General features: G+C 44.5%; 1 protein-coding gene across 2 annotated transcripts; it reads right to left on the bottom strand.

Annotated features, from left to right (window-relative positions):
- Positions 1-209,265: 209,265 nt before the first annotated feature.
- Positions 209,266-1,106,103, bottom strand: WDR72 (WD repeat domain 72). 2 transcript variants are annotated; one of them, XM_069222448.1, is made up of 21 exons: positions 1,105,953-1,106,103; positions 1,057,606-1,057,739; positions 993,377-993,541; positions 946,352-946,458; positions 909,899-909,977; positions 899,967-900,138; positions 862,167-862,243; positions 848,841-848,960; positions 832,140-832,285; positions 831,687-831,783; positions 811,242-811,383; positions 792,569-792,814; positions 769,108-769,328; positions 765,159-765,342; positions 679,896-680,098; positions 567,672-568,498; positions 552,501-552,586; positions 541,510-541,592; positions 535,928-536,111; positions 263,473-263,580; positions 209,266-216,987 (listed from the first exon to the last, which is right to left on the bottom strand). In XM_069222448.1, the coding sequence occupies exons 1-21, from the start codon at positions 1,106,014-1,106,016 to the stop codon at positions 216,932-216,934; spliced, it is 3,501 nt and encodes a 1,166-aa protein (XP_069078549.1). In that variant the 5' UTR covers positions 1,106,017-1,106,103; the 3' UTR covers positions 209,266-216,931. The 2 variants fall into 2 exon arrangements, with proteins under 2 accessions (XP_069078549.1, XP_069078550.1); XM_069222449.1 differs by lacking the exon at positions 1,057,606-1,057,739.
- Positions 1,106,104-1,153,433: the final 47,330 nt, after the last annotated feature.

The raw sequence follows: 1,153,433 nt of genomic DNA, 5'->3' as shown, positions 1-1,153,433 counted from the left end.
GGAAGGACCTGATCCACTTCAGTGCTTTATCTTGGATTCCGGTATTGTGGAGTCTGGCGTGGAGGGCAGAGTGGTAGACAGTGTTGAATGCAGAGGAGGGGTTGAGGAGGATGTGTGTGGCCATACCTCCATGGTCTAGTATGGTGCCTATGTTGTCGGTGGCTGCTAGGAGTGCTCTTTCAGTGCTGTGCTTGCTCCTGAGTCTGGATTGGGATGAGTCTAGGATTTGGTGTGTCTCGAGGAATTTGCTGAATTGCTGGTTGACTACCTTTTTCATTACTTTGGCTGGGAAAGGAAACAGAGCAATGGGTATATAGTTTTTCACTTCCCTTGGGTCGGTGGTGGATTTCTTGAGTAGCAGGTTGATCTTGGCATGCTTTCAGGCCGCCTTCAGAAGTGTTTGTGTTTTTTATTTTCCTTGGAAAATAGAAGCAACTCAAAATTTAAATTCAAATAACTCAACGTATATACACCTTACTTTCCTTTTTTAAATAATGTAACATGTTACAAGAAGTATCATGATGTATAGAAATCAATAGCATTGAACACAGTCCTAAGGTTTAGGGTTAATTATTTCAAATGTACTGTTATAATATATGCTATATTCTGGCCAATTATTTTAGTAAATTCTGTTTCTTCCTTTAACTAGACATAAAAAAATAATTTTATATTGGCAGCAGGAGAGGTTATATATGATAAACACGCCCTTTCGTGTTAGGCTCCCACACTTGTTACAGTAATAGTATTTTTTTCAAGACACAGTTAATTTGTTAGGCTGTCACCAGACAGTAACGTGCGTGACCCAGAATAATAAGAAAAAAGCTAACTGTGGCTTAACACCATGGATTGATCCTGGCTTACATTTCAATCATAATCAGCATAGTATATTGTATTTTGAATGGAATGCTAAAATTGTAACTTAGTAGAAGTCAGTGTGAGAACAGCTCACAACTACTGGCAAAAGGACCTGGAAATCTGAAGATTCAATGTCAAGGGAAGACCCAAAAGCAGTGTCCCACGTGTGTTTTCATGGAACATAAAGCAGGTTTTCCTAAGTGAATAATGGGCGATCTACAGATGTTGGAACAGCTTGGTGAGGGACGGTCATCACTGCACTAATATTCCAAGCCACTCCTGCTGTATCAGACTTTTCCTTTGGCAAAGGACAGCACAGAGGTAATAGAGCACTTCAAAGGAATTGACACCCACAAACCAAATTTCTAAGGACTGAACACTAGATCATATTCATATATCAATGGACCTGAAAGGTGGGAGAATGAGTCCTACAATTTGTTTGACAGCCCTGTTCATCAGGGGAGAAGATGACCGACATTTCTAGTAGATGATGCAACCAGAGACCAAGGTATTTCAGTTTCCATGCTGGATAAGGGGCCATGTCCAGGAAGTCAAGACCACTTGTCTTGAGCCTGCACCACCAGCCTTCTAACTGTTCACCAAGACCAGTGGAACCTGTGAGGAGGAGGAGGAGGAGGAGAAGGAGGGGGAGAAGAGCACCTAAAGTGAGTGAAACCTAGTGCGGTTGCTGCCAAGTGGATCCCAGTTGGCAAAGTGTGCCAGTGTGTCAGGAGAGGGCCACCATGAAGTAAAGACATTGAACTTGTACAGAGTCAGTCGACACCCCCCAGATTGGCAGGTGCAAATCACTGGGAAATAAGGAACTTCACACCACGGTGCAGAGCCGGTCAGTGACCCCGGTATGCCAGGTGTGGGCCATTGGAAAGTAAGGGCTGTCTACCTTGTGCAGAGGAAATGATTACCAGCCTGAGGCCACTTTAGAGACAGGACGGTTGTCCTGGATCGTTGTGCCCAGGCTACGGTGAGGAACATTTATCGTTTGCATGGTGCGTCCAATACTGATGCAAGCTGTCCAAAGAATGAAGAGGCCCAAAACATCTTTGAGAAAAAAAAAACAGCATTGGGAGACCAGAACCTGCAGAGAGAAGCCCGGGTGATCCTTTTGCACTTTTCAGATGACATCAGGTCAGGTAAGACTGTATGAGGCTGGCAGTCCTGTTGGGAACTTACATAAATGTAACATTTGGGACTAGCCTGGCCACATCTGAACGTCACTGCATTATTAAATGGGAAATAACTAGTCTCAATAGAAAGGAATGGAGTGATTTTGCGATACTGCCAATGTTAACACCACTGTGCTGGCCTCAAGAGACTGTGGATGCTATTTAGTGTGTTACCTCTCAACTTTGTGTGCTTATACTAAATATACCGCATTTTTCATAAAAGCAAGCATTTGACTGAACAATCATCCTATGGTTGTTACTATCTGTATTTGAGTCTTTGCCCTGTGCATTCCTCACACCTACCTTCCCTTGAAGCACCTTGGACTGCTCAACCCTCACTACCACTGAGACTCAAGTGCTGAAAGGGGTAGTACTTGGCCCATCGGGATGAGTCAACATGGCAGAATCTCTTGGACGCTGCCAGACACAATAACAATGTATTTCTGGGAACTATTGTCTGGGAGACATAGGGGGTGATTCTAACCCTGGCGGTCGGTGATAAAGCGGCGGCCAACCCGCCAACAGGCCGGCGGTCGAAAAAATGGAATTCTGACCCTGGCGGGAACCGCCAACATAGCCCGCCACATTAACACTCCGACCGCCACAGCGGTGCAGACAAACAGCGTGGCGGTCACCGCCAACAGGCAGGCGGCAGACAATGTACCGCCCACAGTATCACAACTCACCAATCTGCCACCTTTTCCGGGGCGGGAGCCCCGCCGATAAAAACACGGCGGAAACAGACTACGAACGGGAAAACGCGCACCAAAACACACTCCACGTAGGAAGGAGGACAGCATGGAACCCGAATTAAACATCCTACCTGCTCTCGTCTACCTTCTCATCTACCACGAGTACGAACTCCGGCGCAGACGACAACGGTGAGTACTGCACCTACGACACACAGGAGGGGGGAGGAGGGAAGCTTACGGCACACACAAATGCGACCCCCACACCCCCAAACTATGTACACACTAATGCAGAGCAACAATGCACAGTGACACCACCCAAACCCCCCTTAAGAATGCAAAGACAGAAATAAATTGGGATGAAAAATGTATATAAAAAATAGACTCTGATATGGAGCGGTCAACTATGCAAAATATCCATAACAAAATGATAATATTTACACTGCCATGGAGAACCGAGGCAATTAGTCCTGTACATGAAAGTTAAATGGAACAGTCCATGGGCTACAGTGTAGCGACACAAGGGCAAAGCCCACACAGGAGACCTGAGTCCTTTGGAGAGAACACTGCAGGGGCATCTGATGAAAAAATTACAGGCACCTCAGGGGGAAGGGAAGGGGGAGGCACCACAGCCACATGAGTCCACGACACAAGATCCACGAAGGGGCCACCATGCCCATTGATGTATCCACTTCACCATCCTGGGGAGTGCAAAGCCACAGTCTCTCAAGTCTCTACAGTGGGTGGGTTGCCCACTTCACCATCCTGGGGAGTGCAAAGCCACAGTCTCTCAAGTCTCTACAGTGGGTGGGTTGCCCACTTCACCATCCTGGGGAGTGCAAAGCCACAGTCTATCTGGTGGATGACAGTGTCCACTGCTCAAGGAGGAGGCATGGTGGACACAGTGAACCATAAACAGTGCTTGAGAGGAAGGGCCCAGCGGAGCGGTGCTTGAGACGGCGGGGCCCAGCGGAGCGGTGCTTGGAAGGAAGGGCCCAGCGGAGCGGTGCTTGAGATGAAGGGCCCAGCGGAGCGGTGCTTGAGACGGCGGGGCCCAGCGGAGCGGTGCTTGAGATGAAGGGCCCAGCGGAGCAGTGCTTGAGAGGAAGGGCCCAGCGGAGCGGTGCTTGAGAGGAAGGGCCCAGCGGAGCGGTGCTTGAGATGAAGGGCCCAGCGGAGCGGTGCTTGAGATGAAGGGCCCAGCGGAGCGGTGCTTGAGACGGCGGGGCCCAGCGGAGCGGTGCTTGAGATGAAGTGCCCAGCGGAGCGGTGCTTGAGAGGAAGGGCCCAGCGGAGCGGTGCTTGAGAGGAAGGGCCCAGCGGAGCGGTGCTTGAGAGGAAGGGCCCAGCGGAGCGGTGCTTGAGATGGCGGGGCCCAGTGGAGCAGTGCTTGGAAGGAAGGGCCCAGCGGAGCGGTGCTTGAGAGGAAGGGCCCAGCGGAGCGGTGCTTGAGATGAAGGGCCCAGCGGAGCGGTGCTTGAGATGAAGGGCCCAGCGGAGCGGTGCTTCAGACGGCGGGGCCCAGCGGAGAGGTGCTTGAGATGAAGGGCCCAGCGGAGCGGTGCTTGACAGGAAGGGCCCAGCGGAGCGGTGCTTGACAGGAAGGGCCAGGCGGAGCGGTGCTTGAGACGGCGGGGCCCAGCGGAGCGGTGCTTGAGACGGCGGGGCCCAGCGGAGTGGTGCTTGGACGGCGGGGCCCAGCGGAGCGGTGCTTGAGACGGCAGGGCCCAGCGGAGCGGTGCTTGAGATGAAGGGCCCAGCGGAGCGGTGCTTGAGATGAAGGGCCCAGCGGAGCGGTGCTTGAGACGGCGGGCCCAGCGGAGCGGTGCTTGAGATGAAGGGCCCAGCGGAGCGGTGCTTGAGACGGCGGGGCCCAGCGGAGCGGTGCTTGACAGGAAGGGCCCAGCGGAGCGGTGCTTGCGACGGCGGGGCCCTGTTCAGCGGTGCTCTTCTGCACGGCGGGCCCTGTTCAGCGGTGCTCTTCTGCATGGCGGGCCCTGTTCAGCGGTGCTCTTCTGCACGGCAGGCCCTGTTCAGCGGTGCTCTTCTGCACGGCGGGCCCTGTTCAGCGGTGCTCTTCTCCACGGCGGGCCCTGTTCAGCAGTGCTCTTCTCCACGGCGGGCCCTGTTCAGCGCCGCTCTTCTCCACGGCGGGCCCTGTTCAGCGCCGCTCTTCTCCACGGCGGGCCCTGTTCAGCGGTGCTCTTCTGCACGGCGGGCCCTGTTCAGCGGTGCTCTTCTGCACGGCGGGCCCTGTTCAGCGGTGCTCTTCTCCACGGCGGGCCCTGTTCAGCGGTGCTCTTCTGCACGGCGGGCCCTTTTCAGCGGTGCTCTTCTGCACGGCGGGCCCTGTTCAGCGGTGCTCTTCTCCACGGCGGGCCCTGTTCTACGGTGCTCTTCTCCACGGCGGGCCCTGTTCAGCGGTGCTCTTCTCCACGGCGGGCCCTGTTCAGCTGTGCTCTTCTCCACGGCGGGCCCTGTTCAGCGGTGCTCTTCTGCACGGCGGGCCCTGTTCAGCGGTGCTCTTCTGCACGGCGGGCCCTGTTCAGCGGTGCTCTTCTCCACGGCGGTCTGGAGGACCGTAGAGTAACGCATACTGGGGGAGGACCCCATCCACGAGCTTCTCCAACTCTTCAGACGTGAAGGCAGGGGCCCTTTCCCCAGTCGCAGCAGCCATTGTCACTTCCAGACCGAGGTCACAGCAGCACTTGCAGTATAGGTCCTCTCCTGTGGATGATCAGATCTCGAGTGATTAGGCAGATAGAAAATGGCGGTCACGCCCGCGGCGGTGCGTACCCCTACCGCCGGCGCACCTCGTCATTGGCTCCTGAAACCCATAGGCTTCAATGTTAACCAATGCGGCTCCGTGTAGCGGTCTTCGACCGCCTACCGCCACGGTGTGCTCCGCCAGCGCATTGACCTCACATCCCATTGTCCCACTTCACAGGTCAGGCAGCTGCCATTTCAAGGGCCCACATGGCATAATTTCTACTGCGACACACAGGCCTAGGCCTTGCATTGCCACACATACACGCCTTTCAAAACATAGATAACTATGTGCTATGCAAGCTGTGGTGAACGTACCAGTGATTGGCTTGACTCTGTGCTCCATGTTGTCATTCCTAGGCACCGTCCGCTGGGACTTGCGAGGAGAAGGATGAATCCTCGCGTGTACCGACCGCTGGTGGACCTGTCGACAATGGAAGAACGCCACATCATACTACGATACCGACTGGACCGTGCCACTATCCATGAACTGTGTGCCCAGCTGGAGCCAGCCCTGATGTCCCCCATCCGCCAACCCACAGGAATTCCCCCTCTGGTGCAGGTTCTGTCAGTCCTCCATTTTCTTGCAAGTGGCTCATTCCAGACAACAGTGGCCATGTCATCTGGAATGTCTCAGCCTATGTTTTCCAAAGTTTTGTCTAGAGTGTTGTCTGCCCTGACGAAACACATGCAGAGTTACATTATATTCCCTGAGGAGGTTGATTTGGCCACTGTGAAGGGTGATTTTTATGCCCTTGGAGATATTCCCAACATCATTGGTGCCATTGATGGGACCCATGTAGCCTTAGTCCCCCCAAAAGACGATGAGCAGGTGTACAGAAACAGGAAAAGTTACCATTCTATGAACGTCGAGGTGGTCTGTTTGGCTGACCAGTACATCTCCCATGTGAATGCCATGTTCCCTGGGTCAGTGCATGACGCGTATGTGATGCGTAATAGCAGCATCCCTTATGTGATGGAACAGCTACAGAGACAACGTGTGTGGCTAATAGGTGACTCTGGTTACCCCAACCTGCCTTGGCTATTGACCCCAGTGAGGAATCCCCGGACCAGGGCTGAGGAACGGTACAATGAGGCCCATGGGTGAACTAAGAGGATCATAGAAAGGACCTTTGGCCTCCTGAAGGCCAGATTTAGGTGCCTGCATATGACAGGGGGATCCCTGATGTACTCGCCAAAGAAGGTGTGCCAGATCATCGTGGCCTGCTGTATGCTTCACAATCTGGCATTGCGACGTCAGGTGCCTTTCCTGCAGGAGGATGGTCCAGATGGTGGTGTTGAAGCAGCTGTGGAGCCTGCGGAGAGTGAAGAGGAGGAAGACTCAGAGGACGACACAGACAACAGGGACAGAGTTATCCAACAGTATTTTCAGTAGCACACAGGTAAGAATCACCCACGCCATTTTACTTTTCCTGAAAGCCTCCTGCTTCTCAACTTTGTCTATGACCCCCCAGTTCTTTTAAACTGATGTTTGATTTTCCCTTCCCTTTTCAGTGCTGTATGACCCACTGCGTGACTTCTGCTTGGTTAGCCCATGGACTAATGCTTATTGATCTCGGTATGTGTTCAGCACAAAGTTAACAGAACATAATTGATCGGTAATGTGTTATACATTTGTAAATAATACAGCCTGACTCCTGTTTGATTTCAGTGCATTGAGTGATTTATTTTTTGTGCTAGATAATGGTACATGATATAAACACGGTGATGGGTGGGGGTGGAGTAATGGCCATGGCAGAGTCCAGTTCTCAGTCTCACAGGTGCATTGTCCATATGCCTGTGGAAGGATGGAGCAGGGGCAGTTCAAGGTTGGACAGGGTGGCAATGTGGGACAGTGGGATGACTTCAGGGGGTGTCTCATGCTGGCGAGGGTCTTGACATCCTACTCTGTCGATTTTCTTGATCTCAGGCTCCTCTTGCGGGGTGGTTGTTCTTCAGCAGGAGGTGGGGTTCTGGTGGCCTGTCGTTGTGGTGGGGCCTCCTGTCCACTAGCGCCGGCGGAGGTGGTAGGCTGTTCCTGGCTAGTGACAGGGGCCCTGTGTGGTGCCACATGGTCCCGCAACGTGTCTTCTATCCGGTTGAGGGCCTGGACTATGCTCCCCATAGCGGTAGAGATGTTGGTGAGTTGATTGGTGAACCCCATGTAGCGTTCCTCCTGCTGTGCCTGGATCTCCTGGAACCTGGCCAGTACCGTCGCCATTGTCTCTTGGGAGTGGTGGTAGGCTGCCATGATGGTGGTGAGGGCCTCTTGGAGAGTGGGTTCCCTGGGCCTCTCCTCCCCCCCTGTCGCACAGCAGCCCTCCGAGTTGCCCTGTTTCCCCCGGCCTCTGTCCCCTGGACGGTGTGCCCACTACCACTGCCCCCAGGTCCCTGTTGTTGTTGGGGTGGTGGGTTAGCCTGGGTGCCCTGTAGTGGCAGACACACCGCTGATTGACCTGTCCTAGAGACAGAGGCATGGGCCCGCTGGGTGGGAGCTGTGCTGTTGTTCCCAGAGGGGGTTGGGTCTGCTGTGGCCTGTGTGTGGGGAACCGACTGTCCAGAGGTCCCCGATGGTCCGGGCTGGTCATCAGGTTCCAGGTCGACAGAGCTGCTGTCCTCACTGGGGGCCTCTTCCGGGGGGGGGGGATGGACATTTCTGGACCCTCCTGGCCGGTGTGTTGGCGTTCGGGTCCTGCATGGGGTAAGAGAGTATGGTTATTGTTTCTGTGTGTGCTATTGCGTGCCATTGATTGGTGCCCTTGTCCCCCAGTGCTGCCATTCCCTTGGGGGAGGTGTTGTGGGGGTGTTTTGGGGGGGGTATGTGCAGTGGTCATGCTTGGGTGATGGGTGTCCATAGTTTGTGGTGGCATGCAGGGGTTGGTGTTGGGTGGGTTGTGCTGGTGAGACATTCTCAGGGAGGATGTGTGATGGGGGTTGGGGGTGAGGGTGGTGGTGGGGGTTAGCATGCTGGCGGGGGGTGAAGTAGTTGAGATTGTACTTACCAGAGTCCATTCCTCCGTGTACTCCAGCGAGGCCATCAGGATGCAGGATGTTTAGTACCTCTTGCTCCCATGCTGTGAATTCGGGTGGAGTGGGTGGGGGTCCCCCGCCAGTCTTCTGCACTGCGATGTTGTGTCGCGAGACCATCAAGGGCACCTTTCCCCTTAAGTCGTTCCAGCGTTTGCGGATGTCGTCTCGATTTCTGGGATGCTGTCCCACCGCGTTGACCCTGTCCACGATCCGCTGCCATAGCTCCGCCTTCCTGGCTATAGTGGTGTGCTGCACCTGTGAGCTGAAGAGCTGGGGTTCAACTCTTATGATTTCCTCCACCATGACCCGGAGTTCTTGGTCCGAAAAGCGTGGGTGCCTTTGGGGTGCCATGGGGTGGTGTGGATGAGGTGTGGGGTGGTGTATATGGTGATGAGTGTGTTTGTGTGTGGTGCTTTGTGCTTCTATGTGGTGTGTGTGATGGTGTAGTGTGCCTCTGTGTGATGTAGCTCTCTATTCTGTGATGTGTCTCTCTCTCCTTCGTCTCTGATCTTCGGTCGTAGGGGTTTGTGGGTGATGTGGGTGTGTGTTTTATAGTTGTATGGATGTGTGGGAGTGGTGTGTGTATGTGTATCAGGTGTGTGTATTTCAAATTGCCCAATGTGGCAGTGTTTTGGAGCTGTGTGTGTATTTTGACCGCAGCGGTGTGTACCGCCAATGGAATACCGCGGTTGAAAGACCGCCGCGTGGATTTGTGGGTCAGAATGGCATGGGCGTGTTTGTGTTGGCGTGGCGGTGGAGGTTTGGTCATCTCCAGTTTTCTGCGGCCCGCTGATGAGGCGGCCTTCCTTGGATGTCAGGTTTTTGGCAGATTCACAGTTGGTGGTCAGAATGACCGTGGCGGTTTACCATGGCCGCAGCGGTAGTATGGCGGAGTTCTGACCGGCGGTATAGGCCTTTTACCGCCAAGGTCAGAATGACCCCCATAGAGAGGGTAAGAACACTATTTTTTCTCACAGTCAACCTGAGAGTTAGGTAGCCCTGCCCTGTAACCTCTCCACACCTATGATTCTCATTCGCAGCAATTGGCTGCAGTGTGCTTACTTTCTGGTGACCTGGGAACGGATGTGTGTAATCAGGATGACTGTATTGTCTTAACCTTGGAGGAACCTTTTGCCGCAATTAATTCCCTTAAACCTTCTAAAGCCCCAGGTCCAGATAAGATACTGGGTGATTTATGTAAGTCTGAGCCAGTGATCTAGTCCAATTATATAAACATGATATCTAATGCAATAGCAGCTGGAGGCCCCATACCCAGCACCTGGAAAGGGGCTCAAGTAATCCCTATATACAAAAAGGGAGTGGTGTGTTCCCCTGTTAATTACAGACCCATTAGCCTCATTGACAACCTCCAAATCCTTTTTGCCAAAAAACTTTTAAATAGGCTCCTAGATTGGGTTGATACCCACCCTGTGATTTCCTCACTTCAGGCGGCCTTTCACCCTAAAGCTAGTACCGTGGACCAGGTTTTCAGGCTGGCATTGTTATATGGAAATATGTAACACTTGCCACACAAAATTTGTATATTTTCTTTGTGGACCTTTGATCCGCATTTGATACGGTTCCTAGAGGGAAATTATGGGATGTCCTATATAAAATCATCACTCCACTGAATATAATCCATCTCCTACAGCAATTACACGAGGGAACTTATGCTCAGGTGAGGTGGGATAACCAGGGAGAATTGACAGACCATATTGCCATTCATCTGGGGGTTCGTCAGGGATGTGTTCTGGTACCAACCTAATTCACTCTATATATTAGTGAGGTGGTACAAGCTGTATCTTCTTGTCAAAATGATCCCCTCACTAAATGCACAAAAGATTCCCATTTTGGTTTTTGCAGATGATTCTCTCCTTATTTCTAAGACCCCAATGGGCCTTCAGACTCTTGTGGATAAGTTTATAAATGTTTGTTCTGATTATGGCCTGGAATTGAATGCCAGTAAAACTAAACTAATGTTGTTCAGCCCAGGACCAGTTAGAAGATGTACTATCACTTTAGCTGGGGCTCCTTTGGGGAAAGTTAGTTCAATAGATAATTTGGGGGTGAGAATTTCCAACAAATTGCCCTGGGAAGAACAGATTAACAAGAGTATGTCTCTTCTTCAACACAGATCTGGGGCTATTTTGCGTTTCCATAAAAGTATTGTTACAAAGGCCGTTTCTCCGACAATAAAGATTTATCTAGCTAAAGCACAAAATGCTGCTACCTATGGCTCTGAGGTATGGGGCTTTTGTAAAACCACTAAACTGTCTGTGGGTGAGAACAACTACGCCTGAGCGCTACTTGCATGCCCAAGTGGTACCCCCCCCGATTCCCATTTTTCTGTACCTTGGTTTTAACCGTATTTCTGATACGATAGCTTTAAGACCGCTACTTATCTGGGTAAGAATTTGGACAACTCCCCAGCATGTGATTTACAGGGACTCCCTTCTTGATCTTTTAAAAAGACCTAATGTAGCCTCCAATCCATGGTTTAAGCATGTGTCAAGCTGGTTTCGCACTCTCGGGCTTGGGTATTACTGGGAGAATCCACAGGATTTAGGGAAGACACATAAATCGCCTTTGAAAATAGCTTATTGGTCTGACGTTAGGAACAACAATCTCCTGGTACAACACATGGACGATTGACCAATGCATTTCTTGATTTTAAATAGTATCCTCAGTATGAGCCCTATTTAGATTTTATCAATGATTCTTTGGGAAAGAGCTTGTATGCTCGTTTCCGTTATGGGTGTCTACGGCTATTGTCTTTTACTAGCAGTTGGGGGACATCGTCGGTGTCCAACTTATGTCCATGTTGCTATTCTGCTCTGGAAACAATTTAACATTTCATGTTCTTCTGTTCAGTGTATGTCGCTCCCCGATGTAAGTGGATCCGTCCAGTATGTCAGATGTTGGGTTTTAAATGATTTGCTATTGCCCTAAGGATTTTAACCCCTTCGCTGCCAGGCCTTTTCCCCCTCAGATGTCAGCCCTTTTTTTGGCTATTTGGAGCAGGGCGCGCTTAGGCCCTCATAACGTTTTGTCCACAGAAGCTAACCACGCCAAATTTTTGTCCTTTTTTTTCAACATCCTAGGGATTCTAGAGGTACCCCAACTTTGTTGGCTCCCCTGAAGGAGATCAAGAAATTAGCCAAAATTCAGTGTGTTTTTTTTTTTAAGGGGAAAAAGGGCTGCAGAAGAAGGCTTGGGGTTTTTTCCCTGAACATGGCATCAACAAAGGGTTTGCGGTGCTAACATCGTCAGCTTCCCAGCTTTCAGGAACAGGCAGACTTGAATCAGAAAACCCTAATCTTTCAACCCAATTTTGGCATTTTACTGGGACATACCCCATTTTTATGATTTTTTTTGCTTTCAGCCTCCTTCCAGTCAGTGACAGAAATGGGTGTGAAACCAATGCTGGATCCCAGAAACCTAAACATTTCTGAAAGGTAGACAAAATTCTGAATTCAGCAATGGGTAATTTGTGTAGATCCTACAAGGGTTTCCTCGAAAAAATAACATCTGAAGTAAAAAATATTGAAATTGTGGTGAAAAAAACAGCAATTTTTCTATACGTTTTACTCTGTAACTTTTTCCTGCGATGTCAGATTTTCGAAAGCAATATACTGTTACGTCTGCTGGACTCTTCTGGTTGCGGGGGTATATAGGGCTTGTAGGTTCATCAAGAACCCTATGTACCCAGAGCCACAAAATGAGCTGCACCTTGCAGTGGGTTTTCTTTCTATACCCGGTATACAGCAATTCATTTGCTGAAATATAAAGAGTGAAAAATAGGTATCAAGCAAACCTTTATATTTCCAAAATGGGCACAGGATAAGGTGTTGAGGAGCAGTGGTTATTTGCACATCTCTGAATTCCGGGGTGCCCATACTAGAATGTAAATTACAGGGCATTTCTCTAATAGACGTCCTTTTTACACAGTGTCTTATATTTGGAAGGAAAAAATGTAGAGAAAGACAAGAAGAAATAACACTTGTTTGGCTATTCTATGTTTCCCCAAGTCTCCTGATAACAATGGTAGCTCACTTGTGTGGGTAGGCCTAGTGCCTGAGATAGTAAATGCCCCAAAACACAACGTGGACACATCACATTTTCCCAAGGAAAACAGAGGTGTTTTTTGCATAGTGCCTACCTGTGGATTTTGGCCTCTAGCTCAGCCGACACGTACAGAAACCTACCAAACCTGTGCATTTTTTAAAACTAGACACCTAGGGGAATCCAAGATGGGGTGACTTGTGGGTCTCTCACCAGGTACTGTTACCCAGAATCCTTTGCAAACCCCAAAATTTGGCTAAAAACACTTTTTCTTCACATTTCGGTGACAGAAAGTTCTGGAATCTGAGAGGAGCCACAAATTTCCTTCCAAGAAGCGTTCCCCCAAGTCTCCCAGTAAAAATGGTACCTCACTTGTGTGGGTAGTGTAGGAAAGTACCATCTTCCCTGGCATGTTACCCCCATTTTTACCTGTATGTCAGTTTGTTTTTGCCTGTCTCACTGGGATCCTGCTGGTCAGTACCCCAGTGCTCATAGTCTATGGCCAAATGTGTGCTTCCTTATAGTGCTTGACTGTGTCACTGAGGCTCTGCTAATCAGACCCTCAGTGCTTATGCTCTCTCTTCTTTTACATTTGTCAATGTAGGCTAGTGACTTTATTTACCAATATCAATTGGCACACTGGACCCCCCTTATAAGTCCCTAGTAAATGATACCTAGGTACCCAGACCATTGGGGTTCCAGGAGATCCATATGGGCTGCAGCATTTCTTTTGCCACCCATAGGGAGCTCAGACAAACCCTTCCACAGACCTGTCATTGCAGCTTTTGTGAAATAACGCACACGTTATTTCAGAGCCATTTTCACTGCACTGAAGTAACTTATAAGTCCATCAAAAAATCCATAGGGATTAGGAGGAATTAAAGATCCAGTGCATGCCCTCCAATAACTGTTAATAATAATGAAATACACTGTTCCTAAGAGACATGAAAAACAAACAACTAAACAGGGAGAGTGTTAGGAGAACCTACTCAATAGGGAGTCCTATTTAGTAGGAGCAAGAGTCCTCACACACCCAAATGGGTGTCATGCTTCATCATCGGACCAGCTCCTCGTCAGACCGGCGCTGCAATGTCTGACGAGCACCACCCTTTTGGGGGGCTCTTTGCCGGAGATCTTTTTTGATGATGCCGCAATATCCCGCAAATGAGTCGGGAGGAGAGAAAAGAAGAGAAAGGAGAGCGAGAAAAACTAGGGGTAAAATTGGCTCAATAAACTCTCTGTAAGGTTTATCTTTATTGGTACAGGGAGCAGGCCAAGATTAAAACAATTACTGGGAGAGTTTGGTCAATGTGATGTTTGACCATTCTCACATGAAATGGGTGGTCAGGAACTACGAGACCTCCCTCAAAAATTGGGTCGACATGTTTCGCGTCTGTTCGGTCCAAACAGGATCCTATGACGCTTCCTCAGGACCTAATATAATAATGCTTCTCCACATGTAAACTCATAGTACTCAAGCCTATAAATGATGACAAGCGAAAGCAAGGAAAGTAGTATAGTCAGTCACTTACAAGAGTCCCTTTGGACCTAGTTTATCAGTCCTATCCGTCGCCCTGAAAATGTATGAAAATCATGTCAATAATTGATGCATAAATCAATGCAGAAAGAAACACATACAATTTGGTGTGTATTAATGTTTTCACGATCACTGTGTGCCACATTAATACACACCAAATTGTATACTACTTTCCTTGCTTTCGCTTGTCATCATTTATAGGCTTGAGTACTATGAGTTTACATGTGGAGAAGCATTATTATACGGTTCTGTAAGTAAACTGCGACGGCGCTCTTTATGAAAAATGGCTAAAGCGCGCTGTATTGAGTGTTTTCTGTTTATATCTGGAATGAGCTCAATGTGTGTTTGTGGGTCTTCTTGATGTTTACAGTTTGTTAAGTAAAATGTTGGTTAATTAATATTAAGTAGAAACTTAGAAAAAATCCAGAAATGAACCATGTGATGTGCTAACATAGCTATATGTTGCTCTTTAATTTATAGAATGAGCAATTGTGCACATATACAAAACTTTAAATGCTTAATAAATTAGAAAACACATTCAATAGATATAAATAGGGCCCCCAAAAAAAAACGAAATTATCTATTTTTGCAAAAAAAAAAATACATTTACAGCATTTTTCTTAGATGCATTGTATTAGATGTTCACAGGCAAACTTTTCAGCTGCAGTATATTTGATAGGAATGTTCAATTCAGCCAGCACTTTCCCAGTTAAACATGGGTGGAATTTTGCATAACCTTCCTTTTAAATGAAAGTGGCGCAAAAATGTGACGCATTTCAAGTTAGGCTTATGCGCTTAGGCTTGTGAGTTAATGTATCCCAAATAATAGGCAAGGGATGCAGCTTGCTTTTATATGTGGAATTATCACAAAAAAAAGAATAATTGGGTTTTTATTTTTTTTTAAAAAGAAAATTATTAATTATGGAAAAATTATTTAAAAAATAAGTGCCTTTCAAAATCGTTTTTTAATATTTATAAAGCTTAATACCTATACTATGACCTCCTAGCATTAAAATTTAATTTAAGCTATGTTGCACCGCTAAAATGACATTTGTATGTGCAATTTTCCCTTGGCGCAGGAGCAAACAAGCTCATTTCTATAAAGTATAAGTTAATATTTTCAATGGCTGACTCATGGATTGTGTAATAGACATTCTGGTAATGCATATTATGCAAGAAAATTGTAGGATATTGATTTTTTAATGCCTAAAATATCAAAGTCGATTTTGGGCAAAAGCACTGTTTAAACTGCATTTTCTTTCATTCAGAGTACTTAGGTTTGATATATATTTGCAGGTTGTGCCTTCTTATGATTCAATGAGTCAATGTGCCAGTACAAAGGCTTGTTTTAATATCAAGGTTGAAGGTTCTAACTTCAGCTGGGCCTACTGAGACGTTCATTCATTCGAGGTTGATGAAATATATACCATTGCATGGGATTGCAACAAGCATTTATTCTAACAACTGGTATGTGTGTTATTAAGGTTTGTGAATTATTCACAGTAAATGTAGTTTAATAATCTGGAAATAGAGATAATTTTTTTAGCGCCTAAAAAGGATTTTTTTTTTTTTTTTAAATAGAGTGAATTATTGCAGGTTAGAAGGAAAACAGGAAGGCCTACTGTCTTTGACAGATTCAGAGTGGCAGAAGCTAGGAGAGCTACAGAGGCTGGCTCAAGTCACGCTGCTGAGATGCTATCTTTAGTTTTCCCATAAACAATGGAGGAGGCTGTCATGTTGACACTTGTGACCTTTTAAATTAGGGCCTTGTCTCTGTGAAATGCAGAATGACCCTACGGGCCTCTAAAAGTGGGATTTCTGGTTTCTCCAGAAGAACATCAATACAATTAAAGAACTTAATTCCAAAGGGAAAATACAAAAAAAAGGTTTTCTTCGAAAGTCCCAACATCATGTTAAATGCTCTGCAGAACTGATACATTTGTGTCTCCGCTCTAAAAAAATAAAATGATGCCTGCTAGTTGCTTTTATTTGACAGAAAACGAAGTGTTGCATTATGTCTTAGACAGAAAATAAGATGCAGCCCTTTTCTAAAATTTTGAAGGCTACATGCCTTAATGAGAACGATTTGCCAATTAAGACTTATTTTTCACAGTGGAAATTGTAGGTGCCAAATTAATATGGAGTGTCAGTGTAACAATTTTTACTTTTAGAAAGGTAAAACTAAGGTGGCTTGATGTTGCGAAGTAACTGACAAGAGGGTAACAGTTAAGTAATGGAAATGTATTTTCATGTATTTGGTCCTATCATGAATTGTTCTTGCTGGTCCTGTATGTTAGAAGAGAAACAGTAAAGTTATATTTGACAGCAGATTCCCATTGCCTGGTGATCTACTGTCAAAAGGAGGGTAAGGATTTTAAACCTGACAAATTAAACAGGCCCAAATATTGGGTTTTGGGCTGCAGGTTTACAGTGCATAAAGTACATGACATGGTGTTGTGTGTCACCGCTTATTCACACATGCTATTGTTTTGTCTATGCTTTTTGTGCTTGATACACAGCAAGTATATCTGATGGCTTGACGTTTTGTGCGTTTTTATTATTTTTTATTTGTTTTTTGCATGTTTGTTGCTGCTTTTGATACTATTACAAGCTCCCCTGTGTTGTGAGGGGATGGTCATGACGATGCCCATCGCTACGCAACAGTTGGTTGAACTTGTTCTGGTTACTAAATTCCACAGATAATGATATTTCATGCTGTGAACATAAAAGACAACACTTCACCAGTGCATGTCTATTTGGCTATAATGGTATTGAAGCAAAATAAAAAGAGATATACAGGATCAAAGTGTGTCACCTGCAGTTAGTCACGTTACTGCCCCTTCCCTTAAAGGAACAGGCAGCCCTACATTTATGTAGCCTTGATTGGACCTAAGGATGAAATTATAGATCTGTGACTCAAGGTGGCCTAATTTCTATATTACATTAGTTAATGATGTTCTGTTTCCTAAGTAGCATATGGCTTTTGTTCCTTAAAAGAAAACCAGGTTTTCATTTTTTCCTGAAGAAGGAACTGAAACATTAGCTAGGAGTACCGTATATGGTGTAGTCGCCAACGGTAGAGTTAAAATTTGTGTAACTTTGGCCTTTGTGTATCACCCGTACTCTTGGTGTTGTGTCACATGCCTGACTATCACCCAAATAATTTTTTTTGTTCTTCCTATAGATTTTTTTTCTTTTGTTACTTCCCCTGACCAATGTCGCATCATGCTTAGTTATTGAGATTTTAGCTATGTCCTAGTCCCATTTCTCTTTTTCAAATTCCTCTCACCAGTCAGACCTCTTATTATTATTGATGTATTGTTCAGGTTTACATTTCCAGACTGCAGTGATGTACCAGGGACCCCCATGTTATGTATAATTCCCTTTGGTATGACCAGACTGGTTTTCAAGAATTTGCCTTAGGCCTGCTTCAATGTTTTCCAGCCTGACTGTCAGGGTAGCGATAGACTGGTTAACTGACTCAATATTATAGTAAGACAAGTTTTCCATCTCAATAGGAGATATCTTATGTTTACCTTTTTGAACTTGACGAATTTTCAATGTCTATTTTAATTTGGTTTTCGGTTCCCTTCTGTTCCTGCTACTTTAATTTTTGGTGGGATCAGATGTGTCCTAATCATGCAAATATCAGGACCCTCTAGTTCTTGTCTTTTTGTTTGCACATTTGACTATTAGCCTGTGTATTGCATAGTGCACCTGATGCACAGTTTTTTTAAAGGAAGGTTTCTACATGTCCCTGATAATCGGTATCATGTGATTTCTCTATTGAGATGTTCTAAGGTAAGGAGGAACACCTAGACTTAATCATTGAGGAAAATATGTGTTTACCCCATTAGACAATGCCACTGTGTGAGGAAATCCATTCAGATAGAATTCTCATGTAGCTATAGATGGCAGAGAATAATGGAGAGAACCCAATTAAAGATGCTAGAGACCCTGTTTTGCCCTTCTGCCTTTGTCTTTGTATTTTATGCCCATGGAGTATGGCTACTCCTTTGAAGATTGCAGACCACCTGCTTGCAGTCCCCTTGCTAAAAACCATGAACTGTTTTTTTACTAAATTGAAGGAAACTAACAACTGTGGCACATTTCCTACATCACTAGATTCTGCGGGTATCAAGTCATAATAACCTGCAGGGCATTGATTTAAGCCTAATTCCCATCAGTGACAGCTACAGATGAAAGACAGACGTCTTGGCCCTACAGTCTCAGCACCCAGAAAGTAGCAAAGCTGGACAGCGATCGCCAGCGCATGGTATCGTACTTGCTCCATCAGACGGCGTTGGACATCGCAGAGCCAAAGTTTCAGTGTAAAGGAGCTAAAGAGAAGGATTCCTGTTGTTGATGGCAGAGCTGTTTTGAGGTTTCATTTCTCTACCTGTCATGTGCTGGTAACCTCTGACAGTGTGCAATCCCTTGAGCCCCTTGGCCTGAGTTTTGGCCACACACCCCCTTTTCTTTGCTCCAACGGAAGAAGGGCAGTGCACCGGAGATTTCAAGTTTGGAAAAAGGCACTATATTGTGGTGCCCATGAAAGAGCAGCTTGAGCGTCCTCTGACACTAAATAATGAGTGTTGGAGTCTGAAAGTGCTGCTGAGCTTGAGCTATTTCCCAATTAATGGTGCTTGGGTCTGCACAAGATGATTTGTGCCCTTGATCAATGAAGAGCACATTGTTTGTAGTGTCTGCCACAGAGGAGAGACACTGGTGCATTGCTTTAAGACATTGAGACTTTCGAGTGAGCTGTGGGTGTTTGCCAGGAGGGCACTCCAACTAAGCAGTACTTTTCTCACGAAGAGGCCTGAATTGAGAGGCCCATGCGAAAGAAAACAACAAAAGAAAATTTGATGGACAATAGAAACCTGCCAGAGAGGCTTTTTGAACGGACTCTGGGCATAGTTGGTTTCACAAGAGGTTTCCGTGTGATTGTATAGACTAGGTGTTATGAGACTGATTGTTTTGCTGGCATTGTTTTAAAGTACTATTCTGTTTAGTAAAAGCAGAATAAAGTAAATTTTCTGTGGAAAGAGTACCCCCTTTTCACCTTAGAGCATTGATGAGAGTCACCACTGTTCCACCTGAACATACAAAAATTACTGAAATGCAGAGGAGCCCTAAAAATGTTACAAGATAATTTTAAGATTTGCTTTTTGGTTAGGGTTGTGAAAAATTATTATTTCATTTGTAATAGTGGTCACTACTTTCTCCCGTTGTCTATATGTTCTTAATAACGTGTTTTCTAGTGTCTTTTAAACATGACGTTGTCATTTATGTGTGGGATTGTTTTTCTCTACTCAATTGACTTCTGCACCCACTTCCCAACCTATGTCTTTTCCTACTATTGTTTCTTTGCACTCTTTTCACCCTTTTCCTGAACATGAGCAGGTTAGAAGATCAGAATTCGTAAGCAATTCTTTTGTACAGCTTCTGCATCAACACTAGTTAGTAGTGAACATCACCAATTGTTGGGTGTGTGATCTTATGCCACCTACTGCAGATAGAGGTATTCCTTATTTTGTCCTGCCATATGTGGCCTTTTGTGCTACTTCATGTTCGAGGAGACCTGTCCAGAGAGAGTTACCAAGTACTAGAATTTTGCCCCAGCAACATCTCCATGGCCTTATAAACATAGACCTGGACTCAGATTAGCATGAGAATAGGTTTATTGCCTATGTAAGGGCAAAAGGAGGGTTTGTGGTTCTAAAAATTCTGGACCCATGTAATTTACTTTACCACAGCAGTACGATTTTAGTATCAAAAGACCGATAATGACTAGTACACTAAGCATGAGCATTTTCGCTCAATTCCAGCAGCGTTTTCACCTCGAAATCGCCATTTTCGTCCTGCACTCATGGCTCCCATTTTATACACGGCAGCCATTTTAAAAGTTGCCCTCACATAGGCTTATAATACAGTCGGATTTGATTCCAAGGACACGTACACCTTGATTGACTTTTCTCTGACCTGGGCAAGCTGGAACCATTGCCTCAGGCCAAACCTGTTTGGTCAGTCCCTCTCCAAGTGGCCGAATCAGATAGCATCAAGGCACACCATGCCATAAAACCCTTATTATCGCTCACACACCCTGCCTAATCTTGCTCACACCTGCACCTGCTCTTTTCTTCTTCTTACTTTACGAGGGGGAGGTGCCCGTTTTTATTGGGGGTCCACACTTATCTGATGTAAAATACTAGGCCTTGCTGGGTAATTTATTATGGGTTGGATGACATGAAATATGAGGTTTCATCATGACACTGTTTTTTCCTTTGTAGTGAAAACATGTGAATGACCAACCAAAATGTCAAGAATGTTTGCCTGAAGCTTAAAAAACTGTATATAAGGAAACCTGACTTTGCATTGAAACACAGTCTCCTGAGAACATACAAACCGTGCTGTTGTACTTCTAGGACGCTTGTTACTTGGCTGCAGCCAATAAATTCGATCTTTGACTTCACCTAGAAGACTCTGAGTTTCTGTGGTCTGAATCAGGAAAGTACCCGAGGTCTTTGGGTGTACCCTGGCACCGTTGGGTTACCGGATCAGTACCGGTTCTGAAAAACCCAGTACCTCAACTCTAGAGGGCTCTAATTGGCCAGTGACAGCATGAGACATCAGAGACCCCTCCTGATAGGTCCATACTTGACAAGGTAGCCAATCCCCCTCTCAGGGCTATTTAGGGTCTCTCCTGTGGGTTCTCTTCAGTTTCTACTTACAAGTTTCCAGCAGGAATCCTCTGCAACTACTTCTTCATCCTCTGACCTCAGATCAACCGCAGCCGGCTCCAGGCACCACTGTAACAGCAGCAAAGTATCCACAAGGGATACTTTTCTTCTGCAACTTCAGCTCCAGCCAGCAACTGTAACAGTTTCCATGGTGTGCACGATCTTAGGACTTCCTGTCTTCACCCTGTACCAGAGGGTCTGAAGAAATCTCCCATGGGGTGATGGAGTCACTCCCCTGCTCACGCAGGCACCTTCCAAAATGATGACCGGTACTCCAGGACTCCTCTCACAGAGACGAGCATGCTCCAAGAAACACATAGGGTGGACCCCATCGACACAGACTGTCCTGAGGACCTGCTGATGCAATTTGGAGAAAGTAAGACCTTGCCTTCCCTGAGAGCAACAGTACCCCTGTGCACTGCATCTTCTTCCCCTTCTGATGCCTCTGTGCACTACTTGTAAAATTCACCTCCCTGGAGTCCTTGGGGTGTTTAGTTTAAAAAAATGTCTGGGTTTGGTAGGTTTCCCTAGATGAAGGCCACACGCAGAACCAAAAATATAGGTTCCCTCCTCCCCCCAAATACAGGTAGTTTTTTAATATATCATTTTGATGTGTCCACGTACGTCTGTGATGTGCCAAACTCAAAAATTGTGAAAACAAATGCACTTAGGTTATGTGAAAAAGACCCCTCACCCACCAACCAAGTTGGTGGCATGCTTCATCATCGGGGTCCCACCTGAGAAACCTAGCATTTCACAAGTGTGCTGCGACGCCTGATTACAGCGCAGCAGGTGTTGTCATTTTTACCACACATACTGGTTGGATTTGGCACGAGGGTAAGTGATGGTTCAATAGATCAAATTTTATTAACAAGAGATTTCACAAAAGTGAAACGCACTGTTAATAACTGAAAGGCCAAAAAACTGAACCAATGACTCACAGCTCGTGAGCTGTAAAGCCGCGTCAAGGCACCAACAGTTTTACAGTCTATTCACACACCTTTCATATATGACATGCACAAAACCATTCAAACTGCCATCCACAGGCCCAACACATTGCAACACTCGCATCGACAGCCAAGCGCCACCCCAGGCAGACCGCCAGCCAAGTGCCAATCCACGCACACCGCCAGCCAAGCGCCACCCCACGCACACCGCCAGCCAAGCACCACCCCACGCACACCGCCAGCCACGCGCCACCCCACAACCTGCGCCAGCCAAGCGACACCCCACGCACACCTCCATAACTTTTTTATTTGTTTATAAACTACAAAGAACCCACTAACTAATTATAAAATAAGTGCAAAACTCCAAACACAAAAGCTCTAACTAAATACATGACAGTAATGCCAACCATGAAACTGAACATAGGAAAATATGAAATAGGCAGTTTCCACTCACGGTATTGCCCCCAAACAAATGTTGTGTGGTAACTCCTGAAACAGCCGGCCACACACAGTCCAGACTTTGAAGGGCAATCGGACAGCACATCCGGCTGTCCCTCTGGATACCTCTTCGGGCACATACTCTACATTTCTTAGTGGGCAAGTCTTTTTTGGGAGTGGAAGGAATGTGATCTGGAAAGTGGCGATCTTTCAATCTAGCCACATCCTCCACCACTGCTACGCTAGGAACTCTTACCTGTTCCACCACAATAAGGCTCTCTATCACTGACTCCTGAAATTTAACAAATTTCATCCTTGACTCAGGTGAACAATCTTTGAACACAATAAAAGCATTAAAAGTTGCCAAATGAAATAAATATAGGTCCAACTTTTTATACCACACGTATGACTTACGAAGAGCAGTGTAAGCTTCCAACCTCTGATCTACTCTATCAACACCACCCATGTGCCTATTGTAGTCCAAAATGTACGCAGGTTTGCGCACTTCGGCAACCTGACCCCAAACTTTCACAGGGAAAGTACTCTCATCATGGATGGTAGATAGCATGTACACATCCCTCCTGTCTGAAAATTTCACAGCTAACAGCTCATTAATCCGCAAGACACTACACTGTCCCCTCTCAAGTTTTTTTTACAGACAAGCTCCCTTGGATAGCCTTTACGGTTAGAATGGATTGTGCCACAAGCAACAGTGTCCACTCTAAACAACTCCTTGAACAACTGCACTCCAGTGTAGAAATTATCAATGTCCAAATGGTGACCCTTGATAGTCGTCTACCAAGTTCCCATACAATTTTATTGCTAACTCCAAAAGTGGGCGGACAACCAGGAGGGTCAATACTGGAATCCCTACCAGTGTAGACCTGGAAATTATACACGTATCCTGTACTACTTTCTGACAGTATATACAATTTAATTCCATACCATGCCCTCTTACTGCTTAAAAACAAAACACCCCTTGAAAAGGACCAAAGACTCGTCCACACTTATCTCTTTGCCTGGAACATAGACCTCTGAAAACCGATCTACAAAATACAGGCCTAATCTTAAAAAGATGGTCACAATCAGGGTGATCTCGTGGCAAGGCTACAGCATTGTCTACAAAATGCAGCATACAAAGAAGAAGAAAATAGCGATTACGAGTCATGGCTGCAGGAAATATAGCTGTTGCCATCAAGAGACTAGTAGACCAATAAGAAGCCAGTGACTGCTTCCTTATCAACCCCATCAAAAAAGTCAAACCTAAAAACCTCTTCATCTCTTCCAGAGATGTGGGAACCCACTGGGTAGCTCTAGACTGAGGCCGAAGTCTAGCAGCGTTGTCCCTCAAATATTGCTACACATACAAATTAGTCTGCTCCACAATCTCTTCCAAAAATACATCGTCCATAAACAAGTGAAAGAAATTGACAGGCAAAAAGTTTTCCGTATTGACTCTACACCCTGGGAGACCGATACATGCAGGTAACTGTAGCTGCTCCATGTTTGGGGCAATCCAGGTGTCAGGTCTTCTAATGGGAAACCCTTCAGCCCCAGGCTGCTGCACTCTTGGCACATCAATGTCCTCCTCTAAAACAGGCCCCGCATCTGCACTGGGAGTGTCTTCCTCATCAGAAGATTCCTCTCAGACAGAAAACTCACTGCCAGAATCTCTCACTTCCTCCTCTGCCTCAGATGCAGAGTTAGTCTCATAATCATGGTCAGAAGATGACTCAAAAAGCATGTCAACAACCTGCTGAGCGGTCACTCTGTGGCTAACCATGATCCTTTCTAACAACACATGGATTGCCAACAACAGCCAGCACTAAAATAAGTATTAAACAAAGTGAAGCTTTATCACAAAGAGTTATGTACTAAATAACTATACCACTCACTTGCCTGAAAAAGCTACTCACCAGCAACTACTCTGCACAGACACAGCAATCACCAATGATATCCCACTAAAAAGAAAAAAGAAAAAAGCAAATTAGACATATGACAACACAAATATAATTGTGCTCAAATTGAAGGACAATTTCACACACAATCCTGCATTTAGTACACCACCTACAAACTTGTCATTCATGCATGTCAACAATACTCCTTTGGAGTAAATTGCTTTTACTTACCTAAAACATGCAACTATGCAAACCGCAGGACAACTTCTGCCAAAATGGCAAGGATCCACAGCAAAGGAAGCAAAAGCTTTGAACTAGAACAAAAAGAAGAAATAAACTGTTATAATCACAAGTACAAATACTTCGCCAGTTGACAAACACCCCGCCGCCAAGAACTTAGAAATTGTCCCTGGTGCCTAAGTGGCTTATGCCCCCCTTTAGGGCAGATGGGCCTAAAAAAATTAGGTGGATCTGCCCCCAAGGGGGCAGAAATGGCCAACAGCTCTTTACCCTGTTTGGGGGAGCAACCTTTTCCAAAGGGGGCGAAAGGGGACACCCCCAGCACAACAAAACTAAACAAATCCCTCACGTCTTGGGGGCTTTTGCCCCCTTGGGGGCAGATAGGCCTAAAAAAAATAGCCCGATCTGCCCCCAAGGGGAGCAGAAATGGCCATCAGCCATGTGCCCTCCTTTGGGGGGGGCGACCCTTGCCAAAGGGGCTGCACCCCCACACAAAACACATACACACACACTCGAGATCCCTGGTGCCTAAGTAGATTCTGCCCTCTTGGGGGCAGATGGGCCTAAAAACAATAGGCCAATCTGCCCCTAAGGGGGGCAGAAATGGCCAACCGCTCTGTGCCCGTTTCAGGGGGTGACCCTTGTCAAAGGGGGGACCCCCCAGCACACCAAAAAACAAAGGGAAGCAAAAACAAATCACTGACATCGCGGTGCCTTCTGCCCCCCTTTGGGGCAGATGGGCCTAAACAAATAGGCCGATCTGCCCTTAAGGGGGGCAAAAATGGCCATCAGTAATGTGCTCCCTTTGGGGGGGCGACCCTTGCTAAAGGTGTTGCCCCCCCCCCACACAAAACACAAACACACAGGATTCCTGGTGCCTCGATGGATTCTCCCCCCCTTGAGGGCAAATGGGCGTAAAAAAAAATAGAAATGACCAACAACTCTGTGCCCCCTTTAGGGGACGCACATGGGCACCCCCAGCACAAAACAAAAAAAGGGGAACAAAAAAATAATATCCCTGGTGTTTTGGTGGTTTCTGCCTCCCTTGGTGTTAGATGGGCCTAAAAGAAATAGGCTGATCTGCCTCCAAGGGGGGTAGAAATGTCCAATACTAATTTCTCCCCTTTGGTGCCCCAAAACACACACACACACAATCCCTGGGACCTAGTGGGTTTCGACGCCCCCGGGGGCGAGATCGGCCAAAAACATGGCCGATCTAGTCCAGAGGGCTGAAACATATAAAAGAATATTGTCCCCGGGGCAGCCACCCTTGCCTAAGGGGTCGCTGCCCCAATACTTCAATAAAAAAACATCCCTGGTTGTCTACTGGATTTCGACCCCCCCGGGGGCAGATCGGCCGAAAAACGTCCGATCTGTCCCCAGGGGGGCCAAAATAGGATTTATTACTGCCGCCCCAGGGGAGCGACCCTTGCCCAAGGGGTCGCTCCCCAAAATAATACTAAAAGTAAATCCCTGGTGCCTAGTGGGGATTACTGTTCCATGATCGCGGGCCCGCCTGCGATCGTAGAGCAGGAATCCATTGAAAACAGGCACAGGGGGAAAGGAATAACTTTCCTTTCCCCCTGTGTCTGTTTTCCCCCCCAAAACCCCCCAAAAGAGAAGGACTCACCTGAAATAGGTCCTCTCTTCTCGACGCGCTGGAAGCAAATGGCTTCCATTGCGTCCTCGGCAGCTTCTGATGACGTTGGCGCACTGTGCGCGCGCTGACGTCACCAGGTTGCCGAGGGGAAGGGTCACCGTGGAAGGGGAAGCGATTCCCCTTCCATCCCCGACTTTACTCTCATGTTAAAAAAAAATGGACTTATGGCTTTTTATTCACATAGAGAAGATATATACATGTGTTCTTTCCTAAAGATGCAACAAAAATAATGATTCCTTATTCAAAGTATCAACAATGCAGAATTTTGCTATGTATGCCTTATACATGCACCACTTACAAAGCACACTTGAGCTCCTAATATGTTTTGATACTAGTCTTCTTTGGCGTCATAGTATACCTATGATAATCAGTCTGTCCTACTCCCATCTTCTAAACTGTATACTGTTGTAGCTTACGATGTTACTTTGCTATAAGATATTTTTCCGGTGCAGCAAGGTAGAACACAAACATATTTGCTGACTATTACCAAACACTTTCTATAAAAAGAGACCTATTGGCTTTGTGAATGTTTTCTTGCTTTCTCATGGCTATCTGGGTGTTTTACCACAACTTCTGTATGCATACTGGAAATTTCCTGGGAGGATTATTTCTTTTATAGCTTTTCATTCCATGTCCTTTCAAACCCTACTTCTCTCACATATGTGGTGTTCCTCAGCTATATGGCTGTAATCTCAATGTTTCTTTTGCCCATCACAATCTTATTTCCGTTATGGACCATCATCACGTATGCTCAGGCACTTGCCTTTTTACTTCTCTATTAATAAAAAAAAAAATGTAAATTATCCTGTGATACTAACCCATGCATGTCTCCACTATTTCTACTTTCCTTCTTGCCATCTCCTTTCATTTCGGGGGGTACAAAGTGTGTTTCAAACATTTGATATGTATTCTGTTGCTATGCCATAGTACATTACAAAAATGGTTTAGCGCACCTAAAACTACATTGAAGTGTTTTTTACCATTCTAAAGTGGGCGTTGTGATGGCCAAGGTAAGTGTGGGTGTATTTAAGGATGCTGATTCTACCCTTGGAGTTACGGGTGCTATTTGGGTTCCACACTTAAAATGGCTACTTATTGTAGGAGGCTGGCCTGGCTTATAGTGGGTACCTTGTGGTACTTACATCTTGTGCCAGGTCCAGTTCTAGCAGCTTAGGCTGATAGAGGTAGCTCTAGCAGAGCAGCTTAGGCTGAACTAGGAGACATGCAAAGCTCCTAATATACCACTTATATCATATAGCACTGTATCACAAGAAAACACAATACTCCGAGTTACTAAAAATAAAGGTACTTTATTTTAGTGACAATATGCCAAAAGTATCTCAGAGGATACCCTCACTTAGGAGGTAAGTAATATACACAAATTATATGTACACAAACCAAAATCAGGTAACAGTAATAAAGGTAGTGCAAACAATGTAGAATCACAATAGAATGCAATAGGTAGGAATAGGCAACACAAACCATATACTCCAAAAGTAGAATGCGAATCACAAATGGACCCCAGGCCTATGGTAGGTTGTAGAGGGTTGCTGGGACTCTTAGAAAACACTATGGGTGTCCAAGATACCCAACCCCAAGACCCTGAAAAGTAGAAGTAAAGTTACCCTACTACCCCAGAAAGACAGTAAAGTCGAGATAGGGGATTCTGCAAGAACAACAACTGCCAGAAAGACACTGAAGATGGATTCCTGGACCTGTAAAGGATGGGGACCAAGTCCAAGAGTCACGCAAGTGTCCAGGGGGGCAGGAGCCCACTAAACCCCACAAGAAGGTGCAAAAGGGCTGCCTCTGGGTGGAAGAAGCCAAAGATTCTGCAACAACGGAAGGTGTCAGGAACTTCTCCTTTGGTCAGAAGATGTCCCACAGTGTGCTGGAGGATGCAGAGTTGTTTCCACACAGAAAGACTGCAAACAAGCCTTGCTAGCTGCAAGAGTCGTGGTTGAGGATTTTGGGTGCTTCTGGGGCCCAGGAAGGACCAGGAGGTCGCCCCTTGGAGGAGGAGACAGAGGGGGCACTCAGCAACTCAGAGAACCCCCACAGAAGCAGGCAGCACCCACATAAGTACTGGAACAGGCCCTTAGAAGATCTGAGGACAGCGGTTGACTCAGAGTCACAAAGGAGGGTCCCACGACATCGGAGTCCAACTCAGCGAGTTGGGCAATGCAGGACGCTGGGGACCTGGGCTAGGCTGTGCAGAAAGAAAGTCTTGAAAAAGTGCACAGAAGCCCAAGCAGCTGCAGATCACGCAGTACACAGGATTACTGTCTGGTGTGGGGAGGCAAGGACTTACCTCCACCAAATTTGGACAGAAGGGCCACTGGACTGTGGGAGACACTTGGACCCAGCTCCTGTGTTCCAGGGACCATGCTCGTCAGGATGAGAAGGGACCAAGAGGACCAGTGATGCAGAAGATTGGTGCCTGCGTTGGCAGGGGGAAGATTCCGTTGACCTACAGGAGATTTCTTCTTGGCTTCCAGTGCAGGGTGAAGGCAGACAGCCCTCAGAGCACGCACCGCCAGGAAACAGTCGAGAAAGCCGGCAGGATGAGGCGCTACAATGTTGCTGGTAGTCTTCTTGCTACTTTGTTGCTGTTATGCAGGCATCCTGGAGCAGTCAGCAGTCGATCCTTGGCAGAAGTCGAAGAGGAAAGTGCAGAGGAACTCTGGCGAGCTCTTGCATTCATTATCTGAGGACTAGCCCAGAGGAGAGACCCTCAATAGCCCTCAGAGGAGGATTGGCTACTGAGAAAGGTAAGCATCTATCAGGAGGGGTCTCTGACGTTACCTGCTGACACTGGCCACTCAGAGCTGCCCATTGTGCCCCAACACCTCTGTATCCAAGATGGCAGAGGTCTGGGACACACTGGAGGAACTCCGGGCACCTCCCCTGTGAGGTGCTGGTCAGGGGAGTGGTCACTCCCCTTTCCTTTTTCCAGTTTCGCGCCAGAGCAGGGCTGGGGGATCCCTGAACCAGTGTAGACTGGCTTATGCAGAGAGGGCACCATCTGTGCCCCCAAGCATTTCCAGAGGCTGGGGGAGGCTACTCCTCCCCAGCCCTTCACACCTATTTCCAAAGGGAGAGGGTGTAACACCCTCTCTCAGAGGAAATTCTTTGTTCTGCCTTCCTGGGACTGGGCTGCCCAGGCCCCAGGGTGGCAGAAACCTGTCTGAGGGGTTGGCAGCAGCAGTAGCTGCAGTGGAGACCCCGGAAAGCAAGTTTGGCAGTACCTGGGTTCTGTGCTAGAGACCTGGGGATTAATGGAATTGTCCCCCTAATACCAGAATGGTATTGGGGTGACAATCCCATGATCCTAGACATGTCACATGGCCATGTTCGGAGTTACCATTGTGGCGCTACATATAGGTATCGACCTATATGTAGTGCACGAGTGTAATGGTGTCCCCGCACTCACAAAGTCCGGGGGATTTGCCCTGAACAATGTGGAGGCACCTTGGCTAGTGCCAGGTTGCCCACACACTAAGGGGGTCATTCCAACCCTGGCGGTCGGTGATAAAGCGGCGGCCAACCCACCAACAGGCAGGCGGTCAAAAAAAAGGTATTCTGACCCTGGCGGGAACCGCCAGCACAGGCCGCCACTTTAACACTTCGACCGCCACGGCGGGACAGACAAACAGAGCGGCGGTCACCGCCAACAGGCAGGCGGCAGACAATGTACCGCCCACCCTATCACAACTCACCAATCCGCCACCTTTTCCGGGGCGGGAGCCCCTCCGATAAAAACACGGCGGAAACAGACTACGAACGGGAAAACGCTCACCTCTACACACTCCACGAGGAAGGAGGACAGCATGGAACCCGAATTAAACATCCTACCAGCTATTGTCTACCTGCTCATCTACCAGGAGTACGAACGCCGGCGCAGACGACAACGGCGAGTACTGCACCTACGATACATGGGAGGGGGGAGGAGGAAAGCGTACGGGCACACACATGCGCCATACACCCACCCCCCCAACCCAAATACCTACACCCCAATGCAGAGCAACAAGTCAGAGTGACACCCCCCAAACCCACCGGAATAATGCAAAGACACAGTTAAAATGATCTATAAAATATATGTATAAATAGCTCCATTGAAGGTATGGGAAATATGCTATATGAAAGATACAAAATAAGGAATGAACATAGTCAAAAATATATACATAGGCAATAAGTCCTGCACATTCTGTCAAAGTTCCATAGTCCGTGGGCCAATGTGCACAAACACATGGGCAAAGCCCACACAGGAGACCAGATACCATTGGAGAGAACACTGCTGGGGCATCAGATGATAAAACTACAGGCACCTCAGGGGGAAGGGAAGGGGGGGCACCTCAGCCACATGAGTCCACGACGCCAGATCCACGAGGGGCTTCCATGCCCACTGTCCCATCCTGGGGAGTGCAAAGCCACAGTCTCACAAGTCTCTACAGTGGATGGATTGCCCACTGTGCCATCCTGGGGAGTGCAAAGCCACAGTCTCTCAAGTCTCTACAGTGGGTGGCTTGCCCACTGTTCCATCCTGGGAAGTGCCAAGCCACAGTCCATCAGATGGATTACCGACTCCACTGTTAATGGAGGAGGCATGGTGCCCAGAGTGCTTCGTGAAGCCCTGCTCGACACAGAACCGGCACTGTCAATGGGCCAGCGGTGCTTGAGACGGCGTTGCCCAGCGGAGCGGTGCTTGAAAGGAAGGGCCCAGCGGAGCGGTGCTTGACAGGAAGGGCCCAGCGGAGCGGTGCTTGACAGGAAGGGCCCAGCGGAGCGCTGCTTGAGATGAAGGGCCCAGCGGAGCGGTGCTTGACAGGAAGGGCCCAGCGGAGCGGTGCTCAAGATGAATGGCCCAGCGGAGCGGTGCTTGAGATGAAGGGCCCAGCGGAGCGGTGCTTGAGATGAAGGGCCCAGCGGAGCGGTGCTTGACAGGAAGGGCCCAGCGGAGCGGTGCATAGACGGCGGGGCCCAGCGGAGCGGTGCTTGAGATGAATGGCCCAGCGGAGCGGTGCTTGAGAAGAAGGGCCCAGCGGAGCGGTGCTTGAGATGAAGGGCCCAGCGGAGCGGTGCTTGAGATGAAGGGCCCAGAGAAGCGGTGCTTGAGATGAATGGCCCAGCGGAGCAGTGCTTGAGATGAAGGGCCCAGCGGAGCGGTGCTTGAAATGAATGGCCCAGCGGAGCGGTGCTTGAGATGAAGGGCCCCGCGGAGCGGTGCTTGACAGGAAGGGCCCAGCGGAGCGGTGCAAAGACTGCGGGGCCCAGCGGAGCGGTGCTTGAGATGAATGGCCCCGCGGAGCGGTGCTTGAGATGAAGGGCCCAGCGGAGCGGTGCTTGAGATGAAGGGCCCAGCGGAGCGGTTCTTGTCACGGCAGGCCCCTGTTCAGCAGTGCTTCTCCCAGCGGGGCCCTGTTCAGCGGTTCTTGTCACGGCGGGCCCCTGTTCAGCGGTTCTTGTCAAGCCGGGGCCCTGTTCAGGGGTGCTTCTCCCGGCGGGGCCCTGTTCAGCGGTTCTTGTCACGGCGGGCCCCTGTTCAGCGGTTCTTGTCACGGCGGGCCCCTGTTCAGCGGTGCTTCTCCCGGCGGGGCCCTGTTCAGCGGTGCTTCTCCCGGCAGGGCCCTGTTCAGCAGTGCTTGTCCTGTGTTTCTAGGGAGCCAGACCTGGCCAAGACTTCCCGCTCAGTCGCCATCCGACCTTGCGGTCGCGGGGCCCTCCTATGATGGAGTCCTGGGCCCGTGGGTGTCGTCCGTCACAACCGGAATGGGGCTGGTGGGGCCCTCCTGGGCAGCTCGCCTGCTGCCTGACTTCTCCGCCCTGCTGCCCTTGCCCTCCTTCGCTGAAGCTCTGTGGCCCTTGCCTCCCTTTGATGATGTGGCAGGTGACGGGGCAAGGCTACTGTTCTTGGTGGCAGCCGTCTCAGGCTTGTCGCACCGGCCCTTTTTTTTTTTTTGTCCTCTTCCCAGGGGGTGGGCTGGCTGTCCCCTTGCTGCTGGCCGATGTTCCTGCCCTATCTCTACAGTGGGTGGATTGCCCACTGTGCCATCCTGGGGAGTGCAAAGCCACAGTCTCTCAAGTCTCTACAGTGGGTGGCTTGCCCACTGTTCCATCCTGGGAAGTGCCAAGCCACAGTCCATCAGATGGATTACCGACTCCACTGTTAATGGAGGAGGCATGGTGCCCAGAGTGCTTCGTGAAGCCCTGCTCGACACAGAACCGGCACTGTCAATGGGCCAGCGGTGCTTGAGACGGCGTTGCCCAGCGGAGCGGTGCTTGAAAGGAAGGGCCCAGCGGAGCGGTGCTTGACAGGAAGGGCCCAGCGGAGCGGTGCTTGACAGGAAGGGCCCAGCGGAGTGGTGCTTGAGATGAAGGGCCCAGCGGAGCGGTGCTTGACAGGAAGGGCCCAGCGGAGCGGTGCTTGAGATGAATGGCCCAGCGGAGCGGTGCTTGAGATGAAGGTCCCAGCGGAGCGGTGCTTGAGATGAATGGCCCAGCGGAGCGGTGCTTGAGATGAATGGCCCAGTGGAGCGGTGCAGAGACGGCGGGGCCCAGCGGAGCGGTGCAGAGACGGCGGGGCCCAGCAGAGCGGTGCTTGAGATGAAGGGCCCAGCGGAGCGGTGCTTGAGATGAAGGGCCCTGCGGAGCGGTGCTTGACAGGAAGGGCCCAGCGGAGCGGTGCATAGACGGCGGGGCCCAGCGGAGCGGTGCTTGAGATGAAGGGCCCAGCGGAGCGGTGCTTGAGATGAATGGCCCAGCGGAGCGGTGCTTGAGATGAAGGGCCCCGCGGAGCGGTGCTTGACAGGAAGGGCCCAGCGGAGCGGTGCGAAGACTGCGGGGCCCAGCGGAGCCGTGCTTGAGATGAATGGCCCCGCAGAGCGGTGCTTGAGATGAAGGGCCCAGCGGAGCGGTGCTTGAGATGAAGGGCCCAGCGGAGCGGTTCTTGTCACGGCAGGCCCCTGTTCAGCGGTGCTTCTCCCAGCGGGGCCCTGTTCAGCGGTTCTTGTCACGGCGGGCCCCTGTTCAGCGGTTCTTGTCAAGCCGGGGCCCTGTTCAGGGGTGCTTCTCCCGACGGGGCCCTGTTCAGCGGTGCTTCTCCCGGCGGGGCCCTGTTCAGCGGTGCTTCTCCCGGCGGGGCCCTGTTCAGCGGTGCTTCTCCCGGCAGGGCCCTGTTCAATGTTGCTTCTCCCGGCGGGCCCCTGTTCAGCGGTTCTTGTCACGGCGGGCCCCTGTTCAGCGGTTCTTGTCACGGCGGGCCCCTGTTCAGCGGTGCTTCTCCCGGCGGGGCCCTGTTCAGCGGTGCTTCTCCCGGCGGGGCCCTGTTCAGCAGTGCTTGTCCTGTGTTTCTAGGGAGCCAGACCTGGCCAAGACTTCCCGCTCAGTCGCCATCCGACCTTGCGGTCACGGGGCCCTCCTGTGATGGAGTCCTGGGCCCGTGGGTGTCGTCCGTCACAACCGGAATGGGGCTGGTGGGGCCCTCCTGGGCAGCTCGCCTGCTGCCTGACTTCTCCGCCCTGCTGCCCTTGCCCTCCTTCGCTGAAGCTCTGTGGCCCTTGCCTCCCTTTGATGATGTGGCAGGTGACGGGGCAAGGCTACTGTTCTTGGTGGCAGCCGTCTCAGGCTTGTCGCACCGGCCCTTTTTTTTTTTTTTGTCCTCTTCCCAGGGGGTGGGCTGGCTGTCCCCTTGCTGCTGGCCGATGTTCCTGCCCTAGGAGCTGGTGGACTCCAATGGCCCTGCACTATGGTCACAGTAGATGCAGGGCTGGTGGTGGCTGAGGTGCTTTTTTTACTCTTACCAGATGGTGGGGGTGGGTCAGTGATTGGAACGAGCTCAAGGTTGGAAAGGAAAAGGACTTGGGAAGGACAGGGACGGGTAGGTGTAGTGGGTATGGGAGTGGAGGAAGAGGATGTGGTTATAGGAGAGTCAAGTGTGCTGTCTTTGGGTGCAGGTGCTTGTGACGGAGGCTGTCGTGAGGTGGATGGCTGTTGGGTGGGTGGCTGCCTGCGTTTGTGTGCTTTGGAAGAGGGGGTGACAGACACACTGGGTGAGGACACAGGGGACGTGTAAATGGCAGTGGGGGTGGTGACTGCACGTGTGCGGACTGTAATGGAGGGTGTGCTGGCGATGGAAGTACTGGCTGATGGTGGTGTGCATGCAGGTGTGAGTGGAGACGTCACAGGGAGGGAGGAGGGAGATGAGGAGGTGGGGGACACAGAGGTGGTAGTGACTGTTGGCATGTCTGCATCTGGATGTTGCTTGGGTGAATGCTTGTGGGATCTGTGGTGCTTATGTCTGGATGAGCTGCCCTTGGCTTGGGTGTAGAGGTGTGTGCAGGCTGGTCTGATGGTGTGGATGGGATAGGCAGAGGAACAGGAGACTGGGACTGGGTGGAGGGAGTCGGAAGAGGGAGGCTGGAGACAGGGACAATGGCTGCCGTCAGTGCTGAGGCCAGAGCGTTGAACGATCGCTGATGGGCAGCCTGACCCGAATGAATGCCCTCCAGGTATGCATTGCTCCGATGCACCTCCGTTTCTACACCCTGGATGGCATTCAAAAGGGTAGACTGCCCAACAATGAGTGTCCTGAGGAGGTCAATGACCTCCTCACTGAGGGCAGCAGGGGTAACTGGGGCAGGGCCTGAGGTGCCTGGGGCGAAGGAGATGCCCGCCTTCCTGGGCGAGCGGGCACGGAGCGAAGGCTGAGGGGCTGCTGGGAGGGCGGGGCTGGTGCGCTAGGTGGCGGCTGTACCTGTTGTGGCGGTGGGCACGGATGTTGCCGCCACCGCTAGGGAGCTCCCTTCCGAGGACGTGTCGGTGTCGCCGACGTCTCCACGGGTCCCCGTTGTGGAGCTCCACTCGCCCTCCGTCTCACTGGTGTACTCGGAGTCTGTTGTATGGCCCTCCAGGGCCATGTGAGATGCAGCTCCCTCATGCGCCGATGCCTCTTCTCCTCCACCTGATGATGCGAATGCACACATGAACAGGAAGACAAAGAAAAGGGGGGGGGGGGAGAAATGAAGACAGGTTGAGTGCATGCATTGGCAACACCGTTGTCGGAGAGGACAGACACAGAAGCCCCCTGCACTAGGCCGCACAATCGGGGTACAGTACTCAGTTATTGTGACTAGGCCTACAGGTCTATGGACGACAAATGCACACATGGGTGAGGCCGGACCATGGATAGCTGTACTTGGCACCCTACAGAGGTGGGGGGCGGGGGCACAGGGCCGTGTCTAACGGAGGGGCCTAGCCTACAGAATGCGCCCTGGCCTAGAGATAGCCACAGCCCTCCTCCCCCACCCAGACACATTCACTGCACGCAAAGATAGCAGAATGTGCTGATACTCACCCCCTTGTGTCTGCTGTGATGTCCTCACGCGCCCATCAAAATCGGGGTAGGCCACCGCCAGGATCCGGGACATCAGGGGGGTCAATTGGCGGCTGGCACCCCTCCTACGTTGGGAGGCCATCCCCAGCAGAGACTCGGCGGTCTTTCTGGTCCCGCAGTGGATGTCCTCCCACCTCTTTCGGCAGTGGGTGCCCCATCTGTTGTGGACCCCCAGGGCCCGGACGTCCTTGGCGATGGCACGCCAAATGTCGATCTTCCGATGGGCGCTGACCTATATGACATGTACAGGGTGGTAAAGGAAATCGCATCAGTTTTCTGCCTGGTCAATGTGAGTGGCCCCCCCTCCCCAACCTTGCCATGTGGCACATGCTCTCATCTTTCGTGCGTTGCACTCCTCATTCGCTCCCCTCCCCACCATCTTACATACACCACACTCAACACAGGCATAGCCCATTCAACGTGCACCCTGTGTACTAACCTGTTGGTCTGGTGGACCGTAGAGTAGCGCATACTGGGGGAGGACTCCATCAACAAGTGTCTCCAATTCTTCGGAAGTGAAGGCAGGGGCCCTTTCCCCAGTTGCAGCAGCCATTGTATCTCCCAGACCGAGGTCACAGCAGCACTTGCAGTATAGGTCCTCTCCTGTGGATGATCAGGTCTCGAGTGATTAAGCAGTTAGAAAATGGCGGTCACGCCCGCGGCGGTGCGTACCGCGGGGGTGCGTACCGCGACCGCCGGCGCACATCGTCATTGGCTCCTGAGACCCATAGGGTTCAATGTTAACCAATGCTGCTTTGCGCCGCGGTCTTCGACCGCCTACCACCACGGTGTGCCACGCCAGCGCAGTGACCTTACATCCCACTGTCACACTTCACAGGTCAGGCAGCCGCCATTTCAAGGGCCCACATGGCATAATTTCTACTGCGTCACACAGGCCTAGGCCTTGCATTGCCACTCATACAAGCCTTTCAATGCATAGCGATTCGTGTACTGTGCAAGCTGTGTGAACGAACCTGTGGGTTGCTTGACTCTGTGCTCCATGTTGTCCTTCCTAGGCACCGTCCGCTGGGACTTGCGAGGAGAAGGATGAATCCTCCCGTGTACCGACCGCTGGTGGACCTGTCGACAATGGAAGAACGACATATCATACTTACATACAGGCTTGACAGAGCAACTCTACATGAACTATGTGCCCAGCTGGAGCCAGATCTGATGTCCCCCATCCGCCAACCCACAGGGATTCCCCCTCTGGTGCAGGTTCTGTCAGTACTCCATTTTTTGGCAAGTGGGTCTTTTCAGACAACAGTGGCCATATCATCTGGGATGTCTCAGCCTATGTTTTCTAAGGTTTTGTCCAGAGTGTTGTCTGCCCTGATGAAATACATGCGGAACTACATTATTTTCCCTGAGGTGGGCGAATTGGCTACAGTGAAGGGTGATTTCTATGCCCTTGGACATATCCCCAACATCATTGGTGCCATTGATGGGACCCATGTGGCTTTGGTTCCCCCCAAAGAAAGTGAGCAGGTGTACAGAAACAGAAAAAGTTATCATTCGATGAATGTCCAGGTGGTCTGTTTGGCTGACCAGTACATCTCCCATGTAAATGCCAAGTTCCCTGGGTCAGTGCATGACGCGTATGTAATGCTAAATAGCAGCATCCCTTATGTGATGGAACAGCTACAGAGACACCGTGTGTGGCTAATTGGTGACTCTGGTTACCCCAACCTGTCGTGGCTACTGACCCCAGTGAGGAATCCCCGGACCAGGGCAGAGGAACGGTACAATGAGGTCCATGGGCGAACTAGGAGGATCATAGAAAGGACCTTCGGGGGCCTGAAGGCCAGGTTCAGGTGCCTCCATATGACAGGTGGATCCCTAATGTACTCACCAAAGAAGGTGTGCCATATCATCGTGGCCTGCTGTATGCTTCACAATCTTGCTTTGCGACGCCAGGTGCCTTTTCTGCAGGAGGATGGTCCAGATGGTGGTATTGTAGCAGCTGTGGAGCCTGTGGAGAGTGAAGAGGAGGAAGACAACGGGGTCGACACGGACAACAGGGATACAGTCATACAACAATATTTTCAGTAGCACACAGGTAAGAATCACCCACGCCATTTTACATTTACTTAAGGCCTCATGCATCTCCACTGTCTGTGTTTCCCCCCAGTTCCTGTTAACTGATTTGTGACTTTCCCTTCCCTTTTCAGATCTGTATGACCCACTGCCTGACTTCAGCTTTGTTTGCCCATGGACTAAAGCTTATTGAAATTGGTATGTTGTCATCACAAAGTAACTGGACATTATTGCACCGTTATGTGTAATACATTTGTTAAGAATACAAGCAGACTCCTGTTATTTTAAGTGCAATAAGTGATTTATTTTAAGTGCTACATATAGGTACATGATTGTAAAAGGGTGATGGGTGGGGGTGGAGTAATGTCCATGGCAGAGTCCAGTTCTCAGTCGCACAGGATGGAGCAGGGGCAGTTAAAGGTTGGACAGGGTGACAATGTGGGACAGTGGGATGACATCAGGGGGTATCTTAGGCTGGCGGGGGTCTTGCAATCCTACTCTGTCTTCTTGTGAGATCTCAGGTTCCGCTTGCGGTGTGGTTCTTCTTCTGCAGGAGGTGGGGTTCTGGTGGCCTGTTGTGTGGGGGCCTCCTGTCCACTAGCGCCGGCGGAGGTGGTAGGCTGTTCCTGGCCTGGGCTAGTGACAGGGGCCCTTTGGGGTGCCACATGGTCCCGCAATGTGGTGACTATCTGGGTAAGGGCCACGACGATGGTCCCCATTGCGGAACCGATGTTCCTCAGTTCCTCTCTGAGCCCCATGTACCGTTCCTCCTGCAGTGCCTGGATCTCCTGGAACCGGGCCAGTACCGTCGCCATCGTCTCCTGGGAGTGGTGGTAAGCTCCCATGATGGAGGAGAGGGCCTCTTGGAGAGTCGGTTCCCTGGGCCTGTCCCCCCCCTGTCGCACAGCAGCCCTCCCAGTTCCCCTGTGTTCCTGGGCCTCTGTCCCCTGGACGGTGTGCCCACTACCACTGCCCCCAGGTCCCTGTTGTTGTTGGGGTGGTGGGTCAACCTGGGTGCCCAGTAGTGGTGGACACACCCCTGATTGACGTGTCCTGGAGACAGAGGCATGGGCCCGCTGGGTGGGAGCTGTGCTGGTGTTCCCAGAGGGGGTTGGGTCTGGTGTAGCCTGTGGCTGTCTGTGGGGAACCGACTGTCCAGAGGTCCCCGATGGGCCGGGCTGGTCATCTGGGTCCAGGTAGACAGAGCTGCTGTCATCGCTGGGGGCCTCTTCTGGGGGTGGGATGGACATCTCTGGACCTCCGTGGCGGTGTGGTGGCGTTGGGGTCCTGCAGGGGTATAAAGGTATGGTTATTGCTTCTGTGTGTGGCATTTCGTGTGATGGGTGGGTGTCCGTGTACCCAAGTGCAGGCATTCCCTTGTGGGGGCTTTTGTGAGGGTGGCTTGTGGGGGTGATGTGTGTGTGCAGTGGGCATGCTTTGGTGATGGGTGTCCATGCTTTGTGGTCGCATGCAGGGCTTGGTGTTGGGATGGGTGGGTTGTGATGGTGAGCCTTTTGCTAGGAGTTGGTGTGATGGGGGTGGGGGTGAGGGTGGGGGTATGATTTGGCATGCAGGTGGGGTGGGGGTGGGAAGCAGTAGTGAAGATTTGACTTACCAGAGTCCATTCCTCCGCCTACTCCTGCGAGGCCCTCAGGATGCAGGATGTGCAAGACTTCCTCCTCCCATGCTGTAAATTCTGGGGGAGTAGGTGGGGGTCCGCCGCCAGTCTTCTGCACCGCAATGTTGTGCCTTGATACCATGGAACGCACCTTCCCCCGTAGGTCGTTCCAGCGCTTCCTTATGTCATCCCGATTGCGTGGATGCTGTCCCACCGCTTTGACCCTGTCCACTATCCTTTGCCATAGCTCCATCTTCCTGGCAATTGTGGTGTGCTGCACCTGTGCCCCGAAGAGCTTGGGCTCTACACGGACTATTTCCTCCACCATGACCTGGAGTTCGGCGTCAGTGAACCTGGGGTGTCTTTGGGGTGCCATGGGGTGGTGTGGATGAGGTGTGGGGTGGCGTTTGTGGTGATGAGTGTGGTGCGTGTGGTGGTGTGTGGTGTTTGGTGCGTGGATTCTGTGTAGGTGATGGTGTTGTGTGCCTCTGTGTTGTGGGATTGTCTATTCTGTGCTCTCTCTCTAGCCTTTGTCAATAATTTCGGGTCGTAGGGGTTTGTGGGTGATGTGGGTGTGTGTTTTATATTGTGTTGGGTGTGTGGGAGTGGTGTTAGTATGTGTATCAGGTGTGCGTGTTTCAAACTGACCAATGTGGCTGAGTTTTCTATGTGTGTGTGTATTTTGACCGCGGCGGTGTGTACCGCCAATGGAATACCGCGTTTGAAAGACCGCCGCGTGGATTTGTGGGTCGGAATGGTATGGGCGTATTTCTGTTGGCGTGACGGTGGAGGTTTGGTCATCGCCATTTTTTCGCTGACCTTTGGTGTGGCGGACTTTTGTGGATGTCGGGTTTTTGGCGGTTTGCAGGTTGCGGGTCAGAATGACCGTGGCAGTTTACCGCGGCCGCGGCGGTGTTATGGCGGCCTTCTGACCGGCGGTAAGTGCCTTTTACCGCCGAGGTCAGAATGACCCCCTAAGTAACTTGTCACCTAACCTTCACCAAGTAAGGGTTAGACATATAGGTGACTTATAAGTTACTTAAGTGCAGTGTAAAATGGCTGTGAAATAACGTGGACGTTATTTCACTCAGGCTGCAGTGGCAGTCCTGTGTAAGAATTGTCTGTGCTCCCTATGGGAGGCAAAAGAAATGCTGCAACCCATAGGGATCTCCTGGAACCCCAATACCCTGGGTACCTGGGTACCATATACAAGGGAATTATAAGGGTGTTCCAGTGTGCCAATCAAAATTGGTCAAATTAGTCACTAGCCTGCAGTGACAATTTTAAAAGCAGAGAGAGCAGAAACATTGAGGTTCTGGTTAGCAGAGCCTCAGTGATACAGTTAGGCACCACACAGGGAACACATATAGGCCACAAACATATGAGCACTGGGGTCCTGGGTAGCTGGATCCCAGTGACACATATCAAACATACTGACAACATAGGGTTTTCACTATGAGCACTAGGCCCTGGCTAGCAGGATCCCAGTGAGACAGTAAAAACACCCTGACATATACTCACAAACAGTCCAAAAGTGGGGGTAACAAGGCTAGAAAGAGGCTACCTTCCTACACCTATGTGCAGGAAGAAATGCTGGTTATCTTTACTCTCAGTTCTTTATGGTAACCTGACATGACCTTTAACTATTGATTTGCCACTGGCTGGAAAAGACCATTTTAGGATCAATAGGGGATACCCATTGAAAATTGCCTTGACAATTTAATAGGCTATCACAACACAACTAGTATGGTGCACACAGGCTACACTGGGTCCTAATTGTGGGAGCTGAAGATGTTCACCACTGAAGCCTCATGCTCCAATCTGAGCATAAAATACACCTATTTAGTACCTAACTCTCAAGGTGAAAGTGGGTGGGCAGTCCAATATTTACTCAGGAAAGTGATAGGCAGTTAAGACTGAAAACTCCAGACAAGTCAAATATAATTTCTATGAGGTGTCAGCAGGAGGTAGGGGTTGGTCTATTAGGCTCTTTCTCTTAGTAATCCAAAACACTGACAAAAAGCAGGGATTTGCCATCTCACTTGCATCCATCTTCACATTGGTATTATCATATATGGGTAAATGAAAGCCAGACACCTTGCTGAAAATGTCAGTCCTACATTATGGTGGTCATTCCGACCCTGGCGATCTAAGACCGCCAGGGCCGCGGGCAACGGAAGCACCGCCAACAGGCTGGCGGTGCTTCAGTGCCCATTCTGACCGCAGCGGTAAAGCCGCGGTCAGAAAAGGGGATCCGGCGGTTTCCCTCTGGATTTCCCCTGGCTGGGCTGAACCTCCATGGCGGCGCATGGGGATTCCGACCCCCTTCCCGCCAGCCTGTTTCTAGCGGTTTTGACCGCCAGGAACAGGATGGCGGGAACGGGTGTCGTGGGGCCCCTGGGGGCCCCTGCAATGCCCATGCCACTGGCATGGGCAGTGCAGGGGCCCCCTAACAGGGCCCCAGCATGATTTTCACTGTCTGCATAGCAGACAGTGAAAATCGCGATGGGTGCAACTGCACCCGTCGCACCACTGCAACACCGCCGGCTCCATTCGGAGCCGGCCTCTGTGTTGCAGGGCCTTTCCCGCTGGGCCGGCGGGTGCTCCCTTGGCGGGCGCCCGCCGCCCCAGCGGGAAAGTCAGAGCGGCCATTTGGCGGGTCCCGCCAGGCGGGCGGCGTCCGCCGCCCACCCGGGTCAGAATGACCCCCTATATGAGGGACTACTGCCCCCAATCTTAATATGTTCCAACCTTCCATCTAACCTAATGCAGTGCTCCTTTCATTGCCAAAAGGGACCAACTCAGCAGCTGGTTAATTTTGCACATCTAGAGAAACCCTTATTTCCATCCTTCCACCAGTGGCGGTTTCTTATCGAGGGCATCAGGGCTCCGCCCCCTTTACTTTCAACCCCCCCTAACAGGGCATGTAACAAATGAAAGTAATTGTGAGGGTAACAAATGATTCAAAAACACATTTACACATTTTATTTGTCTTGCTGGGGGCCGAGGCTGCAGCCTGCTCCACAGTGCCATTCACTGTGCTTTTTGTTGTAGTGACGCTGACATTCATTAAAACTGCACCCCCAAAAGCTAGAATATTTGCCGGGCTGACATTCTCACAGCCCTGAGGCCTGTGAGGTCATCAGCTCGGCAAAGACATAGCTTTGAGTGCCAGTCTCCACCCCCTGACGACATGGGTTTACAATTAGCCCCGGGCGTATTAGTCTGAAGCCCTGTAGCGCCGGGGCTTCATGTCATTCAGTGAGTGGAGAGCATGCTCACCCCACCCTTTCTCAACTCCTGACAGGGTCCCACCCTGTGACGATTTGGGAAGGGGTGGGGTAGAGGCTGCAGGCAGGAAGATACACTGCGCAGACTCTAGGCGTATGCTTCCCACACTACAGTGATTATAGGACGCCATTAATCTTCGATGATTAATTGCCAGCCAGGACACTCATGTCATACAGAGAAGGTGGTACATTCGTCTGGTTAAACTTTTTCGTTGAACGAGCTTCCCTCCAGTCGAGACGGTGCCCCACGATCCCAACCGTGTGAGGTAAGTAAAAAACGTAGTAGCTGCACTAGGCCTGATCTAAGTAAGAAGCAGATCTAGCCTAATCATTTCATCTGTGCTTTAAACCAAAATATAACTGGTACTCATGTAAAGCGCTGAAATACCTTGCGCTATATAAAACTGCAAAAACTAAAACCAAAAGGTAATCTTTTGAAACTAATGTCTTTTAGCAAGGTATTTCGGCGATCAGTGATAAGGTCCCGGCTCTTAATTACCACGTTTATTTTGTGGAAGGGAATTCATCGGCGATGTTTTCCAGAGGATTGCTATTTAAAAACACTGAGTTTCGTTCAAGTCTGGAGCTTACATAAATACTGCAGTCAAAAGAGTTCAAATGCTCCAGTGTTCTGGGAAAGCTCGAACCTGACAACTAGGTGCTATGACACCCTCAGCTATCCTATAGTTAAGCCAGTAGCATTGAGACAAACCTGCTTGGTCTGCCAGGCACGGTGTTGTGTATTTTCCTGGAGTTTCGATGTAACACGAAGTGCATGTGAACCAGAAAGAAGGGACCAAAAAGCATCTCCAATTGATAACACCTAGATACTATCAGACCCCATCACAAACCTTCAGTGACAACTAGGCACTGAAAGTTTGCGATGGGCCCTGACGTTTGTATGTGCAAGCAGGCGAGGGATAGTGCAAGGGGCTGAGGGGCAGAATGGTGCTTAGTCTGAGAGTGGTGTGTTCTGTAATGGCAAGGGTGTAGCAGCCTGGTGCAGCTTTTTGGCAGTATTTGCGTAAGTGCTACAGGACCAAATTAATGAGGACATTGGTGAAACACATGTGCTGCCTGCACGTCGGCGGTTCAAATGACAACAGAGCTGAATCAGTCATCATTTCATGTTTAATAACTGTGTGCCATCAACTATAGTGACAGCTCCCAAAAAATGTTGTGCCTCTTAACATGAACCCTCAATGGCCCGCCTCAGCCCTACCCCCCAGTTCAGCCCCACCACTCATAAACTTCACCAGCCACCACTGCCTTCCACAGCTCAGACTGTCGTGCTTTTAAGCAGCTTTGAGCATGGTATGGCAGTAAAACACTAAGATAGTTTTGGAGGCTATCCCACCTCAATTCTGTATAAAGACTCACAAAGAGGAATCAAGGTCGATCAGGAGTCACCAACAGGTCAATTGTGAGCTACCAATAACTCACAGACTGTTCTGGGGTAGATCTCTGCCTGTCAACTTGTTGGGAATATGCAACTGTGAGGCCCAAAAAGGTGACTGTACTGGAATGCGGCTTGAGAAGAAGAATTAAAGAAACAATTAACAAATGCCTCACATCAGACCACTTTGCATGTAAATCTTTATTCTGGAAAAAGTATCCTATCAATGGGAATTATATATCCCTAATGTCAAGGGCAGTAATATATGTGAACGAGAGTTGCATTGTTTTTAAAACGTTTTTCTTTCTAGTTCTCTTTCTTGTCATTTTTTTCTTTGTTTCTCATTTTTCTTTTTAACTTTTAATATTTATTTACTCTTTTTTTTTCTTTTTCTTATCCTTTTTTTCTGCTTCCTCTCCTTCATTTTCTTCTCTTCCTCTTTCTCCTTTTCTTTTTCTCTGTTTAATTTTTTTCCTTTCACTTTTTTATTCTTTCCTTCATTTTTTTAACATTTGCATTTTATTTTTCTCTCATCGTCAGATATTGCCCTTAATTTTAATTACTCTGGAGTAGAGTAATTTGGTAACTCTACATTACTCTTGTGATGCCTAATTACCACTTTTTAACACCATAACGCCACATCGCTTAGCTGATTTTCCCATATGGGGAAAATCAGACCATAAAAAGCATTGAAACAATGCGATAATACAAACTCAAATATTCCCCTTTTCACAAACATGATCAGAACATTCAGAGGTCACTTCGAGAAAGCAAGCAGGAGTTCTTTATTGTGAGCGGTCACCGGGACGAATCTGGAGTATATAAATTAAATTGAAATGTATTTCCTAGTTCATATTTTACCTGTTCGGAAAGCCTGGGGACTTGCTTAGTTACCTTTTTTTTTTTTTTTTTAAATCAGGAAGAAAGTGTCAAAGAGACTGGAAGACTACTCTACATGCAGTAGTGACCTTCTCTTCCTGTTCTGAAGACTCATCCCCCTTCTTGGCTAAGCCTATGGTGACTTTAGATTTTGTTTTTTGGAAGAAAGCATCACTCTCTCTGCTTGCAATCTCTGCTGTATCTACACCATTGGAGCATGTGATCTTGGACCCAGCCCCCTCTGCAGGATCATCCCCAAATTTGTTGTCTTCATCCTCCTGTGTTCTGAACCTGTTTTGGTTGGCTGTTAACACTCTGCGCAGTTTACCACTGCTAACCAGTGCTAAAAGTCCTTGTGCTGACTCCCTTAAACATGATGAGGTTGGCTTACACCCGATTGACACATTCATTTTACTTCTAAGTCACTAGTACAGTGGTACTACATGTATGTGGGAACTTTAAATGAAATGCTACTAGTGCGCTTGTAGCACATATTGTGTGTGGAATTTGGTCTCGTAAGAATTGTAATTTAAAACCTTCAACAGTAGTAAAGTTGGATTTTAAGTCACAATTCTGAAAATGTCACTTTTGGGACGTGTGTATTTGAATGTCCTAACCATTTTGTACCTGAAGCCTGTATCCTGGGTCACATGACTAAGTGTAGCTAGCAGGTGGTCTTTGTGTATTATTCGAAGACAGTGCGACAAAGGATGAATAGGTGTTGGCAGGATGGGCCATCTCTGACTTGATAGGGGGAGGAGATGTCACCCACCATACTTACACACCACAAAGTCCTTGTCTCATTACACTCACAAAGGGTTTCCCACCAGTCCATTGTGTCACCAGACAAGCTGTTGCCAGGGCAAGGAGGCAGGAAATTTCAAACAGCTCTGGGGTGGAAGCCTCTAGAAACTTCTCCTATTTCAAAGCTGGCACCAAGTTTACATATTGGACCCTCAGACCCAACTCTTAAGCATACATCTGGACCTGTTTAAGACTCAGAAGAAGGACGGTTGTGCTGCTCTGCTCAAAGAAAGCTAGTCTGCTGCCCTGCTACTTGAGAGAAAAGGACTGGACCTGCACCTCAAACCCAGGACACCCAGAGTGATTCCAAGGGCTAGTTGGCTGCCCTCGTGATCAGAACCTCATGGACAGAAAAGGCTCCAACCACTTTGAACCTGCACCTGGATTCTGTCCGGCTGCAAGTCTTGACCCAAAGTCATGCCATTTCAGTCCCAGACTCTATCAAGTAGGCTGTGCTCTTCGCAGGACCACACAGAACGGACTCATAGCCCCTTGGAACCACCCATGTGCAATGCATCCTGAAATCAGGACCTCACATTGCTTCGTCCCAGCGCCTCAGAACCACTACTGTGCAATGAATTCTTGATGCAGGACCTCACAGTGTGGCTCTGCACCTCCTCAGAACTGCTGTTGCATAATGTATCCTTGATGCAAAGATGTGGCATGGCACAGAAAGGTGGCCAGATAGACATTCCTACCCAAGCTGCCATCTGAACCATATACATCCTGGAGTAACCTTACCATTACTAAGGTCATCCTCTTTGATTCCCTGTGGTGTGGGGGAGCACTGGGGATGTCTTGTGACCAGAGCCTTGTGGAGCAGGCCTATGGCTGAGGTGGTGAGTGGGTGCAGCCACTGGCTGGGGTGTTGGGATGGTTGGGGTGCTGATGGGTGTTGTGCCCCCCAGACTCGACTGATTCACTGACAGCACCATATGCCTGGTGATACCAGAGGCCGACAAGGACACCTGACGCAGACTCTGATTCGGCCCTTGAGAAACTGTCCAGGGCCATGATGGAGGGTGGCAAGCCTCATTGTGCAATGTGCTAGTGGCTTTGTGACCAGATTTGGGGACTGTACTGGGCTCTGGGGCTGGGATTAATTCCTATCTATGGTGAACCAGGCCCAGCTTCATCCTGTGAACCCCTAGAACATCGCCTCAGAGTGGGGCCTGAATCGGGGTCGGGCTCCGGATTTCCTCTGGTGGGCAGCACCGGGCCACTCCTAAGGCCCCCCTGATGTTCTCGTCCTTGCGCTCTCTGCACTGCCCCATGTCATATTAAGACAGTGGACTTGCTGGAAAGTGTCATCCCGCTCACAAAATTGGATGCCTGGCCTTGTAGGAAGTCTGGAGACTGCACACCTCTCCTAGCGCTGCACCAGAGGGTGATGCAGTGGAGGGACCCACTCCCTGCATCTGGCTCAACCGCGTTGCTGACAGAGGTAAATGGGGGGAGAAATGGCTCCTGATATTTGAGGATGGCCTGGCCTATGACTTATAGATACCAGCTGGCACTGTGGACAGGGGTCACATGCTCCTAGACTCAAGAGTGTGGGACAAATCCCATGTGTCTGTTCCTCAGAATACCACCATCATAGCTGAACGTCTCTAACATTTATTGTGGGGCTGGTGTCCCTCCAGCAGTGGAGAGCAGACTGTGAGATTCGGAGATGGGAAGTCTACTTACTGGCCCTCTTGGATGATAGTGTTGCTGCTGTGACTTCCTGAAGCCACACCCAACCTGAGGATTCCCTTTCACAGACTATGATTGGCTAGCGTATCTCTTTAGTAGCTGCATTTGCTTTGCCTGGTGAGGTACGCCTGTTGACCTGAGTGGAGGTGCGTGAGGCCCGTCCTCCTGCATATAGGTGTCTGGGCCATGGGACGCTGAGCACCTGTGGCAGTAATCTTCCATGGAGTGACTGTCCTACTGATGGTGTTTATGACCTTGTCGGAGTGCTGTTGGATAGGGCTCCCCCTCCCCCAGATGGTTGCTCTTTGGTGCTCTACACTGAACAACCACACCTGCAGCTCCTGTTTGTGAAGATTTCTGGGGGTTCTGTGGAGGATTCAGCGGGGCCGCCAGACCTGGACTGGCACCAACATGGTGGGCTGGCATTGGCTGCTCACACCTACATGGTCAAGAATAAGGGCTCCAAACTTGGCCAGGCGAAAAAAATCATCAGCTACATACAATCACTGCAGCGTCCACCTATGACTGATGATGGAGGGGTGCAGGAGCCTGGAGAACATGTCGCAGGGGGCATGAAATACTGCCCCGTCTCTGGCAGGTCTCATGGCAGCGATCCAGGGATAAAAAATTAAGTAGTCAACTAGATTGATGCAGTCGCCATCACCATGAATCTGCTCCGCATAGACCTCCAGAAAGTGTTGGACCTTGTGGCCATAGAGGAACAAAGGTGGTCATTACAACCTCAGCGGTCTTTTTGAAAGACCGCCGAGGTACCACCGTGCTGAAGACCGCCAGTGCAGGCGGTTTTCCGCTCAGCGAATTATGACTGCTGGTAGCTCTCTGTCCTTTTTCGGATGGAGAGCCGCCAGCAGCCATACTGGCGGTCGGCGGGGAAGTGGAGGTTGCTCCACCTCCACCGCCCCATCATCAGAACACTGCCCACCGAATCACGTTCCGTGATTCGGCGTGGCGGTGTTCTGGTGACGGGGTGCTGGCGGCGGAGCAGCCCCCATGGATCCCGTCCCCTCCCGGAGGATCAACGGACCAGGCAAGTTGATCGTCCGTTAGGGGAGGGGAGTGAGGGGTGTTGTGTGCGTGCATGGAGGTGTGCGTGTGAGTATGTAGAGGGGGTGTGTGAGTGCGTGAATGCATGCGGGGTGCAGTGTGTTCAGAAATGTGTGCGTATCTGTCTGTATGTTTGTCTTTATGGATGTGTGCGTGTATGTCTGTGTGTCTGTCTGTTGGCATGTTTGTTGGTATGAGTGCAGGTATATGTGTTGGTGGTGTATGCATGCATGTACGGTGTCTGTCTGTGTAGCAATGTTGGGGTAGGGGTGGGGAGGGGGTCCTGCCACCTTTGAGGGTGGCAGGGGGGTGGAGGTGTGGGGGGAGCACTCGGGGTGGGGGTGGGGGGTGGGGGAGACCCCTATCAGTGCCAGGGAAGGAATTCCCTGGCACTGATAGTGCTCAGCGCCACGGATTTCATGGCGGTTCCCAACCCCATGAAATCCATGGTGGTCAGCCAGGTGGTGATACCGCCGGCGGTCTTGTGACGACCCAAGTCTCCAGCCCAGCGGTCGTCTCCGCGCTGGCGGTCGGAACGGAGAAGTGGCAGTAACTGCCATGGTCATAATTCAATGTATTTTTCCGCCAGCCTGTTGGCAGTAATACTGCCACTTCGCCGACCGCCAGGGTCATCATGAGGGCCAAAATGTGGAAACCTTGCAACACAACTTCCGCTGTTCGCGTACCAAGGTCTCTGTCTTATAAAAGCTGACAGCCTGTCTCAATAAATGCATTGAAGACTCCAAGGGGCGATCCCGGAGAAATAACCTATGCTTTGTGGGTTTTCCAGAAAAGGTGGAGGGGTCATCAGCTGAATTGTTCCTGAAGGAGTGGATTACTACAGTCCTTCTCCCAAAGAGACTTTTCAAGTTCTTCATGACTGAAAGACCCAGAGGGCACTAGCTCCTCCACAAAAACCAGCCATAATTTCCCACCTGTTTCATTTTCACAACTGTGATGCCATTCTGCTATGTGTCAGAATAAAAGGCCCTCCGTTGTTTAAGGGGAAATCCATCTTTGTATTCCCTAACCACACCCAGAGCGCACAAGAACAGAGATAAACTTTTCTTGCTGTCAAGAAGCGAATGAAGAGTATGAACTTGAAATACAGCCTAATATTTCGAGCAAAGCTCGAAGTCCAACATGGAGGGTCAGTCTTGTTCTTTTTAGCTCTGCATAATCCAGTGACTGGCTGGACATCCTCCCGCAACCTGTCAGCCAGAGCGCGGGTCAACAGGATCAATGTCTTCCTGGCACGCAGCGACAATCTACCAATCTTCGGAAGAGTAAAGGGAATCAGAGAAGCCTGGGAAGGAATCGTCAATCAGAACGGATCAAGGTTTGTTCTGATGGCACACTCTGAGTTACAGACAAGATCCTGAATCAAAGAGAGTCTTTCCAGCAACACCACAGTGATCCTGGTACTGCCAGTGACCGTACTGTAGTAGGATGAGTCGGGGTGGAGTCACAAGGAGCTTTCTCAACTCAGGGGACTCTAAAATGTGTGGCAATAATTCCCACTGCACTATCATGAAGGGGGGAACTAGATGGACAATTGTGATGGTTGTTGGTTATTTTCTTGTTGTCCTAGTATTTTGACTGGATGTTCTAGATGAGACCTGGGAGACGTGGCAAGGAAGCTTGAGTGCAGTCTAGCTTGCGCCCTCAACTCTAGCATAGAATAGATTACTATTCCTTTGCCTTGCTTTTGATTTAGTTTGCTTTTTATTGTCGGGTAAAAGGGCAGTAGTTGCTGACCCTTGGGCTGCCAAGACACTCGGTGTGAGGCCATAGCACAGCTGCCCAAGGGGAGCTGGAAGTTGGGAAGTAGTTTGGGCATGAGTTGGGTTATTGTTTATTGCTCTTGTGAATCACATCCCCAGCAATGCTTTCTGACCAACCTTATCACGAAGGTGTAGGAGATGGGGTCATCCCAGATGGAAGAGTGGGAGGGACTACCAAAATTCATAGATGCCAGAACACACTTCTAAATTTATGACATGGAATGTCATGGTATAGCCCAGCTGAATAAGCAAAGGAGGCTGTTTGCCTACCTCAAATGATATAGGGCTCATTTGCATTCTTAAAAGAAACCCACATTTGGTGTGACTGTATGCTATCTCTCCAAAAGTGATGGAAGGGGAAGGTATATGCCACCTCATACTCTGGCTACACCCAAGGGGTATTAATTTGGGTGGCACCAGGAGTACCCTTTCTTCACAAGGATGACATCTTAGACCTTGAGGGTATATTTGTAATCCTGCATGGTACCCTTGATGGTCAGAGATGTGTTTAATTAATGTGTATGCACCCAACAATAACTGTCCTGCTTACTACACTACAACACACATATGACGAGGCAGTACATGACATGATACACAAATTGCACCTCAATGACATTTTGAATGTCGGAGAGGCAAAAGTCAAACAACTCTCTTCTTACACTCCTGCTGTGGGTACCCATAGTCCCCAATGCCTTGGCACTACAGGTGTCCAGCATATTGTATCTCCCTCATTATTTGTCAGAAAATTCTCCTGTTCTTTTAAATTTGGGGAAAGTGACTAGTAGACTGTCAAGTCCGCTGTGTCGTCTCCATGCAGACCCATTGATGGATTCCCCTTTCAAGCCACCGCTGCAGACACACTAGCTCATTATTTTCATGAGAATTGGAGCATCCCGGAAAGCAGAGCTATGGAGTGGGAGGCGATAAAGTTGGTCCTCCATGGGGTCTGTCTTAAAACAATGTATGGGGTCAGCAGGGGAGATTCAGGTGCACAAGCGGGAGATAGCACATATAGAAAAAGAGCTACCAATAAAGCCCAAATGACTGGCTACATGGTGGGATGTCTGTTATTCCCTACTAGACACTTGGCGCAGATTGGAAAAGCACACCTACACAAAGTATCACCTTGCTGAAGGGGATAAGACTGGAGAAATGCTGGCACTCTTGGTTAAAAGAGAGGAACCCAAACCCCATTACTGACCCTGAATGATCATACAGGAGCCCGAAATGTATACTCTGGGCCATAAATAAAGTCTTCTGCTCTCATCTTAGTTTCATCTATGCTGATCAGATATCTGAGCAGTCGAGTGACAATAGAGATTACTTTATGGAGGTTCCACTCCCCTGCCTCACATCAGATGACCATGACAAAAGGTCTATCACACGTGGGGAAGTCATTGCTGCAATCTGGGGCATGAAGACAGCAAAACCACCAGGGAGCAATGGCCTCCCTGCAGAGTTCTATCGCAGACATGTGGATACTCTAGCAGACAAACTACTGGAGGTCTTTGAGGAAGCCGTCTGGAGGGGTCACCTCCCACCCACGCTGCATGAAGCTCTAATAGTAATGGTCAATAACTCTGGCAAAGACCAAAAAATGCCCTCAGTGTACAGATCTTTTACCCTTTTTAATTGTTTTTTTTTTGGTCTTTTTTTTTTTGTCCTCATCTCACTAATTCCTGCCAATAAAGAAAGGATCCACTACTCTTTGACCCCAAGTGTATACCCCCCAGTATCAACGGGCCACTCCACCTGGCGCTCTCTTCCATGGATCCCCCTATGACCTTGGCAAATCCTTCCCATCTAACCGCCTAGTGCCCTAAATGGACAATAGGCCTAGATGTGCGGAAGGGGGGATCAGGTATAATCATCGGCCTTCATAACCAAACTAAACACCTCCAATCAAGTAAAAGTTTGACAAACATTTTCCCATCCCAACCAAAAAATATCTCTTTTACTAATAGGCCCGGCTCTGTCCAACTTATATAATCGATCTACCGAGTTCTACCACTCCTGCACTGTAGGAGGTAGTGAGCATATCCATTTATAACAAATTTTCCGCCGGACTATAAGCATCAAAACAAACAAAAGACATTGCTGTGTTTGGTCTTTCAAGTCGCAAACCCCAAATAAAACTAGAACAGAATTCAATGTTATTTCTTCACCAAACATCTTATTTAGTACATTCTGCACGGCTTCCCAAAAGTTAGCTAAGCTGGGACAATCCCAAAACATATGAATATCATCCGCATTTAGGTCATCACATCGTGGACAGTTTTTCTGAATTTTGCCAATATGGGATAGCCTTACTGGAGTCCAATACACTCTGTGCAAAGTAAACAGATGATTCCTCCTCATTGCCGCTGATTTAACAGCGGACCAAAGAATTGAACATGACTTTTGCCACAACGATATTATATCCATGGTTGGAAAAACCTCTCCCCACTTCTGGAGCGGGAGGGGGGATCCTCCTCAGCTGCCTCCAACAAGGCTTGATACCAAAACGCAATTTCTTTAAGTAAAGGTCTCTGAATGAATTTCTCCTCCCAACAAGATCCACCAATTTCTCCTTCTTGTAACGATTTAATCCAACTAGCCAACTGATAATATTTAAATTTAGAAACAGACCCCCCCGCTCTCTCCAAAAATGTCACCCATGGAATCAACTTCACCCTCTATAATCTGTCCCCACCGTAGTACCCCACTCGCTTTCAGTAGAATTGAAAGTTTATCAAGGAGACATACCGGGGTATCAGGTGAATCCCAAATTGGGGCTAGTCCAGAATAATAAGCTATCCCTAGTAGATAACGAATCTGTAGCCAAATCTTACAGGCCTGCCGTGGAATCTTAAGTCTAACTTTTTTTTTAAAACCTTGGATGATTTATACACAAAAAACTCGGCCCCTTCCTCCATGTGTGCTCTCAAAGCTTCCCACATTGGGGTATATTCTACTATTCTTAAATTGAAAAGCCAAGTAATACTTATAGAAATCAGGTGTTGCTAACCCCCCCATTCCTTCTTCTTACACAGCTTTCTCCAGGATATCCTTATTCCCTTATGTGCCCAAACAAACGAAGACAAGTCTCCCTGCAGTTTTGTGAACCACTTACGCTTGAATTCTAAGGGGATAGCAATAAATAAGAAAGTAAATTTTGGCAAAATTATCATTTTCAAGATATTGGATCTACCTATTAAAGAGAGAGGGAGAGCCGCCCATGTTCTAAGGAGTTTCTTAGTCTCAAGGTGGACTTTCTCAAAGTTTATCCTTGCTAAGTCCCCCCAAATCTTTTATAATCTGAACTCCTAAATATCTAATCTCTTGTTTAACTAACGGGGATTCATATGACATATTCCAACACATAATCTCCGTCTTCTCAACATTAACATTATAACCTGACATTCTGCCAAAACCTTCTATCACCAAATTTATTGAGGGGAGTGAAAAAGAAAGATCCCTAGTATAAATCATCAGATCGTCTGCGTACGATGCAACTTTCTTCTCCCAGCTCTTACTCTGAAAGGAAAGAATGTCCCTGTTGTTTCTAAGCAATATTGCAAGAGGCTCAATATATAAATCAAATAATAGAGGGGATAAGGGACAACCCTGACGTGTCCCTCTAAGAATGCCTACTTCTTGTGATAGCACATCATTAATCAAAATTCTCGCTGTTGGTGACCTATATAGCTCTTTAACTGCTCTAATAAAAGTGGTCCCTAATCCAAACCTCTCCATTACCACCTGCAAAAATAGCCAATTTAGCTGATCGAATTCCTTAGTTGCGTCAAAAGTTATTATTGCCAGAGGGAGCCTCTCTGCTAAGGCCAAGTCCATTGCAGCCAGCAAGTCATGCACTAGTTCCTGTAGCTGTCTACCTTTAATAAACCCCTTCTGATCTGGATGAACTAATCCAGGAATGACTTTCCCCGCCTTTTAGATAGCAAACTTGTATACATTTTATAATCTGAATCTAGTAATGAAATAGGCCGATAAGAAGAACACTGTGTTGGATCTTTACGGGGTTTCAAAATCAAACAAATTACAGCCTCAGCCCAAGAACTCGGTGCATGCCCCCCTTACAGAAACATATAGTTAAACAGTTTCAATAGAACCGGGATTAGTTCTTTCCTTAGTGCCAAATACAACTAGTTCGGGAGGTTATCTGGGCCAGATGCCTTTCCTCTCTTCAAACCCTTAAAAACTTCAGTTAATTCCATCCCAGTTGACTCTCCTTCTAATAAATGTAGTGCTGAATTCTCCAGACACGGCAATCTAACCTTAGTCAAAAAATCCCTAATCTGCTCCTCAGAGTTCCGCAACTCATCTGAGTACAAGGATTGAAAAAAGGAGACAAAAGCAGCTTCTATTTCTGACCTTTCTACACAAATCTGCCCAGTGACCACTGACCTTATTGAAGGGATATGTTTATTTGAATGATCTGACTTTACTTTCCAAGCTAATAATTTACTACATCCTTCCCCGTATTCATAATGCACATACTGACTAGCTTCCCATTTCTTTCTTTCTTGGCTTTCTAAAAAACACTCTAAGTTCAAATATGCTTTTTCATATTGCTGCTCAAGTATCCTTAATTAAACCTTGCTCTCCATTTTCTGTGTGGCCTGTATGGACTCCTGCAGAGTTGCCATTCTGGTCTGAATACTGCGTAATTTCTCTCTTTCCTCCCTACGCCTAAATGCAGCCCAGCTGATCAATCTCCCCCTTATTTAGGCTTTGTATGCATCCCATACTATTTGCAAACTAGCTGTACCCTGATTCAACTAAAAAAACTCTCTTGTGTCTTTTCTTAGTAGCTCAACTATCAGGTCATCGAATAATAATGAAAGGCTTATTGTACACCGAAGCCTAGGAACTTGCACCGTGAAGGAGAGATACAACTTAACAGCCGCATGGTCTGAAAGATGTGCCGGGGCATGCGCTATTTAAGAAACATTCTCTATCAGGCTATTTTGCAATTAAAAAAAAATTGATTCTGGACTTGTGCCCATAGTTCTTATTATAAAAAGTAAATCTGGGCCCTACCCCCCCTTAACCTGCCACACATCCACAAGCCCCAAATCAATTATCGCCTGTTAATTCACTTCTAGGGGAGTTAGCCGTCGCCCGGGTGGTGGATTTGTCCAACTCCAAATTCAACAATATATTGAAGTCCCCTCCTAACACAACCGGATACTTAGTTTTCAAAAGAAGATTATATAGTTCTATAAACGGGGTAAAATCATATGTGTTGGGGCCATAATAGCCTGCAATCGTAAGCCATAGACCAAAAAAACAAACCTCAACCACCACCCATCTACCCTTTGAATCTACCTGCACATCACCTATACATAACCCCTTAGTTATTTTGTCTTTAAAAAGAATAGCAACGCCTTTGATCGGGCACAATTGATTAGTCACTATCCCCCGGGAGATCCACTGTGTACTTTTAAACACCTTTTCCCATTCTTCTCGTAAGAGATGTGTCTCTTGTAGAATAATCACATCCTCATCTGCCTGTCTAAGAAACTCCAAAATCTTTCTTCTTCTACACTCGACCCTTAACCCGTTGATATTCCATGAAATTATTTTTAGGAATAAACCCTCCTGTTTACCCATCCTCTAGAGAACCTTCTTGAATCCTCCCCTTCTTTGTTTGTGGAAAACCCATTCTGAGGACTTTCATATTTTTATCTTCTTTCCCCCCCATACTCCCACACCCGAAACAACACACTCCCCACACCACACCAAACCCCCTCATACCCCTAACCCACCCACCCGTGGGAACCCTCCTTTCTTTTAATAGGACAACCATAGTTATCCCATAGAGCACTCCGTACACCGGGCTGTATCCAATCATACCAACATTATGTCATTATTGCGACGACTTCATCTGTTCTATAAAGGCCCTAACCTCCTCTGGATCTCTTATGTTATAGGTTTTATTCTGCCACATAATCCGCAGGGCCGCGGGAAATCTTAACTGCACTGTTGCCCCAAGGAACGAAGCTCTTGCATTAATTTCCCCAGCTCCCACTGTCTGTCCAAGGTCACTCTAGAAACATCTGAGCGTATGCTGAAGGACCAGTCATCTTTAACAAAATTTCCCACCTTCAAGGCCTCAGACAAAATCTTCTCTTTTATTGAATAAGTGGCAAAATTCACTAGGATTCTTCTAGGGGATTTCCTACCCACGTTCTTTTTGAACGTATCTCAATGTATTCTTTGAATATCGTCCTACAATTTCAGATGTGCTAAACCTGTCATTGTGTCTTTTATCAGTGAAACCATGTATCCCTTGAGATCTGCTCCTTCCGTCCCCTCCGGGACTCCAAGAACCCTAATATTGTTTCTTCTCATGTTATTCTCCAAAAACTCGAACTTATCCTGTAGAGTCCTCTCCCCACGTCTAAGATGCAAGATATCTTGAGAGTTGGCCAACACCTGGCCTTTTTGCTGTTCTACGGCCTCCTCCACCTTGCCAACCCGATCTGTTAACTGATTAATCTTAGTCTCCAAAACCATACATGCTTCCTGTATCTTAGCTTGATTGCTCTCGGAAATCTCAAACTTTTCCCGAATCTCCTTCGTGAGGGAAAGCAAAAGTTCATAAACAACCGCATTGCTGGGCTCTACGGGGGCCGAGGCGTTAGGCTCAAAAGGGGGACCCTGTAAGAGCAAGGAATCTTCCCTGCCCCTTGAAAAGCCACCCCTTATTTGAAAGATCTGGGCCATCTGCACCTCACGTTTCTCCAGGGACTCCTGTTCCAATGTCTCTGGGCCCCCTAAGGCCGATTGTGTTTTCATAGGTGCAGGAGAAATCTCACTTACCTCCTCCACCCCTGGCTGAAAATATTTAGTTATTGAGCCTAGGGTAGCACTTTTTCCCCCAGAGTCACCGCCCGTATAGTTCTCCGACTCCCCCAGACTCCCCTTTACTCAAGATTGGCCGCTCCTTTTGGTTAAGCATACATTGTCCACGGTTATAATATTCTCCAGCCCCCGAGATCCAGGCTTACCTTTCTGTGTTGACCTAAGCTTGCCAGCTCCTACCTGGAGACCTTTCAAATAATGCTTAACTGGTGACATTAATGCTGATCCAGATGTCTCTCCTCCTTGCTTCTCTGCTTCTGTCAAATCGGCTCCAGAAAGTGTTCTCGGACCTCGAAGGCTGCACCTAGAGGTGTAGCGTCTCCCCTGACGCACACCCCTTACAGCCTCGCTCCACACACCTGAGGTGGGAGGAGACCTCCAACGCCTCTCTCCAAATGCACCTTCATTTGCGCCTCTCACAAAGGAAACCAGACATTGACTTAATAGGTGTCAGGGCACTCATGAATAGTATTCAATCCACCATACGTGTCAAGATTTGATACACCATCATTTATAATTCGGACCGGGATATACGGAGAAAGTTCTGTTTAGTCTTGAAATATAAAATCCATAGGAAAACAATGATTACAGTCCACCAACAGTCAAAGTTCTGTTTTATCTTGAAATACCAAATACATTGGAAACCAAAATTTACAATCCACCAACAGCCAACACGTGTTTCATCCTATGAGAAAGTTTGTTCTCAGAGACTTCATCAGGGCTGCAAAAACAAAAGTGTTCACTACAATAAGTATAATGGGACTCATCCCATGTTGCATATAATATCCCGACACCCGTGACTTCCGTGAACATTACTAAAACAAATTGTGTGACTCAGTGTGACACAAAAATAATAATAGCAAAATAAATAAATACAGAAGGTCTGCATAATATTATTTATGTTCCATGACATACAAAATACAAGAGAAATCACGTGAAGTAAACTTCAAAGTAGAGTTTAATATACAATATTGAGTAATTCCTTGTAAAATGTACATAAGCTCAGAAAAAATAGGATAGTCATGGCACCCAAGTGAAAAGTTTACATATATAATATCAATCATAAGAAAAAGAGAGCGTGCCTCAAGTAGCCAAAGAAAAGAAAAATGAGAGGGTCATTAGAAGGAGCCATATGAATATCGGCTCCTCCTAAAGCAAAATTAGTCATAAAAAGTTAACAAAAATTAGCCAAAGCACTAACATACCTTCATATAGGTTGCATGGACTCTAAACGAGTATCTACTTAAGTCCCCATTGCAAGTAAAAATCTAAAGTGTGTCTGAAATAAAGGAAAAGAGAACTCAAATAAGCCCTTCTTGGAGCTAAAGTATCTGTGGAGTCCAAATCATTAAACCTACCCCAAATTTACATACCTCTACGATAAACTGGCAGAAATTATGCCATCCTATTCAGTATAGCGTATACTTGGTTCACTGCAAAAATAAGCAGTTGATGCATGTAAGTAATCCACTTACAATCGAATTTCCAAAACTACTTGTTGCTCATGGGAGTTTAATATAAATCCCCTTACTTACCTCCAGCTCCGAGGAGCGGATAAACGCATTTCCGATCCTAACACTACGCATTTAAGGCCGGCCTCTTCGCCGTTTCATGATTGAAGATTAAAATGAAAGAGGGACTAGCGTCCTCAACGTGGGCACAATATAGAATTGCATAATAACAGGTACTGGTAACTAATGGTTAACCATACTGAAATTCTCCCTCGGTGAATTAAATACAGAGTCCTCGAATTATACAAAAGAAATCGGCCTCCTCGCCGCTTTGTGAGTAAATAAAGCAAAGACTAGCGTCCTTAACGTGGGCGTCATGTTGAATGTACAGAATTATAATGTGACATGTATCCGTAACTGAAAACCATTCGTCAACATGTTCTTCCTCAGTGATAAATGCGAATTTCCCTAAATCTGGGAAATATACGTAAGTTAAACTGAGATATGTACAAGTCCCTAAAACGGGCGCTATATGCTGTGTATAAGCTAAAACAAATAATCCCACAAGCAACCCCACCATCACCCAAGAATGGTTTAAAATGGAGGCAAAAGACAGCCCTCCGTCTGATAGAAATGAAAGGAAAGGGGGACAGAATAACTAGTAGTGATGTAAATAAATCTGTAAGGGACAGAAATATATAAATTTGAAATCCAAAGGCAATTACAATGAGGACCTTTCACCTGTGCGTCATGCCCATAATATATACATCCTGATGGAATGACTTTTAAACATATATGTTACTTTTATCATTGTAATCCTCAAAACATATTATAAGTCTATATATGGCACAGACGGGTAAGTAACCTAACTGCTTGTGTTCATGATTGATGAGTAGATATCAAAAGTCAAAATCTTACATAAAATCAGATATAATTCTTATCTTCACCTGCCCGCTTTGACCTGATCAATGAATCAGAAAACATTAGTCATCATTGTTAGTCCATCAATGAACATATGATGGATCTGATTGGCTAGGAAAATGGATATTCACATTAATTACCCAGGTATTATTCCATTTCAAAGTTTGTATTAAGACCCCATTCCACCGCTCTCAATTTAAGGATCTAATGGCACTCACGCCTTCTAAGGGCCAATTCCCTATTACCTCCTCTGGGATCCCTGGTTACATGGTCAAAGCCAAAGAATTCAAATCCCTTTGTGTGACCTTGTTTGGAACAATTTCTCATGTGACTGACTATGGGATATCGATCATCATCTTGTATTAACGCCCTAAAGTGTTCACTCACTCTAGTCTTTAATGACCTGATGGTACTCCCTACATAGTAGCGACCACATTTGCAAATAATCATGTAAATGACAAAACTACTGTCACAAGTAATGTTGTATCTGATAACATACTGGTCCACGATTGAGCTCTTAAATGTAGAAATGCCTGACTTGGCCAATCTGCACATGCCACAACGTCCACACTTATAACAACCTTTATTACGACTCATAAGCCAGTTGTCCTGTTGATATCCTATACGAAAACTGGGGCATAACATATTATTTGGGGTTCTGCCCCTGCGATATGAAAAAGCCGGAGTATCAGAAATCACTCTCTTAAGAGTAGGATCAGCCATTAGTAAGTGCCAATGTCTATTCATGCATTTGCGCAGTAGTGCAGATGTTTTCGTGTAGTCCACTATACAGTGGATGTTGTTGTTACTTGATCTGGACTTTAGAGTGAGTGTATCAGTCCATTTCAGGCGCATAGCTGTCATGTGCCTTATCAACTATATGAGGAGGATAACCTCTGGTTTTTAATCTAGTTCGCATATCCTCTATGCATCGTACAAAGTCCTCCTCCAGACTGCAATTCCTCCTTGCTCGTACCAATTCGCCATACGGTATAGAGTTTATTTGATACTTCGGGTGTGCACTCTGCGCGTGTAGAATGGAATTACACGCCGTACTCTTTCTATAGAGACGACTCTCAACTTTATTCTCATGAATGAAAAGCTCAACATCTAAAAATGCAATGTTGGTCGTGCTATATTCAGAAGTGAATTGAACATTAAAGGTATTAGTGTTCAGATAGGCTATAAAATCCTTTAGTTTTTGTGTATCACCTGTCCAAATCATAAGACAGTCATCTACGTACCTGCCCCAAAACAGTATGTCAGTATTCCAAGTGTTTCCCTCCTTGCTCCAGATGACAGTTTGTTTAAAAAAAAACATAAAAAGGTTAGCATAAGCTGGTGAAAATCTAGACCCCATGGCCACGCCCTGTTTCTGCCGATACCAATCTTTCTTAAATAAAGACTGTAATCATTGTTTTCCTATGGATTTTATATTTCAAGACTAATCAGAACTTTCTCCGTATATCCCGGTCCAAATTATAAATGATGGTGTATCACATCTTGACACGTATGGTGGATTGAATATTATTCATGAGTGCCCTGACACCTATTAAGTCAATGTCTGGTTTCCTTTGGAAGCATTGGAGGAAAGAGGAAGATCCTCCTGCCAGGAGCACCTTGTTTCTTTTAAGGTTATATTAGGTGTAATTGGTGATAGACTGTGAGCGCTGTTTCCTATATCCTTCTTCCTCTTGTTAAATGGTGTTCTCTCCTTTTTGTATAGGATAGCTGCTCCAAACACCTTCATTGTACAGTATAATCTGTTTATTGATTTTGTTCTTATAAATATGGATCGGGACAAGTTGGCAGCAGACATTTTTGGTAATCTTGAATGCACAGGGCATGGCATGAAATCTCACGCATCTGACGTTCCTAAAGCCACAACAAGCTTACGGGAAAAATTATTTAGTCTAGAAAAATTGAAAAAACAGGAGGTCTCCAAGTGGTGGGACGGTGCCACATTGAAACAATATGTGAAATGTAACAGAATCCCTAGGGGACTTAGATCCCACATTTTCCCTACATTTGATGACTTAGATCCTGACCTAATAGATAGTTGGGAACAAGAACTAATTTCAAGTTCGCTGAGACTGATGAATATTCTGATAGAAAACTCAGAGAGGAAAGTCAGTAGATTACAAACAGAGATATCTGCTTTAGAAACAGAAATCAAGAATATGAATTTAGAGGAATCAACTGCTAAAAACTACAAGATCTTAAATTAGATTATTGATCAACATCAGAATGACATCACTCAAAGAAAAATGCACAAACTTAGACGAGATGAATTAGATTACAAAAATAGAAGGATATTTACATTTTCTCGTAAATATGATCACCTGGTCAAAATGGGGGAGCATATACAGACTCCGGAGATTGGTTCCACATCATCCTTAAATAGTGCCTCAACCAGTAAGAGTGAAATAAGTGGGGTATCTAATGTATCTAGACAGGATGTCACAATACAACAAAATACTCCCTCTTTTTTAGCGGAGGTCCAAAGAATAAGACAAGGGCAATGGGAAACAAACCAATGCAAGATAGACCCCGGAAAACAAGGCGGGGCAGGAGAGGAGGAACTCACAGAAGGAAGAAAAGGAATGAAGACCAGATCATGGAACAAGGAGAAATAGCTAATATTAATAACGGTTCGATTAACATTATCAACCTTTCCAATATGGAACTTATGACACATGATTTAACACTACTTGGTAGAGGTCTTGGCTTTTGTCCAGGTGACTTTGGTGATTTCCAAAAAACAATAATTGTTTTTTTCAGATTTATTAGATGTTTAAAACTCAGAAAACATTTTTTTCAACATACTGACAATAGGGAAATTAATGTCTTTTCTGATATAAACAGGGATCACCACTCTCTGTCCATTAAGGACATCTATGATACAGCCACGTTATTATCAATTACAGATTGTGAACAGGATCCTACTACTATTTCCCAGATTCTAGCAGACCTGGATGTTCCACTAGACACACAATACAGTGGCTTAAAGTCTAAATCTAAGTGGACACCTACGCTTTCGAGTGGGAACTGCATTGATACATTCTTTAAACTAGTTTGGCAGGATCTAAATGCTATAGAATCAAAGAAAAATACTCAGCAGTATTTTAGCTGTCACAATCTTAGTCAGGAGGAACGCAATAACTTAAGGCAGCTACGGACACGAACAGATATCACGATTACGGAGGCTGATAAAGGTGGCAATATTGTGATCATGAATACCTTAGATTATGACCAAGAAATTCAAAGACAACTTGATGATGCCACATCCTATGAAAAAATTTATGGTGACCCCATCCCTGCACTAACAACTATGATCAACAAATTTCTGCAGGCATGTTTGAACCTATCATTAATAAGAGAGGATGAATACATGTACCTTCGAGTTCTGAAGCCTAGGAATCCTTGTATCTACACATTACCAAAAATACACAAGAATCCCATTTCCCCACCAGGCAGGCCTATTGTCTCAGCTATAGGTGGCCCTATAGAGAGGCTTTCAGAATATGTGGACATCTTTTTACAACCATTTGTGGTAAATCTACCTTCTTATATTAAGGATACCAAGCATATACTAAGTATCCTGGCAGACATCACTTGGGAATCAGGAATGACCTTAGTAACATTGTATGTTACCTCCCTCTATAAGTGTATCAGTCCTGATTTGGTATTGTTAGCCCTACGCCATTTTCTGCATAAAACACCAGCAAGTTTATATGATCATACTGAGATGGTATTAAAAATGGTGGAACTGATTTTGAATAACAATGTCTTTTTATTTAAGAAAGATTGGTATCGCCAGAAACAGGGCGTGGCCATGGGGTCTAGATTTTCACCAGCTTATGCTAACCTTTTTATGTTTTTTTTTTAACAAACTGTCATCTGGAGCAAGGAGGGAAACACATGGAATACTGACATACTGTTTTGAGGCAGGTACATAGATGACTGTCTTATGATTTGGACGGGTGATACACAAAAACTAAAGGATTTTATAGCCTATCTGAACACTAACACATTTAATGTTCAATTCACTTCTGAATATAGCACGACAAACATTGCATTTTTAGATGTTGAGCTTTTCATTCATGAGAATAAAGTTGAGAGTCGTCTCTATAGAAAGAGTACGGCGTGTAATTCCATTCTACATGCGCAGAGTGCACACCCGAAGTATCAAATAAACTCTATACCGTATGGCGAAATGGTACGAGCAAGGAGGAATTTCAGTCTAGAGGAGGACTTTGTACGATGCATAGAGGATATGCGAACTAGATTCAAAACCAGAGGTTATCCTCCTCATATAGTTGATAAGGCACATGACAGAGCTATGTGCCTGAAAAGGACTGATACACTCACTCTAAAGTCCGGATCAAGTAACAGCAACATCCACTGTATAGTGAACTACACGAAAACATCTGCACTACTGCGCAAATGCATGAATAGACATTGGCACTCACTAATGGCTGATCCTACTCTTAAGAGAGTGATTTCTGATACTCCGGCTTTTTCATATCGCAGGGGCAGAACCCTAAAAAATATGTTATGCCCCAGTTTCCGTATAGGATATCAACAGGACAACTGGCTTACAAGTCGTAATAAAGGTTTTTATAAGTGTGGACGTTGTGGCATGTGCAGATTGGCAAAGTCAGGCATTTCTACATTTAAGAGCTCAATCAGGGACCAGTTTGTTATCAGATACAACATTACTTGTGACAGCAGTTTTGTCATTTACATGATTATTTGCAAATGTGGTCGCTACTATGTAGGGAGCATCATCAGGTCATTAAAGACTAGAGTGAGTGAACACTTTAGGGCGTTAAGACAAGATGATGATCGATATCCCATAGTCAGTCACATGAGAAATTGTTCCAAACAAGGTCACACAAAGGGATTTGAATTCTTTGGCTTTGACCATGTAACCAGGGATCGCAGAGGAGGTAATAGGGAATTGGCCCTTAGAAGGCGTTAGTGCCATTGGATCCTTAAATTGAGAGCGGTGGAATGGGGTCTTAATACAAACTTTGAAATGGAATATTACCTGGGTAATTAATTGAATACCCATTTTCCTAGCCAATCAGATCCATCATATGTTCATTGATGGACTAACAATGATGACTAATGTTTTCTGATTCATCGATCAGGTCAAAGCGGGCAGGTGAAGATAAGAATTATATCTGATTTTATGTAAGATTTTGACTTTTGATATCTACTCATTAATCATGAACACAAGCAGTTAGGTTACTTACCCGTCTGTGCCATATATAGACTTATAATATGTTTTGAGGATTACAATGATAAAAGTCACATATATGTTTAAAAATCATTCTATCAGGATGTATATAGTATGGTCATGACGCACAAGTGAAAGATCCTCACTGTAATTGCCTTTGGATTACGAATGTATATATTTCTGTCCCTTACAGATTTATTTACATCACTACTAGTTATTCTGTCCCTCTTTCCTTGCATTTCTATCAGACGGAGGGCTGTCTTTTGCCTCCATTTTAAACCATTCTTGGGTGATGGTGGGGTTGCTTGTGGGATTGTTTGTTTTAGCTTATACACAGCATATAGCGCCCGTTTTAGGGACTTGTACATATCTCAGTTTAACTTACGTATATTTCCCAGATTTAGGGAAATTTGCATTCATCACTGAGGAAGAACATGTTCACGAATGGTTTTCAGTTACGGATACATGTCACATTATAATTCTGTACATTCAACATGGCGCCCACGTTAAGGACGCTAGTCTTTGCTTTATTTACTCGCGAAGCGGCGAGGAGGCCGATTTCAAGCGAGGTCTCACCTCAGATGCCGGTTTCTTTTGTATAATTCGAGGACTCTGTATTTAATTCACCGAGGGAGAATTTCAGTATGGTTAACCATTAGTTACCAGTACCTGTTATTATGCAATTCTATATTAAAGATGGCGCCCACGTTGAGGACGCTAGTCGCTCTTTAATTTTCATCTTCAATCGTGAAACGGCGAAGAGGCCGGCCTTAAATGGGGTCTCCTCGGATGCCGGTTTCTCTTTACACATCCACGCCGAGATGCGTAGCGTTAGGATCGGAAATGCGTTTCTCCGCTCCTCGGAGCTGGAGGTAAGTAAGGGGATTTATATTAAACTCCCATGAGCAACAAGTAGTTTTGGAAATTCGATTGTAAGTGGATTACTTACATGCATCAACTGCTTCTTTTTGCAGTGAACCAAGTATACGCTATACTGAATAGGATGGCATAATTTTTGCCAGTTTATCGTAGAGGTATGTAAATTTGGGGTAGGTTTAATGATTTGGACTCCACAGATACTTTAGCTCCAAGAAGGGCTTATTTGGGTTTTCTTTTCTTTTATTTCAGACACACTTTAGATTTTTACTTGCAATGGGGACTTAAGTAGATACTCGTTTAGAGTCCATGCAACCTATATGAAGGTATGTTAGTGCTTTGGCGATTTTTTAAAAACTTGTTATGACTAATTTTGCTTTAGGAGGAGCCGATATTCATATGGCTCCTTCTAATGACCCTCTAATTTTTCGAGCTTATGTACATTTTACAAGGAATTACTCAATATTGTATATTAAACTCTACTTTGAAGTTTACTTCACATGATTTCTCTTGTATTTTGTATGTCATGGAACATAAATAATATTATGCAGACCTTCTGTATTTATTTATTTTGCTATTATTATTTTTGTCACACAATTTGTTTTAGTAATGTTCACAGAAGTCACGGGTGTCGGGATATTATATGCAACATGGGATGAGTCCCATTATACTTATTGGAGTGAACACTTATGTTTTGCAGCCCTGATGAAGTCTCTGAGAACAAACTTTCTCATAGGACGAAACACGTGTTGGCTGTTGGTGGATTGTAAATTTTGGTTTCCAATGGATTTGGTATTTCAAGATTAAACAGAACTTTGACTGTTGGTGGACTGTAATCATTGTTTTCCTATGGATTTTATATTTCAAGACTAAAACAGAACTTTCTCCGTATATCCCGGTCCGAATGATAAATGATGGTGTATCAAATCTTGACACGTATGGTGGATTGAATACTATTCATGAGTGCCCTGACACCTATTAAGTCAATGAGGTATGGGAAAGGGTGGTTAAGAGGGTGACCTGTCATGCTCCTTAGACCCCTGATTTACCTCTCTGGATTCTGATGCCCTTTAGCAGATAATGGAATCCAGGTTGATTTAGGAAAGGGTGGATGGAGGTTGTACCAATCAGGGGAACTCATGCCCGGAGGGGAGCTTTATTCCAATGGCCGCAGCTGCAGAACCCTTGACACTATTATAGTACAGGAGATCTGGCCAACCTTTTGGATTGCACCACCCTCCTTTAAGACATTAACCACATTGCTGGAAATGGCGGGAGGCTAACGTTTTATCTCACATTTTTACAGAGCCCTATGCAAGAACCTCCCAGAAGACTCTCTCCAGTCCAGGCCAAATGGGAAGGGGTGATAGCAGAACCTATATCGGGGAGGGATTGGATCGATATTAATGAGGGGTTTTGCACTGCCAGCTCCAATGCCAGTTTTAAATTAATACAATATAAATGTATTCACCAAACCAACTTATCTCCAAAGACCCTGCATATAATATACCCTACACGTCCTGGCACATGCCCAAACTGCAAATGCCTGACAGAGGTTTTTATACACATGATTTGAGAATGCACGGCCCTCTCACCCTAATAGCAATTGATCTTAGAAAACATAAATAGGTTTGCAGATACCATTAAAAATATGGTAAGTGATATTGGGTCTGATCCCCTCCGGTAAAATGCTTAGCAGGATGTTTGCTCTGTTGGGTCTTATACTGAAATAAATGCTGAATAACAATAAAATAGTTGAGTGTTGACCCTTCAAGATTTATAGACTAGATCAGAGATGTCACTGAATGGGTTGTGGCAGAAGATGTCCATAGGATCTCAGAGCCTGGGGGACTATCCTCGCTGACCTGAAAGGCCCCCAATGGACATGTCCCTTGATCAACCAACTAGGGGAGTACTCGATTGAAGACTGGGTCACTGTGCTATAATATAATTTATTGCATATACGTATGGTTCCGTAATGCATTATATTACCTGAGATAATCACACAAGGGCAGGGGGAAGAATTTTGTATGATCTTATTATTGAAATACTTATTCCGTCTGAATTCATACCTTGATGTGCAGCACATTCACTGTTTATATTTTGTTTCTCAGACCTCAATAAAAATCATTTAAAAGAAATCCTAAACACAAAGCTTCCAGAGGGCAAAGCCAGGTTAATTTGGGTTTGCTTGTTTTTCACCCTGACAAGAATTGTGGTTGCTGCTTTAAAAGAGTTTCACCCCTTCAACCAGTAGCCCAACTTCTTATATGTGCCATATGTTTTTTAAAAAACATTTAAGGGGTTCTGGGTGGCTTTCGATTAAATGCAAAAAATATGTTTTTGTATTTTTTGTATGCATGTGCCTGTTGCTGGCTTGGGTTAGAGTGGTTCTTGAGTCCAGGCTCATGTAGTGAGACATCTTTCTTTGTTCACAGCTATGCCCTTCTTGCCAACTAGTTTTACAAATTGTTAAACTTAGCCTACTTTTTGGTTTTGGCATTGTTGGTTTCATGCTAGTGCGTGAAGGGCAGGTGCATGTGTGGCCCGAGACACATGGATCCAGTATCATGACACAGATGTAGTCTTTTGATGACACATTCTTTTCTTGCAGCTTTTGATTAGTGTTCAAATGAAGGATTAATCTATCCACCAAGGAACTTGCTTATTCATTGTCTTTGTTGGTGAAAGTTTGCTCCATCTTTTTTCAACTGATCCTGTAGCAGATGCAACAATGGGAGTGGTTGGCTCATGGTATTGTCTTCCTTGCTGACTTCTTGTTTTATAATCTCAAAAGGAAGTAGCATTTGTATTAGGCACTCCAGTAGCCCCGTTTGTCCTCCTCCATTGTCAAGGTTTTGCCATCACCTATCCTCTGAACTATATATTTGTTGTTGGACTTGTACTGCTCAAACAGGTATTTCAGCATGTAGTAGGTTAAGTTCCAGCATGTTGGCACCTCCTGTACGAGGACTTCTACAGGTAGTTAATTAGATTGCCGAAGGATCCTCAACTGGCTCCAGGCTTAGAGTGAACGACTAAAATAAGTGCATATTTCTCAACGTGTGACCTGCATGCTGCTGAATACCTTTTCATTTTTGAAAAATTTCAGCACAATTAGGTTGATGCAATTCGCTAAACACAGGACTCTGAGATATCCACCATCAGCCATGGCTTATTCTGTATAACTGCCATTATCAATGGTAATAAATCCAATTATGAGACCTCAGGGTTTCACCATTGATAGCTGTATGCATTTTCTCTATGGAAATCATCACAACTTTTACATGCTGTCAAATGCCCGGAAAAGCATAATTAGCAGGAAAACCAGCATCTTAGCCTTCGCCTAATTCCCTGGAAAGTAAATGTGCACGGATGCACATGTAATCTGTTGCTTGTCAACTGTTCCAAATATCCGTTGTGAGGTGGAAGATCTAAACATAGCTCATCATCAACCAATTGCAGCACATCATGATACAGCACTGGCACAGCCACACCGGCAGAACAGAAATGGTTAGGAACCTTCTATTTTGGGTAGAGTGCTTCCACAAATTCTAGAAAGCTGACTCCTTCCCAAAGAAACAGGGGGAAATAAAGCACTAAAATTTTCGCCAGGTCCAGTTGTAGAACAGGCTTTCTGTGCTTCTAGTCATACTGCACCTTCCTGTTAAACATAGCCTTAACTGCATACGTGTGTTGGCTGGTAGGGAGCCAAAAGACTCTGAGGTGCTCATGGCTCTCGGCCATCCACTGCACATGGCACTGGAAATCCCTACAGTGCAGGCACAAGAGGGATTTTTTGTGGCAAAAACCAGCCTCAGAAGCTGGAGAACAGCTTCCCCATCTCCAGAGGCTGTTTCTTTGTTTTCAGGGAAACAAAAATCACATTTCACATATGGACCAGCAGAGCTTGACTAACTCCCAATATTGTCCCTCATGCAATGGTGAAGGCTGCACTTTTTGGGCCTGGGTTGGCTGATACCTGGAAAAACCTACCATACCTAGTCACTTCTGAAAAGTAGTCATTTGGAGAAGTCCAAGGTGGCGTGCTTCAAATGCACCCCATAGCATTTTCTTACCCACAATGCCGTACATACCTCTAACTTTTTCTAAAGTCAGGCATTTTCTCTGCATTTCTGGGATGGAAGCTTCCGGAACCTGCAAGAATCCACAAAATTATTTTCACCCAGCATTGTCCCACTGTGCCGATAAAAACTCTGCCCACTTACTGCAATGGGTTTCTTTCATTCAGCAGGACTTAGGTCAAGTGCAGAGGCACAGGGAGAACAAGTGGCAGCACCAATGAAAATGGTCCTAGACTACAACAGACGTGTACCTGGACCAAGAACCATTGATATGGGAAGAGAGCACAGTGGCAAGAGCTCAGCAGGCTGGTAATAAAGTATCTTACATGGCTGGTGGCCAGTGGTTCTTCGGAGCATGTTTTCAGTGTAATTGGAGCCATTATCATACTCACTCACCTCAAAATATGGATAGATTGGGGATGATGAAAATTAACAAACACTTAATTCCAAGGAATTATAGTGCTCCTCAAACAACAGAGGATGGCAAGGGGAATTTGCTTTACATCTAAAGTTTGGCCAGTGATTATCCTCCGGAAGACCCCCTTCAGTTTGAGGATTCACTCTACTTTCCAGACTGATACAACAGAGGTTACTTATAGGAGGACTGCTAAACAAAATAGCTATATTATATATAATGTATATTTGGTGTGTGGCGTACACCGCCTATGGTAAATGATAAACTGAAATGGAGTGGACCTCTGTGTATTACACAGATAGTCAATCAAGTACAAGACAGAAATAATTTGGCCTATGATGGCAGATTGGTGAGGGCTGACAAAGAATAATCCAGCCTTTGATTCAACCCATAACTTTGAAATGACTAAGGGGTGCTGCAATAGAAAGCCTTTGCTTTCTAAAAAGAAGTTAAAAAACAAAAAGATGTTTCCCATTCCCTTGCTGAGCTGCCAGTGAAAATGTATAAGAACTACTATATATCCCACAATTGGCATACTGGTGCCCCATCTACCCCCCTAGTATATGGTACGCTGGTACCCAGGGCATTAGCATTCCAGGGGATCCCTATGGGCTCTAGCATATATTTTGTTCCATGGAGAAGTTAGACACATGGGTAAATAGACACCACACTTGGGAAAGGTACTTTACCATCACTAATGAGTAGTAGCACTAATGTCATCCAAAATCATACAAAAATATTGATTTTTAAATATAGAGTTTAAAGTAGTACATGTTAAAAATATATTATATACATTTGATATAATGTGAATAAATACATTCCACTAATATTTAGTACTATATACTATATTTGTGTGTGTATTACTGTTAGAAATTGTGTGTCTAGTTGGTAGTCAGTTTGCACTCTGACCAAGTAGAGACCCTTGTAGGAAAGTACCCTTTTTCTGAGTATGGTTACCCCCTTTTTCTGCCTGATGTCAGTGTGTTCACTGGGATCCTGCTAACCAGGACACCAGTGATTATGCTCTCTCTCACAAAACTCTGTATTTCATCCCACAAGTGGCATACTGGTGCCCCCATGTAAGCCCCTAGTATATGGTACCCAGGGCATTTGGGTTCCAGGGGATCCCTATGGGCAGCAGCACAGATTTTGCCACCCATAGGGAGCCCATGAAAAGGGTTCTACAGGACTGCTATTACAGCCTGCGTGAAAAGGTGCAAGCACATTTCACTGCCACTTTTTACTGCACCAGGGGCCAGATGTATGAAGGTTTGCATTTGCAATTACCAAATAGCGATTTTTACCAAATTGTAAACTGGGATTAGCAAAATGCGTTGTAACAAGACCATCGCAGATTTTTTGGCGATTTCTTAAAATTCACTATCGCAAATAGCGATTACCAAATAGCAATTTGGTAAAATAGCAAATTGGTATTTGGAAATCGCAAATTGTGATTTTTGTATTCTGAAGCAACATGATGACATCACAAACAGGAAGGGAGCCCATGCATGCTGTTTCCAGAAGCCTGAGCCACAGGAACAGGCAGAGAGACCCAGCACAGCACCAGGGAGACACTCAGGAGAGTCAGCCAGAACCAGGTAAACGCAATGGTCACTGATGGAAATGGCAAGGACACAGGAGGGAGAAAAAGAAAACTGAAATTCAGTGAGCAGGAACTGGAGGTGCTCACAGAAGAGGTGGTCAAGAACCATGACCAGTTATTTGGCAAACACTCACTACATGCCCAGAAATTGAGAAAAGGAAAATGTGGACTGACATCCAGACCAAAATTTGCAAAGCATACAATTGAGGAGATATGCAAGCGCTGGTACAACTTATAATCACATGCCAAGGAGAGGGTAGCAAGCCAGCTGAAGGAAGCAAGGAGCACTGGTGGTGAACCACCCATCCAGACACCGTCCACCCCCTTGAAAGACATGCTGGAGTCAAAACTGCTGCCAGAAGCAGTAGGTGATGTCACTGACAGACACCTCAGGCACACCAGACACCAGCCAAGGTGAGGGCAGTAATGATTTGAATCACCATATGTGCATGTGCAAATGTCCCTTAGAAAATTGCACTGGCATCAGTCACTATGATAAATAGTCCATGCCACATTTTTCACTCAACACAAAAATGCCTTATGGGAGTGGAAGTCCATACCCCAAAAGTGCATCTACTACAAAAATAGCAGTATAGTGTAAAACGAAACAAAGAAACAACACAACAGACAATTAGAGACACTATGCCAAGGGAAATGTTCATCATGAAAGTAACTGTGAAATTACACATGCAAGGAGAACATCATGAATGACATGCTGCACATTGTTGTTGCAGATGTTCCGGGCCCTGACGCAGCAGAAAATGGAACGGGGGGAATGACCAAAGTCAGCCACAGTCTGATTCAAATACCATTGAGTCATAATACCAGCACCATCCAGATGCAGGGCAATAGTGGAACCCGTTCCCAAGTTTACTCTGGACTTGTGAAATTACAGGAAGATGTACCCACACCACCTTTAGAGGATAGACGCACCCACAGACAGCAGTCCCTGTTCTGGCATCAGTCTACTTCCCTCAGGAGGCGTTGTGAAGAAGACAGACAGAGCACAGAGGAAGGCGAGGGCCCATCATCTCTTTGGTGGTCTTGAAGAATCCATGTTGAAAGTGCAGCACCTGCAATGTAAACACATGAGATCAATGCACAGGTATTTGGTGTCTCTCAATCACAACATGTGCAAGCTGCATGAGGGACAGCAAGCTACAGAAGAACAAATGTTATTCAGGAACTCTGCACTGTAATGCAGCAGTGGCATGTCACCCACCATAGTTGCCATCACCAATTGATGGGTAGGTTGGATGGGTTCATCAGATCTGTCAATCGGCTCACTGACAACTGCTTTGCTGTCATGACCTGCTGTGGGCATGCAAGTGGAAATGGCACATTGCAGTAAGGATGTTGCACGAGGATTCGTGAAAGTCACCAATGTATTGGAGACAATGCAGACAGCTTGGAGTGCTGCAAACAGTGATATGGGTGGTGGGGAAAGTGAGGAGCTCTCTAGCCTCAGCAGTGTCATGGCCCCTGTGTTAGATCCTAGGTATTGCCGTTCCAGACACAGTTCTGTCTGTGAACTCACAAGAAGTACCACTGATCGTTCATGCGGAGTGCGTGGACATAAAAAGTAATTTTAAGAAGTTCAGGGGCTTGCATATTTTCTAGCAATGCTTTGATACTATGATGTCAACAGTATCACACTGTAACTGGGACCTGATTGTGTCTTTTGAATACCTATGTCCTAGTCATACATATTTGTCCTGAAGTCAAGGCAATAAATGTGATACCTGCAGCAAAAGATTTAACTAAACGTGGTGATGGCATTACTTACATCAGAAATAGTTGTGCATAATCTCAGCATCTCTTTCCCTGCCCTCTGCTGCCCTGGTTCTGTCTGCTGGGTGAAAGGGTAGCAAGGGGTCGTCATCCTCATTGGAGTCTGTCTCTGTGGGTTTGACTGGTATGCCTCTTGTTGTTGCAATGGTATGCAACATTGCACATGTGTCCACGATCTTGCAGGTGGTCTCCGGACTGTATTGCAGTGTCCCCCCACTTTTATGCAGGCATCAGAAATGACTCTTCAGCAGGCCAAAGGTCCTCTCAATCACGGTTCATGTCCTGCTATGTGCCACTTTATATCTCCATTCACTTGGCCCGGCAGGATTGAGGTACGGTGTCAGGATGAAGGACCACACTGCATAAGCACTGTCTCCTAGAACGACAGGTGTGTAAAATGAGTTATTGTTATCTGTGACATCACATGTACATTATGCACCATTGTTTTCTGTTGCATTACCAAGTAGGTATCCTTCGCCAAACTCCCAAGCAAGAAGTCTTGTGTGTATTCCACTGTGCCTAAAGATGTAGGAATCATGTGTGCCACCGGGGTATCTAGCCAAAAGATCAGTAATGATGTTAGAGACATTGCATATGACCTGGATGTTCATAGAATGGCTATTTGTTCTATACCATATATACTCTGTTGCAGATGGTGGACAGATTGCTACATGTGCCCCATCAATGCAGCCAATGACATGTGGAAATTAGGCTTCCTGGTAGAAATCTAATTTAGTTTGCTGCAAATCCTGTGGGGTGTTGGGAAATTTTATGTGCAGATGAAGTTTAGTTAACATGGCATTGAGGAATGCATTAAAGAAGCGTGAGAGCGCACTTTGTGACACACCTCCAGCTGCTGCTATGACCCCCTTGATAGCTTCCTGAGGCTAAGAGGTGCAGGGAGCATAATACCTGCACATGAGTGGGTAGGGCATTGGTTCTGTGTGTGTGTCGCTGCAGTAGGGGTTGTAAATTCGCTATTAAGTCAAGTATAATGGCAGAGTTCAACCTGTACTTGTCATATAGATCCTCCTCTGTCTGATCAAAGAGTGTAATGCGCACTCTGAAAATGCGCTCCTGTCTCCTCCTCCCTCTCCTCAAATCTGCCAGGATCCTCATCCTTCTCGCCATGATGTAGTGTGCAGTCATTGTTAAAAAAGGGCTGATGCATTTTGGGCCTCTTTATATAGGTTGCACCTATTTACCACCTGATTTCAATTTTTGGTAAATTGCACATGCAAAAACCCATTTTGCGACTAATCGCGATTTGCAAATTCTTCACACATTGTATTGCGATTCCTTATTTGCTGATCGTAGATTGCGATTTGCAAATTCTATTCGCATTTTTTAGGAATCGCTATTTTAACGATTCCTTACAAATGCACTGCAAATGCCTTTCATAAATCGTGAAAGGATATTTTGCATTTTCAAACGGTGGAATTTACCAATTCGCACCGTTTGTGAATACAAATCCGTTGATACATCTGGCTCCAGGTCACTTATAAGTCACCCCTATGGCATGCCATCTAGCCCAGAGGGCAGGGTGCAAAGTACCTGTGTGTGAGGGCACCCCTGCACTAGCATAGGTGAACCACAAACTCCAGTCCCATTTTCCAGGACTTCGTGAGTGCGGGGATGCCATTTTATGCACACCAGGCCAGCCTCCTAAAACCCTCACTCTAGTCAGGGTAAGGAAGTCACACACCTAAGATATCCCCTGTTCACCCCCTTGGTAGCTTGGCACGAGCAGTCATGCTTATTTCGAAGGTAACGTGTTAAGTATTTGTACACACACAGCAAGGCAGCAAAACACTACAAATGGACACCACACTGATTTAGAAAAATGGGCAATAGTTATCTAAGTAAAACAAGACCAAAATAACAAAAATCCAACATACACAAGCAATGCATATGCATTTTTAAAGATTAAACTTCAGTATAGCCCTTAGAAACAAAATAGCACGAACTGGGGCTATCACAACGTTGTTGACCTGGTCATTCCCAATGGCCCGACGCCACTCATGAGGGAGTGCAGCTCCATTCATGAAGTCACACGGACCCCCCATTTACAGTACCATTGAACACGATGAAACAAAGATGTTGCACAGAGTCGGAGAGGTGAGGCGTCACTGGATGCAGGGCGATGTCAGTTCCTTACGGTCTCCGGGGAGGAGAGGCATTGGTTCCTTACTGCAGAGCAGGGAAGGTGAGGCATTGGTTCCTTATGGTTGCAGGGGAAGTGATGCGGCATCAGTCTCAGTCATCAGTTCGTTAGGATCTGGTGGGGTCGATGAATCTGGTGCGTCAAGGTGCAATGGAGCGACCTCTTGGGGTAGTAGTCATACTACGGGACCACAGGGGCCGTGGCAGAGTCAGGTGTCACAGACGTCTGTGACACAGCACTTGGGACTCACAATGCTGCGGGGCATCAGCGGTGCTGCAACTGCATCAGGCCTAAGGCATCAGTCGTGGTTTCCCTGTTCAGCGAGAACCACAGCTTTGGGTGCAGCCAGAGATGAGGAGTCAGGCAGCAGCTCTGGTTCTGGAGTCATCCAGAATCGGTGTGCTTGGTACATCTTGTTTTTAGGCCAGCTTTCAATCCCAAGGGACCAGGAACTGGAGTGGGTCCACTTGGCAACTCAGAGTCCTCCGCAGGAGAATCCAGAGGCTGGCAGGTGAAGTCTCTGCTGTCCCTGAGACTTCTTAACAGGAGCCAAGGTCAGTCCAAGCTCAAGGACAAGCTTCAAGCTTCAAACAAAGTCAAGGCTTTGTCCTCTCCAAAGCAGAAGCAGCAACTGTGGGCCAAGCCAGAAAATCACACACAGCAAAGTGGCAGTACTACTCATCAAATATCTTCAGCTCATCTCCTTGGCAGAGGTACCTCCTGATCCAGAAGTGCTCTGAAGTTAGGAGGTCAGCAGTCCAGTACTTATACTCATTTCTGCTTTTGAAGTAGGCAAACTTCAAAGGAAAGACTTTGTAGTGCACAAGACCCCGCCTGGCCCCAGACACACTCTAGGGGGTTGGAGACTGCATTTGTGAGGACAGGCACAGCCCTAACCAGGTACAGTTGTCAGCTCCTCACACCACTTTATCCCAGGAAGATCCATCAAGATATGCTGAGCACAACTCAAATCCGTTTGTGTGACTGTCTAGAGTAAATTCACAAACAGCCCAACTGTCGTTCTGACCCAGACATGGATTCAGAAACCAGGCAGAGGTACAGGCTGGTTAAGCAAGAAAACGTCCTCTTACTAAAAGTGGCATGTTCAAACTTAGGACAATATAAAATCCAACTTTACCAAACAATGTATTTTTAAGGATTGAGCTCAGAGACCCCAAGCTCTACATCTCCATCTGCTCCCAGTGGGAAACTTCACTCTAAAGATATTTCAAGGTATTCCCCATGTTATCCTGTGGGAGAGATAGGCCATGCATTAGTGAAAAACAGATTTAACAGTATTTCACTTTCAGGGCATGTTTAGCACCACCAAGTACAATCCCTATCTTTTAAAATACACTGCACCCTGCTCATGGGGTTGCCTTGGGCCTAACGTAGGGGTTACTTACATGTAGTAAAAGAGAAGGTTTGGGCCTGGCAAGTGTACTTGAACTGACAGTACAAACCTGCACATACAGACACTGCAGTGGCAGGTCTGAGACATTTTTTACAGGGCTACTCATGTGGGAATCACAATCAGTGCTGCAGGCCCATTAGTAGCATTTGATTTAGAGGCCTGAGCACACTTGTGCACTTTACTAGGGACCAATCATGAAGAAACCAATCACCAATACAATTAAGAGAGAGCACATGCACTTTAGCACTGGTTTTCAGTGGTAAAGTGCCCAGAGTCCTAAAGCCAACAAAACATGTCGGAAAAGATAGGAGGAAGAGGGCAAAACGTTTGGGGATGACTCTACAGAAAGGGCCAGGTCTAACAATTACCTTCTGGGGATCATCAATAGGTAGTTATATTTAGGACCTAGTTTTAGGAAAAGCATTTTTTGTTTTGCAATAACTTTGGCGCTGCTTGATGAATCTTCACTAAATGTATAAAACTAGTGCACCCCAGTTCAACTGCTGTGTTGAAGGTTTGAGGGTGATTCATCAAGTTGGGGGTGATAAAAAAAGAGGTGTTCCAAAACATGTTTTCCCCATGCAATTTCCCATAGGGATTTTAAACATAAATGCAGCCCAAACGACAGGATAGAATTAGACCACATTTGGCAGGAATCTAGCTCTTGGTACAGAAAGAGTCCTTTTTGTGATGTGGTATACATTGGTTTAATAGTTTTTGAGTTAATAAAGCAAAAACAAAATTCCATATCTAGGAATGCGCATCCTCTGCAGATCTGAGAGACCCAGGCCAGGGCATATTAGGGGTCCCCCATGCAAAGTACCTTGAGGGGGCCCCATCCCCCCTGGATCCAGTCAGTGGCCTGCTGTCCATGTACAGTCTACTCTGCTGAGGAGGCCCCCTGGACTGCAGGGGCTGTGGGGGCCTTTGTTATGCCACTGATCACATGCTGATATATGTTTGGCAGCCAACACTTTAACTAGGATGTCTTAGTAGCCATTTGTGACTCAGTGACTCCTAAATAACAAGTTAAAAAAGAGAGAAGGGGGCAAGGTAAGAAAAGCTTGATCCCCTAGGCCTGGTAGTGGGGACCCCCAGGAACTGTGCTTCAGCCAAACAACATTTTTGTTGAAAACATTTCCTGTAAAATCAAGGCAGATTTGCAGATTTCAGGGAATTAAAAAAAAAAAAAAAAACAAGCACAGTCTCCTGCACATGTTTGTAGTTGAGCCTCCATGATTATATATTATGAGGATGGGCACATGCAGTCCCCATTCTAATGGCCAATATGAGCCACAGGGACTGCCACCACCCCAGGCCAACAGGAAAATATGAAGAGGGGAGCAGCACTGGCCTCCTGTTTAGGCTTTTTGTGGCCCTATGGACTGCCACATCCCAGGGGCTTGGCCTTAAAATAAGAGGGGAGGTCTGACAGACCCCCTCATCAGCCCTAAAGAGCCCCAGGGACCACCATCCACCCAGGGCCATGTTAACTTTCCAAGAGGGAGGAGGGCCACATGGTCCCCCTTCTGGACCATATTAAGCCCCAGGAAGCACTACGCCCCGGAGTTAGGCCAAGTTTTAATGGGGAGATGGGTACTGTTGTGGGCAGCGCACGCCCTCATGCTACTGTGTGTTCATAAATGCATGAGTATCATTTATAAGGTTGCCCCCTCCCTGATGTGTTCCTTGGTGTGTTTTATGTTGTGCCTCATAATGTCTTTGATGGCTAGACTACTTTTATAAACAATCATTACTGAGAGATTCTTTTATGTCAAACATGAATGCAAGTTGTGGTCTCCAAGTATTGTTTACTGCAGTACATGTTAACATGTTAATAACAACTTCCCTGTTACTCTGAAGCCAAGACAGGTTGCTTTGCATCCTGTAAACAAATCCACAAGTGTGCTCAGGTGTGTCTAGAATGCACACCTAGTTGCAATGGCCACCAAGATGCACATGTATTAGAACCTACTTAAACTCCACCCCATCCTGCTACAGGTGCTGAGCCTCTATCCTCGGAGCACACTCACCTGCACTCAGCATCCCTGATCCAGCAGCTCATCCAACTTGGTTCAGCGGTCCCCATACTTAAGCACCTCCAGATATCTTCGGCTCCACAGTTGTTCCACAACATGGCGATCCAGATGTACTTCCTGGCTGAAAAACAAAGAAAGGACTGGTATTTCTCCTCCTTGTCTCTTGGACATTGAGTCAATCAATCAATCAATCAGTATTTGTAGAGCGTGGCTACTCATCCATGAGGGTCTCAAGGTACTGGGGGGGGAGGCGAGGGGTCTCATCTGCAGAGCCATGTCATGAGGTTCTTCCTGAAGATGGTGAGCGACGGGCTTTGTCTAAGGTGCATGGGGAAGTTGTTACAGATCTACGCTGCAGTGTAGGTAAAAGATCGTCCTCTGGTGTTTTTTTTTGCAGATGCGAGAGACGGTGGCCCAGGCCATCTGTGCAGAGTGTAGGGATCTGGTGGGTGTGTGAAAGGAGATGTGGTGGTTTAAGTAGGGTAGTCCTGAGTTTTGTATGGCCTTGTATGTGTGGGTGAGAAGCTTGAAGGTGATTCGCTTCTCGGCCAGTAGCCAGTGGAGGGTATCAGGTGTTGGAAGATGTGTTCTTGGTGAGGGAGGTCCAGAATGCGTCTGGCAGCGGTGTTCTGGATGAGTTGAAGTTTTTTGATGCTCCTAGTTGAGGTGCCGCTGTAGAAGGTGTTGCCGTAGTCGAGCTTGCTCGTGACTATGACGTGGGTGATTGTCCTGTGACAATCTGCTGGGATCCATCTGAAGATCTTCTGGAGTTTGCAGAGTGTGTGTCAGCAGCAGGAGGCAACAGAGTTTACCTGGCGGGACATGGATGGTGAGGAGTCGAGGATGATTCCTAAGTTGCGGGCATGCTAGGTTGGTGCAGGGGTATATTGATGATGTGGGCCACCGGAAGTTATCCGAAGCTGAGGTGGCATTTCTGAAGATGATGAGCTCCGTCTTGTCAGAGTTGGGCTTGAGGCAGCTTTCTCTCATCTAGGTGGCAACAGTTTCCATTCCTGCATGAAAGTTCCTTTTGGCTGTGTCTAGGTATTCAGTGAGGGAAATGAGGAGTTTTGTGTCATTGGCATATGACATGATGTTCATACTGTGGCTTCTGACAATGGCAGCAAGAGGGGCCATGTATATTTTGAACAGTGTGGGACTCAGTGAGGATCCTTGGGGGAATCCACAGTTGACTCCTGTGGGTATGGAGGTGTAGGGCGGGAGTCTCACCCTCTGCCTCCTCCCGGAGAGGAAGAAGTGGATTTATTTCAGGGCTCTTCCACGGATTCCTATGTCGTGGAGTCTGGTGTGCAGAGTGCTGTGGGAGACTGGGTCGAAAGCTGCTGGGAGGTTGAGGAGTACGAGTACTGCGGTGTGGCCACGGTCTAGGAGTAATCAGATGTCATTGGTGGCTGCCGGAAGTGCTGTCTCCGTGCTGTAATTGCTGCGGAAGCCGGACTGGGAGCTGTCCAGGGAGTTGTTGGCCTCAATGAAATTCCGTAGTTGTGCATTGATTGCTTTCTCTAGTACTTTGGCGGGATAGGGTAGCAGCGAGATGGGCCGGAAATTCTTTCATTCTGATGGGTCAGCTGAATGTTTCTTCAAGAGAGGACATATTGTGGCATGTTTCCAGTCCTCAAGGAAGGTGCCCGTGCTGATGGAGCAGTTGATTGTGTTATGAAGTTTGGGGCGAAGGATGTGCTGGCTCTAATGTATATGTGGTGCGGGCAGGGGTGCAAGGGGGCTCCAAAGTGGGTGCTGTTCATGATGTTGACTGTTTCCTCTGTGGTGAGCATGGACCAGTTGTGGATGGTCTGGGTGGGTTCTGGGGAGATGGGTTGGTCAAAGGTTCCGGGTCCAGAAAACAGGAATCTTTCCTAGATGTCCTGGATTTTGTGGTTGAAAAAGGAGGTGAGTTTCTCGCAGAGGTCCTGTGATGGAGGATGCTGGTGGCTTTGGAGGGGGCAATCTGTGAACTAGATGACTGAGAAGAGTTCCTTCGAGCTGTGGGTGGAGGAGATCATGCACTCCCAGAGTGCGTCCTTCCTTGCGTTCTTGATTTTTCGTCTATGGGCGGCAGTTGTGGCTCTGAATGAGGCGAGGTCTTCGCTGGATTGGCTGTTCCTCCATTTTTTCTCTAAACATCGGCGGGTACGCTTTGATTCTTGGAGTTCGGTGGTGAACCAGCTGGCCTTCTTAGGTACGCACGTGTCTGATCTCAGCTGGAGAGGGTCTAGAGTGTTAGCGCATTCAGTGATCCATACGTTGAGATTGCGCGCTGCTGTGTTGGCGTTGTCAGAGGAGGGAGGGAGGGATTTGGTGAGTGATGAGGTGAGTTTCTCATTGGTGATTTTATTCCGTTTCCTATGGGGGGTCCTGGATGTGCGGGTGGAGCTTCTGAGTACAGTGATTGTGAAGTGTATGCATTGCTGGTCGGTCCAGTCTGCGGTGGAGATGGCCTCGATGGTGATCCAATGGCTTGAGGTGAAGATTGGGTTCAGTGTGTGTCCTGCGATGTGTGTGGGTGTGGAGACCAGCTGTCTGAGGCCCAGGGTGGCGAGGTTGTCACGTAGAGCGGTGGTGTTTGGGTCGGTGCGGTCCTCGAGGTGGAATTTCAGGTCGTCAAGGAGGAGGTAGTTGACTGACACCAGGGCCTGGGGGGTAGAGATGTCTACGACATAGCTATGAAAGTTGGGCGGAGGCCGGGTAGCCTGCACATCTACATGTAACATGCTGTTAAGAGCCATAGACTTATTTTTCTCTTAAAATGTGCAAAGCTTATAGTTTTGAGCACGTTATTAGTATCAGTGAACATCTGTGCAAGGAAAAGGCAGAAGAACAGATGAACATTGAATTTAGAGACTTTACATCTGTATTTGAACCTTGGTGTTGTTGAACTTGTGTGTTTTTTCTTTTGAGCATTTATTTGTGGAGCAACAGAGATCTTGTTGTTGAACCAAGACTTGTGATATAAACAGAACAAAGTGCACTGCATTCCTCAAAATTGTTGTTGCTTCTTATGAACAAGATATGATGTGAATAAGTCTTTCACTTAATAATATATTTGGAGCCTTGAGGTCCTTCCTGAAGAGAGAGAGAAGGGATGCTTAGTTGACATTTAATTGACATTGACCCCAGAGATATGCCTTGGATTAATTGTGTTTGCTCTCCACAGTTCACCAGATACTGTACTTAATAGCTGTGAGCAGCGATCTCCATTTCCTGAGAAGTATTCACCACACGTCAGTGTCTCTCTCTTCTCTTTCTCTGTCCCAACACCCCTTCCTTTGGGACCTACCACCTGTGTTGTGACTGTGACTACTGCTACTGAGAATAGTCTTCAAGGGGATTAGGGAATTGGCATCACCCCATCTGAACCACCTGGAGTTCAGGTGAGTGGCTCATGACAGGCTTGTGGTCCCCTTCCCTGGCTGTTTTTGGCCCAGGAACCACTACCTCTCTGGGGCTGGCCCTACAAAAACAAAGAAGGATAGCTGTGCAGCCGCCCTCCTAGAGTCACTAATGGGCCAGCTTCCTATGTCCAGTGGTTCCCAGCCCCAGGACATAGTTCCTTGCTATCACTTGGCAGGAGCTTTGACAGTTCCCGCCAAGCAAGAGCAAACAGTAAGCCCGCTCCCAGCGGGGGGAGCAGGATAACTGCTCCTGCTCGCTAGGAGGATACTTTTAATCTATTTCCCACTGTCAAGCCACGTGGCCCCCTCCCCTTCAACTTATGGCCAGGCCCAAGGGGATGGGGTCACCAGGGCCAAAATCGGCCTAGGGAGAGGAGGCCACAGGGCCCCCTACCCTTATCCTAATTGGTTGTGCCCCAGGGATGGGGTCCCTGGGGACAGAATCAGCCCAGGGAGGATAGTCATGTATCCCCTCCCATTTTACGAATTGGGCGGGCCTCAGGGGATGGGGTCCCTTTAGGTTATTTGGTGGCCCTGGGGAGTGGGGACCAAGGAAGATGGGATCACCAGGGCCTTAATAGGCCCAAGGAGAGGGGCTGTGTGCCAAAATATGGAGGGTAGGCCACAGGCTGACCTACCACTGAGCACGGCCGAAGGTTGTGTGAGGTGTAGGGTGTTGGTGCCTGGGGGTTTGGCTGCAGGGCCTGCAGCCAAAACATAAATGTAGCACAGGTCTGATGTTTAATTTGTTGTTTGGAACCAATATTGAGTTCAAGATATCAGAACTCCAAAATATCAAACATGAATATAATGTGAAAATATCATTGTTTAGAATATTGTTGTCAGGAATATTGATTCTGGTAAGTATTCTGTTTTTTATTTCTGCCTTTAATGTCATTTTCAGTAATATAGTGGTGAAAAATACAGTTTTCTCATCAATAATTTTATTGCAAATGTTGCTTTGATATTATCAATGATGTCATAGAAGATGTCATGACTGATGTAATATGTGGTGCAATTAGCACAAACATGCAAGTTTTAGTTACCCTAGGGCCTGAATTATGTGAGATAAACATAACTATAGCTGTTTAATTTCTATGGTTTTGTGCATGTGAAAACAACCTGCTACTAAAGTAAAACTTACTGTAATTAATAAACCTAAAATTAAAATTATAGTTTTATGTTTAAAATATGATATAACACTAACAAATACATTAAAGGTAATTATTATTTAGAGTCACTAGTGACATTAAGATAAAAAAGAAATCACTTACATTTCCAAACTACGTTTTTTAAATTAATAACAAACCAACAAATTCTAAAACTGATATCACTAACTTATTAAAACAATTTAAAAAACAATATGTTTACCACTACATTACTGAAAACAACATTAAAAACCACAATATTCTTTAAAACTATATTATTTACCAAATAAATTGATTTTCTTGGCAAAAATATTCTAAACTACGATATTTTTGCATCACACACCAAGATAAACCCTGTCCTGGGCTACATTTATGTCTGGTTATGAACTGATTGAGTGTAATATAATAGTAGGCTTAATCACATGGCTAATGGGAAGTAGAAGATGGAACAGTAATGAAAACCATGAAGGTAGTTACGTAGGCAGACACTATGGGAGACATGTTCACACATAAAAAGATGAGATTGACATTTATGGGTGGGTAGAACAAGAAGAATGGATAAGTTGTAGGTGAGGGCAACCAGCATTGAACCCTTTCTTCTAACATTTGAATGGTATGATGAGACAGAAACAGAAGGAATGCTAAGTGTGCTTGGCAGAAAGGAGGAATACCTTAACAAATGAATCGTTGTCACTGAGAAAAGAAAGTGACTTGCATCTTGCTCCAGCGGCTACTCCTTCCCTTCCACTGGATGGCATCATCTGCCCTTCTCTGCAGGAGATTGGACTACTTCTTGTCCTAGACAAAAACTTAATGCACATATTTAGATACCTTTACCCATCACATTATTTTGCACAAGTTACAAAACCAATATTTCACTAATGTTGAGTTATTTACTTTCCAAAGTATAATTTTGAATGGTTTAATGGATCAAGAAAGTACTCATTCAATACTATTTTTTTTTTTCATAATGTTGGGACATGAATCCGAAAGGATCGGAAAAACAAGGAAGGGGTGTAAGGGAATGAAAGGACGTATAGTAGTATCCTGACATGCTGTGCTGTAATGACATCATGGAACTTTGTATGAAATGACATCCTGTTGGGGTCCGTAATAGCCAGCTCTATACATGTAATACAGACTACTTACTCAAGAAAGCCTTCTGTCTACCTACGTGTTGTGAATACTCAGGCCTGTGTTCCTCCATATCAGTAATACTCAAAGTGCAGCCCTTCTGACCTTTACATGCGGCACCCTGGTCAATGGCAGCACTAAGCTGTTGTTTTCCTGACTCAGCACTAACATTGAGAAAGAAATTAAATGACAGGCAAGCCTTTATTTAAAGGTTAATTGAAGGTAAAGAAAGGAAATAAATAGCTTACCCTGCACCGCCTAACTTTAGACACTCCTTTATTTTTAAAGACATTGCAGCAAAAGGACACCTTAAAATTTAAAACGTGTGTTTCACCTTATTACATCACATTATATCAGTGCATTAAGAGTTATTATTTTGAAAAAACAATAGTTATCACACAATAATTTATAAAATATTAATTCTTCCCCCTACCCTGACAATAGTGAACTAAAATGCAAGTCAGTTGTTAAATGCACTGTTTGGGCTGAGATCCTATTATACATGAAAAACAATATAGTTTATGAAATCAAACACATAAGAAGATGTTGTACAGTGTACACCCTTATGTTATGTATTTCAATATCCTTTTATATATGATAATGAAAAAAAGGAGAGGAAAGTGAAATAAAACAATTGCCCAGGATCACACAATTTGGTGAGGTGGGGAAGCCAGAACTAATCCCAGGTTTTCTGGTTTCACATAGTGCAATTCAGCCCGTGGATGTAAATGCATTGCTACCCCTACCTACACCCATTTTACCGGCACTGGCCTAGCACCCCCTTACCTCACCACTGCCACCCTGTTGGCATCAATGCGGCCCTTGGTCACATCATAGACAAAAAACCTTTGGCCCCTGGGAAAATGTTTGTGAGTACCCATGCTCCATATGCTACCAACAATCTTCTGTTAACACTAGACATGTAAAAGAGGGACAAGGGAAAGGCTACAAAAAAGGCACAATAAGAAAGCTACAGACAAGAGGAAGTCAGCTGTGTGAAGCTGGGGGAATATAAAAGAAAACAGAAGGAAGACACTAAAGTAGATAGAGGGAAGGTGGTGAAAATACAGAAGACCCTAATGCATACAAGTTTAAAACCAGAAAATATTATACATGACTTACCAGCAGGAATTTCAGAGGTGGAGGTTGCTTCAGTCTCATTGAGTAAAGGGGGTCAACAATGGTGGGCTTTCCTGAAACAAGGAAAAATAAGGAGGAGACCTAACAGTACTTATTAGTAAGTAGTCTTTAGAAAATGACATTTTAGAGCCAAACAAATCTATTTGTGACTACGTGATTGTTTACTCCCCTCCAGTCCTAAAAATAAAATAGTTTTTCTGTCTGACACAGTTTCCTACAAATCATATTGCTTTTGTCCTTGCTTATTGTTTTGAAAAGTTGACACTCTGAAAGCTATGGGCAAAGTCAGTCTATCTTTGTGTATTGCACCACATGGATATGGAGAGGAGATATGTACAAGAGTGGGTGAAAGAACAGCTCGCCAAAGTTGCAAAAGACCACCAAGGTTCCAGACAATATATTTGGTTGTTTTGTGTAGGGGCTGCATCACCATGATGCAGCCATGCAGAAAATATTTCGATTTTTTATCTTCAAAAATAAATTCCCGACACAAGATTTTCTTCATGAAAATAAAAAAAATGAATGCCCCCTCTCGGCATGGGCATCATCTCACATGATGAGTGGGGCAGAATTAACATTTTACTATCCTTACCACCAGGGATGGCCTCTGCTGCAATGAACAGTAAAGGAATGGCCAAATGCACACCTATCCTGATTTTGTGGGTGAATGCATAGCAGTTCTCCAAGAACCTTACTCTATCGGTCCATTGAAGAGGTTTGGCTATGGCTGTGATGAAGAAGCCACCACCGTAGCCAGACCTACTGCCTTCCAGCATATAAATCAAATTGATCATTATGTTGACGGTAAGCATACTCCGTCTCCGTTGTAATAGTGTATACTTACCGCCAACATAAAAATCAGTCTCTTAGTCTTTAAAATGGATGTCAAAAATCCTCAGTGGGTCAAGGCAGTAGGTTATGGCCAAGATGGGCTCCATGAAACTGGATAGCGATAGGACAAACTCAGTGAAGCAGTTGATTTGGCAGAAAAGCACAGAGCAGGATAAATTCAAAATTGGCGCCCAAAGAAGGCCCCTCACTGGCCGCCTAATTTTGGCACCTTCGCCAGTGAAGATTTTTACCTTTGGACATAGGCACTTTTTTAGCTGAGACTCCTCCAGTGGAGGAAGGCTGCAAGCTGTAGTGCAGCAAGGCTCCCTGAGGCTGGATACATTCTCCACTATGTCTATCTGAAACAGATTTACTGCTGTGAAAAACTGCGAGCTGGAGCAACCTGAAGCTTTGGCCCACTGGCAACCTCCATCAGTGGATCCCTCCCACACCGCATCAGAGCTTCCGCTTCACTTCTTGAGTTCTACAAGAAGCTAAATACTTGGCTTTTTGAATAGTCATACTAAGAAGACAGCTGCTGATCTCCCTTTGAAGCACCTGTCTACCCTCATGAGTGGTTCACTCTCTAGTCTTTGATGATTCTGAATATTTTGTTGCTGCTATTGGAGTTGATGTCTATGCACTCTGCCAGGGTCTTTTTTTTATTTTTATTTGTTGGTAGTAGCATCTCAGGGCTGCTCTGTATGTCTCTTTGTCATTGTCAGAGTCCTCAGTTCTCCATTTTCCTATCAATTGTTTCAGTGTTGTTTTGCAACAACAAGTTCCTCTGAATAGCAGTGGCCCAACTTTTGTATCCTCCTCTGTGTGTTGTTTATGAGGTACCAGGGAGTCATCACATAATGTAATCCATTCATTGAGATGTTGAATGTTGCTACTGATGTCATCTGTAAGGTTTGGCTGATTTCAGTTCAGGGTGTCAAGCCAGTTGGATTCCAAGGTGCTGCTCTTGCTGCCTCTGGCCAGACTTGTGGAGGGGGTTTTGTTTCGTGGGGGATCTTTATTTGATATTGGATGATGGAATAGTTGGTCCAGATAAGAGGCTTGGCTGTCATGATTTCAGTGTTGTTTAAGATGGTGAAGAGAGGCTGGAGGGTGTGTCAGGTTTAGTGTGTGGGTCCGATGACATGTTGTACCAGTACTAGGCTCCCTAGGCTCTTGTGGGCTGCAGTGGCATTGGTGTTGTTCCATTCTTCAATGCAGGAATTTAAATCTCCTAGTAGTTGCAGTCGATCCTGGGGTGATTAATTCAGTAATGTTGTTGGTGAAAATGTCTTGCAGTCCCAGTGGTCGGTATATGAGGTTTTTCATAAGAGTGTAAGTTGTTAAAATAGGTAGAGAATGAAGCAGAAAAGGAGTTTAAGGGTCACAGCTGTCCTTCCATTTTGGATAGAAATTTTCGTCCTATTGGGGACATCAGGAGATTGCTGGTGTTAATATATTTCTTGGTAATTGTGGAGTTGTATGTCATGATGATGAACCTGATTTGCCCTCGCATAATAGTGGTAAGTCCTTGTCTTTGTAGGCATTCATGGAATGATGTACAACTGAGATATCCTAAAGACTCTGGGATAAGGATTGTAATTACTGGAATATTGTTAGTATTCACTGAAAGAGAAGGTGATATAAGGGCTTGCATGGCAACATGTATCTATATGTGGCAGTAGTATGTGTTTGTATTTAATGAAAAAAGATAAACAGATATTTGGCTCCAAACATTAATGTACTAAATTGAATGGGTGGTGTTTCTGGGAAAAATGTATTTTCATCATAAAAATAAGCTTTTGCTTACAGGACTGAAAAGTGAGTACTTAAGAGCAAAATGTGTGTATTTTCATGAACTCCCAAATTGATATTTGGAGACAAAATTATTGCATTTCAAGATGAATATTTAAACCAGACATTTGAGGTAGAAATAGTAATGCTGCCTCAAACTGTAGACTATAAGGATACCAGTCTGCTGTTCAAACCCACCAGGTCTCTATAACCCAACAACATGGCTGTGATTGTGAGAATAGCATTTTTTATTTTTTTCATCCTTTTCCTTTCAAGAATATTCTCAGTCATAATACACAATTGACCATCTACTTGGAAGGGGAATGAAGCTGAAGAGAAAATGAAAGAAAGTGAAAAGTAGAAGTGTAGATAGATGATATGGTTGTTGAAATGTAGAATTTCATGTTTAGGAAAGAATGTATCATCTAGCCATTTTAGACATGTTTAAGGGAAATTGTGCAGTAACGTAAAGATTTGGGTGAGCCTGCTAGACTCCTCTGAAAGGTCAAACATTATCAGCTCAGCATGAAAGTACTGGAATGCCCCTTTTGAGTATATTGGTTTTTATGCAAAAATGCTTCATTGAATATTTGTATTAAAAATGTTAAACAGGTAACAACTCCTATAAACCTACCTTGACAGCTTGGGGCTCACTCAATTTACTAAGTGGTTGGCCACAATTATAGACTGGTATTTTATCCCACCACTTTCAAAGATCATCACCTGCCCATTTTCACCTCCCTACCTTGAACTTTTGGACACTGAATTCTACAGACAGTTCTTATTCTGTACTCCTGAAGCCATCCCATTCCTGGCAGAGACTCCACTACCACTGCTCTCTCTCATTGTGCACTCTAACTCCTGTCTTTCAGTGGACCAATTAGTATGCAGTCCCTTACTTCTAGTATGATAACACATTGCTCCAAGATCAAAGTTCATCTTAAGACCTAAAGTTCTCTTCCCAGAGAATGTTTGTAATTGTAAACGCCATTAATTGGATCGAGAGAGGGCTCAGACTCTGGTCAAGATAGGATGGTTAAACTTTACCAGTATAAATACCAGAAGTGAACTAAACTGTCCCGCAGCAGGACATCGACAGGTTCATAACCATTGTCTGCCCTCCTCAAACTATGCCTGTTACTTCTTTTGTTCCTCATCAACATAAATTGTCCTCAACCACCTCAGGTATATCTAAGCTATTAAGATACAACTAAAAGTATTCAATTAATCCAACAAAGCCACATTGCAAGTCTTGGAATTGCCTTGATCTTGAACCAAATACCAATGGCCACATATAATACATTTACAATAGTTTCAACATTGTTTTATGTTCCTAATCTTCAAACACAAGTGTTAAAAACATTTACAACAGCCTCTCAATGTAATGTCTAAAGCAAATGTGCCACACCATACCTAGGAAACACACTAGAACCTCAAGTCATAGTTATTGGTGCACAGGTTCTGCTTACATGCACATATACTTGCATTTGCAAGTCTAACTACTAACAATAAATGAAATCACACGCTTCACATAGCAAGGATATGTTATGAAACATCACAACAAATTGAAAGGTTTCCTATATTAATTGGACGTGAAGATTTGCATCACCCTTCCAATTCCGAGGGCTAGCTGTACCGGCCAATGCAGATGGCTATATGGAACTGTACGTCTCCTCTGTCCAAGCAATGAGTGGTAGAAGACAAGCAAATAGCTGCCCCTTAGTATCTGTCGCATCCTATTTCCAGTTATCAGAAATCTCACTTTAGGTCTTCTGGCAAAAACAAAAGGGGTAACATAGCTCAGGCAGATGGTAAGAGGCTGTTAATGTATTCATTCACAATTCTAACAAGTGTTCAATTTGCACAAGCTAAACAAATGTGAGTCTGAGTTCTTAAACTTTGCCAACCACAAATAACCTCAGGTTTTTTTTCTCACAAAATGTGAAATAAACTTTGACTGAGTTCCTCACTGCTTACAACATTAAGGTGCATTATTATGTTAGTGATTATCTGCTATGGGAGCACACATTCAAAATATAGGTGAACACCCACAAACATGCAGTTGTACACCCTAAGTACGCTTGTGATTTTATTATTGACAAGGGCAGGAGTTATTGCATTTTTGGGGTCAGAAGGCCACAGCAAAACTTTCCTGGGCAAATTTACACCGCACATTGACAAGTTTGACTTAAAACATGCTGTAGACTGTTGCACAAGTATGCAGGCTATAGGCTTCAAACTAATTTTAGTGTGCTGTACAACTCATCTTGTGGACACTATAAACCTCACATTCACTTACACCGCGAAACATTGTATTTAAAGTCAGCCAATCAGATTTGGCTGCACCATTCCTACATCTCTATCACAAACCTAGTGCATAAAGTCACCACATGCAGCAACAACACAATGTTTCATGAACATCTTCAAAAGTTTGGATGGTACAATGTATTAAGTAGCAAAAAATCCAACACTACAAACTCTTATTCTATGCTAGGCCATTACCTCAATATGCCCTAGACATATTAGATACAGCTATATAACAAAACTCACAGCATGGTACTAAGGAATTGTACGGTTTAGGGGAGAACTAGTTAAATTGAAACTTATCAACAGAATCATGGTACAATAATGGTTCAAAATGGAATTTGAAGAAAAAACGAGTTATAAGGTACATAGCAAAAGTTAACATACAGCAGATAATAGAGCCAAAAGGGTATTTTTACTACTCACACCAATTAAATATCTCATAAAACTAATGACATTGTTAACATCTGCATGGATGTCTCATCACTGTAGCTCTAAAAGGTAACCCAGGTGCATATGCACAAGATTGCAAAGATGTACTTGAGTACTTCATAACCAAAAGTTTCAGAATTTGTGAGACAATTACCAACTCTCCACAACTATCTCTCTTGCCATTACCATTCTCTCACCATCCTTTCAATCTGCCCTCTAAACAAACAAACCATTGAGGCTTTTAGAGTTCTAATACCTGCCCAGGATGACAGACCCATCAAATGTGTTTATGGCCCCTAGATAAGTTGCCCAGTTCAAACAAATACTCCCTTCTCTTGCAAGAGATGCAGCTAACATAAATACCATTAAAAATATCACTGGGTGGATCTCACCAGAGTTGTTTCTGTGGAACATTTGGACTATTGAGAGATCATTAAAACAGGCCAATGAAAGATATTCTTTGATAGCCCCCGTTGTTTACAGAACAAATGTTAAGATTGTATGTATTTAACTGATGTCTGCATAACTCAAATGCATCCAAGGCAGCAGAGTGCTCTGCAGAATCAAAGGTTAGAACACAGCCAAAAAGGGATTTAAGAGGCAGCTAGCTGGTGGACTGTTACTGCATCATCCTGTAGTGTTCCTTAAATGGACGTGTCTCCATCTCTTTCCTGAATTTGAGCAAGGTTGGGTGTTCCTAAATCCTTTATAAAAACATTGCTGATGCATTAATATTAGGGCCACTATAATGACCCTCCACTGAATTCAATGCACTATCTACAAAGCTTACTTTTGCAAAGGCTCAGACCATCTTATGAAACTGATCCCCACTCTATATCATACTCACAAACCTGCTCACTACAACCCCACTTGCTACATACTAGACATGTGAACCCCAGGTTAGACTCCAATCACTTAATTCATTAACTAATGTTTAGGCAATCAAAATATGGTGGGAGATCCATGAGTGTGCGTGGGACTAAGATGTGGATTGTCTGGAATCTGAGTTTTACCTCTGAGCCAAAACAATCACAGTTAAGGCAACTCCCTAAAACTGAAAAGTTCAGGCATGCTTTCTAGCTGATCTCCATGTGGCTCACTGGTTGCAATTCAAGAATATCAAAGATGGGCCATACCAATCAGACAAGGCTCACACTTTCCTGGGTTCTTGTTCATATTTATACTGTATAAGGTCAGTCTTCCAGAGCTTTAAAGCAACGAAGAGTATACATGCAGCTCATATGACATTTGAAATCAATAATTAAATGTATAACCACCCTTTATGTACAAGCACAATTTAATTATTGGCCCTACATTTTTCTCCTCATCTTCTGAGTCTGATCATATTCAGCTCCCAGTAAACAACTCATATTCCTGCTACCAAAATAGTAGTTCTACTATGTAAACTTTATCTGTCAGGGACCGTGAACACGCCACCAATTTAACTGTAAAGATGAAGTCCAACTGGTGTCAGAAGTTAATCCTGGCCTCAACACGGTTTAATTTGGGACATTACATTTGATCCTGATACTTGCTGTAGGGCCCTTGATTACACCTGTGGTACCCTAAATTCATTTAAGAAACAGCTGTTAGACATTGTGAGAAACACAAAAGCCCCAAAACATATGCCCGCACTCAAAAAATACTGAGCACCACAAGAATACATTGCAATTTCAATACCTGAAGATACTTTGCAGTTTGGTGGCATTGACTAATCTTCTCATGCTAGTCACAGCTAGGATTTACTAGCAGGTTTTCCCTTTTTGAAAATACATTTCTATTCAAAGCCTTTGCTTGCACAGTCAAAATATTACCCAGATACTGATTCTGATCTAGTATAAAAATATTCTGCTAAGTCCAATGGCTACAGACTACTCCCATTCAATCTGCAAAATATCACTAAATTGTCTTTCGTTTTAATCTAATAAATGCTTTCCTGTGCTACAGATCTCTGTATGACCTATGTGCACCAGTCATTTAAAACCTGGAAAAGGGATGCCTGTCAGTACCCTTACTTCCCATATGTTAGAAATGGGGTCTCTAGTTGGCAGAGGTACACACCTTTGTCCAAATAGGGACCACAATCCTAGTCAGGGTAAGTCACACACAATCCAAATTACCCTGTGCCCACCCTCTGGTAGCTTGGTACTGAGCAGTCAGGCTTAACTTAGAAGGCAATGTGTAAAGTATTTGTGGAATAAATCATACATTAACACAGTGAAAACACCACAAAAATACACCACACAGGTTTAGAAAAATAGAAGATATTCATCTGATTAAATTAAGGTAAAAATGATCAAGATTCAATAAGCACAAGTTGAGATCACATTTGTAAGAATAAAAACAGTCTTACATCTTAGAAATCAACAGTTGTCTCTTGTTTGCACAAAGTACACGCACAGAGACTGCAGAGGAGGAGATGCATGGAAAAATAGGGTGTGCGCTGGATTTTCTGATACGACACAGACGATGCATCATTTCTTTCCACACTGGAAGGGGCTTTGCGTCTATTTCCAGCATGCAGTCTTGGTTCCTCACTGTGATGCGGGGATTTCTTGACGCCCAGGGATAAGAGTGGAAAATCCATGCAGGATGAAGTCACAGGTGTTGCGTCGATCTGGTATGTAGAGGCGTCTAATTTTCAGGCGCTGCATCGATTCTTTACTTGAAAAGTCAGGCTGCATCGTTCCGGTTTGGCTGTGTGCCGATTTTCTCATCGCAAGGCAGGCTGTGCATCGTTTCCGGCAGGCTGTGCAGCGATTACTGGTGCACAAGGAGTTTCCTCAAGAGGTGAAGTCTTTTTCACCCTGGGACTTCAGAAAACAGGAGGCAAGCTAAATTCAAGACATTAAAGAGCACGTCTCAGCAAAGTAAGAGGACACCAGGGCAGCAGGACAACAGCAGGGCAGCAGTCTTTCTCAGCAAAGCAGTCCAGATGAGTCCTTTGGGCAGCCAGTCAGTTCCTATTGACAGGTTGCAGGTTCAGGTCCAGAAGTGTCTGAGTTGGTTGGTGTTGGAAAATGGGTTATTAGTAGGGCAGGTAGGTACCTACACCTAGCAACAAGCCACTAACCTCCACATAGGTACAGTTAGGTCTCAGTAAATTAATCCCAGCTCAACCCTTGGTAGCTTGGCAACGAGCGTCAAGGCTTAACTTAGGAGACAAAGTGTAAAGCATTCAAATATCACAAAACAGTAATTAAATAAAACACAGGAAACAGTTTAAAAATCCAAAACCAATTTATAAAAATAGTTTATATTTTTATCTTTAAAATGACACAAAAACGATTAAAATCGGTTCAGGGGAACCGGAGATATGAATTTTTAAAGAATTATTACTTTTCTAGCGCTTAGAAACAAAAAGCGCCAATCGGGTCATCTGGTTGCACCTCGACCGGGGCAAAGTCAAACTTTCAGGCCGACCGCGATGGAGCCCTGCTCGGCTACAGGTCGCGGGAGGCCTCGGTTAAAAAGTTACCTTCTGACTTAGTCTTTATTTTGAAGTTTTTCTTCACCGGGACGAACCTGCCAGTTGAATCCGACCTCCTGGAGCCCTTGTCCGGATACGCGATGTGGGTTTCCTCGGTGGAAACTTTTACCTTCGGACTTAGTCGTTTTTTCGAGATGAAAATCCTTCGACCGGGGTAAACCTGGATCTTGATCCGACGTCCATGGAGCCCTTCTCGGATACGATGGCTGGGAGGTCCCGGTCAACTTTTTACGTTCGGACTTAGTCTCTTTTTTGGATGTTTTTCTTTACCGGGACGAACCACGAAGTCAGGCCGGGTCGCGGTTGAGGCAAGCCGGCTAGAATTTCCGCGGCGGGTCGGTCCCTCTCTGGAGCTTTTTTCCAAAAATTCTCAAATCTTTTCCAAACTTCTGGGGCTTCACCCAGATGTTCTTTTAAGGTTCTTTTGGGGTCCACAGCTCACCCCAAGGGTCCAGAAGTTCTGTGATGGTCCTTGGGGGGTGCGGACTTGAACTCCCAGAATGCACCTGGCGCAAACTCCTTTTTGGCCACTGGACAGTGGTCAGCTGGTCGCTTTCTTCAGGAGTTGGTGCAGGGGACTCTGGTTTAGCAATTTTTCACCTGTAGCAAACAGGGAGTCCCTCCTTGAACCAGTTGAAGCCAGCAAAAGTCCTTCTTGTGGTGAAGCCCAAGTGTGCAGCTGGTGCAGTCCTTCTGAGTGCAGGGTCCAGGTGCAGGCCAGGGGTCCAGCAGGGCAGTCCTTCTTCTTCTTTAGTTCCTTTCTTGTTGAATTCTGGAGGGGATCTGAGGTGTGGGTGCAGGTCTGCCAGTTGTATCCTTGCTCCTGGGTGAAAAGCAGGGGGGCCCTGGTTCTCCAATCAGGGACAGGGTCGTCCCCCTGTGATGACCACTTCCTGGGAAGTGTGGCAAAAATCCATCCCAGAAGGCAACAGTCTCTAAAAATCCAACATGGATGAATCTGATTTTTGGAGGTTACATCTGGCTGAGCCCACCCACTGGTGTGGCTAAAAATCATAAACACACCCCTCTCCTGCCCTCTCCTAATCTAATCAAGGGGGCACCTAATTGTCTGGGGTTGCAGGATGTGGGGGTGTTGCTGGGTGCTCCAAATGTCCTTCTCTGCCTTTGAAGACCAGTTTGGCAGCCCTCCCCCTTCCTGCCTCACATCTGCTGAGGGGAGATTCTCTCCCCCAAGCACATTCCTTTGTGTGAAGCCTGGCCACTTCACACCTCATCAAGGCAGCCTGGCAGAAGCTGCTGCAGGCTGGCCAATCAGAGCACAGCAGCAAAAACAATGCAGAGCTGAAATTGGCAACTTTTTAGGTAAAGTCTAAACTTTTTACCTGGACAAGTTATATTAAATCCAACAACTGGAAGTTGTGGGATTTATTACAACAATCAATTTGATACCAAATTCTTGGTATGTAACATTTAAGGAGACTTTAAAATTTAAAATAAAGTCTGCCCATTCTAGCCTATGAAGGCCATTTACTTCAATGAGGGAAAAACGAATTTGGCTGTTTTTACCTCACCAGGGCCTATAAATCTATTTTTATAAAGTCCCTGCTTATAGTTACATGGCACCCAGCCCTAGGGGCACATAGGGCACACCTTAGGGGTGACTTATATGTAAAAATAAGGTAGTTTAAGACTTTGGAAGTACCTTTAATTCCAAAGTCGAATTTGCATATAACTTTAATTTAAAAGCAGCCAGCAAGGCAGGCTTGCTTTTAAAATGACACTGGGCACCTCAGCAGTGCACCTAGGTGTGCACCACCTATGCTGTGGTCCCTAGACCTACATGCCCTACCATATACTAGGGACTTATAGGTAGGTTAACTTAGCCAATTATAATTAGCCTAATTTGCATATCCATTTTACACAGAGCACAGGCCCTGGGACTGGTTAGCAGTACCCAGGGCACCTTTAAAGTCAGGAAAACACCAGCAAAAAGTGGAAAATGGGGGCAAAAAGTTATGGAGCCTCTGCAATCAGCCCTGTTTTCTCACACAACCCCCCCCAGCCCACACACCCAGGAGACTCAGCCCAACCCTGGGAGAGTCTTCCTGGCTTGTTAGGCGAGGAAGACAGTGAAGAAAACTGGCTGTCCCTTTGCAGGGCCTACTCTGCCTTATATCCTCCTGTCAGGGTCACTCCCTATGGGTAGTGAAGCCATCCCAACAGTAAAAGGACCCAACACAAACTGAAACTTTCCTCTAGGGGGGTCTTCCTCCTTTCTCTCTGCCAACTTGGGTAGTGAGGTGCCCACCTCCCCTACTCCAAACTTTGCTAGGGCAACACCTAGCTTACCCAAAGAGGTCACCCAACACTTGAGCAACCCCACCATGACCAATAGGGTCAGGGGGCCTACTTTGCTATTGGCCCTGGGGTCTGCCTCCCAGGCCAAGTACAGTGCTGCCTGGAAGGCTAGCACCCAGCAGAGGCTACTGACAGCTGTCAGTACCCAGAACCACACCCTAAGCTCTCCACTGACAGGTGGCTGAGCTGCTTTAGGGGCATCTTTGGGGTCCTGGCACCCCTCTTGCTGTCTAGAGTGGGGGGCTACCACCTCCTGTGGCAGACACCCTCCTTCCACTCTCCCTTCTGTCAGTGCAGGGGCAACACCTTGCATCTGGACAGCTGCCTGATTACTCAGGACTTCCTTGGGGTCAGGTGAGGCCTCACCAGTGCCAACTCTGGGCTTCCCCCCTACTGGGGCAGAAGGCCTTTGGCTCCCTGGAACTCTCTTTAAGAGTGGCCTACCCTTCCTTTTCTTCTTTCCTTTTCTTGGGGACCCCTGTCTCCTAACTGTAGGGACTGACTCCCCAGGACTTTGGGTTGGGGGGCGCCCTGGGCGACCACCCCATCTGTGACCAGACTCACCTCTGGGAGGTCATTGCCCAGGATACAATCTAGGGGAAGGTCAGCACTGACCACCACCCTAATCCAGTCAGGGATACCCTCCCTCTCTAGGGGCACTATGGCTACAGGTTTGGAGGTGATTTCCCCTGTGGCTATCCTGACTTTCTTTGTCTTTCCTGGGACATACATGTCTGGGGTCACTAACCGGTCACTCACTATAGTGTGACTGGCACCGGTGTCTCTCAGGCCAGTGGTAGGGATCCCATTCACTTGAATGTGGTGGAAGTGCCTACTCCCACCCTCAGGGATCACCAGCTTACCATCTGGTCCTGTCTCCCAGCACAATGCTAGGAGGACTTCATCATCTGAGGAATCCTCCTCTATGGCTACACTGGACAGCCCAGTGCTAACCACCTTCTTTGGACAGGCTGCATCTCCTCTGAAGTGACCTGTCTGCTGACAGTCAAAGCAAGCCCTACTGTCCAAGAGCTTTTTTAACCCTGGGTCTAACTGTCTCTGCTGGTCAGAGTGGGATTTACTCTCCTCCTTCTTAGGGTTCTGGGGTACAGAGGGAGTCTCTGTGGTGGGCTTACCACCTCCCTCCTTAGGTTTTTGGGGACCTGTCCCCCCCTTCTTGGAGTCTCCCCCCTGGGACTTGACAACCACCCTGGTTCTCAACCACTCATCAGCTGCCTCCCCTAGCTCTCTAGGGTTGGTCTGCTTAGAGTCCACTAGATGCTGGCGTAACCTTTCTTGGATACAATTGGTCAAGATGTGCTCTCTCATGATCAGATTGTATAACCCCTCATAAGTATCTACTTTATTACCAATAATCCAGCCCTCTAGTGCCTTTAGTGAAATGTCCACAAAGTCAACCCAAGACTGGGTACTGACCTTCTGGGTGTCCCTGAACTTCATTCTATATTGCTCTGGGGTCAGACCAAACTTCTTGGCTAAGCACCTCTTCATACTAGGGTATGAATCTGCCTCCTCCCCCCTTAAGGTCAGAAGCCTATCCCTCCCTGAGTTGGGGACCAACTCCCACAAAAGGGAACCCCAGTATTGAGGCCTAACCCTTCTCATTTGGAGTGCCCTCTCAAAGGCCCCCAGCCACTTATCTATGTCATCCCCCTCTACATAAGCAGGAACTACCCCCTTGGGTAATCTGGGGCAAACTCCCCCACCCATGGACACCTCAGCTTCTTTATCGCTGCTTCCATCTCTTTTTTCTTTGTATGCCCACTTTTTCTTTTCTAGGGCCAGCTTCTCTGCTTCCAAAGCTATGTATGCTAGCTGGGCCTCCAGCTCTCTTTCTCTGATGGATGGGTTCTCTCCTCCTGAAAGGACCCCCTTCCCACCACTAGCTTTGGATCTGCCCCTAGTGACTGTGTTTACTGAGGACGGTTCTTCCTCATCCTCACTTGGGCTCAGATGCCTTCCCTCCCCTGAGTGGTTAGAGCTTGCATCCTCCCTTCTTTCTCCCTCCTCTGGAGCTTCTTCTGACTCTACCTCTTGGGCCTCAGCCCATGCTGTCAGGGATGTGATCAGGATTTGCTTCCTGAGATCAGTGGTTGCAGGCAACCCTCTTTCAATACACAACCCCCTAAGCTGGACTACTGTCAGTGTGGGTAGGCTAGCCAGATCAAGCTCCATGGTTCCCTAGTTTTGTGTCAACAAAAACTTTTTGCAAAAATTGGAAACAAGAATTTAGAAAAATTACAAAAATTCAATAATTGAAATTAATCCAAATTAAAAATTAAAAACAATTTTTGCACTAGGACAATTTAAAGGATTTTTAATTTGTTTTACCTAAAACTGTAACGTGATATTGAACACAAGTACAGGATCCCGTCGCTGCTTCCAATTATGTTGGAAAATGGGTTATTGGTAGGGCAGGTAGGTACCTACACCTAGCAACAAGCCACTAACCTCCACATAGGTACAGTTAGGTCTCAGTAAATTAATCCCAGCTCAACCCTTGGTAGCTTGGCAACGAGCGTCAAGGCTTAACTTAGGAGACAAAGTGTAAAGCATTCAAATATCACAAAACAGTAATTAAATAAAACACAGGAAACAGTTTAAAAATCCAAAACCAATTTATAAAAATAGTTTATATTTTTATCTTTAAAATGACACAAAAACGATTAAAATCGGTTCAGGGGAACCGGAGATATGAATTTTTAAAGAATTATTACTTTTCTAGCGCTTAGAAACAAAAAGCGCCAATCGGGTCATCTGGTTGCACCTCGACCGGGGCAAAGTCAAACTTTCAGGCCGACCGCGATGGAGCCCTGCTCGGCTACAGGTCGCGGGAGGCCTCGGTTAAAAAGTTACCTTCTGACTTAGGGGGTCATTCTGACCCCGGCGGTCTTAGACCGCCGGGGCCAGGGTTGGCGGGAGCACCGCCGACAGGCCGGCGGTGCCCCGCAGGGCATTCTGACCGCGGCGGTAAAGCCGCGGTCAGACCGGCAACACTGGCGGTCTCCCGCCAGTGTACCGCCGCCCTATTGAATCCTCCAAGGCGGTGCAGCTAGCTGCGCCGCCGAGGGGCTTCCAACCCTTCCTACCGCCATCCAGTTCCCGGCGGTCCGCCCGCCGGGAACCGGATGGCGGTAGGGGGGGTCGCGGGGCCCCCGTAAGAGGGCCCCTACAAGTATTTCACTGTCTGCTTGGCAGACAGTGAAATACGCGACGGGTGCAACAGCACCCGTCGCACATTCCCAATCCGCCGGCTCGATTACGAGCCGGCATCATCGTGGGAAGGGAGTTTTTCCCTGGGCTGGCGGGCGGTCTTTTGGCGACCGCCCGCCAGCCCAGGGAAAAACTTAGAATACCCTCCGCGGTCTTTCGACCGCGGAGCGGTATTTCGGAGGGGGAAGTCTGGCGGGTGGCCTCCGCCGCCCGCCAGACTTAGAATGACCACCTTAGTCTTTATTTTTAAGTTTTTCTTCACCGGGACGAACCTGCCAGTTGAATCCAACCTCCTGGAGCCCTTGGCCGGATACGCAATGTGGGTTTCCTCGGTGGAGACTTTTACCTTCGGACTTAGTTGTTTTTTCGAGATGAAAATCCTTCAACCGGGGTAAACCTGGATCTTGATCCGACGTCCATGGAGCCCTTCTCGGATACGATGGCTGGGAGGTCCCGGTCAACTTTTTACGTTCGGACTTAGTCTCTTTTTTGGATGTTTTTCTTTACCGGGACGAACCACGAAGTCAGGCCGGGTCGCGGTTGAGGCAAGCCGGCTAGAATTTCCGCGGCGGGTCGGTCCCTCTCTGGAGCTTTTTTCCAAAAATTCTCAAATCTTTTCCAAACTTTTGGGGCTTCACCCAGATGTTCTTTTAAGGTTCTTTTGGGGTCCACAGCTCACCCCAAGGGTCCAGAAGTTCTGTGATGGTCCTTGGGGGGTGCGGACTTGAACTCCCAGAATGCACCTGGCGCAAACTCCTTTTTGGCCACTGGACAGTGGTCAGCTGGTCGCTTTCTTCAGGAGTTGGTGCAGGGGACTCTGGTTTAGCAATTTTTCACCTGTAGCAAACAGGGAGTCCCTCCTTGAACCAGTTGAAGCCAGGCAAAGTCCTTCTTGTGGTGAAGCCCAAGTGTGCAGCTGGTGCAGTCCTTCCGAGTGCAGGGTCCAGGTGCAGGCCAGGGGTCCAGCAGGGCAGTCCTTCTTCTTCTTTAGTTCCTTTCTTGTTGAATTCTGGAGGGGATCTGAGGTGTGGGTGCAGGTCTGCCAGTTTTATCCTTGCTCCTGGGTGAAAAGCAGGGGGGCCCTGGTTCTCCAATCAGGGACAGGGTCGTCCCCCTGTGATGACCACTTCCTGGGAAGTGTGGCAAAAATCCATCCCAGAAGGCAACAGTCTCTAAAAATCCAACATGGATGAATCTGATTTTTGGAGGTTACATCTGGCTGAGCCCACCCACTGGTGTGGCTAAAAATCATAAACACACCCCTCTCCTGCCCTCTCCTAATCTAATCAAGGGGGCACCTAATTGTCTGGGGTTGCAGGATGTGGGGGTGTTGCTGGGTGCTCCAAATGTCCTTCTCTGCCTTTGAAGACCAGTTTGGCAGCCCTCCCCCTTCCTGCCTCACCATCTGCTGAGGGGAGATTCTCTCCCCCAAGCACATTCCTTTGTGTGAAGCCTGGCCACTTCACACCTCATCAAGGCAGCCTGGCAGAAGCTGCTGCAGGCTGGCCAATCAGAGCACAGCAGCAAAAACAACGCAGAGCTGAAATTGGCAACTTTTTAGGTAAAGTCTAAACTTTTTACCTGGACAAGTTATATTAAATCCAACAACTAGAAGTTGTGGGATTTATTACAACAATCAATTTGATACCAAATTCTTGGTATGTAACATTTAAGGAGACTTTAAGATTTAAAATAAAGTCTGCCCATTCTAGCCTATGAAGGCCATTTACTTCAATGAGGGAAAAACGAATTTGGCTGTTTTTACCTCACCAGGGCTTATAAATCTATTTTTATAAAGTCCCTGCTTATAGTTACATGGCACCCAGCCCTAGGGGCACATAGGGCACACCTTAGGGGTGACTTATATGTAAAAATAAGGTAGTTTAAGACTTTGGAAGTACCTTTAATTCCAAAGTCGAATTTGCATATAACTTTAATTTAAAAGCAGCCAGCAAGGTAGGCTTGCTTTTAAAATGACACTGGGCACCTCAGCAGTGCACCTAGGTGTGCACCACCTATGCTGTGGTCCCTAAACCTACATTCCCTACCATATACTAGGGACTTATAGGTAGGTTAACTTAGCCAATTATAATTAGCCTAATTTGCATATCCATTTTACACAGAGCACAGGCCCTGGGACTGGTTAGCAGTACCCAGGGCACCTTTAAAGTCAGGAAAACACCAGCAAAAAGTGGAAAATGGGGGCAAACAGTTATGGGGCCTCTGCAATCAGCCCTGTTTTCTCACAGTTGGGTCAAGGCCCCAGCTTATAAACCCCAAAATGCCTTTGAAGTAGGGAGACTTCAAAGAGTGGTTTGAAGTGCACAAGGCCCCCTTTCAGTATAGGTCTGCCTGCCAGTGTCCCAGTAGTCCATTGTGTGAGGGCAGGCCACTACCCTTTGAAATGTAAGTGTCAAGCCCTCAACCCTCCCAGCCCAGGAAGACTCATTCAGTATGCAGATGAGTGCAGGCATGACTGAGTATCCTGTGTTTATGCTTGTCTGGGTGAAATGCACAAGGGAGCTGGCAACCAGCCCAGCCCAGACATGGATTAGATACAGAATGTAAGGCACAGATTGGTTTTAAGTGCAGAGAAATGCTCACTTTCTAAAAGGGCCATTTCTAAAATAGTAATATAAAATCCAACCTCACCCATAAGCAGGATTTCCTATTACCATTCTGGCCATACCAAATGTGACCTGGTTACCCCTTTCTGATCAGAATCTAGCACTCAAACAGTATATGAGGGTAGCCCTCATGTTATCCTATGAAAGGAGCAGGCCACACAGAAGTGGAAAATGAATTTAGGAGTTTTCTACTACCGGGGCATATAAAACACATCTGTACATATTCTGGCTTTTACCTACATAGCACCCTGCCCTATGGGTTACCTAGGGCCTACCTTAGGGGTGACTTTTTTGTTGGAAAAGGGGTGCTTAAAGCTTGGCAAGTACTTTTAAATGCCAAGTCGAAGTGGCAGTGAAACTGCTCATACAGGCCTTGCAATGGCAGGCCTGAGGCATGATTAAGGGGCTACTTATATGAGTGGCACAACCAGTGCTGCAGGCCCACTAGTAGCATTCAATTTACAGACCCTGGGCACTTGTAGTGTATTTTACTAGGGACTTACAAGTAAGTCAAATCAGCCAATTGGGAATGAACCAATGTTACCATGTTTAAGGGAGGGACCATATGCACTTTAGCACTGGTTAGCAGTGGTAAAGTGTGCAGAGTCCTAAAACCATTAAAAACAGTGTCAGAAGAGTGGGAGGAGGCAGACAAGAAAGCTAGGGGATGACCATACTAAGGATGTCAGGTCTAACTGCATCTAACATCTACGACTTTGGCGGTCTAAGCAGAAGACCACCGTCACTGCGTGGGACAAAAGACCGCCTGTGTTGGCGGTCTCAGGATTGCCGTAATACGAATCACAAACTGCAGAGAGGCCAAAATCAGCCAAAAATCAGACACCTTATGGCCTGAACAAGGGTAGGAGAGAGGTGGTCCCACCGCCAGCACCACCATGCCGGCAACATCCCGCCCTCCAAATTATGACCCACAATTCAACACAGCAGTAATCCATTGGTTGTCCGAAGTGCCGTGGTCAAAAATTAAACTCCACCAGAACACAACACCACATTAGACAGTAAGAATACCCCACACCTGACACACATATACACACCACACACAACTGATCACTGTACAATAACACACAGCCCCACAAATGCCCACAATCCCTTGCATCCTGAATTTTACATAGTCAAATGGAAGAACGCATAGATAGAAGGTACTGCATCTGGATACCACAGGGAGCACCACACCTAACACCCAGCACACATTATGCAACTGCACCCCTGCACACAACAAACGCATCACCACTGCACACAACCATCACATTCTACAAGCACAATGAACCACACAGCCCCACCTCACCAAACAGCACACCCTGCACCCCTGCACATTATACACCCAACCACCCCCAACACATCCACCACGTCACAACAGAAACATTCACGACTCACAGACAAGGAGTTGAGGATCATAGTAGATGAAATTGTCAGAGTGGAGCCACAACTGTTTGGAGCATAGGTCCAGCATATATCCATCGCCAGGAAAACAATGTAATGGCAGAGGATCGTCAACAGGGTGAACTCAGTGGGACCCCATCCACACAAAAGGGAGGACCTCAGGAAGAGGTGGAATGACCTACGGTGGAAGGTCCTGTCCATGGTGGCAAGATAACAGATAGCCATCAGCAAGACTGGCAGTGGACCACCCACCTCCACCACCCTACTTAATATCGTGGGAGGAGAAGGTCTTGGCGATCCTGAACCCAGAGGGCCTGACTGGAATACCAGGAAGACTGGACTCTGGTAAGTCAACAACACTCTGCTGGCACCATGTACTCCTGCACAGCATGTACCACCACCACCCTCACAGCACCCTTACATGCACCAATCCACCCTGACCCCAATACCATTCCTTGCATGCCACACCTCCCCACTACCACTAATCCCACACAGCCCCGCCAAGTGCATGGGTATCTCCCACTGTAGCACTACCACAAGGCAACACTCCCGACCCTTGTAAAACTGCCAATCCCACTCCACATTAGGACATGTGCACGTATAACCATGTCACAGGATAATTGGACTGCTCACTGGCACATAGCAATGACAGCATTGATGACCACAACCAACTATACTACAGGCCCACAACAGCACTATCCAACAGCCCTTAAACATTGCCAGTGGTCAAGCAACTGTCATTGCCATCACTGGAAATCATGTCAAGGCTTTGATTGCAAACAACCATGTGAACAACAAGTACATTTCAATAATGTAATGCACTTTCTCTCCATCCACAGGTATCCCTACTACTGCCACCCACAGAGGATGCCAGAAACAGAAAGTCAGCCCCTGGAAGTAGACCAAATTGAGGACTACAACTCTGGATGTCTGGAAGATAACACCTCACCTCGCCCATCCGAGACGACTGGTCAGTCTACTACCACCACAAGCCTCACCCTGCCCACATCCGAGTCCCCACCTCTGTGGCTACTACAGCACAAAAAAACCTCCTCCCCAAACATGTGTCCCAAGGAGAGATCAATCTATAGTGTGCCCTACAGTACGATGAGCTTAGTCGACCCTTAACATCAAAGACAATAAAGGTCCTGGTGTCAGTGGGAATTGGTACACTTTGCCAGGGACACAGGCACAGGGGGCAAGGGGCAGTGGGAGGGCAACTGTGGGTCAAGGGATGAGGCACCAACTGGACAGGACTGGCCAGGAGGCCATCTCCAGAGTCCTGGGAGCATACCAGTAATCCTATACAGGAAGGTTAAAATACTGACAACCTTGCAGTTGCAGACACACAATTCCACCCTGGCTTCAATTTGGGAGGCACTCACTGAACTTACCAGCATCTTGTGTGCGCCCTCCACCCACCAGCAGGCCCCTACCAGTAGGCAATCAACAGCTGTGCCATCTACATCTGCCACAGCTACTGCAATGGAGGCCCAGACACAGGACTCAAAGGCTATGATTGCCCCTGCAGTTGAGAATCCCCCACGCAAACAAGGTCATCCATCCCGGCTTTCTGCAGGACCTGAGGCCAAGACCAAAAACACTGCTAGGAAGTGATCTCTTTCCTGAACATTCTCCCTTGTGTGCCACTGAGACACCCAGTTGACTGTCCACTGCCGAAATTCCATTTCCCCTTGGCTTTTGGAGACTGGACCTGTGTAACCAACAGTTGGGCCACCTACTCTGATGCTTTCAAACCCCATGACCCCACTCTTCAGCAAATACACTTTGAATCATAAACACAATTCAGCACAATAATGGTTTATATGTCATCATTGTCACCAGTACCCTTTAATGTGATAGATATAAATGTAAATGCACATTTAGGAGTCAATAGACTTTACAGATGGACAGATGTGCCAGGAATGTCCAGAAGGTTGGTCGTGACATCCTTCCTGTACTGTAATCCTATGCCAAGGGTGCTAACAGTTGTGTCAGAAAACAGAGTGTAACAACACAACTGACCTGAAGATAGAAAAAGATAGGGTAAAGCTTCAATTAGGTCTTCCAGTTTGCCCATCCAATAAACAGACAGGACATAATGTAATCCACAGGAATCATCTTGCAGTGGGGAGGTCACCACATATCTACAAGGTAGGTCTGTAGGTCACACACATTCAGAGTAAATTAATCATTCCTCACAGTTACATCACCAATAGAAAAACTATCTTGCAATGTCTAAAACATGTAGGTACCAAACATCAGTTTTGGGGACAGTGTGGATGGGTAGCTGGACTGTCATGTGATAGGAATAGGCCAGACCGTACACATCCAAACTGCAATTTTGAAACCATGCAATATGGGGCATTCTATGCTGAAGTCATGCCATGCCAACAGCAAGTACCACATGGCTTTGGCAGTACATCAGATACACTCCCTGAAGGTAAGTCAGCATTCCATCAAAATGCTTAACACGGACAGATGGATGTAGTGCACTCATATCCCCCTGATGCAAAACACCAGGAGGGTTACTAGTCAGGCTGTGTTAGAGGACCCATTAACTTTAGATCAGACATGTGTGGCATTTCTTGGAAGAATTGCCAAAACAACTCAGTCCTACAGTCAACTGCATCCTCCTAATCTGCCTCCTCATCAGTTCCAGAGTCATCGGCCTGTGCCACTGATCCAGATGCCACCTCCTCCTCATCCATCAGTGGAATGTGTCTTCTCAGGGCAGGACTGTATTGCATGCAACAAGCTAAAATGATTTGTCAGACTTTCTGTGGTCTGTACTGTAGGGCACCACCAGACACATGTAGGCATCTGAATATTGCTTTCAGTAGCCCGAATGTCCTCTCGATTACACACCTCATATGGCCATGAGCCTCATTGTAACTTTCCTCCCCATCTGCTGTAGGGTACCTCGTTGGTGTCAGGTGCCAGGGCAGGTTAGGGTAGCCGGAGTCACCTATGTGCACAAAGTACAAATCGCTAGGGAACTATGAGGGGCATAGAGCTGATTATGAAGTGAAGTAGCACAGATGTTAGACATAGACAGTGGTACACTTACCAATGAGCCAGGTCTTCTCTCTCTTTGGAGCCGCAGCATCATTTGTGGGACACTGCTGTTCCTCAAAATGTAAGAATCATGGACAGATTCAGGATACTTTGCTATCACATGGGATATATATTGGTAGGCAAGACACGCCACCTGCACATTGAGCGAATAGTGATTCTTCCTTTTCCTGTAGACTTTCTCATTGACCCTGGGAGGAACTAAAGTGGTGTAGATGCCATTAATAGCCCCTATTACATGTGGAACATGTGCAATTTCATAAAAGGCAGACTTCACAGTGTACAGATCAGCACATTGTGGCAACCTGATGTAGCTGTGCAAGTGCTTGAATAAAGCATCCTGTAACACAACACTGAACATCGGCTGTGACATTCCTGCAGCCAGTCCAACTGTCACCTGAAAGATCCTGCGGCGAGGCAATGCAGGACAGATAATACCTGTACTGTTGGTGGGATGGCATGTGGATTACATATGGCTGGCAGGAGATCTGGCTCCAACTTGGGTACACAGTTCCCTGATGGTCTGACGGTTCAGACGCTATGTCTGTATAATATGTCTTTCTTCCATGGTAGCAAAGTAGACTAGGGGCCGAACGACCAGTGCATTTCTGAATCGCCCCATTGGACGATATCTAGGCATAGGACAGAACACATTTCAGGACATCTGTTACACTGTTGTTACTAAAGAACAAGTCATAGGAGGTAATTGAAACCTGACACAGGGAAACAGTTATTCACAAGGTACACAACTGCGACATTCTGCTTGTCAATTCCATTGCTATACTTGTCACAAGGGCCTGTACAGAGATGAAAGTCCGATATAGTAAACTCATCCCTAAGTCAGATGCAGTTTTAAAACATCCACACATTGAAAAGACTTTACATCAGAGATTTTGGCAGGTGAAACTCACTTCACTAGTGAGTTCACATGAGTTGACATTGGATACCAAGCAACTAGTGAATAACTTAATGGTATGATGAACTAGGATGACATACATATTTTAAAAGTATGTAAAATGGCAGCTCCCTCTCCTGCGTGCAGAGGACAGATGGAAGTGACCTCATTCCAATGGCGTTGGTCCTCATGGCGGAAGGCGGACCAAAACCACCATGCAACTCCTCATTGGTTAACATTGATGTCTATGGGAAACTGGGGTCAATGATGATCACCGCTGGCAGTGACGGTCATGACCACAGCGGCCATGACTGCCATTTTCTATAGCCCAGCTCACTTGACTCCTGACATGCAAGTAAGCAAGACCTCCAATGCATGAGCTGCTGTGTTCTATATCTGGAAGCCACAATGGCACATCCTGCAGGAGACAGGGCCCCAACGTTCATCCCGGAGGAACTGGAGAAACTGGTGAAAGGGGTCCTACCCCTTTATGGACGGTTGTATTGGGCTCCAGATAAACAGGTCAGTACAATGTGGTATACTTATGAGCTAGGGTGGAGTTTGACAGCGAAAGTGTGTGAATATAGGCATCGCATGATTGACTGCTGGGGTTGTGCATAAGTAATAATGGCTTATTGTGGACTCTGTATGAGCATGGGTTGTGCATGCTCTGTGTAGGCCACTGCTGTAGGTGTACTGTAACTCTACATGAAGATCTCCTTTTGACTGTGTCTCACATGCAGGTCAGCGCACATCAGAAAAAGGGGTTACGGAGTGCCATCACCAAGCAAGAGAAGACCCTGGGGGTCCATAGCCGGCCTTGCACCCACTGCAGAAAGATGTGGGAAGATCTGAGACACTGGGACAGGAAGACCGCAGAGGCCCAGCTGGGGATGTCCTCCCAACCAGGGAGGGGTGCCCGTCGGACCCTGACCCCAACAATGGCCCACGTATTTACATTGGCCTACCCGGAGATAGATGGGCACTTGAGGGCAGCACAGCAGCCAGAAAGGTGTGAGTACAGACTGTTGAATATCAGTTGTATGGGCTTGTAGTGTGTCAGTTAGATTACACAGGTGCTAATGAGGTGTGTGTACATTAGATAAAATTATAGTCCTGGCTATTACTTCCACTGTTTAGAAGTGGTGTGAGTTAGCTTTTAAACACCATGCAAGCAGTAATATGTTGGTGCTATACCTCCTTGTCCAATTGTGTTTAGACACACTCCTATGTTGAGGGTTTTCAAAACCTTATTTCCCTATCCTGAGTCTGCTCTAGATAGCCAATATCACCTAGTTAGGGCTGACATTGGGTAATAAGTCCTGTGAGTAGGGAACTTATACTGCAAAAGCACTGCATTCTCAATGGACTTCTCTGCATCATGAGTCCTTTACCAACCTGTCTTATATTTTGGGTGCAATGCACCTATCCAGGACATTTGAAAAACAATGTATCAATGTGTGAGATTGGTAAGTATATGTGGGTGGATGGCTGTTTTTACCATTGTAGAATGACTGATGACAGATTGCAGCATGTCCAACCTGGTCATTTTGTTGGAATTAGGAGATAAGAGCTTGCATATTGGGTTATGTCTTCATGACCAGTGTTTGGGGGCAATATTTCATAGCCATTCCTTCCACACTGTAGAGGAGTAGATTACTTGTTGATATGCTGTACTAGGTGGATAGGTATTGAACTTTTCCTCCTTTTCTTTCACTGCCACCCCTCTCCCTGTCCTTTTCTATCCCTGTGTTCATCAGCATCCTCAGGTGAAGGAGAAGAGGCACTGGTGAGTGGGGAAGCTGCAGCCCAAGGGACCCAGGAGGCAGAGGCCACCGGCGCCTAAGGGACCAGTGAGATGGAGGGTGAGGGGAGCACCACGGGGGAGACCAGTACAACAACATTATCTTTGGATTCCTCCTCCAATGGAAGCTCCCTGGTGGTGGCAGACCCATCTGGGTCCATCCCAGCAACATCCTTGTCTGCCACCCCTCATTCCAGCACCGCACTCCCTGTAGCTTCCCCACCCAGTTGCCTGTGCCCACTCACCCCGGAGGGGGGGGCATCACCTTTGCCACAAGCACCTCTACCTCTGTCACCGTCACCCCTGCTGCCCTCAATGAGGAGGTTATTGACATCCTGAGGTTCATCTCTAAGGGGCAGTCAACCATTGTGTATGCCATCCAGAGACTGGCATCCCAGATGCAACAAATCAATAGCTACCTGGAAGGCATTCACAGTGCCTTGGCTTGCCTGCAGAGATCGTTTCAGGCTCTGGCCTCCACATTGACGGCAGCCAGCATCCCTTCATCTTCTGGCCCTCCAGCCAGCTACCTGTGCCCAATCCAACACCCCCCCACCCATCCAGAGCACACATACATACCAGCATTCACCCACTACAACAGTGAAGGTGTGCAAAGACACAGGCACCACAGGACACACCACAAGCATGCGCAGTCAACACACCCAAAGACACTAAAACAGCCACTTTCTGCACCACCTCTTCCATCACAGTCACACCACAACTCACACCTGCAATCACTACACCCACACTCCCTGATCCAGCCACCAGTCCTGTCATACCCACAGACACCACAACAGCAGACCTGCAGACATCCACACCACACACCACACCACACCTGCACACACCACAACAACCATCACAACCACTTGCAGCACATCCACCATACTTGCAGCCACCACCTCAACATACAGTCACACATATTGCATACCATCTCCCTGCATCTCTTTTCCCTCCCAAAAAACCTAAACGCATTCACTCATCCACCCAACGTACAGCCACCACACACTGCACACACCTGCTTCCATGTCCAGCACACCAACAACTCCTACACCCACTCCCTCCACCTCCACTTCTATACCTTTTACCCATGACCGCCCGTGTACCTAATAAATGTTTTCCTTGCTAGTCTTGACCGGTTCACTGCTCTTATCCCACCCAATGATGGCACTAAGCACCATGTCTCTCTGCCTCAACCAAGACCTTCCACCTCCCAGTCCTCCCATGCCTCTCCCCCTGCAAAAAACCACCCACTCCTATGCCTAAGATCCCTACTCCCACCCCAAAATCCATCTCCCCTCCCCACAATCAAAATGTAAGCCTACACACACCCTGTTGGATCACTGCTGTGGTCGTAATATGACGGTCTGGCAGCGGTGCGACTGTCACTGAAGCAATCCGGTGACCGCCAAACTCATAATGAGGGTCAGAGTGTTGTTTTTGAAGCGCATTCATATCAAATACCTTCCATTAATGTACTTAAAATCTTTTGCCAGCCTAGCTACAAATACATTACGTTATTGTTACATTTGTCCGACGTTGCAGAAAAACAGTCCTAGAAGTCCACATTTAAACTATACTTTCACCATCTTATATGAACCCTCCATTTTTCTTACTTGAAGGATCAGCATGCCATTTGTAGCTAACTGGACAACCTTCAAAACTCAATGGATGAAGGTACTGAGGTATTTTGATTTAATATCTAATTTGTTTTATGTAGTTCAGTGGTAACAATTGCCACTTTACAGTACTGATAGGGATCATTCTTTGATTCTTTCATTCGTTAGCAACACTAGCTCCATAGATAAAATATGTGCAAGATCATGATAAAATAAATACATAAGTACATTTCATCAGTTTGCCCAGATTGCTTGAATGTAGACTATTTTGGCGAGGCCTTTCGCATTGCATATTCTGTCTGAATTCCAACATTTCCTCTTTGTTACATGAACAACTCTAAGGCAAGAAAACAATTCCTTCTCTAATTTAGTCTCTTTAATTGGTTTGGTGTATACCATTTGGGGTGATTTGAGAAATATACTTTAGAGTATTGGCTGATAATTCTCTGCCATGGTCATAAAACCTGGCAGTGGCTGATTATAGTTTGATCTTCAGTACCATGAACTAGGTGGTGGTTTAAAGATCTCCATAGCAAATTCTTGGTCAGCAAAAGATGTCTGCTAGTGAGAGGAAAACCTTAGGGGTTAGAATTCAAATATTCTTTCACCAATGAAGACCCAAACGGTTTGTCCGGGCATGTTGTAATATTTTACTCACTGTCACAGTTGTGTGATGTTTTGTTCAAATGGAAGACATAAAGCTGTTCCGGGCAGTGGCAGCCTTTCCAAAAACCAAAAAGATGAACTAAGGGGTTAATTTACACAGTGCACAACATTTGCGTAAAAAAATCCAACTTAAACAAAACTTAAAATTAAAAAATGGATCAGGTGACAACAACATGAGATACCTAAGACATCTAAGGTAGTAATTGCTTGTAATTTAGTCTAACGCCATCCATGACTCTATGGCCAGTGAACAGGGGCAGCTCTTCCGCTAAAGTGGAGGAGCATTGCCCAACTGCTTTCAAGCAGCAGGGGAAGAAAAAATAAAATTATAATAATGCTTCATTATCATTTTATTATTTCTGGGAACCATGCGGGGATGGGCGGGAGGGGGAGTTTGATTTGCACAATAAGTGTGCATGTATGTTTGGCTGGATGTGTTTGGGTGGCCAAACAGACATGCGCACTTTGCATTTCTCCACCTGGCTGTGTTGAGCAGCCAGGAGGAGAAAGTGCACAGGCCTTCACTCCAACTGTGAGTGCGGACACCAATCACGACACTGCTGTCATGCTGGTGACAGCAGCATTGTGATTGGCTGGGAGCGTGTGCTGCTGGGAAGAAGACGACATCTCCAGAAGAAAGAGGTAAGTGTTTTTTTTTTAAATACCCCCTCGCTCCCCTGCCCCCCAACTCACTAGCAGCCGCCACTTCCAGTGAAATGCATTTAACCTAAAATAAACACTTGAAATGGTCAAAATCAGATATTTTCCAGTAATAATGTCATGAAGAGATGGCATTCTATTATGTGTCTCGTATGTTGCCAAGAAGGTTCTCTGACACACTACCATAGGGTGTAAAAGACACAATTTATAAGAGGAACCCAACTACAGCAGTTGTGTTTTTTTGCGTATCTAGATATTTGGTGAAAGTTACAGTGTGTTAAGCTGATGTGCTTGAATATAAATAAAATAGATTGTTCTCACATAAGCTTATTTTGTTCTTTCGCACCCGGTTACATGTGTTTATTCTGCGTGGTAATATCAGTTCACCTAATATCGTTCTATTGAAAGAGCAGAAATTTCACAACATTGACATCAATGAAGAGAAAAGACAATCTAACTATAAGTGAGCAATACAGGTTACATTTAAAATTAACATAGCATCAGAACTCAATATAAAACTGATTTAATCTCAAGCTATTTTATATAACTAATTGTGCGAGAAGTGCGGGGAACTATTGCAAAAACAAAGTTGAAACGATAATCCTTAATCGATTACTTTAGACAAATTGCACTGTACTTGTGATCTAATACATGTATTTCTTTGTGATGTACAAAATTGGAATGGCTTGTAACAATTAAAGTGATGTGAATTCCTTGAGTGTTGCTGCCACCTACATGGCAAGAAAACTATAACCCAGAAAAAAAAACAAAGGAGTCTAGCTCTGTAGCTTAGAAGCTATCACTGAGAGTATATTACAGTTCACCTCAGTTTGACGGATGTAGTAAGAATAAATAAAAAATCTGCGTTATTTTTCAGACTAATGCTTTCATCCAGCATTTTCTACGCACAATATTCATAATTCATTTGGTTTATGGCTGTAAAAATAAATGTTGCCCAAAAACATATGCTGGAAACAAGCGCATTAATAAACGCACAAAGGGACACCTTGTATGACTGAACAAAAACAAAGGCTAAAGGGAAGTTGTAGTTCGATTTAGATTTTATGTCAAGACCGGAGGCTAACATTCTTGCAATCTCCTTTATTTAGACCACTCAACTTCAACAAAAGGTCAGAACACCTAGCCATTTTACTTCTTTTATGCTGCTGCTCACAGAGATAAGCACTCTGTTATTATCATCTGCCTTTTTAGGTATAAATGAGAAACTAATTTTCTAATGGAATTAATTATAAATCAATTTTTATCTGTGATTGTTTTGAGTGAAAGAGAAATAGGTCAAGTTTTTGTTTTTTTGTGGCATGAAATGTCTGTGAGGTAATCGTTGCTATACACCTATGTCTCTGGTGTGAAGTATGACTTATTAGCCTTGTATTCGTTCTGTGTGTACCATCATTTGTAAATGTTGCTGCCACACAGATCTGTCGATGCATGAAGGGATTGATCTTGGGCAGTTGGCTGCTTTTAGCAGGTGAGCTTGTTTGGTAGTGCCGGAGGATATAGGCCCTCATTAAAACCCTGGCGGTCAGTGTTAAAGCTGCATTAATACCGCCAATAGGCCAGGGGTAAAAAAAAAAAAGGGATTTTGTCCCTGGCGGTAACCACCATCAAAGACTGCCACTTTAACAAACTGACTGCCAGGGTGGTAACGCCCGCTGGGCTGGAGACTTTGGTCTCCAGCCCGGCGGCCATCACAATCCCACCCTCGGGATTACGACCCGGCCTACCGCCAGGGTTTTCATGCCAAACTTACTGCCACAAAAACCTTGGCGGTAGGCACGATCAGTACCAGGGAAACCCTTCCTTGGCACTGATAGGGGTCTCACCGCCCCCTCTCCAGAGTCCTCCCCCACCCTCTCCTGCCCCCCGCACATATACACACCTGCATGGGCACCCATATACACACATGCACACATGCATACCCACCACCACCCACGCATGCACACATACATCAACACACCGCAACACACACCAACATACCTTGTCACACACATGCATTCACAAAAAACAACACTCACATTCACTCATTCACACACGCTTTCAACGCGACTCACACCTGTATGCACGCATTCCAAAACATGCACACACCCCCTCATACACACAACACCCCTAACCCCCCTCTCCTGTCAGGGAACCTGACTTACCTGCTTGAAGGGGGTCCTCCAACTGGAGATGGTCCTTGGTGCTGCTGTCAGCAGCAGCGTCTGCCAGCAAAACACTACCAGGCTGTATCATTGGTCCTGATACGGTCGGCGGGATTTTGCTGGCGTGGCGGTGCTGCTGACAGCAGCGCCGCCTTACCGCCATGACCGTTGGCGGTGTTCCACCAGCATTCTGGCGGTATACCGTAGGCGGCCATAATACACGTAGACGGCTGGTAGCCACGGCGGCGGTATGTTGGTGGCCGTCACCGTGGCGGTAGTTATCGCCAATGTTGTAATGAGGGCCTTAATCTTGCAGGTAGGCCTGTTATCTTTACAGCTATGCATTCTCCCACTTTAGGCATTGTAAAGTTATTAGTAGGTCAGAGGCCGTGTGGGTACTGTGTTGGCTCTCTTTTTCTTTGTAAGATACAGCCGCGCTTGCACGGAATCCTTATCATAGATTCGAGCAAGACAGGTTTCTTGTAGGTAAGAAGATGCCGATATGCTTCAGCCTGTCGACTCTTTTTGGTAATATGTAGCCATTCTCGATCTAATATTAAGGCAAACCTAGCTCAATAGAAATAAAAGATCACATACCCACTGGTTGTCGAAGCTGGCTGTTTAATTGTTTTAAAAACAAGAGAATCTTGGTGAAATTGTTTATATAAAAGAAGGACAAAAGAAGGCTGTCTTTCACGTTGTACATGAGTACCATTTTGAGAGTTTGGGAAAGATCAAGGTTTGTTTGAACATTTTGTGAGTTTAATTGGTTTTAAACCCTACATTTTAACTGAACTATTCATTTCAGACAAGACTTGGTAATCTGAGGTGCACTGTTTCAATAGGAGGCAACACTTGAGATTTTCATTTTTACTATTAATTGTGGTTTTATGACAAACCAGAAGGAAAGGTTTTGGTCTGCTGGCAAGGGTCCAGCTGTGAATGGGAGAAAAGTTTGCAGAAAAAGAAAAAAAAAATTAGAAACTGATATGAGTATACCAAAAAACGAAAACCCTTAGGAACAGACGTGGATTTTTGCGGTCGCACAAGATAAAGTGGTGCCAAGGACATTCAGGGGGTGATTCTAACCCTGGCGGTCGGTGTTAAAGCGGCGGCCAACCCGCCAACAGGCTGGCGGTAAAAAAAATGGGATTCTGAGCCTGGCGGGAACCGCCAACACAGACAGCCACCTTAACACTCCGCCCGCCACAGCGGTACAAACAAACAGCGCGGCGGTCCCCGCCAACAGACAGGCGGGAGACAATGTACCGCCCACACTATTCCAACTCACCAATACGCCACCTTTTCCGGGGCGGGAGCACCGCCGATAAAAACACGGCGGAAACAGACTACGGACGGGAAAACGCTCACCACTACGCACTCCAGGAGGAAGGAGGACAGCATGGAACCCGAATTAAACATCCTACCTGCTCTCGTCTACCTTCTCATCTACCACGAGTACGAAGTCCGGCGCAGACGACAACGGTGAGTACTGCACCTACGACACACGGGAGGGGGAGGACGAAAGGTCACGGGCACACACATATGCGACCCCCCCACCCCCAACTATGTACTCACCAATGCAGAGCACCAAGTCACAGTGACACCACCCAAACACCCCTGAAAAATGCCAGGACGTAATCATATTTGGAATAAATATTTATGTACCAAAAAGCTCCAGAAAATTAGCGTACAACCATGAAAGATATCCACAACAAAACTAATGACATACACATCAGTGTATAACTGAAGTAACAAGTCCTGCACATCCTACGAATTCAGCATGTCCGTGGGCCAAAGTCTTGAGAAACAAGGGCAAAGCCCACACAGGAGACCTGAGTCCTTTGGAGAGAACACTGCAGGGGCATCAGATGTAAAAACTACAGGCACCTCAGGGGGAAGGGAAGGGGGGGCACCACAGCCACATGAGTCCACGACGCCAGATCCACAAGGAGCCACCATGCCCACTGGACCATCCTGGGGAGTGCAAAGCCACAGTCTCTCAATGTCTCTACAGTGGGTGGGCTGCCCACTGGACCATCCTGGGGAGTGCAAAGCCACAGTCTCTCAAGTCTCTACAGTGGGTGGGCTGCCCACTGGACCATCCTGGGGAGTGCAAAGCCACAGTCTCTCAATGTCTCTACAGTGGGTGGGCTGCCCACTGGACCATCCTGGGGAGTGCAAAGCCACAGTCTCTCAAGTCTCTACAGTGGGTGGGCTGCCCACTGGACCATCCCGGGGAGTGCAAAGCCACAGTCCATCAGGTGGATGACAGTCTCCACTGGTCAAGGAGGAGGCATGGTGGGCACAGTGAACCATAAACGGTGCTTGAGACGGCGGTGCCCAGCGGAGCGGTGCTTGAGACGGCGGTGCCCAGCGGAGCAGTGCTTGAGACGGCGGTGCCCAGCGGAGCGGTGCTTGAGACGGCGGGGCCCAGCGGAGCGGTGCTTGAGACGGCGGGGCCCAGCGGAGCGGTGCTTGAGAGGAAGGGCCCAGCGGAGCGGTGCTTGAGAGGAAGGGCCCAGCGGAGCGGTGCCTCAGAGGAAGGGCCCAGCGGAGCGGTGCCTCAGAGGAAGGGCCCAGCGGAGCGGTGCTTGAGAGGAAGGGCCCAGCGGAGCGGTGCTTGAGAGGAAGGGCCCAGCGGAGCGGTGCTTGAGACGGCGGTGCCCAGCGGAGCGGTGCTTGAGACGGCGGTGCCCAGCGGAGCGGTGCTTGAGAGGAAGGGCCCAGCGGAGCGGTGCTTGAGAGGAAGGGCCCAGCGGAGCGGTGCATGAGAGGAAGGGCCCAGCGGAGCGGTGCCTCAGAGGAAGGGCCCAGTGGAGCGGTGCTTGAGAGGAAGGGCCCAGCGGAGCGGTGCCTCAGAGGAAGGGCCCAGCGGAGCGGTGCCTCAGAGGAAGGGCCCAGCGGAGCGGTGCTTGAGAGGAAGGGCCCAGCGGAGCGGTGCTTGAGAGGAAGGGCCCAGCGGAGCGGTGCTTGAGACGGCGGTGCCCTGCGGAGCGGTGCTTGAGACGGCGGTGCCCAGCGGAGCGGTGCTTGAGAGGAAGGGCCCAGCGGAGCGGTGCTTGAGAGGAAGGGCCCAGCGGAGCGGTGCATGAGAGGAAGGGCCCAGCGGAGCGGTGCCTCAGAGGAAGGGCCCAGCGGAGCGGTGCTTGAGAGGAAGGGCCCAGCGGAGCGGTGCCTCAGAGGAAGGGCCCAGCGGAGCGGTGCCTCAGAGGAAGGGCCCAGCGGAGCGGCGCTTGAGAGGAAGGGCCCAGCGGAGCGGTGCTTGAGAGGAAGGGCCCAGCGGAACGGTGCTTGAGACGGCGGTGCCCAGCGGAGCGGTGCTTGAGACGGCGGTGCCCAGCGGAGCGGTGCTTGAGAGGAAGGGCCCAGCGGAGCGGTGCATGAGAGGAAGGGCCCAGCGGAGCGGTGCCTCAGAGGAAGGGCCCAGCGGAGCGGTGCTTGAGAGGAAGGGCCCAGCGGAGCGGTGCTTGAGACGGCGGGGCCCAGCGGAGCGGTGCTTGAGAGGAAGGGCCCAGCGGAGCGGTGCTTGAGAGGAAGGGCCCAGCGGAGCGGTGCTTGAGTGGAAGGGCCCAGCGGAGCGGTGCCTCAGAGGAAGGGCCCAGCGGAGCGGTGCTTGAGACGGCGGGGCCCTGTTCAGCGGTGCTCTTCTCCACGGCGGGGCCCGGTTCAGCGGTGCCTATCTCCACGGCGGGGCCCTGTTCAGCGGTGCTCTTCTGCACCGCGGGCCCTGTTCAGCGGTGCTCTTCTCCACGGCGGGGCCCTGTTCAGCGGTGCTCTTCTGCACCGCGGGCCCTGTTCAGCGGTGCCTATCTCCACGGCGGGGCCCTGTTCAGCGGTGCTCTTCTGCACCGCGGGCCCTGTTCAGCGGTGCTCTTCTGCACCGCGGGCCCTGTTCAGCGGTGCTCTTCTCCACGGCGGGGCCCTGTTCAGCGGTGCTCTTCTCCACGGCGGGGCCCTGTTCAGCGGTGCTCTTCTGCACCGCGGGCCCTGTTCAGCGGTGCCTATCTCCACGGCGGGCCCTGTTCAGCGGTGCTCTTCTGCACCGCGGGCCCTGTTCAGCGGTGCTCCTCTCCACGGCGGGGCCCTGTTCAGCGGTGCTCTTCTGCACCGCGGGCCCTGTTCAGCGGTGCCTATCTCCACGGCGGGGCCCTGTTCAGCGGTGCTCTTCTGCACCGCGGGCCCTGTTCAGCGGTGCTCTTCTGCACCGCGGGCCCTGTTCAGCGGTGCTCTTCTCCACGGCGGGGCCCTGTTCAGCGGTGCTCTTCTCCACGGCGGGGCCCTGTTCAGCGGTGCTCTTCTGCACCGCGGGCCCTGTTCAGCGGTGCTCTTCTCCACGGCGGGGCCCTGTTCAGCGGTGCTCTTCTCCACGGCGGGGCCCTGTTCAGCGGTGCTCTTCTCCACGGCGGGGCCCTGTTCAGCGGTGCTCTTCTCCACGGCGGGGCCCGGTTCAGCGGTGCTCTTCTGCACCGCGGGCCCTGTTCAGCGGTGCTCATCCAGCAGGTCAAGGGAGCCAGACCTGGCCTCGACTCCCTGCTCAGTCGCCCTCGGACCGTGACGTTTCTGGACCCTTCGGGGACGGACTCCTGGCCTCCTTAGTGTCCTCCTTCCCAGCTGGGGTGTGGCATGTGGGGTCCACCTTCTCCGCGCTCCTGCTGCCCTTCCGCTCCTTTGATGGGGCTCTCGGGCCCTTGCCTCCCCTAGATGGTGTGGGTGGTGAAGTGGCCGCACATTGCTCCTTGGGGGCAGCCCTGTCGGTCCTCGCACGGCGGTCCTTGTTTTTGCGGGTCCTCTTGCCGGGGGGGGGGCTGGACGTGTCCTTGCTGCTGATCGATGTGTCACTGCTGGCAAAGGGTGGGCTCCAGAACCCAGGCACAACAGTGACACCCGAAGCTGGGCTGGTTGTGGCTGCGGTGCTCTTGGGACTCTTTGAAGATGGATGGGGGAGGTCATCGGGGGGAAAGAGGTTAAGGTTAGCCAGGAAAAGTTTTTTAGGGCCAAGGTAAAGGGTAGGAGAAGTGGAGATGGAAGTGGAGGTAGAGGAGGTGGTTGTAGGAGAGTCAGGTGTGCTGTCATTGGGTGAAGGTGCTGGTGCTGTAGGCTGTCGTGAGGTGGATGGCTGTTGGGTGGGTGGCTGCCTGCGTTTGTGTGTCTTGGAAGAGGGGGTGACAGACACAGTGGGAGAGGACACAGGGGACGTGTACATGGCAGTGGGGGTGGTGACTGCACGAGTGTGGACTGGAGGGTGAGGTGGTGATGGAAGCACTGGCTGATGTTGGGGTGCATGCAGGTGTGAGTGTAGACGTCACAGGGAGGGAGGAGGGAGACGAGGAGGAGGGGGACACAGGGGTGGCAGTGGCTGTTTGCATGTCTGCATCTGGGTGTTGCTCGGGTGAGTGTTTGCGGGATCTGTGGTGCTTGTGTTTGGATGAGCTGCTCTTGGGTGTTGAGGTGTGTGCAGGCTGGTCTGATGGTGTGGATGGGATAGGCTGAGGAACAGGAGACAGAGACAGGCTGGAGGCAGTCAGAAGAGGGAGGCTGGAAACAGGGACAATGGCTGCCGTCAGTGCTGAGGCCAGAGCAGTGAACGCTCGTTGATGGGCAGCCTGACCCGAATGAATGCCCTCCAGGTACGCATTGCTCTGTTGCACCTCCCTTTGCACACCCTGGATGGCATTCAAAAGGGTCGTCTGCCCAACAATGAGCGTCCTTACCAGGTCAATGAGCTCCGCACTGAGGGCAGCAGGGGCAACAGGGGCAGGGGCTGAGGTGCCTGGGGCGAAGGAGACGCGCGCCTTCCTGGGCGAACCGGCACGGAGCGAAGACTGAGGGGCTGCTGGGAGGGCGGGGCTGGTGCGCTGGGTGGCGGCTGTACCTGTAGAGGCGGGGGGCACGGATGTTGCCGCCACCCCTAGGGAGCTCCCATCCGAGGACGTGTCGCTTTCGCTGCTCTCACCAGCGGTCCCCGTCGTGGTGCTCCCCTCGCCCTCCGGATCACTGGTGCCCTCGGTGTCTGTTCCTGGGCCCACCGGGGCCTTGTGTCCTGCAGCTCCCTCGTGCTCCGATGCCATATCTCCTCCGCCTGATGATGCTAATGCACACATGCACAAGAAGATGAAGAGAAAGGGTGGGGGGAGAAAAAAGAAGACCAGGTTGAGTGCATGCAATGTCAACACCGTTGGCGGAGAGGACAGACACAGGTGCCTAATGCACTAAGCCGCGCATTCGAGGTACACTACTCAGTACTACTGACTAAGACAACAGGCCAAGAGACGTCAAACGCGCACATGGGAGATGCTGGACCTTCAATGGCTGTACTTGTCACCCTACAGAGGTGGGGGCCGGGGGCACAGGGCCATGCCTAAGGGAGAGGACTACACTACAGAAAGCGCCCTGGCCTAATGTCACCCACAGCCCTCCACCCCCCCACACAGACGCCTCCACCGCGCAGAAAGATAGGAGAATGTGCTGATACTCACCCCCTTGTGTCTGCTGTGATGTCTTAAAGCGCCCATCCAATTCAGGGTAGGCCACCGCCAGGATCCGGGACATCAGGGGGGTCATGGTGCGACTGGCACCCCTCCTAGGTTGGGAGGCCATCCCCAGCAGTGTTTCTGCGGTCTTCCTTGTTCCGCGGCGGATGTCCTCCCACCTCTTGCGGCAGTGGGTGCCCCGTCTGTTGTGGACCCCCAAGGTCCGGACTTCCTTGGCGATGGCACGCCAAATCTCGATCTTCTGATGGGCGCTGACCTATTAGACATGTACAGGGTGGAAAGGAGGAAATCATCAATGACCTGCATGTTAGATGTAATTGGCCCCCACCCACCCACTTTGCCATATGGCACATGCTCTCATCTGTCGGGCGTTGCACTCCTCATTCGCCCCCCACCCCACCAACTTACATCCACCCCAATCCACACAGGTATAGCCCATTCCATTAGCACCCGGTGTACTCACTTGTTGGTTTGGAGGACCGTAGAGTAGCGCATACTGGGGGAGGACCCCATCCACGAGCTTCTCCAACTCTTCAGACGTGAAGGCAGGGGCCCTTTCCCCAGTCGCAGCAGCCATTGTATCTTCCAGACCGAGGTCACAGCAGCACTTGCAGTATAGGTCCTCTCCTGTGGATGATCAGGTCTCGAGTGATTAAGCAGATAGAAAATGGCGGTCACGCCCGCGGCGGTGCGTACCGCGGCGGTGCGTACCGCGACCGCCGGCGCACTTCGTCATTGGCTCCTGAAACCCATAGGCTTCAATGTTAACCAATGCGGCTTTGCGCCGCGGTCTTCGACCGCCTACCGCCACGGTGTGCCCCGCCAGCGCATTGACCTCACATCCCATTGTCCCACTTCACAGGTCAGGCAGCCGCCATTTCAAGGGCCCACATGGCTTAATTTTGACTGCGACACACAGGCCTAGGCCTTGCATTGCCACACATACACGCCTTTCAACCCATTGCCATTCTTTAACTGTGCAAGCTGTCTGTACGTACCTGTGGTTTGCCTGACTCTGTGCTCCATGTTGTCCTTCCTAGGCACCGTCCGCTGGGACTTGCGATGAGAAGGAGGAATCCTCGCGTGTACCGACTGCTGGTGGACCTGTCGACAATGGAAGAACGCCATATAATACTTCGATACAGACTTGACCGTGCCACTATCCATGAACTGTGTGCCCAGCTGGAGCCAGCCCTGATGTCCCCCATCCGCCAACCCACAGGGATTCCCCCTCTGGTGCAGGTTTTGTCAGTCCTCCATTTTTTGGCCAGTGGGTCATTCCAGACCACAGTGGCCATGTCATCTGGAATGTCTCAGCCTATGTTTTCTAAGATTTTGAGCAGAGTGTTGTCTGCCCTGATGAAACTCATGCGGAGCTACATCATTTTCCCCGAGGAGGGTGACTTGCCTACAGTGAAGGGTGATTTCTATGCCCTTGGACATATCCCCAACATCATTGGTGCCATTGATGGGACCCATGTGGCTTTGGTACCCCCAAAAGACGATGAGCAGGTGTACCGAAACAGAAAAAATTATCATTCGATGAATGTCCAGGTGGTCTGTTTGGCTGACCAGTACATCTCCCATGTAAATGCCAAGTTCCCAGGGTCAGTGCATGACGCGTATGTGATGCGAAATAGCAGCATCCCCTATGTGATGGAGCAGCTACAGAGACAACGTGTGTGGCTAATAGGTGACTCTGGTTACCCCAACCTGCCGTGGCTACTGACCCCAGTAAGGAATCCCCGGACAAGGGCAGAGGAACGCTACAATGAGGCCCATGGGCGTACTAGGAGGGTGATTGAGCGAACCTTTGGCCTCCTGAAGGCCAGGTTTAGGTGCCTGCATATGACAGGTGGATCCCTAATGTACTCACCAAAGAAGGTGTGCCATATCATCGTGGCGTGCTGTATGCTTCACAACCTGGCTTTGCGACGCCAGGTGCCTTTCCTGCAGGAGGATGGTCCAGATGGTGGTGTTGTAGAAGCCGTGGAGCCTGTGAAGAGTGAAGAGGAGGAAGACTCAGAGGACGACACAGACAATAGGGACAGAGTGATACAACAGTATTTCCAGTAACACCCAGGTAAGAATCACCCACGCCATTTCACAATTGCTTATAGCCTCCTGCATCTGTACTTTCTGTAGTTCCCCACAGATGTTTTTCATTGATTTTTGCCTTTCCCTTCCCTTCTCAGTGCTGTCTGACTCAGTACCTGACTTCTGCTTGGTTCGCCCATGAAATACAGCGTATTGACATTGGTATGTTGTCATGACTAATTGACAGAACAGAAATCGAACAGTAATATGTAATACATTTGTCAATAATACAGCATGACTCAAAACAGATTTGTGTGCAAAATGTGATTTATTTACAGTGCTAGATATCGGTACATGTGATTCTTAGGGTGATGGGTGGGGGTGGAGGAATATCCATGGCAGAGTCCAGTTCTCAGTCTCACAGGTGCATTGTCCTTTTGCCTGTGGAAGGATGGAGCATAGGCAGTTCATGGTTGGACAGGGTGGCAATGTGGGACAGTGGGAAGACTTGAGGGGGTATGTCCTGCAGGCGGGGGTCTTGACATCCTACTCTGTCTTTTTCTTTGGTCTCAGGCTCCTCTTACGGGGTGGTTGTTCTTCAGCAAGAGGTGGGGTTCTGGGGGGCTGTCGAGGTGTTGGGACCTCCTGTCCACTAGCGCCGGCGGAGGTGGTAGGTTGTTCCTGGTCCGGGCTAGTGACAGGGGCCCTGTGTGGTGCACCATGGTCCCGCAACGCGTCCTCTATCCTGTGGAGGGCCAGGACGATGGTCCCCATTGCGGTCCCGATGATTCTCAGCTCCTCCCTGAAACCCATGTAGCGTTCCTCCTGCTGTGCCTGGATCTCAGTGAACCTGGCCAGTACCGTCGCCATCGTTTCTTGGGAGTGGTGGTAGGCCCCCATGATGGTGGTGAGGGCCTCTTGGAGAGTGGGTTCCCTGGGCCTCTCCTCCCCCCCCCTGTCGCACAGCAGCCCTCCGAGCTGCCCGGTTTCCCCCGGCCTCTGTCCCCTGGACGGTGTGCCCGCCACCACCGCCCCCAGGTCCCTGTTGTTGTTGGGGTGTTGGGTTAGCCTGGGTGCCCTGTAGTGGCAGACACACCGCTGATTGAGCTGTCCTAGAGACAGAGGCATGGGCCCGCTGGGTGGGAGCTGTGCTGGTGTCAGCAGAGGGGGTCGGGTCTGGTGTGGCCTGTGGCTGCCTGAGGGGAACCGACTGCCCAGAGGTCCCCGATGGTCCGGGCTGGTCATCAGGTTCACTGTCGACAGATCTGCTATCCTCAGTGTAGGCCTGTTCCGGTGGTGGGATGGACACTTCTGGACCCTCCTGGCTGGTGTGTTGTCGTTCGGGTCCTGCATGGGGTAAGAGAGTTTGGTTATTATTTCTGTGTGTGCAATAGCATGCGTGTTGTGGGTGCCCTTGTCCCCCAGTGCAGGCATTCCCTGGAGGGAGGTGTTGTGAGGGTATTTAGTGGGGGGGAGGGGTTAGTGCAGTGGTCATGCTTAGGTGATGGGTGCCCATGATTTGTGTTGGCATGCAGGAGTTGGTGTTGGGATGGGTGGGTTGTGCTGGTGAGACATTGTCAGGGAGGATGTGTGCTGGGGGGTTGAGGGTGAGGGTGGGGGTGTGGGTTGGCATGCTGGTGGGGTGGGGGGGGATATAGTAGTTGAGATTGGACTTACCAGAGTCCATTCCTCCGGCTACTCCTGGGAGGCCCTGAGGATGCAGGATGGTCAAGACCTCTTGCTCCCACGATGTAAATTCGGGAGGGGTGGGTGGGGGTCCGCCGCCAGTCTTCTGGACCGCGATGTTGTGCCTGGAGACCATCGATCGGACCTTCCCCCGTAGGTCGTTCCATCTTTTGCGGATGTCCTCCCTATTCCTGGGATGCTGTCCCACTGCGTTGACCCTGTCCACGATCCGCTGCTATAGCTCCGCCTTCCTGGCTATACTGGTGTGCTGCACCTGCGAGCCGAAGAGCTGGGGTTCCACTCTTAGGATTTCCTCCACCATGACCCGGAGTTCTTGGTCCGAAAAGCGTGGGTGCCTTTGGGGTGCCATGGGGTGGTGTGGGTGAGGTGTGGGGTGGTGTATGTGCTGAGGAGTGTGTTGGTGAGTGGTGCTTTGTGCTACTATGTGGTGTGTGTGATGGTGTAGTGTGCCTCAGTGTGTCTTGCTATGGATTGTGTGCTGTGTCTCTCTCTCCTTCTCTCAGTAATTAGGGTCGCAGGGGTTTGTGGGTGATGTGGGTGTGTGTTTTATAGTTGGTTGATTGTGTGGGAGTGGTGTGTGTATGTGTATCAGGTGTGTGTATTTCAAATTGTCCAATGTGGCTGTGTTTTGGTGATGTGTGTGTATTCTGACCGCAGCGGGGTGTACGGCCAATGAAATACTGCGTTTGAATGACCGCCGTGAGGATTCGTGGGTCGTAATGGCATGGGCGTATTTCTGTTGGCGTGACGGTGGAGGTTTGGTCATCTCCAGTTTATCGCTGCCCGCCGATGTGGCGGGCTGCAGTGGAGGACGGATTTTTGGAGGTTTGGCCGTTGTGGGTCAGAATGACCGTGGCGGTTGACCGCGGCCGCGGCGGTGTTATGGCGGTCTTATGACCGGCGGTAAGGGCATTTTACCGCCGAGGTCAGAATGACCCCCTCAGTGTTTCCTAGACCCAATTTAGGAAACAAAGTAACTGCCACACCAGATTTGGATGCAAACATATTGGCTTTTCTGGGTAAACGCGGTCGCGATCTGAGGAAAGGTTTAGATGAGGGTCTAAGAATGTGTCAAGATAGACTTTTGGATCTTACAGGCCCACTAACGAAAACACTTGATATGGCCAAGGATGCCTATGTTGCTACGAAACCTCTAGATGTAGAGGAATTGAGAGAGTAGGTCCAGAGGGTGGTGTGTCTTCTGAGGAATCCCAATACAGCTATTTTGGTTTAAGGAAGAAAAAGTATCTTATTAAAGATTGGCCCAAAAAGTTGTGGAACTAGCGAATAGTGAATCTGGGTGAGAGGCAAATGGCATTCTTTTTTGGTGACCCTTTTATTCAATAAATGTCATAACATGTGGGAGCTTTCAATTCCTTACAAAAGTCTCAACAAGAAATAAAGAAGGTGTTTGATCATAGAGTTTTTGATTGGGCCAGGAGAATGAGAGGTTGGTCCCCTGGCAGAGTACAGGGGTAGAGGTAGAAGTTTTTTTATCTTCCAATCAGACTATCTTTCACACCATGGTGTTTTACAAGGGTTCTCCGGCCTGTAGCGGTACTTTTGAGGGAAAGAGGGTATGCATCTGAGAAATTATTTGGACAGCATTTTGATAATGGATCAGGACAGGTTGAGGGTAGAAGATTAACAAATCTAGCTGTGCTGTTGTTAGAGGACCTAGGTTTCATTGTGAGCAGACAGAAATCTTGCCTGGTTCTAAGTCAAGAGACTTAGGCCATCATTATGACTTAGGCGGTCTACAACATAGACCACTGAAGTCCCACTAGCCACAAGACCGCCAGTGATGGCGGTCTTCAGACTGCCATATTATGACTGCTGGCGGCTCTCCTCCATAAATTGGGTGGAGAGCCTCCAACAGCCATACTGACGGTTGGCAGTGCAGTGGAGTTTACTCCGCTGGCACCGCCACATCAACACAACACCGCCAAGCCTATTACAACTTAGTAATAGGCGTGGCAGTGTTGTGGTGATGGGGCACTGGCTGCGGAACAAGCCCCATGGATCCCGTTCCCTTCCAGATGACCACCGCAACCACTTCGTAAGGTGATCGACGAGAGGGGAGGGGGGAGTGTTGAGTGTTGTGTGTGTGAATAGGGGTGTATGTTTGTGTGAATGGAGGGGGGTGGGGGTGTTGTGTGTGTTTGTGTGCGTGTGTATGCAAATGTATGTGTGCTTGTGCGAATGCATGTATGCAGGGGTGGGGGGATGTCGTGGCCATGTATGCATGTGTGTGTGAATGAGTGTGCGCGTATGTATGTATGTGTGATGTGTGCCTGTGTGGAGGTACGGGGGTTCGGAATGGGGATCGGGGGTTAAGAATGAGATTTGGGGTGCGGGGGTATCACTGCTTGGGGGGGTAGGGTCCTACATGGAGGGGGGGTTGGGGAGTCCTGCAGTGGTGACAGGAATAAGTATTCCTGTCACCAGTATCGTTACCGCCAGGGATTCTGTGGCAGGGCTGCCACCATGGAATCCCTGGTGGTAAGAATGCTCAAGATACCACGAGCGGTGTTAGGTGGACTGCCAGGTCGAAGGTGGTCAACCTTTGGCCAGGCGGTCCTACCCCGCTGGAGGTACAGGTCCACTACTGTTGTCATAATTTGGTGGCCCTGCACTGCCACTCTGTCGGCGGTCTGGCCTCCACCTCCAGCATGGCGAAGCAGGACCGCTAGGGTCATAATGACCCCCTCCGTTTTTTTGTTTTTTTAGTGGATACTTTACAAGGTCAGTTGGAACTTCCCAAGGAAAAATTAATGAGAATAAGGAAAGCTATACAGAAATTGTTGAGTTTGGAGTTGATTTTTTAGGAAAGTTAGCAAGAGTGGTAGGAATGTCATCTTCCATGATTCAAGCTATTTTTCCAGGGCTTTTAAACTATCAGGTGCTTTAGAGGTTGAAGGCCAAACATTTAAGAAGTGGTTTGAGATATTCAGAGAAGATTGTACATACAGAGGATGCAAAAGTGGAGCTTGTGTGGTGGTTAAGGAATATGGAGGCTTGGAATGTGAGAGCTATCTTTGGAGAGAGCCCGGACTTGATCATAGAATCAGATGCAAGTTTGGCAGGTTGGGAAGCATGGCTTCAACTGGCGGTTATTGCACAGAGGAAGAAAATAAACTGCACATAAATTGTCTAGAAATATTGGCAGGGTCCTTTGCCATAAAAAGTTTCACAAAGAGCAGGGCTCAGTGTTCACTAATCTTGAGGATGGACAAAGTGTCAGCTGTGGGACATGTGAACAAGAGGGGGGCCCCACGATCGAAAGATTTGGCTGATTTATGAAAAAGCTTTTGGGATTATTGTCTAAATCAGAATGTTCTAATGCAAGCAGAATACATTCAGTGAGTAAAGAATTTGGAGGCAGATTGGTACTCTCGGAATTACAGGGATTCCATCAATTGGTCTCTGAAAAGTACAGTTTTTCTGAGGTTGATGGGAATCTGAGGTCTTTGTCAGGTAGATCTGTTTGTGAATAGACTTAATGCTCAGTTGGAGAAATTATTTAGCTGGCACCCAGATCTGGAGTCAGCGGGTGTACATGCGTTCAGGCAGGACTGGAGGAGTTTCAATCCCTATGCGTCTCCACCATTCTCCAGGATTACTCAAGCGACTATGTTAATGCGCAGGTGGAGAGAGACAGTGGTGTTCATGACACTTCTTTGGAAGTCTCAGCTGTGGTACCCAATCCTGTTGGAAATATCAGTGGGTTGTCCAATTCACTTGCCAGTGTTCAAAGAGATTGTTTTGGGTCTGAAAGGAGAAATTCATGATTTGGAAACATGGGACCAGTTGATGTTGGTGGCATGGAAAATTTCAGGAGAGTCTGGGAGGTGCCAGGACTTTCAAAAGAGGCTTCTGATCTTATTAGAAAATCCTGGGCACCAGGTACAAGGAAGGTATATAGATTGGCATTGCAAAAGTGGGTATGCTGGTATGTGGAAAGGGATTCTGATCTTGTTTCAGTGGATGTTGTAGAGGCTGCTATTGTCACATCTGTTTAGGTCAGAATTCTGTTACAGGACCATAAATGTTCATAGATCTGCAATTGCTGTAAAGTGTGTTTTGGGGAAGCATTTAATGAGAAGTATAAGAGTTTCAAAACCACCAGTCTCCAGATACAACTCTGTTTGGGATGTTACACAGGTGCTCAAATATCTGGAGACGTTGGTAGCTAAAGCAGATTTGAATTTGAGAGATTTGTCTCAGACGTTGGCCATTGCATTGTGCTTATTATTGTTCAGAAGAATGTCTGATGTGGGGGCAATGGATATTAGTTCAAGAATTTTTAGTCCTGAAGGCATATGCCTCTATTTGAACAAAAGAACTAAAACAAATTCAGTGACAATTTTTTATCTGTATTTTGATGAGTCTGAGAGGTTATGTGTAGCTCATTGTGTGAAGGTGTATGAAAAAAGCACTGCTCAGTTACAATTGGCTGAGAAACAGTTATTCATTTCCTTTTGATGTACATATAAAGCTGTGTCTGTGTCTACTCTTGCTCATTGGGTGAAAGAGATTATGAAGAATGCAGATGTGGATATCAGTTTGGTGGTTAATCTGTGAGGAGTGCTTCTGCTTCAAGAACTTTTTTTGTTTTCAGGTGCTTTGCAGGATATTTTGAGATGTGCAGATTGGTCGAATGATGGAGTATTTAAGAAGTTTTATTTCAAACATGTAGGGAATGCTGCTTTTTGTTTGTTAGAGAGGCTCTAATCTTGCAATAATGTTAACTTCCGGTCTTGACATTAGATGTAGATTTTCCCCAGCTTGATGGTCAGAAAATTTGGATTTTTATTAAAGACCCTTCCTTTCTCTTATATTTAACTTGTGTTTCTTTCTGTAGGCCCTGCGTAACATCGGAAGAGGATGAAGAAAGCAAGGAGCTCAAGCAAACTTTGTTCTGGATTACAGAAAATTAGTTTTGGGACTTGATTTAATTTGTGAAGTTTTGTGGAATGTTTATGTTCTGTTTGGCAGCATGTAAAACAAGCATTTGCAATGCAATGGGTCTCATGTTTACTCGAGTTAAAGCTATTAGCGTTGTAAACTCCTAACCGGATTTTTCTTGCCACATAAACTGTAAAGTAAAACAGTTTCACATAAGCGAGCCAACGGCCACCATGAGCGCAAAGCAAACATAGAAAAGGAAACAGAAGTCAGCTCACAGTGAAACTGATTGGCAAAAGTGCAATTATCCGTGTAACAGGCGAAAGTGCAAATATCCATGTAACAGGGTCGATGTCATGGGAACACATTTTTAGTGTTCAACAGAAAAAAAGGCAACGTGAAACAAAGCAGCATCTACTAAAATTTCAAAGGAGTTGGTCCACCTAAAACTGATAGCAAGCTTGTGTGCATGGACAAAGAACAGGACAATACTCAATACAAATCCTGAAATGCTGGACTTGTTACAGGGTACAAAATGTTATTTTATGAAAATGAAAGCGTGTCTTTGCATTGGCAGAGAATGGTTTAACATAAGAATGGAAGCAGGCAAGTGAAGAGCTTGGTGTCCCTGCCACTTGAGAATGCTACAGTCATGTCTATGCCTGGGCGGGACTAATGGACAGGGCAGGCCCATGCATTGTAAAGATCAATAGGACTACCAAGGGACAGAATGCAAGAGTCCTGGTTCTCCAAAATATGTACAGGTGGGCCCACTGGCACCCCCCCAGCGCAATGTGGACCACCATCTCCCCAAGGCTACATTTCATAAACATGTAATGGGCTGAGTGGAAGGAACCTGGGTGCCACCACCTCCCCTAGGTTACATAATACAATTAATGGGAGGCTGTGGACCCCCACAGGCCCTGGCGATCACCCCCTCCAAGGTGCTACATTGATTTTTAAAGAGGGATCAAGGCAGACTGCTTGGCCCAGGGACCACCACCTTCCCGGGGCCAGCCCATGCACACAACAAAGGAGTGGGGCCAATTAAAATTACATTACATTTAAAACACAGAAATTCACTGAAAAACAAAGCTTACAGGGGAATTAGAGTCGGGAAATAGATTTTTTTTTTAAACCTTGAAATTGACTTAAAAAACAGGTTACAGGGATGTTGTAGTTAGGCTCACATTTTAAACATAAAAACCCTAGAAATTGAGGTGTTATATTTAGAGGTATTTCAAGTAACTTAGGGAAGGAGTGGTAGCTGTAGCTATAACAGCTGAGTTTCTATGGTTTTCTAGACTTAAGCCTAACCATAACTTCCCTGTAGCCTTTATTTTTTCGAAGTGAAAAAAAAAAATACATATATATATATATATATATATTTAGGACCAACTTTTCCCATAGACAAATACTTTTTTGTTTTGCTAATAACTTTAGCGCTGTTTGACAAATCTTCATGAACTTTTCCCAAAAAAGTGTTCTCCTTTGCCCAGTTGTGTATGGAAAGTTTTGGGGTGATATGTCAAGCGGGAGCTGAGAAACGGGGGGTTACAAAATTGTTTTTCCAAATTCTGTGAAGATTTTGCAATCTTTAGATACGGCTACAGCCCGAACCGCTGAATGGAATTACACCAAATTTAGCCGGAAGCTAACACTTGGTCCAAAGATCATGCTCCTTTCATGTAGTGTAAATCTGTTATTAGTTTCTGAGTTATTAAAGGAAAATATATAGCGATTAAGGAACACAGATCTTTCGCTGATCCCTGTTGGTGATCCAAGAGTTCCCATGAAACTGAAGCCCATTTGGGAAAAAAAAGAATCAGTCACTCACAAATCATACCCCTGCCACGCACTGCCAAAGGCTGTTTGCAGAGTGGGGTTGGGATATTTGCCCTCATTTGGTGTTTTCCTACTTCTCCCTTTCTCCATAGCAAACTCTCCCTTACTCCCTTTTACATTTTATCCCCTCCATTCACTTCTCTTTCTTAAAATAACTGTTTTCTTGCTAGCTATTTCCCCATCACTAAAACTTTATTTAGTGTTTAATTTTAGAATATTTTATTTTTTAAATGTAGTAGTAAACCTTTCAAAGTACTACTTTCAAAATAATTAGGCATTTTTTGTTGTCCAACAATTGTAGTTGGTAGTCATATTACTAAATAAATGCCTTTTGTTTATTTCTAGAGCTATCTTGGGCCGATATGGCAGAATACCAGGAGAAGAAAGAACACCCCTCCCCTAGGAACAGGGACACTAGGAGAAGTAAGTGCTACTGGGCGAGATATTGTAAGTTCCTTTTTCAATGGTGATAGCTGTTGCATTTTGTTAAGGCATTCATTGGTTCCTCAGTCCTGCACCCATTTTAAATTATTCACTTGCCTATGATTCTTTCTCTGCCTTTCGGCCATTTAAACTAATGGGTTGAAAAAGAGCTCTGTTGCTCAGTGCCTATTGCCCTCCCTTATAGATGACCTCCGCTCCCAGGGATTTGTCACATTTCCCCCACAATGTCTTCCTCAGTTTCTCCTAATGCAATTTGTCGAATCTACCTTTGATGTCCCACTAACAACCTAACCCAACCATATATAAAGTTAAACCTAGCCGAAACCCGGAACTGATGCCAATCTTAACTTTTTGCTCACTAACCTAGGAACACTATGGGGGTCATTCCGACCCCGGCGGTCAAGGACCGCCGGGGCTGGGGATGCGGGAGCACCACCAACAGGCTGGCGGTGCTCCTCAGGACATTCTGACCGCAGCGGTTCAGCTGCGGTCAGAACAGGAAAACCGGCGGTCTCCCGCCAGTTTTCCGCTGTCCTGCAGAATCCTCCATGGCGGCGCAGCTTGCTGCGCCGCCATGGGGATTCTGACACCCCATACCGCCATCCTGTTCCTGGCGGGTCGCCCGCCAGGAACAGGATGGCGGTATGGGGTGTTGTGGGGCCCCTGGGGGCCCCTGCAGTGCCCATGCCGATGGCATGGGCACTGCAGGGGCCCCCGTGAGAGGGCCCCACTTTGTATTTCAGTGTCTGCTTTGCAGACACTGAAATACGCGACGGGTGCCACTGCACCCGTCGCACATACCCACTCCGCCGGCTCCATTCGGAGCCGGCTTCCTCGTGGGGAGGGGTTTCCCGCTGGGCTGGCGGGCGGCCTTCTGGAGGTCGCCCGCCAGCCCAGCGGGAAAGCCAGAATGGCCTCTGCGGTCTTTCGACCGCGGAGCGGCCATATGGCGGCTCCCGCCGCCCGCGGGGGTCAGAATGACCCCCTATTTGTTCTATTTGTGCTATTGATTATGAACTGCATGGGTGCTGGGTGGGTTGGGATGTGGAATAGAAGTTGGTTGAATAGGAAAGGATCATGCCCACTGAAATTATTATAATTGGCCCATAATTGTCATCTGCCAGGTTAATTCAATGTTGCATGGTATAGTCTAATAAGTTGAGCAGCATCAATTTAATATCCCATATTTTCTATCACACTGAAGTACACCAACAACATATGGATGAAATGCTTGAATTAATATTAGGCCCTGGCAATTACTCTGGGCTGCATCCCAGTACATTTTAATTTTGCACACCATGCCACCTGAGTTTGAACCCAGCCATATGCAAATGAGTTGTGGCACTTCTCCAAGAGGAGCAATCAAGCCTGACCTGGCCAGCCAGGTTCTCCCTAAACCAGAATACCAGCAACCCAAAACTGGTTTTACCCTTATTTGGGCTCAGTCAGATATAGCTTGGTTACAGTGGCACAGTGTGTACGGGACACATATTTGGGCATATCTGTCCAAATTAAGGGGTCATACTGCAGGATACAAAAAAGTTATTGATGGAATGCTTGAATGTTACTGGTAATTATGTTGGTTCCACATCTCAGTCCATCGTTATTTTATACACCATTCCACCTCAGTTTGGACATCTTTTGGAGCGCAGTCAAGACTGATTTGCATTTTGCTGCATCAAACTGAGGTGGCAGGGTGGTAACAAACAATGGGTTTGTATTCGGCCCGAGTGGATTCCAATGGTCAAGATTCATTCAAGCATTCCATCCATTATTTTATTTTTGATGTAGCATTGTTCTGTGCCAATATATTTACAACTTTGCAGTTTACACATTTTCCAAACAATATGCCTGGTGAAAGTGCTGCCTCATCAATTCATTTATTAAAACTTTCCATTCATTTTAGCAGTCTATGTTTTAATGTTGCAGGTGTTTGAGGATTAATTATTGGCAAGTAAGACAAATCATAAATAAAACATCGCAAGCATGCAACATCTCATAATTTCAGTGGCCCTAGAGAACCAGCAAACATGCACTTGCATTGGGTACTATAATCCATGTCTTTTCTCTAGCTCATCTTCTTATTCCTGTTGGAGCCCAGGACCAGCAGGAGGACTCCTAGACTATGGTCTGGCACTGGCGGCTCATAGCTGGTCTGCTGCAGCAGGAAAAATTGGACATCATTGTGAGGGACTTCTGAGAGCTGAGGAATTTGGAGGAAGAGGCAGCAATGACAGCTTTCTCCACCACCCAGCCAGTGAAACAATTTCAAGTCATCACCTGCATTGTTTCAGGATCTTGTGCCACACCAAACCTACGGAAGCCAGCCTTCCAACCACAGAGGCTGTCCTCTGGAACATCAAGGAGCACACTAAGACATGGTCTACTGCCAAAGAAATTTGACAGACAGAATAAACAAATTCGGGGTATTTTATAAGGAATTGGGGTGGGTCTGCTGTGGAAGTGTGGATGTGACTCATGTGTCTCAAAGCAAGGTTGAGCTGCCCCTGAATCTGTGGAAGGACACAATCAGTGCACGGTGAATTGGTGAAATTTCATGCTGTGCACCAATCAAAGAGTGAGGGTGACAAACCCATACTGCTTGAGATCCAAGTAGAATCTGAAGCACATTGAAGGCTGGGAAAATATGTTTATAGTGACTGCTGACCATGGAAGTGAAAATAAGAGTGCCAATGGTCAAACTTCAGTGCCTCATACAACCCTTGTACATTTGGATAGGAGCTAACAAACATAGCAATCGAATGCAAATGCCAGCCTGCCTTTGCAATATTGTCATTGCATTGGTCTAGTCCTCTGAAGCAGGAGAACTAGTCAACCATTTCTGACACTAAATCTGTTTTTCACCCAACACTTTTCCATTTGCCACAGGATGGGTTTACTTAAATACGCAGGTCCCAACCCAAGCCTTTGACAAGATAGAGGTGAGGTGGGATTAGAAACATCTCCTCTTATTGCATTTAGTCCTAACTTGTCAAATGCTGGTGGTAGGTTTACTGTGATAAGATAACCATCTGCCTAGCATTTTTTTTAACCACAGTTTTTGTAAATTTCTAAATACTACGCATTCCTATTATTTTGTGGTTTGTACCTACCTGCAGTTTATTTTGTAGATTCAGGTGGAAAATCCATTGGTAAACTGAAAAAGCTATACAATGCTGAAAAGTAGGTAAAATTCAGCAAGTGGTCATTCATGTATATCATTGGTTTCCCAAAGAAATAAATAGTTGAAATAAAAAAATAACAAAAAGAAGTAATGAAAAATAGCAATACATGACATGTTCATTTGTAATGATTTTGCCCAGATGACCAATTTAGAAAAGTAATATACTGTGATGTCTGTCAGGCCCTTCAGGTAGAAGGAATATGCATGTAATACTCAGAATCAACAACTGAGATACAGCGTACAGTAACTGTGAGAAAACAGGGTTGATTGCAGAGGGCCCCTAACTTTTTGCCCCCATTTTTCACTTTTGTGCTGGTGTTTTCCTGACTCTGATGGTGCCCTGGGCACTGCTAACCAGTTCCAGGGCCTGTGCTTTGTGTAAAATGAGTATGCAAATTAGGCTAATTATAATTGGCTATGTCAACCTACCTATACGTCCCTAGAATATGGTAGAGCATGTTGGTTTAGGGATCCCCAGCGTAGGTAGTGCACTCATAGGTGCACTGCTGAGCTAGCCAGTGTCATTTTAATCATATCTTGATTATATTAGGAGAGGGGTGTGTTTAGGAATTTTAGCCACACCAGTGGGTGGGCTCAACCAGATCTAACCTCCAAAAATCACTTTCAGCCATGTTGGAGTTTTGAGGAATGTTGCTTTCTGGGATTGATTTTTGCCACACTTCTCAGGAAGTGGTCCTCAAAGGAGGAAGGAACCTGCCTGTGATTGGATACCCAGGACTCCCCCTATTTTTTCACCCAGGGGCATGGATAAATATTGCAGAGTTGCAACCACACCTCAGATCCCTACAAGGAACAAAACAAAGAAGAAGAAGGACTGTCCTGCTGCCCCTCTGACCTGCACCTGGACACTGCACTCTGAAGGACTGCACCAGCTGCACACTTGGGCTTCATCACTAAAAGGAATTTCCCTGTCTTCTATTGGTTCATGAAGGGGCCCCCTCATTTGCTACAGATACAAAGGAGCTGCCCAGAGTCCCCTGCATCACGTCCTGCAAGCAGAGCCCAGTTGACCAGCGTCCAGTGGCCATTTGAGGATTCTGCCAAGGGGCATTCTGGGAATTGTAGCTCAAACTCCCAAGCACCTCAGAGCTTCAGCAACCTTGGATCATGTTGTGGACAATTCAAGGACCCAAAAAGGACCTCTGGAAAAAGATCCAAAAGTTTGGAGACGTTTGGAGCAACTCCATAAGTTGAAGAGATGCATTGTGGGAGTTGTAGTCCCAGACCCCTAGAGGCAAACCAGAGCCTCTGAACCCTTGGCTGGTGCTGTGGACCACATTCCTGAATCAAGAAACACTTCTCAAAGTAAGGGTGACAGTGTTACCTCATGGGAGGCCTGAACTCTGGACATTGTCCTTTTCCACTGTGACCTTTTTTTTTTTTTACCCTTTGAGCGCTAGTTGCTTCTATGCCTTACAAAACATTAATTCTTTAAAAATGTGTATCTCTGGTTCCCCTTATCCGGTTTTAATCATTTTGGTGTCATTTTAATGATAAAACTATAATCCATTTTTATAAATTTGGGTTGGATTTTTATTGTGTTTTGTGTTTTACTTATTTACTGTTTTGTGATTTTTAAATGCTTTACACAGTTGTCCCCTAGTTAAGTCTTGTCGCCTGTTGCCAAGCTACCAAGGGTTAAGCCGGGTTTAATTTATTGAGACCTAACTGAATCTAAGTGGGGGCTAGTGGTCTATTGCTAGGTGTAGGTACTTCCCTACCCTTACCAATGAACCACTTTCCAACAATGATATTTCATAGTGTACCGATCAGACACATTTGTAAATGAATAATTCAGTTAACAAATGAAAAATGGTTATGAAGGAAACCTAGGCATTTTTTATATGAGTCCTATATGCTAATTTGGGACACCAATCCTTTGACTTGATTCAGATGGCATTTTGCAAAATGTCTTCTCATTTGCTGACTGGATTTCATTGGGAAGCAGAAAAGCATGAGAAAGTTAATTCATAACAACAAATGTTCTACTCACCTTACTTCCATGCTTCTCCCAATAAAAGCAGTAAACCAAATTGTGTGGGTGGGCATGTCACCACAACAGGAAATACTTGTTTCCTGAATACATTATGTAATAATTTTAACTATTGACTCATTTTTGCATTGCAGTATTTTGGCCAGTTGAGCCATAACCCCCAGAGACCTATTCAACCAAATATATCTGAAAACTAGACACCAAGGGATGCCAGAATGGTGTGATTTTTATAGATCATAACACATGTTCCTACTCATAATGTTTTGCAAACCTCAAACTTTGGCTAAAACCATGCATTATTTTCACATTGATTTTGGTGTTGGTAGCCCAATTGTTGGTACAAGGGTGTTCCTCTTTCTAATGTCGTCCTGCCCAGAACAGTGAAACAGGTACATTGTTTTGTGCACCTTGGCAGAAAAACAAAAAGTTGAGGGCTTGATGCCAGTGGTATGAACACACATTTTCTCTTCACTGGTCACTTTTTCTGGTGGATCCTGTTTCTGGGGTGCATCATCTTTACTTCTTGTTGATCAGTAGAATGAGAAGTAGCACTTAGCCGAAAGGTCTCTGCGCCCTAGTGTCAGCTCATTTACAGACATCGCTTCATCTAAGTCTTGTCCACTTACAGGAAGTAAAAATGAGAAAGAATCTAGTCAGACCTAGTCATCAAACATCATGATCATAACAATAACATACTCAAATGCAAACTGTTTTTAGACAGGGCACTATTTACATTCTGGAAAGATACTTAATGATACCTCATAACCCTGCATGGTCTTTGGGACTCCTTTGTGTTACCTAGTAGGAGGCTGGCACAGATTGATAAACTTAAGCCAAATGGCCCTATCTATGTGCCAGAAAATGTCTGAAATATTATAATAAATGGAAAATAAAAACCTGATGTCCTGCCACAGCCCATGGCACTATATGATGAATTAAATTAATCGAAAACAACAATCATGTACTACAGACTGTTACAAGTAGCCAAAAGCACAAATAAACATAATAGGAAATATGAGAAAAGGAAAAATGAGTACAATATAATTGGCTCATAAAAGATCAATGCTCATTGCGATCCAATATGATTGACAATCAGGCACACACATTTGTGTTCCAAAGTTGTGGTTGATCACAAAGCAAGGATGGAGAGGGCATGGAAAACAAAGACAATATGGCCACCTATGAGAGATATTGGTTGACCACATGGCAAGGAAAGAGCCCGCATGGAGAACAAAGGCAAAGGGCTATTTATGAAACACACATTGGCTTCACAAAATGATGTACAGGCACATGGTCTGGAAGGCCAAAATGCCCCCCATCTCTTTTCACATAAAAACGCATGCAATGTTGCAGAAAAATGATTTTACACATATATTCTCAGGAGGTGTCAGGGCACGTCATGGACCTATACACCACCAACAGGAAATCATCAACATGACTGTAAAAAATCAATAACATAAAATAACAAAAGCCCAGCAACATGGAAAAATAAAACAAACTTTAAAAAGGCCTCAAACACAAACTTGTTTTTGGCAACAATTAGCCCAGCCAAAGACTTTTAAAGGTTGCACAAAATCACATTAGTTATCCATCTCAAACTTACACAAACTCACACACATAATGGTGAGCAAGCACATGGGGAGGAAGGTAGAAATAACAATGGGAAATGTCTAGCTATGTGGGTCTAGACTCATTGAACCACCCCCACTCGGGTCACTAACAAGACCATGCAGACAGAAAAACTGGCATAAATTCAAGCCCATACAAAAGCCCCTAAAGAAATGGCAAAAATATCTATAGCACAGCAGCAATGAGAATGTGAAAGCTATTGGTGGCATGCAGTAGTCTAAGACCACAAGTGTAAAACACCACATCATAATCACAAAGTTTGCAAAATTCAAAAAAGTGTATGGAAAAGATATAACCCCATGCCTCTAACATACCAAATTGTCCATGACCATTACATGCTCAACCTCTAGTCCCCCATTGGCCAGCCAGTAGCCTCTATTTATACTCTGTGCCATCCAGCAACAAACAAAATTTTAAAAAGACCCAAAAAAACAGTCTTCTTCCTTTGGATATCAAAAATTTGCAAAGTGCTGTACTGATATTAGTTGATTTTCCCTTAAAAAAAATTACCAAAGAGTGGGTGATGGAGGAGAGATTACAGAACAATCAAGCATTTACAATGCAATGGGTCTTACATTGGTCGAGTTAGAGCTATTAGCATTGTAAACTCCGAACTGGGTTTTCCTTGTCACATAAATTGAAAGAAAAAAACAAGTGCGATTGTGCTGAAATTGAAAACAAAAAAAAAACAGTGCGATTGTGCTGCATGGTAAAATAAAAAGATAAAGTAGTGCTGAAACCAGGCTGAAAACATGGAGCCTTGTTTTCAGTAGTTCACCGGTGCTGTGGAGGCGGGCTAAACACAGGAAAAGGCACTAATGAAATGAAGTGGATTTTAAAAGGCCAGCCCACGAACCAATGAAGTTACAGGCGTGACATGTACGTGGTTAAAAGGGCAAAGAGAGATTACAACAGTGACGGAGCACTTGTAGGCTCGACCCTAAAAATGAGTAGTGATTTCCTTCCTGTGTCCAAATCTATTTTTGAGCTGGTTTTATCAGTGCCTGCAAAAACAACAACTACTTGCATTAGTCTGATTATGTTGATCCCATACTCTCGCACTAGGATTGGGCCTATCTTGATTACGCAAAGTGGTTTAATGAAACAATCTTGGCATTATGTGTGAAGATTACACCGGTGTAAACAAAATTATACCTGGGATTAGATATAATACATGGGTGCAGGTTGTTGGGAAATTGCATGATAGAGCAGAGTGGAGCTGTGAGCTAGGTGTCACCAATGGATGTTATTGGGATTGCCACAGAATGGGCTTGGAGGGAATATATTTGACAATTGGCATTAGATGTGGAGTTGATGGAATGGTATTGATAAATTAGGTTTCAGGGCCCAAAGCCAAACGTATAAATTTAATTGCTTTTGGGCCTCTGTATGAAAATGATATATAAGATTGATTCTAGGAATGTCTCACTCCCTGGGGTTGTAGTTTTTTTTTTTTTATGGTGTTGAGTTTTTAAACAAGCACACAATGTAGTTTGCTGTTTTCTGGACATTAGAAGTTTTCTATTTCAAGGAATAGGTTGTCAAATGGCACATTATTAAAAATAATTGAAGCTATTATTCGCAGAATAATGGGATTCATAGACACTTTCATAGTTGCTTAGTTGTGTATAAATCATTGACTTCTGTGGTGATTGTTGTAAATCATGAGTTTGAGCATATCGGGTCTCCAGTGTGAAAAGTGAATGAATTTATAAGTTGCTTGACAGTGGGATGTCCTATGTATGATAGCTATTCTCAGCCACAGGGTCCATTGCTCATTGTGCCAGATGACTCAAGCTCCAACCTACTCACAAGATCCAAATAGTCCACAACTGACATGAGGTTTCCCATGCTGCTTTTCATAGATGAATTGGCCTGGCAGTTTGGACTGGGCTGTTCCTATTGGAGCAGGACCACTGTTGATTTGCATATGTCTGGCTCCTGTCTGAGATGTTTTTAGACCTGGCATCCTTGACATGGTTTCTCCTGACATTTCACCCTCTAACCTCCCGCTTCTCTGACTTCATTTTTGCTGGCTTTTGGATACTGTATGTTTTATCACTGCTGACCCTTGCTAAAGGGCAGCTGCTCTGTACCAAGTAAAGTGCTCTATATGTGCCCAGGGCCTTTAACTTAAATGCTACTAGTGGACCTCCAGCACTGACTGTGCCACCCACTACAGTACCCCTTTACACGTCTAAGGCCTGCCACTGCAGAGCCTATATGTGCAGTTTTAAACTGCCGTTTTTACCTGGCAAGTGCACCCACTTGCCAGGCCCAACCCTACCTTTTTATTACATAAGTCACCCCTAATGTAGACCCCAGTAAACCCCCAGGACAGGGTGCAGTATATTTAAAAGGTGTATATGTTCTTTTAGGTTTAACATGCTCTGGTAGTGAAAAACAGCTAAATTCGATTTTCACTACTGCAAGGCCTATCTCTTGCATACGTTAACATTTGGGTTACCTTGAAGCATCTTTTAAGTGCAACTTCCAATTGGGAAAAGATGAAAATTTAGAGTTTAGTGTACCTTGGCTCACAATCTAAAATCAAATCTTTTGGTGAAATTGTATTTTAAATGGTAAGTTTGAAAATGCCACTTTAACCATCCTGTGCCTCTGCCTGTCTCTGCATATACATCTGGGGTTAATAACAGCTGGAACTTGTGCATTCCATCTAGAGGAAGCTTGGATGTGACATTTGCATCATGATGACCCATCACCAGGCTGATGGGCCTTCCAGGGCTAGATAGGAGGGAGGAGCTGACACTGATGCCTGAATAGGGCTGTGCCTCTTCCCACACAATGGGCTACATAACACTGTGTAGACTGTCTGGGTTCAAGGAAGGAAGGACAAGGACTTTGTGTACTTCAAAGGCCTCTCTTTGAATTCTCCCCATCATCAATGCCTGAACTGGATACATGTATTGGACCACAAACCCAACCAAATCAGAACTTTGCTGGAACCATGGACATTCTGCCTGGAAAAAGACTGCTGTGCTGCAGGAGGGACTGCCACATTGGTAACTGCTCTGCTGTACTGCCATGCTGGCTGCTGATTGCGGTGTTGTAGGAGGGACTGCAACTTTGCTACCTGCACTGTTATGTTGGCCTGTTGCTTTTTGCCACGGAGTAAGAAAGACTAGACCTGCTGTTATGCCATTAATTGTGTTTGACCAATGTCTTTGTGTTTCACCACTGTGCATATTAGTTGTTCAATGTTTATCAGGAGCACATTACATTCTGTATTTAGTTTAGCTGCCTATTGGCTTTAACGTGGCATTAGACATTACATTTGGTATTTAGGTTAGCTGCCTATTGGCTTTAACATGGATTTAGACATTACATTCTGTATTCAGTTTAGCTGCCTATTGGCTTTAACATGGCATTAGACATTACATTCTGTATTCAGTTTAACTGCCTATTGGCTTTAACATGGCATTAGACATTACATTTGGTATTTAGGTTAGCTGCCTATTGGCTTTAACGTGGAGTTAGACATTGCAGTTGAGAAATTGCAGATGAGCTGTGTTTTTCCACATGGTAGACCAAGCTGTGTTTTTCAAATTGAATTCACACGAACCCTAACGTGATAAGAGAGCGTATATTTGGTGTTTTCCTTTCTGCTCAGCCTTGGGAAGAGGAGAGGCTTAGGAGATCTGGCCAATCTCCAATGGCCTGTTTTATTTCCCAGGTCTGAGAGGAAGGGGCCAGGCTTTTTACAGTGGCCCTGGGCAGCAGCGAGGGGAGATTCTCCAGGACTTCAGTCAGGAGTGGACGTTAGCTGCCTGGCCTCCCGTTTGGGTGGAAAATCTTGTTCTCGCAGTTGAACAGGAGTCATCAACTTGCAGGCATGAGAAGGATGACGAGCAGTGATAGGCCCTACGGTGATGCAATTTTGACTTTTATTCTTTGCTTTGAAGTTATGCTATTATATAATCACATGTATTTGCTGTGTACATTGCAATTGAGAAGTACTTTGATATATTTTGCTTTCATTGCTGTGACTACTTTTAAACGTGTGCTTCCAACCTACTAATCTCGTCTTTCAGGAACCTCATGGTGAAGTAATAATAATAAATGTCTTCTTTAATCTTTAAACTAAGAAGTGCATTCCAGGGAAGTTTTGTCAGCTCGGTCATAAAATAAGATAAGGAAAGCGAAACACCTGCTCTGTACATCCTTGAACCCAAGTGTTTCCGAGGGCCTGCTGGCTTGCCCCCATTCTCCTGCAGTTTCAGGGACATCAAAGCCTGACTGCAACTCTCATAGTATTGCTGGACTCTGCCACCTGTGAGCCCTACCCTTGCTTGAGGTGCCCCCATCAGTCCAAGACCTCAAAAGTGTGTTCGGAGTTGTTTTCTGCTAAAACCGACTCGTCATCACTTCTCTGCTGGTGGTAACCAACACATCATCCTTCAACACAGACAAAAAGGCTGTTTGAAGACAGCGGATCCACAGACTGAACGGCTCGATGACAATGCTCTGAGCAGCTCAAGGACAATGCATTGCATTCACCTCAACGGAATTCAACACTGAAGTAGGACCCGACTGTGTGGAAAAGATCGATGCATCACCTTCAAATTTGCTCCTCAGCGCTTGCTCTATCCATGGTATGGTTTCAGCAGACCCTGCATGGGTTCTGTAGCCAAACCGCCGACGACTATGCTCTGCGCAACTCAATGACAATGCATTGCATTCATCTCAACAGAGTTCGATTCTGACGTAGGACCAGACTGTGTGGAAAAAACAATGCATCACCTTTACATTTGCTCCTCAATGCTTGCTCTATCCAAGTTACTGTTTCAGCGGACCCTGCATGGGTTCTGTAGCCGGCCTACCATCCATCATGGTCGGCCTGAACTTTGGATGTGCACCAGTCCCTCTCAACCTTAGGTAATCCTTGGACTGCTAATGACTTCTAAAGACCATTTTCAGTTTAATTTTTAAAATAATATCTCAACTTCAATGTATTAGATTATTCTCATTTTTGGTCTTGTTTTACTCAGATAAATATTCTCTATTTTCCTAAACAGGTTTAGAGTCTTTTTGTGTTTTTACTGTTTGAAGTGTTGCACAAATACTTCACACATTGCCTCGTAAATTAAGCCTAACTTCTCTGTCCCAAGCTATCATGGGTGAGCACAGGTTAATTTAGGTTGTTTATCTGACTTACTCTGACTAAGTCTGTGGTCCCTACTTAGATAGGGTGCATACCTCCGCCAACTAGAAACCCTGGGGGTCATTCTGACCCCAGCGGGCGGCGGTTGACGCCCGCCTGGAGTGAACCGCCATTTGGCCGCCCCGCGGTCAAAAGACCGCTGGGGCCATTCCAACTTTCCCGCTGGGCCGGCGGGCGCTACCTAAGGTAGCGCCCGCCGGCCCAGCGGGAAAGGGGCCTGCAACACTGAAGCCGGCTCCGAATGGAGCCGGCGGTGTTGCAGGTGTTCGACGGGTGCAGTTGCACCCGTCGCGCTTTTCACTGTCTGCTAGGCAGACAGTGAAAAGCAGGCTGGGGCCCTGTTAGGGGGCCCCAGGACACCCGTTCCCGCCATCCTGTTCCTGGCGGTAAAAACTGCCAGAAACAGGCTGGCGGGAAGGGGGTCAGAATCCCCATGGCGGCGTGGCGGATTCGCCCAGCCGGGGGAAATCCGGCGGGAAACCGCCGGACCCTGTTTTCTGACCGTGGCTTTACCGCCGCTGTCAGAATGGGCAGGGAAGCACCGCCAGCCTGTTGGTGGTGCTTCCGTCACCCGCGGCCCTGGCGGTCTATGACCGCCAGGGTCGGAATGAGGGCCCTTATTTCTAACAGATGCCTTAGCGGGCAAAAGAACAATGGACTGCGATGCACACACATGTATTTATCAGTGGCTGAGAATAAGAGGTTATAAGTGCAACATAGACTGGCAGGAACTGACCCAGCTATGCAGTTACTCTATATCCAGGGAAAAGTATCCAATGTAGAGTCAGCAGGCAGAGATAGATTTAACTTTGCTGCCCACCTCTTTCCACAAGATGCCCTGTGTGCAACAGTGGATGTCCTTATTTACAAAAGAGGATTAACACATACACACAGATCTGACTATAAGGCTCTTTTTAATACACAGGAGTTTAATTTTAGGGATACACACATACACACACAAACACAGAGTTTATGCTTAGAAATATAGCACTACAGACTCAGAAAGAAATAGTTACATGCAAACTCACACAGATGCAAGCACACAAACATGTACATTAAACCTCATATACATACACAGACACAGATATATTGATATCTATATATATATAGCTCTTGGGCAAAATTGCCTTCATACTAGTATGGCATGGTTTTGTTTAGTTTGCAGTAGGTTGTGTTAAGGTTGTGATGCATAATGCCCAAGATTCTATTTTTTTTTGGTTAAAAGAAAAAAAAAAACCTACAGAAATAACCCCAAAAAGGTAAACTGAAAGCTGATCTACTTGCTGTTTTGTAATGCTAGGCAGAGAGGAATTGATTTCAAATGTATTTTTAAATTATGTGATAATTCAGGTGACATTTCTAGTACAAAATCCATTTCAGGGGACGTATCATAGAGACTGAGGTTACTCTACATACTCTTCATGTCGTTAAGACTCCTCCCTAGTCTTTGTAGTTATGTTGCTCATTTTGATTTTAAATTCGGAAAGCAAAGCATCACTCATTCTTTGTTTGCCATCTTTCCTGCATCATCCACTCTTGGATGGTTTGTATCTTTTGGGAAAATCAAGTAAATTAAGTCCTATGCAAAAATGTGATGATTGAGGTAGAGCAGGTCCCATGTTTTCGTTGTGTTTGTTTGGTGCAGAGACTTGAGGTTGGGACTAAGGGCAAGGTAAGGTAGTGTCAGGAATCCCCAAGGTGCCTCCTGCATTATCTGTCAGCATCCCCAGGGCTTAGGGTTAAATCATATCTCTGTTCTTGGTTAAACCTTCATGTTTCTAAGTAAACATAATGTGTTGTGTTACACAATTGGTTTAATTAATGCTTGTTTTACCAATGCTTGTTTGCTAATGGGTGTGGTGATTCATCCACATCCACATGTGGAAACTCAACTGCTTTCCTGATTGGCCATAAATAGCAGAGTGAAGCATGCCTCCCTGCTTGGCTTTGTTTTGCTTCCTGATCCAAGCATCTGATTTGGCAGTCCAGCCCTTGCTGTCATCCTCATATTCAGGACTTTTGAGGCAATTCTTTTCATTGTTCCTGTATCAACTGACACCAGGCATTGCTCTAGCACTCTGGAAAAGACTGTAGCTAAGTGACTAGTATTCTCCAGGGAGTTTGTTCTTTGAGCGCCGCGCTTTCCTAGAACAGCTGGTGTATTTCAGACCTCGTATTTTGGCAGAGTGCTTATCTTGAAGAGACAAATTTCTGAACATTGTACATTATTATTGTAGTTACTTGCCTAAATGTGCTTCAGGAAATCTGCCTGAGCTCAAGTACTACAAAAAGTGACAGTGCAATTTTAAAAGAGCATTTACATGACTTTTCTTTCTCTTATAGCATAACTCTTGGATTTAAACTGTGTCATTCATGCCTGTGTTTCAGTTTTGAGGAATTTGCTTTTGAAGGGTTTTTCACACACACAGTGAAACCAAACCAAACTGTGCACCCTAGCTGTTTAAACCCAGAGTGGACATTTGTATTTCTTGGATTTTTTTTGTTCCTTTTAGTTTAACCTTGTGCATTCAGGAAAGTTATACGTGATATAATTAATGCCCTTGTTTGTCTTTCTTGTGCATGATAAGTGCAACCACAGTTCTAATTGTAGTCTGCAACAGTGAATCTCTGTGAAGCCAGCCCTAGTGTTGCAGTACGTATTGTTATGGTACTCAGTTTGGGTTTTTGGTAATGCAGTGTTAGTAATTGTGCCAACAGTTGTTATTATCCAAGAAAAGTGCTGAGGCATCCCGGTGTTCTTCTACTGCTCCCGTGCCCATATCAGAAAGAGAGATTGAGCTTCAAGGAAGTTGAGTGCAGTAACTCTACTATCACTCTGTCAACAACAACCTGCCCCCGAAGATACAGGGTGCCTGGCTGGCCCGGCAAGACGCAGCAGTGTTTTGTCTCTTTCTCTTCTACTCCCCCTTTCCTTTTGGGACACCTGCCGGAGCTTTCTGTGTCCACCAGGAAGTGCCGAGAGGTGTCCCAGGAGTTCGGGGGGCATACCATCGCCCGTGCAGACATCCTGCTTTTCAGGTGAGTGGTCCCGTCACGACAGATAGGGCTATATGGGGATGAAGACCTATAATTTAAGCTATGGCTGTTAACAGAAGTTTCTGGGCCTCACTGAATTATGAGATCCATAAGCTTCCTGCTGTTAATTTTCACACTGTGATTTCAGGTGTCAAAATTTCAGTGAGAAAATGTGTGTGAATATTAGAAATTATCAGCAGAATTGGGCCTTGAATTCACTATTACCTGTACCCGCTTATTTCTAAAGTAACCCTTTGAGTGGAAGTTGTATCCCAGAAATCAATAACTCTGGAATTGGTAATCTGGGCCATTTTCTGGGCCAGTCCTGTTGAGTATTTAAGAGCATAAGGACATTGTTAGGGATATTGCAAGGACCTGTGGATAGCCTTAAATCTGTGTTAAATTTAGGTTATGTTTTGCCTGCATGTGCCTGCTGATGGCATGGAGGGTTGGAGGGTTGCAGGAAACTCAATTGGAACAAGACTGCTGTAACTGAGGCAGAAACAGAGACACTTTTTTGGCTTGCTACACAGCAGGAAGTAATATTTCTCAAATACTGGACACAACTCTACCATCTCTCCAAGAAAAAGAAAGACCCCTTCCTATTTCACTGATGCCCTCTGCAGATGAAGGTGGCATGTAGTGAACCCCACAGTGCCACCTTGGGTTACAAAACAAACAAAATGTTCCAGAAAGAATAGTTGATAGAGAGGAAGATGAACTGATCATTGTTTATGTCAATAGTGATACTGAGGATGAATAAATCTCTGCTATTCAGCCTGCTACAGAACCACTACCAAGTTCCATCTTCTCAAAATCACAAAACAAAGCACCAACAACCCCACCTCATCCGCCCTGATCAAAATGGGCTCATTATACCTAGGCAGCTAATTATCAGCTCAACACATATTAAGGCCCTCATTACGACCCTGACAGTGGGTGATAAAGTGGCGGTAATACTGCCAACAGGCTGGCGGTAATTACTGCCAAATTATGACCGTGATGGTGATATCTCCCATAGACAGCCAATGTACCACACCGACCGCCAGGGCTGAAACAACAGTCACCACGGCGGTAGCCACCTACAGCCAGACGGAAGACAAAGTGTTGCCCACCATATTTTGACACAGGAAACCACCCGCCACCTGTTCCGGGCCGGTACCAATGCCATCAAAAGCCTGGCAGAAACCGAGCACAAAAGTCAAAGGACTCACCATTGGAGACACAGGGAAGAACCACGCCACCATGGAACCCGAACTGCAAGTATTCCCGATAATCTTATACGTTATGCTCCACCTTGAACACCAACGCCGGCGAAGATGACAATGGTGAGAACAGCCGCCTAGCACACAAGGGAGGGTAGGAGGAAAACGAGAGTGACACACACACACACCCGACACACACACGCCATACACACAACCAGCTGCATTACAAAAACAATTATACCCCAAAAATCTGCAGAATAATGCAAGGACAACAGTAATTGACGAAAGTGATTGTAATCAGATCAACAAAAAAATGTATAATCCGATTTGGCCATGAAACAGATATGCACACTTGTATAAAAAAGGGCCCACATGGCCACAGGGCACACACAGTCCAAGGCCCAAATTGAATCCTGCACCAATCTGGATAGAACACTGCAGGGGCATCAGTTGTCAAATAGGCAGGCACCTCAGGGGGAGGGGGAGCACCTCAGCCGGATACGGGAACAAGCCCACTGGTTCTGGAGGGGGCAACATGCCCTGTGCTTTGTCCTGGGGAGTGCAAGGCCACAGTCTCTCCAGTAGGAGTCTTGCCCACTGGTTCTGGAGGGAGCAACAAGCCCTGTGCTTTGTCCTGGGGAATGCAAGGCCACAGTCTCTCGAATGGTTGACTTACCCACTGGTTCTGGAGGGGGCAGCCCGCATAGTAGCCCCTGGAGGGTGGACTACAAGGCATCCGCCAGCAGTGATGGCTGCACTGTGGTGGTGGTTCGGGGAGGCTTCTGGTCAGCCCCTGCACTCTCTGATGGCTGGACAACCACGGCAGGCGGTGGGTCCCTGTGACAGCTGCTGGTGGTAGCAGTGTTTGGCTGACAGCTTCCGCTGGCATAGATTGCCTCCTCTCCTCCTGGTCATGGGTTGGGGATCCCTTATCCTTCCTGGCAGGGGTGGATGGGCTCTTCACCCCTCTGCCTGGTGGTGCAGACTCCTTCACCTTCTTTCCAGCTTGTGCAGGCTCCTTCTCCTTCTTTCTAGCTGGTGCAGGCTCCTTCCCCTTCTTTCCAGCTTGTGCAGGCTCCTACCCCTTCTTTCAAGCTGGTGCATGCTCCTCCCCCTTCCTCACAGCTGGTACAGACTCCTCCCCCTTCATCACAGCTGGTGCAGGCTCCTTCCCCTTCCTCACAGCTGGTGTAGGCTCCTTTCCATTCTTTGCAGCTGGTGCCGGACTCTTCCCTTTCATCCCAGGTTGTGCTGCCTCCTTCCCATTTAGTATTGTTGGTCTGGTATCCCTACCACCACGAGTAGGTGGTGCTACCACTGTCCCCGTGGACTGTTTGGCTGAGGTGCTGGGCTGGGTCCTTGCTACCCTGCCCATACATGCAGGACGGGGGGAGGGGTAGGTAAGAGATCAATCGTGGAAAGGAAAAGCTTTTTGGGTGTGTTGGGATGGGAAGAGGGAGGGGTAATGGTAGTGGAGGATGAGGGAGTGGTCGTCGGAGGTGTATGTCTGCTGGATTTGGGTGCATGGGCTGTATGCTGTTGTGAGGTGGATGGCTGTTGGGTGTCTGAGTGCTTGCGTCTGTATCCTTTAGGAGGGGGGACAGGCACCGTGGGAGAGGACACAGGGGACGCGTTCATGGATGTTGTAAAGGTGTCTGCAAGTGAGGTGTGTGCTCTGCTTGGTGTGGTGATGATGCTGGTAGTGGATATTGATGCAGTGCATGCAGGTGTGAGTGTAGACGTAACTGGTCGGAGGTGGAGGAGGAGGGGGAGGGGGAGACAGCGGATGTTGTCGTGTCTGCAATTGGATGGTGTTTGTGTGAGTGCCTGTGGGATGAAGTGTGGTGCTTCTGTTTGTCTGTGCCACTCTTGGGTGTTGTCTTGTGTGCATGAGTGTCTGTCTATGTGTTGGGATGGGTTGAGGAGAATGGGACTGGGAAGTGAAAGTTGGAGGCGGGACGGCTGAAACAGGGACAATGGCTGCCATCAGAGAGGAGGCCAGGACCTGAAACAATCTCTGTTTGGCCGCCAATCCACAGTAAATGCCCTCCGGGAATGCATTGCATTGCTGCATCTGGGATGCCAGTCCCTGGATGGCATTCTCAATGTTTGATTACCCTACAGAGGTGGATCTCAGGAGGTCAATAACCTCCTGACTCAGGGCAGTCGGGCTCACTGGGGCAGGGCCTGAGGTGCCCGGGGCGAAGGAGATGTTCACTCTCCTGGGTGAGCGGGCACGGGCAACTCATTGAGGGGCTACTGCGAGGGCGGTGCTGGTACGGGGTGGTAGCTGTACCTGCAGCTGGGATGGTCACAGAGGTGTCGGCTACCACCAGGGAGCTCCCATCGGAGGAGGTATCAGAATCTGTGTTTTCCCCTCCAGTCTCTGCCGTGGTGCTCCCCTCGCCCTCCATCCCACTGATGCCCTCAGAGTCGGTGGACTCTGCCTCCATGGTACTGTGGGATGCAGCTCTCTCTGTCAACGGTGCCTCTGCTCCTCCACCTGATGATGCTAATGCACATAAGGACAGGTTGGCAAAACAAGAAAGGGAGGAGAGAAACAAAGGATACACAGGGTCAATGACTGCACCAACACCACAGTTGGCGTATACAGCACCCTCACACACAGGGAACAGGTCTATGTACTATGCATGGTACTACCAGCGAAATGGCTAGTCACCACAGAATGAGGAGGGGCACACACTGCCAACTCCAGCAAACCTGGGACCCATGCAGCCCTGCCCAGAAGTGAATACTAACAAGCTAGGTAAGCAGTATTTTTCAGTTGAACCCTTAGCCTCTAGGCCAGGCCAGGCTGCTATGCCTGGCCTGGCCTAGGGGCACCCAAGGACGCACAACCACCATGTGGATACCACCCCACCAGCCCCTTGTGGCTGCAGTGATGCCCTCAAGCACCCATCCAGCTCAGGGTAGGCCACCGCCAGTATGCAGGCCATCAGGGGGGTCAGGGTCCAATGGACACCCCTTTCTCATTGGGAGGCGATCCCCAGCTGGGCCTCCGCGGTCTTCTGTGCCCAGCGTCTCAGGTCCTTCCACCGTTTCCGACAGTGGGTGCTCCGCCTGCCATAGACCCCCAGAGTTCGCACCTCCTTGGCGATGGCACGCCATATTCCCTTCTTTTGATGGGCGCTGACCTGCAGACGCAATACACACAGGAGAACACCATTAGACAAACAGTCAAGCCTGTCACACAAATGGCCCACCATACCCATTTGCATTACCATTGGCACACTCATAGCCCAGCCCACAATATGTACAAAGCCAAGAGGACATCCACCCACCCCCCCTTACACGAGGCCTTCACACACAGCTCCATGCATTCATGCCACATGCATCATGCCCACAGTGTACTCACCTGTTGGTCTGGAGGCCCATACAGCAGTCCGTACTGGTGTAGGACCCCATCCACCAGTAGCTCCAACTCCTCAGCAGTGAAGGCTGAGGCCCTTTCTCCCGTCACACGGGCCATGGTAGTTTACAGACACAGGTCACAGCAGCACATGCAGTGTAGGTCCTCTCCTATGGAAGGTCAGGAAACAAGTGAGTAATCAGATAGAAAATGGCGGTCAAGTCTGAGGTGTGCATACGGTCACTGCCGGCGTAGATCCCCATTGACTACTGTACCCCATAGGGCCCAATATTAACCAATGAGGAATTGCACGGAGGTTCACAACCGCCTACCGCCATGGCGCACAATGTCAGTGGCATTACCTCACTTCTACTTGTCCCTCCACACAGGACAGGAGGTCGCCATTTTCAGGGGGGGGGGGGGTGAACAGGCCTATTGATAATTGCTGTGTCACAGGATCAATAGGCACACTCTTTAAATGTTTGCACGATGTGGACAGCTGTTGTGGCTCCATTGTTCAGTTTGTGACAGCCTACTGACTCTTGTGTCCCTTACATACCTACCGCTGCGGATGAATAGGAGATGGAGACATACCCTGTGTACAAACCCCTGGTACACTTGGCTACACAGGAGGACAGGCACATAATACTCACCTATAGACTGGACAGGGCCACAATCACAGAGCTGTGTGCCCAATTGGAAACTGACCTGTTATCAGTTATCCGTCATCCCACTGGGATCCCCCCTCTTCTGCAGGATCTATCAGTGCTCCATTTCCTGGCAACTGGTTCTTTCCTAGTGACAGCGGGCTTGGTAGCAGGAACGTCACAGCCAATGTTCTCAATCGTGCTCGCAAGAGTGTTGTCTGCCCTGATAAAACACATGTGCAGCTACATTGCTTTCCCCCAGATTGAGGATTTGGCAACTGTGAGGGCCGGGTTTTATGCAATGGGACATATCCCCAATATAACTGGGGCCATTGACGGAACACATATTGCATTTGTACCCCCCCCCCAGAATGAACAGGTGCTCAGGAATCGTAAGAGTTTCCACTCCATGAATGTGAAGATGGTGTGCGTGGTGGAACGGTATATCTTCCACGTCACTGCTAAGTATCCAGGGTCGGTGCATGATGCCTTTGTCCTGAGGAATAGCAGCATCCCAAATGTAATGGCTCAACTACAGAGGCACAGGGTGTGGCTAATAGGTGAGCCCTGTTTCCCACCCATTACATGTTGGTGTATGCCTATGGTGTTGGCCATATAGGATAGAGTGTGGCTAAATGTTGTCCCTCAATATTTGCAGGTGATTCTGGATACCCAAACCTATCATGGCTGCTGACCCCTGTGAGAAATGCCAGGAAAAGGGCTGAAGAACGTTATAATGAGGCACATGGGCGAACCAGAAGGATCACTGAAAGGACCTTTGGCATCCTGAAGGCCAGGTTCAGGTGCCTCCATCGGACAGGTGGATCCCTGTGCTACTCACTCAAGAAGGTCTGCCAGATAGTAGTGGCTTGCTGCACGTTGCACAACCTGGCCCTCAGATGGCATGTACCTTTTGTGCAGGAGGAGGAGCCTGGAGATGCCCTGTGGCAGCAGTGGACCCTGAGGACAGTGAGGATGAGGAAGCTGAGGATGAGGATGTGGACAACATAACATCAGTGATACATCAGTACTTCCAATGACATACACGTTAGTATTGGTGTATTGTGTGCCATTGACATGCTGGTATTTCCCACTTCTATGCCCTACTTACTGTTACCGATGGCTATTAATTTTGCAGATGTTGATCTGTCAACATTCTCCTGGTGTGATCACAACAGCCAGCTACAGGTCATTAATTCTATGCTCATACTACTTACAGTCCATTTGCAATGATTGTAGCTCTTTCAATCAATACAAATTTTCAATACATGAAATACTAGTAGTCGAGTTTTATCCAAGAGTGTTTATTGTTGTGCTAATATATAGAGGGGAAAGTGCAATGGAATGGGGTGCTGATGGAGGAAAGTCCAGGGTATTGTTCCAGTCTGTTTGTAGCACAGGTGCATTGTCCATGCCTACATAGGAAGGGGAGCATTGGCAGTTCAAGGTGGACAGGTGACAGAGTGGGACAGAAGGGGGGCAATCAGGAGAGTCTAATTTCCTGGCAGTGGTCTTGTCAAGTGTCTCTGGCTTCTGTCTGGTTCACAGGGAACGTTTGCGGGGTGGTTCACTTTCTGCAGGGGGAGAGGTGCTGGTGGCCTGTGGGTCCTGTGGTGGGTCCTCCTGGCCACTAGCGGCAGCGGAAGTGGAGGGCTGTTCAGATGACTGACTAGTGGCAGGGGCCCGCTGGTGTGCTGTTTCCTCCCTCATGATGTTGCCCATGTCTGCCAGCACCCCTGCTTTGGAGATCAGGGTGTTGTTAATGGCCTGCAAGTCCTCCCTGTTCCCCTGATACTGTCCCTCCTGCAGCCACCTGCTCTCCCGCACATTGTCTAGGATGTGGCCCGTCGTGTCCAGGGAATGTTGGTCGACTCCCAGGATCTCGGAGAGTGCCTCCTGTAGAGTTGGTTCCCTGCTCCTGTCCTTCCCCTGGCACACAGCAGTCCTGCCAGTGTCCCTGTTGGCCTGTGCCTCTGTCCCCTGAATGGTGTGCCCACTGCCACTGATCCAGGTCCCTGATTGTCTTGTGTGCAAGGTATGGCCTCGGGTCCCTGTACAGGTGGGCACATTGCTGATTGACGTGTCCTGGAGACAGAGGTGTGGGTATGCTGAGTGGGTGCTGTGGTGTTGGATCCTGATGGGGGTGGCTCTGTGGTGTTCTGTGAGTGGGCCTGGTTGACTGGCTGTCCATTGGTCCCTGATGGGCCAGGTAGATCGTCCAGATCCAGAAGTCCAGAGTTACAGTCATCAATGAGAGCCTCTTCTGTTGGGGGACTGAATAGTGGTGGCACCTCCTCTCCAGTAACATTGGTTGGGGTACCTGTGGGGATGTGAATGATGTATTATGCTTCAGGTGTCTGACATTTGTACTTCTGTAGCTTCCCCTTTATGGTTGTTGTTCCCCTGCCAGCTTTTGCTTGTGTATGTTAGTTTCCCTATGCTGTGCATGCTTTGGTGATGAGTGTCCATGCAGGGCTGGGAGGGTGTCCATGCATTGGTACAGCATGCAGGGCTTGGCATTGGGATCAGTGAGATGTGATGATAGAGTGTGCGGGATGTGGTGGAGTGAGGATGAGGGTGTGTTTTGGAATGCAGGTACAGGGAGTGATAATTGTTAAAAGTAGACTTACCAGTGTCCAGTCCTCCTCCAACTCCAGTGAGTCCCTCAGGATGCAGTAATGCCAAGACTTGCTCCTCCCATGCTGTGAATTGTGGGGGAGGAGGTGTGGGTCCACTGCCAGTCCTCTGTATGGAGAGCTTGTGTCTTGCTGCAATGGGACGTACCTTACCCTGTAGGTCGTTCCACCTCTTCCTGATGTCATCCCTTGTTCTTGGATGCTGTCCCACTGCGTTGACCCTGTCCACGATGCTCAGCCATAGCTCCATCTTCCTTGCTATTGATATCTGCTGCACCTGTGCTCCAAAGAGCCGTGGCTCTACCCTGACAATTTCCTCCACCATGACCCTTAACTCCTCCTCAGTGAAACAGGGATGCCTTTGTGGTGCCATGGGGGATGTGTGCTGGTGGGGTGTTTGATGTGGAGTGCGTGAGGGGTGTATGGGTGTGAGTGGTGTGTGTGTCTAGTTGTCCCTGTGCTCTTCTTCTCAGTCCTGTGATAGTAATAGTTGTTGGTAAAGGGTTGTGGGTAATGTGGGTGGGTGTTTTATAGTGTTGTGGTGTGTGCCTGGGTGTCAGGTATGTGTTGTTTGAATTGGCCAATGTAGTGTTGTTTTGTATGTGGGTGTCTATTGTGAGCACAGCGGTATGTACCACCAAAGGTTTACCACCGTTGAATATCTGCCGTGGTGATTCGTGGGTCATAATGTGATGGGTGTTGTTCTGTTGGCGTAACAGTGTGGGTTTTGGGACCACCAGTTTATCACTGACCTTTGGTCTGGCGGATTTGTGTATGTGGCTGTATTCTGTCAGATTGGGGGGTGTGTGTGTCATAATATGATGAATGGATATTCGCCAGCGCGACGGTAAGTTGGCAGCCGTCAGCACGGCGGTCGCGGCATTTACCGCCAATGTCATAATGAGGGCCTATGTCTTTTATTCTAAAGATATCCCTGCTGCCATCATTTTCTAGATGATGGGAGTTAGACTTTCCCGTTGACAGTGCTAGATAAATGAATCTTCTGTCCCAGCTAACAAAGCCCAGTATAGTAATTCAACTGGACCAATTGTGATCCATATTTCATCAGATAAAGATCTTTTAATCACAAAAGGTTCTTAATAGGAATGCCACATCTCCCCAGTCTTTTCTGCATGGGAACCCGTAATGGAGAAATCTCCAATGCTGTGGAATTGAAAGCTTCTACCTCTCTCTACAAAAAGTAGATTCATAAACAAAACAAATGTAACTGTACTTTTTTCATTTTACTTTTCTAGTGTACAACATAATCTCTTTGAATATTTTTCAAGAAGTGAGGGTCAATTGATTAGCTTTTTCTGAGGTAATCAGCAACCCAAAATGAATCTTAAGAAGAAAGGCATCTATCTTTTCTGAATTTAGGATCATACATTGTAATGGCACATGCTCTAACATATAGTAGTCTTAAAACCTCACTATCACAACTCATTTTCAATATGTTTCGATAATGTTTTCTTTAATTGTATGTTTAAACAGTAGTCAACTACTTTATAAAAAACAAATAACCCATATTCCTAAAATAGTGGACATCCGACTCATCATGCAGGCTCATGCTTGTTAACGTTTGTTTAGGCAGTTGTAAGTTCCTAGCGTACGTGCTAATAAGAAATTGGAAGGACTCCAACTTAAAATGATATTAAGTCCCAGAGAAAGAGAAAGGTGGAAAAAGATGAGCCAAGGTGACATTTGGGACTGGCAAATCTGAGATATTCCCATAACATGAGAAGCTATTAGACCAAAATCCCTTTAACATATGGGTTAGTTTCTGTTTTCAAATTGAGGAATTACTACTTCACTTCTTTCACTTAAGTCATCACTTGAGGTGGGATTGTCATCATTGTTGGTTCATCATAAAAATAAAAACAAGAAAGTATTATAATGGCTATGTTCAGCAAGGTAATACTGTAACATCCAACCCATAATACAGTCCACAGTGGTAAACTGGCCAAATGTTTCCAGTTGAGCTACCTAACTTTTCTTTGGTGGGAGCAGTGTCTGGAATTTTTGGAGGCCCATGGCTAAAATGGGATGTTACACATAGGACAAAATATTTCAATGATTGCAGTGCCACAGCTATATTTCTGTATTCATATTTGTAAGGCAACAGAGGAGAGTGCTGTGCAGTGCATTTCAATGCAAACATTAGGACCAGTTGTCAATCTACAGACTGTGGCCCGTATTTATACTTTTTTTAGCGCCGCATTTGCGCCGCTTTTTGACGGCTAACGGCGCAAACCTACAAAATACAATGGTATTTTGCAAGTTTGCGCCGTTTTTGCGTCAAAAAACGACGCAAATGCGGCGCTAAAAAAAGTATAAATACGGGCCTGTATGTGCATCTCATCTCTAAATCTCTTTTAAGGTGTTTAAAAAAAGGCTATAACTTGGTGGCACCAATAATATTTTTAAAGGCATTCATCACCCTGAAATAATTACAATGTTTCCTTTGAAGAAATCAAACACAGCTACCAACATGACACAACTACTCCTTTCCCAGCTCCTCACACCACCCACTAGAGGCACACCACTGTTCCTATAAAACAACCCTCCAGCCTGTCCCCCAGTTTGTTTTCCCCTGTCGGTGTCTCTATGCCCTTCAGCAACATTTGTAGGTGGCCCTCGATAGGTGTGATGGAGTTAGGTTTTAACTGGTTGCAGTATATGACAGTGTGGCTCTGTTGCTCATGGAAACTTAAGTACTTACCAGCTGGCTGGTAGTTTGCTGGAACCACAACCGTTTTCTCTTCTTCCACATCTCTTAATTGGTGGAAGGCAACTGCATTTGCCTTGTTTTTTTCAAGGTGTAGCAGGGCAGCAACCTCCCATTGGGCATTTCACAGTTGGTCTTCCTCTAGGTCTCTGGAGAGAATACTAGGTTGGTAGAGAGTTGTTTATATATATATATATATATATATACATATACATATATATCTATATATATATATATATATATATATATATATATATATATATATGTCACCTCCTGCTCCTTTAGGGGCCACAGACCCTGCAGACCGGCCTGGGTTACTGGGTCGAAGCATCCCACAGAAAATATTTCCAAAACACGAAAAGCCCAGGCACCAGTCCATGTTAAAATCCAAGCATTTAATAGCATTTCTGAGCAGCAAAACAAAAAATCTTGACGCATTTCGGCAACCGCATGCCTTGTTCAAAGGTAAGTAAGAGCAGGTGTGACGGAGCCAGTGCTTTTTAAATACAAAGTCATGTGACTTCAATAACCAAACACCAACTCCCATAATGCACAGTTCCATGTAAATAACTTCCTGAGCTGGAGCGCTTACTTTCCATATAGCAGCAATAGCGTCACAGGCACTTAAGTTCACCATACAAATATTCTTATGTGCTCAGAAATGCTTTTAAATGCTTGGATTTTTACATGGACTGGTGCCTGGCCTTTTCGTGTTTGGGATATATATATATATATATATATATATATATATATATATATATATATATATATAGTAGAGAATTATGTATAAATATTAGTACCAAATGTTATAGTTGCTTTCATAGCAAATCTGACAATTTTGCAAATTCACTAGATTCCCATTAGACTTACATGATACTGCATTCCTGTGATGTTTTAAGAATAATTAAATTTTACAGTTTTTGCCAATATTTCACCACCATATACATAGTTACAAAAATGTTTTTGCTGAAAGAGAAAACAAATTGAAATGTATCAGTGGCACAGCCTTTCCACTACCCTATGCCACACCACATCCCGCCCTTACCCACTAACTGTACAACAAATATTGATCCTAGGCTAGGGAGCAAGTGGGTGTTAGGTAATGCTTGCTTTAGGCCAAGACTTGGGGGCAGTTATGGTTTGGCTATGTTTGGATTAGGTGGTTAACAGAATGAAGAAGATGAACTAGTGTAAAGGATGGAATAAGGAGAAACTTAGGAAAAGAGTATGGGAAAAGTATGGTATATGCTGTTACATGATTCAGAAGGGATATGCAGTCAGTACCCTATTCTACCCATTAAGTAGCCAATAGGTAGAGGCAAAGCTGTAAACACTGTAAGCTAGTTAAAGAGGAATGAGAACCATACTTAGGGACAAGGAAGAAATACTTTTTTAAGATTATCAAACAAAGCAGCTGTCATTCTGGAATTAAATTGACTCCCCACTTGCCCCAGCATCGCTTCCTGTCCCTCCTGACCTTAACCCCCTTTGACTTGACCATAAAAATAAACTTATTTTGTCCAACAACTTCATCATCTGCAGTATTTGTACATCTAAAAATACCTAAAGAATTTTAAATTAATGCTAAATAAAATACCACTTTGAAAGCTTTACTTCTACATATTAAACTTTTTTTGTTAATGGGGAACTTGAGGATGAACAAATCAGATGATCTAAAGGTTTCTACAGCAAGAAAATGGGGAAAACAAAGGCTATCTGAGGTAATAGGATGGGATAAAACTATTGTATGAATACAGAAACCACAATAGATCATATGGGATGTTAAGAAACATATAACAAAGAAAATACAAAGGATCATGTTGTATAATAAAAATTATCATTTATAGAATCAAGGGGGAAGAAATAAGCATGGAACTCAGGTGGCAGATAAGACGGCAATCAGGATGTACTTTCCTTTACTCTTGCCCTTGTTTTCTTTGGTTTTCTTAAAGAAAGAAAGAAAGAAAAAGGTACTGATTAGAATTATCAACTGCTCTCAACGCATGTAAAAGTAACAGTAAGCAAATTTACAATTTCAATGATTAGCTTTGTCCCATCCTTTAGCCTAATAATAAGAGTTTGTTGTCCTGCATTACCTACAAATGAAATTCCTCCTTTATTCAATGTCATTGTCACACTAAGATCATTCCAAAACCACAAAACCCACACCTCCCAGAGATGGGGACAGTGCAGTGACAGGGGAGACAATGGGAAGCCATGTCCACCCTTGTGATTTGCGTGCTACCCTACTCAGTTCATTCCCATCAAACTGAGACCACTCATGTCTGTTTTCCAGGGTGCCTGCTGCCTCTCTAAGTGACCTCCCGCTCACAGAGCAAAATCCTTTTTTAAATCCCAACACTTCGCATGACATGGCATCCAATTCTAAAATTCCTGTTCTCCTCTAGCCTCCCTTGTCAGCGACCTGCCATTCTCTCCTCTCCCAAGTAAAGGGCATAGAATAGGCAGACATGCACAAAAAAAGAAATTGTTCTGTTTTCAGCCTTGTGTTTGAGGCATGCAGGCCATGTCTGGGCGTTAGCTGTATAAGGGAGGTGCCACTTTTATTTCATCATTGTTGTCAAAGCTGGGCCACCATTATCATCTATTCCATTGCTTTGCTCAAGTCTTTGGTCTTCAAAACATTTGAGGTGTCAATATTTTGGCTTTGATATTTAGGTAGCACAATCTTTAAAGCTCAATATTCTGGACTTTGTTCCTGTTCTTGAAAATAGTTTTGTGAATAATGAGAACCTGATCCTTGGTTTATTACAATTGTGGCACAAGCAAATATTCAGGTTGTCAGCCAGACTGATCATGCCACAAGCCATTTTTAAATATTCATGAAGATAACGTGATGTGGTTATCTGTGGGGTGTCATAATGATAATTATAATCCCCCAAAAACAAGGGTGAAAGAGGATGTGAGTAGAGATACACTAGTCTCATAAAACACTACCTAAATATTTGTCACTTAAGCCATACATGGAATTTGACAAGAATAATAAAAGTATTTGTGGGGAGGGGGACACTTGAACAAGTCAGATCTTGCCTGAAAGAACAGAGCAGAATTTGGAGAAAGGCGGTTAAGAGATGGATGGTCCAACAAGTTACCACAGGTTTAGGATATAATAGAGTCATTTCATAATGAGCAACATTTTTAATGCTGTCTTCTGTTTTCCTCTTCAATTCTATTTATTTTATTGTTGAGCTAATGTTCTTAGTAGAAACTGTTTTGGGGGGATTTAAATCGTTGTTAGCATTCACAGTTAAATTATTTATTAATGATGGGCTTTAACTTGCAGAGCTTTGGAATGTATGTTTTTACCTATTGTTATTCCTGTCAGTTCTTTGTGTGGTTTCCCTTTGTAGTGAATCCTAGTTTGTTTTAATGGGATAACAGGAGTAAGCTTAGCCTCTGGCTTGCAGACTCGTGCCCCCGTCACCTAGTGACTTTTAACCTACTTAGCTTGCTCTGTCTTAGCCATTTAATTATTTAGTTCATCTAAGACGGCTGCCTTGTTTATAGTTAGGCCACTTGTTATATTTTGCATTATCAGTGCCACCACGCTAAGGCGTCAAGATCAAGCAATAAAGACAAACAGTTGGTGTTCACACTTAGGGATTTTCCCTCTCTATACTTTCAAGGGATTGTTTATAATAATTGCCGTCCCAAGCATGTCTGTTATACATCAGGGGTCCTGGTAGATCTGTATAAATACATCGCACATTAGACAGATAATCAGAGGTATTCCGATCAGAGGGAATCATCACCATCGCTGATATCGATGCTGCACGTCATCTTGACGCTGGCCCAGTCTTCATGTCCCTGCGGAGTCTGAGATAGAGACCTCATTCCAAGGTAACAAGGGTTGGGGGCTCCTCTCATGGACATTGCATTGTCAGATTAGGTTTAGCAAACTCAGCTGTCCTTTATGTAGGAGGTTAGGTCTATCACATTAGGGTATTAGGGCATATTAAATACATCTCGTATGTCTTTTACATGCATTGCAAGATGGTGGGGGTCTTTGTAATAATGACTCTCGTCTTCACAATTCTGTTCCTTGCATTATTCATTATCCTAATCATTGCAGCCCATGCAACTTATCGCAAATTGCAGTTGTGTTAAATAAAAACTATTGAAACTTTACTGCATCTTTGTCATTGCCTGCGTTTGTATGAGACATGATATATCTGTGAGAAAGGGGTAATCTCCGTTTAACCACAACACTCCCTGAGAAGTTGTATTTTTGAGTCCATGCATAAAGGCTGCCACAAATCACCTTTTTACTATTGTGTTTCTGGTGAGGTGCTGCTAGTGAGCCGGTAAGGTTGGGACAACAGTTGCGATTTGTTGTAGGATAGGCATAGTCGCCTACAAACGAAAGTACTGTCATCCTTTAACCAGCAGTCTTGCCTAGAGCAAGATTCCAAACTACGACATGGCGCCACCAACGATGGTGTTTTGGCACTAATTTACGGATACCCAGACTATCATTGTCTCACAGACAACAGGTACCCTAAGTACCATTATACGGAGACATCCGTGGTCTTTGGGAAATTCCTCCTCAGCTGAAAAGGTGTCACCTGATTAAGCTGTAGGTTGTTCGAGCTCAAACTCATAAAAGGACTTATACCACCCATTTTGGTGTTCTGTTTTATAAAAAAAAAAAAATTGCTGCTGCTATTAACATTCCTGAAAATGCTAGACAAGCTCTAACGCAACATTTATTAACGCATGGCCTTACAGAGGATGGCGGGGATATTACTCTTATAATAGAAGCTAATGAAGCATACCAAACAGAAACATTTTATTGTTGGGTCACCTTTCCTGATGTGGACCAGAGAACACATACATTCCACACATATGAAATTGCAAACGTACCTCAACGGTACCGAGCATACCAGTATCATGAAATATCGCTCAGATACCAAGAGCACCAGAACTGCTTTGAAGGCGCCCTACCACATGTACTACAAAGAGTGAGGCTAGGTCCTTTAAGTAATAACGTACCAACGTGGCCTATTTTTGCCACATAGACACCTCACCCAGGCATACAGAATATGTCGATAGCAGATCTGTGAGATTTATATAATGAATTAGTAATATTATATAGACGATTAGTACAGTTCGTAATGCGAACATTGCACACAACACCAGTGCGTCCAGCACCGCCAGTACCTGGTGGTTACCAATTGGCTACTGGGATTAATCCACTAACAGTGCATACTATCATGGGTAAAGTACCCGCAGAATGGGAACAAATACTGTTCTGGATTGCCCAGAAAACTAATCAGCTGGAAGCTGTGTTTCCCCATACGGGACCACAGGAAAAACATAGATGCCCACTATGTGCTTGCCCTTTGCGATGGTTCCCTCGGTAGATGACTGCGCCACATGGGGTACAGTCTTTGCTGCCATATATACTACCACACATGGTACCCTGACACTTGCCAATATACCGGAAGTGTTAAAACAAATACAGAATGAACACTGGGCTGCACCAGCCTTGGATTTGGGGATGAAATATCTGCATAACTTTGACGCGGTTTCCTCAATAATACTCAGTAATATTAAAGGGGAAGCGGTAGCACTGGCAATACGCCAGCGTCTCGGGAAACTCCACACCTGGAACAAGAGAGACAGCTGCTGAAAATTATTTACGAAGCAGGCACAAGAGGGCTCTAAGAAGCGATGTGAAAAACAAAAAGATTTCAAAGATAGAAGAAATAAGAGATCTGATTCTCCACACCCGGAGAACTCCGGAAGGAGATACAATCTCAGAAATAGTGAGAAGATTAAAATTCCAGACAGCTATACTGATTCACGTCCCTCTCATTCCTTTCAGGATGCACCGGATAGACGTAGCAAGAGAGGGGGCCGTCCAGACCGACGTCCTGAATACGTGAAACAAAAGAAAGACTCACCGCAGTCTACCATTAAAAAAAGAAGAAAAGACTCCTCACCAAAAGCCACAGTTTAAGAAGAAAAAGGTGGCAGCACTGACAGCTAAAAATGCCAGTATACTTGAGAACACTGTTGAGGAACAAGACGTGGGCAGTGACTCTATTAGACAGCGCAGCAGAGGTCACAATATGTCGCCAGAGTCTGAAATATCATTTGGATGCAACAGCAACTAGCGATTATATCACAATCATTTAGGTTGGGACAAGGAGTCTCCTTGTCATGGTATTCCCGCTAGGTCTACACCCCAACCGCAGCCACAATATCCTGGTAAACATGAAGTGAAAGCTCCGGTAAGGGAGATCCTCACCCAGCTTGAGTTCCAGGGAGTGATTGAGCCCTGTACATCTGTAATGAATAACCCGTCATTCCCTGTTGCAAAGCCGGACCATTCATAAGACTAGTCATTGATTATAGACATTTAAATAGTCATACACGTACATATGCTATATAAAATTCACATAGCACAGCACTAATAAACAATATAGTGCGTAAAAAATATAAAACAACATTAGACATATCTAATGGCTTTTTCTGCCAGAACTTAGCACACGAAAGTTGGGACCTGAGTGCATTCTCATTTGGCTTTCAGAAACACTTTTGTAGTTTACCTCAAGGCTATAAAAATAGCCTGGGTCTATTTTCCGCCCGTGTAACATCAATATTGCATGATATTGATTCTGAGTTGTTATCCTATGTGGATGACATATATCTCACAGATGACGACCTCGACATTCATCTTGCACGGGTTGATCAGATCATTTTGGGATTTGCAGACCTCGGTTACAAATTAAAATTTAAAAAAAGTAAGATTGCCTTTCTCAGTGTACTGTTCCTGAGATATGATCTATCAAACGAGGGTAAGAGCCTGGCCCGCACTTTCTAAAGAAATGTGCTCAACTGCACCCTCCTAACATGCTTAAGAAACTGCAGTCATTACTAGGTTTCTTTACTTTTGGCAGAACATACATTCCAGATTATGCACAACGTATCAAGACACTTTATGCCTTGATTCAGCCCAATTTTTCTAGCAGACATTGGACGGTTGAACACACACGTATCCTTAGGGAAATGCAACAGGACATGCTAGAAGCTAAACACACACGTGACAATAAAACAAATTCGGTCATCAGAATAATTGCTGGTGCCATTGGATTTACTTATGTCACCTTCAATGAGGGTGACACGGTACCCACAGCATATAAATCACATTTATACTCTAATGCAGAACAGCGTTTTGCACCTACAGAAAAGATTCTGATGGCAGTTCAGATGGGCGTCATAAAAGAGAGGCCACTTGCCCAGAGGAAACGTATTATTGTTGTCTCCCCTGTGCCGGCCTTAGAGGCTGTCACCAAAGCAAGCGTTCCAAACGCTAAAGCATTACATCCACCCTGGATTCAATGAGCAACGTCTCTGACCGCCACTGATGTTGATTACATTTTTTGATCCAAAACTTCAGACACAAGAGTTTCTCCAGTACGAACAAGAGTACCCCGCTCCTCTAAATATCTTGCCACTAGACAGATACCATACTGCCATATACATTGACGGTTCAGCACAACCGCCTGTAGGTACTAAACATCAATACTCCGCAGCTTGCACAGCCGTGAGCGGAGTGATGGAAGATGGAGTCTTCCACCCTCACAATACCTACACGCAGACCTTAGGGGACTGCACATCCCAGTTGGCTGAACTTAAAGCTCCTATACCAGCGCTCGAACATACTGAGCCAGGAAGCCTGACTTCAATAGTCTGTGACTCATACTACTGTGTTCAGTCATACAATGATTATCTCAATTATTGGAAGCTGAACGGGTTTAGAGATTCCACCATTAAACACAAAATATTGTAAGGGAGGGTGGCTGATCTTAAGGATAAGCTACTGTGTGTCCAGGTAGTACATACATTGGGCCACCAACGTGTAGGAGTGCATGTTACCGGAAATACATTGGCTGATGAAGCGGCCAAAGCAGCAGTAGCTAGGGCTTCTGTGGCTGCAGTGACTCGTTCACAAACAAGATCGGATAATGAAATACTGACTGCCGTGAAAGCTTCGGCTACAGGCAAGCTCCTTCCAAAAGGATACCCTACAAACTATACTTACCATATCAGTGCACAGAATGTTGCCGAAGCAACATATCCTGGGGTTGGAGATCGAGTGATCCCCAACGAAGACCAAAGATTAGATCTAGTAAAAGCCGCGCATGAGGGTGTCGCTTCTGCACATGCTGGTATTTCGGCCACGACAACACTCTTACAGAAACGCTTCTGGTGGCCTGGTTATGCAGACAAACAAAGAAGTATGTCCTTTGCTGTGACATTTGCCAGCAGATAAAGAGCTCTAATATCAAACGCCCACCGCAGACATCCCTCTTATTGTCCAACAGGCCACTACAGTGTGTGTACCTGGACCGCTGTGGTCTCTTACAGCCTGATGGTACATACAAATATATTCTAGTAGATTCTTGTTCTAGATTCCTGTGGGTATGGCCACAGCGGTTGGCTGACACCCGGACTGTTATAAAAGTCTTGCTAATCTTTATCGGTACATATGCGGTTGCAGCATTTCATTCGGACCAGGGCCCTACATTTGCCTCTAAGGCATTCAGAGACACCATGGGGACGATGGGTGTTGAACTCCATTACTCCTCACCATACCATCCCGAGGGAAATTTGGTTGTGGAGAGGCAGAATTGTGATCTAAAGCAGTCCTTAACAGCTTGAGTATTAGGTTCAGGCTGCAGTTGGTTACATCACCTATGAGGGGTCCAGAGAGCAGTGAATAGTCTGCCAAGACGGTCCTTGGGGGGCCCCACTCCTTATGAGGTTCTCTTTGGGATACATTTGTATGTCCCAGATCTTGATGCCTCTGGTATGGTGGCAGCAAAAACACCATTTGACATAAATGAATGTCTCATTGTCTTACAGAAGCTTCAGCAATTTTGTGATGATAAATCATCTACCAGTGCTGCCACCTTAGGAATAAGGGATTTAAAGAAAACTTTGACTGTTTGGATTCCTAAAGTTGGGGATCTGGTTCATGAGAAGATCACAGTGAAGAAGGAATTCGGTCCATCATATAGAGCACCTGTACAGGTCTTGGGAATTCAAGGTACCAGGACTGTCATCTTACCACCACTGTCTGGTTCTTGAACGAACAGATTCATTTCCATTGATGACATCAAACTACACTATGTGGCCAATTCTTCACAGTAGACCAAGAGGTCCCTTGGTTGGTTCCCGATCGCCTCTAACTACCCAACAGGACATATATCTACATAGTAGGATGAACAAACCTACCACGGATTATGCAACCATGTCCAATGCTGTTCCAGACACCTCCTCGACCATTGGGAGGGCGGAAAATAAACTTTTGCTAGTTCAAGTCACCACTTCAATGACCACTCCTGTCCTACATTTGGCAGTTCTTTACACAAACACCTCACAGACTAATGACACCGTCTACCAAGAGCCTCCACGTGAAGTGGACCAAAGTACAAGTAATACACCAGCTTCCATGTTTGCAGAGACTACCTCTGGCTATTTCATTGACATTGATGACTTTTCTTCAGAGTCATCCACTACTGTGATTGACAATGTTTCAACAAGAAGTAAGCTGTATCAATGGCTTAAAAAGAACTATTTGACATACCTGTGAAACTATTTATGGTTCTGTCTGAAATTTCAGCATTATTTTTATGGATTGGTTTTGTGACTGTTTTCTTTTTGCTCATAAATGGTTATTATATTCCTGATCGCTCCTCTGTTGAGCCTGTTGATGAAGTTTTAACTCCATATCACCTCACATAAGGTCCAAAAAGACTTGTCCCCTGTAAATGTTACAGCAATACCGATTTCTGATGGGATTGTGTGGGCCTACAGAGATTATTCAAATACCATACGTGTACAAAATATCTATGACAGATGTAATTACACCTGATGTTGTCTCCGATGATTGGGATGTCCAAGCAGTTGATTCCATGCTAACTGAAATGAAGGACTATTCCGCATTTGAAAGTGATGATGTATATGAACATACAATGAATTATGGGGAAATGTTCTGCTATAACAATTGGGGACATTACTACCTACACCGTGCCACTAGCTACAGGCCCACCGGTGGGGAGCCCAAAATAATATACTGATAAATTTACATATTATTTTGGGCATAACACAAAAAAAGCAGAGTCGTATTATTTTAAAATACCTCCAGCACAAATTAGAAAAATTTTGCTAGCTGACACAAAAATGATTTATTCAGATCCGTTTGTTTCCCGGCTCGCAGTTGAAGGTTACAAATACTGGAAGAGCACTATTGACTTGAAAAGTGTGTGGGGAACACAAGATTGGCAGATACAGGGTAGGGAGGCTTTATTTCGAGCATGTCTGATCCCTGTGCAAATGATTTTCTTAAATGATACTATTCAGCAGACATCCTGTCTAGGGTTTGCAAAAATTAAAGACATGAACACGCCCAGTATCCCCACTCCGGCAAAGTTTAAAGATTGGCAATACTTCCTTATTGTCACCGAGGAAAGGCTAGATGCAATGGTTAAGGCTGTTACCTATAATTCATCACTTTCCAGTCCAGGCGGGTAGTTAATATGGCCTACTAACACTAATGAGTGTCAAGCGCCTTTTTTGAACTCTTCAGGTTTTTTTTTCAATTAACAGGCCAGACCCTCGCTTTATATCGGGTCAACATATAGGTATAATTACGACATATAGTGTGGGTAAACTGTGCCAACAATTGGTGCATACCAACACGTTAGCCGCAGTTAAGAAACACCTGAACACTCTTTCTGAAGATGTAGACTTGCAGGATCTTCTGCTGGGTCCTAGAAAACAGCGCTCAAAAAGGTTCCTTCATGCTATGTACAATGAAATTTGGAAACTTTCACAGATTGAGGCTGATGCATGTTTAAGGCAATTGGATAAGGACAATTTAGACATGGCTTTAGCGGTTGTCGACAACGGCATGAATACTCTGTCCAACAGAATTTATTCACTATCAAATATAGTGTTGTCTGCTATTGGTATCACTCAGACAGACATGTCCTGGTTATATCACGGACAGACACAGCTACGTTCCATCATGCAGCTAGGTTGGACTTTACAGACACTGAAAAATGGCCTTATTCCATGGAAGTACAGTAACGGGAGTGAATTCTTCACTGCTTTTAATTTTTCCAGAGAACAACAGACAATGGCTAAAAGGGAGGCTAGTTTCACCAAGCTTCACATAGAGAAACTAGATAAGTTGCCCTTCACGATAGCAGAGAGTCCTTCAACTATCTGGCTCTTAAATGGCATAATTAATTTACCCATTTCGACCTTTAGTTTCTCAAGCTGCCTGAAACATCTTACAGTGGGAATGTACAAGCAACTAGGAGATAGCTATATTAAGGAAGAGTGGGAGTTGCCCTTTGATTATAAATGTCTGAATGGTGAAACAGAGGTCTTTCTTATTGGAAGCGAATGTGAGACTGCTGTTAGTCATTCAATGATATGCAAGCAGGTGTCCCTTCACGGTCCTTGCAATGCGGGGGATCGCAAACTTAGCCTGTTTTCTGAAGGGTACTCCCGTCCCTTTGATTCGCCCGGTATTTCATGTACTTTTCAATGTAAGTTATGTGGTACTGAACGATCAAAGTTGTTGCAGCATGCGACCAGGCATTGCCTACGCAATCTCGGTCTCGAAGGGCGTTACGTGTGGTGAACATGTTTTATTCCCCCCCACACGAGAGATAAAAGTATTGTTACGACTCTGTCGTCCCATTTCTAGGGGGCGCTGTAAGGGGACTGTCGAAAGCCTGGGAATCACCTTAAACACTTATCTAGCGTCCCTTGCTGACTCCTGTTTGTTTCTCTTTTCTCTATGGTACACTTGTGTAGTACTACATTTGCTTCCTGGGACTGAAAATCCCATAATGCACAGCCTGGTAGTCAGGAAAGCCCGGTTTCTGTTTCCTATTGTTTTCTATGGGAGAAGTCCAGTTGCTCCTTTTCACTGGATCTTCTCCTCCAGGACTTGCAAGTGTCTGAAACTACACACACCTGAGACCTCTCCTGTGCAGCCCAGCTTGGAACTGCTTATAAGCAGCCATTTCCTCAAGATCCCCGTCGTGCATTGGAGTTCGATTCCTTTGTGTTACAGACCCCTTGTCGGATGGTGTTCCAGTTTTGTTCCTGTGCTGTTCCAGCTTGATCCTGTTTCCTGTTTCTCTGCCCTGTTCCTGATTGTTCCAGCCAGAGTCTGCTCCCTACTTCTTTGCCTTGTACCTGTTTGTTTCTTCCAGAGCCTGCTCCCTGTTTCTGTGCCCTGCTCCTGCCTTGTTTCAGCCTGAACCTGCTCTCTTTTTCTCAGTCCTGTTTACTACTCAGTCCTACTCCCTGTATTCCAGTCCTGTCCTTGCCTGTTCCAGCCAGAGCCTGCTCTCAGTTTCCCAGGCTGTTCCAGCCAGAAGTTTGCACCCTGTTTTCAAGTCCTAGTCCTGCCTTTACTTCAGCCTGAGCCTCTTCCCAGTTCTTGCCTCTGCCTCTTTGTTTGTTCCCTTCGGTTTCTTCTTCGTTCTTTGTGTCTGGTAAGTGTTCTATCAGTCTTCACCAGTGTATAAGTGTCCTCCTTTGTACTGGGGTTGGCTCCTGGTTTCCAGGAGGCAATTCCAGCCCCCATCCTTGTCTAGTGTTATACGTTGTCTTTCGTGCCTAACAGTGAGAGTGTGCTATTGCTGTTTTCTCAGGAATCGCCACTGTGTTTCCAGCTGGACCCACAAGAGTGTGTCCTGTGTATGTAAGTACTATTCTTGTTTGTGCTCTAGGGTCCAGAGACAGAATCACTTCTGCTGCCTCCTTTCTATGGGGCTGGCAGGGTGACTATCTGTAAGAGCAAACTGCACAGAGGCATTGAGATTCCATGTCACTGTGGGATGTTCTGCGCCTTACTCTGTGTACAACCCCAGCGTGTTTGTCCCCTAGTAATCTGTTTCCTATTTGTTCACACCAGGGTTGCTCTGCTTTTACTTTCCTGTTTCCTGTGTCTGTCCATAGCTGTCCTTTCCGTGTATGCCTTTAGCTGCTCTTCTGCACCGGTACACTACCTCTTTACGATATTCGGTGACCTCAAGGGGTGTCCCAACCAGAGTCCTGATCAGACCTGCCCGAAACCGTGACAGAATGCACAACCCAAACATTTCAATCTCCCCAGGCAGCAAAGGCACACACAGACCTAAAATGCTTTCCTGTCGTGTTAAGACCCCCCTTTCTAAACCTAGACTTTCTCTGAAGACCTCTAAAAAAGGCCTTAGCTTAAAGGATAGACTTGTTAAAGAAAATCAAAGATTGCAAATGCAGTACTACATTGCGTGGCTTGCTGATTCATCAATGTTCAACTATTATAATATATGTGATTATGACCCCCAATCCCTGTCTGTAGAAGAATTACAAAGTAATAATGAGTTTTTGGAGGTTCTATTACCTCAAACAGGGGAGAATGTTCCTAACAGTGAAAGTGCTTTTGCTACTTCTGCACAAGACATTTACTCTCAAGAAACCCTGGTTAATTCCTTGCTTCATGCTAGTGCATCCCAAATTCACTTCCAGGACTCTGTCAAAACAAAGAACCCTGACACTGGTCAAGAAGCCAAAGTAGGGATTCCCTTGTTTTCTGTTGAGTGCTTCAGCCCATCTAGGCCAGTTCCTCAGAATTCAAAGGGCAGTACTGACTCTTATAAAGACCTTTCAGTCCCTCAGAGCTTTCAAGTCAGCAGGCTAGACCCTGTATCTAAGGGATCAGTAAAAACTGTGGGATTCCTTAGTTCAACTCAAATGGCGTGTGCTCCTCCCAAATTGGATCATAGTACATCAGTCTCAATTCCTAAGTGCTGTGCTGACTCGTTTAAGGATCTACCAGTCCCTCAGTGCTTTCAAGTCAGCAGGATAGAACCTGTATCAATGGGATCAGTAAAGTCTGTGGGATTCCTTAGTTCAACTCAAAAGGCTTGTGCTCTTCCCAAACTGGATAATACACCAGTCTCAATCCCTAAAAGCTCTGCTAAACCCTTTTCTATTCTGAGTGGGTTTGATAACAATATGGACATACACACACTAAAAGAGCAGTTTTGGCAAATTAAAAGGCAGATATTGGACTTCTATGATGAATATGTTGTAACATACACAAGAAATCGTGCACGTGGGCTCTTTTCATTAATGCATATTTCACTGTTGCCAGAACCAGACATTCTGTTTATCTGTAAGGTAGAAGAAGTATCAGAGCAGCTGATGGAAACTACTGCAAGGCAATTTGAAAACCTGAAAAAAGAAAATGATCACCAGCTTTGGCTTAAAGAACAGTATGCTACTTTGTGTGCCTCTCCAAAGACTATCGAGCAGATTGTCCCTTCGATTTATGACAGTCAAAAGACAGCTCCAGTTATAAATATATCAGCCTCTTCTTCAGACTCTCTCTCAGCCTGTAGTTCTCCAGTGAAAATTCCTGTACAGTTGACTGAATCTCTCAAATCTCCGAGAGATTTGACACCTCTTGATTCAAAGAATGGATCAGAGTCTTCAGAAGGAAGTGTCTCAGCCCCTCTATCAGAACAAATAAAGCCAAAGGAAGAAGAGAGTTCTGATGCAGACTCCAATAGCTGCACCTTAAGAAGTAAAGATATGACTTTACTGGAGATTAATTGCAAGTTGTGCAACAGTGTTGAAGAATCTGAATCTAGTGATGACAGTGGTTCCTGCCTTGCTGTGAACAAACCTGCAGATAGTGCTGTTCAAATGGCGCACACAACAGAATTTTCAGATTGTGGGGATACTCCTGCCCTTTCAAACAATATCATAGAATTTTCAGATAATGAAGAGACAGTTCCTGTTTCAAGTGAATTAATGGATTTTTCTGACCGTGAAGAAATACCCGCAGTTACTAAGATTGTAATGGACTTCTCAGAAAGTTTAAAAAACTCTTCTGTGTCAAAGCAAATTGTGGAAATTTCAGACAAGGAAGAAAGCCAGGAATCTGAAACTGAACAGCCTGTCATAAGAAATGAGAGCCTTCTCCTAGAACAGGACACAGTTGCAGCCTCAACCACTGATTCTGACTTGCTGTTCCCTGCCACTATGTATCCTGTTTCCAGCTCAACGGTTAGTGAAGAACAGATGTCTGATCTACTGGTATCTGATTTTGATGTAAAACCAGCCACACCAATGCCACCTGCTGTGTCTCTGAAATTAAAGACTCCTGAAAACCAGCAATCTGAAACCAAAGTTCAAGTATTGAAAGATGTAATATGTCCCACTAAAACTAAAGACTTGAATTTGAATCTTGTATTCGAAGATCTGATGATAAGTACTGTTCTTAGTGTTTTATTGCAAGAAACCATCATCAATTCAAAGGCTAAAGCTGAAAATTTAGATAACAATGTAGAGGCGATTTCTGAAGAGACTCCAGTTCTATTTCAATCCAAAGAACAACCTTTCAGTGTTAACAGAGTTGAAGATCAACTACTTGTAGTCGAAACGCTTTGCAAAGAAACCATTTCTGATACCACGAACACACCACAGAGCACTTCCAATGAAGATATCTCAGTCTTGTCTGAAGATCACCCTAAAGAATTAGCCTGTGGAACTTCTTCATTTTCAGATGTTAATCCAGTTTCTAAAGACTTGAAAACTCTTGTTGCTCCTGAATTTGATACTCCGAAGTCATCCAAGACGAAAGAAAATTCTGACTTTTTCATGTTTACTTTGAGAACACCAGTTACCCATGCCTCCCAAGTCTCTATGCTTTGCAAGCCCCAGACCACAATCGATGTAAATACTGCTGCAGAAACAGACAAATCCTGCTTGTCTGAAGGTGTTACAGACCTGACAGTTACTAATACGCCACTTATCTCCTCCACAGAAGAAAGTACTGAACAGGAAACTAATATCCTAAAGAATACCACCTATGATGCCATTCCAGATCTCCTTGCTCCTGAATCCTCTTTACCAGAAACCAACTCCATGCACTCCTCCCATATAAATCGAACAATAAAGAGGAAAGACATCGGAGCTCATATGGGTATTAGTACATGCTTTGCTCATTGGATGATTCATTTGTGGCAGGACCGTAAACTTATCAACCAAGGTTGGTGTTGGATTTTCATGCTGTGGCTTTTCCTCTTCAACTTTTTTCAGCCAAAGGATCGCCTTCTCTTCTTGAGCAGACTGGTGGGAGGGGGTATACTGTTACGACTGTCGTCCTATTTCTAGGGGGCGCTGTAAGGGGACTGTCGGAAGCCTGGGAATCATCTTAAACACCTATCTAGCGTCCCTTGCTGACTCCTGTTTGTTTCTCTTTTCTCTATGGTACACTTGTGTAGTACTATATTTGCTTCCTGGGACTGAAAATCCCATAATGCACAGCCTGGTAGTCAGGAAAGCCCGGATTCTGTTTCCCATTGTTTTCTATGGGAAAAGTCCAGTTGCTCATTTTCACTGGATCCTCTCCTCCAGGACTTGCAAATGTCTGAAACTACACACACCTGAGACCTCTCCTGTGCAGCCCAGCTTGGAACTGCTTATAAGCAGCCATTTCCTCAAGATCCCCGTCGTGCATTGGAGTTCGATTCCTTTGTGTTACAGACCCCTTGTCGGATGGTGTTCCAGTTTTGTTCCTGTGCTGTTCCAGCTTGATCCTGTTTCCTGTTTCTCTGTCCTGTTCCTGATTGTTCCAGCCAGAGTCTGCTCCCTACTTCTTAGCCTTGTACCTGTTTGTTTCTTCCAGAGCCTGCTCCCTGTTTCTGTGCCCTGCTCCTGCCTTGTTTCAGCCTGAAACTGCTCTCTTTTTCCCAGTCCTGTTTACTACTCATTCCTACTCCCTGTATTCCAGTCCTGTCCTTGCCTGTTCCAGCCAGAGCCTGCTCTCAGTTTCCCAGTCCTATCTCTGTTTGTTCCAGCCAGAAGTTTGCACCCTGTTTTCAAGTCCTAGTCCTGCCTTTACTTCAGCCTGAGCCTGTTCCCAGTTCTCGCCTCTGCCTCTTTGTTTGTTCCCTTCGGTTTCTTCTTCGTTCTTTGTGTCTGGTAAGTGTTCTATCAGTCTTCACCAGTGTATAAGTGTCCTCCTTTGTACTGGGGTTGGCTCCTGGTTTCCAGGAGGCAATTCCAGCCCCCATCCTTGTCTAGTGTTATACGTTGTCTTTCGTGCCTAACAGTGAGAGTGTGCTATTGCTGTTTTCTCAGGAATCGCCACGGTGTTTCCAGCTGGACACACAAGAGCGTGTCCTGTGTATGTAAGTACTATTCTTGTTTGTGCTCTAGGGTACAGAGACAGAATCACTTCTGCTGCCTCCTTTCTATGGGGCTGGCAGGGTGACTATCTGTAAGAGCAAACTGCACAGAGGCATTGAGATTTCATGTCACTGTGGGATGTTCTGCGCCTTACTCTGTGTACAACCCCAGCGTGTTTGTCCACTAGTAATCTGTTTCCTATTTGTTGACACAAGGGTTGCTCTGCTTTTACTTTCCTGTTTCCTGTGTCTGTCCATAGCTGTCCTTTCCGTGTATGCCTTTAGCTGCTCTTCTGCCCCGGTACACTACCTCTTTAGGATATTCGGTGACCTCAAGGGGTGTCCCAACCAGAGTCCTGATCAGACCCCCCCGAAACCGTGACAAGTATCTGACATGTGGCCCCACATAGATACTATTAATGTGAACTATGACAAGCTGAGCAGGCTATAGGTGCTATTGTTTCAAAAACAGGTAGCCTTGACTTCCGCAAAGGAAACGTATGCTCTCCAGATTGCGAGATCATCAGCCGAGATACAATTCCTATTAAATACCAACTTCCCCAAGCACTTTGGAGAACTGGTATCCAGAATATTCAATGCTTCGAGCACTACTGGGATTGTCCATTTCTTCACGGCTGTCGGGTCTGGTTTCGTGTCCATCTTCCAGACTGTCTTCGGAGTCATCCCGTCGGCCATCCGTTTGGTGGCTTTCCAATTATTTTGGCTTTAATTGGTGGACTACTACTGCTATTTCTTCTGATTCGCAGTGGTTGTTTCTTTCCAGCCACGCAGAGCAATGGAGCCGCTCCCACCAATACCACTGTGCCGTGAACGCATGGTTCGGATCTCCTGTGCACCCTTGCTGGTGGAATTGGAGCATGACTGGTCGTTCTCATTTTGGCCCCTTCTCTGGTGCGTACAACCAGTTTTCCGCTGCATATGGTGCCTCTTTGAGCATCTGCCTATGGTCTGTCTTGCTGTTGCACTGACATCTCCTGTGGACCACGAACTGCTGATGTCCCCAATGAGGGTTCATACACGGTCATGCCCCTTGAGACTGAGGTTGCTCTGCGAGGCCACCTATGAGCCTTCTGTTTTGAGATCTACCATGGACGACGGCACTGCAACAGATGACTTTACATCAGAAAGTACTGCTCACTACTGCTCTGTGGATCCGTTTGTCCGCCCAGCACTCGATTTAACATCAGATGATGTTGACTCATTTTTTAGGTCCTTGGTTGGTGGCTTCGATGACACTTTTTCGAGATCATGCGTACACCAAATAATTAGATGAATTGGCTTGCCATTCCTGATTAAAATGATGCATTTAAATTAACTTGCTTTGGCACGCTGTGCTTGTCATGGATGAAATTAACATCCCTGTATGTATTTTAGCTAACTCTTTTTTATTACCTTTTTAACACATTTTAAAAGATCTCTTTTAGCTAGTTTTTATGCTTTTAGCTTTTTAGTTCAGAGCAATTTTAGCATTTGGGTTCCTGTAACTTCATCATACCTGTTACGGCAATGGGGAGGGTGTAGTGAATCCTAGTTTGTTTTAATGGGATAACAGGAGTAAGCTTAGCCTCTGGCTTGCAGACTCGTGCCCCTGTCACCTAGTGACTTTTAACCTACCTAGCTTGCTCTGTCTTAGCTATTTAATTCATCTAAGATGGCTGCCTTGTTTATAGTTAGGCCACTTGTTATGTTTTGCATTATCAGTGCTAAGGCGTCAAGATCAATCAATAAAGACAAACAAACAGTAGGTGTTCACACTTAGGGATTTTCCCTCTCTATACTTTTGAGGGATTGTTTATAATAATTGCCGTCCCAAGCATGTCTGTTACCTATTGTTTGGGAACACACCTACATTAGGGGTCCTGGTAGATCTGTATAAATACATCACACTTTAGACAGATAAACAGAGGGATTCCGACCAGAGGGCATCGCCACTATCGCTGATATCGATGCTGCACGTCGTCTTGATGCTGACCCAGTCTTCGTGTCCCTGCAGAGTCTGAGATAGAGACCTCATTCCAAGGTAACAAGGGTTTAGCAAACCCAGCTCTCCTTTAGGTAGGAGGTTAGGCCTATCACATTAGGGTATTAGGGCATATTACATCTTGGATGTCTTTCACATGCATTGCAAAATGTTGGGGGTCTTTGTAATAATGACTCTCGTCTTCACAATTCTGTTTCTTGCTTTATTCATTATCCTAATCATTGCAGCACATGCAACTTATCTCAAATTGCAGTTGTGTTAAATAAAATCTATTGAAACTTTACTGCATCTTTGTCATTGCCTGTGTTTGTATGAGACATGATATATCTGTGAGAAAGGGGTACTCTCCGTTTAACCAGGACACTCCCTGAGAAGTCTTATTTTTGAGTCCATGCATAAAAGCTGCAACAAATCAACTTTTTACTATTGTGTTTCTGGTGAGGTGCTACTAGTGAGCCGGCAAGGTTGGGACAACAGTTGCGATTTGTTGTAGGATAGGCATAATCGCCTACAAACGAAAGTACTGCCATCCTTTAACCAGCAGTTTGGCCTAGAGCAAGAGTCCAAACTACGACACCTTGACTTTTGAATCTGAGCTCCCGTTTTTGATCATGTTCTGAATTTTGTTTTTGCTGTCTTTAGGACTCTGGGCACTTTACCACTGCTGACAAGTGCTAAGTGCAGGTGCTCTCTGTCTAAATTGGATTGGTGATTGGTTTTCTCCATGATTGGCACATTTGATTTACTAGTAAGTCCCTAAGTAATGTGCACTAGAGGTGGCCAGAACCTGCACATCAAATGTTACTGGTGGGACAGCAGCACTGATTGTGCCACCCACATGAGTAACCATATAAACATGTTTCAGACCTGCCACTGCAATGTTTTTGTGTGTAGTTTTAAACTTCCAGTTCGACCTAGCAAGTGGGTGCACTTGCCAGGCCCATATATCTTTTTTTTACTACATGGTAGTCACGCCTAAGGTAGACCCAAGGCAGGCCCATGGGCAGAGTGCACAGTATTTAAAAGGTAGAACATGTGCTTGTGTGTTTTATATGTCTTGACAGTTGGGCTTTTTGTGAATTCACTCTAGGCGACTCAAAGGGAGCTGAGGTGTGTCCTTCATATCCTGATGGGTCCTCCTGTTCTAGAGTGGAGAGAGGAGCTGACACTTGCATGCAAATAGAGCTATGTCTGTCCTTACACAAAGCAGTGTCAAGACCTCTGGAGTTTTTCAAAGGCCAGGACCAAGAGGCAGGGTATTGTGCACTACAAAGACTTTCCTTTGAAGTTTGCCTACTTCAAAGGTGAAAATGAGTATAAGTATTGGACTGCTGACCCCACAACTTCAGACCACTTCTGGACTGAGGATATTCTGCAGGGAGATGAGCTGGATGCTTGAGAAGGACCTGCCACTCTGCCTACTGCTTTGCTGTGCTGCCCTGCTGCTGCTGCTACTTCTACCTGGAGAGTGAAAGGACTGGACTTTGCTTTCTACATCCTGCTTTCCAAGGTTCTCCAAGGGCTTGAACTGAGCTTGCCTCCTGTTGTGAAATCTCAGGGACATCAAAATAATAACCTGCCAGCTCCTGGGCTCACTTGCTGAGTCTTTAATTTTCAAATCTAGTTCCTGGATCCTTGGATGTAAGCTCTGGTAAAACCAAGAAAAAACCAAGCACATCAACTCTATAGCAACTTTGGAACCGGTGCCACTATCCAACTCCACGCTGCTGCCTGCCCCAGAGCCTTGGTCCTGGCTGAATGCAATGTCAGCGACCTGCAACACAAGCATGATGCCACCACAGCGCCTTAAAAGTCCTGCTACAGTGTGAGTCCCGAGTGCTGTGTCACTGACATGACACCAGACTCTCACTGCTACAGCATCTTTGGGCCCTTGGTGTGATCCCAAGACTGGAAAGTCAACACATCCATTCTTGACCTGCTGGCTCCATTGACCCCGCCTTGTTGTAAGGATCCAACGCCTTGCTACCAACGCCGCATCACATCTCCTGCAACCCAAAGGAACCAATGCCTCACCTCCCCTGCTCAGCTGTAAGGAACCGATGCCTCACCTTCCTGGTAGCAGTAAGAAACCGACTCTGCACTGGCTCCAGTGACGCCTGGCCTCCCCGACTCCATACAACATCTTTGCTTCCTCATCATTTTCCAAGGTACTGTACGCGGGGTACGTGCAACTCCATAAGTGACCCGCACTCCCTCACGAGTGCTGTTGGGTTGTTAGAAGCAACTCAGTGAAGACACTGTGATAGCCCCAGTTGGAGCTATTGTGTTTGTAAGCGATATAGATTTACTGCCAATTTCAGTTTTCACTATTACAAGGCCTATCCCTCCCATAGGTTAACATGGGGATTGCTTTGAAATATCTTTTAAGTGTAATGTCCCATAGGGTAAAGATAGAAATGTGGAGTTTGAGGTCTCTGGACTCACAATTGAAAAATATATCCTTTGGTGAATTTGGTTTTTGAATTGTGAGTTGGAAAATGCCACTTTTAAAAAGTGGGCATTTTCTGGCTGAACCATTCTGTGCCTCTGTCTGTATGCTGAATACACTTCTGGGTCAGGATGGAAGCTGGGCTGTTTGTGCACTCACTCTAGGCAGTCACACATAGGGAGCTGAGGTGTGCCCTGCATTTCATGATGGGTTTTCCTAAGCTAGAGTGGTGAGAGGAGCTGACGCTTGCACCTGAATAGGGCTGGGCTGTCCTCACACAAAGCAGTCTCCAACCCACAGCAATGTGTCTTGGGCCATGGCAGGGAAAGGCAGGGTCTTGTGCACTACGAATACTTCTTTCTGAAGTTTGCCTAATTCAAAGGCAGAAATGGGTATAAGCACTGGATCTCTGACACCACATATTTAGAATCCTTTTGGACTGAGGAAATTGTGCCAAGAAGAGCTGGATGCTGTACGAGAAACTGCCACTCTGCCTGTTGCTGTGTTGTGCTGGCCTGCTGCTTCTGTCCTGGGAGTGAAAGAACTGGACTTGGCTTTCTACATACTGATTCCAAAGGTCCTTCATGGGTTTGGACAGAGCTTGCCACATCAAATAATTTACCTGCCCAGCACCTGCGCTCAATTGCTGAGAGTACTGACTTACCACGTGGTGGAATCCAGTTCCTGGGCCCTTGGTAGTGAGGTTTGATGCAACAAGGAAGAAACTAGTGCATCATCTTCCAGAACAATTCCAAACCAGAACCACTCTTTGATCCCGCACCTCTGCCTGAAGCAAAGATGTGGTCTCCGTTGAGTGCAACAACCCCGACCTACAACGCAGGCCCAACGCTCCTGCAATGCTGTTGAAGTCCTGCCTCAGCGCAAGTCCAGAGTGCTGTGTCACTGATGTCCCTGGCACCCAACTCTGACTCTGTCACAGCACCAGTCGCCCTGTGGAGTGACTGCGACACCACAAAGTCAGTGCCTTTTGTTCTGACCTGCTGGATTCATCAACCCCACCTTGTCATAAGGAACCAATGCCTCACCGCCAAAGCCACATCAGCTCTTCTGCAACCATAAGGAATGGTCACCTCATCTCCTCTGCCTAGCAGTAAGGAATCAATGTCTCACCTCCATGGTGGCAGTAAGGAACGAACACCAAACCGGCTCCAGTGACAACTCACCTCCCCTTATTGTTTTCGAAGGTACTGTAATTGGGGTCTACGTGACTCCATGGCCGGGCTCGCTCCCCCGCGGTGTTGCAGGAATGTTGGAAGCGACTCCGTCAAGCCATTTTGTTAGCCCTAGATGGAGCTATGGTATTTCTAAATACTATTCTGCATTTAAGCTTTGAAAATTTGTATCTTTACTTGTGTACGTTGGATTATTTTTTGTTTTGGTGTTGTTTTGCTCAGATAAATACAGGCAACTTTTCAAAACTGACGTGGAGTACTTTTGTGGTATTTTGTCTGTGTTACTGTGTGTGTGTACAAATACTTTACACATTGCCTCAGAGATAAGCCTAATTGCTTGAGCCAAGCTACAAAGGGTCTGAGCAGGGGTTACCTTAGATGTGTTACACCCTTACCCTGTCTAGAGTGAGGGTCTCTACTTGGACATAGTGGAAACCACTGCCAACTAGAGACCCATTTCTAACACCTGTCTTTCGCTAACAAAACAAATTTAAACTTAAAACACAGTGTAAATTCTACATATCACTTATCATAGAGCTTATCTGCATAGTAAAGAACATTAAAATATAAACCTCTTATTTAACCTTTATGTATAGGGTGTTTCAAAAGGTTCACCAACATTGTATTTATATTAAAACTATACCCAAATTTCCCTCTCTTGGTGGAAGCTCAACCTATTCACACACCTAATATCTCATTCACAGTATATTGTGCCCCATTTTAAGAAAAGGTCCCACCAAGTTTGATTTGTAACTTGTGGCTGTAAAGTTGGATTTTTGCTTATTTTTTTTCTGATACGGACGTGTCTCAATGTTTGACCAATATATAGACTTTTCATTCAGATATTTTAAAACAAACACATATTGTGTGTGTGTGTGTGTATATATGTATGCGGCCAATTTTAGATATTACAAGATTTGAACTCTGATCACAATATTTTAATTTGTGCAAGGATATATTCCAAAATGTTGAAAGCCAAATTTCTGTTCTGTGACAGAAGGTACTGGTATTTGCTCTTAAACCAACATATTATACAGGTTTCTCTTTCTGATATAAACAAGATTGGGTTTGTTAAATGCTATATGTTTCAGTAGACTATCATTTTCAATTATATTACATATCAATCTATACATATGCTAATCAGTCTGCAGAAAGGTGCCATCAATCTAGTGTGTGTCAATAGGAATGACCATCCTTTGCTTGGTGTAAGCCCAGATTTATGCCTTCACTTTTTTGCTGTGCAATTTATCCCTGCTACCCAGTACCTATGCCGGTCCCTTCAGCATGATGAAATTGGCATATTCCTAACTGATATATTTGACTTACATACAGTTCTCTAGTATATAGTACAAAATGTACCCAGACCCTGTATTTTAAATGTTACCAGTGGACTGCACCACCTATCGTGCCACCTAATACAGTGACAGTGTAAAACATGGCTTAAGGCCTACGATTGTAGCCTGACTGCCATAGTGTAAATACTGGAATTCAAACAGTCAAAGTAAACCCTAATGACAGGTCAAAACATACATTTTAGATATTAATAATTCACCCCTATGTTGCACTTGTAGTTTGAAAGGCAGGGTGCATTGTATTTCAAATTAGAACAGGTAGAAATATAATGCTAATAGATACTTCCAATGACTAACATCAAAAAGCTATTTTTCACTGTGGCAGTCATAGCCATCCTATGTAGGGAACCAGAATACAGACTAAAATTCTAACTTGAGAATCTTGGGAGTCGGACTAGCTAACTCAAAAGTGATGTTGGTTGTCTAATAAAAAATATGGAAAAATCATTTTTGGAAAGGTCCCTTTTCCCTGCTTGATGTACCCGAGGGCTTCATTAGCATTTGCTTTCCCACTTCAGCCAGCCATTTGCACTTGAATACGTGTAAAATGCCTCATAGGCACAAACAATAGACTGACCTGAAAGGACAGAGGTGTGAGGCTATAAGCATCCTTTTTGACATTACAGTGCCAAATCCTCTTTGAGTGTCAAAACCAGCTGACCAGATCTGCTGAGTTTACATATAACACTTTGGGCACACTTGAAAGGCAGAGAGCAGGAAGCCTTTTTAGTTCTTGTGTATTCACTAACTGGTTGACGAAGGACCTCCTTTGTCCCACCAGAGTTCTTTCTCTGGGTGTTATATCTAAAACTGGGGGCATACTTCAAAGGAAGACAAGGAGGAAGCCAAAACAATTCTTGTACATCCACTGTTTGGTTGCTGGAAAACTCTAGTTTTGTTTTTACCAGACTTCTTTCTCTTGGTTTCTTTGGGGTTAGATATAAGATCATACTAAGGTTGCTAAAAGACACTCCCCACACACACCCAACCATGAGAGCCCAAAGTTAGTATGGCTGAAGACCTTTGTGATCCTGAGAATGCCCAAAGTAGTGAAGGTTGGCCAAGAAAACTTCTACCCCATTGAAAAGGGTGTGCCCAGGAATAATTACCATCCATTAACTTGGGCCGGACATAAATGTGGCACCTCCAGGAATACACTTTTGAAACTGAAGAAGATCAGAGGAGGACTGAACCGGTTTGTGACCTGAGAAAAGCCCTGAAGTATGGGACCTGCTCTCTTGTACCCAAGACAAAGATGCGTACTTCAAGGGTCATACAACTGCCCTCCTAGTCAAGATACAGTGCTGCAATAAGCTACAAGAGGATTTCCTTTAACTATGCAGCTGATCAGTGGCAACTGGAACTAGACTGGAACTTGCTGATGACTTCTGTATCCCCAGAGATCTTAGAGATGGGGGAGGATAGAAGTTTACTACTTTAGTGGTTTGGGGCTTAAAGGACTAAAGCCAGAAGGTAAAACCTTTGACCAGGATGATCCTGCTTGGTGCATCTGGCCCATAATTCATGATGGTCAGTTTCAAACTGTGCATAGGTCCTGGTCTACCAGAACCATTGCCTTTGGCTTCTTGGTACTATTCTGACATAAAACGTCATATCTCTAGTTCTCCTTACTGCATTGTCATGTTGGTGCCATTTAGTTTATTAATTTTTACTCTACTTTTTCAGTTTTGTTTGGCATTTATATTGTTTTGTATTTTTACTTCATACAATTTTGGTACTGCATAATACATTATGTATTGCACCAAGTTAAGCCTGTCTGCTCTGTGCCATAGCTAGTATGGGTTGAGTTCTGGTTAGTTTAGTGACAAACGTTCCTTGAGATGTGAAGTCACCCCCAAACATAATCTAATTTCTTACAGTATACATTGCCTGCATCTCCCCTCCTGCCTCTTTGTGAACTTAACATTATCTTTTACTGTATTATAAACCAGTAAAAGCTAACTAAGAGACAGAATTTCAAACAATCGCTGTTAAAGGCAGAATTTTGTTGCTTGCATCATCATATTTTCCCTCCTTTGATGTTATGTTCACATCCTGGAATTCCACCACAAATGTTCCAATTTTCAAAATCAATCCAGTGTAATTACTTTTGAACGCTCTCTAGTTCACTGATTTTTTCTCCCCAAAAGTCTGTAATGTAAATTATTAAGCTCCATGAGTGCTTCAACAGTTTGCCCAAACAAGCGTGTTCAAAAAGAATGTCCTTTCAAATAAATATATGAATGAATTAATAAATGTGGGGGCATATTACTCCCCACAGCCACAGTATGGTTTGTAAGTAAAATTAACAGTCAAACCAAAAATAGTAGTAGAATAGTACAAGATTTAACAAGTGCAGCAAAAATGTATCATTTTCTCAAAACTCATGCTGTGTTATCAATCCAATAAATTCTACGTCCTCAATTTGTCTACTCTGATTTGTTTTAGAACAGCTGAATAACATGCTACTTTTACCCAACATGTTAATAGACCTGTGTTATTTCCTAAAGTGGAAGGTCATTTTTTAAATAATTTCTTCATTTTAAAATCAATACCTTTGGCAATGGTTGAAAAAATTATGGCCCATATTTATACTTTGACGCAAAACTGCGCCAACGCAGTTTTGCGTCAAAAAAATTAGCGCCAGTATACGCCATTCTGAAGCACCATGCGGGCGCCGTATTTATTGAATGACGTTAGCCGGCATTAGCCGCCGGCGCCGTCTGGTGTGCGTTAAAAAAAATGACGTACACCAGGCAGCGCCGGCGTAGGGGGATATGGGGCTTGGGCGTCAAGAAATGGGGCAAGTCAGGTTGAGGCAATTTTTTCGCCTCAACCCGATTTGCGCCATTTCTTTTCACTCCCAACCCCCATAGAAATTACTCCTGTCTTAGCAAAGACAGGAGTCATGCCCCGTTGCCCAATGGCCATGCCCAGGGGACTTCTGTCCCCTGGGCATGGCCATTGGGCATAGTGGCATGTAGGGGGGCACAAATCAGGCCCCCCTATGCCACAAAAAAAACAAAAAAAAAACACTTACCTAAATGTCCCTGGGATGGGTCCCTCCAGCCTTGGGTTTCCTCCTGGGGTGGTCAAGGGTGACAGGGGGTGTCCCTGGGGGCATGGGAGGGCACCTCTGGGCTCCTTCAGAGCCCACAGGTCCCTTAACGCCTGCCTTTTGCAGGCGCTAAAAAACGGCGCAAAAGCGGACGTACGTCATTTTTTTTGACCCGCCCACTCCCGGGTGTGATTTTTGCCCGGGAGTATAAATCCGACGCACATGCCTCGGAGTCGATTTTTTAGACGGGAACGCCTACCTTGCATATAATTAACGCAAAGTAGGTTTCCACGCTAAAAAATGACGCTAACTCCATGGACTTTGGCGCTAGACGCGTCTAACGCCAAAGTATAAATATGGAGTTAGTTTTGCGTCGAAATTGCGTCAAAAAAAACGACGCAATTCCGGCGCAAACGGAGTATAAATATGCCCCTATGAATCTCCAATGCAATTTTAATGATGGTGTCCTACAATTCCTAGGAATTGTATGTAATATGCAACTGAAATTGACGGATTCAGTTTCATTAAGTGTTAGACCTGACAGCCTAAGGGTGGTCAACCCTAACTTTTTGCCTGCCTCCCTCCACTTTTTGGACACTGTTTTTGCTGGTTTTTGGAATCTGCACACTTTACCACTGCTAACCAGTGCTAAAGTGCATATGCTCTCTCCCTTAAAACATGATGACATTGAATCATACCCAATTGGACTATTTAATCTACTTATAAGTCCCTAGTAATGTGCACTATATGTGCCTAGGGCCTGTAGATTAAATGCTACTAGTGAGCCTGCAGCACTGATTGTGCCACCCACTTAAGTAGCTCCTTAACCATGGCTCAGGCCTGCCATTGCAAAGCCTGTGTGTGCAGTGTCACTGCTAATTCAACTCGGCATTTAAAAGTACTTACGAAGCCTTAAACTCCCCTTTTCTACATATAAGTCACCACTAGGGTAGGGCCAAGTAACCCATAGGGTAGGGTGTTGTGTAGACAAAAGACAGGACATGTGCCTGCATTGTTTATACGTCCTGGTAGTGTAAAACTCCTAAATTTGTTTTACACTGCTGTGAGGCCGGCTCCTTTCATAGGCTATAGATTCTGATCTGAATGGAGTAACAAGGTCATTGTAGTATGGGCAGAATGGTAATACAAAATCCTACTGACTAGTGAGGTTGGATTTAATATTACTATTTTAGAAATGCCACATTTAGAAAGTGAGCATTTCTCTGCACTTACATCCTTCTGTGCCTTACAATCCACGTCTGGCTAGGTTTAGTTGACAGCTCCCTTGTGAGTTCACTCAGACAAACCCCGAACACAGGATGCTAAGGCACACTTGCATACATCTGCATATTGAATGGGTCTTCCTTGGCTGGGAGGGTGAAGGGCCTGACACTTACATGTCAAATGACAGTAGCCTACCCTCACACAAAGGACTGCCACATCCCCTACTGGGGCCCTGGCAGACAGGATGGAATTGAAAGGGGACCTTGTGCACTTCTAAGCCACTCTTTGACGTCTCCCCCACTTCAAAGGCATATTTGGGTATTTAAGCAGGGTCTCTGACCCTACCAACTCAGACACTTCTGAGGTAGAGACTTCTACTTCACAGACACTTCCTGGAGAAGAAACCCTGAACCAGAACCTGCAACCTGTCAGGGAAAACTGCCTGGCTGCCCAAAGGACTAACCTGGACTGCTGCCTTGCTGCTCTCTGGCTGTGCTGTGAAGTGTTCTCCAATTGCTTGGATAGACATTGCCTCCCGTTCCTTGAAGTCTCAGGACCAAAAAGACTTCATCTCTGCAAAAAACTCCTTGTGTGGTGAAAATCGACGCACAGCCTGCAAGAAACAAGGCGCAGACTGCATTGCAGTGAAAAATTCACTGCATGCCAAACTGTAATGACGCAGCCCCACTTCCTGACAAAGAGATTGATGCAGTGCCAGCGTTGCGACTGGAACTTTGACGCACAGCCCACTGGATCAACGCAAAGCCGACCTGGAATGATGCAGCCCGACTTCCTGAGAGGAATTGATGCAGCGCTTCTGTGCGATAGAAATTTCCCCGCATAGCCCACCGGATCGATGCAGCTCCTGTGACTTCGTCCTGCAAGCCCCGGATTTCAATCCATCATCTTCAGGGTGTCCAAAAACCCCGCAACCCAAAGAGGATCCATGTCCGTGCTCTGGAAATCGAGGCAAACCCTTCTCTGCGTGGAAAATAAACGACGCATCATCTGTGTGCAGCTGGAGAAAGACGCACACCATTTTCCATGCATCTCCTCCTCTGCGGTCCCTTGCGGAGAATTTGAACGAAAACCAGGTACTTTGTGCTTGCAAGAGACACTTGTTTGTTTTAAGAGGTTAAATACACTTTATATCATTTTTACAGTGATATTTCAACGTATACTTATTGCATCTTGATCGTTTTGACTGCATCTTACCAGATAAATAATATATATTTTTCTAAACACTCTGTAGTGTATTTCTGTGTGGTTCTACTGTGTTATTGCATGTTTTATTGCACAAATACCTTACACATTGCCTTCTAAGTTCAGTCTGACTGCTCAGTGCCAAGCTACCAGAGGGTGGGCATAGGATAATATGGATTGTATGTGACTTACACTGACTTGAGTGAGGGTCCTTGCTTGCACAGGGGGTAACCTGACTGCCAACCAAAGACCCCATTTCTAACATTAAGTGAATATTTGTGTTGATGATCCCATTTTGTAAGCTGCTTAAAGGGCTGTATTCCCTACTAACTTTTGAATATGGGTTTATTCTACAATAATAGATACCCTTCCGCAGTCAACATTCGTCAAAAGAGTTTCATGTTCCAGTGATAATCCATTATTTGGGACACCTATATCTGCCAGTTTTGCCATTGGATTGTTGTTTTGTTTGAGTTCTGTAACATATTATATCCAGTAAGTTTGAAATTTCTTTTACAAAATATAGACTTGAAAGAGAAGACACCAGTATCCTTCAAGACTACAGTGAAGAGCACTGAGATTAAAATCTTTTCATTTATTGATCTGCATTGGTGTGGACCAAAGGTTATTGTACTTGAAGCTCATGAAATTGAAGTCAAATAAGTGTATGAACAAGAAAATGTATTTTTGTCTAACGTAATTGTGCTGTCTTTAAAAGCCTGATGAGGCCTTGCTAAAATTAAAATGTTTAACCGCTTCTGTGCCTTGGACGAGGTGATCTCGTCCTCGGCGCCGGTTCCCCAGTGCCGAGGACAAGACCACCTCGTCCTGCTATGGGCCCCCGGGGAGAGCGCTAGCGCTCCCCCGATGGCCAGGCAGCCCCCTACCCTGGGCAGGGATAGAAGGGGAATCGCTTCCCCTTCCGCCCCTGCCCACCCGTGACCCCTCTGTGGCGTCTGATGATGTCAGCGCGCTTTCGCGCACTGACCTCATCAGAGGCCTTCCCTCTGGTGCTGGAAGCTCAGCTTCCAGTGCCGATCGGAGGCAGGGGGCAGAGAAGCCTGAAAGGAGAGGAAAGGCCTTTCCTCTCCTTTCAGGCTTCTCTGAGCATTTCTGCTGCCCGATCGCAGTGCGATCGGGCAGCAGAAATGCCACTAGACACCAGGGAATTTCTTTTTGTTATTTATTTCATAAGGAGAGCGGCCTCTTGGGCAAGGGCCGCTCTCCAGGAGGGTAATTTGTTTTTTGCCTGTTTCTGCCCCCCCTTTGGTGGCTGATCGGCCTAATACAATTTTTTTTTTGTTTTTGTGTTTTTTGCCCTTGGGGGCAGATCGGCCTATTTTTATTAGGCCAAAGGAGGGTAGAAACCACTAGACACCAGGGATTTTTTTTTTTATATGTACACATAAGGGGAGTGGCCCCTTAGGGGTGCAACTAATTTTAGGGCTGTTTCTGTCCCCGGGGGGGGGGGGGGCAGAAACCCCCTAGACACCAGGTATTTTTTTTTCGTTATATGTGGGGAGCGACCCCTTAGACAAGGGTCACTCCCCTGGGGGCAAAATTTCCTTTGGGCAATTTCTGCCCCCCTTGGGGGCAGATCGGCCTATTTTGATTAGGCCAATCTGCCCCCAGGGGGAAGAAACCACTAGACACCAGAGTTTTTTATTTTTTTGTGAAAATTTCACGCAAGGGAAGCGACTTCTTAGGCAAGGGTCGTTCCCCTGGGGGGCAAATTTGCTTTAGGCCATTTCTGCTCCCCTTGGGGGGCAGATAGGCCTATTTCTATTAGGCCGATCTGCCCCCAGGGTCAGAAACCACTTAGGCACCAGGGATTGGTGTGTGTGTTTTGTTTGGGGGGGGCAGCCCCTCAGGCAAGGGTCGCTCCCCATGGGGGCACATTACTGTTGGCCATATCTGCCCCCCTTTTGTGGCAGATCGGCTTATTTTTGGAAGGCCCATCTGACCCTAAGGGGGTCAGAAAGCCCACCAGGGAAGATTTTGTTTCAAAATAAGAGGGTGGGGGTATGGCCATACCCCCACCGCAAATAAATGGGGCCAAAGTTGTTCTGCCCTAATTACCCCCGATCCACACCCCGAGGGGCAGGAAGTCTACTAAATGCCAGGGATTTTTTTTTTTTAAATTTTGGGTTGGGGGCTACCAACCAGTATGGGCATAGTTATGCCCCCACCCCAACCGATGGGGTAACAGTATTTCAGCTCTACCCCGCACACTAAAACATCTTATCCCATGGCAAGCAAGTGGACATTTGATTATTTGGGGTTTTGGTTTTACATTTGGGCATGAGAGTTTGGCTAACTCTCAAAATTGTCCCACTTGGAATGGTGAGGGCTGCACTTTTTTTGACTTTGGGACGCTGCCATGTAGAAAAATCCACAAGACCTAGACACACCTGAAAACTAAACATCTGGGTGAGTCCAGGGTGGTGTGCTTCACATGCACTCTGCACCATTTTCTTACCCACAATGCCCTGAAAACCTCCAACCTTGCTGGAAATCACACATTTTTCCCACATTTTTGTGATGGAACCTACTGGAATCTGCAGGAATCCACAAAATTCCTACCACCCAGCATTGTCTCATCTATACCAATAGAAATTCTGCCCCACTTGTCAGTCTAAAAATGTTTTTTTCCAAACTGCCCTTTTGGACCCGCTTTGGTTCCCCCCTCAATTTTGACATGTTTTTGGCTCTTCCCTGTCACAGTCACTTGGCCCACCTACACAAGTGAGGTATCATTTCTACCGGGAGACTGAGGGGAACGTTGGGTGGTAGGAAATTTGTCCCGGTGCGGTGATCCCACACAGAAATGTGGGAAAAATGTGACTTTTTAGCTAATTTGAGGTTTGCTGAGGTTTCTGGGTAAGAAAACACTGGGATATCCACACAAGTCACACCTGCCTTCGGGTGTCTAGTTTTCAGAAATGTCTGGGTTTGGTAGGTTTCCCTGTATGGCTGCTGAGCCCAGGACCAAAAAACGCAGGTGCCCTCCGCAAAAACAGGTAGTTTTGTATTTGATAATTTTGATGTGTCCAGATAGTGTTTTGGGGCATTTCCTTTCGGGGGCACTGGGCCTACCCACACAAGTGAGGTACCATTCTTATCAGAAGACTTGGAGGAACACTGGGTGGAAGGAAATTTGTGGATCCTCTCAGATTCCAGAACTTTCTGTCACCGAAATGTGAGGAAAAAGTGTTTTTTTGGCCAAATTTTGATGTTTACAAAGGATTCTAGGTAACAGAACCTGGTGAGAGCCCCACATGTCCCCCCATCTTGGATTTCCCTAGGTGTCTAGTTTTCAAAAATGTGCAGGTTTGGTAGGTTTCCCTAGGTGCCGGCTGAGCAGGAGGCCAAAATCTACAGCTAGGCACTTTGTAAAAAACACCTCTGTTTTCTGTAGAAAAATGTGATATGTCCACGTTGTGTTTTGCAGCATTTCCTGTCACGGGCACTATGCCTACCCACACAAGTGAGGTACAATTTTTATCGGGAGACTTGGGGAAACGCTGTGTGGAAGGAAATTTGTGGCTCCTCCCAGGTACCAGAACTCTCTGCCACCGAAATGTGAGGAAAAGGTGTTTTTTAGCCAAATGTTGAGGTTTGCAAAGGGTTCTGGGTAACAGAACCTGGTGAGAGCCCCACAAGTCACCCCATCTTGGATTCCCCTAGGTCTCTAGTTTTCGAAAATGCACAGGTTTGGTAGGTTTCTCTAGGTGCCCGCTTAGCTAGAGGCCAAATCCACAGGTAGGCACTTTGCAAAAAACACCTCTGTTTTCTGTGGAAAAATGTGATGTGTCCATGTTGTGTTTTGGGGCATTTCCTGTCGCAGGCACTAGGCCTACCCACACAAATGAGGTACCATTTTTATTGGGAGACTTGGGGGAACATAGAATAGCAAAATAAGTGTTATTGCCCCTTGTCTTTCTCTACATTTTTTCCTTCCAAAAATAAGGCAGTGTGTAAAAAAAGACGTCTATTTGAGAAATGCCCTGTAATTCACATGCTGATATGGGCACCCCAGAATTCAGAGATGTGCAAATAACCACTGCTCCTCAACACCTTATGGTGTGCCCATTTTGGTAATACAAAGGTTTTCTTGATACCTATTTTTGACTCTCTATATTTCAGCAAATGCATTGCTGTATACCCAGTATAGAATGAAAACCCACTTCAGCTCATTTATTGGCTCTGGGCACCTAGGGTTCTTGATGAACCTACAAGCCCTATATATCCCCGCAACCAGAAGAGTCCACAGGACGTAACAGTATATTGCTTTCAAAAATCTGACATTGCAGGAAGAAGTTACAGAGTAAAACATAGAGAAAAATGGCTGTTTTTTTCAACTCAATTTCAATATTTTTTTTATTCAGTTGTTATTTTCTGCAGGAAACCCTTGTAGGATCTACACAAATTACCCATTGCTAAATTCGGAATTTTGTCTACTTTTCAGAAATGTTTAGGGTTCTGGGATCCAGCATTGGTTTCACACCCATTTCTGTCACTGACTGGAAGGAGGCTGAAAGCACACAACATCGTAAAAATGGGGTATGTCCCAGTAAAATGCAAAAATTGTGTTGAAAGATTGGGTTTTCTGATTCAAGTCTGCCTGTTCCTGAAAGCTGGGAAGCTGGTGATTTTAGCACCGCAAACCCTTTGTTGATGCCATTTTCAGGGGAAAAAACACAAACCATCTTCTGCAGCCATTTTTCCCATTGTTTTTCTTTTTGTTTTAAAACAACGTTTTCACTGTATTTTGTCTAATTTCTTGGCCTCCTTCAGGGGAACCAACAAAGTCTGGGTACCTCTAGAATCCCTAGGATGTTGGGGAAAAAAAGGACGCAAATTTGGCGTGGGTATCTTATGTGGACAAAAAGTTATGAGGGCCTAAGCGAGAACTATTCCAAATAGGCAAAATAAAAAGGCCTGGCAGCGAAGGGGTTAATATGCAGATCACACCAGGTGTCAGCAGAGACCGTTACGTTTTTGGAGTTATCATTAGTGGTTTTTTACTGGATATTTATTTCACTGATGTAGCAACAAGGACTGACATATTATAGTGAATGGTTGATTTTCTAAAAGGTACATTTACTAGTGGCTAACTAGAAGAAAAATGCACGCAGAGCATAAGCATTGCTGGCCAGCAGATAGGCTCTCTGACAAGTAAGACCACTGTACATACTCAACTCATCTAACCACCCATCCACTGCTAAATTTACACGTGTGGCAGATTGGAGCACTTACCAACCATCCCACACCAGTGGTGCAGGAAGTTCAATAAAATACCAGAGAAAAAAACTGAGGAAAGGAATGAAATGGGTGAGGGCTTTACCCGAACATTAGTCTTTCTGCCTAGGGAATCAAAGAGGGGGTACACACCCTTAAGGGAATAGAAAGCCTAACAAAACACAAAAGCAGAGGAAATAAAAAGGGATAAAGTGGGGCACTATACTGGGCATTGGGTTCCCCTAGGCACTAGAGGGAGGCAGAATGGGGGGTGTCTCCCCTTTCTGCAGCCCATCTCTCAAAACCATGCTCAAAGAAATTCTCATTTCCTTTCACTTTTCATGGGAAATGGCTGTAGTATTCAGATTCTAGGTAGGTTGGCAAACAGTGACTCTACCAATCCTGAGAATTGATAAAACCTAGGGAACAAGTCACATCTAGGGTAGTGTGGCTTGCATTGATCCTGGTATGTTTTCTTACCCATAACTCCATACAAATGTCACAACTATGTCCAGAACACTCACTTTTCTCTGCCGTTCCATGGGTGAATGCTGCAGTACTCAGGCTTTTGGTTGGCCTAAACCCATGGACCTGTACTGACCCTTGTAGTTTGCAACAACTAGAGATCCTGGGGGAATCCTGCTTGCAATGGATCCATAATGCATCTGGATCAAGAATGCCCTGAAAACATCACAATTGATCTGCAAAAAACACCCAATTTCTTTTTACTTGCCATGGGGGATCACTGTACTATTCAGGCTCTGAGTTCAATGTCACTCAGGAATCCCTATCAACCCTTGCCATTCATGAAAACTATATACCCATAGGAATCCAGGGTGATGTGGTTTGCATGTATCCCAACACATTTCTGTAACCAGAAAATTCAAAAATGTGCCTTAAAATATCCAATTTCCTCTCATATGCCTATGGAGATTGCAGCGGTATTCTGTTACTTAGACCCAAAATGTAATCTTTGTGGGGAATTCAGAGTAAGTCAAAGAATCCATGCAAACCACACCACTGTGGAGACCTTCAATAGTTAGCTTTTCAGAAATATCTGGGGTGGTAGGTTCTACAGGTCTAAATTATTACAACAGCCCAAGTTTCCAGAATAATGGAAAATTGAAGGAAAAATCTTCAAACGTCAGTGCATTTAGCAGGCTATGGTCCCATCTATGCAAAAGGGAAAGTAGTTTACCGGGAGAAACATGGGAACGTTTTGATGATTCGCTTAAATTCCAGAACTTTCCCTCAGAGAAATGTGAAAGATTGTGTTTGCAGGACATTCTCTGTATGAAAAAACAGTTTGAAGTATGCACACCACTTTGCCAGTTTTCAAAAATTTCTTGGACAGTTTGGCTTCACTGAGTGTGAGAATGAGTTTTCAAATTATTTTTACTATTTTGCTATTTCTCAATATTACAATGAGAAAATGAGTCTAGTGATTCACAATGTAAGCAGTGAATAGAAACTAATGAATTCCCTTCCATATTTATCCAGGACTGCTGTGCTTCTCTCTAAATACAATTGTGACTGTACAACATATGAACGTATTGACACATTATCAACATATACAAAAGTTGTTAAAACTGCCATGGCCATATACCGCAGCAACTCTCATCACACTCATGATTGAAACACAAAGGAACATTGTATTTGCCTTGCCTGCCACAGGAGAAAGTTTGGGAAGACTGGAATGCTTTCGCCAGTCACTGCAGATTCAGGAACTTTTGCTCATAGAAATGTGATTACGTTCTTTGATTTTAGCCAAAGGTTGACCTTTGAAGGGCATTCTGTGTGAGACAAAGGAGTGGTATCTATGCAAGCCACAATACCCCTGCTTACAAATATCTTTGTGGATGGTTACTTACCATGGGCTTCCCCTAACGCTAGGCCCCAATACAAGTGGCATCCTCATCCCAAGAACCAATCTAATTCAAGTAATAAAATGTGCGAAGAAGACCCATTCACACATGTAGGGTATAGCTCTTAGAAGAGAAGCATGTGAATAAAGAACCGTAGGACATTTGTGATCATCTATTACATTTCTCTACATTGTAGGCTTCCACATGAAAATGAATGTACAAAAATAGAACATAATTTCTAAAATATCATGAGAATCACCTGATATTATAGGTAACCCTAAACAATATTATATCCCACTTTAATAATTGTATGTCCTTTTTCAACTTACCTTCTCCTCTATTTTTTAAATTGTTTTAGGAATGTATTTTTAGTGTGCTGTATTTGTACTCTAAAATTAATAGAACTAGGGTTAAACAGAGTTTATTCGTAGAACCGTGAAGACAGCTATTTAGGGTATGATTAGGTTACTAAGGTTAATCATTTTCCAAGTTAAAAACCTACTTTCCTAACAGGAGTTGCAGATATGACTGTCTGCTGAATAGCCCTTTAAGTCCAGAACATCCAAATTTGTAAAAGTGCACTTATCAAGGTATTCTCTCAAGCTTCCACAATCTGATGCATCCTGATGCATAAATGCATACAATGCAAACACCTACTCATTTTGTAATTATGGTAGCATATAAAGGTTCCACAAAAAAGTCTGGAGTGATGTTTTTATTCATTGAATTTGTTTTTATGTGAATCATTCACATCTTGGCAAAACAAAGTACATCTGACAGCTAACACCTGCTTTGCCCATTTATGGCATTCAGGCATGGGGCGTTTTCAGGGCAGCGATATTGAACTGGGAAACGTTATCTTGTAACAAATGATCCTACATTTTAGTGTGGGTGGTTGCTATGCATGTGATCCACAGCATTTATGATCGTGCAACCAAAAACTTGAAAAGTTCAAGATGGAAAATGTATTTGTGATGAATAATTAGCTGTTAAATAATATATTGGGCAAGCATACAAGATGTCATGCCCAGGCACAGAAATAATTGCTTCCAGTAATGGCAAAGACAAAAAGATAGAGAACACAATGCTTAGAATTGCGGTTTCCTGATGAGGTGCCAGAATGGATAATGTCTAACTTATAGTAGAAGACAAAAAGTTTACCTTGTAAGTAAATATTTGGACATGGAAAGTCCCTAATGCTTGGTTTTACTAGTAGAGGGTAGATTTATATGTTTACAGTGTTTTTGTAGCAACTGGGAGAGATCCAAATATTATGTTGGCAGAAGATAAACTGTGGACTCTCTCAGAAAAAAACAAACTAAGTCACCCTGATGTTCAGCGGAAAAGAAATTGGATACTAGAGTAAATGAAGTGGAGAAAGCAAGGTAATAGTGGGTCATGGGTATTCTTGGTGTTGCCCAGTGAAACCAGAAAACATACACATAAATGCAAGAATAAACACGTGCCCTCAATGCGTGAGAAAGTTGGTGAATATATGCCATTGGCTCATGGTAGGCCATAATCTTATTTGGTGATGGCCCAACTTTGATTCAGAATAATCCATGCAAACCTGGGGCATGTCCTTTTTGGGAAGAACCTCCTAGTAGGAAATAAACAGAACTGGGTAATTCTGCCCATAACTGCAGAAAAGGACTCAAAAGATTGAAATTAATATAATGCTTAGGAAAGTAATGAGGATTTAGAGTACACCTCTGATGTGCTATTTTAAATAGCATCAAGGGTGTACAGAAAAAAGCTGAGGTTCCTTAGAATAAAGTGAAACATGAGGGTTGTATCTGTTCACTCTAAAGGGTAAAGTCTAAATTTGACAGAGTGCATATATTAACTGCTGAGCTCCAAAAAAATGCAATAGTGGGTCTAAAGTGGCAAGAGTACCTTGTTGAAGGCAATGAATTCCATGTTTGGAGCAATAATCCTACATCAAATAAAAAGAAGAATGCTTGCATATCAATGACAGCTATAATGGCTGGGGTCTATCCATTCTGGAGTCTAAAATTGTTCAAAAGAGGATTACCTTAGTGCATAAAAGGGGCAGCCCTTAAGTGAAGCTGACTCTCACTGGAGCAGGACTGTGCGCGGTTCGGTCATACCCAAACACAAGGAAGGATACGTGGTCTGGATACTTGTATGTGCAGTGAGAAATTCTCTTTTTACATCAAGAACGTGTGTATACATGGCCAGTGGGTGGAACTGAGTCAAGGGACAAAATTTACTGTGGCCAAATGGGTGAGGTCATGCATGCTACTAGAACCCTAAAGGGAATAAAGGATTCATATGTATCCATAACTGAGGAGAATTTGTGTTGGTCCCCATTATTAGACGAAATAAAGAATTCTCTGGCTAGGACTCATGATCTGGATACAACCTGAATGTTTTAAATTTGCAAAGCTTTAAACTACCCATTTATTCCATATACGTCACCACTATGACAGGTCCTAAGAAGCCCATAGGCCAGGATACATACTAATTAAAGGTTTGGACATGTACTTTTTAGTTTTTCATGTCTTTGTTATGAAAAGCTCACAAATGAGTTTATTACTTCTGTAAGGAACTTTTCAATATAATAACATTTGTTTGCCTTATTACATTTAATAGGTGCTAACTGTTAGTTGGGAACATATAAAGAGTTCATATTTAGTATCTGGACATTTTTTATTTGAAACCCTCTTTAATTGGAAAAGCCAGATTTTAAGTTACAATTTTGGAAATGCCACTTTTAGAAAGCTGTTATTTCCCTGTCCTTGCTATTTGGTGCGTGCAGCCTGTTCCTGGGTCACATTACTGGGTGTAGTTGGATTTAGTTTATTCCTCTCAGAGAGCCACACAATAGAGGAGTTCGGTGTGCCTGGATTGGCCATCACTGGAAGGTTAGAGGGGAGGGGCTGAGCATAGCCATACTTGCAAATTAATATGCTGTGCCATGCCTTCACACAAAGAACCAGTCACAACAGCATTGTTCATGCAGCCATGGAGACAGAGCAATGAAGGCAGAAAAATGTCTCCTACTTCAAAAAAGGCACCAGGTATGAAAATAGGACCATCAGATCAACACTGACACAAGACATCACAGCAGTGCACCCATGGGTCCCTGACTACCGAGGGAGCACTGGGTCCAGGAAGAATGTTCTCCCTGGTTCACAAACCACCAGCTCTCAGATAAGACACCATTAACAATCTCACCTACAGATGTCAGCTGAACCTTTGGACTTGGCAAAGAGTGAAGTAGTCAGAATCATTCAATCACAAATCAATGACATTATATCATAAACAGTTTTAAATACCATGGACAGTTTAACACTAAATCAAACTCCAAACTAGATAAAGTTTCAAAGTGTTATTACAATCCTAAGATCAATGTCACATAAATATTTCACAAAACTAAGTTATAGACATACATGAATACCTTAGGCTGACCGAAACGTCTGAAAAGATCTAACCTATTAAACATCAATACTGTTACACTCCAAATGAATAATATAAATTAGCAACAATACAATATGCACGTTATTTTTAGAATTCAAAGCAGATAATGGTGACATCAGCAAATCATCAAAATACATTTTAATACTCAATTTCAGATATCAGGGTTGGACCATTCCTATCCCTGACTCTTGCATGTGTGGGAATGGACTAGCACATGGGGGCAAAAGCAAAAATAAAAGGAAGACAAAAATAGTTTTTGAAAAACATCTAAGATACCTCACTATAAAATTAAGCTGGTGTAAGTGCCTAACTGAAAAGGAAAAAACAACACATTTAGTTATAACTGTCAGGACAGTGCAGAACACGGGCTGCACATAGAACAGATGAACAGTTTAGACTTAGTTGGCCTTATTAGTACTGAACCTCATAACAGAATAAGGAAGTTAAGACTATGCTGAGGAAACTCATCCAGGGACTTGGAGAATAGAAGGTTACAGCAGACTTAAACAGTCTCCAACAGAGTTCTGAACAGGATTGAAACAGGAGTAGAAGAAGACTAACTCAAGACTCTCTCAAGCCAAACTTCAATTTCAAAGTTTCTCACTAATTACAAGTCTACACAATCCATTTATTGGTCCTTCAGGTGGGCTGACATCAGATTCGGCATCCAATTACTGCAGATGGCACCATCAAATTTGCAACTATTCTAAAACTTCTCTGCAAAAGTGCTTTGTCACTATATGATTTCACACATTTCTAAAAAAATATTTATTTCTCTACTTATTTGTTACTTGAGATCCTTTCTCACAAAACAGAATAACGTAAACTAATACTTTTCCCATGAGAACTACTGGTTTCCTGTCCTGTTAAGTAGCTAGAACAAATAGTGCTACATCATCATTTCTAAAACATGTCTCTTGCTTACAATACAATAGGACATTCAACATTCACATTAGCATTAGCAGCCAAGGGAAAGAATTCAGGTCAGAGGAGACCGAGTAAACCAGTTATTTTCCATTACTGCTGCAAAATAATTTTTTTCAGGCCTAGTAAAAGCTAAGCCTAGTCAAGCTAAGAAGCCATAATACACATTAATACATTTAGTACATTAATAAACCTATTGCACACCTTACAATTCGTATATGCAAAGCAAATTATTTTCCTTGCAAACATTATTCAAAACAGATTAGAACTTTTTAAACATGCATTTATTTTTCTGCACAAATGTAACTTGCATTAATTAAATTAATTTAATTCAAAATAAGTATGATTAATTAATATTCATTTAGTACTTTCAATAACACTTTTAATATGAATTCACATTAGTACCTCATTTAATATGATTACGAAACTGTCATGTTAAAATGTAGTGTTTTTTACGAATAGTGGTCACATGGTTCACCATAATTCAAACATGCACAATTTACAACTCATGTTATTTTTTCTGTTAGGCTTTTGAATGTAGGATAATAAATCACCATATGCTAACTTCTATGCCACCAATATATTAATACATTTTGCTCTCTCACTACACTGGGGTCCACAAACATACATGCCCTACCATATACTAGGGACCTATAGGTATGTTGTCAGAGACAATTATAATTATGCCTAATTTGTATATACCATTTTAAAATGTAAATAGAGCACTGGCCCTGGGACTGGTTAGCAGTGCAGTGCCCAGGGCACAGTCAGAGTCAATAACCACCCATATCAGTCAAAAGGTTTGGGGGTTATAAGGGCCAAAAGGATGACTTTCTCACAGCTGTTAAATGAACAGGAAATGTGCATATCTAGGCGGAGCCTCAACACAGACCTTATGATGAGGTCTGATTGTCAGCATTTCAACCAGGAAGTACTGGCAGCCATCTTGGGACCAATGTAAATGATAGCACCCCATTGACATGCATTGTAGTGAATAGCATGCTTTGAGTGTCATAAAAAGGAGCACATAGTAACAGATTTTAGTTACAATATAAACCATTTTGACAACGGTTGAATGCTAACTTTAGGAATTTTGTTCAGTGACTTTACCCTGTATTATGTTTGAGAGAAATTGTTTTCTCGTGATTTTCCCATAGAGGTTACGGAAGGTGCTCCAGAAGCTAAAATGAGAGCATATTTTCTGTAAATTCACACTATCTTCCTCAGCCGTATGAGAATGAAGTTTGACATTCTCAGTAGAACATGTACATCCGACAGGAGCAGCATGTTAGTTGATTCCCTTGTGTTCTACTGCAGCCTCCAAGAGTGTTCTAAAGAACAACTAGAGAGCTAACAATCTTACTTATAACAAACGTGTGGCACACCTGAAGCCATCTTGATTGAATAAAACTGGTAGAACTTAAAGCATTTAATTTGAGAAAGGAACAAAATGAGGGAATTCATTTTGTAATAGAAATTCTGGTTAGTGCTGTAAAAAGAAAAATCAGGACAATTTTATATAAGTTCTCTTCTATTTCATTAAAACATTCTGACATGCAGACTGAAACATGCACTTTCAACACCAGCAGCAGACTGCCAGTTAACTCCCTGGTGATCAGCAGCTGTACTACAGTGCTCTAATGAGCAACCAGAGTGCTACAATTCTGAATTTATGCCAAATGTGCGGCACATCTGAACACCATCTTGATGGAATCGAAGTGGAAAACCGAAAGAATTTTCTACTGAGGATATTGCAGTAAATGAGGACATTAGGGAGCTTCATAACAAATAAGTCTACCGAGATGGCCACTACAGGAAAAAAAAGAGCCCAACTGTAGCAAAATAGCTCCCAAATGTAGCCCATATATAGCCCAATGACAAAAGTGTAAAAAACACTTAGGGCCTCATTCTGACTTTGACGGGCGGCGGAGGCCGCCCGCCAAAGTACCGCCGTCAGAATACCACTGCGCGGTCAAAAGACCGCTGCGGTAATTCTGAGTTTCCCGCTGGGCTGGCGGGCGACCGCCAGAAGGCCGCCACCAGCCCAGCGGGAAACCCCCTATCATGAGGATGCCGGCTCCGAATGGAGCCGGCGGAGTGGAAGGGGTGCGACGGGTGCAGTTGCACCCGTCGCGATTTTCAGTGTCTGCTTGGCAGACACTGAAAATCTTGGTGGGGCCCTGTTACCGCCAGCCAGGTTCTGGCGGTCAAAACTGCCAGAGCCAGGCTGGCGGTAAGGGGGTCGGAATCCCCATGGCGGCGCTGCCTGCAGCGCCGCCATGGAGGATTCCCCAGGGCAGCGGGAAACCGGCGGGACACCGCCGGTTTTCCGTTTCTGACCGCGGCGGTACCGCCGCGGTCAGAATGCCCATGGATGCACCGCCAGCCTGTTGGCGGTGCATCCGCTGTCGTTGGCCTGGCGGTAGTCTACCGCCAGGGTCAGAATGACCCCCCTAATGTGTTTGTTTATTTGCAGTTTTATATAGCACAGACTTGAACCAAAGTTATTGGAGTGCTTTACATGAGCATCAGTTACATTACACAAGGACATATTCAGTTTGTTTTTTGGCATGGGGAGATTAAGTGATGTGCCTAGGATCACAGGATGTCGAGATGATGCAGAAATGCAAACCTGGTTACCCAGTTCCAGTGTCTGCAGCTATGGCCATAATACCACATACTCTCCCCTAAGTGTACCAACTAATCAAGTGATCAACTAGATAAAAAAAAATATAAAGATAGCAAATAATTTAAAAGAGCTTTTTTGCAATTGAAAACTCAGAAAATATGTCCTCAGTTTAGTTTTTAAGGTACTAACCAAGGAACTGCTTTAGGTATTACAGTTATGATTCCATTAAGATGTCGTCAGGTGTGCCATGCGTTTGTGATAAATATAGAATGTTAGCAATCTAGTTGTTCGTTAGAGTACAGTTAGGAGGCACATGTCAGGGGCACAGACTCGGATAACTTAGGGAGGGAGGCACAGAGGCAATAAGTTGACCACGCTATGGATGAGAGAGAGGCAGTTGCAGCACAATGGACCTTGGCGGGCAAGGGAAAGGGGGATGGGGCAACAAACCAACCATGCAGGACAGGCAACTGAGGCAATATAACAGAGCATTGAGGGTAGACGGAAGAGGCAGTGGCAGTAAAACCATACATGCTGAAAGACTTGTTTTAGGCAGGGGACTCCCGACATTTTTAAGCCCAAAAAGGGCCTTATTTGATTTGTCTCCTACCTAAAATCTAAAGTCAATGGGGAAAATAAATTTTCCAGTTTTTTTCCCCAAAATCTCAGCAAGTTCAAAATGTTGGTAAGTATGGTACTTGGATCGTGGAGGGCATGAGGAATGGGAAGGCACATGGACTTGAATAACAGAGTGCAGGAGGGAGATGGGCAGCACAATACACCACACAGGGAAAGTGGGACAGCAGTGCAGCACAACGGACCATGGAAAGCAATAGGGAGGGGAAAAAGGCCCTGCACATGGATAACAGAGAACAGAGGGGAAAGAGGCAAGGGAAGCAAGCTGACCACAACAGGCAAGCAGGAGGGAAAGTTGCAGCATAACAGATCATGAAGGGCAGGAGGGAGGGGATAGGGGTATGACAATGGACCAGACAAGACAGGAGGGAAGGATAGGGCCTGCACATGGAAACAGAGTTCAGGGGCCAATGGGTCAGGTGCAGCAAGCTGACTATGATGTGCAGGTGGAATGGGCACTGGAAGCACACAGAGTGCTGTAATATCTGAGGTAATTAACAGTGCATGGCAAGTGAACAAGCTATAAATACCTTAGGCCAAGAGTTATAATTACTTGAACTAACTAACTAAAATGGCTGAGTTTCATTACTATACATTAAACCGACCACCTTCGCATACGGTCTTCAGCCATGTGCGGTCAATCCCGCTAACTTCTTAACCCCACACTGCGCATGGTCTTTGGCCATTCGTGGCAGGAGTTGGCTGCAGCATGTGTCTCTCTGGGTATGAGAATAGGTGTGAGAGGGTGTCTCTGGCTGTGAGAGTGTCTGGGTGTGAGGGTGTGTGTGAAAGGGTCCGTGTGAGAGTGTGCGATTGTACTTCAACAGATGAAAGATGCATTCACCTCCATAAAGGATTTCAGATAATTTTTCAATATAGAATCTCAGAGTAAACACACTTGCCTTGACACATCCAGGAGTTAGGATAATTTGTCTTTTTGAAAAGAGAAGCTTCAACTGGGGCACCTGCTACATTTATATTTGTAAGTGCTTCCTGTAGAGGTTTAATTTCTGTGAAGTGAGCATCATGGCCAGAACGGGAGCTCACCGGCTCGTTTATCCAACAAGAGTCCACGATTCTGCACAAAATGTGTATCCCACTGGAGCACTTTCTACTGTTTAGTTAGTAAGTGCTACCTTATTGGTTGAATGTACAGTGTGGGATATGGGGGCTGCACGGCCCCCCTCCCCTGGCCGAATTCAGGCTCAGGGACCCATACCCCAAGGACGAGGCCTTCAATAAATGGAGGTGGGGGCCATGCAGCCCCCCTCCCCTGGCCAAAGTTGGCCCCGGTGACCGCATTTCCAGGGGCCTGGCCATTTCTCCTGGGTGTCCTGCAGGGCATCCAATGTGTAATGGGACCGCAGGGGGAGCCTCAAGGCCCAAGTGGTCCCAGACGGTTCACTACTTCCTGCGGGAACCAGCATTGCATTTAAAGACAGGGAGTTGCTAAACATGCGGCTCCCTGTATGTGAAAGCAATTATTTTCTCTGTTTCCCTGCCCAGGTCTATGGACAGAGAACATACGAAACCTCTGTTCCCAGCAAGCGAGAGCTGTTTGACAGCTCCCACTTGCTGGAACAAGAGTGTTTGTTGTGGGCACCCCCCCCGGAAAAAGCAGGAGTTGGCTCTGGGAGTCCTCAGGGCCATGTATGGCTCCTCGAGGATTTAGCTCCAGGGAGGTGGTGGTCCCTGGGTCTTGGGGTCTACAATAGATCCCCCATCTTCTTTCAGCCCTGGGGAGGTGGCAGTCTTCACGGCTCCCCACATGTAACAGAATGTTAGCCGCTTGGAGTTGGAGGTCCCTGTGGCCCCAGGGCCTCCTTCTATATTGCAATTATTTTGCCCTGGGAAGGTGGTGGTGGTGGTCCCCAGGGCTGCAAGGGGGCTGTGTGGCCCCTGTATATAATCAAAATAGACCTAGGGAGGTGGCGGTCCTCCAGGCATGGGAGGATCTTAGGACCCCTCATTATAATTAAGTCATTTTGCCACAGAGAGGTGGTGGTCCCTGGGGCATGGGGGGGTGGGGCATGCACCCCCACTGACTATCGAATCAAGGCACCAGGGAGGTGGCAGTCCCTGGGGCATTAAGAAGCCTATGCACACTTCCTCCTTTAGTTTTTACATTCCCCTGGGACCTGGCCCACCCAGAGACTTTATTAATACAACCATGGGAGACTGCACTTGTTTTTTTCAAAACGTTTATTTTTGTCACAAATTTGTGACATTGTCACAGATCTGCAGCAGAAATCTTTTTAAAAGTGCTTTTTTCCCAGCCCTCTGATCCCTCAGCAATAGAGCTAAGGAGTCAGGGTGACCCAACCGGGGCCCCCTTTCTTTTTTTTCACTTTTGTTTTAGGGGCTAGGCTAAAGCCGAGCCCAGGATGGCTGCCAACACCTCCTGGCTCTGCAGATCTCTGCACAAGCTCAGATTATCTGCAAAGTTGTCGGGGAGGATCCCAGTCTCTATATATACAAATTTTGGACTTCCTTTAATTTCTATTAAACTTCTGACTATATTTACACCAAACAACAAAAAGTCTAGCCTGTATTCTGAAAGCTGCCTTTCTACCAAATTTGGTGCATTTTCGTCCAGCGGTTTGGGCTGTAGTCACGTTGAAAACGCCTTTGGGAATTAACATGGAAAACGTTTTTTGACTCCCCCTTTTCCTTGGCCGCCGCTTGACGGATCACCCCAAAACTTTATGTGCATAATAAAAATCCCCTGCACACTTTTTTGGGGAAACTTCTTGAAGATTCTTCAAACGGTGCCAAAGACAGTAAGATACTGGCAAGGCAAAAATGCATGTTCTATGGAAACGTGGTCCTAACTATAACTAACTACTGGTGACCGCTAGTAGGGGATGGATACACATATATATATATATGTGGATATATGTGTATCCATCCCCTACTAGCGGTATATATATCTTTAAAAAAAAAAAAAATGTATTTACAGTTAGCAGGTAACTAGAACTTGTTCCTCTGCTACACACAGTGTTGTCATCAATTATGTCATTTCAGATGTTGCAGTGTTGGAAAGTAAATTTTACTAATGCTTTAGTGGCACAGAAGTCAGTACTAGGCGACTTCATAGTTTCATTTAAAAGCCTAAACATGCACTAACATGTGTTTTAAAAGTGTACATTGTGTCTATCAGGGCAGACATTGTGCCTACCAGAACTGACAAAATGCTAACGTGTTTTAACAACTTTGAAATATTTTAATCCTTAGAATGAATTACGAGTAGAAATTAATTAAATAAATATGATAATTTTTGGTTTAATGTTACATGTGTGCAGGAAAATAAATGCTATATCTAAAGATTGCAATTAATATTGAAATGCTTATGCACTTTTGATAATGCATTATCAAAGTTGAATTCAAAAGTCTACATATTGTGTGTTTTATTAATGACAATTGTAATACATTGAATTTCTTGTTTTTTGTAACTAGGCCTCATGTTTTCATGTTGCAGTAACATGAAATATCAAGTAATTTTTTTCTCCAACATGAATTTTTGCATTAGGTTGTTTCACATGAATAGTAAAGAGTCCTATTGTATTATTTGTAAGCTTTCCGCCATTGACTTTGTATATGGTACATCAAGATCTGGAGATTTGGAAACCAAGACAGCCTCTATTGTTTAACCATTCTTTCTCATGAGAAATTTTGGAACCATCGTGAGTCATGGAAGATGTTGGAATGTATCAAGTAATGAACAGAGCTGCTAGTTATTACCAGTGTCACACAAAAGGAGAGATTACTTTAGCCAGACTTGGGAATCTTCATCATTGCCCTTTTTGTGTAACGTGAACTCATCAAACTGACCAATCAAACTGTTTTGATTATTTCAAATTAGGGAGGAACAATCTAAGTTAGATTTATGTTCCCAGTTGTTTTTCATTCTGTTAAAATGTCCCGTCTTGATTTTTGTACCGCTAAGCAGAGCTCCTCTGAATCTTGAGCTCTTAACTTGTCCCCTGGACTTTTCCTGTTTTGCATGTGCATCCTTGTGTTCTGCCCTTTCCCCCTGATGGTGCTTATAACAGACTTTGATGAAGATTAATTTCTTTGCTGACGAATCTGAATTGTAAGCTGATCCCAGGAGAGGTATACTGGAATTAAATGCCAATTGTCCTCTTGCCTTGTTTTTCTAATGAGGGTTAACATATTGACACCTGCCTATTTTATTTTTATATTTAGACTAACTTAGCCCAAGATAAATGATTTTTCCAAATTATTGTCTTTATTTTCTTTTCGCTTTGTTAGCCTGTACCCACACATGCTTGTCCTGCTTTGTAATAGTAGTAGGTTGCTCCTACACCTTGCCCACCCAATTTGAGATATTGATCTATGAACTTGGCTTGACTAATGTCATCATCAAATGATTTTAAATCTATTTCTGTTGCATGAATTGTTTCTGCTGGTATATGTAATTATTTTGGAATTTTTAATGGTGTTCATACTAAGTAGATCAAACTTGTTTCATAGATTTGGGAACCCTATGGTTTTCATTTATTTGCATAATTTAATACTGCACATAATTTACATTACTTAGGTTCTGTGGGTATAATAAAGTTTTGAAACTTTTCACAAATTGGAGTTGTGTGTCCGTGGACACATTGGTTATGATGTCTAAATTTACTGTTGCTTTGAATGAGATTGAAATGATTGTATGCAGTTAACCACACTCCTCACTGGGTCCAAATATCCCATCAACCTCGGGAGGAAGCGTTTTCGAATCCTGACTGGGAGGAGAAAATGAGTTAGCAGCAGTTATGTTATCAATGATTTAATAGAACATGTAGTGAGTGATATGCAAGGTAATTAGCCGTGCAAGTTGAGAGCACTCCCTGTAGCCCTTAACACTATTAAAGAACATATTTGGTGGTTTTCATGTCCTGTGATTCAAAAAGTCTTTTGGTGTCCCGGTCTCACTCCCCTAAGTTTATATTCACTTTGTGCTAGCAGGAGAAAGTCCAAGGCTCCTATGGCCCCTGTCAACCTCCCCAGTATTCACCCACCCCATCCATTATTTACAGAGGGTAGACCAGTGCCACCAGGGCCACCCACACCTCTGCAAAATGTTGGGTACCCTCAAGGGAGACCTAATGCCATTGGAACACCTGACAGTTCCTCGGCCAGCACCAATTCTGGGCGCTGTAGTAGCTGGCTCTGTTGTTTTGCTCCAGCCCAGTTGGGAGCATTATTTTTCTAAGCCCCTGCTAGACAGGAGCAAAGTTGTGTTCCCTGTCTAGTCGATTGTTGGCAAGGGTTTATTTTTATACTCTGTTCTGCACACTCCTGGGTAGGGAATGAGTAAGTGTCCTGGGAAATTGGGTCCTGGAAAACTGCTCTCCTCAGACCACAGGAATGGGGTCAGGGTAATATGCATATATTACCCAGTTGCAGTTATCACTGTGTAATTATAAGTTTTTTGGTTTGCTAATAACTTTGCCACTAGTTGATGAATCGTCATAAAACTTTTATCAACGAAAGTCTCATCCACCTCAGCTCCTCCCTGGAATGTTTCAGAGTGATCCATCAAGGAGGAGCTGACAAAAGGTGGTGGCAATTCTAAAACATGTTTTTCCCTTGCAAGATTCAACAGCAATACTGTAAAAAATAAGTCTGAACAGTGTTACACCAAATTTTGGCAGAAAGCTTGTTTTTTGTGATCTGAGGTAAATTCGGTTTGTAGTTTTTGAGAAATTAAGGTTCAAAATGTATGTATATCTGAAACCACAGAGGATGTGTGGAGCAGACAGGTCAAAAGATAGGATCTGATTAAATGATGCAATATCAACAAAGATGTTGTGGCAGGCATTTTAGTATTTAGGGACTCAGTAAGCATGGTAGGGATACTCTGACTCCCTATACCTGGTGTGAGGGGTTTCCTGAGGGACACCTCTGCAACAAATAAAAAGGTAAGTTTGAGGTCTTTTAAAATAAAATCCCCCAGAGGGGTCAGTGCAATTTATTTTTATAGGGAGGGAAGCATGCCATTTTTAGTCCTGGGTACCCTATTCCCATGGGCTAATATTTTATGGAGAGGGGGACATGTGGAATATGTGTCCCCTCTCCCTGAGCCATTGTACAGCCCTAGGGACCCCTTGCAGCAGTGCCAGGAATGTTATTTTTTAAGGAGAGGGAGTGGGACCCACCTCCATGAGCCACCATGCAGCCTTAGGGTCCTCATCCCCGGGGGCCAATGCATTGCTGGACCCCCTCCCTAGGACACTGTTCCCTGCCCTCAAGAGTGAAGGCTAAGAAGACTTGGCCCCACCTGGTGAAAGTAGTACAGCTGGAGACACTCATTGAATATTTACTGCCCCTGACAAAAAGCATCCTTAATGCCCTTCATGGTCTAATTTACATGTTTTTTGCAGCATGGTGTTCCAATCTGGGCACAGGCACCACCAGCACTTTTTTTGTGGGGGGGGGGCTACAGGTAGTGCAGCAGCCCTCCCGAAATACTTAATAGAAATTAACCCTGTTCGTCTTGGGGTCTATAGAACCTGACCACATGTTGATATTCGTAGGCATTTCCAGAGCTGAGGTTTTGCTCTTCAGCTTGGGAAGGCAGGGACCCCCTTGTGTTTGGTCAAGTGGCTTCATTATGTAGCTTGAGGAATGTAAGAGAAAGACTTGGGACTGTTCAATATGGCCTTGATTGCAAATGCTTTATTTAAATGTTGATTGACCGACATTGCAATTATATCCTATTTGACAAACCCAATAGGATTGTCTTGTGTACCGATGTAGTCATCCTTTAACAAAACCAACAGGCTTGCTTTTTTATATATTGACAATGACATACATTACAAAAACCGTAGGTATGGACGGAAAAAAGCCAAGGCTAAAGGGATGTTATAGTTAGATGACAATGTTATTTAGCACATAAGGTTTTAAACTAAAAAACACTGAAATGCAACAGTTATAGGTAACTAAAGAACTATAGCATCACTCATGACGTGGTCAATGGTAGCATTGTGAACATCAATGATGAGATCTGAAATGACACCATTTATAACACTGCAAATGTTTAGGTGATTGATAGGATGAGACTGTTTAGGTGATTGATAGGATCAGAACCGGAGACAAGCTACTCTGCCTTAAACCGTCATAACATAGGCTTGTGGACTTTCTGTTCTGAACCCATTAGTTCAAAAAATTGCAGCAAAATAATATTCTGGTAGTGACTTCAGGAGGAGTAACGCCAGCATCACTTACCAATTTTGAAGGACCATATTTTCTAACAGAAAAGAAGAGGAAGTTGCTCCACAGTATGAAATGTTAGAAGGCCCATCCCAGAGCACACCATCAGAGCCTGCAGTTCCACCAGCAAATGAAAGGGTTGGCGGCTACCTCCCATACCCTGATGTCCCCCTAATTGTTAAACCTATGTTGCTGGAGAACTTCGCATTGTTATTGGGCTCCTCAGTACTGGGACTCCTCTCTTACCCAGAAGGTAACTATCAGGATAAATGTGAAGGATGCATGCCTCACATTTCTCCTATAGTTCCATCAGCAACTGCTTCTACAACTGGGGTGCCATCTCCATTGAGGACTTGCAACATGAAAAAGACAGCATGAAGGATTTATGAGTGAGTGAGTACTTCACCTGTCCACCCAACAAAAATAATGTAATGCTTGTAAAGTGGTTTGTAAGCTCTGTTCAGCAATAACAGTAATATGGGGAAAAATATATTTCTATTGTTACTTTTCTGCAAGCGGTATAGCAGGAGTAAGACACAGAGGAAGTTACAGAGGGACCCGTAGAAGGAGATCATCCTTGAACATTTATTTACTTACACATTATTCCAAATTTAATTTACCCATTTAAGTTGTCATTTTCCAAATTGAGTACAAAATGGAGTACAAAAGGAAACTTTAATTATTTTTCTGCATCAGGCATTTACTGATTCATACAGGAAAGACAGAGGAAGAGAAAGAAGGGAAAGCGTCACAAAGGGAGAAAGCAAAAAGCTGCAAGAGTGAGCTGTAGGGGCAGAGTGTGGCTGTAAATGGAGGCCCATGATGGCTTTAGGATTATACTGTCTCAGTATTCTGTGCTCACACATTTAATTGCAGCAGCTGCCTGCTACAGAGGAAATCTTTGGGCACCGGCACGTTTTTCTTTACTAATTAAGCACTGATGGCAATGTAATGATTTGTCTCAGAGTTTTTGTTTTTTTTAACAAAAATGCATATCACAAAGGACAAAAATGTGTCCAGGGTTAAAAATAATCCTAATTTGACTAGGACTTTTTTTTTTTTTTTTAAATAAATTCAACCTTAGTCTGTCTCAAACAAGGTGTCCAGTATCAAGTACAGGCTTTCATGTTAAAAACACTGACAGCAAATAAAAGAAACCGTGCCTACTTGAATCCAATAATATATCCAGGTACCTCTTAAGGTTGCCATTATACAGTGAATTCAGTTGATGATTCTGTTGAAGATGATTGCATCCTAAATAATTTAATATTTTTCCTGTACATCAAAAGAATGTAAATATTTGCAGCATCTACCCACATTAACTTGGCATCAGTGAGACAACACTTGCAAAGCATCAATGTGGTAAAGTGTCCTTGTTGGCCTAATCACCCCCATTTTTTGACTGATACTGGTGGTTACTGACTCTGAAAGTGCCCTGGGCTCTGCTAACTACACCCAGAGTCAGTGTTTTTTCCTTAAAAGTACATGGTGTTTGGTATAATTATAACTGGCCAAGAAATCCTACTGTAGGTTTCTAGCGTATGGTAGGGCATGTACATGTAGAGATCCTAGTGGAGTTAATGCACTTAAGTGTGCAGTGCTGTGGTGTATGGTGGCATTTTAAAGACTGTCCTCTCTTGCAGGCTGGAATTTGAATAAAACTGTCTGCAAATTTGTTTTTGGAATTAAACGTACTTTCAAAGTCCAAAACTACCTTTTTATTACAAATACTCTACCCCTAAGGTCTGCCCTAGGTGCCCAGAAGCTAGGGTGCCTTATAATAAATAGCAGGGATAATATGTTTTACATGCACTGGTGGGTAAAAATAGGCAAAGTCGTTCTCCCCAATGTAGTGCTGCTAGACCCATAGGCTACCATGTGAAGGCTTTATTGTACTTTAATAAAGTACAACGTTTCATTGGAGTAACCTAGCAACTAGATTCAAAACATGGTAATAATAGTTCAAATACATCCAACAGCTTGCTAAGTTAGTATTTATTGTAACTATTGCCGGAAAGTAGTTTTAGAACATACTATCCTGAATTTACCTAAAATAGCCCTGTAGTAGCCTCTTCTGATTGTTCAACCTGTTGACAGCCTGAGCTGAGCTACTCCCTCAGTAGGTATGCAGAGGCCTGGGGCTGACACAATATAGCCATTTGGTGGGAGGAGGTTTGTGTCCTGGAGAAGTCACAATAGAAAGAAGGCTAGGGACATAAGCTAAACTTCAAAGGTAGAAGCACAGATGTCACATGACCCAGGCCGGCCCCAACTTCCTTGATCTCCAGCCAGATGGGAACCCCCCTAACTGGATTAGGAGAAAGGCTTGCAGGGGTGTCTAGAGAAAAGGACGCAACACCCCGTGGGTTGGGTCAAGCAGACCTGCACTCCAAGGAGAGAATTTCTCCATTTTACTTTTTGGAGAACTGGGCATTGTGGAACAAAAATATGCCACACTTCATAGAAAATGGTTATCACAGAGGGTGGCAACTTGAAACCCATAGGTTGGGATATCCTCTCTTGCCAGCCAAGAATGTGTGTTAAATATTTGAGATTGTCTGGAACCCCTCAGATACCTACGTGAAACGCCTGAAGACTGCCCTGCTGGACCCTTGGACGGCACAATGGAGAACTGCACTCAGAAGGACTGTGCCTGCTGCTCTTTAAAGGCTCCACACAAGAAGGACTTTGTCTTCAAGTATGAGGAGTGGACTCCCTGAGCAGCCACAGGTAGAGGAGTGCTGGAAGAAGCCACCTGCAACATCCAATAAGAGGACAACTCTAGCTGACCAGCTTCACCTGGATTCTCCCGGACTGACCAGGTGCATTGTGGGAGCTGGAGTTCCAGACCCCCAAGAGGCAATGAAGAGCTTCTGAACCTCTGGCTGGTGCAGTAGACCCTTTCTGACTCTCAAGGAACTTATCAGAAGAAGATCTGAAAGTTTGGTAACTTTTTGCCAAGCTACCAAAGGTTGAGCAAGGATTAATTTGAGTCTTGACTGAATTATATTAGTGATTGTGGTGTTATTACTAGCTGAGGGTGCATACTTCCACCTACTAATAATATATGTTCCTACAAGTAATAATACATTCACCTGCTATAAAATAAACGTAAATGTAAGACAAAATAACCCCGAAGGGGGTCAGACTATATGTGACAATCACATTCAGGACAATTTTAGAGCACCAGAGGCAGATGAAGATTATGAAGCAATAAGCCTGTACTGCTCAGGCAGTAGTCATTATAATGGGAAAATGCCATTGGGCATAAGGCAGAAAACACTGCACGCCACCTCCACATTTTGAGGCATATTTTGCAGCTTAATTTCTTTACTGCTACTCAGACTGGTGAAAAATCACATTAACAAGTTTGGAAACAAAGTAAACATGTGGTCAAATATGTATGTGAGAACCAGCAATTGTATGTGGCTCACAGAATTACAGTATTTACAATATTTAAGTTTTAGATCCTGCAGAATTCCCAATGACAAAATATGCACGATCCTTATTACATTTTTGCTACACGTCATTCTATTGAAATATAAAAAAGTTTTACAGACTGTTAATTGAAGTGCAGAATTGTGTTTTATTGTGTATGTAATGATGATAGTGACAAAAAGTAGGACCTTTGTCCTATTAAGGAACCAATAAGGGTTGCTTTTCAAACATAACATTGTATAACAAGGAATCTCATCACTTTAATTCACCAGCCAACAAAATCAAATTGTTTTTACCCATGTAAAGAAGGGTGAATTGTTCAGAAGTATAAGTATACCACAAATAGGTTGCTACCGCAACAAATGTGTGCCATTCCCCGCCTCACTGAAGGCTCCAATTTTGTTGCCCTGTGAACAGCTAGTTTTTTTTTACCTCTTTTGTGGCTTTAACTACTGGCAAGTTGTGAATGATATGGCATGTCCATTTACTGGCAGTGGAGCACTACTACTAGGTGATTTCTTAATGTGAAATCAGGGAACTGGGCTAGCACTGAGATATAAAACTGATTATTATGTGGACTATTGAAATGGATCTGTGGAAGTAGAGGCTGTTCACTATAGTTAGATTGTACAGTTAGTGACAGATTTACATACCCCTTACAAGATGTAAGAACGGGTATTAAGTATTTCTTGGGTCGTGAAGTATGATGTTTATGTTTACCATCTAAAAACTGTATTTTTGCTATATTGGACAAGTACCTGCAACAGTGCTCTGCAAAATGTTAAAATAATCTCTATCATATTTGTAATTTAGGGGCATCAAAAAGAGCAACTTTTTCAACGTATCTGTAGTATTTCTTAATAGGTACATACAAAAGACTTCTAAAATTCGTTTTACTTTCATTGATGCTTTTTGATACTTTAATATTTTATGCTACTAGCACAGCTATGAGTTGTGTCAATGTCAAAATGTAAGTTTATAGAGAGCAACTATCTCCCCACAAGGGGTCTCCTGGTTCTGAAACACTTGAGGTATAAACTGATAAACATGCCAGTCAAAAAAAAAGCTGTAGACATCTATCTTAATTGTGAGAAGAGCTCCATTTTCAGGTCGTTTCTGAAACTAAAAAGATTGGGTTCCTTTCTAAGATGTTCTCTCTGAAACTAAAAAGATTGGGTTCCTTTCTAAGATGTTCTCTATAAACCATTCACATCTTTTTGCGGCCTTAACTGGGAAAGCTCAGCTGTCCAAACACACTTGTTGAAAATACTGGAATACCAAAAATGCTTTATTTCTGAATTTCAGAGAGCGTGAAGGCAGATCCTAATTAAAACTGCTGTTAAGGACCATTTGTGTTGTAGAGTACAAAGATGTATGTATCAGATGTAAGGACAAAGACTCTCATGGGGTGGGGGGTATAAAAGGAATGGACAGAGAGGTTAGCTATTAGCTTGGCTTTTCCAATTAATTATTGATCAGAATGTTTTTGCTGTGGTGGTCTTCCAAGCAACATAGGTTTACCTGCGGATTTTGTATGTGGGGATGATTAGGGATTCATGCCTGTAAGAAAGCTTTTAATTTTTTTCCAAAAAGAAAGTTCCACAATCATTTGTACCCAATGCAGGTCCACCATCTCAGAGTGCTGCTATATTATACACGGTTTTGTGTCTCATCACATGCTGAAGATACTTATTCACATAGTGAGTTAGGACCCCTTAAACAAAAAGGAACTCCAGCTCAATTGTGAAAGTTCTATACAGCTGGGCTCTAAATAAAAAGCTCCCTGGGACAAGAGAAATGGTACACACATAGCTCCTTATTGCAGTGGGAGGATGTAGCTGTGGCAGCTTAGGCAAAGGAGTGGGTACAAAGCCCCACTCACAACAGCCCCACCCCCTTCTCCCGTACACTTGCAGAGTGATAAATAGTCATGGGTTTGCAGGTCTTCAACAGTTGTATCTGAAACTAGCCTGGCCAAAATGAAATTTCACAAGGTTTCACTTACAAAATACTTCAGGAAAACAGAAATTAGGAAGAAAATTCCCAGACGTTGGTCCAGCGGGATTTTGATTTATGATACCCATTAAAGTCATTGGACCAGAAAGAAAGACTTCCCCAACTGTGCCTCCCTCCCTATGGCATATGAACTGTAACATAACCTCTACTTCAAGAACTTTTTCAGAAATGGGAAAGCTTTTCCTCACTTCGACCTTTCAGTGTGACTAAGTACTGTATCTGCTGTGGACAGTGTGCATTTCCTGGTGGCAAACTAGCACTTGGAAGTTGAGCACCTGTAGAAAGTCTAGTATATTCAGAAGGAGTTGCTGGTCATTTGGAGTACCCCTAGTTAGATGAAATATTAGGAATAACGATTGGATTTATACTAGCTGGGTTATTTGTGTATAATGGAATAGTGAGTGTTTTAGAACAGAGTAAGCATGTGAGCACTGGAAGAATGTCCAACTGATGTGTACACTGGACGAGTATTGATGATTTGTTGAAGAAGAGAGGACCATCCCAAACACACTTCCAAGATACTGATCCGTGGAAAACCAGTCTAGGTGTAGCCAGCGACCACTTCTGTTTATAAGATTACACTTCTGTGGAAATACAGAATTATACATCTTAATGCCACTAAACTCACTACAGAGAAACATCTTGAGGCGCCAAGCTGACTTGCTTAATCCTATCTTTACTAGTTTATGTGAACACAGAACCAACAACATTGGGCAACAATTGCTAACACCCCCCTGCACCAAGGAAGCTATTTTATTTAAAGAATTAGTTCACGTGGCTAGCTTGACTGCTAAGGTGATCAACATTCTTGAAATGTAGCTAAGCGTCTGAGGAGTTGAATATTTTTCTTTTCAAATCACCTGATGAGCAAATGCAATTTTTAACCCAAAAACACGTTTCATTCTTTATGAGCATGTGCCTTTTACGTTCAAACACTATGTAACCAAATAGGTTGGGACACGTTGATTAGTGCAAACTTTTGTTAACCTCATTCTCTGCTTGATTTTTTTTTAACTTAAATGTTATGTTGTTATGTAGACATTTCAATCCCTTTATTTTTAAGGTTATTTCTGTAGTTCTCTTTGATTGTGCATGGCACGCAGCGTCTAAATGTATCTTTGTTATTATCGCCCAACATTTCATGCAAAACTACTAAGTGTAGCCTAGACTCTCTTGGTTGGTTGGGCAATATGTGCGCTCACTCATCTCACATCAGGACTCTGATTTCTCTCCATAATGTCCTGACAGGTGGATTACTTACACGGAACGTTCGTTTTTCTGCTCTGTATAATTTACAGTCACTGATACACAGCAATGAAGCTTAAATTTTGTAAAGGATCAAGTGCTTACTGATATTGTAAAAGATTAATAAACACATTTTTCACCAGTAATTGTCACGATACCCTCGTAGCAATATTTTGCAATGAAGCTGGAAAATTGCATTTTGCAGTAAAAAAAATGTAATCATGGGAAATGTTCATTAAAAATGTGACATTGATGGAAAACCTTCCATTGTAAATTGATGGATTGTATAGTCTAGGATGACAGCTTTTTGGCCCGTGTAGCGGTTTTCTTAAAGTTCCTGCTTTTAAAATCTGTTTGCATTGCCACACAGAGAAAATACCAGTTGTAACATTATAAAAGCTGTAGTAAAGTGAATGGGCTCTTTCGATAAACAGATATTCAATTCATTTTGCAGTTAATTAGCAGACTTTACAGTAGCAGACTTTGGACATCCACGGATTATGTTTCAGATCATCTAAAAAAAAAAAAGAAAAGAATATATATTAATTCAGATATTTTGTTGAGTCGTGTTCATGTTTTACCTGATAAACATCTATGCCGGTTGAAATCGACCTCGCGGTGAGACGAACGAGCTTAACTAATGATGACTGTTGTCTTTATGTTGACATTTAGTTTGATTACAGATGGCTACATTAAGGAGACAAATAATTCACATTTTGAGTTCCAGAGTGTATGTTAGAAGAGTATTAACTGCACCTACATTATCTCCACTCAAACTCATAAAGTATTTTATCTTGTGTTAATTTTGGAGACTCGACCTCTTACAAAATGTTCCTGCAGCGGCTTTGTGGAGCCAACTGGAAGGGAAAGAACTACTTGCTACAAAAGGTTAAATATAATGTTATGGAAAGTGCCACATGGCTTAAACAGTATATCATTAAAGGCTATCTGGAGAGAAACAAAAAACGCTATACCCCATACCCCATTTAGGTTGCCTGTGAACATTGAGAATTCCGAAAACAATGTCCTAAACATGGAGGCAGAGATAGAGTTCATCCTTTGCAAGACATAAGGCGTAGTTGGTGGTCTTGGGAAATATAGGTATTTAAAAGGTTTAACTTGTAAGAATAAAGTACTGAAATTGGAGACAACTTGGAATATTTTGTCTGCTCTTTGATTTTCATGAATGCCACAACATGTAGGGAATAAACGGTGATACTAGATGATAGGGGTTACTAGTTCAGAAGAAAATATTTTAAGTTGTTGACTCATTTACATGAAGTGGTCAGACTTTCTACAGTGTTCTCAACCAGCCGCCATCACTTGAACAAGCAAAAGAGAATCCATAAATACATAAATATCCATAATGGAATTCCAAATCCACTGAAGCCTAATAGTTTACCATGTAAAATAGACTTGGCAGCAAAAGTGAACAAAGGTATGATAAATATATAACCTAGACCTGGGTTAGAGGGAGAGCTCTCTCAAGAACAAAACCCAAATGTAACCCAGTCTTCACAATTTGTGGCAACATTCTTATCTCATGTGAACAGACGGACTGGTGCCATGAGTCCTCACTGCCTTGATCTTCAGCACTGTTATCTCGGAGTTAAGTCTAAGCCAATCCCTGACCAGCCATTTCTAAGCCTCACACATGCAATGCCAGAAGCTGATAGATGTCGGCCTCTAGTCCCCATCCATACAGGAGAGGACAGTGGGTGGTGTCAACTCACTTTTAGAAGAGGAAACCCCTAAAGAAGAATTAGCATTAATAGTTGCTCAACATGCACATTAGGGAGGGTATGGGCAGCCAGTAGAAACATTGCAGACCACGTGTCTGGGGCGACAAAGGAAGAAAGTGTATGAACATACACTTTTGATCTCTACCACAGAGGAAACAACTGAAATCAACTGAGGTCTCATCCCAAAAAACAACTTCCTGGAGATGGTGAAAGAGCATGGTGTGCCTCATCATACCATATGCTGCTAAGGGATCAAAAAGAACCAAGTGCTCACACAGTAGACATTGGTAACATGTGCTGATATTGATGACTACAAGAAGCAACAACATTGGGCAACAATTGCTAGCACCCCCTGCACCCAGGAAGCTGTTCTATTTAAAGAATGAGTTCACATGGCTAGCTTGATTGCTAAGATGACCAACATCCTAGAAATGTAGATGATTAAGTAGGTCAAAATAAGAAGGAACAGCTGTGCCATCACAATCTTGAAGGTAAGAATTGGGCATGGGTCCAAGGGGAAGGAATATCAAAACTGAGATCATATTGCGAATTTTAATACCATTGTCTTTAAAGACATCAGAGAGCCAGTCAAACAATTTGTGGATAGAAGTCATCACAACACTTTTGTTTTCATATCGAATTTGAGACTTTATGATCTGAAAGACACCTGATTGAAGAGAATAAAATCTGAATAGTGAAGTATTTATTTTTTTACTTAGGTTTTCAGTTTTCAGTAATGACTTTGTAAACACATTAAGAACATTCATGCACTTCTTCTTTTTCATTACTCCCATGTTAATAGTATTTTAAGGACTGCCTCTTAGGCTGCAGTCCATATGGGGATGGGGGTAGCAAGATCGAAACAGAGGTGAAGCATCAGATGTGGATTCACAGTAATTCGAGACAGAAGTTGTTTGTATGCATTAAAACAGTTAGTTACTCCAATAATTAGTAGTAGTTCACAGAGGTGAGTAGCAAGAGGAAAGGTTACATTTAACTTAATTTCGGTCAGATAATCATGTTGGATTGAGGACTTCCTCTTCAAATAGAACACATCATTTCAAAGTAAATTCTGGAGTGCCCGTGCCATTCAGTACAGTTCATAACGCCTAAGAGTGCACAGAAAAAATGCTTTCAGTTATTTCCTTTAATGTCCATGGTCTTGTTTTGAGGAATCGTCTTTCATTTTTGCATCACATAAGTATCGTGTTGATCACTTCTAACATGATTAATCTTAATAATATTCCATGTTAAGGTGAATTCAGAACACTTATGGCTAGTACAAATTAAAAGGAAGGTATATTTTAGGTTGAGACATGCATATTCTAATAAAATATTTGTCAGAACTGCTGCAGTGTAAGATTGACAGAACAGCCCTGTTTCTCTGCTATCCGATCACAGAACAGTAAGACTAACTAATGCTTAATTTAATAAAACAGTTTTTGCAACTTTCTTCAGAAAAAAATTACCATGTTGTCATTGGCATTTTCTAAAACAAAAGCTTTATTTTTTAACTCCTTTTATTAAAGAATTGCTCAATCATCAAAGGTACAGCAGCAAACAGTACAAAATACCATTCATTGTATGACATAGATAACAGCTTTGTGCAATCAATGTAAACATCCCTTGGCACACAATTTCCTCGAGAGGATTCAAAGACATGTGTAGGACGCATTTGAACTGTGACAGCTGTCTTTTTATTTACATGCCCAAGAAGGTGTTCCATTCTCCCCAGACCTTTTCCCATTTGTGTGGACAGCCCCTGCTGAGACACACTGTGCGTTCAGCCCTTTCGCACCAATCGAGATCTGCCTCCCAATCATCCACACATGCTCTGGGACCTGGGCCACTGTACATCATTTGCAATGTTGAGAAGGATCTATTTAGCTTCCAAAGGGGCTTCTAGTCCTGTGACCTGGGCCATAATGTGCACCTCCCCCTCCCAGAAGTTTTGAATTTTGGGACCCCCACCCCATGATATATGAAAGAAAGTTCCTTCCTACCTGCATTACCTGATGCATAAAGGGGCAACTGGTATTAACATTTGATGTGTTTGGGAGTATATATATGTGTAATCTTTAATTGGACTAATCTAAAGTGGGTACATATGGCACCTTTCCGGGGACTCTGTATTGACTACCCTCCAGTGTATCAGTGGGTACGAAGAGTTACATATCAGTTTCCTATAGATAAAGGAAATGGCTTTTCTGTCAAGGGATCTGATAGCAAACGATCCTTCAACAGGGCCAGAGGAGGCAATTGCTCTCCCTCTAAGAAGTGACAAGTGCTGGAACCTCTCAGAGGCTCTCATTGCAAACTCTGCTTGTAGAGCCTCAAAGGTTATAGATGCCTGGTCCCTCCATACATTGCCCAAGTTCTTGTGACCAATCAGTGCCCATTTTGTAAAGCCACCAAGGCCTCCCACCTCTATAGCATATCGCAGTCCCATTGCGGGGTTAGTTCCATTAGCTTGCCCTCCAAGCCCAGGTGTTTGATAACTTCACTCCACATCTTCACCACTGACTAGATGTGGGAGGGCAAAGTCCACTCCAGTCCTTTCTGTTAAAGGACAGGCAAGTAGCCTCCAGGTCCCATAGCAATTCTATCCACATGGTAGGCAGGTTCTGCCCAATCAGTAAATGCTCAGACATTGACCACCACCAACTGGACAGCCCAATAGTGATGCAATATGTCTGGGACCACTAACCCTCCCATGTATACTACCTTTTGCAATTTACACACAGCTATACGTGAGGTATCTCTGTCTCGGAGCAACAGACGTAGTTCCTGGTTTAGTTTCTGTTAAAATTTTGAGGAGATCCTGTAGGGTGTATTTTCTAGAATGCAAAGCAACTGTAGGAGGGCCACTTTGAAAAGGACTGTGCATCCCTTGAGGAAGACCATGAGTGCCCACACAGAGGCAAAAACTTCTCGGGGTTCCCTTGTAACCTAACACCCCAGGCATTTGAAGCTTTTGAGCACCATCAGCCCGTATACCTTGTTGGCAGCCATAGTTCCCCCCCCCCCCGGTGGGAATATGGGAGACTTCTCTCAGTTAAAGTGGTACCCTGAGTGGTCTCCAAATACTTCAAAAATGTTCAGGATCCGATCAATTAAGAATTCCGGTTTTGTCACACACAGCAAGGTATCATCTGCATAAAGGGATATCCTTCCATCCCACTCATGACCCACTGTAATACCCCATATGAGGGCGTCATGCCTTATCCAAGCAGCCAGGGGCTCAAGAGCCAATGCAAAGATCATATGGGGGAGGGGAGATCTTTGCCTCATTCCCTCAATGAAGAGTAAAGGCCTGTGATACTATTATTAACTCGCCCCCGGGACAATGAATGCTTATGTAGGACCCTGACCCAGCCAAGAAACTGGAGATAAAAGCCCATCCTCTCCAGTGCAGTGAATAGGTAGGTCCATTCAAGACTGTCAAACACCATTTTGGTCTCCAGAGACAGCAATGCAGCCCATTCATGGGAGAAGTCTTTGGTTACAACCAAGATACCATAGAGTCAAAGATTTAGTTGTGTCCCTCTACGTGGCATAAATCCAGACTGGCCTGGGTGGACCAATGTGGAGATCGACTCCCGCAATCTAGTCACTAAGGCCTTTGCTAGGACCTTCGCTTCAAATTAAGAAGGGAGATGGGTCTGTATTACCTGCACTTATTTGCCTGTTCTGTTTGTCCATGCTCAGTTACAACCAGTTACATTACTGGTTACATGCAAAAGCTGTATCTTGGTATTCTATTGAAAACTGCATAAGTCATTCCAAAGAATAACTGATTTAGATAAAATAAAGATGGAGTGCATAACATGCCTACATTTCAAGTTGGCAAATAGTTAAGTTTATACAAATTAGGATTTTAAAAAAAAAAGGTAATGTTGATCCATGTACAGCCTGAGTAATGCTCATCTGATCCAAAGTAGGAAAGACAAGAAAGACATTTCCTACACCTAAAAGTGTCAAGAATTGAAAGTATTATTATTATGAGTCTTCAATATTCTGATAAAGCCTGAAAGATAATATTAGTACTCCTATCATGTCTTCTATGTCTACTTAGAATTAAATAGGAATCAGAGAAAGTGATTTTGGATGAAGAGGAATACGGACTAAGTGGCCTGTAAAAATAAAAAGGTGCATGAGTCAGCACAGCTGTGTGAATGGGGAGAGAGGAAACTATCTAGTTTAAAACAATGTTGGAGCACAATGCATTGGAGGAATAGAGCTAGGAAGTGGGAGGCACAATACAAATAGAGAATATGTAATAGCAGTAGTGATCTCAAATTGAGCAACAAACACAGCTTGTTCCAAAAACATAGTGAACAAGAAAGAAGGCTTGAGGGGGTTTGTGTGTTTTTTCCCAAAATATAAAAGGGTAGAGAACAAAAAAGAAAAAAGCACATATACAATACCATTAAATTAGGAAATGGAATGGGGAATTAAATATCAACCGCAAGGGATCAAAAAAGAGATTAATGAGGGGCTTAGCCTCTAAAATCAAAGAGACGTAATATTATCTGAAATGCATTTTCATGAATAATGCATACATTAAGAAGGATTAAATGACTCTCTCCTGATAAAGTGAAAACAATTAGGTCTATGTGCCTTCAACAGGGCAGATGAATTAGGCACTATATATGAGGTCTAACATTCATCGGTATAACATAGAGAAGTAGTGGAACCTCCTGCTAATATCACTAATGTTCCTTAGAAACTTGTATTGTATTATGTTAGACATTTCATTCTTGGCGTGGTCTCCCTTAACTTTTTGCCTCTGTTTCCTAGGTTGTTGATGTGTGCTGGACTCTGATTTTGCTGTTTTTGTTACTCTGGGCACTTTACCACTGCTAACCAGTGCTAAAGTGCAAGTGCTCCTTTACAAAATGTGTATGTAATTGGATTATCCATTATTGGCATATTTGATTTATCAGTAAGTCCCTAGTACAGTGCAAAAGAGGTGCCCAGGGCCTGTAAATCAAATGCTACTAGTGGGCCTGCAGCACTGGTTGTGTCACCCACATAAGTAGCTCTGTAATCATGTCTCAGACCTGTCACTGCAGTGTCTGTGTGGGCAGTTTTTAACTGTAAAGTTGACTTGGCAAGTGTACCCACTTGCCAGGCCTAAACCTTCCCTTTTCTTACATGTAAGGCACCCCTAAGGTAGGCCCTAGGTAGCCCCAAGGGCTGGGTGCAGTGTATGGTTAAGGTAGGACATATAGTAATGTGTTTTGTAAGTCCTGACAGTGAAATATTGCCCAATTCGTTTTTCACTGTTGCAAGGCCTGTCCCTCTCATAGGTTGACAAGAGGGCTACCTTTAAATCTGATTAAAGTGTAGATTACCTTTGGGAGCAGATGGACATGTGGAGTTTGGGGTCTCTGAGCTCACAATTTAAAATTACATCTTTTAGTAAAGTTGATTTTAAGATTGTGTGTTTGAAAATCCCACTTTTAGAAAGAGAGCATTTTCTTGCTTAAACCATTTCTGTGACTCTGCCTGTTTGTGGATTCCCTTTCTGGGTCAGTTTGGCTGGTTGCACCTTTCACCAAAAAGCCAAAGGTACACAGTTCCAGCCAATAGACTAGTACAAATGTAAACAGTAAGTAATAGAGTCTATGAGTCTGCTCTTATTAGAACAAGAGCACTCACTCACCAAATGGTGACATGCTTCATCATCAGGCTTTTGCTCCTCGTCAGGCCGGCACTGCAATGCCTGATGGGCCCCTCGTGGGGGCTCTTTGCCGGAGATCTTTTGAGTGTAAAGAATGCCTGTAGCTGAGTGTTAGTATGTGGGATTGGTATATGGGTATGTGAAAATTAAAATGGCTAGAGGTCTGGAAATATCGTATTTAATCAACCCAGACCCCTGTCATGATTAAAAACAGAGTGTTGGTAAGGATTAGAAGTAATGTCTAGTCCACCCTCAGCAACAAAAAAACTGTCAGTCCCTGAATTAGGGAATGTGGAGAGTTAGAGTACAGAACTAACTATACTTCTATCATCGGGTCAGCATGTTTCTCGCAAACAATGTCTGTTAAGATCGGTGCGATTCGGCAGGACCAAAAAACGTACCTAATCCACATGTTATAACCCAATACAGAATTTCTTCGTACCACAAAAACCTACAAAGAGCAAAAAAACAGACTCAAAATACAAATATAACCATGTGCACAGTGAGCTCATTCCGGTGAGAAACCCTAATTTACAGTGTATCACACAGTGAAATATAAATCAAACGACTCCTCTCAATTCATAGGATGAATCCTTACCCTCCTTGTATTAAAGGATGGGCCCCATCGGGATAGCGATAAGCATCAGTGGTCCAGGCTTGTATAGTCAACTAAGTATAGATATAGATGACTATCATTTGTCATAAATAACAAATATAAATATCTCAAAGATTATAAATCCTTTCAAACTATTCAGGACAAACATAAATCATGGCTCAAACATGTCCAATAACAGAAAGTCCTAAGTATGAGGATACAGGTAATCACCATAACTATGTGGAATATTGTTAGTCAATTCAAATTGTCAAAATAATCTTAAATCACGAGTCAAACATGTCCAAAAAATGTGTATAGTGTAGACAATCGCCAGTCCAATAATGTACACCAATAGTATTAATAATAAGGACACAGGGTCATAGTAGTGTCCAATGTTTAATGACAACTCCCACCAAGGATCAAGAAGGGGCAAAGAAAGTGGTCTACAATATAGATACTTACTCTTCTGCTCCTTAAAGAAAGGTAACATAGGACTTACCCCGCTCGTGTGGCCACCGGGTGGATAACCTACCCCTGCTCCGCGTCCCAGAAAAAGTGATACATATCTGGAGAGGGGTTTATAAATGGTGGTGGGGCATCAAGCTAGAAAGAGGACTGGAGAAAAGCGGCGGCCATCTTGAAGGAATTCCCTAACAGTAAAAGAGTGGTGGCCATTTTGTAATGGGGTTAGGAATAGGAAATAGTGGCGGCCATCTTGAAGGAATTCTCTAACAGTAAAAGAGTGACGGCCATTTTGTAATGGGGTTAGGAATAGTAAATAGTGGCGGCCATATTGTAGAGATGTTTTTGTAACAAAGAAATGGCAGCCATATTGTAATGGAATATCAATACGGAGGGGGACCTGTGGTCAAACAGGGGTGGCAACCAATAGCTGTACCCCCAAAATGGTAATCCCAAAGGACTGTCTTTTAGAAAGATAATAGAAAATAGAAAATATCCCAATCATACTGAAATGAAAGTTGCCATCAAGGGGGCATAAACAGTGTAGGAGGGTGCACTATGCAGCCATTGACGACAGAGGGAGTCATAATAGAATCAGTTGTGGTAACACAATCATAATATGATGTTGAACCTCAGAAATGGTTGTATATTCTTAGATCCAAGCATAATGGAGGCTGTCATTAAAAAAAACATATATTGATTGTGATAACTCCACAGTGAAAAGATCGAACCCTGTGACTATCGATTAGTAAATTCCAACCAGGGTATATCATCATCTAGTCCAGTCCGATGTGTTCCTAACCTAAACACCCAGCGTTGTTCTCTCTCAAAGAGTCTCTTGGTACAGTCTCTAGTGTTTGTAATGCGTTCCAATACAACCCATCTCTGGTCGTCAGGTGTATGTTGGATTTCAATGAAATGTTTAGTCAATTTTGTTGCGGCTCGTTGACATCGTATAGTGCTCCGATGCTCATTGATACGTGTTTTGACCATTCTAGTGGTCATCCCAATGTATCGGAAATTGCATGGACAGGTGATCATGTAGATGCAGTTCTTTGTGCAGCAGTTGGTATGTGTCGCTAATTGCCATGGTGTCCTCTCACCCAAGTCCACATCCTGTGTATGCATCGAGAAGGGACATACATTGCAGTTACCACAAGGATAATGTTCTATAACCCCTAGCCATGATCTAGATTGTGTGTTGACACGATTTCGTTGTGGTAGTGGTCTAGTGTGTACTGCTAAGTTTCTAATGTTTTGTGTGCGTTTGAATGCAAAAAGGGGTTGCGCTAATGCCTCACATGAAATGTTCAGAATGGACCAGTGTTTTCTAATAATCTTCCTAACCTGGTTACTCAAAGGGGTGAAGGTGGTAACACAAGTCAGTCTTGATTGCCGTTCACGTGAATTCGTATTAAGAAGGACATCTCTTGGGATATTTTGTGCTCTTTTTCTTCCCTGACTGATAATCCGTAGTGGATATTTACGGTGTACTAGCTTGGGGCTCAGAATCTCAGCCTGGTTATTATAGTCAGAAACCTCTGTGCAGTTACGTCTTAACCTCAGGGATTGACCGAAAGGTAAATTCTGTTGCAGAGATTTGGGGTGGTGGCTGTCAAATAGCAGTAAACTATTCCTATCTGTGGGTTTATGAAAAATGGAAGAGTAACAATCGGATGATACGTAAATCCAGAAAAGAAACTTCTTCTGAGGAAAAATTAGCACTAAAATGTAAATTGCTGTTCAGGGTGTTAACCCACTCAATAAATGCTTTCGCTTGGTCACAGTTACCCTTCCAGACTATTAGTATGTCATCTATGTATCAACGCCATAGTCGGATATTAGAGGAGAAAGGTTGAGTGGATGGTAGAATATATTTTGATTCAAAAGTATACATATATAGACAGGCCAGACTCGGAGCAAATGTGCTGCCCATTGAGGTCCCTTGAATTTGATGGTATAGTTGACTTTCAAACTGGAAGAAATGTTCTTTTAGGGCTAGATTTGCACACTGTAAAATAAATGAAACTGGAGTTTTGTAGGGCCAGTCCATTTTGCCAAGGATGTCTTTGACTGCTTCCAGAGTGGCATCTTGCGGTATGTTGGTGTACAATGCCTCCACATCAAGGCATATTAACATACCGTGGTCCCACTCTTATTGATATCATCTAACAAGATCAGAGTGTCCTTAGTATCCTTCAGAAAAGTAGGTGTATCCTGAACAATTGGTTGTAGATAGAAATCACAGAATTTTGACAGGGGTTCAAGCAGAGATCCTATGCCTGGTACAATTGGATGTCCCGGTGGTGGGGTCCCTTTGTGTATTTTAGGAAGGCAATAGAAATAGGGGACCCTAGATTCTTTAGTGTCCAGAAATTTGGCCTCTGCATGGGATATCCAATCTGAATCTTCAGCTTCAGTGATCAATCCTCGAATCGTCTTCTGTAAATGTGGAGTAGGGTCAGAGGATCTAGGTTCATAGTATGTAGTGTTGCTTAATAGTCTCAGACATTCCTGTCTATATGAAGTTGTATTCTGGATCACTATCGCACCCCCTTTGTCCGCAGGTTTTATAGTGATATCTAGATGATGGGGCAATGTGCGGATAGCTTCTCTTTCTTTGTTGGACACATTCTGAAAGTGCAAGGGTGAATTCATTGACTCAATCTCTTGTCGTACTGCTTTTTCGAAAGTAAGTACTTTCACTGGTACTAAAGAAGATGGAGGCATGAAAGTGGAAGGGTTTCTCAAATTAGTATCACCTAGAGTAAGTGGCGCAGGTTGGTTCTTAAAAAGAAATGCAAGCAGATCCTACGGAACAATGCAGTAATTTCACAGTTAAGGCGGAAAGGATCTTCTTTAGGAGTGGGCACAAAGCCCAGACACCGATTGAGTACTGAGATTTCATCTGGTGAAAGAATAGTGTCTTATAAGTTAACAACTAGGGTTTCTTCGGTGGTCCTGCACTGCGGCTCCTGGTCACCATCTGTGGTTCCTCTTGGGTCCAGTGTATGTTCCTGCTTCTTCCTCTGTTTCTTCTTCTGCCCCTGGCCCGGCCTCTTCCTAACAAAAGGATGATATGGGATCTGGGCTTGTGGTTGGAAGAAGGGGTATGGGGGTTGCTGCCACATTGGGCACTGAGCGTATGGAAACGGAGGAGATGGACCAAATGGAAGAGGTTGGCGGTTCCGGTATGATCGTTGTTCATCATCGCTGCTCCAACCATCTGAGCTAGAGCTATACTGTGGTGTACTTGTTTTCCGGTACTGATCGTATGTGTAATCTGAAGTTTCCGAGCCACCCTCCCCACTAGAAAGTGACACAAAGGGAGCTGGGGTGTAGCCTGCATATCCTGATGAGCCATCTGTGCTAGGAGGGAGGGGAGGGGTGGTCACTTACACCTGAAAGGGCTGTGCCTGCCCTCACACAATGCAGTCTCCAAACCCCTGGTGAGTTTCTGGGGCCTGGCCAGGGCAAGGCAGGACTTCACAATCAAGAGAGACTTTGCTTTGAAGTAGGACTACTTCAAATGAGAAAATGGGTATAAGAAGGGCACCCAAAACCACAGACTTTAGAACACTTCTGGAAACCAAGAGGAATCTCCGCCTGGAAAAGAGCTGAGGAAGAAGAGCTGCCCTGTCTGTGACTGTGCTTTGTGGAGCTATCCTGCAGTTGCTGCTTCTGCCAGAGTAAGAGGGCAAAGACTGGATTTTGTGTGCCTTCCATCTTGTGAAGATCGACGCAACTCTGATCTGCTGCTGAAAAATCGATGCGCCGCCGACTTCGCGGCTGAGAATCGACACTCGCCTGCAATGGGCCCGGAAGATCAACGCACGGAGCTGGAGAAAGGAAGTGCAGCATCGCTGATGGAGGCTGGTGAGATTGCAACCTGCTCTGCGTGGTTTTCGGACGATCGTGCAGCTGGATTTCCGACACAAACACTACTGGGTGTGTAAAAACAACACAAGGCCTGCCCGGACCCGAGAGTGTTGACCGGACCAACGCATCGTTCTCCTGTGGAGGGAAGAAACAACGTGCCCGACCTGACGAAAAGAGAAATTATGCAAGGTCTTGCTCGTGAGTGAAATTGACGCATCGCAAGCCCTTTTTGACGCACACTCGCCCGTGTGGGGTTATTTTTGACGCACCCAAGGTACATTTTCACGCTAACAGCGTTAGCATTGTGTTTAAAATTACACGAAGACTCTTTTTGCTTTTAATTGATAACTTGACTTGTGGATTGTGGATTTTTGGCATTTTGGTCTTGGTTTGTTTAGATAAGTATTCTCTATTTTTCTAAACCTGTGTTGTGTCATTTTGTAGTGTTTTCATTAAGTTACTGTGTGTGTTGGCACAAAAACGCTACACCTAGCACTCTGAAGTTAAGCCTACTGCTCATGCCAAGATACCAAGGGGGTAAGTAGAGGTTAGCTGAGGGTGATTCTCTTTTACCCTGACTAGAGTGAAGGTCTTTGCTTGGACAGGGCGTAACCTGACTGCCAACCAAAGACCCCATTTCTAACATATTATGAATAACATAAGAATACAAAGGATAGACTTCAGTGCTGGTTCATGTTATTTGATCTGGGACGCTGCAGGTGTAATATTACATATTGTTTTGTGTAGTTTACAGACTTTTTACTTTGGGTGTATACATTACGTTCTTTAACAATATTTAATGGAGTTGTATTAGTATCTGCTCGGCCCGTTCAATATGTGGTGTTCACTAGTACTGCACTAATTGAGGAAATAATTTGGAGATGAAGATGAATGAGAGTGGACAATCATGACTAAGGTCTAGGTTCCTAACTTTCCCTCATGTCTAGGTTCCTAACTTTCTAAGCAAGTAACAATAGAAGTTAAAGCATTGTCACTAGCTAAAAAGTGGGTACACACTTTACAAGTTGAGTAGTTTTTGCACCATGTGCACCATGTCTCTTGAGGAACCATTTTCATAAAACTAGATATGATGAAGGTGATCTTCAAGCTGTCTCAAAAAACTCCTTCTAGCTGCATGTGGAAATTATGTTATTGCTACTTATAGAGCACATGTTCACCAACGGTTTCTTGGCACATATTGATAATATAGCTCTAGATGAAAAATAGGTCAGGAGTTACTCACTTTCATAAGCTTGTTTAAAGATCCATGTCTTTAAAAATTTGAAAAATAATCTAAAATATGTTTTATGGTGGATTTTATTGAGCAGGGAGTTCAATGTTACAGAGGACCCTACTGAAAATTTCTGAAAGCCCAAACTACAAATGAGGAACTTCAAGACCATACGTTTATTTGCATATGTTGTTCTCAAATTATGTGTTAGGCTATACTTCTCTTTCTTTCCAGTCACAAATTTGGGGGCTATCCCATTCATACTTTTGAATATGGTATAGTACACTGTATATGTACCTTCAATGATAACCAGTAGAGTTCCTTTAATAGTGGCGTGGCATGGGTGTATCTAGAAAGATAAAAATACCACCCTTGCTGCCTCATTTTAAATAATTTGTAACCTGTGTCAAATTAGATCAAACAAACCAGCATAAGGTGAAGTAGCAAAGTCAAGTCTAGAGTTAATAATATGTTTTACTATCAGTTTCTGTGCCTTGACAGATAAGAGTGGTGCAATTTTCTTCTGCATTTTAAGTAGAAAGGAGCGCTTAGACACAATAGAACCTCTTGTCTGCAATCCGTTTTAGTTGATTGACCTGTTAGGTCATCCGTGCAGTAATAAATATCATCGTGTTTTGCATATAATGTAGAGTTACAAACTAGATGAAAAAGGAGATGTGAATCATTTACTTTATTATATACATTACAGCTTTTAAATACAAGCAGCTCTTTCAGAGGCTTGCTATACATGTTAATGAGATACAGAGATAAAATGACCCTTGTGGGAACTCCACATTATAATCAAACTTCTTTAGCTGAGAATTACCATAATTGTATTTGTGCTAGACAGTATTTGTAGGTGTTGGAAAGGTGAAACTTTTTGACTGATGTCCTATTAGAAACATATGTCTGGTTTTATGTGGTCCTGATGCCTATGATCCTTTTTGCAATCTTTGCAAGAGTATGTCAATTTCCTTAGGTGCTGTAGAAAAGTTGTTAAAATGGTTATTTTTTTATATCTAATTTTCTATGATGAGTCTAAAACCTACTGCCATTCATGTGGTAGAGCATCTTTCACCACATAAGAATCTATTCAATTGTCCTTTCCTCTGAAATGTAATGGATTATTGTTCATCCAAGTCCGAGGTACAGCAGTAGGTTTTTGAAAGAGGTGTGATGAGCTACTATGAGCATGTTCATCGTACGTAGGTCTTTCAATGATGCCTGGACTCCAATCAGAGCCCCAAAAAACACCATGCCAAGAAAACCAGGGCACCCTGATGGAACTCTAATGGCTCTTCTTGCCATTCACAGAGTCAAAACCAGCTAAATCATCTACCAAGTCATCACAACTGTTTCCCCTACCTAAATGGCTTGCCAGCTCACCATGTCTGGTACCGCCAGGACACCATCTGATTGAAGACAAGAAAGTGTACAAAAGAAAAACAAGGCAACATACATTCTTCATCTATGTACTGAGAAACATGAACCCTGCATCCATCATGGCTGACCCAATTATTCTCTAATTTATGAAACAGCTAAAGACACACTCCCTTTTCACTACATCACAATGTAGTAACTGTCCATTTTGAACCTCAAGCCATTTGCCACTCCAATAACAAGTTCACTGTATCTTTGACCCTGTACAGTGCTCTGCTGCCATACAGCTAAGTTTGAATATATATATATATATATATATATATATATATATATATATATACACACACACACATATACACACACATAAGCTGAGTCCAGTGTTTTGTGGAAGTCTTTCACGTAGGATATGAGGCAATGATTTAATGGTCGTTTGTAGTCATGCAGGTTATTTACAATTTTATTAAGGTGGTAAAGTGGTAAAAGTAAAGAGACAGCTGGTTTTCTGAACAGGGCCATTATTTGGAGATTCTGGGTTTATCAGTTACAGTCTAAAACGAATTGCCTTTTTGATGAATTGGATCAGGTGCGTAAAATGAGAAGTAGGCACAGTCCTCCTAGGATGATCCAGAAAAGTGCTGATACATCCTTGGGCTGGGAGATAATAATGGCTTCCCTTTTCAGACAGTACAGCAGACAAGAGATAGCTCTTGCAGCTGAAGCAGGGATAGCTACAGCATTTTGCAATGCCTGTACAATCAGAAGGAGCTCATATTTCTCCTTTGGTTCGCTTAGGAGAGTGTGGTCTCTTCCTTCGTGATGAGCTCTGATCACCGCAATGTCTCCCAGTCTCCCTTGGTCAAGGCGGTGACAGCATTTGCAAGGTAACATAGCAGTAGTATCTCAGCTATAAGGCACATTATGATAGTTTCTGATTAGTTTCAGAGCCCTTTCTCATCCCAGCCCAAGAATCTCAGGTGGAGGTCTGATTGTCACCTTTTTGCTTCTTTCCAATTCAGTAAGGTGGCCCCCTTCCTGTCCCTGTCCGTTTCCTATAAAAGTTCCAGGACCTTTATGTACCTCATTGAAATGCAGTTAAAGTGTACTTTTTAATTGTTTCACTGTAACCGTTCTTCTATTTTTGTCCCATTTTCCATTTTTGTGCCTAAATTTTGTGTTTACTTTCAATTCCTCCTCTGAACTTGCAGTACTGTTTGTTCCCTTTATACCCTCATATGTCTTCCCTACTGGATTGATGTATGGGGCAATGATTTTCCTGATAATACATACATGTTACTTATAAATAAATCAGACCTAATTGTATGATAAACATAGGACACACTAACTCTTGATTGTGTATGTGCCATGCTTAGAGGTGAGCGAACAAATACTTTGAATGTTAACAATAGCTAAAAGAATGGGCAAGATGACCAGATTATATTAGCAAGGGTTGACATTATTCATGCTAGCCAAAAAAGAAAACAAACAGCAGGGGGAATCCTCCATTATGCAGCTTGGAAAGCTACATCGAGTGAATAGCAAAACAGGCTATATAACTTAACATAAAACAAAATGTAGATTTGCTTTCCTTTGTAAAGCATCCATAACTGAGACACTGCTAAGTTTTCACAGTGCAGATAGGAAGGGCTGTAAAGTAACTCTTCCTCTCCTCTCCATAGAGAGTCATTGGGGAGAAGGGCATAAAAAGACATGAAACTATGGGAGGGGGAAGGACTTGAGGACCAAATGTTACAGAGGAGATACTGGAGTGCCATTACCTGACTGCAGGCACAACCGCTTTCTAAGGTAGGCAGGAATAACTCCATGGCTTGGTATAGTTTAATTAGGGAAAATAATATATTTCACAGTGGCGTTTGCCACTGTACCTGTGTGAATAAATATATTACCTTATGCAGATACTCTGACTGATATAGTATTATGCACTGGAAAAGTGCTAATGGCGGTCATTGTCCCTACCCTGCAGAAGAAGTAAATTGTATCACAATAGGCTGATATTTGCTGCTCGGAATCCTTCAAGTCATCCTGTGAGGTACATATAAAGGTAGTGTAACAGTAGGACACATTGAATTTTAGTTGAGTATTAAATATGTGGCATCATCTGAATTAGAAATCCACTGCAGCTTCATGGACCTTGAGTTTTTCACTCATGTGCTAAAAGGCGGGAGGTGCCTCCTGCAGCAATAGTTGGGAGAAGTTAGAAAAAAACTGAGGATTCAGGACCTTAATGAACTATTCTCCATTTCTCCGGGGCTACTTAGATTGTCACTTGTAACAAGCTGGTAGTCTTCTGCTCCAGGTTACTGGTACACTGGTGTCAATATCTTTGGAATAGAGGTTACCAGAGCCACTCCTGAGTCACTCAAAATGAGTCTCATAGTGTAATATAATTTAAAAAATACATTTCATATTGGGCCAAGTGATGAAAGAGAATTTCCTCAAGCTAACTTCAAGTGTTCCAGATAACTTCAAGTGCTGATGAACCTAGAACGCTGATCATGATCTAAATTGCTTCACAGATTGTACATTGGCGTTTATTTACGAAAATGGCAGGGGCTGAGGAAGTGACGTCATCCAAACGTTCAGCCTCCAAAGACACCACAGAAAGTTTAAATCACATTACTTTCTGATCCTGATGATGTTCATAAAGTTGTTGCCACATGCCGTTTGATGTAATGGCATTAAGGGAGCGACACTGCTGAACTCAAAAAAGCAACATTAAAAGAAAGATCAAGGGGTAAGTGCAAGGTGAGTGAAATAATGCAATATGTTTCTAAAAGAGATACAAATCTATTTTCATGCCAAACACACACAAAATTAGATTTGTATCATGAGTCATCTTTAGAAATCTTTTACAGTAGTTTAATAATCTATAGATATGTATACTTGTGTATATATATATATATATATATATATATATATATACACACACACATATATTTTGTAAACTTATATATATATATATACACACACACACACACTACACGTGTGCACAACCTCATGATTGCCTGTTGCAGGTGACCCACCAGAGTTTTACCTGTGGCCTCCTTGTGTGCCCCCTAAATGTCTCTTCTACAGACACTGAAGATACAAGCAAATTATTTAGGACTTCCCATTTTTGAATACGCAGCAAAAAGTAAAACAGGGCTCATCTGAGCCCTGTTTTCCCTCAGTACCTGCCACTGCCTTTGTGATATCCCAGGCCAGGGGTCACAAAGGTATTATCAAGGGTTGCAAGGTTCAAACCTGAGTCACAGCTGAAAATGCTGGTGATCCCCTAAAAGAGGTCAATGGGATGGTGTATATATTGATATTATGCACATTTGCATATAACTGAATGAGTTTCATTATAAATAATGCATCTGGCAAACAGCAATTATGAGGAGAAATGGTCTGCAACTTTATTCTTCTTTTCTGATAGAATAAAATGTGGAGATAACATTGGTTTTTACCTTTACTATGTGGCAGTGAATGATCCATTCCTCAATGAGCCCCACTAACACTGGGTTTGCGTAAGTAAGTCAGAGCTTTCCAGTGTTGCACTTTTGCTTTGCTAATATGCTGGGGGTTGATTCTCCTTTGAATTTACCAAGGCCTTCCCCATAGGTGCAATATACTGGTTTGCTACAAACCTTCAGGAATGTGATGAAGTATGAAAAGAATGTATGAGGAATATCAAAGCCTACCCTAGATAAAGTCTATGAAATTATTAATGCACATGAACAATTTTAAAAATGACAAATGTTTTTAACACGCGATACGGTTATTGTGCTGACTTGTAATCAGCATATAATTTAAATGTAAAGGAGACGCCCAGTGAAATCTAGTTCACTTAATCAAGTTCAGTATCTCTAAGAAGCACCAGTAAGTAATGGGCATTAGAACGTTGGAATTTTGGGAGCTCCATTGAAAACAAGGATGGCAGATGCCCGGAGCTCCAACATTCCAATGTTTTGGTTCACATATTTTGCTGTGAACAAAGGCCTCACAGAGCTCGTGGAGATTTGAATCCCCTCAGGCTCCATGAGGCCTTTGTTTTATTTATTAGAACATTCTGCCTTCTAGTGGTGGAATGTTCTAATAGCCTTTTAGTCCTCCATAGATGAGCTAAACTGGCAATTAAAGTCTTGCTCCTTTGTCAAAGGTCCTTGCCTTTGGCTCTGGCCTTTAATGCTGCAGTAGGCCTTTAATGGCTGGTGTAGCCCACTATGGTGGGCTATAAGGCCAGATCCTAAACTTTTACTTTGTTTGATGAGGTCAGAAGAGGTTTGGAGGTGTATTGTGACATCACTCACTGAATGGACCCTTTAATGCCTGTGGCTGCCTCAAAACAACTTCTATAGTCAAATTCCACTGTTCTAGTCTTAAATTCTAGAATTACTAGTAACTGGGGTCTCTCCTCAAATGGACAACAAGAAAAGGAATTTGCCTTCTTCTGCAACTCCAGAAGTTTTAACATAACCAAATAAACTTCTTAGTCAGAAAAGTGTTTGAAGTCCAGGCAAACAATTTAATGATATAGTCTGGACCAATCTCCAAACACCAATTAGTCCACTTGAAATGTGCATAGTTATAAAAATAATTTCTTCCTCTTTTTAGTTATTGTTTTTTCGCTCATTGAGGGTTATGTAGCAGAAATGTTATTCCTACCCCTGACATCACATTTATCATCTATATGTGACAGACTTTGTATGTTATTGGAAGTACTAATAGATTTGTTGTGAAGTGGTGCACTGAAAACCTATATTAATTTGCATTAACTGTAAAACTTCATGTATAACCAATATTCCAACTGTATGTGATTCTCTTTGATGTTAACTAATGGTTTGCACTAAAACAACAATAGATTTCAGAAAAGTGATGTTTAAAATGTTTCATGCAAAAGCTGAAAATGCAGCCCTGCCGTATAGTTGAACCAATGTAACAACATAGTTATTTAGTTCTTAAACCTACTGTAACATGAACACTGACAAAGCTTATTAAAGTTAAATTAATTATTCTGAGTGTTACATGTGCATTATGTGCATAAATAATGTGATGTTTCATTCACTTTACTTGCTTAAGTGAGGCCTGCAAAGCCTTGTTTCCTGATTGTGCAGAAAATGTTTAGTCATTAATATAATGTGACTTTGTTTCCATGAAATGCTAGCTTATTAATAGATGCCCTATTGGTTTGCACATGGTGAGCCTGAGAAATTAACTTTGAGCCCAGTACTTTCAGGAACTGTGAAAGTGAAATATCTACATTTGTTTTACCCAGTACGGGTTGTTGGAAAATGGATTGGTAAGGGTAGGTAGGTACCTAAACTTAGCAGTAGGCCACAAACCCCCCACTAGGTACAATAAAGGTCTCAGGCAATTAATTTTTGCTCAACCTTAGTAGCTTGGCCCACAAGTTAGGCTTAATTTAGGAGACAGATGTCTAAAGTATTTATTATCAACAAAACAATAAATAAGTAAACAACAACACAATAAAAATTCAACACCAATTTATCAACAAAAAAAAAACAATTATCTTTAAAATGACACCAAAAATGACAAAAGTTTAATGTAGGGAACCGGAGACATGAATTTTTAAAAGAATAAATAATATAAAATGCATACTAGTGTCTGAAAAACAAAAGCGCCAACCGGGAACATCTGGTCGTACTAGAGTGGGGCAAAGTCAGAGTTTCAGGCGGACTGCGATGGAGCCCTCCACAGCTTTGCGTAGCAGGAGGCCTCGGTCAAAATTTTTACCTTCGGACTTAGTCACTTTTCTGGAGCTTTTTGTCTCACCTTTGGGTGAGGCTCCTCTTTAGGGCGGGTTGCAATGCAACAACAGCGGCTTGTTTCAACGCAGGGTCCCAGTCAACTCCTGGAAGTCTCATCAACGGGGAAAATCTCCAGTTGTGGTTCGACTTTGCCTGCTTGATTTTATCGATGGGTCAGTCACCTTATGGAGCTTTTTTCCAAAGTTGCTCCAAACTTCTCCAAACATCTGGATCTTCTTCTAGAAGTACCTTCTGGATACTCAAAGTGTCCACGAACTTGCTCCATCGCCTTCAGATAGGTAGACAAAGTATTGCCCCTACCTGAGACCACCTCTTGGAGAAGCCCACTCTAGAGAACACACCAAGTAGGGCCCTAGCCACTGTGGGAGCAGTAAATGTCCTGATGGGTATTGCCTTTGGATATCTGGTGGCATGGTCCACTACCACCAATAGATATCTATTTCTTGAGGCAGTTGGTGGGTCTAGAGGACCAACAATGTCAACCAACACTCTCTCAAAGGGAGTCCCAACCACTGGCAGTGATATTAAGGGAATCTTTGGCTTGCCCCATCTTGCCATTGGCCTGACAGGTGATACAGAAGTCACAGCACTCCTTCACTTTTGCTGACATGTTGAGACAATAGAAATGGTTGACCAGCCTATTCCAGGTCTTGGTCTGCCCCACATGTCCTACCAAGGGGATGACATGGCTTATGTTGAGGAGGAATTCCCTGTACTTCTGGGGGGCCACCACTCTCCTGGTTGCCCCTGGCTTGGGGCCCCTTTCCTCAGTATAGAGGACTGCATCCTCCCAGTAAACCCTGTGAGATCCACTGACATCAACCTATTCTTGCTTTGAGGCAGTCTGTGTCAGGTCTTCAAGAGTGGGACACTCTCTTAGCCCCTGGCACAACTCTTCTCTGGGGAGTCCACAACCTCTTGCAATTCTGCCAAATCAGGCACAGCTTACAGGGGCAGGGGCCCTCCCTCAGGGGTCCTCCTCTTCAGGATTGGATTCCTCCGGCACCTCTGTAGTCCCTTGGGCTGGCAAGCCAGGCCATGTGCCCTTTCTCTTGCCTCTGGAGAATTGGACCATTATTCCAGGTTCCAAGTATCTAGCACTTTCCTGTTGTGCAGCCTGTTACCTGGTAACAGCACAAACCTATTCAGGTAGGTCTAGCATCTGTGATTAGACCCTTCTCTCCACATCTGACCATTCAGATGCTTCAAGGTAATTTCTCAGTAGAGGACAGGAGCTACAACTACCTTCCTAAGGCCAGTCACAATTAACCCATTCCAAGCTCACCATAGCCATGGGATGGAGGTTGGTTCTGCTGTCTTCATAAGTTACCTTCTGGAAAACAACAGGTAGGACCTGCTCAGGAGAAACCAGTTGTTCTGTGACCACAGCCGCACTGACTTTAGGCCTGGAGGTAAGGCAGCCAGGGCTGCAACATCTACCCCTCCCACGGACACTAAGGTGACATCTGTATATACTGACCCCATATCTGGGCCAACTTCCACCCTCATACCTACACTAGCAATTCCATGGGACTCCCACCAGTGGGAGGCTTCTTGGAGCATCTCCTCTTTTGAGCCCTGGTTGGTGACACTCAAAACAGTTCCCTGCCCTTGAAGGTTCCTAGAGCGTCCCTGCCCTAGCAGGGCCAAAATGCTTCCCTTCATACACCCTCCACTTGGAAGTGGCATGGTTCGGGGCTCCCCCTCCCTGTGCAGGTTTTTGGGACTCTTGTGAGGACTCTATGGACTTTGATATCTTCCTTCCCCTGGGCTTTTCCCTGGGAAGGACCCTGTCTTCCTTTCTTCTGATCAGCCCCTAAGGGTTTGTTGGAAACTCTGGTTCTTAGCCATTCATCAGCTGCCTCCCCCAGGTCCCTGGGTTTGGTCAACTTAGAGTCTACCAGATACTGGTGTAACGTCTCTGAGATAAATTAGTCCGGAGGTGCTCCTTTATGATTAAATTGTATAGTTCCTCATAGGTACTTACCCTGTATCCAACCCTCTAGTGCCTTTACTAAGGTATCCGCAAAGGCAACCCAGGAGTGGGTATTAACCTTCTGGGTGTCCCTAAACTTTATCTTATATTGCTCTGGGGAAGACCAAACTTCTGACTGAGGCATTTCTTCAAATTGGGATAGGACTCTGTCCTATCCTCCACTAGGGTCCGGTGTCTATCCTCCTAGAAACTGGGACCAGCTCCCATAGGAGTGAACCCCAGTATTGAGGTCTAACCTTCCTCAGCTTGGAAGTACTCTTAAAGGATGTCTGGCACTTGTCAATGTTGTCCCCCTCTTGCTAACTCAGAACAATCCCCTTGGGTAGTCTGGAGCAAACCCATCACCCCTGCACACCTCAAAGTAAATCTTGCTGCCACCATCTCTTTTTTCTTCTCTTGCCCACTTCTTCTATTCTAGCGCCACCTTCTCTGCTTCTAGTGCTATATAGGCCAGCTGGGCAACCCTTGGTAGCTTGACCCATGAGCAGTGAGGCTTAATTTAGGAGACAGGAGTGTTAAGCATTCAATAGCAACAAAACAGTAATTAAGTAAAACACAACTTAATAAAAATCCAACACCAATTTGTAAGAATACATGTTTATTATCTATAAAATGGCACCAAAATGACAAAAATCCAATGTAAGTACCCAGAGATGTGAGGATTTGAAGATTAAATGTAAAAAAATGCTTTCTAGCACCTAAAAACCTAAATCGCCAACAGGGGACATCTGGTCCAGGGTAAAGTCAAAGTTTGAGGCCGACTGTGATGGAGCCCTGCTTGACTATGGAGAGCGGGAGGCATCAGTCAAAATTTTACCTTCGGACTTAGTCGCTTTTCTGGAGCTTTTTCTCTCATCATCAGGCGAGGCTCCTCTTCAGACCGACCTGCAATGCAATGACGGTGGCTTGCTTCGGTGCGGGGTCCCGGTCAACTTCGGAAGGCTTGTCAATGGGGAAAAGCTTCAGAGCTTCAGTGGGACAAACCTGAAATTCAGACCGAGTCACGGTTGGACGTCACAGGCTAGACTCTCGTCGATGGGTCGGTCACTTAATGGAGCTTTTTTCCCCAAAGTCTCTCCAAACTTCTCCAATCTTCTGGATCTTCAAAGTGTCCACAAACCTGCTCCAAGGTTCCAGGAGCTCTGTGTTGCTCCTTGGAAGTGTGGATTACGGACCCCAGAATGCACCTGGTTAGAATCCGCAAAGTGCCACTGGAAGTTGATCAACTGGGATCTTCTTGCAGGACTTGATGCAGAGGACTCTGGTTAGTACCTTTGTACCTGTAACTTATAGGGAGCCCACTCCTGGAGTTGTATAAGTGGGGTAAAGGCCTTTTCTTATTGAAGCCCAAAGTATGCAGCTTGTGCAGTCCTTGTGAGGACAGTGTCCAGGTGCAGGCCAGGGGTTCAGCATGGCAGCCCTTTTTCTTCCAGTATCTTCTTCTAACAGTGATCTTAATCTTGGGAAAGCTCTGTCATATTTATCGTTGCTCCTGGGGTGAAAGCAGGGGTGCCCCTGTCAAATGGGGTGCAGGCTAACACCCTCTGGGGTGATCACATCCTGTGAAGTGTGGCAAACATCAAGCCCCAAAATCAACATTCTTTAAAACTCCAACAAGGAGGAAATCTTTGAAGGTTACATCTGGCTGAACCCACACACCGGCATGGTCAAGTTTACCTACCACATCACCTCCAGCCCCCCTCCTAATCTAATCAGTGGGGCTTCTAGTTGCCTGGGGGTGCAGGAAATGGTGGAGGTCTAGTTTCAGTCCCAAATGGCTTTCCCTCCTTTGAAGAACAGTTTGGCTACTCTTCCCCCATCCTGCTCTGCCATCTGCTGTAGCAGTTTTCCACCACTGAGATGCTTCCTTTGTGTCAGCCCAGGCCACTTCACACCTTAATAAGGCAGCCTGGCTCTGGCTGCCAGAGGCTGACCAATCAAGAAAGGGCACTACAGGGCTGAATTTGGCAACTTTCAGAAAAAGTTTTAAGTTCCCTGTGCTAGGTATATCAAATTCAACACTGGCGAGTTGTTGGATTTATTATAACATTTACGTTGTTACCAAACTTCCTATATTTTGCTCATCTCTATTGAAAATAAGACTATTATGTTAAAATAAAGTCTCCAATGACCACAAATGTGGCCTTTTTTCCCCTCACCAGGGCTTATAATTTTTTTTTTTTTATAAATTCCCTGCTATATTTACACTGTACCCAACCCTGAGGGCACTTAGGTTAAACCTTGGGAGTGATTTATATGTAAAAATAAGGTAGTTTAGGACTTTGGAAGTACTTCTAAAAGTCAAATTTGGGGTTAGTTTTAACGTAAAAGCAGCCAGCAATGCAGGCCTGCCTTTAAAATGACGCTGGACACCATAGCAGTGCACTCTATGGGTGCACAATATATACTGGGGTCCCCAAATCTACATGTCCTACCATATGCTAGGGACTTACAGATAGGTTGTTAGATCCAAATAAATGTAGGTCTCATTTGCATATTTGATTTCAAACAGAGCACTTGCCCTGGCACTGATTAGCAGTGCCCAGGGCACAGTCAGAGTCAGTAACCACCAGTATCAGACCAAAAGTGTGGGGGGTGATCAGGGCAAAAAGGAAGACTTTCCCACAAGGGTGATCTCAGATGGATGCCTTTCGCATTTCCGTAGAGGGAATCTTCACTGATGTTGCAGTTCCATGTTGCACAACACACTTTCGTTGGATAATTACACCTCCAGAGTCATGTAGAGTGATGGATGAGAGAATCATCTTGCACTATTGACTTTAATATACCATGCAACATTTGGACTTTGGACAGTCTGCTTCATTCTACCCTTTTTGCTGCATTCCCTTGCACTCAGAGGTATAGTACTTTTTGCCAACTTTGCCTAGTCACCTTTTGCTCCAGATGTATGTTTTCCAAATTATTTTTGTCCTTTTTATTTGTAAATTTAGTCTACATGTGTTTAGCCTAGCACATGTTAACTTTTGACTTGCTACTCTGTAGGGTTTCCTCTGGCACTAGCTAGCTAAGATTAGATGACTTTTAAATTACCCTTATGCTTGAAAGAACTGAACTGCACTTGTGTTTGTACAACAGATTATCCTTCTGATGTTTTGTATTGCTTTTGTTGAATGTTTAGTTCTCTTGATGTTAGTTTCCTTAAATCTTTTCCACCACCTTGGTCAACCAAACCCAGGGTGATTCTGATTCTGTGTCTTTATAACTTTGATTTGAGAGTTGCCTACATGACTGAGTCTGAGCTTGTAATAAAACCCCATAACCTTATATTGGACGGGAGGTTTTGCTTGTGTGGCCACGTAGATCATGATGTCATTTTCAATTGTGATGTGTTGAAGTTTGATTGAACTATTTCTCCTCATCATCATGCTGGATGAAAAGATGTATTGACCATGTTGTAAAGTATAACCCTAAGAAAAATATGCTTTTTCAAATCTGGTTGCAGAGATCTGATTTCTCACATGAGGAGGGAGGACCAGTTAGACAGTATTAGAGATCCTTAAAATTGTTGTCATGTGAAATGCCCCCCGAAATCTTCTGTCCCATGGTTTGTTCCAAAGATTGATGAAGTTCCAGTGTTCCTCTGCAGTGTATGTGTATTAATAGGGTGTGCACTTGCATTGCTTTTGATAAAGATTGTGATGAACTGTGATGTTGTGAAGTGTTTTGCAGAGTTTCTGCACTTGTGTGCTTGTGGCACATAATGCTAAGAAACAGATCCCGGGATAACACGCAAGTGTAGAAGATACTTGGTTAATTTATTATCTGCAGTGTAAGGTGCTTGTCGTGAGACGTCGTCAACAGTGACTGTATTTTTTGAGTGAATGTGGGCCTGCTGCTACTATCCTGAGTGCACATGGAGGAACTGTGTCAATCAGTAAGATTTTCTTCCCGTTTCTCATTCTTTGTATATTTGTGAAAGCAGAACTTGAAAGTGTAGCTGTGTACTGCTCTGAAGTGTTTGGTTACCCTATCCTGCAGTGAGCAGACAGGTTGTTTTTTGGCTTTCAATATTTTCTAATAGGTTTGTGTGAAGATTGAGTGTGTGTAAAAAATTATAAAGGAGGGGGAGCTGCTGTGAGGAGTGAGATTGTGTCATCTTGTGTCGTGCTGGTATTGGTCGGTTGGTGTGAAGCTGTGCTAATATTGGTGGACTGCATCACAAATTGCATTGGTTGTTAACACTAAGAAGAGAATTGTGGGAACTGAACTTCTTCCTGATTCTGATACAGATTTATTGTGAATTATTGAATTTGATTGAACAATCAAGTACTTTCAAGCAACAGAGTACATTGAAAGGAGATGTACTTAGCTTGGTTAGAGAGGGAATAGAGAACCCACCTGAAGGTACTCCATGTCATTATGGTTTGTCTGAAAAAGGTCTTCATGCATGTTTGAGGCTTGAGCAATGGCATAAGATTACTGAGAAAGATTGTGCATTAGCATTTCCTTGCTATGGAACATTTAATTTAAGTATTATTGACAAACTGGGGTGAGTACTTCATTTAATGAAACTGCTTCCAAGACCAGCACAATTTGAAGCGCTTAATACTTGGGAACATATGGCTCAACAAAAACAGAGAGATAAGTACAAGGGAAGAATGAAGAAAGCAATAAGGACAGTTGCAGAGGCAAGGTATGATAGTCAGCAAAAAGCTTGGAGAGCAAATATTATTGGTGGAGCTAGGCCCTATCCAGACATTACTGGTGACGAAGGAGAAAGCACCAGACCAAAGACTAGGAAAAAGAGAGATAAAGCAGAACAGACAATGGATACTGAAAATAAATTGAAAATTATGAGTTTGATTCGGATGATAATTTCATAAATCACCTATTGTTAAATTGTTCACCTCCATATAATTCTGAGCAGATAAAGCAACTAGTGAGACATTGAGAATCGTGACCTTTGATGTGCCTTCTGCACCAGTTGAACAGACCCCAAGTCAGACAGTGCCAATTTCAAATGTGAGTTCAGAAGGACAGACTTTTAATGTAAATCAACCAGTTCAGAGCTTGTCTACAAGTCAGTTCTGAGTTCTAAAATGAATCAGTCAGCATAGATTTATAATTTTACACCAAATCAAACAGGACAAGGCTTAACAATTCCGGTAACAATAGATCTGGTTGTTCCTTTGTATGCTCCAGGCAGGACTTGGAATAATAACCACATATTAAATGTCCCAAATGTTCAGAATGTTCACAATGTCTAGAATACTCCATTTGCATCAAACAGTGAACAGGGATTTGTAAGCCCGAGTGGTTCAGAGGTGGAGAGAATAAATCCTCTTCTGAGACCATTGACCCCTACCCGCATTTCAAATTCAACTTCATTAAAAAGTTAGACAAGATTTACTCCTGTTGCGAGCTTCCTTCAGAGAAGCTCATCATTTTGTGCCCGGATCAGAACCTCCTAGGCAAATCGATTACAGTAGTAGAAGATTACCATCTAACACACCAGAAGACATGTCTATAGTACATACCCCAAATCAATCGATTGAAGGTCATCCAAAAACAGAAATGTTACAGAATAATCCAATACATTTGCGAGGCTGTACTGACCAACAATTAAATAAGGGGCTGTATAAGATGGGTCCTGAAGGTGCAACAGGAGAAATGAGTTGCAGTGCAAGAGCAGAAAACACCCCAGAGAGAGACAGACCATTAGATACACCCAAATTGAAAAAAGAATTAAATGAGATGATAAATGTAGACCCTGTTCATTTAGAGATTTACACTGATGTTAAATTACGGTTCATGTTCAAAGACATTATAAAATGTGCAGGTCAATCTTATGACAGACTAGCTGGATTAGCCCAGAGCTATGATATTGATTTGAAAAAATTGAAACCCCTGAAGAGAACTTACAGAGTAGAGTTCACTGACAGGGAAATATTGAACATGAGGCCTCCTGGATTGAGATTGCAAATTAGGGAATTGATCACTTACATTCAGAAAAGAGGAGCTTTACACAAGTGGGTAGGAAGATGGTCAAAGAAGAAAGATCAAAAGAAAAAGAGCATAGATTTGTCTCCGGCAGGAGCAAGTCATTTTGAGGAAAATCTGAAAATGCTTTGCCATGAGGGAAATTCTTGGTGGTGGATATTTCATGTCAGTACCACAAAAAAGTGATGGAAGGGGAGTTGAAACTTTTCAAACGCTCACCCCAGTCACAGATCTGTGTTTAACCCATTGTTATTTTCCTCGCCCCATTGCCCCAGTTTGGATACAGCCATATGCAAATCAGTCTTGAGCCTGCTCCCCATGAGAACAGTCCTGCCCAAACTGCTGAGCCAGCTGCTCCTTGGACCAGAAACAACATCCTGGGGCTAGTTTCAAGATATCACCCCTCATCAGCCACGATACCTTGAATCCAGTGGTGCAGCAAGCAAGCAAGCGACCCACGACTGGGCATACCCTTGCCACTTAGGGCACACATAGCAATATCACAAAATAAAATGATGGATGGAGTTGTGAAACTTTTCAGACACTCACCGCAGTCACAGATCTGGATTTAATCCATCATTATTTTGCTTTCCATATCACCCCAGTTTGGACCCAGCCATTCGCAAATCACCCTTGACCCTGCTCCACATGGGAACAATCGAGCCTGAACTACCAAGCCAGTTCCTCACTGGATATGTTCATGTTCCTTGGAGTAGGAGTGATATTACCCGAAATTGAGCGAGATACTAGTGGAATGGTATAAGCAGACAGGACAATTTGTGAAACTTTCAAAATGATAGTGGAAAGATTTGAATACATTGTTTGATATTGTGGTCCCGAGTGATTTATGGACTGAATGCGAGGTTGCTGATGATTGGCCTGATAGTGAAACTCCAAGAGATGCAGTGACAAATGCACCGTCTGAAGAGGTGAAGAAAATGTTTCAGAAAGTGATTGGCTTCTTGAAGAACAAGGTGTCCCCAAAGACATCGATTGGCTGAGAATTGACTCAGGAACCTAAGGAGTCAATATATTCCTAATATGAGAGATTGTTGCCGGCTTTCAAGCATTTCAGTGGTAGTGATGCCATAGAAGTGAAAGATATGGGTCATTTTGTGTTCAGATTTGTGCAGGGATTGTAACCATACATAAGTAACATGAATCAACAGCATTTCATTTGTTGCCACAATAAACAAATTGATTAAATCCTTTCGTATGCAAAATACTGCAGTGATGAATTGAAAATAAAGCAGTAAAAGTTGAAGGAAAAAGTGATGGTGATGTAATTGAATGCTGTATAGAAAACTAGTCATATTCAACAGTTTGCAGGGAATACTGGTGGGAAGTGAAGGAGTGCAACAACAGGTCGGTAATAGTGGTCAGCAGCAGTTTGGCCTATGGACAATGAGGTGGCCCCCTTAAAGTTACAATTAGTCACATACAGAGTAATGGAGCTGTACAAGTGCAAAGCAATAACCAGGTTCAAATGCAGAGAGCACAGAGGCCCCAATGCAAAATTAAAATGTGTCCCAGAGTCAGCAGATGTAAGTTCCCAAAGCACCAGTGTCACAACAACAGACAAATGTGTCCCAACAGAATTTAAATCAGGTTACAAATGTAGATGTTAATCAATTGACATCACAGTTTACTTTAATTGATCTAAATTATGATGATTTTTCAGTTAAGATGCCACAAGAAAGAGGAGAAATGCATGCTAGGCGCTTCCATGGACGTGGGTAACGTGGCTCATAGATGACTGGTGATATAAATGGTCACCATGTTTCTGATTGACACAGATGTCACATGCTCTGTCATAACAGCAGAAATACCTGCCTTGCCACTTTCAGGAAAGAGAATTCAAGTTATAGGAGTTATAAATAAACAGTTATCCGACCCAGTAACAATCTAGCCCTGTAAAAATAGGTTCCTTTGAAGATGAGCATCAATTTGTGGTGTGTGATTCCAGTCATGTAAATCTGTTGGGACGCAACTGGCTCTGCAAGTTCAATTGTTCTATCAGTTGAACCTCACGTGGAATTGAGATCCACGTGAATGATGAAGATGCAGCATTTAAAATTGGAAAGCAAACCCCGAGTTTCACATTATACCCTGTGTTGACATGTGATGACTTACTCAAGGATTTAAAAGATACTGTGCCCCCATAAGTTTGTGACTTTTCAGGAAAAAGAGATAAGACTCATTAAACGAGCTGAGCCTATAAAGATAACTGTGAAACCTAATGCTGTATACCCAAGAACTCCCCCATATAACATGACACCTGAAACAATTACAAGAATTACCCCTGTGATAGATTCACTGATAGAACAGGGAATTTTAAGAGAGATAATGGGAACTCTCTTTAACTCTCCCATTATTAGACTGCGGAAGCCCAGGGAAAAATACTGTACAGTCCAGGATCTTAGAAAAGTGAATTAGATAGTTGTTAGTTGTCCCATGGTACCGAATCCAGCAGTGATTTTATTCCAAATTCCATGTAAAGCAGAATGGTTCACTATGATTGATTTGTGCCAAGCATTCTTTTTCTTACCATTGCATGAGGGGAACCAGTTTCTCTTCGCGTTTTCATTTGGCAGTTGTGTTTTGACATGGTGCAGAGTCCCACAAGGATACACTGAGTGCCTCTTAATTTTTTAACAAGATCATGAAAAAGAATCTGGAGTCACTTAAAATGCCCTGCCATTCAGTCTTCATCCAGTTCATTGATGACCTACCAATGGCGTCAAATATTCAGGAAGCATTTAGGAGAGATTCTATTGTTCTGTTGAACCACTTAGCTGAGAATGGACATAAAGTTTCCCCAGCTAAATTGCAGTACTGTAAGAAAGAAGTCTTGAAACTAGGACACCATATTGAGAAAGATGCAAGAAAGGTGCTGCAAGTCAGGATCTCAGCAATTCTGTAAATGAATCCTCCAAAGATGCAGAAAGAATTCAGGAGGTTCCGGGGAATAGCTGGCTGCTGTCACTAGAGAATTCCAAATAGTTGCTTTTTGGTCAGACCTTTACAGAGACTGACAAACAAAGATGTCTCTGATTTGGTACTATTGTATGACAACTGAAATCCTGCCATCACAGAGCTAAGAGAGCATCTCTATTGTGACCATGCTCTGCTGGGAAAGCCTTATTACAATAAATGCTTTACTTTATACTGCTGTTAGAGGGAGGGATGCACCATCAGTTTTGATTCAATTGTATGGAACAGACCTGTGGCATATTTTTCTGCCACTCTTGATCCTGTGGCTGCAGCATTACCTAGTTGCCCTAAAGCTGTTGCAGCAATCTGTGTCAGCATAGAGCAGTGCGAAAGCTTTTTCATGGGTCATTCATTGGAAAATGTGTTAATCCATGCCAAAACGCAGCATCTTACAAGTGCATGTTTGACCTACTAAGAGCAGATCATACTTGGACGTCAGTCTCATACGTTATAATACTTTTAATCCAGCAAATTTGATGCCAGTTTCCGTGAATGATAAAGATGTAAACGATGACTGTACTGATGAAATTGAGCATGACTGTCTAGAAGTCATTGAATTATGCAACAAGCAAAGAGCAGATAGTCAAGACATTTACCCCTACCCAAAAATGACTTGTAATGTTTGTTGATGGCTCCTGTTTAAGAGACAATGATGGTACCCTAAAATCTGGTTATGCAGTCTGTACAGTCTCAGGTGTAGTCAAAGACTCTTGGCTTCAAGGAGTCTTTTCTGCTCAAGTGGCTGAATTAGTTGCTTTTGCAAGAGCAGGCTGTGTTCCTCAGCAGCTGAAGGTGACAATTTTCAACGATAGTCAGTATGGCTTTGGTGTTATTCACAACTTTGGACAGTTGTGGTCCCAGAGATGCTTTCTGACCTCTTCTGGGTCATCCTATATGTCATGGAGATGAAGTATACAACCTTTTCAATGCATTACAGTTGCCTGCCCAAATTGTGGTTGTGAAGTGCTCTGCACTCTGCAAAGCCACTGATTATTTAACTCTACAATAACTACACTGATGAGGTAGCTAGATACTGTGCTCTGAATTGTACTGCCTTTAATGGAGAGTACTCCAATGAGTCAAATGATTTAACATGCCACAATCTTCAGTTAACTGTTACAGATACCTGAGCGGAAGTTAAGAGTTTGCAGTAAGAAGTGTCAGAGGAAGAACAGTAAGGTTGGGTTACAGCAGGTTGCATCAAAAGAGATGAAGAAGATGTTTGGGCTTGAAGTGAAGGAAGGGTTTTGATGCTTAATAGTTTGCTTCTACATACGTCTAGGCAGTACCATGGACCAGCTCATGATGGTCCTGATGCTATGATTATAACATTCAGACAAACTTGGTTCAACCCTAGTGATTCAGATTGATGGAAGAGGCCCTATGTCATAGATGTGTCATATGTCAGCAGATGAATGTGGGTAAACATACATCAGTCACACTGAGTCACATAGGCAGATCAGGAGGACCTTTCAACAGGATGTAGCTTGACTTTATTGAGCTATTTGTATGCAATTGGCTGAGATAGCATTAGTCAGTGTATGTGGTTTCTCTTGTTGGGTTGAGGCTTACCCGACCAGGAGAACTGATAGTCTTACATCAGCAAAGCTATTGCTTAGGGAGCTAATACCGAGATTCGTCTTCCCAAGTTTTCTAAAGTCAGACTGAGGATGTTGCACAGAGTTGGGGAGGTGAGGCATCGCTGGAGCAGGTGCAGAGTCGATTCCTTACTGCTGAGCAGAGGAGGTGAGGCGTTGGTTCCTTTGGATTGCAGGGGAGGTGATGTGGCAATGGTGGCAAGGCGCTGGATTCTTACAACAAGGCAGGGTCAATGGAGCATGCAGGTCAAGATAAGATGTGTCGACTTTGCAGTCTCTGGATCACACCAAGGGCCCACAGGTGCTGTGGCAGTCAGAGTCTGGTGTCATGTCAGTGACTCAGCACTCGGGACTCACACTGTGGAGGTACTTTGGAGGTGCTTGGCGGCATCAGGCTTGTGTTGTATGTCCCTGACATTGCATTCAGCAGGGACCAAGGCTCTGGGGCAGGCAGTATCATGGAGTTGGACAGCGGCATCGGTTCCGAAGTCGCTCAGAAGTGGATGTGCTTGTTTTTTTCTTGGTTGCACCAGAGCTCACTTCCAAGGTACCAGGAACTGGATTTGGTACCACTTGAAAACTCAGGACTCTCAGCAAGTGAGCCCAGGTGCAGGCAGGTGGTCTTTGGTGACCCTGAGACTTCTTAACAGGAGGCAAGCTCAGTTAAAGCCCTTGGAGAACTTTGGAAAGCAGGATGTAGAAAGCAAAGTCCAGTCCTTTCACTCCCAGGGAAAAAGCAGCAGGCTAGCACAACAAAGCAACAGGCAGAGTGGCAGTCCCTCCTACAGCACCTAGCTCTTCCTCCTGGCAGAATGTCCTCAGTACAGAAGTGTTCCAACTATGAGGTGTCAGAGCTTCAGTACTTATACTCATTTCTGTCTTTGAAGTAGGCAAACTTCAAAGAAATGTGTTTGTAGTGCACATGACCCTACATTTACCTGCCCTGGCTGCAGAAACACTCCAGGGAATTGGAGACCGCTTTGTGTGAGGATAGGCACAACCCTCTTCAGGTGCAAGTAACAGCTCGTCCCACCACTCTAGCTCAGGAAGACCCATCAGATTGGTGATAGGCCATCAGGATAAGTAGGGCACACCGCAGCTCCCTTCGTGTGACTGTCAAGAGTGAATGCACAAACAGCTCAAATGTCATCCTGACCCAGATGTGTATTCCACAGACGGGCAGAGGCACAGAATAGTTAAGCAAGAAAATGCCCACTTTTGAAAAGTGCCATTTTCAAATTTACAATTCAAAAATCAATTTCACCAAAAACTGTGTTTTTAAATTGATTGGGAGTTCAGAGACCCCAAACTCGACTTCTCCATCTGCTCCCAATGGAAAATTAAACTTGAAAGCTATTTCATGACAATCCCGATGTTACCCTATGGGAGAGACAGGCCTTGCAATAGTGAAAAACAAAATTAGCAATATTTCACTACCAGAACAGGTAAAGCAAATTAGTACATGTCCTACCTTTTAAATACACTGCACCCTGCCTATGGGCTGCCTTAGGCCTACTTTAGGGGTGACTTACATGTAGTAAAAGGGAAGGCTAGGGCCTGGAAAGTTGGTGCACTTGCCAGGTCAAAATGGCAGTTTAAACCTGCACACACAGACATTGCAATGGCAGGCCTGAGACATGTTTGCAGGACTACCCATGTGGGTGGCAGAGTCGGTGCTGCAGGGCCACTAGTACAATTTGATTTACAAGGACCTGGACACACATGGTGCACTATACTAGGGTCTTACTAGTAAATCAGATATGCAAATCATGGAGAAACCAATCACCAATACATTTTAGACAGAGAACACATGCACTTTAGCACTGGTTAGAAGTTATTATGGGGGTCATTACGACCCTGGCGGAAGGCGGAGAAGCGGCGGTAAGACCGCCAACAGGCTGGCGGTCTTTTTTTTTTTAATCGTGACCATGGCGGTTACCGCCATGGTCATCTGCCGCTTCTCCGTTCTGCCCGCCAGGGCTGAGACGACGGCCGGGCTGGAGACCGGGGTCTCCAGCCTGGCGGCCGTCACTATACCGCTGCCGGTATTTTGACCCGGCTTACCGCCGTGGATTTCCTGCGGTTGGAACCGCCATGAAATCCATGGCTGTAAGCACTATCAGTGCCAGGGAATTCCTTCGCTGGCACTGATAGGGGTCTCCCACACCGACTCCCTCCCCTACACCCCCCACCACCCCTGCCACCCCCCAAAGGTGGCAGGGCCCACATCCCCACCCCCCAACATCACAGAACTCACACACACAACGCGCACGCAGGCACCACCAACACACACATGCACACACACCGACATACATGCCTACATCCACACACACAGTCAGACACACACACCCACATACAAACATACACGCACACATCTATACAGACATACCCACAGACATACACGCACTAATTCCCAAAACACGCAACACCCCCACAAGCATACATGCACTCACTCACCCCCTCTACATACACAGACGCACACCCCCATGCACCCACACAACACCCCCCTCCCCTAACGGACGATCGACTTACCTGTTCTGTCGATCCTCTGGGAGGGGACGGGAGCCATGGGGGCTGCTCTGCCAACACCCCACCGCCAACAGAACACCGCCACGCCGAATCACAGGACGTGATTCGGTGGGTGGTGTTCTGTTGGCGTGGCGGTGAAGGTGGAGCAACTTCCACTTCCCCGCCACCCGCCAGTATGGCTGTTGGCGGCTCTCTGTCGGACAAAGGACGGAGAGCAGCCAACAGTCATAATACGCCAAGCGGCAAACCGCTACTACTGGCGGTCTTCTGCACGGCGGTCCCTCTGTGGTCTTGTAAAAAGACCGCCGAGGTTGTAATGACCCCCCATGTGCCAGAGTCCTAAAGCCAACCAAAAAGGGTCACAAAACAATAGGAGGAAGAAGGCAAAAGTTTGGGAATAACCCTGCAAAAGGGGCCAGATCCAATAATGTGCCTCAACCTCTCTGAGATGGCCTCACGCTTTGCCTCTTGTTTTGATGAGTACTCCAGACAGAAAGACTGGCCGGCCCACACAAAATTATTATGGGGCATACTATGAGACTGCCAGCTATACCTGCAAATGTACTTGTGAACATCATAGATGACTTGTTACTAGATTATTGCAAAGGACTAGTTGACGTGGCTTGTTCTGTATCTCATCAGGTTAAGACGCTACAGTCCAGCTGCAGCAGGAACCATGACCTGTGCCCAGGTGACTTGGTAATGGTCAGGAGGCATGTGAGAAAGTTCTGTTAGAACCATATTGGAAGGTTTTGTTAGTGACTACAACTGCTGTAAAGTGTGCTGGTCTCTCTAGATGGGTGCATGCTACCACACTCACAAAGTTCAAGGTCCCCTTGAGGATACATCACCTGTCCGTCAAGGGGTGGTTACAGTGAGTCAGAGAAATCCAATTAGTCAAGCTACTAGGGATGTGCAAGTGGCTGATACAGCACAATTGTGATCCGAGGCTGGTTGGTACAGAAAGGTTGAGACAGAAACTGTATCTGCAAAGCTCAGACGCTGACAAAGAACCTAGTGCTGTAGCAAATAGATATGTACTCTGAGACAAATGATCAAATGATTTAACTGTGCCAGTAGTGCAAGTACACCCACAAATTCCAGAAGAAACTGAAGAATTTGGTCAGAGCGACAGTGATACTCATAAACCAGTAGCTCAGAGATCAAAGAGAAAAAGTGTTCCTAATTAAATGTACGCAGCCCCTGAATGGACACATTTCACACCAAATGACTAGAAGAAGGAATTTACAACATTTTGATTTAACAATACATATACAGTTGAGCATTCTTAAATGTGTTTTTAGGGTAGAACTGACCTTTCAAATTTTGCTGCTACTTGATGGCTTGAGACATTATACCATGGTGTGTTTATTGTTGATTTTTTAACTGCACATTTATTAGATACATTTGAACGATTATTAGAAGCATTTGAGGGACCTGTAGTAATTTAAAGAAGCTTTTCAGAATTTCCACCTGAACTTTTAAGAGGAAAAAATGGTTTTATTGTATTTCACCTGTATATTTCCTTTGTTCACAAATAAAAATAAGGGGTGTGACAGTTGATATTTTTGCTGCATAATTTTCATTTTTGCCTTTTTGATTTTTAATTATTTTGGACTGAAATTAGAGAACTCATGGAGTCGAAGAGAAACAAAAGAAGCAAGTATAAGTACATACGCATAGGAGTTTTAGTTATTAGTTATAATGATTATTTTGTAACTCATTGGATTGAATTTGTTCACACCCATTAGTTCAGAGAATGTTATATCTGCATATGCTCCCAAGTTCTACACGCCCAATAACAAACACAAAATCCTTGTTCAATGAGAAAGGTTTGCATGCATATGGTTCCAAAGGTGACCTATCTACACATGCTTAGTACAGGCTGTTATACAAATATGTACATACCATGGAAGTTAAAGACTACACCCAATTGCCTTCATCAGTTAGTGAAGTAATCACTTATCCTACTATCCCTTTGATCCATGGAATTTCCTATAGCTTGTTGATGAGTCTTGTTTCAGCAGGAGTATTACAAGTATTACTATTCAAACTATGACCTTGAGTTCTCCCTTGTCCCCATCATAAAACATTTAAGTAGCATTGCAAAGGCTAAAAACATTGACAGTGGGAGGTGTTATTGAACCTACATTGACATTTGGTGCATCCTATGCCAATAGAAACAATCTGACCTGTATTCTCACCCTGGTAGAAAAGGAGTTTATAGAACAAGTTGAAGACAGAAGAAGAGCACTGTAAGTTAAGATAGAAAAGAGAGTACTGCTGCATAGTTGGGGTGCACAAGAAGAAACCCATTCACTAGCAGGAAGAATCCCTTGCCTTAGATTGGCAACTTGTAGGGAAGCTGTGTGCATATAGACCTCAATCAAAAAATGGACACACATTTTGTAGAAACTAGTGAATGTAGACATGTTTTTGTTTAAGTGTGTTTGGGTTTGCAAGTTAGAGGGCACGACCCATCATGCCAGGTGTTTCTTTAATCTGTGTAAAGAACACATATTATAGGTTGCCTAAAGGATGGTATGAAACATGTTATCTACGTGTAATCTTTCAAAAGATTTATCATGTGGACCATTTCAATTATCCTGTTTGGGATGAGAAGTCAAACAGAGTCAAAAGTGGTGCCAGTGCTTCAGTGATAGTTGGAGATATTTTTGGCACCATAATTCCATATGTGGGAGTGATCCTGAATGATCACAAAGTAAGGAAGTTGTCAACAATTGCAGATAAGCTATCTACAAATACTGCAGGTGCCTTCTTGTTAGACACATAAATGGTTGTGGTAAAATAAATGGCTTAACAAATTCAACTTGCATTAGACATACTTCTTGCGAAAGAGGGCAGAGTATGCAAAATGTTGCAAGTTCAACAATGTTCCACATACATATCAGACAATAGTAAGGAGCTGAGAGAGTATACTGCGCATATGACAAGTGCAAAAAAGGACCTGAAGGAATTAGAGGTAACAGGTGCCTGAGAAGCTATAGGCAATGTTTTTTCAGCAGGAAGGTGGTTTGGAAGTGTAGGGAAATGAATTGTTGGTAGTATCCTGAGACCTGTATTGATAATACCTTTGTGTGCCTTTGTTTCAGTTGGTCTTTAAAAGTTATACAAGAAGCTGAAAGGGATGAGAGCAAAGAGAGGAAAAAGAAAGGAACCAGGCGAAACACACCTTACAGTGATATTAAGCAGTTAGAGGAGTTCAGAAGATTTTTCATGGAATGACCTCAAAGATTTTGACCTGTCTCACTGAAAAAGAGTGATTGAGGGGAGATTATTGTAGCAGAAATGTTATTGCTACTCCTGACCTCACACTGATTATCTATAAGTGACAGACTTTGTATTTTGTTATTTGAAGTACAAATAGACTTGTTGAAGTGGCGAACTGAAATGTGCATTCACTGTAGAATAGAGTATTAAAGTGTGGGGGTTCACCCCTAAAACTTCATGTATCACCAATTAATTCAATTCTATGTAAATCTCTATGATGTTAATTGTTTGCACTAAAATGACAATAGACTTCAAAACAAAAATATCTTACATGCAAAAGTCGAAATTGCAGCTCTGCACTATAGTTAAAACAATGTGTTAATAGAGTTATTTGGTTCTTAAAATGACTAACATAAACACTGACAAAGCTTATTAATGTTGAATTTAATTCAATTCCTCATGTTAGATGTGCATTAGTTGCACAAATGACCACGCTATTTCATTCACTTTACTTAGTGAGACCTGCAAGACACTGTTTTCTGACGCTGTAGAAAATGTTTGGTCATACACGCTGACGTGACTTTTCTTTCAAGCTTCCTTCCCATTAAAAGGCTCGCTTGGTAATAGATGTCTTATTGTTTTACACATAGTGAGCATGAGAAATTATCCTTGAGCCCAGTACATTCAGGGACTGTGGAAGTAAAATGTAATTTGTTTCAACCTGTACGGATGAACTAAGATGGATGTCTTTCCCATATCAGTAGTGGGAATCTTCACTGATGTCGCAGTTCCATGTCGCTTGACAGACTTTTTGTTGGACAATTACACCTTTGAGTCATGTGGAGTGATGGATGAGTGAATCATCTGGCACTATGGACTTTAATATGCTGTTCCACAGTTAGACTTTGGGCAGTCTGCTTCATTCCACCCTTCTTGCTGGATCCCCTTAGACTCAGAGGCACACACCTCTACCCTCATCCTTTTTTTCAATGCTTTGCTGAGACTTAGAATGTTTCCCTGACCCAAGATGAAAACTCTTGATCGAGCTATTAAAATGCTGGCACCTTCTCTTTTTACTTACTCTGTGTCAACTTCTGTTAGTCACATTTTGCTCCAATGTCATTGTTCCAAACTCTTTGACCTTTTTATTTTTACTTTTTGTCTACATGCATTTAACCGAGCACATCTTAACTTTTGGCTTGCTAATCTATATGGCTTCCCCTTGCCCTAGCTAGCTAAGCTTAGATGACTTCACTGGGGTTTTCCTTGTGTGGCCACATGGGTCATACTTTCATTTTAAAATGTGATGGTTTGAAGTTCGATTGAACTATTTATCCATCCTTCATGCTGTGTGAAAAGATTTATTGACCTCCATGTAAAGCATAACCCTATGAAAAATATGCTTTATCAACAGTGTAAATTATGCATCTGCATAGAATTTGATTAAACATAGAAAGTAATGTGCGACTTGGAAAAGGTGCCCACTTGAGTGGCCATCATTATTCACAAAGTGTCAATAATAAATGCATATTAATATTAATTGAAATACCCTCATTAGGAAAACAGAGTAGGGTGATCTATTAATGGGTTTGCCTCATGTATTTGCTTTATTAATTGTAGGTCTTAAGTTAGCAAGGTTTGGGACTAATTTGTACAGCCTCATGTTAAGATGTACTGTTTAAATGATATTGTGAGAAATGTACGCCTGAAGAAATTAATACATGTATTGTTTTCACTGGGTTGACCAAACATTAGCAGATGTCTTCAACTTTCTCTTGACAACTGCTTGTTAGAATGTCTTGTATTAGTAGATGCTACATTGTATAGTTTAATGCGTGAGACAACGATGTACCCAGGAGCTGTCAATGGACGCACTGACTGGAGTATGGATGAGTGCAAAAATGTTACCTGATGAGCCTGACGGTGGGAACAGAAGAAGAGCCAATCTTCGACATGTGAAAGACAATTTAGTTATATCTTGGATTTAGAACATGTCCTTATTGAGCTAATTGTAAATGAACAATTCTTTGACCAATGGCAACGTGTGAAGTTTAGACGATTTTAACTTTGCCCAACTGTACAGAGGAGAAGCACACTTATTCCATTCTGTCTGATGAGCTGAACAGTTCCTGATGATTTGTTTCTACCTTTAACTTTATTGCTTAAACTTCTGATGCTGAATGTTGATCCCTTAGACATTGCTTTCCTAATGGTTCAGATAGCTTAGAGTTCTCGGTTCGGAACCACTCCCTTTCAATGACCCATTGCTGATGCTGGCCGAACTGATGTCCAACTGATGAAGATAATTGCAGCTTGCTGGTCCATACGGAGGAGAGGTATAACAAAATTCTATTTTAATTGTTGTAAATGGTCTTTTGCTTTTAGGTACCAATTGCTATTTTGATAGAGCCATAGTTAGATGTTTTTCCAAATTCATGTTGACTAAAATTGTTTTGCATGAAGCCCAAACAAGCTATTCTAATCAGAAGGTAAGTAAGGGAAATTCTGATATGTTAACAGGTTGCTATAAATAAATAATTGATGTTGCTCAGTTGCTGAACCAAGATGTATACTATTTCTGTTGCACAGTTATTTTTGCTAATGGTTTGTACTGTGATTCTCACATGCATAGTACTCCATGCATTAGTTAAACTGAGATTCTTGAGAAGATTTGGCCAACCAGTGTTGTTCTTGTATCTGTATCAGATGGTTTTGAGACTAATTTACCTGATATTAACATTGCCAATATAGGGAAATAAACTTTCTAACTTTACATAAAGGTGTGGTTATTTGTGACCAAATGGGTCATGGTGCTGAAGGTTTCTGACTCCAAAGGTATTTACTGTTGTTTATTGATGATTTTGTGTTGCATTTGGCATTTATGATGGGAATTACTCTAAGCACAGTCAAAAGGTTAATCAAACCTCTAAGTGTCCCCCTATAAATTAAGGATAAGAAACCAAATATGGTCAGATGTGCTAACATTGTCATTTTAAAATGTTATTGTTTGAAGTTTGATTGAACTATTTCTCTACCCTTCATGCTATGTGAAAAGATTTATTGACCTCCATGTAAAGCATAACACTATGAAAATATGCTTTATCAACAGTTTAAACTGTGTTTGTTTTCTTTCTGCAAATTTAGCCCCAAACGCTACTACTATAGGAAGAAAACGTGTTTATTTGGTCCCTATGTTTAAATTAGCAATCACTGTGAAGTCATAATCGAGAGACAGAAATCAGTTTCAACAGTAAAGACCTCCTTCATAATGTCTCCACTGGGCATGTAAATAGCTATGGAACAAAAGATAACGAGGCAATATCTACTAAATTGTATGTTTTAGCTTTAGACAAAAGGGTAACCCTTGAGGTAATGTCAGCCGGGTCTTTTCTTAAACATCTTTTCTGTCACAAGTGTCTTAATTTCTTATCTCAGAATTTCATCCACACAAGAAATAATAAATAATTCATGTGCCCGGCTCTTTGTTCTGTGTCCCTGGACTGCAGAGACCTGGGAGGCTGACAGCTGCGTCAGGACAAGCACCGAAGATCTGACATGACAAGTGACTAACAAGTTTCTTTCAGTCTGTAGAGAAAGACGACAATGACACAGAGTGAAAAAAGCGAAACCCAGAAACAAAATGAAACTGTTTCTTTCTCTTTGCCTAAGTGTTGGCTATGAGCTTATTTCCGACCCATAACCCCCTGGACATTTTATAGGGCTGACCAGCCCCCATTATTCCTCACACTTGCCTGCCCATTTACGCCTGTCCGCGGATCAATAAGAGCAATTCTTGGAGAAATACGATGTCTCCATGGCAACCAAGCCACAAATTCTCAGTGGAAGGCAGTGAGACCTGAAGAGAATCCTCTAGAGGTTTTCAGACTTATAGGGCACAGGGTTTTAAAATACAGCTATAACCACGAGGACCATCCAGTGAAATTCAATGTTTATAGTGAGGTATTCGTAACTGGGCAAAGACCTTGTTGTCACTGGCAAAAACGATGTACATCCGTTTTTCCATTTCCCGGAGAGATAATTTGTTGTATCATACAGTCCCTAATAAAGCGATAATGTGGAAATCCAAGATTCATTCATGAATACTACTTTAATTTAGCAACCTGGGCGTAAAATAGGTTTAAAGCCCCCCACATCAACAGAAAAAGAGCAGATTCTTCGCGATGATTTTTTTTAAACCAAAACACATGTACGACATTTGAGGGATCGTTTTACCGCCTGCAAGACCTGTCCTGATTGCTTGCTATACAACGATGTGAGTGTGAGATTGTACGAATATAAGTGAACATAGTGAAAATGAAGAGGCCTTATCCAGATACGATTCAGGTTAGACACATGATAATACGTAGCCTTGGTTGCCAATGTAGTTATATTAATTATTGATAATTACGTAAAATAAAAAATCTTTCACAGTTGCAAAAAACAATGTGTTTTTCTCTTTAAGACAAACCACGGTTTACACGCCGCTAATTTCTCTTCAAGCAACAGTGACCGGCTACTCAAGTTAGGAAGCGAAATTAATATGGTTACAATGGAGCACATGACAGCTATTGAAGTCCCAAGGAATCTGCAGAGAGCAGGGAAATATAATCCCGTAGCCACGGGTCCGATCTGGGTTCGTAAAATGACTTCAGGGACTTGACATGGATTTCTGACTGTACCCATTCACTGAAAATTAAATCTCGGCTGCTCTCCTAGGGGAGGGATCGGGGACTCTTTGCAGCTGCCCCCTGTCAGCGCAGGCGGCGCCATTTGGAAATCTCTTAACTAAGCTGACAGGCCGCAGAGAGAACGAAGCAAAAATATGATACACGGATCAGCAGACAAAGATGCAAGAAAGGGCGCTGAGACATGAGACGTCTCAGGATGGGAAATTTCAACTTGAAAACAAATGTTTAACTCTTTAAGGGATGATAGTTTGCGCAGTATTAAAACACCTTATTTTCACCTGCAGTGGGGCTATGTTTTAATTTGTCACGGTATGCACCATTTATCAACGTTAATGTGCACCACACACATATGAATATATTTAAAAATCCACGTGGCTAGGTGAGCTGAAGAGTTTTCTTTTTTTCAACGGCGCCTCTAAAACGCCATCACAATTGGTGACTTTGCCATCGCAATCAATTTAACAGCAATCTCATATTGGGTAGTCTTAAAAAAATAAATTAATCAATAGGAGACTGTGAAACGGGCAATTTGCTTTTCTCAGCTTTTTATTTTTTTTGCGTTTTTTGTTTTGTCAATAACTGACGCCGTTTGAAAAATCTTCCCAAAATTTTTCAAAAAAGTGGTCTACTTTGCCTAGTTCTGCGTGGAAAGTTTTAGGGTGATTCGTCAAGCACGGGCAGAGAAAAAGGGGTGTTCCTCAAACACCTTTTCTGTATTCTGTGTCTATGTGGTTTTTGCATTCCTTAGACACAGTTAAGCTTTAACCACTGAACGGAATTACACGAAATTTGGCAGTGAGATAGATGTTAGTCCGCAGATCGTGCTTTTTGAGATTTGGTATAAATCCATTCAGCAGATTCAGAGTTATTAAAGTTAAAAAATAGAGATTTATAGGGATGCAGATCCTACGCGGATCTAGGGGGAAAGCAAGGCCCTGATTGGCTGGCTGCAACCTGACCGAAAAGTTGCAGCCACCAATTTCTTTGTTGAATCAGCTGTGAGGCAGGGAAAACAGTGCAAAAACACATAAGTGGTCAGGATACAGGTATTCTGACCCCATAGGATGCATAGAGGGGTACTTAGAGACCAGTCATGGGCAAAAAATTGGCAATTTTTTCATTTGTCTGATCTGAAGATTGACCCACAGTGCTCAGCATTCCCCTTCCCCCCACGGATCTAGAGAAAAATTGAAAAAACAAAAAAAAAAATCCACTACTTGTGCGCATGCAGCTCCCTCTCTGTGAGAGCAATAGTTTCCTGTTTCCCTGCCTGCATCTCTGCAGACAGGAAAACAGGAAACCTCCGCTGGCAGTAAGTGATAGTTATAAGCTCTCACTTGCTGCAAGTGGAGTGTTTGATCTGACTTGGCAGGACCTATCAAGGCTTCTGCCAAGTCAGAGCAAAAAGCTTTGTCCCAGGAGTGGGCACCACAGGACATAACAGGAGCCAGCCTTGGGGTGTGGCGGTCCCCAGGGCCAGCTAATGCTCCTCGTGCTGGGGCCCCTCTCCAACATTAGAATTGGCTCCAGGAAGGTTGAGGTCCCCTGGGATTGGCAATGGACCCCCTTCATTCTTTAAATTCAGCACCGGGCTGTGGGGTGGTACCCAGGGCTGCCCCCCCCTTAATTTAACTTCAATATCAGCTCTGGGACGGAGCAGTCTCCATGGCTGGAGTGACACGTGGCCCCCCATTCATGAATTCAATAGTAGCTCCGGGGATGTGGCAGTACCTGACACTGGGGAGGGGGCGCATGCACCTGCATATTATTCAATATCAATGCCGGAGTGGTGGAGACCCTGGGGCTGCAGATGGGGCCACATGGCCCCCGCATATAAGCAAAACAGCCCCAGGGAGGGGGCAGTCCCTGAGGCATGGGGGTCTGTATGACCCACCTATTTCAATGAAAGCATTTTACCTCAGCGAGGTGTTGGTCGGCTGGGTGCAGGGGCTGCGTGTCCTCCACCCCCGAATTCAGTGTAAATTAAGCCCCAGGAAGGTGGAGGTCACCGGCTTCAGTAAGTCCTAGGAGGGGGCCCCAAGCATACCCACCCTCTATTTTTACTATGCCCGGGACCTGGTCCACCAGGGGGCTTTAGTAAGAGAAGCACAGGAGACTGTGCCTTTTTGAAAAACAAAATGTTGTAGTGGATTTGCGACCCCATCGTGAATTCACTGCAATTTTTTTGTTAAATAGCATTTCCCCTTTTGGGGGGAGGGGGGGAGGTGGGAGTCTTCTGGGACCCCAGTACCAGAGCTAAGGAGTCAGGATGTCCCTACCATGGACCCTTTTCTTTTTTTTAACCTTTTTTCTCGGACTAGGCTGAAGCAGAGTTCCAAGATGACTGCCAACACTTCCTAGTTGAAGTGTTGACAGACAATCAGATCTCAGCACAAGATCGGGAGGGTTTGCAAAGCCTTTGCATCCCTATATATACAAATTTGTTTTTTCTTCAATATTTCAAAAAAACTACTGAACGGATTTACACCAAATCACAAAAAGGTTGCTTTCTGGACCAAGAGCTAGGAATATGTTTTGAGCCCCCCCCCCCCCCCTTCTCTTGAGCCCCATTTGACAGATCACCCTGAAACTTTCCAGATGAACATCAATTTTGTTTTGGAAAATATCATGAAGATTCATCAACAGACGCTAAAGATAAAGGCAAGTCAAAAAACGCTTTTTCCACAGAAATTAAGTCTTAACTATAAATAGCTTGAGACGACAGCCAATGGGATATATATATATATACATATCAATTTAACTATAACAAAAGAGTGGTGTCAGCTTTTCTTTTGGCCATAAAGCTGTTACCTTTCTCAGAACTTCAAACCTTGATGAAGCAGAGAAGCATATAACGACTACATCAGTATCAGTGTGACCACGTGAGCGGGACGATAATTGTATGGTACTTGCCACAACATAAGAGTGTAGCTGTTTTCACTTTTCCACAGGTCCAAAGAAAGGGCCAGATTGTCCATTTATTCCATTGGTCAGTTCCCCAGGGGAGTTAGTGTTATTGGTGAGTTTTTGAAGGTCAAGGTCCACTACCTCTGTCTCCAGATTTTCAGGTGAATGGTTGCATATGTAATAAGTAAAAAGAGAGAGGAAAGAAAGCCAAGGAGCAAGGGCTGATTTTGAGCATGTATGCAAAGGTTGGTTTAGGTTCCAAGTTTGGCATTGTACAAAACTCCAATGTTTACCATATCATACTTGGTGGCTTAGTTGGAGTGGTGCTCACCTGGACTCTCTGAATCCTCAATAACGCATCCATCAGGTAGGTCTTTCTTCTCAGGGAGATTGGCTGCTTGTAAGTTGCTGTCATTCTTGGAAACAGTGCCTGGAGCATCTAAGCAAAATGGAGAACAAAATACTGTAACGCATGCTTAAATAAAAAACAATCTTCAGATACACAAGAATTCTGAATGCCAACTATATTCTGAATGACAACAAGACTCTCTAAATTCAGCCTTGGGCATACAGAGGGAGAATACCGGACTTAGGGACACCTAGGTTCCACCATCTAAATATTGTCTATTTATACTTTTTAAAATTATGATTTAAGAAATGGATTTAGTATAGAAAATATATACAGATCATAAGGATAAAGTACATTTAAAACCAGGTAACATGTGACTTCAAATATTGTAAATGCTAACTATAAAGCAATTGGCATACACAAACTAAATATAATAAATACATCACAAGGTTAATTCATCATAAAAGTTTCCCATTAAGAAAAAACACTGTTACTTTAGTTTTTCACAGTTTTGATGGCAATGTGGTCAACAAGGATTAGCTTTTATAGTTAGTAGATAAAACTCAGAATTATTATTTTACAACTGGACTGAAACTATGAGTAGTGCAGCTGGGGCAGTAGCAACAGAGCCCAAGGGATTGAGGGACCCTCCAAACCTCAGTCAGGAGGCTTGCTTCTTTAAGGCCCACCGAACCCTAAAAAAGAAGCAGGCCACCAACACCATTGGCCCTGTAGCTGCTAGAATTTGCAGAATGGACTTTACTTAGAAATTGATTCAGAAGCATTTCAAAGTGTAAGTGCACAATTTGAATTCTAGTTTATGGAAATCCTTTTAAGAAATGCTAGAAAACACTTTCCTTATTGCTTGGAATGTCCCATAATATATCCCAAAAGTATGATGAAGCTCAACAAAGAAGTCTTGAAAAGGGTCACGTGATATTTGTTCCAAGAATGGAGAAGTGACATACTGGGATGGACAAGGACATTTTCAGCAGCATCTAACCAGTAACATATCTCTGAGATTACATAGCATATAGCTCTGCTGCCTGAGAACGCAGGGTAGTGGCAGCTCCTCAGGGAACATAAGCTGAGAAAGTTACTTGCAGGAAAGAGGAGGAAAAAAAACAAAAATCGAACAAGGTCTCACATTGTTGTTCATAGAAGGTCCCACAGCATCAGCTCATCTCAATGAGTGATTATAAGGAAACACTCTCACAACTATGATAATACTCAAACGACTACATAGTCTTCGAGGTCAAGGATTGATCCCGGGTCATTGGTTTGATATGTAATTTAGGCACTATTGCTTCTTTTGTGGGTAATGAGGAGATGAATTAAGTGGGTGTGTGATGAAGTTGTGTTGTTCTCAATACTGTGATCCCTTTGACACATCTTCCAGAGCAACAGGAAAAGCCAAATACACAACAGATCAGGGTGGCAGCTCTGAGCAATACTCATAAGAGGCTGGTGTCTGTGTCTTAAAATGTCTTCTGTGTCTACAGAATAGCCACCTAGTAGCATATCAGCAGAAAAATATGTTTCCCAACCTATGCTTTCTAGGAGTTGTAGTTGTAACCTCCTTGAGGTTTCAAATGTTGTTCAACAGCTACAGAATTCATTTAGGTCTTTCTTCCAGAACTCATGTTTTTGGGGCAGTGTAGCTTAATCAATGTATCTCTATGCATCATTTAGTTAGGACTGTGCCATGGAGGCCATCCTCACTTTCATCTTACACAGTGGAATATTGATCTCAAACAAGGACGCTTTTAGGATGGTTTTGGCTACTATCGCCCAAACTCTTCCCAACTGTCAAACTAGATAGGGGAGGTTTAGTAGTATACTATTCAACATAATGAAAGCCACAAGCAGAGCATTAGATGGGTGCATTCCATCTAATACACTGGTTCCCATCTGTGGTCCGGGGACCCCTGGGGGTCCACTAAGCATCCTCAGGGGGTCTCTGACTGTTTGGAAAATAAACATTAACTGATTAATAAAGTATATAAAGTTAATAAATGTACAGTTGAAAATGTTAAACCATACTCTAAATGTCAAGGAATTTGAAATTGGAGACTGAAAATTAAATTAGTATTCCAAGACTGATTTGTGGGAGCAGTGCAGGCGCATCAAACAGAAGAGAGTATGGACGATGTGTGGATTCAATTGAATTTAGAAAATCTCTAATAACCTTCCTATTAAAATTAAATTAAAATTACTATTTTTTTTTTATTTTGTATGTCAATTAAATTAAATGTGTTATCATTTGCACATGTGTTTGATTAAATGTTTTTTTCTGTATCTTTTGTGTATTGTTTTGTGGTTCAAATCATTGACAGTTTAGGCCTGAGTCTGCGGCTTCCACTTATGACTCAGTAGGTGGGTGCCCGGATTCCAATAATAATTTAGTGGGGGTCCACAGATGTGAAAAGTATGGGACCCTCTTATCTAATATCTTCTTCTTCCGGTTATTATTGTTATCAACTAGTGCATTGTGTGTTGTAATTGTGTTGCCACATAGTTTAGGAAGAGGTATGCAAGACCAAGCCCCCCCCTCCACCAACCACAGAAGTTTGTGTGTCCAGTTTAACGTTAATACATTTCTCAACCCAAACCAGATGAAACAATTAATTAGCCTAGGTTGTGCAACAGGCTAGCTGGACTAGGACACATAAAATGTTTCAGCATATAGAGACATTGTGAAAGAAATACTATTTTCACTAGTGATAGTCTTCCCATAATTGTAAGCGGTAGAACTGTCAAACATAATATAGAATGTTTGAGACCTGTCAGTATTTTTCCTATATAGATCTTATATTGCTCCGTTGCCGCTTTCGTGACTTTTATTCCCAAATATCGTAAGTGCTTGATCTCCCAATTCATCACAATTTTTGGGAGAGTGCAAACATTTATGTATCTAAGATCACCCAATGGAAAGTGCTTTCCTAGTGACAATTTATTTTTATTCCTGAAACCTTACCAAATTTGTTTAGTTCAATAAAGAGGATTGGTAAAGTGTCATCAGCATAAAGCGACAAAATATTATTTGTTTAGTCCAGTTTGTATGCCCCATTGTGTTACAGCTGTAATTTCTGTGTTACATGTCAATAGCAAACTGCTTGGGAGGCAACAGGCAACACTGCTACACTCCTTCCCAAACATCCAGCCATCTGGCATCCATCTTAGAGTATGTACCCATTCTCAAAGAATAAATTGACCCAATTAAGGAATTTGGGCCTGAATTCAGTTTTTTCCAGGACTAATCAGATGTATTCCCAAGGCACCAAAGAGGCCTGTTCTATATCAAACACCACAAGGGCACAGCCCTTCTTTGAGGTCATCAGTAAATGCATGTGTGTTAGCCTTCTGATGTTATGCATTGTGCTTTTGTGCCTCAAACAAAGCCTGCTTGGTCTGTATGGATTAGAGAGCCTACTCGTGTAATGGTGCTATTGGCTAAGGTCTTCCTCTGCACATTAACATGGGTGTTTAATATAGACAGAGGCCCATATTATTACTATTGGTTGTATCTCTATCACCTTTAGGGATTAATGTAATTGGTGCTTCTGTTAAAGTGTGGGGTAGTTGCTGTACCTCATGTGCTTCTTTATAGACTTGTAATAATTTTTATGTGATTAAAGAAGCTGTATTTGAAATAGGTCTGCGAGTACATCAGCTGACCCTTTTTTTAAACACGTATCAGAGCAAGTGTCTCCAAGGTCCTCAGTGGTCAGCAGGGCTTCCAATTTTAATTGTTGCTTTACCAATAGCTTTGATAATTCTACTCCAGTAAAGCATTCCAAAGTTTGTGTGTAACCTTCAATAAAATAGACCCCCACATTTCGCAAATATTCCTTCCATGATGATGTCAGAATCTCCTCCTCCTGCACACTTATCCCTTTTCAGTAATAAAGCCAACATTCAACCTAATGTAACCACTTCTCTCTAGTTTGTGTCTGTATCATGTATGACTGAATTTGACTAATCTATCACAGGTATGTGCTTCCACTCTTTTGATGTGTACCAGCTGTTGAATTCTATCTGGGTTCTTTCTTGAGGTCTGCTACCGGTTGATTTGATATTTCGCAATGTGCATTCCAGCAGAATATTAATCCTGTGATTTGTGAAATGCACTACCTCTGTTGGTGGTGAGGTCCCTCTGATTTTTGCTTACTGCTGCTGAACCCAATTTTGTAGGAAATAGAATTCTGTGCACTTTCCCCTGTCACTCATTGGTAAAGTATTTGTACTCTCCTATTCAAATATAGCAAAATTGGTATAGACCTGACTGGCATGTTTTATTTGCACATGTCCCTGGTATAAGGTATGCAAATTAAATGCTATTAGTGGGCTGCTGGACTCACTGTTACACGCACTAAAGTAGCACTGCAAAACATGTCTCCAGGCCTACCACTGCAGCCTGACTGTGCAGTTTTGAACTGTCATTTTGACCTAACAAAATGAACCCTTTACCGGGCCTAAACCTTCCTTGTTAATAGTTATAAGTCAACCCTCTGGTAGGCATTAAAAGCCTATAAAGCAGGCTGTGCGTCATTTAAAACGTAGGCCATGTATATTTAATGTTGCATGTGTCATGGCAGTGAAAAACCTCCAAAGTCATTTTTCATTGTGATAAGGATGACTCTCCCATACGGTAATACTGGTTAAAGTGATTGCCTTCAAAAAGTGCTAAATTCAGCTTGAGATTAATGAGAAAACATGGTTCAATTACATATTTTAATAGGAATCTAAAATCCATCTTAATGGGCAAGTTGGATTCAAAATTACTATTTTGAAGATTACATTTTTTAGAAAGCTGTCTTTTTCCTGCTTAAAACCACAATGCTTTTCTGTCAGTGTTCAGCTGTCATCTGACCCCTGATGGCTCCACTGTGGTGGGATGTGTATTGATCCCAGATAGTGGATAGGGGTTCTGGGTGTAGGGAGGGGGGATCCTCTTCTGAAAGGATGGCCTGGCGGTTGTCCTCTGCCCTTTACCTGACTTCAAAGTACACTTATCCTGTCACTGGCAGATGAAGCTTATACCCCATTTTAGTATCTCTCGTAAGGCTGAAACCAAACCCAGTGGGGGGGGGGGACAGAGCAGAACTGGCTTAGGGGTGGGACTAAGGCTTGCACTTACCCACAGGGTATCACTAGGAAGAAATGTGAACCTCACACCTCTTCTCAGAACACTCCTGGACCTATGACTAATCAGAAGGACTGCCCTGCTGTTTGAAGAACCTGAAGGAAGACAGGAAGTGCTTGCCTTGAACCCAGGTCCCTACACGTCACTCCAAGGCTCAATTGGCTGACCACCTGTTAAAGCTACATGTTCACAAACAAGCTTCCAATGTTGTTTCTCCCAGCAGTTTCTCAGCTGACCACTTCCAACTGGTCCTGCCCTGGAACCCCCTCCTTCATCTGGCTTCTGCTGCAGAGAGTCCTATAATCCAAGTGGTGCCCTCAGTCCCTGGACCCTTGGCTGGTGTTAGAGTGAACTTCCCCTGCCCCCAAATTGCAAGACGAGGGACATAGAAACGTTTTGCCAACCTTCTGTCTGGAGAACCAATGGAGACTGGGATGGCCACCAAACCCACAGCCCTCAATGTTGAATTGATGGTTTGCCCCACTTGAGGAGATCCGACTTCGAGAAAAGTTTCTAAGTCCAATCTTAAATCTCAAATCCGGTCTCAAATGACTTCATCAGGACCAACGTCGAGCAGCATCCAACTGATGTTGAGGCTTTCCCAGGTACAGACTTTAGCCCACTCTGAACTTTCCCACCTTGTCCTATCACTTCATTCAGACCCTACTCTTGTGGAGTCCTGCTTCAGATCCAGCTTGCAGTTTGTTTGCCTTTTTCTACAACCACATTAGCTTGATTAAAATTTCTACATCAGCAGGCAAACTTCCATCACAGTTGGCTTTACCTTTGTATTTTGGCCTGGTCTAGCATGACCAGGTACTCGGAATTGGTGGTTTGGGCTTCTTGGCATTATTTTTAATTCAAACTTTAAAGATTCATATCTCTGGTTTTATATATTTGTTTTTATTTTAAAAATATTCCTTATTTTTCTCAATTGATTTGGGATTTTTCTTGTGTTTTGTTTGTCACTTCATTACTGTTTGAGTTCTACCTAAATACTTTACATATTGCCTCTAAGTTAAGTCTGACTGCTGTGTGCCAAGCTACCATTGAATTAAGCACAGGTTTATTTAGTTAGGTCACGCTGACAAGCATAGTGAATGTTATTTGAGGTGGATTCTCACCCCCCTCAACTAATACTCAAATTTCTTACATCCTCTAAGTGCTAATCTATAAGCCTGCAGTTCTATTTCTCTGCTCCCTGCTGATTATGTTAGAAAAAGTGTTGCTTAATGTGAGAGACTAAATGTAAGTGAGTGGAATCCCAAGTCTCCACAATGGTATTTTGGTTATGAACTTTGTCTGCTCTAAAGTGAGAACCAATAATGAGTGGTCAAGAAGGAACCTATTTAACCAAGCTGTCTCACTAGCCGCAAGAGATGTTCTACTTTCACAAAAATATAATTAAATCTGCTGTAAACAAAGTGATTGTGGGAATAGCAAAAATAGGGTTTTGAGTCAGTTGCTGAAATCTCCACCAGTTCAAGGTCTTTATTGTTATATGCTATGTTTTGGGGGGAATCAATTAACATGCCTAATTATGACAATTCAGGTCACCTGTCCAGAGGAATCTGCACCCAATTAGGGAGATGCATACTGTATTTTCGCCCCCAAAAAACAATTTGCCGTCAATGTTAGGTGCGCAAATATTTACTAAACAAGTTTTGTTAGCAATCTGGTTTCTGGCTGGAAGAAGTATGTACCCTGTCCAAGCAGGAACTATAATCCTAGTCAGGGTAAGTCACTGACACAACCTAAATTAACTTGTGCTCATCCTGTGGTAGCTTGGCACAGAGAATACAGGCTTAACTTAAGAGGCACTGTGAAAAGCATTTGTGCAACACTTCTAAGAGCACAAAAGTGAAACCACCACACAAAAAGATAGCACACCTTATTAGTAAAATAGATCTTAATTTAAAGAACAAAACAGAACCAAAATGACAAATATTCAATCAGTTGAACTTGAGATACAAATGTTTGAAGAATAAACTGAAATGTAGTGCTTAAAAGCCTAAAGCGCCAACAGAGGCTTTCTGGATGTGCTAGACTGGATCAAATCTAAAAGTTCAGGCTGACCACAATGGAGCATGGGTCGAATACAGGGACCAGCCTAGGCCTGCTGAAAAATGACTGTGTCGATGTCAAGAAAGATGCGAGGAGCAGAGGAGGCAATGTGTTGTCATTGGGCCATGTGATGGTGGTGATGCATCCACTCCTAACAGCAAAAAGTTGGACATGTGTCACGAATGGAGGTGACGTGCCACTCAGTTGGAAATGCATTGTACTTGATCCTTGCAGCAGTGGAGATGCGTCGACGTTGATGAAGAAGTGATGGTTCCATGAGGCACAGCAGCACCAATGTGGGGATTCTGCTTGAAGGAGCACTTTATACCCACTTCCAAGGTCCCAGGACTGGATTGGCACTACTTGGCAGGGCAAGACTCACAGATGGCAGAGTCCAGGAGCTGGAGCAGGAAAGTTGGAAGTCTTTTGTGTCTCTGAGACTTCAGAAAACATGAGACTAGTCAGCTGGCCCATGGAGTCACTCTGGGTGTTGGTTTCAAGTCATATAGGTGAAGTCCTTTTCATCCACAGAAGGAGGGGACCGGGCAGCAGGTCAGCACAGCAAGAAAACAATTCTTGTAGAGCAGCAGTCCAGCAAAGTGGCAGTCATTGTAGTAGTACAGCATTTCTTCTTCCTGTAGAGTAACCACAGGTCCAGACGTGTATTGAAGTGGTAGGGTCAGAAGTCCAGTTCTTATACCCAATGGTGCCTCTGAAGTGGGGATACACTTCACAGGAGTTTTTGAAGTACACAAGGTCTTGCCCTTGTCAGTTTGGCTCCAGATTTACTATAGGGGGGTATGCAGCCCTTTGTGTGGGGACAGAACACAGCCTCTTCAGGTGTGAGGCAGTGCCCAGCTCTGTCCCACTCATCAAGCCAGTTAAAGGCCTATTGAGGCCCATCAATTCACACCTAAGGGCCCATTGTGTGTGGCTGTATAGAAAGAATACACAAAGACCAGCGATCACCCATGTTGGAAAGTGGATTAGAGGTAAGGGCATGTAAGTACCTACACTTAGCAATAGGCCACTGACTCCCACCAGTCCAGTCAGGCCTCAATAAATTAATCCTATCTCAACCCTTGCCTTGGTAGTTTGGCAACGAGTGACAAGGCTTAACTTAGGAGACAGGTGTGTAAAGCATTAAAAAAATCAGAAAACAGTAAATACTTAAAATACAAAACACAAAAATCCAACTCCAATTTATACAAATAAAATATATTTTTATCTTTAAAATGACACCACAAAGATGAAAATTGCATATGGGTAACCGTAGATATGAATTTTTAAGGAATAAATGTTTTGTTAACGCATAGAAACTAAAAGCGCCAATCTGGACATCACTAGACCGGGGCAAGGTCAAAATTTGAGGCCGACCATGATGGAGCCCTGGTCGGCTACAGGAAGTGGGAGGCCTCGGTCAAAAGTTTACCTTCGGATTTAGGCCCTGTTAGAAATTGGGTCTTTCGTTGGCAGTCAGGTTACCCCCTGTCCAGGCAAGGACCCTCACTCTAGTCAGGGTAAAAGAGAATCACCCTCAGCTAACCCCTGCTTACCCCCTAGGTAGCTTGGCACAAGCAGTAGGCTTTAATTTCAGAGTGCTACGTGTAAAGTATTAGTACCAACACACAGAGTAACTCAGTGAAAACACTACAAAATTACAGCACAGGTTTAGAAAAACAGAGAATATTTATCTAAGACCAAATCAACAAAAATCCACAATACACAAGTCAGGTTATCAATTAAAAAGCAAGAGTCTTCATGTAGTTTTAAACACACACTAACAGTGTTAGCGTGAAAATGTACCTTGGATGCGTCAAAAATAACCCCACGCGGGCGAGTGTGCGTCAAAAAGGGCTTGCGATGCGTCGATTTCACTCGCGAGCGAGATCTTGCATAGTTTCTCCTTTCGCTGGGTCGGGGCGCGTCGTTTCTTCTCTCCGCAGGAGGGACATGCGTCTATCCAGTCAGCACTCTCGCATCCGGGCAGGCCTTGCGTTGTTTTTACACTCCCAGCAGTACTTGCGTCCGTAATCCAGCCACTCAATGATCCAAAAACCACAAAGCGCCGGTTGCGATCTCACCAGCCTCCGTCAGCAACGTCATTTCTCCAGCTCCGTGCGTCGATTCTTCGTTCACATTACAGGCGAGCATCGATTTTCAGCCGTGAAGCCGGCGGCGCATCGATTTCGCAACTGCATATCGGAGTCTCGTCAATCTTTTCCCCAAACAGGGTTCTGTGCGTGCATTTCTTCCACTTAGGGTGCCAGCTTTTCCTTTCAGGGTCCCTGGAACTGGATGGGCACCACAGGGCAGAGTAGGAGTCCCTCCAAAGACTCCAGGTGCTGGCAGAGAGAAGTCTTTGCTGTCAGTGAGACTTCAAACAACAGAAGGCAAGCTCTAAATCAAGCCCTTGGAGATATTCACAAGATGGAAGGCACACAAAGTCCAGTCTTTGCCCTCTTACTCTGGCAGAAGCAGCAATTGTGGGATAGCTCCACAAAGCACAGTCACAGAGAGGGCAGCTCTTCTTCCTCAGCTCTTCAGCTCTTCTCCAGGCAGAGGTTCCTCTTGGTTTCCAGAAGTGTTCTCATGTCTGTGGTTTTGGGTGCCGTTCTTATACCCAACTTCTCCTTTGAAGTAGGCCTACTTCAAAGTAAAGTCTCTCTTGAATGTGATGACGGCTCATCAGGAAATGTAGACTACACCCCAGCTCGGTTTATGTCACTGTCTGGTGTGAGGTGCAACCAGCCCAACTATCAAACTGATTCAGACAGGAAATCCACAAACAGGCAGAGTCACAGAAATGGTATAGGCAAGAAAATTCTCACTTTCTAAAGTAGCATTTTCAAACACACAATCTTAAAATCAACTTTACTAAAAGATTTATTTTTAAATTGTGAGTGAGCTCAGAGACCCCAAAATAGCACAACGGAGAGAGTAACTAAGATGTCTAGACAAGACACACTGGAGCCCCTTCCCACTAAGGTGACTGATAACAAGAAAGATAAAGTGAGGATGGTGACTGATTATATGGGGGGCCTCTGCTGCTCTAAGAAAGGTGATGAGTAGTCATTGGAGAATCTTGTCTCAAGATGTAACCCTAAAGGGGTTAATTTCGAATGGACCAGAAATTACGTATTGGAGGGGTAGAGCCCTAAGGAGCCTCCTCCGCCCCAGCTATCCATTGTATCGGTCACAGGATCATTGGTTGTCCGAACATGAGTTGTTTTTTTTAATGTTTGGTCAATGTAGAGTCTGCAGGTGGGCATTCCCTGGCAACAAAGAGTTTTGGAATGCTGGTGATCGCCTTTTCAAAATTGAATCTAACTTCAAATGTAATACAACTTTTGTAGTTTATTCTTTACTATGCAAGTGTGACCGTATATATGTCGGTAGTACGATCTGCCCTCAGCGTCAGACTTAGTGAACATCTGAGAGCACTTAAACATGATGACGAACGGTACTCAATGATACAGCACATGAGAATTTGTGAGGCACAAGGTGGGAGTAAGCTCTTTAGATTTTTTGGAATTCAACATGTACCAATAGATCCCCAGGGTGGGAACTGGCTCTAAGGAGGAAGGAGTCACTATGTATCATGCATCTGAAAGCAGTTTAGGATGGGCTGAATACAGATCAAGAATTGGAGTATTTTTAGGGAAATTAAGAATATTTCACAATGGGTGTGGATGGATGGTTATTTGGATTCCAAATTGAAGAAAGTAGGATCACTGATACCCAGATCGGTGTAAGTTGATAGTTTGGATGTATATTAGTAACAAATGTGTTTTGGAACTATGTTCATAAATTTAATGAATGATTACAGGTGCACACACATGGATGAAACAACTATGAGTTTACAATTGTAATTTCAACAGAAAGTCCTTTGTTTATGTTTACTAGGGGTTTGAGTATACAATAGTTCAATGACGGCACTATGACATGCTTATTATTGTACTTTTCATAACAGCAATCATTCCACAGGTAAGGGATGATTACCTGGGGGAGTCCTGAACATAAGAGTTATGTCTTTTGGGTAATATAGAAGCTATCAGTGTGATAACGACACTGGAGAATAGGTGAAGTATTACTGCAAAAAGATGGTGCCTGCCCTAATCCAGAGATCAGAGATTAGGGAAGTCTTTTGTTTGTGTCTACTATGTAATAGGGAATGGAAATAGCAGTCCTATGTTTGTGTTTATTTCCTGTATTTAAGGAAGTAGTGGAAAATGGACTATCCTTTGAATAGATATTATGGCAGCGTACTCGCAGTACATGGAGATTTACTTCCCTCTGGGAGTGCTGAAAATAAAGTAGGCATTTCATCTTGTGATGGTCCCCCTTTTTGATGCAGACTATTCGGGGCCAATGTGTTGTAGTTTGTATTGGGGTGCCAGTTGAATTTCATGCATGAATTTCGTGTACTTTTTTCTTTTGTGATAGTTACTTTAGATGAGTTGAAAGACTCAGGGTGCATGTTGTCTCTCGGTTAACTTGGGTCTATGGTGACTAGTTACTAGGATTTGTTTGATATTGAATTACAGTCTTTTATCAGCTGGTACTATGTGATAGCGCATGATGTTACTTACCATTCACAATGGTGGTCACAAGGGGTTTTTATATACATCAATTAATTTCATATTAAAATGGTGCACATGAATGCATACATTTATATGTCCCAGATAATGGAACTTTTGCAGAACTGATTTGTGTTTGATTTTCATGCTCACGATAATTGGTGATGGATTGATAAATCTGTTTGATCATATTCCTGAGGAAGTTGTTTTAATGATGTTTTCAGCCCTGACAAAGTCGATGGGATATTATCGAGGACGAAACACGTGTTGGCTGATATGAGGCTGATTAAAATCGACTGAACTGCACTGAACGACTTGAGTTTCAATTTGTGATAGGCAGAATTGCATCGAGCCAATTGGAATTTGGATCTGGAGCTTACGTGGCATCTGATGAATGAACATTACTTTATATATGGACTATCCACAACATAAGTGAGGAATGTCTTGGAATTGGTTATAGGCGTGTGCCTTAAATGTGGGCTTCAACATTGTCGGATTGCTTTTCTAGGAGCCCACGGTGAAATCCTGGAGGTCTGGGGCTCCGGAGCTTTTCAGCAGGATGAACCTGAAAGTTAGGCCGGGTCGCGGTCGATGTAAGCTGGCTTGACTCATGACATCGGGTGAGTCCCTTCATGGATCTTTTTTCCAAAAGTTCTCCAATATTCTCAAAACTTCTGGATATTCTTCTAGAAGGGCTTAGAATGTCCTTTAGGAGTCCACAACTCACCCCAAGTTTCCAGAAGTTCTGAGTTGCTCCTTGAGGGTGAGGACCCCAACTTTCAGAGTGCACCTGGTTCAAATCCAAAAATGACCACTGGACAGTAGTCAGCTGGTCAGTTTCTTCAGGTTTTGATGCAGGGGACTCTGGTCAGTTGAAGACAGGCAAAGCCCTTTTTGTGGTGAAGCCCAAATGTGCAGCTGGTGCTGTCCTTCAGAGTGCAGTGTCCAAGTGCAGATAAGTGGCCCAGCAGGGCAGTCCTCCTTCTTCTGGTCTTGTTCCTGGTAGGTATCGGAGGTGTGGGTGCAGATCTGCCATATTTATCCTTGCTCCTGGTTTGCAAAGCAGAGGGTGCTAACTGTCTAATCACAGGCAGGCCACTACCCTCTTGGATGATCACTTCCTGGGAAGTGTTGCAAAAATCAATCCCAGTAAGCAACATCCCTTAAAAATCGAAAATGGCAGTAAATCAATTTGGGAGGCTAGGTCTGGCTGACCCCATCCATTGGTGTAGCTAGGATTCCTTAACACACCCCTTTCTTGCCCTCTCCTAATCTAGTTTGGCTGTTCCCCACCCGACCTCCATTCCGTTTCACCATCTGCTGAGGCAGATCTCCTCCCCCAGGCAATTCCTTTATCCTCACCCCAGGCCAGTTCTCTCCTCATCAAGACAGCCTGGTAGGAGAAGCAGGTCAGCGGTTTCCAGCCATAATGCAGGCTTTATGTCAATTTCTAAATGCATTGTGTCAATTCTTGATGCACAAGGAGTTTCTTTGAAGAGGCGAAGTCTTTGTTGGCCCTGAGACTTTAAAAACAGGAGACAAGCTCAATACAAGCCCTTGGAGAGCAGTTCGGAAGGGAATGCAGAGTCCTTCCAGCAGAGTCAGAGGACAGCAGGGTAGAAGGGCAACAAACAGGGCAGCAATCCTTCTCAGCAAAGCAGTCCAGAGGAGTCCTTTTGGCAGCCAGGCAGTTGCTCTGACAGAGTGCAGGTGTAGGTCCAGAAGTGTCTGATTTGGTGGGGTCAGAGACCCAGTTTATACACCCAAAAATGCCCTTTAATGGGGGAAACTTCAAAAAGGTTTTGATGTGCACAAGTTCCCCTTTCAGTCCAGTTGTGTCTGCCAGGATCCTTGTGGGGGTTATCAGTCGTTTATGTGAGGACACGCCACTGGCCTTTGAAATATAGGTGTGAGCCTCTCCACCCCTCCTGCCCAGTAAGACCCATTCACTATGCAGACAAATGCAGATGTGACTGAGCGTCATGTGGTTATGGTTGTCTGGGTAGAATGCACAAGGGGAGCTGTCAACTAGCACAGACCAGACATGGATTGGAGAAAGGCTGTAAGTCATCGATGGCATTAAGTGCAGAGAAATGCCCACTTTCGAAAATTGTCATTTCTAAAATAGTAATATTAAATCCAACTTCACCTGGAAGCAGGATTTTCTATTTCCATTCTGGTAATACCAAACAAGACATGGATACTCCTTCCAGATTAGAATCTACCACTTAACAGTATATGAGGGCAATTCTAATGTTAGTCCATGTGAGGAGCAGGCCTCACAGTAGTTGAAAATAAATTCATGAAATTTTCACTACCAAGACATGTAAAACACATAAGTATGTGTCCTGCTTTTTACCTAGATAGTGCCCTGCCCTATGGGTTAGCTATATGTCGAAAAAGGGGAGTTCAAGGTTTGGCAAGTAGGTTTAAATGCCAAGTTGAAGAGGCAGTGAAACTGCACACACAGCCCTTACAATGGCAGGCCTGGGACATGGTTAAGGGGCTACTTATGTGCCTGCAGCACTGGTTGTGCCACCCACCTAAGTAGCTCTGTAATCATGTCTGTCTCAGGCCTCCCACCGTAGTGTCTGTGTGTGCAGGTTTAATTATAAATTCGACTTGGCAAGTGTACCCACTTGCCAGCCTAAACCTTACCTTTTCTTACATGTAAGACACTCCTAAGGTAGGCCCTAGGTAGCCCCAAGGGCAGGGTGCTGTGTATGTTTAAGGTAGGGCATATAGTAATGAGTTTTATATGTCCTAACAGTGAAATATTCCTAAATTAGTTTTTTACTGTTGCAAGGCCTGTCCCTCTCTTAGGTTAACATGGGGGCTACCTTTAAATCTGATTAAAGTGTAGATTCCCTTTGGGAGCGGATGGACATGTGGTGTTTGGGGTTTCTGAGCTCACAATTTAAAAATACATCTTTTAGTACAGTTGATTTTAAGATTGTGTGTTTGAAAATGCCACATTTAGAAAGTGAGCATTTTCTTGCTTATACCATTTCTGTGACTCTGCCTGTTTGTGGATTCCCTGTCTGGGTCAGTTTGACAGTTGGGCTGGTTACATCTCACACTAGACAGTGACACAAAGGGGAGTAGTCTACATTTCCTGATGAGCCATCTGTGCTAGGAGGGAGGGGAGAAGTGGTCACTAACACCTGAAAGGGCTGTGCCTGCCCTCACACAATGCAGTCTCCAACCCCCTGGTGAGTGTCTGGGGCCTGTCCTGTGCAAGGCAGGATTTCACATTGAAAAGAGACTTTACTTTTAAGTAGGCCTACTTCAAAGGAGAAATTGGGTATAAGAAGGGCACCCAAAACCACAGACTTTAGAACACTTCTGGAAACCAAGATAAACCTTTGCCTGGCGAAGAGCTGAAGAGCGGAGGAAGAAGAGCTGCCCTGCTGTGACTGTGCTTTGTGGAGCTATCCTGCAGTTGCTGCTTCTGCCAGAGTAAGGGGGCAAAGACGGGACTTTGTGTGTCTTCCATCTTGTGAAGATCTCCAAGGGCTTGATTTAGAGCTTACCTCCTGTTGTTTGAAGTCACAGGGACAGCAAAGACTTCTCTCTGCCAGCACCTGAAGTCTCTGGAGAGATTCATACTCAGCCCTGTGGTGCCCATCCAGTTCCTGGGACCCTGAGAGGAGAAGCTGGCAGCCTAAAAGGAAGAAATCCACGCACAGGATGCCGTGGGGGGAAAAGATCGACACAACTCCAATCAGTGGCTGGGAAATCGACGCGCCGCCGGTTTTACGGCTGAAAATTGATGCTCGCCTGTAACGCAACCGAAGAAGCAATGCGCGGAGCTGGAGAAATTACATGCAGCATCGCTGATGGAGGCTGAGAGATCGCAACCCGCGCTGCATGGTTTTCGGATCATTGTGCATCTGGATTTCCGACGCAAACACCGTTGGGCATGTAAAAGCAACACAAGGCCTGCCCAGACCCGAGAGTGCTGACCGGATCCACACATCGCTCTCCTGCAGAGAGAAGAAACTACGCGCCCGACCAAAGGAAAAATTACGCAAGGTCTCGCTCGTGAGTGAAATCGACGCATCACAAGCCTTTTTTGACGCACACTCTCCCGTGCGAGGTTATTTTTGATGCACCCAAGGTACATTTTCATGCTAACAGTGTTAGTGTGTGTTTAAAACTACATGAAGACTCTTTTTGCTTTTTAATTGATAACTTGACTTGTGTATTGTGGATTTTTGTTGTTTTGGTCTTGATTTGTTTAGATAAATATTCACAATTTTCTAAACCTGTGTTGTGTAATTTTGTAGTGTTTTCATTAGGTTACTGTGTGTTTTGGTACAAATACTTTACACCTAGCACTCTGAAGTTAAGCCTAGTGCTTGTGCCAAGCTACCAAGGGGGTAAGCAGGGGCTAGCTGAGGGTGATTCTCTTTTACCCTGACTAGAGTGAGGGTTCTTGCTTGGACAGGGGGTAACCTAACTGCCAACCAAAGACCCCATTTCTAACATGAGGGAAGATGTACCCCCAGGGAGGAAACCTGAAGGGCACATTAGGCTTATTACTCTGTGCTCAAACATAGTGTAAGATATATATAAATATGTCACTCCTATTGACAGCATGGTAGGATTATTCTTTTGTTTTACTCTGTTAGTCATCTGCTTGCTTTTATTGTGTTTTATCATCCTAGTTATTGCAATACATGCCTTTTTATCTAAGATGCAGTTACTTCAATAAATCTTTATTGAGCTATATTCTGCCTGTCTTTTCCTGGTTGAGACTTTCGGTAACTGAGAGAAAGGGATGGGATCTGATCGACCACGATAACCCTGAGGAGTCTTTCTCGTCATGCACCCGGTTGCCACAATCATCTCGGCTACAGAGGAGAGGCGGTGCTAGTTAGCCAGAGAATCCGGATTAGGCCAACAAGCGTCATATGGCGTGGAATGATACTTAGTACCCACAATCCATCATCATCAACTTCATCACTTTATTTTGGTAAAAACATACCATAAAAGTACAATACATACAATCCAAGAGAAAAATTGTAAAAGGAGTACAAACAAAATAAATTACAGACTCTAAAAAGAGAGATAATAAAAGCGAAATAAGGTAATAACATAAAAGATTTTCATTTTCCATAAATATAATGCTTAAAAAGACCTCCAGTCTCAGCTAAAACATCGGGCTAATGGACTTACACTTAAATACAACGACTGTACATTATATGCCTACTTCTAAAATCTGCTAACAAGTCTTATTCTTTAAAACCACTAGTCTAAGACACCAGATTGATAAAAAAAAAATTGCCACAGGGCAGACAATTTGTACGGATGAATCTGATTTGAATACCTTCTCAGCAGATACACAATTCCTAAAACCCATTTGTTTGCATAAGGGAATAATCCAAATAGCCCTCTGTTTGCCATATGCACGACATTGAAAAAGAACATGAAGATCATTCTCTTCATGTATACAGCCCATCGGACATAGCTTAGACTTATTAGTGGAATTGAGCCATTTGTAGGTTAAAGAACAGAGGAAGAGACCCTATTCTAAATCTGATAAAGAGAGCGCGCGCAAATGGAGAGCGTACTGCATCCATAAAGGGCTCAAAACTATCAGTCGTGGAAGAGGGCACAACTTCAGTCAATTGAGCAGTTTGGACTTTGAGCCAGAAAGTGTCCTTCAAAATCTGAGTGGCATTTTTAGGTATAGAAGAGAGATACTCCCAATAGGACCCCAAGCCAAGGTAAAATAAAGACAGTTCAACATAGGCACACCACTTGATTTTGGTATTAAGGTTAGTGCCCACCATATTGGGCAGCCCGCATCTAAATGGAATGAGAGATTCTGAAGACCATAACCAGATCCAAAACAGTAGTGGCCTTAAGGCAGCGATCTGGTTGATTGGAAAAAGATTTAGGTCTATTCGAATAGGCAAGGTGGGGGTACTTGAGGGAACTCTTAACAACATCTTTAAAAACTGGTTTTCCGCTCTAACCAGATCCTCCAAATTACAGTGGCCCCATAACTCAGCACCATACAGAGCCCCCCCCCAGCTTGTAACTTTTATATTTCAAGAGCAAGAGTCAAGGCAAAACTAGGGGATCTGGTTGCAAATCTCACAATACCACCCGCCCTTTGTTTCAGGCATGTTAATGATTTCTGGAGATGGGCATGCCAGTTGTGGGAATCTTCTAGTTTTACACCTAAGTAGTCAAAAGTGTCCACTCTTTCCAATAAGGAGCCTTCTCAATAAACAGGTCTTTTCATTTTATGCTTTCTGTCTCCGAACACCATATATTTCGTTTTAAGTGAGTTGATTTCCAGGCCATGATCTTTGCAGAACTCCACAAATCTTGCAAGCAGACTTGCAAGGCCCATGGCTGTACGAGAAAGTAACAAAGTAACGTCAGCGAATGAGAGACATGGAAACTTCTGTCCTCCCATAATAGGGGCATCACTAGAACAATCTAAAAGGTAGGGAATACATGCGTTAATAAATAAGAAACAGGGTGGGCGCAAGTACACAACCCTGTCTCACACTGCGAACTGTGGGAAATGCTGAAGTCAGTTCGCCTGCCAGACCCCATCGTACTCTAGCACAATTGCCTGAGTAAAGATCTTTAATTATGTTAAGCATGGAGCTGGGGACTCAAGCTTTGCTCATAACTTCCCACAGTTTGGGACGTGGGACAAGGTCGAAAGCGGATTTAAAAACGACAAATGCCACAAAGAGGTGGCCTGAGTCCACACCTACGGTCTTCCACTTTATAGTAATAAAGCGGAAGACCTGGTCAATAGTACTGACCTTGTCTCTGAACCCTGCCTGAAGATGACTTAATACCTGATTTTCCACTATCCAACACTTCAGTCTACTTAAAAGCTGGTAGCAAAATCTTTTTTGCAAATTATCTAATAGGCTGATGGGTCTGTAATTCCCTGGAAGGTTTTTCTCACCTTTCTTGTGTATGGGCACGATTATTGCCTCCTTCCAAGAATCAGGGTAAGACCTATTGGACAAGGCAGTATTCAATATCCAATTTTATACAGAGTCCAATTAGGCAAATCCGATTTATAAAAGTCTGAGGGAATTCCATCAGGACCAGAAGCCCTCCCTGATTTCTGGGCAAGAATTGCCACCTCAGTTTCTTTTAAGGTGAAAGAAGGCAGGGGAATCGCCGATGGATGAGATGGAAATATCTCTCCAGAGCTGGTGGCAGCAAAATCAGGTGTGGGGCCATACAGCTCCCTAAAGTGGGTTAGCCAGATGTCAGTGGCAATATGGCATTCTGGAATAGATGAGAGGTTTGAGTCTCTACGTGTAGCCAGAAAAGTTTGGCATTGTGAGCCCTAGCAGCCTCAGCCAATTCACCCATAATCTCTCCTCATGCTCGAGTTTGTACATCTTGCATGTGGAGACATATATTCTTCTTGCCTTTACAATAGCTTCCTGATCCTTAGATCTTAATACTTTAATCAAGAAACTCTTAGCCTCTCGGCACCTCTTGTCAAACCACTTACTACTGGATGAAGGAAAAGGGTTACTTAGATTCGTAACAGTTTTAGTAAACAACTCCTTAAGGGATGCAAAAAGGTCCACATGAAAGGACATAACTTCCAGTGGAGTTAATGAAAAATGATAGTCAAAGAGCTGGTGTCTAAAGAATAAGGCACAACGTTTGTCACATAACTTATTAGACTTCTGGAACGAATCCCATCTCACAACACGCCTATTGCTAGATAGGGCTCCATGAGCTTTGAAAACACGAAAGGACCCAACTCCTAATAAGAGAGATCTGTCATATACAATTTGACGAGGCTTGTGATCGCTGGTATACCGTGGACCCACCTTCACATCTATTATAGAGTGCCAGACCATTAAATCTGAAATGACAATCCAGGGTACTACTATATGATCTCCTAAAAAAAGTTTGTCTAGCGGGGGTATCATCTGGGAAATGGGCATTGACAAAAAGGAGACCAAAGGTTATTGTGAGATCTATTATCTGCAGCACTCTAATACAAACAGTAGATGACATTGGCTGAATTAAAAGAGGGGGGATGTTCCACACTTCATCCTTAATCTGCGTGGCCTCAATAAAGGCAGAATTAAGTTCGATTGGTGCATTAAAATCGCCCGCAATGATGATACGATATTTAGGGCGAAAGTCTGAAATTAAATTATGCAGGAGATCTATCGTAACAGACCGATAGTTAGAAGGGCCTGCTCTGTTGTAGATGTTGATACATAAAACTGGATTACCTGAATTGGGCAGTATTACTATTGCCAAAATGTCAGGGGAATTTACAAAGATCTCCTTTACTATTCCCACTTCAGTCGTCTTAACCCAAGTGCATAATCCCCCTATTGCCCTGCCTATAGGAGACTGTGTAGCATTTTTAATATAGGAACAAAACCCTTGCCTATACACACTTTCCGTTGCCCACGTTTCCTGTAACATACAAATACAAAAAGATTCAACATAAGCCCCCCAATCAGGGTTGACTAGTTTACTTTTAATACCAGCCACATTCCAAGACAAGAACTTCCCTGTCGAATGTATAGTATAACGAGTACATTCGCTAGTTGGAGCAACTGGGACATAAGTGTTGGTGTGCTCGGTGTACAGGGCAGAACTGGAATTCACACAAAAAGCGGTTTGAGGATCCCGTAAAGTATAAGCTCCTAAACATGGAAAGGTTCTTGAATATGGTGGAGGCTGCAAATCAGATCTAATACTAGAGTTACAAGAGCTAGAAGAACATAGCCAGTCAGCATCTGAAGTTGCCCCCTGTAGCTCAGGATCACATACAATAATACGTTTTAAATCAGGATCCGTGTCTGTCCCAGCAACTAGGCTGGATGTTGGACCAATAAGAGCGTGATGGCCTGTGGCATTATTTAATGCCAGCATAGTCATGTTTAGAGAAGGAGGCAAACTCATGGTTCCCAATGCAGAACAGCTAGCACTGAAGAATATATCAAATTCCTTCCTCGTGTGATTGCGTGCTTCCATCTGTAATAGGCCCGTGACCAAATGGGGACTTGAAAGATTGAGTTTTATAATGTCCTGCCTGCCAAATCGGCCACTTAACCGTTTGGCCGATACAATGTCAGCATGGATAATTTAGCCACAACCTCTTACATGACGAATCCAGTGTGAAACCTTGTTGGTTAGAGAAAGTTTGTCTTCCCACGAATGTGCTCGGAGCGGAGGGACATTGCACATATAAATGCAATTTTCTTTGGGCATGTGAGAAGACTGGCCAGATACTAATATGGTGTCCCGATTCTGATCAAAATTAGAAAGAGAAGATATAGGTTTTGTCAAAGGTGGCACAGCAGCTCTACTGAAACTAGACCTTTGTTTGGGACCCTGGACAGCCTCGGAGTTCAGCGGCAAATCTGCCAGCAAGGACACAGGGGCCGAGGGATGATTACTTGGCAATGGCTTCAGTACATTAGGTAGTGAAAAATCAGTCTTCTTGAGAAGCTTGAGGACTTCAAGCAATAAATGCTTCAGCTCTCCCACCTCACTCTTTAGACTAAAAACCAATGCTAAGAGTTCTTCTCTAGGAGGATCACAATTGGAGAGCAAGGAAACCGGGGAAATCTGTTGGACACCATCCGAGTCTTGTTGTTCCAATATAGAGAACTGACTTGAACAGGAGATCCCATGAATAATAATATCAGTGTCTGGGGCTTGCAAGTTGGAATTAGGTACAGAATATAAAGCGGAATTGACATTTTGAGAGGAGCTTTTGGAAGCTGGTACTTGAGGCGGGACACTCAGGGGCTGGACATCAGTGGAAGAATGGTTTCCAGTAGTTAAAAACGGTATTAGAGTGCCCGATTTCAGCCTCTTCCGAACGTTCCTCTCTTTTTTTGTTAAGAATCGACTCCACTTCTTCTATTAAATGATCAATCTCTCTGGACACGCAATTAGTATGAGGTTGCATAACTCTATTAGGTTTTGAAATTTTTTATTTGGCGTGACCCAATTCCGGACTAGTTCTCGTTTTGCGTTTTCCCATTCTATACAAGGATCTCTGCACAAATATAAGGGCGGTTTGAAAGAAAAGGAAAAAATAAGTACAACTATGTCACAGAACCCCAAAAAATTGTACCTTAGGGCCCAGAGGGGGTGCCCGGCCCGGCCTCACGTGGCCTCAGTCGGGTATGGACGGGCCCACCCTTGGCCCAGACTTCGCAGCACGCTTAATAGCATCTGCGTTCTGAAAGCACGGCGAGGGTCCTAATAGATGGAATTGACTTGAACTCCACAGGCCTCACTATTGTAATTTCAGGCTCTATACTCTGGTCCCCGGAGCAAACAATAAAGAGGTGTCGCACAGCCCAGCCTCTTCCATGCGCTGACGGGCGCAGGACAGGCCCGCCCTTGGCCCGGGCTTTGCCCGGGCGCGTCCCGCGAAGCGGACGCGCAATGTTGTCCAAAGGGGCCTGGCTCCCACCCCCCACCAGCTGCACCAAGTTCAGCGCGTCCCCAATCCATGTGATCCCGTCACCCAAATCTAGTAGCATTATTAGCATAATGGGAACCTACGCAACAATTAGCTTCCTCTGCATCAACTTTGTTGAAACATTAGCAACAGTTTATGTGATCATTTTGCTCACCACACAATTGTATGTATTGCAGATTCACAATTCTAATCACTGCTAAATTGTTAAACAACATTATGTTTTCAGGAAATAAATTATGTTCTCCCTAATACAAACCTCCTCCCCACTGCTACTTGAGGGAAGGCATACATCTAAGCACACCTAAATACAAACTAGGTGCCTGTCTAAATGATTGTGAGTACTCTCCCCAATCTAGAGTGTATATCAGCTTACTACCTTTCTCCCTGTTCCTTCAAACATCAATAACTACCACTCGACTAGTATGGATTTGTATATTTAACGCTGATAATAATAATAATGATAACCCTGGATTGAGATTTGTCTGCTCTAACTTTTACCTCTGTGTAGCCACACCAGATTCGTCCAGAGGAAATGGTACTGCTATGCTAGCAAGTGACCACCATTTAACTGAAAAGCATATCTTTTCTTCCCTTTCAGCACATGTGAACCAATGTTTGAAGATCGACCACAGTTATTCCCCCTCACTGTTTGCACTTCATCTACCCTCATGTCTTTCTTCCTAGCTCGTAGAGATATTGTATCAAATATGTCTTGTATTCTCCTTTAACATGGTGTCACCTGCTGACCAAGAATCCAAGGAATGTGTTTCATGGGGATGTGGGGTTTATGTTCCTTGTGGTCTAATTTTTTCTGATTTCTCTCCCCCTTCCTGCCTGAGCTGCAGTAGCTTCTACTCCTCCTTCTTGGAGAACTTTTTCCCACATATCTAGGTAAGTGCACACTTCCTCTCAGGTAACAAAGAAGCTGCTCTTTATGTTTGCTATTACTCCTAGGAGAGTTTGTGCGAGAGTTGGTATTAGAACACATAAGGGGTCATTATGACCCCAGCGTTCGGTGTAATATTGGAGGTATTACCACCAACAGGCTGGTGGTACATACCTTCACTATTATGACATTGGTGGTTTGGCCAAAGCCAAACCGCCAAGTTAACACACCGATCGCCTGGCTGGAGACTACAGTCTCCAGCCCGGCGGCCGTTACTAGGCCACCCATGGCATTTTGACCCCGCCAATGCCCATGGTTTCCGTGGTTTCTGTACCGCCACAAGTCCATGGCGGTAGGCACTATCAGTGCCAGGGAACTCTTTCCCTGACACTGATAGGGGTCTACCCTACCCCCCTCCTCAGAGTCATCCCCAACCCCCACATATACACACATACACGCACATACATACACACCCATACACACACGCATACACACATTCACCCACACATGCATACATTCATACACACTCACAGCAACACTCACAAACATACATCCAGGCACACATGCAATCACACAACACAACATACATGTACACACACCCCCACTCATGCACACACTCATTACACACGCAGTCAAACAGCCACACCCCCCCCCCCACACACAACACTCTCCTCCCCCTCTCCTGTTGGAGAACCCGACATACCTGCTTGCAGTGAGTTCTCTGGCAGGAGTCGGGACACAGCGCTGCTGCTGGCAGCAGCGCCACCTACCACCGTCTGCCACCATGACTGTTGCCGGAATTCCGCCAGCCTTCTGGCAGAATTCTGGCTACAGTCAAAATTCCATGGACGGTTGGTAGCCACGACGACAGTATGTGCCGCCAATGTCATAATGAGGCCCATTGTCATTAGAATTAAAGCTTTTGGTTCAATTCCTTAAATGTTTTCCCTTGCATTTTGGACTTTTTCATGTAGTCGTGACAACAATTTTCTGATTCTCATTTCGTCACTATCAATGTAATATGCTGCTTACAGGAAGCAGTACCTGTCTCTGTACTTGGGGAATCTTGTATGAGCACTCTAGAATGTGCTCTCAGCGAGGAGTCTGAAGACCACAGCTCTGTGTGCACTCTTTGTACTGGAGACATGGTTGATATGCCCTGGAATCTCAGCATCTATGGGATCAATTTATTGAGCAATAATTCAGTTGCTATTTCTTCCCATAATTAAGGTAAGCCCCAAGAATCTTGTTATTTCTTTGGAGCAGTCCTTTCTTGTCTTACACTCTATCTTCCAGAGCTTTAGTTAGAGGAATAAGAGGAACATTCTTTCCTTTAAAGTGTCAACTTCATGATTCAGTCCATTGATGTCATCTTCAGTTGTTTGGACACGCTCCACATTTGTTTTCTTTTAGTCTGTGCTCAACATGTTGATTTCAATTGCACCACATCTATTTTATTTCATAGTGCCCCCATTTTGAGCTGTAAACGGCTAGGAGTAAGTTACTGATTTTGGGTTCATCATTTTGAGCATTCATTGACCAACAGAATTACCTTGCACAGGTTTATCCTGTTTATACTTGCCCAAGTTTAGTGATTTTGATTGTGTAGTTCTTTTTCAGTACTTTCCAGCCACAATAACCTGATGTCTCCAGGAACAACGTGGCCAGAGCACATGAGGGCCAGCATAGTGACCCTCATCACACCAGTGATAATTTTAGGATATTTGCCAGGGTGCTACCAGTCCCATTATGTAAATTACTACGAAAGATGGAAAGACTGTGTAGTTATACAGTCTGCATTCTTCATTAAAACCTGCATCCTTTGCAGACAATTTGCATTGGTTGTATGGGGATTCAGATATCTCAGAAGGGCCCCCAATCTCTAAGAAAAGCCAGAAACAGCAAAGCAACTCCTATTTCCAGGCTCAGGCTCAGCACTTGGATGCTGTTGAACTATATAATCTCCAGGATGGCATCTCTTCTCATGGAGAGCAATCATCTTTCAGGGAGGGAGAGCTATTTTTAAGTGGTTGCACTTTGCTCAGTGGCACTGCTAGCACGGGCCTTACCTGTCTTCTTCCACAGCAGATTTTATTCCACGTTTAGGAGTTTTGGTTTCAGACAAGGGACCTTTGCATGGGGCTCTCCCTAGGCTCCCACAGTTCCAGCCCGCAATGCCCACCCCACATTTTGCTGCAAAGAGGACCTGAGCTACACAGCCCTGTGACTCTCTTTCATCCATAGGAAGACCTTTAATTTATCTGGTGGGAGGCAGCCAGATTTGGAGATAATAGCTACTAACCACGGCTGCTGTTTGAAACCTGCCTTTGTACTTTAGGGATGAAAAGCGTATATGATGGATTGGAAAATGTTGGATACGATGTTGTGTCCATTTAAAAACAATGCTCCTCAGCAGTTGTTTTTTATGATCCTTTGGGTTTCTGACTTAACTGCGTCGATCATGATCCCAGATACTGCACCAAGTTCTTTGGCTTTCTCAACCACACAAAAAGCTAATCCTTTGGGTATCTCTTCAGCAGAATATCATTCACGACCATGAATATCTTGGTACCATATCACCGACTGAAACACCCATAGTGTTGCTATTCTCCCTGATATCATTCAGTATTTATTTCCTGCTTGTGGTGAGGAGCAGCAGAAACAAATACCAGTCTGGTCCTATCCATATCCTCAAGTAAATTTCATTTAACAAAATACCACTTATATTCATCATCTCTGCCATGTCTCCAACTAATTCAAATTTCAGCTCTACCTAAAACATTACATTTGAGCCTATTCTGTCAAATGCTTTCTCAGAATCTAGTAAGAGAAGGACTGTATGAATGTATGTATGTGAAATCTGTATAGCCCAAACCTAGCCAAAAGGCAGCGCCTCCTAGTAGTTCTATTATTTAAATTTGTATTGTGTACAGCAAGTAGGCAATCAGTCTTGTCTTCTCTCGACTACTTGGCCCTGATGAATCCCACCAGTTATGAATCACATAAGGAAGATCTATGATATTTTAACCTATAGTCTAAAGTTTTTGCATATAATGTAACAATGTTACAGACAGTGCAGCACATCTAATATGTTGACCAGTTCCATTAGGAAATTCAGCAGCAGCAAATTCAGTTTTCGGTGGACCAACCTAGTCAAGTTATTGTGCCCTGAACATGCATTGTACTGTTTGCACTTCTTCTCTATAGACTTGAAACTGAACCTTGTTCTCTCCCAAGGTCAGATGGTTCCTCTAACTCAGACCTTTGAATAATCGGTCTACAGTTGCCCTGGCATGTAAGCTAACACCACCTACATAAGGTATACAATCATCTGATTGTGCAAATCTCATGTATTCCATCCAGCTCCCTTTACTTTCTATTTACTGAATAGACTAGGCAGATGTATTGCTTTCCATCTGTGGATATAAAATAGGTTTGTTTAACTGCTGTCGGTATTCAAATTTGTTTTGATCTGGACAATGCATGTTTCACTCCACAAGTAGAAAACAATTTTACCTCCCTGATCATGAGTGAAAGGACCGTAACAGATCATCTTTTAGTGCAATTCCCACTGTTATACGCATGGATAGTTGATGTTTTGGACAGCTGAACATTGATGAACAGTTCCTCATTCCAAGTGCCTTTCCCTAAAACACTAACTGTTTAGCTATTACATTGAAGTAGTTAATGTTCTTCTAAGTACTCTGCAAAGTGTGCACAAGCCATGAAGATTGTTTTAAATTTCAAAGACCATCCCAGTGGTGCATGATAAGCACTCGTCACTCACATCCAGAGCTAAACTCATTACTTAGGGATGAGAAGTAGACATGCAACTGTGAAGGCATAAGTGTTGAATGAAAATGGTAGTAATTTTCTCAAATGACAATCACTGAATTGAACTCTATGTAAGTCAGCTGTCAGAATACCGTGTGCACACTAGCTCTATCTGCCTAGTGCTCTAACCAGAACGGAAGTTGTAGAATTCATATACAAAATCAGAGGTTCATAATCTCTGTTACTAATGAGCCTCTAGTGCTTTACATGTAGGGGTACCTGAAGAGTTCAAAACCCATTTATTTCCCACTGTGGTCTAAGACTGTTATTTTCATAATATCTAGATAGGTCTTGAAAATAAAAACCTTTACTCAAATGCTTGTTTTATTTTATTTACGTGTACAATATTGTAATGCCTTTATCTTAAGAAAAAAACAGTTTGCACCCATGGTGACAGCCAATTCAAAACAACAGCAACAACTGTCTACTACATCCACAGGAGCTTTCATTAGAGCAATGACAGTCCATGACACCAAACCTGCTCTTCGTGGTATAGCAATAACCATATGCATTTCTCTCCCTGATCCTCACGGCCTCCTCTGATGTTTAACCCGACTCTTTGCGCAAGACTTGAAGAAGGTAACTTTTTCAGCTGGACCAACATGATCCCTGTATCTGGCCCACACTCCACCATGGTCGGCCTGAACATGTGACTTTCACCTGGTCTTGCATGACATGAATATAGTGAATGGCACGTTGTGCTTTTAGCCACATTAATTACCTTAAATCAGTGAAAATTGCATATCTCCATTTCTAATGATTGGATTTTTGACATTTTGGTGTCAAATAATTTATCACATTTTAGTTTACCTTTCTAAATTGGTATGGGAATTGTTTTGTGCTGTGTTTCCCCTTATTACTGTTGAAGTGCTGCATAAATACATTACTCATTACCTATAAATTAAGGCTGACTGTTTTTGTGCCAAGCTACCACACAGTTAAACACAGGTTAATTTATACATTTTTTGTAGATCCTCCTGACAAATATTGTGACTGATGCTTGAGTAAGGTTTTATTCCCCTCAATTTACAATTCAGTTTCTAACATTCAACAATCAAGTTCGTCTGAGGAAGGCCTTGCTGCTTGATTCAAGCTACCATTGACATGCACACAACTTTACAGAAACCTGATTTTTTGGGGCTTTGTGGGAATTCTCCTACATCTCACATCAATACACAAGTCTTTGAAATAATCTAGTTTTAGTTTGTGATTGTGCACATTATGTAAATCTAATAAATTCACCCCTTCCATCTCTCAGAATGTTATTCCTAAAAAGGGAGTAAGCCTTGCTCTGCAGCATGGGCACCACTACGTTTTTCACCTGTCCTGAATAAAAAAAAAAAATGAAAGACATTCTTTGCGTTCCAGTCTTATCTAATCATTATAAAAAGTATATTCCTTAAGTAGGACTCTGGTTCAAACTTATTGAGATCAATAAACTCTCTACAGCTGAACAGATATTCAAACAACTGTGTCACTACAGTAAGAAACTGAATTTGTCTCCATCAAAGACTGTTCCGGACATGTAACTAATTCATGATGCAGTAGCTCTAATAGGAATACCCTTAATCATGCCCAATCACTGCACAACCCCTTTTTCTCCATATACTGAAACACTCCAACTGGCAAAATGCCTTACGTAGACTGTAGACTGCAAATGGGTCTAATTCCTTAGTCTAACATATTGAGCCTTTAGTAGAGAATAAATCAGCTAATTGAGTACATGAATTTGAGCTCTACAATACATCCCCTTTCACGGTACCATCTGATGTCTTTGGTCACAACTGGTGCTTTTACTGCGACAACTGTTATTGGTAGGCAGCATTTAAAATTTGGTTACAGACAGGGTCCATGTTAGTCCCTATGTTCATTCTATTGCTTCATTGAAGATGTAATCTGGGTAAAGTACTAATGCACTCCTATCCCCCAGCATTACACTGATAGGCAAAATCTGTCACCATTTTTGTTTGATCAGTATTTTGGAGTTTCACATTTGTGATGGATAGTGAACTACCTCACTATTAACTAATCAACCAATGAACTATTATGGTGATGTACTTCTCAGATGCAAGCTACCTTTTTCAGATTTTCCTGTCCTCCTCCTATATTGCATGGCAGGCAAATACTTTTCCCCTTCTGAACTTTGAGTGTCATTGTTGGTTGGCTCCGGATGTGAAGTATGCTAATTCTTGTTGAGCACTGTTATGTATTTTTTCTCATTGTGCATGAATATCAGTCCAAACATCAACATCACAGTCCAATTTGCACACCGTCTCCTCATCTAGACCAGTTTAGGAAATTGTTTAAAGTTCGACAATTGCTTTCTTAGAGTGAGAGGATCAATGCTATGAAAATGTACCACATTCTTGAGTACCACTCTACTGAGTCTTCATTTTAAAATTATGGTTTTCTTTAAAAATGTCTCTGGATGCAAATATATTCTGTGAATATCTCGGGCACACTTTGCAAACTGTACAGTGCCAACTGAATAGCTCCATAGGTATATATGTGGTTTCTGACTCATGGGTTATCAAGAACGTTTTGGCAAGGCTTAATCAGAAGCAGTGTGATCGGTCAATGTCTAATAAGAGCTATGATTTAGGTAATGAATAGACTGCCATTTAACTTGTAGATTGGAGAAACAATAACAATCCTCAACAAAGCAATCAGGAGGTAATCACACTTTCTGCAAAGTCTATATGCCTTCAATTTGTGTTACAGTCTCACCAATGCGAGTCACTATTAATGCTCTTTCACTGAGATCAACTGTTCACGTAAGTTATAAGAAATTCTGATCATAAGAACCATGCTCTCGACAGTATCATGTAGGCCTGGGACTGCACCCAAGGTGGCCTAATTAATCTCCATCTTACAACTGTCCCATCACAGACACAATGTATCTTCCAGGTGAATGCAAGCAGATTGTAAGGCAGAGATCTGGCATATTAGGAACCATGAATTCAAATGGGAATTGACAATTGCGTAAAAGAGTAGCTGCAAACTCCAAGCCAAATGAGAAAATGAAAAATCTGTTGGCAGAATCAACCCTACAGCGCTTGATGTTTCCTAATAGCCAGCCAAAACCCCTGTCAAAAAACATAACTGGAACAACTTTATTTATAAAGCGCTTTGGAAGTCAATGCTCAAGTAATCTGATGGTAAAGACTGGGGCAAACAATAGCCTACTTCAGTGTTCTGCAGTTGGAGAGGCAAATATTTCAAATGTAGACACAACACAACCTAGACACAACACAAAAGCTCAGGTGAACAACTATTACCCCTATTATTCTTCTGGAACCAAATGTCAACCCATATGATAATCCCCCAACATCTAAATGAAGAGTGGGTGGAAGATCCTCATCTTGCTACTTCTTTATATTGGCATTTCATGTAAATCACACTTTTGCACCACCCAAGACAAACTTAGCTTTCCTAATAACAGACATTAAAGGAGAAGAGTGTGCTGAGGCTCTTCCACAGCCAGTGCCCCCATTGTTAGAGATAATGTTTCTGGGCTGCACAGGGCAGTTGAGCAAGTGGTCTTCTAATTGTTGGTGGGTTAAGTGTGTCTCCTTGTAGATCCTTGGCAGTTAGGTTTCATGCAAAAACCTCAAAATCATGAATACATTCTCTAGGCTCAGAGTGGAACACTTCTCTCTTGCAAAATACAGCAGCTGAGTCTACTCTGCACTCCTGTCCTTGAAGTTCCCTACAACACTGGAATTCAACTAACTGGCTCTCCCCTTCCTCCATGCAAGTACTTAGAACATCTTAAGAATTCACAGCATAACACAGGCACTGGCTTGGCTGTGCCAGTATATTTCCAAAGTTAAGGAAACTGATAAGAGTTCCAGTACCATTTTTCATATTAAGAGGACTAGACAGTGAATCTAAAAAGGATTGTCTCAGACTTTGTTAAGAGAAAACAGTAAGGGAAATAAAGAAAGAAGTAAATAGTGTATCGAATCAACACATAGTAGACTACCCTCTGTTCCAACCCCTGGTGCTGGGCAGCTTTTCTTGGCTCTTCTCACATACACAGAGAAGATGTAACAAAAATAAATGCTCAAGGTTTCTGTTTTTTGGGAAACCATTAGTGCTATGAAAATGAGGAGCTCAAACTAGACAGAAGAAAGCAGCCAAAAGAGGGTCAATCTGAATGAAAGCTCAGGCATCTTGTCAACAGGGACATGTTCAAGGGAATGAGAAGCCAGAATAGCATCCACTCATAACAATGGAAAATCCATTTTCAGTCGCAGTTACTCTGACCTACTAAAAAGACACTAACATTACTGCTATCACAAAAACTCTACAAACACATGCCAATACTTTCTGACACTCAGAGGAGTGAAAACATGAATATGAAAACATATTACCACAATTGGTAGATTTCTACATGACCAAGGAAGCAGGAAGGGGCCTGCATTCCTACAAATTAATACCAAATGTGACCGACCATCAGTCTTCAGCATGCCTAAAGAAGGGGCAGTAATAATCTTAAACTGTGGAGCGATACACTTTATGTGAACCCACAGTTGAGGTAAGTCTAGAACTCTGCTAAAGGGGGCAATCTCAGAAAACATGTTGACTTAAGCCCCTCAGATCCAATTCCATTTTATGTAGTCCCAACACCATTTTGGGTATTTGTTAAAGCAAGAAGTGAAGAACAGCCTTTATGTAGTAACACTTATCCATAATCACATTTCAAAACCACTGAGTTTTATATCACTTAGAACCAATTATCTGAAGGTAAAACAAGAAATTAAATGGTACTTGTAGAAAATGGGTTCTTTCCATTTAATGACCCTGGACTTTTACTGTGAGTGAGTCTCTCTGACTGTAAATTCACAGTAAATTGACTGAGTGCTAACTGCCAGTGCCCCCATTTGAAGAACAGGCTGCTGCTGCACAGCTAGAGGAAGAGGAACTGGACTGGTGCATTTGAGAGCTATGTGAGTGTCTCCCATCTTGCACAGCCCAAATCTGTGTACAGGTAGCCTGTCTCAAAAGGTACCCTTCAAGGATTGCACTGACCTGGGCTAGGTCTGAAAATGGAAGTGGGCATTCATAGTGTAGGTATACAGTGCTTACTAAAGGTGTGTGGTGCTTAACCACTAGGGTGCCTTGGACGAGGTGACCTCGTCCAAGGCACGGGAACTGGGGGGAGCGCTAGCTTTGCATTTCGACTTTCGATCACGTGGGGGAGGCCCGGAGAGGCTTCAAAGGGAAGGAAATGTATTTCCTTCCCTTTGAAGTCTCTCCAAACGTTTCAAAAGGCGGATGTTTTTTTTTTTTTTTTAAACTGGCATAAGGGAGCGACCCCTTGGGCAAGGGTCGCTCCCAATGGGGGGCATTTTTTAGGAAGGCCTTTTCTGCCTCCCCCCCCCCCGGGGGCAGATTGGGCTATTATTAGGCCTTTTCTGCCCCCCCTACCTCTAGGGCACCAGGGATCATATTTTTTTTTGTATTTCTTTTTTTTTTAGGTGGTGAGCGACCCCTTAGGCAAGGGTCGCTCCCCTAGGGGGCAAAATATATTTAGGCCATTTCTGCCCCCTTTGGGGGCAGATCGGCTGATTTTTGCTACGCCAATCTGCCCCCAAGGGGGGCAGAAACCACTAAGCACCGGGGATTTTTTTTTTGGCGCCAATGTCACGCAGGGGGAGCCACCCCGTAGGCAAGGGTCGCTCCCGGGGGGGGGATGGGGGAGCAAATCTATTTTAGGCCATTTCTGCCCCCCCTGGGGCCGGCTGAGCTAGAGGCCAAAATCCACAGGTAGGCACTTTGCAAAAAACACCTCTGTTTTCTGTGAAAACATGTGATGTGTCTCCGTTGTGTTTTGGGCCATTTCCTTTCATGGGCGCTAGGCCTACCCACACGAGTGAGGTACCATTTTTTATCGAGAGACTTAGGGGAACGCTGGCACCGAAATGAGGATAAAGTGTTTTTTTGGCCAAATTTTGATGTTTGCAAAGGATTCTGGGTAACAGAACCTGGTCAGAGCCCCACAAGTCACCCCATCTTGGATTCCCCTAGGTCTCTAGTTTTGAAAAATGCACAGGTTTGGTAGGTTTCCCTAGGTGCCGGCTGAGCTAGAGGCCAAAATCTACAGGTAGGCACTTTTCAAAAAACACCTCTGTTTTCTTTAAAAAAATGTGATGTGTCCACGTTGCGTTTTGGGGCATTTCCTGTTGCGGGCGCTAGGCCTACCCACACAAGTGAGGTATCATTTTTATCGGGAGACTTGGGGGAACGCTGGGTGGAAGGAAATTTGTGGCTCCTCTCTGATTCCAGAACTTTCTGTCACCAAAATGTGAGGAAAATGTGTCTTTTTAGCCAAATTTTGAGGTTTGCAAAGGATTCTGGGTAACAGAACCTGGTCAGAGCCCCACAAGTCACCCCACCTTGGATTCCCCTAGGTCTCTAGTTTTCAAAAATGTACAGGTTTGGTAGGTTTCCCTAGGTGCCGGCTGAGCTAGAGGCCAAAATCTACATGTAGGCACTTTGCAAAAAACACCTCTGTTTTCTTTCAAAAAATGTGATGTGTCCACGTTGCGTTTTGGGGCATTTCCTGTCGCGGGCGCTAGGCCTACCCACACAAGTGAGGTATCATTTTTATCGGGAGACTTGGGGGAACATAGATTAGCAAAACAAGTGTTATTGCCTCTTGTCTTTCTCTAAATTTGTTCCTTCCAAATATAAGAGAGTGTGTAAAAAGACATCTATTTGAGAAATACCCTGTAAATCACATGCTAGTATGGTCACCCCGGAATTCAAAGATGTGCAAATAACCACTGCTCCTCAACACCTTATCTTGTGCCCATTTGGAAATACAAAGGGTTTCTTGATAGCTATTTTTCACTCTTTATATTTCAGCAAATTAATTGCTGTATACCCGGTATAGAATGAAAACGCACTTCAGGGTGCAGCTCATTTATTGGCTCTGGGTACCTAGGGTTCTTGATGAACCTACAAGCCCCATATATCCCCGCAACCAGAGGAGTCCAGCAGACGTAGCGGTATATTGCTTTTGAAAATCTGACATTGCAGGAAAAAGGTACAGAGTAAAACGTAGAGAAAAATTGCTGTTTTTTTTACCTCGATTTTAATATTTTTCTTTTTCAGTTGTTATTTTCTGTAGGAAACCCTTGTAGGATCTACACAAATGACCCCTTGCTGAATTCAAAATTTTGTCTACTTTTCAGAAATGTTAGGTTTCTGGGATCCAGCATTGGTTTCACGCCCATTTCTGTCACTGACTGGAAGGAGGCTGAAAGCACATTTTTTTTTTAAAATGGGGTATGTCCCAGTAAAATGCCAAATTTGTGTTGAAAAATTGGGTTTTCTGATTCAAGTCTGCGTGTTCCTGAAATCTGGGAAGCTGGCGATTTTAGCACCGCAAACCCTTTGTTGATGCCATTTTCAGGGAAAAAACCACAAGCCTTCTTCTGCAGCCACTTTTTCCCATTTGTTTGAAAAAAATGATTTTTCACTGTATTTTGGCTAATTTCTTGGCCTCGTTCAGGGGAACCCACAAAGTCTGGGTACCTCTAGAAGCCCTAGGGTGTTGGGAAAAAAAGGACGCAAATTTGGCTTGGCTAGCTTATGTGGACAAAAAGTTATGAGGGCCTAAGCGCGAACTGCCCCAAATAGCCAAAAAATAACCTGTTTTTTGCAAAGTGTCTAGACGTGGATTTTGACCTCTAGCTCATCCGGCACCTAGGAAAACCATGCAAACATGGACATTTCTGAAAACTACACACCTGGGTCAACCCAGGATTGGGTACTTTGTGGCGCTCTCACCAGGTTCTGTTACCCAGGGTCCTTAACTTTGGCAACAAAAAAAAACAAATTCCTCACATTTCGGTGCTGCAAAGTTCTGGAATCTGAGGGGAGCCACAAACTTCCTTCTGCCCAGCATTCCCCCATTCCAGGCCCAGTGCCCACGACAGGAAATGCCCCAAAACACTACGTGGACATATCAAAATTATAAATCACAAAACTACCTGTTTTTGCAAGGGCACCTGCATTTTTGATCCTGGGCTCAGCAGCCACCTAGGGAAATCTACCAAACACAGACATTTCTTAAAACTTGACACCCGAGGGAGTCCAGGGAGGTGTGATTTGCGTGGATCCCCCAGTATTTACTTATTAGGAATCCTCAGCAAACCTAATATTTAGCTAAAAACACATTTCTGTATGGGCTCACTGCACCAGCACAAATTTCCTATCACCCAACATTCCCATTAGTCTCCTGATAAAAATCATACCCCACTTGTGTAGGTGGGCCAAGTGCCTGTGACAGGGAAGAGCCAAAAACATGCTGAAATTGAGGGGGAACCAAAGCGGATCCAAAAAGGCAGTTTGGAAAAAATGTTTTTAGTCTGACAAGTGGTGCATAGTTTTTTAATCAGTATAGATGCGACAATGCTGGGTGGTAGGAATTCAGTGGATTCCTGAAGGTTCTATCACACAAATGTGGGGAAAATGTGTGATTTCAAGCAAAGTTGGAGGTTTACAGGGCTTTGTGGGTAAGAAAATGGTGTGGGGTGCATGTGAAGCACACCACCTTGGACTCACCCAGATGTTTAGTTTTCATATGTGTCTAGGTATCGTATAGTTTTCCAGATGGGAGCATCTCAAAGTCCAGAAAGTGCAGCCCTCACCATTCCAAGTGGGAAGATTTTGAGAGTCAGTCAAGCTCTCATGGCCCAAATGTAAAATCAAAACCCAAAAAAATCAAATGTCTTCTTTTTTGCTGTTGGGATAAGATCTTTTAGTGTGTGGGTGGGGAGAGCTGCAAGACTGTTACCCCTTTCAGTTGGCGTGGGGGCATAACCATGCCCATACTGGTTGGTAACCACCACCCCACTATGTGTTTTATTTTATTTTTAATTCCCTGGCATCTAGCAGGCTTTCTGCCCCCTGGGGGGTGGATCGGGGGTGATTGCCCCATCTTCCCACCGGTGTGCAGAACAACTTTGTCCCCATTTATTTGGGGTGGGTTATGGCCATACCCCTACCCTCTTTTTTTTTATTTTTTATCTTCCCTGGTGTCAATAGGGCTTTCTGCCCCCCCCCCTTGGGGGCAGATGGGCCTTACAAAAATAGGCCAATCTGCCACCAAGGGGGGCAGAAATGGCCAACCGTAATGTGCCCCCATGGGGAGAAACCTTTGCCCAAGGGGCTGCCCCCAAATATAACACACACACCAATCCCTGGTGCCTAAGTGGTTTCTGACCCCCTTGGTGGCAGATGGGCCTAACAGAAATAGGTAGATCTGCGTAAAATAATTTGCCCCCAAAGGAAATGGCCCTTGCCCAAGCGGCAACGACCCTCATATTAAATAGTAAAGAAAAACAAATCCCTGGTGTCTAGTGGTTTCTGCCCCCCATAGGGGTAGATTGGCCTAATAAAAGTAGACCGATCTGCCCCCAAGGGGAGCCGAAATGGCCTACAATAAAACTGCACCCCTGGGGAGTGACCCTTGCCTAAGGGGTCGCTCTGCTTGCGTGAAATTGGCACAAAACAATATTCCTGGTGTCTAGTGGTTTCTGCCTCCCTTGGGGGCAGATTGTCCTAATAAAATTAGGCCGATCTGCCCCCAAAGTGGGCATAAATGGTTTAAAATAAAATTGCCCCCAAGGGGAGCGACCCTCCTTAAGGGGGCACTGCCCATCTGTAAAAAAAATAAAAAAAGAAGATCCCTGATTCCTAGTGGTTTCAGCCCCCCTTCGGGCAGATCGGCCTAAATACAATAGGCCTATCTGCCCCCAAGGGGGGCAGAAAAGGCCTTAAAAAAATGCCCCTCCTAGGGGAGCCACCATTGCCTAAGGGGTCACTCGCCTTGCGTAAAAATGACATTTAAAAAATCCCTGGTGTCTAGTGGTTTCTGCCTCCCCTTGGAGGCAGATTGGCATAATAAAATTAGGCTGATCTGCCTCCAAGGTGGGCAGAAATGGCCTATAATAAATTTTGCCCCCCCAGGGGAGCGACCCTTGTCTAAGGGTTTGCTCCTCTTCATTGTTTATATAAAAAAAATCTGTGGTGTCTAGTGAGCATTCCTGCAGCACGATTGCTGTGCAATCGTGCTGCAGAAATGCTGAGACATACATCGGAGAAAAGGAAAAGCCTTTCCTTTCCTCCAAAGCCTCTCCGACCTGCCCCTTTCCCCGTTCAGAAGAGAAACGAGTGGTGGAAGCTGAGCTTCCAGCACAATGGGGGTGACCTCTGATGAGGTCAGCACTCAGTCGTGTGCTGATGTCATCAGATGTCACTGCTGGGGGCGACCCGAGTTAGAAAGGGAAGGCAATTCCCCTTCCATCCGTGCCCAGGGGAGGGGGATGGGAGGCCCATGGGGGGAGCGCTAGTGCTCCCCCTGTGGGCCGGGTGCAAGACAAGCTGGTCTCGCTCTCGGCACATGGCAACTGTGGCCGAGGGCAAGAACAGCTCGTCCTGGGCACCCAAAGCGTTAAGATATGTGCTCTTTCCCTGGCTCAGCTCATAATGAGATTCCAGGACTTTTGCATTCCCTACAGAGCTAAGATGATTACTGTGCCATCCAGTAGGAGGGTCAAGGGGCTACCTACCCAATGTAGCTATTAGTAGTGCTTGACCAAACTCCTGGAAAAAGAATGGGTGGGGAGGAATTCTGCATCTTTTAATTAGCTTGTCACACTGCACCTACGCAGGCCCACAGAAAAAAAGGAGGGGGGCCAGGCCTGTGGAGCTCAACACAATAGGGGCTTGGCTTTGAAATTTTGGTGGAAAGGAATCAAGTAGCTGTGGGGTGAAGCAAAGGTTCTCAGGGAGGATCTTTCCACAAACAACTTGAAGTTGCCATATTGTAACATCCCAGAATGCTGTGAAGGAGAGTTGGAGGTGGAAAGACAGTGATGAGAAGACTGTGAACTTGGGAGCGATAAAAGCAAAGGAATGCTCAGTTGGAAGGAGAAGCCACCCAATGCCACTGCAAGGATGGATTGAAGGCCTCAATAGGGCCAGTGGCACTGGTAATCTTTTACACCCTGTGGAACCTTTGGGGGAATATACTTGCTGGGGGATCCTGAGCTGTTCCCCTAGAAACTTCTCTTGATTGTCCATCAAATCCACTGACACACAGGTGCACTGCACGTAGCCAGGTGGTTGTGTGACCTGGAGAGTGTGACAGAGGGTGTTTTGCTGGTTGAGTGTGGATGGGCTGTGAAAGATGCCCCCCCAAGCAGGAGAGAGAACCAGGAGCCCAGGCAAAGGATAGGTCTGGTGCAGGGAATCCAAAAACTATGCTCCCCACAAAAAGGAACCCTTTAAAAAATACTCCTTGGGTCTAGGATGGCCACCAAGAACACAGTGAGCCTATAATCATCAAAATCAGCCTTACAGAGTCATGGCTATCCGAATTTCATTTTGATTCTCTCCAGGGGACAAAACACAAGAAGGAATGAGTAGCATTCAGCTGGTGAAGGTCCGATTCCCTCACAGAGGGCCAAAGCCCCAGGTGTAGATGTAATCTTCGTTAATATTTTCTCTATTAGTGAGAGGGGTGTGTGTGTGGCCCCTTTTGGGCCTGGGTACTCCATCCCTGGGCCTGCTGCATTAAGGATTTTTCCAGAGGAACACATTGCCTAGGACAAAAAAGAGTGCCAGGTGCCAAGTGAATTACCTGCCCTTATGTGTCAATGTCTGGGGGAGGTAAGGCGTGTCTGCATAATACCAACTGTCTGCGGCCAGCAAAGTTGCTTCAACTTGCCAACAGGAGCTGGAGGAGAGTTGCTTTCTCTCATCCACCGTAGGAGAAGAGAAGCTAGTTGCTGGCTTAGTGAATGCATGTGGAGCTGGTAAGGTCCACCAGGTTATTGCCCCCCCCCCCCACCCATCCCACAGTCCCTTACAAGAAAAAACACCTGTGGGTACAGGGAATCCAAAATAAATAATAAAAACATGGTACAAGGCTGCATTGCAAAAGGAAACCCCGAAAGGGCAAGCCACTCAAATATTTACTGCTCTGGCAAAGTAGCACCTGATAAGCCCTAGGAGCAGCACCTAAAATTTGTATTTTGAGCTCTGTGGTGATCCAGAAAGGGCAGGAGCACCACCAATGTTTTTAAAGTGCTTTGGGGGTTGTCAGGAGCATAGCAGCCCCTCCTGAGCCCTCAATATAAAACTAGCCATAAGTCTCCCTGGTATTAAATACATGCCATGGGAGAAGTTTTTCATGATTTACAGCTCTCCCTAAGCCCGTACCTGGGTGCATGGGCTTTAGAGGGCAAGTACTAGTATTGGATGGCCCTAAAGCTGCAGTAGCAACTTAGTAAAAGTAGAAGAGAGACACTAGGATGCATGTTATTCATCTTAATATTTTATTCACAATGTTGATGGTTGACAAGACGAGGTTTTATAATATAGTGAATGCTATTGACTGTTGATACTACAAACATTGGCTTCTAGGGTGGGTCATAACATGCATACATATTGGTACTGTCCCCACTGACTTTTACTTAACACTTTGCTGTTCTTACTGATGTGGTGGGACTGTGAGACAGCCAATAGGCCTACCTTATTGATAAAAAATACCCCTGTTTATTGTGATATTGCATTTAGTATAGGCGAGTGTTATTGTGGTTATAGGGTTGAGCACCCACTTGGTGCAACTTGATATGAGGGTGCTACCAAAACTATTTCCACCTACCGTATTGTACATGTTTGAAATGTAATGCATAGTATTTAGCAGTGTTTGAAAGAAACATACTTTTCCTTTCTAAAAGGAATAAACTACTGATTAGGTACCTCCCTTGAGTGGGCCTTTGACTGCTTTGCTTCACTACCCTGAGAGTGACATGTACTACAACGGGTTACTTGGTTCTCAGTAAAAGGACAAAGTAATTACATGTGAAGGCCTCACATCCTTCCCACTTAATAACCTAATTTCTCATGATCCTCTATTCTGAATATTCTCTAGACAGCACACTATTTATTGTTGGAAAACTATCCTCATTGGACAATGATGTACAGAATTTGAAAACTGAAATTTAAACAAAAATCAAACAAACTTGTTGGCAAAATATAATAGAGAATTTACACAAAATAATTGAGAATTACATTGAGAATGCTGAGAATTGGTATAAATCCCGATTGCTCTCAATCCAGTAGCAAGTGAAATTTGAATAAATCAGACAAGCTACCTTTGACATCTTTCTCTCCAAGCAGAACTTTGGTTGAGAGAGGCATCAGGGAGACTGGACAATAGTTAACAAGAAAAGCTTTTAATTTCTGCAAGATTGCTTTAATAACTCCAAGTTTCAAGCTGCTTGGTATCATAGTTGAACTCAAAGAAATACTGCACAGTTTAGTAAGCAGTGAGCCAAGCTTATTTACCACTATGTGAATAATTTTGGCATGGCATGGTTCCAATCAGGACCAAATTTTTTGCACTGCCCTCCAATAGTGGATTAAATGACGAACGTCGCATAGGATCAGCTGAAATTATAAGTACTTGAAATTCTTCCAAAGGACTTTGAGGCAGTGTTTTAAATGGGTAGGTACTGTCTGGTACTGAGTACCTGCACTTCTTTAATTTGGAAGGGCCAGTACCTGCACTTCTCAGCACTGTTGCAATACATTATAATGGATGAGTACCAGCACTTCTCAGGAGCAAACAGGTACTCTAAATAGAGAGTACCTGTATTTCTATATTTCCCTTAAAAGCACTTCTTTGAGGACAAGTATTCTATTACAGCGAAAGGTATTCTGGACCAAGAAACTCAACAGACAATATCCTAAATAGTTAAATGCCAGATTAGCCCTCTGCTGTTTTCTAAAATAGGTACTACAAGCAAGTTGCAGAAAAGAGGTACCCCAATATTTGTAATAAATTGTTAATAAAAAGTTATAACAGCAGCTGCTGGGAGTCCTTAGAATCAGGTGTGAAATGAGGGGGGTACTGCTTTGAGATAGAGGGTTTAAAGGGACCAGATGAAATTGAAGTTGTGCTGTATTATGGATGTAAATTAATAAATGGCATAGAAAAAGCTGTGGATGGAAAGAGATGTGCCCACTGGAAAGTGCACGACCAGAGACACCCACCAAAACAAGTTTAAAATAAGTGTACCCAACAAACGAATGCTACAATAATCTTTAAAAAAATATTAGACTACATTAAGCTTGCTAACCTGGGTGAACAAAAAAGTACGAAAAAAGACAGATTATTAAATTGTCCACCTATTATTGGCGAAAACAGGCATATTCTTACATTTCGCTTTGCCAGACACACATACTCACTTGATAAAGTTGTCCCTCCAATCTAATTGGATCCCTAAGTAGCATTTAAAGTTGCAATTCGAATGCTATTGATTTGATATCAATTTTCAGGGCTTAATTTGTAAATTAATGAGTGCTGGTGCCTAAAGCTCTGCCCAGAATACCACCGCAGCTGTTATAAAATGTCACTGTGCCCAACACCAAACCTGCACAGTCTTCAATCTACCTCATGCCTCATTTATCAACTACCAGGTACTTTCTGCCCCTTAATCTCACTCTTGCAGGTTCCTGCTTTCTCACATTGTGATGGGTTTTAAATTTTTTTCTCTTCTTCCTTCTTTCTCCTTTATGTGTTTTCTCTCTTGTGCTCTCGGAAAATGACTGACATGGCCCCCACCAGCTCAAATTGAGCACTGCCTAGGTTTCCAGCGTCTGATTCCTGTACATTTTAGATTGACTTTTCTTTGTTCAAAGTTTCCTTTATCCCTCGCTGGCATCACCTCGTCCCTGCCTATAGGACCTATAGTCTCATGTGGAAACACCTGGGAAAGGGTTACAAATATGCCACTCTAGGAGACTGCGGGAAGCAGCCCTGTCCAGGAAAAAAAAAAGAAAATTCAGTAAATTTAACAAATATAAATTGGCTTACAAGGTTATACGACAGATTACCCATAAATAAGAAGGTAGGCTGCGATTTCAGGTCCAGTGCAAAACCTAAGACACCTTTAAAAACACCATTCGGAAACAAACCTTAAAAAAAGAATGGGGAGAAAACTCCTCTTGTAAAGGTGAATGAAGTTTAATTTAGAGTGGGAGAACTCTTGTTTCAGTCCACTTTTTTCTCTTTTTTGGGCATTTTTGTATTGAGTTTATTATCGTGAAGTACTACAGAAATGCATATCATATCCTAAGTATATAGATGGATAAAAAAATGAGATACTCAGAATGGTTACTGGCAGAATATACTTGCTAGATTGAGCAGGTTCATAATACATTCAACAAGCTGCCAAACAATGCGAGGGGCACAGTGCGGCTCACTGCGTGTCACGGTGGTGGGGTGGGGTGGCGCAGGGGGCAATGAAAAATTAATTAAAAAAAAAAAAAAAAAAAAAACGTACCTGAATGTGCCTCTGCCGCCACAACCATCGAACGACTCCTCTTTACTTTGCCCCAGGACAGGTTCACAGCCTGCCCTGTGGCCAATCTGAAGGTGCTGTCATGCTGCTGGCAGCATTACAGCAGCGTTCGGATTTGTCAGAGTGCTCAGACACAGCACTCCTAGGCAGACTAGGAGAGTCTGCCTGCTCTCTCCAACCCGGCACTGCATTGCCGGGTTGGACAGAGCATAGTGTGCATTTATGTTTGGCCGGCCTCAGACGGCCGGCCAACCATACATGCATACTGAGGGGGGAGTGCTAGCACTCCCCCATGCTTGTCATGGACTGAGGCACCGCCCCTTCTACAATACAATGATAATAAATATAATGTAGAAGTTTAACAGCTGCTGCTGCTGACAGGGGTGTGACGCTTCTCCGCCCAAATGGAGGAGCAACCCGTGGAGGGGCAGGGGCTTATGTACTAAAAAGAAACAATGAGAAGAGGTCATGTGAGAGGTGTGAGGATGGTGGGGGTAGCTTGAGCGAGGTTGTAGTGCAGCCTCGAGGAAGTCGAGGCCCAGGAATGCAGGCGGGCCTTCTTCGCGGATCGATGCACAAAAGGCTGGCCACACCTGAAGGAATGCTCTTGTCTTGACCTACATCTTGTAGATGAGTTTTTCATAGGCAGCAGTTTTGTACATTTCTATGAGTCATTCCTTATGGGAGAGAGAGAGCGCAGGGAACGCCAGTGATGTAAGATGCAGAGTTTGGTGGTTGTGAGGGATGTGTGCAACAACCGGCATTCATGGTTGGCCAGTGAGGGGAAGTCCGCTGTGTTATGAAGAATTATCGGGTGGGCATGGCAGCGGAGTGGGGACAGTCACTGCACTGCTTAATTGTTTGTCCCAAAACATTCACACCTCTGGAAGTCATGTAGCACATGCACAGTGTTACAGTACATATAAGCACCTAGCCAAAGTCAGAATAATGCAAACCTTTTGCCACTATGAGCCTTGTAGGCATCCAGTGCCAGTCATGGAGCAATTTGAAGAGGCAGAATTTCAATGTGGCCTCTCAAGCTCCTTGGTCCAAGTCTCTCAGTACCGCAACCCAGTCATCTTTTTCAAATTCCATGTGAAGTAGATTCTGCCATATGATACTCAACCAGCTGGCCTGTGGCTGGGAGTGGAGATGTCTAATCAAGAGGTTATAAAGGTTTGACATCACTCCTTTAAAATGCTCCCCTGTGTCCAGATAGGTTACCACCGGGGATGACAGAAGAGACCGAGGCATCGCCCCCAGCCTGCTGAGGAGACAATGATGCAACTGCATGCATCTTCACCGCTGGGTCGGTGGTAGATGGAATTCCACACAGCATTTTGAAAGATTCGGGAGCCCCTTGTGGCATGATGTGCTGAAAAGATAGGATCCCTGCCTTGCGCCAGAACTGCCAGTTGAGCATTTCTTTCCCATATGCAGTTTAGCATTGTACAATAGAGATTATTTATCGTGCAATCCAATTTTTGATCATGCCCTGAATGATGAGGTTCCCATTTGCAGGTGTAGAGTGTATCACACTGATGGTGTACTTGGCTTCCGGACGGGGTTCCCAGAATAGCCCTCTCAACAGCGAACTACTGTGGCAGAACCTGCTTATGGGGCTGCATATAGACCACTTGTGCAAATGAACAGCTAGAAAATAATGTTCCTAAGAGCAGAGCCCTAGGCTTTCACAGGCTGTATGGCTGATGAGTTTAGCTATACCCAGCCTTGAATGCGCATCCCTCTAAATAGATTCTTAGACTCTTATCAATCCATTGCAGCAGCTTTACGGGTTTGAGCAGGAGTATCATGCCCATCACATAAGTAAATCTGGGGAGTACTGCTATCTTTACTGTTTGCATCCTACCCATATTGATAGATTCAACAGGTACCATTTGGCATAGTCCTGTTCAGCATGTGCCATCAGCAGTTCAAGGTTGCCCAGCACCCTGGGTTCTAATCCTCAGTTGACGTAAGCTACCAGGCATATGAGGAGTGATGAAATCTACTGGAATAGATACCCACAATAAAAGCCCTGGCTATTATCTGGGACATTGGGATGAATTTGCTCTTGCCCCAGTTAACCTTGTAGCCAGCTATCCCAGCAGAATTGGAGAGGAGACCCAGCAAGGCTAAGAGAGATGTAAGGAGGGTGTTATGTGTGAGGACTATATTCACAGAGTATAGCTTGATGGTGGAGGGGCCTCCTATGGTGCGAATGTGGGGATGCCAGCAATCTATTTTGATTGGCATAGTGCATCTGCTAGGGGATCTAGGGCCAGCAGGAAAAGAAGGGGGGTAGTGGACAACCCTGTTGTATCCCTCTGTTAATTGGGAAGTGATCTGAAGAGGAAGCCACTGCAATTAGTCTGTGCCAAGTGGGAGTTGTAAAGCCAGTGAACCATGGCAATAAAATTTATGCTGAGTCAGATTTTCTGCAGTGTTGCAAAGAGGTAGTCCCATTCTATTGGATTAAACACCTTCTCTGTATTCAGTGAAAGGGCCAGCACTTCCTCCTGTAGATCTTTGGCTACCCACATAGAATGGGACAGCGTGAGGAGGTGGTTGCCGGACATGAATTCATGTAGGGATGATCATCTTAAGACGGGAGGCCAGAATTCCGGCAAGGATTTTTATGTCTCTTTTGAGAGAGAGGGGCCAGTATCTGCCACAGAGAAGGGGGTCTTTCCCTAGTTTACATAATGCAGTCATGAAGGCCTTGTTGTAAAGTGACCCCAGATTCCCCTTTAGTTCTCCCTTTTTAAATACATCGTGGAGGGAGTCAGTCATTGGAGGTTTTGACCATTTATAGAATTCGGGGGCCTTGTGGTATGGGAGATTAAAGATGGCTTGGAGTACCTCTTGTTTGGTAATCTCTCCAGTCAGGAGCTTCCTGCCGGTGTCATTGAGACTAAGTAGATGAATGGTACTAAAAAAAGGTCTCTATTCGGGCCTGGTCCGTGATCAGGTACACAGTCTGCAAATGTGGCGGTTATCTCACACGGGTGTTTGACCAAGAGACCAGTGACAGACCTAATGACTAGGATAGCCATTCCCAAACTCTGCAGCGGCCTCCCAGCCTTCTTGCCCTCTTAGAAATGATGGGGCTTCAGTTTTTGAAGCTAGTAATCTGCTGTAAAGGTAAGGAGTGTGTTTTGGGCCATTTTCGCTTTTCCAAGCCACCTTCAAGTTAGCGCTGAAGGTTTGATCGTGTACTGGTGAGTTAGGTCCACTACTTCTGCTTCCAGGGAGGTCTGTCTTTCCACCCTCCATTGGTTGCTTACGGTGACATCTTTTGTTAGCTGCCCCTGAATAGTCACTTTGGATGCCGCCCAAAGAAATTGTACTAAAGTAACCAACCCTTTGTTTTGGTCAAGGTAGATAGTAATAAGAGACTGAAGCAGGGACTTGCCGTTGGGCAGCTTATATTTCTGGGAGGGTAAGAAACCAAGGTTTTGGGGGAAGGTGACACTAGTCCAAAGTCCGCTGTGAGGCAAATTAGTGAATGTTTGGAGAGTGTCCCCGCTAATATCTGTGAATCGAGTATCAGGGCAGTCATGGCTGGTCGATGAGAAAATACTCCAAGTCTCGATTGAGTGCCATGGGTCAGGGAAATTAAGGTATATTCCCTATCATCGAGATGTAAGAGGCACCAGATATCAAGTCTGTGGTTCATGAAAATATCACCCATTTGGCCCTGTCTGAATTGTCTGGTGTGTCTATGGAACTGGTGAGGTCTAGCACTGCATTGCACTGCATGTCAGGTTCCAGCCCCCCAGCCAATAAATGGTGGGTTCCCATTGTCATGAGTATTCGGTTCAGTTACCAGAGACATGGCCATTTTGGGGCAGTCAGTGCTTATACAGAGCCTACGCAGAGAACTCTGTCACTGATACGCAACTTACCAAATCTATAACAAGCCTCTGTGTCAGTCTATGTCTTGTGGACCAAGCATGCAAGTGATCTATGCAAAAAAGGATCACTCTGTTTCCCAGGTGTTGCCAACCCTGTACCAAGTGACTGGGTTGACTAGTGTGAATGACCCTGCCCATCCAGTCCTGGGTACATTATTCTGCCTCTGCAGCTGCAATTCCTAGAGAAGCACAACGTCCACATACTTACAGTGGAGGTAAATAAGCACATTTCTGTATATAGTGCATGAGGCCGTTGACGTTCCAAGAAATGACAGTGGGCTAGGTGTCATCATGGCACTGAGCAGTAATAGTCAGCCGCTAGAGGATCAGTGCTGTGTTCCACAGTGGGCTGAGTGCTGAGTAAAGTGGGCACTTGGCTTGCAAAATGAAGAGGGGACATCATGCCCTAGAGATAGGAAGAGCGCCTGTTACTCTGGGAGAATTAAACTGGAGGGGGAGGGAGGCCTCGCACTGGGCAGGAGAAGTGGGTATTCATTGTATGTGGATGTTGTTGGCAAAGAATAGGGAGAAGAAAGGTTTTGTTCATGCGCACTGAACGTGAAAGGACAGAACCAGCTCTGTTTGTCAGGTCATGTACAAAGAACCAATCTAAACTCTGTACATTGGGTCCTAGCCTGCAGGATCTGCCGCAACCGGGGGAGACCAGAGTTTCCATCAGCTAAAAAATCTGTGCTGTGGTAGAGTGTTATACCTTAAAGCCATAGGGTGATCTTTCCTCCAACTGTTCGCTTACCTCCTCCATTTTTCTGACCTTGTTTTTGATCGTATTAGTATTCTGTGCACTTCACCATCACTAACCAGTGCTAAGTGTGTGTGCTCTCTTCCCTATACACGTTAATATTTGCTGATCCCCAATTGGCATATTTATTTACTTATAAGTCCCCAGTAAAGAACACTATATGTTCTAGGGCCTGTAAATTCAATGATATTAGTGGGCTTGCAGCACTGACTGTGCCACCCACTTAAGTTGCCCCTTATCCATGTCTCAGGACTGCCAATGCACAGCCTGTGCCGGCAGGTTTACATTGCCATGTCGTCCTGGCAAGATTACCCTTTTGGCAGGCCCAAACCTTCCCTTTTAAAACATATAAGTCACCCCTAAGGTAGGCCCTTGACTACACACAGGGCAGGGTCCAGTGTATTTAAAGTTCTACATGCCCTGTAGTGAAAAACTCCTTAAGTTGCTCTCACTACAGCAAGGCCTTTCCCTCCCATAGGATAACATTGGGATTACCTTATTATATGTATCACAACCTCATAGAGATAAACTTTTTGAGTTTGTGCTTCTTTTGGAATCACAATTTAAAATCACATCTTTAGTCATTTGGTGCCTGTTGTCACCTGTTTCCGATCACTTGTCTGGGGTGTGTGACTGCTGGGCTTTGTGCATTTCCCCTAGACATCCACAAAAAATGAGAGCTTAGTTGTTTCCTAATGGATCATCCTGGGAGGGAGGACCTGGAGACAGCCTCACTTACACCTCAATAGGCTGTGCCTTGCCCACACAAAGGGCAGCACTGTAGTGAGTCTGGAGCCAAGGTAGGAAGGGCAGGACCCCTATGCACTTCAAAGGCATGTCTTTGTCATCTCCCCCACTTCAAAGGTTCAAATGGGTATACGTACTGGACCTCGAACACCACCACTTCAGTACACTTCTGGAATTGTGACTACTCTGCCAGGATGAAGGACTAAAGTGCTGCTGAAAGGACTGCTACTCTGGTGGATTGCCACTCTGAAGGAACTGTGCCTTGCTGTGCTGACCGGCAGCCTGCTTCCCTCTTGTCTGGGGAAGAAAAACTGGACCTTGATCCTATCTTGAACCCAGGACCTCAGAGTGACTCAAAGGGCTAGTCTACTGGCCTCTTGATCTGATCCTCAGGGACATAACAGGCTCCCTACAGCTATGAAACCCATCTTCAATGAGCTTCTGAGTCCCAAGAAGTGCCTCTCAGGTCCTGAGCCATGGAGGAGGTTTTTCAGCTCATTAAGTTATGTTTTTATGCTCTTTGCAAACAGGCTCAAATTTAGAGTGAGCGTCCACAAGTTTTCATCTTTGCGCCACAAGTGTCACTGCTCGTGACTGCAAGGCTTCAGCCCTTCTGTCTGCAACAGACGGCCTCCTCCATAAGCACTGCAAACCATCATTAGAAACATTCTCTTTGCTTGCCCCCAGTGAACTTCTTCCCCGCAAATGGGACTCTTAGCACAATTCTTGAGAAGGGAACACTTTAGTGGGACTAATTTGGGACTGTATCTGACCTACACTCCATTGCAGTTGGCTTGAGTTTTTAACTTTGACCCAGTCCAGTGTGACCAGATAGCTGTGGTTGGTGTTTTACGCTTTTAGACGGTATATTTAAGTTTAGTCTTCAAAATTTTAGAACTACAGGTCTACTAATTAGATTTTTGTTGCTTTGGTCTTTTTTCATATATTAAATGTTGCTCTATTTTGTTAGCCTGGTGTAGAAACTTTAAGTTCATGGTTGGGTCTTGGAGTCCTTTGAGGATAGAATGCAGCTCCTCTGGGTTGTGAAAGTATTTCGATCTGCCAGATGACATGATTCACATGGATGGATGGTCAAAGAGCCAATTCATGATATCCCATTGTCACAGCCTTGCATTTCTTGTTCATTTCCTCAGAAAAGTCATCTGAGATGTGAATTTTGTGGCCTTTGTCGTCTTATGGTGGGTGAGTGCGGGCTGTCATTAAGCTCAGATGCACCTGCTCATGACGGAGAAAACAAGCTATGATGGGCCTCACCTTCCCATTTCTTTTTTTATAGTCTTGGCGAGCGGATCCTGGGGGCTTTTTGTATCTCCAAGGGGTAGGACGGTTAGCTCTATCAAGCAAAGGAGCTACTTTCAGAAACATTTGCATATATCAGTCCCTTATGCCTTTTCAGGAATGACAAGGAAATGCATGTTGTCCTTGCAGCTTCTCGTTTCAAGGTCAATATTTTTGTTGAGCATGTGCCAAAGTTTGGTGTCCCTGGAGGGAGTCTGATCCAGGCTTATATACAGTGCTGTTATATGTTGATCCAGGCCATCCAACTTACCACAAAAGCCACTAAAGTCCACTCAGATGGTCTTCGTTTCTGCAGCAAGGTCAATCATTTTTGCATCCATTGCTTCCAGCTTATGGCCACCTGCCGTGAGTTTTTTCTGGTTTAGGTCCATGGTGTGTTCTAGCTGTCCAGACTGGGCATCAGTGGCAGGCTTGCCTTGGGAGACCACCTTTGAGGAGAGCCGCTGCTGCAACAGTTCACTAGTGCCAGTTCTCCGACACATCGAAGAGGAGCGCTGGTGATTCCTCTTTCCCATGCTCGTGTCCACTGGGGAGGAGGCGGGAGAATAGGCATGGACTTTTGTTCGTTTTGCACAGTGGGTGGTCAAGGAAGCTGGTCAAGGATGGAAGCCAGAATAATTGGTTGGGTCACACTCTTGTTTTAGCAGGTTTCCTGTAGTGCCTATGTCCAATATACAGAGGTAGAGCCAGAGAGGAGTCTAATAGTATCATACAACTGGTGTAAGGGGCAGGGAGGCAGATGGCTGTTGGAAGGGTGCCAACACTCACTACCACTGGGGTGTGCTCTGGTGCTTTGTCTGCTACTGTGTGCTACTGGCACAGGAGGGGCTGCCTACCTTCTTCCATGGGTGCTCAGGCAGAGCACAGTGAGGTTATGCAGCTGAGAGTCTGAGGGGCCCACACTCCTGGCTACCTGTTCCAGGGATCCCAGTCAGCCTGCTTTGGTGAATACAGCTTTGGCTGGGGCCAACTGCCACCCCAGGTCCTGTCTGTTGAGCGGTGGTGTCTTTTGTTCACTATGTGCCCCGTACGACATGCCCCACGAAGGCTGTGTTTGCCGCCACTTCCTAGGTTTAATGCTTGGGTGTCAGTGCAATGTGACTCAGCAGATCCCACTGGATCCCCCTACATTGGGAGAGGTCCTTAGGCATCTATCTCCCACTACAGGCAGATCACGGCCTACCGTATGGTGCTGGTTGTCCCCCCAGCACTTCTCCTGGTAATGGAGCTGCAGTGCCAGGCAGCCATCTTCAGCAGCCAGACTCTGTCCCCCCTTCATTTAATCTTTCAATCCGCATCCATTTGTAATTATTCTACTCTGCAGTAATGAAATTCTTTAATTTCACCCTGAGTTTACAACGTTAGAAGAGACCATTTCCTGGAGAGCTGCAAAAGTGCTCACTTTTGGGTCCTACTTACTGGCTGACAGAGAGGCCACTGTCATTGAATAAGCTCAAAGCATGCAAATAATATGCAGCTGCCTTTGTAATCTAAAAGTTTGAGTGAAAAGCAAAGGGAAGAACAATGGTGTAACAAAACTTGAGGGGGCCCCCATGAAAAGTACCTGAAGGAGGTCCCTCCCCATTGGACTCAGTCACAGGCCTGCAGCCCATGCACAGTGTACTGTGCTGAGGGGGCCCCCTGGAACTCGGAGCCTCACTGCACCACGGGTGCTGCAGGGGGCTTTGTTATGCCACTCGGTAAGATACTGTCCTTCTCCTCCAAATCCCTACCATTTTGACAGTATTTGTTTTCTGTGCACTGCTCCAACACTTCTACTTTCATCTCAAATTGTCCCTCCATTCACAAAAGGACACCAAATTACACTCTGGATGTTTAGACAAACACCCAAAACAATAGTAATGGAGCTAAGTGTTTTGTGCCTCTAATATTTACTAAGAAACAAATACAAAAAGCCTTCAACCTAGGGCCTTCGAGCAGGTCAGCGCTGCAAGGATGACTGGTATTGCTAGCCTTTTGTTGCAACGTTAAGTGTATGTGTGAGGATGTGTGTGTTTGTCAAGGAGGATGGAAGGCTGCCAGTGCACAATTCACATTCAGACAGCTATAACCAGACATTGGCCCTTTAAGGCACCCGTGCTCCCTTCCTATTTACAAATGTTAATGCTCAGGGATTTTTATATTCTAGAGATAGCAGCAGGCCCCGGGGTGCACTGAAACCTCTGATGGTCATCATATATTTACTGCTCCAGAGAAAAAAGCCAAGCAGGAGGGAGCAGGTGGCAAGAGGCATGGGTGTGGCGGGGGGAGTCAAAGTCACTTGGCGTGCTCAGGGGATGGGGTTGTGAGAGGGGAAGCAGCACTTAAGGGGCAAAGTTAGAAAACACATGAACTCTAATGGTGTGCTGAAAAAAAGAAATAAGTAGTTCCCTGAGCAGTGGAAGTCCACAAGTCGTCCAATAAAAACATTAGTAAAGATGATATGCTCTAGAGAAGCTAAAAACACAAGATAAAAGCAGGCTATCAAATATGATTCAAGCAAATAAGAATTAGAATAACACTAACCAGTGGTATGCAATGAATGGGCTGTAAGCCAACTTCAAGTTTATAATAATAAATCACAACCAGACAGATTGTGCTGTCTGGTAAGGGAGACCTAAAAACCCCCTTGTTGGCGGCTTTAATGTCTTCTCTTTTACATATAAATGTTATGTTTACATATGTATATTTGCGCAAGGTCAACTTTTATCCATTGTGTAAAAATGTCAAACAATGTTACATAAATTAGTTCTTCTGACAAAGAGCTAGTGCACTCCAAATACTCTTTGAAACATGCATATGAAAGTCTCTCAGTTATTTCGGGAATTGTTTGAGAGCCTGCACTGCATTGATTAATGACCTACGAATAAATTTAACCTGGAATCATGAAGCAAGGATTCCTTTCAACTGAATTAAAGTGTTACAAATTCAGTACCATTGCAGAAATCACAGGTGGACATCTAAAAATGCCAAAATAGTGCATGCAACATTTCCTTAAACAGCCTGGCCATTATTTCCCATAATTCCTTAATAAAAATCTCACAGATCTATATTGGTTTAAAATCAGTTAAACATTTATCACACACCTTTATTATCAAGCATTTAAATTTACATTTAGCATATAATTTGCTGCGTCTTTTTATAGAAATAACTGTAATAACATTAGGAGCCATCTATTCCCCAAATGCCTACGGCTATACTGTCACTGAATCTCAAAGGAGGGGCAGCTGCTTCTGAAAGTAATGAGTGACTGCCCTCCAACTGAAGAGGTCCAATCCCTGGTCACACCGGGAATGTCCCAAGAAGATGCTTCCTGGTGACTCTGACCTGTGATTGACAGAAGACGGTGTTCTTTTCAGTCAGCAAGCTACTAACCTATGAATGTGGCTCAAGGCTTACACCGAGATTGACTGGTTCACACTAATTTACTTCACACAGATCTCATTTGTCTCAAAGATCAGCCTCTGGCAGGAGCGTGTAATGACGTATCCTAAGATGGCTGCCCGCATGAGTCTTTAAAACAGCGTCTCTTGATTAACCTGAATCCTGAAAACAGTTCTCAGATGGAGGACTGCAATCAGCAAATATCAAGCAACACAGCTGGGACATGCCAGCTTGTTTGACTGTTTGAGGAGCTGTGTATTAGGTAGGCCTGCCTTCTTGCTGGCAGCTGGTGGAGCACCATCTGAAAAATAGTTCTGCATCAAACAAGTAATATCCACAGCTGCAGGCAAAATTAAGACAAACAGTTTGAGTGCCTACAGAAGTATTTTTAACAAAAGCCCACAACCACCGATTCACTTCGAAAAAAGTAACAATATTTATTATTTCACTATTCATTAAAAGTATAGGATAGAATGTATAAATGCGTTTCTCTTTCAGCTGCTATAAAAATAAACTTAAAAATGATCCAGAAGGGCACGATTGTTCTAGTTACCATCTACAATAACGACATTTATTTTTTTAACAATGGTCTTTTAAAATACAGCATACGAACACGTACATACCACCTTGAACTTCTTGAAAATATCAAGAAAAATTTGATTAAGTTTAATGAATTTTATTACCTATTATTGCTACTGAAACTACTATTATGGCGATATAAAACCTTGTCATAATCGGTTTGCATTGTACACCAGACAAAGGGAAGCAAAGGAAATAATTTCTTTAAATCTACTAAATTGAAGTGAGGCATGGGACAAAACTGATAATATCAGACAATAATATTTTACAGAAACTGTATTGGGAAGCGTCCAAAGCAAATGTATTACTTACAAGGTTAAAGACTGGGCCGTTGCGGGGCTTGATGAAAAAGAAGGATTTAAGCCGTGGTATGAGTCTTGACATGATGATGTTACCTGCCTGCTGTCTAAAGCTTCGAAAAACAGCTGGGATAATCGTTTTAGTAGCTTCGACTCTAACATGATTTTATGCAGAGACTAATCCGATTAAAAATAGGCAAGTACCACAAAGAAACTGACTGGGAGGTACCACCTTTATTTAAATCGAAATACTGCATAATAGCAAGAGCTTCTTATTACTAAAAGTACTGGACTCATTTATGAGTAAATAGGTAGAATTCATTTCATACATTTAAGGTAGATTTCAAGGAAGCCAGTGTAAATAAATCCGTCACGTCTTTAATATCACTCTTCATAAAATACCATATATCCGTGGCTACATCATTTGTTTTAACCAGAGGAAACGTAGCAAAGATTAAATTGCACATTAATGCATTAACCTTTCACAACTTTGACCACGTAAGGCGCTCTGCTACCTTTTGATTAGGTTTGCGCTATAGATGTACAATATACATACATATAGGACCATATTTTGAGTGACACATTTTGACAGGAAACAATTCCAAAACGTGACTGCAGTATTTACTGATTAAAACAAATCTTACAGGAGTTCAAATAAAATGAGATATTTAGGTTTTATCCGGGGCCAGTACCAAAAGCATGAATATGGACTCTTTCATTGTAAGATAAAAACGCTTAAGACCCTTTATTCAAAAGTGAACACTGTTCCAGTAGACCCTACCTTTGCCATGTGTAGATTTACTCATGTTTTGTGATAAAAAAAACACACATAGTTGCGCCCATTAAACTGCCAAACGTCTGTTCTCCAATCATAATGGGATGTCTGTAGATGAACAATCCACAAGTTTAATATTATGGGAAGGGTGCATTTGTGTATATATCCGTGGGATTTTATCCACATAAAAATTAAAAAGGCAAATAAATTCATGCCAAACATCCATATACTGCTGGATGGGCTTTGTATATTTGTGAATACAATATTATGTTATGGTGTTTAAGAACAATAATGGAGAGAGGTAAGCCAAGCTAACTCAAGATGTTCGATCGTATTTAAGACTCACTAATCCTTGGCTTATTCAAAAAGGAGAGCATGGTAAATAATTAAGGTGTGCAGCGGCCAACCATGGTGATGTCATAGACATACCTTATTTTCCCTCCATGGGAAAAGGCTGAAGTCTTACACTGCTGTACATGATATTTGATGTGTAGAATCTGACACATGTCTAGGTGAGAATAAAGTGATTCAATAGATCGCGTTGATTATTCAGAGAGATTCTAGATCAATGTAATCAATGACGGGCCTTGACTCTCCGAGAAAGAGTTAAGGGAATTCTAGTGTAGAATGGAAACTAAAGTGCTACAATATTTTTCATTTTACAGAATTTGTGGGGGAAGGGAAAAGCGTTCGTACAAAATCACTTACTATAATATGAAAAAACGACAAAACATTTTTAAAAATACTGTAAAGGCCTTAATTCGGGATTGGCACAGTGGGAAACCCAGCACAAATTGGTAGCATTCTTTCCTAGCCAAATCCATTGCAGTATCCTCCCCAGCGTGGGTACTCAGATATGATCACGGCACACATGGAGTTCGGATTTACACATGTTTATTCCTCTGTTTGCAAGCACAAACTCAACAATCCAAACATGAAATCTATTCATCACACCTTACCACTTTGGTCACAGTTCTATGGTGTCCATCAGGAACCAAAAGCATCCCGTCATCGCTAACGCAAACCACACTACATCTCCTCACTTTGTTAAATAAAAACTACAATTTCTTTTATATGACATATTACAATTCCTCAAAAAGTCGCCCGTGGAGCTCTGACTAAATGACCAGATTGTGTCCTCTGAGGCTGGGAAGAGAAAAGAGCAGAGTTGATGACTGATGCTGGTAATATAGGGATGGTTGCAGTCACAGGGCGTTTTGCAGTCTCAATATTACCAGTCTCATTTCTAACATCAGCAACTGGCAAATGATAAGGTATCTATTTGAAGTGTGAAGAATCTCCCATAATGGATTTTACAAGAAGGTGAGCAGTCACCGTGTGTCCTTTGCTAGTCACAACTTCAGAGGGTTCAGCTCAAAGAGAGCATGAGATTTACATTTTCTCTGTTGTCGCCCCAATACTCGATCTCCTCTATTGAAAACAATGTTTTTGGCACATCGACATTTGTCTATATACCCTATGAGGGGAAGCCCTTTAACCCCACTGTATCAGGGCCAAAAACATAAACTGAATACAAAAATATAGTGGGGATGAATATAGGACAAAGTACCACAGTGAAAACATAAATTAATCACTGGAAAATTATTTCTTTATTCACAGTTAAATCTATTAAATTATGCTTAGGGGGTCATTACGACCTCAGCGGTTTTTTCGCAAGACTGCCAAGGTACTGCCGTGCTGAAGACCGCCAGTGGTGGCGGTCTTCCGTGCCGCGTATTATGACCGCTGGCAGGCCGCCGTCCTTTTTCGTATGGAAAGCCACCAGCAGCCATACTGGCGGACGGCGGGAAAGTGGAGGTTGCTCAACCTCCACCGCCACGTCAACAGAACACCGCCCACTGAATCATATCCCATGATTCGGTATGGCGGTGTTCTAGTGACAGTGTTGTGGTGGCGGAGCTGCCCCCATGGATCCCATCCCCTCCCCTCCCGGAGGATCAATGGACAAAGTAAGTTGATCGTCCGTTAGGGAAGGGGGTGTTGTGTGTTGTGTGCGTGCATGGGGGTGTGCGTGTGAGAGTGTAGAGGGGGTGAGTGTATGCGTGCGGGGTGCTGTGTGTATGGGAAATGTGTGCGGGTCGGACGGTGTGCATGTCTGTTTGCGGGTGTGTGTTGTCGGGGTGAATGTGTGCGTGTAGGGGTGTGTATATGTGCATGTTGGGGGTGTGTGCGTGTAGGGGTGTGTATATGTGCATGTTCGGGGTCGGGGTGGGGAGGGGGATTGTGCCACCTTTGGGTGGTGGCAGAGGGTTGGGGGAAGGATTCGTGGGGGGTAGTGGGGGTGGGGGAGACCCCTATCAGTGCCAGGGAAGAAATTCCCTGGCACTGATAGTGCCTACCGCCTTCCCAACCACCCGAGATCCATGGCGGTATGCAGGGTCCTGATACCGTCGGGGGTCTAGTGACGACCGCCGGGCTGGAGACCGCAATCTCCAGCCCAACGGTCTTCACTGCCATGGCGGTTGGAATGGTGAAGTGGCGGATGACCACGGCGGAATAAAAAAAAAAATTTCGCCGGCCTGTTTGCGGTCTTACCGCCGCTTAACCACCGACAACCAGGGTCGTAAGGACCCCCTTAGTGTCTCCAAGTCCCACTCTCATGGGCTGTGTACCAAACTAACATATAACAAAGATACCAAGTATATTCAGGGAAAGGACATTTTAAGGACCACAGTCGATGGTAATCAGTTGTCTTAAAAAGGCATATCCATTTGGAAAAATGCAGCCGCTCGTGTCAGGCATTCCAGCGTGTCTATGAGGTCGAATTACAATCGGGCTTTAAGAAATACAAAATCGATTTTGTTAAGGCACTGTTCCTGATGTCCTGAGGAGGCCAGATTCATAAAGGCCAAAACACGTTGACTGACTATATCTGTGGAGGAATGTACACTTGAATTTTTGAAAAAACTGGATGATATAAATTGGACTGTTTCGGATGTTTACATCAGCGATAGAAGTTTGGCTGATGGACGATACATTACTTACATTACCTCAATGCAATACTGCTCGCCAATGAATGGCTAAGCAGCTTACAGATTAAATTACGACAGTGCACAAAGGAACTACTTGGTTACTATTTTTCTAATATTGTCTTAATATGTTTTTTATGTGTAGAGTATTCCTATCATTTGTTAATAGCTCTTTCGTTTAATGTCTGTATAATGGTCTTTAATATACTTGGTATCTTTGTTATTTGTTAGTTTGGTACACAGCCCATGAGAGTGGGACTTGGAGACACTAAGCATAATTTAATAGATTTAACGGTGAATAAAGAAATAATTTTCCAGTGATTAATTTATGTTTTCACTGTGGTACTTTGACCTATATTCATCCCCACTGTATATTTGTATTAAGTTCATATTGACATTTGTCCGCATGTACTTTCATCTTTTGTTTACAACCGGTCTTTTTGTTGAAGTTCACCATCTTTTCTAGATCTTCTGTTTGTCCACTGTGGTAACAGTCACAATGGCTCTCCCAAACATAAGTGGCAGGACTTTTTCTTGCTGCTGAATGAGGAGTCTACCAATAAGTTTGAGGAGTAGCATGGAGAGCTGAATTCAGATTAAGCTTCTCCAATTTAGCACGATGAACAGTCTTTTTAAGTGTGCTCATAAAGCGTTCAACAGTACTATTTGCTTTGGCCAAAGAGGTGTGATTTTCTGATGCTTCAAATTAGGATGAGTACGAAAGTCTCAGAATTCTCGACGGGCAATTGTCAGACTTTGGAACTGAAGGAACACCCCACATTGCAAAAATGCCATCCCATCTCATAATTATATTTTCTTGAGTAATAGATGAGAAACCTTCTGCTAGTGGAAAACAGGAGTATTAATAATCACCATCAGGTGATGTCCATTGTCAATAGGACAAAAGGAATAAACAGCAATTCTCTCCCATACATGTTTTAGTAAATCTCACATGTTCAAGGCAAGTTGAGTGATTTTGGGAGGAAAGGACGTGCTAAATGACATGCCTTCAAATCTTTTTCAACCCTATCATCAAGATAAGGAAACCAAACTTGGTCTTGGAGAGCTTGTTTAGTGGCAACAATTCTATGATGTCCATCATAGGTTACTTCATTAACTTGTTGTCACAGACTCTCTGACATGACAATTCATGAACCTCGTAAGACAATATCATCTTGAGTTCATCTTTTACATTCTTGAACGTCTGATATTCGCTGTCAAATGTGAGAGGTTGAGCGTGTTGTTTCCAAGACTGATCTGCAAAAGCGTGCTTCAGTATCAACATGTCATTGTCTTTGCTCGTTGCAGTAATAATTTGTTCTAAAGAGAAAACAGCAGGGGTGTTTAACTTTGCGATGAAGTTAATGGAAGGGGTACCATGACACTGTACTTTCACTTGTGAAAATAGCCAGCAGGGTTTCGACTGTTCCCTGGTTGGTGCATGATAGTGTAGTCACATTCCTGTAATTGCAAACCCAAACGTTCGATTCTGGGAGGCCTCTTGGCTTTTGGATTACCAAAGATGGCAAGGAATGCTTGATGATCAGTTACAGGCGCGAAAGGTTTTCCATATAATAATACGTGGAAATGTTCGCAAGCCCACACAACTGCTAAACTTTATTTTCCAGGTTGTGAATACGTACATTCATTTTGTGACAAACTTCTGCTTGCATGAGCCACAATATGTATTCACGCATTTAAGCACTCAACTTTAATTTCCGTGGTTTGGCAATGAGTGGGCAGAGAATGTTGCAGTCACTAGGATGGCAGAGACCCAGACTACCTTCTAAGCTCTAAATGACACCTACATTGCTAACCCTATGATTTAGAACAAATGCACACAGTGTGGGAAAGTATATAAATAGCTCCCATATTGAGAGAGCATGTAGGTGGTTAAAGGTTTCATGGGAAAGCATTTTTGAAGAAAAGAAAACAAAATATATATATTTTGAAAATCTCTCTATTTTCTCATCCTGAGACACAGCATGACTGCTATAAAGTAAGCTAAAAACCATGCTGCCTAGCAGAATCCTTGAAAAGAATAGGAGAGGCCCTCCCTGACCCCTCCACGTCAAAGCAGGTAATGCTAAATGTTAGACCTGCCATGTTTCATGTAGTATTCCACCAAACATTTTGCCTTCACACCTCCTGCTTACTGGATTTTTTTTTGGTTTAGGACTCTGTGCCCTTTACCACCCCTAACCATTGCTAAAGTGCTTGTGCTCTCTCTGTAAAATATGGTAACATTGGACCACACATAATTGGCACTTTTAATTTACTTGCAGGTCCCTAGTAAAGTGGTACCACAAGTACCCAGGTTCTGTAAATAAATGTTAAAATGGGTCTGCAGCAGACATTGAGCCACTCACTAAAGTAGCCATTTAAAACATGTCTCAGGCCTTCCACTACAGCCTGTAGTGCATTTTAGTTTTAAACTGCCAATTTTACCTAGTAAATTAAACCTTTTTCCAAGCCTAAACTTTCCTTTTTATTACATATGCTACCCCAAAGGTAGGCCCATACGGCTCAATGGGAAGGGTGTATTGTATTTAAAAAGTAGGACATGTAGGCTTATGTTTTACATATCCTAGCAGTGAAAACTCCTAAAGTCATTCTTCACTTTTTCAAGGTCTACCTCTCCCATTGACTAACACAGGGTTATCTTATTACATTTAATAAGTGCTGATTTTGACTCCATACCTCATATATACTGTAACTAAACAATTGTATGAGCAACTGCAGTTCTGTTCCGACAGGACTGTTTGTCTCTTAGTACTAAACATTACCCAAGTCCTGAATGACTTTGCATCGGGGGCCGATAGAGATATGCTGTTCAGACTCAAATTAGTTGTAATTTAAAATCCTTTTTAATGTAAAGTCAGATTTTTAAGTCATAATTCTGAAAATGTCACTTTTAGAAAGTTGGCAATTTCCTGTCCTAACCATTTGTGCCTTCTGCAAGTATCCTGGTTCACATGACTGTGAATGTCTTTGCTTTTGAGGTTTGTGTATTCCTTCCCGACAGTGACACAAAGGGTATTATGTGTGGACATGATAGGCCATCCTGCCAGCATGGTTGGGGTGGAGTTATGCCCACACCCACCTATATTTTAAAGGGATTTGCCTCCAGAACACACAAAGGAATCGAACACTAGTATTTTGTCACCCCAGCTTTCTTGGAGCCTCAATGGGGGAAGGGAAGAACTCTCCAGAACGAGATGTGGGGATAGTTTAGGGATCTTTGTGCTACAGAAATGACTGCCCATGGCGCTCAATCTACTCTTCCCGGTACAGTGATGACCAGCTGTGACTCGCCCTACCCCTCACGGCCTCCTCTATTGCAAATGGAACTCCCTGTGCCGAACATTGAAAAGGTAATTTCTGAACTTTGGTATTACATATTTCATGAACATTTTACTCCATGTTTTATAAATTGGTGTGAGATTTATTTTTTTCTGTTGAGTTTTTACTTTTCACTTCATGCTACAACATGAACAGCCCACATAGACTGCCAATGTGAAACTCCAGCAAAGACCATCCACAACGCAGATCATCATGCTATAGCGCTGACCATCCACAGCACCCAGTCTGATCTCCGTGCTAAAGCGATGACCATCTGCAATGCTCTTCCTGCTCCTCACGGCCTCCTCCACCACGGATGGAACTCTTCATGCTGAACTTAAGAAGGTAACTTGTTTTAGCTGGACTAACCTGGTCCCTGTATCCAGCCTACTCTATTGTGGTCAGCCTGCACTTGTGGCTATCTCCGGGGCTAGCACAACAGTGAGTGTGCAAGTGGCAGTTTTTGCTTTTTGGCGCTACTTACAAATTTGAATCTGATTGGATTTTTATCATCTGATACTCTTTTATAAATTTTTCTAAATTGGTTTGGGGTTTTTCTTGTGTTGTGTTTTCACTTTATTGCTGTTTGAGTCACTGAATAAATACTTTACACTTTGCCTCTAAGTTAAGAGTGACTGCTTTGTCCTAAGTAACCAGAGGGTTAGGCACAGGTTAATTTAGTCATTGTTGTTATTCACTCTTATAAGAATTTTGGTTGCTGTCTGAGTGGGGCTTCCACCCCCTCAACTAATAAACCGGTTTCTTACACTAAAACTGTCCTTTATTCTGCCAACTGTCTCTGTCCACTGTCAGATAGCAAATACTTCCTACATGGTCAGCAGTTAACACCAATTTGCTCTTCTTGGGCTTAAAGGCAGATTACTATCATCTGAACAGGGTCATTACCTCCTCCAGCCAAGGTTGTGAATTCCAGTTCTGGAGGTGTGGTGGTGTAAGAACAGATTTTAAACCACTTTTTGCTTGATTAGCCTAAGATACAAAGTCACATTTTAATTTATTTTATCAAAAATCTGATTACACAACTAAATACTATTTTGAAAATGAAGTAGGAAATAACTTTAAAGCATTTTCCGAGGCAGACAGAAACAAAACTTATTTAAAAAATACAACAAAGTAGGAAAACAATCCAAACAAATGCAAGCATATAAAGATAGTCTATTAGGTGTCTTAGAAGTACACTGTCATGCTGTGAGAAGATAAAGATACCAAACCCTGATTAAACCATCAAAACTGTATATGTAAGCAATGCAGGTGGAGTAACATTTGTTGAGTGGAGCAGGTCTTTAACACATAAGTGTAAGAAATAAATACCTACAAGATGAAGGGCCATATATTTCTTTACTGTTCTCTGAAAGTTTGGCTTCAGCCCTCAATTGATTCATCACATTAAAGTACTATATACTTACCTAACGGCCTGGGTTCGAATCAGAGGACTCATCTGCTCTTCTTTCCCGATTAGCAGGGGTATGCAGCAGGGTTGTTCCATTTTTCCTCTTCTCTGTGCCCTATCAGGCACCTAGCAGCATGCTTTAGGGTGGTGGGATCTGGATCGGGAATCCCAATACAGGACAGGAGTCACTTAGTGTGTCTATATGCACATGGGCTTCTAATTTAGGTTAGAGACCTCTATTGAGATTCCAAGGTATTGGGGCAGATTTGTGCGTACTTTGCAGCAATTTCCGGCGTGCACATGAACTGGGTTAAATATTGTGTTTTTCTTTTCTCCCTTTCACTTCCGGTAGTGGACTTATCATTGGGTGAGCCATATTTCACTGGGAGTGCACCTCTTTTTGTTATTTGGGGATCAGGGTCTATTACTCTGATCACAGTTTATAAGACAGCAACCTAACAAAGGCAGTCTTGGCCCTCACGTCCCAGGTTACATTCTGGAAAATGTTACCACTGGCCCTGAAGGGGAGTATTAACCTATCTAAAATGATAATTCTGTCCCAACTATTTTATTATTTTGTAAACTTGACCTTCAATTTTTTTATGTGCTAGATTCGCTGGATCTTTTCAAAGACAATGGTTTCCTATCATTTGATGGCCTTTCTAACTAGTTTGCTTTGCACAAGCGACAGTTTTTAACCTATTGCAGAATTCAGCTCACCCTCCAATGACTCTGGTCTATTGTAGATGCAGAGCCCAAGGCTCATTCATTGGTTCCGGCCATTTATACTGCTGGGATAAGGGTACAAGCATATTACTTGGTTTTACTAAGCTTTCCTCTCTCACATGGCCCATTCGTTGCCCCACCCCAGAGGGAAATGGAAGCATGTAGAATCTTCCATGAAACTGAGTGACACTGGCCTATCCCCAAAGAATATCTTGGAATGCTAAATTTAAACGTATCCAATAATACATCCTCCATGGGGCATATATTTTCTCTGCAGTTGTTAATAAAACAGCCCCCTAAACAATGCTGTCTGCCCCGTTGTTGCACTGCTTCAGCCTACTTGTGGAAAACATTAGGGTCATGCCCCTCCCTATCACCATTCTGGACCAAAGCAATTGCCTTAAGTTTATCAATTGTGACTGAGCCACTCCCCCTCCCCCCCAGGTTGGACATTGTTGGCCTTCGGCACTTATTAATGTTCCAAATCAGACAACGTGGCTTCCTCTCTCATCATTCTAGCCCCGGTACTTGTGAAGCCCACATTAACTTCCTATGAGAAATCGATTGCTGCATCAACAACTGCCCTCCTTAAATGGGCTCATGTGGAAAGAAAGTCCCTCCACAGAGAAGACACTAAAGGCTTCTGCAAACACCCAATAGCTTCAGCTTAGAACGTCATCCCCAAAGAAGGGAAAACCTCACCCATCGAAGGTGCTCAGCCCTAATGTGCTTTTTCCCCTGTGCCCTGATGTAGATATGACATGTCTCTCCCCTACAGCCCAACAACTATTTAACCATAGGACACCCCGGCTCAATGTTATTTCTTTAGTTACAGGTTTATGTAAAGTGCTCTATCACTCATAAATAGAGCCTCCTGGCATCAAAACAAACAAAAAGCAGTAATACATGCAAATCTGTATAGCCAGGTCTTGGTGAGTTGACAGAACTTAAGCAGATGAGATACCACATGTAGATTAGGAAATCTATTTCCTGACATAGTTTCCAAGTTGAGGGTACCGCTGTTTATTTCCCACATACTCCTTTTTAGGGTCGAGCGCACACATAACCGGTCCCTATTGGAATCTCTTTTTTGGCTTTTAAACACGTCCATGTCACACTTGTCACTTTCATTGGTTCGTGGGCTTGTCTTTTAAAATCCACTACATCATGCCTTTTCCAGTGTTTGGCCCTTCTAAGCGCACCGGCCAACTACTGAAAACATACGAGGCTCCATATTTTCAGCCTGGTTTCTGCACTACTTTCTCTTTATTTGTTCCACGCAGCGTGAACGCGCTTATTTTTTTTTCGTTAAATTTATGTGGCAAGAAAAGTCCAGTTTGGAGTTCACAGTGCTAACAGCTCTAACTCAAGCAAATGTGAGCCTAGTTGCATTGCAAATGCTTGTTTTATAGTTCTAGAAAGCCTCATTAAGGACATGCAGGTCAGTTGCCAAAATCTATTAGTATCCAAACATCATATTTACTATGTTTTTGTAGTAGGTTCACATTACGTGTCAATCATGCCCCATCATACCCAACTCAGTGTTGACAATGTCAGTTGTGACAAGCCCTTCTATGAACCGCAGCCTTCACAGGGTCTCACTTTACATCAAGTTCCAGTAGTCTCAATGCCAAATTCTGAAATTTCCAGTATCAACAAGACACTAATATGCACACAATGCCTAATTCCCCAAAGTCCCAAATTGCATTAATTCCAAAATCCCCCTTAACACACAGTTTTCCACAAACTAATTTTCACACATTAATTTCCAAGTTTCTACAGTGCTTTGTTACATTTACTTTTATTAGGACATTTACATGGCAACATTTTCATACTCTGCAGTGCCCTAGTATTCAAAGCCTCCCAACCTTGCATAAGGATAAACTTACATACCACATTTCTATGTCACCATATGCACCCACCACAAATCACAATACTCTTCATAGCAAATAATTTCCAGTGACTACATTCCTCGTTATGCAGACACCACAAGATTCCTCAAGGTGCCAGCATGAAAACACTTCCAAATTAAACATGAACAAAACATGTCAGTGTGAGTAAAAGACAGTTCATGTTCTGTGTACTGTGTTAATGAAGGTAAATGAAAATAATATTCAACAATGTTAGACCTGGTATCCTTGGTGTGGCTTCTTCTAACTTTTTTGCCTTCATGCCTCCTGTTTTTCTCATTTCATTTTTGCTGGACTTAGGATTCTGAGCACTTTACCACTGCTAACCAACATACCCAGCATCTCAAAACTAGTTCATTACATGCAGAACTGACACTGCAGCACGTTTCTTGCCACATGGTCCTTAACATCCCCTTAACATCCTCATGGACATCAGCCTCGACAAAGATGAAGAAACTCCACAAGCATCCCACTCACTCCACGGAACAGACTTATCATCTTGAATGCCCAATGCATCATCAATGTCGATGCACCAGGAACTTGCACCGCTGCCTCACAGCATCTCAGAACCAATGTATCCCCACTGCTGCATGGTTCAGAACTAATGCATCGCTCCACAGCCCAGAATTAAGGTACTTTTGTTCAGCCTTACACTTTAACAACTGTGGTTGCTCCTTAACTAGGGCTCACATCCAAGTCAGCTAACAACCTGCTTTCTCACAATCAAAATAAAGCATGAAACCCTAAACGGGCTACCAAATCATGTACTTGCAGGCTCTTAAAGTCAAGTATGAGGCATTGAAACAAATGTGCACAACTTTCTATCTGGTTTTAACTCTGTTCCCTCATACTTTCCAACAAATATTAACTCTGCTCCTCATCCTCTAAAATTGACAAAGCGATTCCAGCTGGAAAGGCCTGGTTCACTTCACGCTTAAGTCATACTTCTCCATTTAGAACTTACACTGCTGTGCAACGATACAGTGATATAGGGTGAACTGTGCATTACTTCAGCGCTGGATCCTGAAAATACTGGAGTTATCAATACCTGCAGTATTATTGGATTGTGCAAGAATCTTGTTATAGAAGTCTTCCAAAGACCAATTATTTGTACCACTCAGAATAACAAGTGTAATTTCAGTAATTCCATGTTAATCTTTGTCACAAAATTACTGATAATTAAACAATTACTTATGCTTATTTAATTAAGAGTAATTTGAGGGGAATAGTCCTACCATGGGAGCTCATTTAGCGTGTGATTCTGCTGCATTTCGTGATGTTTCTTAGTGAAAAAAGCATCCTTGTGCCCATTGTAGTGTAAGGGAGCATTCTGCACTGAATGCAGTGGTAAATTGGGTGAACACTTAACCCACTAGCACATTTAGCTGCTTGCTCTATTTGTATCCCATCGTACTTTTTGGATGTGAAGGGGCACTTCTACACTAAATAAATATTATTAAACATAAAACTATGCTCCTGGTATAATTCAAGCATAATCGTGCAGCAATCTTATGTAATTTCGGCGTGATTATGCTACATGGAATTACAGGAGTCATGCTTTGTTAGACCTGGCATCATTAGGTGATTTTCCCTGACTTTTTGCCTTTTGACCTTCTGTTTTTGACTTCATTACTGGCTTTATGATTCTGTGCACTTTACCACTGCTAACTAGTGCAAGTTCTCTGTACCCTAAAAATGGTGATATTGCATAGCCACAATGGGCATGCTTAATTTGCTTGTAGGTCCCTCGTAAAATGCACTATATTTGCCCATGGCCAGTAAATGAAATGCTACAAGTAGGCCTGCAGCACTTGAAGTGCACCAACTTGCCAGGCAACAAACCTTCCTTTTTTATTACATGTAAGTCAATCCTAAGGTAGGCCATAGCCAGCCCTAGTAGCAGGGAGCAATGTATTTAAAAAGTTGCACATCTACTTTTAAGTGTACTATCCTGGTAGTAGTAAACTATTAAATATGTTTTTCACTACCGCAAGGCCTATCTCTCTCATAGGTTAACATTAGGATTAGCTTGAAACAGGCTTTACATGTGATTTTCAATTGGGAAAAGATGTATTTAGAGTTTGGTGTCTCTGGACTCACAATTTAAAATCACAACGTATGGTGAAGTCGGATTTTAAATTGTATGTCTTAAAATGCCACCTTTAAAAAGATGGCATTTTCTTACTTTACTCATTCTGTGCCTTTGCCTGTCTGAATAGTTGTCCGAGGTGGGTGATAGCTGGGCTTTATACATTCCCTCCTGACAAAGGGAGTTGGGATGTGACATTTACATCCTGATGGCCCGTTACAGGTTGATAGGCCTTCCTGGGCTAGACGGGAGGGAGGAACTGACACATCTGAATAGGTATGTGCTTGTCCCCACACAAATAGCTGCACAACCCTGCGTAGAGCCAGGGAAGGAAGGACAGGTTCCTTGTGTACTCCAAAGGCCTCTCTTTGAAGTCCACCTCACTTCAAGGGCTCAACTGGGTTTAAGTATTGGACCCCAAATCTCGCCAAATCAGTAGACTTCAGGATCGGAGGACATTCTGGCAGGAAGAAGGACTGCAGTGCTGCCGAGTGGGACTGCCACTCTGCTGAACTGCTTTGATGTGTTGGTCTGCTGCCTTTTAGTTGAGAGGGAGAAGGCCTTGACTTGCCTCTCTACATCCTCTAAAGAACTTAAGTGACTCCAAGAGCTTGTTGGCTTGCATCCTGTTCTGAAGTCTCAAGGCCATCAAAGACTTCCTACAACTCTGCTCAGCTGCTTGACTCTGCCAACGGTGAGTCCTATTCAACCAAGAGGTGCAAACCCAGTCCTGGGCCTTGAAAGGGGACACTGCAGCCGCATCCTCCGCAATGCTGATCCATTACTGCTGTCACCAAGGGCAAGGACTTTGCATCTATGACAAGGGACCTTTGGATCGATGCATTACCACCAGCCATGACATATTGCCTTTACATAGCCAGCTGCATGGCTTGATGACGCATCACATTTATTGCAAGGAGTTCAACACCACACCTTGAGGACATTGCTTTGACAACTGTGCGGCTCGACGACGACACATTCCCTGGACTGCGCGGATTGGAACAGATGCACTGCCTTCTTAATGCCAACCCAACCCTCCATCCTAGATACTTTTCAGTGGTCCCTGCGTGGGTCCTAGGGCCAGTCTGCGCTCAGCCTAAACTTTGGATTTACCCTGGAGTAGTGTGACCTCAAGTAACCTTTCAGCGCTATTGATTTCTAAGCACTCTATTGCAGTTTGTTCTTTAAAAATTCACATTTTGAGGTCTATTCATTGGATTTTTGTTGTTCTAATCTAGTTTTACTAATAAAAATATTATTTATTTTTCTAAACTTGTGTGGAATATTTTTGTGATGTTTTCTCTATGTTACTGTAATGTAAGTATTGCACAAATACCATAAGGTACAATAGCAGACGAGAAATAGTTACTTCTTTCCCTATTTGGGGACGCAAGTCAGAACTCAATGTGGACGTCACAGGAATCCTGTCAAATCACATGGCAAAGCCAATTCTTTTGGGAGTGGTATGTACAATTGAGTTAATCACATTGCAGATATAGCTCTGAAGGCATAATGTCTTTCGATACACCTCACAATGTAGTTGCCAGGCCTGAGGCCTGCAGCCTCCTCATGCTTTGTGATGAACTACAATGATGTTAAAAGCCAACACCTACACTCTACCACATATTTTTATTTTATTTGTTTCATTTCAGATTATGTTTTAATGATTTAGATTTGGGACGGGGACCTTTAAGCTTTCAATTCTTTTTTAAATTAAATAAATGTTTGCAGAGCACTTTATTCCCATTGGCTGCTGTTAGGCTTTGAGAAGAAGTAGTCACTAGCAAAACAGCCCCATACTTTCACCTTCTTCCACATTGTCTTACAAGTTGTTTTTTATCAGGCTTAGATGTACCTCCCTGCTGTTGCCTGCTTCAGGCATAATGCAAGTCTGTCTGCAGCCGTCCATGCATGTGGTGAGGCCATGCTTTCCGTCTCTGATTCAACACCGATAAGCTTTAGTAACATAACAGTCAAGAGCAACTTTTTCATTTGTTCACCCCCTCCTACAGGACTGGGTGGGATATTATTCAAGTTTTGTTGATCTAAGGTTATATATTGACAAATGGCTTTCCTTAATCCCAGCCCTGCATTATCCTATCTTATTTACATCATTGTCAGAAATCGGGTCTCTAGTTGGAAGAGGTTTGCACTCCATCTATGTAGGGACCACAATCCTAGTCAGGGCAAGTAAGATACACTCCCTCTGGTAGCTTGGCACAGAGCAGTCAGGCTAAACTAAAGAGACAATGGAGGTCATTCTGACCCTGGCGGTCATGGACCGCCAGGGCCGGGGACCGCGGGAGCACCGCCAACAGGCTGGCAGTGCTCCCAAGGGCATTCTGACCGCGGCGGTATGGCCGCGGTCAGAAACGGAAAACCGGCGGTCTCCCGCCGGTTTTCCGCTGCCCTGAGGAATCCTCCCCGCCATGGGGATTCCGACCCCCTCACCGCCATCCTGTTCCTGGCGGTTCCAACCGCCAGGAACAGGATGGCGGTGAGGGGTGTCGTGGGGCCCCTGGGGGCCCCTAAAAGATTTTCAGTGTCTGCCATACAGACACTGAAAATCGAGACGGGTGCTACTGCACCCGTCGCACCCTTCCCACTCCGCCGGTTTTCCGCTGGTTTTCCGCTGCCCTGAGGAATCCTCCCCGCCATGGGGATTCCGACCCCCTCACCGCCATCCTGTTCCTGGCGGTTCCAACCGCCAGGAACAGGATGGCGGTGAGGGGTGTCGTGGGGCCCCTGGGGGCCCCTAAAAGATTTTCAGTGTCTGCCATGCAGACACTGAAAATCGAGACGGGTGCTACTGCACCCGTCGCACCCTTCCCACTCCGCCAGCTCCATTTGGAGCCGGCTTCCTCATGGGAAGGGGTTTCCCGCTGGGCTGGCGGGCAGCCTTCTGGCGGTTGCCCGCCAGCCCAGCGGGAAACACAGAATAACAACGGCGGTCTTCTGACGGCTCCCGCCGGCACCGCGGTTACCGCGGGAGTCAGAATGACCCCCAATGTGTAAAGTATGTGTGCACACTCACAGTAACACAATGAAAACACCACAAAAGGACTCCATACCAGTTTAGGAAAAAAAGACAATATTAATTTGAGTCAAACAAGACCAAAACATCAAACATCCAACATCCAACATGCACAAGGCAAGTTATGAATTTCCAAAGATTAAATTAAAATGCAGTGCTGAGAAGACAATAGCTCAAACCAGTACTATCTGGTCACACTGGATTCAAAAGTGCATTCCAGCTGCGATGGAGCGTGGGCTAGGTATAGTAGTCATACAGACCCGCTGACAGTACCTTTGTTGTGTCGATGCTCACCGACTATGTGTTGATCCAGAGGAGGGGATGTGTTGTGCTTGCAGACCATGCATTGTTTCCTGATCAGGCAATGTCCTTGATGCATCGATGTCCAGAAGCCATGGGTAGTGGCCCCAATGCATCTGTGCTGCGTTGGTCAAGCCGGGGTGTGTGGAACAGTCAGTGAGCGGAGTCCACAGCTTTGGTGCAGGCAGCCACAAAAGCACCATTTCTGCTGCAGGATGTATTGGTTTCAAGTGACGCGCCGGTGTCTTTGCATCAGTTCTTATGCTGCAACACCACACTCACCTCCAAGGGCCCAGGACTGAATCTGGCCCACTTGGCAGATAAGGAATCTCAGCAGAGAGGCCAGGTGCTGGTAGCAAGATACAGGTGAAGTCTTTGAAGTCCCTGAGACTTCAGAAACAGGAGGCAAGTTCATTCAGGCCCTTGGAGAAACTTTAGATTGCAGGATGTAGAGAGTTATATCCCACTCCCAGGCAAGAAGTAGCCGACAGCAGGCTAATACAGCACAGCAAAATGGCACAGAAGTCCTTCTTCCTGGTAGAATGTCCTCAGTCCAGACCTGTTCCTACTGTATGGTGTCAGAGGCCTAGTACTTATACCCAAATGTGATTTGAAGAGGGGGAAACTTCAAAGAGTGGTTTTGAAGTGCCATAGCCCCTTCCAGCCCATTCCTGTCTGCCAGGAGGTCTGTGGGGCCAAGTCACTACCTTTTGAAGTGTAAGTGAAAGCCCATCCACACTTCCTGCCCAGGAAGACCCACCAGTATGCAGATGGAATGCAGGGGCAATGGAGTGTCCTGTATTTTATGGCTGTCTGGATGGATTGCACAGAGGTAGCTGTCACCTAAACCTTATGCAGACCAGACGTGGATTAGAGGCAGGCTAAGGCACACAATGGTTCAAGGGATTTTTGTCTGGAAAAATCATCCAAGTCCGAAAGTAAAAATGTCCACTGAGGGCTCCCGCGACACATACCTGAGGAAGAGTTCCAGGAGGTCGGATTGGACTGGCGACTTGGTCCATCTGATGAAAAACACCAGAAAAACGACTAATTCCTAAGGAAAACTTTTGACCGAGGCCTCCCATGTGCTGTAACCAAGCAGGGCTCCATTGCGGTCTGCCTTAAACTTTGACTTTTCACCATCGAGGTGCGACCAGATGAGCAGATTGTCACTATTCGTTTCTAAGTGCTAAAAAGCATTAATTCTTGAAAAATTCATATCTCCGGTTCCCTTTATCCGATTTTATTCATTTTAGTGTCATTTTAAAGCTCAAAATATTTCCTATTGTTATCAATTGGATTTGGATTTTTAAACAGTTTCCTGTGTTTTATTTCATTACTGTTTTGTGATATTTGAATACTTTACGCTTTGTCTCCTAAGTTAAACCTTGTCGCTGCCAAGGGTTGAATTGAGTTTAATTTATTGAGACCTAACTGGACCTAAGTGGAGGTTAGTGGCCTATTGCTAAGTGTAGAGACTTCCCTGCCCTTACCAATAACCCATTTTTCAACACTGTAGTTGCATCGCAATTGAACACCTTTGCCACAAGGTCCAAATTAAGGGTCCAGAGGTCTTGGAAGTTCAAACATTATTTTTATGTTCCACTTTTTCAGGATTTCTGGGGCAGCTACTCGGGGTCACTTCTAAGGCAGTCAGGTCCTCAGGGACAGCACTAGGGCCCAGGACTCACTGCAGCAGAGACCACCAACAAAGTCCAGCCCAAAGCTGGTGGTACTAATCACTTGAAGAAAAAGGCTTCTGGCAGCTTGTGTCACTGTAGCCACGCAGGAGGTAAACCAATTGACCCTTATAATCCACTTCTTTGTCTTGGTACAAGATTGAGCAGGTCCAGTCCTTCAGAGCTACTCTGAGGCACAGACTGGTGATCCAGTCTGCCTCTCATTTTCTGCAGTTCCAGACAGTGTTCTCAGGAGAGTGCCTTGGAGTGCAAACTTTTATGGTTGGTTGTAGCTAGTGAGTGGGACTGACCCCTGGCTCTCACATAACCAATGGGTTATAAGTTCTAAGGAACAACCCTACCCACTTTTGCAGCAATTCATGTTTATCCTGTTGTAAACAATGTATCTCATTACCAAAATTCTGAATGGGGCAATCCTGACTCTCTTGTGCAGAGCCCTAGCACTACAACAAAGCTTTTGAAGTCTAACAGCTGGAAGAACATGCGATAACAGTTTTTAACTACAGCAGTCAGAATACAATGCTGGACCTAAAGCCACGTTTTCCTTGTAGCACTAGTGGATGGCACATTAAGTGCTGCAGTTCACAGGTGACACTTTAATTTTCCTTACCATGGATGTAGTTTTACACCACTTACTATGGCTTTGAAGGAGAGTTAAATATGCCATTCAGGAATTAACCAATTTTTACATGATTTGAAGGGCAGGGCACTTACACTGTGAATTGTATAGCAGCACCCCAGTGGGCAAAGTCTAAAAACCAGGAATACAATTCAGCAACAAATGGGGGTTTACCACATTAACAGTGTATTTCTCATAGTACCCCTTTTTGATAATGTCAGAGCTACATTGCCCCAGTGTTATCTTTATTTCAGAAGGGGTTGCACAAGAATCTGCTGCACTTTGTGTAATACCCACGTGCCCGGAGAGTACAGGAAGTGGGTGCAGCACTTTACATAACAGCACAAAGAAACCAAATGAACAGGAAGTAAGCGTGCTGTGCTTGTGACATGTGACATTTCTATTTTGCATCATTGATTTGTTTTGTTCATCTTTAAACATGATTGTCCTCTGGAATATCTGTAAAAAACATATCTAACAATTATTATTATTGTTAGAAATGGGGATTCTAGTTGACAGTGGTTTGCACTACTCTAGTCTAGTCACTCTAGTCAGGGCAAGGGAGTCACACAGCTAAGATAACCCCTGCTCACCCCCTTGGTAGCTTGGCTCATGCAGTGAGCCTTATCTCAGAGGCTATGTGTAAAATATTTGTACAAACACAGAGTAACACAATGAAAACCCCACAAATGTACTCCACACCAGTTAAGCAAAATAGCCAAAATTTAGCCAAGTAAAAGAAGACCAAAGTGACAAAAATCTAACATATATAACTAAAGGTATAAATGTTCAAAGATTAACTGCAGTATAGCGCTTAGAAACACAATAGGTCCAACTGGGGCTTTCAAATCGGCTTGACTGTGCCACTTACAAGAGAGTGCTTTTGGCCTCGGAGTCATATAGACTCCGGTTATAGTACCTTGGAAAACAATGAGGAAACAAAAACGTTGCATGGAGTCTGGGAGGTGAGGGGTCGCTGGAGCCAGTGTGGCATCAGTTCCTTATTGCCACCGGGGAGCTGAGATGTTGATTCTTTACTGCTAGACAGGGGAGGTGAGGTGTTGGTTCCATATGGTTGCTGAGGAGGTGATGTGGTGTTGGCGGCGAGGGGTCGGTTCCTTATGAAAAGGTGGGGTCAGTGAATCCAGCAGGTCAAGACATGAGACGTTGACTTCACGGTGTCGCGATCACTCCATGGGGCCACAGGTCCTGTGGCGGAGTTGGGTGCCATGGACGTCGGTGGCAGGACACTCTGGACGGACACTCTGGACTCACCCTCTGGTGGGACTTAGGAGGTGCTGTGGTGGTGTCTGGCGTGCATGGTAGGTCATGGTTGTTGCACTCAGCGAGGACCACGGCTCTGGTGCAGGCAGAGGCACAGGGTCATAGAGCTGCACCAGTTCCAAAGTCATTCTGGAAGTCGATGCATTTGTTTCTGCCTTGTTGCACCAGAACTCACTCCCAAGGGCCATGGAACTGGATTTGCCCTCACCTGGCAAGTCAGGATTCTCAGCAAGAGAGCCCAGGCACTGGCAGGTGGTCTTTGATGTCCCTGAGACTTCATAACAGGAGGCAAGCTCAGTCCAGGCCCTTGGAGTACCTTTGGAGGCAGGATGTAGAAAGCAAAGTCCAATACTTTCACGCCCAAGACAGAAGCAACAAGCAGCAGACCAGCACAACAAAGCCACAGGCAGAGTGGCAGTCCCTCCTACAGCATCCAGCTCTTCTCACTGGCAGAATTTCCTCAGTTCAGAAGGATTCTTTCTATGTTGTGTCAGAGGTCCAGTACTTATACCCATTTCTGTCTTTGAAGTAGGCAAACTTCAGAGAGAATTCTTTGTTATGCACAAGACCCTGCCTTTTCCTTTCCTAGCTTCAGACACACTTCAGGGGGTTGGAGATTGCTTAATGTGAGGACAGGCAAAGCCCTATTCAGGTGAAAGGGTCAGCTGCTCCCACCACTATAACTCAGGAGGACCCATCAGCCTGGTGATGGGCCATCAGGATATGCAGGCTACACCTCAGCTCCCTCTGTGTGACTGTCTAGAGTGAATGCACTATCAGCCCAACTGTCATCCTAACCCAGATGTATATTCCACAGACAGGCAGAGCCATACAATGGTTAAGCAAGAAAATGCCCACTTTCGAAAGGTGGCATTTTCAAATTCACAATTCAAAAATCAGCTTCACCAAAAGCTGTGTTTTAAAATATTTGAGTTCAGAGACCCCAAACTCCAATCTCTATCTGCTCCCAGTAGGAAATTACACTTAAAAGATATTTCAAGGCAATCCCCATGTTACCCTCTGGGAGTGAGAGGCCTTGCAATGGTGAAAAACGAGCTTAGCAGTATTTCACATCAGGACATGTCAAGCACACCAGTACCTGTCCTACCATTTAAATACAGTGCACCCTGCCCATGAGGCTGCCTTGGGCCTAGTTTAGTGGTGACTTACAAGTAGTAAAAGGGAAGGTCTGGGCCTTGCAGGTGGGTGCAGTTTCCAGATCGAAATGGCAGTTTTAATCTAAACACACAGACACTGCAGTGGCAGGTCTTAGACATGTTTGTAAGGCTATTTATGGGGGTGGCACAATCAGTGCTGCAGGCCCACTAGTTGCATTTGATTTACAGTCCCTGGGAACACATAGTACACTTTACTAGGGACTTACTAGTAAACCGCATATGCCAATCATGGATAAACCAATCACTAATACAATTTAGACAGAGAACACTTTAGCACTGGTCAGCAGTGGCAAAGTGCCCAGAGTCCTAAAGCCAGCAAAAACTAAATTCAGCACAAGATTTAAAAAAACTGGACGTCAGATGCAAAATAACAGGAGAAACCACATTAAGGGCTGACAGGTCTACCAATTATCAATATAGTGGAGCATGTTTCTGCAAAAGTAATCCTTAATGCAACTGATTCTAAAATATGTATTTGATGAGCACTTTCTGCAAAATCTGATCCACTCTCATCCCTCTATCATTTTCTAAAAAATGAAACCAGGATGCAAGATAAAATTTCAAATTGTCTGACCAATGGACACTCCTGGCAGTGAAACTGATGTTCAAGAGCTGAGAGATAAGAGGACTAATGATTCATTATTCACTGAATGTGCAACATAGAAACACCTCCAACTAGATGTAAACAGTAAGTATAATAGCCAAACGTAAAGCCTTACAGCTTGCCATACTATGTAATATCCTATCACTCCCACAAACCAATAAATGAGACACGGTCATTACAGGCTTTACCACTGTACGTGTTTGATCTCCACAATAAACTAATTGGCCGTTTACAACAACAAAAACAAATGCCCGCTCTGTGACATAGAAAATTAAGAGAGCATGAGACCCACAATGTGACGAGTCAACTAGCTTCAGATGGAGTGCAGGATATTAATTAAATCCCTCTTTGCGTCACTGCACAAGAACGTCAAATCAACGCGAACGTCTGAGGGAAGATTACTCAGAAAAATGTCAAGTTCAGAAACACACTCAACTCGGTTATGAGAACACAACTCTTGAAACGTCTCTTAACATGAACTTGTTAAAGCAATAGCAATCGCTACCATGAAAGCATTGGACTCAGTTACCGGCTAACCCTCGAAAGGGCCACGTCCTATCTGCTGTAGACACTTCCCTAATCAAAAAAAAACATACAAAGATGACGGTTTCCTCCACCCACCAGTAAACCCCTTACTGCTACTAAGGTTCCGAATTTGGAGCTGCTGTACATATTAGTAAACTACTGATATCTGCTTGCACTTAATTCCTACCTTTGCATCTACAAGCTCCGGTGTAATTGAACCTCAATTCAAACCCAATATTCTTTCTTTAGTGTAATTGAAAATCAATTCAAACCCCAAATACTTTCTTTATACAACTGGCATTCTTTCTCACTAGTACAATGTTTTAACCTACTAACATTATGCTGAAGGACAAAGCGATCTCTTGTGCCCTGCATAAAACAACTGAAATAAGCATTCAGGACAAGGTTATGCTACTATACATATGGCAGTCAGCTAGATATTTATTTTACGAGCCATGGCAACAATGGTTACAATTATAATTGTGCTGGGAGAATGTAAAGTGTTGAATTAGTTTTTTTACTTGCATAACTGTGCAGTACAGCAATCAATAAAGCTGTGTGTGAACAAAAATGAATTAATTCCCTTAGGGTCGCTTGCACGGTTTAAGGAAACATGACATTTAAACAACTGAAAACATTCAGCTTGCAGCTTATTAATACAAACAAGGTTTTACAGAAAATGCATTCACTTATATATGGGTCTCGTGTTTACTCGAGTAAGAGCTATTTGCGTTGTAAATTCCTAACCGGACTTTTCTTGCCACATAAATTGAAAATAAAAAGTGAAACAAAAGTTCGCTCCCAGTCAAACGTATAGGCAAAAATGCAATTATCCATGTAACAGGGTCGATTTCATGCAAAGTGCTCGACTATTGCATCGAGCTGCATATGAAATAAATACAAAAAAGTAGTCCAGAAACCATACGGAAAACATGCAGCCTTGTTTTCAGTAGTTTACTGGTGCTATCGAGGAGGGCTAAAAATCAGAAAAGGCATGACGTATGCATGCCTTCCACTAATGAAATCAAGCAAATTTTAAAAGGGAAGCCCACAAACGCATGGGCATGGTTAAAAGCCCACAGAGAGATTACAACAGGAAAAGAGCTCTTAGCGCACTCTACCCTAAAAACCCACTGAGATGCTTTAACAGCAGACTGAGTGGTGCTCTGACTCTAGCAGTAACCAGACACACTTTTTTTGGGTTGAGCCTGCGAGTGCATGTACATGCGTCTTGCTTATGAGAGAGTGCTGTGTTCAGAACAGGTCTTGAGGCCCGCCTGCCGCTCACCATTTGTTGGTTTGGAGTCATTCTTCTTTACAGCCTTGTAATTCATCAAGGCACGCCTGGCATCACTTCCATTCCTCTTTGTGGAGCAGGGATCAAGCACTAATTACTGCACTAATTAAATAATTAGTGCCCATCCGCTGCTCCCGACGTAATTGAGGTACTATTTGTTGTTTTTAACTTTGAGTGCCCTGCAAACAGAATACTTTGTGACTGGCAAAAACATGCCCAGCAGGAACAAAATTTTAAAATTTTATTTTTTAAAGGTAACTATTTTATTTTGCAAAGTCGTCTTTTCTCCGTTTTTTCTCATGTTTTCTTTTTGTTTTTGCTCATGTGTGCTGTAGTCAAAAGATGACAATTAGTTTGTTTGAAATATGCGAGACTTATTGCATTGCAAATGCTTGTTTTTTTGTTGTCATTTTGGCAGCGCGCTAATACCCAATTGCTTTGCTAGAATGCAAATAAATGAATGCATAGAAGAATAAAGTGCATTTGAAAAAAGTCCTTTTCTCAGAACACGCTATACTTCATTTGGCTACTTGTTGATGCTGAATTAAATTCCTAACCTCAGAAACAGCAGATGGCCTGTGGTTTTGCAAATCTGTCTCATTACAAAAAAAAGCAATGCCATGTGCATCTTCCCGAATGACAACAACTCATCAATGTCTTCAAGCAGCCAGTTATAGTTTTTAAGTAAACAGGACTAAACATGCTGGGTTTGTAGGTCTGTGGTAAAAAGGGCAACTTTCAACTGCATGTCCTAGAAGGTTGGATCTGCTGATTGAAATACGAAGACTTGTCAAATTCACAAGCATGACACGGGGGCCAATTGACAACTATGTATGTCAGTGTGTGCCCACTCAATATGAAGTGTGCAGCAGAGGTTGCCCTTCATATTCAGCACTTTATAAATAACTGCACGCGCACATTTACATGTGTAGGAAACAATTATATTTCTCTGTGGGAAACCCAATGTTTCTAAGAGTTAGACTGGGGAGGTATCGGAGAGGGGAAGCTTTAGAATGACGCCTCACAATGTCTGCAGTCCACTAAAACACTTCAGAATGTCAAAACAAAGCCACCTCCAGGAGGACAGACTATGTGCATTGTAAAAATACTGGAAATCAAATGCTATCTCAATACCCTTGTGGAGCACGGCTCAGGTAATAGTCTCCGTGGATGGCCTGCCCCCAGGTAAAACAACACACAAAAAAATGCTTTCAAGGGTACTACAAAGTGGGACTTTTTCTCCTATGATATTCTGGTGGTCAGGATTACATTTTCTGATTGGCTAGAAATGGTGTGCTTTCCTCCACACAGCTGTGATTATTTTGTGGAGCGCACAGTAGTATGACTGTCTAGAGAAGGCCCACTAACACGCATAGAGTACCAAGCTTACAAGTCGACAGAGCTTCCATTTTCAGGGGCATGCACATACCACTGTTAAAATGTCTTACATAAGCATATAATAAACAGTGTTTGTTAGGTCGGGCAGCAAGCCCTTTGATCTGTTGTAAGTGTTGTGGGTTTTTAACCACTCCCACCACACACCCATCACACACACTCCTTCAAGGGCTTGGCTTTTAAAAATCCTTTATCATTGGTAAATGTTTTACGTTTGTCCCTCCTTGGGGTAGATTTGTTAGTGCCTTGCAGATTGCCCCTGTTACATGGATAATTGCATGATATGTTTGACTGCAAGTGAACTTCTTTTTCATTTTGTGTCTCTCCTTTGCGCTCATGGCTGCCATGGCACTTTGAATCGGCTTGTTCATGTCATCTGTTTTATTTTTCATTTTCAATTTAAGTAGCAAGAAAAGTCCAGTTAGGAATTTACAACGCTAATAGCTCTAACTCAAGCAAATGCGAGACCCATTGCATTGCAAATGATTGTTTTTTTAGATAATGAAAAGTGAATGTGAGTAGCATGTGCCTGCCGGGCGAGAGTTTACTCACCCTGAAGGCACAAGGTAGTGTTGTGCTGTCAGGGCAGGGGCGGCTCCTCCTTTAGGGTGGAGGAGCGTCACCCCCCTTCCCCCGACAGCAGCAGGAGCTGCAAAACCTTTGAAATAAAATGATGAACCACATTTATTATCATTTTATTTATAAAGGGGGTGGGGCCATGGGGGTGACGAACATGAGGGGAGCGCACTCCCCTCAGTACGCATGTATGTTTGGCCAGCCGTCTCGGGTGGCCAAACACACATGCGTACAAAGGCTCTCTCCAACTCGGCACTGTGTTGCAGAGTTGGAAAGAGCCAGCCCAGGCTCCCAGTCCGCGTTGGAGAACCCAGCCAGGGTGCTCCACCCAATCATAACGCTGCTTTTATTTTTATTTTATGCCTTGCCCCTGCCACTTTTCGAAGTCGCCAGCCGCGACTGTGTCAGGTCAGTGGGTGCTGCATTATTTGATTGCTGTGATTTACTTTGATATCGGGCATTAAGTTCTACTCACCTGAGGTGAAGGATTACAGTGCTATGGAGATGACAGGCAGGGCTACCCTTGTGTCAACAAAAGTGTGAACCGCTCCACCTCCCGATGCTGGTATGGTTTTGCTTCCAAGAGAATGGGCTGGGGGGAGAGTTCACAGTGTATTTGAGACACATGAGGGAAGAGCTGAATAGAGAACTCCAAGCTGTTTTGGGCATGGTCTACAGTGCGAAATGAAGACAGAAAAGTGGACGTTTGGCTTCAACCTCTATCCTTCCCTCAGAGCACAAGCACTCCTCAGGTGCCATTGTTGCCCACCTCTTTGCAGCTGTCCAGTGACATTTTAGATTGTACCCTGGCTGTAACTCCAGCCCCCGTCTCATCTCCATTGATATGCTGCCTGAATGTCTCCATCAGGTAAAATGCGAACCATTTCACTTAAATGCTCGGACATGATATCTAGGGAGAGCCTAATACTCTCTGTTTTTGTTGACTTTTTACGAGTTAGGTATCATTACAAATACCTATCATGTTGGTACTGGCAACAATGTCCCCCTTCCCAACACACTGCAGGGCTCTGCCTGAGTGGGTGGGGGCAGGGAGGATTTATAGCTGCTGCAGCCTGGAGTCTGCGTGACTCCATGATTTTGACTGTACGAGTGCAGGATGAGTGATGAGACTGTGTGACTTCTGAATGAGTTGTTTGACTATATGAGTGCAGGGTCAGCGGTGTCCATGTATGAGTGCAGGGTCAGCGGTGTCCATGTATGAGTGCAGGGTCAGCGGTGTCCATGTATGAGTGCAGGGTCAGCAGTGACCATGTATAAGTGCACGAGTGATGAGCCTGTGTGACTGCTGAATGAGTTGTGTGAATGTATGAGTGCAGGTTCAGCGGTGTCCATGTGGGAGTGCAGGGTGAGTGTTGAGCCTGTGTGAGCACACAGTGAGTTGTTTGACTGTATGAGTGCAGGGTGAGTGATGAGAGTCCACTGGATGAGTGGTAAGACTTTATGGGTGAAGGGTGTGTCTATGTGAGTGTTATGATTGATGTCCCTGTGAGAGCACAGTGTGAGATGTTTGATTGTTCGAGTACAAGGATAAGCGGCGTGCCTTGTGAGTGGTGTGAATGCCCTGGATGAATGGGGTGCCCTCCCTTGCTAGTGCAGGGTAAGTGGTGGGACAAAAGGCGAGTTCTGTTTATTGGTCATGCATTCATTTACACAAATAGGCTTCTGCCTTTTAAAGTGGCAGTGCCATTTTTTTTTTTTAATTAAAGTACACAAATAAATTACGTTCGATTAGTTAGCTTTCGCAGCTCTAGTTTAACGATTATATGCAGGAAGGAGATTAACCTGTTAAAGTTCAGCATTACAAAGACTGCTGTTGGTTGCTGCTATTTTTGATTATCAGCATTTGTTATATTTGCATAGGCTTCTGAGAAGGGGATAATACAGATTTTAAATATCTTTCTTAAATGAACGTTATGTCTGAAGGGAAAAGGATATTTTCAGAATTTCATAGGCTGCTCCTCCTTTGACATACGCGTTAAAATGCTTGTCAAACACACAATGGAATCAAGTTGTCTACTTACTGTAGACTGTGTAGGTAAGTGATTGAAATGAATGCACAGACATGCATGATACAATATTTCTATATATAACTATCTGGACATTTAAACTGCATTGACTACACCTTTTAAAGTTAAGATGTCATTAAAGCAATCACATTTTCGACGGCGCTCGTACTTTCATACCTGCTGGGTGAGCGGCCGTAACGTGAATCAGTGCTGAACCTCCATAACGTAATCACTGCTATACATAAAACACTGAGCACCATCGGCCGTCCGAAATATATGGTTCATTATGGAGAAAGCTTCGAGAATAGGCCAAATAAAGACACAGTAATTATGTTATCTGTGCGAGTTGCTGGCTTTGCCATCACCATAAAAATTCAGCCAGCAAGAGAACACCATCCTCTGACCTCGCTGATATAGGTCAGAATGCAATAGTGAATAATAAATGAGCCCCCCTGACCTCATGACCTAAATCTGGTAGGGTCAGTGGCAGCGCTTTCACCAGATGCTGGAGGGAGATACGTCCAGGAAGCTCAAGTAATGAACTTCCGTAAGAGTCTTTCGGAAACTGGGATTTTTATTATGGCTTATTGTAGGGCAGCGTGTATGATGTGTGCTATGTTGTTTAGTTTGATATTTGAACGGAGCACATTAACTGTTCCTACCTTATAACACCCTCGTGTTGGTAACTAAAAAAAATATATATATAGAAATGCACCCGTCACTCACTTAAGAACGGGCTACCGCTCATTAAGTCGTGCTATCATCCATAGTCAGCATGCACTTTGACATATTTTACAAATATTTAATTCGGGAGCGAGGAATTTTATTTTTAATTAGTCAGTCAAAACTAAGCCTCCTGTTTACCTGTCAGTGTCTAAAGCTCATTATTGTTCGGCCTGATTAAAGAGATGCTTTAACAAGAACAGCTGATGGCAAATTGTGCTCGCATGCAGTCGGCTGTATTCAAGTCATGTGTCACAGCAAGGCGGCGAGGCCTGCCCTGTAACGCGCCCATTCTTCCTACTGGCTCTCGCCCTCCTCCTGACTGACCTGTTTTGTCTCTCCTGCTGACACCCCACCCCCACGTACCTCTAACCCATATGAATGCAGTAAAAGTCGCTGCTGGGCCTGGTCCTGAGAGTTCAGACTACATCACTGTTTAGCGAGGACGAGTAGGGAGAGGATAAAGCGTGTAATTAACATAAGACATCTGCAAACCACGTCCGAAATAAAGGTTTTATAGGTACGTGGAGAAGCAGGATACGGTGCCTTACAGGTGCAACTCCTGTAAAATAATAACATGCGACTTGTGAGCGCAGCTTTAAATGGGAAGAAAACAGCATGGGTCTCCAAGAGGGTGCTGGGTACTGTGAGTGTTGCTTAAACAGTGAGCTAATTTTCTATGATTCCCATAGAGTACCACTCAATAGGTATTTTGGTTACACTATGAGCTTTATGTTACTGCATCCAGATTAATGACACAACTGACAACACCTCAACCCATCCACGACTATTGGCTTTGTCAGTGGTTGCTAGCTGTTTAAAATAAATTAGTATAACCACAAATAAAGGGGTACCCTGTAATCCACAGAATAAGGGTAACACAATCAAAACAACAACAAGTTCTGCCAGGAAGATTCCTCAAGTGAAAATAGTCTTGCATGGTTATGGGAAATGAAACAGATCACTCAAAAGAACATTATGAGTTTCCAGAAGAATCACAAGACCTTGTTTTAGATACTGAAATGAGGTGATTTTAAATAAATTTTCTGTGTGATCAGAATCTGTTCTGTTGTACAAAAAGGTGGCACACTGCAAAGTGAAATACAGCATGCCAAAACAAAGCGATTAAATGAAACATGAAAATATACAACTTGAACACACAAAGGGTCAAGCTCAAACAAATGATCTATATGAATAAATCAATCAAAACAACAGGGATTGACCATATGAAAGTCGATGTTTTGACCCCTATTGGGATGAAAAATCCCAGGTCTTCATCAAGACAAACAATTATAACAGGAAGGCACCTACATATAAAGTACAACAAAATCAGTCCTTATGTAGCCTCTGCATCTTATGCATGGGGCTAACTCTGATCACAACAAAACAATTCTTTCCAGACCAGAGCAAAATACTGTCACAATAATACACATCCTCCTGTTTTTTGATGAGATTACAACGTATCTATTGAAAAGAGAGAAAAGGAAAGCCATTAGGTCAAAATGAATTAATTCTGGGAGAAGGGGAAGAAGCAGTAGTGCTAAAACTTTGCTGATAATTTTATATTCTGTGGTCAATAGTGGAAGTGGACAAAATGAAGATAGGTCAGTCGGGGTCCAGCCCGGTTTACGCAGGAAAGTCACCACGGTCTGTTTGGTGGTTGAGGACAAAGTACCTGCCTCTGAGGATGCTTGGTTGTGTAGAATCACACTTGCAACTGGAATACATAACTATTAGCCCATGTTCTCTTATAATTTCCATTTCAATAAATGCCGTCTTCAGAAAATGTTTTAAAATAACACTGATTGCTCAAACATATACCAAATTAATAATACTAAAACTGAAATAAACCCAAGCCTATATTGACCACTTATAAAGGCATAGCAGGCATGGTTTGCTGCATTTGAAACAGTTCCATTGTTCAAATTCGTTTTCCACTACTGTGAGGCCTGCTCCTTTCATAGGCTAGCATTAGGGCTACCCTCACATACCGTTTGAGTGGTAGATTTTGACAAGAAAAGTGTAAACAAGTCATGTTTAGTATGGCCAGAATGGTAATAGAAAATCCTGCTTTTTGACGAGGTTGGATTTTATATTATTATTTTAGAAATGCCACTTTTAGAAAGTGAGCATTTCTCTGCACTTAAAATCCATCTGGGCCTTACAGCCTGTCTCCAATCAAATTCTGGGCTGGGCTGGTTGACAGCTTCCTTGTGCATTTCAGCCAGACAACCACAAACACTGCATATTCAGTCACACAGGCACTCATCTGCATACTGAATGGGTCTTGCTGGGCTGGAAGAGTGGAGGGGTCTGACACTTACATTTCAAAGGCAACTGACCTGCCCTCACACAATGGACTGCCACTCCCCCTACTGCGACCCCGGCAGACAGACCTGTACTGAAAGGGGACCATGTGCACTTCAAAACCACTCTTTTAAGTCCCCCCCCACTTCTAAGGCATTTTGAGGTATATAACCTGTGTTAGAAATTGGGTCTTTGATTGGCAGTCAGGTTAACCTCTGTCCAAGCAAGGACCCTCACTCTAGTCAGGGAACGTCACACACAATCCAAATTATCCTGTGCCCACCCTCTGGTAGCTTGGCACTGAGCAGACAGGCGTAACCTAGAGGGCAATGTGTAAAGTAGTTGTACAATAACTCATGCAATAACACAATATACACCAAAAAATACACCACACAGTTTAGAAAAATATAGAATTTTTACTTGGTTAAATGCAGGCCAAAATGATCAAGATTCAATAAGTACACATGATATAAAGAGTCTATAGTTCTTAAAACACAACAAATGTTTCTTGCAAGCAGAAAGTACCTGGTTTGCATTCAAATCCTCTGCAAGTGACCGCAGAGGAGGAGATGTGTGGAAAACGGGGAGGTGCGTGTCACGACCCTTCAAACCTGCCACACAGTAACAGTGAAAAGTCTGAGAAAAGCATTGAGAATGCAGGCAAAGAAGTATCCTCCGTGGAGACAGATGTCCTCATTGGATGAAGGTTTGCCAAGTCGTGTTGTGTTATTTACAAAGAAAAGGCCAAAGAAAGGAATCCAAGATGGCCGACGAGAGCCAGAAGGTTAAGTTGTAGTTCTAGTGTTGCATTCAGCTAGTTGCTAGGACACGTGCACGCTGCTTGAGAGCTTCTCACTTCAACTATGATCTGACAGGAGCCAGATGTGCAGAGAGAGTGCGTCTTTTGAGGTAAACGTTTTTGTGAGGAAAAACTAGACTTGGCATGCTACAGATAACGAGTTATCGGCAGATATTAATAGTTCATGGAGAAAAAGGCATTAACTGATTCAGAAAGTCTTTGAGGGCTTTAACAAATTTTTGGTTCAGAAGACAGTCAAAAAAAGTTTGAAGGATATTAAGATATTTAAACAACAAACCGCTAATCTTGTCACAGATATATAACAACGAACGTAAAAAGACATCAACTGGAAGTTTAACACACATTGTCTGTATCAAGCACGCAAGCTACGTTTGTGATAACAATAATTCAAAGACAGTCCAGAGGAATTCTTTACCTTGACTAATGCAACCATAAAATAACAATTAACTATATATATATATATATATATATATATATATATATATATATATATATATATATGGAAAATGTCACTTACCCAGTGTACATCTGTTTGTGGCATTAGTCGCTGCAGATTCACATGCTGTGCACATCCCGCCATCTGGTGTTGGGCTCGGAGTGTTACAAGTTGTTTTTCTTCGAAGAAGTCTTTTCGAGTCACGAGATCGAGGGACTCCTCCCATTTCGGCTCCATTGCGCATAGGCGTCGACTCCATCTTAGATTGTTTTCCCCGCAGAGGGTGAGGTAGGAGTTGTATATGCTAGTAATAGTGCCCATGCAATGGAGTGAATACGTATGTACATAATGTAGTTTAAAGTAATATATTTACAAATATACAGATGTTCAAGAACAACTTCTAAACGGCTACAGGCTCCCGGGGAGGCGGGTGGGCGCATGTGAATCTGCAGCGACTAATGCCACGAACAGATGTACACTGGGTAAGTGACATTTTCCGTTCGATGGCATGTGTAGCTGCAGATACATATGCTGTGCATAGACTAGTAAGCAGTTATCTCCCTAAAAGCGGTGGTTCAGCCTGTAGGAGTTGAAGTTGTTTGAAACAATGTTCGTAGTACTGCTTGGCCTACTGTGGCTTGTTGTGCCGTTAGCACATCTACACAGTAGTGTTTGGTAAATGTATGAGGCGTAGACCATGTAGCTGCCTTACATATTTCGGTCATTGGAATATTTCCTAGAAAGGCCATGGTAGTACCTTTCTTTCTAGTTGAGTGTGCCTTTGGTGTAATAGGCAGTTCTCTGTTTGCTTTAAGATAACAGGTTTGAATGAACTTAACTATCCATCTAGCAATGCCTTGTTTAGAAATTGGATTTCCTGTATGAGGTTTTTGGAAAGCAATAAATAATTGTTTTGTTTTTCAAATTAGTTTTGTTCTGTCAATGTAGTACATTAACGCTCTTTTGATGTCTAATGTATGTAGTGCTCTTTCAGCTAGAGTCTGGCTGTGGGAAGAACACTGGTAATTCTACTGTTTGATTTAAGTGGAACGGTGATATGACTTTTGGTAAAAATTTAGGATTTGTCCGTAGAACTACTTTATGCTTGTGTATTTGAATAAATGGCTCTTGTATGGTAAATACTTGAATCTCACTTACTCTTCTTAAAGATGTGATGGCAATTAAAAATGCAACTTTCCATGTTAAGTATTGCATTTCACAAGAGTGCATGGGCTCAAAAGGTGGACCCATGAGTCGTGTTAAGACAATGTTGAGGTTCCATGAAGGAACTGGTGGTGTTCTTGGTGGTATAATTCTCTTTAGACCTTCCATAAATGCTTTTATGACTGGTATCCTAAATAGAGAAGTTGAGTGCGTAATTTGCAGGTAAGCTGAAATTGCTGTAAGATGTATCTTAATGGAAGAAAAAGCTAGCTTTGACTTTTGCAGATGTAGTAAGTATCCTACGATGTCTTTGGCAGATGCGTGTAAGGGTTGAATTTGATTATTATGGCAGTAATAAAAAAATCTTTTCCACTTATTTGCATAGCAATGTCTAGTGGTAGGTTTCCTAGCTTGTTTTATGACCTCCATACATTCATGTGTAAGGTCTAAGTGTCCGAACTCTAGGACTTCAGGAGCCAGATTGCTAGATTCAGCGATGCTGGATTTGTGTGTCTGATCTGTTGTTTGTGTTGCGTTAACAGATCTGGTATGTTTGGTAGTTTGACATGAGGCACTACTGAGAGGTCTAGTAGTGTTGTGTACCAAGGTTGTCTTGCCCATGTTGGCGCTATTAGTATGAGTTTGAGTTTGTTTTGACTCAACTTGTTTACTAGATATGGAAGGAGTGGGAGAGGGGGAAAAGCGGAAGCAAATATCCCTGACCAACTCATCCATAACGCATTGCCCTGAGACTGATCTTGTGGGTACCTGGATGCGAAGTTTTGGCATTTTGCGTTTTCCTTTGTTGCAAATAGATCTATTTGTGGTGTTCCCCAACTCTGGAAGTAAGTATTCAGTATTTGGGGGTGAATCTCCCATTCGTGGATCTGCTGGTGATCCCGAGAGAGATTGTCTGCTAACTGATTCTGAATTCCTGGAATAAATTGTGCTATTAGGCGAATTTGGTGAATCACCCAATGCCATATTTTCTGTGCCAGGAGACACAACTGTGTTGAGTGTGTCCCTCCCTGTTTGTTTAGGTAATACATCGTTGTCTTGTTGTCTGTTTTGACAAGAATGTGTTTGTGTCTTATTATGGGTTGAAATGCTTTCAGCGCTAGAAATACTGCCAATAGTTCTAAGTGATTTATGTGAAACTGTTTTTGGTGAGTGTCCCATTGTCCTTGGATGCTGTATTGATTGAGGTGTGCTCCACACCCTATCATGGAGGCATCTGTCGTTATTACATATTGTGGCACTGGGTCTTTGAAAGGCCGCCCTTGGTTTAAATTTATACTGTTCCACCATTGAAGCGAGGTGTATGTTTGGCGGTCTACCAACACCAGATCTAGAAGTTGACCCTGTGCCTGTGACCACTGTGATGCTAGGCACTGTTGTAAGGGCCGCATGTGCAACCTTGCGTTTGGGACAATGGCTATGCATGAGGACATCATGCCTAGGAGTTTCATCACCATTTTGACTTGTTTTTTTTGATTTGGATACATGGTCTGTATTACATTGTGAAATGCCTGAACCCTTTGTGGACTTGGAGTGGCAATCCTTTTTGCTGTGTTGATTGTCGCCCCTAAGTATTGCTGTGTTTGACACGGCAGAAGGTGTGACTTTGTGAAGATGATTGAGAAACCTAGTTTGTGGAGGGTTTCTATGACATACTTTGTGTGTTGTGAACACCTTTCTAGCGTGTTGGTTTTGATTAACCAATCGTCTAGGTACGGGAACACATGTATTTGCTGCCTTCTGATATGTGCAGCTACGACTGCTAGGCACTTTGTAAAAACTCTTGGCGCAGTTGTTATTCCGAATGGCAACACCTTGAATTGGTAATGTATCCCTTGGAATATAAACCTTAAGTACTTTCTGTGTGAAGGATGTATCGGTATATGGAAATATGCATCCTTTAGGTCTAGTGTTGTCATGTAGTCTTGTTGTTTGAGTAGTGGGATTACGTCTTGTAATGTCACCATGTGAAAGGGATCTGATTTGATGTAGGTATTTAATGTTCGGAGATCTAATATAGGTCTCAGACTCTTGTCTTTTTTGGGTATGAGAAAGTACAGAGAGTAAACTCCTGTTCCTTTCTGGTGTTTTGGTACTAATTCTATTGCTTCTTTTAGTAGCAATGCCTGAACTTCTAGTCCTAGAAGATCTATATGTTGTTTTGACATATTGTGTGTTTTCGGTGGGACGTTTGGAGGGAATTTGAGAAATTCTATGCAATAACCATGCTGGATAATTGCCAGTACCCAAGTGTCTGTTGTTATCTCCTCCCAATGTTTGTAAAATTGGCTTATTCTCCCCCCCACAGGTGTTATGTGTTGGGGATGTGTGACTTGGAAGTCACTGCTGGTTTTGAGGGGTCTTGGGGCTTTGGAACTTCCCTCTATTTTTTTGGAATTGTCCCCCTCTATATTGCCCCCGAAAACTTCCCCGCTGATATTGGCTTTGATAAGTGGCTTGCTTGTGAGGTTGTGGCCTCTGTAGGATGACCTCGAAACCCTCCCCTAAATTGTGTTTTGCGAAATGTGCCTCTGCTTTGTGGGGAGTAGAGTGCGCCCATGGCTTTTGCGGTATCAGTATCTTTTTTGAGTTTTTCAATAGCAGTGTCGACTTCCGGCCCAAACAACTGCTGTTCATTAAAGGGCATATTCAGCACGGCTTGTTGTATTTTCGGCTTGAATCCTGATGTACGCAACCATGCGTGTCTCCTTATCGTTATTGCAGTATTTACTGTCCTTGCAGCCGTATCTGCTGCGTCCATTGATGACCGTATCTGATTATTGGAGATACTTTGTCCTTCTTCTACCACTTGTTGTGCCCTTTTCTAGAACTCTTTGGGTAAGTGTTCTATGAAATGCTGCATTTCGTCCCAATGAGCTCTATCGTATCTTGCCAAAAGTGCTTGTGAATTGGCAATACGCCATTGGTTTGCTGCTTGTGCTGCAACTCTTTTACCCGCAGCATCGAATTTGCGACTCTCCTTGTCTGGATGTCGTGCATCTCCCGAGGTATAAGAGTTTGCTCTCTTGCGAGCTGCCCCAACAACCACAGAATCTGGTGTTAATTGCTGCGTAATATACACAGGGTCTGTTGGTGGTGGCTTGTACTTCTTCTCCACTCTTGGAGTTATGGCTCTGCCTTTTACAGGATCCTGAAATATTTGTTTGGAATGTTTTAGCATTCCCGGGAGCATAGGTAAGCTTTGGTATTGGCTATGAGTGGAGGAGAGTGTATTAAACAAAAAGTCATCATCAATTGGTTCTGAATGCAAGGTGACGTTATGAAACGCAACTGCCCTTGAGACCACCTGCGTGTAGGATGTAATGTCTTCAGGTGGCGACAGCCTCGCAGGGTAACAGTCTGGGCTGTTATCTGATACAGGAGCATCATAAAGGTCCCATGCATCGGGATCATCTTGACGCATTGCAGTATGAGTCGGGGATTGCATCAGTGGTGGAGTGGCTACCGGTGATGTGTGCATTGATGGTGGGGGAGATGGTGGTGGAGTTGTTTGTCTTGCCACCTTTGCCTGTGGCTGCTTGTCCTTTTCTTGAAAGGCAAGTCTTCTTTTCATCTTAATTGGGGGAAGAGTGCTTATCTTCCCTGTGTCTTTTTGAATGTGGAGCCTTCTTTGAGTGTAGTCTGGCTCAACTGATTCAAGTTCCTCTCCGAACTTATGTCCTTGCATCTGGGAGGACAATCCCTGTTCCTCTGTGTAGGAACCTGTTTTCGGTTCTGAGGCTGGATGTTTCGGAATCGAAATCTTTTCGGTCGCCTTTTTGGGCTCTGAGGAAACCTTCTTTATTTTCGGCGTCGTGGTGTCTCAGTGCCAAACCATTTCGGTGCCACTGTCTCGGTGCCGAATCTGCTCGGAGCCGCTGCCTCGGGCCCGAGATTGTTGTGTGGCGGTATCTCGACCGGAGTCGGATGACTTCACCACATGCATGCCCTTTTTCAGTGCCGATGATCGGTCACCTATTTTTCGGGTTAAGCCATGGCCTGTTGGCGGTGGCGTCCCCTGGGCTTTTGTTGTCTTCTCGTGAGTTTTATGTTTCGACGTCTTACTCACGGTTTTCGGCGTTTCTTCGGGATCGAGCTCGTCCGAGTCCGATTCCTGGATGGAGAAGGTTTCTTCTTCCTCCTCAAAACGCCCTTGTCCTGTCAGCGCCGACGCCATCTGCAGTCTTCTCGCTCTTCGGTCTCTTAATGTCTTCCTCGACCGAAACGCTCGACAGGCTTCACAGGTATACTCCTTGTGCTCTGGAGACAGACACAAGTTACAGACCAGATGCTGATCTGTATATGGATACTTGTTATGACATTTTGGGCAGAAGCGGAATGGGGTCCGTTCCATCAGCCTTGAAGAGACACGTGGCCGGGCCGACCAGGCCCCGACGGGGGATCGAAAAAACCCCGAAGGGCCACCGGAGCTCTTCAAAAGTCGGTGTCGATCTGTTGTAACTAACCCGATACCGAACGCAAACAATACCGACGATTTTTCCGAGATTCTAACTAACTTTCCGACCCGAAACACGGAGCAAAAAGAAACCCGATGGCGAAAAAAAAAAAAATCTAAGATGGAGTCGACACCCATGCGCAATGGAGCCGAAATGGGAGGAGTCCATCGATCTCGTGACTCGAAAAGACTTCTTCGAAGAAAAACAACTTGTAACACTCCGAGCCCAACACCAGATGGCGGGATGTGCACAGCATGTGTATCTGCAACTACACATGCCATCGAACATATATATATATATATATATATATATAGGGACACAACAGTATATTAAGAACATATTAAGAAAACATATTCAGGACTGAAAATCTTATCACATGAGTCAAGCAGCAAACAGCTCTTCGTGTTACATAAAGAACTATTCCACGAAGTTCATTGGTATATCCCTAATAAACATTTACATAGACATAGAGAAGCAAAACCTCAGGGAGCTCAGGGTGAGTCAGTATAATATTGAAAGCCAGAGAAAATTTATCGTAAATTACTAAGAAAGTATAGTAACAAATAATGTTGTGTCCCTAGTAATTGTGAATGTGATATTTCAGGTGTCATTATCCAGTCAGACAAGACGTGAAATGGTAGACTGAGTATTTGACGAAACATCATGTCTGAGGTGGTCTCTCTGAATGCCATTCCCCTTTACCCTTCCAGAGTGCTCAATACGGAGATTTGATTTTGTTGCAAATAGTCTGGGTTGGGTGTGAGGATTTATCTTCTGCTCCTAAGGGAATCAAATCAAGGTACTCTGACAGTGTGCGTAGGTTTCTCCGGGTGCACACAGACGATGAGTCAATAATTTTCCACACAGGGAAGGCTTTGCATCGATTTCCGGTGTGCTGACTTGGATCCTCTTTGGGTTGCGGGGTTTTCGGATGCCCCGGGAAGATGCAGAGGAAATCCTGGGCATGCAGGAGAAAGTTACAGGAGCTGCGTCAATCCGGTGAGCGATTGCAGACAAATTCCGGTCACCCGGCAGGCGCTGTGTCGATTCCTCTCACAGGAAGTCAGGCTGCGTTGTTCTGGCTCAGCTATGCATCGAACCAGTGGGCCGTGCATCAAAGTTCTGGTCGCATGGGGGTAGACTTCAAAGGGTGGCTTAGAAGTACACAAGGTCCCCTTTCAGTTCAACCTGTCTGCCAGGGTCCCAGTAGTGGGTTTGGCAGTCCATTGTCTTAGGATGTGTAAGTGTCAAGCCCTCCACCCTCCCCACCCAGGAAGACCCATTCAGTATGCAGATGTGTGCAGGTGTGACTGAGCATCCTGTGTTTGGGGTTCTCCGAGTGAAATGCACAAGGGAGCTGTCAAGTAACCCAGCCAGATGTGGATTGGAAGGCACAGAAGGATTTAAGTGCAGAGAAATGCTCCCTTTCTAAAAGTTGCATTTCTTAAACAGTAATATTAAATCCAACTTCACCAGTAAGCAGGATTTTGTATTACCATTCTGGCCATACTAAATATGACCTTGTTACTTCTTTCAGATCAGAACCTACCACTCAAACAGTATTTGAGTGTGGCCCCAATGTTAGCCTATGAAAGGAGCAGGCCTCACAGCAGTGTAAAACAAATGTAGAAGTTTTACACTACCAGGACATAAAAACTACACAGGTATTAGTCCTGCCTTTTATCTACATAGCACCCTGCCCTATGGGTTAACTAGGGCCTACCTTAGGGGTGACATATGTAGAGAAAGGGGAGTTTAAGATGTGGCAAGTATTTTTAAATGCCAAGTCAAAGTGGCAGTGAAATGGCAGGCATGAGGCATGGTGAATGGGATACATAGGTGGTTGGCACAATCAGTGCTGCAGGCCCACTAGTAGCATTGAATCTAGAGTACCTGGGCATATGTAGTGCACTTTACTGGGGACATACAAGTAGATTAAACAAGCCAATTGGGTATTAACCAATGTCACCATGTTTTAAGGGAGAGAGCATATGCACTTTAGCACTGGTTAGCAGTGGTAAAGTGCACAGAGTCCTCAAACCTGCAAAAACAGTGCCCAAAAAGTGGAGGGAGGCAGGCAAAAAGTTAGGGGTGACCACCCTAAGGCTGTCAAGTCTAACAACCTGGGTCCCTGATACCACCAAATCACACACTTCTGGACCTAAACATGCAACCTGTCAAGAGAAACTGTCTGGCTGCCCAAAAGACTCATCTGGACTGCTTTGCTGTGAGGAACTTCTGCCCTGTTGTTGCCTTGCTGCCCTGCGACTTTGCTGAGAAGTGCTCTCCAAGGGCTTGGATTGAGCTTACCTCCTGTTTTCTATACTCTCAGGGCCAAAAAGACTTTATCTCGTCAAGGAAACTCCTTGTGCGCTGAAAATCGCCTTTCTACTGGATCTGACTCACGACATCCTCCTGGCGGGACATTTGGGGCAAGACAAGACCTTTGCCAGGCTTGTCACCCACTTTTATTGGCCTTGAATGCATGTGGCCTCAGATGTGTTCTGATGGTCCTGCCCAACCTGCCAGGCTAGTGGGAAGACTGGAAAAAGGCTCAAGGCCCCCCTGATCCCACTTTCCATCATTGGGACCCCCTTTGAAAGGTTGGGCATCAACGTCATTGGTCCCTTGGACCCCAAGACTGCCTTAGGCAACATAATTATCCTGGGGCTGGTGGACCATGCCACCCACTACCCAGAGGCAATCCCTCTGAGGACAGTGACTGCACCGGTGGTGACCAGCGCTCTGATGGGGAATTTACCCTTGTGGGATTCCCAAAGGAGGTTGTGTCTGACAGAGGCACAAACTTTATGTCTGCATACATGAAGTCTATGTGGGATGCGTGTGGGGTGACCTACCCATTCACCATCCCTTACCATCCTCAATCCAACGGTCTTGTGGTTAATTCAACAAGATCTTGGAAGGCATGATTACTGGCCTCCCTGAAACCATGAGGCGTAAGTGGGACATCCTCTTGCCATGTCTTCTCTTTGCTTAGAGAGTGAGGTGCCCCAAAAAGGGGTGGGGTTCAACCCCTTTGAACTTCTCTATGCGTCACGGGACCCCTAGGCATAGTAAAAGAGGGGTGGCGGAAGCTCCCAGGAAACCCCCCCAGGATGTGGTCCATTACATGCTGGCCCTCTGCAACCAAATGCAGCGCTTCTGGAAGAAGGCCAAGACACAACCTCGAGGACAGTCAAGAGGTTATGAAACAATGGTATGACCGGAAGGCCATCCTGGTAGAGTTTCAACGTGGTGACAAAGTTTGGGTAATGGAGCCAGTACAGCCTAGAGCTCTCCAGGACCGCTGGACTGGCCCATCTGAAATCAAGGAGTGGAAGGGGAAGCTACTTACCTAGTGGACCTCAAGTCCCCTAGAAACCCCCTGAGGGTGCTCCATCAGAACCGACTGAAGCCTCATTTTGAGAGGTCTGAGGTCAGCATGCTTCTGGTGACAAATGAGGGTATGGAGGAGGAACCTCTCCCCGACCTCCTCTCTGCCAAGGAAGGAGATTGGTCAGTGGAGGGTGTCAATCTCTCCGACTCCCTTACCCTAGATCAGAGAGGAGACTGCTACCAGTTACTGGAACAGTTCTCTTCCCTGTTTTCCTTCACCCCTGAACTCACACAATTGCATGTCCATTACATTGACACAGGAGACAGTCCCCATGTAAAGACCAACATTTACAGAGTGTCAGACAAGGTGAGGACTAGCATCAAGGAGGAAGTCGCCAAGATGCTGACTCTTGGGGTGATTGAGAAGTCCAGCAGTCCCTGGTCCAGTGCTGTGATGTTGGTTCCCAAGGCTTCCACTCCCGGTGCCAATCCAGAACTTAGGTTCTGCGTGGACTACTGGGGTCTCAACTCTGTCACAAAGACAAGCTCACCCCATCCCCCAAGCTGATGAGCTCATAGACAGGCTAGGCGCTGGCAAATTCCTCAGTACCTTTGATCTTACATCAGGGTACTGGCAGATCGCCTTGACTGAGGGGGCTAAAGAGAAATCTGCTTTTCTACTTCTGAGGGACATTACCAGTTCAGAGTAATGCCCTTTGGATTGATAAATGCCCCTGCTACCTTCCAATCGTTGGTTAACGGGGTCCTAGCTGGCAAGGATGCGTTCTGTGCAGCCTACCTAGACGACATTGCCGTCTACAGTTCCAGCTGGGATAAACACCTGCTCCACCTCAAGGAGGTGCTTCAGGATCCAGAGCAGGCAGGCCAGAGTGGGCAGGGTTCTGTGGTGTACTTGGAACACCTAGTAGGTCGTGGCAAGGAGCAGCCCCTCCAAGGCAAGATTGAGACAATCAAGGCCTGGCAACCACCTAGACCCCAGACAGAGGTGAGAGCCTTCTTGGGGCTCACCGGGTACTACCACAGATTTGTTAGGGGCTAGGGCACCATAGTGGGCCCCTTAACAGAACTCACATCTAAGAAACAACCTAGGCTGGTGAATTGGGCTTGTCAGAAAGCCTTTGACCCCCTGAAGGAAGCCATGTGCACAGCACCAGTGCTCAGGGCCCCTGACTACTTAAAAGAGTTAATTGTGAAGACAGAAGCTTCAGAGCAAGGCATAGGGGCGGTTCCAGCACAGCTGAATGAGGAGGGCCTAGACCAACCAGTAGTCTTTATTAGCAGAAGACTATTACCACGGGAACAGAGGTGGAGTTCTATTGAAAGAGAAGTATTTGCTGTGGTCTTGGCACTGAAGAAGCTGAGACCATACCTGTTTGGGACTCACTTCAGGGCTCAGACAGACCACAGGCCCCTCAGATGGCTCATGCAGATGCGGAGGGAACATCCTAAACTCTTGAGGTGATCCATTTCCCTAGAGGGGATGGACTTTACGGTGGAGCATCACCCGGGTTTAACCACACCAATGCTGATGGTCTCTCCAGATACTTCCGCCTTAGCAATGAGAGCTCCAAAGGGGTCAGGTAGCTCTCCCCACTTTCATATGGGGGGGGAGGGGCACATGTTAGACCTGACAGCCTTAGGGTGTCATCCGCCAACTTTTTGCCTGCCTCCTCCACTTTTTGAACACTGTTTTGCTGGTTTTAGGACGCTGCACACTTTACCACTGCTAACCAGTGCTAAAGTGCATATGTGTTCTCCCTTAAACATGGTAACATTGGTTCATTCCCAATTGGCATAACTGATTTACTTGTAAGTCCCTAGCAAAGTGCACTGTCTGTGCCCTGGGCCTGTAAATCAAATGTAACAAGTGGGCCTGCGGCACTGATTGTGCCACCCACATAAGTAGCCCCTTAACGATGTCTTAGGGCTGCCATTGCAAGGTCTGTGTGTGCGGTTTCCTTGCCACTTCGACTTGCCAAGCCTTAAACTCCCCTTTTTTATACATACAAGTCACCCCTAAGGTAGGCCCTAGGTAACCCATAGGGCAGGGTGCTATGTAGGAAAAAGGCAGGACCTATACATGTGTTTTTTATGTCCTGGTAGTGGATAACTCAAATCTGTCTTCCACTAATATGAGGCCTGCTCCTTTCATAGGCTAGCACTAGGCCTACCCTCATATACTGTTTGAGTGGTAGATTCTGATCAGAAAGGGGTAAACAGGTCATGTTTAGTATGGGCAGAATGGTAATTTAAAATCCTGCTTATTGGTGAGATTGGATTTTATATTATTATTTTAGAAATGCTACTTTTAGAAAGTGAGCATTTCTCTGCACTTGAAATCCATCTGTGGCTTGCAGCCTGTGTCCAATCAACGTCTGGGCTGATTGACAGCTTCCTTGTGCATTTCACCCAGACAACCACAAATGCAGGATACTCACACACACCTGCACTCATCTGAATACTGAATGGGTCTTCCTGGGCTGGAAGGGTAGAGGGGCCTGACACATTTCAAAGGCTAGTGACCTCCCTCACACAATGGATTGCCACACCCCCTAATGGGACCCTGGCAGACAGACCTGTACTGAAAAGGGACATTATGCACTTCAAAACCAATGTTTGAAGTCTCCCCCACTTCAAAGGCATTTTTGGGTATATAACCGGAGTGCCTGACCCCACCTAATCAGACTCTTCTGGACCTGAACCTGCAACCTGTGCAGAGGAACTGCCTGGCTGCCCAAATGACTCATCTGGACTACTTTGCTGTGAAGGACTGCTGCCCTGTTGTTGCCCTGCTGCCCTCTGACTTTGCTGAGAAGTGCTCTCCAAGGGCTTGTATTGAGCTTTCCTCCTGTTTTCTGATGCCTCAGGGCCAAAAATCTGAAGCCTCAGGGGCAAAAAATATTAATTTCTTCAATTAAACTCCTTGTGTGCCGAATATCGATGTATGGCCTGCCCTGCGATGAGAAAATCGCCACACAGCTGAACAAGAACAATGCAGCCTGACTTCCCGAGCAAAGATCAACACAGCACCTGTGTTGCGACTGGAAATTCAACGCACAGCCATACCGGATCGAAGTACAGCCAAGCCAGAGCAACGCAGCCCGACTTCCTGAGTGAAGAATCAATGCAGCGCCTACTGTGCGACAGAAACTTCGATCCATTGCCTACTGGATCGATGCAACCTGTGTGACTTCTTCCCGCACACCCAGGATTTTTCTTGCATCGTCCCTGGGTGCCAAAAGATCCTCGCATCACAGTGAGGACCCAAGGCTGCACACCGGATATCGACGCAAAGCCCCTTCCGGAGTGGAAAGAAAATGCATCGCCTGTGGCGCGTCAGAAAATCTGCACAGCTTATTTTTCCACGCACCTCCTCCTCTGCGGTCTCCAGGCGTGGTAATTTTGACGCAAACCAGGTACTTTGTGTAAACAAGAGACAACTGTTGATTTCTAAGATTTAAGACTCTTTTTAATCTTGCAAAAGTGATATCACAACTTGTGCTTATTGAATCTTTATTGTTTTGACCTTAATTTAACCAAACAAATATCCTATATTTTTCTAAACCCATGTGGTGTATTTTTGTGGTGTTTTCACTGTGTTACTGTATGATTTATTGCACAAATACTTTACACATTGCCTTCTATGTTAAGCCTGACTGCTCAGTGCCAAGCTACCAGAGGGTGGGCACAGGATAATTTGGACTGTGTGTGACTTATCCTGACAAGGTTTGTGGTCCCTATTTGGACAAAGGTGAATACCTCTTCCAACTACAGACCACATTTCTGATACAACAGATGTCATATAAGAGGTCCTTCATCTCCAGTTGAGTGAAGTCGTTGCCACCCAGTTCAATTATCAAGACATCAGGGTGCCTGGTAGCTGTTGGCTGTGTTCTGCCCAAGGTCACCTCCTCAACAGCAGTTCCACTCCTGGCTTGTCATCTGCTGCTTGCAGGCATGCTGCACCTGCGTCCATTTTTGTTAGAGCCATGAGCACGCTTATGCAGAACGCCCCAAAGAATGCTGTTGAGAAACTGCTTTGAACAGGAAACTTCAAAAGGGCCACTTGCCACCAACTCAAGTGCATCCATCACCTAGGTCAGTTTTCCAAAGTCTATACATCACTATGGGCATTGTTTCCTCCCTTCCAGGAACTTCCAGAGCTTCATGGCTGCCCTGATACAGTGTGAGGCTGCGGGGACCATTCCTGTGCTTGGTTCTGAGAAGTGGGTCACTGCTGCTAGTTGGGCCTGTGACAATTTTAAATTCTGTAGGTACACCCATTCAATGAAGCATTCTAGTGCCCTGGCTTTGGCACTTGTAAGATGGTGCTCACATACATTTTCAATGAATGAATCAATCAATGCTTGTAAAGCGCAGCTACTCACCCGTGAGGGTCTCAAGCTGTTGAGGGGAGGAGCCTCATCCAAAGAGCTACCAGGGTTCCTGGTGCTGAGTACGGTGTCCAGGCGCGGATGGGTGCAGATGGGCTTGCCTTCGGCACCCAATCCGCGCACCCGCTGAGCGCAGCCGCAATTAAGAAGGGGAGGGTGTGGGGTGAGTGGGTAGCTGGGAGGAGGGAAAGGTACTTCTTGGGGGCAAAGGAGAGAGGGGATAAAGGAAAAAGAAATAGAGAAAAAAATAAAGGAAAGCGCAAGAGTGAAAGAGCGACAGAGAGAAAGCAAAGAAAAGGAAATACTTACAGTGATGGCCACTAGACCACCAGGGATGAGGCGCAGGCAATGAGCCTGTGGGTGGAGGAGGGCCTTGAACTGGGAGTCAGGAGACTCCCAGTTCGTCCCAGCAAAGGCAGAGGCAGCAGCAGCCAGAGGAGCTGGGGAGGGCAGCAGACACCTACCAGGAGGTCATTGCAGCTGCCCTCTCACAGCACTGCAGCCGCCATTAAGAAGGGGAGTGGGGGAGTGGTCAGCTGGGAGGCGGGAAGGCAGAGGAGAGAAGGGAGAAAGGAAAAGGAAATAGAGAGAATCGAGGGATGATAGAAGAAAAAGGCAGAAAACGCAAGAGTGAAAGAGTGACAGAGAGAAAGAAAAGAAAAGGAAATACTTACAGTGATGGACACTAGACTACCAGGGATGAGGTGCAGGGACAAGCCTGCGGGTGAAGGAGGGCCTTGAACTGGGAGTCAGGAGCCCCCCAATTCATCCCAGCAAAGGCAGAGGCAGCAGCAGCCAGAGGAGCTGGGGAGGGCAGCAGACACTTACCAGGAGGTCAGTGCAGCTGCCCTTTCACAGCGATGCAGCTGCCATTAAGTAGGGGAGGGGGCAGGGGGAGCGGTCAGCTGGGAGGGCGGGAAAGGTGCATTCGCGGGTGGAGGGGTGGAGAGAAGAGAGGGGAGAAAGGAAAAAGAAATAGAGAAAAACGAGGGATGATAGAAGAAAAAGCAGAAAACACAAGAGTGAAAGAGCGACAGAGAAAGAAAAGAAAAGGAAATACTTACAGTGATGGCCTCTAGACCACCAGGGATGAGGCACAGGGATGAGCCTGCAGGTGGAGGAGGGCCTCAAACTGGGAGTCCGGACACTCCCAGTTCATCCAAGCAAAGGCAGAGGCAGCAGCAGCAGCCCGAGGAGCTGGGGAGGGCAGCAGACACTGACTGGGAGGTCAGTGCAGCTGCCCTCTCACAGTGCTGCTGCCATCATTAAGAAGGGAGTGGGGGGAGCGGTCAGCAGGGAGGCGGGAGGGCAGGAAAGGTGCTTTGTGGGGGGACGGGGGCAGAGTAGAGAGGGGAGAAAGGAAAAAGAAAGAGAAACACGAGGGATGATAGAAGAAAAGGCAGAAAATGCAAGAGTGAAAGAGCTACAAAGAGAAAGAAAAGGAAATACTTACAGTGATGGCTATTAGACCACCAGAGATGAGGTACAGGGATGAGCCTGCGGGTGCAGGAGGGCCTCGAACTGGGAGTCCGGAGACTCCCGGTTCATCCCTGCAAAGGCAGAGGCAGTAGCCGCCAGAGGAGCTGGGGAGGGCAGCAGACACTGACCAGGAGGTTTTTGTAACATCTTGCTGCAGCTGCCATGAATGCATGCTAAATTAGAACTGACAAGTCAGTTCCCCCAGCTCCCACACATCCTCTGGGAAAGGAGTAATCCTCTGCTCTGCCTCCGACACTAGTCTTCTGACGTTGCTCTTCTGAGAACAAGAGCACACCTCTGCCAGTGAGTTTTCCACTCCGGGAATTATAGTTCTTGTGAGCTGCCCCTGCTTCCTGAATGTAGCCTATGCAGGGCCAGTGCCGTCCGTATAACACCCTATCCCTCCTCACTGGGGGGGCTTGAAACATCACATGGGCACACATTGGTGCAGTGTTTTTCTTGCCAACCTTGGTGTGATTTTCACAGCCTGGGGGGGACAGGGGCATCCCCCCTCTTGTTCCCGAGTGCACTGTGGTGGCCCAAACTGGTATTTTCTAGTCCTGTCGTTTGTTGTGGTGCCAACACCTGAGGCCACCTTCCGGGGTGACCTTTGCTAATCTGAGAGATAGCCAAACGGGGATCTGTACCTGGTTTTAAACTGAGGTAACAGTTACACATAGACATCCACTAATTAACGCCCAAGAAGCCTTTTTTCAGAGGGTGTGTCCCATCCTGACTCATAACTATGCTGACTAACACTAGGTTTATGTATACTGAAGTTCACTGGCAAGTAATCTAGCATTCCTAACAATGTAGAACAATGCATCACATTTGGGATTAAAAGACATGTTCTCATGCTAGAAGACACTGTGTTCGACTTTCACTAAAATGTGGATGTTAAACCTAACATACTTAGAGCTATCTTCCCCTGATATTTTGCCTGCCTCCCTCCATTTTTCTGACCTCGTTTTTGCTGGCTTTAGGACTCTGAACACTTTAACATTGCTAACCGGTGCTAGCATTCTTGCACTCTATCCCCTAAACATGGTAATATTTGCTCCTACCCAATTGGCAGACTTAATATACATATAAGTCCCTTGAAAAGTGCACTACATGTGCCCAGGGCCTGTGAACTAAATGCTACTAGTGGGCAAGCCCCTTTTATTATATACGTCACCCCTAGGGTAGGCCCGAGGTAGCCCATAGAGCAGGGCACGGTGTAACTAAAAGGTAGGACAGTTACTTGTAAGATAGACATGTCCTGGTAATAAAAAACTCCAAAAGTTATTTTTCACTACTGTGAGGCCTATTCCTCTCACACTCTACAATTGGGAATTCCTTAATACACTTCCTTGATCAGAAAGGAGTGGCTGCATCATGTTTCATTTCTTCGGAATGATAGACAGCCACAAACACAGGAAGATTAGGTGTGTCTGGGCATTCATCTGCATTCTGATGGCTCTTCTTGGACGGTTGAGAGGGGATCACACTTACACCTGAATAGGCAGGGCCTGTCCCCACACAAAGGGTCGAGTACCCCCGATTGATACACTGGAGCTATTGTTGCCTCTGTGCACTTCAAAGACTCTTCTTTGAGGTCTCCCCTACGTCAGAAGGCACTGCTGGGTATAAGTACTGGGACTCTGACCCCACCAAATCAGACACTTCTGGACCTACAACTAGACTCTGTCAGAATAATTGCTGTGTTGCAACAATGACTGCTACTCTGCAGGACTGCTGGTCTGTAAGGACTGCTTTTCTGCTGTACTGCCTTACTGCCTGATGCTCTCTGACCCTGTTGAAGGAGAGTTGGACTCTGCCTTGCACTGCAAGTGATATCCAAGGGCTTGCTGGCTTGATCCTGTTGCTTGAGACTCAGAGATGTCAAAGTCTCTGCCCCAGTTCCTGTGCCTGGTTCACTGGAAATGGACCCAGATATCTGCAGCAAATAAATCAAGGCATCTCTTGTCTGCGCGTAGCCTAACTGGAGCATCAATCTAGTTGCTGGAGCAGAATTGGTGCATCGCTCTCAGTACCAATGCAATGCCTTGAGAGTCCGACACATCGAAACCATGCTTAAACGCTGCAGCACTCTATGGAGATCGACGCATCTCTCAATTGCGTGGGAAGCCCGATGCATTGCCCTTTGGAACCAACGCATCTCAGCTCCAGCATCGGTCTTCAGAATTGGTGCATAATCATCACTTCGTGGGACAAATCTACGCATCTCCCTCCCTGCGAGGACCTGATTAATGCATCTCACTATGTATCTTGCTGTTGTGACCAGGAAGCATACTTTGTTCCCCTGGGCCTGCGTGGGTCCTGTACCTGGTCAATATCAGCCCAAAATTTGGCTTTGCTCTGGTCCAGCGCAACCTAGAGTAACTCCTAAGAGGGCTATTTGATTCTAAACCCTATTTTGCATTTAAACTTTGAAAATTCACATTTCAACTTCTATTTATTCGATTTTTGTCATTCTGGTCTAATATTTATTTATAAAATTATAATCTATTTTTCTAACCTGGAAGGGAGTCTTTTGTATTGTTTTCACTGTGTTTACTGTAAGAGCTATTGCAAAATACTTTACACACCGCCTTCTAAGTTAAGCCTGCCTGCTTTGTGCCAAGCTACTAGGTGGTGAGCACAGGATAATTTAGGTTGTGTTGTGACTTACCCTGACTAGGATTGTGGTCCACAACTTGAACAGGGTGCATACATCTGCCAACTGGAGACCTCATTTCTAACAGTGTAAATTCAGTCAGTTTAAATGATATAAGAGCACCTGACGTGACAATTCTTCACTGCAATACACTGTGATAGAAGTTGTCTTCTGTATCAATTTCCCTTACTTCACAATTTGGGTACTGTATTTAGTTTAAGCCCGTGTCCACCAGTGCTCTAGCAGTTCAGTTCTCCTTATGCATGTTCATTTTCCTTTATAATTGTAACACATTTTTCATAGATGGGGGTTGTTTCTTCATCCGTGACACCAGTAAAATGCTACCAGGATGTGGAGCAAGGCATTAGAGTTGATGAATATCTCACTCAAAAGAATGTGTGGATGCATTAGACCTGCGATACCAGACCGCATGTACTATAATGCTTTCCTGGTTTTAGTTTTCTTGCAAAGCTTTTTATAACGCTAACATTGTCTGTCTTTTTTGATGTCATGTGAAATCACAGGTATATAAAATGTTGGCGGATTGTTCCCAGAGTCAGTTGTGTGCTCCAAGTTGATGAGAGAAATTATCTGCAAATAAATATAGGAAGGAAACCATGCTAGACAGTCCCACTTTAACATAAGCGCTGAAATCCAGTCTTAACCATGATCAAGCACATTTAAAGAGATTTCTGAACTTGGAAAGAAGTGAATAATACTAAATGTAACAAGGAAACTACCAGCTATGAGGTTGGCAAAGAAAACCTTTGATCATAATAGAGTACAGCAACCACAAGTATAACTTAATCTGTTCAAATATAGCCTGTAAAAAACAGGCTTTAACTGAACACCACTTGAATAATGTTTGCGGAAGATCTTGGAATGGGGCAGGAATACAGGTTTTTAGAAAACATTGGTGTTATACTCTATTATGGAAAGCAGTAACAGTTGAGAAATCATCAGACAAAATATTAAACAATCAAATGCAATCATTGACCTGATGACGCATAAAGTTAAATAACAATATCAAAATGATCTACAAACAGGCATACATTCACTGCGACTGACACTGACCTCGGCAACAGGAGGCAAGCCAGCGTTTGTGCCGCTCCCCCGCACAGCACCACCTGTTGCTGCTGCTCTGCTAGTGTAAGCCTGCCTGGCTCCTAGTTCGAGGCCCTTCTCCACCCACAGGCCTGCACCTCATCCCTGGTGGCCTAGTGGGGCAATCTGTCTGTCTCTGCTGCCTTTCTGCCTCTCTCTGTTTTTTCTGCCTTTTTAGCCTTGTTTACTCTTCTCCTCACTTCTGTCTCTTTTCCTTAGTCTGCTCATTTCCCACGCCTGTTCCCTGCTGCTGACCCTGTGGCCCCACCCACCTCTTGCGACGAGCCTCCCACCACCCAGCTGGCCATCCCCTTCCCATTCTTAATGGCAGCCATGCCACTGGCGCACAAAAGGCAAGCCTGTGTGCGCCCGTCCGTTCCTGCACCGCGCACAGCGCCACAGACCCTGGACCCTGCACCATCCATCAGTATGGCGCCAGCACCCTGCACACCCTCAACACAGCAGGCTCCGCTGCATGCCACCACGCATCTCTGAAGGACAAGCAGGACTCCTGCCACAACTGCGCCTTCACCTGCCTTTGCACACCACAACGCCCAACCCTGAGCCGGTACTGCTCCCACCCACAGGGAGGACCAAAAAATGCTTCTTCCTGTGAATGGGAGCAATTTTTTCATCTGTTTCCCTGCCAGCTTCAGTACAGGGGCGGGGAAACTGATGAAAAGTCCGCTCCCAGCAGGTGGGTTTTGAACTTGCTCCCACCAAGTGAGAGCTAACACAGGATTCCCTGGTCATCCCAGTGTTTGCAGAGAAACTGTAATGTCCCAGAGATGGCCACCCCAGACATCGCTGAAGCCAGCCCTGGGGGATGGGTCCCCAGGGCCATTAAAAGTTTCAGGAGGGGGGCCGTGTGGATATCTTCCCTTCTGAAGTTGTGGCCAGGCCTGGGGTATGGGATCCACTGAGCTAAACTCAGCCTGAGGAGAAGGACGGCATTTCCCTCTTCACCCTTTGTAAGTAAAGATGGTCTCCATGGATCTGGTCCCTGGGGATGAAATCGGCCTGGCCACTTACAAACTCATGCACCCACTCACTCACAGACCCATTTGGAGACTGATGAACCCACTCACAGACCCACTTCTCCCCCCAAATACATAGATTGTTCCCCTTGGGACCTGACCCACCCGCTCACTTGAGAGGCCCACTGGGGCGGACTGGTATTTAAAGAGACTAATCAGGTGCCTGTAATTAGACAAGCTGAAGCCATGCCGGTCTTTTCAATAAGAAAGAAATGCCTGGAACACTTCCAGCACTGGCTGCACCTATGAGGGTGAAACACTTTTATATTTTTCTCTTCTGAAGAAAGGATTGACCTTGAAACACGTGTCCAGAGATGATTTTACAACTTAAGGCCTGGAATAATGAAACTGCTTAAAGAATTCACTGTGAGTTGCTGGCTTTGCTTTTTCTTCCCGTTTATATAACCTGTTGGGAGTGCGCTTTCACATGAGGACAACTTCGTTTTTGATAATTAACCGGCCTGTCCAGCCGGGAAGGCAGCACCATAGCACATCGAAGCAGGTCTGTGTGACTAAAAATGGATTGTCACATAAGAGCAATCAGGTTGGGTTATTCACAGCAAATCTGACAATTTTACTTTGGATTCGCCTACAAAGGTTTTGCACTTTGGGTCATTATTTCGTTTGGCTCCAGCAACCCACTTGGGGCAAAATGAAAAAATTGCAGGACCACCACAACCAGCATGCACTGCTCACTTGAGAGGCCCACTGGGGCGGCTAGCATTTAAAGAGACTAATCAGGTGCCTGAATTAGACAAGCTGAAGCCATGTCGGTCTTTTCAGTAATAAAGAGATGCCTTGACACAACTCCAGCACTGGCTGCACCTACGAGGGTGAAACACTTTTATATTTTTCTCTGCTGAAGAAAGGATTGACCTTGAAACACGTGTCCAGAGATGATTTTACAACTTAAGGCCTGGAATAATGAAACTGCTTAAAGAATTCACTGTGAGTTGCTGGCTTTGCTTTTTCTTCCCGTTTATATAACCTGTTGGGAGTGCGCTTTCACATGAGGACAACTTCGTTTTTGATAATTAACCAGCCTGTCCAGCCGGGAAGGCAGCACCACTGCACATCGAAGCAGGTCTGTGTGACTAAAAATGGATTGTCACATAAGAGCAATCAGGTTGGGTTATTCACAGCAAATCTGACAATTTTACTTTGGATTCGCCTACAAAGGTTTTGCACTTTGGGTCATTATTTCATTTGGCTCCAGCAACCCACTTGGGGCAAAATGAAAAAATTGCAGTACCACCACAACAAGCATGCACTGCTCACTGGAGAGGCCCACTGGGGCGGACTAGCATTTAAAGAGACTAATCAGGTGCCTGTAATTAGACAAGCTGAAGCCATGCCGGTCTTTTCAGTAATAAAGAGATGCCTTGACACAACTCCAGCACTGGCTGCACCTATGAGGGTGAAACACTTTTATATTTTTCTCTGCTGAAGAAAGGATTGACCTTGAAACACGTGTCCAGAGATGATTTTACAACCTAAGGCCTGGAATAATGAAACTGCTTAAAGAATTCACTGTGAGTTGCTGGCTTTGCTTTTTCTTCCCGTTTATATAACCTGTTGGGAGTGCGCTTTCACATGAGGACAACTTCGTTTTTGATATATATATATATATATATATATATATATATATATATATATATATCTCCAACTCTCTTACTCCTCGTAACTCGAAGAAGAGTCTCACTCACGATTATGGGATGTTTCTCTCTGTTGATTGCATACAAAGTAGAGCAGCAGAAAAATGCCTGATGCATTTTGGTCCCCCTGAACCCTGATCACTAGTTAGGAATTATCCTTTCTATTGCTTGATGTTTGAAGAGCCTAAGTCATGTTGACTCACAAGACCTATTTAATTTCAGATTAGCACATGTTTGTTGAGTCGAGCGTGCCTTCCACTTTGCATTCCGGTATTATGTTTTGGTTCTCGATTGTTGTGCACATTGCCATTTTTCCACTGTGGCGCTTTATGATGCCTCTCCCCTTCTACCATTTGCATTTGTTCTCATTTTGGCCATCTGTTCTCACAGAATGCCAAGTGTACTTTGTTTGGACTCATTGCCCTTTTTCCTCAAATTAGCATTGCCTTTCATTTTGTGCCATTTGCTTTTGTTCTCTTTTGACCACCTGTTCTCTCAACATATTGTGTATACTTGTTTATGGATGCATTTGTTGACTTCTAAAGGGTTTAATCTTCTATTGTATCTCTTCACACTCTCTGATGGATAACAAATGGTAATTTGTTGATGTACCAAGTACGCTTCACATTTTGCCTTCCACTTACATGCTACATAGCATCTATTCCAGTGTAGTGCCATGGGCAGTTAGGCATATTGTTATGTTGATACATCAATGCTGGTATTTATGTTTGTATATTGTGCCATGGCTTGTTGAAACTATTGGCATACAATCATGATTTCTTTGTTGGTTGCGATTGATTCTTACAAATGAACATGCAGTTCTTCATTTTGGTTTAATCCTTTAGGGTTAGGGTGAAGACCAGCATGATGTAGTGTGATTTATCTATCTCAGGGTTCACTTCCTGTTTCCTTCTCATTCAGATTTCTCTATCTGGTCAATGCCATACAATTAACGTTTTTCTCAGTCTCTTTGATGGCTTTCTTCCATGTGTTTTGCAACTAGGTTAGTTCTATCTCTGTTGGTTGTTCCTCTTACATGTCCCAGGATTCTCTTCCTTATTTCACAGATTGTGCTGCCAATGTTTTGGAGTCCACATCAACATTTAATCACATAAATGATGTATTTACTTCTATAAGTGATGTTTTGTTTGATTCTCCATTTTTGCTTGTTTGCTGTGATGCATTCGTGTCTGTTTATGCTATTTTGCATGTCTAACATTAGTTACACTTACGGAATCCCAGGTGTGTTATCCAGCTATCTTTTTTGGATCTGAAGTGGTTGTGCACCAATATATCTTTCAAAGAACATGCTCTTATAAAGGTGATTTCAGGATGGTTGCCAATAATGTTGGACACAGTTGGGTCCAGCTTCAATGTTTTCTTAGGATTTGACATAGTTTGTTCGCTTCCACTGAGAAGATGGCAATTAGCCTGATTTCAACCATTTCTGATTTTGTCTCTTTCCTTTTTAATTCTTTAGACCTATTGATAAGTTTCCCCTTCTCCAAGTCTGAGTCAGAAACTCCTTTTGAATAGTACCTTGCTTTGAATCATTTCTTGGTTTCCATGCTATGCTTCTCTGCTTCCATTTCTTGTGAACAGTTTCTTTTAATTCATAGAAACTCCCAGTATGAGATGCTCCATTTCAGACACAGTTGCTAGAAGCTCTCAGTGTCCAAGACTGCGTTTTCAGCTGTTGCCTTCCTGTGTAATGTTCTGGGGACCATGTTTTCACATATCTAGATCTCTGTGTGAAGAATGTGTCTCCTGAGTTGCTTATTTCATATGTAAATTTGATATTTGCCATGTTGTTCAGGATGGTGTGGTATTTTTCCAACTCTTCTGTGCTTCCATCCCAAATGATGTACAAGTAATCTATAAATTAATGTATATTCAAATTCACTGAAAAAATAAAGGAGAAGGGGGTGTTTTTGTTAAGTTCATGCTTTAGCCACACAAAACCACAGAAATTCACCAGTTATGGTTATACTTATGCTAGGAAACTATAACTCGTAGCCAAAAGTTACTAAGCACGAGTTATAGTTACTTCAGATAAGTATAAGTAAAACCATAATTGTTGAATTTCTAAGTTTTTGTGTGGGTAAAACGTGAACCTAACTATAAGGTCCCTGTAACTTCTGGTGTTTCCCTGTGTCCTTTATGTCATTTTTTTAAACTTTATTTCACCCCCCTCGCCAAAACTAAATGGTGGCCGCAAATTTTCTCTCAGATTCCAGCCCCCCGTGGGGGATCTGCGATGGAGACACATCCCTAGATAGCTATATTTTTCCAACCTTAAAAAAACGAAAAGACTATTGAACAGATTTACCCTAAATCACAAAGAGCACAATCTGTGGACCAAAAATAAGCTTTCTGCCAAATTTGGCGTAATTCTATTCAGTGGTTCGTGCTGTAGCCTCCAAAATACCCATGGACACTGCATGGAGAAATACTGTTTCCCGGGGGGAAAGTGTTTTCAGCCCCCTCTTTCTCACAGCCACCACTTGATGAATCACCTTGAACATTTCCAGAAAGCAGCTAAAGGAACTTGTACACTACTTTTGAAAATGTCATCATGATTCGTCAAACGGTGCCAAAGATATTAGCAAAATAAAAAACATTTTGTCTTTGGGAAAGTTGGTCCCAATTATATTTATCTACTGGCTATCGCCAGTAGAATATCTGTCTATTTATCTATATTGTTATACTACCTACTGCTGGTTGCCTGTAGGTACTTATAGTTAGGACCTCGTTTCCATAGACAGAGTTTTTTGTCTTGCTAAAAATTTGGGCACTGTTTGACAAATCTTTGTAACATTTTCATAACTACTTTGCCACTCACTTCAGCTGCTCTTTGGCAGGTTTCAGAGTGATTCACCAAGCATGGGCAGAATAAAATGGGGGTGGTCACAAAACATGTTTTCCCTATAGAATTTCCCATTGGGATTTATTTGAACACAACTACAGCCTGAACCTCTCAACGGAATTACACCAAATTTGATATTGAGCCAGAAAGCTCTTGTTTTGTGATTTGGTGTAAATGCATTCAATAACGTCAGGTAATTAAATATTACTTAATGATAAAAAAACCCTAAAAATTTATTGAAAAAAGAAAGGTTTTTGGTTAGGAAACACAGGGGTGTGAGTTCTAGTTACCTTAAGGCACGAGTTATAGTTTCTAGAACTAAGTATAACTACAACTGCGGAATTTCTATGGTTTTGTTCATGTAAAATCTGAACCTAACAATAGCATCCCTGAAACCTTTGATTGTTATGGTGAATTTCCAAGGTTTCTTTAATCTATTTCTTAATTATAACGTTCCTGTAACATTTGCTTTTTCAGGGAGAGAGACAGAGAGAGAGAGACAGAGAGAGTGTGTGTGTGTGTGGGTGTTTTTTCTCATTCATATAGATATCATTATGCTACTGCTAAGCAACCTGGATTACCTTTCAATGAGTTGCAATCTTGAATGGTGTCCTAACCATTATACAGACTCAATCCATCGTGCTAAAGTCTACAGCAAACAATTATGTTGTGTACACAAACTGTGCAAAGGATATCCCACTTTGGTCTCTTAAAGCATGCTAAGGTCAAAACAACTTTATTTGTAAAAAAAGAAAAAAAAAAAAAAAACTTTTATTGAAGACATTTCACTGGAAAAAAACACTTTCAATATAAAAACCACCTAAAAACTACGTTGCCACACTAGAAAGTACGAAATGACAGGCGAGTTTTAAACTAGAATTACAATTGTGATTGCATTTTATTTCCTCTCAGAGTTACACAGTGTTACTCCCCTTTTTCTGAAACCAATATCTAGACTGGCATTTCTATACGTAACTTACCTAACCCCATAGGTGCTGCTCCACAAATGCATTTGATGTTAAAAGAAAGACTTAAGCTTGGAAACAGTTTTAAGTCCAGGAAAGTCAAACCTATTCATGCAAATTTGCTTACATGTGTAAATAGTACGAAACACGGACTTCCGTACATAACAGGCATAATGATGATGTGCAATAGTTGAGGAAGGAAGGCTCAGTGGGTGTCCAAGGACAAGCGCTAGATGTACATTTTCGATAAAGCGGTTAGTTTTGGAGTATTCACAAATATATGGCAATGCATATACTGTGCTTATCTGAGGAGCGGTTAAATGATACACAGACATGAATTAAGCTGTGCAGAAAGAGTAAATAAGTCACCAAAATATAGTCTCCAACCACATATGACACAATTTGAGTTTAGGAATGATTTGTCATGCAAGAGAAAAAGACGTGGAACAAATGAGTTAATTGCCTTTGCCATAATTAAAAGAAAAATGATAAAAATGCATTTGCGGGTCTGTGACCTCACATGCAAGTGTTTGGCTTTCACACAACACAGGGTGCGTGAGTGATTGTGAGCACCATAAATAAAGTGTGCGCATTCTGCTTCCAGTAAAGACTAGCCCTAACTGTTATGCGTTACTGCTGTTCCGGTGTACTAATCCCTGTTTGCTTTCGTCCAAACCAAGGGAAAGGAACTGTATGACCACTCTGGGCAATAATTGGATGGCTCAGCTGTCACCCCTGACCTCTCACTTTCCCAAGGAAATCAATCTGTCATTCATTGTCTGACAGTCTCATTTTGGTTGGGTCATGGCCGGATTCTGTTCCCTTGCGACTCAAAGCCCAGGAAAGATGTAAAGGCATGACAACGTTTCCGGCCTCTGAAATGACTCGAGTTCAGAGGTCAGTCCACACTCTTCTTTAGGTGTGGTAGGTGCAAAATCATTTAAAAATGAAGCATGTACATAAGAGAGGAAGCTAAAATTCACAGAGTAATCGTCTCCGTTTCCTGAGCCACCTTTCTCCTCCCAAAAAAGAAAAATATGTTGCTTAGTCTCTCTATGTTTTAGCTGCAATGTATGCTTTGTCTGCACCCTCTACAAGAGCAGATCACCCCCTCCATGTTTTTCCATCTGCTTCAGGGGATACTGTGCCAATCTGTCATACTCCATCCAAACCATATCGATTTTCGGACTCCTTACAAGCGTACCCTTCTCCCACCTCCCAAATCTGATTGCAACCAATGACATGTATTTCCCATACAGCACATGCCTCGATTGCTGCACCCCTCAATTTCTCTTGAGAAGCACACGTGTAAATCATTTATCAGTAGCAAAACAGTTAAGTAGAAAACGCAACACAATAAAAAACCCACTCTAGTTTATGAGAAAAGTGTGCATTCAATCTTCAAATTATCACCCAAATGACAAACATCAGATGTAGGGAGCCAGAGAGCTAATGTTTCAAAATGTTAAATATTTCAAGCACCAGAAAGCAGAAAGCGCCAAATGCAGGTACCTGGTCATTCTAGACTGGGTGAAAGTCAAAGTTAAGGCCCACCCCCGATAGATCATGAGTAGGATACAGGGACAAGGCTCGGCCCAGTGGATATTTTACCTCCTGACTGTTTTTTCTTGGAGAAAATCTTCAATGATGATGCAATAGGCAGGGTGTGGTGCCAGCTGGATCCAATGAGGGATTCGTTGACGGTGGGTGGTTGAAGCGCAGGACTTCGGTGCAAGCCTCTACTCCAGATGGAAGTTTGAGGCTCTTGAAGTCGGGAAAATTCTGAGTGGCCTAAGTCGGCAGATCAGGCCCAGATAGCCGTCAACAACCATAGTTGGTTGCTCAAAGTTTGTCCTGGTGAAATCCTCTATGTTCAAACTTAAAAACTTGGATCCTATTAGAGGGGCAGGCTTGAGTTCAAACAGCAATTCACATTGGCAGTTGCAGCTCTGTGGCAGTCCGATGGAAGCCTCGGATTCTTTTTGTGAAAAGTTTAGAAAAAGTTTCTAGTTGCCCAGTCGTGCAAATTTGGAAGGTAAAAAAGTACACTGTCTCATCAGCCAAGGATCCAGGTCCTCCTGGGCAGCACTTGGAGGTTAGGACATAATCTCACAGACAACACCATCAGGGTCCAGGCCAAATCCACTTGGGGCTGGTCATCTGGGCTCAGCAAATTGTTGGGCTTCTTGCAGCTTTTGTGTCACTAGAGCTTAACAGGAGGCTAGCCAACTTGTGATTGAAGTTCAATCTTCTGTCTTGGGTACAAGTGAGAGTAGGTCTAGGCCTTGCGTTTTCTCTTTACAGGTACCATTAGGAGCAATCCTTTTTCTGAACTTTTAGGCCTGGCATTGGCCTGTGGGTGGGGAGGGAACACTTTGACCACTAAGGAAAATCATTTCCTGGGTGTACCACCAAACAATCTCACAGTGCACTGCTCTTCTAAAATCCAACATCACAGAACCTTACTTTTTCTTTTTAGAGCGCTAAGTAAAACCCTAAGGCATTTCTAGGGAAATGAGAAAATCCCTCTGCAAATCAGATTTGGAACAGGTTCCCCTCACTGGGATTGCTGCCCCTCCGATTACTTGAACAAAGGAAAGGTCGGCGTAGGTGTGAGTAACATTTGGCTATGACAGGAGATGCCCGTTTGAAGCATGTGTAATTGGTGGACAAGTCTCTCAGTCTATCCTATAAGGAGGGGATCACACCTCCTCCAACCAAAAGCCCTTTTGTTCCCAGTCCTGGAAGCAAAGGGTAGCTCCCAGGGAGCTAGCAGGCTCCAAGGTGACAGTTGGGGGTTGTTAGACCTGTCAGCTCTTCACATGGTTCCCCTGTACTTTTTTTTTTTGCTTCTGACCTCCTGTTTTTGGATCCTGTGGTCCAATTAGTTTTTGCTAGTTTTGATACTCTGGGCATTTTACCACTGCTAACCAGTGGTAAAGTGCAAGTGCTCTCTAGCGAAAAGATATGGGTAATCGGTTTTCTATGACCGACACATTTGATTTACTGGTAAGTCCCTAGTAAAGTGCACTATGTGTGTTGTAGGCATGTAAATAAAGTGTTACTAGTGGGCCTGCGGCACTAATTGTGCCACCCACGAGTAGCCCTATAAACATGTCTCAGGCCTGCCACTGCAGTGTGTGTGTGCAGTTTTGCACTGCCAATTCAACCTGGCAAGTGAAAACACTTGCCAGGCCCAAACCTTCCTTTTAACTACACATAAGTCACCCCTAAGGTAGGCGTTAGGTATGTTAGCATGGGGATTGCCTTTAAGTATTTTTTAAGTGCAGTTTCCAATTGGGAGAAAATAGAGATGTGGAGTTCAAGGTCTCTGACATCACAATATAAAAATACATCTTTTGGTAAAGTTGTTTTTAAGATTGTCTGTTTGAAAATGCCACTTTTAGAAAGTGGGCATTGTCTTGCTTAACCGTTCTGTGCCTCTGCTTGGCTGCTGAATACAAGTCTGGGTCAGACTGACAGTTGGGCTGTTTGTAAATTCACTCTAGAAAGTGACACGAAGGGAGCTGAAGTCCTTTGTGACCTGCATATCCTGAAGAGTCTTCCTGGGCTAGAGTGGGAGGGAGGTGCTGACACACGCACATGAAAGGGCTGTGCTTGATCTCACCAAAATATAGTCTCCAACCACTTACTGTGTTTGGGGCAGGGCAAAGAAGAGGCAGGATCCTGTGCACTGCAAAGACTTTCCTTTAAGGTTTTCTACTTCAAAGCCAGAAATTAGTATAAGTAGTGGACCCAAAACCCCAGACTTTTAGATTAATACTGCATCAAGAGGAACCTCGCCAAGGAGAAGAGCTGATTAATTCAGCATCAAGAGGAACCTCTGACAAAGAGAAGAGCTTGATGCTTAAGGAAGACCTGCCACTCTGTCTTTTGCTTTGCTAGGCTGGCCTGCTGCTGCAGCTTCAGCCTTAAGAGAGTAAAGGCTGAACTTTGATTTCTGAAAACCTGCTTGTGAAGTTTCTCCAAGGGTTTGGACAGAGCTTGGCCCCTGCTCTGAAGGGTCTGGGACATCTAAAGACTTCATCTGCCAGTGTCTGGGCTCTTCTGCCAAGAGTTCTGACTTCATAAGTGGTGCCAAATCCAGTCCCTGGGTCCTTAGAAGGACCTCTGGGGAAAAATCCACACACCATTTTGTGCGCATCAGAGAAAAAGATGCAGCCCCTGTCCCGCAACTGAAAATTCACAAAATGCCTGCCTCGCGGCTTGAGAATCGATGCAGCACCTATTCTCAATGTGGACTCTTTGCACAGCACATTAGAATTTTCCACGCATTGACCTTGGGCGTCAAAATCATCAACATCACCACTTGGACCTGAGGCTGCTTGTCCAGAAATCAGCGCATCACTTCCCTGTGAGGAAAGAATAGACACATTGCTTATAAGACATTGAAAAAATCAACTCACAGCCTCACTTGTGAGTAAGGAATTAACGAATTGCTTGCTTTTCCAATGCACAGTCGCCCGTGCGGCTTTATTTTTGATGCATACCAGGTACTTTATGCTAAAACAACGCATCCATTGATTTCTATGGATCAAGGCTCATTTCGCTTTAAAATTCATATCTTTGTGTATGTTGGAGTTTTGTTGTTTTGGTCTGGTTTGATTTAGAAAAATATTGGCTATTTTTTTTTTTAATGTGGAATCCTTTTGTGGTGTTTTCACTGTGTTACTGTGTGTGTTTCTATAAATACTTTACACATTGCCTCTGAGCTAGGCCTGACTGCTTGTGCCACTGTGGTGAGCAGGGGCTATGTGAGCAGCGTATCTCCCTTGCCCTGACTAGAGTCAGGGACCCTACTTGGACAGGGTGTAGATGGACTGCCAACTAATTACCTCATTTCTAACATTGATGATCAGCAGTGAGGATAGAACCTGTATTTGTACTTGACATACAGTGATTGGTGAACACTACTGTTTTATTGCAGACCATTACACAAACACATACTGTTTATACTCTTGTATTTTTTCTTTTTTCTTTTTGTATTTCCCTTGTCTTCTGAGACTTCCACCTTTGTTGAGCCTTACAATCATGTCTCATTCTGGTGATCCATCAGTTGGAGCTGCAGAAGTGGTGTTTGAGCAGGAGAGGTTGGAAACCTATATGGTGCCTCAGCTCAAAAGGTTCTGCAGAGAGTTAAAATGTTCTATTAAAACATCACTAAAAACAAGGAGCTGCGAAAGGCACTGAGGGCCTGGCCGGCAGCAAAGGAGGCTGATGGGCCCTCAGAGGAGGATAATGTTGCTGGGGATGTGGAGGTGCAGAACATCCATGATGTTTTGTCGGATAACTGTAGGAAGGTAGCCTCCTTCTAGCATTGTTACCCCCACTTTTGGCCTGTTTGTGAGTATATGTCAGGGTGTTTTTACTGTCTCACTGGGATCCTGCTAGCCAGGACCCCAGTGCTCATAGTTTGTGGCCTGTATCTGTATCCCTGTGTAGTGACTGTGTCACTGAGGCTCTGCTAACCAGAACCTCAGTGATTATGCGCTCTCTGCCTTTAAAATTGTCACTATAGGCTAGTGACCATTTTTACCAATTCTAATTGACACAGTGGAACACCCTTATAATTCCCTAGTATATGGTACCTAGGTACCCAGGGTATTGGGGTTTCAGGAGATCCCTATGGGCTGCAGTATTTCTTTTGCCATCCATAGGGAGCTCAGACAAATCTTACACAGGACTGCCACTACAGCCTGAGTGAAATAACATCCACATTATTTCACAGCCATTTTAGACTGCACTCAAGTAACTTATAAGTCACCTATATGTCTAACCCTCACTTGGTGAAGGTTAGGTGCAAAGTTATTAAGTGTGAGGGCACCCTGGCACTAGCCAAGGTGCCCACACATAGTTCAGGGCAATTTCCCCGGACTTTGTGAGTGCGGGGACACCATTACACGCGTGCACTACATACAGGTCAATACCTATATGGAGCTTCACAATGGTAATTCTTCGAATATGGCCATGTAACATGTCTAAGATCATGAAATTGTCCCCCCCATGCCAAATCTGGTATTTGGGTGCCAATCCCATGCATCCCCGGGGCTCCAGCATGGACCCCAGGTACTGCCAAACCAGCTCTCTGGGGTTTTCACTGCAGCTACGGGTGCTGCAAACCCACAGATAGGCTTCTGCCCACCTGGGGTCTGGGCAGCCCAGTCCCAGGCAGGCAGAACAAAGGATTTCCTCTGAGAGAGGGTGTTACACCCTCTCCCTTTGGAAATAGGTGTTAAGTGCTGGAGAGAAGTAGCCTCCCCCAACCTCTGGAAATGCTTTGAAGGACACAGATGGTGCCCTCCTTGCATAAGCTAGTCTACACCGGTTCAGGGATTCCCCCAGCTCTTTCTCTGGTGCGAAACTAGACAAAGGAAAGGGGAGTGACCATTCCCCTGTCCATCACCACCCCAGGAGTGTTGGCCAGAGCTCCTCCAGTGTGTCCCAGACCTCTGCCATCTTGAATCCAGAGGTGTGAGGACACAATGGAGGCCTCTGAGTGGCCAGTGCCAGCAGGTGACGTCAGAGACCTCTCCTGATAGGTGCTAACCTGAATAGGTGGCCAATCCTCCTTTGAGGGCTATTTAGGGTCTCTCCTGTGGGCTTTACCTCAGATAACGAATGCAAGAGATCACCAGAGTTCCTCTGCATCTCCCTCTTTGACTTCTGCCAAGGATCGACCGCTGACTGCTCCAGGACGCCTGCAAAACTGCAACAAAGTAGGAAGAAGACTACCAGCGACATTGTAGCGCCTAATCCTGCCGGCTTTCTCGACTCTTTCCTGGTGGTGCATGCTCTGGGGGCTGTCTGCCTTCACCCTGCACTGGAAGCCAAGAAGAAATCTCCAGTGGGTCAACGGAATCTTCCCCCTGCTAATGCAGGCACCAAACGTCTGCTTCACCAGTCCTCTGGATCCCCTCTCATTGTGACAAGCATGGTCCCTGGAACACATGAGCTGGATCCAAGTGACCCAGTGGTCCATCTGTCCAAATTTGGTGGAGGTAAGTCCTTGCCTCCCCACGCCAGACAGTAATCCTGTGTATTGCATGAACTGCAGCTGCTAGGGCTTCTGTGCACTTTTGCAAGGAATCCTTAGTGCACAGCACAGCCCAGGTCCCCAGCACTCCGTCCTGCATTGCTCAACCCGCTGAGTTGACTACCGGCTTCGTGGGACCCTTTTTTGTAGTGGTGAGATGACCATCATGCTCAGTTTTCTTGAACCCGTGTTCAAGTACTTCTGCGGATGCTGCCTTCTTGTGTATGGGCTCTCTGTATTGCTGAGGGCCCCCTCTGTCTCCTCTTCCAAATGGCGACCTCCTGGTCCTTCCTGGGCCCGGACAGCACCCTTTTTCTTCCAGCGCAACCTTTGCAGCTAGCAAGGCTTGTTTGCAATCTTTCTGGATAGAAAGAACTCTGCATTCTCCAGCATTCTGTGGCACATCTTCTGTGCAAAGGAGAAGTTCCTGGCATCTTCCATTGTTGCAGAATCTTCAGCTTCTTTCACCTGGAGGCAGCCATTTTGCACCTTCATCTGGGGTTTAGTGGGCTCCTGCCCCTCCTGGACCCTTTCATGACTCTTGGACTTGGTTCCCTTGCTTTACAGGTACTCAGGTCCAGGAATCCGTCTTCAGTGCTGTGCAGTCAGTTGTGGTCTTTGCAGAATCTCCTATCACGACTTTAGTGTGTTTCTGGGGAAGTAGGGCCACTTTACTCCTACTTTTAGGGTCTTGGGGTGGGGTATCTTGGACACCTTTAGTGTTTTCTTACACTCCCAGTGAACCTCTACACCCTACACTAGGCCTGGGGTCCCTAAGTGGTTTGCATTCCTCTTTCTTAGTGTATAGTTTGCGTTGCCCCTAGGCTTATTGCATCCTACTGTATTCTACAGTGTTTGCACTACTTTTCTAACTGTTTACTTACCTGATTTTGGTTTGTGTGTATATTTTGTGTATTTTACTTACCTCATAAGGGAGTAGAACACTACTATTAAGGGATAACTGGACCTGGCACAAGGTGTAAGTACCAACGGGTACCCTCTATAAGCCAGGCCAGCCTCCTACAATAACCAAGGCCTGCACAGAGGGAGGGCTTCCAGGACAGGCGCCACAGTGTTTCTTCCAAAGGCCTGACCCAGGAGGAACTGGGGAAGAGGTGGGAAACCAGCATCAACTGGAAATGGAGAATCTCAAGCTGCAGCATGAAAGGGAGCTGGCTAGGATGAGAAGGGGAGGGAGAAAAAGACATAAAATTGCTATGGAAAAAGAGAGAATTGCAATGGAGAAGGAGAAAATGTATTTATCTGAGGAGCTGAGCTTGAAGGAGCTGGATTGCAGAAGCAGATATACTGATGGTGGCAGCGTTTTGTCAGTGCAGTCTGAGAGGAGAGTGCACCTTCCCGAGAGTGTAGGGAAACACTAGAGTACAATAAAGAGAATGACATTTACAGGTGGTTCAGGGCTATGAGGCCGCTCTCCAAATGCAGGGGATTCCTGAGAGAGATTGGGGGGGGCAGACCTGTGGAATTACTTCACAGCAGAAGGGAGGGACAACTTGCTAGCACTAGGGACAGCTATTGAGCTCACCTACTCTAACATGGAGGATGCCCTGATCACTATGTGTGGCTGGACACCAAAAATGTACAGGAAGAAGTTCAGGGAGAGTAGGAAACTTGATTCCCAGACCTGGCTTTATATGTGTGGATTCAGCACTGATGGCTAGGTGAAGGGCAGTGAGGTAAAAGATTACTAGGGGCTTGTTAGACCTGACATGCCTTAGGGTGGTCACCCCTAACTTTTTGCCTGCCTCCCTCCACTTTTTGGACCCTGTTTTGCTGGCTTTTAGACTCTGCGCACTTTACCACTGCTAACCAGTGCTAAAGTGCATATGCTCTCTTCCTTTTTAAAACATGGTAACTTTGGATCATACCGGATTGGACTATTTAATCTACTTATAAGTCCCTAGTAATGTGCACTACATGTGCCTAGGGCCTGTAGATTAAATGCTACTAGTGGACCTGCAGCACTGGTTGTGCCACCCACTTAAGTAGCCCCCTTAACCTTGTCTCAGGCTTGCCATTGCAAGGCCTGTGTGTGCAGTTTCACTGCCACCTCGACTTGGCATTTAAAAGTACTTGCCAAGCCTAGAACTCCCCTTTTTCTACTTATAAGTCACCCTTAATGTGTGCCCTAGGTAACCCCTAGAGCAGGGTGCTGTGTAGGTAAAAGGCAGGACATGTACCTGTGTAATTATATGTCCTGGTAGTGTAAAACTCCTAAATTTGTTTTTACACTACTGTGAGGCCTGCTTCCTTCATAGGCTAACATTGGGGCTGCCCTCATACATTGTTGAAGTGGCAGCTGCTGATCTGAAAGGAGCAGGAAAGTCATATTTAGTATGGCCGGAATGGTAATACAAAATCCTGCTGACTGGTGAAGTCGGATTTAATATTACTATTCTAGAAATGCCACTTTTAGAAAGTGAGCATTTCTTTGCACTTAAATCTTTCTGTGCCTTACAATCCACGTCTGGCTGGGCTTGGTTGACAGCTCCTTGTGCATTCACTCAGACACACCCCAAACACAGGGTACTCAGCCTCACTTGCATACATCTGCATTTTGAATGGGTCTTCCTGGGCTGGGAGAGTGGAGGGCCTGCTCTCACACAAAGGACTGCCACACCCCCTACTGGGACCCTGGCAGACAGGATTGAACTGAAAGGGGACCTGGTGCACTTCTTAGCCACTCTTTGAAGTCTCCCCCACCTCAAAGGCACATTTGGGTATAAAACAGGGCCTCTGCCCTACCTCATCAGACACTTGCTGGAGAAGAAACCTGAACCAGAAACTACATCCTGCCAAGAAGAACTGCCTGGCTGCTCAAAGGACTCACCTGTCTGCTTTCTACAAAGGACTGCTGCCTTGCTGTTGGCCTGCTGCCTTGCTGAACTCTTGTCTGGCTGTGAAAGTGCTCTCCAAGGGCTTGGATAGAGCTTGCCTCCTGTTCCCTGAAGTCTCAGGACCAAAAAGACTTCCCTTTTTCACTTGGACGCTCCGTGCGCCGAAAATTTCGACGCACAGCTTGTTCCGCAGCGAGAAAAACGCCGCACACCGACGCTGAGCAACGTGACGCTCGGGGGACGACCGGAAATCCGACGCACGGCTTCGCAAGGACAACGCCGCCCGACCTCTAGAGGAGAAATCGACGCGCAGCCCCGCAGAACGACGCGCAGCCGGAAAACAAGCAGGAAAATCCACGCACAGACCCGGGACATCTGGTAATCCCCGCGATCCACAGAAAGACTGTCCGCGCGCCGGAAAACGACGCACGACTTCCCCGCGTGGAAAATAACGACGCAAGTCCGTGTGTGCTGGGGAGAAATCGACGCACACACTCTTTTTCCACGCACCTCTCCTTTTGTGGCCCTCTGAGGAGATTTCTCCACTCTAAACCAGGTACTTGTGCTTGAAAGAGAGTTTGTTTATATTCTAAAGACTTAAGACACTTTATATCACTTTTCAGTGATATCTCTACAATTTCCCATTGCAACTTTATTCTTTTTGACCTACAATTATCCTGATAAATATTATATATTTTTCTAAACACTGTGTGGTGTATTTTTGTGGTGCTATATGGTGGTAGTGTATGATTTATTGCACAAATACTTTACACATTGCCTTCTAAGTTAAGCCTGACTGCTCGTGCCAAGCTACCAGAGGGTGGGCACAGGATAATCTTGGTTTGTGTGTGACTTACCCTGACTAAAGTGAGGGCTTTTGCTTGGACAGGGGGTAACCTGACTGCCAACCAAAAACCCCATTTCTAACAGGGCTGTACAGTTTGTTTGTTTGGGAGCACTTGTCTAGTCTGTGTTTTCCACAGCTGTGCCAGCACTTGATTGACAGCTGGCTTATAGAACCCAGGAAGCTTGTTCTGGAGGAGGACAGTTAGGTGCGTACCAGGGTTCACTATAGGTTATATAGGGGAGACTCCACCAAGGGTGGGCAGGATCCCCAACAAAATAAGGCGGGGGGGCAAGGATAAAAGTCAGAAGTTCTCTAAAGGGCCCCCAAACTAGTCCCAGGGTAAATATTCCAGGCCCCCGGTTGAGAAAAAGAGTTGGTTTCCTTCAGGAAAGCCTGTAGGAATGGGACCCATCTAGGGCCAGATGTATCAAACAGTTTTGGCCATTCTGGGGGTCATTCTGACCCTGGCGGTAATTACCGCCATGGCGGAGGTCGGCGGTAGCACCGCCAACAGGCTGGCGGTGCACCGCTGGGCATTCTGACCGGGGCGGTTCAGCCGCGGCCAGAAACGGAAAGTCGGCGGTGTACCGCCGACTTCCCGCTGCCCTTGAGAATCCTCCATGGCGGCCGAGCGCGCTCCGCCGCCATGGGGATTCTGACACCCCCTAAATCAAATCAAATCATTAACATTTATAAAGCGCGCTACTCACCCGTGCGGGTCTCAAGGCGCTAGGGGGTAAAGGGGGGGTTATCGCTGCTCGAACAGCCAAGTCTTTAGGAGTCTCCGGAAAGCGGAGTGGTCCTGGGTGGTCCTGAGGCTGGTGGGGAGGGAGTTCCAGGTCTTGGCCGCCAGGAAGGAGAAGGATCTCCCACCCGCCGTGGAGCGGCGGGTGCGAGGGACGGCAGCAAGTGCGAGGCCAGCGGAGCGGAGGGGGCGGGTGGGGACGTAGAAGCTGAGGCATCTGTTGAGGTATTCCGGTCCCTTGTTGTGGAGGGCTTTGTGTGCGTGGGTGAGAAGACGGAAGGTGATCCTTTTGCTGACTGGGAGCCAATGCAGGTGTCTCAGGTGTGCGGAGATGTGGCTGTTGCGGGGTACGTCGAGGATGAGGCGGGCCGAGGCGTTTTGGATGCGTTGCAGGCGGTTTTGGAGTTTGGCGGTGGTCCCGGCGTAGAGGGTGTTGCCGTAGTCCAGGCGACTCGTGACAAGGGCGTGGGTCACGGTTTTTCTGGTGTCGGCGGGGATCCAGCGGAAGATCTTGCGGAGCATGCGGAGAGTGAGGAAGCAGGCGGAGGACACGGCGTTGACTTGCTTGGTCATGGTGAGAAGAGGGTCCAAGATGAAGCCGAGGTTGCGGGCGTGGTCTGCGGGGGTCGGTGCGGTGCCGAGGGCCGTGGGCCACCAGGAGTCGTCCCAGGCGGACGGGGTGTTGCCGAGGATGAGGACTTCTGTTTTTTCAGAGTTCAGCTTTAGGCGGCTGAGCCTCATCCAATCTGCGACGTCCTTCATACCCTCTTGTAGGTTGGTCTTGGCGCTGGCGGGGTCCTTGGTGAGGGAGAATACAAGTTGGGTGTCGTCGGCGTAGGAGGTGATGATGATGTTGTGCTTGCGTACGATGTCGGCGAGGGGGCTCATGTAGACATTGAAGAGTGTCGGGCTGAGCGATGAGCCTTGAGGTACGCCGCAGATGATCTTGGTGGGTTCTGAGCGAAACGGAGGGAGGTAAACTCTTTGGGAGCGGTTAGCGAGGAAGGAGGCGATCCAGTCCAGGGCCTGGCCTTGGATCCCGGTGGAGCGTAGGCGGGTGATTAGGGTGCGGTGACAGACGGTGTCAAAGGCAGCCGAGAGGTCGAGGAGAATGAGGGCGACTGTTTCACCGTTGTCCATCAGGGTTCTGATGTCGTCTGTGACTGAGATGAGGGCGGTTTCCGTGCTGTGGTTGGTTCGGAATCCGGTTTGTGAGGGGTCGAGCAGGTTGTTGTCTTCCAGGAAGGTGGTCAGCTGTTTGTTGACGGTCTTTTCTATTACCTTGGCTGGGAAAGGTAGAAGAGAGATGGGGCGGAAGTTTTTCAGGTCGCTTGGGTCAGCCGTAGGTTTCTTTAGTAGGGCGTTGACTTCAGCGTGCTTCCAGCATTCGGGGAAGGTAGCAGAAGAAAAAGAAGAGTTGATGACGGTCTGGAGGTGCGGGGCGATGATGTCGTCGGCTTTGTTAAAGATGAAGTGCGGGCAGGGGTCCGAAGGGGCGCCGGAGTGGATAGAGTTCATGATGGATTTGGTTTCTTCCGTGTTGATGTGGGTCCAGTTGTTGAGGGTGATGTCCGGGGAAGCGGGTTCAGTGGTGTATGGTTGGGTCTGGTGTCCGAAGCTGTCGTGGAGGTCGCTGATCTTGCGATGGAAGAAAGTGGCGAGGGATTCGCACAAATCCTGTGAGGGCGTGACGGCGCTGGCGCTGGGGTTGGAGAACTCTTTGACGATGCTGAAGAGTTCTCTGCTGTTGTGGCTGTTTTTGTCTAGTCTGTCGGTGAAAAAGTTCCTTTTGGCAGTGCGGATCAGGTGGTGGTGTTCGCGTGTAGCGTTCTTGAGGGCGGTCATGTTGTCAGCGGTGTGGTCCTTGCGCCAGGCCTTCTCAAGGGCACGACAAGTTTTCTTTGATTCTTTGAGGGTGTCAGAGAACCAGAGAGGTTTTTTGGTGTTGGTCTGTCGATGCGTGCGTTTGAGGGGAGCAAGGTTGTCAGCGCAGTTGGAGATCCAGTTTGTGAGGTTGAGAGCTGCGTCGTTGGGGTCGGTGGTGAGGGTGGGTTGGTTGGCGGCGAGAGCGCAGAAGAGTTGCTCTTCAGGGATCTTGTTCCACTGTCGATGAGGGATGGGTTGAGTGCGGAGGTGGGAGGTCTCGCGTTGGAATGTGAAGTGGACGCAGCTGTGGTCGGTCCAGTGTAGGGCAGAGGTGTGGCTGAAGAAGACGTGTTTGCTGGCGGAGAAGATAGGGTCGAGCGTGTGTCCGGCGATGTGGGTGGCGGTGTTCACCAGTTGTTTGAGGCCGAGGTTGGCGAGGTTGTCGAGCAGGGTGGTGGTGTTGGGGTCGTTGTTTTGTTCCAGATGGAAGTTGAGGTCGCCTAGGAGGATGTAGTCCGGTGAGGCGAGGGCGTGCGGGGAGATGAAGTCGGCGATGGCGTCGCTGAAAGAGGCGCGAGGTCCGGGAGGACGGTAGACGAGGGATCCTCTGAGGGTGGTCCTTGGGTCGGTGCGAATCTGAAAATGCAGGTGTTCAGCGGCGAGGGGGGGGGTCTTCGGTGGAGGTGGTGACGCTGATGGAGTCTTTGAAGATGATGGCGACACCTCCTCCTACTTGGTTGGTGCGGTCTTTCCTGGAGATCTTGTAGCCTTCGGGGATGGCGGGTAGCGATGTCTGGAGCAGAGGAGGCGTTCATCCATGTCTCCGTGATGAAGGCGACGTCCGGGGCTGTGGAGTCCAGGAGGTCCCAAAGTTCAACGGCGTGCTTGTGGACGGAACGGGCGTTGATCAGGATGCACTTGAGGTGGTTGATGGCGCGTGGGCTTGTGGTCGTGGTAGTTGCGTGGTGGAAGATGCGTTTGCAGGAGTTGCAGGCGAAGGGTCCATGGGTGCGTTTGGGGTGAGCTAGGAAGCAGGTTTTGGAGCGCCCTGGGTTGAGGGCGTGGAGGGTGGTGGGGTCGTAGCGGATCAGCGGGGCTTGGGGGAGCTGAGGACCAGGGGTCGTGGCGCTGGGCACGGGCCAGGCGCGGACGGGCGCAGACGGGCTTGCCTCAGGTGCGCCTCCGGCGCGCCAGCGGCGTGCCCGCTGCGCGCGCCCGCTGCGCAGTTGCGCAGCGGCCGCCATAAGAGGTAGGAGGGGGGGGGGAGGGGTCAGCTGGGGGCGAATGGGAGCTGGGGGGCGGGGGCGTGCAGGATGTCACGGCGGGAAAGCGCGAGGGAGGGGGGGGACAGGTAGAGTGAGAGGAGCTGGGGGAGGGGGTTTAGGGTGGAGGAGGGTGAGTGTTAGGAGGTTTGGAGATTAGGGAGAGAGATAGGAGTAGGGTTGTGAAGATAGGGGAGGGGGGGTTGTAGAGGTGGGTGAGGGAGAGAGGTAGAGTGAGAGGATAGGGAGATAGGTAGTAGAGGGGGTGGCGGGAGGGGGGGAGAGATAGAGAAATAGATAGAGAAAATAGATAGAGAAGTCGATAGATAGGGAAATAGATAGATAGACAGATAGGTTCTAGGAGGAGGTGGAGAGTGGGGGAGTTAGATAGTGAGATAGGGAGCTAGAGAGATAGGAAGATAGGAGGAGTGAGGGAGGTAGATAGCGAACAGGTTAGCTAGGGGTGAGAGAGGGGGAGGCGAGTGAGGGAGGGGGATGAGGAAGGAGCAGGAGGGCAGGCTCGGGGGAAGAAGACGGAGGAGGTAGAAGAGCCGAAGACAGGAGAACAGAAGACAGAAGAACAGAAGACAGAAGAACAGAAGACCGGAAGAGCAGAAGACAGAAGAACAGAAGACAGAAGAACAGAAGAACAGAAGAACAGAAGACAGAAGCACAGAAGATCGGAAGAGCAGAAGAACAGAGAAGAACAGAGAAGAACAGAGAAGAACACAGAAGAACCGAGAAGAAGAACACAGAAGCACCGAGAAGAACAGAGAAGAAGAACACAGAAGACCGGAAGAACACAGAAGAACAGAAGGGAAGAACAGAAGAACAGAAGAGAAGAACAGAAGAACACAGAAGAAGATTGCAGAGGGGGAGCGAGGAGGAAGAGACAGAGAGGAGGAAAAGAAGCAGGAGCAGGAGAGAAGGTGAGTGGCGCGGGGCAGGGCGAGGGGCTGGGAGGAGGGGGGTACTTACAGTTAGGTGGGTCTCAGGAACACAGGAACTCGGGAACTTGGAGGAGCTGCAGCGGCAGGGGGAGCGACCTACCCTTGGGTCAAGGTTCGCTACCACTGTCGCGCAGCGGCCGCCATAAGAGGTAGGAGGGGGGGGGGAGGGGTCAGCTGGGGGCGAATGGGAGCTGGGGGGCGGGGGCGTGCAGGAGGTCGCGGCGGGAAAGCGCGAGGGAGGGGGGGGACAGGTAGAGTGAGAGGAGCTGGGGGAGGGGGTTTAGGGTGGAGGAGGGTGAGTGTTAGGAGGTTTGGAGATTAGGGAGAGAGATAGGAGTAGGGTTGTGAAGATAGGGGAGGGGGGGTTGTAGAGGTGGGTGAGGGAGAGGTAGAGTGAGAGGATAGGGAGATAGGTAGTAGAGGGGGTGGCGGGAGGGGGGGAGAGATAGAGAAATAGATAGAGAAAATAGATAGAGAAGTCGATAGATAGGGAAATAGATAGATAGACAGATAGGTAGGTAGGAGGAGGTGGAGAGTGGGGGAGTTAGATAGTGAGATAGGGAGCTAGAGAGATAGGAAGATAGGAGGAGTGAGGGAGGTAGATAGCGAACGGGTTAGCTAGGGGTGAGAGAGGGGGAGGCGAGTGAGGGAGGGGGATGAGGAAGGAGCAGGAGGGCAGGCTCGGGGGAAGAAGACGGAGGAGGTAGAAGAGCCGAAGACAGGAGAACAGAAGACAGAAGAACAGAAGACAGAAGAACAGAAGACCGGAAGAGCAGAAGACAGAAGAACAGAAGAACAGAAGACAGAAGAACAGAAGAACAGAAGATCGGAAGAGCAGAAGAACAGAGAAGAACAGAGAAGAACAGAGAAGAACACAGAAGAACCGAGAAGAAGAACACAGAAGCACCGAGAAGAACAGAGAAGAAGAACACAGAAGACCGGAAGAACACAGAAGAACAGAAGGGAAGAACAGAAGAACAGAAGAGAAGAACAGAAGAACACAGAAGAAGATTGCAGAGGGGGAGCGAGGAGGAAGAGACAGAGAGGAGGAAAAGAAGCAGGAGCAGGAGAGAAGGTGAGTGGCGCAGGGCAGGGCGAGGGGCTGGGAGGAGGGGGGTACTTACAGTTAGGTGGGTCTCAGGAACACAGGAACTCGGGAACTTGGAGGAGCTGCAGCGGCAGGGGGAGCGACCTACCCTTGGGTCCCGCCAGGAACAGGATGGCGGTAGGGGGTGCCGCGGGGCCCCTGGGGGCCCCTGCAGTGCCCATGCCAATGGCATGGGCACTGCAGGGGCCCCCGTAAGAGGGCCCCACAAAGAATTTCAGTGTCTGCTTTGCAGGCACTGAAATTCGCGACGGGTGCAACTGCACCCGTCGCACCTTCCCACTCCGCCGGCTCCATTCTGAGCCGGCGTCCTCGTGGGAAGGGTGTTTCCCGCTGGGCTGGCGGGCGGACTTTCGGCGGTCGCCCGCCGGCCCAGTGGGAAAGCCAGAATGACCGCCGCGGTCTTTTGACCGCAGAGCGGTCTTTCGGCGGGAACCGCTTGGCGGGCGGCGACCGCCGTCCGCCGCGGTCAGAATCACCCCCTCTGTGTCTATTGGAAAATGTGTTCGTACATATGGCCCCTAGTGCTTTGCCTGTGGTCAGAAAGGGCACATCAGAGGGCGTGTCAAGTGTCCGAAGGGGAAAAAGCACCCCCCCAGTGGGCAGTCACTTGGTTTGGCCATTGTAGCACTTGGGGAGGAGTTGGCCTCAGTTAGTGGTGGGGAGCCAGCTGAGTTAACCCTAGTCTCTCTGAGTGAGGGTGAGGTGGTCCAGAGAACCCTCATGCCTGATAATATGAAGAAGTACAAACAGTGGGTAATCATCATTTGGAGGTGGGTGGAGGCTCTGAGAGACACGGGAGCCAGAATGACAACAGTCTGCTGTCATCTTCTGTCTGAGGAGCAGGTAGTCCTCAAAGTGGTCTATCAGGTTGTCGCAGTAGGCAACAATGAGCACTAGTGCTTGGTAGCTCAGGTTCCCTTTTAATGGGGGGAATGGTCTCAGGTTCCCTCAGGGTAGCTGTGACTCCATCCATGCCTACTGACTGTCTGCTAAGAAACGATCCGGAGCATACTGCCTGAAAAAAGGTGAAGCTCAGGTCACATTTGAAATGTTGGGATTGCCAGAGTGGGCGTGAATAACCACACGGACCATGGCTGCCAGAGATGGTGATCAGGAGCACCTGGAGGCTGAAACGGTGGCCTGGGTGCCTGCCAGGATAGGAAAGGGCAAGGGACGTGGGAACCCACTCCTGAGATTCCCACGGTTCGAGAGGAAGCTGAACCTGAGGGGGACCCCCAGAACCTACAGGGGAAGAAGTGGCTGCATTTGGGAGACATGCCTGAGCTGCCCCATAGGCAGCAGGAAGGAGGCCACACCAAGGAGGATTTCTTCTCAGCGCATAAAGCATGCCCCACCCTTGCGGGACTTCAGAAACACCCGGAGGCCCAGGCAGGTGGTGACACCTTTGGCTCTCACCCCATTTCCTGGGAGAATAATTTCCTGTACAGTGAGCCAAAGGTTGCTGAGCCTGGGGCAGCCCATGTGCTGGTGGTACCCCAGTGTTTCAGAGCCTACCTACTGAGTCCGGCTCAGGCTGTGGGACTGACAGGTCATTTGGGGGCACGGCAAGACCTTTGACCACTTTTATTGGCCCCAAATGAGGAAGAACTCAGATACATTCTGTAGGACTTGTTAGACCTGCCTGGTGAGTGGCAAATCTGGGAAGAAGTACAAGGCTCCTCTTCAACCCTTTCCTGTCATGAACACCCCTTTTGAGAGGGCGGGCATTGACATTATGGTGCCTCTAGATCCCAAGAAAGCCATGGGAAACAGGTTTATCATGGTCTTGGTGGACCATTCCACCTGGCACACAGAAGCTATCCCCCTGAGGACCGTGACTGCACCCACAGTGGCCAGGGCACTTATGGGGTTCTTTACCCATTTGTGTTTCCCCCAGGAGGTGATATCTGACCGGGGTTCCAATTTCATTTCACTGTACATGAAGGCCACGTGGAAACCGTGTGGTGTACCATACAAGTTTACCATGTCATACCACCCCTAAAACAATGGTTTGGTTGAGAGATTCAACCGTACCCTGAAGGGCATAATTATGGGTCACTCTGAACCCATGAGGCATAAGTGGGAAGACTTGTTACCATGCCTGTTTGTTTACAGGGAGGTGCCATGGAAGGGGGTTGGCTTCAGCCCCTTTGAGCTTCTGTATGGGTACTCTGTGAGAGGACCTCTCAGTTTTGTGAAGGAGGGCTGGGAGCAAGCTCCCAAGAAACCCCCCCAGGATGCATTGAATTACATGTTGGCCTTCAGGAAGAGACAGCCCGCTTAGGGAAACTCGCAAAAGAGAATATGAAAGCTAGCAATGAAGACATGAAACAGTGGTATGACCAGAATACCACTCTGGTTGAGTTCCAGCCTGGCTAGAGAGTGTGGGTGATGCACGCAGTAGAGCCCCATGCTCTCCAAGACCGTTGGTCTGGGCCATCTGAGGTGAAGGAGCACAAAAGTAATGTCACATACTTGGTGGACATGCATACTTCTAGGAACTCTTTGAGGGTCCTGCACATGAAGCACCTCAAACCACAGTTTGAGGTCTGAGTTGACCATGGTCTTGGTCATAGATGATGGGGTGGAAGAGGAGACTGAAGCTTTCACGGACCTCCTGTCTTCCAAAGAGCAGGATGGGTCACTGGAGGGTATAATCATCTCCCATACTCTGACCCTAGATCAGCAGAAGGACTGTCTCCAGTTGCTGGGACAGTTTGCCTCCCTCTTCTCACTTACCCCTGGGGCCATTCACTGGTGCACCCATGACATTGATACTGGGACACCCTGCCTGTTAAGCACAAGTCTGACAGGTTAACTGACAGAGTGGTAAACAGCATCGAGGAGGAAGTCTCTAAGATATTGGAGTTAGGAGTGATTGAGCACTCCAACCGCCCTTAGTCTAGTCCTGTGGTTCTGGTCCCATGAGCTCATTGACAGGTTGGGAGCTGCTACGTTCCTCAGCACCTTTGATTTGGCATCTGGGTACTGGCAGACTGCCTTAACTGGGGAGAAAAGAGAGACCTGCGTTCTCAACACCAGAGGGGCACTACCAGCTTCATGTCATGCCCTTTGGTTTGAAGAACACCCCTTCTACATTCCAGAGGCTGGTCAACCAGGCCCTGACTGGGTTGGAAAACTTCAGTGCTGCCTATCTGGATAACATTGGTGTCTTCAGCTCCAGATGGGAGGACCACTTGCACCACCTCCAGGAAATGTTGAAGGCGCTGCAGAGGGCAGACTTCACTATCAAGGCCAGTATGTGCCAGATAGGGCAGAGGTCTATGGTGTACTTGGGACACCAGGTAGGAAGCTGCCAGGTGGCACCGCTACAGCCAAAAATTGACTATCTGGCTTGGATACCCCCCAAGACCCAGACTGGGGTGAGGGCCTTCTTAGGACTCACCAGTTATTAAAGCAGATTTCTCATGGGGTATGGCACCATTGTTGCTCCCTTGACAGAGCTGACTTCTCAGAAGCAGCCTCATCCAGTTATCTGTACAGAGGTGTGCCTGACTGCTTTTGACACCCTGAAGAAGGCCATGTGCAGACCACCAGTGCTCAAGTGTCCTGACTTTTCCTAAGAGTTTGTGGTGCACACAAATGCTTCAGATCATGGTGTGGGAGCTCTGCTCTCACAGCTGAATGAAGAGGGCCTTGATCAACCGGTAGTCTTCATCAGTAGGAGGTTACTTCCCAGGGAACAGAAGTAAAGCACAATAGAAAGGGAAGCATTTGCTGTGGTCAGGGCACTGATGAAAATAAGACCCTACTTGTTTGGGACTCACTAAGGGTTCAGACAGACCACTGGCCCCTCAGATGGCTAATGCAGAAGAAGGGTAAGAATCCTTCACTGTTGAGGTGGTCCATCTCCCTACAGGGAATGGACTTTATGGTGGAGCACTGCCCAACAGATCACGCCAACGCTGATGGTCTTTCCAGGTTTTTCCACCTTAATGATGAGAACTACCAAAGGGTTGGGTAGTTCTCCCCATTTTCAGCTGGAGGGGACACATGTTAGACCTGATAGCTCTTGCCGTGGTTTCCCTGTACTTTTTTGCTTCTGACCTCCTGTTTTTGGATGCTGTTCTCAAATTTATTTTTGCTAGTTTTGATACTCTGGGAACTTTACAGTTGTTAATCAGAGCTAAAGTGCAAGTGCTCTCTGCCTAAAAGATATTGGTAATTGTTTTTTCACGCTTGGCACATTTGATTTATTGGTAAGTCCTTAGTAACGTGCACTAGGTTTGCCCAGGGCCTGTAAATCAAATGCTACTAGTGGGCCTGTAGCACTGAGTGTGCACCCACATGCGTAGCCCTGTAAACATGTCTGAGGCCTGCCACTGCAGTGTCCGTGTATGCAGTTTTGCACTGCTAACGAGAAATGACAAATGTACCCACTTGCCAGGTCCAAACCTTCCTTTTTACTGCATATAAGCCACCCCTAAGGTAGGCCCTAGGTAGCCCCATTAGTAGGTGCAGTGTATGTAAAAGGAAGGACATGTACTGGTGTGTTTTACATGTCCTAATGGTGAATTACTGCCAAATTTGTTTTTCTCTATTGCAAGGCCTATCTCTCCCCTAGGTTAACATGGGGATTGCCTTTAAGTATCCTTTAAGTGCAGTTTCCCATAGGGAGCAGATAGAGATATGTGGTTTGGGAGTCTCCAAACTCACAATTTAAAATACATCCTTCAGTAAATTTATTTTTTAGATTGTCTGTTTGAAAATGTCACTTTTAGAAAGTGGGTATTTTCTTTCTTAACCATTCTGTGCCTCTGCTTGGCTGTTGAATAAATTTCTGGTTCAGACTGACAATTGGGCTGTTTGTGAAATCACTCTAGACAGTGACACAAAGGAAGCTGAGGTGTGTCCTGCATATCGTAATGGATCTTCCTGGGCTAGAGTGTTAGGGAGGTGCTGACACCTGCACTTGAAAGGGCTGTGCCTGCCCTCACACACTACAGTCTCCAATCCCTAGTGTGTGTCTGGGGCAGAGCAAGGAAGAGGCAGGGCCTTGTGCACTACAAAGCCTTTTCTTTGAAGTTTGCTTACTTCAAAGGCAGAAATGAGTTTAAGTTGTGGACCCCAGACTTTTAGATTACGTCTAGAGCAAGAGGAATCTCTGCCAAGGAGAAGAGCTTGAGGAGGACCTGCCACTCTGCTGGTTGCTTTGCTGTGCTGGCCTGCTGCTTCTGCCTGAGGAGGGAAAGGAATGGACTTTGCTTTCTGAAAACCTGCTTCTGAAGTTTCTCCAAGGGCTTGGATTGAGCGTGCCCCCTGTTCTGAAGTCTCAGGGAGATCAAAGAGTTCATCTGCCAGGGCCTGGGTTCTTCTGCTTTGAGTCCTGACTTGCTAGGTGATGCCAAATCCAGTTCCTGGGCCCTTAGAAGCAGAAGCTGGTAACCTGCAGGGGAAAATCCCTGCACTGTTGTGTGCACGTCAGGAAAATCTATGCAGCACCTGTCCCGCAGCTGAAAATTCGATGCAGCACCTGCCTCGCAGTTGGAGAATCTGAGCAGCACCTATTCTTAATGCGGACCCTTTGCACAGCATATCGAAATTTTCCACACATCAACCCTGGCCGTCAAAATCATCGACATCAGCCCAAGACCATAGGCTGCTTGTCTGCTCCGTTCTCTGCGAGGAAAGAATTGATGCATTGCTTACCGGGTGGAGAAAGAATCGACGCACTGACACATTTGTGAGTAAGGGATAGACGTATCGCTTGCTTTTCCGATGCAGGCTCACTTTACTTTTGACGCATACCAGGTACTTTGTGCTAAAACAAAATATCCATTGATTTCTATGGATTAAGTCTCTTTTTACTTTAAAAACACATATCTTTTTGCATGTTGGATTTTTGTTCTTTTGGTCTGATTTGATTTAGATAAATATTGGCTGTTGTTCTAAATTGGTGAAGAATATTTTTCTGGTGTTTGCACTGTGTTACTATTTATGTTTGTAAAGATAATTTACACATTGCCTCAGAGAAAAGCCTGACTGCTTGTGCCAAGTTTCCAAGGGGGTGAGCAGGGGCTATCTTAGGTGTGTGACTCCCTCACCCTGACGATTAGAGTGAGGGTCCCTACTTGGACAGGGTGCAAATCACTGCCAACTAGAGATCCCATTTCAAACAATGGGGAATAATAACTGTGCTTCTAAGTGGTAGGAAAGTTGAGACTTTTAGAAACCAAGGGAGAATAAATTAACTTGAGGATCAGCAGAGGCTTGTGGTGAATGGTGAACTAGTTGAATAGATAATGGAAAGCTGGGAACGGAATCTAAATATATGAAATAAATGAAAGGGACCTATTTTGAGAAAAGAGAATTTAAGGAAACCGTGCTGTGAATAGAAGACACTAATAATTAAAGGTAAACAATGATATTGCAGAAGCTTGGAGAGAAGATTTGCACTTTTGTCCAGAGAAAAAACATGGGATACGATTTACAAACAGCATTTTCAGTATATAATGTAGTAACACAGTATTACTTCTCACATGCTACAAAATGCAGTTTGCAGACCTAAGGCTTGGGACCTCAGCATTTCCTATATTTTCTTTGCAGCGATCTGCGTTCATGTGTGTATATATATTTAGTAGACAATGGTGGATGCACAAAACTGAGTGGTGGGGAAAAAGGCGGATTGATCAATATGAAATGGGAAGTGTTGGACCTGATGTCAAGGCAACCGGCATGTTACCGTATGGGAGAGATAGGCCTTGCAATAGTGAAAATCGAAATTAGCAGTATTTTATTATCAGGACATGTAAAACACACCATTAAATGTCCTACTGTCAGAGGGTGGTTGTTAGACCTGACAGCCTTAGGGTGGTCGACCCTAACTTTTTGCCTGCCTCCCTCCACATTTTAGAAACAGTTTTCGCTGGTTTTAAGACTCTGCACACTTTACCACTGCTTACCAGTTCTAAAGTCCCTTTAAACATGGTAACTTTGGATCATACCCAATTGGATTATTTAAATGTCTTGTAAGTCCCTAGTAGAGTGCACTATATGTGCCCAGGGCCTATAGATTAAATGCTACTAGTGGGCCTGCAGCACTGATTGTGCCACCCACTTAAGTAGCCCCTTAACCTTGTCCCAGACCAGCCATTGCAAGGTCTGTTTGTGCTGTTTCACTGCCAATTCGACTTGGCATTTAAAAGTACTTTCCAAGCCTACAACTACTCTTTTTCTACATATAAGACACCCCTAAGGTATCCCCTAGGTAACATATAGGGCAGGGTGCTTTGTAGGCAAAAGGCACCACATGTACCTGTGTAGTTTACATGTCCTAGTAGTGTAAAACTCCTAAATTCGTTTTTACACTGCTGTGAGGCTTGCTCCCTTCATAGGTTAACATTGGGGCTGCCCTCATACAATGTTTGAGTGATAGCTGCTGATCTGAAAGGAGTAGGAAGGTCATATTTAGTATGGCCAGAATGGTGATATAAAATCCTGCTGACTGGTGAAGTTGGATTTAATATTACTATTTTAGAAATGCCACTTTTAGAAAGTGAGCATTTCTCTGCACTTAAATCTTTCTGTGCCTTACAATCCACGTCTGGCTGGTTTTAGTTGACAGCTCCTTGTTCATTGACGCAGACACACCCCAAACACAGGATAGTCAGCCTCACTTGCATACATCTGCATTTTGAATGGGTCTTCCTGGGCTGGGATGGTGGAGGGCCTGTCTTCACACAAAGGACTCCCCCCCCCCTCCCACTGGGATCCTGGCAGACAGGATTGATCTGAAAGGGGACCTGGTGCACTTCTAAGCCACTCTTTGAAGTCTCCCCCACTTCAAAGGCACATTTGGGTATATAAACAGGGCCTCTGCCCCTACCAACTCAGACACTTCCTGGAGAAGAAACTTGAACCAGAACCTGCATCCTGCCAAGAAGAACTGCCTGGCTGCCCAAAGGACAGAAGAGGCAGGAGTGTCCATTGGGCACAGGAAGAACCGCAAACGATAACCAGGAGTCACAGTGTAATACCACCAAAAAATCGTTAGTTGTCAATCTTTCTGGCACCTCCTCTCGCCATCAGAACTGTCAGTTCTTGAGAAAGGATTGGGTTTTGTACCAACCCCCAAGGAAGATCAGTTCCTTTTGAACTGTGAAATTACAGCTTTGTTCCATAAAATACAGTTACATTTTTTCTTCAAAGACCACACCCCAACTGTTGTTATGGGTGACACGCACCTGAGAAACCCGTCCACTTTTATGCAACCATCTACTTCGGTCCCTATAGAGGTACTCACTTTTGAAAAGGCAGTACGCCACGAATTACAGCATTTAGTACCCACCCAGGCTTTCCAGAACTTGTCAAAAATGGAAAGGGCAGCTATTTACCCTTTGTCCCACAATCAAGTCATCACTATCAAGCCTGCAGACAAAGGGGGTGCAATTGTAGTAATTGACACCACCTTCTATAGACAAGAATGTCTTAGATTACTTAGTGACAATAAGTACTATAAACGCATTTTGACCAATCCCACCTCACGTTTACAAAGCACTATACGTGGTATGTTGACTGAAGCAGAATCAGCCGGCTGGATTACTCAACAAGAAGCTGAGTTTTTGGACACTAAAGACCCAAAAGTCCCTTACTTCTACTGTCTCCCAAAAACTCATAAGGGCACCCCTCCCACTGGTCATCCTATTGTGTCTGGGATAGGTTCCCTCTTAGAACCACTTTCAAAATTTTGTGACTTCTTTTTCCAACCGGTTGTTCAAAAATCTTTGACTTTCTTGAAAGACACCAAGGATACTTTCATTCTACTTGAAGACATCAATACAAGAGGCACTACGGATTTGTTGATATGCCTAGATGTTGAGGCACTCTATACCAACATACCGCAGGAGGCGACGCTTGCAGCAGTGGAAGACATACTTCTGTCCATGACTTGGACCTACAGTACACCGATTAGTTTTATTATGCAGTGCGCTAGCCTGGCTCTTAGAGAAAACTTTTTCCAATTCGAAGACCATCTATATCACCAAATACAAGGTACTTCCATTGGGAGCACTTTTGCGCCAAGTCTAGCCTGTCTGTATATGTATACTTTTGAACAACGCTACATACTTACACCAACACAACCCTTTTTTTCAAATATCAGATTGTGGTGCCGCTACATAGATGACATTTTGGTGGTCTGGAAAGGTGATGCAGGACAGGCCCAGGCTTTCATCAACTGGGTTAACACCTTCGACAACCACCTCCGCTTTACAGTTACTTTCTCAGACAAAGAGGTTTCCTTTTTGGATTTATGAATTACGTTGGTAGATGGGGTATTACATTCCTCCATTTTCCATTAGCCCACTGACAGAAATAGCCTCTTACTGTATAATAGCCACCACCCTAGAGCTTTAAGGAATAATCTTCCCTTTGGGCAATTTTTAAGGATTAGACGGAACTGCTCTGAGTCTGCTGACTTTCATACCCTAGCAGATGATTTGTGCTGTAAATTGAGGGAACGTAACTATCCTAATTCTGTTAATAGGCAAGCCAAGAAATGAGCTAGCAACATTCCGAGGGACACCCGGTTGACAAACACCACGCGTGAACAACAATCCAGGTTGACTTGCATCACCACTTTCACTCCCTTGAGTAATCGTATTAAAAAGATCATTCAGAGACATTGGCCCATTCTCAATAGTGCTGGGGAATCCATTGGAATGCCCCCTTTGCGCCTTTAAAAGAACACAGAACATTAAAGATCTTGTGGTACATACTAGACCGGTACCACTGAGATCTACAGACTCTACCAGTACCAGACATTGGTTGGGGTGAGAGGACATCACCCCTGTGGTGGATGTAATATATGCCCTCTGACCACTACTACTCAAGAAATGGACCTAGGCGAACCAAAAAAATGGCAGCTAGCCACACACACTAACTGCCACACAAAGAATTGTATCTACATGATTACATGTCCATGCAATTTACGATATATAGGCATGACCACTAGAATGGTTAAGACATGCATTAATGAACATCGGAGCACGATTAGATGCCTTAGGCCCTCCACGAAACTGACAAGACACTATATTGAACAGCATCACACTCCCAACGACCTCAGGTGGGTCATTTTGGAAACCATTAAGGCCAACAGGGACTGTACTATTTGTCTGTTTGAGAAAGGACAGCGTTGGGTCTATAGATTGAAGACACATCTAATTGAGCTTAATGATGATATCCCATGGACTGGATTCATTCATAAATAAGTTAATTTCAATAGTATTATTTACTGTATTTTAGTGTTTAGACTTCCTTCCCTCCCACTAACAAAATAAAACCGATAGCATCATCTGATGATTTACATCAGCAGTGACATTCATTTTTCTAATTCTCACTCATCCTGTTGATGTGAAGACCTTGAGCTTGACCTCACTAGCCCTATAACGAGTTTAGTGTATACAACTCCGTTATCGATGTCTTTAATCTAGATCACCTACATTGTTTACCCTTGATTGTCCAATACTTGTGAGAATGATTCTTCTCCCAAATATGGCCTCAATTTCTGCCCACTGTCCCTTTTTTATGTCCATTACGCTGATCTAGACACTGCCAGCTAGATGGGCATTAGTTTTGTGGTCCTTTTTCACTCTTTACGCTTCTTTTTTTTTTTTAAACGTCCCACCTACCGACTGAGCCCCATACTTCCGGGAGCATCGAGTCGGGGTAGGTGAAACAGTGGACTCCAGCAGAGTAAGTGTTTTCATAACAAATGCGCGCCGGAATTTCAGGACGGTGCTTTATGGATTTGGTGCTTAAACGTAAATGTAGTGGCGACGCGGCATGTCTTTGAACGTGTAACGCGGTCTCAAATAGCTTTCTGGATGCGCACATATCACTATGCCGGTCAGCTTGGCCTCTGTCTATTATACCGTATTACAGTGACTGTGTTCCGGTTTGAAAATTGTACACGGTGGTGACACGATATGTTGACGTGCCATACAACACGATACATAATAGTTGACCTTATTGAAAATATACCGGTGAAATTTGAGTTTATTAAGCATACATTAACTTTACAGTACTTTAATGTATGGTCCATCAAGTTTTTCAGCGCATGCATATAACTTTTGGGCACCTCGACAATGAAGACTGGTGAATGAGTTTGGGCATGTATAAACAAATTTACTGCAAACTTTATACAGAGTGTATCGGTACCATAAATAACATACCTATAGACTTTTTATGAGTGAATTGGTTCTGGGACAGTCTTTGCATGTAATCACATGTCGTTGAGAACTGTGACCCGATATGTCATTTACCTACTTATCGAACTAGACACTATGTGGCCTTATTACAACTTTGGAGGAGGTGTTAATCCATCCCAAAAGTGATGGTAAAGTGACGGATATACCACCAGCCATATTACGAGTCCATTATATCCTATGGAACTCGTAATATGGCTGGTGGTATATCCGTCACTTTACCGTCACTTTTGGCACGGATTAACACCTCCTCCAAAGTTGTAATAAGGCCCTATGTATGCTTAGCAAGTAACTAGTTTCATTCTATATTTATACGTACACATGTAGACCGGACTGGACCACACAGACTTGGTGCCTTACCAGATGGGGCTCATCAACTAATATGAGGAGGATGAGCACATTAAATGTTAAACTGCCGTCTTTTCTCCACCTATTTTTTGTGCACATCACAAGTAGAGACTTCACATGTGTGCTGATTGAATGTATTCACACAGTGCACATTATTAATGTACTGTTTCTATATATGATTTATTTCCTTTGCTCTTTTATTCTAGGTACCTGCTTACTGCGACATTACCCTATTATGGGTTCCACACAATTTTAGGATTAGGTAGGTTATTGGTCCTGAAGAATTGCACTAGATCGTACAGACTAAAAAGCGAGAAACATGTTGACCTTGATCTCTTAGAAGTACAGGGAATCCGTACCTACATTCACTACACTCTAAGTTGAGAGGTTTAGTGATATCCACCAACACTTTCCTTTGCTTTGGGGAGATTATTTTATTTCCTCCCCACACGTCTGTTTTTAACCATGACAGAGGTTGAATATTTCAATAAAATGCTCTTCACCTCTAGTCATTCTTAACAGCACTTTTTCCATACCAATCCTACATTAGCTCACACTTTGATTGGCTACTATTTATCTTCAAAAAAGATGTCCGGCAAAGAGCCCCCTTGTGGGGCCCGTCAGGCATTGCAGTCCTGGCCTGACGAGGAGCACAGCCCAATGATGAAGCATGTCACCAATTGGTGAGTGAGGGATCTTGCTCAAATAATTTTTGATCTTCAGGGACTCTAAGAGCATGGTTGTTTTAGTGGAACTGTGTATACTTTTGACTGACACGTTTGATGGGCGTATTATACACAGGACCAGGATATTGTTTCCGAACCTCCCCTATTTTTTAGCCCCTCTATTTCTTGGTGTTTTGATGCCCAAAGGACTCACCTGTCTGCTTTCTGTGAAGGACTGCTTCCTTGCTGTTGCACTGCTGCCTTGCTGCTCTCTGGCTGTGGTGAAGAAGTGCTCTCCGAGGGCTTGGAAAGAGCTTGCCTCCTGTTCCCTGAAGTCTCAGGACCAAAAAGACTTCATCTCTACAAGGAGGACTCATTGTGCGGCGAAATTTAACACACAGCCTGCCAGAAACTACGCACAGCCTGCACAGCAGTGAAAATTTCACCGCAAGCCGGAGCGGAACGACGCAGCTCGACTTCGCAACAAGAAGATCGACGCAGCGCCAGTGTAGCGACTCTAAATTCAGTCCACTGGATCGACGCACAGCCGACCTGGAATGAAACAGCCCGACTTCCAGAGAGGAATCGACGCAGCACCTGCCGTATGGTAGAAAAATTTGACGCAACGCCCACCGAATCAACGTAGCTCCTGTGACTTCGCCCTGCCAGCGCAAGAAATCCACTCATCATCCCCGGGGCATCTGAAAACCACACAACCTGAAGAGGATCCACAACTGAGCGCCGGAAATCGAGGCACGGCCATCCCTGCGTAAAAACTAAACGACACATCGCCTTGTGCGGCCCAAAAAATCGACGCACACCCCTTTGTTTCCACACATCTCCTCCTCGTGGATCTTTGTGGAAATTTTTCACGTGAACCAGGTACTTTGTACGTGAAAGAGACTTTGTTTGCTTTTAAAAGACTTAAGACACTTTATATCATTTTTCAGTGATATCTCAGCATTTACTTATTGCATCTTTTATTGTTTTGACCTGCATTTATCAGATAAAATGTTATATATTTTTCTAAACACTGTGTGGTGTATTTTTGTGGTGCTATATGGTGTTATTGTATGATTTATTGCACAAATACTTTACACATTGCCTTCTAAGTTAAGCCTGACTGCTCATTGCCAAGCTAACAGAGGGTGGGCACAGGATAATTTGGATGGTGTGTGACTTACCACGGCTAGAGTGAGGGTCCTTGCTGTGACGGGGGTAACCTGACTGCCAACCAAAGACCCCATTTCTAACAGTGGTTGTTAGTAGAGGTAGGTACACACCTACTACTAGCAATTAATCCCCCAGACAATATTAAACCCAGTCAAGTCTCACAAAGTAACCCCTGGCTCAAGCCATGGTAGATTGGCAATGAGCAGGCAGGCTTAGCTTAGGACACAGGTGTGTAAAACATTGAAAAAACATCAATACAGTAAATAAGTAAGACAACCCACAATACAAATTCCACACCAATTTATAAAAATAGTAAATATTTGTATCTTTAAAATGACAAAACTACAATACTGTATAGGGAACCGGAGTTATGTTTTTTGAAACATTACATTTAAAAAAGTGCTTCCTAGTGCTTTGAAATCACCAACCGGGGACATCTGGTTGACATTGACCGGGACCAAGTCAATGTTTTAGGTCTATTGCACTGGAGCCCTACTCGGATACACTGAATGGGAGGTGTCTTCACAATAGGAATCTTTTCAGGAACTTTCCCCTCTCTACGTAATGCACTCCTCCTCAGCAAACCGTTATTGATGCAATGTTTAGCAGAGCCCAGGACATAATTAGGGTCAGCTGCCGTCAGAAAACAGTGGGGTGAGCATGCTAAAAGGATGACTTTCTCACACCCACCTTTTATATACTCTGTACTCTGCCCATGGACCTACCTGGAGCCTACATTAGGGGTAACATGCAAGCAATAAATCTGAAGGTTTGAGCCTGGCAAGTGGGTGCACTTGCCAGGTCGAAATGGCAGTTTCAAACTGCCCACACAGGCACTGCAGTGGTCGGTCTGAGACATATTCATAGGGCTACCCATGTGGGTGGCACAATTAATGCTACAGGCCCACTAGTAGCATTTGATTTACAGGCCCTGGGCGCACACAGTGCACTGAACTAGGGACTTACTAGTAAATCATATATGACAAATCATGGAGAAACCACCAATACATTTTAGACTGCAAGCATATGCACTTTAGCACTGGTAAGGTGCCCAGAGTCCTAAAGCCAACAAAAACAGGTCAGTAAAAATAGAAGGAACAAGGTTTGGGCATAACCCTGCAAAAAGGCCCAGGTCCAACATCCATGCACCCAGATGCATTGTATGGCTTCTGTCTCTTCTATAGCTCACGTTCCACCTTTTACTCACAGCTATTTTCTCATTGCAAGGAATTTTACATTGTTATCTCCGCTGCCCCTCATCACTTTCTATATGTACAGATACAATTGCTGGTCAACAGGAAGGCCAGGGCCATTATTCTAATCGTCCCAGAAGACTGAAATTCCACTCTCGGGCACTCCCCCTTTTTTTACCTTCTGCACCACCAGAAAACAATCCTTCCCCCGACCCATCATTTGTCTTTCCTTATACGCACAACAGTCTCTCTCCATTTGACTACTCGCCTAGCCCAATTCGGGGGCCTTTCAAATCTCAATGCAGTGGTTTTTCAATCAATCTAACAATGCAAGCTGCAGATTATATATAAAACAAGACTGGATTGGCTATTCACTAATTAGATTGAATGGCTTGAGCTTTTAACTGGGCAGGATAATGTGTTCACAAAGCAGCACAGGGAGAAGTGGATACTACTTTAAAAGAAACCACTGTTTTCTAGGGTCCCGATTATACTGGGCTGCTGAGTTTACTATGTGTGTAACTGACAGTTTGCTCCCGAGTTGGGATTTTAAGTCAGGCCATCCATGCGCTCATTGCTATTTACCCATGTGCAAGTTATAGGCCTGTGCTACTGGCCCATGTGTTTTAGCAATTAAACCTTACAAGTTTCTTGTTGCAAACTTGTTGCAAGGGGTTGTATGAATCATGAATGCTTTGCTGACCTTAACACAGAGATTGAGGGCCTCATTATGAGGCTTGTGGTCACAAGACAGTAAGCCTTGCAGTGACGGTCTGACCACCCCGGCTGGGCAGTCCGACCACTAAATTACGAGTTTGGCTGTCAGACCGCCATCCGACGACCATCTCTGCCAGAATCCTAGATCCTGACAGGCTGACAGCGGTCCTGGTTGTAATCAGCCAGAGCAGCGCTGAACTCCGCTGATTACAATCTTTTTCCCCACCAGCCTTTTCATGATGGTTTCACCACCATGAAAAAGCCGGCGGAGAACAAGTGCAGGGGGCTCTCCTGCCCAGCACCATTGGAATGTGCACTTTCTGCTTTGCAGATAGTGCTCATTCAGAGGGTGCTGGCGTGCCCCCTCTTTGTTACGAGATAGAACTCATCTCATTTAACGTCAGACCAGTGGGAACCCTTAATCCCTTAATTTAAAGGTTTCTGCCAGTCAACCAGGTCAGCCCAGCGGAAATCTTGCAATAGGCTGGGTGGGGCACCACCACCATGTCAATGATGTCCTCCCTGCGAGTCTAGCTGTCTTGCATTGGGGCCGTCAAACTCTAATGAGCCCCTAAATATTTTCCAAACTACATCTATTTTAAAGCCATGCTAAATAGTCACAGTTTCGGAGATATTTGCATTTTCCATCTAAAAGTTGGACAAAGTCCGTTTTTTCTTAATAAAAAAATAAAAAAACGTAGCCATAAGTCATCATTTGTAAGGCTGGCTGATAAACGGATATGGATAACCAGCACCACAAACAAAATAGACATATACCAATCAGTCTTCGTTACACAACAGTTCAAGATTCCCACTTTCTCTAATAAAATAATTGTGGTATTAAATGTCTGCAATGATACGACTCTGATGGCCACATTCTATTTCATAATATTTATCGGCAATATGCTATAACAGACTTTCACTCTGGGTTCAACTAGAACAAGAATGTATTGACCTACTATTAGGCACCTTTACTGTGATGTAAATTTAGGTAGTCTCGTATCAAACTCCTATACGAGGAAATGTTTATTCTAGTGAATACATTTGTAGTATAGTAACTATTATTCATCTACTGCGGGTAAGTCAGTTTAATGGGCATGTTACCAGACTATACACCTAAAACTTTAATTTGAGTGGTTCTATAAAAACATGTTACATAGGAATCTGCTTTGATACCTCCATTATTGGCTATATTTACATGTTCACCACTGCTCAAATCCCAGCCTACATTTTCTGAGACATTACTTATTTTCGCTATAATTTTTCAATTTCAAACTGTTGGAATTCATTCCTAGCATAGCAATTCGATTTTGATTTTGTTTAGCAGAGTAGCTGATGCCTATCCTGACACAAAACCTCTGACGGGCACATTGTCTCAAGATTTCTAATGGCCATTGGGTCACTGTCAATTCTGTTTTCATTACATATTGTGACTGGGGCATTGGCAATCAGTAGACAGACTTAAAGGTTCTGAGAACTCTATCAACGATTGTGAGGTAATTGTGCCCTGAAAGGGAAGTTGGCTAAGGTACTGTCACCTAGATATTACCACACATTTTAATGAGGCTGAAAGGTGATGCCTCTGGTATGACAATCGATTCGTATTAGCTTGTGATGGTGTCCATAAGCTTCGGTACACAGGAGTCTGTCACTTATCTCTACTGGGAGGCTGTGATACTCACAAGTGAGATCATTTTCACTTAGGATGTTTATTTTAAGTTTTGTGCATCAACCTCAACAATGCTCCTGAGGACATCAGAACGTCTCCGAGTATTTCAGGGCAATTCATAAAATTGCTTCGCATATACATTTATCATCCAAGTATATTGTTACGAACCTGCAATTATCATGTTGGAGCTGTCATACACGAGACTACAGTACAGTTAAGCAAGGGCTGATTACATAATGAGCTGCAGTTAAAGTTTAAATAATATATAGTAACATTCGAAGGTTCAAAGCAATCATACACGTATTTATTAATAACTCGAGGTGTTTGCTAAGTGCTAAGCAGAGTAAAAAAATAAAAATAAAAAAAGCACCACAGTTCGCTACTGATGAAATTGCTTTAAGGATTATTGTAGGGTGGAGGTCTCCATTCTGGACTCTGGTAATGACAGAGGATATATATGGCCTGCATCGGGCCCCTGTTTGCCATGACTGAACTCAAGTAGAGTCATCAGTAGAGGTGCCTGGTATGCTCTGATTTAAGTTACTGTCTATGAATTTTACAGCTCCCAAACTCTTTTTAAAGATCTCATCTTTTTTTGTAAAATGCCTGAACTGCCAAAGTCTTTGGATTTGTATTATCTATTGTACTTCCCCTTTTTGTTCTGATATAAAACATAAAAATAAAAACAATTGGGAGGAGAATGGGTTTACAATAATAACGTTGCAGTTTGAAAAGAAGCATTTAAAGATGTGGTTCCACGCTAAGAGCATCAAGAGACACAATGAGGAACCCAACATTTCCATGTGTTCTTCCTAATAGCAATTGTTTATGGTTGTACATGATATTGGGCCTGAGTTAAATGTTGGCAGTAATGGTCCCGCTGTTGGTTTTCGAACTGAAAACCTGCCCGGCGCCCTGGCGGTCCGCTCGCCAGATTTTTATGTTGGTGATTCCATAAGCGAAAGCCCACCCGAGTCCCGCCGACTCCGCCAAGGAATCCCATCCACCATCAACGGTGTCACGGGATATAGTGGCTGACGGCGGGACTCCAGCTACACTTACCGCTAAGCAGATTTGGATCTGCCTTTCAACCAAGGAAAAATTGGTGGTCCGACCTCCAAGTCGTAGTTGGCAGATTGGGAGAGGTGAAAACCCATCTTTTTTCTCATTCCACCCATTTTTAACTGGACTCAACTGGACCCTCCTTCGCTGATTCCACAGGACCACAGATGAAACACAACCTCCCTCCACCTTCACTGCACACGAAGATAGGGAACCCGCATTGGCTGTGTATGTTGGTGGTGAGGTCACTACACATGAGCACTGGACCACTGGAGACATATACATGTGACAATGATTTTTTTTAAAGTTACTATGACATGTATATGTCAGGGACACAAGTGGGTCAGACACTGGTGGGGACACACTGGTACATAGCACATATCCCACACATATGCAACTGTCCTTATAGTGGCAGTATTCATTGACAAATGAACACTAGTACCAAGATGACGGTACATTCACACCTGTCAACTGTGTTCATTTGTGGACATTGCCAGGGGACCTGTACCCATCATGCTCCGCTGCGAGTTGAGAGTGTGAGTCAGTATGTGTATGTGTGTGTGCACAATATAATTGGCTGGGTGAGGTGGAGGGAGCTGGAGTGGGTGATGTGGTTGTGTCAAGATGTGTGCCACTTGCAAAAGGCAGTGATGTTGTGTCATTCTGTTTTGCGCTATGGTGATGTGTGCAACATTCAGGTAAGTGGTGTTGTGCGGTGGTAGTTGTTGAGATGTATGTAGTTGTGCATGTGTTTGTGTGGATGAGTGTGTACTTGTGTTGGTTGTTGTGGTTGTGTAGTGTGGGTGCAGTGTCAATGTTGTGTCATGGATGTATGGCAATGTGTGTTTGTGGCAAGTTGTTGTGGTGGAATGGTAATGGATACAGGTGTGTATGTGGTGTGTTGTCTTATTTGTCATGCAGGGGGACCTGTGGCAAAGGTTGAATGTGTGTGTGACTTGCCTCTATTCCACAGCCACAGCATGAAGTCCTTTGAGTCCTGCAATGTCAGCGAACAGCTACCAGTACACCGCATGAAGGTCTCCAACATTTAAATATGGTGGGCGGAAGACCGCCGACTTGATGGTCTTTTCGGGTCTGCTGTGAACGCGGCTTAGCAGTGCGCCCAACAAGATCTAAATCCCATAGCCCATAGTTTGAGGACAGAAGAACGTTTTAAACAGTGTGGATACCAAGGTCCGAATCAAATGAAGAAATGCATTTTTAAGTAACACTAGATGAATAAAATAGGTATGGCAAAGGGATTTTTTAAAAGGCACATTTTCATATAGCACTTAAATTCAAAGAGGTAAGCAGATAAATATATACGCAATGACTACCTTAAAGTATGCCTGTCCTAAGATTGTTTATGACGTGTGAGATCGATTGAAGTGTTTGATATGTCAGTGATAAATTATTTTCTTTCTAAATGCGCAACAGCCCTGGAAATGGAGTTTACAAGATACAAATTTGGTGATATTGGCTTTCATCACACCAGCAGACTCTAACAATATTGGTACCTGAAGGCACTGAAGTTGTGGGAAGTGGTGGCCCTGGCGAACTTCACGTTATTGGATCACTGATGAAGAACACAAACTTGCATATTTTTATGAAGCAAGTTCTAATTGGATAAAGTATATTTTTGAGGATTTCTTCGTATTACTATCATGTTAATCAATCTAGATGAAAATATTATTGGTCCCAACTACTGTCCAGTTTGCTAACCTTGTAAAGTTCTCAGAAGAGGGCAGCTGTGTTAAACACAGAGAGTTGGTGGTGAAGTTAACAGTGTGCATCGGAAAGTGACAGATTCCGGCGAAAGGTGCACCCTTCTGCCTGCGCAGTAATAAAGTAGCTGTTCATCTGCGGTCAGGGATCGTCACGAAAGTCCTTGAACCGCTTCACTTTATTTTGCAGAAAGGCCATCAGACAGCTTTGCATCATCTAACTCCATCAATCAGGGACCTCAGTCACTGCTGCGCTGAAAGCTTTCCTGTTTGGCTCTGTTTTTCACAGACAGCTCAATAATTCGTCTGTGCAGCTGTGATAAATGTAGTGTACTCTGCTAAACTGTCTCTTTAACATTGGGAAGAATTTCAATGTGCAACCCTGTGGAACCATCCCTCGGCTTCAACTATGATGTGTTCATGTGTACGAATTATGGCACACGACTGCTTAGATTTTTTTTTAATTTGATTTGAGTTGGTTACAATGTTATTTTAAGATATACAGCCTTTTACAAAGTGCAATGATAGCCAGCATTTGTGTAACCCTAGTTCTGATTTGAAGAAGTTCGAACACCTAATCTTCCGTAACACAAATGAGGTGACATTCTGCTAATATGCCTCCAAATTAAATAACGGTCTCCAAATTCTGTTCCCCGACACTTTTCAAAGACACGTCACATCTTTAAGCCCCCCCCAGTGTTGCAGTTATAGGATTTGCTGCTATCTTGTGCTTGTTTCTTTCAGTCCTCACAAATACCAGACAGCGCCATATTGGAGCACAATTGTCTGTCTCTGCGGAAGAGGGCAGAAATAGGGCAATTATGGGAAAGGAATAACTTCGGTCTGAAAGATGATGCCTCTTTCAGATCAGGTTAGAGGTCAATGGCTGGCCTGTGCGGACAAGCTCACATTGCAGCTGTCTGCAAATGAGCATCACTTTAAGTTACTGTACATCGACAGCCTCTCTTCCAGGACAGACTGGCTCATCACCACGAGAAATGTAAAATTATAAGGAGCGGACACATTTATTTTATCTATTTCTCTTGTACTCTTCTATAGCACACTATCAAGTGGCGTAAGTGCGCTTTATATTACACAGAAGTGCGTAGACGGAGGGTCTCAATTCATATTAACATCATCTTACCTTAACATTAAAACATAGCATGGAGGCCGAATGGTTCAACTTAAATTAACATGCCAACTCTAAAAAAGAAAGGTGGAGACAAAATGTCTCGGAACACAATTTTTTAACTGTGAGAAGTTTCTTCAGAGTCATTCTGTGCATATAGGCAGCACCAGTGATAAACAACTCCTGCAACCTTAGAGTGGCAAGAAAAAAAAAGGTCTTGGTAGTAGCCATAGTTTAGTTGTGTACATATTAGTGGTGGAGCAGGAAATGAAATATGGTAAATTTGGAGGGTTGGATGGACAGAGCAAGGTTTGGGGAAAGGGCAGTAAGTGGAAAGAGGAGGTTTGAAGGCATTATTGTAGCACGTATTAGTGGTGTAGAAAAGTAGCTAGATATAAACGTGCAGAAATAAGATTTCAGTATGAGAAAGGCCTAAGCAAAATTCTATTTACACTGGTGTAATTTCAGGAATTGGGTATTACACTTGTCACAAGTAATGCCTGAAATGATACCATGTAGCATAATTACATGCCATTTGTGGTAAAAATGTACAACAAAACAACAAATGTGCCATTCGGATGGACGCAAACAGAACTCACACTAAAATATAATACTAAATGACAGATTTGTATTTTGTCTAATACTAACTATGGGTAATTTCACTCAACTTTGCAAAAATTTCAAGTAACTACACAAAAGCAAATTACAATCAATCAGTTTTTGTAAAGTGCAGCTACTCACCCGTGAGGGTTTCAAGGCGCTGGGGGTGAGGGGTGGGCCTTATCCAAAGACCACGTCTTGAGCTTCTTCCTGAAGATGGTGAACGACAGGTTTAGTCTCAGGTGCAGGGGGAGGTTATTCTAGCTCTTTGCTGCGATGTAGGTGAAGGATCATCCTCCAGCGGTGGTTTTGCGGATGCAACGGATGGTGGCCAGAGCCATCTGGGTGGAGCGGAGGGATCTAGCGGGGCTGTGGAAGGAGATGCGGTGGTTCTGGTAGGCTGGTCCTGCGTTGTGTATGGCCTTGTACGTGTGGGTGATACGCTTGAAGGTGAGTCGTTTCTCAACCTGGAGCCAGTCCTCAAGCCAACGTGGAGGGTCCTCAAGTGTTGGGAGATGTGTTCTCGGCATGAGAGGTCCAGGATGAGTCTGGCGCCAGTGTTTTGGTTAAGTTGTAGTTTTTTGATGTTTCTAGTCGTGGTGCTGGCATAGAGGGCGTTGCTGTAGTCGAGCTTGCTTGTGACTAAAGCGTGGGTGACTGTCCTGCGACACTCTGCTGAGATCCATCTGAAGATCTTCCAAAGTTTGTGGAGTGTGTGACAGCAGGAGGCTGCGACTGAGTTTACCTGATGGGTCATGGATAGGGAGGAGTCGAGGATGATGCCTAGGTTTGGAAGTGCTCAGTCAGTGCATAGGGGGTACTGAGGGGGGGGCACTGAGTGATGTGGGCCACCAGGAGTCATCCCAAGCTGAGGTGGCATTTCCGGAGATGATGAGCTCAGTCTTGTTGGAGTTGAGCTTGAGACAGCTTTCTCTCATCCAATTGGTGACTGCTTCCATTCCTGAGTGGAAGTTCCTTTTGGCCATGTCTGGGTCTTCGTTGAGGGAAATATTGAGTTGTGTGACATCGGCATATGACGCGATGTTCATACCGTGGCTTCTGATGGTTGCGAGAGGGGCCATGTATACGTTGAACATTGTCCGACTTAGTGACGATCCTTGGGGGACTCTGCAGTTGACTCCTGTGGGTCTGGATGTGTAGGGCGGTATTCTCAACCTCTGCGTCCTCCCGGAGAGGAAGGAGTGGATCCATTCCAGGGCTCTTCCGCGGATTCCTATGTTGTGGAGTCTGGGGTGTAGAGTGCTGTGGGAGACCGTGTTGAAGGCTGCCGAGAGGTCGAGGAGTATGAGCACTGCGGCGTGGCAGCGGTCTAGGAGTAATCAGATGTTGTCCTGGCTGCCAGGAGGGCAGTCTCAGTGCTGTGGTTGCTGCAGAAGCTGGACTGGGAGCTGTCCAGGGAGTTGTTGGCCTCAATGAAATTCCATAGTTGTGAATTGATTGCTTGCTCCAGTATTTTGGCGGGGTAGGGTAGCAGCAAGATGTGCCGGACATTCTTTAGTTCTGATGGGTCGGCCGAAGGTTTCTTCAGGAGAGGGCATATTTCGGCATGTTTCCAGTCCTCTGGGAAGGTGCCAGTGTTGATGGAGCAGTTGATTGTGTTCCGGAGCTCAGGAGCGATGGATGCGCTGGCTCTGATGTATATGTGGTGTGGGCAGGGGTCCGTGGGCTCCGGAGTAGGTGCTGTTCATGATGCTGACTGTTTCCTCTGTCGTGAGCATGGACCAGCTGTGGATGGCCTGGGTGGGTTCTGGGGGGGTGGGTTGGTCACAGGTTCTGGTGCCAGGATTTTCCGGGAGGAAGCTGTCATAGATGTCCTAGATCATGTGGTGGAAAAAGCTGGCAAGTTTGTTGCAGAGATCCTGTGACGGGGGTATGCTGGTGGCTTCAAACGGGAAGATCTGTGAACTCGTTGATGACTGGGAAGAGTTCCTTAGAGTTGTGTGTAGAGTAGTTGATGCCCTCCCGTAGTACGTCCTTCCTTGCATTTTTTATTTTTCGGCAGTGGGCAGAGGTTGCAGCTCTGAAGGAGGCGAGGTATTCACTGGTTTGGCTGTTCCTCGATTTTTTCTCTAAACGTCTGCGGGTATGCTCTGATTCTTGGAATTCGGTGGTGAACCAGCTGGCTCTCTTAGGTACGTGTTTGGCAGATGTCAGCCAGAGGGAGGGCTAGAGTGATCCATGTGTTGAGATTGCACGCTGCTGTGTTGGCAGGGAGGAGGGAGGGATTTGGCGAGAGATGAGTTGATTTGCTCGTTGGTGATTTCATTCCATTTCCTGTGGGGGGGTCCTGGGGTGCAGGTGTGGCTGCTGGGTGCGGTGATTGTGAAGCATATGCAGCGGTGGTCGGTCCAGTCTGGGGAGGAGATGGTCTTAATGGCGATTTGGTTGCTTGAGGTGAAGATGGGGTCCAGTGTGTGTCCTGTGATGTGTGTGGGTGTGGAAACCAGCTGTCTGAGGCAGAGGGTGGCGAGGTTGTCGAGTAGAGTGGTGGTGTTTGAAACAGCACGGTCCTCGAGGTGGAAATTCAGTTCACCGAGGAGGAGGTAGTCATCTAACACCAGGGCCTGGAGGGGTAGCGATGTCTACAACATCGTCTATAAAAGCTGGGCGGAGGCCGGGTGGCCTGTACACCAGGGAGCCACTGATGGAGGAGTTGTGGTTGGAGTTGACCAGGAAGTGAAGGTGTCGGGAATGGCAATTGTGACATCTGGTCCTGAGGTAGGGTTGGTCCAGGTCTTGGTAAGGAAGGCAATGTCTGGTCGGGTGGTGTCTATCAAATCCCAGAGTTCCGTAGCATGTTTGTGGAGGGAGCGGATGTTCAGGATCAGGCAGTTGATGGGGTTGCGTAGGTTGTTATCTCTGTGTCTGGAGAGTACCTTCAGCTTGTTGAGGCTGGCGCTAAAGTTGCAGTTCCTGCAGGTGAAATGTCCATGGGTGTCCTTAGGGAGATGATGCTGCAGTTGCTGAGACCTCCGGTGTTGAGGCAGAGGAGGGTCTCGGCGTCGTAACAGAGGTAGGCCAGGGAGTGGCTTAATGGAGATCCAGGGTTCCTGGCGCTGGGCGAGGTCCGGGTGCATGAAATTTACACCCCCCAAATATGTGACCAAAGGAAAAAGTATATTTAAGGAGAGCCAGACAAGAGGAAGAGAAGGTAGTGATGATGTAGAGGAGCCCAAAAGAGGTGACAGGGAAGCGTGTTGGAGAACAAAATGTATGGAGTGTTAAGTGGAAGAAAGAGGCAGAATAGTGGAGAGGAAATGCCATACGGAGGAAAGCAAAAGAACAGGTGGGATAAATTTAAAGCAGAACTAAATAGTGAATTTGTAAGACAGAGTGGAGAGCTTTGGGGCATGGGAAGGGAAGAGGCAGAAGAGAAAGAAGGTTGAGGGTCTAGGTCCTGGTTGCTTGAAAAGAAACATTTTTAGTTATATGTAAAATGTCAGTAGGTCATCATTAAATGTAATTTCTACTGTTTAGTTCCAGATAAATATGGCTGCTCCAGAGAAGGATTGGGAAGTGGCCGAATGCATTTTTAGATTTTTTTTAAAAAGTTGGAGAACGTCTTTTCTTTTTAGTTCTATTTTTCCTCAAGAGATTTTTCAGGTGGAGCATCGGTAATCTGGGTGTGTATAGGGAGTGTGAATATTTTCCATCCATACCAGTTTGATCAGATTCTGTCTCTAGTGGAACCCAATGTAGCTCTTTCATGACAGGATTTAAGCGTCAAATTTTCGAATTCTAATTTTGAGTCAGGCCATCAAATGCTATTTAGCGGTGAGAGGAAAATGTGTGGATTAGGGACTTCCATGAGGACGCATTTCCTTAGACAATTAGAGAGAACTAGGGCTTGTACCTTTGGGTGGAAGTCAGTTGGCAGCAGAAAGCGTTTAAATACTTTTTTTGTTAATGAAGATTAGTGTTACTCTGCGCCGATTTACAGTGTGGTTGATCCGTGATAACACAGACTGATAGCGATCTATCGAGATTGCAAGGGATTTTACTTCACTTTTAGCTGAGGTTAAACCCATGTGATTTTAGGTCATTAAGCCATTCCTAATTGAAGTTGGTTTCCCCAAAGGTAAATAAACTTAGTTTTCTCAGGTTTCAGTCTGAGGAAATTTGATGATTTCTTATGAAGCATATGGAGGAGGCTGACCTGGCTTTTAGTGGGTACCTGTAGGTACTTACACCTTCTGCCAAGTCCAGTAATCCCTTATTAGTAGATTAGTGGTGTTCTAGCAGCTTAGGCTGATAGAGGTAGCTATAGTAGAGCAGCTTAGGGTGAACTAGAAGACATGCAAAGCTCCTACCATAGCACTTATATCATATAGCACTATATCACAAGAAATACAATACTCAGGGTTACTAAAATAAAGGTACTTTATTTTAGTGACAATATGCCAAAAATATCTCAGAGGATATACTTCCTTAGGAGGTAAGTAAAATACACAAAATATACACACAAACCAAAATCAGGTAAGTAAACAGTTAGAAAAATAGTGCAAACACTGTAGAATACAATAGTATGTAATAGGCCTTGGGGCAACACAAACCATATACTAAGAAAGTGGAATGCGAACCACGTAGGGACCCCTGGCCTAGTGTAGTGTGTAGAGGGTCACTGGGAGTGTAAGAAAACGTGAAGGGTGTCCAAGATACCCTCACCCCAAGACCCTGGAAAGTAGGAGTAAATTGGTACTACTTCCCCAAAAACACACTAAACTTGTGATAGAGGGTTCTGCAAGGACAACAACAGACTGCAAAAGGACTGAATATGGATTCCTGGACCTGAGGACCTGCAAAGGAAGGGGACCAAGTCCAAGAGTTGTGAAAGTGTCCAGGAGGGGCAGGAGCCCACTAAACCCCGGATGAAGGTGCAAAATGGCTGCCCCCAGATGGAAGAAGCTGAAGATTCTGCAACAATGAAAGGTGCTAGGAACTTCTCCTATGTGCATAAGATGTACAACTAAGTGCTGGAGGACACAGCGCTATTTCTTTGGAGAAAGACCACAAGCAAGCCTTGCTATCTGCAAAGGTCACGGTTGAAGAAAAAGGGTGCTGCCCGGGCCCAAGAAGGACCAGGATGTCACCACTTGGGAGAGAAGACAGAGGGGGCCCTCAGCAACACAGAGAGCCCATGCACAAGAAGGCAGCACCCGCAGAAGTCCTAGAACACAGGTTCAAGAAGACTAAGCACAGCAGTCATCTCAACAGTACAAAAGAGGGTCCCACGAAGCCGGAGGTCAAATCAGGGAGTTGAGCAATGCAGGAAGGAGTGCTGGGGACCTGGGCTAGACTGTGCACAAAGGATTCCTTGCAAAAGTGCACAGAAGCACGAACAGCTGAGGTTCACGTGGTGCACAGGATTACTGTCTGGAGAGGGGAGGCAAGGACTTACCTCCTCAAAATTTGGACAGTTGGACCACTGGACAGTCTGAGTCACTTGGGTCCATGACCTGTGTTCCAAGGGCCACGCTCGTCAGGATGAGAGGGGTCCCAGAGTACCGGTGATGCTGAAGTTTGGTGCCTGCTAAAGTAGGGGGAAGATTCAGTCGACCCACAGGAGATTTCTTCGTGGCTTCCAGTGCAAGATGAAGGCAGGCAGCCCCCAGAGCATGTGCCACCAGGAAATAGTCGAGAAAGCCATCAGGATTAGGCGCTACAATGTCACTGGCAGTCTTCTTGCTACTTTGCTGTAGTTTTTCAGGCGTCCTGGAGCAGTCAGCAGTCGATCCTTGGCAGAAGTCAAAGAGGGAGATGCAGAGGAACTCTTGTGAATTCTTGCAAGTCGTTATCTGAGGAAAAGCCCACAGGAGAGACCCTAAATAGCCCTCAGAGAAGGATTGGCCACCTAGTCAGGTAAGCACCTATCAGGAGGGGTCTCTGACATCACCTGCTGGCACAGGCCATTCAGAGGCCTCCATTGTGCCCTCACACCTCTGGATTCAAGATAGCAGAGGTCTGGGAACACACTGGAGGAGCTCTTGGCAGCACCCCTGGGGTGGTGATGGACAGGGGAGTGGTCACTCCCATTTCCTTTGTCCAGTTTCACACCGGAGCAGGGACTGGGGTTCCCTGACCTGTGTAGACTGGCTTATACAAGGAGGGTATCATATGTGCCCTTCAAAGCACTTCCAGAAGCTGGGGGAGGCTACTCCTCCCCAGCCCTTAACACCTATTTCCAAAGGGAGAGGGTGTAACACCCTCTCTTTGCGGTAATTCTTTGTTCTGCCTTCCTGGAACTGGGCTGCCAAGACCCTAGGAGGGCAGAACCCTGTCTGTGGGTTGGCAGCAGTGGTAGCTGCAGAGAAAACCCCAGAGAGCTGATTTGGCAGTACCCGGGGTCCATAGTGGAGCCCCGGGGATGCATGGGATTGGCACCCCAATACCAGATTTGGCATGGGGGGACCGTTCCATGATCTTGGACATGTTACATGGCCATATTCGGAATTACCATTGTGAAGCTACATATAGGTATTGACCTATATGTAGTGCACGCGTGTAATGGTGTCCCCGCACTCACAAAGTCCGGGGAAATTGCCCTGAACTATGTGGGGGCACCTTGGCTAGTGCCAGGGTGCCCTCACACTTAGTAACATTGCACCTTACCTTCACTAGGTGAAGGCTAGAAATATAGGTGACCTATAAGTTACTTAAGTGCAGTGTAAAATGGCTGTGAAATAACGTGTGCTTTATTTCACTCAGGCTGCAGTAGCAGTCCTGTGTAAGATTTGTCTGAGCTCCCTATGGGTGGCAAAAGAAATGCTGCAGCCCATAGGGATCTCCTGGAACCCCAATGCCCTGGATACCTAGGTACCATATACTAGGGAATTATAAGGGTGTTCCAGTGTGCCAATTAGAATTGGTGAAGATGGTCACTAGCCTATAGTGACAATTTTAAAGGCAGAGAGAGCATCAGCACTGAGGTACTGGTTAGCAGAGCCTCAGTGACACAGTTAGTCACTACACAGGTACACACATTCAGGCCAAAAACTATGAGCACTGGGGTCCTGGCTTGCAGGATCCGAGTGAGGCAGGCAAAAACAATCTTACATACATGTAAAAATGGGGGTAACATGCCAGGCAAGATGGAACTTTCCTACAGCATACATTCAGGGTTTGGAGTATTCTGATGGATTTGGTTTCCAGGTAGACGTGAGTGCCGTGGGCACAGTGCATCATTATGCCCATCTCCACCTTTAGGTCTTGAGGTTCTGTGTAAAAATTGAGAAGGATAGGTGCGGGAAAAGAGCCTTCGCATTCTGAACATCTATTTATGGTTAGTGAGAAAGAGGTTGAACTGTTTGGGGATCTTGTCACAAAGGCACATGTAAGTATCTAGAATGTTGGAGAGTCGTGGGTAATGTGATATTGAGGACATGTAGTCCTTGAAAAACCTGTATATGTGTACACGTGTTTTCACTCTTCTCAATTTCATTTATTTAATACATGCAATAGTTGTACTTTGTGATCCACAAACGTAGAATGTAAAAATATCCCTTTAGAGAGTAGTTCTCCTGGTATATAAATTGTTGTAAGTCAAGTCATAAAAGTGTTATGCAAGACAAAGCTTAGTCTGCGTTTAGAAATGAGCCTAGGGTGTAACTCAATGATAATTCATACTATTTAAAGTACACATAATGTACAGTGTTCTTCATTTGTCTGATCGAGGAACATTGGTGACTAACCTTAAATTCAGTAACGTACACACTGAGTCCGATTCACAATTATATTTTCAAGTTTGGCCTACATGAGCAAAAAGTTTTTTTTCAACTGCAAAATCACTTTCAGGAATCATTTGAAAGAAATTAATCAGAGAATTTTCATTTCTGTAAATCTTTGTCAAGGAGTGGAAAGTGAACTGGAAGTGGGCATTCCAGGTCTTAAAATCCCTTATCTTTGTTCATCCCCACAAATGTATAAATGTCGGTATTTCAAGACTGGCTTCCGACCTTTCTCAACCCTGGAAAGGGCAGAATATTACTCAGGAGGAAGGTCGGAATAAAGTTTTATGGAATGAGAAGGGGAAAAGAATACACCTAAAATTGCTGGTAGTTATGAAATTGTTCTAAAATATTTTCCCCGTTGGAATAAAACACGAAAAAATGGGCCATTGCACAAAGGCGACAACATTTCCACATGCCTTATAGTACCATATGTCAAACGGCCTCTGTCTTCCCCGAAACTGTAATTCACAAACGGGTATTGACAAAGATGTTATAGCAGTACTCATGGAAAACTTGGCTTGTTGCATCTTAAACAGCCTATTTCCAGAAACATTTGCTTGTTTTCACTTATGGCCCACTTGAAAATTTAAATAACAAATGTACAACCACCTGTCATCAGCAACACCTCGTATGACTGCTGTGCCTTTTCCCACCCTAGTGCCAAGCCCTTTGTTGATGTTAAGGACACTTCATTTTTAAGCCTTACTAATGTTTCTAACACAAAAGGTGCCCATGCCAAATCTGCATTCTTGTTTACCCGTATACACGAGATTCCAAAGGCACCCAGGGTTTGTAGATTCACATGACTATAACTGAGAAAATAGCCAAAATATAGCATTTTTTCAAAAAGGGGAAACAGCGTTATGCAAAACGCGTATTTACTTATTTATTGTTTAACTACCAATGGCATCAGCAAATAGTTTGGTTGTGCTAAGCTTTAAGGAGTAAGCAGATTTCTTAAAAACGTTTCTCTCAATTTTTTTGCATTTTCTTAAGTGGTAGTACATTGTTCCTATTATTTGAGAAACCAACACACATACAGTTTGTGATGGAAACGGGAATAAAATCATTGGGTAAACTCAGAAAGTCATACATTTGTGAAAACTAAGTAACGTTTCAAATTCAGAAATGGGTCATTTTTGTAAATCGCTCACATCTTTTGCAAATAATCTAATAGCTGCAATAAAAAATAAGTATACGATTTGGAAAAACTAGAAATAGCTGACGTTTTCATCTGTAACGTTTTGTCCTAACAGCTGATTTACAAAAGTCATATACTGTTACGTCTGTTAGACCTTCTTGTGCGATGGTCATATCGTTTTTATTAGCTGTTCAAAAACAAGTAAAAGAAGGAGACAACAACAGAGATGCAGTTTCTAATTATATTTCACTGTTTATCAACCATGCAGCAATTCATATGGTAAAATGTAATGAATGACAAATTAGTATGAAAGAAACCTATGTGTTGTTGAAATATTCACAAGAAAATCAGCCTGAGTATTGTTGATATTTGAACAATTCTCAATTTAGGGTTGTCCACACTGTCATATGATTCAGAAGGCATTTAGCAATATGTGCTCTTTTTTGCACACTGATTTACATTTGGAAGGACAGAAATCTAACAAACGTTCCACTATTATGGGCCCACACTTCTACCAATACAGACAGTACCATACTTGTGTGGGAGGGGCTTGCACCTGTGACAGGAAAGGCCCTACGAAAATGCCCCATGGAGACATCGAATATTTTGTCATGAAAAATTACTCATTTTGGTTATGTGGGTAGTTGCATAATTTGGGCCTGGGCTGAGCCACAACCCAGGAAAACATTCCAAACTCAGATACAACTGAAATATACACAACCAGAGGAGTACAAGATGATGCAACTTACATGGATCTGATTATGTTATCTTACCCACAATGTCCTGCAAACCTTGGCTGAAGTCACAAATTTTCCTCATATTTCTCTGAAGGGAAGTAAAGGAATTTGTTGGCTTCAACACCATTCCAACTACCTAGCATTCCTGTACGTCTCTCAATAAAAATGGTAGTCCACTTACTTGGCTATTTCCAGTGTCCATTCCACAAACGGATCATGCAAAGACCATATTGACTTTTCTGGTCCTGTACCATGCCCCCATTCCAGGATGGGCCCACTAGCCATTCTGCCCACCCCATCTGGATTATTGGGCCTGGTTTAGGATGAACACACAGTCCAATGCCTGGCCAGCCCACCCTCACCTATTTCGTTTTGCCATTTTTTCCTGGTCCTTAGTGGCTAAGTACATTCCCCCCAGGGGCATAGGGGTCAGAGTGGAGGTAAACTCCCAATCCTCCCTGGGGAGGGGCAGAACGACTGTTTGGCTCATTCCAGGATGAGGGGCATGCCCCCAAATTCATGGGTGGGCCGCCCACCTTTTTTGCCTCTGTTTTCCCTGTTCATTGGGATTTCTGTTTCTCCCTGGGTGGCAGACAGGGGGGAGCCTGCACCCCAGGAAGTCAAAAAGACTGTTGGGCCTGTTCTCTAGTGGGAGCTTGACCTGATGCCTGGGGGTGCTACCTGCCTCCTTTTTCCCCCTTTGTTTCTTACTGGTGGCTACTGGGTTTTCTTTGCTGTGGGGGAGGCGGTCAGACTGTAGGCAAGAAAACCCTATTTGCCTCTGTAATTTGACTGCTATCTGGCCATTGCTCTTCCCGCACCCTCTGTCCCTTTTCCATTCACCAGCTCTTTTCGTACAAACAGAATGTGTGCTATGTTGCATGGTTTTTTACTGTTGTGTCATCTACTTCACCCATTTGTTACAAACTTGTCTGTTTCCCCCTCTTCATCTGTACTTTGTCATTGCAGCCTATCCACATCCCCATTTGAATTGAGCACATCAGTAACTTTCTTACAATTATGAGAATATGTTTCCTTAAACGCATATAGGTCTCTCCCTTTGCCTTATTCAACCTTCTTCAGACAGCCCCATCTTCTCAACACTTTCATCCTTTTCATTCTCAGATGCACCCTTCCTTTTCCTGTGCTAGCTACTCTACTATGTGTTTAAAATTTGGGAAAATCAACAAACACGGCATCTGCAACATATCAACAGTGTTTTTTACTTATGATGAGCTTCATAACCTGTTTGTGAATTCTGATAAATTACTCTCCATTTTCTTCTAACATTAAGAATTCCGTCTATGTATCAAAAGACATGTAAGCCTATATGTAATTGTGAAAACTGCTGGTTGTATATGTGGGACACATAACTGATGATGATGTTGCACTCATGGCCTAGGCTCTGCACCACCAGTGGCAGTGGGCTGTTAGACTTCATTCCTGTTGAAGTAGTGGGAGGTAGCCAGGTTTGAACAATTTAAAAAAATGGGATTGGTTCAAGTATCAAGCGGGGTCGATGGGTTAACCAGTCCCTGGTTCAGATTGGTGGTGTGCTTTTATTTGAGATAGCAAAACTTTCATTCGGAACCTAGTTGCTCCTAATGACTAAGGTATTTGGACACTGAACTGTACTGGGTAGTATGGAGTATTAACAAGATGGGCCGCTGCAGCCATAAACCATCACAAATCGGCCAGCGCAGTGATAGAAATGCAGAGTCCCTACTTTATTGCTTTGAGTGGCCCCTTTGGAGCAACATTGTCTGCTAGGCTAAATGATTAAATGTGTAGTTGTGGGTTACATGTGACCCTCTACAAAGTGTTAGTAAGCTCTGCCCTGGTCCCCCAAGGAAGTGAAACCCAGTTTGCCTGATTCCACTTACACCTAGCTTGGCTGATTTTCTACCAGACAATAATGGACAGAGGGTCTATTCAATGCAATTCTACTGAACTGCACAAATTTAGGTCGGTGAGTTCTGGCTTTGGTTAAATCCCTTTTGTTAAAACAAGTACACATGAAAAAATACCCTGGCATGCGCCTTAATTGATGAGTTGCAGAGTGAAACATGATGCTTTTTACCATTTCTGAGTTTTTAGAGGGAGCTTTTCTCTCTCAACTATCTGAAGAGGGTTTGAGTGGGCAGGATGATTAGTAGCAGTACCATAGACAACTACATGATGACTCATGTACGGAAGGTGTGGTGTAGCAAATATTTTCTGTAATTCTCTCCAACAATGTTTTAAAATCTTGGAATGATCCATACGGATACTTGGCTTTATTAGACCCACCAAGAACTTTCTTTTTTTCCAGACTCCTCACTGAGCTAGGGCCTATGAAATTTGTCACTGAAGGCAACCAGAACCTAGTAATCTGGTTGTGGACAGAAATGGCCTAATTCACAGGGGAAAAAGGAGTGGTAGGACAACTTCTTCTGAATAAATAGAAGACCAATGTTTGGTAGATCCTTGGCTTATTACACACTCAAGGAATGTAAAGTACACCTTAACATACATGGCACCTGTTCCCTCCATTATCTTCTGGCATCTTACATGGTTTTTGGCTCTATCCTCACCTGCTCCAGTCTGGAAAACGGGATCTTGGATCACTACCCGAGCAACAATCCATGGATTTCACCATTAACACGAGATTCAAAGAGGTGGACAATGGAGATCTACATTATAATCTCCCAGCTCTAAATGAGAATCTGTGCAGCCATTTAGACCTAAACAATGGCTCAGTCTCCTTCGCTTTGTTGGCTACAGGAAGGGTGCCCTGAGGGGTGATACGATGCATGACTTGGCAAAACCAAAATGGAGTACTAAGGAAATACAAACCATCCTAGAGTGGTATACCTGGGCTCTAACCACAGCATACACCAGCAACCTATCACCAGACTTGAGGAGCTTAAATTTTACTCAAACCTTGCTAACAATTAAATGTTGGGATTATGATTCTAGGACAACTCTGTTCTGTCTTGCCTTCTTAAGTTTCCAAGGAGTACCTTTGCAGGAATTCAGGTGAGAGAAGGCAAGATCTGCATGACTGCTATTAATTCACAATGCTGAAAAAGGATAATTTGGACCACAAAGCACAGCTATGAATTGGTTTAGGGAAAATGATCTTGAATCTTTAGGAACCCACGCAGAGTTTACTGAGCCACAGAATAATACTCAATAGGTGAAGAAGAGGAAGAGTTTCCCAATCCTTGCTAAGGTGAACCACTAAAGTCAATAAATTAAGCTGAGCTCAACCTTCTGCAATGGCACGGAGCATAAAGGCTTAACAAGTATTTGTGCTGTACCAAAAACAAAGCAGGTTTGATGCAGTGTGAAAATTTACCTTCAAATTTAGTCTCTGAGATGGAAGTCCAAAATCTTCAGTTTGTGAAGGCAGCAAGCTCGATCGGAGAAGAGCTCCAAAAGGTTCAATAACCATTAGAGGAGGCCTGGTGAAGCCAATTACTTATGGCACAATAACTCAGAGCAGGAAAGTTTGAATTTTGTGCCTGAGAAAGATCTTTTGGCGGCCGGATACTTTTGGCACATCTGTCCAGAGAAGATTTCTAAATCACTCTGATTCCTCCTATGGGACAATGTGAAGCGGACTTCATGAGGATGTATCTGTTCTCCACAAGGTCCTATTGAATCAGATTTTCTGCTGGGGAAAAGTTCCAATGGGAGAAACCTGAATCTTCATCCCTGCAGCAATGCATCTTAGATGGATTGGCTTGACCAGGTTATTTGCTGACCTACAGAGGTCTTTGAAGTCAAAAAGTTTCTTAGTCTCAGGGTTTTCACTATGTTAGGAGTACAACACTCACTCATGCTAGCATAAACCACCTGGAGGGTCCAGGACAAGTTCAGTTTGAGCTGATCAGCTGGGCAGTTGAAGGAAAGGCCACTTGTAGCTTGTTGTTCCCCTGAAGCTTTAACAGGAGGTCAGTCATTTATCCCTTGAAATCCACTTCTATGTTGTGGGTACAAGAGGCAGAGCAGGTTCAGTTCCTCAGGCTTCCTCTCAGGTTTCAGACAGCAGGTTCAGTTCTCTTCAGATCTTCCACAAAGCCTGGGTGTCCACCGCACAGATGTTACCAGGGAAATGAGCAACCTCTCCTCTTTGGTCACTTCAAATCTGTTCTGGGGGGAGCTGTGATTGTTATGTTTATTGTTACAGTGCATGTTTGCATGTTAGAGGTGGCAAGTTATGGTTGGATAAGGCAAGGCCCTAGCCAGGCAGAACCTACCACTACCATCAGGGGTGGGTGATGACATTCACTGCATAATCTGCATTCACCCTTGGGTAGCTTGGCATTGAGCAGCCAGGCTTATCACAGAGGGAATGTGTAAAGCACTGACACAGCATGTCCACACAATAAAAACAGAGTCACAAACGAGACTTCGCATGAGGTATATGTAAAGAAAGTTTATATTTACCATATAAATGAATTAACATTACATTAATGTCATGTACATCTGGGCACAAATCATATTAAAAAAGACCACTAATAGTGTGAGGCCCAACAGTGTTGATACGAATTCAACAGTATTAACACATGAGAAAATGAATACCCGATCTCCCAAGTAAACTACTGATCCTTGCCCTATCTGGCACTCAGTGGCCTGGATACTAAGACCTAGGGCCTGGTGGTTGAAGAGATGACCCTCTCAGCGGTTACTAAAGACTACAATGTCATCTAGATAAGTGGCTGAAAAGGCCTCCATACTGGCAAGGACCTGGTTCACCAGTCTTTGAAAGGTCTCAAGGGCATTCTTGAGCCTGAAAAGCATAACCCTAAATTAGTAGTGCCCATCTTGAGTGGTGAAGGCAGTTTTCTCCTTGGCGCCCGCAGTTAGCACAATCTGCCAATGCCTAGAGGTGAGGACAAAGGTACTTAAATACTTGGTCGTGCCCAACCCATTGATGAGCTCATCCTCCCAGGAAATTGGATGGGCATCTGTCCAAGTCATAGAATTCAGCCCCCTTTTGATCCACACAGAACCTTAGTTCGGTTGTGGTATCCGCCGGGGCAGGTTTTGGAACAAGAACCCCCAGACTGGACCCGGGCTGCTAGAAGGTTCAATGACCCTCATCTCTAGCATCCTAGACACATTGATGCCACAACTTGGCTATTTGACTTTGGAAGGCCAGCATGTAGCTTACTACATCCCTGGGAGTTCTCTTGGGAGACTGTTCCCAGCCCTCTTTGACCAAAGTCATAGGTCCCCTCACCGAATGCCCAAATAGAAGCTCAAAAAGGCTGAAACCCACTCTCTTCTGAGGGATCTTTCGGTGAGCATGTTAAGAGGATGTCCAAATTTTTCCTTAGGGCCTCTGGCTGTCCTCTGATCATGCGCTTCAGGGTCTTGTTAAACCTCTCCACAAGACCATTGGTTTGAGGGTGGTAAGGGGTGGAAACCTTATATGTCACTCCACACTCGTTCCACATGGCTCACATGTAAGCTGATCTGAAGCTTGTGCCCCTGTCACTCACAACCTCCCCGGCGAATCCCACCCAGGTAAAATCCCCATCCTGGCATTTGCCACTGCCGGGGCAGTTGTGGTCCACAGAGGAATCGACTCTGAATACTGAGTAGCATGATCCACCAGAACCAGAATGAACCTATGCCCGGCAGCTGTCTGGGGATCTTTAGGCTCTATGTTGATGCCCAACCTCTCAAAGGGGGTTCCAATGACAGGCAATGGGTGAAGAGGAGCTTTAAACCCGCCTTCCCTCTGGTAGGTCACACAGGTCCTATAGAACACACCTGAGGACACTCCGAGTCTGGGCCAATAAAAGTGGCGGGCAAGCTGCGCAAAGGTCCTATGTTAAGTTATGAGTTCTTGTAAAGCGCAAACAGCTACCGAACACCTGGGCCTCCTGGCACTAAAGAAGAGCACAAAGATCACTATAATCCTGTATTGATGAGCTAAACCTATACAAATAGGTAAGTTTTTAATTGCTTCCTAAAGTTCAGCTAATCACTATTGGACCGAAGCTTGAAAGGCAAGGAATTCCACAGTACTGCGGCCCTGTAGGCAAAAGATGAGCCTCCTCCTCTTGCCCAGTTTGGTAAAGCAGGTTTGGGCAAGTGCCCCCTTAAGATTAAGTTATACAGTCCCTTATAATCATTTACCTTGCTGCCCAGCACCCAATCCTTCAGTGCCTTACTCGCGTAGTCTATGAAGTCAACTGAATTCTGGGTAGCCAGTTTGCAGCTTGCCCTGAACCTCTGGTAATCTTGTACCATGACCTTTGGAAATTCGACCTCTACTCTCACTGGTTGACACTGCAAGGGTGCTGTGACCATCACCATTCTTTGGACCCTATTTGTAGGGCTCTTATGTCCAACTCCGAGGCCAAGCTCATGGGCCACCTTTTTTTCTTCATTGGTTAGTCTCTTTTCAGCTAGAGCTTTCTCTTTGTCCAATATGGCCAGGACCTTATCTTTTTCCACGCTGGCAAGGGCTAGTTGGCAGTTCTGGCAAGCTCCAACTTTAACTTCCTTTCTTCACTCCTTTCCTCCAGCTCTTCTAGGAACAGGTTCCTTGAGGATACACTACTAATGGTTTTAGAGAGGCCCTCTGGGTCTAGGAGGGCTCTGTTCTGACATTTCCCCACACTACTATTCGCCTCCATCTTCTACCACCCTCTGTGGTTTGGCCTCCAGCCAGGCACTCAATAATTCCCACAATTCCACCTTCTTGGCCCTTCCCTTGCACACCACCCCCTTTGCCTGGCAGACCTCCTTAAGCTATGTAACTGTGCAGGTGTCCAGGTCAGCCAGCTCAAATTCTACCTCTGGTAGGTCTACAGACATATTAGCAGATTAGGAGGAAGAAAAAATCAAGATCTATGGGGAAAAATAGGTTAACCCTTCCCAGCTACACCTCAGGAATAAAGGAACACTTTTAACAATGTGAAGTAGTGGCACACAGTCACTTACCGTATGATTATGTGCAAGTACAAGTCCTATCCCACCATTTGACCACCAAATGTTGGATGCAGCATGTTCTGGTTGGCTGATGTGAGGCCCAAGCCAGGCTGAACCTACCATTCTTGTCAGGGGTAGGTGATTATACTCACTGATTAACCTTTACTTACCATTGAGTAACTTGGCACAAAGCAGTCAGGATTCTCACAGAGGCAATGTGTAAAGCACTAGCACAACACGTCCACTCAATAAGTACACGGAGTGTCACAAATGAGACTTCACACAACACGTATGTATATAAGGTTTATATTGACCCTACACATAAATTAACACTACATGAACGTCATGTAAATCTGGGCATAAATCACATTAAAATATGTCACTTCTAGTATGAGGCTCAACAGTGTTAATATGAAATGAACAGTATGTACACATGAGAAAACTAATACTTTTCCTCCCGCACCCACATCGGTGCTACGGGGTTGGTAGCATGAGACCCACCCCTATGGTCACCCCCGATTCAACATAAAATTCCAGTTTCCAATGATAGCAGCAATGTATACATCCAGAGAACTATAGCACTTTGGAAATAGCTCCGCAGCCGACGCTGCACCAGTAAACGTCAATGCCAACCACAATATTAAACAAAGTGCACGACTATTCGGCTGTGCAGTGAAATCAACCCCAGGCACTCGCTCCCCCACACTCACTTTGCACGGCTATGTGATGCCACAAATGTCAGCCACGCTTGTCTACACACACACTCTCTTCCAGCACCCTAACGCAATGCTCTGACAACCAGCAGGTGAGGTGTAATGGATGCAGACCCCTCTTGGACCCAAACCCACCTCCACCATACTACTAATTTCCGTCACCTCTAAGACTTAGAAATGCAGAAACCTTTCTTTGGATACTAGGCCACTCACAGCCGGTGGCTACACTTGAGCAAGATCCCAGAGCAAAGGTATGGGGGAAGAGGAAGAGACTGGCCAAACAAAGAACAGCAAATGGTGGTTTTGGTTGCACTCAGGAAGTCCACTCTAGGGTCTCCAAACCAGCCTTCTGGTGCAAAGCACAGAGGGAGGGTAGCCTTGGGACATGCTGTTCACAGTGGCACCTAGCCAAGCCAGACACACCACTTCACAGATAGTTATCAATTCAACACCTCCTAGGACAGGAGGCACCACGGCTGTGGCGCGATGATGTGGACCGCCTTGGGTATTCTGGTTGCACACAATGAGTTTATCAAATTGCCTGCCCTCCTGTTATGGGCACATGGTCTGTGGTTTGGTGAGCAATGGCTTGAGTCTTACTAGATACTTCAGAAGACCAACACAAAATGTTCGATGCAGGGCTTCCCTCGGATGAGGCCCAGAGTCTGGTGTGCAGTGACTTGAGTCCCACCAGATAATCCTGCGTGTACACATCAATTTACCACTGTAGTGCCTCCCCGAAAAAAAAGGCACAATGTCTGGCGGGAGATGACTGGATCCGCACCAGACAATTAAAGAGAGAAATGCGGCACTGTTAGAAATGAGGTCTCTAGTTGGCAGTGGTTTCAACTCTGTCCAGGTAGGGACCCTCACTCTAGTCATGATAAGGGAGCCATACAGCTAAGATAACCCCTGCTCACCCCCTTGATAGCTTGGCACAGGCAGTCAGGCTTATCTCTGAGGCAATGTGTAAAGTATTTGTGTACACACACACACACACAGTAATAGAGAAAACACCACAAAAGTACTCAACACCAGTTTAGAAAAATAGCCAATATTCATCTGAGTAAAACAAGAGCAAAACAACAAAATCCAACATACCCAAGCAAAGATTCACGTTTTCAAAGATTAAGTCTTAGTAAAGAGCTGAGAAACACAAAAGCTCGAACTGTGGCTATCATAGCATCTTGATGGCATTGTTCCCAACAGTCTGATGCCACTCGTGAGGGAGAGTGGGCTAGTCACGGAGTTGTCTGGGCGCTAGGTACAGTTCCTTGGAAAAAGATGAGGAAACAAAGACGTTGTACGGAATTGGGGGGAGAAGAGACATCACTGGAGCTGAAAAGGCGTCAGTTCCTTACTGCTACTGGAGAGGTGAGGTCTTGGTTCCATATTGCTAGGCAGGGGAGGTGAGGTGTTGGTTCCTTGCAGTTGCAGGAGAAGTGAGGCAGCATCGGTTGGGAGGCGTCAGTTCCTTACAACCCAATGGGGTCGGTGAATCCAGCAGGTCAAGATGCAAGGAATCAACTTGGAGTCTGACAGAGGTGCCAGTTCTGAAGTCACACTCGAGTCAATGTGCTTGGTTTCTTCTTGGTTGCACCAGAACTCACTCCCAAGGGCCCAGGAACTGGATTTAGCTCCACTTGCAAGTCAGACCTCTCAGCAAGATAGACCCAGTGCTGCCAGGTGAAATCTTTGATGGACCTGAGACTTTTTAACAGGAGACAAACTCAGTTCAAGCCCTTGGAGAACCTTGGAAAGAAGGATGTAGAAAGCAAGGTCCAGTCCTTTCAATCCCAGGACAGAAGCAGTAACCAGCAGGCCAGCACAACAAAGCAACAGGCAGAGAGGCAGTCCTTCCTATAGCATCCAGCTCTTCTTCCTGCCAGAATGCCCTCGGTCCAGAAGTGGTCTAACTATGTGGTTTCAGAAGTTCAGTACTTACACCCATTTCTGTCTTTGAAGTACGCAAGCTTCAAAGAGGAGTTTGTGTAGTGCACAAGACTATGCCTTTCCCTGCCCTGGTCCCAGACACACTCCTGGGGGTTGGAGATGGCATTGTGTAAAGACAGACACAGCCCTATTTAAGTGCAGGTGTCAGCTACTCCCACCAATCTAGCTCAGGAAGGCCCATCAGGATATGCTGGGCACAGAGTAGTTAAGCAAGAAAATGCCCACTTTCTAAAAGTGTCATTTTCACACTCACATTTTGTTAGACTTTTCATCCTTGGCGTGGTCTCCTTTAATCTGTTGCCTCTGTTTCCCAGGTTGTTGATGTGTGCTGGACTCTGTTTTTGCTGTTTTTGTTACTCTGAGCACTTTACCACAGCTAACCAGTGCTAAAGTGCAAGTGCTCCTTTACAAAATGTGTATGTAATTGGCTTATCCATGATTGGCATATTTGATTTACTAGTAAGTCCCTAGTAAAGTGCACTAGAGGAGCCCAGGGCCTATAAATCAAATGCTACTAGTGGGCCTTCAGCACTGGTTGTGCCACCCACATGAGTAGTCATGTAATGATGTCTCAGACCTGCCACTGCAGTGTCTGTTTGTGCAGTTTTAACTGTAAATTCGACTTGGCAAGTGTACCCAATTGCCAGGCCTAAACCTTCCATTTTCTTGCATCTAAGACACCCCTTAGGTAGGCGCTAGGTAGCCCCAAGGGCAGGGTGCAGTGGATGGTTAAGGTAGGACCTATAGTAATGTGTTTTATATGTCCTGACAGTGAAATATTGCTAAATTCGTTTTTCTCTGTTGCAAGGCCTATCCCTCTCATAGGTTATCACGGGCTACCTTTAAATCTTATTAAAGTGTAGATTCCCTTTGGGAGCGGATGCACATGTGGCGTTTGGGGTCTCTGAACTCACAATTTAAAAATACATCTTTTAGTAAAGTTGATTTTAAGATTCTGTGTTTGAAAATGCCACTTTTAGAAAGTGAGCATTTTCTTGCTTAACCCATTTCTGTGACTCTGCCTGTTTGTGGTTTCCCTGTCTGGGTCAGTTTGACAGTTGGGCTGGTTGCACCTCTCACTAGACAGTGACACAAAGGGAGCTGGGGTGTAGTCTGCATTTCCTGATGAGCCATCTGTGCTAGGAGGGAGGGGAAGGGTGGTCACTCACACCTGAAAGGGTTGTGCCTGCCCTCACACAATGCAGTCTCCAACCCCCTGGTGAGTGTCTGGGGCCTGGCCTGGGCAAGACAGGATTTCACAATCAAGAAAGACTTTGCTTTGAAGTAGGCCTACTTCAAAGGAGAAAATGGGTACAAGAAGGGCACCCAAAACCACAGAATTTAGAACACTTTTGGAAACCAAGAGGAACCTCTGGCCTGGAGAAGAGCTGAAAAGCTGAGGAAGAAGAGCTGCCCTGCCTGTGACTGTGCTTTGTGGAGCTATCCTGCAGTTGCTGCTTCGGCCTGTGCTAGAGGACAAAGACTGGACTTTGTGTTGCCTTCCTTCTTGAGAAGATCTCGAAGGGCTTGATTTAGAGCTTGCCTCCTTTTGTTTGAAGTCTCAAGGACAGCAAAGACTTCTCTCTGCCAGCACCTGGAGTCTCTGGAGAGATTCCTACTCTGCCAAGTGGTGCCCATCCAGTTCCTGGGACCCTGAAATGAGAAGCTGGCAGCCCAAGAGTGAGAAATCCATGCACAGAACGCCGTGGGGGGAAAAGATTGATGCAACTCCGATCTGCAGCTGAAAAATCGACACGCTGCCGGCTTCGCAGCTGAAAATCGATGCTCGCGGCTGGAGAAACGATGCGCAGCATCGCTGACGGAGGCTGGGAGATTGCCAACCCATGCTGCGTGGTTTTCGTCCCATCGTGCGGCTGGATTTCCAACGCAAGCACCGCTGGGCGTGTCAAAACAACGCAAGGCCTGCCCGGACCCGAGACCGCTGACTGGATCGCTGCATCGTTCTCCTGCAGAGAGAAGAAACGACGCACGCCAACCCGACTAAAGGAGGAACAACGCAAGGTCTCGCTCGTGAGTGAAATCAACGCATCGCAAGCCCTTTTTGAAGCACACTCGCCGGTGCGGAGTTATTTTTGACGCACCCAAGGTACATTTTCACCCTAATAGTGTTAGTGTGTGTTTAAAATTACATGAAGACTCTTTTGGGATTTTTAGTGATAACTTGACTTGTGGATTGTCATCGTTTTGGTCTTGTTTTGTTTAGATAAATATTTTCTATTTTTCTAAACCTGTGTTGTCATTTTGTAGTGTTTTCATTAAGTTACTGTGTGTGTTGGTACAAATACTTTACAACTAGCACAATGAAGTTAAGCCTACTGCTTGTGCCAAGCTACCAAGGGGATAAGCAGGGGTTAGCTGAGGGTGATTCTCTTTTACCCTGACTAGAGTGAAGGTGAGTGGTCACATTTCAAAAACCAAGTTCACCAAAGGATGTATTTTTAAATTGTGAGTTCGGAGACCCCCAAACTCCACATCTCTGTCTGTTCCCAATGGAAAACTGCACTTAAAAAGGTACTTAAATGCAATCCCCATGTTAACCTATGGGAGAGATGGGCCTTGCAATAGTGAAAAACAAATTTGCAGTATTGCACTTTCAGGACATGTAAAACACACCAATACATGTTCTTCCTTTGAAATACACTGCACTCTACCCATGGGGCTGCCTTGGGTCTACCTTAAGGTTAATTTACATGTAGTAAAAGGGAAGGTTTGTGCTTGGCAAGTGGGTACTCCTGTCAGATTGAAGTAGCAGTTTAAAATTGCCCACACAGATACTGCAGTGGCAGGTCTGAGACATGTTTACAGGGCTGCTCATGTGGGTGGCACAATCAGTCTGCAGGCCTACTAGTAGTATTTGATTTACAGGCCCTGTGCAGATATGGTGCACTATACTAAGGACGTACTAGCAAATCAAATGTGTTACTCATGGATAAACCAATCACCAACACAATTTAGACAGAGAGCACTTGCACTTTAGCACTGGTCAGCAGTGGTAAAGTGCCCCAGGATACTAAAGCCAGCAAAAACAAAATGTAGCACATAGTCAAAACAGGAGGTTAGAGACAAACAGTTTGGGGATGACCCTGCAAAAAGGGACATTTCCAACAGGCACACTCAACAACAATGGGCCACATGGGGTCCCACAATCGGTAATCTGTTCACTAACAACCAAACACTTATGTGCAACATGGCCCCATAATGAAGGGCCACACTCCTTTAATGTGAGCTGTACTTTTCTGAATCCGCACCAGGCCAATCCAGTCTCCAGGTCCAATACTTGGATCAATGCTCATACCGCTGCTACCAGGTGGAATCCTGCAGACGACATAGATTTGGTGGAGGACACCACTCTATATATGACACAGAAGATGGTGTAGGTCCCTCACAGGAGGCCTTTGATGTTCCTGAGACGCAACAGGGGGCAAGCTAACAGGCCCCTGGAGAGCAAACTTCAGAGGACACACTGCTGAAAACAGTGCCCAGGTCAGCCACGATACAGGTAGGGTGTGCAATCCCTTTGCAGGACAATAAATACTCATGTACACCACAGATTCCCCTGGCAGTGTGCAACACATAGTAAGGGGACTCAGTCCTGCACTACTGCAAGTGTATCACTAAAGTGCTGAAGTGTGTCTCCCCTACTTATACAGCAGTGTTGGGTGGTTCAAAGGGCATCCATTTGAACTGCAGATATCCCCCCTAAATTTCAGTCCTGTCTGTCATGTAGATCATTCTCTTTAGTAGTGCCATGATGTGGCTTCGAAAGGCCCAGTGTCAGAACCTCTCTCTCCAATCTATCCAGCCAGGCCCTCAACATGTCAGAGGTCTGTTGTTTCTGTTCTGTAAGTTTTATTTCTGTCACTGGGGAATGCACAGATGTATTTCCCCCCAACCCCCAGTGAAATGTCACTTGATTTGAAAAGGCACACAAAAGGAATTTTAGAACATGGAAATGCCCACTTTCTAGAAGTGGCATTTCCAATATACTGCTGAAAAAAACACCTTTACCATTGGAAAGGGTTTGTCTTTAGTAATCTAATGATAGTAAAAATGATGAAGGTGCTCCACTGCAATCCACCATTGCATATAGGATTAAGTATAAACATTTCCCATTGTTAATATATGGGCAGAGGAGCTCTCAATGGTAGGGGAAATACACATGGGCATTCTTCACTCCACGGGCACATTTGCCCTGGCGCATGCACAAGCTGCAGGAGCAGGCTGGACACAAGCTCTGAGAACACCACATGGGTTTAAGTGCGCCCATACAGGACTGCTGTGACAGGTTCAGTACATAAATAAAGGCACTAATGTGCAAGTGTGCACATACTAGCAAGTTGTGCCAGGCTGAGTATGTACATGAAAACACCAAGGTGCAAGTGTGCACATGCTGGCAGGGGCCACTTCCTAGCAGAGGTAGGAAGGGTATATGCTCTAAGAGAATAAACAAAGCCTACTAGACAAAGCAAAAAAGTTTGGGGCACCATCACCTTAGTGTGTCAGACCTAACAGCACACTATCACCTGTGAGGTTAGCCTGGCACTTTGACAGCTGTGAGGCTAGCCTCAGGGGACTTACTTGAACAGCAAGGTCTTTTGCTTCTTGCGGAATTCAAGTTGTGCGCTCTTTCCATGTTTTAGGAGCAATATACAAGAACGCAGTCCTCCTGATCTGCTTTTTGCATATGCACAGCACATGTGCTAATGAGAGTCAGGCTGAGTAGAGGTGCCTGAAGGGTTGGTGGAACTACATGCAGCTTTTCAGGTAGTCTCTGTGTTGTGTACTGCTTTGTATGTGTGGGTTAGAAGCTTGAATACATGCTTATGTACTGGGAGCCAGCGGAGCTCCCTCAATTGTGGGGACATGAGAGCTGTGTGGAAGGCTGAGAAGCAATCTGGCTGCTGTGTTCTAAATGATGTGGATGTCTTCTTATGAGTTGATTGGTTATTCCTGCATAGAGGGTGTTCTTCTAGTCCAGTTTGCTGCTGATGACGGCTAGGGTGATGGTTTATCTGGTGTTGTTGGGTAACCACTTTAAATATATTTTCAGCATTCTCAATGTGTGGAAGCAGGATGTGGTGACTGTGTTGACTTGTATGGACATGTCTAACCTGTTGACAATAATGATTGAGCTTTCTTGCTTGTGTGCTAAGGGGGGAGTGGGTCTGAGATCTGTAGGTCACTAGGCGAATTCCAATGGCGAGGCATCTTTTCCAAAGTTCAATACTTCTGCCTCTCTCATCTTCACCTTGAGGCAGTTGGACTTCAACCAGGTGGAGAATTCAGTCATTTATGAGTTGAAATTGATCCTGGATGTTTGGACCAAGAGGGAATATATCAGTAAAATGTCGCCTGAATAAGTGACTATGTCTGTTGTGTGTGGAGGACATCTGCCAGCAGAGTCATGCAGATGTTGGGACTGGCTGGCTAATATCTGCCTGTGACAGGGGAGGCCCCTTTGGAGGTAACTTATTGTCTGGGCACTGCCAAAATGGTCTTTCTGCCAGAGGAACAGAAGCACATCTCCACAACCAAGCCTTTGTATCCTGCTCTGGGAGCTGTTCTCACAACTCATTCAGGGCTAAACACTCAGAGGCTAAATCATCTGGGGGCAAATTAGCCTACGGAGGCTTTAGACAGGAAAAAGGAAACATTTGAAAAGTACTGTTTCCTTAATACTTATTAAGAGGGCAATTTCACTGATGAATTAGGCTTTTAGTACCTTCTATAAAGAGCGCAAAAATGAAATTTCAAACTGCTTCATACCCTGAGATAGCGTTATTAAATGTAAAAATGCGTCCTAGTATTTTCCTGTAGAAAACCAGCCTTGCTACTGTGAAAATAGGTTTGGGCCTTTTTCACAGTAACGACATGTGTAACATTATTAAATATGTCCTAAGTTTGATGCCATGCAAGGCCTACTTAGGGATGATTTATTAATATTTTTTTTTAAAGTTCAGACCTGTCAAAACGGTTTATTTTGACAGGTCGAATTGTAGTTTAAAAGCTGTTTTAGTCAGGCTGTAAAGTTAGGCTTGAAGCCATTGTTGACTCAATCATTGTAGTAGATGATACAATGGCTGGTGCAGTCCTCTACTGACATTTAACGTACATGCCCAGAGTACATTTTGGATCATATACTAGGGACATATAGGTAAGTTAAATATACCAATTAGGGGCATACTCTTTTCATCAACTTGAAAGGAGGAGCACATGCACGTTACCCCCGTTTACAGGAGTAAAGTGCAGAGTTCTACATCCAGCCAAAACAGTGCAAAAATCTGGTTGCACACCACACAAAAGATGGTAATTTCCTACAGGAGTGAAGTACTCTGTAATTTTTGTAAATGGTTTCATCGGATCTCCTACCCATATTCAGGGCCACTGCAATTATGTGATTCTGCAGCTTTCTTTCGCAGAATTGTGGATTTACTGCATTTGCCACATAATCCATCATCTATTTAATAATCTGCAGATTTAACCAAAAAGTTTGTTCTAGCTCAAATAGATCAAAAATTACTAAAATGTGACATTTGTTCACAAACATTGGAGGACCCCTCGCAAAGGTTATCTGGTCATTTTTCAGTTGTTTAGCTATGTATGTTGTTGTTAAACTGGTTTCAATGAGCTGAAGTATTTGCCCAGACATAATACCATGTGTAAAAAAACAAAATAGTGAAGTACTACTATCACAATATGCTGCATAATTTGATTTTCATTCTTATTAATTTCGGAAATGTTATATAATTTGGTGCACCCCTGCCTCATAATTCCAGTGGCCCTTCCTATATTCTATGGAATGAATTGTCAATATGTAAAAAACGAAAAGCCCTACAAAGAAAATGCATACGACTAAAAACTATAACCTGTCTTTCGTTATAGCCGTTTTTGAATCTCTAAATGCTCTGTTTAAAAGTTATTACTATTATCGAATGTAATGCTGTGCAGTTTCCCAACTGGGGCAAGGGAGTTGATCTTGCTGGTAATGAAACACATGATCTGCAAGTCAAACAGATGTAACAAATCATTTAACTTATTAACCAATCAACCTTGCCGGTGGACATGTCCAATTGGAGATGAAGTCAATGAGGAAGCTCTGTATCATTTGCAGATTAAAATCTAAGGGGCGGGTTCCTGGAGGTAAATTTGCATATGTTGCAGCACTCAGAAAATGCATGTTTGATGACATTCCTGCCTGTCCCCACTAGCTCTCAATTCAAGGTTGTGCCACAGTGAATTGGGTTCAACTTTTACTGAGAATCTTGTGAGGATACAGAGGGATTGGATTTAGCCAGAGACCCACCCAAATAGAGTGATTGTAAAGGACTGTCTAGCTCTTGATCTGGCTAATCATATATCATGGCTCAGGTGTATGCATAAGCTGATGCAGCAGAAAAAGTCTGATGATCCAAACATCTTTGATGAGGTGGAGCGGATGGATCGTAGGTTGTTTTTATTAGACAAAAGACAGCTATTGGATATATTCCACCCTTTCAGTAGATGTTGTTTACAACGCTATCTGGCTTGGATAGCAGTCACTCCGCATCAATATTTAGTTAAACGCTTCAAACAGAACACGATGTACCACATACTTATATTTCCATGAAGAAATAACTGGTCAAAAGGCGTGGATAAATGCCTGTACGATAGAAGCTCTACTCAAGGGATGCTTCATTTTACGTTTCTCTGTCAAATTTATAAGGTGCCATGAATCAGATTTATTAAACAAGTGTTATATGTATATCACTTAAGACAGTGCTCTATGACATTGATCTTACAAAATATGTACTCAATGGAGGTTTGTGTTAGTGTTGTGACTTAAATTAGGCACACCATACATATAAGGAAGAATTGTATTGATTAGGGTGTAGACCACACTGAATTGTAATCATTTTTATTCTATTATGGTAGCATTCATTATTTGTATATGATAGTGATATTAGTTAATGTGAATTGATTGTAATGATGTACTTTTATGATTTTATGAACTAAAATCGAAAAAAGGTAACACTGATTGATTGGCCTGGTGTCTGATGTAATATGGAAAACCACTACAAACAAGAAGGCTTAACATGGATTTTGTTTGATTAATACACTAAACGCTGCATGTTCTAGTAATTACTAAGCATTTTTCAACCTGTAGATTCAGGCAGGTTTGACCTGATGAAATTTACATTGGGGAAATTGTAGGGGTAAGGTATTACCCTAAACACAATTGCGTAAGGGGCAGCGAGATTAATTACTACAATTGCTACAGACCACTTGTAAGGAGAGTTTTGGGGTACAGAATTCTAATTGTGTGAGGATCACACAGAAAACATTCGCATGTTTATATTACCAAGACAGGCTGGGGAGCTGGGCTGAGGCACTTTTTCTCATTTCAAATGAGCCAGACTGGTCTCTCCTTATGTTAAAATAGCATGCCAATGGTCTCGGTAGCTCAAATATCTAGTCTACTGGATCAGGTCTCTCTAATATTACTGACAAAAACAGGCACTTTATGATTCACTATCCTTGATAAGAGACAGGGCCAGAGAGTGTCGGCACTAAGCAAGTAGACAGCTTGTTAACTTGCAAAATAAATTCTCATAGGAATAAAAAATGCTCAGATTCCTGCGGGTTACTGCTAGAGACCTGTCAAGCTGCAGTCACGCCAGGTATACCCTGCGATACTTCTCCCATGAGGAAAAAGTATCAGGTCTCCTTGGCAGTCTCTGCCTCTCTCTGCAACAACCAGGTGACGTCGCAGAGGGACAAAATTGTCCAAATACTTTTTCCTCCTATGGCCCCCGACATCAAATGGGAGGGGCAAGATGTGGCAATTGGCAAACCACAAGAGTGAAAAGATCTAGTCACTCCGTGTCCCACCGTTAGTCCTGAACAGGCTTGAATTTACTGCTAAAGATTTATGGATGGAACAAGGGATGTGAGCTTCAGAAAAGCAGAATTGTGGCTACAGAACTCTATATTGTTTCCCTCCCTGGAGCAGCCCCTGCCATCTCCAAGTCCTAAGTCAGAGGACGGGAGAAAAGTGTCAGGGGTCACAAAGGGAAAGCCATTGTAAATGACCCAAGCCTATACTTCCGTCCACAGACTAACAATACAAGTCAGACTAGTACAGAGCGGTCAATCTTCTATGTGGGATTTAGTCAATTTTATGGACTTTAACAAAACAAAAAAAACCTTTTCACATCAATTGCTGTGGCCATGATTTGTATTTTCTTGACATATTTGAACCCCCATATTGGATACTATTGATGTTGGATTTTACTCATTGAACATTTATCTTCTGAATTAAACTTTGTTTGGACCTTTATGTTGTTTTTAACGTTATTGTTTTTCAGTGGATATATCACAAATAACACCTCTCAAACAATACTCTGGGGGTTACTACTAAATGTGAACAAGAGTTACCCTTAAGCAAAACTATCCTTTCCTTTGTGGGTCCTATGTTGGAGCGAAGTAGTTAAAGGTCAAACCAAGACTCTGGCATCTGCTTCCCATTGCTAATGCTTAAGTTGTGCTGATGGTTGTAGGAGGAAGACAAAGATGGAAAAACAGCGACAAAGAAAGAAAGCAGGGAAGAAAAATACTGGAAAGAGTGAGATAAAGGTGTGTTAAAAAGGTATGAGATGAAATCAAGGATATACTGCGTTAGTATTCAGTATCCCTTACAATTGACAATTCCAGTCGCAGGCTTCTGAGCAAAACTTTGGGCCCCTGGCACTTACTCTGTTACAAATCAAGCCTTATAGATCAAGCCCTGCCCATTGCCTGCCAGCTGTTTCCCTAAACTGCTGTTTGCCATCACCAAGAAGGCATAATCGTGCTTTCAAACCTTATGCAATGAATTATGTGCTGAAAAAAGTGTTTTTAATCGTACTATATTGCTTGAAAAATATTTTAGAATTGGAATAACGAGCAAAGACTGGCTTGTTTCTGATATTACAATCATTCCAACCACATAAAACAACATTTAATATTACTGAGCAGGCAGAGGCAACATTATGCTGCGCTTTCAAATGATGGTAACGTCTCAGATGTGCTTTAACAATGTCATTTTTACCTAGCTTCAGACACAGTGGTAGGCTTCAATCAAGGCTTTCAGGAAACCTGTATTTTCGAAGGCTGTTTATCCATTTAGATAAATGTAGTCTTTGAATTGTTTTTGTAGTAACTGGCCTGTCATCTGAAAATGTGGCGAGATTGTTTTTTGACATGATGTCCCTGCAGAACGGCAGGAAGTTGGGTGGTGTGACATGAAGAGCACAGGTTTGCCTATCACACTGATTACTTGATGTAATGGTAAGCAAGCTTAAGTGAACTGTGTGTCTTCAATCTTTCCAATCACTTAGGGCTGGGCACCGAGGAAAGCATCCATCATTCCTGGCCTGAAACATATGGCGCATCAGCAATCTCGGGCTGACCTAAATGATAGTAAAAGGGCTATGCTGTTCACAATAAGAAAGTGGTGTCCGCGGAATTACAGGTTTGTGATTAGATTGCGAACATGGCGAGCTTGATGTATAAGTGAGGTGTCCAGGATGGATATTCCCTGGGATACTTTGAAGATTAATTTATACCCTTGAAAGGTGCACCAATCACAAAGTCAAAAAAATGTGTCAAGATATTTTTCTAGGGAACAAAAAGCACTGTCGCAGTAACAGCTATTACATTATTTCTGGCAGTTTTAGATAACAGAATTCAGAGAACGGGATATTTAATAACCTCCCTCGTACAGCGGGTTTTATGGTACCCATCATTCGAAAATACGGGTTGTCAGGGAAGCTGTGATGAATATAGTACAGAACCAATATGCTCCTATTCTTTTATATGCAGCGATTACATGTATTAGATCCTTACAAATATTGTTAATAGGCAAAAGATCCTGCACAGGAAAGGTGAGTTTTTACAATATTGTTATATCTTCAAAGTAAAAAGAAGTGATAACACATGATACATTTAGGAAGTAGTCAAAAGCACTAGGCAAAACATTTACCAGCTCAAATTTAGAAATGCATTTAATATAACAACTTAGTCTTTGCCCATTACCTCTCTTCAGGGATTTGAGATCCCTGCCATTTACAAATAACAAAAACACATAGAAGACTCTGTATTTGAAAGAATAGTTATCGTTGTTCGAATGTGGAGAGCAAGATTATTTACTCTCTAGGGCACCCAATATTTCCTCTTGTCTCTCGTGAAATGAAGGACACAATATTGCGTGTGTCCCGTGTCAACACTAAATGGATTACTCCTTCCACGCGAGTAACAGACAGCAAAGCACAAATACGACAGGGATGCCAAGGACTAGAGGACATTGCTCCAGGTTTGTGTAAATGAGGCATTTATTACGAGGATGCCCCATTGGAACAGCTGGAGTTATGCTGGCTTGTGACTGTCAAAACGACAATCTATGTGACCAGAACCATCAGTAGTCAGATTTGTTTACTCGATTATGTAATTACTCAGATGCGTGTTTTGAAAAGGATAGTCATGGCTCAAAGGTAAGCACTGCAGCAATAGCTACGATAATCATGGCCACCACAGGTATGTTACAGGGCTCAGTTTCAGGTATTTCTTTTTGAATGATTGGACCATAAAAACGCATGAGATGGTGAGAGGCTTTCCATTTTAATAAACATGTAGAGAATTACTCAGACCAGGTAAGTATTTTGCCTTATCTCACATGAACGTCTTCCAATTCAGCTAAATTACAAGGAACCATGGTGATGCCCTTGTAAGAATGTGTGGAAAATGCACCATCTAAATGCTCTGCAGGTCTCAATTGACCCCTAAATGTCTCATAAATCTCACCATTCTTCAGTTGATCTAAAAAAAATTGCCATGGTGCTTTTTGATATCTGTGTATAATCATGCTTCTGTATCAACTTGCACACAGAACAAATTCATGGAATTGGTTAATGCTACAAGCAGAATAATCAAACTTCGGTTAAAGACAACTTTGAAGATGTTACAAGCACGAAAAATATCTGAATACACGAATCTGTTACACATAGAACGCTAACACAAGCACAATTTAGGGCTGTGCATCAAGAACCATATTATTGCAATCATAAAGAGTGTAAGGTTTATCAGTACAATTATGAATTAATGAATTAATTTCTAACATGCACAGCTACTACAAGAGTGTCCAAACACTAAGGCAAACGGCCAGAAGGAGAACATGACAACCATATAGCTTGAACAAGTAGTTTTTAGTTGCTTTCGAAATATGTTTTTCTCTGGAGTGCATCTGAGTAGAAGAGGGACCAGGTTCCAGTACTTGGCTGCCAAAACGGAGCAGGCGGACCCGCCCCACTGCTTTTGTTTGGTGTAAGAATAGCCAGCCACCAGGCGGACTCCGAGTGTAAAGGTCTTTTTGGGCAGTAGTTGAAAACCTGTTGAACAGGTATTTGGGACCAGCCTTATAAAAAGCTACGCGAGCCACAGACAGTGCTTTAAAATCTTTTTTTCCAACCATATCCACTGCAATTGGTTACGTTAGTGAGCGATTGAGACATATTTGGGGAGTTTAAACAAAATGGGAATTGCTGTGTTCTGTACCATTTGCAGTTGCTGTATTAGATAGTCTGGGAATCATAGGTAAAGAATGGCAGTGTAGTCTAATTTTGAGAGCATCAATGCCTGGATTACTGTTTTCTGGACCTCCTAGGGCAAAAAGTTAAGAAGTTTCCCTAACATCCTGAGAATAACACAGGAAGTTTTAACCAATGCTGAGATCTGAAACTTGAAGAATGGATGTGTGTCAAGATGCACCCCTAATTATCACCCTACAATGACAAGAACCATTTTTCAAGTAATACATTACAGATCAACAATGCTCTACTGACTCAAACAGGCCTTTGCATGCTTTAACCAAACATCTCTCTGTGGGTTAACCAGTTTACTTTGTTTCATATGTCAATTCATTGTCTTCTGAGGCTGCATTATCTTTTGTGAATGCCTTCCTAGAACCCTTCATGACACCAGCTCCTACTCAAGAGGCACAGAACATATTAATTAGAGGGAGCTTTATCAGTTTGATTAACTAATGCCAATGAGAGGCCATTAGGAAAAATTGTAGGGTGAGCACAAAGACATTTCCTTGTCAATTTCACTTAGGATGTGGGATTAATGTGAATCATACTGGGTGACCCATTCAATACACAAAAAAGGTGTACCTCATGCCATCTTCAATTGTGAAAAAAGTCTGAGGAGGTTACACACATGACCTGAAAATGGGCTCCTCTATGAAGAAAATTCTTCCTAGAATAACTTATGTTTACATCCAAGGCTAGGGCACTTCATACATATATCGAAAGTAATTAGGCCAAGCATTCTTTTACAACTAGAGGAGAACAAGTGCAGGGGCGGCAGGGGGCCCCTGCAATGACCATGCACCTGACCCCCTGCACAGCACCCTCGCAATGTTCACTATCAGCACTGCCGCCGGGTCAAACACGATCTGATTCCCACTAGGCCAGTGGGCAGAAACCTAGGAAACCCTTAATAGCTCCAGCAGGGAGGTTGCCACTCTGTTGGGAGTTTAGTTGGCGGAGTTTTCCATCCACCAAACTCAAAATGACCCCCATATGTCTGTAATGGTCTATTCAGGTTTCTCTACAACAGCCGGCACCAAAAACATGATGTGTATCTGGCAGGTAGCATGTGAAAAACAGGTCTGTCTGAGTCAGAGTGGGATCTTGAGGAAATCGTTGCTGGCTATACACAGAAGAATATAGTCATAGAAGGGATAAGCTGTTAGTAATAGGATCCGTAAAATCAGCTGAAGGTTTGTAGACATGAGATGACTTGTTTGAGCGCTTCAACCACGTTTTCCCTCTCAAAATCTGCAGTCCATCACAGTGATGACATTCAGATGTATGTCTCTAAGTGTTTAATCTCTTCCACAGCATACCTTTGATCTGTGATTTACTCAATGAACAAGACTTAGGCTTTCTATTTATGGTGGTGGAAACCTCATTACAAGAACAGTTTGGCCCAGATATTTTGGAATTAATTTCCACAGGGATTGCCATCATTTTTTGTTTACTCTCTGCTGATGTTCTTAGAAGGGTTCTCCTAGCCTATAAGCCTAGGTAGCAAAATGGGCAGGTGATGGCCTGTATTCCTTTCTATTTTGTATCTGTTATTGCCCTCTAGAATAGGATTGTATTGTAAGTGAGCATTTTTTAGAATTCATGCCATCATGCTTACAAACCACTAGTAATCTCATATTACTGGGTCCCCTCAATCTCTGGATGGATTTGCAAGGTTATGTTATATGTATTTGTAACGCACACTATCACTACCTAAGGCATATTGGCACGTAGCAGGCGTGTGGGTGCCTATCCCTTCCTATGCGAGTTTGATTAATTTAAAAGCCAGGTCTTCAGCTTCTTGCAGAATTCAAGAAGAGAGGAGGAGGCTCTGATGTGGAGTGTAAGATTGTTCCACTCTTTAGTAGCGCTGTATAAGAACGCCCATCCCCCTTGATCTGGTTCTGTGTATGTATGGGAGGTGTACAAGTAGGAATCCTGTGGAGTAGAGGTGTCTGTTGGAAGGAGATGCAGCTGTTCATGTAGGTGGGACAGGAGTATTTTAGTGCCTTGAATGTGTGTGTAGTTTGATCTGGGTGTGATTGTGAGCCAATGTAGTTTGCCTAGATGTGCTGTGATGTGAGCTCTGTGTGGGAGATTGGGGAGGAGACTGGCTCTCAGTCGTGGGTGGTTTATGGTGTTCTAGTACATTGCTTTATGGCAGTGTAGAGGATGTTCCTATAATCCAACTTGCTGATGACTAGGGCATCAGTGACCATTTTTCTAGTGCTGCTCAGGAGCCATTTGAATATATTTCTTAGCATCTTTAGGATGTGGAGGCAGGATGCAGCAATGGCATTGACTTGAGCAATCATGTCCAGTTTATGGTCAATGATTATTCCAAGCATCCTGGCATAGAGTCTTGGTGTAGGTCTGAGTTTGGTCGGCCCCCAGTTGGAGTTCTATGGTGAAGTGTTCTTGCTGAAGATCTCTACGTCTGCCTTGTTGGTGTTGAACTTGAGATAGCTGGCTTTCATTAAGTTAGTGTCTTGGTCATGCAAGCAGTGAACTAGTTTCTTGTGTTGGGGTCTTGTCCAAGAGGGAGAGTATTAGTTGTGTGTCATTTGTGTAGGAAAGAATGTTGTGTAAGAGGATGACTTTGGCAGAGGGATCATGTATAAGTTGAAGAAGGTGGGACTAAGTGAAGAACTTTGAGGCATTCTGCAGATGAGTTTGGGGGCTTCCAAGTATTAAAGAATACCAAGAATGCCACACTGACAGTTTGTGTTCCATCCGAAAGACCCAACAAATTATTTTGCTAAAATAATTTAATATCTGGAGTTAATACAGCATGTCATTTATTTTGATCCTTACATTGCGTTTGACGCAAAGATAATATAGTTCAAGCATATCTACAGGTCCTGGTATTGGCAAGTTATGTTGATTTGACTCCTTATTAGATGACAATATTTAGATGTGATTGGGATTCACCCGTTCTCCTCTAAAGTTCACAGCGTACATTTTAGGGTTCTTTGGAACTCTGCTTTATCACCATATTGGTTTATCAAGAATATGGAACCCCAATTCAAACCCTTGGTTGGCTTTTTACAAGTACGCTCATGGTAAGCAATCGATTCCAAGGTGATGGCACTGTCATCATCTTACCCTTTTTCCAATTGTGCCTTCTAAAACAGAACTTGAGCCACAGGACACCAGAATTATGATACCAACTAGAAATGACTCTTGACAATGCCTTGTAACTGTGGCTTAAAAAAACGATGCTCTGTTGCAGTTGCAATTTGTTCGAAATATAGAGGATAGATTGCCATTAAAGGCCGCAGACTTACTCAGACAGATTTTTGCTCCTCGGAAGTCACGTTAATATATTCAGACACTTCTGACAAGATGCTAGGAATGGCAACATGTTAACTTCCCTGAGACACAAACCGACACAGAGACCATCCGTTTTGTCAGCAACTTCCATTTCTTTGGGATTCTTACTCATGCAGAACGTTCGTGATAACGGGCAGTTCTCATATGATCGTTTATAAAAAACATTTGTCTAATGCTGAATAACGAGGACTGAGAAGCATTAAGAGAAAAGTGACAAACGAAGCAGGTTCTGCTAGTGGCCTCGGACAAGTATGTTTTAGTGAACTTCTTAATCCGGTCAGTTTTTGTTGCAGTACACTTATTGTAATGTTTGATTATTAGGGGCTGAATAAACGCCACAGTTCAAATCGCAAGTAACAAATGTGATGACTTACAATCGTGAGTTTTAATAACGTTTTGAGGATAATGCCAACAGAGAAGTTTTAAGGCATGGGCAGATTGGGCAATTGCCCAGGGCCCCTACCTTCCAAAGGGCCTACAACAATAACATGGGTATAAAAACATAACCTTGCCCAGACAAGGGACCGCAATCTATTACTGCCCGAGGGCCCCCCAAATCCTTAAAATGACACTGGATGCCAAAAGTAATCCTGTGCGGCAAGGGGAGAATTAGATTTACATTTCGGCCTTAAAAGGGAAATCAGTTGCATATTGTTTTCAAATTAACACAGTTACGGTCCTTTGTAAATTCAGCTGGTCCATTTAATTCAATATTTTAAATCTAAATGTAAGGTTCAAAATTCGCTTATCTTGAGGTTCTAGGATGACTGGATGAAATGGTGAACACAATAACGACTCCTACTTTTAATCGTTTTTGTTTTTAGAATCGTAGGGCTAAACTTCTACTTTTGCCTTTCTCTTCAATTCCTAATGTATTTATGTATGTGCCAGTAGAGTCCAGCTTGTATGTATATTAAGGCCCAACAATGGCATTTTCGCTTATAAAAGTTCATTTCAAAGCCTCTTTTTGATTTTTCTGCATACGTATTCAATGTAATGTGTTGCTACTTTAACAAGGCAATCCATTCAAAGGCTTTGTATGGGTCATGGTATTAGCCATCACAATTCTCCAAAATGGATGACAATATGCATATATTGACTCCCCTGTTGGGATGCTGCAATGTTTCATTTCAGAATGTTTGAGCTGGGGCCCACACCCCTCATTTTCTAAAACGAAATTAAAGTGTAATTATAACCCTGATGTATCAGTTCTACTCTCTGCTTTAATCCTTAGTATCTATTTTAGCTCCAGTGAAACTCATCCTCAAGAAGAAGGTTCAAGCTAATGGCTGCTACACACTCGAGTTAAGAGCTCTCACGTCATTACTTTATGTGATGGAACACTGCTATCGTAGGGACTATAATCTCAGCACCAAAGTTGAGTGGATTAACTTGAATGGTTACAAATATCCTATTCGGAAATCTAAAACTGTTTTTCATTTGAGACTTGGCATATTCTTCCAAAGCCATCTGTTCTATTAATAGTCTCCATCAGTGGTCTTCTCAGGAGGAGTTTAATACCTTTAACACAACATTTTACTCAATTACTGATTTTTGTTTGTGAAGAAAATTGACAACATTCTCAATTTTGCCACCTATAGATATTTCAGTTCTATTCCCTGATCTACCTATCAGCATTTTCTATGTGGAATGATGTGGAACTTAGCTGATAGTTAAACTTTTGGCTCACCTTGTGACCTTGTCCCAACTACTGTCATGCGGCTCTCTAGGACCTGGGTTGGTCAACCCTATTTTAGCTTAGTTTTAGAATTCATGTTTTATTTATATTTTATTATTTTGGTAAGGCTGCTTTTTTAGTAACGGCTTTTACACATTTTATCAGTTTGCTTTGTTCTAGGAAAGCAAAGAACAGGCTACTCTTTTAGTTAGTCTTTGCACAACATATAATCAGTACTTTCTGTCCAAGGCTATGGAAAGGGGTACACAATATGGTAGCTTGCGCTGCCCGTTGGAGACAGCTTCTTTCACCTAGACAGCATTGCATCGGAACTGTATTTCCAATTTGGTTTGGTTTATTATATAAATGATGCGCTGACCCAGGTAGGGCAGAAGGCATTCCAGCCATGACTATTCTGGGACACATGCTGTGTGACATGCAGCTTAGCTGGTGCTGATCTTCCAACTCCCTGAAATCATTACCATCAACACCAAAGGCTGATTCCTGACACTCTTTAAGGGTATAGGCTGGGGCTAATCCTGTAGCTCAGGACAGGCAGCGGGTTACAACCGCTATGCTCTCAGAACAGACATAGGATTAGGTAGGAACCTCTAGCACACATAGAACTACATACATTAAGGTTGAATTGTTCATCTTCTTTACCATGTTGGTAATGCTGATTATCTTGTTTTGTTTCAACTGCCTAATTATCACAGCTCACTCTTTATAAGCTAGACTGTGAATATTTCAATAAATGTATTGAACATTTATTTTGCATCTTTTTGTCTTTCCTTGGCATGCATGAATAATAGTCTGAAAAGGGTTTGACCTGTTTCCATGGCTTGCCTGGGAGTCGGAGTGTCATGTTCAGGTTGCCATAATCACCTTTTACCCCCGGTGAGTTTGGAGGTGGGTAGGCCAGCAGCTACTAACTGTGTTGATAGACTCAGTCTCCCACATCTTGCCACTCTGCCAACCTAAACACGCAGTCCTATTACCAAAGTAGGAACCACATAACACTCCTGTGCATCAGGATGATCTTTTGTTAGAAATGAGCTGGGCCAAAATGGTTATTAATTCCTCCCTCTGAAGAATGTTTCCTAGATATTCTGAACAGGGAATGTGCAAATCCCGCCTTAAAGAACTTACTGTGAACCCAGAGGAATAGCCTTACTATAGACCCATTTCTCAACTATCTTTCCTCGGTAACCAATTGGAGAAAGAATTCTACCAACAACCTTTGATCTCTGTGAACAACAATGGACTTCAGCGCTCCTCCCAGATGGGAGAACTCACCTCTAAGTTCTTGACGATTTATCACGCTCTGTTAATGCCCAAATTCCTACTATGTTGATTCTTCTGGGCTTGACAGCAGCTTTTCATATGGTCAATCATGCTGTTATTCTGACCCTGCTTTCTGAATGTGGCTTCACAGGGCAGGTTTAAATCTGGATTGCCAACTTTCTCTTGCAGAGATCTTTTCAGGTGGCTAGGATCTCTTTAAAGTCCTCAGAAAGATTTTGTCTCAGCAGGGTACCCCAAAGCTCCATTTTATCTGCACTTTTTTAAAAATCTCAGTGATCTTTCTGTGGTCATTTCAATTGAGTTGTTTTGGCTCAATTTCTTCTATAAGCAGATGATCAACAAATCACTGTCATTCTACAAGGCAACCCTCTGACTGTTGCAGTTAAACTGCATAGCTGGTCAGTACTGAATGAGCAAAAATGATCTTAATTCTAGTTGGAGTGGGACAGATTTAATGCTCTCCTAACCCCACCTGGGATTCTGAAATTCCTCTTTTGGCCCTCCCCATTAAGCCTAGCCCTTCCTCCAGTGAAAGTTTTGAAGCGGTTGGGAGCAATAACTGAACCAGCATCAGATCAGGTGTCAGCAGTGCCTAAAATCTTGTATTTTCTACTTACATACCTTAAAGGACTTACTTTAGCTTTTCAGTCCCCTGCAAAAGATTCAATCCCTGAATGCTTTTGTATCATTATGCCTTTATTATTGTGGTTCCAACTATCTGGCTTGCCTTCCTCTTTCATTTGTAAATTACATCTGATCTAGAATTATACAGCCAAACTAGCATATGGTGCGATTTCCAAGAATCAGGTCTCCTCTTTTAGCTTCTTTACACTGACTTTCAGTGAAGGAGCGTATTCTTTTTTATATCACTCAGTTTGTTTCATACAGTGATCTATTCTCCTGCTAGATCGCCTCTTTAGTGCCATGTTAAATGGTACTTTCCTTTTGTGCACTGAGATCAGTGAACCTTTTTCTCCTTGTGATATTAAAATCTCCCCTAAAAACAATGGCCAACAGAGCTATTTGTGAGGTGATCTCTGCCAGGTGGGAAATGCTTTTACTCTATCTTCGCTCAGAACCAGATTGTTTAAAATTCTGAAACTTGCCTAAAGACAAGATTATTTCCTCACTTTAGCAGCTTCCTGCAGCTTTTCGATGTTTGTGCATGTTACTGAATCACTAGATCAAGCACCAGGATACCCTAGCGAGGGTGAAAGTATGCATACAAAAAACACATTTTTTTAAAACTCAAACGCTGAGAGAAATAGACGACTCACATAAGGTATACCCTCATTGCTGGAAATGGTCATTCTACAGGGTTATCCACAAACATTTTGCCCTTCTCCTCCCTCTTATGTTGGCTTTAGGACTCTGGGCACTTTACCACTGCTAATCACTGGTAAGGTGCATGTGCTAAAACCTGGTATGATTGGCTTACACCTGTTTAGCATATTTAATTTACCTGTAAGTCCCTTGTAAAGTGGTATACCACGTACCCAGGGCCTGTAAATTAAATGTTACTAGTGGGCTTGCAGTGCTGATTGCACCACCCACAGAAGTAGTCTTTCAAGCCTGTCTTAGGCTTGCCACTGCAGGGCCGCTGCCACATTGATCTGGCATTTCAGGCTACTTCTCAAGGTCTTAACTCCCATTTACTATACCCAAGTCACATCTAAGGTAGGTTTTTGGTAGCCCTATGGACAGGGTGCTGTGAATGTAAAAGATAGGACATGTACCCTGATGTTTTGCATTTCCTATTAGTAACAAACAGCCTATTTTGTTTTTCACTCTGATAGGTTAGCATTGGGAATTCCCTTATATATTTTTAAGTGGTAATTTCTGATGTGAAAGAAGTGTGTGGGCATGTTTGGTATGCTTGGAATGGTAGTGAGAAATCCAACTGACTGGTGTAGCTGAATTTTACATTATGGTTTTAGAAATTACAGTTTTAGAAGGAGGGCATTTTTCTGTGCTTATAACTTCTTACGTACTTTACAGACAGACATCACAGAGGAAGGGATGGGTTTGACAGGAGAGGCATCTGTATACAGATAGTCTTCCTGGGCTGGGAGAAGAAAGATCATTCACACCTTGCATGTCAACATATTGTGTCCCACTCTCACACAAAGGGCTAATTTACCTCCTATCGACGTCTGGAGCCAGGACTAGGTTTAAAGGGGTTGTTACACACTTGAGACAGTTCCTTTGAAGTCAAAACTCACATCAGAGACATGTTTGAGCATAAGTAAAGGGGCTCTGACACCATGTTTTTACAGCACTTCTGGGCTGCACAAAGGACTCATCTGGATTGCTCTTCTGCTGTTGCCATGCTTCCTGCTACTTGCTGAATGACATAAAGGAGCCACTGGATTGCTTTTATGCTTCTTGCCCTGCTGTTAGCAGCCCCCTGACCTTGGACTACCCAGGCACTGTGGTGGTGTGAGGAGAAACTGCCTTCCCCGCCTTCTACTTGCCTAGATGAGCTGGCCTGCTGTCCTGCATTGTACCTTTTGTGTTCTCCTGGGAAGGGGCTGCCCCAGAATTGACAGTGGGACCAGGGTCCAGTCCTTGCAGTCCACAATTAGTGCATAGTGAGCGCTTTATTCTTAAACTTGATTTCTGCCGTAACTCAGCGCATGAGGTGCGTTTTTAACTTCTATTTTATTCTTACTAATGGGTACTGAGTGCTCGATTTTCGACCAGTGTGTGGGATGCACTAGTTCCTGTTTTAGGCCTCTTTAATCAGTGCATGATGAGCGCTGCACATTGCTCCTGAAGACCGGCATGATCCTCTTGCCTGTCACGCGCCACAGAAAAGAGGAGCAGCGCGTGTGCCTCTGGTGCCGCTGACACAATGGAATAACTTTGTGAGCCCTTGTCCAGCATCTGTGCCACTACTCCAAGGAGGGACGTGGCGTGTATTCTCCTTGTGATGCTACACAGAGAGAGAGATGCTACGTCAAAGAAAAAGGATCGCCACAACTGTGCCAGTATAGGATGTAATTCCCCATAAATGCCACGGACCGCTGAGGGTGCCCTGACCATAGGAGGCCAGCCCAGCACAGGTTGCCTGTTTTCCTGCTATTCAGCAAAAGCTTGGCCCTGGGGGATCGTGTTTCTGACATGCTGAAGCTTGAGGGGTGTGCCCCTGGTGTCATGCTCTGGGCAAAAGCTGAGGTCCCCAGAGCACAGTGTGCAAGCCAGCATTCAGCCTTCTTTTCCTGTGTATTCGGCAGCTGCATCACTCGTTTGCGGGCAGCTGCCCCTCTTAATTTCTAATGTGCAGGGCACTAAGGGAGGTCTCCCCGCCATCATCTGCAATGTGTTTGTGCCCCCCACTCATTGGGACATACTTGCAGGCACTGACATCTAGTTATTGTACTTAAGAGGAAGCCTACAAACGGAGACCCCCTTCTCCCATCAGGAACTTTCCACAGAAATGTACCCTAACCCATGTAGTGGACACGCAGGGGCACCTGTGGCCTACAACAGTGTTGTCCAACCTTTTTACCGCTGCGGACCGGTAAATGTTTGATAATTTTTCCGTGGCCCGCTTGTCCCATTGTGTGACAAGCGGGCCACGGAAAAATTATCAAACATTTACCGCCCGCCACAGTGGGGCGGCCCGGTGCCGATTGATCCACGGACCGGCACCGGTCCGCGGCCCGGGGGTTGGGGAACACTGGCCTACAATACCTGCCTAATTACTGTAAAAGGCATAATAGAAACATAGGTGTTCCTAGGCTCTATACTACTTTCCATACACATTTTTATTACTACTATACATAGAACTGCATACATAATATGTCCCCGCCGTATATATATACTGTGTATAGGTTGTCACTGCAATACGTATGATCATTTGTGTATGTGATGATGTTCTCTGTGGAGTGAGATGCTTTTCCTAACCAAACTGCTGCGTATCATACCCTGATGTTCTGTAAATACTTGCACTGTCAAGAAAACTAGTTCGATTCAGTACTGGGGGAACATGCACATTATTTATAAACTATGATGTTATGACCTATGGTACCCTTTTCCATTCAGCGTGGAGTCTCATTTGTGGTGTATTTATTGCATCTTTGGTGTGAGTGTGTTGCGCAAACGCTTTAAACATTTCTCCTGGGGATAAGCCTGACTGCTGTCTGCGAAGCTACTTGGGGTGGGGGGTGGATGAGCACAGGTTATCTTTGGTGTGTAACTTACTTGCCCTGACTAGAGTGGTGGGTTCTGCCGGGCTTAGGTGCATACCATAGCCAACCGGAAACCACATTTCTAACACTCATATTGAAATGCATGGTTTTGCTTGGCAATAGGCCAGGTTGTCTCTATGAAGACTGCTGAGCTTCTCAATGAGATGTGGTCTGAGTCTTGGACATTATGATTGCTTCTAGTCCAAAATCCTGATTTCTGCTATGTACATCCTAAAAATATTTGGATATTTGAAAGCAATACTTTACCTGGCAGCCAGCTTCCTCTTCACTATCAACACTGATGATGTAGATCCTGCTCTCTTTTACTCATTAATAGTTGCCCAGGAAAACACTCTGTTTATTATTCCCCATACATGCCACGGACCGCTGAGGGTGCCCTGACCACAGGAGGCCAGCCCAGGTTGCCCGTTTTCCTGCTATTCAGCAAAAGGTGGCCCCGGGGGATCATGTTTCTTACCTCCCTCACATAGAAGCTCTTAATTTTTCTCTCTTGAAGAGATCCATTTAAAACTTGTTATTTGAAAAACAACTTAAACACCTAACAAGCTAAATTTCACTTGCAGGACGGTGTCCTGCGTAATTTCTGTACTCTGGTTCTGAAATGAATGCCACTCGCTGAAACTTACTCTTGACCAAGCTTCCGGCATTGCTTCTTCTCCCCTTGCTTCTTCCCTATCATATTTTTCCTCTTGTTTCTTAAGCCTTTCCTTCTTCATTTGATGATCACTATTATGGAACACTCAAGATATATTGCAGATAAAGTGGTCAATTATTTCAGTTCCTTGATTTTGCCTTTTTATTGGTATTCTGTTTTATTAATTTATTATTTTAATGCTTCCTTTAGAATCAGACAAAAATTCATTAAAATATACAAAAACAGACTATTAAAGCAAGTGCAGATAAAAAGTTAATATTCAGAACAATAACATTTAATATAGTTTTTGCAACCAACCTTCACATCATTAACAGTGTATATTAAGTGATATATTGTTTGTCTAATGGTAATATTTAAAAAATAATCATACAAAAACATGTAAGCTCATCAGGCATCATTCCTGAGTATAGCATGGCTGTCTAGACTGTGCAAAATGTACTGTTTTTTAGAAGTGGGCAAAACTAGTGTTTTCTACGAGTAGTATAATGCTTACAGACCAGTGAAAAGTGCATTGTAGACTGAATTGATGCCTGATCACATGGGTAGGGAGGAAGTTGGACCGCCATGGACCCACCCTTTTGAAGGTAGCAAAGACATGAACAATTCCAAATCTGAACTGTGTTAAAAGAAATCTATGTGAACCATACCTATCACAAAGTAGAGGTGTGATTCAGTTGTCAGTTTTTGAAAAAATATGTGATCACACCATTGGCATTAAAAGCTCCTTACCCTCTATCAAGTACCCTAAAAAATAAAGCTATGGGTTTATGACCCCCAGCCTTGTCTACTTTCACATTTGATTTTGAGTCATGGAATATTTCTGGCCTACCAAGATCACCACATACAATGTTGACAAATTTCAGCCACTGAATTTTTTGTGTGTCATCCAGAAACAAACAATCTTAGATAACAGCCAGGGCAAACCTGTTTGGACCAAACTGAAATCTAGAATGACAATTGGCAAAGATTAACAAAAACTTCCCGGTAAAATAAGCCAAGTTCTGGTGGCATATGTAAGAGACAGCTGGTGAAAACAGCTAAAAAGTCTCAAAAAAACTATTTTCTATATGAATGCAATATGAACATATCCCAATGCGCCAGACAATTAACTGGCTATGGAGGAGTATTTAATTTTATAGATAGCAATCACTGGTTTCAGAGGTATGGATCTTAATTTGGAAGGAAAATTAAAAATAGCTTCTATAGGGCATTCAAAAGGGACTCCTGGATATGAAAACCTGCGAACCTTATTTATTACATTTTTCTTAATCTAAGGAGTTCTAGACTTGGAGGTCGTGGAGTTAATTGCCACGGTAAACATTTTAGAAAAATGTACATTTAAATTAAGTTGTTCCATAAAAGAAAACCTACATACTGGTTGTATGTTTTACTTACCATTTCAAACTTGCTACACTGAGGCTACCTAATGTGTTTTATCATGTTTAATTTATGTAATATGTATTTTAATTACCTATAAATGTGTAAATGTATAGTTTACATGCAAGGCCGGACTGGCCCTCCCGGGCATTGGGCATTTCCCTGGGAGGCTGGAAGGGTGGGGCGCTGCTTTTGTTACTGGAGGGCCGGTCTTGTAGCAGTTCAACAGTTTTAAAAGCACTGCATAGTTCCTTGTATAACCAACAGTTTTCAGGCAACAATAAAAGTGCTAAGATAACTCTAGTGATTAATGTACCTGTTGGAAAGAGATGGCAAACAGGCATTAAGACTTTTATACTGTCAAAGTGATGCCCCTAGCCTGGGTGGGCAGAAGATCCCCTGTCTTCTGTTTGCAGATGATACCCTATTGCTATCACGTACTGCTATGGGCCTTTCTAAGCTGCTCTCCAGATTCCTGGAGTTTTGCACTGACCATGGGTTATCAATTAATTCAGCAAAAACAAAATACATGGTTTTGGAGATATTAGAAAAAAAATGAAGAGGCCTGTATATTTAGATGATGTCCCTTTGGAAAGGGTGGGTACCTTTGATTATCTAGGTATCAAAGTGGAAGATTCACATCTTTGGCATGCCCAGCGCCATAAATCTTTATTATGCCTGAAGCAGAGGGCGGGTGGATTTGTTAGATTTGCCTCTAGTTCCCCGAAATTTGCAATATCTCCTGCACTGGAAATATACAAGGCTCAAGCTAGGGGGGCCGCCTTATATGGAGCCGAACTTTGGGGCCATTGTAATCTGGCGAATCTGGCTAGGGCGGAAAACCAGTTTTTAAAAATGATGCTAAAGGTTCCAACGAGTACCCCATCCTTGCCCATTCACCTGGACCTAAATCTCTTTTCAATCTCACAGATTGCTGCCTTAAGGCCCCTGCTGTTTTGGATTCGGCTGTGGACAACTGAAGCCCTAACCCCTTTTCGGTGTGGCCTCCTAAATGTGGTGGCCCGTGATTCTAGCATTAAATCTAAATGGTGTGTTTTTGTTGAACAATCTTTTTCCCGTCTGGGGTTAGGTTCCTATTGGCATGATCCTATTTCTATTCCTAAAAATGCTGCACAGCTGTTAAAGGATGCCTATTGGCATAATGTTCAGGTTGGACAATTTGCTGGTTCTATTCCATTGTCTATGTCTGACAATTTTTTACTTGTTAAATGCCATTACGAATTTGAGCCCTTTTTGGATGCAAAGTTATCTCCATTTGCTCGTGCCCTCATTATTAGGTTTAGGATTGGGTCTCTCGCTCTGTGCTGCCTTACGTACAAATGGTCCAGCTCAACTAATAGATCTAACGGTTGCCCGATGGGTTGCAAAAGTGAAGAAACTGTTTCACACGTTTTCTTCCACTGTCAAGCATATCACAAACAAAGAGCACTTTGGCTCATCCCGCTCTTCAAACAATTAGGAGTTAGATCCTGTCTCCATGCTGAGAGAATTTTAAAATGCGACCCGTCTGTCCAGATAGCTCTACCAGTGGCAAGTTTTCTCGAGTCTATCTGGAGGTTGAGATTAGCAAGTTTCAGGGACAAAATGGTGTAGTTACTGTTTAGTTTTATCTATGTATATTTATTTGTCTTGGATGTATTATTGTAGCTTGCTTTTTCTTGTACAGGACATGGAACTTGATTTGGTTCCTTATGGATTACTCATAGACCTACGGAACTGTTCCCTTATTTTATGTTGTGAGAATTTGAAAGCGAAAATCACCCACCCAGACAGTTTTTTAATGGGGGGAAAAAGGGTAAAATTCTTGCATTATTTGACATCTGAGATCAGCAATTTCAAGGAGCAAGAGTGGGGAATTAATTTTTAGATTTATCTATTTATATTTATCAAATTGGATGTGTGATTGCTCCACAGTATACAGATATTGGTGTATTATATTTTTAACTAGTGCTGATTCATAGAATTATTCTCATTTGTGGGTATTGCTTTTTATTATATTAAGTGATGTTTATCTGACTGCTTATTCCTTGTTTGTTTTTAAAACTTGTCTTGTCCCTTTTAACTGTACTTTTACCTTATTTTTTTTAGTGTCTCCCTGTTTTTAGAAGTCCTCTCTTTCTTTGTGTATTGTACTTTAATGGTTTGTTTTTACTCACCAAAAGTAATTGATTGAAAGAGATGGGCTCTGAATTCGGAGTTTATGCTTCCCTAGACCAAGCAACAAATGCCTACCAGTATGGATGACACACAAATCCTTCTCCTCGTAGTCCCTGTTGCATTATGTAGTATTTTCTATGCACTGATTTACACATGCATGATTTATTGTCTCTGCATGAGTGTGTGATGTAAGTGCTTCAACACCCTACGCTGGTAAGAGGTGCCATAAAACAAATCAAGTACATGTGAGAGAGAGGTTATTCAGAGATGAGAGGCACTGTTAAATCGTGATGGTGAGGGAATCAATAAAGAGACTCAACTACGCTTTAACCCCTTGGGTGCCTTGGACGAACTGGTCTCGCCCTCAGCCACGATCGTCGCCGTGTGCCGAGGACGAGACCAGCTCGTTCTGCACCCGGCTAGCGCTCCCCTCATGAGCCTAAGGACCCACCACCGCAGGGCAGGGATGGAAGGGGAATCGCTTCCCCTTCCATAACTGACCCCCCCCACCCCTCCAGTGAAGTCTGATGACGTCAGCGTGCAAATAGCATGCTGACCTCATCAGAGGTCACCTCCCATTGGCTGGAAGCATGCTTCCAGAGTGATGCAGAAGAGAAATACTAAGCATTTCTCTTCCAAGCAGGAGGTGGGGGCAGACAGAGGCATGAAAGGAAAGGAAAGGCCTTTTGTTTTGTTTTTTGTTTATATGTGTTTAGACATAAGGGGAGTGGCCCCTTCGGCAAGGGCCTCTCCCCAGGGGGTCAATTTGTTATTAGGCATTTTCTGCCTCTATTTAAATTAGGATGGTCTGCCCCCGGGGGGCGGGGAAGCCACTAGACACCAGGGATTTTTTTGTTTGTTTGGTTTTAATGATGTGGTGAATGACGCCTTAGGCAAGGGCAACTCCCCTGGGGGCAAATTGTATTCACCCCATTTCTGTCCCACCCCCCTCCCTTGGGAGCGGATCAGCCTATTTTCTTCTTAGGCCAATCTGCCCCAGAAAGCACTAGACACCAGGGTTTTTATTTCTTTTTTTTTTAATGTTTATAACGAAGGGGAGCGACTCCTTGGACAAGGGTTACTCCCCTGGCAGGCATTTAATTATTAGGCCTTTTCTATTTAAATTAGGCCGATCTGCCCGGGGGGGGAAGGGAGAGCAGAAGCCACTAGACACCAGAGCTAAAAAAAATTTTTTAGACGTGGGCAGCGACCTCTTAGGCAATAGTCGCTTCCCTGGGGGGGCAATTTTTTTAAAGCCAATTCTGCCCCTTTTGGGAGCGTATCGACCTATTTTTATTTGGCCAAATTGCCACCAAGGGGAGCAGAAACCACTAGACACCAGGGATTTCTTTTTTTGCTCCATTTTCACACAAGGGGAGTGACCCATTATGCAAAGGTCGCTCCCGTGGGGGAGGGGGATTTATTTTAGGCCATTGCAGATCAGCCTATTTGTATTAGGCCGATCTGCCCCCAACCACTAGGCACCAGAGATTTTTGGCAGGGGTCGCTACCCTGGGGGCCAAATTTATTTTAGGTAATTTCTGCCCCCCTTGGGGGCAGATCGACCTATTTCTATTAGGCCGATCTGCCCCCAGGTGGGTGGAAACCACTTAAGCACCATGAAATGGTATGTGTTGTTTGGGGGCAGCCCCTTAGGCAAGGGTCGCTCCTCATGCGGGCATATTACTTTTGGCCATTTCAGCCCCCTTGGGGGCAGATCGGCCTATTTGTGGAAGGCCCATCTGCCCCAAGGAGGGCAGAAAGCCCAGCAGAGACCAGGGAGAATATGTATGTATATGTATATATGTATATTTGTTTTTTGTTTTTTAAAGAGGGTGGGGGGATGGCCATAACCCCACCCCAAAGAAATGGGGACAAAGTTGATCTGCCCACTGGGGGGCAGATGGGGCAATTACCCCCGATTCACTCCCCTGGGGGCAGAAAACCTACTAAAAAAAGTGGGGTGGTGTCTACCAACCAGTATGGGAATGGTTATGTCCCCATCCCAACTGAAGGGGATAACAGTCTTTTAGCTCTCCCCCACACACTAAAACATCTTAGCCCACGGCAAGCAGGAGGACATTTGATTTTTGGGGGGTTTGGTTTTACATTTGGGCCATGAGAGCTTGTCTAACTCTCAAAATCATCCCACTAGGAATGGTGAAGGTTCCACTTTTTGGACTTTGGTATGCTGCCATGTAGAAAAACTGCGAGACCTAGAAACATCTGAAACATCTGAAAACTAAACATCTGGTTGAGTCCAGACTGGTGTGCTTCAGATGCACCCTGCACCATTTTCTTACCCACAATGCCCTGCAAACCTTCAACTTTCCTGGAAATCACACATTTTTCCCACATTTTTGTGATGGAACCTTCCGGAATCAGCAGGAATCCACAAAATTCCTACCACACAGCATTGTAACATCTATACCGATAACAATTCTGCCCCACTTGTCAGCCTGAAACCTTTTTTTTTTCCCAAACTCCCCTTTTGGACCCGCTTTGGTTCCCCCTTCATTTTGACATGTTTTTGGCTCTTCCCTGTCACAGGCACTTGGCCCACCTACACAAGTGAGGTATCATTTTTACCGGGAGACTGAGGGGAATGTTGGGTGGTAGGAAATTTCTGCCAGTGCAGAATAGCAGAACAAGTGTTATTGCCCCTTGTCTTTCTCTACATTTTTTCCTTCCAAATGTAAGACAGTGTGTAAAAAAGACGTCCATTTGAGAAATGCCTTATAATTCACATGCTAGTATGGGAACCCCGGAATTCAGAGATGTGCAAATAACCGCTGCTTCTCAACACCTTATCTTTTGCCCTTTTTGGAAATACAAAGTTTTCTTGATACCTATTTTTCACTCTTCATATTTCAGAAAATGAATTGCTGTATACCAGGTATACAATGGAAACACATCGCATTGTGCAGCTCCTTTATTGGCTCTGGGTACCTAGGTTTTTCCTGATGAACCGACAAGCCCAATATATCCCTACAACCAGAAGAGTCCAGCTGACGTAAAAGTATATTACTTTGGAAAATCTGACATGGCAGGAAAAAGGTACAGAGTAAAACGTAGAGAAAAATGTTTTTTGTTTTTTTAACCTCAATTTCAATATTTTTTATTTCAGCTATTATTTTCTGTAGGAAAACCTTGTAGGATCTACACAAGTGACCCCTTGGTGAATTCAGAAAGTTACAGAAACTTTTAGCTGTCCAAGATCCAGCATTGGTTTCACACCCATTTCTGTCACTAACTGGAAGAAGGCTAAAAGCACAAAAACAGTAACATGTCAAAATTGTGTGGAAAAATGTGGTTTTCTGATTCAAGTCTGCCTATTCCTGAAAGCTGGGAAGATGGTGATTTTAGCACCTCAAACACTTTGTTCATGCCATTTTCAGGGAAAATCCACTAGGCTTCTTCGGCAGCTCTTTTTTGCCATTTTATTTTAAAACAATTTTTTTCCTGTATTTTGGCTAATTTCTTGCTCTTCTCCAGGGGAGCCCCCAAAATCTGGGTACCTCTAGAATCACTAAGATGTTGGAAAAAAAGGACACAAATTTAGCGTGGGTAGCTTATGTGGCCAAAAAGTTATGAGGGCCTAAGTGCGAACTGCCCCAAATAGCCCAAAAATGTCCTGGCACCTCAGGGGGAAAAGGCCTGGCAGCCAAGGGGTTAAAAAGTAATACATTTGCCTAAATAATGAAATACGTGTTGTGCACCATTTTGCCATTTTTCCCCAAATGTTCTTGGATGGAGCAGAACTCCTGCCCCCTCCCCCCTAACAAAGCCCCACTGTAGTGGTCAGGCTTGCTTGCTGTGGAACCAGTGGGAGCACGTTTGACAAAATTTGCTAGGGCTGCTTTAGGTTCCCAGTCCGGCCCTGTTTACATAGATCGTTGATTGCACACTTATTGTTTTTTTATTTAATGTGCATTCGACTTGCAGTACAGCATTCTGCAGCCCACTTGGGTTTAGTTTGCACTTTATGAAACCACTTAAGTGTAACATAATTACTGCTTATTAGCAACAAAAGTTCGTAACTGCTACATTTCTCATTCTACTATTTACTTATACCTTGAGATCATCCTGCAAAACAGAAAATCACTCCAGTGTTCAGTGCTCCAAACAGTCACTTACACAAGCCAGGGACTACTAAGGCAATATGTGCCTTTTGCAGACCAAAAATATATATTTTTGCTTTTAGCCATTTTTTCTTTATTGAAGAGGACCCAGCGGCTTCCCGAACAATGACGTTTTGAAAGAAGCATGACCAAGCAAAACAAGCACTGAAATATCTTAAAGGCTGGTGGCAAAAAACAAAACTATTATCTTTCCAATACCAATTTTCAGTTTGGCTGAGCCAGGAAGCTTCAGCATGCGGACACTACTTTTCTCTGACCACTATTTTCACTATAATGTTTCTCTGCACTTGTCACTTGTATGCTGGGAGGTATTGAGTTGGAGGTTTTAGACAAACTGTACAAAATTCAGGATACTGCATACTTACTGTGAAAATATATAATATATTTTTCATCTAGTACTATATTTCAAGGATGCTGACCTGTCACTGCTATGATTCAACTGTTTCCGAACATCATCTACAACTTTACATTACTCTATATATTTTGTAGAGACATAATTTACATTACAACAGCAGCAGCTCCTCTGCAAAGGCGGAGTACCATCGCCCCACTAGTTTGGAGTAGTGCAGAAAAAGGAAAAATAAAATAATGATAATGCAATGTTATTATAATTTTATTTTTCATCATGAGCCAGGGTGGGGTGGGGCGGGGCTGGGTGTGTCACGGTGAGGAGTGCGCATGACAGTTTGGTCAGCCATGTTGGGCCGGCCAAACAGACATGCACACTTAGGATTTTCCCACCTGGCTGAACGTGCACAGGCTTCCCACTCCTTGTCTGAGCATCGAACCAGGCTACTCAGACCAATCAGGATGCTGCTGTCGTGCCGGTGGCAACAGCGTCATGTTGGCTTAGGGTGAGTCTAGAAGCCTGTGTGCTGCCAGCAGTCAGGAAGAGGACAGAGGAGAGATGGTACCTGTCTCCAATTGAAAAGGTAAGTGTTTTTTTTATTTTATTTTTTTATCGCCCTGCAACCCTTAGTCAGTAGCAGTTGACAGTGCACTACAAAAACATTCATGCTAACTTACTATTGCACAGTCTGGCCCAGCTCTCCCATTGAAGCCTGAATTTAAATTGTGATATACATTTCCCTATAAAATGCAGTCGTTAAGATGGATTCACATATTTGTTACACTGGAGACTGAAACATCAACGGTAGTTCCACTTCTTTGCTCTGAAGTCATCAACATGGGATCAAGTCCATAACTAAAATTCTACATTTTATGGACTTCTCCCAAAAAAGAGTGGATGTAGCAAACATTTACCGAGTGGTGCTTCAAATGTATAGACTGTGCATCGCGTAGATAGATGATGAGATCTATGATTCATCTGACTTTATACCCCATAATGATTTATTCACACAACCGTTTTTGTGGAAATTTCTTTATATAGCTAGCTCATAAATTACGTGTATTTTTACACCTATTTTTTCATTTTTTTCTAATTTCTTCAGTTTTGTCTTGGGTGGTTCATTAAGAATGAGTCTAGATGTATTTTCATACAGACGAACAAATGATATACAAATAACTGTTTAATAACTGATGTGCATGATCCCCTTGACGATTTACCACAGTTTTCACTGCTCAGCTATCTCCTGGACTTTTGGATGGATGAGAACAGATCAATATCCTTCATTCATCTTGTTAAGTATGGATTGATGGTGGAGGGGCGTGTCTAAGATGGCGGCCGGAGAGGACGCTTCCTAAAGAGCTCTGCTCGCGGCCCGACAAGAATCTGCTGTTTCTCCTGCTCCGCACCATCACGTGCCTGTTATCCTGATTGTAGCGGCCCCCCCAGGTGGGTGGGCCCGTGGCTCACGGGGGGCGGGTCCCCGATCGCGGGACCGAATACACTTTGTGGTCGGGCCTACTGGGATCAAGGCCTCGACCGCGGAGCTGAGGTGCGGCTGCACAGTGGTGGCGCTACCCGCAGGGACGCAGCAGCACCTTTGGGCCTAATCTTTTGGGCCCAACGCGCCTGCGGGCCCGAGGAGGAGGGAGCGGGAGCATGCCAATGAGTTAATCCAGGACTGGGCGCGCCGGCAGAGAATTGCCTGTCGCCTGTGGGCCCGGTTGCTCGCGTCTCCATCGGACTCCAAGGTCAGACCCCTCTTGCGGGGCGTGTTGCGCTCCCTGCGGCGGGGGGCTCGCCATTACGCAACCGAATGGCCGCTTGAATGATAGGCCAGCGTGTGGATGGATGGTGGATGGCCCGGGGTGGACCACGGATGGAGGAACCTCACAGATAGAAGGACTGGGCCGCCAGGCCTAGGGGACATCTACTTTGGCAGGCGGCACTGTGGCAAGGCCTGTTGTGGTACGAGCTGAGCCCTCTGGGGCCCGAGTGTCTACACCCAGTGTGGGACACTGGATTAGTGGGGGCCAACGGCTGTGCTGGAACGGGACCACACGGAGCTGGTGTGGCCAGAAGGTGGCATTGAGGTGTTGTGGCTGCGGCCGGAGCGCCCTCTGGGCGGGCTGGGAGCCTGACCTCGACCTGGGCCCAGGAACAGTGACATGACACCACAGACCCCATCACAGGTGCTGCCCTTTCGGCATGAGGAAGGACTCTGAGTGACAGCTTCCTCCAACACAAAGGCCCCTGAAGAAGTACACAACTGCCACCAGTATCACCGTGACTACAGGAAGGATCTTGCAGACACCTGGCGCTTTGACCGGCCAGTGACGGCCTGGGGTCGGTGTGATGGGCTCTGGGGTGCCCTGGCACAAACCGATGGAGTGAGGTTTTGGAGCAGACTGAGAATTAGTCTGTGTGATGGGACAGGAGGCTGCTGTTCTGTGAGGTGTCAGGCCAGCGCAAAGATTCATGAAAGATCGGCGCCATGAACGATCATGGTCAAGCCAAACCCACCTAAGGCGCAGCCAACTGCGGATGGGGAGATGCCGCCCCCGCAGGCGCTACCGGAGACCAAGCTACTGCCCTTCATCAGGTGAATGAAACACTACGTGCTCACTCTGCACAATTCGATGAGCTCTTACAAGCTGTGCTAGACACCAAAACATCCCTAGAGGGGAAAATTGACTCAGTGGCACTGAAAGTGAATCTACTCAGAGCGGACCACCGTAAACTGGTGGACAGAGTCACCGTTAATGAAACGGCGCTTAGCACAGTTTAGCCCGATATCAGAGAGCTAAGAGACTAACTACAGCGAATGGAAACGGAGGTCCTACACCTTTAACACAGAGCAGAAGTTGCAGACGGCCGCTCGCGCAGGAACAATGTCAGATTCATGGGGATCCCATAGCGGGTGGAGATACCAAACGCTGAAGTGTTCCTAGAACAGTGGTTGAAAGACACAGTGCTATTACACAAAGCGTCACCGGCACTCATGGTTGAAAGGGCCCACCAGATAACAGGTAGTCCACTGAATCTGTGGGCTCCACCTTGGCCCTTAATTGCAAGTCTCCTTAATTTCCGCGACAGGGACCAGATCCTGCAGTGCTTCAGATCACAGGGCTTACCCTGACTACACTGTGGAGGTAGAATGCAAACAGGCCTCTTTCACGAAGGTCAAGCACTTTCTATGCGATAACAACATCACAGACGGGGAGAGGACCCACATCTTCCTGTCCCCGGAAGACGCCTGGACTTGGCTGCACGCCAAGGGTCTGGTTGAAAGATTAATGATGACACCAAACAGGATGAATGGCTCACTCCCCGACCCCGCAGGAGGAAGAGACCTAGTGCCGGAATGCATCCATCTAGATCGCAAGCGGCGAAAAGCCAGGCCTTAAAAGATGCTAATCTGTTCCCATCGGCACAGTATTCAGCCCACCGGGAAGACAAGACTACAGACTTAAATTCATCGCAGAGCCACTCCAGCCCCCCGCCTCCCCAACAATATTTTGTCCAGAGCTCATCCAGCGCACAGCAGATGACATTTAATCCCACCTACCACTACGGGCTTTGAACAATCCATCTGGATGACTTATGGGGCAGAATCGCGCCACAGTGGCGCACACAGACCAGCGCACACCTGGCCCTCTGATGGAAGGTACACCTGGCCCTCTGATGGAAGGTGCACCATGCCAGTCTCGGTATTTCTGCACTGCGGGCCTTGACTGTTGGTCTGTCTGGCCGCACCGTCGGAAGCGGGCCTTGATATCATTACCCACATGGGTGGCGGAGCACCTGGGGTGGTGCGGGAGTGCAGAATATCCAGAGTGGGCCGCGGCCTACGGACCTTATGCCTTTTACATCTATGCCTCCCCACACCAAAGGGACCTTGTTCGGACAATTGCTACCTGTGGCACCTGTTGTGCCGTGTTACAAGTTGGACGTTGCCTTGTAAGTTTTATTTTTTCTAGTACTCATCTCTTTTCTATATCTTTCCTTGTGCTCGTTGGGTGGTGTGAGTTTGGGGTGGGGTGTGATTGGAGGGGGGGGAATGTGCAGATTTTGATGTTTGCTGTGATGTTCCTACCGCAACAACAACTCTCACTAGTACCTGTGATGCTGTGCTCTCCCACACCTACACAGATATGGACACATACAACATCTTGACATGGAATGTGGGAAGCACAGTTGGCTATACGCGTATCTCAAACGACACAGAACACACATAGCTATACTGCAAGAAACGAGTCTTACTCCAAAAGACCTAAGCAGCCTCAATAGAAAATGGCCCGGGTTAGCTTATGGCAGCACGACATTGGCATTCGCAAAGGGGGTGCTGGTGTGGATTGCTCCAGGGGTCCCCTACACTGTAGAGAACCATGGGATAGATGAAGATGGTAGATTTGTCCCTGGACAGTTATGACAGTTATGGTGGGACTATATGCCCCAAACTCGAAACAGGGTGACTTCCTAATGTCAGCCACCCCCCAACGTCTTCGGGATCCGTCGCTACACAGCATATGGGGGGGTGATCTAAATTGCGTGCCACACATAGATATGGACAGATCCCACCCCCCACTTGACGGCGCCCCTAGCAGGAATACTTCCCTAGTGCTGCAGACTTGAATGCTAGAAAGGAGAATTAGTGATGTGTGGAGATCCCTACACCCACTAGATAGGGAATACTCCTTTTTCTCCCCAGTTCACCGCCTCCACACCCGCATAGACATGTTGTTCAGCTCCTATGGGCTGATCAACACCTTCACTAAGGCTTCATATCTGGTGAAAACCATATCAGATCATTGCCCTTTGACGTCCTCCGTTCCCGTTCAGTGGGGCAGAGCGCGTGCATACATCCCCTCCTGGTGCCTACAACCGAACCTGCTACTAGATCCCCCGTTTCACCTAGAACTAGCAGGGCACATCACTACTAATTTCACAATTAACTGCATCTTCGCGGGCAATGGAATGGGACACTCAAAGTGGATGGGCACCGGGCTTCACCCTACTCGCCCAGGATTCCCCTGCTGTCCACCCCGAGTGCCTGGAGGATGGATGGACGGCACAGACTGTCCTCCTGGCCTACAAAGAGCATACAGACAATAGGGGACATTTTCGAAGAGGGTCAATTTTTGACCTACACCACACTTGAGAAAGCCCATGACTTGGGTCGGGGTTGGTTTATAACACATTGCACTTTGCGGCAGCTTGTACGCAACATGTGGCATTGCGGGGAATGCGAGCCCCCAACCGCCCCTATCTTGCATGATTTATTAGCCGGTCTAGGTACGCAGCTCAGCATATCTCAGATATACAGTACTTTGCTCGGGAGCCTGGATGTGGCTCAGGCAAAGGCCAGGTGGGATCTGGTTCTCCCCACACCACAGACACAACAGACATGGAACACTGCACTTAACTTGACACGCAAAGTCTCACGTCATCCCAAATTCTGTTACACGCAATTCAATTATTTACATCAAACCTAGCTCTCCCTGCATAGGCTCCAGCGAATGTTCACCCAAGCTAGTCAGGAATGCCTGAGGTGTGGTGACCTGCATGTTACCTTCTTCCATATGACATTGGATTGCCCCCCTGTGTTATGGTCCTGGCAAGCCATAACTTCACTAACTGCTGAATGGTTAGGTCATCCATTGTCTCCCACACCCGAATCCTGTTTACTAGGTATCCGCCAAAGGGAGGGAAGCAGGTGCACAGGTGCATCGAACTGGTGTTTGTGCTATTTAAACGCCAGTTAGCGATGCAGAGGAAGGCACTGAACGTGCCGGACATGCACTGTTGGACAGACGAACTGTTGAAATGGGTGAAGGCGGAGGCACAGGTACTGCATTCTCTCAGAGAAACGGGAATGACGACCAAGGGACTGGACACATGGACTCCCTCATTGTCTCAACTGAGAATAAAGATGATACACGACCCCCTTGAAACTACCAGCAATTTGTTTGCCACATATAATTCACATATCCATCGCATTGCTGAGGCACAAGGACACTGGAGAACGCACATGAAAGTCCCCCCCAACACAACACACACACACAACGCCTCACTCTCTCTACACAGTGGGGTTCCACGCAGCTGATCACATATTTGGAGAAATACTCCCCTAGCCCGATGCAATAGTTACCAGCAACCCTATCACTCACATACACGGCGCAGAAGGGAAGATATTACGTACCCGCCAAAGCGTTCTTTACCCAGACCCAATGCATCCACACTCAGGAAATGGGTTCCCTATCACCCGTAATGTCCACAATGTCGGACTGATGTAACTATCCACCTCCAACCAATAAATAACGGTTGGATTCCGCGAACGACTCATGCACCCGAAAAACACACAGCGGATGGGGGCGTGCCACTATTGTCCGTCCCCCGGCTCTTCCCACCCTCTCCGCCTCCTCTCTCGCCCCATCGCCATCTAGGGCCACCCACAGGCAGTTTCTACCCTATTCCTCTGTATGTTTCAACCTTTCTTTTCACACCTCTTGAACTCTCACCACAGTTATTCCGTTTCTTCAATATTGTGGTTACCCATGTTGGTACAATTATACAAACAGTGATGTTGCACGCATGTGCATATGCAGACTGTTATGTAACAAATGTCAACGAAGAGATTTTAAAAAAAAGTATGGATTGCTGGTGGACTCGAGAGAGAGAGAGAGAGAGAGAGAGAGAGATAGAGAGAGTGTGTGTGTGTGTGTGTGTGTGTTTTTTTAAAAAGCAGTGGTCGTGCCCTATACATAAGCACTGACATCACTCCTATTCAATCTCCACAGCTCCCTACTGTATGAAGACAATGGCAGCCTGGGCAACAGGGAAGGAAATTGGGTTCCTGAATGCTTTATGCATTTTTAACATTGCTGGGATGAGCTCCGCATTAGTGGCCATTCTCAGAATCTATTGGTAGATGTATTCAGGTGTCCTCTTTGATTAGGTCACCTCTGCTTATCTGTCGCACATCTGTGTACTGTTTACCATAATCTCCATCTGGGTGAGGATGCACGTGACCATGATAAGGCCCTCTTATGAGCTTTATCACATCTGCTCATTTTAATGATAGCACAAACCCAAGCCGATATAACATGTTGCAACAAAGCTGATTTCTGATGACATTGCTCTCTATTCTTCCAGTGAAAGGTCCTAAGCAGGTCTGGTGTTTCCCATACATGGATCTGCCATACTGTGTTCAGCTTAATTCCCATAGATCAACCTGTAAAGCTACACCCTGCCTCCCAAACCTCTTGTAGTGAGGAGCTGCAGGAGGTTGCAAAACTTTGGGCGAGGCCACAATTTCATTCTGCACTTCAAATACTGAATATTTCCTCTCTAATGCAGTGAGCAAAGCAACCTAAAACACTGGAACAATGCCCTAATGGTTAACCTCCATTGTTATTATTTCAAGCTGGGCACAAAAATGTGTTCACTGTTAAAAATAAAATGCACAAAGTCTTGTAGGGAAATACTGTCTCGTAGACAAGTAATTTATTTGCGATCTGGGAGGGGGTGGTATTTCACCACATACAATCAATAGAAGAGTGGTCCCACCCACCCCCAGCCTGGCCACAAAAAGGAGCCCACCTTACAAAACAATGTCACTGCTAAGAACAGACTCACAATACATGGCTGAGGCATATTGAGGCATCCATACATAATGCAACAAAAATGCAATGGAGTCTATAAGAGCATGTTGCTAGCAAGATCTACACTGACCAGACAATAGTTTAAGATACTGACAATTATATCCACCCAGAATTACAACACACAAATACTCTTGCCACAAATATCTCTATACTGCGACACAGTAAAACCTGTTATTGAGATGTGCTTCTTAAAACAGTACTGCACGTTATGCTTCACTGTATTCTATCAACTCGAAAGCTACGCGCCTTTGAAGACAAGTAAGGCCCACTTGACTTAAAGAACTGGCACCAAAGTAGATTTTTTTTCAGGAAACGTATAGATTTATTGATCTTCATTGTCAACATTAACCTCTCCAATTGAGCGTGCAACAGGAACGGATATCATCAGCACTTCTCTTGAAAGAGCACCGGAGTTTAACAGCAGCATTTAATGAACGTGTTATTCTATCAGCCAAACAACCCAACAAAATACTGGATTTTCAGAACATGCCTATCACATGACCCATTCAATTGACAAAATTATCTAAAAGTAACGTAGTCGGCAATGGCTCTATAATTAAAGGAAATAGAGGATGGAACAATGTTGTTTACAAGCAGACACACCAAGAGCGAACCATAGAAGTTAGGGAAAGTTTTACATGGACATGAATCACGGTGTACTTTAAATATTTTATTCATCTTTGGCAACTGGTGGAAGTCACACATTTACAGAAATTCTCTCTTAAATAATAAACTGTAAAATAAGTTTCAAAATGCAGTATGTAAGTTGGACTTCATTAACTTCCATAAAACAGATGACCAGCAATAACTTTGAGGTTTTTTTTGTTTTTGTTTTTAAAGAAAAAACAGAGCGTTTATGTACGAATTTTTTTTTTTTTTTTTAGCAGTACTGTTACATCCGTCCTATCAAAAAGCCCTCTCAGGAGAAAAGATAATCCTGCACCACGTGCAGCATTTGACTTTACCCTACCACAGGGGCGTATAGCAGCTATAAACTGTTTTGGCCCTCCTCATAGCATCAACATTTTTCAGTTATAGGGAACAGATATGGACTCTATGAGACCCCTCCTGACGTCAGGAGGTTGAGGCATCTATATGCTGACCCTTCTGCATAACTAGAGGACGGTGAAGAAAGTGGGAAACTGTTCCTCTCTAACAAGTGGCGGGGGCGGTGGCATGCACACATTTTTCCAAAGCCATTTGCCGAGCATGTGAAGAGGTTCGTGGAAAGTGTCGTTCCCCAATTGAAAAGGATTTGCAGAAATGAATAAAGCCGGCACCTTAAAATGCTCCTACCCAAATCAAATCAAATCATTAACATTTATAAAGCGCGCTACTCACCCGTGCGGGTCTCAAGGCGCTAGGGGAAAGGGGGGGGTTACTGCTGCTCGAATAGCCAGGTTTTTAGGAGTCTCCGGAAAGCGGAGTGGTCCTGGGTGGTCCTAAGGCTGGTGGGGAGGGAGTTCCAGGTCTTGGCCGCCAGGAAGGAGAAAGATCTCCCACCCGCCGTGGAGCGGTGGATGCGAGGGACGGCAGCGAGTGCGAGACCAGAGGAACGGAGGAGGCGGGTGGGGACGTAGAAGCTGAGGCGTCGGTTGAGGTATTCCGGTCCCTTGTTGTGGAGGGCTTTGTGTGCGTGGGTGAGAAGTCGAAAGGTGATCCTTTTGCTGACTGGGAGCCAATGCAGGTGTCTCAGGTGTGCGGAGATGTGTCTGTTGCGGGGTACGTCGAGGATGAGGCGTGCCGATGCGTTTTGAATGCGTTGCAGGCGATTTTGGAGTTTCGCTGTGGTCCCGGCGTAGAGGGTGTTGCCGTAGTCCAGGCGGCTCGTGACGAGGGCGTGGGTCACGGTTTTTCTAGTGTCGGCGGGGATCCAGCGGAAGATCTTGCGGAGCATGCGGAGGGTGAGGAAGCAGGCGGAGGACATGGCGTTGACTTGCTTGGTCATGGTGAGAAGAGGGTCCAAGATGAAGCCGAGGTTGCGGGCGTGGTCTGTGGGGGTCGGTGCGGTGCCGAGGGCCGTAGGCCACCAGGAGTCGTCCCAGGCGGACGGGGTGTTGCCGAGGATGAGGAGTTCCGTTTTTTCAGAGTTCAGTCAATGTTTACTTTCTTGCACTTTGCGTGAGCCATGGAAGGGCAAGTGCTTACCATAAACATAAAGTGACAGTAAAATATTATTCCTCGCCAGGGAGTTAGCTTCCAAATTTGTAGCTCCTTTAAAAAATAATAATTTATTAACATATTTTTTTTCCTAACAAGTAAAATACTCTCCTCTCAGGAGTATTCCCCGACGCCTACGTGTGGACAAAATTGCATAATTTGTACAATGCACAACTCGCCTAATTCTTGAGACACAGAGGGAGTATATAGATACTACGCATTGGTTGTCACCTGCAGGAAAATTCCTATTGAGGTATTCAGTCCTATTCAAGGCATGCAGTATTGGCTCAATGTATTATCAATACAGCTTCTAAAAGTCACCTGATGAATGCTGCTACTTTACACATGCAGTTTCACCGTTTCAGCGAGTCATTTACTGCTTGAACCAAGAATACCAAAACGAGACATAACACATTCAGAACCAAAAGGAAGTGTTGGAAATGACTATCCTTTGCATGGTATTTCCCCAGATTTTAACTTTCTCTTTCTGAGCCGGTTTTTGATTGCTGCAGGACTCTGTGTACTTGCTTCCTGCTAACTAGGTATAAAGTGCTGGTTCTCTCCTTTCTAAACATGTTAGACTTGGCATACCCTTAATTGACACATTTAATTTACTTGTAAGTCCCTAGCAAATAGTACAACTTGTATTCAGGGCCTGTAACCTAAATGCTACTAGTTGGCTGCAGCACTCACTACAATCACATTGAAGTAGCTGAAAAAAATATCTCCAGGCCTGCCACTGCAATTCTGTGCAATTTTAAAACTGCCATTTCAACCTTACAAAACAAACATTTTGCCTGGTCTAAACCTTCCTGTTTAATATTTATAAGTCACTCCTGAGTTAAGTTCATAATGTATAGAGCAGGATTAATGGTATTTAAAAAGTAAGACTTGTTATATTTATAGGTTAACATTCCCTGGCAGTGAAAAACCTTCAAAGTCTTTTTTCGGTGTGGCAAGGCTGCTTCTCCCATAGAAAACACAGGGTTATTCAAATTAAATTCGAACATGATTGTTGGAAGGTCTATTCCTGAGTCATGGAAAAGCTCTATTATTCACCCTATTTTTTCAAAACAGCCTAAAGTCTGACCCCCAAAATGATTACTGAATAGCAATGTTAGACTATGTGTGGAAATTCTTCACCAAATACTTAATTTACTAACTGACTGGGAGTATGATAATCACCCAGCCCCACTTACCCAGACAGGATTCTAACCTGGTTGCTCGACAACGGATAACATTATAGCACTGACCAATTTAGCAAAGAAATAAAGAACAAAAAACAACACTCTTTACATTGGTTCTATCGATTACAGTTCTGCATTCAATAAAATTATCCACAGGAGACTCTAAAATAAATTGTTAAAATGGGGGATTGATCCCTTGCTGCTTAATTTTTTTGATCCAATATCAGAGACATATGGATAAGAGTCTAATTACCCGAACAAATATCCTGTCAGTAAAAAAGTACACTTCAAATGGCCTCCAACAAGGTTTTAGTTCAATGCCTTTATTGTTTTTACTGTACATTATCAACCTGCTATGGCACATGGAAAGAGCTGAGGGTTTGCCACCAACGTTTGTGATAAATGGGTTAGGCTCTTGGCAAATGCTGATTGTTAGATATGGGGTCTTTGATTGGCAGTCAGGATACCCCCTGTCCAAGCAAGGACCCTCACTCTAGTCAGGGTAAGTCACACACAATCCAAATTATCCTGTGCCCACCCTCTGGTAGCTTGGCACTGAGCAGTCAGGCTTAACTTAGAAGGCAATATGTAAAGTATTTGTGCAATAAATCATGCAATAACACAGTGTAGCACCACACAGTGTTTAGCAAAATATAGAATATTTATCTGATTAAATGCAGGTAAAAACGATCAACATTTAATAAGTACACGTTGAAATATCACTTCAGAGAATGATAAAAAGAGTCTTTAGTCTTTAAAAAGCAACAAGTGTCTCTTGCAAGCACAAAGTACCTGGTTTGCGTTCAAAATCTCCGCAAGGGGCTGCAGAGGAGATGCTTGGGGAGGTGTGCGTCAATTTCTCTGGCGCACACAGATGATGCGTCGATAAGTTTTCACACAAAGGAAGGCTTTCCGTCGATTTCTGGCATGAAGACTTGGATCCTCTTCAGGTTGTGGGGTATTCGGATGCCCTGGGCACGATGCTGAGAAATCCTGGGCGTGCAGGATGAAGTCACAGGAGCTGCGTCGATCCGGTGGGCAATGCGTGGACATTTTTGTCGCGCGACAGGCACTGCGTTGATTCTTCTCACAGGAAGTCGGGCTGCATCGTTCTGGCTCGGCTTTGCGTCGATCGAGTGGCCTGTGCGTCGAAGTTACGGTCGCAAAGCTGCAGCTGCTTCGATCTCCACTCGGGAAGCTGGGCTGCGTTGTTCTGGTTCGGCATGCAGTGATTTTCTCGCTGTGAGGCAGGCTGTGCGTCGTTTCTGGCAGGCTGTACTTCAAATTGTCGCTGCACAAGAAGGTCTTTGCAGAAGGAAACCTTTTGGTCCTGAGACTTCAAGGAACAGGAGGCAAGCTCTATCCAAGTCATTGGAGAGCACTTCTCAGCAGAGCCAGAGGGCAGCAAGGTAGCAGGGCAACAGTAAGGCAGCAGTCCTCGGTAGAAAAGCAATCAGGTGAGTCGTTTGGGCAGCCAGGCAGTTCCTCTTGGCAGGTTGTAGGTCCTGGTTCATAGTTTCTTCACCAGTAGTATCTTGTCCAGAAGTGTCTGAATTGGTAGGGTCAGAGGCCCTGTTTAAATACCCAAATGTGCCTTTAAAGTGGGGGGGCCTTCAAAGAGTAGCTTAGAAGGGCACAAGGTTCCCTTTCAGTTCCATCCTGTTTGCAAGGGTCCCAGTAGGGGGTTTTGCAGTCCATTGTGTGAGGGCAGGCCACTGTCCTTTGACATGTAAGGGTCAGGCCCTCCACCCTCCCAGCCCAGGAAGACCCATTAAGTATGCAGATGTGTGCAGGTGTGACTGAGCATCCTGTGTTTGGGGTTGTCTGAGTGAAATGCACAAGGGAGCTGTCAAGTAACCTACTCAGACGTGGACTGTAAGGCACAGGAGAATTTAAGTGCAGAGAAATGCTCACTTTCTAAAAGTGGCATTTCTAAAATAGTAATATTTCACCAGTCAGCAGGATTTGGTAATACCATTCTGGCCACACTAAATATGACCTTGTTACTTCTTTCAGATCAGAATTTACCACTCAAACAGTATACAAGGGTAGCCCTAATGTTCGCCTAGAAAGGGAGCAGGCCTCACAGCAGTGTAAAAACGATTTTAGGAGTTTTACACTACCAGGATATATAAACTGCACAGGTACATGTCCTGGCTTTTATCTACATAGCACCCTGCCCTAGGGGGTACCTATGGCCTACCTTAGGGGTGACATATGTAGAAAAAGGGGAGTTTAAGGCTTGGCAAGTACTTTTAAATGCCAATTCGAAGTGGCAGTGAGACTGCACACACAGGCCTTGCAGTGGCAGGCCCGAGACATGGTTAGGGGCCTACTTATGTGGGTGGCACAACCAGTGCTGCAGCCCACTAGTATCATTTAATTTACAGGTCCTGGGCACATGTAGTGCACTTGACTAGGGACTTACAAGTAAATTAAATAAGCAAATTGGGTAAGAGCCAATGTCACCATGTCTTAAGTAGAGATCATATGCACTTTAGCACTGATTAGCAGTTGTAAAGTTCTCAGACCTAAAGCCAGCAAAAATGAGGTCAGAAAAAGAGAAGGAGGAAGGCAAAAAGTTTGGAGGTGACCCCACAGAAAGGCCATTTCCAACACTGATTATATAGTTTTGCTCTCTAACAACAAAAGGTTTCAAACAGCAGCTACCCAAACTTAATTCCTACAACTTAGAGAATGACTTGCAGAGAAGTTGCAACGTTTGGGGGAATTAAGTAAAAACTATTGCATGGGAGCTTGCAAATGCAATATAGAACACAAAGACAGCTATGTATACTTGGGAGTGTTAGATTTGTCAGCCTTAGGGTGGTCTATCCCCCAAACAAATTGTCTTTTCCCCTCCATTTGTCCTGAAATTCTGTTTTGTGGCCTTAGGACTACGCGGAACTTACCACTGCTTACCAGTGCTAAATAGCTTGTGCTCACTCTCCAAAATGTGATAAAATTGGCTTATACCTCATTGGCATTTTTAGGATACTAATAAGTCCCTTGTAGTGTGGTATACCATATACCCAGGGCCTGTAAATGAAATGCTACTAGTGGGCTTGCAGCACTTATTGTACTACACACTTAAGTAGCACCTTAAAATATGTTCCAGGCCAGCCATTGCAGCCTGAATGAAGTTTTAACTGTCAATTTTACTTGGCAATATAACCTCCTTGCCAAACTTCCCTTTTATTGCCCTAAGTCACCCCTAAGGCAGGCCCTAGGTAGGCCATGGGGCAGGGTGCACTGTAATTAAAAGGTTGGATGTGTATTTGTAAGATGAATATGTCCGTTAGTGAAAAACTCCTAATTCCATTCTTAACTTCTTTGAGGCCTACCTCTCTGATAACATAAAACTTAATTGCCATATTACACTTTATATGTGCTAACCTTTGATTGGGAACAGAAAAACATTCCATGATGGGTGTCTGAAAAACTGCAATTAAAAATTCTCTTTAATGGTAAAGTTGTATTTTAAGTTACAAATTTCAAACTACCTCTTTCAGAAAGTTGGTATTTTCCTTCCCTAAACTATTTGGTGCCTGCGGTCTCTCCTGGGTCACATGCATGGGCGTAGTTGGAAGCTGGACTTTGTTTATTCCTCCCAGACAGCCACACAACAGAAGGATTAGGTGTGTCTGGATCAACTGGCAGGATGGGGGGTTGAGGCTGGGGGGGAATTGAGCGGTCAGAGATGGGCACAACCCCACTTGCAACAAAATAGGCTGTGCTTTGCCTTCACACAAAGGACTCCTCATTCCTGCATTGTTCACGCAGCCAGATTGGAGCCAGAGCACGGGGAGGGGGATTGGGAAATCTGAAGCACTTAAAAGGGGATTCTCTAGAAACTGCAACTGTATAAAAAGGGGTTCTTTAGACCCAACTCTTCAGTCCACTTTGTGGACCTGCAGAAGGACTCTCAGAGGACTGCCTGCCTGCTTCTAAGGCCTCCTGTGCATGCTATAAGACTTCCATGCTGCACTCGGAAGGGCTACTTTGCTGCCGAGAGCCTACCTTGAACCCTCAGAGGCCTACCTGGCTGAGTGAGCCCTGCTTTGTAACTAGAACCCAAGTCTACCAGAGTCTCTTCTAGGGCTGGTTTGCTGGCCTCCTGAGCAGCCCCTAAGGGATATATAAAGCTCCCAACATCTAGAACCCGCACCTGGACCCAGCCGGACTGAGTCCTTAACCCCCAAGTGGTGCCCCTCCAGTCCTGTACAGTTGATCATAGTGTTAAACTAAACTTTACCTTCTCAGAACATTTTCTTCAAAATCAAAATTTAATTTAAGTACGAAGATAAGTGCTGACCAGGCTCAATCCACTTCTTGTATCTGACCCACACTCCATTGCGGTTGGCCATTTTTAAAAATACTTTGACACAGTATTGCACAACTACATGTCTGTGGTTGGAGCATTGCTCCTTTAGCCGCTAGTTTTTACCTTAAAATTTGAAAATTCATAACTCCAGTTTTAATGATTAGATTTTTGGCGATTTGGTGTCAAATAATTTATTAAAATGTATTCTATTTTAATAAATTGATGTGGTATTTTTCTTATGCTTTGTTTTCACTTTATTGGTGTTTGTGTGCATAAATACTTTACACATTGCCTCTATGTTAAGCCCACCTGCTTTTGTGCCAAGTTATCAAGGGTAAGCATAGTTTAACATAGGGACTTTTATGGTTCACCCTGACAGGGATTGTAGCTGTTATTTAAACTGGGGTCACTCTTCTTCAACCAACAACCCAATACCTCACACCTAGTATCTGTTGAGTCAAACATTTTCTGGGCATCCCACATGTAAATTAAGAAGCAAAAGTCAAACGCAATCACAAAAACCATTAGAAGATTTTCAAAGTTCTGTGGAGGAACAACAATAAGCCAATCTATCACAGGCTTAACATCAAAGCCCACTCCTTTTCTGCTTTATGCATCTTTGGTGTGTAACAGCAAAATATTAGCAGAGATGGAAACAATCTATATGAATTATACTACAAATGTCCACTTGTCAAAGCAAATTAGGATTAGAATAAGTATAAAACCCATTATAAGTTTTCATAATGCCTCAATAATTAACTATATGTGTCACTGTGTCAACAACAGCAGTCTCACTATAAAAAAAGGTTATTTTTTGTGAATCTGAAATAAAACAAGCATACAAATGCTGCCCAGAACCTGGATGACATGAGCAAATTAGGCATCACAATCGTACTGGACTAGAAAGACTTTTGTGCTTGTCTTTTGTCAAACTGACTGATTTTACATTACACTACTGAATTAAACACAGTGATATAATTTATAATTCATGTTTAAATTACAAGCAACCCATCCCTAGGCTCTAGAGTAAGGGAAATACTTGAGGTTTAGATTATATTATATTCCTTTGGCTCAGTTAAAAAATCCCTAGACTTCTCATCTCAAGAGTGATGGATTATGTCACCTATGTGGCTTCAAACTTGAAACTATAAAATACATCATTTATATTTGTCTCAAATTCTTAAACCTGTGGAAATTTCTGTAGAAAAGTGGTCATCAACGTGAGAAGCTATATCCCGACGCAGGGATTGATGACAGGGGGTTGTTGTAGAGCAGGGTCCTGGCATGACCATCCATGAAGGTGAGAAAGTTCTGGCTGGTGAAGTCTGAAGTAAGTGCCCTGGAAGGCCTCAACATCGACTTGTTGCTGCTGGGGGACAGTGACGTTACAACACTCTATACTTATACTTACATTTGTTTCGTAAAGTCAGATGTCCTTCAGCAGGTCAATCCAGCAAGTTCAATCTGAGCAGCAATTGAATGTCTTTGGCTTGACAGTGGTCCTGGTCTCCCACCAGTTCTCTGGAGGAGAGTTGGCAACATTTTCCAAGTACACGCTTATGCAGCTTGTCGAAGAGTAGTACACTCTAACACCAGCCAAGGACACAGTACCTGGGAGGTACTTATTGGGGGTTAGGACTCCTTCCAACAGAGGTCAGGAGGAGGGCCTGGGGCAGGGTAGCTGGAAGTGAGTGGTCAGCTGTGCAGGAAGAGACCTCTGGTAGCTTGTAGCACAAAAAAAGAGGTCAGCCAACTGACCCTTGGAGTCACTTCTGAGACCTTGAGTTCAAATCAAGCAGGTCCTGTGTTCCTTCACTGTTCTGATCTGAACAGGAGCATTCTGAGAGGCCAGACTAGGTGGGGGAAACTCCTGGCCACTCCCTAACCAATGAGGTAAGAGTTTTCAGGGGTGATCCTACCCAATTGTTCAGCACTTCCTCTGTATTTTACTGCTAACTATCCCACAGTGCACATCTCTACCTAAATCCAGCATGGCAAAACCCTTCTTATCCTGGTCATACCTCCATGTGCCCACCCATGTGCGGCTATAATGGGCCAACCCTCTGTTGTGGTCACTCCAGGGAAGGTAGGCCTAGGTGTGAGCTACACATGCAGGGAAGGCACCCTTTGAAGCTCAGGAAGGGGATGGACACTACCTCCAAGGCCATCCTGCTCAAAGAAGAAAATATCTGTCCACATCCACACCTTTTTCTGTTGTCTGGGAGTAACCCATAACTCACCAAAGGGGAGCCCTTCATTAGTCAGCTGACATGGACTCTTGCCCATAAAGCCACTTTTGGCTTTGGCAGGAAAACAGCAACTTTATTAAAGTGTTATTTTCAAAATAGCAATATAAAACCTGGCTTTACATTAAGGTGCATTTTACATTACTATTTAAGTAAGTCCTTGAATTATTTTTGTAGCTCCTACCAAACAGAAATTAAGCATTATAAGTTATTTTACTCTTTCCCAGTGTTTCCCCAGGGTAGAATCAACCTTGCAACAATGAAAAATTACTTTGCTAGAGGATTTAAAACTTTAGATTTATATGTCCTACTTTTGAAATACCATGAACCCTGCCTATAGGCATTCAGGGGTGACTTATAAATATCAAAAAATAAGGTTTAGGCATGGCAGAAGGTGTATCTTGCCAGGTTGATACAGCAGTTTTAAAACTGCCCACCCAGGCTGCAATGGCAGACTTGTAGACATGTTTTAGGTTGCCACTTTAGTAGGTGACACAATGCTGGATGCAGTCCACTAGTATAATGTAATTTACAGGCCCTGGGCACATGTTGTACCACTTACTAGGGACCAACAAGTAAAGCAGACAATTAGGTATATGTCAATTGTACCATGTTTAAAGGGGAGCACAAGATCTTTACGCCTGGTGGGAAAAAGTAATCCTTTTGGCCCTGATCACCCCCAAACATTTTGACTGATACTGGTGGTTACTGACTCTGACTGTGCTCGGACACTGCTTATCAGTCTGAGGGTCATTGCTCTGTTTACCACGGTGTATGCAAATTATGTATAATTATAATTGGCTCTGACAACCTATGTATGGCTCCCTAGTATATTGTAGGGAATGTAGGTTTAGGGACACCAGGGTAGTTCGGGCACCCATGGGTGCACTGCTGTTGTGTCTGGTGTGATGGTAAAGGGAGGACTGCCTTGCTGGCTGCTTTTAAAATAAAATTAACCGCAAATTCAACTTTGCAATTAAAAGTATTTCTAAAGTCTCAAACTACCTTATTTTTACATATTTCACCCCTAAGGTCTACCCTAGGTTCCACAAGCGTTGTGGGGGGTGGGGGGTAGTGTAAATATAAGCAGGGACTTCATAAAAGATGTTTATGTTTCTAAGCCCTGGTGATGGAAAAATGGTCAAATTCATTTTCCCCATTGTAGTACATTAGCTCCTTAGGCTAACATTGGGAGGCTTTATTTAAAAATAATAGAGTCTCATTTCCGCTAGTAAAGAGGTAAATCTATCATGTTTGATATCAAATTTAAAGTTAGAGTAAGTCCAACAACTTGCTAATGTTGGATTTATCACAACTAGTACAGAGAAAGGGTTTTAGAATTCTTTCTGAAAGTTACAGAAATCAGCCCTTCAGTGCCCTTTCCTGATTGGTCAGTCTCTTGCAGCCTGAGCCAAGCTACCTTAATGAGGTGTGAAGTGGCCTTGTCTGAAACAAAGGAAGCATCTGGTGGAAGGAGACTGCTGCATGAGATGGCAGAGCAGGTGTCTTGCTTCACTAATGACCAGGCTGAAACACTCATGCACTGACAGAAATATCTGGAATGCGCTTCTTAGTTCAAAGAAGACATTTATTATTTCACTACGCAGGGTTCCTAAAAGGAGATTAGCATGCTGAAAGCACACGTTTAAAAATGGTCACAGCAATGAAATGAAAACATGTACAAATTATTCTCCACTGCAATATACACAGCAAATATATGTATCTATATTATAATGCAAAGCAAATAATGAATTAAAAAATATGCATCACTATGAGGCAAGGGCAAAACTGCTTCATCTCCCTCCTATTCAGCATCAGATCTCCAGATCCCAGAATCGATCGAGAAAAGAGAGATCATTTATCCTCGCGGGAAGGATGACACACTCTACCGTCATGGATATGCCTGAGATCTGCAAACACTCTCTGTCCCCAGTCCATCTGGTCTCGGCCTCTTATTCTTTGAACAAACAAGAGGAAAATGTTAGAGCCTCCCTCTCCCTGCAGAAGTTTATTTATTCAAAAAATGCTGATTGCTTTAGGACAGAAAACATGATGTCGGGACTTGGCCACAATCCCAAGGTGCCAATTCAAAACAAGACATTTCCTTGCCGACTGAGTACATTCTTATCAGCCTAAGCCCTTGGTGGGAAAAGAACATGAAAAATAAAACATGTGCCTATTGTACAAGGTGGAAAACTACTTGCAGCTTTTAATGTGTCAGTGGCTAATGCTAAAATAAAGTCAATAGGCAAAATTAAGTTGGTGGTCACTAATGTGACGTTGTACTGCTAGGCTACGTGCAACATGGAGTCAGTAGTCAAAATTCACATATCATTACATTAGAATGGGGTAAAATGGCCAAACTGGTTTTCAAAGGAGGGCAAGCCACCTGGGACAGAAACCTGACCTCCCCCATTCCTTGTTCCCCAGCCAGATGGGAGGCCCAGTAATTAGATTAGGAGAGGGGCTGAAAGGGGTGGGTTAGAGAAACATAGCCACAACAGTGGGTAGGCTCAGACAGATGTAACCCCATGGAAAGATTTTCTGCTCCTTAGATTTTTATATAATGCTGCTTTCCGGGATTTAATTTTACCACACTTCACAAGAAATAGTCACCTCAGAGGGTTGCACCCTACATCCCATCGGTCGGATGCCCCCCCTGCTAGCCAACTAAGGATAAATATGGTGGAGCTGCCTAGCAATTGAGGTCCCTGCTGGAAGAAAATACTGGAGAAGAAGCACAGCCTGGTCTGCACTTCAAGGACTGCACCAGCTGGACACTGTGGACTTCACCAAGAAAGTGATCTTGCCTTGCTTCTACTGTACCAGGAGTGGACTCCCTGTAAGCAACAAGTAGAAAGGAACATCCAGTCCTGCAAGAAGAGCCCAGCTGACCAGCATCCCATGGTCATTTGAGGAGTCTGATCAGGTGCATTCTGGGAACTGTAGTCCCAACTTCTAAGGAGCAACTCGGAGCTTCTGGAACTTTGGATCAAGTTAGTTGACACTTCAAGGCCTCGAAAAATACTTCTGGAAGAAGATCCAGAAGTCTTGAGCAACTTTGTGAAAAAGCTCCACAAAGTGACTGACCCATTGACCAGAGTCAAACCAGCAATGTTGAATCATGACCTGGCCTGAATTTCAATTCCGTCCAGCTGAAGTTCTGGAGTTTTTCCCCATCAATGAGTCTTCCAGGAGTTGATCAGGACCTTGCATTAAGCATCGGAACCCAGTCTGAATAGGAGCCTTGCCGGATGATGAGATTAAAAAGCTCCTACAAAGAGTCTAAGTCCGAAGGTAACATTTTGACTGAGGCCTACTGCCTAGTGTATCTGTCTTGGATTCCATCACGGTCAGCCTCAAACTTTTACTTTTCCCAAGTCAAGCGTGACAAGATGTCTGTGGTTGGTACATTTTGCTTTTAGGCACTAAAAAGCACTTTTTACATCTAACCTTTGAAATGGCACCCAAACAACAAAAATACAATGTAGAGAACCAGAGATATAAATTTGTAAAGAACAAAATATTTCCTATTTTTATAAACTGGTGTTGGGTTGTTATTGTGTGCTGTATTTTACTTATTTACAGTTTTGTTGATATTAAACACACCAGTCTCTTAAATTAAGCCTAACTGCTCGTGGGCAAAGCTACAAAGGGTTGAGCAGGGATTAATTTACTGAGAACTGGACTGCACCTAATGTGAGATTGTGGCCTATTACTAAGTGTAGGCACATGCCTGCCCTTACTAATAATCCACTTTCTAATACCTGATTAGCACTGGTAAAGTGTACAGTTGAATGGCCAAAAAAAGGAATTCCACCAGAGAAGGCAGCCTTTTAGGGGAATCAGTACGACCAGGTGCCTGAAAAAGTGGCTCAGGTGCCTGCAAGAGGAATGGCAGGAAATGTGGGAAACCTGAAATATTCACAGTCTGGGAGGAGGCTAATCCTGACGGGAACAGCTGATCCTGAGGGTGACGCCCCAGAACATTCAGGGGAAAACGTGCTGCCCTGGGAGACCTACCAGAGTTAACTGGGTGGCAAACTGAAGGGGGCTTTTCCGGACAGAATTCTGCAATGCGCAGGTGGAGTTCCCCACTCAGCAGTTGCCCATGCAATTGGTGACACCTTTGGTCATCACCTCATTTATTGGGAGTATAGTCTTCTGTACAATGAGCCTAAGGCCCATGAACCTGGATCACCCATGTTTTAGTGGTCCCAGAGTGCTATCAGGTCTTCCTCCTGAAGTTGGCTCATGACACCCTGCCCCCCGGGGCAGGAAATCTCGGAAAGGACAAAACGTTTGACCAACTGGCCACCCACTTGTATTGGAACTTGATGAAGATACAATAGGATGTATTCTACCGATCCTGTGTAACCTGCCATTCCAGTGGGAATTCATGGGTAAAGTTAAAGGCCCCCTATCCTGATTCACTGTAGTGGCAACACAATTTGAACGTTGGGAATTGCTATTGTTTAACCTCTGAACACCAGGACTGCCTTAGGCAACAGGTTTATCCTGCTCTGGTATTGCTGGATGATGCTACCTGGTTCCCCAAGGAAGTTGTGTCTGACAGAGGCACAAGCATAATGTTTTCATACACAAAAGCAATGTGGAATGAGTGTAGTGTAACCTCCAAGTTCTCCACACCACACCACCTCCAGACCAATAGGCTTGTTGAAAGATTCAATAAAATCCTGAAAAACATGATTATGGACATATCAGAGCCCGTGAGGCATAAATGGGACGTGCCTCGGAAGGGAGTGGGGTTCATTTTTCTTGAACATCTGTTTGGAAACCCTTTGCACTGACCTCGGTCTTGTAAAGGAGGTGTGGAAGCAAGCTTCCAGGAAACCCCCTCAAGATGTAGTGAGCTACAGGTTAGCCTGTGTTTTCAGATGAAGCTTTTCTGGAAAGAGGTCAATGAGAACCTTGAGGCCAGGCAGGAACACATGAAGCACTGGTACGGCCTGAATGCCGCTCTGGTGGAGTATCACACTGGCCCAAAGGTGTGGGTGATGGAGCCTACGGAGCCCTGGGCCTTGAAGGATTGTGATATCTTGGAGGGTTCACTGACAGACAATGTGCCTGTCCATCTGAGCCTTAATGGGAATTTGCCTAAAGACCAATATTGTTACATTCTTAAAATCAACAAAGGCTCATTTGACTCAGAACAAACATTAAGGGCAGCAGCTAAAGCTACAATATGTTGGTAGGTCAAGAGGGACTCTGCAGAGATTAATATACAAAGGTCAAATCAACAAAAAGGGACATTATACATCTAATTTCAGAGATATTCCACATACCCATAGACCTGAATAGTTGTAATTTGGAGAGGGCAACAATGGATCTGAATACTCTTTATACAGCCATGGTGGAATATATACTATAAACACTTAAAGTTCCACACTATAAACAAGGTGAGGAAGTGGACAGATTACTGGCTTTGCAACTTAGGCAGAGAGAAGCAATGCCTGCTATCTCTGTGGCCAACTGATCAAGGGACCACAGGAGATTGTTACAACAACCGCAGAGTAGTATAAAAGGATTGATAAGCTTTGAATTATTTAAAAATAGGAACTTTGAGGACAGGTTCTTTGCCCGCCTGATGCTTCCACGACACAATGAGGAACGTAGGGCCTTTTTTGTGTATCAGAAAACTACTGATGATGAAATAGCACAAGACATTTCTGACCTTTCATATAATCAAGCCCTGTGGAGAGTGACTTCCCAGGAGAATTTTACAAATGGGTCAAAAAGGAGGTGGTAGACTGTTTATATGAAGCTTACAAAGAAGCAAGATAGCACCCTTTTCCAAAAGAACACTGATCACAATCTTGCTGAAAACTTAGAAAGGCCCATTACAATGTAGCAGCTATACAGTCAACTTCCCTACTGAATGTAGTTATCAAGATCCTGGTGGGGATAGTGGCTATGCACCTTAAACACTTTATTCTAGAGATTACACATTCTAATCAAGCAGGCTATTTCCTGCTATAATGTTGTGTAACCACGTGCAAACTTTGGTTCCTTTCCTTTAGTTGTGTAAGGACTCCCAGGAAGAAACACTACCTCATCACTTGATTCTGAGAAATCAGTATTAAGTGAGAGTACATGTTTTGGACCCTCCATAGGGCTTGGTGCTGACATTCTTGCTAAGGTCAAATGGCTGTGAGTAGCCCCGATCACTCAGCATAACTGTGGTGGTTTCCTATCAGATCCGTTTCTGATTTGTAGATACATGCACAAGGGATGTCCCTGGAAATATTTACTCTTCATTATGGTCTTGGAACCCCTTGCTGTGGCTAAAAGTCAACTGTCCAAGATAGGAGTCCTACACTAGCAAGCCCTTTATAAATTGTATTGTATCCAGGCCACATACTGCTCAGACTTACAAATTTAAGTTGTTCACTCAAGGCGCTTATAGTAATTAAAGCAGACATTTAAGCTATATTAGGTTACAAAGTCATCCGGGCTTTCCTTTGTCATGTGTCATGATGGAGGCCACTCTAGTGCACTGTGGTTCCAGTCGAAACAAGACGGGCTGAAATACTTTGGGATATGTGTCAACTGGGGCCTAAACAGAATAATCTAGATCCATTCATAAACTGAACCAACACAAATTATGAGAAGTGGCCCACATGAAATCATCACTATGGGGCAAAATGCAGGCAATGAAGATGGCAGTTCCTGACTTTACATATGTACTGGATATCCTACCACTGATGTTAGACCTCGCTCTTGCAAACCATTGACATAGGGATTAACCACTTTATTTGGGGTAACTTGAAGTCAAGGCTGAAAATTTCAAAATAATAACTCAGAGAAAATGTGGTGGCATGAGCCTGCCCTGTTTTGAATATTTTAATATGGCACTTCAATTATTACAACTAGTGCGTATGTGACCGAAGTTGGCAGATAGGTCCCTCTGTATCTATACGGAAAAGGAACTCATATGGGGGCGTGGACCTACAGGTATTATGTAACTATAAAACACCAGCATTACAGACTATGAATCCAATGAGTCAAACTATGGGGAAACCTGGATACATTTTCATGACCTGTTGAAGAGTGATGACCAACTGCATGTCAGAGAAACTGTTGCTGTTGTGAGGACCTCTTGGACCCATGTTGGTACCCCCTTGTTCGAGTTACATTTAACTTGATTTTACATTTCATATTTTATTTGTTTCAGTAAGGCTGCTTTTAGCAATGACCTTTTACTCATTTTATCAGCTAGCTTTTATTCTAGGATATATAGAGAACACGCTGCTTGTTTAGCTATTCTTTGCATGACATGTAATCAGTACTTTCTGCCCAAGGCTAGGAACACTGTGCACGAAATGCTAGTTTCTGTTGCATGTTCAGGCAACAGCTTCTAACATCTAGACACAGCAATACATCAGGACTGTGCTATCAACACCGTATGATTTTATTACATACATGATGCACTGACCCAGGAGAGCCAGAGGGCATTCCAGCGACGTCCGATTGGAGGAAAATGCTGATTGACATGCTGTTCAGATGATGCTAATCGACCAGCTCTGAAAGGATTACCATCTCTACTGCATGATGACTCCAGACACTATCCTCATGTATGGGGCTAGGACTAATCCTTTAGATAGGGCCAGGCAGAAGGGTTAGGTAGGAAGTATTAGAACATCTAGAATCACGTTCATCATCGTTGGATTGTTTATCGTCTTACCTTGTTATAATGCTGATTGCTTTTTTTTATCTACCTAATTATTACCTTATGCTTGATTATTTCAATAAATGAATTGAAAACCCATCTTTCAATTCTTTGGGTCTTTCTTTGGCATGTATGAGTATTACAACAAAAGGGTAAGATCTGTTTCCACAACTTCCCTGGGGAGTGTTATGTTCAGACTACCATAATCACCTTCCAACCTGGTAGGTTTGGGGGTTCGGGTGAGGCTCCCCGAGCTGGCCAGGATTTAGGCCAACAGTTTCTGATGGTGTGGATGGACTTAGTCACCCACAACTGAAAGTTCTGATGTCCTAATATGCGGTCCTCTTACTATAGTTGGAACCATTAACATGATGCCACCAAAGTACAAAGGTCAGGGTACTTATTTGACAGCTCTCTCCTAAGTGGTTTTCTCTTGTGTGCCCAAGGTGTCCTATTCACAAATGAGTGGATACATCTGTGCTGTTAGGGAAACACATCTCTCAGCAGTATAGGAAGTACCAATATTTGTCTCTAGGTTGTTCAACATTGAAAGATTAAAAGGATACCCCACATAGTATTTACTTCTCTGAATTCTGATTTTTAAATTATGAATCCAGTTGTTATTCCAGTAAATTGTAGACATGATGTCACAAAACATTTACTTCAAAATTGGCTACCTCAATTGGGGTGGAAATGTTACATTCATGGCAGAGGCATAGGATGGGTACAAAACTGAAACATTCTATTCATGAGTGCATTTTTCTGCAGTCAATGCCAATACAAATACATTCCATACATACACATTAGCAAATGTGCCGCGACATTACAGAGCATACAATTATTCAGAAATACCATTGACATCTCAAGAACATTAATATTGGTTCCAAGGTGCCCTACCACGCATTGTTGAACATGTTAGATTGCTATGTTATGTCATGTTGCCAAATTATTGTCATTTAATATAGTGCACAAATCACACCCGCAGGGGTATATTGGTGTTGAAGCACAGACCCAGAGAGAGAAAAAAAACAAAGAGGAGGGAGACTAGAAATGCCAGGTTTTAGGCAGTTTTTTTTTTTTTTAAATGCACTAGGTGCAAGCACGGGTATGCAGAGGAACTTTATCTGAGTGATATGGGCCTCAATATTTGGCTGCGCAAAAGGTCCAAGGACAGAGCAGGAACTGATACTTAAGTTGCAGGTTTCTGACAGGGCAATATGGAACAAGTTTCTGCAAGCAATAATCCTGAATATGTATGACTTGTGTATCAGGCATAAAAGCTTAAAAATGTCAAGTTTCATGATTGGGGGCCAATGTAGAGATCTCAGCGTGGGTTCAGATGGAGTGCAGGGGGTGGGGGGAGTTTGCAGACTTAAGGGGCTGAAGTGTTCTGAACCATTTGTGATTTAGACAAAAGCGATTAGTTTGCTGCTACCAATGAGGAGTTTCCATAGTCCAAGCGGCTGACCACAAGAGCCTGTATAAGGGTCCTTCTTGTGTGAAGAAGCAGCCAGTGGAACACTCTTTTCAGCATGCGCAAGATGCCGAAGCAGGTGGTACAAGCGGAGCCAACCTGCTCTCTGATAGTCAGATTGTCATCAATTAAGATGGCAACGTTTTTAACAACTGTTTTAGGTTGAGGAGGGGTGCCTAACTCACATAGCCACCTGTCATCCGACCAGTAGTCTCTGGCTTTTCCAAACAGTACTATCTCCGTCTTATCGCTGTTGAGCTATAGTCAGTTGTGGGGTATCCAAGATGCGATTTTCCTTATACATTTCCTGAATTTTGGTTTGGTGGAATCAGGTTTAGGGTCCATAGAGATGATCAATTGTGTGCCATCTGCATCTGAGATCACATGTAGACTGAAAGATCTTACAACTTAAGCCAATGGAGAAAAATAAATGTTGAACAATGTAGGGCTCAATGATGAGCCCTGCAGCACTCATTTCTCCAAAGGCATGACACACGATTTGAAATGGCCAAGGTTGATGGCTGAGGAAACTTTGAAACCAGCCCAGAGCTTTGCCCTTGACACCAGTCTCAGAAAGCTTTTGAACTGGATGGAATGAGAGATGGTGTGAAAGGCATCAGCCAGATCTAAAAGCACCAACATGGATGGAAAATCATTGAGATAGAGTAGGATGCTGACCAGCACTGCTTGGAATGCAGTTTTGGTGCTCTGTGCGGCTCTGGGCCAGATTGTGAGGGATCTAAGATGGACTTTGTTTTCAAATAACAGGAGAGTTGTTGCTTGACTGAACATTGTAACTCCTTGGTGAGGTAAGGGAGAAGAGATATCGGCATATAGTTCAAAGGCTACTGAGGGTCCGTGCTAGCTTTTTTCAGGATCGGTATAGCTTGCACTGCTTCCATGCTTGAGGGACAGTAGCCGGCTTAAGGAGCGATGAAACAATGCTGTGATATCGGGAAGTAAAGTGTCAGCAAGTGTCACCATCATGCGTGGGGGAGAAAGTTCTAAGGGAGACCCTGATTTAAGTTTGGTCATTACTTAAGAAGCGAACACCTGATGGATTCAAGATGCTCCAGTGTAACGGAGAGTTCGTTTATAGGGGAAAGGGCGTCAAATGTTTAAGTGTAAGATTGAGTCCCCCTCAGTAATAACGAGGCCACATGGGCAGTTTTTGCTGCCTATACACCATATTCAAGCACACAAAATTTAGCAGCAGCTGATCTGCATACATGATATAATAATCTAATTAGAATACATGCATGTTTAATACAATTTGTAATGTAATTAACTTCTGCCCCAGCCACAATTGACTACTCCTGGGTTTAACTCAGTAACTATAAATGCTAATATGGGTTACAATACCCACCAGACGGAGGAAATTCCATTTTGGATTGCTCATAAAACAAATCTGCTTGAAGCAGTATTCCCCCATAAGAGGCCCCTAGAACAATTTAGAATTCACAATGAACTTGCAACTCAAGATGGTACCCTCTATAGATGACTGTGCTACATAGGGCACAGTATTTGCTGCAATCTGCACCATAGCACATGGTACACCATCTCTTGCTTTTTTACCAGATGTGCTGAAACAAATACAAAACAATAAAGGGCAGCCCCGGCCCTTGGTTTGGGATGAAGTTCATTGGCAACTTTGCTACATTACCCTCAATTATTTTAGGACATTTAAAAAAGGAATCTGCAGCATAGGCAGTTCGCCAACATCCCATACAAGTTCCATTAATTGACCAGGGGTTCAAGTTAACAAAAACTATTGCTATGAGCTACACATGCATAGTCACGATAACCAAGGGTACAGACCAAATAAGCCACAGCTTAAAGGCAATACTGAAAAGGATTGTACCAAACAAGCACAAGAGTCTTCTAGAAACGCTGTGACAAACAAAAATCAAAGAAAGACAAAGTGAAATCACTGGGAGGATCTCCCCATCCGAAAAGTATAATTTGCATAACCATGAAAATTTGAAACAGCCTGACAGGTATCAGTATAGTAATATGTCTTTCTTGTTCCTTTCAGGACTCATTCGAGAGAGCTGGGCGGTCAGAGAGCAGACAAGTGGAGTACATGAAATCGAAAAAGGACACTCAACACTTGTCTGACATCATAATAAAAAAGGAACTTCCTCAACAAACACTCAAACTCAAAAAAGGAAGTGGTTGAAGAAATTTCATCAAAATATGCCACACATATTGAGAATGTTACTGTAGAACAGGACGTGGGCAGTGACTCCCTTATACAGCATGACAGAGGTCACAATAGTCAAGTTTCCAGATGTAGGAGCAACTAACTACTACATAGAAGTTGAAACCCCAGATAGGCAAGTCCTTTCCAGACTGTGTCTATAAATTGAACATACAAATTGAGGGAGACAAAATTCACACATTTTCTTGGAAACAGTAACACTTAGCTATGACGTTCCCTTGGCAGAAACGTATTAGGTACCAGAGTTTGTCAGAACTCTCCCACAAGAGGGAGATGTGATTTCACCATGTTTCTCAGTCCTCCTTCCTGAGTAATTAAAGCTAGTGTACGCTGCAGACTGGGCTCATGCACAAGCCCCTGCAATGTGCTGCAACCATGTGGGCTGGGATAAGGACTCTGCATGTATAATACCCCATAAAGTCCAGCCCACGAGTGCAACCACAATATGCCATAAAACATGAAGCAAAAGCCTCTGTGAGGGAGATTCTCTCACAACTTGAGTACCATTGAGTAAAAGAGCCCTGGGTACAGTAGCTAAGCTGGATCATCCTATAAAATAGTCTTAGACTAGACTTCAAATGCAACAAAGTCCCCCTAAAAGTATAATATAGAGCTGGCACAGCAAACAAACCACCTCGGATAATTTTCTATGGGCATTACGCCTAAACTAATTTTATACTATATCCTATTGAGGCCATAAAATGTTTATTATAGCCTTCTTTATAGGATATATTTCATATATACACAGCCTTGTTTTGATACGTAACATTAAAAATTATTACATAATTTATAACATCAAAGAGACTCTCTGGGTTAGACACATCACCTGCTCTAAAAGCCCTCACTTGGGCACACATAGCCCTATCACAAACATAATACATCCATGCATATCATACACACTTCACAACCAAACAATTAAAACATCAAAAGAACAGGGGTCCAACCAAAGTCACAAAGAAAATTATATAGCACAACTATTTGCTTCCTATCCAATTTAACATACTTCAATATCCAAATTATTTGTATCATGTTGGACTTTTTTTGCTTTGAGCGCGTTCCTCAATGCCCAAAAGACACCGCCGTGACCCGGGTTCCTCCAAAACAGTAAAGCGCTTGTGAAGCGCTTGTGCTGCCATGAGGAAAGAGCCGCAGCAGCCCAGGCGGGTTGTTTACTGTAAGCGCGAGTACGCGCTGCTCTTTGTGCCCCCAGGGCACCAAAAAGACGAAGATTAAAGAACCTGGAGCAAGCGTGCTCCTAGCGGTGCACCCGGGGCAAGGATCACTCCAAGGAGCACCTCAGGGCACCAGAAGGCCCTTACTTGGGCCCAGACGAGGCCTGAGACGGGCAGGAGAGAAGGAACCCTCTCCCTGCCCCTCAGAGCCTTGAAGGAGTTCTGTCGGACCGCGGGCAGGGTGGAAGCCTCGCTGGAGGCTCCCCTGCACCGCCAGTCCCTGTCTGTGGCTCCCTTGTGGGCCAGTACCTGGATATCTGCCCCTCAGTGATCGCGGGCCCCCCTCCTTGAAACTTCTCCCTGACTTTGGCTCCTCCTCATGAGGGCCAGTGGAGGCCCAAGGGGACCCCCAGTCATCGCAGGCCCCAGGAGGGGACTGTCCTGAAACTGGAGGGGGTGTATAGCGCCCCCCTACTTTACAAAAATTAACTGCTGACCTTGGTCCCCCCCTTGTGAGGGCTGGTGGAGGCCCGGGGGGGCCCCCAGCAATCACAGGTGCCAGGAGGGGCCCGTCAGTAGTGCAGAGGGGGTGTGTGCCGCCCCCTCTACCCCAGAGTTCTAAGGAGGCCCCCATATTGAACAGAGGGGCGCCAGGGGCACCTTCTTCATTCCTTGGCACTGGAGGTGCCTCATCAGAAAACCAGGTATTACCAAAAGACAATATGTACATCATAAGTTCTTTTTAGAGACTTTTTATTGATCTATATGTTGCTTACCTGTTTCATGAAGTTTCATATGTGTATGCAAATGTTCCTTTTATGGGCATAACATGCTAATATGTTTTTCTGACTTGCCATACGTTTTATAATGTTCCTAATATGGGCGTTTATGATATTCTTATGACAAGTGCTTTAATGTAATAACATGTTTCCTGACTACTGCTTATGTTGCAGAATACTGAGTAACCTGTGCGTTATATGTGTCTACCGCTAGTTGGCAGAGTAACTAATGTGTAACGTTCTGACAACTGCTAAAGTAGCAGGATACTACTGATATGTGATGTCTGGTCTAATAATTGCGTTGTGTACAATACAGTATATTTTAATATAACTTGGTGTTGTGTTTCCTTTGTGGTGGGGAGAGTGCGTCACATGTGTTGTGTGTGCAAACGCTTTACACATTGCCTCCTGACTGCTCGTGCCAAGCTACCAAGGGGGTGAGCAGGGGTTATCTGGGACATGTAATTCCCTTGCCCTCACTAGAATGGGTGGGTTCTGCCTGGCATAGGTGCATACCCTAGCCAACCAGGAACCCCATTTCTAACATTGGTCGTCAGCGGTGAGGCTTGCGCTTGCACAATACCATTGTGACTCATTATTTCACTACAAGGATTGCGTTTAGACCATCGCATGTTTTGCTTCTCTTAACCCCTTCGCTGCCAGGCCTTTTCCCCCTCCTGTGCCGGGCCTTTTTTTGCCTATTTGGGGCAGTTCGCGCTTAGGCCCTCATAACTTTTTGTCCACATAAGCTAACCAAGCCAAATTTGCGTCCTTTTTTTCCAACATCCTAGGGATTCTAGAGGTACCCAGACTTTGTGGGTTCCCTTGAAGGAGGCCAAGAAATTGGCCAAAATACAGTGAAAATTTCGTTTTTTTCAAAAAAATTGGAAAAAGTGGCTGCAGAAGAAGGCTTGTGGTTTTTCCCCTGAAAATGGCATCAACAAAGGGTTTGCGGTGCTAAACTCAGCAGCTTCCCAGCTTTCAGGAACAGGCAGACTTGAATCAGAAAACGCAATTTTTCAACACAATTTTGGCATTTTACTGGGGCATACCCCATTTGTGCAATTTTTTGTGCTTTCAGCCTCCTTCCAGTCAGTGACAGGAATGGTCATGAAACCAATGCTGGATCCCAGAAACCTAAACATTTCTGAAAAGTAGACAAAATTCTGAATTCAGCAAGGGGTCATTTGTGTAGATCCTACAAGGGTTTCCTACAGAAAATAACAGCTGAAAAAGAAAAATATTGAAATTGAGGTGAAAAAACCATCAATTTTTCTCTACGTTTTACTCTGTAACTTTTCCCTGCAATGTCAGATTATCGAAAGCAATATACCATTACGTCTGCTGGACTCCTCTGGTTGCGGGGATATATAGGGCTTGTAGGTTCATCAAGAACCCGAGGAACCCAGAGCCAATAAATGAGCTGCACCCTGCAGTGCGTTTTCATTCTATACCGGGTATACAGCAATTCATTTGCTGAAATATAAGGAGTAAAAAATTGCTATCAAGAAAACCTTTGCATTTCCAAAAAGGGCACAAGATAAGGTGTTGAGGAGCAGTGGTTATTTGCACATCTCTGAATTCCGGGGTGACCATAGTAGCACGTGAATTACAGGGAATTTCTCAAATACATGTCTTTTTTACACACACTCCTATATTTGGAAGGAAAAAAAGTAGAGAAAGACAAGGGGCAATAGTACTTGTTTTGCTAATCTATGTTCCCCCAAGTCTCCCGATAAAAATGGTACCTCACTTGTGTGGGTAGGCCTAGCACCCGCGACAGGATATGCCCCAAAACACAACATGGACACATCACAGAAAACAGAGCTGTTTTTAGCAAAGTGACTACCTGTAGATTTTGGCCTCTAGCTCAGCCGCCACCTAGGGAAACCTACCAAACCTGTGCATTTCTAAAAACTAGAGACCTAGGGGAATCCAAGGAGGGGTGACTTGTGTGGCTCGGACCAGGTTCTGTTACCCAGAATCCTTTGCAAACCTCAAAATTTGGCTAAAAAAACACATGTTCCTCACATTTCTGTGGCAGAAAGTTATGGAATCTGAGAGGAGCCACAAATTTCCTTCCACCCAGCGTTCCCCCACGTCTCCCGATAAAAATGATACCTCACTTGTGTGGGTAGGCCTAGCACCCGCGACAGGATATGCCCCAAAACACAACGTGGATACATCACAGAAAACAGAGCTGTTTTTAGCAAAGTGACTACCTGTAGATTTTGGCCTCTAGCTCAGCCGCCACCTAGGGAAACCTACCAAACCTGTGCATTTCTGAAAACTAGAGACCTAGGGGAATCCAAGGAGGGGTGACTTGTGTGGCTCGGACCAGGTTCTGTTACCCAGAATCCTTTGCAAACCTCAAAATTTGGCTAAAAAAACACATGTTCCTCACATTTCTGTGGCAGAAAGTTCTGGAATCTGAGAGGAGCCACAAATTTCCTTCCACCCAGCGTTCCCCCACGTCTCCCGATAAAAATGATACCTCACTTGTGTGGGTAGGCCTAGCGCCCGCGACAGGATATACCCCAAAACACAACGTGGACATATCACAGAAAACAGAGCTGTTTTTAGCAAAGTGACTACCTGTAGATTTTGGCCTCTAGCTCAGCCGCCACCTAGGGAAACCTACCAAACCTGTGTATTTCTGAAAACTAGAGACCTAGGGGAATCCAAGGAGGGGTGACTTGCGGGGCTCGGACCAGGTTCTGTTACCCAGAATCCTTTGCAAACCTCAAAATTTCGCTAAAAAAACACATGTTCCTCACATTTCTGTGGCAGAAAGTTCTGGAATCTGAGAGGAGCCACAAATTTCCTTCCACCCAGCGTTCCCCCACGTCTCCCGATAAAAATGATACCTCACTTGTGTGGGTAGGCCTAGCGCCCGCGACAGGATATGCCCCAAAACACAACGTGGACATATCACAGAAAACAGAGCTGTTTTTAGCAAAGTGACTACCTGTAGATTTTGGCCTCTAGCTCAGCCGCCACCTAGGGAAACCTACCAAACCTGTGCATTTCTGAAAACTAGAGACCTAGGGGAATCCAAGGAGGGGTGACTTGCGGGGCTCGGACCAGGTTCTGTTACCCAGAATCCTTTGCAAATCTCAAAATTTGGCTAAAAAAACACATGTTCCTCACATTTCTGTGGCAGAAAGTTCTGGAATCTGAGAGGAGCCACAAATTTCCTTCCACCCAGCGTTCCCCCACGTCTCCCGATAAAAATGATACCTCACTTGTGTGGGTAGGCCTAGCGCCCGCGACAGGATATGCCCCAAAACACAACGTGGACATATCACAGAAAACAGAGCTGTTTTTAGCAAAGTGACTACCTGTAGATTTTGGCCTCTAGCTCAGCCGCCACCTAGGGAAACCTACCAAACCTGTGCATTTCTGAAAACTAGAGACCTAGGGGAATCCAAGGAGGGGTGACTTGCGGGGCTCGGACCAGGTTCTGTTACCCAGAATCCTTTGCAAACCTCAAAATTTGGCAAAAAAAACACATGTTCCTCACATTTCTGTGGCAGAAAGTTCTGGAATCTGAGAGGAGCCACAAATTTCCTTCCACCCAGCGTTCCCCCATGTCTCCCGATAAAAATGATACCTCACTTGTGTGGGTAGGCCTAGCGCCCGCGACAGGATATGCCCCAAAACACAACGTGGACATATCACAGAAAACAGAGCTGTTTTTAGCAAAGTGACTACCTGTAGATTTTGGCCTCTAGCTCAGCCGCCACCTAGGGAAACCTACCAAACCTGTGCATTTCTGAAAACTAGAGACCTAGGGGAATCCAAGGAAGGGTGACTTGCGGGGCTCGGACCAGGTTCTGTTACCCAGAATCCTTTGCAAACCTCAAAATTTGGCTAAAAAAACACATGTTCCTCACATTTCTGTGGCAGAAAGTTCTGGAATCTGAGAGGAGCCACAAATTTCCTTCCACCCAGCGTTCCCCCACGTCTCCCGATAAAAATGATACCTCACTTGTGTGGGTAGGCCTAGCGCCCGCGACAGGATATGCCCCAAAACACAACGTGGACATATCACAGAAAACAGAGCTGTTTTTAGCAAAGTGACTACCTGTAGATTTTGGCCTCTAGCTCAGCCGCCACCTAGGGAAACCTACCAAACCTGTGCATTTCTGAAAACTAGAGACCTAGGGGAATCCAAGGAGGGGTGACTTGCAGGGCTCGGACCAGGTTCTGTTACCCAGAATCCTTTGCAAACCTCAAAATTTCGCTAAAAAAACACATGTTCCTCACATTTCTGTGGCAGAAAGTTCTGGAATCTGAGAGGAGCCACAAATTTCCTTCCACCCAGCGTTCCCCCACGTCTCCCGATAAAAATGATACCTCACTTGTGGGTAGGCCTAGCGCCCGCGACAGGATATGCCCCAAAACACAACGTGGACATATCACAGAAAACAGAGCTGTTTTTAGCAAAGTGACTACCTGTAGATTTTGGCCTCTAGCTCAGCCGCCACCTAGGGAAACCTACCAAACCTGTGCATTTCTGAAAACTAGAGACCTAGGGGAATCCAAGGAGGGGTGACTTGCGGGGCTCGGACCAGGTTCTGTTACCCAGAATCCTTTGCAAACCTCAAAATTTGGCTAAAAAAACACATGTTCCACACATTTCTGTGGCAGAAAGTTCTGGAATCTGAGAGGAGCCACAAATTTCCTTCCACCCAGCGTTCCCCCATGTCTCCCGATAAAAATGATACCTCACTTGTGTGGGTAGGCCTAGCGCCCGCGACAGGATATGCCCCAAAACACAACGTGGACATATCACAGAAAACAGAGCTGTTTTTAGCAAAGTGACTACCTGTAGATTTTGGCCTCTAGCTCAGCCGCCACCTAGGGAAACCTACCAAACCTGTGCATTTCTGAAAACTAGAGACCTAGGGGAATCCAAGGAGGGATGACTTGCGGGGCTCGGACCAGGTTCTGTTACCCAGAATCCTTTGCAAATCTCAAAATTTGGCTAAAAAAAACATATGTTCCTCACATTTCTGTGGCAGAAAGTTCTGGAATCTGAGAGGAGCCACAAATTTCCTTCCACCCAGCGTTCCCCCACGTCTCCCGATAAAAATGATACCTCACTTGTGTGGGTAGGCCTAGCGCCCGCGACAGGATATGCCCCAAAACACAACGTGGACATATCACAGAAAACAGAGCTGTTTTTAGCAAAGTGACTACCTGTAGATTTTGGCCTCTAGCTCAGCCGCCACCTAGGGAAACCTACCAAACCTGTGCATTTCTGAAAACTAGAGACCTAGGGGAATCCAAGGAGGGGTGACTTGCGGGGCTCGGACCAGGTTCTGTTACCCAGAATCCTTTGCAAACCTCAAAATTTGGCTAAAAATACACATGTTACTCACATTTCTGTGGCAGAAAGTTCTGGAATCTGAGAGGAGCCACAAATTTCCTTCTACCCAGCGTTCCCCCAAGTCTCCCGATAAAAATGATACCTCACTTGTGTGGGTAGGACTAGCGCCCACGAAAGGAAAGGGCCCAAATCACAACGTGGACACATCACATTTTTTTATAAAAAGCAGTGCCTACCTGTGGATTTTGGCCTGTAGCTCAGCCGACACCTGAGGAAACCTAGCAAACCAGTGCATTTTTGAAAACTAGAAACCCAGGGGAATCCAAGATGGGGTGACTTGCGGGGCTCTGACCAGGTTATGTTACCCAGAATCCTTTGCAAACATCAAAATTTGGCCCAAAAAAAACACTTTTTCCTCTCATTTTCGGTGACCGAAAGTTCTGGAATCTGAGAGGAGCCACAAATTTCCTTCCACCCAGCGTTCCCCTAAGTCTCTCGATAAAAATGGTACATCACTTCTGTGGGTAGGCCTAGCGCCCACAAAAGGAAAATGGCCCAAAACACAACGTGGACACAACATATTTTTTCACAGAAAACAGAGGTGTTTTTTTGCAAGGTGCCTACCTGTGGTGTTTGGCCTGTAGCTCAGCCGGCCCCAGGGGGGGGGGGGGGGGGGGGGCAGAAATGCCCTAAAATAAATTTCCCCCCCCCAACCCCCAACCTCCCCCGCCGGGGAGCGACCCTTGCCTACGGGGTCGCTCCCCCCTGCGTGACATTGGCACCAAAAAAACAAATCCCCGGTGCCTAGTGGTTTCTGCCCCCTTGGGGGCAGGTTGACCTAAACTCAGCCAATCTGCCCCCAAGGGGGGCAGAAATGGCCTAAATACAATTTGTCCCCCCAGGGGAGCGACTTTTGCCTGTTGGGTCGCTCCCCATCTCTAAAAAAAAAAAAAACAAAGAAAAAAAAATAGAAAAAAAAGAAAAATTCCCCTGGCGCCTAGAGGTTTCTGCCCCCCCCCCCCCCCCCAGGGGCAGTTCGGCCTAATAATAGGCCGATCTGTCCCCCCGGGGGGGCAGAAATGGCCTAAAATAAATTTGCCCCCCCCAACCCCCACCACCCCCCCGGGAGCGACCCTTGCCTACGGGGTCGCTCCCCCTGCGTGACATTGGCGCCAAGAAACAAATCCCCGGTGCCTAGTGGTTTCTGCCCCCTTGGGGGCAGATTGACCTAAAATTTGCCAATCTGCCCCCCAGGGGGGCAGAAATGGTCTAAATACAATTTGCCCCCCCAGGGGAGCGACCCTTGCCTGATGGGTCGCTCCCCATCTCTAAAAAAAGAAACAACAAAAAAAAAAAAAAACACAAAAAAAAAAAATTGCCCTGGTGCCTAGAGTGTTCTGCCCCCCCCCCCCCAGGGGCAGTTTCGGCCTAATAATAGGCCGATCTGTCCCCCGGGGGGGGCAGAAAATGGCCTAAAATAAATTTGCCCCCCCACCCCCCCGGTAGCGACCCTTGCCTACGGGGGTCGCTCCCCCTGCGTGACATTGGCGCCAAAAAAACAAATCCCCGGTGCCTAGTGGTTTCTGCCCCCTAGGGGGGAAGATTGACCCTAAAATTGGCCAATCTGCCCCCAGGGGGGCAGAAATGGTCCTAAATACAATTTGCCCCCCCCCAGGGGAGCGACCCTTGCCTGATGGGTCGCTCCCCATCTCTAAAAAAAAGAAACAACAAAAAAAAAAAAACACCAAAAAAAAAAATTGCCCCTGGCGCCTAGAGTGTTCTGCCCCCCCCCCCCCCGGGGGGCCAGTTCGGCCTAAAAAATAGGCCGATCTGTCCCCCGGGGGGGGCAGAAATGGCCTAAAATAAATTTGCCCCCCCAACCCCCCCCCCCCCCCCCCCCGGAGCGACCCTTGCCTACGGGGTCGCTCCCCCCTGCGTGACATTGGCGACAAAAAAACAAATCCCCGGTGCCTTGTGGTTTCTGCCCCCTTGGGGGCAGATTGACCTAAAATTGGCCAATCTGCCCCCAGGGGGGCAGAAATGGTCTAAATACAATTTGCCCCCCCAGGGGAGCGACCCTTGCCTGATGGGTCGCTCCCCATCTCTAAAAAAAAGAAACAACAAAAAAAAAAAAACACACAAAAAAAAAAATTGCCCTGGTGCCTAGAGTGTTCAGCCCCCCCCCGGGGGGCAGTTCGGCCTAATAATAGGCCGATCTGTCCCCCGGGGGGGGGCAGAAATGGCCTAAAATAAATTTGCCCCCCCCAACCCCCACCCCCCCCCCCCCCGGGAGCGACCCTTGCCTACGGGGTCGCTCCCCCTGCGTGACATTGGCGCCAAAAAAACAAATCCCCGGTGCCTAGTGGTTTCTGCCCCCCTAGGGGGAAGATTGACCTAAAAATTGGCCAATCTGCCCCCAGGGGGGCAGAAATGGTCCTAAATACAATTTGCCCCCCCCCAGGGGAGCGACCCTTGCCTGATGGGTCGCTCCCCATCTCTAAAAAAAGAAACAACAAAAAAAAAAAACACCAAAAAAAAAATTGCCCTGGCGCCTAGAGTGTTCTGCCCCCCCCCCGGGGGCAGTTGGGCCTAAAAATAGGCCGATCTGTCCCCCGGGGGGGGCAGAAATGGCCTAAAATAAATTTGCCCCCCCAACCCCCACACCCCCCCCCCCCCCGGAGCGACCCTTGCCTACGGGGTCGCTCCCCCTGCGTGACATTGGCGACAAAAAACAAATCCCCGGTGCCTTGTGGTTTCTGCCCCCTTGGGGGCAGATTGACCTAAAATTGGCCAATCTGCCCCCAGGGGGGCAGAAATGGTCTAAATACAATTTGCCCCACCAGGGGTGCGGACCCTTCCCTGATTGGTCGCTCCCCCATCTCTAAAAAAAGAAACAACAAAAAAAAAAAAAACACACAAAAAAAAAAAAATTGCCCTGGTGCCTAGAGTGTTCAGCCCCCCCCGGGGGGCAGTTCGGCCTAATAATAGGCCGATCTGTCCCCCGGGGGGGCAGAAATGGCCTAAAATAAATTTGCCCCCCCAACCCCCACCCCCCCCCCCCCCCGGAGCGACCCTTGCCTACGGGGTCGCTCCCCCTGCGTGACATTGGCGCTAAAAAAACAAATCCCCGGTGCCTAGTGGTTTCTGCCCCCTTGGGGGCAGATTGACCTAAAATTGGCCCAATCTGCCCCCAGGGGGGGCAGAAATGGTCCTAAATACAATTTGCCCCCCCAGGGGAGCGACCCTTGCCTGATGGGTCGCTCCCCATCTCTAAAAAAAAGAAAACAACAAAAAAAAAAAACACAAAAAAAAAAAATTGTCCTGGCGCCTAGAGTGTTCTGCCCCCCCCCCCGGGGGGCAGTTCGGCCTAATAATAGGCCGATCTGTCCCCCCGGGGGGGCAGAAATGGCCTAAAATAAATTTGCCCCCCCCAACCTCCACCCCCCCCCCGGGAGCGACCCTTGCCTACGGGGTCGCTCCCCCTGCGTGACATTGGCGCCAAAAAACAAATCCCCGGTGCCTAGTGGTTTCTGCCCCCTAGGGGGCAGATTGACCTAAAAATTGGCCAATCTGCCCCGAGGGGGGCAGAAATGGTCTAAATACAATTTGCCCCCCCAGGGGAGCGACCCTTGCCTGATGGGTCGCTCCCCATCTCTAAAAAAAGAAACAACAAAAAAAAAAAAAACACAAAAAAAAAAAATTGCCCTGGCGCCTAGAGTGTTCTGCCCCCCCCCCCCCGGGGGCAGTTCGGCCTAAAAATAGGCCGATCTGTCCCCCGGGGGGGCAGAAATGGCCTAAAATAAATTTGCCCCCCCAACCCCCACACCCCCCCCCCGGGAGCGACCCTTGCCTACGGGGTCGCTCCCCCTGCGTGACATTGGCGCCAAAAAACAAATCCCCGGTGCCTTGTGGTTTCTGCCCCCTTGGGGGCAGATTGACCCAAAATTGGCCAATCTGCCCCCAGGGGGGCAGAAATGGTCTAAATACAATTTGCCCCCCCAGGGGAGCGACCCTTGCCTGATGGGTCGCTCCCCATCTCTAAAAAAAAGAAACAACAAAAAAAACAAAAACACAAAAAAAAAAAATTGCCCTGGCGCCTAGAGTGTTCTGCCCCCCCCCCCCGGGGGCAGTTCGGCCTAAAGATAGGCCGATCTGTCCCCCGGGGGGGCAGAAATGGCCCTAAAATAAATTTGCCCCCCCAACCCCCCCCCCCGGGAGCGACCCTTGCCTACGGGGTCGCTCCCCCTGCGTGACATTGGCGCCAAAAAAACAAATCCCCGGTGCCTAGTGGTTTCTGCCCCCTTGGGGGCAGATTGACCTAAAATCGGCCAATCTGCCCCCAGGGGGGCAGAAATGGTCTAAATACAATTTGCCCCCCAGGGGAGCGACCCTTGCCTGATGGGTCCGCTCCCCATCTCTAAAAAAAAAAAAAGAACAAAAAAAAAAAAAACACACAAAAAAAAAATTGCCCTGGCGCCTAGAGGTTTCTTCCCCCCCTGGGGGCAGATCGGCCTAATAATAGGCCGATCTGCCCCCCAGGGGGGGGCAGAAAAGGCCTTCCCAAAAAAATTGCCCCCCCTGGGAGCGGACCCTTGCCAAAGGGGTCGCTTTGTTGCGTGACATTCGCGCGCAAAAAACAAACTCCCTGGTGTCTAATGGTTTCTGCCCCCCTTGGGGGCAGATTGGCCTTATCAAAATAGGCCAATCTGCCCCCAAGGGGGGCAGAAATGGCCTAAATATATATTGCCCCGTAGGGGAGCGACCCCTTGCCTAAGGGATCGCTCCCCACCTAAAAAAAAAAAAGAATTCATCACAAAAAAAAAAAAAAAAAAAAAAAAAATGGTCCCTGGTGCCTAGAGGTTTCTGCCCCCCCCTGGGGGCAGATCGGCCTAATAATAGGCCAATCTGCCCCCAGGGGGGGGCAGAAAAGGCCTTCCTAAAAAAATGCCCCCCTGGGAGCGACCCTTGCCCAAGGGGTCGCTCCCTTTTGCCAATTTCAAGAAAAAAAAAAAAATCCCTGGTGTCTAGTGGGGTTTCAAAAGCCGGATTGCAAGCAATCCAGCTTTTGAAACCTGTGAGAGACTTCAAAGGGAAGGAAATACATTTCCTTCCCTTTGAAGCCTCTCGGGGCCTCCCCCATGGGATTGAAAAAGAAATGCGGGTTGGGGGGGGTCGGGGGTGGGAGGGGAAGGGCTTCCCCTTCCATCCCTGACTTGGGGGGGTGGGGGGGAACCCCACAGAGGGAGCGAGAGCGCTCCCTCTGGGCTGTGTGCCGAGGACGTAGTGGTTACGTCCTCGGCACAGCAGCACTGTGCCGCAGGACGTAACCACTACGTCCGCGGCACAGAAGGGGTTAAACTTTCTCTCTTTGGTCATTTTTCCTGTTTTCAGTTCTCACGCTTGGGCATTTTGGTTTTCACACTTGTGTTTATTGTACCTTTTCAAAACGGGGCCAACCTTTGATTTAGAGGACCTGCCATTTTACACGCAGGAGGAACTAGAAGGGTTCTGTAGAGAGAGAGGGCTGTCTGCAGAATGGGACCTCAGGAGATCTCTGAATTTCTTTGAAAGGTTTGTGACATATACCCAGGAGGGAGGGTGCTTAGGGGGGTGCCCAGAGGATCCTGAGTGTAGCGAGGGTTCCCAATGGGAGGGCTCCCAGACCTCATCCCTAGAAAGCAGTGGAGAGACTGATCAGGAGGGTGGGAATGACCAGGCGCAGACCCCAGTTGACAGGGAAGGACCAGTGATAGGGAGTCCCTTGCTGGGTCCAGCGTAAGAAGCAGGGCTACCTCTCATTCCTTGACGCCTGATGAGCTAAAAGATAGACGGGAGGAGAGGGACCTTAAGTTGCAGTTAGCGTGCCTAGCTGTTGAGGAGAGAAGGGCTGAGGTGGAGAAGGCCTTAGTACAGGAGAGGATGGCAGAGGAAGAGAGGGCCTTTGCCAGAGAAAGACTCGCTCTAGAGCGCAGTCTGAAGGTTCTGGACTCACCAGCGTTGCAGGTGGAGTCCAGTGGTGGCAGCAATGTAGAGTGCTGTAGCAAAGATGTTCCTCGCATACCCATAGATCTGTTACCTAGGTTCCAAGAGGGGGGTGACATACGTCAGTGGTTAAAGGAATATGAGAGGGCTTTGGTAGAGTGCATCATCCCTGAGAAGGATTGGGGGACTGGCCTATGGAGCTATATTCCTGAGGCGGGGAGGGATGCCCTACTGACTCTAGAAGAGAGTGACAGGGAGGGGTAATCCTCATTGAAGAATGCACTGATTGAGAAGTATGCTTTTTCCCCTGAGGAGTACAGAAAGAGGTTTAGCAGTGGTAAGAAACTGTCCCACCAGTCTTGTGAGGAGTTTGTGGAGGATTGCTGCATTGCACTAGATGGATGGGTGAAGGGTAGCACAGTAAACAATTTTGAAGGGCTGTTTAATTTGATTGTCAGAGAGCACCCGCTTTGTCGTTTTTCAGGGTTACGCCAACACTTGTCAGTGTGTGGGCTCTCTGACCCCAGGGAGCTTGCAAAGGAGGCGGACTTCTGGTTGCGTATCAGAGGGTCTGGTGTGGCATTAGGGGGTGTTCCTAATGAGTGGTCTAGGTGTTTCCCAACCAGGTATGGTGGGAAAGGCTTGTGTCTGAGGTGGATCCCAGTGTAATGGGAGGGGTTTGGGATCCCATGTCTTGTCTCAGAGGAGAGGGAGTGGGGTTGGGCTGTGTCCCAGGATATCCGAGACCCGGTCTCACAGCTTTGTTGGTTCCATTAGTGGATACGAGGATGGGAGCCTAGCCTGCACCGTAGGGCCAGCTGCTCAGAAGGATCCCATTTTGCCGGTAGGACTTGGGCGGGTGGCTGGTGATAGTGTTCCGCCAGTTCTGTTGTCTGGTAGTCTCACTCCAGAGAGGAGGAGGCAGAAATCCAGGCATAGGGTTGAGAGGGGGCTGTGGGCCCCAGTGGAGAACCTAGAGGGTCAGGGGTCAGCTCTGAGAAGAAAGACCCCCCAGGAATGACCTTGGTGAGACCATTTCTCTGCTGGGAGGAATCCAGACTCTGTCAGATGGGCAGAGGTCAGGTGACCTGCGCCAGCCAGCCTCCTGTGTGGCCCTTGTGGAAGGTGTTTCCCTGGTGGGGGGTTAGGTGTTCCCCCTAGAAAGTCCTGGTGCGCCAGGCAATGGTTGAACCGCAGGGTGGTGACTCTGGGTTGGATGATCAGGTTCAGGGGGTAAGCTGTGATCTGGCAGGGGGTAGGTGTTCTCCCAAGGAAGTCCTGGTTTGCTGGGCAATGGTCCAGTCTAAGGGTATCATACCTGGACTAGATACAGGTTCAGTGGGTAAACTCTGACCTGTTTGGGGGGTGGTCAGTGTGCTCACCCCCGTGTGAAACTTCTGGTGGCTTCTCCCGAGGTAGGAAGACATGGAAGACTGTCGTTTCTCTGAACTCTCTGGTGTGATTTTACTGTCCTTCTCAGTACTTGTTCCTGAGCAAGTAAAGCAAGAGTACGATGCAGAGTGAACAAGCCGCGGCACTATACGACAACCATTTGGGCTTGGATAGGAATTCTCCTTATCATATAATAAGATAAGTACCAGTCCACGAGTGCAACCACAATATTCTATAAAACATAGAGCAAAAGCCCCTGACAGGGAAATTCTCACACCACTTCAGTACCATTGAACAACCCCTGGTTCCCAGTAGCTAACCCGGATAATTCCTACAGAATAGTCCTAGACTAGATACATTTAAATAATGACAAACACACATTTGCAATACAAAATTGACACAGACCAGCAGTACTGAACATTATTGTCAAAGAAAAAATACAAAACAACCCTGGAAATTTCCAATGGGGTTTTCTGACAAAACATTGCATCTGAAAGCAGGGATCTAATCGCTCTTCTATGCTTGGCTTCCAGCGCTGTTTTTGTTGCCTCCTGCAAGGGTATAACAGTCCAGGGCTTTTCTCTGCCCATGTAACATCAATATTAAATTATATTGATCCAAAAGCATTTTCTTATGTAAATGACATATACTTGATGAACCATGACTTAAACACTTATTTAACCAGAGTAGATCGCATTGTTTTGGGATTTGCTGATTATGGCTCAATAAGAAAACAAAAACTGCCTTTCCTCAGTATCTTGTTCCTAGGATAAGAGCTAACAAATGAAGGGAAGAGCCTGGTACCATACTTCATCTAGAGGTGTGCACAATTGCAACCAACAATCACCATAATAAAACTGCAATCCTTGTTTTGTTTTTTAATTTGGCTGAATGTACATACCAGATTATGCACAGCACATGAAACCATTGCACGATTTAATTTGTCCAGACTTTTTCAGCAAAAATTGGACTCCAGAACACACACAAAGGCTCAGATCATTACTGTTGAAAATTGCGCTTTCTTCAGGGTCACCCCCAACATTTTGACTTCTTCCTCCTCGTTTTCTTGGTTTCCGACTTTGTTTTGTTGGCTCTAGGGCTCTGGGCACTTTACCACTCCTAATCAGTGCTAAAGTGCTTTTGCTCTCTCATTAAAATATGATAACAGTGGCTTATACACAATCGGCATATTTAACTTACAAGTAAGTCCCTTGTAAAAGTGCAATATATGTGCCCAGGGCCTCTAAATTAAACGCTACTGCAGCACTGATTATGCCAACCCACTACATTAGCCCTGTAAACATGTCTCAAGCATGCCTCTGCAGAGCCTGTGAGTGCAGTTTTAAACTGCATTTTGACCTGGTAAGTGCACCCACTTGCCAAGCCCAAACATTTCTTTTCATTACATGAAAGTCACTCCTAAGGTAGGTCTGAGTTCGCCCCAAGGGCCATGTGCAGTATATATAAAAAGTTGGAAATGTACTTTTAAGTTTAACATGTCCTGGTAGTGAAAACCAATAAATTTGTTTTTCACTTCTGCAAGGACAATCTCTCCCATAGGTTAATATTGGGGTTAATTGAGGTAGCTTGTAACCTTTAATTGGGAAAAGATAGAAATTTGAAGTTTGGTATCTCTGGACTCACAATTTAAAATCACTGTGCCACTGGATTCAACTAGCCTGGCTGATGAGGGGTAATACCCCAAACCTGGTCCCAGGATGCTTATTTTTGGTCCAGGGAGGACCTGGCTTGGCAGTGCGGGCTGGACTGTTCCATTGGGGAACAGGGTCAAGACTGATTTGCATATGGCTGGGTCCAAACTGAGGTGGCATGGTGGGTGTTAGACCTGACATGCCTTAGGGTGGTGACCCCTAACTTTTTGCCTGCCTCCCTCCACTTTTTGGACCCTGTTTTGCTGGCTTTGAGACTCTGCGCACTTCACCACTGCTAACCAGTGCTAAAGTGCATATGCTCTCTTCCTTTTTAAACATGGTAACTTTGGATCATACCTGATTGGGCAATTTAACTTACTTATAAGTCCCTAATAATGTGCACTATATGTGCCTAGGGCCTGTAGATTAAATACTACTAGTGGGCCTGCAGAACTGGTTGTGCCACCCACTTAAGTAGCCCCCTTAACCTTGTCTCAGGCTTGCCATTGCAAGGCCTGTGTGTGCAGTTTCACTGCCACTTTGACTTGGCATTTAAAAGTACTTGCCAAGCCTAGAACTCCCCTTTTTCTACATATAAGTCACCCCTAATGTGTGCCCTATGTAACCCCTAGAGCAGGGTGCTGTGTGGGTAAAAGGCAGGACATGTACCTGTGTAGTTATATGTCCTGGTAGTGTAAAACTCCTAAATTCGTTTTTACACTACTGTGAGGCCTGCTCCCTTCATAGGCTAACATTGGGACTGCCCTCATACATTGTTTAAGTGGCAACTGCTGATTTGAAAGGAGCAGGAAGGTCATATTTAGTATGGCCAGAATGTTAATACAAAATCCTGCTGACTGGTGAAGTCGGATTTAATATTACTATTCTAGAAATGCCACTTTTAGAAAGTGAGCATTTCTTTGCACTTAAATCTTTCTGTGCCTTACAATCCACGTCTGGCTGGGCTTGGTTGAGAGCTCCTTGTGCATTCACTCAGACACACCCCAAACACATGGTACTCAGCCTCACTTGCATACATCTGCATTTTGAATGGGTCTTCCTGGGCTGGGAGGGTGGAGGGCCTGCTCTCACACAAAGGACTGCCACACCCCCTACTGGGACCCTGGCAGACAGGATTGAACTGAAAGGGGACCTGGTGCACTTCCTAGCCACTCTTTGAAGTCTCCCCCACTTCAAAGGCACATTTGGGTATAAAACAGGGCCTCTGCCCTACCTCATCAGACACTTTCTGGATAAGAACCCTGAACCAGAAACCACATCCTGCCAAGAAGAACTGCCTGGCTGCTCGAAGGACTCACCTGTCTGCTTTGTACAAAGGACTGCTGCCTTGCTGAACTCTTGTCTGGCTGTGAAAGTGCTTTCCAAGGGCTTGGATAGAGCTTGCCTCCTGTTCCCTGAAGTCTCAGGACCAAAAAGACTTCTCTTTTTCACTTGGACGCACAGCTAGTTCTGCGGCGAGAAAAACGCTGCACACCAACGCTGATCGACGCAACGCCTTCAGGACGACCGGAACTTCGACGCACGGCCTCGCAAGGAAAACGCCGCCCGACCTCCCAAGGAGAAATTGACGCGACGCCTGCCGTGAGAGCGAAACTTCGATGCACAGCCCTGCAGAACGACGCGCAGCCGGAAAACAAGCAGGAGAATCCACACACAGACCCGGGACATCTGGTAATCCCCGCAATCCCCAGAAAGAGACTTTCCCCACGCCGGAAAACGACGCAGGACTTCCCCGCGTGAAAAATAACAACGCAAGTCCGTGTGTGCTGCGGAGAAATCGACGCACACACCATTTTTCCAGGTATCTCTTCCTCTGCGGCCCTCTGCGGAGATTTTCCACTCCAAACCAGGTACTTTGTGCTTGAAAGAGACTTTGTTTGCTTTTTAAAGACTTAAGACACTTTATATCACTTTTCAGTGATATCTTTACAAATTCACATTGCAACTTTATTCGTTTTGAACTACAAGTATCCTGATAAATATTATATATTTTTCTAAACACTGTGTGGTGTATTTTTGTGGTGCTATATGGTGCTATTGTATGATTTATTGCACAAATACTTTACACATTGCCTTCTAAGTTAAGCCTGACTGCTCGTGACAAGCTACCAGAGGGTGGGCACAGGCTAATTTTGGATTGTGTGTGACTTACCCTGACTAGAGTGAGGGTTCTTGCTTGGACAGAGGGTAACCTGACTGCCAACCAAAAACCCCATTTCTAACAGTGGGCAAAAAAACACTGAATTAAACCCAAATCTGTGTGACTGGGGGTGAATGTTTGATTGTTCAGCATTCCGTCTGTCATCTGATCTTTATGCTTCTGTCACCATAAAGGGGAAGGGTATGCCCATACATAGGTTCAGGGCACACTGCGCCACTGGATTCAAGCTAGCTTGGCTGATGAAGGATAATACCCTGAAATCAGGCCCAGGATGCTTGTTTTTCGTCCAGGGAGGACCTGGCTTGGCAGTTTGGGCTGGACTGTTCCCATGGGGAACAAAGTCAAGAATGATCTGCATATGGCTGGGTCCGACTGGCGTAGAATGTGGGCATAAAAAAGATGGATTAAACCCGAATCTTTCTGACTGGGCTTTTTACTTTTAGAAACTTGGCCTTTTCTTACTTTAACCATTCTGTGCCTTTGCCTGTGTCTGAATACACATCTGGGGTTGGTGGCAGTTGGACTTTGTGAATTCCCTCTAGAAAGTCACACACAATGGGAGCTTAAGAGTGACTTAATGGGCCATAATGGGCGGAGCTTAGCACTGCCTCACTTACACCTGAATAGGGATATGCCTCTCCCCACAAAAAGGGCTTCATACCCGTTATACAGTGTCTGGAGGCAGGGGAGGAAGGGCAGTGAACTTGTGATCTGCAAAGGCCTCTTTGAAGTCTCCCTCACTTTAAAGGCACATTTGGGTATAAGTACTGGGTGAAAACCCCTCCTAATCAGAACTCTCCTGGAACTAAGGACATTCTGCCTGGAAGAAGGACTGATGTGCTGCCAGGAGGGACTGCCACTTTGCAACTGCATTGCTCTGTTTGCCTACTGCTTGCTGTATGCTGTGCGAGGACTGCCACTTTGCTGCTTGTTTTGCTGTGTTGGCCTGCTGCTTCTGCCTGGAATGAGAAGAACTGGGCCTGTTCGCTACATCCTTGACCCCAAGATTCTCCAAGGTCTTCTTGGCTAGCCCCCTGTTCTCCACAGCCTCAGGGATACCAAAGACTGCCCTGCAACTCTTCTGGTCCTGCTGGATTCTGCCATCTGCTAGTCTTACCCTTGCCGGAGGTGCCCCCTCCAGTCCTTGAGCTCAGAAGTGGGTTCTGCAGCTGATTACTGAAAAAAAAAAGATGCATTGTGCCCTATACATCGACGCTTTGCTCCTTCAAAGGTACTGTTTCAGTGCACCCGTTGTGGGATCTGTAGCTTGCCTACCCTCCATCGCGGCCGACCTGAATTTTGGATTTGCACCGGTCCCTTGCAACCTCAAGTTACATTTTGCCTGCAGGGAAAGGAAGTTCTGTGGTATTGTGGGGGACTGAGATGAGAAAGCTAGATGTCACATGATACTCTGTAAAGGAATCCACTGCTATGGGACTGCATTATTGTATATCAAGCTCATGTATATGTATAAATTAAAAAATTTCAATGAATCCCTTTCAATCAGCTTGCAATTACTTTGAAAGCAATACACCTTCGCATCTTTGAAGAGTTTTTTTTTTTTATATCAATTTTAAATAACTTTCATGTCTCTTACTTCCCAACAGTAGTCCGTCTTTTGCTGTTTTTTATTTTCCTTTTTTAAGTAGCCAGTTTGAGTATAGCATGCACCCTGTTCAGGACCTTGTCCATTTTTATGGAACTATCTCTCTAAAAGTATTACACGTTCCAGGCACATTTTAAGTTTAATATTTAAAGGCCTGTTCGTCATTGTATGATGCTAAAAAATTCAACACGCACGGCCAAATTTGTCATTACGAACGAGTCAACTGAAGGTGACAAAAGTAATCTTTATAACCCAGCCTTCTCTCTCTGCAAGCAAAGGTTACATCTCAATTTCTGACACCCAACAAAACTGTGACCACAGCATAGTGTAAGTATAACGTCACCTAATGGTGTTATAAAACAACTTATATGAATGCTTAAATAATTGGCCTCTTTGACAAGACATGCAATTATTGCCTTTGTGTGTAATTTCAGCTGTGATAGAAATATGTATTTTCTGTGGTTAACTATACAATATTTATTCATTTGGATGTTGGTCGCAATTGCAGATTCTGGCGTTAAACAGCAAACGTTAAAAAAAACTACCAAGTACTGATGCAATATTATTACACCCTCAATGTCATTGAAATTGCGTCTGTGCTGCTGCTTGGTCCACACACGGACTAACAGAATCAATTCCTCAGAGTGTGAATTTTATTCCTGAAGAACAACGGGATTCAGGTGTTCATGCAGCTCAACAACTGAAGGGTCTCAACGTGTGCTTAAGACATGCTTTTCCATTTGTGGCATCTGCAAATACAGATGCCCGCTCCTTGCCGGGATCCTTTCACTGTAAGTGAACAGAAAGTGTCTCTGCATTTTCAACATAGCACCTAATCCTTGTGGGCTCTCAGCTAAATGCTTGTAGCTGACCTTTGCTTTTTGTTTGAAAACAGCAGTAGGCTGGAAAGTAAAAACACAGCTTCTGGGATGTAAAACCACTTCCTGTAGGCTTCCCTGAGCATCTCAGGAAGCAGATGAATAGGGGATTAGAAACACAGCCCTTGGAATCGAAACAGAACAAAAACAAATGGTGGCAGAGACTCTTAGCCACCTGCGTACTGGCCCGCAGTTTGTTCCTAATTTGTCCTGAGCAGAAGTGCTAGCTGCTGGCATCTGCTGCTCTTAAACTCTAAACACTCAATGGCAAACTGTTGAATAGGGGCAGACTTTCAAGTGTAAATGCACATTTAATCTTCATTGTTCATTGCACCCGACCACTGGCTGTTCTTACTAAGAGGTATACTAAAGCAGATGTTTTATGCACCAAATCTTTTCAGTAAGTGCAGGTGTTTGGTAAACGGCAACATATTTATTTATCTAATAAAGCAAAATGCAATTGATTTCACTATTGGAATACTGGTACAAAATATATGAATACTTTTTTTTACGCTAACTAAATGTATTTTTATACCATGACATAAAATGTTCCATGTTCTGCCTCCTGACAAACAATACAGTTTTTAGTTACTACGTCTGCCCTTCGACATTTCCCATTTACTTTTTGACAGAATAATCCTCCTTCATTTGGAAAAAAATTATTTAAAAAGTCCCCCGTGTGTGAGCAGATAATCAGTGCGTGTTATACAAGCTGCTTCCCCATGTATAATCTTAGCGCCGGAAGGTGCAAACCTGTACTATCAACTAATTTTTCTCTGCTGTTAAAAAGCGTCAGCTGGTGGCGCATCTTTGTAACCCCAGGGAAGGCTTGACTGTCTAAGGTGTCAGTAAGTAACATATACAGGAGAGATAACTTGACTGTCTAAAATGACAACCTAAATCCTCAGGGATAACTCCTAGTCAAGGATGAAAGCCTTTAACACTTATGTATCGTGGGGGGTCACGATTTTAACTTAAAGCAAGGTCATTGTTCACACATAAGGGCCGATTTACAAGAAATTGGCACATCATATAATGAACCACTTTTCTTACGCCCCCCTCACCGGCACCTAACGACACCATGGTTGCGCCATATTTATAATACAGTGCACCATGGCGGTCGTTAGCACAATACTGTCAACATTTTCACACTATTGTGGTGCTTTGCTACACTAGAGTAAAAAATGTTGATGCTAGTGCAGCAAAGCACAGGAAGACCCATTGAATATAATGGGTGCATCATTTTAACGCATGTTCTGTGCAGGAGTTAAAAATGACAGAAAAGTGGCGCAGTGAAATGTAAATTTTTACTGTAGCATTTTTTCAGGCCTTCCTGCACCAGAACGCCCCACTTGCATACATTATGCCTGACGCAGGTATAATGTGGCGCAAGGGGTCACAAAGTGGAACTTTGTAAATATGGCGCGGCAGAAAAGCTACCTAGGCATAAACAAATGACGCTAAGGCGAAGCTAAGGTGGCACAAGGGGCTTGTTAATAAGCCCCATAGTTTCTGAATAAATACGAGCTTTGTGCCTTTGCATGTTATGTGCAAAGGGCTGAGAGCAAATAAATATACTCTTCCAAAAGAGAAATCCAATAAGATTCTGGTACACAACTACAGGGACTGTTCCTAGTTATAGTGCTTTTGTACTACCGTGCATAACTACTGTTAGAGTGCAAACATTATGAATAAAAATTGTAATACTAAAACATAATGAAATAACATGTATTAAAAGGTTAAACTGAAAAACGTGTTTTGGAAAATATGATCACTCTGGTATCAGCCACAATGTGGTTCGGCATAATAATAAATCACTCACTGTCTTATGAAATGTATTTTTTATTCATAATTAAAATGTACTGAAGATAAATATTAATATGTACTAAAAGAGATTAATAATTTAAATATTATGAAATGTTTTATTCTTCATGTTTTAGCATTGGTTTTAAAAAGCCCTCATGTTTTAGTAATTTTCTAGAGGCAAAGTTTAAAAATGTTAATGCTGCAAAAGATTTTTCTCTAAGCATCCTGCATGACTTGCTCACCGTGGAAAAGTTATGTTTTAACATTTGTCTGTTCTCCTGGGATGAGATAATGTGTACCCAGGAACAAATGTGTTCAGTGCTTATGTGTAACCTTCAACAATTGCATTCTACTGCAGAAAATGGTGACTGCAGTGAGAGAAGATGTGCCAATCGTGAATGCAGAAAATGAAGAAAGGTACTTCTGAAATGTGGATAAACGTTAATTGATTCTGACCTAATCCTCCAAATGGCCAATAGATGCTTAGTTAATCACTTTCTAAGACTTTAAAATAACAAAATTAAGTGATGTAAGGGCAATTCATTTCAGTGCCTTGCAGTTCTCAGTGGTCTGCAAATGTTCCTGTCCTCAGCTAGTGAAATTATGTGTTCCTGTTTTCTTAGCTTTTTGCATATGATTTTGTCAGTTCAGATGCATCAAGGCCAAACATTACTGAACTGGTCCGTATTATGTCATTGCCCAATGAAGGCCAGAAGATGCTCCACTGATGAAGACATCACTGCTTGCTGATCCATTTAGGAGAGGGATAACCAATTGTGCATTTGTCTTTCTTGCAGATTTTTATTTTTTCTCTCTCTGGAAAACCCAACCGCTGTTTTTGGTTAGCACCATGGTCAGATGTTTTCCAATTAATTTTTGCCTTCTTTTCTTTTTGCATGGAGCCCAAACATGCTTATCAAATTAAAATAATAATTAAGGATGTCAAATTAAAAATTTGACAGGTTCATATAGTTTGACTGTAAACAAATTCATCTGTGATAATGTATTCTGTGTCTATCACTCATCTGTTATTCTCTATGGTGGTTCTTGAATGCTTAATGATAAATATTCTGTCTAGGTTAAGATTCTTTCGGAGATTTGCACACCCTGTATTGTTTCTGTACTTATTTAATTTGGTATTGCATTTGATTTACATGATTTTAGCATTGTTAATCTAAAGGGCAATACATCCTTTAACTTTACTAAACTGGTGTGGTGATTCATGGCCACATAGGTCATGGTGCGTACACATTACTGACTACAATATTGAAAGTGATGTTTATTTGATTTGATATTGTTGATGTTGATTGTTAGGATGGTATCTCACTCCTAGTCCAAAGATTTGTGTCGACCTTTATGGGTAATTGATGGTTACCCTATATGTGTCATCTTATAAATAAATTATCAAAAGAAGAATAAGGATCGTCACGCCAACACTACATATCATATTTACAATATCTCTAATAATGGATAGGTCTAAAATCCTTTTTGGTCAATCCTGCCAGTTGTAGGGAATATTTGGTAAAGTACTTACTTGCATTTACTAGATAATTGAAACATATGCTCACACTGATGCATATTCAGTAAATCTGCACTTGTGTGATCAATAATCGACAAAGTACTTGTACAATGGTTCATAAATATGATCTCTATATGAAATATGGATGTGGAATTGTAACGGGTTCTTTATCTCCAAGTGGAAAAGATATTGGAATAATTCGATAGGCGCAGGTTTGAGGGGATAAATGATTTATTTAGCTGTTATTAAGGTTGGCTTTTTATCTCTCTTTGTTCCACAGGGTAACTTCCTGTTACATTCATCCAGTTCCCCTTTCTCTTTTCCAGGCTCTGTTCGCGGTCCCGCTGTGGTCTGGTCCTGATTTGGAAGGGGTCCGGTCTTTTCCCGTGTGGAAGTAGCCGAGGGTTCCCCAAAATAAAAGCAGAACGGAAAACAGGTAAGTGTAGAGGTAAAGTAAGGTCTATAGAGGGTTAATAGGGGTGAGAGGATAGGTATATGTGAGGTTGTGGTGGGATAACCTTCATTCAATTGGTGAGCGTCACCTTCCCGTGAGGTTCCTAGGGTTTCTCCCTTTTTGTGAGTTTCTTTCTTTTTTCTCTCTCTTTTGGGCTTTCCCGTGAGGTTAAGGGGGGGGGGGGTAGTTAATGTGGCTGCCCTCGTATCACAGGGTTTCTCCTTCCTGGCAGGACCTTCCCTCTATCCTCCCCGTATTCCCTTTTATTGCCCCTGGTCCCCTTAACCACTTTGGCAAGAATTCCCAGTTTTGGTACGAACGTACCTGTAGGAGTTTCGGTACGAACGTACCTGTAGGGGCCACGCCCCTACGGGGACGTGGCCGGCTGTTCCGTGGTCTTCCGACTTCACTTCGGCAGGGGCGGGAGGCGCCCTGGGGTTTCTCTCCTTCTCCCGCGGTTCTCCTTTCGCGTCGGACTTCGTTCCGGCTCTCGGCTCCCAGTTTCTCTTCGTCGCATTCCTCCAGTCTCCTCTGTCTCTCGGCTCTCCTCGCTCTCGGGTCTGTCGTTCCTTTCTTTTTCTCCCGCAACGCCTCCTGCGTCTGACGTCACACCCCCGAGGCTCTCTCGAGTGCCCCGGAGGTATGTCAATTCGGCCCCTGTAGCCGTACTTGGACCGGCGTCGACGGACGTCCAGCTACACATCCCCTCCCTCGAATGGGGCTGTTCGAGACCCAGAGGGCCCGAGAACCGGGACAAATAATCAGCCTGACCCATAAGATCACCAGGGAGATGGCAAACCTGGAAAGAGAAAGGTTGAAGCTCCATAAACCATCTCTGAATTTGGACGTTGGTATCTTTATATCTCGAGAGCCAGGTAAGAGGAGCGTGGTCCGTATACAACAAAAAAGATCTCCCTAGGAGGTAGTATTGTAAGCTTTCGATCGCCCACTTGATGGCGAGACACTCTCGTTCAATTATTGGATATTTCTGCTCCCGGGGAAAAAGCTTGCGACTAATAAAGACTACTGGGTGGCTTACGCCGTCCTTATCTTTCTGAAAAAGTACAGCCCCCAGACCCACGTCTGAGGCATCCGTTTGCAGGTGAAACGGGAGATCAAACTCAGGACACTTTAAAACAGGCTGGGTAGTAAGACACCTTTGTAAGGTATGGTAGCTATGGGACTGTGCTGGGTTGAGACTCGTAATATTTTTGGGCTGGGCTTTCTTCAGTAGATCTGTCAGGGGAGCTGCCAAGGTAGAGTAGTGCGGTATAAATCTCCGATAGTACCCCACTAGGCCTAAAAACGAACTGATCTCTTTTTTCGTAGTGGGGGTGTTTATGCGTAGAATGGCCTCTACTTTATTCATTTGTGGTTTAATGATACGTCTCCCTATGTGATATCCCAGGTAGGAGATCTCATTAAACGCTAGCCTGCTTTTGGATGGATTGGCTGTCAGTCCTGCTTTTTGTAGGGCTGTAAGTATTTTGTTTAAATGAGACAAATGGTCATCCCAAGTTTCGCTATAAATGACGATGTCATCCAGATAGGCGGCTGCATATCTGGTATGAAGTTGTAAGATGGTATCTTTGAGACGTTGGAAGGTGGCGGGTGCCCCATGTAACCCGAAAGGGAGAACATTAAAATGATATAGGCCTGAGGAGGTAGAGAAGGCCGTTTTTTCTTTGTCTGCTTGTGCTAAAGGAATCTGCCAGTACCCTTTAGTCAAATCTAGGGTAGACATGTATTTAGCCCTCCCTAATTTCTCTAGGAGTTCGTCTACCCTTGGAAGGGGATACGTATCGAATTGAGATACGGCATTGACTTGTCTGAAATCAATACAAAAGCGTATATACCCATCCGGCTTTGGCACTAACACCACCGGAGAACACCAGGGACTTTGGGAAGGCTCGATAATACCCAGATCTAACATCTTCTCTATTTCCTTTTCTACCAGAACCTTTCTAGCTTCGGGGATACGATAGCGCCGTAATCGGACTATCTTGCCAGGTTGAGTTATAATTTGATGTTGTACTAGGTTGGTTTTACCCGGTGTCGGTGAAAACAAATGGGTATGACCGTTGAGGAGTTGGGTTAATTGCCTGTTCTGTTGAAACGTGATTTCAGTATTCCTATGGGGTTCCTCGTCTTCGGAAGGCCGGTCAGTGGGACACCATCCTATTTCCAGTTCCTTAACCGTATTAACTAAACATCCAGTGATTTGGCCTACTATAGGTTCCTCCCATTTCTTTAGCAGATTGACATGAAAGATCTGTGATCTTTTGGGATTGGCCGTGAGTTGGATATTGTAGGTAACAGGAGTTACCACTCCTATCACCTTATATGGCCCCTGCCATTTTGCCAACAGTTTGTTGTCAGAACTGGGGAGAAGCACCAATACCCTGTCCCCTTCTGTAAAGGTTGGCATTTGTGTATTCCTATCGTAATATCGCTTTTGTTTATCCTGGGCTCTCTCCATATGTTCCCTTACGTTTTCCCATACAGTTTGTAACTGGGATTTTAAGTCGCTGGTATATTCTAAGAGGGCTTTTTCCCCGTCCTCTTCCTCCTCCCATAGCTCTGCTGCCATGTCTAATACCGTCCTAGGTTGTCGGACGAACAACAATTCAAACAGACTATGTCCCGTAGAGGCTTGTTCATGTGTCCTGATGGCGTACAATACTAACGGGAGCTTCCTATCCCAGTCTTTATCTGACTCTGAAATTGATTTCTTTAAGAGAGTTTTCAGTGTGCGGTTATATCTCCCCACCAACCCGTCCGTTTGTGGATGATAAACCGCAGTCCTCAATTGTTTAATCCCCAGAAGTTGACAAATCTGTGCCATTAAATTGGACATGAACTGGGTACCTTGGTCTGTTAAAATGTCTCGGGGAAAACCTATCCGGGAAAAGAATCCTATCATGGCAATGACAACACCCTTGGTGTTAATACTGGTGATGGGGATGGCCTCGGGGTATCTGGTGGCGTAGTCTACCAATACTAGTATATAACGGTAGCCTTTAGAAGAAGGTAGAAGAGGACCTACAATGTCTATTCCTATCCTTGAAAAGGGTACGTCAATAATGGGAAGGAGCTGAAATGGGGCTCTTTTCTTTGGGCCGGGATCGATCAACTGACATTTAGGGCACTGCTGACAGAATTTTCTGATCTGAGAAAAGACCCCAGGCCAGTAGAATCTCCTTAACAGGTACTCTTCCGTCTTTTCCCTCCCATAGTGACCACCCCCTGGCTGACTGTGGGCCAGGTGTAGTACCTGCTGCCTATAAGGTTCGGGTACTAGTAGCTGTTTCTTTTCTTGCCTGTTAGTGCCAGTGATTCGATATAACAGATTTCTATCTATCGTAAAAGATGGACCCTTATCGTTGGGGGTTCGGGGTCGGGCAGTTTTCCAGGCATTGATCAAACTCGGATCTTCTCTTTGACAATTGCGGAAGGGGGGAAGACCGGTAAGGGTATAGACCCGTGTAATTACCCCATCGTGGCTCGAGTTCCCTTGCCCATAGGATTTCCTTGCTTCTCGTTTTTCTCTTCTCATAGGTTTGTATCGAACAACCGGGGGTTGTATTTGTAGGTTAAAGAAGGGAGCGCTCCTTCACCAGGTTCTCATGTCTTCTTTATTCCTTGTACTATCCAAAAGTATCGAAAAGTCCTTAAAATCTGTTCCTATGATGGCTTCTTCAACCAGTCGTTCAACCACGCTCATCCTTATGGGGGTCTCTTTTCCTTCCCATGAAAGGGTGGCCCAAATTAGGGGATATTCTCTTTTTTCTCCATGTATACAACAAATGGATACAGTAAGTCCCGGGGTGAAGGTATGGCTGCCTATTAAATCGGCCCTAATTACGGACTGACTGCAACCTGAGTCGATGAGGGCCACTGTTAATCTCCCATTGATGAAAAGTTCCTTCTTGCATTGGGTTTCTTTTCCCCCTGTGAAGAAGACCCTCCCCCTAGTAACTCCTATTTCCATAGGTTCTGTTTTTTCAGATTTCAGAGGACAAACCCGGGCGATTTGACCCCACTCTCCACAACTAAAACATTGAGGTTGTTGTATGTATGGTCTCTCAGCCCCTTGGGGTTTTCCTAGGTCCTCTACCAATCTTCGCCCTAGGGACGAGGTTTGTCTGAGGTTCTTTCGGATGGGGTTAGGTGGTGTACGTGGGAGGGGTGTCTTGAACTCGAGGGAGCAGTGGAAGGCACAGGCTAACTCAATGGTAGTGTTCGTATCAGGGCTCGGGTGTTGTTTGATCCAGCTGCGGGTATTGGTGGGTAGGGCGTCTAGATATTGCTCCAAGAGGACAACCTCAATGATATCTTCCCTATTAGTCCCAATGGGTCCTAGCCATTTGAGACCCAAATCTTTAATCCGAAAGTATAACGCCCTGGGATTCTCGGAGGGTCCCCACTTGGCTTTCCTAAACCTGACCCGGTAATGTTCTGTGTCAAAGCCCACCCGCTCCAGGATACTCTTTTTAATGTCCTGATAGGGTGTTGTGCCACCCGGGTTTACCGGTTGATACGCGGCTTGGAGGGTCCCTGTCAACAAAGGAGCGATATACTGGCCCCATCGATCCTGAGGCCAGGTGGCGGAAGTGGCAACGCGTTCAAAGTAGATAAAAAAGGCGGCCGGATCTTCACCTTCCTGATACCTCTGTAAGACTGAGCTGGGTACGTCCGGATGTATCCGGGTGGCCGCAATGGTATCCGTGAGGGTTTTTAGTGCATTCTCATGTACCAACTGGTTGTTGCCCATGATTGTGGCCTGACTTTTGAGGGCGCTTTGTAGTGCCTCCCGTTCCACTTTTGCTTCTTTCTGCTGCTCCTCCCACACGATCTGCAGGTGTCTTTGTCCCTTAGCTAATTGCTGCATCATGTCGGCTATTGTGGGAGTACCCTCCATGGTCTCAATCAATCCTGTCGCCTATTCCAATAACCCACTTCTGACACCACTGTAACGGGTTCTTTATCTCCAAGTGGAAAAGATATAGGAATAATTCGATAGGCGCAGGTTTGAGGGGATAAATGATTTATTTCGCTGTTATTAAGGTTGGCTTATTATCTCTCTTTGTTCCACAGGGTAACTTCCTGTTACATTCATCCAATTCCCCTTTCTCTTTTCCAGGCTCTGTTCGCGGTCCCGCTGTGGTCTGGTCCTGATTTGGAAGGGGTCCGGTCTTTTCCCGTGTGGAAGTAGCCGAGGGTTCCCCATAATAAAAGCAGAACGGAAAACAGGTAAGTATAGAGGTAAAGTAAGGTCTATAGAGGGTTAATAGGGGTGAGAGGATAGGTATATGTGAGGTTGTGGTGGGATAACCTTCATTCAATTGGTGAGCGTCACCTTCCCGTGAGGTTCCTAGGGTTTCTCCCTTTTCGTGAATTTCTTTCTTTTTTCTCTCTCTTTTGAGCTTTCCCGTGAGGTTGAGAGGGGGGGTAGTTAATGTGGCTTCCCTCGTATCACAGGGTTTCTCCTTCCTGGCAGGATCTTCCCTCTATCCTCCCCGTATTCCCTTTTATTGCCCCTGGTCCCCTTAACCGCTTTGGCAAGAATTCCCAGTATCGGTACGAACGTACCTGTAGGAGTTTCGGTACGAACGTACCTGTAGGGGCCACGCCCCTCCGGGGACGTGGCCGGCTGTTCCGTGGTCTTCCGACTTCACTTCGGCAGGGGCATGTAACATCCAGCAAACGTGCTGATAAAAACGTCATAAATGACATCACCGCCTTTTGTTATTTATGGGATAATCTATGCCATAATCGCTTGCACAAGATCACATCAGAAGTGGCCACTACTTCCTGAGTGCCACTAATCATTGTCAAAAGGAAACATCATTTGGACACCGGCACACAGTACATCTAAAAACAGACTCTGGCATAGCCAATAGGTCTGGTTTTTAGATGATGATCTTTTTGTTCATGAGTATCTTTTAGTTATTGCACATTTTATTTGTGAAAGGTTTTTCTTAGAAATCACACATTTCATGAAGAATGTTGATGTATTGTCTAAAAGTGAATTAGACACACACATTATATTATACATATATGTACATGTAAGTATATATGTGTAGTAAGACAAAGAGAGGTGAGCTGAAGGGACAGCAAGAAACACAGAGAAAGAATACGCAACCAAGTGTTTTCTAAATGCCACTTGTACCCAGAGATGACAATATATGACCAAATTAGAGGTTACATGTTATGTATTTTTAAATTACATGATTTATTGGTTGATTTTACTACTCTTTTATTACTTTTTAGAGCCATTTAGAGCACTCAAGTATCCTACGTTAAGTATTCGTTGTTTGCCTGAGATTGTAGATATGTGTATGAATGTTTTGATAAAAGGTGTATATTTGTTGTGGATAACTTGCTAATATATTAAAAATATGTATCATGCAGCAATGTGTAATGTAAATCACATTTTAAATGCAAAGCACATTGTAAGGAAAATAAAAACGCATTCTAAAAGGTGCTTCTTGTTTTGAACGACATCTACACTATAGATGTAGGTTTAAGAATACATATAAAAAGAGAGAAAAATTACAATAGGGAGCTAAGTAAGCTTTCTGCTGACAGGGTCAGACTTTCGTCACAGGGCCGAAGTCATGGGGGACATTTGAGTGCCGGGCCAGCCCATATTAATATTTGCCCACCCACCCATCCCCCAAAAGCAGCTGGAACAGTATTTAATGAAACTTAGTTTATACTGCGTTTTGCTAAACAAACTGCATTCACATTTAAATTTATACAACCTAATTGAAAAAAAAACGCCTGAGTTCAGAAGGTGAATGAGCAATAAAAATGCCTTTTTCATCTTTTTACTGCTTTTACTGTACAATCAAATACAGAGTTTAAATGTCAACCTATGTCTATTTATTCTTTTAAACATGGAGATGTTTTCTTTTCTTTCTCCAAATGCAAGTGGGAGAATTTGGAAAGGGAACTATGGGACAATCACTCTGGGATTCAGACAGGGCCACTGGAATTATGCAGCAGGGGAGGCCCAAATTAGGAGCAAGGTTCACAAAATTATACTGCAAAAAGTACAAATTATGCAGTTAAATGTGGTGCATTGTGTGTTTATTTTGTCATTTTTTACGCCTGCTAGCACTTTCTGGGCAAAAGTTTCACCTCAGTACCAGTTGCACATCCACATACATCTATAAATAACTGAAAAGTGACAGGTCAGACTTTGCAAAGGACCTTCCTCTGCCCAGCAGCATGTGTTGCATCCTTTTTAGTAGCTTTTGATCCGTTTGAGCTACAACTAATTTGTCAAAATGTTCAGATTTCTGCAGCCCCAGAATTGAATAATTTCAGAGGCCCTGCATACAGGAATTGAGAAAAGAAAGACTGTAGGATGTCAATTTGTTTGTAATACACACAACATGTAAACACTTGTAAATGAACTGTACAAATATTTCAATTTATATCATCAGTTATGAAAGCACAAATGAAGCACTGTTTGTTTTGTTATTCTGAATTGTGATGGAAACAAAGTGCTTAATTGGATTAAAATAAATCTTTGTGATGTATGTGATGAATATTGTGTACAATTGTATTGCAGCATTGGTATAGCACTGACTGCCACACTGTGCGGCACTGAAGCACTTATGTACATGAGAAGCAAGCAATGCCACATAGGTGTGAGATTGGAAGGATGTTGTCTTTGTGTTGTGATTCTATGTGAACATGTTTCCATGTTGTGCAAATTGATGATGGAGGTTCGGTTATAGTGTTATGGGACACAACATGTTCCAGTGTGGTGGATGGTGAGGTGTGAAAGTAACAGACAAGTAGATTATGTTTTTTAAGTAGGCTGCCAGCTCTGAACAGCTCTGCAGGTCTCTTTATGGTATGTTTTATGACTATACTCTGCTTAGATAGTTAATCCAATCAGACATTATGTGTGTAGTTATGGGTCTAAGTTGGCATGGTTCAAGGGAGAGGGAAGTGGATAGATCTGCTGTGATACGCATTGCTACTATCATCTCATATCTGAGTGTCATTTTTAAATCAAAAGATGTGGCCATAATGGTGTCCTGCATTCTAGACTATATAAAGGCCTACAATTCACTAGCAGAGTGTAGAAGATCTCTTCAGTTATTACATGTGTGTTCATTTAATGATGGCTGGTTTGTTTACATGCACAGTACCGTGTTAAACAACCCTCATAGCAGATATGTCTTATGTCAATGAAAGAGGTGTAAATTACAGTTGACTGCTGACCGCTGAGCATTATGGTATTAGTGTTGGCCAAAATTGTTCTATATGAAATTATATAACTATATAATACTCTAAATAACTATAGCCCTCCTTAACTTTCCTGCCTATCGCAGAAGCCAGTTAGCTTGTTAATTGGTTAATGTGCCGGATGCAGAAGTCTGCAAATACCCTAACTAGCAGTATTGTGGATCTGAAATGACCCAACATAGCCTGCCATGTCACAAAGGACTGCTAAAATGGACTATCTATCTTTCAAAATGGTTTAATATCTAGATAGCTCTGCCAGTATCAACATATGCTACAGATGATCTCCTTGAGCAAATATTGTGAACATCTGAGGCTAAAAGCATTTGTATTATAATTGACCTCTCAAGACAACCTTGCAAAACATAAGCTATAATTTTCTGATTTGTTTCATCATAATATAATTGATGTCATGAGGCACGGTGTAATTAATGTCTTAAGTGCATTATACTTGATGAACGTTTGGGGTAGCAATTTTTACTAGTGTGGCCAGGCAGGGTGCTAGGAATTTAATGGATCTTCACAGATTCTAGAATTTTCCTTCACAGAAATATGAAGAAATCTGTGATTTAGCCAACGTTTGGTATCTGCAGGGTATGAAGAGATATTGGGATCCACGCAAGCCTCACCACCCAGGATACCATAGGTGCTTTGTTTTCAGAAACGTTTGGGCCTAGCAGGTTTCTATGGGTGCTGGCCGAGCCATAACTTAAATATCATAGCTGCCCACATCACAAGAAATGGTTGATTTGCAAAGCAAAATCTTGAAGTTTCCTTGTGTCTTAGGAGGCTAAACGAGCATTTCCTTTTATGGGTGATAGGCCAGTCACACAAGGAGAGTATCCCTTATCACGAAAAGTAAGGAATGCTATGGGGTAGGGAATTGTGAATCACCGCAGATTCCATTAGCACCACCTGCTTTCACATTTGTTTTTCTGTGTAACGTCAGTATGCAGTGTGTGCTGCAAAATTCCCACAGCATGCTGCACAATACAGCAAAACAAAATGAGACTTGTGGGAAACATTTCCTCCACGTTCTGACTTTGATATTGGAAAACAAATATGCCTGGTGTTTTCATCAGAAACATTTTCTTTTCTAGTACTGTGGATTACCAGTTGAGGTCCACTGCACTGTGAAGGTGGTATGATGAACGTCAATGGTTCGACAGCTGCCTAAAGCAGTTAAAACCCACCAAATCTATACACCATGATGTCCTGTCCAACAAAGAATTGACAAAAGCTGCAGGAACATAATGGCCACATTACACTAATTTATTTGTTCCATGATTGTAAGGGACTTCTCCAGTTCCAGAAGTTCCCAGAATGGTAGGCTCCTGCTAGTGGGGAACAGCAAAAAGCACAGTGGTCAAAAGAAGGTGACAGGTGCTGCTAATGACCATGCACAGTCAAAAGAAAGTTTCAGTTACCCTAGATGTTCAAAGGAGAAGAGGACTAGAGAGAATACAAATATTGAGAAGAACAGAGGATATGGATAAAAGATGTTCTAGAAAAGAAGTGAAGATTAGGAGAAAGAAAGGAGAGCATATAGTAAAAGCGAGAGCAGGAGTGACAGGAATGCGAAGACAGATGCAGCAGTTTACAGATAGGAATAGGGGGGAAAATGCTGAGAGAGGCAATGGGGACAGAAATTAGGAGAGGGCCTAAAGGAGCAAAATTAGAGCTAGACATGTGGAAAAAGGTGATTCGAGATTTTAAGAGGTATTTATAGCTTAAAATGTTTTGGCCAAAAACACCTGGCCCAATGTGATTTCAATGCACAATTTTGCACTGCATCTTCTAAAAGGAAGCTTAATGTAAGATCTGAAAATCATCTTGCATGCTAGTCTGGAAAGTCTTAATAGTGTTCACCCCATTGTTATTTGGTCCACTTCAAGCTTTGCAAATTCCTTAACAATGGCCCCCTCTTGTTAATGTGTTACTACATGCAATTAGTAAGAAGTGCTGATGCCTTCTCTTTTAAAACATATGAACAATATCTACATTTGCTATAATGATCACTGGAAAGTACAGCCTACTTGCTTACTTAAATATGACAGTCTCTTAAACTGTTTCATTACACAAAGCTTGAATTTTCTTTTCATCTGTAAAAATGAATAACAATCCCTCTGTAAGTAAATATTTTCCATTTCTAGTACACATGGCAGGCATTCATGCTTTTTACATTCACCACTTTGACAACTGCATGCTTGTCCAAGCAATGTTTGTTACACAGAGGATGCCACCTTGCGGATTCTATGCAAGGAGTGTACCACATGTGAAAGAGTGGAGAATGTCCATAATCCAGAAGTGACTCTGTAGCATCTAAATGAGAGGTACCATGCAAGCAGCATCAAAGGGATATTATCAACAGAGCAGGATCCTAGATTCAAACAGTGAAACCACCACTCAGCATTTTAGAGGCAAGGCTATTACCTATCCATCTATGGCTCCTCTAACTAGAAATGGAAGTAGTGTCCTCAGTCAGGCCACAGGCCTCGAATGGATCCCTTCAAGGCTCATATAATTGCTTATCCCTTACCATGCCTACCTGCCTTGCTGGTCGATGTCTATCAAAGGTCTCCTTCTGTAAAACACCTTTTCCACAGCCAGCCTGTGTCTATGAGGGGGGGGGTCCAATGTCAGAGCCTGCTTCAGGTCCATGCAGTTTTGACTGGTGTTTTGATCAATTGTAATTGAACTATTCATCTTTTGTCACAACCTTATAATGAAATAATAATGACATTACCATTATGGTACCTTCACAACTTCCCCTATAAAATCACCTCTAAAATCTATTTAGTTTTTACCAGTGTTGTAAACCTAAAATATTTAAAAAAACATAGGGCCTCTTTTACAACAAACTGGTGCATCAATCATAATGCACCAGTTTGCTTGCGCCGCCCTGAGAACCTAACGACACCATGGTAGCACTGTCTTTACAAAAAAGTGCAGCATAGCGCTTGTTAGCACAGCTGCATCAGAATGTTTGACACAGTTTTGGTGCTTTGCTGGACTAACGTGAAAAATGTTGATGCTACGCCAGCAAAGCTTGGGGAAGCCCATTTAAAACAGCCTAGTGAAACTTGAACACCTACCCTTGAGCCGTCATTAAAAATGATGCTATAATGACGTAGTGAAATCTTGTAGAATTCACTGTGCCATTCATGCTGGCCTCCTAGTGAGGGAACACCTCCCTTGCATACATTATGTCTGGCGGAGTTAGAATGTGGCACAAGTGTCCCATTGCACCAGTTTGTAAATACGGTGCTGTGTGGGGGACTGTTTGTGCTGCAGTAGCACGAAAAAACATTACGCTACAGCTGTGCAGGGGGCCTGTAAATGAGCATGATAGTTTGCAACTAATTTCTCAAAATATGCTTTATGGACATACTCCAAGTTAAATTAAAACTTCACTCATGAAATTGCGTGGAATGAGGAAACTTCATACTTTATGAAGTAGATAAAGTTTCCTAACTTTACATGTGATAAGTGTTATCCTTTTGGGCCTCACAGTTGTGATGATTTCTTGATGCACAAGGTCCCAGGTAGGACATTCTCCAGTAACAAATTGTTGACTGTGAAGGCTGGACATCCACCACCTGAAGTAAGAGGTGTGGGAGGGAGGGCCAAATACACAAAGTTTGGAGTCCGTATATTTAACAACTTTACATACCTCTTCTTTAAATCCCATCTAGTGCATATGATTTAAAGTTGAATTGTGAAAATTTGATTGAATGTGCTTTAATATTTCCCTTAAATGAATCCATACATTCCTTTGCCTAGAATCATACATTGTGCACTCTAATTATTGAAACCAGAATATCAAAAGTTAGTAGAGATAGTCTATAACTTATTTCACATATATTTACCAATGGAATATATACAGATTTTCAAGTTACGTAGATGTGGAGTTACGATTAGTAAGTCTATACTTCCCTAAATGCACTTACCTTTAGATATTCTGTCCTTGATATTCTTCTACAACAGTGTTCTGTGGGACCAATATTTAGTAGTTGTGAGAAACTGGGGCTGATTGCAGAGGCCCCATAACTTTTTGCCCCCATTTTCCACTTTATGCTGGTGTTTTCCTGACTCTGATGGTGCCCTGGGTACTGCTAACCAGTCCCAGGGCCTGTGCTCTGTGTAAAATGGATATGCAAATTAGGCTAATTATAATTGGCTAAGTTAACCTACCTATAAGTCCCTAGTATATGGTAGGGCATGTAGGTTTAGGGACCACAGCATAGGTGGTGCACACCTAGGTGCATTGCTGAGGTGCCCAGTGTCATTTTAAAAGCAAGCCTGCCTTGCTGGCTGCTTTTAAATTAAAGTTATATGCAAATTCGACTTTGGAATTAAAGGTACTTCCAAAGTCTTAAACTACCTTATTTTTACATATAAGTCACCCCTAAGGTGTGCCCTATGTGCCCCTAGGGCTGGGTGCCATGTAACTATAAGCAGGGACTTTATAAAAATAGATTTATAAGCCCTGGTGAGGTAAAAACAGCCAAATTCGATTTTCCCTCATTGAAGTAAATGGCCTTCATTGGCTAGAATGGGCAGACTTTATTTTAAATTTTAAAGTCTCCTTAAATGTTACATACCAAGAATTTGGTATCAAATTGATTGTTATAATAAATCCCACAACTTCCAGTTGTTGGATTTAATATAACCAGTTCAGGTAAAAAGTTTAGACTTTACCTAAAAAGTTGCCAATTTCAGCTCTGCATTGTTTTTGCTGCTGTGCTCTGATTGGCCAGCCTGCAGCAGCTTCTGTCAGGCTGCCTTGATGAGGTGTGAAGTGGCCAGGCTTCACACAAAGGAATCTGCTTGGGGGAGAGAATCTCCCCTCAGCAGATGGTGAGGCAGGAAGGGGGAGGGCTGCCAAACTGGTCTTCAAAGGCAGAGAAGGACATTTGCAGCACCCAGCAACACCCCCACATCCTGCAACCCCAGACAATTAGGTGCCCCCTTGATTAGATTAGGAGAGGGCAGGAGAGGGGTGTGTTTATGATTTTTAGCCACACCAGTGGGTGGGCTCAGCCAGATGTAACCTCCAAAAATCAGATTCATCCATGTTGGATTTTTAGAGACTGTTGCCTTCTGGGATGGATTTTTGCCACACTTCCCAGGAAGTGGTCATCACAGGGGGACGACCCTGTCCCTGATTGGAGAACCAGGGCCCCCCTGCTTTTCACCCAGGAGCAAGGATAAAACTGGCAGACCTGCACCCACGCCTCAGATCCCCTCCAGAATTCAACAAGAAAGGAACTAAAGAAGAAGAAGGACTGCCATGCTGGACCCCTGGCCTGCACCTGGACCCTGCACTCAGAAAGACTGCACCAGCTGCACACTTGGGCTTCACCACAAGAAGGACTTTGCCTGGCTTCCACTGGTTCAAGGAGGGACTCCCTGTTTGCTACAGGTGAAAAATTGCTATCCAGAGTCCCCTGCACCAACTCCTGAAAAAGTGACCAGCTGACCACTGTCCAGTGGCCAAAAAGGAGTTTGCGCCAGGTGCATTCTGGGAGTTGAAGTCCGCACTTCCCAAGGACCATCACAGAACTTCTGGACCCTTGGGGTGAGCTGTGGACCCCAAAAGAACCTTAAAAGAACATCTGGGTGAAGCCCCAGAAGTTTGGAAAAGATTGGAGAATTTTTTAAAAAAAGCTCCATAAAGTGACCGACCCGACGCGGAAATTCTAGCCGGCTTGCCTCAACCGCGACCCGGCCTGACTTCGTGGTTCGTTCCGGTAAAGAAAAACATCCAAAAAAGAGACTAAGTCTGAACGTAAAAAGTTGACCGGGACCTTCCAGCCATCGTATCCGAGAAGGGCTCCACGGACGTCGGATCAAGATCCAGGTTTACCCCGGTCGAAGGATTTTCATCTCGAAAAAACGACTAAGTCCGAAGGTAAAAATCACCACCGAGGAAACCGACTTCGCGTATCCGGACAAGGGCTCCAGGAGGTCGGATCCAACTGGCAGGTTCGTCCCGGGGAAGAAAAACATCAAAAAAGAGACTAAGTCAGAAGGTTACTTTTTAACCGAGGCCTCCCGCGACTTGTAGCCGTGCAGGGCTCCATCGCGGTCGGCCTGAAAGTTTGACTTTGCCCCGGTCCTGGTGCAACCAGATGACCCGATTGGCGCTTTTTGTTTCTAAGCGCTAGAAAATAATAATACTTTAAAAATTCATATCTCCGGTTCCCCTGAACCGATTTTAATCGTTTTTGTGTCATTTTAAAGATAAAAATATAAGCTATTTTTATAAATTGGTTTTGGATTTTTAAACTGTTTCCTGTGTTTTATTTAATTACTGTTTTGTGATATTTGAATGCTTTACACTTTGTCTCCTAAGTTAAGCCTTGACGCTCGATGCCAAGCTACCAAGGGTAGAGCTGGGATTAATTTACTGAGACCTAACTGTACTTATGTGGAGGTTTGTGGCTTGTTGCTAGGTGTAGGTACCTACCTGCCCTACCAATAATCCATTTTCCAACAGTAGTAGAAACAGTATTTGGGAAAGAATTCACCTTCAGAGCACAGCTTTAATGTTTGGTCATAGCTGTTTTTAAGGTATAAAGTCCTAGTCATTACATTTTTATTAACAAATCTACTTTATTCATCCTGGGGCGTATAAATAAAATCAATTCATAGTTAATTGCAGTGTTTCTAATTCTTATTTTCGGTTGCTGCATCACTTTAAAAAAAATAAAAGCACTGCAAAAACAGCTGTTCGCATTGTGTTGTTCTAGTGTGTTTGTGGTAAGATTTTACCATGAACTTTGCATTTGTGGTAAATCTTTACTATGAATGATGCGGAATTATGTCAAGTGGCATAATTCTGGGAATTTCAAGCACTATGCATAAAACAAAGTTATCTAAATTATGTGAATTGCGCCAGTGTAATTAACAATTCCCCCTGATCTAGATAGGTGCTATGTTAATTTATGTTAAAAAAAAAAACTTACTGAACAAAAACCTAATGGTTAAAATGTAATAGTTGGGTGTTGTAATGGGACACAGGCTAACGTTAAAAAATGTGAAAAACACAAAAATATGCCAATTATTGTTTAGTGAATCAACTATATCTTAGGCTTCCATCATGCATTGCTCATGACACACTTGTTAAATCACTCATGCAATGATGGGGATGCAAGTTTTAGGCAGATGATTAAATTATAGGTAGTATAATACAGTGTTTTTTAACAATAGCACAAGTATTGTTCCAACACTAAACTATGACATCAGTTTAACATTTGGTTTCTTCAGTGACTTTCTTATTTTAAATCTAAGTTAAAATCTCTGAACTTAACGAAACTACAACGTTACTTTAACCTTTGTTTTTTCCAATGATTTTTTTCCATCATAATCTAAATTGGATCAATGTCCAACCCCAGGTCCTGTTATGGCATCAGCAACATTTTTCTGCTATGTTGCAGCAGGCTAATCAAAGAGTGAGGTCTGTCAGTATCCTACTGGGTTCCATGGGACTCCACAGCCTCATACGAATGAAGACTCCTTCAGCCAATGGAATTTGAGTATTTTTAAAAAATTTCTCCTGTGTGACCCAAAAGTTCAGGTATTGCTAAGCATTCCAGCCAATTAATCCCTTCAAATGATAATTTCTCAAAAACTACTGAATAATTTTACAACCAGATAATGAAAGGCACGCTTTATAAGTAAAGTTCTAACACTGCCAAATTTGGTGTTCTGCTGTTTTTCTCTGTATCAGAGAGGAAATCAATATTATGGACCTCCGTTTCTCTTGTCTCCGGCTTGACAGATCAGAACAAAACTTTCCATAAAGAAACCAAATTGAGTGAGCATATTTTTGAAACTTTTCCTGCAGATTTTTCAAATGGTGCCATAGTTGTTAAAGGAACAAAAATGCCTTTCCCATGAAAATTGAGACCTAACTAGGACTACAGTGGCACTACTGTCACCAGTGTAAAATATATATGTAAACACATATTTACCAGTGCTCCCCAACACTGAAGGGGACTACTGATTTCCATGGCATACAGATTATATATATTGTATATTTCTACTTCTTCTTGCTTACATCAAGCATTATGGAATTGAGAATAGGATGTTACAAGTACTGTATTCACTCATGAGTTCGGATTGGCCCACAGAAATACCCCACAAAAGGATGATGGACAGAGTGCCGAAGCTTTTCAAACACTCACCTCCAGTAATAGATCTGGGTGAAATACACTGTTCTTTTGCTCTCCATGCCACCTCAGTTTGAACCCAGCCATAGGTAAATCAGTCTTGACCCTGCTCCCCCTGGTATCAGTCTAGCCCAAACCGTCAGGCCAGGTTCTCACTGGATCATAAACAAGCATCCTCACACTGGTTTCATGGTATCACCTCCAATTATCCATGCTACCTTGAGTCCAGTGGTCCAGCGAGCAAGGGACCCACCTCTGAGCATAACCTCCCCACTTAGGGTGACTTTAGCAACACAAAAGGATGATGCAGCTCACCCCCAGTCACAGATCTGGGTTACATCCATCATTCATTTGCTCGCCAGGCCACCCCAGTTTGCATCCAGCGATATGCAGACCAGTCTTGACCCTGTTCCCCATGGGAACAGTCAAGCCAGTACTGCCAGGCCAGGACCTCCATGGAATGGAAACAAATATCCTGGGATTGGTTTCAGGGTATCACCCCTCACTAGCCAGGCAGGCTTGATTACAGTGGCACAGCGAGCAAAGCAGTTCGGGCTGGAGTTTTCCCATGGGGAGCAGGGTCCACACTGATTTGCATATGGCTGGGTCCAAACTGGGGTGAGGTGGCAAGCAAATTAATGATGGGTTAAACCCAAATCTGTGACTGGGGGAGAGTGTTTGAAAAGTTTCCACATTCCGTCCAGCATTTTATTTTGTGGTGTTGCTATGTGTGCCCTAAGTGGCTAGGGTATGCCCAGACGTGGGTCCCTTGCTCCCTGCGCTACTGGATTCAAGCTGGACTGGCTGATGAGGAGTGATACCCTGAAACTAGTCTCAGGATGCTTGTTTCCTGTCCAGGCAGGACCCAGCTTGGCATTTCGGGCTGGACTGTTCCCATGGGGAGCAGGTTCAAACTGAATTGCATATCCAAACTGGGGTGATGTGGCAAGCAAAATAGCAATGGATCAAACCCAGATCCTTGACTGTGAGTGAAGGTTTGAAACGTTTCAGTACTCCCTCCATCATTTTGTTTAGTGGTATTGCCAGCGAAATTACCTCCTTAAAAATGTCATGGTTGTTCAGCAAAGAAGCATGTTGAGCCATGATCAAGGCATTTCAGGTGCTTTATAAACCCTCACATGTAATTATAGGAAGTCAGGAAAAAATGCCCAGCACCTGTACATCCAGCAACCACCCCTACTATGGTGCTTATTTGAGTTCAAACAGAAATGCCATGAAGCTTCTGGCCAGGCATGGTCTCGCACAAACCTTCGCATGGTGCTGTATGCCTGGATCTTCACAGATACCATTCTACTGGGGGAATCATGATCTGCTGACACAGACTGAAATGAATTTGCTGATTGAACTATTGTTATTACTGCATAACACTACATGAATGTAATTAGCCTTGAGAAATGAAAAAAATGCAAAATGTTAGACTGCAGGAAATTGACACCCCTGCTTCCCCCAACTGCCAGAGCCGCTTTAGTCCCGAATGGCAGGGAAGAGACGCTGCAAAGCTGCTGAACCACCTATTCGATGCCCAGCGTCAGTCACTTCCTAAGAAGAGTAACTCCGCCAGGGCAAGGGATGCAACCACACATTGGGGGTCTGATACCTCGAGCAAAAGCAGAGATGCGGTGGAGCAGCAAGAGCCATCTAGCAGCAATGCACGTTTTGTAGTTGGTAGCCATAGAAAATATTTACTACATTATGGAGCATTAAACTGCTCAGGGGTCAAAAATGCTCAAAAAACACCCAGCCAGGCGACCATTATGGCAAGGATGGATCGATGATGCTAAGGAAGCCAAAAACAGGTTTAGAATAGCAATCACTTTTAAACTGTTACTCACAGAAAAACATGCACCGTTTTTATCTTTGTTTTACATATTGCTCCGAGGGTCTGAATCTTTCCTTTGCTATCTACTGCTGCACACCTTTAGACCGTCTGATTGACCAATGGCCAGTGCTTAGTTTATATAAAAAAATAATAATAAAAGAAACGCGCTAGGATCCTACTGCAGCTTGCCACGGACAGCGCAGCCACTGGCCATACCTACACAACTACTAACCAAAACACATTTTTGACGTGGGGGTATTAGGCCACAGACTATTCCAGACCCCGAAAGCTGTAAGAATGACTGGTAAACTGGCTATTTCTGCAGGGCTACAATTCTGCATCATAACTGCTGAGTCATCGCTGCTATCCGAATATGCTTAAATATTCACACACAAGTTTTTTGTGAGTAATATAAACTTTTAAGTTCATTTGCGTTTGGCATAAAAGGTTCAACCAGTATGTTAAGTGCGCAAATAAAGTGCTCAATAGCTCATCTACAATTAATTACTTAACGCCTGAAATGGGGCTACTGTAGTAGTTTACAGCATGTTTGTGTTTCACTTACCCTGTGTAGGAGAGCTCAGGTCACACGGCAACTCCTCATTTTGTTCCGATTTTGGCAATATCGGTTCATCAATACCCTCCTTCTCAGCGCTGTCGACTGGTAGGGTGTTGGTGGAAACATTTCTCAAGGTTTCCACATGCCTTTGAACTTCTCCAAGAAGAACGGCTTGTATCGCCTCAGCAGCCTGCCAAGAGGAAGATATGTGCTTATCACGAAGGTACAGATTTATGTTCAGGTAAAGATTTCACGTTATTTCGTAAAAACGCTAAATGTAAGAAATGCAATTAATTTTAAGTCTGTCTAGATTTGACAAATATGAATATTTAAACAGTCTCCTACGTGAATACTGTGCTTATCGCACCCAACACAGGGCTCATGCCAATTCCCAAGTATGGAAATAAAATGAGGAAAAATAGACATATTTGTACGAAAAATGGGTTTTTCGTTGGGGAGGATAAGAGTCCTTCCCAAGTAGTACCTCTCATTAAATTTAACAAGCATATACATTTCTGAGTTAAGAAGTTGGGGATGTCATAGTTAAGGTCAATGTTGTTAAGTAATATTTACCAATGTATTTAATTTTCGTCCTGCATTACAAAGGCAGCAATGATTAAAACCGTCACGAAACTGTGGGGAGCCCAAAAGTGAATTGTCTGTTTTATGTAAAAATACACCTTTGCACCAACAATGTTACCAAAAGCCAATTACTGGAGTGAACTAATCCAGTATATTTTTGCATGTGGAAAATGATCTCGCCACCAAATGCGTTCATGCCTCTTGCTGCCAACACTAACCTTCTGTCACTGCCTCTGTAAACGATGGTGCTGAAGGCCGACTTCTATTCACTCTTGCTTTCGTGAGAAGGTACACTTTGCTTAGGGTTGTATCAAATGAGCAAGTATATTTCTTATAGTCTTCACTTGGGGATTGCCTGTCTGAGTCCATGGTGGGAACCAGTGCTTAATTTGAGCTGGTGGATCCTGGTGGAGAGCACCGGCACTTATTTTTCTACATCAGGCATTAACTGCGAGCAAAGACATATATGGGAAAGACGGAGGAAGAGAATGACGGAAAAACGTCACAAGGGGAGTAAGCAGAAAGCTGCAAGAGTGAGCTGAAAGGCAAGGAGTGGCTGTAAATAATTTGAGAGGCCTGAGATGGATTAGTATTATGGTGCCTCAGTGTTCTGTGCTCGCACTTTTAAATCCAGCAGCTGCGAGTTTCAGAGGAGAGCTATGTTCGCCAGCGCGTTTTTATTTACAAATTAAGCACTGGTGGAGACGACAGTGATTGGAGCAATTCTGGGATCAATAGTTTACCCCAAACAGGAGACAGCTGCGAGCCTTGTGATGTAGAATGTGTCAGAGTGTAAAGTGTAGTACGTGCCACAGAAAAGGTTAACTATATGGTGATACGTCCAGACCGGAGAATTCCTTTCTCCACTCTAAGAACCCACTTGGACCAAAAAGTAGGACGAGGGCATGGTATTTGACTTGGATGGAGACAGTTACACACTACCACAGATCCATTGAGGCCATCCCCTCAACAAATGTAGAGGCAGCCTGACTCAAAGAGGGTTCTGTTACTTTGTTAAAATCATTTAACACTATAAACTTGGAGTGTGAGACCGCATAGGGAGTAGGTGGTATTGGAAGGTGTTGATAAATGAACCCAGTGGGATAGGAGGACAATATCAGAGACTACCACTCATAATAAGCAACAACTTTAAAGAAATATTGAACGTTGAAATCCCGGCAGGCAAAAATCTCATGCAAGTAAAGTTCTCAAATGGTGCAGTTGTACTCGCTATAATAGCAACTCCTCTGCTGCATTTGTAGAGACATGGCCAGTGCAGTACAGTGAAACCATCCAGGTGCAGCTGAGAGATATCTGGCTGTGAGGCAGAGAACCACGTTTCCATCTGGAAAATAACTTCTTCGCCCTGAATAAGATGCTTGTGGATCTCTACAGCATGCTTGACAACCAAATTTGTACTAATTAGGGCTGACTTCAAAGAGCCAATGACATGCCATCTATTGCCCATGCCTTTTATGCTTCCCAAGACCTTCGCAAATTTAACCCTTGCATTTTCTCCTGCCCTCATGAGAGCTACTAAAGGGAAAAAAGGAGCAACATTAATTCTGGCTTTTCCAGATTTAGCCATCATCACTTGAATTAGGTGCTCTGGCAAGTTGTGTGACCTAGTGGGCAACAATAGAACTCTCCCGCAGTACTCATCTCTCTTGACCTGGTGTGCCTTTAGATTAACTGCTTTTAACACCCATTTATTTTATTTATTTTTTGTCTAAATACCTTCACAAATGCATCCCTTGTTAGCAATTTACTTTATTTGGTATTAGTTCTCTTTCTACAAGGGGACTGCTTTTCAGTGCTGTCGTTTGTGCCCTGCCCTAAAAATGTACTGGTATAATTGGTTTCACTCAATTAGTCTATTTAATCTTCCTTTAAGGCCATGGTAGATAGAACAGGAAACATACCAAAGATTAAGAGTTAAATATTAAACATGGGCTGCAGGGTGTATTTATACCACCCACATATATGATGAAAACTTGTGGCAACCAGAAGCATCTCTGTGCTCTTGCTGAGTTACAGATAATCATACTGCACTTGATAAAACAATACCTTTGTTGTGTAGAAACATCTATGTTTATATTTTTAATGTCATCCCTAAAAGGTGCCTTGTAAGCCCATAAGGCAGCGTGCCAAATCTATATATAGACAATGGCACATTATATATTTGAAGAGTCTACCCTAACCATGAATATAGGCTTAAAAGCTACTTTCCCTGAATAGATTCTGATACATGTGCAATAGGACAGGCTTAGGTGTGACTAATATATTTATTTTCTATCCTAGCTCCTGAAAATGCTAGAACAATTAATAGTTATTTCTGATTTATTGATCAAAAAGTAACTTTATAAAACTGTACTTTGGGCAGCTGAGCCAGAACTGGCTTAAATTCCATTCTGTCACAAATCACACTTCCGAGCTGGGATATACAACATTGACTAGAAAAGTTAACAGTTCTGGCTGAGAAGACAATAGCCTGTCTCTGATCCTAGGAAAATGGAGAGGTGTTAACTACTGAACAATTAGCACCTGGGAGGAGTGTAGAACCATGGACAGACCAAAGGACATCTTTAATGATTGTTCTTTTGAGGTGCTGATCCAAAATGAAGCTGGCAAGATCTGCTTCCATTCATTTACAGAGCTTTCTTACACACTTTGGTTCCAATCCCAGCAGGAGGGGAAACAAGCAGGTCAGCTTCTCTTAAGACATGGAGAGACCTGCCTAGTAACAGAAGGGTTCTGTCATATTGAAACAGGGCTATGTTTACAGTGAGGGAAAGATGAGGTGCTAAAAAGGAGGTGGGGGACTGTGATAAAGTAGCCAGGATTACGTAGGTAGAAATCATTAGATACTGGATAGCACACAGGATGAGACTGCCACCTTAACACTACCTCCTCAGAATATTCCTGGTCCTTGGAAGACCTCACTGATGAAAAAGGACCCCCTGATATAAAGAAAACTCCCAACACCTGCTGAAAGAAGAGAATGCAATGGCTCTTGATTCCTGATAGCATGTACATACTGCAACTATCACAGGATCAGTGGTTGACATGTTGTTTGCCTGCTCCAGAAACAAAAGGTAAAAGAAATTCTGACTCCAATAGGGCCCAGATGACAAGAGAGGACTAACAAATGTCAGGAGCCCAAGTTGGAGAGAAATGTAGCACCCAGAAGCCTGTTCATGATGACCTGAGGCTGTAGGATAGACTAGAGAGAACTTTTCCAGCAGATGGAGACAAGTGGGACTTTATCAACCTCCACAGAACCTGGCCAAGGTGTTGATGCTTTCCTAGGAAGACAGGCAGGAAAATCAGTTTTGACCCACTTTGAGCATTTTGGAGCACTGGAACAGGTTCAGTGGGACCTCATGATAAAAGTATCCAGCCTCAAGGAACCCTGCCCATCTGCAGCTTCCAGCCTTCCACCACTGGAGATGTTTCAAACTAAAAGATGACCGAGGGCAGATGTATGAAGCATTTTGAGGTTGCAAGGACTACAATTCAGTTAGTCATAGTGTTTGCAATGAGAAAATGTGTTTTTCAAATGTACTAAACTCATTCAGTAATTCAGTACAATGTTACTGAATTGCTATATGGTTTAGGAAACCATTTGTATAAAACATTTGTATTTGGGGCACCTCTTTCTAATAGCGACTTCTTATGGCATGTAGTAATGATTTGTGACCAAATGAAAAATAAATATTAATACTTTACCATCTACTTAAAGGTAGTCTTAATCCATTAGCAAATGGGAAGGAGTCCTTAAGAAACCTTTCCCCCTTTGCATATGGTCAAAAAACAAACATTTTTTGTAGTAGTTAGTGTTCTAGGGGGCTGCTGCATACTCCTAAAAAGTAGTTTTAAAAATGCATTCTGTTTTCCTTTAAGAAAAATCGGCTGCATTAAAAAAAATAATGTCTGTCATGCTGGTCTGCTGATCCCAGCAGTCCACTAGCCCTGTGATTGCAGCAAATCATACTGGGCTGTAATTTGCGAACTATCTTATTAATATTCATGAGGTAGGTCGAAATGCTACCCACTGTGGTACTGTATTTTGTGAACAAACTTTTTAGGACACAGGATTAGCAAGAAGTTGGTGCACAACTTGTGAATACTTTTTGCAAATCCTATCTTAATACATCTGTCCCTAACACCTAAGGACAAACCTTGGATTAGTGCAAGAATGCAAATCTAGCCATCCTGCAGAGTGATCTTGGCTCCTACGAAATCCAGCTATGTACCACTCTGAGATTTTGGCATCAACACCAATGGCTTCAACAGCAGTTAGAGAATACAAATCAGACTTAGCGAGACCCTCAGCGGCATTAGCCGTAGTCCTTGCCCAGCTGCTTGATTTTTGACTTACATGTCAGAGGCTTAGTCAGAAGGTAAAAACATTCACTAGGATGAATGGCTTAGTGTATCTGACCCCTGGTCCCAGCCGGTCAGCATAAACTACAGTTTTTCAATGACTTTAATTGCTAGTGCTTTTTGCTTTAAACCCCCCCAAAAAATCCTAATTCGATTTATTGATTTTGTTGTTTTGTTTATTGTTTTATTATTTATTATATTATTTTTATTTCTCTCTCTTTTTTAAATTGGTTAGGTAACTTTACTGTGTTATTTTCTTGACCTTACAAATTGTTGGGACTGTTTGAATGTAACACGTTTCTGAGGGATACCTGCTGCTTGTTCTATAGATGTCAGGGGGTTGAAAACATATTCTCCAAGAACTGTAGCTTGGCCTAACCCTATTGTGTTTAATAGGTTGGTAGGGCTTTCCCTTTCCCAAATTAATACAGCAATTTCTGTCACCAACACATCAATGAACGGTAAAATGCATCTCACAAATACTGTAAAAGCAACAGCAATCACCATTTTAACTTACAATGTCATTCATTTATTTAATTGAACTGTCTCAAAAAAATGCACAATGTCGTGCCACTGCTTTGCATGACTGTATTATTACAACAGACAACATTTCTTCCTACCTGTACTGGCTGATCTCTCCAGGAAGAAAAAAGAGTCACCACAGGCACATTTTCAAAATCATTAAATACGGATCCATTTTTATCTAAAAATAAATAGGACAAATTACCAATATTTACTTGGAAACACACATTGCGCAGATAGGACTGGATAGTGAGTACGTTTCTTTTATTTCTAGTTTAAACATATGACCTATGATCAGCTGTGCTTATGAATAAAAGGTAGCCTACACATAAAATATTCTTCTTGATTACTTAAATAGACCTTTTCAACACTTTACTTATTTTTTTCTTCATATCATGAAGTAATTTTTCATCCTTGCAAAGTTACAACCCAGTTCTAGTTTAAAAGATGTTTGGTTATTTAGTAAACCAAGGTGTTTCATTCAGATTTCTAGTTGACACATACTATAAAATAGTATGAAGGACCTGACTGGTACCAGAGAGTAGAACACAAATTTGCTCACCCTGTTCCTTTTAAAGACGATACAAACCGTTTCCACATCTCTCTTTTAGGCAGGACCTGCTTCTTTAAGAACAACCTGGAAAGAAGTCTCATACAGAAGCTGCAACATTGAATTCAAGTTCTGACTGTTATCGGTCTTCCACCTTTCTAGTTCCCTCCATTATGTTTGCAATTTACTTTCTGAGAAGAGTGACTCCTGTGGCATTGTCATGTAATTCTCGTATTGAAACAGAGCTTCTAAACTTTTACAGATACGTTTTTGCCATAATAACAAGACCCTGGCTCCTTGATAAGATATTTATCAGTTGAAAATTATTATTGTTACCGAAATAAATGGTTCTTGTATCCCCTGAACACCTATAATGCCTCTGATTTTCTTCACAAATTAGTATTTTTGTTGTATCCTAGTAACTAGTCCGGGGTTGTTTGAACGTGGGTTTTGGAATGTTAGGGTTTGAAGTACGAGGGACGGGGGAACGGAAAGAAAGATGGTGGAGCCGGATGTGTCTTTAGCCCTGTCAGGGGTTGTTCCTGTTTACTTGAATAAAGAAGACTTGTCACATTCATGGTTGGCATCGCTTGTTCATATTTACCTAACAACTTAACATTGGCGACGAAGGATGGGATGTCTGAAGAAAACCTTGAAATTCGCGTCTACGTCAACCCCTGCCAATCCTCGGTAGTAAGAGAAGAAGAAGCGCAGCATTTGTACGCAGGTCCGGGTAGTACAGCAGATGCCGAACAGGAGTAATATCCAGCAAGGTGTCATTTTGAAGATAAAAGAGCGGATGGTCTAAAGCGACATAATTCTAGTATGCCGCGTCAAATAAGGTGTGTGTCATACGCGTGCAACAAGGGGCATGTTGATTAGTTGTGATAAAATCTTACCGGGTTTCTGTGGAGGGCTCGAGAGACCGCGCGTGCAGCAAGTGAGGAGCAGTGACGGTTGTTGGGTGACGTCATCACGCCAACAACGCTACAGCGGGACGTGGTGTGTGCACGCAGGTAGCCACGGCAACAGCCGTAACAAGGAAGATTGGTGATATAAACAGAATTGATTTCACGACAGCTACGCTACAGCACCGACAGCGTTACGTGGTGGTGTATGCACGCAAGCAACCACAGCATCGGCTGTAGAAAGAGAGAGAGACTGGTGAGATAAACAGATTTTTTTTTTTTTTGCAAAACCGTTTAAAAGAAAAGAAAAACGACACAGACAAGGGAGTTTCATAAGTTGTGTATTTATAAAGCGCAGCATGGATATGTCATCTATTTTGGCGCCAGTGAAATTTTTACAGAGTCCAGGTCCACCATGTATGGCATGGGAAGACTGGCGCGAAGCTTTTGAGACATATTTGGAGGCAATTGGAGGAGTTGCTTTCGAACCTTTGCGCAAGTTAGCTATTTTAAAACATTGTTTGGGTGTCGAAGGTTGGAGAGTACTAAAAACACTACCAAGACCCAGTCGTAATGTCTCCTCAAATGTAGATGGTGAGGGAGATGATGACTCATCATCACCGTCTGACAATTTCAGTGGTGATGAATACAGTGTAGCTATGAAAGCATTAGATGACAATTATGGCTGAAAAGTCAGTGTAGTTGTTGAAAGACACAAAAAAAATTCCAGGATTCAAGCACATGGAGAAACCGTAGAGCAATACATTGCCGAATTGAGAACATTAGCTGCGTCGTGCAAATTTAGAGAATTGCAAGAAGAACTGATTAGAGACCAATTCATAAACAAAACAAACAACTCCAAAATTCAAGAACGGCTATTGGAATTGAAGGATCCCTCGCTACAAAAGACGATCAATATTGCAAGACGTATAGAGAAGACTTCTAAGTACTTATCTGAACTTAATCTTAAAGAATGCAAAAGTGTAAGCTGTTCAAAAGAGGTGAACGTTATCTCCAGGTCAAATAAAGGGGATGTTGTAAAGTGGGATAGGAAAAAAGAAAGGGAATGTTATAGGTGCGGTAGCAGTAACCATACTGCGGAGGCTAGCAAATGTCCTGCTATATTGGTGAAATGTTACCAATGTAAGAAGATAGGGCATTTTGCACGTGTATGCAAGTTGGGGCGAGTGCAGAAACAGCGACAAAAACTTTCGGTGAACAGCATCAAGGTGTGTGATGATACACAGTATAATGTGGATGATGTGGATGAAGGTGAGAATGAAGATGAAGGCAACGTTGAGGTATTGACAGTAGAAGAATATGTGGCGGCAGTTGAAGATAATTACACCCCTCCGAAGTGTGTGGTCAGGATAAATGATAAAATGGTGGAAATGTGGGTAGATTCATGTTCTCCGTACACCATTGTGAGTAAACAAGTGTGGAAAGAGTTATGGTGTGGTGAACTCAAGCCCACGAATATCAAACCTGTAGGATATTGTGGGGACAAGTTACCTCTAATTGGTTACATAATGTGTACTATAGTTTTCAAGGAAAGGAGTGCAAAGGTACCTGTTTATGTGGTAGAACACGGGAAGAGTCTGTTGGGGTGGTGTGAACAGAAATCTTTGGGAATGATATTGAATCCTAACCATCCTGATCAAGTGTTAGTAGTAAATGATGAAGAAAAGAACAAATGGCGGGGAAGGTTTCCCAGTTTGTTTTCAGAGAATTTGGGTTGTTTGAAAAAATTTGAGCATCGAATTGTAGTCAGGACGGGTAGCTCTCCTAAGATACATAGAGTAAGGAACGTACCATTTGCTGTGAGATCACAATTAAAAGAGGAGTTGATGAGATTGTGCAAGGATAAAGTTATTGAGCCTATCGAGTCGTCAGAATGGCTTAGTCCCATTGTTTTGGCATGTAAACCGAACGGAAAATTACGCATGTGCATAGATTTGAGAGATCTCAACAAGTGTATTTTGGTAGATCGTCATCCATTACCACACATCAATGAACTATTGTCATCTGTAAGGGGGGCTAAGTATTTTTCATCCATCGATCTGTCGAATGCGTACCACCAAGTACGATTACACCCATCATCTAAGAAATTAACGTCTTTCATTACTCCTGAGGGCATGTTTCAGTGTGTTCGTATGCCATTTGGATTGGGATCAGCGTCCTCAGTTTTTCAAAGAATTATGAATAGTATTTTATCAGGAATTGAGAAAGCTGTTGTGTTCCAAGATTATATTTTGGTATGGGGTAAGGATATAAGCGACCACAATGAAATGTTGAATAGCGTTCTGAAAAGATTACAAGATTCCGGTCTTACCATCAGTGCGGATAAATGCAAGTTTGGTGTTAAGCAGATAGAGTATCTTGGTCACACGTTATCTGAAGATGGTGTGAGGCCAAAGAAAAAATTGCTTGATGCCATTAAAAATGCGCCAGCTCCGGGGAATACGGAGCAACTACGATCGTTTCTGGGTCTGGCAGAATATTATTCCAAATATGTTCCACAATTTGCCGCAAAAGTACATGTTTTGAGAACACTGATGAAATCAAGGGTTCAGTTTGTTTGGTCAAGGGAGTGTCAGGAAGCTTTTGACTTAGTAAAAAGGGAGATTTCAGAATCTGTAAGTCTTAAACCATTTGATCCCAATGATCAGTCTATCATTGCAGTAGATGCTAGTGCATATGGACTTGGTGCGGTGTTGATGCAAAAAAAGAAGGGTCAAGAAAGAGTGGTAGCCTTTGCATCGCGCACTCTTAAAGGAGCGGAGGCTACGTATTCTACAATTGAGAGGGAAGCACTGGCTTGTTGGTGGGGTGTCAATTACTTCAAAATATATGTATGGGGCAATCGGTTTGAGGTTAGAACAGATCACAAACCCCTAATTGAAATATTTTCCACTAAAGGTGCCGGCAATGCCACTCCTAGGATAGCTAAGTGGATGTATCGTTTGCAATATTATGATTTTGAGCTGACTTATGTGCCGGGTTTGATTAACAGGTATGCCGATTGTTTGTCGCGCATTCCTTTACAGGATGTTGAGGGAGATGAGGAAGAAGTCAATGATGAAAAATGGGTAGTGGCCAGTATTAGTGAATCGTGTGGAGGCAGCATAGGAAGGGAAGAGTGGGTGAAAGCATTGAAGGAAGATGAGGATTTGAGCATGTTGTGCGACAGTATTGTGAATCCCACTAAGTCACGCAATTCCAAGGAGGGGCGAGGTGAATATAGTAAATTATGGCCAGAATTATCTGTGATTGATGGGGTCTTGAGAAGAGGTGGAAGATTAGTGGTACCCATGGGCCTGAGAGAAAAGCTGGTGAGTCTATTACATGAAGGTCATGGTGGTATGACTGGAATGAAGAGAAGAGCGCGGGTAGATTTTTGGTGGCCGGGTATGGACAAGGATATAGAGAGATGTGTTCGCAACTGCATAGCATGCATGTGTAGTGACAAATCCCATGAGGTAAGACAATCTTTTATATCGGGCACTAAATTTCCGGAAAAACCCTGACAGAAGGCAATTGACATTTGTGGGCCGTTCGTTTCCAAAGGTATAATGGGAAAATATGCCTTAGTATTGGTAGATTACTTTTCTAAGTGGCCAGAGGTGGCATTTGTGAGTGATGTGAAAACTGACAGTGTGATTGATTTTTGTGAAGAGGTATTCCGTAGGGAAGGTTATCCTGAGTGTGTAGTGTCTGATAATGGTCCACAATTTGTGTCCGAACAGTTCAGGGACTATTTGAAGGACTTGAAGATGGAACATTATACTACTGCTGTATACAATCCTAGGGAGAATGGTCTTGTAGGGAGATTTAATAGGGTGTTGAAAGAGTGTGTTCAGTTGAGTGAAGAACAAGGTATGAATTGTAAAGAAGCGGTCAAAGAAATGATGTGGAGTTATCGTAATACCCCTCATGCTGCTACTGGCGAAACTCCTTTTTCCCTGTTGAAAGGGAGGGTAGCAGGTACCAAATTAACACCACCATGGATGAACAGAGCTAATGTTAAATTGTTTGATAGAAAAGAAATAGAGAAGAGGGTTAAAGAGTATCAGGACAAGTATGTCAACAAACACAACGACTGCGTGGGAAGAAAGCATGGTTTGTTCAATGGTGGAGACTGGGTTAGGACATGGGTACCGAGTAGTCAAAGGAGGAGTTTGTCTAAATGGTCTAAACCCAAACAAGTTGAGGTTGGGATAGGAAACAGCGTGTGGTTAAGTGATGGTAAGAAATGGAATGTACGAAAGGTTACTAAGTGTGGTGAGGAGGAGTGTAAAGTGAAGGATGTGGCAAGTAATGAAGGAAGGCAAAATTTAGTGGATGGTAATGTGAGGAAAAGCAGGAGATCTACAAGCAAACCATCGTGGATGAGAGAGTCTTACGTTGCTAAGCCGGTTAAATAACTAGCTAGGTTCATTTGGGGGTGCCTGTGTTTAGAGGAATATGTGTCTTGAGTATAATTGCATTTAGAGCTATATAATTGTTTATTTCAATCTTATTAAAAAAAGAAAAAAATAATAATAGTAATAATTATAATGATAAGTTGTTGAAGGGGGGAGATGTGTTGTATCCGAGTAACCAGTCCGGGGTTGTTAGAACGTGGGTTTTGGAATGTTAGGGTTTGAAGTACGAGGGACAGGGGAACGGAAAGAAAGACGGTGGAGCCGGATGTGTCTTTAGCCCTGGCAGGGGTTGTCCCTGTTTACTTGAATAAAGAAGACTTGTTACATTCATGGTTGGCATTGCTTGTTCATATTTACCTAACAACTTAACAATTTTCATGTCAGTGCTTCCTCTACATAGAACATCTAAGGACCTTCTTTGCCAAGGGGAATACGATTTTCTTCTAATGTTGCCAGCCTTGTAAATCAAGACACTTCTTCTCATTCTGTACTGACAGTCTTTTCTGCTGAGTTATATTTTCAGCTTACATTTACCTTTATTTTAAAAGGAGATGAGAGCAAGAAGTTGTTTGAAGATGTCATGTAATCTCTTTTAATATTGGCCAGGGTATACGTGTTATTTGCACAGGTATTCTGGATATGCCAATGAGCTCTGTGACAGATATGATTCATGACTGGTAGAACATCATTTATTTTTGCTATTCTTCCCTGAAGACAACTAATCTGCTGATTTAACAGAATTTGGTTCCACATGGGAATTCCCTCTCATTCTTTTGTTCCTTGCAGACTGATCGTATTCCATAAAAGTCTACAGTAACTTCCTATTCTGTGTTCATTTGCATTCATTTTAACACCTCACCTATCATCGGGGCAGCATGTGTGTCAAATATGACCAGGCTGCTCTTCTGCACTCCTATTGATGCCTGGCTGCACACATTTAGTAGTATACTCCATTTTGAAAATTACTACATTTTTGTGGCAGCAGAAAATGCTGGAACGTTTCAAGAGTAGGGTGAACTATTGAACTATTAAACACAATTGTGGACCAAGATAAATATAAACAGAAGTATCCAAAGCTACACTGGCACTTACTGAAAGATATCAGCTTCCATTTGTATTTAGTTTTTTGTATAGTAGCTAATAATGGCAGACAATAGTTCCTCCACTATGACTACACTGTAGCTACACTAATTATGAGCATGTGAATAATTATGACTTGCTAAATTACCCTTTCAGGTTAGAGGTGTAGTCTGTTTACTCTTTCTAGGGATCACATGAAGAGCAAACCATTTGTTTATAGAATAAGACTCAGTTTGCTCTGAATATATTGTAGACATGTTAGCAGAATGGCATTCTACTATCTTAACTTCCCCTGGTCTAATTACCTATCTTAATTATATGACTTTACTTAGCTACGTGTTGTGCCCAAACTATCAGGAAAAATCCTAACCTCCGTGATTGGTATTGATCACAACCATTTCAGTTTTGCCTTTGTTGAGGCACTGGATACTAGGATCGCGTTTTCATTATTTGAGACAGGCAATAACACAACCCTTTAAAGAAACACATTCTAGAAATATTTATGGGTGTCATTAGCAGTCATTCCAAATGTCCTGAAATAAAGTTTAAGCCAGGCTGTATTTATTTAAATAAAGAAGTAACCAGGACAGGTATGTTAACATTTGCATTTGTTATTAAATTCTGGCAAGAAAAAGGAGTCCTCACAGATATAATCTCCTCATTTAAATACAACACAACCTATCACACATGCTTAACTATACTTGATTATTGATATGAGAATACAAGAATGACAGGTTTCACCTCTTATGCAGAAGTATCAGAACACGGCCTCTTTGCTATGCAAGGTTTGCAGTAATCTATATTGGATGTTAAAAAGCCATAGCCAGTCCCACTATTAAGGCGTAGCCCAAACAAGGTGACCAAGAACAAAGAATGTGGGTATTTTATGTGTAACCTATCCTGTTTCACCTGCCTTTGTTTAGCCTCTGATTTCTTAATTTTAAAAGTTCATTTTTAAATCTGAACCTATCCTGATGCCCCTCTTGCTTCAGTCAATAACATTTGTATAGTACAACATGCATTATCAATTTTGCTTCAGTGTATAAAGATCAATGATTTGAAACATCAGCTACATTAATCAGTATTTCTACACCAATGGTAATTTGGTGACTTTTGTTAAGGTTGGTCAAGTGCTTGGGTTGTTTGAATTCCAAAAGTGTGGTAGCTGCATCAATGGGAAAGTGATAAAACAGTGATTAACATGGCTTGTTCTCTTGGGGAAGGGATGCAAAAGGGTGGGAGGAAGTTTTCAGTTGATTGCCTAGTAGGCACAATAGTGTACAGCAGGAACGTTTTCTGTCTTTCATGAACATTGTAGGCTTTCTGTCGACCTTGAGGAATGTGTTTTTTCCACTTCTCTTGCTTCTTACTGTACTAGTGTATATTTATTTTGTATGAAGATCTTTAGTTCCATGAGATAGATGAAGTACGAGCATACACTTTAGATAATTATGTTGCAGTTTACAATATTTATATATATCCAGGTTCTTCAAGCCCCCCCCAAAGAATTGTTTTCAGTGTACTCTGATTAGGACTATGAATTGCATTGTTCCACTAGTGCATGCTTGTAGAGGTTTTTAAAGCACAAATAGCTTGTAATGTTAAAGGTGCAGCAGAGCTTATTTGAAGATGATAAGCTGGATAGAAACTGAACATCTATTCATAACACTGGTTATTTACCAAGTCAGTGACACATAGCATTTATAGAAGATTTTATTTTAACTAGGATTTGTTGTGTAACAGTATTTGCCAAGTGACTTTGGTAGTAAAACTGTCTCTCCGATGTTTACTCTAGCTTCCAAAGACATTCCACTTACTGGCAAAATGTCCAGGTGCGAGACAGCTCAAAAATGAAGAACTAAGGGAATTTGGTGGGCAGGGCCTGATTGCAATTGTAATTTACAAGCTCTGTTGAGCAACTTGTAATTACATTGTATTCCTATAATTCCAGTACTTGCAGTACCCATAATTCCAGTGTGGATATTCTGATTGAATTTTGTATAGCCACTTGAATAAAGGCCACAGAATGTGGTGAAAACTAAACTGAATATGCTTCATTTCTGTTTTATCATCATTGTTTCTTTCTAAATGATAGATTTTACTTTTTTAATGATAGTATCCGAAATCGAGTGAACAATGTAACTGATTGCTCTTATAATGAATGAATTGGACGTTACTGACCGGGTGGAAATTCTGCGCCTATAAACAGTGGTACCATGCGAAAATACACCATCAGTATGGTGCAAATAAGTGCAATGATGAATAACTATGCAAACTTCAATTTGCCAAGACATGTTACACAAGGAACTCCCAATTCTATGGAAATTAACACCCCCACTTACAATCTGCACTGAGGAATTAAATGGGAGATGTAGAACCCATACGACTGGACACATTGGGAGGGCCTCAGGAAGAAAAAAAGGGGAAGAGAAGGGTGTGGGCTGGCGGATGGGAGCCTTCCATATTTCCCCTGCGATGCAGGGAGCGGTCATACTGCACTTATGACCACACCTCCTTTTTAAACTGCTTGTAATTTTACTAACTGAAAAAAGGAACTGGCCTGGTGTTCCTACACCTGGAGAATTCAGGCGCAGAAAACCATGCCAGTTGTAATCAGACTTAGTGGTATCCCAAGTGTTTTTTGAGGTGTTGGGGCCAGGAGTGGTGATGTTGAGTCTGATGTTTGATTAATTGGACAATGTACCATACCAGTAACACACAAAAATGTACGATTTATAGTTTTGTTTCCTGCAGAACGTTTTCATGTTTTGAGCTTTAACATTCATAAGGTTAATCATGTTTTCTTCTTAAAAGTGTTGATATTCTGGTTGCAACAGTCCTAGGTCTCTGTACAATTCATAACACAAATATAGACAAATCTTCTCTGAATGATGACTTCGAATATGCAGGGGTGACAAAAGCTCCTTAGTATTGATGTGCTTGTTATCTGGTCATGACAATTTTTAGCAAACCACTAAAATTAATGAATACGCAAAAGCAGGCAAGCATGAACACCTTGTGCCTATAATCCTATCACAATAATTAATCTTCACAATGGGCGAATCCAATAACTAGTCTGTTGAAATGAGAGCAAAGGAGTAGCTTGTCCCTAGGCAGACCTCGGGAACTACACTCACTGTGTACGCCACTATATTTAGATCCTCAAAAGACACTTCAACTGCATCTCTCATGTATAACAGGTACTCTGATTAGAGTAGTAGATGGGATGCTTGTTTGAAAGTGTTTAGTAATTCAGTGTAATTTGGCTACAGCCGAAAATAAAAAAAGAGAGGCTTTTTATCAGTGTCTAGGCCCACTACCTCAAATGTAGCCCTTAGACAAGAATGGTGACGAGTAGTTTGGCTATTTAGGTACACACTAGATTTTGCTTGAGGTTAGATTCTGGGACACAATGAGATTCAGTAAAATTATAATATTCTAAGAGGAAAATTAAGATATTGACTGATGGGAGATGTAAAATAATGGCTACGGTACTTCTACTAGAAGCATGAATTGTGATAGGGCAATATAGGGCCTTGATATTTCTCAATGTTGACTGGATTTTGAATGTCATAACCAGAGGAAGCTAAGCACAGAGAGGAAGTTAGGAACATCATGTCTTCCAGAACTGAAAAAGTAGGCCATTTATCAACTGACACAGATACAGGAATGGAAACCAAGTGTAATATTTAGGGGCAGTTTTAATTTAAATTTGATGTGCACTCTTGTATGTTCTACAAAGGAGCAGTGGCTTCAATAAATAAGTATTTCGACCATAGTAGTAAAATATTATGAAAGGCAATGATTCCCTTAAGAAAAAGCATTACATAAAATAATCCCTTTCATTGAGGTTGGTGGGATGAACTATCGAATTAAGCATTATCTCACCCATCTAACCGTTTTGACCCAACTCTGCAATGAATTCCCACACAGAAACATTTCTCAGTTCCTTAACATGGTTTTCCTTCGCTGATCCTTCAATAACATACATTATTATTTCATTATGATCGAGCATATTCAAAAAAGTAACTTATACCATAAACTTTTATATCCTTACTAATATCTAATAAGGTTTTAATTATATTCATTTTCTATCAGCATCTTTGTCTTAATGACTCAGTACTCACCAACCAAAATATCTCCAGTAGGAAAAGAGGTGTTGAAAGTATCTAGGTTTTTCCATTTGCTTCGTATAGATTCCAGTTTCTGTTGGCTGAAAAACATGTTCCAATAACAATGTGATTGTTCTCATTGAAAAGCAAGTATAGGTATAAAAATATATTCTATATAGACCCTTGATTTTGGGGGTGAGCCAGAAGACTTTGCAATGCTACTAGGGATTCTGTACTATTACTTATTGATTTTTATACTACTCATTAGGACTTAAAATAATTTTTGACTTTGCTTATTTTCTGTATTGCCTATTACTGACAGCCATTATGGAAATGACTTTACGCATCCACATTTGTAATTTCTGTATTTGACCTCTTGAATTTTTCTAATAAATCTTACTAAACATTTTTAATTTCACTCTAGAAGTTCTTCACGGAGTCTGTGTTTATTTAATTGATTGTAGTCTAGCTATCTTGTGTTGTCCCTTGAGTCAAGACACATTGGCTCATGAAATTAAGGTTTAACACTGTCCCCGACCCATCTATCTGTGGATGTGTGGGTGAGGTGCTTTTGGGATGTAAGAATTTAGGGGTTCCCCATGCCCAAACCCTCATTAATATCACAAACAATGCAGCAAAATATGGTCTAGGAGATGGTGATCGAAAGGGGATTGGGAAAAGTGTTTTTTCTTTCAAAAGAAATATGGGGAAATCTAATGAAGAACTATCAACTAATTCTGGCTTATTTTCAGTGACCCCTTTTCGAGGTGTGTACTATTTAGTGTGGGTGACTGGTCTTATGCTAAGCCAAGCAAACATTTCAATAGGCAAATATTGACATTCTGTCATTATAGAAAAATAGTGTCAAACTATCATGATACTGCACATTATTAAGGCAAGAGTAGTTTATGGAAAAAACAGACAGTAACCACTTTGCACATCTAGTAACCAGTATACATCAAAGATCCCTGACAGTCTGTATAAGAAGATGGAAAGCAGTGAATTGGCCATGTTAGAAGTCCGAAATGTTAAAATGTCCTCAGCAGGAGTCACTGAAGCATTCAGAAGTAGTGACCAAATGTCTGATTCTAAAGTTATGATTCAGCTTCTAGATTAATTTCTTGCGGGCTGCCATTACCGCCATGGAGTCTCACCACTCCTACAAGGTGGTGGGCCTGGAGGTTGATTGTATTGAAAATGTAGATCTAGGCCACTTCTAGGGATTTATCCAGCCACGGTTTGAAAGGTCTGTTAGGTCCTACTATGTCTTGTGAATTTTCTATCAGGGCTAGTGCCATAGAGGGTAAGATGGGTAATGTGTTATGAGCAAGGGTGTGCTATGTCAAAGACCAGAAGGGCTGGATTGCTGGGCATGACCAGAGGATAAGAGGCATATTACTGCAGCATTGGACACATAACAGTTCAAAGAGGGGGAGGGGTTTGCTTTGTGGAGTTTATCAGGTGACTAGTGCCAATTGTATATTATTTTGAAGAAACTAAATTTCGTGTGGTTTCCCTGATGCAATGAGTAGGTCGAACCGTTTCCATATAGGGGCCTAGGAGTGTAAGAAACTGTTTAGGCCCAGTTTCCAGACATCTATTGTGCCTATCAGTATACATGGATTCTTTATGTTCTTCTTCCCTCTGTATCGATTTGAGGGCCCACAGAGTCATTTTGAGGAAGGGTAGCCAGTCATTTAGACTGTTTGTATCCTGCCCCATAAGGATAGCTGGAGCTCTTTCCAGCTTTGGAAATCTGCAGTCATTTGATCCATCAAATCATTAGATTATTTATTGCCATTTGAGAGAGGTCACAGTTTAAAAGTATGTCTTGATATTTTAAATTCTTATGGGTCCACAGGTATGAACAGGGAGTGTAAAGAAATGGCTCCCTGTTGCAGTTACCCCCCACTTTTTGCCTGATACTGATGCTGACTTGACTGAGAAGAGTGCTGGGACCCTGCTAACCAGGCCCCAGCACCAGTGTTCCTTCACCTAAAATGTACTTTTGTATCCACAATTGGCAGACCCTGGCATCCAGATAAGTCCCTTGTAACTGGTACTTCTAGTACCAAGGGCCCTGATGCCAAGGAAGGTCTCTAAGGGCTGCAGCATGTCTTATGCCACCCTGGAGACCTCTCACTCAGCACAGACACACTGCTTGCCAGCTTGTGTGTGCTAGTGAGGACAAAACGAGTAAGTCGACATGGCACTCCCCTCAGGGTGCCATGCCAGCCTCTCACTGCCTATGCAGTATAGGTAAGACACCCCTCTAGCAGGCCTTACAGCCCTAAGGCAGGGTACACTATACCATAGGTGAGGGTACCAGTGCATGAGCATGGTACCCCTATAGTGTCTAAACAAAACCTTAGACATTGTAAGTGCAGGGTAGCCATAAGAGTATATGGTCTGGGAGTCTGTCAAACACGAACTCCACAGCATCATAATGGCTACACTGAAAACTGGGAAGTTTGGTATCAAACTTCTCAGCACAATAAATGCACACTGATGCCAGTGTACATTTTATTGTAAAATACACCCCAGAGGGCACCTTAGAGGTGCCCCCTGAAACTTAACCGACTATCTGTGTAAGCTGACTAGTTTTAGCAGCCTGCCACAAACCGAGACATGTTGCTGGCCCCATGGGGAGAGTGCCTTTGTCACTCTGAGGCCAGTAACAAAGCCTGCACTGGGTGGAGATGCTAACACCTCCCCCAGGCAGGAATTGTCACACCTGGCGGTGAGCCTCAAAGGCTCACCTCCTTTGTGCCAACCCAGCAGGACACTCCAGCTAGTGGAGTTGCCCGCCCCCTCCGGCCAGGCCCCACTTTTGGCGGCAAGGCCGGAGAAAATAATGAGAAAAACAAGGAGGAGTCACTGGCCAGTCAGGACAGCCCCTAAGGTGTCCTGAGCTGAAGTGACTCTAACTTTTAGAAATCCTCCATCTTGCAGATGGAGGATTCCCCCAATAGGGTTAGGATTGTGACCCCCTCCCCTTGGGAGGAGGCACAAAGAGGGTGTACCCACCCTCAGGGCTAGTAGCCATTGGCTACTAACCCCCCAGACCTAAACACGCCCTTAAATTTAGTATTTAAGGGCTACCCTGAACCCTAGAAAATTAGATTCCTGCAACTACAAGAAGAAGGACTGCCCAGCTGAAAACCCCTGCAGCGGAAGACCAGAAGACGACAACTGCCTTGGCTCCAGAAACTCACCGGCCTGTCTCCTGCCTTCCAAAGATCCTGCTCCAGCGACGCCTTCCAAAGGGACCAGCGACCTCGACATCCTCTGAGGACTGCCCCTGCTTCGAAAAGACAAGAAACTCCCGAGGACAGCGGACCTGCTCCAAGAAAAGCTGCAACTTTGTTTCCAGCAACTTTAAAAAACCCTGCAAGCTCCCCGCAAGAAGCGTGAGACTTGCAACACTGCACCCGGCGACCCCGACTCGGCTGGTGGCGATCCAACACCTCAGGAGGGACCCCAGGACTACTCTGATACTGTGAGTACCAAAACCTGTCCCCCCTGAGCCCCCACAGCGCCGCCTGCAGAGGGAATCCCGAGGCTTCCCCTGACCGCAACTCTTTGAACCTAAAGTCCCGACGCCTGGGAGAGACCCTGCACCCGCAGTCCCCAGGACCTGAAGGACCGGACTTTCACTGGAGAAGTGACCCCCAGGAGTCCCTCTCCCTTGCCCAAGTGGAGGTTTCCCCGAGGAATCCCCCCCTTGCCTGCCTGCAGCGCTGAAGAGATCCCGAGATCTCTCATAGACTAACATTGAAAACCCGACGCTTGTTTCTACACTGCACCCGGCCGCCCCCGCGCTGCTGAGGGTGAAATTTCTGTGTGGACTTGTGTCCCCCCCGGTGCCCTACAAAACCCCCCTGGTCTGCCCTCCGAAGACGCGGGTACTTACCTGCAAGCAGACCGGAACCGGGGCACCCCCTTCTCTCCATTCTAGCCTATGTGTTTTGGGCACCACTTTGAACTCTGCACCTGACCGGCCCTGAGCTGCTGGTGTGGTGACTTTGGGGTTGCTCTGAACCCCCAACGGTGGGCTACCTTGGACCAAGAACTAAGCCCTGTAAGTGTCTTACTTACCTGGTTAACTTAACAAATACTTACCTCCCCTAGGAACTGTGAAAATTGCACTGTGTCCACTTTTAAAACAGCTATTTGTGAATAACTTGAAAAGTATACATGCAATTTTGATGATTTGAAGTTCCTAAAGTACTTACCTGCAATACCTTTCGAATGAGATATTACATGTAGAATTTGAACCGGTGGTTCTTAAAATAAACTAAGAAAAGATATTTTTCTATACAAAAACCTATTGGCTGGATTTGTCTCTGAGTGTGTGTACCTCATTTATTGTCTATGTGTATGTACAACAAATGCTTAACACTACTCCTTGGATAAGCCTACTGCTCGACCACACTACCACAAAATAGAGCATTAGTATTATCTCTTTTTGCCACTATCTTACCTCTAAGGGGAACCCTTGGACTCTGTGCATGCTATTCCTTACTTTGAAATAGCACATACAGAGCCAACTTCCTACATTGGTGGATCAGCGGTGGGGTACAAGACTTTGCATTTGCTGGACTACTCAGCCAATACCTGATCACACGACAAATTCCAAAATTGTCATTAGAAATTCATTTTTGCAATTTGAAATTTTTCTAAATTCTTAAAAGTCCTGCTAGGGCCTTGTGTGTTAAGTCTCTGTTTAGCATTGTCTTTTAGAGTTTAAAAGTTTGTTAAAAGTTTGAAATTAGATTCTAGAAACAGTTTTAGATTCTTTAAAAAGTCTTCCAACTCTTAGCAGAATAATGTCTGATACAGAGATGAATGTGGTGGAACTCGACACCGCACCTTACCTCCATCTTAAGATGAGGGAGCTAAGGTCTCTCTGTAATATCAAAAAAATAACCATTGGCTCCAGACCTACCAAAATTCAGCTCCAGGAACTGTTGGCAGAGTTTGAAAAAGCCAACCCCTCTGATGATGACATCACAGAGGAAGAAATTAGTGACTTGGAGGGCAATTCCCCCCTTCCAGTCCTAAATAGGGAGACCAGGGCCTCTCAAGCCCTGTCTCCAAAAATGATAGTTAGAAATGTTGCTTCCCTCACAGGAGGGTCCAGCATTTCTGAAATCACTGAGGATGCTCTCAGTGAAGGTGACCCCCTGTTAGCCAGGATGGTCAAAAGATTGGCTTTGGAAAAGCAGCTCCTAGCCATAGAAAGGGAAAGAAAAGAGATGGGCCTAGGTCCCATCGATGGTGGCAGCAACTTAAATAGGGTCAGAGATTCTCCTGACATCCTAAAAATCCCCAAAGGGATTGTAACAAAATATGAAGATGGTGATGACATCACCAAATGGTTCACAGCTTTTGAGAGGGCTTGTGTAACCAGAAAAGTGAACAGATCTCACTGGGGTGCTCTCCTTTGGGAAATGTTCACTGGAAAGTGTAGGGATAGACTCCTCACACTCTCTGGAAAAGATGCAGAATCTTATGACCTCATGAAGGGTACCCTGATTGAGGGCTTTGGATTCTCCACTGAGGAGTATAGAATTAGATTCAGGGGGGCTCAAAAATCCTCGAGCCAGACCTGGGTTGATTTTGTAGACTACTCAGTAAAAACACTAGATGGTTGGTTAACTGGAAATGAAGTGTGTGACTATGTTGGGCTTTATAATTTGTTTATGAAAGAACACATTTTAAGTAACTGCTTCAATGAAAAGTTGCATCAGTATCTGGTAGACCTAGGTCCAATTTCTCCCCAAGAATTGGGAAAGAAGGCAGACCACTGGGTCAAGACTAGGGTAACCAAAACTTCCACTGAGGGTGACCAAAAGAAAGGGGTTACAAAAACTCCCCAGGAGAAAGTGGGTGACACTAGAAACAAAGAAAAAGAGTCCTCTGTAGGCCCCCAAAAACCAGAACAGGTGGGTGGGCCCCAAGACACAACCCAAAACAAAGGTGGGTACCAGGGTAAGAATTGGGATGCCACTAAGGCATGGTGCCACAACTGTAAACAGGCTGGGCACCACACCAAGGACACTTCTTGTCCCAAAAACAAACCCCAGAACAAAATTCCAGGGGTAACCAGTGTAGCCATGGGAGGTGACTCCTCAGATGAGGAGGTCTTCATAGCCTTCAACTGGAAACAGGGCCCAACAGGTGAGTTGGAGATTCCAGAGGGAAGTAGACACTTCCACCACCTACTGGTGAATGGAATCCCAACCACTGCCCTGAGAGACACTTGTGCCAGTCACACTATTGTGCATGACAGGCTGGTGCTCTCAAACCAGTACATCCCAGGTGAGACTGCCAGGGTAAGAGTTAGCCTAGACAGGGTCACTAAGAGGCATGTGGCTTTAGTGCCCATAGAAGTGGGTGGCACTCTTAGCTGGAGAAGGGTAGTAGTCAGTACAGACCTCCCCCTTGATTGTCTCCTTGGAAATGAGTACCCAGAGGTTAGTCAGAGCCCAAGAGAGGAACTGGTCCAGTGCCAGTCCTCTCCCAAGGATTCTGGAAGTCCTGCCTCTGCAGTAAATGCAAGCAGGCCCCAGAAGAAGAAGAAAAGAAAACAGAGTAGGAAGGGTGGACAACCTTTAGCCAAGGTTACAGCAAGCCAAGGAGATTCTGCTCCAGTAGGGGAGAACTCCAAAAATGGCCCTGATAAAGTCCAACCTGACCCACAAGAAGTCCTGGCTAGTCAGGCAACTGTTAAACCTGAGTGGGTGGCTCCTCAGCTAACAGAAGAAAGAGTGGAGGAAGGGTGTTTACTACAAGATGTGGTAACCCCCCACTCTAATACAGCAGACAGGCAACCTGAACCCAAAGAGGCCTGTAACTTAGCCCCTTCCCCTTTAGGTGAAGAGCTAAAGGTGTGGTTCTGGGCACTGACAGCTGTCAGTGGCCTCTGCTGGGTGTTAGCCTTTATAGCTGCACTATCCTTAGCATGGTGGTCTGACCCCATGCCAAATAGCAAGCTAGGCCCCCTGACCCTATTGGTCATGGTGGGGTTACTCCAGCTCTGGGTAACCTCTCTGGGTAAGCTAGGGGTAACCCTGGCCAAGATAAAGTTAGCAGAGGTGGATACCTCTAAGACCAAAATAGAAAGAATGGGTGGAGACATTGAAGAGGCAGACAAGAGGCAATTCAGACTAGGTCCTATCACTGTGGAAGTAGGTCAGTTCCCCAAAGGGAATGACCTGAACAGAAGGATGTAAGGCAGAGTAGGCCCTGCAACTAACCAGCCTATTTCTCCTACTCTTCCTCGCCTGACAGACTAGGAAGACTCTCCCAGCTTGGGCTGAGTCTCCTGGCCTGTGGGCTGGGGGGGGCTTGTGTAAAGAAATGGCTCCCTGTTGCAGTTACCCCCCACTTTTTGCCTGATACTGATGCTGACTTGACTGAGAAGAGTGCTGGGACCCTGCTAACCAGGCCCCAGCACCAGTGTTCCTTCACCTAAAATGTACTTTTGTATCCACAATTGGCAGACCCTGGCATCCAGATAAGTCCCTTGTAACTGGTACTTCTAGTACCAAGGGCCCTGATGCCAAGGAAGGTCTCTAAGGGCTGCAGCATGTCTTATGCCACCCTGGAGACCTCTCACTCAGCACAGACACACTGCTTGCCAGCTTGTGTGTGCTAGTGAGGACAAAACGAGTAAGTCGACATGGCACTCCCCTCAGGGTGCCATGCCAGCCTCTCACTGCCTATGCAGTATAGGTAAGACACCCCTCTAGCAGGCCTTACAGCCCTAAGGCAGGGTGCACTATACCATAGGTGAGGGTACCAGTGCATGAGCATGGTACCCCTATAGTGTCTAAACAAAACCTTAGACATTGTAAGTGCAGGGTAGCCATAAGAGTATATGGTCTGGGAGTCTGTCAAACACGAACTCCACAGCACCATAATGGCTACACTGAAAACTGGGAAGTTTGGTATCAAACTTCTCAGCACAATAAATGCACACTGATGCCAGTGTACATTTTATTGTAAAATACACCCCAGAGGGCACCTTAGAGGTGCCCCCTGAAACTTAACCGACTATCTGTGTAGGCTGACTAGTTTTAGCAGCCTGCCACAAACCGAGACATGTTGCTGGCCCCATGGGGAGAGTGCCTTTGTCACTCTGAGGCCAGTAACAAAGCCTGCACTGGGTGGAGATGCTAACACCTCCCCCAGGCAGGAATTGTCACACCTGGCGGTGAGCCTCAAAGGCTCACCTCCTTTGTGCCAACCCAGCAGGACACTCCAGCTAGTGGAGTTGCCCGCCCCCTCCGGCCAGGCCCCACTTTTGGCGGCAAGGCCGGAGAAAATAATGAGAAAAACAAGGAGGAATCACTGGCCAGTCAGGACAGCCCCTAAGGTGTCCTGAGCTGAAGTGACTCTAACTTTTAGAAATCCTCCATCTTGCAGATGGAGGATTCCCCCAATAGGGTTAGGATTGTGACCCCCTCCCCTTGGGAGGAGGCACAAAGAGGGTGTACCCACCCTCAGGGCTAGTAGCCATTGGCTACTAACCCCCCAGACCTAAACACGCCCTTAAATTTAGTATTTAAGGGCTACCCTGAACCCTAGAAAATTAGATTCCTGCAACTACAAGAAGAAGGACTGCCCAGCTGAAAACCCCTGCAGCGGAAGACCAGAAGACGACAACTGCCTTGGCTCCAGAAACTCACCGGCCTGTCTCCTGCCTTCCAAAGATCCTGCTCCAGCGACGCCTTCCAAAGGGACCAGCGACCTCGACATCCTCTGAGGACTGCCCCTGCTTCGAAAAGACAAGAAACTCCCGAGGACAGCGGACCTGCTCCAAGAAAAGCTGCAACTTTGTTTCCAGCAACTTTAAAAAACCCTGCAAGCTCCCCGCAAGAAGCGTGAGACTTGCAACACTGCACCCGGCGACCCCGACTCGGCTGGTGGCGATCCAACACCTCAGGAGGGACCCCAGGACTACTCTGATACTGTGAGTACCAAAACCTGTCCCCCCTGAGCCCCCACAGCGCCGCCTGCAGAGGGAATCCCGAGGCTTCCCCTGACCGCAACTCTTTGAACCTAAAGTCCCGACGCCTGGGAGAGACCCTGCACCCGCAGTCCCCAGGACCTGAAGGACCGGACTTTCACTGGAGAAGTGACCCCCAGGAGTCCCTCTCCCTTGCCCAAGTGGAGGTTTCCCCGAGGAATCCCCCCCTTGCCTGCCTGCAGCGCTGAAGAGATCCCGAGATCTCTCATAGACTAACATTGAAAACCCGACGCTTGTTTCTACACTGCACCCGGCCGCCCCCGCGCTGCTGAGGGTGAAATTTCTGTGTGGACTTGTGTCCCCCCCGGTGCCCTACAAAACCCCCCTGGTCTGCCCTCCGAAGACGCGGGTACTTACCTGCAAGCAGACCGGAACCGGGGCACCCCCTTCTCTCCATTCTAGCCTATGTGTTTTGGGCACCACTTTGAACTCTGCACCTGACCGGCCCTGAGCTGCTGGTGTGGTGACTTTGGGGTTGCTCTGAACCCCCAACGGTGGGCTACCTTGGACCAAGAACTAAGCCCTGTAAGTGGCTTACTTACCTGGTTAACTTAACAAATACTTACCTCCCCTAGGAACTGTGAAAATTGCACTGTGTCCACTTTTAAAACAGCTATTTGTGAATAACTTGAAAAGTATACATGCAATTTTGATGATTTGAAGTTCCTAAAGTACTTACCTGCAATACCTTTCGAATGAGATATTATATGTAGAATTTGAACCGGTGGTTCTTAAAATAAACTAAGAAAAGATATTTTTCTATATAAAAACCTATTGGCTGGATTTGTCTCTGAGTGTGTGTACCTCATTTATTGTCTATGTGTATGTACAACAAATGCTTAACACTACTCCTTGGATAAGCCTACTGCTCGACCACACTACCACAAAATAGAGCATTAGTATTATCTCTTTTTGCCACTATCTTACCTCTAAGGGGAACCCTTGGACTCTGTGCATGCTATTCCTTACTTTGAAATAGCACATACAGAGCCAACTTCCTACAGGGAGTCACTGATCAAGTATGCTATGGTAGAGTTATTCAAGGGCAATGCACAGTCCAACGTTTCCCAATACTTAGTTTCAACATCTTCCAGGCTGTGTTCTGTAAGGCTGAGATGCACCTTAAATGTCACCAGCTCTCCGTGGACCATCTTGAGCTCCTTACTGGTGACTGTGGTGGCTTGTTCCACTGTGGTGAGGGAAGTTTTAATGCTCCTAACTTTTTTCATTGTTGAGTCCAATGTGACTGAAGTCATGTCCGTGGATGAAGCGGAGGCTCCCTTGTTTTTATTTCTGAATTTCAAAGCCTTGGAGAAGGAGAGCTGTCTAATTGCCTTCTCTCTGGACATTGACTGATGTTTTATTTATGGTAATCTGTCACACAGCAGTTGTCATTTAAAAGGAGAAAGAGCTGTATTTTTGTGTTGTCAAAATTTGAGGTGTGCTAATATGCTAAAATCTCCACTAGATGGTGCCACATCCAGGCTGACGTTGGAGAGATCAAAGCAGAGTCCCAGAGACTGTTCGGATGTCTGTTTCTGTGGGCCGCTGTGATATCATGTAAGGGCATCTGGCCCAATAAATTAAAGGCCATTAGAGAGTAGCGTGTTTAGCAGAACTCACACTCACATGTCCATCTTCTCCATTATCAAACTCCACCCAGGGAAATCCATGACAAAGTATTAGCTAAGTGTAGTTTACAAAGAAACACATAATTTTGCAATTTGAGCGACTTTTTTTATTCTGTAACTTCACACATGGGCAACTACATACAACTGCTGTGGCCTTTATATTTGCAACTAGAGATTGCCTTTCTGGGGGAAGCTCAGTTTCTCTATGTGTCCACTGACAGTCTTCCTGAAAGATACTTGTACTCAGACCACAGAGGGAACTCTTACAATGGGCAGAAAAGTAGGGGAGTTAATAGTCGTACACAACCTAGATATGTAATTGTGAAGAGAGCTAATCAGAGGTCTTCCAAGAAGAGGTACCTGCAGACTAAGAACCTGCTATTCAAAGTATGATATTGAGGAAAATTGTGACAGAATGTGTTAGGATCCATTTGAAGTGGAGTTCACTGAATTTGTCAGTGATGGGTGAATTTAGAAAACATGAAAGATCTCCTGTCAAGTTTTGTAAGAGCTGGCCTTTAATTGATGTCCAATAGGGTCTTCAATTAATGCCCGTATAATATGTACGTGGCTCACTACCACCTGTTAGGGTCATTGCAGTGCACAGAAACTGCCTTCTCAACTGCTTCTATATTCTAAATTACAGGAAATACATGTATGATCAAGAAGTACTCCAAGTTCATCTTGGTTTGGAAAAAGGCTATGTGGTTTATACCCGTAAATGTCCACTATCCAAAAGAAAATGTGAACTAGAAACTAATATCTAGAAAATAATGAGGTTAGGATTCAGAATGTCAATCTCCAACAGGAAAATTACATACAACATGCAGAGATGTAACGGCAAGTCAGAAATCCATGTGAATCAGGGTAAATTTAGTGGGTTTGTTTCAGACTGTCGGTGTCTGAACACGCTCCACGGGTCTCCCCCTTTTTTGCTTGCATGATGAAGAAGCAGTGAAAGTGAGACTGCTCACACTGACAACTGTAGTCTTAGCCCAGATACCCCAGCTCTTCCAGAGAGAAATGTCTAACCTGTATCATCAACTAAAGTGCTGCAATGCAGCAGTTTAGCCTTGTAGGAGGTGGAGGGGCTTGATCGCCTTTGTTCCAGAGCTGTTCTTGATGACCTTTGATTTGATTGATTTATAAAAGTACTGTCTGAGTCTACTGTTACCGCAAACCACAGGAAAATTCTGAAATATAAGGAGTTGTTTCCACAGGGAAATTGCACAACAGTTTTAGCATCACTAGAAACAGAATGCTAGTTTGATGTCTGATTTCTCACTGCCGTTTCAGAACTTGCTTGGACCTTAAGACAAAGCCACCTTTGGGAAGAGAATGTTCAGGTAGGTAAATATTGACTGAGTATGGGCCAGATGTACATAGTTTTGGGGTTGTGATTTCCTTATGGTGAATTTTTGCGATTCACTACTTGGAAATTGCAAATAGCTATATACAACAGTGTGTTTTACATTGTTTGCAATTCCCAGTGGGTTGCAATTCACCAACCTTGTACATATTCATGATTGCAATTTTTGACCCATCGCAAATTGACAGACCACCGTGTATGTGTTTGCTTTTAAATAAACAACCTTTGTTTTTTTTTTTTTTCTTTTTTCTAAATGCAGCGCAGTGAATCCTAGTTTGTTTTAATGGGATAACAGAAGTTAGCTTAGCCTTTGGCTTGCAGACTCGTGCCCCTGTCACCTAGTGACTTTTAACCTACTTAGCCTGCTCTGTCTTAGACCATTTATTTAAGTAATTCTTCTAAGATGGCTGCCTTGTTTATAGTTAGGCCATTTTGTTTAGATTTATGTTATCAGTGTCACTACGCTAAGGCATCAACTCATGCAACAAAGACAAACTGTAGGTGCTCCCATTAGAAATTACCGTCCCAAGCATGATGTGTTATCTATTATTTTGGAACAACCTACGTCAGCGGTCCAAGTAGATCTGTATAAATACATCACACTTCAGACAGATAATCAGAGGGATTATGACCAGATATCATCGCTGCGATCGATGCTGCACGTCGCCTTGACACTGACCCGGACTTCGTGTTCCTTCGGAGTCTGAGCACGAGACCTCATTCCAAGGTAACAAGGGTTGGGGGCTCCTTCCAGGGACATGGCATTGGCAAATTAGGTTTAACATACCCATCTCTCTTCTAGGGAGAAGGTTAGGTCTATTATGATAGGGTACTAGGACATATTATACACTCTATGTCTTCCCATGCTAACGCAAGATGGCGGGGGTCTTCATAATCATGACTCTTATCTTTACAATTCTATCTCTTGCACTGTTCATTATCCTAATCATTGCAGCCCATGCAAGTTACCGCAAATTGCAGATTGTATTAAATAAAAACTATTGAAAAATCACTGCATCTTCGTTATTGCCTGTGTTAGGTTGAGACATGATATATCTGTGAGAAAGGGGTAATCTCAGTTTAACCACGATACTCCCTGAGATGTCATACTTCTGAGTCCATGCATAATGGCTGCCACAAATCACCTTTAAGTGTTTGAGTTTTTGGTGAGGTACTGCTAGTGAGCCGGAGGGGTTGGGGCTACAGTTGCGACTTGTTGTAGGATAGGCATAGTCGCCTATAAACATAAGTACTGTCATCCTTGAACCAGCAGTCCTGCCCAGAGCAAGAGTCCAAATTGCGACAGCAGCCCACTTTCCTTAAAGGAAAATGGTATGTGTTTTAAAAACAAAAAAATGAAAAGTTTTCTTTTCATTTTTTAAGAGTGGGCAGTGGTCTGTGGGACCACTGCCTGCTCTTAAAAGCAATTTGCACCCACATCCACAAAGGGGCAGAAGGTGCCATGGACCACTGCCTGCTCTTAAAAAAAAATGAAAAGAAAGTTTTCATTTTAGTTTTTTAAACATATTCAGTTTTCCTTTAGAGAAAACAGATTGCACTTTAAAAAAATGCTTTATTTAGAAAGGAATCACAGACATGGCAGTATGCTGACCAGACGTGGCTCCTCCACCATAGCAGAGAAGCGTCGCCCCCACCAGCAGCAGGAGCTGCAAAATGAAAAATCAAAGTGATAAACAGTGTTTATTATTGTTTTTATTTTTCAGGGAGGTGGGACCACAGGTGATGACAGGGCCAGAGGGGGAGTGCACAGCACTCCCCTCAGTGTGCATGTATGTTTGGCTGGCTGTCTGGCCGGGTTGGAGAGAGCAGGCAGTGGCTCTAACTCTGCCTCGGAGCGCCAAGCCAGGGCACTCTGACCAATCCTAATGCTGCTCTCATGCGAGAGCAGCGGTAGGATTGGTCACAGGGCAGGCTGGGAACCTGTGCCTGCAGTGAGTGAAGCGGGACCCAGAAGAGCTGCAAGGCAGCAACGGCAAGTTTATTTTTTTATTTTTATTTATGTTGTGTCCCCCCACCTTGCCGCTTTGCCTCTACAGGAGCCACACCTGCTGCTGATCCCAGCAGGCCACCATCCCTGAAATTTCGGCCTTTCCCAATGGGTTGCACCTTGCGACCTGCCTCATGAATATTGGTGAGGTAGGGAGCGTTTGCGTCCCACTGGGAATCACTAAATATGTCTGAGACACAGCAGAACATCGCTGTTTGCAATTTCCTAATTGCGAATCACAAAGATTCGCAGTTATGAAATTGCAAACAGATTTCTTTGTACATCTGGGCCACTATTCTAAAGAAGGTGAATTATTCTCTTCAATCTTTTCCTCCCACTCGCTTTGGTTTAAGAATGATAAGCCTTAATCGCTTTCACACACTATATGATGCAAATTAAAACATGGGTACAGTTGTCAAACAGCTTTTTCTTCTGGCCCATTAATACCCTTTTTAATCTTACACATGCAGAGAAATATCCACAGAGCACATGCTATAGAAAAACGAGTTTAAGAGTTGTTTAAAACAATGACCATGACGTTTTCATGTTTATTTAAATGTAGCATTTAGACTACAAAACTATATGAAATGCATGGCGTTAAAAGTAAAACAAAAAACAAAAAAACAAAAAAACATGCAATGTCAACAATGTTTGAATATATGAATGACTATAAAATTAATGTGCCAATCCTAGAAAGCTGAAGATGACCAGTAGACAAACATGTGAAAACAGAAATATATTTTTGCATGCACTGGTGCGTTGTGAGCGAGAGGACCTGATCAATCCAGTGTTATGGTTCAGGGGGTCATTTTAGGGGTATATAAGTTAATCATAAGTACAGCAGTGAGTATGGGCAAAATGCAAGCCTGCAGTCCTGCTTAAAAGAGTATGCAGCACAGCAAACATTTCAGAAATGCCTTTCACAAAAGGGCTCAAGCTTCAGTGAGCATTGTGAATGAATAGCTAATTTCGCTATGAATCACTTTTTAAGCTCAGTGAACAGTAGGGTTAAACATTTGAGTCTACTTTGAGTCGACGTATACAGCACCTTTTTAACCAGGTATGTAGAGGGAGTTTTTCATAAATGGTTTTCTGTTTATAAGCAGATTTTATGGATAAACAGACTACAAGAAAAACTCACCTGCTAGCCTTCTCTGCCATTTTGGAATCAGAAGGCACCTTCAGTGTTCTGTGAACCAACAATATCCTGCTCAGCATGTAGAAAAGGGCTTGTTGTCCAAACTTAGCATTACCATTATTCTCTGGTGCTTGTTTCATTTCTGGTTGCCTTTGGACAGTGCTTAGATATTTGTTAGCCATATCAACCACTTTTTGTGAAAATAGGTTATCAGTAGAACTTCCTGCAGCCCCTTGTGAAATGCTGTGCTTCCATCCCGGAAGCATCAGCAATATGTGGTTCTTATTTGATACTAGCCCGTATGAGACGGGATACTGAAGCCGTAGAAGTTCTAGGTATCGAACACAGAGATTGTCCAATTCATCATCCATGCCCCATGGAAGGAAGCAGGACAGGAGTATTCTTGCTATATCAGTGATCACGTTCACATCAACATTTTCCGCTGCGTGAAACTTGTGTTTTTTGGAGCTTTTCATTTTCTTGTGCCTTTTGATACCACCAATATCATCACCAAGCCGAGCTGCACTATTCTCCTTAACAGAGGAATTTAAAGACGTTTGTTTGGTCTGACCTTCTGCTTGATACAGCGAACCTGCCGTTTTGTTTCTTTTCAAGGTTAGTGTACGTTTTTCCACTGAACTTTTGAAAGGTTTGAGTGTTTCACAGCTATGAAAAGAGTTAACTGCCTTCAGTCCACTGGAGTGTGAAGAAATTAAGAGTTCTAAGATTTTTTCGATATCAAACAAAACCACATGAAAACCAAGGTTGTCCCATTTCATCTCAATTGGTAAAAACGTGAAAGGATTATGAACTCGTTTGGTAGCCGCCGTCTAAAAAGAAACAAATGAATAATCAACAGTGATTTAACAGAAATATATCTGGCTTTCAATACAATATATTTTAAATTGCAATATTTTAAAATGTATCATTAAATGTATAATAGCTACAATTATACAGTTTGGTGAATCCAAATTATACATTTATGAAATAACTCTTTGAAATAACTTCTCATGTCAACCTCTCCCAACACCAAATCTTTATTTAATGTTTCCCCTTAAAAAAAGTTATACAAATTTCATGTTATGTAATTAGTGAAATGCAAATTTAGAATATATTGGCTTTCATGGCTATTGTTTCCAGAAGACTCAACTACGCTTGTAAAAGTGTTCAAACCTAAAGGGAAGCAATCAGTGCTTAATTTGTAAATTAAGAGGTGCCTGTGCTCAAAGCCCTTCTCTTAAACACGAGGATGCTGTAATTAAATCTGCCAGCACTGAATAATGAGGCAGCGTAACCCTGGAGCCATCTCGGACCTCTTCAATCCATTTACGGCCACCCCTGCCCCTTCCAACTCACCCTGCAACTTTCTACTTTCTCCCTTTATGACGCTTTTTGGTTTTTCCTTCTTCCGTCTTTCACTATGCGTCTTTTGCTCGCAGCAAATGCTTGAGGCATAAGAATAAGCCCCGGCCCTCACAAATAAGTGCCGGTGCTCAGCACCGAACAACAAGCACAAATTAAGCACTGGAAGCAATAACTTCAAAGCAAGATTGTAATTGTCAGAAAGTGGATTATTTGTTGAGATAATGTGGGCCCTCCGAAACTAATAAGGACACAGACATTTCAGGTCAAGCACAAAGTTCATTGGGCTCAACTCCCAGGCAGCTATAGGACAGTATCAAAACAGTTAAAAGACAAAACAGAACACAAATTGAATAAGGAAAAGTGACAAAAACATAATTTTAATCATCCACTTAGGAAAGGCAGTAGTGCAATTCATTAAAAAAAAATAAGTTAAAAAAAATTCGGAAGCAGCATAGTGTTTGACCGGAAGTTATGTGTAAATTTAGGCTGCGTGCAAGGCTCTAACGGCCGGTTATGTCTAGTAGGTCAATCTGTTCAAAGATTTTTAACTTTGCAGTTAGTTTTTTGTCTGGAAGTATACATTTTAAAGAGGAGCAAGTTTCAAGGCTGTGTCTCATAAAATCCTCTAAAAGTCGGGTGTGCATTGGATGAAGTTCTACTGAAACCATTGGTTTTGGTGGGTAAAGCTCAGAGTGAGTAAACTCAAATGTTGCTTCTGCTGAAGTCCACCTATCGACCAGATAATTGAAGCAATTTCAGCTGTTCAAAATTTCTACATTTGGGTCTCTTTCGTTGGAGCTCAAAAGCCTCCAGTGTGACAAGCTGGAAAGGTGTAGCAGGGCAGGGTGCACCCAAGCCAGGCATCTTAGCTGTAAGGGTCAGCAGAAGTTTTCTTTCAAGTGACAAAAAGTTATGCGTGAGACCAACTTGATTTTCATGCTTGTCGAGGTTGCACCTTGGTTGGATTGCCTTTGTGGCTAATCCTGCTTCTACAAAGATCGAAAAAATTCAAAGTCCTCATTTTTTTGTTTGTTTGTACAGGGCCTCCTCCTGGGCACTTCAATGGCACCCAGGACCTCAGTAATAGCCTTGGGAGACCGGAACGCACTCCAGCCTTTCAAGTCTCCACACACTTTAGGTGGAGCAGGCTTTTTCCTCTTCTGTTCATCCACAAGTCCAATGTGTTCTGAGAATCTTGGGGTGAGGTGCAAGTTTTCCTTAGTACAGTAAAGAACAGGTGGGATTAACTCCTGGACACTCCTTAAACAACAGACAAACCATCCCCTTCCTTTGCACATCCTGTTTGCCTTACTGCAAACGACCCCCAGTGAACCGTCCTCAGAAATAACTAAGAAATTAAGATGCCAGACCTTTGTCCCCCTGGCATTAGCATGTAATCCACCCATGTGTGTGCCTGTTGTACTGAGCAATCTCCTCCTGCCTATCCACACCAAACTGGTTCTGGAACCGGTTCTCTCCCCGTGTGAGTTGAGTCAGGGTGGCTAGAGTGCACCCCAATATGAAAATACCAAGTCTCATTTTACACTAACTTATAAATAGACAGGACTCACATAGGCCCTTTTCAAGTTGAATAAGTTGCTGGACCCTCCCAAATGGTACTTCTTGAGATAAACTGGGAAACAAACCTCACACTCAGACATCCTGCAATATGACTTAAGTAATTGCCTCTGCTCTGTTTTCCAATCTACTCAAGTGTGAAGCAATTGGTGAGGATTGCAGCAGAAGGCTATCAGAGAAGAAGTATAGCTTTCTAAAATTCACATTTCCTGTTTATTTAACAAAAAAGCAACTTCACAATTGAATTGGAGTGAGAACAACAGGAGTTGTATGGACTCTGTAGCTTTTTCTGTAGTTATAAAACTAGCGCTCTAGTTGTACTTTAACTTTTCTAATAGAAAAAGCCACAGTACCTATGCAACGAAAATGGCTTTGTAGGCTAGTCAGTGTAAGAACATGTCAACCTTTAATTCTTATATGTTTTAGTTTAAATAGAAGACACCCTGTCTTGAGGGCTGCAAGACATACTTAGGAGTGACTTACTTAAAATTGAAAGATAGGTTTTGTACCTGCCAAAAGGTTTGTTTTGACGGGTCCCCCTGCAGGTTTGAAAAGAGTCAAGATCTACCTGTGGGGGGGCAGGGGCATGGCTAGCAGCCAATGCAGTGAGCCACAACTCGGCCAGCTCCCGCAGCCATCCTGAAGGCATTATAACCCCAACAATACCCCCCTACCCCTTAATGTCTCCCTGAACAGAGTGGCCCTCACTTGACTGACCTCCATCGTCGAGGAGAGACAGAATCGGTGGGAGATTAGGGGACACGGCCTGCTCGAAGGAGCTGATCCAACATGGCAGCCCCCAGAGCAGTGGGCAGCACTGAGTAACAAAGGTGTGGCCGCAACAGGTGCGGAGGAGTGGGGGAGATAGCGGGCAAATCTCCTCTGCACTGACAACATTCAGGGCCCTCACCAGCCCCCAGAGAATGGGGAGAACCCCCCTGACCCAACACCAGCAGACAGAGGCAAGTTGGTGATGGCCACCGCACAGCGAACTGCGGCGCCCCTGGAGACTGGGGGAGAAGGGGAAAACCCCTTCTGGGAGCGTGGGGCCCAAAACATGGGGCTGAGCACCTGTGACAACATGGTGGTGAGGGGCAAATTGCATCACAACCTGCATTGAGAGGAGGAAGGCATAAACAGCCTGACATTCACCTAGGGCCGGGGGCTTCCTCCCACCCATGTGCAGTGCAGCCCTTGCATCTATTCTGAAAACACCACCGGAGTGGAGCTGCTCCCCCCCCCACGGAGACCACAATAGAGTAAGCACAGTCAGTGACAGGAGGGATACTGGGTGGCAAAATAACAGGGGGAATTATTGCAGAAGTAGATTGGGACGAGGCCTTCTGAACTACGCTTTCTGCTGACACCTCAACATGAAGCAAGGAGGTACATCAGCCAGCCTGTTGAGCATGGGGGCCCGGGCCTCCCACCCACGATAGCTCCATGGCCAGGCAGCGCCACGAGGGGGGGGGATTTCTTCTGGGGCACAGGGGGCAGACCACTGAGGGATGTCTCAGACAGCCCTTGTAGCGAGGCCAGCACTATACAGAGGCTTTGCGAGCGAGGAAAGTGGCGAGAAAACAAGACCTGGATGCAGATACCCCGGCACAGGGAAGAACCACAATGGAGGCTCTGGTGATGCCATCGGGCCAGCTCACCCCAGGACCCACTCTTCAAGATATCCTCCAAGCCATAACAGCCACAAGAGAAGCTCTTAAAGCTAATATAGATACGCTGGGGGCAGACCTCAGTATATTAAAAGATGACCACAGGTGACTGGCTGAGAGAGTCACCACAGCAGAGCGCACCCTGATGGAGCTCCACCCGGACGTCATTGCAGCTCAACACAGGCTAACACGGATGGAGGCTAAAGTACGGACCCTAGAGCTACATGCGGAGGACAGCGAAAACTGATCACTGAGGGACAATATCTGAATAATGGGCCTCCTGTAGTGCATTGAGAGGAGAGATGCCCTGACTTTCGTGGAGAGAAGGCTTCAAGAAGAGGTAGCCCCAGAGGGCCTCTCCACTTTTATGCAATGGAACAGGCCCACAGAGTCCCTACCCACGCGCCACTGCCAGGAGCGCCACCACAACCTGCAGTAGCTAGATCCCTACACTATTAGGACCAAGACCATACACTAGCCTGTGCTAGGACAAAAGGAGACATTTGACTGGACAACCATAAAATAATGATTTTTCCCGACTTCACTAAGGCCATACAAAAGCAATGAGCGACATTCATAGAAGCTAAGAAACACCTCCATCAGATGGGCCTGCAGCATGTCATGCTATTCCCTGCAAAACTGTGGGTTGTGACCCCCAGAAGGTACGCATGTCTTCAAGACACCTCATGAAGTATGGGACTGGATGGACACACAGAGCAGAGCTGGCCCCAGCCAGGAACCCTTTCAGGTGAACAGACTGCTAGAGCAACGGAATAAACAACAGATGTGTAATGATGTAACATGGCTCCATGCCAGAACACTGGGCATGGAACCAGCTTGTTCTGAGGTTCTGTCATGCAGGGTTCTCTGCATGACAGTTGATATGCTGGCTGTTGGTTGAGGCTGTAATAAATACCTCCTACCACATATCTTCATCTGGTGTGGATTCACTTTATTACACTGGCGACGCTTGGGCGGAGAAAGGAACACAGAGGAAGGGACAGCCTCAACAACAACAAAGAAGGAAGAGCTTGGATTATTTAAGAGAAAAACGGAGATAACTTACAGAGACGTGCTGGGAGAGGATCGAGCGTCTTGCAGCATGTTCTAGCGGAGAAAAGTGTGAAATTGCGGTTGTAGGGGCTTTGTGGAAAGCTGTTTGAGCATTTACTGAGGATCAAAGTGGTCTCTGTATGCTTCACGACGTCAGAAGGTCAGTGAGCAATTGGAAAAGGACTGAAAGCTGTGGGAATTGTTGGCGGCCATCTTGAGTGTGGTGAAAGGAGGAAAACAAGCCAGATTGACTTAAGAAAATAGACTGGATGTTTGGTTGCGGCCATTTTGAGTGAGGAAAACGATCCGAGATTGCTCAAAGAGAAAGCAAGCCCAACTGCCTGAAGAAAACGGACCAAATGTTTCGTGGCGGCCATCTTAGATGAGGAAGAAGGAATTTTTTTTTATTTTTAAAAAAACAATTTTTTTTACAGCGCAATTGTTGGAGGACATCGAAGAAGAACATCGACGGTTTATTGGAAGTTGAAACTTAGACGGAAACTGGATAAGGATCACTATATTGGTTTGTGGTCACGGGAATATACATTTCTTTGGAAACTTTATTGCACTTGTGGAATACAAGTAGTGGGCGTTGTAAAATGAATTAAACTGAAAAGGTCGTCTCTGCGGTGACAAACACACCTGAAGACCCGTGTTTGATATAGCGGCATCGTGCTGGGACATACAGTGACTGGCACACCTTTTGGACTTTAAGTACTTTTAGCAACTAGTAGGGTTTGGAATATATTGTGGGGAAGAAGTGTTTTACACCTCTTGTGAGTATGCAGAATGTTACGGCGCCGCCGTTTTTCTTGTCAGATCCAGGAGAACCGGTTATTAAGTGGAAGAAATGGAAAAAGATTTTTGAGAATAATGCCAGGGTGTGTGGTACGAATTTGAGTGGTGAAAGGAAGCAGGCACTTTTGTTACATTGTTTAGGGGGTGAAGGACAGGAGGTGTTGGAAAATCTACCTCCATTGTCGCAAGCTGATCAGAGGGGGTTGAATGAATATGAAATATGTGCAAGACAACTAGATTTACATTACTTGCCAAAGATTAGTACTATTATGGAAAGGTACCATTTTGGTTTGCGGGAGCAAGGGAAAAAGGAGAGTGTTGAAGAATATATTACGGCTTTACGGAAGTTGGCTTCAAGTTGTAAATTTGGGGCGTTGGTAGAAGAAAGGATTAGAGATCAGTTTGTGCTGAGGTGTTGCAGTGATAAAGTGAGGGAAGAACTCTGGCTAAAGGACGAGCCACCGTTGGATGAGGTTGTTAGTATTGCAAAAAGGGTAGAGCATATGTTAAAGTGTGTTGGAGAACTAAGTAAAGCACATAAAGAAGACAAGGTCAGTGTAAAAGCACAAGAAGTGGAGTGTCAAGTCATACAAAAAGATGAGAAGGAAAAAAAGTATGAGGGTGTCCGTGAGAAAGGTGTTGTAATAGAAAATAGCGCAGGAAAGACACAGGGGAATAGGAGGTTTGCAACACCTTTTCAAGGAAATTGCTACAGATGTGGAAGATTTGGACACATAGCTAATGCAAGTGAGTGTCCTGCTAATAGGATTACTTGTAATGTTTGCAGAAAAAGAGGACATTTTGGAAAAATTTGTAGGATGAGGAATAGGAGAGATTCTAGATCAGAAATAAAGGAAGTCAGTTTTCAAGTTAGTGAGAGTGAGGTGGAACATCCCTCTGAGTGGGTTTTGGTGGGGGATGTTAGAGTCAAAATGAAATTTGATTTGTGCTCTCACATCACGTTTCTCTCAAAGGATTTTTTTATGAAGAATTTTCAAGGAAGGAAGAAACTGTTCAAACCTAATATTAAACCTACGGGTTATGGTGGGTTGCCAATTCAGTTATTAGGTTATTTTGATGACTGCATTGAGTACAATGGTAGGTTCACTGATGCTAGGATTTATGTTGCTGAGAGGGGTGATAATTTGTTGAGCTGGAGTCATCAAGCACGCTTGGGTGTCATTCTCAATCCTAATGCACATCCATCTGTTAAGGTACAATCTATTGAGGGTGACGAAAACAAGTTTGTGAGAGCTTTTGGTGAATTGTTCAGTGACACCTTGGGGTGTTTAAAGGGGTACAATCACCATATTAAGTTGAAACAGGGCGCAGTACCAGTTGTGGCAAAAGTTAGACGCATTCCCATTTGTGTCCAAGACGCTTGTACAAAAAGAGATAGATAAATTGTTGTCCACTGGTGTTATACAGCCTGTAGAGGCAACGGAGTGGTTAGCTCCCATTGTTGTGGCACGTAAACCAAATAATGAAATCCGTCTATGTGTGGATCTTCGTGCCTTAAATAAAGAAGTGGTGGTTGACAAGTTCCCACTTCCCAATATTGAGGAATTAGTATCATCGTTGGATGGTGCTTGCTATTTTACCACTCTGGATATGGCATCAGCATACCATCAGGTTCCGTTGAGTAAAGAGTGTCAAGAATTAACGGCTTTTATTACGCCAATGGGGGCCTTCAAGTTTTTGCGTATGCCGTTTGGGCTGGTTTCTGCGGCCTCAGTATTCCAGAGGATTATGGAAGATCTTTTTAAAGGCATTTCAGGCGTAAAGTGCTACCAGGATGATGTATTAATATGTGGGAGAAACGTGAGAGAACATGATGAGAGGGTGCATGCTGTGCTTAAAAGGATGCTTGATGCTGGGTTATCTCTTAGGCGAAGCAAATGTAAATTTGGAGTAATTGAACTGGACTATTTGGGTCATCATATTTCACGGCAGGGGGTGAGTCCTAAAAAGGATTTGGTGGACACTATCGAAATGTTAAAAGAACCGTGTACAAAAGATGAGGTTTCTTCATTCTTAGGTATGGCAGAATTTTATAACAAATTTATACGAAATTTTGCAGATAAGACAGTAAATCTAAGGAAGTTGATGTGTAAGAATGCAGAGTTTGTTTGGACGGAAGAGTGTGGTACAGAATTTAAACAAGTAAAAAATGATCTCAGGAATGCACCAAACTTACAAGCTTTTGTACCTGGGAATCCCACTTTCATTGTTACTGATGCGAGTATAAAGGGGCTGGGTGCTCTTCTTTTTCAGATCAGGAAGGGCCAAGAGGTGCTAATAGCTTGTGCTTCAAGATGCTTGAAAGGGGCAGAGATATGTTATTCTGTTATAGAGAAGGAAGCGTTGGCAATTTTCTGGGCCATAAACAAGTTCAAAAAATTTGTGTGGGGATCTTCTTTCGTAGTCAGGTCTGATCATAAACCCCTGAAAGAAATTTTTGAGAAGAAGGGTTTGGACTCGATTTCCTCGAGGATCAGGAGATGGGTCATTTCCTTACAGGAGTATAACTTCATGTTTGAATACATTCCGGGAAAGACAAATGTAACGGCAGACTGTCTGTCGAGATTGGTGGAGGTGGTAGAGAATGTTAAATCTCAGGATGAAAATAATCAATGTGATGCTGAGTGTGGCATAAGAGTTTGTGATGTTACGCTGGGGGCTGTAAAGGAAGATGAATGGAGGGATGAGTTGCAAAAGGATAGTGAATTGTGTTCTGTGATGTCTCTTTTGGATCAGCATAAGTCTCGAAGTCTGGTTAAACCTTGGTCGTTAGTTGCAAATGAGTTAGCCGTTGTTGATGGTGTTCTAATGAGGGGCACAAGAATGATTCCCCCATTGAGTTTGAGAGAAGTCATCGTGAACATGGCTCATGAAGGGCATATGGGCATTTCTAAAACCAAAGAGCGCATCCGTCAGGATTTCTGGTGGCCTGGATTAGATTTGATGGGGGGACGTACTGTTAGGGAGTGTACACCTTGTCAAGCTAGTGATAAGGTACTCAAACCAAGATGTTCACCTATGGTTTGTAGAAGTTTACCAAAAAGTCCATGGGATGAATTAGCTATCGATATTGTGGGGCCATTGCATGGAGAACATCAGCCTCCTTACCTGTTGGTGTTGCTGGATTTGTATTCACGATGGGTGGAGGTGAGTATGGTGAGAGAGATCACTTCTCAATCTGTGATCATAAAAAAATTGCGTTATATCATCCAGAGGCGAATGGTGCTTTGGAGAGATTTAACAGGACTTTAAAGGAGAGTATACAATTAGCAAAGGTAAACTGTTTAGATTGGAGAAAAGAACTGCAGGGTCGTATTACAGCTTACAGGTACACTCCTCATGCTTCAACGGGGAAGACTCCTTTTGAACTGCTCAGGGGAAGATCTCCAAATACTTGTTTGTGTCCTGGCTGGATGGTTGCTGGGAAGGGTTTGAAAAACAATGGTATTGGGGAATGGAGAGACAAAGAAGTGTCTCTGCAAAGCAAAAGGAAGATTTATGTTGATAAAAGGAATAATGCGAAAGTTACAAATTTTGAGGTTGGAGATAAAGTAAAGGTCAAAGCTCCTGTTGGGTGTCAAAATTGGTCAAAATATACCTCTCCAAAAACTATCATTAAGCTGTTTAAAAATGCTGTCAAGACGGATGATGGTCGCATCTGGAATGATAGTCGTGTAGCACATTTTGGGGGGTGTGGTGTGGCCGACAGGAAAGATGATACTTCTTATCGTTTTCCCTCTGACATTGATTTAAGGTCTGATAATACTCGTAGGAGTGTCAGAACACGCAGGTTTCCTTTACATTTGCGTGATTTTGTGTAGTTCTTTCTACCCTCTTTTTCTTTCTGTTCAAATGTGTTTTTTGTTCTCATGTTATTTCTGTTCTAATGTAAAGAGGAAGAAGTGTAATGATGTAACATGGCTCCATGCCAGAACACTGGGCATGGAACCAGCTTGTTCTGAGGTTCTGTCATGCAGGGTTCTCTGCATGACAGTTGATATGCTGGCTGTTGGTTGAGGCTGTAATAAATACCTCCTACCACATATCTTCATCTGGTGTGGATTCACTTTATTACAAGATGCGCCCCTAGAGGCTGCGCCCCCTCAGACGCAGAAGCCCTCAGAGACCAGCGATGGGTGGTGGTGACTGTCGCAGCCATGAGCAGGGGGCATGCCTACATCGATGGAAGCAGAGGAGGGCCCAGTCTCAATCTGTTCCAGCACTTACAGCATTTCTGATTACCTGTGATTACACCACGCACAGCAGAAATGTGTTTTAAGATGAAGTGTTAAGCTATGTCATTGGGCAGTCTATCCTGAGCTTATGAGAGGGAGCACCATTACCTTTTATCTTACCTATTGTGCTCATTAGGGGTGATGCACCTGTTACCAACATAGGGGCTGTGGCCCCCTTTGCCTTTATGTTACCAAGTTTCACTTTCAATGTTGCCAGTGAGTGGGGGTGGGCGGGGCTTGACATTGCTACAGAGGGGCTGGTGCTCCATAGGAGGTGTAGGGGCAGGCTTACTATATGTCATAGTCGGCCAATGCAAGAGGGGTGTTTGTTTGGATACAGGCAGAAGTCCCCTTCTAGCACACTGGCCACCTAATATATCTGTCCGAACACTATGTGATTGTTACGGGGCACTTGGACAGCCACAACATTGCCCTGGGTAGCATATATCGTCCCTTTGTGGATCAGGCACATTTTTCTGTGGAATTGTCTCAGGTCCTCAACCCTTATCTGTTTGGGTCTATAATTCTGGAAGGGGACTATAACTGTGTGGCAGACCTGGACCTCTCCCACCCACCTCTTTGGGATGTGCCAATTTCCCGTATAGCTAAAACCTTTGTGAGCTGGCAAACAGAATGGGGTTTGATTGATTCCTGATGACTGTACCACTCGCACAACTGTGATTACACCTTTTATTCTAGTATGCATAATCTTCATGTGCAACTGGACGCTCTCCTATGCATCCAATCTGTCCACTCACAAGTGCACACTGCTGAGTATCTCTCCCGTACTATTTCTGATCATAACTCCCCTCCTGATGGGACAACAGTGGGAGAGGAGGCGCCCTCGTAAACAGACATGGCGTCTGCAGCCAGAGACCCTGGAGGACCCGGTCTTTTGAGGTACAATAGGCGCTGGCATAGCCCAGTATTTCAAGGACAACACCAGCCTGGCTACCTCCTACCTCTCGGAGTGGGATGGATTTAAGACAGTACTAAGAGGAAAGTGCATCTCAGAGGCGGTACGGATCTGGGGAACATTACTGCGGGAGATCTGGGACGCTGAGGCAACACTAAGAGCATGCGAGAAGCGCCACCCAGATCATCTGGAGCTGCAGCCTGAGACGCTCTAAGTGAAGGAGAAAGTAACTGAAAAGGTCAAAAGACTACGCTGCTTTGATTATCGAAATTATATGGGGCGGTCCAATGCAGAGAGGGTCTGCACTGACCCCTTGGTTGCATGGCTAGCGAACCCAGCAGAGCGAGGATCGACGATGGCTTATAGCGGATGACGGATCCAGAAAGTACAGCCAAGAAGATATTAATGGTGGATTTTATACCTATTATGCTCAGCTGTATCATAGGAATGCCAAGCTCCCAGCTGAGTGGCCCCCTTATAAATTCCGGAGCTTCTCCAAGAAAGCACAGAGGACCTCGGTGGAGAAAGTACCATCCAAGAGGTCCGAGCTGCTATTAAGACCACGGGCCGAAATAAGACCCCTGGAACCGTCGGGCTTCCCACACAGTTTTATGCAAATCTGAGACTTTAGCTCCTAAATTGGTTGTTTGGTTTAATGCTGCCAAGGCTAAGGGGCTTTTACCCCAGTCTACTAGTGAAGCATTGATATTACCCCTGTTGAAACCGGGGAAAGAACCAAATGATAAATGGTCATGTAGTCCGGTATCCATGTTAAACACCGAATATAAAATTCTGAGTAGAATTTTGGCTACACGCCTTCTGCCCCACATGCCTACTCTTATACATAAAGACTAATCGGGCTTCATATGTTGATGTAATATGGCTCATAATATCATCACCTGTGCATGATACTTGATGACGATATATATGACAAAAATAGGGTGGCTATATTGGCAGTGGACATAGAAAAAGCCTTCAATAGCCTAAAATGGCCCTTCCTCTATAGTGTCATGGCACATCTAGGGCTGGGTCAGGAATTAATCACCTGGACTTGATTGCTTTACACAAACTCGTCAGCTAGGGTACACACCTGGCGGATGATATCAGAAAGCTATAATGTGAGAGGGGCACCAGGCAGGAATGTCCCTTCTGCCCCCGATATTTGCCCTTGCCATGGAGCCCCCGGGGTTTTACGCCCATACAGGAACAGTATCCAAGGGCCTTATGACAGGTGACCACATACATTAGATAGCACTGTATGCCGATGACCTACTGCTTTTTCTTCAGGATGACCAAGACAACCTGAGGGACTTGTGTGTTGTTAGAACGCTTTGGATCCCTCTCCTGTATCCCCATCAACTGGTGCAAATCCGGTTTATTCCCTATGCAGATGCCCAGACACCCCCAGAGGAGTTGGGGGCCCTGCTGTGGGAGCCTAGATCCCTCCACTACCTGGGGGTCTACGTATACCATGACTCAATGGACCTGCTTGAAGGAAATGGGGGTAGAGTGATCCAGACCCTGCTAGTCAATGTTGCCTTTTGGAGACACTGACGCTTTCTGCTGCAGGCAGGGTGGCGTTACTAAAGATGGATATTTCCACTAATGCAATAGGAAACAACTTACAAATTGGAACCTAAACAAAAAACTGCATCCCTGCACATTTTCATTTGCCTAGAAAGAGTTCATTGATCTGTCTAAATAAGCAGACCTTGGAGATGGATGGGAGCACAGCAGAGAATTTACTGAGAGGCTGGGGAAAAAGTTGGAAAATGCTGAAATCTGAAACAGATATGTTGTTTAACTGTAGTGGAGCACTCAGCAAGTAATGCTGTTGCAGAGTTACAACAGTGTTGGCTGGCAGCCACATCCTTTGAGCCTAGGGTGCCTGGTTGAAGAGCTGAACTTTGGGTGTGTACAACAATGTTGAGAGCTCATACTGGACAGGTCATTAGGAGGGGTTAGGACCCCATCAGCCACCCCAGAGTCGTACTAAAAAAGTTCTCCTGAGGCCTTTAAAATTCACCTGAGACAGGGGGAACAAAAAAACTTTCCTTAAAGAAGTACTGAGACTGAAAACCTCACAACAGTTGGAAGTGGACAAAGGCTGCCCTGAGGGGTGGTTTTTATCGTTACTAGGCTGGTGTGTGAATTCTGTATATTCATTCTCTTGAGTTGAACCCTAGTGCTAGATTAAGATATAGAATAAGGAAGGTGTGTGTTGAATAAAGCTGAGAATACCTCTCAAGGTCTGAGGAGAGATCAGTAACTACCACAACAGAGACAAGGTGTTTTCAGAACAAGGCTGAGAGGAGCTGCCTGTATGGTTTAGAGTTGGCACATTCATGGATGTACAAACTACCCATTCCCATAGGGGAAACACTGAGCCCTAGCCTGTCAGAGAAGAAGCTGGGTAGTAGTTTACATATATAACTTGTTGTGAGGAGGCCAACCAGGGGTGTTTTCTGGCTAGTCCTCAGTTTGGATAGGTTTGTCATCTTGATGTCCAAACGCAGTATTAGACCTTAGCCTCTGTACAGAACTTGGGTATTGATATTCAGTGGTAAGCTATAGGCAAAACCTCTGGGGTTCAGAGACTCAGCCTGTAAATTGGAAACCAATCAATCATTCAGGGATTTGTAAAGCGCACTACTCACCCGTGAGGGTCTCAAGGCACTGAGGAGGGGAGGGGGGAGAAGGTAGGGGGGGGAGATACTGCTATGCTCAAACAGCCAGGTCGAGAAGTTTCCTGAAGGTAAGGAAATCTTTGGTCTGGCGCAGGTGGGTGGGAAGAGTGTTCCACGTCTTGGCGGCGAAGTGCGAGAATGATCTACTGCTGTTTGTAGTTCAGCGGATGCGTGGGACGGTTGTGAGGGCGTGGTCGGTGGAGTGGAGATGCAGGGTCAGGGTGTAGAAGGAGCGTCGTCTGTTGAGGTATTCTGGTCAGGTGTTGTGCAGTGCTTTGTGAGCGTGGGTGAGGAGTTTGAAAGCGATTCTCTTGTTGACTGGGAGCCAGTGCAGGTTTTTCAGGTGGTCTGTGATGTGGCAGTGGTGGGGGATGTCCAGGATGAGGCATGCGGAGGCATCCTGGATGTGTTGCAGCCTCTTCTGGAGTTTGGCTGTCGTTCCTGCATAGAGGGCATTGCCGTAGTCCAGTTTGGTGCTTACGAGGGTTTGAGTGACTGTTCTTCTGGTTTTGGTGGGTATCGGTTAGTAGATCTTTTGGAGCATGCAGAGGGTGTTAAAGCAGGAGTAGGAGATGGCGTTGATTTGCTGGGTCATGGATAGGGAGGGGTCCAAGATGAATCCTAGGTTGCATGCGTGGTCCGTGGTAGTCGGAACGGTTTCGAGAGTGGCAGGCCACCAGGAGTCATCCCATGCGGAGGGGGTGGAGCTGATGATGAGGACTTCCGTCTTGCCGGAATTGAATTTGAGGCTGCTGCTCTTCATCCATTCGGCGATGGCCTTCATTCCTTCATGGAGGTAGGTCTTGGTGGAGTCCTTGGTGAAGGAGAGGATCAGATGGGTGTCGTTGGCGTATGAGATGATGTTCAGGATGTGGGATCGGGCGATGTTAGTGAGCAGGGCAATGTAGATGTTGAAGAGGGTCGGTCTAAGGGATGAACTCTTGGGTACGCCGCAGATTATTTCGGTGGCCTCCGAGCAGAATGGGGGAGGTGGACTCTCTGGGTTCTGCCGGTGAGAAAGGAGGTGACCCAGTCCAGGGCTCTGTTGTGGATTTCAGCATTGCTGAGGCGTGAGCGTGCTGTGTGGTCGCAGACTGTGTCGAACGCGACCAAGTGGTCCGTGGAGTATGTTGTCAGTGGATGCGAGAGCGTGCGTGCTGATGTCAGTAATGGAGTCGCTGAACTGCTGTCGAGGGCCTGTAAACGAGGGTCCCTCATAGGGTGGTGTTTGGGTCAGTGTGGATTTAGAAGTGCAGGAGTGCGGCGGTGCTGAGGGTGTCTTCAGTGTTGGTCATGATCCTGAGGGTGTTCTTATGGATGATGGGGATGCCTCCTCCTGGTTTGTTGGAGCGGTCCCTGTGGGTGATCTTGTAGCTGTCTGGGATGGCTATGGCGATGTCAGGCACTGAGGAGGGGTTCATCCAGGTCTCGGTCAGGAAGGCGACATCTGGGGAGGCTGAGTCGAGTAGATTCCATAGCTCTACTGCGTACTTGTGGACGGAGCGGGTCTTGAGGAGGATACATTTGAGATGATTGTGTCCTGCCTTGGTGAGTGGGTCGTTGGCGGGGAGGCTGGTGAAGGTGCAGTTCCGGCAGGAGAAGAGTCCGTGGGGGGTCTGCGGGGAGGCTTGAAGGCAGGTGGGAGAGTGGCCGGTGTTGAGGGCATATAGGGTGGCGGCATCGTAGTGAAGATGTGCGTGGCGGCGGTGGGGGGGGGACGAGAGCCAGGGTTACTGGCTCTGGGCGCGGTCTAGGCGTGGATGGGGCAGATGGGTTTGCCTTTGGCGTGCCTGCTGTGCGCATCCGCAGCGCGGCCACCAAGCAGCCGCCATTAAGTAGGGAGGTGGTGGGAGGAGAGGACAGATGGGAGGGGGAAGGGGAATGAAAAAAGGCATGAAAAAGGGGGCAGATTCAAAAAAGGGGGTGGGTCGGAGGGACAGCAGCGGCGGGGGAGAAAGGGGGTAGAGCGAAAGTGAGAGAGAGAGCAGAGTGAGAGAGAAACGAGAAAAAGGAGCACTAAGGGACAGTAGTGGAGCAGAGAGCAAAGCAAAAGGAGGAGAGAGGCAGAAGGTAGCCTAGTAGGAAAGCAGAGCTCTCCCACTAGACACCAGGGATGAGGCACAGGCAGAAGCCTGCGGGTGGAGGAGGGCCTCGAACTCCTGACAGGGGTCAGGAGTTCAGAGGAGCCAAGGAAAGGGCTTTACTTAGAGGGTGGAGCCACGGGAGGCAGAGCAATGCACGGACCTCACCTCGCCTAGAGCCTGTCTTCCTCACCTGCGATCAGAAGGGCCTTAGTACTCATTTTGTTCTTGATCTTTCTGTGATACCAGTGGAGGTGTGGCTTAAGCTAAGAGTCTCTCCTCCTGACTGAGGTCTTAGTAATTAGAGGCGTGGTCACTCATTTGCGCAGTGAACCTAAAGAGAATGCTTATGCTTATTTCAAGATGGCTAAATGAAGTGCTATGCACTGTGCATTTGTTTGTTTCTGTCATCTTATCGCTTCACTGTGAATTAGCACAAAAGGGAGCAAGTATGAGAACATGTGCTACAGACCTGACAAAACCGATTATGGTGAAATGTTCCTTTTTACACATTCTTGTGGATGGTGCCTTTTTTATCTCTAGATGGAAAAAGTTTTTAAGACCTCTGTTTTTTAAAATATAGGACAGAACAAATGGTGGGGGCAATAGAGCTGCTGTCTCAAATGCGTTTTTTAGATGTTGCAGTAGGAATTGCTCGCTTTTTAGGTACTGTCAAATAGAGTCTTACAGACAGTTAACAATAGAGCTGGTGGTCCATGGGTGGGTCTGGTGGGTTTTAAGCCGTTTTTATTGTAGAATGTTTTTATTGTTTTTACTGATTTTAGAAGGTTTTTATGGACTATGGTCCAAAACAAATTTGATATTTACTACTACTACTTCTGAAATGGAAAGCTCCATTCTAATGCAGATGGACTATATAGGCTTAGCCACCTACATGGGAAAATCAGCAATGAGCCTGGGTAGACTTTTGAACATGTTTAGACAGTGGACTGCTGCATGAAAAGTAAATCAAACATGTTTACTCTTATTCTATTTTGTTCCACTTTTGGACACAAGAGGTTGAACAGTTCTCACGGTCTGCTGTATGCTAATCAGATATTGGCCAATATTAACTCTGTGTAAAATGCCTTTTATTTACTTTCTAGTTGTAGGAAAGCACCCTTTTTGGCATGGTTAGCTCCCACTTTTTGGCAGGTATCTGATGTGATTTCTACTGAAAGTGGTCTGGGTGCCTGCTAACCAGGTCCCCAGTGCCCGATCTCTTTCCCTAAATTGTACAGTTGTTTCTCCTAACTGGCACCACCTTTAGCACACTCTGTAAGTCCATAGTACCCCAAGTACCTAGGGTCTGGTATACTAAGGAATGTCCCTGAGGGCTACAGCCCAAATCGTGCCACCCACAGGGAGCTCTCATCAAATGCAAACGTGTCTTGGTGCAAACAAAAGTGAAAACACTGCCTGTCACACATCCCAGTGTGCCAGGTCCTATACCAGTGCATGTGATATTTATAAGTCACCCCCTACAGCAGGCCTACAATGTTAAGGCAGGGTGCATTATATTACATGAGAGGACATATCTGCATGAGCAGATATGCCTCTGCTAAGTCTTTGTTGATTCTTAGACATAGTAAGTGGGCAGGGAAGCCATTTTAGATACATGTGCTGGACACTGGTCAATATGAGTTCCCCATCTACATGATGGTTCTCTGGACATAGGGATGTTTGGTATCAAACATCTTATATTAATAAACCCTCAATGAATCCAGTGATACATTTATTAATACATGCACCCAGAGAACACCTTAGAGGTGCCCCCGAAAACCTACCCAACTGCTAATGTGTTGACTGACTGGTCTAAACTAGCACAGCCACACTACACAGATTTCTGACCTCCTGAAGTGAGATCTGGCACCCTCGGAGCCCAGGAAAAAAGCCTGCTCTAGGTGGAGGTGTTATCACCTCTTCCAGGCAGGATGAACATTCCTCGGCAAGAAGCTTCAAAGGACCAGCCGCATTTGTTATGTGCCCCAGGTCTCTCCAGATGGCGGAGGAGTGTCCTGACCCCACTTCTTGGTGGCAAGACAGGTGGGAAAACAAGTGACATTAGTAGGTGTGCCCACATCATGCCAGTCCCATCCCTAAGGTGGAAGAACTGATGTGGACATTACTTTTCAAATTCCTCCATCTTGTTTTGGACAGAATTAGCATTATAGGGTCAGGGTTATGCCCACGTCTTAGTGTAAGTGGTCATATGGAAGGTCTAGTCACCCTAAAGGGAGGCAACCCATTGGCTCCTATGTAGCACGCCCCTGAATCCCCTGGAGTATTTAGGTGGTACACCTGAACCCATGATTTGATGGATCTGGAGAAGAAGGACAAAGAGTCACTGCCAGAAGAGATCAGCAGAAGAGCTGTGGACTTTTTGACATGAAACCCTGCCTCCCCACACCTCTCTCGACAATTGTGACAGAGTGACTCGCCCTGCTAAGCTGGAGAGCTACCAAAGCCTCAGGTAGCCTGCCAACATCTCGAAATTGCTGCACGTCTCCCTTGGAGTAGAGGAGCTACTTCCCTGAAGTCCACAGGCACCAAAAAGCAGAGTATGGTCCAACTCCTTGCAGCTCCCCATCCCTGACCAATGCCACAGATGACTGAAAGGAGGTACCCATGCTCTGGAGGACCAGGGCTGTCTTCATACTGAGTGTGGCAACACCTGGATCAATTGGAGTCGTGCAGCACCAATCCCCAGGATACTGGATGCCCTGCACCAACAGTGACAGTCTGTTCTGGATTCCCACTGCACAAGGACCAAGCAGCTACCAAGGGATGTCAGCACCACTGAGACCCGCTTCATGAGTGGCGCAGCAGTCTCCATTTTGCCCCTGCCAGCTGTTGGTCCCTAACCACGAGGAGCATCTGCAGCCGAGCCACCCGGCCCGGATCCCGAAGAACCGACTGTGCCCCCTTGCTGTAAGGCCCCTTGCAACCAAAGCCCCATTAGGGAGCTCTCACACTTGTCCCCAGGTTGCCCTTTACAGCCTGTATCCAGGTGTGCCACTTCCTCTCTTCTCCACAGTGCACCCAGCAACAAGCTCACTGCACCCTGCTCATGATGGAATTCAGAGAGCTTCAGATGAACTGCTGGTTGTACTTTGGACCTTGGGCCCCTACATCTCTAAACCCAGAAGGTGAACTCCTGAAACCGACTGTACTTACCTTTATGCAATATTGCCTTTTCCTTCCAGAGGACTGCATTGTGCAAAAAGGCGTACAGGTTTGAACTCCTACTTACCTGTAAGAAATAATAATGAAAGCACTACTTACTCTTTTAAGAAGCTCTTGGTTTCAAAACATATAAAAAGATGTGTTGTTTGTATAATTGTGCTCACATTTATTCTTTGAGTGTCTCTCATTTATTGCCTCTCTGAGTACAGCAAATGTTTTGCACTGTACTCTGGCAAGCCTAACTGCTCTCCCACACTACCACAGAAGAGATTGGTAGTATTTTCTACTTTTGCCTCTGTCAACCAATTGGGGATCAACTGGAATCTCTGCATGTGCACTTCTTTTTAGTGCACCATATAGAGAGCAAGCGTCCTACACTAGTGCACACAAGGCTGACTCAAGATTGTTTTAGGCTACCACAGGCTGACAAAGGAGGGCTGTAAAATATTAATACCTGCCGTGCTCTAAGCTATTTGTAGCTTGTTACATCTGCATGTTATATCTGGTATGTATTACAAAACTCTGTATAGTTCTGTACAGGTGGCTGAGCCTTCTTAGTGTTAACTTCTCAGGTACGGAATACACTTATGATTGCTATTTGTGAAATGTCTAATCTTTTGACTTTTCGCAGTAATAAAAGTAATTTTGATTTGAACTGTATAACTCTTTCTGTCTATTACTGCTAGTAGATCCTTTTGGGTAAATATGTACTTTACAAATTCAAAAATTAAATCAAATCAGTCTTCAAAACAGAGTTTCTATGGCACCACAAAGCTGTGCTTGTGTTAACAATTGAAGTTATGTATGTATACATACCTAAACGTAACCCCTTCGCTGCTAGGCCTTTTCCCCCTTAGGTGCCAAGCCTTTTTTTGGCTATTTGGAGCAGTTCGTGCTTAGGCCCTCATAACTTTTTGTCCACATAAGCTACCCATCCCAAATTTGCATCCTTTTTTCCCCAGCATCCTAGGAATTTTAGAGGTACCCAGACTTTGTGGGTTCCCCTGAAGGAGACCAAGAAATTAGCCAAAATACAGCAACAAATTCATTTTCTTAAAAAAAGGGGAAAAAGGGCTGCAGAAGAAGGCTTGTGTTTTTTTCCCTGAAAATGGCATCAACAAAGGGTTTTCGGCACTAAAATCACCATCTTCCCAGTTTTCAGGAAGAGGCAGACTTGAATAAGACAACACCATTTTTCAACACAATTTTGGCATTTTACTGGGACATACCCCATTTTAATGATTTTTTGTGCTTTCAGCCTCCTTCCACTTAGTGACAGAAATAGGTATGAAAACAATGCTGGATACTAGAAAGCTAAACATTTCTGATAAGTAGATAAAATTCTGAATTCAGCAAGGGGTAATTTGTGTAGATCCTACAAGTGTTTCCAACAGAAAATAACAACTGAAATAAAAAAACATTGAAATTGAGGTGAAATAAACCAGACATTTTTCTCCACATTTTATTCTGTAACTTTTTCCTGCACTGTCAGAGTTTTGAAAGCAATATACCATTACGTCTGCTGTACTCTTCTAGTTGCGGGGATGTATAGGGTTTGTAGGTTCATCAAGAGCCCTAGGTACCCAGAGCCAATAAATGAGCTGCACCTTGCAATAGGTTTTCATTCTATACCGGGTATACAGCAATTAATTTGCTGAAATATAAAAAGTGAAAAATAGGTATCAAGAAAACCTGTGTATTTCCAAAATGGGCACAAGATAAGGTGATGAGAAGCAGTGGTTATTTGCACATCTCTGAATTCCGGGGTGCCCATACTAGCATGTAAATTACAGGGCATTTCTCAAATAGGCGTCTTTTTTTTACACACTGTCTTACATTTGGAAGGACAAAATGTAGAGAAAGATAAGGGGCAATAACACTTATTTTGCTATTCTGGGTTTCCCCAAGTCTCCCAATAAAAATGGTACCTCACTTGCGTGGGTAGGCCTAATGCTTACGACAGGAAACACAACATGGACACATCACATTTTTACATTGAAATCTGACATGTTTTTTGCAAAGTGCCTAGCTGTAGATTTTGGCCTCTACCCAGCCGGCACCTAGGGAAACCTAGCAAACCTGCGCATTTTTAAAAACTAGACACCTAGGGGAATCCAGGATCGTTTGACTTGTGGGGCTCTGACCAGTTTCTGTTACCCAAAATCCTTTGCAAACACTTTTTCTTTCTCATTTCGGTGACAGAAAGTTCTGGAATCTGGGGAGCCCCAAATTTCCTTCCACGCTGCATTTCCCCAAGTCACCTGATAAAAATGGTACCTCACTTGTATGGGTAGACCTTGCGCCAGCGACAGAAAAAGCCCCAAAACACAACGTGGACACATCACATTTTTCCACAGAAAACAGAGGTGTTTTTTGCAAAATGCCTAGCTGTAGGTTTTGGCCTCTAGCTCAGCCGGCACCTAGGGAAACCTAGCAAACCTGTGTGTTTTTGAAAACTAGACACTTTTTCCCTCTCATTTCGGTGACAGAAAGTTCTGGAATCTGAGAGGAGCCACAAATTTTCTTCCACCCAGCATTCCCCCAAGTCTCCCGATAAAAATGATACCTCACTTGTGTGGTTAGGCATAATGCTCGTGAAAGGAAATGCCCCAAAACACTATCTAGACACATCAAAATTATCAAATACAAAACTACCTGCTCAGCAGCCATCTAGGGAAACCAACCAAACCCAGACATATCTGAAAACTAGACACCCTAAGGAGTCCAGGGAGGTGTGACTTGCATTGATCCCCCTATGTTTTCTTACCCAGAATCCTCAGCAAACCTCAAATTTAGCTAAAAAATCTATTTTTTCCCACATTTCTGTGTGGGATCACCACACCAGGACAAATTTCCTACCACCCAACATTCCCCTCAGTTTCCCGGTAAAAATGATACCTCACTTGTATAGGTGGCCCAAGTGCCTGTGACAGAGAAGACCCAAAAACATGTCGGAATTGAGGGGGAACCAAAGCGTGTCCAAAAGGGCAGTTTGAAAAAAAGCATTTTTAGGCTGACAAGTGCAGAAGAATTTTTATCGGTATAGATGAGACAATGTTGGGTGGTAGGAATTTTCTGGATTCCTGCAGATTCCGGAAGGTTCCATCACAAAAAAGTGGGAAAAATGTGTGATTTCCAGCAAAGTTGGAGGTTTGCAGGGCATTGTGGGTCAGAAAATGGTGCGGTGCATGTGAAGCACACCACCCTGGAATCAACTAGATGTTTAGTTTTCAGATGAGTCTTGGTCTTGTGGATTTTTCTATATGGCAGCGTCCCAAAGTTTCCTCTTGCTTGCCATGGGATAAGAAGTTTTAGTGTGCGGGGGGAGAGCTGAAAGACTGTTACCCCCTTCAGTTGGGGTGGGGGCATAACCAGGTCCATACTGGTTGGAAGCCACCACCCCACTATTTTTTTTTTATTCCATGCCATCTAGTAGACTTTCTGCCCCCCCCCCCCAGGGTGTGGACCAGGGGTAATTGTCCCATCTGCCCACTGGTGGGCAGAACAACTTTGGCCCCCTTCATTTGGGGTGAGGGTTATGGCCATACCCCCACCCTCTTATTTTGAGAAAAAAAATCATCTCTGGTGGGCTTGACCTTGCAAAAATAGCCTGATCTACCCCCAAGGGGGGAAGATATGGCGAACAGTAATGTGTCTTCATGGGGAGCGACCCTTGCTCAAGGGGCAGCCCCCCCAAACAAAACACACACATACATACACACACACCAATCCCTGGTGTTAAGTGGTTTCTGCCCCCCCTTGGGGGCAGATTGACCTAACAAAAATAGGCTGATCGGCCTCCAAGGGGGGCAGAAATGGCCTAAATTCAATTTTCCCCCCATGGGAGCGACACTTGCCTAAGGGGTCGCTCCCCATACATAAAAACATTAAGTAAATAAAAATATATATATATCCCTGGTGTCTAGAGGTTTCTGCCCCCCACTGGAGGCAGATCGGCCTAAAATATTTTGCCCCCCCCCCCCGGGGAGCCGCCCTTACCCAAGGGGCCACTCCCCTTATGCATAAGTTTAATAAAGAAAACAATCCCTGGTGTCCAGTGCTTTCTTCCCCCGGGGGGGCAGAAATGGCCTAAAAACAATTTGGCCCCCCAGGGAGTGACCCTTGCCTAAGAGGTCGCTCCTCACACATAAATGAAAAAAAAATAATCCCTGGTGTCTAGGGGTTTTCTGTCCTCCCCCCGGGGGCAGATTGGCCTAATTACATTAGGCCAATCTGCCTCCAGGGTGGGCAGAAAAGGCATAAAAATATTTTGCCCCCCCTGGGGAGCAGCCCTTGCCCAAGGTGCTGCTCCCCTCATGTCCATTTCACCCAAAAGAAATCCCTGGTATCTAGTGGCCATTTCTGCTGCAGAAATGCTGGCAGAGATATGAAAGGAAAGGAAAGGCCTTTCCTTCCTTTCATGCCTCTGCTGGCGCCCTCCTCCCGAGTGAAAAAGAAATGCTGAGCATTTCTCTTCCGCAATCGCACTGAAAGCATGCTTCCAGCATGATGGGAGGTGACCTCTGATGAGTTCCATCATCAGACGTCACTGGGGGGGTCGGTGTGGAAGGGGAAGCGATTCCCCTTCCAGCCCTGACCTCGGGAGGTGGGGGCGACCCTTGGGGGGAGCACTAGCTCTTCCCCCGAGGGCTGGTAATCAGACGTAATGGTTACATCCATGGTGCCCGAGAGGCGCAGCCACAGAAGTAATCATTACGTCCGTGGCCCGCAAGGGGTTAACAGAAAAAATAAATTCCTCAGTTTGGAACAAAAAAAAGATACTGAATATATGTATGCTACTAGTGATAAACAACCACACTACAATCCATTTTGATTTGTCAATTGTTACACTGAACAAGGTCGTATGCACAGGAACGTTATCTCAGTACTTTGCACTATTTTTAACACAATTTGTCTGCACCTTACAAATGTATCTGCAGCCGTCTTATTTCCAAAAGTCCTCGTAACATTTTTCATGGTCATATTCCAGGCTTACCAAATTAGATCATATCACCTCATAGAGAGTTATGCCCCACCTAATTTCATTTAAACAATTTCTGTTCCAGTGAACCTCAAATGACACTATGTTCATTACTGTGTATTTGACAAATCAGCCGCAGTAAGATGGCCGAGTCTCAACTTTGGTGAAAAGCATGTGATGCACAGACTTCAAATATATTTGAACAGCATGCAGCTTCTCCCCCATTAACTTTCCGCCTGTCACGATGCACTCTCTCGGTGAGTGCTGTCAGTTGTGCTATTGGAAAGGATGACCTCAATGGTTCATCTTGTAATGCCAATCACCCAATGTTGTTCATCTCTCAAAACATTTATGTTTAGAAAAAAGATAACAGGCAGAAAAGGTTGGAAGCATGTTAGAAATGTAGGCAGTACTACACAGCCCAGATAATTGTGCAGCACTATTGTCCCAGAGTGTTTATATATTTTAGAATGATGTGTGCCTTCTATTTCAGATTTTAAAATCTTTATTTCATTTAAAATTAATAATTGTAACAAAACATTGAATGATATAATTAATGTGTTTGAAATGTATTTAAAAAAAGTGTTTTAACTTTGATGAGCGAGCACCCGATAAATGAGATTTTGACCAATTTTAAGGAAAATAATTCTAATTTCCACACAGAAAATACATTTTATTTTCAAATGAGTGAAAGGAATAAATAACTTGTATAAAAGGATTTATTCTTGTTTCTTTTTAGTTGCCGGACTTTCTCTTTTATAAAGGTACAATGTCAATAAAAAATATTTCTGTTATTTCTATTAAATTAAGTGATAGGATCTCGAGTGAAGGTACAAACCGTAGTTCAATTCTATAGAGCTTCAAAGTACTTACCTTTGAAGATATTAAATATCCTTTCTCATTTAACTTGCTAAATTTAGTAATGTTTTGTCCACAATAATATTCGTCTTACAAATCCTCATTACTTTGTTTAGATAACGACGAACACACAATGGGGGTTATTCTAACTTTGGAGGAGGTGTTAATCCGTCCCAAAAGTGACGGAAAAGTGACGGATTTACCACCAGCCGTATTACGAGTCCATTATATCCTATGGAACTCGTAATACGGCTGGTGGTATATCCGTCACTTTACCGTCACTTTTGGGACGGATTAACACTCCTCCACAGTTAGAATAACCCCCAATATATTTTTTTTCTATACGCTTCATGGCTAGTGTGCAAATTGAACAATTATCATTCCATAGTTTTAGGAAATTGAGGGTTATTCAAAGGAATTGCAAGTTTAAATATTAGCCATCGCGCAGGCAATGAGATGGAAAAATATGTTTAGGTTCTCTATTGACAGGTATTCAGAATTCACAAACAATATAAGAACACCTGTAAGTTAAGGAAAAGTGTTCATGGTCATGGTGTAATTTGAGTGAGTAATACAGGTTGTAGCCACTGTTATTTGTGCATTGCTAATCAGAAACGTGGGAGTGTTTATTTTAAAATATAATTATGTTCTGCCTGTGGGTTACACCGGAATCTTCATCAAATAATATTCATTTTCAATAGTTGTCCTGAAGTTTAAAAAAAAAAAATGCCTTTTACACAATGACACCCACAAACCTATTTTGTCATTGAGTTGTATTAAACAGAGAGGATACTCTGGTATCCATACAAGCTACAAACAAAAGCACACCAAAACCACAAAAAAAAAACAATAAGGGGAAAAAGAGAGATGATTCACTTAAAATATAAATAAAAATAGTGCCACGAAGGGATATGTGCCAACCTTGGTCATCTGGTTGACCTTGACTAGGACCTAATCATGATTTAAGGTGACTGTAATAGACGGATAAAGGAACCAGGTTCAACCCGCTTGGAAGTTTTACCTTCTAACTTTGTCTTTGAAATGGAAGGAAAAAAAATCTTCAGCTGGACAAGGCAGAAGACTGTGGCTGTGAAGGGCTACACAAGGCTGGACAGCTATCGGAAGATGTCCCGGTGAAGTATTACAGTTTTTTTGAGAAAGCTCACAGTGGGAGGAATTCACACATAAAATGCGTACTCAAAGAAGGTCACTCGCCAGTCTGATAGTTTTGGCGCCTTTGCCCAGTGAAGGTTATTACATTAGGACTTAGTCACTCTTTTGGCACTAAGATTCCTCCAGCAGAACATAACTGCAAAATCTAGATAAACAAGATGCCACAAAACATGATATTTTATTTGTGATGTCCTGTTTAATTGCTGCTTCTGAAAAGCTTACAGAAGGGGAAATATGATTCTTTGGCCCAGCTGCAACACACTTTCATCGTATTCACTTAGCAGTTTGTCCTGGTCCTCCAGGAGACTTCGGAGCTGTTAAGACCAGTGAGCCCTAGGGTGGTCTTCCCCCACATTTTTTTGCCACCTTCCCTCCCGTTTTGGTGAATTTGTTCTTATTGGGCTTAGGACTCTGTGCACTTTACCCCTGCTAAAAAGTGCTAAATTATTTGTACTCTCTACTTAAAACGTGATAAAATTGCCTTGCACCTGATTTACATAATATATATATATATTTATAAGTCCCTAGTAAAGTGGTATCCCATATACCCAGGGCTGGCACATTAAATGTTACTAGTGGGCCTGCAGTACCTATTGAGCCACCCAGTTCAGTAGCCCCTCAAAACATGTATTGGGCCTATTGTTGTAGCTTGTGTGCAGATTTAAAATGCCAATTCAACCTGGCTAAATGAACCTTTTACCAAGCCTAAAACTCCCTTTTAATACATATAAGTCAACCGTAGAGTAGGTCCTAAAGAGCCCATATGGCAGGGTCCATTGGCATGTGGAAAGTTGGACATGTACATTTGTTTTACGTGTCTTAATAGTAAAAACCTCACAAAATCATGTTTCACTACTGTGAGACCTACCTCTTTCTAGGATAACATTGGGTTTCCTTATTACATTTAATAAGTGATAAAATTTGTTTGGGAACAGGTGAACATTTCATGTTTGTCACCTAAGGAATTGTAATTTGAAACCATCTAAGATGGCAAGTCTGACTGTAAGTCCGAATTCTGAAAATGTCACTTAAAGAAAGTTGGTATTTTCTTGTCGTAACCATTTGGTGCCTCCAGCCTGTTTCCTGTGTCACATGACTAGGTGAAGCTAGCAGTTGGCCATTCTGTATTCCCACAGACAGCCACACAATAGGGGGACTGAATGCTGGCACCACAGGGGAGGCAGAGGTGCACACAGCCCCACTTGTACTTCAAAGCACACAAAGCCTCACACTAGCTGTTTGTGCCCCTAGACATCCTGGGACCAGGGTGGGGAGGAAGGAAATTCCAATAGCATCTGTTGGGGGAAAACTCTAGATTATTTTTCTACTTCAAAACTACTTCAAAGGTATAAAATCAGGACCCCTGACCCCCTTCCCCCCCCGGAACCCCTCTTCATTTCACTTCTGGACGGACCTATGGAGGACACTGAGGACTGCCCCGCTGCCTGTGGCCTTTTGTGTATTTTGGAGGACTGCCCGGCTGTACCAAGATGATTGCCCTGCTGCCTGAAATCTGCCCTGTGCTTTCAGAGTTCTGCCATGCTGTTTGATTCCTGTTTTGTTTCTGTGCTTGAACCCAGGACTTCCAGAGTGACTCCAAGAGCTACTTGGCTGGCCTCCAGGTTGTTAGGAGGAGTACACTGACACAGCCAAGGACTACGGGACCTCAAAAACAGAACCTAGGGGTCAAGACGTACTCCACCAGAAGCCACCAGCAGGGTTCATGGCAGGTCAAGTTGGAACTGGTCAGCTAGGGGTTCCTCAGGAAAAGGGCTTCTAGCAGCAAGTTGTGTCCCTGTAGCTTAACAAGTGGTCAGCCAACTGAAAATTGGAGTCTACTTCTTGTGCTGGGTACCAGTGGGAACAGGTCCTGCCTTTCAGGTGGGCACACATGTGTCAACAACAGGTGCAGTCTTTCTCTAGTCTTCTACAGGTCCAGTAGTATTCTCAAGAGTGTATTCAGGGATGCAACATTTATGGCTGGCACTAGCTTGTTCATGGGAGACATGCCTGGTGTTCCCCTAATAAGTAGGGGAAAAGGTCCTGGGGGTACCCCTGCCACCTTTTGCAGCACATCCTACATGCCTTCCAGTAAATATTATCACACTGCCTAAAGTGAACCTGGTAGAACCCCTCTTCCTCTGCTTAGAGCCAGTGTTTCCCCCCCCCCCAGGAGGTGGTCATAATAAAAAGCAATCCCATCTCCAAGGTCACTCTAAACCATGACTTGTGTTAGCTTCCCTCCCACTGGGTTCGGTGCTCACCCAGTTGGACAAGTTAAAGTGCTGACCCAAAATATTAGCCTCATTTGCCTGTGACAGCAGATGCCTCTTCAAAGTTAATCCCTTTCTGGGGTGCAGCCCACAGAGCATTTTGTCAAGGTAATAGCATCTCTCCACACCCAAAGCCTTTGTCTCAGCTCTGGGAGCAATTTTACACCTCATAAAGGGGGCTTTTCAGCTCCTGGGTGAAGCTGGAACTCTTGCAAATGGGCCCGCAGAGGATTTAGGCAGTCAAAAGGTAACTTACTATTATCTTTTTATTTATAATTATCACAAATTCGATTTTACCATTAAATTGGGATTGAAATAACTATTAAAAAGAGTCTTTGAATTATATTTCTAGATGTTTTCTAACATAAATTAGCATTATTAAAAGAAATAATGTAATCCAGTGCTTTCCTATGGCACAGCCAGCCTAGCTACTGTGAAAATAGCTTTTGAGGACTTTTCACTGTAATGACATATCTAACACGACATTCGTACATGTTCTACTTTTAAATACCATGCACCCTGCACCTTAGGGCTTATAAGGCCAACAATGTGGCAGTGCTGAATTTGAGCTGGTGGGGGCCCACCGGCACTCATTTTTGGGAACCAACACTTATTTTTCACCATTAGACATTGACTGAGAGCAAGAGAAGAAAAAATACACAACGAGCAAAGGCAGGACGTAAAACACTTGCAGGTTCACTCACCTTTTAAAAGGTTTCGCTGCTGCTGAACTTTGCACTGATCTACATTAGGTATATCTGGAGTGCTATGTAGCCAGAAGTAGTGACTGTGCATTGGATGTATGTGCCTGAGAAGGGTCGAGTACAGGGATAGGGCAGTACTGTGTAGTACATGTAAGATTAGTTCATGTTCTTAGCGTATGTATGCTTATGAGAAATACATGACATGAAAGATGTACTGCTATGCAGAATGTGCCTAATGAAAGCATGTGCTGGGTGTATGTGTGCTTCTATATAGTAGAATACCTAAAGAGTGAAATGCAGCACACATTGCAAGTGTGTGTATGCTGGCAGTATGTGGGTTTAAAAATAACACACCCTGGTTCAGTATAGAAAAGCTTTACTGCAGAGCATTGCATATACTGAATGCATGTGCACACATAATGAAACAATGCATGGAGGTTATAGTGCTGGAAAATAAGTATACTGTGAATGTACACAAACTGAGTGTGCCTACAATGGTACATTATACGGAGGACACCAAGTATTTTTTGGGGAATCACGGGCCTGCCTGGTGAAGAGAGGAGGAGGTTAAGGGTAGCCCAGACAGATTTGTTTATTGTTGCATTCCTGTGAGCTGACAGGGCACACACAGAGGAAAAGGAAGAGACTTTTTTCACTTCAAAAGTCTTCTCCTTGATTCAGTGATAGATCACAAGAAAGGTGCTTAGACACATCTCACAAAGGGAGAGGAGGCTGATAAGGGAAACCTAGAGAGTAGGCCCTTGGAGCTTGCAATTAACCTACTAATGCACATATCAAATCAAATCATTAACATTTATAAAGCGCGCTACTCACCCGTGCGGGTCTCAAGGCGCTAGGGGAAAAGAAAGGGAGGGTTAACGCTGCTCGAACAGCCAGGTCTTTAGGAGTCTCCGGAAAGCGGAGTGGTCCTGAGGCTGGTGGGGAGGGAGTTCCAGGTCTTGGCCGCCAGGAAGGAGAAAGATCTCCCACCCGCCGTGGAGCGGCGGACGCGAGGGACAGCAGCGAGGAGCGCAGGTGGCGGGTGGGGACGTAGAAGCTGAGGCGTCTGTTGAGGTATTCCGGTCCCTTGTCGTGGAGGGCTTTGTGTGCATGGGTGAGAAGTCGGAAGGTAATCCTTTTGCTAACTGGGAGCCAATGCAGGTGTCTCAGGTGTGCGGAGATGTGGCTGTTGCGGGGTACGTCTAGGATGAGGCGGGCCGAGGCGTTTTGAATGCGTTGCAGGCGATTTTGGAGTTTGGCTGTGGTCCCGGCGTAGAGGGTGTTGCCGTAGTCCAGGCGGCTCGTGACGAGGGCGTGGGTCACGGTTTTTCTGGTGTCGGCGGGGATCCAGCGGAAGATCTTACGGAGCATGCGGAGGGTGAGGAAGCAGGCGGAGGACACGGCGTTGACTTGCTTAGTCATGGTGAGAAGAGGGTCCAAGATGAAGCCGAGGTTGCGGGCGTGGTTTGTGGGGGTCGGTGCGGTGCCGAGGGCCGTGGGCCACCAGGAGTCGTCCCAGGCGGACGGGGTGTTGCCGAGGATGAGGACTTCAGTTTTTTCAGAGTTCAGCTTTAGGCGGCTGAGCCTCATCCAATCTGCGACGTCCTTCATACCCTCTTGTAGGTTGGTCTTGGCGCTGGCGGGGTCCTTGGTGAGGGAGAGTATAAGTTGGGTGTCGTCGGCGTAGGAGGTGATGATGATGTCGTGCTTGCGTACGATGTTAGCGAGGGGGCTCATGTAGACATTGAAGAGTGTCGGGCTGAGTGATCAGCCTTGAGGTACGTCGCAGATGATCTCGGTGGGTTCTGAGCGAAACGGAGGGAGGTAAACTCTTTGTGAACGGTTTGCGAGGAAGGAGGCGATCCAGTCCAGGGCCTGGCCTTGGATCCCGGTGGAGCGGAGGCGGGTGATTAGGGTGCGGTGACAGACGGTGTCAAAGGCAGCCGAGAGGTCGAGGAGAATGAGGGCGACTGTTTCACCGTTGTCCATCAGGGTTCTGATGTCGTCTGTGACTGAGATGAGGGCGGTTTCAGTGCTGTGGTTGGTTCGGAATCCGGTTTGTGAGGGGTCGAGCAGGTTGTTGTCTTCCAGGAAGGTGGTCAGCTGTTTGTTGACGGTCTTCTCTATTACTTTGGCTGGGAAAGGCAGAAGAGAGATGAGGCGGAAGTTTTTCAGGTCGCTCGGGTCAGCCGTAGGTTTCTTTAGAAGGGCGTTGACTTCGGCGTGTTTCCAGCATTCGGGGAAGGTAGCAGAAGAAAAAGAAGAGTTGATGACGGTCTGGAGGTGCGGGGCGATGATGTCGTTGGCTTTGTTAAAGATGAAGTGCGGGCAAGGGTCCGAAGGGGCGCCGGAGTGGATAGAGTTCATGATGGATTTGGTTTCTTCCGTGTTGATGTGGGTCCAGTTGTTGAGGGTGATGGCCGGGGGAGCGGGTTCGGTGGTGTTTGGTTGGGTCTGGTGTCCGAAGCTGTCGTGGAGGTCGCTGATCTTGCGATGGAAGAAAGTGGCGAGGGATTCTCACAGATCCTGTGAGGGCGTGACGGCGTTGGCGTTGGCGCTGGGGTTGGAGAACTCCTTGACGATGCTGAAGAGTTCTCTGCTGTTGTAGCTGTTTTTGTCCAGTCTGTCGGTGAAGAAGTTCCTTTTGGCAGCGCGGATCAGGTGGTGGTGTTCGCGGGTAGCGTTCTTGAGGGCGTTCATGTTGTCAGCGGTGTGGTCCTTGCGCCAGGCTTTCTCAAGGGCGCGACAACTTTTCTTTGATTCTTTGAGGGTGTCAGAGAAACAGAGAGGTTTTTTGGTGTTGGTCTGTCGATGCGTGCGTTTGAGGGGAGCAAGGTTGTCTACGCAGTTGGAGATCCAGTTTGTGAGTTTGAGGGCTGCGTCGTTGGGGTCGGTGGTGAGGGTGGGTTGGTTGGCGGCTAGTGCGGAGAAGAGTTGCTCTTCAGGGATCTTGTTCCACTGTCGATGAAGGATGGGTTGAGTGTGGAGGTGGCGGGTCTCGCGTCGGAATGTGAAGTGGACGCAGCTGTGGTCGGTCCAGTGTAGGGCTGAGGTGTGGCTGAAGAAGACGTGTTTGCTGGCGGAGAAGATAGGGTCGAGCATGTGTCCGGCGATGTGGGTGGCGGTGTTCACCAGTTGTTTGAGGCCGAGGTTGGCGAGGTTGTCGAGCAGGGTGGTGGTGTTGGGGTCGTTGTTTTGTTCCAGATGGAAGTTGAGGTCGCCTAGGAGGATGTAGTCCAGTGAGGCGAGGGCGTGCGGGGAGGTGAAGTCGGCGATGGCATCGCTGAAAGGGGCGCCTGGTCCGGGAGGACGGTAGACGAGGGATCCTCTGAGGGTGGTCCTCGGGTCGGTGCGAATCTGAAAATGCAGGTGTTCAGCGGCGAGAGGGGTGTCTTCGATGGAGGTGGTGACGCTGATGGAGTCTTTGAAGACGATGGCGATACCTCCTCCTGCTTGGTTGGTGCGGTCTTTCCTGGAGATCTTGTAGCCTTCGGGGATGGCGGCGGCGATGTCTGGCGCAGAGGAGGCGTTTATCCAGGTCTCCGTGATGAAGGCGACGTCCGGTGCTGTGGAATCCAGGAGGTCCCAGAGTTCGACGGCGTGTTTGTGGACGGAGCGAGCGTTGACTAGGATGCACTTGAGGTGGTTGATGGCGCGTGGGCTTGTGGTCGTGGTAGTAGCGTGATGGAAGATTTGTTTGCAGAAGTTGCAGGCGAAGGGTCCATGGGTGCGTTTGGGGTGAGCTTGGAAGCAGGTGTTGGAGCGTCCTGGGTTGAGGGCGTGGAGGGTGGTGGGGTCGTAGCGGATCAGCGGGGCTTGGGAGAGCTTGGGACCAGGGGCCGTGGCGCTGGGCGCGGGCCAGGCGGGGGCCAGGCACGGACGGGCGCAGACGGGCCAGCGGCGCGCCATATGAGGTAGGAGGGGGGGAGGTGTCAGCTGGGGGCGAATGGGAGCTGGGGGGCGGGAGCGTGCAGGAGGTCGCGGCGGGAAAGCGCGAGGGAGGGGGGACAGGTAGAGTGAGAAGAGCTGGGGGAGGGGGGTTTAAGGGTGGAGGGGGTGAGTGTTAGGAGGTTTAGGAGATTAGGGAGAAAGATAGGAGTAGGGTTGTGAAGATGGGGGGGTTGTAGAAGTGGGTGAGAGGTAGAGTGAGAGGATAGGAAGATAGGTAATAGAGGGGGTGGCGGGAAGGGGGGAAAGATAGAGAAGTAGATAGAGAAAATAGATAGAGAAATCGATAGATAGGGAAATAGATAGAGAGATAGGAAGATAGGAGGAGGTGGAGAGTGAGGGAGATTAGATAGTGGGATAGAGAGATAGAGAGATAGGTAGATAGGAGGAGTGAGGGAGGTAGATAGTGAACAGGTTAGATAGGGGAGATAGAGAGGGGGATGCGAGTGAGGGAGGGGGATGAGGTAGGAGCAGGAGGGCAGGCGCGGGGAGAAGAAGACGGAGGAGGCAGAAGAGCCGAAGGCAGAAGAACAGAAGAACAGAAGACCGGAAGAACAGGGAGCAGAAGACCGGAAGAACACAGAAGAACACAGAAGATGATACAGAAAATGAAGAACAGAAGGCAGAAGACCACAGAAGAAGATGAGGAAGAAGAGAAGAAGAGAGAAGATGGGGAAAAGAAGAGTACAGCAGAAGATTACAGACGAGGAGCGAGGAGGAAGAGCAGAGAAGAAGAAAAGAAGAAAAGAAGCAGGAGCAGGAGAGAGGGTGAGTAGCGCGGGGCAGAGCGAGGGGCTGGGAGGTGGGGGGTACTTACTGTTAGGTGGGTCTCAGGAACTCAGGAACCTGGAGGAGCTGGAGGAGCTGCAGCGGCAGGGGGAGCGACCTACCCTTGGGTCAAGGGTCGCTACCACTGTCGCGCAGCGGCCGCCATATGAGGTAGGAGGGGGGGAGGGGTCAGCTGGGGGCGAATGGGAGCTGGGGGGTGGGGGCGTACAGGAGGTCGCGGCGGGAAAGCGCGAGGGGGGGACAGGTAGAGTGAGAAGAGCTGGGGGAGGGGGATTTAAGGGTGGAGGGGGGTGAGTGTTAGGAGGTTTAGGAGATTAGGGAGAAAGATAGGAGTAGGGTTGTGAAGATTTGGGGGGGTTGTAGAGGTGGGTGAGAGGTAGAGTGAGAGGAAAGGAAGATAGGTAATAGAGGGGGTGGCGGGAAGGGGGGGAAAGATAGAGAAGTAGATAGAGAAATCGATAGATAGGGAAATAGATAGAGAGATAGGAAGATAGGAGGAGGTGGAGAGTGAGGGAGATTAGATAGTGGGATAGAGAGATAGAGAGATAGGTAGATAGGAGGAGTGAGGGAGGTAGATAGTGAACTGGTTAGATAGGGGAGATAGAGAGGGGGATGCGAGTGAGGGAGGGGGATGAGGTAGGAGCAGGAGGGCAGGCGCGGGGAGAAGAAGACGGAGGAGGCAGAAGAGCCGAAGGCAGAAGAACAGAAGAACAGAAGAACAGAAGAACAGAAGAACAGAAGAACAGAAGACCGGAAGACCGGAAGAACAGGGAGCAGAAGACCGGAAGAACACAGAAGAACACAGAAGAAGATACAGAAAACGAAGAACAGAAGGCAGAAGACCACAGAAGAAGATGAGGAAGAAGAGAAGAAGAGAGAAGACGGGGAAAAGAAGAGTACAGCAGAAGATTACAGACGAGGAGCGAGGAGGAAGAGCAGAGAAGAAGAAAAGAAGAAAAGAAGCAGGAGCAGGAGAGAGGGTGAGTAGCGCGGGGCAGAGCGAGGGGCTGGGAGGTGGGGGGTACTTACTGTTAGGTGGGTCTCAGGAACTCAGGAACCTGGAGGAGCTTGAGGAGCTGTAGCGGCAGGGGGAGCGACCTACCCTTGGGTCAAGGGTAGGTCCCATATCACTGTGGCCGACATTAAGCTATCAACTCTGGTCATGCCCATGAATTTTGTTGTGGGTCAATAAGCTTCGGAGACTTGCCTGCTGTGATAGACATGCTTGTAAGGGAAAGGAAAAAACAAAAGAGAGAAGTGTTCACTTCAAAAAAAGCAGAAGCTCAACATAAAACATCAAAAACTCAGACCCTAAAACACATTTTGGTGTCCAGTAATGGGTCAGAATAAGGGGAAGTTGAGTCCCCAAACCTTGTCATCTTCCAAGCGGTCAGAGAAGGGGAAGCTCTGCAAGACTACTTCAAGTTGCTAGAGTCACTAAGTGGACAAGGTATGCCCTGACATGGATCCCTTGCGCACTGTGCCACTTGATTCAAGATAGCCTCGCTGATCATACCCCAACACCGATCCCAGGATGCTTGATTCTGGTCCAGGGAAGACCTGGCCTGGCAGTTCAGGCTGGTCTGTTCCTATGGGGAGCAGGGTCAAGACTGATTTCCAGACAGCTGGGTCCAATCTGGGGTGGCATATTGAGCAAAAGAACAATGGATTTAACCCAGATTTGTGACTGGGGGGTGAGTGTTTGAAATGTTTCAGCCCTCTGTCCATCATCCTTTTGTGTTGCTAAAGTTGCCTAAGTGGCTAGAGTATTCCCAGTCGTGGGTCTCTTGCTCACTATGCCACTGGATTCAAGCTAGCCTGGTTGATGAGGGGTGATAACCCAGGTTGCTTGCTTTCGGTGCAGGAAGGACCCTACCTGGCAGTTCGGGCTGTACTGTTCCCATGGGGAGTAAGGTCAAGACTGATTTGCATATGTCTGGGTCCAAACTGGGGTGGCATGATGAGCAAAAGAATGATGGATATGTGACTGGGGTGAGTGTTTGAAAAGATTCAGCACTCCATCCATCATCCTTGTGTGTGGCGGCAAGACTACTGCCTGTGACCAGGACTGCTAGTCTTCCTCCTGGGTGAGGGAACATTAATATCAATTGCCCTCAAGCCTGGAACACCATTGCCTGCCTGCTTGCCAAGACTAGTGTGCCCTGTTATGGAATGGAGACCGTTGGAGTGAGCTAGGACCAGTCGGGAGCCCGGCAAATGTATTTCATGAATGAAGACTGAGGCTGTGCACCAGCTGGGCTGTTGCTCATGTGCAGTAATACCTCTATGATACCTCAATACCAGAAGAGAGCTGCCTTGTTCTGAGCCATATCACAAGCACTGTGTGGGAAGCACCAGGCCACAGTACCACACCACCTTGACCCCGGATGCCTTAGGTGGGGGACAACGGTGAATTGATTTTGGGCCTAGAGAAAAGGACTTGTGACTATTGAAATTAGCTACCTCACATGCAAGAATGGGCCAGCATAGCGAGGGCCATCGGACAAGGAGAACATGCGCCTGGATCAATAAGTACCACAGGGTTAGACCTGGCATCCTTGGCGTGGTTTCCCCTTTTTGCCTTCAGACCTTCTGGCTTGTTAACTATGTTTTTGCTGGCCTTAGAATTCTGCACACTTAACTACTGCTAACCAGTGCTAAAGTTCGTGTGCTCTTTCCCTAGAACATGATTAGATTGACACATACCCAATTGACAAATTTAATCTGCCTCTAAGCCACTCATAAAGTGCACAACATGTGCCCAGGGCTGTGGATTAAATGCTACTAGTGAACCTGCAGCACTGATTGTGCCCTGCATGCTCAGTAGTCATCTAAGCATGACTCAGGCCTGTCATTGGAGAGCTTGGGTGTGCAGTTTTGAACCTAGCCAAATAACCCTTTTGCCAGGACCCAACCTTCTTTTTTAATACATGTAATTCAACCCTATAGTAGGCACTAGGCAGTCCCAAGTGCAGGGTGCCATGTATGTAAAACATTGGATGTCCCTTTATATTTTACATGTCCTGGAAGTGAAAAACTCTTAAAATAGTTGTTCACTACTGCGAGGCATATCTCGCACATAGGATAACATTGGAGTTGCCTTATACCCTTTTATAACTTCCACTTGGGACAATATATTTTCCACATTTGCTATCTCTGGAATCAAAAGTTATGATGAAGCTGGATGTTCAATTGCAATTCTGAAAATGCCACTTTTAGAAAGATGGCATTTTCTTATTTTAGAAATTTAGTGCCTGCTGCCTGTCTGCTCACATGTCTGGGGTAGGACGACAGCTGGGCCTTGTGTTTTCGTAACAGACATCCACACACAATGGGAACTTGGGTGTGACCTGATGGGCCTTAAACCTTAATGGGCCATCCCGGGCAGAGTGGGAGGGAGGAGCTGAGCACTACTCCACTTACACCTGAATAGGCCGTGTCTTGTCCGCACACAAAGGGCTGGAGAAGGGCAGGGACTCTGTGCACTTTGAAGGCATGTCTTTGAAGCCTCCCCTACTTCAAAGGCCCAACTAAGTAGAAGTTCTCTGACACCACCACTTCAGTACACTTCTGGACCTGTGGATACTCTGCCAGGAAGGAGGACTGCAGTGCTGCTGAAGGACTACCACTCAGATGGACTGTTACTCTGCTGGACTCCTGCTTTGCTAACTTCCTGCCCTCTTGTCTGGGAGTGAGAAGGACTGGACTTAAATCTCTCCAACCCAGAGTGACTCCATGGGCTAGTTGGCTGGCCTCCTGATCTGAGGTCTCAGGGACATAAAATACTTCCAACCACCCTGCTTCTGCACATGGACTCTGCCATCTAGAGTCTGCCCTGCCAAGTGGTGCCATCCCAGCCCTAGACCGTTGAAGTGGGCCTAAGGTGTTTCGTCCAGGGGAACTAAAACATCCTCTGCTGCAGGAGCAGAACTGACATATTGCTGCTGTTGCACGGAGCAGAACCAGTGCATCACCAGTACTGCATGGTTCGGACCGACACAATCAACTTGCTTCGACGCATCTTGAGACAGGCTGCTTCACCTATCAGCTACAGTGTGGATCGGAACTAATGCACTCTCAACTGCGCCAAGCTTCCTCAACACCAGTCTTTGCATCGCAAGCCCCATTGACAGGATCCTTGACGACGATGCCTCAGGATCTCACACCGTAGCCCCGCTGCACCTTGGAGCAGGCACATCACCCCAGCTGCACAATGCAGCTTTGCTTCAGACCCACGCAACACTCTGCAGCCAGGATTTAAAGTACTTTGGTTCAACTGGTCTAACTGGGTCCCTGTAGCCACCCGCACTCCATCGTGGGGGGCCTGAGCTTTTGACTTTGTCCCAGTCTGGCACGACCAGATACCCCTGGTTGGCGCTTTTGGCTTCCAAGTGTTGTTTGCAGTTTATTCTCTAAAAATTCATCACTCAAGTTCTAATTTTTGGACTTTAGTCTTTACGGTCTTGTTAAATTTAATAAATCAACTTCTGTTTTTCGAACCTGGTGTGGGATACTTTTTATGTGGTGTTTTCACTGTTTTACTCATTGAAGAGTTGCAGAAATACTTCACACATTTCCTTTAAGTTGTACCTAATTGTGCTGTGCCAAGCTACCATAGAGTGATTACAGGTTAATTTGGGATTTGCTTGTACCTTACACTACAAGAATTGGGGTTGCTGCTTGACCGGGACCCGCACCCCATTTAACCAACACCCCAAATTCTCAATTGCGGCAACCCTGTATGCTGGGAGGGGCTCTCAGGTACCACTTTGGCCAAGGGTTGTGGTTGTCACAAGGATCAAAGAAATGGTTTTGTGACCAGTGGATCGAGCCCTTATGCTGTGATTTGCACAGGACAGATTCCCAGAGGCTCTCCAAGATACTACCGAAGACATTGTGCACTCACTGGAGCTTCGGTCAGCAGCCAGATCATCAATCCAACACACTCCCATCCCCTTCTGGTATTGGAAAGAGCAACTTAGCTTTGTGCCTGCTGAATGAGGGCAGCTCTGATAACTGGAATGAATCGCCAGATTTGCTTGACCGAGAGAGACATCGCTGCTGGGAGCTTCTACGTACGCTGAGTGGCACAACTTCACTGTATAGGATCCAGACTTGTGAGTACCTGAGGAGAGGGCACTTGACGCACTACTGAACACTGTCCTACTGCTAGAGCAGGGAAGAATGAAATTGGGTCTTGGAGTCCCTGTGGGACTTGGTGCTAATGGTGCTGCAGCACCATAGGCACTTTTGACTTATTCCTAAAGGTCAAATGGAGAGCTCTTGCATACAGCCTAATAGTTTGCATTCCCTAGATGTGGCCATCAGTGAACGGGGAATGAGCACCAACATGTTACTCAAAGGACGGTGGGACATGGATTTATCTGACAACTACTACTACGGGACTGGATATTGATTTTTCGCTTGTACTCTTTGTACTTTGAGTTATGAATCCTGTTCAGTGACCTGTATATACATCCCCCTGAGGGAGACTTGACTGCTTGACCACATCTACTACTGAAAATCAACTGCCGAAGGGGCACTTGGCCCAGTTCTACAGGATCCGTAGTAGGTTGGGCCCCAGGACATTAGGAGTAAAAGGTCTCAACCACCACGGTTGGGCCCACTAGCCCTTGCATGCCCCGTGGCCCTCTGAAAGGAGTTTAAGTATATAGTAAAAGGTCTTTTTCATCACATCGTTTATTCCTTTAGATTTCCTATCAAGATTAGGAGAGGGAAAACATTAGACCTCTTCTAGGTGTATCAGTTTGCACAGTTACAGATTCTGCAGCACAATCGGATTGTTAGGATGATCAGAAAATTGCAAAAAAAATGTTCATACAGTGTGGACATTTTTACTGTGAATTTATCGATTTATAATGGAATTTCTGCTTCAGATTTTTCACAGCTTTGTAGTTCAAAATATAGACAGATATTTTTAACAAAAACCAATATGTTTCATAGTAATCGGACATAGTAGAAGACACTATTTAATTTAACAGTTTCAGGAAGTGTGTCTATAACTCTTGTACATTTCTAGATCTGCATTGTCTCTGGATTTGTACTCTCTCCTGCATATATAGGTTGCTTTCAGATTATCAAAGTTTCCAGCTTTATAAGGGTCCTGGTCATCAGCCAGAGCTAGGCACAAGAAGATGCAATTATATATGCTTATTCATAGAAAGTTGCCAAAGTGATCGGATGATCAACACAGCCTCTTCCTCCACTGATTTACACCAGACAAAGGATGAAGCATAACTTTCATGACTTTAGCCATGAATCCCGATTTCAGCCAGAAATGGATGTCCGGTATCCATCTCGTTAACATTGTCTCCAGTAATTCAAGAGGATTATTATAAGGATATCTGTAATTTTATTAAGTATGTCTCCACGAGTTATTGAATCATCCATAACTTTGTCATCCCTCCAGGTAAGTTTCATATGCTTCTGATGAGCGAGTTCCCATTCTACAATCTTTTTTCCAAGCTTTAACGTCTGGGGTTCGAGGTGCCACCCAATGAATGGCGGCTGTCAGGTATGATCAGAATGGGTTATTATTGGCGCCCATAAAAATATATAAAGGGGTTAGGCAGGGCTATATTCTGGCCCTGTTATTGTTTACCTTGTAGATCAATGGCTTGTGCCCCGTTTTATGTACAGCTACTCATGATATGCCTCATGTTGGGGCACAGTTGATACCATCCCTAGTGTATGCGGACAACACCGTTCTATTAGCAAAAACTGCAGTGGGGCTTCAAAGACTCCTGGATTCCTTTATTAACTTTATGGCCTCCCTCGACTTAGATGTAAATTACGCAAAGTCTCATAGAATGGTGATTGGGAATTCCCATGAGAATATTTTGGGGGGCGGTCAAGAGGTGACGAGGGTTTCCACCTTCCCATATCTAGGTGTCCCTTTTGATGACAGGAAGAGTTAAAAGAAATCTTTTCACGAGGTCGGTGGCTGCTCTTTTTGATTTCTCAACCAGGTTGGGGGCCAGACCACTTTCGGCAATGACGACAACCAAATGTTTAGCGATAGCAAATTATGGAAGTGACTTATGGGGCTATAAGGACTGTGGGGAAATACATAAAATCGTTTATCTGAAATGTTATCAAACTATTTTAGATCTGTTTATAACATATCATACATTTATTTTACGGTATTAACATGTAGTTAAGACGTTTTTAAATAAGGTGAATTTTGATTTGGGATGCATGTTTTTGTGGACATGAATCAATCTGGAATAAACAAACCAAACTGAAAGGCAACACGGTGCTTTGCCAGTACAAAACCCAGTGCTACTATTTGGACTTTCATTTTAAAATGGTTTTGTCTTGGCACCTTACCTAGCAAACACAGTGCAAAAAGAACGGTACCACCTCCTCCTAAAACTAACAATTTTATGACAAGACCAGAGGCTCCTATTATGCAGTTGTCTTTTCTTTATTTTAATAGCAGCTCCAGTCAAGATTCACTACAACTCCCATAAGGCAAACCACAAGTAGCCAATAGGAGAACAACAGTAGTCCATAACAGTGCACCAATCACCGTCGAATCCACGGAATAATACCCATCTTGACTGAAAACAGCCCTCTTTTCTTGCTGCTCCTCAGTCAAGATAAATATTATTTCGTTTTTTCTCCTCAGTTTAAGTTGGCGCGTCGTTTGTACGTGTTTAGCGTTAACGTTTTGACTTTTGTTTGTTTAAGGGATTATTAGATCGGCTTGTTAGCCGCAAGTGTTTTCTTTTCATTTTCCGGCTCGCGCGCGGCCGGTTGCGGTCTCTGTGACCGTTTGAGTTTCTTCAGCACGCGTTGGCATATTTCAGCCGACGCGCGTTGAAGAAACTGATCGCTTACCTCGGCGCTGCTCCTGTGGCTGCAGACGCTTGCCGGAGTCATCGGCTTTGGTGTCAATTTCTCTTCCCGGCTCGGTCGTCAGTTAACTCCGCCCGTGGGCGGGGCCGGATACCTCCTTTCCTCTCTGTGAGAGAGGTTTAACCCTTACCTGGCTGGGTTGAAGGAGGATTGTGTTTTCTTTGTTACTATGGATGGTTCTCAGCCTCAGTTAACTCATGAGGAGGAGGAAGATGTTTTAAAGGAACACTTAAATGATTTTATTCAGTCTTCTGTGGATCAGGCTATGGCTACCTCTTGGCAAAAACTGTCAAAAAATTTGGAAGATTCGGTGGTTAATATTGTGTCCAAGACCATGCTGGCCCATTCTGCGGGGGAAAGCAGAAAGCGTCCAATCTCCTCAAAAAATAAAAAAGAGACGCTAATTGGAAGTGACAGTGTTTCACACATGGCGGAGGACGTGGTTCCTCATGGGCCTCCTAATAAGGAGGGGTTAATAGCTAAGTCTATGAGAAAATGCATGGTTAAAACCAAACATATTTCATCTCCTATTAGAATAACAAAGAATTTGGACACAGATGATGAAGTAGACGCTCCGGAGTCGGGTGAGGGTAGTTCGGATGAGGATGTTGGAGGGTTGCTTTTCCCTCCTCCTCTCAAAAAGCCCAAATATGTTTCGGAGTCCTCAGCCATTCTGGATTCTGAGCGGGTACCTATGTTTGATCCGGGAGATATACAACATCCGAATTCCACAGAGTGGCTCCCCTCAGAACATGTGGCAAATTATGTCACTGCCAGACTTCGTACTCCCTTGGATAAGCAGGTCCGGGCAAAGTTAAAATCGGAGTGTCCCCGCCCGGCTCTCTCTTCTAAGATAACGGCGACTCCAGCTATTGATTCTTCACTCCTGACTTTCTTTACCAGATACGGAAAAGATCCCCGTAAAGGGGTGGATAAAGCCTGGTCCACATGTCAGGATAAGCTTTTGGACATTGTGGGTCCCTTGACACGTATATTTGATATAGCGGAAGCAGCTCGGCTGGAGCAAGTCGCCATTAACCCTGAAGAGCTCTCCTTATGGGCGCAGCGAGCTGTTTGTTTGTTAGGTAATGCTAATTCCTCCATTACCCACGAACGGAGGAAAGGACTCTTGCTCAAGTTGGACCCAAAGTTGGTTAATTTAGCCGGTTCGGATCCGGGGGTGAAAGCAGAAGGATTATTGTTTGATGATTCCTTCATTAAACAGTTAAGCAAGTATGTGACCACTTTTTCTTCGTTGGATAAGGCGCAGCAATCTTTGAAAAAGATGTTCGCTTCTCGGGTTTTCACCAGGGCCGGCAGAGGTAGGAACCGCTTTGCCGGCCGAACTTATGCCAACCAAGGTTCCCGCGGTCCCTACCAGAACACCTATCAGGATTACAGGCCTCAATTCTATCCCCAAAGAAGCAGGGGCTTCAGGGCAAAAGGAGGCCGTAACTCCAGAGGTGCGACTCAACTCGGTAAGTCAGACTTCCTTTACTCCTGTGGTGGGGGGCCACATTGCGCTATGTCTGTCAAAATGGGAGGATCTCACAAAGGATCCTTGGGTTTTAAACACAGTGCGAGGTTATGTTATAGAACTCTTGTCAGAACCTTTTCAAGAGGTTTTTCCTCCCCCTCCTCAGTTTTCAGTTCAAATGACAGATTTAATTTAGTTGGAGATTCAATCTCTGCTGCAAAAACGAGCTATTGTTCCTTGTTCTCTAGATCCTTCAGGTTTCTTCAGTTCTGTTTTTCTAGTTCAGAAAAAGAACAAGAAAATGCGTCCAGTCATCAATTTGAAACAGTTCAACCAGTTTGTTCTTTATCGGCATTTCAAGATGGAGACTATTCTTCATCTCAGAGATACTCTTCTTCGGGGCGATTGGTTGGTAAGATTGGATCTTCGGGATGCTTATCTGTCAGTTCCCATTCATCCCGTCTCGCAGAAGTTTCTCCAATTCTACTGGGCAGGTCAATATTTTCATTTCACCTCTCTTCCTTTCGGCCTTTCCTCCGCCCCGTGGTGCTTCACAAAATTAATGAGGCCAGTGGCGGCTTTTCTCAGAGCTCGAGGCATTCGCCTGGTGATTTACTTGGACGACATTTTGATCATGAGTCAGATTTGCGCTTTGCTTTTGTCACAAGTGCGTCTAGCTTGCGTTCTGTTGGAAGATCTAGGTTTTATCGTAAATTACGAGAAATCTTCTCTAGATCCAGTTCAACAAATCGAGTTTCTAGGCTTTTTGGTAGATTCCGTATCAGCTACTCTCCTTCTACCGTCATCAAAGATCAAATCCATAAAGTCCGAAATTCTCCTAATTCTTCGCAGTTCTTATATATCCCTCAGATCTTTAGCATGAATCGTGGGTCGGCTTTCGTCCTCAATTCAAGCGATTTTTCCGGGTCCCCTGCATTATCGGGCATTACAAAGACTAGAAATTCGGCATATCCAAAAAGGCCTAGCTTATTCCGATGTTATAGCTCTGGATCAGGAGTCTCGGGCAGAACTCCAGTGGTGGATAGACCATTTAGACGCCTGGAACGGCAGAACTATCTTTGCATCAGCCCCAGATCTTGTATTAGAGTCAGATGCAAGTCTGACGGGTTGGGGAGCCCGGTGTGGTGCAATCTCGACTGGAGGTTCATGGTCTCTAGAGGAGTCAAAATTGCACATAAACTGTTTAGAGATGCTTGCAGGCTCCTTTGCAATCAGGAGCCTCGCAAGAGACAGGATTTCTTGTTCAGTTCTGCTCAGAATGGACAACGTTTCGGCGGTGCGTTACATCAATCGGTTAGGAGGCACAAAATCCAGACCTTTAGTGGAATTAGCGAAAGGGTTTTGGGAGTTTTGTCTTCAAAACAAAATCTCGGTTCAAGCCGAATATTTTCCGGGCAATCTCAATTTGGTAGCGGACTGGTACTCCCGTTTTTTTCGGAACTCCAGCGACTGGATGCTCAACTTACAGGTGTTCAACGCCCTACTACACAAGTGGGGACCCTTCCACATAGATCTCTTTGCTTCACGGTTAAACACTCAACTTCCACGATTTTTCAGTTGGCTTCCAGACCCTCTAGCTCTAGCCTTCGATGCGTTTACTCAGGATTGGTCGTCTTCCCTCAATTACGCCTTTCCTTCTTTTATCTTGATTCCCAGAGTTCTGGCACAAGTCAGACGTCAGCAAGCTTCTCTAGTCCTCATAGTACCTTATTGGCACTCCCAGGTGTGGTTCCCTTCCCTCCTGGAACTGTCAATCGAATCCCCGATTCTGATACCCTCCTTTCCGGATCTCCTGACCAATCATCAAGGTCTTCGTCACAGTTTAATTCTTCAAGAGTCTCTGATCTTATCGGCGTGGAAAATTTCGGGGAATCTCGATCTAGCGTTTCAATTTCGGCAGAAGCTGCAGCCTTCATTGACTGGGCTACAGCTCCTGGAACAAAGAAGGCTTATAGATCAGCTTGGTCTCTCTGGTGTTTGGGAAGACAAGTTGATCCCATTACAGCGGATGTGTCTTTGATGGTCAATTTTCTGGCGTCGGAAGCCAGTAAAGGTAAGTCCTTTCGTACTATTTATTTATATAGATCTGCGCTTTCTTCGACTCATGATTACTTCCAAGGGAAGCCTATTGGTGAACATCCGCTGGTTTGTCGTCTGTTAAAGGGAGTAAAACTTTCTAATCCGCCAAAACCTAAATACAGTTGTTTATGGGATGTCAATACAGTTTTAACGTTGTTTGTCTCCTGGCCCGACAATCCTTTGTTATCTTTGAAGCAGTTATCGGCTAAGCTAGCTATGCTTTTATGTTTGGTATCTTTTAAACGGTTATCCGATGTTAGAGCTCTCGATGTTACTGCTCGCTATTTTACTCCCTCCGGTGTTCTGTTTAATGTAGTGAGACGTACCAAAACTAACCTTTCTTCAGTTTTTTATCCCTTTTTTCCTGGTCATCCCAAGCTCTGTGTGGGTCAATGTTTAAAAGTTTATGAGCAACGGACAGCCGATTTGAGAAAGTCCTCTTCTACTCAGTTATTGATATCTTTTAGGAAACCTTACAATCCTGTATCCTCTCCTACTTTGGCCCGTTGGGTTCGCTGGATTATGACTTTAGCTGGTATTGATACCTCTGCTTTTGGTGCGCATTCAGCTAGGGGAGCCCTGGCATCTAAAGCTTTTTGGTCTGGTTCTCGTTTAGAGCATATTCTCAGATCGGCTGACTGGTCTAATGATAATGTATTCAAAGTATTTTATTGCAAACCAATTCAGCATGCTTCATTTAATGTGATTGATTCGCTTTAAAATTGCATAATAGGAGCCTCCGGTCTTGTCATAAAATGTAGATTTTCCTAGTAATTTATGAAGGAAAGTCTTAATTTTATTAAAGACACGGAGGCGAGTATTATCCCACCGCTATAAATTCTAACTCTGTGATTTTATTACCCTCCCTTTTAGCTTCTACTTCAACACAGCAAACCACTGCATAGAGATCGTTCAGGTGCGGTGGCTTCCCTGATGTTTCCTTTCAAGGATTCTCAAGCGACGAGTCGACAAGACCTACCGGTTTTCCTTCAGAGACTTATATTTTATCTACAAGAAGTTTTCTCGCTTTGTTTGGCTTTTTGTGTTTTTGTTGGGTTATTATTCCATTGTTTACTTCTTATTGAGTTTCGCACAAGAAAAGAGGGCTGTTTTCAGTCAAGATGGGTATTATTCCGTGGATTCGACGGTGATTGGTGCACTGTTATGGACTACTGTTGTTCTCCCATTGGCTACTTGTGGTTTGCCTTATGGGAGTTGTAGTGAATCTTGACTGGAGCTGCTATTAAAATAAAGAAAAGACAACTGCATAATACTCACCTCCGTGTCTTTAATAAAATTAAGACTTTCCTTCATAAATTACTAGGAAAATCTACATTGTCGTACACGCCCATGTCCTATTCAGGAAATTCGCTAAGGTCTGACCACACCTACCACATACAGCAAACTTAGCAGTGTAGATCTTTGATAATTTAAGTACCACAATTTTTAGGCCTGACAGTTCTGGGAACTGTTTCATAGTGACTTGTTGTCACAGCTTTTCAGGGAACATAGTCCAAATCATTCCAGCAGTGTACTAATCTAATATAGTGCAGGAACTGTCCCGCCCCACATCAAAGAGCTCCTGAACTGCAGAAATTTATTATTGAGCAAAAAGTCACCCACGTGTAGGCAACACCCCTTACATCACTTAGTATAGGAAATAACTTTTTGTGTGTTGTAGAAGGGCTTCAGTATCCACAGAGGCATGCCCGCCGTGAATGACTGTCTGCATAGGAACCTCTTGTGTTATGACCTGCATGAAGAGAGAAATCACTTTTAAGGAAAATGTAATAGAGGACTGGCATGTAGCCATTATTGCCGCCAACATTATCATCACCAAAACCCACTGGAATAGTCTAAATTGCTTTCAAAGATATCACAACACTATTGTTGTGGAAATACAACAAACAAATACCACGTCACTTTATACGCTTTATATTGAACTACTAGATTCCCTAGCATAAGCTATTTAAATGTATCTATAAACGGATGTTTTGCACTTGCAGTCATACAGTGACCTGGCAGTCTACCTTAAATATCAATCGACTTTTAACATAGTTAGACTCAGAAATGTTTCTATACATGGAGAGATGTGTTAAATTCAGTTCAAATTAAAATATAATTACATGGTAAGCGGTATTCGTTTTAGACAAACCCTGCTAATATATATCGAGAAAATGCCATATATTTACCGGGCCACTAAAATTTTGCTGCACACCTAGTGTGCATCCAATAGTTTTAGTGGCTGTAGAATTTATCAACCATTTATAGGTACAACAATGTTTAGGTGCTAAAAATGTGTGCAATGCCAAATAGTCTATGGTCAAAACAGCCAATAAACTCCAAGGTCCTGCCTCTAGGTTTTTCTCCTCCAGATTGTGTCTGGCTATCGATCTGATTTCTGGTTATCTTCCTAATTTCTGCCAGGTCATTTCTTACCTACTCTGCTAGCTCAATCCCTACCTCATGTTTGCAGACTCTTCCTTATTGTTAAACAGATCAACTAGTGATTTATTGTGCCCAGTTACTTGCCTATTAGATGATCCATCCAACCTTCCATTTTTTACAATCGAAGCCAAAGATTACTGACTCTCTTCAAAAACAGGTTTCATCTCATTTACTTATAATGGTATATTGTCTGAAAATAAAATGCAAGAAACCAGTGACTTTATCAGAGGTAGGCTTCGACTTTTTATTTGCTGAAAGGGTTATCCTCCCAGTGGGCACTCTAAGGCTGTGGCCTTTTCTTTTCATGCTTTCTTGATTTGTAATTGTACTATTTTTTTCCCTGATAAACTCAGAAACCCAAGAGGCAGTTTACTGTAGAGTTGCATGATTGCAGGGGGTGTGGTCAAGCTCCTAAGGATTGGTTGAGTCCCTCTCTGGGTGTTTCGTTGGTCTTCAGGGGTCGCGATCAAAAGGTCTGCTTTTGCCAACAAGCCTGCAGGCTGCCCAGATGTGGGAGTACCTAGTAGTTTTCCTACTTGTTGGCTCATGGGAATGTCCTGAAATGGTACTGTTTCCCCTCACCGGCCTCATTTTAAAAGGCTGTGTTAGGCAAATATCTTCTATTCACTCATGCCCTTACCTTGGAAACTGTTTTCGCGTCCTAAAACAGCATCTGTGAGTATCCCAATTTATCATAGCAGATTAGGTACATGTATAACGCATACTGCTTCTTCTATTCATTTCTCATTTCTCCCTTGACAAGGATCTGAAACCAACACCATGTATCACAAATGAACCAGTAACTGTGGAGGTGGCTTCTTCCTCCTGTTCCCTTGCTCCTTTTCTCCTGTCCCTAGGACTCTGGTTCTCTGAAGGGATTTCCTTTGTCTACATCTTGTGGAATCCTTCTCCAACTGGATCCTAATTCTCATGTACTCCGAACCAGGGTTTGAGTGCCAGGTTCCCCTATTAATTTCAACTTTGATTTCTTCAGCCTGCCTGAAAGGTTTCTAGGCACTTGCCTTTTCCCCCTCATTCAACAGCTCTTTAGAGAGTAACCTGTTGCCTCAATGTGATATTCAGAAGTTGTAAGCAGAACTATAGTTAAAGGAATGAGTCATGTTTACTTCTGGCAGCCTCTATGAGAGATGAGGGGTGGCCAAAACATTCAGCAAGTATTGCCATTACCTGAAAGCCTTAGGCCCTAGCATCCCTACTGTGCTGGCTAAATAAATCCAAATTGCTGGGAAAAAAGAAACATGAAAAGACAAGTACTTGATCAGATTGAGTAATTTGTTTCAGTACAAAAGAGTAACTCATGCTCTTGTTCTCAAGAAGTGATCATAAAACTGGATTCCTTCTAGGCACATATTAGACTAGATCCTTCTGTTTAGCTGTTTAAAAAGGCCTTAACACCTGGTACAACTGGGCCTTGATTCTCCCTAACATGGATTTTAAGTTTGAACTCCCTCAATAATGAAAATCGTTGTTTCCCAATAGCTCTGACACTCGTATGCACTTAGGCTGTGCCTACACAACTATACTCAACTAAGATTTGACGCTTATGCTCTCATTTCCTTTTTACAATTATTCATTGCTCAATTTCCTTAACAATTTTTTTTTATGCCCTTCCAAATCCTATGGTTGTGCTTCATAAAAAGTGACTAAATACATTATACCATTTCGACTACTTGTGCAGCATGAACTGTCTCTTAATTACTTTAGTAACTACTTTTAAACCTAAAGCTAAACTACAAATAGTTTAATGAACTAATATCTGTTGATCCACCAACAACTCACTTTACCCATTCACTTCACATTTTCCTACACAGTAATTCGAGTTGAACTTTCTTGCGCCCAAACCAGCACATCTTGGGCACTATCACAGACCGCCCTGTGGGTGCAATAGGTATGAGCGTCTATTTACTGCAGTCAGGGAATGGTAGTATCACAGTAGGGGTTGCAGATGCATGAGCAAACTTCTGTAATGCAGATAGCGCAGGTGCAGGTAAAGCGCTGGCGCTATCTTAAGTGGGCATTTGAGTGGGGTGTGACCATGCAAAAAAAGGGAAGAACTTTGCCTCAATGCCTATGCCACATTATGGATGCCGGTACAGAGGCAAAGAAGCCATCAGGAGATGTAATGACTGCACTACAAAAAAGGTGGTGTACAGTCAGTGTGGTCCATAATGGCCAGCTCCCTGGAGAAGGGAGATGGGGTACCATGGGACATTCACTGAAACTACTTGCAGGGTGGGGGATCTCTAAACATCCCTTTGAAGTGCATGTGACTACTGCCTGCAACGTTAAAGATGGAGCAGCTGCTTCAAAGATCCACTACATTTTTCACTAATATACTGCCCTCAAAGCAGCTACAAGTTCACTTCTTCACTGGGGAAGCACATTATTAATAATCGGGTGCAGTTTCAATGTTTACTACCCAGCATATCAATTTCAAGGTGTACACCAATTTTAAGGTGCACCATATTGCAAACAGGGACAGTGTGCCCTTTTTGTAATACGGACCCTGGTAATGAATCACAGTTATCTGGCATACTACCCTAGTCTGCTGCAGGTTCAGCTGCATCTATTGCATTGGGTACAGATTAGGGGTGGGTGACAAATTTAGCTCTGCTAGCAGAGTTGGCGGAATGTAGGCCTCTCCACGTTACACATGTAATGTGGAGTTCCAGCCAAATTCTGCTAACCGCTGCTTGGCAGAGTTTTTCTCATGTGTATCTCGCCAACAGTAAGTTGGTGAGCAAAAATGCTACCCCCTGTTTTTGGGTGCAAGGAGGACACTCAGCAAGATTTTCTCCCAGTGAACGGTTGCAACTGTTCACAGTGACAAATTACTGGTTGAGTAGAAAGTCAACTTGAACAGCAGCAAAATCAACTTGAGCAGCAGCACCATCTGATATGCCGCATAATGCCGTTCATGCTGATTTTTCAGCACAGAACAAGCTACATGCGCTAAAAATTAGTGCGAGGAGCCGCCCATTTGTGGAACTCAACAGAATCTTGCAGAGATTTCATGTAACTCCACTGAATTCCGCAGAATGAAATTCTGGAAATTCTCCCCATCCCTAATACAGATGAGGGCTATTCACTCAATTACAAAGAGAAAAAAAATAATCCCCCACAGCAGTTGCAAAGTCTGCCTAGGGGTGAGCAGAACTGAAAGACGGTAGATCACTGACAGAAGATTGCTTGCTGCTGTGCCCCAGTGGTAAAATGGTGCAGGTCAAGGGGCAATGCCACCATGCAAACGCGGATATGCCCCTTGATATTAACGCCCTTTTAGACAGCAAAATGGTAACCCTGAATCCTTACCAGGATGTGAAATTTATTTTGGTATCCAAAGTGTCTGCCTTTGCACTTAAAAATAAATATTTCACATGTGGTGGCAGGCTCACGAGACAAAAATAGCTATTGAAATGCAAAAGGCAACTAATTCATGTAAATTTGTCATGAGAAATTTCAAGTCAAATAACGTAGATAATCGTGATCTTTTAAACGGTTTATCGCATGACCTGCTGTATCCAAGGGTTTTTAAACCCAGGCATGACGGGTATGCTCGGGGCAGCGTGTCAGCACTGTCTCATTTTAGAGACGAGACATTAAAAGATTAAACACTAGGGTACGATGCCAATGGACGAGTGCGCCAACTTTAAAAGAGCATTTGGCCGCAGCTGCTAGTAACAGACCAAGGAGTCGTCAACAAGAAGAGCGTTCAAACCAATTTACTTTCATAGAAAAGGACAAAAGCAGGGACCAGCACACACATCGTGCAACAATTGTGAAGGACATCCGTATTGTCTTTAAATGTCAGTTTCCCTTGGAAAAATGCCTCCCTTCAAAGAACAGTCTCATCCTTAAATCGGAGTTCTTCCTTCACGGTAGAAGTACAAAAATGGGTTCTGAAAGAGTTCTGCTTGAGATCTAAAGTAAATCATAAAATATGTTGCTCTTAATAGTGTCAAAAAGGGGGGAAACATGTTTATCTACTGTGTGTAGTTCAAAACCATTGGTTCAGAATAACAATGCCTTCTTCTCATTTTATATCTTAAGTTAGTTCTGTTTATTGAGTGATACATTCATAACTAAAAATAACAGAACAGACAAAAAGTCTGGACTGAGTGACCTGCTCACGAATACAGTGAGGAAATGTGAGAGCGCAGTAATTCTAATACTACTACAGAATCACTAATTTCTTTAAAAGATACAAATGAAGCAGGCACACAAATAATGACTTTTTAGGGAAGCTGCCACTAGTTTTTCCGTAATATTCAAGGATTCTACATGTACATAAATACCCATGAAACAAATTCCAAACACTGTACAACCAGGAGTTTGTGCAGGAATCGGAATTCTGAATAACAGCACCCGCAATTTTCTCCCGATATATTTCAACCGTTCCATATCCAAAACTCTGTAAGGAAAACACTGATTTTCCCTCTAATGTCGAATTGTCCACGAAAAAAACAACTATGAGAGATTTACAGCACCGAATAAACACTGCACAGCATGATATTGATATACACCAGATGCAGTAAATATCTCAGTCTTTACCCTCCCTCATAATCTGGGCCATAGATTTTCATTTTTATAGGTTTTCCTTTTGTATGTCCACTGGTATTTTCAGTCTAAATTTTACAAAATATAAAACACTTCGAAGTAGAGTACACGTTACTGAATTTCATGCTGCTTAATTTGCTATGGATTGATAAAAGTGTAGAAACTTTGTAAGGGGGCCAGGAAATAGCCCTAGGCAAATTAAGCCATTAAAACAACAACACTACTGAATTAAAGTACACAACATCTGTGTTTAGTGTCACATTAGAAGACAGGGGCTCACCACTGATCATTGGCCATTTTAGAATGTGAAAAAGCTGCTTTATTGAAACAGGTGCACATTACAACTAAATGCTCGGCAAACCACTGTACAAAACTACCACCTCGCTAGACATCAAATAAACTATCCAATATCCAACCCACACCCCTACTGTCCCACTCACATACCCCACCCTGCAAATATCGTATTGCTATTGCAGCTCCTTTTAACATTTTCAACCTCAATTTTCTCAACATTTTCAATCTCAACTTACCCCTCAACCCCCACAGCCTATGTCTTCAAGTACTAAGCTTTAATCAATTAAAACTTTATATCCTTAACCTTGTACTTCCTGCCTACACTCTCTTTCCCCCTGTTTCACCAATGGCAATTCCAATCAAATTTCAGTGAACTCCTGCAAACTTTCAAGCACACCGGTAAGCACCGGTCTCAAGTGACAACTGTACAACGACAACTCCTCACTCTTCGGCACTTGTCCCAACAATGAGTACAAGGTTGAAAGCACAAAAGAAAGCTGATACCGTGAAAAACTTAACCTAAAAGGATGTGTTGGCAGGGGAAAAAGGAAACAGGCCTCCCTGTGGTCGGCTGCCCTCCAAATCCCCATTGTTTAATATACATTGATAGGTTTCTAAGTTGTAAGGAAAGAGTAAAGTGTCCATTGAGCATCTGCTGGTTCTCTATATTTTTTAACATATGGTGAATGTGAAAAAATAAATGATTTCTCACTTTGTTAACCATTAAAGAATATGTTTAGGGGGACTTGACCCTTTTCTCTTTGTCAGAGTGGAGCCTTCTGACCTCTCTTTTGTAAAGTTCTGCAGTGATATGAAACTTCAAACTTACATCCTGTGTACATGTCGAGTTTGTGTACAGTGAGCATGAATGATAGTAGTAGAGAGGCAAAGACTGAGTATAGAAGCCAGTGGGATCAGAGTAGTACATGGTTTTGCGTCATATGTAGCAATCATTCGGGCATTTCTTTAAATCTTCTGGTCTCATCAGTATAGCCTGTAAAGCTATAATACAACCTTCCTTAGAGGCTACTGTATCTCTCTCTCTCTCTGCAACTAAACATTCACCTTGCTCTCCCCACAGCCTTGAAAGGTGCTTATTCACTTACAGATCTGAGAGTTCCCAGATGTTGAAGGGTAGGAGGACAGAGTTTGTGCTGTAACTATTCAGTGCATCAGAGGAAGTTTACGCTGTTGATGTTTGTGCTGTACCAGTTTTATTTAAAGCATTAGTTCACATAAGTAACATTTTTGCTGTAAGTTTAGAAGTCTGGCTAAAGACAGGTTAAAGAGACTTTGTTGTCATGAAAAAACAATACACAGAAAGGGGCTTTGGGTGAGCCTCCTTCAGCCTTTGATTTGTTTCGGTCAGCCTCATTTCGAAAAAAAACAATAATTTACATTACGGATTACCAAGAAAAAAACAATTCAGTTCAAAGGCACACTGAATATATTGGATTAGATGTATCAATCTGCCTATATGGTTTTTCCATTGCAGCACATGGAGGCTGTGAAGTGTTCTAGCACAGCAGTTGCAGCCCACTGCTGTAACTTTCATAGCTGCTGCATGCCTTAGAAGTACCTTCACTTGCCACACATCCGAGGTGTTCGATTCTAGACACTCTTTGCTGCCATCTTGGTGATGGGGTGACATGCAGGATCTGAAGTGCAATAATGAGGTGTTACACAGTATGTAAAAGGAAGACGAGCTGCTAAAGGGGAAACTCCTCACTCATGTACCAGGCTCTGAGAGGGTAAGTCTCACACACCCATATGTAGATCAATTTCGATTAATGAATTTAGGTACATTCACTACAGCCATCGCCTAGACCAGTATCTTGTACCATCTAGTGTTGAAGATGTTTTGTCATTGTCTAAAAGTATGACTGGCTGCTCCGTATAGGCATGTGCTCACTTTTCCTGCCTGTACACTCTAGCATAAAAATGTAGTATTGGTTGCTGCACCTGTACAAATGCACATTTTTCTGTCTTTTCTCCATCACCTTGGTCACATTGATCTGCATGTGCTCCACACCATCTAATCTTGTTTCAAACACAGTTTTTAGATGCTGGTACGTTCAAACAGAAGGAGTGTTCAAGGAAAGAGACGGATATGTATCTGGCCAACTGTTTTCACCCAAAATTGCTTATCTCAACTCGGATCTTACCGTGGAAGATCCTTTCTTCTCAACCATTAATTCATAAGTCATTTTACACCAGAGCTAATGTTTACAACTGCTGTGTTAAATATGTTGTTTCTATGAATGTCAAACGTGGTGACCATCACAGCTCCAAAGCTGTAACATTCCAATACTATTTAGTAGCCTGTGCCCTGAAGAGGCCTACACCTTGGTTTGAGGTGGTATTAATCATCACGAGAAATAACAGAGGTAAATCATCCTACATCCCCCACAACATTTTGAATATCACAAATACCAGGCTGTTCTTTTGTGTACGTGGTTAATTACTGCGGTCTTTGTCACTGATTGTGGGCTTCCCTCAATTCACAAGAAATATATTTTGCCCTCTACTTGTCTCCCTATATTTTTCGTGAATTTTCCTAGATAGCGGGTGGGGGAAAACAGGGGGCTTGGGGGTGAATGAAAAAGGGGGCATCGACTAGTGAATTAATTAATTTTACAGCAATTCATAAAGCTGCGCTGCCAAAACTAGTTGGTGTTTAACACACTAAAACATACAAATAGAAGCAAGCACAAGTCTGCATGTGTGCAGTCTGTGTTGAGTTCTGGAAGCACATATTGTGAGAAAGTAGCCTCTTTCTAGCCTTGTTACCCCCACTTTTGGCCTGTTTGTGAGGATATGTCAGGGTGTTTTCACTGTCTCACTGGGATCCTGCTAGCCAGGGCCCAGTGCTCATAGTGAAGACCCTATGTTGTCAGTATGTTTGTTATGTGTCACTGGGACCCTGCTAGCCAGGACCCCAGTGCTCATAAGTTTGTGGCCTATAAGTATGTGTTCCCTGTGTGATGCCTAACTGTCTCACTGAGGCTCTGCTAACCAGAACCTCAGTGGTTATGCTCTCTCTGCTTTCCAAATTGTCACTAACAGGCTAGTGACCAATTTCACCAATTCACATTGGCATACTGGAACACCCTTATAATTCCCTAGTATATGGTACTGAGGTACCCAGGGTATTGGTGTTCCAGGAGATCCCTAAGGGCTGCAGCATTTCTTTTGCCACCCATAGGGAGATCTGACAATTCTTACACAGGCCTGCCAGTGCAGCCTGAGTGAAATAACATCCACGTTATTTCACAGCCATTTACCACTGCACTTAAGTAACTTATAAGTCACCTATAGTCTAACCTTTACCTGGTGAAGGTTGGGTGCAAAGTTACTTAGTGTGTGGGCACCCTGGCACTAGCCAAGGCGCCCCAACATTGTTCAGGGCAAATTCCCCGGACTTTGTGAGTGCGGGGACACCATTTCACGCGTGCACTATACATAGGTCACTACCTATGTATAGCGTCACAATGGTAACCCCGAACATGGCCATATAACATGTCTAAGATCATGAAATTGTCCCCCCAATGCCATTCTGGCATTGGGGAGACAATTCCATGATCCGCCGGGTCTCTAGCACAGAACCCGGGTACTACCAAACTGCCTTTCCGGGGTCTCCACTGCAGCTGCTGCTGCTGCCAACCCCTCAGACAGGTTTCTGCCCTCCTGGGGTCCAGGCAGCCCTGGCCCAGGAAAGCAGAACAAAGGATTTCCTCTGAGAGAGGGTGTGACACCCTCTCCCTTTGGAAATAGGTGTCAGGGCTGGGGAGCAGTAGCCTCCCCCAGCCTCTGGAAATGCTTTGATGGGCACAGATGGTGCCCATCTCTGCATAAGCCAGTCTACACTGGTTCAGGGATCCCCCAGCCCTGCTCTGGCACGAAACTGGACAAAGGAAAGGGGAGTGACCACTCCCCTGACCTGCACCTCCCAGGGGAGGTGCCCAGAGCCCCTCCAGTATGCCCCAGACCTCTGCCATCTTGGAAACAGAGGTGTTGCTGGCACACTGGACTGCTCTGAGTGCCCAGTGCCATCAGGTGATGTCAGAGACTCCTTCTGATAGGCTCTTACCTTTCTTACTAGCCTATCCTCCTTCCTAGGTAGCCAAACCTCCTTTTCTGGTTATTTATGGTCTCTGCTTTGGGGAATTCTTCAGATACCGAATGCAAGAGCTCACCAGAGTTCCTCTGCATCTCCCTCTTCACCTTCCGCCAAAGGATCGACCGCTGACTGCTCAGGACGCCTGCAAAACCTCAACAAAGTAGCAAAGACGACTACTGCAACCTTGTATCACTTCATCCTGCCGGCTTTCTCGCCTGTTTCCTGGTGGTGCATGCTCTTGGGGTAGCCTGCCTCCTTCTTGCACCAAGAGCTCTGAAGAAATCTCCTGTGGGTCGATGGAATCTTCCCCCTGCAACCGCAGGCAACAAAAGACTGCATCACTGGTCCTCTGGGTCCCCTCTCAGCACGACGAGCGTGGTCCCTGGAACTCAGCAACTCTGTCCAAGTGACTCCCACAGTCCAGTGACTCTTCAGTCCAAGTTTGGTGGAGGTAAGTCCTTGCCTCCCCACGCTAGACTGCATTGCTGGGTACCGTGTGATTTGCAGCTGCTCCGGCTCCTGTGCACTCTTCCAGGATTTTCTTCGTGCACAGCCAAGCCTGGGTCCCCGACCCTCTAACCTGCAGTGCACAACCTTCTGAGTTGTCCTCCGGCGTCGTGGGACTCCCTTTTGTGACTTCAGGTGGACTCTGGTTCACTCCTCTTCTAAGTGCCTGTTCTGGTACTTCTGCGGGTGCTGCCTGCTTCTGTGAGGGCTCCCTGACTTGCTGGGTGCCCCCTCTGTCTGCTCATCCAAGTGGCGACATTCTGGTCCCTCCTGGGCTACAGCAGCATCAAAAAACCCTAACCGTGACCCATGCAGCTAGCAAGGCTTGTTTGCAGTCTTTCTGCATGGGATCACCTCTGCAAGCTTTTTCACGACGTGGGACATCTGTCCTCCAAAGGGGAAGTTCCTAGTCCTCTTCGTTCTTGCAGAACACAAAGCTTCTTCCATCCGGTGGCAGCTTCCTTGCACCCTCAGCTGGCATTTCCTGGGCATCTGCCCACTCTCGACACTGTCGCGACTCTTGGACTTGGTCCCCTTGTCTTACAGGTACTCAGGTCTGGAAATCCACTGTTGTTGCTTTGCTGGTGTTGGTTGTCCTTGCAGAATCCCCCTATCACGACTTCTGTGCTCTCTGGGGGTTGTAGGTGCACTTTACACCTACCTTACAGGGTCTTGGGGAGGGCTATTTTTCTAACCCTCACTGTTTTCTTACAGTCCCAGCGACCCTCTACAAGCTCACATAGGTTTGGGGTCCATTCGTGGTTCACATTCCACTTTTGGAGTATATGGTTTGTGTTGCCCCTATACCTATGTGCTCCTATTGAAATCTATTGTAACTTTACACTGCTTGCATTACTTCCTTTTGCTATTACTGCATATCTTTGGTATTGTGTACATATATCTTGTGTATATTTGCTATCCTCATACTGAGGGTACTCACTGAGATACTTTTGGCATATTGTCATAAAAATAAAGTACCTTTATTTTTAGTATATCTGTGTATTGTGTTTTCTTATGATATTGTGCATATGACACCAGTGGTAAAGTAGGAGCTTTGCATGTCTTCTAGTTCAGCCTAAGCTGCTCTGCTATAGCTACCTTCTATCAGCCTAAGCTGCTAGAAACACCTCTTCTACACTAATAAGGGATAACTGGACCTGGTACAGAGTGTAAGTACCCCTTGGTACCCACTACAAGCCAGGCCAGCCTCCTACACATATGACCCAGACGTTTTGGCTTCATCACTGTTTGTTTTGAATGTAGGTGACGCATGCACTGTTATTACTTTCTCTGTGTGAGAGTGAGCGAGAAAGTTGGCCGGCTTTTGTCTTGCTGTTTTTTAGTTGTGATATAAGCTTGCACAGCTAATGCCCAAGTCTTATATTTTCTTTTTGTCTAAGAAAAAAACCTTTACAATATTCAAAAGCCAATTAAGTCTCTGTTTTTTGTTTGTTTTGTTGCAGCTGGCTTTCTTTTTTTTTTAAATTATTTTTAACAGTAATTTTCCTGAATCAAACACTAGTTTGAAATTACTGTAGAATATCAATACAAAATATACCGCTATGCATAATTTTCATTAGAAATACGGCAATGCCTTGTTTTAAGTAATATCTATGATCAGACATATCCAGGAAGGCCAAGTTGCACATTGTAAAGCATCATCTTCAGCTCTATTCAAATAGTGCATTTATTGTTAAAAGTTAACTTATTTATTTTTTAGGACTGTGACACTACGGCTAATCTTACATACATATTATTAAGCAGCAAACCACACACTGTAAGCAAAACCATTGTTCGTGGTTTTCATTATCATCGGACCTTTGAGTTCTTCTAGTTATTAGTAAGAAAAAACGCCCCAAAAAAGCCTCCTTTGACTGTGCCTACTGGAGGGCAGCTTGATGGTGGGTAGAACCAATAACAGACAAACGGGAGCCTTCAATCTGCAGCTGATGCACAAGAAAAACACGGGGAGCTGAGCTTACAATAGAGAAAAAATTACCAGACTAATGGCACAAGCAATCATTTGACCACCATGCATCTCAGAGAGCAGCAGGACATCCATTTTCAGCTAAGTGTTAGAGTACCTTTTGGTTTCTTTGACCACTGCAGGGGTAAAACAACCTGGTGCGTGAAACCTTCTGGCTGGTAATAAATTACTATATTGGACACTTTTTGTTTTCTTTCAGAAATGACTTTAGTGCTTATTCCTGCTATCATTATCAATTAAATTGAGGACTGCTTTAGCAAGCTGCACCTAACTGTATATTGGCCCCTCCTCTCCAATTTCCCTGTCAAGTGGTTCAGGGTCAAAAGGCTGCTTGACTCCGATCAGTTAAGTCTCTGACCACTCGCTGTTTGGAACAATCTAAAAGGAACAGATGGGCACATTTTGAGTGCTTTGTGATGCACAGAGAATAAAAAAAAATATACCTTCCAGCGCAAAGTTGCTTAATGAATGATAAGGCAGGAGAAATGAAAAGCATAACTGGTGTCTAAAATAAAATCTTGCTTTCAAGACCATAAGGGACATTAAAATAAAAAATAATTAACTGGCTCTAGAAAGCTTTTGAATAATGTACATTGTATTTCATATTAGTTTTTTATGTACACTGCAGTCATAACCATAGCTTAATTTTCAAAATTAATGGTAATGCTGGCACAGTTAACCGAAATGCAGAGTTCAGCAATTCAGCGAAATCAGCAAAATTAACAATAATTTGCAACAAGGAGGTGCAAGTAAAACAAATATGGGATGTAACAGTTACTGTAGCATTGAAAACAATGTGCCTATAAATGAAAAGCAAAAATATCTTCCGGCTTGACTTTAGCTCTTATTCACAATCAAATTTTCTTAATGTTGGTAAATGAGTGAGGAAGGTTGGTAGTGGGAACTAACAACTCTGCACTGATTATAGCTTCCAATGGTTATCTAGTGTTGAATCATATGTAATCAGTTTGTTTCCTGCCAAGAAGCACAACAGCCCCCACTTTCTTCTAAAGGAGGAGGAGGATGCATCTGGGATTGTTTGTGATGATTGTAAGTTTGGCATACTAACAATTTAAGCAAAAGTAAAAAACACATTTATCTTTGCAATCTTTAACCAACTAGTAATCAGCAAGACAAATTGAAGAAAATGTTCCTTCTTAAACCACCATAAATTGACAAAAAATATCATACTTGGTACAAAACATTTAATGTGAAAAGGAGACTTTGAACTGCTAATATAATATAAATCCTTTCTTTGGGTCCTGGATACAATTTTACTGTAACTTCCTTCCTTTGTGCATCCTTTGGTGGTCCAATAAGCCATTCTGAGTTGACAAAAATATTGCAATTCCCTATTTCTGAGTTCCCTTAGTAGACTTCTAAGAAGGCTTCGGTGCATACAAAATGCTGCAGCTAAACTGGCATCCGGCTTGCTGTGTTACTCTTTTGCAGCTTTGAATTTGCTGCACTGGTTACCGGCTTCAAAGAGGATCTGTTTTAAATCCCTCTGTTGTGTACACAGAGCCTCCTATAAACTGGCCCAGCTACCTTCAACAAAAGATGTACATAATGTACCTTCACTAAAAATGTTGGTTCACCAATGCTCTTTTAGTTCTGGTCCTACGATTGGATGGCAGATCATACTCAGTAAGAGGTACCCCACTGTGGGATTCTCTCCCTTCACAACTTCATAAGGTTTAAGATTTATTGCTGTTTAGGAAAACCATAAAAACCTATCTTTATGCTCTATAGTTGCTATCCTATTTTTGGCAGTCTAAATTATTTAGGGGCCTTTACCTTTGCACTAGGATACCTGCATAGGTATTAGCGACCTTAAAAATCCAGTAACAATTACTGAACATGTAGTTTAATTTGACCCCTTATTCAAAATATAGTAAATTAATGGTTTGAGCAGATGGTGGCACGAAATTACCCAGCTCAGTGTGAATAACAACCACACTTCAAAATAAAGATACAAACCTTGCTAACACGGTTAACTTTAGAAAAACAGTTTAAGAAAAATGTATGATGACCAAACTAGGGACATAGCAAGCAAAAGGGATATTACTGAGGGACGGGTACTGTTGCTTTCACATAAGGATATGTAGACTTCAAAAGCAAAAGATACACACGTTTTTAGATGGCAGAGACAGTTAATGCTTGATTTGTCTATAGCATTTGATACTATTGACCTTGCAATGATCGAGAAATATTGTGAGGGTTTTAGCACAGAAATTTTAATTGTTAGCCTCTTTCCTGGCAAATGAAAAGGCTTAAGACTAGTATGATACATATCACGATCCACAGATTACATCTAGTCACGCAGCGGGCTTCCTCCTACCCTCAAATGTTATTGTTGTATATCTAATCATTTTACATGGTCTCGTGGCTAGTAGAGTGCTACGACTTGGGATGTATACAGTTATTCTCACCACAAAAAGCTATGGAAAGGAGTCCACAACATGTATGAGCTACAGTGCAGCCATAAAAGCATAGATGTGATGCTGGCATTCAGAGTTGCTAAAGCTGAGTTATATTACTAAAGTACAAAGATATCATCTCTCATTTGCCGAGAAAGCACAAGTACCTCTCCGCTGTCCTCAGTATCCATTCTCACTATCCACAATGTAAAACAGAGCATGTGATGCTAGACTCACAACTGTCTATTGATGGACAGGGACATAAATTTTACTTCGTAAGCCTTCTTTGAAAATTAAAACCATTACTTGAAAACCTAGATAGACCCAAGCTGGGCAGGGCGACCATTAGATTAGCATCAATAAATGGATATCTTCAATAACTGGAATGCTCTATTCCCTACTGGTGATAACCAGTAGGTATAGTTAGGGTCAACTTTTCCCCATAGATGAGGCATTTATGGTTTTGTACAGTTTTACCAATCTTCAGGAAATTTTGAATACTTATACACTAATTATTTTAGCTGCTGTGTGGAAGGTTTTAGGATGATTTGTCTAGAGGGGGCTGAGAAAAAGGGGTGTGGGGGGGAAGACACAAAACACTTTTTACCCCGGTTATGTCAATCAAGATTTTGCTATTTTTGAACAGAACTACAGCCCGAACTGCTCAACGTATTTACACCAAATTTGGCAGAAAAGTAAATCTTGGTCCAGAAAGATTTCTTTTTGTTATTTGTTGTGAATCTGTTCAGTAGTTTCAGAGTAATTAAAGGAAATGTAGATATATAGGGACATGGATCCTTTGCTGATTCACCTGTGGGAGGTCCACACATCCCAAACCAAAAGCAAGGCCTTAATTGACTGGCCACAAACTGAAACTAAAGTTGTGGCCGCTATTTTGTTTGTCACTTAGGCTGGGGGAGGTTAATATAAAGTGTAAAAGATACAATGTATTAGGGTACAGGTATCTTGACCCCATAGTACAGAGGGAGGTGTCCCTGAGTGGCCCGTCATGAGCAAAAGTTGCCCATATATTTTTTTTCTGTCTGATCTGCGGATCCACTGTAGGGCTCAGTGAGACTCCAAATGTACCTTCAGAAAGGATCTGAAGCAGAATGAAAAAATACACCCACTCACACCAACACACTGACCATACATGGCGTGAGGTTGAATGCATGCAGGGGTTTGGATGCAGGGCATGGTCACAGGCCAAACCCTGCAGTAAACCCCCACCGCGCACTGCCAAAGGCCATGTGCGTCGGTGGATGTATTAACGTGCAGTAAATATAAATTACTGAAAAATAAATTTAAAACATACAAATTCACTGAAAAAAACAAACGTTACAGGGATGTTACAGTTAGGTTCATGTTTTACCCACACAATACCATAAAAAATAAGCAGCTATAGTTATACTCATAGTTTTATGTATCTGAAGAAATTATAAGTAAAAGAAAGTAACTTTAGGCTACGAGTTATAGTTTCTTCATATAAGTATAACTATAAGTGTAACTGTAACTGCTGAATTTCTATAGTTTTGTGCGGGTAAAACGTGAACCTAACTATAACATCCCTGTAGCCTTCGGATTTTTTTGTGATTAGATATATCTGAGCTATGAAAACTGCAGGGCATTGTCAATGCTGCTGCCAGGATAATAGAAAAGGTTCCAGTAAGATTTCACTTCTCACCTATTTGTGTAAGCTATACTTGCCTAAGCTGCTTGCAATATCATTCTAAGGCTGTCATTACAAGTAGCTCAATAACTTACCAAATGTACATAGACACTTGCTACCACACATCAAAATTATGAATGTCATGATTTTTATTGCACTCAGTACATAATGGGTGCAATAACACCTGCATCAGCCGGATACATTACGGCAGGTTAAAGCTGCTGATATTTATCCAAGAAAACAATGCCTGGTAAATTCAAGGATATAAGGCTTTTGGTGCAGTAATTAACAAACTCTGCATGCTTTGCTCCATTGTAGTCATAATAGGTGATAATTATCACACATGATAAATTCTTTGCACCATGGTGTTGGTTTTTTTTATCTTGTGCAATTGTTATTTCACATAATAACAGGCCTCTCTCCTGTTCAGGACCTGCGTGTCCATTCCGGTAAATATATCAATGCAGTGCTGGCTCATTTGAAAAACTAGTTCAGAAGGTACACTTGCGGCAGTCTTTTCATTCTTTGGCATAACGAACATGTAATTATTCCTTGTTTTAAAAAATACTCGGTAGGCGTCAAATCAATGGCTGGGGTTCAAGCAAAGGTATTGAATGCGGTCTCGACTGAGTTATGTCTAGAGGATATCCTCATCGGTTCCCACCCGCATTTGAACATCTATCTCATAAATTAATCCTCTTCAGCGCCAATTTACAAATCTAAGTGCAACAAGGAATTTAGTGCAATACAAATATAAACCAGTAACTCGGTACAAAAAGGGTCTCTTCTCATCTTGGCTTACTTATTTAAAACCGTTTGAGCAGATACCAATTAACTTTGAATGACTCAATAATCCCTTTCACTCACAGCTATTTTAAGTCCTACATCGAACCAAATATTAAGAGGGGGACTTAAGGTGGAGCTTGTTTAAAAATGCTCTACAATTCCAACCTACACGTCGTCTATTTTGATATGTATTGGAGGAAGAGAAAAACCTAGTCGGTAACACAGTAAAGATCCCTTTCACACTGAATACTCTTCTCAGTTTTGCTCATGATTTAACACTGACTCAGAAAAGTGCATTTATTGAGCCTCACCTAGAGTAAGAGCCTGATAAATCGGTAAGAGCACATGTATCTCACTTTAGTGACCATGTTAAAGATCAACACTACAGGAACACTGATTTAAAACTGTTTGAAACAGTGCCCCCCCCCCTCCCTCATACTCAAATGATTGATGTTTTGACAAAGAATTCAAAGAAGTTAAATACCAGCATTTTGTACTGCATTCTGAGCAGCATGATTGACTGACCCACTCTTTGCTATACAACTAATGCATTGTGCTTGCCGGACTCAAAAATAGTGCAAAAAGAAAGGTATAAACAAGCCAGAGCAAGCATGCGGCTCTAATCATGGCATAGGTACACTTGTCATGCAATGAGGCCCACTTGTCAATCATTTTCCATCCGGAAAGACGTCCACACATGTTTAGGAACGATGCTTAGATCTGTTCATTCTCTAATTTTGTTGATTAAATTAAAATACTTCCCTTTGATCCCAAACTAATTCTCCTCCCTTCTTCTACTTTCGGATCTACATATGGTCTGCCCCCTAACCTCAATTGCTCAACGTGTAAACATATTTTGGAAAAATCTTTGGGTTTGTGAAATGTTCAGAAATGCACCAAGCTTTGCTATGGTGTAGAGGAGATTATATATATTCTTCACACAAGAGGGATAAGGGCTACATTCACCTTTGGTTCCCCAGCCCACGGAACAGGTTTCTTTTTTGCATTTTTCAAGGGACATGATCCTGCTTGGTCTCTCAATAGTTGCCTTTCATATTGTTGTCTCATTTTTTAATTTATAATTAAATACTCCGACTATAAACTATTCTGTGTCTTACGGTATTTTTACACTTTCAGCCATGGGTCTTATTATCTTTTGCTTATAATAACCTGTTGGTTTTTGTATCACGCCAATTCACACTTTAAATGTAGTACACATAGTGGTTGCTTAATTCCTCATTTCAAATTTTGTTTGATATATTTGTGTTGTTTTTCCTTTTTATACTGACCATTTTAGCCCAATGCATTTTTATTGTTTGTCTATGCTTTGATCTATATTCCTTTGTGTTGCCCTTTCTTTGCATTTTTGAATTTTCATTGCTGTGCTAAGTGGAAGAAACTCCTGGACATTCCCTAATCAGTGGGGTAAAAGATTCCAGGGGTGACCTTATCCACATTTGCAGTACGTCATGTGTGTTTATTTTTTACTGCATATAAACCTACAGTGCCCCTCTCTAACAACCTTCAGCAAAGCAGAACATTTCTTACTCTGGTCAGAGGTCCCTGTGCCCACCCAGAAGTTTGGCTATGATAATGGTCAATTCCACCCTTTTGGTCACTCCAAACAAGTTTGGCGTCATCTCTGTCCTCCCACTGGATTTGGAGCCAAGTTGACTAGGAAGACTAATGATTCAGGCCTAGGGGTGAGCTACATCTGCTAATTACAGGGTAGGCATCCTTTGAAGTTCAAGAAGGGGATGGGCACTGCACCCAGATCATCCTGTTCACGGAAGAAAAACACCTCTCCACGCCCAAGCCCTCTGTCCACTGTCTGGCAGCAATCCAGATCCCACCACAAGGGAACTATGTAAAACTTTAAATGTGCATGGCCTACTTTTCAACTGCCGTGCATGCTGCCAAATCGGCATTTAGGGCTTACCTTATGTGTGTTTTGTAAGCATTGAAAACTAAGATTTAGGTCTGGCAAAAGGGTTATTTTGCCTGGTTGAAATTGCCCTTTAACTGCCCATTTAGGCTGCATTGGCAGACCTGGAGAGATTTTTTTGCAGTGTGACTTTAGTGGGAGGCACTATAAGTCCTCGACCCACTGGTAGCGTTTAATTTACAGGCCCTAAGTATATGTAGTGCCATACATTAGGGACCTGTAAGTAAATTAAAAGTGACAATTAGGTATATGCCAGTTTTATAAGGTTTAAAAGGGAGAGCACAAGCATTTTACCACTGTTTAGCAGAAGTAACTTGCATAGACTCCTCTGGCCAGCAAAAACATCAGAAAGCAGGGAGAACTACCCACTCTCTTGGAAGTTATCATCACTGATACAGAAAAACATGGAAAGACCATCAGCATCAGCAAGGTCAGGCCCAGGGCAGTGGCCCACCAAAAGTCCATTCCCTGTAGGGAGATAGACCACTACAAAAAGTGTGGATTCTCACCCAGCATTTGCATTAGCCATCTGAGAAGGCTGTGGTCTGTCTGAGTCCAAAAGTGAGTCCCAAACAGGTACGGTCTCACCTTCTTCAGTTCCCAGACCACTAAAGATGTTTTCCTTTTATTGGCAATCACATCTGTTCTCTTGGAAGCTCCTTTCTGTTGATGAAGGCTACAGGTTGGTCTAAGTCCCCAACGTTTAAGTGTGACAAGACAGATTCAACGCCATGCTCTGAAACACTCATCTCAACTAGGAAATCTTTAAAGAAGTCAGGAGCGTTGAACACTGGTACCATACACATGGCCTCTTTCAGGGTATTATACGCCTTTTGGCACCGATCTGTCCAGGTCAACCTTTTGGACTGCTTCTTGACAATCAGCTCAGTTAAGGTGGGGGCAACAAACATGCCATGCCCCTTAACAAATATCCTGTAGCACCCCTGAGGCCTAAAAAAGGCTCTGACCTTGGTCTGGGTCTTCGAAGGCTCCCAAAACCATAATGGTCTGTATCTTGAGGAGAAGAGACTACATCTTGCTTCCATCAACTTGGTGGCTCAAGTACAAGACTTATCCTGGCCCTATCTGGTATTTACTCGATTTGATAGTCAGGCCTGCTTGTTGCAGAGCCTAAAGCACTTCCTGGAGTTGGCACTGGTAGTCATCCCAGCAGGAGATTAAAACAGCAATGTCATCCAAGTAGGCAGCACTACCGTTTTCTACCCATCCAGGACCCTGTTGACCAACGTCGGGAAAGTGGCATGGGCATTCTTTAGTCCAAAGGCAATCAGTGGAGAATGCCGACCTCCCTTTCACCCCCTCCGTCAGGGCAATCCTCTTATACCCTGACATCAAGTCAAATGTACTGAGAAGCTTGGCAGTTCCCCAACCAATCAATGAGCTTATTAGCTCTAGTGATAGGGTGAGCAACAGTCTTGAAGAAAGAATTGAACCCCTGTATCCACAAAGAACCTAAGTTCTGGGGCAAGTCTGGTTGGACAGCCTTGGATACCTGTAGCAATGGACTGGATTGGGGACCGAGGGAAGATTCAATCACCCCAAAATCCAACATCTTGGATACCTCATCCTTGATACTGGCTTACATTTTTTTCAACAGCTTATAGAGTTTGTTCTTGATAGCCATGTTGTCCCCCATGTCTGTATCACGGGTACACCCATCAGTGAGCACTGGGGAAAGTGAGAATAATGAAGCAAATTGACCCAAGTGGTGACAGTCTCTCTGTTGCTCTAGGGTCAGGGTAGGAGAGAAAGCAACTCTTTACACTGACCCAGAATGCTACTTGTAAAACAGGCAGTCTGGGAGGTGTTAACTCTGCTTCTCCTCAACATAATCTGACACCAGGAGCACAGTTACTTCAGGGTTTTCAAAGTGGGGCCTGAAGTGGTTCACATGTAGGAATCTTAAGGAGATTCCTAGAGGTCTCTAAATCCACCAGGTAGGTGACCTCCCCTTTCCACACATTCTCCACATAGAACCCTGTCTACCGGTCCTTCGACGCCCAGGGCTCCACAGGCTTCATCACACACACCTTCTGCCCAGGATGCTTCACTGCCAGAGTGGCCTTCTGGTCAACCAGTGTGTCATGACTTCCTGGCTGATCTCCAGGGACTAAGTGGCTTCTTTCCAGAGTGCTTCATCTGAGTCCTAAGGTCTAACATGTAGATCACTACATTACGAGGGTTTTGGGGGGGAGCTTGACCTCCTTCATGTCACAAACCCCTCTTGTGCCCTCTGTGCTGTGGGTTTTAGAAACAGGGCTCATTTAATTCTTCCCTTCTGGCACCTTTCCATCTCATGCAATTCATAGTCCCACTCCCAGGGCTCTTGAGTCACTGAACCTCCTATATTATTGCTAATTTGTGCTGTCTTGCACCTGCAGTTGAACCACATGTTTCCTGGGTAATTAGCTGTATCCACCCTGACCTGTTGACTTTTACCATGATGCTCTTGGGTTCCGTTGGACTGTTAATTGTTTCTAACTGCCACTTGCACCTGCCACCTGCAAAGCGTCATATCCATTTATATAACACGTGTTCTTCCCCAAATTCCTTGGAAACTTCCAGTCTTCCACATGAGACATGTGACTTTCTGGAACAATCTCTCCTTCCTTCATTAATACCCCATCTGAACCTAAATTTGGGCTTGGTCTCATTCCAGTCAAGCACAAACATCTTCCCTGCATTCACCTCCCGAGTTGCCCAGAATCTCCGGCACGCTAGTCTTTCACACCTTCCTGCTGAACCTGTGATCCTGAATCCTACAAGGCTTCCAGTGTCAACATTCTTGGCTACAATTTCACCTCTTCTTGAGCTTCTTGCACCATAGCCTCCTGTCTTCATTTGGATTCCAATTTAAGTGCTAAGTACTTGATCCTTAAGTTAGTATGCATTTATCCATAGTTTAGTTTACATAATCCAAGGCTGAGTTTCGTGATGGCGTGAATACGTTCTTAGAGATCAGACATTATATGAGACCCTCAGACTGGAAAAGACCCTGTGCTCGGGATTCTCTTTTTGGGAGCATTCCAAAATGTATTAAACCTTAACTGAAAGTTTTTTCTACAGTATTTGTTGAGTTATTGTTTTGAGTATTGAAGACACTTCTAGCGCACAAACTTGCATTAGAGTTTTGATCTATTAGGTATATAGGTATATTATGACGTTCATGCGAATGTCAGAAAACTCCAGTTTATTTTAGAAATGGTTGCTGTTCTCTTATGTAATATTTATGATGAAACCTATAAGTGTACATTATTTGTAAACAATTGTTACAAAGTTATGAGCTGAGAATTGTTGGTAAACTGTGCTACTTGTTATTTCTAATGCTCTGCACCTGCATCAACACTAAAGAGGCCCAGGGAGTTCAGACCCTTCTAGGCAGTGGTGCAAGTAATCTGAGCAGGCCAGTGAATCCAGTCCATCTTTTCTGGTTTTATCCCATCCCCCGTTCCCCTCCGAGGCAGTTAGTGAAACTTGATTATTACTTATTTCAAACTGCTGCCCAAGCTGGAACTTGTGGTCCAGCATTGTCTCTGCCATAGGAACCACACAAGTGCGTGACACTTCCCAAGACTAAGAGGTCCATGCACAGAGTTACCAAACAGAGGTTCAAAGGGACTAAACCCTACTCCCTTCTGAAGCACTTTCTGGGATGCAAATAGCAGGCATGCCAAGAGGGCATCCAAATTACACCTCAAAGACTCTGATAGGCAGATAATCTTGCATTTTAAGGTGTTACTCAACAAGCCCATAGACCTCTTTTATGTACTTCATGCAAACATAAATTAAGTTGGTGCCTCTGTCAGACACAACCTTAATAGTGACACTCATAAGGGTAAATACCCCATCAGTGCCCTGGCCACAATGGGTGCAGTCACTGGCCACAGGGGTATGGCCTCGGGTACTGTGTGCCATGCTCCACAAATACCAGGCTAATTATGTTGCCAAAGGCAGTCTTGGGGTCCAGAAATATAACAATGGGGGTTTCAGCCACAAGGATGGAAACAGTGGGGCTTTTGTTTTATCCCTAACTTCCCACTGGCCTGGCAGATTACGCAAAATTTGCAAAATGCATCTGCTTGCATCCTTATCTGGTGCCAATAAAAGTGGGTGACCAGTCAGCCATAGGTTTTTGCCTCCCTCAGAACTCCTGCCAGGGGGATGTCATGAGCCAACTCAAGAAGTGAGGACTGGTAGCATTGTGGGCTCATCAACCCATGGGTTGACCCAAGCTCAGTGACCTTAGGCTCTCTATGGAGGAGACCATTCTCCCAATAAATGAGATGATGACCAGAGGTGTCACAAGATGCCTTGTCCTCAGCCTGCTCCCCTAGGCCCTCAATAATGGGGCACTCCTTCTGTGCCTTGAAGAATTTGTCCTTCAATTTGCTACTTGGCTAACTCTAGTAGGTTTACCAGAGCAGCAACTTTTTCCTCTGTAAGTTCCCGGGCATCACCCTCAGATTCAGCCTCCTCCTGGGCTGTGGAAATTTCTACAGTAGGTTTCCACCTCGCCCTGCCCTTCCTGTTCTTGTCAGGCTCCTGGGCCACTTTTTCAGGCTCCAGGGCCTTCTGACTCCCATGAAGGGCTGCCATAGACTTTGTGGTCAGACACACACTCCCAGGCAATCTCAGCATCTCCCAGTGGGACCTGAAGTCCATATATTCCAGATGGTGTGCTTTACAGTTTTTCCTAACAGATACTCAATAGACATGGCCGGACTCTGAACACCTTTAAGGAACCTGAGATCTCCCCATTTTAAGTCTGCTGTCACAATCTAGTTGACACTACAGACAAGGGACAGTGGCTCCACAAACCAAGGGGACAAAGCACTGTATTAAGCAACAAAAACGAGAATTGCCTTTGGGAAAACCAATCAAGCATACATAAATCTTCAAACCTATACACAACACTGAACAATGTTTGCAAACATGTACATGTATCACATCCACACTGAGTTTGCACAGAGCTTTAATCATGTAAAAACCTTTATACATTACAATCTGTTGTTGCAGCTAATATAATGAGGATGGCTATTCCAGCTAAACATGACATATTATTGTTTATAATACAGCAGACCAGCAACACAGGAATACATTTACATGTACTGGCTTGTGTTTTCTCCCTTTTTGTAATTTATTTTAGCGTTTGGATATAGGTCTTGATATTATTTGTGCCATACTGCTTGGAAGTGGCAGGTTCATGCATTAACTGATGTTGGGGATCGTGAACCCTCCCTTTTGAATGCTGTAGAGTTTCAATACATGGAAAAAATATTATTGTATAACAGATTTAAGTATTTTAACGATTGTTATGTATAATGGTTTTTATATGATTAAAGCTTTGTGCAAACTCAATGTCGATGTAGTATGTGGACGTTTGCAAAAATTGTTGAGTGTTATGTGTAAGTTTGAAGATTTATGTATGTATGATTGTTTTTTCCAAGGAGAATTTTCATTTTGTTGCATTCTGATGGCCTACATGAGAAACTGCCTGCTCTGGAGGACACCAGATGATTCCTATAGTAGACAGACTGGCCCTGGCGTCTCTCCGAGCCTCCTCCCTCTGCTCACTGATGGTGACTCTCTGCATATACTTTTTAGTATTGTCAGGCATGGGAGCCTTAGGCACCATCTCCTTGTCGCCTAGAGAAACTAGCATAACCTCTGAGTGAGTCAGTTAGTTTTGGGGGAGGGTAGGGGTTACGCTGGTGTCCCAAACTAGCTGACTCACTCACTCTTATGCTGTCACTCATTCTCACTTGTTTTCACTTACTCAAGACACTGTTTTTCATTTTTTATTTCAGTCACTAAACAGCATTTGACATTTGCTATTTTATTTTACTCACTCTCTGCCAGATGGCAGTGCTTCTTTTCACATTATACAGAGCCTTCCAAGCTGAGCTCATGGAGAAGCATACACACTAAGTGTGAGGGGAAGGCTTGCCATTGGTTAGAGTGCAAAGAAATAGTGGTCCATCTGAAAGCTGGAGGTGTCCTTAAAAACCTACCTTTGCTCAAACAGAGCACTAGCTATCGGTGCTCTCTACACAAGGCAAATATCACATCCTGAAAGAGATTGCCTCACTGGCAAGGACATATGTAATTTGTGTTCATTTTTTAGATGTTAAGTCAATTAGTGTGATTTAACTTCAGACGTGCATAGACAGATGAAAAAGCGTACACAAACTATGCATGTCTTGGCCAGTAAGGCTATTTCTGCACGCTGCCATGCACATTTTATGTATGCTTTTTGTGTCAAGTCAGAAGCTGTGGTACACAACTTCATTCTCTCAAACACACAGGGGGAAAGAATATTAGCCATGCCTGAATACCCAGATGAAACAGCTGCCATTGATGTTTACAAAATAGGAAGCTCTAGGGGATGGCTAAAAAGGGGTCACACCACGAAACTGGTCCCAGGATGCTTGTTTTCCGTCTTGGGAGGACCTGGCTTGGCAGCTCGGGCTGGACTGCTCCCATGGGGGTCAGGGTCAAGGCTAAATTTGCATATGGCTGGGTCTAAACTGGGGGGACGTGGCAACCAAATTAACGATGGATTAAACCCAGTTCTGTGACTGGGGGTGAGTGTTTCAAAAGTTTCAACACTCTGGGCCTCATTATGAGTCTGGCAGTCCATGGACCTCCAGACTCACGGTGGTGCTCAGACTGCTGCCCACAGGGGCGGTCCGGCTGCCACATTATGACCGTGGTGGAGCCACCATGGTCCGACCGCCAGCACCGTTAGGTTGCGGCCAGCCAATGGCCTGGCATTGCCGGAGATCTAAGTACGCCAGGGCACCCTCCTGATTACGACCTGTGCTTCCGTCAGTCTTTGCATGACGGTCCCACCGCCATGCAAAGGCTGGCAGAAAGTGGGTGCAGCATCAGGATTAGCTGGGAGCACCCAGCCAGGGTGCTCCCAGGTAAACTGGGAGCCTGTGCAGGCTCTCTCAGCCCAGCAACATAGATGCTGGGCTGAGAGAGCCTACAGAGCATGTGTGTTTTGCCGGCCCAAGACGGCCGGCCATACACTCATGCGCTGTGAAGGGGGGAGTACTGGGCACCCCCCCCAGTGCATGTCACCCAGTTGCCCCGCCTCTTTTAAAGAAAACAATAATAAACATAGTTTTTTATTGTTTTTTTTTAAAGGTTTTGCAGCTGCCGCTTCTGGCGGGGGCAACGCTCCGCCTAAACGGAGGAGCCGCCACTGCTCATATGTACACTGGAACTATGGAAATATCAATATGACAACTTGGCAGCTATGAGTTTCTTGTTGTTTAAATGGGCGTTATTTCTGAAACATGCGTCCCCCCTCATCTTTGTTGATTGATTACGCTCACGAGAAAGTGTCACTCAGTCACTGAAATGTCACTCATAATTACGCTGAAATTATGAACTATCACACACAGCAATCTGAAACCTTGGTTAATAGCAGTTTCATATTATACTTCTTAACTAATGGACAACAAGAGCAACTGGCAAAAGAGTGTATTATCGCTAAATCTCGGAAATGGGTTGGTCCCGAGCAGTAAAGAATGATAATATACTCTTGATGTAAATGCTGGATTATCAATTCACGCGACACTCTCACAGACTTGACTTGTACATTTCGCTGCAGTTAAGCAGGATAACAAAGTGTTTTTCTATGCATAACTAAAATAAATGAGGATGAGCATTTTAGAAGATGGCATTTGATAACTACATGAAATCGCTCCATAATCCCGACAGTGATCAAACATCAAGAAACACATGGTGGAGTTAAGTATTACAGGTCCTGCATGGCTCACAGATGTCACCTAGCGCTACAGCTGTGAAACGTTCGGATCTGACATTCATTATAACTGTCTCAAATGTGCATATGAAGACGGTGAAACCATTATTCATAAGTACAAATCCAAAAATACCATAAACTCTTTCAAACCGACAAACACAATTATAATACGTCAATAATGAGTTAATAATTAAACGGCAATTTTAGTGGAGTTATTTTCCAAATTATCCGTTATGCAAGATATATAAGTGTTTGTTATCAAATGTTGAGCTACATCATAGCAACCTAGTCACGCGACTTGCTGAAAAAAAAAAGTTAAGCACGTGAAGGTCCTCCACAGATGATGTTGACCTAAGCACCACCATAAACACAAACGTAACAACGAAAAACACGCCTTTCTACGTTTACACTGAAAATGGCCATAAATAGAAGCTGTAGGTAATGAATGTTATTATAAAATAAAGCCGAACTATAGTTAACTCTAAGGTTACATAATGTTTTCATCAAGCAGTCTGTGGCGCTAAGATGCAACTTCGAAGCGCCAAGTAGCAGTGTGTGTGCCCAATGATATATTACGTGAATAGTGCATTTCATATTACCAAACGTTTTTCGAAATGAGCAAAAGAAAATAATGTTTTAGTGTAAGTGAGTAGCGTTTTGTGTACCCAAAACACCGTTCAGTAGCTTCGTTAGTCTTGAACAATTAAATGCCGTGCTTAAATAGCATTTACAAATAATATTTAAGCTCCTTTCTATAAACCCTAGATAGTCTCGTATAAATCTACCGAGAAGAAAAGAGCAGGTTACCATGAACAAGAACCCGGTATTGATTTTCTTGCGGTGCAGTAAAGCATCTCCATTCTATTTGGCTGCTGTCAAAGCCACTCTTTAACAGCTGGAGTCAAATTGCACTATTTACAGCAAGAGCCTTGTCAAGTGGACCATAAGTATTCGAACAATACACTATTCAAATGGCACTCCGCCACACAAATCGCTGATTTGATGTATACCCTGCTTCGGTGAGTAGGGCAAGGATAAAAGTTTCATTTTTATGAGAGGTTTTATATTCACACGTTAAGTAGGCTTGCTTTGAAGAACTATTAAGCCGTATATTTCAGGGCTTTCGCCGCTAAAAATAATTAAAAACTGCTTAAATACATCAATACCAACGTGACAACATTAATATGGATCTTGTGTCAACTGCATTTGTCACACAAGGCAGAGCGGTGCCCTTCTGTCACTGGCACGCCGCCTGGCACGCGCGCTACAATAACCGCGATAAAATGGCGGCACACCATGAAATCAAAGCGTACATCTTTTGTAAGCCCGATTTCTACTCTAACAAATGTTTGCATACGAAAGCACTTTGAAGTGAAGTTGGAATTGTCGGATCCCTTTATGAGGCAGTGCGTGCACATAATTCAAAGATTCCATTGGCCGACTCCATTCTGTGGTCCTTTCTTTGCAACAATAGCTTAAATTTTAAAATGTTTTATTGTGTGCTATTTAAGGATCGCAGCTAGCGGAAATTAAAAAAATGTGTTGAATGAAAAAACGAATAGATTAACAGTAACACCTGATTGAAGACGCAATAGTGCAAAGTGACGCAGCATCGTCTATTTTGACCATATTCATCCAAAAATTGAGATTTCTACCTTCGAGACGCAGCGAGGGTTTTTTCGCCTTTTACCAACAGCGTTTCAAAACATGTCTGACGGTATACGCCGTGCAAAACAGAACACAAGAATGAAAAAGGGCAGAAAATACTACCATTTTAAGATGCAAGAAAAACATTGAAAAGCTCCAATAAAACTGATCATTTCAATGCCACTAAAATTTACTTTAATATATGCTGAAGTGTGAGATTTGTTTCATCACATCATTTAAAAGAGCCTGCATTTTACCATCGAACACTAACAAATGTCTATTGCTGCTAACAACTACTGAAGAAAATTTCACCTTGAAGCTTTTTAAGTCATTGCATGGACTAACTATAGGGCCTATTATGAAAGCACTAAAAATCGTACATTCAAATGAAATGAAAACGGGGGCTGGCGGGTTCCACTTGATGAGTATCATTATGTTATGTGCAATATTACAGATTGGAATAAACATAAACACATTTTTTTCTACGTTTGGAAGTTTTTCCTCCCGACCACACAATGTAAACATTTGGCATGTGGCAAGGCCATTCATTTAATGAACTAAGCCGCCTGGATGGGTAAGTGAATCACGCTCGCCACTGAATTTGCAGTACACTGCAGGTCACGACTTGAAATCCTGGCTGGCAGGGTCCTCCCTCTTAGTCGTGATGCTGGATGTCTCAGTATCCCAGAGGTGTGGCTTAGTGGGCTCTTACAACAAACATGCTCTTCAGAAACACGGACGGCCCTCCTTCAGTAGAGAAGGAGGGTCGCCTGGCTTATTTATAGAGCACACACCATGCCCGAGTTGACCATCCGCTCAATAACGTAACTACTACAGGTTGAGCCCTTCATGATTCAAACCGATAACCTTCAGGTTACGAAAGGACGTCTGCAAGGAGAGCATTATTCCACTAAGTTATCTTACTGAGGAAGAGGAGAGCGTCTATCCCACTCTTATAGACCAGAGGTTCACGAAAGCAAAATGTAGTATTTGCAAAGCACATCAATGCTCTGGATCATAAGCATATATTAAGCACCGGGACCTGCCTGCTATATCCTTTATTAAGATTATTAATTACTGGCAATAATATTTTTGGTAACGTTTTATACAGTACATACATAAGTAAAGTTTTCTATGGAAAAGTTGTATGCACGTTTTCAAGAAGGCTGCTCCTCAAAAAGAAACGTCACCACTTCTGAGACATTCAAAGACGTCAACTCTAAACACTGCACAGCGCCTTCAAGCACTGAGGATTACACATAGCAAGAGATGAAACAAATGTCTTCTGTCGAAAGCAGAACGTGTTAGGAAAAAAAGATTTGCCAAGATTTACTTTCGAGGAGAGGTTGTGGATCACACGCCGGTTAGCATCTATTTGATTTTAATAACCTATGAAAAACTAGGGCATAGACAATAGGCTCCTAAAAAGTAACTTTTTTATAATTAAATATTTCTAATTTTTGTTTACGTGCCCACTGTATGTAATGACATCGATGTCACATTTTGCGATATAGACTCGACGTTTTCCTACCTAATTATTGTACAGTGCTTTGTTTTTGTCACTGTCCCTTTTAAACACCGAGGATCTTGTTAGCAGTTGATGGCATATATTCTAACAGAGTAATAATGTGATTATTTTTTTTATAGTGAACTCATTACCTCACTTATGACATTTTTCTAATCGCTATCAATTACCTGTTACTGCTACCCAATTGAATGTACTCAGCTTATTGACATATGAGGATTTAAATGTTGAGTCCTTCTCAGGATTCCAAATAGTGAACTGTACAGGAGTGTAGCCATCAGTGGTTCAGCGGCACCGGGGCCCAGAGACCTGAGCGGCCCAATTACACTTGATTAATGCTTTAATTTACTACCTAACCAACAGTTGAGGCTGGTGGGGGGCGTTGCCATTGTGTATTCTGGGGCCCGTGCCACCCTTGCTACTCCACTAGTCTGGCATGTCTAGTTCTCGCCTTTTCACACACAGCTAAGTCCGGTTCAAACCATTAATTCGTTGAGTGCACGTCTCCTTGAAATATGTGTTGGTTTCCTTTAAAGCATCGGCACACTTCTATTGTTTTTTGGTAAAACGCACAGCACGCCTTGCTGGGTTTGTTTTCAGCGTGAAACATTAAAGTACAAGGATTTTTCAGAGTAGGAGTGGGATCAGGTTGTGTGTCAATGTCGGGTGAGTGCACCATCTGCCATACAAGATGGTCTGCAGGCTAATGGCCTGATCAGACTTTTTGGCAAATGGCAGAGAAAACAACTCCGGAAACAAGATCAAGTTCAGGAAAAGGTCACATCCAAAGATGAGAAGCCATTTAAAACTGTGCAATCATGAATATTTCTTTGGTTGAAGTATTGAGCAAACGGAATGCGCAACTCAAATAGCTTATGCATCATAAGTAACAAACGCAGAGAAAACAGAGTAAAACATTAACTAGGAGAACACAGTCCTCAATGCATATGTCCAGGCTTGGAAACAGATCAGGTTGAATCGAAAGCATGCAGTTATTCTTTCAGCTTGATTGCTGGTGTGACCCTTTCTTCTAGTTTTGAACGTTTCACCTACAATGATTTGCCTAGACATATTAATTTGTAATCTGACCATCATTTCTGCCTTCATGGACACAAGAGAGGCACCTTTGGAACAATATCACTGTTATGGTTTAACATGGAACAAAGTGTACATCCCGCTACTCTCTAAGAGAAGCTAATGTATCACCGAGGAAGAACTGCCGAGCTATGAGGATTGTTGACATATCTTTGATAGGTACACAGTATCTCAGTGGTTATAGGTGGATGACCGCATCCTACACAGTTGTGTTTAACAGAACTTCAATCCAATTACATTCACAGTGAATATGATGCAATCAGCATGACAAAATAAAATTTAAAATAGCAAAAAGAAGGAAATACCAGACTGATAACACAAGTAAAACACATATTACAGAGCTCTGAAATTCAAGAAGGATAAAATTTCGAATGTAGCAAATCCAGTTTTTTCTGAAGGGTCATCCAAGATATTGTACATTTTTTTAAGACCATATTTTTGCTGAACTTAGAACTCTGTGCACATTACCCCTAGAAAACAGGCGTAACATGCCTGTGCTTTCCTTTTAACCATGGTTAAATTGGCTTATTTTTGATGGACATTTAACCTGTCTACAAGTTCCTACTATATGGAAATGCACATATGGCCTGGAAGTTAAATGCTATATGTGGGCTGCAGCACCTATTTTGCCATCCCCAGAACGGGCCTGTAAAACATGGCCAACCAGGTGTAGGCCTGACTGCAGCAGCCTAAAAATCTGCTGTTGAACCTGTCAAAATAAATCCTTTTGATAGGCAGGAAACCCTGCTTTTAAATATGAATATATCACTCTCTAAGTACCCCTTGCCCACAAAGTAGGTTGCCAGCTTTTTAAAAGTGCAACATGCTTGAAATTAGTTGGCATGCCCCTCCAGTGACTACTCTCCAAGAGCTATTTTCAGTGACATGGCTGTAGCTGTATCCTAGTAAATGTCAAAGTACGCATAATAACATTTTAATCTGAAACTGTTGACAGGAAATGGCTAGACTAGATAATAAAAGTCTACTTTTCGTATGTATTAAAAATATAATTCATTGGTGAAGTTTGATTTAATACATATTTTGAGAAAATAAATTTTAGAAAGTTGTCTTGTTCCTGCCTGAGGCTCCTGCTTGTTAATTTGCCAAATTGTGCCACTGCCTGCCCAGCCAGTGCTTGACCTTAATGGAGTGTGAAAACTGTTCCCACAGCAGAACAATTGCTTAGGCCTGGTAACAAGAAGGTCTGAGTGTGGGGCAGCTCTTTATGTGCAACTAGGGAAGTTCCAGGAGCTTCACTAACTTGAAAGGGACAGAAGAAAAGCCTGACCATTCATAGTTTAGTGTAAGGAGAGATCTGGGAAGCGGTAAACATCTGTTCCCCAGAAACACACCAGCCAGACTGCCTCTGAACTCAGTATAAGAGTAGCTACCCCTAGACTAGTATGAGTTACCCCCAGACTAGTATGAGTGCAAGACCTCCTCATTTCCCTGTTGACATCTCTGGGTAGGCACAAGGGATTTTGCAAGTAAAGTGCACTGTTGGATTATTTGCAGAAGGGAAAACAGAAACTGGCAAAAAAGTGGGTAGGATTACCACTATGAACTTTTAAACTATTGTCAAGAGAGGGGGCCAGGAGTCCCCTCCATCCACTGGCTAGTGTGATCCATAAATATGGCTCTCCAAGAAACCCTCCTCAGAACACTTTCTAGGCCTGCAGAAGGTCAGAAGACATCAGGACCCTGCTTGCTGTAACCTAAGAGGAGCCCTGAAGGATGGGACCTACTCCCTCTTGTAACTAGGATACAGAAATTGACCCAAGAATCGGTTGGATGGTTTATATGGCTACAAGGACACAACAAATAGCAGGAGGCCTTTTTAGTGATGTAATCAGTAGTAAGTGGACCTCGACTGGACCTTACTAGTAGTCTCTGCTAGAGTGAGATCAGGTCCCTAAGAGCTGTTCCTGAGATCATGGGGGACTTGGAAGTGACCCAGAGTAGCTGCTCCAGATACCCTGAAAAGTTGGGACTTAGAAAATATGTGAACTTCTAGCACAAGGTTTGGACTGGCTTCTAGGGCAATCAGGCAGTGGCTGAAGTGCTGCTCTGACAGGTCAGGGTGCAAGCCATTATGGTTGTTTTTGGGCCTGTTTTATGGTCTACTGAGTCTTTCTTACTTTTGATTTCTTGGATATCATAACAAGCATTGCCTGCAGCAAGCTCAAATCCATGCAGTCTTCCATGCCTTGCAAAACATATATACTGCATGCCTTTACAAGTTCAAAACTGCCCCAATTTTGAAACATTGGCCATTTCTTAGCTATTAAATGTACTAATGGGGGTGGGGGAGCACACATTTATTTTGGTGCCCAGGCCTCTTCTCTATACCAGTCTGAACCTGTCTAAAACCTTTGGGACCTTAAGGGCAAAGGCGTCAGACGTTGATGCAACTTCCTGGGATACAGCTTCAGGCTTGCCACAATGGAGGATTTTGAGCCTCATAAAAAAGACTTAGTGCCGGATTATAAGTTTGGGGATCCGTGGACCACCATGGTGGCAGTCCGACTGCTATCGGGTTGGCAGTCAGACCACCATATTACAATGCCTGCGATTACATATACCAAAGACTGCCGCGGTCCAGCTGGCACAGCCAGGCAGCCCAAACTGCCATGGCCACGAGACAGGCCATTGAGGCAGTCTCAGCCACGGTTTACGCTGGACAGATTATGACCTTGCTTTCCACCGACGTGACTCACGGTCCAACCACCACATCCCAGCTAGTGGAAATGGAGGCATAAAGGGCAAGAACTCACCTGTAGGCAGCGTTACACATTATGTGCGGCCATGGGGTGATCCTTCACGTTCTGCTGCTGCTGATAGATGGAGCCCAAAAATCAATGCCGCCATGGACACACTCAATGGTAAGACCAAACACCTACCCATCTCCCAAACTCGACAGCAAATCGATGTGCTGCCATTGTCCTGGTATGGGGGCTGTGCTCCCTAAACCTAGTATGATTTTGTGTGTCTCGAATTGGAGTTGAACACAAGGTATGACCCAAGCACAGCAACATGATGCCCCCTTTGAGCAGGTCACTGACACTGCAATGCCACACACTACAAACCCAGGCATATGTGCACATACTAGTTTCAGGGACAGTGAAATGTACTTTACATTGTGTCACACAACCGCAAAACCACATCAATATCACATCCTACTATTTGAACTGACACCCTCACATTGCACACATGCCATGGATTGTCGTCATATTGAAGGCCCATATGTACTGATGTGTCAAGTAACCCAAACACCCCTTCCATGTAAAATCCCTGTAATGGACTCACACATATCCCCCACAGTGCAAGAGAATGTAAGGTAAATGGGATGTACAATATTTTGGGAGAAAATTATCCAAAGCTCACAATGTTAGCAGTTCCTTTAGAATAGGGATGGCAGCACTAGGAGGACCCCAGGAAGGATCACAGGGGTAAGGGCAAGGTAAAAGAGGAACATTTCTAGAGGAAAACAGGTGTGGACTTCAGAAGGGATTTGGGGTTGGGAGGTTGAGAAGTGGCTGTGTTAGCTATGGGTGTTGATGATGCTGGTGTGTGCGTGTCTTAGGCATGTTTGGGTGGTGTCTGTTGCGTATGTGAGTGTGGGCATTTGTATTTCTCAGAGGGCTGCGAGGTGGGGGTGCCGGGTAATGTGGGAGTGGTGGCTGTGTTTGTGGGTTTTGTGGTGGTGGCTGTGTGTGTGTGATGGCTATGTCTGTGGGTGTTGAGGTGGTGTCTGGAGATATGGTGTGTATGTGCGTATGTGGTGGCTGTGTCTGTGGGTGTAGGGGTGATGCCTGAGGACATTGTGTTTATGGTGTGTGGGTCTGTGGGCGTTGGGGTGGTGTCTGGGGGTATAGTGGGTGTTCTGGCTGTGTCTGTGGGATTCGGGTGGTGCCTGGGGAAAAAGTGTCTGTGGGTGTTGGGATGTTGTCTGTGGGTATGGTGCTTATGGTGTGTGAGTCGGTGGGGGGTGGTGTCTGTCAGAATGGTGGGGGTTGTGGTTTGTGTGAGTGACTGTTGTGTGCTTGCATGCCGGTGGGGCTTGTGTTTATGTGTGCTGCTTGTGTGTGTTGAGGTGGGTGTGTGCGGATCTGTCTGTGTGCTTGGGACAGGTAGGGGAAAGGGGAAAAGGGAAACTGGATGGGGAAGAGGTAGGTGGTGGGGGTAGGATTGTGGGGGGTGGAAGGCTGCTGTCAGTGAGAAGGCCAGAGCCAGAAAATCTCTCTGTAGGCCAGGCATGGCATTATTAACGCCTTCCAGGTACACAACCAGCTTCTGGAGCTGGCTGTCCTGCACCTGGATGACATTCAGAATGGCAGTCTGACCCAGAGATACTCCTCAGGAGGTTATAAGGCTCCTCACTCAGGGCAGCAGGGGTAAAGGGGCAGGAGGCGAGGTGCCTGGGGTGAAAGAGATGCCCACCTTCTTGGGTGAGCGGGCATGGCCAACTGGGTGGGGTGCAACAGAAAGGGTGGAGATGGAAGAGGGTGGCAGACAAGGATGGAACAGGAGCAGGTCCTTATCGGTCTGCCACCACTAGGGAGTGGCCTCTGAAGGAAGAATCTGAAGATGATGATGTGGATCCTGTGTCCTCCGTGGAACTCCCCTCACCTCACCTTCTGGGCCACTGGGTCCCTCCATGTCACAAGTCTCATGACTGGAGCTACCATGGCCAGCTGCTTCCCCACTTGGTTCAGCCCTGTCTCCTGCACTTGCCTGTGCGAATGCTGAAATTACAAAGACAAATAGGGACACTACATATGCCTGATCACACTTAAACAACAGTTGTGACTAGCAAACATTACCATAATGTACAGTAGCCCCCAGCCACAAGCTCCCGCAAAGTGGCTCCAACATTTGAAACACCACATGCATGCATGCTACATGAACTGTGAAGTTCCTCACATGAAATTCAGAATAACAGACAACTCTAATTGCATGGGTAAAATTAGGCAATCACAATACCTAAGAAGCAAGTAAGAGACCTTATCACCTTGAATGGATTGCCTTATGTAGCATCCCTCAGTAACCTGTTGTCACAAAATAGTATGTCAATGCCAAGTTCAGTCACACAGATCCCACACAAGGTCATGCATCCAGCTAATCTTCATATACCCACCACCACATCATGATCAAATGATGGCCAAATAATCCAGCCATGTTGCATAAAGAAGTAAAGCAGCCAGAAGAAGATGACATGGAAACACCGATGTCACACTGCAAAAAATCCCCAGTGGTCACTTCACTATATGTACATTGTCTAAATAGACTCATGGAAGTTGTACTAATGCTGCTCAGATAAATAACACATCTTGCACAGAAACCACAGTGGAGACAAATTAGGCAATATGTCAGGGAGTTTTGTCTACAAATATCCATAACACAATGAATCAGCCAGCCCCAGGGAAATCATCTCTATTGGTTGGTACTCCTGAGAATACCCTACTCAGATTGCATAAGTAAAAGCCAATAGTCCTTTCAATGTTATAGAGGCCCAGGGATTCTCAAGTACCTGTAAAAGGCCCTTAACATGTTGCTCGATGGGAAGGCATATCACTGTCCCTATTTGTCATGCAAACACAGATTCCTTTGGCTGAATGGTTGTACACAACCACATATGATTCCCACATTACTGCAAGTCACTACCTGATGCTTGTCAACAGTTAGGCAATGAACCTTCCTTCACCATTTAATATGTGCTAAGCACTTTGCTAAATGAGTCTACATCACTGGCATGGAAATGCACATTGAAAATAAAAACTGTAGTCCTACCTGTCATGTCCTTCATTGCTTCTGCAACTGTACATGCCAAATTACATGGAAAGTCGGGCGAGGGTATGTGTGAGCCTCCAATCAAAGGTGACACACACCTGTCTGTGGCACCTAATGAATTAGTAGCCCCATTACATATGTCCAATTCAAAACACATGGCATGCACACATATGTGAGGATATCATCCCATGAAGACAGGTAGATCATGGATGAAACAGAAATGAAAATGATATGGTAAAAGTGAAAGGTACATGTGCTAACATGTAGGCACAAGGAATGATGGCAACAGTGATGTCACCAAAATCATGTGACTGGACATTCACTACTTACCAAGGGAGAGTATTGATCTATAACTGCACCCAAAGGGCATAGTATGCTCTGTCACTTGTATGATGGCCACCTTCACATGACCGAAAGTGAGGCACCAGCACTTGAGACACATTAAAGACGAATGGCCTGTTGGGAATAGATGCCAATATACTCACTTGAGCAGACACATGCCTGAGTACAGTGATATAGTACTTCATGTTGTTTAGGCTGACACACTGAAAACAAGTGGACTGTTGGGTACAAATGACACCCTCAACAACAAACATGGCCTGATTAATCACTGTACTCAGCCATGTGTTGGCCCTGGAGAGTTAAATTGGTTGTGGACTGTACTCTGTTGTGTCCTAGGTCACTGGGCCAATAGGCAAGGCACATCAGCATGCACCAACTTTCATACCCACATAAACAAGATCTCATCTTGTGTGTCACACGCCTCCCATCTTTAATCTTCAGGGGGAAATGGCAGACTCTAACACATCAACTTGGCAATGTAACAGGCAGGAATATGCACAGGACTAACCCCCTTATAGCTGCTGTGCTCCCCTCAAATGCCCATCAAGCTCAGTGTAGGCCCCCATCAGAAAGTGGTCCATTAGGAGGATCAGGCTCCAACATGCACCCTGCCCGTGTTGTGAGGACAGCCCCAGCTCGACCTCAGCAATGTTCTGCAATGTTTTGCAATGTTTAGCATCTAAGGTCCTCCCACTTCTTCCGGTAGTGGGGGTTCTGCCAACTGTTGACCCCCAGGGGTCACACCTGCAGGGCGATGGGTCTCCAAATCCTTTTCTTCTGATGGTTGTTGACCTGTATGGATGCAAGAGACAAATTAAAAGGTTACTAATCCATTTTTGGGGCCAAATGGTTGTGTCACACACATTTCAGAAACACAGAGTACAACATTTTTTTAATTGTCAATACACCACAAGTGCAAAGCACACATGCTGATAAGTACAGGGACATGACTACACAATTTGGAATCATCTGCAGACTAACCCACTACCCTGCTAATGGCCTACACTGACTAAGCAAGCCTACTGACATCAGGTAGCCCAGGCTGATGCAACATGTACTGTGATGAGAGCCACAATGAAACACAATATGCCACTATGGCCTTCTGAAGGGTAAACTCCTTGGGCCTGACTGGACAGACATTTACATTCAGCCACATTGACTCAATGCATACAGTCCCTACAGGCAAATACCATAGTAGATACTTCACCTTCTGACTTAAGTTACAATGAAAGGGCTGCCATGGGTGACACAGAAAGCCTCTTCCCTGTGCATGTGTGGACATGTGGGCTACCCAAAGTAAACTCATACCACTTCAGTGTGGGTTTGTATGGAATATACTAATAGCACAGAACACACTCCTTTTACCATATGTGGCAATCCTACCGAGATGGGATACAACATACCAAGGTGTGTTTGGTCCTAATGTAGTCAATGGACAAAGGCCTTCAGGCCAAGTCTTGCCACTGGAGACTCATTTTGGTCATGTTCTAGGATCTGCAGATCTCCAAGGAGTGGATCCGGTACCACAGTTGCACAGCCATAATAACTCTACCTCAGCCTGGCCTATGTCCCATACTGGGAGATACATTTGACAGGCCCTGGTCTCTGCAGGCTTAGGATATAGAACCTACATTACACTCACATTTCCATCACTTCCAAGCGTTACAGTACATCATGTGCTCATCCTCTATGTGGGTTGTAGCTTGTGTGGCACTCTGAAGGGCACAGTGAGTTAGTTGTATATGGCTTGCAAACAGAGGTTGGCAAGACTAGATGTGGGCTGAGTGATCTGTGGCACTATACACATTGCTTACAAGATCCTCAAATGACTCAAATTGTATACATACACAGCTCATGCTGTGATGCACAAATATGTCATTTAACATTTACAATCAACATATCCAAATATATGTCATTGTATGGCTATATGAATGGATCTTGGCATTATCACACATCACACAAAACAATGTTAATGTGAAACGCATTGAAATACATATATTACTTTTTTCCTGTACCATGTACATCCCATGTATGGCACACAAAATGTGACAACAGGCACCCAAAAAGTCTAATAGGCACTCAGAGGCACATTGTAGCCAATGAGGAAGGAAAGGATGGTGTTGAACAGAGTCAAATATGTCAATGAGGTTCTTACCTGCTCCTCTGGTGAGCCAAAGTGCTGACCATACAGGGGAAAGACCTCCTCAACGAGCCTTTCCAGCTCCTCAGGAGAGAAGGAAGTAGCCCTTTCACCCCCTTGTCCTGGCATGATTCCTCCCAGAGGCAGCACACAACTGCTGAAATGGTGGAGGTGTTGCTCGCAGCAGTGTCAGGAGTCAAGTAAATGAGTTTGCAAAACGCAGAGTACATATATGCCATGTACGCGGTCATCACCACTGAAGGGCACAGCCATTAGCCCGCACCCGTCACAGGCAACAACTTTAGCCTATTGCTGTGTCCACTGCGGTTGAAACTGCCCACTGTGAGGTCAACTTCCACTGGCTGCCGCGGACAGTTCCTAATATCCAGTGAAGTAGGTCATTCATCTGCCATTTTGGCATTTGAAATACTGTATTGGGCCCTGATAAATGCATCACACCTCCAATATATGTGTCTGATAATCACAAAAATTCTAAAGGAGCCTTGTTGTGTATGTTATACTACACAACCATCAGTGTTGTGAGTTGCTGGGCAAAGATGGCAGTGCACTGTCCTCTGTTTGTTTCATACCTCTAGATGCCAAAGCACTGGATTGTAATGACCCTGAGATCATAAGATGTTGTGCTGCCATCTGTCCAAGTCTTGCATTATATGAGTTAGATTCCTTTTACTTAGTAGGCAATCTGGTTGCAGCTAATGACATCAACCACTTTAATGTTTACCCATTCTACAAAACAATGTCTGATAAATCCCTTCCTTCCATGGTCTGGAGGTCTGTACCTGCAAATCTGATCATTTACCCAGTATGATTCATTTATGTATGATTTGCTATGTTTCAGACATATGAACAATGAACAATGTAATAAAATGTCTTATTTGATCAGACACTTGTATGTATGTTTTTGAAAGGAATAGCTGTAACCCTGACCTGGACACCATCTACATGCAACATATCCCTGCTTGCACAAGCACCTTGGATCTTCATTGTATGGTTCACATGGTCTGACATATCTACATGGCTAAATGTTAATTTGAAGATAGCACACAATGAGTTTGTGATAGATTAATTTATTGCAATGCTTCTACATAAAACAATTTGTGAAAGAAATAAACAAAAATGTAAAGTGAAGGGGTCAGCTATGGTGAATGAAATCATTGGAGTAGATGCCATACCACTGGAAGTCCAGAGTACTCCTCTCATTGGAAATGGAATATGGTTCAGGATTAGTCCACAGAGTATGTGTGACACACAAAGGAGGAGAATAGGGAAGAGGTTTCTTGCTGGCTGTGGTGAGTGTCTTGCCATCTGCACCTCCTGGATTCTTGCATGGACATCCCAGCTTGCGAGGGGAGGGATCAGCTGCTACAGAGGCAGGGGTGTCTTGTGGGTGGTTGTGCCTCTGGCAGGGCCTCCTTTCCTGCGGCTGCCACAGATGTACCTGGGCTTGATGTAGTTGTCCCAAAAGAAGGGGAAGATTTGGGGGGAAGCCCTGCTCAGGGTTATATGGATGCCCCTCAGCACCCCTGTTAGAGAGGCCATGTAGGATTTCTGGGGCTCCATTTGTTTGCACATGTCCCTAAGCAAGTTCCTCTGTAGCTGTTTTATTGCCCAGAGTTCAGTCAATACCTGGTCCATCATGCCTTGGGACTCATGATAGACCCCTCAAGTTTTGGCTGATGGTATCCTGGTTGTGAGTGGCCCCAGTGGCCTCACTCTGACGTCCCTCAGCATCCCTCCCAGGAACTTCCTACCCCCACAAGCCTGTATCCTCTCAACTGGGTCCTGGAACCTCAGTGTCAGGAGAGCTGGGTTGGACATCAGGATCCAGGACGAGGGGGCACGTGATGGTGGAAACTGTGCTAGGTACACAGGCTGTGGGGTACACTGTTGCCTGTGATGTTGATGCAATAGGGCTGGGAGGTGTAGTTGTGGGTACATGAGACTCACTGTTGCCATGTGACTATGTTTCCCAGATGTGCCAGAACCATCCTTCACATCCACAACTCCAGGAGTGTTGTGATCACGGAGGGCTTCATCCGGGGGTGAAGTAGTAGTCTGGTCAGTGGACGATGACTGCCCAAGGGCTATGCTTGCTCGACCTGTTGAGTAAGAGAGTACATTGTTATTAGTTGAAGTGTGTCATCTACCACCAAATGTTTTATGTCACAGTAAGTGGAGACACTGGAAATTCTTAAGTTGTAGGTTAGCCTATAGTGTCATGTTACCATGGTACTGGAGTACTTGACATGACAAGTGACGCTTGCCTAGACTATTGGACTCAAGCAGCTCAGTAGATATGCTGATCATTTGCAGTTTGGATGAGGGAATCAAAATTACATCTTATCAACAGTGACGCCAACACAGTGGAGAGGCAACATGTGCATTTGACCATTTGGAGGCCTAGTTGAGTGTGATAGAGTCAAACACACAACTTTGTTGTATCTGTATTTGCAGTCATCATGTGTGCAGTGGTTGCTGCTTCCAATCTGCTGCTGCAGCTTAAGACTACCTGATTTACAAACTTGGTAAGGTGTCATTCCTGTCCTCATTAGTTTAATTTTGGGATACCAGGTCACGATGGAGCTAGTTAGACAAACATGTCTCTAATGTGAACATGATCTGTATTTTTCTCACTCCCAGGTGAGTAAGTGTCATTTGAGAGTACACACACACAAGAGTCTTTGGGAAAGTAAACACTGGGATGGTGGTTGGAGCTGCAGGAACAGGGCCTATTGGGCTTTGCAGTCAGGTCAACCCCTCTACTTCACACACTAGACAAATGCATACTCCCAGGTGAGTAATTTGTGAGTACACACACAGGCGTGTTTGGGAAAGTAAACACTGGGCTGGTGGTTGGAGTTATAGGAACATGCCCAATTAAGCTTTGCAGTCAGGTCACTCCCTCTACTTCATACACTAGACAAATGGCATACACCCAGGTGAGTAAACTCATTTGAGAGTACACACACAGGTGTCTTTGGGAAAGTGAACACTGGGTTGGTGGTTGTAGTTACAGAAACAGGGCCTATTGGGCTTTGTAATCAGGTCACTTCCTCTACTTCCCAACACTTGACAAATGTTGGGTATTACATATCTGTTGCCAGACTGAATTTAGGTTGGAGCATGCTTTTACATATTGAGACATACCATGAGTCTAGGATGAAATTTTGTTACTGAAACAATTGTAGGCACCATTACAACTTATGGCATGTGATGGGCCTTGGTAGCTGTGATGTTAGGTCCAACAATACACATTGACAGTTTTAAATCTCAGATACTTTGGGTTTTGAATGTTGTTAGAGTTAATGAATGACACAGTGGCAAAAGCGGAGCTGTGAGCATGCATGGCACTGCAGTTTAGTGACAGTTTTTGTGTTTTAACTTACCAGACTCTGTTTCCAAGGTATTCCTGCCAAGTCCTCAGTATGCAGGATGGTCAAGACCTTCTCCTCCCAGAGAAAAAATTGTAAGAGGGCACTGGCAGGGCCACCGTCAGTCCTGATGGCCTCCATCTGTTGTCTGGAGGCCAGGGAACACACCTTGCCCCTCAGCTCATTTCACTTCTTCCTAATGTCCTCCTTTGTGTGCAGGTTGGTGCCTACAGCATTCACTCTGTCGATGATCCTTTGCCACAGTTCCATTTTACTACTGAAAGGAGTGTGCTGGACTTGGGCTCCAAATAATTGTGGTTCTACTCTTATGATTTCATCCACCATGACTCTCAAATCAGCCTTAGAAAACCGTGGACTTTTGGTGCACGACATGACTGAAAATAAAGTGTGTGATAGTGACAAAGTAAACAAGACAAGTGGTATTTGGGACACAAAATGAAAGAATAGTAGAAGTGTGTCAAAAGTGAAAAATGGAATAGGCAAAAAAGGGCTGCCTTATGTGAAAAAAATTAGGAAAAGTAGCGTGGTCTCTGTCTTGCTGTGCTGCAGAGGAGAAGCAAAGGATCATGGTCTGTGAGAGGGTGTGTTTGATAGTGTGATTTGTAGGTGAGTCCACTGGGTCCATAATTGTCAGCTGTGTTGTATTTGAGTTCATCCAATATGCACTTGTCTTACTATGCTGAACGCAGACTGTGGTGGTCGACCGCCATTGACTAACTCCAGCAACAGGTCCGCCACGTCAACTGTCTGTTTGTAATGGGCTCTGTGGTTGACCACAGCGCTGACAGCACTAGAGAAGAAGCCGCCACCACAGCAGACCACCACGCTGCAGGCGGTCTGCACTTTGGCTTGTCAATCAGAGGTTTGTCTGTGTACATCATAATACGGTGGTCTGGGGACCGCTGGCACTGTGGCCTTTTTGGGACCACTGTCTTGGTTGTCTGGCAGTCTGACCGCCAAACTCATCACCAGACCCTAAGCCAGAAGTTAACATCAAACACACCTGGTGTTTTATATTATAATTACCTTGGAATGGTAATACCCTGCTAAGTTATTTTCACTCTGGCTAGGTCGAAAACAGCTCTCAGAAATTAATTTAATTTCCAAAACTAGTTTAGAGAACTAGAGAAAATTGTAATGAGCATTACAATTAGGTAAGCATAACTGGAAATATATTTTTTGAAATTTTTAAGACAAAAAACAAGAAGAAAAAGTAAAGCACCTATCAAAATGCCAGGCTGGTGTCAATAGAGCAGGGTTGGAGAAAAAAACAAATCTACTCAGTTAAAGTATTCAGCTTTGGACTTAGGGCCCAATTTAGTGTTTGGCGGAGGGGGTTACTCTGTCACAAATGTGACGGATGTCCTGTCTGACGTATTACAACTCCATTATAGCCTGCGGAACTTATCGAATGGGATAACTGTAATGTTTGTGACAGAGTAATCCCACCTTCAAAATCTAGATCAGGCCCTTTGTCTCTAAAATGGAAATCATAATCTTCCAGCAGGAAAAGGCCCAAGGCTGTGGCCGGTGAAGGTCCCTTGAAGGCTCATATCTCATTGTTGAGCTCCTACTGAAGCTTTTGGTTTTGACACCAAAAGTTTAAAGGGGGACAGACCTGAATTTTATACCTGCTGTAATTTTCACGGGCCACATAAGCTTGTCACCTTGTACAAGGCCTTTTACTTTCAGACTTACTCACTTTTTTAAACTTAAAATTCTCCAGGAGGGCAGTGCTCCAAGCTGTACTTGGGCAGTGCTTCACAAGGCCAGATACTTTGTTCACTAGGTCCCGTTAAAATGTTTTTAGCACAACAAAAACCTCTGATTGGAATACACCTCAGTTTTCTTGTTAGCCTTGGGTGCCACTTCCCTGGAAAAGCCTAAGCACTTTGAACCAGTCATCCGAATATGGAAAAATGACTAAGATCTACATTTTGAAAACTGCTGAAAAAGACTAGCATTAGCGTGCTTCCCAGGGCAGGCTTCTAGTCACTAGTTCTCTCTTCAGTCAGGTTTTCTGCAGGGTCCAGTATTTTGTGGTCAGCTGGGCCACCTTGAAGTCAGGAGTCCTTATTTTTGCGTCCAATAAACAGGTAACAGAAGGTCAAATACTTGTCTCTGGGAAAGAAATTATATTTCCTATTTCCCGGCTGCCATTAGGATTCAGGAGTACTTGAGAGTGTCCTATTCTTTCAGCAAGAGCAAAGCCTTCTTCATGTGCAGTCTTCCGAAGACCAGGAACTGTCTGAAGAAATGGTGCTTGAGGTGCTTTATTTATCGTGAACAAAGCCTACCACCCAATCCAAACTATTTTCTAACAACCCCGCCTTCTTTTGTAGCATTTTCTCTTGGCCACACTGTACAATTACAAAGAGCACTTGTTTCAAGATGGTAGAACCCATCTGCCACAGTCAGACCGCTCTTCAGTTTCTTAGCCAGTCTATTATTTAGATGAGCTATCTTCCCACCTAACAGGGTCAAAACTAATTCTCTCACTTATTGTGACTGGAGCCTGGCTGTTTAATGGTTTTTGGAATGAATAAGAGAAACCCTCACTAACAACTCCAAGTCAAAAAAGATAGTGCTAAAGGTGCCCTATTCTCTTGCAAATGTTCCTGTCCGCTTCCAAATAGAGAATCTCTGTGAAGTGCTCTTCTTTGGTTCAGAGGCAGGCAATTGTCCTCCGAGCCAGGTTTGTTAACTCTGCCAACCAAGTACCTGTATTCCAGCTCTGAAGGAGCGCATTCACAAAACTGTGTTAAACAAAGGTCACCTTTCCATTAAGATGATTAAAAATGTGATTTCATTGATTGAGATTGGCAAGACTTTATGCCCCAATAGTGCAGATCATGGAGATTTTGCATCCAGATGAAAGCCAGGAACCCCCTGGGCACTTATGACCTGGCTGAAACATCTCAATGGATTTGAGATGTCGGTGTTAACAGTGGCCTAGAACATCACCTTCATTTTTCAATCTTATTTGTGGGTTCCAGAATAAAAAACGTCTCGGGATCCATCCACAAGGTAATTTCCCTTCATCATTAAAAACAGAAAACGCTCCAGGTTCACTGGTCAAGCCTACACTGGTGATACACTACACGTTTGCGACACAATAGTGAAGTATACCACAATAATGGGTAAAGGTCTTAAAATCAGTAGAAAGGATGTTTCCATCTCCTCTGTTCTTCATAATAATACCATAAAAATAAGTGGTTTAAATAAGGTTCAGTAAAATGTTTTGCGGTATGGAACTTTGTCACTTACACAGGTGGTATAAATACTAGTCCTCGACAACATTTCAGTTATGCTGGAATAATCACATGTAATCTTTATTAATTCGAATATGCTTGTTATGCGAAATTACACTTTTGTGCTACATCTTATAACTGAGCTACCGTTCTGGAAACAATTTTACAAGGCGAACAGAACTCGAGTGGCTGCTGTTCAATTCATGTGGGATTTTATGCTTTTTTAGGGCAAAATTCATCCTCGTATACAAATATGTAACCAAGAAAGCATTTCCCACTTAAAAAAAAAACACGAAATGCTAGGCAAGAGTTTCGCAACATTATTCAGGAATTTTGGGATCACATCGAATTTAAATCACCATGTTGAAAATGCATGCTTGGGCACTATTCCAGTAAAAAAAAAACTGTAGGATCTTGGAAATGTCAAGGTAAGCGTGGTGACACAAAAATATGGTGTCTGGCTACAGATTTTACCACCTTGGCATACAGGGTCAGGCTCATGCAAATCCACAATGCCTGTGTGTTTCAGTTTGGTGAAAAACAATGCTATCCATTAAATAGAAAATCACTGCAATAAGTATCTTCTACTGAGGTTAGATACTGCATATGTACCATCCTCTGATCTTTAAATAACAGATGTTACACAGTTAAATGCAAAGCCAAGGATTTTGATGGGAGGTCTATTCAACCCTCCCAAGGCTCAAATATGTTTTCTAGCAATCGATGCATATGTCAGTTTGGACAATTCAATTCACTGAGCCATCATGCCGGCCATACGTTTTACTACTGATGCTCAATATTTGTTTATTCTTAGACCAACTCTCTATTTAATCAGAGGTGCAAAAACAGTTTTCTCCATTCCTCATACAATAGTAAATCTACAACACTCTAATTACACTATCTCTTATCAGAAGATGCCCATGAACTTCCAGTGCTCTCATTCTAAAGGAAAAAGCAGGGGTGGTCAGAATATCATACCAAGCAAAATAAACTTGGAGGTCTAGATTACTGGCTTTAGGAACCACTGAAGAACACATTATATTCAAGAGAGCTACATAAGCATTCCTTCCCCCCTGGTATAAACTCAAAAGAACTATTCAAAAAATACATCTAACCACCACCAAGCCACTTTCAAAGCTCTCTTTAAATAACGATCACATATTAACTTGCACTATTCAGAAGAATCATTTAACAGAAAAGCAAAATGAACTAACGCATTTTTAAACTAACAATTTCTGATTCAGTATATTTTTATGGATGCCGAAAAACAACTTTTCTACATTTTAAAATTGTTTAAAAATCATTGACTATAAATCAGTAATAATTATGCTAACTATATTATATATATATATATATATATATATATATATATATATATATATATATATATATTTGAGTGCATTTCAGGTGTTCGTGGATTTGTGTTTCATATTTGAAATTGTAAGAGGAATAAGCAGTTATTGCATAACTGGTTCACTAAGTTCAATTAAATGCAGTCACTATATATTCTGCTCCCTTCTCTCATCATCAAACAATGTTGTTTTATGTAGTTTTAACAGGAAGACATCTGCGTCTACATAGGTTTTACAAGCCAGTTATTCACTGCTCTCGCATCAGAAAACTGAAGCGCTGGGCCCAAAAGCTTCTTTCTGACTAACGGTGATCTACTATTACCACTTTGTCGCCAGAAGAAGGCAGGAACCGCCAATTGGCCGCTCCATAGTCAAAAGACCGCGGGGGCCATTTCGATTTTCCCGCTGGGCCGGCGGGCGCCCGCCAAGGGAGCGCCCGCCAGCCCAGCTCAGCTCTGCTAAGCAGACAGTGAATAGCATACTGGGGCCCTGTTAGGGGGCCCCTGGACACCCGTTCCCTCCATCCTGTTTCTGGTGGTGAAAACCGCCAGAAACAGGCTGGCGGGAAGGGGGGCGGAATCCCAAGCAGCGCCGCCATGGAGGATTAGCCCAGCCGGGGCTAATCCGGCGGGAAACCGCCGGACCCGGTTTTCCGACCGCAGCTTTACAGCCGCGGTCGGAATGGGCAGGGAAGCACCGCCAGCCTGTTGGCGGTGCTTCCGTCATTTTAGCCCTGGCGGTCGCGGACCGCCAGGGTTAGAATGACCCCCTAAATGCCAAATCCAAATCAGCTGTGGGTGGGTCTTTACAGACTCAGACTGATGGGGAAGTGCTTTATGCACGGACAAGTAGCTTTCAACATGAGAGTAGACAGCGGAGCTTCAGTTTGAGAGAGGGAAGAATGCTCAGAGATTGCTGTGCAAGGGTGACGGTATAGCATGATTTTAATATTAGGGGAGTGTCAGAAAGAGGGTAATTCATTGGGTGGGCTAAAGTTAACCATGAGTGATAAAGGCACTATCTTGCTACATCTTGTAAAAAAATAAAATAAAAAAAAATCAGTAATAAAAGCCTGATCTCAGCCCTTGGTAGCTATGGCACAGTGCAGACAGACCAAACTAAGAAATGCTATAAAACAGGCAGTAATACAAAAACACTTAAAAAGTCAAAAACAAAACACAATAAACATCCCACTCCAATTGATAAAAATAGGGAATTAATGAAGGAGTAAAATAAAACCAAAATAATAAAAATCTAATAAAGGGAATCGGAGATATGGATTTTAGAATAATGTGGGTCAACTGGTCATGATAAGACATAGGCATGATTTCAGGCTTATCGTAATGAAGTGCAGGTTAGAAACATCAGCCAGGTTCAACCGGCACAGGGGTTTTACCTTGAGACTTTTTTCTGGAAGTTCAAATCCTTCAACAATGCAAGGCAAAATTCAAATGCTGTTCCCAGGGAAGACCTGTCACTGGTTGAATTCTTTTTGCGCCTTCGCCCGGTCAAGAATTTCCCTTCAGAACTAGTCCAGTTCTATGTCGTGGGCACAGGTGGGAGCAGGTCTAGGTCTTCAGGTCTATTCACGGGTCTCAAAAAGCAGGTGCAGTCTTTCAATTGTTCCTTCATAGATCCGTTAGTGTTCTGAAGAAGGTGTCTTGGGGTGCCTCATTTATGCCTGGCACTAGCCTGTGGGAGTTGGTGACTTCTCCCTTCCCTAACCAAAAGGGTAAAAGTTCCCATAGGTAGCCCTACCCACTTTTGCAATTTCTATGTGTCCTACTGCAAACAATTGGACAGTGCCCCTTACTCACTAAATCAAAGAGAGAGGACCCCTTCTCTCCTTGTTCACACCCAGGCAACTGTCTCCGACTGTGAGCAGTTTTCACATCTCGCAAGGCCCATTCATCAGCTGGGTGACAGCTAGAGCCTAAGGCAAAATAGCCTCCAGGAGCTTCAAGCAGGAAAAAAGCAATTATCTAAAAACATTTTCCTTCATATTTATCAAAAATACAACTTCAGCATTAGTTGGGCTTTTAATAATTTTTAACATTAGAGATTTAATACTTCTTCTAGTTGATCGCTAACCTGGGATAGCAGAACTAATATTTAATATTTCCTCCCTGTGTTTTTTTATGGGTCAGCTAGACTTCCTATATTGCAAATAGCTTTTGGATGCTAGTCACTGTAAAGACATGATAACTTTAAATTTCAACTTGTCCTGCTTTTAAATACCAGGCACCCTGCTTAATGGGCTGCAGTATCTACGAGGAGGTGACATTTATATTTAAAAGGGAGGTTTTCTCCTGTGAAAAGGGTAATTTTGACAGGTCAGGCTACAGTTTTAATACTGCAGCAGCCAGGCTTCAGTGATAGGCCTACAGTGATGTTTGTCTTGAAATACTAGTTGATGGCACAATAGTGTGGTAGTCCATAGATGGCATTTAACTTTCCATGCCATAGGTTTATTATGGGACACCTTTTACTTTGGCCTTACGGGCAGGCTAACTAGGCCAGTTAGGAGTAAGCCAATCTCAACATGTTTTAGGTGTCAGAGCACTTGCACTGCTCTCTGGTCCAGTGCAAAGAATGAAAAAAATCAGCATCATTATTCCACAAAAGATGGGGTGACCACGCAAAAATAGGCACTTTTTCTCCAGAGGGGAAGGTAGAGAGAGTTGCTGAGGATTGTGAAGTAGAGTGGCATTACACAAGGCAATTTGTTTTTTTAAATATTATGAATGATGTTAATATATAAGGTGGTTGGAAAAGTGGCAAAATATCATTTTTTTGTATTAAGGATGGGTTCAAGAATGGACGACCTTTGGAGATAAGGCTATCTGTGTGACTCCCATATGACTCATTTATGCCAGTGCATCACAGTAGGGAAAGAGTTAATACATTATGCAATGAGGCAACCATTCCTTTACTAAATATAGTATTCACCAGAAAGTACATTTTAAGACCATGATTCATTGTGGGTGTTTCTCTGTAAATTCCAATTAGATTCAGGACCAGGAGCTGGACATCACCTATAAATTCTTCTCATAGATCGAAGAATACATTTACCCCCTTGTGTTCAACAGTGTGGTCAATCTAAAATTTGCCAGATCCTCCCTAGCACTTTGTCTTCCACCTCTCCAAGATGCTGCTTGTTATACTAATATGTGAAACACCATAAAACTGGATATCCATCAAAATGTTCAGGTCTGCCAAGAACAAATAAGTAGGTCCCTCCCTAACCACCATCTTTCCCTTTAGGATCTTTAAACTCCACTTAATACCCTTTCACACAAATAGGAAAGATGTAATACCCTGGGGTTTTCCTATACTACCCATATCTTTCCCACAAGTAGCATTGAGGAAATCGACTTAAGTTTCAACCTGTACATTTCAGCTTCAATGATTGTTACCACAGCCAAACCACTTCATAAACATTAGACAGATTTATTTTTTAGATTATTCTTTTAATTGTTAAGACAAACAAGTGAACTTGTACATTTATATATTATCACAGATGCATTTCTGAAACAGTGTTTACATCTCTTGGGTCGTCATTACTTTATCAAGGTTTCATTTCACTCAGTCTCATCAAGCTTATTTTACCTCAGTAACACTCAATAACAAAGAACATTGTTTTTGAAATAAGGAGCTAAGCAGCTGGTGCTGGAACCTATGGGCCAGAATTTGGAACCTGGCCTCTGCACTTGGCTGTAAATCGTGTAATTTTATGCAAACCGCTTCATCCCTGTGTGCCTAAAATATAAATATGTGAAATGCAATTGTAGAAATATGAAATGCAATGTAATTTTGTGATTTAAAGATGTAAATCCCACTGATATGCAGTTGTCCATCACCCCCTAAAGTATACACTATGCTGCATCCCAGACAGGTTTGAGATATATAAATACTTATACAAAACGATATACCTTCTACTATGATGTCTTATAATTTACACTCCTATCCTCTGTAAATCTACTTTATGACAAACATCTCCCATCCTGGGATTCAAACTGCTTAATTTCATCTGTGTTCACAACTCTCTCAAAACTTTAAATCCTGGTTCTTCTTACAAGTACGGTTAGCTGGGATTGCCTTCAAACATCAAATATTTAATTCTAGTATTTGAGATCATTGATCAGTCTCAAACCTTCCCTCAAAGTATAATCTTTCTCTTTGGTACCAAAGTTCACCTCCCAAATAGATAAAATCATACTGGTAGACCATATCTCCTCCATCAACCATTTGCCCACTCATCACCTTGGAAATCTAATCAATTGGCAATCATTCCATATACTTCAATAATTCATCTAAACCTCCACAAGTACTTATAGTTTTTATGCTATATGAAAACCAAGCACTTATCTTAGCAACATAATCAATTATACTTACCTTCTTATTGTGTATCTTACTTTTTGTCAGGAAGTACAATAAAGAAAGCAATATGATAACCAGTCCCTTTTTTAATTATTTTATGAAAATAAAAAACAACTTAATAGTATTGCAAAAATGAGAAATTGCCAGCAGAATTATTAGTGAATCTTTCATATACAATTTCATGTAGTCATAAGTAATAACCTGATGAAGAGTTGCTCCCTAAAATCCTCTGAGCACCAAGTATCAAACACGTGTTTCCTCTTAAGGGAAGACTCGTTAAATGAACCTGTTTATTCACTTAACAGTGGGCAGCCATTCACACTCCTTAGAAATAAGTCTATAGCTACCAGGGCTGGTCCATCCCCTACATCCTATAAACTGACTTTTCTAAAGGACGGAAAAAAGGGGTAATGAAACAGGCATATTCAGATGTTAATAGCATCAGTGATCCAGAAGTTAGTCAATACTACTAGTTATTACCATCTTTTGTACTCTCCTTAAACTCAAACCATAAAACCAGGTGAGAGACAATAACTGGCTTTAATAACTCCTTTTGCCCTTTTGCTCTCAGTAATTCTACACTTGGAATTCATATGAGAATGTAATCAACATAGTGGAAATGGGTAGGAGAAATGCTTGGTGGAAATTTCTTTAAAAAGGAAAGAGGGAAATAACTACAAATTGCGATTTCTACTCGGTAGAAATTGCTTTGTACATCTGAAAAGCCCATTTAGCATTTCTTTAGGGCCTGAAATAGCAATTTACAAAATTGTAAATGGCTTCGTACATCTGGCCCATATTTTAGTGTCAAATATTATGGAGGAACGGTTCAATATAAAACATACATAACATCAGTATGCATGCGTCTGTATACTTTAAATCTACAAAGGTATTTGATTACACCAATCTTCAAGCACACATCTAGGAAGAAGTAACATAGTATGGACAAAGCGGGTACTCATTTTCCAGAAAAATAGTTACATTTTTTCTTTTTTTTCTTCTTTTAATTCTATAGATTTTAGCCCCTTGCATGCTGAGGGTGGAATGGTTCGGTCCTCAGCCAAGTGGATGTAGGCTGAGGACATAACTGTTTATATCCTCGCACCTGCCCACGGAGAAAGCCCTGGAGCTCCTCCCATGGGCTGCCCTTTTCAGCCCCCCCACAGGGAATGGCAGTCGAAGCAGCGATCTGATGACCTAGGCGCAATCACGGCACACCCGCATCTTCAAATGCAGCCACAAAGCACTGGAAGCCATATGCTTCCAGCACATCTTCAGGAGGAGACGTACTTTGGGTAAGTCCTTCTCCATGGGGTTTGGGGGAGCAGACAGGGGAAAAATAAAAAGTTTTTTCCTTTCCCCTGTGCCTGTTTGGAGGGAATTTCTGCTCCACGATCACAGTGAGGGCCTCGATTGTGGAGCAATCCACCTACTGAGCCACCAGAAACTTTTGTTTTGTGTGGGGGGAGTGACCCCTTGGACAAGGGTTGCTCCCCAGGGGGACAATGTACTTATCCTTGTTTTGGCTGCCCTGGGGCGTAGATCGGCTGTTTTTTGCCAGCCTAACTGCCCGCCATGGGGCCCAAAATCCACTTGAATGCCAGGGATATGTTTTGCCACCATAATTTACAAAGAGCAACCTCTTAGGCAAGGGTCTCTCCCTTGAAGGAGAATTCACTAAGGTATGCCCCCCCCCCCCAACCCCCCCAAAAAGAGGGCACATCAGCACTTTTTAGGCCGATCTCCCCTCTTGGGTTGGGGGTGAAAGCCCACTAAACCACCAGGGATTTCTTTGTTTTTGTAGAGTAGCTACCACTTGGAGAATGGTTGCTCCCTTGAGGGAGAATTTATTTAGCTATTCCACCCTCCCACTCAGAGGGCCAATCAGCCATTTTTTGGCTCACCAGTACTCTGGGGGAGTGGAAGTCCACTAAACCACCAGGGATTTCTTAATCTGTAGGGTAGCGGTCCCTTAGGCAAGGGTCACTCCCTTGGGGAGAACCTATTAAGTTATTACACCCCCCCCAGCAGAGGGCAGATCTCTCATTTTTAGTCCGATCTGCCCTCTGGAGGGGGGAGGGAGTGGAAGCACACTGAACCCCCAGGGATTTCTTTGTTTTTAAAGTAGCGACCCTTTGGATAGGCTTATTGCTGCTGATGTGTGTGGCTGGCATTTGAGTCATGATGGGTAGCATTTTATGATAACTGTTTATATCTTGTCATCGTTAGCATTTGTGTTTGTAAGGTTTTATTTCTCCTTTTTATTCTAGTGCAAAGCTTTTGATTTCCTTTGCCGTGACTCCTGTTTGCGGTTTGGGCACTGGTTGATCTGCAGTTTCTGTAGTTGCATGTGTTTGTTAAGAAAATGTTTTTTGTACTATTTACTGTAAACTAGTATTGTTTCCCTGCATGAATGTGTTTTTTTGCAAACAGGATAATAACAGTATGTTTAGCTTCGGTTTTGTGTGTGAAATTCTCCTTGCATTTGTGCAAGACGTGTATTGCGCAGTCTTGTGAGTAATTGTTTTTCCTTTCTCGTGGGATATCGTTGGCGCTTGCTGTGTCTGTGCAAAGTAAGTGCTGTTGAGTCTAGCTGACTGTGTAAAGTGAGTGGTATTGTTTTTGACTAATTAGGGCTTTGTGATGAAGCCACATTTTTGTATTACTTATTTTACACTGTGTTGGTTATTGTTGACTTATTTGTCAAGTTACTTTTAATAGTAAGGATCATGGCGAGCTGCAGAATTGCTGCTGAGCAGGGTGTTAGTATGCTTTTCAAATCTTCCTCTGACCATGATTATGAGAGTAACTCTTCATCTGAGGCAGAGGAGGTAGGGAAAGATTCTGGCAGTCAATTTTCTGTCCGAGAGGAATCATCTGATGATGAAGCCACTCTCAGTGTGGTAGAAGTGCCTCTTTTAGAGGAGGACACTGATGTGCTGGTAGTGCAACAAGAGGCATCTGGATTGTAGCATGGGGCTGCAAGGCATCCCATGGAAAGAGCTGAACTTTGGGTTTCCCCTAACATGGTGCAGATGGTGTTTGCCCATCTTCAGTGGTGTCTCAGGGTATGGAATGAATACTGAAAACTTTTTGCCTATACATTTCTATCAGTTGCTTATGGATGATGTATTTTTGGATGAGATTGTTGAGCAGACTAATTTGTATGCTGCAACACAAAAGGATGATGGACGGAGTGCTAAACAATGCAAACACTCACCCCCAGACACACATCTGGGTTTAATCCATTGTTTTTGTTGCTCACCAGGCCACCCCAGTTTGTACCCAGCCATATGAAAATCAGTATTGACCCTGTTCCCCATGGGAACAGTCCAGCCCGAACTGCCAAGCCAGGTCCTCCCTGGACTGGAAACAAGCATCCTAGGACTGGTTTCAGAGTATCACCCTTCATCAGCCAGGCTAGCTTGAATCCAGTGACACAGTGAGCACGGAACCCACATCTGGGCATACCCTTCCCACTTAAGGCTGGTGCTTGGTTGGTGGTGAAAATGGATTGGCACTTGGCTGGTGATTAGCGTGGACTGGAGCTTGGCTGAGCATGTATGTGTGAGCTGGCGCTTGGCTGGTGGTGTGAGAGAACTGGCTCTTGGTTGGCACTGTGTGAGTAGTGACTTTCTGCTGGTCACTACACATACTACTAGCCAAATGCTAGCCCATACACTCCTTCAGCCGTTGTGATTGGTGTGTCAGGCATGAGAGCATATGAAAGTTATTGGCCCTTGAATGGCACTGTCTGTTGATGTGCATGGTGTAATGTGCTAGGCCTGTGGCTGGCAGTTTGAATTGCCTTGTGTGTCACGCACGAAAAGTGTGTGAATGGATTGTAAAGCGGTTGGTGCCTTGACGCGGCTTTACAGCTCACAAGCTGAAAGTCATTGGTTCAGTTTTTTTTATCTTTCAATTATTAACAGTGCATTTCATTTTTGTGAAATCTCTTGTTAATTACATTTTATATATTGTACCATCATTTACCTTGTGCCAATTCCAAACAAATGTGCGCAATGAACAGAGGGCTGTGCAGTAATAATTGTCTTTTCTGTCTTTCTCTGCCAGGGTGTAGATTGTCTCTACATTATCTCTTGTTGTGATTGTTGTAATATGCTGGGTCCCCTAGCTGAAGGTGTGAATGGTCTTGTGTGTATCATGTATGAAAGCAGTGTAAATGGCCTGTAAAGTGGTTTGTGCCTTGTTGCGAGCTGTGAGTCACTGATTCTGTTTTGTGAACTATTATTAACAGTAGATTTAACTTTTGTGAAATCTTGTTAATAAAAGTTTAAATATTGAACTATCACTCACCCTTGCGGCAAATCCAACCAGTACTTATGTGTATCAAGAATGAGAGTGTAAAGAACAAGCTCGCTCACCTTCCCAAGTTATCATCAACAACCACAAGAAGCAAGCATCCTGCCTAACCCTTTACTTACGAGATGTCCCAGATAGTCAAATTATAAAAATCACTATTTTTAACCTTTGTCCAAATTTGCCACAACTAAAAACACTCCAAACTGGTTACCCACCACAAGACCATTGTGTTTGAACTTCTCCTCTCAGTTAGGAATTCAAATCCCGAAAAAAAAACTGCTCCGCTGTAATCAAGCATCAAAACACACCCGACACACTAGTTGTCTCTGGCGGGACCCCAGTGGTGAAGCAGGTCACCAACTAGGTTGGTGGGTAAGGGGTCTTTTTAACAAACCATAAGGGTGTTTTTTTCACAATTTGAGTGTTTGGCACATCACAGAAGTAAGAGACTTGGTAGAATGCTCAATTCTGGTCTAGGGAAAACCACCAACTTCATGTATATATTTGTAAACTAGACACCCAGGCGAATACAGGAAAGTGTGCCTCTTTTGGATTCCAATACATTTTCTTACCCACAATACCCTGTAAAACCCAAAATGTGACTAAAATCACACATTTTCCTTGAGGTTCTGTGCCATATAGTGTTCCCCTTGGTCTCCTGATGAAAATAATACCTCACTGGTGTAGGTGCCAGAGCAGAATCAGCCTAAAAATGTATTAAAAAGCTGCTCTTTTGGACCCACTTTGGTTCCCCCTCAAACTCAACACGTTTTTGGTCCTTCCCTGTCACAGGCATTTGGCCCGTTCACACAAGTGAGGTATTATTTTTAATGGGGGACCGAGGGGAATGCTGAGTGGTAGGAAATTTGTAGCTCCCCTCAAATTCCAGAACTTGCCATCACAGAAATGGGAGGAAAATATGTCTTCAGACACATTTTGAGTTTGCAAATGATTCTGGGTTAAAAAGTGGTGCGAGCCCAAAAACACCGCACCCTGGATTTCTCAATGTGTGTAGTTGTCAAAAATGAACAGGTTTGCTATGTTTCCCTAGGTGCCAGATGAGTTAGAACCCAAAATGCACATCTAGGCACATTGCAAAAAAGAGTCAGTTTCCAGTGGAAAAATGTTCTGTGTCCACATTGTGTTTTGGGCCTTTTCCTGGTGGGGGCACTAGACCTACCCAAACAACTGAGGTTCCATTTTTATTGGGAGACTTGGGGAAATGCTGGCTAGAAGGTCTGAGACGCCACTCAGATTCCAAAACTTTCCATCACAGAAAAAGGAGGAAAATGTGTTTTTAGACAAATTGAGCTTGCAAGGGATTCTTGGTAAAAAATATGTGCTCTGAGTCACACCAGTCACTCCAGCCTGGATTCTCCTAGGTCCCTAGGTTTCAGAAATGTACAGGTCTTCTAGGATTCCCTAGGTGCTGGGTTACCAGCTAGGCACATTGCAAAAAAACAAAAAAAAAGCAAATCAGTTTTCAGAGGAAAAATGTGATGTGTCCGTGTTGTGTTTTGGGCTATTTCCTGTTGGGGTCTGTTAGACCTGTCAGTTCTTTGCACAGGTTTCTTCTGTCTTTATGGCTTCTGACCTCCTGTTATGATCCTGTGCTGAAGTTCGATTTTGCTGGCTTTAGGACTGGGCACTTTGCCATTGCTGACCAGTGCTAAAATGCTCGTGCTCCCTTGTGTAAATTGTGATTATGATTGGTTATCCCTGATTGGCATAACTGATTTACTGTTAAGTCCATAGTACAGTGCACACGAGGTGCCCAGGGCCTGTAAATCAAATATTACTAGTGGACCTGCAGCACTGATTGTGTCACCCACATGAGTAGCCCTGTGATCATGCCTCAAACCTGTCACTGCAGTGTCTGTGTGTGCAGCTGTGCACTGCCAAGTCGACCCGACAAGGGTACCCACTTGCTAGGCCTACATTATCACTTTTACTACATGTAAGTCACACCTAAGGTAAGTCCTAGGTAGCCCCAAGGGCAGGGTGCAGTGTTTTAAAAGGTAGCACATGCACTGGTGTGTTTTACATGTCCTAATAGTGAAATACTGCCAAATTCAGTTTTCACTATTGCAAGGCCTATCTCTCCCATGGGGATTGCCTTTAAATCTCTTTTTAGCACAGTTTCCCATTGGGAGCAGCTAGAGATAAGGAGATTGGGGTCACAGAACCTACAAATTAAAAATACATCCTTTGGTAAGGTTGGTTTTCATATTGTCTGTTTGAAAATGCCTCTTTTAGAGAGTATTTTCTTGCTTTGCCATTCTGTGCCTACGCTTGGCTTCTGAATCAACGTCTGGGTCAGACTGACAGTTGGGCTGTTTGTGAATTCACTCTAGACAATAACACAAAGGGAGCTGAGGTGTGTCCTGCATATCATGACGAGTCTTCCTGGGCTAGAGACAGAGGAGTTCTCACCTGCACTTGAAAGGGCTGTGTCTGTCCCCTTACAATACCGTCTCCAGCCCCCTAAAGTGTGGCTGGGGCAGGGCAAGGAAGAGCTAAGGTCTTGTGCACTACAAAGACTATACTTTGATGTTTCCCTGATTCACAGGCAGAAATGAGTTTAAGTAGTGGACCTATGACCCCTGACTTTTCAATTACTTCTGGATCAAGAAGAAACTCTGCCATGGACAAGAGCTTGATGAAGACCTGCCACTCTGCCTTTTGCATTGCTGCTCTGCTGCTGCTGCTGCTTCTGCCTTGCAAGTGAAAGGACTGGACTTTGTTTTGTGAAATCCTGCATGTGATGTTTCTCCAAGGGCTTGGACTGAGCTTCCCTCCTGTTCTGAAGTCTCAGGGCCATCAAAGGCTTCATCTGCCAGCACCTGGGCTCTCTTGCTGAGACCCCTACCCTGCCACTTGGTGCCACACCCAGTCCGTGGGCCCCTGAAAGGCGAAGCTGTTAAACCCACGGTGAAAATCCATACTCTGGAGCAGAGCGGCAGAAAAACTGATGCAACGCTGCACAGCGGCTGAAAAATCGACGCAGCACTGGTGAAATTTACGCATCATCAGCTCAGCACAGATTCATCACTGCTGTGCGTCTGGATTTTTCATGCATCGTCCCGGGGTGTGAAATCTTCACCACATGGATCTGAGGCTGCCTGGAAACCTACGCATCCCTTCCCTGTGAGGAAAGAATCAACGCATTGCTTACCTGGCGGACAAAGATTCAACACACAGCCTCACTTGTGAGAGTGAGGAATCAATGCATTGCATGCATTTCTGATGCATGCATTTCTGATGCACGCCCACCCCTGCGGCTTTATTTTTGACACATACCAGGTACTTTTTACTAAAACGAAGCATCCATTAGTTCTTATGGATTAAGACTCTTTTTACTTCAAAATTTGATACCTTTACTTGTCTGTGTTGGATGTTTGTCGTTTTGGTCTTGTTTGATTTAGAAAATATTGTCTATTTTTCTAAACAGGTGTGAAGTCCTTTTGTGGTGTTTCCACTGTGTTACTGTGTGTGTCTGTACAAATACTTTACACTTTCCTCTGAGATAAGCCTGGCTGCTTGTGCCAAGCTACCAAGGGGTTAAGCAGAGGTTATCTGAGCTATGTATCTCCCTTGCCCTGACTAGAGTGAGGGTCCATACTTGGACAGGGTGTAAGCTGACTGCCATACTAGAGACCCTGTTTCAAACAGAGGCATTAAGCCTACACACACAGATGATGTACCATTTTCATCGGGAGACTTGAGGGAATGCTGGGTGGAGGGAGGTTTGTGGCTCTCCTCAGATTCCAGAACTTTCCATCACATAAATATGAGGAAAATCTTTTTTTAGACCAAGTATGAGATTTTGCAAGAGATTCTAGGGGGAAACAATGTTCTGAGTGCCACACAAGTTAACCCATCCTTGATTCCCTTAGGTGTCTAGTTTTAATAAATGTACAGGTTTGCTAGATTACCTGTTAGACTTTTCATCCTTGGCGTGGTCTCCTTTAACTTTCTGCCTCCGTTTCCCAGGTTGTTGATATGTGCTGGACTCTTTTTGCTGTTTTTGTTACACTGGGCACTTCACCACTGCTAACCAGTGCTAAAGTGCAAGTGCTCCTATACAAAATGTGTATGCAATTGTTCATCCATGATTGGCATAACTGATTTACTGTTAAGTCCATAGTACAGTGCACCAGAGTTGCCCAGAACATGTAAATCAAATGCTACTAGTGGGCCTGCAGCACTGGTTGTGCCACACACATTACTAGCTCTGTAATGATGTCTCAGACCTGCCACTGCAGTGTCTGTGCAGTTTTAAACTATAAATTTGAATTCACAAATGTACCCACCTGCCAGGCCTAAACCTTCACTTTTCTTCAACGTAAGACACCCCTAAGGTAGGCCCTAGGTAGCCCCAAGGGCAGGGTGCAGTGTATGGTTAAGGTAGGTCATATAGTAATGTGTTTTATATGTCCTGACAGTGAAATACTACTCAATTCGTTTTTCACTGTTGCAAGGCCTGTCCCTCTCATAGGTTAACATGGGGGCTACCTTTAAAAATGATTAAAGTGTAGATTCCCTTTGGGAGCGGATAGACATGGAGATTGGGGTCTCTGAGCTCACAATTTAAAAATACATCTTTTAGTAAAGTTGATTTTAAGATTGTGTGTTTAAAAATGCCACTTTTAGAATGTGGCCATTTTCTTGCTTAAACCATTTCTGTGACTCTGCCTGTTTGTGTATTCCCTGTCTGGGTCAATTTGACAGTTGGGCTGGTTGCACCTCTCAGTAGACAGTGACACAAAGGGAGCTGGGGTGTAGTCTGCATTTCCTGATGAGCCATCTGTGCTATGAGGGAGGGGATGAGTGGTCACTCACACCTGAAAGGGCTGTGCCTGCCCTCACACAATGCAATCTCCAACCCCCTGATGTGTGTCAGGGGCCTGGCCTGGGCAAGGCAGGCTTTCACAATCAAGAGAGACTTTCCTTTGAAGTAAGCCTACTTCAAAGGGAACAATGGGTATAAGAAGGGCACCCAAAACCACAGACTATAGAACACTTCTGGAAACCAAGAGGAACCTCTGCTTGGAGAAGAGCTAAAGAGAGGAGGAAGAAGAGCTGCCCTGCCTCTGACTGTGCTTTGTGGAGCTATCCTGCAGTTGCTGCTTCTGCCTGTGCTAGAGGACAAAGACTGGACTTTGTGTTGCCTTCCTTGTTGTAAAGAACTCTCCAAGGGCTTGATTTAGAGCTTGCCTCCTGTTGTTTGAAGTCTCAGGGACAGCAAAGACTTCTCTCTGCCAGCACCTGGAGCCTCTGCCAAGACTCCCACTCTGCCAAGTGGTGCCCATCCAGATCCTGGGACCCTGAAAGGAGAAGCTGGCAGCCCAAGTGTGAGAAATCCACGCACCGACCACTGTGCAGGGAAAAGATCAACAAGACTCCGATCTGCGGCTGAAAAATCAACGCGCACCTGCAACACGACCAGAAGATCAACGCCTGTGGCTGGAAAAATGACGCGCAGCATTGCTGACAGAGGCTGGTGAGATCGCAACTCGCGCGGCATGGTTTTCAGATCATCGTGCAGCAGGATTTCTGACGCAAACATCGCTGGGCGTGCAAAAACCATGCAAGGCCTGTCCGGAGCCGAGAGTGCGGTTCTAATTGATGCATCGCTCTCCTGAGGAGAGAATAAAGGACACACTCCGACTCAACTGAAGGAGAAACAATGCAAGGTCTCGCTTGTGAGTGATATCGATACATCGCAAGTCCTTTTTGACGCACTCTCACCCAAGCGGGGTTATTTTTGACACACCCAGGTTCATTTTCACGCTAACAGCGTTAGCGTTGTGTTTAAAACTACATGAAGACTCTTTTTCCTTTTTAATTGATAACTTGACTTGCATAACGTGAATTATTTTCGTTTTGGTCTTGTTTTGTTTAGATAAATATTTTCTATTATTATAAACCTGTGTTGTGTCATTTTGTAGTGTTTTTCATTAAGTTACTGTGTGTGTTGGTACAAATACTTTACACCTAGCACTCTGAAGTTAAGCCTGCCTGATCGTGCCAAGCTACCAATGGGGTGATCAGGGATTAGCGGAGGGAGATTCTCCTTTACCCTGACTAGAGTGAGGGTCTTTGCTTGGACAGGGGGTAACCTCACTGCCAACCAAAGACCCCATTTCTAACATTATCTTAGATGGCGACTGAGCTAGGGCCCAAAATCCAAAGCTGGCCACATAGCAAAAAACAAGTCACTAGGCCGACCCACATAAGTGAGGGAGCATTTTATCGGGAGACTTGGGGGAATGGTGGGTGGATTGAAGTTCATGGCTCCACTCAGATGTCAGAAAGTTCCATCACAGGAATGAGAGAAAAATATGCCTTTTCATACAAATTTTAAGTTTTGCAAGGGATTTTGGGTAACAAAATATGGTGGAAGCCATAGAAGTCACCCATTTGTGGAGTTCCCTAGGTATCTAGTTTTCAAAAATTTACAGGTTTGCTAGTTTCTCCTAGGTACCGGCGGAGCTTGAGCCCAAAATCCACAGTTAGGCACATTGAAAAAAAGGTCAGTTTTCATTGGAAAAACGTGATGTGCCCATGTTGTGTTCTGGGCTGTTACCTGTTGTGGGCACTAGGCCTACCCACACAAGTGAGGTACCATTTTTATCACAAGACTTGGGGGAATGCTTGGTGGAAGGATATTTAAGGATTCCCTCAGGTTCCAGGACTTTCCTTCACAGAAATGTAAGAAAAATGAGTTTTTTTAGATAAATGTTGAGGTTTGACAGGGATTCTAGGTAACAGAACCTGGTGGGAGCCGCACAAGTCACCCCATCCTAGAATTCTCTAGGTGTCTAGTTTCAAAAATATACAGATTTGCTAGGTTTCCCTAGATGCCAGCTGTGCTAGGCCACAAATTTCAAATCTATGCACATTGCGAAAACAAGTCATTTTTCAGTGGAAAAATGTGATGTTTACATGTTGCGTTTTAGGCCATTTCCTGTTGTGGGCACTAGACCTACCCACACAAGTGAGGTACCATTTTTATTGGGAGACTCGGGGAAATGATGAGAGGATGGAAATTTGTGGCTCCCCTCATATTCCAGAACTTTCCATCACAGAATGATGAAAATTAGTTTTTAAACACATTGTGAGGTTTGCAAGGGATTCTGTGTGACAGAACCTGGTGAGAGCCACACAACTCAACCCATCCTTGTTGCGTTTTGGGACATCTCCTGTTGTGGGCACTAGGCCTACCCACACAAGTGAGGTACCATTTTTATAGTGAGACTTGTGGAAACAAGGAATAGCAAAACAGGTGTCATTACCAATTTTCTTTCTCTGCAATTGTGACTTCCAAACTTAAGACAGTATGTAAAAAATAAGTAATTTTGAGACATGCCCTCTAATTCTAATTCTGGTACCTATTTTTCACTCTTAATATTTTACCAAACGAATTGCTGTATACCTGATACACAATGAAAACCCATTGCAAAAAGCATCTCATTTATTGGTTCTAGGTACCTCTGGTTATTGGTAAACCTACAAACCCTAAATATACCCGCAAACAGAAGGGTCCTGCGAATGTAACAGTATATTGCTTTTGAAAATCTGCCATAGTTAGAAAAAGTTACAGATGAAAACGTAGACACAAAGGGCTTTTTTTCAGCGCAATTTCAATATTTTTTATTGCAACTGTTACTTTCTATAGGAAATCCTTGAAAGATCTACGCCTTGCTGAATTTATAATTTTGCCTACTTTTTAGAAATGTATAGCTTTCCAGGATCGGCCCACTGGTTTCACATCCATTTTGTCACTAACTGGAAGGAGGTTCAAAGCACAAAGAAAAGGAAACATAGGGTTTGTCCCAGTAAAATGCCAAAACTGTGTTAAGAAATGAGGTTTCATTCTAGTCTGCCGGTTTCTGAAAGGTGGGAAGGTGGTTATTTTAGCATTGCACACCCTTTGTTGATGCCATTTGCAGGGAAAAATTCCAATGCTTTCTTCTGCAGCACTTTTTTCTCCATTTTCTCTCAAAAAACCCAAATTTCAGCTGTATTTTGGCTAAATTCTCGGTTCCCTCCAAGGAAGTATTTGAATTTGTCATGGATAGCTTATGTGTACAAAACGTTATAGGGACCTAAGCACAAACTACCACAAATTGTCAAAAAATACTTAGCACAGGGGAGTGGGAGGCCTAGCAGTGAAGTGGTTAATGGGTAGCCTAGAAATATACTGTTTACTTGTTTTTTCTTTCAAATGTTCAGCTACTTTAGAAGGTAGTATATGAAGGCATGTGCTTTAAAAACATTATGCGAAAAGTACATATCAAAGGATTGTATGTGCATGTTGCCTTTGTTTCTGGTATTACATTTAGTGGCAGCAGGTATTTGACAATTGCAAGAATTGGGTTGTACCGTTTCAGACAAGTCAGTTCAGTCCCAAAATCTGACTTTATTTTTAAAGCCGTGAAACTATAAAACCCCAAAGGGGACAAATCTCACATTTTCAAGAGATGCTTAGCAGGATGGAAAATTCCCTTCATTTTGTTTTATTATAGTTTTATGTCTAAAATTAAAACATAACCCACACTTTACTTCACTCTTTTCTTGATGGTGTCCTTTCTCTTTGTTGTCTTTTAACATTCATCAGTAAATATGTTTCATTATATGACCTACCTTTTGTGTGAACTTTTCAGTGTGTGGGTGACTGTACACCACTGTACCAAGCTTGTGAGAGCTGGTAGTTTTGTAGATTGAGTTTTTCTTGGGTGTCTCTTGGGCAACAAAGGGTACAGGATCTGGCTTAAGAAAATTAGACTCTACACAAGATGTCAGAATTGCTTTTGCTACGTCCCCTGTTTCATGCCGCTCGAGGGTGCCTACGAGAAGAACACAAAAAAAACTACTTATTAGAAACGCTTTAAATATTTAAACTACAACAATTCCCACATGGTTGTTACCAACAATGTCTCAGCAATGTCATTTTTTGCTGCACCACATAGTCTCAAATTTGGCACTTCTCCTCAAAACCCCACTACACAAGAAAAAGAAAATAGGTGGTACATCTTCCTCTGTTCAAGCGGCCAATCTAAGGAATTCATTAACCCCCAAATGTAAGATCCACAGATAACTATCTTATCTTCAGAAGAATACTCAAGAGTTGGCTCTTTCATACATAACCACCATACTCAAACAGCAATATACTGCATATCCTTGTGCATGCAAACATTCATAATTTGATTATATATATGCATCTACATGTGTGTTTCTTTGTTTAAATATTTATACCTTCTTTAGCTTAAAATATATACATTCTCTTAAGACCTGTTTAACAAATGTATATATTAGTTACAGTTAAATATATATAAGCATTGGGGCAGGAGTCCTGGAGAAAATCATATATGTGTACAAATATATACATACAAATATATATTATTCTACTCTTAACATGTTCATAGGTCATTGAATAGTTTCTATATACGTTTGATTAGATGCTTATGAGTCTGTTTTATTTTATGTATCACAAGAGCAAAATATTATCTTAACTATTTATCTATAAGCATTTCAGTAATAAAATAATGATAGATAAAAATAATGTTACAAAAGTACATAAATAAATTAACTTCAAATACTGCAACTCTTGAAATTCAGTGTTAATATGATATAACTTTAAATATCAATATATTATATTCCATACACATATATTCCCTTACTATATAATCATGTATCTATATATATATATATATATATATATATATATATATATATTTGTTTAGTCCTACCGTACAAGAGAAAAAAAGGAAAAAGAAAAACCACACACTCTCCATTGTTCTGTTTCACCTTCACCCTATAACTCTATCAATCTATCCTCTATCCCACTTTCTGACTCATCCTACTACTATGATCTCCAAAATACCCCATCTTAGACTCTTTTGTCCTCCACCCTTCCTGGCTCACTTAAAGCTCAGTTTACTATCATGATCTCCCAAACAATTCTACAAAATTCTCCCTCATGTATCCCTCCTTGGACTTATCCCAAACCTCCTTTTACTACTATGATCTCCCTAATCCATCTCTACAGACTCTTCCCTCCTCCATCTCTCCTTTACTCATCCCAAACCTAATCTTACTACTATGATCTCCCAACTAACACTTTCTGGATTCTTTACTCCTCTATCCCTTCATTATTCTTTTCAATCTAACTAACAGATTCACCTGTCATACATCCAAATTAACTCATACCCCCCATACTAATGCTAATACTATACTCATATTTCCCTATACTAATCCACCACTAACCCTTTTGGGTTCCAGAGTAGCACACTACTTGCTGATAGCAATTTGATACCTTATCAGGGATAGTAAGTGATCTATAAATACAATTACAATTAGATTTAAAAAACCTACTGGTCAGACACCAAGCAACACATGGTTTCTTGATTGCAAACAAGTGTGCATCACATAAACTTCAGCATAAAAAAATGGTATTAGGCAAACTTGACATCCCATTACCTATTCAAACATTAAACAGGAAAAATTAAAGTTTTAGTATTTTAGCAGAATAATTAACTTTGAATCAGTTCAAATATGCTCTTAAATTATAAATGCAACATATAGCTCACTTATTATTTTGCATTTATGCAGCACTTGTGTAGCTTTGAAGTTAAAATAAAATTACATGATTCTGATCATGGTCATGAACACAGCTACTCACAAGCCACACTTATCTTTTAAGGGCTGAGACTGTTCATAAATATTGAGTGAATATTTCAGTTCTGCGTCCGGATATACAGAGTCAACACAACATTTAATATAACCAAATGAGAACGCTTTGGAAAACATTGTTCAAGACAATGGCTTTGCAACCTAATTTGGGATGAAGATTACTGTATGTTAAATCTCATCATTGGCCTCAAACTAGAACCCCCATTAACACAGCTATGCACAAACATCACAGAGAAAAGGATTTAACACACATTCTCACTGTGCATTGAAAAGACAATGATCCATTTAATGAACCTGTGAATTGAATTAACAGATCTCCATAAAGAAAGTCAATTGTTTTCGCCTGCAGGAAGGTAGACAGTGGCAACTATCCTCAGAGTTATGTTTTTAGTATTTGTAGAGTGCTCACCGAATTTTGAGTACTTCCAAACAAAACCGCCTGACAGAGGAAAGTGTGGCAAAGTGAATAGAGCTTAAATTTAGAGACGAGAAAAGAAGGGGAAGGTAAGGAGCACAGATGAGTTGTCAAAGATCTTTTGCACTGTGACCAATCCTTTGAACTGTACTTTTTTAGTCGGGCCCAGTAGAGTGATCTGACACTAGTCGATTTCTCCAGGAGTTGTAGCTTTTAATGGGATTTCTCAGGTAGTCCTATATAGCATTTTTGTAGCTCAACCTAAATTGTATTAATTTGGTCACTAGAAGAGAATGAGATTTTAATGGAATACAGGGTACAATTTTATTTCCAGAATCTTTATTTGCCAGAAACATACACATTAATTTTGGGTTTCCAAGGAAAGGCCAGAATCAATGCAAGTGCCCCGATTAAAGACCAATTTTACCAGGGAGATTGGAAAGTCCAATTCTTAGGACCATCAGGCAAGGTTCAACTTACTCAGTTTTTTTAGATTACCAGTTATTTTTTGAATGAACTAAATCTGACAGAATTTCAATCCATCAAATTTCATTTGCTGATGATCTCAGTTAGGTCTTCCAGTATGACACAAGAAAGCAGTCATTTTGAATGCCTATCTGCCACTTTAAATAACAATTGTGCACCATTAGTGTACATATTGAATGATGCACACACATACATACTCATATAAAACAGTACACTATAAGGGTTGCTAGTGGGGGCACATAGATTTGAAAGAGTAACAGACACAGTACAGAAAACTCTTTCACTTCACAGGCAACATGCTTTGGTGCAGAATTGAAAAGTGGACGGAAGACAGTCGGATGATCTGAGATAAATGCCTGCAGTAATTTTAAAGTGAGGTTGTCTGAGCCCATATTGTTAGATGTTGCCAAGAGCAACACATGATCAAAGCAGTGCCCCCCTCCCACCCCCAGCCAGCAGCAACCGTTGCAAATCCTTTAACAAGGAACTATGGGGCTCATTCTGACCCCGGTGGTCCTTGACCGCGGGGGCCAGGGTCGGCGGGAGCACCGCCAACAGGCTGGCGGTGCCCTGCAGGGCATTCTGACCGCAGCGGTTTGGCCGCGGTCAGAACAGGAAAACCGGCGGTCTCCCGCTGCCCTGCTGAATCCTCCATGGCGGCGCAGCTTGCTGCGCCGCCATGGGGATTCAGACACCCCATACCGCCATCCTGTTCCTGGCGGTTCGCCCGCCAGGAACAGGATGACGGTATGGGGTGTCATGGGGCCCCTGGGGGCCCCTGCAGTGCCCATGCCAATGGCATGGGCACTGCAGGGGCCCCCGTAAGAGGGCCCCACAAAGAATTTCAGTGTCTGCTCAGCAGACACTGAAATTCGCGACGGGTGCAACTGCACCCGTCGCACCTTCCCACTCCGCCGGCTCCATTCGGAGCCGGCTTCCTCGTGGGAAGGGGTTTCCCGCTGGGCTGGCGGGCGGCCTCCTGGCGGTCGCCCGCCAGCCCAGCGGGAAACACAGAATAACCGCAGCGGTCTTCTGACCGCGGTGCGGTATTCTGGAGGGGGGAACTCTGGCGGGCGGCCTCTGCCGCCCGCCAGAGTTAGAATGACCCCCTATGTTTATTATCCTTTCCTGTTAAACAGTGGGGCATATGGGGTAACGAGTAGTGAGGGGAGTGCACAGTGCACTCCCCTCACTGCGCATGTATGTTTGGCCAGCCGTCTCAGTCCGGCCAAACACACATGCGCACAGGGCTCTCTGCAGTCCAGCAACTTAGTTGCTGGGCTGCAGGGAGCCTGCACAGGCTCCCAGTATGCCTGGGAGCACCCAGCTAGGGCGCTCTCAGCCAATCTTCATGCTGCTCTGAGCAGCATCAGGATTGGTCGCAGGGCAGACTGGGAGCCTGTGTCTGCGACGGAGATGGATGAGAGGAGCAGCGCGCGGACCAAGGTAAGTTTTTTTTTTAAAATGTATTGTTTTGCAATATTTTTGATGTCCCTACTCCCCGTGCGTCGCCCTGCCCCCTGTGATTCCCCACAAGCCGCAACTGGATCAAAGCCAGGGGATTAGTATAGAATGACTAGGACTCTTCCCTGTCCAAATCAACCAGTCTTCAGAGATCATCAAGAACTACGATGCCTACAAGCTCTGTTCTTTGGCCTGTTCGGTTATGTGATTTTACAACAGAAATCAGATATAGCAATCTGGCATGTTCGAGTCATGTCAATATTGGACATAGCAAACCTAAAGTTACTAATGAAAGATTCAAGTAGCCGTCAGACAAAAGTACACATTGCTCTATTTTTACGAATCACTGCCAACTAATTTGACAATATTGCATACAATTAATTAGAAGAAGCATTTGATGAAAGTACAGAATTTGTATTTTAAGGAACAACAGTAATTAATAACCAGTGCATAATTGCATTCCTGTCTGAAAGTCTCATCAAGGAAATTTGTTATACCCATAACACTGTGGTCGGTACTCAGTGGAGACAAGCTTTCACTCATTTGTTATGGCGCTCAAGTCACCCATAGGGTATCTCGGTGGTCAGACTGAAGCACACTAAGTAAATCTGAATATAGACACTACTCAATGAAAAGGAAAGTGGGGCTACTCTGAACTGGATTTTTTTCTTTCAAATTACTTGACAGTGGATGCACTGATTAAGGGCTTCCACATGTGTTAATACTAGTGTAAGACCTGTCAGCCCTGGGATGGTCTTCCCCCAATCTTTATCCTACGTGCCTCATGTTTTTGCTGATTCTTTTTGGTGGCCTTAGGACTCTGAGCACTTTACCACCACTGACCAGTGCTAAAGTGCCTGTGCTTCTCTGCTAATCATGATAGTAATGGTGTAACCCCAACTGGCATATTTAATTTACTTGTAAGCCCCTTGTAAAGTGCTCTACCATATACCACAGGCCTGTAAATTAAATGCTACTAGCAGGTCTGCAGCACTGATTGTGCCAATCACACAAGTAACCTTTTAAGCGTGTCTCAGGCAAGCTACTGCAGAATTTGTATGCAGTTTTACACCCACTTTGACTTGGCATCTAAAAGCCTTACCAAGCCTTAAACTCCTCTTATTACACATAAGTCACCCAAAGATAGGCCCTAGTAGCTCATAGAGCAGAGTGCTGTAGAAGTAAAAGGTAGGGCATGTTCTTGTAAATTTTGCATGTCCTAAACACCTAAATTAGTTTTACACTACCGTGAAGCCTACTCCTCTCATAGGTTAACATTGGGAATTCCTTATTACACCTTTAAGCTGTAATTCCTGATTGAGAAGGAGCAGCTATGTCTTGTTTCATATCGTTGGAATGGTCATGATAAATCCTCTTTATTTGTAAAGTTGGATTTAACATTACTAGTTTAGAAGTGGACATTTCTCTGCTCTTACAACTCCATGTGCCTGCAGCTTATCTCCAATACTCGTCTAGGGTAGGTGATAACTTTACTTTGTGAATTCCCTCTAGACAGCCACAAACACAGGAATGTTAGGTGTATCTCAGCAGAAGTCTGCATTTTGAAGGCTCTTCCTGGGCAGGAAGAGGGAGGGGCTGTCACACCTGATTAGCCAGTTCTTGTCCCCAAACCCCCCTATTGATTGTCTAGAGCCAAGGCTGGGAGGAAAGGGCCTCTGTGTACTTCAAAGACCCTTCTTTGAAGTCACCCCCACTTCAAAGGAGCAACTGGGTAAAAGTACTGGGTTTCTGACCCACCAAATCAGACATTTCTGAACCTACAACTGGTCAAATGAACTGCTATACTTTATCAAGAACTGCTACATGTATCATGCAGTAGGAGCAAGGATGCTGGGAGAGTGAGTGTTAATGGCAGTACCTCCCTTAGTGTGTCCCTATCTGCCTCCCAGAATGGCTGTATTGTTGGGACAATCACATAGTATATGCATTAGGTCACAGTGCGGGTGTGGGCAGCGCCAGAATTGCGCATGGGGCAGGAGCCCAGCTGATCTGAGCTTCAAGGGTGTCCAGTACCAGTCGTGTAGTGTTTTAAAGAGAATACATTTAATTCTCGCTTCACGTACACCTTTTTCCCGAACCTCTATGATGGTAGTCCACTCTTCAATATCATAGTCTACCCCCACATGTGTTTGCCCCTTAGCCTTGAGGGATAAAAGAAGATACAAAGAGAAAAGGTGTTGGTTCAGTAGTTTATGCATGTCTGACTTCACTCCGCAAAAAGAACCACAGGCTCGCAAATAATCAGGCACCGGTGGTGAGTGGTGCAAGGTCAGCATGGGAGTACCTATGCAGCTATAAAGACAACAGGAAAGCTGTTGGTATTGCTAGGAATAATTGGTAGGGAGGCTAAATTTGGCCTCTAAAGCCGGGAACATTTTTAGTAGCCTTTTCTTGAGGAGTTGGTCAATAGTTAGGATGCCCTTAGTTCGCCAGCCTTCACAGTCAACCATTTCTCCGCCTATCATTAAGCCTATATTGCCCCAGAGTGGAGCTTGAGTGTGAATCTGAGGGTCTACTAAAAGGCGGTAAACTCGACACCATGAAAGTAGCATTGCCTGCACCACTGGGTGGTCAGATTGTGACGGGAAGGCTTTGACGCCATAAAGTACATCCAGGCCTCCCAGTTTATTCAGGAGAGCGTGCTCCGCTTGCATTCAAAGGGGCAGATCCAGTTTGCACAGGAGCAGGAAGGCCAGCGGAGACACGTGGAGCGCCAATGCATAATGTTCCACAGAGGGCAAACCCAGGCCTCCGCGGTCTCGATGCGCAAAGAGTGTGGCTTTGGACAGCCTCAACTGCATGGAGCCCCATACAAATTTTCATATCCAGGCATCTACCTTCTGCAGCATTGGCAACAGTGCCTGTAGTGGTAACATCCCAAGGACGTATGGGTAGGGGGTAAAGTCACCCTCTGGACAGCTTGTACCCTTCCCCAGAGTCCCAATTGGGGCCATTTTGTGAAGTCATGTTGGGTGCAGAGGAGCAGTGGTTCCAGGATGTCTTGTACCATGTGGTCCAAGCCCTTGTTGATGAGAATCCCTAGGTATTTCAGATGCAAGCATTTCCAGGAGGCAGGGAAGTCCGTCATGGCTGCACATGTGGTCACTAAAGTAAAAGGAAGTGCCTTACTTTTGTCCCGGTTAATTTTGTATCCTGGAAGTGCTTCAAATTCCATCAGACTGGAAGGGAGTGAGTGAGATCTGAGTGAGATCTGTGAGCGTAAGTAATATGTCGTCAGCATATAGATAAATCACAGAGCGGCCACCTGGGATAACGACGCCGGGTATTGCAGAGTTTCTGCGTATAAGCGCTACCAAAGGTTCAACAGCTAGAAGAAATTGCAGCGGCGATAGCGGACATCCCTGCCGTGTCCCCTGGTTAACAGGGAATGCATCAGATAGAAACCCCCCACAGTTGACCTGCACTGTAGGCGAGTCATACAACCATCAGACTTTTCTGATAAAGATATCTCCTAGGCTGAAACGTTTTAAAGAGGTATCCCCATTCTATTCTATCGAAGGCTTTCTCTGCATCAAGGGAGATAGCCACTGCCTCCTCCCTGGAATCTCTAGCAGCCCAGAGTTTATGCGTTAGTGTGCAGAGGTGGTTCCTAGATGATCACACGGGTATGAACCCTATTTGGGTATTATGAATAAGAGATGGTATGACTTTCTTGAGGCGGGCCACCAAGACACCAGCCAATATTTTGACAACTCCATTGAGGAGAGAAATGGGATGGTAGCTGCCACAAAATAAGGGGTCTTCCCCTGGGTTTTGGGAGAACTGCTATGGATGCTCTATTTGAAAGAGGGTGTAAAGAGCCCGTACTTTCCACGCCATTTAAGGCGTAATACAGGAAATCCACCATTTCAGAACCTATCCATTTATACAACTCTGCCGTAAACCCATCCTCCCTGGGGCCATGTGATAAGGTAAGTTAGAGAAGGCCTGCTTAATTTCTTCTTTGCTCATCTCTCCTTCCAAGAGCCCTCTAACCTGCTCCATGAGGCTGGGTATGCGGGCCTCCGCAAAGAACATAGTTAAACAGTCATGATTCTCTGCAGTTTCTGGGGTGTAGAGGGTCTGGTAGAAGCATCCGCAGGCAAATGCTATGTCCTGTGGGTGTGTGAGCAGTATGCCATTAGTAGCGCGTATAGCAGGGATGACTAACACTGCCTCTTGTTGGCACAATTGGGCTGCTAGTAGGCGCCCTGCCTTTTCCCCTGCTCATAATGCCTGTCCTTCAGCAGTTGTAGTGTGTACTCCACCTGGGAGGTATAGAGGGCATTAAGGTCCATCTCTGCCTTCTTAAGGCAGCAATGTGTGTGGCCAGAGAGGAGGGGTAGCAGTGTACGCACGAGTGCAAGATATTATTATTTTATCTAGGTCCCGTCATCGGGAGTGGTTCTGGGTGTTAGCAAGGGCAGCATGTCTCATAAGCTGTCCTCTGATTGTAGCTTTCGCCGCTGCCCAGAAAACTTGAAGGGAAATGACCAAGCCCCTATTATCAGTTACATAAGTAGTGACATGATCGTGAAGTTGGTCCTTGCCCTATGCTGTACAGTAGCGAGATGTGTTCAGATGCCATGGCTTGTGACTGGGAGAGATAAGACCCAGTGCTAAGGCTAAGAGCACAGGGGCATGATCAGATAGAATCACCTCTAGAATTCGGGAGTCCCTAGTCATAGAAACCAGTTTGTGAGAAACAAGGAAATAATTCAGCTGGGACTGCGTACCGTGGATCGGCGACATAAATGTGTACTCCCAATTGAGCGGGTGGGACAGACGCCAGTGGTCCACCAGCCCTTGATCCGTCAGCTCATCTCCCCATAGGGCTCTGCCTGCATTATTGTCGATATCTAGACTGCCCATACGGTCTAGGACAACGTCGCGAGCCAGGTTCCAATCCCCTCCTGAGAGGTACTGTGTGGCTCCAATGTCCGTAAGGAGATGGTTAAAATGCAGAAAAAATGAATGTTTGGAACCCGTGGGTGCATATTCAGACGCTACACAGAGCGTTTGAACACAGAGTCTGAGTTTGGTGAGGATGTAACGTGCATCCGGGTCAGACCATGATTTGAGTACCTTGCACTGTAGGGAGCGGCGGCGGATTAGTATTGCAACTCCGCATTTACGTGTGTTGCCAAGGCCACCCCCTCAATGTGGACGATGGGCTTCCGCTATAAAACACCTGGCCCAACCAGTCACGTCATAGTTTCTCAGACTCTGAGGGAGACAAGTGTGTTTCCCACAATAAGGCAATAACTGCATGCTTAGATTATAAGTAGGATAGGACCTTTTTTCATTTGATATAGTGTGTGAGGCCATGAACATTCCACGACACTGCCATCAACGGGAGGGTAGTTCCCAAACCTTGGATTGTCACCTGGGTTTGGCGGGGGCAGGGCGGTCTCTTTCAGTTCTAAAACATGCACTGTGGGGGTGCAAGCTGTTCATGTTGGAGTGGAGAATACGGTGGGGATAACGGGAAGAGAGGCAAGGCGGGGGTGGGGGGAACCACGATCGCACTCTGGAGGATAAAACCAAGCTAAGATAAGGGTAGAAGTAGAAGGTGTTGGGGAAGGTGTGGGATGGGTAATGAGCAAGAGTGGAAGCAGGGGGTAAAAGAAAGGGATGGGAGATGGGTATAAGCAGAAGAGGGATACAAGTCTCAGAAAGAGATGAGAGAATGGTCCAGGTTCTTCACAAGATCTAGGGATACATCTCACAGGAGCTTGGTGCTGTTAAACCGCGGGTCTAATCCTGCAAAAACCTGTAGCCGGCTGCGTCCGAGGGAAGGGAGGAAGGGCACAGGGAACCGGTCGGAAGAGACTATGGTATATCATAGCTAGGTTGGTGATGGGGGAGTGTGGGAGAGCAGGAACAGGGATCCGTATCATGCGCAGGTGTATCTATTGGCCATAGGGGGGGAATATTGTGGGTTATAAAAGATCCAGCCAGAAGGGAATGGAGGTGGGTACCTTAAGGTACCGTGAAGCACCCATAGGCGATGGAGATGTGCTTAGAGAATCATGGTGATTAGGATGAACAAGGAGAGCAACAACAGAGGCCTATACATAAAGTACCAGGGTGTTGGGAGGTATGGGGTGGAAGGGAAGAATGTTCACCGCACGATCACCATATCGGTCATTGACGGGATATCTGCAGATATGTTTACGTATACACATATATCCTGCCAGGGACGGTGCAGCGAGGGTCACGACCCTAAGCATCCTAGATATGCCCAGTGCCTGGTGGTGGTACTCATCATTTGGGGAGTTACTCTAAGCTCAGTAAAATAGTGACAACATCATCAAGAACAGCAGCAATAAGAACAAAGATAACAATGATAAATTATAACAATATAGCAATAACGGCATATGGAAACATGAGTGGTACTTAGCGCTCAGCCGTTGGTCGTCCAATAGGCCCTCATTACAACCCTGGCGGTAAATCTCGCTTTCTGCCGTGCTGAAGACCGCCAGCATACCGTTGCGGTGGCGGAATTCCGCTACAGGTATTACGACCCACATGTCGGAATCCACCACAATTCAGACACCCACACAAGTGCGCCACACCAAAGGTCAGTGATAAACTGGCGATACCAAAACCTACACCGTGACGCCAACAAGAATACGGCCACACTATCACGACTGACGAATCAAGGCGGCGGTGTTACAACCGCGGTAATCCATTGGCGGTACACCGCCGCGCTCAAAATACACACACATTTACAAAACACAACCACACTGGACAATTCAAAATACACACACCTGACACACACACACACCACACCCACAACACTATAAAACACACACCCACATTACCCACAAGCCCTTACAACGAACAATTTTGGAAGAAGCCCAGAGAGAGAGATTAGCAAACACAACACCAGCATCCACAGGCACAAAACACCATCACTCATACAACATCCACACACCTCAAACAATACACACCAACACATCCCCCCACACATCACAACAGACAGCACATCACACATCACCCACACCACATCATGGCACCTCAAAGACACCCCAGGTTTTCAGAGGAGGAGCTCAGGGTCATGGTGGAGGAAATCATCCGGGTAGAGCCACAGCTTTTTGGATCACAGGTGCAGCACACCTCCATTGCTACCAAGATGGAGGTGGAGGTGAATCGTCAACAGGGTCAACGCAGTGGGACAGCATCCAAGAACACGGGATGACATCAGGAAGAGGTGGAACGACCTACGGGTCGCAGCCTCATTCCCAGTCCAACCCCAAAGGTGGTATTTACCCTCTACACGTAGTCAGGCTCCTATGGCTTCCAGCTGTGCATAAAATGGTTCTCGACAGAGTCCCCTATGGGCATGTGCTTTTCCCCTGCCTGTCAGTGCATGGCTTAGTGCATAGGGCTGCTCCCTGTGTGTTGTGTCTGCCAACGGTAGTGGTGTTGCAGGCATTGACCATGTGTCTCTTCTGTCTTTCCCCCCCTTTTCGTTTTGTCATCTTGTCCTTGTGTGCATTAGCATCATCTGGCGGAGGAGCAGTGGCACCAGAGCAGGACGGAGCTGCATCCCACATGGCCCTGGAGGATGAAGTAACAGAGTCCGAAGGCACCAGTGGGACGGAGGGCAAGGGGAGCTCCACGACAGGGAGAGGAGCAGACACCAGCGACAGTGGTGACTCCTCTGATGGGAGCTCCCATGCGGTGGCGGGCACCTCTGTGCCCACTGCATCAACAGGTACAGCCGCCACCCCCCTACCAGCACCGCCCTCCCAGCAGCCCTTCATCGAGTTTCCTGTGCCCGCTCAACCAGGAGGGGGGGCATCTCCTTTGCCCCAGGCACCTCAGCCCCTGCCCCAGTCAGCCCTGCTGCCCTCAGTGAGGAGGCTATTGACCTCCTGAGATCCCTCACTGTTGGGCAATCAACCATTTTGAATGCCATCCAGGGTGTTGAGAGGCATTTGCAGCATACAAATACATACCTAGAGGGCATTCATTCTGGTGTGGCGGCCCAATAGAGAGCATTTCAGGCTCTGGCCTCAGCACTGATGGCAGCCATTGTCCCTGTGTCCAGCCTCCCCCCTTCCCCCTCCTACTTCCTCTACCCAGACCCCATTTCCTCTACCTCAGCGTATCCCAAGCACATCATCAGACCAGCATGCACACTCATCAACACACAAGAGTGGCTCAGGCAAACATAAGCACCACACATCGCACAGGCACTCACACAAGCACCATCCCCATGCAGACACACCATCCACTGCCTCCACTGTGTCCCCCTCCTCCACGTCGTCCTCCTCCCTCCCTGTCTTGTCTCCACTCACACCTGCATGCACTACATCTTCATCCACTACCTCCATCACCACACACCGCTCACATGCAATCATTGCCCCCACTACGATTCACACATCCCCAGTGTCCTCTCCCAGTGTGTCTGTGAGCCCTCCTCCCAAACAAATGCAGGCACACACCCACCCAACAGCCATCCACCTCACAACAGCCTCCGGCCCATTCACCTTCACCCAAATTTAGCAGACGTACACCTCCTACAACCACTACCTCTTCCTCTACTCCCAAACCCCCTCCCATCTTCCCGTCCCAGTGTGTCTAAGAAACTCTTCCTCGCAAACTTTGACCTCTTCCCTATACCTCCCCCCCGTCCTTCCCCTAGGGCCAGACTGTCCAGGTCCCAGCCCAGCACCTCAGCCACCAAATAATCCAGCATAGTGGTCTCAGCAAGTCCGGTCACATTGCGGGCGGCACCCGTCAGAGCTGCCAGTGTGCCACCTAGCAAGGCCAAGGAGCAGGCCATTCCACCACCTGCCAAGGTGAAGAAGGTGCCCACATGCCGGAGGGAGAAGCCACACCTACCAGCAAGCAAGGGCTCCTCCAAGCCAAAAGGGGACAGTGGCAAGGCACCAGCTGCGACATCAAAGGTGGGGAAGGGACACAAGCCAAAGAGCAGGTCAGGACAGGGCACGGAGGCTCCGGCTGAGGGGCCAGTGTCACCCCTTCTGTCAACCAGAACATCAACCTGTACGGCAGTGGACGCTGCCACCTGCACGTCTGCTGCCTCAGCAACAGTCCCCAGCATCATCCCCAGTGGGCAGCCGTCCGAGGCTGCAGGAGACATCCTGCTGTGTCCCTCAACAGGTGCAGACACATACACCACTGCCATCACCTCCACCACAGACACCGCCGAAACGACCGCCACCAGCCCCGCGACGTGCTCAGACAGTGCCACCACAGCCGACATGGCAATCATCCCCAGTGGCCAGCCATCTGAGGCTGCAGGAGACGTCCCGGACCCTGCCCAGCGTACATGAGGCATGACTCCCAGCACTGTTTGTACCTCCAGGTGGCAGGCGAAGTCGCAGCAGGGTGGAGTGTGTCTCTGCCTCCATGCAGTATCATGCTACCTGTTCCCAGGCAATCTCGTGGCACACACACCCAGGTGAGGGAATGGGACCTGCCACACTGCATGTGAAGCACTCTGGGCACAAAACATCCTCCAGAACCAGTGGAGATTCACATCCACTACCCCAGTCCCTGGCAGGATGAAGCACTCTGGGCACAAAGCCCCCTCCAGAACCAGTGGAGATTCACATCCACTATCCCAGTTCTTGGCAGGATGAAGCACTCTGGGCACAAAGCCCCCTCCAGAACCAGTGGAGATTCACATGCACTACCTCAGTCCTTGGCAGGATGAAGCACTCTGGGCACAAAGCCCACTCCAGAACCAGTAGAGATTCACATCCACTACCTCAGTCCTTGGCAGGATGAAGTACTCTGGGCACAGTCTCCTCCGGAACCAGTGGAGACTGTTATCCACTTGTGAGACTGTGGCTCTGCACTCCCAAGGACCAATCAGTGGGCATGGAGCCCCCTTGTGGAGCAGTGGTGTCGTCCGTTCATCCGGCTGAGGTGCCCCCTCCCTCCCCCTGAGGTGCCTGTTTATTTTCCATCTGATGCCCCTGCAGTGTTCTCTCTGTTTCAAGTCAGGTATCTTGTGTGGGCTTCGCCCATGCATTTTGGGACACTGATCCACGGACAATGATTTCATTCATATCCGGACTTGTGTAGTTGGTGTACATATTTGTATATACTGATATTTGAATTTGGCCTATCTGATATTTCAATGATTACACTCGTTACAATCATTTCATTTGTTCCTTGCGTTCTTCCGGGGGGTGACGGGGTGTATATGTAACGTTGCTGCATGTATTTGTGCGTATGGTGCTGTGGGTGGGGGTGTTGCATGTGTGTGTTACTCTCTTTTTCCTCCACTGTATGCTAGGTGCAGTACTCACGTGGTCGTCGCCGGCGTCTTTGCTGCTCCTGATACAAGAGGAGGTAGAACAGCATCAGCAGGACCTGTAACTCGGGCTCCATGGCATCCTGGTTGTTCGTAAAGTGTTGAAAGGTGAGTGGTTTCCGTTCCAAGTACTGTTTCCGCCGTGCTTTTGATGGTGTTGGTACCGCCTCGGAAAAGGTGGCAGATAGGCGTGTTGTAATACAGTGGGCGGAACCTTGTGTTCCGCCTGTCTGTTGGTGGTTACCGCCGCGGTGTTTGTTTCTACCGCCGTGGCAGTCGGAGTGTTAAAGTGGCTGTCTATGTTGACGGTTTCCACCATGGTCGTGATTCCATTTATTTTTTTCGCCGGCCTGTTGCCGGTATTACTGCTGCTTTAACACTGACCGCCAAGGTTGTAATGAGGGCCATAGTCTTCTTGGCGGAGAGTAGGAGGTCCATCAGGGATCCCCCAGGGACAAGTCAATGAATCAGCCAGCAGGGAGTGAAGGCTTCAGGGGCAACCTTGACTTGTCTCTGAGTGGCCCCCTGCTGATTTTAGCCACGGCTTGGAGGGCCATGTCCCTCCCATCTTGGGACCTTGGGGGACAGTACAAGAACCTGCCCCTTTTTTGTGTTGCAGTTTGAATGTGATGGTTACTAGCATCAACAGCCATGAGTGAAGTGGAGTTATGTGGCGGGGGAGTGTTCGTGGTGAAAGCCCCGTCTTCCTGATACATACGTTGGGCAGAAATATTGTCTAAAAAAAGAGCACAGATTTGCAGGGTCGAAGAAGTCCCTGGATTTTCCATCTGCCATTATCCAAATTTTGGTCGGTTCAACAAGCCCAAATTTTATATTCAGATGAAGCAACTGAGGCCTAAGAGCGAGGAACGCCTTCTGCTTCTCATTCGTCTCTTGGGAGGAGTCTGCAAGGCCTGTAATGGTGAGGATAAAGTCATGGAGAAAGGCCCTCATGTCAACTAGTGCGCATTGTCCCTATTGCTCCGATCCTCTACATCCTTGAGTTTGTGCCGGAGGTAGTGCAGTTCAGGTTCGTTAACCGGGAGGCTTGCCACTTGACTCTTGACAGTCTGGAGACAGTGGTCCAGATCCCTAACTTTGGCCTGGAAGCTAGCAATGTCCAGTCGGATTGATTTGGAGTCGGCTGAGAGGTCTGTAATCTTAGAATCCATGGCTTCCAGGTGGCAACCTACTGCGGAGATTTCCTGCAGTATACGCTCCATGGTAGTGTCTGGGTGGGTGCCCGCCGGGGAGTCTGCGGCAACGTTATCCGGATGGACAGTTGAAGGTGACATCGGTTGCGGCTGTGAGTCAGCTTCCGCGAAGAGTAGTTGATGTGTGGCTTTATCAGACGTTTTGCCAGATGATTTGCCAGGGGACATCTCTTCTGGGTGGGGAGAATGAAGAGCACTAGGAAAGCCGAAGGGTCCAAAACCGGAGGCGCAGGTTCGCTGGGGAAGACTACAAGGTATTGCAGCAAGACCTGGGGTTTGCCAGCCACCACTCTGGATATATGCAGTGTTAGAAAATTCTCACTTGGTGTAGTGACTGGAAATCATGGGGGGGGGAATGGATGAGACCCTCAGGGTGCTGTTATGCACCCGGGAAGTTCTGAACTGTCCTGAAGCGGGTCCGCATTGGTCACCCCCGTTGTAGTCTGTGGGTTCTTCCTACCACCCAGAGAGTACGTTGACCCCACAAAGTCCATCTTCAAATCACTTCTACTCCCAGACAAACCCATCAGCTCTCTGTGAGAAGAGGGTCTTTCCTTGGTGCCCGAAGCCTCTATTTGTTGCCGTCTGGGTGCTCCCCCGGCATGAGACAATAGGAAAGTGGCACCTTTAAGCCCTTCCAGATGCACTGTGGAGTCCGGGGGTGTCTGATGGCGCGGTCGCAGGACTCATCAGCGCTGCTGATATCTCCTTGGAGTGTTCGCATAGGTGCCTTGAGGTGCTTCAGATAGCTGGATGGTGCTCGCTAGCTCCGAATAATGAGATGTTAGCGTCTTTCTGTGAGCGCTTTGGAGCGAAGGCACCAGCTGGTGCAGGCTTTGGGCCCAACGGCACCGGATCTGGAAACAATGGTGCCTTAGAGCCCTTCTTAAAGCGCCATGGGGCCCGGCTGCAATAGATGAATAGGCGCAGGCCTTCCGGGGAGCCTTTATCCACTGGGGGCCACATCTGAGGATGTCTTATAGTGGGTCCTTCATATCAGAATGGGGTCTCAGTGACGGGAGAGAGCTCCCCTCCAGGTGGTGCAGGGCCCCTATGGCGCCAGGCTGTCTTTGGCATGGGGGTGAACGAGGGTGCCTCTCGCAGGCACTAGTGTAGAGAGGGCACCAGCAGCGTCAAGTCCCCCTGTGGAAAAGGTTTTTTTCTATTTTTTTCTTTTTATTTGTTTTTCCTGTTTTTAAAGTTTGAATTTGTCTCTCTTGTTATGGTGCATGTATGTAGAGCCTTCTGCCTCATTCACTCCCCATTGCCTGTGGCTCATGCTTTAGTCTCTGTGTAGGCCACCGGTACTGCGTATCACACGCAAGGGCAGGCAGGTGCACGCGGGGCCCCTCACAGGTCGCCTCTGCATGCTGGCAGGACTACTCCGGGCATCTGAGGGTCCCAAAATAGCTGCTGCTGTCCCTGCAGCGGGCTCACGTCCCCGCCCTCAGGTCGGGCGTGAGCAGTTGGTGCAATTGGGTCCTCTCTGACGGGGTCCCAGATGATGATTCTTCCCCAGCTGGGGAACAGACCAGCGTAATCGAGCCTGTGGGTGCCTTCTGTGCTGCAGGCTGCGGGTATGATGGCGCTTCCGCTCTCCCCCGAGGGGGCCTACCAGGACTCTGGATCTGTCCCCTGCCATCTATGGTGGGGGGAGGAAGGAGAAAGGGCTCCCAGATGGTCCAACAGGCTCCGCCGCCTCCCTCCAAGATGAACTGGGCTGCGGAGCTCGATTTCAAGCAGCCACCATCTTTGTGGCTCGACCACACCCCCAGTAACCTAATTTCTAACAACTCACTACAACTACAAAATATTTAAGCACCAGAAAGGGGTGTAGAGTAACCTGATATATACTGGATGGATAACACATATCAGTGCTATGTTTGAAGGTCTTGTCATGCATTTGAGGTATGTATAGACCATTTAATTACAGCCTCTCAAATATTTTCTTCATTGCCAATCTGTAAATTGTGCAGTCAAAGGTGGTTTAGCGTGGGCACTGTTGCTTGGCATTAGTATGCACATCATAGAGAGAAACGTGTGACAAGAGTGAAAAAGTAACAATTTTTACTTTTGTCCTTACCACTTAATTTTTTATAATATAAAGTCCCTCCTTATGGGGTACTAATATCTGATTGTACAGATTATATGTCTATTACCTGGTGGGAGTGCCTGTCTAGGAGATGGTGAACATAAAGTAATGTTTATCAGCCATGACTGGAGTTAAAAGGAAGGTACAGGCATTTTCTTCCCTATTGTATTAGTCATTTTTGCCAGGCAGACCACACAGAGCAGACTATATAGGTCTCTGCTGTAAAAATGGTGTGGTGACTACACCAAGTCCCATCACTTGGAAGGGGGGCACCGGTGGTCTCCTTGTTAATGATGGATATTGTCCCTTATATTTATTTCATTTATTTTCCAGGAGAGAATGAGATGTTAATCAAATGACCTGGTTTATCCCTCCCTACTCAATTTTCACATCAGGCTGAAATCAGGCATGGTCAATTAAAGGTGCTGTTGAGGTGTAGTTTGCAGGGGGAGTGTTAGTTATCCTTTTCCTGAGGACTCAAAGTAGCCACCTAAATCAGTCTCCGATATGTCAGTCTTAGTTAAAAGGACAGAATACCCTGACCCGCTAATTAATGTCATGCTTTATTATGAGTGTTGGACCTGGCCCTTTTACAGGGTCATTCCCAAGACTTTTTGCCTCCTTATTTTTCTGACCTTTGTTGGCTGACGTTCTGACTCTGAGCACTTTTCACTGATAATCAGTGCTAAAGTGCATGTGCTCTCCCTTGTAAAATTGGTATGATTGGCTTATACCTAATTGGCATATTTAATTTACCTGTAAGTCTCTTGTAAAGTGGTATCCCTATACCTAGGGCCTGTAAATGAAATGCTACTAGTGGTCCTGCACTGAAGTAGCCTTTCAAACCTATCTCAGGCCTGCTAGCGCAGGGCCTGTGAGTGCAGTTGTCTGCCACAGGGACCTGCCATCTAAGTTTACTTGCCAGGCCCAGAACTCCCCTTTTACTACATGTAAGTCACCTGTCCTGGTAGTGACAAACAGCCTAACTTGGTGTCCCACTGCTGTGAGTGCTGCCTTCTCATAGGATTTCATTAGAAATGCCCTGCCTTATGTGTAAGGGGGTATTGTCTGATTTATGAGGGGTGGCGTAGGCATGCTTGGTATGGCTGTAATGGTGGTAGGAAATGCTGCTTACTGGTATAGGTTTATCTTTTATTACTATTACAGAAATGCCACTTCTAGAAAGTGCGCATTTCTCTGTGCTTATAACTCTGGTGTTTTGCAGCTTGACTCCAATACACGTCTGGGCAGACTGATAGTTGGGCTTTGTGCATACTTTTCAGACAGCCTGTACACAGGGAGGGTGATGGTGTCACAGAGGTGCATCTACATATTTTATGGTCTTCCTGGGTTGAGAGAAGGGAGAGGAGGGGCACACCTGCATTTGTAAAGACTGTGCCCTGGCCTCACACAATAGGGGCTTTTAACCCCCACTGATGTTTGGAGCCTGTGCTGGAGGAGAGAAGGGGCACTCCCAGAACCAGTTGTAACTGGTTGGAACCCCCCTCTCCTCCTCATTGTAAGAGACACTGCAAACTGAGTACAGGAGAATTTTCCCCACAATTTGGAAATTCATGGGACTCCAGAAAACTTACTTGGAACTGGACAAAGGACACTGTTGAAAGGACTCACCAGGACTACCTTGGACTGCTGCTGCTGTGCTAACCTTTGACCTGCCTGGTCACTAGGAGGAACTTCAATCACCTGCACCCCTTGCGCTGACCTGTTGTTGGGCCTGCCAGCCATGTTCTTCCCCCCATTTGTTTGTCTCTAGGAGCACGGTACTCTGGCCCCTGACCCCGGTAAACTATCCCCATCACAAGGGGTGCTCTAACTTTGGCTTGGCCGCTTTAGTGCTGAGTGTAGAGCTTTCTTAACTGCTTTTGCACTGAGTGCAGCGCTCTTGTGGGGCCCTAGGCACTCATGGGTGCTTCACTGTAAAAGGAGATCACCGCCGCAGACCGCGGCATCACTTGTATCGAGCGCGTTGCCTTGTGCTTCAGCCAGTGCCCCCGGGGTACAAAGAAAAGGAAACCGGAGCAGGCATGCTCCTGTTGGTGCCCCCAGGGTAAGGTTTGCTCCAAGGAGCGCCCCCGGGGCACCACCGAGTGTCTACACTCAAGCCAAAGTCACCGCCACAGCCCGGGAGGAGTTTACACACCAGACTCGGGTGCGGGCGGGCAGGGCCAGAAGCCAGTGAAGCGCCGGGCTCTGAAGAGCTCGAGGCGTGCACCCTCTCCTTTCCCTCTTGATGGGAGGGAATTTCAGTCTCTGGAGGTCCTTCCTCCCGCAAGACGGTTCATCTGTCTGCACGACGTAGGGCATGGGGGCTGAAAGGGAGTTCCTTTCCCCTTGGCCACTGCCTTACGGGCGCGATCGCCCCAGTAACTCATTTTGGGCATTTTTGGTGTCCCCCCCGGTGGTGGGGCCAGTGGAGGCCCGGGGGGTTCCACCAGAGATCATGGGCCCCAGGAGGGGCCCGTCAGGTGAAACAGAGGGTGCCGACCACCCCTCTCCCCCAAGAGCTGAACATGGATCCTGTTAAGCGCATAGGAGCACCGGGGGGGCTACCTTCCTCTTCTAGGCACTAGGAGTGCCTCTTTCACAGGAAACAGGTACTTTGGCTTGGACATATCTAAATGTTCCTTTTATGGCCTTTTATGCTATTTTCATGACCAGTACATATACTGCTTTATTGTGATTCCTGAGTACTGCTTACATTGCAGAATCCTGAGTACTTACGTGTTCTAATGTGACAACTGCTTATTCTTGCAGAGTATTAGTAACTTGTGTAGCGTTCTGACAACTGCTAAGGTAGCAGGGTATTACTGACGTGTAATGTTTGGTCTAATTATGTTTTGTGCAATACAGTTTATTTTTTACATAGCTCAGTGTTGTGTTTACTTTGTGGTGTACATATTGCATCATGTGTGTTGTACAAATACTTCACACATTGCCTCTGGGTTAGGCCGGACTGCTCGTGCCAAGCTACCAAGGGGGTGAGCAGGGGTTATCTTGGACGTGTAACTCCCTTGCCCTGACTAGAGTGGGTGGGTTCTGCCTGGCTTAGGTGCATACCCTAGCCAACCAGAAACCCTATTTCTAACAATCAGGTTTCTCCTCTTCATGACTGCTCTACTCTTTTCCAGGAAGGGATAAGTGATAAATATCACTAAGATTTATCTGCCCACTCTCACTTAAGGGACTTATCAGTGTTGCATTCCACAGTTGTAGTGATGTGTTCCTTCACATCGCTCCCTGGCCCTGACCTTAGGGATTCTTAACAGGTTCCCAAGTGTTTCAGTCTTTTTGTAATGATGTGCAAGTGAGGTAAAGGATAAAACTGATTTACACCATCCCCAACACATTTTAACTTTAGCGTCCCAAAAAAACCTAAATGATCATGTGGTAATGTGAAGGAACACTTCGCTTGCTGACTGAGTTTACATCAAACAACTCTGTTACTGGTGAAACACAGCAATAAAAAGAATACTCCAGGTGCATGTATCAAAAAGAAAGAAAAAGGGTAAAGAAAACACTGTGGAACCTGTCTGTTGAAAAGGTGAAAACCTGCGCCCATCAAAGAGTGGCATGCTCCATTATAAGGCTGTTTCTCACACTGTCACTGAACTAGGGTGCCAGTGTAGGCTAGGACCTTTATGAAGGGTTGCTCTTGCAATGTAGTTGTTGAAATAGAGTCCTCTATGAGGAGTGCTCTAAGTATTAAATCAGATAGGTTTAGTGAGAGTGGAATTGAAATAGACACTCCATTAAAGGTAGAGCCAAATTTTATTTTTGTTCCCAGTGGGCATGTCTTAAAAATAAGGATTATTTTTGACCTGACATGAAAAGTCAACATGTTCCTGCTTTTTTTCTTCAGGACCAACCCTATACCTGCTAACAGTACTCATATTATAAGTGGATAAATGAATGAAAAACAAGATAGCAAACCAGTGACAATTTGTTGTGGTTAGCATTTACAGGTTGGAGAACCTTCAATTATCCGGAAATAAAATGTTATATGTTTTGCTGAAAGCTAATCTACCACCAAGCTGTCTGGACTTTTCTTTATATTACTTTTGAAGAAAAGGCTAGTGCCACTTCTTTCAACCCTACACTAACCCCAGCGTATTTTATGGCAATAACTACATGTGGCAATTTCCAGTCGAAGGCATAAAGACTGAACTATGCTTTGGTGTTGTATTTTCTCAGTTGTACACACCATTCTACATGAGCTTGGATTACAATTTCCATAACAAACTAACATTTGTCTTGCCAATAAATTTTTTAATGAATATTCTTTATTGACATTTCAAGAAGTACCAGCTGAGTACTGTCAATACCACAACCTCAGCACATAAACACCCCCCAGCCCACCCACATTCTATCGCCATGATATTGCCTAGTATGACTTAAATTAGCTTGGCTGCAAGCGAAACATCAGAGTAGGCATCACATATTATTTAAGGTACATCAATAGTATAAGGGTGGCACTCTGATGCCAAAGTGGCTGAGCTGTACAGCAAAAATCAGGCATCAAGGCTGTTTATACCCCACCACCCCCAGAACCACAATATGTAATTTAGGCTCCCAGGTCACAGAACCTATGGAGGTCTGGTAATCATGGGGTCAAGTAAGTCTCCTAACATAGCAGCTCAGGCCATCAGATCGGCCCCCAACTTTGCATCTTTCCTACATTTACGTATACGTACTTCCTCAGCCACTGCCCTTTCAGCCATATCAGCCAGCCAAGCTTGCACCTGAGGAGGGGCAGGAGATCTCCAGTGTATGCTTATTCATCGTCTAGCTAAAACTAGACCCAATAGTAAAAACTTCCTGCTCTGTGCCTTTTTTACGGGCCGGCAATAGACCCAGGAGCCACTATTTAGGATCCCAAGGGACCTCCCATCCAGTCGCCGCATGCAGCCTTTCAGTCACAGTCTGCCAGTAGATTTGGAACGCCCTGATGTCCTAAATCATGCGTAAGATGTCTGCACTGTCCACAGACCAGTGAGGGCAAACTGAGGCCCTACCAGGGCATATTTTGTGGAGGGTAGCTAGAGTTAGGTAGACCTGGTGAATTACATTGTACAGTATTCATTTAAATCTGGGGTTAGCCATTGTTTTTTGTTCCACAGCATGTACTAACCCCCATTCTTTCTCAGCAATTTGTTCTCCTAGGCTCTCCTGCCATCTTCCTTGTATCGAAGTGGCCTGTGGGGGACATCGTCCCTGAGTGTCCCATAAAGGAAAGAGGTCAGTCGCCTTCCTCCCACCATGTTCAACACTGAGGCTAAGGTATCATATTCCCTGGGGGGCACAGGGAATGATGGCTAGAGACCACGAGCAGTGGCCACCATTTTAGTGAAATGTAAAATTGTCCTTGGTCTAGGCGAAAAGTCTCCACCTCGTCCTGTAGTATTGTAAATCTATTGTAGGGGTGCATGTCTGCAAGTGTATTACAACATCCCAAGCACCAGCCTTCCATCGTCATTGTCTGATTTATTTATGGGAAGGGCTGTAGGGACCATAGACACATCAGGTGCATAAGGGATGTGTTTAATCACCCTCCTAACTGCCCATTCCCATGCCCTACAAGCCTGGCCAACCACATATGGTATTCTTGGAAGTATTCCTGTCCCCATCATGAGGAGTTCTGGAAGTGGTATATCCCTGTGGGTTCTGGATGCTTCTCCCAATTATCTCCCTCATCCAGCCAGTGTTGCAACAGTGCTAACATTTAATATAGTTCCATCTGGCAGCTCAACCCCTCATCGATGCCAAGGCCATTTCAGTGTGGCCAAACTCACCCTCTTCCTCCCAAGGCCCATAGCAACTCCACAATCAATTTATTGAGTTCAAGAAAGTACTCTTTGGGTATATCGTATAAAGCTCACTGAAACGCATACAGCAATGGGGCAAGATTTTAATTTTAATTAATGCCACCTTGCTCATCATGGACAAGTGTAGTGAGTTCCAAACCTTGATTGTGGGCCGGAGGACCTCTATAACTATTCCTACATTCAGGAATAGAAACTTATCTGGTTGTCTGGCAAACTGTATACCGAGATATTGTACAGTTTTCACCTGCCAAAGGAGGGGCAGTTGAGGTAGCTGGTCAGGTCGGGCCTCCTCCAGGATGCTTACAGGCAACAATTTAGATTTAGCAGAGTTAATACGGAATTCAGCCAAAGTTATGAGTAAAATAGGCATGGAGTAGGTTGGTTCCCTCATGTATATCAGAATGTCGTCAGCATATAGTGAGACCACAATGATAAGCAATTGACATGAACCTCCCAACCCGTACCCTCGCAACCGGCTCCTTGTATAGGAGTTGCACCTATTTGATGTCTTCCTCCCCAACCCGAATTTTCCAAGGACTTGCCATAAGTAATCCCAGGATAGGGATTCACAAGCCTGTTTCACATCTATGAGGGCCAGTGAACATGTTTTTTCTTGTAGTTCAGGGGCATGCAGTATTCAGGACAATCACTGGAGATTGGACATCAAGTTTCTCTGCAATATAAACCCCCACTGATCTTCATGGATTATTGTGGTCATATGATTTAGTAATCTTGTGGCCAGATGTTTAATGAGAATCTTAGCGTCCAGTGCTGCTATGCGTCAGCCCAGAGGACAAGATGCATTGTGCTGGGTTGGATTCAGTGTCAAGCTGTGTTGGCATTGCAGGAGCTACCAGGGCTTAGGAGGACTTGCGTTATGATGCATCAGCACAGAAGACGATATGCATCATGCTGGGCAGGCGTCAGTGTCGAACAGTGTCATGCTGCATTGGGATGTAGGGAGTTGCACTGGCGTCAAAGAGCCTGTTATCTCCCTGTGGCTTTAACAGGGGGCCAGCCCACTGACTCTTGGAGACCTTCTAGAGTCCTGGATCCACACAGGTAGGCTGGATTAAACAAGGCAGAGCACAGCAGCCAAAGAGTCCTGGTGCAGCAACAGCAGGCAATGTGGAGCAAGCAGTCCTTGGTCAGCAATGCAGGGCTGGGGACCCAGATGAGCAATCCTTTTTCCTAGTAGAATCCAGAGTTCAAGAAGTCATCTGAAGAGTTGGATCTGAGAGTCCACAATTTTATTTGGTGCCGGCTTTAGAGTCGGAGAAGCCTCTGGACTTTCCCCCTACAGATGATTATGGAATTTCCTGCCTCTCTGCCCAGGCCCCAGGCTGTCTGGGACACAATGGGCTAGTGTGAAGTCCTTTGTGAGTAAGCTGAGCCAGGGCTTTTGAAGTGCAAGTGTGGTAGGTGACAGTTGCCTATGGGCTGTAAGGGCCTACCCTACGGGTGATAAATGTATCAAAAAAGAAATATTTAGGCCTGGCAAATGTTTTGCTAGGTCAAAATGGCAGTTTTAAAGCTGCACACAAAGAATGCAATGGAAGGCCCAAGACGTGTTTAAAAAGCTACTTAAGTGGGAAGGCACAATCAGTGCTGCAGGCAACTAATAGCATTTAATATACGTGCTCTGGGTACTTGTAGTACCCCTTTACTTGGGACTTGCAAGTAAATTAAATGTGCAAATTTGATGTAAAGCAATTTCATCATGTTGTAAAGGAAAGAGCACAAACAGTTTAGCACTAGTCAGCAGTGATAAAGTGTGCAGAGTGCTAAGGCCAACAAAAATTAATCCAGCAAAAACAGGAGGATTAAGGTAAAATGCTTGGGGGAAGACTACACTGAGGCTGAAAGGTGTAATAACTACATTACATTTATCATACAAAGTATATACTTCACAGCTCAAGAATGTATGGTAAGACTTGGGAATTTAGCCTGCACTTGCACATTAAACTGTATAAAAGCAAGCCAGCTGAAATTCTGAAACTTTTAATTTAAACCAAAACCTGGTACTTTTAGATAACCTACGCTAAAATCATGTGAGGTTTAAGTTGTAATAAACACTAAAGAGACTAAAATCATTGTTGCAAGTTATGGGGCCAGATTTGGAGTTTGGCGGATGGGTTACTTCATCACAAACGTGACGAATATCCCGTCCGCCCTATTACAATTCGCGTAGGATATAATGGGATGGTAATACTGCGGATGGGATATCCTTGATGAGTGACTTGTCCCGCAACCTCCTTATCAGGCACACAATGCTCATTCGCACGATCCTAGAATTAAAGCTTGTGTTCCCCTCCTTAAAAGTCTAAATCTGTCAGTTGTGGCTGAGTTGATGACAAGACTGTGCACCATTTGCTTTTTTCCTTATCGATACCTCCTATTGTACGTCATACTTTATATCGTACCTTCATTTGAAACATACAATTTACATTTGGCTTATTAGATGATTTACATGTGTTACAGAGTAGCAGCAGTGGCAACAGACGACTTGCCTTTTAGTGCATTGATTAATATGAGGCCCTCCAGCATGAAAACGCATTTCATCAAAGTGTTTTTATGCTGGAGGAACTGGAATTGTAGACTTTACTTTTTAAGAGTTACAACTGTTGCAGCAGATATGCTAATATGAGAATATGCTAATGATTTGCGTATACATACTAATGAGAAGAACAATATTAATAAATGAAAATAATGTGTACTGTGCAAAATGTGCCCACGGGGAGTGGTCAACATCTGTGTTAACAATACTAAATAATGTGAATTGTTTTAAAGTTTTGTATTAACATATCATAATTAACGATATAATCTATGTTTTGTAATGCCATATGTTCTTAGCTTAGCCAGAGGCCTAGTCAGCGCTGGGCCTTCCCTGCTTAAACATGGAGACGCGATGAGCTGCCGCAGACTGGATCTGGAGAAAGGACCTTGAACTGTACAGAGTTCAACGATGAGCTCTGCTAGAGGAAATCTGCAAACTCACCAGCGGACAGGAGACGATCAGAACAAACTGATACAATTATGTGTAAAGTAGGCTAAATGTACTTTTTCAGGACTTGAACAATGGAGCTACAGACTAAGAGCTGGGAGCAACAATTTTGTTACCTGAAGAGCCGGATGATGTCCTCATCGATTAAAGAACCAATCATGTTAATGGAACTTGATTCTCAAAATAATGTAGACGAGTGGTAAACAAAAATCATAGGTTAGAGTCATAACCACAGATAAGGTTGACCAATGGGCAAATTGTGGGACGGACTGAGAGACCCTAATAAAAAGTCATGACATGAAGGGAAAAATCAGAACGGAGAGGCGAAAGTTGATGACGTCAGGAGACGCTGTCCGAAGAGCTGAAAACTTGGGTTTGCTTCTGTGAGCCTGAGTCTTGCTGATGACTGATGACCTGGAGCCGAAGACTGACACGTTTCTGATCTATCTTGGATAGGTAGCTATAATCTGACTGACTAATGAATGCTTTTTGTTTTTAGGTATCAACTGCGCTGTTTAACCCCCTGGGTGCCTTGGACGAGGTGATCTCGTCCCAGCACACGGTTCCCGTGTGCTGGGACGAGATCACCTCGTCCTGCACTAAGCCCACCCACACACCCCCGGTCGGGGAAGGTGTGGGTGGGCCTAGTGCCTGGTCCCCTTCCACCTCCAACCACCCCCCCTCAGCAATCTGATGGCGTTGGGACGCTCACAGCGCGCCAATGTCATCAATTGTTGCCAAGGACGCGCTGGAAGCCATTCGCTTCCAGCGCGTCGAGGGAAAGGACCACAACGAGGTGAGTCCTTCCCTTTTTGGGGGTTTTGAGGGGAAAACAGACACGGGGGAAAGGAAAGGGTTTTTCCTTTCCCCCTGTGCCTGTTTTCATTGGATTACACTAGGCACCAGGGATTTATTTGTAACTTTATTATTGGGAGCGACACCTTGGGCAAGGGTCGCTCCCATTGGTGGCTATTTTTTATCCTATTTCGGCCCCCCTGGGGGCAGATAGGCTGATTTTTCGGCCTATCTGCACCCGGGGGCGGGGGGGTCGAAAACCACTAAACACCAGGGAATTTATTTTCCTTATGTTTTTGCGGAGCGACCCCTTGGGCAAGGGTCGCTGCCCCAGGGGCAATTTTTTTTTTATATGTTTCGGACCCCCCGGGGCTAGATCGGCCATGTTTTTGGCCGATCTGGCCCCCGGGGGGGTCGAAACCCACTAGGCGCCAGGGATTGTGTGGTGTGTGTGTTTTGTGTGTTTGGGGGCACGCCTTGGGCAAATTTTGTATTGGCCATTTCTGCCCCCCTTGGGGGCAGATAGACCCATTTTCATAGGCCCATCTGCCCCCCAAGGAGGGCAGAAACCACCGATATGCCATGGATTTTTTTTTCCCTTTTTTTGTTTTGTGCTGGGGGTGCCCTCTTTTGTCCCCTTTGGAAAGGGTCGCCCCCTAAAGGGGGCACAGAGCTGTTGGCCATTTCTGCCAAAACAATTTTACGCCCATCTGCCCCCAAGGGGGGACAGAATCCACTGAAGCACCAGGGATCCTGTGTGTGTGTGTTTTGTGTGGGGGGGGGTGGCACCTTTGGCAAGGGTCACCCCCCCCAAACAGGGTACAGAGCTGTTGGCCATTTCTGTCCCCCTTGGGGGCAGATCGGCCTATTTGTTTTTTTTTTTAGGCCCATCTTCCCCCTAGGGGGTCAGAAGCCACTTAGGCACCAAGGACAATTTGTAAGTTCTTGGTGGCAGGGTGTTTGTCAACTGGCGAAGTATTTGTGATTATAACAGTTTATTTCTTCTTTTTGTTCTAGTTTAAAGCGTTTGCTTCCTTTCCTGTGGATCCTTGCGGTTTTGGCAGTAGTTGTCCTGCGGTTTGCATAGTTGCATGTTTTAGGTAAGTGAAAGCAATTTACTCCAAAGGAGTATTGTTGACATGCATGAATGACATGTTTGTAGGTGGTGTACTAAATTTAGTATTGTGCATGAAATAGTCCTTAGATTTGAGCACAATTATATTTGTGTTGTCATATATCTAATTAGCTTTTTTCTTTTTTTTTTGTGGGATATCATTGGTGATTGCTGTGTCTGTGCAGAGTAGTTGCTGGTGAGTAGCTTTTTCAGGCAAGTGAGTGGTATAGTTTTTTAGTACATAACTCATTGTGATAAAGCTACACTTTGTTTATTACTTATTTTAGTGCTGGTGGTTGTTGGCAATCCATTTGTTGTTAGTGAAGATCATGGCTAGCCGCACAGTGACCGCTCAGCAGGTTGTTGGCATGCTTTTTGAGCCGTCTTCAGACCATGATTACGAGACTGACTCTGCATCTGAGGCAGAGGAGGAAGTGAGAGATTCTGGCAGTGAGTTTTCTGTCTGTGAGGATTCTTCTGATGAGGAAGCCACTCTTAGTGCAGATGAAGGGCCTGTTTTAGAGGAGGACATTGATGTGCCAAGAGTGCAGCAGCCCGGGGCTGAAGGGTTTCCTATTAGAAGAAAAATACACAAGAAAGTACGGGGTTCTCTAAAAGAGGGCGTCGCGGATATCAGCGTAGCCCTGGGTTGTATGTATTCCTATTTGGAAGGGTAATGTCAGTAAAATGTCAGTTGGTAACTGCAGAGTACATGTATGGGGAGGAACAACGGGGGGAGGGGATTCCTTTTACGGACTAGGTGGTCTCACACACTATATAGTGTCATGCTTCATCATTTGACCACCTAGACCCACCCAGGTAGGACAGTGCCACCTGGGCAGACTCAACCTCACTGTTAAAGGAACAGGAGGGAGTGCGTAAATAAACTTGTTTCTGGAAAGATCGGGATCCAGCTAATCTACTGAAAAGACTAAAAACACCTAAGCAGACACCTGTGAGGAGTAACAAATTTAATAGTGGTGTCTGACTGGTGTAGTTAAAACGGGGGTTGGGACACGTCTCTGAGGACAAGGACTCACAGGGTCACCTAACTAATAGCCAACATGTTTCTGCCCTCAGAAGTGAGCCAATGAAGGTCTTGGGGCATTCGTCAGGGCCTAGGATCCCTACGTCTCACGTTGGAGGAAATTACTCTGTGTGAAAGTCAACGAGTGAGAAAATAAAAGGTCTACCTTACCCAAGGAATTACCTTGAGGCGGCCCTTTTTCTAGAGGCTACTGGCCTCTGGTATCCAGGAGGGGGAGTGTCCCCTTATAGTCACACATACATCAAAGGGGACGCTCGCCGTGTGCCTATTTCGTCCTCTCCTTGGACCGCTTGTGACTTTCCTATTAGAAGACCTGACACCTGGATTGCCCCAAACATGGAGCAGCCACAGTTACCTGCATTTACTGGTCTCCCAGGGTGTAGAGTCAATACGGAAAGCTTTTTGCCTGTCAATTTCTTCCACTTGTTTATGGACGATGTATTTTTGGAAGAGATTGTGGAGCAGATTAATATGTATGCGGAGCAATATTTGAGGGACAACGCTGCCAGACTTAGGCCTCAGTCTAGAGCTACTCAGTGGGTTCCCACATATCTGGAAGAGATGAAAAAGTTTTTAGGTTTGACTTTTTTGATGGGGTTCATAAGGAAGCAGCCACTGGCTTCTTATTGGTCTACTAGTCCCTTGATGGCAACGGCTATATTTCCTGCAACTATGACTCGTAATCGCTATTTGCTTCTTCTTCGTATGCTGCATTTTGTAGACAATGCTTTAGCCTTGCCACGAGATCACCCTGACTGTGACCGTCTTTTTAAGATTGGGCCTGTCCTTGATCATTTTGTAGATCGGTTTTCAGAGGTCTATGTTCCAGGCAAAGAGATAAGTGTGGACGAGTCTTTGGTCCTTTTTTAAGGTTTTTAAGCAGTACATTCCTAGTAAGAGGGCACGGTATGGGATTACATTGTATATGCTGTCAGAAAGCAGTACAGGATACGTGTATAATTTCCGAGTCTACACTGATAGGGATTCCAGTATTGACCCTCCTGGTTGTCTGGCCACTTTTGGAGTTAGCGAAATAATTGTGTGGGAACTTGGTAGACGACTGTTTAACAAAGGTCACCATTTGTATGAAGATAATTTCTACACTGGAGTGAAGTTGTTCAAGGAGTTGTTTAGAGTGGACACTGTTGCTTGTGGCACAATCCGTTCTAACCGGAAAGGCTATCCAAGGGAGCTTGTCTGTAAAAAAACTTGAGAGGGTACAGTGCAGTGCCTTGCGGAATAATGAGCTGCTAGCTCTGAAATATTCAGACAGGAAGGATGTGTACATGCTATCTACCATCCATGATGAGAGTACTTCCCCTGTGACTGTTTGGGGCCAGGTTGCCGAAGCGTGCAAACCTGCGTGCATTTTGGACTACAATAGGCACATGGGTGGTGTTGATAGAGTAGATCAGAGGTTGGAACCTTACACTGCTCTGCGTAAGTCTTACGTCTGGTAGAAAAAGCCCTACATTTATTTCATCTGGCAACTTTTAATGCCTTTATTGTGTTAAAGGATTGTTCACCTGAGTCAAGGATGACATTTGTTAAATTTCAGGAGTCAGTGATAGAGAGCCTTATTGGGGTGGAACAGGCAAAAGTTCCTAGAGTAGCAGTGGTGGAGGAAGTGGCTAGATTGAAAGATCGCCACTTTCCAGATCACATTCCTTCCACTCCCAAGAAAGACTTACCCACTAAGAAATGTAGAGTATGTGCTTGAAGAGGTATCCGGAGGGAGAGCCCAATGTACTGCCCCGATTGCCCTTCAAAGCCTGGGCTGAGTGTGCCCGGCTGTTTCAGAAATTACCACACAAAGAAAGATTTTGAGGAAATACCGTGAGCGTAAACTGCCTATTTTATATTTTCGTATGTTCAGTTTCACGGTTGGCATTACTGTCATGTATTTAGTTAGAGCTTTTGTGTTTGCAGTTTTGTACTTATTTTATAATTAGTTAGTGGTTTCTTTGTTTATAAATGGGAAAAAAGTGACGGCGGTGTGTGTGGGGTGGCACTTGGCTGGCCGTGTGCTTGGGGTGGCGCTTGGCTGGCAGTGTGCGTTGGGTGGCACATGGCTGGCGGTGTGCGTGGGGTAGCGCTTGGCTGGCAGTGTGCGTGGGGTGGCGCTTGGCTGGCAGTGTGCGTGGGGTGGCGCTTGGCTGGCAGTGTGCGTGGGGTGGCGCTTGGCTGGCAGTGTGCGTGGGGTGGCGCTTGGCTGGCAGTGTGAGTGGGGTGGCGCTTGGCTGGCAGTGTGAGTGGGGTGGCGCTTGGCTGGCAGTGTGCGTGGGGTGGCGCTTGGCTGGCGGTGTGTGTGGGGTGGAGCTTGGCTGCGGTGTGCGTGGGGTGGCGCACACTCCCATTAGCTAGTGTGACTGCTGTATCAGGTATGTGGGCATATGTAAGTGATGGGCCCTTGAGTGGCGCTGTCTGTCGATGCGAGTGCTGTAATGTGCTGGGCCCGTGGCTGGCGGCGTGAATGGTCTTGTGCATGTCATGTTTGAAAGGTGTGTGACTGGACTGGAAAACGGTTGGTGCCTTGACGCGACTTTACAGCTCACGAGCTGTGAGTCATTGGTTCCGTTTTTTGGCCTTTCAGTTATTAACAGTGCTTTTCACTTTTGTGAAATCTCTTGTTAATAAAATTTGATCTACTGAACCATCACTTACCCTCATGCCAAATCCAACCAGTATGTGTGGTACAAATGACAAAACCTGCTCCGCTGTAATCAGGCGTCGCAGCATACTTGTGACACAGTAGGTGTCTCAGGTGGGACCCCGATGATGAAGCATGCCACCAACTTGGTTGGTGGGTGACGGGTCTTTTTCACATAACCCAAGTGCATTTCTTTTCACAATTTTAGTGTTTGGCACATCACGGACGTACGTGGACACATCAAAATGATATATTGCAAAACTACCTGTGTTTGGGTGGTAGGGGGCACCTATGTTTTTGGTCGTGGGTGCAGCCTTCATCTAGGGAAACCTACCAAACCCAGACCTTTTTTAAAACTAGGTACCCCAAGGAGTCCAGAGAGGTGTGGCTTGCGTGGATCCCCCAACATTTTCTTACCCAGACTCCTCTGCAAACCTCAACATTTGCTTAAAAAAGCATATTTTCCTGACTTTTAGTAGGATCACCGCTCCAGCACAGAATTCCTACTCCCCAGCGTTTCCCACAGTCTCCCAAGTAAAATGACACCTCACTTGTGTGGGTCTCCAAAGCACAGTCAGCGTAAAGGTGTTTAAAAGAAGAATATGTCCTTATCAACTCGCTGTGCTATCCCCTCTTTCTCTACAAGTTTTTGGCCTTGGTCTGTTGCAGGCACCTGGCCCACCCACACAAGTGAGGTATCATTTTTATCGGGAGATTTGTGGGAAAGCTGGGTGGAAGGAAATTTGTGGCTCCTCTCAGATTCCAGAACTTTCTGTCACCGAAATGGGAGGAAAAGGTGTTTTTTTTAGCCAAATTTTGAGGTTTGCAAAGGATTCTGGGTAACAGAACCTGGTGAGAGCCCCACAAGTCACCCTGTCTTGGGTTCCCCTAGGTCTCTAGTTTTCAAAAATGCCCAGGCTTGGTAGGTTTCCCTAGGTGCCGGCTGAGCTAGAGGCCAAAACCCACAGGTAGGCACTTTGTAAAAAACACCTCTGTTTTCTGTCAAAAAATGGGATGTGTCCACGTTGGGTTTTGGGTCATTTCTTGTCTCGGGCACTAGGCCTACCCACACAAGTGTGGTACCATTTTTATCGGGAGACTTGGGGGAACATAGAATAGCAAAACAAGTGTTATTGCCCCTTGTCTTTCTCTACATTTTTTCCTTCCAAATATAAGACAGTGTGTAAAAAAGACATCTATTTGAGAAATGCCCTGTAATTCACATACTAGTATGGGCACCCCAGAATTCAGAGATGTGCAAATACCAACTACTCCTCAACACCTTATCTTGTGCCCATTTTGGAAATACAAAGGTTTTCTTGATACCTATTTTTGACTCTCTATATTTCAGCAAATGAATTGCTGTATACCCGATATAGAATGAAAATCTACTGCAGGGTGCAGCTCATTTACTGGCTCTGGGTACCTAGGGTTCTTGATGAACCTACAAGCCCTATGTATCCTCGCAACCAGAAAAGTGCAGCAAACGTAACGGTATATTGCTTTCAAAAATCTGACATCGCAGGAAAAAGTTACAGAGTAAAACGTAGAGAAAAATTGCTGTTTTTTTCACCTCAATTTCAATATTTTTTTTATTTCAGTTGTACTTTTCTGTAGGAAACCCTTGTAGGATCTACACAAATTAACCATTGCTGAATTCAGAATATTGTCTACTTTTCAGAAATGTTTAGGTTTCTGGGATCCAGCACTGGTTTCATGCCCATTTCTGTCACTGACTGAAAGGAGGCTGAAAGCACAAAAGAATTGTAAAAATGGGGTATGTCCCAGTAAAATGCTAAAATTGTGTTGAAAAATTGGGTTTCCTGATTCAAGTCTGCCTGTTCCTGAAAGGTGGGAAGCAGGTGATTTTAGCACCACAAACCCTTTGTTGATGCCATTTTCAGGGGAAAAAAAAACACAAGTCTTCTTCTGCAGCCCTTTTTTCCATTTTTTTGAAAAAAAACTAATTTTTCACTGTATTTTGGCTAATTTCTTGGCCTCCTTCAGGGGAACCCACAAAGTCTGGGCACCTCTAGAATCCCAAGGATGTTGAAAAAAAGGACGCAAATTTGGCGTGGGTAGCTTTTGTGGACAAAAAGTTATGAGGGCCTAAGCGCGAACTGACCCAAATAGCCAAAACAAGGCTTGGCACCTGAGGGGAAAAAGGCCTGGCAGTGAAAGGGTTAAATGTTTTTTCTAGTTAGAGTTTTTTTTCCAAATTAATGTTTTTGACTAAATTGTTTTTCGCATGAAGACCCACACGCTGATGCTAATTTGAATTAGGTAGGCGGAAAAAGGTGACTAAAGGTGACTTTTGACAAAGACTGGTTTAAATATTGCTGAATTATTCAACTGCTCATGAATTGCTATGCTTTCTTTAACGTTGGCTGCATATTAATAAAGTGCTGAGAATTCATTGTTCATGTTGCTAATAAAGGTTGGAAATCATGGTTTTTTGCTGAATAAAGGTTTATGATTAGAATTGTAACTAATAGGGAATAAAAAGAACTAACTTTCTTATGAGTGATGGTGGTTTCTGATTAGATTAGTTCATGGTATGTTCAAGTTGATTGGATTGAATTCTTTTGAAGGTCTTTTACTCACTATACTTAACTAGGTTACTCTACGCGATCCAAAAGATTCATCGACCTATACGCGTCCCCTTGTAAGTTTACTTACTAAGGACAAGGCGCGCTGACAGTTTTTGGTAGCAGCTTGACGGTTAGTTTCCTTAGGGAACAATTTAAGTGGTAAGTAAATGGTGGTAGTTTAAAATTGAATATAGTTGTTTTGATTTTATGAGGTTTGAATTCTGATTTTTTCTGAACTGACAATGGTAGCGAAGATGATGTTCCCTTAAGCCCAGAAATGACTTTCCCAGATCCTGGATCCCGTGAGTAAGGTTGGGTATGTTCCGGGCGTATTTGAGATAGTATGAGAGTGGTAGAATTGCGCTTGCTTAAGCTTAAGCAGTTTGCAGGTGAATTGTGATGTATGTGAGGTAAACAGTAGGGAGTTTGCGTACTCCAGTTTAAAGTTAGTAGGAGTGTGCGTATTACAAAGGGTATGAGAGTAGGGAAGTCGTCTAACTTCACATGTGTGTAGCGCTTGGTGCACAAAAATGGTCTAAGTGGTTGTTGGTGATGTACGGACCCTGCGTGGTCTAAGACTCCAGATTAGATTGACAAGTGTAGGAGACACTTGGGTATACGTTGTATTCTGTCTGGTTTAGTAGGTTGATCGGGCGTGGTCAACAAGTCTGAATGAATGTATGTTGAGTTAAAGAAGCTTCAACTGAAATTTAGCGAGTCCTATGTGCACCAGGACAGACCCAAAGGCCAGTTGAGAGTAAGGTTTGCAGGTCGAATTTTACTTGCGGACGTGGGGGATTGAGAAAGAGGAATAGCTATGGTCCCAGAGTGCGCCTTTTAGTGAAAATATGTAAGGTCCCTGAAGCGATTGTGTCCTTTCCTGTAGTAAACCAGCGGATTTGTTTTAGTTATTATTTGATGAAGATGCTCACAATATATTTGCATTAGTTGAATGAATTTGAGTGGAGGGAGGCGAAGCCGCAAGACTTTCTCAGCCGCTGTGTGTTAGTGTGACGTCAGTGTGTGCCGCGCTGGGATAGGACGGTTACTGAGAAGAGCCGCGACCGGATTGGCAGACATCCATGAGAGGCAATTAGTTGAGCGAACGGGTGAAAGGAATCTTGGGAGTAAAAGTCATTTAATTTATTGAATTGAAATACATAATACAGGCAAAAATGAAGTTTTTCAAGGCATTTAGGAGTACGATGAAGGATGAATCATACATTAAGGCTTCAGTAGGGGAATCAACCCCCCACCAACCCCCACAGAGGACAGTCCAGCACATCTCGTAATGACAGAAAAGGGCATAGCGTCTTGTCTTTGGCTAAAGCAATGGAGCGCATTGACTAAGAATCAAGGAACCCTAGCATTTCCAGAGCATGGAACATTTAATTTAAGGGTTCTGGATCAATTACGATTATCATTGTATGACATGAGACCGTTACCAAGACCAGCACAGTTTGAAGCTTTAGCAGTTTGGGAGCTGGTAGCCAGACAGCAGCATGAGCTGAAAACTAATAGAAGGATAAAGAAGATAGAGAAGTCACTAGCCAAAGCTAGGTGGGATTGGGAACAAAAGAGATGGCGAATGGCAACCATAAAGGAGATTAAGATGTTCCCTGCAATAACATGATGGGACGATTCAGATAAAGGAGATTATGACAAGGAAAGGGGGAGCGAAAAAAGGAAGAAATAGAAAAAGTTCTATGTAGACGATGATGATTCTGATGTTGAGGATTACATTATGCAGTTACTGAGAGATAGACCTCTACCTATGACGACTTATGCAGGGGGTCCAGGGAATATTCCTACAGCCCCTCCTGCTACTCCTGGGACATCCCAGGGAGTCATGGGTGCTGTACAAACAGAAGGTGGACAGATACGAGGGGTAGTGCAGAGTACACAAGTTACAGAAACAAGAGCGGAAGCTCAAGTGCAGGTGCCTACACCTTCTGCACCAGGAATTTACCCAAATGTACCAATTCTTGAGACTGTTTCAAATATTGTGGTGCCAAGGGAGCAGATGCATCTGCAACCAATGCTAGTCCAGACTGACTCAACTCCAATGTTACTACCGTCAGCACAGACACAGAATATGCCAAGGCCTAATCAGTTAACGGGGACATCAGTGGAACTCACACCAGTCATGAATCAGGCAATGGGAGTACCACTTACAGAAAGTGTAGGTTCCAGTGCCGCACCAGATGCAATATCGCTACCAATTACTGTTGGTCCAGCGGTACCCTTATATGCTCAAAAGAAAATAGAAACAGGAGGACAGGCAGAGATATCACAGAGTCTGGTGAGACGAGGAACGGGAGACTTAGTACAGTCGACATCATCATCAAGTACTTGTCCGGGTGAGCTTGCATCTCCTGTAGGATTTAGTCCTCTCGTAGCACTACCAGATGCAAATCAGAGTATGAGACTTTTGACAGCACAAGCTGTAGGGACAGGGATGCAACAGCTGCAGGCGACTAATGCGAGTAACATTTCATTACAAGGGTTAACAGCACAGCAGTTAACTAGTTGGCTGGATAGCTTAAATTCTTCGCAAGGTGCCTCAAAAGGGGAGGAGCAACTGAATCGAGTAGGACTAAATATCGAGGCAAATGAATTAGTTGAGGGATCAATAGGACTGAATAGGTTAGAATCCTATACTGAAGAAGAGCTAAGATATTTGTGTCTGAGGATTACAAAAGAAGTTGGGAAAATACACCAAAAACTAGCGGAAGTAGCGGAGAAGCATGACATTGATCTTAAGACAACAAAACATTTGAGACGAAGCTACAGATTAGATTTTGGGGCAAAAGATTTCGAACACATGAGATAGGCAGGAATGAAAGCACATCTAAGAGACTTACTGCAGAGTGTGCAAATTTGGGGAGCACTAGAGAAGTGGGGAGGCAGATGGGCGAAAAGGAAAGATAAACGAAAATGAGACTCAGAAGGGGAAACAGAAGGAGAAGAGAAAGGAGAAGCAGTCAAAATGCTACCAATGAGGGAAATTCCAGGAGGGCAATTTGTTCATGCTCCATGCCATTGAAGTGATATACTGTCCTTTACCAATGATTGTCCTAAATTGAGAGAAAAGCCAGTTAAATGGTACCAACAGACAGAGAGGTTTGTGAAACTTTCCAAATGTTTGTGGGAAGACTTGAACACCTTGTTCAAGATAGTGGTGCCAGCCAACTTATGGGTCAAATGTAAAAGAGCAGTAGACTGGCCAACAAGTGAACCTGATAAGATTACAGGCGCACCGTCACCCGAGGTAATGAAAAATTATTAAAAGGTGATTTAATTTCTCAAAACCAGGATTTCCCCGAAAAACACTGATTGGCAGAGGATTGACAGGACAGTTCAGGAAACCAAAGAGTCAATACACACCTATTATGAAAGGTTGTTAAAAGCATTTAAGGAATACAGTGGTAAAGAAGCAGTCGAACCAAAAGACATGTTGCATTTCGTGTTCAGATTTGTTGAAGGGTTGAGACCTGAAGTAGGACAGATGATTAAGAATCATTTGATTTGTTGCCAGGCAAAGCCGATTGATGAAGTGTTGCAGTATGCTAAATATTGCAGCGATGAGATTGAACTAAAGCAAAAGGAATTGAAGGAAAAGTCCATGGTGATGCAGATTAAGGCAGCATAATCAGGAGTGCAAGGAGCTTTAGTGCTGCTGATGCCGCCGCAACAAAGATCTATTGCGTTTCAGCAACAAGTGAAGGGTAGAGGACGTGGTATGGATGTGATGCCTGGTCCGGATCTGAATACGGTGGTTGATCAGAATGACATGCAGGGCATGAAAAGGATGTTGCCATGTCACCTGTGCAGAAACGTGGGACACTAGAAGCCAGAATGTCCATTGATGGTAATGGAAGGAATAATTCAGCAAGGTGATGTCAGTCCAGTTCAGACAGTGAGAGCTCACAGAATGAGGGGCCAAGTTATTAATGTTCAAACCGGAGGTCAAAACATTTCGCCAGTACAAAAGATGCAGGTACCTCGAGCACATTTTCCTTCCTTAGCACCGGTACAGCAGCAGATTCCTATGGTGCCTAGACAGCAAATGTATATTCCCCAAGCCCCGATGGAGCAGCAACAGGTTATGCTTACTCAACAGGTCAATGGTCAGAGATCAGACAACAGTAACAATACAGTACACCAATTCCCATTTCACAGTGAGGATGAAATAAACGATGAATGGATGAGTGACAGTTTGGATGAAGGAGCCTGCATATTTGCTTCATCTCTAGAGGTAGATCAGAGAGGGACATTCGTGGAGGGAAAGGTAATGGGACATAAAGTGTCATTCTTGGTCGACACTGGAGCTACACGCTCTACAGTAAGGAGTATAGAAGTACCAGCTTTACCTCTTTCTGGAAGAACAGTGCAGGTTGTCGGAGTGGAGAATAGGTAATTAATGAATCCTATCACAGAGCCAGTAAGAATTGAAATTGGAAATTATACAGGACTGCATAGACTCAAGTCCCGTATCCTTGTTAGGTAGAGATTTATTGTGCAAGACCAAATGCTCCATAAATTGTACAGATGCAGGAATAGAAGTTCAGACAAATAGAGACGATGAGGAAGAGCAGGCATCAGCTATGGTTCTTAATGACGCATTTGATTGAGATTTTTCCAATGTTCACGTTGAAGGAATTGCACGCAGATTTACAGGGAAGAGTGAAGGAGAAAGTCTGGGATTTGACGGGAAAAGAAGTACGTTTGATCAAAGGTGTGGAACCAATAAAAATCATCTTGAAGCAGAATGTTGAGTTCCCAAAACTTCCACAGTATAACATGCCACAAGATGTGTTGATGAAGGTGGCACAAATAATTGGGGATTTCCTGAAACAGGGTGTTTTGAAAGAAGTGTTGAGCAGTCCATGTAATTCACTGATAATGGGATTGAAAAAGCCTTGTGGAAAAGTGAGAATTTTGCAGAAAGTGAATGGCATGGTGGTTAAGTGTTGTCTGATTGTGCCCAATCCAGCAGTGATACTGTTTCAGATTCCATGTGAGGCAGAGTGGTTCACAGTAGTCGATCTGTCACAGGCTTTCTTTTCGTTACCACTTCATGAGTATAGTCAGTTTCTTTTCAGTTGCAAATTCCTAGATAAATTCTACAGCTGGTGTAGGCTTCCACAAGGGTATACGGAATCACTGTCCTTGTTTAACCAGATTTTGAAAAAGAATTTGGAGTCATTGGAATTACCTTGCCAATCGACTCTTATACAGTACATTGATGACTTATTGATTCCGTCCAGAACGAGGGAAGATTGTAAACATGATTTGATTGTCCTACTTAATCATTTGGGAGACTTCGGTCACAAAGTCTCACCTGCAAAACTTCAATACTGTCAGAAGTCTGTCAAATACTTGGGTCATCAGATTGAGAAAGGGTTAAGGAGAATTTCCCGAGAGAGGATTACAATGATACAGCAGAGAAATCCACTGAGTTCCCAGAAAGATGTGCGCGTGTTCTTGGGAATGGTAGGATACTATAGACAGTTGATTTCAAATTTTGCTGAGATTGCCAAGCCTTTGCAAAAGTTGACTCATAAGGGAGTTAAAGATCCCCTTACTCTTGATGAAGATCAGATGAGGGCTTTCACTGAATTGAGAGAGAGTTTGTGTAGAGCTCCAGCGTTGGGAATGCCTGATTACACAAAGCCTTTCACATTGTTTTGTCATAAACGTGATGCTTGTTCTTTGTCTGTCTTGACACAGGTCCATGGAGGTGCTTATTGCCCAGTAGCCTATTTTTCAGCTACCTTGGACCCAGTTGCAGCAGCTTTACCAGGTTGTCTGCGAGCAGTAGCCGCAGTTGGTCAAAGTCTTTCCCAATGTGAAGCGGTAATTATGGGATACCCAGTGACAGTAATGGTGCCACATTCAGTTGAAATTTTGCTGACAAGAACAAAAACCCAACATTTGACGAGGGCACAACTGACCAGGTATGATACAAGCATATTGGGAGCATCAAATGTCACATTGAAAAGATGTACAGTTTTGAATCCAGCAACATTACTGCCAAGTGATTCTGTTGAAGTTGAAAAAGAGGAAGACATAGAGCATGATTGTCTTGAAGTTACAGATCTCTGTACAAAACCTAGACCGGATATTAGAGACATTCGATTGGAAGAAAATGATCAAATTGTTTTTGTTGATGGTTCATGCCTTAGAGATGGGACAGGCACATTGAGAGCAGGATATGCTGTGTGTACAATTACAGGAACACTAGAAGCATCTTGGCTTCCTGGTGTATATTCAGCACAAGGGGCAGAGTTGGTGACTCTCACTAGAGCATGCTATGTTTCTACCAGGCTGTGAGTGACAATATACACAGATAGCCAATATGGATTTGGAATTGTTCATGATTTTGGTCAATTGTGGTGACAAAGATGGTTCATGACCTCCAGTGGAACCCCAGTACAGAATGGTGACAATATAAAAGAGTTGTTGTATGCAATACAGTTACCTGAAGAAATTGCTGTGGTAAAATGCAGTGCACACCAGAAAACACCAGACTACATTTCCTTGGGAGATGGGTATGCGGATCAGGTAGCAAGATTTTGCGTCCTGAACTGTATATCGTTCAAGGATAAGTGGGAATTCATGTAAGAAGAAGAGACCAGTTGTGCAAATTTTGCTTTAAAAGTAATTGACATTCTAGAGGAATTGAAAACATTGCAAGAAAATGCAGACAAGGAAGAGAAAAAGATGTGGATCAAGTTGAAATGTGTACTAAGGCCAGATGAGATCTGGGTATCTGAGGAGTGCCAGATGGTGTTACCGAATTGTCTGTTATCTCAGATGGCTCGGTACTACCATGGACAGGCACACATTGGAAGGGATGCCACGATTAGATTGTTCAAGGTTGATTGGTTCAATCCGAAATTTAGACAAGCACCTGAGGCAGTGTGTCATAGATGTGTAATATGTCAGCAATTGAACGTGGGAAAAGGGACAGTGGTAAATCTGAGCCACATTGAAAGAGCAGGAGGACCATTCAGCAGAATGCAAATGGATTTCATTGAAATGCCTGCATGTGGCGGATTGAAGTATGTGTTGGTGATCGTATGTGTGTTTAGTCCTTGGATTGAAACATACCCCACACGTAGGAATGACAGTCTCACAGTTGTAAAGCTATTGCTTAGAGAACTAATACCAAGGTTCGGATTCCCGATCTCTTTAGAATCAGATAGGGGAACGCACTTCAATAACGAAGTGATCAAACTGGTATGTGCAGCACTAAACATTGAACAGAAGCTACATTGCAGCTATCGTCCAGAAGCATCAGGATTGGTAGAACAAATGAATGGTACCCTGAAGTCAAGAATTGCCAAAATGTGCGCAGCCACAAATTTGAAATGGCCAGATGCATTACGATGAGTAATGTACCTGACAGAAAGACAGGACTGTCCCCACACGAGATTCGTATGGGGAGAGCAATGAGACTGCCAGCAATACCAGCAAATGCTCTTGTCAATATAACAGATGATATGGTGTTAGACTACGGTAAGGGTCTAGCTGATGTGGTTCGATCTTTTTCTCAGCAGGTACAAGCCGTTACCCTGCAACCTATCCATGACCCAGATCACAACTTGAGAGCCGGAGATTGGGTCGTGATCAAAAAGCATGTGCGAAAAAGCTGCCTAGAGCAACGTTGGAGAGGTCCATATCAGGTGGTGTTGACAACTACTACAGCTGTAAAGTGTGCAGGGTTGTCTAATTGGATACATGCAAGCCATACGAAAAAGGTGGTGAGTCCCCAGGATCATGAGGAAGTTTTGCTGAGAACACCAGCAGCAGCGAAGCGAGTAACACTGCCTGAACCAGAACCAGAACAAGTTGAGCCGGAGGTGGACCCAGAACTAACGGAAGAAGGATCAATCACCCCAGTAAGAGACGAGGGTGTGGAAAATCAAGAAGCAAAACGGGCAGACAATGCAGAAAAGACATTAAAAGATCCACGCACAGGAGAAGTACTAATGCAAACTAGGGGGACCGAAAAGCAAGGAGGCTCAGTGCCAGAGCCTGAGGGGCAAAGAGTTGAGGCAGGTCAAAGCAAAGGTGACCTGACTCCTCCTGAACCCGTGGCAGGTCCATCAAGAGAAGGCACACCAGACAAGGTGAAGGAGAAAAGTCCTATCTTGAAGAGACTGCTGACAGAAGGTATAAGAAAAGGGGATAAATGGCCTGAATCGCAGATAGGCAAGAAGAAAGACTTGGTGATAAATGAAACAATAGATGAAGAACAAGACACAACAAGAAAAGTTGAACTGATTGATGGGGAACTAACAGGGGGAAAGGAGGTTGAAAAGAAAGAGTGGCAAGTCGAAAATACGCAGGACCAAAGTGGGCATACGCCACAACAAGTGATTGGCAAAACGAGTTTATGTCCTTTTGTTTTGATAGAGAAGATCCGAATCAGTATTTTGACGCAACCTGAAGGAAAGAAAAGGTAGACTGTGTTGTTGAATAAATAGAGAAGATTGAAATTACTTACCAGAAAGGACATTGATAGCCTGATATGACACCTAAACCCTGGAACTGACCAGCTGCTAACCAATTTTGACAAAGGAAGAAGGGGTCTTGACGTGTGAAGTTAAAAGTGAGAAGAAAGAAATATATATATTTTTTAGATTTTTGAATTTTTGATTTATGTGTTGCATATTAATTAAGAGTTGAAAACTCTGCTTCCTGATTCCTAACAGATCATGGCTAATTTAGATAATAACGTGAGACATATTATGTATTGTAGATATTTGAGTGTAGGTATGGTGATTGTGTGTGAAATACTCTTTGTAATAATGATTGAGGGTATATCAATTCATGAGATGAAAGAAATGAGAGATACATCTGTGCATGAAACTACTATACTAACAGCTATAGAAAGGTTTAAATTAGATGAGCAATATTTGCATGATTACACTAACGCAAGGGGAGAATTGTCTTCTAACGTCTTTTATAGTCTATTGAGTGAGTATGTGGAAACAATGGATGCCAAAGATTGTCTTGTGTGTATGCAAATACCTTCACCTGTAGAAGAAGGTGTTAATTATCATAGTTTACCTTTGACCTATGGTATAACTTGTAGCCTGTTATTAGCACGTTTCTATAATCAGGAATACATTCAATACTTTTATTCTAATTATGATTTAGTATTTTCCTTTGTTCCTATAATTAGATATTTGAGTAAGATAGCTAAGGATCACGATATAGTATTAGTTAGGGGATTCTTTGAGCCTGCATTAACATTTGGCACAGCTTATGCGCATCGTAACAATTTGACTTGCTTATTAACTCCCATGGAAAAGAGCTTCATAGGGCATACTGATGATAGGAGAAAAGCATTAAAAGAGAAATTAGAAAAAGGATTAGAGAAACGGACATACAAAGATGATTTTGCTTACACTGCTATTAAAACACAAGGAACATTAGCTTTAGATGCATTACATGTAGGGAAGCTTTGTATATACAGGCCAAAATCATGCACTGACACTTTATTTGTGGAAACGAGTGAATGTAGGCATGTGTTTTTGCTTCAGAGTAAATGGATGTTCATGCTGAATGGTGCTGACCCTGTGATTCCTGGGATTTATTATATTTGTGGACTCAATGCTTATTACCGTCTCCCTAAGGGATGGTATGGGACATGTTATGTGGGAATAGTATTCCCTAAGATCTATTAAATAGATGATTTGAAGAAAATACCAAAAATGAATGAGTTACACCGGATGAGACAGAAAAGAAAAACAGCCTCTGCAATAGTAGGGGATATTTTTGGAGCAGTAATTCCTTCAGTAGGAGTTATATTAAATGTGAACAAGATTCAAAAGTTGTCAACTATAGCAGATAATATGCTAACTAACTTTACAGGAGCTATATTATTACTAAACACTGAATTAGCTGCAGATAGAGCTATGACGCTTCAAAACAGGCTTGCTTTAGACATCATTTTGGCAAAAGACAGAGGAGTCTGCAAAATGATTAATGAGAAACATTGTTGCTTTTATATCCCTGCAAATGAGAAAGAAGTAAAAGAAGTGCTTGCTAACTTAACTAATGCGACTAAGGATTTAAAGGAGTTGAAAGAACCAGGAGTTTTGGAAAAAGTGGAAAAAGGATTTGCGACACTAGGAAATTGGTTCAGTCAAATTTGGGGTGGGATATTGTGGAAAATAGTTCAAGGAATATTAATTGTGATCTCTTATTTATTCGGATTATGAGGGGCATGCAAATTATGGCACAAAATTCAATTAAAAAGAGCTGAGAATAAACAGAGGAGGGAAGAACAGCCCAGAAGAAGAATCTATAGGGAAAATAGAAATAGAATAAATCAAAATGTAACTGAAGGTAACTTGTAATGATTGACGAGAAGGGTGTGATGACATATTTAGTCATCAGAGGAGGGATTGTTGCAGCAGATATGCTAATATGAGAATATACTAATGATTTGCATATACATACTAATGAGAAGAACTATATTATTAAATGAAAATAATGTGTAATGTGCAAAGTGTGCCCACAGGGAGTGGTCACCATCTGTGTTAACAGTACTAAATAATGTGAATTGTTTTAAAGTTTTGTATTAATATATCATAATTAACGATATAATCTATGTTTTGTAATGCCATATGTTCTTAGCTTAGCCAGAGGCCTAGTCAGCTCTGGGCCTTGCCTGCTTAAACATGGAGACGTGATGAGCTGCTGCAGACTGGAACTGGAGAAAGGACCTTGAACTGTACAGAGTTCAACGATGAGCTCTGCTAGAGGAAATCTGCAAACTCACCAGTGGACACGAGACGATCAGAACAAATTGATACAATTATGTGTAGAGTAGGCTAAATGTACTTTCCCGGGACTTGAACAATGGAGCTACAGACTAAGAGCTTTGAGCAACAATTTAGTTACCTGAAGAGCCGGATGATGTCCTCATCGATTAAAGGACCAATCATGTTAATGGAACTTGATTCTCAAAATAACGTAGACGAGTGGTAAACAAAAATCATAGGTTAGAGTCATAACCCCAGATAAGGTTGACCAATGGGCAAATTGTGGGACAGACTGAGAGACCCTAATAAAAAGTCATGACATGAAGGGAAATATCAGAACGGAGAGGCGAAAGTTGATGACGTCAGGAGACGTTGTCCTAAGTGCTGAAAACTTGGGCTTGCTTCTGCGAGCCTGAGCCTTGCTGATAACTGATGACCTGGAGATGAAAACTGACACGTTGCTATTCTATCTTGGATAGGTTGGTATAATCTGACTAATGAATGCTTTTTCTTTCTATGTACCAACTGTGCTGTTTAAAAGTTTTTTCTAGTTAGAGTTTTTTTTCAAAATTTATGTTTTTGACTAAATTGTTTTTCACATGAAGACCCACATGCTGATGCTAATTTGAATTAGGTAGGCAGACAAGGGTGACTAAGGGTGACTTTTGACAGACTGGTTGACTTTTATTGCTGAATTATTAAACTGCTCATGAATTGCTATGCTTTGTTTAACGTTGGTTGCATATTAATAAAGTGTTAGAATTCATTGTTTATGTTACTAATAAAGTTTGGAAATCATGTTTTTTTGCTGAATAAAGGTTTTTGATTAGAATTGTAACTCATAGGGAATAAAAAGAACTAACTTTCTTATGAGTGATGGTGGTTTCTGACTAGATTAGTTCATGGTATGTTAAAGTTGATTGGATTGAATTATTTTGAAGGTCTTTTACTCACTATACTTAACTAGGATACTCTACGCGATCCAAAAGATTCATCGACCTATACGCGTCCCCTTGTAAGTTTACTTACTAAGGACAAGGCGCCCTGACAATACAAAAAAATTTAATCGAAACCGTTCCATTTGTGGGTAAATGTTGAATGTTAACTGTATTGAAGTACGTCAAACATGAAGTCCTGTATAGATACAGGCTGATCATTTACAAATACCATCCAAATACGGAGACAACTAGTTAACAGATTGGTTCTCGTGTTGCTAACATAGATTGACCATGCCCCCTTCTAACAAAACAATTTTACAGATATTTAAAGTTGCATCGGTAAATATAGAAGTGGCTTGGTTTTCCGACCAAATTTCTGCTAAGCCAGGTGCTTCAGCTGAAAATCAGCCCTGCGTACAAACTCTACACGTAGCTACGGCAACAGTGACCGCTGAATGCAATTAAAGCAAACGCGATGCTATTTTTGTGCGGCTTGTTTTGATGACCAGTGCGTACAAATAACAACATTACTTAATGTAGGCGGATTTGTCTCCAGTCCTTTTCAAATCGGGCATGTTAAAGGACCTCGAACAGAGCTTTTACTCAGAAGAACATGACGGTACAAAAGAATGCTTTATAGAGGTGGTGAGCATTCTGACCTTGACCTTTGCCACCGGCCGCACACCCGCCAGCGTCAGAAAAGCGCGTGCAAGGTTTATCAGACAGGCCAAATTCAAGGACTCAAAACTAATTCTAACGGATGACCAGTGGAGAGGCAACTGAGGAAGGGACAGACATCTGAAAAATAACGTTAAATGCATACATACGAATAACTAGATGGCTGTACTTCAGAAATCGCTGGCTGCTTTCCGTTAGTGGTTTGGATTAGCGAGAATGTAAACTGGTCAATCCACTACACAATGGGGACTTGTATTTAAAAACCTCGATGGATCCTTCATATAAGCTACAGACCTCCGCTTTACTGGCGTGTCAAAGGTTACAGCCTCATTCTCAAATGCAGCTGCGGTCACCGATGGCTCGCTTTGTTTACTTCGGAGAGGTATCGTGTATTCAAAGTAATTTTCAACTTTCCCTTCGCAAGCATCATCCTCTTCGTTACCTATGTTCAGCACCCTGCTCTTAAATATATCGCGATCATGTCACTTACCCGAGGACAGTGTTATCATTTTAGACACAAATGTTAATGCAAGCAATTTTAATGGGTCGAACTAGGAGTGACTGAAAGGTTTGTGTCGACATTGTTAGCCACCCGATGTGCTCGCTTTCACGACTAGCCAGGCATGGCGGTGTGCCAGTGCAGCCCTCAAGTCAGAACTTACTGTTTTTTTATTTGAGTATAATGAAAGGGAGAACCTTCCCTAGAGATGGCTTGCATTTTTAAAACCACTATTCCCCTTATAAGAAAAGAATTGGGGAGGCGTGGCTTGGCCAGGAATAGAGTGCACGCTGATTGTCTGTGCTCTGGGTTTCCGTAGGCCTCAAAGACTGTATTTGCTTACTTTTGCAACGGCACTAATGCCCAGCCGTGCTATGCCGAACACTCTCCCACCCGCCCCCCAACACCGAGAAGAGGGTCCCGCTGCAGTTCGCGGATTGCTGCCAAATCCCTCTCGGTGGGAGAAACAGAGGCACAGTCGTCTCGATTTGAGGCTGCGGCACTATTATTCTTCTGCAGGGTGATGCCGCCGACAAATGCCCAAGCTGGAGTGAAGCACCCTAGCGGGACAGAGGGGCATCCAGCTCTCAGGGTGACCAGTGAGTGCCCCCCCCCCCCACCCCCTCTGCTGCTTTTGACGACATTGGGGGTGCCTGAGCCTTAGCCTGTGGCCTGGCAGAGTGCAGGGAGCTCAGTCCGCCATCTTTCCCGCTGCTGGATCCCTCCCTGGGGGCCTCTTGCACTGCTGCTGTGCAGTGGACTCCTGAGGCAGTCTTCTGACCTCTCCTTGCCCCTCATCTGTGTGGCGGGGCACTGGTGGGTTTGGCCCCCCCAACTAGGACTGTGGTGCTGTACCAGCCCCCAGACTGCAGGGGTACTTGACAGTAGCCTGGAGAGGCGCTGATGTGGCCAGAGGAGACAAGAGGACGCTGCCGGGGGCCGCTTGAGAGGTGAGCAAGTGAAAGCCCCCCCCCTGCACCTGTACAATGGAACAGGGTTGCGGTTGGACTCCGGTGGGCCGAGGGGAATGGACATACTTGGTAGCCCTTGGGGGACCCCACCCAATTATCCTGCAGCACTGCATGCAATGGCCTGGGTGAGTCTCAGCAGCGACACAGAAGAGCACAGTGCCTAGGCCATGCTCTAAAACTGGGAAGTGGCCTAGACCCTGTGCTCCCGACAGCCTTAAAACTGACAAAGTGCTAATATACATGAATCCAACCCCTGGGGATTATTTTCAAATAGCTTTTCCATGGGCCCTGTTTAGCTGCCTATCTGCGCTCACCCTGGGACTTGTCCACATAAAGCACAAGAGATCTCCGAGCACCATCAGTATGTCCACGTCGAGTACGTAGCAATAGCAAGTCTTTATTTTCCTATTCATGAATCACAAATGCCCATGCCAACACGTGTTTCATTGTATGCAGCAGGTGTTGCAACACTTCTTCAGAGCTGGTTTGATGTCCCCTCGGTCTTGGATCCTTGCCTTTGAGGCCTCACTTTCGCATCACCTGCCTGCATCTCAACACTGATGCATCTCCTTCGCAAGGAGAGTTTTCATGCTGCACCACTGCTCCAGGATCGGCGACTGCACGGCTCGATGACAGTGCATCATCTGACTGAGCGGGTCAGAGCTGACTAATCGCATTTGCATCATTCCCTCTGCTCCTCGCATCATATCCTTGATGTCGACACAACCCTCCATACAAGGTACTCTTTCAGCAGGACAAGGTTGGTCCCTATAGCCGGCACGTTTCCCATCGCAGTCGGCCTGAACTTTGGATTTACCCTAGTCCAGAACAACCAGATAGCCCCGGTTTGCACTTTAAGTTTCTTAACACAGCAATTGCAGATATTCTTGAAAATTAGTATCCCGACGCCTACTTATTGGATTTTTGTCATTTTTATCTTGTTTTACCCCTATTCAATCCTAAATACAATTTATTTTTCTAACTTGGGGTCCTTTTGTGGTGTTTTCTCTGTGTTACTGTCTTAAGTATTGCACAAATACTTTACACATTGCCTGTTAAGTTAAGCCTGACTGTTCTGAGTCAAACTATCAGAGGGTGAGCACAGGTTAATTTAGGAAGTGTATTGGTCTTACCCTGACTAGAGTTGTAGTCCCTACTTTGACAGGGTGCATACCTCTGCCAACTAAAGACTGAATTTCTAACATGCGTTATCTCCAGCACCAAGATCCTGATATCATTTACGTCAAGGAGACACCTGCTTAGAGAGGATTGCCACCACATGGCTCACCCCAGATACCCTTGCCAGCATTGGGCCTATACTGATTTGAAAACGTTGAGAGAAGCAATCCTGTTTAAAAAGAACTTCTATTCTGAACTTGTCAGTTGTATCCCAGAGCCTTGGGGATGATTTCTGACTCTTACGATTGAGGGAGGAAATTCACTCTTACCTTCCTTAGTCTGTATGCTCCCAACCAAGCTCCAAGGCATATTTCTTCAACAGTTGCTCTAAGACCAATTAGGCACCACACAGGGGGTTCTAATATTGGGGATTGATTGTAACCTAGTGTGAGACGCCAAGCATAACAGGACATTTTCAGGGAGTAGGAGCCATGTCCTGCCTGCTTAAAAGGGAACTGTTTGACGCTGGACTTGTCCACCCATGGTGCTATCTCTATCCAGAAGTGAGAGGCTACTCATTTTATTCTCATGTGCACCACTCCTATTCTTTTATTGACTATATTTTCCTTACCCACCTCTTGAAAGGCCTTGATTCAAACCCATGCATCTGACATTTCCATTTCGGACTGCGCTCACCTTGAACTGACTTTGATGCAGTCCATGGACTCCTCATGTACCCACTCCCCCCACCCCAATGCTATTGTCATGCCCCCAACTACTGTGTGGCCTCTCTATCAAGGAAGTAATCAGCAAATGCTTTGAGCTTTCTGCCCTCCCAGACACACTCTCTAATATGCTCTGGGATGATTTTAAGGCAGCCATGCAAGGTGTCATCACCTCCCATCTCTGTAGCTAGGGAGGCACACCTGTTGGAAGCTAATCTCACTGCCGAGATCCACACCTCGGAATGTGCTGACAAGGGACAGCCAATAGCACAGGCCAAATAGCAGCTGGCTGTGTTGCCGGGCCAACTCCCAGCGCATCAGGTCAACAAAGCAGAGTGATCCCTCTTGGCACTTAAACAAAAGTACGGTGATGGGGAAGATAAGGTGGGCATCTTCTTGGCTCGCAGATTGAGGCACCAATACGCTCACATCCATATCTCCAAAATCCAAACAGGGGGTTCATGTTGGGCTATCCATAAGTCAGATAAGCAAGAGGTCTTACACGCCTTCTGACGGGACCTTTATGCTTCTGACTGGGAACACTAATCTGCTCTTGACTCTTACCTCCGGACTGTGACTAGCCACCCATAGACTCTCACAATGGAGGCACCATTCATGGTGGCAGAGCTCTGTAGAGATCTTAAGGAGCTCCCGCAGTGCCCCGATGGCTTTCCAACCACTTTCTACAGGGTCTTTCTCTCTCTTGCTCGGGCTACATAACTCTCACGCCACTGGCTTTTCCCACTAATGATGTCTGATGTGAAATTACACTCATACCAAAGCCTGGCAAGGACCAAACCCTCTTGCTCAGCCTATCACCCCATAGCCTTGTTAAATACTGAAGTAAATATGTATACTAAAAGGCTGGCAAACCAACTTGAGTCACTCCAGCATGGTCTGATAGACCCTCACATCAGGATGCCTTTATCAAGCATAGACAAGGTCCTGATAACATCAGATGTCTTGCCCATCAAGTTGAAAAGGCCCATAAACACAACAATCCTGCTTTCCTCCTCTCTCTAGACGCTGAGAAGGCATTTGGTAAAGTGAGGTGTCCCTTCTTACTTGCAGTTCTCCATGAAATCGGTCTGGGGCCCAACATGATTAGCAAAATGATGGCCTCTTATGCAGTACCTGCTGCAAGTATCCAAGTTAATGGCCAGGTTACATAGGCTTTTACACCTCACCAGGGCACCCGTCAGGAATGTCCCTTTTCCCCTTTACTCTTCACCCTTGAGGTGGAGCATCTAGCTACACTTAATGGCAGGCTCACCGCATTGCTGACATTCCTTTTGGGGGACAGATTTATAAAGCCCTGCTCTTTGCCGATGACCTGATTCTTGCCCTGATGGTGCCAGTCCTGCCTCCCTGCGGTAGTCACAGTCTACAACCAATTGAGGCAGCATCAGGTTGCAAGATTAACTTCGACAAATCGCAAGTACTTAACCTTACTATTCAGCACCAATTACTCCTGAGCCAGCAGACGCTAGCTCTGCCACTGAGCAACCCACTCCATCTTATATCTTGTCCATACCATCACCCGCTGCCTTCAGACATGGACTCAGGCCAATTGGCAGTGCTACCGCAGAGCCATCCTGAAAGATCTCAGGCATTGGAGCCCCCTCTACTTCTCATGGTTAGGTAGCATAAACGCTGTAAAAGGAATATTCTCCCCAATGCTTTTCCTCTTCCAGTCATTTCCCACCCCATACCCACTGAGGACATCAAGTGTTTGCAAAGGGATTGCCACACTCTTGTATGGAAAGGGAAACAACCCTGTATCTCCAATACCTTTCTCATGCTCCCTAAGAAACATGGGAACCTTGCATGCCCAAACCGTCTGGATTATTATTCGGCAGCCCATTTGCAATACATCTGCGAATGAGTGGTCACGGAGAGCGAAAAGTATTGGTTTCATATGGAGCAGGTGGTGGCCTGTGGACCATTGTGGGGCCTGGTTTGGCTCTCAAAACAGCATCGTCATGGCAGCACCTACACAGCGACCCTGACAAAGATGATCCTGGAAATATGGGCCAGACTAGTAATGGGGAGAGGTCTGACTAGATTCCCCTCCCCAAACACCCTGGTAGCATGTAACCCAAATGTTACACCAGCATTCCCCTCCATGCTACTTCCTGAACTGACAGAGGAGCTCCATCAGGATCTTGCAGGAGCTCTTTAACCTCTTAGCTGCTGGGCCATTCCCCCCACCCCAGTGTTGAGCCCTTTTTTGGCTATTTGGGATAGGTCAAGCTTAGGCCCCCATAACTTTTTGTGCACATTAGCTATCCACTTCAAACTTGCGCCCTTTTTTTCCCTAACATTTTCGGGATTGTAAAGGTACCCAGAGTTCGTGGGTTCCCCTAGAGGAGACCAAAGATTTAGCCAAAATACAGCTAAAATGTGTGTGTTTTTTTTAACAATAGGAAAAAAAGTGCTGCAGAAGAAAGCATCTGTTTTTTTTCCCCGCAAACGGCATCAACAAAGGGTTTACAGTGCTAAAATCACCATCTTTCAGGAACAGGCAGACTTGAATTAGAAAACCAACATTTTCAATACCGTTTTGGCATTTTACTGGGACATACCCCATTTTTACTACTCTTTGTGCTTTCAGCCTCCTTCCAGTTAGTGACAGAAATAGGTGTGAAACCAACGCTGGATCCCAAACAGCTAAACATTTCTGAAAAGTAGATAAAATTCTGAATTCAGGAAGGGGCCATTTGTGTAGATCCTTCAAGGTTTTCCTATAGAAATTAACAGCTGAAATAAAATAATATTGAAATTGAGCTGAAAAATAAAACAGCTATTTCTGTCCACGTTTTCTTCTGTAACTTTTTCCAGCTATGGCAGATTTTTTTAAAGCAATATACCATTACGTCTGGTGGACTCTTCTTGTTGCGGGGATATATAGGGCTTGTAGGTCATCAAGAACCCTAGGTACCCAGAGCCAATAAATGAGCTGCACCCTGCAATGGGTTTTCATTGTAATCCGGGTTTACAGTAATTAATTTGGTAAAACAAACAGTGAAAAATAGGTATCAAGGAAACCTTTGTATTTCCAAAATGAGCATAAGATCAGGAGTTTTGATACACTGGTTATTTGCACATCTCTGAATTTAGAGGTCCCTATACTAGCATGTGAATTACAGAGCATTTCTCAAAATGACTTCTTTCTTACACACTGCCTTACATTTGGAAGGCACACATGTAGAGAAAAACAATTGGCAATTACACTTGTTCTTCTATTCTGTGTTCCCCTAAGTGTTCTGATACAAATGGTACCTCACTTGTGTAGATAGGCCTAGTGCCCGTGCAGGATATGCCCAGAAAGGCAACACGGACATATCACATTTTTCCATTGGATAATAATAATGTGTTTTTTGCAAAGTGCCTAGCTGTGGATTTTGGGCTGTAGCTCAGATGGCACCAGGGAATCCTACCAAATCCATACATTTATGGAAAGTAGACATCTAGGGAAATCCAGGATGGGGTGACTTGTGGGGCTCTTACTGGGTTCTGTCACCCAGAATCCTTTGCAAACCTCAAAAATGGGCTAACACTGTAGTAGAATAGAATAATAAAGGAGTACTAGCATTTGTGGAAAATAAGTTTTTATTTTTATAGTAATTTGAACCTGTTAGTGAGTGTTGAATTGATAGAAGTGCAAAATAATTTGTTTAGTGTTACTTGTTTGAGGTAGGTGTTATGTTAATGTAGAATTACTGGTTCATAAAGTGTCATGTTTAGTAATGTGGAAATAGAAATATTTTGTGCTGCAGCTACAAATGTTAGAATGTATTAAGTTTGTAATTAGCATGAGTTTAATCACAGGGATCAATACTTCGCAGGATATAGCCATTCCAAAATTCAATAGGAAAGTGTTTAATAGGAACGTGTTTAATGACTTCAATTTATCAAATTCTGCAAAATATAATCTCCCATTTTTCATGAACCTTCTATGTTATAAAATAAAATTCAGAGGTAAGTTAAATTTGATGATATAGGTTTGATAGGTAGTGTATGGAAGGTTCGTATAGTAGGCCTGTAATGTAGATTAAGTATGGGTATTTAGGTTAAGGTAGATATCGGTATAGGCATTTGGTTAGGTATGTTGGGTTGTAAATAGATATGTTAGTATACATGTGATAGTTTAGGCATGCTAGGTTTGATAAAGTAGATAGGTTATGTATGTTGGGTATGATAGGATAGGTATGGTAGATTCAGTATCATATTTATTGTAGGTAGGTAATATGGGTAGGGATGGAAGATAGGGATGGTACCCAAGTATGTTAGCTAAAACAGAATGTTAGTTTAAATATGGTATAGTAAGCTGTCACTGTCAAAACAAAAATATTCACTTAATAGAAACTAAAACTTGTGCTCACATCCCTCAATTATTGGCATTATGCTGCAACAGTAAAGATGCTACCGTTTTATTAAAGAAACATGTTTTCAAAACACCATATAACCGGATAATAATGTCTTTTGGACGCCATTTTCAGAGTGCAGTTCTTTATTTAAAATAACAGTATAGCTGCATTTGAAATAAAGCCTGTGTGTGTGTGTGTGTGTGTGTGTGTGTGTGTGTGTCTTTAGTTTGTGAACAAAGACATCTGTAAATTCAACAACATGCTGTCATGACTAAAAAGTAAAACAAATTACTGAGAAAGGTCAATTACTGAATAATACAGGCAAAGGCATTAAAGTAGCAACACTTCCAAAACACAAAAGCCTTAAACCATTGTCATTGTATCAGCAAGTAAATGCATCAAGAAACCTAAAGGGGCTCTCACATACAGTTACAACAACACTTCCTGTTGCACTTGTAGTTTAATAACAACGCTGCTTTATTCCCCTCTAACGAAACCTAATGGAAACCCAAACAGGATTGTGTAATTACCCACAAAATGCCACAGACTTGAAGAACAGCTCATACAAACAATGGCAAAAAAAGAAAAATGCACAAAAAAAAAAAACCAGTGGCTGAATGGAGTTAATACAAAGCTGACCCTCTTATTGTATACACTGAGTTGCATAATTATAGTAATTTGACTTGTACTTTGGTGTTTGCACTGTTGGATCCTGAGATTTTACTGGATCTTCTTGCATTTTGTGTTTGTGGCACCTAAGTAAATTACATACATGTGTGATTGAGAATTTGGAATTTGAAGTCATTTAATGACCCAAAAAATGTAATGCAGTCTGTTGTCACTTGAGGATGGCATGACATAGAAATTGACTGCATGATTAGAAATAACCTTTCATGATAATAAAAGATGTACTAGTTAGGAGACCATCATTATTAGTCCTGAAGAATCCATTGTCCTTTATAAAAAGACAAACCGTGTTGGCTAGATTGTAACACAGCTGAAGTATCAACTATGAACAATAATGTCAATAAAGAAGACTTGATTGCACAATCGTACAGAGACAATTCAATTCGCACATAAGTGCTCATGCCCCTATGTGTGGACTGTTGGACTTTGTTCTGGTTCGGGGATATTTGGAGTGGCTGCTCCCTCTTTGCTGCTGAGGACTGTATTTAAACTTGAAAGATTAAATCTATGCGCAACAGGATTCCGAGTGCCTCAGCACCAACCCTGCCACCAATGCTGTTGCTGATGATTATGGTATTTCTAAGAAGAACTGAGGATATGAAGACCTCCAAACACCCAAAGGCATTTGGAGCTAAACCTAAAAGCAGGTTTTGTTCTTTTAGAAAAAGTAAAGAAAAAAGAAGGAATTAAGTCTTAGACTAAATGGCTTAAAGAAGGTCTTGCAATTTATATACACCCTGGCAGGCCCCTTGAGAGGAAATAGAAGTTTCAAAGCACACTTTGGAATGTATGTGAAAGATAGACTGTAAGCAAAAACATACTAGAATAGTGTGTCCGTGAAAAGCATTACTCAGCATCATTTAAAATGAGCTGGAAATGCTAAAGAAAGCTGCTGTAGGCTTTAAGACACAACTGTACTGTACTAAATTAGAAATGTACTTAGAGGCTATCCAGTGAATAGTGTCACTAGGTCACAAAATTCCAGCAGATGCCACAAACAAAAAAAATAAAAAATAAATCTAGAATACTTAATGTTAGTGATTGTTAGTGATGCATGACTGAGTAAAGAGAACAGTTTTCTTCCGTCCACTGGATTGCCCTTTAAACTCCTAGGTAATAAGGGATCAGTTGTTGTAGGAAGTTGGCTCTGTATGTGCTATTTCAAAGTAAGGAATAGCATGCACAGAGTCCAAGGGTTCCCCTTAGAGGTAAGATAGTGGCAAAAAGAGATAATACTAATGCTCTATTTTGTGGTAGTGTGGTCGAGCAGTAGGCTTATCCAAGGAGTAGTGTTAAGCATTTGTTGTACATACACATAGACAATAAATGAGGTACACACACTCAGAGACAAATCCAGCCAATAGGTTTTTATATAGGAAAATATCTTTTCTTAGTTTATTTTAAGAACCACAGGTTCAAATTCTACATGTAATATCTCATTCGAAAGGTATTGCAGGTAAGTACTTTAGGAACTTCAAATCATCAAAATTGCATGTATACTTTTCAAGTTATTCACAAATAGCTGTTTTAAAAGTGGACACTTAGTGCAATTTTCACAGTTCCTAGGGGAGGTAAGTATTTGTTAGGTTAACCAGGTAAGTAAGACACTTACAGGGCTTAGTTCTTGGTCCAAGGTAGCCCACCGTTGGGGGTTCAGAGCAACCCCAAAGTCACCACACCAGCAGCTCAGGGCCGGTCAGGTGCAGAGTTCAAAGTGGTGCCCAAAACACATAGGCTAGAGTGGAGAGAAGGGGGTGCCCCGGTTCCGGTCTGCTTGCAGGTAAGTACCCGCGTCTTCGGAGGGCAGACCAGGGGGGTTTTGTAGGGCACCGGGGGGGACACAAGTCCACACAGAAATTTCACCCTCAGCAGCGCGGGGGCGGCCGGGTGCAGTGTAGGAACAGGCGTCGGGTTCGCAATGTTAATCTATGAGAGATCTCGGGATCTCTTCAGCGCTGCAGGCAGGCAAGGGGGGGATTCCTCGGGGAAACCTCCACTTGGGTAAGGGAGAGGGACTCCTGGGGGTCACTTCTCCAGTGAAAGTCCGGTCCTTCAGGTCCTGGGGGCTGCGGGTGCAGGGTCTCTCCCAGGCGTCGGGACTTTAGGTTCAAAGAGTCGCGGTCAGGGGAAGCCTCGGGATTCCCTCTGCAGGCGGCGCTGTGGGGGCTCAGGGGGGACAGGTTTTTGTACTCACAGTCTTAGAGTAGTCCTGGGGTCCCTCCTGAGGTGTTGGATCGCCACCAGCCGAGTCGGGGTCGCCGGGTGCAGTGTTGCAAGTCTCACGCTTCTTGCGGGGAGCTTGCAGGGTTCTTTAAAGCTGCTGGAAACAAAGTTGCAGCTTTTCTTGGAGCAGGTCCGCTGTCCTCGGGAGTTTCTTGTCTTTTCGAAGCAGGGGCAGTCCTCAGAGGATGTCGAGGTCGCTGGTCCCTTTGGAAGGCGTCGCTGGAGCAGGATCTTTGGAAGGCAGGAGACAGGCCGGTGAGTTTCTGGAGCCAAGGCAGTTGTCGTCTTCTGGTCTTCCTCTGCAGGGGTTTTTCAGCTAGGCAGTCCTTCTTCTTGTAGTTGCAGGAATCTAATTTTCTAGGGTTCAGGGTAGCCCTTAAATACTAAATTTAAGGGCGTGTTTAGGTCTGGGGGGTTAGTAGCCAATGGCTACTAGCCCTGAGGGTGGGTACACCCTCTTTGTGCCTCCTCCCAAGGGGAGGGGGTCACAATCCTAACCCTATTGGGGGAATCCTCCATCTGCAAGATGGAGGATTTCTAAAAGTCAGAGTCACCTCAGCTCAGGACACCTTAGGGGCTGTCCTGACTGGCCAGTGACTCCTCCTTGTTGCTTTCTTTGTTCCCTCCAGCCTTGCCGCCAAAAGTGGGGGCCGTGGCCGGAGGGGGCGGGCAACTCCACTAAGCTGGAGTGCCCTGCTGGGCTGTGACAAAGGGGTGAGCCTTTGAGGCTCACCGCCAGGTGTTACAGCTCCTGCCTGGGGGAGGTGTTAGCATCTCCACCCAGTGCAGGCTTTGTTACTGGCCTCAGAGTGACAAAGGCACTCTCCCCATGGGGCCAGCAACATGTCTCTAGTGTGGCAGGCTGCTGGAACTAGTCAGCCTACACAGACAGTCGGTTAAGTTTCAGGGGGCACCTCTAAGGTGCCCTCTGGGGTGTATTTTGCAATAAAATGTACACTGGCATCAGTGTGCATTTATTGTGCTGAGAAGTTTGATACCAAACTTCCCAGTTTTCAGTGTAGCCATTATGGTGCTGTGGAGTTCGTGTTTGACAGACTCCCAGACCATATACTCTTATGGCTACCCTGCACTTACAATGTCTAAGGTTTTGTTTAGACACTGTAGGGGTACCATGCTCATGCACTGGTACCCTCACCTATGGTATAGTGCACCCTGCCTTAGGGCTGTAAGGCCTGCTAGAGGGGTGTCTTATCTATACTGCATAGGCAGTGAGAGGCTGGCATGGCACCCTGAGGGGAGTGCCATGTCGACTTACTCATTTTGTTCTCACTAGCACACACAGGCTTGTAAGCAGTGTGGCTGTGCTGAGTGAGGGGTCTCTAGGGTGGCATAATGCATGCTGCAGCCCTTAGAGACCTTCCCTGGCATCAGGGCCCTTGGTACCAGAGGTACCAGTTACAAGGGACTTATCTGGATGCCAGGGTGTGCCAATTGTGGGATCAATGGTACATTTTAGGTGAAAGAACACTGGTGCTGGGGCCTGGTTAGCAGGGTCCCAGCACACTTCTCAGTCAAGTCAGCATCAGTATCAGGCAAAAAGTGGGGGGTAACTGCAACAGGGAGCCATTTCTTTACAGTTGTCATCTGTAAGTTTAAGTGGCTGGTTTAAATGATGAGATACAATCTTTTCTCCAACTAAATGCATTTCCTCCTTTTTCCAGGGCTGTCTTTTTTGGCACTGCTCCCCACCCCCATGACCACCTTCTCCATGGTTTCCCTCTTTACTATCCTCCAACAGTGCCCCTCATCTCTCCTTAGCCCTTCTTGTACATGCTCTTCATTTTTATTTTATAGCACTACACATACCAGTGTAGTGTGTCGGAGCACTTTACATCCCACGCCACACATAATATACAGAGACAGTAAATTATACAAGTTTAATCATTCTATAGGAAATGTTACTTTACACAATGAGAATTACAAGATTTGTATTTGTAGCATTTCTGAAGCACATTAGACCGGCAGGGGTATCAAACTGCTAGGGGAAAGATAAAACACAGCAAAGTTGATGTCAACACAGCCCAGAAACAATCAAACCCTCCACAAGTGGCCCGAATGGCTCTTAAAAAGCAAACAGCCATGTTTTCAATTGTTTATGAAACAATAGATTTCCACTCAGGCTGTGGATGTGATCCGGAAGGGAGTTCCATGGCCTTGACGCAGCTTCCGAAAAGGCCAGATCCTCCCCCACCTGGCTTTCTTGCATCAAGGAACAACCACTTTGAATTGTCCTGCTGATCAACAGTCCCCTAGGAACATACCACTGCACTGTTGACTTACGGTAGCCCAAGCCCATAGAATGAAGAGCTTTATGCATGAGGCAAAGAGCCTTAAAGGTTACACTTTTTGTTTATTTTTTATTGGTAGCCAATGCAGGTGACGCAACCATTCTGTGATTGAGGCGTGTTTGGGTAAACCCAGGACTAAATGTGCAGCTGCATTCTGGATGACTTGAAGTTTGCTTAACAAGAGCTAGCTGATATTTAAATACTGGGCATTCAGTAGTCCAGACAAGATAAAATGAGACCTAAGACCATTGGTACCCTGAGCTCTTTTGGAAGCAGGGGCAACATTTTCATCAAATTTCAGATCATTCAGAAACACAAACTGACTGTTCTATTAAATTGGGAGTCAAAAGTTAGGCTGTTGTCAAACATAGCACCCAAGTTTTTAGTCACTGCTAATGGGACATATAGACCACCACAATTGTCGGGCCACCACAGTTCTGTCCAAATGGAGCTATCCACTCCAAATACCAGAATCTCTGTTTTTTTCCAATTAAATTTCAGCCAGTTAGTTCTCATCCACCTATTGACTTTGTGCATGCACTCCCTAAACCTGTCACCTGCCTCCTCCCAGCCATCTGTGATGGAGATGATGATCTGGGTATCGTCCGAATCAGATGACACCTGAAAACCAAAAGCTTGTACCAGTATGGCCAGGGGGGCAACATACAAGTTAAATAAAGTTGGACTAAGTGATGACCCTTGGGGGACGCCACAGGAACGCTGAGAAGGGGCTGCTCTAAAATCAGCACAGCTAACTGTAATCGATCTGTCCTGCAGGAAGGACTTCATTAGCTTCAGTGCCTCATCCCTCAGCCCCACCTGGTGCAACCTTTGCACCATTAAGGCTGGAGAGATGGTGTCAAGGTCTGCCGACAGATCAAACAGAACTGGGACAGCAGCAAGTCCCTGATCCACTTGCCTATGGATACAATCTGCAGTGGCAATGAAAGCCGATTCAGTGCTATGATCCTTCATGATCCCATTATGCGAGGGGTCCATGAAATCATGGACCTGGAGGTAGTTCGCTAAATCCTGGTTTACATGCTTCTCCAAGCGGGATAACCACTGCCACTTTCCAGACTTGAGGGTACATCCCCGTCTCCAGAACCTCTGCAAAGATCATCTCCAGGATCTCCGCTATGAGGTCCAGCTCCAGTGGTAGAGTCCTGGGCGTGCGTGGGTCATCAGGAGAACCCAATGTAATTCCCATAAACAGGGTCTTAATCTTAGAGACGGGCACTGGGAAGAACCTGGCAAAACCCACTGGGGTATGTTGTTCTGCAGCTGCCCTGCCTGTGTTTTGACTTAGCTGGGGCTCAGAATCGCCTGGTTCCTCCAGAAGGAATGGGGACTCATTCAGATGGTTCATGGGGTCCTAACATCCGAAACATAATGTACCTGACCTAATATCACACTTTATTAACCGCCCACTAGTTGATCCACAATGTAGGCTCCCATAAAAGAGAACAATGTTTTTGATAGGCATGTATTGGTTTCTAATTCCATTAGATTGTAAAACAGCTCTTCACTCCATTCTTTGTGAGATAAAGTGCAGTGTGTTTAACTACACAGTAACTCTTGCATTTTAACAAAGTGTGACATTTATTTTTTCTCCAAAACTGCTTTTTGATCCAAACGCTACAATAGGTTACGAACAAACTCTTAAAAGGTAACTATAACTATACTTTAGGTAAATAGAATGGTTCTCAAATACATTTTATTTTTTATAATTTTAAGAAATAATTTCAAGCCCATCTCCGTTTATGTTTAGTACGTAAAATGATATTCAATATTTGTCCAATACGAACTAAATTTTGAACTGTGGGTTACATTTTTTGTGCATTAGGAATGCCATTTTAAAAAATGTACACAAATAAAGCCTCTTTGTCATTTTAGCACAGTAGGTTTTGTTTTCTTCAAGACTAATTGCCTCTCGAAAAAAGCAACAGTGGCATATGTTCATCAGAGCAAGAAAACACAGGGCAAGAGCATTTCTCAGAGCAAGGCTAATCACATCGATATTTTCAATTCTCGGATTAATGTATCACATATGTATATTTATTATATTACGTAGTAGCAGTAGCCACTCTGTAGTTATAGTTAGGGTTCCTAGGTATAAGAATTCCTTGGATTTTTGCACGCTAATAACTTTGCCCTCGTTTCATGATTCTTCAATAAACTTTCTAAACCTATTGCTTTTTCTACACTGGTGAAGTATGGAAAGTTTTGCAGTGACTGCACACCCCCCCACACACCCGTCCACACACACAAACAACCCCCTACCCTTTCATGCACGCATTCACATACACACCCGTTGGCATACACAAACAACCACAGAGACATCCCCACTCACTTGCAAATACATTCCTCCACTCACTCGCAAACATGCAGACACACACCCCCACTCACTCGCACACACGCACACTCAGACATCCCCATGCACACACAAACATTCACATTCAATTGCATACACGCACGCATTCACCACCCCCTCCGCCCACATACATGCACTCACACAACACCCCCCCCGTACACACGCACCCACACAGACACCCACCTTTCGGATGACCATTTACCTTCGCCGTCAAGGAGGTCATCCAGGAGTGATGGGTCTTGGCGGTTTTGCACCGCCAGCACCACCATGCCAGCAGAAATCCGCCAAGCCATATTATGGCTTGTAATATGGGGGGCAGAGTCTTGCTGGCATGGCGGTGCTGGCGATGCAACCACCTCTTTGGAGTCAGACTTCCACCCATGAATGGGCGCAAGTCCTCCAATGACTCCTAATATGGTGGGCAACAGACCGCAAGCACTGGCGGTCTGTTGCCTGTAGCGGCTTTGGCGGTCTTACAAAAAGACCACCAAAGTCGTAATGAGGGCCATAGAGTGGTCCCAAAATGCTTTTGGGCAACAACACATTTTTCAATAGACTTTGTACTCACACGTAGCAGCCATACACCCGGATTTTCATGAAATTTGCAAGGATTGTTGATTATGGTGTGCAGATCATCTGTTTTAGTATTATAGGTAAATAGAGTAGGTATTTGGTACATTATAAAGCATTTAAACATAGCGGTGGTAATTTTGTGAAAATGTCACAGTATTTTATGAAATTAATACAGTAAGTAAAGACAAGGCATTATGTGACGGGGTAATGGCTACCTTTACAAAAGTTTAAGGCATTCATGTTGTTTTAAGGCCACTTTCCCTGTGATCTGGATTAGGGCCCTAGATATAGGCAACTGTTATGTTTTATATTTCCCCCTACTTCTTATCACTTATTTAAAGTAGTAATAGGTATGGAAAAATTATATTTAGTTTCTATATGTATTTTTTAAGTGTCATGGAGTAGTGCTGTTCTTCCAAGGAGGCACCTCCGTAATTAAAAATGTTAAAAAAAAAAATAGAAGTTAAAATATGAAACACTGACAGAAATGTATGTTTTTCATTATTTACATATTAAGGGCTAGATGTATCAAAGTTTTTACCCATTCTATGTCTATGGGAAAATGTGTTCATACATATGGCCCTTAGTTCTTTCTACCAAAGTGTACGGAGGTCAGCCAAAATAATGAGAAATTATTTCACAACTTAAAAACAATTTAACAGAGGGTATATATATATATATTTTTTAAATGGTACTTCTGAGGTAATAACGTGGTACTCCATAAACTTTTCTAAAAATATATAGAAAAATTGAAATACATTTCCCTATCTATTAACACTTTAATAAAATGGAACTAAGTAGGGAATAAGAATAAAACCTACCCCTTACCTATAATTAAAGCTCTAACCCAGAACACAGGTAAGTTATTAAAAAATATGCCTGCCTTTTAATTTTGTAAAGGTAGCCATTAGCCAATTATATACTGTCTTGTCATCGGCATGTTCAGCAGTATAGAACAAGGTTACCGCAGTATACCATGGTACAATTTATAATTAAGGACCAGATGTAGTATCGTATTCCATTAACCTTGCATAATGAATGGTCTCACATTGGCAAAGCAATACTAAAGTAACATTTACAAAGTAACACAATAACACCATGCTTGCCCAATGTTACTTGGTAAATGTAGAGAAATGCAGTTCAGCACAAATTGCTGTACATTCCTGACAAATTTAATCTACATCCACATACCACTCTGCTGTACCACACTACACTGTACGCAATTCCACTCTATGCTATTTCATTGTATACGACACCAGTGTATGCTACTCCACTCTACACCACTCCCCTGTAACCCACTCTACACTCTTCCACTCTATGCCACTCCATTCGACTCTACACCACTCCCACTACTCCACTAAATGCCACTTCACTCTATGCCACTGCCCTGTATGCTACTCAACTGTACCCCATCCACTCTACCCCCCTACTCCATGCCACTCCACTGTCTGCCATTCCACTGTACGCTACCAGTAGTTCTTAACCTGGGGTCCGGGATGTCTGTTTGGTCTGCAAAGCCTACACAGGTGGTCCACGACTGCTTAGAAAATGTTATAATACTAACAGATTAATAAAGTATATAGATATGTCGTTAAATTTAAAATTGATTTCATAAACATTCTGTAAATGTGAAGGAATTTAAAATTAGAGGCTAAAAAGTAAGTTATTATGGTCAGATTGATTCATGTGAGCAGTGGAAGCGCATCAAACATAATATGGTATGAGTGCCCTCAACTAAATTTAAAAAAGCTCAAACCTTCCCATTAATATTAACAATTATTTGTATTATTTGTCTGTGAATAAAATAACATTTTATCATTTGTGTACTTGCTTAATAAATGCTTGTTTTTGGATTTTTTTGTGTACTGTTTTGCCATTCAAATCATTGAAAATGCTTAGACTGGGCTCCTCAAATTCCAGTAATGACTCAGTGTGGTTCCCCGGATTTCAATAATAATTCGGTGTGGGTCGCAGGGTCCAGTAATGATTAAGTGGGGGTCCACAGTAGGCAATAGGTTAGGAAGAATTGTTTTATGCTATTCCGCTGTACGGCACTCCAGTGTACGTCACTCTACTGTGTCCTACTCCACTGTACACTAATACACTGTACACCAATTCACTCAACTCCAGTGCTCTCTATTCCACTCTACCCCACTCCACTATATGCCACTCTACTGTACGCTATACCACTATGATATTTCACTCAAAGCTATACTAATTCACTGCATGCCAGGCCATTCCACATAATTCCTCTATCTGCTGTTCCTCTGCATGCCACCCCACTGTATGCTATTCCACTATACCACACTCCACTGTACACCAGTACAGTCTAGGTCACTCTGTATGACACTGAACTGCCACTTCCCTTTACGCTACTCCACTCTACACTCTTCCACTGTACTCCATTCCACTGTATACCACACCACTCTACGCTATTCCACAATATGCTACCCACTCCTCTCTACACTAGCCCACTGAATGCCACTCCACTGTATGGTGCTCCAGTCTATGCCACTCCACTGTGTGCTATTACACTGCATGCCACTCCACTCTATGCCACTTCACTGTACACCACTCCCATACCCTAGCCCACCACCCTAGCCCACCGTACGCTATTCCACTGTAGACAACTACACTCTGCAACACTCCACTATGCTATTCCACTCCACTTTACAACACTCCACTTTACAACACTCCACTTTATGCTATTTCACTGTATGCCACTCTGTGTTTCTCCACTCTATGCCATTCCACTCTGTGCTATTTCACTGTGCCCACTCTACTCTATGCCACTGCAGTGTATGTCACTCCACTCTAGTCTATTACACTGTATGCCACTGATGTACACCTCTCCAATCTGCTTTTCCCCTGTATGCCACTCCACTGTACACAATACCACTGTATGACACTCTACCTTACGCTAGTACTCTACCTCCACTCCAATGTATGATGTTCCACTCTACCATCCATCAACTGTATACCACTCCACGCTATTTCAGTGTACGACACTGGAATCTACTCCACTCTAGTCTGTGCCAGTTGAGTTGACTCCATGAGCCTCTACTCCACTGTACTACACTCTACACCCGTCACTCTACCTAACTGTTCACCACTCTGTACTACTACACTTTACAACACTGTACTTCAGTCTGTCAGAGTACAACTCTGTAGTCCACTCTATGCCGCCATAACAGACTGTACTCTACACTACTCGACCAGAGTTTACTCCACTCTACTCTACTAAACACTCAACTCTACACCACTCATTGACACTGTATACCATTCACCTCTACAGCACTGTATGCCACTCCACTGTACCACACTCTAGTCAACCTCACTCCACTCTCCAACACTGTAGTCCACTCCACAAATGTTTTCCACACTCTAAAACACAGCACACCACTCCACTGTATGACATGCCCCACCACTCTAACACTTTGCACACCTCTATGCTACAACACTACACTGTACTCCACTGTGCTCTAATAAACACGCCACACCACTGTATGACACTTTAGTTTACTCTACGCTATTCCACTTGACTCAGTGAATGCCAGTGTATGACACTGCAGTGTACACTGCTCCACTCTACAAATTATACTCTATAAAAATGCACTGTACAGCACGCTACTACTCTACGCCATTGTACTACACTGTACTACACTGCATGCCCTTAAACTCCACTGTACAACACTCTATACCACCATGCCTCTGTATGACAAACTACTCACCTCTAGGTCACTCTACTACACTGTAAGACACACTGCACAACTAGCTCCATGGCACTTCACCAAACATTACTTTGCTGTACTCTGACACACATCGGCATGTACAGCGGTATATTCACTACTCAACTGTATGTCACTCCACATGATTTTATGCCATTCATTAACACTCTAAAACACCACGCTCTACCACTCTGTATGCCACTCCACTCTACTGTAGAACTTTTTACAACACTTAATGACAAGCCGCTCCACTCCACTGCACCACTTAGCACTTCAGTCTAGGACACTTTAATATACTGTAGGATATGCCAGACCACTCTACTTCACTCCACTCTACCGTAAAACATATCACTCCACTGCATTACAGTTTACTACACTCTATCCTATGTGACTCCACTAAACTCCACTCTACTGTACAATACTTTAGCCCATTATGTGCCACTGTTCAACACTCCACACTACACTGGTCCACTGTATGACACCCTACTATACTCTATGCAACTCCACTCTGTAAGATTCCGTTACACTCAAGGTCACTATATGACACTGTACTGCACTCTATACTCATCCACTCTATGCCCAGTACTACACTGTGACACTCTAGCACATGCCAATCTACTCTTCTCCATAACACGCCACTCCACTTCAGCACATAGCACTTTACTATACAAGACTCATACAATGTATGACAATGTACCACTGTATGAAACTCCACTCTGCAACATTCCACTGTACAACACTAGACTGTACAATACTCTCCACCACTCTACTGGATGACACTCTAATCCACAAACTGAACACTACTCCATTCTAGGTCACTAAATTCTACAGCATTCTTCACCATTCTATGCCTTTGTAAGACACTATACTCGATGACACTATAAGAATCAACTTTGAGTCTGCAGTCAATGACACACCACTTTACAACAGTCAACTGTACTTTACAGCTTGCCACTTCACTGTACAGTACACAACTTCACTATGCAACACACCATGCCGCTCCGCTAAAGAACACTTTACTCCACTATACGCAACACAACTTCACTCTACTCCACTCTGTTCTACTCTACAAAAGCAGACTATGACACTGCCCTTCACTATACACTACAGCACTGCATCTAACAGCACTCAATCAAATGACTCGTGACACTAGGATTTGAAACATTAAAAAAAAAAAAACATTTAAATTTAATGAAAAAAACATTTAACATCTATACAAATCCAAATAACTATACAAACATTAGAAATTCTAAAGTTATAGTTCTAACTTAAATTTCTAGTTCACGCACCACCTTTAATTTACTGTGTCGCACGTTTCCATACACAGTCATTTCACCTCACTCGCCAAAACTACGTTAACTATAATTCTCCCCATCTGGATACATTCGTTATAACCTTGCATAGTACATGACTATGATAGAAAGGAACAATATGGATACGAGAACTAGAGATTGACAAAATATTGGGCTTAAACTATGAAACATTATGAATGGAGGCACATAAATAAGGATAATTACTGATTAATATCCTGGTTGAGCACAGATTGAGCTACATGTACCTTGTGAGGATTAGGAGTACAAAACACTTCATTTGAATATAGGAATGAGATAATCTAGGGGAGTCTCATGTGTGTGCATGTACACGAGAAAAGTATCTCTAACCATTTGATAAAATAATTTTCAGATTGATTTAATATATTTATAAATAGTATGTATGTACATAGGTACTGTTGTATGATCACTCAATTCACAAAGAAGATAATGGAGGTAGTGTACACCATGAATTGATTTCCACATGCTTCACAGGGGTGAATTAAGTGGTATAAGGGTATTTAAGACATAGGGGGTCATTCTAACTCTGGCGGGCGACGGAGGCTGCCCGCCAGAGTTCCCCCGACAGAACACCGCTCCGCGGTCTGAAGACCGGCGCGGTGATTCTGTGTTTCCCGCTGGGCCGGCAGGGCGACCGCCAGAAGGCCGCCCGCCAGCCCAGCGGGAAACCCCTTCCCACGAGGAAGCCGGCTCCGAATGGAGCCGGCGGAGTGGGAAGGTGCGACGGGTGCAGTTGCACCCGTCGCGAATTTCAGTGTCTGCTAAGCAGACACTGAAATTCTTTGTGGGGCCCTCTTACGGGGGCCCCTGCAGTGCCCATGCCATTGGCATGGGCACTGCAGGGGCCCCCAGGGGCCCCACGACACCCCATACCGCCATCCTGTTCCTGGCGGGCGAACCGCCAGGAACAGGATGGCGGTATGGGGTGTCGGAATCCCCATGGCGGCGCAGCAAGCTGCGCCACCATGGAGGATTCCTGAGGGCAGCGGAAAACCGGCGGGAGACCGCCGGTTTTCCCTTTCTGACCGCGGCCAAACAGCCGCGTCAGAATGCCCTTGAGAGCACCGCCAGCCTGTTGGCGGTCCACTCTTGGTCGTTGACCCTGGCGGTCAATGACCGCCAGGGTCAGAATGACCCCCATAGTATGTTGGTATAAAATGTGAAATCTTATATGTAATTGCAGCCATGACGAAGTCTATGGGTGATTTCCCAGACGAAACATGTGTTGCCAAGAGTGGCTGGCGAGAGTAGCAGAACTTAAGCTGAAGCCGTATTGTGATGAGAAGAGGAATATGAAATAAATTATGAAGATGGACTAATAACGGACACTGGTGAGACGTGTGCCTTCATTTATAGAGTACATGACTTGTAGCATGTGAGATTATAGCATGGATAACACTTTTGACAGCTGAAATTATATCAATTCAGAGATCACACTGCATGGTAGTGCGGCAAGTTATAATTAATCTACATCAAATCCAAAAAAGACCTAATTTGGTTTCATGATAGAAAATGTTAACTTTAGCAACCTAGCAATACTTGCTTCCTAGACCCTGCCTTCCATTAGTCCTCATGACAACATAAATAACATTGATAGCTAACAAATGCATGTCTGAACTACTGTATGGTTGTGTCCTGCTTCAGAGCAAAGAGAAATGGCTCAAAGCCTCTGTTCCTCTGCTCACCAAAGTTCTCTTAAAGTAAATACATTTGCTCAGAGCACTGAAGAACTAGTGAAGGCAATCACCCTCTCCTTCCAAGCTTGTTCTCCTGAGGTTGGCTGAAGATTTTTGCAAAAAATATTACCAAAGTAATTCCTCCCACGTTAAAGCTGTTCTCAACTCTGCCAATAATCACCCAAGACTACTGTTATATTAGTAGTTAGAATGGCAACAAACAAATGCCTACTTCTTTAGTTTTGATGAACCTTGATGTAGAAGTTGCAAAGTTTGTTTCGTTTTTTTAATCAAAGTCAAATCTATTGATTCATCCCTGGCCCACCTTCCAGATTATCAAAAGTGGATCACTCTCAAATATAAATACAAGGGCAACCAGCTCATTTTTAACCAAGTCTCCAAAGATGCTCCTTGAAAAACAATCACTAAGATTTAACCTTCAAACCATTTCATTGACCAAGTACCGGGAACATTTTCAAGAGACTAGCAGACCATTTTCTTCCTTACTGAATGGAATTACTAAACCTTTCCCTTCAACAATGTGTGTTCCCTTATTGCCTTCAAACCAGTCAGGTGTTTCCTCTTCATAAAAAACCCAACGCAGCCAGAGGAGATCTTAATAACTTTTATCCTGCTTCTGCTTTCAGCATTCATGACATAAACCTTTTTGATGAGCCCTAATCCTGCTTTAGACAAGGTCACTTTACGGGGAACACATAGGCACAGGATAAGATGATTATGGCAAGTCCTGCCTTCTTGTTTGAAGGGACCTATTTGACAAGTCAATAGCTTCATGATTATCAGGATTCTTCAGGAACATGGGCAGGGGAGTCGATGGGATAAGTACTGACATAGTTGACTCACATCTGTCAAACCAGTCACAGCAGATCAATCCTTTGATTTATATGTTCAGTGCTTTGGTGCTAAAACAGGGGGTCCCAAAAGGTTCCATTTCAGCTCCTCCTCTTTAACCTTTATATTTACCACCTTGGATTCCGACTTGGGGATACAGTACTGTCATTATGTTGCCAATACACAATCTTTCTAAAGATCTCTTCCCTAAATTATGTGTTACTTCTTGTCCCAGATTTCAAGTCCCAGGTTTCTGGTAGCTCAGGACTGGATAACCTCCTATCAATAGAAACTCAGGCCCCTAAAACCTGAATGAATATTTACTTATCTCATCCAGTCAATCTTGTACAATCCTGGATTACCACCTGTGGGATTTTTGCTGCAAACAAACTATCATTGATAATGCCAAATTTCTAGGGGTCATTTCTACAATACAACTAAAGCCACAAAGACACATTAACACTATGGTTAAATGCACACATTTGCAAGTGAGTCGTCTGTTACGTATTCACCAATACATTCTACTGTCTGGACTTCCTAAAATACACCACCTCCCCTGAATGTGCTGCTGCACTCTACAAAACATTTCTTTCAGGCACTAGGAGGGTAGCCAGTGATTCCTTGCTAAGGAATGGCTTCACATAGAAGCAATATCTTTCTACAAGATGTTATGCATCAATCACGAACTTTTACATACTGTTGGACTGAGGGTTCCTTGCAGTGAAATTGCAGTCTGGTGGATTTCGAATCCTTGTGTAGCTCAGAAAGACTTCATCTAGAATCCAATGTTCAAATTAGAATGTACAGTGGTTCAACCCTTCACCAACTTTATACCTAGATCCATTCTTTATTTTCTCTCTTACTTCTTACTCATAGCCCATCCTCCTATCTTCATTTTTCCCTCCACCCTTCTTGTTTCCCTCCTGTGAACATATACCTTGCATATGTTTTTTTTCCTTTCCTTAGGAATGCATCACTCACACCAACATGCTTGTCTATATTCTTCTGGCTATCTAGAATGGTTTTATTTCTAAACAATGTCTTAGAATGTTTACTTGGTTTAGGGCTGTTAGACCTAACAGCCTTAGGGTAGTCTTGCCCCTATTTTTTGCCTGCTTTCTCTAATTTTGCTGATTTCTTTTTTGTTGTCCTTAGACCTCTGTGCACTTTACAACTGCTAACCAGTGCTAAAGTGCTTGTGTTCTCTCTCTCTAAAACATGATTTTAGATTGTTTTGTGTACCTAATTGGCATATATAATTGACTTATACCTCGTAAGTATAAGTGCACTATATGTGTCCATGGCCCGTAAATGAAATGCTAATAGTGGACCTGCAGCATTACTTGTGCCACTAATTTAGGAAGCACTTTAAACGTCCCAGGCCTACCATTGCAGCCTGAATACAGTGTTACACTGCCATGTCGACTTGGCATTTAAAACTAATTGCCAGGGCTTACACTTCCCTTTTATTACATATAAGTCACCCCTAAGGTAGACCTTAGGTAGCTCATAGGGCAAAGTGTTGTGAAAATATAAGGCATGACATATACTTTTAAGTTTTTCATGCCCTGGTAGTGAAAACCTCTCAAATTTGTTTTTGACTACTCTGAGGCCTATCTGTCTCATAGGATAACATTGTGGATTCCTTTATTTGATTTAATAAGCTGTACGTCCCAATTGAGAAGGGGTGACTCTGTCATATTTGGTACCTATGTAATTATAATGATAAATCCTCTTCAATACAAAGTCATTTTTAACATTACAATTTAGAAAATGCCACTTTTAGTAAGTAGGCATTTTCCTGGTGTTGCCTTGTGTGCCTCCAGTCTGTCTCCAATACACATCTGGGGTGGGTGACAGCTGAGCTTTGTACATTCGTAAACAGCCACACACAAAGGAAGCCTAGAAGTGATTAATGGGGCATCCACATCCTCATTGGTCATCCTGAGCAGGATGGGAGAGAGGAGCTGGGCACAGCCTTACACTTGCAACTATATAGGCTGTGTTCCATCCCCACACAAAGGTCTTAACTCCCTGTAGTTAATCTGGAGCCAGGGCAGGAAGGGAGAACTTCAGTGTACTTCAAAGCACTTCTTTGAAGTCTCTCACACTTCAAAAGCACCACTGGGTATAAGAACTGGACTTCTGACCCTACCATCTCAGTACAGTTCTGGACCTGTGGTTACTCTGCCAGGAAGGACTGGTGTGCCGTTACAATGATGTAGGAAGAATAGGAATACATCACATACAAACATAAGTTCCCAAATCCCAATACAAACATTTTAGGCTAGATAGTTATAAACCAATGTAAGTAGTGAGAGGCTTAATACGTGACATGTTAAAAAAAAGACAGACTGTGGGTTCAATAGAAAAGGCAGGTCATATTTAGGACAAACAAACACTTATTACTTAGGAAACTTATACACATGCTGCATTGTTAAGTTAGCTGTGCTGAAACACACAAGAGGCCCAAGCCACATTAGAATGAGAGTTTTTCTTTAAAGCTGCACCAACTGTTGCTTTCAAAATGTTCACTTGGCATGAACAAGGTGGAACAAAAGGGTGTATCCTTCCTTAGCACAGGGGTCCTAAAAACCACAAGTCATTCATATTGTGGTAAGGGGAACTGTGTAAGGGTCAGATAAGTATTTGCAAGGCAGGGCTACCATGAGCAGCACGCAACATATCATCTCTTGTTGTGCAGAAAGATAGATATGGTGAATGACGTCAGTGTAACTTACCCACCCATGAGGCCAACAAGTGCACGTGCTTCTTTCCAGAGGCATCTCATTATCTTATCTGTACTGCTTGTAGTTGCTTACGTCAATGGTGAACTCTTGACCACAGTTTTTTGTGTTTTTTACAGTATAAATGCTAATGGTGTTTGAACCAGAACTTTGAACTTCAGTCATGGCCTCTATGTTGAGACTGCCTGTTGTTCCCAGCTGAAAATCGATTAAACCTATATTATTGTGTCAAATTAAGCTGTCTTATTTTATTAACAGATTTCCCTCTAACAACAAGGACTGCCCACTTGTTAGACCTGACAGCCTTAGGGTGGTCACCCCTAACTTTTTGCCTGCCTCCCTCCACTCTGGATACTTTTTTTGCTGGTTTTAGGACTCTGCACACTTTACCACTGCTAACCAGTGCTAAAGTGCATATGCTCTCTCCCTTCAAACATGATGACATTGGATCATACCCAATTGGATTATTTAATGTACTTATAAGTCCCTAGTAAAGTGCACTATAGGTGCCCAGGGTCTGTAGATTAAATACTACTACTGGGCCTGCAGCACTGATTGTGCCACCCACTTAAGTAGCTCCTTAACCATGTCTCAGGCCTGCCATTGCAAGGCCTGTGTGTGCAGGTTCACTGCCAATTCGACTTGGCATTTAAAAGTACTTGCCAAGCCTAAAAAACCCCTTTTTTAAATGTAAGACACCTCTAAGGTATGCCCTAGGTAATCCATAGGGCCGGGTGCTGTGTAGGCAAAAGGCAGGACATGTACTTGTGTAGTTGACATTTCCTGGTAGTGTAAAAACCCTAAATGTGTTTTTACACTGCTGTGAGGCCTGCTCCTTTCATAGGCTAACATTGGGGCTACCCTCATTGTTAGACTTTTCATCCTTGGCGTGGTCTCCCTTAACTTTTTGCCTCTGTTTCCCAGGTTGTTGATGTGTGCTGGACTCTGTTTTTGTTACTCTGGGCACTTTACCACTGCTAACCAGTGCTAAAGTGCAAGTGTTCCTATACAACATGTGTATGTAGTTGGTTCATCTATGATTGGCTTATTTGATTTACTTGTAAGTCCATAGTACAGTGCACTAGAGGTGCCCAGGGCCTGTAAATCAAATGCTACTAGTGGGCCTGCAGCACTGGTTGTGCCACCTACAATAGTAGCTCTGTAAACATGAATCAGACCTGCCACTGCAGTGTCTGTGTGTGCAGTTTTAACCTGCCAATTCGACTTGGCAAGTGTACCCACTTGCCAGGCCTAAACCTTCCCTTTTCTTACATGTAAGACACCCCTAAGGTAGGCCCTACATAGCCCCATGGGCATGGTGCAGTGTGGGTCATATACTAATGTGTTTTATATGTCTTAACAGTGAAATACTTCTAAATTCGTTGTTCACTGTTGCAAGGCCTATCCCTCTCATAGGTGAACATGGGGCTGCCTTTAAATATGATTAAAGTGTAGATTCCCTTTGGGAGCAGATAGACATGTGGTGTTTGGGGTTTCCGAGAACACAATTTAAAAATACATCTTTTAGTAAAGTTGATTTTAAGATGGTGTGTTTGAAAATGCCCCTTTTAGAAAGTGAGCATTTTCTTACTTAAACCATTCTGTGACTCTGCCTGTTTGTGGATTCCCTGTCTGGGTCAGTTTGACAGTTGGGCTGTTTGCACCTTTCTCTAGACAGTGACACAAAGGGAGCTGGGGTGTAGCCTGCATATCCTGATTAGCCATCTGTGCTAGGTGGGCGGAGAGGAGTGGTCACTCACACCTGAAAGGGCTGTGCCTGCCCTCACACAATGCAGTCTCCAACCACCTGGTGTGTGTCGGGGTCCTGACTTGGGCAAGGCAGGATTTCACAAACAAGAGAGACTTTTCTTTGAAGTAAGCCTATTTCAAAGGGCAATATGGGTATAAGAATGGCACCCAAAACCACAGACTTTAGATCACTTCTGGAAACCAAGAGGAACCTCTGCCTGGAGAAGAGCTTAAGAGCTGAGGAAGAAGAGCTGCCCTGCCTGTGACTGTGCTTTGTGGAGCTATCCTGCAGTTGGTGCTTCTGCCTATGCAAGAGGACAAAGACTCGACTTTAAGTGCCTTCCTGCTTGTGAAGAACTCTCCAAGGGCTTGAAACTGAGCTTGCCTCCTGTTGTTGAAGTCTCAGGGACAGCGAAAACTTCTCTCTGCCAGCACCTAGACTCTCTGCTGAGACTCCTGCCCTGCCAAGTAGTGCCCTATCCAGTTCCTGGGGCCTTGACAGGTGAAGCTGGTGGACCAAGGTTGGAAATCCACGCACAGACCGCCGTGAGGGGGAACATTTCAACGCAACCTCTGGGAAAACCGCGCCGCCGGCTTCGTGGCAGACATCTATGGTCCACCTGCAGTGTGGCTGGGAGATCAATGCACATGGCTGGAGAGATGACGCACAGCATCGCTGACGGAGGTTGCTGAGAGCGCAACTCAAACTGCATTGTTTTTGGATCACCGTGCGTCAGAATTTCCGACACAAACATTGCTGGGCATGTATAAATGATGCAAAGCCTGCCCAGACCCGAGGGTGTTTGTCCGGATCGATGCATCGCTCTCCTGCGGAGAGAAGAAACGATGCACGCCGACCGGACCAAAGGAGAAACGATGCACGGTCTCCCTTGTGAGTGATATAGACGCATCAGAGGCTTCTTTCGATGCACACTCACCCGTGCAGGGTTATTTTTGCTGCGACCCAGGTACATTTTCATGCTAACAGCGCTAGTGTTGTGTTTAAAAGAACATGAAGGCTCTGTTTACATTTTAATTTATTACAACTTGTGTATGATGGATTTTTGTCATTTTGGTCTTGTTTTGTTTAGATAAATATTTTCTATTTTTCTAAATCTGTGTTGCGTCATTTTGTAGTGTTTTCACTAAGTTACTGTGTGTGTTGGAACAAATACTTTACACCTAGCACTCTAAAGTTAAGCCTGCCTGCTCGTGCCAAGCTACCAATGGGGTGAGCGGGGGTTAGCGGAGGGTGATTCTCTTTTACCCTGACTAGAGTGAGGGACTTTGTTTGGAAAGGGAGTAACCTAACTGCCAACCAAAGACCCCATTTCTAGCACTCATATACTGTTGATCTGAAAGGAGTATGAAGATTATATTTAGTATGGCCAGAATGGTAATACAAAATCCTGCTGACTGGTATAGTTGGATTTAATATAACTATCTTAGAAATGCCACTTTTAGAAAGTGGGCATTTCTCTGCACTTAAATCCTTGTATACCTTACAATCCACGTCTGGTGGGTTCAGTTTACAGCTCCCTTGTGCGTTCACTCAGACAAGCCCCAAACACAGGATGCTCAGCCTCACATGCATACATCTGCATTTTGAATGGGTCTTCTAGGGCTGGGAGGGTGGAAGGCCTGACACTTATATGTCAAAGGACAGTAGCCCGCCCTCACAGAAAGGACTGCCACACCCCCTACTGGGACCCTGGCAGACAGGATTGAACTGCAAGGGGACCTTGTGCACTTTTAAGCCACTCTTTGAAGTCTCCCCCATTTCAAAGGCACATTTGGGTATTTAAACAGGGCCTATGCCCCTACCAACTCAGACACTTCCTGGAGAAGAGAACCTTAACCAGAATCTGCAACCTGCCAAGAAGAACTGCCTGGCTGCCCATAGGACTGACCTGACTGGAATCGACGCAGCACCTGCTGTGTGGTGGGGTAGAAGTTTCCACGCAACACCCACTGGATCGACGAAGCCCCTGTGACTTCGTCCTGCCAGCACCGGATTTCAGCACATCGTCCCCGGGGCGTCTGAAAACCCCGCAACCCGAAGAAGATCCAAGACCGAGTGCCGGAAATCGACGCAAAGCCTTCCCTGCGTGAAAAATAAACAATGCATCTCCGCGTGCAGCCCGAGAAATTGACGCACACCTCCCTGTTTTCCACACGTTCCCTCCTCTGCGGTTCTTTGCTGAGATTTTGAATGCAAACCAGGTACTTTGTGCTTGCTAAAGACATTTATTGCTTTTAAGAGACTAAAGACACTTTATATCATTTTTACAGTGATATCTCAACATATACTTATTACATCTTAATCATTTTGAACTGCGTTTTACCAGATAAATATTACATATTTTTCTAAACACTGTGTGGTGTATTTCTATGGTGTTCTACTGTGGTTATTGCATGATTTATTTCACAAATACTTTACACATTGCCTTCTAAGTTAAGCCTGACTGCTCAGTACCAAGCTACCAGAGGGTGGACACAGGATAATTTGGATTGTGTTTGACATACCCTGACTAGAGTGAGGGTCCTTGCTTGGACAGAGGGTAACCTGACTGCCAACCCAAAACCCCATTTCTTACACCACTCTTCTGGACTGCTGCTCTGCAAGAATGGTTTCTTGTCATGCCCACTTGCTGCTTGCTGCCCTCTTTGCCCTCTGTGCCTGGACCCATATCACTTGAACTCATTACCCAGAGTGAATCCAATGGCCAGCTGACTAGTCTTTTTAATTCTCAGGAACACAAAAGACTTCCAACTTTTCTGCTCTAGCACCTGGACTCTGCCATCTGTAAGTCTTGCTCAGCCAAGTGGTGCCAATCGAGTTGTAGGCCTTTGAAAGTGGGTAAAAAGTGCTATCCCAGCCAAAATCAAAGCGTTGAATCCATTGCGCCGCTCGGAACCGGTGTATTGAGGCATTGCCACTGCTGCGAGGATCCAGGACATCGCATTGCAGATGGCCTGGAGAATCACCTGTATTTCCAATGCATCCCTATATGTTACGGTTGACCTGAACTTTCAAATTTGACATAGTCTAGCGCAACCAGATGGCCATGGTTGGTGCTTTAGGCTTTTAAGTACTACATTTCAATTACTCAAAGTTCATATCTAAAGTTCTACTTATTGGATCTTTTTCATGTTGGTCTTTTTTTGTTCATTAAATTAAGCTCTATTCTTCTAAGATGTGGTATCTTTTTGTTTGCTGTTTTCACTGTTTGAAGTGTTGCACAAATACCTTTTACATTGCCTCTTAAGTTAAGCCTGCTGTGTGTCAGCTTAACAGAGGATGAGCACAGGTTAATTTAGGATGTGTTTGTGACTAACCTTGACTAGGATTGTGATTCCTGCTTGAACAGCGTACATACCTCTGCCAACCAGAAACCCCATTTCTAACTCAGCAAGTTATGTTTTTATGGCAGGTTGCAAGTGAAGGTTTGTGTACCACAGTGAACTATAACTAATACATTTCCAAACTTTGTTATGCACCATAACATCACCATGTGTTACTTCAGCTGTATTTCTTTCAGATGCGGTGTGGGGAGAGGCCATGACTCACCAGTGGCAAAGCCTCAACTGAGTCATATTGCCCCTCCCTCAAAAATTGTATTAAACAGCATTTTACACTCTGTCAATATACACATTATTTATGCCATGGCTTGTTTTCATGCTTACTTGTTTTAACAAAAAGTATTTAACCAAAATCAGGAGTATAGAGGTTACATTTGTGCTGCAGGATATAATGACATTGAGGAACCTTGTGAGTATGAAGAGAATTGTCTACCTGTATACATCCCACCCCCATGTGCAATCTGTGAGGCAAAAACTATCGTTTTCTTATGTCAATTTTGCTGTACTAGGATACAAAACTCAAATTTGACTTTTGCAGTCTATTGATAAATGTGTGAATATGTGCTTATTAGTATAGTTGCTTTAATACTGAATAACTGAATTCAGAAAGAATGCCTAATATATACAAATTCCTGTTATAGACTTACTTTACAAAAGGAAACAACTAGGGGGATATTAATGAGCAGGGCCGACCATCTAGAGAGCCACACACAAAGGGAGCTTAGGTGTGACTTGATGGGCATCCACATCCTGATGGGTAATCCTGGGCATGGTGGAAGGGAGGCGCTGGACAAAGCCTCACACTTACAACTAAATAGGCTGTGTGCGGTCTCCACACAAAGGACTGCTTAACCCGATGTAGTGAGTCTGGGGCCAGGGCAGGAAGGGAGGATCTCTGTGCACTGCAAAGTCCCTCTTTGAAGTCTCACCCACTTCAAAGGTGCCACTGTGTATAAGAACTGGACTTCAGACCCTAACAACGAAGTACACTTCTGGACCTGTGAATACTCTGCCAGAAAGAAGGACTGCAGTTTTGCTGAAGGATTGCCACTCTGTGGGACTGCTGCTCTGGAAGAACTACATTCTTACTGTGCTGACCTGTTGCCCTCCTTGCCTGGGTGAGAAGGACTGGACCCACATCACTTGAACCCAGAACCAGAGTGACTCAATAGGCTTGTTGGCTTGCCTCCTCATTGAAGTCTCAGGGTCATAAAAGACTTCCAACCTACCTGCAACAGCACCTGGACTCTTCCAACCTACATGCTACAGCACCTGGACTCTGCCATCTGTGAGTACTGACCTGACAAGTGGCACCAATCCAGTCCTGGGCCACTGGAAGTGGGTATAAAGTGCTGCTCAAGCAAGAATCCATGCATTGTCGACATTGCGCCACTCAGAGCCAGAACATCTCCATTGACGCATCACCACCACTGCAAGGATCGAGTGCATCACAGATGGCATGGTGCATCGCATCCAACTCTGACGCATATCTGACTTTGCACAGCTTGGCGCCAAGGCATCACCTCTATCCTAAGGATCGAAAAGGATGCATCACCTCCCCTGCTACTTGCAAAATCCTTGACATTGACGCAAGCAAGGTACTTCGCAGCGGACCAAAGCTAGTCCTTGTGCCTGACCTTCGATCCATCACAGTCAGCCTCAAGTTTTGGATTTGACTCAGTGTAGCACGACCAGATAGCCCCCAGTTGGCACTTTATGCTTAAATAACTCTGGTTCTACTTATTGGATTGTTGTCGTTTTGGTCTTGTTTTGTTCATTACATTAAACTCCATGTTTGTACCCAGGTATGCTATCTTTTTGTGTGGGTTTCTTTTTTTTTACTGTTTGAAGTTTTGCACAAATACTTTACACATGGCTTCTTAAGTTAAGCCTGACTGCTCAGTACCAAGCTACCAGGGTCTGAGAACAAGTTAATTTATGGTGTGTTTGGGACTCATCCTGACTAGGATTGTGGTTCCTGCTTGGACAGGGTGTATTCTCTGCCAGCCTGAAATCCACTTCCTAACAAGGACACTTTTCTCCTGCCTCCCTTAGTAATGCACTGTTACCTTACACATATAAATTGTTATTGCTTTGCTTATGATAACATTTGTCTGTTCTGTATCACTATTGTTCTTGAATGTGGGGACGCTAGTTTCTAAGTATACTGGTACCTCTTCTGTGAAGCACTGTAACATCTTCAGTCCACGTTCACTCTATGAAGGTTAGAAGAAATAATTAAATTATTTTAATGGTAATTCCATTACACTAATTACACTGTCTGTCCCCTGAAACTGCATCAAATCCAGTTACCTGCATGGAGCCAGTGTCTGGTGCCTGCCAGGGGGACCCTGCGTTCAGGAGCTGTATACAGGTTTCTCTGTGGAAGAAGTTGCTTTCAAGCGCAGGTGTCTGGAAACTGTGTTTACCTTAATGCAATTATCAATAAGGAAAATATGTTGCCCGGCTCCTGACAGTGCTCCTAATAGCGAATATGTTTGACTTTTTTTTTATTTCTGCATGTGAAGCAGCATATGAACACCGATTCTACTCCAGAGGCATTAAAAACAGGCCAATGTTGCAGGTTTCAGAATTTACCGGGCTACTTTGCCTGCCACTAAAATAGCTATATGCTACAAGAGAACAGTCCTGGTTCAAATATCACAAAGGACAGGGTAACGAGACAGGGAAACATTAAAGTTACCTCCTAAAGAAATGAAAACAAATTACATTAGGATTTAGAAAACTCACTCGCGAATTTATGACTTTTTAACACAATTTTTTAATCCGAGGGAAAGGTGTATTGTTAATTTTTAAAGCTTAACACCACGTTACAGAATGTTTATACTGGGACTGTGATAATGTCTTTTACCAGTAGGTGTTGGCACATAACTGCCTCACTTTACAGGACATCCATTTTTTTAACGATTGCTGTTAAAATGCCTGCTAGAGAGTGACAGTCTATTAAATCTACAATAATAGGTGGTTTCTTTAAGAATCAGCAACCACTACACTGATTACCTGTGCTTCCACACTTCAGGCACAAATACTTCAGTTCAGTTTTCCTGACTACACATTTGTGAGCTCTGCAATTAATTATCTTCCATTATAACCATCATCAATTAGCTCAAAAGCTTGTCTAGATGGTGAGTGTGCTGAAGAAGCTAGAATTTAATGATATTATTTGAAATTGGTAGGACAGTAAATGTGTCTCTTGTTAATTATTAAAACAGATAACTTTTGTTTTTATTTATAGCGTCTAGAAATATCCGGCTCAGCCCTCTGCATTGCTCAGTCAGCAAATCATCTTTTTTCAGTCTCTAACATAAACCGCAGTGTGTTCTTCCGATGGTCCAATAAACCCAGCAATGACACTCGCTGAACTAAAATAAGAAAACATTGAAATTATTGATCCAAACTCCACTCCTATCATCCATTCCATTCATGTTTCTTTTGAAAGAACATAAATGAATAATTTCTCATGTACTCAGAGATTACCTATTTGCAGGCATTTTTATGCCTTTTCACCTACATTTTGCTTCTTAAAATTAACAAGACATTCAGTAAGGTTTGCAGATGTACATTATAGCAGTGGTTCCCAACCTGTGGTCCAGGGACCCCTCGGGGTCCGCGATGCCTCTTCTAGGGGTCCGTGACTGCTTAAAAAATTAAATAATGTTAACAGATCAGGTCCCCAGCGTTCAATAATGACTCAGTAGGGGGGGTTCCCGGATTGCAATAATGATTCAGTGGGGGTCCCCGGGTTCCAGTAATGACGAAGTGGGAGTCCACAGATGTCAAAAGGTTGTGAACCACTGCATTATAGGATGTCAGAGTTAAACAATTGCAACAACTGGTTGCGGGTATTTGTGCAAAGTGGTCAGTTAACCCCACTGGCTTTGCATACTTCTGTTTCAAGCCTAGTACCATGCGAAGAGATCAAAAACCTTTCTTGTAACGCACTGTTGGGCTGTAGCAGTAACGTGCACACAAGAAACGCGAATTTAACATATCAGGGTGTGGGCGAAAGCTACGCAACTACGTTAAAGTTCTGAAAAATCAAGCGTAATGCCGAAAAATGTAAATCCACCATGTTGACCCACTTTTAGCACAAAACGAGTCTTCACATTAAGTTTTGGCTGGAGGACAAATTTAAACAAAATTGTTACCGTGAATGGCACGTTTCACAGTGAAAGAATACTTATGCAAAAAGGTGTGATGGCTAAGTTGAAGAATTTTGCTTAACAAGTGTAACGCTAAATTGTGCAAAATTATGCCAACATAATTTAAATTTGACCCAGGTTTATGGTCAATGCCATGGATTTATACTGATTACTATCAAATTAAATGTCCGAGGTGTAGCGGAGCCTTGTTACCCTAATCGGTATTAGTGAATAGTTGATTTCACCGGAGCTCCATTTGTTGCTTACTTCTTTAAATAAAAAGCATGTTTTGATTGCATCTACACAGGTTTCAACATGAAAGTTAAGGTTGAGGTTCCTTTCCGATTTACCTGTCCTTATACCGTTTCAACCAATTGGAAAGTACTTTAATTGTCAGCACCGACTAATTAGTGAATACTAGTTTAAAAGCAGATACCAGAAGGCACTTATGCAGCAACTGTGATCACTATATTGCACTACGGACAAAAGTGGTATTTATTTTAGAGGTGAAAGCCAAATCAGCGTTGACATTTAACGTGGAAGAAAACGCTGGTTCTGCAGATATTTTGTTTCTACTTATCCCTTCATCATACAAGCTTTAAAGAGTTAAACTCGCCCCGCCCCATTTGTAGCTTCTGTTTAAAACGAGGTTCCTGTGTTTGCCCCGAGACGCCCTTTGTTTGTCAATTGTGCAGAGACTATTACAATACAGCACCTCCACAATCTCCCTGATTGATAGTGCTTAGAATAAATGCTGAAAGCACCTGTGCCAAGGATATATGGCCATGCAGGAACATGTTTTGTGGTCTAGTTCATACTTTTGATGATCCAAAGAAGAAGCGTCATCACTACAAAATGCTATAATTGGAAAAAGACCAAAGATGCTTTTTCACTATTAGTATTTCATTATACCATCTTCTCATCTGTATCCGATGGGCCAGTAACCACTAACATTTTCTGTCGTGGAACTTCATCTTACTTCAAATATTTAGCCCTATAAATAACAGCCAGAGTCCCCTCCCCCCCCACTAAAGTTGCTTGAACTAATAACAGACTTATATTTTACATATTTAAGCAGTTTCCATGTCTAATTACTCCAGGTAACCACTGGAATGTTTTCAAAACATTCTTAAATGGAATTACTACATCAAGAAACACAACGTTCCAAACAAAATTGTAGTGAATTCCATATGCATAGCGTACTCCGCTTTTTAGGTTTGGCTACACACAGCTTTAGCTGTCTGCTTCAGCTCAAATCAGTGCAACATCCAACTTGGTGAGTGGGGCTTTCTGAAAGCGATACTCCGATTTTTGGCTTCTGTTTCTAAGCACCTTCAGACACCGGCTCCATGTGATGTGCGGTATTTTGCAGACGTTAACATTTTTATCATGATAAATGAACTGGTTCATCACTTGCACTCGGGTACTCTCAATCTCAGTGCCTCCCTCCCTCGCCCCCAATCAGTCCAGAGAGCACTGCTTTGGGCCTCAGGTCGATTGACAAAACGTCACTGGAGCTAATGCACAATGAAGACTGCTCCTACCCTCTACAGAAGCCCCTCCAGAACCCGAAGAGTGTCACCAGTGCTTGCTGGCACAGGTTTACCCATCCACAGCCTCAGTGCACCACCTGTGCATGCCACAGCTTCCTCCCCTCTCACAGACCATGCAGACTCAGAACGCCACCTGTCCTACATTTTTGAGTGTTTTTGTAAACTACGAGTTTACTTTTAAATGTTTTAAAATATATTTTGCATAGTTTGGATGATGGTAACTATAAAAAATAAGACACAGGCAGAATGCCCTGGGTCAAATTACCACGTGCATGAAGGGGCTAGCCATATCAATTGCCTAGCTCATTGTTCAGAGGGTATTTGGACAATGTTGGACTTTGGCATTTTCACTTAACTTAATGATTTGCACATCTGTTTGAATGAGGCATTTTCTCTTTTTGTATGTGTTTGGATTGGGCCTCATTTTCGGGGTCTTTAATTTTAGTACCAATTCTTTAATTTCTGACTTAAATATGGTTTAGAGTTTTAATTTCTTTAGGACTTTAATTAGATTGTGATTGGTTGGTGTATTGTCCATAATGCTTGCCTCATTTTTTTCAGGGAATTAGTTTTGTCTGCTAGTTTGCCTATGGATTTTCCTACAGACTGACTCCAGCAAAAGTTAAATATATTTCTGATCCCGGCTTATAAATAATCAACAGTCTGACCAGAGATGTAGGAAGTATCTGGTACACGAACAAACCATGCAAATGATAGATTAGGTTAATGACAGAAAAATAAACATATGGAGAAAAAGCGGCTTACCAGTTTCAATGTCCCAGACATAAACAGAGTCATCTTCACATGCTACAATTAATAGATCTTCAATAGGATGAAACTTTATCGTCTTAACTGGGGAAAGGTGTTTCCTAGCATGCAAGAGACACACTCGATCTTGAAGGTGCAGGAGTGCCACAGAATGGTCACTATATATGCTGCAAACACTTAACTATTAGAGGAAAAAAAAAAGGGGGTGGCTACATGTTAGCAAATTGTGTAGTCCTTAAAAAGATGATAACATACGACACAATCTATTCCCCACAATGCTTCTGGTTTAAAATACATTCACCCAAAAAAAAAAAAAAAACGTGTTATGTGTGCAACTCCCTGAACAAAAAACAACCAGTATACAGTGAAAACGCTCATAGGCTTTATATGAAGAAATGTGTTATGTTAGTACAGTGATTTGTGACAAAAGGGAGTTAAGATAGGGCTAATGGGTGCTGCCTAGAATTGATCTTAGGGTAAGATCAATGACTCAATTTCAATTACATTTTTATTTTCATTGACGCATATATAAGGGTGTGCAAAATTCAGATAAATTGCTTTTGTGTATTTAAGCAAAATTTCAGCCAAGTTACAGAAAAGTTTGAGAAATGCATATCCGTCAATTAGAGCTACATTTTAGAGTAAACTATGTACTTGTAACAAATTTTTGAAGATTGAACACATTTTGCGCTAACAAAAACATGGCACTGCGATCATCAGCTGCTTGCGTAATGTTTTCATTCATTCACTGAAAATGTTTTCCACATATTGCGCACAGTTAAACAAAGTGGTAAAGTGGCATAATTTTGGATTTTTTTTACAAAATTCCAAAAATAACATGATTTACGTGACATAATTTTGGTGAGGTCTTTATAAATTTACATTATGGACACAGGGGTGTGAAACACTTAAAAGAGAGTTTGGCTGTGACCTGACCTACACAGTCTACAGAGGTCCAGCTGAACATTATCAAGAAGAACATACAGAGCTTCAACAGCAATTTTTCATAGATAGAATAGTTGATATTGGAAGTACAAACATTTTACATAATTATATCAAAATACACAAAGATAATTGGGCTTCAAATATTAACTTATAAAAGAAGCGCAGATCTTGGTAAAAACAAGGCTGGGAGTTAAGGCCACAACTTTTAGGAGAAGACATTTGTTGATCAGAAGTTAGAGTAAGTATGTAAGGGAGTGCAGGTGGTAAAGGAAAGGAAGAAGAGGACAGTATTTATTACTTTCCTTAAGACAAAAAGGGGCAGTTTGAGTTTTTATTTTCTTTGAGAACATACAAATAATGAAACATCTGGTCGTCTTCTACCCCGTATTATCTTGGACACTAAAATGTATGCTGCAAGCTCACACTGATACAAACCATCTTTTTCACAAGTACTCCCCACTCCCATTTTTTCTTCCCTTTTTTACTCTCTGCGATTGCTGACATTTCAGAACTCGGGGACGAGAATGCCTGCTTAAACGGTACACACAACGATGGCCGTTCCCCTAAACACAATAACATGCTTTTCTAAAGCAGCAGGCATGTTTAACTTTTGTCTTAATCAAACATAAAGGCACAAAAGCTAGTCTAGTGGCCTCAAGTAACTGCAAAAAGGCTTTTGTCACCCCTACGTGGAACATACAACCTGTAAACAGAATGAATGGCTGTGATTGATAAAAACTCTAACACATAAAAGTCTCGTTTTCGAATTGGGACTTCATTAATTACTACTTCATCAAAACTATTTTTTCATCTGCTGGCTTGCTTCTATAGAGAGGTGGTCTCCGTCAAGATGAGCCTTCATAATATTCTTAGCATCCTCCTTTTATCTGGGCGAGGTATGAATGGCCACATATCAATGATTCTCCTGGATTAATGTGATTCTCAGCACAGCCCCTTTCTACGTTTACTTTAACTAGTGGTATAAACTGGTGTTGCTATCAGTAATGTTACAATTGGAATGAGTAGCATTTACGTTTGTTTAGGTATGTGCTACTATCCATCAACATATTAATAATGATAACTGATCTTCAAATGTTTCCTCTTAGTGCTACCCTTAGCATCAACTAATACACTAATCGCCTAATAATCCACCCCACCTCCCTCATCACAGTTTATATCTTAGTTGGATACATTGCATTAATGGTAAGGACATTTTATAGTTGCTCCCCTACATCACAATCTCATTAAGCTATGTTCCTATACATTGATGACATATGTGAATGCAGAGCTGGGGCCAAGGATGGTTTGAGAAGCCAAAGCAGTCTTGGATTATGTTTTTATACTACCTATCTCCTGCACTAAATGACAAAAACGAATCCTGCACCGAAGGGATTTGAAGGAAGTCGATTATTAAACCAAAAATATTTTTTAAATATAACCTAATGATTTAGTTTTCAGCAAACTGTCCTCAGTACACTAACAGGTCCCCAGGTTTTAGTCGGAGTTCCAAAAACAAACACCTGACAGATTCTTACATTTCATGTACTTGTATAGTGCCCAGCAGCATTATTTTACCTCAGCGGAAAATCAAACACTGGGCAGATTTATGGAAAGTGGCGCTTCACCCTATGGAGCCCCACTTTCCCTGCGCCCCTTAACACCCGCTACCGCCACCATGTGTGCGATGTATTTAAAATACAGCGCACAATGGTGCAGGGAAGGGGGCAGTATCGTCATTTCTCATGATGCTATTGATGTACTCTGCAAGAGTAGCTCCAAAATATTGTTGCTATTCCTGCAGAGCACATAGGGCCCATTCTAAAGAATGGAATCCCCCTTTTTTACGCCTATTCTTGAGCAGGCGTTAAAAGTGCCGGAAAAAATCTCATAGATTTCCTTACACCATTTTTCCATCCCCCCTAAAGGAGGAACGCCCCCTCTGCATACATTATGCCTGGCGCAGGCATAATATAGCGCAAAGGGTTACACAGTGGCGCAATGCATGCATTGAGCCACTCTGTAAATATGGCGCAGGGATTTCGGCCTCGTTGGGCCACATGGACGTAAAAAATAATGACATTAATGTGGTGCAAGGTGGCGCTAGTGCATTATAAATATGCCTCTCTGTACCTTTAAAATGCATGCTGCTGACTCGAAGCTCCCTCAATGTAGGGTGAGCTGGGGTACTCAGGAGCAGTTCCTCTAGTCACTACCATGTAGAACACAACCCTAAACTGGATGCTCCAGTCACATAATTAATTAGATGTGCACAGCATATCGGGTACACCATTACTTTCATGCAGTCAGAATGATGGAATACTGTTTCTTTTGGACCCCCTCGGTTTCAACCATTACAAAGCCTGATCACAATGTTTCTCTCCCAGTCTTGTCCTCTGAGGGTTTAAAACTATAATCTGACTAAAACGATATTTAGCAAAAAAGAAAAAGCGGTTAGACCCAATTGAAACACATATTCTAGTCGCTTCATAAAATAAGGGCCACCATTATTAGTGTTTCCTGTCCTTTGTTTACCTGATACCTGCTTCCAAATGATTAATATAAATTATAATTGACAAACATTCGACTTCAAAAGAGTCAATTATTTTGGGAAAAGACAAAATCGAGGATAGGATTAATATGGTGTTCCTAAAGCTGAGGAAATTATCACTCGTCAGGGCTGGTCCATGAGATAGGGCTTTTTTACCCTTGTCATTTTAGAGCAAGTAGGTCCAAATCATCATGCATCACTGCAAAGCACAGTTTTGCCTTACATCTGACGTTCAAATTCACAGGAAAAGTGATCCGAGCCCCTATTGGCTGATGCGTTCAGTAAAGAGCTACATTTGCAGCAATCATTTTTAGCATTAAATGCTGGCAAGCAACCACAATATAATAATTGAAAGTTAAAATTAAAATCAGATCCACTTTAACAATGCTGACCATAGGTCATAGAAAGGCAAGCCTATAAAGGTAGTGGTTCACGCCTCCCTCCAGCACTTACTGTGTAATCTCCGGCTGGTAACAACAGCTCCACCACTGGGCCAGTTTGCAGCCCAAACGTGTGCAACATCTCGCCAGTGAACACGTCCCAGCAGATTACACGAGCATCCTGGCCACCTGACACAAGCCAGCTTTTATCAAATTTGTCAGATTTGATGTGTGGGTAAAGAAGACATGTAACACTCCGGCTATGACCTTCAATGATCTTATGAGGCAGTGAACCTGAAAAATAACAGAGAAGAAAACATGATGGACTACTTCTATTTCCAAAGGAAATACGCTCTGTCCTTTTAGAGAGTGCCTATTTCTTTTTAGATTAGCTTTCTTAAAATGAAGCATCTTAAAATAGTATAGAATGTATTTATTTAGTTTGATGACTTTTTTTTTTTTTTTTACACCTACTGCCCAATACAAAATGAATGAAAAATGTACCACCAAAACGTAGCACACAAAAATGGCAAACCTGAAAATAGCATTCCTTCAAGTCCAACAGGTTCGATAAAAAAAAGCATATTTCCTACAGACATTTTACATTTTTCGAAGTCACATACACGTTTGTTAACGCTGATCTCATTAATGACATTTTTAATGAATATTCATGTATTTTGAGTGTTGAATTTGCTTAGACAATGTAATCCAGTGAAAAATAATGCACACATTTGAAAGTGTGACCACATGAGTGGCCGTCAGTGTTCACGAAGTGTACTTATTAATGGTTTATTAATATAAAATGTTGAGCTTATGTTTGATTAATGCAGTAATACATCATATTAAAGTTTATACATTATGTATTAGCTTTATTAATTGAAAACCTTAACTTAGCGGAGGTCTTGGCCTAGTTGCACGGCCTCGTGTCAAACTGTATTTCTTAGGCGTTCAGTAAAATGTCTACTTAGAGAATTAAATTGTGATTTTCCACTGTGCTGACCTAATGTGCTCATAGCTGAAAGTCTTTCTCATGAGAACTGCTTGCTAGAAGATGCTGTAATAGCTAATGCAACATTGTTTTATGTAATATGTGTAAGTCTGACTTTCTCAGGAGAATACTATGGAGACACTGACTGGAGTATGAGCTGCAACAATATTGTTACCTGACGAGCAGGATGATGAGAACAGTAATCATCAACATATGAACCGTGTACTAGTAGAAATGTAGATTTGAAGTTTTAGTTTTATTGGATAAAGTGTGAACATGTGGTCCCTTGCCCAATAGCAACTTGGGAAGTAGTTTTAGGAAATCTAACTTCGCTAGATTGCACAGAGAAGAGAGACCGCCATTTCTTTCGTACTCCCCAATGAGCCACTTTGGCCCATTTTCCGTCTTGAGAAGAGACGTGCTTAACTTACTGCTTAAAAGACTTTGCCGTTCCTGAACTTTGATGCTGAATCCTGATGCCTTGCTGACCAGACTAATGTCCTGAGGGTGAAGATTGTCACAGCTGGCTGATCCACACTGAGGATATATATCCCCTTCTGTGCCGCGGACGTAGTGGTTACGTCCCACGGCACAGTGCTCCTGTGCCGAGGACGTAACCATTATGTCCTCGGCACGGAGCCCGGAGGGAGTGCTAAGGCTACCTCCGTGGGGTTCCTCCCCACCCCCCCAAGGCGTGGATGGAAGGGGAAGACCTTCCCCTTCCACCCCCCCACCTCCCCATAATGAGTCAGCACGCAATTGCGCGCTGACATCATTACCCACTGCCGGTCGCACTGGAAGCCATTTGCTTCCAGTGCGGCGAAGGGAGAAACAGGTGGGGGGGTTGGGACAAAGAGACACCGGTGGAAAGGAAAGGCTTTTCCTTTTCCCCGGTGTCTCTTTGAGCATTCCTGCTGCGATCGGGCAGCAGGAATGCCCACTAGACGCCAGGGATTTTTTAAATTTTATTATTTTTTAAATGTGTAAGCGTTTGGGAGCGGCCCCTTGGGCAAGGGTCGCTCCCATTTGGGGGGCATGTTTATGTTGGCCATTTCTGCCCCCCTTGGGGGCAGATCGGCCTATTATTTTTAGGAATCCGCTAGATGGCAGGGATTTTTTTTTTTGGGTTGTATAAAATGTTTACGTGTTTGGGAGCGGCCCCTTGGGCAAGTGTCGCTCCCTTTTGGGGGCATGTTTATTGTGGCCATTTCTGCCCCCATTGAGGCAGATCGGGCTATTATTTTTAGGCTGATATGCCCCCAAGGGGGGCAGAAGCCACTAGACGCCAGTTTTTTAAAAATTTACTGTGAAATGTTTTGCGTTGGAGAGAGGCCCCTTGGGCAAGGGTCGCTCCAATTTGGGGGCATGTTTCTTGTGGCCATTTTCGGCCTATTATTTTTAGGCTGATCTGCCCCCAAGGGGGGCAGAAGCCACTTAGACACCAGGGATAGTGTGTGTGTGTGTGTGTGTGTTTGTGGAGGGGGGGCAACCCCTTGGGCAAGGGTCGCGCCCCTTTGGGGGCACGTGTACCAAGGCCATTTCTGCCCCCCTTGGGGACAGATCAGCCTATTATTTTTGGCTGAAACCACTAGAATGCCAGGGATTTTGAAAAATATGTTTATTTATGTGGGGGGCGTCCCCTTGGGCAAGGGGCACCCCCTCCAAGGGGGACATTGAACAGTTGACCATTTCTGCCCCTTTTGGGGGCAGATGGGCCTATTTTTATTAGGCCCATCTGCCCCTTTTGGGGGCAGAAGCCACGTAGGCACCAGGGATAGTGTGTGTGTGTGGTTTGTTTTTTGTTTGGGGGTGGGCCCTTGGGCAAGGGTCGCTCCTCCTGGGGACACACTACTAAAGGTATTTGCTGCCCTCCCTGGGGCATATAGGCCTATTTTTTAGTAGGCCCATCTGCCCCTATGGCAGAATCCACTTAGGCACCAATTTCTAAATGCTTGATGGTGGGATGTTTGTCAACTGACGAAGTATTTGCATTTGTGATAAAAAATGTTTTCCTCCTTTTTGTTCTAGTTCAAAGCTTTTGCTTTCTTTGCTGTGGCTCCTCGCGGTTTTGGTGGTGGTTGACCTGCGGTTTGCATAGTTGCATGTTTTAGGTAAGTAAAAACAATTTACTCCAAAGGAGTATTGTTGCCATGCATGAATGGCATGTTTGTAGGTGGTGTACTAAATGCAGGTTTGTGTGAAATTGTCCTTAGATTTGTGCACAATGATATTTGTGTTGTCTTATGTCTAATTTGCTTTTCTTTCTTTCTTTTTAGTGGGATATCATTGGTGATTGCTGTGTCTGTGCAGAGTAGTTGCTGGTGATTCAAGCTTTTTCAGGCAAGTGAGCGGTATAGTTTTTGAGTTTATAACTCTTACTAATAAAGCTACACTTTATTACTTATCTTACACAGTGCTGGTTGTTGGTGGTGCATTTGTCCAGTTAATGTTCGTAGGAAAGATCATGGCTAGCCGCAGGATGACCGCTCAGCAGGTGGTTGGTATGCTTTTTGAGTCATTGTCTGATCATGATTATGAGACGGACTCTGCATCTGAGGAAGAGGAAGAAGTGAGGGATTCTGGCAGTGAAGTTTCTGTCAGAGAGAAATCTTCTGCTGAGGAAGCCACACTCAGTGCAGATGAAGGGCCTGTTTCAGAGGAGGACACTGATGTGCCATTAGTGCAGCAACCTGGGGCTGAAAGGTTTCCCGTTAGAAGACCTGAACTCTGGGTTGCCCCAAACATGGAGCAGCCAGAGTTGCCTGCCTTTACTGGTCTCCCAGGGTGTAGAGTCAATACTGAGAACTTTTTGCCTGTCAATTTCTTTGAGTTATTTGTGGATGATGTGTTTTTGGAAGAGATTGTTGAGCAGACTAATTTGTATGCGGAGCAGTATTTGAGGGACAATGCTGCTAGACTTAGGCCGCACTCTAGAGCTGCCCAGTGGATTCCCACAAATTTGGAGGAGATGAAAAGGTTTTTAGGTTTGACTCTTTTGATGGGGTTGATGAGGAAGCAGTCACTGGCTTCTTATTGGTCTACTAGTCCCTTGATGGCAACAGCTATATTTCCTGCAACAATGAGTCGTAATCGGTATTTGCTTCTTCTTAGGATGCTGCATTTTATTGACAATGCATTAGCCTTGCCACAAGATCACCCTGATTCTGACCGTCTTTTTAAGATTAGGCCTGTCCTTGATCATTTTATAGAACGGTTTTCAGAGGTCTATGTTCCAGGCAAAGAAATAGGTGTGGACGAGTCTTTGGTCCTCTTCAAGGGTCGTTTGGTTTTTAGGCAGTACATTCCTAGCAAGAGGGCACAATGTGGAATTAAATTGTATATGCTGTCTGAAAGTAGTACAGGATATGTGTATAATTTCCGTGTCTACACTGGTAGGGATTCCAGTATTGACCCCCCTGGTTGTCCTCCCACTTTTGGAGTTACTGAGAAAATTGTGTGGGAACTTGGTAGACGACTGTTCAACAAAGGTCACCATTTGTATGTAGATAACTTTTACACTGGAGTGCAGTTGTTCAAGGAATTGTTTAGAGTGGACACTGTTGCATGTGGCACAATTTGTTGAAACCAGAAAGGCTATCCAAGGGAGCTTGTCTGTAAAAAACTTCAGAGGGGACAGTGCAGTGCCTTGCGGAATGATGAGCTGCTAGCTTTGAAGTTTTCAGACAGGAGGGATGTCTACATGCTAAGTACCATCCATGATGAGAGTACTTCCCCCGTGACTGTTTGGGGCCAGGTTGCTAAAGTGCACAAACCTGTGTGCATTTTAGATTATAATAAGCACATGGGAGGTGTAGATAGAGTTGATCAAAGGTTGGAACCTTATACTGCTATTCGTAAGTCTTACGTTTGGTATAAGAAGTTAGCAATTCATCTCTTCCACTTAGCAACGTTTAATGCTTTTATTGTGTTTAAGGATAGGTCTCCAGAGTCAAAGATGACATTTGTGAAATTTCAGGAGTCAGTGATAGAGAGCCTTATTGTGGTGGAACAGGCCAGAGTTCCTAGAGAAGCAGTGGTGGAGGATGTGGCTAGATTGAAAGACCGCCACTTTGCTGAGCACATTCCTCCCACACCCAAAAAAGACTTTCCAGCTAAGAAATGTAGAGTGTGTTTTCGAAGAGGTATCCGGAGGGAGACTCAAATGTACTGCCCAGATTGTCCTTCAAAGCCTGGGCTGTGTGTGGGTCGTTGTTTTAAGAATTACCACACCCAGAAGAATTACTGGGAACAACCATGAGTGTAAACTCATGTCTGTTTTGTATTTTCATGTGTTCAGTTTCATGGTTAGCATTTCTGTCATGTACTTACTTAGAGCTTTTGTGTTTGTAGTTTTGTAATTATTTCTAATTAGTTAGGGGTTTCTTTGTTAAAAAAAAAATATATATAAAAAAAAAAAAAAGTGATGCCATTGTGTGTGGAGTGGGGCTTGGCTGAGGGTGTACATATTGACTTCCTGTTGGCTACTGCAACACACTGCCAGCCAAACACCAGTCCACAAACTCCCATCAGCTGGTGTGATTGTTGTATCAGGCATGTGGGCGTATGTAAGTGATGGGCCCTTGAGTGGCGATGTCTATCGATGTGAGTGTTGTAATGTGCTGGACCCGTGGCTGGCGGCGTGAATGGTCTTGTGCGTGTCATGTATGAAAGGTGTGTGAATGGACTGTAAAGCGGTTGGTGCCTTGCCGTGGCTTTACAGCTCACGAGCTGTGAGTCATTGGTCCAGTTTTTTGGCCTTTCAGTTATTGACAGTGCATTTTATTTTTGTGAAATCTCTTGTTAATAAAATTGGATCCACTGAACCATCACTCACCCTCGTGTCAAATCCAACCAGTATGTGTGGTAAAAATGACAAAACCTGCTCCACTGTAATCAGGCGTCGCAGCACACCTGTGACACTCTAGGTGCCTCGGGTAGGACCCCGATGATGAAGCATGCCACTAACTTGGTTGGTGGGTGAGGGGTCTTTTTCACATAACCTAAGTGCATTTCTTTTCACAATTTTAGTGTTTGGCACATCACAGACATATGTGGACACATCAAAATGATATATTACAAAACTACCTGTGTTTGGGGGGGAAGGGGCACCTATGTTTTTGGTCCTGGGTGCGGCCTTCATCTAGGGAAACCTACCAAACCCAGACATTTTTTAAAACTAGAAACCCCAAGGAGACCGGGGAGGTGTGGCTTGTGTGGATCCCCCAAAACTTTCTTACCCTGACTCCTCTGCAAACCTCGAAATTTGCTTAAAAAAGCATATTTTCCTGACTTTCGTTTGTGCAATCACCGCTCCAGCACGAAATTCCTACTCCCCAGCGTTCCCCTCAGTTTCCCATGTAAAATGACACCTCACTTGTGTGGGTCCCCAAAGCAGAGTCAGCCTAAAGATGTAAAAAAAGAAGAGTATGTCCTTATCAACTCGCTGTGCTATCCCCTCTCTCTATACAAGTTTTTGGCCTTATTCCGTTGCAGGCACCAGGCCCACCCAGACAAGTGAGGTAAAGTTTTTATCGGGAGACTTGGGGGAACGCTTGGTGGAAGGAAATTTGTGGCTCCTCTCAGATTCCAGAACTTTCTGTCACCGAAATGTGAGGAAAATGTGTTTTTTTAGCCAAATTTTGAGGTTTGCAAAGGATTCTGGGTAACAGAACCTGGTTAGAGCCCCACAAGTCACCCCATCTTGGATTCCCCTAGGTCTCTAGTTTAAAAAAAATGCACAGGTTTGGTAGGTTTCCCTAGGTGCCGGCTGAGCTAGAGGCCAAAATCTACAGGTAGGCACTTTGTAAAAAAAAACACCTCTGTTTTCTGTTAAAAAATGGGATGTGTCCACGTTGGGTTTTGGGGCATTTCCTGTCACGGGCGCTAGGCCTACCCACACAAGTGAGGTACCATTTTTATCGGGAGACTTGGGGGAACATAGAATTGCAAAACAAGTGTTATTGCCCCTTGTCTTTCTCTACATTTTTTCCTTCCAAATATAAGAGAGTGTGTAAAAAAGACGCCTATTTGAGAAATGCCCTGTAATTCACATGCTAGTACGGGCACCCCGGAATTCAGAGATGTGCAAATAACCACTGCTCCTCAACACCTTATCTTGTGCCAATTTTGGAAATACAAAGGTTTTCTTGATAGCTAATTTTCACTCTTTATATTTCAGCAAATGAATTGCTGCATACCTGTTTTAGAATGAAAACCCACTGCAGGGTGCAGCTCATTTATTGGCTCTGGGTACCTAGAGTTCTTGATGAACCTACAAGCCCTATATATCCCCGCAACCAGAAGAGTCCAGCAGACGTAACAGTATATTGCTTTCAACAATCTGGCATTGCGGGAAAAAGTTACAGAGAAAAACGTAGAGAAACATTGCAGGTTTTTTTACCTCAATGTAAATTTTCTTTTTTTCAGTTGTTATTTTCTGTAGGAAACCCTTGTAGGATCCACACTAGTTACCCCTTGCTGAATTCAGAATTTTGTCTACTTTTCAGAAATGTTTCGGTGTCTGGGATCCAGCATTGGTTTCATGCCCATTGCTGTCACTGACTGGAAGGAGGCTGAAAGCACCAAAAATCGTAAAAATAGCGTATGTCCCAGTAAAATGCCAAAATTGTGTTGAAAATTGGGTTTTCTGATTCAAGTCTGCCTGTTCCTGAAAGCTGGGAAGCTGGTGATTTTAGCACCGCAAACCCTTTGTTGATGCCATTTTCAGGGAAAAAAACAAAAGCCTTCTTCTGCAGCCCCTTTTTCCCCATTTGTTTTTTTAAAAAAACGAAAGTTTCACTGTATTTTGGCTAATTTCTTGGTCTCCTACAGGGGAACCCACAATGTCTGGGTACCTCTAGAATCCCTAGGATGTTCGATAAAAAGGACGCAAATTTGGCATAGGTAGCTTATGTGAGCAAAAAGTTATGAGGGCCTAAGCGCCAACTGCCCCAAATAGCCAAAAAAAGGCTCGGCACATGAGGGGGAAAAGGCCTGGCAGCGAAGGGGATATATTGACTATGAGATTGTTTGCTATGTCTATTTTTGTTTCTAGGTACCAAGCGCTATTTTGATAGAACCATAGTTAGATGTTTTTCCAATTTTGTGTTGACTAAATTGTTTTGCATGAAGCTTAAACATGCTATTGTGATATGGTGTTAGTTAGGATCCTCACTAATGAAATTCAATACATGGAGTAACACTTGATGTCTTTTCTTTCTGAATTTAAATGTATGTAATATCGTTTGTACACTTGTTCTTGCTATTTATTTGATCTGTGATTCTAGAATGTTTAGTAGCTCAAGCTTTGATTAGATTGCAATTCTTTCGTTGTTTCAGTCAGCCAGTGTTGTTTCTATATGTTTATCAATTGATTTTGAGATGATCCTATGTGATATTAGCATTGTTAATATAGGTAAATAAATATTCTAAATTTTACATAAAGGTGTTATTCATGACTGCAAGGTCATGGTGTGTGACAATTACTGACTCCTGTTGATTACTAATGTTATTGATTGTTATTGATTATTGATGTTAATGATTAATTATTGATCTGCATGTATGGGATATATGGTGAGAACATTTTAAGAGTAGTCAAAATGTACATCGAACTAATCGCATCCCCTTGTAAGTTTACTTTATAAGGTCAGACGCGCAAACACGTTTTACACAGATGTATAAATATTTGTACCATAGTGCATGTGTCATGATGTATCATGGAAACTAGATAACATCCAAAATGCTCCCTAATAATAAAAAAACTGTTGTCTTCAAAATTTTCTAACAGGTGGCAAAAACATCTTTATTTAGGTATTTTTCATATGTATTAACTCAGTATCGTGTACGTTGCATCTTTGTGGCTCAGAGAACTGAATACCGTCCTGTCTCTCTGTCCTTAAATTATACATCCATTTTTGCAATTGTAACGCCAGCAAATTTTTTATTTTGTTTAAGCCACCACGTAGTGCAATAATTTGCACTAAATGGATACAGGAGAGGCCAGTGGTGTAGTTTAAATTGATTATTGTCTCCATTCTATTTTCATCAGTTCTTATGAGGGACTTCTATAGCTGCCAGCACACAAGATACACTTTCAAGGTTTGTCGACCTTCCTGAAAGAACCTCTGTACGTCAGCAATTAGTTGATGTCCTCTGAGGTGGGAGTCAGTGCTGTGAGGAAAGGCCAATGCTGGTGGAGTTATCGATGCTAGGGCATTCGTATGCCAAACCCGAAGCACTCCTTGACTGTCTCCCAGGCCCTCTGTGCCTTTTGCAGCTCCCCCTCCCTGGTGGAGCTCTCAGTGGGACAGTCAAGATCTTTAAGGAACTGTTTCAATTGAGCAACTGAGTACTCCTTCAGTTTCTCTATTTCAAACACAGCTGCAGCTGTTGCATCTCAAGATTGAGACATGATGGTCACAAGTGCAAAGTTCCAAAGGCAGAAAATAAGTTCCCAATGAAGTAAAAATAATTTGTCAAGGGATCAGCAAAATCATGGAAGTAGAACAAAAAGGAGTCCTTTAGAGAAAAAGCAAAAGATCACCAAACAAGTAGTATGTGGTCACATAGTGGTCTGAACTCAAACAGTAGTGTACACTTACTCACTGTATGTCAAGTACAAATACAAGTCCAAATCCCAACCTCTGATCACCAATGTTAGAAATGGGGTCTTTGGTTGACAGTCAGGTTACCCCCTGTTCAAGCAAGGACCCTCACTCTAGTCAGGGTAAAAGGGAATCACCCTCAGCTAACCCCTGCTTACCCCCTTGGTAGTTTGGCAGAGCAGTAGGCTTAACTTCAGAGCGCTAGGTGTAAAGTATTTGTACCAACACACACAGTAACTTAATGAAAACACTACAAAATAACACAACACCAGTTTAGAAGAATAGGAAATATTTATCTAAACAAAACAAGACCAAAACGACAAAAATCCGACATACACAAGTCAAGTTATGAATTTTTAGAGATTAAACTCAGAAATAGCGCTTAGAAACAAAAATGCTTCGATGAGATGTTAACACGGCGTCGTGACGGAGTCGTTCCCAACAAGCCAACACCAGCGGCGCCGGACACAGAGTCGTGTAGACCCCCAAGTACAGTACCTTTGGTGAAGAGTGAAAACAAGCCGATGCGCGAAATTGGGGGATTGCGGCGTCTGTGCGAAACGTTGAATCCGTGCACTTCGAGCAGCGTCGGTCACGATGTGGTGCAGCGACTTCCACGGAGTCGCGGACTTCAGCGGGGCTGCAGCGGCGTCGGGCCTGCGAAGAGCGTCGCATTCCAGCGAAGGTCACGGCGTCTGGTGTAGGCGGCGTTACCGGATTCAGCAGAGGCATCGGTCCGCAGTCGTCCGAAGTCGATTTTCTTGGATTTCCACCAGCTTTCCTTTCAAGGGCCCAGGGACTGGATAGGGCACCACTTGTCGGAGCAGGAGTCTCTCCAGAGACTCCAGGTGCTGGCAGAGAGAAGTCTTTGCTGTCCCTGAGACTTCAAACAACAGAAGGCAAGCTCTAACTCAGGCCCTTGGAGATTTTTTCACAAGATGGAAGGCACACAAAGTCCAGTCTTTGCCCTCTTACTCTGGCAGAAGCAGCACTGCAGGAAAGCTACACAAATCACAGGCAGGGCAGCACTTCTTCCTCAGCTATCAGCTCTTCTCCAGGCAGAGGTTCCTCTTGGTTCCAGAAGTGTTTCTAAAGTCTGTAGATTTGGGTGCCCTTCTTATACCCATTTTAGTCTTTGAAGTCACCTTTCTTCAAAGGGGACTCACAACTACTTGTGAAATCCTGCCTTGCCCAGGCAAGGCCTCAGACACACAGCAGGGGGTTGGAGTCGGCATTGTCAGAGGCAGGCACAGTCCTTTCAGTTGAGAGTGACCACTCCACCCCTCCCTCCTAGCAGAGATGGCTAATCAGGAAATGCAGGTTACACCCCAGCCCCCTTTGTGTCACTGTCTAGTGTGAAGTGAAAAACAACCCAACTGTCAAACTGACCCAGACAGGGAATCCACAAACAAGGCAGAGTCACAGAATGGTTTAAGCAAGAAAATGCTCACTTTCTAAAAGTGGCATTTTCAAACGCACAATCCTAAAATCAACTTTACTAAAAGATGTATTTTTAAATTTTGAGTTCAGGGACCCCAAACGCCACATGTCCATCTACTCTCTAGGGGAATCTACACTTTAATCATATTTAAAGGTAGCCCCCATGTTATCCTATGAGAGAGACAGGCCTTGCAACAGTGAAAAACGAAGTTGGCAGTATTTCACTGTCAGGACATATAAACCACATTACTATGGGGGTGATACCGCCGCCCGCCAAGCGGGAACCGCCAGAAGACCGTACCGCGGTCAAAAGACCGCGGCGGTCATTCTGGGTTTCCCACTGGGCTGGCAGGCGACCGCCGAAAGTCCGCCCGCCAGCCCAGCGGGAAACACCCTTCCCACGAGGACGCTGGCTCAGAATTGAGCCGGCGGAGTGGGAAGGTGCGACGGGTGCAGTTGCACCCGTCGCGAATTTCAGTGTCTGCTAGGCAGACACTGAAATTCTTTTTGGGGCCCTCTTACGGGGGCCCCTGCAGTGCCCATGCCATTGGCATGGGCACTGCAGGGGCCCCCAGGGGCCCCGCGGCACCCCCTACCGCCATCCTGTTCCCGGCGGGAGAACCGCCAGGAACAGGATGGCGGTAGGGGGTGTCAGAATCCCCATGGCGGTGGAGCGCGCTCCGCCGCCATGGAGGATTCTCAAGGGCAGCGGAAAGTCGGCGGTACACCGCCGACTTTCCGTTTCTGGCCGCGGCTGAACCGCCGCGGTCAGAATGCCCAGCAGTGCACCGCCAGCCTGTTGGCGGTGCTACCGCGGTCATTCGCCCTGGCGGTTTTTACCGCCAGGGTTAGAATGACCCCCTATATGTCCTACCTTATCCATACACTGCACCCTGCCTTTGGGGCTACCTATGGCCTACCTTAGGGGTGTCTTACATGTAAGAAAAGGGAAGGTTTAGGCCTGGCAAGTGGGTACACTTGCCAAGTCGAATTTACAGTTAAAACTGCACACACAGGCACTGCAGTGGCAGGTCTGAGACATGATTACAGAGCTACTTATGTGGGTGGCACAACCAGTGCTGCAGGCCCACTAGTAGCATTTGATTTACAGGCCCTGGCACCTCTAGTGCACTTTACTAGGGACTTACTAGTAAATCAAATATGCCAATCACGGATAAACCTATCACATACACATTTTACAGAGAGAGCATATGCACTTTAGCACTGGTTAGCAGTGGTAAAGTGCTCAGAGTTCAAAAGCCAACATCAACAGGTCAGAAAAAATAGGAGGTAGGAGGCAAAAAGATTGAGGATGACCCAGCATAAGCAAAAAAAGTCCAACATGCGGAAATTGGGCCTGTCACGTCTGTTGTTGGGTCTGGGGTGGAGTTAAAGTCTCCTCCTATCATTGTGAACCCTGGTGGCAGATTTAAGAGTAGCTGGGAGAGGTCGTCTAAACTTTTCCGAACTAATGTGGGGGGGACATAGGTGCTTACCATATTAATCGTATTCCCTTCAATTTTACCTGTGATGGCTATGTATCGCCCGTGTTGATCTCTTCGTACCTGAATATTTGTCATGGGGAAAGACCAATGAAGTAGTATGGCTACTCCCCTTGAGCCACGAGTGAACCCAGTGTGGTAGACTATCAAAGCCCTTACGAGCCAGGAAGGGACATTTGCTTCCCAGAAGGTGAGTTTCCTGTAACAGGAGTACGTCTGGCCTGTGCCTGTGTATGTAAGTAAACACAGCAGTACGTTTTATCTTATCCAGGAGACCATTGACGTTCCATGAGATGATTTGTGTTTGGTTCATGGGGGGGTGAGTATGTAAAAGGTGTTTGTCATGGCCGCTTGGGCCCCTCTTTAATGGGCCTGGGAATATTGGGGAGCCTTCATCTGGTCTTTGACTCTGTGGGGTGTATGTTTTCCCAAGATCTGTGGAATCCCTGTATTTCCTGCTCTGTCTGCTAGATCTGAAAGTTAAAAATATAATTACCTCCCTTCTAGAACTGGTGAGGTGAACTATAAACTGATAAAGTAGCAGTAACTGTAGTGATGATGATGGACCCCTCTATTCTCCGGATTAAGTCTAGAATTACGGTGAATATTGATAAGATTGTCTTGACATATATACCCCGTTGGTCCACTAGTAACCTCTCATCAAGCGGTCTTTGGCGCCAGTGGCATCACAGCACCAGGCTGCATGACAAGTCTGTGTCTTCCAGGGGCCCGGAGTGGGCCTGTCCCCCACCCGGTGTGACGAGGCTGTCTTCGGAGATCCCAGGGCTTCGGTCCGTGCGCAGGCTCCGCGGTTTTGCCCAGTGGGTTCCGGAAAGTGACTGTGAAGGAGATCTGATCGATGCCCCGCGCCGCCGAGACCGCGTGCGAAGGCTCCGGTCGAGCCGCCGCTCCCCCCCCCGGTCAATTTGGCCGTGGACCCTGAAGGAGTCTGGCATTGTCTTTGCAGAGGCTCAGGGGGATCTCTTCTGTCAACCAGGTTCAGGCTGCAGTCGGGTGGTCAAAGAATTGGGTTTGGTTTTTGTATATTACACGGAGTCGCGCCAGGAACAGAAGTTGGTATTGGATATCCATGGCTTTAAGTTTTTGTTTCACCTCAGTGAATGAGCGGCGTTGTTGTTGAACTTCTCGCGTGTAGTTCGGGAAAAGGAGGACTTTTACTCCATTGCAAAGGAGGTCCCCTTTTGCACATGCCTCTTGCAGTATCGCATCTCTGTCTTTGAAGTTAAAGAGGCGTAGTATCACTGACCTGGGTAAAGATCCCAGAGTGGGGTTTGCCTGTAGGGCCCTGTGGGCTCGTTCGATTGCGAACCACTGTGTGAGGTGGGCAGCGAGGACCCAGGAGCGGAGCCAGTCCTCCAGGTTCTGGACAAGAGATGCTTCTGCTGTGTTTTCGGGAAAACCTACCAAGCGGAGGTTGTTGCGTCTCGATCTGTTCTCGGCGTCTTCGGCTCTCCTGTGCAACTCTGAGGTACTAGCTGTCAGCGCGGAAACCTGGGCCTTGAGGGCGGACACGTCGTCTTCTACCGTGGAGATCCTAGACTCCGCCTCGGTGATTCGGGCCATGGCGTTGCGGAGGTCCTCTCTGACCAGGGCCACGTCCACTCTAACCTCACCAATTTTAGATTCGAAGACTGCCTGGGAAGCTTGGATTGCCTGGAGTATTGTCGCCAATTTCCTGGATGTTGCCTGCGGTTCGTTACCCCCGCCTGGGGTTCGGTCATCCGTTTGAGGCCCAACAGCGCCCGTGGTAAATTGGTCCATGCGGGTCTGTGCTGCCGTTTGTCGTGCCGGTATGTCTTTGCCCATGGCAGGTCTGGTGCGGTTTTCCCGTCAGGGCTTCAGTGTCTGGAGACGCAGTGTAATCCCGTGGGGCCCTGCTGTGAAGGATTGGCGGGACCTAAGGTTGGCACTCCACGGGTTTGTCTGCTGTCCTTGGATTATCAGGTTCGTCTGGGGTCTCCGGGGGTCCCAGCTCCCAGCGCCCGGCCCGTCGGCCGCCCCCAAGGGAGAAGGGGTCTCTGGTTCCCAGATGTTTCTCAGGGTCAATCTCAAGATCCAGCTGTGTGTCCAGGAGGAGGGGGGGGCGGGCGGCCCCCGCTCTCTGGTCCGCGGGGGGGCACGACCCCTGTCTGCCTATCCCACGTTAGGAATCCCTGGTCCCAGAGTAGCTCCAAGCAGTGAGCAGGGGTCGCTCGCCAGCAGGCCGTGCGCACCGATCCCCACCTCTGAACCTGGTGGGTGTGCGTCGATCTCACAAAGGGCTCTTGGTTCTGCTTACCACGGGCCATGCCAGTGAATGGATGGCATGTCGGTTAGAGCGGATGATGGAGGGGTTCAGAGCACTACAAAAGTGCGTCCGCCATCTTGACGCCTCGGCCATGCCTTCCGACATTTGAACCTTATCCGAGACACATAAAGCCAAGCTCTAAATGTACATTTGTATTTTTCAAGGAGAGGTATGACTGTTACAGATTTAGACCAAAAGCTAGTTTGGTTTGCTACAAAGAAACACACTACTCTTAAGTCAACTCAGGAGTGTTACATTAGTTCATGCTCTGTCATGTCATGTTATTTTATGTTATGTTTTATTATTGATTTTCAGTGTAGAACCTTACACACCAATTACGTTGACCCTATGGGCTTATCAACTTTGGCTAAACTCATTTTATGGAATCATTTTACAAATGTTATGCAGTGTCAACCAAGGGCTATTTTGTACACCACTGTTCCCTAATACATTCACTAGGGGTGGAGCAAAATGGATTACAAATTTTCTCAAATATTTAATTATGGTCTATGTCTATGTTTTCTTAATTTTTTCTAAAGCACAATAGCCAAAAAATCATATTTCTTGCAGTTAGAGGATTTCCAAAAACTATAGGCAAATATTGTTTTCTTCAAAAAATGTGTAAGCTACAAGTCAACTATGTTGAATGTTATGTTATTTTATTTCATATGTTGTTTTATGTTACCAATTAGCAGACACTTGGTGTTTATCAGCCTTGTTGAAGCTTATTTTTTGCAACAATTTAGGAAACTATATGCAATCAGTGACAACCCAGTACCATTTTGTAGAATGTCAGACTAATATATTTGCAGGATAATGCAAACTGGATTGCTATTCTGAAAGGGAAAGAGACTTCAGATTTCATTAGAAATCCAGTGAAGCTCTAAAACAGTTCCACAATGTAAGACATGGGATTATTTGTTATGTCTTAAGGGGCTGACAGCCCATGTCAAAGAGCAACCCTAAACCTTGTCTGGGTGAACCACAAAAGTCACTAAATAAACCAATGCTTAGCCCTTTGAAAGTTTGGCACAAAAAGTAGTCAGACTTTACGTAGAGGCAATGAGTGAAGTGTTTATGCAATATGCAAACAGTAATAAGGCAAAAGCACAATACAAGAGAAATCCCCAAAATCAAATTAGAGATGTAGAGAATGAAATAATAAAATGTTTTAAAAACTCCAATCAGTAGAACCAGAGTTGTGATTTTTAAACTTTAAGTATAAAAATAGTCACAAAAGGCATGAATCATCAACTGTGGGTATCTGATCACACCAGACTGGGACAAAGTCAAAAGTTCAGGCAAAAGCGATTTGAGTGGAGGCTAGATACAGGACCAAATTGATCCTACTGGAAGTTTTACCTTCTGACGTCGATCTGAGGAATGTGTGGCATGACTCTGTGGGGCTCTGTGTTACTCTGCATTGGATCCAGTGAAACTGTCTCGAGAACTGTGTGATGCAGCTCTATGAGGCCCAATCTAGAGCTGCTTTAGAGCTAGTGAACCATGTAATTATTCAGGGAGGAGTGCAATCTGACTCCAGCCAAGGGTCCCGGACCTTGAGGACAAGACCTAGGGTTCAGGACTCACTCCCACATAGGCCAGCAGAAGGGACCAGGTCATGTCCAGTTGGGTATAATAAGCGTGAAGTAGGAAAGGCCGCTAGGTTGTTGTGTCCTTGTAGCTCAAAAAGGAGGGTAGCCAGCTCACCCTTGGAGTCCCCTCTAGGACCCTAGGCTCAAAACAAGCAGGTCCAGTCTTCCTTTATAATTTGTATACAGCAGGGCAGTCCTTCTCTTCAATTGGATGCCCCGTGCTGGCCTGTGGGTGGGGGACATCCATTTATCTAACTCTAAAACTGGCCCTGATCAGTTTTTCCCTTTCCACTGAGGTTGTTTCCAGCCTAGCTGTGAAACTAAGAACAAGCAGACCTAGGTGTGAGCTGCATTTGCCAGTGACAGGTTAGACGTTTTCTTAAGTCAGAAAGGCCAGTATGCAGCCCCAAGCCTGCCTTCCGAAGTACAGTCAGGGAAGGGGCATAGCTCCTTCCCAGCCATCCAATCTCACCTGCCCACATCCAATTACTTTGTGCACTGGCTCATAGCAAGAGACATCACAGGAAAGCCATTAACAGTCAGGTGACCTTAGACACCAACTTTCTAAAAGTGGCATTTTCAAAATAGCATAGTATTTTAAATCAGACTTGACCATTAGGTTGGATTTTTTCCCCAAACTGAGGTTATGCATTGTAAGGAGTTACACTGTAACCCAGAGCTTTCTATGTGAAAGCCAGACTTGCTACAGTGAAAACTGACTTTGTAGGTGTTTCACTACCAAGACATGCAAACATCAAGGGCCAGATTACGAGTCTATAATTACAAAAACAACGTGGCTGTGCAGTCGGTTCGCACTTCCTATTTATACGTATTTTGTAAAAAGAACAAAGTGTCCACAAATTGTATGAGGTACTATACAATAGTGACTGAAAAAACCCAGTGACTACACTCCAAAAATATACGGTGAATAGAGAGTAAAACCATATCAAAGAGACATGTCCCTCTATATAGGCACACAAGATCCAAAGTGAAAACTACGTGGACAAGCTGTGACCTACCCTGAGACCGGATGTATACAAATATTGTCCAAGTTTTGACATGTTGTATATGTAGTTCTTGAACGAGGAAAGATCTTGACGCTATGAAGATTAAGTCCATAAAAATCAGTCTTGTGTTACTAAATAACCCATACGACCATGATAAGCTTGAGTGAAACATAAATGAAGAAACCACAATGCTGGTGTAAATCAATTAAGATTAAAACCACAGAGAAATCTCCATATAATATAAAACAAGGCCAATCGCAAGAAATTTGTAACTCTACAAAACAGACAAAATAAAGTATACGGACAAGCAACTCTCCCGAAACAACTGTCGTGAAGGGTGGAAGACGGTAAAGTGATTAATAAAATAACCGTCTTTTACCAAAATATAAAAGTGATGCTGCAGTTGTAATATAACTCAAGACACATGAACTACCCCATACACGTAAAGAATATGAAAGTAGTAGTAAATAAGACCACCAAGGACATCTACTTAGGCATTCCATACATATATGTAGCCACAAACGTGTTTCAATGATCGACTATATCAGTAACACCCTAAGAGAAATATATTTGTCAATCCAACCAAAATCAATATTGCCAATGCGTGGAAAGTGGAAATATGAAAAGAAAATGTGATCACAAAGGAAACATTGTATCATAAAAACAAAGTCTGTCCCCATAACAAGATCTATAAAGTAGTAAGAACTATCACAAATAATATATAAATTGCGGTCGCAGTGCACCAGTTGCCATGTAAACATACTGTCTTTAAAACAGTACAAAACACTTCAGAAGACTCCGTCTATAAAAACCTTGTCATGCATAAAACCACTTGCACCCCATGAGTCGTAGATCAAAGGGTAAAGACCCAGTTGTAACGCCAATGAAAAACACAAGCGTGCGTCTTACCTTAGGGCATTGTGAAAATGCACGTATGGAAAAATTCGGCTAAAGGGTGCCACCATTTTGTCATGTATATATAGAAGAAATAATGAACAGAGAGAGGACTGTAAATGCAAGGTAAAAACAAAGAGACGTGAGTAAGTATGTGATGTTATCATATGTGGCAACAGCGAAACGTACAGAAAGTGTATACGGGACCAGTGTGTCAACATCGGATAGTGCACCGTGTGATGTTATCAAATGCGGAATGCACAAAAATTATATGCGAGACCAGTGAATCAGAAAACAGATAGTGCACCGCGTGATGGAAAGAAAAGTATGCAATTGTGCATCCACTTAAACACAGTTCATAAATCTCATTCATGTGTACACAACAGTCAAATAATCAGATTGAAATATTACTTGAAAAAACTTAATAGGTGATACCCAAAAAATATTTTACCTACAATGAATAGCCATCAAGTAATGTAGCCCCTCGTGTGAACTTATGCTGCAGTAGAAATTACTGAAAAAAGATTGAAACAGTGTGATCACAAAATATTTTCAACCAAAACATATCATCTGACATTAGATCAAACCCGTCATGAATGTTCTCCATAACTAAACCTTATTGAAAACCAGAAATGTGGAAATACTGCAAAATAAACATAATAAAAGTGTGTGACAATCACATATGATACAAGAGCATTACAAAAAAACATGTAGATCCTTTTCTGTATTTAGCCCTTTCTCCACTGCTCTCAGTTTCAAAATCCATTTGCTCTCCATACGTCTTAACATCAAAGTCTTATTACCACCACGTGGACAAGTTCCCAATGTGTCAATACCATAAATCAAAATTTCTCTTTCTCCATGTGTTGAGTTACAATGTGCTGCGAAAGGTAGTCTGTGTTATGTCTAATGGCCCTAATGTGCTTCTGAAGTCTTTCTTTAAAAGACCTAATAGTACTGCTGACATAAATGAGTTTACAAGTGTGGTCACTGGGTTTTTTCAGTTGCTATTGACTGAATATTTCAGGATATTTTCCTTTCTATTTGATGCATGTGGGTTTGCATGTATTCACTGATGTACTAACTCTTTTTGTACATACTTCGTGCACATGTAGCACTTCAATCACGGGTCTCTTGGTTTGGCAACTTAAGTGAATTATATTATCTGTTCATTGCGTGTTACATCTGATTGAGGAAACATTTGTTTTCTTTTGCATATACATTCTATAGCCTTGAAAAAGTCTTGCTGATGAAACACGTGTTGGCTGTTGTATTCCTGGACTCATGATGGCTGTTTTCCTCATGAATTATTTGGATGAGAATAAAATTGCTAACACACCTACCACGAGTTGGTGTTTTGACGTCTACAGCAAAAATGAATGGACTTTTGTGGTGTGCCCTGGTTTGACAATATCCAGATTACGAGTCTGGTGGTCTCAAGACCGCCTGACTCATGCTTGCGGTCAGACTGCTGTGGCTGTGGTGGTCCAACCGCCACATTACAAATTTGGCAGTTGGACCGCCAAAAGAACCCCATCTCCACCAGGATCTCTGATCCTGATGGGCTGGTGGCGGTCTGGGTTGTGATCAACCAGGATGGTGCTCAAGTCAGAGCCACACTGCTGATTACAAACATGTTCTCAGCTAGCCTTTTCATGGCGGTTCAACTGCCATTAAAGGGCTGGTGGAGAACAAGTGCTGGGGACTACAGGGTGGTCCCTGCACTGCCTGACGACATTGTCCTCCTCCCCAGCACAGTCAAAATGCGCACTCTCTGCTAAGTAGGCAGTGCGCATTCCAAGGGCGTTAGGGAGGCACCCTGTGCTAAGGCATTGGACTCAGCTCCATGTGGAGCCGAGTCCAATGCCGCTGCATGTTTTCCGCTATGCTGACCAGCAGAAACCTTGGTTTCCACATGTCAGCCCATTTTAAAACTCCTAATAGGGCAGGTGGGGAGACCGCCGCAGAGCTGCAGGTTTTCCGGCCGCCAAACTCATAATCATGCCCCTAGTGCACATGTTCTACTTTTTGAATACCAAGCTCCCAAGCTCCCTGTTATATGGACATCTGGTCCGACTCTAGGCTTGATTTATAAGTATTAAAAAGAAAGGCATAGCCCTGGTAAAAGGTTTATTTTGCAGGTCGAAATGACAGCTTAAAACTATACTGCAGGCTGCAATGGCAGGATTGATACATGTTTTTCAGTGTTACTTTAGTGGGTGGCACAATGAGTGTTGCAACCCACTTGTAGAATACAATTTACAGGCCTCTGATAGATATAGCACTATATACTAGAGAATTTTAAGGTGTGAGCCTATTTTACTATGTTTAAAAGATAGAGTACAAGCACTTTACCACTGATTAGCAGCAGAAAATCGCAAATAGTCCTATGGCCAACATAAACGAGTCAGAAAAAGTAGGGTAGTGAGGGCAAAAAAATATGGGAGAATACCATGCAAACAATGGTCATTTCTAATCCATAATGTAGTGATAAAAATTGATAGTAGGTTTCTTTGGGAAACCTAATGTTACTTCAGGTGGTTTGCAACAATGAGCCAGGCCTTGCTCAAAGAAATGTGCAAAAGTCTAGGTTTACCAGTTTTTGCTTTTAGTTAATTTGCTTATGTAGAATGAATGTTATTTACAGCATTTCCAAGCAAGAGTTAGTCAAAGTAGGTTTTAAGTACCCGGGCTTTACTAATGAACTTCTATGCTGCTCACTCTCTAAACACCCAGATATACTCCCTGATAACGTCTGGCCCCGGACAAATAAGGGCAATCCAGAAGCATCTCAGCTGGTGCATAATATTGAGTATATTTTGATAATAGAATCTCCTATGTATTCTGAAATTTAGGAAAGTGAGACACGGAGGGCGAGCTTTCTCAGTGAAGGCAGCACAACTATGAAACAAGTTACCACACCCATGAAAGCCAACAAGCACCATCTGGGGTAACAGGTTCACTCATTATTTTATTTCTTCTCTAAGGCCTTGCCTACAGTATCACATGGCTGCTATTCAGCCCATGTTCTAGGTGTTTGGTCACAAGTGTAGATAGCTGCCAAGAACTTGTGGAATACATGAAGGAATTGGCATGCATATGTGACAGAAACCCATCCCTTCCAATAGAGACTGACCAAAGCAACTGAAAACTCACTAGTACAAACTTCAGGGGAAAAGGACAAAATAAATCAAAGTAAGAGAGGGAAAGTCAGAATGATATCAATTCTCAGCTTTGGGTGTCTCCATGTTGTCTCGCCTTTTGGTAATCTGTGCATCACCTGACTTCAGAGGAGATTTCAGTATGTTGCATAGAAGATGATAATCTAATAGTTATAAAGGCAACAAGTTCACTTCAAGCATACACTAAGATTAAACTGTGATGAACCCCAAGGAATAACAGAACACTTACTGGAATTCAAGCACTATCAAAGAACAACTGCAAGATGGATAACTAAGAGAGCACTAACAGAAACAGGGAAATTGGAACAAGAGGACACTGGTAATAGGGAAACACAAGGGACTGAGAAGTTAACAAAACAAGGTGAAGGAATGCAAAAGCCAGTGAATAAACTAAATCATGTAGTGGAAGCCACAATCACTCACATGCAATGTTATGAGGCAACATGGTCAATGTTTCTTGATTTTTTCTGTTGATGTAGCCTAGGATGACCCATAACAACTGTTTGGCCTAAGTGTCTTAAAAGGGTAGATGACCTGGAACTAGTAAATACTGGAAAAGCAGTCATGTTTTTTCCAAAACCCTACCAGCCTATTCTCCAAAGTCACCATTCCTTGGATCAGTCTCTTTCTCGCCATTCTGCTTGAGTTAGGTCTTAACACGCATTATGGCAGGCACTTTATGTTCTGAGCTGGGTGTCTAGCAGTCACAGACGGTAATTTAATGAGGGAGAGGGGTAGGGGAAGTTACACACATGCACACATACAGCTCACTCACACCCATTGTTGGACTTTCTTGCTTATGCAGGGTCATACCCAATCTTTTTGCTTTCTTATATGCATGCACCAAACATAAAACAATAAATAAAACTTACTTCAAGTCCAGCAGCTCTGACAAAGACGCCTCAGAGGTCCCAGAAGGGTGGGATGGCTGCCAGAGACCGGAGGTCATGCAAATGAGGGAATGCAGCAGTCCCAGTCTCACCACAAAGTGAGACTGCTGACCCCACCAGAACAAGTTGTCACTGATTGCCACTCATCCCTGGGAACTTCAGGGCTTAAAACTAAAGTGTCCCGGTCCGAAGCAATTGGTGACATTCCACCTCATCATGAGGTGGAGCGCTTGAGGTAACTTTGCCAGGCTCGAGGCACTTTTGCCAGGCTGAAGAGGTCAGACCCACAGAGCTGTGACTTCTTCAGCTCAGCAAAGTTCAGCTCAGTCAGCCAGGAATCCGCACACTTAGCACATGTCCAGCTCCTGGCTGCCTGACCTGAACCTGAAGAGTATCTGTCAGGCTGACTTTTGTGCAGCCTGACAGACACTCTTTAGATCCGGAAAAAGGCAGGGGACGTGGCCAGTCAGCCGATGTGGACATGCCTCTTCTTCTCACTGTGTGCTTGTGATAAACACTTCCCAAATGACCCGTTCCTGACAGTAGCTAAAGCCATGCAGTGGCCTAAAAAACAGTGCATTTCACTTACACAAAGTTAAATATGCCAACAATTTATCCTAAACAGATACTAGGTTTGTTGATAGGCACATGCAATGAGAACTGTTTATCAGCCTCTTACAACGTACAGGTCCAAAATGTTAGCTCTGCAGGTCCATAAAGGGCAAATATTTATTTATAGATATATGTGAAATAGATGGTTCTTACCCTGGGGAACGTGTTAACATATAGTGTGTGAATGTTTCATTTGTCTTGGCTACAGTTCTGCAAAGGATCGAATGCATAAGTTTTGCACAGTGCAGGCAAATGTTGAAAATAAAATGGCATTATTGTTTACAAAAAAACTACACGACTCATCAGTTATGAAGAATGATGGAAAAGAGAGAAAGCAAAACAACCTCTTACATTCTAGGGGGCATTGCTCGAGTGAAGGAATTAACACGAACACTAAGGAACAGGTTTCTCCTGTTTGTGGTACTTGTTGGTCAGCGTAGGGTTTTATTTTCAGCATCATTGTGACTATGCAGTCGGCATTGTATGTACAATAAAATTGTACTATTAAATTACCTTTTAAAAGTGAATATTCCTGTAGAAGTCTGGTTCGTATAGCATGTAAAGCAGGTGTAATAATAATTTTTCCATCTTGGCAGCCACATACTAATTTATCCAGGTTCGGTATGTATACAGAAGAAGTAACTGCTGCATTCACAGTTCCATTTTCAAGGACACAGAGATGATCAATTATGCCTTGAGACATCCTTCCATTTTGATCAAAAATTTCTTGAAGAGTAATCGAAGTTGCTAGTGGAATTTCTGAAAGAAATAAGGAGCATTTCATGTCAACATATTAATAATAATTTTAACAATGCAGGTGTTTCCTGTTATACAGATGCATCTGTTGAACAACAAAATAGCACAAACCATCCTTACTCTGCTTCTCATCCTACATCTTGGCTTTCAATTACATTTTCCTGGCAACTTCCTTAACAAAGTATCCCGAGTCTATAATGTCTGCTGCCTTTTAGTTATCATTTTACAGCTTCATTTAAAAATTCCCATTCTTATCTTCTGTACTCCATTTCATATCATTAACTTATGTCGCCTTATTATTTCCACCTTTCCGACTACCTTTGCTAATTTTCATGTTTGATTTCCCTTGCCTCGTGTCAGACATATTCAATTACTGGCATACTCTTCTTTATTTTATCTGTTTCATTACACCATCCTCCTTCCCACTCTCTGGTCCTGATTCTCTCATCTGTTCCTGTTATTCCTTGTGAACCAAACTAAAAAAAATGAAATTGTCTTAAGCAAGTTAAGGGAAAAAACATTTTAAACAATATGTTAACAAAGGTGAGGTACGAGATGATCATTGCTCAACAAAACACTGGCCGTATTGACTTAGGACAGTTACTGACAGTAAGTTATCGGTAATGCTGATATATTTCACAAATCTAGTGGTCATCTGAGGGTGCTACATAGAATCAGTGCCTGAAGAACCAAGCACTTCAAGGGATCATGAAACCAACTCTTCCGAGCAGTTAGGAAAACAGGGCACATAAAAACAATATGCAAAACAAACTGCATCTTGTAGCCAGAGAGTCTGAAAGGGACTGGACAGCTTACTCCTAAATAGGATTCTCTTCGACGGTGGGCATATCATTTAGGAACAAACCAAGTATATGAGGGTTTGCTGATAATTATAAGGTTTCGCAAACGCACGGATTTGGACCAGTGACGTGGAGTTTGGTAAAAAATAAAACATTCTGTAATTATGACGGTAGACCAAGTCAACAAAAATTTGCAAATTTCATAAGTGCTGCCTATGCAGCAGTGGTTCTAGAGAAGCATTGTGCATTTCTCTGCCAAAGTGTTAAAAGCATAACCTGGAGGCGAGATGTTGTCGAAAACTAGGCCACTAACACTGCCCAGATACTTATAAATAGACACACATTACATTTTATTAATGAACCAGATATATTTTTTTCTTAGCATTCAGGGTTGCTAGAACACTCAACCAAGGTGCCAGCCTTTCATTGTACAGTAATCTGTACCATGGTGGCCATTCCTGGCATGCATGGTTTTCGCTAGAGTTCTGCACAGGCTTTGGCCCTCGCTATCCAGCGTAGCTTCAACATTGGCCATCCTTCGCCACAGGGTTGCTGCAAAAAGGCTGCACAGGCTTTTACTATTCCTGCATGACACTCTGCTCACAGCTATCTTGAAGGGGCCCCTCTCCTGGCACACTGGGGTCACTGACTTGAATCTACACATGGGCAACAACCTAATTGGTGCAGCAGCCATCTACTTACACCTCGCACCAGGAGTCCACTCAGTAGGGTTCCCCATAATACCCCACTTCCTCTAATGCTCTCCTGTTCCTCACAGGGCACAATGGTCTTGGCAAGCAGGATGGTGCTCCAGAGCAGGTGGTCTTTGTTTTCCTGGCTGATTTGCTTCTAGTTCTGGTCATCAGCATAAGTCTTGCAAAGCTTCCTCTCCTCACATAGCTTGTCTGGCTGCTTGGCGGATGACAAATATTTGGGGTCTCAACTTAGCCTTCTCATATTCCATTTCCAGACATCAAATATCATTTAGGGTATGGGTTTTTGAAGGTTTGTGTTGGGGGTTCTACTTCTATTGAAGTACATACTTCCCCTCTCCATCTTCCTCTTAAAAAGCCAATTGTCACAGCAGGAGAGACTTCAAAGCTGAATTGAAGATTTTGGGGCCATATGTACGAACACTTTTTCCCATAGACACAGAATGGGTAAAACCCTTTCATACATCTGGCCCTTGGACTGTTCACGACTGCGAATGGGTCAGTTGGTGGCAACTATTTGTCGCTTGCACTTCCCACCAATATAAAGTTCCTTCAATCTGACCTTACATGCTGCGTCACTGACCGCTTGCTGGGAGTGCCATCGCAAAGTTCCGACCTGACCATACGTGAGGATGACAGGATCTTCACACGGGAAACATCCTGAACAACTAGGTCTAAACCACTACTCGCCTGAACCACTACTGCTAAACAACTAAAAAGTCTCTACAACTAAGTACTGAACAACTACTGTCTAAACAACAATTGTGCCTGAGTAACAATTGCCTGAACAACTCATTTTAAGGTAAGGTTTTCTTTTTGTTTTTTATGGTTTATTAGTTGTTTAGAATATATATATACATATATATATTAGTTGTTCAGGCAATTGTTATTCAGGCACAATTGTTGTTTAGACAGTAGTTGTTCAGTACTTAGTTGTAGAGACTTTTTAGTTGTTTAGCAGTAGTAGTTTGGGCTATAGTTGTTTAGGACCTAGTTGTTCTGTTACATATTCTATTCACACTACAGCAACAACCACCGTTGACACCAGGCCTGCTCTTCCCACTTCATTGATGACTGTCTGCAATGCAGCCCTGCCCCTTCACTGTGAACGGTCTCCAGCTCTACTGATTGGATTTAGTTGTTTTGGTTTTGATTATTTATTACATTTTGCTTTATTTTTCTAAATTGGTATTGGAAGTTTTCTTGAGTTGTGTTTTCTCTTTATTACTATTTGAAGTGCTGCATAAATGTTTTAAATGTTGCCTCTAAGCAAAGCCTCAATGCTCTCTCCCAAGCTACCACAGGGCTGAGCACAGGTTAATTTTGGGTTTTTTGTGTCTCACCCTGACATGGATTGTGTTTTTTGCATGAGTACGGTTTCACTGCTTTAACCAGAATCCCCGTTTCTCACATCAAATAATATTCAATCACTAGTAGGTGCATTGCACTGAAAGTAGACTAAGATATTTCAGTATGTGTGTTGGGGCAGAAAAGTCATCTGCATGGTAATGGATGTTTACCCTTGTCCTGAGTGCCTAACCGTACTGTTGTCTGAATCCCTAAAGTGATTTCTGTTTTCATAGTCAAACATACATCATGCATGTGGACCATTTTCTAGGCCTGTCTCATGGTTTGCAGTCTTGTTAGACCAGAAAGGGCACCCAAAGAGCTACCCTCATAGTGCAGAAAAGGGTACCATCATCACTGGTAGTTAAGCAGCATGAGCAAATTAGTGGCAGTATACCATATAGTGATCAGTAGGAGTGATCAGGTCAATTTCAATCTCTGTCACTGGAGTGAGGTCAACCACTTCACTTACCTTTTTTTAATGTTCTAGTGATGTGTGCTTAACTCATCTCCTTTGGCCTACATTGGTTGGATGTGAAGTGATGCACAGTGCAGGAATGGTGACACTGCACTGGATGTATGTGCGCCTGGGAAGGGTACAGTACAGGGATAGAGCAGATTGTGCATGCATGTTGGGTGCATACATTCGGTGTATGTGCACCTGCGAGAAGTACAATTCATGAAAGGTATAGGGGGTCATTACGACCCTGGCGGTCATGGACCGCCAGGGCCGGGGACCGCGGACGCACCGCCAACAGGCTGGCGGTGCATCCAGGCCTATTCTGACCGCGGCAGTAAAGCCGCGGTCAGAAAAGGGAAACCGGCGGTTTCCTGCCGGTTTTCCCCTGGCCTGAGGAATCCTCCAAGGCGGCGCTGCAGGCAGCGCCGCCATGGGGATTCCAACCCCCTTACCGCCAGCCTGGTTCTGGCGGTTTTGACCGCCAGAACCTGGTTGGCGGTGACGGGTGTCATGGGGCCCCTGGGGGCCCCTGCAGTGCCCATGCCAATGGCATGGGCACTGCAGGGGCCCCCTAACAGGGCCCCACCAAGATTTTCAGTGTCTGCACAGCAGACACTGAAAATCGCGACGGGTGCAACTGCACCCGTTGCACCCTTTCCACTCCGCTGCTCCATCCGGAACCGGCATCCTCGTGGAAGGGGGTTTCCCGCTGGGCTGGCGGGCGGCCTTCTGACGGTCGCCAGCCCAGCGGGAAACTCAGAATTACCGCGGCGGTCTTTTGACGTCGCAGCGGTATTCTGACGGCGGTACTTTGGCGGGCGGCCTCCGCCGCCCGCCAAAGTCAGAATGAGGCCCATAGTGTTATGCAGCATGTGCAAGGTGAATGTGTGTGATTGCAGTGCGTGTGCCTGCAAGTGGCACACCATTGCAAAATGCAGCAAGGCTACAGTACTGAGCAGTGCATGTAGAGTGAATGTGTGTGCTGAATGTGTGTGTGCCTTGGGTGACAATACAAGGAGGTAACAGTACTGGTGTGTGTGCTGTGTATACACACTGAATGCAAGTGTATTCCCATTTTGGGAAGCTCAGGCCTGTATATTGAAGACATTAGGAGGTAGAGGAATCCCTCAAGACAAAGTTGGGTATTGATGCATTCTTGTGAGCTAGGTGGGCCACACTGGAGAATAGATGGAGAGAAACTCTGTCTGTGAACTTCAAAGGTTGCTCTTTGATCTAGTTAGAGATCACTAAGAAGGGGCCTGGACACATCTCAGGAAGCAGACAGCGCTGGCAAGGGGATCATAAAGAGTAGGGCTCGGAGCCCAATATTAAACTTTTGATGTGCATATCACTGTTGCAGACAAATCCAGATCCCCCATGAATTAAACAAACTTATCCAACAGTAGTTCTAACCTCCTGGCTGTGCAGGTTATAAGCAGCGCATCATCTGCGTATAACAGAACTAGGAGAACTCTTCCACCTACCCAAGGGCATGGTACATGAACGGAGAGGAAGGCAGACTCCAGCCTGTTTACATACGAGATAAAGAGGAATGGTGAGAAAATGCACACCTGGTGGACACCACAACTAGTAGGAAACTACCAGGTACTTTGCAGCATCCTGTTAGAAATGCACTAAGGCAGAAGTATTAGAGTGCAGGTCCACTAAAAGGGCATTGATATTCAGGTCAACCCCCATCTTGGCAAGCAGAGCCCACAATGTCAAGTCCATTAATACTAGATGCAAAGATTGCGACTGGTCCACCTTGTATTTATTGATAATCAGATGCAAACATTGGTCAGAGGTAGACCTACCCGACCTGAAACCAAATTGAGCATCACTCAAAATATTGTACTTATCTGCCAATTAAAACATAATTATCCTCCCAAGACATTTACAAAGGCATATATTGATGATATGGGGAGGTAACATTGGGGATAATTTTTATCCCCCTTTTTAAAGATCAGCACAATCACAGCTGTAGACCACAAATTCATGGCCCACACCCAGATGGCTGCATTCAAAACCTGTCCTCCACACCTCCATTTCAGTCATGGACAAGTCTGGTGGAATTCCAGCTGGGCTAGGAGCCTCATTCCAGGATGACGCTACAATACCCTGATTGACTTCTTCTAGGGAAGATAACTAGGGGGGACCTAGCTGGGACACTTACGTCCCAGTCACTGAACCCCACCAATAAACCAACTTATCCATGGTGAAAACCAAATTATGGGATTCCAAAACTTCCCCAACCTCAAACCCTCTGAGTGGGTGAAGTGAAGGCCCTCAGAAAGCAAACACTTGGGCTTCAAAACATCAGAATCAAGTGGAGAGTCACTTAAGTGATGATTAAAATACCCCACAACACTGTTAATTCTCTCCCTGAAGCTCTCTCACACAACATGTTCAGGGACAATTTCAGACATGAAAGACTGGTGATCGTATCATAGCCTCTTCCCCCGGTATTGTAAAAATTGATAAAAGCTGACAGAGGAAAATCTGGAATTAAGATCAATAGCCCCTGCAACATCTGTGCCCCCCAATGCAGATGACAGATGAGTCTACTAAACTCCACTGCAGTAAATATGATCAAACATCCGAGCCCTCCCTGCCACCGAGGGACCTTCTAGACAAAGATAGGTAGTATAGTCCTCCAGGACAAAGCTGTTCTTAACCTTCCAAATTTCCTGAAGGCAAATGATCTGGTACGTTCTAATGAAATGCACCCGGGTCAGATCAGTAAACTTAGTTGAGAGTCTTGTGATGTTCCATGACAATAGATAGTAATGGCTTAGGCACTAGGGTTGTACTAGCCACCGGAGACGGCATGGGGGGTGAGGGGAACCCAGTCAGTCACACAGCTCTAAGTTATTTAGAGGGGTGGATCTATTAGAAAAGATCAAGGGTGAGGGTAACCTAAGTACAGTACACACACTCACTGAGGGAGCCCAACCCTCAAGGACCTGAACCACAAGGTGAAGGCAGACCCTAACTGGCTTATAAAAGAAACCCAGCAGGAGAGCAATTATGCCAGGTGGGCTACAACTCCTCGAAGGTGGCAAACAGCCAAAACTGCTGCAAGGGTTGTTAGAATTAGGGTTGTTAAAATTAACCACAACACGGGTTGTTAAAATCAACCACCACACAATCCTCTCCCATATTTTCTCAGCTGGGCCCACCCACACCACCCACCCAACCCTCCAGGCCATTATGATAGATTCCGGTAGCCCACAGCCCCCATAAGAGTTGAACCAATGCACCACACTGTTTTTCAACTCAAAATAAGTTTCCAGGCTGAATTGCAGTGAGGTGGAACATTCCCTAGAAACACAACATAGGGAGTCACCTCCTGAGGCAAATTGAGCACAACACCAGGGTTCTTCAGATCAACGGCACCGGGCTACATGAACTGTCCACTCTTCTCACTGGAGCTGGGGAGGGATGGGCCACTTGAGACTCCACTGACATGTCCGAGGCTCAGGGGTAATTAGGAATGAGCCTGTCCCCACAGACGGCCTAGTAGAACAAGGACCTGAGGCAAGGTGAACAGGATTGGTAGAATTAGGCTGAACTATTGGGTCAGACTGCCTGCAACAGCCCCATTGCTGAATTTTTGTGGGCCAAAGTCTCTGCCACCTGCGCCTCAAGGTGAGTGAGCCCAGACAAAATTGGATAAATTTTTGCGTTTAAGAGCTCCTTGAGCACAGACAATTTGCTGGTGAGAATTTGGCCACCCTCTAACTAGGTAAATATATGGTCAGTCTGGGTGGTTGCATTAACCCAGGAATTACATTGAGTTGTAAATGGGCTGCACCTTTTCTGCTTATGACTGGGGCTCACCACTTGGGAAAAGGGGGTTAGGGTCTCCACCCACCTCTACAATCAGGAGACGTCTGGGGGGTAAGAGAAGGCTATCTCTAGACAAACAGAGCCTTCTTTCTGCCAACACTTTTTCTTTAGATACCAACTCCACCGCCTAATTTAAAAAGCCCTCAATTGTGGAAACACGAGGTGCAGCCAGCGGGGGCAGCACCTTGGCAGAGGACACATTTCTTTTCCCCATTCTTTAAAACACACTAACACAAACTGCCCCTCCACGGACCCACACCAAACTAAATGGTAGGCCCACACAACCAAGCACAAATGATCTGGTCAGACCCCAGTAACAACAGCAAAGCTGGGCCCCAGCCCATGCACAAAAAGGGGGAAAGGCAACCAAAAACAACTGTGAGGGACAGAGCTAAGGAATGTTCTAAAGGCCACAACAAACGCCTGGGCAGAAAAATAAATGTAAGGAGACCTCCCCCTCCACCGGTGCAGACACCTAATGGCGCTAAAAAGCAGCAAAGTATCTTGGGACTTAGGGGTGACTTAAATGTAATAATAAGGTAGCTTTTGACTTTGGAAGCACTTTTAGTCCCTGATTCATTCACATTTGGACACAGGATTTATTTTAAAACCAGTCTGCAAAGCAGGTTTGGCTTCAAAATGGCACCAGACACCCCAGGAGTGCAGACTTAAGTTCATTAAATCCACTGTGGTCTCTAAACCTACATGCCCTAGTATATACTAGAAACTTAGAGGTAGGTTGTCTTTGCCAGTTAGAATTCTATCACCAACCCTATACCTTTTATAGGACAAGGCACTGACAGATCCCAGGGAAATTTCAGTCAGTAAGATTCAGAGTCAGTAATCACTAGCATCAGTCTGGTGTGGTCAGGACAAAAAGGATGCCTTTCCTGCACTATGCTTTAGAAAGACACTGCTGTTCTACTCTGAAGTTGCCATGACTGATACTTTGGAAAATAAACTCACTGTGTGATAAGTTGCAGTAGGTTTATGCACTGTGCAATTATGTGAGCAGAAATGAATGAAATAGGTTGCTCATTTGCACCTAACAGAAAATATGTTCTGCAAGTGTCACATACAGATGCCAGGCTGCACAACCATCTAATGAATGTACTGGCTAATAAAAACAATGGATCTGTTTAAAACATTACACAAGCAATAGAATATTCCACAGTATGGAACACAAAATGAAAGCAAAGGTAAACTTGCAATAGTGTCTGATGTATCCCAAAGCATAAATCCAGATGCTACAACACAATAAGTGGTGGCAGTGTAGTGCTTGTGTTTATCAAAAATACAGTGGTCAAGAGTAATTGTTATTATACAGATAAGTCATGTGGTGCTGGTATTCTTGTACTGAAATAGGAACTGTGGACTGCATCATAACACAACTCATTTAATTCATGGCTCCGTATCAGAAGGAGCTGCACCTATGTAGAAAGAGAGGCATTCACTGCTCCCTATTTCCGATTTGTTCTGGCTAATGTTCATGCATTAAATACCGAGTTATATGTATTAACTTTAGACACTCAGGTGCTCAACTCTGCGCTAAGCATGTGCACCTGATCAGGATGGGCCTCATGAATTGAATGGGTTATTTTGGGAGATCACTGGTGTACACCAACATTTCAACCTCTAGCAATTACTTAATAGGATCATACTCACCACATGAGCCTATGCTATTAATTGGGATATACAGTGGATCCTAGTCCGGTAATTATAGTAATTCGAAGCTGTACCATTAGTTAAGAGGCTCACCTTTATAACTAAAGTGGTAAGTAGCCACTTTAGGATACAATTACATTTTTGTGCACTGCTAAGACAGATGTTGCAGGTGTGACGATCATCTTATCAGATGTACATAAAGGAACAATTCTTTAAAGTAGCTGATTAAATTGAAGACATAGGCCTTCACATCACTCTTCATGTTACCAAGTGGGAATCTGAGAAGAAGCAGCTGTATAACATGGATTAAAACCTCATAATAAGCAGGGGCATAGGACGTTGTAAAATCTGTAGCCTTACAGTTCACAAACGTTTTTAATTACTTTACAATCTTCATTAAGTGCAACACTTAAAAGAAAAGAAAGACCACCCTGAATTGGCAGTCAGGAATATCTAGTTCCGTGCCTCACCAGCTAATCTTCGGTGTAGCTCAATGCTGGCACTAGCCAAGCTATGGGAAGGAGACCCAAGCTGCACTGTGGAATAGCAGACCATGTGAAGTCCTGGGGTGGGGTGCATTGGGGTGCCGAGCCAGATAGGCAGAGTGCCTTAGTGTAGTGAATCCTAGTGTGTTTTAATGGGATACAGGAGTTAGCTTAGTCTGTGGCATGCAGACTCGTGCCTCCGTCACCCAGTGACTTTTACCCTACTTAGTTTGCTCTGTTTTAGCGCATTTATTTAATTAATTATTTTAAGATGGCTGCCTTGTTTTGACTTCGGCCCATGTTTTGATTTTCATTATCAGTACCACCCTGCTAAGGCGTCAAAATCAGGCGACAAATACAAACAAACTGTAGGTGTTAACTTTAGGTACTTTCTCTCTTCATGCTTTCGAGGGAATTGTTTATATTAATTACCATCCCAAGCATGCCTTGTTATCTATTGTTTGGGAACAAACCTATGTCAGGAGTCCAAGTAGATCTGTATAAATACTCCTCACTTTATCAGATAGTCTGAGGGTTCCAACCAGATGCAATCGCTGCTATTGATGCAGCACGTCGCCTTGACACTGACCCAGTCTTTGTGTTCCTGCGGAGTCTGAGCTAGAGACCTCATTCCAAGGTAGTGAGGGTTGGGGGCTCTTCTCATGGACATGACATTGGCAGATTGAGGTTTAACACACCTAGCTCTCTTCTAGGTTAGAGGTTAGGCCTACATGCTAGGGTATTAGGACATATTACACACCTCATGTTATTTCATGATATTGCAAGATGGTAGGGGTCTTTGTACTAATGACTTGTCTTTCCCATTCTGTTTCTTGCACTGTTCATTATCCTAATCATCGCAGCCCATGCAACTTATCACAGAATGCAGTTTTTCTAAAATAAAACCTATTGAAACTTTACTGCATCTTCTTCATTGCCTGTGTGTGATGGAGACATATTGTTAATGAGAGAAAGGGGTAATCTCTGTTTAACCACAACACTCCCTGAGATGTCACACTCTTGAGTCCATGTGTAAAGGCTGCCACAAATCACCTTTGACTGTTTTGAGCTTTTGGTGAGGTACTGCGTGTGAGCCGGAAGGGTAGGGACGACAGTTGTGTTTTGTTGTAGGATTGGCATAGTCACCTACAAACATAACTACTGTCATCCTTAAACCAGCAGTCTTGCCTAGAACAAGAGTCCAACTACGACTAGCTAATCTTCGATGTAGCTCAATGCTGGCACTAGCCAAGCTATGGGAAGGAGACTCAAGCTGCACAGTGGAATAGCAGACCACATGAAGTCCTGGGGTGGGGTGCATTGGGGTGCCAAGCTGGATAGGCAGAGTGTCTTAGTGACAATTGGGCCAGGGGAATATGAAGATCCATGAGACCCTTTCCATGAGGCCAGAGAGATCTGGAGGGTGCACAGGGACCATGTTCGTGGGGGGGAGGGAAGGGGGTTATGAGCCACCAGTAACAATTGGGTCAGGGAGATCGAGCCACATGCTGTTCATCTCAGCCATGAATTACAGTGAGTAATGTGAAACTCTGCCCATAAGCAGATGATGTTGTGCTTATTTTAGCTTTGTGACTGTGCCAGATGGGGCCTCAGCCTTATAGAACACAATATCAAAGTGTGCTGGGGCCTGTCCTGGGGAAGAACACTGCAGGGAAATATGCAATGCCCCATCACTTGACTTTTTATTTGTTAACTATGTACCTACTAACCCTCTCCTGTGTGCAACGGCAGCAAAAGCTGCGACCACCTCAACCAGAGTATCTCAAGTCTGGCATTTCAGAGCTAAAAGCAGGCACAGATAAATCATTGAGGCGAAGTGCCGAGCTAAGAAAGGAAACCTTTGAGGTTGAGGCAGATGTAGACTCTTTCTATCAACATCTGGAGTATGGCGAAACCGATCTAACAACTTTATCTGGTCCAGATCAACTTACAACAACTACTATACATCACATGGTTCTCAACACCCAACAAGATGGTAGACAATATGCAAGATTATCATATTATGTGGGCTGAACTTGTAACAAGAAGATTTCTTACTAAGTATAGTTGAAAACGACATGGGTTCAGTGGGGTGTATGCTAATTATGGGAAATCCTGCACTGGATAAATCAGAAAAGGTGAGGGAGTCATTCTAAGGCAGGCTCCACCAACAAGTAGATTGTGAGCTATTTGTAGCTCTCCAGCTGCCAGTAAGTAGTCCCGTTTGCAGCCCAACCTACGAAATTAGAAGCATTTCTTTGGCTGAATTGATATACGTACACCAAAATTGAAAAGTGTGCTTTCAAGATGAAAATATATGTATTTTCAGAACTCTTAAGCTGATGTTTGGGACAAAAATGCTTGAATTTCCAAAATATATTTAAAGCTAATGTTTGAGTAATAAATCATTTGGCACTGGCAAGACATATTTCTCAAGTTATTACCCTGGTGTCAGGGGTGTTACAACTATGACTTTTGATACCTTTATACAATACAACTTTATAAAATGTTGATACATTACAAATTGGCAAATTATTTTTTTAAATACTGCTGGCAAGCTTACCTGGTGCACTGAGTTAATCACTGGTGGTAATTGTGAAGAGGTTATCCACTCATGTAATCTTGTCTAATGTAATCACTAATACAACACTACAATACTAATATTATTGATAGCTCTGGACAATTTTAATTGAACATATGTTAATCCAAATAAAGCAAAGATTGTAAACTCCTGCACTAAGGCCTTATAAAAAAAAAACTAAAAGATAAAACAGAACAGGGGTTATGTGACACATGGAGGTTTGCCTCAGTGGCAGTAAAAGTTAACTCATTCTACTCACAGTACTATGGGCCTGAGTCACAGCACATGAAGTCTGTCTGCTTGGCTTCCTTGCTCATAAAAATATCTATTTCAGTACGGCAGGGACCACTCAGCTTTTTGAGTTCTAAGAGATCGCAACTGGGTTTGGAGGAATATGTAATATTATGCAGCTGCATAGATGGGTTTTGTTTATGTTTCTCCTCTGTGTCTAGAATTTTTTTTTGAAGTTTGAATTCAACCAGTTGATTACTGCTACACATTTAATGCTGGATTGTTATTGCTGCTCCTCTATTCATGGCTTTGAAGGTGTCCCAGTAAATATGGGGTTTCATATTGGCTCAGTCATTCTCAGCCAAATAACTTTACAGGCATTCCCAGTTCCTCTCCCAATTTATCTTACTCTTAAAGGGACCCCTGTGCATTCTCCATGGAGTACGTACAGCCGACCACTTATTCTTCCCATTTCAGGTCTATATGAGAGTGGTTTGATATAGCACCCCCAACATTCGGGCTCCTTTCATCCCTTCAGCGCCCCGTGGGAAACAAAAACAATGCTGGTCTAAGTATTGTGAAAGTATTGAATAAAATAAGTTATCTTTTACTCTCATGGAGGCACAGTTCCATGTTTTACATAACCCCTGTTCTGTTTTAACTTTCAGGGTTTTTGGGAATGCCTTGGTGCAGGAGTCTGCAATCTTTTCTTTAATTATATGAACTTATGGTCAATGAAAATCATCCAAAACTACTAATATTAATAGTATTGTAGTGTTGTATTAGTGATCAAGTCATTATAATATAAAGTGTTCCAAAGGCAGTAATTTGGTAGAACAAATCAAGTAGGTAGGGTAAATAATTCAGACTAGCACAAAATTAGACATGTAAGGCAATGCAAAAGGAAACCAGTTTTAGTGATTGGTTTGATCATATTCAAAAACTCCTCATATGACAATTTCAACAAATATCAAGGTGCTACAAGTGACAGCATAGTGCAAAAGTGATCAAGTGAGATAATGTGAATAAGTATATACAGTACACAACACACAGAAGTAAAAGAAGAAAACAGTCAGCCAGCAGGACAATAATCAAGTCTGCGGTACATAGAAGAAATACAGTATTATTAGTCCTTCTAATAAATGAATATATGGTTGATGTCAATTCAACATATCAACCCTGTAAAGAAGAATTTGAAAGGGTGTTCCTCAGGACAGTAGTGGCTACCCAAAAGAGAAGGCAATTGTCATGAAAGAGTACTGAATGCAAATACCGGAGGCTTTCTCTCTCGGAAGAGAAGGAGATAAAGTGGAGCCACCTGTGTTAAAATAGAAGAGAACAATGTCAATGTATTATTAGTAAAATAGAAGTATAGGAAAAAGGTTACTCATAGGAGCCATCTGAACAATGGTCACTGATTAGGTTATCCAAGTGGTGCATAAAAACTATTCCTGCAGTATCTATGGAGATTCATACAGGTAAGGTGAATTCCTGTCACAATCTTGCATCTAATGCAATAGATCATCTCTCGATTGCAAGGCAAACAAATGGCATGATGTAGGTGAGAGTAACATGCATCATTGTACAGGCATGTACCCTGGCTGACACAACTGAAGGATGCTAGATTGTGTAAAGAATATGTATTTTACAGTGATCCAAACATGCTAGCGGGTGTATGAATAAAATGAGAGTTTAAACAAAAGTGCTCTCCAGAGGGCAAAGGAGTACTTGCCAAGGCAGAGGAGATGCCGCTTTACTAAAGACCACCCAACAGAGACACATAATTTGATGACATATTATATAAAATGATGCCAAGGTCATAACAATCCTACGGGTCTGAGTGATCCAACATTAATGTGAGGAGCGTGCTGTGCAAGAGGTGAAATCGAAACCAAAGAACAACGATGCTACTGCATGACCCAGGGAGGACAAATAAACCAAAACTACAGTCAAGTGATGACCAAGTTGATTATACGAGTCCCAGAACAAATGACAGATTATTTGCAGTGAGCCCATTGTGGTGGCAAGTGAACACATTACAGTAGAAATGTAAATAAATACCTGTATCAGTATTATGAGGGCATCACTGGTCGAATCAGAGAGCCCACAGTAGCGAAAGAAAGAACTGCTACACTACACAACAAATGGAGCAGCCATTAGGGCAGTATTTGCCAATTTCTACCAAAGGTTCTATAGTGCAGAACCTGGAGCACAAAGGGGGGAGCTGACATGTGGAAGTGCGAAGCTCCAGTGGGTAGAGAACTAGATAAGCTGGCTACCAAGGTCTGGGCCCGGATGATATCCCCTTAGCATTTTACAAGGATAATTCTTACTTTCTAGAACAACCCATTGAACAATTATATAATTTGTTCACTCAAGATGGAGATGTTGTACTCTTGATGTGTAATGCAGACGTTATATTGATCATTGACCCAGTGGTGGCCCAGTCATTAAGGGCAAAGGTGCCACCTCACCCACATGTATGCACACATGAACTGGGGCACTTCCATTTTCAGCCCTGAAGTGCTCAGAGCAGACTATCCATCAGTGGCACCTCGTAACAGAGTGGGAGGGATCAGCAGTCTCAATTACCCCGTCCCACTGTGACGAGCAAGGAACTGCCACCTCCTCTCATTGGCTGACCCATAAAGTAAGCCAATGAGAGAAGCTGGCAGTGAAATCCTACAGGAACCACCAAGGCTTCCCTCCCACCACTCATGATAACCACTGCAGCCCAGTAAGAGTTTTGTTTAATGTTGGGTGGAGCATGTATGAATATGTGTGTACTTGTGCATGCATGCTGTGAATGGGTGTGTGCATGTACATGTGCTTGTGAATGGTAGGTGAATATGTGCACACTTGTAAATGGATTAGTATGATTCAGTGAGAATGCAGATATATATGTGTCAGTGCATGGTCTGCCTGACCCCCTGGTCAAATTACAGGGCGGATCTTGTGGAGATTCACTCCATGGAATTCCGTGGGGATACAAAAAAACTCTGAGATTCTGTGGAGTTTCGTGAGCAAGCAGAATTGGACATGTCATGTTGCTTGCAATGATGCTTTGCACCGGAAGTTTCTTCTGCACTGTAAAATCAGTGCACATGGTACCAGTCGGCACACCAGAGGGTGCTGCTTATTTCTGCTGCTCAAGTAAAATGTGTACTTGAGCTGCACGTTTCTCAATGTAAATTGTTGGGACCTGCAGCGACATTTGTGTTGAGAAATCTCACTAGGAGGCACTCTAGCACTCGAAAATGACACAAGTAGATGCAAATTTTTGCTCGCACTCACCAACTTAATGTTGGTGAGCTGCACATGAGAAAAACACCAGGCAGCATTTGGCAGAGTCTTGCAGGTACTCCAGAGCCCACAGTAGGCAAACCTCTGCAAAGTCCACTGGTGGAGCAGAATTTTATGTCCACCCCTAAACCAGGGAGAAAAATCCAGATTTACTAAAATCATCACCAGTATACTGGATTAGTTCATTCCCTCATTAATGGGTGCAGACCAGGTTGGGTTTACACAGCGTAGGTAGGACTCTGATAATATTTTTAGAGTGAGCAATTTTCTTGAGAAGGTAGCATTGAAGGGGTTTCCAGCACTATTGGTGATACCCAACACTGACAAAGCATTCAGAGTGAGTAGGGGCTCCCTGAAATACCTTCTCTCTACAATTCTGAGGAACTACAACTTGGAAGGGCCATGAGACAAGGATGCCCCCTGTTCCCAAACCTGTTTGCACTCGCCACTGAGCCCTTGGCATGTACCATTAGAGAAACCCTAGATTCAGCAGGGATGGTATTTGAAAATCTGCCCCAGGATCTAAAAGAGAGTCTGAAATGTTTTTAAATACCTGAGGCTTGGTTATTGATCTTTTTACATCACTGCCTGTTGTATGAAACTTCTCGTCTAAACTGAGAGTTCTAGGCTTACTGAAACAGAAGTCTCTGTGCCAAGACCCTGAACAGGGCTGAATCAAGTGTAGCCGAATACCCTTAGAGATCACTGTAAAGGCTGAGCTGATGGACTTGAGGGGTGGTGAATAATGGTTGGTCAGGAATTGGCAAGGGTTACGTTTCTGTTTGTATTCAGGACTTTCATCTGGTGTTTTCTGATTCTGCGGTAAGCACAATATATGTGAGTGCGCTTATCAGACTGCTATGTTATATGATACTGAATGTAATGTTTAGCCAGGGGACGATGATTTAGGATGATATCGACTATATATGCTATTGTAAAGAGAAAGGAAGATTCACCATCACTGTGCAGAAGAAGCAAAGCAGTTGTGTTGCTAGGAGAGGCAGCAGAGTAACTGGAAATGGGTAGATACTGTTCCCCACTAAGAACACCCAGCTCTGCAACCTTTTTTGACATCTCCAGCCTATTCGCCAATTCAATAGTAAGACATTGTAAGATGGGTGGGATCCGTTTGCATATTTGTGCTGGTGGAAAGCCCTTGCCCTGCTTTGCAGATGTAAAGTTTCTAAATGCACCAGACTTTAAGGGTTATGGTGTTACTTTCTTTCACCCTTAACTGTGAGTTAACTGGAAAACAAGCCTGCGTCACAGTCTATAGCTCCAAATAGACTAATACAAATATTTTACTTACCACATTATGTTTAGTGGAATACTCAAGAGCAGTACATTTGATTGTCTTCATTTGTATGCCATGCTAAGTTTCTCATCATCTAACTTTGTTTGAAAAATGTAAATTCTGTATTTCTTATTTTTACTTATGCTTTGGTGTTGACAAATATACATCACAAACATGTTTTTAAGGAAACCATTGCTGCAGGATTAAAGTAACAATGTGCAAGACAGGTGATCTGCAAAGAAACCAGTTTACTTCAGAACAGTCAGACTGACTACTTTTATAAGAGATAGTTAGCAGCTTAATATTCTGTCCTATCAGAAGAAGTTTCAAAATAGTAATCACAGATACTTTAAACCAATCATGTATATTTCTCTATATGCTTATGAGTTAAAGAGACTATCTGCTGAATGATCTCACAATTTGTCTCACAACCTAAGCAAACATCATAAAAAAACATTCTACAATGCCTATTGTTGTTCATTGTTAGTGATGTGGGACCATTCTCTTCACAGGATGATTTATTTCATTGTTTGCGTACTTTCTTATTTACGTCACTGATAAAATACGATGCAACCACGGTTCTTAGCTAATGAGCTGAGATTAATTTATAAAACATGGGATTCTGCAATCCATAAATGCAAATCTCTAATTTATTTTTAATCGGTGCCTAGTGATGCACTCAGTTGTTGATTATAAAGAAAAGACATCAGAAATCGACTGTAGTGAGTTATTGCAGTCAAATTCTGACATCACAATGTCTGTTGCCAGCGTCAGCAGCCAAGGTGGAAGACAGGTCAAGCTATGGAGCAGCTGTTTAAAGCAAAAAAATTTAAACGTTTCCTAGCTTACAGTGACTAGCAGAAAGCACATGATTATTTTTTGCATTCCGTAAATCTTTCTGCAAGTTTAAACACATTAATTTACTGCAGCTTTTTTTTTTTTAAACTGACTTGTATTGAACCATTTCTAATATGTTTTACAACAACTGACAGCTTTTTGATGTGTTTAGTTTTAGCACTACAGGTTCTGCTTTTATTCTTCATGTTTGCAAAAATGCTTTCTCTTTCTGAAAGAGCTACGTGCCAAGGTTTTAAGTGGTTTGTGAGAAAAGTGATGGTTTGACCATGTGTTTCATGGGATAAAGTACCCCCTGACACACATGATAAAGACTCGTTTCTCTATATGGTTATGGAACAGCTCGGTAACTTGCAATATCCTTATAATGTATCCCTTATATTATATTTCCTTGCAACAACTGTTTTGCACAAATACATGAAAAACAGATGTCCTTCATGCTCTTTAAGAAACAATGGATACCAGGTCAAGATCCAAAAATATACAAATAAGAAAATAAAACTCAGAAAACTATGTAATAAGATGTTTCAGTGAAAAAAAACATTTTTTAAACCTTACTTTTCTGGGCAATATCACAGCCCTAATATTCATCTTATTGTGCTTTCTATGACAAAAAGAAAGCCATGAAGTGGAACAATATACGCCTCTTTGTAGTATACCATTGACATTTACTGTGGCTAGGCTCAAACATACATGCACAGTGTTTTTTAAAACACTCAAAAACAAAAAAGCTAATACAGACAGTCATTTTCAGTGTATATTCCAAGCTCTGGGATTTTGTTTAATTTTACAGTACATACAAACTGAATAATTAATTAGCTTTCCATATGTTCAAAAACTGTTTTACCTTTCGGAGATCCATCAAATTTGGACACTGGGACATCAGGTATGTGCCAAAAACTGATTCTTCCAGATGTTCCACCAGCATATAGAATTTTATAAAATGGTTCTTTTCTTTCGTTCAAAAAGCCCATTACACAGGAAAATCCCTGCAAACAAAAACAGGTTACCTATAAAACCAGAGCAATAGAACATAGTAAACAATCAAAATAGTAAACACATGACAAAGCTTCAGTATCTTCAGCTGAGCTGCAGTGGTCATTCCCCTCAAGATAAGTGATGCCTGCCGGACCTAAGTATTGTGAGCGGTCATCTGCCAAGGGAGCTGCTGGCCATCCCGCTGCTGACCTTCCACCAAAATAATTCAGAATAGAAGTGTTCATAGGCTTTTTGCAAATGATTTTCTTAGCCTCTGGCGCAGGTTGTCAGACAATAAATCCTCCGAATTTCAAGTGTAGGATTCCATCTCCAATGAACACTACCAATAGAGGGACTCTAAGATTATATAGTGGAGGGCTCTGCCACTTTAGCAATCAGTGGCAATAAATCCCACTCTGACTTTCAAATTAATTACACTAAAAATTGTGATGTGAAGCAATAGAACACTCTTTGGTCTTTGTCTGGTGCCTGATGAAATCTGACTTATTTCAAAGCAGCAACTTAAAACAGTTAAGGGATGCTGCTTAGTAGGTTAGGACTGCATGCAGCCTCTTCATTACAACTTCTGGACTCAGCCTGTCCAATGGCACAGAACTATTATTGCATAAACATTCCAGGCAATTGCATCCAGTGTAGCCACCAATGGCAGACTGGGGTTATTTAGTGGTGGCTCAGTCTGGCCCCAAAAAGTAATCTATAGCTAAACTTGAATTTTTGTGTTTTTTCCTATAGATTTACCGGTGGGCAAACAAAAATCCACTATAATGGTTTGGACAATGAAAGAAAACAGCTACATCTAATTCAATTCCCCATTTTCACATGCATTTCCCAACTTCATGGCTTTAATTACTTAAGAAGTATTAACTTTTTCAGCCTTGACTTGAATCTTACATTAGTTATTCTCCTATCCCTGTGCCCCTGGTTTTCAGCTAGGGGTCGGATTTGTGATCCCTTGCTACATCTGGCAGTTTCCCTACAACTACTAGCCTCTGAGGCTAGGAGTTGACAACAGGGCTCACAGAGCTGTTTGCCTAAATGTCCATGTAGCTGCCTCCTTGTGGATCTCAGAGAGTCACTTTACTGCTTATGGTCAGCAGTAGCAGTATCAGTTTGACCTGGAGAGCTAGGAGGAAACTGTGGCTCATTAAATAAAAAATAAAAAAAGTTAAACAGGGTAGGCCCCAGCTCTGCAATTGTTCTGCTTTTCACATAACTGAAGAAAACACGTTCTCCAGGCTCTGGTGGGATGAGTTTAGATTCTTTTGTTACATTGTATAATATTTCTAATTTGAGAGGCACAAGCACCCCAAGCCTTCCTGCACTTAGCACCTGAAACACTGTAATTGATCCAGCGATTTTTATGTTTGTAAATATGAACAGGATTGAAATGTTAATGCAATTTTTTTAAGACCTCTGGCCAAGGCTAACAAATGCTATAATCCACTAAGCTATCAGGAAATAAAACACACCTACTGTAATCAATAACAGAACTACAAAGATAACACTGGTGATACCACTCCTGAACCGGACCAGACTCAGGTCTTTGGTGGATTCTCCAAAGTCCAAACCATGGGTGGATGGTACGCTGCAAGACCCTGCTTTCAAGCATAGATTTTGAACAGGAAGGGAATTCTTCCCATACAAAACCTATGCTTTAAAGCTTTTCACACCTTTTATGTGAATCGTACAGTGCAGCAGCCAACCCAGGCAAAATTTGGAGATTTTTAAAGTTGCTTCACTGTTACAGCTGCCTCCAGCAGGCATCATGCCTGCGTAAATCTTGGTCTACAAATGCTAGTAGATCGGGGTTTGTAGGAAAACCTTTGGACTACTTTGTGTTATTTTGTGTTGGAATGTAAATACCACTACAACATTTTGCACTAGGTTTATGTTTCTTTTGTGACCAAACCAAGCACAAAGTGTGAGTAAACCTGGGTCAAGATGTCCTTTTAAAATTGAATCCTATTTTAATACTGTCATGGTTCACGGTATGCGTCATCTGGGTGGCAAGCGGCGGGGCAGCACTAGCACATGCTTTAGGGTATGAATGGTTATGGATTGTATGCAGGAACTAAGCGCATAGGTAATCACCTCCTCCATCCGATGCCCTAAATGCTTTAGACAACATCACCACCACGAGTTAGGAAACTGGCTGAACTCCTATTCACTAAACCAACCATGGTTAACAGTGTAGTCTTTGAGGTATTTAATCCCATGAGACCAAGGGGTAGTGGCCTTCCGGGTTTTAGTGCGTGAAGTTGCATACTTGAGCTGTGCCACACAGCCCAGAAGCTGTTTTGCCTTGGAATTAACCCCGGAAGCTACATGTGCCTGCATTCCCTGAAGAGTTAATTTCCCAGAGTCGATGTGGAGAATGCTTGCCGCCACATCAGTAAAGAACCAGGATTGCCATACCTGCGCTTGGTTATAGGTATCTCTAGAACAAGCTGTTTCCTGCATTGTTTATATATGACTAGTGATGCACTCAGTTATCGATTATAAAGAAAAGATATCAGAAATCGACTGTAATAAGTTATTGCAGTCAAATTCTGACATCCCAATGCCTGCTGCCGGGGTCATACAAAAAATTTGTGTGGATCTTTTTCCTTGTTCTGCATAGCATATTCACTCCTTTTCCTTTTGGCTCTGTTGCACATGGAGTGATTGGCAGCAGTGAGCTTGGAAGTGCTGTAATCCCCTACAAGCAATACCTTATCATTGCCTCCCAACGCATGCCTTGAGAACTCTGCCTACAGAACGTACTCTATATTGTATTATTATTGATGGGATGTTCCCCAGTGACAGCTTAACTGAGGTTATCCCATGCATACCAGAAGAATAGTGAAAACTACAACTCTTACTCTAACTCTTGGATACTCTGTTCCCCAAACCAAGGTAATTACTTATGTGTTTACTTACCTTTTACGCATAACAGGCTTATGAATGATTGAGACTTACCTTGTGTATTTGTGCACCTTTCTGAACACTCACCTGCGGCCCCCTCAGGTCAGCTGGTTCCCTACACCTCCTCCTAAGCAGAAGGCCAAGTTCACACCCTATTTACCAAGGGGTTGGCACTGGAGGGGGGAGTTGTACTAGGACTACTACTGGTTACTGTTACTGTCCCTTGACTTTCCACCTCCAGGGAACATCGGCTGTCCACACAGAGGACTACCCCAACAACCAGGACTATCTCCCCGTATTCTACCTTTTCTGTTATACACACCAGAAGGTGTGAGACTGAGTGGGCCCATGTTATCTCTGCGAGGCCATGCAGCAGGTTTACTGGTAAGTCTTGCAACTGTCTGACAAAGCCTGAGGTGATTGCCCCACCCAGATGATATGAGTAGCCAAAACATTACACTTCAGGATGTAGCCGCTAAATTTGCAACTATCCAGTCGGAGAATCAGAGCTTAAGACAGGACATTACAGTCCTGCAATGACAGCTACTGGCATGGCCTGTAGGAGATTGGGCTATGGACCCCACAACTAAACCCAAACAAAGGGATGTGCTCAGGCCTCTGGTTTTCACACTTAGGGGCATATTTATACTCCGTTTGCGCCAAATTTGCGTCGTTTTTTTCGACGCAAATTCGACGCAAAACTCCATATTTATACTTTGGCGTTAGACACGTCTAGCGCCAAAGTTCCTGGAATTAGCGTCATTTTTTTTGCGTGAACACCTTCCTTGCGTTAATAATATGCAAGGTAGGCGTTCCCGTCTTAAAAAATGACTCCGATGCTATTGCGTCGGATTTATACTCCCGGGCAAAAATGAGGCCCAGGAGTGGGCGGGTCTAAAAAACCCGCATTTGCGCCGGATTTTAGCGCCTGGGTCAGGGCAGGCGTTAAGGGACCTGTGGGCTCAGAATGAGCCCAGAGGTGCCCTCCCCTGCCCCTAGGGACACCCCCTGCCACCCTTGCCCACCCCAGGAGGACACCCAAGGATGGAGGGACCCACCCCAGGGACATTAAGGTAAGTCCAGATAAGTATTTTTTTATATCTTTTTTTGTGGCATAGGGGGGCCTGATTTGTGCCCCCCTACATGCCACTATGCCCAATGACCATGCCCAGGGGACAGATGTCCCCTGGGCATGGCCATTGGGCAAGGGGGCATGACTCCTGTCTTTGCTAAGACAGGAGTCATTTCAATGGGGGATGGGCGTCGTAAAAAAATGGCGCAAATCGGGTTAAGACGATTTTTTTGCCTCAGCCTGACTTGCCCCATTTTTAGACGCCCAAACGCCATTTTTCCCTATGCCGGCGCTGCCTGGTGTACGTGGTTTTTTTTCACGCACACCAGGCAGCGCCGGTCGGCTAACGCCATTCAATAAATACGGCGCCCGCATGGCGCTTCAGAATGGCGTTAGCCGGCGCTAATTTTTTTGGCGCAAAACTGCGTTAGCGCAGTTTTGCGTCAAAAAGTATAAATATGGGCCTTAATGTTGTGGTTTTTTCTCCTACGAGAACAGGATCCCAGGCCCATGGTATCTCAACTCAGATACAGGTCATCACAGCACACCCCATTCTGCTGGCAGCCCTAGAGCATTTTCACCGGGACTGTAGCAAATTTGAGGTTTTCTTTAAACAATGCCACTTGCATTTTATGGCTCGTTAAATGGCGCTCCCAGATGATGTCTCAAGGTAACATTTATCCTTTGCTAATTGGGAGGGGATGCAGCCCAGTGGTCCATTCCTCTAGTAGAAAGCAATGACCCAATTTTGTGTAACTTCAGTGCCTTCAACAACAGTATGAGAAGGATGCTTGCTCATCATGCATTTGTGCAAGCAGCTGATTATGAGCTCCTTAGTCTCAAACAAGGTACTACAGGTGTGTTCCAGTAAATCACCACCTTCAATCAAAATGGCCTGAAGCCTAGAAGTTCTTATTGTTTTATTGCGGCTGCACAATGTCCTGAAGGATCTGATAGCACAGATGGCATATCCATCAAGCAAAATCAGGCAATTCATAGTGTAGTGTGGTTAGGTATGTGTATCCTTTACGTGTTTGCTTCGGGCGTTAGGCCTTTGTGCACTTTGCCCTGGGTGTATTTTTGTTCCTTTGCTTGCAGCATTGAGCCCTGTGCACTTTGCTCTAAATGCATTTTATTCCGCTTCGTACTGTTATTTTTCAAATAGCCAGTTCTATGGTCTTGTTTTATTTTTCAGTATCATACTGTTTAGCCTATTTCTGCGCTGGAGTTCTCAATAACACATTCTTGCTCACTCTGGGCTCCAGTCAAGGATACAGTCTGGTACATTGCCGATAGAAGTGGTAGGAGTTTAGTCTTTGAATACATTCTTGCGTAGGGACATTTTGTGATCACACTGACATGTTAGTTATAAAAACACTTCCTTGTCCTAATACACGCAAGAGGGAGATTCCGACCAGGGAACCACAACTAGACGCTGACTGCCTCGTTGCAGATGCTGAACCAGATCACAGCCAGATGGCTTACTAGGGAATCTGAAAGGCTAATAGCTTAACATGCTGTGCTCTAAATATAATCTATTGAGAGAGAATAAAATCTATTAACACCACGATAGCGTTGTTTTTATGTTTCACTCTCATAGTGACTATTTCAATCCTACTGTGTTGTATGGTTCTGGTTATTGCGGCTCATGCCTTAATATCTAAAATACAGCTGTTTTATTAAAAACAATCTATAAAACTTAAACTGCCTTTGTCATTTGTATATGAGATCATGCAGTAAATGAGAGAGCTGGTTGGGACCTGAGTGACCACAACTTCCCTGAGAAGTTCTATAGATGTCATGCGCTCGGCTGCCTAATCATCCCTTCCTCTTGGGAGAGATGAGGCACTGCTAGTTAGCCGGAGCAAAACCGGATTGAAGGTAACAAAGGTCCTTCTAATTGGGTAAGACTCAGTCCCCCACACCAGGAACGACCCTGCTACCCAGAAATCCAGTAGTCTCATTTAGGATATTGAGAGCCCACGCGACAATAGATCTGGTGGTCAAACTGAACTATCGACTTTTGGAGCCTAAAGCAGAGAAAGACAGGTATTGTGAACACAGGCTTATCGTAGTCAGAGACAGGCCTAATGTCAAACCACTCAGAAACACTGACATCCCCGAGCCTATGCTGACAGGGGGCATACATGGGTAATTGACCAGAGATGAAAAATATAAATGTCAGAAGATGAACCTCTGCCTGTACTCTGGGCACAGTGGTCACTTCAAAAAAGAATATCCTGTTACACCAGCAAAGACCAGAAGAAGCAGACCTATTGCATTGCCAGTAGTCCATGGAAAGTTAGCAGGAAACTACCAAACCCGGTAGGCCTACTGGGTTTATCGTCCATAAAGACTTCAAGGGGTTGCCATGTATATTCCATCACCATATTAGGATACCTGTTACATTTGCTTCCAGGGGAGGCCACACACTGGAAGGGTGGAGACACTCAGAATCAGGAGCAACTGGAAACTTTATAGACACACAATTCCTTACTACACTGGGTATCACCACAAAGACAAAAGATAAACCTGAGATTGTGAAGGCAGTTGACGAAACTGATTTAACCTCAGGATTGGTTCAGATCAAAAGTGAAGTGCTTGAAATGCGTTGTGCTAATGGTCATCAAGAACAAATCTCCTTTGATGTAATAGATGCTCCACAGTTCAAACTCATATTGGGTGTACCCTGGCTCGCTACGCATAATCCTCAAATAGATTGGATAACCTGGGTTGTTACTCTGGATTCCACATATTGTATGCTTTCTTGCTATCACTACCCTCAGAAACCTCACTTTCCAGGCATAGTCTTATCCATGGGCTGTTTTGGGTATTAGTATAGAGGGTACTATACCTAAAGTGTGTGCTGATCTTATGGTGGTGTTTTATTAAAAAAAAAAAAGGGGCAAAGACTTTACCACTCCATTCGGAATTTAGTTGCTCTATTGATCTAGGCCCAGGAGCTGAGCTGCCTTGTAGCAGAATCTACTCCCTCAATGAAAGAGACAACGAGCATTTGCACAATTTTCTGGAAGAATATCTCAAGAATAAGTTTATTCATCATTCCAAATCCCCTGTGTCTTCCCCTATTTTTTTTTATTAAAAAAAGGAGGGGAACTCCGTGCACGTATCAACTACTGCACTGTGAATGATTATGATAAAGAACTGTTATAACTTGCCACTGATTCCCAGTCTACTAGGTCAAGTCAAAAAGGTCTCCATTTATACTAAGGTGCATTTCTGTGGGGCCTACCATCTTGTCAGAGTGGGTAATGAATGCAAGACAGCATTCTGACCAAACACGGTCTTTAGGAGTAACAAGTCATGCTTTTAAGACTTTGCAAAGCCCCGGGTGCCTTCCAGTACTTCATAGATGAAGTGCTTAGGGAACACATTGATGCTTGCTGTATTGTCTACATCAATAACAGACTGATCTGCTTCACCAGTAGAACTGAACACGTCCAGCAGGCACATCTGATACTACAGCAACTAGAGAGCAAGGAATTATACCTGAAGCTGGAAAAAGCATGTTCCATACCACTGAAGTTGAGCTTTGGGGTATATCTTTAAACCCACCAGAATTAGGATGGACATAATAAAATTAGAGACTATCTTGCAATGGCCATCCCCTACTTCCATAAAACAGGTCCAAAGCTTCTTGGGGTTTGCTCACTTCTGTAGGCCATTTATTGCTAAATTTTCTGGCCTTGTTGCTCCCATTACACAACTTCTCTTTAAAGGAGTTAAATAAGTTTGCGATCAGGGCGCGGAACAAGCTTTCCATACCATAGAACATAGATTCTCTAAAGCCCCCATTCTGGCCCATCCCAATCCAGAACAGCCATACATTGTGGAAGCAGATGCATCACAAACTGCCCTGAGAGGCATGCTATCCCAGCAGAGTAAGGAAATGGGACAACTACATCTCATAGCATACTACTCCCATGAACTGATCCCTGCTGAAGGAAATTATAAAATTGCAGATCACAAGCTGTTGGCCATAAAAAAATACTTTCGAGGAGTAGAGGCACTATTTACTAGATGCTAAATATCCAGTGACCATATACACCAATCAAAGAAACCTTCAGTTCCTCAGGTCTGTTAAGGCATTAACAGCGTGGCAACTGCAAAGGACTCTGTTCTTCAATTAATACAATTTTGTAATCACGTATTGCCCAGGCAAAGAGAACGCCAAAGCAGATGCCCTGTCCAAAGTTGGCAAGGAAAAATGTCTCCTTAACTAAACCATAGCCTGAACTTGATATACCTGCACATTGCTTTCAGGGGGTAGTTCTGACCTCTGCCTTTTTGCCTGATTTGCACACTAGCAATGGGAGCAAAGCATCCGAAGAAAGGTCTACAGGTATTTCTGATCTCAGATACCAGGATGATCTCCTGTTTAAAGACAACAGATGGTATCGACGCACACCAGAACACCAACAACAGGCAATGTACTTATGACACAATCATCTTCTGTCCAAACATCTGGGGCACCATAAGACCTTGGACCTTATGCAAAGACACTTTTGGTGGTCCTCCATGTCCAAATATATCCAAGAGCATATAGCTCGATGTTCCCTCTATGCCCAAGGAAAACACTCACACGTGCCCACAGTAAATTTACTACATCTTATAGCTGTTCCTCCTTGCCCCTGGCACACTATAATAATAGATTTCGTGGTGAAGCTACCTAAAACCAAGACCAGCTACACCACCATCTTTACCATAGTCGATCACTTGTCCAAAAAGGCACACTTCATTCCACTAAAGAAACTACTCACTGCGGGAGAACTCGCTTCTATCTTGATGAATCATGTGGTGCAACTACATGATACTCCTGTTTTAATAATGAACTAGGGCTCACAGTTAATAACTCATTTTTGAGGTAAGCTATGCAAAACCCTGAACATGGATATAGGCATTTTTTGGCGTACCACCCGCAAACAGATGGTCATGTCAAAACAACTAACCAAACTATGAAACAATATTTGAGGTGTCTGTTAATCTCTGTGGAGAAAGAATGGGCAGAGTGACTGTGGGCCACAGAGTTTGCATAAACAACACAGAACACAATGCATAGGTAGGTCTTCCTTCTATTGTCTTCAGGGGCGCCATCCTCAAATCGTTACCTGGAAGACACCTAACAGTAGTCCTATACCCAAGGTACAGGAGTTCCATATCTCCTTACATAATGTGCGGAAACAAGACTGATGTGAGCTAGCCAAGGCCAAAGACCTATAAAAGGGTGGCTGATGCTTGCAGTCAACCAGAACCAGATTACATCATAGGTGACAAGGTGTGTTTGTCCATAAGAAACCTAAATTGCATGGGTCTAAAAAACTATTGCTAAGATATTTGGGTTCCTACACTAAAGTTAAGGTCATCAATAATGTAAAAATGAAAATGGAGTTGCCCCCAGCCATGAAAATCCACCCAGTGTTCCATGTTTCCCTGCTGAAAAAAAGTCCATCCGGACAGTCGTATACAGACACCTCAACCCCCTGGCTTAATGGACAACCAGGTGTAATACAAGGTTTGTTCTATTCTAGACTCCTGTAGAACCAGGGGCAGACTCCTATTTGGTTCAGTGGAAGGGTTATGGTCCAGAGGAATGCTCCTGGGAGCCTTTTTCCGGTCTACAGCATGCACCACACTTGGTGTGCCCCTTCCATGCCAGCCACCCTGTAAAACCCTGTTCTGCTTCCCCTGTATTGGGTCTTCTGTCTTGGGGGGAGGGGGGTGCTGTCATGGTTCAGGGTATGAGTCATCGGGGTGCCAAGTGGGACAGCACTATCCCATGTTTTATTGTATGAATGCTTATCAATTGAATGCAGGAACTAAGAGCATAAATAATCACCTCCTCCATCGGTTGCCCTAAATGGTTCAGCAGGCATCACCACCACGAGTTAGAAAACAGGTGGACCTCGTATTCACTAAAACCACTGTCGTTAGCGGTGTATTCTTTGAAATATGAAATTCTGTGAGACCTCGAGGGGTTGAAGACTTCTGGGTTGTAGCGTGTGAAGTTGCATACTTAAGCCGCGCCCACAGCCCAGAAGCCAATTTGCCTCGGGAATTACCCACAGAAGCTACTTGTGCCAGCATTCCCCAAATGTAGGAGGCTGGCCTGGTGTGTAGTGGGTACCTATGGTACTTACACCTTATACCAGGTACAGTTATCCCTTATTAGTGTAGTTAAAGGCAATGTCTAGAAGACAGGATCTCTAGAGGTAGCTGTGGATTGGCTGCCAAGACTTATCTAGGAGACATGTAAAGCTCATGCAATACCACTGTAGTCACACAGTACTCACACATACTGTATAAAAGAAAACACTCAGTGTTACAAAAATAAGGTACTTTATTTTGGTAACACAAATACCAAAAATGCCATAGAGACTATACTCCATTAGGAGGTAATACACAAATTATATACACTACTATGCAGAGATAGGCATACCAACAGTTAGAAAACAGTGTAATTAGTGAAAATCACAATAGTTAGAAATGGGCCTAGGGGAGCACAAACCACATACTAAGAAAGTGGAATGCAAAAGTCGGTCCCCCACCTAGGCAAGTGAATTTTGTAGAGGGGAGCTGGGAGTACTAGAAAGGCCCAAAGGTAAGTACCGCAACCCACCCCAGCTACCAGGAAAACAGGAGTAAATCACAGTAAGTTTCCCAGATCACACAAGAAATATGCAAAACCCCAAAAAGACTGCAAGACACCAACAGTGGATTCCTGGACAAGAAGACCTGTGGAAGAAGGGGACCAAGTCCAAGAAGTATAAAAGAGTCCAGGAAGAGCAGGAGCCCCTGCTAACCCGGATCAAGGTGCAAAAGGAGAACCACCGGTGGAGACAAAAAGTCAGTACTGCACTCAAGAAGATGAAGTCAGGTTCTTGGAGGGTGCAAGTGATGTCCCACGCCAGATAAAGGATTGCAATTGGGTTTGCGTCGGAGTCCACCAACAAGCCTTGGCACACGCAAAGCTTGCTGTTAGCGGAAAATGACACTGTTGGGGACCAGGAAAGACCAGGTGGACTCTACCCTGGAGGGGGAGTCAGAGGGGGCCCTCAGCGACACAGAAAGCCCATAGGACACCAGGCAGCACACACAGAAGTCCCACAGGATGAGGACAAGAAAGTTGCAGGAGAGGCCCACGCAGCACTACAACAAAGGCTCCCACGCCGCCGGAGAACCACTCAGGAAGCTGTGCGTCGCAGGATATAGTGCGGGGGGAGAGCTTTAAGATGCAGAAAGATCTTGGAGTAAGTGTACCTACAAGTTTTGGAAGCTGCAAAAGATGCAGTGTACGGGGGTACAGTCTTGCGTGGGGAGGCAAGGTCTTACTTCCACCAAACTTGGACAGCTGGAAGAGAAGAGCATTGGGACCACTTCAGTCCACCACCGATGATGCAGGATCCATGCAGCTCAGCAGGAGAGGGGATCCACACCACCGGTTGACATTGCAGTCATGCCTGCTGAAGCAGGGGAGTGACTCCTTCACCCCAAGGGAGATTCCTTCTTCCTTCTGATGCATGTTGAAGACGGGTTGTCCTCAGAGGATGCACGACCGGGGAAATGTTGCAGTTGCTGGTAGGAGCTAGAGATACAATGTTGCAGGAGGTGCTATGCTTCTTTGTTGCAACTTGTGGGGTCCTGAAGAGCCCAGATGCAATTTTTTCAGTCAGAAGTCAAATTGGAGGATGCAGAGGAATCTTACTGGAGTCTTTCAATCCGAATCTGAGGAACCACCCAAAAAAAGAGAACCTAAATAGCTCTGACATCTCCTGCTGGCACTGGCCACTTAGATGCTCCCTGAGTTCCCTGCCAACCTTGAATCTAAGATGGCAAAACCCCAGGACCCTCTGGAGGAGCTCTGAGCACCACCTGGAAGGGGATGATGGACAGGGGAGTGGTCACTCCCCGTTCCTTTGTCCAGTTTCCTGCCAGAGCAGATACTGGGATTCCCTTAACCAGTGTAGACTGGTTTATGCAAGGAGGGCAACAAATGTGCCCTTCAAAGCATTGCCAGTGGCTTGGGGAGGCTACCCCTCCCAAGCCTGTAACACCTATTTCCAAAGGGAGAGGGTGTAACACCCCTCTCCCAAAGGAAATCCTTTGTTCTGCCTTACTGGGCTCGAGCTTCTCAAGCAACATGAGCGCAGAAATGTGTCTGGGAGGTGGCAGCAGCTTGGGCTGCCTGGAAACCTTCAGACGGCTGTAATGGCAATACTGGGTGTCCTCTAAGGAGCCCCCAAAGTCCATGGAATCATGCAAACAGTGCTTGCAAAAGCCTTGGGGTATGATTCCAACATTTCTGATACACAAACATACCTGTGTTCGGAGTTACCATTATGTAGCTGGACATAGGTAGTGACCTATGTCCAGTATACACATAAAATGGCGTCCCCACACTCATGAAGTCTGGGAAAATGGGCCTGGAGTTCGTGGGGGCACCTCTGCTAGTGCAGGGTGCCCTCACACCAGGTATTTTGCACCTTGCCCTCTGGGCTTGAAGGCCTACCATAGAGGTGACTTATAGGTGACCTGGTGTAAGGAAAAATGGCAGTGAAACTGCGCTTGCACCCTTTCACGCAGGTTGCAATGGCAGTCCTGCACAAGGCTTTGCATATTCTGCAGCCCATAGAGATCCCCTGGAACCCTAATGCCCTGGGTACCTAGGTACCATATAATAGGGACTTATAAGGGGGCATCAATGTGCCAATTGTTGGTGAACTACTGTGATAACAGTAACCAACAACTAAGTTTAAGGGAGAAAGCATAAGTACTGGGTTCTTGGTTAGCAGGATCCCAGTAGACATGGTCAAACACACTGACAAATAGGCCAAAAGTGGGGATAACCAAGCTAGAAAGAGGCTACTTTCCTACACCGAAGAGTTAATTTCTTGAGTCCGTGTGGAGCACGCCTTCCTCCACACCCGCTGCTTCAGTAAAGAACCAGGATTGCCAGACCTGTTCTTTGGTTTCAGGTATCCTTGGAACAAGCTGTTCCAATGCACACAGACCATGACTTGTTTTCTGCATTGATTATAACTGACTTTAATATAGAAATGTGTGTGGATCGAGTTTCCTTGTTCTGCATAGTGCACCCTTTCCTTTTGACTCTGTCGCACATGGAGTGCTTGGCAGCAGTGAGCTTGGAAGTGCTGTGTTCCCCTAAAAGCAATAATTTCTCATTGCCTCCCAATGCATGCCTTGAGAACATTGCCTACAAAACGTACCCTATATTGTGCTACTATAGATGAGATGTTTCTCAGTGATGGCTTAACTGAGGTTATCCTGAGGATAATAGAAGAATATTAGTAAAAACTACAACAATTACTCTAACTATTGGGTACTCGGTTCTCCTAAACAAGGTCATTACTTATGTACTTACTTACCTTTTACGCATAACAGACTTCTGAATGATTGAGACTTACCTTGTGTATTTGTGCACCTCACAGAACACTCTCACCTGGGGTCCCCTCGGCTAAGCGGCCCCCCTACAACTCCTACCCAGCAGAAGGTCCAGTTCACACCTTATTTATTTACCATTCAGGTATATAATGGGAGGGGTTGGCATGAGGGGAAGTTGTATTTGGAGGACTACTAGTGGTTAGCATTACAGACCATTGTCTTTTCACCTCCAGGGAACATCGGCCATCCACACAAAGGGACTTCACTACCCCAACACCAAGGACCCGCTTCCTGTACTCTTTTTCTGTTATACACACCAGCAGAATGTGGGGGACTGTGAGTGGGCCCTAATCTCTGCAAGGTCACTTTGCAGATTTACTGGTATGTTTTATGACTGTAACACCTTACAGGTGCAATTCTAAGAAATGTGCTCCCAGTGTTTATGTTAGAAATGGGGTCCCTGGTTGGCAGTCAGTTTGCACTCTGTCCAAAGCAGGGACCCTCACTAGTTGGGGCAATGAACACTTAATTAACCCCTGCTTAACCCATTGATAGCATGGCACAAGCAGTCAGGCCTATCTCAGAAGCAATATGTAAAGTATTTGTACCAACACACACAGTAATACAGTGAAACACTACAAAATGGACACTACACCAGTTTAGAAAAATAGGCAATATTTATCTAAATCAAACAAGACCAAAATGACAAAAATCTATCATACACAAGTCAAGATATTAATTTTTAAAAGAATAAGGGTCTTACTGCATAGGAAAGAATGAAACATTGACTTTACACAAAGTACCTAGTTTGCATAAAAAATAAAGCTGCACGGGCGAGCGTGCATCGTAAGTCAGCGATGCGTCGATTCCTTACTCGCAAGTCAGGCCGTGTGTCATTTCTTTTCCGGTCAGGTAGGCGATGCATCGTTTTCCGGTCGGGGCCCCTTGGATCCGTGTCATTCACGATGACTGACGCCCAGGGACAATGCGTAAGAAATCCAGTGGCATGGTGTTAGAAAACCACACTGCATGGGGTTTGTGTCGTTATCAGCAACCGCAAGCGGGTTTTGCATCGTTTCTCCAGCCACGATGCAGGTGGAGCATTGATTTTACCTGATAAGCGGGTGGCGCATCGTTTATCAGCCACGTTCTGTGTGGGAATTTCAGCTCTTGTTCTGTCAACTTCACCTTTCAAGGGCCCAGGGACTGGATAGGGCCTCACTTGGCAGGGCAGGAGTCTTAGTAGAAAGTCCAGGTGCTGGCAGAGAAAGTGTTTGATGGCCCTGAGACTTCAAAACAGGAGGCAAGCTCAGTCCAGGCCCTTGGAGATTCTTCTCAAGCAGGAATGCACTACAAAGTCCAGTCTTTATCCTCTTTCACAGGCAGAAGCAGCAACTGCAGGATAGCCCAACAAAGCACAGTCACAGGTAGGGGCAGGAGCAGCACTTCTCCTCACCTCTTCTCCTTGGCAGAGAATCCTGGGTTTGGTTCCACTACTTATATCCCCTTTTGCCTTTAAAATATGCAAACTTCAAATGAAAGTCTCTGTTGTTCTCAAAATCCTGCCTTACCCAGGCCCAGATACACACCAGGTGGTTGGAGACTGCATTGTGTGAGGGCAGACACAGCCCATTCAGGTGTAAGTGACTACTCCTCCTTCCACTCTAGCTCGGATGGCCCATCAGAATATGCAGGCTACACCCCAGCTACTTTTGTGTCACTGTCTAGAGGATATTCACAAACAGCCCAACTGTCAGTCTGACCCAGACAGGCAATCCACAAACAGGCAGAGTCACAGAATGGTTAAAGCAAGAAAATGCCCACTTTCTAAAAGTGCCAATTTTGAACTAACAATCTAAAAACCAACTTCACTAACAGATGTATTTTTAAATTGTGAGTTCAGAGACCCCAAACTCCATATTTCTAACTGCTCTCAAAGGGAACCTGCACTTTAAGGATATTTAAAGGCAGTCCCCATGTTAACCTATGAGAGAGATTGGCCTTCCAACAGTGAAAATCGAATTTGGCAGTATTTCACTGTTAGGACATGTAAAACACACCAGTACATGTAAAACACACCAGTACATGTCCCACCTTTAACATATACTGCACCCTGCCCATGGGGCTACCTAAGGCCTACCTTAGGGGTGTCTTACATGTATAAAAAGGGAAGGTTTAGACTTGGCAAGTGGGTACACTTGCCAAGTCAAACTGGCAGTATAAGACTGCACAGACAGACACTGAAGTGGCAGGTCTGAGCCATGTTTACAGGGCTACTAATGTGAGTGGCACAACCAGTGCTGCAGGCTCACTAGTAGCAATTGATCTACAGGCCCTGGGCACCTCTGGCGCACTTTACTTGGGACTTACTAGTAAATCAAATATGCTAGTCATGGATAAACCATTCACCAGTACAATTTGCACACAAAGAATATGCACTTTAGCACTGGTTGGCAGTGCTAAAGCACCCAGAGGCACAAAGCCAACAAAAACTGGTCAGAAAAAATAGGAGGAAGGAGGCAACAAGTTTGGGGATGACCCCGCAAAAAGGGCCAGGTTCAACACAACCCCCCATCAGCATAAAGCCATGGGAGACCAATCAATACCTTGATGGACTTTCCTGATTGGGGCGATAGAACATGGACCCTGGTCCGCAACAGCAGGGGCATGTTGCAGTTCTATGCCTTCCTGAACCCAGTTGGATCCCTCTGTCCATATCAGAGGTGTTATAATTCAGGATTGAAGTGCAGGGTGTGCATTGTCTGAGTCCTAGTACTGAGTTACAATGGGTGCTGTAGGACGGCTGGCTATTTGGACCTATGTAACACTTCTTATTCAGTTCCTGAGGCAATCAGTGGTAACTGGGCAGTAAATACTGATTTACTAATGTTTACCTCTTGTCTCTAGGGGCCTGAGTTCGAGTTTGTGATGGAATATCCCATCACAAACACGCCAGTTATCCTTACCGCTGTATTACAAGTGAATTACAGCCTATGGCACTTGAAATAAGCCTGGCATGTTATCTTCACATTTTCGACAGAGTATCTTAGCAACAGAACTCTAAATCAGGTTGTGTCTTGTGTAACCTTGCACTTCACACTAAGTTTCCAAGTATTCCTAAATAGCTCTACCGTGGGTTGAGCATTAAAGATTTAGTCTAGGAGGTAGAGTTTTCACCATTCCAATTGAAGGATACTATATATAGGTTCATGTTTTAAGAGTCTGCAAAGGCCTTGAAATATTACTTAAATGTCCCGTTATATAAAATCATCATCAACTTTTTTCAATTTTAACATAACCTTTCTGTCTTTGTTTACTTTAATTATCAGTCAGGTATAATTAAGGGAGCTCTAGATCACTCATTAGGATGTTTTCTTCTATATTTTTATTGTTTTAAGTATGTACTGGTAAAGGGGGAAAATACTTTAAGTGATTGATTTTTATCCAAATTTTTTGACTTGCTGGGGCATGAAAATACTGTTTATAGCCTTAAAAAAATAGCCTTAAAAAAATAGCCAAGTGGCAATCCTACCAGGAGAATAAGAGTTGTGAAATCGGATTCAGTAAAACAAAGAAAAAACACTCATTAAAAGGTACTATCCAGTCAGAGCTACATAGTAGTTTTTTTTTTTTTTTTTTAACAGTAACTTATAGAAAAGCAAAAATTTATATAGATCGATTTATTTCTGGTGTGGATATACAAACCCAAACAACATAATAGTGTTTAGTCAGCAAGGCACTACAGTTCCACATAACATGGGCAGCTACGCACAATGCTTTATGTAGCACGGATTTTGGACTACACTATTAAAGCTATTTGCACATGTAAGTCGGACTTATTCAGGTCAGTAACGTGAGTACCATTTACTTGGCTAGTAAAATTAGAGGCTTTTTCATTTTTTAAACTAATATTTTGCTGCTTTGGCAATGTATTATCTATCTTCTTATTAATTTATCAGCTGCCCTGGGCAATGGCTACTCCAAAACATATCATGTTAGCTCTGTAGTTAATACATGGATGGTAACTAAATTAACTAAACTCGATTTTATCTGTGTTAGTAACTTTCTTGCTATTTTATTAATGTTCAACTTACTGTGTTATTGTATACTTCTCAAAACAACATTAGTTTTGTCATTTTCTGTGATGTCATCACGGTCAAGGGTCATCTGACATCACTTCCTTAGATGTCATCAGGGCCAAAGGGTGCGTAATATCACACCCACTACCCCTGGCATTGTGGTGAATTGACATCCATGCCTGTATCGTAGCATGCAATACTTTCAGATTTATTGTGGATTGGCAGTCTAGTCTGAATTTTTGTTTACATTGTGGCACTGGTAGCCTTAACTTTATTACAGTATAAATATAATTACGAGTACCAAAATGCTCTCTGTATTTCACTAGCATTCACTTTTATTCACGATCAGTGTAGAGAATTATGCCACCAAAAATATGTTTGCCAGCACCATTCTCTAACTCAGTCATTTGAAATAGCCTACTATAAAAACTTCACTTTCCAGGGAATTTCCCTGTCACACTACTCTAACAGGTAATTTGTGCGTTTCTAGGACAGTTAATGAATAATAGATACATAGGGCATTAATAATATATATATATTTTTTATTAAAAAAAAGCCCATTCAAAACATTATGTTTTATAAATTCTTTATCATAAATTACGTTGATTAGGAAATAAATCATATAGATGTTTAATTGAAAGTAATTGCTTTATTTTATGTCTTACGCAGCCATGATTTCGATGAAACATTACATTTTCTAAATCGTTTTTTAGTCTTGGATTTTCTCTCTTATTCCTTAAGATCTGCCTTTTTTGTACGAGTGTGTCATCAGTTTTCAGTTGCTCGAGAAAACATTTTTTGGAAAACCAGCAGGTTCATTTAATAGAATCTTCAGTCATATTAAAATCACCATGGAATGTAATTAGTCAACTGTGGTTCAAACGTGTATCGTAAAACGGTAATCAGTATATGAGAGAGACTTAATAAAATAGGTTTATCAATCTGGAGATAGCAAAATATTCGTTTTGGTTGCTGTTTCACAATTAAATTGAACAACATTGGCTCTTGAGTGTGCATTTCATGGTTATAGTAACTTGTACTAATTTTCTTGTAACAATCGGCTTATAGGCCAAACGTTTATGTAATTGTGTTATACATTGAAATTTGTCATTTGTATTAAGTTCTGTTACAGCTCACCATTTCTTAAACTTATCATTTACTGTCAAAACACCTATTGGCTGTTTTCTAGCATCTATATGTATATGGATTTAGCGATGTAATACTGCATTTTTTATTTATTTTACAATAAAAAGTGGTACTAAGAATTACAGATGAAATGGCTCCCTTTTTTATAAGCATTATTCGTGTTCTATTCATCAATGAGGAGGTCTGGTGAACCATATGTGAGCGCACCTTCACGCGCTGGACCTATATTCTCGGCGTCCCTTCAAAATCAAGTGCAGTTAACGAACGTACTCTATTTTACTACTACATTTCACAACGGACACTAAACCTTAACCAATGTTATTTATCCATCACTACTTCGCAACTGTGCATTCTTATCTATCTCTTTGATCGCAAAAGACAGTGTTTTGCGACACATATTCATTGAGGAATGTGCCAAGTTTTACCTGAACAGCTCAGTGTTAAGGTCAGAGTAATCACCTCATTTAAGGTCATTATAATTAAGGGGCACACTGTAACTAGTGTTGCACCCAAACACAGACTATGACATGACAGTTTACATTTTTGTATTTAGAAGTGACATTTGATTGTCGTCTGATTGCTTTTGTTTTCAAACTGTGTAAACGTGTTCCTATATGGGTGTCTCCTTTCACTGTAATTGGATAGTTTAGCATAAAACATGCTTAAAATAGGCATTCATTCCAATCGTGCCATAGCAAAGTACTACAAATGGAGGGAGATGGTTTACCTTCATTAAGTTCTGCTAGCCTGAGGTGAAACAGAGGTACCGTGGCGTAACATTAGCCACTGCAGCCCCCGCGGTGGGGGGGGGGGGGGGGGGGGGGGGTCGACCTCCAGGGGGACCCCTCAGCACAGCAAGCACTGTGCACGGGCGGCGGGCCCTTTGCTTGAGAGATCCCAAGTGGGTCCGGGCGGCACGGAGCGGGGCCCCTCCATTTACCTTGCTGGGGGAATGTGGGACACGTTTGTTTATGCCACTTTAGAGGTGCTTTACGTGCCAACAAATAACGAAGTGATTAAACTCAAATTTTAATCAAAAATGTTATCTATCGGATTGAGATACAAATAGAGATTAACATGAATTCTGAAAACAATATACAGTAATGTCAATGGCAGACAAAAATGATTACCTTAACACGAAGTTATATATTCCAGACGGAAAGGAGAACTTAAAAAAAAATAGAAAAAAGCATGATCTTGCTACAATTCTAACTGACCAATTGTAAATTATTTATATTGCAACTAGATATCTACATGTGTTATGTTCTTTGCCAGTAATAAGGTTTCTTGATGCATGGAAATTAGCCCCAGTTTCTTAAACACAAACTATAGAGCAGCAATATAATTTCACCGAAAAACAGGTTTTCATTTTTTCAGCATGTTTTTGGTCTTCGCTGGTTTCCATTGTGAGACTGGTATTAAACAATTACAAGCTCTAGCACAATGCTGGTACCACTCCAAATCATTTGTGGGACATTAGAATAAAATATTTTACATTTTGTATCCCGCACATATTCCAGTAAATTATGGCGAGCGAATCGAATATTGATAGGAGTAGACGTCACACCACATGCTCAGGCCAGCACAATTCGACCACATTCTGAAAAGAAACTTAAGAACATTTGGAACTCAAGCTTTTATGTAACGTGGGTTGTGTAGCTCATTGTGTTACCTTGTTTTCATCCATGCCTGTGGAGCAGAGCAGATGAGGAGACATTGTTTCTTTGAGTATCCGTCCGTCAGCAGGGTGCGCGCTTTTTGAAAGTCCGCTACATAAAGGAAATGAAAAACAAGCTTTAGAAATTCTTCTTTTGAAAATTGTTGTGGAGAAAAGGATTCTGTGGCCTCAAAGTTGATTAGGTCAGTAACTCATTACAAGTGACTTGTAAAATGGAATCAGAGCACCAGCTGCCAGGGTCCTGCGTGGTCAAAGCCGGCCTCGCACCCCTGCTGTTCTCAACAAAGATGCCCGGCTGCCACACTCCAGCTAAATCTGGCTGCGCCACAGTCGTTTTGTTCTGGGTTTTGATCATGTGTGACATGCAGTGATTTCCTATAATGAACCCACCCGCAACGGTTCATCCTGTACCTGCTCTCGCCGCCTTCTCCTCCCATCTGGGCCCACCTGTTAAGCAGCTGGTAGATGAAACTGCTGCAGTCCTCGGTCCAGATAATGAGGCGATTTGCCGCCAGGAACTCTCCTCCAGCAAACTGCTGGCCTTGCTTAGAGGCCTCCGCGCACAGTAAAGAAAAGTCACAGTAATCGTAGACCTGAATTAAGAAGAACATGGACAAAAAAAAAAAAAAGAAAATCACCTCTGCAGTAGTAGCATGCCTACATACAATCACAACTGCTGAAACGTAAACAGAAACACTCGATGTTATTCTAAGCAAAATACTCAACAAGGCGCATGTACAGTTTAATTGCATAAAGGCAGTGCTCGAAGCAAACACCTTTATCGTCTTTGCACTTTTGACATGTAACAGATGTTTATAGTTACCCACCTCAATGGTACCCATTTTATCAGTTACAGATGGATGAAACACCTAGCTGGCCCACCATGGTTAGACCCATGAGCATGTAGTCAAACACAGATCCCTGACTGGACATGTTGGTAAACTGAGCCACCAGACCTGGATCTGATTAACATTCAGTGTCACGGTCTTTTGCGAACGAAAATCATACAAGGTCAAAATGTGTGTGTGTGTGTTTTTTTTTTTTTTTTTTAAGAATTGGGACTGGATTAAAACAATGGATTCAGGAAAAGTGGTGAACAACAAAGACATTCCTAAACAGAACAACAAAAAAACAAATGAAGATACATCACTCTTAACCGGTGGTGGTGGCAGGGCATTACTTGTTTGACCACGGATCTCTTTTGGTATGTTAGGGCACATGGATACCATAAAATACAACATAATAGGGCCTAAACAGTAACCGAAATGGTGTTTTCATGGGTTTGTTGGATACAGATTATGAATTTATTCTCTTTAACCATATTTTAGGTGTTTCTGAGCTAATTGAAGTATTTGGCTACTTTACAATAGATCACATTAAGAATGTTCGGCATACATAACATTAGAATAACATATTTAAATACATAGACAGTTCGATGTTCACTAAGAAAATGGGTGAGGATTGCAAACATGGCTACTGTTATTTCAGACAACTGCTGAAGAGATGAGATTTTATCTTGTCTGATCGACATAAGAGAAATTTAGGTTATTCGATCAGCCAGAAGAGTTTAAAATGTAGCTTGTATTTCAAAAGGGTAAAGAATGTACAGTATGGTTTAGCAGGGCATTGTCTTCAAACTGTTCTTGTTTTAAAGAACAGTTGGATGGTGGACAGTTAAACCGACTCACACTGGTGGACACGAATTCGGGCACGTTTGCTTCAACAGCGTTGCCAAGGTCCAATTTGCAGATCACCACAACCGACTGCAGCTGTCCTTAAGCACGCCGGAAACAGAAAATACTTATTTTTTTATTTGAGAATGGAGATGGGTGAGAGTTGAGCTGTATAAATAAAAGTCGCATCCAAATTGATGGAAAAAGTTCCTCTAAAGTTGGCATTAACGCTGTAGTTTCCTTTTCCTGTAAAATAGAGAGCTGGGCTGATCACAAAATGTTTTTGACCCAGTTTTAGCGGTGGTAATGTGTAGCAAGATTATTTGTGAGGATATGTTTTACTGCAATGTTTTGACAATATGTTGTGCTTCGTTGTGTTGTGATGATGCGTTTTGTTATATTTATGCTGTTGTATTTATGTTCTACTCTACTGTGCTGACTGTTTAGTTTTGCTGTGCTATACTTTTATATTTCACTTTTGTTATTTTGCTTTGTGATGTGTCATTGGAAGAAATGCTCCCATTTGCATGGCTGCCAACATTTTTTGCTGAATTGTTTTGCTAATTAGTAGACTTTGCACTCTGGGGCACTGCTAGTCCTTGCCCAGTATATGTGCGCTGACTCCTAAAACATGTAGAAATTGGCAAATACCGGAACGGTCTATTTATCTTTCTAATAATAAGACCATAGTAATTTGGGATGGAAATATACCGACAGCATGAAAACTTAAATGTCATCCGTGGACTGCAGTACTACAAAGACAAAGAAAAAACACTGTTTCAGGTCTACAATTGCAGCCTGACTACTGCATTGTAATACCTACAGTGTGAATTGTTAAAATAATCCTTTTTGACAGGCAAAATTCTCTTTCATGTATGTATTTAGACTGGGAAAAACAGGGTTGTTGGTTGACTGGGGTGTAAGCCTTGGTCAAGGAACAGCTGCATTCTTTTGCAGGGTGAACCACAAAAAGTCACTAAATTAACCTGTGCATAACCCTGGGTATTTCGGCACAAAAAGCAGTGAGGCGTTACTTAAAAGCAATCTGTAAAGTATTTATGCAGCACCAAAACAGTAATAAAGTTAAAACACAATACAAGAAAAAAAAAAAAAGAATTTACAAAAGTAGCATTAATGTTATTACATAATTTGACACCAAAATGACAAAAATCCAATCAGTAGAACCAGAGATAGGAATTTAATTTTTTTTTGTGAAAACTAGCACCTAAAAGATCAAAGCACTAACCTCAGACATCTATATGTACGAGATCGGAACACAGTAAAAAAAACATTGCCGACCGTGATGGAGCGCAGTTCAAATAAGAGGTGGATTGGGCCTGGTCAGTGCTTATCTTGGGATTTAGAAAAACATCTGAGAAAAATTGCGTGAGAAGGTGAAGTTCAGTGAGGCAAGGCAGCAGGAGGTGTCCGAGGAGGGAGAGTCATTGTCGGATGGCCTTGGGTTGAAGCCATGGTGAAGATTTCTACGTTTGGACTTAGTTGCCGAAATGGAAGTTAAAAATCCTCAGTGGACCGAAGACAGTGGGCTGTAGCCAAAGACCCTATCACAAGCTCAGATGCCCCTTTAGTGAAGGACCACTGAAAAGTATTTGCTGCTGCAGTAAAAAAAAAAAACAGCAGGAGAAACTGCAAAGTCAATCGGACTGACAATGCACCTCGGGTGGATTGGCAAGCAGGTTGGTCACGGTCTTCTGCTGGCTCTCGGTGCAGTTTTTGGCCAGATTTTGTTTAAGTCCTCAGTGTTGTTATTTGGCCATCTGGGCACATGTAGCACCAAACCCAAGGGTGCAGGGTTGGTGGGACAACCCTTTGGGGTTCAGGACTCACTCAGGCTGGTTCCAGGTGTGGGTTAAAAATGGTGGGACCCTTTATGTCCCAGAGGATCTGAACAGAAGGCTAGCAAACTGGCCCTTAGAGTCACTTCTGGCAATCTTGGGGACAGGTGAAGATGCAAGGGTTCAAGGCAGCAAAGCAGTCATTTCAGGTACAGAAGCAGTCTGGAAGAGTGCACAGCAGGTCACAGCAGCAGACAGTCCTCACAGTCCTTCTTCAGGTCTATTAGTGACAAGTAGAGTGGGTCTGAAGGTTGTATTTAATACCCAGGTGGCCTTCTTCTGGAAGGTGGGAGAAGTTTCTGGTAACGTTCTCTGAAGTGCATGGAATTTCCTGACATTCCTTCCTTGTTTCGAAGCTGGCTGCAGTGACAACACAGGATCGTTGGGCCCTTTGTGTCAATGCAGAGCAGAAGCTATTCAGTTGTAAGTGTAGCTCTGCTCCGCCCCCATCCTGCCAGGACATGGCCCAATGAGGCACACCTTCCCTCTATTGTGTGACTGTCTGAGAGGAATTTACAAAGTCTGTCAGCTACACCCAGTCATGTGGCCCAGGATAGGCTGCAGGCACAAAGGGCAGGGAAATGCTAACATTCTAAAAGTGACATTTTCAAAATGGCCCTTTCTGCAGGGTTATCCCCAAAATGTTGTCTTCCTCCTATTTTTCTGACCTTTTTGTTGGCTTTAGGACTCTGAGCATTTTACCACTGCTAATCAGTAATAAAGTGCACGTGCTCTCCCACTAAAACATGGTATGATTGGTTTACTCCTGTTTGGCATATATGATTTACTGGTAAGTCTCTTGTAAAGTGGTATACCATATACCCAGAGCATGAAAATTAAATGTTTCTAGAGAGCCTGCAGCGCTGATTGTGCCACCCACCAAAGTAACCTTTCAAATCGGTCTCAGACCTGCCACTGCAGAGCCTGTGTGTGCAGTCTACTGACACTCGGACTTGGCATTTAAAATTGCTTGCTAAGCCTTAAACTCCCCTTTTATTATACACCTGTCACCTCTAAGGTAGGCCCTGGGTAGCCCTATGGACGGGGTGCTGTGCAAGTAAAAGGTAGGACATGTACTCCTATGTTTTGCATGTCCTAGTAGTGAAAAGTAGCATATTTGATTTTTTTACTAGTGTAAGGTCTGCTTCTTCCATATGTTAGCATTGGTAATTATCTTCTACACCTTTCAGTGGTAATTCCGGACCAGAAAGAAGTAGCTTTGTCATGTTTGATATGATTAGCATGTTAGTGATACATCTTGCTTACTGGTGAAGTTGGACTTTACATTACTATTTTAGAAATGGCACTTTTAGAAAGTGGGCATTTCTCTGTGCTTATAACTCTTTGTGCTTTGCAGCCTCACTGCAATCCATGTCTAGGCCTGGGTGAAAATTACACTTTGTGCATACTTTCTTGAAAGCCACAACACAGGAAGGTTTGGGTGTGACAGGGGATACATCTGCATTCTTATGCATACTGATAGTCTTCCTGGGCTGGGAGAGGTTGTTCACACTTTACATTTGTATAGGTTAGGTTCTGCCCTCACACAAAGAGCAGATTTACCTCCCCTCTGATCGTCTAGAGCAGGGTGGGTTGAAAGGGTTTGTGATGCACTTTGAAGTCGCCCCTTGATCAAGGACATTTTAAATACAAGTACAAGGGTTACGACCCCACATTTTTAGACACTGCACGGGCCTTGTAACCAGATGCTGCTGGCACTACATGTTGCACATTGTCAGAGGACTGCTGTGCTCCCAGGAGCAACTGCCATTAGGACTACCTGTTTTGTTGTCTGGCCAACTGCCTGTTGGGCTGCTAGAGGGACTGCCACTTTGCCAAAGACTTATTTGTGCTGGCTTGCCTGCCTGCTTCCTGTTGTGTGCCCTGTGCCCCAGTGCTCTCCCCATGTTTGTTACTTGCCCCCCATTGTCAAAGTCTCTGGGTCGTAAAACACTTTGTGGTACACGAGCGCTACACTCCAAGAGGGACCAGCGGCTGCTTTTGTTTTTCTATAACCTTGTTTTCGCCACAAGCCACCTACCCAGCATCTTAAGATCGTCAGCTCTATGTTTGTGTACCAATGCTTCATTGCCCTGAGGACACCAGCATCTACTTTCTGCTTATCTACAATTTTGTATTTGCAAACAGTCACATTCCCTGCACCTCAAGAGTGCCCACTCTGTGTTTTGTGCCTCAGAGCCACAGTGCTAAGGAAAGCCAAAGTACACAGACCCCACCATTGCTGCCAACCAGGTATTCCCTCAGCGATGTCACCTGGAGGGTAGGGTATGGTGGGGAGGTGTGGCCGCCCCCTGCCACAGCGGGCACATTATGTAAAAAGTGCAGGCTGCCAAGAGGGATCCAGAGAGGTCTCACCTGCCCACATCTGGCTGCAATTCCCATGGCTGCAGCAACTGCAGCAGCTGCCCAGCATGTTTGTGTGGCAGCTGCCCCCTGCAATTCAGCCCACAGGGGACCAGTGATGTCTCCCCACCAGAATTTTACAGTGTGTGCGCCCTCCCCTGTTTTGGACCTACCTTGGGGCACTAGATCTGTGGAAGCGTTGTGGGGCAGAACCTCAATGGAGGTCCCCGTGTGCAGCCTGATCTAAAGAAACTGTGAAATACCACATTATAGGTAGTAGGTGCACAGGTGCTCCTATGCCCTAACTTTCTATTCATAAGCACATTTGTTTCCACCAGTCTCTCTAAAATTAGGGTAACTCCACTAACAGAAGGGCAGGGGTCTCTGTGCAGATGTGGGCTTGTCGTTACTGGTATACTGATGGGGATATTTGGTGATTTATGTACTTATAGCGGTAACTGGTGAATTATGTATTTTGTTCCTAACCAGCCTGCTGCCTTTCATGCCCTGATGTTATGATATATATCGTTTTAATCCTTGCATTGTCAGGAAGGAAGGTACCATACCAGAATTTGCATAATATGCACAGTATTTATGATTCATGTCGCTTTGGTCTTGTTTGAAGTATAATATTCAATATTTTTATACAACACTGTGTGCAGTCTCTTTTGTGGTGTGTTCATTGTGTTAATGTGTGAGTGTGTTGCGCAAACACTTTAGAAATTGCTTCTGATGATAATCCTACCTGCTGTGCACCAAGCTACTAGAGGGTGAGCACGGGTTATTTTTGGGGAGTAATTTATTTGCCCTGACTAGAGTGGTGGGTTCCGCCTGGCTTAGTTTAATACCTTAGCCAACTAAACCCCCAATTCTAACAGTAATGACAAATTAGACTGTATCATTAAAGAGGGTTTAGCATTACAATTCCATATTCCAAACATAAAATAGATACCAGCTCCCAATTCCAACATATAAATATAATAAGGAATCCCCCAAGTTTATCCTAGGGGAGATGTGGGCATAACAATGATGAAAGGCGAATTTAGGAGTATTTCACAGCCAGGACATGTAAAACTTAAAAGTACAAGTCTAAACTTAATTACTCACCAACCTAACCAATATGATCCTTAGGGCCTATCATAGGAGTGATTTATACATAATGAAAGGCTTGGCAAAGGGGTTTAAACGCCAAGTTGACATGACAGTTTAAACTGCATTCAGGCTGCAGTGGCAGGCCTGGGACAGATGTTGAAGTGCTACTTAAGTGGGTGGCACAGAAAGTACTGCAGGTCCACCAGTATCCTTTAATTTACAGGCCCTAGGTATATGGTATACCACTTTACAAGGGATCTACATGTAAATTAAATATGCCAATCCTATGCATGCCAATCAAACCATGTTTAGAGGAGTGAGCACATGCACTTTAGCACTGGTTAGCAGTGTTTAAGTGCACAGAGTCCCAATGCCAACAAAAATTAATTTCAGCAAAAAATAAAAGTAGAGGTACTTAAGCAAAAGGTTTGGGGGAACATGACCCTAAGGCAGACAGGTCTAACATAGGCCCTGTAGTTCACAAGGGAGGGTGCATGGTATTTAAATGGGGGACATGTCAATTTTTTTCTTTCAGCATCTCATTTAGAGGCATGTAGAAAATAAATATTACAATGCCTCTACAGTGACAAGGTGCTAAAAGCTGTTTTTACTGTGGCATGCCTAGAAAACCACAGTACATATTAAAATATTAAAGTTGTAGCTCAGGAATGGAACCAGGAAAAAAAAGAATGAAATCAAAATTTTTTAATAGTTATTAAAAATCCAATTCAATGGTGAAGGTGGATTTTTTTTAATGAATAATGAGGAAAAGTAACTTTCAGAAAGCTACCATTTAACTGTAATTTTAGCCTGTGCCATCTCTCAACCTGGGATCAGGCCTGGCAATAAGTGTAAAAGAGGTGCAACATGCCTCCCAGGAGCAAATAATAGGTTGACCTGAATGAGCAAAAAAGTTTGAAACTTTGAGAAATGTTTCCTCCATAGCTCCATGGGGCCTTCACGAAAAAGTATCCAACTGGCATTTCCATGCCGCAGGTTTGGATTTAAGCTTTGTCTCTGACAACACTGCAAGAAGCTCTGAAAGAGTGACTATTCTGCATTGAGACCTAAAAGAAATTCGGTAAGAAAACTCTAAAGGGTTAAGGGAAATCTCCCCAACAACTCCAAAGCTCCATAAATTCAGTGGGACCAACCTGCTCTATATATTTGGCCGTCGGTGCCCCTCCCCACATTACCCTCCCCCAAACACTGTCTCTTATTCAGCCAACTCTGAGCTTCTGCTTTTTACACAAAGCCAGAAATGTTGCTACTGGGAGGCATGCTTTGGAAGGTTCTGCTCCAGTCGAAAATGTCAAATTACAGGGCCTTATTGGATAGCTGCCATTCAACTTAGAAGCAGAAGCTTTTCAAGTGCAAAAACATGCAGTCTTTTCACCAGGCATTGTTGCTCATTAGATGGCAGTTGCAAGGAAGTATACAGAGGAAGGTGGGATAACACAACTCAAGGACTGTTGGGTGAAGGAGAGCAGGATGGGTTTCAAAAATTCCTAGATGGACGATGGATCAGACAGGTAGGAGAATTAGTTAATTTTACAGACAAGTGGTAGATGCCTCAGGAGTCCGGTGGTGGTGACTAGGAAACTCCTGTAGATTTACAAAAGCAATGCAGAGAGCCTCCTCATGCACAATAATAGTACCCCCTGACCATATATTAATTCAGTGAGATCATGAAGGTTGGAGTGGTAAAGTGTGCCTTGGGCCATATGCAATATGATACCCAAACATAAGTAAGATGAGCTATGGCATTTTAGCTCATTCAAATAGCACACCTGGTGATGCACTAAGTACTTCTTCTGCACCCCTTCTTGTTTGATATATTGGATCTGGATTGTGGTGGTTCCTCCCTCTGGGTTCCTTGCTGGGCAAAAGTTTGACCCTTCCTGAGCATGGTTTACCTACTGTTGCATTCCTTCTGGTTATTGCCTTGGGCTGCCTCCTTCTCTTTTGTGTGGAATGTGGTCTTGTCAGTGGCCTCCTAGTTGGGCACTAGGTATGGCCTGCATCTGCTCTTGGTCGTGGCTCTTTTGAGAGGGATCGCACTTTGGCTGCAAGGTGGTGAGTTATAGATCCCAGTGGTGGTTTCTCAGTCATGGCAAGAGCCTGCCAAGGAAAGTGTAGCCACTGCAGCACCGCCAATGAGCCACAGATACTTTTAAATATAACCCTAGCCCCACTGGGCCAAATTTGATGGGCTTGCTGTCATTCTGCTCTGGAGGTACACTATATCAACCAGTAGTGGTCTTGTGAGGATTATTCCCCTCCCCCCAATCTTAGGTGGCTGTTTCTTGGCAGATCTTGCACATTACCTGATACTTATACTTCCATTTAACTCTCCAAAGAGTACTGTACAAGTCCTCCTGCTCAGCCCTAGTATTTTCCCTGAGCTGCAGTGCTGCTGTCAGCAGCACACCACAGTCCTCAGGTAGACCAATGTCCCTGTCTGCACATTCCCAGAACTCAAAAACATATCAGAAACCTTCAGATTCTACTCCTATGGCACAAGCAGGAGAACCAGCCCATTTACCTCCAAGAGGTCACCCTTCCATCAGATTCCCAATTTGGTCCATATTTTGCTGTCCCGAGAGAAGGCAGGGAGCAAACACCACCAGCTATGGTGACAGAATCCAATAAAGTCTTAGGTCTTCCAGTCAATAGTAGCCCTCCACACCCTAAAGGGCGTCATTCATCATGGTCTTCATCCTCTACACTGCTCCCCCTTCACAACTGTTGTTCTCTCTGCAGGGCTTTTAAAAATGTGTGTTGAGGGTTTTAAAAAGTGGGAGTACTATCCAATCAAAATATGCCACATCACCCCTCTATGCCTAGCGGTCACTTTCAAGGATCAGGACACCAGCAATCCAACCCCCTTCACAGTATTCTTGATAACACCATGGTGACGCAAAGGTAAACTAAGAGCCAAGATCCACACATGCAAGTCTCCTTTCTTCAATTCTAGCTTCAAAGAAGCTACCTGCATTGACTGAAGTCAAAGACCTGGCTGCCCTCTCTTTGTTCCATACAGAATATTCCACCATTGCTCATCAGGAAGGTGGAGCTATTTAGCTTATGGAGATTTCAATCCCTCCCACCTCCCTCTGCCAGGACATTACTAATCCGTTCCAGGGGAGCTTTGACCTCCCAGCTGGTGAAGAGTACTTAACTTGCTTAGATAGGAATATTCCAGACCAAGGGTAGCATAACAGTGTTGTGGGTTCAGTTTTCAAGGAATGTTACTTTGGGTTGAGTGAGGGCATTCATTTGGATACCGTTTATTGTGTACCATGCAAGTGCAGCCTGACACAGTAAGTTTGTGATCATCATAAAACAGCCTCTTTGATAGATTATTAAGGTAGTGAAGCAAGCAGCAAGGTACATGCATCAATTAACATACTATAATTTGCCTGAGGTCAATGTTTGAGTATTTTATTGCTGTGATAAAATAATCTGATGCCAGGTAGTGTGGAGCATCTGGGCGTAGTGATCATTTTCTGAAACTTTGTTATCACTGAGATGGTGAGAATCTTAGTCTAAAGTCCTTTGTCTGTTCCAACACATTTTGGGGATTTAAACCACAGAACAAGAAAAGTCAATTTCTGCATCAAAATTAAACACAGAGATGACTTTCATCATGCAGAGGATCTTGAATGGATAATCTCAGCTAAACTAGAAAAAGAACAGTTAAGCAGAAGTTTGGATCTTCTGAAAATAGATGAGCTTGTCTTAGTGAAACACAAAAGTCTTTCACGTCTCATCTGACTATCTAGATTGTATATTTTCCAGTCAAAGTCTGGCTTGCATAAAAATAACAATGGCTTCTTTAGTCAATACATTTTTGGATCAGCTACAGTAGGCAAAGTAATTTGCTAAGTTTAATAAAAAGCTAAGGAAAAATAAAATAATGGCTTCTCCTACACATACATTAAACAGCAATTTATAATAAAAACTTCCTCTGTATTATAAAAATCAGGGAAAGATTTTTAGTACATGTGTGATGAGCTGCAGGAGAGATTAAAATATAGTGATATTTAGTATTCCTGGTGATAACCCACTTTTACTGATTGCACAGCACCAACACTGTAAACCCCTGCAGCCTTTCAAGCTTAAAAAATACATTGGTTAGTTGTACAGTTACATGCTGTTTTTAGAGAGGACATTCACCTAGGACTCCTTTGGGAGCCCCATTTTCAGTGTTGTGCAACAGCTCTTAAAGCAAACAAATGATAAGCTTACTCATTGATCAAAAGCATACTTCCCTTTTCCATGTTTAGCATTGAAATACCTTTTCTTTTGTAGAATCCTCACTGTGAAGTGATCTGAAACAGAAATCTTCAAGCTGTATAGAACTTAATCTTCGATTCTCAGGTTCAAAGGCTTTATTTTGAGTTCAGTGGTTTGAGGGATAATTCACCAGCCGAAATCCCTTAACCACACCACCCTCTGGGAAACAGAATTGCAGTGGAATTTCCACTTGATTGCACTTCTGCATCAAAATTTGTGCATTACCACTTAACTGTAATAAGTCCTTGGCACATGTTTTCTTGAATTTGATAATAGAGTATGACAAATACACTTATTAGGCTAATTAGGTTGATGTTAGGTAAGATGTTGGTAAAAGCTGCACATCTATTTTTCCAACAAATGCTTAGACACTCATCGAAGGTAGCACTCAAAAGTTGTTGAGGTTGACCAAGAGCCCAGAGTTAGGAAGACAATCACCGTCAATAACTGAAAAAACACATTTGTTTCAAACCAAAGCTCATCCAGTAACACCAACAATTTCTTTTTTTATTTCTGAATAGTGACAAGGACAAAGAAACCTCAGGAAAACCAATTTTGTTACTAAAAATGTATTAGTTGAAAATATAATTGAATACATTGATGGAGGTTTAGTTTTTATTACAAAAGATCTAACATACTTGAAAGCTAAACCAAACATCACATATGTACAAAATATGCTGTGGCTACAAAATTATTGTGGAAGCCATTTTTGTGTAGGGTCCATTTTGTTCCTATAGTAATTTCCTGTGATACTCTATGATGATAAGGCCTGGTCTATAGGATGTGTAGAACAAGTCATGTGGGCTAAGACTACATGTATGTCCTCTTAGCTTACACAGTAAAATTGTCACAAGATGGACAGATCACTTAAGTTGTCTCCATACTATCTGAGCAGAGAATGTGTCAATATATGCCCACACATAGCTAAGACCCAGGGACTGCATTTGATTGGACAGAGATTTCATAAATGATTCTTATTGATGCCCTTGATGGCCCCATCATTTGATCATGTGGACATCATGCCTGCTGCAATTGTGTAACATGAGATGTTCTTCCTCTATGATTGGTTGTATGCTTGATGACTAAGTAACTTTTGCCTCCTGTGGTCAGTAACATACCATGTATTTGTTCACAATGTTGAAGACATATTCTTCTTCTGTTCATGAAACTTGACATTTGTCTGTGTTTCTTTAACTGAAGTTTCACATTTGGTGGAGAATGCAGCCCTGGGCGGGGAACACTTGAACACGGCTTCTCGGTTTCCCTTCTCTTTTGCCTTCGCTCTGGATTGGTAGACAGATGATGCCTCTGAGATGACAGCTCTGCCCTCCCTACCTGTGTGATATGAAATATAGGCCTTTCACGTCCACATCTATTCACTTCTTTACAGTTAACACCCACCCTAGACTTTATCCTGCTCCTTGCAGTTTTGTTTACTGTGTTATTTCTGAGGTTGCCTTTTTTCTAACCAGCTTTACTTCAGGATATCCTGCCTTCTGTTAATAATTCCGTGTGTTAAATATTTCACTGTTGTTGTTTCTTTTCTGTTTTTTCTGATTTAAGCTGTCACCTCCATGCACTATATGGTGTACCATGTACGAAAGGGGTGCCTGACAGTAAAACACCCTTCACGTGTTGCCTGGAAGGTTACTGTGTCTGATTGGACCAAAGGAGGGCCATTCGTTGCAAGAGGAGGGTGTTTTCAATTTTGATCTGGCCTATCCTAGGCAATTGTCTAAGGTATTTTTGATTTTGCACTGGCCTATCCCAGCCGATTGACTACGAGTATGTTCTGGCCTATCCCAGACAAAGGCATATATATTGTTAGTTGCGTATAACTTTGTAAGATCTTGTATAGCAGGAGTTTAAGGAGTTATAGTGGTCAACAAAGGAATGTGGTGTATGTACAAACACTGAAGATCGTGTCCAGCTGGTGTTACTGACTCAGGAAGGGCCTGCAACACCCATTGATGAAGGTAACTGAACGTGTCTGTTAGTTTCTTGCAGTACTGTAAAAGCAAGTCCTCAAATACGGACAGTGGAACAATTGACATGTGGCCTGGGAGGTCTATAGGCCAGCCAAACAGTAGTTCATGAGGGCTCACTTTGGTCACCCGGTCAGGTCTGCTTCTCATGGCCAATAAAACAAGAGGTAGTGCATCAATTCAGGACAGCTCAGTGGATGCACACATTTTTCCACTTATATTCCAGTACACCTTTCCACTTTTATTTTTTAGTACACCATTCCTGTGCCCTACTGCCCCTGCTGCTGGAGGATGATAGATGCAGTGCAGTTTATGCCTGTACCCAAGCCCTTTGCAAAGACCTTTGATCACTTGGAAGAAACAAACCCTGGCCCACTGTCGGAACTCAAAAGTGACAGGATCCCAAAATGTGGATCATTTCTTTTAGGAGGCATTTGGCAACATTCATAGTCCACTGTTCTTTTGGGGTGTATGTTTCTAGTTCAGGCTTCAAGAATATGACTAATCATATTGGAATAACATCTTGCGATACAAGACTGCAGCAGGCATGATGTCCACAAACTGCACACATCTCGTAGACCAGGCCTTATCAACATTGAATTTCACAGGTCAAGACTACAATAACAAAATGGACTCCACACAAAAGTGGCTTCCATATCCCCTCCTTTGATAATGATGACACCGTGTTCTTAATTCTCCTGGCACTGTCCCATATCCCTCCGTTTTAGTTCTAGATGTGTCTGGCATATGTGCTGTTGCTACCTTAGGTAATAATTATTATTATTGCTATATTGTACCATGATTATTACCTCTAGGCCAGTCTTTGGTGGCTGCCATGGAGTACCACTATTTTGGTACTTGATGTTGATAAATGTTGCGCATGTAATATTTTCGCTAAGATAAAAATCTATCTTACATGTAGATACATTTTTATTCCCCAAGAAGGTTGACTAAAAGCATACACATTTTTCCTGAAAGAGACTGGCACGAAATTGGAACACACATGCCCATTTGAAAAGGTACATTTGTGCCTTTCCTACAGTGACACACATGAAAAATAAATTGCATAAGCACGAACAAAAGTTTACAGAATGTTGAATAGGACTGTAGGAAACCTATAACTGTTACAGATTTCCAGGAGTACACCTTTTTAGGGTCGAGCCTGCGTTGCATGCGCTCGCGCATGTGTATCGCAGCGAGACGCTTTAGTGTTTAGAAAAGGGCTCGGAGCCCTGTCAACGTCACGTCAGTGTTTTTTATTGGTTCGTGGGCTTGCCTAATAAAATCTGCTTGCTTTCATTAGTCGAAGGCACGCATAAGTCATGTCTTTTCTGGTGGCTAGCCCTCCTCGAGCACAGCGACCAAGTACAGAAAACATGTGAGGCTCGCTGTTTTCCATCGGGCTCGTGGACTTCTTTTTCTCTAATTTACAAGCCCGATCTCGCTTGGCAGAAGTTGAGCGCTTTACATTGTTAATTTCACTTTTTCGGGTTATGTACATAAATGCACTTTTGCCCGATAGGTGAAAAGTCGGGTTAAGAGTTTACAACTCGATCAGCTCTAACATGAGCAAACGCGAAACCCGTTGCATTGCAAATGCTTGTGTTTCAAGTCACAATCTTTCATTTTTTATTTCACTGGCTCTCATGTTTTAAGTTACACTATTTGATGCATGTTCACGAAGCACACTTTAGCGCTGGGTGACTGCTATCTTTGCAAAGCACAGTGCATTTGTTTCACGCCCTGTTCCATCAGGTCCCTTTAAACTGGTGGAAGCTGCGGACTGGTTTTGGCGTCGGGACACCCCGTCACTCTTTTTACTTTCGGGGGCATGCACTATGAATATTTTCGCGGGTAGGAGCATGAATGGAGTCTTCAGGTATGGTCTACCCGGCGTCATGCTTGATCATCACACAGTAAGCGTTGCTATTTTGGTGGCAAGTTGCTAATATCGGCACACGACTGAGCAGACCTCCCAGAGTTTCTTTTCATCACGGAGCATAAAAGGCACAATAACCTTTGGATTGTCGCAAGTTACTACTTCCATCGTGTTAAGTAATTGAGTAATTCTGCATTAGACACCCAGTTTTCACAGCAGTTTGACTAGTGGTCACATGTTTTTTGACTTTTGTTTTTTTCACTTGTATATTTCAGTTTTAAACACCTAAGGGTGGTGCATGTTGGTCGTCTGGTTCCCCGAGCCTTACTTGAGCGGTGTCTCACGTATAAACTTGGCAGTCAATCAAACTCACGAGAGCATGCACCGCATGTATTTTTTAAGTTGGTTCCTCAAGAAAATTACTTTCCATCACAAACCGGGGAGAATTCACCAGTCCAAAAAAAGATTTGAGCCATTTTCACATATGTTCCTATTTCCAATTTACAATGTTTAGGGCCTATTCAGGTGCTCAACTTGCCAAACTTATTGTGCAAGATAACATCTTTCCAAATAAAGGGCCAGCAGTGTTTGGTCTGTTTTTTCACTTTGATGTCAGAAACCCGTTTTCCAATTACAAATTATGTGCTTACTTGTATTTTACAATTGTATATTTTATTTCTAACTTTTAAAAATTAGCTGTTTATTATTTGCTACTTTTTGTTTTATGTTAATGCTAGTTGCTAAACTTGTATAACTTCACAATGCATATGGTTGTTATTTTTTATTATAATAGATACAGCAAAAATATCTCTCCGTTATGTACCATTTTTATTTACATAAAGCGCATCGGTGAAAGCTCTGCATTAAAATGGTTAGATAAATAAAAACAACAGGGAACAATTTATAACAGTGTTCCCGACTGTTGGAAAACATGATCTCTGGCAGTTGAAAGTGGACGAGGATAGACATAGGACAAGGTCTTTAGTTAAATTAAGCTAATTTGCAGTTGTTATCTCTCCATTGGTGGGAGATTGTGTGTAGCTTTTTGTGCTCTATGCAGTTTGGTTTTCAGCACTTGATGTGGCATCTATGTATACCCTCAACCTTGAGTCACAGCCTTCGCCACTGCCTTACCTCACCTCATTTTTAGGGTCGAGCCTGCGTCGCATGCCTTTCGCTTGCAAGACACTTTAGTAGATTGAAAAGGGCTCGGAGCCCCGTCCATGTTACGTCAGTGTCTTTCATTGGTTCGTGGGCTTGCCTTTCAAAATCTGCTTGCTTTCATTAGTGGAAGGCATGCATCCGTCATGCCTTTTCCGGTGGTTAGCCCACCTCGAGCGCCTCGACCAAGTACTGAAAACATGTGAGGCTTGCGGTTTCTCGTCAGGTTTGTGGACTACTTTTTATATTTTTTTTCTCAGCGTGATCTCGCTTGGCAGAAGTCTAGCGCTTTGCATGACATCGACCCTGTTACATAGATAATTGCACTTTTGCTGGTTATGTACATAATTGCACTTTTGCTGATAGGGTTCACTACGAGTGAACTGTAGCAGTGCGATCGCACTCTTTTTTTGAATTTTTTTCTTTCTACCTGCATGCCGTCTTCAACTGTCCGTACGAGTGAACTGTAGCAGCGGGATCGTGCTGTTTTTTCCATTTGATGTGGCAAGAAAAGTCCTGTTGGGAGTTTCCAACTGCTAATAGCTGTAACTCGTAGAAATGTGAGACCCTACTGCATTGCAAATGCTTGTTAAATTACTGTAATTTGAATGACTGCACTTATATGAGGGAATATACATGCAGCTGTGAATTTCTGAAGCAGTTTAAGAATTAGACCCTTTATGCTCAGTTCTGGAAATGTGGTGATGAATCGGAAGATGCTGGCTTCCAATATAGATTTACATGATAGCCAAGTGAACCCACTTGAACTAAGCACATTAATCTCAATGGACTTAAAACAGTAGTATACATTTAAATGAATGGTGGCATCAGTCACATACCTTCCAAGAGTCTGAACAAACAACCAAAAGAAGTCGCTCTGTATATGTACAAAAACGCACAGCATGGCAATTTTTAAGATCCAAAGACTTAGATTCAGTTTCATAAACAATCTGCTTTTCCTATGAAAAATAAAAAAGTTAGTTAGTATTTATATATAACTTATACAAATACATATCGTAACAAAATGATCATCACTCATACAATGTGTTGTTGCATATAAAATATTAAAATATCAAATAAAAATGTGCTTACAGGAGCTAGGAGTCAAATTTCAAATTATAAGATATAGAACTGTAGGGCATGTCAAACTGCTTAAGAAATTATCCTTGGTTACACAGCATCACTGTACTACATAAAAATCGAAAGCATTATAAGACTCTGTAAGCATTATAAAACTTTGTCAGGAAAGAATACTACATTTCTCTTAGATTATTCTAAAAAACATTTTATGTAATTATGCAATAAAAGCAAAAAAGCAATATTCATTTACCTGTTCTAGATTTCTTTACTTTATTATCTTTACTTTAGATCATAAGTTTTACAAATTGTACACCACTGTCTATAAATGGATAAACACACTAGTGTATGAGAAAGAGGCCTCAAAAATCTAGAAAGCGTACTAAAATAACTTACTGACGAACATTTTAACCTAAAATACCATGTCATCTTTTCTCAAGACTAAGGTTCATACAGTCATATATAACATCTCTCTGAAAAGCTCAACCATGGCCAACATTCTAAACTCTTCAGTGACCTTCTACTCGCAAGCAACTGCACCCTTCCATCACCACTTCTTGAAACCCTCTCCCACCTCTTTATAAGTTGAAGCCCTAAAGGTAGGGAGTCCTTGGTCCTCTCTCTTCTCTAATGATGTCATCTTGCTAGTTAATCTGTTAGACCTGACAGCCTTAGGGGGATCACCCTTAACTTTTTGCTTCCCTCCTTCCACTTTTTGGATACTGTTTTTGTTGGTTTTAGGACTCTGCACACTTTACCACTGCTAACCAGTGCTAAAGTGCATATGTTCTCTCCCTTAAAACATGGTGACACTGGTTCATACCCAATTGGCTTATTTAATCTACTTGTAAATCCCCAGTAAAGTGCACTACACGTGCCCAAGGCATGTAGTTTAAATGCTACTAGTGGGCCCGCATCACAGATTGTGCCACCCACATAAGTAGCCCCTTAACCATGCCTCCGGCCTGCCATTGCAAGGCCTGTGGGTGAAGTTTCACTGCCACTTCGACTTGGCATTTAAAAGTACTCACCAAGCCTTAAAGTCCCCTTTTTCTACATATAAGTCACCCCTAAGGTAGGCCCCTAGGGCAGGGTGCTATGTAGGTGAAAGGCAGGACATATACCTGTGTAGTTTCTATGTCCTGGTAGTGTAGAACTCCAAAATTCGTTTTACACTATTGGGAAGCCTACTCCTTTCCTAGGCTAACATTAGGGCTACCCTCACACTGTTTGAGTGGTAGATTCTGATCTGAAAGGAGTAACAAGGTCATATTTAGTATGGCCAGAATGGTAATACAAAATCCTGCTGACTGGTGAAGTTGGATTTAATATTACTATTTTAGAAAATGCCACTTTTAGAACGTGAGCATTTCTCTGCACTTACATCCTTCTGTGCCTTACAATCAAAGTCTGGCTGGGTTACTTGACAGCTCCCTTGTGCATTTCACTCAGTCACACATCTGCATACTGAAGGGGTCTTCCTGGGCTGGGAGGGTGGAGGGCTTGAAACTTACATGTCAAAAGGCAGTGGCCTGCCCTCACACAATGGACTGCCAAACCTCCTACTGGGAACCTGGCAGACACGATGGAACTGAAAAGGGACCTTGTGCATCTAAGCCACTCTTTGAAGTCTCCCCCCCCCACTTGAAAGGCACATTTGGTTATTTAAACAGGGCCTCTTGCCCTACCAACTCAGACACTTCTGGACAAGATACCAATAGTGAAGAAACTCTGAACCAGACCCTGCAACCTGCCAAGAGGAACTGCCTGGCTGCCCAAAGGACTCACCTGACTGCTTTTCTGGAAGGGACTGCTGCCCTACTGTTGCCCTGCTGCCTTGCTGCCTTGCTGCCCACTGGCTCTGCTGAGAAGGGCTCTCCAAGGGCTTGGATAGAGCTTGCCTCCTGTTCCTTGAAGTGTCAGGACCAAAAAGATTTCCTCCTGCAAAAAAATCCTTGTGCAGCAAAAATTTGACACACAGACTGGCAGAAATGAGGAGATCGACGAAGCGCCAGCATTGCGACCGGAACTTTGATGCATGGCACACTGGATCAGCGCATAGCTGAGCCAGAACTACTCAGCCCGACTTCCTGCAAGAAGAATCGACTGAGCGCCTCCCATACAACAAATTTCCCCACATTGCTCACCGGATCGACGCAGCTCCTGTGACTTCATCCTGAATGCCCAGGATTTCTCTGCACTGTCCCTGGGGCGTCCGCATACCCCACAACCCAAAGAGGATCCAAGATAGTGTGCCAGAAATCAACGCAAAGCCTTCCCTGAGTGGAAAATTATTGATGCATTGTCTGTGAGCACCCACCTCCCAGTTTTCCATGCATCCCCTCCTCTGCGGTCCCTGGCAGAGAATTTTAACACAAACCAGGTACTTTGTGCTTGCAAGAGACATTTGTTGCTTTTTAAAGACTAAAGACTCTTTTTATCATTCTCTAAAGTGATTTTTCAACGTGTTTTGACCTGCATTTAACCAGATAATTATATATTTTTCTAAAAACTGTGTGGTGTATTTATATGGTGTTATACTGTGTTATTGCATGCTTTATTGCACAAATACTTTACATATTGCCTTCTAAGTTAAGCCTGACTGCTCAGTGCCAAGTAACCAGAGGGTGGGCACAGGATAATTTTGATTGTGTGTGACTTACCTTGGCTAGAGTGAGGGTCCTTGCTTGCACAGAGGGTAATCTGACTGCCAACCAAAGACTCCATTTCTAACATTGTTAGCAGTGATGGGATTGGACTTGTATTTGTGCAGTGACATACAATAGCTACTTGTACACTACTTACCCACAGTTGAAGGTCAACTTGATTTTCTTTTGTCTTTTTCTGTAATTTCGTTTTCTGCCTGACAATTTAACTAAATCCTCATTCAACATGTCTTTGGCTGGGTCTCAAGCGGGAGCTGAAGATTTTGACCTAGCCAAGCTGGAGACATACACTGTTAACCAGCTGAAGGGGTTCTGCAAGGGGATGGGAGTACCTACCCAGGCTGCCTCCAAAAAGGAGGAATACCGAAAGGCACTGAGAGCATGGGCAGAAGCCCATTCAGATGAGAATGTTGAGGAGGAGGGTCCAGAAGAGGGCCCCTCAGAGAATATTTTGCCAGTAGTGGGGGATATTACCCCTGGAATTGTGCCCCCTACTAAACCATGGAGCAGTGCCTCTAGCTATGGCCTGACCGCAGAGGAAAGGAGGGAGGAGAGAGAATTTCAACTACAAATGGCAAAGTTAAACATGGAAGCAGAGGAGAGGAAAGCAGAGAGAGAAGCTGAGAGAGCATTGGCAGAAAAGAAACCTCTGTTGACTCACAAACTGAGTCTCAAGGAGCTGGATATCCAGGCGATACTATCTGAGTCCAGCAGTGAAGTGATGGTGGCATCATACATGCAGTACCTGATGGGGGGTAGGAAGGTTCATATACCTAAAAATGTAGTTCCAAGTTATGTGGTGGGAGATGACACTGATAAGTGGTTGGCTGATTATGAAGTAGCACTAAGGGCTCATGGGGTCTCTGAAGAGCAATGGGGGCGGCCTTGTTGGGGTATGTACCAATTGTAACCTTTCCAATCTATCAGCTCAGGCCCCCCCTTCCCTTGATCTGGTCCGATAATTTTTTAGTTGTACATTTTCTAAATCTATTCTACATATCCACCAATCCCTTAGTAAGTCAACTGTATGCCAGTGGTCAAAGTTGAACAAGAAGGACTGTATGGATACCTTAAAGAACCTGTGCTCTTCCCCCTTTTTTGTGAGCCTCATACAGCAGAAAAGTCTGATATTTGGATCTCCAAGTCCCTAGATACTATTTTACCAACTAAGACTATTCTCAGGACTACCCATCAAAATAAATCACCTTGGTTCTCTCCTCATCTGCTGTATTTGAAAAAAGAATGTAAGCAGATGGAGAGAAAGTAGAGAAAGACGTATGACCCTGTCCTGACAATAGACTACAGGAATGCGATTAGATCCTTCCATATGAAAATTAATGCTGCGCAGGCATCTTTTTATACCTCTAGGATTGAACAGTCCTCCCATTCTCCTAGAGAGATCTTTCTAATCTTTAAGAAAATGACTCAGCTTCCCTCTGCCAATAATACAATGGAAGGGTCTAAGAAACGCAGTAAGGAGCTAGCTTGTTTCTTTCAAAAAGAAAATCTCTGATATTCAGGCAACTTTCCCCAGTAATTCCCCTTATGAGGTTAAGCTCGCCCCCCCATGCTGACATCCAGTCTTCTAGAGCCCTATTTTCAGCCTTTCAGCCCCTGAGTGAAGACTTAGTAAGCAATTACCTTTCCTCTACTGAATCTGGATCTCCCCTGGACCCGTCACCTACATCCATTTTAGCTTTAGGATCAGATGTCGTAACGCCTGTGCCAACTTTTGTTCTTAATGATTCCCTATCTCTTGGGCATCTTCTGCAACACTGGAAACACGCTTTCATAAAGCCCTTACTAAAAAAAAAAAACAGTCTCGATACAACACTACTCTGTAACTACAGACCAATTGCTCTTCTCCCTATAGCATCAAAAATAATCGAGAAACACATTAACACTCAAGTATCAGGCTTTCTTGAGGAATATAATCTTCTCCATAACACCCAAAAGGGATTTAGACCACAACACAGCACGGAAACTGCCCTGCTGGCTGTTACTGAAGACACTCAACAAAGTTTCAATGTGGGTGGATATGAAGCAATCATTTTACTTAACTTGAAGGCCACTTTTGACACTGTGGATCATAAAGTCCTACTTCATAGAATTTCCCAAATGGGATTTGAGCGTACCAGCCTTAAATGGTTCTCTTATTTGAGTCAGAGGACTTTTCCAGTCCTTGACCGAGCACATTTTTCCTCTTAACTGCGGGGTCCCACAAGGCTTGTCCTTAAGCCCTATGCTTTTCAATATTTATATGGCCCCTTTGGCAATGATTGTGGAACCTTATGGTTTATCCCTTGTTTCCTATGCCGATGATACCCAATTGGTCTTTCATTTTTCCACCAACACTAATTCATAACAGGCTACTCTATCTTTCTGTCTGTCGGATGTTGCCAGATGGATGGCAGGCAGCAAACTTAAGCTAAATGACGAGAAAACAGAGGTTATGTTGGTAGGAAACCTTCCCCTCATCGATTCCCCTGTTCCAGTCTCAGCAGGACTAAAAGACCTCCCTCCGCCTAAAGACAACATACAAAGTTTAGTCTTTTGGATGGACTCCCATCTTACGATGGAATTTCACTCAAAAAACTTGCTTCCACCTGTTTCAATTTGTTGAAGACTTTCAGGAAAATCTTTACATTCCTCCACTTCTTGTCTAAAAGACTTATCATTCGGGCTCTCATATTGTCATGCCTATATTATGGGAAAGTTCTATTTCAGAGCTCTCCATCCTATATCTTAAAGAGACTGCAAGTGGTACAAAATGCTGCCGCCTGCTACTGATGGGCACTCCCAGACACCAATCTGCCAAAGTAGCCCTGGTCTCTCTCCATTGGCTTCCCACTGAGCAGCGTCTCAACTTTAAAGCCATTTGTTTTGTCCACAGGGCACTTCATAAAAAGGTTACGGCCATTCTTAGGTGGATTGTAACTCCCTATATTCCCCAAAGATGACTTAGATCCTCATCTTCTTCTTTCATTAACATCTGTCATGTGAAGAAATCAATTTGGGGAGGCAGTTCTTTTGTTTTTAAAGTATCTATTCCATGGAACTCCCTTCCACTGTAACTCCGCCAAGAGAACTCAGAACTCTCCTTCCGTAAAAAGTTTAAGACCTTTCTTTTCTCTCTATAGCCTTTCAGCTTTGCCTGTTTAATGGTCCTGCATCAGCGCTGGGAAGCCTCCGGGTAGCCATGTGCTCTATAAGTTCTAATAATAAATATTAATAATACAATTATGGGGAGGGACACACTTCTTACACTGGATCAAAACGTATATGCACCCATGAAAACCGCTTTACTTACCAAGTTTGGGCTGACTCCTGAGAAATACCGTCAGAGGTTCAGCACCAAACTCTCCACACAAACTTGGGTAGACTTTTTTGATTTTTCCAGTAAGGCACTGAATGGATAGGTACAAGGCAGCAAAGTAAATGATTACACAGGATGATACAATTTGATTCTGAGAGAGCATAAGCTCAGTATTTGTTTTACAGAGTTGAGCCAGCACTTGGTAGAGAGTAAGCTGATTGATCCATAGGAAGCTTGCTGAGGAGGCGGACCTCTGGGCAAGCACCAGAGTGACCAAGAAGGTATCTGGGGGGACACCCACAAAGGTGGTCAGGGTTCCCACCAGAAGAAAGAGGGGGGAGAAAAAAACTTAAAAATAAGGAGTTCTGAAAAGGCCCCAAAACAATTCCCAGGGTGGTGGTGGTACCCAGTTCCATCCTGAGTCTGAGAAGGATTCTTTGACAAGAAGAAAGGGACGTTTTTCACCAAATGCTTAGAGTGCCTCAAGTTTGGCCACTCTAAGGGCGACTCCCAGTGTCCCAAGAGGGCACAGCCCACCACTGGAGGGCAGATATCTGGGTTGTTTAGTATAGCGCTTGGTGGGGGAGTGAGATGGTCCTAGTAAGCTTGGGGAAACAGATAGAGGTATCACTAGTGTCCTTTGGAGATAAGGAAATGATGCCAAAAGCCCACATGCCTGCCAATACTTCCAAGTATAAGCAGTAGGTTACCATTGATGGGCAAAGGGTGGAGGCTCTGCATGACACAGGAGCCAGTATGAATACTGTCAGGGGTAAGCTGGTGTCAGGAGAGCAAGTCATCGCTAATACATTTGACCAGGTCATAGTCGCTGACAATCGTGAGAGCCACCTACCGGTCTCTTTGGTTCCCTTTGAGTGGTGGGGGTCTCTAGTACTCTAAAAGTAGCTGTGAGTCCTGCCATGCCTGTAGATTGTCTGTTAGGCAATGGTCTTGAGCACACTGCCTGGAAGGAGGTAGATCTCCGATCCCACCTGGAGATGTTAGGTTTGCCTGAATGGGTCTGCATGACCACACAGTCCATGGCTGCCCAGGAAGGGAGTCAAGGGTGTCTGGAGCCTGGAACAATGGCCCAGACTGCTGCACAGAGGAAAGGCAAGAGGTGCTGGAAACCAGCCCCAGATATTCCCAGGGTGGTTGATGGGGTCCCATAAGAGGAGGCCCTGAGCCAACTGTGGAGGATATTGCCGACCTGGGTAAACTGAGCTTGCTGACTGGCAAGCGGAAGGCGGGCCAACCAGGGAGGAATTCTGCAAAGCGCAGAAGGAGTGCCCCACTCTTGACAGTCTGAGGCAACAGGTCTCAGCCCAAGCAGCAGGTGAAGCCTCTGATGATCACCACATATACTGGGAGCATGATCTCCTCTACAGTGAGCCTAAGGTACCGGCCGCTGGGGCAACACGTGCGCTGGTGGTTCCCCCAGTGTTACTGGGCTTTCCTACTGGGTCTGGCTCACGACATCCCCCTGGCAGGACATCTGGGGACAAGACAAGACTTTTGCCAGGCTTGTCACCCACTTCTATTGGCCTTGAATGCAGGTAGCCTCAGATGCGTTCTGTATGTCCTGTCCAACCTGCCAGGCTAGTGGGAAGACAGGAAAAAGGCTAAGGTCCCCCGATCCCACTCCCCATCGTTGGCACCCCCTTTGAAAGGGTGGGCATCGTTGTCATTGGTCTCTTGGGCCCCAAAACTGCCCTAGGCGACAGGTTTATCCTGGTTTTGATGGACAATGCCACCCACTATGCAGAGGCAGTCCCTTTAAGGACAGTGACTGCACCAGTGGTGACCAGGGTTCTGATTGGGATATTTACCTGTGTGGGGTTCCCAAAGGAGGTTGTGTCTGATGGAAGCACAAACTTCATGTCAGCGTACATGAAGTCCATGTGGGATGAGTGTGGGGTAGCCTACCGGTTTACCACCCCTTACCACCCTCAAACCAATGGGTTTTTTGAGAGATTCAACAAGACCCTGAAAGGCATGATCACTGCCCTACCTAAGAGCCATGAGGCATAAGTGGGACGTCCTCTTAACATGCCTTCTCTTTGCTTATTATAGGGAGGTGCACCAGAAAGGGGTGGGGTTCAGCCCCATTGAACTTCTCTATGGTTACCCTGTCAGGGGACCACTAAGCATAATAAAGGAGGTATGGGAGAAAGCTCCCAAGAAACCACCACAGGATGTGGTTAGTTACATGCTGGCCCTCCGCAACTCAGCCACTTTTATTCAATCATCTTGGGGGACAAGTAGAGGGGGCACCCACGTCCAATGGGCTGCAGGGTGCCACCCAAAACCATGACAGCTTCCTGCAAATCGTAGCATTTTCTTGCCCCATAAAGCATTGCACTTTAAAATCCAAGATGAATGATTTTCCCCCAAAGCAGCAAGACCTAGTTGAACTAACCTACTGGTTTGGCTGATGTCCATTAACAACCCTTCCACCCTGCAGACATCTGCTGTCTGTGAGGTACAGGGTGAGGGGGCAGGCCTGGCTGGCATTCCTTTCTGTTCTGTTTCTTTTGAAGCCCATCCTGATTTACCCAACCCCTTCCTGGCTTCTTCAGCTGCAAACCTCCCACCCATCAGATAACATCTTCTCAGTTCAGGCCAGTTATCACCTCAAAGCAGTCTGGCTAATCCTGGTGAGGCTTATTACTTATTTTCAATATTAGTTATGACAAATTCAACAGTGGAAAGTTGTTATTTATTATCAATCTTGAGTCTATTCATGACACATTTAGCTCCTTCTACAATATTCATGCTTATGGAAATTATTCCCATGTTAGCCTATGGAGCTAAGTATATACAATGAGGAAAAAAGAAAGGTACAGTTTTTCCCTCACCACGGAATATAAAACATCTTTTATAATGTCCCTGCTTATAGTTACATGGCACCCCACTGCTGAGTTACCTAGGGAAGGCGTTAAGGGTTACATTACATAAGTAATAATAAGGTAGATTATCACTTTGGAAGTACCTTGAATTCCAAAGTCAATTTTGCACACATTTTACTTTCTAAAGACAGTCAGCATGACATGGCTGCCTTTTAAAAATGTCAGCAGGTAACACAGCAGTGCACACTCCAGTGCAGGAAATCTGCTGGGCCTCTAAACATCCCTGCCCTTGTTTTCTACATAGGTGTGCCACACTGAAATCAGTAGTAGTTTGAATCCCCCTTGCCCTATTATCTACTAGGGACTTATAGGAGTCTGTCATTGACAATTGTGATTGCACCACTTTATCATATACCTTTTAATCAGAGGACTGGCCGTGGGACTGGATAGCAGAGCCCAGGGCAGTCAGGGTCAGTTACCACCAGTATCAGCCAGAAACATTGAGGTGAACATGCTATAAGGATAACTTTCTCACACGTATGTGCCAATTTGGCATATGTAGCATACCTTTAAATGCTTAGCAAATGATACAAAGTGTATCCAGGGCCTGTAAGTTAAACGTAACTAGTGATCTGCATCACATATAGTGCTACCACTAAAGTGACAATGCAAAACATGACTGATGGTCTGCCACCAGTACCTTGGCTGTACAAGTGTGGAATCCATTTTGATTCAGGTTCTCTTTTGTGACAGTCAATAGTTACAAGCCTGCAGAACATGCCTGTTGGCCTCTAAGTAAACTTAAACTGTCTGTAACACCGCTATAATTGTAAGGTCTTGAGAAATGATAATGTCCTAAATATTTGTCTCAAACTGTCGCAGTGCTTCATTTGCTGATTTCATAAATCAATGCCCATGTATGAATAAAGGTTTTATTCTGATTAATTATTAGATAAAGAATTAGAAAACCCCTATTGTCTCACCATGCAACTAGCTTTCATTGGGTGCATATTATTTGTGCAATATGTATTGTAGTCTGTAAAATCACGTTATCTTCTATAATTTAAGCGACTCTTACTTGGCAATTAGCTCCTCACAGCTGACGAAGATGAACCTACTTTCAAGGCAAGGTTCATGTTATTGAAAGAGTAGAACATGGAAAGGTATGAAGTGAAACATGTTCTTATAGTGAACAGGCCTTAAAATATATTTTCACTGTAGCAGGGTTAGCTGTTCTTTAAGATAACATTGGGGGTTATTGTTAGAATTAAATAATGATATCTCTGCCTATGAACCATATAAAGAATTACTTATTGGACTTTTTAAAATATTTATTACAAATACAATTCTTTGGTAAGGTAATATTTGTGACAAGTTTGTAACAAAAGCCTCCAGAAACTTGCATGCAATATAGTTATACCAATAAAATGGTATATCTGTGCAAATTTAGTAGCTATTCCAAAGGAAAATGGCGTGTTCGGGAGGAATGTGGTATCACAAAATGCTTAGCAATATATTGCAAAATGTACCATACTACACCGTTATCACTCTTGCTCAATGAGCATGGATCATTTGCTGTAATTGTTCTTTGTGTAAGACTTGGATCTTTCACAATCCCTATGACATCATTAATATATTGCTGCTTTTCTTGAAAATAAAAGCTTCTAAGTGTGTGAAGAGTCTCTGTTCTCTGCAACCCTCCCCTTAAAGTATGAGGTCCTCAGGGGTCTTCTTTAAGCTCCATGTTATTTAATTTATGTGTTCTCCCTCTAGCAGAGATAGTGCAGGCTCACAGTATTTTGCTGGTGTCTTATGCAGGCGACACACAGATTATCATCTTTTTTACCTTGCATACAGGAAGAGTGTCTAACCAACTAAATGACTGCCTAATACAAGTAACAGACTGGATATACATCAGCATCCTACAATTAAAGGAATAAAAAATGAAATATTATTTGTAGGCAATAGCCCCTGTCACTGGATGGAATTGTGCTGTCCAGACAATCTTGATGAGCATCCCTCTCCCAATACAGAATGTCAAAAGCCTACGGTTTTGGATTGAAAGCTTGATTAGGAAGCTTGCATAAAGTTGTTTTGCACTATTAAGGTCACTTAAAAAACTGCTATGTTGGTTGCCAGACTTCTTGTGAAGAGTTGTAGTACAAGGGCTGGTGACATCATGCTTGAGCTATGGAAACCCTCTCTATCTGGGGAGTCCTAAATCTGTGGTGAAGAGGTTTCAAGTGCTCCAAAATGCTGCAGCCTGTATTCTTTTGAAAATTCCAAAGCATCAGTCGGTGACATTGGCCATAAAATTTCTGCATTGGCTACCAGTGTATAAGAGAATCCAATTTAAAAGCGTAATTTTAGTGCACCGAGCTATGCATTTGAAGGGCCTGCAGTTGATACAGTGATTGTTAAGTCCATACAATCCCAGGAGAACACTGTGATCCATTGACCAAAGGATGTTTTTGGTCCCCAGGCTTAAGAGGGCCACGAATGGTGGGCGACCCTTTGCTTATTTAGCCCCCCTAACTTTGGAATGCACTCCCAGAGTAACTCAGAAAGAACCAATCAGAATCTAGTATCAGGAATTACTTCAAGTCATTCCTTTTTTATTTAGTCTCTCAGATGTCCATTGAGTCTTGTGGGTAATGTGTTACCCCTGGTGTTGAGAGGCCCGTTAGGTAGCCATGCACTTCATAAATTGTACAGAATAGACTAGAATAGCAGCACCCCCAGTCTGAATATTGTTCCAGTACCACTGCTTATTAATATTTAAAATGGAGATCTTTACCGGTCATAGAAAGCTATTTTAACAGGCCACTCTACAGGTTTTATAGTGCAGCATCCAGGCTACACATGGTAGCTCTGTAGCCAAGTTTGCACTGACACACTAGTGGATGGCAAAGTAGGTGTTGCAGTCCGCAAGTGGCATTTAACTTCCAGGTCTGTTAAAGGTAAGTTAAAGGTGCCAACCATGAATAAGGCAATTTAACCATATTTAAAGTTTGCGCACAAGGGCTTTACTCCTAGTTATCAGGGGTAAATTTCAGGGTTCTAAAGCCTGCACAAAGAGTGTCCAGAAAAAGGTGAAAACTCTGGGGTGACCAAAGAGAATTGGCGGCTGCCCTACAACACGTTATAATATATTCATCATTTTTAGAATCTTTACTATGTGTAATATCCATATAATCTTGCTTCCCAATGGCTTTGTTTTGATGATGTCTGAACGAGTTTTGAAGTAGTATTTCTTGCATTGTATATATCACTTTATTTTGTCATTTTAACTGTACTCAGTAAATATTTTATTTTAATGGTTTTCGTTTAAATGTTCTTAATAAAAAGAGAACAGTTTTTAAATTAAAAAAACGCTTTTAAATCTAGCAAAGTTATCCACTGATAATCTGTAGTAATAAGAAATGTGGGTATTTGTCTCCACTTGAGCCAGTGATTTTTAAGATCGCACAATTTTTGGTAACATTTTAACAGAAAAGCATCTTATTGATTTAAATAGCATTGATTTAAGCTACTTCAGCGGATTATTTGAATGTGTTTTTGCAAAGTCACATTTATTTCCATAGTAAAACAAATTACATCAAACTATGGTTTGTTTTTACCTTTTTAATCATGTACAAGTGGATATATTAAAGTATATGTATTTTCAAACAGAACGCCCTTTGTTTGATCTAAAGAGAAATCAGCATAAGTCAAACTGTCAAAGGTTTGCCACCACCTTCCTTGCTACAGTTCAATCACCCACCAGATGCAAACGATTAAACCAAAGGATAAGGGAGAAAAACAATGTGGGATTAGTTGGCAAGGGGGTAAAATACAACACATTTACGGGGAATCTAAAATGCTGTTTTATTTATAGCAGGCACTCACTACAAAGCAAAATGACTTTTGGATCTACATTGAATCTAGATGATATATGTGTTGGTGGGAGTCACATTTCATCAGAGTATCTTTATAATGCAAGGGGAAAGGTTTTGATAGGTTTCCTCTAACTGATCAGAGTATGTTTTTTTTCTAACCCATATCTAAGATGTGCTCCACAGCCTCAGTTATACTACTGAATATCCACAGATACCTTTCCAGAGACAGACTGTTTTTGACAATACAAAAGCCTTTGAACTGATCTCAGAGTGTTATACTCGAAAAATATACCTAGAAGATATACGTAAAGAGTATTGTGGAGGTATTTGTATCATAGGCACACTGTTTAGTAGAAATTCACTCTTTATAGAAACTAACCTGTATACTGGTCACGGATGAAGACAGGTTCCAAACTTTAAGATCTCCATCAACAGATACTGCAACCAATGAGTCTTCTGTAAAATGCAATACAGACCTGTTTAGTATAAATAGCATGTGGGAATTAGAACATGACCAAGACAATCAGGCTAAAGTATTTACTTACAATACATTGTAACATCTCACCAATTACTATCAACACACTTCTGAAGAGGTATTAATTATGCATATGTAATTTAGCCATGTGAATAACTATTTTCCTAATTTACCCTTAAATTTTTTTAAGATACTTTTCAAATATCCATTTCAATTAGTGACCGTCTTGAACGCGCCTTTGTTTTGCTGGAAAACTTTGGCGCCGTTTGACCAGTGTTCACAAAATTTTCAAAACTGGTGTATCAGTCAATTCAGCTGCTGTCTGGAAAGTTTTGGGATGATTCCTCAAGTGGGGCTGAGAAACAGCCTCTACCCCATGCAATTTCCCATTGGGATTTTAGACACAACTACAGCCCCCAACCAGCGAATGGAATTACACCAAATTTGACAGAAAGCTAGATTTTAGTCCAAAACAATCTCCTTTTGTATTATGGTGTAAATCTGATCAGTAGTTTTAGAGTTATCGAAGAAAACAGATTTCTGTAGATCTAGAGATGGGGATCCACGCACAAACAGCAATGCTGTGATTGGTTGGGTGCAAACCGAAAGAAAAGTTTCAGCCACTATTTTGAGTATCGGGGAACACAATTTAAATGTGATCGAAGGAGCCAGGGTAGAAGTACTCTGATCCCACGGGACTGATGGAGAGGGCTCCGAGGCACTCCTCATAGGCAAATGTTTATTTGGGGTGCCCCATGATCAACGGATCCTGTGCGGTGCTCAGCACAGCCCCCTGTGTGAATCAGTGATGGATCTGCAGATCCAGCCCCCAAATAAAAAATACACCCACTTACAGACCCAATCACTCAGAGGCACACAAAACCACTACCACACCCAGTCACAGACCCACACAGCCAGTCACAACCACAAAACCACTGACTCACCCAATTACAGGTTCACATAGCTACTCCCACACTCACACATGTACTCCCACACACCCACTTATACTCCCAAAAAAACACTAGCACACAAAGTCATAGACCCACACAGCCACTCAAACACCCACTGGGACTTTCTCTTACACACCCACACAACCACTCGCACCTCCACTCATGCACTGATACAGCCACTCACAGACCCACTCTCAGACTGACAAAACCACTCGCACACCCACTCACAGACCCACACAGCCACTCATAAACCCATGCACACACACACACACCCATGTACAGACCCACACAAAAACCTCACACACTCATACGGATACTTACACACTCACAGACCCACAAAACCAATCACAGACCCACACACCCACTCATACAGTCACATATCCACTTATACACCCACACGAATACACACACCCAGTCACATACCCATACAGCCACTCACCCACCAGCTCACAGACCCACAGCACTGGGTTGGCTGCATGTGGGGGGTTTGGCCTCATGTTAGGAAATTGAATTTACAAAAACATAGAAATTACATGGGCAATATAGTTAGGTTCACATTTCACACAAATAAAACCACTGAAATTCAGCAGTTAGAGTTATACTTATCTCAGGAAACTGTAACTCTTGCCCCACCATGCACTGCTACTTACCACACATATTACATCAGTCATGACATCACTGATAATTTCACTGCAACATTTGCAAAAACATTATTGATGAGAAAACTGTGCATGACAGGGGCGGCTCACAGTACATTTGTGCAGGTGCAGATGTAGGACCTCAAGTCAGAGACATGGTATTAGAGGAAAAAACGCCAATCAGGAAGAACAAAAAAAATTAAAAATGTCAAACAGAGAGACTAGGTAAAAACAGCCAATGAGGATCAGATTTGAATTGGTCTCATATGTTGCTGATAGTGTACAACAAATTAATGTAAGGCACTGCACAAACACAAGTCCTACCCTCAATGCTGATCACCAAAGTTAGAAATTTGATTTCTGGTTGGCAGAGCTATGCACCCTGTCCAAGCAGGAACTACAACCCAAGTCAGGGTAAGTCAGTTACACACCATAAATTAACCTGTGCTGACCCTCTGGTAGCTTGGCACAGAGCAGGCAGGCTTAACGTAAGAGGCAATATTTAAAGTATTTATGCAACACTTAAAACAGTAAAACAGTGAAAATGCCACATAAAAATAATCCGCACGTGGTTAGAAAAATAGAGCTTAATTTATTTTTTTTAAAAACAAGACCCAATTAACAAAAATTCAATAAATAGAAGCTGAGATATGAATTTTTAAATATGATCTGCAAATATAGTGCTTAGAAACTGAAAGCGCCAACTGGTCGCACTAGACCAAGGTAAATCCAAATGTTTAGGCTGACCATGATGGAGCACGGACCGGATACAAGGGCCAGCCATGTTCCACTGAAAAAGTTCCTTCTGTGGATGGTTGCATCCACGTCAAAGATCCAATGTAAGGAACAGAGGGGATGATGTGAAGGCGATGAGTCAGTTCCAATCCGCACAGTAGTTGATGCGATGTGCTCAAAAAGTGGTGCAACATCAAACCCTTTGTGAAAAAGATGATGCAGCATCGTCGAGCCGTGCAGCCGGCAATGCAAAAGCGTTGCTTCAGGGCTGAGGGCAATGGGCTGGTTGTGAGCCCTGCAGTTGGTGTGGCAAAGTCATTGCACTCAACTGCAACAAAGATGTCGGCATCATGGGGAAATGCAGTTGTTCAGATCTGTGCAGTGACTGGGATGCACAGATCTCTGTAGAAAACCGCTGCAGAACCCACTTCAGAACCCTCTTCCAAAGGCCCAGGCCTGAATTGGAAGTGGCACCACTAGGCAGGATTGGACTCACAGTTGGCAGGGTCCAGAAACTGTAGCAGAGTGGAGTGAAGTCTTTGATGTACCTGAGATTGCAGAACAAGGGGCAAGCCAGCAAGCCCTTGGAGTCACTTTGAGTCTGCGGATGTAGAAATGCAGGTCTAGTACTTCTCACTCCCAGGCAAGGAGGGCAGGCACAGCAATGCAGGAGCCAGTAAAGTCCATCAGAGTTCCAGCACAGTGACAGTCCTTCAGCAGCACAACAATCCTGGCAAAATATCCTCAGCTCCCGAAGAGTATTGAGTTGGTAGGGCAATAATTCCAGATTTTATACCGAGTGGTACCTTTGAAGTGGGTAAGACTTCAAGGAGAGTCATCTGAAGTGCACAACATTTGTCCCCTTTTCTGCTCTGGCTCCAGACACACCACAGGGAGCTATGCAGCCCTTTGGGAGAGCTCAGGACCCAACCTATGTTAGCTCCTCCCTCCCATTCTGCCCAGGATGGGCCATCAGGATGCTGATGGTCCATCAGTCATACTTAAGCTCCCTTTGTGTGTGGCTGTGTGGAGGGAATGGATAAGAGCCCAGCTGTCACTCACCCAGACAGGTATCCATAAACAGACAGAAGGCACTAGATGAATTAATGTTTTTTTTTTTTAAAAGACTACCTTCTAAAAGTAGGATTTCCAGAATTACAATTTCAAATCCGACTTCACCATAAGTTATTTAAATGTGGGACTCCAGTGACACCAAATGTGGGGGTAACATCGCTTCCCAATTGGAAATGACACTTAAAAAATGTAATAAGGCAGTCCCAATGTTATTCTTTCACTACCTGAACATGTTGAAAGTAAAAGTACATGTCCAAAGTTTTGAATACAATGCACCCTGCCATTGGTGCAATCTAGAGCCTACCTGAGAAGTCACATATATGTAATGAAAAGGAAGGTTTGAGCTTGGCAAGAGGGTTAACTTAAACCCTGACTAAAACTGCACACACCAGCTCTGCAATGGCAGGCATGAGTCATGTTTAAAGGGCTACTTAAGTGAGTGGCACAATCAGTGCTGCAGGCCCATTAGTAGCATTTAATTTACAGGCCCGGTGCATAGGTAGTGCACTTTACTAGGGACCTATATAGTAAATGAAATATGCCAATTGTGGCTAAGCATATGGTAACATTTTAGGGAAAGAGCACATGCACTTTAGCACTGGTCAACAGTGGTAAAGTGCCCAGAGTCCAAAAGTCAGAAAACAGGAAGTCAGAAGACAAAAAGTTAGGGAAAACTAGGTCAAATATGTCAGGTCTAACTTGTGCTCCCACCAGCTGAAAGTGGGGAGAGCTACCCAAACCCTAAGGCAGAAGAATCTGGAGAGACCATCAGCACTGGTGTGATCTGTTCCAGGATGATGTTCCACCATCAAGTCTCTCCATAAGAAGATAGCCAACCTCAACAACTTGGAATTCTCACCCCTCAATTTCATGAGCCATCTTAAGGGCCTGTGGCCTGTCTGAACCTGGAAGTGAGTGCCAAACAGGCATAGTACAGGCTTCTTCAGTGCTCAAACCCCAGCAAAGGCCTCCCTCTCATTAGCAGCCCACCTCTGTTCCTCGGGAAGTAACCACCTGCTAATGAAGGCTACAGGTTGGCCTATGTCCTCCTAATTTAATTGTGCTCAGACAGCCTATGCCTCATGCTCTGCAGTGTCTATGTTCACAATGAACTCAATGGAGAAGTATGGAGACATGAGTATAGGTGCCGTATATAGGATGCTGGCTCTGTAAATAGTGTAAGAAAATGATGTGCACTGTGCAGAGAGTCCGAGCAACTCCACTTTGGTAGCCAGAGATACAAACAAGATCACTTAATGCTCTGATTTTTGGTAGTGTGGGTGAGCAGTTAAGCAAATCCAGGAGATGTGCTAAGCATTTGCTGTACTCACGTTATCAATAAATATGGACACACACTTGGAAGAATAACTGGAGATCAATTTACGAAAATGCTTCAGATTTTTATAAAAAGTTTATGACCAAGATCATAATTATAGGGTACGTACTTTTCTTATGATTTTTTTAAGTTTAGAAAAATTTTCTGTTTTTGTGCATAAAAATGCATATAAAAGCAGGCAATGCTCTCACAAATGTCATCTTCTATTTTTAGGTCGAGATCATTGGAGTGTCCAGTGGGCCACCTGAAGAACATTGGGCGGTTCCAGGTTCAAGCAGAAACAGCTGCTGAAGGTCTTGGAGCTAGTGCCCAAAGGAAATGGGGGCCACTTGGAAACACACTGCAAAGTTATACTTAAAGTTAAGTCTGCTGCATCCCTTTGGAGGGTGACAGTCACAAGGGGTTAGGGGACCCTGAGCATAACTAGTTGGTCGATGCAAGGGCCAGGGAGGCTGGGTGCAGCAAAGATACATCAGCCAAGAGTTGTGCTTCTTAGGGTCCTTGGAGTCAGGAGCAGGCAACTTTGAGGGTGGATTGCAGGTCAGCAGGGCCACTCTGGGGGTGGTTCTTTGGTATCTGGAAGTCCCTCGACTGGTGCTTGCTTCTGGGCTATTGGGAGTCCAGAGTATACATTGCATCTGGGTGTCTGACATTGAGGGCGTGGTACCCCGGATAGTGGTATGCCACAGCCCTGGAGAGTTGCAATGCCACCAAACTTGGCACAGTGGAAGGTATTGTCCTTAAGGGATGTTGGGCAGAATTTGGCTGGGCTGCTGGCTCCAGGTCATTGGTCAGCAGCTGGTCACTGTACCGGGCTTCAAGGGTTCCTTGCTTGCAGGGTGCAGGAGAGTGATACCTTCATTCTGAGGGAGGCTCTTGGCAATTTTCATAATGCTTTAGGTGCTCTGGGGTTTTGTAGAGTCCTTCAGGTTTCCAGACGACACCTCAGTGGCAATGGTAGAGTCCTTGGAGCAGCAAGCAGGGTTTGGCATCTTTTTCTTTATGAAACATGGTTAGAGTTCTCGTGCCTTGGGTCTTCTTCATCCTGGTTTTCTTTGCGTCTTCCAAATCGGAGGTCTTGGTCTAGGGATGCCCCCTAAATATCCCATTTAGGGGGCATTAGGGAGAGTACCTGGTGGTGCCAATGGACCATCTATCTTAGGGTGGCTACACCCACTTAGTGATATTGACCACTTCCTGTAGGAAGTGCCACATCCCTAACCCTGATTGGCTATTTTACTACCATCCAAGATGGAGGAAAATAAAATGGAGTGGTCACCTCGCCTGCCAAACCTCAGGGTTGGTGCACGCTGGGGATGGCCACTCCTCCTATCCTTGCTAGGTTTCCCACTGGTTTTCCCACCTAAAGTAGGGGAGAAACTGTTGGGTGGCCATTTGCTGCTAGCATCAGAGGCGGAAGTCAGATTTCAAAGGTGGCAAAGCCTTTGAAGCTGACTGCTGGTGCAGGATGCTTACCTGTGGGAGAAGGTGTGATACCTCTGCCCAGGAAAAGCTTTGTGTTCTGGTTCCTGAGAGCACAGACCCTCACCCCAGGAGACTAGAATCATGTCTAGTGATGGCTGGCTGGTTAGGACCAGTCAGCAAACATGCCAGGGCTATTAGGTTTTGCAGGGGGCACCTCTAAGGTGCCCTCTGTGTACATTCTATAATAAATCCCACACTGCCATTAGTGTGGGTTCATTATTCAGAGTTGTTTGATACCACACAATCCAGGGTTCAGAAAGGCCATCATGTAGCTGGGGAACAACAGGCCATGATGGCACCCCAGCACATGCATTTGCTATGGCTTTGCTGCACACTTACTATGCCTAAGAATTATCAAAGTCACAGTAAGGGCATGTTTGCCCATGCACACATATGCCCTCATATGCATGATAGTGCACCCTGCCTTGGGGATTATAAGGCCTGCCAGAGAGGCGACTTACCTATATTGCATGCAGTGTCAGTGGACATTGCACTCTTGATTCGTCCCAGGTTGAGTTTACAACTTTGGATTCATCTTGTCATGTACTTGGAACGGCAGTCTGCATGAGGTTGGTGTGGGGCCTCTCAGAGTGGCACGATTGGTGCTGCAGTTCTAGGGCGTCCTCTTCAGTTCCCATGCCCTAGGTACCAGGGGTACCATTTACCAGTGACTTACAAAGGTGGCTGATGTGTCAAACATAGTACAGTTTTGGGGACAGAGATCTGGCCCTGGCAACCTGTTTAGCAGGGGCCCAAGGCACTTACAGTTTAAGTACAGTTTAACAAATCATTGTTCCAGGCAAAATGTGGGGGCTAACCATGTCAAAAGAGACCCTTTCTCTGTACACACGGTGTCCTTAAGAGAGTAAAAGGATTACTTACATGCCTTTGTTCAGATCACCTTTTCTTCGATGAGAACCCAATGAAGAGCAGCAACAATGGTGCTATAACCCTTAAATAACCTCCTATAGAATCTTGCGAGGACCAGTGAGGCCCGTTAGGCCCTCATCTCAGTCAGTTTAAGGGGGTTGTGTTCCAGGATAGTCTCAATCTTTGCCTAGAAAGGCTGCACCTTACACCTGCACACTAGGTGGTCTAGATACACCATGGTACCATGCCCTATCTTGCACTTACTGCCCATGAGTCAGGCCTACCTGTTTTTATGACTTGAAGCATGTACAGGTGGTACAGGTGTTTTATCTCAGCAGGAGTTGGAGACAGCTATGTTGTCTAGTTAAATCTGGCTAGACAAATTTAGTGTAATTCCGTCCAGCGGTTCAGGCTGTAGCCCTGTTCAAAACCCCTATGGGAATTAAAATGGAAAACATACTTTTTTTGACCCCCCCTTTTTTTCCCCTCAGTCCCTGCTTGACAGATCTCTCAATCCCGACCCTTGGGAATGATGATTTGTCAAACGGTGCCAAAGATATAACCAAGTCAAAAAATATTTTTTTTCTATGGCAACTAGGTTCTAACTTTAACTAGCTACTGCTCTGGCGAAGGAGTTTACAGAGTTTTGCTACTCTGTGCTTGGAGTTTGGACAAAACGCGGTGGCATGGCTCAGTTTCGCAGCACCCCCACTGTTCCTCCATGTACTCCGAGCTTTGTCAGATGGTCGCCGGCCTTTGAAAAACTTCCATAACACCCGAAGCCGTGGCTGGGAAACTCTGAGTGCCGTGTGGGCGAGAATCGCTATTCTGAGTTATGTTGGCAGGCGAAGGGGACCTATAGGATCTTGCATGAAAAGTTTCGGGGTGGTCCAGTCAAGTGGGGGCCTAGAATAAGGGGTGGTAAATAAAAGTGTGTCTCCCATGTTAATTCCTGTAGGGTCTTTAGATACGCCTGCAGGCCGATCTGCTAGACGGAAGTACACCAAATTTAGCAGGAAGCTAGATGAAGGTGTGCAGATTGTGCTTTTTGTTATTTGGTGTAAATTCATTCAGTAGTTTATGAGATATTAAAGTTTAAAATCTTATAGATATCTAGGGATGCAGAGGATATGTGTATCCAGCTGTCCCTGTGCTGCTATCTGATTGTCTGCCACCACTTCAACAAGGAAGAGTTGGCAGCTATTTTGGTACTCAGCTTCAGCCAAGTCCCACAAAAAACATAAAAAGAAAAGAAAAGGGGCCAGGGTAGTTATTCCTGGAGCCCTAGCCTTGGTCCAGGGGCCCTGCCAGGGCTAAAAAAAAATATTAAAAAAAAGAAGAAGAAGAAAAAGCTTGGAAAAATCCACATATGGCTGTGCAAATTTTTCTGAAAATTTAACAACAACAAAAAAAAAGCTGTCTCTCAGGTTTTTCATTTATTTTGCCCCAGGTCGGCCAGGGCCGCAGAGGTCCCAAGGAAATTGCAGGCTTCTAAAAGGATGGGAGCTTGGGGGGGCCCCCTCCGTTAGCTTTTAGTAGTCCCAGGGTGCACCACCTCCCCGGGGCCATGATTAAAACATATGCATCCCCCCTCCCCGACGCCCCTGGGACCAACACCTCCCGAGGCAAGATACATTTATAATAGTGGGGGGGCTCCCCTCCAGGGATAGGTTTGCATTATAGGCAGGAGGCATGAAGCCCCTGGGCCCCAAAGGGGTTCCCCATTCCCCAGGAATAAAAGAATATAGGTGGGGTCCTGTGGACCCCTCCTAGGCTTAAATAAAATTAATGCGGGTGGTCCATCATGGAGCCCCAGTCCTGGAGATCATCACATCCCTGGGCAAATGGAAAGATGGAGGGGGGCCCTGAGGCCTCCCTCATGGACCCATATAGTGCCCTGGGGACAACCACCCCCAGGGCTGGCTCCTGCTAACTCCTGAGGTGCCTACCCTCAGGAGGTGGCTGTTTGCTCCTGCTTGGTTGGAGCTCCCACCAAGAAAAAGCAAGCATAACTCTGCTTTCAGCAATGTTTGCTTGCTGAAAGCAGAGTTTTCATCTCTTTCCCTGCAAGTAAACATGTGTGCAGGGTAATACATGAACATTGCTGCCGCAAGCAGGAAGTTGCTATTTAAAGCAGCTCCCTGCTTGCAGGAGCAATGCCAGCTCCCACAGGAGACGGGAGCCAGTAGGCCCTGAGGTTCCCCCTGCAGTCCTGTCACTTTCTCTCCCTTTCTCTCTCTTCTATTCCATAATGGGATGGAGGATACAGAGAGATTGTTACTGCAATGTTCTCTCCATACGATTTAGAAGCGTCACCCTAGCAAGATCTTTACTATGAATGTTATAGCTATGTTTTAATGCATAGCATAGCAGAGTCCCCTCTGGCCTACTGGTAAAGATCTTGGGCTGTTACTCCGTAGGTCGAAGGTTTGAATCCTGGTAATCCCATTCCAGTGTGTCTGTTTATTTACTCCTGTTTTGAATGTTAAACATTCCTCATGATGGGACACTTACATCTTTTTCCCCTCACCATCTTTGGACTAAATGTCAGAGATGTTTGGACACTGCATAGTAAGAAATCACCTCCGGCCTAGTGGTTAAGATATCGGACCCTCACACAGAAGGGTTGAGGGTTCAGGTCTAGGTGTGTCAGTTGTCATTTCTCAGCTTTAAATTATTTTGAACCTCCAATACAGAAGGTAAATACAGACAGATGATCTCACTATTTGTACTTCTCAAATACATTTTTTTTCAATTTGTCAGAACATTTCTCATTCTAAGGGGCACAGGGTTGGGTGGTTGTAGGGGGTTGGCAGCAGGGAGTGGCCACAGGCCAGGCCCCGATGCCAACCTCCACTGCGAACGGCCGAAGGCCATGCACAGCAGTTGTTGGATTAACATATAGTAATTAAAATCACTTCATGTATAAAAAAAAACTTAAAAAAAAGAAATTCACTTCAACAACTAAAGGTTTCACAGATGTTATTGTTAGGAAATAGACTAAAAAGAAACATTGAAATTCACTTCAAAAACAAAGATTACAAGGATGTTTTAAACACACAAAACCATAGTAATTCACCTGTTAGAGCTATCTCAAGTAACTATAACTCGTTCCCTAAGGTAACCATAACTTGCGTCCGCTCCATGCACTGCTAATTACCCCAGGTATTACAGCACTCTTTTATAGCATCATTCATATTACTGTAACATTTATTGTAAAAATATTCATTAAAAAGACTGTGCATTGCGGGGATGCAAGTTACAGTTATTTTAAACATACTTGTGCCTTAAAGTGTGAGCCTAATCCCTGAAATCTTTCCTTTTTTAAGTGTATATATATATATATATATATAAAAAGTTTCCTTAGGAAAAGTGTTTTTTGTTCTGCTGATGTTGGTGTTTGACAAATCTTCATGAAATTATTTGAACTCGTTTGCCAGTACCTTCAGCTACTCTCTGTAAAGTTTCGGGGTGGTGCTTCTAGCAGGGCCAAGAAAAAGGGTGATCCCAAAACGTGTTTTCCCCATGCAATTTTCTGATATGGATTTTAGAGATGACTACAACCCAAACCACTGAACAGAATTACACCAACTTTGGCAGAAAGCTAGATCTTGGTCCAGAAACATCTCTTTTTGTGATTTGGTGTAAATCTGTTCAGTAGTTATGGTTTTATTAAAGTATAAAAGATGTATGTGTATCTAGAGACATGGATCCACAGCGAATCCTCATGTATCAGGGTGGATTTACAAATTTACGCGCCAACAGCAATGCCATGATTGGCTGACCGCAACCTGAGAGGAAAGTTTCAACCATTATTTTGTTTATCGGGACTCCGTTCCCCTACAGAGAAAATAAAATTGACAAGGGAAAGAAGGGGTCAAGGCAGAGGTACCCTGACCCAATGGGACAGATGGAGAGGTCTTTGAGGGACCCCTCATGAGCAAGAAATTGTCAAGAAATATTTTTTCTTTTTTGTCAGGATCTATAGATCCACATGCATCATTTTGGAACCACTCTCACACCCACTCACAGATCCACAAAACCAATCACACACCAACTCATGGACCCACACAGCAGCTATGCACCCACTCACACAACCTTTCACACACTGACCCAACCTCTCACACACTGACCCAACCACTCACACACTGACCCAACCACTCACACACTGACCCAACCACTCACACACTGACCCAACCACTCACACACCCATACAACCACTGACACACCCATACAACCACTGACACACCCCAACCACTCACACACCCATACAACCACTCACACACCCATACAACCACTCACACACCCATACAACCACTCACACACCCATACAACCACTCTCACACCCATACAACCACTCTCACCCCCATACAACCACTCTCACCCACGCAGATGCACAAAATCACACACACCCAGAGACCCACATAGCCTCACTCACTCATTCACACCCTCACTCACACACCCACAAACCACTACTGCAACCCATCAGACCCACACAGCCACTCATCCAGCCACTCAGACCTACAAAACCACTGCCACACCCACTCACAGACCCACAAAACCACTCATACACCCATTCAGACACCCAGTCAGTCACATACCCATTCACTTGCTCACACACCCAGCCACAGACTCACACAACCACTACCACACCCACAGACCCAAACAACTGCTCATACACCCATTCACACACACAAAACCACAGCCACTCACACAGCCACTCACTCACACTCATGCACCCACTCACTGGCCCACCAAAACACTACCAAACTCACTCACAGACCCATACTGCCACTCCCACAGACCCACACACACTCACAGACCCACAAAACCACTACTACACCCAGCATTACACACAGTAACCCACACACTCATTCTCACACTCACACACCCACTCACAGGCCCACCAAGCCACTACCACACACACACTCACAGATACACACAGCCACTCACAGACTCACAAAACTGTTCACAAGCCACTCACACACCCACTTACACCCCCCAACACAGCCACTCACACAACCAGGTATACAGTATACTGCAGTACAACTTATATAAAATCACTAAAAAAAACAAAGTTTCAAGGGGCGTTATATTTAGGAAAACACATGCAAATTCACGGAAAAATCCAAAGGTTACATGGTTGTTATAGTTAGGTTCAGATTGTACACACAAAAAAATAAACACAGAAATTCACCAGTTAAGGTTATTATCTCATGTAATTTTACCCGTACCCTAAGGTAACTATAACTTGCACTATCGCCATGCACTGCTAATTATCTCACCTATTACATTGCTCAACATCTTCTAACACGTCATTGATAATATCAATGCAACATTTGCAGTGAAATTATTGATGAGAAAACTGTGCATGACGGGGGGGCTAGTTATAGTTACCTTAGGGCATGATGCAAAAATAAAGAACAACCATATATGTGAATATCTGTTTAGAACATAATGTAGCATGATAAATTCAAGAGTGCAGTACAAAAATATTTTAAATTAGCGAACAGATGTCCGGATGTGTATCTTTGTGGTGAGTGTGAATCCTGGCATTTAGATAATCCTCAAAGATGAAAAGCACATTTAGAAAGGTCTATTGAATATATCCCCCAATATGTATCTGTACCAAAATGAGGTACCTGTAAACCTAATCTTAATCATAATTAAACAAACTGAAGAAATGGAAGGCTGAAGAGCAGATATGGTTAGACCACATAAGTGTTTGTTAACCAAAAACTCAATTTGTAGAGCAGGGTACATATTAAAAACGAAAAAAACTATTGAAATCTCCAAGTCAGTATCAATCAAAAAACTGAAGAGGTTTGGTGACTGTTGGACTTTTGCTTATGCAGGGTCATCCCCAGTCTTTTTCGCCTCCTGCCTCCTATGTTTTTCTGACATGTTACTGTTGGCTTTTCAACTCTGAGCACTTTACCACTGCTAATCAGTGCTAAAGTGCATATGCTCTCCTGTTTAAATTGTATGTAAGTGGTTTATCCATGATTGGCATATTTGATTTACTAGTAAGTCCCTAGTAAGGTGCACTAGAGGTGCCAGGGCCTGTAAATCAAATGCTACGAGTGGGCCTGCAGCACTGGTTGTGCCACCCACATAAGTAGCTCTGTAATCATGTCTCAGACCTGCCCCTGCAGTGTCTGTATGTGTATTTTTACACTGTAAATTCGACTTGGCAAGTGTACCCACTTGCCAGGCCTAAACCTTCCCTTTCCTTACATATAAGGCACCCCTAAGGTAGGCCCTAGGTAGCCCCAAGGGCAGGGTGCTGTGTATGGATAAGGTAGGACATATAGTAATGTGGTTTATATGTCCTGACAGTGAAATACTGCCAATTTCGTTTTCACTGTTGCAAGGTCTGTCTCTCTCTCATAGGATAATATGGGGGCTACCTTTAAATATGATTAAAGTGTAGATTCCCCTAGAGAGTAGATGGACATGTGGAGTTTGGGATCCCTGAACTCACAATTTAAAAATACATCTTTTAGTAAAGTTGATTTTGAGATTGTGCGTTTGGAAATGCCACTTTTAGAAAGTGAGCATTTTCTTGCTTAAACCATTCTGTGACTCTGCCTGGTTTGTGGATTCCCTGTCTGGGTCAGTTTGACAGTTGGGTTGTTTTTCACCTCACACCAGACAGTGACACAAAGGGAGCTGGGGTGTGATCTGCATTTCCTGATTAGCCATCTCTGCTAGGAGGGAGGGGTGGAGTGGTCACTCTCATCTGAAAGGACTGTGCCTGCCTCTGACAATGCTGTCTCCAACCCCCTGGTGTGTGTCTGAGGCCTTGCCTGGGCAAGGCAGGATTTCACAAGAAGGTGTGAGTCCCCTTTGAAGGAAGGTGACTTCAAAGACTAAAATGGGTATAAGAAGGGCATCCAAACTTACAAACTTCAGAAACACTTCTGGAATCAAGAGGAACCTCTGCCTGGAGAAGAGCTGATCGCTGAGGAACAAGTGCTGCCCTGCCTGTGACTGTGCTTTGTGGAGCTTTCCTGCAGTGCTGCTTCTGCCAGAGTAAGAGGGCAAAGACTGGACTTTGTGTGCCTTCCATCTTGAAGAAGAAATCTCCAAGGGCTTGATGTAGAGCTTGCCTCCTGTTGTTGAAGTCTCAGGGATAACAAAGACTTCTTCCTGCCAGCACCTGGAGTCTCTGGAGAGACCCCTACTCTGCTCTGTGGTGCCCTTCCAGTTCCTGGGACCCTGAAAGGAGAGGCTGGCAGCCTAAGGACAAAAATACACGCACCGAGCACCATGCGGAGAAAAGATCGACGCGAATCCGATCGCGGCTGAGAAAACGACGCGACGCCGGCTCCGCAGCTGAGAAACGACGCCGCAGGAAACGCGACCGGAGAATCGACGCCCGGAGCAGGAGAAACGACGCGCAGCATCGCTGACGAAGGCTGAGAGATCGCAACCTGCGCCGCGGGACTTTCGGACCGTCGCGTGGCTGGCTGTTTCGACGCGCATCGCCGTGCCGAGTTGTTTTCGACGCATATAACCGTGCAGGGTTATTTTCGACGCACACCGCCCGTGCGGAGTTATTTTTGCCGCAAACCAGGTACATTTTCACGCTAGCAGCGCTAGTGTGGTGTTACAACTACCTAAAGACTCTTTTTATTTTAAACCTTTAAAAAAATCATAACTTGACTTGTGTATGTTGGATTTTTGTCGTTTTGGTCTTGTTTTGTCTAGATAAATATTTCCTATTTTTCTAAACTGGTGTTGTGTCATTTTGTAGGGTTTTCATTAAGTTACTGTGTGTGTTGGTACAAATACTTTACGCCCAGCACTCTGAGGTTAAGCCTACTGCTCTGCCAAGCTACCAATGGGGTAAGCAGGGGTTAGCTGAGGGTGATTCTCTTTTATCCTAACTAGAGTGAGGGTCCTTGCTTGAACAGGGGGTAACCTGACTGTCAACCAAAGACCCCATTTCTAACATTGGTGACCAGCGGTCGGGATTTGGACTTGTATTTGTACTTGACATACAGTGATTAAGTGTACACTACTGTTTTGATCTCAGACCACTACGTGACCACATACTACTAGTCTTGTGATTTTTGTTTTTTTACTTGGACTGTTTTTCTCTGCATTCAGTTTCTTTTTTTTCGCTGATCCCGTGATTGACTTTTCTGAAACTTCATTTGAGAACTTGCTTTTCTGTTTTTGGAACTGTGCATATTTTTTTTTACCTCTCATCATGTCTCAGTCTGGAGATGCCCTAGCTGAAGCTGCTTTTGACTTGGAGAAATTGGAGAGCTACAAGGTGGCTCAGTTGAAGCAGTTTTGTAGTAATGTTGGCTGTCCCATTAAGAGCTCATCCAAGAAGGATGAGCTGCAAAAGGCGCTGAGGGCCTGGGTGACAGCCAAAGCAGCTGAGGGGCACACAGATGAGGAGCCAGAGGGGGAAGAGGAGTTGCAAGTCACTCACACTGATGTAGTGGGTGGGCCTGCTATGTCTCAGGGGAGAATCTCCAGGGCAGGTAGCAGTGTGTCCTCCAAGAGTCTGACACCTGGAGAGTTACAGGACAGACAGGCAGAGAGGGAGTACCAGTTGGAGCTGAAAAGGCTCAGTCTAGAGGTGGAACAGAGAAAGCTGACCCTTGAGGTGGAACAGAAAAAGCTCGATTGGGAGCTGGAAGAAAGGAGGAGGAACTTAGAGATTAAAAAAATGATTTATGCTTACGAGCTTAAATTGAAAGAGCTGGAAGTCATGAGGGCTGAGTCCAGCTGGAATGGTGGCAGCAACAATTGCATATCCAGTGATGCTGCAGAAGTGCACATGCCCAGAGAGGTGGTGCCCTACTTGAAGGAGGGAGTTAACACACGCCAGGAGGTTCAGGGGTATGAGGTAGCTCCAGTGATGCACAGGGTCCCTGAGGTGGATTGGGGAACTGGCATGGGGAGTCATATTCCTACTGGTGGGAGGGACACTCTACTGACTCTAGTTGAGAGTGACAGGGAGAGGGGTTCCCCCCAAGTAGAAGTCCTGGTTATGGAGTGTGAAGACATCCCAGAAGAGTGTGGGTTGAGTGTCAGGGACAGTCAGGTACTGTCTCACCAGTCTCAGGAGGGTGATGTGGGGTGCTTTGTCAAAGCAGAGTCACTGGATGGTTGGGTGAAGGGTACTTTGGTTAATTCATGTGAGGGGCTGAGTGATGTAATTGCTGGAGAGCATATGTCTAGTCCTTATTTTCCAGAGCTATGCCAACACCAGGTGGAGTGTGAGTTCTCTGACCCCAGGGAGCTTACAATGGAGGCAGACTTCTGGGTGAGTACCAGAGAGTCTGAAGAGGCATTTGGGGGTGCTCCTGAGAGGAGTGGTCTAGGTAGTTCCCAACCAGGTGAGGTAGGGAAGGATTGTAGTGTCCCAGGTAGGTCCCAGTGTAGTGGGATGGGTGAGGGACCCCATGTCCAGTCTCAGAGGAGAGGGAATGGGGATGGGTTGAGGCCCAAGGTGCCCGAGATCCGGTCCCAGGTCCTGGAGGGTTCCCTGCGGGAACACCAGGAGGGGAGCCTAGCCTGTACCATAGGGCCATCTGTTGAGGGAGACCCCACAGTGTCAGGAGAACTTGGGGGGGCCGCTGTAGCCAGCGTCCCACCAGTTCTGGTGTCTGGCAGTACCACTCCTAGTGAGGGGGTGCAGAAGTCCAGACAGAGGGTTGAGAGGGGGTTGCGGACCCCAGTGGAGAACCTGGAGGGTCAGGGGTCAGCTCTGAGAGCAGAGCCCCCCATGAATGACCTTGGTGAGACCATTTCTGGGTTGGGGGGAATCCAGACTCTGTCAGATGGGCAGAGGTCAGGAGACCTGCGCCAGCCAGACTCTTGTGTGGCCCTTCGGGACAGTGTGTCCCTTGAGGGGGGTAAGTGTGCCCCCCTGGAAGTCCTGGTGTGCCAGGCAATGGTTCAACCGCAGGGTGGTGACTCTGGGTTGAATGATCAGGTTCAGGGGGTAAACTCTGACCTGATGGGGGGTAAGTGTGCTCCCAAGGAAGTCCTGGTGTGCCAGGCAGTGGTTCAACCGCAGGGTGGTGACCCTGGGTTGGATGACCAGGTTCAGAGGGTAAACTCTGACCTGGTAGGGGGTAGGTATGCCCCCCAAGAAGTCCTGGTTTGCCAGGCAGTGATCCAGTCTGTGGGTACAGACCCCGGATTGGGAGGCCAGGTTAAGGGTGTCCCCCCTGACCTGGAGGAAGGGGCTACTGCTAACAGTGCCCCTACCATGTTGTCTTCTGGGGGGGCCACTCCTAGTTGGGTGGTTCAGGACCCCAGAAGAGAGGGCAGGGGGAGGGAAGCCTCACCCCTGGCCCTGGTCCAACCTGAAGGTACAGACCCCAGGTTGGAGGATCAGTTGCAGGTTAACATCCCTGCACTGATGGAAGAATTGTGCAGGACTGCTTCTACAAGCACCCTGACAGTTTTTGACTCTGGGGGTGCCGCTTCTGCGGGGAGGGTACAGAGCCCCAGAGGGGAGGACCAGGGTCAGGTTAACATCCCTGACCTGGTGGAAGAGAGAGTGGTCAAAGGGTGCCAGGCACCTGGGGCTACCACCCCCCACTCTCCACAGTCACAGTGGTTAGAGAGGCCTGAGGTCGGGCTCTCATCCCTGACAGTTGTCTGGGGCCACTGTGGCTTGCTGTCCTGGTGGACAGAGTTGCCCCTGGGGGGGGGAGGACGAGAGTCACAGCCCGGGGGTGGAGTGGGCAACACCACTGTGTTGGCCCTGGTGGTACTATCTGCCCATTGCAATACATCTGTGAGCAAAGTAAAGTTAGGTGTTGCACAGATGGTGTCTGTAGATGTGGAGAAGGGTTCCCCATGGGTTAGCTTAGTGGGCCCTGAGAGTATGGACAGAGGGATCCAACAGGAGTCAGGAAGGCGTAGAACTGGAACATGCCCCTGCTGTTGTGGGCCTGGGTCCCTGTTCTATCGCCCCAATCAGGGAAGTACATCAAGGTATTGATTGTTCTCCCCTGGCTTTAGGCTGGTAGGGGGTCGTGTTGGACTTTTGCTTATGCAGGGTCATCCCCAGTCTTTTTCGCCTCCTGCCTCCTATGTTTTTCTGACATGTTACTGTTGGCTTTTCAACTCTGAGCACTTTACCACTGCTAATCAGTGCTAAAGTGCATATGCTCTCCTGTTTAAATTGTATGTAAGTGGTTTATCCATGATTGGCATATTTGATTTACTAGTAAGTCCCTAGTAAGGTGCACTAGAGGTGCCAGGGCCTGTAAATCAAATGCTACGAGTGGGCCTGCAGCACTGGTTGTGCCACCCACATAAGTAGCTCTGTAATCATGTCTCAGACCTGCCCCTGCAGTGTCTGTATGTGTATTTTTACACTGTAAATTCGACTTGGCAAGTGTACCCACTTGCCAGGCCTAAACCTTCCCTTTCCTTACATATAAGGCACCCCTAAGGTAGGCCCTAGGTAGCCCCAAGGGCAGGGTGCTGTGTATGGATAAGGTAGGACATATAGTAATGTGGTTTATATGTCCTGACAGTGAAATACTGCCAATTTCGTTTTCACTGTTGCAAGGTCTGTCTCTCTCTCATAGGATAATATGGGGGCTACCTTTAAATATGATTAAAGTGTAGATTCCCCTAGAGAGTAGATGGACATGTGGAGTTTGGGATCCCTGAACTCACAATTTAAAAATACATCTTTTAGTAAAGTTGATTTTGAGATTGTGCGTTTGGAAATGCCACTTTTAGAAAGTGAGCATTTTCTTGCTTAAACCATTCTGTGACTCTGCCTGGTTTGTGGATTCCCTGTCTGGGTCAGTTTGACAGTTGGGTTGTTTTTCACCTCACACCAGACAGTGACACAAAGGGAGCTGGGGTGTGATCTGCATTTCCTGATTAGCCATCTCTGCTAGGAGGGAGGGGTGGAGTGGTCACTCTCATCTGAAAGGACTGTGCCTGCCTCTGACAATGCTGTCTCCAACCCCCTGGTGTGTGTCTGAGGCCTTGCCTGGGCAAGGCAGGATTTCACAAGAAGGTGTGAGTCCCCTTTGAAGGAAGGTGACTTCAAAGACTAAAATGGGTATAAGAAGGGCATCCAAACTTACAAACTTCAGAAACACTTCTGGAATCAAGAGGAACCTCTGCCTGGAGAAGAGCTGATCGCTGAGGAACAAGTGCTGCCCTGCCTGTGACTGTGCTTTGTGGAGCTTTCCTGCAGTGCTGCTTCTGCCAGAGTAAGAGGGCAAAGACTGGACTTTGTGTGCCTTCCATCTTGAAGAAGAAATCTCCAAGGGCTTGATGTAGAGCTTGCCTCCTGTTGTTGAAGTCTCAGGGATAACAAAGACTTCTTCCTGCCAGCACCTGGAGTCTCTGGAGAGACCCCTACTCTGCTCTGTGGTGCCCTTCCAGTTCCTGGGACCCTGAAAGGAGAGGCTGGCAGCCTAAGGACAAAAATACACGCACCGAGCACCGTGCGGAGAAAAGATCGACGCGAATCCGATCGCGGCTGAGAAAACGACGCGACGCCGGCTCCGCAGCTGAGAAACAACGCCGCAGGAAACGCGACCGGAGAATCGACGCCCGGAGCAGGAGAAACGACGCGCAGCATCGCTGACGAAGGCTGAGAGATCGCAACCTGCGCCGCGGGACTTTCGGACCGTCGCGTGGCTGGCTGTTTCGACGCGCATCGCCGTGCCGAGTTGTTTTCGACGCATATAACCGTGCAGGGTTATTTTCGACGCACACCGCCCGTGCGGAGTTATTTTTGCCGCAAACCAGGTACATTTTCACGCTAGCAGCGCTAGTGTGGTGTTACAACTACCTAAAGACTCTTTTTATTTTAAACCTTTAAAAAAATCATAACTTGACTTGTGTATGTTGGATTTTTGTCGTTTTGGTCTTGTTTTGTCTAGATAAATATTTCCTATTTTTCTAAACTGGTGTTGTGTCATTTTGTAGGGTTTTCATTAAGTTACTGTGTGTGTTGGTACAAATACTTTACGCCCAGCACTCTGAGGTTAAGCCTACTGCTCTGCCAAGCTACCAAGGGGGTAAGCAGGGGTTAGCTGAGGGTGATTCTCTTTTATCCTAACTAGAGTGAGGGTCCTTGCTTGAACAGGGGGTAACCTGACTGTCAACCAAAGACCCCATTTCTAACAGTGACAAAAACATAAATGAATGTTTCTTACGTCATTCTACTTAACACACACAATAGGTACTTCTGACACATCAAATGAACATACATTATATCTCAGCAAGCAATATAGCTGCATTGTGAAGTGGAATACAATAAGGGAAAATGCTTATGCTTAGAGGAACAGTGTGGTGTTTAGGAACCAGTGTTCTGGAACTTTGTGTTGGATCTGATGTGGAATGTAAATGAAGACAGACGGCAGTTAAAGACCACGCTGGTGGTTGGGGTCTTATGCAATCTCTTATGTGAATAAAATATAAGTCATCAAGACAGCTTTAAATTTTCTTGATTTCCATATCTGGCGACGAGCTATGAATCCTTGATCCACGTGGCTGAAGGGAGAGATTCTTCAAGCTGAGGAAAAGACCCTAAGACCGAGAATCCACCTGCGGCAGCCGATCGCGTTTCTAACATGAAACGCATAAACGCATCAAGCATCACTACATGTGCAGAGTGAGTTGAGGCACAGTGTAGACCTCGCTGATGCTATCTAGGTTGACTTTGTGCTTTGGAAATATTTTTGGGGACTTTTTGGAAAACTGCCTCTAGCACTCAACTCTCTTGCTCTCTCTCACGGTCCAACGAACCTTAACGTAACTGATGAGCAGTGATGTGAGCGCGCTATGACGTTTACTGCAACCATGGAGACGCCTAGTGTTTAGTGCTGATCTCCAAGCCAGCACGTTACCGGCAACTTGTTGTGTATGGCTAAAGTCATTGGCAGATTCATCAAATGTAAAACATTTTGGCAGAATCATCTCTTTTAAAAGACAGCAACATTTTTCATTAATTAAAAGTTTTAAATAAAAAACAAATAAAGGATAAAATGCAGAATATTCCAGCCCATCATTTTTTTATCATCTCCAGGAGATCCACCCATCCCTTGGCTCAAATGGAAAAAAGTCTTTAATCACTATGCAAGAGTTTGTGGAATTTCACTAAGTGCAGAGAGGAAAACCTCTCTTGATGCATTGTTTGGGATTTTGAAGGGCAGGAAATATTTGAACATCTACCTGACCTTTAGGACCAGGAAGCAGCAAATGTGAACGAATATGAAATATGCATCAAGAAATTAGATTTGCATTATCTTGAAAGTTCTTGAAAGATATCATTTCGGACAGAGGGTACAACGTACAGGAGAAGCTGTGGAACAATATATTACTGAATTATGAAAACTGGCTTCCTCATGTAATTTTGGTGCTTCCGTGGAAGAGAGACAGATCAGTTAATGTTGGAATGTGCATCTGATAAAGCCTGGGAAAGCATGTGGCAGAAAGATAACCCATCTTTGCAAGACGTCCTAGTTACAGCAAAACATTTTGAACATTCTAAAGCTTGTTCTGAAGTGTTGAAGAAAGAGACTTCATTAAGTGACAGTGGGAGTGAGAGCAGAAAAGGAAACTCAGTACAAGTAGTACAAAATACTAAGTTCTCCAATAAAACGTGGGGGTTCGTCAATGCCAACATAAAACATTTGCAAGGAAAGTGTTTCAGATGTGGCAATGAAGGACACTTTGCTAATAACAAGGGATGTCCCGGACGGAAGGCAGTGTGTAGAGTTTGTGGACAGAAGGGTCATTTCACGAGATGCTGCAGATCGGCGAAGGATCATAAGAAGGTGCAAGAAGTAGTCTTTAATGACTATGAGGATGGTGTTGAAGAAGTTATATTTTTCAAGTCAAATGATTTTATTTGACTCTGGGGCTAAGATAATACTAATTTCAAAAGTTTTTTTTTATGAACAGACTCTGGGTGGAAGGGTTCAGCTATTTAAACCAGGCATTCAACCGAGAGGTTATGGGGGTGAACCTATACGTTTACTAGGATATTTTTGGGGCACTATTGAGTTCAAAGACAGGATTATACCTGGGAAAATATAGGTTTCTGTGAAAGGAGATTCCCGTATAAGCAGGCTTCATCAATGTGATCTCAATGTGTATCTGGATCCAAATGAGGATTCCCCAGTATGTGTCAGAAACAAACCGGTTAAAAATGTATCCAATGTCAAACTCCCAACACGTGAGGAATTAATCTGTCATCAATTTGGTAGGGAGTGGACTAAAGAATTTCCAGAAGTATTTTCTAAAAAACTTGGTTGTCTTAAGAATTATTGTCATTCTATAAAATAAGAATTATTGTCATTCTATAAAATTGAAATCTGATGCTATAGCTAAAGAAAGGGGTGTACCATTGTTAGTGTGAGAAGATATGAGGATTGAGTTAGACTGATCAATGAAGGAATTATACAGGAGGTGCAGGCTACTGAATGGTTATCTCCGGTTGTCATGGCACGGAAGGCTAAAGGAGCAGTCAGACTGTGTAGATTTGAGTGATCTCAACAAGGTGGTGATTGTAGATCATTATCCTTTCCCGAATATTTGTGAATTGTTGTGTTCTCTTGATGGTGCAAAACATTTTTCTTCTATAGATCTTGCATCAGCGTACCATCAGATAACTTTACATCCACGCTGTCAGGATCCGACTGCTTTTATAACACCTTTCAGAACATTTAAGTTTGTGAGAAAGATGTTTGGATTGATTTCAGCACCCATAGTGTTCCAGAGAGTGATGGAGCATATTCTTAAAGGAGTTGAGGGTGTTAAAGTTTACCAGGATGTGTTGATAGTTGGTTCTGATGGTAGGGAGCATGATGAGTGGTTCAGGGAAGTTCTGTCAAAGTTACGGGATGTTGAATTGACATTGAAAGCGAAGAAGTGTAAATTTGATGTGCAGGAGATTGAGTATTTAGGTCATATGGTGAGTGATAAAGGAATCAAGCCAAAAGTTGATCTGGTTAACACAATTTGTAAACTTGAAGCTCCACGAAACAAAGAGAAGCTAATGAAGTGTTTAGGCATGGTAGAGTTTTATAGCAAATGTATTCCTAATCTGGCAGAGAAAATGTCAGGAATGAGAAAATTATTGCAGAAGGGGAAAGAACTTGAATGGACTAGAAAATGTGAGGAAGAATTTATTTTAGTAAAACGATGTTTGAATTCTGCTACAAATCTTGATAGTTTTGATACAATGGATGAGTCTTGGATATTGACTGATGCAAGCTCGAAAGGGTTAGGAGTACTCATGCAGAAAAAATGATGAGCAGACTATTTTGTTTGTATCTCACGCATTGAGGGGTGCAGAATGTAATTACTCAGTAGAGAAAGAGGCACTTGCTGTATATTGGCCAGTACAAAAACTACGTATGTTTCTGTGGGGAAAGAAATTTGTGATCAAAACTGATCACAAACCACTTAAGGAAGTGTTCTGCAAGAAGGGTATAGATTTGGTCTCCCATAGGATATGGAAATGAGTTGCGGCGCTGCAGGATTTTAACTTTGAAGTGTCATATATACCTGGAGTGGATAACATTTTAGAAGATTGTTTTTCACGGATGGTGAATGTAGAAAGTAATAGTGAAGGTGTTAAGGGTGAAGAAGATGACTTGGAAGAAGAAGTCAATTTGTGTAAAATTTCAGAAGGGATTGTCTCTGAAGAAACGTGGAGGGACGATTTGAGGAATGATGTGGTCTTACAAAAGGTGATTTCTATGGTCAGTACTGGATGGTGTGAGAAAAATAGATGTGACGGTGATATGAAAGGGTTTTGGCAAGTCAAGGAGGAATTATAAGTGGCAGATGGTTTGCTTATGAGAGGTACAAAATTAGTTCCTCCAATTAATGTGCTGGAAGACTTATTAAAGCACGCTCATGCAAGTCACATGGGTATAGTTCAAACTAAAGAGAGAGTGATAGAATGTTATTGGTGGCCTGATATGGATGTGAAGATTGAGAGAATGGTAAGAGATTGTATAGAATGCTCATCTTGTGATAAATGAGTGAAATGTAGGACACAACCAATGGTGTTGAGAGAACAATTAAGAGGTCCCTGGTCGGACAACGCGATTGACATTTTGGGACCTATGTGTTGGTGTGTTTGGATATTTTTCCGCGTTGGCCTGAAGTTAAAATTGTGAGTTCTGTAGAATCGAAAGTAATTTTGGGGTTTTTGGAAGATCTGTTTGAGGATGAAGGGTTTCCGAGATCTATTCTTTAGGATAATTGTGTGCAGTTCACTTCAAGAGAGGTAGAAGGGTTTCTGCATGAAAGAGGGGTGAAACATAAGAAAGCAGCACTTTACCATCTGGAGAGCAATGGCGTGGTGGAAAGATTTGTTAAAGTCCTGAAAGAAAGTGTGCAACAGGCTTTAACTTCAGGTGGTAATTGGGAAATAGCTATAAGGAAGAAAGTAAGGGAGTATCGTTTCACACCACATTCTTCTACTGGGATTGCTCCTTTTCAATCATTTAGAGGTAGGAAAGCCAACACTGAGATCATGCCGTTGTAGGTATCTGAGAAACGGATGATGGTGGACAGTCATGTTGATGAGGCTGGGGATTGGAGAGTGCGAGAAAGAGAATATGTTGCATAGAAAAGAGTTGTATGATGTGAGAAAGGCGGTGAAAGACAGAGTAGTGGGTGTGGGAGACTGGGTGAAGATAAAATCACCTAAGAAAGGGGGCATTGCTAAATTTAGTCAAACTTACAAGGTGGTTAAAGTTTTAAAAAATGCGGCAAAGCTCAGTGACCATATAGTGTGGAATTTGAATAGAGTGGCAAAGTTTATACCATTGGGTAATGAATGTAGCACAAATAATGACACACTATGCAATAATCTCGCACAGAAATGTACACCTCAGCGAGTAAGAAAGAGCCCTATTTATTTGAACGATTTTGTGAAATAGGTTGCTAAAAAAAACACAAAAAAAAAAACACACAGAGGCTCAAGAATTCTCAAGTGCGCATTGAAATATAAATTTAGATAATTAGAACATTAATACTGCTTAATAACATGGAAGGATTACGAAATGTTTTCCTATGTTAGTTTATATTCATTTTATGGCAATGCAATGAATTGTCTGTGTAAGAAATGTGAACTGTATATTTGTTTGTGAGGGAAAGGAGGTGGTGTGGTGTTTAGGAACTAGTGTTCTGGAACTTTCTGTTCCTTCTGATGTGGAATGTAAATGAGACAGCAGTTGAAGACCGCGCTGGTGGTTGGGGTCTCATGCAATCTCTTACGTGAATAAAGTATAAGTCATCAAGACGGCTTTAACTTTTCTTGATTTTCACAAACCGGTTGCATGAAGTAGGGACCGGAGAGTGGGTAGTGATGTCAGCTGAACGATGCACAGGATATATGTAACATGTACATTATTTGGTCATGCTGTTGGTGTACTATTGCTCCTACATGTAACGCACAAATGGCTTGCTCTGTGCATTCTACACAGCTATATCTATTGTGCATGTTGCACATCGTATGACCGTTCGCTGCGTACCACATATCTTGTGCATGGCACATAATGAAAACACGCCTGTATGTAATGTATACAGGCCACGGAAGCATATTGTGACCTATATTATACACATCATGGCAGGTTGCCATTAAACTTTTGGGATTACTGTCAGCAGGGATAATGAGACCATGCGAAAGTTACAGTCTATGCTATTTGACCTTGTGCAAAAACAACAGATGATGGACGGAATGTGAACAATGCGAACATTCATCCCCAGTCAAAGATCTAGGTTTAATCCATCGTTATTTTGCTACTCACCCTGGACTTTGTGCAGCACGAGACATGATTTACTGATATGCAAATATTTGGCATCACTTTCAACATTCCCACATGTCATCACACCATTTCACCAACACTATTTGAAACTGATTGATATTAGTACTGCATGCAGATGTAAAAACATAAAATTGAGATTACGTATAGCTTTAGCTCTGTATAATCTGCAAACACTCCAAATTCAAAATATTTACATCCAACTTTCTGGAAGAGAGCATGCAGAAAGAGGTGAAGGCATAATTGGTCTTAAAATAGCAATTTTGCTGAAATTTCCATTGCTGATAAGAAATAAGGCAAAATAGTAAGTTAAGGAAAACACTACAAAGTAACAACATCAGTTTAGAAATATTTATGTAAACAAAACAAGACCAAAATGACAAAAATCCACAATACACAAGTCAAGTTATTAATAAAAATGCAAAAAGAGTCTTTAAGTAGTTTTAAACACACACTAACGCTGTTAGCGTGAAAATATCTTGGGTGCATCAAAAATAACCCCGCACAGGCGAGTGCGCATCAAAAAAGGACTTGTGATGCGTTGATTCCACTCACGAGCGGGACCTTGTGTTGTTTCTCCTTTCGCCTGGCCGGGGCACGTCGTTTCTTCTCTCTGCAGGAGAGCGATGCCTAAATCCGGTCAGCACTTTTGGGCCGGGGCAGGCCTTGCATTGTTTTTCCATGCCCAGCAGTACTTGAGTCGGAAATCCAGCTGCACGATGATCTGAAAACCCAGCAGCGCGGGTTTTGATCTCCCAGCCTCCGTCAGCGATGAAGCGCATCATTTCTCCTTCTCCGTGCATTGATTCTTCGGTCTAATTTCCTGTGAGCATCGATTCTCAGTTGCGGAGCCGGCAGCGTGTCGTTTCTTCAGCCGCAGATTGGAGTTGCGTCGATCTTTTCCCTGCACGTCACTCTGTGCGCGGATTTCCTTGTCTTTAGGCTGCCAGCTTCTCCTTTCAGGGTCCCAGAAACTGGATGGGCACCACAAGGCAGAGTAGGAGTCTCTCCAGAGACTCCAGGTGCTGGCAGAGAGAAATCTTTGCTGTCCCTGAGACTTCAAACAACAGGAGGCAAGCTCTAAATCAAGCCCTGGGAGATTTCTTCTCAAGATGGAAGGCACACAAAGTCCAGTCTTTGCCCTCTTACTCTGGCAGAAGCAGCAACTGCAGGATAGCTCCACAAAGCATAGTCACAGGCAGGGCAGCTCCTCTTCCTCAGCTCTTCGGCTCTTCTCCAAGGAGAGGTTCCTCTTGTTTCCAGAAGTGTTTCTCTAAAGTCTGTGGTTTTGGGTGCCCTTCTTATAACCAATTTCTAATTGAAGTAGGCCTACCTCAAAGTAAAGTCTCTTTTGAATGTGAAATCCTGCCTTGCCCAGGCCAGGCCCCACACAGTCACCAGGGGGTTGGAGTCTGCATTGTGTGAGGGAGGCACAGCCCTTTCAGGTGTGAGTGACCACTCCTCCCCTCCCTCATAGCACAGATGGCTCATCAGGAAATGCAGACTAAACCCCAGCTCCCTTTGTGTCACTGTCTAGTCAAACTGACCCAGACAGAGAATCCACAAACAGGCAGAGTCACAGAAATGGTATAAGGAAGAAAATGCTCACTTTCTAAAAGTGGCATTTTCAAACACACAATCTTAAAATCAACTTTACTAAAAGATGTATTTTTAAATTGGGAGCTCAGAGACCCCAAACTCCACAAATCCATCCGCTTCCAAAGGGAATCTAAATTTTAATCAGATTTAAAGGTAGCCCCCATGTTAACCTATGAGAGGGACAGGCCTTGCAACAGCGAAAAATCAATTTAGCAATATTTCACTGTCAGGACATATCAAACACATTATAATATGTCCTACCTTAACCATACACTGCACCCTGCCCTTGGACTACCTAGGGCCTACCTTAGGGGTGCCTTACATGTAAGAAAGGGGAAGGTTTAGGCCTGACAAGTGGGTACACTTGCCAAGTCGAATTTACAGTTAAAACTGCACACACAGACACTGCAGTGGCAGGTCTGAGACATGATTACAGAGTTACTTATGTGGGTGGCACAACCAGTGCTGCAAGCCCACTAGTAGCATTTGATTTACAGGCCCTGGCACCTCTAGGCACTTTACTAGGGATTTACTAGTAAATCAAATATGCCAATCATGGATAAACCAATCAGTAATACAATTTACACAGAGAGCATATGCACTTTAGCAATGGTTAGCAGTGGTAAAGTGCTCAGAGTTAAAAAACCAACAGCAACAGGTCAGAAAAAATAGGAGGCACAAGGCAAAAAGATTGGGGATGACCCTGCATAAGCAAAAAAGTCCAACAAATAGCTAGTAACATTTGGCCGATATACAGAGCGAAGTATACCACGCAACGTTAAATCAAATGCAACCTCCTCCTCTTGACTGAAAAGCGTAAACTCTGTGTCTCTTCACACAAATTAATCCTTCATCTTGGAACTCCCATGTTGAAAAAAAATCAGGACAGAATAGTTCAAATATTCTCTGGCGCGGAGGGGAACATTTGCAATTCACTTCTCCCCACTGCATACATCATGGTATGATGTCTAATAACAGATTCAAATTGGTCCTTTTGGAAAATGTATGTATTTTGCCCTAGTAGCATAAAATAATAGTTTAACATCATAATTTTATCATATTTTGCTGTTTCTTATATGCTACTGCCCATCTATTCCTGTTTGGAATGATGGAGGCGAGGTGAGGGAGAAGTACAGAAAGAGAGGGAGGTTGTGTGTGTGTGGGGAGAAGGGGAAGTGTGTATTCTCACTGAAAAGAAAGTTATGTCTCAAAAGCAACACCACTGAAATTCACAAGTTGGCAACACAAATACACACTGAGTCATACTCCATGCATGTTGTTATCTGGAGAACTGTTTTTGTGTGTCTGGTAAACTGGTATTGTTAGAAATGTAGTCATTGGTTGGCAGTCAGGATACCCCCTGTCCAAGCAAGGACGCTCACTCTAGTCAGGGTAAGTCACACACAATCCTAATTATCCTGTGCCCACCCTCTGGTAGCTTGGCACTGAGCAGTCAGGCTTAACTAAGGAGGCAATGTGTAAAGTATTTGTGCAATAAACCATAGAATAACACTACAACTCAAAAATACACCACACAGTGTTTAGAAAAATATATAATATTTATCTGGTTAAATGCAGGTCAAAACAATCAAAGATGCAATAAGTAAATGTAGAGATATCACTGAAAAGTGATACAAAGTGTCTTAAGTCTTTTAAAAGCAAACAAAGTCTCTTTCAATCACAAAGTACCTGGTTCACATGAAAAATCTCCGTAAAGGGCCACAGAGGAGAAGAAGCGTGGAAACAAAGGGATGTGCGTAAAATTTCTCGGGCCGCACGTAGTGATGCGTCGTTTAGTTCCCATGCACAGATGGCTGTGGGTCGATTTCCGGTGCTCGGTCGTGGATCCTCTTCGGGTTGCGGGGTTTTCAGACATCCCGGGGACGGTGCATGAATTTCCTGCACTAGCAGGACAAAGTCACAGGAGCTGCGTCGATCCGGTGGGCGTTGCGTTGAATTTTCTACCGCATGACAGGTGCTGCACCGACTCCTCTCTGGAAGTTGGGCCACATCGTTCCAGCTCAGCTATGCATCAAATCAGTAGGCCATGCATTGAATTTCTGGTCGTTATGCGGGTGCTGCGCCGATCTTCTCATTGCGAAGTTGGGTTGCGTCATTCCGGTTTGCGGTGAAATTTTCACTGCGGGGAAGGCTGTGCGTAGTTTCTGGCAGGCTGTGTGTCGAATTACACAGCACAAGGAGTCCTCTTCAAGAGATGAAGTCTTTTTGGTCCTGAGACTTCAGGGAACAGGAGGCAAGCTCTATCCAAGGCCTTAGAGGACACTTCTTCACCTCACAAGAGAGCAGCAAGGCAGCAGGGCAACAGCAAGGCAGCAGTCCTTCACAGAAAGCAGTCAGGTGAGTCTTTTGGGCAGTCAGGCAGTTCTTCTTGGCAGGATGCAGGTTCTGGTTACAAGTTCCTTCTCCAGGAAGTGTCTGAGTTGGTCTGGGCAGAGGCCCTGTTCATATACCCAAATGTGCCTTTGAAGCGGGTGAGACTTCAAAGCGTGGCTTAGAAGTGCACCATGTCCACTTTCAGTTCAATCCTCTCTGCCAGGGTCCCATTAGAGGATGTGGCAGTCCTTTGTGTGAGAGCAGGCCCTCCACCCTCACAGCCCAGGAAGACCCATTCAAAATGCAGATGTATGCAAGGGAGGCTGAGTATCCTGTGTTTGGGGTGTGTCTCAGTGAATGCACAAGGAGCTGTCAACTAAACCCATCCAGACGTGTATTGTAAGGCACAGAACGATTTAAGTTCAGAGAAATGCTCACTTTCTAAAAGTGGCATTTCTAAAATAGTAATATTAAACCCAACTGCACCAGTCAGCAGGATTTAATGTCACCATTCTGGCCATACTAAATATGACCTTCCTACTCCTTTCAGATCAGCAGCTACCACTCAAACAATGTATGAGGGCAGCCCCAATGTTAGCCTACGAAAGAAGCAGGCTTCACAGCAGTGTAAAAATGAATTTAGGAGCTTTACACTACCGGGACATGTAAACTACATACGTACATGTCCTGCCTTTTGCCCACACAGCACCCTGCCCTATGGGTTACCTAGGGCATACCTTAGGGGTGTCTTATATGTAGAAAAAGGGGAGTTTTAGGCTTGGCAAGCACTTTTAAATGGCAAGTCAAATTGGCAGTGAAACTGCACACACAGGCCTTGCAATGGCAGGCCTGAGACAAGGTTAAGAGGCTACTCAAGTGTGTGGCACAATCAGTTCTGCAGGCCCACTAGTAGCATTTAATCTACAGGATCTGGGCACACATAGTGCACTCTACTAGGGACTTATAAGTAAATTAAGTAGTCCAATGGGGTATGATCCAATGTTACCATGTTTAAAGGGAGAGAGCTTATGCACTTTAGCGCTGATTAGCAGTGGTAAAGTGCGCAGAGTCTTAAAACCAGCAAAAACAGTATCTAAAGAGTGGAGAGAGGCAGGCAAAAAAGTTAGGGGTGACCACCCTAAGGCTGTTAGGTATTATGTGCATGGTGGAAGCACTAGGTATGCATTATGTCTTTAGTACTGATAACTAGAACAGGGAAATGTCATCGGTTTGTCACGATTCAGCCAGAACCAAAACTCAGTTTCAAACTTATTTTTTTCAGTTAAATGCATTTTCTATGATACACTATGTCAAGGCCACTCCCAAGACCTTTGCCAGCATTTACCTCGCATTGTGCATGGCCCTGGGCTGTGGAAAGCAGGGTGAGGTGCCCAGGCCGTGGACACAACCCATTGCTGGGAGTCAACCTCCACTTTTCTCTGCCTTTGCTTTTGGATGTGGATAGCAGGGGTGTGTGCCATTGGTCCCCTATCTCCTGCCATTCAAACAAAGCCAGGCGCTTTTTATTTGACTTTCCTGGTGTTTTTTACACTGCCTGAAACTCACGAATCAGCATGCATTCAGGCCCAAATTGTCAGTAAGTCCGGAAGCAAATCAGAAAGGGGCCATTTTGAGTGATGGATTCAACTATTTGTGCTCCATTTTAGGTGCTTTTTTTCTCCTTTGAGCCTTAATTTGTCTATGCCTCTGGAAATCCCGAGCATTGTTAAGGGTTTGGTCACCTAAGTGGTTGCCCCTCTGCCTCCCGGTACCAGTCAAATTGTTTTAGGAGTCCCCTCATGAGTTTCAAGAGGGGATATCATTTCCGTGCCCCTAGCCAATCACATTTCTTAAAAAATAAATATGATTGACAGATTAGCAAGTGACGGATACTCAATGAGTTTACACCAAACCAACAATAGAGCCTTTCGAGTAAAGTTCTACTTTTATGGCAAGTTGGTGTACACCTGTTCAGAGGCTTAGGCTGTAGGTATGTGCACATATTCCTATGGAAGCTAAAGAGATAAATACATTTTCCCCCCCAATACAGATCTTACATAAACCTGGCATATTAAAGCTTAGACAATGTTGGACTTTTTTCCTTTGCAGGTTCATCTCCAATCTTTTTGCCTCCTGCCTCTTATGTTTTCTGACCTGGTTTTGTTGGCTTTAGAACTCTGAGCCTGCTAACCAGTGCTAACGTGCATATGCTTTCTGTGTAAATTGTATTGTTGATTGCTTTATCCATAATTGGCATATTTGATTTACTAGTAAGTCCCTAGTATAGTGCACCAGAGGTGCCTAGGGCCTGCAACTCTGGCTGTGCCACCCACATTAGTAGCCGTATAAGCATGGCTCAGGCCTGCCACTGCAGAGTGAGTGAGAGTGTGTGTGTGTGTGTGTGTCATATACTAATGTGTTTTATGTGTCCTGACAGTGAAATACTGCCAAATTCAGTTTTCACTGTTGCAAGGCCTCTCTCTCTCAAAGGTTAACATGGGGGCTACCTTTAAAAATGCTTAAAGCGTACGTTCCCTTTGGGAGCAGATAGAGGTTGAGTTTGGAGGTCTCTGAGCACACAATTTAAAGAATACATCTTTTAGTAAAGTTGGTTTTGAGAATGTGTGTTTGAAAATGCCACTTTTAGAAAGTGGCCATTTTCTGGCTTAAACCATTCTGTGACTCTGCCTGTTTGTGGATTGCCTGTTTGTGGATTCCCTGTGTTGGGTCAGATTGACAGTTGGGCTGTTTGCACCTCTCTCTAGACAGAGACACAAAGGGAGCTGGGGTTAGCCTGCATATCCTGATGAGACATCTGTGCTGGGAGGGAGGGAAGGAATTGTCACTTACTCATGAAAGGGCTGTGCCTGCCCTCACACAATGCAGTCTCTAACCCCCCTGGTGTGTGTCTGGGGCCTGTCCTGGGCAAGGCAGGAATTCACAAACAGGGGAGACCTTCCTTTGAAGTAAGCCTACTTTAAAGGCCAAAATGGGTACAAGAAGGGTCCCAAAATCACAGACTTTAGATCACTTCTGGACATCAAGAGAAGAGCTGAAGAGAAGTGCTGCCCTGCCTGTAACTGTGCTTTGTGGACCTATCCTGCAGTTGCTGCTTCTGCCTGTGCAAGGGGACAAAGACTGGACTTTGTTGTGCATTCCTACTTGTGAAGAAATCTCCAAGGGCTTGTCCTGAGCTTGCCTCCTGTTGTTGAAGTCTCAGGGCCATCAAAGACTTCTCCTGCCAGCACCTGGACTCTCTGCTGAGACTCCTGCCCTGCCAAGTGGTGCCCTATCCAGTTCCTTGGGCCTTGGAAGGTGAAGCTGGCAGACCAAGAGTGGAAATCCATGCACAGACCACCGTGCGGGGCAAATATCAATGCACCTTCCGAGATGCGGCTTAAAAACGACGCGCCGCCGGCGTCACAGCAGAAATCGACGCTTCACTAGCATCACGGCTGGAACATTGATGCACGCAGCTGGAGAAACGACGAGCAAAACCCGCTGATGGAGGCTGATAACATCGCAACCTACATTGCGTAGTTTTGCTGATACCATGCGGCAGGATTTTCGACGCAAACCTCGCTGGGCATGGAAAAACTATGCAAAGCCTGCCAGGACTCGAGTGCTACCTGGATTGATACATCGCTCTCCTGCGGAGAGGGAAAAATGACACACGCCGACCGAGAAGGAGAAACGATGCACGGTCTCGCTTACAGGTGAGAAATCGACACATCGATAACCTTTTTCGACGCACACTCGTCCGTGCGTGTTATTTTGACGCTACCCAGGTACTTTGCAATGCGAACAGTGTTTTTACTGTTTCCTCAAGGCTTTAAGACTCTTTTGCTTTTAAAATTAATATCTTGATTTGTTTATGTTGGATTTTTGTCATTTTGTTCTTGTTTTGTTTAGATAAATATTTCCTATTTCTAAACCTGTGTTGTGTAATTTTGTACTGTTTTCACTAAGTTACTGTGTGTGTTGGTACAAATACTTTACACCTAGACTCCTAAGTTAAGCCTGCCTGCTCGTGCCAAGCTACCAAGGGGGTGAGTGGACTTATCTGAGACTGATTCTCTTTTACCCTGAATAGAGCGAGGGTCCTTGCTTGGACAGGGGGTAACCTGACTGCCAACCAAAGACCCCATTTCTAACAGACATTGGCTGTCATTTTTTTGCAAATCTGTCCACAGGGTGGAAAGATACATGTAAATCAAAAAATGCCTTTTCAACAGAAAGATAGAAAGTACAAGTGAAACATACCTACACAGTAGCAAATACTACCTATGTGTCATGTTTCTGTTGCACAGAACCTCAAAACAAATAAATATAAACATTTCCAGAATACAGTTTTGGAGAGTAGATAAATACAAGGCAATTTTTAGACAAGATCTATGAGCAATGAATAAGTGACTCCAGTAAAATACTGATTTAGAAGCATGCTAAGCAAGCAATCTAATAACAATATGGCCTATATACTGAGTGAGAAATGTAGGTCACCTTTTAAGGAAAAATATTTATTGTTTAAAGTCCTGAGCGCACATATATGTTTGGTCAATATGACTCCCAAAATAGTGCATCCTGTTCCCCAGTTATTTGCATGTTGGTAGTAAAACATGAGTTGCCAGCTGCACATGCTAGATGACAATACCCCACATAAAAGCTTTATGTAGAAATTAAAACACCTACAGAATGACCTAAATTTAACAATCTAATGTTACAGATGGTGTATCCTTCCAATACATTGCATTTAAATGCAAGAATGATTTAAAATCAGTCTTATAATTGGATATTTCATTACCCCATTATAAATATTGTGAGAGCTTCCTAAATAGAAGGATTGCAGAACTGCTTGATTCCGACAATTTGTTCCCTTGGACTACTGAATCTTCGGTGGAAAATACAAAATGTCCTACTCTTTCAGAATAACATAACCAACTATAATAGACCTTGGATTTTCTTGTAGTCAATCGCCATCCATAGATTATCCATATTATAGCTCATCAGAGCCATCAACATGATATCTCAATTTAAATCATACCGTGCAATACTCAGCGGTGGTCCGACTTTAGACAGTTGTATACTTTGGATACTATGATGACTCCATACAGTTGTAATACATACTATCTACATGTACCCCCTAATTGTACCACAGACAAATAGCATCAGCATCTGGTTGATTCTGAGTTGTCTTCTCCCAGAGAGCTGGGAAAGATAGCTGACAAATGGGTCAGATTTAGGGTGCCTATAAAGACCCAGGATGGACATGACCATACACAGGCTTCCCAGCAGGGGAAAGAGGTGAGCAAGGAGCAAGATAAAAATAAGGAGTTCTCTAAAGGGCCCCAAAATACTTCTCAGGAGGGTGGGCCCGAGACTTCACACAATCCAAAGGTAAAGGGTATCAAGGTAAGAACTGGGACCAAATAAAGATTATGGGTTGTGCCATGAATGTCATCAGGCAGGTCATAAAAAGGGAGCTGCTGCATGTTCCAAAAAGTCCCCCAGTGGTAGACAATCCCAAGTGTTGGTTGTCACTGGAGTGGGAAAATAAGTGTACTCTGGAAGGGTCAGAGGTTACACTGAATCTACCTTTTAGATGCTTATGTGTCAGGTTTAGGGCAAATGCTAAATCCTTTATAGGTACATTAAAACAAATTATTTAAGCTGTGTTCATGTTGGTGAAATTGAAATAAAACTATTTCTACTTTAGACTAGACCAAAATATCATATTACCAAAATGTAAACTAACCTTTATATCGGTTTCTTCTCTAATGTCATTCAATCAAATCAATCAATCAATCAAGGAATTTGTAAAGCACACTACTCACCCGTGAGGGTCTCAAGGCGCTGCGGGGGAGGGGAGACAGGTCAGGGTGTAGAAGGAGAGCCGTCTGTTGAGGTATTCTGGTCCGGTGTTGTGCAGTGCTTTGTGAGCGTGGATGAGCAGTTTGATGGTGATTCTCTTGTTGATGGGGAGCCAATGCAGGTCTCTCAGGTGGCCTGTGATGTGGCAGTGGATGTCCAGGATGAGCCGTGCGGAGGTGTTCTAGATGCGTTGCAGCCTTATATGGATTTTGGCAGTGGTTCCTGCATAGAGGGCACTGCCGTAGTTCAGTTTGCTGCTTACGAGGGCTTGGGCGACTGTTCTTCTGGTTTCCGTGGGGATCCATTTGTAGATCTTTCGGAGCATGCAGAGGGCGTTGAAGCAGGAGGGGAGATGACGTTGACTTGCTGAGTTTTGGATAGTGAGAAGTCCAGGATGAATCCTAGGTTGCGTGCGTGGTCCATGGGAGTCGGAACGGATCCGAGAGTGGCAGGCCACCAGGAGTCATCCCATGCGGCGGGGGGAGCCGAAGATGAGGACCTGAGACTTGTCGGAATTGAGTTTGAGGCAGCTGTTCTTCATCCATTTGGCGATGGCCGTCATTCCTTCTAAAGGTTGGTCTTGGAGGAGTCCTTGGTAAGAGAGAGAATCAGCTGGGTGTCATTGGCATAGGAGATGATGAGGAGGTTGCGAGATCGGGCAATGTTAGCGAGCTGAGCCATGTAGATGTTGAAGAACGTCGGGCTGAGGGAGGAACCCTGGGGTACACCACAGACAATTTTTGTGGCCTCAGAGCGGAAAGGAGGGAGGCAGATTCTCTGAGTTCTACCGGTGAGAAAGGAGGTGACCCAGTCCAGGACTCTGTCACGGATTCCTGCATTGCTGAGGCATGTGCGTAGGGTGTGGTGGAATACGGTGTCGAACATGGCTGAGAGGTCCAGGAGGATGAGGGCCGCATTTTTGCCATTTTCCAGTATGGTTCTGATGTCGTCAGTGGCGGCGATGAGGGCAGTTTTGGTGCTGTGGTTGCTGCGGAATCCGGATTGGGAAGGGTCCAGAGTGCTGTTCTCCTCGAGGAAGTGGGTCAGTTGTCTGTTGACAGCCCTTTTGATTACTTTTGCTGGGAAGGGAAGTAGAGAAATAGGCCAGAAGTTCTTGAGGTTCTTTGGGTCCACCTTGTTTTTTTTTTTAGGAGGGCGTTGATCTCTGCGTGTTTCCAGCTCTCCGGGAAGGTGGCCAACTCGAAGGAGCTGTTGATCTTCCGGAGTTGGAGTTCGATGATGGAGCTTGCTTTGTTGAGGATGTGGTGAGGACAGGGGTCAGATAGTGAGCCAGAGTGGATGGTGTTCCTGATTTCGATGGTATCGTTGTGATGGTGGGATGTCGGCGTTGGAGTTGGGGTGGGAGAGTTCCCTCACGATGTTGCAGAGCCCCTTGTGGATGTGTGCGTTATTGTTGATGTGTTCTTTGAAGGCAGTTCTCTTGGCGGTTCGGATGAGTCGGTGGTGTCTGCAGATGACGTTTTTGAAGGCTGTGTGGTTGTCCAGTGTCAGATTATGGCGTCACTTCTTTTCAAGTCTTCAGCATGTCTGCTTAGATTCGTGGAGGTCGGCGGCAAGGGGCAAGAGTGTTTGCACGGGTGTTGATCCATTGCCTACAGTTGCGGGCAGCTGTGTCAGTGTCTTTGGTGTCGATGGGTGGGTTCCGGGAGAGGGTAGTGATTAGTTGGTCTTCGGTGATCTTGTTCCATCTGCGGTGAGGAATCCGTTGTGGGTGATTGTGTGTTGTGGGTTTAGCATGTAGTCAAAATAAAACCAAAACAACCAAAAATGCATAACTTTTATCTTAAGACTAAATAGTAGTAAGGACAGTAAATGTCAAAAGACTACCAACCACCATGCAAATTAACTGTTTTAATTGATTCTACATTCTTAAACTATTTTGTAGAAATTTGCATGGATTTTTTCTGAGTGTTTGTCCATGCAAGTTGCTACACATCTAGTGTACCTTAGGCATACTGCAAAGAGTGAAGCTTTCTTTTAGAATACAGTACCTTGAATTCTTGTGGAGTGAACTATACACATACAGCTAATCCATTCTGAGTGCTGGGATTTTAAAGTATGAAGAACCTCCAAAGTCTTTGCATCGATGATCAGGACATCTTGATATTGTCCACCACAGAGCAGCCAGCCTTCTCCAGTCATTCGAAAAGAGCAATGGTAATACTGTTACAGCAGAGACAAAAACAGATCAACAGCAAATTTACTTAGAAGAGTGCTCATCAGTTTATATTTTGATACCAGTGTTATCAAGTGGATTATTTCATGCAATGAAAGTTATAGTTTTTATAACAAATATGCATTACACATGTTAATCCCTCAGACAAATCAGACAACTCCTTTATGCTAGGCTTTTCATAGCTCAGATAGACATACAGAAGCGCCTCTTCTCTTACCTATGGTATGTTCACACTTTGAATTACTTTAATTAATCATGACTTACGGTGGGTATAAGAAGTTGCAAATAAGCAGTGCTGTTCAAATTCTCTTCCAGGATGGGAATGATCCACCATGAATTCCACTGTAGTTGTAGAATTGTGAGAAATAGTGTTTACTGGCTGAGGAGGGTGAAGCCCTACTCAATCAGGAACCACAATCAAACCTCAAATTAACCTTTGCTCATCCCTCTGGTAGCTTGGCACTGAGCAGTCAAGCTTAACTTAGAGGCAATTTGTAAAGTATTTATGCAGCACAACACCAGAAAACCCCCACACCAAATTAGAAAATAAGTAATTTTAAACAAATAAACTGAGACAAAAATGACAATCAGTAGAACTGAAGACATGCAATTTTTAAAGATTTCAATAAAAATAGAGCCAAAAAGCCCAAAGTGGCAACTTCGGACATCTGGTTACGCCAGACCGGGACAACGTCAATTTCAGGCCGACCTCAATGGAGCACGGGCTGGCTACTGAGTACCCTAAATTCTATTTTGCAGAGTGTTGCAAGGTCCTGCGTCGAGGATCAACTGCACAGCTGAGGTGATGCGAAGGTATGATGCATCATCATTGAGGATCCTGTTGATGACATTTTGCAATGCAAAGGTCAGCATCAAAGATTTGGTGCACAGTCTAGGTGATGCGTGGATTCTGAAGAGCTATGATTCTGCAATGCAAGAACTTGCGTCATTCTCAAGGCTGCCATAGACAAGAGATTTGTGATGCGAGAGCCTGCCACAGTGAACCTTCACACAGCGCATCAGCAATTCAGACATCAGGGGTGATGCAGAGTCCTTCCTCTTGGAGAACCATTGTAGCAAAGGTGAAGCATTGGTTCTGTTCTGGATTGTGCAACACAGCAGAAGAGATGTGTTGGTTCTGCTGGATTCACTGATGGGCTGGCAGAGCACTTTCAGGCCCACTTCCAAGGGTCCAGGACCAAGATAGCACCACTTGGTAGGGAAAGACTCTCAGTTCGCAGAGTCCAGGTGCTGGGTTTGAGGATGTTCAAGCATTTTGTACCTGAAGCTCTAGTCAGGAGGCCAGCCAACTAGCCCTTGGAGTCACTTTGTGATCTTGGGGTCAACATATTTAAGTCCAGCCCTTCACTACAAGGCAAGAGGGCAGCAGGCAGTAGGTCAACACAGCAGGGCAGCAGTCCTACAAAGCAACAGTCCAGCAGAGTGGCAGTCCTTTCAGCAGCACAGCAACCATTTTTCCTGTGTGTTCAAAGGTCCAGAAGTGTATCTTAGAGCTGGTGTCTGAGGTCTAACATTTATACCCAGCTCTGCCTTTGAAGTGGGAGAAGCTTCTAGAGATTTCCTTTGAAGTCTTCAGGCATCATGCCTTCCCTGTCTTAGTTCCAGACTAACTAGAGGGAGTATGCAAGCCCTTTGTGTCTAGGAAGGACACAGTCTATTCACGTGTAAGTATGGCTTTGCCCTCACATCCTGCCAGTGCAGGCCCATCCAGTCACACCGGTGCACTTTGATGTGTGTGGCTGTCTAGGAGGAACTCACAAAAATCAGCTGTCAGCTATACCCAGTAAAATGACAGAGACCAGAAGCAGGCACTACATTTTTTAAGGCAGGAAAATGCTTACTTTTCTAAAATTATTATTTTCAAAATTGTAATTTAAAATCCAACTTCACAGTGACCGAGGACTTTTCATTATAATTTCAAAGACGCCAAAAATGAACTAGTCATCTGCTCCCATTTGGTAACCATCACTACAAGGACATGTAAAACTAGAAATAAGACATGTCCATCTTTTTAAATGCACTACACACTGCCCCTTGGGATGTGCAGTACCTACTCTAGGGTTGACATATTTATTAATAAGGCCTCGCAAAAAGTATATTTGGCCAGGTTGACATTACTATCTAAAGCTGCACACCTAGGCTGCAATGGCAGGCCTAAGAAATGCATAAAGGGCCTACTTAAATTGGTGGCACAATAAGCGCAACAGGCCCAGTAGTAGCATTTAATTTATAGACTCTGGGTGCAGGTTGTAACACTGTACTAGGGACTTACAAGTAAATTATATGTCAGTTAATAAAAGGAGAATTTAAGGCTTGGCAAGGTGTTTTAAATGCCAAGTCGGCATGGCAGTGTAACACTGCATTCAGGCTATCGGGGTCCTGGGCATTTTTTTAAAGCACTACTTAAGTGGGTGGCACAAGCAGTGCTGCAGGCCCACTAATAGCATTTCATTTACAGACTCTGGGCACATGTAGCACACTTTACTAGTGACTTATAGGTAAATTAAATATGCCAATTAGATATACATCAATGAAACTATGTTTTTGGGAGAGAGCAGCAGCACTTAAGCACTGGTTAGTAGAGGTAAGGTGTGCAGAGTCCTAAAAGCCAACAAAAACAGGTTCAGAAAACAGGAGGGTGAATGTAAATTGTTTGGGGATGACCCTGCAAAAAGGGCCAAGTCCAACATTGATGGACTAAAGCAATCAGGGTCAACAGATATGTTTAGTAATAAGTCTTCTTTCTGCATGAAGTAAGGAGCATACAAGTCACAAGTATTAAAAGTTTTGACAGTCTCACAAGGTGAATTTTTTCTAAATTGATTTTAGCATATCATGAAGGATCATTACAAGGAACATTTGGGAGAGTACTTTTTTATGTGGTACTGAAGGTCTTCTGAGGTGCTGGAATATGGAGGAGAACGAGGGTTGCATGCGCTTACTAAAGATAATAATAGAGGAAATTCTCATAAGGAACTTGCTTCAGACCTTTTTTTTTTTTACAACTTGTGACCTCATATCATATTATGGATTTCCGAGGCCATGGAAAATACATTATTTAGGGGCCCCTGGATAAAACAGCTTTGTATTTTAGTACCCATTTTCTGCTAATTGAAACCACACAATCCTAAACAATTTTGAATACATTATAGGCTGAGAATCGTAATGATGATCCTGTAATTCTCTGTGGGACAGGAACATCGACTTCACTTGTGAACCCTTTTCTGTAGTGTTTATGGACTGAGAAAGGTCCGTGCTATTGTTGCTTTTTAGATAAGCACCTCTGATTACCATTGTCGCGTGTGTATATTACTGTTGAGAGAGCATCAAACATGTTTGTTTCACCCACACCCTCTGTGTCACCGTACATTATGTTTACAAAGGAAATATATTTTCATGTTTGTAGTTTTGGATAAATAACCATTTGGTTGGTAACATGGTTAAATTTATGTCAAGGGATACACTGTTTTGTGTCATAACAACAATACTTCAATCCGAAGGGCTCAAGCACCTTAGCACTGATTAGTATGGGTAAAGTACAGAGAGTCTGATGGCCAACAAACAAGGGTTCATCAACAGAAGGAAATAAATCTGGGGAATACCACACAAAAAGTTGATCATTATCAACAGGGATACCATAAATAAGGTATTTTCCCCATTATAAAACAATTCTACAGGGGAGGCTTGCTTCTGTTAAGGGCTAAAAATATTCAGGTGAGCTTGCCCCTAAATTTGAGTGAACTTGCCCTAATTTAGGAGTTCAGAGGGCAGCCACACATCTACTAGCCGTCACTATTTGGGTGATTTGGACTGTAGTTGAATAGGACCACACACATAGGTCTTACTTTGAAACCTAAAGTAGTAAAGCATGTGATTGGAGTGTTCAATTTATATTTTACCTAAAAACAAAAAAAATCAGTAATGATGTAAATCTGAGTATGCGTATTGGATCCAGTAAAACCCGCCAGAGGTCTAATGTACAAAAAGACTTGTTACAGCTCAATTTATTGTGTTGTGACCATGCTCACCATGTTCCCAGTTACGCAATTCAGAATATTTCCCATCACAAAAAGAATGTTTACTATTACTGTTAGACAATGTGGTGAGAATCTGCTTTGTCTTTAGTGCATGAGACACCAGCCTGCCGAGGGCACAATACCTCTATTACATCATCCACTTTCACAATATGCCTGCACATCAAGCAGAGTTGCACTGCTGCAAACAGTGTCACATAGTGAATTGCTCATTGGGGAATTAATTCCCTGGATTGCAGAGAGTCGTGCAATCATTATTTCTCTTGATGCATTCAGGGCTGGACTGGGAACCAGAAGCAGCCTTGGCAAAAATGCTGAAAAAGCCATGGCTCCTGTGCCTTCTCATTCGGTCTCACTTTTTCCATCCATCCGCCTCTCTCTCTTCTTCCTCTCTGAATACATTCTCTCTCCCTTCCATTTTCCTCTTTCTCTTTCTCGGTATCTTGAAGCCTCCCCATGCTTGCCACGGTTAACATCAGGGAGCTGAGGAAAGTGACAGTGGCACCAAAGGCAGCCTTGGGCTTTCAAAATAAGCCTTCAAGGGCCTCAGTCCGCTAGGAAAATACCTGGTGGAATTACAGGCTTGCCAGCCATGGATGCAGGATTGCTGGAACTAGGAGTCCAGCAGGTGCTGAAACACCCTCAGGCTAGAGAGCTGCCAATACACTAGTGAGACCCTCTTAACAGTTTCTTTCCATTCAGCATTTGGTTCACGTTCGTGAATTCAAACATAATTAAGCAGAACTCAGTGAAAACTAGCAAAATTCGCTTTTATTTAATTACAGAAAATTTGAGGAAAATTACATATAATTATGCATAATTACATAAAATGCGAATACATTTTTTAGTGCTATATTTTATAATGGAATATGTTCCTGCATCACTTTTTGACAAGTGTATACACCTTGAATGTTCTGGCCATTCCTGTTGTTCCCACGCACTTGTGGTAACATTTTTGCACGAATGGTGCTTAATTAAAAGACTATACAAATCCAAGAATTCCATGTAACAAGGTTATCACGAAATTCTCAAAAATACATAAATTGAGCAATTTTGTTTACATTTCACCCAGGCGAACGACTGCATATTCTTCTATTCTGAAAATCTTTTTGCCTAAATGAAAAGAGACGACATATTAAGCTAAGGTTGTACTCTAGTAGGGCAATGGCTGGGGTGAAAGGAAGGTGCATTTGAGTAGAGACACATCACACCCAAATCTTAGAAGCCATTGACTAGTTTCCTTTCTGAAATTTACAAGTATATTTAAAAAAAAAGAAGAGGCCCATAAGACCCTTTGCTGCCCTTAAACACTATCTCTCCCCAATTCCTTCACTACCTCTAAACCCCATCCATCTCTGCCCCTAAAGACCGCTCAGCACACCCAAATACAAACCACTCCTGGCCATTAAGCTCCACCCATCCCTCAACCCTAATACACCTTTCTAGCCCTAAACTCTACCAATCTCTGAACCCTAAGACCCCCTGAACTACACATATTCCTGAACTCTAAAATACCTTTTTCTACACTGTTGGAAATGGCCCTTTTTGGAGGGTCATCCCCAGTCTTTTTGCCTCCTGCCTCCTATTTTGTCCTGACCTGTTGCTGTTGGCTTTTGAACTCTGAGCACTTTACCACTGCTAACCAGCGCTAAAGTGCATATGCTCTCTGTGTAAAATTGTTTGTAATTGGTTTATCCATGATTGGCATATTTGATTTACTAATAAGTCCCTAGTAAAGTGCACTAGTGGTGTCAGGCCCTGTAAATCAAATGCTACTAGTGGGCCTGCAGCACTCGTTGTGCCACCCACATAAGTAGCTCTGTAATCATGTCTCAGACCTGCCACTGCAGTGTCTGTGTGTACAGTTTTAATTGTAAATTCGACTTGGCAAGTGTACCCACTTGCCATACCCAAACCTTCCCTTTTCTTACATGTAAGGCACCCCTAAGGTAGGCCCTAGGTAGCCCCAAGGGCAGGGTGCAGTGTATGGTTAAGGTAGGACATATAGTAATGTGTTTTATATGTCCTGACAGTGAAATATTGCTAAATTCGTTTTTCACTGTTGCAAGGCCTGTTCCTCTCATAGGTTAACATGCAGGCTACCTTTAAATCTGATTAAAGTGTAGATTCCCTTTGGGAGCGGACGGACATGTGGAGTTTGGGGTCTCTGAGCTCACAATTTAAAAATACATCTTTTAGTAAAGTTGATTTTAAGATTGTGCGTTTGAAAATGCCACTTTTAGAAAGTGAGCATTTTCTTGCTTATACCATTTCTGTGACTCTGCCTGTTTGTGGATTCCCTGTCTGGGTCAGTTCGACAGTTGGGCTGGTTGCACCTCACACTAGACAGTGACACAAAGGGAGCTGGGGTGTAGTCTGCATTTCCTGATGAGACATCTGTGCTGGGGGGGGGGGGGAGGGATGAGGGGGGGGGCAGAGTGGTCACTTACACCTGAAAGGGCTGTGCCTGTCCTCACACAATGCCGTCTCCGACCCACTGGTGAGTGTCTGGGGCCTGACCTGGGAAAGGCAGGATTTCACATTCAAAAGAGACTTTATTTTGAAGTAGGCCTACTTCAAAGGAGAAATTGGGTATAAGAAGGGCACCCAAAACCACAGACTTCAGAACACTTCTGGAAACAAGAGGAATCTCTGCCTGGAGAAGAGCTGAAGAGAAGTGCTGCCCGGCCCGTGACTGTGCTTTGTGGAGCTATCCTGCAGTTGCTGCTTCTGCCAGAATAAGAGGGCAAAGACTGGACTTTGTCTGCCTTCCATCTTGTGAAGAAATCTCCAAGGGCTTGATTTAGAGCTTGCCTCCTGTTGTTTGAAGTCTCAGGGACAGCAACGACTTCTCTCTGCCAGCCCCTGGAGTCTCTGGAGAGACACCTTCTCTGACAAGTGGTGCCCTATCCAGTCTGTGGGCCCTTGAAAGGAAAGCTGGTGGAAATCCAAGGAAATCGACTTCGGACAACTTCGGACCGACGCCCCTGTTGAATCCGGTGACGCCGCCTGCACCCGACACCGTGATCTGTGCTGGAACGCGACGACATTCGCAGGCCCGATGCCGCTGCAGCCCCGCTGAAGTCCGCTACTCCGTGGAAGTCGCCACACCACGTCGTGACCGACGCCGCTTGAAGTGCGCGGATTCAACGTTTCGCACAGACGCCGCGATCCCCAACTTCGCGTATCGTCATTTTTCACTCTTCACCAAAGGTACTGTACTTGGGGGTCTATGCGACTCCGTCTCCGGCGCCGTTGGTGTCGGCTTGTTGGGAACGACTCCGTCATGACGCCGTGTTAACACCTCATCGAAGCATTTTTTTGTTTAATCTTTAAAAATTCATATCTTGACTTGTGTATGTCGGATTTTTGTTGTTTTTGTCTTGTTTTGTTTAGCTAAATATTTCCTATTGTTCTAAACTGGTGTTGTGTCATTTTGTGGTGTTTTCATTAAGTTACTCTGGGTGTTGGTACAAATACTTTACACCTAGCACTCTGAAGTTAAGCCTACTGCTCTGCCAAGCTACCAAGGGGGTAAGCAGGGGTTAGCTGAGGGTGATTCTCTTTTACCCTGACTAGAGTGAGGGTCCTTGCTTGAACAGTGGGTAACCTGACTGTCAACCAAAGACCCCATTTCTAACATACGCAGAATCCCTAAAACCCTAAATCACCTCTAAACTCCACCCATTCCTACACCCTAAAACAAATGCTCAAACAAACCCTCATCACCACAAACACTTCCCATCCCTAACTCCTTAAGCCATTACCATGACTAAACTCCACCCAACCTTCAACCCTAAAAACCCTTTCTACATTTAAACTCACCCCTATTCCTGAACCCTTAAAATCCATCACCATTCTGACCACCGCCCATTCCTGTTCTCTAAAAACACTACACCATCCCTAAACTCTGTCTTCCACTTAACCTTAAAAATCCTCACAGACCCTAAACTCCACTCATCCGTGAACCCTATAAACCTCTCACCAACCTAACCTCCACCTATTCCTCATGCCTAAAAACCCTCACTGCCATTAAATCTCATCCATCCATGAGCTCTAATTAACCTTCATCACCTCTAAATATCACTCATCTCTAAAAACCAATAAACCCATCAATCTCCCCAAAATGCCACTCAAATTTGTGAATTTGGATTTTTACTTAAAACCACTTTTAACATTTTTCCTTTATTTTTCAAATTTTATTTCCTTAAAATAATCTTTCTGGTTTCTAATGATTTGGTTTCCTCCAATGTGATTTCTCAGTTTTTGTTTTTCCATTAAGTCATACACATTAATTTCTGTGCAATAGGTATGTGGACCTACCGAACTGCCACCTCATTAAATTGTACTTTCAATTCTAATTGATAGCTTTCTCCTAGTTTCCCCACCCTGGCAGATGGCCTCATTTATTTATTTAGCGGGATCTGAAAATCATTCAATTATAGGACGAAACTACAATTGCACAGTAGAATCCACCGACTTATCTTCCTCCACAACACCAATGTGGTCAAGAAAATTCAGCCAATGGATTTAATTGTTCTCTAGAAATTAGAGGATATTAAGTTCCCTCTCAATAGGGTCCTAAGTAACTAATTTCACTTGTGTAACACGCTTCAACCCCTCCAGATACACATGATGTCACAGTCTCTGCTTGTACATTTTTGCTTATATTCTCACTAAATAACACCAAGATTTTTTCCAAACCCCTATGACTCTAGTGAGCAGATGCCATTAGCAAACACCTCTCCTCTAATAATTGTTCTAGCAGCAGTGCACTAATGAACTTTTTGGAAGACTAAAAATGGTGGAATTTGACAAAAACTGCATTTACTGTAGTAGTATTTCAAAGTCACGATTTTGCGGTATGCAGTGTCGCAGTGCCAAGAGATCAGCATGGTGGCATAAGTAGCACCTTAGTAGCCAACTTTAATTTTCAAGTATTACAACCTTCTATCAAAGGCTGTTACAGTTGTTAAAGGCTCTGAACTCCAGTTATGGGCACGAACCACCGGTGAGGTCCTTTGACAAGGTACATGGTTTACAACAACAGGTATAGGGTAAGGCTATAGGACTTTAAAGCTACGAGAACATTCCGCTCACTTAGGGCATAATGATCTAAAATGAACAATGGGAAGCAAAAAGACAAACATTGCAATGTTGTAGCAGAGGGTCTCATCCAGAATTATAGGTCGTGAGCAAGGCCATACTGTCTACCAGGAGGTTTGAGGGTTTTGCTGGGGACCTGCCAGCCACATTCTACTTGCAGCTTCCAGATAAACAGTGCACACATTTTTTTTTAATTCTAAAGCGTGGTTAAAGTGTACTTTAAAACCATTTGTCTTTGCATCATTTACTTAGAAGTGTTGCAAGTCGGCAGATCCCCAGTAATAAAAACGGCACCACCAGTATGGAAGCAGGCCGTCACCGTGCCAGCCTACCCACCAAAAACCCAGGAGGCCAGTTGGCCACCAGCAGTGAGCCACTCCTATGTCCTCGGTGAAACTGTCAACATTCTCCAATGTTCTACTACATGGTTATTATTGAAATTATGCACAATCCGAAAAAAACTCGGATTTTTATAAAGCCAAAGTCATTTTAAGGGGTGTTTTTTTTTTCCTCCAGGGTTAACTGGTTAGTAAAAACTACCCAGTGTGAAATACTGACAAACTGCAGCCACAACGACTATACTTACACAGATTGATGCGTGCCAAAACGGAAGCATGGTGGTTTCAACGCACTGCCCACTGATGACATTCCATATACACATCTCCCTGTCGAAGAGAACCACAGTTTCAATAAAATACACTCAGTTTGTTAGCAGTAATCTTGCGAAACATAGTTTTTTTTTTTAATGTTCTCAAATACAGGCTCTTAATCAGGAGCAGAGATGTGCTGGCTGCTTACATTGACACTGGATGTCACAAGCGATATCTCCCTATTATTTTATTTTGTTTTGTAGTAAAGGCACACTTCAGGCTACTCGCAAACCACAGTTCAAATCTTGGGCCTATCTGCAACCAACTGTGGTATTCTGTAATTATGACTCGTCAATGTGACACCATAGTCATCACTGGCTGGAACTGCAACGGCTCATTTCACTCAATTCTAAATACACATTTTTCGACATCGAATGCATTTTGTGCTAGTGTGTAAAGAGCAAACAGTGCCACCAAGAGGTTGTTTTAGAAGTTCATGAACCATCCCCTTGCATACAGTGTGCTCCTGTATTAGGGACGTAATTGCAGTACAATGCCAACATGTTAAACCAATCGTTATGGTGCCAGACTATAAAGTGCTACTTTTAATCGTGCATATGTTTTATTTTAAAACAAAGGCTGGAAATATAGTAAAAGTAAGGCAAACTTAATTGCAAAAAAGGAAATATGACGAATTAAATAAGAACCATGGATACGGAGGCAATCATAGATTACCTCTTGCCATAAAACCCGTTTATTCACATTTATTATGCGAAGGTGATATAACACAACACATCACACCCGCACCATAAATATATACTAACACCACACAACACGGCAAGACAAATCATTAATGCAATAACAAAAACACGACAGAACAAATTATTAACACTCTAAAATGCAACATATAGTGAACACGAGAACACCCTGACAATGCAATACTTTACACTAACACAGCAACATAATGGCTTGCCAACCCAAGTCCAAATACAATAAAACTTATTAATACATCACAACAAAGAATACAGCAAGACATTACACTATAATCACATGTAGTACCACAACAATGTAATTGTGTTCTGGTTTTTAGGTTCAATTTTATTTTGTGTTGCGTTTTGTGTTGTTCTTCTGTGACTGTATTGTGTTTTGTTGTGCTGATTTTGTTGTAATGTCAGCCAAGTTGTATTTTGTTGCTGGTTTTGTACTGTATTTTGTTCTATTGCATTGTTGTGATGTCATTGAATGCATTTATGCTATTTGTCTTGCTGTGGTTTTGCTATTACAGTGTTTTATTGTTGTGCTTTTTTTGAGTTGCTTTGTTGTATTTCTGTTTTTAATAGGATTCTCCCCTTACTTCTCGTCCATCTAGTTAAGTAATGTTATCATCACTCTGAGTGGTCACTGACGTGCATACCTAAATGACACACCATATGAGAAGTGTGCAGATGCCACTTTGATCTCAATTTTCTCTCTCTGCCATGCGACAGCCCAAAAATGCTGTTCAAATAATGAACTGAGCAATGAAGTGAAACAAATTATAAACTGTAAGTCGGAAGCCGGGTGAAACGGGACAGATCATGTTAGTTAGGTAGCAGGAGCGCTGGAACTAGGAGTGCGGCAGGTGCTACAGCATCCCCACATACCCAGGAGTTAGTTCAGATGGAGAATAAACATTAACCCCTTCACTGCCAGGCATTTTCCCCCCCAGGTGGCAGGCCTTTTTTTGGCTATTTCAGGCAGTTTGCGCTCAGGACCTCATAACTTTCTGTCCACGTAAGCTACCCACACCACATTTGCGCCCTTTTTTGCCAACATCCTAGTGATTCTAGAGGTACTCAAAGTTTGTGGGTTCCCCTGGAGGACACCAAGAAATTAGCCAAATTACAGCGAAAATTTTGTTTTTGAAAAAAAAAAAAAAAAATTGGGGGAAAAAAGGGCTGCAGAAGGCGGCTTGGGGTTTTTTCCCTGAAAATGCCATCGACAAAGGGTTTGTGGTGCTGAAATCACCATCTTCCTAGCTTTTAGAAACAGGCAGACTTGAATCAGGAAACCAAATTCTTCAGCACAATTTTGGCATTTTTACTGGGACATCCCCATTTTTACAATTTTTTGTGCTTTTACCCTCTTTCTAGTTAGCAACAGTGTGAAACCAATGCTGGATCCTGGACAGCTAAACATTTCTGAAAAGTAGACACAAATCTGAATTCAGCAAGGGGTCATTTGTGTAGATCCTAAAAGGTTTTCCTACAGAAAATACCAGCTGAAATAAAAAAAAAAATATTGAAATGGAGGTGAAAAAAAACAGCCATTTTTCTCCACGTTTTACTGTGTTACTTTCTCCTTTGATGTCAGATTTTTTAAAGCAATATACTGTTATGTCTGCTGGACTCTTCTGGTTGTAGGGATATATAGGGCTTGTAGGTTAATCAAGAACTATGTACCCAGAGCCAATAAAGGAGCTGCACCTTGCAATGGGTCTTCTTTGTGTACCGGGTATTACATTTGCTGAAACATAAAGATGGAAAAATAGGTATCAAGGAAAGCTTTGTATTTCCAAAATGGACACAAGATAAGGTATTGAGAAGCAGTGGTTATTTGCACAACTCTGCATTCCGGGGTCCTCATACTAGAATGTGAATTGCAGGGCATTTCTCAAATAGACATGTTTTTTTTCCACACCGTCTTACATTTGGAAGGAAAAAAAAATGTAGAGAAAGACAAGGGGCAAATACACTTGTTCTGCTATTTCGTGTTTCCCCAAGTCTCTTGATAAAAATGCTACCTCACTTGTGTGGGTAGTCCTAATGCCCGTGACAGCAAACGCAACATGGACACATCACATTTTTACATTGAAATCGGACGTGTTTTTTGAAAAGTGCCTAGCTGTGGATTTTGGCCTCTAGCTCAGCCGACAGCTAGGGAAACTTACCAAACCTGTGCATTTTTCAAAACTAGACACCTAGGGGAATCCAAGATAGGGTGACTTGTGGGGCTCTCACCAGATTCTGTTAGACAAAATCCTTTGCAAACATCAACATTTGCCACAAAAAAAAAAAAAAAAAAACCTTTTCCTCACATTTTGATGATAGAAAGTTCTGGAATCTGAGAGGAGCCATAAATTTTCTTCCACCCAGCATTCCACCAAGTCTCCTGATGAAAATGGTACCTCACTTGTGTGGGTAGGCCTAGTGCCTGAACAGGAAATGCCCCCAAAGCACTACATGGACACATTAAAATAATCAAATACAAAACTACCTGTTTTTGTGGGGAGGGGGTAGGGGGAGCACCTGCTGAAGTTTGTGGATTCCTGCAGATTCCGGAAGGTCCCATCACAAAAATGTGGGGAAAATGTGTGATTTCAAGCTAAGTTGGATGTTTGCAGGACATTGTGAGTAGGAAAATGGTGCGGGTGCATGTGAAGCACACCACCTTGGACTCACCCAGATGTTTAGTTTTCATATGTTTCTAGGTCTTGTAGATTTTTCTACATGGCAGCGTCCCAAAGTCCAAAAAGTGCAGCCGTCACCATTCCAAGTGGGACGATTTTGAGAGTTAGACAAGCTCTCATGGCTCAAATGTAAAGTCAAAACCCAAAATAATCAAACGTCCTATTTCTTGCTGTTGGGATAAGATCTTTTAGAGTGTGGGGGGAGAGCTGAAAGACTGTTTCCCCTTTTAGTTGGGGTGGGGGCATAACCATGCCCTTACTAGTTGGTAGCCACCACCCCACTATTTTTTATTTTTTTAAATTCCCTGGCATCTAGTAGGCTTTCTGCCCTCAGAAGAGTGGATTTGGGTAATTGCCCTATCTGCCCACTGGTGGGCAGAACAACTTTGTCTCCATTTGCAGAAATGGCCTTCGAATAAATGTCTCCCCTGGTGTGTAGTGGCATTCCTGCAGCACGATCAATGCTCAGAGAGACATGAAAAGGGAGGGAAAAGCCTTTCTTTCTCTTTTCATGCCTCTCTGACCTCCCCTGTACCAAGGAGAAACTAATCTGTTTCTCATCGGGTCGTGATGGGAGGTGACCTCTAATGAGTTAAGCATGAGTTTAAGACTGATGAATACAAAATCTATTGTGGTAAAGTTGGAGTTCATGACTTGTAGGACTGCCAATGGCTTACTTTGTTGTTTTTTAATCAAGTTTGGTACTCACTCCTTTTCTGTACTTACCTCTGTAGAGGACTGAGCATGTTGTAGCCAATGAGTTCAAACCAATGCTTCCCAGGATGCCTCTCATCACTGCAGTCCAGACTGCCAGCTTCTGTCCCTGAATCCTGCTATGGGCAAAGCTACTAGTTTAAATTAAAACATCACAGTATTGCATATGTAGTGTTGTACACCTCTGATGAAGATAAGGGCTTATTTACTCTGAGCCTCTCTCCTCACTCCTCCTGCCTGATCTTATTCCTGTTGGGGTGTACGTCTGTGTGAGTGAGTGTATGTGTGTGAGTGAGTGTGTGTGAGTGCATGTGTGTGAGTGAGTGCATGTGTGTGAGTGAGTGCATGTGTGTGAGTGAGTGCATGTGTGTGAGTGAGTGCATGTGTGTGTGTGAGTGAGTGCATGTGAGTGAGTCAGTGCATGTGAGTGAGTCAGTGCATGTGAGAGTGCGCACATGTGCGTGTGGGTGCATGTGTGCGTGTGCGCACGTGGGTGTGTATGTGCGCGCGGGTGTGTGTGTGCATGGGTATGTGTCTGTGTGTGTGTGTCTGTCTGTCTTAGGACAGAGATTCCTAGGTAGCTAGCTTCTGCTCGTATTTTACACTAATTTAAATCAGCAACTGGATGAACTTTACTTAAACTAAATTCAAGGTGAGTTTAGATTATTGGTTTTTAACATTTTTCATTGTTCCTTATGCACAGCACTTAATTTGTAAAAGTATTGTGTTGGTGACCAAAGCTCTGCTCAGAATCCAGAGGTAGGTGCAATTAAATGTTGGGGTGCAGACTACTAAGGCTGGTAATTCTAAATCCTCTCTATTAATCCACGTCAAGACTCTTCCCGGTCTCTTTATTTCACATCTGGAACTCTCTGCTTTCTCTGTTGGTGAAAGTTTTTACATCTTTATCTTCACCCGACTTTCCAACTTGTGTGTGTTTTCCTCTCTTGCCGTCGAGTTAATGATTGATGGGGAAAAATAAGTGCAAGTGGTCCCCAGTAGCAAACACTGGCTGAAATTAAGCACTGCCTAAAAACGGCTGCACAGATAATTTAGGGTAAATCTGGAAATAATTCAAATTCCAAAATAATGTGCTAGCAGCAAACATTATGACCAGACCATGATAATTTTGAGGATGATTTAACACAATATCAAGTCAAATGATGATGCCACAATCATTTGCAGTAATAAATGTGCTACCCTTGCAGAGTTTAATGAGAAAGAGAAGAATCACAATAAGAATGACGGTGGCACAGGATTTCACACTGAACCAGTGGCAATGGATAGCATAGGTAGCACATTGAAGAGGGACTGTTGGACATTTAGACCACACTTGAAATCCCCCCAGACTATGACAGACTTTGCCCCTCATTAAGAGTTTGGCGCCTCTGCAGCCTGAACCCTGCCGGCCCTAATAGGACTTCACCGCAGGGACGACATGGGGAAACAGTGTTTCCGCCCACCAGCCCTGCGGTGAACAGGGCCTTAACATTGACTCCGGCTCCTAATGGAGCCAGCGTCAATGTGGCAGTGCAGCGGGGGCAGCAGCTCCTGTTGCGCATTCCACTGCCCCTAATTCGGGCAGTGAAATGCGTGACAGGGCTGTGTATGGGGGCACCTGCACTGCCCATGCCAAGTGCAAGGGCAGTGCAGGGGCTCCCACGCCCCACCCCCCCAAATCCACCATTCCACCAGCCTTTCCACGGTGATGTGAACCGCCATGGAAAGGCTGGGGGATGGGGACTACTAATCCCCACGGCAGCACTGCAAGCAGCTCTGCCCTGAAGGATGAGAAACCACCGGTACCGCCAGGCTGCCGGCTTGCAGCAGCCTGGCAGCATCGGTGGTCCGAGGGTGGCGGCTCTGCCTTGGTCATAATATGGCGGTAGGACTGCCACCTCAAGTCTGGCGGTTATGCAACCGTCAGACTCATAATGAGGGCCTTTAATTTCTGCCTAGACTATTTTCTGTCAGAGTCTGTTACAGTATTCTTTATGAATACTAATAGCTTCGCTGACTAGACTGCCTCATTGAAATTGTTGCTTTTTGCTATTTCTGAGTAAAAGGAATTACTTCTACCAATTTAGGATGCTAAAACAGGGATAGCCTGGATCACCAATTGTGCTGATGACAACATTGTCCCGATCAAGAGCAACATCCAGAGAAAATCCTCCAAAAACGAAAGCTGATACACCCAAGAACTCAGAACAGTGAAATAAGATAGCAAACAGCTCGAGAGGAGATGGTGCGCCCAAAAGGACACCTCCGATAGAGCAGCCTTCAAGACCTCCCTCAACCAGTACCACCACCTGCTGAGGGTAACAAAGAAGACAGCCCTTGCCACATGCATCGAAACCAAGGCCATCAACACAGAGGAAATTTTCAACATCGTTAAAGAATTCTCTAACCCAGCTGCCAGTGAAAACAACATCACACCCTCACAGGAGCTGTGTGACAACCTTGCCCACTTCAACGACAAGATCACAGCCATATACAGAAACTTCAGACCTCAACCCACACCTATGGACAGACATGCCACCACTGTAACTGACACAAACAACATACTGACCACCTTCTACATCCTCTCCACCCAGGACATCACCTCCATCATGAAATCGATCCAGTCGGGAGGTCCCACAGACCCATGCCCGCATTACATCTTCAGCCATGGAAAACCAAAGGATTGGCCAGGAACTCACCAACTGGTTCAACACCGCAACATTTTCCGATGACTGGAAACATGCCGAAGTCAGACCACTACTTAAAAAACCCTCTGCCGACCCCAGCAAATCCAAAAACTATTGGTCAATCTCCCTGCTCCCATTCCCAGCAAAGGCACTGGAAAAGATCATCGACAAGCAACTCATGACATACCTGGAGCAGAACCAACTACTCGATGCCTCCCAGTCTGGCTTCCGCATCAATCACAGCACCAAAGCTGCCCTGATAGCAGCCACCATAACATCCAAACCCTCCTCCATGAAGACAAACAGCATGTTTGACCCTCCTCAACCTCTCGGTAGCCTTCGACACCATATCCCACCTCATGGTGATTGAAATACTCTACCACATCAGCATCCAAGGGGACGCGCTCAGATGGATCAATCAGTCACCTTCTTTCCCACCAGAAGAACCCAGTAGATGTACCTCCCACTCTTCAACTCCGAACAAAAGGAGATCACCTGCGGTGTCCTCCAGGGCTCATCCCTCAGCCTCACGCTCTTTTATGCATATATGACCCCGCTGGCCAAACATCGTCAGATCCTACAGTCTCAACATAATTTCCTATGCAGACGACACCCAACTCATCCTCTCACTCACCGATGACCCCTTCACCACCAGAACCAGCTTCCACAGGTGCATGACAAGAGTCACTGATTGGATGAAGAACAACTGCCAGCAGCTGAACCAGCTCAACACAGACAAGATGAAAGTACTTGGCAACAACAGCAACACATGAAACGATTGCTGGTGGCCATCAGAACTAGGACCCACACTCACTCTCTCCGACCAGGCTAGAAACCATTGACAACAAGCTCACTATGAAATCACAGATCAATGCCCTCTCCTCCACCTGCTTCCTCACTTTGCGTATGATACGTAAGATCTTCAATTGGCTACGTCTACACATGAGATGCCCAGTGACACAGGCCTTCATCACCACCTGACTGGACTACGGCAACGCTCTCTAGTAAGGAATCATTGCACACCTCCTACAGAGACTTCAGACCATACAGAATGCCACAGCCAGACTCATTCTCAGCTTTCCCTGATGAACCCACATCACACCCCACCTCAGGCAACTCCACTGGCTCCCCATACAGAAGAGAAGCCAGTACAGCTGCTAACTCATGCACACAAGTCTCTACACAACCAAGGATCCACATACATTAACCACCGCCTGAACTTCCACCAACCACTGAGAAGACAACGCTCTGCTTCTCTTTCACTTGCCCATACTTCCCGCATCTACCGAAGCAGAAGTGGAGGATGCTCGTTCTCTAACATTGCAGTGAAAACCAGGAACAACCTCCCCACACACCTCCAGACGATAACCTCACTTCTGGAATTCCGAATGGCCCTTAAGACCTGGCTGTTCGAATAAGCCTCTGGGACCTGCAAGCTCACAGCTCCAACAGGTGATTAGCTGCACTTCATAAATCCTGATTGAGAGCAAGCTTTGACCCTTCTCTGGGCTAGCCACATAAAATCTGTATTTGAGATCCTTGGTCTTATGGATGTATGACTTGTTCCTGATTACATCCATTTAAAAATATCCATTTTTGAAACACATATATTGGGCATGGTTTGAAAGTACCAGAGTGGATCAATCAATACAGTGTTATAGAAGAAGATTATGCATTTCTAACAAATGGACCATTAGCTTTAGACATACTTGTAATTGATCCATCTGCTCTGGATAGGTTACTTTTGAATTAAAATTCCATTATAAGTTCTTCCCTTTTCGTTTTAATATATTTCTTTATTGGCAGTTCAAAGCACCTTACATGGTACGGTGCAGTATAATTATTAGGAGATCCCTGGACAATAAATGTAGAAATATGCCTGGATCCCAAGCGGGTAAAACAATAGAGCGCATCAACAAGCAACAGATAGTAGCCAAAATGAAGGTCAATAATATTTGCCACATAGCAGTTTGAGATTATCTCAATTGGCCCCAAGAAATAAACATTCAGGTATTACTGGGGAAACAGAAACAAACCTATTTCCAAAAACATTCTATGAAACACCCTGCCCTCCTCCCATACCCTCCCCACTTAGCTTGAAATCAGATATCTTGTCATACATCAATGGTTATTCTCAGTATTAGTTTCAGTTCTAACGATTTTGAATGTAGGCATTCTAGGGCACTGATTACTCTTTTCTGCAATCAAGAAGTCATTTATTGTTATTCTGCCCATTATATAGGGAAACAAGAAAACTGTGGATGCATACATGGTTGAAAAATAGACCGGTATGACATGTCATGGAAGCCATTATTCTGTTATTCTAAATAGTCACTTGATTTTCCTAGTAGCAGTGAGTTGGGTTCCTTTCATTTTATAGGCATACCCCTTAATTTTTATGTTAGTTGCAGGGATGTCATTTTTAGTTCCTGATGTTCTACCTACCACTAATAATTCAACAAACACCACTTGTGTGGATACTTTGTTTCAAGACGTACGTAGAATTTTTAAACCGTTATTTGCCCTCCATATCTCACAGAATGGTTAACAGGTATGTGTAGTGGGGTATGATCATTGACAGATTAGTAAATACAATGGAAAACATGCTTCTGGTAAAGGTTTCTGTGCAGGTGGAATGGAATCAGAAAAAAGTGAATGCTATTATTAATGTCTTCAATGGTATAGCAAGACGATTTGTCAAGCAGCTAATTTTTGCGAGCAAATTATGGTCACTACATTAGGGAGAGTCCTACAATCTAGCTATAGAATTACATACTCATCAACAAGAGGCATCACCAAGTGTCTTCCAGGTTTATCAAAGTTACAAGGCGAGATGTCCTTTTTCAAATGAATACAAGCATTGAAACAATTTTCTTTCTTTCATTGTGACTTAGCAGCAAGTGACCACAAAACCACAGAAGATCCAAACCACAGTGGAAAATGACTAAGCTTTGGGTAAAAGTTGCAGTGGACCTGAAAGTCATAGACCCAAGCTCAGATTTAACCACGTTCTACACTTAGTACCTCAGGTTCACTAGTTTTGCCATCACTGTCTCAGGTGGTATGATTTACTCTTGGCATCTGTAAATATCAAGGGGAGGCATTTTTAGATGTCTTGAATATGTCAAGAGTTTGGGAAATGGGTGTCTGTTTGTTGCAGCAGTTCCTGGATTCCCCTTTCCAGTAGATCCTACTAGTCTCACATTTGGGTCATTGTCATTTCTCTTTCTCACCAGCAGTTAATGGGCCCTTGAGAGACTAAGTGGATGGAATTGTAATTTTGGCTTCTCCTATGTGACTGCAATCCTGGCAACCTACGTTAACTGCCCTTCCAGCACTGTCATTGTGCAAGGTAAATGTTCTAGCACAGACCCTGAGCTGACTTACGGCTAACAATTATTACTGAATTCAGTATTTCCTAGGGATGTCTGTGGGTTGAAATGTGACACATCATGTTGTGGGTCAAAAAAATTTATATTGGGGCTACAACAACATAATAACTAGTGGAGAAGTGTGGCACAATGGTTAGAGCTGCAGACCCTGATGCAGAGATCTGGCCCGGTACCAAGTTCAATTCCCGCCTCAGTGTGTCTTGGGCTCAACTCCCTTGGACCAGATAATTCTTGCCTCGTTGCCTAATCAAATTAATGGGTGCCACTCTGTAACTCTGGGCAAAACAGAGTGGGACCAATTAATCTCCACAACGGCCCTGACAGCACTTGGATGCCTGGCTTCACCCTGGGGGTTGCCCAGGAGTGGGTGCTTCAAAGGAAAAGACAGGAGGGGTTGCACAGCGGTATGCGTACAGCGCCTTGAGACCCTAACGGTGAGTAGTGCGCTATACAAGTGCAAAGTTTACAGTTTAATAACTGAGGAGGCATCTATCTCAGAAAGCTGAGCTCCATGTAATGAAGACAAGAAGTTGGACACCGCCCTTCTCAATAGATAAGGTAAAATCTGATAAGTGAATCATCATTGTCAATTCGTGTGGCCTAGCTTTTGTGACAATAGGGCCTCAATGATGCATTATAATTTGTTTAGCTCTAATCAGAGTTTTTCATTAATAATGGACATGCTGCTGAAAGGGAATGGAATCTAACCTCAGTTATCAATGATTCCATCGTATTTCAGGTGCAAGAGTGAGGAGCAGGATTGTGTGGAAAAGGAGATAGATTGTTCTTAAATGTTTCTTAAATGATGCAGACAAAGCCATGGCTAAGACAATATGGAGAAGCAGGCTAAAGTGGAAGTCATATCTTCTTCTGTTAGGGATCGCCTTATTGCCTTTTTCTTAGTTATTTTTATTTCTGGTTGTCCACAAATATCTGACTAGTACTAGGACAAAGGGAAATGCACTTTCTAGTTAGGTATGATTTGACAATGAATGTAGAATGGTTTTTACACAGAGTCGAGTGATCTTTTTCAGTCTAAATAGTCTCATTAGAATGTTGCATGAGGAAGCCTAGAAATTAGTTCTTGTTGGTCAGCATTACAACAGCCCTTAAAAAATTGTCTGAACATTTCATACTATGAAGAAACATTTCATGCCATCATACAGTAGCCCTCATACTGTCCATACTAATTTCCCTACCATGATATGATACCCGTATAGCCCTGGTTTGTCAATAATAGATTTATGCTTTCATCAAAAAAAATATTAACGGTCAATTTCCCAAAATACATGAGTTATGCTGGTCTAATTTGCATTTCACCCATGTTAGAAATGGGGTCTTTGGTTGGCAGTCAGGTTACCCCCTATCCAAGCAAGGACCCTCACTCTAGTCAGGTAACGTCACACACAATCCACATTTTCCTATGCCCACCCTCTGGTAGCTAGGCACTGAGCAGTCAGGCTTAACTTAGAAGGCAATGTGTTAAGTATGTGTGCAATAAATCATGGAATAATAGTATAGCACCACAAAAATACCACACAGCGTTTAGAAAAATATATAATATTTATCTGATAAGATGCAGGTCAAAACGATTAAAATGCAATAAATATATGTTGAGATATCACTGTCTTTAGTCTTTTAAAAGCAATACATTTATCTTTCAAGCACAAAGTACCTGGTTCATGTCCAAAATCTCCATAGAGAACTGCAGAGGAGGAGATACGTGGAAACAAAGGGGGTGTGCATCAATTTTTAGGGCCCGCACATGGCGATGCGTCATTTAGTTTTCATGCAGGGACAGCTGTGCGTCGATTTCCAGTGCTCAGTCGTGGATCCTCTTTGGGTTGCGGGGTTTTTGGATGCTGACAGGACAAAGTCACAGGGGCTGCGTCGATCTAGTGGGCTTTGTCTGGAAATTTCTACCGCATGGCAGGTGCTTCGCCGATTCCTCTCTGGATGTCAGGCTGAGTCATTCCGGCTTGGCTGTGCATTGATCCAGTGGGCCATGTGTCGAATTTCTGGTCGCTTCACTGGCGCTGCATCAATCTTCTCGTTGCGAAGTCTGGCTGCGTCGTTCCGGTTCGGCGTGCAGTGAATTTTTCACTGCGGTGCAGGCTGTGCATAGTTTCTGGCAGGCTGTGCGTCGATTTTCGCTGCACAAGGAGTCCTTCTTGTAGAGATGAAGTCTTTTTGGTCCTGAGACTTCAGGGAACAGGAGGCAAGTGCTATCCAAGCCCTTGGAGAGCACTTCTTCACCACAGCCAGAGTGCAGAAAGGCAGCAGGGCAACAGCAAGGCAGCAGTCCTTCACAGAAAGCAGACAGGTGAGTCCTTTGGGCAACCAGGCAGTTCTTCGTGGCAGGATGTAAGTTCTTGTTCAGGTTCTCTTCTCCAGGAGCTGTCTGAGTTGATAGGGGCAGAGGCACAGTTTAAATACCCAAAAGTGCCTTTGAAGTGGGGGAGACTTCAAAGAGTGGCTTAGAAGTGCACAAGGTCCCCTTTCAGTTCAATCATGTCTGCCAGGGTCCCAGTAGGGGGTGTGGCAGTTCTTTGTGTTTGGGCAGGCTACTGTCCTTTGACATGTAAGTGGAAAGGCCCTCCACCCTCCCAGCCCAGGAAAACCCATTCAAAATGCAGTGGGTTACTTAGGGCATACCTTAGGTGTGTTTTATATGTAGAAAAAAGGAGAGGTTTAGGCTTGGCAAGTACTTTTAAATCCCAAGTCGAATTGGCAGTGATACTGCACACACAGGCCTTGCAATGGCAGGCGTTAGACAAGTTTAAGGAGCTACTTAAGTGGGTGGCACAATCAGTGCTTCAGGCCAACTAGTAGCATTTTATCTACAGGCCCTGGGCACATCTAGTGCACTTTACTAGGGACTTAAGTAATTTAAATGCACAATTGGGTATGATCCAATGTAACCATGTTTAAAGGGAGAGAGCATATGCACTTTAGCACTGGTTAGCAGTGGTAAAGTGTGAAGAGTCTAAAAACCAGCAAAAGCAGTAGCCTAAAGGTGGAGGGAGGCAGGCAAAAAGTTAGGGCTGACCACCCGAAGGCTGTCAGGTCTAACAACCCAGATATGCTTATGACAAGGAAAGAGATCACCAAAACCATTTACATAGGCCAAAAACCTTTTTCCAAAGAGCAGTGGAGATCTGTCACTAGACGTTTATTTATTTTGATGGTTTGTACTGTTATGTGTTGCCATTAGGCTGCTTCATGGGGTGATTCATAAATTATTTACCAAATAGTGCACATTAATACCATGCCAAAATGAAGTGTCACACTCCTACTCTGCCACTGGGTAATTTTGCAAATAAAACAGTTTTTCCACCTGAAATGATTTTGCTTCTTAAGGTTTTCCCCACTCACACTTCTTTTACAGTGGTGATACTTTTACATCCCTATGTGGTGTGAACATTTTCTGTCTGTACCAGTGATTCTACATCTGAATGTGCTATCACACTGTAGCTGATTTTTCACCAAAGTGACTGCACCTAAATACGTTTGTGCTTCTGTTAGACTGTTAGAACCTTGGTTGTCCCTAACATTTTGCCTTCAGACCTCCTGTTTTTGTTGACTATATTTTTGCTGGCCTCAGGACTCATCACACTTTACCACTGCTAAAGTGCTTTTGCTCCTTCCCTAAAACATGATAACTCTGGGTTACACCCAATTGGCATACTTAATTTACATGTAAGTCCTTAGTAAAGTGACACAATATGTTCCCAAGGCCTGTAAAGCTACCAGTGGTTCTGCAGCACTGATTGAGTCACTCATTTCAGGTAGTCCTTTAAACACGCGTTCGGGCTGCCAATGCAGCCTCTCTGTGCAGTTCTGAAAGTGACCTTTAGCCAGGTTAAAACCTTCCTTCCTTTTTAATATATTTTAAGTCACCCCTAGGGTAGGCCCTGGACAGCTCAGATGGCAGGGTACAATGTATTTAAAAAGTAGAACATGTACTTTTAAATTTTACATGCCCTGTTAATGATAAACTATTACATTTGTTTTTTGTTACTGCAAGGCCAGTCTCTTCCAATAGAATAACTTTGGGTTGCCTTCTCTTATTTTATAAGAGATAACCAGTTCACGTTTGGTATCTCTGGAATCACAATTTAAAATCCTAACTTATAGTGAAGCCTGATTTTAAAAACAATTGCATTTGGTATCTGCAGCTTGTCTCTGGGTCAAATGACTGGGTGCAGCTGACAGTTGGGTTTTGTGTATTCCTCCTAGACAGCCACACCCAATGGTGAGCTTAGTTTGACTGGATGGGCATCACTGGCAGTATCAGTGGGAGGAGCTGGGCCCATCCCCTCTTATTCTTGAATAAGCTTTATCCTGTCTCCACACAAAGGGCTGCATACCCCCTTTAGTTAGTCCTGAGCCAGGGCCAGGAAAGGAGGGACATTTGTGCACTTCAAATGCCTGCCTCCAGAAGCTTCTCCCAACTTCCACTGTGTATACGTTCTGGATTTTAGACACAACCAAATCAGTGCACTTCTGGACCTGTTGATACTCTGTCAGGGAGAAGGACTGCTGTGCTGCTAGAAGGACTGCCACTCCCCTGAACTGCTGCTCTGCTGTGTTGACATGCTAGCTGCTGCCCTCTTGCCTGGGAAAGAAAATGGGACCTGCAACTTCATAGTGAACCCAGCACCCCAGAGTGACTCCATGGGCTAGTCTGCTGGCCTCCTGATCTGAGCCTTAAAGACACAAAGGCTCCCCACCCAGCTCCAGGACCCAGCTACAGCAGGTTCCTGTCACCCAACTGATGCCCCTCCTAGGTCCTGGGCCATTGGTGCAGCTCAGCAAGCTTAAATTGAGCTTTTGGGCTTTTCACGACCGTGAACAGGACAGTTCGCACTGTGACCATGCCACTCGCACTGAGAATCAACGCAGCCACCGCCAGCCCTTGTCTTCACAAAGCAGCTCTGACTGCCCATGGGGGTCTGGCAACATGAAGCTCCAGCCTGCCCATTCACAACACCCAGTCTGCTCTTCGCTGCCCACACTATGCTCTCCTCGTTTCTCCTGGCCCTCTCTAACATGAACAGGACTCTTGGCACTAACCCTGAGAAGTTAAAATTTCAGGAGGACTAACCTGGGATTGTATCTGACCCCCACTTAATCGTGGCCAGCCTGAACTTTTGAATTTGACCCAGTCCAGTGTGACCAAACTGCCGCAGTTGGCGCTTAATGCTTTTAGGTGCAATTTTTCGATTTGTTCTTTAATAATTCATAATTTGGGTTCTAATGACCAAGATTTTTGTTATCCTGGTCTTGTTTTATTCTCCAAATACACCTCTATTTCTTTGAACTGGTGTGGAATCTTTATGTGTGCTGTTCTGAACTATTTTCCTGTTTGAAATGTTGCATAAATACTTTAAACATTGCCTCTAAGTTAAGCCGGACTGCTCTGTGCAAAGCTACCGGGGGATGAGCACCAGTTACTTTAGGGTTTGCTGTGTCTTACCCTGGCAAAGACTTGTCATTGCTGCTTGACCAGGGCTCACACAATCCAGCCACTCAGTAACTTAAAGCTCCTAAATCGGTGTAGGAAGGTAGCCTCTTTCTAGCATTGTTACCCACACTTTTGGCCTGTTTGAGAGTATATGTCAGAGTGTTTTTACTGTCTCACTGGGATCCTGCTAGCCAGGACCCCAGTACTCATAATGAAACCCCTATTTGTCAGTGTGTTTTATATGTCTCACTGGGACCCAGCTAGCCAGTGCACCAATGCTCATAGTTGTGGCCTGTATGTGTATCCCTGTGTAGTGCCTAACTGTGTCACTGAGGCTCTGCTAATCAGAACCAGAGGGTCCCCTCTCATCGTGACGAGCGTGGTCCCTGGAACACAGGAGCTGGATCCAAGTGACCCCAACAGTCCAGTGGTCCATCTGTCCAAATTTGGCGGAGGTAAGCCAATACGCCATACAGTAATCCTGTGTACTGTGTGAACTGCAGCTGCTAGGGTTCTGTGCACTTTTGCAAGGAATCCTTTGTGCACAGCACAGCCCAGGTCCCCAGCACTCCGTCCTGCACTGCTCAACTCGCTGAGTTGACCACCGGCTTCGTGGGACCCTCCTTTGTAGTGTTGAGACGACCGCCATGCTCAGTTTTCTTGAACCCATGTTCAAGTACTTCTGCGGGTGCTGCCTTCTTCTGCATGGGCTCTCTGTATTGCTGAGGGCCCCCTCTGTCTCCTCTCCCAAGTGGCGACCTCCTGGTCCTTCCTGGGCCTGGGCGGCACCCATTTTCTTCAACGCGACCTTTGCAGCCAGCAAGGCTTGTTTGCAGTCTTTCTGCATAGAAACAACTCTGCATCCTCCAGCATTCTGTGGGACATTTTGTACCTTCATCTGGGGTTTAGTGGCCTCCTGCCCACCCTTGACACTTTTGTGACTTAACCATAATTTCACTTTTACCTTTGTGTTTTGTTTTCAGTAACTTCCCTCATATATTACAGATATATATATATATATATATATATACACATATACTATATATACATACATATATATATCTAACATATTACCTAGTGGCAGTTGCCGCTAAGTAGTTACAGTTAGGACCTAGTTTCCATAGACAGCACATTTTTTGTTTTCCCTATAACTTTGGCACCCCTTGACGAATCTTCAATACATTTTCAAAACTTATACTTGGGACTGTTCAGCTGCTGTCTTGAAAGTTTTGGGGTGATCCGTATAGCAGGAGCTGAGAAAAAGGAGGGCCCAAAACGTGTTTTCCCCATTTATTTTTCCATAGGATCTTTAGACATGCCTACAGCCCAAACCAGTGAACAGAATTACACCAGATTTAGAAGGAAGCTAGATCCTGTTGCGCAAATCAAGCTTTTGGCGGTGTGGTGGGAATTTGTTCAGTAGTTTTGGAGTCATTTAAGGCCAAAAAATATAGCTATCCAAGGACATGGATGCATCGTGGATCAATCCCCAGATCCACTGTGGATCGATCTGCGGATCCACGTGCCACAGGAATAATTTCATTTGCTGGTCGCAACCTGACATATTGCAGCTGCCATTTTATTTTGTCAAGAAATGGTCACCGAGGCTGAAATATGGGGGTGGGGTGGTGAAATGGAGCTGATGGAGTCAGGGTAGAGATTCCCCGACCCCATGGAAGTGAAATAGTTGTAAGGAAGGTATAAATAATGTACGGGAAATGATAAAAAATATGTTTTTTTCACAGTTTGAGATCCATGGATCCACCCACAGGGGCTCAGCACAGCCTCCGGTGTAAATCCGTGGGTGAATCCGCACATCTCGTGAAACGTAAAAAAAACTTCATACACATATTCAAACACCCAGACAAACACCATAACACCCACTGTCACACTCTGGGAGACACTGTCACATGCACTATCACATCCGCACACTCTCACACCCACTCTTGCATCCATGCAGACACTATCACACTCCCTCTCCCACCCAGAAGAGACTCTCACAGTCAGTCTTACACCAACATAGACGCTCTCACACGTAATCTCACTCCCAGACACACACTCTGACACTCACTCTCACACACATACATACGCTCAAATCCAGTTTCACAGCAGGATAGACACTAATGCACCCCTCCCCCAGCTAGAGAGATGCTATCACATCCACTCTCATACCCAGAGAGAGTCAGTCAGTAGGAAAAGGTCCCGGTCCAATATGTGGGCACTAATGCATATGAATAAGTCGGGGTATGAGTTTTGTTGCTACATAAATTTAAATTAATATGGTATATTGAAAACAATGTGTACAGAATGTTAGAAAATGTTTTTTCCTTGGTTTCAAAGTCCACAGGTGGGTTCGCGGATCCAAAGACAAAAAACAAAGGTATATAAAAATAAATAAACATGTGTATGATTAATGGATTGACTCTGAAAATAGCCTGTTTGTTTATGATGTGTAGTTGATTACTGCAGATGATAAAGGATGCAGTCTTTCAAGTTATGAAGGAACAGCTTGTTGCCTTTGTCTTTTAGGTGAACTCCATCATTTCTGTATAGACCACTCATATCAAATCGTATGTTGTTGTGGTATTTGGAACCCTGGTTCTGATCTCTGAGGAATGCGGAAACAGTTTTATTAACATGTTTCCTGGATTTGTCTGTTTGTGGGCAGAACTGAGCTGATCAGTTCCACTTCTGCCTCTGGCAAATGTTAAATAGAACAAAAAAACAAAAACAAAGGCAGAATGTGGAAAACGTGTTATTCATTTCCCAAAGGTATCCTTCTTTAGGATTTCCAAATCGTTCTGGATGTTGACCCTTTTTGCTGACGCAAGGACTCTGGGCACTTTACCACTGCTGATCAGTGCTAAAGTGCATGTGCTCTTCCTTCTAAACTTGGTATGATTGGCTTACACCCGATTGGCACATTTAATTTACCTGTAGGCCCCTTGTACAGTGGTATGTCTATACCTAGGGCCTGTAAATTAAATGCTACTAGTGGGCCTGCAGTACTGCTTGTGGCACCCACAGAGGTAGCCTTCTAAACAGTTTACTGCCACAGGGACCTGGCATCTAAATGTACTTGCCAGGCCTGTAACTCCCCTTTACTAAATATAGGTCACCCCTAAGGAATGCCCTAGATAGCCCTATTGGCAGGGTGCTGTGTATGTAAAATACAGGACATGTGCCTAGTTGTGTGGCCTGTCCTGGTTTTGACAAACAGCTTATTTGGCTTCTCACTGCTGTGAGTGTTTCCTTGCTCATTGGAATGCATTGGAAATGCTCTACCTTATGTCTGGGTAGTATTGTCTGATCTATGAGGGGTATCATAGGCATGTTTGGTATGGTTGTAATGGTAGTGAGAAATGCTGCTTACTGGTGTAGATGGATTTTTTATTACCATTATAGAAATGGCACTTCTAGAAAGTGAGCATATCTGTGTGCTTATGGCTCTGGTGTTTTGCAGCATGAATCCACGTCTGGGGCATAGTGACAGCTGGGCTCTGTGCATACTTTTCAGACAGTCTGTACACACGGACGGTGGAGGTGTCACAGAGTTTCATCTGCATAGTGAATGGTCTTCCTGGGCTGAGAGGAGAGGCAGGCCACACCTGCATTGGTAAAGGCTGTGTCCTGGCCTCACACAAAGAGCTCAGTTACCCCCAACTGATGTCTGGAGCCTTTGCTGGATGAGAGAGGGGTCACTCCTAGAACCAGTTGGAAATGGTTTGAACCTCTCTCACCCTTTTGTGTAAAACATAAGGCAGAGACTGATTATAAGTACAAGGAATTTTTCCCCATCAAGACAGATACTAATGGAATACTGAACTGTACACAGGATGCCGCTGGAGTGACCCGCCAGGAACCGCCTTGGACTGCTGCTGTTGTGCTGACATGTGACCTGCTGGGCCACTAAGAAGACTTGCCACTGACTGCAACCCTTTGTGCTGGCCTGCTTGTTGTGGCCTGCTTGTAGGGCCCTGCCACCCTGTGCTTCCTCTTGTTGTCTTCAGAGGTTGTGGACGGAGGCCTATGTTCCCTGCTTTGCAGCGCTGCCTTTTCTGCTTCCCCAGCGGGGGAAGCGTAGCATTCTGGTGGCTTTAAAGTGCTATATTTTGATTGCTCCCAGGTGGGAGCATGGTGCCTGAAGAGCGCTCCAACTGCTCTGCCTTTTGTCAGGAGAAATTGCGCTCTGTGGCGTGTGGGAGATTACCTCCGCGACCCAGGAGGATCGCGAAGGATGTAGACTGAAGTAAGCTTCACTTGTCTTGGTGCTCCACTGTCACGGCCCAGGCGGGCAGCAGGAGAAGGTTCGCACCATGCGCCAGAGGCGCAGTGCAAAAGGTAGCAGCAGTCCCGTGAGGACAGAGGCAGCTGCCTCGAAATCCCTTTCTCGGTCTTTCCCATAGGGGGGGAGCATGCCAATGATCGGCACAATGGCATTATGGCATGTATGGTAAGAGTTTTGGGATTTACATCTCCTTTGTAACCATGACCACCTGACTACTTATTTTGCAGGACAACCAGTAACCTATGTGCTTTATTATGACTACTGTTGGTTTCCACAGAGTAATAGTACCCGAGTAATGTTCTGACAACTGCTTATGTAGCAGGGTATTACTGACATATTATGTTTGGTCTAATGATGTTTTATACAATACAGTTTATTTTTATATAACTTAATGCTGTGTTTCCTTTGTGGTAGGTTTAGTGAGTCACGTGTACTGTGTGTATTGTTCAATCACTTTACTCATTGCATCTGGGTTAGGCCTGACTGCTCGTGACAAGCTACTAAGGGGGTGAGTAGGAATTACCTTGGGTGTCTAACTCCCTCACCCCTAGAGTGGGTGTGGTTCTGCCTGATTTAGGTGCATACCCTTGCCAACCATTTCGAACAGTAAGCATGCTCCTCTTAGAAACTGTTATGAACTTGTGACCTGCTGCAGCAGAATGTTGCAGACTGTGTTACCATGGTAACACAGCTACAGGAGTATGAGGGTGAAGGGAATGCAAAAAAGACTAGACTTTGACTTTGTTGTTGCAAATGTAGAGCCAATAATGATTTAACATGATTATTTAATGTTGAGATTTGCTTTTGTGTCCAAAGAGCATTTATATGGATTTGTGTATTTTTAAAATGTTGAATTATTTTCAAACTTCCCTGTGGATCCACTGGCGAATTTACACAAGAGATTGTGCTGAACGCCGTGGATCCACCGGTGGATTTACATGGGGCTACACTGAGTGCTGCAGTGAATCCGCAGAGCTGGTAAAAACTGCTACCTAACTGGGCTATTTTTTGAGAAGTGTTGGGAAGGTTTAACAATAGAAACCAGTCAGCAGTGGTAGAAAATAAATTTAACATAAAAGGGAGATTATGATTGGTTTTCTGATTGAGTAACCTTCAGAGAAAAGTTGAAAAGGTTGTCCCTAATGGTCCCTGCTCTGAGTGGCTTTCCATCTTTGTGGCTGTTTTAAAAAAAAACATTTTTCAGTCAGCAGAAATTCTAACTGATACTGAAAGATAAACATGCTACAGCACATGCAATTTTCAGGGATGCCTAGTGAAACGCAGTTTATTTTACAAAGTATTAGTAAAGAAATGAATGAACATTAGGTGAAACAAACTGAGCAGTATGTTGAAACAATGCCAGTACGGACATAAATAGTAGGTTTGTGATTCATGTAAAGAAATTATACAAGTCATTCAATAAAGAACTATGGGCCAGATGTATCAAACTTTTTAGCATTTGCAAACGGTGCAAATCGCAAAATTCGTCCATTTGAGAAAGCAAAAATGCCTTTCACGATGTATGAATGGCATTCGCAGGGCAAATATAAGGTATCGCTAAAATAGGGATTCCTTGCAACTACGACATGAATTTGCGTGTCACAATCTGCGTATTGTAAATAGCGACATGATTTAGCGAATCGTAATCTGCGTAATGCAAATTGCGACCTAGATTTGCGAATTGCAGGTAGCGATCCACAAAATCATGTCGCTATTTGTGTTACACAGATTGGGACACGCAAATTCCATCTCGCAATGCTATGCATCAAAAATTCGCAAATCGTGATTATTCGCAGAATGGCCTTTTTCACATGCAATTTATCACAAAGTGAAATCAGGTGGTAACCAGGTGCAACCTATAAAAAGAGGCCCAGAATGACTCAGCCCCTTTTCCACAATGGCCTCACTCTACGTGATGGCGAGGAGGATGAGAATCCTGGCAGGTTTGAGGAGAGGGAGGAGGAGGCAGGAGCGCATTTTCAGAGTGCACATAACCCTTTTTGACCCAACAGAGGAGGAGATATACAAGAAGTACAGGTTAAGCTCAGCCATGATACTTGACCTGATGGTGGATCTACAACCCATATTGCAAAGCACCACACACAGGACCAATAGTATTCCCACCCATGTGCAGGTATTATGCCCCCTGCAACTATTAGCCTCAGGGAGCTATCTAGGGGTTATAGCAGAAGCTGGAGGGGTCTCACAGAGTGCCCTCTCACGATTTGTCAATGCATTTCTCATTGCCATGCTGAGCAAAATTCAACAGCACATAAGATTCCCCAACACTCCACAGGAATTACTACAGACAAAATTTGATTTCTACCAGATTGCCCGATTCCTACATGTAATAGGCGCCATCGATGGGACACCATCGGCCACAGAGTATGTTTATCGTAACTGTAAAAATTCACATTCCATGAACACACAAGTAATTAGCAAAGCTTCCAACATTAGAACCGATCTCGTGGCCAGATATCCAGGTAGCACCCATGACTCCAACATCTCGCCACAGTGGAATTTGCACAAGACTACTAGCTGGGGAGTTTGGCGAAGGATACCTACTGGGTAATGTCATAGGTGACAATGTTGCATTGATGTAAATGTGATGCACCATATAACAAGTACTCATTGTACTCTCATGTCATTCCAGGAGACAGTGCCTACACCGTTCAGTCATTCATACTGATGCTCTACCGGAGTCCTGCAACGCCAGCTAAGAGGAGGTATAATGCTGCTCACAGGACAACCCACAGCGTTGTGGAGAGGACCTTTGGCCTGCTGAAGAGCTGCTTCAGATGCATCCACAAGAATGGTGGTGCACTACAATACGGCCCTAAAACAACATGCAAAATCATGGCTACATGTGCTATGTTGCACAACATTGCTACACCAAGGGGCATACCAGTGAAACCCACCAAGCCAGACTCAGATGATGATGTTGATCCCTTGCCACCCCTTCACCCAGTAGACAGAAGCAGTGCAGCAAAGGGCAGACAAAGACTGATGACATCACGTGCAACCATTTCTGATGTAAGTAATGACAATACTACGTCTATTATATGTATTGCTGTAGATAGCATCTTTATTGCCTTGACTTTAGGCAGTATGTGTGTGATTAGGACATAGCTATGCACTATACACAAACAGGTGCGAGTAACAGTGTCACACTATTAGCATCACAGTGTAACAGTTTTTCTACATGCTAAGCTAGTCCCCTGTATCCCTCAACATTACTTCCTATGTCCACGCACTCCACTTGAGTGCTCAGTGGCCTCCATGGCACCTCTTGTAGCGGGTTCAAAGGCAGTACTGTGTCTGGTACTGTGACACCTAGGATCCATCACAGGGGCTGTGAGACTGCTGAGGCTAGAGAGCTCCTCACTATCCCCACCACCCAGTTCGCTGTTTGTAGCGCTCCGTACTGTCTGCATTGTCTCCAAAACATTGGTTACTTGCACAAATTCTTGTGCAACGTCCTGACTGCAATGTGCCATCTCCACTTGTATGCCCACAGCACGTCGTGATAATAAAGGTAGTTGAGATAGCGAGCCGATTGACCGATCTGCAGAACCCATCCAACCTGCCCATCAATTGTTGATGGCACCTACACTGGCTGACACGCTTCTGCTGAATCATAGTGCAGAGTTCCCTAATGGCAATTGTCATCTCCTTTGTTTTCTGATGCTGTTTGCTGTCCCTCATGCAGCTTTCACATGTTTTCATTAACCCCTTCGCTGCCAGGCCTTTTCCCCCTCCTGTGCCAAGCCTTTTTTGGGCTTAGGCCCTCATAATTTTTTGTTCACATAAGCTACCCACGCCAAATTTGCGTCCTTTTTTTCCAACATACTAGGGATTCTAGAGGTACCCAGACTTTGTGGGTTCCCCTGAAGGAGACCAAGAAATTAGCCAAAATACAGAGTTTTTTCTTTTTTCTTTTAAATGGGAAAAAAGGGATGCAGAAGGCAGCTTGTGGTTTTTTCCCTGAAAATGGCACCAACAAAGAGTTTACGGTGGCAAGATCACCATCTTCCCAGCTTTCAGGAACAGGCAGACTTGGATTGGAAAACCCAATTTTTCAATACAATTTTGACATTTTACTGGGACATACCCCATTTTTACTATTTTTTGTGCTTTCAGCCTCCTTCCAGTTAGTGACCAAAATGGGTGGGAAACCAATGCTGAATCCCAGACAGCTAAACATTTCTGAAAAGTAGACAAAATTCTGAATTCAGCAGGGGGTCATTTGTGTAGATCCTACAAGTGTTTCCTACAGAAAATAACAGCTGAAATAAAAAAATATTGAAATTGAGGTGAAAAACACAGCCATTTTTCTCCACGTTTTACTCTAACTTTTTCCTGCGATGTCAGATTTTTGAAAGCAATATACTGTTACGTCAGCTAGACTCTTCTAGTTGCGGGGATATATAGGGCTTGTAGGTTCATCAAGAACTCTAGGTACCCAGAGCCAATAAATGAGCTGCACCTTGCAATGGGTTTTTATTCTATACCGGGTATACAGCAATTCATTTGCTGAAATATAAAAAGTGAAAAATAGGTATCAAGAAAACCTTTGTATTTCCAAAATGGCCACAAGATAAGCTGTTGAGAAGCAGTGGTTATTTGCACATTTCTGAATTCCAGGGTGCCCATACTAGCATGTGAATTACAGGGCATTTCTCAAATAGACGTCTTTTTTTAAACACTGCATTACATTTGGAAGGAAAAAATGTAGAGAAAGACAAGGGGCAATAACACTTGTTTTGCTATTCTGTGTTCCCCCAAGTCTCCTGATAAAAATGGTACCTGACTTGTGTGGGTAGGCCTAGCGCCCATGAAAGGAAATGGCTCAAAACACAACGTGGACACATCACATTTTTACACAGAAAACAGAGGTGTTTTTTGCAAAGTGCCTACCTGTTGATTTTGGCCTCTAGCTCAGTCAGCACCTGGGGAAACCTAGCAAACCAGCACATTTATGAAAACTAGATACCAAGGGGAATTTAAGATGGGGTGACTTGTGGGGATCTGACCAGGTTCTGTTGCCCAGAATCCTTTGCAAACCTCAATATTTGGCCAAAAAACACACTTTTTTCTCTCATTTCGGTGACAGAAAGTTCTGGAATCCCCAGGGGGGCCAAAAATGGCCTAAAATAAATTTGCCTCCCCAACCCCCCCGGGGGAGCGACCCTTGCCTACGGGGTCGCCCCTGCATGACATTGGCGCAAAAAAAAAGATCCCCGGTGCCTAGTTGTTTCTGCCCCCCTTGGGGGCAGATTGATCTAAAAGGGGGGCAGAAATGCTCTAAATACAATTTGCCCCCCAGGGGAGCGACCCTTGCCCAAGGGGTCGCTCCCTCATGCCAGTTTCATTTTCTAAAATAAATCCCTAGTGTCTAGTGGGCGTTTCAAAAGCCGGATTGCTCTGCAATCCGGCTTTTGAAACGCTCAATGAGACTTCAAAGGGAAGGAAATTCCTTTCCTTCCCTTTGCAGCCTCTCTGGGCCTCCCCCACGTGATCGGAAGAGAAATGCTTTCCATTTCTCTTCCGATCGCGCTGGAAGCTCAGGAGGAGGCCCTGTGACAACCAGCGCGCGATCGCGCGCTGACGTTATGGGGGGTGTCGGGGGTGGAAGGAGAAGGGCTTCCCCATCCATCCCTGCCTTGGGGGTGGTGTGGGGGAACCCCACAGAGGGAGCTCCCTCTGGGCTATGTGCCCAGAACGTAATGGTTACGTCCTGGGCACAGGAGCACTGTGCCTCAGGACGTAACCATTACATCCTGGGCACAGAAGGGGTTAAGAGACTACAACTGCGTGTGCATTACTCCCATGTTGTCATTGTGAGACACCAACTGCCTGTGCATTGACCTCATGTGTTTACATTGCAGGCACTGCACTTTCAGCATGGAAGCTTTGCACCACCAAAGAGCCCTCTCCTTCATCAGTGCACTGTCTGCCTGCATCGTGACACCTCCTGAGGAGAGTGGACTGACGCTGGGGCAGGGACTGCTGGCTTACTGTGATTCTAGCCTCTGGGGGTGGTGTGGGTACTTCATCCGGCATTTCATCAGTGTCCAGGTTATAATCTGGGAGAGGTAACACTCTTGCCCTGCATCTAGTTGGTGCAATAATGAAGGACTCCCTGGTGTCTGAATAGGACTGTGGCTGTGTTTCACTATCCCCCACATTTCCAACTTCTTCTGCATCAGGGCCCGGAACATCTACAACGACAATGTGCAGCATGTCATTTTTGATTATTTCACAAATAGTTGCATAATAGCATTAAATGTGCACTGCCATAGTATTACTAGGAGTCTTTTGTGTTGCTTCTCTATTTGGTTGAACACTACATTGCTATTTATGTGGTATTTGCACTTAAGGGGTGTGGACTACCACTCCCAGAAGGCAATTTTGCGTTGTATGTAAGATGTGGCATGGGCTACTAATCACACTGCATCGTGCTAATAGCTATTTTCTAAGGGCCATTTGTACATGCACATATGGGGAAACACATCATTACTGCCCCTATCTTTGCTGGTGCTGGGTGTCCCTGAGGTGTCAATGTCAGTGACACCACTGACAGCTTCAGGAAGCAGTGTGGACTCCACCAGGTCTTTCATTTGTGTGGACGGTGTCTGGTTGGGTGTTCCTTTGGTGCTCCTTGCCTCCTTTAGTCTGCTGGCTTCCCTCTCCTTGCCAAGAGAACGCAAGTCATACCATCGCTTGCGTATCTCCTCCACGGAGGGCTGCGCAATGCCCACTGCGCGTATTTTGGTCTGGATGTCTGACCGCAGTTTCCTCTTCTCACTTTCAGGTACCTGGAGTGAGTTCTTCCCAAAAAGTTTGTTGTGGTTCCTGACCACCTCCTCAGTGAGCACCTCCAATTCCTGCTCATTGAATTTGAGCTTGCACTTCCTGTCACCTTTCTCCTTCACATTCCCATCAGTGTCCATGTTGCTGTTTGGTCCTGGTTGGCTCTCAAGACTGCCTCCCTGGTGCTGGGCTGTGTCTCTGTCTGCTCCTGGGGATGTGGCTCCTGGAAACAGTTTGGGCTGACTCACTTCCTGGTTGTGATGTCATCAGGCTGTTCTGGTTTGCCGTTTTCGAAATTTGACATTTTCAAATACTGATTTGCTATTTTTTTGCAATTCGGTATTTGCAACTCGCAAATTGCATTTGCAAATTTTAAGAGATCGCTATTACCGACTCGCAATTTTGATGCATCCCATTTTACATTTCTTAAATAGCGATTTCTTAAAATTCGCTATTTAAGAAATGCGAACCGGGATCTTGATACATCTGGCCCTAAAGGATGTAGTTGAAATTGGAGAAGGTGTTTGATGGATGTTTCTGTTTTCTTTCAGTATACTGAACTGACCCCTGAGCTGATTATGCTAGTATACAGAATACATAGATTAGTAATTAAATGATTAAAATGTTCCAGTGAGTTTTATACATTTAAATGTATATCTCTAAACTGAAATGGGTATTTATAAAAGCAATATTTTACTCAGAGTCACACATAGATAAGAACTATAGAGAAACTATAGATATTATTTTACTACCACTTAGACACAGGTATGACTGAAGCATACTTCTGCAAAGTCTAAGAGTCAAGATTTACTGTTAGTTTCATTTAGCATTAAAAACCCGTTGAGAAACCCCTAAACTGTTTATGGTGGAGAAAATGAAGGAGTCAGATATAGTGTATTTAGGCCACAGAGGAGGTTGCTGTGTGCATAAAAGATTTTAAAAAAAGAGATAGAAAAGTGATACTAGGTTTTACTGCCTTAAAACTGTACTTGCTATGTTAAGTTATATATACAGTCTCTAATCTATACTGTTAACCACATTCAAAATAATAAAAAGATAAAGGCAGATGCATAGTCAGACAAATAAATAGCCACTAATATATTCATATATACATAGAGATAGTAAGTATATATCCTGAAGCAAGAGATCAGTGTAGGGACTGATACAGTGATTGCAATATATAGTTTTCTCTAGTAATAGTATACATTATGGTTTAAATATGGTTTAGTCTAGTAATGATGACCATAGCTACCCTACTACTTTTTATTTTAACTTGAGTAAGTATTAGAAAATATGTTTAAGATGATTTATACACCTCTTTACTACAGGTAACTCAATCGTTATGTGAGATACATGTAGGCTATAGAAGGAAGTGTTTTGTTTTTTAATTAAAACATTAAACATGTGGCTCTGAGTTTCACAGATTAAGATGTTTCCAGACCCCATACCTAGTTATATATACTCTAGTAGAGATATGGTATTCATATAGCTAATAACAAAAAGATAGAGTCAGTCGCATAGCTAGTAAAACACTAAGGCCCTCATTACAACCTTGGCGGGCAGCAGAGGCCACCCGCTAAGGTTGAACCGCCAAGCGGCCGCCTCTGCGGCCACAATCCCGCCGGCCACATTTCAACATCCCCGCTGGGCCGGCAGACGCTTTTCCAGGGTGGGGCTGTGCATGGGGGCCCCCGCGACTCCCCTTCCGGTCAACCTTTCAATGGCGGTCTCTACCGCCTTGGACAGGCTGGCGGGAAGGGGAGTCATAATCCCCAGGGCAGCGCTACAAGCTGGGCTGCCCTGGCAGATTATAACTGCTGGGACAACGATGGCGGAAAACTGCCAATCCCGGCGGTGTGACCATGGAGCTACCGCCCTGGTCAAAATATGGCAAATTGTACCACCAGCCTGTTGGCGGTATGATCGCCAATACAACCCTGGCAGTTTTTGACCGCCGGGGTTGTAATGAGGGCCTAAGTGAGCTACTTGTACAGTCACCAATGCAGACGCTAACACTCCCAACCATACACCAAGGATCACACTGACAGATAAACTAAAGCAAACAGGCACACTGATGCATACACTGAGGCACTCATGAATACAACGACACACCCCAGCATAAACTGCTGCATGCACGGACACACCCAGGTACACACTGATGCACTGCCCGAGGCACCCAGGTGCACACTAATTCATACACTGCAACACTCACGAGGCAGTGATCCTTACACTGCCACACCCAGGTACGCACTGACATATACACTAACATACTCAGGTACTCACAGAGACAAACACACACGCACTCATCTCTACACTGACACACCCAGACACTCCCATACATATACTGACACACCCAGGAACACAATCATGCATGTACTGACACACCCAGACACACATTGGTGCATGCACTGACACACCCAAATGAAGGAAAACGTTGTTTGGAAACCTGACTTATAAAGAACATATTTCCTTCGAAAAATCTGCAGCACAGCTAATATTTGAATTTATTCAGCAAAATCAATTGTGTGTCTAATGCCTACAATTCAACAATGCACATCTTTTAATGAAAATTACTACAAACGGAGGAGCAAATAATAGAACTGTATCAATTGATAAAAGGAACAGCAATGAGTAACAATGCTATTGAATGAAAATTACAATCAAAACTGGATTCTTTGGAAAAGTCGGTTTCCAAAACTGCACAATTAGAAAAGTGTCTACATGTCTGTAAGATCTGTTGGGTGATTTTGTGGCATAATTTAAATATTGAAGCAGGATTAGTTAATGGAGCTATGGGAAAAATTACTGATTTAATTCTGTATCCAAACAGAAATGGAGTTCAGTAATTAGCAATTAAATTTGACGATCTTGAATGTGTAAAACAGGTAGCAAGATCTGTTGCACGTTTTCTACTTGTGAAAGACCTGTATGTGCATAGAAAGCAGTTTCCAATATCTCTAGCATATGCTGTAACAATACAAAAGTCTCAAGGTTTAAGTGTAGATGCAGCATTTATTAATATTTATAACACTGTGTTTAAGGACCGTATGTCTTATGAAGCATTGTCACATGTTAGCTCTTCGTCTGGTTTGTACGTGCAAAAGCTGATTCCAGTTGTGTACTGGAGTACAACCGTTTGGGAAGTCTGTATGCTCCATATCTAGGACAGTACCCAGTTTACAAAAAGCCTACTATCCTACCAACTGAAAAATGGCAAAGGTTCAGACTGATGTTCCTGAGAGAAAGATGAAAAAGAAAAGAAAGAAGTATTGGTGGAAAAGAATAGAAAAACTGATGGTGAAATGGTAGGTTACAAGTTATCAAATATATCTGGAATCAATTGCTACGCTAATGTAATTCTCAGTGCACTGTTCTCTTTACTTGCTCTGGGCCATGAACTTAAACAGAGAAAGGAAAAAGGATTATGCTCTGTACTTTTGAACTTTTTTCAACACTTGTGCAGTAATACAACAAAAACATACCTGCATCTTCTATTAGAGATCTTGCAGATCTGTGCACAGAATCTGTACACTTCACACAAAATGCTCAAGAAGATGCACAAGAGTTTTTGATGGCCCTACTTGGTATTTTAGAAATAAAGACGGTACCTATTGATGACCTATTTAGACATAGTTATTCATGGCAGCATGTCTGTGATCATTGTTGCTTTTCTACTAAAACAGAAATAGATTCAGCATGATTTATCTACCTAACTCTACCAGATTATAAAACTTTCAGTTTAGAAACATTGTTTAAAGATGCTTCAAAAAATAATACATGCAAAGAAATGCAACTCAGACCTCTTTTCAAGTTTGAACATAAGAAAAACTGACAATTATATCATCTTACTGCTACAGCAATGTAATGCAGATTGAAACTAAATTGGAAACTCAAATTACAAATTGTAAAGCAGGGCAAATCTCAATTTGTAGCAAAACATATACCTGCACAGCCATTATTTTCCATGACTGAATAAGTGTTACATCTGGACATTACAATATCTAAATAAATAATACAACTGGATGGACAGAGTGTAATGATAGTAAATTACATTTAAGCAGAGCTTACTCTATAAATTACCAAATTCTTATCTTCTGTTTCTTGACCCAAAGTTTTAAGGAGGATTACTATCAGAGACATGCAATAATACATCTGTTGGACTTTTAATACAACAGTGCAAGGAATCATACGGTCTAACAAGGGTGATGGCTTTCTAAGGCATTGTAAATCTTTAAATCTTATTACTCTTGGATGGAAACCGCACACATAGTACTAAACTGTAAATGGAGACCTGAAACTTTGGACGGCAACATACATCTACAAAAGATAGAAATAAAGGCTGGTAAAATTTTTGATGTGATATACTATACTTTTTTTCAATGAATTACTGGACTTTATGACATTATACGGCCTACCAAGGGTGATGTCTAAACAGTTTTTTAACTAGTACTATGATTCACAAAACAATTCTAGTATAAAGCTGTAATATTTATGTAATTTGACAAGCATAGGTAAAAGAGTTTGGTTAATATTTGTACTGAGTGCCACACATAGTAATGTTAATTTCAAATAATGTGTTAAAGTCCATTTTACTGTTTCCTCCCACTGGTTCAAGGATGAGTATCTACATGCAAATAATTTATAGTGCAAAGTATAGAAGCTGAGAACAGCTGACAAGGGAATATGACATTAAGTATTGTTTATAATTTCTATATAGTAGTATAAATTTGTTGTGTCTTAACAGATTGAAAATCTGCAATGGATAACTTAACAACATGAAAGTTTAACTTTTATTTATGTTTTCTCTTTTTATATAGATTAAAGAACGTTTTACTGCAGTAATGTAGGTAAGGAACTACATCTCTTTCCGTCCATAAATGTAGGCAATTATAGATACTTAATTATGCTAATATACCAACACAATAATGAAAATACAGCTATGTATACATACCGGTATATACTAACACTCCAGAAACACTGCTATTTAAACTTATTTGACCACACAAACAGTAATCACTACATTAATATATAAAAGCAAACACCAGTGTATATTTTAACACATCCAGTTACTCAGTAATCTATCACGTGATGGGACCAAAAGCCATAGAATACAAACCTCTATGGTTTTTTGGTACCATGAATCCAGATCCGCGGAGCCAGAGACACATTTAAAAATAATAATAATCATGTCATATAGGTATAAACTAACAGACTCAGGAAACACTCATACATAACTTTAAATAGGCAGACAAACACCAAACCATTTACTGAAATATAAAAATATCAAAATATCACTGTTATATATTCTAACATCCTGTAACTCAATAATGTATAGCCTTATAGATGCCCCACATGTAAGGATACTGGCATTAATCCATCCAGACAGACACAGGCTCGTGCACTGACACACCTAGATAAACACTAATGCATCCACTAACACACCCAGGCACACATTGATGCATACACAGATATACCCAGAGACAGATCCTGATGGAGACAGTGATACACCCAAGCACACACTAATGTATACTCTGACACACCAACGCACATTCTCATGCATACACTACCATACCCTGGTACACACTGCCACATACACTGCCATACCCAAACACACACCACAAAATACACTAACATACCCAGCTATACACTTAGACATACACTAACACACCCACACTCACAGTGATGTATACATTGACACACAAAGACACACTCATGTATACACTAACATACCCAGACACACACTTGTATGCACATCAAGACACCCAGGATAATGCTATTATATACACTATGACACCCAGTCACACACTGATACATAGAATGACATACCAAGGCACACTCTCATACATACAGTAACATAACCTGGCAAACACAAGCACATACACTGACACACCCAGGCACACACTGATACGTACACTAAGACACCAAGGCACACTCTGATGCATACACTAACATATCCTGGCATATACCGTGACACAGCTAGACACACACTGATACCTACACTAACACACTCAGGCACACACTGATGCATTCAGTGACATATTCGGGCACACAGCAATACACAGAGATGGAGAACCAAGCACACACTGGTACAAACATTTACACACTCGCCATTTCAATAAAAAAACAAAGATGGAGCTATTCTTTGGAAAAAAAGGGGATATTCAAACAAGAACCTTTTGGGGACTTTTAAAAAACTTTTCTGAACTTTTTTTATGTTTTAAAAAAATAGCTTGAAAAGAAATTAGCTAAGCAACTAACAAATAACTAACACGTTTTAGTGTTGAAACACTAAAAACCTCTGAAATATCTAAAAAAAAACAAAAAATAATAGTTGTGAATGTCTGTAAACAATTGTGGAACAGATAAAACATTAGCTGAGATGAGCACATGGCATCTTGCACAATAAGTGACCGTGCTTCCAAGTTCTTGACTCACTGAAGGAAGTGAGACAGTTCCTCCTGTCTGTGCTCTTCCATCAGTGTATGTTAAAGCACCTTCTTGAGCATCCCTCTCGCTCTCTCTCTCTCTCATCATCCTGGTTTCCACATCAAGCTTGTACTGTGAGAGTACTTTTTCAATCTCCCAGGAAATAGCTGCTTATTGCAAATATTACAAGTAACATACTTTGCAGTTACTTTCTTCTCATCAGCAGCTATAGAAAAGTACTTACAGTCGTAAATTTCCTTTGTTCCACGTGCTGTCACTGATTCCTCTTCCCTTGCAGGATCTTGCTCCTCTGACTGTTGTGAAGAACTTGCCATTCTTTTACCCAAAAAAGGCAACCAAACAAGAATACACCACAAACAGTAGATAGGATTCCTCTCACCACAATGTTCTATGTAGAAATGAGTAGTCTAATGTGTGGCTACTAGAGTTCTAGGGTGTGGTCCACATGCAGCCAATGAAACGAAAAGGTTTACTTTTCACATCGGGTGGATCCGCAGTTCCCTTTGTAGATCCACAGATCGAGTTACAGCGTAAAATCACTTCTTTAAAAGTAATTCAACTATAGGGTAACACATATATACCCACATGTAGGTACACTATAATAGCAATAGCCAAAACAGAGGCACATATAAAGTGAAAACATATCGCGTTCAAAAACAGCGAGATACGTGGCTCTGCTCGGGATCCATGGATCCCTCCTGATCACATAATCAAAACCATAGACTGCTGTTCCTGTTTCAGCACCACGGTGGATCTGCAGACCCACTAAAACCTTTTAAAAAATACAGTTAATGCATTTATTTTCAAATAATAATAACTAACTGTTTTAGGCACCTTATTCTCTTTTCTTTTTCCAATTCTTACCCTTATTCTCTCTAGTACGTTCCTCCTTTTTGTGTACACCACTCAAGCACTCAATCAATCACTGATACACCAATGATGCAGTCAATCATACACCAACTATACATTCACCCATAACCACACTCATATACTCAATCACTTAACATAATTAACATTATTAAAATAACTTTAAGTTTTAAAAAAAAAACATAGAAATTTACCGAAAAAAACCAAAGGTTACAGAGATGTTATATTTAGGAAACAGAATTAAAAAAACAGACATTAACTGAAAGAAAAACAAAGGTTAAAGGGACGTTATAGTTAGGTTCTGAATTTACTTATACACAAGCATAGAAATTCAGCAGTTATAGTTACCTGAGATAACTTTCCCCCACTAATGCACTGCTTACGACCTCGCATATTACACCACTCATGACATGCTCACTATAAAGATATATATATATATATATATATATATATATATTAGAAGATGAAGGATCACAAGAAAACAACAGCCAGCCAGGGCAAAAATCTGGATCCCATAGGATGCAATGAGTCACAAGTAAACCATCTTATACTACCTGAGGAAGGCGGAAGCTGAAACGTTGTAGTAGATTTTTATTTTTTTTCTTTGGTGAGATCATCTGTTTTAGTCACTTCTTTCTTGGATATTTCTTATATATATATATATATATATATATATATATATATACACACACCCACACATATCCACATGTACACACACATATATATCTTTGATACCTAAAATACTCACACTAAAATAGGGAATCGATTTTAAAACCTACATTTTTTTCATTGTATTTACTTGCCTTTGTACAATGCTGTATTTTGGTGTGGGGCTGGGCAGTTCACTTATAGATGAACACATTTCGCAGTTTTACAGGTGCAATTGGAATGGTAATCGAAGATGTTTAAATTGTGAATATGCTGCCTATGCCTTTCTAGTTCATGCTGTTTCTGATTAATGCATTGCTTTGGTTCAGTGATGGCTTGATGTTGTTCTATACCGTGGTTTGTGCTCGCAGAAGACAGCACTATTATATACTATCTCTACGCCTTTCTGTTCATGTTTATTGATCCTCTAGTAGGACACATCGCAAGAACGCTTTCTATCAGAAAGCACGTACTAAAAGCAGTGGCAAACCACATCTATTATCGTTGCAGCCTTTGTAACTTAAACCCGATGCAACAGCAAACACTTATAAACACGACTGACTACAAACGTAAATGGGGCAGACCCAAAACACCTCTGTCAGTTTGCACATATGTAAACATGCAGGAAGAGTCAAGCAATGGGAGTTTCAATTTCAGCAAAACATTTCGCCCATGTGCCTTTTATGGAGGCAGACCATATTTGAAGAGATAACGTTAAAAATATAACTACTATGCGGTTCATCACTTTTAAAAGATAAAATAAGAGCTGTGTAAATCAACCAAGTGATCATTTGATGAGGTATGAGTTAGGCAACGGGGCAGGCTATTGCACAGGCTACGGACAAATGCTAGAATGTGGCAACTATATGTGCAAAATCTAGAACTTCATAACCAGCATAAGGAGCAGCCAAAACGCCCGTAGAAAAACGTGTTTGAGCTGCAGCATGAATTTCACAGCCTAGGGTAAAACGCTGGTTTGGTTCACTGCCTGCCTAGGGGTAAATGTACGTTATGAACGTATAATGCACATTCGTCGCTAACATACAAAGAATGCTAAATCTCTATTCTATGTAACAAAAGCATTTCCTGATCCAGAGACGTGCACTCATTCTAATTCTAGAACGTTTCTCAATGTCTCAGCAACATTCGCACGTTTAGGTTTTTTTTTAGAGACACTAAATAAACAGTGCATGCATGTTTCTTTGCCTGCTACTTTACGATATAATAATTTTTGCAGCACACAAGTGTTCAGTAGATGGAATACAAACTTCTATAAGGCTTAATATTGTACGCGCTTTCGCCAAACGACTTTAGCAAATAAACTCGTTTTCTTTGTACTCTACATGAAAATGTGAAAGGTAGCAACAGAAGTAAACTATTTAAGCTTAATGGGCGAGAATCCATAAGACATATGTATTATACCATCAGTTGAGGTGTCGAGCATTCTGTTATTTAGACACAACGAAGTTGATAGTTAGACACAGTACTAGGCTTCATCATTGCCAAGGGGGGCACGTAGCTAAAGCCAATGTCTTAGCATGCCTGCTCGAAATGTGTTACTATGTACCTTGAAATTGCCCATGTTACAAAAATAAACAATTACAGCTCACATCGCTGTAAAGTCGGCGCCAATGAGATTTTCTGTAGCAAGACGATTGAGAAAAAAAGGAGTACCTACCCATTTTCGGCACCACTGACCACATATGGTTGTTTCTCAAAATCTCTTGCTTTCGCCAAAAACGTTACTGATGCAGTATGCCCACAAAGAATTGCTCTTGATGAAATCTAAAAAGTGAAAAGACGCTTTTAGGGCATTGGTATCAGGAAAAAGGAATTGTTATGACTAAGAAAGCACGTGGAGTCTATATAAAGTGTTCACATATCAAAGCAATTCCAAATGTATCTTTCTTGCATATACTACAGCTAAGATGCCCACCTGAGACAGAGCATATATGGCTATTTCAATTGAGTTGTTATTTTCGCTATAGAAAGGGATCACTTGACTTTATGCTAAGGACGTGACCTTTGGCTTAGTGACTGTCTTTTACCTCAGTTAAAGTTCTCACGCATACAATAGGCCTACACTGAAATGTGTTTGAAATTAATAGAAGAAACATTGTAAATCAAAGGTGCTAATATTAATGCCTATCGGTCAAGACGTCAGAATATGGTATCTCCTACTTATGAATTTTGGGCCTCATGTACAAAACTCTTTTACAATCTTAAACTCTGCAAACTACATATGTTTTAAATAAACTCCCTGTAACGAGTTGGAAATGTAGTTATTTGAAACTTCAAAATGAGGTTTTGAAATCCATTATTGTGAGGAAAGTGGTTTATTATATGTTATGGATGGGTGACCTCTCTATGTAATAAATTCACAAACTCATCTTGGGTCCAGTCAGGCATTTTGCAAAACCTTATGTCAACATTAGGTGGCTGTGGCTTTGAGCAGTCAGGATGTGCCAAAGAAACAAGTGCAAAGCGTTTAGAAATACAAAAACTGTTGAATAAAAAGGAAACATGACATAAATAAAATCCAACATAAATTTATAAAAATAGCTCTTATTTTTTTCAGTTTTTCAACACTTTGATAAACAAAATCCACCACAGGGTTCCAGAGTTACAAATTACTAAGCAAATAATAAATCACTGATTTTCATTCAACTTGCAAACACGTATTGCCGAACTACTGCAGTTAGCAGTTACTTGCAAAACTTTTGAAACTTTTTGTAAAGTTGGAAACAACGACTCTGACCCGATCTGGGTGATTAACTAGAGCATGGAGGGAGTCACATGGTCCAATGTTGTTCGCTAGGACAGTTACTTTGTAGTCACAGCAGTCGCCATTCCAGTTCTAGGTACTAGGGTGAACAACCATAGACATCAATGGATTGGTTCTGATACAAGGGTTATAGGGTGCTGAAAATACTGAAGCATGCTGATCTGGTAAAGGGTGTCTTACTGGGGCCATCCCTGTTAGCGCATCTGACCTTATTTGGTTTCTTGTCTTGAAATTTATAAGAGAATGAGTTAGAGGTTCGATGGAACTTTTGAGTGCGCTTAGTGTAGTTCCCACCATAAGTCACAAATACAATACAAATCATCAAATAATGTCAATCAACAATATCCATAATCTTTGAAGTCAGTAATTTCACGCACCATGACCCCTTTGGCCATGAATAACCACACCTTTATGTAAAGTTAGAATGTTTATTTCTCTATATTAACAATGGTAATATCACACAGCTTAGTCTCAGAATCAAATGGCACACAAAAAAAAAAAACACTGGTTGACCAAAACTTCTAAAGATTCTCAATTTAATCAAGGCATGGAGCACTATGCATTCAAGAGTTACCGTACAAATCAATAGCAAGAACAACTGTGCAATAGAAATAGCATACATCTAGGTTCAGCAACAAGGTGACATCAAATATTTATTAATAGCAACCTGCTAACATCTCACGATTTCCCTTACTTCATGCAAAACAATTTTAGTCAACATGAATTTGAAAAACATTTAACTATCGCTCTATCAAAATAGTGGTTGGTACCTAGAAACAAAAGACAAAACTACAACAAGAACAATAGCATTTTGTTATACCTCTCCTCAGTATGGATCAGCAAGCTGTGATTATCTTCGTCAGTTGGACATCTGTTCGGTTGGGATCAGCAATGGACTATGAAAGGGAATGGTTCAGAAATGGGGACTCTAAGCTATCTGAACCATTAGGCAAGTAATTTCTAAGGATCAGCATCAAAAGTTTAAGCAATAAAGCTAAAGATAGAACCCTCTCAAGAGGGAAATCGAAGTAAGAATAAGTACACCTTTTCGGCAGAAAATTAGGAATGAGCACGCAAATGAGAATGAAATGATTGCTTCTCTTCTGTGCAGTTGAGCTAAATTAAAATCATCTAAAACACTTCCCACATTGCCATTGGTCAAAAAATCCTACATTTACTCTTAGTCCAATAAGGATTTATTTCAAAATCTAAGATATATAACTAAACTGTCTTTCATATGTCGATAATTGGCTCCTCTTCTCCTGTTCCCATTGTCAGGTCCGTCAGGTAAAATTTTTGTAGCCATCCCTACTCCAGTCAGTGCATCCATTGTTAGCTCTTGGGAACATCTCTGTCTCACGCATCAAACTATACATTGTAGCAATAACTAGGACAAAATTCTTCTAGCAAGCAGTTCTCATGAGAAAGTTAAAGACATCTGCTAAGGTCTGGTCAACTCGGTGAAAACAATACATGAATTAATTTCTCTAGACTTATATTTCCCATGATTTATTAAAACAGTTCAGATTAACATGCGGCAGTGCAAAACAAGGCCCACACCTCGCTAACTTAAGCCTACAATCAATAAAGCAAATACATAATGCAAATTCATTAATACATCCTACTACTGCATTTTCTTACACTAAATACTTCAATGATTATTAATAAGCCTCTAATGAAGACACTGTAATTAATGGCAGCCACTCAAGTGGGTACATTTTCAAAGTCGCATATTAATTTTCTATGTTAAGTCATATTCCATGCAGACTCATCATTCAATTTACATGAATATTTATCAGTAAAAATTCAGCATTGACAATCCCTCCTCTGATGACTACATCTTCCCACACAAATGTTTCTACCCTATAATTTGTCCTTTTTATAGCTTTTAATTCTCCTTTCCCTTTTTGAATTTTCCCAGAACAATGTCTCCATTTTAATTTCTTCCCTCCTCTGATCATTTTTCAATTTCTTTAATTTAATCACATTGTACAATTTAAAAAATCCCCAATCTCCAATTATGCAAATCACAATCAATATCACTTGTATTATCTTCAATATTTCCCTAGGTTGCTGTAATATGTGTTTTGACCACTGACTCAATGTTGCACTTAGCCTACCAGCACACCGTCACGTTAGTGACCACCAACTTCATTTTTCCTATTGACTTTATTTTAGCATTAGCCACCGCCACGTTAAAAGCTGCAAGTATTTTTCCATGATAATGTGCTCCTTGCGCATGTTTTTATTCTGCATGTTTGTGTGTTTTTTTCCCACCAAGGGTTTAGGCCAGAGGTCTTCAATCTGTGGGTCACGACCCTCAGGGGGCCATGGATCCCAGGAAACGGGGTCGCGCATTACCCCAGCCAATCCTTAACTTTCATTGAGTCTCCTGTGCTGTCAAAGGAAGCTGCACAGACAGCTAAAGAAGCCATCATGCCTGCTTCCTGAATGAAATTCAAATGTGAGTTAGGAGTTGATCTGCAAATGTAAAATGGTAAAATAAACAGATGTAAAGGATGCTTTGGAGCCGGTTCTGGCTTTAGTTGATCGAATCACTCAAAGCTTTGCGATGATAAATATTTGTTCTCTTTGAGTGGTAGTGCAAAGAGGTGTGTGCTTTTAATTGTGATTGTATATACAAAGAGCCATATTTATGCTGGCCTTGCGCTGTTCCAACACCACATTAGTGTAATTTTTTTAACGCTAATGTGGCATTGGAAGGGGGAAAAAGCTGCGTCATATTTACAAAGTGGCGCAATGCTTGCATTGTGCAACTTTGTAACTCTTTGTGCCTAATTATGCTTGCGTCTGGCATAATGTATGCAAGGGGGGCATTCTGGCACTAGGAGGGTCTGTAAAAATGGCCCAAAAGAATCTATGAGATTCCTTTGTGCCATTTTTAATCGGCATTTAACGCCTGCTAAGTGCAGGCATTAAAAAGAGGCTCCCATTGATTACAATGGGCCTCTGGGTGCTTTGCAGGATTAGCGTCATAATTTGTTTTCACACAAATCCTGCAAAGCGCCGGACTAACATAAAAAATTATGACGCTAGTCTCCCTAACTACCACCATGGTGCTCCGTATTTTAAATACGTTGTGGCATTAGTGCAACTCCACTTTTCTTGCACCCCCCCCAAGTGCAGCACCACTTATCATAAATCTGCCCTGCAGTGCTTACTACCCCTAAGGAGGTGTTGGAGGAACAGCTATAAAAAAAAAAAAACTTATTACAGATGGTCTGGTATTACTTAAAACTACATTTTGGAAATGTTATCTTTAACCTTTTTGTGCATTTTTAGTGCCCTATCTTATACATTGTGTAATACAAATATAAAATAATGACTTACATCTTCACAGTGCTTTCTGTCACAGCTGTGACCTCGTGGCACTGAAAATACACAAGTCACTATTCTCCACTGCACCAACCAAGATTGAATTCTGTGAGTGTCTGGTTACACACAGACCTCTGTGGTGCATTAACTAATAGAGGTCTCATAATGCACTGCAGTACATTTCCCAATGAGTAACCACTTTCTTGTATTTATTTTTCCTTTAAGCTACTTGTTATTTTATATGTAGCTACCGGACAGTGAAAGACTTAAAATAAAATGTATAGAATATTTTGGGGAATATCTGAGGGGCTTGCACCACCAGAGCATCACTTTTATTGATTCTCCGGCAGCACAAGCCTCTCATTCATACCTATGAGGTGACGCACAGCCACCCTACGCGGCTTCGCATGGCCACATAGATATGGAGTATGTCAAAGCAGCGCAAGCCACTGCGTTGCCTTACTCTGTGTCAAGGAGGTGTTCCATGGGTTTTGCAGTGGGTGCCCAGATTTACAAAATCACAAACTGGAGCAGTGCCAAAAACTTATGCAGGCAGAATGAGGAGGAATGTTTTCATTTCTCCTAATTCTTTTCTCTTTCCATGTGTGTTGCATTCTGCTGCACACATGGAAAAAGGAAATTACCTCTCAGGATTATTTTTGTTCAGGAAGGTGCCCCTTCCTACACAAAAACAACCCTGCCTACATTGGCGCTAGGCAGCAATTTGTGCGCCAGCGCAGGGGGAAAAGGCATGAATGCACTGTATTTCATAAATACTGTGCATTCCTGCCCTTTTATATTGGCGTAGGGCAGTGTAGCAAGAAGACGTGCGGCGCTGCCCCACGCCAATTCCTCATATATTCAGACCTTTGTTTTTAGCCACACCCCTGACCATGCCCCCAAACTCACTGACCTTTTGTTTGCTAAACACTGTTTCATATTATTTCCTCACTGTGAAAATTATTTGCAGTGGGAATTCGGGATGTTTATGATTGTTGATGATGAGGAGTACCAGGTTCTAGAATTTTTTGTCAGGAGCGGGTCCTTATGCCTAAAAAACTTTTGAGAGGGGGTCCCGGCATCAAAAAGTTTGAAGACCTCTGGTTTAGGCTGATAAGAATGTACTAGGACAGCAGGGAACGGTTTTGATTTGATAGAGGTTATTTTGGGATTATGGCCATTTCCCGACATGTTCTTTTAAAAGCTGACCTTAAGTAACCAGCATTTTTCTAATAATAAACTTATGTAGTGAGAGGGAGTTTCTAGAATTCTTCTCTCTTGTCTGTTCAAAGTATAAGAGGCCGAGACAAGATAGACCGGATGAGTGACTCAGATCTTGGACATGCTCAGGACCCTAAGGTGTGTCATCCTTCCCGTGAGGATAATTGATCTCTCTCTCCACAATCTATTCTGGGATCTGGCGACCTGATGCTGAATAGGAGGGAGATGAAGCAGATTTGCCCTTGCTTCATGGTGATGCATTTTTTAATTCACTATTTGCTTTGCATTGTAATATATACACGTTTGCTGTGTATATTGCAGTGGAGAATCATTTGTACATGTTTTTATTCAATGCTGTGACCATTTTTTTAAATGTACTTTCAGCACGCTAATCTCCTTTACGAACCTTGTGAAGTTAATTAATACCCATCTTCTTTAGATAAGAAGTGCATACCAGAGGTTTTGTCAGTGCATGACTGTTTCAGCTCTGTCATTATGGAAGCAAAACAGTTGCCAAGCCAATTTCCCACAGAAGCAAACCCTTTGCCAACTTTCTCCCAAACATTAGGCTCCTTCAGCTCTTTTAAACCAGCGCTATCATTAGTCCGATTGTTAATAAGTCTTCTAATTTATTTACAATTGTTAGGTATATACGAGTGTGAGAAAACAGGGCTGATTGCAGAGCCCCCTGACTTTTTGCCTCCATTTTGAGCTTTTGATGGTGTTTTCCTGATTCTGTTGGTGCTCTGGGTACTGCTAACCAGTCCCAGGGCCTGTGCTCTGTGTAAAATCAGTATGCAAATTATGCTAATTATAATTAGCTAGGTCAACCTACCTATAAGTCCCTAGTATATGGTAGGGCATGTAGGTTTAGGGACCCCAGCATAGGTAGTGCACCCATAGGTGCACTGCTGAGGTGCCCAGTGTAATTTTAAAGGCAGGCCTGCCTTGCTGGCTGCTTTTAAATTAAAGCTACATGCAAATTCGACTTTGGAATTAAAAGTACTTCCAAAGTCTTAAACTACCTTATTTATGCATATAAATCACCCCTAGGGTGTTCCCTATGTGCCCCTAGGGTTAGGGGCCACGTAACTATGAGCAGGGACCTTATATAATAGTTTTATAAGCCCTGGTGAGGTAAAACAGCCAAATTATTTTTTCCCCTCAATGTAGTGAATGGCCTCCATAGGCTAGAATGGGGAGACTCTATTTTAATTTATAATGTCCCCTTACGTGTCAGCTACCTTAAGTTTGGTATCAAATTAATTGTTATAGTAAATCCTGCAACTTACAATTGTTGGATTTAATATAACTTGTTCAGGTAAAGAGTTTTAAACTTTACCTAAAAAGCGGCCAACTTCAGCCCTGCAGTGTTTTGCTGCTTTGCTCTGGTTGGCCAGCCTATGGCATCCTGGCCATGCTGCCTTGATTAGGTGTGAAGTGGCCTGGGCTCAATACAAAGATGTGCCTGGGGAGGAGCTATTCCATCAGCACATGGTGAAGCAGGAAGGGGGGAGGGCTGCCAAACTGGTCTTCAAAGGCAGAGAAGGACATTTGGAGCAACCCAGCACCTCCCTCACATCCTGCAAACCCAGACAATTAGGTGTCCCCTGATTAGATTAGGAGAGGGCAGGAGAAGGGTGTGTTTAAGGTTTTTAGCCACACCAGTGGGTGGGCTCAGACAGATGTAACCTCCAAAAATCACTTTCAGCCATGATGAATTTTTGAGGAATGTTGCATCCTGGGATTGATTTTTGGCACACTTCCCAGGAAGTGGTCATCACAGGGGGAAGGATCCTGTACCTGATTGGAGAACCAGGACCCCTTGTTTTTCACCCAGGAGCAAGGATTAAACTGGCAGACCTGCATCCAAACCTCAGTTCCCTATCAGATTCCAACAAGGAAGAACTACAGGAGAAGAAGGACTGCCGTGCTGGACCCCTGACCTCCACCTGGACACTGCACTCTGAAGGACTGCACCAGCTGCACACTTGGGCTTCAACACTAAAAGGACTTTGCCTGTCTTCTACTGCTTGAAGAAGGGACTCCCTGTTCGCTACAGGTACAACGGAGCTTCTCAAAGTCCCCTGCATCATATCCTGCAAGCAGAGCCCAGCTGACCAGCGCCCAGTGGCCATTTGAGGATTCTGACCAGGTGCATTCTGGTAATTGTAGTCCCAACTCCCAACGAGCAACTCAGAGTTCTGGAACCTTGGATCAAGTTGTGGACACTTCAAGTACCAAAAAAGTACCTCTTTAAGAAGATCCAGAAGTTTTGAGACGTTTGGAGCAACTCCATAATTTGAAGAGGTGCATTGTGGGAGTTGTAGTCCCAAACCCCAAGAGGCAAATCAGAGCCTCTCAACCCTTGGCTTGTGCTGTGGACCACTTTCCTGAATCAAGAAACACTTCTAAAAAAGTAAGTGTGACTGTGTTACCTCGTGAGTGGCCTGAACTCTGGACTTTGTTCCTTTCCAGTGTGACCTTTTTTTTTTTTTTTTTTTTTAACCCCTTGAGCGCTATTTGCTTCTATGCACTAAAAAACATTAATTCTTTAAAAATTCATATCTCTGGTTCCCCTTATCCAATTTTAGTCATTTTGGTGTCATTTTAAAGACAAAAATATAATCTATTTGTATAAAGTGGTGTTGGATTTTTATTGTGTTTTACTCATTTACTGCTTTGTGATTTTTAAATGCTTTATACAATTCTCTCCTAAGTTAAGCCTTGTCGCTCACTGCCAAGCTACCAAGTGTTCAGCTGGGTTTAATTTATTGAGACTTAACTGGACCTAAGTGGAGGTTGGTAGCCTATTGCTAAGTGTAGGTACTTACCAGCCCTTACCAATAGTCCATTTTCCAACAATAGGCAACAATGTTGCAGATTCAGCATTTTACAGACTCCGCCCTCCTGTGCTAAAAGGATGTCTAATGCAAGGCTGTTCTGAAGAGTTATAGATCTTACCACAGCCATTTCTGTATCCATCAGGATCATGGCTCCTGAAAAATGTGTCCGCATGTTATCCACAATAGTGGACAACTTTTGAATTTTCAAATAATTTAGAATAACTCCCACTGAAGGGATTATTCCTCCAAATAGGTCTCCAACTATGCAAAAATATGATTCTCGCTTTTGTCTAACAATGTAATTCAGTCATTTTAGGTATCTTACTCAGATTCTCAAGTTGATAAATCTTTGGGAAAACTATCCCCAAGAAACATTTGCCATTCTATCCTCTAGGAAGATGGTAATACACATTTGGACAACGGATGTAATAAACTCCTGGAATTGCTGGATCTTGTCCATTTAATATGAACATCCAGTTACTCTAAAACAAAAACACGTCTACATTCCCTCATTCCCACAAACAACGTATCAGTTCTAGATTTTGGCCTATATACACAAAGCTTTCCTACATGTTGTGCATCTAAAGCTAACCTCCCTTTTGTCTTTACGTCACTAAACGCATGATCATTTTTAAATGTCTTTTTCTCTAAGCCCTTTTCTAATTTCTCTTTCAATGTCTTTCTTCCATCATCCATCTGATCTAATAAGCTCTTTTCTATGGGTGGAAGCAAGCAGGTAACATTATTTCTATGCACGTAAGCTGTGCTAAATGTCAATGTAGGTTAAAAATATCCTCTCACAAATTCTATAGTGTTCTCCTTAGCTACTCTACTCAGGTACTTAATGATAGAAACAAACAAAAACACCACATTGTGGTTTGAGTAGAAGTACTGAATGTACTCCTGGTTATAAAATTTGGTTAGTAAAAGACTACAGCTTATGCTATAAGTAAGAATCTGCTTGCAGATATAATCTCTTGCATCCATTGTATCAACATACTCATGCAATAAGTGATAGAAAACATTAGAGTATTATCTACGTGTTAATATTTCTCAACTATCTTAAACCTATCTACTTCTGTGAGTGTAGTAGTTGTCTCTAAAGCTGAGGTATGGTTGACCACTCTATCGAGAAAAGTAATGTTCACAATCAACACCAGACACAATATCATGCATACAATCGCTAAACCAATACCCATGTGTTTACAACACCTATTCTTCCTACCCTGTTGGCTAAGGTTATTTATGATCTGTAAAGTAGAAGAGAAAAATTATAACTATACAGCTAAAATCAAAAACAAAATGTTCAATCTTCTTTAGCAGTTATTTACAGCTTTCATTCTTTCTTCCAGGACACTTGTCGAAAATAGGTAGCTTTGTCAAATCGGTTTAGCAGCTTGTCAAATTAGGTTATCAAAAAGTTTTTCCAGTTACTTTCAAAAATCTCTCATGCACTTTTCTCAGATTTACAGTTTTGCAAAGTTCAGTTCATTTATCTTCTTCAAGTGTCAAAATCTTGACCTGGAATGTCTCAATCAAAACAAAAAAACAAAACTTAATTCTGCCATTCACATGTGGTGGCTTCCACCTGATGAGAGAAAGAGCGAACCACTTCTGCCAGACCTTTTCAGTAGTCCAACACCATATCATCTGTCATGTTCACAAGAGTATTGGCAGGAAATACTGACAACCTCACTGCTCCACCCATGAGTATTTCATGCAGTGACAGTCCTGTTTTCCAGTTGGGTGTGTTTCTCATTGTCATCAGAACTAACGGCAGTGAGACGGGCCATTTCAGATTTGTGGACGCACACATTTTTGCCATTCTTTATCTCAAAGTGCCATTCATCTGCTCCTGAGGCTTCAGAGTGGTAACTACAATACAACTTCTGTTCAATGTTTAAAGCTGAACATAGCAATTTAATTACTTTGTTGTTGAAGTGACTTCCTCTGTCTGATTCTAAAGGGACCAGAAACCCAAAATGTGGTATCAGTTCCCTTAGCAGTAACTTCGCTACTGTGATGCTGTCATTTCTTAGTGTAGGGTAAGATTCAATTCAATGACTTACACCATTGAAAACAATCACCAACACATATCTCAGTCCTCCACACACAGGCATTTCAATGAAATCCATTTGCATTCTGCTAAATGGACCTCCCACTCTTCCAATGTAGCTCAAATTGACCACTGTCCCTTTACCCACGTTCATCTGCTCGCAGATGACGCATTGATTGCAAACTGCTTTGGTTTCAGATTGAACCAGAACTGCTTAAAGGTACGAACCATTGCATCCCTCCAAACATGTGCTTGACCATGATAATATCTAGCCATTTGAGTCAAGAGGCTATAAGGCAGAACCACTTGTCCTTCCCCTGAAACCCAGATATTGTCTTCACATTGAACACATTTGAACTTTAGCCAATTATTTTTCTTATCTTTGTCAATATTATCCTGCGATGCTTTCAATTCTTCCAAGGTATCTATAACATGCAATGCATAATTGGGGCACATTTCATCTTCAGGTAACAATTCCCATTTATCTTTAAACAATATACAGTTCAATATGAAAAACCTTGTGACTTGATCCACATATCCATTTCGCATTGAAACAAAATCTTGCGATTTCAGGTGAGCACTGCATTTCACGACGGCAATCCTTTCAGGCATTTGAATAGCTTGTAGCAACTCATTAATTCTCTCTCCATTTCTAACCGGTGAACCAGAAGAGGTCAGGAAACCTCTCTGTGACCACAGCTGGCCAAAATCGTGGACTATTCCAAATCCATACTGTCACTATAGATGGTAAGCTGTGCTGAAACATGGCATGCTCTTGTAAGGGCTACCAATTCCACCACTTGCGCAGAATACACTTCTCGAAGACAGGACATTTTTAGTATGCCAGAAATTGTGCACACAGCATATTCTACACTCAATGTTCCCATGTTTTCTCAAAGAGGAACCATCGACAAAGATAATTTGGAAATTCTCTTCCAGTCGAGTATCTTGAATATCAGGTCTCGGTTTTCTGCACAAATCAGTTACTTCGACATAGTCATGTTCAACTTCTTTCAGTTTGTCAACTTCAGTATTCTCTTTTGGAAGTAAGGTTGCTGGGTTAAGCACGGTATACCTTTTGAGTGACACATTTGGGGATCCCCTAGGATGACCGTCTCATGACATGTCAGAGTGGGATTTGTAAGATGCTGAGTCTTGGTTCTGGTGAGCAAACCTTAACAGTTAAAGGATGTACCATCACAATGCTCTCACTTTGAGTGAGGCTCAGTTCAACCACAGCAGCCAACCGCAGACAGCCTGGTAAAGCTGCTGCGACTGGGTCCAAAGTAGCTGAAAAATATGGTACTGGGCGGTTTACACCACCATAGACTTGAGTCAAGATAGACAAAGAACATGCATCACGCTCATGATGGAACAACATGAAGGGTTTTGTGTAGTCAGGCATTCCCAAAGCTGGGGCTTTGCACAGGCTTTCTCTCAACTCAGAAAAGGCTTTCATACAGACTTGGTCTAACACTTGGAGATCAGTAACTTCTTTGCGAGTCAGCTTCGGCAATGGGTTTGAAATGACTGAAAAGTTGGGAATCCACTGGTGACAATAGCTCACTATTCCCAAAAACATTCTGACATCCTGAGAGCTGTTCACACCTCCTCCTAGAAATACCTTGATGTACCAACTTTAGTCGTCCCATTTAGACATTAGCACAACTGAGTTGTCAGCGGGTAACCCTGCATTCTCCATGGGGACCACTAGCCTTTCTATAGCCCACGTTCTAATCAAGAGCACCCTGCCTGAGGGCTCGATAGGTCTGCCTTAGAGGTGACATGATATATACTAAAAAGAAAGATCTGGACTTTGCTTTGAGCTTTAATGCCAATGTCGAGTTAGCAGTGTTAAAACTGCCTTACCAGCCAGCAATGGAAGGGTGCATACAATCACCAACATATATCTCAGTCCTCCACACACAGGCATTTCAATTAAATCAATTTGCAAGGGACACTTTAACCTGCAGGCCCTGGGCACCCCTGGTAATATTTACTAGGGACTATTAATATTAAGTAATGACAATTGTGCTTGAACCAATCAGACATATACTTTTTAAGGGTCAGAGCACGGGTGTGAAGGTCTGATTAACAGGCCTCAGTGCATCTTCAGAGTTGAAAAACCGGCAGCATCAGTCCAAATCTTTTAGGATGATCATTCAAAAAGAGGTTTTCCTAAAATTATGAACTGTAAATAGAAAGGGCTGTCCCATACTATTTGGAAACTTCAATGAAATGCATCAATGTTTGTGACCGTAAACTATTGATCAGATTCTACTATCGCAAAGTGGCTGATATCTCATTCACAAATCTGAAGCTTGCCGCTTTGGATATTGGTTACGAAAGACTCGGGGGGGGGGGGGAGAAAGGGATAGGAGGCAGTGGTCCAGGGACCACAATATGCTTCCCTAACCCCCAAAGAGTTTTTAAATAGGGAAGTGTTTCCATTGAAAAAAAAAAGCAGCCTGTCCCCTTTATGAAAAAAACATCTTTTACCTGCACTGTTTTCTGGGGGACTCGTGGTGCCAGACTGCCCCAAGAGGAGAAGGAGGGGCTCTCTTCAGTTTCTTGTACTGCACTTTATCAAAGTGCCAAACCACCTTCCTCAACACGGGTGCCTGTGATGTTGCTGCTCTGTTTTCTGGGGGACTTGCGGTCCAAGCTGTCCTAGGATGAGAATGAGGGGCTCTTTTCAGTTTCCCAAGATGAGTGCCATTAAAGTGCCCTCCCGCCTCCTTTGTGCAGGTGCCTGTGCTGTTGCTGCTCTGCTGTCTGCTGTGGTCCAAGACTGCCCCAGAAGGAGGAGGAGGGGCTCACTTCAGTTTCCTGTGTTTTGTGCTATTAAAGCACCGTACAACATCCCGCGGAGTTAGATGCTCAAGGGCCGCACCCGGTCAAAGTCTGGGCCAATGGCTGACCCATCCATGCCCATCAGTGAAAGGAAGAGGCAGGGCAGGGCCACCCCCATTGGTCCCTCTGCTCAGTGAAGTGGCCCTCCAGACAGAGTGTCTATCTCCTTGGGGGTTTCTATGCCATGGGCAAAAGGAAGGCTCTTGATTCTGTCTGTGGAAGTTGCAAGGAGCCTAAATTAGTAAAGATACATGCTGCTGAAAACTGCCCACTAAAAGATATTGATAATTTGATCGAGGAGGTAAGAGATATAATCACTAAAGGTTTAAAACAACCTACCCTACAAAGTACCACATTAAATATACCTCATATTTTTAAGGGGAAGGTGCATAAGCCAGAACACATCTCAGCAACGTCTGAACTGCCCACCTCCTCAGATCACCCATACAAAAGCTTCATGCCTCCAATATATCCATATTGCTCATCCTTTCCTGGCTCAAAGTCAGACAGTTGAACCTTCTTGTTCACTCACTATTATGCTCCAATCGATTTGCCCCATTGGCCAGCCCCACCCATGAGAATCTTCTGTCTCCTAAATCTGTTGGATTAGTTATTACCTTGAGGAACAAACTTGATGTTATGAAATCTACAGTTCGGGAACTGAGCCTCAAATAAAGTGAACTTTCACGAGAAATGGCAGCTCCCCTCAAGGAACCTTGAACCATGTGAAACTATCAAGCGGTCAGAAAAGACTAATGAACCTTGCAGTGGGGGGACAGGGTGGAAAATTAAATACCAGTAACACCTCTTCTAATGCCCTGCCAGTCAGGCCATTTATAAATAAAGTTGATTGTGGACTTCCAGGTGGGGGAGTGCACTACCTCCAAAGTTAAGGGCAAACACAAATATAGGAACTTATTCTTCAGTCTTTAGTTATCTAAGACTCCCTTCATCCTTCACAAATGCTGCTAGATACATGCATCCTTCAGACATACTTAGTTCAACAACCTTGGCACATACTCCCTTGGTACCCGACAAGAACTTTGTATACCCAAGGGTAGGTCGCTCCCCCTGCCGCTGCAGCTCCTCCAGGTTCCTGAGTTCCTGAGACCCACCTCACAATAAGTACCCCCCCCTCCCAGCCCCTCGCTCTGCCCCGCGCTACTCACCCTCTCTCCTGCTCCTGCTTCTTTTCTTCTTCTCTGTTCTTCTGTTCTTCCTCCTCACTCCTCGACTGTAATCTTCTTCTGTACTCTTCTTTCCCCGTCTTCACTCTTCTTCTCTATCTTCTTCTGTGGTCTTCTGCCCTCTGTTATTCGTTTTTCTGTATCTTCTTCTGTGTTCTTCTATGTTCTTCCGGTCTTCCTTTCTTCTCTCCTTCCGGTCTTCTGATCTTCCTTTCTTCTCTCCTTCCGGTCTTCTGTTCTTCTGTTCTTCTTGTCTTCTGCCTCCTCCGTCCTCTTCTCCCCGCGCCTGCCCTCCTGCTCCTGCCTCATCCCCCTCCCCCACTCGCATCCCCCTCTCTATCTCTCCTATCTAACCCGTTCACTATCTACCTCCCTCACTCCTCCTATCTACCTATCTCTCTATCTCTCTATCCCACTAGCTAACTCCCTCACTCTCCACCTCCTCCTATCTTCCTATCTCTCTATTTCCCTATCTATCGATTTCCCTATCTATTTTCTCTATCTCTCCCCCCTCCCTCACCCCCTCTATTACCTATCTTCCTATCCTCTCACTCTACCTCTCACCCTCACCCACCTCTACAACCCCCCCTCCCCTATCTTCTCAACCCTACTCCTATCTCTCCCTTATCTCCTAAACCTCCTAACACTCACCCCCCTCCACCCTTAAACCCTCCTCCCCCAGCTCTTCTCACTCTACCTGTCCCCCCCCTCGCGCTTTCCCGCCGCGACCTCCTGCACGCCCCCGCCCCCCAGCTCCCATTCGCCCCCACCTGACCCCTCCCCCCCTCCTACCTCATATGGCGCCCGCTGCGCGACAGTGGTAGCGACCCTTGACCCAAGGGTAGGTTGCTCCCCCTGCCGCTGCAGCTCCTCCAGGTTCCTGAGTTCCTGAGGCCCACCTCACAGTAAGTACCCCCCCTCCCAGCCCCTCGCTCTGCCCCGCGCTACTCACCCTCTCTCCTGCTCCTGCTTCTTTTCTTCTTTTCTTCTTCTCTGTTCTTCTGTTCTTCCTCCTCGCTCCTCGTCTGTAATCTTCTTCTGTACTCTTCTTTCCCCCGTCTTCACTCTTCTTCTCTTCTTCCTCATCTTCTTCTGTGGTCTTCTGCCCTCTGTTCTTCGTTTTTCTGTATCTTCTTCTGTGTTCTTCTGTGTTCTTCCGGTCTTCCGGTCTTCTGATCTTCCTTTCTTCTCTCCTTCCGGTCTTCTGTTCTTCTGTTCTTCTGTTCTTCTTGTCTTCTGTTCTTCTTGTCTTCTGTTCTTCTTGTCTTCTTGTCTTCTTGTCTTCTTGTCTTCTTGTCTTCTTGTCTTCTTGTCTTCTTGTCTTCGGCTCTTCTGCCTCCTCCGTCCTCTTCTCCCGGCGCCTGCCCTCCTGCTCCTGCCTCATCCCCCTCCCCCACTCGCATCCCCCTCTCTATCTCTCCTATCTAACCCGTTCACTATCTACCTCCCTCACTCCTCCTATCTACCTATCTCTCTATCTCTCTATCCCACTATCTAACTCCCTCACTCTCCACCTCCTCCTATCTTCCTATCTCTCTATCTATTTCCCTATCTATCGATTTCCCTATCTATTTTCTCTATCTCTCCCCCCTCCCTCACCCCCTCTATTACCTATCTTCCTATCCTCTCACTTTACCTCTCACCCTCACCCACCTCTACAACCCCCCCTCCCCTATCTTCTCAACCATACTCCTATCTTTCTCCCTTATCTCCTAAACCTCCGAACACTCACCCCCCTCCACCCTTAAACTCCCCTCCCCCAGCTCTTCTCACTCTACCTCTCCCCCCCCCTCGCGCTTTCCCGCCGTGACCTCCTGCACGCCCCGCCCCCCAGCTGCCATTCGCCCCCACCTGACCCCTCCCCCCCCCTCCTACCTCATATGGCGGCCGCTGCACGACAGTGGTAGCGACCCTTGACCCAAGGGTAGGTCGCTCCCCCTGCCGCTGCAGCTCCTACAGGTTCCTGAGTTCCTGAGACCCACCTCACAGTAAGTACCCCCCTCCCAGCCCCTCGCTCTGCCCCGCGCTACTCACCCTCTCTCCTGCTCCTGCTTCTTTTCTTCTTCTCTGTTCTTCTGTTCTTCCTCCTCGTCTGTAATCTTCTTCTGTACTCTTCTTTCCCCCGTCTTCACTCTTCTTCTCTTCTTCCTCATCTTCTTCTGTGGTCTTCTGCCCTCTGTTCTTCGTTTTTCTGTATCTTCTTCTGTGTTCTTCTGTGTTCTTCTATGTTCTTCTGTGTTCTTCCGGTCTTCCTTTCTTCTCTCCTTCCGGTCTTCTGATCTTCCTTTCTTCTCTCCTTCCGTTCTTCTCTCCTTCCGTTCTTCTGTTCTTCTGTTCTTCTTGTCTTCGGCTCTTCTGCCTCCTCCGTCCTCTTCTCCCTGCGCCTGCCCTCCTGCTCCTGCCTCATCCCCCTCCCCCTCTCGCATCCCCCTCTCTATCTCTCCTATCTAACCTGTTCACTATCTACCTCCCTCACTCCTCCTATCTACCTATCTCTCTATCTCTCTATCCCACTATCTAACTCCCTCACTCTCCACCTCCTCCTATCTTCCTATCTCTCTATTTCCCTATCTATTTTCTCTATCTATTTCTCTATCTCTCCCCCCCTCCCTCACCCCCTCTATTACCTATCTTCCTATCCTCTCACTCTACCTCTCACCCTCACCCACCTCTACAACCCCCCCTCCCCTATCTTCTCAACCATACTCCTATCTTTCTCCCTTATCTCCTAAACCTCCTAACACTCACCCCCCTCCACCCTTAAACCCCCCCTCCCCCAGCTCTTCTCACTCTACCTGTCCCCCCCTCCCTCGCACTTTCCCGCCGCGACCTCCTGCACGCCCCGCCCCCCAGCTCCCATTCGCCCCCACCTGACCACTCCCCCCCTCCTACCTCATATGGCGGCCGCTGCGCGACTGCGCAGCGGGCGTGCGCAGTGGGCGCGCCAGAGGCAAGCCCGTCTGCGCCCGTCCGCGCCTGGCCTGCGCCACGACCCCTGGTCCCCAGCTCTCCCAAGCCCCGCTGACCCGATACGACCCCACCACCCTCCACGCCCTCAACCCAGGACGCTCCAACACCTGCTTCCAAGCTCACCCCAAACGCACCCATGGACCCTTCGCCTGCAACTCCTGCAAACGCACCTTCCACCACGCAACAACCACGACCACAAGCCCACGCGCCATCAACCACCTCAAGTGCATCCTAGTCAACGCTCGCTCCGTCCACAAACACGCCATTGAACTCTGGGACCTCCTGGACTTCATAGCACCGGACGTCGCCTTCATCACGGAGACCTGGATGAACGCCTCCTCGGCCCCTGACATCGCCACTGCCATCCCCGAAGGCTACAAGATCTCCAGAAAAGACCGCACCAACCAGGTAGGAGGAGGTATCGCCATCGTCTTCAAAGACTCCATCAGCGTCACCACCTCCACCGAAGACACCCCTCTCGCCGCTGAACACCTGCATTTTCAGATTCACACCGATCCGAGGACCATCCTCAGAGGATCCCTCGTCTACCGTCCTCCCGGCCCACGCGCCCCTTTCAGCGACGCCATCGCCGACTTCATCTCCCCGCACGCCCTCGCCGGATTACATCCTCCTAGGTGACCTCAACTTCCATCTGGAACAAAACAACGACCCCAACACCACCACCCTGCTCGACAACCTCGCCAACCTCGGCCTCAAACAACTGGTGAACACCGCCACCCACATCGCCGGACACACGCTTGACCCCATCTTCTCCGCCAGCAAACACGTCTTCTTCAGCCACGCCTCCGCCCTACACTGGACCGACCACAGCTGCGTCCACTTCACATTCCGACGCGAGACCCGCCACCTCCGCACCCAACCCATCCCTCGTCGACAGTGGAACAAGATTCCCGAAGAGCAACTCTTCTCCGCACTCGCCGCCAACCAACCCACCCTCACCACCGACCCCAACGACACAGCCCTCAACCTCACAAACTGGATCTCCAACTGCGCAGACATCCTTGCTCCCCTCAAACGCACGCATCGACAGACCAACACCAAAAAACCTCTCTGGTTCTCTGACACCCTCAAAGAATCAAAGAAAACTTGTCGCGCCCTTGAGAAAGCCTGGCGCAAGGACCGCACCGCTGACAACATGACCGACCTCAAGAACGCTACCCGCGAACACCACCATCATCTCCTACGCTGACGACACCCAACTTATACTCTCCCTCACCAAGGACCCCGCCAGCGCCAAGACCAACCTACAAGAGGGTATGAAGGACGTCGCAGATTGGATTAGGCTCAGCCGCCTAAAGCTGAACTCTGAAAAAACGGAAGTCCTCATCCTCGGCAACACCCCGTCCGCCTGGGACGACTCCTGGTGGCCCACGGCCCTCGGCACCGCACCGACCCCCACAGACCACGCCCGCAACCTCGGCTTCATCTTGGACCCTCTTCTCACCATGACCAAGCAAGTCAACGCAGTGTCCTCTGCCTGCTTCCTCACCCTCCGCATGCTCCGCAAGATCTTCCGCTGGATCCCCGCCGACACCAGAAAAACCGTGACCCACGCCCTCGTCACGAGCCACCTGGACTACGGCAACACCCTCTACGCCGGGACCACAGCCAAACTCCAAAATCGCCTGCAACGCATTCAAAACGCCTCGGCCCGCCTCATCCTCGTCATACCCCGCAGCAGCCACATCTCCGCACACCTGAGACACCTGCATTGGCTCCCTGTCAGCAAAAGGATCACCTTCCGACTTCTCACCCACGCACACAAAGCCCTCTACGACAAGGGACCGGAATACCTCAACAGACGCCTCAGCTTCTACGTCCCCACCCGCCTCCTCCGCTCCTCTGGCCTCGCACTCGCTGCTGTCCCTCGCATCCGCTGCTCCACGGCGGGTGGGAGATCTTTCTCCTTCCTGGCGGCCAAGACCTGGAACTCCCTCCCCACCAGCCTCAGGACCACCCAGGACCACTCCGCTTTCCGGAGACTCCTAAAGACCTGGCTGTTCGAACAGCGATAACCCCCCCTTTTTCCCCTAGCGCCTTGAGACCCGCACGGGTGAGTAGCGCGCTTTATAAATGTTAATGATTTGATTTGATTTGATATACCTGCCTAGTTAGGTTAATGAATCCTTAGTCTATATGACACATCTCCGCAAACTCAAGACAGGCCAAAAGGAAACCACAGAGTCCCAAGGCTGAGGATTAGTTCCCAGCAGAACGGTCTTTCTCTAATACATTCTCACATGACACACAGCATTTGCCAAGCCATATTGAGGATCTTGACAATATTAAAATGTATTTGAGGAGTCACACCATAGTAAACTGACTTGTAGCTGGGAATACTCAAATCTTTCCACCTCCTGGTTCTAACATTAAACTCAAAAGCACCTTGAGCATGCAATCTCGTAGTTGTTTTAGGCCCAGGAATCCTCATCTGACAAGTAACTTTGCCCTGACAGCAACTTCTAATCAGCCTAGCAATACAAACAGTGCTAATGATGTAGCACACTTAATCCCTCGATGCTGCTTGTCCTGTACAATCTGCATTGAAAGAGATTGACTGACTGCTTCAGGTCAAACCAACTTTCAAGCCAGAAGGTACCCCTAAGCTTGATTATTGCCCCTTAAGCCATGGAACAGATTGTCCCCACATTATCAGCATTAATACCTACAATCCATATGTACAGCAATACACCGCTTACAGCATTAATACCCAAGTCATGCCAAAAAATCCCAATATCTCTGTCCTAGGTTAATCGTGCAAAGTCTCCATTAGGTATTTCCTCCAAAAGAGCACTTTAAAGCTGCAATGGGCTTTCACCCTTCTCCTATTACTACCTTGGATCACTGAAGGTTTCCGTGGGAAGATTACTGATCCTGACCGGGGAGCCTTTATAAATAACTACAATATAGTACTTTTGCAAGAGACATGGCCTATGAAAAAATTCTTTAGACTGGGTGGGTTACTCTATCCTTAGCATGGAAGTGGTACCTTCCAGAGCCGGTCACCCTTATGGTGGCCTTCTAATATGGGTCGAAATATGCTTAATAGATCTATAAAAAAGGTGGAGATTTATAGTAATTACATTTTAGGCTTTTCTATAAGGTGAAGTAAGGTAGAGCACTATAATGTGTACAGTCATACAGTGCAGAGGAGCAGAGAATCTCCAATTCTAAAAATGCTTGCACACCATCTCCCCTACAGAATGGGCAGTGGATTTCTCCTTATTCCTGGAGACTTTAACACCACCTTTGAGCCCCTTGACAGGTTTGCTTTGACTATCGATTTAGAAGATGAAGCTAAAGGCATTCCTTTGTTGGAAAGGGAAATCTTTATCCTCACGGACTGCATCTGCCATTCAGCTATTATCAATTACCCTGGCCCATGGCTTGCAAGCATGTAATGGGAGATTAGTTTCTAGCAAACAGTGTGCCTAAACATTTGTACAAGGCGTCAGCTAGAGAAGAATTGACTACCTACTTCTTGGCACCGACCTCTAGCATGTGGCAGAAGATTCAGACATTTTGTGTAGATCAGATGGCGACCATAATGCCCTTATACTATAACTGAAAGGCAGTCTTGTTTAGAATAATATTGGCAAGGTAGTTTTTATCAGGGATGACTAAGACCTTCTATGCTACACTTGAGTCCCTAATAGAGAATCTCTTAGACACAACTCCATTACCTGATCTACGTGACTCTTTAAGGATTTGTATTACTTATGTACAAAGGAGTTGAAATGTAAAAAAGGGCCTGTTTGTCAGACACCGACTTGGTACTCCTAAGAGTGCCATTAGGCCAAAGGGCAACTAATTGAAGCTATCAATAAAAGGTACCCGACCGGCAATTTGTTTAGCACATGCTAAATACAAGCAGATTATAACATCTACCAAACACCCAAACACAACTGGAACGATTCAAAGTGGGTAGCCTTGGTTGCGGCACTACAAAATAAATATTCCCATCATTTCTGGCACACATTTGTACATGGTAGCCCTAGATCCTATAGTTCTATAGAACATTCCATGCAACTGCAGCAGTAGGTGGGCTATTTTACAGATATGCACGCACAAACTAGTCCTGGGTCTGTTTTATCAAAAGGTTAGATGTACAGGATTTGGTGACCACAACTGATAGTGATTTGATCCACTTCACACTGGATGATACATGTAGGGCCATTCAGTCCTTGCAGCCCGGGAATGCAGCAGGCCTGATAAAGTCCCTGGTGATTTGTTTCACTTCGAACTTACAACATGGGGCCCCTACATAAATGCACTTTCAAACAGGATTATTGAAGGAGGGAAGATCCCTGACTAATGGCATGGTGCTGAGATAATACCATTGGTTAAAGAAACAGTGACAGAACAGTCACCAATAACTACTGGCCTATGAGTCTCATCGACAACCTGCAGAAGGTGTCCTTTTGGCAAGTTTTGGTTAAACCACTTGACAGGTTTGAAGAAGCCTTGATTCTGTCCCCTTTTAAGGCAGGCTTTCACCCTAGGGTGAGCACAAAAAACAGATCTTTCAATTCAACCTTATTGTATCGAAATATCTTCGGCTCTCCAAGGATCACTTACAAATGGCCTTTGTGGACCTCTGAGTGGCTTTTAACCTAGTCCCCAGGCTGTAACAATGATCCAACCTTGCAAAAATGGGTATTGCTCCATCGCTGCTCGATGTACTCATTAGGTTATGTGAGAACAATTTTGCACAAGCTTGGGGGATGGGTGGTGAGTTGACCAATTTTATACCAGTTAAGCAAGGGGTACGTCAGGGATCTATTTTTGTTCCAACTTTGTTTTCCTTGTATGTAAATGATCTAGTTGACTTTCTTAGTGCCTGTGTTCATGATTTCCCTAGACTGGGTGGTTCTTGCATCCTAGCCCTGCTGTTTGCAGATGACCCCATTTTTTTGTCTCGAACCCTGGGTGGGCTCCAAAATCTACTCAATAAATTTGCTGTTTTTTGTGACCATTGAGGTTTAAAACTGAATACTACAAAAAATAAGATCATGGTGTTCAAACCTCATAGATCAGACAGAGGTGGGTTTTTAAACCATGGGCAACTCTGCAAATGGTTTACCAGTTTAGGTTTTCTTGGAGTCAGAATCGCTAAGACTAGAAAGTGGAAATTTCACATCCAAAAATGTGAGTTAACATTGCTTCATACTGCATCAATGCTACTTGAGAGGTACAAGGCCACAAACACCCAAATCTGTCTCTCCCATTTTTTAGATCTACAGGGCAAAGACTGAGGCAGCAGCCCTGTATGGGCAGACGTCTGGGGGACTGAAAAAACAAGAGGCCTGATATCCCTCTTTAGTCTCCCTCAAAGTACACCCATGACTCAGTTTTTTCTTGTCACATCCCTCAAAAGGATATGCGATATGGCAGCCTTTAAACCCCTTCTCTATTAAGCAAGGTTGTGGTTCACATCCAAGCTATTGTAATATAGGTTTGCTGCAGAAGATGTTTTGAACTCTGGAAAAGCAAACCTTATTTCCTGGTTCATACATGTTAAATCACTTATTGGAGTAATCCTGCATCATTCAATTTAAGTGCCAAGGGTGCAATAAAAGCTGCCTTTTGGAATAGCAAGATAAATGCTTATCACTGTAAAGCTGAAGCAGGGTGACTGGTGGGTGAATTCTTAACAATTAAACCTGCACCAGCATTGAACTGAACATGTATGTTATTCAACCCCCTCGGGCCCACACCTTATTTATAAGATTCAATATAGCCACATTGATAGTTAGTATAGCCACAAGTAATTGAAAGTCAAACTGAACCAAATTACCATCTTGTACATTTTTTAATTACACGATTGAGGATGTTGGACATGTCCAAATTCTTTTTTGTCCTGCGTATGCTATGCCAAGGTGGACTTGGATTAAGATACTTTGCATTGCGCTAGGTGTGAGACACTCTAAGGTAGTCCTCTGAATTTTACAGTCTGATTCTAGTCCTCTCAAAGTTTTCAGACGTATCTGGTATCTATACGCTGTGTGGATAATTAGGAAGAGTGCAGGTATAATGTTATGACGTTTGGCCTTTACCAACTAATTTGTCTTTCAGCTGCTGATTCATCTCTATGTTGGTATGCCTATAACAAAATGGATTTATGTAACTTAATTAGTATGCATTTTATTTTATGTCCATTGGTTATGGACCAACTGGCCTACACAAAACCAAGATCATGTTTTTAAGGTGTTACATCAAATCACTTTTTATTAGCCAGCATCCTATGGATGTTGAATGGTACATTTTATTGCTAATTTTTTAAGTTTGACTATTTATATGTAAAAACTTATTTTTTAACTGTGATTTTTAGGATGTTGAAAAACATGTTTTATGGGCTTGTTTCCAAAATACACTTTAATGACTGTCTTTTTAAAAAAATGTTACCAGTTTGGGAAAACAAACAAGAATAGTGGTCTGCTGTCTTTTTCAGTCCACCATTCATTTAATTTTTTGACAGCTGCAAGTTGTGACTTGCCTAAGGCATGTTTTACAATAATTTTTACTATGTACTAACTATTTCATCACTGAATAAAAAGTAATCTACTCAATAGAAATTGGGAGTTGATGACAGCAAGGCATTTTTGAAATGTCCCTATAATCAAGGGTTAAGGATAGAGGTAGGTCATTTGTGACATTGAATTCTGGATAACCTAAATTAGAGGTGATTCTGGATATTTTTATTGTCAGGTGGAAGCCAAACATATGGGGATATTCAATAGATACTATCAGATGTCCTACCATTATGAAGTCGTGTGCATCTTGCGTTTAAAATAATACCTAACTTTTTTTTTATTTTTTATCTGTTTATTAAACATAACATTCACACACCAGTACATTGGCTGTTTACAATTTATCGAATTATTTACTTGCATAAATAATCTTGCACGGCCTCGTTGCATATTAACTGGTATGAAAGAGAGAGAGAGAAATCAAATTATAAACAAACATAAGATATTGCTAACAGAGCAGGAAGAAAGGAAACATACAGCTTAAATACTGTGCGACAACTACTTGCCGAATAACAATGCAGCTAAGCACGACCAATGTCATTGATAATATTTGCTACCTCAAGCCGAGGTAGGGAGGGGTTAGAGGAAGGAATGCAGCTGATATATGTAAGTGTGTGAAGAGCGAAGGACAGAGGTGGGTGCAAGGATTATGTTTTGTGGGGTACAGCGGGATGCTGAGCCTAATTGGCATTGATCGAACTGGGTTTGACCTGCGTAAAGTCTTGTACGCAGTGGAAACAGCCTGGTTTGTTGGGTTAATACTTTGAGGATTAGAATGAGAGTGTCAGCAATGTCTATAATTGAGATTGAGGCAGTTCAAGTATCCTGCTGATCGTATCCACCTTTCTGTAAAATTTGTGTATGGTGCACTATTCACGGGGGGTGCAAGTCATCACGCGCTTCTATTGCCACCACAAAGGTATTCCAGACTTCAGGGCCCACTTCAATGAGACCTTTACGTTGCAATAGGTTGAGTGTCTGCGCCTCGGCCTGTGAGCGACTATGTAGGTCGCGCAGCCAAACCGAGTGGGATGGAACATGTGGAGCCTTCCAATGTGTTGCAATCAGACGTTTGAAGACAACAAACGCTAAGTCTATGAATCTGTGTGCCTGTTTATCTCCCCTAGTGCGGTGACGTATGCCCAATAAGCAGGACTCTGGTGTGGGGGATAATGCGAGGGATGAGATGTCTGCTGTAACGTTTGTAACTCTGTGCCAGGCTGAGTTTATTAAGTGACAACTCCAAACCATGTGGTAAAAGTCGGCTGCCGGGGTAGCACATCTTGGGCACAACGGAGTTGTGTTCGGGTATATTCTTAGAATGCGGGCTGGGGATAAATAAGCATGGTGAATATAATTGAATTGGGTGTAGCGTAAGCGAGGATTTCGGGATATTGATTTGATCGTTGCAAGAGCTGCGATCCAGGTTTTTTGTGGTAATGGCGTAGGAAGGACCATGTCCCAGCGTTCTTTAGCGTGTGGCAGGGTAGTGCAAACTGCTGCTAATAGTATTTTGTATATTTTAGTTATGGTACCTTTTGCGCTACCTATTGTAAGGATAGTGGTGAGCAATGGGGACTCAGGGGGTATATTATTGCCGAGGCCCCAGATCTTATTTAGCAGCCGTTTAATGGCGCTGTATGTCAAAAAGGCCCCATTGTGCATCACCCCGGCAGACACCAGTTCCGTAAAGGAGCACAGCGCGGAATGGGAGTATAGATCGCCTACCTTCAGTGTATTTATGTCCCGTGTGTTATGATGTGTTGAAATAATTTGGGTGCCCGGCAATTGAAACAGCTAAAATAATACCTAACTTGTGTATTTTTTAGACAGTAAAGGCCCAAGAATTCGACCATGGAAAGTTCAAGAAAGATGATTGAAAATAAGTTGAGTTTTTGGATGTGGTTATCAGTTTGAGCAAGTGGTGTAAAGCAGAATGTTGGGGGCCCCTACAGAAGTCTCCCATATCTCACAGATATTATTTGACCTTTGGCCAATTAGGGCCACCTTGAATGGTTGGTGGGCTTCCTGGAGGATTAGGGCCCCTCCTGCACCACAAGGACTGCAGGGGCCTGTGTTACACCCCTGGTTTGGGCAGTAGGTCAATCAGCACCTAGGGATTCCTACCAACTGCAGACATTTCAGACTACTAAGCATGGGCTGGAGTAGTAGGTGGTGTAAAACATGCATGACAACACTTTTTGTTACACAGAATGCCCTGCAAACTACAAAGCAACACACAGATTTTACTCACATTTCAGTGACTAACGTGTCTGGAATTTCTAAGAGACAAAAAGAGTCCCATCACCCACGTGTCTATGTCAATGTGGTCTTCATATTGTCAATATATTTCCCTATCCTACACCACAGAATAGTTTTATCAACACTTTTCAGGGACTGTTTGTATTGGGAGAAATAAGGAAACATAGCATGGCAAACTTTAAGATGACTTGGCATTTTCTGGCACACAAAAGTAGAGACATTTTTATTTTCTACTAATACTGACTATTGCAGGTAGGTTAGATATTTACAGTTTGAATTCATGCAAGCCATACCAGTTTGAATTGCACTGCTTCTCTAGGTTTCAGACATGCCTTAGATCAGTAGGTTTTTCAGAGTGCTGAGCGAACCAGTTAAAAAAATAAATGTAGACCCTACAGCTCAATGGTCTACTATCAAAATCATTCCCTAGTGTGTAGTTCTCTGCTCAAACCCATTGACTAGTATCATGCCCCCTAACACTCAAAAAAACACATATGTGGGTCAAGCCTTGGGAGCGATTTGTTCCTGCTTGAGGAAGGCTAAAAAGAACAGATTTTGGGAACAAAATTGCTGAAAATCTGACAAAGATTTGTCGAGGATCTGACTTGCACCAATTGATTTCTTATTGTTGTACCAAATTAAAAGTTATGCAGTTTTTATACTTTCAATTTAGTCCTGACTTTGATATGTCATCAAGTGATTGTACAGCATAAACAGTGATTCTGCCACAATTTGGTAATATGTGCCTATACTATTTAGCTCTTTGTGCAGACTACATTTCCAAGGAAATCCCACAGACTATTTGGCATTCCAGATTTCAAACATTCAAGTAAAAATGTCCTTGGTTAGTGTTCTGGGATTTATATTTGTCTTTTCGCCAACACAACAAAACATTCAGCAGAATGATTAAAAAATGAAAATCAACACTTTTTGACCTAACAGTCTTAGGGTGGTCTTCCCTCAAACTTTTTGCCTACTTACCTCCATGTTTGGTGCTAAAATTCCTTTTGGTTGGCCTTAGGGCTCTGTGCACTTTGCAACTGCTAACCAGTGCTAACGTGCTTGTTCTCACACCCCTGAACATGAATTGACTGGCTTATACCTTATTGCCATATTTAATTTACTTATTTTGGCTTACACCTGATTGGCATATCTAACTTGCTAATAATTCTGTTGTAGTGCTGTATCATGGCCAGTAAATTAAATGGTACCAGTAAACCTGCGACATGTACTATGCCACCCAGTTAAAAGTAGAACCTCTCCAAGTCCTAAAGTCCCCTTTCATTACATATGTCAACCCTAAAGTAGGCGCTAGGTAGCTCATACAGCAGGGTGCTGTGTAATTAAAAGGTTGGACATTTGAAATTTTACATGTTTGTTTTCACTACTGTGAGGCATACCCATCCCGTAGGATAACATTGAGTATTCATTATTACATTTAAAAAGCTGTAATTTCCAATTGGGATCAGGTAGCTATGTAATGTTTTTTTTCTCTGAAAATGGCATCGATAAAGGGTTTGTGGTGCTACAATCACCATCTTCCCAACTTATAGGAACAGGCAGACTAGAATCGCAAAACCACATTTTCACACAGTTTTGGCATTTTGCTGGGACATACCCCATTATTCCTATTTTTTGTGTGGTCAACCTCCTTCCAGGTAGTGACAGAAATGGGTGTGAAACCAATAATGGATCCTGCAAACCTACAAATTCATGAAAAGTAGACAAAAGTCTGAATTCTGCAAGGTGTCATTTGTGCAGATCCTCAAGGCTTTCCTATAGAACTGAACAGTTGAAATAAAGACACATTGAAATAACACTGAAAAAACAGCCATTTCTGACAATGTTTTAATCTGTAACTTTTTCCAACTATGGCAGATTTTTTAAAGCAATATAATGTTATGTTCGCTGGATCCTTCAGGTTGCGGGGATATATAGGGCTTGTAGCTTCACCAAGAACCCAAGATACATAGAGCCAATAAATGAGCTGCACCTTGCAAGGGTTTTAAGTGTGTACCAGGTGTAAAGCAATTCATTTGGTAAAATATAAAGCATAAAAAATAGGAGTCAAGAACACCTATGTATTTCTGAAATGGACACAAGATATGGAGTTCAGAAGCAGTGGTTATTTCCACATCTCTGAATTTGGGGGTTCCCATACTTGCATGTGAATTACAGGGCATTTCTCATAATGGCTTATTTCTTACACACAGTCTTACATATGGAAGGCACAAATGCAGACAATTGGCAATAATCGTTGTTATGCTATTCTTCATTCCCCAAAGTCTTTCCATAAAAATGGTACCTCAGTTGTGTGGGTAGTTCTAGTGCTCGTGAGCCCCCGTGACAGGAAATGCCCCAAAACACAACATGGACACATCTAATTTTTCCCACCGAAAACGGACATGTTCTTTGCACAGTGCCTAGCTCTAGCTCAGCTGGCACCTAGAGAAACCTAGCAAACCTGTACTAGACACAAAGAGAAATCCAGGATGAGGTGACTTGTAGGGCTCTCACTAGGTTATGTCACCCAGAATGCTTTGCAAATGTCCAATTTTGTCTAAAAAACATTTTCCTCACATTTCGGTGATGCAAAGATCTGGACTCTGAGGGGTGCCACAAACTTCCTTCCACCCAGCATTCCCCGAGTCTTCCAATAAATGGTGGTACCGCTTGTGTGGGTAGGCTTAGTGGTTGCAACAGGAAACAGCCCAAAACGTATTGTGGAGACATCAAAATTATCTATCACAAAACAACCTGGTCAGGCAAGGGGTAACCTACGTTTTTGGTCTCGGGCTCAGCAGCCATAAAGGGAAACCTACATAACACAGACATTTTTTAAAACTAGACACGGAGGGGAGTCCAGGGAGGCGTGGCTTGCATAGATCCTCCAATGTTTTCTTCCCTAGAATACCCTGCAAACCTCAATTTTAGTCAAAGAACCATATTTTACTCACTTTTCTGTGTGGGAGCACTGCACCGGCACACATTTCCTACCACCCATCGTTCCCCTCCATCTACCAATAAAAATGATACCTCACTTGTGTGGAATGGCCAAGTACCTGCAACAGGGAAGGGTAAAAAAACATGTAGAGATTAACCCTTCGCTGCCAGGCCTTTTCCCCCTCAGGTGCCAAGCCTTTTTTTTGGCTATTTGGGGCAGTTCAGGCTTAGGCCCTCATAACGTTTTGTTCACATAAGCTACCCACACCAAATTTGCATCCTTTTTTTCCAACATCCTAGGGATTCTAGAGGTACCCAGACTTTGTGGGTTCCCCAGAAGGAGGCCAAGAAATTAGCCAAAATACAGTGAAAATTTCGTTGTTTTTTTTAAAAAGGGGAAAAAGGGGCTGCAGAAGAAGGCTTGTGTTTTTTTTCCTGAAAATGGCATCAATAAAGGGTTTGTGGTGCTAAACTCACCAGCTTCCTAGCTTTCAGGAACAGGCAGACTTGAATCATAAAACCCAATTTTTCAACACAATTTTGGCATTTTACTGGGACATACCCCATTTTTATGATTTTTTTTGCTTTCAGCCTCCTTCCAGTCAGTGACAGAAATGGGCATGAAACCAATGCTGGATCCCAGAAACCGAAACATTTATGAAAAGTAGACAAAATTCTGAATTCAGCAAGGGGTAATTTGTGTAGATCCTACAAGCGTTTCCTACAGAAAATAACAACTGAAAAAACAAAATATTGAAATTGAGGTGAAAAAATCTGCAATTTTTCTCTACGTTTTACTCTGTAACTTTTTCTTGCAATGTCAGATTTTTGAAAGCAATATACTGTTACGTCTGCTGGACTCTTCTGGTTGCGGGGATATATAGGGCTTGTAGGTTCATCAAGAACCCTAGGTACTCAGAGCCAATAAAAGAGCTGCACCCTGCAGTGCGTTTTCATTCTATACTGGGTATACAGCAATTCATTTGCTGAAATATAAAGAGTGAAAAATAGCTATCAAGAAAACCTTTGTATTGAGGAGCAGTGGTTATTTGCACATCTCTGAATTCCGGGGTGACCATACTAGCATGTGAATTACAGGGCATTTCTCAAATAGATGTCTTTTTTGCACACTCTTATATTTGGAAGGAAAAAAATGTAGAGAAAGACAAGGGGCAATAACACTTTTTTTGCTAATCTATGTTCCCCCAAGTCTCCCGATAAAAATGATGCCTCACTTGTGTGGGTAGGCCTAGCGCCCGCGACAGGAAACGCCCCAAAACGCAACGTGGACACATCACATTTTTTTTAAAGAAAACAGAGGTGTTTTTTGCAAAGTGACTACCTGTAGATTTTGGCCTCTAGCTCAGCCAGCACCTAGGGAAACCTACCAAAGCTGTGCATTTTTGAAAACTAGAGACCTAGGGGAATCCAAGATGGGGTGACTTGTGGTGCTCTGACCAGGTTCTGTTACCCAGAATCCTTTGGAAACCTCAACATTTTGCAAACAAAACACGTTTTCCTCACATTTCGGTGACAGAAAGTTCTGGAATATAAGAGGACCCACAAATTTCCTTCCACCCAGCGTTCCCCCAAGTCTCCCGAAACAAATGATACCTCACTTGTGTGGGTAGGCCTAGCACCCGTGACAGGAAATGCCCCAAAATACAACATGGACACATCACATTTTTTCATAGAAAACAGTGCCTACCTGTGGATTTTGACCTCTAGCTCAGCCGGCACCTGGGGAAACCTAGCAAACCAGTGCATTTTTGAAAACAAGAAACCCAGAGGAATCCAAGATGGGGTGACTTGTGGGGCTCTGACCAGGTTCTGTTACCCAGAATCCTTTGCAAACCTCAAAATTTGGCTAAAAAAAACAAACACATTTTCCTCACATTTCGGTGACAGAAAGTTCTGGAATCTGAGAGGAGCCACAAATTTCCTTCCACACAGCGTTCCCCCAAGTCTCCCGATAAAAATGATACCTCACTTGTGTGGGTAGGCTTAGCGCCCGCGACAGGAAATGGCCCAAAACACAACGTGGACACATCACATTTTTTCATAGAAAACAGTGCTTACCTGTGGATTTTGGCCTCTAGCTCAGCCGGCCCCGGGGGGGGGGGGGGGGGGCAGAAATGGCCTAAAATAAATTTGTCCCCCACCCCCTAACCTCCCCCCCCCCGGGAGCGACCCTTGCCTAATGGGTCGCTCCCCATCTAAAAAAAAAAAAAAAAAAAAAAAACACACAAACAAAATTGCCCTGGCGCTTAGAGGTTTCTGCCCCCCCCCCCCCGGGGCAGATCGGCCTAATAACAATAGGCCGATCTGCCCCCAGAGGTGGCAGAAATGGATTAAAATATATTTCCCCCCCACCCGGGGAGCGACCCTTGACTACAAGGTCGCTCCCCTTGCGAGATGCCGCAAAAAAAGATCCCTGGTGTCTAGTGGTTTCTACCCCCCTTGGGGGCAGATTGGCCTCATAAAAATAGGCCAATCTGCCCCCAAGGGGGGCAGAAATGGCCTAAATATAATTTGCCCCTATGGGAGCGACCCTTGCCTAAGGGGTCGCTCCCCACACCTAAAAAACAAAACAAAACAAAAAGCAAAAAAAACAAAAGTATCCCTTGTGTGTAGAGGTTTCTGCCCCCCTTGGGGCAGATCGGCCTAAAAAAAAAATGCCCCCCTGTGAGTGACCCTTGCCCAAGCGCTAGCGCTTCCCCCGATGGCCGGTAGCAGGACGTAATGGTTACGTCCATGGCGCCACACGGGCGCTGCCATGGACGTAACCATTACGTCCATGGCGGGGAAGGGGTTAAGGGGGCACCAAAGTGTGTTGATAAGCACATATTTTGTTTTAGAAGTTTGTAGGCTGACTCAAAGCAGAGTCAGTCTACAAATATATAAAATGAAAAAAAATGAGGGGGAACCAATGTGGGTCTAAAAGGTACAATCTACACATTTTTGGCCCTTCCCTGTCTCAGATGCTTGGCCACACAAGTAGTTTTGTCTGACGCTTCAAAGTGTTTAAGCACAGGTTAATATAGTGAGTGTGACAGTGGTTCATCCTGCAAAGGATTGTTGCTGTTAGTTGACCAGCGCTCACACCTCATTCAACCAACAATCCAATTTCTCAGAAACACAATCAACAGTTTTGAATGTGCCAAAAACATAACACATGGGGCCTGATTTTGAGCTAGGCAGTTGGGGTTACTCTGTTATAATTGTGACAGGTATGCCATCGCCGTATTACAATCCTGTTATATCCTATGGAAACTTGACATAGCAGACAAGATACCAGTAGCATTTGTGACAGAGTAACTTGTCCACCAAACTCTAAATCAGGCCCATAGCTTGAATGGATAGAACTCGTGTTAGAAACACGAATACATATTTTCTGGAAAAAAATATCAGGCACCAAGCTGTGCAAACACCACAGCAGTGAAAGAATCAACCTCTTTCTACTATACCGTCAAGTAATAGTCCTTCCAAATAGTGCAAACTGTGGTAATTTGCACTGCATACAAAATTCTTTAACGAATCTGAATAATATCAATGTTGAGAATAAAAGTACCAAAAATAAAAACTGAAGCAATAAAACAATCACGATATTAACAATACAACAGCATACAATAAAACAATAACTATAAAAATATTATTAATGCAAAAATTAGATCAAATGAGGGGCGTCTGACCTTAGAATCAGACACTGTTGGAAACACTGCAGCTTTAATACAAAACAGCTGGAGCCATGGTCAGTACTGACCTTGTTTTTGTGTGTGTAACAGAAGTGAGATTAATGAACACAGCGTTGGAGATGAATTGATCTATTTTAGCATATCGAAAACAGCCAGGGGGTGGCCTTCATTCATTCTGCTGTAGACTAGGGCATGCTTCTGTCACTGTACTAGAACTGCAATTTGTCTAACTAAAAACGTAGAAACCAGAGTGGAGGTGTTCGTGCCCGCGTGTTTGGTAAAAAATATCGTCACGTGTCAAAATGTCAGCTACTGAAGAACGAGTTAAAATTCTGCCCCGATTTTCGGTTCACACAAAGAAATCAGCTACACTAAAGCAACATTTCTAAAGTGAAATTAATGAAACAGTAGTCAAATAAGGTTAACGTCGATTCATCACTTTAAATTCAGGGATGCCAGTACTTAAAGAGGGTGGGGAGCTTTCATGAGCTTTTGTTAAGTTTTTATTCTTATTCCAGTTTGCTTTGACATTTTCTGAATTCCTCCAACAATATACACTTGTGGGCATTCCCAAACTCTCTTCGAACCTTTGCACTCTTGTGATGGTTGGAAATTTCAGAGATGTGAAGGGGAACACTTCAACCCCAGAGTTGGCTGGGTGTAGGGGGGGGGGGTTTATACACAGAAAAAAGAATACCAACAGGAAAAAAATAAGAAGAAACTGTGCATTTGCTTAGGAAATTCTAGTAACACTGCTGGATGTCTTTCAGAAAGACTCCGTTGTCAGACTTAACTTTAAAGTTAAATGTAATAACTATTTGGTCCATTATTTTCTGTGATCCGTTTTACATAATTTATTTTACTATTAGTAGCTTTAAGCTCCCGATTGCTGTCAATACTCGTGTTTTGCTCCCCCAGAAGCACAGTTTTAAAACCAGTACACACGTCTTCCACGCATCACTGATGTATCCTCCTTGGGCTGGGTTCGATTGCGCGGTCAGGTATATTCTGCCTTGCTTTTTCTGACAGCTGTTTCTGGACCTCTGCAACTGTTCAGCTCGTGGTTTATTTTGTTCTGCAGATTGACTAAACGTATACTTTGAATTGTGGTGCAACTATGGGGCTGGTCCGCAATTCTTTTCTGTGAATAACTGCATTAGGACTTTCACTTCTTAACCCTTTTAAAGTTCTAATTACGATGTTATGTGCTGTTGTCAGACCTTGTTGGAAATAGGGTGAGTTTGCATGGTGGGACATGGGTTCAAAAGGGACAGAGCTGCCTAGAGGCAGTCTCTCCCTTGCTGGATGAACCAACCATGAATCACACTGTTGGGTTAGCAGCAGAGTCTTCGTGGACACAGTTTCACAATGCCACAGTAGCCACAACTTTACAGTCTTACGGTGTTTATGAGGCACAAATTCATGAGGTTGTCACGATGCCAACCACTTGTTGAAAGAGGCTGCACTCTGGCTACTGAAACGTGTAAATCACTTCCCTCCCTCTTCCTGGGTGGACAGACACTCAAGATCTAGGGGCCAGCTGTTCCTGACACAACCTGAATAATCACCCCCCCTGCAAGGTTGCCATGCTCCTACCCTCATTCAGCAACCAGAGAGGCTTACAGGCGCTTCAGGACTGAGACCAGCTTCCTAATTGCACGTCAGACTTCAATTGATGTCCCAACATATCTTGAAAGCTCAAAAAACCAGCTCTGGTCACACCGCAGTCCTCAGATTTCCCTGCGGAGCACTCCCTTTATTGGTCAAAGGGATCTTGGAACTGGAACAAGTCAGTCACTGCAGTGGCTCCCACTTTCAAAGGAAAAAAAAAAAAAGAGGTAAACCGCAAACTACTACTGCTGCTGACACTGAGGAAGAAGAGATGGGTTTGCAGATGAAATATGATGGAAATTGGCAGCTCAGCCTGGATATCAATCAGCTACCACCAGAGGAGCTTGAATGGGTTGTGTGCATTACACAGTCACAAGCAACTGACCTCAGACACTCCATTGCAGATGAAACAGTCTGAACAATGAGGGCTGCAGTCCCACTCTTTAGCATCACTATCTACCAAATATTAATTCTTAGGAAGGTTAATCTGAGCAAAAGTACCTAATTGAATATCTAAATAAAGCTATGTCTCTCTTTTCTTCAACTCAGTGTCTAGGTCCCCTCCCCAACTTTACGAATGTCAGAAATACACTTCCAATGTCTGGGTAAACAACCTCTCCTCCATCTTATGCACATGAACAGATTAGGAAGTTGTAAAATGGAACCTGCATGACTTAATTACTCTGGTTTACTCATACACAAAATGTATGTACCACACAAGCCAACCACACATTACATACACTTGCAATGTTAATGCTGGATTTTAGAAATTGGGTCTTTAGTTGACAGTCAGGTTACCCCCTGTTTGAGCAAGGACCCTCACTCTAGTCAGGGTAAAAGAGAATCACCCTCAGCTAACCCCTGCTTGCCCCTTTGGTAGCTTGGCAGAGCAGTAGGCTTAACTTCAGAGTGCTAGGTTTAAAGTATTTGTAACAACGCACACAGTAACTTAATGAAAACACTACAAAATGACACCAGTTTAGAAAAATAGGAAATATTTATCTAAACAAACCAAGACCAAAACGACAAAGATCCGACATACACAAGTCAAGTTATGAATTTATAAAGATTAAACTAAAAAATAGCGCTTAGAAACAAAATGCTTTGATGAGGTGTTAACACGGCGTTGTGACGGAGTCGTTCCCAACAAACCAACACCAGCGTCGCCGGACATGGAGTCGCTTAGACCCTCAAGTACAGTACCTTTGGTGAAGAGTGAAAACAAGTCGATGCACGAAGTCGGGGATCGCGGCGTCTGTGCGTAACGTTGAATCCGCGCCCTTCAAGCGGTGTCGGTCACGACGTGGTGTGGAGACTTCCACGGAGTTGCTGACTTCAGCGGGGCTGCAGGGGCGTCGGGCCTGCGAATGTCGTCATGTTCCAGTGAAGATCACGGAGTCGGTTGCAGGCGGCATCACCGGATTCAGCAGCGGGGTTGGTCCGAAGTCAAATTCCTTGGATTTCCACCAGTTTTCCTTTCAAGGGCCCAGGGACTGGATAGGGCACCACTTGTCAGAGCAGGAGTCTTTGCTGTCCCTGAGACTTCAAACAGGAGGCAAGCTCTAAATCAAGCCCTTGGAGATTTCTTCACAAGATGGAAGGCACACAAAGTCCAGTCTTTGCCCTCTTACTCTGGCAGAAGCAGCCACTGCAGGATAGCTCCACAAAGCACAGTCACAGGCAGGGCAGCACTTCTCCTCGGCTCTTCAGCTCTTCTCCAGGCAGAGGTTCCTCTTGATGTCCAGAAGTGATCTAAAATCTGTGGTTTTGGGTGCCCTTCTTATACCCAATTTCTCCTTTGAAGTAGGCCTACTTCAAAGTAAAGTCTCTTTTGAATGTGAAATCCTGCCTTTCCCAGGCCAGGCCCCAGACACTCACCAGGGAGTCGGAGACGGCATTGTGTGAGGACAGGCACAGCACTCCTCGCCTCCCTCCTAGCACAGATGGCTGATCAAGAAATGCAGACTACACCCCAGCTCCTTTTGGGTCACTGTCTAGTGTGAGGTGCAACCAGCCCAACTGTCAAACTGACCCAGACAGGGAATCCACAAACAGGCAGAGTCACAGGAATGGTATAAACAAGAAAATGCTCACTTTCCCAAAGGGAATCTACACTTTAATCAGATTTAAAGGTAGCCCCCATGTTAACCTATGAGAGGAACGAATTTAGCATTAATACACATTACTATATGTCCTACCTTAACCATACACTGCACCTTGCCCTTGGGGTTACCTAGGGCCTACCTTAGGGGTGCCTTACGTGTAAGAAAAGGGAAGGTTTAGGCCTGGCGAGTGGGTACACTTGCCAAGTCTAATTTACAGTTAAAACTGCACACACAGACACTGCAGTGACAGGTCTGAGACATGGTTACAGAGCAACTTATGTGTGCGGCACAACCAGTGCTGCAGGCCCACTAGTAGGATTTGATTTACAGGCCCTGGCACCTCTAGTGCACTTTACTAGGGACTTACTAGTAAATCAAATATGCCAATCATGGAGAAACCAATCACATACAGTTTTACAGAGAGAGCATATGAACTTTAGCACTGGTTAGCAGTGGTAAAGTGCTCAGAGTTCAAAAGCCAACAGCAACAGGTCAGAATAAATTGGAGGCAGAAGGCAAAAAGACTGGGGATGGCCCTGCAAAAAGGGCCATTTCCAACACTAGGGTTAGTGTTATGCATAGAAGCAGACCTTTACATGGCTGGGCCAGTAGACTTCCACTCCAGTGATATAGATAAAAGATCTGCTGAGTCACAAAAAACACAGTATGCTGCCACTGCTTCTCTACATGTTAAGCACATACCCGGAATGGTAGTCCACTATTAGACAAATGAGGGCACACTTGGTGCACCCCTCCAGTTACAACAACTGGTGGGTGACTTCATCCGTGAAGAAGGACATACTTAGGCCTTAGTTCACACACACAATTAGCATGAGGAAGCCAAAAAACAAAAACCAAGATACCAGATACCTGCAGTTAGGGACTCGTGACAAGTGAACACTTCTGTACACTATAGGGGGGCAATTGCATCCCAGGAGCTCTTATTCAGTGACACATCCTTGAAACAAAGGCACAATAAATCCACATTGTTTTTTTTACTAGTCATATTTTCAATTATCCCAACACCCTTTGATTACTTAATATTGCCTTCCTCTCTTTTTGGTAAATATTTAGATAGCCCTTTTTTGATTATGTCCTGATAATGTCTTGTAAAGTAACTATGAAGGTGAAAATATTGAAAACATGATACTTAACTCTAAATCAGGCCCTAGGTCCTTGCTCTAATTAAGAGACTGTACCATTTACCCAGATACGTGGACTTATAATAGCTACTCTGACCACATTGGATTGTTCTGTGTAGGCACACACTAAAATGTTTTTGCTCCTATTTGTCACTGCGTGATCATTTTGGAGCTGGAGCAATTTATTTGGTATTCATTTCACATCTATTCATTTGTTATAAAGAATAAAAATCATCATGCTAGCTACCTTTGATTTGGAACATTTACAGTAGTGGCCAGTATTCTTTCAAAATTGAAGGACGGGCTGTGGCTCAATGCAGAAAAGACTCACCCATGCTGCCCGAGCCCCGGGTGACAAGCAGTAAAGGTGGTTCACGACTTCCTGTCATGCCAACAACCAATCCTGGATCTACTCTTATGCTTTTTTTTCTGCATGAACGCAGTTCCAGGACTGCTTGGAGTAGGCTAACCTCATTTTGAGGCTTGGGGTCTGTGCCAGCAATCCTTTGGCTGTTTCACAGCCTTGGGATTGCTGTGTCTACAGTGCACATGTTGACCTGGCCAGCTGTAGGCAGCTGGCCTATATGACGCGCAGACTGGCAGTAGTCATCATGCTGTTATTGCTGCCCTGCCATCACCCTCACACATGCACTATAACAGGGCGGTCCGGCACTGCAGCACACAGAATAATAAAATGATAATTATCATTTCATTATTTTGTGTGTTTACCTGTGGTGCTCGCTGAAGGCGGGTGTTAGACTTTTCATCCTTGGAGTGGTCTCCCTTAACTTTTTGCCTCTGTTTCCCAGGTTGTTGTTTCCTGGACTCTGTTTTTGCTGTTTATGTTACTCTGGGCACTTTACCACTGCTAACCAGTGCTAAAGTGCATGTGCTTCTTTACAAAATGTGTATGTAATTGGTTCATCCAGGATTGGCATATGTGATTTACTATTAAGTCCCTCAGAGTGCACTAGAGGTGCCCAGGGCCTGTAAACCAAATGCTACTAGTGGGCCTGCAGCACTGGTTGTGCCACCCACCTAAGTATCTCTGTAATCATGTTTCAGACCTACCACTGCAGTGTCTGTGTGTGCAGTTTTAACTGTAAATTCGACTTGGTAAGTGTACCCTCTTGCCAGGCCTAAACCTTCCCTTTTCTTACATGTAAGGCACCCCTAAGGTAGGCCCTAGGTAGCCCCAAGGGCAGGGTGCAGTGTATGGTTAAGGTAGGACATGTAGACATGTGGAGTTTGGGGCCTCTGAACTCACAATTTTAAAATACATCTTTTAGTAAAGATGCCTGTTTGTGGATTTCCTGTCTGGGTCAGTTTGACAGTTGGGCTGATTGCACCTCTCACTATACAGTGACACAAAGGGAGCTGGGGTGTAGCCCGCATTTCCTGATGAGCCATCTGTGCTAGAAGGGAGGGGAGGAGTGGTCACTAACACCTGAAAGGGCTGTGCCTTCCCTCACACAATGCAGTCTCCAACCCCCTGGTTAGTGTCTGGGGCCTGGCCTTGGCAAGGCAAGATTTCCCATTCATGAGAGACTTTGCTTTGAAGTAGGCCTTCTTCAAAGGAGAAAATGGTTATAAGAAGGGCACCCAAAACCACGGACTTTAGAACACTTCTGGAAACCAAGAGGAACCTCTGCCTGGAGAAGAGGCCAAGATCTGAGGAAGAAGAGCTGCCCTGCCTGGGACTGTGCTTTGTGGAGCTATCCTGCAGTTGCTGCTTCTTCCAGAGTAAGGGGGCAAAGACTGGATTTTGTGTGCCTTCCATCTTGTCAAGATCTCCAAGGGCTTGATTTAGAGCTTGTCTCCTGTTGTTTGAAGTCTCAGGGACAGCAAAGACTTCTCTCTGCCAGCACCTGGAGTCTCTGGAGAGAATCCTACCCTGCCAAGTGGTGCCCATCCAGTTCCTGGGACCTTGAAAGGAGAAGCTGACATGCCTAAGAGGAAGAAATCCACGCACTTTCTGCCGTGCGGGGAAAAGATCAATGTCCGGGGCTGGAGAAACGATGCACAGCATCGCTGACAGAGGCTGTTGAGATTGCAACCCGTGCTGTGTGGTTTTCAGATCATCATGCGGCTGGATTTCCGACGCAAGTACTGCTGGGCGTATAAAAACAATGCAAGGCCTGCGAGTACTGACTGGGTCAATGCATCGCTCTCCTGCGGAGAGAAGAAACACCGCACCCGACCCAATGAAAGGAGAAACGACGCAAGGTCTCGCTCATGAGTAAAATCGATGCATCGCAAGCCCTTTTTGATGCACACTCGCCCTTGCGGGGTTATTTTTGACACACCCAAGGTACATTTTCACGTTAACAGTGTTAGTGTGTTTAAATTACGTGAAGACTCTTTTTGCTTTTTTTGTGATAACTTGACTTGTGTATTGTGGATTTTTGTTGTTTTGGTCTTGTTTTGTTTAGATAAATATTTCCTATTTTTCTAAACCTGTGTTGTGTCATTTTGTAGTGGGTTCATTAAGTTACTATGTGTGTTGGTATAAATACATTACACCTAGCACTCTGAAGTTGAGCCTCCTGCTCGTACAAAGCTACCAAGGGGGGAGGTAGAGATTAGCTGAGGGTGATTCTCTTTTACCCTGACTAGAGTGAGAGTCCTTGCTTGGACAGGGGGTAACCTGACTGCCAGCCAAAGAACACAATTTCTATCAGTGTGGCAATGCTTCTCTGCCCGTTAAAATTAACCGACGCTGAACATTTATTGCTGTGGCAACAACTTTACCAGAAAAAAACCAGTAAAGCAAGTCCTAAGGTGTTCTTTCATAATATTTGGAATTTGATAGGCAGAAGGCTACATAGTCACATAAAGCCTGTAAGAAAGTGGATTATTATTTGGGCTGGGGAGCTATGGTACAGCAAAGACTTAACTTGGGACAAAAGGTAAACTATCTATACCATAATAAACCAGTAATAAATTCCATAGAACAAGCAGAATAAATCCCAAACTGAATTAGAAAAATAGACCAATATCTAATAAATAAATTACATCAAAACAACCTATCCAAAACAGGCAACTGGAGATAGGATCTTTTAAAGTATAGTGTTAAATAATACCAAAAAGCAAGGAGCACAAATGAGACTATGAAGTGGTCGACTACGTGATTTGAGGCTGGTGAGCACCTGATACATCATGTGTATTGGGCACAAAGTCCTGGAGTCAAAATGTTCAGAAAACTCAAGTAACAATAGCATTTCTTGTAAGGGTGCACCCTCAAATTCACTAAATTAACCTGACCCAACCTCATGGTAGGTATGGCACAGATTAGACATACTTAACTTAAGACAACAGGTAAACTATCAATACAGTAAGAAACCAATAAAGTCAAAATACCAAGAAATAAAAATCCCAAACTAAATTAGAAAAATAGAGCAACATTTAATAAACAAATGACACCAAAACAACATATCCAAAACGGGGAACTGGAGATATGACCTTTTAAAGTATAGTACAAAAATAATGTATAATGCCATAAGCGCAAATGAAAGACTATGAAGTGGCAGACTGGGACCTAAGCATAGTTTGAGGCTGTCTGCCTTGGAGTCCACATCTGATACACCAAGTATATAGGACATGGTCTGAAGGTCAAAAAATTCAAAAAAAAGTTTCCACTTCATAAAGGAACTTATATCTTTGAAGAAAAGCATTGCAATGTCTTCCAAGTTCCAACACAGAATGGAACTTTGTCACATTTTTGGAGGAATGGGGTCCTTTGTGAGTAACAAGACTGATATTCAGTCTCATGCTATGGAACTGCCAATCGGATACTTTTACTGGCAGGTACAGCTGAAGCTCTGGAGGAAAAGTGTTCAATTGTTTTCAAACTTTCTTCTGGTGTCAGAAGTATACTTCTAAGGCTCCCAGTACTTCAGGGGAAAGACACTTCAAGATTCCCAAGATCTCAGGCAGAGGCTCGCAGCAAAGTTCAGTACAGGTCTAGTTGCCACTGGTGAGCGGGGCACTTGCTGTTTGCCCTACAGTAAACAATCATAAAGTGTACCTTATTCCCAAATTCCAATGTGGGGAAAACCTCCTCCCCTTATGTACTGCTCAGGTGCCCACCCAGAGGTATGGCCAGGGTAATCCGCAGTATCCTCCTCTGTAGACCCTCAAAACGGATCTCTGGATTCTCCCTCCTTCCACTGGGTGTAGTGCCGGCCTGACCATGGGGATAAATGCTAGACACTTCGAGTTGTCAACTGATAATTACTTGTGACAGGGCAGACCCCTTTTAAATTAAGGTCGTGGACCTACCTGAAATCATCTTCCTGACTGGGGAAGAACCCTCCCCCCCCCTACTCCCAGGCCACCCTTCCAGCTCATGGAGCAGATTTCACTCCTAATTAAAATCAAGCACTTGATGGACAGCTCCTAATAACTAGTGTAAATTAGCCTCCAGGGGCTTCAGGAAAGGAAAAGATAACTTTTTAAAAGTTACATTTCCTAAGTATTTATTAGAAATCTGACTTCACAATTGATTTGGGCATGCAATAATTGTTAAAAAAAAGTGTGTGAATTAAGTTTTTCTATATAAAACATCAAAACCTGCCAAAGTGAAAACAGCTTTTTGAGTCTTGTTCCTGTAGGTACATGTTGAAATTAATTTTCTACATGTCCCACTTTTAAATGCCATTCTCCCTACCTTGCAGGCTACAATGCCTACATAGTGGTGCCTTAATAATAACTGGGAGGTATTGATCTGTCAAAAAGAATTATGTTGACAGGTCAAACTACAGGTTTTACACTATAGCAAGTCAGGCTACAATTGTAGGCCCATTCTGTGTTCAACACAATAGGTGCAGAGGTTTACAAGTGACATTTAACTTCCAGACACTGGGTGCATTTTCTTAGGGACTCATAGGCAAGCTAAATAGGTCAATCAGGATGAAGCCAACTAAACTACATTTTAAAGGTCAGCACAGACACTTTACTCCTTGTTACCAGTGAATAGAGGGTGAAGTCCAGCAAAAACAGTGTCTAGAAAAAGGTCAAAAATCTTGGCTGCCCATGCTGAAAAGGTGGATTTCCTACACAGCCAATTTCCATTGGGCCACTAGGAGCTTCCCAGTGAGATCAGAGGATGAGATTGAGGCGTTTTTTTTTTAACAAAACCTCAAACGTCCTGTTCTGTGCTTTTAAAACATATTAGTCTTAAACCCTCATTGAAATTATATGTTAATAAATATAAGCATGTACAATAAAACTAATAATACACATTTTCTTTTAGGAAAGCATTGATTTATGGTTTATCACAGCCGATTTAAAAAAAGATACAGTGATAAAATAGGCATCTTCCTCTTTCAAAATGTGAAAAATAACGGGAATAAAAAATGCTTAGAATAAATAGGAAAAAATCCACTTAAGTGAGAGAAGTGTCTGATCTGATTGACCATCGCAAAGATAAACACCTAAGCTGGGGCTATTATGTTAGCCCAACAGAAAGTATAACTGCCAGAGCATGGACCCAGTCCAAAAAAAGTCAGAATGACACTCTCCCAGGTGTAAGCACTTTCAATAGATAGGGATAAATGCCAACGTTTTTTTAGGCAAGCAATAACTCCTAAGAGATTATTTATGCAGGTCTACACCCCACCTATTCGCACCCCTGTTTTCCACAAACAACTTCACATGAAATTTATCAGGTTTCAAAATGTTTGATGGCTCATAGAAGAGGCTTGGCAGCCATAATACAACCATATTTTACAAAAGTAGACCCTTATTGCAACTTGAACAGTAATCAATACCCTGATGATTACATTTTACATGGGGGTTTGACCAAACTGAGAGTCTGAATAACATCCTCAATAATTAGACAACCAAGTTGCTCATGGCAAAATATCCCAAGGCACTATGGAGGGAGGAAACATACATGGAAAAGTTATTGATTCTCCTCAAATGGCACAAAACGGGAACTGGCAAATGCCCAGACCCCTCACAACACAAATTACTATAGTACCCCTTGCCTTTGATATATTTCTAATATAGGGTCTTACTTCAAATAGCTCTTAAGAGATTAAATGTAGCACCCATAGACTGTCTAACATTTTGGCTCCTAACCAACATATTTGGGTGCTATGAATTAGAGGTATTAAAAATAAAACCTAAACAGGGGAAATCTGAGACCTTCAGCAATTTATTCCCATCAATAGAAATGATTTACAGAGAAGAATTAAGCAGACTACAAGCCATCAGCTTGGATGTATTGAAATTGGTCTCCGTGTCAGGTTTGGATATAAAATGCAAGAAAGGTCTGACCAAAGACTCCAAAATTTTGGGATTACGTGCTTAAAATACTTCATCATATGCATATAATAAAGCAAGAATCAGTGTATATTTACTACAAACTACAAATCATCCCTCAAAGCATTTTGAGCATTTCTTACACTGCATGGTAGATGATACAGGTCAATATTTTTGATGATTATTTGCATGTGTTCCCCTTACGTGGGTAGGAAAAGTGATGGCAGAAATCTGTTAAGGGCAGTCATCATGAACAATCATTCACCCTTTCAGCAGCACCACAATATTTGCCTTACATTCCTGGACCACAATACAATGGCAAGACATCTTCATCTAGCCTCTTAACCCATACACTGTTGTAAGGGATGCAACATACCAAATTAAGGACCAGATTTAGAGCTTGGCAGAGGGGAGTAGTCTGTTACAAACATGACAGACATCCCGTCCGCCATATTACGATCCCATCATATCCTATTGAGACCATAATATAGCGGATGGGATATCCATTAAGGTTTGTGACTTAGTGTTCCATACGCCGAGATCTAAATCAGGTCTTAAGTTAAAGACAGATAGCTATACTTTAGTGCATTAATCCACAAGTAGAGAGAAAAAAGATCGATATCTAAGCGCATGATTCTTAACTATACATATTCACACAATGAATGCCTAGGTCAAAAACCTTTTTTGAGAAACCTATTGTGTCTTTTTCATATCTTTTTCTACCAGCAAATGTTCAAAGATTTTGGAAAGGTCACCTCAACCACAACTAGTGGCATGCATCATCCTAGGTGATCTATCCACTTGGAAACCACTCTGTCGGACTCAACCAGTAATGGATGCTCTTTGGTAAATTTTTAGTGCATTAAACGAGGGATCTAGAATACTGGTAATAAAAAAAATCTCGGAACATAGCCTTAGGAGTTTCCTTTCATTATTAGGTGCCTAAGCTATAGTTAAAAATAAAATACATTTAGATATTGAATGAACTCTGATGGTTCATCTATCCAAGAAATTCAAGCCAAGATTATTTCAGCTGCTTCATAGAACTATACGGGTCAACAGCTTTCTTCAGGGCTCCTACACTCCCTGCTTGTACACAACTATTGCACAAGAACCCCTCCGTAGAAATAATTAACCATAGAGAAGGGTAACCAATGAAAGCTCACCCTTGCTCTTTAGCTTTGTTGCTAGCTTCTAGGTTAAATATGTTCAAATTCCACTGTATAAAAACAAATGTTCCTCCCGAAGACAGGACTCCTCAGGCCACATCCAAGATCTGCTCCATTATCTTAGCAGTGAAATTATGCTTCGTCATTGGCTTATTTTTTCTGAGAAGGTCCTCTGATGCAAGTCCACAAATTTTAACTGAGAGTACGATATAAACACACAATTAGGCTCCCTTATTACTGGATATCTGTTTTTTCTTTATAAACAGAAAAGCATATGTCTGCTGTATATTCATATCCTCTAAGGGTGAGTCGCCAGACTGTGCCCATTTATAGTATTCAAATAAGGTTTTAAAAATGCACAAATTGGGCCTTTGCAGGTTTAGAAGGCTGCTCGAATTACTGCTGTTAACTTGAAGGACCGTTTGTTCACAAAACGCTGTATATGTATGAAGTGTGCCACGTCATGAAGGAGTCATACACAAACATCCAGTGAAGTGTAAATGGCCATTTATTAGGTCAGGATTGCAATTAGAATCACATTTCAACATTCTATAGAATTATCTTCAAAACAACAATCCTCTTGTATCTCCCCCATCCATTTTTTACCCCAAGCTCTCACCCCAGTCTTACCCATTTCATTTTTCCTTTAACCTTTCCCACCATGAGCTCCTTCCATACTTAGTCTCGTTCTTACCTTTTTCTCTCAAGCATCCTAACGTGAGAATTCCTCACCCTGTCCCAGGCATCCCACAGGCTGTCATACTTCGCCTCTGCTCCCTCTCCTCCCCATCACCTAGGGGTGGCTAGGCTGCATCTGACGCTCCACCGCCCAACTATTGCCTCACCTTCCATTGCATCCTGCCCTATTCTGCCAATTTTGAAAAAGATTTAAAAAAACAACTGCTACCTCACAGAAAAAAACACTTACCCGATATCCTGTAGGGTGGGCGGGTGTTCAAAACTAAATCCAGGCAGCTTGAAGTGCACTCCATAAAGAGGACAGGTCCTTCCCTCAATTCTTAATATAACCTCCTTAGCACCCGGCCCCCGCCCAGCTATCATCTACTATGTCCCTTTACGTATCAATCACCACAAAGAATACAGTGGGAAGTTTAGGCTGTGCCTCAGATTCCCACGGGACCCTCCACTGCAATAGTTCACCCAACGTTTGAGTGCGTCATCATCTCTCAATGGCTACATCAAAGTGCATGATCTTCATAATAGCATGTAAGCAATATCTCTGCACCACTCTATACTGTTAGAGTTTGAGGGAAATGTTCAGAACTTTACTCCTTCCTGCTTTTTCTTTGGTCCCTGCGCCAAAAGCTTAATTTCTAGCCCATGGAACCCATCTTTATTTACTGTGGCAGCTGTAGCCCTGCTTTGTTGTCGCAGTTATAAATACTCGATCTAGTTTGCCATCAATGATACTATTCCCTTTAGTTAACAATGTACTCCTTTAACCAGTTGAATTTCCCACTAAACTATTCATTTTAATAATGGCCGTACTACGTTCTATGAATTATCATCACCCTCAATGTACATATATATCTCAAAATAATAAAGGAGAAAACACACATTTAGGGAAGTCGGCAAGACCTGTTGCGGAAACTGCACTTTCATCCTGCTGTTACACATTTGTTACCCTAAGAACTGATCGTGGCTATCCACAAAACATATGTAAAATGAGTTTGATTCACAAACCTTAAACTCTGATGAGACGTTCCAAAGACATATCTGTCCCTCTCGGCTTCCCGTTACGACAGTTTGTTGATCATCTGTAAACATGATGGCAGTGATGTTATGGGAAGGAGCCTTTTTCCCCCACAGTGCTATTGCTTGCAGAGATGTCTTCATAATGAGCAGAACCTAAAACACGAAATACGGCCATTATTAATAATGATGATAAAATGGTGCTTTGCGCATTACTGGGAACATGCAAGGAAAATAACTATGCAGCACCAATTAAGAAAAAGCAACCTTCTGCTCAACCTCTGATGATAAAACAACTTAATCATGTATGTGTAATGGCACCAGACACGTAAAAGAACGGAAACGCCACACTAATACTACGGCTATTAAATGAGGACAATGGAGAAAATAAACTGACAGGCAAACAAGTGCACTCGCCATGCAAAAGATGACAACAGGCAAATTAACCGCTTTTATGGACTGAAAATGTAATCACAGCCAGATAAAATTGATCCTCCTCCAACAGACTTCATGAATAAACGAAATTGATTTTTTTTTTTTATATACGGAGAGTTGTTTGTGTCAAACTAGTTCATGCAGACCTCAAAACACTGATTCACGAACAGTTGTAATTCAGTCCCACCCAACTCAATACAATCATGTATTACTGCAATGGTGAAATCTTCAACTGATGTTTGTATTTTAGAAAGTACATAGCAGTGCTAACTAATAGCCGAGATAAAATAATAACGTGTGTAAAAGGATGGTGTGCTTGACGTTGTATGTGTTCCTAACTGATTTATTTTATCTTTATTTTAACTTTATTAGCATGGTTGTAGGACTGCATTCAGCAACGCATTACTTATTGTGCCGCAGAGCTCTCATTTGCACATTACATTTCACACAAAAAAAACTCGTCCCTCGAACCATGAAACTGCCCTTTTCATATACGAATGCCATGTACTCAATGCAATGGTCCTTCATCTTTATACATGCTCCCGGATGTTGTAGTATTTTCTAGCATCCCACCCCCATGATTTTCCTCCACTGTCAGGATAAATGAATTTTGTGAAGCCAGTCAGGGACCCAGACTTCAATTCGGGAGGGTCAACTAAGGTGTGGTAGCATAGTACACTCCATGCAGTATTCTGGATTAGAAATAAGGAATGTGGGAAGGGCATGATTACAAAAAGAAAAAGCTTTGAGTGCTTCATTTTTCCCCTCCCCTTTCCCAACAGTAATAAATGGGGTAATACAGTTAGCATGTCATAAAGCATATATACTATCTTTTCATGGGTAGCATGTATAATTAAAGGTATTTAATCATAAGCAGGGTACTAGGAGTTAAATTCATACAGTGACAAAGAATTACAGTAACTATGCCTCATAAACAGGGCCCGCATTAGGCTGGTGGCACCCAGTACCACACTCATTTTTGGAGCCCTGCCCCATGACCTTCTCCTCGGATTCTCTGACTACCACCTGTCAAAAGTGCCCCTCATCTCTCCATAGCCCCTCTCTTGCATATATTTCATTTGTTTTAAAACACTTGTAAAGGCTGGCTTTAGTAATCCACTCAGCTATCCACATAAAGTACAGATCTGTTCTTTGCAGCAGGCATATTAACCCTCTGCAATACTTTTTGACGAGTCAAAACAGCCATTAGACAATACTTAGATCTCTCTATCTAGCAGGAACATTAATCACAAAAGTTATCTTTACTGCTGTCCGAAAGCCAACTCTTTAAATTGTGTAAAGTTAATGCTAAACACAGCGCCCCACTGAAGTCTGTGCCCTCCCTCCAGGTCAGTACCCAATGCGGGCACCCCAGTCGAATCTCTTTAAACCGGCCCTGCTCATGAATAACCCCCCTAGTGGTTTCTTTTTGTTAAGAAAGTCTGTAACAGAAACTTAGAGATATTAAGCATTATTTTAGGAATTCAGTTATTTAGTATTTGAACAAGTCAAGTTCGAGTTTTTTTTATCGCAGTACAGCAAAATTGAAACAAGAAAAACACTTTTTTTCTCCCTTGCAGTCTGCACAGGGGATGGGATTTACACAGGTACACAACTCTCTTAATAATCACAAGGTTCCTCAATGTAATTTTATCCTGCAGCAGAAATGTAATCACTTTACTCCTAGTTTTGGTTAAATACTTTTTGTTAAAACATGTACACAAGAAAACAAGCCATGGCATGAATAAAGTGTAGATTGACTTTGCGTAAAGCATTTATTACAATTGTTGAGCGAGCAGCAATATGACTCACTTGAGACTTTGCCAATGGTGAGTCAAAGCCCCTCCCCACACTGCATCCAAAAGAAATTGAGCTAACCTAACACATGGTGAAGTTATGGTTCATAACAAAGTTTGAAAATGTAATAGTTATGGTTCACTCTGGTACACAAACTTTCATTCACAACCTGCCATGAAATACATGACTTGTCTGTTAGAAAAGGGGTTTCTGCTTGGCAGAGGTTTGCACCATGTCTAAGCAGGGACAATAATCCTTGTCAGCATTAGTCACAAACACATCTTAAATGATCCTGTGCTCACCCACTAGTAGCTTGACACAGAGCAGGCAGGCTTAACTTAAGAGGCAATGTATAAAATATTTGTGTGATACTTCAAAACAGTAAAACAGTGAAAACAGCACACAAAAAAATAACACTCCTTAGAACAATAAAGCTTATTTTAATGAACAAAACAAGAACAAAGTGACAAAAATACAATAAATAGAACTTGTGATTTGAATTTTTAAATAACTCAAAATGTAGTATTTAAAAGCCTAAAGCGCCAACCGTGGCTTCCTGGTTGCACTAAACAGAGTCAGATCTAAAAGTTCAGTTCAACCACCACCTGTTGGGATGCGTCGGAAATGCAGACGATGCTCCATGCCATCTACGATGTGATGTCCTCAATCCTCGCAGCAGTGGAGACGCGTTGATAGAGATGCGCCGGTTCCATGCAGCACAATGGCATCAATGCTTTAATTTTGGCGGGGGACTCACTTTCTTCCCACTTTCAAGGGCTCACGACTGGATTAGCATCACTTGGCAGGGCAAGACTCACAGATGGCAGAATCCAAGTGCTGGAACAGGAAAGTTTGAAGTCATGTGTCCCTGACACTTTAGAAAACAGGAGACCAGTCAGCTGAAGTATAACACTATATTCAGGTGGAGTTGGTAGGGTCAGAAGTCCACTTCTTATACCCAGTGGTGCTTTTGAAGTGGGGGAGACTTCAAGAAGGGCTTTGAAGTGCACCAAAGTCCTTCCTTCCTGTCCTGGCTCCAGACTCACTACAGGGAGTTAAGTCATTTGTGTGGTGATGGGACACAGCCTATTTAGATGCAAGTGTGAGGCTGTGTCCAGCTCCTACCTCCCATCCTGCTCAGGATGGCCCATGAGGATGTGGACAGCTCATTAATGACTTCTCAGCTCTCTGTGTGGGGCTGTCTAGAGGGAATGCACAAAGCCCAGGTGTCACCCACCCCAGACGTGTATTGGAAACAGGCTACAGGCACACAGGGCTAAGAGCAGGAACATGCCAACTTTCTAAAGGTGGCATTTTCAAAATTGTAACAATAAATGCAACTTTACAATTAAAGAGGGTTTTTCATTACAATTTCGAAGATACTAAAAACAATATATCTATCTTTTCCCAATTAGGGATTACGGCTTATTAAATGTAATTAAATGGAATCCCCAATGTTATGCTATGAAAGGGGTAGGTCTCACAGTAGTGAAAAACAAATTTTAGAGTTTTTCACGACTAAGATATGTAAAACTTGAAAGCTTATGTCCTGCCTTTCAATTATATAGCACCCTGTCCTATAGGTTACCTAGGGCCTACCTTAGGGTGACATATGTAATAAAAGGAGAGTTGAAGGCTTGGCAAGGTGTTTTAAATGCCAAGTAGAGATGGCAGTATAACTCTATATTCAGGCTGTAATGGCGTGTAGGATGCTGGCCTAGCTTATAGTGGGTACCTGATGGTACTTACGCCTTGTGCCAGGTCCAGTTATCCCTTATTAGTAGATTAGTAGTGCTCTAGCGGCTTAGGTATCTATAGTAGAGTAGCTTAGGCTGAACTAGGAGACATGCAAAGCTCCTACTACACCACTTACATCATATAGCACTATATCATAAGAATCACAATACTCAGGGTTACTAAAAAACAAGGTACATTATTTTAGTGACAATGTGCCAAAAATATCTCAGAGGATATACTCCCTTAGGAGGTAAGTAAAATACACAAAATATACACACAAACCAAAATCAGGTAAGTAAACAGTTTAGAAAAATAGTGCAAACACGGCAGAATACTATAGGATGCAATAGGCCTAGGGGCAACACAAACCATATACTAAGAAAGTGGAATGCAAACCACTTAGGGACCCCAGGCCTAGTGTAGTTTGTAGAGGGTCACTGAGAGTGTAAGAAAACACTAAGGGTGTCCAAGATACCCCAACCCAAGACCCTGAAAAGTAGGAGTAAAGTTACCCTACTTCCCCAGAAACACACAAAATTCGTGATAGGAGATCCTGCAAAGACCACAACAGATTGCAAAGTACTGAAGACAGATTCCTGGACCTGAGGACCTGTAAAGGAAGGGGACCAAGTCCAAGAGTCACAAAAGTGTCCGGGGGGGCAGGAGCCCACTACACTCCAGATGAAGGTGCAAAACGGCTGCCTCAGGGTGGAAGAAGCTTTAGATTCTGCAACAACGGAAGACGTCAGGAACTTCTCCTTTGCACAGGAGATGTCCCACGGCGTGCTGGAGGATGCAGAGTCATTTCCATGCAGAAAGACCGCAAACCAGCCTTGCTAGCTGCAATGTTCACAGTTGAAGAAAATGGGTGCTGCCCGGGCCCAGGAAGGACCAGGAGATCGCCCCTTGGAGGAGGAGACAGAGGGGGCGCTCAGCAACACAGAGAGCCCACGCAGAAGCAGGCAGCACCCGCAGAAGTACTTGAACATGGGTGGTTGTCTCAACACTATAAAGGAGGGTCCCACAAAGTCGGTGGTCAACAGTGCACTGAAGCCCTAGCAGCTGCAGTTTACGCAGTACACAGGATTACTGTCTGGCGAGGAGAGGCAAGGACTTACCTCCACCAAATTTGAACAGATGGACCACTGGACTGTCGGGGTCACTTGGATCCAGCACCTGTGTTCCAGGGACAATGCTCATCACGATGAGAGGGGACCCAGAGAACCGGTGAAGCAGATGTTTGGTGCCTGCGTTAGCAGGGGGAATATTCCTTTGACCCACAGCAGATTTCTTCTTGGCTTCCAGTGCAGGGTGAGGGCAGACAGCCCCCAGAGCATGCACCACCAGGAAACAGTCGAGAAAGCTGGCAGGATTAGGCGCTACAATGTCGCTGGTAGTCTTCTTGCTCCTTTGTTGCAGTTTTGCAGGCGTCCTGGAGCAGTCAGCGGTTGATCCTTGGCCGAGGTCGAAGAGAGAGATGCAGAGGAACTCTGGTGAACTCTTGCATTCCTTATCTGAAGAGAAGCCCACAGGAGAGACCCTAAATAGCCCTCAGAGGAATATTGCCCACCTAATCAGTAGGGGTCTCTGACTTCACCCGCTGGCACTGGCCTCTCAGAGGCCTCCATTGTGCCTTCACACCTCTGCATTCAAGATGGCAGAGGTCTGGGACACACTGGAGGAGCTCTGGGCACCACCCCTGGGGTGGTGATGGACAGGGGAGTAGTCACTCCCCTTTCCTTTGTCCAGTTTCGCGCCAGAGCAGGTGCTGGGGGATTCCTGAACCAGTGTAGACTGGTTTATGCAAGGAGGGCACCATATGTGCCCTTCAAAGCATTTCCAGAGGCCAGGAGAGGCTACTGCTCTCAGGCCCTTAACACCTATTTCCAAAGGGAGAGGGTGTAACACCCTCTCTCAGAGGAAATCCTTTGTTCTGCCTTCCTGGGACTGGGCTGCCCAGACCCCAGGAGAGCAGAATCCTGTCTGTGGGTTGGCAGCAGCGGTAGCTGCAGTGAAAACCCCAGAGAGCTGGTTTGGCAGTACCCGGGGTCCATGCTGGAGCCCCAGGGATGCAAGGGATTGGCACCTCAATACCAGATTTGCCATGGGGGACAATTCCATGATCTTAGACATGTTACATGGCCATATTCTGAGGTACCATTGTGAAGCTACATATAGGTATTGACCTATATGTAGTGCACGCGTGTAATGGTGTCCCCACACTCACAAAGTCCTGGAAAATTGCCCTGAACTATGTGGGGGCGCCTTGGCTAGTGCCAGGGTGCCCTCACACTTAGTAACTTTGCACCTAACCTTCACCAGGTGAGGGTTAGACACATAGGTGACAAATAAGTTACTTAAGTGCAGTGTAAAATGGATGTGAAATAACGTGGACATTATTTCACTCAGGCTGCAGTGGCAGTCCTGTGTAAGAATTGTCTGAGCTCCCTATGGGTGGCAAAAGAAATGCTGCAGCCCATATGAATTTCCTGGAACCCCAATACCCTGGGTACCTAGATACCATATACTAGGGAATTATAAGGGTGTTCCAGTGTGGCAATTACAACTGGTAAAAATGGTCACTAGCCTGCAGTGACAATTTTAAAGGCAGAGAGAGCATAAGCACGGAGGTTCTGATTAGCAGAGCCTCAGTGACACAGATAGGCACCACACAGGGAATACATTCAGGCCACAATCTATGAGAACTGGGGTCCTGGCTAGCAGGATTCCAGTGAGACAGTAAAAACACCTTATACATATACTCACCAACAGGCCAAAGGTGGGGGTACCAATGCTAGAAAGAGGCTACCTTCCTACATGGCAGGCCTGGGGTATTTTTTAAAGTGCTACTTAAGTGGGTGACACAAGCAGTGTTGCAGGCCCACTAGTATTTAATTTATAGGCCCTGTGCACATGTAGTGCACTTTACTAGGGACTTATGAATACTTTAAATATGCCAATTAGTTACAAGTTTATTCTTCATGCGTAATTAATAAAAATCAATACATCGATACATCACATTATTCTATTAAAAAAAATATATATATACAACAGTACATAATATCAGTTTAACATTCTACAATCTAGATGATAAAAAGCATACCAAAAACTTATTGTTATCTAAAAAGGGGGGTTCCCACATTCCTGTGCAAAGATTTTTTTATATTATTTGTCCTCTGCCGTTAGAAGTTTTCGTGATACCAAGAATAGAAACTTCGAAAATGTTGCATTTAAAACAATGTCCTGGGGTTTGAGGCAGGCAATCACTGCTTGTCGGCAAGACCGTATTCCCCTCTGATTAAATAATGACTTCAATAGAAGTTTGCGTTCGGTTCTTAAAACGTTACCGATACAAACTAAATGAATTATATCTTCCTGTCCATTACCACATAGCCTACACTGTGGGATTTTTAGAGAGCGTTCCCATGGGACTAGGCGGCATTGCCCGGAATAATCCCAAATCTATATTTAATGAAAATATCTTTATCTGTCTTGGTCCACCCTGCCTCCAGTTACTGCTGAAGCTTTAAAAGTTTGTAATCATTAATGATCATCCACAAGTGTGATCTAGTGGCTAGTAAATCCTGGTCCATGATTAGTGATCGTTTTTTTGCAATCCGATTTAAAAGTTTTTAAAAGGAAATGTAAGAGATATTTGAGTCCCATAACTCCACTGCCCCTAGGTCGATTAGTGCCTGGTCTAAGTACCGGCGCCCAGTGTCTGCGGATGTTTGAGCTGATCTCTTTCCAAAGTGCACGACAGAGCGGATTTTCCTTTGCCAGCTGTAACTGTTTCCAGGCTTTGATGTAGCTGGCTTTTCTGTCTATGCTTTGGTTTACATAGCCAAACTCCAGCCTAATTTGCGCTAATGAGGTGTATCCCGGTAGCTGAAATAGGGACCTAAAGACTTTTCCAATTATTTTATTTAGGATAGTAGCGTCTTGCCCACAAAGAGCTTTGCTACCTTATCCTAGAGTTGGAATTAGTTTGGTTGCGATGACTTTAAGCAGAGGCCGATAGCTAGGGCCGGTTAGGATTATATATATATTTTTTTGAGTTTGGAAAGCGAATAATAGCACGTGGCCTTTTCTATATAACTCCTGTTTCTGGGAAAGAAAGGAGCCGCGTTCGTCAAAAAGTACACCAAGGTATCTGTACTGCTTTACTTGTTCCAGAGGGCCCTTTTGTGAGTTCCATTTGATTTTTGAGGATATTTTACTGATTCTCATTCCTTTAGTTTTATCCTGGTTAACTTCCATTCCACTCTGCTCTGCATATTCAAATATATTAGCAATGAGTCGCTGTAGTCCTACTTTAGTTTGACTCAGGAGAACCACATCATCGGCATATAGCAGATTTGAAAAAATCATATTGCCGAGCTTTGAAGAGTGCCCATTTACCCTGTTTAATTCCACAGATAAATCAGATAAGAAGAGATTGAAAAGGTACGGTGCCAGTACACAGCCCTGTTTCAATCCCTGCTTTGTCATAATTTTCCTAGAAAGGAAGGAGCCATCCCCTATCTTGACTCTTACCCACGTGTCTGTATGTAGCTGTTGTATGGCTTTTAATAAAGTCTCCGGTATTCCCCAGGAAGCTAGTATCTCCCATAAGAGAGGTCGCCGGACCAGATCAAAAGCGGATTTAAAGTCCACAAAACACAGATCCAGGGGCTGTTTTTTGTGCTGGCATTTGTCAATAATCATTGATAAAGTTAATATGTTTGCAGCGGTGCCTAAGCCCTTTACAAAACCTGTCTGATTAGGAGGGATGATACTATTTTCCGTTGCCCAGCTACGGAGGTGTTCCAATAGGAGACCTGCGTAGTATTTGGCTTCTATGTCTATTAGAGTTATAAGTCTGTAGTTTTCAGGTTTTGTTTTGTTACCTCCTGTAAATATTGGGTGAATTATCGCTCCTTTCCAGGATTTGGGAATACTTCTTGACAGTAAACAATGATTGAAAGTAGGGGCAAGATTTTCACCCCAGTAAGTCGAATCTAGTTTAAACAGATCATTCGGGATCCCATCGGGGCCGGGAGTAGCCCCATTTTTACTTTTTTTTAATTAAATTGCTAACTTCCGTTGCTGAGAAAGTTATTTCTTTATTTTCCTTTTGGACGAAAAGGGATTTTGGTATAGTTTTCCCTGGACTTAATTTTTTTATAGCCACTTTATCAACTAGCTTGGATTCATTAAAGTGTTGATTTAAATAGTCAACCCAAATGGGTTCCGGGATATTTGAACTAAACAAAGTGCTCGGGCCTTGTTCAAATCATTGACCATGTTCCAAAAACCCTGAGTATTTTGTTTTTTATTTAGAAATAGGGCTTTTGCCCAAAGGTCTTGATGTTTCTGGTGTTTATGTTCCCATAGTTGTTTCCGATATGCATTATTCAGATTTTTTTAATCAGCCTTAATACAGCCATTTGTCGGGTCCTTATTGTACAATTTTAATACTTTATTTCTTTCTTTCCTTAATTTAATACTATGCGCTGAATAATTTATATTTATGTTTGTATTTGCACCCCGCGCCTTATTTCGATATCCCTTTTGTGGTTGATCTACAAGAAGACTAACCACAAAATTGTTTAGGAAGAGCGACCAAGTTTCTATTGGGTCCCTGGTTATGTCTATGTTACATTGTGCAATAATTGCCCTTGATCGGACCCCTATAGATTCCTTTAGTTTTTCGGACCATCAGAGTATTTTTTATAGTTTATTGCAGTGACGTCTCCTGGCATGGTATGTACAGAGTTGTGAGTAGGAAGATCATATCCTATTTCCAGGCATTGCTGGCCATGATCACTCATATCTGATTTTATGATAAAAAATATTTTAATTAATGTAAGCAGAAATAGTGAGACCACAGTATAGTCAATTATTGTGTGGGTTTGGTTAGCGTAACAGGTAGGTGCTGGCGGAGTGTCCTGAGGGTATCTCCAATTTAGAATTCTAAGCCCAAGAGCCTCAAAGTCTTTTAATAGAGTGAGTGCTGGCGTACCAGCTTTTCCTCTCTCGATTTCCCCCAAAGATTGTTGTGGTACAGCCCATAGGTGATCTTGCAAAATGGTTTGTGTATCCCTTTCAAAGGGATTTAATAATTTTTGATTGAAATCCCCAGTTATCAGGAGCTCCAAGGGGCCTAGATCTTGATGGGCAGTTACGATTATATCTATCAATTTCAATGACATGTATTTTTTAGATTAGGCATCTGGGTGGATGTAAACATTGATTAGGAGGAGGGTGTTTGAATGATCCCTATGCCACCCATTTAGCTTCACTACCAGGAAATCTTTGTTTTCGACATATATTCGAGTACACAATAATTTTAGACCTGCTGAAATGAACGTAGCAAGGCCCCCCTTTGAATGGCCGTACTTTTTCTACTTTATTGCTGGGGGAAAAAAAATATATATATATCCATCGATTTCAAAAGGGTTTGTAGCCCAAGTCTCCTGAAGGAGGATGATATGGAAATTCTTCAGTAGGGTTGATAGATCTTTTTGGTTTGTGTTCGGTCTGACCCCATTTATATTCCATGAGCAGACCTGAAAGGGGGTATTATATCGGTTTGTTAGCCTGTTATGCGCCCTGCTACTTACTAGTCAGTGACGTTTTTCTAAATAAGTTAGATCCGATATCTGGCCTGGTTCAGAGTGTACTTAAAGATACATATTGAAAGGAGTGCCCCCTAGAGGGTAACCCTAGGTTTTTCCATTTGCCGACCTAAGAACTGAAAAGGGTTTACCCGACTCTTTTAGTATTTGTTGATTTGATGGATTTTTGTGTTCCTCTAACGGATCGGGATAACCAATTTGCTCGGGGGTGCTGAGCTTAATTCCCCATTTTAGAAAGGCACATTTTTCGTCAGCCACTCTTTTTACCAGAAATGGTGACCTCCAGGTTACCAAAGTTGCTTTGTTAGGGACTCCTTTATTTGTCTTTTCCATTGAGACGAACTCTATAAAGACGATGTCAGTGGATTTTTATATCTTTTAGTGTTGGAGTAACTTGTAGTAGCTTCAATATGTTTCCCCTGTTCAAAATGTCAAATCGCCCCACTAGACTGGTATTGAGGTTCCAGTATTAGTTGTAAACAGTCATTTGACATATCAGGGTAGGGTCTGCCTATTTCGGCCTCCTGTTCATCAAGCTGGGCGAGCCTTAGATCTTCTACTACTCTGTCAGGCCGTTTTGACTTTATGGTTGTTTGCTTTGTTATTAATCTGTTTGAGTAATCATCCTCCTGAGGTGGTTTTGACATTTCTCTTTTTTTTTCCCGATGTTGGGCTGGTTGGTTTCCGATTTGAGCCCCTTGGGGATAAGCCTGTCTCGAGTTGGTGATCCTGATTGTTGTGCCCTCTTCTTCAGAAGTCCTACTGCTTATTTTAGGGGTCGGGCTCTTTTTGTCTTTGTTCTCCTGCTGGTATAGATTTGCAACCTGAGAACCCATTTCTGATTGGCCTAATTCAGATAATATTAGTGTAACTGGCTTGTGCTCTCATTCATAAACATGCTTGTTAGAGGACGGTACTGACCATCAGGCCTGCCCTGATTTTTCACTTTTTGACCACCTGGTTTTTGAAATTTTACTGTGAGGGAGCCTCCTATGTGGGGACTCACGCACATTAAACTCATGGTAAAATGGACTGCGTGTGTTTACTGCCGGTGCCCCCGTACTAAGGAAAGGCTGCTGTGGCGCAGCAAGGGAAGGAGGCCCCAGGCGGGTTACATGTGATCATGTGTGCACATGTGATGTGCACCCATGTGAGGGCTGTGGGAGGAGGATTCCTGCTGTGCGCAGCCCAAGAACTGTGCTTAGGTAAGCCTGGTGCAGGAGGAACTATGCAGAGTGGGTGGTGACCTGGATTGGGCCTCATGAGAGGGGTGTACACAGGCGAGGGAGTGTCAGTGTGCTTACTGTCTTCTCACTGTAGGGACATTCCGTTAAATGCCAGTGTCAGTGTGCTTAATGTATTTGCATTGTGGGGATACTCCATTAAATGTTAATGGGGAAGGATGGCATAGGGTGCAACTCCAGTTCTCTAGGGTCCACCGAGACGAGAGTCACACCAAGGTACACTGTAACCTGTAAGAAAAGAATGATGCAGTAGGTTACAAGAGCATAGTTGTACAAATTATGGGTCATCCACGGATGTCATCTTTCTCTGACTCAGCTCAGGATTAGGGCCAATTACTGCTCTGTCCAGTTGCTTGAGCAGGGCCTTGCATCAATCAGCTAGCTGTCATTCCGTGCCAGGAGCGGGCTGGAGAGGACCTGGGAGGAATGTCAGTGAGGAGAGGCTGAAACTTTCAGAGCATATGTGGCAACTAACTCCTGGATGATGCCATTTTGAGCTATCCCAGAAGACTGTGAAGGAAGGAGGGGATGGGGGCAAGGAAGTGATGTGGCACATCTGAATGGGCCAGAGTCGCAGACTTTCTGGACACTTCCGCCCCCACTTAAAAGGTCCTGCACAGGCTGTGCTTCACTGCTGGACACTGGGACTGCAGACGGGCATCATGGACAACTGGAAGGAAAAAAACCCTGACTGCCCCTGGAGCAGGGACTCTGCTCCTGAAGGACTTGAGGCCAGCTAGGCGAATGCCAGGGCCAGGCAAGCTGGCCCCCTTGCTCCCCCTGAGGACTAGTTGGGGGAACGACTGGGCTAGCGCAAGGAGAGCACGCTCCCCAGAAGGAAAAGAGAGCACCCAGAGAAAAGGCTGGCGCAGGGAGTCAGTGGGACTGGCTCCCTATAATATGAGACCCTTCTAGGCCAGGAGGCCTAAGGAGAGTGCTCCTCGTGGCAAGGGCTTGTCACCAGGAGCAAAATGACACTGGAATTATGAAACCAGCACCGTCGCGCACCCCCCCCTGCCATGGTTGGTATGGACCACGGACCCCATCCTGGGGCTCCCTGCAGCCGAGGTAAGGTCTGGGAGCGCCGTCGCGCTCCCTGTGAACATCGTGAAGAAGGAGGAGTGGGGGGGGGGTGCCGTTGCGCACTCCCACAAGATGGCTCCCGGCTGTGGAGGGGCCGGCGGCAAAGAAGAAGGCGGGGAGCACCGTTGTGCGGGGCCCCAGCAGAAGTCAAGTCAGGGGGAGCCGTCGTGCCCCCTGTGAAAATCACCAGACGGGTCCCGGGGCCCTACGAGGAAGGTGACGTCAGGGAGTGCCGTCGCGCTCCCCGTGGAGATGAAGAGGGGCCCAGGACCCCATCCCGGGGCCCCGAAGTTGTAGTGGAGGAAGGGGAGAGTGCCGTGGCACTCCCCCAGGCAGCCCATCCGGCCGCAGCCCTGCATGCATCTGCCCGAGGAAGCGGGCAGACACCACAGAAAAGGGCCGGCTCTGCAGCAGCACACAGAGATGCTGGCCATGTGGGGAGCCAGCGGGGGCAGCCAGGGCTGGGCTCCCTGCACCGCCCTCCTACGAGGGAGCACTTACCAGGTGTAGAGGTGTCCAGGTGGGACCGGGCACCCCCTCGACAGAGCACCAGCTTCGACAGCACAGCGGCTCCCCCCGGCTCAGCGGGAGAGCCGCTCATTTAGTATGCGGCCACCCCAGCATGCTTTGCGGGCACCAGCTAGGCCCCTAACCCGCGTGTGGTGGCCCCAGGAAGATGGGACCCCCACCAAGCCAGTGCCCATGGACAGGGGGAGCTGCAGGAGCACTGCAGCCTTCTCCCAATGCAGTTTGTGTCCCCCACCCTAGGTAGGGTGGGACAAAAGAATGGTAACCCCCCCCAAGGGTTTACTGCTAGTTTAAGCACAAGTGAAAGTGGACTTTTGTTCTGGCTTGTGGGACTGTACCTAGTAGAGGTGTAGGCTGGTATTACCCAAGGTACTCAACAGTAATTTGATTGTTAACCAAGAGTAATTTAAAAGTAATCCTAATGGTTATATTGCTTAAATATGGCCCTACATGTTCTCTGTTGATGCCAGTTTGAATAGTGAGGCTGACAGCCACCTTTTGGCAAGATAGAGGTACTTAATTGCGGATGTAGGTGTGCTCATTCCACATCACTGTCAAATGTTCAAATGTTGCAGGGGGATTGTTTTGCCAGGTGGGTTGTTGGATTATATCCCCCCCCCCCTAGGTGGGATACATGAGAGATTACACAATGTCATCCCAGAGAGATTCCATCACTTTGTGTATTTGTAAATTGTTGCATAGTATTGAGTGGTGTGTGTGAGTAATAAATGTACTATTACTTTATCAAAAGAAAAAGCACAGAATGGACAATCATTTATTGAGACTCATGCTTGTGTGCTCGTGAATGGGGAGTACTAGCCCACACCACCTCCCTTGAGTACGCCTTGGACTGCTCTGCAACGCTAGCATATGAGAGTCAAGCGCTACAATGGGGTGTTTGGTTCTCAGTGGCGGTCGTGTGCAGACCCATTACTTGTGCAGGCCACACAACTAATGACCCACCTTCCAACAATGGTAAAATTAGCATAGCCCAAATTGGCACCATTAGTTTGCTTGTACAACGGGGTCCTCTAAATGAAATACTATCATCGGGCTGCAATATTCACTGTGCCACCTGCAAAAGTAGCACAGTAAAACATGTCTCCAGGCCTTAAATTGCAGCCTGTGTGTGCAGTATTAAACTGCATTTTCAATCTAGCAAAACCCTTTGTCAGGTTCAAACTTTCCTTTTCAATAGGTATTAATACTTGTAAGTCACCCATAGGGTAGACCCTGAATTCCCATATGGTAGACTGCATGGTATTTAAAAAGTAGGCCATGTATATTTAATGTTTTACAGGTCAAGTAAGTGAAAAACTTCCAACGCCATTTTCACTTTGGCAAGGTTGGTTCTCCCATAGAAAAACCCTTGGTTGCACTTTAACATCTTATAATGGCTAATGTCAGTTTGGAAGCAGCTATAAAAATTATTCAAGGACTCAACATCAAAGATGCAATTTAAATTCAAAGTTACTGGTTGAGTGGGATTTTAAAGTACTATTTTTGGAAATAACACTTTTATAAAGTTGTCATCTTCCTGTCCAAAACCAAAAGGCTTTCCTGCCAGTATCCAGCCGACCTGAACCCTGATGGCTCTCACCATGGTGAGATGTTTATTGCCTCGAGAGAGAGCACAAAAATGCCTCTGGGTGTGGGGATGGGGAACTTCTCCTTTGACAAGATGGCCTGGGATGTTCATTGCCCCGTCTTTAGCTTCAAAGGATACCTACCTTGTCACTGGCAGATGAAGCTCACACCCAGGCCTGCCATTCCTTTGTCTCTCTAGTCCGTCTGGAACCACGCTTAGTGGAATTAGAGGAAATGACCTGAACTGGTCTAGGTGGTGGGCAGAGGCTTGCTGTGCACTCACAAACTGGCACTGTACATAAAGGTGAACTGCACAGACCTCTTCTCAGAACACTTCTGGACCAGTGAAGAATGCGGTCTGAAGAACCTGAAGGAAGACTATCTGCTTGTCTTGAGCCAAGGACCCCAGAAGAGACTACAAGGGTCAGTTGGCTGACCTGCTGTCTGAGCTACAGGGACAGAAGCTTCCAGAGGTCTCCCTCTCTGCAACTGCTCTGGGATCTTACTCTCCAGCACCTTGGCGTTGTCAAGCCCTTCTTTGGATGCAGCTTGCAACTTGTCCTGCTAATGGCTTCTGACCAACCACTTTTTGTCCAGAAATCTTTTAAAGTTAAAAGGTACACGTTTGCACTGCATACAAACGTCAGTCCGTAGCAGTTGCCTTAAATTTCGACTCTGACCTGGTCAAGCACAACAAAATACCTGCTCTTAGCACTTTTTTGTGCTATTTTTAACTTAAATTAAAAAGAAATTCCCATCTCGGTTTCTACTTATTGGATTGTTTTGCTGTCATTTCACTTATTAAAATATTCTCGGTTTTCTAAATGAGTTTAGGATTTGTCTTGCGTAGTCACAGCTACCAGAGAGCTGACGTTTATGCTTCACCCTGCCAACAATTGTGATTATTATTTCAAGCTGGTTCTCATCCCCTTCAACTAATACTCCATTTTCTTACACACACCAGTTGGGCTTCGGGATATGTAAAAAAATAAAGTAAAAAAATATGGTATACTGCCTCGTCCATCTTCAGTTATGCTCCTTGCATAACTATATGGGAGTTTAGCACACCGGTAGGTGCACACAGAGATATCACTTGTCAACCTTAAAAGCGAAGGAAGCTTTCTTCACCTTTGTACTCTGCAGTCTATAAATGAAATTACGAAGCCTCGCCACTAATGCCATAGTAAAAGTAATCAAGGTTATATTCTTTCCTGCGTTAATCTACAACCATCAAGCTCATCTCGCAAGATTCGAGTCCACCCTGCATTTGTTATAGTTAAAAGATTTTAGAACAATTTTTTATCTACCTCAAGGCACTCACAAAGCACAGGCTTGCCTGAAAATTGTGTTACACAATCAAGAAAGTGCTTATAAATGAGCCTTCGTAAAACTAAGACGTCAAAGACACACTTTCTGGTTCACAAATAACTATTTCCAAATCAATTATCCAATAAAGCAAAACGCAAACCTTTGGGCAAATTACTTAGATAAAGCAGTATAGGATTTGGAAATGGAAACCATCTGGAAAAACAACCAACTAAAAAACCAAGTTCAGGCATGCCAATCTGATAATTAAATCTCATAACCAATTTGCAATGCAACATTATCAAAACAGATATATTAAACCAGCAATGTAGATAGAAAATCATTTGAATAGGTTTCATAGTATATCTGACAAGAGATTTTCAATCTACTTGGTGTAGTCAACAGAATGAGATACAAAAGTGCAGACTGTTCAACTATTAAAGTGAATCAATCTTGCATCGCCTATGTTGGTGCCTAGAAATAAAAAATGAAACACAAAAACTATTAAAACAAATTGTTTTGTACAATGGATTTACAAGGTGCACAGGTGCTTTGAAATATTGTTGCAATGCAGGGTAAATAGCAGTAAGTTAATCTGTACTGTATTTAAAACACTGTCACTACTAATACAACAATAATCACCAATGCATTCAGTTTGTCATAGATCTTCAGTGCTATTCAAACTTCATCAGTTACATAAGAATAATCACTTAGATTTCTGCTATGGTAAAGAAATTAATGAAGAGTTTTTAAACAAAGTTGTTTTAGATTGCCCTGTGTACCATATTGTATAAGAGTGGCAATTTGTAAGATTGGTACCAAAGGGTGGCACTATTTATCAGTGGCAGCCGCCACTGAATGGGGGTGGTGAGGATAAAAAAATAAGAATAAAAAAAACACTTACCTGGTTTGTCTGGAGAGAGATTTGTCTCCTCCATCCTCGTCCACTTCCGGGAAGCACACAGGCTCCCAGACTCCCCTCAGTCAATCACAAACCTGCTGTCACTAGCATGACAGCAGCATCATGATTGGTGTGAGTGGCCTGCTTCAGCGCTCAGACAGGGCACTGTGCAATACAGCTGGGTGGAAAATGCAAAGTGCGCATGTCTGTTTGGCCGGCCCAACACAGCCGGCTAAACAGACATGAACACTTACGGTGCACAAACCACTCCTCCTCCAGTCCCCTCCAGCCCTGCCCACCCTGCCCTATTCTGGTTCCTCAAAAATAAAATGATAATAACTTCATGTTATTATCATTTTATTTTTTACTTCTGCTGAAAGCAGCAGGCGGCGCTCCTCCACCTGTCGTCGTTATTTATGTAATTTTCTATTTTTATTCTTGTAATTTTGTAAATGAATGTTATGCAGTAAAATGTACTACTACCCTAGTTGACATCACAACATGCCGCAAGGTTACGGGTGGCACAAGTAATAGGGTAGATCAGAAGCTTCCCATAGCAGAAGTGAGCGCAAGTTTGAAAATTCGCCATTTTGACTGGTGAGCAAAGGCATTCCCAAGTAAAATATTGACCTTAAACACTGGAATACCAAATATCTAAACTTTGGATTGTTCAGATCATCCATAATGCTGCAGTGTTTCAGGAAGCTTGGAAAAAATATATCTGGAGACCACCACTTTGAGGAAACACTACTGGTTTGCATTCAGTGAATGAGTAACTTTCCAAAGATTCAGCTGCACCTACGAGTTTAGCTATCAAAACTGTTAAATACTGAAGCATTAACTTATACAATGTAAGCTCGCTATGATCCACAAACTCCATGCACCAAAATAATCTGCATCTCAAGGATGGAGACAGTTTCACGCTTTAGCGACTATGATGGGACTTGCTTATCACACTGGCCTTCAGATACAAACTGGAAATGTTCAGATTACTTACCAGAAATCTCATTATTTCTAGTTTTACAGTTTTCCACTGCAGTAAATAATTCTAAAGTGGTGCCATGTTCTTAGCCTAGGAAGCAAATGCTTTTAGCTTCCCCTGATGGAACCATTTTGTATGTTTATATTCACCCGGGTACCTAGGGATACTGAGTTGCCCTGTTTATTGTTTCCATGGATCAAAAGCCAAACCTAAATTAACCTGTGCTCAACTCTCTGGTAGCTTGGCACAGAGTAGTCAGGCTTAACTTAGAGTGTGAAAGTATTTTTGCAACACTGTAAACAGTAACAACCTAATTCATCACACAAAAAGGATCCCATATCAAGTTATAGAAATAGAAATGTCTTTAATAAATACAATTAGTAGAAACGGAGATGTGCAATTTTAAAGATTTTAGTGAAAAGAGTGAGAAAAAGAGCAAAGTGCCAACTGTGGATAGCTAATCCCACCAGACCAGGACAACGTCACAAGTTCGGGCAGGCCAAACACGATGGAACATGGGCTGGCTACAGGGACAGAGTTAGGTCCGCTGAACAGAGTACCTTAAATCCTGGCTGGCGGAGCGTTGCAAGGATCTGTGCTGAAGATGTGTCATGGAGCTGAAGCACTACATTGGGTCCAAGGTGTGGCAAGGCTGTGATGCGAGGTCTTGCATAGATGATCCCATGGACAAGGTCATGCAATGTGAAATCCGGCATCGAGGATGAATTGCATAGTCAGGGTGAACTATTGGTTCAGAGGAGCTGTGAGTCTGATTTGGAGTCAGGCGTCATCATTGAGGCCGCCATCAATGAGGGATGCGCAGGCCTGTCCCGAGGATGCAATGTGCAGCAGCCATTCCGAAAAGGCTGCAGCAGCAACAAGGGTCTTTGCAACGGGTCAAATCCATACAGTAGAGAGGATGTGTTAGTTCAGTTCAAGGTTGCACCACACAGGGAAGGAGATGTGTTGGTTCAGCTAGATCCAAAGAGGCTGGCAGAGCACTTAAGGACCACTTCCAAGGGTCCAGGACTGTGTTGGCATCACTTGGCAGGGCAGATTCACAGATGCTAGAGTTCAGATGCTAAGGACTTAGACTCCAACCAGGAGCCAGTGACCTAGCCCTTTGAGTCACTCTAGTGGTCCCAGTTCAACAGATGCAGGTCAAATCGTTCTCACCCAGGCAAGAGTGAAGCAGGCAGCAGGTCAGCACAGCAGTCCTTCAGAATAGCAGCCCAGCAGTCCTTTCAACAGAACAGCAGTCCTTATTTCTGGCTGAGTGTCCACAAATCCAGAAGGGTACTGAAGAGTTGGTGTCTGAAGTCTAGTATTTATACCCAGTTATGCATTTTAAGTGGGAACAAGCTTCTAGATGCATGCCTTTGAAGTGCACAATTACCTTCTTTGCCCAGTGATGGCTCATGCAGGCAACCTAAGCTCCATATTGTGTGTAGCTGTCTGGGAGGAATACACAAAGCCCTACTGTCAACTACACCCAGTCATGTGACCAGAGACAGGCTGCAGGCACCAAGTGACTAAAGCAGGAAAACGCTTGCTTTCTAAAATTGTCACTCTACAGTATACAAAAAAAGTGATAGACGGAATGCTTAAATTAATGTCAACCTCTGGTAATTACTCAGGCCATATCCCAAACCATTGATATTTTGCACACCATGTCACCTCAGTTTGCACCCAGCTGTATGCAAGTCAGTCTTGGCTCTGCTCCAGTGAGAACAGCCCAGCCAAACTGCCAAGCCAGGTCCTCCCTGACCTGGAACTCAAGCAATTCAGAACCGATTTCACCCTACTTATGGGATCATTAACTGGGTATAGATTGATTCCAGTGACCATGAATTCGAGACTTCCCTTCCCCAATACCTACTATATGTCTGGCATACCGCTTGCTTGGGGGGCTAGGATAATACCTCAATACTGTGCTGAATGTCCCAGTGCTTATATTAATATTTACACCTCTGGACGCAGGTGCTTGACAGAAAGCGGTATTGTTGGTTGAGTAATTTGCTGGTGCTCTATGAAGAACAACTTATTCCTGTGCACAAAATGAGAATTTGGAAACGTCATCATTTTTACCATATTATTAGGAACAACTTCATAAAATGCTTACTAAATGGAGAAATGTAATATTTGCATCTAGAAAAATCATAACAGGGACGTGTGCAAACCTTTGTACATTTTGAAGTCACGGAAACGCGGCTGCAACTGTGCAAATGGAAGAGGGCAATTCAAGTTTTAAACAGGAGCCAATTATTCATGGCAGTGCTTTTGGTTTGTAATTACATTTTCATTGTAATCAACATACAACTACCCAGAAACATAGAACCCGTTACAGAAAACCTACTAGGTAAGATACAAATAGGCATGATTCTGTGTAAGATTTGACTTTTGAAATACAATTTGAACTAGTTCCTGCGAGTGAAATATTACTTTTTACATCTATAAGCTTTCAAAATAAGCTAAGGAATTTTCTCAACACTCGCGATCTGGTCAGTTTTTTATTCAGAAGGCGAATTCTCAAAGTCAAAGCCTGCCTAAGGCAGGATCGGGCTACAAGTGCAGTATGGTCACGTGACACACTCTGCCAGATCTACGCATTCAGGCATAACTCTTCCACAAAATTAACCCATCACCGCGCTTGAAGTGAGGGTCAGCTCGTAATTGATTTTACTTTCCATTTAAAATTGCACTAAAAGCTACGGCAGATTTAATGTTCTGTGTTAGCCCCTTGGACAGGTGAATGGCAAGTCAGAATAAATATGCAGATGTCACACTTTTATCCGGAGGGAAAGGAGACAGCGTTTGCTACGACTTTATAAGTGGCGTGAAAGCTATTCTAACCTCAACGGGGCGGGGGAATTGATATTGACTGCAGTGCAGCGCCTGACTTTTTAATACCACCTGACTGCTCTCTTGATATACCTGTCTTGGAGTAGACGTCCAGTAACAACGAATGATTTTCTGGGCCTACCACAATCTGTACTGAATTTGAACAAACATACAAAACAACATTAATAAAAATAAAAAATAAAAAGTAAGAGGACAGGTGATAGCGTGGTGCAAAAAGAAAATGTACTAATAACATTCTGAAAGTCATTTTTATTTCAGCATATATGTTAAGAATTTTTTTTTTTAAAATAGCTTTTAGTCCAATGTTTCAATGTACCTCCAGTCAAGAATTCGACATATTCACTTAAAGAATGCGATGTGTAATTGTGTCTGAGTGCAAAGTACAAGCAGTTAAAGATCCACACCCATTAGAGGGGGATAACGCATGGTCCTATATGGTTGGCCACGGTCAAGAGAGTTTCCACTCACTGGGGCCTCCTTACATAACGATGTGGCAACCCACCCATGTGGTTGCCACATATATTTTTAGGGTCCGCACATAACATTTTTGAAGGTGCACCAACCATCATGACTAATTAGGCCAGCGACTCAAAGAAAAATACATTACAAGCACTGCTGATAATTATAAAATGCCACATTTCCATGTGATACAGACTAACTTGATGCTCTAAAATCACATTGAAGGTCATCTGTGCTTTAACAGAGGGTTCTTAAAAGAAGGGTGCTCTGTGAATGTGGACAACATCACCTCCCAAATAAACCCACAGTTGCAGAGAAACAATGTGACAAGCGAACTCTGTGTAACACCAAATAAAGCAAGAATAACGAGACGATGCATGGTGGTTAATTTCTTCCAAATGTTATTTATTCAGGCAAAAGCTATTTAAATACGTCGAGCAAATGCGTTTCCTTCTGCTAGTCAAATAGCACCAAGGAGAGATGATCAAAACCCGGAATGTAGGTTTGCTTTTCTTCCATCCTATTTTTCGCCGCCTTCGGGGCTCTGACCCTAGTAATGGGAGCATGGCTCTAGAAAGCACTGTGCCCTCTAACTGAACTCGGATGTGGTTCAGAAAACAGCTGAAAGGGAAAAAGAAGAGGGCAGGCAAGCTCATTCTATTTTCCGTGGTATTTTTGTGAAGTCTCCTCCTCGACAGGTTACTGGTCAGCATACCTTGCAAAGTTTCACATCTGTTCATTGCAATGCAAGTTATGTTGTGAAAATATAGTCCTAACAAACAATTTTTTCCCCTAGTACATTGCAGTTATACAGGTTCTTGACTGTTGAGGAGTGCTCATGCATTAAGCAGTCATTATGTAAAATAGAAAAATTGGTAATGCTGATTTCGCTCAGGTGTAATCAGTATTCTCAAAAATAACAATTATTTACAGTGACTTAAGGAAGTATTTGTTTTCCAGAAACAGACAGTGGCTTTTTCAGGTACCCAGCCTCATAAAATGACTAGGCACGGGCAGAACTCCGGAGTTTCACTCTGTGCAATTCTGCGGACTCACCTAAAAACGCAGCTAACAGTGGAATTTCGGTACATTGTTCTGCTCGCAGCTGATTGTAAAATCAGTGCGAATGGCACCACACGGGGCACCAGAGAGCGCTGCTTCTTCCTACTACTTGAGTAGATTTCCTTACTCGAGCAGCAGCTTTCTCTGTGTGAGCAGGAGTAACCTACGGCTACCACCAATGCTGAGAAATCACACCATGAGGCATTCCAGCACCCGAAAATCACAATAAGGGACACAAATTGTCGCTCGTCAACAGTGTTGTGTGCAACAACAAAAAATAATAATAATCTGCAAACTCTGCCAGAAGAGCAGAATTTTTTGCCTACTAGACCTGGCATGGTTTCCCCTGACTTTTTTGTCTTCTGACCTCCTGTTTTGCTGACTTCATTTTTGCTGGCTTTAAGAATCTGTGCACTTCACCACTGCTAACCAGTACTAAAGTGGAGGTGCTCTGTACTCTAAACATGGTTATATTGGCCCACCCACAATTGGCATATTTGATTTGCTAAGATCCTAGAAAAGTGCACTATATGTATCTAGGGCCTCTAAATTAAATGCTACTAGTGGGCCTGCAGCACTGATTGTGCCACCCACTATGATCACCCTTTAAATATGTCTCAGGCCCGCCACTGTCTGCAGTTTGTGCAGTTCTAAACTGCCATTTTGACCTGGCAAGTGCACCCATTTACTAGGCCCAGACCTTCCTTTTCAATCACACGTAAGACATCCCTTAGGTAGGCCCTAGCTACCCCAAAGGGTAGGATGCAGTGTATTTAAAAAGTTGGACATGTACCTTTAAGTTTAACATGTCCTGGTAGTGAAAAACTATTAAATATGTTTTTCACTACTGCCTGGTCTATCTTTCCCATAGATTAACATTTTGGTTACCTAAATCAGTCTTTAAGGGTAATTTCCAATTGGGAGAATATGGAAATTTGGAGTTTGGTGTATCTGGGCTCACAATTTATGGTGAAGTCAGATTTTTAATTTTAAGTCTGAAAGTGCAGCATTTTTGAAAGTTGCCATTTTCTTACTTTAACCGTTCTGTACTTCTACCTGTCTCTGAATGCACGTCTGCGGTTTGGTGACAACTGGGATTTTGTGCATTCCCTCCAGACCTCCACACACAAAGGGAATTGGAGTGTGACATTTACATCATATTGGCCCATTACCGGGTTGATGGGCTTTCCTGGGCTAGGTGGGAGAGAACAACTAACACTTACACTTGAAAAGGGCTGTGCCTGTCCCCACACAATGAGCTACATAGCTTTCTGTAGAGTTTCTGGAGCCAGGGAAGGAAGGGGAGGGAACTTGTGCCCTTCAAAAGTATCTTTGAAGTCTCCTCAACCTCAAACTCTCAACTGGGTCTAAGTACTGGACCCAAATCCCTACGAAGTCAGAACTCTGCCAGGACTAAGGATATTCTTCCAGGAGAGCTACTGTGCTGTAGAAGAACTGACACTTTGCTAACTGAATTGCTGTGTTGGCCTGCTGCCTGCTGTGCTGTAGGAAGGACTGCCACTTTGCTACCTGCCTATTCTGTGTTGGCCTGCAGCCGGCTAATTTTTTCCTGGGAGTGAGAAGGACTGGACCTTCTCTCCACATCATTGAACCCAACTTCTCCAAGGACTTGATGGCTTGACTCCTGTCTGGAAGTCTAAGGGCCATCAAAACTTCCCTCAACTCTGTGCCTGCTCCAGCTGTTGGACTCTGCCCCAAAAATATAAAAATAAAATTGATGCAGGGAGGCCAGTGCGGCAATTAGAACAGATGCCTTGCTCTTCACTGCAGATGCACTGCCAATTCTACGACGATGTGGGTCCAATCTGCAAGACTTGATGACGAAGCAGCGCCAATCCTGAGACAGACATCACGGCATGGCAACAGAGTACCTGCATCGAAAAGGGTTTGACGACGACATGGGACCCAACCGCAAGGCTCCACAACGACGCATCTACCCAACTGTGTGAACGAATCCGAACCAACGGATCAAGTCTTCGATGATGACGCTTGCACCATCCAAGGTACTCTTTCAACGGGCCCTGTGTGGTTCCTATATCAGGCCTACCCTCCATTGTGGTTGGTCTGAGCTTTGAATTTACCCTGGTCTAGCATGACCTCAAGTAACCTTTTAGCGCTATTGACTTTTAAGCACTACTTTGCAGTTTATGCTTTAAAAATTAATATCTTGAGTCCTACGTTTTTGGATTTTTGTCAATTTGATCTTGTTTTAGTCAGATTAATATTCACTATTTTTCTAACCTGGTGTGAATTCTTTCTGTGGTGTTTTTGCTGTGTTACTGTAATTTAAATGTTGCACAAATACTTTGCACATGGCCTCTTAAGTTAAGCCTGACTGCTGTGTGCCAAGCTACCAGAGGGTGAGCACAGGTTAATTTAGGTTGTGTATCTGACTTACCCTGACTGGGATTGTGGTCCCTACTTGGACAGTGTGCACACCTCTGCCAACTCGAAACCCGATTTTTAATACCTACCCCTAAAAACATATGAATTCAAGTTTAATGTTGCAGCTAGTGACTTTAGGTGACAAAGAAAATGTTTGCATTTCTTACTAGTATAGTCGGTGCTCAGAATGGCCCTTCTTTGTAGTTCCAGTACTAACAATGGAAGAGTTGTCCTTTTTGCAGATAGGCTCCACTTTGCCAACATTCTCAAAAGTCGGTACCTAATTCTAAGGTTTAATGCTTTTTGGCCCCTCCAACCTCCTTGTACATTTCCTGGAAAGGGAACACCACTACTCCATTTGTAGAAAAAGGACAATGGACTGCAAACTGACTTCACAGTTGACGAACAAATCACAAAAGAGAACGTGTGTAGAAACTGAAGAAAATGCCCTTTTTGCGTGATCATTCCCAATTTTGTATTTGACTGGTATTGCTTGTTTTCTAAGATCTGCAAACTGGGGCATTGTTATCCGGGCCCCAATATATGTGCTCTGACCCCTAAAACATGCTAAAATTGTTTGATCCCCAATTTACATATTTAACTTGTTAGAAATGGGGTCTTTGGTTGACAGTCAGGTTACTCCCTGTTCAAGCAAGGACCCTCACTCTAGTAAGGGTAAAAGAGAATCACCCTCAGCTAAGCCCTGCTTACCCCCTTGGTAGCTTGGCAGAGCAGTAGGCTTCACTTCAGAGTGTTAGGTGTAAAGTATTTGTACCAACACACACAGTAACTTAATGAAAACACTACAAAATGACACAACACCAGTTTAGACAAATAGGAAATATTTATCTAAACAAAACAAGACAAAAACGACAAACATCCGACATGCACAAGTCAAGTTATGAAAATTTAAAGATTAAACTCAAAAATAGCGCTTAGGAACACAAAATGCTTTGATGAGGTGTTAACACGGCTTTGTGATGGAGTCATTCCCAACAAGCCGACACAAGCGGCGCCGGACACGGAGTCGTGCAGACCCCCAAGTACAGTACCTTTGGTGAAGAGTGAAAACAAGCCGATGCGCGAAGTCAGGGATCGCGGCATCTGTACGAAACGTTGAATCCGTGCACTTCGAGCAGTGTCTGTCACAACGTGGTGCATCGACTTCTACGGAGTCGCGGATTTCAGCGGGGCTGCAGTGGCCTGCGTAGGTCATCATGTTCCAGCGAAGATCACGGAGTCAGTTGCAGGTGGCGTCACCGGATTCAGCAGCGGCGTCGGTCCGAAGTCGTACGAAGTTGATTTCCTTGGATTTCCACCAGCTTTCCTTTCAAGGGCCCAGGGACTGGATAGGGCACCACTTGTCGGAGCAGGAGTCTCTCCAGAGACTCCAGGTGCTGGCAGAGAGAAGTCTTTGCTGTCCCTGAGACTTCAAACAACAGGAGGCAAGCTCTAAATCAAGCCCATGGAGATTTCTTCACAAGATGGAAGGCACACAAAGTCCAGTCTTTGCCCTTTTACTCTGGCAGAAGCAGCAACTGCAGGATAGCTCCAAAAAGAACAGCCACAGGCAGGGCAGCTCTTCTTCTGCAGCTCTTCTCCAGGCAGAGATTCCTCGTGTTTCCAGAAGTGATCTAAAGTCTGTGGTTTTGGGTGCCCTTCTTATACCCACTTTCTCCTTTGAAGTAGGCCTACTTCAAACTAAAGTCTCTTTGGAATGTGCAATCCTGCCTTGCCCAGGCCAGACCCCAGACACTCACCAGGGGGTCAGAGACTGCATTGTGTGAGGACAGGCATAGCCCTGTCAGGTGTAAGTGACCACTCCTCACCTCCCTCCTAGCACAGATGGCTCATCAGGAAATGCAGACTACACCCCAGCTCCCTTTGTGTCACTGTCTAGTGTGAGGTGCAACCAGCCCAACTGTCAAACTGACCCAGACAGGGAATCGACAAACAGGCAGAGTCACAGAAATGGTATTAGCAAGAAAATGCTCACTTTCTGAAAGTGGCATTTTCAAACACACAATCTTAAAATCAACTTTACTAAAAGATGTATTTTTAAATTGTGAGCTCAGAGACCCCAAACTCCACATGTCCATCCGCTCCCAAAGGGAATCTACACTTTAATCATATTTAAAGGCAGCCCCCATGTTAACCTATGAGGGGGACAGGCCTTGCAACAGTGAAAAACAAATTTAGCAATATTTCACTGTCAGGACATATAAAACACATTACTATATGTCCCACCTCAACCAGACACTGCACCCTGCCTTTGGGGCTACCTAGGGCCTACCTTAGGGGTGTCTGACATGTAAGAAAAGGGAAGGTTTAGGCCAGGCAAGTGTGTACACTTGCCAAGTCAAATTTACAGTTAAAACTGTACACACAGACACTGAAGCAATGGCAGGTCTGAGACATGATTACAGAGCTACATTTGTGGGTGGCGCAACCAGTGCTGCAGGCCCACTAGTAGCATTTGATTTACAGGCCCTGGCACCCCTAGTGCACCTTACTAGGGACTTACTAATAAATCAAATATGCCAATCATGGATAAACCAATCAAACATGCAATTTACACACTTTAGCACTGGTTAGCAGGGGTAAAGTGCTTAGAGTTCAAAAACCAACAGCAACAGGTCAGAAAAAATAGGAGACAGGAGGCAAAAAGATTGGGGATGACCCTGCATAAGCAAAAAAGTCCAACATAACTTTACACTAAAGCCATAGTAAATGACCCATGAAAATACACAAATGGCATGGGAAGTAAAATGTCAATTGTGGAATATGCAGCACTTATTGTGATATCTACTAAAGTGACATAGAAAACTTGACATCAGGCCTACCCATGTAGCCTGACTCATGCACCTTTTAAACCTAGAGGTGGACTGGTCCATAACCCTACTTTTAAACATTAAATATGTCACTGTTAAACAGGCCGTATAGCCCATAATAAAGGGTGCTACTATTTAAAAGCATGCAATAATTTAATGTGGGCTTTTATCTACAGTGACCAGCCCTCAAAAGCTATTTCACTGTAAAGGGCTGTAGCTGTTCTGTGAGAAAAACTACGGGTCAGAATGAAAGAACCCTGCTAGCTCCAGTTTGGGTGAAGCAATTGGAGTAATTCAAAAACTATTTTTAATGATTATTAAACATGCAATTAAATGATGGAGTTGAATTTCTAACAGATATTCAGCAAAAGTTAATTTTAAAAAGTTAGACTGCCAGTGTTTCCTCCTACTGTGTTGTGAAAACTGCTACCTGGGCAGGAACAATGGCTTTGGGCTTTGCACAGGAAGAACTGGGAGTGAGATATGTGACCTATATCATTTCAGAAAGAACACCTGCAGAGGGTACAGTAATTATTTTAACTTGAAAAGGACCATGGTAAAGTCTGCCCATTCTTAGCTAAGCATTAAGGGAGACCTCAGTGAAGAAAAGTCTGAAGCCAGTTTGATTCCAGTCCAGTTGGAGAGGTAACTAGCCCCAGAACCAGCATGATGTAGTTGAAGAAGAGGGGGGACTGCTGACTTCCCTAAACACATTCATGGCTGACACACAATCTCGCTTCTGGGGGCAGAAAGTTCCTATTGTTTTGGATTTCCATCAGAATAGAGCAGGCAAGATAGTGTGCAGTAAGGCATGCAGGATGTGCTGCAAATTTGTGAAGGTTTCCCCTTGAGAACATTTTTCTAATTAGTTAGGGAGTGCCCAGGAGCCCCCCCCACCCACTGGCTAGTAAATACTACAAAAGTAGCACCTTACTCACAGTTCATCAGAACACCCTTGATGCCTGCGAAATAACAGTGGAGGGTTGGAACTGCTGTTTGAGACCTGAAAGGCTGCCCCCACTCCCACCAATATATAGGGCTAAGACATGAACACCAAGGGTCAGTAGGCTGACCTCCTGTGTGGCTACAGGGACACAACAAGCTGCAAGTGATATTGTTTCTGAAGTGCCCAACTGACAGTAGCAACTGGAATTGGCTAGACCTGACTTGTACCCTCTGCAGGAGTGAGTCACCCCTACATGTTGTACACAAGATCCTGGTAGTCTTAGAGGAGATCAAGAAAACCTGCTTCATAAAGTCTGAGAAAGTTGGCACTTTGAAAATTTCTGGACTTTCAAGACCTCCCGAGCATCAGCGGGACCTCATAGCAAAAGTGTCTGATTTCAATCCAGTTTCATTGCACACAACTTCAGGCTTGAATCCCCAACCCTGTTTCCACTCACCTCCCCCCCCCCCTAACCACCACCACCGGAGGATTATGAGCTCCATTAAAAAGACCAAGTCTTAAAATAGAAATCTTGAGCAAGAGAAGGCACAAAAGGTATCCTTCCAACATGAGAACTTGGACCATAACATTTTATTTTCTCCTGCTCAGAGATTTTCCCACCAGGCCCAGTGACTACAGCAGTTAGAAAGTCAAACACGAACAGTGACTACTGCTGGTACATGACTTTGTCTTGGTGCTTTTTGTTTTAAACCTTTAAATATTCATATCTTCAATTCCCTTCTTTAATTTTTCTAATTTCGTTATGGGAGTTTATTATGTTGTGTTCTGACCTTTTAACTGTTTTGTTTTTGATAAATGCTTTACACATTTTCCCAGTGTTAAAATTACTCAAACTGTGTTTTAGACTGATAAGTTTGTGGTTCTATTTCTTTTAGCGTGGTTCAGAAACCATACATTATTTCCTCTTGCTTTGAACCACAGGGTGAAACACCTACTTTTGTATAAGATCAGACATTAATTATTTCACTGTTGCGCTCTGTGGTTCACTATAATTTTTTTTAACTTTATTATTGTGAAACAGACCTAAAACTGATCCATAAAGTTAAGGATGCCAAATGTAAGCAGCCTCACATATTTGCAACCGCCTTTCATTCCTGTGTCTTTCAGTGATTAGAAATTGAAAACAAAAATGTATGACAATCAGTTTTGATACAAGACCTTATAATTTGAGCTTAATGAATGGCAGTTATCTTTTATTTATTTCTCTCTTTTCTGCAGTTTGAAGTTTAAGCTGCACACATGGCAGGTCAGAAGTTGGACTCACTTGCTGGTGGTCCAGACTCTCTAGCACAGTCACAGGTGTGCCCATGGTATGATCCTACAATTTATTATCAGAGTATGTCTTGCGGTGCCCCAAAGACGGATGGTGTGGGAAACTGTGCACTGGATACTTGTTATATAAATGTACAAATGTGGGTTCATCTGATGATCAGTACTTGCTTGTTATCACGTATGTAACTATTTCTTGGGCACAGGTCCTGGCCTGTAAGAGTTGTAAACATTGATCATATGTGAACTATTCTGCCAACATTATATGCATTGTCCAGTTATGCAAGGTATGTTATTTGGTGTATGTAATTACAGTTTAAAATTGCGTTTATTAAAAGATATGGTAAAGCACAAGTAAATAATGCATTATAAATAGAACAAATCAATCAGCACAAATATAAATTATATATTATCTGGGAAAGGAAGGGTGTATACATGGGTAAGGATGTAAAAAGAAGTCTGGTTGTTATACAGAGAAGTTTTATACATTGGATAAACAGAATATGAATCAAAATAGAACATCAATAAAGGAAAGTCAAGGAGGTATAATCACCTCTTGTGGATCAGGTGTGTGTAAAAGACTGTTTGATTATTCAAAAAATCTGTAACAGGAGACCATAAAATAAGATGTTTCAAAACAAGTCATACAGGATGTACATATGGTGTATCAAATCTATGATTATGACACACTGCTTACCACTTGGAATGATAATTTAGCAAACACTTGTAACACACAATCTCCTAATATATTTGGCAAAGAAATCTAAGCTATGTCCTACTGTTGAGTATCACAAACTTGTCAAGTGTTTTTCCTTCAATAAATGATGGTTGAGGGATTGGGCTCACAACACTGCATGTACATGAGCACTAATAAACCTGGGTGAGCAATGAAATCTTACAGAGAGAAAGACAGTGCTGGATTTGTTAATTATTATCACCAATGCATATGAACTCTGCCCACCAATTATGTTCTATCACAGCACGTGATTTGAAAAAAGATTTTGCTGACTTCTCAAGGTTACCCAGTAGTATATAATATATGCGCTGCTGGACTTCTCTCGGATTTGCCTCAGCCAGAGCAGTACCACTTCATGTGCTGCATTTGGTCACATGCGATTGAAAAAAAAAAAAGACTGCCTTGATGCATATTAAGCTTTTGGAAATGACTGCTATTCCTTTAACTGGTTTGCATCTTACAGTGGGTGTCGAGTTCAGTTTTTAAAAAGGTCTATTTCTTGAAGGTGAAAAATTTGCGTTACTGTGGCCTCTGAAATGCAGCATCATTTTGGTATACAAAGGTCATACCTTAAAGTATAGCTTTAACAAATTATCATTAATGTATGCTTATATTTCGTATTGTTAAGTAATAAAAATGGCTTCAGGATATATTTGTCTATATCTACAGCATGAACCTGGTAGTGCTGAACTATCTTGCTTTCACAATATTGAAACCAGCTTCACCAATAGTAAGCATTCAGAAATGGACTCCACTCCTCTTCGCATGGTGAACTCCCATGAAAAGCTTGTGGAATGTTAAGTGCCTTTATACACTGATTTGAGTGAATGTGTATGTATACACTTTCCACAGCGTCCGCGGCGGTTGCTGCAAATCTCAAGGGCAGGGACGGGGGAGGTGACAGAGATGGAGGGGGTTAAATTAAACAAAAATATAATAAACGTACTTTACCGCCATCTCCTGCTGCCTCGCTCCTCTTCCCTCTATGTAGTGTCCCAGCATTCTCTGTGACACCAGCAGAAGGCTCCCCAGCAATCCTGGTGCTGCTTTCATGCTAAACTTAGCATGAAAGCAGCATCAGGATTGGTCTGAGTGACTCGGACTGCCGCTCAGAGACAGCCCTGGGGTCTGTGCAGTTTCTCCAGCCCAGCTGTTCAAAACAGCCAAGCTGGAGAAAGCTGAATATCCATGTGTGTTTGGCTGGCCTGAGACAGCTAGCTAAACACACATGCACACTGAGTGCACTCTCCACCCCCACACCTCCTGTGGCCCAGCCCGCCCCTCCCTGTACTGCTGGCTTAGCCAGCAGATGTAAAATAAAATGATAGTGTAACCTACACCAATATTATTTTATGGTTCTTTGGTTCCACCCAAATACATATTTATTCCCATGGTATATACTGGTAATGTTTCACATTACCATAAAACATTCCTTTAACATAACTTGTGTTTGATCATTCCTTTAACATAACTTGTGTTTGATCGAACACTGCTATTAAGGAGAATCGAGTAAAAGATTGAGGCTCTGAATATAAACCTATTTATTTATTCTGCAAAAATAATTAAAGCATCTGGTATCCAATCCTGAATATTAGGATATGTACACATATGAAAGAAAAAATGCAGAACAAGACACTACAAAATAATTAAACCAACCATTATCAATGAATTGGAAGAAACTTCAAAGGTGAACTAAAGTAAAAACAAAAATATTTTGTATTATATATGGAATAATGGCAAGCAATAGTGTTAGATCTGTCAGCCTTAGAGTGGTCTTCCCCCAAAACTTTTTGCCGCCTTCCTCCATTTTTGCAGATCTTGCTTTTGCTGACTTTACCTCTGCTAACCAGTCCTAAGGTGCATGTGCTCACTCCTTAAAACATGGTAACATTGGCTTATTCCTATAGTTGTTGGAGGCGGCATGCTCACGTTGGCTGAGGCGAGGTCCCAGGCAGGAACAACCTACCACTCCCATCAGGGGTGGGTGACTACACTCACTGTATAAGCTGCACTCACCCTTGGGTAGTTTGGCACTGAGCAGTCAGGTTTATCACAGTGGCAATGTGTAAAGCTTTGGCACAGCACACAGACACGTACATGATAAATACACTGAGCATCGCAAAAGACACTTCACACATTGGTTATGTGAAGAAGATTTGTATTCAACATATACATTAACACAACATGAACATCATGTAAATCTGGGCATAAATCATGTTCAGAAATATCACAAGCAGTACTAGGTCCAACCATGTCAAAAAACAATATTAGCAATATGTACACTTGGGAAAAATCCTACATTCCAGCACAGCACCCTCATGTGGTGCAAAGCATTGTCAGCACCAGACCCACTCCAGCAATTATCCCAGTTCAATATCACACAGTTATAGGATGCATCCTTGTTCACAATATTAGGAGCAATATGTACACTCAGATAATTACCAGGACTTTGAAATAGCTTAATTGTTAAAAACCAATGTCAAGGTTAATCACAGGTAGTCACTCCCACACACTCACTCCACAACTCTATACATTGCCATGGATATAAAGCAGATTTAAACAGCATGCACTTGCACACACTCGCTCCCAGCACCCCAACGTGGTGCACTGATATCTGGCAGGTCATCTGTCACTGCACTCACAGACCACATGGGCCCAAACCTTCCTCCACCCTTGAACCCAATCCCTATGACCTCCCCTCCATGGGTTGGAGATGAAAGCCACCTTTCCCCGGATATTAGGCGGTTTGCAGATATTAGTCAAATAGCAGAGGTTTGTCATTCCAGTTGTGTGCCCAAGGTTCATAGCTGTCACTGGGGAATGCACAGATGTATTTCCCTACCTCTGGTGTGGACTGAAGTTGAATTAAAAAAGGCACACAAAGTGTTTTCGGAACACAGAATTGACCACTTTCTAGGAGTGGCATTTCTAAGTTTATTGACAAATCTACCTTTACCATGGAAAGGGGTTTGTCAGGATGAATTTAATGATATGAAACATGATGAGGCTGCTCGACTGCAACCCACTTTTGCGGATAGGAGTAATTTTACTTCCCCCCCAAGTTGACCGATAGGCAGAGCAGCTCTCCTATGTAGTGAATACACACATGGGTATTGTTCACTCTCTGGGCATACGTGCCCTTGCGCACATACAAGCCTGCAACCGGAAGGCTAGACACATGTTTAAGAGCACCTTAGGTGCAAGTGCAGACACACAGGCTGACTAAAGCAGGCTCAGCACATGTTTGGAGCACAAGTGGAAATGCGTGCTCGCACTGGCCAGTACCACTTCTTGACATATGGAGAAAGGCACACTTGCACTTTCACAGTGTGCTTACAGTGGGGAAGTGCCCAAGGCCATAAGTCCACTATGGGAGAATCAACAAAACCTAGTAGAAAAAAATAAAATGTTTGGGGAAACAATACCTCAGAGTGTCAGGTCTAACAATTCCCAAATGGCATATTTAATCTACTTTCAAGCCCCTAGTAAAGTGGCACTACATGTGTCCAGGATCTGTAGATTAAATGCTTACTAGATGCCCTGCAGTACCAAATGTGCTGCCACTTAAGTAACCCTTTTAAACATGTCTCAAGCCTGCCATTGCAACCTGTGTGTACAGTTTTTACCCGCCATTTTGAGCAGGCCAACAAAAAAACTTTTGCCAGTCCCAAACCTTCCCATTTGATACATATGTCACCACTAGTGTAGGCCTAGGACAGCCCAGAGGGCAGGGTGCAGTGTATTTAAAATGCAGAAAATGTACTTTTAAATTTTACCTGTCCTACTGGTAAAAAACTCTTAAATTTGTTTTTCACTACTGCAAGGCCTTTCTCTCCCAAAGACTAACATTGGAGTTACCTTTTTACATTTAATAAGTGGCAATTTCCAGAATGGGAACAGGTAACCAGTTCATGTTTGGTGTCTTTGGAATTGCAATGAAAAATCCTAACTTATGATGAAATACATTTTTTAATTACAATTTTGAAACTGCACTTTTAGAATGTTGTAATTTTTCTGCCTTAACAGTTTAATGCTTGTAGCCTGTACCTGGGTCACATGACTGGATGAAGCTGAAGGTTGAGCTTGGAGTGTTCCTCCTAGACAATCACACACAATAGGTAGCTTAGGTGGTCATTGGCAGGATGGGAGGGAGGGAGGAGTTGGGCCTAGAACCACTTACACGTGAATAGGCTGTGTCCTGCCTCTACACAAAGGGCTGCATACCCCCTGTATTTAGCTTAGAGCCAGGGCAGGGACGTCAGGTGGCCTGAGGACTTCAATCAATCACTGGAATTTGTAGAGTGTGAACTTGTCACCCCAGGCGGGTCTCCAGGTGTGGGGGGTTTGTGAGCCTTGGCCGGCTGGTGATAGAGGTCGAAGAGCCAAGTCTTCAGCTGTTTTCTGAAGTCTGAAGGGGAGGTGCACAGGTAGAGGGGTGGTCATTCCAGGACTTGGTGCCGAGGTGGGAGGAAGAGCAGCCTCTGAAGCGCTTGCGACGGATGCCGGGGACAGAGGCCAGGCCAAAGATGGCTGAGAAGAGTTCTCTGGGAGGTCAGTGGAATGTGATGCAATGGTTGATGTAGGAGGGTCCGGTGTTGTGGAGGGCCTTGTAGGTGTGTGTGTGTGTGTGTGTGAGAAGAGTTTAAAGTGACACCTCTGTTGGACAGGAAGCAAGTTGAAGGCTGAGGTAGTAAGTGATGCTGGTTCTTCTGTGAAGGTTGAAGATGAGTCTTGCTGCTGTGTTCTGGATGATTTGGAGGCAGATCAAGAGCTGCTTCCTGGATCCAGCATAGAGCGCCTTGGTATAGTTGAGACAGCTGGAGATGAGGGCCTGGGTGACTGTCTTCCTAGTGGAGATGGGGATCCATCAGAAGATCTTGTAGAGCATGCAGAGGATGTGGAAGCAGGCAGAGCAGACGGCGTTGATCTGTTGCTTCATGGCGAGTTGAGTATCCAGGATAATGCCGTGGTAGCATGTGTGCTTGGAAGAGGTGGGATGGGGGCCAAGGGTGGTGGACCACCACATCATCCCGGGGGAGGGGGGGCTTGTTCCCGAAGATGAGGACTTCCATCTTGTCTGAATTTGGTTTGAGGCAGTTGGTCCTCATCCATGTGGTGATATCAGTCATGGTGTATTGGAAGATGATGTGTGTGGTGGAGGCATTGTCGGTGAGGCTGGGTGTCATTGGCATTGGAGAGGATGTTGAGACCGTGGGTGAGTGTGACGCCTGCCAGTGGTGTCATGTAAGTGTTGAAGAGAGTGGGGCTGAGGAAGGAGCCCTGGGGAACACGGCAGATGATCTCTTTGGGTGCTGAGATGAAAGGTGGGAGGAGGACCCTCTGCATTCAGCCAGAGAGAAAGGAGGAGATCCAGTTGAGTGTGTGTTGTCTTGGATGCCGATGCTGTGGAGTGTGATGGGAGACGGTGTCAAATACTGCTGATAGGATGAGGAGGATAAGGGCCACTGTCCCTCCTTGGTTGAGGAGGTGTCTGATGTTGGTTGCTGCGATCAAGGTGGTCTCGGTACTGTAGTTGGGCCAGAAGCCAGATTGGGATGGGTCGGGCAAGCTGTTGCCTTCGAGGAAGTCTGTGAGCTGGTGGTTGATGGCTTTTTCCAAAACTTTGGTGGGAAAGGGAGGGGCGGTATAGGGTGATAGTTTTTGAGCTTGTTAGCATAAACTCAGGGCTTCTTCAGAAGGGGATGCTTCTAGACATCGGCGGCTGTGGAGCTAGAGGTGTTGAGGATTTCTGTGGGGGAGGCTCTGATTACTTCTCTTCCTAGGTTGTAGAAACAGTGTGATCAGGGGTCAGAGGGGGATTAGGAGTGGATGGAGGTCATGATGGCAATGTTGTCTTCGGTGGAGAGCTGTTTCCATTTGGTGATCCAGTGGGGAGGGTATGAGTGAGATAGGGTGGGGGGGATGGACAAGGTTGATGGGCTGGAGTCGAAGTTGCTGCAGATGCCGGAGATTTTGTGGTAAAAGTAGTCGCAGAGTGCTTGTGAGGGGTGGATTGTGTTCTCTGTGGCGGAGATGTCTGGTGCAGATTCGGAGGTGAGCCATGTTTCGGTGATGAACATTATGTCGGGGATGAGGTCGGTGATGGTGTCCCAGATGGAGATAGTGGTGCTTCCTACATCGCAGAAGTGGCAAGGGTGGCATGAGAATGGACCTTTGGTGCATCGGGGGGAGGCCATGCCACAGTTGGAGTTGCGGGCCTTAGATCTGAGGTTTTTTATCTTGTTGGAGTACTGCTGGTGAGTTACAGATCCAGGGGGCCTGGTGCTGGGCGCAGTACAGGCAAAGACAGGCATAGGCAGACTTGCCTTTGGCATGCCAGTGGCGCAGTCGCGCAGCAACCACCATTAAATAGGTCCTGAGGAGGAGGAGGGAGGCCGGCGGGAGTGACGCAGGTAGGAGGAAAATGCGGGAAAATGCAGTGGGGGCCTGAAATGCAGTAGAGACAGAAAGAGCAGGGAAACCTGAAAAAAAAAACTGCAAAAAGCAGAAGGCACTGCACTGTAGGCGCTGTAAAGTGCTTTGCGGTGCAAGTGCCCAAGGGGAGTCAGAGGATCTGCTCAATTATGTTTAGCAACCACCACTAAATAGGTCCCGAGGAGAGAGGGGCGGGGGGAGGCAGGCGGGAGTGCCTCAGTGGGAGGATAAAGCAGGAAAATGTGGTGAGAGCCTGAAAAAACACTGCAAAAAGCAGCAAGCTAAGGCAAGCAATTCAAAGCAGGCAGAAGGCGCTACACTGCAGGTGCTGTAGAGCGCTTCGCTTTGTGAGTTCCCAAGGGGCTCAGAGGATTTGCTTCAAAGGGGCACTACTAGAAGCACCCCCACCCCTCAAAGGAACAACTGGGTATAAATAGTGGACCTCTACTTCAGTACACTTGTGGATACTCTACCAGGAAGAAGGACAGTTGTTCTGCTGAAGGACTGCCACCCTGCTTGACTGCTGCCTTACTGGGCTGACCATCTGCCCGGTTTCCCGAGTGAGAAGGAGCTGACCTGCATCTCTTCAACCAAGAACCCCAGAGTGACTCCAAGGGCAACCCTGCACCTGGACTCTGCCATCTGGGAGTCTATTCTGCCAAGTGGTGCCACCCCAGTCCTGGACCCTTGAAAGTGGGCCTAAGGTACTCTGCCAGCCTCTGTGGATCCAGTGGAACGGATGCATCTCCTCTTCTGCATGGTGCAAACTCGAGTAGAACCAACATATCGCTGCACTGAATGGATCGAAACTGTTGCAAAATATTGCATTGCAGCTGGTTGCCATATTAGCACTGGCCCTGCACAACACACCCTTGGTGCAGGCTCTCCTTCCCTTTGGCAATGGCAGCCTCTAAAATGCAGGACTACACATTGCAGCCTTGCAGCTCATTGGAACCGATGCAGCGCCCAACTGCACACACATATTTGACTTTGCATCTCAAGCCTTCATGGATGGGATCCTAGTCGATGCCTCAGGACCTCGCACTGCAGCCTTGCTACATCTCGGTACAGATGCATCACTGAGGCTGGGTGGTACAAACCAGGATTTAAAGTTCTCTGTTAAGCAGGCCTAACCAGGTTCCAGTGACTGGCTCATACTCTATCGCAGTTGTCTTGAGCTTGTGACTTTGTCCCAGTCTGGTGCGCCAGATATCCATAATTACTGCTTTATACCTTTTGGTACTATTTTTTATAAGATCTCAGCAGATGGTGAAACAGGATGGGGGACAAAGTGGGAGCTACCAAACTGTACTTCAAAGGAGGGAAGGACATTTGGGCCAGCAAGTGAACCTTCTCCATTTCCTGGAAAGGGGTGTGCCATGGGGAACTTAGCCACACCAGTGGGTAGGCTCAGCCAGACCTAAATTCTGAGACTGAATTTTTGTCATCTTGGATTTTTGGAGACTGTAGCTCCGTGGGACTGATGGTTGCCACACTTCCCAGGAAGTGGTCACTCAAGAGGGTGGTGGTCTTCACTTGATTGGACAGGGGACCCCCCCCGCTTTGCACCCCCAGACGCAAGAATAAAACTGGCAGAGATGCACCCCACTTCAGATCCCTACAAGGAACAAGACAAAGAAGAAGAAAGACTACCTTGCTGGACCTCTAACTTGCACATGGACACTGCACTCTGAAGGACTGCACCAGAGGCACACTTGGGCTTCACCATTAAAATTAATTTCTTCAACTGATTCAAGAAGTGACTCCCTGTTTGCTACAAATAGAAAATATCAGACCAGAATCCCTTGCATCAAGCCCTGAAGAAACTGACCAGCTATCATTTTTGGATCAGAGCCAGGTGCATTCTGGGAGTTGGAGTCCTAACCCTCAAGAAGCAACTCCGAGCTTCTGGAACCTTGAGGTGAGCTGTGGACTCCTAAAGGACCTTCAAAGATGTTCTGGAAGAAGATCCAGAAGTTTGGAGAAGTTTGAAGCAACTTTTAAAAAAGCTACGTAAGTGGACCTACCCGACGTTGCGCGTCAAGCCGGCTTACGTCGACTGCGAACAGGCCTTACTTGCAGCTTCATCCCACTGAAAAGCTCGGGAGCCCCAGACTTCCAGGATTTCACTGGGGGTCTGTGGAAAGGCAATCCGATGAGGTTCACTCGAAATCTGCTTGCTGTGGTGGATCGTCCGGTATTAGAGGGGAAAACACTCCAAAAAGTTTCTAAGTCCAATCGCAAAAAGTTGAATGAAGCTTCCCACACAGGGTATTTGAAGAGGACTCCAGGGAGGCCAGCTTCAAGTTTATCCCAACAAAGATTTCAGTCATGAAAAATCCTCCAAGTCTGAATGTAGAATCCTTCATCGAGGTCTCCTGCTACTCGTATCCGAAGAGGAATCCAGGGAGGTCGGATCTGACTTGCGAAATCTTCAATAAAAAGACTAAGGGGGTCATTCTGACCGCGGCGGACGGCGGTCGCCGCCAGCCACGCGGTTCCCGCCGAAAGACCGCTCCGCGGTCAAAAGACCGCGGCGGTCATTCTGGCTTTCCCACTGGGCTGGCGGGCGACCGCCGAAAGTCCGCCCGCCAGCCCAGCGGGAAACACCCTTCCCACGAGGACGCCGGCTCAGAATTGAGCCGGCGGTGTGGGAAGGTGCGACGGGTGCAGTTGCAACCGTCGCGAATTTCAGTGTCTGCTAGACAGACACTGAAATTCTTTTTGGGGCACTCTTACGGGGGCCCCTGCAGTGCCCATGCCATTGGCATGGGCACTGCAGGGGCCCCCAGGGGCCCCGCGGCACCCCCTACCGCCATCCTGTTCCCGGCGGGAGAACCGCCAGGAACTGGATGGAGGTAGGGGGTGTCAGAATCCCCATGGCGGCGGAGCGCGCTCCGCCGCCATGGAGGATTCTCAAGGGCAGCGGAAAGTCAGCGGGACACCGCCGACTTTCCGTTTCTGGCCGCGGCTGAACCGCCGCGGTCAGAATGCCCAGCGGTGCACCGCCAGCCTGTTGGCGGTGCTACCGCCGACCTCCGCCATGGCGGTAATTACCGCCAGGGTCAGAATGACCCCCTAAGTCTGAAGGTAAAACTTTGACCGAGGCCTCCCGCTCACTGTAGCCAAGCAGGACTCCATTGTGGTCAGCCTCAAATTTTGACTCTGCCCCGGGCCAGTGCGACCAGATATCAATATTGGCGTTTTTAGTTTCTATGTGCTAAAACACATGTACTCTTTACAAATTCATATCTCCAGTCTCCTTTATTGGATTTTTGTAATTGTAGTGTAGTTTTAAAGATAAAAATATAATCTATTTTAATAAACTGATGTTCGATTTGTATTGTTTTTTTTTTCTTATTTACTGTTTTGTTCATAATAAATGCTTTACACACCTGTCTCCTAAGTTAAACCTAGCTGTTGGTTGCCAAGCTACCAAGGGTTGAGCTGGGATTCATTTACTAAGACCTAACTTGAGCTAGTGGGGGTTTATAGCCTATTGCTAAGTGTAGGTACTTACCTGTCCTTACCAATAATCTACTTTCAAACAACTACTATACATTAAAATAGCATGATATTAACCACCTGTATGTGAGTGTAATATGTAATTTATTTGCAATGTATTACCTTTTAGAGGGGGCATGGCATTGCGGCCTCCTCACGGTGCCCCCTCTCCTGAGTCCTGGCCCTCTCTCCACACTCGACAGTGACAATAAACCAGCATATTACACTCTGCTCATAAGCATGAATAGTCTGTGTCCGTTCATATTCTTTATAGAACTGACAATTTTTTATGTACATTTTATATCGTGCATGTTAATCAAATTCCGGTTGTGCACTCCTACAAATCAAACATGCAACAGAGCTATACAGTTTGTATCAGCCTTGGGAAGTAAAACAACATTCACAAACCCAATAGGTTTTACCTCAAAGTAAAAAAAAAAAAAAAAAAAAAAATAAGACGTGGTAAATGCATAGATATGTTGCACAGCGGCGCTAGCTACTGTAAAACATGGTTTAAAGTTTTCTTTAAAAAAAAAAAAAAAAAAAAAAAAAAGAGGTATGACACGGACAGATGATGAATTATGTGGCGAATCAATAATTAAGCAGGCAATACAGCGGATGCAAAAATCACAATTTCAATTGCCCTGATCATAAACTTCCAGTTATCGAATAATTAACATATTGTCTTTGGCTTCTTAGAAACATTACCATGGCTCATAGGGATGAGGACAAGTCCTGTAAAGAATGAATAATTGGAACGGTGTATTCCGTTTATTGCAAAATCTGGCAATCACTGTACGGAAATCTTGTAAACCAAAACACCAGTTTTGAGTTTAATTGAAAAACTGCATCCGCCTAAAAGCACACACACAACGCTTCGCAATTCCGCAAAAATATCTATCTTAATTTACCTTAAATAGCATCAAATTTTATCTTTTGGTTTTCAGTTTAGTTTCAGCTTGAAGGCAAACAATTCTAAAGAAGAAGATGGAAAGATGAGAGATTCTGTAACCTTGCCCAGAGAGTCAAATCGAAGAATGTTTACACTAGAAATATCTGGCAGATAGAAGACTGATGGCATTAATTTAAAATAATTTCAACATTACTTGCCTTGCGCTATTGCTTCATCCTCTTACCACTGTAATCAATATGAAGAGGTCCCCGCAACGATTGTGTAATTGGGCATTGAAACAACATAGCATGTTTTACCGGCCCATTATAGCATAGCAAGGCTCTGTTGTGAGGCGTGAGGCCAAAGGCCTGTTGCTTTCAATGACCTACAAAACGTTTTAGTAGTGTAGTAAAACCGGTCTCAGTGGCTCTTAATGTTATTACAAGAGGAACACAAGAACCTGACCGTCTTTCACATTGAAACAAATTAATTTACGACGCTGTTGATGTCATACCCTTGTCTCCGAAAATAGGAATAATCATGCAATCTGACATTACCTAATGTCAAATGGGATCGGGTAACTCTTTAATTACATGGAAAGCGCAGGTTCAGCAGAACTGTTAACGTCGCATCTGCGAAGAAAACATAGCAATGATCAATGGAATAGTGTTGTGTGGCAAGTCGAAGTAAGACCTATTCAGGGTCACTGAAATGATGCCAATTTACTGCCGCGACGTATTACACATAATTTTGTATTTGCTACATTTACCAAATTATCCGTCGCCTGCTACATAATCGGAGCTAGAAACAATTCTTTTGTGTTAAAATACGCAGACAGATGTAAAATTACAACAAAAGGCGATGAGACGTGCTACTGGACAGTGTAAGTACCGTTGCAAATTTGACTGAACCATTTTCTGTTGTTTATTGGGTATTTGAGTGTTAAACTAGTAATAGCGAGGTGAAACCTTTGCTCTGCCAATGCTTCTTAAACAGTTTAACAGTGTCTAAGCCTGTGCAAGAGCTATTGGCATGGGCTTCTGCAGAAATGTTTTCAGGGGGTGGTGGTCTGCGGCTTCTCGGACTGTTTTTGGTGGGTGCTGCGGCCATACTAGTGCAGGCAGCATCACACTACAGCGGTCACAATGTTACACTGCACTTGAGCCAGCACACCAGGCTATGCCTAAATCCAGGGGGGAGGGATAAGCGACACCCCTTTCTCCCCCCCCCACACAGAAGCCCAGGTCTATTGGCTTTGCCAATGTGTTTTAGCCATGTTGTTGAACATTGTGGCTGCTGTTCAGCATGACTAAATATTACTGGCATAGAGGGGAGTAGCGTGGAGTGTTGTAGAGTGGAATGGCAAATAGCAGAGTGTTGTAGAGTGGAGAGGCAAAAAGTGTTTGTATTGGACCGGCATAGTGTAGAGTCGCCAAGAGCGGCATACACTGAAGTGGCGTAGCGTGGACTGGTATAAAGTTAATTGGTGCAGATATTGCAAAGTATAGTGGAATTGAGTGCAGTGGCACTGAATTCAGCAGTGTCATAGAATGTAGTGGCGTAGATTAGAATGGTACACAGTAGAATGCAGTGCGGAGTGGTGCAGAATGGAATGACACACAGTAGAGTTAGTGTGTGGTGGCAGAGTAGAGTGGCATAGATTAGAGTGGCATAGATTAGAGTGGCATAGAGTGCATTAGAATAGAGTGAAGAGTAGACTCCAGTGGCATAGAGTGGTGCGGAGTAGAGTACCGTTGAGTGGTGTAGAGTAGAGTTTAGCGTTGTACAGTTTAGTGGCATAGAGTGCAGTCAGATCGAGCGGAGTAGTGCATAGTAGAGCAGCACAAAAATCAGTGGAAGAGTGCAGTGTTGCAGAGTAGAGTGTCAGAGTGCAGTGGAGAAGGGTGAAATAGAGTTGCGTAGAGAGCAGTGGTGTAAAGTACAGTGATGCAGAGTAGAGTGCAGTGACAGTGCAGTTGTGGAGGGTGCATTGGCATAGAATGCAGTGGTTAAGTGTAGAGTCGCATCGAGTGCAGTGGCTTAGAGTAAAGAGGTGCAGAGTGGAGTAGAGTGGTGTAGAGCACAGTGGCATAGGGTAGATTGTTTCATAGTAAATTGAAGTGGTGTGGAGTGGTGCAAGGTAGAGTGCAGTTACACAGAGTGGCAAAGAGTAAAGTGGTGTAGAGTGTAGTGGCGTAGGGTGCACTGGTGCAGAAAAGATTAGAGGGGCGTAGAGTGGATTGGTGTAGAGTGCAGGTGTTGTGTAGCCATTTTAGCTATAGTTTTAAACATGCTATTTTAGCAAACTAGGCCTGCCACTGTGCACTTTAACCTAGAAATGTTTTATTTGGCTTTGTTATATTATTTTAACATTAGCCACATTTGCGGTATTATTTTATATTCTCTATCTAGCTGTTCTTTGCCTAGGTCAGCACTGCCTTCTTAAAACAAGACATTTCTTTTACTCTGTGCTTTTCTCAAGACTGCAGTAAGATAGGTTGCTGACAAAAGTGGTACGCTTTGTCTCCAGTGTTCACAGAAACATACATACTCTTACGTGCGGATCCTTTCTTGGAACACAAGATGATTTATTATCAAAACACTACTTTGGCCCATGTACGTTAGAGGGAGATTCCAGCCAGATGACCAACACTGTATGCTGATTGCTGATCACTCTGCTACAGCTGCTTATGTAGACTACATGCCTCTTGCTCAGGTATGAGGGATGATGTCTTCCCAGGGGTAACCTGAAAGGCAGAAATAGAGCTTAACATGCTGTGCTATAACATAGCTTAGGTAGAAACTACAAACCTTAGTGACAGTATGGTAGCGTAATTCTTGTGTTTTACTCTCCTTGTCACAATTTTAATCTTATGGTGCTTCATCGTCCTAGTTATTACAATACATACTTTACTATCTAAGATGCAGTTACTTCAATAAAACCTTATTGAACTTTACTCTGCCTCCGATTGTCCTTGCGTATGTGAGACTAATGTACCTGAAAGAAACGGATGAGATCTGAGTGACCGCGATTCCCATGGAGTCTTGTATGTCATGAGCCCGGTTGTCCCAATCATCCCTGCTCTTGGGTGGAGATGAGGCACTGCTAGTTAGCCGGAACAAACCCAGATTAGGCCGACAAGTGTCATATGGTGCGTGATCAGACTCAGTACCCCACAGTACATGTGATTCTACCACCCAAATCCAGTAGTCTCACTAGGATAATGAGACCCTATGCAACACAGGGGCATAGATTTGAGTGTTCCAGAGCAAGTGCACTGGCCTAGAGTGTATTTTTGTAGAGTGAAGTGGCATAGAGTGCAGTGTTGCAGTGTACAGCTGTGTAGAGTGGAGTTGTGCAGAGTAGATTGGTGTGGTCCAGACTAGTGTGTTGTAGAGTGCAGTGGCGAAAAATTCAGTGGTGTAGAGTACAGTGGTGACAAGTGTATTGGCACAGAGTAGAGTGGTACAGGGTAGTGTAGACAGGCGTATCGTGAAGTGTCAGAGTGCAGTGGTGTAGAGTGGAGTGGTGCAGTGTGTTGTGGTGTGGAGTGTAATGAGGAGTGGTCTAGAGTAGAGTGCAGTGGTGTGGAGTGGTGCAGAGTAGCATGTAGTGGCATAGAGTGGAGTATTTATGGTGTGGTAGCACACTGCCTTTGCAGACAACACATTTTCAATTGAAATTACCATTACATTTGCACAGACATACAGTTTTACTTATAAATCCATACAGTGCGCTGGCAAAAATGTGTGGAAATTGCATCACGTAGGGTAATGATTTGTTTTGATTATATTTAAGTATTTGTTTCCAACACACTTCAGAAATTTTAAAAAGTGCTTAATTGTGTTCCTAATTCTGGAATACATACACAGTTCATTTAAATGTTGTCATGTGCTAGAGAAAATATTCTACCCTGAGTATCCAGCAAGATTGTCACATACGTCCTATCACTTTGAAGTCAGAGAAAGAAAGTGCCCTTGGAACACATTGCCTGACATTTGACCTCAGTCTTTGAATGCACAGCAAATGTGACAGATAAGGTCAAGATTTACAGGCCTGTTTACAGAAAGGGAGCAGTGGGAAGAATATTGTAAATAAGGTTTTGGCAAGGGAAGCACAAAATGTAATCGGCACTGCTTAAAATAATTAAATCCAGCAAATGAAAAGCAAGAAAATATGAGTTACAAACTACAAAGCTAATGGCAAGCAAGGGACAGAATGCATTCCTAGGTCAACTTTCTGAATGTCCCAAGATGTGTTTGGTAAACCAGGCAGCTGCACTGTTAGCTAGGCTGTGATCTAAAAATGACAACATATGGAAGTAATATGATCATAAAAAATACCACATTATACTGCATAATTTAGTAAACCCTGCCACATAATTTGGTCCTCCCCGATGTATAGATCCTGTGGCCCGGGACATATTAAATGACTAGATGGAACAGCCAATGCAGCGAAGACAGAAAACATTCCCCACCACTAAAATGCTTTGCACAAGAGAGATGTGACACAATGAAAGGCGGACAGCTGTAATTAAGACGTCCACAAGTTAAGCATTGGCATTCAGGTTGCAATAAAAACATGGTACATTTAGATAATTTGTAAAGAGAAATAGGTTATCACTGGAACAATTGGACTTATATATTGAATTAATTTCCTTTTTGCTGCCTCAGTCACAGATGAACTATGACTGCAAAGTAGACGAAAGTGATCAATTGGATGAACATTAAGATAATTCATCAGTTAAAGAAGAAAAAGAAAGATAGTGGACAGGTGCTAAATAATATATATGATGACACAAAGGCAACATTAGGGATACATAATGCCAGGAATTAACAAGAGACAGAATTACAGAATGTTAAGGGTACAAAGGAGGTTACATTAAGCCTTTACACAGTACAAGACGATGACTATGGCTATGTTGAAAGAATCACTTTTGTCAGAAGAGGGGAGGACAAACCAAGGTGCAATGGGAGGACAGTTGTATTGCTCACAATCCACATCTATGCACATGAAATGCATATATAGTGTGGCCCGTGCATACGTTTAAATTGCTTCACATCCACTGAGATGGTAGAGAAGAGACGTGTGTTACATGGAATGCTAGATAACAATAGAACATTTATGGTAAATCAATAATCCCTGTCTGAAATAGGGTTACTGGTTGAAGGTGGTGAAACCCTACTCAAGCAGAAACCAGAATCGTTGTCAGGGTAAGACACAAGCAAACCTCAAGTTACCCAGTGCCTGTCCCTCTGGTAGCTTCACACAAAAGCAATCAGTCTTAACTTATGAGCAATTTATAAACAATAATAAAGTGAAAACACAACACAAGAAAACTACTACACCAATTTAGAAAAATAGAGTAAAAGTTAATAAATTATATGAGACTGAAACAACAAAAATGCAATCAGTAGAACTGAATATATGCAATTTCAAATTTTTAAGTCAAAATAGTGCCTAGAAGCACAATGCGTTAACTGTTATCTGGACATGTCAGACCAGGAGAAAGTTAATGCAGGCCAACTACGGCGGAGTGTGGGCAAGACACAGGGACCAAGTTAGGTCTGCCAAAAAAGCGGGATCCCGTGTTGAGGATGCATGATGCAGCGGCGGTTCAGAGGAAGATGAAGGGCTGCAATGTGGAGTCCTGCATCATCGTCAAGGATACCATCAATGAGGAGCTTGCAATGCAAAGTCCTGAATCAAAGATATGCAGCACACCAGCAGTTCCAAAGATGCGCTGGGGCTGCCATGCAAAGTCCTACTCTATTGTCAAGCCCAACAAGCTCAAAAACTACCGACCGGTTTCACACCTGTGATTACCCGCCAAAGACCTGAAAAAGCCAACCACCATATCAAAGACTGCCTCGAACACAACAATTTACTCAATCTGTTCCAATCTGGCTTCAGCCAAAACACAGCACCAAAACAGCCCTGATCACAGCTACTGATGACATAAGACGCATCCTTGACCTCTGGGGAACTGGAGCCCTCATCCCCCTTGACCTTTCCACAGCCTTTGACACTGTTTCCCACCACACCCTAATCACCAGACTCCACACCGTTGTCATCCAATACAAAGCACTCAAATGGTTCTCCTCCTTCCTTGCCGGCCAAACACAGAGGATCCTCCTTCTACCTTTTGTCTCTGCCCCCAAAGACATCACATGCAGTGCCTCCCCAGGCCTCCTCCCTCAGCCCCCCTCTCTTCAATGCCTACATGGCCCCGCTAGCCAACATCACCCATACCCACAGACTCAACATCATCTCCTAAACCGATGACATCAAGCTCATCCTCTCCCTCTCAGACAATGCCAGTGCCACATTAGCCAACTTCCAAAGCACCATGACCAACATCACCACCTGGATAAGGGCCAACTGCCTTAAGCTAAACTCAGACAACACAGAGATCCTCATCTTCGGAAACAAGCCTTCCACCTGGGATGACTCGTTGTGGCCTGCTGCCCTCGGTCCCCCACCCACTAGCCACGCACGGAACCTCAGGATCATCCTGGACATCCATCTGACCATGAAGCAACAGATCAACGATGTCTCCTCGGCCTGTTTCAAATTCCTTTGCATGATCTGCAAGATTTTCCACTAGGAAGAGTCACCCAGGCCCTCTTCTCCAGTCGCCTACACTTCAGCAAAGCACTCAACGTCAGAACCACCAAACAGCTGTGAAACCGCCTACAGATCATCCGGAAGGCTGCAGCGACACTTGTCCTCAACCTCTCCAAAAAGGAACAGCATCTCTCCCCACTTTAGGGCCCTCCACTTGCTCCTCATACAGCAAAGATGCCTCTTCAAGCTCCTCAGATATGCATACAAGGCCATCCATGACACCAAATCCACCTACATCAGCAACCACCTCTCAGTCCACCAACCAACCGGAGAACTCTGATCAGCCACTCTCGCTCTGGCCCATACCATACATATCTGCGGCAAATGCTTTGGAGGACGCTCCTTCTCGCACCTTGCTGCCAAGTCCTGTAACAACCTCCCCATCCACCTTCACACATCCCCCTCCCTGAAGTACTTCATAAAGCAGCTCAAGACCTGACACTTTGACTACCACCTCTGCCAGCTAGCCGAGTCCCGCAGTATCAAACCAGCACCTAGAGACCCCATAGGGTGAGAAGCTTGCGCTCTACTAGAATCCCCTGATTGATTGATTCATGTGTCATGCAGAGGTAGTTCCAAAGCAGAGCTTCAAACATTATGCTGCATCTTTTCTACCCACAGAACCACAGCTGGGCTGACAAAGCTCCTTCAGGCCAACTTCCAAGTGTCCAGGAGTGGGGTGGCACCTCTTGGTAGGGGAGGGGATTTGGCTAGGACTCACAGCAGACAGAGTCCAGATTCTGGATTCAGGGTGGTTGGAGTCTTTCTGTCCCTGGAATTCTGAGCAAGAGGCAAGCCAACTAAACCTTGGAGACACTCTGGTGGCCCACAGTTCAATAAGTAGGTGCAATCCTTACTCAGGCAGCAGGGCAACAGAGTAGCAGTCCTTCTGGCAGAGCAGCACATGAGTCCCAAAGCAGCACATCCTGAGTCTTCAACAGGTCCAGTGATATACAGAAGAGTTGAGTCTGAGGGCCCATTATTTATAGCTGGTGCCAAATTTGAAGTAGGGGAACATTCTGGAGGTTTACACCCCCAGGGATGTTTGGAATTTCCTGCCTCCCTTCCCTGGCCCCAACTTGTCCGAGGGTCACAAAACACCAATATTAGACCCTTTGTGATGTGAAAGTGTGGTAGGTGACAGCTCCTCTCCCTCTTCAAGTCAGAGATGGCCCATCCGGTCATCACCTATTCTCTGTTTGTTTCACTGGCTGGGAGCAATACACAAAGACCAACTGCCCGCCACATCTAGTCATGTGACCCAGGATACAGGTTGCAGGCACTGAATGGTTAGGACAAGAAAATACCAACTCTCTAAAAGTGTCCTTTTCAGAATTGTGACTTAAAATCCAACTTTACCTATAAAGAGGGGCCTGGAATGCAATTCTTTAGAAACATGACTTGACAATTCTTACTCTGTAATGTCTGGAAACAATCAATACTGATTTGGTTATGCAGTCTTGTGGGAACAACATTTAAATGCCAGAAGCTGGTTCCCAATGTCACACTGCCCCGTAACAACCTGAAATGCAAGTATAACTCCAGGTGAGGATAGCACCCGGGGAAAAGGGAAGTGGAGAAAACAAAGATAGTGTCCTCGGTGTCCCTTCAAATGTGACTGCGTCAGTTCTCTGAACTTCAGGTTCCTTCATTGTTTTAGTATCATCATGCATCTAAAGGAAGAAATACAGGTATGTTGATTATGTTATGATACAATGCACCTATATAGCGCATGTTCACCATATGGTTTCTTTGCACTAAGTACAATGGAGGATCCAAATCAAATTTAATGCACATCTAAAGAAGGAATGAGTCTATTAGGCCTCCCTGAACAACCAAATCTTCAACTCTTTCCTAACTTCAGGTAGTTCCATTGGCAGGCAAAGAGGTTTGGGGCAGGGGATTCCATAGTATAGAGGCTGAGAACCAGGCACCACCCATGCTTTGCCTCTTGAACTTGGGAATAATACACAAGATGGAGGAGGATGACCATAAATTCCTAGTGGGGAGATATTTCATAACTCTAGTTCTGAAAAATTGGGGACCCTCCTCCCAAACTCCTTGAAGATAATGCAATAGCATTTAAAGGTGATCTTCTTTCCAGTGAAAGCCAATGAAGATTTCTTAGTAGAGGAGTGATGTGGCAGTTTCTAGGTACCTTAATGTGGGTCCTGTGCTCACTATGCCACTGGATTCAAGCTAGTCTGACTGATGAGGGTTAAAACCCCAAAACTCGTCTCAGGATGTTTTTTTTTTCCCAGTCCAGGGAGAACCTGACTTAGGAGTTCCAGATGGACTGTTTCCACGGGGAGCAGGGTCAAGACTGATTTGTATATGGCTGGGTCCAAACTGGAATGGCATGGCAAGGACAAAAACAATGGATGTAGGTCCAGATCTGTGATTCAGAGTGAATGTTTGATAATGTTCAGCATTCCATCCATCAGCTGTTCTTTTTGCATTAAAGATACGTCTGGCTGCCTGATTTGAGACAATCTGCAGTCTATGTAGCTGGCATTCGGGGAGACAGAAATACAAAGAATTGGTATGGCCGAGCCAAGAAGTGATTAGTGACCCGACCACCAGAATTAAGGCCTCATAATTAAGGTACTTTGCAATCTTTTTTATTTTCTTCAAAATCAGCAAACAGGTTGGGATCACTGAGCCAATCTGAGGTTTCAAGGTAAGCTCATTGCCCTTAATTACGCCTAGCTAAAGCCTAAGCTTTAAGCCGATGATTTGGGAACAGGAGACTCCCCAATTTCAGAGTGCCAGCCAAAGGAATCCAAGTGTTATTATATTAGTTAATAATAAAAAATCAGTTTGATCAGCATTCAACTTTAGGAAATTAACCACCCAATCCCAAATTGCATAATAACTGATTGGAAGTTTCTTTGGTAATCAAGGGAGTTATCTAACCTAAATAAAAGCTGGAAATCACACATTCAGCCATATTTTACAGTTTATCTAATTCAGAGCTTCAATAGGGCATTTGATATAAATATTAAATAGCTGCCTTGTGAAACCCCACAGTACGATTGAATTGCAGGAATCTGAAAAAGGCCCAAAGTGACGGACTGCCTTATTCACCAAGAACAATTTCATCCAATACAACCCAGGGCCTTAAAGCCCAGCAACCTTCACATGGTCCTCCACAATAATTTATGGGTGAATGTGTAGGAGGCAGCTGAAAGGTCAAGTAGAACTAGAGCAGAGGCCAAATTTCCATCTGTTCTTAAACACGTCTTCTACTAAAGAGAGAATTAATGATTCAGTGCCATGTGCAGGACAAAGCCCTACCTGGCGCATATTGAAAAACCGAGAGTTCTCCTAATGAGAACAGAGTCTGAGTTCCATGTGCTTCTAATAATTTGTCAGGAAAAGGCAACAAGAGATAGGGCAGTAGTTTTTTGCTTTTTGTTTAGGGCAATTACTAGTGACTCTTTAAAAGGCATAGGTACAATTCTTGAATGAAAGAAGAAGTAGGAAGAGACCTAAACATGCCAACTATTTCAGGAATAAATGATGTAATAACTAGAGGAGAGCAAGGATCATTTCGTGAGCCAAATTTTCCTTTAGCATTAGTTCCATTAATCCTTCTTCACTAAGACCAGGCAAATGAGAGCGTATAGAAGAGTTTGTGTCAGAAGAGGATATCTGAGGCTCCTTGAAGACTGGTGCAATGCAGTCTTTAATTGTTTTTTTTTTTTAATAAAGCATGTGTTTAACATGTTACAATACTCCTGACTAGGGGCTATTGGCAGAGACAATCTGTCTGGGCTAGATAATAAGTTAGAATTCTAAAAATACCCTTGAATTTACTGGCAGAGTCCAAAATATTATTTTTTAAGGAAAAGAGTCTTAAAAAGCAAAAAGAAAACTTTGAAGTCCTTCAAAGCCTTTAAGACAAATTCCATTGTCAGGGGTGCAGTCTCTACCTCATTTATTCTCCAATTGGCGAAGTTTTCATTTAAACAAGTTTCAGTTTCTTAGTAAACCACAATAAGGATACTGTGCATTTCGTGTTTTTGGCTTTACTTAAGGGAACAAGTTTATATCTGGTGTTTAGTAGCCAGGACAAGACCTTATCTCCTTTAACAGAGCATCTTGGAAGTAAATGGGTGCAGAGTCCATAAGGTTTGCTAGAAAATCATTATGTCAATACCTGACCAATTACGGACTCAAATGCTTCTTCTGGTTTTAAAAAAAATATTTTTATATCTTGTTGTTGTAGGCCAACCACATTAAGTTTTATGAAAAAATGAACAGATCTGGGACAAGAAAGAACACAATCTGGAGAGTAGATCTATTGTCCAGACTTGGTCTAGAATATGTCCTCTAATATGCGTGGAAGAGAATAAGTGTTGTACAAGTTTAATGCTGGATAAAAGTTCCATGAGGTACCAAATTTTTGACGCCTGTTGTCATCGGTTACCCGATAATTAAAGTCCCCCAAAGTGAGACTCTATGCATGATCAATTAAAAAGGAAGAAAATACCTAAAAAAAAATAGCTGGGTAAAGTTTGGCATAAAGTAGCAGGGAAATATGCTAAAATACAAAGCAAACTCCAGTTTAATAGCTAAAAGGTCAGAATGATGTTGCAATGAAGAAAGGTAAAAATGTATATTTTTTAAATAATTGTTTCTGAGACTCCACCACCTTTCTTGTCTGAATGCCTGTTTTGAGAATGTAGTACCTATCTCGCAAAGCTGCTAGAACATCAGGAGTGGATTCATCTGTTAGCCAAATTATGCTAAAAAATATATATCTGGATTTTCTGTTTTCAGCAAGTCAAAAGTCTCCAGTTTATGTTTGACCAGTTAAAATGCATATTAGGATTCCTTTTAGTTTAATTGCAGGCAAAAAGGGGCTCTCGGGCACAGCTTTTATACTGCTGCACTGGAATCCTAACTGCGACTTCCACAGACTTCCGGGAGGCAGTACAACACAGCAACACTAGACCCTGTCCCCTGCCTCAGCTACCACCTCACTTCTGGGCATGGCAGTGCCATGCACCTCAAGAAGGGACTCATGGCTGCAACTATAACCTACTTGCTTCCAATTGAAAGTTAGCACTCAGTAAATTTAATAGAGTGACCCAACGTTTTAAAACTGCATACACAGACTGCAATGGTACACCAGAGACATGTTTAAAAGGCTACTTAAGTGGGTGGCACAATCATTGCTGCAGGCTGACTAGAGGGAATTAAGTTACAGGGCCTGGGTGCACATAGTAGCACTTTACTGGAGACTTACAAGTAAATTAAATGTACATATTGAGTGTGAGCCAATGTTACTGTGTTTTAGGGAGTGAGGACACATACGTTAGGACTGGTTAGCAGTGGTAAAGTGCACAGAGTCCTAAGGTAAAATAAAATCAGGATCATCAAAAATGGAGGAGTAAAGCGAAAAGTTTGGGGAAAGGACATCCTAAGGCTGACAGGTCTAACACTCCAATATGTACCAGACTAAACATTCTTCAGCAAGGTTATGGAACTATTTTAAATATATATCCCAAATGCGCTATAATTGAGTGATGTTCTCAGTGTTTTATGAATCAATTACAAGACCGATTTACTCTCTGTAGCCACTCTTTAAATTGTGGGTTCTAAAATTATAGCCGAACGGCCTTGATGTGGTATTCAATGATTATAGCATGGACAGTCTTGCGGTGGTGTGAGCTCACACACGCTATGTGCACCTCAACTGAGCATTGACCTAGTTACTTGCTCCACCAGGTCTGAACTGAGACACAGCCAGTGGCATTCAGTGGTGATGGCTTTTGAAAACCCTGTACCTAGAACTTTCTTGTGCCCCCCACCAACCACTGCTCCTTCCTTTGTACATTCTTAGTATCCCTTGAGCTTCCTATAAAACCTCTATACTGCTGCTTCTTTGTTGTGTGCCTCATCTCCGAGAAAAATAGATTACTGCAATTCAACCGTCCACTTCTCAATATAGCCCTGGACATCTACCATCTATGTCCCAGGTTTTATAGAATTACAGGAGGATGCTGCTCGTGGGCTTGAAGCCCTGCACACCTGGGATACGGAGAGCTTCTTCTCCTGCTCAATAATCATAGCTCACTGGACCAGTGGGAGGAACAGCTGAAATATTTAGAAGGGAATATCTCTAGGAAGTTGTTTTGAGAGGAAGTAATTTCCGCCCTGAGTGTGTTATTGGTCAGCCAAATAACAAAAAGGTAATCAGTGGAGAAGCATGTGTTTGATTGAAGTGCTTGACATGAGGGCTTCAGAATAACCTTTTATCTTAATAAAAATTATCAAATGTAAAAGAAAAGCTTTCTGATGGGCCACTGTGATGCTAGACCTCTGCACAATGTACTTCCAAAGGATAGAAAAGGTGAAATTCAAAGTTGAGCCGGGAACATAGTACAGTGTTCGATGTATAATTATTTATCAGGTAATACTGCGTTAGTAGAGAGCGTGTTCTACATTGTTGTACCTTTTCACTGTTTATCTTATGTGAGGCTCGTGGATGCTCACGCACAACAAATTGGAATGTTGTGAGAATGATTTGACAGTGGAGGGCATGTGGGCATTCTTTGAGGCAATTTGAAGGAAGAGCAATAAAGATTCGGAAGTTACCAGGTTTTCTTGTTGTTTCTACATTTCAAATTAGTGACAAGGGAGAGGATCACCTTTGAGCTACCAAGACGCTTGTGGATTGATGTGAGGTTGCCTCAGGATTCTTTGCAGATGATCCTGATATTTTGAAGTATTCTGTCCATCTTCATTTCGTGAGAAAGTACTCAATGGTGCACAGCAGTGTCCAGCTAACTGAGCTGGTCACATCTGCTTGATGTTTTTGCACACTTACTGTGTGTTTTCACTGTCTTGCACAATTCTTTGTTCCTGCCTACTGTTGGGTGCCAGCTTCCCTGTCAGCTGTACTACACACAGAGTTTCCTTAACGGGGCCAGCTTGTCTTCTTATCTGCTGCTTGCAGCACCACCTCCTGGTGAAGAATAGTTGTGTTATCTAAGCCTTGTACATTAAATATTTCAAACCTTCCACTTTACTTAAGGCAAACGAAGACCATTAAAGGGTTGCAGTTCACTTGAGGTTAAATAAACTACAGAAGCAAAATCACAACACAGCGTTATGCATGTTTCTCCTATCATTGATATGGCAGGTGTGATGAATGCGATTTCCACATCGGCAATTGTTTTGGACACACCAGGTACTCCTACGGAGAGATGTAGCTAATGGATTACAAGTTTTGAGGTGCATTTGGTGGCAACTGATGGACTGGAATACAGTGCTGAACAGTGTTATACTCTTGTATAATAGTATAGGCACTGAAAGTAGGTGTTTATTTGATAACAGGAGTCCAGCTGAAAAACCTGAAGGGGAAGAAGTCTGCAACTTATAGCCAGAGGTGAAAATAAATGGGAGATTACTTTGATACAGCTCTTAATGTCACAATGGAAAGACAATTTCTATTACAGTTATCAAGCCAATGGTGAATCTGTGGAGGCCTATGCCGCTATCTTAAGGATGCTTGCTTCAACCAGTGACTTCCAAAACCCAGATGAAATTTTCCACGATCCGTTAGTAATAAGTACTAACTGCGCAAAAGCACAGGAAAACTTATGCCATTAAAAAACCTTCATTAGACTAGGTCATAAGTACTATTAAAAGTTGTGAACATTCATCAAAAGGTATACAAATGTTACAAAGACCTAAAGCAATAAATAGTAAAGGCAATTCAATTAGTTCACAAAAAAAAAAAAAACACACAGAGGAGGTTTTGTGCCCAAGAGTCATCTATACAAAGTCTGAATGCTACCGTTGTATGCAACAAACACTGTCCTGCTTTTGTTATGGAGTGCCAAAAATTTGGCAGGAAGGACCACTTTGCCAAAGTGTGTCATTCAGGTGCATGCATTAGAAGAGTCCTGAACTTAAAAAGGAGACGATAATGTATGCAGCAATGTGAAGGAACACAGGAGACCTGATTTTAATGGTGCACCATCTCAATGAATTTGATCATCTTGGTCAACAAAAATGTACGGTACTAATAAATGAACTACCCAATGATATTTTACTTGACACGGGGTCTCACAAAACCATAAATGCTAGAGAGGAATACGACAAACTCCCAAAAAACCAACTCTGCAACAGAGTAAAATTACACCAGGAGCCTATAGTGGGAATAAAATCCATCTCAAAGGAGTATTTGAATGTAGTATCAAGTTCAAAGAAAGAGTAACAAAAAACAAAAATCTATGTTGTCAACCATGGTGTGAACATTTTGGGATGATATGAGCAAAGACAGTTTCGCATGATGATTAATCCTTGAATAGCACAGTGCATATTTGCAATAGGAGACAGGCAACTTGAGGAACTTCTGCAAGAATTTGATTCTGTATTCACTGAGGAATTAGGATATTTGAAGGGGTTTCAACACGTTTAAATGAAAAGAAAGTGCAGTTCCAATGAAGCAAAATGTATGAAATATCCCTCTATGTGTAGGAGAAGATGTTAAAACTATTTGCATAATGTTTGAAGGAAAGAAAAATCAAACCAGTTGATGCATCATCTTGGCTTTAAAAAGTTGTTATTGCAAAGAAGAAATAGGGAGAGATCAGACTTTGCATAGACTTGAGACAATTGAAGGGACAAATAATTGCTGAAACGCAACCGTTGCCTAACATACATGAATTGATGGCTACACTTGGTGACACAAAGGTGTTTTCAACACTAGATTTCCCTACGGCATATAACCAGGTGTTTTTGCATGAGAACTCTTGGGACCTCACATCATTCATAACACCTATAGGTCTATCAGGTGTACCACATGCCATTTGGCCAGAGTTCAGATTTAGCATTTTTTTGAATAATGATGAAAAAACTATTAAATGGAATGCATTGGGTGAGAGCCTTCCAGGATGATGTTCTAATTTTCACTAAAGACAATGAAAGTCATCTACATATCTTGAGGGAAGTACTCACTGGCATACAATCCAGTAGTTTAACCCTTCAAAACGACAAATGTAAATTCTTCAAAAAATAAGTTACTTATTTAGGCCATGTGATAACTTGAAAGGTGTAAAACCTAAACCTAGTCTTGTTTTATCTATTGCCAATTCACTAATTCCAGCTAACAATGATGAACTAAGATCATTTCTTAGGATATGTGAACTCTAATGAAAGTGCATAAGAAATTATTCAGAAAATGTTGTGCTTATTGGGAAAATTGATGAGAAAACAAACTGACTCTATATGGAATGATACTTGTGAAAAATGTATGTGTCAACTAAAAAAAAGATACAGAATGCCCAGTCATTGAAATCATTTGATGAATAAATGCTGTCTATTATATTTGTAGATGAAAGTCAAGTTGGGCCTGGAGCAGTGTTGGGTCAAGAAAAACAACAGACAAATCAACTACTTCATGTAAATTGAAAGATTCAGAATGAAAGTACACAGTAATTGAGAGAGAACTTTTAGCTTGTGTTTGGGCTGTTGCGATGTTTGAGTTTTCTTTGGGGTAAACACTTCCCCATTCATGCAGATCAGATACCCTTGCTGAGAATAATGAGTAAGTGCAGTACAAATAAAGTGTCACCCCATATGACTAAACTAGAAGGCCAGCTACATGAAAATGTATTTGACATAGAATATCTACCTGGAAAGTCCAATGTTGTTGCAGATTTCTCATCACGTATGGCATGCAATGAAGTGGATGATGAGGAACTGAGTGAAATGGATGAAGATGTGTCAGTGGCTTATTTGTAAGAAGAGTTAAGTGACATGAGTGTAGTAAGCAGAAAGCAGTGCGTGTCTACTATTCATGACGATGCTGAATATAAGCTAGCTTCCAAATTCATTGGTGAGGGGTGGTCAAAGGAAAAACAATTGGATGAAAACTTAAGACCATATTGGAAGGTAAATGAGGAATTAATTGTTGAAGATGTCATTATGAGAAATGACAAATATTATTACCTTCCTTAGAGATTAGACCACAACTCCTTAAGTTAGCTCATGAGGGACATACTGGAATGACAGGTACCAAGAAAAGATTAAGAGTGGAGTACTGGTGGCCCTTAGTGGACTGGAACGTTAAAAGATTAGTGCAAAATTATGCACTAAGTAAAGATACAGACAAAACTATGGTGGTCATTACGAGTTTGGCGGTATCAGGGCTGCCATGTTGGTGGCGACGGTCATGCTACCAATGGGCTGCTTGAGAAGGCCACCAAATTATGACCATGGCAGTCTTCCCAAAAGAAAACAGCCAAACTACCGCCAGTGCAGTCATGCTCCACGGACGGCGGTAGCCATCTTCAGGCTGACAGATGCCAAGGTTTCCGCTGCTGTTGCACCACCAGGAAACTCTGGTGGAAACCAACTCCAAGTCACCTTCTGGAACACATACCTATCTGGAGCCGCCATGGAACCTGAACTGGAGGTCCTCCCACTGCTCCTGCTCACACAATGACCCCAGAACCAGTGACTGTGATAAAGACAACATCTGTGAGTACACACACCTACCTGAAACTGTAGGGAAAACCCAAAGTACACACAACATACACATCTGGGATGGCTGGCGACCCACATATGTAACAACACACCCATACTGCACACACATACCACACACAAGCACACCCATACTGCACACACCATGGCCAACAAACATGTGCTACACACACACTCACATCGACCCGCAGACACAGCACTGGTACAGTCTAACACAACAATACACAACAGCACTGATTCACACACCACCACCACAACCGCAACTACTCAAACACTTCGGCAAGCTAATTCATAACACACCTTCAAAGAACCTGCACACCAACAGCAGCGAACACTGACAAGCTCCAGAGCACTGCCCTGCACCCAAAAGGACAAATAACTCTGGTGGACAGCAGCCCTGTCCAAGAAGAAACAACAACCAAGGACTCCAGCCTCACTCAGAATGCGTGAGTCCGGACCACTCTGCACCCGACGCCCACGGACCTTGTCCAGGTGGCCCAACCAGCTATATAGGATCCCCAGGCGGTTCTGGCAAGTACCCACCCTGGGTTGACCTCTCTACCCCTCCACGATGACACCTGCAGAGGGAATCCAGAGGACCCCCCTGACCACGAAAGCTCCAGGCAAAGATATCCAACGCCTAAAGACACACTGCACCCACAGCCCTCAGGCCTTGGAGAACCCGACCTCTGGGGCAACTACGTTCAGCAGGTGGCCCTCCTCCCTCTCTAGCCTATGGTTTGCCCGAGACAACCGCCTGGACCTCGCCTGCAGCATTTGAGTGATCCCCAGGGTCCCCTCATAGAGAATCATTGGAAACCAGACACCTTGTTTGCACCCTGCTCCCAGCTGCCCCAGCACCGCTGATGGTCTATCTTTGGTGCCTACTTGTGCCCCTCCCCAGTGCTCCCCTAAACCCCCCAGGTTTGCCCTCTAAAGACGTGGGTACTTACCTGCTTGCAGATCTGAAACCGAGTGCCCCCAGTCTCCATAGGAGCCCATGTTAATTTTGCCTCATCTTTGAACTCTGCACCAGGCCGGCCCCGTGTTACTGATGGTGGGTTTTCGGGATTAACTTGAACCCCAACCTGTGGAGTTCCTTAACCCTGGAGACTGGAATTGTATGTTGAGTACTTACCTGTAAATCTTACTAACGTTCCTTCCCCCCAGAAACTGTTTCTGAAAATTGAAGGGTCAACTTTTAAAACCGATAACTGCCAATATTTCAAAAACTGTATAAAACTTATCGATTTCAAACAAAGTGCTATTGATATATGTGTGAAATACAAAACTATTGAAATACTTACCTGCAACATGAATCTTGTGGTTCTAGAAATAAATTAAGAAAATATATTTTTGCTATATAAAAACCATTGGTCTGGAGTTGTCATTGAGCGTGTGCTTCTTCTGTTGTCTGTGTGTGTGTACAACAAATGTTTTGCATTACCCTCTGATAAGCCTAACTGCTCGACCAAACTACCAAAAAAGAGAGCATTAGTATTATCTACTTTAGCCCCTGTTAAGCCTCTGGGGAAACCCTGGACACTGTGCACACTATATCTCATTTTGATGTAGTATATACATAGCCATCTTCCTAGAGTATACTTACACCATTCTTTGTCACATGCACCCCATCACACATGACTGACATTGGGCACACTTGCTCCTCTGGTGCCCTGGATAGCTGTCCATACAGTGGTAGGAACCCTTCCACAAACTTCTCCAGCTCTTTTTGGGTGAAGGCTGGGGCCCTATCACCTGCAGGACGTGGCATGATGGCTCCCAGAGACAGTACACAGCAGCTTAGGTCATGGAGGTCTTCCTAGCAACAGTGTCAGGAGTGAAGTGAGCAAGGCTGCAGAAAATAGCAAGTCACAGCTGCCACGTACAGGACCGTCACTGCCGGTGGTCATTGCCATTGGCCCCCGTCGCCCATAGGCAGCAGTTTTAAGCAATGACAAGTTGCACAGTGGTTGCGACTGCCTATCGCCATGACGACATACGCCGGCAGACTTAGGTCACTTCCAACGGTCCAGTGCTGCAGGACAGGCAACTACCATTTTGGGCACATATCATGCATTGATGTGCCAATGTAAGTGTGCCATACACATTCGGACAAATTGGGGACTAACCCTATGTTGTGCCATCCCGGTAGTGCAAAGAAGTGCAACATGCATGACACAGTGATGTGATGTGGCAGTATATTTGTTGCTGGGCTTGCTTAGATACTCAGAGGCACAAAGGTGGAGGCACGATATTGGTATATCCCATTACTACTGTAATGGTCAGTGCAGGACAGCTCAGTCTGACACATTTGGTACATTACACATGTGATATGTGTCCTATATGACTTACAGGTTCGGCATGGTGCTACATGGATGGTGTCCAAAGCGCTTCAGCATACCCATTATACTATATGTCAGCAGTGATAAGCATGTCCCCCCTCGCTCAACTGGCCCGCCAACATCATCTCAGCATCATCGCCTACACCGACGATACCCAGCTCGTCCTCTCCCTGACCAAAGACCCGCTCACCGCCAAAACAAACCTCCACGAGGGACTAAAATCCATCGCCGATTGGATGAACAACAGTCGCCTGAAACTCAACTCCGACAAGACGGAAGTCCTCATCCTCGGACGCACTCCCTCGGCCTGGAACGACTCATGGTGGCCCTCCGTCCTCGGACCCCCACCCACCCCTGCCAGCCACGCAAGAAACCTCGGCTTCATCCTGGACTCCGCCCTCACCATGTCCAAACAGGTCAGCGCCGTCTCCTCCTCCTGTTTCAACACCCTCCGAATGCTCCGCAGAATCTTCAAGTGGATTCCAACAGAAACCAGAAAGACGGTGACCCAGGCCCTCGTCAGCAGCAGACTTGACTACGGCAACGCACTCTACACTGGCATCCCAACCAAAGACATCAAACGCCTCCAACGTATCCAAAATGCCTCCGCCCGACTGATCCTCAACATACCCCGCCGAAGTCACATCTCCCCTCACCTAAAGGAACTCCACTGGCTCCCGGTAGACAAGAGGATCACCTTCAAACTCCTGACCCACGCTCACAAGGCACTTCACAACACCGGACCCTCCTACCTCAACACCAGACTCCACTTCTACACCCCAACACGTCAACTCCGATCCGCCAACCTCGCCCTCGCCATCGTACCCCGAATCCAGCGCAAGACATCCGGCGGCAGATCCTTCTCCTTCCTCGCCGCCAAGACCTGGAACTCTCTCCCCACATCCCTTCGCCAGACCCAGGACCTCCTCGCATTCAGAAGGCTCCTCAAGACCTGGCTCTTCGACCGCTAAACCAGCAGTGCTCCCCCCCCCCCTCAGCGCCTCGAAACCCTGACGGGTACATAGCGCGCTTTATAAATACTATGATTGATTGATTGATTGATTTTAAGTGTGTGCCATTTGACATGTTCTGCTTACATGTGTCAAGTGTCTTTCTCAATGTACATTCTCTACTCTCTACCTAGATATCCTGCCAGGAGGAGAATGAGACAACCACCAGTGTACCATCCACTAGTTGACCTTGCAACCATGGAGGACAGGCATATCATCCAGACCTATCATCTGAATTGTCAGACCATCATGGATCTGTGTACCCAGTTGGAGCCTGATCTCTTACCAGCCATACACAATCATTATTGTATCCCTCCCTCAGTAAAGGTCCTGTCAGTGCAACACTTTCTTGCCACAGGCTCCTTTCAGAATACATTGGGCTTGACAGCAGAGATGTCAGAGCCGATGGTCAGTCTTGTGTTGAAGGATGTACTGTGTGCTTTGTGGAAACACCTGGACAGCTACACCAGGTTCCCCCTATGTGTGGATTTGGCCTATGTGAAGGCAGACACCTTATGATATGGAACACATCCCTCATGTGATAGTGGCCATTGATGGCACCCTATAGCCCTGGTCCCTCCCAGTGCCAATGAACAGGTATATAGGAACAGGAAAAACTACCACTCCATAAATGTTCAGGTGGTGTGTATGGCAGACCAGTACATCTCACAAGTCACAGACAAGTTTCCAGGATGTGTGCATGACTCCTTCATTTTGAGGAACAGCAATGTCCCACACGATTGCACAACTACACACAGAGAGGGCCTGGCTCCTTTGTATGTATGCATTTGAAGGTGTTTCACTGTTATGGCACGTGTCATCACATTCTTCCCGGTCGCTGTACCTATAATTTCACCGGTCCAACATTTTTTCACATAAGTGACTCTGGATATCTTAACCTTCCCTGGCTGTGGACACCAGTGAGGTGCCCTGCCACGGATGGGGAAGTCTGTTTCAATGAGGCCCACGGGAGGACGAGGCGTGTAATTGAAAGAACATTTGGCCTCCTGAAGGCCAGATTCAGGTGCATGGACCCATCTCCAGGTGCCCTCCTCTACTCACCCAAAAGGTATGGCAGATAATGGTAGCTTGATGCATGCTTCACAATCCAGCCTAGAGATGTCAGATACCACTGCTAGTTGATGAGGGTGAGGCAGCTGCACCAGATATATATATATATATATAAATATATATATATCTGGTGCATACATTGTCCAAGAGGTGATAAGTGAGGTCATGGTAAACGGAATCATCAGATTAGGTGGTACAGCTGTTAGTTGCACAGGTCCAGTGCCCATGTGCCAATGGGAAGATGAATTTATGTAATTGAACAGTCAACAGGGTGTCTCAGTGGCACACAAGGGAAACAAATCAGGCGTAGATCAGTTCTTGGCAGTGGGTGTTGTCCTGGCATCTGCTCCAGCCGGATGTCTGGATGGACGTCCATGTTTGTGGGGGTGGGGGGGGTCCTTCAGCTACAGATGGAGGGGTGTCTGAGGACTGTGGTTCCCCTGGCAGGACCTATATTCCACTAGCTGCTGCTGATGTGGATGGGTCCGATTTTAGGTGGCTAGCGGATTGGGCCTGCTGTTGGGTGGAGAAAGCAAGCAGGGTGGTGTTGATATCCCTCAGCACCCCTGCAATGGTGGCCATGGTAGCAATGTGGGCCTCCCACTGTTGCATGACCTCCTGGTGGTTTTTCCTCTGCCTCCTTTGGTTTTCCCTCCAACATGGTGATAATCTGGCCCATCCTGTCTCGGTATTGTTGGTATGCTCCCAGGACTTGAGAGATTGTTTCCTGGTCAATCAAGTACCTTGGGGTCCCATCCTCTGGCTCACACCTTCCCTCCCATTACCCCTACCCCCATGTGCCTGTGCCACTGGCACTGTGTGCCCACTTCCAGTGTTTGTAGGACCTTCATTGTCGGGGGTGTGAAGGGTCTATTCAGGTCCATGTACTGTGGGGCACACAATGGTTTGATCTGTCCTTGGGACACAGGTTTGGGGACGAAGGGTTGGCTGTGATGTAGAAGCCACAGGGTGTGGGGGGGGATAGATATGGGCAGAGTGAGGCAGGGAGTCGTAGACTTACCAGGTGTCCCAGATAGGCCAGGTAGGTCATCAGTATCCAGATATCCAGGCGTTTTGTCCTCACTGGGACCTTCATCCTGAGGTGGGCTGGCAGTCTCTGGTATCCTCTCCATGATGGCACTGTGGCAGGGGTACCTGTGTAATGGAGTGAGAGAGCGGAAGGTGTGTTTGGTTATCTCTTTATTATATGCATACAGTGGCTTGACATGATTCCCAGCAATGGCAATGACAAATGCTGCACAGCAGACCATTGGTGATAGATAGTGGTCTGTGACATGTGTACCATACTCCATTTAGATTGGTGTCATTCAGGTTTAGTAACTCTGGCTTTGTGGATGGGCACTGGTACTGTCTGATAGTTCACATGACTGTTCTGCACTGGTTGCTAGTGACTATTCAGGCTTGGTAGTTGTGAGGGGAAAATGGCTGGCCATTGCAGTACAGTGTTCCAGTGTGAGGAGGGTAAGTGTGTATGCAAGGTTTATTGTCTTGTCTGTGTATTTTGTGCATGGAGTCCTCCATCCTACATTCCATACCATGGTGGGTCACTTTCTGGGTTATGGATCCTAATTAGTGGCCAATTGGATTAATCACAGTGCGGTTGCTGTGTTTAGCCTTGTTTGGTATTGTGTTGTGCCATTGCATTGCTGTTATTGCCATGTAGCTGTCCTCAGTCATACCATTTAGTTGGTATAGTTAGTCCAACAGTCATACATGCCAGGGTTGTGATGTGATCTGCACATTTAAGGTATTCACGTAGATGGGCTAGAGCACTGTGGGAGTCGCAGTGATAGTATTTGTCAATGCTACCCGTGCCTTTGCCAAGGGCTGTGTGGGTAATTGGGCTGGGTGGAGATGTGGCATGCAGGGGAGGGGCATTACGTGGATAGGTGGGATGTGTAGTGAGACATGCAGTACACTAGGAAGTATTTGGGTGGTGAGAAAGCATGCAGGACACAATTGGGTGACGTGGAAGTTGTGTGTACTTATTAGAGTCCAGTCCACCAGGTATTCCAGCCAGGCTCTCGGCATGCAGTATGTCCAGGACCTTCTTCTCCCAAGATGTGAAATGTGGGGGAGTAGGTGGGGGCCCACGGCCAGTCTGGTGTATGGCATCTAATGTCGTGATGCCATGGAACGCACCTTCCCCGAAGGTCATTCGACCTCTGCCTTTGTGCGTGGATGGCTGCCTACTGAGTTGACCCTGTTGACTATTCTCTGCCACAACTCCAGTTTTCTGGCTAAGTAGGTTTTCTGGACCTGTGCTCCAAACCGTTGTAGCTCTACCCTGACACTTTCATCCACAATGACCCTCAAATCGTCATCTGTGAACCTTGGTTGCTTTGTGGGGACATGGTAGTGGTTGTGTTGCGGGTGGGAGGGTGTTGTGTGTGCAAGGGCGAAGTCTAGGGTGATTCATGGGGTGTGGGTGGTATGTAGTGAGTGATGGATGCTTGTGATGTGTGTGTGTGTGCTCGTTGTGTGTGTTTTGTGTTAGTAGGGAAAGTGGTGTTGTGTGTGCTAGGTGAGATGTGTATCTGTGCCGATGGTGTAATGGTGCTATATAAGTGTATTTGCCTGCTCTCAGTGTTTGTGAAAATCAATTTTGTAGCAAAGGATTGTGGGTTATGTGGGGGTGTGTTATACAGTGCAGTGAGTAGGTGGGTCTGGTGTGTGTATGAGTGTCAGGTGTAGGATATTCAAACAATCCAATTTGGTGTTGTGTTCTTACAGTAGTTGGTTCGGAGCGTGGCGGTTCACACCACCAATGGTTTTCTGCCATGAAAGGTCCACTGTGGCTATTTGTGGGTCATAATCTGGTGGGTGGAACTTTATCTGGCTGGCAGTGCTGGTGGTGGACTGGTCTCTTTCCGTCCTCCTGTCTCCTGGTGGTGTCGGATTTGTGGCTGTTTTTTGTCAGTCTTCACGGTGTGAATCATAATACGGTGGTCAGATTACCACCAACATGGTCTTTTGACGGCTGTCACCGCAGCGGCCTTCCAAAAAGACCGCCAAAGTCATAATGAGGTCCTATGTCTGTATGTGCATGTCCCTTGACACCTTTACCCTTACCTGAGACACCTTGGAAGAGAGTGGGAATTGATTTCATTAGGCTTATGTATAAATAACCTATAGAAATGAAAAAGGCATTTCCATATCTGTGAAGCACATGAATGAATATGTTACAGCAACAAACATTTGAGACTGGAAACAAAACTCAAGTGTTTGTATCTTAAAGGGGTTTGTAAAATATGCACCTGTCTGCAGAGGATGCACATGATATATCCACATTCTATGAATGTGCACACAAGAGCTGCATTCAATGGAAAATGTCTGTTTTGGGGAAGATCTTCAAATATAAACACAGACACACACACACACTAGAGATTAGAGGTGCTGTAGAGGTTATTGCTATATCATGAGAACGGATAGAGGCATTGTTTAAATACTGGAACACACCCAAATGTTTCCATTTTAAGAAAAAAAATAAACACAAAACTTTTGACACATAAGCGGATATCTTAACCATGGAGTAAACATGTACTAAGTAGGTATACACATGGTAGATCAGGAAACAGGTGGTCTGTTGTGAACAAATATTTGTGAGAAAAAAAAAAGTTTACTTATTTTTGTCTTTTTCATCTTCATGGTTTATATTTGCACCACTGGTGTTTCTTAAGCATGATATATGTTAAAACGCCTTTCATCTACTGTCAATTACATGCTGTGTTTTGGTGAATAGTATTTACCAGTTTTTAAATGTTAAGACAGTAGGTCTCATTTGCCTTCCCTCGGTGTGTGGATTATAGGATGAGGCACATCAGAAATTGGGTTATTACTTTGGGAGAGGGAAACTCCTGCAAATGTTAAAAATACAACCTGTTTAAGCTACGAAACAGATCTTAGAAAACCTCTGCACAACACCTGGTGCCCTGGTCCCAACAATTTTAAAGAAAAAAAAAAAAAAAAAAAAAAACAACACAAAATATGCAAACCAATTAAGAAAAGTTGAGAAAATTAGCAAAAACACACCAACATTTTTAAAATTAGACAAAGGGAATAGGAGATACGAATGTTTAACATTTTAGTGCAAAATGTTCCTAGAAACTAAAACACTATTTCAAAATGTTGGTTGAGAGGGGGCTAGGCACAAATTTAGATTACCCCGTTAGAGCCCCCAAGCTCGCTGCTCCAGTCAGATTTTCCAACAGGAATTAATCTACTTTTATGGAGGTCACTGTCTTCCATTTAGGCAAGTTCCAATGTTGAAGCCAACAAAAGAGCTCCAAAAGGCTGGATAAGTTCATTTTAAGACTATGCTGAACCAGTTTTCACTAGGCCTGGACGAAAATATAATTCCGCTTGCGGAATTTCGGGTAACTCAGTGTACATTCCTGTCAAATTACACTATTGAGTGTATGCCTGAATTATATTCCCACTCACACATGCGAGGCTCTGTAAACATACGGTTGCAAGCATGATCAAGATTTTCTGCCCACTGGTGTGATTTCCAGCTGCCCTATGCCCATGTAGCACCATTTTGTGAAGTCAGTGATCACGAGCAGTCAGGCGACTGTTTTTCGAGTATATTTTCTACTTGAAAAGCAGCTAAATCATCTCAAAAATACCTTTTTGAGTTAATATTCTTCTCGAACAGCATCAGCAACCTCCAAATGGCACACAACTTAGATGGAGACAACACTGGTTCTCTCAGGAAGGCACCTGCATCAGTGGTACCACAAAAGAAAATAATCCAAGCTACTATTTTGGGCATGTTTAGGCAGGAGGGGTTCACGAACACAACTACCCAATGGCACATTTGTACAATGAGAAGCTGGTTTAAATGTTAGCTGTGGACATCCTCCCTTTGTCTTTTGTGGAAGGAGCTGGAATTTTAGAATTTGTGACAACCATCTACATAAAATGGAAGCTTCCAGGCACACACATATTTTGCCAGAGGTGCTGTTCCAGCACTCCACCACAATGTGCTGCAATTGCTTGGACAGACTTTGCAGCAGAGTGCTGCTCACACTACCCACCTTTCGACAGATATGTGGACCAGTTGTCATGCAACTGATTACGTGTGTGTCACAGTACACTGCATCTCTTTTGTGGGGGGGTAGGTCCCCATGCTGAAGAAACATTAAAGGGTGTTCAGTGGCATGAAGAATCCTCATACAAGTGCAAACATCATGGAAGATTTTAACAGTAAGATGTTTGAATGGCTGCAACCAGAGGTCTCGGAACTGAATTTGTTGCCACCAACAATGGCAGTACTGTAGTCAAGAGCATGGCAGCTGGTGGATATTCCAGGGTCCTGTGTGTGGTGTATTGCATCAACCCATCTACTTTTTTGAGAAAGTCCTGCACAGTCAGCAATATACTGACCTCCTGCAAAAGAATCTGCACTCATTTCAGCCATTCTTTTAAAGCTCAGAAGCAGTTAAGGATCAGTCAGAGTGCTAACAGAGTACCAGTTAAAGGCCTCATACAGGAGGTGCCCAAACATTAGAACTCTACCTACTACATGTTGCAACATCTGTATGAGCACTACAGACCATTCACAGACTATATTCTTCAAAGAGGAGGGGATGCAACTATGAAACGAATGACCATGGAGAGAGACAAATGCTGCCTACTCAAATGCCAAACAAAGGCTACTTCCTTTTGAGGTTTTCATTCAGAAAGCTAGCAAGAACAACGGAATGATGAGCCAAGCTATTCTGTTTCCTCTGGCTACAGGACCAGTTAAAAAAGGTTTTGCAAAGGTTTGCCTGTGTGAACGGCAATGGAGAAGTGCATGAGTTGGTTAAGAGCTTAATCCTTCGCTTGGCTGTTCATACAAGGCTGCAAAGAGAGACAATGTCCTCCATTAAATACAGTACAAAAGAAGTGCTTGCCACTTTAATTCCTTTCTCAGAAGGGAATGTTTCACTATACAAGAAGTGGATTGTTGAACAAGTGAGAGACCTGGAGGAACAGCAGGTGTAAGTAAGAGTCCCAGGCAGAAGTTCTGGCATGCAACCTTCAAACTCCAAAGAGGGCAGTGCTGTTGTCTCAAAGCAACCAACATCAGCAACAACAACGCAAGCAACAACAGAAACAGACCCACCTCTGGAATGGTTTAGTTTCAAGTGGCAGAGGTGAAAGCAACAGAGGTCAAGAAAGTTTGACCACCAATGACCATTCAGAGGTTGGTCCTAGATTATCTGGACAGCCCAAAATATTTGTATGTGGACCAAAACCCATTGGTGTATTGGTATGGGAAGGTGAGTGTTGGACTTTTGCTTATGCAGGGTCATCTCCAGACTTTTTTGCCTCCTGCCTCCTATTTTTTTCTGACATGTTGCTGTTGGCTTTTCGACTCTGAGCACTTTACCACTGCTAACCAGTGCTAAAGTGCATATGCTCTCCTGTCTAAATTGTATGTAAGTGGTTTATCCATGATTGGCATATTTGATTTACTAGTAAGTCCCTAGTAAGGTGCACTAGAGGTGCCAGGGCCTGTAAATCAAATGCTACTAGTGGGCCTGCAGCACTGGTTGTGCCACCCACATAAGTAGCTCTGTAATCATGTCTCAGACCTGCCACTGCAGTGTCTGTATGTGTATTTTTACACTGTAAATTCGACTTGGCAAGTGTACCCACTTGCCAGGCCTAAACCTTCCCTTTCCTTACATGTAAGGCACCCCTAAGGTAGGCCCTAGGTAGCCCCAAGGGCAGGGTGCAGTGTATGGATAAGGTAGGACATATAGTAATGTGGTTTATATGTCCTGACAGTGAAATACTGCCAATTTCGTTTTCACTGCTGCAAGGTCTGTCTCTCTCTCATAGGATAATATGGGGGCTACCTTTAAATATGATTAAAGTGTAGATTCCCCTAGAGAGTAGATGGACATGTGGAGTTTGGGATCCCTGAACTCACAATTTAAAAATACATCTTTTAGTAAGGTTGATTTTAAGATTGTGAGTTTGGAAATGCCACTTTTAGAAAGTGAGCATTTTCTTGCTTAAACCATTCTGTGACTCTGCCTTGTTTGTGGATTCCCTGTCTGGGTCAGTTTGACAGTTGGGTTGTTTTTCACCTCACACCAGACAGTGACACAAAGGGAGCTGGGGTGTGATCTGCATTTCCTGATTAGCCATCTCTGCTAGGAGGGAGGGGTGGAGTGGTCACTCTCATCTGAAAGGACTGTGCCGGCCTCTGACAATGCTGTCTCCAGCCCCCTGGTGTGTGTCTGAGGCCTTGCCTGGGCAAGGCAGGATTTCACAAGAAGGTGTGAGTCCCCTTTGAAGAAAGGTGACTTCAAAGACTAAAATGGGTATAAGAAGGGCACCCAAACTTACAAACTTTAGAAACACTTCTGGAATCAAGAGGAACCTCTGCCTGGAGAAGAGCTGATCGCTGAGGAACAAGTGCTGCCCTGCCTGTGACTGTGCTTTGTGGAGCTTTCCTGCAGTGCTGCTTCTGCCAGAGTAAGAGGGCAAAGACTGGACTTTGTGTGCCTTCCATCTTGAAGAAGAAATCTCCAAGGGCTTGATGTAGAGCTTGCCTCCTGTTGTTGAAGTCTCAGGGATAGCAAAGACTTCTTCCTGCCAGCACCTGGAGTCTCTGGAGAGACCCCTACTCTGCTCTGTGGTGCCCTTCCAGTTCCTGGGACCCTGAAAGGAGAGGCTGGCAGCCTAAGGACAAAAATACACGCACCGAGCGCCGTGCGGAGAAAAGATCGACGCGAATCCGATCGCGGCTGAGAAAACGACGCGACGCCGGCTCCGCAGCTGAGAAACGACGCCGCAGGAAACGCGACCGGAGAATCGACGCCCGGAGCAGGAGAAACGACGCGCAGCATCGCTGACGAAGGCTGAGAGATCGCAACCAGCGCCGCGGGACTTTCGGACCGTCGCGTGGCTGGCTTTTTCGACGCGCCTCGCCGTGCCGAGCTGTTTTCGACGCATATACCCGTGCAGGGTTATTTTCGACGCACACCGCCCGTGCGGGGTTATTTTTGCCGCAAACCAGGTACATTTTCACTCTAGCAGCGCTAGTGTGGTGTTACAACTACCTAAAGACTCTTTTTATTTTAAACCTTTAAAAAAATCATAACTTGACTTGTGTATGTTGGATTTTTGTCGTTTTGGTCTTGTTTTGTCTAGATAAATATTTCCTATTTTTCTAAACTGGTGTTGTGTCATTTTGTAGTGTTTTCATTAAGTTACTGTGTGTGTTGGTACAAATACTTTACGCCCAGCACTCTGAGGTTAAGCCTACTGCTCTGCCAAGCTACCAAGGGGGTAAGCAGGGGTTAGCTGAGGGTGATTCTCTTTTATCCTAACTAGAGTGAGGGTCCTTGCTTGAACAGGGGGTAACCTGACTGTCAACCAAAGACCCCATTTCTAACAGTGAGCCAATGGTCAGAGCGCATCAGACTGGTAAGAAAGTATTTGGCTTGTCCCTAGCCAGCATGTCTGCTGAGAATGTGTTCAGTGCAGCTGGCACAGTTGTCACAGTCAGAGGGTATGTCACTCTCCTCAAAATGTGGCAAGATTGACCATGACTAAACGGAAACAGCACTTTATACCACATGATTACACTGAAACACCATAGGAGGAGGAGAAGGGTGACTGTTCGTACTCAAGTGCATTAGCTGACCAATGGCTGGGTGAACCCCCTGAGTTTGACGATAAACTCAAATACCCTGACTGAGTAAGCCACCATAGAACCTTCAGCGTGTCAAACTGCTTTGATAAAGAAAAAAGAAAAATTTATATCACTAGAGGAAGATTATATATTTAGTGTCTGAATTATGCAGCCCCACACATTCACATGTGTGGCCGGATTGAAGTTGGAGCTGTGTGCAGTGAAGAAGCCTCCCCATTCCATTCTAGGACAGTAGAGACAATACCTGCCTCTGTCCCATGCCTATTCTTCTTTTTTCCATTCCCTAGCAGGGATGCCCCAGTAAAGATCATTAATTTACATGACTGCCAATGTGATGATTCCATGGGAAAAGATGAATACAATCTAACAATTATTTACCACCGTACTTGGATTGGAACAGGTAACTAATGCACCAATGAGTGATATGTTATTGAGTGAGTGTAAGTGATGATGATTCAGTGGTGGCAGGCAGTGAGGGTGCTCAACTAATTTCTAAACTTGATTTCAGTGATTTGCAATATTTGGGGCTGATGGGTGATTTTGCCTGAAGCTGACTGGCGTTTTCAAACTTAGCTATATTTACTTGCATGGTCCACTCCTTGCTATACTTTTTTCTGGTTCTTCAGGTACCAGACCAATCAGTTTAGTTTACAAATACAAATCTATACAAAATGCTAAAATTATTTTGAAATGTTCAATGGTCCACTAGAGGTCTATCTCTGTCAATCTCATTTGGGTCGGGATTTGGACTGATTTGTTACTCGAGTCAGGGATCATGATAGGACTTCCTCAACAGCCAGAAGAAGAAAGTTATTTACTTCAAAGTGAAGCAAACATGCTGATGACTCCAAGAGGCCTACTCAGCCCTGTTGACTGCAGAAAGGTGTGCTGATTTGGGGAGTAGAGTGCTGGCTCAAATGTCAAACTCCTCTATTATATTAATGAGGCCCCCTCTTGTTTCTTCAGATCTGACCAGCTTCCACCCCATTACTCTTCTCCCACTGCTAAGCAAAACCCTTGAAGGCTTAATTAACCAACAATTAATCTTGAAACTAATAGCATTTTAGATCCTTCTCAGTCTGGCTTTCATTCCTCTCACAGCATCGAAACAGCCTTAGTAGCTGTTACAGATTGTCTGGAACTAGCCTTTGATTCTGACACACCAGCTATGTTTGTGTTGTTTGACCTTTCTGCGGCTTCTGACACTGTGTCCCATTCAAAGCTGATACAAAGACTACATGATTGTGGCATTAATGAGACAGCCCTAAGTTGGTTCAGAGACTACCTGAGCAATGGAACCCAAACCATCTCCTTAGGTTCTTGCAACTTTCACACTAGGCTGACTGATAAGGGAGTTCCTCATGGTTCCTGTCTAAGCCCCACACTTCTCAACATTTATGTGGCCCTGTTGGCTGATTGTTAGGTCACAAGTACTAGAGATTCAGTCCTATGCAGATGATACCAAGCTGGTTATATCCATCAATACTGATCCAGCTATAACCAAACAATGTTTTCTTTAAGGTATGAAATCTACTGCAGCCTAAATCTCAGGACTGCTTACAACTTAACTCTGCAAAAACAGAGATGATGATGATTGGCAAAGCCTGACAATTTTGGTTGGATGACTGGTAGCCAGCTGAATTAGGCTCCGCACCCATCCCTAAAGAAAGAAAGAAAGAAAGAAAGAAAAAAAAAAAGAAAACCACTAAGAAAAATCTCAGAGTTGACTTGATCATGAAAGGTCAGACCATGTCTATGGCAGGCTCTTGTTTCCAAATACTGCACCTCTTAAGGAAATCTTTCTCTTTCCTACCATTGTCACTCAGGAAAACCTTGGTCCAGGGGCACATAATTAGCAGACTAGACTATAGTAATGCCCTTCTAGCTTCTGCAAATGATTATCTACTTGCCAAACCTCAAGCAGTACAAAACACAACCACCCGCATTATTTGCAGCTTTCCTTCAGGTGTGGAGTTGGCACCCCTTGTAAGATCTTTACACTGGTTGCCAATCAGAAAAAGAGTAATTTTCTAAATCTGCTGTCTTACCCACAAGGCACTGATGGGAAATCTTCCTCTTTATCTTTACCAGAAACTTTCACCCTGCTGTCCAACAAGAAAATTAAGGTCAAACAACAAAGCTCTTCTGACAGTTCCTTGTACAAAAACGTTTGATCAGGAGTCAGAGATTTCTCACATTTAGTTCTGCATTATTGGAATAAATTGCCTTATGAGAGATGCTCCTGCACAGACCATTGATGCTTCATGAACAAAACTCAAAACAATGTTGTTCTAAATACTGTTTTAACTACTTTCAGTTATGCTGGTCCTCACCTCGTGATGCACAAAGACACTCCTCCTGGGGTGATTTGTGCACGATACAAATGTACTTAACATAACATGCAACGTCATTGTGGTCCTGGGGCTATAACTGGAGACAGACATGATGTCACTTCATCACCTGACTGACACACTCAACTAAATGTTATGATAGTTGTGAGATTGATCAGCCAGGTATATGCAGCTACTTGTCTGGGAGTATCTGTAAAAACTGCCCTCACTTCTCAGTTAATGACAAGTCAACATGAATGATTGCAGCAGCCTATTGTCTTGCTGTGCCTTTTGGTCTACTCCTCATGAAGCTTACCTTCTCTGTCCTTTTCCTTGACCTTGACTCTACAATATCGTTACTGTTTTACAATTTCCAGGCCTTCCCTTCTCCTGCACAAAAGGTGAAAGCTCCATAACACTTCTGTTTACCTTACCAGAGCGCTTCAGCCAGGCACCCAAGACGGACATTCAGAGAAGAATGCAGATGCCCCTCCCAATATGGTATTTATATAATGTATAATTTTTCTTTCAACAGTCATAATTTATGGAACTGTGTGGGTTCATGCTTCGATAAATTGGCATTTTGCAATCCTAAATGACAGGCTGAAGGACTGTTTGCAATGCATTTAATTCAAATGTCATACTTAATTTCCTTCCACAACAGATTTGATGATCATGTGCTCATTTAATATGGTTGTTTTATAGTGTTTGTCTTTGTCCCACCTTTTCCAGCTTCCCACTCCTATCCATTCATCAAACCCCTTACCCTCTTCCTCCCAGGCTATGTGATATATTGAGGTGTGACTAAAGAATTTACACAATAAATGGATAAAACACTTCGTGGGGCAGATGAGGTGAAAACAACCTCAACTCACTGTGAGATATTCTCTTACCTGAGTAATTACCCATGCCAGCCCCACTTACCCACCCACCCATATAAGGGATCCATATATAACATCAGTGTCAACATCATCTCTCAGGCTTTGTGTTGCTTAAACGCTTAACCTTTTGAGTCCACTCCTCCGGACTCAAAGATTTTGTAGGTTTAGTTTTAATTGTTTAAATATATTAACTATTAGGTCCCCATTGCTGAGAAGTTACTACTCGTAGTTTTCATTGAGATCAGGTCTTTTTGTCCTTGTGGTAGTCTAGTCTCAGTCTTTGATAAGCCAGGATATAAATAATCCATTAAATGTGTTTTCATTCAATCCAGTTTCCTGTGATGGATAATCCTTCTGTTTTAACCTACAGTTGGAGTTCACGTAGGTGGGAGAGGGACCTCGCTTGTGATGTCTACCCTGTTAGCTTGCTAGCCTGATAGTACCACCACCATTAAGAAGGCACCTTGGGAAGCCTTGCAATAAGGTTTTGGAAGATTGAGCAAGGTAGCAGCAATCACTTATTCTATTCAGGTAAGAGAACTAACAAGTGAAATTGACTACCTTCGTTAGTAGCTTCTACTGAAGATTAGTTTTAGGTATGTTGTGAGCAATAGGCATAGGCATACCCCACTAGTGGTCAATATGGTCACAGAGAAAAGTGGGACAAAGGTATAACTAATTGGTTTACACGTTCATAAGTGACCGCATGCTGCTAAAGTAGCAAAAGTTTACATGCTCAAGACAGAGCTAGTCTATGTTGTTCCCACATTGGTACCAGAGTATTGTTTGGGTGCAAGTAAAATAAGTAACCAATGAATAAATAATTATATGGCAAGGGACTTCTGAATCAGCTAGGGAAAGTCTAGGGGGAAAAGTTGATGTACATTATGCGACTGTTCAGAGGGCAGTGCTTTGTCAATTAAAATTAACAGGGCCCGCTAAAAATACTGCAAAGGGGAAAGGCAGATTGACGTCATATGAAGAAACAAACTACCTACTTAGTTTTTTCTAACAAATAAAATCCACCTCTCCAGAGACAACAGGACCTCCCCTTTACCCAAACAAATACATAAATCATCCCAATGAGCAAAGTAACAAGTCCAAAGTCCTTGCCCCAACAGCCCTTCAAAATTCCCCACTTTTGCCACCCACAACAACAGTCTGGTCATGAAGGTGTGCTACCTTTCCATGCTCCGAAGCGTTCTTACCCTGGGGTGCTCATGTAAGAAATAAAGAAGATAAAAAAAGGATTAGTGGTAGAGTAAATCTCTAAAAAATATTTTGAAAGGCAGGTGTAGTAGCACTGTACTTTTGTATATCAGATAGCCAATAGCCCTATTCCTAATTTCCTAACCCTAAACTAAATTTTGAACTAGTAATGCATTGCAACAAATGATCTTTGCTTCTGCACACTCTGATGGGCTAACCCGGTCTCCCAGTGACGTGCAGTATGCATTGAAAAGGGAGATTGGAACTGTATAAGCTACATAAAGAAAGGCACGGAGAGCACCAACTCCCTGATATACTAGTATCTTAGTGACAGGAAAGAGGAGTTTGCATCACTTCTTTAAAAAATCAGCCCAAGGGAGTGCCTAGTAGGTTCACTGAGCACCTGCCTAGCACAGGCTGGTTCAGACATTAATCATAATGCAAACTTAACTTACCTCTGAGTGAGAGCTGCATGGTATTTGGGGGAATTTTTTTTTTGCATTTTTAGAAAGAAAAAATAATAATTGTTGTTTACTCACCGAGCCTTGCAACCTCAACACCCAGCAGGTCAAGCAGGTCATGCTCCCTTTCAATAATATGCACCCAATCGTGAATCAGCTGCTGTGTGTAGCGCGTCACCCCTGTGCTGCGGTACATGCACCAGCGCACTCTCCCCCACAGCAGCCAGTGCTACCACAGAGATTACACTCTCCAAGGCCTGCCGATTGCTGCCGGCATGGAAGGGAGGTGTTGATGGACCCAAGAAAACAGTGCAGCCACCTCCACATCAGTAAGAAAGGGATGGACTGCATCCCTTAGCGGCGCCGGTACCTAGAGGGTGTGTTAGTGGCATTGGCACCGCCGCCTGCTTGTTCTGCCATCGGGCAGAAGATAAAAGAAGTAGGGCAACATAATAGTAAAGCAGAAAGAGAAAACTGAAGGAAGTGGAACACAAGGAAAGGGAAAACTGAAAAATAGAAAAAGTTATGAAAAATGTTAAAAAGAGAAGAAAAGAAAAACATAAAATACAAACATGCACACTGATAAAAAAAAAATCAACAAAAGTAAATGAGAGTTGGGAAGAGGATGGGCCATATTACTAATAGGCCTAGCAGCATCCACAGAACAGCAGAAAGCAGATAAAACTAAATGGCCACACTTGTGCATTGAGTGGTGTTGTTTATGGTATTTTGTAGCATGAAATGCACTACTGGTGTGAAGAAAACTCTTTGAATTCTGCCCAGGCCTAGTTATCACCATGGCAAACACAAGCTGGATGAACCCGATTTTCTTGTCCTCATAGGGTGTGGCCTCCCTCAAGACGCCATTTCCCTTTATCATTATCTTCAGCAAGTAGAAAAATGAATGAATTCCACTATTCTCCAACTATGAGAAAAATTTCTCTTGGTGAATCTTGCAACATTAAGTTCTTCAGGGAGCACCCTTTTTGTGAACCTGCAGCAGACCAACAACGTGACAAAATGTTTCCAGTCTCTAGTTGCCAGCAGACGCCGTGAAACTGTTTCTTAAAGCAAGGTTTTCTTTCTTGAGGTATTGTCTTCTATGGGCCAGGAATGTACTAAGGAGGTGGTCGCAAGGTACCAAGAGGAGCCTGTACACTAACCAATGATTGAATCGCTTGGATTCATCTCCCCAAATGGGTTCATAAGAGGTCACAGGACAGTCGCTGCTGGTTGTCGTTCCAGATTCCATTTCCATTTTTGCTGCCATGTATATCAGGGTGGTGCGGGCATCTTTGTAATGCTGGACCTGTTGGCCACATTTTATATCTTCTCACCCTCCAGCTTGGTCCAAAGACGCCATTAGTTAGGCTCTATGTTAAAAGTTATTTAAAAAGTACAAATGTTTAGCTCTGTTATTAAAATAAGCATTGCAAAAACAAAGATATGGGATTGGTAAATTAATGCATTGTTTTAATTGTAGGTTTGTGTCACAAAAAATGCAAGGAACTAAATAGGCTGCTGTCAACACGGAATGCAACAATTTTAAAAATAAAACAAAATTAATTATCATTTGTAATTTTAAAAGAATGATTGGATTGGTTCCTAGCAGACCGGTGTACATACGCAAACCCTTTTTTAGTTTAAAGGCATACGGCAGGAAAATATTATCTTGATGGCACAAACATAATATACTATTGGTTTTGAATTATTATTACCTGAAGACAGCTTAAAAACACAAGAATGAATAAAAAACTAACGAAAGGAAAGAGAAAACATTAGCAGACTTAAGAACTGGCCTACCAGTCTAGGCACTGAGGCGCACTTCTGTTTTAGGAAATAGGTCCATGTGATCAGGCAAAACGACTTCACTCAATTGCAAGAGAGCCAATGGCTGAAGCGGGCTTATTCATTGCCCATGTTATATGCTGTGGTGGACAGAAGCAAAATGTGAATGACAGATGGACAGATCAATGTAGAGGGCTGACGAAAATACCCTCTATGCATATGAATGTGAATCGTTCACTTGTGTTTTTGCCGTTATACAAGTCTGTCGATTAAGCGAAGGCTGTCTTCTAGGTCAGGTGAGCTTTGCACTTCATCATTGCGCGCGAATGTTTAAAACATTTCTCGCAGGGGTAGTTTCTCCTCATCACCGAACGCTTCTTATTGATGTTTGTTATACTAATTCGTTTGGTGACCTTGTACTTTTCACAATGCCATTAATTTCAGTCAAATGTAGTCAGTGTTAGATCATTGAAATCTAGGAATACCTAGCGGACTTTATACTGTACCAAAGAGCAACCAGGAGTAAGAGATTCATAGCCACGAGCGGAAAAACAATATAACAAAAAGTAGACAGCGGGAGCACCTTCATGAATCGGTCTTCTAAAAAGGTATGTGGGCTACAGTCGAGCAGGCAGTGGTCACAGCACTGCCACCTACTCTACCCCGTGCACTTGCATTGAAAAGAACTGGCTAGTAGATGTCTTGTTTGCTTTTACAGACGAAATGACACTAGAAACATTTATTTAATTCCACACAATAATTCATTGCAATCAAAAAGAGCGCAGGAAAGGCAGCACCATCTCCCAGCTGCTGATTACATCAAAGGTCTGCGGCACAAATTCGACTTTATGATGTTAATCTCAACCTGCCAGTCAGAAATTTTCTCTGAGGGATGCGATTGTTCTCTGGATTTCATTTTAAGAATGATTTTCTTCTTCTTCAATCAATAAAGATATGTTTTCATCAAACGACTCTGTCTTGCCGAAATTCAATTGGCCGCTTCAATCCCTTTTGGTGACATATTGTTAATTAAAATATTTTATGTTGTACCTAGCACAGAAAGGGGTAAAGTGAAGCAGCAACCTTTCACAACATGTGTATTTAATGTATCATGCAATGTAGAAACAATCTTCCCATCTTTCAACAACAAAAGCAGTGCACCAGTGTAAGTGTTTTCTTTAGTGCAGAAATATTGCAAGATCATTGGCCTCATTTATTCCAGGGCACGGTAGGGCAAGTGGAGAAGTGTGGCTCAATGGTTAGAGCTGCAGACCCTGAAGCAGAGATCTGGCTCAAGACCAGGGTTCAAGTCCCGCTTCGGCAGGTCTTGGGCTCAATTCCCCTTGACCAGATAATTCTCGCCTCGGTGCCTAATCTAATTCATGGGTCCCACTCTGCAACTCTGGGCAATAGCTTGCTTAATCTCCACAACGGCCCCAACAGCGCTTGTATGCCTGGCTTCACCCTGGGGGTGATCAGGAGTGGGCGCCTCACAGGGAAAAGCCAGGAGGGGTTCCATAGCGGTATGAGTACAGCGCCTTGAGACCCTAATGGGTGAGTAGTGCGCTATACAAGTGCTAATTTACAGGGAGGACATCTTCAATTCTTACAGTAAAATGTGCGTGCATCCTTGATGCTGGTGCACTTTTGTGCCCCATTTAGCCCCAAACTCTAAATGACCAAAGTAATCAAGTTTCTTTCCAGAATGTACTCTCATTGTTCGCCATTCTACGGTAGTAGTATGGTGATGTGCTTTATGATTAGTGGTTAGGAAAAGTTTTTTCATCAACTATGGACATGCATTGTGTGATATCTTTAAACCACCGATCTGGAATAATATACCCCGTATCCATCAGTACTAGACTGCAAAGAAAAACAGCCCTGCTCAATATGTTCAAACTAGCCCCACTATGCACTATATGACAAAAATGGGACAAAGGAGATGCTATCAATCGTCCAAAGAAACTGAATGCAGCCCCTTCGGATGTAACCCACATGGAAAATGCCAGTTGTACAATAACCTGTCTGACCCGTGCCCTCCTCCAAATTAGAAAAGCGTAAAGACCGAAAACTTTAAATAACGCCAACATAATCATGCCGTAACAGTCCACGTTCACTCTTAGAAACCAGCTACCCTCTCCAATCACAACCTGTCTTTGCCATGGACACTGTAAATTGATACGTTTTCTCCAGGTTAGGTTTGCACAATAAAAATACCATACATACAACAACAAATCAGGGAAGAAACAGAGTTACATGTGTGTACTTAATTGATTCCTTGTGGTCTTGAAAGGGGCCTAGAGGTGGGGATTGAGAAATTGTTGGGAATAACCATAACGTGAAATGAAGACTATGGAGTCATAAATGTGCAACAAAACAGAAATCAAACAACCAGAAAATCAAGCACTGCTGAAAGTAGTACAACATATAAAAACAGGATTAACGTTAGTGAAATCAATAATGGGTCATTCAAATTAACCAGGTTCAAAGTGTGAAATTTGTTTTTATTTGTTTTGAATCAGGGGAGCATTTGCACAGCAAAACACACCAGCAAAAAGAAAACATTGTGTTCGGTGCCAGGTGATCATTTCTCACAGACAGGTATTTATGTAATCAGGTTCAAATTGGAAACCCACATTTAGTGCAAAATCAAGAAGTTAGGTGAAGCTCACCCAGTGTACCAGCAACAAACTGTAAAAACACACAGAGCTTCTGGGCCACAGACAAAGTGAAAAGGCATACATGTGTGAGATGCCTAAATACCAGTTTTATCTATAATTTTGTGGCAAACTGTGTGCTCCTGCAAAGCATCCATCTTTTCAAGGAGCAAATATATTATAAAAGAAACAAAGAAGAATTAGTCACAGAAAATGAAACAAGCATTTGGCAACACCATTACGCCTGGCTTTATTAACGAATTGACTTGTGTCATTGATGTGATTAGACACTCAATAAATCAAAGAGATGTGCTCGGTCCCTCATATTTGCAGCCATAAATCAATCATCCAATACTTAATTGTTGTCTTCCCCGTACAACCACAATGAAACACTCAAACTCAATATATGTAAGATAACAAAGTATACAAGTAGAAGAAAAAAAGCATGCCATAGTCTAAACATGGCAGGCATAAACTTCCCAAAAAAAACTAAACATTACAGCGGTTGTCTGTTTTACAGAGGGTATGCAAATATTCTATTATTGTTTAAAGTTCCAGCATAGCTGCCACATTTAGAACCAAAGTGTTGGCCATCTTGGAATGCTATAACATGGATATACTATGGGCAATATCATGACATGATGGTCTACTGGTTTAGAGGAAGTGCCTACATGGAATGTGCCGCAAAGCAGATTAAATTAGTAGCAACTAAATGACCTGTTAACACTCCCTGGAGCGGTGTAGAATCCTCCTAGAAAATATTAAAAAGAGGTGAAGCAAAAAATCTTTTGTCTCCCGTACCCTTCTCTCTGTTTTAATGTAAGAAAGATGTTTGATGGTCTAATGACATTCATATTCCAGGTCTAAAGTGTTACTGTATTGAGCTACCATCTCTTGTATGTATTACAATTATCTTTAATTCTATACAGTTTCACTAAAATGAATAAAATTCCTTCAACAAAAAAAACAAAAAAAGGGGAAGTAAATAAATGAAAGGAGAGTTGTAGTATAAAAGAAGAAAATTAAAAACTAAATAACTGACCAGCCCGACACGTAAGCACACACTTATCAGGTTGATGTACCCATTTGATCAGAAAATGCGGTCATTCACATGCACGAGCGCCAATGACAGTTGTGAACCGGAACATTACACTATACAGTACGGTGTCATGGATCGAAGCAGAGTGCAACTACACTCAGAGAGATAGATGGCAGAAAAAGTCTGACCCAAGGGCCATTCTATGTGTCTATATATTAATAATGATGTATGTATTTGTTAATTATATTTATATTTATATTACAAATCTCTGGTAGATAGCTAAGAAAATATATTAGCTAGAATCTTTACAGTGCATATGTTCTCCTTCTAGAGTTTGTTAGAGGTAGTAACGAACACTATCATCCTTCCCAAAAAAGGTAATCTGTGACATTTAATAAAACAAAATACTCATCTATGGGCTCTAATACAGGGAAATTACAATCCAGCCTTAAATGCTATTGACTTTAACCTATGTTTTCATGATCAATATACCAGGTCTACTACCATCATCGTAAACTTTCACAATATTCAGGCCTATAGCCTTTACTACTGACTTGTCACTTTAACCAACTCAAGCCTTCGGTACTGAGGGTATGCTTTCCCAATGTAATAAACTGCATACTATCTTAAAAGTATAAATGTATAAAACAATTTCAAAGCAAAATAATGTCCCTTCTACAACAGCCTAAAAAGGCTTATTTGTTATAGGGCATATCTTCTGGTCCCATGGTTGTTCAGGTGGCTCACAACACCAAACCCTTGCCAACTACAGTAATCTAAGAAACTCCAAGTAACAAAATACCTGCCTACAGGCTTTAGCACAGTGTAAAAGCAATCTATCCTTAAAAAGCTATTGTCCTGAATACATGCTTTGTTTTCTGATAGAACAGATCCAGTCTAACAATGTTTGTAATGCAGGGAAGCCTGATTAAGATGGCTGCCCGCAGTCCTCTTTCTGTGGTTATTTTCCAATGAGTATGCTCCATGCTCTGCAGGACCAGGTGGCCCAACAAACCACTTTTCCTGTGTTGCAAGAGCTTTACTGCTGTCAGTCCTCTTCTCAGCACCAAATAATTCTTGTTCAAGCAGTCTTGCCCCTGAAAGGGGGGCTTGAAACAGTAACATGGGCTGTGTTCCCATCACAGCCGTGGTGAGGTAGTGCATCACTCTTCAGCTGTAGGCCTCAGCGCTCCTCTGCTGAGTCTCTTCTGCCACTCTGCCCTTTCCCATTGAACTCTGCGTACCTCCCACCTTCATCCACAAAGTAGGGGAGCCTTACATGTTAGTCATTGGAGTCTGGTTCTGTGCACCCGTAATATGGCACCACGGAGCTCTACATGAATGCTGCCAACTTCCCTACCCAAAGTGGATTGTTTGGAGGTTCAAATCATAGAAATTGCTTGGGTACCTGGCTTGATTAAGAACCAATGAGACAGAGCAAGGTAGTAGGGAAAGGTGTTTATTTTTATTTTTTTAGAAATACAAAAAAACTGAAAATGCAATGCATGATTTTGCTTGCTGTTAGAAAAGCCATGTATTTAATTTTAACACTTGCCCACAGTTAATTTAAGTGACGGCTGTGCTAATAAAAGGTGGTCATTATAGAGCTATTTGTAGCAAAAGTATATTAAATATACTCAAGGAAATTAAAACAGTTATAGAAAACATATATTGCTTACAAGCTAAGACATTAAATAAAGATGGGGAAAATCTTGCCCAGGATACCTTCTCACACACAATTCCACATCTAGATTGGATTGGTGAGAGATAAGATGTGAGGAAACTACTATAATATGGAAATCTCCAAGGTGAGATAACAGGCAAATACAATTGATTTCTTGAACCAAGAGACCCTTTACTAAAGTCTGCAAGGATCAATGAACAACATATAATAAGATTTCAGCAAAAGTCACTAACCTGTTCCTCTAAAAAAATAACATAGGTTAGATAACAAGATTTTGATGGTTGAACTAAGTTATGAAATGGAAAAGTGACTGGCAAAAAGGATTGTAGTATTAGGAGTTCACAGAGGAAACGGGGACTGGTAAAAATAAGTGATGATACAAGACAACATTTAAGCAAAGCTTTGTGCATGAACCAATGTATTAATTCATTGTGTATTGAAAAGAAAACTTAAAACAGTAGAGAGAATGTAAGGTTGGTTGTCTTATATATGCACAGGGTGTTATTTTTATAAAAATGATTTGCTTGAAACTGCTAAATATTTGACACAATAGGTACATGTCTACCTCATATCTTTCTGAGTTCTTCTAGCCTGCCTTCCTCCAATCTTGTGACACCTAGGGAAACCTAGCAATCCCAGACATTTCTTAAAAAGACAACACCCAACGCTAGTGACTCATAAAATTGAATATCGATAAGACAAAATATTATTATAGTAATATCGAGGAACATAATATTAATGTAAATGCAGAGAGGTAAGGCTTTACTATTCTTAACGTGACACCTACGTACCTTGAAGTTATATATATATATATATATATATATATATATATATATATATACACATATATACACATACATACACACACACATATATACACATACATACACACACACACACATATATATATATACACACACACACATTGGCAGTCACTAATAGAACTACCTATTTAGGGCTTGTTTCCAAGAAAAAGCATTTTTTTGACTTCCCTATATATTTGGCACTACCTGATGAATCTTCATAAAGTTTTCCCAAAAAAGTGTCACATTGGGTCTTGTTGTGCATGGGAAATTTCAGAAAGATCTATCAAGCAGGGGCCCAGAAAAAGGTAGGGTCATAAAAAGTGTTTTTCCCATGTTAATTCCCATAGAGATGTTTAACAACTACAGCCCCAACTGCTGGATGGAATTACACCAAGTTTGGCAGAAAGATAGATTTTGGTCCAGAAAGAATCATTTTTGTTATTTATTGCAAATCCATTTAGTAGATTTTGTAATATAAAAAAAAAAAAAAAAAAAAAATGCATACCTAAGGTGCAAATGCTTCACAAATCCTCCTGAACTCGCGCAGAGATCAAGTTGGCTGCCAACACTTCAACCAGGAAGTGTTGGCAGCCATTTTGAGACTAGGACTGGACCAAGTCCTGCTGCATAGAACTCCGCAAAGTGCTGAAAAAACTGCCATGCTACGTGAAGTTCCACGAGTGGCGGGGTTCGTGTAAGTTGAGCTTTTCGTGCTGATTTTCAGTGTCAGGAGTTTCTCCTGCACTGTAAAATCAGCAGGAATGGCATCACGCAGAGCACCAGAGGACGCTAACAACCTTCTGCCGCTCAAGCAGATTTTCTATTCGGATGGCAGCTTCGTGGAGTTTTTTTCTTGTGCAAGAGAAAAAAAACAACAAAAAAAAAACACAACTCAACTCCGTGTTACTTTGTGGAGTTTTTGGGAACTCCGCCCAGTGGTGGGAAAATCTCTCCAAACTCCACTGCCAGAGCGGAATTCTTCACCCACACCTGTTCGAGACTCAGCTTCAAGGAAAAGAAAAAAATAAATAAAGGGAGGAGCAGGGAACAGTTATCCTACCCCCTAGCCTTGGTGCACTGGTCCACTAGGGTCCCTGCCTTGTGCTAAAAAGCATTTTTTATATCACAGCAAAATTTGTGAAGATTTGTGAATTTTGCAGTGATTTTTTAAAAAGTGCTTGCTTTTAATTGTGTTCCTGGGTGGGCCAAGTTCTGGGTGCACTACGGGCATAATAGAAGGGGGGGTGCACTGGGCCCCCCTCCTAGGGCTTAGAGATGCCCCAGGAACCCAGTTCGGGGGACACCATCTCACCGGGGCAATCAATATAACGTATGGAGGGGCACGTGGATCGCACCAAGCAAAAGCAAACATAATTCCACTTTTAGCATAGAATGACTGCAAACCACCACAGAAGAAAGATTTTTGCTATGGATGTTATAGTTACATTTTGATTCACAGCAGAACAGACTCCCCTCTGGCCTACTGATAAAGCTCTTGGACTGTCACTCAGTAGGTTGAGGGTTCAAATCCTTGTATCTCATGGCAGTGTGTCTGTTTATTTACTCATGTTTAGATGGTGAAAAAGACGTAAATGCTCCATCATTAGGAATATTTAACAATCACCATATTTGGCTTGAATGTCAGAGATGTCTGGACACTGCACACTAAGGATCATCTGTGGCCTAGTGGTTAAAGGCTCAGACCCTCACACAGAAGGTTGAGGGTTCCAGTCTAGGTGTGTCGATTGTCTGTAGACATGGCAAGGGCATGAGCTTTAGTTACCTTAGGGCGTGAGGTATAGTTATTTGTGATAACCATAACTACAACTGCCATAACTACATCTGCTGAATTTCCATGGCTTTGTGCGAGTAAAATTAAAACCTAACAATAAGGTACCTGTAACCTTTTGTTTTATTTATTTTTTTTATAAGTGGGACAGAGATGAAATGCTTTAGCAAGCACGGAGCTGCTGTCAATGCAGTTGTGTGATTGCTGAAGCAATGGCACTGCAGCGGAAGCTAAATGGCACTGCAGGGGAAGCCATAGGGTTTCCCCTGTAGTGTCAGGCAGCACGTAAAGGGCTTTTAAAATATAGATTAGATAGATAGATAGATATATCACAGAAATTAAATAAATAAATAGGGACCATGGGGGAGCCCTTGAGGGCTCTCCCCCACCCCCCTGTGGTCCCAGAAAGACCAGAAAGGTCTTTAAAAAAATTAAAAAGAAACAATCCCCATAGCTCAGCGTGAAGGTCACAGACTGAGCTTTGGGGATTTGAGTCCTGCTGGACTTGCTTCCTTTTTAAAAAGGAAATAAGAAATATTTTATTCAAAATAATAAATAAATTTTTCCCAATTTTTTTTTTCTAAATTGAACACAAATCTCATTCTAACTATACAAGATATTAAAGCCTAAAAAACGATCTTTTTCCCTCTCACTTTGTTTCCCTCCTTCAATTTCTCTCACTCAGACACTTATGCACCCCCTCACAGACCTGTGCACACATTGATGCACCCACTAAAACACTGATGTACGCACTCTCACACCCAGACAGACAATCTGACAACCACTCTCACCCCACATACACCCTCGCACATCTATTCTTACACCGAGAGAGGCCGTGCACGGCCAAAGGCCTGTGTACAGTATGGGGTTGAGTGGTTGGGGGCGGGAGTTGGCTGCAGTCCAGGTCTTATGGGCAACCTCCCCTGTCCACGGGTGAAGGCCGTGCACGGTGCAAGTTTGTATACTAATGAAAAATATTATACATTAGAAAAACAGAAATCCACTGAAAAAAAGCAAACGTTTCAGGGACGTTATAGTTAGGCTCACATTTGAGGCATACAAAACCACTGGAAAATTCAGCAGTTATAATTAGTTACCTGAAGTAACTATAGCTCGTGCCCTAAGGTAACTGTAACTCGCGCCCTCGCTATGCACTGCTAATTACCCTTCAAATTATGGCATTCATGACATCTTTGATAGCATGCTTGATAATATCAATGCGATATTTGCAGTAAAACCTTTTAGAAAAAAACTGTGCATGACGGGGGCTCGAGTTATAGTTACCCCAGGGCACTTTTCCCAGTGTACATGCACCCAGGGGTGTGACTTTTGCAAATATTCACCATGGCTAGTGAGATTTCTTTTGGAGTGGTTTTGATATATGAGTTGGCAATGAGTATGTAAACCCCTCCTTTGTACCTTATCCTGTTGACAGAAATGTCTGGGCCAGTGCCCCGATGCCAAGATCTTCCAGAACCCCATCCCATTTCTTTTAAAAATAAATGTCCTCTGGTAGTCTGGTTGGCTTTCAGCCTGCCTGGGTGGACAGGCTAGAGTGTTTACTCCCTATCTTCCCAAACGGGGTCAGGAAACCCCTACCAATCCCATGGGGTCAGGGTAAATGGTGAGGTACAGAACGGGGTTCAGGATTAATCCATTCAGGCACTGCTCTGCAACCCCCACCCTAGAGCACCAGTCTTTCTTCCACTTGGGAAGGAAGACATAGGGTGTTAACCCCTTCTCTGGCTGGCAGCCCATATGTCAGTTCCATGACTAAAATAATCCAACTTTCCTCTTGCTTGCAATGGGGATGGAGATGCTCTAAATGCCAGGGGTAAAGAAAGATATGGGTCTTTAGAGAGGTGTTGTAGCCTGATGCGAGGACAGGCCAGGCCCTGAGCATTTTTTTTTAATCCATCCCTTGATTCTAGTGGGCGTTCTGCCCCCTGAATGGTGGATTAGGAAATAAATCCTCTATTCTGCCACCTGAGGTAGAATGACTAATGATGCTTTAGGGGCGCGGCCATGTCCTATTGCTAGAACGAGTAGTCTCATCCCATTATTTTTTTATATCTATGAACATTTTTGGTGTCTAATCGACTTCCTGAACCTATTCCACCCCCTCCAAGTGGGTAGATTCAGCCTAAACCTTCAACATGTCCTTCCCCTCCCCCACCCCAAAAGGGGACAGAAAGTGTTTGGGGCCTTTTGGTGTCTGGTACAGTCTGATGCAAGGATGGGCTATTAGGAGTGTGTCTCCGCATCTGCCACTCAATTTAGGGTAGGGGTATGACCCAATACAACCATGGGCTGGACCCCACTCCATTTTCTTTACAAAAAAAATATATCTTTTATAAGAATTGGGGCTTTCTGCAACCCACAGAGAGGCAGATTAGGAGCCAGGCTCCCAATGTGTCCTCAGAGTGAAGAAAGAATTTTGGTTCCTCCAGAGCTGGGCCTAAGGCCCTATGTCAAGTGGGTAGCCCCACCCTATTCTTTTTACTCATTTTAATTCTATTAGTCTAGTGGCCTTTCGCCTCACTGGTGGGGAATACTGGGTGAATATTCGCCCAAACACCCTCTCCAGAGGGGCAAAAATACCTTTTTTGTCTCAGTGATTAAACACAACTGCAGCACAAATGGAAAATGAGCTAGTAAAATACGCACAGGAGCAACTCTGGCTGAACACATTGCTACCAGCCCTAACGAAGCCAAGAAATCTTTCCCATTGTGAAGGATTTCACCTCACCAGAGACCACCTCCAATTCGATCACCGCCTAACACTACCTCTGCACTAATCTCTCTCTATTCTTTAGCAACAAAATCACTGCAATTTACAGCACCTTCAACCCACAACCAGACGTGGCAAAACTTCACCAAATGCCTCCATTTCCTATCCAAATAACCACTGCTAAACGCACAACCTGTCATCACCCCAAAAGAAACAACCGTCACCATGAAGTTGATCTACTCAGGGACCTCTTTCCCACCACGCCTACACTCAGTGCCATTTTCACACCCATTCTGAATACCACTGAATGGAAAAATGCAACTGTCCTCTCATTGCTTGAGAAACCCTCCACAGACTATTCAAGACTCACCAACTACAGACCAGGCTCCTTCAACCATTCCCAGTCAGGGTCTTGGTGCAAATCATCAACAGATGCCTCATTGAGCACCACAATGACCACCAACTCCTTACCACTCAGACTGGTTTCAGACCCAACCACAGGGTGTAAACTGCCCTCATTACCACTATGGGTGACATCCACATGTTTCTGGACAGAGGAGACATGTGATAATCATCCTCCTAGACCTCTCTACACCATTTGACATGGTCTCTTCGATACTCATCCAACGGCTACACAATATCAGAATGCAACGACTTGTACTCCAATGAATCTGCGCTTTCTTTAAGGACCCAGTCAGTCAGCCTAGACCATACACCTCGGACCCTGCAACCTCATCTGAAGAATTCCGCAAGGAACATCCATGAGCCCAACCCTCTTCAACACATACATGATCCCTCTCACCAGCATCATCCCCCCCCCCTCAAGACATTAACATGCTCTTCTACGCTGGTGACACGCAACTCATTCTCTCCCTCATGGACTAGATGCCCAGTCCCCGGATCATGTTCAATGCCTGAAGGATTCAATTTGACCACTAGATGAAGACCAAATGTCTAAAGCTGAACCCTAAGACTGAAATAGTCATCTTCAGGAAGAGCACTTTACCGTGGGACTTCACCTGGTGGCCAACAGAACCAAGTCAGAGACCAACCAAACACACTAAGAACCCCAGAATCATCATCAACAGCAAACCTGATATGAATGCCCAACTCAATGCTGTCACTATCTCATGCTTCAACCCAGACAACTGGGACACATGCAGTGGTCAAAAGCAAGCTGAACTACAGGAATACCCTCCATGCTGGGATCAACAGAAAATGCAACAGAAGGCTACACACCATTCAGAACTTAACTTGCTATCTAGAATCACTCAACTTCACATGTCTCATTTACATTACACCTCATCTGAATGAGCGCCACTGGCTCCCCATACACAAGACACTATATAATACTGGCCGAACATACCTCAACATTCTCATTTGCTTTCACAAAGCATCCAGACACCTCCTCTCATCCAGACTCCAAATTGAACACATCCCATGCATTCAGAAACCCAAATCTGGCAGTCAATCTTTCTCCTGCATTGTTTGTAAAGCATGAAAAGACTTGCCACTTTATCTTGAGCCTCTTCCTCATTTCTTGCATTCTGCAAGAAGCTTAAGACCTGACTTTTCGAGCAGTCCCACTAGACCATAGGTTTGGCTAGACCTACACTTGGAAACAGAACAGATAATGAACGGAATGCTGAACAATGTCAAACATTCACCCCCAATCAAGGTTCTGGGCCTAAATCCATTGTTTTTTTGCTTGCCAAGCCATTCCAGTTTGGACCCAGCCATTTGCAAATCTGTCTTGACCCTGCTCCCCAAGGGAACAGTCCAACCCGAACTGCCAGGCTAGGTCCTCCCCAGACTGGATCAAGCATCCTGGGACCGGTTTTGGGGAATCACACCTCATCAGCCAGGCTCGCTTGAATCTAGTGACATAGCGAGCACTGGACCCACATCTGGGAATAATCTTCCCACTTAGGGCGACAGACGAAAAAAAGATCTGATTGTGGACGGAATGCTGAAAAATGTCAGGCATTCACCCCAGTCACAGATCTGGGCCTAAATCCATTGTTTTTTTTGCCTCACACCTTCTCAGGGTCAGGATACTCTCCTGGGGGACAGTGTGCTTTACAAATCTGTACAACATATGGGCTGAATTAGGGATGGTTTAGGTATGTGTTGTGTAATTTTAATGTTATGAGCCTTAAAAAGCATATAGCTACCCCAATAACGGGGGATTCCCAGCACTAGTCCTCGAAGATGGATAAGCTGTAGCTGTTGGCCTAACAAAACAAAAAGGTGCTAGATGGAAAAAAGCCATGTCTTCATTAAGTTCCTGAAGTGGAAAGGGATACCGAATTCCAAAGAACCGGGGCCTTAGCACGGAAGGAGCGTCCTCCAGCCCTTGCTCTCCTGACTTGTGAGACTGTGGCCAGATTGAGATCGACAGAGCATAAAAGGCGGGAGCGACAGTAGTGATATAAGAGATACGATAAAATGGGGCCTCCCTTGGAGTACAAGATCTTATGGGGGACACACAGTCTTAAAATGATTTTTTTTTAACTCTGAGCCATTGCTGTTTGTGCACAAGGCCAGAAAAAGGGCAAAAGTTTGAGAGGAAAAAAAAGCAGCCTGGCTGTCACATGTTGGGCAAGTTGGAGTCTTCTGATGACTGACTTGTTAGTGCCTAGGCTCAAGATGTTACAATAGTCTAACTGAGACAAAATTACTGCCTGAATGATAGTATGTCAAGCACAAGAATCAAAAAGGCCAACAATGGGTTTGAGGCTTCTCAAAAAACCAAACAGCTCTTTTTGAATAGTTCTGGTATAATGCATAAGAACTCCTGACGAGGCAGTGGAAATGGGTGTCCAAACGTATGATCTCCTGTGGCTTCTAGCACTACCTCAGTGAAAGGTTCTGAGGTTCAAAAAACTGATGTTCCATCATTCAGTGCGAGATCCGGAAAAACCATCCAAGTAACACTAATAATGAATACACCTCAGTAGCTTCAAACTCTTGAAGCAGTACAAATTGACCCTGAAACTCAAGGGCTAAGCTGAACACTAAATTGTATTTATCTGGTATCATTTAGCCCACCTGCAACACAGCATCCTGCCTTCTCCAGCTTCCTTTCCAGGAACTCAGTTCATAGGTGAAACTGTTGACCAAGGTTGATCGTTAGGCTTTACCTGACCATTGCTCCTTCATGCTTGGCATGAAAAGGAGCATTAGAATTGGTAAGCCACACCTCACTTTTCTAACTATTGTGCCTCCTCCGACAGACCTTTGTAGTGTCATTGTCCATCCATAATAATTGCTGGGTCGAAGGAAACTTCTTGACAAAACCCCAAATCACCACTCTGTTCACACTCCAGCAGGCTCAAAGAAAAAGCCTGCTTCCACGTGGATTACTGGTCATAAAGTGATTGGATACACACAGATGACCTTAAACACCAATTATTGGCATTTGTTACATACACAGGACCATACTAGGAACAGACAGCATACAGCAAGCACCTCCAAGAAATAAAGAAATATTGACATTTGCTAAATAACTTAAAATAAAAAGTGCAGCCTAAGAACAAGAGTGCGAAAGCAGGAGGTGGCTATGAAATAAGACACCAAGGTGAATCCTGGCCCATGGCTCCACAAATAATTCAAGTCCCTTCAACATGGAGCAACACTTGGACCATACCATTTTTGCAGAATCGAGCTAATAATCAGTTCTTAATACATGAAGACTCAGTATAGGCAAACGAAGTATCAGGATACTCGAGAGACAAGTGCAGCCTTGATTAGTGGTGGACAAACTAAACACTTTGCCCATAAAGCCAGCGGATTTGCACAACTCTTTCTTTTCTGAAGGGAGGCCAAGTTTCTGAACTTTACCTGACAAACTTTCTCTCAAACAATGCACCAAAGGTGAATATTTATTCACTGAAAAGATGAAGGTCACTGACACACTATGCATATGAGCCATCCCTTTCATTGTTTTCTTTTTTGACTACGGTCTACCCTTTTGGCAAAGTTCTGAGTGATTTCTCAATCTTCAAATAGATGCTGTAAAGCAATACTCTTTTGTTGATCCCAGAGAGGTAGATGCTCAAAAGGTCTTCCCGACCTGTAATGTCAATGGGTTAAGACCCTTAAACTCATATTCATAAACTATGACTGCCTTCTATGGAAGACACGTACTGGCCTTTCTTTTCAGAATTACGTTGCGAGGTTTGGTGGTAGACAGGCGTCCCTCTGTGTTAAACTTTAAAGAACAATTATTATGGGCAGTCATGACTAACATTACTGTGCAAATATTTGAACAAATGTAGAAGGTCAAAGCATCTTGTACACCACTAGTTCATCTGCCATTAGGGTTACTCTTACCGATTCACAAGCATTTTCTTAAGAGTAGGAATAGCATTTGCAAAATGAAGAATGAAGGATGGGTGCTGAGCACATAGGTTAATCCCATATTTCTATCCCCATCTCTCTGTCTGGGGCAATACATATAGTTTCTTCTCACCAGAGCAACACAGTTATGGCGTACAAGGGCCTTTGTAGGTAGGTAGAAGACCCTGCTATGCATTCTGGAGAGGCGGTTTCTCAAACTCCTTGCTATGGAAGGACACTACATCAAAGCCAGGTTAGCAGAACGCTTCAAAACTAAAATGTACTAAGGAATTACTGCTGTCAACATTGGCTCAACTGCCAGACTTCTGGATTATAACCTTAAGCCACCCTCCAAAACAATGATCATCATCTGAACTTGGACCTGCATAGATCATGTACTGTTGCTGCATTCATAATGCAGAGTCGCGGGCAACCCACTTCTCCCCACATAGGACTAAGCTTGAAGGCCATGCTGAATTTCTGATGGACTATCCAGCTACTGCGTTAACTGTGAGGGTTTCCTGAGCCACCAGAGACCAGCGACCATAGCCTAGCAGCTCAATGCTAGCTCTCCACTCACCAGTGTCTCTGCAACTCAAAATGTTCATAAATATCAACAAAACCAGTGAAGAGCATATGACCCCTCACCATAGTCAGAGGCCGGCCACTGAAACAGTCACTGATGGATATGCAGGAGAAACTGCTAAGAGAGCATACTCTTCCATGTGACGCCTTTTTATTTTCTGCTGTTCAAGCAGCATAATTTTGGATCCACCCTTACATGTCACGCATACGGAATATATATTTGCACTTAGCACTAGATACTTTGTGTCCTCTAACTATATTAACGTAAAGAGTTGCACTTGAACTCAATATTGGAATGCGTTCACTGTAGGACTAGAAAATCATATACTCTGTGTCTTAACATTATTAATGAAAATGAAGTAATTTGAAATGAGATAGAAACCATCCTCATATTATTGAATTGTATTTACTTTAAAAATGAGATGAGTTAGTGTAAACATGTGCCCTGAAGTTTTCACATTTGCATTTAAAAAGTAGTTCATAGTTGTATTTATACTCGTGTATTCAAAGTTCAATTCCTTTATCTAAAACTGTATTAGGAGTTTAATTTGAATTCATGTACTGATATCCTCATATATTTGTAGTTATGTATGCATGACTGACATGTATTAAACAAGCACCATTTAATTATACTTTTACACTTGACATGACTAGGCCTGAATTCTTTCAACTTGAAATGTTATCTTCCATTTCTGCCTGTATTTTCCTTTGCAGGGATGTTCACATGAAGTGTTAGCTTGAGAATGGATATTGCACTGTATTAGTGATAGAGAGCCAGAGAAAGAGGTCTTGATGTAGAACATGGAGAAATTGAATTTTAACCTACAGTCTCTATTCAGTAATGTAGTGAAGAGTCACAGGTTAGAAGGCCTATATTATTCGTAGGACTGGTCTGTCAGAATCCACAATTGTTGTAGTTCTCAAAGTGAGAATGCAGAGGACAATGGAACCCCTGACGGCGTGAATGAGTGTTGATGCTTAGAAGATTTGTGTGGATTAACTAGTGTCCTCATATGTTAAGAACATGCTATTCCTTTGGACTTTGAGATGTGCAGACCTCTATGCCTTCTCTCTTTTTGCCCCTTAAGCTAACACAATCTTTCACTAGAAGACTCTTGACCGAGCTTCTGAAAAACTGTGGTCCTTTTTCAACATTCCCCCACACTAGTCAAGGATTTTCCTAGTTTCCTAATTTTCTCAATTTGATTTATTTCGGTAAAGGCATCTCTCTCTCTCTCTCTCATAGGTTAGCATGGGGACTGCCTTTAAATATATTTTAAGTGCTGTTTACCATTGGGAGCAGATAGAGATCTGGAGTTTGGGGTCTCTGAACTCACAATTAAAAAATACATCTTTTAGTAAAGTTGATTTTTAGATTGTCAGTTAGAAAATGCCACTTTTAGAAAGTGGGCATTTTCTTGCTGAACCATTCCGTGCCTCTGCCTGCTTGTGGAATCCACGTCTGGGTCAGGCTAACAGTTGGGCTGTTTGTAAATTTCCTCTACACAGTGACAAAAAGGGAGCTGAGGAGTTTCCTGCATATCCTGATAAGTCTCCTGGGATAAAAGTGAGGAGGGAGGACCTGTACCTGAAAGGGTTGTGCATGTCCTCACACAATGCAGTAATGTAGTCTCCAACCCCCTGGTGTGTGTCTGGGGCCAGGAAAGGGCAAGGCATGATTTTATCAACAGCTTCCTTTGAAGTTTACCTACTTCAAAGGCAGAAAAGAGTATAAGTACTGTACCTAAAACCCCAGAATTTTAACAACACTTGGATCAAGAGGAAGGCCAAGGAGAAGAGCTCAAGAGCTGAAGGAGGGGTACTGTCCCTTTGCTGTGTGTGTTTTGCTGGGTTGGCCTGCAGTTGCTGCTGCTGTGTATCCTGCTTACGAAGTTTCTCTAAGGGCTTGGGACTGAGATTGCCTCTTGTTAAAAAGTCTCAGGCACAGCAAAGATTTGACCTACCAGCCTCTGGGTTCACTTGCTGTGGACTTCAGCTCACCAGGCGGTGCCTACTCCAGTTTCTGGGCCCTTGTGAGTGAAAGCTGGTGAAAAACCAAGAAATACAAAAGTGCACCGACTACGGACAATGCCGAGACTGATGCCGCTGCCTGGCCCCGGAACGCCACCTGCAACTGAAACTATGGTCCCCGCTGGAGTGCAACGACCCCGACTGACATCACAGGCCTGACACTGCAGCAGCCGCTGATGTCCTGTGACTTCATAATTCTGAGTGCCATGTCACAGACGTCTGTGACACCTGACTCTGCTGCGGTACCTGCAGCCCTGTGGCGTGACCGCTACTCCACTACGTCACCCCATCGCATCCTGACCCACCAGAACATAAGGAACCAACGCTTTGCACCAAAGCCTCCTCATCTTCAATGTTCCACTCACTGGTCCACAGCATTGGAAGCAACACTGCACCAGATCCAGTTATGCCTCGTTTCCCTGACTCCGTGCACCGGCTTGTTTCCTCACTTTCAAAAGGGTACTGTACTTGGGGGTCCGTGCGACTCTGTGACCGGCGCCATTGGTGTCGGATTGTTGGGAAAGAATCTTTCACGACGCCGTGATCACACCAAATTGAATCATTTCTGTTTCTAAGCGCAATATTCAAGTTTAATCTTTGAGCTGCTAGCAAGCTCCCAAGGGGTTGTCTGAGCAGTGTAACTCCCTTACCGCAACTGGAGTGAGGGTCCCTGCTTGGACAGAGTACAAACTGACTGTCAACCAGAGACCCCATTTCTAACAGAGGTTTGATTGTACACAATTTAGCAGAAGCAATTATTGGCCCTGAGGAAAGTCACAACACCTCTAAGCAGGATTATTAGGCTGTAACATGTCAAACTCACATGGACATTAACTGCGGATTTCCTTTTTTCCACTCCATCCTGTTTTTAATCGTAGACCAGGAACACAGATATGAGGTGAGTCGCATATCCTGTGGCCAGTTTCAACTTTTATTCACACTCTCACATTGAAGCTCTGCTGTCCTTCTTACCTCAGGCTCATTGCTGTGGTAATTGGAATACCATCCACTACAACTAAAACATCTATGAGCTCCTCTCTCAGTCAAGGGGTTGTAGCTCAATGTGACTAGGCATTATGGTACGTGGAGATTCCCAATGATGAAGCATGCCACCCAAGGTGGATGAGGAAATTCATTCTTTTAAAAGGGTATTCCACTCTGGTTTTGTAACAGTAACCTGTTTAGACCCAAAGGTTTCTTGTGTGAGAATGTTCGTTCAGGCCTTCCAGACTGCTCAACAAGCCAGTCCGACCCTGAAACCAAGAGCAAAATTGTACATTCTTAAAAAACGCTGGCCCATTGCCAGGGGTGAGAGTCATTAGCAGAAAATCATGTCAGCACCATCAGATCAGGTTTATGGTGAAAACATGTGAACCCTGCCTGATTGCACACCAATCCTAGAAACTTTACAGCTACTTTCAAAGTGCATCCATATATGACCTGAATCTTGAGGTTAACTATCTATCCGCCATCTACAAAACAAACTGGCTTATATTTGAAGGCTCACTCACATTGTGTTTGTTGATTACAAGCATCTAGTTTAAACAGTAATATTCAGACTTACAAAGGATGTATTTTACACCTGTGAGAGTGCTACGGAGAAAACTGTGTTTGCACAAGTTACGCCATATGTACTGAAGTCCAAGAACCGGGTTAAGTCAGCAAAATCAGATTGTGTAACGTGTATTTTACTCATAAGTCTGTATGCATTTGCATGGCCATTTTAAAGGAGTAGTTAGGGAAACTGTTAGACCTGACAGATCAACTTTTTGCCTGACTCCCTCCATTTTTCTGATCTAGTTTTTGTTGGGTTTAGGACTCTCCACACTTTACCATTGCTGAGCAGTGCTAAAGTGCTTGTGTTCTCTGCCCTAAACATGGTAACATTGGCTCCTACCCAATTGGCATATTCAATTTACCTATAAGTCCCAAGTAAAGTGCACTAGATGTACCCAGGGCCAGTTAAATAAATGCTACTAGTGGGCCTGCAGCACTGATTGTGCCACCCACATATGTAGCCCCTTAACCATGTCTCAGGCCAGCCATTGCAAGGCCTGTGTGTACAGTTTCACTGCTAATTTGAATTTGCATTTAAAACTAATTGCCAAGCTTTAAGTTACCCTTTTCTTACATATAATTCACCATTAAGGTAGGCACTAGGTAGCCCATGGGGCATGGTTCTATGTAAGCAAAAGGTGAGACATGTATTCGTATGTTTTACATGTCCTGGCAGTCAAAAACTCCCAGAGTCGTTTTTCACTACTGTGAAGCCTGCTCCTCTCATAGGCCAGCATTGGAAGAACCCTTATATACTTGAATGTGGTAATTTCTGATCTGAAATGAGTGGCATTGTTATTTGGAACGGTAGCAAGAAACACTGCTTACTGGTTAAGTTGAATTTAATATTACTGTTTTAGAAATGCCACTTTTAGAAAGTATGAATTTCTCTGCACTTTCTGCTCTCTGTACCTTACAGCCTGTCTCCGATACATGTCTGGTCTGAGCTGGTTGACAGCTCCCCTTTTGCATTCCACTCAGATAGCCATAAACACAGGGCACTCAGCTGCCTATGCAGTCATCTGCACACTGATGGGTCTTCCTGGGCAGGAAGGATGGAGGGGCTCTCACTTAAACTTCAAAGGCTAGCGGCCTGGCCCCCATACAAAGGACTGTTAACACCCACAGATCTCCTGGTAGACATGACAGGGTTGAAAGGGGAAGTGGTGCACTTCAAAACCACTCTTTGAAGTTTCCCCCATTTCAAAGGAACATTTGGGTATATAATCTGGGGCTGTGACCCCCTCAAATCAGACACTTATGGGCCTACAGCTGGACCCTGTCAGAAGGGCTGCAGTGCTGTCCACAGGACTCAACTGGACTGATTTCTGGAAAGACTGTTCTTCTGCTTGTTGCCCTTCTGCCTGCTGCTCCCTGACACTGCTGGAAGGACTTTGCCTTCCCACCACAAATGAGCTCCAAAGGCTTGTCAGCTTGCCTCCTGTTAAGACACCTCAGGGCAATCAAAGACTTCACTTAAGGGAGAAAATCCACTGCACCGAGGGGAAAAAAAAATCCGATGCAACGCCTTCCTCATGGCTGAAAACACTAACGCAGCACCAAGGGATTGCTTGATCCAGATGTTCCATGGCTGCACACGAAGGGAGTTGAGGGCGTCTGGAGCCTGGAACAATGGCCCAGATAGCAGCCAAGGAGGGGGGTATGGGGTGTGGGAACCCAGCCCCTGAAGTTCCAGAGGTGGAGAATAATGGGGTCCCTGAGGAGGAGGAGGCCCCTAAGCCAAACGGGGAGGGCATTGCTACCCTAGGTGACCTACCTAGGCTTTCTGGCTGGCAAGTTTAGGGTGGGCCCACCAAGGAGGAATTCTGCAAAGTGTAGAGAAAATGTCCCACTCTTGAGGACTTGAGGTGACAGGCCTCAGCCCATGCAGCAGATGAAGCCTCTGGGGTGGGTGGAAATCACCTAATATGCTGGGAGAATAATCTCCACTACAGCGAGCCTAAGGCTCCAGGTACTGGGGCAGCCCATGTGCTGCTTGTCCCCCGATGTTACTGAGCCTCCCTACTGGGTTTAGCTCATGACATACCCCTGACAGGACAGTTAGGGAAAGACAAGTGAGAAGGCCCTGAGCAAGCGGGCGAAGTTTCCAAATCAGCAAAGTGTCATCTTACTCCACCATTCAACAGCTGAGATGTGGAGTTCCACGTGGTTCATCATTGAGCCCCACACTCTTTAATGTCTATGTCTGCCCTATGTCAAGTGCCACTGGGGCCTTTGGCTCTTCTATGGTTTCCTACAGAGATGATACTCAGCTGATAATCCTGCTGTCCTCGGATACTATGAGCACCTTGGTAAAACTTAACAGTTGTCTGGGAGGGTAGCTAAATGGATGGTGGACAGTTACCTAAAATTCAATGGAGACAAAAAATGAGATTATGGTGGTAGGCAACAACCCATCCCTCTGGCAACAATTCAGCTGGCCCACTGTGCTAGGGGACCATACAACACCTAAAACAGAGGTATAAAGCTTGGACTTCATTGTAGATAATCAGCTTTCTATGGCTTCCCAGGTGAACAGGATTGCTGGAACCTGTTTTGGTCTTGTGAGAGCACTCAGGAAAACCTTGAAATGGCTCTGGGCGGAGTCCAGAAGAGTTGTTCTGCAGGGGTTAATACTTTCACACCTGGACTATGGCAATTCGGTTTACTTAGGTAGCCCTAAGGTGTTTATGAGAAAGCTTCGAGTCATCCAGAACGCTGCAGTGCGGACGCTCCTGGGATTCCCAAATCACAGTCAGCAAGTGAAGCACTCAGAACATTCATTGGCTGCCTATAGGCAGCAGAGTCCAGTTCAAGGTACTCTGCTTGGTGCTATGCACTAAACATAACTTTGGCCCCAAAATCTTCCACCAACTGATTAAACCTTACTACCTTACCAACATAATAATGCCCTTAGATACGGCTCACTGGATTTTCTAGTCATGCCTAGGATAGAAAGATCTAGGTATGGCGGTCGATCACTCTCATATTTGGCTCCCAAGCAGTGGAACTCACTACCGCTCAAGCAGAGAGTCGAAAATAACTGGTTGCGCTTTCGGAAAAAGCTAAAAACCTACCTTTTCCCTTAAGGAGATATGCTTGTTGCTCAATGGCACGTGTTAACACTGGGAAACCCGGGTGCGGGAGGCCATGCGCTTTACAAACTGGATGCATTGTGTTATATTGTGCAAGACCTTCACCAGAACTGCCGCTCACTTTTATTAGCCCAGAATGAAGACAGCCTCAGATACATTTTGCAGGTCCTACCTCACCTGCCAGGCCAGTGGGCAGTCAGGGAAAAAGCTGAAAGCTCCCCTGATCCCACTTCCCGTAATTGACACCCCCTTTGAAAGGGGGAAGAGGGCATCAACGTCATTGGTCCATTGGACTCCAAGACCACCCTAGTCAACATGCTCATCCAGTTCTTGATGGACCATGCCACATGCTATCCAGAGGCAATCCCTGTACGGATGGTGACTGCACCGGTACTGACCAGAACTCTGATGTGGATCTTTACCTGTGTGGGGTTCCCCAAAGAGACCGTGTCTGACTGAGGTACTAACTTCATGTCTGAGTACATGAAGTATCTGTGGGATATGTGTGGTGTAACTTATACGTTCACCTCACACTACCACCCCCAATCCAATCGAGAGGTTGAACAAGACCTTGATGGGCATCATTGCAGGCCAAGCTGAGGCCATGAGGCGTAAGTGGGACATCCTCTTGCCATGTCTTTTCTTTGCCTACAGGGAGGTGCCACAGAAAGGAGTAGGAATCAGCCCCATCGAACTCCACTATGGCCACCCTGTCAGAGGACCTCTAAGCATTGTCGAGGAAGGGAGGGAGAAAGCTCCCAGGAACCCCTCCCCCAGCATGTGGTCAGCTACATGTTGGCCCTCTAGAACCCAAGGTACAGTGATGTAAATAGGCCCTCTCTGAGGGGTCACCCCAAACTTTTTGCCTTCCTCCTCCTCTTTTTCTGACCTCGTTTTTGTTGGCTTTAGGACTCTGGATACTTTACCACTGCTCACCAGGGCTAAAGTGCATGTGCCCTCCACCTAAAACATGTTAGCATTAGCTCATACCCAATTGATATATTTAATTTACTTGTAAATCCCTAGTAAAGTGCACTACATGTGCCCAGGGCCTGTAAATTAAATGCTACTAGTGGGCCTGCAGCACTGATTAGACCCTTAACCATGTCTAAGGCCTGCCATTTCAAGGTCTGTGTGTACAGTTTCACTGCCACTTCGACTTGGCATTTAAAACTACTTGTCAAGCCTTAAACTCCCCTTTTTCTACATATAAGTCATCCCTAAGGTAGGGACTAGGTACCCATAGGACAGGGTGCTATGTAAGTAAAAAGCAGGATTTGTACTTATGTGTTTTACATATCCTGATAGGGAAGAAACTGCACAAGTTTGTTTTCCACAACTTTGAGGGCTGTCCCTCTCATAGACTAGCATTAGAACTGCCCTCTTATACTTTTAAGTGGTAGATTGTGATCTGGAAGGAGTAGCCCTGTCATGTTTAGTATGGCAGAATGGTAATAGAAAATCCTGCTTACTGGTAAAGTTGGATTTAATAATACTATTTTAGAAATATCACTTTTAGAAAGTGGACATTTCTGTGCACTTACTGCCATCTGTGCCTTACAGCCTGTCTCCAATCCACGTCTGGTCTGTGCTGGTCGACAGCTCCCCTTGTGCATTTCACCCAGCCAGCCATAAAGGAAAGACACTGTCACATCTGCATACTGAATGGGTCTCCCTGGGCAGGAAGGTTAGAGGGGCTCTCTCTTACACTTCAAAGGCCAATGGCCGGCCCTCACACAAAGGACTGATAACCTCCCACACAGATCCTGGCAGACAGGGCTGGGCTGAAAGGGGATCTTGTGCACTTCAAAACCACTCTTTAAAGTTTCCCCCACTACAAAGGCATTTTGGGTATATAAACTGGGTCTCTGACTCCCACCAAATCAGACATTTCTGGATTTACACCTGGACTCTGTCAGAGGGACTGCCTGGCTGCCCAAAGGACTCATCTAGACTGCTTTGCTGAGAACGACTGCTGCCCTGCTGCCAGCTGTCCTCTGACTCTGCTGGAAGGACTCTGCCTTCCCCACAAGTGCTCTCCAAGGGCTTGGATTGAACGTGCCTCCTGTTCTGAAGTTTCAAGGCCACAAAGACTTCCCTGTGCATCGGAAAATTTTACTCAATGCCTGCAGAAATCAACGCAACGCCTGCCTTGCAGCTGAAATTTCACTGCAACGCCTACTAGATCAATGCAGCGTCTGCTCCTTCTACCAACGTGTCAAGGATTTTCCACGCATCGTCCCTGGGCGTCACAATATCCCTGTATCACATTGAGGAACCAGGGCTGCACTCCTGTAAATCGATATGTCACTTTGCAGCGTGGAAAGAAATGATGCATTGTCTGTGCTGCACTGGAAAATCCAATGCAGCACCTTATTTTTCAACACATCTCTTCCTCTGCAGCCCCCATGCATCATTATTTTTTTACGCATCCCAGGTGCTGTGTGTTACAAAGACCCAACCACAGATTCTTAAATATTGAGACTCTTTTAAGCCTTTAAAAAGTGATTTCTCAATTTGTGCATATTGGATCTTTGTCGTTTTTAACTTAATGTATTCAATTAAATATTAGCTATTTTTCTAAACCTTTGTGGTGTACTTTTGTGGTCTTATAACTGTGTTGCTGTATGGGTTATTGCACAAATACTTTACACATTGCCTTCAGAGTTAATCCTGCCTGTTTTTTGCCAAGCTACCAGAGGGTGAGCACAGGATATCTGGGTTGTGTTGTGACTTACCTTGACTAGGATTGTGGTCCCTACTTGGACAAGAGTGTATACCTCTGCCACATAGAGACCCAATTTCTAACACACCACTTCTGGAAAAGGACAAGAGCAATCTTGAGGCCAGCCAGGAGATAATGAAACGCTTGTATGACCAGAAGACCACTCTGGTAGAGTTTCAGTCTGGCCACAAAGTATATGTCATGGAGCCAGTAGAGCCCAGAACTCTCCTGGACCGCTAGAATGGCCCATTCGAATCAAGGAGCATAAGGGATAGGCCACTTACTTAGTGACCCTCCAGACCCATGGGAACTCCCTAAGGGTGCTCCTCATCAACAGACTCAAGCCTCACTTTGGAAGGTCCAAAGTGAGCATGCTCCTTATGACAGATGAAGGTGTGGAGAAGGAGAGTGAACCTTTCCCCGACCTCCTCTCTGCAAAAGAATACAATGGGTCAGCGGAGGATATCAGTTTCTCTGCCACCCTGACAACAGAAAAGCAGGGTGACTGTTACCAGTTGCAGGGACAGCTTGCCTCACTGTTCTCACTCACCGATAGACTCGCACATCTGTGTGTCCATGACATTGACACAGGAGACAGCTCCCCAGTAAAGAACAAAACGTACAGGTTGTCAGACAGGGGGAGAGCCAGCATCCAGGAAGAAGTCCTCAAAATGTGAACATAGGGGTGATTGAACCCTCTAGCATTCTCTGGCCCAGCCCTGTGATGTTGGTACCAAAGGCCACCCCACCGGGTGCCAAACCAGTACTCAGGTCTGTGTGGACTACAGAGGCCTCATATCCGTCACCAAGGCTGATGCACATCCCACCCCCAGAGCTGATGTGCTCACTGACATGCTAGGTGCTGCCAAAGTCTTCAGTACTTTGAAGATTTAACATCAGGGTACTGGCAGATCACCTTGACTTAGGGAGCACAAGAGAGGTCAGCATTTCCAACTCCTGAGGGCCATTACAAATTTCAGTTCATCCCCTTTGGCTTCAAGAATGCCCCTGCTACCTTTCAATGGTTGGTTAACAGGGTCCTGACTGGTAAGGAGGCTTTCTTTGCTGCCTATTTAGACAACATTGTTTTCTATAGGGCCAGCTGGGAGGAATACCTACATCACCGCCAAGAGGAGGTTCAGGCCCAGCTCTCCCCATTTTCAGCTGAGGGGGGCACACTTGCAAGACCTGACGGCCATAGGGTGGTCTTCATCCAACTTTTTGCCTCCCTCAATGTTTCAGGTCTTGTTTTCACTGATTTTAGGGCTCTGCACACTTTACCACTGCTACCCAATTGGCAGATTTGATTTACGTATAAGTCCGTAGTAAAGTTCACTAAATGTGTCCAGAGCCTGTAAATGATATGCTACTAGTGGGCTTGCCATACTGATTGTGCCACTCACATATGTAGACTCTTAACAAAGTCTGAGGCCTGCCATTGCAAGGCCTGTGTGTACAGTTTCACTGCCACTTCGACTTGGCATTTAAAAGTACTTGCCAAGCCTTAAACTCCCCTATTATTACACATCAGTCACCACTAAGGTAGGCCCTAGGTAGCCAATAGGGCACGGTTTTATGTAAGTAGAAGGCAGAACATGTACTTTTCAGCTATAAATGTACTGGTAGAGGAAAAACTCCCAAAGTCATTTTACACTATTGTGAAGCCTGCTCCTCTCATGTGCCAGCATTGGAAATTCCCGTATATACTTTTAAGTGATTATCTCTGATCTGAAAAGGGTAGCATTGTCATGTTTTGTATGGTTTGAGTGGTAGTGAGAAATCCTGCTTGCTGGTTCAGTTGGATTTAATTTTAGAAATGCCAATTTTAAAAAGTAGGAATTTCTCTGCACTTACTGCTCTCTGTGCCTTACAGCCTGTCTCCAATCCACATCTGATCTGTGCTGGTTGACTGCTCCCCTTGTACATTCCACCCAGACCGCCATAAACACAGGACACTCGGCTGCATCTATCTGTATACTGAAGGGTCTTCCTGGGCAGGAATGGTGGAGGAGCTCTCGCTTACACTTCAAAGGCTAGCAGCCTGACCCTACATAAAGGACTGGTCAGCCTCACAGATCTCCTGGCAGACTGGACTGGATTGAAAGGGGAATTGGTGCACTTCAAAATTACTGGGTCTTTTACCCCCTGAAATGAGACACTTCTGATATACAACTGGACTCTGTCAAAAGGACTGCAGTGCTGTCCAAAGGACTCAACTGGACTGCTTTTCTGGAAGACCTGCTCTTCTGCTTGTTTCCTTGCATCTTCCTTACTCTGCAGGATGGACTTTGCCTTCCCACCACAAGTGATATCCAAGAGCTTGTCAGCTTGCCTCCTGTTAAGAAGTCTCAGTGCCATCAAAGACTTCGTCTAAGGGAGAAAGTCCACCATGCCAGAAATATCAACAACGCCTGCAGAATCGACGTAACATCTGTCTTGTGGCTGAAAGCAAAATGTTGCAGCACCTGCAGAATTGACGCAGTGCCTGCTTCATCATCACAGCACATTTGGATTTTCCATGTATCGCCCATGGGTGTCAAATTGTCATCAATCCCCGCATCGCAGTAAGGAACCAAGGCTGTGTGCCTGGAAATCAACGCATCAACTTGCCTACAAGGAAAGAATCTATGTATCACCTTCACAGCACCGGGCAAAAAAAATAATTTAAAAAAATAATAAAATAAATTGGACTCATCAATATACTTTCTTGACACCTCATCTCTTCTTCTGCCCAGAGCATCTCTATTTTTGATGCATCGTAGGTAACTTGTGCTAAAGACATACATCCATTGATTCCTATGGATTAAGACTTACATCATTCTCTAAAAAGTGATATCTTGATATATGCATATTGGATTTTTTTAGTTTTCGTCTGGTGTTATTCAGATAAATATTATATGTTTTCACTGTGTTACTGTAGGTTATTGCACAAATACTTTACACATTGCCTTCTACGTTAAGCCTGTCTGCTTTGTGCCAAGCTACCAGAGGGTGAGCACAGGATAATTTAGGTTGTGTTGTGACTTACCCTGAATAGGACTATGGTCCTTACATGGACAGGATGCATACCTCTGCCACCTAGAGAACGAATTTCTAACAGAAATCCTATACTAATGTGGTGCACCATCTCTCAGGTTTAACTTTGTATTTACAAGCATTTCCTGTAAACATTCTCAAATATCCCTATTTACACAAGTTAAATAGGATATAATTGTGGGTTATTAAAGATATTTTAAGTGAGGCAAGAGAAAGAATTGTTTTTGAAAGCATCACGTCAATTTTTCTAAATGTAAACTGGTGCAATTGACAATGTGTGAAATAAATAAGCACAAGTCTAGGAAACCATTCACAGTTGTGTTTTATGTAGATTGCATGCACTTACGTCAGTACCTTATGGCAATCATTAATTTACGCCTATTTGAGAAAGGAAGGTTAGTAAATATCCCCAATACGAGTAATTTAAGAATAAATATAGATGTATTTTAGGATGGTTGTAATTTACATCTATTTTACCAAATATGTTCCTCAATGGGGTCGTATGTGAGAATATTATGAATTGAAATAACCTCTGACATCAATATCCTGTTCTAAATATTGCCCCATTGGGTGAAGATTTTATATTATTAGGTCCAGTGGGATGACATTTTTGTAAACTATATATAGGATACAATATTAAATGTCAGACTATTTTCTGACAAGCTAATTATGGTGACGGCTTATTTATTATTATAAACACAGAGTAGAACCATAGGCACGTACTGAGAACATTCTTAATTAGTACACTTCACCAATAATCCCCTTACGTTAAAAACAAAGGCTACAAGTAGTCAATACAAAGGTGTAGAACATTTATAAGTTATTTGAACATAAGTGAGCAGTCTGAGCTCTGGGTACAGGCCGGAAGTTACTCAATGACTAGCTCTTAAAAGGAGCAATGGTCGGTCTCCCTTAAATAACCTTCTGTTCATACGGAATAAAACCTGATTGTCAAGAAAGCAGTGTTTTGAGTTTCTCTGGATAATGATCAGCCATGTTATGAGTATCAACAAACTGGTATCAGACACCAAACAGGGAAGAACAAAGAAGCCCAGAAGCCCTCTTACACACCTTCTAATAAATTCAGGAAGCGTTATCAGCAAAAATGTTAAAGCTAAAACCCGCGCATGATGTATAGCAGATCAGCATGTTTTGCACTTAGCTGGACTCCTTGCTGGCGTGGGCTTTGCTGCCTTCTTTGCAGGCGTGCTGCATAACAAACTGCTCGCCAGACGATCTGTTTGGCGTAAATAGCATGCCGGGCAGAGCCTGCAATAAACGGCGATGTAACAGAGCCACAGATAAAATAAAAATCACAATGGATCAAAAAAAGCTGGTTGTTTCATTCAGGTACGAATAAATCAATGAGTGTTAAGCAGCTTCTGTGAGCTGCGTTCATCTTACACTAGCTACTAGCACAAACGCGAGCGGAGGCTATACACACGGTTTTGTTCTACTTAAGAAAATATTTAACTAAAATGAGACCCTTGTTTTGGGGCAGGTACAGCACAAACTACTGAGCAGGGGATGCAAAACTGAAAACGGAAAAAAACCGTGTATTTCTCATCGATTTGTTTTAACCCTTATATTTATGCAGAGAGAAAAAATAAGAGTGGAAAGCTGATATTCTTGACAAAAATCACTTCAAAGTGAAAAAAAAAACAGTTTTCTTTAGGTGTTCCTTTTGGACGAGCAACGTCAGCCTATTGGAAACTCAGGGGCATATTTATACTCCGTTTGCGCCGAATTTGCGTCGTTTTTTTCGACGCAAATTCGGCGCAAAACTAACGCCATATTTATACTTTGGCGTTAGACGCGTCTAGCGCCAAAGTATGAGGAAAGAGCGTCATTTTTTTGCGTGAACGCCTTCCTTGCGTTAATGAGATGCAAGGTAGGCGTTCCCGTCCAAAAAAATGACTGCGACACAAATGCGTCGTATTTATACTCCCGGGCAAAAATCACGCCCGGGAGTAGGCGGGGCAAAAAAACCCGCATTTGCGCCTCTTTTTAACGCCTGGGTCAGGGCAGGCGTTAAGGGACCTGTGGGCTCAAAATGAGCCCACAGCTGCCCTCCCATGCCCCCAGGGACCCCCCCTGCCACCCTTGCCCACCCCAGGAGGACACCCAAGGATGGAGGGACCCATCCCAGGGACATTCAGGTAAGTATAAAAACAAAATATATATTTTTTTTTGGCATAGGGGGGCCTGATTTGTGCCCCCCTACATGCCTCAATGCCCAATGACCATGCCCAGGGGACATAAGTCCCCTGGGCATGGCCATTGGGCAAGGGGGCATGACTCCTGTCTTTACTAAGACAGGAGTCATGTAAATGGCGTCTGGGCGTCGTTAAAAATGGCGCAAATCGGGTGGAGGCGATTTTTTAGCGTCAACCTGACTTGCACCATTTTTAAGACGCCCTAACGCCATTTTCCCCAACGCCGGCGCTGCCTGGTGTACGTGCTTTTTTTCCACGCACACCAGGCAGCGCCGGTCTGATAGCGCCGGCTAACGCCATTCAATAAATACGGCGCCCGCATGGCGCTTCAGAATGGCGTTAGCCGGCGCTAAACTTTTTGACGCTAAACTGCGTTAGCGCAGTTTAGCGTCAAAAAGTATAAATACGGGCCTCAATGTATTAAGTTGGTGCTGCAGGGTAAATGTAGCGTCGCGTTGTTTTGATTCTATTGCCTTAGTGCTGGTCCCTACATTTTTTGCCATGCACTGGCGTATTTTCTTTTCCTCGTGTGTTATCTCTCCCTTTGTAATGCTGCAGAAGGCAAGTGAATCAAGATATTTTGGCGCTATAAAGTTAATAGACAAGTTGATATAGCGGCCCGATACTGACCAAAAAAAAAAAAAAATGTAGATAACATTATTTATGCTTTGCAGCTGTATACTATTTGCAACGAATAACCCCTGTCACAGAAAAGGGAAAAAAGATTTCCCTTGCCAAGAAGTTGAGCCCCAAGGAGCCATGTTGAACTCGTCCCCCTGTAATTTTCTGACACCGGGAAATATTTAGCAGCGCCTCCGCGTTGTCTGCTTTCCCTTCAGCAGCAACGTGCAGGCAGCGAAGAGGCTTTTTTTCCACCTCCAACTAGGCACGAAACAAAGGCCAAATTTAAGGGGTCATTGACTCTTCTTTTCTCCCAGTACGATCCTGGCTGGGAGCTATTTGTAGTCTCACACCTAAATTCCATAGAGTGGGGACAAAGACACACAGCTTGCACTTCACAAGTGCATAAGAGAAACTAGGATTAGAGGCAAGCATTTGAATTTGTTCAAACCATGTATACAAACATATGTATGCACTGCAAGCATGCAACACACTCTACAGGAGTTTGTACACAAATAACATTAACAAAAACAAATAAACACTCTTTTGCCTCTTTCATACACATCCCACCATTGGTTATTAGACCGCTTACATCATACCTTGACAATAAATATTACAAGTGTATAAATGAATGCACAGGATGAGTTACTTATGACAATGTGGGTTACAACGTGTAGGAATCAGGCGCCATGATGTCCCTTGCATACCCTTTTTTTTGGGGTGGGGAGGGGGGGTATGAGTTATGCCCTAGGCACAGCCTTTTCTGCAGAGCATGGAAAGTGCCAACGTGATGCAGTCTACGAATCAAATGAACATTGCTTTGTGAATGTCATTCTCTACATCTGTGATTTATAGCTTGAAGGGAAAAGTAGTTTCCTGCCACCACTAAATGTCCTGTTATGGAGCGTTACGAGAACTGGGCATCCTCCGTCCTGCAGGGACATATTCCATCGGCCTTCTGTACCACTGTGGTATTGCCACCACCGGTGGAAAATGAATAGTAGAGCAATGAATTCTACCTGCGCAGCCCTCACCTTTCGACAAGGCACTTCTTGAAGAACCCAGAACTCATTCTGGCCAGCCGCATTCACGGTAAGTAGCCAACTGGGTTGTCTAAAACGCAACTCAGGGGTCGGTTCATTGAAATAACGATCGTGCAGGGGAAGGGTTATGTAGTCGCCAGATGTCAAAATCCCTTGCATGCCTCTGTATGTTACAATTCTGTGATTAAGAAGAAAACTTCAGTTACTATACTGTCACACTTCTCTGTTGTGTGTCCCATGTGTCTAAGTTATTATAGATTTTCGATATTCACCTATGTGCATACCATTATACAGAACGCGAAGTCTACCTTTTATATAGATATATTACATAAGCAAGTGTCCAGCACTAACAAATACCATCCTCTAGATCTGGAGACTTCATATGCACGCACAGTCTGTGCATTGGGACTTAAAAATACTAACACTGGAAACCTAACAATAGCAATTTCAATACAATTTAAATCTTCGGGAAAAAGTGAGTATGGCGACAGAAAAGTAAATTAATGTCGACAGACATCCCTGAGCAGATTTATCTCAAGGCCAGTGGAACTTTGTCACAACACTGTCTAAACACAACTGCCTTAGGGCTGCAGCGATTGGCCTTCATACCCACTAATGTCCGTGGGAGGTACTGTGTTGTGAATACACGTGTGGTCCATCAACCAACTGTTGCAAGATTCTGTAATGTAAACAATAATATTTGTATTTTATTTGCCCATCTTTTTTATCCGTTGCCATAGCACTTGGCGCAATTGAAGAAATCCCTGAATTCAGACACTGCTCGATCTACGTCTTAAAATAACAGCAAATGTATTCCACTGTTCAAGTGAGGAATTCTTGGCTTACGTTTTAAATTCAAAAGAAAAAAAAAAAAAAAAAAAAAAACACACACACACCGAGACCGTTGCCGGTACAGAAAGGACGTCGTACAACCAGGCCTTTACCTGATGGTACTCTACCACCCATCAAACCGGAAGGAGATTTTTTCTGGCAGAAACCAATGCTATTCATTGCTCGTGCATAGAAAAGGTCAGCAGATCTGGTTTGTGTGGGATCCTCCTCAAGGAAACGAGTACAGCCCGGCCTTCACCAGAGGAGTGTGGCAAACTGTCATTATGGTACTACTGGAGAAAGGAAGACGAGTACCCCCAGATAAGACCAGCGTATTGACGAAAAATTTACAAAGAGTGCTACCTATTCTTTCGGCGTATGTCCTCCTCCCGGCGGTTGGAGGGCACGGGTCCTAGTACACAATGTTATCCCCTCCGCTCAGTGGTAATATTTCCTCCCAAGTCACTACCCGAGACAAAGTAATGTTATGCTATTGGGCGGTAAACGCCCAAACGACATGTTTTATCGCCAGCCCTAGCAGAGCTGTATTAATTACCAGAATATCTCACACCTGCATGCGAGTCGCATGATTCTTAAATCCCGTGCATCAATTGCTCCCGCAGCCTTTTCTTTGAATTCTGGGGCTTGTAATATGTGAAAGCTGTGTAAGGGGTCAGACAGGACTACAAATCCCAGCATGCAGCGACAGAGCCCAACATGGGTGACCTACTTATGGATTTAACGTGGTAGCGGTACAGCTCTGCCTGCACCCGAATAAGGACTTCGATGAGATAAGGCACTTCTTTGTTTAAGATGACACTGACCTTACCTCTCAGCTGAGCCAAGCGTTAGTAAGTTTCCAGGGGAGGTCGAACAAGTCATAAAACATAAAATCTCCTCTAAGAACACCGAGGAAAAAAACCAAGAATAATCGCCAGTACAACGCCTCGAAAAGGGATGGAAGTAGGGTACAGATGCAGATATTCACTTGTTAACATGGGGAGACTCTTGTTTCCAAAACAATAGTCGGTTTTGTAACTGTTCAATCTGCTCTGACCTTTTAATAGTTATACGACATTGAAAATCCCACTCACATGGGACGTAACATTACCCATCCTTAGGACTTTCTACTATACAAAAACGTTGTAGCAAAAGTTATGAAACAAGCGCGTCACACCAAAACATTAAAGCACACACTGGAAAGAAAACATAAAACGATTACATATTCTTACCGGTACAGGCAAACCACTTCTGCAGTACGCCACGCTTTCTAACGATGTTGTGGCGGTCACACATGACTTGGTCCCCTGGCCACACCTCACCTGCACGCAGAGGGCGTGGCTTAGAGGTGAGGCGGAGAAAAACGATCTGCCTCTTACTTCCCTGCCGTCCACCCTGCTTCACATGTGCTTTTCCACTTAACACTTAATACTGCTGAATAACGTTGTGTCCTCCAATAAGTAGCAATGCAGGACGAGGACAGCATCAGCCCTGCTGCTGCTCTGACTGTATTACTCAATACGGGACCATTGGAGGAATGTGTGTGTGTAGTTAATATATTGTAATACAACATTTTGCAGCTTTCACGTCACATATTTTTCAATTCTAATAAGCACACAGAGGTGAGGACTATGCTTCTCTTTCTATGCTTTATTTTCACAGCAGCCACTCAGAAGAAAAGTTTAAAACACTACATATCCCATGAACATGTTAACGTCACATGGCCAACCACAGAGACCTAGCCCTATATAACCTGAAAGAGACACTCCAGCCTCCTCTGTCTTTGCAAAAGTCCAAGTAACAGACTCTACAACCCTGCAATGACCAATGGACCGGAACAGCTCGAACTTTAACAGGAGCATAGCTTGGAGACCTCAGATCCCAGATCGTGATGATTTAGATAGCAATAGCAGGCTGGAGCCTGGAGAGGAAAACTGATGCCCCACAGGATTCCACCAAAGAGGAAGTACCAGATTCACTTGTCATTTCCTAAGGAAAAAATAATATTGAATCAATAAACAGTGGTCTGGCAAACTTGAATAAGAACCAATATAAAGCCAACAGGGAGGGGAAAAAAGGAAACAACATTCCAAGATAACTTCAGCAGCTTGAACATGTATCACAGATTAAACATTTTTAAGTGAATAACAAACTAAGGGGGTCATTCCAACCCTGGCGGTCGGTGTTAAAGCGGTGGCTAACCCACCAACAGGCTGGCGGTTAAAAAAATGGAATTCTGACCCTGGCGGAAACCGCCAACAGAGACCGCCACATTAACACTCCGACTGCCACGGTGGGACAAACAAACAGCGCGGTGGTCACCGCCAACAGACAGGCGGGAGTCAATGTACCGCCCACCCTATCACAACCCACCAATCCGCCACCTTTTCCGGGGCGGTAGCCCCGCCGATAAAAACACGGCGGAAACAGACATTTAAAACGGAAAACGTTCACCTCCATACACCCCACGAGGAATCTGGACAGCATGGAACCCGAACTACACATCCTACCAGCTATTGTATTCCTGCTCCTCTACCAGGAGCACGAACGCCGGCACAGAAGACTACGGTGAGTACTGCACCTACGACACAGGGGAAGGGGGAGGAGAAAATATTACGGGCACACATACGCTACACACCCACCACCACCCTCACCCACTACAACACACACATCAATGCATAGCAATACATCACTGTTACAACCCCCAAACCCCCCGGAAGAATGCAAAGACAAAATGAAATGATCATAAACAGTCGAATATATTGTATTATCGGCATATAAAAATATCAAACATTTAAAACTAATATATACATAATTATTAAAAGTCCGATACTTTTAGCAGTCATTGTCCGTGGACCACTGGGCCCAAATCACATGGACAAGGCCCACACAGGATACCTGACACCAACGGAGAGAACACTGCAGGGGCATCAGATAGAAAAACTACAGGGACCTCAGGGGGAAGGGAAGGGGGGGCACCTCAGCCACATGAGTACACAACACCAGATCCACGAGGGGCCTCCATGGCCACTGTCCCATCCTGGGGAGTGCAAAGCCACAGTCTCTCAAGTCCATACAGTGGGTGGTTTGCCCACTGTCCCATCCTGGGGAGTGCAAAGCCACAGTCTCACAAGTCCAGACAGTGGTTGGTTTGCCCACTGTCCCATCCTGGGGAGTGCAAAGCCACAGTCTCTCAAGTCCATACAGTGGGTGGTTTGCCCACTGTACCATCCTGGGGAGTGCAAAGCCACAGTCTCTCAAGTCCATACAGTGGGTGGTTTGCCCACTGTCCCATCCTGGGGAGTGCAAAGCCACAGTCTCTCAAGTCCATACAGTGGGTGATATGCCCACTGTACCATCCTGGGGAGTGCAAAGCCACAGTCTCTCAAGTCTCTACAGTGGGTGGTTTGCCCACTGTTATATCCTGGGGAGTGCAAAGCCACAGTCTCTCAAGTGGATGACAGTGTCCACTGGTTCTGGAGGGGGACTGGTGCCCAGAGTGCTTCGTGCAGCCCTGCCCGACACAGATGCGGCACTGCCCCTTCCTCCAATGGGCCAGCGGTGCTTGAGATGAAGGGCCCAGTTCAGCGGTTCTTGAGACGGCGGTGCCCAGCGGAGCAGTGCTTGAGATGAAGGGCCCAGCGGAGCGGTGCTTGAGATGAAGGGCCAAGTGCAGCAGTGCTTGAGATGAAGGGCCCAGTTCAGCGGTTCTTGAGACGGCGGTGCCCAGCGGAGCGGTGCTTCAGATGAAGGGCCCAGTGCAGGTGTGCTTGAGATGAAGGGCCAGGTGCAGCGGTGCTTGAGATGAAGGGCCCAGTGCAGCGGTGCTTGAGTTGAAGGGCCCAGTTCAGCGGTTCTTGAGACGGCGGTGCCCAGTGCAGCGGTGCTTGAGATGAAGGGCCCAGTTCAGCGGTGCTTGAGATGAAGGGCCCAGTGCAGCGGTGCTTGAGATGAAGGGCCCAGTGCAGCAGTTCTTGAGACAGCGGTGCCCAGCGGAGCGGTGCTTGAGACGAAGGGCCCAGTGCAGCGGTACTTGAGATGAAGGGCCCAGTGCAGCGGTGCTTGAGATGAAGGGCCCAGTGCAGCGGTGCTTGAGATGAAGAGCCCAGTTCAGCGGTTCTTGAGACGGCGGTGCCCAGTGCAGCAGTGCTTGAGATGAAGGGCCCAGTTCAGCAGTGCTTGAGATGAAGGGCCAAGTCAGCGATGCTTGAGATGAAGGGCCCAGTGCAGCGGTTCTTGAGACGGTGGTGCCCAGCGGAGCAGTGCTTGAGATGAAGGGCCCAGTGCAGCGGTGCTTGAGATGAAGGGCCCAGTGCAGCGGTGCTTGAGATGAAGGGCCCAGTTCAGAGGTTCTTGAGACGGCGGTGCCCAGCGGAGCGGTGCTTGAGATGAAGGGCCCAGCGGAGTGGTGCTTGAGATGAAGGGCCCAGTGCAGCGGTGCTTGAGATGAAGGGCCCAGTTCAGAGGTTCTTGAGACGGCGGTGCCCAGCGGAGCGGTGCTTGAGATGAAGGGCCCAGCGGAGTGGTGCTTGAGATGAAGGGCCCAGTGCAGCGGTGCTTGAGATGAAGGGCCCAGTTCAGCGTTTCTTGAGACGGCGGTGCCCAGTGCAGCGGTGCTTCAGATGAAGGGCCCAGTGCAGCGGTGCTTGAGATGAAGGGTCCAGCGGAGCGGTGCTTGAGATGAAGGTCCCAGTGCAGCGGTGCTTGAGATGAAGGGCCCAGTTCAGCGGTTCTTGAGACGGCGGTGCCCAGCGGAGCGGTGCTTGAGATGAAGGGCCCAGTGCAGCAATGCTTGAGATGAAGGGCCCAGCGGAGCGGTGCTTGAGATGAAGGGCCCAGTGCAGCGGTCCTTGCCCTGTTCAGCGGTCCTTGCCCTGTTCAGGGGTGCTTGCCCTGTCCAGCGGTGCTTGTCTTGGCAGTCCTTGCCATGTTCAGCGGTGCTTGCCTTGGCGGTCCTTGCCATGTTCAGCGGTGCCTGCCTTGGTGGTCCTTGCCCTGTTCAGCGGTCCTTGCCCTGTTCAGCGGTGCTTGCCTTGGCGGTCCTTTCCATGTTCAGCGGTGCTTGCCTTGGCGGTCCTTGCCATGTTCAGCGGTGCTTGCCTTGGCGGTCCTTGCCCTGTTCAGCGGTCCTTGCCCTGTTCAGCGGTGCTTGCCCTGTTCAGCGGTGCTTGCCTTGGCAGTCCTTGCCCTGTTCAGCGGTGCTTGCCTTGGCGGTCCTTGCCCTGTTCAGCGGTGCTTGCCTTGGCAGTCCTTGCCATGTTCAGTGGTGCTTGAGTTGGCGCTCCTTCATTGCCCAGCTGGGCTGTGGCTGGCGCTCCTTCATTGCCCAGCTGGGCTGTGGCTGGCGGGGCCCTCCTGGGCAGCTGGGCTGTGGCTGGCGGGGCCCTCCTGGGCAGCTGGGCTGTGGCTGGCGGGGCCCTCCTGGGCAGCTGGGCTGTGGCTGGCGGGGCCCTCCTGGGCTGCCGTACCGGGCCTCTGGGTGTCCTCCTGCACACCTGGGATGGGGCTGGTGGGGCCCTCCTGGGCAGCTGGCCTGCTGCCGGACTTGTCGGGCGTGCTGCCCTTCCCACCCTTCCCTGGTCGTCTGTGGCCCTTTCCCACCTTTGGCGGTGTGCCAGGTGGCACCCCACTTCCAGCCGGAGCCAGGGTAGGGATTTTGGTCCCTGGTGTCCTTGGCCTCTCGCGCCGGGCACTGGAAATTTTTGGGTGTTTTTCCGGGGGAGGGCTGGCCGTGCCTTGGCTCCTAGCAGAACTAGTTGCCCTTGAGGGTGGGGGACTCCACAGTCCTTGGACAACAGTCCTGATCGGTCCTGGTTTGGTGGTGGCTGAGGTGCTGATTGCAGTCTTATGAGATGGACGGGGTGGGGGAGTTGTTGGAAAGAGGTCAAGTTTGGAAAGGAAAATCAATTTGGAAAGAGAGGGACGGCTAGGTGTAGTGGGTATGGGAGTGGAGGAAGAGGATGTGGTTGTAGGAGTGTGAAGTCTGGTGTCTTTGGGTGCAGGTGCTTGGGCTGGAGGCTGTCGTGAGGTGGATGGCTGTTGGGTGGGTGGCTGCCTGCGTTTGTGTTGTTTGGAAGAGGGGGTGACAGACACACTGGGAGAGGACACGGGGGACGTGTAAATGGTAGTGGGGGTGGTGACTGCACGTGTGCAGAGTGTTCTGGTGGGTGTGCTGGTGATGGACGTAGTGGCTGAAGATGTTGTGCATGCAAGTGTGAGTGGAGACGTCACAGGGAGGGAGGAGGGAGACGAGGAGGAGGGGGACACAGTGGAGGCAGTGGGTGTTGCTGTGTCTGCATGTGGATGTTGCTTGTGTGAATGCTTGTGTGATGTGTGGTGCTTATGTCTGGATGTGCTTCCCTTGGGTGTTGAGGTGTGTGCAGGCTGGTCTGTAGGTGTGTCTGGGATAGGCAGAGGTACAGGGGATTGGGACTGGGTGGAGGAAGTTGGAGGGGGGAGGCTAGAGACAGGGACAATTGCTGCCGTCAGTGCTGAGGCCAGAGCGTTGAACGATCGCTGATGGGCAGCCTGACCCGAATGAATGCCCTCCAGGTATGCATTACTCCGGTGCACCTCCCTTTCTACACCCTGGATGGCATTCAAAAGGGTAGACTGCCCAACAATGATGGTCCTCAGGAGGTCAATGACCTCCTCACTGAGGGCAGCAGGGGTGACAGGGGCAGGGCCTGAGGTGCCTGGGGCGAAGGAGATGCCACCCTTCCTGGGTGAGCAGGCACGGGGCAAACGCTGAGGGGCTGCTGGGAGGGCGGTGCTGGTGCGCTGGGTGGCGGCTGTACCTGTTGTTGTGGGGGGCACGGATGTTGCCGCCACCACAAGGGAGCTCCCTTCAGAGGACGAGTCGCTGCCACTGACATCAGCACGAGTCCCCGCTGTGGAGCTCCCCTCGCCCTCCGTCTCACTGGTGAAATCCGAGTCAGTTGCATGGCCCGCCATGGCCATGTGAGATGCAGCTCCCTCGTGCTCCGATGCCACTTCTCCTCCGCCTGATGATGCTAATGCACACATGAACAGGAAGACCACAAAAAAAGGGGGGGGAGGTGAAATAAAGACATGTTGAGTGCATGGATTACCGCTACCGTTGGCGGACAAGACAGACACAGAAGGCCCCTCCACTACGCCGCGCACTTGGGGTCCACTACGCAATCCGTGGGACATGGCCTACAAGCCTATGGACGACAACTGCACACATAGATGACACAGGGCCATGGATACCTGTACTTGGCACCCTACAGAGGTGGGGGGCGGGGGCACAGGGCCATGCCTTACAGAGGGGCCTAGCCTACAGAAATCGCCCTGGCCTAGGGATACCCACAGCCCTCCTCCCCCACCCAGACACCTCCACTGCGTGCAAAGTCAGCAGAATGTATTTGTACTCACCCCCTTGTGTCTGCTGTGATGTCCTCACGTGCCCATCCAAATCGGGGTAGGCCACCGCCAGGATCCGGGACATTAGGGGGGTCAATTGACGACTGGCACCCCTCCTGCGTTGGGAGGCCATCCCCAGCAGAGCCTCCGCCGTCTTCCTGCTCCCGCGTCGGATGTCCTCCCACCTCTTCTGGCAGTGGGTGCCCCGTCTGTTGTGGACCCCCAGGGTCCGGACGTCCTTGGCGATGGCACGCCAAATCGCGACTTTCTGGTGGGCGCTGACCTATGTGACATGTACAGGGAGAGAAAAATTGTCATCACCTTCTGCATGCTCGATGTGAGTGGCCCCCCATCCCCACCCTTGCATGTGGCACATGCTCTCATCTGTCGTCTGATGCATGCCTCAATCGCTCCCCTCCCCACCATCTTTCAACCACCCGACTCAACCCAAGCATTGGCCACAAAGCATGGTCCCAGTGTACTTACCTGTTGGTCTGGAGGACCGTAGAGTAGCGCATACTGGGGAGTACCCCATCCACGAGTTTCTCCAATTCTTCAGAAGTGAAGGCAGGGGCCCTTTCCCCAGTCGCAGCAGCCATTGTCTCTTCCAGACCGAGGTCACAGCAGCACTAGCAGTGTAGGTCCTCTCCTGTGGAAGATCAGGTATCGAGTGATTAAGCTGATAGAAAATGGCGGTCACGCCCGCGGCGGTGCGTACCGCGGCGGTGCGTACCGCGACCGCCGGCGCACATCGTCATTGGCTCGTGAAACCCATAGGCTTCAATGTTAACCAATGCGGCTTTGCGCCGCGGTCTTCGACCGCCTACCGCCACGGTGTGCCACGCCAGTGCATTGACCTCACATCCCATTGTCACACTTCACAGGTCAGGCAGGCGCCATTTCAAGGGCCCACATGCCTTAATTTCTACTGCGTCACACATACCTAGGCCTTTCCTCAACACTCATACAAACCATTCAATGCATAGTGAATCGTGTTGTGTGCAAGCTGTGGGAACGTACCTGTGGGTTGATTGACTCTGTGCTCGCTGTTGTCCTTCCTAGGCACCGTCCACTGGGACATGCGACGAGATGGAGGAATCTTCCCGTGTACAGACCGCTGGTGGACCTGTCGACAATAGAGGAACGACATGTCATTCTGACATACAGGCTTGACCGAGCCACTATACATGAACTGTGTGCCCAGCTGGAGGCAGACCTGATGTCACCCATCCGCCAACCCACAGGGATCCCCCCTCTAGTGCAGGTGCTGTCAGTACTCCATTTCTTAGCAAGTGGGTCATTTCAAACAACAGTGGCCATAGCATCAGGGATGTCCCAGCCCATGTTTTCCAAGGTGTTGTCCAGAGTGCTGTCTGCCCTGCTCAAACACATGCGGAGCAACATCATGTTCCCTGAGGTGGGGGATTTGCCTACAGTGAAGGGTGATTTCTATGCCCTTGGACATATCCCCAACATCATAGGTGCCATTGATGGGACACATGTGGCTTTGGTACCCCCCAGCAGGAGTGAACAGGTGTACAGGAACAGGAAAAGTTATCATTCCATGAATGTACAGATGGTGTGTTTGGCTGACCAGTACATCTCCCATGTTAATGCCAAGTTCCCTGGGTCAGTGCATGACGCCTGCATCCTGCGGAATAGCAGCATCCTGTATGTGATGGGTCAACTCCAGAGGCACCGGGTGTGGCTATTAGGGGACTCTGGTTATCCCAACCTGTCCTGGCTACTGACCCCAGTGAGGAATCCCAGGATCAGGGCAGAGGAAGGCTACAATGAGGCCCATGGGCGGACTAGGAGGGTGATCGAACGCACCTTTGGCCTCCTGAAGGCCAGGTTCAGGTGCCTCTATATGACAGGTGGATCCCTAATGTACTCACCAAAGAAGGTGTGCCAGATCATCGTGGCCTGCTGTATGCTTCACAACCTGGCTTTCCGACGTCAGGTGCCTTTTCTGCAGGAGGATGGTCCAGATGGTGGTGTTGTTGCAGCTGTGGAGCCTGTGGAGAGTGAAGAGGAGGAAGCCGAAGAGGACGACATAGACAACAGGAACACAGTAATAGAGCAGTATTTTCAATGACACACAGGTAAGAGTAGACACCGGCATATTACATTTACCTAAAGACTCCTACCTCTCTACTGTCTGACTTTTTCCCCCAGTGTATGGTAACAGTGTTGTGACTTTCCCTTCCAATTTCAGAGCTGTGGGCCCCACTGCGTGACATCTGCTTTGTTTCCCCATAGACTACAGCTGTGTGACAGCGGTTTGTTGGCATCACAATGTGAATAAACATTTTGGCACTGTCATGTCTAATACATTTGTTAAAATCACAGACAGACTCCAGATTGTTTATGTGCAATAAGTGTGTTTATTCAAGTGCTCTAATTTGGATCGGTGGTTGCAAATCAGTGAGGGGTGATGGTGGAGGATTGTCCATGGCAGAGTCCAGACTATCAGTATCACAGGTGCATTGTCCAAATGCCTGTGGAAAGTAGAGCAGGGGAAGTTTAAAGTTGGACAGGGTGACAATGTGGGACAGTGGGATGACAATCAGGGCGGTATCCTTTGCTGGCGGGGGTCTTGACATGTTACTCTGTCTTCTTCCTGGATCTCAGGGCCCGCTTGCGGGGTGGTTCTCCTTCTGCAGGGGGTGGGGTTCTGGTGGCCTGTTGGTCTTGTGTCGGGGCCTCCTGTCCACTAGCGCCGGCGGAGGTGGTAGCCAGTTCTTGGTCCATGCTAGTGACAGGGGCCCTTTGAGGTGCCACAGTGTTCCGCAATGTGGTGATTAACTCATTCAGGGCCACTACGATGGTACCCATGGCGGAACTGATGTTTCTTAGTTCCTCCCTGAACCCCATATACTGTTGCTCCTGCAGAAGCTGGATTTCCTGAAACCTGGCCAGGACCGTCGCCATCGTCTCCTGGGAGCGGTGGTATGCTCCCATGATGGAGGAGAGGGCCTCGTGGAGAGTGGGTTCCCTTGGCCTGTCCCCCCCCTGTCGCACAGCAGCCCTCCCAGTTCCCCTGTTTCCCTGGGCCTCTGTCCCCTGGACCGTGTGCCCACTACCACTGCCCCCAGGTCCCTGTTGTTGTTGGGGTGGTGGGTTAACCTGGGTTCCCTGTAGTGGTGGACACACTGCTGATTGACGTGTCCTGGGGACAGAGGTATGGGCCCGCTGGGTGGGTGCTGTGCTGGTGTTCCAAGAGGGGGGAAGGTCTGCTGTGGCCTGTGACTGTCTGAGGGGAACCGACTGTCCCGAGGTCCCCGATGGACCGGGCTGGTCATCTATATCCAGGGAGACAGAGCTGCTGTCATCACTGTGGGCCTCTTCTGGGGGTGGAGTGGACATTTGTGGACCCTCCTGTGCGGTGACCTGGCGTTCGGGTCCTGCAGGGGTATAAAAGTATGGTTATTGCTTCTGTGTGTGCCAATGGCGTCCAATGGGTGGGTGCCCGTGTACCCCAGTGCTGGCATTCCTTTGTGGGGGCTGTTGTGACAGTGTTTTGGGGGTGGGGGTGGGGGGTGATGGGTATGTGCATTGGGCATGCTTTGGTGATGGGTGTCCATGCTTTGGGGCCGCATGAAGGGCTAAGTTTTGGGATGGGTGGGTTGTGATGGTGAGACATTTGCAAGGGGTAGTTGTGATGGGAGTGAGGGTGGGGGTATGAGTTGGCATGCAGGTGGGGTGGGGGGGATGAAGTAGTGAAGATGAGACTTACCAGAGTCCATTCCTCCACCGACTCCGGCGAGGCCCTCAGGATGCAGGATGTTCAAGACTTGCTCCTCCCATGTTGTAAATTTCTTGGGGAGGAGGTGGGGGTCCGCCGCCAGTCCGCTGTACCGCGATGTTGTGCCTTGAGACCATGGAACGCACCTTCCCCCGTAGGTCGTTCCACCTCTTCCTGATGTCGTCCCTATTTCTTGAGTGCTGTCCCACAGCGTTGACCTTGTCGACTATTCTGCTCCATAGCTCCATCTTCCTGGCAATGGTGGTGTGCTGCACCTGTGTCCCGAACAGCTGGGGCTCTACTCGTACAATTTCCTCCACCATGACCCTGAGTTCATCATCTGAGAACCTGGGGTGTCTTTGAGGTGCCATGGGGTGGTGTGGGTGATGTGTGGGGTGGATTGTGTGGTGCTAAGTGTGGTGATGTGTATTGTTGTGTTGTGTGAAGTGCGTGCTAATATTGCAGGGTGACAGTGAATTGGGCGTCTGGGTGCTCGGATGTCTTTTCTCGGTGCGTGTTCACGAATCTCTAGGAGTGGAAGTTTGTGGGTGTGTGTTTTATATTGTATTGGGTGTGTGGGAGTGGTGTGTGTATGTGTATCAGGTGTGTGTATTTCGAATTGGCCAATGTGGTAGTGTTTTGTACGAGTATGTGTATTTCGACCGCGGCGGTGTGTACCGCCAATAGAATACCGCGGTTGAAAGACTGCCGCGTGGATTCGTGGGTCGTAATGGCATGGGCGTATTTCTGTTGGCGTGACGGTGGAGGTTTGGTCATCGGCAGTTTATCGCTGACCTTTGGTGTGGCGGACTTTTGTGGATGTCGGTATTTTGGCGGTTTGCCTGTTGTGGGTCAGAATGACCGTGGCGGTTTACCGCGACCGCAGCGGTGTTATGGCGGTCTTCTGTCTGGCGGTAAGCGCATTTTACCGCCGAGGTTGGAATGACCACCTAAGTATTTAAATAAAGATTAAATAATGATTAAATGGGTGGGATAATCCTTGCCTCCATGTCCTTAATAGAATTGAAAAATTCTTGACGGAATGCTAGAAAGTTTTTTTATTCTGTGTCAGGACCAGAGCCTCCAGTTATGCTTGTTCAAAGGCAAGATGCCACAACTGAGGCAATATCCACAATAGGTTTATAATAAAATTATTTAAATGTGAATTCTGATGACCAATCAACCGCCTTTATAACGTCATTCAGCCGAGAACCTAAGGAAAAGGATTTAGACGCCATGGCTCCTCTTACAGAATAAGCACCAAACCTGGAGGTATCAATACCTGCTTCCCCCAACAGCAAATGCATCCATCTGGCTAAATTAGCTGACAAAGCCAGACAAAAGGGTTTCTGTAATGCAATTCACAATTATCTCTGCATGTCAGTATGAAATTCTGCAGTACTCACCTTGCATGCTTTCAAACTCTGCACAATAGACAGTTTAGGATTATCCAGAAAGCTAGGATAGAAAACCGACCTAGAATTACACTTGGTATGACGGGTGATGGAAAAAGTCTCTCCTTCAGGAGAAATAAACACTACCCGCCAATGTCTGGGCTCTAACATCAGACACATGTTGTAGGAGGCTGGCCTGGCTTATAGTGGGCACCTTGTGGTACTTACACCTTGTGCCAGGTCCAGTTATCCCTTATTAGTAGATTAGGAGTGTTTCTAGCAGCTTAGGCTGATAGAGGTAGCTATAGCAGAGCAGCTTAGGCTGAACTAGGAGACATGCAAAACTCCTACTATACCACTTACATCATGTAGCACTATATCATAAGAAAACACAATACTCAGAGTTACTAAAAATAAAGGTACTTTATTTTAGTGACTGTTGGACTTTTTTTCCTACTCAGGGTCATCCCCAGTCTTTTTGCCGCCTTCCTCCTGGTTTTTCTGACCTCTCGCTGTTGGCTCTAGGACTCTGAGCACTTTGTCACTGCTGACCAGTGCTAAAGTGCAGGTGCTCTCCCATCTAAAGATGGTATGATTGGCTTATACCTAATTGGCATATTTAATTTACCTATAAATCCCTAGGACAGTGGTATCTCTATACCCAGGGCCTGTAAATTAAATACTACTAGTGGGCCTGCAGCGCTGCTTGCATCACCCACTGAAGTAGACTTTCAAACCTGTCTCAGGCCTGCTAGCGCAGGGCCTGTGTGCACAGTTTTCTGCCACAGGGAACTGGCATCTAAATTTACTTGCCAGGCCCAGGACTCCCCTTTCACTACATGTAAGTCACCCCTAAGGTACGCCCTAGCTAGCCCTATGGGCAGGGTGCCATGTATGTAGAAAGGCAGGACATGTGCCAGGTTGTGTGGCCTGTCCTGGTAGTGACAAACAGCCTAACTTGGTGCCTCACTGCTGTGAGTGCTGCCTTCTCATAGGATTGCATTAGAAATGCCCTGCCTTATGTGTAAGGGGTATTGTCTGATTTATGAGGGGTAGTGTAGGCGTGTTTGGTATGGTTGTGATGGTGATAATAAATGCTGCTTACTGGTGTGGGTGTATTTTATATTACTATCACAGAAATGCCACTTCTAGAAAGTGCGCATTTATCTGTGCTTATGACTCTGGTGTTTTGCAGCTTGACTCCAATCCACGTCTGGGCAGAGTGACAGTTGGGGCTTTGTGCATACTTTTCAGACAGCCTGTACACAGGGAGGGTGGAGGTGTCACAGAGGTGCATCTGCATACTGAATAGTCTTCCTGGGCTGAGAGAAGGGAGAGGCGGGGCACACCTACATTTGGAAAGGCTGCGCCCTGGCCTCACACAATAGGGTCGTTAACCCCCCACTGAAGTTTGGAGCCTGTGCTGAAAGGAGAGAGGGGGTATTCCCAGAAGCAGTTGTAACTGGCTGGAACCTCCTCTCCCTACCATTGAAAAACATTGTAAGGACTGAGTATAAGTATAGGGGAATTTTCCCCACAACTTGGAGACTTTTTGAACATCATGGAACTGGACACAGAAATGCTGGAAGGACTTACCAGGAACCGCCATGGACTGCTGCTGATGTGCTGACCTGTGACCTGCTTGGTCACTGTAAAGGACTTGCCACTTACTGCCTTTCCCTTGTGCTGGCCTGTTGCTAAGGCCCCTCCACCTGTGGGTCTTTTCCTGAACCTTTGCTCCCCAGGGGCAGGGTGCTGTGGCCCCTGACCCCTGTAACCACCTGCTTTTAAAGCGCATGAGGAGCGCTTTTTCTTGAAACGCCTAGTGCCTAGTGAGGGCTGTGGAATCATTCTCTTTTTTTATAGCGCTGTAGAAGCACTTTCCTGATGCTGGAAATCACCGCCGCAGCCGGGCCTCACGAATCACTAGAACGCGTCGGAGCACGCTGTATCTTCAGCCCCAGGGCACTGGCCGAGAAAGAGGGGAGCCGGTGCGCTCCTCCTCGTGCCCCTGGGGCACCCGAAGAATCTGCATTTACCAACTCGGAGCACAAGTGCTCCTGTCGGGCCCCCGGGGAGAAGCGCGCTCCGTGGAGCGCCACCAGGGCACTAGCAGGCACCAACTTTGATTCCTGCCTCTTCTCCTACGGCTGGGCGGGCCACACGTAAAAACTGGATGCCGGGCGGGAGGGAAGGAAACCTCATCAGAGGTTCTCTCCGGCCCCAACGAGGCCGTCCTGCTCCTTCTTGGACCGCGGGTGGAAGCCTCACCAGAGGCCCCCTGCACTGCTGGTCCTTGGATTTGGCCCTTGTGTGGGCCAGTTTGGGATCTTTTGGCCGTGGAGGGCCAGTCAAGGCCTGGGGGGGCCCTACAAGGTTGGCGGGTCCCAGGAGGGGCCCACCCGTGAATCAGAGGGGGTGCGTGGTACCCCCTCCTCCATAAAAGTATTGGGCCCTGGGCCCCCACATGAGGGCCGGTGGAGGCCCGGGGGCCACCAGTGATCCCGGGCCCCAGGAGGGGCCTGTCAGTAGTGCAGAGGGGGTGCATGCTGCCCCCGCTTCCCCAGAATTTTAAGGAGGCCCCCACATTGCACAGAGGAGCGCCGGGGGCCCCTTTCTTCTTTGTCTTCTAGGCACTGGAGGTGCCTTTATCATCAACCAGGTATTTCTACGTGACAATGTATATACCAAAAGTTGTTATTAGAGACTTTATTGTATTATATGTTGCCTACCGGCTTGATGATGTTTTTATACATGTGTGCAAATGTTCCTTTTATGGACATGCTTGCTAATATGTTTTTTCTAACTTGCCATATGTTTTCTAATGTTCCTACTATGGTCATTTTATGATATTCTTATGACAAGTGCTTTGGTGTAATAACGTGTTTCCTGACTACTGCTTATGTTGCAGAATAGTGAGTAACCTGTGTGTTATGTGTAACTACTGCTAGTTTGCAGAGTAACTAATGTGTAACGTTCTGACAACTGCTAAGGTAGCAGGATAGTACTGATATGTGATGTTTGGTCTAATAATTGCATTGTGTACAATACAGTATATTTTCATATAATCTGGTGTTGTGTTTCCTTTGTGGTGGGGATATTGCAGGACACCTGCAAAACCGCAACAAAGTAGCAAGATGACTGCCAGCAACATTGTAGCGCCTCATCCTGCCGGCTTTCTCGACATTTTCCTGGTGGTGCATGCTCTGAGGGCTGTCTGCCTTCCCCCTGCACTGGAAGCCAAGAAGAAATCTCCTGTGGGACGACGAATCTTCCCCCTGACAACACAGGCACCAAACTTCTGCATCACCCATCCTCTGGGTCCCCTCCCATCCTGACGAGCGTGGTCGCTGGAACACAGGAGCTGGGTCCAAGTGTCTCTCACAGTCCAGTGGCCCTTCTGTCCAAATTTGGTGGAGGTAAGTCCTTGCCTCCCCACGCCAGACAGCAAACCTGTGTACTGCGTGATTTGCAGCTGCTCCGGCTTCGTTGCACTTTTCCAGGACTTCCTTTGTGCACAGCCTAGCCTGGGTCCCCAGCACTCCGTCCTGCATTGCCCAACTTGCTGAGTTGGACTCTGACGTCGTGGGACCCTCCTTTGTGACTCTGAGTTGACTGCTGTCCTCAGATTTTCTAAGTGCCTGTTCTGGTACTTCATTGGGTGCTGCCTGCTTCTGTGGGGGCTCCCTAAGTTGCTGAGTGCCCCCTCTGTCTCCTCCTCTAAGGGGCATCATCCTGGTCCCTTCTGTTTCCCAGCAGCATCCAAAATCCTCAACTATGACTCTTGCAGCTAGCAAGGCTTATTTGTGGTATTTCTGCCTGGAAACACTTCTGCAACCTCCAGCACACCGTGGGACATCTTCCTTCCAAAGGAGAAGTTCCTAGTCCTTTTTGTTGTTGCAGAATCTTTGGCTTCTTCCACCCAAAAGGCAGCCCTTTTGCACCTTCATCTGGGATTTAGTGGGCTCCTGTCCCCCCTGGGCACTTTCGTGACTCTTGGACTTGGTCCCCTTCCTTTACAGGTCCTCAGGTCCAGGAATCCGTCTTCAGTGTTTTGCTGGTGCTTGTGGTTCTTGCAGAATTCTCTATCAGGACTATTGTGTCTTTCTGGGGTAGTAGGGTAACTTTACTCCTACTTCTCAGGGTCTTGGGGTGGGGTATCTTGGACACCCTTACTGTTTTCTTACAGTTCCAGTGACCCTCTACAACCTCCCATAGGTCTGGGGTCCATTCGTGATTCGCATTCCACTTTTGGAGTATATGGTTTGTGTTGCTCCTAGACCTATGTCTACCTATTGCATCCTATTGTGATTCTACATTGTTTGCACTACTTTTCTTCCTGTTACTTACCTGTTTTGGGTTTGTGTACATATAATTTGTGTATATTACTTACCTTTCAAGTGAGGGTATCCTCTGAGATACTTTTGGCATATTGTCACTAAAAGAAAGTACCTTTATTTTTAGTAACTCTGAGTATTGTGTTTTCTTATGGTATTGTCCTATATGATATAAGTGGTATAGTATGAGCTTTGCATGTCTACTAGTTCAGCCTAAGCTGCTTTTCCATAGCTACCTCTATCAGCCTAAGCTGCTAGAAACACCTCTATTCTAGTAATAAGGGGTAACTGGACCTGGCACAAGGTGTAAGTTCCACAAGGTACCCACTATAAGCCAGGCCAGCCTCCTACAGTTATCTGGTGAGAATCCCACAGGAGAGATCCTAAATAGCCCTCAGAGGAGGATTGGCTACCTGACCAGGTAAGAGCCTATCAGAAGGGGTCTCTGATGTCACCTGCTGGCACTGGTCACTCAGAGGTCTCCATTGTGCCCTCACACCTCTGCATTCAAGATGGCAGAGGTCTGGGACACACTGGAGGATCTCTGGGCACCACCCCTGGGGTGGTGATGGACAGGGGAGTGGTAACTCCCCTTTCCTTTGTCCAGTTTTGTGCCAGAGCAGGGGCTAGGGGATCTCTGAACCAGTGTACACTGGTTTATGCAAGGAGGGCACCATCTGTGCCCTTCAAAGCATTTCCAGAGGCCAGGAGAGGCTACTCCTCTCAGGCCCTTAACACCTATATCAAAAGGGAGAGGGTGTAACGCTCTCTCTCAGAGGAAATCCTTTGTTCTGCCTTCCTGGGACTGGGCTGCCCAGGCCCCAGGGGGGCAGAAACCTGTCTGAGGGGTGGCAGCAGCGGTAGCTGCAGAGAAAACCCCAGAGAGCTAGTTTGGAAGTACCCGGGGTCCATACTGGAGCCCCGGGGATGCATGGAATTGACCCCCCAAAACCAGAATGGTATTGGGGTGACAATTCCATGATCCTAGACATGTTACATGGCCATGTTTGGAGTTACCAGTGACGCTACACATAGGTATTAATCTATATGTGTCACACGTGTAATGGTGTCGGAGGCACTCACAAAGTCCGGGGAACTTGCCCTGAACAATGTGGGGGCACCTTGGCTAATGCCAGGGTGCCCTCACACTAAGTAACTTTGCACCTAACCTTCACTAAGTGAGGGTTAGACATATAGGTGACTTATAAGTTACTTAAGTGCAGTGTAAAATGGCTGTGAAATAACGTGGACGTTATTTCACTCAGGCTGCAGTGGCAGTCCTGTGTAGGAATTGTCTGAGCTCCCTATGGGTGGCAAAAGAAATGCTGCAGCCCATAGGGATCTCCTGGAACCCCAATACCCTGGGTACATAGGTACCATATACTAGGGAATTATAAGGGTGTTCCAGTGTGCCAATCAGAATTGGTAAAATTAGTCACTAGCCTGCAGTGACAATTTTAAAAGCAGAGAGAGCATAAACACAGTGGTTCTGGTTAGCAGAGCCTCAGTGATACAGTTAGGCACCACACAGGGAACACATACAGGGCACACTTTATGAGCACTGGGGTCCTGGCTAGCAGGATCCCAGTGACAAAGGTAAAAACAAACATACATACAAGTAAAAATGGGGGTAACATGCCAGGCAAGATGGTACTTTCCTACACAACTCCCCCCCCCCCCAAACAAGGGACAATAAGGATTACCTTGCCCAGATGAGTCTTCATTGTCTAAGTGGAAATATCTGGAGAGTCCATCTGCATTGGAGTGGGTACTCCCAAGTCTATGTTCCACTGTATAGTCCATTCCCTGTAGGGATATGGGCCACCTCAACATTTTTGGGTTTTTACCTTTTATTTGTTTTAGTCAAAGTAGAGGTTTGTGGTCTGTCTGAACATTAAAGCGAGTACCAAACAGGTCTGGTCTCAACATTTTCAGTGCCCAGACCACAGCAAAGGCCTCCCTCTCTACGGCAGACCAACGCTTTTCTCTAGGGGTCATCCTCCTGCTGATAAAAGCAATAGGTTGATCCTGGCCCTCAGTATTAAGCTGTGATAGCACTGCCCCAACCCCCAATTCAGAAGCATTAGTCTGGACTATAAACCTTTTGGAGTAGCAAGGGCTTTTTAGGACAGGTGCAGAGCACATGGCCTGTTTGAGCTTATCAAAAGCTTTTTGACAGCTAGCTGTCCACAATACCTTTTTAGGCATCTTTTTACTAGTGAGGTGATTAAGAGGTGCTGCAATGGAGCCATAATTCTTAATAAACTTCCTATAGTACCCTGTGAGGCCTAGAAAGGCTCTCACCTGGGTTTGAGTTGTATGGTGATCCCATTCTATAATGGTCTGGATCTTCCCCTGCAGTGGTGCAATCTGTTCCCCACCTACCAGTTGGCCCAGATAAACCACTTTCCCCTGCCCTATCTGGCACTTTGAGGCCTTGATAGTGATGCCTGCCTTTTGCAGGGCCTCCAAAACTTTCCACAGGTGGACCAGGTGATCATCACAGGTGGAGCTAAAGACAGCTATATCATCTAGATATGCTGCACTAAAAGCTTCCAACCCTTGCAGGATTGTGTTTACCAATCTTTGAAAAGTGGAAGGTGCATTCTTCAGACCAAAGGGCATCACAGTGAATGGATAGTACCCTCCAATGGTTGAAAATGCAGTCTTGGGTTTAGCATCTTCTGGTAATTTAATCTGCCATTACCCTGCTGTTAAATCAAAAGTGCTCAGATACTTGGCAGAAGCCAGTGTATCAATCAACTCATCTGCCCTGGGTATAGGGTGAGCATCTGTCTTGGTTACTTGGTTGAGCCCTCTATAGTCAACACAAAACCTCATCTCTCTTTTACCATCCTTACTGTGAGGTTTTGGGACAAGCACCACCGGGCTAGCCCATGGGCTTTCTGAAGGCTCAATCACTCTTAAGTCTAACATTTTCTGAACCTCTTGTTTAATGCAGTCTCTGACATGGTCAGGCTACCTATACATTTTACTTTTGACAGGTAAACTGTCTCCAGTATTGATTGTATGCTCACACCAAGTAGTGGTACCTGGTAACAGTGAGAAGAGTTCAGAAAACTGACTGAAAAGATTTACACAGTTATCTTTCTGCTCAGCAGTAAGACAATCTGTCAGTACTACTCCCTCCACTGAGCCATCAGCTTCAGTGGTGGAGAATAGATCAGGGAGAGGGTCACTCTCTTCTTCCTGTCCCGCATCACTTGCAATGAGCAGAGTGAGATCAGCCCTGTCATAGTAGGGTTTTAGGCGGTTGACATGGAGCACCCTAAGGGGACTCCTGGCAGTGCCCAGGTCTACCAAATAGGTAACCTCACCCCTTTTCTCTACAATTAGATGGGGTCCACTCCATTTGTCCTGGAGCGCTCTTGGGGCCACAGGCTCCAATACCCACACCTTCTGTCCTGGGTGGTACTAGGTCAGGACAGCCTTCTGGTCATGCCATTGCTTTTGCAGCTCCTGGCTGGCCTGAAGGTTTTTACTGGCCTTTTTCATGTACTCGGCCATTCTTGATCTTAGGCCAAGTACATAATCCACAATGTCTTGTTTAGGAGCATTTAAAGGTTGTTCCCAACCCTCACTAACAAGTGCAAGGGTACCTCTTACAGGGTGCCCAAAGAGGAGTTCAAAGCAGCTAAAGCCCACTCCTTTTTGAGGTACCTCCCTGTAAGCAAAAAGGAGGCAAGGTAATAGGACATCCTTCTGAGTTATTCAGGGAGTCCCATTATCATACCTTTGAGAGTTGTATTAAACCTCTCAACCAGACCATTTGTTTGTGGATGATAAGGAACAGAGAACTTGTATGTTACACCACACTTCTTGCACATTGCTTTGAGGTATGCAGACATGAAGTTACTACCTCTGTCTGACACCACTTCCTTAGGGAGGCCCACCCTGGAAAAGATTCCCAGGAGGGCCTTTGCCACTGCAGGAGCTGTAGTGATCCTTAAGGGGATGGCTTCAGGATACCTAGTGGCATGATCCACTACCACAAGGATAAACCTATTGCCTGAAGCTGTTGGAGGGTCAAGGGGGCCAACTATGTCAACCCCTACCCTTTCAAAGGGCACCCCAACCACAGGAAGTGGAATTAAGGGGGCCTTTCGAGTGCCACCAGTCTTGCCACTGGCTTGGCAGGTCACACAAGAGCGACAAAACTCTTTGGTGTCCTCTGACATATGAGGCCAGTGAAACTAGGGGAACAAGTCTGTCCCAAGTTTTACTTTGGCCCAGATGCCCAGCCAAAGGAATGTCATGTGCCAAGATAAGAAGAAACTCTCTGTATTGCAAAGGGATGACCAATCTCCTGGCAGCTCTAGGTTTAGGGTCCCTTGATTCAGTATACAGGAGGTTGTCATCTCAATACACCTTATGGCTATAATTGACATCCCCATTCTGCTGTTTGACAGCTTGCTGTCTCAAACCCTCTGATGTGTGGGACAGGTCTGCTGTGCCACACTCAGCTCTTTCCTGGCAGACCCCCCCATGTAGCCAAAAGCTCAGCAGTGTCTGCTGCCATCTCCTCTTGTGTAGGTTCTGCACAGGGAAAGGATTCCTCTTCCTCAAAAGGGGAATCTTCTGGTGAGGGAGCGATAGTGGGCAAGGATTTACCCTTCCTACCCTTAGCTTTTGGGAGCACTTGGTCTATTGTTCCAGGATCCAAGTTTCCCTGTCCTTTTTGCTTCTTGGCCTGAGCCCTTGTTAAAGTAAAAATATGCCCAGGAATGCCCAGGAAAACTCCACTTCAGCCCAAGCTGATGTCTCCAAATCATTGCCTAGTAAGCAATCTACAGGTAATTCAGTGGCTACCACAACTTTCTTTGGACCAGTAACCCCCCCCAGTTGAGATTCACAACAGCCATGGGGTGGCTAAGTGTGTTATTGTGAGCATCAGTCACTTGGTACTGCTGACCAATTAGGTGTTGATCAGGGTGAACCAGTTGCTCTATAACCATAGTTACACTGGCTCCTGTGTCCCTGTAGGCCTCAACCTCAACACCATTAATTAGGGGTAGTTGCTTATACTTATCCATATTAAGGGGACAAGCAACCAAGGTGGCAAAGTCAACGCCACCATCAGAGACTAAAACAGCCTCTGTGGTCTCCCTAACAAGACTAACCCCAACTACGCTGCCAATAGTGAGACCAGCTACACCCTTGGATTGGCTATTTGTCGTAGACTTCCCACCACCACTATTACTAGGGGCACTAGAGGTTGCAGTTGGGGTTGTGGTGGTGGGAGCCTTGGTGTTTCTCTTTGGACAAGCAGCATCACTTGCTCAATGGCCTTTTACTTTACATAAATAACACCATGGCTTTTTCTGATTGTGAGAAGAGGATTTGGACCCACCACCCCCAGAGGATTTTTGTGGGCCTGATGAAGACTCAGAATGTTTTTTTATCTTTGTCCCCACCCTTGTCAGAAGACTTACCATCCTTCTGCTTGCCATCCTTGTCACCCCCTGTACAAACTTTTCTGTTCACTCTTGTTCTGACCCAATTGTCTGCCTTCTTTCCCAATTCTTGGGGATAGGTCAGACCTGAGTCTACCAAGTACTGGTGCAACAAATCAGACACACAATTGTTCAAATTATGCTCTCTCAGGATTAGATTATAAAGGCTTTCATAGTCAGTGACCTTACTGCCATGTAACCAACCCTCCAAGGCCTTCACTGAACAGTCTACAAAGTCTGTCCAGTCTTGGGAGGACTCTTTTCTGGTGTCTCTGAACTTCATCCTGTATTGTTCAGTGGTTGAGCCAAATCCATCCAAGATTGCATCCTTCAAAACATTGTAGTTATTAGCTTCACTTTCTCTGACAGCAAGGTGCCTATCCCTACCCTTACCAGTGAAAGATAGCCACAAGATAGCAGCCCACTGCCTTTGAGGGACCAACTGTCCCATACAAGCCCTCTCAAGTGCAGCAAATCACTTGTTAATGTTGTCCCCCTCCTTGTAAGGGGGGACTATCTTATGCAGGTTTCTGGAATCTTGCTCTCTAACAGGATTGCTATCAAAAACACTGCTGCTGCCACCATGGGGAACTAGCCCCAAACTCTGCCTTTCCCTTTCCACATCCAGAGATTCCCTGTCTAAGGCCAGCTGCTGGTGTTTAAGCTTCAGCCTGGCCTCTTCCAACCTCAGCTTTCTGAGTTCCCTTTCTATTAATTTATTCTCCGGGTGGGAGGCTTGGGAAATGTGAGACACAGAAGAAATGTGGGAATTGGCAGAGTTGGACCTGTCCCTAACTGACTGGACTCTAGTGACCTGGCCTTCAGGAGTGAAAGGTGCCCTACTAATGTGTGACCCCCTCCCACTACCAGTGTCACTAGATGGCCTGTTAGCTGACAGGTCCTTGGAAGAACCCTCCCCAGCATCCTCAGGGGACTCCTCTGAGTCTGGCTGGGTACCCCCCTCCTCTATCTCCTGATCCTGGGATGGGCCAGACTGGTTATGGTAACTTTTTAGGAGAAGGCTAAGGAGAATATCTTTTGTAGGATTCTTACCAATTGCTAAACCTCTTTCTATGCAGAGACCCCTCAAACTTTCAAAGTTTAGATTCCCATATGTTGCCTGGACAACTGTGGAAGTAAGCTCTACTGCAGGCATGATAGAAAAGGTTTAGGACAGAGAGAGAAAAAAACGTTTTTTGGGACTTTTAAAAGTACAGAGAAAAACTTTTCAAACTTTTGAAAGTTTTCAGAAACTTTTTTGAAAGTTTTAGAGAAGGAAAGTTAAACTGTTTAGGTTACTGTGTATATTCTGAAGTATTTGGTATATGTTTTTCTTATGAAAAGCACCAATGACAAAGTGGTAAAGCAGTTACAAGTACTTATCCCACCGCTGCACCACCAATGTAGGAGGCTGGCATGGCTTATAGTAGGTACCTTGTGGTACTTACACCTTGTGCCAGGTCCAGTTATCCCTTATTAGTAGATTAGAAGTGATCTAGCAGCTTAGGCTGATAGAGGTAGCTATAGCAGAGCAGCTTAGGCTTAGGCAGCTTAGCAAAGCTCCTACTATACCACTTACATCACGTAGCACTATATCATAATAAAACACAATACTCAGAGTTGCTAAAAATAAAGGTACTTTATTTTAGTGACAATATGTCAAAAGTATCCCAGAGGATATACTCCCTTAGGAGGTAAGTAAAATACACAAAATATACACACAAACCAAAATCAGGTAAGTAAAACACTTAGAAAAGTAGTGAAAAAACTGTAGAAGACAATAGAATGCAGTAGGAGAAAATAGACCTTGGGGCAACACAAACCAAATGCTCCAAAAGTGGAATGCGAACCACGAATGGACCCCAGGCCTAGTGTAGTGTGTAGAGGGTCGCTGGGAGTGTAAGAAAACACTAAGGGTGTCCAAAATACCCCTACCCCAGACCCTGAAAAGTAGGAGTAAAGTTACCCTACTACCCCAGAAAGACAGTAAAGACAAGATAGGGGATTCTACAAAGACAACTACTGACTGCAAAGCACTGAAGATGGATTCCTGGACCTTAGGACCTGCAAAGGAAGGGAACCAAGTCCAAGAGTCACTCAAGTGTCCGGGGGGATGGGGGGCAGGAGCCCACTAAACCCCGGATGAAGGTGCAAAAGGGCTGCCTCCTGATGGAAGAAGCCGAAGATTCTGCAACAACGGAAGGTGCCAGGAGCTTCTCCTTTGGTCAGAATATGTCCCATGATGTGCTGGAGGATACAGAGTTGTTTTCACAGAGAAAGACTGCAAACAAGCCTTGCTAGCTGCAAGAGTCAATGTTGAAGTTTTTGTGTGCTCCCAAGGCCCAGGAAGGACCAGGAGGTCTCCCCTTGGAGGATGAGACAGAGGAAACACTCAGCAACAGAGAGAGCCCACGCAGAAGCAGGCAGCACCCGGAGAAGCACCTGAACAGGCATTCAGAAGATCTGAGCACAGTAGACACCTCAGCACAACAAAAGAGGGTCCCATGAAGCTGGAGTCCAACTCAGTGAGTTGGGCAATGCAGGACGGAGTGCTGGGGACCTGGGCTGTGCTGTGCACGAAGAAAGTCTTGCAAAAGAGCACAGAAGTCCTAGCAGCTGCAGTTTACGCAGTACACAGGATTACTGTCTGGCGTGGGAGGCAAAGACTTACCTCCACCAAATTTGGACAGAAGGGCCACTGGACTGTCGGGGACATTTGGATCCAGCTCCTGGGTTCCAGGGAACAAGCTCGTCAAGATGAGAGGGGACCCAGAGGACCGGTGATACAGAAGTTTGGTGCCTGTGTTGGCATGGGGAAGATTCTGTTGACCCACAGGAGATTTCTTCTTAGCTTCCAGTGCAGGGTGAAGGCAGACAGCCCTTGGAGCATGCACCACCAGGAAACAGTTGAGAAAGCCGGCAGGATTAGATGCTACAATGTTGCTAGTAGTCTTCTTGCTACTTTGTTGCGGTTTTGCAGGTGTCCTTGAGCAGTCAGCAGTCGATCCTTAGCAGAAGTCGAAGAGGGAAGTGCAGAGGAACTCTGGTGCGCTCTTGCATTTGTTATCTGGTGAGAATCCCACAGGAGAGACCCTAAATAGCCCTCAGAGGAGGATTGGCTACCTAACCAGGTAAGAGCCTATCAGGAGGGGTCTCTGACATCACCTGCTGGCACTGGCCACTCAGAGGTCTCCATTGTGCCCTCACACCTCTGCAATCAAGATGGCAGAGGTGTGGGACACACTGGAGGAGCCCTGGGCACCACCCCTGGGGTGGTGATGGACAGGGGAGTGGTAACTCCCCTTTCCTTTGTCCAGTTTCATGCCAGAGCAGGGGCTGGGGGATCCCTGAAGAGGTGTAGACTGGTTTATGCAAGGAGGACACCATCTGTGCACTTCAAAGCATTTCCAGAGGCCAGGAGAGGCTACTCCTCTCAGGCCATTAACACCTATTTCCAAAGGGAGAGGGTGTAACACCCTCTCTCAGAGGAAATCCTTTGTTCTGCCTTCCTAGGACTGGGCTGCCCAGGCCGTAGGGGGGCAGAAACCTGTCTGAGGGCTGGCAGCAGCTGCAGAGAAAACCCCAGAGAGCTAGTTTGGCAGTACCGGGGGTCCATGCTGGAGCCCCGGGGATGCATGGAATTGTCGGCCCAATACCAGAATGGCATTGGGGTGACAATTCCATGATCCTAGACATGTTACATGGCCATGTTCGGAGTTACCATTGTGAAGCTACACATAGGTATTGACCTATATGTAGTTCCCCACACTCACAAAGTCCGGGGAATTTGCCCTGAACAATGTGGGGGCACCTTGGCTAGTGCCAGGGTGCCCTCACGCTAAGTAACTTTGCACCTAACCTTCACTAAGTGAGGGTTAGACATATAGGTGACTTATAAGTTACTTAAGTGCAGTGTAAAATGGCTGTGAAATAATGTGGACGTTATTTCACTCAGGCTGCACTGGCAGTCCTGTGTAGGAATTGTCTGATCTCCCTATGTGTGGCAAAAGAAATGCTGCAGCCCATAGGGATCTCCTAGAACCCCAATACCCTGGGTGCCTAGGTACCATATACTAGGGAATTATAAGGGTGTTCCAGTGTGGCAATCAGAATTGGTAAAATTAGTCACTAGCCTGCAGTGACAATTTTTCAAAGCAGAGAGAGCATAAACCCTGAGGTTCTGGTTAGTAGAGCCTCAGTGATACAGTTAGGCACCACACAGGGAACACATACAGGGCACACTTTATGAGCACTGGGGTCCTGGCTAGCAGGATCCCAGTGACATAGGTAAAAACAAACATACATCCAAGTAAAAATTCGGGTAACATGCCAGGCAAGATGGTACTTTCCTATACACGTTTACAAGAAATTAAACATAAGCGCATGGTAAGCTTAGATGAGAGCTGTTTTCTAGAAAGGTATTTATTTGCAGGCCAAGAATCTAAAAAAACTTAACACTACGTTCACATGCCATAGAACAGCATGTCTTGGTTAAGGAGATTTGGCCATACGAATGCCTCTCAAAAGCTTACATACAATGGGAAGCTCCCCAACAGGTTTACCATTGGTGGGCAAGTGCCCAGCCGATATGGCTGATCTATAATTTTTCACAGACTTGTAGGCCATTCACGAGGACGCCAATGATGATGAGAAGTTCAAGATTAGACTACAATCTGCTGAAGAGGGGTCTGCATCCCATTCACGAGACCAATCACACCAGCATTTTCAAGCAGAAGAATATCATTTGTGACTATTCGATGCCTAGGTCATCGAAATGAAATCATTAGATTCTTGCGAAAGTCCCAGGAGATTCCATCTTTCCCAAAAATTCTCCATGCTACTAGAGAGGTGTTCTAATAGGATGAGAGGATGGGGAAGACCCATGGGATCCAGAAGGAGATTCCCCAAAAATGGAGTCTGGATCAGACAAGCACAGCTCATTTCCAGGGCAACCAGAAACCAAGCCTGAACTCTCCAAAGAGGAGTCATGAGAATCAATTCCACATTCTGGTGACGGATTTGCAGTGAGACCCTGGGAATCATTATGAACGGGGGAAAGCGTATGCTATGGAAGAGGATCAGTCCTGCAGAAACGCATCAGTAGTCAGGGCTTCTAGATCCAGACGGCAACTGAAATATTTTGGAAGTTGGCGATTGAGACATGGGGGGGTTCCTATCAAATTTATTAGCATGGAAGGGCTGAAAGGCCGAGGGTTGAACTCTGCCCTTAGAGGGAGGAATCCAACCTTGTTGCTCAGCAAACCCATATTAACCCCTTCTGTGCCGCGGACGTAGTGGTTACGTCCTGCGGCACAGTGCTGCTGTGCCGAGGACGTAACCACTACGTCCTCGGCACACAGCCCAGAGGGAGCGCTCTCGCTCCCTCTGTGTGCTTCCCCCCACCCCCCAAAGTCAGGGATGGAAGGGGAAGCCCTTCCCCTTCCACCCCCGCTCCCCCCACCCCGCATAATGACGTCAGCGCGCGATCGCGCGCTGACTTCATTATGGGGTTCTCGCCGCACAGGAAGCCATTTGCTTCCTGTGCGGCGAGCGGAGAAGAGATGAGTTCCTCTTCCCGGTGGGTGGGGGGTTTGGGCTAAAGAGGCACCGGGGGAAAGGAAAGGCTTTTCCTTTCCCCCGGTGTCTCTTTGAGCATTCCTGCTGCCCGATCGCATTGCGATCGGGCAGCAGGAATGCCCACTAGACACCAGGGATTTGTTTTTTTTGTTTTACTTTCGTGTTTCTGGCTTGCGGGGAGCGGCCCCTTGGGCAAGGGTCGCTCCCCTTTTGGGGGCAATTAGGCGGAAAACACTAGATCACCAGGGTTTAATATTTTTATGTGCATTTATGTGTGGGGGGGTGCCCCCTTGGGCAAGGGGCGCCCCCCCCCAAGGGAGCAGAGAACTGTTGGCCTTTTCTGCCCCACTTGGGGGCAGATCGGCCTATTTTTTTTAGGTCCATCTGCCCCCAAGGGGGGCAGAAGCCACTTAGGCACCAGGGATTGTGTGTGTAGTGGATGGGGTGACGCCCTCTTGGGCAAGGGTCGCTCCCCTTTGGGGGGCATGTCTTTTAGGGCCATTTCTGCCCCCCTTGAGGGCAGATTGGCTACTTTTTAGCCAGATCTGCCCCCAAGGGGTGCAGAAAACACTAGATCACCAGGGTTTTTTATTTTTATGTGTATTTATGTGGGGGGGGTGCCCCCTTGGGCAAGGGGTGCCCCCCCCCAAGGGGGCAGAGAACTGTTGGCCTTTTCTGCCCCCCTTGGGGGCAAATCGGCCTATTTTTTTTAGGTCCATCTGCCCCCAAGGGGGGCAGAAGCAACTTAGGCACCAGGGATTGTGTGTGTAGTGGATGGGGGGGCGCCCCCTTGGGCAAGGGTCACTCCCCTTTGGGGGTCATGTCTTTTAGGGCCATTTCTGCCCCCCTTGAGGGCAGATCAGCCTATTATTTTTAGGCTGATCTGCCCCAAGGGGGGCAGAAACCACTAGAACGCCAGGGATTTTTTTTAATGTGTTTATTTTTGTGTGGGGGCGTCCCCTTGGGCACGGGGCACCCCCCCAAGGGGGGCATTGACCTGTTGGCCATTTCTGCCCCCCTTGGGGGCAGATGGGCCTATTTTTGTAGGCCCACCTGCCCCCAAGGGGGGCAGAAGCCACTTAGACACCAGGGATAGTGTGTGTGTGTGTGTGTTAGTGGATGGGGGGGGGGCCTTGGGCAAGGGTCGCCCCCCACTTTAGGGGCACATGTACCCAGGCCATTTCTGCACCCCTTGGAGACGGATCAGCCTATTATTTTTAGGCTGGTCTGCCCCCAAGGGGGGCAGAAACCACTAGAACGCCAGGGATTTCTTTTTATTTGTTTATTTTTGTGGGGGGGCGTCCCCTTGGTCACGGGGTGCCCCCCCAAGGGGGGCATTGACCTGTTGGCCATTTCTACTCCCCCTGGGGGCAGATGGGCCTATTTGTTTAGACCCACCTGCCCCCAAGGGGGGCAGAAGCCACTTAGACACCAGGGATAGTGTGTGTGTGTGTTAGTGGATGGGGGGGCCTTGGGCAAGGGTCGCCCCCCACTTTGGGGGCACATGTACCCAGGCCATTTCTGCACCCCTTGGAGACAGATCAGCCTAATATTTTTAGGCTGGTCTGCCCCCAAGGGGGCAAAAACCACTAGAACGCCAGGGATTTTTTTTTATTTGTTTATTTTTGTGGGGGTGCGTCCCCTTGGTCACGGGGCGCCCCCCCCAAGGGGGGCATTGACCTGTTGGCCATTTCTACACCCCCTGGGGGCAGATGGGCCTATTTTGTTAGGCCCACCTGCCCCCAAGGGGGGCAGAAACCACTTAGACACCAGGGATAGTGTGTGTGTGTGTGTGTGTGTTAGTGGATGGGGGGGGCCTTGGGCAAGGGTCGCCCCCCACTTTGGGGGCACGTGTACCCAGGCCAATTCTGCACCCCTTGGAGACAGATCAGCCTATTATTTTTAGGCTGGTCTGCCCCCAAGGGGGGCAGAAGCCACTAGAACGCCAGGGATTTTTTTTTATTTGTTTATTTTTGTGGGGGGGCGTCCCCTTGGTCACGGGGCGCCCCCCCCAGAGGGGCATTGACCTGTTGGCCATTTCTACACCCCCTTGGGGCAGATGGGCCTATTTTTTTAGACCCACCTTCCCCCAAGGGGGGCAGAAGCCACGTAGACACCAGGGATAGTGTGTGTGTGTGTGTGTGTGTGTTAGTGGATGGGGGTCCTTGCGCAAAGGTCGCCCCCCCACTTTGGGGGCACATGTACCCAGGCCATTTCTGCACCCCTTGGAGACAGATCAGCCTATTATTTTTAGGCTGGTCTGCCCCCAAGGGGGGCAGAAACCACTAGAACGCCAGGGATTTTTTTTTATTTGTTTATTTTTATGGGGGGGCGTCCCCTTGGTCACGGGGCGCCCCCCCAAGGGGGGCATTGACCTGTTGGCCATTTCTACACCCCCTGGGGGCAGATGGGCCTATTTTTTTAGACCCACCTGCCCCCAAGGGGGGCAGAAGCCACGTAGACACCAGGGATAGTGTGTGTGTGTGTGTGTGTTAGTGGATGGGGGGGGCCTTGGGCAAGGGTCGCCCCCCCACTTTGGGGGCACATGTACCCAGGCCATTTCTGCACCCCTTGGAGACAGATCAGCCTTTTATTTTTAGGCTGGTCTGCCCCCAAGGGGGGCAGAAACCACTAGAACGCCAGGGATTTCTTTTTATTTGTTTATTTTTGTGGGGGGGGCGTCCCCTTGGTCACGGGGCGCCCCCCCAAAGGGGGCATTGACCTGTTGGACATTTCTACACCTCCTGGGGGCAGATGGGCCTATTTTTTTAAACCCACCTGCCCCCAAGGGGGGCAGAAGCCACGTAGACACCAGGGATAGTGTGTGTGTGTGTGTGTGTTAGTGGATGGGGGGGGCCTTGCGCAAGGGTCGCCCCCCCACTTTGGGGGCACATGTACCCAGGCCATTTCTGCACCCCTTGGAGACAGATCAGCCTATTATTTTTAGGCTGGTCTGCCCCCAAGGGGGGCAGAAACCACTAGAACGCCAGGGATTTTTTTTTATTTGTTTATTTTTATGGGTGGCGTCCCCTTGGTCACGGGGCGCCCCCCCAAGGGGGGCATTGACCTGTTGGCCATTTCTACACCCCCTGGGGGCAGATGGGCCTATTTTTGTAGACCCACCTGCCCCCAAGGGGGGCAGAAGCCACGTAGACACCAGAGATAGTGTGTGCGTGTGTTAGTGGATGGGGGGGGCCTTGGGCAAGGGTCGCCCCCCCACTTTGGGGGCACATGTACCCAGGCCATTTCTGCACCCCTTGGAGACAGATCAGCCTATTATTTTTAGGCTGGTCTGCCCCCAAGGGGGGCAGAAACCACTAGAACGCCAGGGATTTCTTTTTATTTGTTTATTTTTGTGGGGGGGCCTCCCCTTGGTCACGGGGCGCCCCCCCAAGGGGGGCATTGACCTGTTGGACATTTCTACACCCCCTGGGGGCAGATGGGCCTATTTTTTTAGACCCACCTGCCCCCAAGGGGGGCAGAAGCCACGTAGACACCAGGGATAGTGTGTGTGTGTGTTAGTGGATAGGGGGGGCCTTGGGCAAGGGTCGCCCCCCCACTTTGGGGGCACATGTACCCAGGCCATTTCTGCACCCCTTGGAGACAGATCAGCCTATTATTTTTAGGCTGATCAGCCCCCAAGGGGGGCAGAAACCACTAGAACGCCAGGGATTTTTTTTTATTTGATTATTTTTGTGGGGGGGGCGTCCCCTTGGTCACGGGGTGCCCCCCCAAGGGGGGCATTGACCTATTGGCCATTTCTACACCCCCTGGGGGCAGATGGGCCTATTTTCTTTAGACCCACCTGCCCCCAAGGGGGGCAGAAGCCACGTAGACACCAGGGATAGTGTGTGTGTGTGTGTGTTAGTGGATGGGGGGGGCTTGGGCAAGGGTCGCCCCCCACTTTGGGGGCACATGTACCCAGGCCATTTCTGCACCCCTTGGAGACAGATCAGCCTATTATTTTTAGGCTGATCTGCCCCCAAGGGGGGCAGAAACCACTAGAACGCCAGGGATTTTTTTACATTTGTTTATTTTTTTGGGGGGGCGTCCCCTTGGTCACGGGGCGCCCCCCCAAGGGGGGCATTGACCTGTTGGCCATTTCTACACCCCCTGGGGGCAGATGGGCCTATTTTCTTAGGCCCACCTGCCCCCAAGGGTTTCAGAAGCTACGTAGGCACCAGTGATAGTGTTGTGTGTGTTTTTTTGTTTTTTTTTTGTTTGAGGGCTGTCCCCTTTGGCAAGGGTCGCTCTCCATGGGGACACACTACTAAAGGTATTTTCTGGCTTCCTTGGGGCAGATAGGCCTATTTTTGTAGTAGGCCCATCTGCCCCTATGGCAGAATCCACTTAGGCACCAATTTCTAAATGTTTGATGGTGGGGTGTATGTCAACTGAAGAAGTCTTTGCATTTGTGATAAAAAATGTTTTCCTCCTTTTTGTTCGAGTTCAAAGCTTTTGCTTTATTTGCTGTGGCTCCTTGCGGTTTTGGCGGTGGTTGACCTGCAGTTTGCACAGTTGCATGTTTTAGGTAAGTAAAAACAATTTACTCCAAAGGAGTATTGTTGCCATGCATGAATGACATGTTTGTAGGGGGTGTACTAAATGCAGGATTGTGTGTGAAATTGTCCTTAGGTTTGTGCACAATGATATTTATTTTGTCTTATTTCTAATTTGCCTTTCTTTCTTTATTTTTAGTGGGATATCATTGGTGATTGCTGTGTAGTTGCTGGTGAATCAAGCTTTTTCAGGCAAGTGAGCGGTATAGTTTTTGAGTTTATAACTCTTACTAACAAAGCTACACTTTGTTACTTGTCTTACACAGTGCTGGTTGTTGGTGGTGAATTTGTCCAGTTAATTTTAGCAGGAGAGATCATGGCTAGCCGCAGGATGACCGCTCAGCAGGTGGTTGGTATGCTTTTTGAGTCACAGTCTGATCATGACTATGAGACGGACTCTGCATCTGAGGCAGAGGAGGAAGTCAGAGATTCTGGCAGTGATGTTTCTGTTGGAAGGGAATCTTCTGATGATGAAGCCACACTCAGTGCAGATGAAGGGCCTGTTTTAGAGGAGGACATTGATGTGCCAATAGTGCAGCAACCTGGGGCTGAAAGGTTTCCCGTTATAAGACCTGATGTCTGGGTTGCCCCAAACATGGAGCAGCCAGAGTTGCCTGCCTTTACTGGTCTCCCGGGGTGTAACGCCAATGCAGAGAACTTTATGCCTATCAATTTCTTTGAGTTATTCATGGATGATATGTTTTTGGAAGAGATTGTTGAGCAGACTAATTTGTATGCGGAGCAGCATTTGAAGGACATCGTTGCTAGACTTAGGCCACACTCTAGAGCTGCCCAGTGGATTCCCACAAATTTGGAGGAGTTAAAAAAGTTTTTGGGTTTGACTTTTTTGATGGGGTTGATAAGGAAGCCGTCACTGGCTTCTTATTGGTCTACTAGTCCCTTGATGGCAACAGCTATATTTCCAGCGACCATGAGTCGTAATCGGTATTTGCTTCTTCTTAGGATGCTGCATTTTGTTGACAATGAATTAGCCTTGCCACGAGATCACCCAGATTCTGACCGTCTTTTTAAGATTAGGCCTGTCCTTGATCATTTTGTAGATCGGTTTTCAGAGGTCTATGTTCCAGGCAAAGAGTTAAGTGTGGACGAGTCTTTGGTCCTCTTCAAGGGTCGTTTGGTTTTTAGGCAGTACATTCCTAGCAAAAGGGCACGATATGGAATTAAATTGTATATGCTGTCTGAAAGTAGGACAGGATATGTGTATAGTTTCCGTGTGTACACTGGTAGGGATTCCAATATTGACCCCCCTGGTTGTCCTCCCACTTTTGGAGTTACTGAGAAAATTGTGTGGGATCTTGGTAGACGACTGTTCAACAAAGGTCACCATTTGTATGTAGATAACTTCTACACTGGTGTGCAATTGTTCAAGGAATTGTTTAGAGTGGACACAGTTGCTTGTGGCACAATCCGTTCTAACCGGAAAGGCTATCCAAGGGAGCTTGTCTGTAAAAAACTTGAGAGAGGACAGTGCTGTGCCTTGCGGAACGAGGAGCTGCTAGCTTTGAAATTTTCAAACAAGAGGGATGTCTACATGCTAAGCACCATCCATGATGAGAGTACTTCCCCTGTGACTGTTTGGGGCCAGGTTGCTGAAGTGCGCAAACCTGTGTGCATTTTAGATTATAATAAGCACATGGGAGGTGTAGATAGAGTTGACCAGAGGTTGGAACCTTATACTGCTATTCGTAAGTCTTACGTTTGGTATAAGATGTTAGCACTTCACCTCTTCCACTTAGCAACCTTCAATGCTTTTATTGTGTTTAGGGATAGGTCTCCAGAGTCAAAGATGACATTTGTGAAATTTCAGGAGTCAGTGATAGAGAGCCTTATTGTGGTAGAACAGGCCAGAGTTCCTAGAGAAGCAGTGGTGGAGGATGTGGCTAGATTGAAAGATCGCCACTTTGCTGAGCACATTCCTCCCACACCCAAAAAAGACTTTCCAGCTAAGAAATGTAGAGTGTGTTTTCGAAGAGGTATCCGGAGGGAGACTCGAATGTACTGCCCAGATTGTCCTTCAAAGCCTGGGCTGTGTGTCGGTGCTTGTTTTAAGAATTACCACACCCAGAAGAATTTCTGGGAACAACCATGAGTGTAAACTCATGTCTGTTTTGTATTTTCATGTGTTTAGTTTCATGGTTAGCATTTCTGTCATGTTCTTAGTTAGAGCTTTTGTGTTTGTAGTTTTGTAATTCTTTCTACTTAGTTAGGGGTTCCTCTGTTTAAAAAAAAAAAAAAAAATGATGCCATTGTGTGTGGAGTGGGGCTTGGCTGAGAGTGTACATATTGACTTGCTGTTGGCTACTGCAACACACTGCCAGCCAAACACCAGTCCACACACTCCCATCAGCTGGTGTGATTGTTGTATCAGGCATGTGGGCGTATGTAAGTGATGGGCCCTTGAGTGGCGCTGTCTGTCGATGTGAGTGTTGTTATGTGCTGGGCCCGTGGCTGGCGGTGTGAATGGCCTTGTGTGTGTCATGTATGAAAGTTGTGTGAATGGACTGTAAAGCGATTGGTGCCTTGTCGCGGCTTTACAGCTCACGAGCTGTGAGTCATTGGTTCAGTTTTTTGCCTTTCAGTTACTAGCAGTGCATTTCATTTTTGTGAAAGCTCTTGTTAGTAAAATTTGATCCACTGAACCATCACTCACCCTCGTGCCAAATCCAACCAGTATGTGTGGTAAAAATGACAAAACCTGCTCCGCTGTAATCAGGCATCGCAGCACACCTGTGACACGCTAGGTGCCTCAGGTGGGACCCCGATGATGAAGCATGCCACCAACTTGGTTGGTGGGTGAGGGGTCTTTTTCACATAACCTAAGTGTGTTTCTTTCAAAAAAAATTGTGTTTGGCACATCACGGACGTATGTGGGCACATCAAAACGATATATTACAAAACTACCTGTGTTTGGGGGGGAGAGGGCACCTATGTTTTTGGTCCTGTGTGCGGCCTTCATCTAGGGAAACCTACCAAACCCAGACATTTTTTAAAACTAGACACCCCAAGGAGTCCAGGGAGGTGTGGCTTGCGTTGATCCCCCAACATTTTCTTACCCAGACTCCTCTGTAAACCTCAAAATGTGCTTAAAAAAGCATATTTTCCTTACTTTTCTTCGTAGGATCACCACTCCAGCACAAAATTCCTACTCCCCAGTGTTCCCCTCAGTCTCCCAAGTAAAATGACACCTCACTTATGTGGGTCCCCAAAGCAGAGTCAGTCTAAAGATGTATAAAAGAATATGTCCTTATAAACTTGCTGTGCTATCCCCTCCATCTCTACAAGTTTTGGGCCTTATTCTGTTGCAGGCACCTGGCCCACCCACACAAGTGAGGTATCATTTTTATCGGGAGACTTGGGGGAACGCTGGGTGGAAGGACATTTGTGGCTCCACTCAGATTCCAGAACTTTCTGTCACCGAAATGTGTGGAAAATGCATTTTTTTAGACAGAATTTGAGGTTTGCAAAGGATTCTGGGTAACAGAACCTGGTCAGAGCCCCTCAAGTCACCCCATCTTGGATTCCCCTAGGTCTCTAGTTTTCAAAAATGCACAGGTTTGGTAGGTTTCCCTAGGTGCCGGCTGAGCTAGAGGCCAAAATCTACAGGTAGGCACTGTTTTCAATGAAAAAATGTGATGTGTCCATGTTGCGTTTTGGGATGTCTCCTGTCGCGGGCGCTAGGCCTACCCACACAAGTGAGGTATCATTTTTATCGGGAGACGTGGGGGAACGCTGGGTTGAAGGAAATTTGTGGCTCCTCTCAGATTCCAGAACTTTCTGCCACAGAAATGTGAGGAACATGTGTTTTTTTAGCCAAAGTTTGAGGTTTGCAATGGATTCTGGGTAACAGAACCTGGTCCGAGCCACACAAGTCACCCCATCTTGGATTCCCCTAGGTCTCTAGTATTCAGAAATGCACAGGTTTGGTAGGTTTCCCTAGGTGGCGGGTCAGCTATAGGCCAAAATGTACAGGTAGGCACTTTGCAAAAAACACCTCTGTTTTCCTTCAAAAATTTGGCTGTGTCCACGTTGCGCTTTGGGGCGTTTCCTGTCACGGGCGCTAGGCCTACCCACACAAGTGAGGTATCATTTTTATCGGGAGACGTGGGGGAACGCTGGGTGGAAGGAAATTTGTGGCTCCTCTCAGATTCCAGAACTTTCTGCCACAGATATGTGAGGAACATGTGTTTTTTTAGCCAAATTTTGAGGTTTGCAATGGATTCTGGGTAACAGAACCTGGTCCGAGCCACACAAGTCACCCCATCTTGGATTCCCCTAGGTCTCTAGTTTTCAGAAATGCACAGGTTTGGTAGGTTTCCCTAGGTGGCGGCTGAGCTATAGGCCAAAATGTACAGGTAGGCATTTTGCAAAAAACACCTCTGTTTTCCTTCAAAAATTTGGCTGTGTCCACGTTGCGCTTTGGGGCGTTTCCTGTTGCGGCCGCTAGGCCTACCCACACAAGTGAGGTATCATTTTTATCGGGAGACGTGGGGGAACGCTGGGTGACAGGAAATTTGTGGCTCCTCTCAGATTCCAGAACTTTCTGTCACAGAAATGTGTGGAAAATGCGTTTTTTTAGACAGAATTTGAGGTTTGCAAAGGATTCTGGATAACAGAACCTGGTCCGAGCCACACAAGTCACCCCATCTTGGATTCCCCTAGGTCTCTAGTTTTCACAAATGCACAGGTTTGGTAGGTTTCCCTAGGTGGCGGCTGAGCTACAGGCCAAAATCTACAGGTAGGCACTTTGCAAAAAACACCTCTGTTTTCCTTCAAAAATTTGGCTGTGTCCACGTTGCGCTTTGGGGCGTTTCCTGTCGCGGGCGCTAGGCCTACCCACACAAGTGAGGTATCATTTTTATCGGGAGACGTGGGGGAACGCTGGGTTGAAGGAAATTTGTGGCTCCTCTCAGATTCCAGAACTTTCTGCCACAGAAATGTGAGGAACATGTGTTTTTTTAGCCAAATTTTGAGGTTTGCAATGGATTCTGGGTAACAGAACCTGGTCCGAGCCACACAAGTCACCCCATCTTGGATTCCCCTAGGTCTCTAGTTTTCAGAAATGCACAGGTTTGGTAGGTTTCCCTAGGTGGCGGGTCAGCTATAGGCCAAAATGTACAGGTAGGCACTTTGCAAAAAACACCTCTGTTTTCCTTCAAAAATTTGGCTGTGTCCACGTTGCGCTTTGGGGCGTTTCCTGTCGCGGGCGCTAGGCCTACCCACACAAGTGAGGTATCATTTTTATCGTGAGACGTGGGGGAACCCTGGGTGGAAGGAAATTTGTGGCTCCCCCCAGATTCCAGAACTTTCTGCCACAGATATGTGAGGAACATGTGTTTTTTTAGCCAAATTTTGAGGTTTGCAATGGATTCTGGGTAACAGAACCTGGTCCGAGCCACACAAGTCACCCCATCTTGGATTCCCCTAGGTCTCTAGTTTTCAGAAATGCACAGGTTTGGTAGGTTTCCCTAGGTGGCGGCTGAGCTACAGGCCAAAATGTACAGGTAGGCACTTTGCAAAAAACACCTCTGTTTTCCTTCAAAAATGTGGCTGTGTCCACGTTGCGCTTTGGGGCGTTTCCTGTTGCGGGCGCTAGGCCTACCCACACAAGTGAGGTATCATTTTTATCGGGAGACGTGGGGGAACGCTGGGTGAAAGGAAATTTGTGGCTCCTCTCAGATTCCAGAACTTTCTGCCACAGAAATGCGAGGAACATGTGTTTTTTTAGCCAAATTTTGAGGTTTGCGAAGGATTCTGGGTAACAGAACCTGGTCCGAGCCACACAAGTCACCCCATCTTGGATTCCCCTAGGTCTCTAGTTTTCAGAAATGCACAGGTTTGGTAGGTTTCCCTAGGTGGCGGCTGAGCTACAAGCCAAAATCTACAGGTAGGCACTTTGCAAAAAACACCTCTGTTTTCCTTCAAAAATTTGGATGTGTCCACGTTGCGCATTGGGGCGTTTCCTGTCGCGGGCGCTAGGCCTACCCACACATGTGAGGTATTATTTTTATCGTGAGACGTGGGGGAACGCTGGGTGGAAGGAAATTCGTGGCTCCTCTCAGATTCCAGAACGTTCTGCCACAGAAATGTGAGGAACATGAGTTTTTTTAGCCAAATTTTGAGGTTTGCCATGGATTCTGGGTAACAGAACCTGGTCCGAGCCACACAAGTCACCCCATCTTGGATTCCCCTAGGTCTCTAGTTTTCAGAAATGCACAGGTTTGGTAGGTTTCCCTAGGTGGCGGCTGAGCTACAAGCCAAAATCTACAGGTAGGCGCTTTGCAAAAAACACCTCTGTTTTCCTTCACAAATTTGGATGTGTCCACGTTGCGCTTTGGGGCGTTTTCTGTCGCCGGCGCTAGGCCTACCCACACAAGTGAGGTATCATTTTTATCGGGAGACGTGGGGGAACGCTGGGTGGAAGGAAATTTGTGGCTCCTCTCAGATTCCAGAACTTTCTGCCACAGAAATGTTAGGAACATGTGTTTTTTTAGCCAAATTTTGAGGTTTGCAAAGGATTCTGGGTAACAGAACCTGGTCCGAGCCACACAAGTCACCCCATCTTGTATTCCCCTAGGTCTCTAGTTTTCAGAAATGCACAGGTTTGGTAGGTTTCCCTAGGTGGCGGCTGAGCTACAGGCCAAAATCTACAGTTAGGCACTTTGCAAAAAACACCTCTGTTTTCCTTCAAAAATATGGATGTGTCCACGTTGCGCTTTGGGGCGTTTCCTGTCGCGGGCGCTAGGTCTACCCACACAAGTGAGGTATCATTTTTATCGGGAGACGTGCGGGAACGCTGGGTGGAAGGAAACTTGTGGCTCCTCTCACATTCCAGAACTTTCTGCCACAGAAATGTGAGGAACATGTGTTTTTTTAGCCAAATTTGAGGTTTGCAAAGGATTCTGGGTAACACAACCTGGTCCGAGCCACACAAGTCACCCCATCTTGGATTCCCCTAGGTCTCTAGTTTTCAGAAATGCACAGGTTTGGTAGGTTTCCCTAGGTGGCGGCAGAGCTACAGGTCAAAATCTACAGGTAGGCACTTTGCAAAAAACACCAATGTTTTCCTTCAAAAATTTGGATGTGTCCACGTTGCGCTTTGGGGCGTTTCCTGTCGCGGGCGCTAGGCCTACCCACACAAGTGAGGTATCATTTTTATCGGGAGACGTGCGGGAACGCTGGGTGGAAGGAAATCTGTGGCTCCTCTCACATTCCAGAACTTTCTGCCACAGAAATATGAGGAACATGTGTTTTTTTAGCCAAATTTTGAGGTTTGCAAAGGATTCTGGGTAACAGAACCTGGTCCGAGCCACACAAGTAACCCCATCTTGGATTCCCCTAGGTCTCTAGTTTTCAGAAATGCACAGGTTTGGTAGGTTTCCCTAGATGGCGGCTGAGCTAGAGGCCAAAATCTACAGGTAGGAACTTTGCTAAAAACAGCTCTGTTTTCTGTGATGTGTCCACGTTGTGTTTTGGGGCATATCCTGTCGCGGGCGCTAGGCCTACCCACACAAGTGAGGTATCATTTTTATCGGGAGACTTGGGGGAACATAGAATAGCAAAACTAGTGTTAATGCCCCTTGTCTTTCTCTACATTTTTTCCTTCCAAATGTAAGACAGTGTGTAAAAAAGACGTCTATTTGAGAAATGCCCTGTAATTCACTGCTTCTCAACACCTTATCTTGTGCCCATTTTGGAAATACAAAGGTTTTCTTGATAGCTATTTTTTACTCTTTATATTTCAGCAAATGAATTGCTGTATACCTGGCATAGATTGAAAACCCACTGCAGGGTGCAGGTCATTTATTGGCTCTGGGTACCTAGAGTTCTTGATGAACCTATAAGCCCTATATATCCCCGCAACTAGAAGAGTCCAGCAGACGTAACAGTATATTGCTTTCAAAATTCTGACATTGCTGGAAAAAGTTACAGAGTAAAACGTAGAGAAAAATTGATGTTTTTTTCACCTCAATTTCAATATTTTTCTTTTTCAGTTGTTATTTTCTGTAGGAAACCCTTGTAGGATCTACACAAATTACCCCTTGCTGAATTCAGATTGTTGTCTACTTTTCAAAAATGTTGTGGTTTCTGGGATCCAGCGTTGGTTTCCTGCCCATTTCTGTCACTGACTGGAAGGAGGCTGAAAGCACAAAAAATCGTAAAAATGGGGTATGTCCCAGTAAAATGCCAAAATTGTGTTGAAAAATTGGGTTTTCTGATTCAAGTCTTCCTGTTCCTGAAAGCTGGGAAGCTGGTGATTTTATCACCGCAAACCCTTTGTTGATGCCCTTTTCAGGTAAAAAACCACAAGCCTTCTTCTGCAGCCCATTTTTCCAATTTTTTTGAAAAAAACGAAATTTTCACTGTTTTTTGGCTAATTTCTTGGCCTCCTTCTGGGGAACACACAAAGTCTGGGTACCTCTAGAATCCCTAGGATGTTGGAAAAAAAGGACGCAAATTTGGCGTGGGTAGCTTATGTGAACAAAAAGTTGTGAGGGCCTAAGCGCGAAGTGCTCCAAATAGCCAAAAAAAGGCTCGGCACAGGAGGGGGAAAAGGCCTGGCAGCGAAGGGGTTAATGCTGTTTTATGGATTGAGTGGCTTTAAGCAGCACTAAGTTCACGGATTGACACACTCCAGCATCTAGTGCAGAGACTAAGCCTTGCTCAAAAGACCCCCACAGGGTCATCATAACAGAAACTTTCCCCAGTCTCTTCTTCATATTTAGCCATGATTATATGGATTTAGAATGAGCAGTAGGGAATGAAGTATCAACAGTGTACTGCTCAATCCAAAGACTAGAGTTTCTTAAACGTGTAGGGGAGGCAAGTTTATATAAAACAGGCCCCAAGGAAGGTAAAACCAGAACCACAGGTGTTCCTAACTGAAATCAACTGAGTAGGACGTGGAGGCAGAGGTGTCAAACAGTTCAGGCAAAACCTAATATTGATTTCTCCAACCCTGGGAGAATTTCCTCAGGGCATAGGTGGGGAGGCTAAGGCTCAGGGAAGGAGTCAATGCATGCATCTCTCCGTGTTCTGCTTAATGGAAGCACCAAGCCAACAGGAAAGCCGGCTGCTCGGGCATGCGTGCAACCACACATGCAGCTGTAATAGAAAGAGGACTGCACGGCTGCAAGCCAAGTTTCCTTGCTCCCCTTACGTCCATTGCACACTTCAGGGACAAGGACGAGGTGAGCAGGCGCCTTGTTGGGAGGGTTAACGCTCCCGAAAACACGCAGCGCGTCACTGTGCAGGATGTAAGCAGGCAAAACAAACTGGGGGAAAAGCACCACTTAATATTGCGGTGAGAAATCTTGATCAAAGTACACAAATGAGCGTACATAATGTGCTAGCAAAAATAAATGTTACAATCAACTGCAAAGCATGTACCTAACAATAATAAACATTGATCATGCTTAACTGGCTGCAAAGCAGCAAAGAACGAGGAGGCTATATTGTCTGTTTCAGTTTATATAGGACTAAGGTCATTATAACATTGGTGGTAAAAGCCTCTTACTGCCGTGCAGAAGACCGCCAACACACCGCCGCGGCCGCGGAAAACCGCCACAGCTCTTATGACCCACATTTCGGGATCCGCCAAAATTCAGACACCCACGCAAGTCCGCCACACCAAAGGTCAGTGATAAACTGGCGAAAACAAAACCGACACCGTCACGCCAACAGAAATATGCCCACACTATCACGACACACGAATCCACATGGCAGTCTTTCAGCCACGGTATTCCATTGGCGGTACACACCGCCGCGCTCAAAATACACACACCTTTACAAAACACTAACACATTGGACAATTCCAAATACACACACCTGATGCACATACACACACCACACCCACACCCATTACAATATAAAACACACACTCACATCACCCACAAACCCCTACGACAAAAAATCCAGAAAGAAGGCCAGAGAGAGACACCACCAGCAAGAACAACAGCATCCACAGGCACACAATACCATCACCCACACAACTTCCATGCACCTCACACAACACACCACTACATATCAGCACACTGATCACCACACAATCCACCCCACACATCACCTACACCACCCAATGGCATGGCAAAGACACCCCAGGTTCTCGGAGGAGGAACTCAGGGTCATGGTGGAGGAAATCGTCCGGGTAGAGCCACAGCTATTCGGAGCACAGGTGCAGCACACCTCAATTGCAAGGAAGATGGAACTATGGTGAAGAATAGTGGACAGGGTCAACGCAGTGGGACAGCACTCAAGAAATTAGGAGGAGATCAGGAAGAGGTGGAACGACCTACAGTGGAAGATGTGTTCCATGGTCTCAAGACACCACCAGGCGGTTCAGCAGACTGGCGGCGGACCCCCACCTCCTCACCCACAACTAACAACATGGGAGGAGCATGTCTTGGCGATTCTGCATCCTGAGGGCCTCGCAGGAGTAGGCGGAGGAATGGACTCTGGTAAGTAAAATCTTAACTATTATATCCCCCACCCTACCTGCATGCCATCACATACCCCCACCCTCACCCCCAGCACCCCAACTCCTCACATATGTCCCAACATCACAAACCACCCATCCCAACACCAAGCCCTGCATGCAACAACAGAGCATGGACACCTATCACTAAAGCATGCCCACTGCACATACCCATACAACCCATACAACCCCCTAAACCACCATCACACAAGCTCCCACACAGGAATGCAAGCACTGGGGTACACTTCACCCACCCATTGCACACCATGACACATACAGATGTAATAAACAACTTTTTATACCCCTGCAGGACCCCTACCCAACTTCACCGGACAGGAAAGTCCACACATCTCCACACCACCAACAGAAGAGGCCCACAGTGATGACAGCATCTCTGTCCAACTGGATCTAGATGACCAGCCCGGCCCGTCGGGGACCTCTGGACAGTCGGTTCCCCTCACACTGGCACGGGCCATCACAGACCTTCCCCCCTCTGGAAACAACAGCACAACACTCGCCCAGCGGGCCCATACATCCGTCCCCAGGACACGTCAATCAGCAGTGTGTCCACCACTACAGGGAACCCAGGATAACCCACCACCCCAACAACAACAGGCACCTGGGGGCAGTGGTAATGGGCACACGGTCCAGGGGACGGAGGCCCAGTAACACAGGGGAACTGGGAGGGCTGCTGTGCGACAGGGGGCGGACAGGCCAAGGGAACCCACTCTCCACGAGGCCCTCTCGTCCATCATGGGAGCATACCACGACTCCCAGGAGACAATGGCAATGGTACTGGCCAAATTTCAGGAGACCCAGCGCCTGCAGGAGGAACAGTATTTGGGCTTCAGGGAGGAACTCAGAACCATCAGCTCCACCCTGGGCACCATCGTAGGGGTGCTGAAGGAACTACTCAACACCAGGAGGGACACTGTGGCACTACAAGGGGCCCCTGACACTAGCATGGACGATGAACTGCCCACCACCTCCGCCGTCGCTAGTGGACAGAACGCCCCACCACGGGACCACACCTCACCAGCACCCCACCCCCTGCAGAGGGAGAACCACCCCACAAATGGTCCCTGAGATCCAGGACAAAGACAGAGCACGATGCCAAGACCCCGCCAAGAAATGAGACCATCCTGATTGTCATCCTACTGTCCCACTTTGTCACCCTGTCGATCCTTAAACTGCTCCAGCTCCACTTCCTATGCCCATTTGGGCAATGTACCTGTGAGACTAATCGACTGGTCTCTGCCATGGACATTCCTCCGCCATCACCCATCACCATTTCACTACCCCCTCCAATATTGAGCACGTAAATGAATACACTTAAAACACAATACAATCTGCAGTCTGTCTGTTATTTCAAAATAGTGTATTAGCAATTACAGTGACAAAACGCTCTTTCAATTGTAATGTCAACATACCTATGTCACACAACTCAAGTCCATGAGGAATCAAAGCAGATGTCACATAGTGGGATCCACATCTGTGAAATCGTAAGGGAAAGTGACAACTCAGTGACCATACACTGGGTGAAAACGACAGAGAGTAGAGAGGTAGTAATGTTTAGGTACATATAGTAGGCAGGTCTGTACTCTTACCTGTGTCTCACTGGAAATATTGCTGGATCACTGAGTCCCTGTTGTTAATGTCTTCTTCCTCTGCTTCCTCGTCTTCACTATCCACAGGCTCCACAGCTGCAACAACACCGCCATCTGGACCATCCTCCTGCAGAAAAGGCACCTGTCGTCGCAATGCCAAGTTATGAAGCATACAGCAGGCCACGATGATCTGGCACACCTTCTTTGGTGAGTAGAATAGGGATCTACCTGTCATATGGAGGCACCGGAACCTGGCCTTCAGGAGGCCGAAGGTCCGCTCGATCACCCTCCTAGTTCGCCCATGGGCCTCATTGTACCGTACCTCTGCCCTTGTCCTGGGATTCCTCACTGGGGTCAGTAGCCATGACAGGTTGGGGTAACCAGAGTCACCTGCAAATGGCGAGGGACAAGTATTAGACCCACACTAACCTGTAGGGTAACTCCAGACCCAGACAACCATTCCCACTGTCTTGCTTCCAGGTGCTCACCTAATAGCCACACACAGTGCCTCTGGAGTTGACCTATCACATAAGGGATGCTGCTATTCCGCAGGATGTAGGCGTCATGCACTGAGCCAGGGAACTTGGCATTCACATGGGAGATGTACTGGTCTGCCAAACATACCATCTGTACATTCATAGAATGATAACTCTTCCGGTTTCTGTACACCTGTTCACTCCTGCGGGGGGATCAAAGCCACATGGGTCCCATCAATGGCACCTGTGAAGTTGGGGATATGTCCCAGGGCATAGAACTCACCTTTCACTGTAGGCAAATCCTCCACCTTAGAGAAAACAATGTAGCTCCGCATGTGTTTCAGAAGGGCAGACAACACTCTGGACAATATGTTGGAAAACATAGGCTGGGACATCCCTGATGCTCTGGCCACTGTTGTTTGAAATTACCCACTTGCTAGGAAATGGAGCACCGACAGCACCTGCACTTGAAGAGGGATTCCTGTGGGATGGCGGACTGCTGACATCGGGTCTGGCTCCAACTGGGTACACAGTTCCTGGATTGTGGCACGGTCAAGCCTGTATGTGATAATGACATGTCGCTCCTCCATTGTCGACAGGTCCACCAACGGTCGGTACACCGCAGGATGCCGCCATCTCCTCACATGTCCCAGCAGACGGTGCCTATGAAGGACAACAGCGAGCACAGAGTCAAACAACTCAGAGGTACGTACCCACAGTTTACACAGAACACCAATCATACACAAAAGGTGGCCTGTATGTGTGTTGAGTCTAGGCCTAGGTATGTGTGACGCAGTTGGAAATGAAGCCATGTGAGCCCCTGAAATGGCGGCTGCCTGACCCCTAAAGTGGGACAATGGGATTTGAGGTAACTGCGCTGGCGTTGTAAACCGTTGTGGTAGGCGGTCGAAGACCACGGCGCAATGCTGCATTGGTTAACATTGGACCCTATGGGTCCCAGGAGCCAATGACGATGTGTGCCGGTGGTGACGGTACGCACCGCCGCGGACGTGACCGCCATTTTCTATCTGTTCAATCACTGGATACCTGATCTTCGACAGGAGAGGACCTACACTGCAAGTGCTAATGTGACCTCGGTCTGGAAGAGACAATGGCTTGAGTGTCTGGGGAAAGGGCCCCTGCCTTCACATCGGAGGAGTTAGAGAAGCTCGTGGATGGTGTCCTCCCCCAGTACACGCTACTCTACGGTCCTCCAGACAAACAGGTAAATACAGTGTGAGCATGCTGTATGGGCTATGACTGTGTGGAGTGTGGTGGATGAAAGATGGGGGGGGATTGAGGCGTGCATGAAACAACGGTGAGTGCATGTGCATCATAGCAAGGGTAGGGATGGGGGCAAATCACTTTGATGGTGCAGTTGGTAATAACTACTCCTTTTCCCCTGTACATTTCATGTAGATCAGCACCCACCAGAAAAAAGATATTTGGCTTGCCATCGCCAAGGACGTACGGACCCTGGGGGTCTACCACAGACGGAGCACCCACTTCCGGAAAAGATGGGAGGACATTCGCCGCTGGAGCAAGAAGACGGCTGAGGGTCAGCTGGGGATGGCCTACCAATGTGGGAGGGGTGCCCGTCGCACCATGACCCCCCTGGTGTTCCGGATCCTGGTGGTGGCGTATCGGAGTTAGATGGGCGCTTGAGGGCATCACAGCAGACACAAGGGGGTGAGTACACTCTCATTCTGCTGACTTGGCGTGCAGTGGAGGTGCCTGGGTGGGAGAGGTGGGCTGTGGGTTACCCTAGGCCAGGGCGAGTTCCATAGGCAAGGCCCCTCCGTAAGGCAGGCCATGTGGCACCCCAGCCCACCTCTGTAGAGTGCCAAGTACACCTAGTCATGCCCCTGTGTCATCTATGTGTGCAGATGTCGTACATAGCCTTGTAGGCCATTTCCCAGGAATTGAACAGTGGAACCCAAGAGCGCGGCGTAGTGCAGGGGGCTTCTGTATCTGTCGTGTCCACCAACGGTAGCGGTAGTGCATGCACTCAACATGTCTCTCTTTTGTCTTTCCTTTTGTGGTCTCCCTGTTCTTGTGTGCATTAGCATCATCAGATGGAGGAGCATTGGTACCGGAGCACGAGGGAGCTGCATCCCACATGGCCCTGGAGGGCGACACTACGGAGTCTGAATTCACCAGTGGGATGGAGGGCGAGGGGAGCTCCACGGCGGGGACAGGAGCTGAGACCAGCGACACAGACTCGTCCTCTGATGGGAGCTCCCTTGTGGTGGCGGCAACATCTGTGCCCCCCGCATCTACAGGTACAGCTGCCACCCCCCCTACCAGCACTGCCCTCCCAGCAGCCCCTCAGCCTTTGCCCCGTGCCCGCTCACCCAGGAGGGTGGGCATCACCTTCGCCCCAGACACTTCAGGTCCTGCTCCAGTCACCCCTGCTGCCCTCAGTGAGGAGGCCATTGACCTCCTCAGGTCCCTCACTGTTGGGCAGTCTACCATTTTGAATGCCATCCAGGGTGTAGAGAGGCAGTTGCAACAAACAAAAGCATTCTTGGAGGGCATTCATTCTGGTCAGCCGGCCCTTCACCGAGCTTTTCAGACTCTGGCCTCAGCACTGATGGCAGCCATTGTCCCCGTCTCTAGCCTCCCCCCTCCAACTTCCTCCACCCAGACCCAATCCCCTGTACCTCAGCCTATCCCAAGCAAACCTATAGACCAACATGCACACATGTCAACACCCAAGGGTAGCTCAGGCAAACATAAGCACCACACATTCCACAGGTATTCACGCAAGCATCACACACATGCAGACACACCAACATCCAGTGCCTCCACTGTGTCCCCCTCCTGCTCGTCTCCCTCCTCCCTCCCAGTGATGTCTACACTCACACCTGCATGCACTACATCTGCAGCCACTACGTCCCTCTCCAGCACACCCACCACCACACCCCACTCACGTGCAGTCACCACCCCCACTACCATTCACACATCCCCTGTGTCCTCTCCCAGTGTGTCTGTGATGCCCCATCCCAAGATACACAGGCACACACCCACCCAACAGCCATCCACCTCACAACAGCCTCCAGCGCATGCACCTTCACCCAAAGTCACCAAACGTACACCTCCTACAACCACCACCTCTTCCTCCACTCCCAAACCCTCTCCAGCTACCCGTCCCAGTGTGTCCAAAAACCTTTTCCTGTCCACCCTTGACCTCTTTCCCACACCTCCCCCACCCCATCCATCTCATAGGTCCCGAACTAGCACCTCAGCCACAACATCTCCGGGACCAGTGGTGCCTGTAGTCACCGGAATCTGGAGTGCATTGGCCACCAGGGCAGCCAGTGTGGCACGGAGCCACAGCACAGACAGTCCCCCACCTGTGAAGCATCAGAAGTTGGCCAGTGCCCGGCGGGAGAGGGGGAAGATTCCAGCCACCAAAGCCGCTCCCAGGGGTCCCGGTGGGAGTGTGGAGTCAGCTGTGACACCTTCCAAGGTGGGGAAGGGCCACAAGAATCCCGGCAAGTCTGGGAAGAGCAGCACGGCGGAGAAGACCGCCATCATCCCCGGTGCCCAGGAGGCCACCGCCATTACCAGCCCAGCTGCCCAGGAGCCCACCGCCAGCACTGCTGCCCAGGAGGCCACCGCCAGCACCAGCCCTGCTGCCCAGGAGGCCACCGCCAGCAC

The sequence above is a fragment of the Pleurodeles waltl genome, chromosome 3_1 (genome assembly GCF_031143425.1).
Source record: "Pleurodeles waltl isolate 20211129_DDA chromosome 3_1, aPleWal1.hap1.20221129, whole genome shotgun sequence".
Lineage (NCBI taxonomy): Eukaryota > Metazoa > Chordata > Amphibia > Caudata > Salamandridae > Pleurodeles > Pleurodeles waltl.
This window is presented reverse-complemented; position numbering and strand designations above follow the sequence as displayed.

What these genes read in the sequence shown, in the direction of transcription:
- WDR72 (XM_069222448.1), bottom strand. Translation starts at nt 1,106,016, where the DNA reads ATGTGTGACCGCCACAACATCGTTAGAAAGCGTGGCGTACTGCAGAAG. An exon ending in ATTTGATGGATCTCCGAAAG is followed by an intron (nt 792,815 to 811,241) that starts GTAAAACAGTTT and finishes TATTTCTTTCAG; the next exon opens with AAATTCCACTAGCAACTTCG. An exon ending in ATGGCAGAGAAGGCTAGCAG is followed by an intron (nt 552,587 to 567,671) that starts GTGAGTTTTTCT and finishes CATGTTTTTCAG; the next exon opens with CCAACAGAAACTGGAATCTA.